At 43.3% G+C, this 1,063,078-nt stretch overlaps 3 protein-coding genes, 4 long non-coding RNA genes and 1 other non-coding gene across 38 annotated transcripts; 4 read left to right on the forward strand and 4 right to left on the reverse strand.

Annotated features, from left to right (window-relative positions):
- Positions 1-71,739: 71,739 nt before the first annotated feature.
- PRICKLE2 (prickle planar cell polarity protein 2) lies at positions 71,740-393,929 on the reverse strand. Of its 4 annotated transcripts, none has more exons than XM_060631513.3 (9): positions 393,686-393,929; positions 392,828-392,913; positions 160,629-160,812; positions 131,394-131,507; positions 128,010-128,147; positions 123,741-123,944; positions 120,468-120,654; positions 114,575-115,450; positions 71,740-77,812 (listed from the first exon to the last, which is right to left on the reverse strand). In XM_060631513.3, exons 1-9 carry the CDS (start codon positions 393,725-393,727, stop codon positions 76,938-76,940), a joined length of 2,706 nt encoding a protein of 901 aa, XP_060487496.3. In that variant the 5' UTR covers positions 393,728-393,929; the 3' UTR covers positions 71,740-76,937. The 4 variants fall into 4 exon arrangements, with proteins under 4 accessions (XP_060487496.3, XP_060487495.3, XP_060487499.3 ...); XM_060631512.3 differs by having other exon boundaries at positions 393,578-393,929; XM_060631516.3 differs by lacking the exons at positions 392,828-392,913; positions 393,686-393,929 and adding an exon at positions 228,546-228,834.
- A 56,513-nt stretch (positions 393,930-450,442) lies between these two features.
- On the reverse strand, positions 450,443-622,991 carry ADAMTS9 (ADAM metallopeptidase with thrombospondin type 1 motif 9). Of its 5 annotated transcripts, XR_009609757.3 has the most exons (41): positions 620,743-622,991; positions 619,719-620,131; positions 614,591-614,753; positions 592,952-593,241; positions 590,375-590,458; positions 590,161-590,273; positions 589,416-589,456; positions 589,182-589,287; positions 584,616-584,762; positions 583,245-583,386; positions 581,936-582,040; positions 576,199-576,344; positions 567,519-567,700; positions 567,280-567,416; positions 565,389-565,506; positions 565,043-565,138; positions 556,386-556,552; positions 556,164-556,293; positions 555,388-555,514; positions 549,341-549,551; positions 548,678-548,842; positions 546,242-546,406; positions 542,612-542,731; positions 539,620-539,724; positions 539,315-539,482; positions 537,236-537,505; positions 531,569-531,730; positions 529,285-529,461; positions 503,440-503,607; positions 496,335-496,508; positions 484,406-484,579; positions 480,299-480,493; positions 479,104-479,236; positions 478,469-478,563; positions 478,259-478,353; positions 478,033-478,166; positions 476,144-476,235; positions 471,238-471,342; positions 461,754-461,848; positions 455,948-456,086; positions 450,443-450,507 (listed from the first exon to the last, which is right to left on the reverse strand). XR_009609757.3 is itself a non-coding variant. In XM_060631519.3 (40 exons), exons 1-39 carry the CDS (start codon positions 620,855-620,857, stop codon positions 461,759-461,761), a joined length of 5,820 nt encoding a protein of 1,939 aa, XP_060487502.3. In that variant the 5' UTR covers positions 620,858-622,991; the 3' UTR covers positions 455,946-456,086; positions 461,754-461,758. The 5 variants fall into 5 exon arrangements, 4 of the variants coding, with proteins under 4 accessions (XP_060487502.3, XP_060487501.3, XP_060487504.3 ...); XM_060631519.3 differs by lacking the exon at positions 450,443-450,507 and having other exon boundaries at positions 455,946-456,086; XM_060631518.3 differs by lacking the exons at positions 450,443-450,507; positions 455,948-456,086 and adding an exon at positions 458,390-459,906 and having other exon boundaries at positions 620,743-622,990.
- On the forward strand, positions 495,936-523,158 carry LOC132678729 (uncharacterized). 2 transcript variants are annotated; one of them, XR_013554169.2, is made up of 4 exons: positions 495,953-496,262; positions 496,360-496,525; positions 517,058-519,140; positions 521,979-523,158. It is a non-coding gene; the product is annotated as an uncharacterized LOC132678729 (long non-coding RNA). The 2 variants fall into 2 exon arrangements; XR_013554168.2 differs by lacking the exon at positions 521,979-523,158 and having other exon boundaries at positions 495,936-496,262; positions 517,058-519,824.
- On the forward strand, positions 503,578-517,051 carry LOC145715290 (uncharacterized). Of its 2 annotated transcripts, XR_014137266.1 has the most exons (4): positions 503,578-504,192; positions 507,811-507,969; positions 511,647-511,906; positions 512,382-517,051. It is a non-coding gene; the product is annotated as an uncharacterized LOC145715290 (long non-coding RNA). The 2 variants fall into 2 exon arrangements; XR_014137265.1 differs by lacking the exon at positions 503,578-504,192 and having other exon boundaries at positions 504,209-507,969.
- Positions 617,966-926,742, forward strand: LOC132678728 (uncharacterized). Of its 21 annotated transcripts, XR_013554161.2 has the most exons (6): positions 617,966-618,495; positions 642,979-643,224; positions 720,350-720,441; positions 774,072-775,234; positions 783,440-783,542; positions 841,297-841,563. XR_013554161.2 is itself a non-coding variant. In XM_078442843.2 (4 exons), exons 1-4 carry the CDS (start codon positions 618,122-618,124, stop codon positions 886,141-886,143), a joined length of 585 nt encoding a protein of 194 aa, XP_078298969.1. In that variant the 5' UTR covers positions 617,966-618,121; the 3' UTR covers positions 886,144-887,014. The 21 variants fall into 21 exon arrangements, 9 of the variants coding, with proteins under 9 accessions (XP_078298969.1, XP_078298970.1, XP_078298977.1 ...); XR_013554165.2 differs by lacking the exon at positions 642,979-643,224 and having other exon boundaries at positions 617,967-618,491; positions 774,072-774,733; positions 841,297-841,562; XR_013554163.2 differs by lacking the exon at positions 642,979-643,224 and having other exon boundaries at positions 617,967-618,491; positions 774,072-774,895; positions 841,297-841,561.
- On the reverse strand, positions 829,797-829,881 carry TRNAR-UCG (transfer RNA arginine (anticodon UCG)). The gene has a single exon. It is a non-coding gene; the product is annotated as a tRNA-Arg (tRNA).
- A 16,471-nt stretch (positions 926,743-943,213) lies between the features above and the next one.
- On the forward strand, positions 943,214-952,554 carry LOC144615696 (uncharacterized). 2 transcript variants are annotated; one of them, XR_013554155.2, is made up of 5 exons: positions 943,214-943,621; positions 945,180-945,306; positions 947,401-947,437; positions 950,816-950,907; positions 952,045-952,554. It is a non-coding gene; the product is annotated as an uncharacterized LOC144615696 (long non-coding RNA). The 2 variants fall into 2 exon arrangements; XR_013554156.2 differs by lacking the exon at positions 945,180-945,306 and having other exon boundaries at positions 952,045-952,551.
- Positions 952,555-994,630: 42,076 nt separating this feature from the next.
- LOC132678731 (uncharacterized) lies at positions 994,631-1,010,540 on the reverse strand. The gene is made up of 4 exons (XR_013551655.2): positions 1,010,196-1,010,540; positions 1,003,307-1,003,394; positions 1,002,283-1,002,373; positions 994,631-996,173 (listed from the first exon to the last, which is right to left on the reverse strand). It is a non-coding gene; the product is annotated as an uncharacterized LOC132678731 (long non-coding RNA).
- Between the last annotated feature and the right edge of the window lie 52,538 nt (positions 1,010,541-1,063,078).

Here is a 1,063,078-nt window from a genome sequence, read left to right on the forward strand (position 1 = left end):
AGAGGCCCTGGTCACAACTCCCCTGCCTACATCCGGGATGGGTTTGCGTGCACGATGATCTTTGCTCCTGCCAGCGTCTTTCCTGCTGGCCAGTTATTAAAGACGCCTTATGGGGTGTGTTCTTTACAGAAAGCATCTGCTTGGAGCACACAGGATGTCAGTGTGATTGCAGTATAACGATCAGCCGATCCAGTGTGCTCATTTCTTCCTCACTAATTACACCTTTCCAGAGGAGCATTTTGGAGCCCGAAGGGGGCTTAGAAAGTGCTCTCCTTCCTGGATCCAGTTAACAAGCTTGAGTAATTGATGTCATCAATATCAGTTAGGTTTTCTTTTTTTTTTTTTTGGATTACAAGAAGACACTTGCGCAGAGCATGAAGTGGCAAACGTGTGGGCACAGCATGACACAAGCACGCAACGCCACGGTTAGTATACTGATGTTCTCAACAAGTCTCTGTTGGGCTGCCGCTGTATGCCCAACTGTGGCTCATGCCAAATCGTGTGCCAGGTGGGGCTGTACTAATGTAGTCTGGATTCCAGGGTGCAGAATAGGCCAGTGGGCACCAGGTTCACGGGGCTCACATTCTGGTAGGGGAGAGATGGGGAAAGACACACAAAGAGGGAACCACTAAGTACACGGTTCAGACAGTGGCAAGAACCGCGATGACATGAACACGATAGTGGAACAGAGATGCCAAGGAAAGGCTCTTTGGTGAGTTGACAGGGCAAGACAAAAAGGATGGGCTTGGTTTGGGATCCCCCTTAAAGGAAGTTACCTAGTATCAAGTTTCTTGATTCCGTGAGTAATTACCTCCCTTCATACACAGAATAAGTAGTAATGAAAAGGTTTTAAAGCTTTTCCTCCCTTCACTGTTCAAAAACAAGACAGCGACGGGAAAGAGCAGGGACTTGCAACGGCCTTGTGCAGCCATTGGGAACATACCAGGTGAGGTCCGAAATGAAGCGTGGCCACTGTTCCATTCCTGGTAAATTGCTACCTTGCACCTGTCAGTCATGTTACCTGTCATAGCTCCAGTCCCACCCATAGCCCCCCTGGGTGGGGATGATCTTGTAGACGCGGACCCTGGGTGCTGTACTGTGAACTGCAGGTGGACGTCTACCTCTGGCTGAGGAGAGGTCCTGGCATGAGAAGTTCTGAGCTGAAGGAAAGATACGGGACACTCAGACTTGCGCTTTTCAGACCTGGAATTCGAAATGGGTGAGTGGCCAGAGAAACCGGTGTCATGGAAGAGAGAGGATGTGGGGACAGAGTAGCCCTAAGTTCAGAGCAAGCTGAAATCATGAGCAAGGAGGAAGGAGCAGGAGGAAGGGGTTTGTGTCTGTAGAGCAAGGACGTCAGGTGGTGACCTTGGGAAGAGCACAGGGACGGCAGGGAGTGGCTTCACGCCTTTATGTGAGAGCATTTGGCTCTGAAAACGATGTTCTGTTTCATGGCCCTGGATTCTTTCATTCGGAGCAGACCGTCACCTGCTCCCTATACCAGCCCTGCTGGCTGTTGAATGAATATTCATCAGCCCCGTGTTGAGAAGGGACCCAGGGTGCTTTAGGTCCAGAACCAGCAGCAAACCTATGAGGGCAAGCTGTGTTACTGCTTCTGACCTTCCAAGGAGTTCTAGGTGCAAGCCTTGCCCTACTGCACCAACCAGCCTCTTTTCTGGAGGACTCAGGAGACAGGACCACATGGCTAGTATTCCAGTCTCCCTCCCTCCCTCCCTTCCTTCCTTCCTTCCTTCCTTCCTTCCTTCCTTCCTTCCTTCCTCATCACAAGTATCCTTACAATAAATGCTAGTCACTAACAGTCTCAGAGTATATCTCTGCCCCCAGGAAGAGCCATTGGGTAAAAGTGAACAAAACTGTGAACACCCTCACCGTTTCGTCTAGCAATCACTTCTAGCAGCCTGCCCTGAAGACAAACCTCCAGGAACACAAAAACACGTAGGCACATGGTTCTACACATGTTATAGATGACAGCACTATTTGAAATTGTACGATATCGGAAACAATTTCAAAGCCCAAATATAGGAAATGGGCTGAACAAACTATAGCCTATAACGCACTATGAAATACTGCACAGCAGTGAAAAAATAATAAAGAAGATCTTTATGGGCTCTTATGGAGTGATTTCCAGAAACCAAATGTTATCATTTAATAACAAAAACGATAAAGGGAACAAAGGCGGAAAGGCAATACAAAAGGTATAAAGCTGGGCGCCTGGGTGACTTGGTGGGTTGAGCATCCGACGTTGGCTTAGGTCATGATCTCAGGGTTGGGGGGTTCAAGCCCCGCATAAGCCTCGCTACTGTCAGCACAGAGCCTGCCTTGGATCCTCTGTCTCCCTCTCTCTCTGCCCCTCCCCCGCCAGTGCTCTCTCTCAAAAATAAATACACATTTTTTAAAAAGGTATAAATTAAAAAAAAAAAAAAGGTATAAATTCAGAGGTAACTGCTAGGACACAAAATAGCCAAAGAGAAAAAGAAAAAGAGTGAGTGTCCGATTGTGGTCATCAGAAGAGTGAAGGACACAACCACAGAGCATGACTGTCACAGGGTGCTGCCACCAGTCTAGAGGGACATGCCCCATGCGAATTCTTATTTCTCAAGATAAACTTGAAAAACCTACGCGGGACCCCTTGAAATGGCATTGTTTCCACCAGCAGCAGATTCAGCAACCCAAAGGCAGGAGAAAGTAAACTTTGGGAAGGAATTAAATAATAAACTTTTAAACAAGATCTGTAGTCTAATCATGGCATAAATCACAACCGTATTGGACTTCCTATTTCTCATTCATACTACTTAGTACTGCTTTATTTGGAGCTTTTCCTGGCAGGGCGCACGGGGTAGGCGGGGAGTTGGAGGGTTTCAGAGGTATTCAGCTCCTTTCTTCTGAAAATCAGCCGGGTGGAGGGTAGGGAGTGCGCTGTTTCTCGAGACTCCCAGCAGAGGGCAGCAGTGCCCACTGAGTCGCACAGAGCCCCAAGTGTGGAGTCCTCGATCCCGGGCTCCAGGCCCGCCGGGCAAGGTGGGTCAGGCGGGCCGCCCAGGGCAAGGGGGTAATGGGTGCAGGCACTCGATATTAAGAAGAGCGAATGTGGGCTTCTTCCTAATTTCACAGGAGAAAAATCATAGGAAAATCCACTTATTTAAAAGTTGGATGTGACCTTTGAAACCCTGCCCCTGATTTTAGTTACAACGGAAGCAAAAGATACAACGGAACACATGAATAACTTAGTATATTCTTCATGTAGTCAATCATGTATTGCTTCAGCCCCTACTATGGGCTCAACTCATCATCGCATGTGGTAGGCAAGCAGAACAAAATAACCCGAAGAGGTAGACCCCGGCGGTGGGGACAAACCAAAACTCCATTAAGAAAAAAATACTTGGGGTCCCTGGATGGCTCAGGCTGTTAAGGGTGGGACTCTTGGTTTTGACTCAGGTCATGATCTCATGGTTTGTGGGTTCCAGCCCCGCAGTGGGCTCTGTGCTGACAGTGCAAGCCTGCTTGGGATTCTCCCTCTCCCTCTCTCTCTCTGCCCTTCCCCAGATCTCTTTCTCTCTCTTTCTCTAAATAAATAAAGAAAGAAACAAACTTAAACAAATTCCAAACCAAAGAATTTTTTAAAGTGACTTATGATGATCCCAATTGTGTATTTTTAAGATAACGTTTAACCCAAAGGAGAGTAATTCGCATTGACCTGGAGGCTAGTGTCCTTGAAGGGTCAACTCAAACCACGGAGAGTAGACCCTTTCACCGTGGCTGCTTTCTAAGACTTTGTGATTTCTTCATTTCTGATTTTCTTGGTAAATTAAATTGTTCAAACTTACAGGGAAACCTTTATTTTGCTTTATATTTTAAATTGCCTTAAAAATACTAATAACGGCACCAAACTCATACGGCATTTACCATGTGCTGGGTACTTCGTTAAACACTGGGCGGATATTAAGTCAACAAGTATAATGAGATAAATGCTATCATTTGCCCATATTACAGAGGTTCAGAGAGGTTAAGTACCTTGACCAAGGCCACACAGCTAGTCCATGACACCGTAGGATTTGAACTTAGGAAGTCTGGATCAGACCGCGTGCTCCCAGCCATGATATCACACTGCCCGGTGTCGAAGGTTAACAACACCATACTCCCCCACCAGCATGGAACCTCCATATGGAATTGCCTCCCTCTCCTTCCCCTGAATTCTGACCCTCAGTCTCCCTAGACTGATTGATGACCTCAGGCTTGTGTACCTCTTTCCCTTCTGCAAAGTGCCATGTTCACGTGAACCTTGACACAGAAGAGAAGAGAATTCTCTTGTCGTCTGACGTGGGTTTTACTAATTCTGAACTTGGGCTCGTACTCTGTGTTGATCATTTAAATGACTGTTTCTGTGTCTTTTAAGTAGCAGCCCAACTTCAAATGTATAGTTTAAAAATTAGTTAATAAAAAAAAAAATGAATCACCTGAGTTATATCCAGACTCAAAACAGCTGCCCTCTTCCCTTCCCGTATCCCCAAGGCAATTTTGCCAGGCCGTGCAATGGCTTCCCTTATATGTTCCCCCAAACGCCTCTTAAATCTTCTTTTCCATTTCAGTAGCAGTACAAATTCTCCCCCCCCCCACCACCCCCAGCCTGGGCCTTTATAACAGCCTCTCAACTGGTCTCCAGACCCCCATTTGTCTCCCAAACTTCTGCCAGATGAAGCTTCTGAAAGCAACATTCTGATCAGGCCATATTTCTTGCCCTGCACTCTTACATGGCTTCCCTTGTCTGCACAATTAAGTACTGAATCCATTAAGGATTAGTCTTTTCACCCAGGCTCCAACTTTTTACTACTCCCCAGTCCAAAGAATATTTCATTCTATAGGCAAATTCATAAAGACAGCAAGTTGAATAGAGGTTCTCGGGGACCAAAGGTGGGGGGGTGGTTAGTGCTTCATCATCGCAAGGTTACTGTTTTGGCAGATGAAAACATTTTGGACATAGTGTGAAGGTTGCACAACACTGTGAATGTAATTCATGCCACTGAATGAAACACTTAAAAATGGTTAACGTGTCCAATTTTCTGTTATATATATTTTACAATTTAAAAAATTCAAAAATATACTTTATTGTAGTCCAAGAGACCAATTGCTTCTTTTTCTTTGAACCCCACTCCCCCCCCCCCCCCGTTATTTCTTAGCTTTATACAAGACACAAAACAGTTGTGTCTCCATATAGTCAACTATTTCTGTCTGTCTCTTTTTTTAATATAAGTTGTTGTCAAATTGGTTAACATACAGTGTGTAAAGTGTGCTCTTGGTTTTGGGGGTAGATTCCCGTGGTTCATCACTTACATACAACACCCAGGGCTCACCCCAACAAGTGCTCTCCTCGACGCCCATCACCCACTTTCCCCTCTCCTCCACCCTCTGATCAACCCTCAGTTTGTTCTCTGTATTTAAGAGTCTCTTATGGGTTTGCCTCCTTCTCTGTTTGTAAGTATTTCTTTTCCCTTTCCCTCCACCCATGGTCTTCTCTTACGTTTCTCAAGATCCACATATGAGTGAAAACATATGATATCTGTCTTTCTCTGAGTTAGTCAACTATTTCTTGAATCTTGCAAGGTTTCCTCCTTCCCCCTTTCCTACCTCTGATCAGCTATATATTAGAATACAACTTTCAGAAGGTCTCTAAGAGGCTTTTATTGCTTTTCTGTCACCAGTTGATAACAGTCTTTTCTTTCTTCTTAGTGAGCACAGGCCTTACAAAAGGATGCAGAAATAGCCAAACAAGTTTATTTCATGGATTCTGCTTTCTAATCAGATGGTCTCTTGTGGGATATTTTCTCCAAGGAGGTCACCAGTGCTCTGGACTGTCACCCCATGCACTGTGGGCTCTTCCCTTTTCAAAAGGAATCTGGCTGGTAGATTTCCTGGACCACATACAAGCCAAATGTCTGAAATTTTTAGCGCTCTTCTTTTTTTAAGTTTATTTATTTTGAGAGAGAGAGGAGGGGGGGTGGGAGGAGCAGAGAGAGAGGGAAAGAGAGAATCCCAAGCAGGTTCCATGCTGTCAGCCCAGCCTGACGTAGGGCTCGACCTCACAAGTGATGAGATTGCAACCTGAGCCGAAATCAAGAGTCAGGTGCCCAACAAACTGAGCCACCCAAGTGCCTCCCATTCTTTTTTTTTTTTTTAATGTTTATTTATTTTTGAGAGAGAGAGAGAGAGAGAGAGAAAGAGCACAAGCAAAGGAGGGGCAGAGAGAGAGGGAGACACAGAATCTGAAGCAGGCTCCAGGCTCTGAGCTGTCAACACAGACCCTGACGCTGAGCTGTAAGAGGACGACCTGAGCCAAAGTTGAACACTTAAACACTTAACCGACTGAGCCACCCAGGCGCCCCATATATACATTTTTAAGGAGAACACTGATTCCATGCATTCAGCTTTATTTTAGGGAAACATTTAGCACCTAATCTGTTTAAAAGGATGCTCCGGCTACTGTGTAACAGCTTTGTCATTACTGAGAGATCTCTAAATATGGAGAGTACACGTCTCGAGCGAGCCTCGCTCCAAGAGCCCTGTGCTGAGAGGGATGAGGAGGATTCTGGGAACATGGAAGACAGCAACTCCTTTTGTGTTCATGCTCACTCCATCTCTCTGCATCTCGTGGGGTCCTCCTGCCAAAGTCTAAGGGCAGTGGGGTTCGTGTGAAGCCTTCAGCTCTGAGGACTGTCTGGTGGAGAAACCTGTGGACATATTTCCCCCCATGCACTGGGTGAGTACAAGAGTGGCAGATGCTGGGAAGAGCTTGACTCACAGACCTGTGTTTCTTGTGAGGACAGTGGACAGGGCTGGTGCCTCCTGGAATTCTGAGTGGTGGCATCACTGGTTGATACTCTTTCCTCCTCCTCCTCTCAGATTGCACCTCCTTCCCCAACATGCACATGGAGAAAAACTCATCAGGAGGGCCTATGACTTGTCACCTGCGACACTGACATCTCAAAGAGCGGAACTGCAGCCTAAGATTCCTGTACCCAGCCATCTCCCATTGGGCAGGTTGAAAGAACGATCTCTGGAGATAAGCAAAGGGCCAGCAACTCTGATACCCAAACACCCCTTTCCAAGGCTGTAACTGAGACTCAACGTCAACCACAGATGAACCAGAAGAAAGATCTCCAGGTGGAAAAAGATGAATGGAAAGGTCACAACCCTTCAACAGGATGTCCGTGCCATTTTGTAACCACAAAGCTGACATTTGTTAAACCTATATAACAGACACAGCACGTATGTACCAAACTCTAGAAGCTAAAAGCATAAACCAAAAATGATTACAAATTCAAGAGGAACTTAACAAAATCACTATTATCATCAGAGACTTGTAGGATGCCCCCTTAGAAAGCATATCCAGCATGAAATTTAAGAACATAGAGGAATTAAAAAAAATACAATCAATAAACCAGAGGTAACTGGGACTTAGAGAAACTTGCATCCATTGAGGAGGGAATACACATTATTTTCAAAGGGACAGGAATATCCTAGAGATATTAGAGATGATATCCTAGCATAGAGAAAGAGAAGTGATATAAGTCCACAGTTAAAACTTTAAAAATTCAAAAGCAATGAGATTTTTTCAAAGTTTATTCATTTATTTTGAGAGAGAGAGCATGTGTGTGCATGTTCACACAAAGTGGGGGAGGGGCAGAGAGAGAGAGAGAGAGAGAGAGAGAGAGAATCCCACAGGCCCCACACTACCAGAGCAGAGTCCAATGATCTCATGAATCGGGAGATCATGACCTGAACCTGAACCAGGAGTTGGACGCTTAACCGACTGAGCCACCCAAGTGCCCCCACTGAGATCTTATAAGACACACTTTCCCGAGTGACAATCCAATAAAATCAGACATAAGTAACTTAAAAATGACTGAAAATATTTCCCATTTGGAAACTCAAAGGGGGCTGCTGCTAACGTTGGATTAAAAAAGAAGTCAAAAAGAAAAGTTATTCGCTATCTAGAAAGCGACAGAGAGCAGTATGGAGCTTACAAAACCTTTATGACACAGGGTGACCTATCCTGAGAGCCCAAGGTCTTGGACGCCTTCCTGGCTAAAGACAAAAGACCAAGAGGCATTAAAAACTTACAATTTCCTAAGAGGCGCAACAAAATAAATCCAAAGAAACTAGAAAGAGAGATAAAATAAAGGTAAAACCCTGACGTAATAAGGTAATAGAGGTAATAATTAGATGGCAGAGAGGATAAATAAATCCAAAAGCTACTTCTTGGCAAAGACTAGCGAAATTAAAAAACCCTTTAAAATCCTGATTAAGAAACCTCAAGAGAGGTAAAGAGAGAAGATAAACAGAAGTAGGTCAAGATGAGAAAGGAGAAAAGAGAAGAAATTTTTAAACATTTTTTTAAAAAAGGAGAAAGAGGGGCACCTGGGTGGCTCAGTCGGTTGGGCGTCCGACTTTGGCTCAGGTCACGATCTCGCGGTCCGTGAGTTCGAGCCCCGCGTCGGGCTCTGGGCTGATGGCTCAGAGCCTGGAGCCTGCTTCCGATTCTGTGTCTCCCTCTCTCTCTGCCCCTCCCCCGTTCATGCTCTGTCTCTCTCTGTCTCAAAAATAAATAAACGTTAAAAAAAAATTAAAAAAAAATAAATAAAAAAAGGAGAAAGGAGTAACCACAGAGACAGAAGTAACTAAAATGAATTCAGAGATTGAATAATCATTTTTACAGTAACAGTTTTAAAAACTTGGAAGGATGAATTCCTAGTGATATGATCAATTACGGAAATTGACCAAGGAAAAAAGTTTAAACTTTTGAATTATCCAAGAGTAGCTGGACACATTGATAAAAGGTCTATCGCATGTTTAAAAAAACTAGAGATATTTGGGAGACGTTAGAGATATTTGAATATGGACTATATATTCAATGGCATTACCACTAATTTTCTTTGCTGTCACAAGTATGGCAACACCCTTGTTCTTAAGACTTTTGTGCTGAAGTATTTAGGGATGAATCGTTAGGATATATGCAATCTACATACACACACACGACTACAGCAATATCGTTATACAACTACAGTAACCAAAACCGCATGGCACTGGTATAAAGACAGACAAAGCAAGTGAAGGAACAGACCAGACGGTCCCTATTTACCGCCCCCGCCCCCCACCATGGACAACTGATTTTTGACAAAGAGACAAAGGCAATACAAAGAATGGTCACTTGTCTGCAAATGAAGCTAGAACTGGATATACATATGTAAAAAAGTGAACTCGGATCTCTACCTTTCAGCCCATTACAACCTAAGTCTATACCACTCCCACAAGAGAACAGGAGAAAATCGTTGACTAAACAAAGGTTTATTAGATATAACACCGAATCCATTAAAGAACAAATGTATACATTGGATCTTATGAAAATGTACAATCTCTGTTCCTCAAAAGACACTGATAAGAGAATAAAAAGAAAAGCCACAGGGAGAAACTCTCTGGAAAGTGTGTATCTGATCAAAGACTTGTATCCAGATTATATAAAGAAATCTCAAAACTCAACAACAAGAAAGCAAACGACCCAATAAAAATGAGCAAAAGACGTGAACAGACACAACACCGAAGAAGATATATACAGAAGGCCAATGAGCTCATGAAGAAATGCTCAACACCATTAGTCATTGGGGGAAGGGGGATTAAGACCTCAAGAGACAGCCACTGTTAGAAAGTCCGCACATGCCGCAGGGTGGCAAGAATGTGAAGGAACTGGGACTCTAACCCACTGCTGGTAGGAACGCAGATGTCAGGACACCTTGGCAAACAGTATGGCACATTCTGGAAAGCTAAACATATGATCCAGCAATTCTACTTCTAGTCATTCACTCAAGGGGACGGGAAATAAACATCCGTTCTGAAATGTGTATACAACTATTCCTGTAAGCTTTATTTGTAATAGCCCCAAACTGGAAATGGCCCAAATGTACATCAAGAGATGAATGGATAAACAAACTTTACTGCGTCCATACAATGGAATATGGCTCATCAGTAAAAAGGAAGGTATACAAACAACATGGATGAATTTCCACATAATCATGCTGAGTGAGAGAAGTCACTCACAAAAGACTACATATTATGTGATTCCATTTATATGAAATGTCCAGAACATGTCCATATGTAGAGACAGAAAATGGATTAGTGATGCTTCGGGCTGGGGGTGGGCGGCAGGGGATAGGGAAGTTGGAGGTTGGTAGATAGACTCTGAGGTATTGTTTTGGGGTGATAAAAAGGTATTAAGATCGACCGTGGTGATGGTCACCCAGCCCTAGGACTTTACTAGAAATGAATGCATTGCACTTTGAAGGAGTGAAATGCATAGAAATTGATGTATCTCAATTAAACTGATACACAAATAAACGTTGCCCTCTATTGTCTTAACAGGTACAAAGGGACAACATTGTATAATCCCGAGGTCTCAGCTTGTTTGTTTGAAATTATGCTGGAATTCAACTCCACAAGTGCAGGGATTTTTCAGTGGCTTATCAGCTGCTGATAACCAGGTTATCCAGGTTCTGAAACCTAATAGGTATTCAATAGATATTTATTGAAAGAATAAGGAAATGAATTAGAAGCACTCCTTCTGGCAAACGCCTCTGAAATAAAGCCCACTTTTGGTTGCAAGGGACAATCGTGGTTTCAGCTCTAGGGTCAGTGGCCAACTGGAATCTCAAAATTCTTTTTTTTTTTAAATTTATTTATTTAACAAAAATTTTTTTTTAACATTTATTCACTTTTTGAGAGGCAGAGACAGAGTGTGAACAGGGCAGGGGCAGAGAGAGAGGGAGACACAGAATCCGAAGCAGGCTCCAGGCTCTGAGCTGTCAGCATAGAGCCCGACCTGGGGCTCGGACCCACAAACCCTGAGATCACAGCCTGAGTGGAAGTTGGACACTTACCCGACTGAGCCACCCAGGCGCCCCTGGAATCTCAAAGTTCTTGTATTTAAATTCAGCATACTGACCCACCGATGAAGGCAATGGGCGCCCGAAATTTTCAATAAACAACAGGCTATGACGTCCCCCAAATTTTGGTGATCACGATCTACTGTTTTGGTCTTAACCTCCAGGGTCCGTCTTCACAGTCACTGTACTAACTCAGGCTTTGTGGTTGTAAGGCACAGAAACAGACTCTGGGGGACTTAAGCAAAAGAGGAAACTCATCTGAAGGAGGTGTGGACCCCCGAGGGAGGCCAGAGAAGCCTGAGGAACTGGTTTCTGGTTTCATTACTGGAGCTCTGGCCAGTTACTCCAGAGAGTAAAAGTTGGGATGAATTAATTGATCGTCTGCTCTTCCTCAGATTACTTCTCTCAAGATTCAAAAGGGGGAGAATCCAAACGGGTCCCACTGGTCCCAATCTTGTCCCCGGCAAACTATCATCCTGACTCCTCCAGGACCATGCACTTTTGGGGAAAGTCATTCTTCAAAAAGGTAGCAAGGTGCGTCACTAGTGGAAGAAGGGGACAGTGCGGGACAGGGGAGGGCAGTGGTAGTCATTGCTGTCAGCTCCCTGTTTGGGGCCTTTTCAAGGTGATCAGTCCATGTGTATGGGGTATGACTTCACTCATGTTCTACTCAGCAAGCTTGGGTGTGAAAATTGCCTCATTACGTTGTGAACTCATAGTAATAGCCAAATTATAAATAATGCCCGCCTCGGAAGGAGGCACTATCTGACGGATATGGCAGGATTTCAACTAAGCCATACTGGGCACAGGAGTACGGGGTGGTGAAAAGACTGGGGCCCCAGTATCTAGGCGGAGGCCTTCTCCTCCTGGAGCCAGGTGCCCTGATGGTCTGGGGGAATCTTTTCCCCTCAGGTTTCCTCACTTCTGCCCTCCACCCCTCCATTCCTGTCAAGAAATTCAACTTCCTTCCTTTCTCCTAAGGTAATTTCTAAATAAGCTTAAGCTTTGGGGGAAAAAAACTAACAGGGAGGAGGCTGTTTTCAGGGACTTGCTACTTAAGACTCTGAAAACAGACCTCTTTGATCCCTGGCTTGGTTTTCTAGGGCTGTCATAACAAACTACGGCAGACAAGGTGGCTCAAATAACAGAGATGCACTTGGTCTGCGTTCTGGAGCCTGCAAGTTTGAGGCGGACGTGTCGGCAGGGTTAATGACTTCTGAGTCCCTTCTACTTGGCTTGTGGAGGGCTCTCTTCAGTCTCCTCATGGTCTCTCCTCTCTGTGTCTGTGTCCTAAACTCATAGGGACACAGGTTTTCATTGTAGGGCCACATGACCTCCTTTTACCTTAATAACCTCTTGAAAGGCCTATCATCAAATATAGTTACATTCTGAAGTCATGTAGGGGGTGAGGACTTGACCATATGAATTCTCAGGGGACTAATTCAATGGAAACACACGGCGAGAACCTTGTTGGTGCAGGGATGGAAGAAACACAGTGAGGGCAATGCGCAAACGCATATGCCTCCAGGAGTCAGCTGGGGACACGCTGTTAGAAAGGCAACGGTCACTTGGCCCCCCGACCTCTGTTTCATCCTGGTGCTGCTTTTCTGTGTTATCAGCCAAGTCAGGGGGCTGCACGCGTGTGTGATGTGGTTGATGCCTGTGGGCTGTGAATTTAGAGGAGGGTGTGGCAGGGGGGTTGAGACTGGGTTGTCCTCCCAATGCACCAGAGTCGTTATGCCCGAAAGCCTCACAGAAACGATTTGCAAGTCTGTCCAAAGCCCCATTCACTGATTTAACCAGAGAGACTCTAGGGCACTTGGGTTGGCTGGCCTCCACCCATGGCCCGTTTTGTGGAGCAAACTGTTACGGACACGGGGCCTGAGCTCAGATGGCTTGCATCTGAACCCTGGCTCTAGTGCTAATGGACTGCGTAGCCTTGGAAAAATTACCTCTTTATGCTCCTGACTTCCTATCTATAAAATGGGCAACAAAAGCCCTGCCCGACCCTAGTGCCACTGCGCTGACCCCTAGTGATGTCGGACGAAAAAGGCTTAGAACGGGGCCTGGTACCTACTAAGCGCCCAGCAAACGTCAGCTATTGTAAGTTCTGGGGCGGCCAAACAACTGTGAAATCCTACCTTAAAAATTCATCAGTGGATGATGTGGGGAACGGTTTTATCCTCAAAGTTGCTATACAGAAAGAAATGAATATCTCTTTAGCTAGCTGAACCCCAGATCTGTGAGGACCCAACCCATTTAAAATTAGAGTCCTTGGAGGGGCGCCTGGGTGGCTCAGTCAGTTGAGCGTCTGACTTCGTCTCAGGTCATGATCTCACACTCAGTGAGTTCAAGCCCCGCATCAGGCTCTGTGCTGACAGCTTGGAGCCTGGAGCCTGCTCCAGATTCTGTGTCTCCCTCTCTTTCTCTGCCTCTCCCCTGCTCATGCTCTGTCTCTCTCTGTCTCAAAAATAAATAAAAACAATTAAAAAAAATTAAAAAGAAAAAAAATTAGAGTCCTTGGAGCGGCCCCGACAGCAGGCACAAGGCTGGTACTTTATAACACACAACGGTCCAGGACCATCGCTTTGCCCCTATAGACTCTTGCTTTACACACATTTCTAGCAACCTTGCTGCTCGGGTGTTTCAGAAGTAGCCAATTAGAAAGTAAAGCAGGGAAATGCTTAGAAGCAGGCACACTGACAGTAGTGAGAAGTGACAGCTGACAGTTTGTCAGCTGGGGTAGAAGCAAGAAAATTAAAAAGCAGACCAAAGAGTCCAGCACGGCTCAATAACCCCCAGGGGCTTCGGAGCACAGCACAGTGATTGATGTTCTCAAGGATGACCCAGGGACCTGAGTTCCTTGCTGTGGTAATGGTCTCTGCATCCACTGGGCTGCCCAAGCCAGAAAAATCAGAACGGTCCTCAGCTCTTCCGTCTCTCTTTTCTCCTAGATCTGCTCCGTCACCAAGTCCTATGTTCCCTCTTAAATGGGTCTGGAGGCTCCGGTGCCGGACCAAAGGAGGGCTGAGGTCCTGGGATATTAACACATGGTTCCCCATGCTCTGCGGCTACTACCTTATTATTGTTTGCTGGACAAGCGCACAAGATGTTTCATCTGGCCTCCCTGCCTCCAGTCTCTCCGTCTGAGGACGATGCAATCGAGGTGCGGGGCACACACTCCTACTTGTCCGGTACCTGTCATGTGTTAAACATGGGCTCATCGCTCTGTTCAAATTTTAAAAAGGCGCCCCTTAACATGGGCACAAAGTCACCATTTTATTTTACTATTTAAAAAAAAATTCTAATGTTTGTTTATTGCTGAGGGAGCGAGAGAGAGAGAGAGGCAGAATCTGAAGCAGGCTCCAGGCTCCGAGCTGTCAGCACAGAGCCCAACGTGGGGCTCGAACTCACGCACCCTAAGATCATGACCTGAGCCGAAGTCAGATGCTCAACCGACTGAGCCATCCAGACGCCCCTGAAGTTATTTTAGAAAATAAGACTAAGTATATGTATTTGGAGTGAATTAGAGAAAGTGAGGTCGTTACTTCAGTGAGTCAGACTCCAAATATCAGTGTCACTTCAACTGTATAATGAACGAGGGAAAACAGAGAGAGGAGTGTGTGTGGTGTGGAACAGACCTTCATTCCTCACTGTGAATAGAACAAGATTTGGTTTTCTGTTTCTGTATCTGGCTTTCTTCTTCTCTTCCTATGCTCTCCTGAGCAGGAGGAAATGTGAATCTGGTGGCTTTTCCGCCCACGGTGTCAACTCTCTACATTGTGGCAGCACTGGGTGTCTTCTGGGCACGCTGGATTTGCCGGTGACACAGGGCTCAGATGTGACGGTCTCCTACTGCAGAAACCAAGGAGCTCTCTGTGCAAAGATGCAGCGTCCACGCTCACATCTGGGGTGAGTGGTCTTTTCTCACCTTATGTGAAGCTGAACTCCAAGAGAGCCCTCTACACCAAGGTCACAAAGACCTTAAGATCCGCAGCCTAAGAGAATCCCTATTCTTTTCCTTTCATTCTAACTCTGAACCGAATGCAAATGTATTAGCGCCTTTAATGTAGGCATCGCTAATGACCAGCATCCTCCTGATGACTAGGTTGATAAAGTGCCTTCCAATTATGAATCTTCAATAGAGCATTTTTGCCTCCGCTCTGAAGCAATTTGCCTTTTAGCTCAAAAAAACCTTCGAATACGGTGATTAGTTGACCCCATTTAGGTATGCACTTGTTCTGGCAGCTCCAGAGAGGGCCCTTTGTTAACAACTGCCAGTTGTTTGCAAAATATGACTGCCAACACACTTGTCATCACTTCTGTCGCCGGCGCACAGACTTCTATCTTTGGTTTTCCTGCTCTGACCGTGGGTGCTGGGAAGTTTCCTGCATTTGCTCAGCTCCTCCCTGATCTCAGGGCTTGTGCCCTTAGATCAATAGTGCTGGGTATTTGTGTTCTGAGACTCCCTCGGTCCCCAGGTGGCACCTTGGAAGGCCGTGTTGCACTGCCCTTACACTGTGACATTTTCCCTGCCATATCTCAGAGCCTCGAGGCACATGTCATGGAATGTCACAGAGCCACGTGAGAGCACAGCTTCCCCGCCAAAGCAGAGCAGAGGGTGGGCACGCTTCCACGGGCAAGGCAGCAACCAAGAAGAGGAGATTTTATTCTTTTTTACAAAATTTGTTTAACGTTTATTATTTTTGAGAGAGAGCGAGTGAACAGGGAGGGACAGAGAGAGAGGAAAACAGAATCTGAAGCAGGCTTCCAGGCTCTGAACTGTCAGCATGGAGCCCAACATGGGGCTCAAACGCCCGAACTGCGAGATCATGACCTGAGCCAAAGTCAGACGCTTAACCGACTAAGACACCCAGGCGCCCCAATATTTTATTCTTAATGTCTATTCACCCACCGCCCACTCTCTGCCTTGCCTTGATTTCCCAGGATGACGCCTAGTGAAACTCGAACGATATTCTGTTTTATTTTCATCTATGATGTGCTCACATTCGGAGCAAGAGACGGAGAGAATGAGAATGATTTTCTTTCTTTCTTTCTTTCTTTCTTTCTTTCTTTCTTTCTTTCTTTTTTTTTTTCCAACCGTTTGGGCCAGTTTTACATTTATGTGGAGTAGAAATCAATGCAAATAGAATACTTTTGCTTGGTGAGGGGATTAAGATTACAAACTTCCCGTTAAAAATAAGTAAGTCCCAGGGATGAAAAGCACAACCTTGGGAATATAGTCAAACTTTGGTGACATAAGGTAAGTACACTTACCGTGATAAGCATTGCATAATGTATTTGTCAAGTCACTATGTGGTACACCTGAAATTAATATAACATTGCATGTCAATTACACTTCAAAAAAAATGGAAAAAACTTTTGCTTTGAATTGCCAGTGTTTTTTTTTTTTTAAGTGTGGCTTTTGACCTAAATTGGTTGAGTAATTGCATAGACCCAGCTTAAATCACGTTCAAACTTTGCAGACAGTTATAATATAACTAGTTTTTGCGTGTCGCCATGCATAATTTTTTTTTACCCCTCTCTTCCCTCTTTTTGCTGAATTTTCTTTTCTGATGCTTTTATAAACAATCTAGAACACATGTGAGCGATGCCCGAGAAATATGCACTCTGCCTCCTCTGAATGCTTGGGAACACAAGGGAAATAGACTCTTTTTATAATGTATTCCAAAATATATTTAAAAAGTAAAACATGTTTTAAAAAACATTTACTTTTTTCATTAGACTTCTTGCCATTATCCGAGAGAAGGAGATTAAAATTGTCTGTAGTTCTATCTTCCAGAGATAATCACTTTCACCATGTTGTTGTAGGGCAATATAATCTCTTACAAACAGAGAGTTTGGTAAAAAGTTTCTGCAAATTTTTAAAGTCAAATTTAATGGTAAAATGAAGTCCAGATTTGGTAGCAGATTGGCACCGTTCCAGCAAGCGTTCCGATGATAATATTATTATTATTATTATTATTAATAAATTAACTCAAACTGATTTCTGAAAAGCTGAAGCCAGTTCTGATGGAGCTGTCTGGGAGGATTACCTAAATACACAATTCCAAGCGGCTAATTACTGCGTTTATGCTAAGTGTTCTGTAATGAAGGTGGGAAAGCTTAACCTCAAAAGAGCAAGCTAAGAAACAGGCAAGACGACTGGATTTGTGTAACAGAAGCAGAAACTGATGTTCTCTAAGAAATGGTCCTTAGGGAAGTGTTTTAAAAGATCCTTCTTCAACGATTGTCAGAATGCATTTTCTTTCATATTTTTGGTGGATGCTTTCCTTAAGAGTAAATATAATGCCCTCTTGGGAAGGGTGTACACATCACCTTTCCTTTGAACAACTAGAGAATGTCAGCTTTCCTTTCTTGGTGCAATTAAGGCAGCATCTTGCAAAGCTGAACCCTTGGCCATAATGTGATAGGAAGAGAGCTGGCCTTTTTCCATTTTGTGCAGCCAGGGTGCATACATACCTCCTATGATGGGGGCTTTTGCAAATAAAACCAGAGGTGTCAGGAGAGGTTTGCGGACCAGAGACCGTTCACCAATATCTTTTGATGGAATTCAGTAGCCCAGTCGGGAAAAGAATGCTGGCATTTTCCCTATGTTTTCTATCTTAGTTCACAATGCCACCATTAGTTTATGGGGAAAAAGAATAAACACGACGAATATTGTTGCCCTGGACTTAACCCCCAAATAATGTGCCCCTGGGTCAGTGTCTAGGTCAAGATTGTGACTCAGGACTGGCTCCATTTGGGAAGCTAGGAGACACAGCCCCCGTTACTACAAAGAGGAAATTGAAGGGGCCTGTGGGCTCTCTGAACTGTGCCCGTGCCTGATTATGTCACACGTTTATAGACACCAACATTGCTGCCTCTACGTAATAGCTACTCTCTTACCAGGCGCTCCAGTGAAGCAACTCTCAGCATCCCACAGAACAAGAGCACCCAAGAATTTGAGTGTGAACCCAACTGACCAGCTTCAGCAGCACATAACACGAGCATAAGTGGGATCTCACACAGTTGGGGCTCTGGGCGGTGTCAAAGAAACAGCAGTCTACCAGAAAATGCACATCAAAAGCCAATAAATCTTGCTCAGGCTCACAAGAAAACACTGAATAGCACGTTTCCCTTAAAAAGCCTCTTGAGGGGCGCCTAGGTGGCTCAGTCGGTTAAGCGGCCGACTTCGGCTCAGGTCATGATCTCGTGGTCTGTGAGTTTGAGCCCCGCGTCGAGCTCTGTGCTGACAGCTCAGAGCCTGGAGCCTGTTTCAGATTCTGTGTCTCCCTCTCTCTCTGCCCCTCCCCTGCTCATGCTCTGTCTCTCTCTGTCTCAAAAATAAATAAGAACATTAAAAAAACTTTAAAAATATATAAAAAATAAAAAGCCTCTTGAGACGACACTCCTGCCGGTGACATCTACCGAACACTGTCTTCTCTCTCTCCTCTTCCGAAGAACCTTCTGCCCACATCCAGACCCAGAGGATTCTTCTACCTCAGCTGTCCCTATCCTCACTCCCTGCCTTATTTCTTCATTATCTGGACCCACTTATCCTCTCTTGCTTTATTATTTCTTGGTTTTCAACTCTCCCACGGAGGGGATTCTGCACAACACTGTAGAGTCAGAAAACCTGTGACCAGCCAATGAAGAATTCAAGAAAAACTTTCCATTCTGATGGAATTAGTACAGACAAAATTATCAGCTTATGGAATTCTGGGCACGCCTGCCTCCTGTAATTGTTTGACAAAGCCAACATTCTTTTCTCCCATCTCCTTGCTCCCAAGACTCCAAGACCCAAAATGCCATATTTTGCTTCACACGCGTTCATCCTTCATGTTCCACCTGATGCATCCAATAAGCATCGTGTGCCATGTGCTGGGTTACCAAGATGCATAAGGCACATGCTACGATGGTAACATACACAAACAGCTAATAGAATCTGTACTATGTTCACCTTTATACACGGAGGATAGGGTTAAAATACGGTATAAATTACTCAGATGTGGAGAAGCTTCCTAAAGAAGGAATCGGAGTTAGAACACAAAGAACATGGGAGGAAAAGTTGTCCTAGAGAGAAGGAACGGCATTTGCAAAAAGCTCTCTTCTATAATCTAAGAAGAACAAAGAGGGACAGGATAATTATCTTCAGATGTTTGGTGGGTACCCATGTGGAAGGCAGAATAGCCTTGGTTTGACTTATTTCAGAGCTGAGAAATGGGATAAGCAGGAATCAGAGAAGCCAAATTCACTCAATCTGAAACAGAATTTTCTTATACATGCAACAACCTTACAGCAGTGATAATAATAGCAAATACTTATATGATATATATTATATAGCAGGTAGTGTTCTAAGTGATAAATATCCTTTATGAATAATTACAGACATATGTAAAATTAATTCCCATAACTACCCTCTGCTATCACCAGCCTCGATTTATGGCTACAAAACCTGAGGCACAGAATGTCAGGTATCGTATGTAAGGTGCCCCAACCGGGCAGGGGAGGGGAATGTCAGGTATCGTACGTAAGGTGCCCTCCCCGGGCAGGGGAGGTGGTGGCCCCTGGGTTTGGACCTAGGCCGTCTGGCTCTAACATCTGTGCTCTCAGCCACTTTTCTACACTGCCAATGCAAGACCAAGTTCCTATCACCAGAAGCTTCCAAGTAAGGGTTGGGTGGCCCTTCTGCAGGCGTGCCCTAAAAGAGTTTCCCGCATCGAATGGGAGGCTAATCTCCATCGCTTCAAATGCCCCTTTCTCCTGGCACTCTGTGAGGCTGGTAACTCATCCCAAATCTTCCTGATAGACTCCTAACTCCTAACCATACTTCTCACAGCCTCCTTTTTCTCTTCCCCAATTCAAGAGCCAGACCTATCAAATCATACAGCTCCCTCAGTCTTAGCTTCATGACTTTCCCCCCATACTCTTGTTCGCTCCCAAATCTTGGTTACACAGATCAACTTAGAGTTTCTGGAAAAGCCTTTCCACCTCGCTTCCTGCCTCTCAGCTTCTTTCATGTATATCCTCTCCCTGTCTCCCCAACACCCTTCTTTAACCGCATCACCAAGATCCGGAAATTCATGTGGTGAGGACGGCATAGGACTCTGAGACTGTGAAGGGGAGAAGTTGGGCCGGGGGCTGGGGGACACGGCCGGCCATGCATGCAGGAGTGTGACCCTTTCCACGGCAGTATCTCTTTGTGGACATTGTACCGTTGTGACTAAAAGCTCCTCAGGTTTTGAGAGCAAAGCAAGAGGACAGAGGAAGAGGAAAACGTGACCTCTGTGTGCCAAGCTTGGCCACTCAGGCCTGAAGAGCTTTTCACTGAAGGGTCTCTCAGATTTGACTCGAAAAGGGGGAGCCATTTTGCCTGTCTCCACAGAACCGGAAGAGACTTCAGATATTTCTGTTTGTCTTATGAACAGCTGGTGGCTCCTATATGAATCTAATTAAGCATCTTCCTGGCTGCAAACACTTCAAGTTCTATTTTTAAGATAAAGAATGTTTCCCAAAATGTATCTCACAGACGACTGACTGGCTTCCAACATTTTATCCCCAACACACCATTCTGTGGCACAGGCTAAATCGCATTATAGAGATTACTCCAACCTGAAGCTTGGCCAAGTCAATAATATTGATTGATGAACTTAGGATGTCAACCGTCTGAATACAATGCTTCAGTCCAGACTCATTGTCCTTTAACCTTGTCATATTTGTGGCTAATGCCCCTTCCCCTGACAGCCCTTCCCCCAAATAATAAATGTCAGAGAAAATGAAAACTGACTGTATTTGCCTCAGTCAAATATGGCAAGATACAGCTGTGTCTCCATCTGGAGCCTATGCTGGAATCAATTCTGTCACTGGAACCAGGATGGGGTTGGTCGGTCACTTGTGTGCTCCCCTCCCCAAGCACCGAACACGGCTCTGCTCGGTCCCTTCTGCTGAGACCTGCAGCGTGACACTTCAAGCAAAAGGGGCGTGCAGGTCACAGGATGCCTAATTGTGGAAAGTACAATTGTCAAAGAAAGACAATTACTGTGAGGGAAATTCCAGGGCTCCTGGTGAATCTGTCTTTATGCTCAAAAATATACTGTGTACCTAAATCAAGAGGTCCCTCTAGAACTCTGAATGAGTCTCCTCATTTCTTCTGCTACTATCATTGAAGGGTATAATCAGGTGATAGGGGTGCCTGGGTGGCTGAGTGGGTTCAGGTCTGATTCTCAATTTCGGCTCAGGTCATAATCTTGGAATTCGTGAGTTCGAGCCCTGAGTCAGCCTCTGCTGATGCCAGCGTGGGGCCTGCTTGGGATTCTCTCTCTCTGCCCCTTCCCTGCTTGCTCTCTCTCAAAATAAACAAATAAACCTAAAAATGTTTTTCTTAAAAAGGTGTAATCAGGTGAGAACCTCCCCTTCCCCAGAAAAGGGAGCAGAAATCAAAGCTAGAGAGATCGATACCTACCAATAAATGTTTCCACCTCCAAAAAAGGGGGGGGGGGCGGGAATAAAATAGTAAAGCAAAGGCTATATAGTAATATACATATATATTATAAAGTATTATATTAAGAGTATTAATATAGTCATTTTTTTGTCCCCCAAAGGGAAAGAGTTTCAGCCAATTCAGAGTGGAAGGCTGCATATTAGAGATCTCGCGTTCATCCAAACGGAGGGTGGCAGGGGTGAGGGGCAGGGGTCAGGGACACAGCCCTAACACTGAGAAAAGAAAGCAAAATGAGGGCCCAGAGCCAGACTACAAGACAAAGGGAAATAGTAAAAGAGCCTGAAATTCTTCCTTAAGAATTCTTTCTTTTCAGCTGAGTGGAGCCAGGATTTCCTGTAATTATCCAGTCACAGGCTGGTGTGGATATTAAGTGGGGCTTCTCCGAAAAGAAAGAAACGGAGAAGGGTGCTGGGCCGTAGTTGGGTCCTGTCTTGCCAGTGAGATAATTTCACCAGATCTCACAAGCAGCTCCCCCAGGGCCGGGATGGGCCAGCCTCAGAGCTCCTCCATTACTGCCCGCAACTTCCCAGTGGGCAAAAACGGTCTTCTAGGACCTTGCCAGTCCATAAACCAGAACGATTAGTGTGCAACGCTCACAAGTCGGCTCTGCTTTGGGTTGACATGGCAACACAGCCTTAGCTTCTCTCTGTTTTCCAAGTTTCTGTGCTAATCTGTGAAAAGGAGCAGCTCTCATATGTACAAGAAGGGGTGAAAAACGGAGACAATCTTTCTTCAGCTATAATGGAAGCAGAATGAGAGTAGGAGAGGGAGAGGAAGCAACATGGGCCAAAGAAGAGGAGATCTAAATAAAACCCAGGGTCCAGTAAGGCCACCTCAAGAAGATGGCAAGAGATATAAACATGGGTGAAAAGGATCGGAGACACTGAAAACCAAAGGAAGAGCAATCACAGTGAGGAAGAGGCTCGAGGTGCTGTCATAAGTGTTCTGGACCTCCTGGAATTGATGGTTTGGCACGATGAAGTCAGGGGCCAAACCGGCGGCCAAAAGTGTTGACAACAGTATTATTCCTGGGTTTCCACCAGCTCATGGGATTCATGTTACAAAGCATCCAACCACACACTCCAACTTCCTGCCCAGTAGGGAACATGCCCACCTGCCAACTGCCCACCGTTGTAGTAAGAAAGGCCTTCACCCATGCATTTCTCTCACTCCTTCTACCTCCCGATCAATCCCGGGGCTTCCCCAGGCGGCCCTGCATGGGGTGGTATGGCCCCTTCTCTTGAGAAAAGTGAGTAATAAATTCTTTCCAAGGCGGTTATCTCTGTGTCTGTCATTGTATCATCCCCGATGAAAACAAAATGAGGGTATATCTAAAATAGCTACAAAACATCATCCTGGATCCTCAATAGCGTGTGTGCTTCTAAACTGTGCTGGCACCACAGTGGGCTGTGAGATAGACTTTGCGCTCCCACCCTATGTGATTTTGAAGGCAAAGAGTACAAACCAGCTAATTGTGATAACAGCCAACCTTGTCTGATGACCTGCAAACAATGAGTGCTTCACATGACTCCGCTCATTTCACCCTCAACCAGCTCTACGCGGTAAGTACCATCATCACTCCCTTTTTACACAGGAGCAAACTGACTCAGAGAGGGTGAGGAAGGAGTTCAAGATGATTCAGCTCGTGGGCAACGGAGCTCAGAGGCAGTGTGGCTCCAGTGGCTGGGTTTTTAATGTTATGTTTGTATTATATTAGCTGTTCCCTCAATCCCACCTGCTACGCCTTTACATCTTGACTGCCAGCTAGTCATGGGCGTCAACAGATATTTGCCGAGGACCAAATGCATACAGTGCATGACCCCAGGCACCAGCAGTACCTGACTAGAAGAAAAATAAGCCCTGCCAGCTCTTGGGGAACAAAATGAAAATACAACAGTCCAAGGGAGCTTCCGGTAAGAACCAGGTAATGGACAACAGGAAGATGAGGGGGTGGGGGAATTCCAGGCTTTGTGAGGAGCCGAAGGAAGGCACACGGGGCAACAGAAGAGATGGGAGAAGGCTGGGGCCATTGAGCACGTTATTCCACGGGGTCTCGGAGTCTAGTGTCCCAGGATGGATGGAGGGCTCTCTGGTCAGGATTAACGGTGTTAGAGAAATAGCATAAAGGCACTGGTGAAGTTCTTGCCCTCCGTCTTTATTCCAAGTCCTAGTAGGGGTTTTAGAAACTGCTGTTATGTAGTGAGTTTTTAATGATTTGGATTACTAACACTATGTGCTAGTGTTCTATTTGTCAGTATACCTTTTATTTTAAGCAATTTTACTGTTAATTTTCAGGTTTTCCTGGGAGAATAAAAAATATTGAAGAAAATAGAAAATATGTACAGGTATTAAAAAGGAATATTCTAGGGATGCCTCAGTGACTCAGTTGGTTGAGCGTCCAACTCTTGGTTTCAGCTTAGGTCATGATCTCATGGTTCATGGATTGAACCCCGGGTTGGGCTCCATGCAGACAGCATGGAGCCTGCTTGGGATTCTCTCTCTTTTCTCTCTCTTTCAAGTAAGTAAGTAAATAAATGAACTCTAAAAAAAAAGGAATATTCTAAATGACATATAAGCCTACCAGCTGGAGATAATGATTTTTTTTTTTTTTGGTATAAGCTAGCCTTGCAGATGTTTACACACACACACACACACACACGTATATAATATACTTATATCGTAAGTATATTTTTATACACGTATATACTCATTTAAGCATTTAGGTGTGTGTACTTACATGAAGGTACTCATATTATATATAATTCATTTACCAGCAGATTGTTTCTATGCCAATAAATTTTATATACACACATATAAAAATGGTTTTGACTTACAGCTATATGATTATACCATGATTTTTTGGATAGTTTACTTGCTTTCTGTTTTTAGGTATTATAAGCAATTAACATTTTTGGACATATTTCTGAGCCCTTGTCTGATTATTCAGTAGATTTTATAATTAGATGAAAAATGTTCCTCAGACTTCTTTTTTCTTTGTTATTTTCAATACTTCCTCTTCGTCTCTACACATCTGTTGAGCATAATTTTCTCTTTGGCCAATTTTCTCGTACAGTCTCACTTGAAAAATGACTTTACAATTCTCCCACGAAGAAGGACTCCAAATAATTTATGTAGACATTCTGCCCTCAAGGAGGGAGAGCAGGACTCCCCACTCCTTAAATGTGGGCTGTATACAGGGGGTTCCCTCTGAAAAGCGCTGTATGGAAAAGTGGGGCCAAGAGGAACCTAAAGAGATATGTAACTAAATGTCATCTGCTGTCCTGGAGCTTTAGGTAAAACGAAGACAATCTGAATAAAGTAAAGACATTAGGTTAAGAAAAAAAAAAAAGACAGGGGTGCCTGTGTGGCTCCGTTAAGCATCCGACTCTTGATTTTGGCTCAGGTTACGACCTCACGGTTTGTGATACTGACAGTGCAGAGCCTGCTTGGGATTCTTTCTCCCTCTCTCTCTCTCTCTCTGCACCCTCCCCCTCTCTAAGAGAAAGAAATAAACTTTTAAAAAAAGACAGAGCGAGACATTAGCAAAAACTAAGACAATAGGAATAGAGTACGGACTTTAGTTAATTACAATACATCAATATTGATTCATTAGCTGTAATAAATGCACCATACTAATTAAAATATTAGCAAATGGGAGACTTGGCACCTGGTATATCAGAACCCTCTGTTCTATCTGTTCCATTTGTCTGTTAAAAAAAAAAAAGCTTTCTAAATATAAAGTCTATTAAAAATGAGCGGAAGTGCACTCTCTACATGGCTAGAGAACAGTGTTATTTCAAAGCTGTCTAAAAACCCAAAAGTAGAAATGTGGACTGAACCTCAGGCTACCAGAGGCCTCCTTGGGCCCTCCCAGGGTGTTTCTGTAGGGAAGGGATGTGCTGAGACCAGTCCTCGACCCAGAGGGAGAGCTCAAGGTACAGGAGCCACTCCCTCTTTCTTAACTTTACTTCATTCCATTACCTTTTCCCGAGTCCAGATTTTGTTAAGATTAGAGGTACCGAGATACCAATAAACTGAAGAAAGGCTCACCACCGCAACCCCTGTCATCATCAACCACCACTTAAGTTCAAAACAAGCACCCCTACAAATCATTTTCCCTGGAGAGAGCCTTTTCTGAACTTCCAACCCTGCTTGAATCATACGTATCCATTCTAGAAGCTCCACATTCTTTCTGGTGACACCAACAACGAAAAGAATTTTCAAAACAGAGTCAAACACCACCATCCGGACCACTGCCAACAATTCCAAAGAGTCACCGCCCTGCACCAGGTTTCTCTGTGTTGATTTTACCAGCTCCTTCAGAAGCTGAAGCCTTTAAGGGTGGAATGTCCCCCTGAGCGGCTAACTGTGTAAAAGAAAATCTTGAACCAAGGGCACCTGGGTGGCTCAGCTGGTTAAGCGTGTGCTTCAGCTCAGGTCATGATCCCCAAGTTCACGGGTTTGAGCCCTGTGTCGGGCTCTGTGCTGACAGCTCGGAGCCTGGAGCCTGCTTCGGATTCTGTGTCTCCCTCTCTCTCTGCCCCTTCCCTGCTTGTGTTCTCTCCCTTTCTCAAAAATAAATAAATACTAAAAAGAAAAAGAAAACCTTGGAACCAGATTCAACTCTCAGAGGGGTGAAAGCAGAGAATACCACAGTAGAAGGACACCATTTATTCTCGCTCTCCTGTCACAGCAAATGACAGCAAGAGGCTACCTATTACCATTACTAATTGGTACACTATACAAAGCACACCAGTAAGTGAAATGTTTTTTCTTTGCAGGGAAGTCAATTTTTTAAAATATCGGTCATTTAGACTACTTCTAATAAAACTGGCTAATATCTACTGAGCGCTTACTATGTGGCAGGCTCTAAGCATGAAGTGTTTATTAACTCGTTAATTACCGTGCAGGTCTATGACGCAGTTGCTATTCTTATTCCCATTTTACAGATGGAACTGAGAGGTAGAGAAGTAACTTACACGAAGTCACATGGGAGGGAGAAATCACACCATGACAGTTTAATTCCAGACCCCATCCTCTTTACCTCTGTACTGTATAATACCCATGTATCCTTACACACAATTATGTGTACGTATGCACCTGTACACATAAGCATATATGTGCATACGTTTGTATGAATACACAGATGCCTACCTTTACTGTAAAACACTGAAATTAATACACTGTTAAATTTTTCATTAGAACAAGTTCTGTTTCAACTGCTCCTCAAATGAAAATCATTGATTTTTAAAGGGTTAGAATGACATTTGTAGGTAACACTGTATATCCAAGACAAAGGAAAAAAAACGGTTTGGCACTTAAAGATGATTTCTTAAGTAAAATGCAATTTTCATATCAGTTTTAGCAGATAGAAGCCTTTGAAGATTTTTTAAATGTTATTTGGAAGAAGGGACCTCTCCCTTAGGACAACTATTACCAGAGATACAATATTTAAGTACCCTTGGAAAATTTGAAATCCCTTTGGAGTTGGAGCAAAGTGGGTTTCTCTAATGAATGCTATTTCTGATTCTTCCAAGAAAAATAATAAAGGCCAGATTGATTTTCTTTTGCAGGGATCGAGTAGGCTTTCTTCAACCTCACACACAGGTAGCAGACCTTTGACTTGGTATTTCGAGTCTGTAGGTCACAGACACGTCATTTTCATGAGTGCATGCATAAGTAACCCGAGAAATGGATGTTGCTGGCATTTTGAAGCCTCTTTTTAAAGATTAGTTCTAAAATGACATATAATTTCAAATAACTTTAAAGTCCAGCAGAATTATTTTATTTCTGTACCACAATCCCCTAAGCGAGGAAAGGCCCTACTTGCAGTGGTCAAAAGAACCTTAGAGAGAACCATTTTCCCCCTGGAAATTAGAACCACGGCCAAGCACGAGAGCTGGAGTGCCGTGGTCCTAGGAGAAGGCTGATCGAAAGAACAGATACGACGAAGATTAGAGAGAGTCTGAGATAAACAGAGCCCGTGAGGTTATTGGAGGGTCATAGGCTGAAATGGTCCCAGGGTGGCTGAAATCCTCCTGAGGGGTGCCTATCGCAAAACCGCAGGTTTCCCCTCCATGATTAGGAGGACGGCTTTTGTTCATGTTACCATGGTGATGCCAAGACTGATTCAAAGGGAGTTTTCTGAAGTGCTGTGTGTTCTGTATCTGTGTTTTTCTCTATGTGTGTGGATCCGGGGTGATGCACACGTGTGCACGCATGCACATACAAGCCAAATCCAATCACAGATTCTTTTGCTGGGTAGAAATTTCACTCTATTGTTGACCTAATTTGAATCTTTCTTCTTGTGAGAGGGTCATGAGTTGGAGGAAGGAAGATTTTCTGTGACACAGAAATTGTCATTGTAACTATAGGCCTCCCCGAGGCAAAGTTCCCTCTTCCAAGACTAGAGGTGAAATACAGGGTGGAGAGAGGTGCGAGGTGAAATAGAGAACCAACTTAAGGCATTTTCTTTTTCCTTTTTTTTTTGGTTGGGGGTAAAGTCCATTGGAAGTTGAGTAAGTCAGAGACATCCTTCAATGTCTGGGTAAGTGTTCCTAAAAGGAAATATAAAGAGGTGGATGAGATCCATCCACTCTTAATTTCTCTTTTGGTTAATGGAATCATCCAGTTGCCTAACTGAAATCCTCATGTATTTTGCCTTTGTCCCTGCTCCCGTCCCCAGTATTACCAGCCAGCCAGATGCTCAAATAAACCCTGGTTATTCTTGCCTCCTCCCCTTATCTAGCTTCAATATACGTTCAGTCTCTAAGTCCAGGGTAGCTTCTTGTCATAGCCTCTTAATTCAAACTTCTCTACATTCTCATAATCAGAGCATTACTGCAAATCCTCATCAACTCTACTAGGACTACTGCAGTGGCCTCTCCATGAACTTCTGTACTCCTGCTATTCCCTAAGCCGTCACTCACATGGCCACTAGATATATTGTTCTGAAAGAGATACAGTCTTGTCACTACTTTACAACATCCTTGGTGGAACATTCGAGGCCCTCCACCATCACAGTCTGGGGCGTTTCTCCAATTATAATGGAGAGGCCAGCTGAGGTCAACATGCCACTTTGAGACTTAGCCAAAATTTAGCTTGAGGCCCTATCCTGGTTTATGAGGAAGGTTTACAATTCTCCCTAAGATTTTTCCAAATTTCTAGGGCTTCTATTCTCTTGGTCTGGACTCCTTATAGCTGATTCATGACATTAACGCATCATACTGAGAGCTTATTTTGTGGGAGGCACCACAGTAAATATTTTACACACATTTTTTCATCTAACACTCACAACAACCCAATGAGGTTGTAGCTGCTATTCATCATGTTTTCTGGACAAGGACACTGAGGTTTGGGAAGAAACATGTCCAAAGGTACCAAGACAATAAGTGAAAAGGAAGTGGGCAGTTAGGTGTATCTGACTCTACCATTACTCTACGTTCTTTCTTCATATTTTGACCATTCACGTATTCAATGAGTGCCTCTTGCATCAGGTACCATGCTATGAATGGGGGCAGATGTTGGGAAGAGTAAAAAATGAACCTGCTCCTAGAAGGAAACAGGATTCAGCAGGATATTACAGCATCTCAAGAGCAAAGGGAGCCCCAAATGCAAACTGCTCTGAGCCAGCGTCGCCCAGCTCCAGAGTCTTAGGCTCCTCCCTGTCCTTCCCTTGGCAGCCACGATCTCTCCTAATGCCCCATCTTCTCTCCATGTTCATCCAGCTTTCTCTTCCAATACACCAGCAACTGTACTCCACCTTAGGTGGGCCGGTTTGTCCTGCAAATCTGCCAGAACTTTCCCACCTGTCTGGCTGTAATCGCCCTGATATGTCCCTGCTTAGAATATTTCCTGCCTCCCTCGGTTCTATTCTTCAGCACCCATCTCCAATCCCACCTCCTCCAAGAAGCCTTTCTAGATGATTCCTGACGTCAATGATCTCTCCTGTTCAGGTATTGACTTAACACATTTTGTTTAATCCATTTTGGCTGCCTGTTATTTTCTATTTGGCCTCCAACCCACTGCTTTGTTGTCAGGCCTTTTCCTGACAGGCCTTTTCCTCCTTGGGACCCTCTGCAAAATTTCACCCCTTTTCGGTGGGAAGACAGCTCAGCACCTCACTCAACAGGGGAGGCTGTTCAGCTGAACAAGGCCAAATCTGAATCCCAATATCCCTATTAGCTGTGTGTCTTGGAACGTTTAGGCAACGTCACCAAGTCTCAGTTTCTTTATCTCTAAAATGATGATAGTAATGGAGTCTACCTCTTAGAGCTGACATGTAGATTAATGTGTGTAAAACGTGAGAGCAAGTTAAGAGACACACATACTGGATACACAAAGGATGGACTCATGGTATGAGATGATAATCACTATGTGTACGTTGCAGAGAAAGTCATGAAAAAATAAAGCCCAAGTTACATCACGATCTGGAGTGAGAGATCTCCAAACATAGAAGCAAAGGAAAACATGTGACCATGAGCAAAATTCCGTTGTTTGGATTCATAATCATTTGAAAGGCTCAGATGAGCTATGCACAAAATATAGGGGTCACCTGGGCTCCCTTGTTTGAGCCACGTGCGCTTCTCACAGATTCCGAGAAGTCCACTGCTGTCCCCGAGACTTCTCTCAGTTCCTCGGGGACTTAGGTGTTCGTGAATCACCATGGCCCTGAATTCCCAGGTCTGGATCAATCTTCTGCCACCTCAGTTCCCATGCCTTCTCGGTGTTTTCTTAATTTCCTTTGAATGAATCTCTTACACAACCAGGGCACTTACTGAAAGTCTTGAAGAAGATGTGTACAGAGATAGACGTAATAGAAGATTTCTATCGCTGAAATTCAAACCACTAAAAACCTAACACTAGAAAATCCTATTCTTTTTTTTTTTAAGTTTATTTATTTTGAGAAAGAGAGTGGGAGAGAGAGCATGAGTGGGGGAGGGGCAGAGAGAAAGAGAGAGGGAGAGAGAGACTACCAAGCAGACTCCATGCTGTCAGCACAGAGCCCAACATGGGGTTTGGAACTCACAAACTATGAGAACACGACCTGAGCCAAAATCAACAGTCAAATGCTCACCCAGCTGAGCCACCCAGGTGCCCCAGCCTTATCTTTTCCTTTGTAAACTCATCAAGGTATTTTTTTTTCAAACAGAGACAGTTATCTTTCTAAGAGGAACTCCGGTCCCTGATACTACTCCATTTATTAAAACTTACCACATCTAAACGATTGAAGTTATCCATCCTAATCAAACACTGACATTTCTGCTACTAACTGTCATTTGGGACACAACTAGGCCACTTTTGACATATCTATAAAATGAGGTGACTGAGGGGCGCCTGGGTGACTCAGTCAGTGAGCATCTGACTCTTGATTTTGGCTCAGGTCATGATCCCAGGGTTGTCGGATCAAGCCTCATGTTGGGCTCTGTGCTGAGCAGGGAGCTTACTTAAGATTCTCTCTCTCTCTTCTCTCTCTCTTTCCTTCTGCCCCTCTCATCCACGCATGCTCTCTCTCTTTTTCTCTCTAAAAAATAAAAACAAAATAAAACAAGCTGATAGAGAGGATAGCTGGTGTCTACCCCATCACAGGTGGCAAGGACACAGCTGAATGATGTGAAAGTGACTACGTCTGAACAAAAGCAGCTGGGGAGCCCACATCTCCCTCAAATATAGAATCATGAAGGTACACAATTCTTCACAGTAAGTCAGAAACAAGCCCAAGGTTTAAATTCGTAGACAACCCACTCAAGAGGAATGTGCTCTTATCTAGCCCTCAAGAGAAAAGTTATCAATGAAGTGATCTCAGCAGTTAGATCAACACATTTTTATGATGTCATGAAGTTTCTTTGGAAGAGGGAGTGGCTGAGCTCACCAGTTCGACCTCAGTCTCTCCTGAGGATGTTGGACGGAAGTCATCTGAAGGCTTGGCTGTGGTGGGAGGGCCTGCTTCCAAGATGGCTCCTTCATGTGGCTACTGGCCATAGGACTCAGTTCCTTGCAGGTTCTTGGTAGAAGTCCCTCACCACACAGACTCCTTCATAGGACCACTTAAGTGTTCTCTTGATATGGCTATTGACTTCCCTGAGACTGAGGGACAAGAGGGGGTAGGGGAACTATAACTTTCCTGATTTAGTTTCAAAAGTCTCATGCCATATTTCATTACTTAGAATCAAGTCACCTAATCCAACCCACACACAAGGGAGTGGGAATTAGGCTCCATTTTTTAAAGTGAATTTAGGGAGTATGGGCATATTTAAAAGCACTGTGAGAAGGATACCTTTAACCTCATAGGACCACCTAGAGATAAGTTCAGGTGAAAACTGCATCATATACTACAAAATTTAGGGAGGACTCCTTCTCTTCTCTCTCTCTCACGAGTCCTTGAGGAATCCTGTCCTCGTTCTATAGGGAAAAATCTGACAGAGATGGATAGGAGACAGGATGGAGGAGAATGTGAATATGGGGCATGCTGATTTTTACTATTCTATGCCATCCAGGATTATGTCAGAGCAGAGTGAGATTAATTGGGGAATTAAATCTCTTTTCTTGTTCTACTCTTCCCTCCGCCCCCCAAACCCTTCTCCTTAGCCATGGAGGCTATCAACTGACACACAGTGTTTTTTCCTCCATTATTCTTCACGCTAAGGACCCATTAAGCAGTATTGATGCTTCCAGGGATCAAACAATCAATCATTTCTTTCTCTGAAACGGGGCCAGAGTGATCACACGTTTTGCTCTGCTTGATAAAGGCTATGGCTGGGGAGCTATAGTACACACATGATAAAAATACTTTCCAATGGATACACAGCTATTATTAGAGCTGGTATTTACTTAAATGGTTTGTGTTACCATATTGCATTTACTGTATTGAGTCAAAGAAGGAATGTTTAGTTCCAAAAACAGATTTCTTTTTTTGAGGCTGGTAAGCTGCTCTGATTTACATCTATAGTTTACAGTCACTGTTTCCTCCTCCTAGAAAAAAAATATTCCTCCCTTGATTTGTTTCACGTATTCATTTAAAGCAAAGAATTCTAGTTTTCAACAAAGACCTAAAATCAGAACTCTATATGTTAAAAAAAAAAAAAAAAAGGATCTAGCCTAATAGGTTAATTCATAGATGTTTGCCAAAGACCTTAAGTATTTCATGAAATAAGGTCTCCAATTAGATGCGGCTGGCCAAAGGAATTTTTTTCCAGAGCAGTGATGGCTAGATCAGATTCAGTCATGATTTCAAGGATGAACCAAGAGACAGAGGACCCAGACTTAGGAAGGTAATGCTGACCTTTCTTATGGGAATTGCATCAGGTTTCTGCTCTCACTTCCAACTACTGCATTTAATACCATTTTTAAAACGAAGTAGGTCACTTTCTAAGCCAAAGGGTCTTCATGTTGTTTCATATGTGAAATCTCATTTATGTTAATAGGGACTGAAGCTATCAACCTAGCTCCAGATGTGGAGCAAAAGAAGGAAGGAAAGAATGGAAGAGCATGGAAAGACTTGTGGAATCTGTCTGGACCCCTTTGACGACTGTAGCCCCTGAGATAGAAGTCTAGAGGGGGAGTGAGGGTAATGGGGCACTCCAATGAACGAAGACCACCCAAAGATGATAGTGTCCTTCAAATAGCACCATCACCATATCTGGTGTGAAGGGGAGATTCATTATGTATTTTGTGAGCAACATAACTTAGATCAGTTTGGGAGGAATTAAGAGGGTATTTGAGCTAGGTCCCAAAAGATAAATGTATTACTCCCCAAGCATAAGTTAGGTACCTTGGAGAAACCTCAGCTATTCCAGGAATTAGGAGTAGACGTCATTCCTGCAGGAAAAATAATAACATTTTGGAATTTCATAGAGTTACCCCTACCCCACCCCACCACACACATTCTTCACCAAATTTCAACCCTGTAAAAACGTTTATTATTTAAGGATAACAACCCTGCAGGGGCTCTTGAGAGAGAATATGACAAAGACAGAAAAATAGGAAGAAACCCAAAAACAACCATAAGGACTTTACCTAGGAACGGACATTATAAACATTTTGCCTTATTTCCCCCCAGTTCTTTTTTATTTTTTTTTAATTTTTTTTTTAACGTTTATTTATTTTTCAGACAGAGACACAGCATGAACGGGGTAGGGGCAGAGAGAGAGGGAAACACAGAATCGGAAGCAGGCTCCAGGCTCTGAGCCATCAGCCCAGAGCCCGACGCGGGGCTTGAACCCGCGGACCGCGAGATCGTGACCTGAGCCAAAGTCGGACGCTTAACCGACTGAGCCACCCAGGCGCCCCCCTCCCCCCCCCCCCCAGTTCTTTTTTAAAGCACCTTGTTACACAGCAAGGACAATACTACAAGTAAGCCTTTGCCTCCTGCTTTTTACAATTAAAAAAAATTTACACTTTATCCTGACTAAAAAGCGGATACACGTTCCCTGTAGAAGATCTGAAAACCACTAGAGAAACACAAAGAAGTGAAAAATCACCAGGAATTTTCTTGCCTTGCATCATCACCGTTAATATTGTGGTGGCCTTCCAGGATTTTATTTTTTTCTGGTCCTTAACAAACCCGTAGATTCACATAAGAGAGTGGGGTCATTCCTTAAGGGTTCAAGTACCATTTACCCAAGGTGTGAGTGCAAACCCCCTGGAAAAGTCAAGTAGTTTTAGTGCAGTGGAGTGGCTTTCTTGGCGGGGATGTGAAGTATTATCTGGGAACAAAGATGTCTCTAGACTTGCAACCCGTCTGCTCCTCCCAGGTGGGATCCTTTGTGTCCCCACTTTGAGAGAAGGGCTGGGCCAAGGACAGGACAGTGGAACAGAAGAGACAATGCAGGAATGAACATGCAAGGCTAAGAGGCAGCTTGAAGTGCCATGAGGGCTGCTGTCACTAATTCTCATTCGATGCCTCTGCTACCAAAAATTCTATTTAGCTAATAAAGTTTATATTGAACAACAGCAAAATTACACTGACCAACGGCTCCTGTTTTTCTCCCAGGGGACCCTCCCTATTTCTCCAAGCGAGGATCACACAGATTATTGCCAGGAGGAATTCGACGCAAAGGTCTCACAAGAGCAGAAATAGAAACCAAATGCTGATTAATCTGGATTTCACGTTTCACCGAAATACAGTTGTATTACGATAGTTTCCAGGAGGCGTGGCGGTGCAGAAAAGGCACCATTGCAACTCTCCCACGCGTTTTCTGTGACCACGGGAAAGTCGCTTGCTCGTCCGGCGGTCTGGATTTATCTCAGTAGAGCCACGGCTGCTGATGCCTTCTCTGCATGTACCTATGGCTCAGAGCGGCTGACCATGCAAAGAGCCTTTCACACACAAGGGTATTAATGTTTGTTCATTCCTTGTTTTACATTCACGGACTGCCTCGCACAAGAGCAGGTGTGATGTGCCGTGGGGTCATGTGCACCTGTGTCACCGCGGGTTAGTTTTAACATGGAGAACAATTATGGTCTTTTTCGCTCATTGCCGGTCTACAGAATTGGAGACAGAAGGAAAAAAGGGATTTAAGGTAGGGAAGATGTTTTAGCTATTTATATTCAGTGAAAGAAAATTTGAACTGGGGGGGGGGGATGGGTGACAGGCATGAAAGGGATTAAGAGTACACTCATTGTGATGCGCACAGAGGAATATACAGAACTATTAAATCACTATCTTTTACGCCTGCATGTTCACAATCCTGGAGTTAAAACTAAAAACTTAATAAAAAAAGAAAAGAAAAACAAGAAAACCTGATTACAGATGTAACGAACCTTTGTCATTACAAAGTAAAAGAATACATAAGTATGTGAAATAAATGGCAAAGCTGGTCCCATCCGTCATCACCTCCACCTTTCCAGAAGGAACCGCTGTTACCAGTTGTGTGAACGTGCTTCCAGCACACTTTCTAGTCATCACAGGTGCATCAATACACACGCTGGTGTTTTCACATGTTCTGCGCCGCACTGTGGGACATCCTTGGGCTCCTGGCCCACGGCGGCATCTCGTTTTTTCTAAACAACAGTGATAGCTTTCCCTCAGTCAGATGAACAGTAATGGGACCGACCAGTCCGAGGCGAGAAAAACATGCAGGGGCCAGGGCCTCACCTTCTATCAGAGGAAGTAGAAGCAAATAAACGTATGAAGCTCTTGCAAGACTGATTAACTTCATCTGCAAAATGGGCAAAAGAAGACCCCCTCCCCCTCCTGCCATGGCATTTCCGTGAAGCCCAGGGAGTTAATATACATCAAGGTGTCTCACAAACTGTAAAGCAAAACCTGGCACTGCCTTCTATGTAGCCCCGTGCGTGCGTGCGTGCGTGCGTGCGTGTGGGGTAAGGCAGGGAAAGAGGAGGGCTGATATTAAAGCAGGCACATTGTAACTGTTTAGATGCCACATGGTAATGTTTACCGCCAAAGTTCTGGGCGATTCCGTGATGAAAAAGTCATAACAACTCGGTCTATACCAAAACTGATTGCCTTAGTATTTCACATTTAGTCAGCTCCATATTGATAGAACTTCAAAGACCTTTGTTCTATTTTTTAGGATGGTCTGTTGCTCATGTAGGCAGAAAGCATGGGGTTTAGAAGGCTCTTCTTTATTAATCAAGAGGAAACAGCAAAAGGCTATTTTCCTGTCTGCCTTATGGAGATAAGACTGAAACGAAGCTGGGGTCTTTTTTCAGTACCCTTCAGAGAGGTGGGCTGGCAAAGGACCCAGATAACTTAATAAAAATGGTTAACGCCAGTGAGAGGGGGGAAGATAAGAACCTGAAGGAAAAGTCATCCGTAGGTCAGATTAATAAGGGCCCTATCTGTGCTCTCTCATGCAATAGTGACCGAGGCATCAAGCTTCTTATTAAGACAAGGCTGGGGTGCCTGGGTGGCTCAGTTGGTTAAGCTTCTGACTCTTGGTTTCAGTTCAGGTCATGATCTCGTGGTTTCACGGGTTTGAGCCTCGCATCGGGCTCCACACTTACAGCGCAGAGCCTGCTTGGAATTCTCTGTCTCCCTTCCTCTCTACCCCTCTTCCACTCGCGCTGTCTCTGTCTCTCTCAAAATAAATAAATAAATAAAAATTAAAAAAAATCATTTGAAAAGCTGGGATTTCCAGCTTTTCTTTACAGAAAAAAAAAAGAAAAAGACCAGGCTATTCCAAGATAGATTTGACTTTGCCTTCAGAATGGCCTACACCCCTATTTCCAGGTCATGGGCTCATTTGCCCATGACACCCACCAATGTTTCCTCAGAGTTTATATTGAATTTGGCATTGAAAAAAAGACCAAGATAGGAGCGCCTGGCTGGCTCAGTGGGTGAAGTTTGTGACTCTTGATCTCAGGGTCATGAATTCGAGCCCCACGTTGGGCATACAGATTACTAACAGAGTAATAACAACAATAATAAGACCAGGACACAAAACTAGGGCCTTTGAACTTCAGGAGGGAAGAAAGGAATCAGGGTGGCTTCAGTGTCCCAAGTTATTAAGGAGACGTGCTTCACATCCCACCAGGTACCAGTGTGGCTCCAGTGTCACCAGAAGGGATAGTTACTGTCACTGAGACAAACGTAATGCAATGCTGCAGAAGCACAGTGTCCACAGACACCCTCTAGGGACCTCAACTGCAGGCCAAACTAAAGGTCAGGTTAGTGTACTTGGAGATGAGCAGAGGGAATTTAGTCATCAGACAGACTGTTGGTCACGAGGTTAGTTGTCTTTGCAGTCCATTAAGGAAATTTTCAACTTTTTTGATTCTATCCTTGGAAATCAATCTTATCATATAATAACTGACTGGGTCTTTTAAAAAAAATTTTTTTTTTAATTTTGAAAAAGAGAGCGTGCATGTACAAGCGGGGGAGGGGCAGAGAGAGAGAATTATTATTATTATTATTGATCAGAATGTGGTAATTGCAGGGGACTTTAACACTCCACTTACAGAAATGGATAGATCATCTAGACACATGGTCAATAAAGAAACAAGGGCCCTGAATGATACATTGGATCAGATGGACTTGACAGATATATTTAGAACTCTGCATCCCAAAGCAACAGAATATACTTTCTTCTCGAGTGCACATGGAACATTCTCCAAGATAGATCATATACTGGGTCACAAAAAAGCCCTTCATAAGTATACAAGAATTGAAATTATACCATGCATACTTTCAGACCACAATGCTATGAAGTTTGAAATCAACCACAGGAAAAAGTCTGGAAAACTTCCAAAAGCATGGAGGTTAAAGAACACCCTACTAACGAATGAGTGGGTCAACCAGGCAATTAGAGAAGAAATTAAAAAATATATGGAAACAAATGAAAATGAAAATACAACAATCCAAATGCTTTGGGATGCAGCGAAGGCAGTCCTGAGAGGAAAATACATTGCAATCCAGGCCTATCTCAAGAAACAAGAAAAATCCCAAATACAAAATCTAACAGCACACCTAAAGGAAATAGAAGCAGAACAGCAAAGGCAGCCTAAACCCAGCAGAAGAAGAGAAATAATAAAGATCAGAGCAGAAATAAACAATATAGAATCTAAAAAAACTGTAGAGCAGATCAACGAAACCAAGAGTTGGTTTTTTGAAAAAATAAACAAAATTGACAAACCTCTAGCCAGGCTTCTCAAAAAGAAAAGGGAGATGACCCATATAGATAAAATCATGAATGAAAATGGAATTATTACAACCAATCCCTCAGAGATACAAACAATTATCAGGGAATACTATGAAAAATTATATGCCAACAAATTGGACAACCTGGAAGAAATGGACAAATTCCTAAACACCCACACTCTTCCAAAACTCAATCAAGAGGAAATAGAAAGCTTGAACAGACCCATAACCAGCGAAGAAATTGAATCGGTTATCAAAAATCTCCCAACAAATAAGAGTCCAGGACCAGATGGCTTCCCAGGGGAGTTCTACCAGACGTTTAAAGCAGAGATAATACCTATCCTTCTCAAGCTATTCCAAGAAATAGAAAGGGAAGGAAAACTTCCAGACTCATTCTATGAAGCCAGTATTACTTTGATTCCTAAACCAGACAGAGACCCAGTGAAAAAAGAGAACTACAGGTCAATATCCCTCATGAATATGGATGCAAAAATTCTCAATAAGATACTAGCAAATCGAATTCAACAGCATATAAAAAGAATTATTCACCATGATCAAGTGGGATTCATTCCTGGGATGCAGGGCTGGTTCAACATTCGCAAATCAATCAATGTGATACATCACATTAATAAAAGAAAAGATAAGAACCATATGATCCTGTCAATCGATGCAGAAAAGGCCTTTGACAAAATCCAGCACCCTTTCTTAATAAAAACCCTTGAGAAAGTCGGGATAGAAGGAACATACTTAAACATCATAAAAGCCATTTATGAAAAGCCCACAGCTAACATCATCCTCAACGGGGAAAAACTGAGAGCTTTTTCCCTGAGATCAGGAACACGACAGGGATGCCCACTCTCACCGCTGTTGTTTACCATAGTGTTGGAAGTTCTAGCATCAGCAATCAGACAACAAAAGGAAATCAAAAGCATCAAAATTGGCAAAGATGAAGTCAAGCTTTCACTTTTTGCAGATGACATGATACTATACATGGAAAATCTGATAGACTCCACCAAAAGTCTGCTAGAACTGATACATGATTCAGCAAAGTTGCAGGATACAAAATCAATGTACAGAAGTCAGTTGCATTCTTATACACTAACAATGAAGCAATAGAAAGACAAATAAAGAAACTGATCCCATTCACAATTGCACCAAGAAGCATAAAATACCTAGGAATAAACCTAACCAAAGATGTAACAGATCTGTATGCTGAAAACTATAGAAAGCTTATGAAGTTAATTGAAGAAGATATAAAGAAATGGAAAGACATTCCCTGCTCATGGATTGGAAGAATAAATATTGTCAAAATGTCCATAGTACCCAAAGCTATCTACACATTCAATGCAATCCCAATCAAAATTGCACCAACATTCTTCTTGAAACTAGAACAAGCAATCCTAAAATTCATATGGAACCACAAAAGGCCCCGAATAGCCAAAGTAACTTTGAAGAAGACCAAAGCAGGAGGCATCACAATCCCAGACTTCAGCCTCTACTACAAAGCTGTCATCATCAAGACAGCATGGTATTGGCACAAAAACAGACACATAGACCAATGGAATAGAATAGAAACCCCAGAACTAGACCCACAAACGTATGGCCAACTCATCTTTGACAAAGCAGGAAAGAACATCCAATGGAAAAAAGACAGTCTCTTTAACAAATGGTGCTGGGAGAACTGGACAGCAACATGCAGAAGGTCGAAACTAGACCACTTTCTCACACCATTCACAAAAATAAACTCAAAATGGATAAAGGACCTGAATGTGAGACAGGAAACCATCAAAACCCTAGAGGAGAAAGCAGGAAAAGACCTCTCTGACCTCAGCCGTAGCAAGCTCTTACTTGACACATCCCCAAAAGCAAGGGAATTAAAAGCAAAAATGAATTACTGGGACCTTATGAAGATAAAAGTCTTCTGCACAACAAAGGAAACAACCAACAAAACTAAAAGGCAACCAATGGAATGGGAAAAGATATTTGCAAATGACATATCGGACAAAGGGCTAGTATCCAAAATCTATAAAGAGCTCACCAAACTCCACACCCGAAAAACAAATAACCCAGTGAAGAAATGGGCAGAAAACATGAATATACACTTCTCTAAAGAAGACATCCGGATGGCCAACAGGCACATGAAAAGATGCTCAACGTCGCTCCTTATCAGGAAAATACAAATCAAAACCACACTGAGATATCACCTCACGCCAATCAGAGTGGCCAAAATGAACAAATTAGGAGACTATAGATGCTGGCGAGGATGTGGAGAAAAGGGAACCCTCTTGCACTGTTGGTGGGAATGCAAATTGGTGTAGCCACTCTGGAAAGCAGTGTGGAGGTTCCTCAGAAAATTAAAAATAGACCTACCCTATGACCCAGCAATAGCACTGCTAGGAATTTACCCAAGGGATACAGGAGTACTGATGCATAGGGGCACTTGTACCCCAATGTTTATAGCAGCACTCTCAACAATAGCCAAATTATGGAAAGAGCCTCAATGTCCATCAACTGATGAATGGATAAAGAAATTGTGGTTTATATACACAATGGAGTACTACGTGGCAATGAGAAAGAACCAAATATGGCCCTTTGTAGCAACGTGGATGGAACTGGAGAGTGTGATGCTAAGTGAAATAAGCCATACAGAGAAAGACAGATACCATATGGTTTCACTCTTATGTGGATCCTGAGAAACTTAACAGAAACCCATAGGGGAGGGGAAGGAAAAAAAAAAAGAGGTTAGAGTGGGAGAGAGCCACAGCATAAGAGACTTAAAAACTGAGAACAAACTGAGGGTTGATGGGGGGTGGGAGAGAGGGGAGGGTGGGTGATGGGTATTGAGGAGGGCACCTTTTGGGATGAGCACTGGGTGTTGTATGGAAACCAGTTTGACAGTAAATTTCATATATTGAAAAAAAAAAGAAAAAGAAAAAGAGAGCGTGCATGTACGAGTGGGGGAGGGGCAGAGAGAGAGAGAATTTCAAGCAATCTCCAGCCTCTTAGCAAGGAGCCTGACATAGGGCTGTATCACATGACCGTGAGATCATGACCTAAGTAGAAACCAAGAGTCAGATGCCTAACCGACTGAGCCACCACAGCATCCTACTAACTCACTGGATTTTAACCAAATACTGCAAATCAGCACAATTGCCCAAGCAAATAACCTAACTTGCTAACTTGAAGCTCTCCTCCCTTTTCTTCCCTCCATTCTTATTGCTAATGAGTATTTTTTATTTCTTACCAGTTGCTGACACCTGCAAAACTCTCTAAAAATATACCGAGGCTTCCTCAACTGGGAAAATGTTTTCTTTTCCTTTTTAATTAAAAAAAAAAGTTTATTTTATTTTTGAGAGAGAGAGAGGCAGACAGAGAATCCCAAGCAGCCTCTTTGCTCCCACTGCAGACCCTGAATCAAGGCTCAAACCCATAAACTGCTGAGATCATGACCCCAACTGAAATCAAGAGTGCGATGCTCAATCAACTGAGCCACCTAGGCGCCCCTGGGGGGATGTTTTCTGTGAGCAAAGAGCAGCCCTTCCCATTTTGTCAGGAACAAAAATCCAGGCTCCAGAGAATTCTGTGAGCAGTAATGATATTCTCCTGCTGCTCGTGGGGCTGGCTTTAGTCCATGCTAAATTTTTTTTTAGAACAGGAAAGTTTTCCTTAACTGGAGAACCATACGCTTATCACAAAATGCAAGACATTTCTCTGCTTTAATTCTCAGGTGCGTTATTTGTTCTGTTGGCTCAGGAGCAACTTCCAAACTCATTGCCGAAGTGTCCTTGGAATGAAGAAGACAAACCAGCCCATCAACCGAACAATAATTTCCACTTATGGGGGGAAAATACGTCTTGCCAATTCAGTTCACATTTTCCCAAACACATTTGTAAAACTCTTTGCCCTGAATAATCTGTGATGCACAGAGTATAAAGTAAAAGCCCCCACATGGAGTGACATACGAGGCAGAGGCAAAGCAGTTAACAGTAAGAGTAAACACAAAAATAAAACAGCATCCGTCAGGTGCGAAGTCAATCAAATAAGATTGTTTGTCGCAGCTCATCATCAAAGATTAAAGGCTGGATATTTAAGGTATGGGAAAGAGGGGGTCACTTAATAATTTCAGCAAGGTGAGAAAGCAGTGTGTTGGGTTTGGGGAAAAAGAGATTTGGAGTCATACTTGGGGTCAAGTACCATATATTCTATGACTTAGCTGGGTCTCAGGAGGTCACCTGACTAGTTTCTCAGCCTCATTTCCACCAGACATAGATGAGGATAATAGAAATGATGGCTCTCCATCCACCTTGTTGGGATCTAGCAGGAAGCAAATGAGATATTGGACACGAAGTTACTGCACGGTGCTATATGAACATTGGTATTTCTAAAAAGAGGTCATATGAAAGAACAGCGGTGGGGAGTCAGCGGATGGGACTGTGGCATGTGAGAGCCCCTTCAGTCTGCCACCCACGTCCCTCATTCTAGTTCTGGGGGGCCAGGTTATCACACTTTTCCACTAGGGTGCAGGGGAGACTTTGGGGGACATGCCACTCGGCTGTGGAGCTAACCAAGGCCCTAGAATTTCCCTCTGGCTCAGGATAAGAGCCCTCCTTCATTGTTTTTATGGAAAACTCCGGGGTGTTTGCACTTGAAACTGTTCATTGAATTAGCAACGGATGGGGTTAAGGGCAGTTGGAGTGTTGGCTAGGGGAGGTAAATGGCTTTGAGATTCTCTCAAAGAGAGAGGCGGGAAAGCAGTAATCTGAAATAGTTTTGTCGTAACTGTGCCTGGATATTCTGTTCCAATTACTATGGGGCTTCAGGAGAAAGTAGAGAAGGAAAAAGCACAGAGAAAATGGAAAAAGGGGAGATATTCTAGCAACAGCAAGTGTGCATTCTGACTTGGCCAAGAGACGGAATATCACTTCCCTCCTTCTACACCTCACTTGTGTCACATACTCAGGATTCCTGAGTCCCCATGACCATGGCTGAGCCATCAACTCAAGAGACGTAGGAACCTAAATGCATGGACATATATACCTTATAAGTGTCTTCTCCATGAGCCAAGGCCATTCCTGAGGAGGACGCCCGGGCTTTGTGGGCCAGGAAATGATTTTGTGGGTTTGAGGTCTTAAGCTGAAGTTTAAGGATCTTTCCAGTCCTAAAATGTCCATACGACATCGATTCTTGTGATCTACTCAGAGTGTGATACTGGGGCTAAGCTTTTGGCACTGGGCTTAGGTATGGGATAAGAGTGAAGTTCACTGTAGATTCAGGGCTCTCTACGAGGCTGTCACCAGAAGGAAGACCCCAAAATAGAAGCATGGGGTCCTCAGGAGATGATCTGTGAAAACCCTCCCTGCCTCTCTAATGGGATCCCCTAGACGTGTACCCCCATGCACACAAGCAGTCCCCAAGCCTGGCTGTGCACCAAGAATCATGCTGGGGCCTTTATTTTAAAACTACAGATCCTCTGGTGTCCCGTCTTCTTGCTGCCTTGCCAAAATGAAGTAACTGGGTCTTGGATCTGAGAGCCTGGTGTTTTTTTTTTAATTGTCATATTAAATTATTTTTAATGTTTATTTATTTTGAGACAGACAGAGCATGAGCAGGGGAGGGGCAGAGAGAGAGGGAGACCCAGAATCCGAAGCGGGCTCCAGGCTCTGAGCTGTCCGCACAGAGCCCGACGCGGGGCTCGAACTCATGAACCAGCTGTGAGATCATGACCTGAACCGAAGTCAGATGCCCAACCGAATGAGCCACTTAGATGCCCCTATGATATTAAAGAATGAGCAATTTGAGTAAAAGAGTAGCTCTATCTCCCAAGCTAAGAACACACAAATTTTTTTTTTAATTTATTAAATGTTTTTAAAAGTTTATTTAATTTGAGAGAGAGAGTACAAGCAGGGGAGGAACAGAGAGAGAGAGAGAGAGTGAGGGAATCCCAAGGAGGCTCCACACTGTCAGCGCAGAGCCTGAGGCAGGGCTCGATCTCACCAACAGTGAGGTCATGACCTGAGCTAAAATTAAGAATCGGACGCTGGGGCGCCTGGGTGGCTCGGTCGGTTGAGCGTCCGACTTCGGCTGGGGTCATGATCTCGCGGTCCGCGGGTTCGGGCCCTGCGTCGGGCTCTGGGCTGATGGCTTGGAGCCTGGAGCTTGCTTCCGATTCTGTGTCTCCCTCTCTCTCTGCCCCTTCCCCGTTCATGCTGGGTCTCTCTCTGTCTCAAAAATAAATAAACGTTAAAAAAAAATTAAAAAAAAAAAAAAAGAATCGGACGCTGATCCTACTGAGTCATCCAGGCGCCCCAGAATTGTTTCGTTTTTTTTCAAGTCTACTTGTAACCCCTGCCTGTGGCCATATTTATATTTAGTATTTTTGTATTTTTCATGTTATCATATAGAATCTGATTCTATTCTTATATTCTACGCTTTTCATTGAGCATTTTTCTAGTTCACCCTAGTTTTTTAGTTTACCTCCTTACTCCCCTTCCAGGTCACCACTGCTACAACATGTCACATTTTCTTGCACGCATCTCTGTGCTTATACATATAGGCTACCATACACACACGTTCTCGGCTATTGCTTCTGTTACATAAATCTCTGTATATTGCTTTATTTCCGCCTAATACATCATGGCAATTCCCCAGGTCCCTAGGTGATGACATAACTCAAAGATGCATAATGTTTCGTGGTGTATTAATTAGGGTTCTCCGGAGAAACAAAACCAACGGGATGGGGGAGAATGGGGGGGAAGGACAGAATTTAAGCGATTGGCTCATAGGACTAAGTAAGCTTAGTCCAAAATCTGCAGAATAGGCTGGGAGGCTGGAGACCCAGGGAAGAGCTGGGGTCCAAACCCAAAGGTAGTCTGCCGGCCGAATTCTCTCTTGCTATGGGCAGTTAGTCCCTGGAGCATTAGGGAAGACGGTCACTCACATTACGGAGAGTAATCTGCTTTACTCAAAGCCCACCTGTTTGAATGCAAATCTCATCCAAAAATACCTTTGCAGAAACATCCAGATGTTTGACCAAACATTTAGGTACTGTGGCCAAGACAAGCAGGCACATAGAATTAACCATCACACATGGTATGGGTGTAACTCACTTCGCTCACTGCCCAATTCATTCCTCTAGTGATGGACTTACAGAGTTTTTTTTTTTTTTTTTTTCTCCTATATTTATCTTGCCTGTGCAAACATGCTCATGTATCAAAATCTTTTTATTTCCACAGGATAGAATCCCAGGAGATTACTGGGTCCAAGGGTATGCTTAGTTGTAATTTCAACAGATGCTGTCAGATCACTCCTGAGATGAATTTTTGGTGCTGAAAACAAACTCTTAGGGTGACTCTCGCACAGCCAGGTCAGCCCTCATCAGTGAGAACACAAAATTTAAACATTTTCCTCTTAGGCCAACGTGGAAGTGTTTACAAGAAACTTTCTCCAGGGCTGAGACCTTAAGTGTGAAGGGGTAACTGAGGCCGGCACAAGGGATGACTTCACGTTACCCACAGACATGGTGAGCAGTACCCTGGGAAGAGGGCAAGGAGCCTCGGCTATCTCTGAGAGACCCGGGTCAGGGATGGTGCAAGTTGCTTCATGTGACTTCACCGTTACCTTTGTGACTACTGGTAATATTTTGAGAGGTTAATTCTTTCCCCCTCCCATTCTGTCCTATTCCTTGCCTTCCCTTTGTTCAAGCAAGGAGCTTAAATGAGCTAGGTGCCAATGAAGACCCTCGAAGTGGCCTGGGCGGTTTCTTGTGTTGGACGGAATTTAGGAAATTTCCGCAGTGCCAGGAGGAAGCAAGATTTCTAAGTGAAGGCGGTGGCAAAACAAGCAGGGGGAAGGGGCTAGATCAAGGGCTGTGTCTAAGCTACGGGCAGCAGAAGAGAAAAGCCTGCAGATTCTGGAGCCATTTAACTATCTGGCGGAGAAGGGAACAGGGGCTGAATGTCAGGCCTTGGCTGCCTCCCCAAAGATTCCCCCTTCCAGGCATAGCACCCCCTACCCACCCCAGGCTCAGCCCGAGCCCCCAGAACACAGCCCTGGGTTAAAAGCCCAGTCAGAAGTGACATTAATTATCTTGCCAGCAGAAAGGAAGGCTCGGAGTAGAAATCATGTTGATGTATGGCAAGGTTTCTTGACACCAGCTCCATTGATATTTTGAGCTGGGTGATTTTTTTTTTCTTTTTTTTCTTTTTTTTTTTTTTTTGCCGTGAGGCCCGTCCTGTGCACTGTAGATGTTTAGCAACATCGTTGGCTACCCAATAAATACCAGTAGCACCCCTTCCCTGCCCCCAGTTTTGGTGACCAAATGTCAGACGTTGCCAGTCGCTGGAGGTGGGGTGGATGGTACCTGATTGCGATCGAAGGGAAACTAAGGAAAGGCTGTTAGTTTCGAGTTTATGAGCAGAGACTCTTGGGCGGGATAGGCCTTGACATTGTTCTCTTCCTTGGGGAAGGGAGGCCGGCTAGACATCCTCCCAGATTTGCCTCCCTGATGATGTTTTGCTTGGGCTAATTATTAAACATTACCTTTCATTCTCTGAACCACTTGTCAACAGCAGATGCCATCCAGAAATGGAAGGACCTGTATCTTAATTACACCTGCGGTGGTTAATGGGTCAGCGAGCATTTGGGGTGCCCTAAGCCCTTACTGACCTTTCCCAAGCTGGGGCCTGTCAGTTCCATAGCTGGGCCAGACTGCAATGAATGCCAGTTCTGGAAATGCTGGCTGCCCTCCAGGGCCTTTTAGTTCCACACTAATAAGCCTGATTTAGGCTTTGCATTGCAGACCAGCAACTGAGTGTTATTGCCAGCCATGGCAAATAACTGATGTCCACGGTCTTTTCAGAGCAAGCAAATGAACGTGATATTTTCCCCGCCTCCTCTCTTCTCACTGAGAAGATGATTCTTGGAGATAATCCACTTGGTTATCCATGGATGTGAACATAATTTGGAAGCAGCAGTCATGCCAGATGGCCAGCTCAAGCTGGGAGCCCTGAGTAGATTCCTGAGCCAAATTTCTCATTCCCTGGAGGAGCAGAGTAGAGGGTGTGTATGGCTGGGGAAGGCCAAGCTTTTATTTCTGGAAAAGAAGTGAAGACAGGGAGAGGCCGGCATGAATGGCCACTGTCCTTGCCAAATATGCATGGTATGACTTAGGTGAATGATTGAGAAAGCTTCCTGAGTGCCAGTGTGGACAGATCCCTGAACAGGACGCCCCAGGCAGCTGTGGAATGCCCTTTCCTGGAGGTCAGGGCCACCTGGGTGGTTCTGACTCTCCTGCTTAACTCGGCCAGCCCAGACAATTGGAGTGACCTCTCAAGGTACGTCTCCCAGTTCGCAGAGTCCTAGATACGGGTGGACCCTAAGGGTCAGCATGAGAGGCGAGGCACAGGGCCAGTAACGTACAGTTATGGCGGGTTGGTACCCACAATGGGAAAATGAGGGATGCTGGAGAAACTTACATATTTGAGTGTGCACAGAGCTCACTGGAAGAACAGGCTTACAGAGAATGAAAGAGAAGCACAGAGAGAGTCAGAAGCAAAGGGAACTGAAGTGGGTGGGAGGGTCTTTGGAAAGCAACACACAAGGGGGCACCTGGGTGGCTCAGTCAGTTAAGTGTCAGACTCTTGATTTCAGCTCAGGTCATGATCTCACGGTTCCTGAGCGCAAGCTCCGTGTCAGGATCTGCGCTGACAGCGTGGAGCCTGCTTAGGATTCTCTCTCTCTCTGCTCCTCCCCTGCTCACTCTCTGTCTCTCTTATTCTCTTAAAAAAAAAAAAAAAAGCAAACTACATGGACGAAGGACAAATGAAAGGCCACCAAGACTACTACGGTGACACTGTGATTAATAGTATGGAAATGAAGAAAAGTAGGCTTCAGGATAATGAAATAGGTCTATTTCATCATCTCAATTTTTAAAATATTTCTTATTCATTGATTACTAATTCATTACTGAAATCCATCAGATTTTCATCTTTTGTCTTACAAACTAGGTCCTGGGACAAAAATCACCTGGGCTTTGGTCTTAGAAGTCCTGGTTCTGTCATGTAGTATATGACTTTGGGCAATTTTTGTTTCCTCGCTGAACGTCAGTTTCCTGGTATTTAAAATAAGTATATACAATACCTGACTCTTGAAGTCAAATGAAAGTCAAATAAAAACGCACAAACCAGGGGTTCCTGGGTAGCTCAGTCGGTTAAGTGTCTGACTCTTTATTTTGGCTCCTGTCATGATCTCACAGTTCATGAGTTCGAGCCTCTTGTCGGGCTCTGTGCCGACAGCATGGAGACTGCTTGGGGTTCTCTCTCTCCTTCTCTCTCTGCCCCTCATCTTCCCCATTCTCGATCCTGCTCTCAGAATAAATAAATAAACTTAAAAAAATGTACAAACTAGTAAACTATACACAAATGGTGATTACTTACAGCAATGACACAGTCTCATCCAATACATTCTTCAGCTTTCATCAGGTAAAGGGGAAAACTTACGTGATTAAGGCGCTCACATGTCTCAGTCCTGCATGGTTCCCCACCACTTTCCAGAAAATGTTCAAACCCCACACCTGAGCCCACACAGCTTCCCCAGTCTGGCTTCTGTGCATCCTTCTGTCCTCGTCTGCAACCACTCTAAGACTGTGCACAACAGGGTGACAGTCCTAATCCATCTGTACTGCATTCTTGAAACGCAGTTAACTCTTTGTTCCCACCTCCTTACCTTTGGAGAGTGCCAGCATAGGGAGTTTCCCACCACTCACGATGGCAGGGTACCTTCGTTTGGGGCTGAAAACTCAAGTGCGCACGGGGCCGGGGCCGGGCAGGGAAGGTCAGCCGGGAGTGAGCCAAGGGGAAATGCAGATGAACAAGTGAGGCAGTCACTACTTAGCTCACCCTCTTGCCTTGTACCAGTAGGGTCGCAATGCGGGAGATCTTCCAGAGAGTTCCCTCCAAGCCAATTCTTCTACCAACGCTCATTTTTAAATCTTGGCAAGGTATTAAGAATTTTTTAAACCCAGTGTTGTCCAAATAGAATATATCATAGAGTTGGACAAGATCATGAGCTACCAGTTTCTTTTCTTTTAATGTTTATTTATTTTGAGAGAGAGAGAGAGGGAGAGAGAAAGCACATGCATGTGAGAGAGAGTGAGCCAGGAAGGCAGAGTGAGAGAGACAGAATCCCAAGCAAGCTCTGTTCTGTCAGTGAAGAGCTTGAGGCAGGGCTCAAACTCACAAACTGTGAGATCATGACATGAGTGGAAATCAAGAGTCGACACTTAACTGACTGAGCCATGCAGATGCCCCCATAAGCTACCATTCCAACTCCTAGTCTTCTTCGTGTATGTTGAGATCAACACAAAGCCAAACTTCTAAAAAACAGCAACAAATGTTAATAGCTACCCCGATGTTTCTTAATCAAATCATTCTTGTCTTTCAAAACGCTATGCAAGCATTCCCTCTCAGGGGAAACTTGACTAGACATGCCCTCCTCTTCCCACTCCCCCACCATTTCATGCCCTCTGCCACTTCCCTGGTCCAAGTCATTATCATATCTGATCAGCCCATGACCCACAATGGCTGCTGAAACTCCAGCCATCGTATCTGCATTCCAGGCATCAGGATGGGGGAAGGAGGTGAAATGCAAAAAGGCCTCCTCCTAGCTAAGTCAGTTTCTCTCAGAGAGTTTTCAGAAGCCTTAACTAAAAACTTCACTTGCTTAGTTACATCTCATTGTTCACTCACAGCTCCAAGGGGTTAGGGAGATACAATCTTATCACCAACTAGAATAAAATCAGAGTTCTAATGTAGAAGGGAAAAATGGTTATTACATGGGTCATTAGCACTCTTCCATACTTATGGACTTATTTTCCAGTTTGTACTATTGTTCATATAATTCATTCTGCCAACAACCATGGTTTCTAAGTTGGATTATACATCCTCTCCAATTTAAACACCTTGAATGGCTTCCATTGTCCTTTGGACAAGACCATAAGCATCCAAAGCTAAAATGCCTGGTGACTTGGCATCATGGCTTTCCTCCTCGCGCCCCTCCATCCCAGTCTCTTCCTCTACCTCCTTGTTTTCTGTTCCACCTGCAATGGCATTATTTCAGTTCCTTGAATGGGTCTGGCACTTCCCCATCTTTGTGCAGGCTGTTCCCCATCCTCAGTTCTCCTTTCCCAATTGGCTGATGCCTCCAAGGGTCAAGTGAAGAACCAAATCCACAGGGAGGCCACCCTCACTACCTCAGGCAGAGCACCTCCTTATCTCCCTTCTTCTTGGGCTACTTTCTCTCTCATGACGTCTCCACAGCTGGGGACACTGTGTTGATGTGTGTGACCATCAGTGATGACCAGTCTTCCCCACTAGACTCTGTAGTAAGGACAAAGGAACATGTCAGATCCGGTCCCTTCTGCACACGTTCCTGTGCCTGATACATTAGAGGCACTCAGTAAGAACCCATTGCCTGAATCTCTGTCATATGTTTGTGTGTTTATTTAGCCCTACTGGACGTAAAGAGGCAAAGGATACCTGAGAGTCAGTCAAACACTTACAAGCCACCCCCACTCTCCAAATCCATCAAAAAAAGTTGTGAATCTAGATTCTATCAGATCCTGCCCAAGTAGCCACTGGTCAACAACTAACAGTACCTTCCCCTTCCTCCTTGTGTGGAATAACCTCTCTCAACCTTCCCAGGTCAGCTGTTCTAGGCTGGGTTATGAATACCAAGTGGCTGCTACCACATCCCAAGTTCAGTTATATGTATTAATCAAACCTCAATAATTAAGCATTTGCAAGGAGTCTCTCTCTCTCTCTCTCTCTCTCTCTCTCTCTCCCTCTCTCTTTTTACAGCTTGGGAAATCAATTCTGTTTGCTCCAACCTAAAACAAAAACTAGCACAAAAAAACAAAACAAACACAAGTTCATGAAACGATTTTTCTTTAAGCCTCTGTCTCGAAAATGAGAATAAAACAAAACAAAAACCAGGCAGAGAATTCCCAAGTGATGTTATCATGCAGCCTTATCTGAGGATGCAAACTGAACATGATGGGGGAACACAATGTCTGCAGCTGGGGCAGGGAGAGGCCGATCAGTTATGGATACTTCTCCTTCTCTAGATGTGTGTGATCCATTCCATCCTGGGCCTAATGTACTCAGAGGAGAAAAGAATGTTAAAATTCTTGTACAAACCAGAGTGCTGACATTGGTTTTCTGCTCCAATTAATGTGGGACCTTGAGAGTTTAGGGCGACGCTCTGTCCACATGAACTCTGGCAAAGTGGTGGAGGATGGGAGGCCCAGATGCCTTGACCCAACAGCAGATGTCAACACTAGGACGGTCCAAATGATTCCAAGTTTATGCCTTTCCCTCTCCATGGGAGACCTCAGGAGATAGCATCTCACAGCCCTACACCAGATGCTAATCAGATTATATCCAGATGCTCTATAAACATGTGTCAGCAGTTGAAAAGACCGATCCTAATTGGGACAAAATTACTTTTTCCAATGCTGTAGGTAAAATGCACAAGTAAAAATATAACTGTGGTTGTTTAAATACACCCTAAGGTGCTTTATTTTTCTTTAGCACAGAGAAAAGTCCAGTTTGAGCAAAGGCATGTGCTTGCAAGAAGTCTGAGAGAAAAGAGTGGAGAAAGAAATTAGGCAGCCTCCTCAGCTCCCTGAACTTACAGATGGGATTTCTCATTGCTTGAGGATTCCATCACCTGATGTGAAGAGTGTGCAAGTTTTAATCTAGGGTCTTTCTTTCTTGCTGATCGAGGAGCTCTTAATGGTACCACACATACTCATTTCATATGGAAGAACCCCCAGAATGGTTTCTTATAAGAACCCATTGCCTGAATCTCTGTCATATGTTTGTGTGTTTATTTAGCATCTGGGGCAGAACTGGGTTTTCAACAAATGCTTCACCTTCCGTTTGTCGTGGGCCTACATAACGCACAGAGCAGTGGGCAGCAGAGGGACAGCAGTGAACGGTGTTGTAGACAGCTGTGAGCTTTTAAAAAATGCAGTGTAGGACCAGAGACAGATAAGTAAACAGGAAATTACAACACATGTGGAAACGGAGTAAGATTAACATGCTATGGGAGGAGAGAGGGGGTTCGTGGGATTCAGCCTGGGGATTGGGATGGCCTTAGCTAGCCTCTAGGAGGAAGAGGCAGAGGGTACAGGACCCAGGTAAGTAGAGGGGAGGGAACGGTGCACTTTAGGCAGAGGAAACATGGATGCCGTGCACTGTGTCAGTGGCTATAAATGACACAGATTTCAACTAGGAGAGAAGGAGCTAAAGATGTGCCAAAATGGAGTGAGCTTCCCCAGAAAGCAGCAAATTCCATTTACGAGAAGGGCGCAAAGGCTGGATTACTTTGGGCGGAATTATAAAAATAGATTTCTCACCGAAGCAAAAGAAAAGTGAAAGTAAGTAAGTGGGAAGACGTCAAACTGAAAAGCTTCTGCACAGCAAAGGACACCATCACCAAATGAAAAGGCAACCTACCGAACGGGCGAAGGTAATTGCGAGTCTTACCGGAAAAGGGGCCGATACCCAAGACATACAAATGATTCATACAACTCAACAGCAAAAATCCAAACCGATTAAAGTGTAGGCAGACGATCTGAAGAGACATTTTTCTGAAGAAGACATACAGATGGCTCAGAGGTACATGAAAAGGTTCTCAACATCAGTAGTCAAGGAAATGCAAATCAAAACCACAACAAGACATCACCTCACAGCAGTCAGGACTATTATCAAAAAGACAGTAAGTGTTGGCAAAGATGTGAAGAAAAGAGAACACTCTTGCACTGTTGGTGGGAATGCAAACTGGTGCAGCCGCTCTGGAAACCAGTGTGGGGGCTCCTCAAAAAATTAAGAAGAAATCTACCATAGGATAATGCAAAATTATTCAATCATATAAAAGAATGAAATCTCGCCATTTGTGACAACATGAATTGACCTTAAGGGCATTAAGCTAGTGAAATAAGTCAGGCAAAGACAAATGCCTTATTATATTTTTTATATGAGGAATCTTCAGCAAAACAAATCCCAAGCTTATAGATACACAGAACAGATTGGTGGATGCTTGAGTCAGGGGATGGGGAAAGATGGGTAAAATGGGGTTTTGTGTGTGTGTGTGTGTGTGTGTGTGTGTGTGTGTGTGTTTGGTTTAAATTGAATAAAAATTTTAAAAGAGATTTCTATAATAGGTGGGATATTGTACTGGGTCTATGACCCCAAACACAGACCCAACACAAATATCCAAAGGTAGAATTCAGGAATGGGTTGTTGTGGAAAAGCTCCATTGTCCATCATTAAGCAAATCAAAACCAAGGTAGGAAAACCATTCCACGCTCATTAGGTATACGAAGCCATTGGGATGGGGTGTGTGTGTGTGTGTGTGTGTGTGTGTGCACGCATGCGCTTATGGAAAACAAAAAATGGCAAGAATATAAACATTTTGGAACCCTTGTGTATGGCTGGTAGGGAAAATAGCACAGCTGATGTGGGACACTGTGGGATGGCTCTTTGACAGTTAAACAGAGAATTACCATACGACCCAGCAATTCTACTTTTAGGTATATGCCCAAAGGAATTGAAATCAGTCACCTGATTTGTACCCCTATGCTGACACCAGTGTTGTTCACAGTAGCCAAAAGGCAGAAACAACCCAAATGTCCATCAACAGACGAATGGATAAGCAAAACATGGTATATGCATATAAGGAAAGGTTGTTCTACCGCAAAAGGAATGCAGTTCTGATCCCCGCTACACCATGAATGAATCTTGAAGACATGATGCTAAGTAAAATAAGCCAGACAGCAAAGTACAGGTATCTCAGGATTCCACTTACACAAAGCACCTGGAACAGGCAACGGAAGGACTAGAGCTTACCAGGGGCTGAGGGGAAGGGAGGTGGGGAATTACTGCTTAATGGTTATCAAGTTGCTGTTTGGAGTAAAGGAAAAGGTTTAGAAAGAGAGTGGTAATGGTCACACAGCAGTGTGACCGTATTTCAGGCCACTGAATTATACACTCAGAAATGGACAAAGGGGGAAATTTTATGTTATGTATATTTTACGACCGTTAAAAAAACAAACAAACTCCCCAGCTGATTTCGAGGCAGTCCACGGAGCAGTTGTGGAGAACCACTGGACTAGTTTACCATACAGCTCTTAAGGTTTCGGAGGCTTAAAAAAGCCAAAGTGTTTGCGTGGCATTAAGTTAAAACAAACCACAGGGCCTCCAAGTCTGTTTTGCTATCTGCCTGAGCCAAAAGTCCTCGCTCTGATGAAAGCGGTGAATCGTCCGGTCTTTCTCCAGGGAGGGTGGCAGATTGGGGGTATTTCAGCTTCTGTTGCCCACTTCTACAAATCACTTACGGGGAACTTCATTTCTCAGCGTCGAAGCTACCCAACAGAAGCCAACAGACTCCCCACCTTGTAACTCTGGACTTGCAACCATCTCCGAAAGGTGGGAAAGGAGGAAGGGGACTACAGTATGGGTCTACGAGTGGGTTCCCTCAATAGCAAAGCCTGAGACAAAGGCTGGGGTGCGGGTAGGTTTCTTTGGGAAATGATCCCAGGGAGGAGTGAGCGATGGAGGGATAAACAAGGAAGTAGTGCGAGTCTATTCTAAGAAGCGTTATTTAGTTGGACACCTCGATGGACAACAAAAAGTCCCGCAGGACATTTTGAGAAGCTGTACGATCCAGTAGCCAGAACTATCCACCTATGGACTGAGAAGAGAAAATATTTACACTTCTGCTCAGTTCCTTAATGTCAAAAACAGCCTTACGGGCAGTAACTTCTCACGTTACACACTTGGGTTTGAGAGTGTGAAGAGTCAGAGAAGAGTCAGGGCAGGAAGCAAGAGGCAAGTGGCCCACGGCCAAGACCCAAAGAGAGGCATCATCAGGCAGCAGCAGGCTGGAGCTCTTGGATTCCCTGGGTGGCCTCATTGGAAAAGCAGCGGGTGCAGTAAGAGGCAGGGAGGGTGTGAAGCTGTGTACAGGAGGGGTTCGGGGGTTACAAAATGATCCTGCAGCTCCAACCAAGTTTGCAATTCTCGCACAGATCCACCATCTCAAAAGGACCTCAAAAGGGCTGCCTACGAACACCGTTATCAATACACAGACTTGCCTACACTCAGAGGAATATGGCAGAGGGTTGCCTGGGAGAAGAGGTAATACTGCTCGTAGTTTTCGTGCATTCGATTTTTAAGTTGGAACCCCCGTAAACCAAAACAAATGAAAAAAAAAAATTATTCTCTCCATGATTCATTTATCCCAAGTAGGGTTCTTTTCCCCCAATCTCCCCTAGTTTCTAAAATTAGGAGCACCTATTTCCCTGTGTGTATGTGTGTGTGGTGGGGAGTTGCAATCTGCAACTCAGTGGTTCTCAAAGTGTGGCCCAAAGTAGCCTCATCATCATCACCTGGAAACTTGTCAGAAATGCAGATTCTTAGGCTGGTCTACCCCAGACTTCCGGGATCAGGCCCTCTGGGGGGTAGGGCCCAGCGCTCTGAGGAGACATCCAGGTGATTCTGATGCACGCTGCCTGAAAACACTTAATGAATCCATCACATGCTCTCAACCAGGTCTTTAGAATCTTCTAGTAGAGAAAGAGGCATGAAACCCTGGCTCAGTTTTTACTTAAATATCAGCAAACACTGAGGATGCCTGCATTCGTTTTTTTAGGGCTCCTGTCAAAAATTACCACACACCTATGAGCACTGGGTAACATAGAGAATTGCCGAATCTCTACATTGGACACCTGAAACCAATATAACACTGGATGTTAACTATACTGGCATAAAAATTTAAAAAACAAAGAAACCCCTCAGAATAAAAACGAACACCCAAACCAAATTATCACAAACCCCGTGGCTTACAACAATAGAAATTTTTTCGCTCACAGTTCTGGAGACCAGATGTCCAAAAGGAAGGTGTTGGGAGGGCCACACTCCCTCCAAAGACTCTCAAGGAGAGTCCTTCCAGCTTCTGGTGTCTTCCAGCTTCTGGCGGCTCTCGGTGTCCCCCGGCTTAGGGGCCACCTTATCGTAGTCTCCACGTGACCTTCACAGGGTCTTGTCTGTGAGTCTCCCTGTGCACCCTTCTCGCTCCTTTCTCTTACATGAACACCAGTCACCGGCTGCAGGGCCTGCCCTAAATCTCGCGAGATCTCATCTGGAAATCCTTAACTTAATTACATTGCAAGGGCCCTCTAATAGAGGTCACATTCACAGGTACTGGGGCTAAGGCTTGGACTTATCTTTTAGGGGGTTAAAATTCAACCAACTACAGTGTCCAGCATACCAGAATCCAAATCTTCATAGAACTCCCCAGTTTTGTTGGTGTATTTTCCACAAATAAGGAAACCTAAAATCCACATTTAGTCATTGTTTTCCCCTCCTTGGGCTACAGGCTGACAGAATCACAGGTAATTGGGTTGTTAATCATCTAGCGTGGAGAACAAACGTTGTCACCCACACTGATGCTCCAAAGTACAATGACTCAGTGCCCCCGGCTGCTCAAATGTGCCCGTCTCCCTCCTTCACCCCAGATGTCCAAGAAGCATGTTAATTAATCACATCCAAATGCCTGGTGGCTCACAGGGGATGCTTGCCCCGTGAAGCTGAAGGACCCAGTTACTACTTCAAATGCTCACCGCCCTGGAAATCTGCCACCTGTGCTCCAAAGCGAGCACCTGCTATGTGCCAACCTTGTGTCCCAGGGGCCACTGTGGCTCCTGATTGCAATGCCCTGTTCTCCGATATAGCAGTGGGGGAAATATGGCTTCCTCTCTGCCACATTACCCAAAAGGTGGAAACATCCTCTCTCAACTTACGCACAAGTCCAAACCTGTCCAGGTTCTCCAAAGGAGTCAGTTCTTCATTGAGTGGTGCAGGGCCAACGTCCTATATAACTCCGGGACACCACTCATACTCTATCCCCTGAGAATTGTGCCCTCGTGGGCCATGACTGCCGACCCCTGACATGGCCAGAGAGTGCATCCACACTTGGGATCTCTCCATACCTCAGAATCTTGACTATATCCATCTGGACTATAAAGGAAATCCTTCCTTCCCCCAGAAATAACATATGCCCAGGTCAACCGGCAATGGGCAATTCCACTGCCTTCTTGGGAAGTGCCATCCCAGCCTCATTCTTGAGAATGTGGTCTAACCCCATGGCACAGAATGACAAATTCCAAAAGCTCTGACGTCCCAACAGGTCCCAAATTAAACACAAGTTCAACGTATCCATGACATCCTTGTTACAAGTATAACGAGTGAAAGACATTTGTAGGCATTCGACACCACGGTGTTGGAAACCAACAGAGTTGTTAAGAAAGGAAAGTAAACTTTCTTATGTACTTGCCCAATGTCAACCAAAAGGTGCCATCTGGAAATGGCATAAATACGCACTGGCCGCCAGCAATGGCCAACTTTGTGGGGGCTTTTAAAGTTTTTAAATTCCAGTTAGTTAACATACAGGGGAATATTAGCTTCACGCGTACAATAGAGTGATTCCGCACTTCCCTACAACACCCAGGCCTCATCACAGCAAGTGCAGTCCTTAGTCACTATCACCTCTTTCACCTGTCCCCATCAGACTTCCCTTCTGGCAACTATCAGTTTGTTCTCTATAGTTAAGAGTCTGTTTCTCGGTTTGCCTCTTTCTCTCTTTTATTTTTTCCTTTGCCTCGTTTGTTTTTTAAATTCCACCTATGACTGAAATCATATGGTATTTGTCCTTCTCTGACTGATTTCTCTTAGCATAATACTCTCTAGCTCCATCCATGTCCTTGCAAATGTCAAGATATCGTTCTTTTTGATGGCTGAGTTATACTCCACTGTATATACACACCCCCTTTTCTTTCTTTTTTTTTATTATTTTAGAGAGAGAGAGAGAGAAAGCACGTGAGTGGGGAGCGGGGTGGAGGGAAAGAGAGAGAATCTTAAGCAGGCTTCAAGCTCAGCATGGAACCCAATGTTGGGCCTTGATCTCACAACCAGGAGGTGAGCAATATAATAAGTGTGCTCGGATCATGACCTGAGCCAAAATTGAACACTCAACCAACCGAGCTACCCAGGCACCCTTATACCACCTCTTGTTTATCCATTCATCTGTCAAAGGATGCTTGGGTGGTTTCCATAATTTGTCTTGAGTAGATAATGCTGCTATAAACATTGGGGTGCATATATCCCTTTGGATTAGTCTTTTTGTATTCTTTGGGTAAGTACCTAGTGGTGCCATTTCTGGATTGTGGTTCTTTTTTTTTTTTTTTTAATTTTTTGAAGAACCTCCATACTTTTTTCCAGCATGGCTGCACCAGTTTGCATCCCCATCAACAAGCACTGGCCAACTTTGAATCTCCCTGAGGCTCACAGAGACGGATGCTGTATGGATCAGATCCAAAGGCTTGATTACGTGGTTCCCATTCTTCCCCAGATTATCCTGGTTGGAAGAGAGTGAAAGGAAATGATGTGGTGTTTCACTGGGAAAATAAACAGGCCTATACCATTTGCAGTTCCACCAGCATGTCCAAAGAGACCTTCTCTTCTCCCTCTACAGCTCCTATCCTTCCTCCAGCAGAGCCAGTCCCCAGACTGGGAAGTTGGGTGATGAATTTCACCTAACAGTAAAGAAGCTTGACAGGAGCAAGGAGAGGAAGAAGTAACCAGAACCAACCAGCTGACCCAATGAGCATTTCTTTCCTCAGCTCAGCCTGCGTGAGCTTCCTTTGTACCCACTCTCCTCTTAGTAAATGAGAATATCTCTTTGCCTCTCATGTTTTGTGTCTTTTTTCTTTCTGGGGCATAGAGAAAGCAACAAATGTGCCCAATGGCACATTTGGACAGAGCCAAGAGATAAGATGTGAACCGCCTGAATCTGTTCCCATTTAAGGGATCCTGGGGCTGCAGAAGGCCACAGCTACCGAAAGAAATATCCCCACACCAGTAAAGCACTCTACCTTCTGGCTGGTTCCTATTGCCCATCTTCAATGGCTCTGCCACACTAGCTCTTCTCACCAGACTTTCCAGCTTTTCTTCCCAATTCTTCCTTTCCAATGCCCACTGTTCCGGTCACACTGGACAGTTCAGGACCTCAGCTTCCCTTGCTTAGATTGATGGATGGACGCAACAGTCTCTGCCCCAGCTCTCAATTTTCCTTTCACTCCTAAAGTATCCTGCATTCTGCTGGCAGAGTAAGCTTTCTACAGAACAAACCGAATTCCTTCACGTCCTTTCTTAAGAACCTTAAAGCCTCCTCACTGCCCAGAGGATGAAGCTCACTCTTTTGCCTGGCACCCAAAACCTTTCAGTGCCCACCCCATGTGTCTCTCCAACGCTGTCTCCTGGCGACAAGGCTCCTAGCCACACTAACGGCACAGCACTCCCAGCACACATCACACTGTTTCGTACTGGGGAGCTTTGTGAAACCTCTGTGGGTTCCTCTGCCTTTCCATATCATCTTCACCTGCCGAACTGCACATCCTTTAAAATCGAACCCAAATAGTTCCTCTGAGAACCCTTTATGTGTATTCTCCTTGTTAGACCTCTGACCGTGAATTCCTCAAGGTCAGAAGTGATAGGTATCCTTTTAAGTATGTTCTGTACCGAGTACCTTGGCTGTACCTGGGAAGTTCTTAACGAAATTTGGGGAAAGAATGTTTTATTGAGCATTTACTATAGATCAGACCCTCTGCTAAGGGGGCCCTAAATATAGAAGCATTTAATAATGAAAATTCTTAGGATGCTCTTTGGATCTGAATGGTAAATGCGCTCTTTCCTATTACAGCAGCCTTACTTCTTTGAAGTTTAATTGCAACACTTAAGATTTGTCACAGGGGTTGACAGCACATACACATTCCTGTATGTGTCTCATTTTAGCAAAAAATTTATTTCTAAAAAGTAAAAAAGCACTATTTAAAGCACGGTTTTTAGTTGAGTGTAGTCGATACCCAATGTTCCATTTATTTCAGGCGTACAACATAGTGATCACCTTGTCTTTATGTTATGCTGAAAAGCGGTGTTTTTATAAACCTTTTGTATATACAACAAACCCTTAAATAGAGATCTTTGGTGGGTTTATTCTAATGCAACCCATCTTTTTGCCTTACTATACATGCAATTCCTAAAAACATAGATCCTTACACATGCGCCTCTATGTGGGCATGTTATTAATATTCTTCCGGGGTATAGTGGGGCAGGCCCTGGGTCCAGGAGACCATGCTACTGAAAGCAGAACATTTCTCACGCAGCTGTTATCCCTGACCACTTAACCACTACACTTCTGTCCTTTGTGATGGAAGATGATGGATGCGAAGGAGAGAAGGTGTGCTTACAGCCCAAGTTTCTTTCTCATCGGGCGAGGTCTCAGAGAAGGGAGTGAGAAGAGAAAAATCATGCATCCAACTGAAATAAAAAAAAAAATAGAACTGGTAAACATGCACAAACTATGACAGCTCCCTTAATTTCATTCCAGGGAATGGGGCTCGAACAAAAATTAACGTCTACTGCTTAGAAGCCTGCTCATGAGTGCAATCATCTGAGAAGAGAGAGTGTGCTTGGCTCAGTCCAGTGCTAAGTTTTCCCCTGGATACTATCATCATTCTTGACAAAGACCCATTCAGAAGATGCAGGGAGACATATCCTGTCCAGATTTCAAACTTGTGGAGCCCTGAGTGCTGGGGCCTGGAGGTGGCTGTGCCCTCCCTGCCTTTCCCCCTTCCCTGTTGGTCCAGGTGACTCATGTTCTCAGCTGAAATCTAGGTTCCGCAGGGGAGGCACACTCTTGCCTAGGTGAAGGAAGCACGAAGGCCCCTTCTGTAGTGCTTCTGTGACGTTTCGAAGGCGGTTGTGTTATTTGTCATTATACCTGTTATTTATCTGGATGGCCCAGCTAACAGAAACAAGTCTTTGCTATCCCTCATGGGTCACTGGCCCGTCTTCAGGGCAGGGAGTGGAAAACAGGAGCAGGAAACCCGCCAAGGTAGCAAATGAAGACTTGGACGCCTCCAATGTTCCCGCTCTCTGGGGACCTGTTTCTTCCCAGGCTTCTTCCATAGCTGGTTCTTTACAGGGCATGTCACTGCCCACACTAAAGGTTTTATTTTCAGCTGTCAGCACACAAGGTTGAAACCTTGTTTGTGCCCTGGTTGGTGTGCCTGGGAATTGTGCGGAGCTCTTGGCCTCAGTCTTTGGTGGTGGTGGGGGGTGGGGAGCGGAGAGAACCACCCTGATGATATCAGGAGGACTCCTTTCAGGGGAAAATATGCTTCTGGTATCTCATGGGTGAGCTTGGGTCCCCTCAAACCTGGCCAAGCAGTGGAGGGACTGCCAGAGGCACAAAGGCAGGACTGGATGATGAAGTTCTCTGCACCCCAGCTCCCTGAGGGGGGTCGGCTCTGTATTTACAGCTGCTGGGTGCCGCTGCTGTGGGGTGGTTAGGGGAGGAGGGTGCTGGTGGGAGAGGGGTAATCTAAAGCTGTGCACCTGTACCACTGCCCCTCTGAGCACCCAGCACTGTTTGGATACTACCCTGTGTGGTCTTGGCCAATACTCTGGGGATCAGATGGAAGAAGCAAGCTTTTGTCTGGAGTCTCTGGGCCAGTCCAGGGCAGACTTCAGTTAGGACTGCTGGGGAGCATCTCTCTGCAGATGCAGTTAGCCCCTGGCTGGGGATGTTTAATACACGGTTGGCTAGCAAGCCATCTCCAAAACCACTGAAAGAAAACAAAGAAACGAACAAAACTCCAGGAAACTGACTCATGAGTAGATTAGGAGAAGCCCATGGAAGGAAATAGCTTTTCCTAAGAATGAAGTCGGACAGGGAGGAGGGTAGGGGTCATCGGCTCAGTTTGTAAGAAACAGGGAGGTGGGAATCTCCAAGGCGAAGCAGCAGAGGTGAATGGTGAAGCAATTAATCGGGGGCTCCAGGGAAGTGGGGTTTACAGAGTTAATCTATCGGGGGATACTTGGACCTTTTGCCATGCATTCTTTTTTATACTGGATAACTCAGATAACTAGATAATTGCAATTTTTTCTTTCTGCAGGCCAAACTTGGGCTTTAAAAAAGGACAAGAAAGAAAAGCAAAGAGCTCCAAGAAAACAGGAAATTTGTCTACCTTATTCACTGCTTTATCCCCAACCCTAGAATAATGCACACAGTAGGTGCTCAATAGATACCTGAAGAACGAATATGCTCTTCAATGAATTAAGCTTAGTGGTTTCCCTCCACAGCTCTGCTTTTGTGCAGAGGAGAAAGTCTTTCCCTGTCTTTCTAGGGCAGCACTTGGGTTGGAGGAGGGCTCCATGAGATCTAGATACTCATGCCATGGGTCATTTCAATTATTTAATTAGTTCTTTTATTCTTTTTGTTCAACAAATATTTATTGAAAACCTGCTCTCTATATGCACTGAGTAAGCTTAGCATGTGTAAATGCAATGGTGTACCTACACACCTGCTTGGAGTAGACAATCTTGTAGAATGTAGTTCTCTAAGCCCATTATCAAGGTCGGAGGCTTAAATAACCCAGTAATTTAACCAAAACAAGCAACCAACAAACCAAATCAACCAAGCCAGTGAACAAAGGAGGTTAATCCAAAGCCTTGGCCCTTTAGGCCTTCAGAACTTCTCGTGGCCATCAACTGACTCAACATGACCAGATCATCCAGACTAGAAAGAACCTTGAGAGGTCATTTTAGATTTGTTCCCACGTATTACTCACAATAGGCTGGGTTATGCTGTAGCAACAAATTAACCCTGAAATCTCTACCATTTAATACAACAAAGGTGTATTTCTTGTTTACACAAGACTTGTTGTGGATGGCTTCTTCCATAGAGTGACGCAGGGAGATCTGCTTCTGTCCAGTGACTCAGCATCTCAACCTGAGGCATCCAGATCATGTGGCTTGGGAGGAGAAATGGTAGGCAAATGAAATGCATAGGGGTGATTCACAGCATTAGTCTGGAGGTGACACCTCACTTCCTCTCAGTTCTTTGGCCAGCACTAGTCACATGACTCCACCCAGCCACAAGGGGGCTGGGAGTGGAAGGGAACACAGGCTCATTCAATGTGCATTAAATGTTGCAGACATGCCCATTCTTTATACAACACTTCTTGTGAATTATTGTGCAGAATTGAGAAACAACTTTGACACAGTTGACATGATATTTAGGGGACAGATTTTGCAAATAAATGAGCCAATTTCTTTCCTGGTTCCTTTTAAAAAAATTTTTTTTTAAATGTGTATTCGTTTTTGAGACAGAGAGAGAGAGAGCATGAGCAGGAGAGAAGCAGAGAGATAGAGGGAGACACAGAATACCCAGTGGGCTCTAGGCCCTGAGCTGTCAGCACAGAGCCCAATGTGGAGCTGGAACCCACGAACTGTGAGATCATGACCTGAGCCAAAATCGGGACGCTTAACCAACTGAGCCACCCAGGCTCAGCCACTCCTTTCCTGGGTTCTTTATCCGGGAATAATTTTAAAATGAAAGGAATATAGTTCTTGCCTCTCTTTCTAGATCAGAAGAATTCACTACTGACTTTGGTGTGGGTCCATAGTTCTTGGATCTCTCTTATTGGCTAGGAAAATGTCATCTCACACTGTGTATTTTCAGGTGACAAGGTCTGTTTTTCCAATGTGGCAAAAAGAAATGAAAGAAAACTCTAGATTGTAGAACAAGTAAACTGGTTTCAATATCTCTAAAAATATTGTGGCAAGAGCATTATCTACCTTTTTAAATTTTTTAAAATTAAAAAAATTTTAAATTTATTTTTAATAAAATAATTTATTTTAAAATTATTTTTAAAAATAACTTACTGTCAAATTGGCTAACATACAGTGTGTAAAGTGTGCTCTTGGTTTTGGGGGTAGATTCCCGTGGTTCATCGCTTACATACAACATCCAGTGCTCATCCCAACAAGTGCCCTCCTTGACGCCCATCACCCAATTTCCCCTCTCCCCCGCCCTCCGATCAACCCGCAGTTTGTTCTCTGTATTTAAGAGTCTCTTATGGTTTGCCTCCCTCCCTCTCTGTTTGTAACTATTTTTTTTTTTTCCACCTTCCCTTTCCTCATGGTCTAAGAGCCTAAATCTCCATCAACTGGTGAATGGATAAAGATGTGGTTTATACATACAATGGAATACTAACCTGGCAATGAGAAAGTATGAACTCCTGCCATTTGCAGCAACGTGGATGGAACTGGAGGGTATTATGCTAAGTGAAATAAGTCAGTCAGAGAAAGATATCAAATGTTTTCACTCATATGTGGAACTTGAGAAGCTTATCTACCTTTTTTTAATTTTAAGTTTGTTTATTTTTAAGAGAGAGAGAGAAAGTGGGGGAGAGGCTGAGAGAGTGGGAGACCAAGGATCTTAAGCGGGTTCTGTGCTGACAGCAGAACGATCGCGGCGGGGCTCAAACTCACCAACCATGAGATCATGACCTGAGCTGAAGTTGGACGCTCAACTCAGTGAGCCACCCAGGTGCCCCAACATCATCTACCTTTTGAATGCACACCGTTGCAAACCTTTGTCTGTGGGGCTCCTGTTTACTATAAATAGAGTTGATTTTATCTGAAATGTTAGAAAAACATTTGCTTTGGCTAGGCTCACTTTTCATTACTAGGTAGAAAGCATCAACTTCTTTTTTTGTGTTTCTTCTGCCATTGGGGCTTTTATTAAGTGTTGTACCATTTATTTCTAATTCAGCTGTAGATTTCTATTATCCACTAAGTGTGCTTGGATTCTGTTCTGGCTTGCTCAGGCACATTTTCCAATAAACAACGGTGGTGTAATTAGCACTAGACCCATGAAAGAAGTATGTTGAAATATGGTAATTTATTCCATTTGCTGATATAAGTTTATTCCCGGGTAGCATTTTTCCAGATCAATACGGATTTGATTTTCTTAAACCCTCACTTCCTAGTGATGGATCTTTCATTATATCATAAATCATCTGGTTATAATTCAGTGGCATAAGCCCTTCACTTTAGATTTTGCATTTATAGTTGATAGTACTTGAAATGTTGGTGGCTTCATTATGGAGTCTAAGGGCACTATTACTCCTTGAAATTGGAAAATAGTATGCTTAGCTGGAGTTAAAAAAAAAACAATTTGGGGTAAATTCAGTAATGCAAACCTGATCACAGCCACTGATAGGGGGCTTGGAGTGAAATTTTGCCTCGTAGCAACTCATCATCCAGAGGAAAAAAGCCTTCACCTCAGAAGGAAAGCTGGAGTATCATAGGGAACTTGAACACTCAGGGATGTGTAAGACTCAGTCCGTGATCTCTCTTGGCCCTTTTTTTTTTTTTTTTTTAATTTTTTTTTTTTAATGTTTATTAAAGACAGAGAGAGACAGAGCATGAACGGGAGAGGGTCAGAGAGAGGGAGACAAAGAATCTGAACCAGGCTCCAGGCTCCGAGCTGTCAGCCCAGAGCCCGACGCGGGGCTCGAACTCACGGGCTGTGAGATCATGACCTGAGCCGAAGTCGGACGCCCAACCGACTGAGCCACCCAGGCGCCCCTCTCTTGGCCCTTTTAATTTACTGACCCAAGATCTTTAGGAATCTTCCTTTTGACATCCCTTCAAAATATTTTTTGAGCGTCTATTGTACGTTAGGCCCCATGAAAACCATGTGCAGGATAGTGGAGGTGCCACTATGGATAGAGAGAATCTGAAGATATATGCCAGGCCTTAAGAATTCACCTTTTCCGGGATGCCTGGGTGGCTCAGTCAGTTAAGCATCTGACTCTTGACTTCAGATCAGGTCATGATCTCACAGCGTGTGAGTTTGAGCCCCACATTGGGCTCTGCGCTGATGGTGTGGAACCCGCTTGGGATTCTCTCTCTCCCTCTCTCTCTCTGCCCCTCCCCTGCTCACTCTCTCTCTCAAAATAAATAAATAAATAAATAAACCCAAAACAACAACAACAACAATCAGAATGCACCTTTTCCTTTGGTCTTTCCTTGAGAGACAGTACAGATTTGATAGACTAAGTATAGATTTATAATATTTTTGGTTCCTGGATTGTGTTTCTTTGAATGCAATACTTGGCTGAGACTGGGCCAGCGGGAGTCGGGGGGTTTGGGGGCTGGAAAAACTTTCCCTTGAGAGGTGCCTCCAATTTGATAAATAGAGAACGAACGACTGTTTAGAAATACATCCAACAGATAACAGTCCGGGGTCTTCCCTGGGGATGTTATAGGATAGTTCTTACAGGAGATACATTTTGGGGTGTCCACTCACCCCAGGACTCTCTGTCTGAAAACTGTTTCCTCACCTGCAAACACTAGCACGCTGCCAGCAGGCTAGCACTAGGAGTCACCTCCTTTCCTCCAACAGGAAGGAGTGCCTGGTCCAAGTTGGGCTAACCAGAGGGTTTTTTCCGGAGAACAAGGGGTTCAATGTGGGGGATGGCCACTCAGGAGCTGTGGGGGGCCACAGATGTCCATGAGCTCCTCAAACGCGCAAAAGCAAAGGCAGAAGACTAAGGAGACAACTGGAGGAAAACAGGTTCAAAAATTGGGATAGAACACTTTTGACCTCTTGTTGGCTTTCCTCTTCCTGGTTCCAGGCTCTCATGAAGAGGCTGCCCTTAGGTTCTTATAAGACATGTATTACTCTGCAAAGAAATTCTGTTTCCTTATTGCTCAAGTTACCTTGAGGTAACTTTTGACCACGTGAAATCCAAAGAACGTGGCCTAAGACACCTGCCTTTTATGGCCCCAATTCCTCAGGTTATCGTGTTTACTTTCGGATACTTCTGGTCTCATCTGTTGGCTAACTTGTTTCGTGTTAATGGCACAAAGTTGCCCATCAGCCTTGATGATCTGTTTTCTCTCTAGAATCACCAACCGAGCAGGGGAACGAGTACCTGCTAGTATTTTGCTGAGAAAGCTCTTAAATCATCTCCTCTCCCGCCGGGTATGATTGTGTCATTTAACGGTTTAACCACCTCCCCCTAAACTTCAGCCTGTGTTTGTTTTTGATTATTTATCTACGTCATCCTCCCAGAAGCTTTCGTTCTGGGGCTCTAGTCTTGACATCTCTCTCAGACAAAATTAGTTGTATTTAGAAGTTACCCTGGCATCGGTTTTCCAATGGGGCTGCAGTTTCTCACTGGGGGCCAAAAGTAAACCAGTGTCCACACCTATGGTAGATAAACATTTGAGAAGCCTCCTCCAGCGTGAAGCTTTGTAACACAAGCTGGACCGCATGCAACACAAAGGGCTCTCAGGGGACGGGTCTCCCATGGTGAGAGAGGCTCAGAGCCCTTTCTCCCAAGGGTGGCCTCAGATCCCTGAAGGTTTATGAAAAATGCAGTTTGCTGCTATAAACCTCTTGAATCAGACTTTCTAGGGATGGGGCCAGGACCTCTGGAATTACATAATTACTACCAAGGTAATTTTGATGCATGGAACCCATTGGCTCTGAGCCGAGAGTAGCAATTCTCAGATCCAAATATAATTGTTAGACTGGATTTCACTGTAAGATTTTATATATATATATATATATATATATATATATATATATTTATTATATATAATATATATTATATATTATATAATATATATAATTCTATAATATATATATAATTATATATATATTATAGAATTATATATATTATATAATATATAATATATATATAATATATATAATTATATATATAATATATATAATTATTATATATATTATATATATAATTATTATATATATAATATATAATATATTATATAATATATAATATATATATAAAATATATATAAATATATATAAATATATATAAAATATATATATAAATATATATATTTATATATATAAATATATATAAAAATATATATATTTATATATATATTTATATATTTATATAAATATATATTTATATATATAAATATATATATTTATATATATATATATATATATATTCTGAAAAATTAAAGTCAGTTAAACTACACTTCTATTTGTGGAGACTGTCACTCCTGGGAAAAACTGAACATATCTCAGATCCTCCAAAATTGTATTATAAGCTCCAGGCTCAGATCTTTCCATCCTGACCACTGGGATTGATATCAGATTGTTCTGAAGCGGGTGGGACTGGCAGACATGTTTTTTGTTTGCTTTGGGAGAAGACAAACAGACAAACATAGGTTAAGTCAGAGATTTGTCATGTGTGGTCCTTAACCCTGCTGGACTGGAATGACTTGAAAGACCTTATTACAAAAGCATATTCTGGGCTTGACCCCAGAGCCACTGAACCAGACAGAACGTGAGTAGGACTAGGAGACTGGCTTCGTTTAGTAAATTGCAGGCATTTCTTTTTTTTTTTTTTTTTTTTTCAACGTTTTTTATTTATTTTTGGGACAGAGAGAGACAGAGCATGAACGGGGGAGGGGCAGAGAGAGAGGGAGACACAGAATCGGAAACAGGCTCCAGGCTCCGAGCCATCAGCCCAGAGCCTGACGCGGGGCTCGAACTCACGGACCGCGAGATCGTGACCTGGCTGAAGTCGGACGCTTAACCGACTGCGCCACCCAGGCGCCCCAATTGCAAGCATTTCTTACACGTGGTAAAGATGCAGGCCTTCCTGGGACGTCGCTAACTCCTGTTCAATGCTTCATTAAGATAAAATAAATGAGGCTGGGATACCAATGGCATCTACTTTCTGCTACTCTTTGAGTTGTTGATGATGATGATGGATAGTAATGGCAGCGACAGATAACGTTTCGAGCTCTTACAGTGGCAGACACAGAACTAGGAGGTTGACCTGCATTATTCCTGTAAACCCACACAACTCCATTACTCTCCCATTAGTGAGATAAAAACTGAGGCTCAAAGAGGACCCGCACATTTTCTGAGATGACACAACAAGTGGCTGAAATGGGATTAAACTGCTCAAGGGGAGCCAAATAAAAGGTGTGGGAGCTGCCATTCAGAATTCATCCTTCATGTATATATTTTTTCAAGTTTTATCTTTTTTTGGGAGAGAGAGAGAAAAGGCGTGAGTGCTGAAGGGGGAGAAAGAGAGGGAGAGCGAGAGAATCCCAAGTAGGCTCTGTGCTGTTAGCACAGACCCCGACACAGAGCTTGAACTCACGAACCAGGAGATCATAACCTGAGCTGAAGTCGGACAATTAACCTAGGCGCCCCCATCCTTCGGTGTGTTAATTAGGGTTGCAAGGAACACTTGAGTGCAAGTAAGAGCTGAAAAAAGCACGGGTGGCTCAGTCAGTTAGGCGTCCGACTTCATGATCTCATGAAGCGTCATGATCTCACGGTTCGTGGTTCGAGCCCCACATCGGGGGGGGGGGGGATTCTGTGTCTTCCTCTCTCTCTGCCCCTCATCCACCCTGTGTGTCTCTCTCAAAAATAAACATTAAAAAAAAAAGTTGATGAAAGTGCATGATGTAATGATACACAAGCACAGGGTGTGTGAAGGACCTAAATCGCGTGCTGATCCTAGAAGAGTACCTCTGGGGCAGGAAGTGGAATGTGTTCAGTGGAATGTGAGGAAGTCCCAGGGACCAGCTCCTGTGGGTCACACGTGATCTCCCTGGGGTCACATGCATCTGTATTCTTGGTCCTGCTCTCTGCCTGAGCTTCTGCTCCTCCATCCTTCATCCTGCCCTGATGCTTGTGGGTCCTGGCTGCCCTCCCTATACATCCTCCCGGCTTCAGCCTGCATTGCCAACAGCCTCAGTCTCTCAGGATTCCTTAGTTTACATTTTGGAGAGAGGGAGCCTGGTCCATTTTACTGGTTTGTGTTACATCACTTATAGATTGCTGGCTAGGTGCCACTCTCGACTCCAATCATTTTGGCTGGAGAGGAGGAAGAGGGGGGTCATATAGTAAAACCATGGCTGCCTGAGGGCCATGGTCCCCAGGAAGGTCTGTGAACAGAACAAGCACGGTAACTGTCATTTCCAACACAACTCGAGTCTTCATGCAAAGGCTCTCAGAAGGCCTTAGAAAGAAGTAAGTCTTGTCTGGAATGCCAAGTCCCCATGGTTAGGGTGGGTGACAATATTTGTTATTTCATATTTCATTCCTGGTGGCAAGTCGAGTTTGTAAGCTCCTTTAGGGTAAAGTTTTGTTTGTATGTTGCTGTATTCCAAGCACCTAGCATAGTGTCCAGCATTCAGCAGGTTCTCAATAAAGATTTGTTGAAAGAATGTTATCACAGTTTTCCAGCAACTCCCAGATGTCATGGATCAGACACGGGAAAATCTGATTTACAGACTGCTTTGGTCCTGGCTCCTAGACACTACGAACGCCACCCTAACCATAACATATTCGTGGACAGAATTCCCTAGATGACACATTTCCTTAAAAGCTAATACGGATATTTTGGAGTCACTTGTTTTCAACTCCTGCTAATAACTGAAAATTAACCATGTGGTCTGGGTAGGAATCGGTTTCTAGAATCCTCAAGGAACAGAGATGCTAAGAAAGCAAAACATTTAAACCGATGGTTCTTGGGGCGCTTGGGTGACTCGGTTGAGTGTCTCTTGATTTTGGCTCAGATCGCGATTTCATGGTTTGTGCGATCGAGCCCTGTGTTGGGCTTTGCGTCAAAACAAACAAACATTAAAAAAACAAAAACAAAAACAAAAACTGGTGATTCTCAACCAGGAGTGATTTTGTCCCCAAGGGACGTTCAACAATGTGTCGAGATATTTTTTAATTGTGGTAAAATAAAGATACAATTCACCATTTCTAAGTGCAGAGTTTGGTAGTATGTTGTACCAACAACTGCCAGATTTTTCCTCTTGAAAAACTGGAACTTTATACCCATTACATAACTCCCAGTTCTCCTCTCCTCTCAGCCCTTTGGAAACCCCCATTCTATTTTTCATCGCTACAAATCTACCCTTGGTGTCTCGGGTCAGTGGAGTTAGGAATTATTGGCCTTTTTGTGACTGGTTCATTTCACTGCACAGGAGGTCCTCTAGGTTCATCTATGTTGTAGCATGGGACGGGATTTTCTTCTTTTTAAGACTGAATGACACGGCACGCTATATGTCTACACCACATCTCGTTCATCCGTTCGCCCACTAATGGACATGTGGGTCGCTTCCACCTTTTAGCTATTGTGGATAATGCCACTACGAGCGCAGGGGCGCTCCTATCCTTCTGAGGCCGTGCTTTTAATTCTCTTCAGTATCTGCCCACAAGTACGGTAGTTCGACGTTTAAATTAGTGAGAAACCGCTGTAGTGTTTTCCACAGAGGATGCACCATCTCCACAGTCTCATCCACGGTATACGAGGGTTGCGATTTCTTCGCGTCCTCACCCACACCTGTTTTTATCCTTTATTTTTTTGACAGCAGCCATCGTATGGGCGTGATGCACGGAGAGATTTTTGGTTGTCACAACTCGGAACAGGGGGTACCTACCACGAGCATCTAGAGCGTAGAAAGGTCAGCGATGTTGCCAACCTTCCTACAAGGCACAGGTCAGTCCTCCGCCACAAAGAACGAACTGATTCTAACCGTCGATAGTGCTGAAGTTGAAAAATCCGATCCGCACTGTCAGGTTCATCCTCCATAGGAAATCTTACCTCCAGACATGTGCAGCCTCTGTCTTCTTTGTTGAGCCACTCAAAGGCAGAGATTTCAAAAAAACCCGGAAAGGGAGGGAGGGCCGAGAAGAACGGCAACATTTCTTTTATTCAAATTTTATTGGAAGTTTACAAATGTATTACAGACATCAGTAAAACATATCCATTTTACAGGGCACGGATCTCAAGCAAAGTGTTCACAACAGTCTCTGGCAGAGCCCACACCAAAGGCCTGTTGCAGACCTTCTTAACAAATGCCTTGACATTCGACACACAACACGGAGTCTGGCCTGCCTCACCTTCTCAGACCCTCTGAGGTTTTGTTTATGCACTTGGAGTTAAAGCAGGAGATGGGCAACGCAATTCTGTACAGGAAAGAATGTGTTTGGGAGAAGGAAAAATGCCAAAGTCCTAATTTGCTAAGGAAAATGAAGGACTTGTAGACCTTAGAGTGTTAAGTCAGGGTCCACGATAGAACGAAAATGCATTGCAGAAACACAGGAGTATCAACTAGAGAGGCTGGAGAACAGACCTTGCTAGTGGGTAACTCTCTCCAAAAAATTCTCAAAAGGTTGGTCAGTGTGACCTATTGAACATGAATGGCCAAGTGCCCAGTAGGGTGAAGGGATGTCTCTGAAAAGTCTCAGGATAGAGCAATTTTTTCTATCCTAAATCACCAGAAATGTTTTCCTACGCTACATGACTTCCCTCCCTCCTTTTTTTAATTTCCCTTGGGGAAAGCTAGTTTTGTCAGCAGGAAGTAAGCTTATAAAAGACTATAGCTCCCAATAGTGAGTCATGGCTTATGGCAGTCTTGTGTTGACTGGGCTACTATTATGAGAAAATGAAAAAAGAATCCAATCGTTTCTTGGTCCTAACCTTGACAACTGCTTCCAAGTGGTCAGACAAACCAGTTCGGGTGTCTGCTGAGGCCCCCAAGGGACCAAGCACTGGAGGCAAGGCAAAGCTCTCATTTCTACTTCCCTGGTACTTCCAGAGACGTACCTCAAAAGGTGGCAATCTGAAACTGCCTTCCAAATCAGGAGAGGAGGCTTAGCTGAGCCCTGCAGCCGGAAGGCTGTCCACAGGGCCCATTTCAAAGCCCTGAAGGTGCGAAACAGTCGCTAACAGCAACTCTTCTGGCATGAAATGGTCAGATAACTGGTTTCATTTTCCACTTTTCCTTTGTCACAGATAGATCCTCCTTCTCAGGCGTTAGCATCTGGTTTCTGTTAGACAGAGATATGCAAAGAGTACTTCTCCTTGGAATTGAAATGCTTGTGTTATTTCTTGTTAGAAGGTGGGATTAGACAAAGAATGAGATGGCCTCTCTTATCTGACCTCTGCAAGAGGATGAACAGAAGGCTGCCTGTAATAATCGGCCAAGAACACGAGAATGGAAAAGGAGGCCACAGAGACCGGTCTTTGTTTTGCTTTAAGAAGTCAGCCTCCACTTTTAGCATCCACCGTGATGCTTCCTAAATGGCTGGTGTACCGTTTGGGGGCCAATGGCAAAAGATGGAAAGATACATAAAAACTGGTTCACAGATCAGCTGTGTTATCAAATAACCTCAGTTCTATTCGACCGATCCTGGTTGGTTGGAGGGTCACAAAGATTTCTGAGGCTGTATCCATGCTCTCTGGGAGAGCACACAGGGACACTTCGATGATACCTGCCCAGGCTACAGGGACTCCAGAGCCTGTGCCACCCAGATGTCATCACCGGCTGCACCTGAGCTCGGCAATGGCAAGTGGTACCCCAGAAGCAGAAAGCCACTGCAGGAGGGGAAGGAAATATAATTTGTTGCAGTGCAAGAAAATCCTACAGAATGTGAAAAGAAGATGAGAAGGAGCTGCCTTCTGGCCCCCTACTGGAAATGTTCACGGGGCTGGCTGAGAGCAGAAAAGAACGACTAGAGATGAGAAGGTAAACGTAGAAAGCAGGCATCGGCCAACCAACGCTAGGAATTCTACCTGCCTTGAACCTGCGCATGACCAGGAAACATGGTTCTGATCTCCCTCACCTCGTTCACCTTCACGCTTGGTAGAGATCCCAGAAGTATATGACAGAAGGAAGGGGGGGGTACCTGAATGCCACACTCGATGCCACCAGCCTGCCAAGAAACCTGTTCACAGTATCAAGGGTTGTATGTATTGGCAGGGCCATTCAGGAAACTGTTAATGGCTACTTCTTCCTGGGAAACAGCCAGTTCTGTTGCCAATGAATTGAGCAGCGATAAGAAATGAACTTAACTCCAAAGTTGTGGTTTTAACCAAAAGGCAAGAAGATCACTATGAAGAGAGGTAGAAAAACCAAACAAACCTAAGGCATTAGAGAAGAGAGGAAACTAGGAAAAGAGAGATTACTTTTCTAGAACAGTCTACTGAGGATAATAGGATGATCTACGAAGAGGTGACTGCAAGCCCCACTCGCAGGCAAAACTTGACCGAGAAGAGCTCATGGTTATGCGGGAGGAATCCGGTAAGGACCCAAAGTTCTTGCCTCAGAAAAGAATGCATTGAGTGTTTGGGAACAGGATTCTGCGATGTTACGTTTAAGGTATCACGAAGAGGTGTAATTCCTAACGCAGTGACATCCTGCTTTCCCCAGGGCACTCACTTGGAGGTCCCGTCATCTTTGTGACGATTTAACCGTCCTCGTGGGCATTCTCTGTAAGGTGCTTGGCTGCATGTGGGGTGGGGAGCAGGGATAGAAAACATGGAGGTGACCTTGTTTACACCCAGTGTGGCCCTGAGGCCTGCCTCTCACTACATCTCAAGCTCGGACCAGTTCGGCTGCCGGACGCTCCCTGCACCGCTAGATCCGAAATCCCTTATTCCTCCCATCCCTTGTTGGGATATGGTTCCGTGTTGATTTCTGGTTACCATCTTCTTTCTGCGGATGGTGGCTAAAGCCTCATCTGGGGAAAGTAAGAGGTACTCTGAAAAGGATGGAGTTAGAAAGCAGCTTTTTTTTTTTTTTTTTTTTAACCAGGAGAATTTCTTTCATTGGATTCCAGGCTAGAGAGGACAGACGTTATTTTTCAGCTGTTGGCTACGTTAAGCGATCTATTTTTGTCTCTCTTTTCTTTTTCCAAAATGCCTTTTTATTCTCGTCAACCAAGGAACTCAAAACTCCACATTGGACTCGCCCGATTTCTACCAGAAACCGGCCACTTCAGTAGCATGGTGCTGCACAGTATTTCTTAATCAGTTTTGCCAAGCAGTTTACAAACTTACTATACAAACGTAATAGAGTTAATTCTCCGGAGGCTTGGATAATTAATGAAGCATTTAGATAATGAAGATAGCATGCGGAAAACAGCCACAACCAACATTTGCATTGCTTTTTTAAAAAATCAGTGACAATGACAAATGTCATATTAATACCTGAAAAGCAAATTATTTGTATACATCCTGAATGGAGTGCCATTTCCACATCCTTTATAGCCTTCTATTCCCCAGACCCATTTGGGATGGTGTCTGAAAAGCCACTTTTCACATTCTCTCCATAAGAAAATACTAGAAAATATTAACTACTATACTGAAAAGAGACCACACTCACCTCACCATGGCAGATGGCCACTGAGATACGCCGTGTACTACATCCACAGTACATCTCACTAAAGGTGGGTCCTCCAATGGATTATTTCAACCGCCACAATCCATTAAAAGGAGGAGGAGAATGGAACAGAAAGCAAGCGCTTCATCTTGAACCGAAGCAAGGTAGGAAGGTTTTGTTTTTTTTTTTTTTTGTTTTTTTTTTTTTTACTATAAACAACACAACCGCTAAATGTCTTCTTTAAGCAAACTCACTTTTGAGCCCATTTTCTGTCTGACCAACAGTCCCCAAAGTTCAAAATGGAAATCCCCTTCTCAACAATGGTTGGTTTGCAAGGCCATTACCCTGAAATCTCCTGAGCAGCTCCCTCTCCTGGGTAACCCAGACACTCTGGTTACGGGGTGGGTTAAACTGGACTCCTTCCACAAGCACTGCGGGGTTATTCAAGGTAGTGGTCACCGCTAGTCTACTTCCTTTCCAGAAGTTCTTTGCTCTGACCTTCCTTCATATTCCCCTTCAGTCTCTACCCTTGACCTGCTTTCTGCTTTGAAGCTGCCTTGTTCCTTCTCCATGCATGGCATACAATCTGCGTGTGACCCCCCGTCACTCCCAGAGCCCCTCAGAACCCTTCTGCCCCTAAATGTCTAATGCCTAAGTTTGCACTGAGGACAACCGGTTGTCAGGCTAAGGCAGCTGTTCCGTCTGCCTTGGTAAAGGAAAGCAGATAATATAATCCAGGAAACATGAGCACCAGAAAATAATGCCACATTCAAAACAACGTCATGCGGACATCACACAACGGCACCACTCACGGGCACTTTCACTATCCCCAAGGGACAGGTCAACAGTGAGCAACTTCAGTGTTCCCAGCAGGGATGGCGTGTCTCACGGGACTTGACTGACACCGGTTGGTTTCTCTAATTGGCAAAAGTTACGTTTGCAATTTTAATAAAAATTACTATCACTTTGTAGAGAATAAATTCTACCGAGGGTGGGAGCAGACCTAAGGATGTCTCTCCTGAAGATGGAATGGAGCATAAAATGCTTTGGGTGTAATAGTTAATTTTTTTTTTTTCAGCCACAAAAAGCCAAATTGAATAAACTCCTTTGAAAAAGGTCTCACTGACATGTAACAAATTTGTATAGAAAAAAGAAAAAAAAAACAACAAACGGTGGTCCTGGACCACCTCTGAATACTACTCAAAGACGACGCTGGGTATGCATGCAAGGCTTCACTGAGTCCTACGATATAGAAATTCCTTTGATATTACAAAATACAAAAATATTTTATCAGAACTCTCATTTACATTGCATTTACAATGGACATGTAAATAACTTAGTCTGGGGTCCTGGCTAATAAACAAATTACTTACTGGAAAAAGGGTCCTAAAAGTAAGAGAGAGCCAGAGAGGATATAAGCGAGCGGGAAACAACTTGCCATCTTGCGAAAGGCGACTCAACACAGACTGACAGGAAGGAGGTGACCAACTCTGGCCTCCACAGAGTCTATAGCGTTTCCAAAGTGAAATGTGCAAATAATATTCAACATGCCGAGAACTGCAACTACCTATTGAGTCAGTCTATGACCTTGCCTCCATCAACTGCCAGCGTTTCCCTCTTCTCCTCCAGCAACCACCCCCCCCAAAAGCGCTTTACATTTTAAAACAGTGCAAGTTTCTGACTTTACATTCTTAGCTCCCATCTTCCCCCATTCCCTGACCCCAATCGTATTAGGAAATGATACAGTTTTTGCTCTTTTGTCTTTTCCTGCTGTGCACCTGTCCCCTGCCCCCTAACGTGGAAGACTTGGGGAGGCCGTAAGAGCTGTATTTGTGCAACAGCTCGTCGCTCGTGACGTAGCGCAGGCGGGCGGGCTGGGGGATTGGTTCTCCTAGGAAATAGCCCTCGTTGTCAGACTCCGAAGAGGAAGAGCAGGTGGAACACCAATCATACTCGGTGAAGTAGGGTCCCCATCGCTCCCCAAAGGCATTCTGCAGAGCCAGGTCCGACACCGTTCTCGGGCACTGGCCGTACAGGTCCCGGCGGGAGCCTTGGCCCAGGCTCTCCTGGAAGCTCCGCTGGCGCATGAACTGGTCATAGTCCTCCCTGGCTCTGAGGGGGGGCCTTTCTTTTAACCGGGAGATGGCCTCGCGCTCGCTGGCCAGGTGCAGGGCGTTGTCGGAGCGAGAGCGCCGGGAACGCCTGGACCGGTGAGGTCGGAAGCGGCGACTGTCATCACGGGAGGTACTTCTCCTCCGCGTGCGTTCGCTCATGGGCTGGATCCTCATGCCGTCCTGCCCTGGCAGCTTGCTGCCTGCCATCCCTCCATCGAAGTCAAAGCTCTGGTGCATCCTTCCGTGGGACTGCAGGTCTCTGTACCCGATGGGGTTGCCGAGCTGGTGGAGGTTTCCCTCCATCTCCTGGTACTGCTGGGCGGAGAGCAGGCTGCGGACTGACTCTGCGCTGCGGAACTGCATGGACGAGTTTAGAGTGCCCATGTTGCTCAGCTTCTCAGAGACATTCATTCCAGAGTCTTTGCTGAGGTCAGGCATGGAAAACCGGGACAGGTGCTCCTGGCGCTTGGCGCCACCATCTGCGGACAGGCCTGGCGGGACGGGGAGAGAGAAGAGAGGACCGTGGAGGTTAATAGGAGTTGCAGTCGGGTTCATCTGAACCACCAGAATCTACCCAGGATCGCTGCACGCGGCTCTGCAGCTGTACACGGCACAAGAGCTCTCTTGGAAAGCGCATGCGAGGGCTTTCCCCATTCCACGGCACGGCGGGGGTGGCGGGGTAGTGTCCACCCAGAGAGGGCACCTGGTTAAAAGGCATCCATAGAGATGCATTTTACTAGGTGCTAATTCCTACAAAGGCTCATCGAAGTTACTAAGAGTCCACTGTGCCTCTTACGCGTGATGCTTCCTATGTTTAGAATTTCTACAAAGGGCTTCAGATACCTCTTTGATCTAACGCTGTGCTGTAAGTACGGAGGACAGATATTCTGGACGCAGAAGGTTTCAGCTGCAGAGGCTGGGCCATGCCCAAGCACTTCCTACTGACACGGAGCCTCGTATCTAGTCCCATGATACCAGACTGACTCACTTTCCTGTTGGCCTCCAGCAGCTTTCTCCCGCGCCCGCTGTCCCTAAGCTCCATATCTCAAATGTCTGGAACACTAAGTGACTCCCTGGGTGTACACAGAGGGATATTTACTCTCTCAGGCTGCTGCGGGAATGACTGTTCCCAGGGTTTTAAATGGGCCCCTAACGGCCGGAAGATGTGAGTGGGGCCCTGGGACACCCCTTCTTTCCCTGGGGAGGCACTTTTAAAACAACACCGTGACCCTAATGTTTGAGAAAACAGCGGGTACCCCCAGCAATGGCCCTGCAGTTCCTAAGTGCCGTCACTGGCACCACTGAAATAAAAACTGTTTCGCAGATAGCGGGAGATTCTTGAGTAACTTCCATCTTGCCCATCCTAAAGCAGCAGTCTCTAAAGAGATGCTTAAGAGCAGACCACGTGGTAAAATCTCAGCATTTTCCACTCGTTATCTGTTGGAAGATGAGCAGTTCTGCCATTGCTAGAAAACATGTCTCTGGATTGCAATGCCCCATTACGACGCCTGCCCCTGATTATTCTTCCCTACCTGCCGGGACCGACAACTTCCACGTCCCCGACAAAACTAATGGTAAGAACACTTCGAAAAACTACTTAGCAATATCTAGTGAAGCTAAATACATACGCATACACACACACGCACACACACGCACACGGATTATCAACAAAGCTGCTTTGAATATCTGTGTCCGTTTTTGTGTGTGTGTGGACTTCATGTTATTTCTGTTGAGTATACAGAGTGGAGATTATATGACTTTCCATTGCTTCTCCTCATTATAGACCTAACAGGAGTCAGTGCACAGGTCCAAGAAAATGTAAAAGAGTATATTCAGAGAATATTTTACAATAGCCTAGAACTAGAAACAACTCACATGTCAACTAATAGGAAAAGGGATAAATAAATCGTGCTAGTTTCTACCATTCTCCCTTAAAAGGAATCAGAACTCTGGAGGGATGGCTGATTCTAGGACAGGAGAAGGGAAGGTATGAGCCTGGAACATCTTGTTATGCCAGAAAGGAAGTGTTACAAATGAAAAAGGATTTTTTGAAAATCACGAAAAAAAATTTTTTTAAGTTTATTTGAGAGAGGCAGAGATACGGGGCAGAGAGAATGGGAGAGAGAGGATCCCAAGCAGGCTCAGGGCTATCAGCACAGAGCCTGATGTGGGTCTTGAGCTCACAAAACCGTGAGATCGTGACCTGAGCCAAAACCAACAGTCAGATGTGTAACCGAATGAGTCACCCAGGTACCCTGAAAACTGATGGAGGTTTGCCAGAAGGACACCAGGCACAACCTCAAGGGGCCCCCACTAGCCAAAGCTAAGCAATTTGAGCCTCAAATCATTGAAAACAGTAGTGATTCATAAACCACTGAAAAAAGAGGAAATCATGAGTCCATACCGGTAAGAGATAAACCCATCAGTAAATAGAGGGGGGAGGAGAATAGGGTCTTGCCTGCAGTAGAATGCTGAGCAGAGCAGAAGGAGTGCACACAGAGGGGGTGCTGCATTTGGAAGATCATCATTCCGTAATCATTGTAGGTAATGATGGATTCCGTGCGAGAGTCAAGGCATGCACAAGTTTGGGGGTAAAATTTAATGGGGAGGCAGGATATTTGCATGGTGTTAAGTGTTTTTCCACGCACTTACTAACTGTAAGGGAAAATTTAGTAGCTACACAATGGAGAAATCACACAGCACTTTGACCAGGAGATCAAACTTGACCTCACCGATGAGGGGCAGCTGGATACTGTGGGCCACCCAGTGTATGTCCTAAGAAGTCCATGTTATCACTCATGCAGTGTTCCAGCCAGGGAGACAGATCCTGAACGTACTCAGAAGGAAACATCAGGGAAACTCCCAAAGGAGGAAGATTCTATTAAGAAAAAATGGGACTATATTCTTGAATCTTTTTTTTTTTCAGTATCATAAAAGTGTGACGGAATATTTGACACTAAAGAACACTAAGGAACCAGGGCAATGGTATAGAATACACGATCCTGGACCAGAACCTATTCTGTAGTGAGAATGTCATGAAGGATAACTGTGGAGAAACTGACGAAAATTGGGACACGGGCAATTAATAAATATGCTAAATTTGCTGTGTTAATTTTGATAACAGTGATAATTATGGTAGTGTTGGAGAAGATCCTTCCTCTTGGGAAATACACATGGAAGTATATGGTAGTAAATGGCCGAGGTGGATGCAACTGCCTCTTGAATGGGTCAGAAACAAATTGCGTGTGTGTATGTGAACAAGAGAGAAGCAATGATAAAACGAATAGGGGAAATTGTTAGTCATATGTGAATCTAAGTAAAGAGTACATTCTGGTTATTGTTTGTTTCATTTTTGCAACTTTTCAGTAAGTGTGAAATTATTGCTAAATAAAAAATCTCCTGGGGCGCCTGGGTGGTTGAGTCGGTTAAGCATCTGACTTCGGCTCAGGTCATGATGTCACTGTTTGTGAGTTCAAGCCCCGCGTCAGGCTCTGTGCTGACAGCTCAGAGCCTGGAGTCTGCTTCGAATCTGTGTCTCCCTCTCTCTCTGCCCCTCCCCCGCTTGTGCTCTTTCTCTCTTGAAAATAAATAAACGTTGAAAAAAATCTCCTGAAATTTGTGGCATATGATGCAATGGTTTTCAATGCCTGGGGAAGTTACTGGGGCTGGGGGGGCGGGGGGTGGGTGGGTGGTATATGCTATTGGCGTCTAGTGGGCAGAGGCCGGAGAGATGTTGCTAAACATCCTACGATGCACACACAGGACAGTCCCCACAACAAAAATGATCCAGCTCCAGATGTCAGTAATGGCACAGCCGAGAAACCACGATAGGATGGCATCCCCCCACAACAGCGAGAATGAACGACTACACCCAGCCACAGGGATGAATGTCACATAGAGAATGCTGGCAGACAAAAAAGAGTACGTGCTGTGAGATTCCGTTTATATGAAGTTCAAGAACAGCCCGAGGCTGTCTATGGTGGCTGAGATCAGGACAGAGGGAAGGGACATAAAGGAAACATGGAGGGTGCTGGAGATGTCCTGTATCTACATCTGGGCGGTGGTTAGAAAAGGATACACACAGAAAAGTTCCTTGAGGTGTGGATTTAATATTTGGTTTGCTCTATCTTAGGTAAGTCACGCCCCAATAAAATGGCATAAAAACAAAGCAGAGCTCGCATGAAAGAGCCAAATTTAAATGTTGGATATGCCTGTGGAGAAAATATTCTGCCAACCACCATACTTTCCAGTCGTATATATTTTTTAATTCCATTACTGGGGTAACTGTCAGGGCAAGAGGGGATGAGTTCTTTAACTCCCGCTTTCCCCGCTGCTTATCTCTGACACACACATCATAAAAGCTGATTTACAACAGCCTAATCACTTCCAGAACTGCCCCAACCTGAAGGCGGAGAGGACAGGACAGCAACCAAGGATGATGAATGAGTCGTCGGAGCAGATGAACTCCATGCAGTAGGGAAGGAAAAAATTCTTCAAGAATCACCGGGAGAGACAAAAACTACACACGTGTGGGCACAACGATCTTTGCTGGGCTTCCTCCTCAAGCCCTGTTATAGAATCAGGGTTGTTATCAACAAGCTAGCAAAGTACCACAGATCCCCAAACAAGCTGTTTTCCTGACCCTGTCTTTTGTAAGTCTCCAAGTCAAGCATTTCTGAGGACATCCTGCGTGTGAACAGATTCTTATTTCCATGAGGAGGGTGTAACGTGAAGGAGGGCAGTTTCAGTACCACTGGGAAGTGATCTGGCCCTGTCGTGTTGTACTTCTGCGTCCTGGTCAATCTCAGGATAACCTTGACCACCTCGACCCTCCTCAGAAAAAAAGAACGCTCTGTCAAGTATAGGAGGCTCCCACTATTCAACCCGGAGCCTAATGTCACTTATCCCAAACATAAACTATTCTCTCGGGGACGTGTGAATGGGACTGGAAATGTTAGACGCTTGCTATGGACATTATCAATACATTTACTTATTTATTAATAAAGCTTCTTATTGACTAACTCAGAGTTTGCTCCACGGTCTTCCTGCATGCAGGACATGAACAGAATGGCCAATGTTGTCCACAGATGAGCAGCCATCATGTACCTGCCTCTGAACAGGGTGGCTCTGTGGTTAATTTCATTCTTGGCAAAATCCAGAGTCCTCAGGCAGCCCTCAAGGCCCTCTGGTCTCTCAAAGATCACCCACTAAACCCTCATCCCAGCTTCCTTGGCGTCAGCTGTCCTTACACATGTACCAGAAAGCTCATTTCAGCCTCTTTTGGAAAACACTCCCCTCTGCACTGCTGACTTCCACTGACCATAAAGGCCCTCACATAAATGTCACCTCTTCAGAGGGAGCCGCCCTGATTGCTCTTTCTAAAGGAGCAGGTTGTCCCCCCAACAACCAGTCAGTCTGCAGCCTTGACTTTCAAGGTTCCCACCCTGACTTGTTTTCTTAAGTTCTTTCATATGAAGTTTGCAAGTTGAATGGGTGCCTCCTGGGAGCAGGCATCACGTCCCCCTATTCACTGGACTCCCCTAGAACTAGGAGTGAGCCTCCTTGGTGCTCAATCAATATTTGTGGAATTAAGGTCAACGAATCCTCATGCTGCCCGCCAGGAAAAGGTAGCTACCCTCTGACCTGGAGTGGGCCAGGACTTAACAACCAACTCTAATTCAGACGGGTGGGATGCCAACCATCAGGACCAGAAACACACAGTCACTACCTGTCAATCTCATTGTCTGCGATGCTTCATTTTGCAACCTACCATCTGTGGGGTTTCTCCAATTTTAAAGTTGAAGAACGTGTGGTTTATAATTAGCTCCTCAATCTGCACAAAATGTTTTGGGCTTATTAATCCCAGCTCTGGAGATGCGTTTAAATCACCAGCTTCCATGTCTCCAAGACTATCACAGATCACACTTCAACTTGAGAAACCGTCCTTTCCTCTCTCTGTGAGCTGAACTGGAGAGCCACTTCCTGGCTGGCAGCAGGGGGGCAACCTTTGAGCTTCTAGAGACACATCTCCAAAATGGGTATGACAACAGTATCTGAGTTTGGGAGTTGCAGTGACATAAGATGAGGAGAACAGTACTTTTCCTCATTAAGACTCATCACAACGGTAGTAGGTGTGTGCCATGTTTCTTTGATCTTCAACTTCTTGGCTAGTCTATAACCTCCAAGATGGCAGGAACAGACTCCTGTTTGTCAACCCTCATCTCACCACCTCATATTCTGGTACTTTATATGCTGGAAGAGAGTAGTAAGAAAGACCTCAAACTCCCCAGTGAAAGGAAGCAGGCCCCAAGAATTTTATACTCAGCCACCTGCCAAGGTAGACAAATAGACTTGAAGGTGTGATCGTATGACTGAATGAGTCCTAGAATGATGACCCACACAGGCCACATGGCAGTGTTCACTGAAGATGGGCCACTGTTCAAAGAATCTGTGGCTCCCGAATGCAGTTGGAGACTGCTTCTCCACACAGATGAAATACAACTCTTTCTTCCGTTTGTGCAGCAGGAGACCCTGTGTCAGATCACCGCGTATAGACAGAATCCACCCCAATGGAGGTCTACAATGCTACTCTCTCCTGCTGCCAGATGCCCACCTTACTTTTCTTGCTGCCTGAGCCCCGATGTGTGCATGTGAATGCCTGCAAGCAAGGTGTGGTGTGGGAGGCAGAGACTGCTAACTAAATTCCCCAGGGAGCCCTTGGAGTCTGACCCCGCATTTGATGATCACAGAGGTGATCACAGAGGCCCAACACATTCTGGAGACCCTGGCTGAAGAAGCCTATCTGCCAGCATGAGGCATGGATGTTAAGGCATTCTCCTCTCCAAATAATGCAGGATTTGTGAGAAGTGCTACATGGCCTCAATTCAGCCTGGTCCCAGTGATCTGTGTGGCCGGGAGCCACACAAACACCCAGGGGCTGCAGTTTTCTGTCAGCATGCATGGCCCTGGCCCCAACAAGGAGAGGTCCGTGTTGAATTTAGCCTGCAATTCTCTATGGTTTAAACCATCAACGCAAAGCTACGGCCAGGATGCTCTAAGCAATGCCAGCATTTCAGGCTGAGCAATATCCCCTCACTGCAAACATAAGGCCTCACAGAAGTCAGTGACAGCAAGAAAAATCAATACCTCCAAAGAATGCCCTGGGTCTGACGGAAGAGAAAGGCAATCTTTGCGGTGTTCGCTCTCTCCATTTATTCCAAGAGCAGAAGAGTGCTCAAGACCAGAGAAAAGACCACGCAGACTGCAAGGTAAGATTAGCCCTTTGGTACATCTTTCCATTCCTTATTTATTGCCCTTTCTGGTCCTGTTCCTACCCCCCTCAAAGAAATTGGCAGACAAAGACATCGCTGTTTCTGCCAACTTAAATAACGCATTTCATTTTACAGTTCTGTACAATAAACGAAAGAGTAACTACTCACCTTAGCCCTATAGACATTTATGACTCGCACGTTCAGTAAGGTTTTCCCTATATGACTTTTTTTTTCTTTCTGAAGCAGAGACATGAATCGGAATGGTTTAGAATAAGGGTTTGCAACCTAGAGCCCATGGGCCAAAGCCAGCTCACTGCGTGTTTTTGTAAATAAAGTTTTATTGCAACACAGCTACACCTATTCATTTGCGTATTGTCTAGGTTGCTTTCTCACTACAATGGCAGGAGTGAGTAATCGTGACAGACTGTATGACCTACAAAGCCTAAAATATTTATTACCCGGTCCTTTCTAGAAACAAGTTTGTCGCCTCTGGTTTAAAAGGCAAATGTGCTGTGAAGCTGTAGCAGGCCTAAGCATCCCCAAAGTCATGGGCTCTACATGGTCTATCAGAGCATGCAAAAAATGTCTTTGAGGTACAAGTTGATTCAAGTGTGTGGGGATAAGTTTGATCAGGTCCCTTGGGGTCCTTTTTCCAACTCAGTCAATTGATTTCATCAACACTCAGAATCTCAAATTGGCAACATCTGGAGAGAAGCTGTCATCCGGGCAGTGGAGTTTAACCACCACCAAATGTTCCTTAGTGACAGGGCACGGAATGTTCGAACAGAGTAGGCTGGGGAAAGCGGTGGGGCGGGAACGGAAAGAGAGGGAGAAGGAAAAGGAAAGGCAGGGAGAGATTATGAGCACACTCGAAATCCCTAGCTGCTAACAGCGGGACCTGGGACCAGCGGCCATGGCACCCTAACCAGACTGGCAGAATCCCAACCTGCATTTGCACCAGAGCCACCCTGGTGATTCACATGCCCCTGAGAGTTAGGGCCCCACTGTGCCAGAGCTGTGGCCGAGTTTCAAGGACAATCTTCTCTGCAACGAAAGGTGCTTCTACCCTAGGAAACCCCACACCCTCAGAGACACTGATTCAGAGTTTCTCAACTTTGGTGCTATTTGCATCTTGGGCAGGAGAATTTTTTTTCTTTTTCTGCCTGGGGGCTATTGTGTGTTGTGTGGTGCTTAGCACCATCCCTGCTTCTACTCACTAGATGCCAGCAACACCCCCCTGCAGTTGTGACAACTCACATCTCCAGACATTGCCCAATGTCCCGCAGGGCTAAAACTGGCCCAGCTGAGGACCACTGCACAAACAGATCTGATCCTGGAGCTGCTGCTGACCACAGGCTAAGGAGCACTCTGTTCCTGATCTTCCAGCGAAACTGGGTTAATCCTGCTCTACCCCACCCCGCAAACATGAGCCTGAGCACCAGACACGGTGGACACGTTCTCTTTCCAGAGAAAGATCAGTGCGTTCCATGAGGTTGGGGGTGGTGTATCTCCCAAATCGGGGAACTACGAAGTCGTTTGCTCTCTAAGCTCCCCTCCACAAACCCACTCCTGACAGTCTGTCTCTCCCACGGTGGGCGTTAAGAGTTCCCTGTGGTTAAGGCCTTCGCTGTCTTCTTTTCCCTCCCCCATTTGAAGCCTTTGGAATCTCGAGCCCTTGATGCAGCTCTCTTACTTCCTTACTCTGGTCACCAGCCTGTCTAGTGGGTCCCAAGTGAGGAGGTGGTCATGAGTGCTTACAGTCACGTGTCTGCCATCTGCTCCTGTGGTTCCAGGAAAAGTGCTGGCAGACGAAAGACACAATTTCCTTCAGGCAGCTGCTGCCGCGAGGGAGGCTGAGACGGGCTGGCGGGGAGAGACGCCCGCTTCTGACTTCACGCCTCCCCCGTGCCCGCCTGGATTCCCCTCGAGGGAAGGGCCATTTCCCCATCCCTGACCACTCGGGGAGACTGGCCCCAAATAAAGCACAGCTGCTTGACAACCAGCTGGTTACAAAGGTGTCCATGACCCATTCGGGTTTTCCCAACAACAGAGTCGGTGGTTTTTAGCAGCATTCATTCTAGAGACTTGCCTTTGAGCCACAGTGGCTGAGAAGTGACAAGTGTGACAACAGGACTAAAAAGTCGCTTTTCTTGCAGACCCAGGAGAGTTGAAAGGAAGAGCCTGGTCGAGATCAAAACTCTAATTCGACTGGAGGTCCCTTACCTTGTATCTGCGGAACTGCTCCTTAACTTCCCAATAAAGACCAACGTGTAAAAGGCAGTGAAGGGAGAGACCAGGAAGTGACATTTTTAGAAACATGTGGGGTCAATTTTAACTCCTTTTCAGCCCCGTGGGGGATTGTGGTTGTGTAGCCACAAAGCCCATCGCTAATTGAAAGGATGCGTAAAAAATTCAAACCAGGTGAAGATTGTTTGCCAGGGTTTGCTCTGGGCTCACACTGACCCCATGCTGCTTTCCAGAACCCATTTACCCAAGTCAACGGGCAGACCACACGGGAGTCTGTGCTCAGGAAACACTCGACTACACGGCCCAGAAGCTCAGTGCCTCCCCAGCGGTAGGGAGCAGACAGCCGGGGACTTGGAGACCCATCTGGTTTCTTCAAAGATTCTAGATGAAGTCCTAACACTGCCAGGCTCTGTGAGCAAGGCCATTTCTGGTGACACCTCAAAGGGATATTACACTATAGAGGGAAGAGAGATAACTCAATCAGGAGGTCAGTACAGCCATTATAGAGAGTAATCACAGGAGGGAGGAAACACAATGCTCTGACAGGGCCAAAAGATTAGCTCTATCCAAACAGAGTGCTGAGAAAGACCCCTGTGATGGTGATGACAGCTATCCTAACACCTAAAGGACCTATGGGCACCTGGGTGGCTCAGTCAGTTAAGACTCTGGCTTTGGCTCAGGTCATGATCTCACGGTTCGTGGGTTCGAGCACCACGTCGGGCTCTGTGCTGACAGCGTGGAGCCTGGAGCCTGCTTCGGATCCTGTGTCTCCCTCTCTTTCTGTCCCTCCCCCGCTCATGCTCTATCTCTGTCTCTCTCAAAAATGAACGGACGTTTAAAAAAAAAATGTTAAAGGTCTGAAGGAGACAGCCTCACCAATAGTGGGGAAAGCACTCCAGGGCAGATGGAACACTTCGTACCAGGAAAAGTTCCTAGTACTCTACGAAGTGACAAAAGGGCAGTGTGGGAGCCCAGAGAGAGGTTCTTCCAGGCCACCTTGGCTTTGAAAGTATCCTTCCCGTGCCTGTAGGCAGCTGCGTGGCAGCACAGGGGAGTGGAGAGGAGCACTGGCTTTGAACTTCACCTTCTGGCTCTGTCTCCTAGAGCTATGCCTCCTCAGGCAAGACCCTGGCCTGCTTTGTGCCTCAATTCCCTCACCTGTAAAATGGGAGTAAGTAGACTCTAGCTCATTAGGATGACAGTGAATAATAAGTGGGTACTTAGTGCTGGTGTAGGGAGATCAGACGGAATGTTCTCATGGTCTTTCACCACTTATCTGTCACTTAACAAAGTATTCTTAGGAATGTTGTCCTACATGAAACAGCTGGGCATGGATACGCAAGATTTTCAAGTGTGTAACAGAGAGTTGGAAGGATTTGCTCAAGGTCACCCAGCAGCCACTTGAGAACTATTACTTCCTACCTTTTATTTTTGTCAGTAGAAGGAGTACAAGGAATATGGCCACAAGGCTGTTATTGACTTGAGTGACAAGAGGCAAAGAGAGAAGTAAAGATCCATCCACACATTTGAGCTCTGGACCAGTGGCCACAATTCAAAAAATCCTTTTCATTAATGGATAGTTTCCTATTGTATAAATAAGAATTATTGCTATCTGCAACAGCAAGGATGAATCTCATAAAGTGAAAGATGCCAGCCACAAAAGAATACAAACAGTAGGATTCCATTTATATCAAGTTAAAAACCACTGCAAGCGAACTGTTTGAAGTTAGGACAGTGCTTGCTTTGGAGATGAAGGAGGAGGAGAGAGTGGAAGGGGCAGGAGGGGGTTTCTGGGGTCCTGGTGGTGGTCTACTTCTTGACCTGGGCAGTGCTGGCAGGAGCATAATAATTCACTGAGCTGCAACTCATGATTCCTGCACTTTTCTGCTGGTTACACATCCGTAAAACGTTTATTAAAAACGACCACCGAGAGAGAGGCGAGAATGTACTCACGACAGTTTGCAAGGTGAATGTGCATAAAGCATCCCCCTCCTGGGACGCTGGACTGGTAGGGCTGGGACACGGGCCCCAAACCAGCAGCTCATATGTTAGGCCGTGTTTGGTCTGAAGGGTTAAGTTTCTTTCTTTCGTTTTCAAGTTGGAATGCACAGGGGCCTTCACCATCTGTGGTCTTAGCCCTGGGGACATTTACACATTTGTCATACCTGCCTGTCCACAAGCCTCTCTTACCTCTCCCAGCAGCGTCAGCCAACTTGTTAAGAGGGGTAGAAGGTTGGATGAAAACGGTTTATGGATGTAAGGGCAGTACACAATGCGCTCTTCTAAGCTTGGGGAATCCTTGCTTCTCAAGAGCCTACTTACACACAGCTGAGGGTTGACAAAATGCTATTCTTGGCAAAAAAGTTTATGGTATCACGTATGACAGAGCCAATTACCAGACTGACAGACGGGCAAAAACATAAACATCTACTCCGTGGTAGATGGAGTGTCTTTTTTTTTTAATGTTTTTATTTATTTTTGAGACAGAGAGAGAGAGAGAGAGAGCATGAGCAGGGGAGGGGCAGAGAGAGAGGGAGACACAGAATGCGAAGCAGGCTCCAGGCTCCGAGCTGTCAGCACAGAGCCCGACGCAGAGCTCGAACTCACAAACCGCGAGATCATGACCTGAGCTGACGTTGGATGCCTACCGACTGAGCCACCCAGGCGCCCCTGGGGTGTCTTTTAAAAGGATGGGTGGGTAGCATGAAGAATTGATGAAAGGATAGGAAAGGAATGGAAAAATGGTTATATTAAAGAGTGCGTGCAAAATGATGCATGTACAGAAAGAGACATGATTTGGGGCTTTCATCAAGAGCTTATAAAATCAAGCTACAGAATACAGTTCTTGGGTAAGAACTAAGTTTTCAAGTCATCATTATCACTTCTATTATTCATTTACACTTAAGATACTCTTCATTGGTGCTCCCTCTGTGTCTGGAGGGGAAGCCAGTGGGGTACCTGTAGGTGAAGAACTGAAAATAGAAAAAAAAAAAAAAAAGATGAGCAACTTGCCCAAGGTCAAGAATGATGGGGATGGGTGACAAAGGCAGGGACTGAATTAGTTCTCCAGACTTCCAAGAGGCAGCTTCTTGTCAAATTTGAGCAGGCATGCAAGTTACCTAGTTATCTTCTTAAAATGATGATTTGGGTCCACTACATTTGGGGTTAGACCCAAGACTCTGAATTTCTAACAACCCCCTAGGAGAGGCTGATGTTGTTGGTCTGCAGACCAAACATGACACAGCAAAGGTCTGGGTGCTTTCTCTTTCATCATGAATTTGCAAGGAAAGCTTGGTTTCCCCGGTTTCTCACAACACATTCAGGAAGGTGTGGCTCACACACCAACCAGAGGGCTGTACGTGAGCATGTGATACCCCCAAATCTCTGGCCAAGGAACCCAAAGAACTCTGAGGGCAAGTAAGGTCGTGCTGTACCCTGTTCCCTTCTTCTCCACGAAGAAGGCTGCCACGAAGCTATTTCCCTGCTTCTGACAAGAGCAGAGCCAGGGTGGCATTCTTGGAAAGCATAAAGACACTGAACCTGGCCATGCAAACTTCCCTTCCGGCTCTCGATCTGTGCCCTTCACCTGGCTTCCTGAGGCAACTTGGGCTTGGCTAGACTCATCCTTCACGCAGATGGAATAAGCAGCTGCTAGCCCAGGAGGAGCTGGGAATCCAGAGTCCTCCAAAGCCCTCAAATCCCTCTCCTCCTACCCTGCCAACCAATCGCACACATATCCCAGTCTGAGAATTAAGGAAGCTTTTCCAAAGGATCCTCTCTGGATTATACAAAAAAGGATTCTGTAAGCAAGGAAGTCTGGCAACTTCTGAAGAACTTCTGAAAACATTTAGCTTAAATGCAGTGGAAATTATCATAAGGAAGATACTATGACAACAGAACACCTTCCCCACCTGGCTACATCCCCACCCCCACTCAAAAGGACACATTCTGGGAAATGGTGGCTTAGCGCTAACTTCCTCTTTAAAATCCAAACATCTCTGCTTACAGTTTCTAACTCCATCACTGTAACAGCGCCGTGTGCAGTGGAAATTGACGCCTAAGGCCAAAAGAAACGGATCCTGACTTTATTTAACAATTTTTAAATTTTCTTAATCATGGATTTTTACATGAATTTTGATTCTTAAAGTTCAGCCGTGAAATACTGCTTATCTTGATTACTGAGTTTTTGGTACCCCTTTCAATTATGGTCCCATGGAGGATGCCTCATTTGTCGCACCCTGGTCCTGGCCCAGGACCTTTTTACCTTATTTGAATCCTTTGTAAAATTCCAGGGATTGTACTTCCTCTTGTATTTCCTATAAACTGTGTTTACTAGGGTAGTGGAAAAAGTAATTGGCCCGGATACGAAAGGCCCTGGAGTCAGCTCACAGCTCCGTCGCTGCAAACTCCAGGAAGACTTTGAATAAATCGCTTCTCCTCTCTGAACTCAGCCTTTCTTCCCTTCTGAACCTGAACTAGGGATTCTCCGACCTTCTCTCAGCTAAGAGTCTGTGATTAAAAAAAATTTATTTTTTAATTATTTGTTTTTGCGGGGGGAAAGGTTGTGGGGGGAGGAGACAGAATCTCAAGCAGGCTCTGCACAGCATGGAGCCCGATGTGGGGCTGGAACCCGCAAACTGTGAGATTGTGACCTGAGCCGAAGTTGGACACTGAACCGACTGAACTACCCAGACGCCCCCCCTTTTTTTGAGATGGTTCAAAATGCTTTTTTGTTTCTACTGACATGTAATGGACACATAACGTTGTACAACACAATGACTACATATATGTATATATTGCAAAATGATCACCACAATAAGTCTAGTTAATACTCATTACCACACAAAGTTACAACTGTTTTTCTTATGACGAGAACTTTTAAGATCTTCTCTCTTAGCAATTTTCAAATATACAGTACAGTATTATTAACTGTAGTCCCCATGTTGTACATGACATCCCCAGGACTTTTTATAACTGGACGTTTGTACCTTTTGACCCTCTTCCCTCATTTCTGTGAGAGTCTGATTTTGATTCTATGATCCAAGGCAGACAGACACTTCCTGCGATCAGATCGGTATGGATCAGCATATAGGTACCAGAGCAGTCTGCCCCTCAAAGGAATGGTGTCTGACCGAGGGAGTAAACAAGAGAGAGAGAGAGGTAATGGAGGGTTGTCTGAAATGAAAACACTTGGAAGGGTCCCAGACAGGGAACACTTAAGGATGTACTCTGTTGACAGAAAGAAAAAGGGAGCAAAAAACCCACTACACCCAAGATTGGTCTGTTTTGTCACCATTTATCACAGCAAACCTATTGCGAGGTCTCACGTCGAATGGGTAGTTATCTCTGGCCTGTGCTTTGTCCCCAGCAAGTCAGAGGGAATGGTCAAGGCTCACTTTAAAATAAGGTGTGGTCCTACATCCAGATGGCCAAGTGACAAATGAAAAAATGCTCAACATCATTTATCATCAGGGAAATACAAATCAAAACCGCAATGAGATCCTACCTCACACCTGTCAGAATGGCTAACATTAACAACTCAGGCAACAAGAGATGTTGGCGAGGATGCGGAGAGAGATGTCTTCTGACTGCTGGTGGGAATGCAAACTGGGGCAGCCACTCTGGAAAACAGTATGGAGGTTCTTCACCAAATCAAAAATAGAACTACCCTATGACCCAGCAATTGCACTACTAGGTATTTATCCAAGGGATACAGGTATGCTGTTTTGAAGGGGGCACATGCACCCCATTGTTTATAGCAGCACTATCAACAATAGCCAAAGTATGGAAAGAGCCCAAGTGTCCATCAACGGATGAATCGATAAAGAAGATGTGGTATATATATACAATGGAGTATTATTTAGCAATCAAAAAGAATTAAATCTTGCCATTTGCAACTACGTGGATGGAACTAGAGGGTATGATGCTAAGCGAAATTAGTCAGAGATAGACAAGTATCATATGACTTCACTCATATAAGGACTTTAAGACACAGAACAGATGAACATAAGGGAAGGGAAGGAAAAATAATATAAAAACAGGGAGGGGGATAAAACAGAAGAGACTCTTAAATATGGGGAACAAACAGGGGGTTGCTGGAGGGGTTGCGGGAGGGGGGATGGGCTAAATGGGTAAGGGGCACTAAGGAATCTACTCCTGAAATCACTGTTGCACTATATGCTAACTAACTGGAATATAAATTTAAAAAAAATTCAAAAAAATAGTGGAAAGAAAAATAAATAATAAAATAAAATAAAATAAAATAAAATAAAATAAAATAAAATGTGGTCCTGGTACCACCTGTTTCAGAATCACGTGGGCAGCAGGTTTGAAAATGCAGTCTCCTGGTTCCTGTCCCAGATCCAATGCATCAGAATTTATAGCAGTGGAGCTCAGGAATTGGCATTTTCAACAAGTTCGTCAGTTGATTTTGAAGCCTATTTCAAATGAAAAAACCCGCTGCTTTGAAGTCAAATGAGTGTGAATAAATAAACAGGTGAGCCCCCTCCTCACTTGCCGGCAACCTCGGAATTCGGGATCTACGAAGCTGCCTGTTATATAACTGCCTCTCTAGCGCCAAACAAGGTGTGAGGATATTCTGTGACCTGCCAAGCTGTGAGCTGCTTTCAGTCGCACGATCTCCAGGACAGTTTGAGTTACCTTTCCCACCAGATCTTGGCTGGTGGAGACTGATGACTTAATTCCCCGGCCCCTGTCACTGTGTGGTCCCTGTGCCAACCCAGCCAGGGTGGATGGCAACACAGCTCCCCTGGAAACTGTTCAGATGGCTAGCTCCCGAGAAACCCATCAGGCTGCTGGAGAATGCAGAAAGGGAGGGATTTTACTTGGTCTGGCTCCAACTCTTGGGCCATCGGAGCTGTTCTCTGCTCTATGAGCACATAAAACCCCCAAATATCAGAGCACATGGGTGACCACACTGGGTATGTTCTGTAGTCCCCGTCTTCAAGCAGGATTTGGTTCTATCAAGTGCCCAGCTCAGAGGAGCTAGACTTTCGATGAAAGTACAAATCTGTATTACCTAGAAAAAGGCAGTATCTACAGAAACTTGCAGTGTGCATATCCCTTGATGTACAAGTCCCATTTCTAGGATTTATGCTATGGAAAAACATGAACAAGCACACAGATATATGTAAAACAATGTTCACTAATGTAACCATGAAAAACTGGAAAAAATTCAAGCATCCAGAAACAGGGGATATGTTAAAAAAAAATGATGGTACAATCATATAATGAGACAATATGTAGCTTCATATAGGTAAGGAAGACCTGTACACATCAACAGGGAAAGAACAAGGTATACTGTTAACTAAAAAAACAAATTGCAAAATGGTACGAGAGCTTTTTTGTTCGTAATTATATATCTGTCAGTGTGTGCCCAGAGACAAATGCTGAAGGAAGAGTCACCTAATGGTGGGGGGGAGGGAGATGCAAATTATGGGACAAGTGCAATTGATATAGTACCTTGACCCTTGAATAACATAGTTTGAAAAACTGTACATTTTATTTTGGATACAGTTCAGTGCTGTAAATGTATTTTCTCTTCTGCATGAATGTCTTCACATTTTCTTTTCTCTAGCTTACTTTATTGTACGAACACAGTACACGATACAGTCAGTATAAAAAATGTATTCATTGGGAAGGCTTCCAGTCAACAGGAGGTTACTAGTAGTTAAGTTTTGGAGGACTCAAATATTATATGCAGACTTTTGACTGTATAGGGGTTTGGTACCCCCAACCCCGAGTTCTTCAAGGGTCACTTGTATCTATTTCTGTAGTTCTATAATATTTAAAAGCCTACTTTTGTGCATAATTTAGAGGAGACAATAAAATTGCATGCAAAAAAGTTGGGAACCCATGCCTTTTCACCCTGGCCTACCTCTCAGGAAAGCTAGAGGCAAAATACTTTTCCTGGGGCTGAAACAGAGCACAGGACAAGGATGTGAGTCACAAAATCTACTCTTTTCAGAGTGCTGTGAGGCAGAGCAAAGATAACAAATCCCACCTCAAATCTTGTGCTAAGTTATTCGGAGCCGTTTGACATGGAAAATATCTGGGGTTCACAGAGAGGCGCAAGAAATCAGGGCTGGTGGTTCCAGATCTCACACCATCCCATCTCCACCCCCACCTCTACCCAAAGCTCTGAGCCCAGTCAAAGGACCTGCCGTCTCTAGAACTGGTTTAAAAAAAAAAAATTTTTTTTAAACATTTATTGATTTTTGAAAGACAGAGAGAGACAGAGCGTGAGCAGGGGAGGGGCAGGGAGAGAGGGAGACACAGGATCTGAGGCAGGCTCCAGGCTCTGAGCTGTCAGCACAGAGCCCGACACGGGGATCGAACCCACGAATCACGAGATCATGACCTGAGCCTAAGTCAGAGGCTTAACCGACTGAGCCACCCAGGTGCCTCTCAGAGCTGGTTTTAAGTATGAGCCACAGCACATTTACCAGTGGTCATCACTGCTGGCCAAACAGCACTGCACAAGGAACTTGGCCCTGGTGGCTAAAGGCTCTGGACTCGGGCTGCCTCTCTCATTGGCCATGTGATCCTGGGCAAATCCCTTAACTTCTCCCAGCCTCTGTTCTCCCATCTGTAAAATGGAGGCTCACTCATGTACCAAATATTTCATGAACCCGACCATGTGTGAGGTTTACCAAATACGTGCGACGTGTCAGACAATGCCCCAGCTGCTGGGGCAACAGCAGCAAGAGCAAACCAGCTCCAAGCCTCTGCCCTCAAGCAGTGTTCCTCCCAGGGGGTGAGGGGAACAATACACAAAGTAAGTATTAAGTGGCAAACAGTGCTAAATGCTATAGAAGATGATGTGGCCGGGAAAAGAGGAGGGAAACATTTTGTGGGGGGCTGGACAGACCTCACTCTTACCAAACGAGCTAATGCGCACGATGTTCTAGACATCGCCCCGTCCCACAGCAAGTTCTCAGTAACTGATGCCATTACTACCATTATTACACTATTAGCCCCCTGTCCCAACCCGCCCCCCCTTCCTCCACAGCCACGTCCTGTCCTTTTAAGTTTTTCCTCACTGGCATGTCACAGGAGGCACCCTTTTGAACCTTCCTCGCGGACAAGGCGTGCCGATCAACAATTTTCGGTACCCGACTTCATTTGATTTTCATGAACCCCCTCCGGGCAGTTTTGGTTCCTCTTGCTGTTTTTACGCAAAGGAATCTGAGGCTCAGGAAGGTTGTGGGCGGGAGGGGGGGGGTCCCTCCCAGATCACACAGGGAGCATCCAAATCCTAGTGAGCCTGACTGAATTCAGAGCTCTTCTGCCTCCTGGGCCAGAAAGTGGGGTCCCACCCGCCCAGCTCAGAGCAGGCAATGCCCCTCCTGAGGCCCTGGCAGCGATGCCCATGTGCCCTAGGGCGCCACTGGTGAGGGGTGCCCGGTGAGTCGCAGCACGCCGTGATGCCGAGGACCGCCAACTAAGGCAGATGTGGAGTCCTGACCTGCTTTCTCTCTCAGTCCCGTTGTGGGATGCGGGGTCTCCCAATCAAACGGACTTGGGAAGTGGTCAGCCGACGCTGATTCAACAGGGGCCCTCACGGAGGGATTAGGGGCGGAGTGGGAGCGGATTAATTGAACAGCTGAGGCCACGGCTCCAGACGACTGCCTCAGTTTATAGGACTAAAAAAGCTGTTCCTTCTCATTGCAGATCACGGCATCTCGGGCTGCCCCGAGGGAAAGCGCTTCTAGCCTCACAGAGGAGAGGAAGAGGAGAAAGGAAGCGGGAAGGGCTGGCCTAGTCTGACGGTGCCCACGGTCGATCGGTGGGACAAGAGGTGCCCCCTGCTTTCTCCACGCCCGGAAAAACGGGGTCCCTGCGCCTGGTACAGCACATACATGGAACTTCTCTATGGGCAGAAAAACACTTCTGGAGACAGATTCAGCTCCTGTTGCTGAGGGGGTGTGGGGACTTTGGCGAAGTCAAGCCAGGGCTCATCAGGGTGGGGGAGTGGTGTGGCTATGCTTCCCTGAGCAGGGGAGAGGTGTAGAGTGCAGGAGGGGTTTGGGCACTTTAAAAGGCATATTCAAGTCTTCTATGGTGTTAACTACCCTTTCCCGAGTACAACTAAAACCAGGGGGGTGTAGGGCAGGCATTCTCAACCTCACCAACATTAGGGGCAGACAGTTCTCTGTGGTGGGGTGGGGCTGTGCCCTTGAGGATGGTTTCGCAGCCTCCCCAGCCTCTACCCACTAGACGCAGTAACATCCCACACTCTGTCATGACAAATCAGCATGTTCGCAGACACTATCGAATGTCCCATGGAGGGTAAGAGCACCCTCATGGAGAAGCACGGGGTTATGGCTGGAAGCATAGGACCCAAGCGCTGGGACCCTGGCTCACACTATAGGCTGCGTTGGGATCCTGAACACGTCATTCAGTATCTCCAAGCCCTGGATTCCTTACGTGTGAAATGGAGATGATGGGATACGTATGTTTCGAGGCGTTATTAGCAAGATTAAGGAAAGTCTGCACTAGTTAACAGAGTCCCACGGCTGTGCGGCCAGCTCTGTTTATGACCGTAGATCTTTGTCGCCTTCGGGACGGACAGGGGATGGTCTCTGAACAAGAGGGTGGGAATGCAAAGATTCAGAAACTCTGGCAGGGTGGGAGTGTGAGATTCTTATGTTTAGTTTATTAAAAAGAGGGCATGGCTTATTTAAACACCACCACCACCACCAAAACTTGGGAAACACTGATCGGAATCAGTGCTGTGTGAGGCAGAGTTGCAGAGGATCTAGTTTCTATTAGAACAAGGGAAAGCAAGCAGGAGGAGGTGGGGCTCTCCTGCTCCAGCTGGGTGCCCTCATCTTGCAATGGCAGCCAGTGAGACTGTGTTGGCCGAGCCCAGGTTGGCTGCTGTGGGCCCCGTATGGGCTGGGTGGCTGTGAGGAAGGGAAGCAAATGATACAAGGTGTGGAAGACAAGTTTTCGAGGGGCCTGTGGCAGTCGGTGGACCCTGTCCATTTTGGCTTCCCATGCTGATGTCTCTCTGGAGAACCCTTCCTAACTGAGGAAGACCTAAGCTGTGTGTAAACTCCCTTTTCTCAGCCACAATGAAGGGGCAATGTCACCAAGAGCTCCCTCCTTCTTCAAGAGCTTTTAATTGATGGAAGGAAATATGGAATAGTGGTGAATAGAGGGAAATATGGAGCCACAGAGACTGGCTACGTGACCCTGGCTATGTGACCCTAGCTATGCGACCCTAAACTCTTTGGCTCTTACTTCTCTGGTCTCCAAGAAGGGGAGAATAGCTGTAATTGTTATTGTTTATTGTTCCCCGCTTGGTGTTTCCATTTTGGTCCTTAGCTACAACAGCATCAAAATACATGGGTCCTGAGAATATTCCATGTCTCTGTTTTTTTGTTTTTTTATTTTTTTATTTTTTTTTAACGTTTATTTATTTTTGAGACAGAGAGAGAGCATGAACGGGGGAGGGTCAGAGAGAGGGAGACACAGAATCTGAAACAGGCTCCAGGCTCTGAGCTGTCAGCACAGAGCTGGACGCGGGGCTCGAACTCACAAACCGCGAGATCATGACCTGAGCCAAAGTTGACGGCTTAACCGACTGAGCCACCCAGGTGCCCCTCCACGTCTCTGTTGATGTGGAAACAACAAACATTTTTCAGTGTTTACTGTGATCTGTGCATTGTATTAAGTGTTTTCTCATTTAATTCTATAAGGGTTGATATATGTGAGGAAATTCAGGCTCAAGAAGTTCAAGTCATTTGCTCAAGGTCACAGGGCTGAGAGTTGAACAGGGGCCCTGACGCTTGAGACTGTGATCTTTTTTTTTTTTAAACGTTTATTTATTTTGAGAGAGTGAGCATGTGCATGCATGAATGAGGGAGGGGCAGGGAGAGAGGGGGAGAGAGAGAGAATCCCAAGCAGGCTCTGCAATATCAGTGCAAAGCTCGATGCCGGGTTCAAACTTATGAACTGTGAGATCATGACCCGAGCCAAACTCAGAAAGCCAGAAGCTTAACCAACTGAGCCACTCAGGCACCCTGAGACTGTCACCTTAATGGCAATTTCTAGGCCCTACGGGTAGGATTTGGTAGAGTAAAGATGTTGCTAGAGAGCATTGTTGTATGTTCATAAAAGAGCACTCTCTCCTTTAAGATATGCTATTTCACACGGAGAGAAAGGGCCAATCTAGGGCAATAAAAGTGGAACCACCCTGCACCTCCACCCAGAAGCCAGAAGCAAATGCACCTGATGAAGATTATGCGTTTGCCTTAATACCTTGCTTCTCAATCTTGTCTGCTTGATAGAACTACTGGGGAGCATTAAAATATTCCTTTGCCCGGGGCGCCTGGGTGGCGCAGTCGGTTAAGCGTCCGACTTCAGCCAGGTCACGATCTCGCAGTCCGTGAGTTCGAGCCCCGCATCAGGCTCTGGGCTGATGGCTCGGAGCCTGGAGCCTGTTTCCGATTCTGTGTCTCCCTCTCTCTCTGCCCCTCCCCCGTTCATGCTCTGTCTCTCTCTGTCCCAAAAATAAATTAAAAAAAAAAAACAACAACAACAACAACAAAAAAAAAACGTTGAAAAAAAAATATTCCTTTGCCCACACCAAGTGCCAGACCAGTTAAATAGGACTCTCAGGGATGGGGCCCAGGCAGGTGTATTCTTTACACTCCTCAGAAGGTTCCACGTGTGACCAACACTGACAACTGTTGTATGAGTATTTTAGCATCTACCTTACATCTAGCCAATAGGTGTCTGATCACATTTTCCCTTCAAAGAGCCTGCGAAGACCTGGTAGCCATTTTCTTTAGAATAAGTATTTAAATATTCACTGTATTTTTAAAAAAAATTTTTTAATGTTTATTTATTTTTGAGACAGAGAGAGACAGAGCATGAACGGGGGAGGGTCAGAGAGAGGGAGACACAGAATCTGAAACAGGCTCCAGGCTCTGAGCTGTCAGCACAGAGCCCGACGCGGGGCTCGAACTCACGGACTGCGAGATCACAACCTGAGCCGAAGTCGGACGCTTAACCGACTGAGCCACCCAGGCGCCCCTAAATATTCACTTTAAACCCTCTGAGTTTGAGGTGGGAAATCCCATGAGATATTGGCTCCTTTTTCCATGTTAACAGCAGCCAAGGGCCTCAAACATTTGCAAGGATGAGCCTTGGTCACCATTCAATGAATCTGACCTAACTGTGAATTAGCGAAGGTCTCATCTCCTGTCTTATCACAGTGATGAGATTCTATAAGCAAGAGTGATGTTACATGGTAGCTTTCCCCCCAACAATACAAAATCCTCCTGCTGAACTTCTGGATGTTGGCCTTAGGAAAGGTCTTCTGAGGAAAGGTGGGGAGGGTCTAGAGCTTTGAAGGTTAAGTGAAAGCCTTCTGTAATTTCAGCAATATCTACCCAGGAAGAATGACAGCTGCACAATCTTTCTTTCTTTTTGTTTTTTAAATTTTTTAATGGTTATTCATTGTTTTTTTTGAAAGACACAGAGAGACAGAGCACAAGCAGGCATGGGGTGTAGAGAGAGGGACACAGAATGTAAAGCAGGCTCCAGGCTCTGAGCCATCAGCACCGAGCCCGATGCGGGGCTTGAACTCAGGAACTGCGAGATCATGACCTGAGCCGAAGTCGGACGCTCAACTGACTGAGCCAGCCAGGCGCCCCTCAATCTTTCTTCTTAAGGACCAACAAACGTATCCCAAGAGCCCTGGAGTCTATTTGCCAGGGCTAATACTAGCTAATTTGTGAGATAAAAAAAGAAGGGGTTTGGGAATCATACTTCCGCATAGCATATGTTTTCAAGGATTACTGTTTACTTAAGGAAAGGCTTTTGCATTAATCAGATTTCTGTATTAATTGCTTGGCTAAGCCAGGTTACCTGGGGTAAAAGTCAAACGTACTGCACATGTGAAACCCAGGATATGGCTGAGCCAGAAATCAGCACTGAAAGAAAAAGTAAGAGGAATAGAAAGATCAATAGAAAGTGTTCACACACACGTTTTTAACAAAACTTTTTAAAGGGGCATGTTCTTCCCCTAATCTCCCTAACACAGGATATTTTTGACCTTCTTTTGATGCTTCTTGGTACACCTGCATTTGCTTTCTCAGCTCACTCTGCAAAGTCACCTGACTTTTTCTACTTTAAGACACCCCACTGAGCAAGGGGAGGAGGACAGGGTTCTCAGAGGGATTCCAGGGGTTGAACTGGAGCCAGCAATAAAATGTGAGTGCTTCAGAGCTCTAAATATAGCTCTCTCCCCCTTGACAACTATGGTGGCCTGCTTTCAGTTGCTGGAACTGCATAAATTCTTGCCTCAGGGCCTTTGCATATGCTGTTCCGAAGGCCAATGGCCTCTTTCCCCTCCCCTTTTCTTCCTGTGTAACGCCAAGTCCTTCTTATCCAATTCAATTCTTTGCTTGAACATAACTTCAGAGAGCTTCCTGACCTCTATTCTTGACCTTGCTTATTTCCTTCATGGCACTTATCGCAATCTGTCTTTATGTGCATGTTTGTGTATCACCTGCTAGATGATAAGCCATCTCTATCCTGTTCTCCCCCTGAAAGCTGCACCAATGGCTGGCTCTCTTATCCTCTGGCTTCTAGTGGGGCTTGACTCGTGGAAGGGGGTCAGAGGGCAGAGCGTGAGAGAGGTCAAGATGTTGCCCTGGCTCCTTCTGCCAGGCCACAGGTACGGCCTTCGCTCCTACTCATTGGCCCTCCTTCATTTGGCTTTAATTACTCTTTGTGTCACGTATTTCTACCCAGGGCCCTGACCCTCATAGGGACTGGGTCTGATTTATTCACCAATGTATAACTGAAACATGGCAGGTGCTCAATAACTATTTGTTGAGTAAGTGAATATAAAACAACTGAGAATCAAGATTTTTCTTAAAAAATAAGGAGGGCGCTCATTGGGATGAGCACTGGGTGTTCTACCTAAGTGACGGATCACTAAATTCTACTCCTGAAACCATTATTACACGATCTGCTAACTGGGATTTAAAAATAAGTAAAACAGAAAAAAAATGCCTTTCTCTTCCCTATTCTGTTTCCAAAAACAATCTTGTATCAAACTCTGGTATAGGAAACGGATAAAACGGGGTTGTTGGGATTCTGGGTGGTGGGTGGAACCACACAAGCATGGTCCCCTTTCAAAGGGCAAGGCTAGCAACCCAGAGTATTACAGATGAATTTGGAGGGAATGCCATGAAGGAGGATGTGGCATCTTATCCTGTGCATACAACTGTGGCACAAGGTATTAGGGGCTGGATGGAGAGTGAATATTTACACCTCAGTGCTCCCAGGAGGACTCTGGGTTCAGCTGGTGGAAGACAGCAGGGGCTGAGGGGGGTGGGCAGGAAATGGCACTTCTGAGAACCAACGAAGAGTGTTTTGTTTTGTTTTTGCCTTAGTCTTGGGGCTCAGAGGAAAGCTGGAGTGAAAAACGTCCTCTGATCTCACATGCTCCATCTAACAGTGCAAGATAAAGTTGTGTCACCCATGTGCCCCAACGACAAAGGCCCTCACCATAAACAGATTCAGAAGCCAGAAAGTGACAGAGGAAGCCATCTGCTTCTCGGGCAGCCCTAATCCCAAGCAGAAAGGAAGCCACAAAGGACAGTGCTCAGGTGACAGAAAGCCCAGCCGCTGACGGGTCACGGTTCACTCAAGGATGATTTGGGTTCACTCAAGGATCTCAAGGGAGATTTGGGTTGTTGAAGGAGAATGCTAGGGGAACCTCGGGGCCAGGCTGGAATCCCTCTCCCTGCACAGGGGCCTGGGCTTGAAACACATCTGCAGATGAGGGCCTGGCTGGGCCTGTTCCTGGGGCTGATAACGATCTCAGCGGGAAACTTCCATTGTTGTCTCCCCTCATGGCTTCCTAGCTCAGGGCCCAAAGCAGGATCTGTTTCTTCTCTGAGAAGTTAATTGATGCTGGGGGAGGGGGGGTGTGAAATCAGCGGGGGGAAAAGGCTGAGGACTGGGAGCTGGCAGTCCCCTTTGTCACACGGGGAGGGCGGGCTCCATTAGCACTCATAGGTGTTACAGGGGCATAATTAGGCCACAGATTGTGGCAGCCTCTTTAGGCTCGGATAAGGCTGGAGATTGAGATCCAGGGAGAGAGGGTTCATCTTTCTGGCTGCAATCATTACCCAAGATCCAAGCGTCAGAGCTCTCCAGTTGTGGGCGCCGGCGTGGGTCTGGATCACTAACACCTACGGACCCGCCAAGCGCCATATGCCCGTCCTTCCCTTCCTGCCCTCTCCTTCCAACCCCGTATGTGAACGATTTCTGAGTTCCATTCCATCTTCCCTCTCTTGCTAAGTGAGCAACGGGCTGCGACAGAGTTAAAAGGAAGGTGGTTTCTGCTGCGGACGGGGTTTCTGAAACGCCTGGCCGGGGCGGCTCCTTGACATGACAGCAGGCTCCCCTCAGACGTGGTTCTGAGCACCTTCCTTGGGAAGTGATCACTTCCAGGGCGACAGCCTGTGTCTAGACCAGGCTTTCTCAGCTTTGGCCCTACTGACTCATGGGACCAGATGGTTCTTGGCTGCGAGGGAAGGTGCTCTTCTGTGCACTGAGGTATGGTTGGCAGCATCCTTGACCGCTACCCGATGGAAGGCCCTAGCACCCTGCACCCCCAGTTGGGACCATCAAAAATGTCTCCGAACATTGCCAAATGTTCCCCCTAGGTGACACAATCCCCACCCCTCCCCACTCACCCCTACTGAGAGCCACTGACCTGGGCCACCCCAGTCACACTGGGAGGGCATTTGTGTACAGATGGGCATCCCAGGTAAAGGGAATTTCTCCCTAGGTCTTTTTTTTTTTTTTTTTAATGTTTATTTATTTATTTTGAGAGAAAGAGAGTGAGAGAGAGAGAGAGAGAGAGAGAGAGAGAGAGAGAGTGCACACATGGATGCAGGAGTTGGGACGGGAGGGAGAGAATCCCAAACAAGGTCTGCACTGTCGGTGCAGAGCCCTACATGGGGTTCGATCCTAAAAACCATGAGATCATGACATAAGCAGGAATCAAGAGTCGGGTGCTTAACTGAGCCACCCAGGTGCCCCTCCCCTGGTCTTCTGACCTAGGACCCAGTATCCAGATATAAAGGGGGAAATTTAAAAAATGAGTTATTCTAGGCTGTACTCTTCTTCTATCCTCTCCCAGCTCTCAGCTCAACCTGCTCCCAAGGAAAAGACACAACCGAAGCCTGAACTGGACTTTTCTGCCTTTGAAAATCAGCACCTCTGACTTAAAAGGCAGCCATCAGATAGTCTGCTCCTGCCAGGATGAAACACCCTGGCAAGGTCTGGACTGCTCACTGCTAGGCAGCACAGAATCACTGCCAGGAACACTCTCACGGAGAGCGTGCCGTCAGAATCAGAGTCCTCACAGGTGGCCTTAGACTGATAACACCCTCGGGGGGGTAGATGGGTCTGGGCAGGATGACTGACTCCAAGAAGCAAGAATCCCTTAGACTCTGCACAGGTGACAGTCAAGGATCTGTTCCAACGAAAGGCCCAGAGAACAGAAGTACACCAAAGGACATTTTCTACTGCTTTCTGCAAAGAGCAAAACGAACAGGTTTTTGCCCCCACTCCTTCTACACGGGAAGAATAAAAGAGAAAAAAGAAGACAGGAGCTGGGTAATCTGCAAACTGGGACACCAAACCCTTGGGCGGCCAAGAGTTGAGAAAGGCTCTTGTCTGGAACCGAGGAAAAGAATGGGGGAAGTATGCCCGTTTTAGCTAAGTGGATGGGGAATTTGGCATGACATTTTTAAGCTGTTCAAAGTTTTTGGACCAAAGAAAACGCCAGGCTTTGTCTTGGTAATTTTGTATTGGAAGGCACAGACTTTATCTTCTAGACGGTGCCCCGCCTGTTTACTCAGCCCGATCGGTGACGGCTGCCTCCCAGACACATGTCGTGGTCTGGTTCTGATTTGGGAAGGGCAGGAGGGAGGAAAAACACACACGCAGACAGCTAGCTGGGTGTTCAAGGTGATGCTCATGAAAATTATACTCGGTTTAACCACCAAGCAACCCACCTCAAATTCATAGGCAGCTTTGGTCTCATGGCCTTTTCATTTTCATGTTAATTTACAGCTGAAACAGGCCTCATTTGGAGAGTACAAGGTTTTATGGTCCACTTTTTCTGCGGCATTCAATGACAATGCCAAGATCACCAAATGCCTCTGGCACATGGTACTCTCTTTCATGTTTAGTCCATACAGTGTAATTAAGAAACAAACCATCCGTGTTTTGGATAACGTGCCCTGAACTTACTAAGATGCTATTTGCTATTTGCTGTCAGGGACATCGTCAGGGCTTTTCAAAAAGCAGAATAATCTAATTTTTCTCTTGTCTGAGCAGGAGGCTAGACTCACGGCTAAGAGAAGATGCAAAGGAACATGATGAGAGAGAAAAAAGTTCCAACCACAGACAAGTTGGCAAGAGGACTGATCACTCAGGCACGAGGGGAGGAGTCTGGGTTTCTCTAGCTCAGGGCTCCTTAAACTTAGCAGGCCTAAGAGTTGTGTGGGGGCATTTGTTAGAAATGTTGATTCTCAGGTCTGGGCCCTGAGAGATTCTGTTTATGGGTCTGGGATGGGCCCAGGAATGTGTACTGTTGACAAGCATCCCAGATGAATATAATATAGGTGGTCCTCCAGTTACTCTGATGGAAAGGATGGTGACTGTTTACATGGACAAACAGATTCCCCAAAACTGCCCCAGGTGGCTTGTACTAGGAAGTGGGTTTTATTTGTCTTTGAGAGAGAGAGACAGAGAGAGAGACAGAGAGAGAGAGACAGAGAGATGGGGGTGGGGTGGGGAGAGGGGCAGATGGGAGAGGGAGAGAGAGAATTCCATGCAGGCTTCACATTCAGTGCAGAGTCCTATGCGGGAGTTGATCCCATGACCCCGAGACCACAACCTGAGCCAAAACCAGGAGTCAGACGCTCAACTGACTGAGCCACCCAGGCGCCCCAGGAATGGGGTTTTAATCACACTCCTTTCCAGTGTTCTGGGAGGCACTTCACATATGGGCAGAGGAGGGGTGGCTAGGCCAGGGATGGCTGGCACATAATCACTGATGGGCCCCCTAGTCCTACCAGAACACTCTGGGAAGGAGATGCTCCAGTGAGAAGGTCAAGCATCTGGCTAGAAACTGAGCCAAACTATTTAGAAGGTTTGATTATGTTTATAAGGAAAGAGAGAGTCAAAAAAAGTACATTTTGTTGATGTAAGTCAAAGGAAATCAAGATTTAAATACAAATTGGTTTGGGAATGACCTAAATGTCCAATTCCAGAGATGTGGTAACATCCATTTGACTGAGTATTAATGCAGTCATTAAATGTGATGGTTTACAAATGCTATGTACAAATGCTATGAAAATGAGCTAATGACAGAATGCAAATGAAGGAATTCAGGACTCAGAATATTCAATATGTTTACAATTCAGAAAAATTAATGCACCAGTATATAGGGAAAAAACCCGAAAATTCACCGAAATATTAGCGCTGGCCAAGTGGTAAAGCTGGTGTGTTTTCCCTATTTTTATCTTAATTTTTCTCTTGTACATTTTCCTAGCTGCTCATATGTTAAAAAATAAACCATAAAAACCTGAGTTTCAAAGCCATTTTCAAGTGGGGATGGGAGCTATATCATTTCCCTTTGTGAGATTCTCAAATTCAAAAGTTCCAAGAGAAATGTACAGCTTCTTTAAAAATCTACTCTAGAAAATGTTGAACTCATCTGAAGAGCCCATCAGCCCCCTGCCTCCACCCTGGACCCATTTTCCAGTGTTGCCTTTTCAGTATGAAATGAGTAAAATCAGCAATCTTTCCTCTCCTGTCAGCAACCACGGTTACTTACTCTGGGTATAGATGGCTGCTCACGCCCAAGGAGGTTATAAATAAGCCTCCTGAATGGTTATTAGAAACCAGGACACCGGAAAAATTTCTCCGAAACCAGAAAACATCAGAGAGACTATGACCTAGAGCAGGCATGCATCAGTCATTCCGGGGGAGCTCCGTCCTGACTGGTCTGTCCACTGCTCCCTGGCTCTGAGAATATCCTCTGCTTCCACACATACCACAAAACTGACCCCAAAAGAGAAACGTGAGATGAACAGATTCTGCTACGATGTTCATTCTGCTGGTTTTCATCTGGCCCCTGGTCTGTGAGTCTGGTTCAGAGCCATGAAGTACCAGCAAGAGGAGGCAGCTTCCCTAAGGAACACAGAGAAATTCACCCTGTGGGATCAAGTCAGAAACCCGAATCACATTCTGAACGCTGAGCAGAGGGTTGGGCTCTGTCCAGTCGGCGCCTTGAAAACATCTCCTTGCTGGCCCGAATCGCCTACCTTAAAGTCACCACAGGGACGTGCCCCTTTGTCTCCAGAAAGCCATGGCTAATATGCTTGACGGACATCTGACGTCAAGTTCACATGACAGGGACAGAAGTTCCTTCTGGAGGAAGGAACCAGACGTGGGGTCAGTCCCAGAAGGATGGGATGCCTATGACACGGGGCTGTTTACTTCCTTACAGCACAGGGAAGGTGTGCTTTTGAAGCACATTTCCTTTGAAGCTACTACCTTGATTTCTCTTTGAAAAGCCCATCTCTATTCTCAGTCCCTGCAGTACGGATGGGCTTGACCCCACTGCCTCAGGCCCCGGGGATGGGTGCGTGACTCTGAACGAACGGACCAATCAGAGCCATCGTTCCTTGGCTCCTCCCACCACAGCGGTTAAAGGAATTGTTAGGTGACCCAAGTTGGGCAAATGAGACTCAGATGAGCTCCCATCCCCCTTCCACTGGTGCTAATGGATGTTAGTCAGCCTAGAGCTGCCGACCCTCTACCACCCTGGGAAGAGCCCGCCTGAGAATGAAGCCAGACGGTGGGGAGAAAACAAGAACCAAGAGAGGAAGAGAAGGACATCATTTAGGCACCTGGATCCAGCTGTTCCAAGAACCAAAATTCTGCGACATTTGTAGTCACTTGATTTAAAAAAAAAAAACAAAACAACAAGAAACTTATTTGTTTACACCAGTCAAGGTGGGATTCTGACACTTGGAAACAAGAGTTCTGTAATTCCCGAGAAGAAAGACAATTCCAATGCATTTCCCAAGGAGCTGCCAGGCTGGCCCTGAGGCCAACGGGCAGGACTCTCGGTTTGCTAATCTGTAATTCCAGGCTGAGCCACCCATCCTTCTCAATGGAGGGAACGAACAAAGGATCTGGGCCGTGCAACTTATGAGCACGACTGAGGTGTGGCCACTCGAGTTCGGGCGCCAGCTGGTTGGGAGGTTTTACCCAACAATTTAAATAAAGAAATTGGGGTAGAGGATGCGTATCCAAGCTATGCAGAAGAAAAGGAGAAATGTTCCTGCCCAGAATTAAATATAGAAATGTTTTGCATTACAAGGATTAAAAAACATTTCAGACATTCTTGGTAAAGGGAGCTGTTCCAGTTGTTGCTTTAGAGCCCCACACTGTCGTGTCTCATTCTCTTCCAGTTTGCCTGCAATGCTGAAAAGTCACCCCAGGACCCCTAGCGATCAATAGGTCTCGGTGTTGCACAACGAAGTGTCCCTTGTCAAGCTGTGTCGGTAACAGATGTGTGGAGGTGCCACAACAGTGCAACACCGATCAAGGACAGCAGGAAGCCCTTTTGGACTATTTCTGCTGTGTCTCTATTTACCCAGGCCAACGACGCATGTGCTTTCGGCTGATGCTGTGATTTTTGGGTCAAAAATCACAGAGTAGGCAAACTTATATACATTTCTAGGTTTTCGATTCGATCTTCTTCTGTCCCTCAGGACCCCTTCCCCCAGGGGCACTGTAAAATGCCAATTTCCTCTCCTAGGTCATCATCACATCCATCCTCTTCTTTCATTCAGTCTCCACTGTTGTTTACACTGTGGACCTTCTTGCAGGCCTTTATTCTTGCCACACATTCCTACCACAGGGCCTTTGCACATGCTGCTCTTGGTGCCTGGAATCCTTCCCTTATCCCTCAAGCATCACTTTTTCAGGATACCCTGTCTGACCTCCCTGATTCGCCTATACCCCTCTCAGCGCACATTTGCCACAATTTCCTATTGTATAATTAAGATGTTTACTATCTATTAAACGCCACGGGACTGAGAGGGGCAGGAAGGTAAGCCCCTTGTCTACTTTACCTCAGCAGTGCATCCCTAGCACCTTGCACAGGCCATGGCACCGACTTAATCATGTTATCAGCTAAAGGCATTGAGCACTTAGGGGATATCAGGTACCGTCCTGAGTTCTTTACAGGAATTAACTCAAGAATTCCCACAACAACCCTCTAAGGCGCTGCTGTCATTTCATTTCAAAGATGGGGACACTGAGTCACAGAAAAGATACGCCAGCTGCCCAAGGTCACATAGGTATCAAACCACGAAGTCCAATATCCACCTCTGGCAGACTGGTCTACAGTCTGTGCCCTCATTCACGCTGCTGTACCTCACAGGGTAGGCGCTCATACCTCACTGGCAGGCAGAATGAATGAACGAACGAATGCACACAGACCTTCCTTTCTTTCCTCCATCCACATCTGCATTTGCTTCCTTTAGGCCCCAGCTCTGCCTGACCCAGCCACTCCTGTGGCATGTGGCTGGTCCTCAAGGCAGAGCCGCGTTCCCAGCCACGTTGGTTGCTACACACCAGGGCCCTTGGTGGGGGACCAGCTGACCGTCTCCAGTTGTCCTTGGGTGGGGCCTCTGCCTGAGGCAACCAGTCCCCATGGGAACTCTGCTCTGCACCTGGCCCCGGCGTGACCTGAACCGTGGCCCTGACTTGCACTCCAGCCTCTCTCTCCATTCTGTGGGTGCCTCCTGCCAGGGGCCAACCCCTGGACAATCTGCACTTGTCTCCGTGGTCTTTAAGTGCCTCTGACCCAAGCAGGTCGCCTTGGATTGCCAGCTTGGCTCCTGCCCTGCCAGGGCCAGACAGACATCCACAACCTGGCTATGGCAGGAAGAGAAATCCTGATCTTTCCAGATATGGTCACTGCGCAAATCCTGACCGTGACCATGACCCTACCTGTGAGGACTGTAACAGAGAGGTTAAGAGGAAGGGCTTTGCAGACCATCACACCCAAGTTCGGGTTCCGCTGTCAGTGGTGACCATGGGGAGGTCACGACTTCTGTGCACTTGAGAGTACTTAACTGTAAAATGGGGTAAATCGTCAGACTTATAGGGCTATTATGAGGATTTAAAGAGATGCTATATGTGAGATCATCATCATGTCAGACCACACTCTGTGGTCTCATGGTTGTCCTCGGCCACTCTTATCACCACCATCCACATGTGCCATGGTATGCTGATTAAGGACCCAGGCCTGCAGCTACAATGCCCAAGTTTGAATTGTGCTCCTTCGCTTCCCAGCTCTGTGGTCCTGAGCTATACATAGCCTCTCCGTGTCTCACTTAGGTCATCTATGAAATGGGCATATCAACAGTGGGATACTAGAAGTTCACACAAGCCCTTAGAACTGTACCTAGTACAGGACCAACACCCAATAATGGCAGTTGCCAGTGACGCTGGTACTGCTATCTGCGAAACCGTGATCACCCAAGGCTGTAAGCTGCTTGGGAGGGACGTTTAGGCAACGGCAGAGTTGGAGAGTTTCTGCAACCTACAACCTACTTCCAGTTCCACACAACGCTATTATAAATGGCGACCGTGCTCGCCTGACTCACTCCGTGTGAGCGTAAGGGATGGACTGCGTTTTCCAAGGAGAAGGGACAGTATGCTCCTGGTTGTAAACAAATCAGTAGGTGTCAAAGCCAGATTTAAGGCTGGCAAGCCACTGCGGCTGTTTTTCCAGATCGGTTCAAAGGAAAAATGCTGTCTACGAAAAGATCATGCTTCGTGCCAGATTAAACACTACAGACTTTTTCAATAACATGATTTATTGACCATGGAGGAAAAAAAAAATCCATCATCCTGAAAGCTAGCTTTCACCTAAGGATCAAGGCTTTTTGACAAAGCCTTCTATGACACATATCTGTTACTCACAGACTGGGGTTCCAGGATTTAAAGACACACGGTTCTGAGCACTGCCTTCTTTTGAGAATCTTCTAGAAAAATTTAAACGCAACGGTGGGCGTTGGCAACAAAATGACCGACTTTTCCAAGTCTAGTAAATATCATGGCTTTGGGGTGTGTGTGTGTGAATGCGTGTGAACGTGTGTGCAACACTGGACCTGGAAGGCTATTTAAGCTTTGCCCTAGTGACCAAGGAGGAAGCAGTGTTTCGAATATTAGCTGCAATCTTTCTTCCACGCTGCTGTGTCTGACAGATCTATGGAAACACAGGGGCACAAAATGCATTTCTTCACTTCCCTACTTCTCAGGCTCTCCACATGCTGGTTTAAAAAAAGAGGATCCCACAGGAACTTTCTCAAAGCTGAAAATGCAAACCGGCACAGCTGGTGGGAGCTGGGAGATGTCAGTAACCAAAACACTCTTAGAGGCCAAAAGTGTGCACCAGTATGTTTGGGAGAAGAATGAAATAGTAACAAAAAGTATCTGGTAGCCATTACAGAAGGTCTTACATGTCACAGACGACATTAACAAGTTTAAACGTACGATCACGTAATTCACCCAAAAACACAATGAAGGAAGTACTGTTATTTACCAAATTCCCTGGATGAGGTAAGGAGCCTTAGACAATGTAAGCAATTTGTTCACACAGCTCCCGCGTGATGAATGCTGGATGTGAACTTGTAACCCCAAAACGTCAGCTGTCAGTCTGAACACGGGGGCTCATGTGAGAATTTCCAAAGAGACAAACGATGGGCTTAAAAGTGTGCCCATCCTACAAGCTCACGTCTGCCATCTGTCCTGTCCAACAGAGTGGCTGTGAGCTCCGTGTGGCTACCAAAATCAAATGCAATTTCAAATTCTGCTGCTTAAACTGTCGTTGAACACTTAACATGTGGCTAGTGCAGCCGATGGCCTGAAATTTCAGTTTCATTTAATTTTCATTACTTGAAATTTCAACAGTCTCATGTGGCTATGGCCTCCATTGGACAGTGCTGATCGGTGGAATTGTTTTTGCTGTATCAGACACGGTTCAGGGATGCTTCACCAAAATCTCACAAACGGTGGGGCATGAGGGGCTCTGCCCAAGGGCCCAGAGAAAATCATGGGGATAAATTCCGTGTCTCTTCTCTAGGATCAGATACAGTATGTTCTTCAAACACAATCACGTGGCCTTTCCAATATCCCCAACACCCAGATCTCCTGACTTTCTCCTAAGTCACAGCATGAGGACAATAAAGTCACAAGAGACAAACCCAAGAACAACTGTTCTCAGACACTGGTTGCATCAGCTTCAGCTTCAGCTTCAGCGGGGGTGGGGTGGGGGGAGGGGCGGCTGGTTGAAAAGCAGGTTCCTGGGTCCCGCCTCCAGTGGGCCTGGGGGGAGGCCTTGGGTTCCATGTCTGAAACAAGCAGCCAATGTAGATTTCAATGCAAGTGGTCTAGCTTCAGAGGCTGAATTGCATATTTATCTCCTGGCCTCTTAAATAATTATAGCATATGAAGTTTTCGAGAATAGAACAAACTGGGCTGGAAGCCAGACAGTCATCTCTCTGCACTAACTGCTCACTTCTATGACATCGGGCAAGGTGCTTAGTCACTAAGGCCTCATTTTTGTTTCATCTGAAACAAAATAGCTGCTATTTGTCCTCTAGGACAAATGAGAGCACAAATGTGAGAGCATTTGAGAGGGATAAGGGCTTAAAAACACACTGCATAGACATCCTATCAGTTAGAGAGATGTTTTGCTTGTCTCGCAGAGTTTAAATAGGTTCTACATTTAAAAAAATCCACATTTTTAACTTGTCTGGAGAAAGTGGAATGGTTGGCAATTTGGTACGATTAGGAACATTGCTCTAGGGTCATAGGCACAGGTTCAAGCCCCCACTTGACTTTTTAAAAGCTGGGTGACTTTGGGCAAACGGTTCAACTTCTCTGTGCTTCAGTTTCAACTCTGAAATGATAATCTTTTTGTTTAAAAAAATGTTTTTTTAAACATTTATTTATCATTGAGAGACAGAGAGACACAGAGCATGAGCAGGGGAGGGGTAGAGAGAGGGGGAAACACAGAATCTGAAGCAGGCTCCAGGCTCTGAGCTGTCAGCACAGAGCCTGACACGGGGCTCGAACTCACGAACGGTGAGATCATGACCTGAGCCGAAGTCGGTGGCCCAACCGACTGAGCCACCCAGGCACCCCTGAAATGATAATCTTAATAGTATATCCACCTCAGAAGGCTGTGAGGGTTGAATTAAGTAAGCTAATATAAAGTGCTCAGAACAAAGTCTGGCACATGGTAAGAGCTATAGAACCGCTAGTTGAAGAAATAAATATCTTTGCTCATGGCCACCACAGCTGAAGCTGAGCGCTGGCTGTCATCGCCAGATAGGGTTGACGTGCACATGTTTATCACAAGCTCCACCAAGAACCATTTGACGATGGGGTCCCTGATGGAAGGGGCAGACATGTGTCTCCCTCCTTGGGTGTTCTGCCCATGAGGGGCAGACACACTCAGTGCGTCTCAGAAAAGGACTTCTCAGTTATCCATGGTGAAGGACCCGTTTTTTATTTTCAGTCCATTGCAGACAGACATGTGGTCCTTCTGAGCAAGACTAACACACAGCACATGCGACATACAACTCACTCATGGCTTCCACAACACCGACTGGTCTGTACCTGCACCGATAAGACAAGCCCACTGAGCATGCATGTGGATGTTGTGGCAATGCCCAATTGTTCTAAGAGTTTCTAAACGTTGTCATTTTCAGTACGTATCTCACGGCAGACTGTGGCCAGCTTCCTTCCTCAGACTACGCTTTGAGTAGTGCCATCTTACAGAACATCTCCATCAGTCTTCACATGCACGCAAACCAGCTGGACAATTTGGCTAGAGAAAGCAGGCCTCGAATTTAATCTCTCTCACGCTCTCCCCCTCTTCTGTCCTTTTCAGCCTGCCTGCCCTCTACTGTCTATCCATATTTCTTTTGCCTCTATCCACACATTAAAATGAGATCCCTAATGAGATACTGGGGTTCAGAAAAGCCTTGGAAGCTGTTGTGGATGCTCTGGTGTCTCAAGCATTACCCAGCTTTGTGAGTACCACCCCCAGCTCACAGCTGCCTCTGCTTCCGAATGTTGTCTTTGGCCAATAGCACCTGCCGTGTCCCATGCCCACATCCTCCACAACCTCATCCCCAGGCTGTCCTCCAGCAGCCCAAAGCCAGTGACCGAAGGACATGGTGGCGTGGGATGACAGCCACTTTGTCGCAAGAGGGAAGCAAACGTATGATGCAACTCAGCCTCCAGAGCCCCCGTGGGATCAGGCTGAAGTCAGATTCCAGCCCAGAGCTGGAGTCTTCGCCTGGCCCCTCCTCCCGCCCTGGGCCCTCACTGTGCCTCCCCTTCCCTGGGAGCACGCCCTGAACATGCCACAGGCATCTTCACCCCTGTCTCAGGCTCTGCTTATAGGGAATGCGTTCAAAGACAGAAGCCATCTGAAACTGGGGTCCCCCTTCCTCGACAACCTGTTGGAGGAGGGCACGTGGCAGGAACAACATGAAAGTCCTGAAGACCAGCATCAGGTCACCCAGAGACTACCTCTGCTCTGTTTGCCAGGTGAAGAGGACCTACCTGTTGCATTGGACAGGGCCAGTGATTCCATGGAGCCAGGAGGGGTCTGCTCTGTGGGCGTCATGTCCTCGGTATATTTCAGGGAACTGATTGGATGGCGGGTCCGACACTGCTGAGTAGATATGCCCCCTTCCTCTTCCTCCTCCTCCTCTTCGTATTTGGGGACTGGGATGCTGCCTCGGGTTTCACTAAAGCTCTGACTGGACATATCGCTGTAGCTCTCCTGGGATCTCAGCCTTCCCGGGTAATAGTCCTCACGGCATTCCTTCATGAAGCTGCCGCCGTGCCCCTTCATGGCCAGTGATGAGCTCCTCTTGGGGTTGCTGAAGTGCTTGCCCCACATGTCGGGCTGGGCCCCAGCCCCCTGCCCTCCCGGACTGTAGGAAGTTCTGAGGTTGCACTGGCTGAGAAGCTGCAGAGGACTCTGGGACTGGTTCTGCTCCATCTTGTTCCCGTAATGGTAGGGCTCGTCCCGGCTCCTCCAAATGGGGTCCCGGCTGAGGCTGGGCGTCTGGCTGGACAGGCTGAGCAGTTCCATCTGCAGCGACAGGGGGTCCACGTCGGCCGACAGCCGGTTGGAGCCCACCTGCAGCTGGCTGTGCTGGTTCAGCATGGGCTCCTCCGTCTTGCCCTTGTTCTTGCCGATTTTGGCACTGCGCCGGGACTCCTTGGCCCTGGCGTTCTGGAAGGCCGAATCGGATGAGTCAGAGCCATTGGGGTCCTCCCCGGCGCTGCAGGCCCGTGAGCAGAATATCTGGCCCTGCTTTGGAAGGAACGGCCGCCCCAGGAGGGATTTCTTGCAGTGAGCACAGCAGAAACAGGTCTCGGTGGCATGCCAGTGTTGGCCATCGTAAGTCATCTGACCTTGGTCGATCCCTGGGGATAGAGGAGACATGGGAGAGAGGCTGACAAGCTGCTCAGAGCCCTGTATCACCGTGTGAAACACACAGCATCCTGGTTTGGCTCAGGGTTCCAAACACAACAGAATAAACTATCAGCAGATCCATAATCAGGACCTCACACGAACGGTACTCATGTCCTATTAGGAGAACCCCCTGGTTCCACCAATCAGCTGCCTCTGAACTCATCCGCCCCGAGCAGAGAAAAACTAGATCCAAGGGACGTGCGCATGAATCCTTCCGCCTGGGATACATTCTCCCAGACAAAATAGCACTAATGACACTAACACACGCTTTCAATGCTTTGCGTGTGTGTATTTGACCCCTCCACTGTAATGAGGTAGGTTTCTAGTATTATTTCCATTTTTCAGACGAGGACGCAGAGATACCGGAAGGGTAAATAACTTGCCTAATTGAATACAACTAGGAATCACAGGTGAGATCTGTATCCACAAGCCTTGCTCCTAACCATGACATTGATACTTTCTCTTTCACTCTACTTGGGGGTCTGCTCAAACGCCAACTCCTTGGAGACGTCCTCCTGTACACCTGAGAGCATCCTCTCCACCGTTCTTTACCCGGACCTGCTGGATTTTTCTTCACAGCATGAACTGTGCTAGACATTGAAGCACTCCACATGTACATCTGTTTGTTAATTCTCTCCCCACCCCTCCCAAACGAAGTTCTAGGAGAAGAGGTTCATTAATTTTCTGTGGCATGTCCAGGAACACAGCCTGATGTACCAGAAGGGCTCTTTATACACTGAATGGATGAACTGAATCCCATACCAGCATAGGCCATTCACATGAAGAGATCGCTGTAACAGTTCAGTGGAAAAGAAAAAAGTAGATTTCAACACTCGGCAAGGAAACGCTTGGGTGTGGTTCGTCAAAGATATCCTCCATAAGCATGCACACCCTTTCCTTAATATCATCAGGGAAGGAAGAAACACATTTCCTCCCCATGCCAGGGCCGTCCCTGGTTTGCATAATCCTGTTACACCTGCCCTACAGGAACCTCCCAGAGCCCCAAGAGTTCTTCCTTCTCAGCATCTCTTCTGCCCCTTGCTGGTTCTAGGGCTTCATCCCCCTGTGGGACACCATCTTCTCACCACCCTTGGGCCATGAGCTTTGGGCAGGGCTAAAGCCACTCCTGGACCTAGCAATGGCCAGTAAAGAACTGTATCTCCTACCCCAGAGACTGCGGCAGAGGTGGGCACATGACTTGCACTAGTGCAATGCAAGAGTCACCTGGGACTGTTGCTAAGACAGTGATGTATGGAGGCTCTCTTTTGACAGCAGCTGCTAAGCTGGCAGAATGGAAGTCTGGACACGTTGGGGTCCCCCCTCCTGTGGGGTGAGCCTGTGGAGTATGCAGTCGCATGCAGTTACCATGGGATGGAAGGGGGCCTTTGTAAGCCTCCTGCTTTCTGATTATAAAAATCTTCCCAGAAACATAGTAGTACTAATTTGGCTGATAGTCCTGAACCTAGACTTCCCAAGAATAACTTTGGGAGACTTGTCTAGAGAGGTGGTAAACAAGAAACCAGAGAACAAACTCTACCCAGAAGAAGAGAAAGGCAAGAACAAAGGGCAAAAGGCAAAGCAGCTGTCCCAGCCTCCCATGCTCTCTCCCACCTACCTTTATATCCCTGGAGTCTAGGGAGAGAGAGAGAGGCACAAGGCAATTCCTCTCCTATGAGCTCTGCCCCAAACTAAGGGGTCTCTGTTTATTTGGGAGTCTGGTCCTAGAGACTAAGAAGGGAGTTTTAGAGGGACAGGAGCAGCCACAAAGTCGGCTCTAAGGCCAAAGGGCCACTGTGGGAATCAACCTGGCCTTCCCAGGCAGGAGAAGTGGTGGGCGGGGCTAGAGACAGGACCCAGAGCTGCTGGGCTCAGCCACATTTTCTCCCCAGGCTCCTGGGAGGAAGCAGGGCGGGCAGTACAGGGAGGCAGAACTCTGGAGCAGTTCAGAGGGAGGCTTCAGGGAGTCAGAGGAAGGAAGGTTCGCATCCCATTCCAGCTGGCTGGAAAGATGCCGAAGCCCATCTGCTGAGTTCCCGGCTGGCTCTGAGCTGTGTGACCCTGAGCGAGTGGCCTCAGTCCCCGCTGCAGTTAAAACCTCTGACTTCACCCGGCTGCTATGAGTTAATATGCAGAGAGCGCTCACACCCGCGTCTGCTAGCTCCTCTCGCTCTTCTCCTTTTTTTATGTGGTCTTACTGCCCTTCGCCCTCCCCGCTCTGGGGGCCGCTGCCCGGACGCAGTCCACGAAAGAACGCCACGGCTGGCTCAGTCTGCCTTGCCCTCCCCTCCGGAGGCTGTGCTGGGATCCCGGCTGCCCTGCATCCCAAGCGGCCGCAGCCTTGCCCACTCCCTGTCGCGGGCACACAGGAAGCCCAGTTCCCGGATCTGTCCTCCACCAGCTGCCTCTGCGTGCTTCTGCAAGCAAGCGTGCTCAGATGTGGGCAGCAGGGGCCCCTTCTGGGGACGGGGACTTGCAGAAAGGCTGGGCTGGGGTGGGGGGAGCAGAGGGGAGGCGGGTTACAAAGCGGCCCAGCAGGCAGCACAACGTGGTCCCTGATAAACATCCCTGATGTCAGAGGGTCCTCTGAACTGGTCCTGAACTCTAAACATCTGGAAGAGGGCTCTGCTCTTCCACATCTAAGCGCTCCTCTTTAATTCCCCCCTCTAAGCCCCCATAAGCCCTTCTCGGAGGGCGTGTGTGTCTACTGCCTGCTACAGGCTCTGTCTGTTTGTAGGACTGTTTACTCTGCTGTGCGCAGGCAAAAGTACTGTTGCCCTAGCAACGGCTGCCTGATGCAGGGTCCACTCGGAGCGGCTGTATAAATATGGAATATTTGTGTAATATGGTTAGAGCAAAGCACCAGGAGACAGTGGTATGCATGATATACAGAGCACACCCTTCTGCTGTTGCAGGAAAATTAGGTTTCACAGAAAAGTAGATTTCGAAAAAAAAAAAAAAATCAGGGACAGCATTTTAACGGCAGCAGTGAGAATACCATGGGCCTCAGAGGTCTCCTTTTCTGGTAAAACACTGATGCCTTTTTATGGATTTAAGAGGGAAGGAGAAGGGAATGCCAATCAACGTCTCAGATAGCTAGGAGAGAGAAAAAGAAGAGGACAGAGGGCCCTTCTGCGGGGGGTACATACAGATTTTCTCTCTTCCAAGTTGCTGAGCAAAAATCCTAAGGGGCAGTTTCTGGAGAAGCTTTTGAACTTCAAAGGAAAGGGACAGAAGACACAGCAACACTAGTGAGGTGGGGGGGTATCATGGCTGCAGGTAAGCTGTTTATCTGTACACTCAGCACCTCTCCTCTGAGCAAGTGCCGACTGGCAGACCCAGAATCCACAGTGACAAATGCTGGGTTCAAAAGCTGCACCATTTTCCTCTGACGCACCCCACCCTGTCCGTCCTCACATGGCCAGCCACCTGTCCAAATCAAACTCCCCATTTCCTAACTCTCAGCATAAAGGCAAGTCCGTTTCCCTGTTTTGATCTCGCGAGAAGTGACGGTTACTGGGTTCTTGGTTGAAGCACCAGGCTTTGAGGCGGTGAGGCCTTGAGGGGTTGGGGGAAGGTGGGTTTGCATGTCGCCAGGCCCCGGGAAGGGAAGAGTGCCGGATGATATGGCTGCATAGCAAGGTTGAACCCTGAGCCTGTTGGGGACTCCAGCTCAGAAAGGCCTCATGGAAGCAGGCCTGAGTCCGTGGGATGGATTGCCCAACAACAAAGGACCGCTGAGCACACAGTAGGTGCCTTGTCCACAAAGCTGTGATTTTTATCAGCTCACAGAGCTCTCCCAACTAGTAGCTAATTTTTCATTTAAAAATGCCACTTGAGATGAAGCACGGAGACAAAATCAAACTCTTTCCGTTTCTGATATAATCTTCTAAGTGGGGCAAGAGGGGCGCCCAGACCGATTATCTCCACGTCTGCTCACTATAGGTAAGGAGCTGGCAGGTTCTGAGCAGATTTCTGGGAACTGCACAAGCCACAGGAAGAGCAGGCTGCTAAGTCTTACAGACATTCACCCACTGCCAACTCTTTCATTTTTCTTTTTAAAGGGTGGCTCATTCTCAAGGTGCCAGAACAGGCAAGTTGAACGAACAAGCCACAGATGCAGCGTGATCTGGAAGAGTGCTCAAGAGTTGAACAAACTGGTTATTTGCGAAGAGAAAATGATTTCCACCATCTCAGATCTGCCACTTAGTTCGGAGAGTTTAGAGCTTATCAGCTCTTTCAGGTTCTCTTGCTTTCTTTGTATTTGGCTGGGTCAATTCTTGCTGATTTTTTTTTTTTTTTTAAGACGTGCTTGCCAGAAACCATTTGGTTTTCTTGACTGTCCCTTTCTACAAGAGGACTATTTTGGGTCCTCCCTCCATGGATCCTCAAGTTTTTCCAAGGAGGCTGTAGAAGACATCTGTTTTATCTTTTCCCTCTTGTTTTCCTTCTGGGACCACTCCCCCTCCCCTTGGTAGTGGGGCTGTACCTCACATAACCCCATCTCGGGGCTGGGCCTATGACTCAGGCAGACCAACTGAAACACCTATGCTCTTGTTTCCAGGGTGGAACACATGACCCAACCGGGGATGATAAGGTTCCTATCTGGAGGAGCTGATTCGGATGCGAAAACATACATGGCCCCACTCCTTTCGAGAATGCAAGTGCCGAGACCATGTAGAAGTGGGGAGTCCTCTTGGCCAGCATGCGAAGACAGCTTGCTTTTTCACCGCCGCCAAGAGAAGGCGAGCTGAGCTGAGACACAAAGGACCCAAAACCCCAGACTTTGTTTGAACCCTGAGCCACCCCTATCTGAAGCGAGCGCGCTCTTTGGCCTCTCTAGTAACGGAGCCAAGAGATTCCCCTTTTCAGTGAAGCCAGGGTGGGTTGGCCACAGGGACTGTAACTACACCAGACACCGAGGAGATCCAGGGGCAGGAGGACCAAGCTGAGCACCCGGGGCCGCCTCACCTATGTGTTGAGCACAGGTGTCGCAATATTCCGCGTACAGGGACTCGAAGCAGTGGCAACAGTAGGGCCTTCCCTCCTTCATGATGTAGCGCTGGCCGCCGAGCACTGTCTCGCATTCGAAGCAGCAAAAGTGTTTCATGTGCCAGTGCCGCCCCTCGGCTTCTGTGCATTCGTCTGCAAAGATGATCTAGAGATGGGGAAGCCAAATGATCAGTGGTTAAGACCCAGCTAAGAGAAGGCACTTTAAAGGACAACAGCTGTGGGGGCCCCAAAAGAGAAGCATGGGAAAGCAGGTCCTTCCCACAAATCGCTCAATAAAAAACCTGGACGTATATGCATATTCTAGATCTTTATCAGTTGGGATGAGCCTACAGCACCATGAAACACAGTTTCTGGTCTGGCCAGGTATGAACTTAACCACATTTAATACGAGAAATCATGTTCTACCCTGAAGAATATGAAGCAAGACCAGAAACTGATAGCTCATGGGCACTCCAGATAACACATAGATGTTTTATTTGGCGGATACACAATCTTTTTCAAAAACAGGAAATGTCACATTAATGCCTGAAATCCTGGGTTCTCTGTTGAAAACACAGCATTTAAGAAGAGGGATTGCTATTTCCAGATGAGTGGTGAGTTCTCCAGCTCAGTCCTATTTTTCACCACTCACTGTTGTCTTAAAATGTGTCACCTTCATGGACAACACCTGCCTTGTCCTCAGAAGCACTTGTGTTTTGACCTCCAATATGGAATTTTTGAAATTTCAAAGCACAGATTTCAAAGCTTGCTACAAACCACAGTAATCAAGACAGTGTGGTGCTGGTATAAAAATAGACATACAGATCAATAGAAGAGAAATAAAAGTTCGGAAATAAAGCCAAACATTTATGGCCAAGTGATTATCAACAAAGACACCAAGGACATTCAACGGGGAAAGAACAGTCTTTTCAAATGTGGCTGGGCCAGTTCGATAGCCACATGCAAAAGAATGAATCTGAGCCGTATACAAAAATTAATTCAAAAGGGATCAGAGACTTAATGAGCCAAGTACGATAAAATGCTTAAAAGAAAACACAAGTGTAAATATTCATGACCTTGGACCCAGGTTTCTTAGCTGTGACACTGAGAGCGTAAGCAACAAAAGAAAAAAACAGATATATTGGACTTCATCAGAATTAACAACTTCTGTGCTTCAAAGGACATCCTCAAAAAAGTGAAAATATAACCAGAGAATGGGAGAAAATAGTTGCAAATCATGTATCTGGTAAGGAACTAGTATCCAGAATATATAAACAGCTCTACAATAAAAAGAAAAGCCACCCAATTAAAAAACAGGCAGAGGATTTGAATAGACATTTCAAAAAAAGGAGATACAAAAACAACGGATAAACATATGAAAAGATGCTCAACGTTATCACCCGTTAGGGATATACATATCCAAATCACAATGTGGTATTACTTCGTACACACTAAAATGAAAACAATGAAAAAGTAAGTGTTGAGGAAGATGTAGGGAAGTGCAACACCATTCACTGACGGTGGGAATGTAAAACAGCATAGCTTCTCTGGACGAGAGTCTGGATTGCCTCAAAAAGTTAAACACAGAATTACGGTATGACCCAGCAATTCCGCTCCTGGGTATATGTTCAAGAAAACTGAAAAGATATGTGCACACAAACACCTGCATATGCATGTTCATACACTACTGATCATAATAGTCAAAAAGTGGAAAGAACTTAAATGTCCATCAATGGACAAAGGGCTCAACAAAATGGGACGTATACACATGACTGAGTATTATTCAGCCCTGGGAAGGAATAAAGCACCATTACATGCTACAACGTGGATTAACCCTGAAAACATGGCTCTCAACTAAAGAAGCCAGACACAAAAGATCCACTTATGTGGAATGTCCAGAATATATAAATGCACAGAGGCAGAGAATAGACCAGCGGATGCCAGGGCTGGGGGAAGGGCGGGGGCGGCCGCTAATAGATACAAAGTTTCTCTTTGGGTGATGAAAATGACCTAGGATTAGGCAGCAGTGACAGGTGTACAACTCTGTGAATATACCAAAACCCACCAAATTGGACACCTATAAAGGGTGAATGAACCCTATGATGTGTGAATGACATCTCAATAAACAAAAATTGCAAAACACTTAAATCATCATATTCCTTGGCCGTTAGATAACCGCAAGTGTTAGGAGCACAAATCTCCAGAAGGAGAAGAAACTGAGGCAAAGCGGCGGCCTGGAATTACAGAGGTGGAACTGAACTGGGTTTCCCAAATACCTCTCTAGAGGGCCTCTTTAGAACATCACCATTATTAGCATTAGAATCCAAATTAGTTAAGGCTGGTCAACTTCCTCCTGGAGAAGGGAACCTCCCCTAGGCACGTGTAGTGGACTAGGGCTGAACAAGGGCAGGGCTGCTTACAGAGGCCCACACTGCTGTCTGCAAGGTCAGAACCAAAAATCCATTCTGTGTCGAAGGAAACCTCCATCCCAGAACTTTCCCCAAATTATTCCATAAAAGCGGTCAGGTTTAGAACATTTTCCTTTCTCCTCCAAACTTAAAAAAAAGAAAGAAAGAGAAAGAAAAACTTTTTACAGGAATATAGGCAATAGAAGCTACAAACTTCTGAAGCCAAAGCACATCTCCTATTCTTGCGGCTTACAGATCATACTGCCATGTGCTCCCGGTGGGAGAAAACACCAGGCACGGGCTTTGTACTCCAGGGTGCTTTGTGACCTGGGGTAGCACATTCAAGTACCTCCCAGAGTGTGGGGCAGAGCTCTCCACAGGAAATATGCCTCCGCCTCCTGAATCCTCATCGGAGCTCTGCTCAATCATGGGAAAGCGAAATAGTGCCACCAAATGTCTCCCTTCTCAAACCAGTTTGTCCCACTGAAGCTTTAGGAATCGGAACTTCAGGGCCACACCATTACTGGTTAATCCTTCGGATTCGGGCTGAAATCTAACGCTGCACAATGCCTTTCTTTAACAGTTCAGAACTGACCCAGTAGCAGTGACTCCCCTCAGCTACAGAAGCTGCTTTCCTACCTGGATGCCCAGGGGATGGCCACTTTCAGGCATGCTAGCAACCAGGGATGGGGGTGGGGCTTGCTTCTTGCAAGGTTAATGGAAGAAGGTGGAGGGGTCTAGGGTTTTCTTCTGTGCGGGGCGGGGCGCTGGGGGTGGGATGTTGCCTAAGGCACAACTGAGGGGCGACAGGCAGGGCTTGAGCCCCCATGCGGCGTGCTCTGACCTCATCGCAGGCTGCGCAGCGCGGCTTCAGGCACTCGGCGTGGTGCCTGCCACAGTAGATCTTCCCATCCTGGTAAAAGTAGATCAAATCCACCAGCAGCTCGTTGCAGACGGTGCATATGAAGCACGACGGGTGCCAGCAAACCCCGTGGCCGGCGCGCGATGCAAACACGGCGATGTCCCCACCGTTAATCTGGCCTCCGCACTGTGAGGCAATCAGACACGTCAGTACAAATACCAGCCCCGTCTCTCAGGGCTGCACACAACGGTAAGAGACCACCACCACCTAGAGTGGGTTACCGTGCACTGATTTTCAACCCGGTGACTGTGCTCCGTGTGTCACATATGTGGCAGGGCGGTCTTTGCTCTCCCTCCCATCCACTCCCTGCTCTCCTTCCCTGCAAGGAAGGCGAAGATGAAGTGACTGAGAAAATAAGGAGTCACAAGGTGGGAAAGGAGGATGAACTCTTTTAGCATAACGACCACACAGGAGGTCTACAAGCAGGAGGCCAAGTGACATGTGGTGAAGGTGTCCTTATCTTTGAGATGCTCCAAACTCTATGTGGAGGCACAGGGGAGTTTAACACCAGCAGGAACAGGCGGCAGGAGGTGGGGGGCTGAAGAGGGGGGCTGTAACATGGGAGAGGGGGTGGGTTCATAAAAGCATGCCCCCCTTTAACTATTTCTCCAAAGGCCTTTGAGGCAGGCTTTTAGCCTGTTTTCTCTAACTTCTTTTTGCCTTAGTCTTGACTGACAAGGCACCACTTTTTTTTTTTATTATTTAAAAAAATTTTTTTTTAATGTTTTTATTTATTTTTGAGACAGAGAGAGACAGAGCATGAGCAGGGGAGGGGCAGAGAAAGAGGGAGACACAGAATCTGAAGCGGGCTCCAGGCTCTGAGCTATCAGCACAGAGCCTGACGCGGGCCTCGAACTCAAAGACTATGAGATCATGACTTGAGCCGAAGTTGGATGCTTAACCGACTGAGCCACCCAGGCGCCCCGACAAGGCACCACTTCTAAGGCCAGACTATGGGAAGGGCTTCTTGTTTCCCCTTCCCCTATCTTCTTACTCATGTTCCAAAGTTCCTTCCCTTACGTGGAAAGGAACGAGGCAACAACCCTGACAACCCACACGTGATGGCTGAGGTCGGGGCTTTGAAGCGGGAGTCAAGTGTGAGGAGGTAGGTCCAGGGAGAGGTTGTCTGCTGACGATGGCGATGGCCATGAGGTTCACACCCGAGGGTCTAGTTGGATGGCCCCACATGAGTGGCTGAGCTCCAGTCACAATGTCTAAAGAATAGAAAAGCTACTTCTAAACCTTTCCCACACTGTGGCCCTGGCCATCATATAGGTTGAAACGTTTCACAGAAAATGAAGTAAAGGTCTCGTGGAACAGTTTCTGGGAGCTCATTGGTGGAAGTGACTAGACCCAAGGAAGACGTTTTGTTACAAAAGGTACTGTCCGTGCTTTTCTAACATTAATAGACCTGGGATAAGCATAGTGATAAAAGATAAATTGAAGCACATTAAAATTTTTAAGAGTGTATTTGAGCACATATGATTTAAATTGGGTGCCTTAATCAAACTTAAAGTGGCTAAGAGGGCTCCGCCTACCTGGGACTAGGAGGGAGGTTCTCCAGAGAAGACAGGGATGCAAAGCAAGGAAATTATTTGATTGCCTGTAGCTTAAGTGGTTATTTATTTGAGAAAGCCTAGTTATCTATTGATGATTGGTTGGTTTTAAGGGTCATCTTCTCAATACTAAGGCAATGTCTTTGGCTTAGGCTTTGGTTTGCTTAGGTAGGCTACAAAGGTATTAGAGACACCTCAGTGTAATGGCTTTGTTTAATTGCTTTAACAATACGGAATCTCACGTAATCATCACCTTAATTCCACCACGTAGGCATTTGTCATCTACAGTTTGCAGATGACAAATGGAGGAAAAACAACATGGTCAGGGTCATCTGGCAGGAACATGAGTCAATCTTGTCCTTCTGCCTCCATGCCCTTGTCACTATCTTACACTACTTTTGACACCCGCCCATGAAATGCCCAACCTTTCTTTCTCCTTAGAAGAGCCCAGCTGGGCTGGTTCCAGCAGGCTGATCTCAGAGCAGCAAAATTCTGGATCTGAGGACACTGAATCGCACATCTTATTTTTTTTTTTTTAAGTTTTATTTATTTATTTTGAGAGAGAGAGAGAGTGAGGTGGGGATGGGCAGAGAGAAAGGGGGGAGAGAGGATCTAAAGCAGACTCTGTGCTGACAGCAGAGAGAGCCCAAAGCAGGGCTTGAACTCACAAACCATGGGCACACGACCTAAGCCAAAGTTGGACTCTTAACTGACTCAGCCACTCAGGTGCCCCTGAATCTCACATCTTAACCAGTGACCACCCCCATATCGAGGGGGAAGACTCCACTGCCAAGTCTCTGGTCCTGTGGCTCCCCTATTAAGTAAGGAGCTCCTATATTTCACCCACGTGAACCTTCTCACACCACCCCTCCAAAATCTCTAAAAAGGGCAGTCAAATGGCACCCACTCCCCTCAGGCAGTATCTTGCTTTCTCTTCACTGATCCAGCTCATGTATCTTCAGCACCTGAAAGGTTTCCTTAAGAGCTTGAGGAGGTAGAGGAGGCTTTTCAAAGAGCACCAGAGCCAAAGAGCAGTGCCGAAAGTGATGATCAGCACCAGAAGGCTCTATGGCCAAGAGGAGGGGCAGGGAGAACACAGGTGGGCTGCACGTCCACCTTTCTTTCTTTAAAACCCTCCACCACCATGCCCTGAGCACGCTACAGGAGATGAAGAGAACACACGAACCCAGACTCTTCAACTCAGTGAGGTTCCAGGGAGCATTCAGGGGGACTGCATGCACGTTGCTGAAGAACCCTCAAACCCAAGGAGATGACCATTCACCACCCCCTTTAAACGGTCCTGGGATGAACCCATGGTCCAAATTCCTTTTTCTAAAGGGCTCATTTTAAAATAGAAATCCATGGGGTGTCTGGGTAGCTCAGTCAGTTAAGCGTCCGACTTCAGCTCAGGTCATGATCTCACGGTTCATGAGTTCGAGCCCTGTGTCGGGCTCTGGGCTGACAGCTCAGAGCCTGGAGCCTGCTTCAGATTGTGTCTCCCTTTCTCTCTGCTCTCCCCTGCTCACGCTCTCTCTCCCTCAAAGATAAAATAAACGTTAAAAATAAATTAAAAAAATAAAATAGAAATCCATCAGGTCTTTCCTTTGCTTAAATCCTTCAAATGACTCCCCATCTCCTTCCAATGGCTTATACCACTGGCCCTCCATGAACTCACTTCATCTGCTACCTCTCTCCCTTTGCTCCCTCTGCCATGCCACAATGGCCAACTCTGCTGTTCCTTGAGCACAACAGAAATGCTCCTGCCAAGGGGCACCTGGGTGGCTCAGTTGTTTGAGCGTTTGGCGACTCTTGGTTTCGGCTGAGGTCACGATCTCGCAGTTTCGTGAGCTTAAGCCCTGTGTTGGGCTCTGTGCTGATGGCATGAAGCCTGCTTGGGATCCTCGGTCTCCCTCATTCTCTCTGCCCCTCCCCCACTCGTGCTGTCTCTCTCTCTCAAAATACATAAACATTAAAAAAAAAAAAAAAAAAAGAGGGGCGCCTGGATAGCTCAGTCGGTTAAACGTCCGACTTCAGCTCAGGTCACGATCTCGCGGTCCGTGAGTTCGAGCCCCACGTCGGGCTCTGGGCTGATGGCTCGCTCAGAGCCTGGAGCCTGCTTCCAATTCTGGATCTCCCTCTCTCTCTGCCCCTCCCCTGTTCATGCTCTGTCTCTCTCTGTCTCAAAAATAAATAAAGGTTAAAAAAAAATTTTTAAAAAAAAAGAAAAAAAAAGAAATGCCTCAAAGCCTGTGAGATGCCTGTTCCCTCCACCCACTGAGATCTGCAGGACCCCCTCCCGCAGTTCCTGGGAACCTCTGCTCAGAAACCGCCTTCTAAGAGGCGCCTTGAGCAGCCACTTTCCTGAAAATCGCAACCTCCTCAGACTCGCAGTGTTTGGAGGCTCCTTTCCCGCTGTGTTTTTCTTCTTTATTTTATTGTTTGACTTCTTCCCCTAGAACCGAACCCCACACAAGGGCAAAATCAAGCTCTCAAGTCTTTTGTTTGCTGCTGTATCCCTGAGAGCTAGACCTGCGCATGACGCACAGTAGGCACTCAATAAAAGAACTGTTGAACAAACAAACACGTGCAAGGAGGTCAGAGCAATCCCTCCTCCCTCCCTGGAATCCAGGCTCACCTGCTCACAAATAGCTCCTGTCATCGTGACTGGGAAGGGTCTGACATTCCCTCGGCCCAAGTTTTCCCGTTTCCTCTGGTTGCTGAAGAGCTTTAGCTCCCTCTTCTCTTCCTCATCCAGGGAGTTGCAATATCGAACCTGAACAGACACAGAGAGCGGCAGAGTGGATGTCGCCCTTGCTCCATGGGATTTCTGAAGCCCATGCCCCGGAGTTTTTTTCGGTAAACACGCTCCCATTTCTTTGTACTGCTCTGGTCTGCACGGTCCCACCAGCAGGCTCGGGGCTGTTTAAAGGGAGTCTCTACCTAAGATGGCGGACAGCCAACACAGCTTACGAGAGGCGCCAAACTCCGGAGCCACGTCATAAGCAGGCTAAAGGTTCTGGAACTGTTCCTCATCCTTACCGCCCTGCTCTAAGCCACACTAAGGTTCACATCATGCGGGACAGCTCTGGTGCCTGTCAAAATCGGGGACGTTTTTTGGGGCGCCTGGGTGGCTCAGCCGGTTAAGCGTCCGACTTCAGCTCAGGTCATGATCTCGCGGTCCGTGAGTTCGAGCCCCGCATCAGGGTCTGGGCTGATGGCTCAGAGCCTGGAGCCTGCTTCCGATTCTGTGTCTCCCTCTCTCTCTGCCCCTCCCCCGTTCATGCTCTGTCTCTCTCTGTCTCAAAAATAAATAAACGTTAAAAAAAAAAATTAAAAAAAAAATCGGGGACGTTTTCCTTCTTTAAAAATGAGGTGGCTCTTCAAATGGATGGCAGGGTCCAGATATGTTCACCTCCACGTGCCCATGTGAGTGATCCTTGACACCAATGGACGGCTCCATGCTAGCAAGCCAGAGCAGCTGTCAACTTCTGTTCTCCCATCTTATTTTGCCAAAACGGACAACCAAAGCCTTGAGGCTAAGGAGTTGGACCAGAGGTATGGTTGCTGCTTCATGGAAGTCCCTGCATGTTTATCCGTGTACAGGAGGGAAAAGGGCTGCCCACTGGGCTATGGCTAACACATCAACTTGCATAAGATATTTTCCTTCTCATTAAATACAAAAACTCGGAGAAGTAAGCAAGGGACACTCAGACACACTCAAATCCGGCACTCCCCAGGCTCTCCCCTTACGAACTCACACAATGGGAATTCTGCCGTAGTCCTAAACTATTATTTACTTAATGCTGGTTTTAAAACGGACTCGCTTTTTAAAAACTTGAATACATTTAAAAAATTACAGTATATTATGACTATAAATCGCAAGTCCGTATCACCTACCAAAATCAGATGGCAACCATAAAACTAAACAGCGTAAGAATGAAACCGTGTTGCCGGATTCTAGCCACTTCTGCTTGTGGGAGACCCTAAAGCAGAGATTCTTAACGTGTAACCACGTTACAAGTGGTTACTTGGTTACTCACAAGTAAAGACTGGCACGAGTTGGAGAGGTGTGAGGAAACGGATAGTCCAGAATGAAATTCCCCAGTGCTTATTCAACCGCTCGATCACGAGGAGTGGCGCACACTTTAAGTGGGAGGGATTCTCTCCTTACTTGGTTCACTTTTCGTTCACTGCCATGTCTGTGTGTCACCTAAAGTTGTGTGTCTGCCACACTTTGGGCAACATGGATCTAATCCCGCCTCCCTGTCTGACTCTTGAGAAATGTGAACATCAAGAAAGGTAGGTGAGATGCTCAGACGGTATGTGATACAAGGGTTAGAGGGGAAACTTCTGAACCAGGACAGTCGCATCCCAATTGGAAAACCAGTGCCTCTGTATGTATCTCAACTGTTTCATCGGGGCATATGACAGAATGGTCAAACGTTGATTTGAGAACCACTCTTTGTCCTCCAAAGGGCCATGTCAAATGGGTGAAATCTGCCCACGGGCTCATGAATAAGGAAATCTCACCAACAGGAAGAAGGAATTTGAATGGTCTCTTTTCATGAAACCACAGTTAACTGTAAATGGAATAAATCATTAACAGCAGAGAACAGAGAACCTTGCTCTATCAAGTAAAAAAGAGTTTAAAAAAAAAAAAAAAAGTCCTCACGTGGATGTCCCTGAGGACACTGCCGTGACCCGAACAGCCCAGAATATATGGTGACACAGCTGACATTTTATGGATGTGCTTTTAAAGAAAGGCACGCCCTCTCCTGCTTGTAAAAACCCGCATTTTCACTTCCAAATTAGTTAGCTGGGCATCGGGTTACAGTGCTCGCTCTCAGCTTTAAAAGAGGAAACACTGTTTGTATTTGTTTTATGAAGTCCAAATGAGCAGCAGGAAACTGGCTCTCTTTCTAGGGACGTGCTTCAATTTTTTAAGCTTTTGCTTCACTTACTCAAATTTATTTTTCAGGGGTCTGAATTATCCCATTTGATCTGAATATGGCAATATAAATAATAAAATAGTACCTACTCCTTTCCCTGGAGATCCGGCTTGTGGGTGGGAGCCGTCGGTAGAAAGCTGGGGTCCACCCAGCTCTCTTAAGGGGTTATTTCTCCTTTCAATTTAAATTTATGTTTTTGTTTCGCATGCAATCAGAGTTAGGTGGACAAGTCCATTCTAGAGGAGGACTGTTTTTTTTTTTTTTTCCAATACATGAAATTTATTGTCAAATTGGTTTCCATACAACACCCAGTGCTCATCCCAGAGGAGGACTGTTTTTAAAAACCAGATACTTAAAAATTAATTTCTAGTTTATAAACCTAAACCCCTCAAGCAGGATGATCTTTTAAAGACACATTCACGTATTTCCCTTTATGGGCCATCTGACTTCGGAGATAAGAAATGCCTGCTTACAGTGCCTACTGTCTAGGTCCAGAAAAAAAAAAAAAAAACAACAGCCTGCAAGCCATTCTTCCACGTGTATAAACGGTGACCCGGCAAAATGGCCTTTAAACGACAAAAACACAGACGTTCGAGAGCTGCAGATCTGGACATGTGACTTCTAAGGCAGCATAATGTGGAAAACTTGCACACTCGTTTAACATGAAACGATGCTGAAAATTCCAGAGAATCACAGGGTTTTTGCAGGGCTTGAACTGGCCCAGGGAACTGCAGTCAGCTAAGGGACTCTGGCAACTAGCTCATTCTTCTTCAGTGAAAACCTGGACTTGAGCTTTTAACTTTTAAGACTCCCTGGTTACCCCAAACTAGCTAGCAGCACCAGGCAGAGAGGCAAATCCAGTCCATAATGAGATCTGCCTTTCGAGAATTCTCTCCAGAAAGTGTCGGGCAGTTTCTCCTGGCCCTAATTAAGGAAGCTAAAGCCTAAAACGAATGCACCGGAGTTTTTCTTTGGAGAGCTCACGGATCACAGCATTCTGATTATGAAGAAGGTGACAGTTCACAGAAGCTTCCGCGCACAGTCTTCCTAAGGCCCCGCTAGCCCCTTACCTCATTGTCATGTGGCGGCAGCTGGTGTAATAGCTGCTTGATCCGAAGTTTCTCTCCAGGACTGTTGACATAAGGAACCTTCTCTTCTGGGAGACAGCTATAGTACTGGTGAACCTGAGGGATGGAGAGCACAGGGATCACTTGACATGCCCATTACTCAAACCACCTGCCCGTTCCCACTCCCCGGGAGGGTCATTCCGGCAGCGGGACACCGTCTACTCCTCTACTCCCCCTTCTCTCCACCCTTCCGAGACTCAACGGCATATGCGTTTCTCACTGCAAGCAGACGGACTCATCCTTGAAGAGGCAGTGGGGCAAATCACCCCTCCTGGGGTTTTCCCTCTCTTGCAGGGGGGGAAACAAAGCCATCATGCTTTCTAGAAGAAGAGAATTCGGCAAATAGGCTGGTAGGGCTTTGTCGTCAGGCTCCCCCCACTGAGAGAGAGAGAGCAACTTTACCATTTTCCCTGTGAGTCTCCGGCATGCTCCGTGCCTCCCTAGCCAAAGGGATGTGTCAGTGCCTGCCTCACACTGGAGCCAGAGCCAGACTCTGGCACTGGGTGAGCTGCTGGGTCCCTCAGCCTCCACCTACATTAAAAGCCCTCTAGGTTTTGAGCTCTTTGTAAGGGCAGGTAGCAGCTCACATCTGTCGGAAAACAGAGTCACTAAATCTGGGATACTGAGTATGTAATTAAAAATTGTCATTAACATGAGTATTTTTGCACATCCTAGAATGTTCCTCTTTAAAACTGTTAGGACATATTCTTGCACTTTTTGAGGCTCATTCAACTCTAACAAAGACTTGAGAAAGCATCTAGATTTGCCTGGGGAAAACAAAACAGACATTCTACTATCCAGCTGTATACAAAGCTAGGGTAAGAAAAAATCGGCCAAAACGGAAGGTATGTTATTATATAGGAGAAGCCAAAAAGAAAAAAAAAAACTCACAAGCTCAGATGACATCATGGAAAATTCTTTTCAACTATCTCTTAGCATCACGACCAGCTCTTGCAAAACAAGGTATTCATTCAACAAGACAGAGAAGACAGAAGAATTGTGGCTCTGAATTCATCATATTTGTTCCACTTCACAAACTTGGTCTAATTCCTTTGAGTTCAGGAAGCCCTGGACGTGAACATTTGTTTTGGGAATGCTGGGGCAAAGAGTTAAAAATCTCTGTCTACTTTGATCTCCAGAAACTAAACCATAACTGTTAAAGCGTGAGGGGTGGGGGTGGGTGGAAATAAGGCTTTGCAAGGACGAGGTCTTACCAAAATGCGAAAGCCACCCTTATTTTCATAAAAAAATGGTTGTAACCATTCACCATCATGTGTGGCTACCACAGTCTTCAGCAAACCTCAAAGTCAACCATATAGACTGCTCGTCACAGACTAGGTGGTTTCTCAAGACAGGGCCCTGCAACGCCTCCCTAGAGGGACTTGGCGGGAAGCCACGTCCTGGATGAGAAGGAAGGGCTCTGGGTTTTGAAAGCAGCCCACAGGTTATCAGCATTCTCTCGGAGAAGAAATGAAAGCCCAGATCACGAGTTAGTTTGGGATTAGAAGCTGGCCACGGGCCCATCAGAGACTGGCACGCCATTTTGCGCTCAGAGGAATCCGGGCACCATACACTATAGCAGGTAAGTGCAGGCAGAAAACAGAGCACTGTGTCTGGGGGAATGGGCCTTACCTCCCACGCCGAGAGACTGCTTGGAGCAAAGCCTTGCCTCAGTATCCCTCCGAGATTTTCACAACTCCTACCCTAGTGACAGAACCTTAGGATAGATGCTAATAAGAAAGCAATCACTGCAGATGCTTGATAACAGTCCAATTTGAGCTTGATGGAGCCTTTCCTTTCTCAGATACGCCTCTTCACTGCCCAGAGCACAGGTATCCCTGAGAGCCCCTGTGACTGCGACACCTTGAGCCAAGCCTTTGCTGATACTGTCCAGGGCTGACCCCAGTTGGGACCTTCTCTGCCTCTTCTGCAGCTTGGCCAGGTAGACCAGAACCCCCACGCATGGCTCTGTCACTTTTCATCTCCATGCTCCTGAGTGAGCTCCATAACCTCTAAGAATCCTCATCATAGGACCACGGCAATTAAATGAGGCGAAGGCTGGGTACCTGGCCCTCAAAACAATAAATAACATGAATGCACAGTGGTGAGTCTATTATCCAGCCCACGTGCTCCAAAGGGAACAATCCGGATTTTCCTGGCCTCTCTTTTCCATTTTGAGAGATACAGCAACACTGTCAGCTTGCAGAGCGAGACCACACCCCGAGGCCCCCACCCATCTTAGTCTAAGAAAGAAGGCTACAAGGGAGAAAGATGATATTTAAGCTGGTCTGATTTCAGAGGGGAAAAAAAAGTGCAAATTACTGTAATGATGTGCTGTTGTCTCGAGAAACCCAGTGGTGTAGGAGGGCCTCATGAGGAACTGGAACCTGTACCTGGAAGGTGTCTGGTGAGGGATTCTCATCTCTCTATGCCCAGCGTCCTCTGATCTCTGCCCTAGTCTTCTTCCCTTCTGCCTGTTGGCTTCTCAAAGTTTAAGGTTTCCCATAGCACCCGAATTTACACGACCTCACTTCAGATCCATCCTAGAATGACTCACTTTGCTCAATTTCGAAATCGCCAGAGAAGGACCCTGCTTCCCCATCTTGTGCCAGGTCTACACCTGCAGACTGGAAGGGAGAAGTCCCACCCTGTTGTAAGACTGGAGATAAAGGAGTCCCAACACGACAGGGCTGGGCAGAAGCAGAGGCGGCCATGACTGGAGAACTCCAGAGACAGTTAGCTAAATAAATACCTTGACGTGCTGACGTCCATCCTAAAGACTTAGAATTCCAAAGTCGACAGAGGCAGTGACTACCCTTAAGAACATAGCTCCATCTTCCCTGGCTGGGCATCTTGTGTTGTCGTTTAGGTTTCAAGCCCACTGATCACCATTGCTGAAAATGTGTCCTTTCCACCAGCATTCAGTAACTCCATGAATACAGGATGCACGAACAATAGTTTCTCAGAAGGCAGTCAACCATTTGGTGGATGACTTAAAAACTTACCTAGTGAAATGCACCATTATTAAAACCAAGACAGCTAATGAGTTCATTGGTAAATTAACAACCTTCCAAAGCATCCCCGTGTCACATGGCAGGCACTCCGGCTTGCTCTGAGGAAGGGGAATGAGTTGGGCCTTCAACCCCTTCCAGTGGTCCTGCCGCTCCTTGGCTGGTGTGTTCCCTCCTGGTGTTCAAGGGCTGGCCTTTCCAAGCTCTTCCTCGAGCAAAGGGACGGGAATGATGGAGAAACTCCTCTCTTCAATTCCCACTCTGTCTCTGGCTGAAAACAGAACTGCTGCATTGGAGTTTCCCCTGGCATCCTCCAAAATAAAACTACCTTGTAGCCCAAAACAAACACTAAGCAAACCAACGGGAGGGGGAAAATATTTAGTATACTTTCTGGCAGTACAAAAATGAAATTTGGTACCACCCCTGAAAATACTGCAGACTGCTCATTTTCATCCAACCATGTTTCCCTAATTTTCACGAGTCAATAATCAAGTCCAATAGAATTTTGTCAAGGATGACCATTTCCAAGCTATTACCTGGTGTGGTGATAACGTTTTCCTTCTGTGTATCTGGAGCATCACTCTCCAAAAGCAGGACCATGGAATGTGCTAGAAACTTTGTTCCATTTACTCATCGCTCAGGTAGGGGTGCCCTGTGCTACTGCCCTGGGTTGAGGTGTATGAGGTACACTTCCCCCAAATAAAAGCATTTTGAACACAATCAGCTGGCCCGTGACAAAGAAATTGCTGAAGGCCTTTGTTTAAGGTGTCACTCCCAGCAGTGAGGTTTGGCAATAATTTCAGTGTCTGTCAAGATGGATTGTAAGAGCTTTAGTCAGTGTGCAAATAAAATCTACAAAGCAAGGCCTCACCCAGTTTGAAAGACTGGGTTTGTTAGAAGCAACTGCACATTTCACAGCATTTCTGCCTGGGCAGAGACGGAAGGCAGGGAGTCAAATGACTCCCCGTTGGAAAGAAAAGTGTGCTAATTAAAGAAAGACAAAGCGTGCAAAGTGCTTAATTTAGAGCAGTGGTTCTCAAATTTTAGCTGGCATCAGAACCACCTGGAAGGCTTATTAAAACACACATTTCTAATTCGGCAGGACTGGGGTGGGTGGGGCCCGATGGTTTCCATTTGTATATAACCCCTCCTTATGGGATGCCCCTGCTGGTGGGCCAGGGAGAACATTTTGAGAGTTTTAGAGTCATGCAACTGTTTTCCCTCAACGGCCAACCCCATGAGGCTGCCAGGTAAATGTTAATATTCCTCTGCTCTCCAGGACATCCAGGAGGCTCAGAAGACGGGAAGGAACTTGTTCAGTATCACCTAATTTTGCAGGCATCTCTTGCTATACCCACATACATATATGTTTAAGAAGGTGGATACTACCAGCTCTGTCAAGGATGAGAAATTCTAAGGGCAAAGCGCTCCTATTTTGGGGCAGGTCATTTTCCATATCAAAAGCATCCATGTTTGTTTTTTTTTTTTTTTTTTTTTTTTAAGAATGGGAACCCAACAAAGAAGTGAGATATTCTTGGTTGATCTCAGATTCAACTGTCCTTTACCATCTCAATGAAGGAAAGGATCAGTGAATATATTTATGTATTTAGTGGCTCTGATGGGCAAAGTGTTGTTGTATACAATATCTCATGGACCCTCCCCACACCCTGGAGGTTGGTACATTGTATTCACTAGACCAAGCATCACACAGCTAAAAAGTGGAAAAGTCATTTTTGGACTTGGCTTCCTCATCCTTTCCCTTTGTTTTTTGTGGATTCTTGGCCTTCTTTATCAAGGAAAAAAGACAGTGGCAGATGGATGGAAAGGAACAGAAGAAACCCAGATATAGTAGATTCCCAGTATGTATGACTGACCACATATATGATGAACACATTTTCCTTTCGTGTTCTTCATAAGATAACCAAAATATGGTCCAAAATGAACAGGCAGTAGTTAAAAAATGATGTACCCCAAATTAAACTGTCTTTCCACAACCCCATGGAATGATGGTATAAGGGAGTATGGCAGAGATGGCTGTCTACCCATGTCCATTTTCCTTTTCTTCCTTAATAAGAATGCCAAAATTTTACTTAAAGCATCAACATGCCCAACTTAGAATAATATTTCTGCAACTCCCTAGTAACTATGAATGGGCACGCAAAATTCTGGCCAATGACACATAGCATGTGACTCCTAGGAGAGTTCTTTCAAAGGAGGCCAAGCAGTTGGCAAAAGCCTTTTTGGCCTATTCCCCCTTCTTATGGTTTCCTGTCTGGAATGTAACAACAATGGCTACAGCTCCAGCAGCCATTTTGTACCATGAAGTTCTTTATTATACCACGGAACACCATAACAGCTCTAGATTGCCTATCTCTGAACTTACTTTATCAATGAGAGAAATAAATGACTTCTTTACTTGCAGTCTCAGTTACTAGGAACGGATGGCAATTTTTAAATGATACAGCACTGGTTCTCTGAGTTAGCGTACTGCAGAATCACGGGAAGCCCTCATTCAACATTATCCCCATTTTTATTCTTCTGGGTCTGAAAAAAAAACCCCAGAATTCTTAATAAACACCTGACACCACATCAGGAGATACGCCAGCTTAAGAGGAAGGCAGATGTGACTCCACAAGGTGAAGGCAAAATCTCCTGACGTGTAATCTCTGATGTGGGCTGACATACTTGAAAGGCTTTATAAAAGCCCATCTTAACCCAGAGACTAACTGGAAGATTGGACCTTATTTCATATTTTCCCTTTCCTGCAGTTTGAGAAGCTTGGAACCTCAGTTAATCTACCTCAATTCAGGGAGGCAATATCTAGAAAATGCCCGAGGTCTCAGAAGGCAGGTGCCACGGAGAAGGGAAAGATGTAGCTTGAATCTGCGGCACGTGGAGATTTTTATGAAAAGTGCACACGAGTTTTGAAATGGAGACCTGGAGAACAACTGGGGAGCATTACAGATCTAAGCGAGTGGTGATGGGCTGCTTTTAAGGGCCATTTGTTCACTGTGCCCCCACTTGCCAGAATTTCATTACCCAAGCAAGAGGAGAAAAGTAGTGTTAAGTGGCATCTAAGAGGTAAAATTGTACCAAGTTTGGCTCCTCTCCTTTTCTCTTAGAGACCCACATTATAATTTTAATTGGTTTACTCAGGAAGTAATGTAGGAAATAACAGTCTAATATCTAATGCCTACACAGTACCTCCATCATGCTTCAAGTCCCATAGGATTAGGATCAAAAATCAGGAATTAAAGCTCATTTGAGGCATTTTCAAAGAAGAGTATTTCAAAGACTGCCCCCCTTTTTTTCTTCTCCCAATGAGACGAAACATAAAATCATGTCTGATGTAGGTTCAAACATATCCAGAATCCAGTCGCTTTCCCCCACCCCTATAGGACCGCCCAGCCACAACTAAGTGCTCACTCGAATTGCTTCCATGGCTCCTTCCGGACTCTGGCTTTCACCTTTGCTCCTCTGCAGGTGATTCTCTATTCAGCAGCAAGAATAACCCTATCTGAGTATTAACCAGGTCATGTCAGTGTTCTTCTCAAAACGTTTCATGACTTCCCATTCCTCTCTGATTCAAAGCCAGAGTCTTCACTATAAAGATTATGATCATGCCTCCTTAACACTGGCTGATCATATTGCTTACTATATTCCTGGGGTCCAGTTCCACTCCCAATGGCCTCCTTGATATTCCTCTCACCTCAGGGCCTTTGCACTAGCTCTTCCCTTTGCCAGGAGCATTCTTCCCCCTAGATATTTATGTCATGCCCATCCGCACTTCCTCCAGTCTTTGCTCAAAGGTCACCTTATCAGAGAGGTCTTCCCGATCAGAGAGGACTACCCTAATAAGTCAGCACCCCCACCTCTTAGTCTTGAGACTAGTGCTTCTCGACTGGGGCTAATGTTGACCCCCAGGGGTTATTTAGCAATGTCTGGAGACATTTATGGCTGTCCCAACTGGAGTGTGTGTGCGTGTGCAAACGTGGCAGGCTAGTGGCACACGGCTGGAGGGCGGGGATGCTGCTAAAACTCCTACAGTACAAAAGAGGGCCTCCACGGCGAAGAATAATCTGGATTGAAATGTCAGTAGTGCTGAAAGTGGTAAACGCTTAACTTGCTTTTCTTCAGAGAACTTACCATTTGCTGATGCATACTTTACTAGTTCATTTTCTCTCTCTTCCCTCTAGAACGCGAATACCCGGGATGTGGCTCACGATACACCCCCAGAGGAGGATCCTGTACCTAGCAGGTACTCAGCACCTGTTTGCTGAGGGAATGCACGCTGTACATCCTCCTGCCTTTCCGGGTTATCGAAGGACTGGGAGAGACATGGAGCAAGAGAACACACAGGTGAGGTTTCCGGAGGGGCCCGAGGAAAACTCTTAGAGCTTCCCTTTCACGCCATCAAAGCACTTCCTTAGTCCCTGATGATTCCTGGGGTGGGGGGATGGGGAAGAGGCTAAAAGGAAGAAGGGAATAACTGCCAAGGGACTGTTTCTTTAAGAGGAAGGGGCCAAACCAACACCCATTTGCACGTGAAGTCAGAGATTTTCTTTCAAGCTGAATCGACTTTGTTCAAATTAAAGAAAATAATCACATTACGTCCTCCAGCAGCTCCTATAATCCCAAGTCACATGACTTGTTCTGCTTCTAGGCCTGCTACCCCCACACACTCGCTCTCTTCCCAAACCTTTAAGCTCTTAAAATCTTTTACTTACAGTATTAAACTTCACTGTTTAGTTAGAAAATACTTTTCATTTAGTTTGGAGCATTACCTGACAGTTACTTTATCCTGTCTTAAAGAAGAGGCCCCAGAAATGAAAGAACCTGGGGTTTAAACACTTCCCCTTTAAACGGCAACTGCATAAAGACCCCCCTACCCCAGTTTTACCAAAACATTCTTTGAAGAATGTCTACACATTTGCATACAGGCCCTGCTAAAAATTCCCCAACAGTTGCTTACTTATTTTTTTGGTAACAGTTTCAATATTGCCTTTAGACAAAATATACCCATACATATGTAAGGAAAAAGCAGGATGGTAGTTTCCTATAGTGGTTGTTTGGGTCCTGCAGTCACACTGTTTGGGTCTAAATACCGGATTGAACACTCCCCATCTGTACAGAGTTGGGCAAGTTACTTTATCTCTTATAAAGTCAATATGCCCATCTGTAAAATGGGGACGATAATATTTACCTTAATGTATTGCAATGAGGCTCAAATGCTATAATCCGACTAGTACAGAGGCAAGGCACAGGGAAGGCTCTATTTCTTAGCTTTGAAGCAACTGAATGCATAAGTGATAGATGTCTGTGTTATGTTGCGGACTAAATCGTGTCTCCCCCTCCCACCCCCACACCACTCATATGGTAAACCCCTAACCGCCAATGTGATTGTATTTGGAGGCAGAGACTTTAAAGAGATGATTCCATTTAAATGAGGTCAGAGTGTGGGGCTGTCATCAGAAAGAACCAATGCCCTTATAAGAAGAGGAGGAGACATCCAGAGGGTACATGCACAGAGAAAAGGCCATGCGAAGACATACCCAGAAGGCAATCATCCGGAGGCCAAGAAGAGAGGTCTCACCAGAAACCAACCCTGCCGGGACCCTGATCTTGGATTTACTGCCTCCAAGACTGTCCAGGAATAATGTCTGCTGTTTAAGCCACCCAGTCTGTGGTGTTCTATTATGGAAGCCCCAGCAGAGTAGACAACACAGTCTACTATATGCAAGGAACTGTTCAGAGCTTTTGCGGAAAGGACACGTATACAAATAAGAAACTCCCCCTGGATGAGTGAAGTTATATACGAGTTACAAGAAAAGTATGTAAGTAACCATAAAGCAAAGTCAAAATAATGCCAGAGCCATCAGAGGCAGACGAAAACACTACTAAGTGTCAAAGAACAATAAATCAAATCCATAAATGTGTACCCCTGCCAATTTCCATGGTGGAAACAATGCTGGGGTGGATGATTTTGAGCTACCTGTAGGGCTGGGAAGAGATGCACAGCAGTATAACGGATAAAATAAACCCAAGAGCACAGATAATGGTGAAACACAGGAAAGTAATTATGAAGTGATACGTTCTGAGTATCTATTAGCTTTGTTTTTAATATAAGTTTATACAATTAAGTTTTAAAAATGGCTCAATTTGGAGCACGTGTGTGGCTCGGTTGGTTAAGTGTCTGACTCTTGATTTCAGCTTAGGTCATGACCTCTCAGTTTGTGAGATCGAGCCCTACATTAGGCTCTACACTGACAGCACAGAGCCTGCTTGGGATTCTGTCTCTCCCTTTCCCCTGTTCTCCCTCTTTCTCAAAATACATAAGTAAACTTAAAAAAAAAAAAATAGAAAAATACAATTAAAAAAGAGATTTTACTTTATTTTATTTTTAAATTTTTTTTTAACGTTTATTTATTTTTGAGACAGAGAGAGACAGAGCATGAACGGGGGAGGGGCAACTCTTGATTTTGACTCAGGTCATGATCTCATGGGTTCATGAGATTGAGCTCCAAGTTGGGTTCTGCACTGACAGCGTAGAGCCTGGTTGGGATTCTCTCTCTCCCTCTCTCTCTCTTCCCCCGACTCTCAGAATAAATAAATAAGCCTAAAAAAAATTATAGCCATTCTAGTAGGTAGGAAATGCTATCTCCCTATGGTTTTGATTGGCATTTCCCTAATGACTAATGATGTTGAGCATCTTTTCAAGTGCTTATTGGCCATATCTTTATCTCTTTTGGAAAAGTCTCTATATTCTAGTTCTTTGCCTATTTTTTAAATTGTTTTTGTTTCTGAGTTATAGGAGTTCTTTATACACTCTGTATATGAAACCCTTATCCATACCGCAGTTTAATTTCTCACTTACGCTAATTCTCTGACATGAGTAGGCAGAGACCCAGGTAACTGAGGCTCTGTATTAATATGTGCCCCACAATGATGGCAGCAGAGAAAACAAAAGCCTGGAGCTGAACACCGGCAATTAAATGCTTTTAATGGGGCACCTGGGTAGCTCAGTCGGTTCAGCGTCCGACTTTAGCTCAGGTCATGATCTCCCAGTCCGTTGAGTTCGAGCCCTGTGTTGGGCTCTGTGCTGACAGCTCAGAGCCTGGAGCCTCCTTCAGATTCTGTGTCTCCCTCCCCTGCTCATGCTGTGTCTCTGTATCTCAAAAATGAATGCTAAAAAAAAATGTTAAATGCTTTTATCTGGATGTGAACTATGTGACTTCTGTGTACATTTCATTGGTTAAGGCAAGTCACATGGTTGTGCTTAATTTGCGTGGGCATAATTTGCATGTGCCTGGAAGAAACAGGAGTAAATCATTTGTTAACAACCCTACCACACGATACAGCAGAGAAAGAATGGAATCATATGTGAACAAGGTATTAGCTTTTGGAAAGGAAATCATGGTCAATTCTTGGTATTCACGGTAGTTAAATTCTATAAAGCAACAACACACTCTGAAGTAGTGAATAGTAAACCACTGTTTCTAGGGGAAATACAGGACTAGATTCCTGCCAGCTTCTGGTCACAACATTTTTATCAGTGGATCAATCTATGACCTTGTCTCAATGGTTTTAACTACGTATATATAGTTGATTCACTAACAGTGAATCCACAGTCGACAGCACTTCAACTCACGCTGAGTAGGGATCTATTATTACCTACGGCACATATATTCTCCATGCGACATCTCACAGGTGTTTTGCCCTCAGAAACATGAGACGGCACTGCAGCGCTAAGCTGGAGGGGCATCTGATACAGCGACATCACCACGAAAAAGCACAAACGCAAAACAATTAGCACTAAATAGACGACAAAAGGCATACTTCTTCATTTTATGAGAGGTAAAACAAAAGGGAGAGTACTGCCTTGCTCAACCTCAACTGGCAAACGTACATGCTGGGCGATTCCAATCTTTCGTCCCTCTACATGTGTCTCAGGGTAACCGCAAAAGTGCTGTGGGTATTGATTTTGGGGATAACAAATTCTGATGATGAGTAGGCAAATTTGCAAATGCTCTGTGAATAATGAGGATCCAACGAGATTATAATGTATTTGACCTGTTCAGGAGTAAGGAGCTTTCGCCAGGATTCAAGTTTAGGTCTCATTTCCAAGCTCATTCTCTTTCCACTTCTCCCCACCGCCTTCATCAAGTAGTCACAGGATTACACTCTGCCCTGAGTATATTTGATGAATCAATGGCCAAGGTGGTCACAGTTCACTCTTCAAGCTTCAGATTCCTGCTAAAGCCTTAAACATTGAACAGGCTAGAATGGCTGCTTAATCACGAAAATGACATGGATCCAATGGAATCTAAAGAAGGTGGAAATCAACCAAGTTACTTGGTAATGTGCATGCTTTGAAAATGTTCCATGGTAAGGACTGCATGAACTGATTCAGCTTGACAAAGTTTTATTTCTTTGAGGTCTATGCAACAGAAGTTAATGTGTTCAGGCTTATCCTCAACAAAGATCGCGTGGTCCTTGAAGCAACTGCTCCAATTCCTGAGAGTATATTCTTAAATTTTATTAGTTTATTATCATTTTATGTATTTATTTTGTGGTAAAATACATATAATATAAAACTTACCGCTTTAACCATTTTTAAATGGCATTAAATACCATGTTGGTAAACCATCACCACCATCTATCTCCAGAACTTTTTCATCTTTCTGAACTAAAATTCCATACCTATTAAATAGTAACTCCCCAATTCCTGCTCCCACCACACAGTCATCATTCTCTTTTCCGTCTCTATGAACTTGACTACTTGAGGGTAATTTTTATTACATGTTGGGACCAAATGTTTTTCAGCAGTAACACTTCTCTGAAATTATGGTGAAAATCAGTGGGAAAAAAATGAGTCAAGACAGTATATCTATACTTACACTTAAGTATTTTTATAACTGTTCTTCTGTTTTGAATAAGACAATTAAAGATTCCACAGGAGACACTGGCCCCAGCCATCAGCATCTATAACAAACGAGCATGTGGGAACTCAGTTGTTCACAGAGAAGACCCATAAGATAAATCGCCACTGATAATTGGGCAAGTTATTTCTCCTGACTTTTGAGCCTTGGGGCATAACTTAACATTTCACAGATCATAGACTTTCCATTATATAGCACCTCTTACTCAAGGCAGTTTCCTGATCATTCTAGAAGAGGTACGAGAAGCATTCAAAAGCGTTAGCCAATAACTGCAAGAAAAGAGAACCCAATGTCAACGAGGCTCAAACCCAGAGAGTCAGTTCTGGAGGGAACTCTTCAACATCCTGGCATTCCTGACCATCTGGCGTAAAACAGTGCTCATCCACATGTTATCACAGTCTCATGCAAACAACAGTGGATGTTGTTATGTGTTAGCCAACAACAGCATCCAGTTGTAGTAGTATTCATGTAGCCTTGGTCTTCTGTGATGACTACGGTATTTTCCCTTGTTGCCTATACCATTCTTTACTCTTGTTTTAGTTTACTGAACACTCCTCTAACCCTTTTTTGGGAATCAGCAGCAAATGGATTAAGAGGGAAAGAAAAGCCTTAATTTTACTCATATATTTAAAAAATATTTTTTAATGTTGATTTATTTTTGAGCGAGAGAGAGAGAGAGAGGGTGTGAGCTGGGGAGAGGCAGACAGAGAGACAGAATCCAAAGCTGGCTCCAGGCTCTGAGCTGTCAGCACAGAGCCTGACGAGGAGCTCGAACTCAGACCGTGAGATCATGACCTGAGTGCAAGTCGGACGCTCAACTGACCGAGCCATCCAGGCGCCCCTCATAGATATTTTAGAAAGCAAACCTATCAAAATGGGGAGTTTCCACGTCTGTTCTTCTCTATGTTAAGAAAAGGAAATAAGGATATAAACTAAACAGGAAATGATCTCAAAATTATTAATATTCCTATGATTTTGTTTTCAAACTGTTTTACCGAGGCTTGAGCAAATACGAACTCAAGTGAGGAGGCTGAAACAGCATACTGAGATGCAGGCTATTCAAGATGGGAGGAGAAAAAAAAAAGCTAAGAAATGTTACTAAAAGTACATCACCTAAGTTCCCTGTCATAATCAGAAGGATGGAAACACCGGTACTTGTTAAAAATGAATGACGTGTAAATACCGTGAGGCTGAAAGAAGCTCATGGTACTTGAACAGCGGCAAGGGGTCCAGCCAGTGTGGTTGGATGTGAGGAAGTAGTTAGCCATCACTAGAGAAATAGGAACGTAGTCTATAGTTTTCCCAGAGTGAAGGAACATGAAGGAAGCTTCTACTCAAAAGTAGAAGAAAATAGAAAAAGGGAGAGGAAAAAAGACGGCAAACACAAAACAAAAAAGTGGTAGTAATGATTATCTAAGTGATCACAACAAATGTAAATATATTATATCCACGGATGAAAAGATTATCAGTTTAGAAGTAAAACACAATATCCATAATGTGCTGCTTACTTAAAACCCACCTATGAGAAAAGGTTGAAATAAAGGAATGAAAAAGCATACTCTTGCTTGCTATTATTCACCCAAAGGAGGCTAGTGTGCAATGTTAATACTGTACAAACCAGAATTTAGGTGAATATAATTAGTAGTGAAAAAAGAAATTTTACGTGTGATTAACTGATCCTTGGTCACTTCAACATCATTAGTGGTACATTTGTCGATCACTTTGTAATAGCCACTGGTCCACTATTTATATTCTAGGACAATATTATTCATGCAGCATTCATAAGCTTTTTAAAAACCATACAAATGATTTTCGTGTTAAAGTAAATCAAATGCAAAAAACACTAAAAAGAGATGTTACAAAAACAATGAAAGGAAAAATCTAGAAAAATAAACTTGCAGGCACCCAAAATACAGCCACAAAACATATAAAGCAAAAACAGAAATTCAAGAATAAACAAACCCATAAATACAATGAGGGATTTTAAGATACCTCTCTCAGGCAATAGAAGACCAAAAGGCAAAAAAATTAGGAAGGCGACAGAGAATATCACATCAATGGTGATTACTGCTCACTAACTCTATCACATTTTTTCCTAACAATTTAGAAACATTACCTTCCTTATTCTTACTTTATACTGGGAATAAAATACTTAACATCCTTATTTTCTAAATGAGAAACAGAAGCTATAAGGTGCTAAGGAACTTGGTCAAGGTCACTTAGAGACCACTGTCTGAAACTGAAATTTTCTGAGTCATAGTTCTTTCTGGACTTGAATGCCCCTGTTTCTATCTGCCTGCTCTACAGTCCTTAAGTATTTTCCCTGATGTTGTAGGGGGAAGACTGGTAAAGGAAATAAACTCTACTCCTTAAATTCCGGCTCCATGTGACAATGTGCAAAGTTATACGCTTTCTCTCACGTCGCGTTCTTAAACGTCAAACACAAGGTTCAGGTTCAATCGTTTCTTTTTTTTTTTTTTTTTTTTGTAATGTTTATTTATTTTTGACAAAGAGAGTGAGCGTGAGCAGGGGAGAGGCAAAGAGCGAAGGAGACAGAATCTGAAGCAGGCTTCAGGCTCTGAGCTATCAGTGCAGCATCTGACATTGAGCTCAAACCCACAAACCATGAGATAATGACCTGAGCTGAAGTCAGATGCTTAACCGACTGAGCCACCCAGGCACCCTGAGGTTCAATAATATCTGTGGTCTTATTTCTATAGTTCTTGTGTCTGTCCACCCTCTCCCCCATTCTCTAGACTACCATTTCACTCCCCTATCAGACGGAGACCCCAGTTTTGTTATCTCAGATGGTTTTTTCCAGGTAAAGTGTATTCACACCAATTGGACTTCCAATCGGTAATTCTATTTAAAGCTTCTTGAGATGCCAGGTGTTAGGTGCCCTCTAAGGCAGGAATCATTACAATCTCATTTTATAAATGAAGAAAAATGACTTCACCAAGGCAAAAAAACAAAAATCAAAAAACAAAAAAACAAAACACTTGCTCCAATGACACATACAGCCAGGGAGTGGCAGATGTGCATCAGGTCCCAAGTGTGTCTGATACCATAGAGATGGCTTTCAATCCCTATGCTTGGGAAAGACCACCCACTGATCTTATTTCACCAGAATTGTTTCCTATGAAATATTCATCATCCAGATGAATTCTTGATGATCCACACAGCAATGGAGTTCAGGAGAAGATGGATGCTTCACAACCATGAACAAACTCAAGGTCAAATTTATCTATATTGATTCGAACCTCTCCCTCAAACAGGAAGAGAGTTGCCAAGTGGTTCGCAAAATTAGTTGGTTGGTATTTCAGCTCTTATCCCTTCCCACCTCTCTGTCCAAGGCTCTGATGCTTGCCATGATTTGTTAAATGTGAAAGAGGAAGGAGAAACTAGAAAAGGGCATTGGGTATTCACAATCTTGACCATGAGAACTGGGGGAAAAAACCCTCCCTCCTTTCCCTTACCACTTACTCAATGCCAGTGAGGATGGAAACACCACCTCTTCTAACATTCTTTGGCAAGAGTCAAACAAGAGGTTTCCCAGAACCCCAGGATTGCAGGGAAATAAGAAATAAAGTAATCAATGAGCTGAGCTAGTTAATGCTCACAGTCCTTTTTAGGTTGGTGCTAGACTTTTCGGTACCTTTAGGGAAATTACAGATACCCTCCCAACTACAAATTAGAAAAAGCCCCCAATCTCTCGAGATAGAGTCCTGCCTTACAGCAAGGTGAGCTGCAAGGTGTCTTATGCTAAACAAGATGTGCTCCTCCTTTTGGGAGTCATCAGAGCCTAGGTGAATATCAGCCTCCAATCACCCCCTAGGCCGGGCACCTTTGTGCAGTGCACAAACTGTACAACTCTATGTGGCAGCCCTGATCTTCTCTCAAGCGAGAGCTTATGAATTTATGCATGCATTTCAGGAAATGCAGGTTTAGCAATTTCCTGAGTAATTAGCTTCTCTTAACAAGAGCTGATCACTGAGTTTCAATCAGTCTTTCTAGGCGCCATAGCAGTAACGACAACCACTGGTATTTACTGAGTACCAACTACATGTTAAGCACTGTCATAGAGAATTTACAGAGATGATGAAATGAGCCAGTTTGTGGAACTGAGTTTTCAGTGCCATCCATCTGGATGTTGACGAGTTTCTGTCCCAAATCTCCTTTTTATTGTGTATAATTAATACTAAGCAAATTCTTTCTGACAGTACTTGGCCAAAAGGCTCACTTAATTTCTGAGGCAACTGTGGAACTCTAGGAAGACCTCACCATTGGAATGAGAACACACTTGCCTTCCTATCTGCTAAAGAGCAAGTCCGTTTGTTCATTCATTCATTAGTTCATTTGACTGAGGTATTTGAAATATAATAAGCTGCACATATTCATAGAACATAACTTGATAAAATTTGATATACATATACACATATATTGCAACAAAGCCATCATCAGCATGATCACAAGAGAGAAAAAAAACCCCTATTATCCTTGAAAGGTTCCTCTTCCCTTTTGCCTTTCCTCCTTCCCACTCTCCCCACCTCTCCTATCCCTAAATAACCATTGATCTGCTAGTGATTGAATTTTCGAGAGTTTCATATAAATGGAATCCTCGAGTGTGTAACTTTTTGGTCTGATTTCTTTCACTGAGAATAAAGATTTTTAGATTCATTCATGTTGTTGCATGTATCAAAAGTCCATTCCTTTTTATTGCAGAATAGTATTCTACTGTACGAATACAACACAATTTATCCATTGGTCCATTAACGGACATGTGGTTTGTTTCCAATTTTTGCCTATTCAAAAGAAAGTGAAAAGCAGCCATTTTTAAAGCTCCATGCTTAAAGTATTGTCTCATTCAATCCTTACAACCATGCTATAGTTACATAATGATATCCTTGGTTTTCAGATGAATGAAAGGAAAGTTCAGGAAGGCGGATTACCTTGGTCAATGTTTGGGAGCAACACAAGCTGGGATTTGAACACAGAGTTAGTGAATGTTAGTGCTCAAACTCGGGAATACCACGAGCCAAGAAGAACGAAATGGAAGTGAAAAAAATGGAAGCCACAGGAGACCAACACAAAGCCCGAAGTCTCTGTGGATCTTCCACAAAGAGGACTGTCTGCATCTGCCTGCGAATGAGTCCACATCATACCGAGCAAAACCTCAAGACAGGAGCTGGGAAGCTCCTGGAAAAAACAGCCACACCGAGATCACACCTGGACTGAGGGCTTACAGGTAATGATTACTTAAGAAATAACTGTCAAATGAATAAATGGGTGAGGGTATGAGTGTATAGCTGAACGGATGGACAGGCGGAGAAAGTTAGTTATCAGTGGGCTTGATGGTAGATTCATCCAACCATCCCATGAAACTACTCAAAATATCTCACGAGTCATAAGGCAGAGATCATCTTGATAGTAAATCAATTGTCACACCAGCTCACAGGGTAGGCTACACAGTCAGCAAAAAGGGCGGGCAGCAGTGAACACAGGCAGCAAGTCCAAGTCCTGAGGCCCACTCACAATCTTGAGGATCCCAGAATGCATTTAGTATAAAGGCCATCGTCTTGAAAGCCAGAAAATCCAATGGCAGCTAACCTTTCCTGTGTTTGCAAACGAGCCTTGGTTTCCCCAGGCATCACACTCTAGACACAAGCCTTGACAAGGCCCTGCTGGTAGAACTTGGCCGCAATGCTGCTGATTTGATCCGGCAAAGGCCCTGAAGCCTGAACCCAGCTTCTAGGCCCATCTCTGACAGTTCCGTTGAAAACAAGTTCATTAACAGGCAGTTTTACTGAATACCGTGCACGGGCATATTTCCCATTGTCATGTGATGATGTCACTGCATTTATGGAGCCAAGATCAACACAGCATCGTTGATGTGACTGGTTTCCTGAGAACTGTGCGGGAGATTGCTTTTGGGCCTCCTTCTGCCTCCCTTCCCCACTCACGTCGCACGCTGCACCGAAAGCACTGGGATGAGTGACGGCGAAGGTGAACGCAGGAGAGGCCGCTTGGAAGAAATGTAATCCAATCCACTTGGAGAGCGGTGTGCCTTACTGCGGCCATGAAATTCCATTTTGAGCTCAGCATGTGCTGATGGAATAATGAAATGAAGATGGTTGTGCAAACGGCTGGTGAGTCTAATGATGGTGTTTGTGGGGTTTTTAAAAGGGCTATTAGACGGTGCATTCCCGTCTTATGAACCAGAACCACCCAGCGGGCCCAGAGAGATGAACAACTTTGTCATTCGTCTCTCCCTTCCCCCAGATCTACCGGCCTCTGTCCCTCTTGGTATAAATAGCTTCACACGTTAAAAAAAGACTAAACTGTCAATAGCCTGTAGTGAATTGCAAAGCTGGGTGCTGACACTGGGGACCCAGCCCAGGGGTGAGTCACAGCTGTAAAATTCATGGCTTTGCAACAGCAGGGACTGGAGCATTTTCTGGGTCAAGAGGCCAAGCAAGAGGCTGAGGAGCAGGGCCGGTAAAAGGATTTTAAAAGCATCGTGAATTCCCCTTTAACATTAACAACCTTGTCTTCAGGCTGTGTCCAAGAGACGTCAGTCAGGGGCAAGATGCCAGAGATGGAAGGGGGTACTTTTGGGGGTTCATCCCATTACTGCCCCCAGGCAACTCTGCTGCAGTGTCTTAAAGACGCAAATAACGGTCATGGTGATGACAGTAGGTACCATTCGATGAGGACCTGCTAGGGGTCAGCATCCCCTAGGCTCTTTAAAGAGAAATTTAGGTAGTCTTCATAGCTACTTCAGACTTAGGCAAGAGTCTCTTCATTTTACAAGACAAAACAAGCGAAGTTCAGTCCACTCAAGGTCACAGAGCTAAAAACGGGCAGAGCCAAGATGTGGCTCCATGTGTTTCGAACACTGGTTTTTCCCACGACCCTCGAGCAGCCGTTCTCAAGCTTTGGCACATATCAGAAACACCTAGAGTCCAAAAAGAATGGTGGGCCGACCTTCAGAGTTCTGGTTCAGTAGGTCTGGGACAGAGCCTTGGAGTCTGCATTTTTAGGAAAGTTCCCAAGCGGTACGGGACCCTTACTTTGAAAAACCACTGGATGAGGCTGACAAAACGTGGGTCATCTAAGGAACAGTTCAGCCTGAGGGGTGCCTGTGTGGTTCAGTTGGTCAAGCATCTGACTCCTGATTTCGGCTGAGGTCACGATCTTAAGGTTCGTGAGATCGAGCTCTGTGTTGGGCTCCTCCTTGCTGAGCATGGAGCCTGCTTGGGATTCTTTTTTCCTCTGCCCCTCCCTGACTTGCTCTCTCTTTCTCTCTATCCAAATAACTAGAAAACATTACAAGTAATAATTGGAGCAACAAGTCGGCTCAAATGTCATCTCCTCAACGATGCTTTCCTTGGCCACCCCATCTAAAGCAGCTTCTCTAAATGAGGGACCAGGAAACGATAACCTTTGAGTGAAATCAGGCCCACTGACTACTTCTTTTACACCAAGTTTTACTGTCATATGCCCATTCACCCACAGGTTGTCTCTGGCTGCTTTTCCACTACAGCATCAGAGTATTTGTGATAGAGATTACATATGTCCTCCAAAGCCTAAAATAATTACTGTGCGGCTCTTCACAGAAAACGTTTGTCCTCTCTGGATCTAAACCATATCACCCCTTTTTATTGCTTCTCTAGCACACATCACTTTCTGCAAGTCGTCTGCTTTCACGCTACTGTGAACAGCATCCTCTGCTACGATGTCGGCTTCGTAAGGGGAAGGATACTGGTCTGCTCGTGGCTGTCCCTCAGCGCCTGGAAAAGGCCTGGCATATAGCTGGCACTCCATAAATACCCGCTGAATGAATATCACTGGTGAGTGTCCAGGTATGTAATACTGCACAGGAACACGGGGGCCACTGGAGGGAGTAGAGGAAATGTGGCTCTCGCCACGTGGGCTGCCGGCCAGGACCGAAGAGTGAGAAGAGCCAGAGATAAACAGAGACTGTTGATGGGGCAAAGTTAGCCTTTGAAGTTTCCTGCTTCCTGCAGGGATGGGGAAACTGGAGGTGGAGAAAAGAGAAATCCCTTAGTCACCAGAGTCAACCTGAGATTAGAAGAAACTTCCCTCCCCTAAGAATGAAAGGGCCTTGTGTGATGCATGTGGCGTGTACTTCCAACATATGCCAAGTCGGCTTCCTTGGATCTGATAGCCTGGGTGGGTCACCGGAGAAGAAAGAGGGGTGGAGGAGGAAGAGCCCAAACAAGCATTGGAGTTGCAGAGACAGCTCGTGGGAATCCTGGCTCTGCCCCTTACTACCTGTGGCAAGCGAGTGGAGTTTCTGATCCTCTCTGAGTGGCGAGGTATTCCCTGGAGACGGGAGGGACTTTGTACAAGGATCAGTACAAGACCAATGTGATGGGTCTATTCAGGTAACATCTGTTTCACAGAACGAGTAATCGGCATCAGGCATTATTTTAGGCACCGAGTACCTGGGGTGAAAGAGACAATGTATGATTCCCTCCAACAGGCTCACGTGTGGAAAGGGAGGGCACATGATAAAAGGGGTAGACATCAACCTATTGAGAGTATCTGTACGGGGGCTCTCTGTTGCCTTACCCCCACTTGCAGGCAGGAACATCAAGGTGATGGGTGTGAGGGCTCCTTCGATGTCCCAGAGGCCACCAAGGCCGTGGGGTTTTCCGGGCTTCACATCCCTGGATGCCTTGGCAAGAGCTGGACGCTGCACGGGCTCCATTCATTTCTCCCCAAACCATCCACGACACCCTGCCCAAAATTTTTTAAAGTTTCTTAAAAGTTTATTTATTTGAGAGAGAGAGCGCGTGCAAGAGAGCACAGGTACATAAGAGCAGGAGAGGGGCAGAAAGAGAAGGAAAGAGAGAGAATCTCAAACAGGCTCCACACTGTCAGTGCAGAGCCAGATGTGGGGCTCAATCTCACTGTTGAGATCATGACTTGAGCTGAAATCAAGAGTCAGACGCCGAATCAGTCAACTGGGGCACCCAGGTGCTCCCCTTTTTATAAAATATATATATTTTTCAGTTTATTTATTGAGAGAGAGAGAGAGAGAGAGAGAGAGCGCACGTGCATGTGTACACGCACAGAAGCATGGGGTGGGGGGCAGTGCGGCAGGGTGGGGAGAGGGAGAGAGGAAGACAGAGAGAATCCCAAGCAGGTTCAATGCTGTCAGCACTGAGCCTGACTCAGGGCTCGCTCTTAGGAACTGTGACCGTGACATCATGAGCCGAAATGAAGAGTCAGATCCTCAACCGACCGAGCCACCCAGGCGCACCCCCCCCCCCCCGCCCAATTCCTGATGCAAATACAAAGTTGGTACTGACTTCATTTCCCTTCTGAGCTTCACAAAATGGACACTTTAACATCTTCAACTAGCCAGATCTTTGCATGGCTGGCTTCTTCAGGTCATTCCGCAGCAGTTCAAATACCGCTGGTCCAAGAGGCTGCCCCTGACCAATCAATCTAGATTAGCCGGTCCGCCCAACGTGCCAGTCCACGTCCATTATCACAGAAGCTGCTGTATTGTCTTCATGGTATGGATTACATGAGACACAACGTGTAAAGCACCTAGCACAACAGCCGACACATGTAAACATGAGTCCACTAAACGCTTACAGCACTGTTATTAAAATGATTGTTCTTTTTGCACGTATCTGCAACATCTATTTGCTTTCTAATTTAGGTCTCCAACACCCACCCCCTTACAACTACAATCTAGCAGAAACCTTAATTATCGTGTTTATAGTTTTATCCTCAGTGCCTGGGACAGTGCCTGAAGCATAGTAGGTACACACGAGTATCTGCTGAATAAGTGAATGGATGCATGAAAAACTCTCCAGCATAGTCTCTGATTCTCTCCTTACCCCCTCAGGGGGAACACAGTCCAGGGGAGCACTGCCAAGAAGCCCACCCATCAGAGACGGGTGCGAAAGAAGCTCTAAGCAGCAAATAAAGAGAGGCCAGAGCCAGAAGTGATGCCCCCGCTGACTTGCTGATCCCCTGAGGGGCAGCACAAACGGCCTATGAGCGGCCTATGGACTCACTCCTCCTAGGCCTAGTGACGGTGATGTTGCAGATTTCAGGCACCAAGGAAGGTGGGTGGGGGAGCTCATCTCTTCAGCAGACAGCTCTGAAACCTGCTTGGGGCACGGGAGAACTCAGTCAGGTGGCCCCGTCTGAGCCCCTGTCCAAGTAGCTCTGACTCAGTGGAGCCATAACTTCATTAGAAAGATGTTGCACTTTGGGGTGCCTGGGTGGCTCAGTCGGTTGAGCGTCCGACTTCGGCTCAGGTCCTGATCTCACAGGTTTGTGTGTTCGAGCCCGGCATCGGGCTCTGTGCTGATAGCTCGGAGCCTGGAGCCTGCTTCGGATTCCATGTCTCCCTCTCTCTCTGTTCCTCCCCTGCTCTCACTCTGTCTTTCTCTCTCTCTCTCTCAAAAAGAAATAAAGATTAAAAAAAAAAAAATGAAAAAAGGGGCACCTGGGTGGCTCAGTCGGTTAAGCGTCCGACTTCGGCTCAGGTCATGATCTCACAGCTCATGAGTTTGAGCCCCGCGTCGGGCTCCGGGCTGATAGCTTGGAGCCTGGAGCCCGCTTTGGATTCTGTGTCTCCCTCTGTCTCAATGAAAAAATGTTGAAAGAAGGAAAGATGTGCACCTTTACGACACTCACACAGCAGGCGACGTTGGGAACAGAAAGGCCTCTGTCTTGGCAGAATTCGAAATGATTTGACTGAAAGCTTTGGAGAAGGCTGAGGAGGAACGTGGGACTCCTGTTAACCGTCCTCCACCCTCACCCAACCTTCCTCTGTCCCGGACAAGCAATTGTTCCTTTCCCCCTCTTGTTGCCTGCTCAGTTCGGGGCAACGGTTATCGGTGACACGATAGCTTCACAGGAAGGGCAGTAAGGTGACAACCATTTCAGTGAGCACCTTCTGTGTGCACACGCTCCCTCATTCGGGGCCCTGGGGCCTATCCGTCTAGGAATACCAACTCCCAGGGTGGGTTGTTGGAGACTGAATCGGTCTCTGCTGCTCGGTTGCATGGCCGGGGGCACGTTGTTAAATCTGAGCCCTGCTTTGTTCACCTCTGACACAGAGACAGGAGTGACAAGGACCCGGTAAGGCTGATTCGAGAACTAAATAGGGTAATGCAAGCAAAGTTAAAAATAGTGGTGGGCACGTAACGAGTGCTGAGGATTTTCTCCACTGTCATCATCATCATCATGAGAAAACCAACACTCTTGGAAAGTGAGTACCTTTCTCGGTTAGAAAGGTACGGAGGAGGGGCCGCATGTGCCCCACTGCAGAGGTGACGTTCTTCCCGCTGGACCATGCTGCTTCTTCCTCCTCGCCCTGTGGCTCCCAAAGGGCTCCCCACATTTGGACTGAGATGCAAATGATTCCCTGCCAGACCCTAGGCTCCTGCTACCATGCTCCAGGCCCGAGTCTTAGAGTCAGCAGCTTTCATGCATGTGTGGGCTAAAGCACACCAGTCTCCCGTCCCCTGTAAGCTAAGAAAACCCTGAAGCCACCGAAATGGTTAGGGGAATCTGCTTAGAACACATACCTTTAAGAGAAACACAAGGAGCAGGAAAACCTGATACAGAATAATCCTTCATGTTAGAAAAAAAAACAAAACATTTTGATGACTCCTGTCTTTTCCGTGTGATGCAATCCTGAACGTTTCTGCTTCTGCCGAGCATCTGGGTCATCTGCCTGTCTCTTAACAAGTATCTGCTGGCTGGCTGCCACGGGTCAGGCACTGTGCTAGGCGCTGGGGGATTCGTGAAGAACGAACCAGACAAGACCCCTGCCCTCTCGGGTCTTAGAGCAGAGTGAAGGAGGCCAACACCAAGCAGATAATCACACAGGTATTTAATTACATTTGAAAACGTGCTAATAAGGGAAGTTGCAGGGACTGCTACGCAGCATGTAACTGGGGACCCAATCTCACAGTGGGTGTAGGCGGTGGTCAGAGACGCGCCTTCAGGAAACGCATTTAATCTGATACCTGATGGATGAGCAACAGTCACTAAATGAAAAGCCAAACAAAGACTTTTATGTACCTCCAAGAGAGATACTGCACACTTTCATGGGGCTGGAAACCAACTATTTCACCCCCTCCTGTAGGCAAGGCAGCACTGGATGATCTGACTTGCCACATGGGGCAGAATTATGAAAGCCGAACGCTGGACACTGACTCCTGGTATCTGCCGCCTTCCTGTGGTCACGTGATGCGTAAGTTGAGACTTCTGGACGAATGACCCAACCACTGCTCTTCAGGCGCAAAGACACAGTTTAAGGCCAAGGGAATATTACTAACGTTTGGAAGCCAAGGATTGGGGATGTTCATATTTGAGAATTGTCTACCGTCTACAGATGCTGGAATATCCAAAACATCGATAAAGAGGAATTCACTCAGGAGAAGCAACCTGAGGGCGTCTTCAGGCTTGCATGGAGCACTGAGCAGAACGAACAGAAAAAACACATCCACACGTGCCCGGCGAAGACTGTGTACCCAGAGGACTTACCAGTTATAACCTTTCTGGAGGACAGTTTCCCACAAGTCAAAAGCCTTAAAAAGGCTTACGTGTGACCACTCCACCTCTCAGAATTGTTCTTCAGGAGAGGAAAAGGCAAATGCACAGGGTCGACGGCTGCCCCCACCTTATTTAATGCAGCGGAGAGCTGCCAACAAGGCACCCTTCAAAAAGAAACCGTCAGCTCAGGGCGCTCAACAGTGGCACTCTTGGCACTCCGACTTGCTTTGTCTTTGTAGAAACATCTGGCGATTTTCCGGATGCTCAGCGTCCCAAGCTGCTACCCATTTTAATGCTAGTGGAATTATTTTGACCTGTTAAGTACCCCCTTCTAAACATCCATTTCCAAATGCTCCCCCTAGTGGTGGGTGGTACCACTAGGTTTCCACGCTGGAAACTCCCAGGGAGGACCAAACAAATCTTCCAAAGGATAACCTGGATCTAAATGTACGGATCCCGAAAAATGTTCACAGGAGATGAAGTGAAACGAAAGTCAGGGTAAATGGACGGCATCATCACATTTTTTTTGTCCGAAACAAAAGAGAAAGTACTCCTTTTACAAAGATACTTGCTGCACGCCTATTATAAAGGTTGCAAAACAGTACTCCTTACTGGTGGAATTACGGGTGATTTTGACCCACTTCCTTAGGTATCTCATATTTTCTTTTCTTTCTTTCTTTTTTTTTTTCAACAAGCCAGTTTTCCCTATATCAAAGGAGAACTCGATTTCTGTTTTGGAGAATAAAAGGTGGCCCATGTGCCGCTCCCTGGTCCTCACCCCACTCCAATCCTTGTTTTGACTCACTGAGGATAGCAGGGTCTGTTTGTTTGGAAAGCACGGCCTCTGCTCAAGCAGCAAGGGTTCCCCCCTTTTTCACTCTTCCAAATACCTAACCCTGTTAGGAGGGAGCAGCTATGCCACTGGAACTAGAACATGGTAGCACTCAAGGAACTGCTGATCTGGGTCAGCCTTTATGCCTCGACTGAGCCAAAATTTTGCCGACTTACCCTTTAGGTTTTAAGGTCACTTTCATCCAGTGTTTCTCAACCCCACTTGAGTGAACCCCCAGGGTCACTGGGCACTGCCTGGAGGCAGCTTTGGTCATCCCAAGGTCTTGGGGAGTGGGTGGCTTGTGATACTGGGATCTAGTGGGGAGAGGCCAAGGAAGCTGCGAGCAATCCTACACTGAAAGGGGCAGTCCCAACAGCAAAAAATTACCCAGCCCCAAATTCCAATAGGGCTCCGGTAGAGAACCCCTGCTCACCATCTGCAGTTCCAACGGCGTCCTAAATATTTTTCCAAATTCCTCCTGAAGTATCACCCACTATAAATTTATCACCCCGACAGCTCTAGGAGACGGGGCACATGTTAGTGAGCGTGAAGACAAACTGGAAACGAGCACAGATTGTCAATCAGGGCAGGTTAGGTCGAGGAGGGCTCTCCGGATGACAGGACACACTTTGTTTGAAGCGAATGGCGGGAGAGGGGTGTGAGCGGCCCCAGTGACTAAAAATCCTTAAAAGTCACAACATGAACGCCCTTCCTTTCTGGCATCATCGGTCATATGTACCGTTTCTCACACTACTTCAAGAAGGTTGGGTTTTGTAGCTAGGAGGTTTTTTTTAAGATTTAAAAAAAATGTGTGATTTATTTTTGAGAGACAGAGTGAGAGAGCGGGTGGGGGGGAGGGGTAGAGGGGGAGGGAGAGAGAGAATCTCAAGCAGGCTCCACACTCGGCGCAGAGCCCGATGTGGGGCTTGACCCCACAATCCTGGGATCACGACCTGAGCTGAAATCAAGAGTTGGACACTCAAGCTGACTGAGCCACCCAGGCGCTCCTCGGCGAGGAGATTTTTATGAAATTAAATGCCCATATTCAAAAACACCTCTCTAAATGGGAGGTGACTGTCATGTGCATTGTATATAATTGAAGGCATTTCTCAGAAGCAATAGAATAATAAAGAGTATCACCTGAAGGTATACTACCAACCCCGTGATCAGGGAGTAAAATGAAAGGTTCTCACAGAAATGAAAGCACATTACTCTTAACCCTAACTAGTCTTTAGCATTTTGCCTGCAGCACAGAGCATTTAATGTTCACTGTAATTTCTCTTGGTAAAAAAAGGAGTTTTCTCAAATCAGAGACGACTAACATGATATTAAACATCAGCATTTTCAGTGAAAGGCGTTCAGGGTCCCAAATTATTTTAATCTTAGAACGTTCTTAGAACATGAGAGCTTTTTAAAAAAAACCTTTAAATGTATAAAAAGTTCCATAATAGATATTAAAATATCTCATAATTTTATCTTCATTTTTATTTTCATTTTTTTGGGGGGGGGAGGCAGATGGAGAAGGAGAGAGAATCCCAAGTGGGCTCCATGCTGTCAGCATAGAGCCTGACACGGGGCTTGATCCTACAACCATGAGATCATGATGTGAGCCGAACTCAAGAGTCCTGTGCTTAACCAACTGAGACCCCACACGCCTGAATGATATCATACTTTTAAAATTTGATTCCATTTCTTTTGTCCAACATGATCCCTTCAAACACCTTTAAATATAGACTCGTATTTTATTAGGCAAATATACAGTCCATCAAAGAGTCTGAAGAGATAATCTCTCACTCTCTGGAGAACAAATGCCCTTTCTAACTCTCTGTGTCACATAGGTTTGACTAAGTTCAGGGAATAGAGGAGACCATCCAAGGAACAGGAGAGTTATATAAGAGATGGGAATATCCTGTCACTGGACATAATTCAACCCATTTGTTGAAGAGCATTAATTGTTTTCTTGCAAAACAAATAAAAGAAAGTGGTTCTTTGTTTCCCTATAACGTTCCTTTTGGATGAGACAAGCGGCCTCCAAAAATACTGTAAGCACTCGCTTCAGAATTGGCGAATTGAACCAAGACACCAGTTTCCACAACTGCCTGTTTTCTTGGTCCTACAGACAATTTTCTCCACATCTGAAAATCATAGAATGATGTTTCACGGTCTTAGAGAAGAGTCTACCTAAGCAGGGAACCCAAAATAGCTTAACTTCAGAATTTCAGGGCCCAATGTCGCAGAAAGCAGTGTGAACAAAAGAGAGATGGGTCTCTTAGAAGTTGCTGGAAATGAGGTTAGCAAGAAAATGAAACAAGCTCACAGATGTATCTAGGTGTGAAAATTCACTGCTCAAACACTGGCAGCAGAGCGATGATGTCAAAGATTCTCAGTCACCCACCACCTCATTTGACTTTTCAGACAAACTCAATCAAACACTCTCATTTTTCTGAAGCCTACTCTTTAATAACACAATCTGCACTGAAGCAGAAGAAAATAAAGATAGAACCTTAGCCTGTAAGCTGAGAGACAATGGTTTTATTTCTTCCTGCTAATATCTCAGCACAGAACTCCCTTAAGTTCTCATGGAGATCATTTTCTGTGAATGTTGCTGTTCTAAAACATTTTCTTCCTAGTAAGAATTAGGACAGAGATCACAAAAATGAAGTGCCTGTAGGGCTTGGGAAGGTAACATCAAAGGCTGAAATGGACTGGGCGATCCGGAGAGATCCAACTGTCTAAGAAGAATGGCCAGCATCCAGCTCAGGCTTGGCTGGCACCAATCCTTGCAGGGATGAGATGCCAAATCCTCAATTCTTTAAGATACAACTATGAACTTTTACATTAAAACTCCTCATTTTTAAGGATTAGTCACTAATGCAAAATTTTAAAGAATACTTTGCTAACTGAGCCAATCCTGCCAGTGTGCTTGACTTCGGGTGCCAATTTGTGACCTCATATATTAGAAGACAATGAGAAATGGCTCATCAAAGAGATGTTATCCGTGTCTAACTCGGGAGTCACCTGGGAATTCTTGGGTCTTTCTTAATCATAAAGAACTTTTTCCAGAAGCGTTATCGCGCAGAGATTTCCTGACTTCACATTTTAGGGGTATTTTAAGCTTGAAAACATTCTGTCAGACATAGAGAAGATCACTAGAGGATGAATTTTCTGTGTCAGAGGGAAAAAGAGGGGTGCACAGCTCAGAGCTCATCAAAGTATCCAGCTAAAAAGAGGGGACTTCTAAGCCAACATGAGTCTGTGGAAGAGAAAACGCCAACTATAGAAATACAAAGCAGAGGCTGTACATCACTGAGAAAAACACAGTGAAACAGAGAGAAACAGAGTTCATCTAATCAAGCCAATAATATTTACAGCCTGTAGGAAGTGCCAAATATTTCAGGAAATGCCAATGTCTTTCTTTGCAAAGCAAGGCCAAACTTAGTATTTAAACACAGCATATATCACTGGGAAGAATAAGGCAAATCCCTATTTCCTCCCTCTCCTTTAACAAAGAATCTTAGAGATTCATGGCCGATGTAGAAATCCCTTCCACCCTTCAAAAATCAAGTTTCCTTCTCTAACGTTTTAAAGCCACTGTTCCTGAGAAGTTTCTAGTCAGTCTTCTGTTGACAGTTAACAATGGCAATCCAGAATGAATTAACAGTGGCCCACGCAGGACTCAGTTCCCACCGGGGCCCTCGAAGCCGTTCAACCCATGGAGCCCCAACCACTTCTCTGAATCAGCAAAGTTAACTCTTCCCTCTGAACTGGAATGAGGAAGGACGGGCGGCCCAAACCACAACTGCCCCCCCCACCCCCGCCCCTGCCCAATCAAGAATGGTACCTGTTCAGGCTTCAGCCCTGGTGGGATCCAGGCGTACTCCTCCAAGGCGCAGCCTGAGTCGTCGTCTGAGGTCGAGTTCCTCTGGAAGTCAAACATGAGTTTGCTGACAGTCTTCTCCATCTCTAGGGGCATCACTGTCACCATGTGCTCCTCCTGAGGGCACTTGCAGTGCAAGCAGATCTTCCTGTAAGCAGCAAAGGCGGTAGGTGAGAAGGCAGGCAAAAGAAACCATTTTCAACTGGCTGCTAGTCACCAGCCCTTGGATCCCAAACCATAAACACATTCCTTGGCAACTGGCTCTTGGCAAGAGCCTCTAAAGCAGCGTTCCACAGCACGCCTGTCTTTGGAAAAGGTGTGGCAGTACACATGCGGAAACGTCATGGAAGGTCAGAGGCCGCCAGGTAAGCAGGATGACAATGTTCAAACTTGGACTTCAACCTTTCTTCTAAATCAATATCCCAAAAGCCATGCCAAAGTATCTTTTACTAGACAGAGCACTGGACATGGATGGCGGCAAATTTGCTTGGCTGTAGTAGTAATTATGTAGACGTAATACATGCTGACCAGAAATATTACCTGTGGATGTAACAAATATTGACAACACACCATTTTTATAAAAGCTTCCTAGAAGCTTGGAAAATGGAAGCGGTTATAGAAAGAACTGCAGGTGAGATTTTTTTTTGATGAAAAAGAGCGAAAATACGTTTTTCCCACGAAATAAATCTGGCCCCAAGATCTCATGGGAAAGACATTGTCACCTGTACTAAATATCCCCATGGGTTTGAAATTCTCATCAGAAACCCAAATCTCTATGGTTTTTTTAATATGCAGTACAAGAGGATCATGCATGCGAGTTATGTCAAAAGGTAGCAGCCGAAGATAAAAATCTGGCCCCAAAGTTGAAGATTTCTCTTTTAAGGTTACCCTCTGTTCTTTTCCATGCTTACAAAAATGATGAAGCAGTAAAAAGGTTGATATCAGCAACACAAAAGCATTTCTAGCTTCCAATGATAAAAAAGAGGGGAAAAAATGGGAGGAATAAAATTTTAAGAAAATAAGCCGTTCTATGTGGTACTCAGATCTTTACGATTAGTTTCGGTAACATCATATCCGGGCAATGAGAGAGCCCAGAATCCTAATCCCCACGTGTGCCTAATTTTTTTGACAATAGCTTTCTTCAGATCTAATTCCCCTACCATGAAGTTCACCATTTTAAAGTGTACAAATCACTGGCTTTTAGTATATTCATAGCTTTGTGAAACCATCACCACGATTTAATGTTAGATCATTTTCATTATCCCCAAAGAAACCCAGGGCACATGAGTAGTGACTTTCCACATTCCCTTCCCTCCTGTCCCTGACAACCACTAATCTATTTTCTATCTCCAGGGCTTTGCCTATCCTGGAGATCCCACACAAATGGAATCATGCAATACGTAGTCTTTTGAAACTGGCTTCTTTCACACAGCATGAGATGTTCAAGGTGAATCCATGTTGTAGCATGTACCAGTCTTTCCTTCCCTTTTATTGTATTATAATATTCCATAGTGTGGATATGTTACACTCTGTTTATTCATTCATCAGTTGGACATTCTGGCTGTTTCCACTTTTTTACTTTCGTGAATAACACTGCTCTAAATGTTTATATACAAGTATTTTTGTGTGAACATATGTTTTCAATTCTCTTGGGTATATATCCAGCAGAATTACTAGGTGATATGGTAACTTTACGTGTAACATTTTGAGGAACTGTCAAACTGTTCTTTAAAAATATCAGTGCCATCGTCCATTCCCACCAAGAATGAATGAGCGCTTTATTTTCTCCACATCCTTGACACACACGCTATTATCTTTCTGTTGGTGCCATCCCAGTGGGTGTGGAGTGGCATCTTATTGTGGTTTTGGTTTGTATTTTCTTAATAGCTAATGATATTGAGCATCTTTTTACGTGCTTATTATAAATCTACTTTGGAGAACGTTCAAACTTTTAGCCCATTTTAAAAACGGTTATTTTCTGTTTATTGCTGAATTATAAGCATTTTTTAGATATATTTCTGAATACAAGTCCTTTATCAGAAATAGGATTTGGAGAAATATTCTCGTACTCTGTGGGTGGTCTTCACTTTCGTGATGATGCCCACTGATGCACACATTTCTTATTATGAGGAACTCCCATTTATTTCTTTTTCTGCTTTTGTGCTTTTGGTATCATACCTAAGAAACCACTGTGTGACTCAAAGTTGTAAGGATTTACTCCTATATTTTCATCAAGGAGTTTTATGGCTTTGGCTCTTGTATTTGGGTCTATGAGCCATTATGAGTTAATTTTCATGCATGGCGTGAGGTAGGAGTCCAACTTCATAGTTGTGTGGATATTCAACTGTCCCAGCACCATTTCATAAAAAGTCCATTCTTTCTCCATTGGACTGTCTGGTCAAAAAGCAAGTGATCATAAATATAAGGGTTTATTTCTGGACTTTCAATTCTATTCCACTGACCTATGTACTTTATGTCAGCATTACTCTGTCTCGATTGCTGTAGTTTTGCAGGTTTTGAAATTGTGAATATAATCCGCCAACTTTGTCCTTCTTTCAAAACACTGTGTTGGCTCTCCTGGGTCCCTGACATTTGCATCATGAAATATGAATTTTAGGATTATCCCGCCATTTTGTGCAAAAAAAAAAAATCCAGCTGGGATTTCAATAGAGATTGCAAAGAGTCTAGAGATCAACTTGGAGAATACTGCTATCTTGACAATATGAGATCTAACCCATGAACAAAATATGTCTCTCTATTTATTCCAGCCTATTTTAATTTTTTTCAATGCTATTTTTTGCTTTTTAGTTACAAGTCCTGCACATTTTTTGTAAAGCTTATCCTTAAGTATTTTATTCTGTTTGGTGCTATTGTAAATGGAACTGTTTGCTTACTTTCATTTTCAGATTGTTAGTAGATAGAAACACCAATGGTACTTGTCAATTCATCTTGCACCATACAATCTTGTTGAACTCATTTTTTTTTAACATTTTTTTTTAACGTTTACTTACTTTTGAGACAGAGAGAGACAGAGCTTGAACGGGGGAGGGTCAGAGAGAGAGGGAGACACAGAATCTGAAACAGGCTCTGGGCTCTGAGCTGTCAGCACAGAGCCCGATGCGGGGCTCAAACTCACAGACCGCAAGATCATGACCTGAGCCCAAGTCGGGCGCTTAACCGACTGAGCCACCCAGGCACCCCTCATTTTTTGTAGTTTTAAGAGCATGGTGTGTGTGTACGTGTGCGTATTTTCTTAGATTTCCTACATATGAGATCATGTCATCTGCAAAGAGAGATAGTTTTATTCTTTCTTTTCCAATCTGATACCTTTTATATCTTTGTCTTGCCTTACTGCTGTGGCTAGAACCTCCAGTACAATGGTCCACAGAAGTGGCAAGGGCAGACATCTTTGTCTTGATCTAAAGGAAAAGCATCCCATCTTTCACCATCAAGTAGTAGTGAGCTGTGGGTTTTTTGCAGATGCCGCTTCTCAAGTTGAAGAAGACTCGTTCTACACCAGTTTTTTGGGTGCTTTTTTTTTTTTAATCACAAAAGGGGGTTGGGTTTTGTCAACTGCTTTTTTCCATCTATTAAAATGATCGGTTGGTTTTTGTCCTTACTCTATTAACGTCCTTTGCCTGAATTTTGACACCAAAGTGTACTCAAGAAACAAAATCAGTCTAGTTCAGCCAAGTCAGGCTTGTCAGATTCTCCCACCTCCTGCTCTTCATCCGACTGAAAATATACACAGACAGAATGTACACTTGGATCTGGTTTGCATCTCGAAACTCAAAGAGGTTCCTTCCAAACCCTGGCTGCTACTTTTAAAAACAGTCAGAGCCCATTTTAAGTAACTCTTTAATTAACCAGCTACTGTAAAGAAGTCAAGGGTGTCAGGAAGTGGTCAGGGATTTTTCCCTCCAAATATTTTTATACCAGTTAATGACTTAAAGAAAAAAAAAATCAGTGGGCTTAAGCAAATTTAGGAAGCTCTTTGGTGACTAACAGTTTATACTAGAAGGCCATACTTTAAAAACAAGATGTAGAGGAATTTTTATCAAATTCAGTCTCCAGAATATTCATCAGACCAAGTCATGTATCCAGTGGTGCAAGGAAGAGCACAATGTTTAATGTCTGATGGACATAATCCAATGAATGCAAGCCCCAGGAGAAGAAAAAAGACAAGAAGAAAACAAAACACGGAATTACAGAACCAGATCCAGAATGAATCTCACGGAGTAGAACGATCAACAGAACAGAGTGAGGGCAGAGGGCTAAAGGTCTATTTAGTCAACAACTATCCAAGCCCCTATCATGTGCGATGCTAAGCGCTATGGGAAAGGTGAAGCAGCATGAAGGTGATCAGAATTAGGGAAGGTGCATACATGTGCAGAATGCACAGCATTTGCCTAACTTATACCTTACACCCAGAAATCCAGATTAACACGCCATTCCTCCAACAAAGAAATTATCATCCCCACTTTCTAGAGAAGAAAACAAAGGCCCAGAGAGATCAAGCAATATGTTCAAAGTAAACTCTAAATGGTGAGCAGAACAGAGACTCAGAGTAGGATCTATGTGACCCCTGAACCCAAACAATTAACTATAGAAGCCATGCCTGATCCCAACCACAAGTACCTTTGTGCCCTCGAATAACAAACACATTCAGAAAAAGCAAAATCAAAGAGGAAGGAAAACAAAAATGGTAAACAGAAACCATGAGGATCTCATGTATTTTCCCTGCTAGCTGCCTCCCTTCTACTTCTCATTTATAATTAACAGGCACTCCTGTGGCAAGGCATTTTTATTTGCAAAGAATTTTCTGTCTTTGAGGGATGCCATGACAGCTTTTGGAAAGACTAATTGAATAACCCCTGTTTACAAATAGGGAATCCAAGGCTCAGATGCTCAGACAGGAGCGGAGGGTCAGAGATAGGCCACGAGGATTTCTCTTGATCCTCAGGTCTCTCTCTCCCTCTTGGCAAAATGTACACAGCAACACCCAACAGCTCTCTCTTTCGACACACTGATTAAAGCTTTTCAGGAGTGTGTGGGGGAAATAAATGATTCGACTTAAAAAAAAAAAAAAGACATTTATGAAAATAGAACCTGCTAGTATAGCAGGATTTCATTAAAAAAAAAAAAAATAAAAAGACCAACCATATAAAGCACACATTGGTTTCATTCTGTCAGAGCTGACATTCTACCTGCACATAATTGGGTTTGTGAATGACAGGTTTCCAAGGAAGAAGGCAGGATCCCGGGAGCAGTGATCCCGCATTCCCCTTCCTTCCCTCCCTCTGCCCAGCAAAATCCCCTGCAACCCCCTACCCAAAAGTTGCAGCTATTAATGCATTTGCCTCCACATTCAGGAGCCATGATCTGCTCTTGCACACAATACTGGTGGCCAGGTGGAGGCTCTCTTTTTAACTATCTCAAAGTATTCTTGTCATCTGCGCCCATGACCACAGCATTTGAAGAGTAACTAATTTATGCTAATTAACTTACATACCATGCGGTGGTGCCGTGGAAGGATTCATTATAAATGGCCTGGGTGTGTGTGCGTGTTGGGGGTGGGGGGGGGGGTGGGTGTCTCATCTTGGAAATGTTGACAGGTTATTTACAACACTGAACCCTGGAACCACAATGTCTTGCTTTGTGTGAGAGGTGATAAGATGAAGGCAAAAAGGGATCCTCCTTTAGAATGTGATTCTGACAAGTTCACGTCCTAAATGGCAGGATTCTAGATTCCGATGTCACTGTAAACATCATTAAGTCCTTTAAAAAAAAAAAAAAAATCTTTCTCTCCTTCCCCCTCCCCCTCCCTTTTTTTTAATGAGAGGAAAATAATTTTCACAGAAGAACTCCTATGTGAAAACAGAGTTGCCCAAGGTGATGTGAGGGAAGGAGGCAGACCTCTCTCAAGCTCAACCTGCTTTCCACACTCCAGGCATTTTGGTCCTAAGGTCCCAAGGGTCCAAAGACACAAGTTTGGAAACCAGCATACATCCCTTGATGGCTCAAGGTCATTCCCAGCACTTAGCAAGACGTGAATGAGCTGCTCAATATTTTAATAGATGATGGAAAGACAAAAAACAAAAACAAAAACAAAAACAAAAAAACCAAGCTCCTCACGGCTTTCAAAAGACAAACAATTCCTAATCGTCTATCAATAATTGTTCTACTCATGGGAAACTGTAAATCCGGTTGCCAAGACATGACACGGAGATGCTTACAGAGGAGTGGGGTCACCCAGAGACCCAGATCTGAGAGATCTGAGACCAGAGCCCAGGAGAGCATTTCTGCCAGCATCCCAGATGCACGCTTGGAGGACACTCTCTGCGCTGGCCTCCAGGTAGAAGGGAACACCAGCGTCAGGGTGTGTGTTTTACCAACATCCTGGTAAAACAGGTCTCAGGAGCCCTGGGCAACGTCCATTTTTAAAACTGCTCCAGGGAACCTATGCTGACCCCTCCCTACTGCCGTGTCTTAGACTCTGACATCACTGAGCCCACCTGGCACTCAGCTGGGCACCCGGGGGAGCTTGCGTGTAAAAGGGTGCTGGACATGAGCCACCAGAGGGGTGTCTCACTTCAGCCCCACCATCTGTCCCATATGGGTCCCAAGTTTGTGGCCATATCAGGTCCAGGTCATTTTCAGGCAAAGGATCCAAGGGCAGACTGCTTAAAGGGCAACAAAGCCCCAACACACGGTAAATGACTGATGAGGAACACCCAACACTGGATATGTGGTAATGTGGCAATGCCTCAGGCAGCCGAGATCAGGTGTGGGAGAATACACTTTTGTTAAAGACAAAAGGGATAAAATAACCCAAAGTCTTCCATAGCTTTTTGCTACAGAACGAATGTGTCCTCGCTGTGTCTATTCTCCCATGACTCCAGCTCATTGTAGACAAAAAAAAAAACAAAAAAACAAAAAAAAAAAAACTCTTTTTATTCTTAATAAGAGGAAAAGGGGAACCCTTTTTCTCCTTATTATAAAGTCACTGCTTCCTTATCCTTAAAAAAAAAAAGTAACACAGTTGATGTAGAAAAGAATCAGGAATTGCAGATAAGCAAGAAGAAAAATATTTCAAAACACTCACAATCCCAGGGATAATCACTGTTAAACAGAAACAGCTGTTGGTCGTCTTTTTCTTTCGTGTTAAGAAACTGGAGACCAGATTTTATTCTCTGTGTCCGCCATCAGCAAGTACCAAGAGACAAGACTGGCCTGGAATGACAAGGCATGAGCCAGAACACCCACACACGTACACACAATCCTCTCAGCAAACAGAAGAGCATTATTCAATCCAGATAAGTGGGTTTGTTCTGAGCGGTGCCCTGTAACAGGATTAGAGAACTTATTTACGTAGCATGGAAGATGCCAGCAATGTGGGAACTGCATATGTATTTATGGGCATCACAGAGTTAAGTTAGGTCCGTCAGATAAAAAACATCTGAAAACCAGATTTCAACAGCTATCGACTTTCAATTTTCTGTGCAAGTGGGGAGAGATGGGGCATGGGTAATTTAAAACCACTAAGCCTTGGCTCTGAATTGAGTCTTTGTACATCAGTCACATACTCTCAATGCTGCGGCAACTTCCATCGCTTCAAAACCACCTGGAGGACCCACCCTGGGCAGGACGGACTCAGGAGGAGCTGGGCAGGAGCTCGACTTTCTCAGTCTGCTCGGTTGCCCAGTTTCTTCAAGTTTCCCATGACAGCATCAGCTTCTCACACGCATGCAGAGCACGAGCCTAAAAGGAGGCGAACGTTGTTCTGAGTTCACTGTCCCGTGGGGACGCCTCTCTTGGGTGTTGCTGGGAGGTAAGGAAGCATGTCGGGAGAAGAGAGCTTTTACTCTCCCGAAGTCGACCAGTAAAAAGACAGTGGGTATCAGCAGAAAAGGCGCTGCCATGCTGTGCTTCAAGCAACTCAGTAAGAACCGCAGGTGGGGTCTGCCTGCCCGAAGGTACGGTTGAGCTAATCCTGTTGCGAGTAAAGCAGACTGTCAAAGCTGAGCTGTGACACAGAACGCCAGCTATTGCCCTGCAGCGGCCACACAATGATATAACCCGCACGTGGGGTTTCTGTTCCCACCTTCTCCATCCTTCAGGAAACACATGTGGAGGGTCAGAATGGCAGAAATGAAGGCAGGCAAGAGATCCATACGTGGTGGATGGCCTGATGAAGTGAGGATATTCCAGGAGGTAAACTACCCCCAAAGGACAGTTCTGACTGCCAGGGGCTGGGCTCCTGCCTCTCCACTCTGACATGTGCTTTGCGACCGGAGGATGCCGGTAAACACACACAGTGGCTGCATTTCCACCACGAGTATCATTGCTCACATTTACAGAGGATGTAAAATGTTCGTATTATTTAAAAAAAATTTTAATGTTTATTTATTTTTGAGAGGGACAAAGTGTACATGTGTGCATGAGGGCAGGGGAGGGGCAGAGAGAGAGGGAGAGAGAATCCCAAGCAGGTCTGTGCTGTCAGCACAGAGCCTGACGTGGGGCTCAAACCCAGGAACCGTGAGATCATGATCGGAGCTAAAGTTGGTCACTCAACCGACAGAGCCACCGAGGCACCTCTCGTATCATTTTTGTATCGTTTATCTCGTTTGCTCATTCTCAGCAGTCTTGTCGAGTTAGCCTTTTAATCCACTGACCAGAACCAAAAATCCAGGCTGTAAACTCACCCATGACTTCAGTGAAGTTGGACAGATTAGAACTTAAGTCATCTGACTCCAAGAAGAGTGATCTTTTTAGCACCTCGTTGTAGGCAGCGTGGCGAAATCTTCCTTCTTTTTTTCCCACACATCCTGCCCGCCATCTGCCCATTCATACATCCGTATCAGTCCGTCCATCCAACCTTCCCACCAGGCAAGCAGACCAGAATGAGGTCTGCAGTACGCAGGGCACAGTACGAAGATACTGGGCACAGAGCAGCTTTGAAGACATGTAATAGCTTTAACCTCATGGAGCTTAGGGTCCAGGGAGGCAGACAGACAACAGGCAGGTGAACAAAGAGGTAAACCCGCCACGTGTAGATTGCGCTAAGTGTCACAATGGAAACAAACAGGGACGTGAGGAAGAGAGGGGTTGAGGATGGGTCAGGACGTCTGAGCAGGGCTCAGAAGACAGAATGTGAGGCAGCTCCGAGAGAACCCAGGGGGAGAGTTCTGCAGGCGGAGAAAAGCAAGCACAAAGGCCGTGATGAGGGTGAGGGTGCTCAAGAAGCCCTCCTTCCCCCATTGCTGTCTGCAGCCGTTGACAGCGACCGAACCGGATGAGCGGCTGCCGGTCTCAGAGCTCAGGCACAGATGTGAAATTCAGAGGATGGCACCACCTAAGTGGGTGCAGTCAAGTCCCTCTGTTCACCCTCATTCCCTTCCCCTGGAAATTCCTGTGTCTTCCTGCCTCCATAGCCAGACACTAGCGTAGCCTGACTGGCTCCTTAACTCTGTCCCCGGAGCCACGATGCTTTGCTTTCCCCCTGTTTTGGCGAACACTCAGGCTGAACGAAGGACCCAGGCATGAACCCTGACACTCGCCGTGTCTGGAAGCAAGATTTCTAGCTCAGTGAGAAAGGAAGAATGGTTTCCTAATAAACACGGAAGCTACAGGGCGAGACTGTGACAGGGCCAGCTGGGTACGAGGCTGGTACGTGCTCAGAGCCAAGGCCATGCCGCCTGGCTCCCTCCAACGCCCTGCCCTCTGCCCGGGCTCCAGCGGCTCTGGCCATCTGCACCAAGAGGAGCTGCTCTCTGCCAGGCACTGCCGGACTTGGTAGAGGGCAATTTTCAGCCGCAGCGACTTCCTCTTGTAATATGTCAATTCATATTTCCACGAGCAAATATATGGAGCACTCTCCTCTGAATAAATCTTGTAATTTCTGATACGTTCCCTTTTACTTATTTATTTTTTTAAAATTTTTAATGTTTTATTTATTTTTTGAGAGTGAGAGACAGACAGAGAGAGAGAGAGAGAGAGAGAGAGGGAGAGGGGGAGGGGGAGGGGCAGACAGAGAGGGAGACAGAATCCGAGGCAGGTCCCAGGATCTGAGCTGTCACCACAGAGCCCGACGCGGGGCTTGAACCCAAGAACTGTGACTTCATGACCTGAGCTGAAGTCAGATGCTTAACCGACTGAGCCACCTAGGTGCCCCTGAGCCATTCCCTTTTAAAAATAAGCCCTTTGGATGGCCGTAGAAAAACTTATTGTGAACATGTCTTACCATACTTTGGTTTAGGGGTATGATGTCCCAGTAACTGAGGGACAATGTCTGAGATCAGCTTTCCCCAGAATCAGATTCTCAGGAGGTATCTCAGCACAAACAATTATGGGGGGACGATCCCCAGGAAAGTCCTAACAGGAAAATGGGAAAGGGAATTGGCGAAGGGAAACATGCCAAAGTAAGGTGAGGTCACAAGCAGCTGCGGCTTTGGACAAGTGCGACTCATTTCAGTCGAGGAGCTAGGGAAGATGGTTTAAAACCTTCCTTGGAAATGTTCCACGGGAGAGTCCAAGAGGCAGAGGTGCTTATCCACCAATTACCAACAGTCATTGGGTAAGGACCCCTCCTGGGGCCCTTTGGCTCACCCACAGGCCAGACAGGAAGGCTGCGGTTCTTGCTACAGCGGGAACCATGGGTCACAGTAAACCGGGCTGGTGAGTGCCAAGGGGGGACAAGGAGACACCAAAAACGTCTGCTGCAGGCAGCTTCATTTATTAAACAATAATTCCCTGAACATCTACATACTATACATCCCGATAGGTGTTGTGAGGGATTAAAGCAAGCCAACAAACGAAAACAAAAAACACCCACAAGAGTCCCTTTGACTGGGACACAAAGATATGCTCACAAAGAGCTGAACCGTATGCATCAAAGTGCAGAGTTCTTTGCGGGGATAGTGAGGAGAATGTCCTTGTTTCCAGGAGGTACAGGCTGAAATATGATGAGGTAAAGGATGACATTTGTAATTTATTTTCACATGGTTAAGCAAAAATATTCATACTATACATATGCACATGTTGGGGAAAGAGAGAAAAAGTAGCAAATGTGGCAAAATGTTAACAGAGACATCTAGAAGAATGTATGGAAGTTCACTGTACTATCTTTTAACAACTACGCAACACTGCAGTTTTTCAAAATAGTAAGTTTCAAAACAAACCAACTAGAAAGTCACTGTCTGTGACTTTGCTGTAGGTCAGTTATTAACAGAAAACCTACCATGTGCCAGGCACCGTGCGACAGAAAGCTCCTAGTTACCGAGAGGTCAGGGAGGGCTTCCTTGAAGAAGCTGGATTTAAAGGTTGCCGACTAGGAGGTTGCTAAGCAAAGAGAGAAGGAAGGAATAGTCTCGACAGGTGAATAAAAGGCATGGAGGTGGGAGAGAACAAGGTGTCATCGAGGTATGGAGAGGACTCAGAGGTGGCCGCAACAGGGCAGCTAGAGAATTACGCGCACAATCCTTGGCAAGGCGTTTTAACTTCATTGTAAAAATGTTCCCTGGCCGGTGAGGAATCTGCCCAGCAAACACACAGCTAGCTAATTCAACATCATAATGAGTACACACAGTGAGCCCTCAGAGGAGAAAGCTTGGCCATGGATGGTGTCTCCATGGCAACAGTGCTACCTGCACATCACTGCATCCCCAGGAAAGGCTATGGGTATCTCGAGGAGCTCTGATTTCCTTATCTGCCTGTCAGACTTGCTACCCTGCAAAGAATAAACCAAGGTAGAGCGGAACAGTTACTCTTTCTGGAAAAAATTCTTCAGCTTCACTTTGTCCACATGCTAACTGTGGTTTTATGACACGTATGTTTTGCTTCATTGGTCATTTAGGAGAGCAAGTTCCAAGAGAATTTCCTTTCCCAGTGAGTCCTTCAGGAGAACAGTTTGTGAGGAAATCACTGCAAATGAATTCTCACACGCACCTTCAGACTTCATGGCAAGGACTGGAAGGCTCCAGAAAATATCTCTTTGTGTGTCTTCCCCTTCCATGCTATCTGCTGAAGTACTTGTTTAGTTTCTACCTCCCCTGTAGAAGAAGTTGGCTGATCTCAGGAAGACAAGATCTGAGAATGAAATATTGCCGAAGTACTTAAAGTCAGTGCATGGTGCAATGGCTTAAGACCTTAGAATCTGGAGGCACAATGACTTGGGTTCAAACTTGCCGGTGGGATTAAAAAATGAATACATACAGCACACTTTGTATCGTGAAGCCTGACTATGTATGTGCCAGTATATCACACCCTATGCTATGCAGAGGGATTTAAAATAAAGTAGTCATGGTCCCTGTTCCCTGGAAGTCGATCTAGACCCTACTCATGTATTCCAGTGAGGACAGAAGAGAGATCAATGGAAACCAGACGGGGAGCAAACAAGTCATCTCTACAAGTCTTTATTAAACACCTACTATATACTTAAAGCTGTGCTGGACTGAGCAAGGTAACTTGATTACTGTCCTCACCAAAGGATTACTTATCTTTAGCATGCTTTTAATATTTCAAGGTCATGCAAGTGACTTTCTTTTCTTACCAGGATACATTGAGGTAGAACAGGTTATAGGTGAAATTATTGACCCCAGGGACTAATCAAGCACTTTAGAGCTTACCATGCATTTTCAATTTAGGTGACTCTTTAAATTACCTTTCTGAACCTCTACAACGTTAGTCAGAATAGCATGGGCTATTATTGCCCTTTTATAAAAAAAAAGAGAAGCTCAGAGAAGCCATGTACTATGGGTGTTACTGCTAAGTGTTGGGGTGTCTAGAACCCCAAATAATTTTTTTCCTGAGCCAGGGGAACAAGAGTCCATTTGGTTCCATTTCTAGGGTATGATTTCCCCAACTTTTCTATTTAAGAAAGTACTTTCTGATTGTATGCTGGGATCTATGCTAAGCACCTTCCATATATTCCTTATTCAATCCTCAAAGCACAGTATGAGATGGAAATTATTATTATCCTCATTTTACAGATGGGAAAACCAAGGCTCAGAGAGTACCTGAAACTTACTCACGCTTCCACAGCCAGGAGATGATGAAAATGGAAATGCAAACATAAATCCGTTGGACTCCAGAGCCCTTCACCAAACACCTGAATGCCTTTTTGATGCCCTTTCAGACTGACTGCACTGGTCCCCTAATCCATGTAAAACAAGTTGTGCTTTTCTCCCTGTTCACAGAGAGGCCCCCAAATCACTGGCAAGTCATAGGAAATTCTTAAGTGGCTGCTTATTAATAACATTTTCAGTTTATATTAGGCTGCCTTTCATCCAGGGGAACTCAGCCAGCTGCATACACAGAGAACCACTGAAATCCAGCCATTTCTGGTATGGCTATGGGCCAGCTGGCAACAGCATCCCTCAGGGGCTTGGCTTGTGGGGATTCTGGCAATGGTCACACCCTTCAAAACTTGACAGGGGCCCTTTAATATCCGTGCTGAAGGGCTTGAGGCAGAAACTTCCCAGAAATCCATGTTCCTCAGTGAATGGGGCCAAAGGCTCAAGACAACCCCAGCAGATTTGGGAAACAAGAACATCAAGAAATTGGGTGTTTACCAAATACCGATGCTGGAAGTAAAGCCCCGCGATTCAGATTGAGTTAGACACAATAGGGAAAGACTTTATTTTCAGGAGAGACCTGGCTTCAGTCAAGTCCAGGGGAAAAAACAAAACAAAACTAATTTCTCAGGGTTTCCCACAGGGGGGCGAGGCAAAAATGGCAAGATTGCTGACTTTCCTTCTATGGAAGCTGGATCTATGGAACGGTTTTTGTGGTTTTGTTCGGAGCCACAACTAGTTTCCTCATTCTGCAGCAGCAAGAGGACTGAGGGAAGTCCACAGAAAGAAAATAACATTTCCTAGTTTCATATTTTATTGGAAAGAAGCCCTTGATGAATTGAATTCACATGGTCTACAGGAGTAAGGGTTGGAAAATACTTAAGAATTGGTTGTATTCAGATTTTAACAAGGTGATGGGTGAAGGATGTATGCCCCCTCGACGTACCCCCAAGTCTACAGGAAATAGCCACGCCCACACACTTTTGGCCTAGTTGTTACCATGAACAACGGTCCAGACTGTGGACTTCCTTGGTGGATGGGTTGAGTCTCAGTCATCTCTTCACTAGCTCTTGTCACTATTCTAGCCTTTACTCTCCTGCCAATTCACCAGGACCTCCTTCCTGGGCTATTGTAACCGCCTACTTCTAATTCCCTGCTTCCAGCCCTACCTTCTAGAATCTATCTTCTACCAGCTGTTTGTTTTTAAAACGAGGGAGATAATACTCAGCTCTCCTGCTTCAACTGCTGGCTTCCCAATGCAATGAGAATCCTGGCCCATAAGGTCCAGTATAATCTGCCCCCTTCCTCTCTCTCCAACTTCACTTTGTCCTACTCTCCATATTGTCTACTGTGTTCCAGCCACGTTGACCTTTAATGTGTCTTCTGAACTTGCCAAGACCATCCTTCTCTTAGGATCTTTGTGGTGGCTATTCCTCTGCCTGGAACATCATTCCCTCAGCTCTTAATGAGCTGGCCTACTCTTTACCAGTCACGTCACTCAAAGTCACCTCTGATAAGGACCCTACAGAAAAAAGCCCTCTTCTCCTTCTCATTCACTGACTGTTCTATTATCCTTCAATTTTTTTTTTTTAACATTTGTCACTATCAGAAACTGTCTTACGTGTCCATGTGTTCATGATAATTTTCCTACTCCAATGTAACTTCCACAAAGTCAAGGAGCTTATCTTGTGTCAAGAACAGTAAGCAGTCGATAGGTACAGTTCTTTAAAATTTTGAATCCCTAATGCCCAGCCCAGAATCTAGCTTGGCAGCTCTCAACCAGAAGGCTCTGAACCCTTCACGGGCATGCAAACCAGATGTGATCGCTGTGTAAAGTTTTCTTTTCTTTACACTTATTTTTTTGCAATAACTGAAAATGTATATTGTTACAAGGATGCCATAAGTGTAGACTGTGAGACTGCTACACTCACGATCGGTAGGAGATCATCAAAACCATACCAAAGACAGACTGCCTTTTTCCTGGATTAAATGAAAGTATTCAAAGAGGAAGGCAAAGGTGGAGAAGAGTATATTTATTGTCAAGAATGAATGAGAACCGTACCATAGCTAGAGTGTAATGTAATTCTGTGAAGTGCGTTGCAGAATGTCTAGTGTTTGGAAGGACACCTTGGATATACTGAAAGACTGAAAACCTCTGACTGAACCCAAAGCAAATATTCAAAAAATTGTTCAACTGTCAAACGAACACACAAAGGTCTCTGCAACACCTAGGAAACAAATACCGCCTTGGCCTTGGGACCTACGACAGCAGACCTCAGTTCACCCATCTGCAGAAGGAAAGAGAACCAGGTAATTCTCCTGGTTGCACAGAGTTTAACATTAGCTCCTGGGCAGTCACGCAGAGAAGCGTTGTGCTTTCACACAGAGTGGGAGGATATAGTTTTTTTCAGTCCCACAGTAACCTTTAGAGATCTTCCTGGATGAGGTTACAACCATCTACCATCTACCATCCAGTTAATCTTTGGGGTTACTTTGTCATTAGGAATCTGATGAAAGTGGAGATCCTGTCCCTTAAAAAAAAAACATAGACGTGTTCACAGAAATTTCTGCATTTAATTTCAAAAAGTTCATTAATCTTTGCTGGTCCTTTGGTGCTCGTGGATTCCAAGTTAAAAACACCTGGTCAAGCGTAAAAGAACTTCTCTGATATTCCCCATAGGGCCAGAGACAGTGCCTTGTATCTTGCAGATGTTCTACTTCTCACTCTCTTTAAAAAAAAAAAAAAAAAGAGCAAATGATATCATAGTTACCACTCAGGAAGCTGAACCTTAGCAAGTCAATGGTGCAGCATTTAAAACAACGTTTAAGCCTGCAAGGGCAAACCGTGGTGGTGTTTAGGCAGCAGGTCAGGCCCCTGAAATGAGACGACAAAGTGCAGGGAAGGCAGGTTGAAGCTAGTCTGATCAGTTAAGCCCAGCACTTAAGCTGCTTTCCACCTATTCTCCTTTCAGAAGCCATTCGAGCAGGAACCTGAGCTCCTTCACCAGGAGAGGAATATGTGAATGCTTTGCATTTTCACACCACTTCCTAATGAGGCAGGTGTTTCAGAGGGGCCCAAGCAGCACAGAAAGCATGAGGGGCGGGTGGGGGCTCACTGTTCCAGTTGGTGGCAAGCATCGAGGCCAGACAGGCTTTCCAGGTGACTTCTGAGACGATAAACTCAAATGCAAGGAGTAGACTTCAACCGTAATTGAACTCCTGAACCGTGACGGATAAGCTATCAGGGAAGGGCTGGAACGCAGGGCCGGGCAGTGGCTGGGCCAAAAGCAGCCATTCCAGATGCACTGACCACCTAACCAGTGGCTCAACTGTCTAGTGGACATCTATGGAAAACAGTTCATTGTTAAGTGGGTCTTCCCCCGGGAGCATCACAGCCGGAAAGCTGGATAAAGACCGCACACCTCGGGCGATGGGAAGTGACAGGAACCTGAAGAAGCCTCACCAAATTAATCAGAACAACAGGATGCATGTATCCCAGGGAAACAAGAAAAAAAACCCTGTTAAAGCTTCAATTCACGGACAATTCAACTAATACAAACTTCCAAAAGGGTAGACGTTGAGGGTAGGTTAAATCTCTTGGGCCAACTCCAAGGGATGGGCACAGGCTGCCTGGTGTGCTGTGTTGAGAAAGACTCTGAGGTTTTGCTGGGGGGTGACAAGGAGAGCGAAGTATTTCATCAGTGGGGTCTGTAATGCACAGGGAGCCGGGCCTGGTGATACACGTACCAGGGATTTGCCACACGAATTCTACGGTCAGGATGCTTCTGAGAATGGAGTTCAAACATGAAAACACATTCAAATAACTTTCCCCACTGAAGAAGATTTCCTCTATCCATCAAATAGAAGCTTCTGGGGGGAATAACAAGGAGGAGTGAGGGAAGAAAGCAGACGTCTGCTTATCCTGCCAGATCAAAGCCTGGTGTCCAGTGAGGTGACAGATATCATAGCCAGAGAAAGCTCACAATCAATCTCTTATGACTTCCACTGGAAGAACAAATTCCCTGGAATTCATGTTCAGGATCATAGTTTGCACGCCTGCCATGTCTTAAATCACAAGGAACCCTCAAATGGGTAACCCTGCTCTTCCTATTAAGGCAGAAAGGCGATTGGGTATATTGTCCTAAAATAAGACTGAACACCAACTTGGATTTAATTCCAAAAAACCAAAACCTCAGGAAACCAGAACCTTGCTTTCTCTGAATACCCCTCTTAGGTAATAAGAGGGGGCTAGTTGAACTACCCAAGACAACAGTGCAAACACATATGCTTTTCAAAACTTCACAAAGCATTTGACTTTAATTCATATAAACTGGAACATTTTTTTTTACTTAAGACAAATACAACCTCATCTGGAAAACACCTCACTGACTTCTTATAATTTCAGGTGCCCTGACTATTTAAATGGGCATACCAGAGAAATAAATACATCTAATAAATTTAATAAACACATTTAATATATTTAATCATTAAGTGTATTTGTTTCTATGGTATGTTTGTGTACACACACACACACGCGCACACACAAGTAAGTTCCAATATCTTTCACATCCCTACAAGTTGCCAAAGTTCCAGAGTCAGATGGTATAAATGCAAATCCCAGCTTGACCATCTACTAGCCGTGGACCTTGGACAAGTTATGTGACCTCTCTGTGCTTAGCTTCTGTAGAATACAGATGATAACAGAGTATTATCATGAGTATTAAATAAGATACAGCACATACAATTGTGAGCACAATGCTTGGCACACAATAAGTAGTCATGAAATGTTATTAGTTATTTTTATGACTCTGTAGGAGAATCTCTAGAGGAGCTAAGTGATTTCTTTGAGGTGTACTCAAATAAGGAATGATATAATTAGGATTAGAACCTGGGATTTCTGGGGGTGCCTGTGTGGCTCAGTTGGTCAAGTGTCTGACTTCGGCTCAGGTCATGATCTCATGGCTCATGGGTTCGAGCCCCACGTCGGGCTCTGTGCTGACAGCTCAACACCTGGAGCCTGCTTCAGATTCTTGCGTCTCCCTCTCTCTGTGCCCCTCCCCCACTCATGCTCTCCTTCTCTCTCTCAAAAACAAACATTAAAAACAAATTTAGAAAGAACCCACAATTTCTGAATTGGGGTCAATTTTCTTTCCTGTGGAACACTCTGTTATAAAAATGGATAAGAAGGCACACCATTGGCATCACCAGGAACCGTGTTAAAAATCCTGACTCTGGGGGGTGTCAGTAGGTTGAGCGTCCGACTTCAGCTCAGGTCATGATCTGGCAGCTTGTGAGTTCGAGCCTCGCATCGGGCTCTGCGCTGACAGCTCAGAGCCTGGAGCCTGCTTTGGATTCTGTGTCTCCGTCTCCCTCTCTCTCTCTCTCTCTCTGCCCCACCCCTGCTCATGCTGTCTCTGTCTCTCAAAAATCAAAGAACATTAAAAGATAACAATTTAAAAATCCTGACTCTGGGAGCGCCTGGGTGGCTCAGCCGGTTAAACATCTGACTCTCGATTTCAGCTCAGGTCACGATCTCACAGTTTGTGAGATCGAGCCCCGCGTCGGGCTCTGCGCTGACAACACAGAGCCTGCTGGGGATTCTACATGCTCGCATGCAGGTTTAATTAAGTAATTAAGTAGGTAATTGATTAAATAAATAAATTTAAAATGAAAAGAAAATCCTTTAGGGAAAACAATGCTGAGTCTGAATTTTAGCAACGCCCCAAGATGCATACACATTCAGCCGGAGCAACCTCACTGTCTGGCACTCTGCAGGATGCCTGCGTAGGTGACAGCCCTGGAGGACTTCTAGGAGTGAATGAGCAGCCCCAACACAGGGCAGGATCATGCGGACCCGCTTCACTAGCGTGAGGCCTCCAAAGATCAGATGTGCCTCCAGGAAGCTCCAGGTCACTCTCTGGAGGGCCGCCGCTTCTCATCTTGCAGCACATATCCACAGTCCAGAGGGCCAGGTCCTGATATAAAACCTGACCTTCAAGTTCTCTGTGCCAGAGCAACCGACGGTGCAAATCACATGCCTCCACCGACGAGGTGGAGTTTCGTTCGGAAAGTTCACACTCATCAAGGTCAGTGCTGGAAGAGAACTTATAGATTATTTGATTTAGGACCTCCCTTTTAGGGATGAAAGAACGGAAGCTCAGAAAGGGAAACACATATATTCTAGTTAGAACCTGATGTGCCTGCAACTGGGGATCAAAAGCTAACAAGGTTGGCCCCTGTCTACACTCCAACTGGGTTTGCCCATGTTTGCCTACAATTTCAGCACAGCAGAATTTCCCACGCTGCCTCTGGTCCAACAAAGGGCTGCTTCCACTGGCCTTTAGCTTTTACTCCTCATCTCAGTATGTCTTAACTGACTTTCCAACCAACCTCCCTTCTATTCTAAAAGCCACATTCAAAATGGTGTTCTGTTTTAGTCTCTTCATGGTTGCTTCTCATCTTATCATAAGATTAACTGAAAGGATTTTAATTTGAGAGCTAAATAATGAAATGTTTCTCAAATGAGGGATCCACAGAAGTGATCTAGAAGACAAAGAAAAAACACGTGCAGCGTATATTATGGCAGGAAGTGTAAGCAGGTCCCAAAATAATGGATGTTACTTAGGCTTTGGACGATGATTATCTTGGGTTTGAATCCCAATTTTACTCTTTACTGTCTGTGTAACCTTGGGCAAGTTACTTAACTTCTAGGAGTCTTGGTTTCTTTTCTAGGAAACAGAGCTAATAATATCTAGCTGCATAATTGCTGCAAGAATTAATAAGGCAAGGTATGTAAAGCATCTTATATGTCAGCTAGTCCACAGTAGGTGCTCTATCTATGACAGTTATTGCTTTTTCTACATATTCACATAAACGCTAACACACAGACTAGAGACAGATACACAGACACCCAAAACATTCTTACACGTACGCTAACGGCTACTCTGAAAACCTATCTGACCCTGTGACCACAGAAAGTATGGTTGTTTCTCAGCTGAGTTCTGGAACTTTCCTGAACAAGCATCTCTGAGGACTCACAAGTGATGAATGGATGCCAAGAAAAGAGTTGGAAAAATGGCATCCTGCCCAGTTGAAATGAAATGCTAAGAATTCCTGCCCTAGTTACTTTTAACCCTGGATGGGGCCGGATCACATTTGTAAGGTTTGATTTTACGAAGCCCAGAAGGGGTGGGCACTCTGGGGCCAGGGACGCTCCTGGAGTGAGCGATATGGAGGCTACTCAAGTCAGACATCCATCATGAGGCACAGAGAGTGCCATACTGTCAAAGGTACCAAGCTGGGCTCCAACCCTGTGCCATATTCCAAGGAGTAAATGATGCCTGCAATCCCTCCGGTGCCTCGGGATGCTTTACATACAGGAGCTCAAATCTAGGACCAGCAAGAAGGGGGATACCAGAAATCGCTATTTTTCTTTCCTCCTACGGGTTCACTCTGCTGTTCTGAGCGAGCACGACTCTGGTAACACTTCCCCACACGAGGCCAGCCCTGACTTCCTTGAGGCCCCCACTTCCAACTAGTGATGTTTCCGGATTCTGTGCCCCCTCCAGGGTCATATCTCCTCATAAAAGTCTCAATCAATCAAGTCTCAACCAACTTGATTTTGACAAGACTTTACAGCCACACATGTGCTGGAAGTTTACCATCTATACCCGCCATGGAAAGGCAGGTTCATGTTGTACCTGAAAACGTGCTCTTTTTAAATAATGCATTTTTCAGAATGGTCCGTGGTGCTTTGGTGGAAAACACATGCTGTGCTTAGCCACCAGTAGGGCTTGAGGATTTAAAATGGCTGCACTATGAATTCTATAGGACAGATGGGGAGAGGAATTTCTAGCTGAAGGAGAACAGAGGCTCCTGCCTTTGAGTTGCAACTTCACCCACGGGGAACCTTCAGCTTTACACTTTTATGGTGGATTGGAGACCGCTCTGATATTCTCTCAGCTGCTTCTGCATTCTGGCTGCTTCCCTCCTCCCCTCCTCCTAACCATTCCTCTAGCCACCCCCCCCCCACCCCTTTCCTTGCTTCTTTCTCCCTCTGCCTTGTCCCCAGGGAAATAACAAAATGAGCAAGCCCCAGGCTTCAGACTCGGAACAAAGAGCTGCTCAAACAACAGGCCCAAGAAAAAAGAAAACCAAGTCTCCAAACTCAACTGACCAAGTCTGCAGTGAGGGCTTACCTTGTTGGAAACTCAGTGTGATCTTATCCAACATTTTCTCTCCTGCATCATTCAAACACACACACACACACACGCACACACAATTATAAAAACATGAACATTTCATTAAAAATCTTTACAGGTTGGGACAAGAGCAAAGCGACAAGTGCCAGTCATGAACATGAGTGAGGCAAACGCTTTCCCAGGGCCTAGCCCCAAAGCTTCTTAGTTTGTGACAGTTCACGGTCACCAGGACCTGGCTGATGTTTTAAATAAAACCATCAGGGAGAGAGGGAAGAGGGAATGATTTTTGAAGGGCCTTCAGACACAAAAGAAAAGTCCTCGGCCAAACGAAAGCCACAATTCCGTCTGAGGGACAGAACATTGTCGCTGGCGTGTGTTCGAAAACAACCGAGGGGAGAGAAGACCATGTCTTCAGGCTTCTGAAGACAGCCATTTCTGCTAATCCGCACCTGGCAGTGCAGTGGGGTGCTGAAAAGCTCCACTCCAACTCAGACCCTTCGGAACTGATGTGTGTAGAAGCAGCATTATACTAGGCACCAACATTTGTCACTGCTGTGTCGTTTAAGGTAAGGTGTTTTCCCTCTGTGGCCTTCAGTTTCCTCAATCAAATGAGCACGTAAGCTACTACCTCTTGCCGCTCCCAGGTTTGGATTTAGTGGGAAATATGAATGTTACTGGTACCAGCAAGAAATAAAGTCCCAACACCTAGTAGGTACCAAGAATTGGGCAAGGACACCACAGCCACCATTTCACAGCCAGTGAGCTCAGGAGAATTGATTTCCTATTTTTACATGAGGAAACCAAAGTTCAGAGTGGTCAGGCAATGCTCTCAACACCACACACACCATCAGGAGATGTAAGGGAAATGGGCTGTTATCAAGACATAAATAGAATTCTCTCTGCAAATGCAACTTGACTAAAAAAACAAAAGAAACCAAGAGTGACCAGCTTCCAATTCTGAGTCTCCTGAGATTCCTCTGGCTCCTTTAATCATTCTCCATTTGTCTTTCAAACCCCCACACTGGAGCTCCATTTAACATAAATTTAAAAGATGTTCAGAAGAGAGGCTAGAAACAGCTGTCAAACTGTGCGACTACACTCACAAGTCTGGAAGAGACCTATTGTGTCCGCGGAGACCAGACAAGGGCAGGATGGCCTATTCCTTTCCCCTCACGGCACACCTCCACACTGGAGACACCCATATGGTGAGATATATTCAGCCCTGGAACTTCTGAGGACCCAACCAGCAGCTGAAGCCCATAGCCAAAGGCCTCTCAAGATGGAAAAAAAAAAAAAAAGCGAAGTGTCTGCACTGAAAAGAAGAAAGAAAAGGACCGCCTCTCACAGGCAAAGTTGGAACTGAAGAGAAACGCGCACAGAAATCCAGAAATACGTCAATTCCAATTTGGATCCCACAGCTTTCTGCATGTGACTTGTCAGCTGCCCAAACAGGAGACCTTCTTTAAGCATGCCTGAGCACCAGCTAGTGCTAAATGATTTTCATTGTACCATCCGGCCACTTTGAGTTCCGCAAAATCCGGCAGCCCTGGATGGCACCCCTTATTCTGTCAATTACCATCAGTAGGGTGGAAAGTTTCCTTGAGTGGGAACGGAGGTGGACATTACAGGAACTCGAGAGGACACCTTTTCTGCTAGCAACACCCCTTTGAAGACAAATGGGTGGAAACATATTGCCTTTCCAGTGGACCGTTTTGTTTTTAGCAACGATGCTTATAATAATAAGGATAAAAAGGCAACAGTGGCGGCAGTAATGGCTAACGTTTACTGAACATTTGCCACGTGGCGAGCACCGTGCTGGGTGCTTTTTCTGTCGTCTCAGTAAATCCGTATACCTGCCACACCACCTATAGGTTCTAGCGCTCTCCCCGTTATACAGCCAGGAATCACTCCTCAGAGAGAGAGCGCTAAGTATCTTGGGTGCTGTCTGAATCCAGAGTCTGAGTCCTCGGTCAACATTATGCCGTCCTGCCTAACCCCTAAGCTCCTTTCTCATTCTTTAGGCTTCCATCAATGTATCTTCCTTCCTCCATTTCTATTTATTCCCCTCCACTGTATGGTGAACCTTCACAAACCTGCCATTCCAAACAATGCTATTTTATTAATTTTGGCGGCCCCATGACTATTTATAGGCCAAAATGCCCAAGGGAGCCTACATGTTTTAATTAAAAAAAAAAGAATTTCTGAGGGGAAGGAGCATTTGATGGAAAGGCAAAACCTTTACAAGCACATGAGGAGCCATCAAATCCAAATTTCCAAAACATGGCAATTCTGTCAAAGTTGTGACTTACTCTGGAGCCCATGAGGACACTCATCCTGACCCATCTGTGAAAGCCATCAGCAGCCAATAAACCTTCTGGGGAGCAGGATCAGAGTTGCCAATTCGGCCTCCAGCAAGGAGGCCAGGCTGCTTCATTTAGTTTAAGTCTCACTGAGATGGTTTACAACACTCTCTGGGAAGAGACGTTCAAGCAAAGCAAATTGCAGCCTTGCAAGCTGAGGCTTTGGTCCACGGCAGTCCATGCCGACATTTTCACGGCACACTGGGGCCCTCCCCTGACTGTGGTCATGGATGCACCGCCTGGAAGCAGAACTCTCTTGCCGGGGAAATAATATATGTGCCTAAATTATACAAGAGCCACGCTTGGACCGGCGGATGGCATCGCAGCTGGTGCAGATCACTTACCCTGGTGTGATTTGGCCCAGCCCAGATTATTTATGGTTCATAAAAGGCCCGTCAGACCCCAGCATATTCTAGGACCACACAACAATGAGTAATGGGATTAAAGATCTGGATTTCATCGCAAGACCTTCATGGCAGATTAGTAATGCTATGATTGGTTTTTGGGAAACCAAGAGTGGGGAGCACTAAGTATGAGCACTCCTCTAAAAACCCAATGGAGAGAACACAGTGAGTCATGTGTTTCAGCCCGGCTGTGCAGTCGTATTTGGGAGCTCTGTCACCATCTCTAATATGAAAGCACTGGCTAAAATTAAACCCGAATTAACCAAGCACCATTTCTTCACCTGGAAGTCTCAGCTAACTCCTCATTCCCCAGAGGCTGTAATGGTTTCTGACACCCTGAGCAGAAATGACTACTGGGGATGAACACTACCAGGTGTTTGGTTTTTAAACCCTCTCCCCTTTTATTATTATTTTGCAAAGATAACTGCACTTCCTTTACAGAACGGCTGCTTCTAAAGCACTACGACTGAAGCGTTTCTTCAAGACTCCCTACAGCTGTGACATGTCACTTTGCAATTGAGCTTTCTAATCAGCATAGAAAAGGTAAAAGGTGCAAGAGGACCACTAAAAATGTCACTTGACCAAGATAATGGAGCTGTGATAACCTCTCCTAATGCAAAGCATTTACATCCAGCCTTCTCATCCTCCCTAGAAAATACACAGTTGTCTAATATGTGAATCAGAACAAATTTCTTACCTATCTCCAGGGAGGATAAAATGCTCAGTCTTGGGAGAAGCTTCAACCAGACCCTCTGAGCTTGTCAGTTGCCACAGTTCACTTTCTCCCCGGGTCTGGCTTCTAAGAACGCAAGCAGGACCGCAGGCAGCCAAAGCATCTTCTTCTGGAAACCCTCCTCAAAATCTAGACCCTTCCCGACAGCAGAAGCAGGCTCCAGCCAGAGCTGCTCATGGAAAACAGCACTGCTGGATGGAGACCCTGCTGGGCACCCACCAGGCGAGGGGGGAAAAAAAGTGTGACTTCTACCCTTCCTCTGGATCCGACTGCCTTCCAGAGAACCCAGCTTCTCAATCTGCAGGAAGTCACAGACCCCAGCTTCAGCGTCACCAACTGATCCCGAGCCAGACTCAGGGCGACTAGTCAGCTGGTCGCAGAGCCCAAGACACTGAACCAGGAAATGTGCAGCTCGGCCAAAAAAAAAAAAAAAAAAAAAAAAAATACTAATAATAATAACTGTCGCTGGAGAGGCTGGTGGTGCCGGAGAAGTCGCTGTTGCAGTGCCCACATCCTCCGCATGCTAATGAAGCCGTGACGTCAGCAAGTCAGTCACGGCATCTGGACGTCCCGTCCCGCTGCCCAGCACCGAGATTTATTTACATGTAAATTAGCCTTGCCTTCCAAATCAATAATCCCTGAGCCAGGGAGAAGGGAAGAAAGCCTTCTCGGGATGCAAAGGCCCTAGCTCTGTAACCTCTGAAGGAATACAAAAATAACACCGGTAAGAAGAGAGGCTTTAAAGATACACGCCTTTTTTTTTTTTTCTTTTTTAAAGGCTGTGCTCTTATGTGCTGGGGATCAAATCTGGGCAGTTATCAACCTGAGCGCCTGTTTCAGATTATATTATGCACCAACCCAGGAGTGGAATCCTAGCTCGTCTTTTCCTCCCCCAAAACTGTGTCGAGTCTTCAAATGCCTCTACTTTTCTCTTTTTAACTTTCATTTCTGGGTGTTTGCTGGCTGGAGACTAGGTCCTCCTTGAATTTTTGTGCACGTCTGAAATAAAACACAAGACTACCTTCCTCAGGTGCCTGGGTGATGAATGAGTCATTCCCTCCCTTAACCCCTGACCCTAGCTCCTCCTGAGTAGAAGAGACGAGAAAGCATAAATCAGCCCAGGGGCATTTGAGGACCCCGAGACCCTTAGAGAGCACTGCTTCCATTCTTCCATTTTACAGATTCTGAAACTGAGGCTTTGAGTAGAGAAGGGTTTTTTTCCATAGTCACAATGGGACTTCAGCAAGGACAGGCTAGAACTCACATTTTCCGGATCTCCGACCAGACCTTTGGGTCTCTAATTGGATCTCTAACTCCCCATCTGCTGCACCAACAGGGGCCCATCCAAGGAATCATGAAGAAAGAACTCAACAGGGCTGGGAAGTCCTGGGTCTGAATCCCAGCTTTAATTTATGCAAGTGATGGGACCCTGGACTAGTAGCTTAACTCTTAGGGGTGTTCAGTTTCCTCACGTGTACCAACCCTTCATTTAGTATGTTCTGAACACCTGCTCTGTGCCATGCACTGTTCTGAGGACTAAGTACAGACACAGTATTTGCTCTCTCCTAGCTCAGAGTCTGAGGCAATAAAGTAAAAATATTGAATGCAACCATAGTGAGGATTGACATGATATCACACTCACTAAATAACAGTTCTTTCTGACATTTTGGATGAAGTAAAAAAAAAAAATCACCAAGGCCTTCTTTCCACTAGGATGGTCATTGTTTCTATCCTTGGAGTATTTCCATGGTCATCTTTTACTGTTTAAAATCAATTGTTCTTTCAATGCTGCCTAGGCAGTATGCTGGGCCAGGGGAGAGCCAAGGGCAAGCCAATATGCCGACCCTGTGCCTGAGATCAAGGGAGTGCTGCGGGTTCCTTAGGTGGTGCGTGAGGGGGATAGGGGGGACTGGGGAAGCTAGGAGACAGGTGTAGTCCATCATGCACAGAAGCGTCCCCGAGGACAAAGCAGCCAGCACGGTTCCTTGCCCATACTCCCCGGACTGAAGAACCCACTCTGATGAGCTCTGCCCTTCCAGCTGGAGTTCCTGAAGCTTCAAATGAATTTCTTTGTCAGATGTGGGGAAGTTTAAATTATGTCTTTTGTTATATGTAATTGTATTAATAATGCTTAATAACTTCTTTCAGAATGCCTCTCTCCGGTTCAGAGAAGACCTTTCATGGTGAAAATCACGGGACTGGTGTAACTTTTCACTAAGAGAAACAGAGTACAAACCAATGAGCAACACTCTGCGTTCGGTCTCCATCGTGCAGAGCTCAGGGCATGTGGGGAAGCGGATGGTTCCCCTAGACCTCAGTATCCTTCAGGATACTTCAGGATCAGCAAATACAACAACTGGGGGCCACCAATGGCAATGAGGCATCCTACCCTGGTGTGGCCATAGAGAAGTCACTTCAACTTTCTATGCCCGTGTCCCAGTTTCTTCATCTGAAGGCGAGCCCACTACTCTTTGATGTACTTACTATCAAATGAGAATGCTGAGAAGCAGTTCACAAGTGACTGGCAGGAAAGCAATGAAGAGGCAGGCTGGCACGTGACTTCCAACTTTACAAGAGTTCACAAAATAACATGGGGGAGGGAAGCTATGGCCTGGGGATGGGCCCTGGCTCTGATATTAGCTGACTGCAGGATGAGGGGCCATACGTTTTCAGGTACAGAGGAGGGAGAGTAATAGTGCCTACCTTTGCAGAGCTGTTTAGAGAATCAAATAATCCTCAGTAGGAAGCATTTAGCACTGAGCCTAGCACACAGCCAACATTCCGTAAACGTGAGCTCTTGGTAGGGGACGTAATGATGTTTTTGCTGTTAACTTCGGTATTAATTAGTTACCTGACCAGGCAAGGTTCAAAATATGGGAGCAACCGGGTTGATGGAGACTGCAACATCCTCCCTACTCCTAGGGTAGAACTCAAAGTTTCACCCAACGTGGGTGAGCTGCTGACATGCTCTTCCCACGTGAAACAACACAAATATTTGCAAGCACTATGAAACTAGGGAAGAAAGCAGCAAAAATGACCAAGAGGCACTGGGGGCCTCCTCCTCTGAAGCTGCACAACACGGCAAGACAGCTATATTTCTGGCAAGCAAAGACACTTCATCCATCACTCAGGTACCCATTCACTCATTAAATGAGCTCCTACTATTAGTCACTGTGTGAGGCCTCAGGGACATCACGGTGACCAAGACAGACGTGAACCCTGCCTTAAAAAAAGCTTAGGAATGAGAGGGGAAGACAATTAAGCAAGCAATTAGAGCAAGGGTGATGCATGTCAGGGGAGGGCACGTGCTGGGTTCTCAAAGGTCTAAAGGCAGTCAGGAGGGGGACGGTGCAAAAGCATGCTGAAGTCCTTGTGACAGCATGTGCTCTGTGAGCACAGCTTAGTGATGGGGAATCTGGACAGCTATGCATCATCCTGTACAGATTGCTGAAATGATAAAGCCTACAGATCAGTAATTCTTCATGACCGTGATATTCATCCTGGACACCATTCTACTCAGAATTTTTATTTTTATTTTTTTTAATTTTCTCTTAACATTTATTTATTTTTTAAAGACAGAGAGAGACAGAGCATGAGCAGGGGAGGGGCAGAGAAAGGGAGACACAGAATCCGAAGCAGGCTCCAGGCTCCGAGCTGTCAGCACAGAGCCCGACGTGGGGCTCGAACTCACAGACCGCGAGATCATGACCTGAGCCGAAGTCGGCCGCTTAACCGACTGAGCCACCCAGGCACCCCGCTACTCAGAATTTTTAGAAAATATACTATTAGTAGGGTGCCTGGGTCGTGTAGTCAGTTAGGCATCAGACTCTTGGTTTTGGCTCAGGTCATGATCTCACAGTTGCTGAGCTCGAGCCCCCACATCAGGCTCTGCATTGTGACAGCTCAGAGCCTCTTTGGGGTTCTCTCTCTCTCTCTCTCTCTCTCTCTCTCTCTGACCCTCCCTGGGCTTGTCCTTGCTCTTGCTCTGCCCCTCTCTCCCAAAATAAATAAACTAAAAAAATGAAAAATAAAAGAAAATACACTGTTAGGTACTAGACAAAGTGAGACCACAACTTCTTGGAAATGTCAGAGACCTGGCAAACTGGGACAAAACTCACAGTGGTTTTTACAAAAACAGAGTGAAATTTCACATTCACAACAGCAAACCTCTTGGTAGGGGGTGGCAGGGAAAACAGGCAATACATATGAGACATTCAGTATAGTATCTACTGGGATCTGTGAAATTTAGGACACTCTTGTGGAGACAAGGACACAAGTGCTGACCTTCAGAACTTTCTGTTTGGATAGAAACTAAGCTATTTACATAAAGTGGCTGAAACTGCATACTGCATATAAGGAGAGAGGCACAGAAGACTAGATTAATTGCGGCTGACATGATCAGAAGTCAGGGAAAGTAGGATTTGAGTTAGGTTGAAGGTCAAAAAAATCTTTTTTTTTCTTTTGGAACAGGAAAACATTTTTATATTGGGGGCAGGTGGGTGGGGGGAGGCCTTACACAGCATGACACAAAATCCAGAAGCCATAAAGGAAAAGTCTACTCTAATTGTCAAGGTCAAATTTGAGCTGCTGGAAAGGGTATTGCAGGCAGGTGGAACACAAACATGAGAGACCAGTGTTAGCATCAATGCAGAATTCAAGATTTGTCTGCAAGGAAACAAGACAGGGGAAAAGCACCAAAGGTATGCTGGCGAGGGCTGACCAAGAGGGCGCTCCCCACATTAAGGGAAGTCAGATCGGCTTTGCATTCCGGCCAGCAACTGTCAACATCTTGCTAGAGCACTGCAGGGAAGGGTGAGCGAATCACTGCTGGGCGGCTTCTAGAAGAGAAGGGTACATGAGGACTGTGAGGCAGTGAGGACTGTGGCCCCCTAGATGAAAGGCTCTGCGGATGACAGTCATGGTGACAACCGTCTGTCTCCACTGCTAGAGGGGTAAAATAAGATGGAATGGGGACTTAAAAAAAGTTTCTTTAATGTGCATTTTTGAAAGAAAGGAGAGAGAGAGACAACACAAGCGGGGCAGGGGCAGACAGAGAGGGAGACACAGAATTCGAAGCAGGCTCCAGGCTCCGAGCTGTCAGCACAGAGCCTGATGTGAGGCTGGAACCCAGGAACCATGAGACCATGACCTGAGCCAAAGTCAGAGGCTTAACAGACTGAGCCACCCAGGCGCCCCCTAGAACGGGAACTTTAAATGAACTAAAAACAAATTTCATCTGGACTCAAGGAAGACTTTTGACCACTGACATGGTAAGAACTGGCATGGGTCACCCAGAGCAATGGAAGCTTCTTGGTCTCAGAAGCACTTTCAAAAAAGAAAGAGCACCAGTCCTCTCTGGTTTAGATTAAGCACCTCCTGGCCCTGTTACTGTGAAATCCTCATTACTGTAAGGGAGATTACCCGTGTTTCAAACCACGCATCTAACAAAGGTCATGTGTTCAGTTTAGTTTATTTTATTAAAAAAAAAAAGTATGTGTGTAGAATATATTAGATATTATCCACGTAATTATAAAATATAAACTATACGTAATTCATTTTAAAATTACGTGGATAATATCTAATATATCCTACACACACACTTTATATTATATAAAGCACATTCTTGAAAACCTTATATATACATATATATATACATATATATATACATATACATATATATACATATATACATATATATATACATACATATATATATATATACACATGTATATATATATACATATATATATGTATATGTATATATGTATATATGTATATATATATATGGGGAGGGATAAATATATATACATATGTATAGTTTTTATATAGTTGCAAAAAATCCCCAAATTTCAAAATCTAGTAAATTTTCTAGAGAGGGGGAGGGGAGGCTGACAAGTCTTTTATTAGCAGGGGCTGGACTGGGATGCAGTAAACACACAGTTGTAATCTCAGTGGTGTCACATTAAAGATTGAGTCCTCATTCATGCAAAGTCAGCTGGAGGTGCAGGCGAGCTCCAGGTACCTCCATTCGAAGCAGTGACTCAGGGATCTAGTCTGCTTCCTCCTTGTGTTTCTGTGGCTTCAACACCTTTATTTTTATTTTATTTTTTTTTAACGTTTATTTATTTTTTTGAGACAGAGAGAGACAGAACATGAACAGGGGAGGGGCAGAGAGAGAGGGAGACACAGAATCTGAAACAGGCTCCAGGCTCCGAGCGGTCAGCACAGAGCCCAACGCGGGGCTCGAACTCACGGACCGTGAGATCATGACCTGAGCCGAAGTCGGACGCCCAACCGACCGAGCCACCCAGGCGCCCCTTCAACACCTTTAATATCCAGGTTACAGCAACAGGAGAAGAGAGAGCCGGGGGTGCATGTAGGTGCTTTAGCCTGGAGGCAAATGATGCCACTTCTATTGATGAACTTGTCACATGACCTCAACCGACTGCAGAGGGGCTGCGAAGTACAGGCCCCGGGAAGAAGAGGCAAGAAGAGATCACGGGGAACCCTGTTACCATGGACCACAGCTGTCCATTTTTATTTTCGCCATGTAAATCCATTAGCATGCTATACTAAAGCCATAATGTCTTAAAATAAAGGGATATTTAATACCAAAAAAAAGATGATAGTTCTAAATGAATACTAGAGATCAAAGATGCATCAGTTTTGCTCCAAAAAGAAACAACAAAAACCACATTCAGGATTTGTATGAACTCTCAAGCAATAGCAGCCAGCCCACATAACCACACAGATAATAAACTTGGGAGGCGTCTATAATGCAGGTAAAGATACATGCAGTGCCCACCAAGGGCAGGTAAAGATCAACAAGGCACCCACAAAGGTGGAGATGCCTGCCTAAGAAAGAAATGCCCCAAAGAGATTCTCCTCGATAGTTCCTAACCACTTTTCCAATTAGGACTAACAATAAAAAATCTGCCTCTTGCAACAGAAAGACCTAAATTCCAATGTGCCTCTGTAACCTCCTCGCTGCATGATGCAGTAATAACAGCCACTCATCTTTTCTAAGCCTCAGGTGTTCCATCTGTAAAATGGAGACATCCATCTACCAAGGGTTTGGGTAAATGAGATGAGTTAAAGTATATAAAGGACTCTGAAGAGCATCTAGCATACAGTTAGTATTAATGTTACTCCCCACTTGGTTTTCAGACAAGGGGGCAAGAATGAGAGATGCCAACATAAACTGTACAATCGCTTGTGACAAACTTAAGGAACGACCCACCCCAGCACCCCTTATTTATTGCCCATTTAAGATTCCCAATCATAAATGTTTCTCAGACCATGGACGCATTTCTGAATCTCATGAAAAATAATCTGGCACACCCTAAAACCAAAAGAAAGGCCTTCCTTTCCTCTTTTACGCCACGTTAGGAATCTGCCTCATCTCAGACATTTTAATTATTCTTGATCCCGCTAACCTAATGCACCAAATTCTACCACAGCCTCTTATCCTTTTTTAATTACATTAATTAAAAGGAGAAATGTGGACAGGCGAGCAAAATCACAATGAAAGACTGCTAAAGATCTTGCTCCCTCCTCCCAGAAAGATTAAAAGCTGCATCAATGATTTAAACATGCTTTGCACTGCACATTTCCGTGCAAATATTGTGAAACTGACACGATGTGGTAGCAAACATTGCTTTTGTTTCAGAAAAAGAAAGCTGTACTTATTACAGCAGCTTTTTGGAAGTACTCATTTTCATTAAACAGCTGAGTAGCAACCTGAATTTTCTCTTGGAAAGGACCAGAAGAACGAGCAAGAGCCACACAGGGATGCTTCGTTTTTCCAGCACTTCCTAAATGTAAGCACGAGAGCTTCTACAGGCTTCTCTTGGGAGAGAGAGCTGGCAAAATGGAAGATACCCCAGAAAAAAAGCTGAAAAACTCTCTACCTCAGAAAATAGCAAACTTGAAGCACCCGGGTGGCGCGGTCAGTTAAACATCCAATTCTTGATCTCGGCTCAGGTCATGATCTCACGGTTCGTGAGTTCAAGCCCCACATTGGGCTCTGCACAGACAGCTCAGAGCCTGCAGCCCACTTCAGATCCTCTGTCCTCCCCTCTCTCTCTGCCCCTGCCCCCCCCAAAAAGTAAACAAACATTAAAAAAAAAACAGGTGTGTCCCAATCAGGATGTGGTGTGTTGGGAATCACTTATTATTAAAAACAAAGAAAAATACAGAAGGTTCCCTGGACCTCCAGATTAGTTCAATTCTTTTGTAGAAAACTCATAGTATTGCTTTCTTAGGTAAGTCCTTTGCTTTAGAACTCTTGTCCTGTTTGAGAGATCTGCATCCATCACGAGCGACTATGATCCATCCTTGATTAATGTTCATGATTACTTGATTAACATCTCTCTCTAACCAGACTGCACGCTCTCTGAGGGCAGGGATTGTGCCTTTTTTTTTTGGCATGTTGTTCTGTTCCAAGCATCTAGCACCGTGCCTGGTGACCTGACAGCTTCTAAATATTTGCTGAATGAATAAAAAGTCTGACGATAATTCTATCTGGAAATCAGAGGGAATTCAGGATTTCTTCTGTAAGAACACTTCTCTGCTCATTTGCATACCCACATGATTCTGTGAGTGGGAAAGAAAAGGACAGATTTACCCTCTCTGAAGCACTTTCTTAGCTTAGCTTCCATGATGTCACATTCTCCTGGCCTCCCTTCTACCTTGTGGCTGTACTTCCGGAGTCTCTTTGGCTGGTTCCCCCTCTTCTTCCTGACACCGAAACACTGGCATATCCCTGGGCTCAGCCCTCGGACTCTTGCTGTCCTCTATCTACATGCACTTCCTTGATCTGCTCTAGGGTCCTCAATTCCACTCGAGACCAGCCTCTTCTCGAACTCAGGGCTTATGAATCCCCCTGCATTCACATATGGATGTCTAAAGACTTCTCAAATTTAACAAGAGATCAGTTCTTCATACCCTCTACAGACCTGTTCTGCCTGCCAGATTCACTATCATGGTTAATGGCACCTCCATTTTTCCAATGGATGAGAACAAACACCTTCAAGTCATCCTTCACCTGTTTCCTCCTCTTCCCCCTGACATCGAATCCAGGAGTTGGCACGCCACATCCCATTGGCCAAATCTGCTCTGCTTCGTGTTTTTGTAAACGCAGTTTTACTGGAACACAAGCATGTTTATTTATTTATGCATGTCTATGGCCACATCCAGGTTTCGACAGCCGTGTGGAGTAGTTCCGACAGGGACTGTGTGGCCCCAAAAGCCTAACATATTTACTCTCTGACCCCTTTCACGGAGTATTTCTCGACCCTTGACTAGTCCTGCGGGCTCTACCTTCAAATGCAGAACCGAACACTTTCCCACTACCGCCAATACCCAGCCCCCGCTCCAAACCAGGCTATCTCCCTCCTGGATGGAGACGCAAGCCACCATCAGCTCTTCCCTCCACCTGGACCCTTTGTGGTCTATTCGCAAAGCTGCCACCATAGTGATTCTCTGAAAATGAACAGAGCGCGTCACACTTCTGCTTAAACTTCATCAATGCTGCTCTTCTCAGAGTATGCACCTTGGGACGGATCCCCCACGGCTTCTCTGATACTACTCTTGCTACTCTCTGCCTTGCTGGCACATGGACAGGGGTCCTCAGACACACCAGGCACATGCCTGTTTCCAGGTCTTTGCAATGGCTCTACCCTCTGTCTGAAAGGTTCCTCCCGCAGACAGCAGCATGGCTCCCTCTCCTACCTTTTCACATCTTAAAAGTGTCACTGCAGTGAAGCCTTACTATCCTATCCCATGACGTCCTCCTCCCACCTTCCTAATGCTACCAAACCTTTACCCTACTTTATTTTTCCCTTAGCACTTGGCACCCTTTAAAAAAGTTTTACTGAAATATAATTTACAGATCACACCATTCACCCATTTCAAGTATACATCCGATAGATTTTAGTATATTCATAGACTCATGCCACCACGATCACAATCTAACTGTTACACACTTTCACCAGCCCTTCATGCCTCAGCCGGGAGTACTCCCTCCCCATTCGTCCCACTATTCCAGCCCCGAACAGACACTGGAACATTCTTTGTGGCTACAGATTTGCCTATTCTGGGCATTTCACATAAATGGAAGCATACAGTAAGTGGTCTTCAGTAACTTTTTTTCTTGCATTTAGAGTAGTATTTTCAAGGTTCATCCATGCAGTAGCTTGTACCAGAGTTTCATCCACTTGTACTGATGAGCAATATGCCATTGTACAGAGTACGTTTTATTCACCAACTCATCAACTGATGGAAATGTGGGCAGTTTCCACTTTTTGATTATTACCAATAAGGCTGCCATGAGCATTTGTGTACAAGTTTTTTTGAGGATGCATGTTCCACTTTTCTTGGGGATGTATCAAAGAATGGAGTTGCTGGGACATATGGTAATTCTGTTTAACATTTAAAGGGAGCACCCATATCTCTGCCAAGACTTAAGAATCTTGTTAATTCTGTGAGGGTTCACTTGTTTCTGAAAAGTTTTCTCCTGCTGCTCTCAAGATTTTCTCTTCGGGGGGCACCCGGGTGGCTCAGTCAGTTAAGCGTTGGACTCTTGATTTTGGCTCAGGTCATGACGGCAGGGTCCTGAGTTCAAGTGCCGCATGGGGCTCCGTGCAGACAGTGCTGAGTCTGCTTGGTATTCTCTTTCTCTCTCTCTGCCCCTCCCCCACTTGCACATGCATGTGTTCTCTCTCAAAATAAATAAATAAAAAAGATTTTCTCTTAGTCTTTCAATATTCTGACTGTGATGTTATCTCAGCGTAGATCATTTTAAACTTACCTACTTGGACTGCATTAGCTTCTTGGATGTGTAGACTAATAATTTTCATCAGATTTGGAAGTCTGCCACTATTATTTCTTCAAGTATTGTTTTTTCTGCTCCTTTTTCTCTCTTTAGCTGATCCCAGATTTCTAAAACATTCCATTCAGGTAATCAAACCATCACACTGCATACCTTAAACCTTATGCAATGACGTATGCCAATTGTTTCCCAATAAAACTGGAAAAGTTATTTTTTAAAAAGCTCTTTTCATTTTTCTTTTTCCTCCCTACTCTTCAGATTGTATAATCTTTACTGATCTACCTTCAAGTTTTCAGTTTCTTTCTTCCTCTAGGCTAAAATCTACCAATGGGCCACTCATGTAAAATTTTCATTTCAATTATTATACTTTTCAACTCCAAAATTTCCATTTTTAATTTTTTTTTTTAAATTTATTTATTGGGGCACCTGGGTGGCCTCAGTCGGTTTAGTGTCCGACTTCGGCTGAAGTTATGATCTCAGGTTCATGAGTTCAAGCCCCACATCAGACTCTGTGCTGACAGCTCAGAGCCTGAAGCCTGCTTTAGATTCTGTGTCTCCCTCTCTCTCTCTGCCTTTCCCCATTCATGATCTGTCTCTCTCACTCTCAAAAATAAGCACTAAAAATTTTTTTAAAATAAAAGTTTATTTTGAGAGGAACAGAGAAAGTGAGCAGGGGAGGGGACAAAAGAGAGAGAGAGAAAGAGAGAAAGAGAGAAAGAGAGAAAGAGAGAGAGAGAGAGAGAGAGAGAGAGAGAGAGAATCCCAAGCAGGATCCACACCATCAGTGCAGAGACTGATGTTGGGTTCAAACCCACAAACCGTGAGATCATGACCTAAGCTGAAACCAAGCGTCAGATGCTTGACTGAGCCACCAACACGGCCCGAAAATTTCCATTTTTCAATATTATTTTTTAAAACAGTTCTGCATTACTGATATTCTCTATTTGATGAGGCAATGCCATCATGTTTTCCTTTCACTCTTTAGACATCGTTCCCTGTAGTCTTTTGGACACATTTAAAATTGCTGCTTTAGAGTCTTTGCCTGCTAAATCTGACATTTAGACACCTTCACAGGCTGTTTCTTTTCCTTGCTTTTTCCCTATGTGCCAGACTTTTCTATTTCTTTGTATGACTCATGGTATTTTGTTGAAAACTGAACATTTCACATAATATAGCAATTCTGGATACTGATTCTCTCCTCCCTTTTCTGGAGCCTGCTGTTATTGTCGTTTATTTGTTTAGTGACGGACTAGACAAGGTGAGTGAAGTCTATCTCCCCCGCAGTGTGCAGCCTCTGACGTTGCTACTCAGAGGCATGACTATAGTCTCCCGGAGCGCCTGGCTGGTCCCTATTGGCATCACACCCAGCTGTTAGCCTCCACTAATTGGTACCTGACTGTTCTATTATTTTTGACAACACCCTGGGGCACACAATGCTCCACTGTTTGATCTAAGGTAGGGCTTCTTGGTAGGGTGTAGGGTGTTGTGGGTCTCTGAGGTGCCCTTCCCAGGGTGAAATCGTAGCCCTGGACTGACAGGTCGGTAGAGAGAGTGCCCCATCTTCTTGGCTGCATACTGCCAGAGCACAGTATGCATCACGATGATTTTTGATGGGGGTAAGGGGCAGGAGGAGGTGAGGGGGTCACGGCTCACAAGCCACAGACTCACTCTTCTTACCAAGACTTAGTAGATTTTCTTGAATAGGTATTTCCGCATTTGCTACATACCCTCAGGACAATTTTCAGAAACCTTAAATAGTTGGTTTTTTTTTTAAATAGTTTTCACAATCAAAGGATTATTTCCCTGGTTAAAGTGTCTGCTGTGTTCCTCAAACTGTCATTTTGGAAGTTGATGCCCAGGACTTAGTACTCTTAAATCACTATGTATTTTATTTGTTTATGTTGCTATATGCTCTGTCTCCCTATGGCGACCTAGAAAGTAAGCTCTAGGGGATGGCAGGCAGGATTTTTGCAGTTTCTTTGAGCACTCTATCCTCAAAACCTGGAACAGTGCCTAGCACACAGTAGGCCCTCTGAAAATATGGTTGAATGAAGTGCCCATGACCCACAGCCTATTCTATGTATGTCACGGTCGATCATAAACTGCCAGGGCTGATGATCCATTTACGGTTGTGACAATTATGAGTAACCGCAGTCCTTTATGTCCATGTAACAGATTTTTTTGCAATTTTCTCAGAAGCAGATCACAGCCCTAGGAAACTGTCACACCTGTGAATGTCATCAGGCAGATGACTGATGGAGGAAAAAAAAAGAATGAGAAGTGCAGATATGGTATACGTATCGCTCAACCCACTGTACTGGATTCTGCCTGTGTTCCTTTTCATCTTAAATCTGCTTAGCATCTATAAACAGCTATAAAGGACATCTAGTTTAAAAGAGAGCCCTGCTACAATGAAACTAGCCCTGAACTTGGAATCAGGAAATCTGTGTTTGATTCTGGACTCTGGCTCTTGCCGTCTGTGTGACACTGGGCAAGTTGCTTAACCTCTCTGCTCTTGAGAACCCTTCTCTGAAAGATGTGAGCAATGGTTATAACCGTAACACCTCTTGTTGTAGGAGTTCAAATCATCTTCACAAAGCACTTTGTGCAGCAGGAACACACAGTAAGCTATAGAAGCTATTATTATTATCTGTAAAACAGTCATCACAGGCCTGCTACTTAGGGCATGGGATGATCGGTCCATCCAATGGCATCATGTGATGCCTTGTGCAAAATGGCCTATCAGAACTGCAGAAGCAAGTCTTCCTGGGCTGAGAAAAAGCCCTGCTAATGTTTGTTCCTGTTCCAGTCCACCTTTCTACTCCTGCAAGCCTGTGTTGCCACTTGTCAACCTTCAGACTAAATGAGGCCCTGCAGCAGAACCTGGGAATCCTGCCTCGAGACCCTCACTTCCCCCAGGCAGGAAGTTCCTGGGACGAGGCCACCATTTTCGACACTGACTCCCAGCTACCATTTTGCTCAGCTGAGAGCCAGGACAAGACAAGGTGCGGACTACCAAAACCAGGAATCAGAACCTGAGAGTCCAGCCAAAAGGAGCAATGGGAGACGTTCAGTTATGCACCGTCACGAGCTTCCCTATAGAGAAGCTGGTAGCGTTTGACCTAACGTGGGGGAGTCCAACCCGCCGAGAGCGCCAGGATCTGGAGGAGAGAGAAAAGTTCCCAGGTAGCCAGGGACCTCTGGATAACAGGGGGTCTGTCAGGCAGGATGTGTTCAAGGGCAAAACCTGACTCTGGCCCTTGTTAGCTGTATGAACTCTGACAAGTCCCTTTCCTTCTCTGAGCCTCTTCTAACAGTCTCTGCCTCACGGACTTTATGGATTATAGGAGATAATACAGGTAAAACCGCCAGGCACACAGCAAGTTCTCAAAACAAAACAAAAAAAATGTTTATGGAATCTGACTGTAAACATACCAGCAGTCAGCCTCTGCATAGCGAGGGTGCCTGGAGCCCTCCGGTTTGAGGGACCATCAGCACACACACCATCGGTCTGCCCAGGCTGACGCTTCCCGGCCACTGAGATCCGGACAACCAGGCGATTTACATGCTGACTTGTTTATTCTTCCAGCTCCTCTAGATGCCACTGCGCAGCAAGCGGGAGCCCTGCTGGGGCATCCTCAGGGTCGCCAGGGGCCAGGCCCGGGTGGATGTCAGAGCAGGCTGCTGCGGTGAATTATTTAGCACCCCTTCTTCGAGGCAGCAGCCGGACTCACCCGCCAGGAGCCACATTCCTCGTCCCTTAAATGGCACACACAGAGCCCTGCTGGGGGCTGACGCTGGCGGTCTTCACTGTTCAGCTCAGCACAGCTGGAGAGGCTGTGCAAGGAAAGGCTGTTAGGAGCCTGGCCAACAATAAGATACACAGAGGGGGTTCGGCTAGCTGGGATGAGAGTGAGCCACATTACTGGCAACCAGAAACATCAAGAATAGAAGAAGCTTAGAGTCAGCCCGTGGCTGGAGTCAGCTGCTCAGAAAACACACTAACAGAAAAAGGAATGTGTCATGGAGAGATCCTTGGGCACAGCCAAATCAGAGCCACCAGGTGCTAGCACAGACCTTCCAAACACCCAGTCTTTGGGGATCTCTAAGCTGCTATCAGGAGTGCGTAGCCCTAGGGACAGAGCTGGAGACATTTACGAGCCAAATTTACAGGTGACATTTACTACATACACAACCTCTGATAGAATCCTCAGGACAACCTTCAAGGTTATACCAACAGTATAAGGAAAAGGAGTTCTAGATAAGGAAACGGAGGCTTGGAGAAATCAAAACAGCTATTCCTCCAGTTTCAGAATCTATTTCCTTCTTCTATTCATCGCTCTTCTGAAATTTTCTCACTTAGCTTGCTGGGTCCATTCTTCCCATTCCACCCGAGGTTCGGGTTGATCTTGGTGTGAGAGATCTTACTCCAGAACTAACAGGCAAGATCCCTGTGCTTGTCATGAATGCAGGGTGAGCCGGCTATCGCCCCTCTGGACGGCAACGCTGACATCGGAAATACTGAATACTTTGCACACAGCTAGAAGCCCTTTGCAGGCTGTGGAGTTGGTCCAGGACGGATCCCAAAAGATGCTCTTCAAATTGAGGAAATGTAACAGTTCTGGAGGGCTAGAAAGATTCACAAAACTCCTCAAGGTTCCTGTGTGGGCTGTGCAAGGCCTCAGTGAATCTGACCTAGGGGTTCTATGGAATTCATTGCTCTGCACTGGCCAACTTAGTCACCCACTCGATAGGGCTGGAGCTTTGGGACCCTCCCAAAAGCATGGTGTTTCTAAGTCCCTGCTTCCCAAGGTAGCATCTTAGGCAGGCAGCATCGGCTTCACCAGGGAGCTTGCTGAATGTGCAGGTTCTTGGGACCTACCCAGACCCACTGAATCAAGAGTGGAGCCTGGCGGTCCAGAGGAACTGCACGCAGATTGAACTGTGAAAAACGATGGTCTAACTAATCTCCAGCACCGGCTGTTGAGGCCAACAAGAGGAAGAAAGTGTGAAACTGGATGACCAATGAAGTGTCTCTGGTGAATTCTGATGGAGGCCGAATTCGGCCCACTTGTGTTTTGTTGGACCTACGTCGCAGGCAGGGACACTGTGAAGAGCCCAGCAGTACAGATGTTAGGCTCTGAAGGCCATACAGTCTCTGTCACAACTCCTCAGTGCTGCTACCTGAGCAGGAAAGCCGTCACAGACCACCTGTGAGCAAGCAGGGGGCGGGGCTTATTCCTATAAAACTTGAAACAGGTGCCGGTCGAAACTGGGCTGCAGGGTGTGGTTTGCCAAACCCCCATCCATACAACAGCTTCTCTTCACAAAAAAAGAAAAGGAAAAAAACCCTCAGAAGATCTGGCCATTCTGAGCTCAAGGTCCCAAGGCACACTGATTAGCTAGACGAGCTGAATGGGGCAGCCTTCCTTTAGCCGGGGACACTTTGGTCTTAGTTCCTACCTGTTCTCTCCCAGATACCAGGGCAGAGTCCGTTCCCATTATTGTCCTGCTCACTGTCTCACTTATCTACTTACACAGACCTCAACGTGCAGGTGTTCATAAATGTGTGTATATGTGGGTATTTGTGTACATGTGCATGTATATTTTTGTGCTCACCGGCTTTCAGTACTTTTACACTATGGAGCTATCTCAGTGATCTCTAATGGGCTTTAATACCACAGCAGTATGAAGCCTGGTTTAGAATCCAAGGATAAGGGCCCCAGCGCTCGAGCTGTCCATGAGGCTGCAACCTGAACAGAGTCTGACTCTCTCAGAGGCACAGCTTTCTCTTGTGTCCAAATGCGGGAAGCCATCCCTCCCGGGGTCGCTGTGAGAACAAGCCAGCCTTATACTCCTGGACGGCCATGCACATTATGCCTTTAGGATCAGCCAAGCAGAGGAAAGGGTTTGGTTTTGGTTTTTTCCCTCCTACATCAGGTATCTAAACAATTTCTGAAATCAAAGCGGGTGCTATTCCACTGGTCCTGTCCTGATCCACCTCTGTGCCCAAGAGTCTGGGAAGAAATCCCTGCCTATGTATTACCTTGCTCGGATCAGCCGGAGGGTTCTTTGGAAAGCTCAGGATGCCAGGTGTGACTTCTGATCCCTATTTCTCTTTGCCGTAAGCAACTTAACGGATCAGAGGTCTTACTGGGAGCCGCCACCCTCATCCAGTTTTCTTTCCTCCTCTTCTCATTTCACACTGACCCAAATAAATAAATAATGTGCACATAATGATAACAATTTTTTTTTTAAAAGAAAGAAAAGGGAATATTTAACATGACCTTCTTAGCAGTCTAGCTAAGGAATCCTGCATTTGGAGTTACGTGAAGCAAACACAACATTGTGAACTATGCCTTTTTTTTTGGGGGGGGGGGTCCTTTCCATGAAGGAAATTCCTCCACCTAACCACCTCCATCTTTCTTCCCGCAGACCCTTCTCCTACGGGGTCTACTCCAGAAAATACATAAATCTCTAACTTATCTGGGTGGTATGTTTCACAAAGAGTCACAAAGATTCTTTGATTAGTTACACAGTTAATTTTCCATTTACATTACGGAGCAACAATTTATTCTACAATAAAACTAGCCAACCCTGGGAGTCCATTTCAGCCAACGCCTTGGCCAAGGGCCAAGATTCCTGGATTCTTTTGCTTTTCCCACCCAGACTCCTGCACTGGCCTGGGCCACCAATACTTCCCAGCTGCTTCTCTCTGAGTGCATTTCAACTGCTCCATCTCCTGTGTGTTTATGTCACCGAGCACCAGTCTACAAATGGCAGTCGGTGGCTCCTGCCAGCATGAATGGTGGAGCCAAGAACATACCTGGCCATCCATAAGAGCATAGGCACACTGAGAGGTTTATAAAAGGCAGGAGAGACAAGGACGAGAGAAACCGGTACGGATACTGAGCTCTTGCCCTGACCCCGTCATCCCACGATGGACAATGATCATCTCCATTTGAGAGATGAGAAACATGAGGCTTAAGAGCAAAAGTGATGGCCCTGAGGACAAACACAAAGACACGGGACAGAAATTTGAACATGGGTCTGTCTTGTGCCGAGGTCGGTGGCTTATGAATGCGGTGATGGACTAAGAGGGTTCGACTGTGACGTGCATGTGTACACGACTCTAAAAATAGGGCTGTCGTCCCTGGAGTATGGGCACTTGTTGTTTAACTTCCGTGGACAGCGGTGAAGAGGGTGTTTCTATGCTGGGCCTAGACGAGGGTTTCTTCACCTTGATGGTAAGGACAATCTGCGCCAGGTAATTCTTTATTGTGGGGGTCTGGGCCACACACGGTAGTGTTTGTTAGTCTCTCTGGCTTCTATCCACCAGGGAGGCAGGTAGCACTGCTGTTCTTAGGTGTGAGAACTAGAAATGCTGAAGACACTTGTCAGGACTGTGTCCTAAAGACACAGCCAAACGTCCCCTCAGGGACAAAAATGCCCCTGCTGGGAACCACTGGCCTAGAAGTAGTGCCTGCCTTGCAGAAGGTTGTTAAGGTCCTCTTTGGGGATCATATAATGTGGAGGTGAAGGGCACAAATTTTAGCATCAAACACACCTGAGTCAGAATCCTCAGGCCTGCCCCTTACTAGTTCTGTGGATGAATTATTTCATCTCTTTGAGCTTTTTGATTTAAAATGGGACAGAGAGTATAGTATTTTGAGGATTAGAGGAGAAAATGCATATGAAAGCTTTAGCAGAGCGCCTGACATAGTAACAATGCAATAATGTCAGCCACTGTTATCATGATTAAGAAAAACAGATGTTAGAAGGTATCTAATCACATCACCTCATAGATAAATAAACTGAGGCTCAGAAACAAGAGGTATTATTTTTAATTAGGATTTGTTCTACTTCCCCAAGAACACACATTTTTGGCCAGTTCTCCAATGCCCATGATCACTTATGCCCCATAAAATTGGGTCCTGGAGCCTCCTAGTGTGTGATTTCTGAACCACCCATGTTCGTTCAGCTCATAATTGCTAGCGTTCCAATCTGTGGTAGTCACATTATGAAACGGGACAAGCTGAGTCTTTTAGGCAAGGACCTACCATCCATTTGATGGAGCAGTGAATCAAAGGCAAGAGAACACAGGAGAAAAAGAAGCATGCAAAACTTGCAGGAAATCACAGCCGTGGCTCACAGAGACCCTTCCAGCATTTGTGAAGGGACAGTATCTTGGCCTTGATAGTCTGCTGAAATCAACCCTGGTTGTGGAATACCCCACGTTGTTTGAGTGTGCTCAGTGAAAACGTTTGGCCACCGCTTGGTAACCACAGCCAGAAACCCTGGGATCTCAGTTCAAGTGGGAAAACACCACCTCAATATCCTCCAATTTGTAACTCGTTTGTGCCTTGTCATTTTAAGGGAAGTTATGAGATGCGCTAGCTGGTGGAGGGAGTCGTGTAGTAACTAATGCGGTAATTAGTCTCTCGCTTGAAAATGTCCGGAATAATTATCAAGTCATATTTAGAAAGGAGCGCTCTTTGGCTGGAGTTGACATTCAATTACCCTGGATTTCGTGAGCACGTGCTGGACCTTCTGATGTCAGCCACTAGCTGATGAAAAGTAAAGGAAAAGTAGTGATAAGCCTAGACGGAAAAAAGCACATGGCTGGCGTGTGTGTGCGTGTGCGTGCGTGTGCATGTGTGTGAGAGAGAGAGAGAACGAGTACTAGTAAATTCCTATATTCCTTTAACACGCCACATCTTAGCATGATTTACGCTTCATTTGGTCATGAGGAGACATGAAGAATAAGGCACAGCCCTTGACTTAAGCACATCATAGCTCAAAACAGAAGGATATACTTGCATACATAATACACACACATGATCACACGGAGGCTGTCACTAGACCAATGGTTCTCAACCGAAGTGTCATGGCATACAACAGTGTACCCTGCCTGCCTCAAAAGTGGGCCATCAGATGTTGATTAATGTGTAGAAGTTGTTTTTGCAGTCAAAGATGTCCACCTGATACCCTGCCTAAAGGATGTAGAATCAGGTTATTTAGCCACCTGGTGTCAATGGGGTAACTTATTAGTAATAACAGCTAAGGGGCATATTCCTTTAAAATGTCCTGCCAGAAATTCCCGTATTGCTAACAGTTCCACCACAAAAAGGGTGGGATGGGTAGAGGAGGAAGGACGGAGACCTGCTGGGGGTTTATACTGGGTTTCTCAACCTGGAAGAAACGGGAAAAATGGATTCGAATTCTTTGTCATGAAGGATATATAAAAGCTAGTGGCCCTCATCTCCTACCACCATCCTTCTACTTTTAGAGCAACCAGGATTCTCAAAAATCCATGCTGTACATGTCGAGTGCAGCTCCTGTTTGGAATCAGACTCCAAGCTCATACCAACAGAAGATCTTAAAGAAAAATGAGAACTTTGAAGAGCTGAGATGTGTTCAAGCAGACGTCAGGAGGATGCATTGAGGAATTCTGCCGTTTTGACTCAGTGCTAAAACTAGTTCCTCAGCCAAGCCAATCACCAAAATCTAGGGAGGGAGGCACGGGGGAGAGTCTTCTTATGGACCAATGGATGACTTCTGAGAAGGTTTCCAAGCCAATGTAACTGGCAGCTAAGCATTCTCTAGCTGAAGGTTCTGTGGCTTGAAATCCAAATTTGGTCTCAGACGTTTCATATGGTAGAAAGCGGGGGTGAAAGGACCGCGTATGTGAATCACCGTGTGCTCGCCATTTGGCCAGTAGCTCAGGTGCTTCCGCAAACATGACTTTCTTTTTAAAGACTATTCACTCAGACTTTTCCTGTCAGGCTGGTCTCTCCTAAATATGATTAAAAACAAAATCCCTCCTGTGTACCCTCCTTTTCCTTAGAAAACCTCACTGCTGTAGTTGTCATTTAAAAATTTTATCCCAGGGATCTTGGTGATGCTATTAAAAACAGAGCTCTGGGGCGCCTGGGTGGCTCAGTCGGTTAAGCGGCCGACTTCGCCTCAGGTCATGATCTCGCGGTCTGTGAGTTCCAGCCCCGAGTCGCTCTGTGCTGACAAGCTCGGAGCCTGGAGCCTGTTTCGGATTCTGTGTCTCCCTCTCTCTCTGACCCTCCCCTGTTCATGCTCTGTCTCTGTCTCAAGAATAAAAAACATTAAAAAATAAAAAATAAAAATAAAAAAAAAAAAAACAGAGCTCTGGGGCACCTGAGTGGCTCAGTCAGTTAAGCCAATTCTTGACTGTCGCTCATGTCATGACATCGTGGTTCATCAGATGGGGCCCCGCATTGGGCTCTGCGCTGGCAGCTTGGAGCCTGCTTGGGATTCTCTCTCTCCCTCTCTCTCTGCCCCTCCCCAGCTTGAGGGTGCTCACTCTCTCTCTGTCTCAAAATAAATAAATACATTTAACAAAATAAAGAAAAAGAAAAAAAAAAAAACAAACCCAGAGCTCTGGATCATCTCAGACAACCCTAACCCAACTCCCAGCCCCGCCTCCACCTTTGAACATCAGAATAATGTTCTAAAATTCTCTTTTCTCTTTTCTTGATCTTCTAGTGTCTTGATGTGATAAGGCCTATGGTCTGGGTTCAGTTATTTTGTGGTTTTGAAGTTTTAATGTGCAACAGAAATGTTGGGCTTGTTAAATGGAGAGCTTGTTTATGGAGGGCTTGTTAAAGAGAGACTATGGGGCCCCAACCCCAGAGTTTCCACTTGTCAGTGGGTCTGGGATGGGTGGAGCCTAAGAATTCGCATTTCTTTTTTTTTTTTTAACGTTTATTTATTTTTGAGACAGAGAGAGACAGAGCATGAACAGGGGAGGGGCAGAGAGAGAGGGAGACACAGAATCGGAAGCAGGTTCCAGGCTCTGAGCCATCAGCCCAGAGCCTGATGTGGGGCTCGAACTCACAGACCGCGAGATCATGACCTGAGCTGAAGTCAGACGCTTAACCGACTGAGCCACCCAGGCGCCCCAAGAATTCGCATTTCTAACAAGTCCCCATGTGATGGCAAGGCTAATGCTGTGAATCTGGGGATCACACATTGAGGACCACTAAATTAGACGCTCAAACACGAGAGACAAAGTTGGATCTGGTTCACAGACAAACTGTGGGTAAGCCCGGTCTTACTTGCCCAGGTGACACCCCTGCCTTTGTTTCAATAAGGTCCCTGGTATAAAGTGCTTCCCAAAGTTCTCAAGTTTCCCTGGACTGTCCTGCCCATGAAAACAAGGACGAATCCCACAGAAGGAGGGGACAGGATCTATGCACAGGGTTCATTCCAAGGTTTACTAATACTTATTCACAGGGAGGTCTTCACGGGTCAATGTGAAGTTTTTCAAAACTCATATATATAGGATCATATATTTCAACATCTCATTTTGCAGATGAAAATCCTGAAACCAAAGCAGGTCATGTGACATGTCCGAAGCCACAACGCCAGCTAGGTGTAGCGGGCAGGGTCACGCCTAGAATCCAGGAGTCTTGATCAGTCAGTTTCCAGTAGAGAATTCTCCAGAAGGCCAGGTTCCCTGATCAGATGATACATTTTAGTGATCTATATAATATTTCTTTCCTCATTTGAACAGAAAGCTCCTAAAATACAGTTTAATAATTGCTGCTATTACTCTGCAAGCATTTTAATGTGCAAGGAAGACACAAACGAAGTTCTTTTTGAACCAACACCGTCCTATTTATATTACCTTGCCATGTATTTATAGGCTACCGGTTACCTTTAAGCATTCTGATTTTAAAAGAGTGACACTCAAAAATGACTATTATTCTCAAGGGATAAAGACATTTTATTTTGCAATCCTTTTGTCTTGCACCATATATCACCTCCTGAATTGTAGGTGGATTCTTTCGATTCCATTGTTTAGCTGTGCAAAATTCTGCAGCACTTAGGAGCAAGGCACAAAGTTTTTTTCCCTCACTTATCACAACACCATTTCAAAGGGACCGAAGTATTGTAGGTCGTAATTAAAGTGACTCAGGCCACCACCATGACATAGGCTAGAATTAACTGTTTTCCTCCTAAAGTGTCTTTAGCAATGTGATGAGACACAGACTTTCACAGGAGACAGGCCTTCGGGTGTGGGATACCACTGAGCTGACAACTCAAATTGATTCTTAATGAAGAAAATTAATTTAATTAGGCATTACAGCATGGAATTTCATTTTCTAATGTGCCTGAAACACAAGTGGCTACAGAAAATAATTTTGAGATCAAAGTGACTTCGGGTCTGGACTGGCTCTCACCAGCTTGTCACCGACTGAGAAATCAGCTGTTCCTTCTTTAGATGGGTCAGGAAAACAGACAAAACTCCCCCGGTCTGCACACCCCAACCATAAAACTTGAAAGCCCATCCTCTATAAAACTTATGTAACTCCAACTTTACTCTCTGAACATTTTTGCAATAGAAAGCTGAGCACTTAGTACTTCTTTTTTTAAAAAGGCAGCCCACCCTCTCGCCAGATAAAAATTAAAATGCACATGATGCACATTAGAAATAATTCACTTAACATCAGTTAATTTTCATGAGTCATTCCCACTAACTTCTTGCTAATGATCTGTCTTGGCAGAAACCTGCTTCACATAACTCCTCTCCAGTCTTCCTTATTCATTTCAAGGAAAGCATTTAATAATGGGCAAATGGCAAATAATTGGGGGGGGGGGGGAAACCTTCCAGTCAACTCCAAAGGGAAATTGCCTCTCTTCCCCAATAGCTTCCCAATCAGAAAGGACCAGGGAGAGTTAATTAATGTGCAACAGCATGTGAATGTAAGTTGCAGGCTAATAATTAAAGTCTGCTACATGAACAGCAAAAGGTCGACCTCTATGGCTATCAGGCAGGTGGTGACTTAGACCACAGATCAATCACCATTCACATCAAGGGAGTGAGAGGTAAAGCCAATGAGACAAATCCAGCTGGAAAACTGTGTCCCTCCATTTGATAATGTATCACCCCTTTTAAAAGGAGACCCCCCCCCCCCCCCCCCCCGCCACATGACTCCCTGTTGCAAAATGTGGCAAATCTTTTATCCCGATGGACTCTTAAGAAAAGAAACCATGACCAGACTGGCCATGTGTTGATAACTATTAAGGCTGCATTATGGGTACATGCAAGTTCATTATACTTTTATATGCTTGAAAGAAAGAAAGAAAGAAAGAAAGAAAGAAAGAAAGAAACCATGATCACACAATACTTTGGCTAGTAATAGAACTTAAGGGAAGCTGAAAGATATGTTGAGAATTTAACTCTTAAAAGGAGATTCTGCAAATCAAAGCTGTCATTTAAAACTGTGATTTAAAGTGAACTCCTGTGATGTACAAATGTATCAAACATTTCCTCAATATGATGAACTACCTTTAAAACTCTGACAATCTTTCCCCCTTCCATAAAGGAAAATACATACATTAACGATCTAAGAAAATAAAAGCAGCTGCATTAAGTGTAGTACCGGTCATAGTCTTGTCAAATGGAGGCTCAGTGTGAAACATTATTACTTACCAATAAACCACACACCCAACCGTTTGTTACTGCAAGGCCCTGAAAGGAGAGAAGCTACACAGTAAATGCCTTTGAAGGCTATACCACTCTTTTTCTTGAGCCTTATAGCTCATTGCTATAGCTCACAGCACCCCAAGAATATTCTGTGGTCCAAGTCTGAATCCCTCCCACTTTTGGGGGGGGGGTACTTTTTTACTTGCTGTCTTGTACTATAAGTATGTTCCTATCACCCACACTATGATGGATGCTTCTGGAGGATAGAGACTCTCTTGTGGAACGCATAACGGGGAGCAAAGCCTCCTGCACACAATAGGGTGTCTCTAGCACGCATTGCTTGTGTAGATTATCATTTATAAATTGCTCTCACATGGAGCTTCAGTTCAACCCCTTCCAGACACGTGGTAAGATCCGGTCTTTTTCTACCTATTTTCCTGAAGAGAAAACAGAAGCTTAATGACTAGCTCAAAGCCTGAAAATTCTTAAGGAGAGAAGCAGGAGGGAACTCAGGATTTCAAATGCTACTACTGCTTCCTTTCCCCTTGACCACCCAAGGAAACGCTGATTTTAGCTCTCAACCATGGTGTTACCCATCAGCGGGTTTTACGGAAGGCTATGAGAGCCAGGCCATTCCTGGGCCTACGTTACAAGTTCTCCTTGGGGAGCTATAGTCTCATGGGGCTACCCTGGGTTCCTCTCCTATTGGTATTTTCTGACATGGGCAAATATCCCCATGAGAGGGGAAGGAGTGGACCACACTGGGAACCAGAGGACTGTAGAGAGACCACGTTTACCTTGCCTGTAGGTGGGCACAGGACCCAAATCAACTAACCAGAGCATCCCACACTACTCTCCCCTGCCCTTGATCAGTCCGTGTGTGTGTGTCAGCAAGACGGGGCCAGTCAGTATTTTTTTCACGGGAAGGGCACTGGTAAGGACACTGGAAGACTGTGAAAGCCATGCTCCTCATGTCACGGCACTCTCGGGTGTGAAGCTGCCAACGGTCACCTTTGGTGAAGAGTGAAGAAAGCCTGCCTGGAAAGGAAGCCAACGCACAGCAGAGCAGATGCGAGAGAAGAGAGTCCCTTGGGACACGGTGCAAGAATACATACACACTCAACGGACCCTGAAGTAAGATCCACCCCTCAGCATTCCCAAGAGCCAATACATTCCTTCCTTCTTGGCTTGTACTGCTCTGACTTGCAGTTCTGAACTTGGCAACCGAGGGCGGTCTCATTTACCGCACGGTGTGAAGGCCTCTGTGGGCTTCCCTTCCAGCATGGAGCGAAAACCCAAGTCCTTTTCCAGGCCAGCAAGGTCTTCTGTGCTCTGGCATCTATCTCCCCTCTTCCCTGCTCACCCACTCCCGCTCTAGCCCCAAGGTCCTCCTCCTCACTGTTCCTCGACACCGGGCATGCTCCGCGTGTGCTGGTGCCTCCGCCTGGGACACGTCCCCAGTGTCAGCATGCCTTATATCCTCCAAGTTGACATTCAGCACACTTCCTCTGGAGGGAGAGCAGCAGTCACAAGATACTCCTTAACATTTCTGTTAAGGGGCAGACGGTCCGTTTTGCATGCAAGGCTGAGAACTACAAGGAGGGGTCAGAGGTGACGGACTTGCTCACATCTGGGTGTCTGTTGCTCACTGCTGCTCATTCTGATCTGCAGGCCTGAAGCTTTCAATTTCCAAGTCTACCCATATTGGGTTTGCCTTTTGAGCGGAGCAGCCCCGTTGCATTTGGTGACTTAAGCTGACAACATTTCACATCTTGAATTCTGCTTTGTCCAATACACCACAAATATTTACTAAGCTCCTAATACATGCCAGGCCCTGTTCTAGGCTCTGGGGACACATCAGTGGCTCTGGGGGACACACAAAGACATATCCTCCTCCTCTGATGAACCATCCAAGGACAGGGATCTCTTGCCTCTTTGGACGCAGCCATGATTTATTGCTTTTCTGGTCAGATGTTCCTATGGGTGAATTCACATTTTAATGGAATACACTGAAGACATTATAGCAAACAGATTAAGAACGTGTGTGAATCGGGGCACCTGGGTGGCTCAGTCAGTTAAGCGTCCGACTTCGGCTCAGGTCATGATCTCGCGGTCCGTGAGTTTGAGCCCCGCGTCGGGCTCTGTGCTGAGAGCTCAGAGCCTGAAGCCTGTTTCAGATTCTGTGTCTCCCTCTCTCTGACCCTCCCCCATTCATGCTCTGTCTCTCTCTGTCTCAAAAATAAAATGTTAAAAAAAAATTAAAAAAAAAAAAAAAAAAGAACGTGTGTGAATCAACCCACGATGGTCTTAAAAAAAAAAAAAAAAGGTAATAAGCATAGCCAACGCCTATGCCACCGGTCTTTCCTCACCTCTAATACAGGCCTTCTTTTCTCTTCTTTGGAACCTGACAGACCTCATTCAGGCCCTTGGTTCCACCAGTGATCTTATGATCTTGAACAAGTTCCTGAACCACTCGTAGCTTCCCCTTCCTCCTCTGCAAAGTGAGGGTCACAACAGTTTCCTATCTTCTAAGGCTGCTGGAAGAATTAGATGAAGTGCTTCAAATAGGAAGCTTAAAATGATAAAAGAGGCGGCCATCAGCATAGGGAGAGCCTCTGCCACCAAAAGCCTGTGAAAATTACTTCCCCCACGGGCTGCCTCTTTCAGGAAATGCCATACTTGGTCACCACTGACTGTGCCCAGCCAGGTCTACCACATGCGAGGGGGGGTCCTATGGAAAGATCCCCTCCCCTTCAACTGGTTGACTGGTTGGAGAGAACGGAGTGTGGGACTGTAACTCCTTCAGCTGAGCTGACACGAGGAACAGAGTGGTGGGCATGATCCTATATCATCCCAGGGTTGATCCTTTACCTCGAAGAGGGTGTTTTCTCCATGGTGAATTGGTCTATTTGCCAGGCAGGAGCACTTCGGCTACGGTTTGAGAGACACCAGTGGCATGAGCCTTGCCCACTGCTTCACACATCCCTTTCCTGCCAAACCAGGAGCCAGGATACACAATGGCACGGGAGCAGCCAGGGAGCTTGTGATCAAGACTTGGCTGTGTATCCCTTCGAGCCTTGGTCCCCCTCGGGGGCCTGGGTTTTCTCAGGGGAAAACCCTCAGTGGATGAGATCAGGGGTCAATAAACCTGTTCTGCTGAGATCAGAGAGTAAATCTTTTAGGCTTTGAGGGCCATGTAGTTCTTACCATCTCTGTCACAACTATTCAATTCTGCCCTTGCAGTATGAGAACAGCCAAAGAGAAATAGAGAAAACATAACTGAATGGGCATGAATGTGTTCTGATAAAACTGTGCACCAAAAAAGACTGCAGGCTGATCGACTGATGAATGGATAAAGAAGAGGTGGTGTGTATATACCGTGAAACATTACTCAGCGATCAAAAGGGAGGAAATCTTGCCATTTGCAACAACGTGGATGGAACTAGAGGGGATTATGCTAAGCGAAATAAGTCAGAGAAAAGACAGATATCATATGATTTCACTCATATGTGGAATTTAAGAAACAAAACAGATGAACACAAGGGAAAGGGAAGCAAAAATAAGATACAAACAGGGGGCGGGGGGCAAACCATAAGAGACTCCTAAATACAGAGAAATGAGGATTGCTGGAAGGCTGTTGGGCGGGGGCGGGGGGGGGGAGGGCTAAATGGGTGAGGTACATCAAGGAGGCCACTTGGTGGGAAGAGCCCTGGGTGTTACACATAAGTGATGAATCGCTAAATCTTATTCCTGAAGAAAACAAAAATTAAAAAAAGCATAAACACTGCAGGCTGGATGCAGCGGGAGTGCCATACTTTGCCGACTCCAGATTCGATGATCTTTTCTTGGTACCTTCCAGTTCTGAATGTCCATGATTTAATGACTCGAGATTCACCTCCTACCTGGCCTTACAGGAAGTCTCAGGGGCTAGAAAGTTCTAGGTTAGATAGAATTAAAACTTTAAGAAATAATAACAGCAGCTACCCCCTAACAAGTGGTTACTGGGTACCAGGTATTCTCCCGATGGCTTTATGTGCATTATCTCATTTTTTCCTCAGAGCAGTTCTTCGAGGCACATACCACAATTAATCCATTTCACGGGCAAAGACACAAATGGTTATGCGGCATAAGTGACCCGCCTAACATCATAAAAGTGGGAAATGGCAGAGCTGGGATGTGAACTGCTGTCTGACTCCAAAGTCCTTGTTAAAAACTCATCAACTATGGGATCATCACAAAGTTGTTCGGAGACCGACCCCTGCTGGTCTCTCTACCTCCTACCCTGGATAATCCATGAACCCTCTACAAGTTCACGTGAGAAACCCTGTTCTTGCATACCACATAAGTTAAGAGCTGGCCTAAAAATAACACAAGAGTTCACTACCTTAGACGATGAATTGCCTTTTAATGCATAATAATTGACTCCTTGACCAGCTCAAGACTTTACAGCAGCTGGAATACCTACAGCAAGCCTTATTTGGAAGATGACCACAAGACAGGCCCCGGGTCTGCTGACGCGGCCTGCACTCTCTCACCCCAGGCGAACACAGCCCCATTTAAAGAATTTTTTAAACTAAGAAGAAGGGGGGGGGGGGGGAGAGAAACAAAGAACCAAGGGTCTGCATCTGGCTCTGCATCTTGCCGTGGTTTGTCATAACGAAACGAATCATAAACAGAACCCTCAAGAAACAGTGGCCTTGGAAAAAAATCAAAGGGCAGCTTGGAATGTGCACGGGACCTGCTGGCTGATCACACGAGAGGCGTTTCAAGGTAGGGAGTCTGCTGATGCTCCGTCAATGCCTGTGCACTGTCTCACTGTGTTCAACTTCAACCAAGTCTCCATGAACAACTGGCGATTATTAATGCGGTCTCCTAGGGCCCCTCAGAGAGAGGGAAGTCTGTAATAATAGAGGTGGAGGGTTTGGTTCAGCCACGGCTCCCTTCCCTGTTTGGTGGCAGACAACCGAACCCTCCAGAGAGTTTTAGTGTCCACAGCAGGCGCAGTGAAAATGTTAATGCAACAACTGAATAAATATTTAATGGCTCTTCCCTTCGCTTGCTGATGCGATTAAGCAGAAGCCTCATTACTAAAACCTACTTTCACCTCCTCTTTTATTTATGAGCTTGATTCCTTTGTATTATCACACAGCCCAGTTTAGACAAACCAAAGTCCTGAATACAGCACAAAGAGGAACAAACAATTCAATACGAGACCATTAGAACTCCGTGTAACTCATCTCCTGGCAAGAAGCTTTGCTCCTGGCTCCCAACCTGACACGCGAGACTGATCTGGACACGAAGCCGCTTCGGGAATACGGACCGGCTATGTTTATGGTGATGGGAATCTTCAGAGGAAGGTGAACAAAAAGATGGGCCCCTGAATCCATTTCTCACCTCCTCACTGGTCAGGACTAGTTACTTATTATTACAGCAGACTGTAGAACACATTTAACCAATAATAATCTGTGTCAATGGATTTCCTTCTCCCCGCCGCCACCCCCCCCCCCCCCCCCCCCGCCAATGACCCTATGCAGTGAGTCCAGCCCAAATGTCACCACCACTTGGGAACTTGGCCTATTTCTCCCCCCAAGTCAAAATTAAATCATTCCTTCCGTCGTAATCCCATATGTTTTGTTGAAAATGCGATCACAGCTTTTCTCTTACAGGGTGACTGAAGTATTCTAGTCAAAAGCAGGAGAGTCACAAGTGAAGACTCAAGTCTGCGTGCCTGGGGTTGCCATGTACAGCCCTGTGGTCCTGAACAAGGGACTGACCCTCTCAACACTGTCCTGACTTGTCCTTAACATGGAGGTGACAGTGGTACCCCAAAGGACTGCAGGGAGTTTACCGGAGTTAAATTCTTTGGTACTTAGCAAGCACTCAGATGTTCTGATAGCTGGACATCTGTACCTATACCTATATTATTCATATATATATATATATATATATATATATATATATATATATATACACACACACACACAGACCTATATATAGGTACGAGCTTTCAGATTCTGCCCACATGCATGGAATATGTACAAGTATGTCAGATGTGTAGTAAGCAGAAGGAGACTGAGACCTCGTATCCACCGTTCCCCCGCTTCCCAGGCAGGAAAAGAAGTTGTGGGCCGAGCTGGCTAAATGCCAAGCCAGAGTTGTGAGGACGATCAGGTTAAGAGGCCACAGGCCCAGGCACTGTTTCCTTGCTCCTATGTCTGCTTCCAATCTACCTTGGTAGGTAAGTGGGCTCATGACAAGGCCCGCTAGCTTTCTCTCTGAGTGCCTCAGCTTCTTGGTCACTGTATTTGCTTCCCATTCTGTGTGACTGCGGAAAAGGTTTGGTAGGATCTCAAGATTTGCATTAGTGTTCAGGGGGAAGTAAGGAGGCCTCCTTTAGGCTTCGGCCACAGCCACGTGCCCTCGTCCTGCCTTTAAAGGGCCCTCCACTGAAGGATGATGGGTGTCACCCCTCCTTACAGGTACCGTGGGAATGTCTTTGTAAGGAGCAAGGATACATACAGATCACTCACCACCTCATTCCTAATGTTACGCACGTAGACCTCCCCACAAGGCTTAAGGGTAGACTCAGGGAGAGGGAAAGAAGACTCTGAAGTTAGGCAGAGCTGGTTCAACTCCCAGTCTGCTACCTCATGGCCTTGGGGAAGATGGCAATCTCCCCAAGGTTCACCTTCTGTCCTTGTTACATATGGCAGAGATCTCCAGTTACGGATCCTAACTTATCTCCTGCCCCCTGCATAGTTAGGATTCCAACTGTTCTCTCAGCACACTGACATCTGGACAAGACAACCTCTTCTGCAGAGATGTATGATCACGTGACCACGTCCTGCCAATGAGACCGGGGTAGGAGTGGGAGGCACTTTGAGAGGTTGCCTTAAAAAAAGAGGAGATGGGCACTTCTTCCCTCCTTTCTTCTTGCTTACTGAAATGCAAATGTGCTGGCAGTGGCTGGCACCAGGGGGTGATTTTGAGGACAGAAGCCATATGCTGAGGTTGGCGGGGCAGTTAAAATAAACCTAGGTTACTATGGCACAGAGAAGCTGCCAGATCAGCCCTCATAGTCACCTCTAAACTTCTTTTTACAGAGAGAGAAATACATGCTTAACACATTTACGCCATTATGGAGTTTTTCTCTGTCCTATGCAGCCCAACTTAATCCTTACTGATACATAAAGCTCAGCAAAAATGTAAATAAGACTATGGCCTGCAGGCCCAATCCAGCCCAGCACCTGCTTTTATAGGGCCCACTGGACAAAAGTGATTTTCTGAGATCAGCATTTGCCATCAATTTCACGAGAGGGAATAATAATGCCCATCCCACCTCCTCAAAAAAAGAATTCCTTTCTTCTCATTAGTAGGCCTATATGATGGAAAACATTGCTCTCAGTTATTATCACTACACTGTGGATTTTGTCAATAAAAATTTTGTGGAAATCTGATCTGACATTATGTAAGTACCTACATTCTGTCCCCCACCCCCTTTTTTTTTTTACTTGCAAAACCTAAAATATTTACTGTCTGGCCCTTCACCAAAGAAACGTCTGTTGACTCCCAACGGAGACCCATGACCCTGCTGGTCATATTTTTAAAAGGCTTAATAAAGGGCAGCTATCATTATAATTATATCTCCAAAGGAGGTTGGCAGAGAAGTTCCTCAAACATTTGTTCATTTTTGTGAGAGATGATAATCCTATAGAAAAGTATGGCTTAATTTTTTGTTGACTTTAAGAGATAAGAAATCTTCCAGAGTCAACCTCACCCTTCCCAAGCAGCCCCACTTGCTTCCCACTTCTTGGACATCAGGCAATAGAAAATAAACCCAAGAGCATTACAAAGACATTGACAATGTATTGTTTCCCAGGCCTCCCTTCCCACTCCACCTGTCATAGGCCAAGTTTAAGGCCACCTATCACAGAAAGGGACAAAATGGATAAGACAAAGCAACACAATAAGCCTAATTTCATTTAGACCTCTCTGGAACGTCCCCAAGCCTGATATCCATCCTCTAGGCCCCCAGCTAATTCCAGATTTGACACGGGTAACCTTGCACAAATTAACACAACACCAGGCAAAGCCACAAATAGGATTCTACTGTTCACCTTATGGTAGTAATGCTTCATCCATAATTAAACTCAATTCGGGGATCTAGGAAGAATCTCTCAGGCACGTAACACCAGGAACGGTTGAAGTGTAAGTTCCCACCTTCCCCAACAAAAGGAAAATTATATGGCTGAGTCAAACCAGCAGCTCCCAACCTTTGTCGGCAATGATGCCAAGTTTCTGGCTCATGCCCGCATCACCTACCAGGCTGTGCCAACTCTTCCCTCCACTCTTCTGCCCCCAACCTTCAGATGGACACACGCTCTAATCTCTAAGACAGTCTGGGTTGTTCCAAATGCCAGACTTGGGATTATGAAATGGGCACGTACGACTGCTTCAGTGGAGGCCTCGGGTGTTTGTGACCCATCTCGTCTCTCCTTAAGCCTGTCAGCAGAGAATGGGTGCAGTTCGCACTGGCAGTGGGAGCGTGGGTAAATGAATGGGGTGGCACTGAGTGGGATGCCAGGAGGTGGAGTTGTGTCCCTGGCTGGGTGTTAACCGACTACTTTGAAATTACCACATTTGGTTCCAGCCCAGTGGAAAGCAGGCCAAGGGAAGAATATTCTGGAAAGTGTGGTCATTCAAGAGATTTCAACCATCATGGACACGTAGGATTGGCCAATAGTTTAGGGGCTGGTGGGTAGGAGGGCAGGAGAATGGTTCCTTCAAAGCAGCCATGACCCTTGGTTATGAGACTCTCCATGTTGCAAAAGCATCTGAAACAGGCTATTGGCAGAGAGGGGCAGAGGGAAGAGTTCTGGACTAAAAGTACTATGGATTGTGTTCTAGCATTATCTATTCCCCAAAAGGATATATACTCAAATGACCACTGTAGGACTCTTGTAATAGCCTTTGATTAGAAACTAACCAAACACCCCTCAACAATTACATGGGCACAATGTGGTCTAGTTAAGAACAGAATACTGAACAAGTACAGCTAATGATCTGCAACTACATACAACAAAATGATAGAATCTCACAAGCCAAACATTGAGTCAAAGAATCCAGATACAAAAGAGTGCCAGTTGTAGGATTCTGTTTCTAGAAGACATAAAAACAGGAAGACTCTGTTAGAAGTAAGGATGTTAGAAGTAAGGATACTGGTTAGTGTGAAAAGCCTGAAGAGGGGCACAGAAGGGGCTCTGGGGCACTGGTGACGTCTGATTCTTGATCTGTGTGCTAGTGACATGGGTGTGGTCAGTTTACCCAATCTCTCTGAGCTAAACACCTATGTTCACTTTCCTGTATATTATACTTCACTCAGAAGACTTAAAAAATATAATGAGGCTTTTGAGAGATCCAGAATCGTCCACTAGTTCTAAAAGGAATGTGGACATTTGGTGTGAGGAAGCAGTCTCTATTACCTCACGTGACAATAAAGTTCAAAGAGAAGGAACAAGGTAAGAGTGGTAGGAATAACAGTGATAGTAAAAACATGTAATTACAGTAATAAGCTAATAGCACTTACCTGTACCAAGCACGCTGTAAGAATGACCTCGTTTAATCTTTTTTGTTAAAAAAATTTTTTTAATGTTTATTTATTTTTTATTAAAAAATTTTTTTAACGTTTATTTTTGAGACAGAGTGAGACAGAGTATGAACGGGGGAGGGTCAGAGAGAGGGAGACACAGAATCTGAAACAGGCTCCAGGCTCTGAGCTGTCAGCACAGAGCCCAACGCGGGGCTTGAACTCACGGACCGCGAGATCATGACCTGAGCCGAAGTCGGCCGCTTAACCTACTAACCACCCAGGCACCCCATGTTTATTAGAGAGACAGAGAGAGAGAGAGAGAGAGAGAGAGAGAGACAGACAGACAGACTATAAGTGGGGGAAGGGCAAAGAGAGAGGGAGAGACAGAATCAGAAGCAGGCTCCAGGCTCTGTGCTGTCAGCGCAGAGCTTGACACGGGGCAGCGGTGGGGAGGGGGGGGGGTCAAAACCACAAACTGTGAGGTCATGACCTGAACTGAGCCACCCAGGCACCCCTGTTTTTTGTTTCTTTAAATGTTGGTTTATTTTTGAGAGAGAGTAAGAACGCATCGCATGAGAGGGGGGAAGGGCAGAGAGCAAGGCGGGGACACAGGATCCGAAGCAGGCTCTCTGCTCTCAGCACAGAGCCCAATGCAGGGCTTGAACTCGTGAACTGCAGGACAATGACTTGAGCCAAAGTCTGACACTTAACTGACTGAGCCATTTAGGCATTCCACCTCATTTCATCTTTATCATAACCCTATGAAATATGCACAATCACATCCCATGTAATAGTGGAGGGGACTTAGGTTTTGAGGGGTAAAGAAATGGTCCCTGTCTCCTGATTTAAGCATTCTACTTGCTTCCCCATGTAGTTGTGGGGGGTGAAGCTCTTGGCAGAGCAAGGACTTGATCCAGGTCTCCTGACTCCTGACTCAAATGTCCTTGTGCAAGGGTGAAAAATGACCCCGCAAAGATAGGTCCATATCCTAAATCCTGGAACCTGTAAATATTATCTTATTTGAGAAAAGGGTCCCTGTGGATCAAATTATGGATTCTGAAATGAGAAGATTCTTCTGGATTATCTGGGTGAGCCTAAATGTCATTGTAAATATACTGATAAGAGAAAGGCAGAGGGAGATTTCACACACACACACACACACACACACACACACACACACACACACACAGAAGGCCCTGTGAAGACAGAGGCAGGTACTGGGAGTGATATGCCCACAAACCAAGAAACAACAAGGACTGCTTGCAGGCACCAGTATCTCCCAGAGCTTCCGGGAGGAGTATGGCTCTGCCGACACCTTGATTTTCAAAGCTCTAGCACCCAAAACTGTGAAAGAATACATCTCCTTTGCTAAAAGGTACCAAATGAATGACACTTGGATACAGCAGGCCTAGGAAACTAATACACTCCCCACCCCCTAAATATCATTTGGCATCATCTCAAGACGGTGTTCTATCAGGTGGTGACAGGTGTCCCCGGGATCACGCAGATTTGGGAAACAAGGTTAGATCGATTTCTTTATAGGTGAACTTCTCAGGACCTTTCCTGTGTTTCCTGTGCTGCACATATGTTTCAGAAGGGATAGGGTAATGCAGAATTTCCCAAACTTAACTGGAGGATCCCACCAAATATTCCTAGGAAGCGCTGTACTGTACCATGCAGAAAGCACTGATGAGACCCACGAGGGAAACAAAGGCCTAAAAAGTTAAGGGTTACTACTTTGCTAAGCTCATGATTATTTTTCTAAAGCCCTCAAAACACAGCTCAGTAGTTACCAGGTCAAGAGAGTTGGACTGGATAATCTCCTTGGGCCCTTCCAAATCTAACCATCTCATTCCTTACAGACAGGACCGAAGATGATTCTTGTCCACACACGGCAGGCATTACTCATCAATCACAGCACCGCCCCCTGAGCTCTGTAAGGGCCCTTTAATGCTTCCAACCAGAGCTCTGAGCAAATAAGCCCCCTGCACTGTTCCTGTTCTAGTGACTGGATCAATAATACAAATAAACCGTGGTCACTGCGTTTCCAGAAATGCCTGTATCAACTGTCTTCCTACCCAGGGAAAGACATCCTCATCCCCACCAATACTTGTTGATTTTTACTCTTTACAATCCTTTGCTTTGCTTATTACATGAGTATTCCAGTAATGGCGGTGGGTGAGAGTCTTTGCGAACAGGGAGGGGAGGAAGTTTGGGGCACTACACATCCAGGGCAACCTTCGTTCTCTGGGCAAGATTTTCTCTGACAGATTAAAATACACACATGTTTACTGCCCTCTGATTTCCAAAGCCATTTTGTGGGAGTTTCAGTAAATCTTAAAAATCTCTGCATCTCAAGTAATGTTCCCAGAGCAGCAGCAGATCTAGTAAGGTTTCCTCAGCAGGAGAGCTAGGGTCTTCAAAGAAAACCATTAGCTGTGGGGACAATTTTTAAAAGGTGATAAAACACTAATGCCTCACTCCTACTGAGATAACACCTTCCTCCAAAGAGTTTATAGACCTCTACAAAGGGCAGCTGTCACTGACCTTGTTTTGTAATTAAGCAAAACAAAACAAAGGGTCAGAAACATTAAATACGTGGATTTAGTGGGGTCACAAAGCACATAACTCTTCCCATCCCCAAGAAGGAAAACGGAGACAAGAAAAGGAGAAGAGTAATAAAAACAGAAATTTAAAACTGTTGATTAACAATTTTCTTGCAGTTGGGTCCATCAGACACTGAGCTCAGTGACTGTCATTCAACTGAGTGAGCCCCTACTGTGCATGGAAGATGGGAACTGAATCACAATCTCTGCCCTTCAGAAGGGGGAGGCAGACAGCACATTGAAAAACTAATACTTCTATCTTGAGAAGTGCTTGGGACAAAAGTTAATAAGGTTAACATGGCAGAGAAAAATACAGTGTGTGTGTATTGGGGGTGGTGAAGCAAAGCCAGGTAGGGAGCCCTCTTGGTAGAATGACATTTAAGCTAAGAAGGTCCATGATGAGAAGTTGCCAGCCAGGAACAGTTCCAGAACATTCTGAGCAGAACCAATAGCAAGTGCAAAGGCCCAGAGGCAGGCAGGGGCTTGGGGTGTTAAAAGGCTAGTATGACTGGAGCACAGATACTAGTGGTCAGGGGAGGGATATGTCTGTACAGAGACAGGTTTGGGCCCGCAAGGCTGGGGTGGGATCGGGGATCTCGTAGCTCATGGTAAATTGCTTAGAGTTTGTCTTTACCGTAATGGGAAGCTGCTAGAAGGTGCTAATAAGGGAGTGAGATATCTGATGTAAGCTTTAGAAACTCTAGGTATTTGGGAAGGTTACTGAGTAATCAAGGGGAGGCATGATAGTGGCAGTCTAAAGTTATGCGTGCAGATGGTGAGCAGTGGTCCCATTTGGGATATTTATCTTTTCTAGCATATTTTTTTAATTGAGGTGTAATTTACATACAGCAAAATGTGTATTTTACATGGAGAGTCTGATCGATTTTGACAACTGCCTATACCCGTGATACCTGCACTCTAATTGAGATAGAGGCATCTTTGGAACCCCGGAAAGTTACCTGAAGCCCTTCTCCAAGCACTTCTCCCTTTTCCCTTCCCCATGTTCCATATGAAATATACTTTTGAGGTACAGTCACAAGGACTTATTCCCACTGGATTGGACAAAGGAGTGTGTGGAAAAGAGAAAGACGAAAGATGGCCAAAATATGTAGAGCTCAGCAGCTGGGTGGCTGGGGTGTCTATGTGCTGATGTGGTAAAGGCTCGGGCAGGGGGATAAATCTAGGGTTGTGCTTGGACACACGAAGTTTGAGAAGCCTGTTTAACACCTAATAAAGACACTAAGAAGAGAGGTATGTACCTAAGCGCGGAGCTCAGGAGAGAGGAACAGGCTGAACATGTCAACTGGGGAGCCATCAGGAAGTGACAACATGCAGCCAAGGACTGATGTCACACAAGAGAGCAAGCAAAAGGAGCGATAAAAGAGCACGAGGAAAGGGGACAAGAGCCGTCCAGCTTTGAAAGAACAAGTGGAGGAGAATAAGCAAAGGAAGATAGGGTGAGTGGGACACACAGAAGCTCAGAGGGGGAGAGAAGAAAACCAGGAGGAGGCAATGATGCTCCCAGAGGTCTCAGAGGAATGTTTCCGACAGGTGGAAGGCAATCTCTTAACTTATTTAACTTGATGTAAAGCTCTGTGGGGTAGGTGCCATCATTATTCCCATTTCAGAGAGAAGGAAATGGAGGTTCAGAGATGTAAGTGACCTGTCTAAAGGCACACTACCAATAAGTAGAGCTAACATTGGGAAACACAACAGTTCCTCCAACTGTATCATGCAGCACAGTAACAGGTGACCCTGCAAAGGGGTTCTGGGGTCACATCAACAGGAAACACGTACAGCGAAATAGGTTTCTCGACTCCAGGGCTCAGAGCCTTGAATATACTCCTATGAATTGTGACTCCTCAAAAAAGGATGTAGGATGTCCCGTTTTGCCCACACACAAGGAACTAATTTTTTGTTTTCTTGTTTGGAAGTGCAAGCTGCCAACAGGTGCTCCCTAGAACACGGACCGGGAACCGCTGCTTGCTGGAAGGCAACATAACAGCATCTTCAGAATGTGTGTGAATAAAGCCCAAAGCGCCTCCTTGGTCGTTACGTCACTTGTACCCAAAGGAGAAAGGGTTGACATGAACATTCCATTTTACAGATAATGGAGGCAAAGCTCATGAGGTTAAGTGGTTTGTCCTATATCACAATCTTGCAGCAATTAAGCAAGATAAATCAGCACTAGTCCATGTGCCCAGAGGCAAGGGAAATCAGGTCAGGCCAAGGGGGAATCAGGCAAGAGGTCTAAATGAGACTCCTCCTCTCTGCCTCTCCTAATCACAATATTTCCTTTGCGTTTGTTTTCTGCAGGAAATCTGCCCAGATTTATACAGAATATGAAGGGAAATGAGGGACTTGAGGCAGGCTGATGCCATGGGCAACAGGAAAAGGCTTCTACCTTCTTGGGCATGTGAACCATGAGGGGTCACGTGGGGGGACCCTGTGGAAGTGGATGGACAGATGACAGGAAGTGGCACAGGCATTGGGAAAGGGCCCAGGGAAGGGAACAGAGCTGCCTTAAAGATTTCAAAAGCTGGGGGACTGAAAAGCACCTCACAAATCAATCAGTCTGATCTTGACTTGTCTTGGTTCAGCAGTTAGAGAACTCAGGGCAAATTAGCTGGACACTCCTCAAGTATTAACATGAATGCCTACACTCCTACTCAGTCTTCCTAAATTCTGCCTCAGCAGACTGTATAAAAGGGGTCCCTGTCGACTAGTGTCTTCTAAATGCCAGCATCTTAGAAAAGGGGCCTTCAGCAGAGAGAGATGGGGGGAGGGACACTCAGCCCAACTTGTAAGAGAAGACCTCCCAACCACCACGAGCATAAGCTTGAGCACATGGACGATGGAATTGGACAGTTACTGGTTCAGGTCCCTCACGTGGCCACTTAGTAGCTGTGTGACCCCAGGGAGTCACCAAACCTCTCTGAGCCTACCCTTCCTTAACTGTGCAATGGGCATGATAACAGCACCTATTTGGGTTACTGGGAGGATTGTAAATGATAATGAACAAAAAAGCAAAAGCTGTTATAAGACAGAGCCCAAGGTCCGGCCTGGGATGCTTCTTAAAATGCAAATTCCCAGGTCACACCACAGATCAACTGAAACAGACGCTCTGAAGGATATTCTTATGTGCGGTGCAGTCTAAGAAAGGCTGGTGAGACATTTAGTCCGTGCTTGGCAAAACATCAGTAAATGAACAGCTACCATTCTGTTTATTATCATTTGCAACGCGCAAATAGGAGACCTTTACTCCAGCCTTAACAGCCAAGTGCTCAAAAATGGAACTGTCTGGAACCCAACTCAACAGATAACTTGCTCATCCTAAGAAGCCTGAAGAGAACCTTGATCAGTGAAAACACTAAAATGAGTAATTACAGCAGCCCAGGTGAAAGCCAAGTAAGCTAGTAACCTTTTGCAAATGTTTCCAACCAATCAAGTCTTCATAATTGTACGGTTTTTGAAGAAAACGTGGCATGAAGGAAAATTTTCAAAGATGTGATAAGCAACGTCACGTGAACACATGGATTAGCATCTTCTTGGAAGGTGCTTTGTGAGGAGAGAGACCCCCCGTGATGGGAACCATGATTTCTACACAGAGGACGACTGGTAAAAGTCAAACGTGAAGCAATTCTCAAAGGCCCATGGGCTAAATTTGCAGGGAAATCATTCATGAGTCTTCCCAGACACTGAGTCCCACAGTACTTGCATCTGTCTGTCCCCTCCGCCACCCCGACACCTTCCGTTGTTCTGGAAAATGTCCAGATACAATCTCTGCAAAAAACAAGTCTTCCCCTGCTTGTCACGCAGAGCAGCAGGATATGAAAAAAAGAACGTCACCAAAACAACTGCATGGTAATCAAACGCTCAGTGTCCTGAAAAAGAATCCCTTGCCATTTAGATTTTGAGAAAATGAAAAATAGCAGAGAAACGTCTTTTGAACGTTGCATTTAAACTCGCACTACCATTTTCATAAAGTTTCATTTTATTCAACAAGGGTTACCATTCTGTGCTCTGGCAGCTAAAAACATGACTCCCTCTGCTTCCCCTCATTGACATTGGAAGAGTGCATGGAGTTTATTTTCACCCAGAGCTCTCCTATTTGATGATGTGGCCAGGAAGTGCTTAATGGGAGGGGGTCAGTGAAGATTAAGAAAAATAGCCTGGGGAGCACAGCATCTCTAAGCTTTGGTTTTCCCAATTACTAAAAACCATAGATCTCTAAGCACAACTTGACAAAATGGTGCGTTGTGTCCCCTAGTTGTCCCTTCCAGGCTTTTAATTGCCCACCCTCCACACCGTTGATGCATGATGCACTTTGTGGTAAACTCAACACAGAACCCCTCTGTCTTCTCTGCACACAGCTCTACACAGACCATAAATGTCACCACCAAATTGGTGAGCACTGGATCCAACCCTGGCGCATCTCCTTCCTCGAGACATCTGTGTCCCTAAGGATAACAATCCCGGCTTAAAGGAAATCTTGGGAAAAGCAGCCAAGAGCTTTTCCTGCTGAGGCTGGTGGGAGGAGGCCAATGGGGAAGTGTGCTCGATAAAACTGTCTCAAAAATAAGTTCCATCTTAAAAAGCTCATGAAGGGAATGAGAGAGTTATTTCAGTCTTAAATGAAAGCACAGCCCCCAAAATAAAAAATAAAAGGCTTGTTGATGGAGAAGCTGGAAAGACTGGGAGTTGAGGTTATCAATGCAGAAAGACTGCCTGGTAACACAGCTTTCTTGTATTACACCCAAAGCTGTGTACCATCTGAGGCTGATTCAGGAAAATACTCAAATCTCCTGGTAATTTCCTGCAGACAGGACGTTTAATCATCTCCAAGCCTCCACCGCAAAAGGGGGAAGAAAAAAAACAACAAACCCTAAACCAAATGATTCACACTCTTAAAACGAATCTGCCTTCAGAACAAGAACCATTTTCTGCTCTTGAAAAGCAGCCACGATTTGTTATTCTAACAAAGTGTTCCTTTCCTCCAAACAGAAATAAAAGTCACTCGAGGAGGGCTTGTACTGATTTCTGTTCTGCATTTCTTGAAACTTCCATTCAGTCAACAGTTTCTCCTGGCAGGTTCTCAGAAATCTAGGGGGAGCTGGGTAGTCAGTGACTAAGAACATAGGATCATTTTTATAAGCCTCCCTTCCCCCGACTTTTTGGCCCCATGGGAAGATGTTTTATTGTAGGACGAGCAGAATTAGCTGCACATATAAATTCTTCATTGCTCAGCTCACTTGACACCTTTATCTGAATTGCCCAACGGCTGGGAAGATTTGGCAACTGACAATTTGAAAAGGAAATGCCCCCGTCCTCCCCAAGCGCTATTTGTTCGCTTTGTACATACACGGGGCCATAGCCATCTTTCTCAATATTCAACCAGATGCACAGATAAAAACATCTGTTTGCAGAAAGCAGGGAACCCAAAGCATACAAATGATACACACCACCTAAACAACTGGAAAGAAAGGCCAGTCCAGCAAAATGAGGTCTGCTAAAAGTCAAAATATTTTCATATGGGCAGAAATGGAGTTTGGCAATCCAAGCATCAGACTTTGCTCCAATTTTGGAAGGCATTTCTTCCAGCTGCTTCAATTTAAAAAAAAAAAAAAATCTCTGACCCTTTGCATTAGGCTTCCAGCTTCTTGCTTCAGTTATACACAAGTGAACAGACTGGGGAGGGACAGGAGGGAAGCTAAAACTGTGTCTTTTCAATAAACCTTCCCTCCTCCCCTCCTCCCCCCAACCCCATGGATTAGTTTGGTTTTAAAATGTCCTAGGATAACAGCTACCCAGGCATTCTAGATTTGCATGCTTCCTGTCCGCATCAAGTCCTGACTCCCAGAAGTGGAGGGTGCCTTTGGAAACTTGCAACAGTAGGATTCCAATAACTATCCCCCAATCCCCACATACAGACAAAAGCTTTCTCCATCCTATAGGCTCCCCTAACTGAACTTAAAGGCCAGGAGACGGGAGTCTCTTCCCCACTTCCAGGTGCCCCCCCACCCCAATTCATAGAGAATACATGAACGTTTCCAGACCCGCTTAATTATGCACATCTACCAAGGAGAAAAGAAATGAGTATTAAAAGTTCTAGGAAGACAAGCAACAAGGAGCATGGGGAGAAGGACTTCATTTTTGGATGACCTTCGGGAAGACACTGAAAATATTTTTTGATAGCGTAAGGGAAAGAAAGAAGTAGGTCACTAGCAATAAATACGTTTTACATATTTGAGGAAAGTGAATTCTAAGATCATGATGAGTGTTTCAAAGGCAAGTTCAGAGAAGTTGAAATGTTTCCCCCAAAGTCGTCCTAACACAGGCACAGCCATCCCCCACCCCCCCCCACGCCAAGGTATCATTGTCACTATTACCGGTTCATGATGGAGCTGCGCAATAGCCGGTAGACAGATCAAAACGATCTCTAGGTCCCCTCCCCAGAGCTCATGACCTCCTCAGTGTCTCTGTGTTGCAAGGCGCATCACTACCAGGGGTTAGCGTCCCAGAAGCTCAAGGCCCCCATGCCTGGGAGGGTCGTGAAAACCAGAAGCCAAGGCGCCCCAGCGCCCCCTCGGTGCTCCCGGGCCATAGGGGGGCCACTTACCAGGCTCAGCCTCGCATTGCTCGCCGCTGCGGCGCCTCTGCTGGCGGGGATGTGGGGGGAAGGGGGAGGGGGCCGCAGACCTGGGGACAGGGGGTGCGGCCGCGGCTAAGAAGCCCAGCGGGGCGTCGGCTGCCAACTGCCCAGAGCCAGAGGGGGCCCTGCGGGGGCTCCGCGCAAGGGGGGTGACATTCCCGGGGCTGTGGCAGCTGCTCCGTGCGCAGCTCCGGGTCCAGGATAATCACTCAGGTCCTGGGGAGAGAAGCTTCAAGCTCTCCAGGCTGCCTCCCTGCTGCTTAAAGGGACGCCTCTCCACCTCCCACTCTGCTTATTGGTGAAAATTCCAAGCCACAGGCCAATCCTGGGCCTGTTCCCAAATTGAGATTTCAATCAAGGGAGCTACTGCTTTAAAATTAGAAAGGGCTGATGGCTGGTGGGGGAAGGGGGGGGCGGTTCAGCCACCTTTCAGAAGCAGAAGGACCCAGGCTCTCTGGCTATTGCATGCAGAGGTCCTGGGAACTGGCAGTGGATGTAAGACCAAGATGATACTGGAAAGAGAACTGCAGGAAGACAGGGGACATGCTGGACCCTCATCCTTCACCCCTCTGCTCCATCCCCCTCCCCCCCAGTTCACTCATCATTCAAGGGTCATCCAATTTATCACGGATGCTGGACACCCTCTATTCCTCGGAAAAGCCTCCAAGCCATGTGCTCCTAAAGCCTCCGCATTATCTCCCCTTCCAGACACTCATCACATTTTTTTTTTTTTTTTCTGAATCTGTCTGTGCCTTTACAAGGCATGTTCCACCAGAGCAGGAATGTTTTCACCAATAATCACACTGTATCACCCCCTGCCTGGAACACTGTGAGCTCTCAGTAAATATCTGAGGGAGGGAGGGAGGGAGGAAGGAAGGAAGGAAGGAAGGGGGGACGGAGGGAGGGAGGGAGGAAGGAAGGAAGGAAGGGGGGACGGAGGGGGGGAGGGAGGAAGGAAGGAAGGAAGGGGGGGAGGGAGGGAGGAAGGAAGGAAGGAAGGAAGAAAGGGGGGAGGGAGGGAGGGAGGAAGGAAGGAAGGAAGGGGGGACGGAGGGAGGGAGGGAGGGAGGGAGGAAGGAAGGAAGGAAGGGTGGAAGGAGGGAGGGAGGGAGGAAGGAAGGAAGGAAGGAAGGAAGGGTGGAAGGAGGGAGGGAGGAAGGAAGGAAGGAAGGAAGGAAGGAAGGAAGGGGGGACGGAGGGAGGGAGGGAGAGAGGAAAAGGAGGGAGGAAGGGAGATGTTCCACATTATTTGTGACAATACAAATGTAAATTAAGAGGTAGTATTCAAGAGGCCAGGCACTGATTTCAGACACAACTGTATTCAAATGTGGCCTCTGCTTCTGACTAGTTATGTAAACAACCTGTACCTCAGTGTCCTGGTCTGCAAAGCAGGATGACCCTCTCCCATCTCACAGAGTTGTTGTAAAGATGGCATTACCTCATGTCTGGAGTAGAGGAGGTGCTCAGTCAAGAGCTTCAGACGACTGAATAGTCAATGGCTGTTGTTATTACTAAAATCAAAATAAAAGTGTTGAGGTTGAGCCTGGTCTGACTGCTGGTTCAGCACCAGGCCCCGTGCAGGCTGCCACAGTCACCAACGAATGATCATGTTCTTGCCCACAAGGAACTCATAGTGGGGCTGGGGGTGTGTATTCGCCAGGGATATGCAGAGAAACAGAACCAGTAGGATATACATAAATTGGAGATTTATTAAAAGAATTGGCTGAGAAATCCCACAATACACAGTCGGCAACCTGGAGAACTGATGGTGTAATTCAGTCCATGAATGAAGGTGTGAGAATCTGGAACCAATGGCTTAAGTTCCAGTGTGAAAGCCTGAGAACCAGGAACAATGATGTCCAAGGGCAAGAGAATAGGGATGTCTCAACTCAAGTAGAGCAAGAGAACAGTAACCCCTCCTTCACGTTTCTGTTCCAGTCTCTGCAAAGTCTACTGATTCAAATGTTAATCTCTTCTGGAAACACACGGACACATGCCAAAATAATGTTTTACCAGTCATCTGGGCAAACCTTAGCCCACTCAAGCTGACACATAAAATTAACCATCAAAGGGTGGGGGAGAAGAGAGAAAAAGAGAGAAACAGGTCAAGAAAGAAAACTATATTAGATGATATGCAAGCAAAGACATGTGTACAGGAAAATGTTTATTGTAGGCTAGTTTATAATACCAAAATGACTGAAAAAATTATCCAAGAGGGGACATTGCTAAATAAGTTATAGTACATCCATTTAATGGAATACCATGCAGTGATGACAAGAAAAGAGGCAGAGCTGAGTACAATAATATGTGATAAACTCTAAGGGGCGCCTGGGTGGCTCTGTCGGTTGAGGGTTGGAATTCAGCTCAGGTCATGATCTTGTGGTTCGTGAGTTCGAGCCCCGTGTCAGGCTCTGTGCTAACAGCTCGGAGCCTGAAGCCTGGTGCCTGATTCAGATCAGTGTCTCCCTCTCTCTCTCTGCCCCTCCCTGTGCTGTCTCTCTCTCTCAAAAATAAACACATATTAAATTTTTTTTAAATACTATAAAATATACTAAGTGCAGTGTAGATGATAAAATATATTCTCACCAGCATAAATAAATCTTCATGTACTGTATAGACATATGTACCCTGTATACACATAAAATGCTTCTAGAATGATACCTCGGGGAATGATAAAGGTTATCATATCTAGCAAGGTGATTTGAGCAGGTCGGAGATGTGAAGCATAGGAGTATTTCCTAATACGTCCTTGTGTACTATCTGATTTTTTTTTACCATGAACTTGTAGCAAGTCCCTAGTTCAGGGAAAGATGGCAAATGATGCCAGCATGAAAATTCCAACCCTTCAAACACCTAGATATACTAGACAAAATGTTTAACAAATACTTTAAGTGCTTCACTGACCCACAATATAGAAAGGAAAACACCCAGGTGGTAGAAATAAAGAGGTATCAGAAGAAAAGAATCCTAAGTATGCAAACCCATGCTGTGACTATGGGATAGAGGGCACTGTGGTTGCAGCAGGGGAAAAGTTTGTCTTGATTCCCGAGGGGCTAGGGTTTCAATGCCCATGCAGGACCGAAGACAAGGCCTTGGGATAAGGAGAAGCAGCAAGTTGTGATGTGACCCCTGCAGAAAACCAGCAACATTTAGTGAGGGTTGCACCCTCAAAGAACAGATTAGAAAAACTGTCAACCAGCCCAGTGAAACAGGTCTGTGTTTACCTGTGTTCTCAGCAGGAGGGAAGAGTTTAAGCTAAGAATTAGAAACCCTAAGCCTGTGTCCTTCTGGAGAACAGAGAACAAATAACGAAGGTCAGAATCAGGAACCCCTAACTGAAAAATTAATATAAAAATTGTTCCTGTTCAGGATAGGCCTGGAATACATCACAGAAGCCGATGAAAAGTTGCCCTGGAAAGCCAGTTCCACAACCCAGGCTACAACCAGCCCTGCAACACGTGAGCTCCCAATAGTAAGTTACAGGACACCCAGGAAACTGGTAAGCCTCGTGTCAGCAAATATGAGGCTGAGCGGTTCAAGAGTTCAGGATCATGAAATAACTTTCTGAGAAACAACATGCAATAAAGTCTACAATGATTAAAAACATGAAAGCTAGAACTGAAAGCCTAAAAGAGAACAAGAAGTGATTTCTCTCTCCCCACTGAGTCATTAAAATTAAAAACCCGATGGACTGGTTAAGTAGGAGGTCAGACACTACTGAAGAGAGAAATACAGATCTTAGGACGTACTACAGAATGAAGCACAAAGGGATAGAGTTGAAAAAGATTAAAAAAAAAAAAAAGACGTTAAGAGATATGGAGAAGAAAATGAGAAGGCCCAACATATGTCAAATAGGAGCCCCAAAGGGACAGAATAGAGAATTTGAGGAGAGGCAATATAGCTGAGAAATTTCTAGAAATTTATAAAACTCATGAGTCCTCAGATTCAAGAAACACAAGGTATCTGAAACATCAGAACATCTGCCTGTATTAATTATTCATAAATGTACAGTCAACACAACAGTGAAGTGTTAAAATATGGAACAGTTTACTACTGCGGTGACAGAGGGAAGCAGAAGGCACTTGGTACACAAGACAGGCAGCGCTGCCTTCCGCCTTTAGAGCTGGATTACATTTCCCTAAATCCGTCCTTACCAAGCATAATGAATTCTGAACTCCAATAGATTGCTCTTTTTTTTAATGTTTATTTATTTTTGAAAGTGAGTGGGAAAGGGGTAGAGAGAGAAGGAGACACAGAATCTGAAGCAGTCTCCAGGCTCGGAGCTGTCAGCACAGAGCTCGATGAGGGGCTTGAACTCACAAACCGCGAGATCACGACCTGAGCTGAAGTTGGACGCTCAACCGGCTGAGCCACCCAGGCGCCCACAAGCTACAAAACAGATGCTTGAAGGCACAGCCGTACATTCTACATGGTGCCCAGGTAGGAAGGCAAAGTAGCGGAGGTCTCCTGGCAAAAGGTACTCATTCAGCCAGCAGACAGAAGTGGGGGGTGGGATGGCAGCAGACGAACAGCCTATGTGAGGATGGAGAGTATCATTACAAGGGAGGATAAACTGCCATGGAAACGCAGAGGAAGAACATCTCAACCAGCCTTGCAGGGATAGCGATTACCTCAGGGAAAGCTTCCCGGAGTAAAGAACATCTGCATTGCGAGAGTGGTTATGTTCAGGGGAAAAGATGTTAGAGTTAGGTCTGGCTTTAAATCCCAGAGCTGCCACTTGTTATCTTGTGACTTTGATGAAGGTACGTGACTTTCCCAATCCTCAGTTATCTCATATATGAAATGGAATTCGTAGCACTGGTCTTGGGGTTGTTTTGAGGTTTAGGGATAATGTCTATAAAGCATTTAGCAGAATGCCCTGCCTGTAAGTGATTTCTCATTAAAGGGGCAGCCAGTATTCCTGTTAGATGAAATCCAGTGCCTGGCTGGGGAAAAAAATGCCTTCTGTTTTTAAAAGAGGACTTTCTTCTAAAAGTTAAAGAAGACCGAGGTTCACAGAGGTTTTATCAAACTACTTTGAAGAATATTAAATATTCACTGAGTATCTACCCTGCAAAAGGCATATTACCATGCTATCAAAAAAAAAAAAAAAAACTTATCAGATCTTGTCCTTTCCATAAGAAACCTAAAATCTACTTCTCCAAAAATAACTACAGGCTGCATTTGTTGTGTCAAATACATGATCCCCTGCAGTGTTAAAACCTGAAACTGACAGGATTCCTATCTAAATCATTAAAACTTCAGATTCCCAGCCCCAAGTTGTAAGAAGTCAGAGTCCAGCAGGGGAAGGATTAAGTGGACTCCCCTCTGTATTACTCAATAGGTTTATGAATGACTGGGGACAATGGATGCAGGAGAAACTCATCAAGTGCAGCTAATGATGCCAAGATGCTGGGCTCTGCCAGTGCGTGGTGGATAAAAGCACACATCGATCTAGCCAGTCTACAGGAATGGCCAGAATGAAAGCAGATGAAATTCAGTCACGGTAACGGTTGTGCCTGCCCTTCGGAAGAAGCACTGAAGCGTGCAGTCCTAGGGAGGGAAGAACTGGCCAAGGACATGCTTTCCATTCATTCCTTCATGCGTTACTTGACAAACATTTGTGTAATGTCTACTGTGAGAAAGGGTTTGGCTTATAGGCTAGATAAACATGGAAAAAGAGGAATAAAACACAATGCCTGCCTTCAAGGAGCATAAACCAGAGTGATGTGAAACCCTCTTCATCTGAAACTACCCATGACCACCAGCATTCTTCCTTCAACCATGAAATGGTGACCTAACCTCCACAGATTAAACATCATCATGTTTCAGAATGGCAAACAGATTTCATGTCCTGGGCTAACACTGATTGATTAGCCGTGGCTTCCTGGAGTGCTGACTTGACAAGAAGTCTGAGACTACATTTGGCAGGGAAGCATGCTGTGATTGATTAGTGATGTCTGTCATGTGGATGGAAAAGGAGTGACAGCACTGATGCTGTAAATGTGACCTCTCCCATCCAGTTCAATCCTCTCATTCCACAGATGAGAAAACAGAACAGATCTTTCTTTCTTCCTCTGGCATTATAAATTCAGCAACTCTAGCAGGGGCAACCAAGGAGAACCTCCGAATCAGAAATGCTGCTGAGAGAGGGGAAAAAAAAAAAAAAAAAAACATCTACGGCTTGGAATATTTCTGATGAGCTTTTAAGATAAGCACTGGAATCCTTTAGCAGCCTTTGTGTTCTGCAGCCAACGGACTAAATGGAGAACGCTACCAACTTTGATCTGGTTAGCTACAAAGTGCGTTCCCCCACCCCTAGACACACACAAGATGAAATTAAATATATATCATTTGAATATGCTTGAGGATTTAAAATGCACTGGGGTACGGAGAGGTCTATAAAGTAAGTATATTTCAGAAACACAAAATGAGTAAATACCTAGAACAGCAATTAACACGTTATTTAAGAAAGGACGAAGATTTTTATCATTTTATTCTATTAAATGGTATTGATACCATCAGCCAAAGAGAGGAAAAGAAAAGCCCTTATTTATTTTCATACAGACACCTTATATCCTGGGGACTCTGTAACACTAACTAAAGAGATAGGGTCTGTCCCTGTTAAGCATTTCCACACCCAATCTATCAACACTCACAGCCATCACCAGGCCCAATCACAAAGAATCCAGGCCCATTTGCTGCAAAGGACAAAATGGTATAAACAGACAACAGATAAGCAGGAAGCCCAACCCCAGCCTGATTCAGATACAAAGAACGAATTGTAGCATTTGATTAATATACCGGCTCTTCTGTCATGCCAACTGCAAAGTGAATTTTACGGAAAACCAACTCTTTGAGGAATAGGTCTAATTGATTCAGTTACATAAACTCCAGTGAAATATTAGGGGGAGAGCATGAGGGGAGAAAGAGAAAGAGAATATGAGGAGGAGGAGGAGGAAGACGACGACGACGACGACGACGATGACAAGGAGGGTAAGGAAGGAGGCAAGGAGGGAGGGGATGAGTGAGTAAAAGAATATGAACAGGATGCTCTGAAGACCACTAGGTTTACCTTAAGGCCTTGGAAAGTATTTTCTTACTCAAGAAGACTGGAAAACTAATTATATTTCAGTCAAACATATTATGTTTTAATTTATTTTTGAGAGAGAGACACAGAGTGTGAGCGGGGGAGGGGCAGAGAGAGAGAGGGAGACAGAATCCGAAGCAGGCTCCAGGCTCCGAGCTGTCAGCCCAGAGCCTCACATGGGGCCTGAACTCATGGACTGTGAGATCATGACCCGAGCCGAAGTCGGACGCCCAACCGACTGAGCCACCCAGGCGCCCTGGTCTAACATGTTGTTGAAGGTTTGGATAAGAAATGAAAAGAATGCCCACCACCACCAACTCCTTAGTGCATAAATTATACTGGTTCCTCCCTCCCCTGTAAGACTCACTCCACTGGCATACCAGCTATAGGATTTCTGCCAAGTCTGCTTTCACTAAGTACCAGTTCATGATTTGTTATATTGAATATGAATTCTGTTATTATTTAGAATGAATATATTGTGGTATATCCATATAATGGAATACTACTCAGCGATTAAAAGCACTGCATATGTGCAGCAAGATGGATGCATCTCAAAATGCATCATGCTATGAAAAAGCCAGACTGAGAAGGCCACACCCCAGAGGATTCCATCACCAGACATCCCAGAAAAGGCAAAACTAGAGGAACACTGAGTACATCCCTAGTTGTCAAAAGTTGGAGGGGCACCTGGGTGGCTCAGTCGGTTGAGCGGCCCGACTTTGGCTCAGGTCACGATCTTGCGGTCAGTGAGTTCGAGCCCCACGTCGGGCTCTGTGCTGACAGCCTGGAGCCTGTTTCGGATCTGTGTCTCCCTCTCTCTGACCCTCCCCCATTCATGCTCTGTCTCTCTGTCTCAAAAATAAATAAACGTTAAAAATATTAAAAAAAAAAAAAAAAAAGTTGGAGATGGCAGGTAGGACGGAGGGGCCGGGGTGAACCTTGGAAGGTGAATAGAACTGCTCTGTATCCTGGCTGGGGGCGTGCTTACATGACCACGCATTCGCAAAAATTCATGAAACCATGAACCCAAGAGCGCATTTTACCGCGTGCAAAGTAAAATGTGGGAAAGACAAAAAAACAAAAAACGAAAGACGGGCAAAAGACTGAAAGTCAAAAAAAATCATCCCTAGGACCACTTTGGTTTTAATTGCTCCTGTGTTAAATGTTTTTCTGTTGTCTTGTTTGTGTAAAGGTGTTTAACAAAATGCTCAACAAAAAAGAATTACTTAGGAACTATGGCTGTCCGAGGCTGTGACCCTCATGTTGTTCTTTCTTTGCCAAAAAGGAAGATGATCAAGTTTTAGAGAAGTGGCAACACTACCCTCCCAATGACATCTCCTTCTTGGTGTACCTGCAAGGTTTAGAATATTGAAAAGAGAATTTTTAATTAGGTGGGACTCAGTGTTGGCTCATGAACTAACGGACTCTGTGCCACCCAAAACCACCTCACGTTTCGGGAAACGCTGGTGTAGACTGGAAACCCCAAGGATTGTGTCCGTGTTGTTTTTCCATAGTATCCTCAGGGCTAATATAGCAATTGCTCAATCCGTATTTGTAAAATAAAGGAAATGAATCTTTTTAATGTGGCCCCCGCTCCAGCCCTCCAGGAAGGAAAGCTTCTGAGACAGCTCAGTTCATCTCTGGACAGCTGGCTCCTGGAGTAAGTTCTTCCTTCCAGTAAACTTGCAGCCAACACTCTACCAATATGGATCACACAGAGCCAGTCCAGCCGACTCTCCCACTCAACATCCTTCAAAAACCCAAACCTTGTCTTCCGCCAACTTACTTCTATCAACTGTGTCTCATGAGGCATGGTTTCGAACTCGCTGACACCCCAGCCACACAAAATAGAGTGACTGTGGGGGAAAATTTGCCCCTGTCTTTTCCGGAATATTCTTTTAGAGGTCTATGCCACTTTCAGCCATGCTGACCTGCCTCCAGATTTTTTGTTTTGGTGGGGGGCGGGGGGGGAAGCCCATTACTCTGGCATTTGGGAAACAAGGAAGCGTTACGCAAATGGCCAGCCCTCCCTCAGACCCTGCCCTTAGATGAAATGAGCTTGCTCTTTAAATCCTTACAACAGCCCTTTGAAGCAGGGATTATGACGACCCCCATTTTTCAGAGGAGGAAACTGAGGCACAGAAAAGTTTAGTAAAGTGCCTCCAGTAACACAGCTTGTAAGTGGCATGGATGGGATGGAAACCCAGGCGGTTCTGCTTCCAGATCCCCGAGATGCACCTCCTTGCAGGTACTGATCACCGGGGCCAATTAGTCACCAGGGATGTTCAGAAGAGGGGCAGAGAGGAAACTGAGAACCATAGTTTACTTCTTTGAACTTTTCATGCACTCCTACACTTATACACGCACCTGTCCACCTTTCACTTACTCAGTATCGACTATATACAGGCATTGCAGTAATAAGCTCTGGGGACAAAGATACAAAAAAGACACTGCTTGCCCTCAAAAGAGCTTACAGTCTTCTGAGGGAGAGGCAGATCTGTTACATATGCATATATCGAACAAAGTCCTGAGTAACGGAGGAGCATAGGTATGAAGACACGCTACAGAACGTAACTCAGAGAAGGCGCCTGGGTGGCTCAGTCAGTTGGGCGTCCGGCTACGGCTTGGGTCATGATGTCACGGTCTGTGGGTTCGAGCCCCTCATCGGGCTCTGTGCTGACAGCTTGGAGCTCGGAGCCTGGAGACTGCTTCGGATTCTGTGTCTCCCTCTTTCTCTCTCCCCCTCCCCCACTCATGCTCTGTCTCTCTCTGTCTCAAAAATAAATAAACGTTAAAAAAAAAAAATTAAAAAAAAAGGAATCCTTGAGGTGGAAAAGGGGAGAAGTATAGCCAGGCAGACACAACAGTATGATCAAAATTAAGGAGGCTAGTGAGAGACGCTGGAGGGGCAGGTAAGAGAACATTCCAGAGAGCAAATCAACCTTGGCACTGGGGGCCGGATAATTCTTTGTTGTGGGGCTGTTCCGGGCATGCAGGATGGTTAGCAGCATCCCTGGCCTCCACCCACCACAGGCCAGTAGCATCCTCTCTAGGTGTGTTAACCCAAATCATCTCCAGACATTGCCGAGTGTTTCTGAGCAGCCCATCCCACTGAGAACGTGGACAAATGGGAACGCTTGGATGCCACATGACAGAAGAGAGAGAAGCAAGAGCTTACTACTAGACTAAAAGAACACAGCATGGTAGTCTGGTCCTAGATGGTGAAATAAGATAGTCAGGCCCCTCAAATTCTAAGTCCCCATCTGGCCACTCTGAAGCTCATCTCCTCGAAATGGGCCTCTTCCCGATTCCAGACTGCATGGGATCCTCATTTGGAGCCATTATTTTGATAATCTGGTTACCAGCTTGGACATTTTGTGCCTTCTACCTAATCACGTGGCAGGCAGAATTCTGAGATGGGGCCCCAAGGCTCCCAAGGCGGGGGGTACACACACATTCTTCTGGTTTCCCAATCAAACACAAACGTAGGAGCTGCAGAGAAGGGACTTTACAGCTGTAATTGAGGTCCCAAACCAGTTGACCTGAAGATAAGATTATCCTCAGTGAGCCTGATCTAAGCTTACGAGCCCTTAAAAAAGACTAGGATCTTTCTGGAGACACAGATTCAAAAAGTCGGGGACACTAGATGGGAGGGAGGTTGTCAGTCACCGGCTCTGGCAGATGGAGGGCCACGTGGCAGGTACCAACACTTCCTGTTAAGAGCAGAGAGTGGCCCTTTGGTGACAACTAGCAGGGAAACAGGGACCTCGGCCCTTTAACCAGCGTAAGGAACCGAATTCTGCCAACGACGCGAACGAGCTCGGAAGAGGAGCAGAGGAGGACGCGGATGTCAACACCTTGATTTTTAGCTTTTTGAGAATGTGAGCAGAGAAGCCAGGCATACTGTGCCTGAACTTCTAACCCATGCAACCGTGAGACAAGAAATAGACGTCGTTTGAAGCTGCTAAGTTAGTGCTAACTTTTTATGCAGCAACAGAAAACAAATACAACTCAGATCCCCCCAATCCTGCGAGGTCCACCTAAAATCCTTCCTCCTCCGTGAAGCCTCTCCCCACCATGCAGAGGGCAGGCGGGGCCATTTCGAGCTTTCCCGAATTGCCACACACCCTCTCATGCTGATCCTGCTGCCCCTAAATACTTTCTGGGGCATCTCGTGTTGATAATCTACCACCCTATCTACCAAGGAATAGGTCTTGAACGGCTTCTTGCTTTTCCAGTTGTTTGCTCTTCTCCTCTACTCCCCTCTGCAAAAGTCAGCATTTGGAAGACACTGGCCACTTCTTCAAGGTCCTCTTGAATTTCTCCATAAGGCTTGTAACAGAGGTAAGCCCACTGTAGACACTTAGTAAATCATTTCTGACTGATGGCCAGGGGTTCCTCCCCCCCTCCACCCCCATATGAGGGGAGAAGAGGTATTGTACAGTATTGCCAAAATTCACATTAGGATTGAACTGACTTGGAGCGACACGCTAGCATTCCGAAGAACCATTTATATCTCAATAATTACATGAGATCACTCTCAGGGGTGATCGTGACTCTCAAGTTATGGTGACCTCTCATGGGTCACTTAACTTCTCAGGCTCACGTGATTGATCAGTTACAGTGAGCTGCCAGCCAAAAACGTCTCAGCGCTTTGCTGCATTTCAGACGGTCTTCTCGCTTCTCCGTCGAGACGTGAAAGCTTGAGGTTTCTAGTTACTGGCTTTGCGGTGTAGTCTCCTCGTTAAGAGACCCAACCTGGGAGGCGTCCGTTAGCACTGTCTATCGAGTATGCTACCCTCCTCTGGAGAGGCAACAAGACAATTCCAAGAATTCACCTTTCTCTGGGGCAGTGGTTAGCAGGAGTAGAGAAGAACAATTAACAGAAACTATTAGCCAAAATAAGTTAAATTGGGATGGTTTAGGTCTCAGCATTATCTGTGCTAAAGAACAAAGAGTTATGGACAAAACTCAGCACCTGAACTTATAAGCTGTGGAGTCACAGTTTACCAGGGTGGCACAAAAACTATCAGGCTATAAAAACTCAGGGCTTCAATCTGGCTTCATTCAACTCCCTAAACCAGTGGCCCACAAGTTAACAGGCAGAGTACCAGGGACTGAGGAGAGCAGGACTCCTGTTTGGGGAAATGCATCCTGTACAGATGGGATGGAAGTATTTCTGGAAAATTATTACTCATAGTAACAGGTTCTCCAGAGGAGGGTTGTGAACGTTTGTTACCTCTGGTGCCACCGAAGGGCAGTTTCCACAGCAAATAACACTAAGGGCCCACAACACTCTTTCCACCTGGGCCTGGAGCCAGACTCAGAATCGTTCTCAGCACAACTCTCTTGGGAAGAAAGCGCCTACCAAATGATCCACTGGCCTGCAAGATAAAATCAATCTGCCCCTGTTGAATTAAATGTACTGAGAGTTCCCAACTCCTTACAGACAGCCGTGCCTACATTTGGCTGATCTTTTTCTTTTTAATGTGGGGAAGGAAAAAGAAAACAAACAAAAAAAAAACCCTGAAGACATCACCTACTCAGTTCCATCCTGCTGTGTTTCCAGAAACCATCAGGTTCCCAAGAGCCACTCTTATTGGATACTTGAAAGTTCTCAATGTTTTGCCATTCAAACTTCAGAGCAAAGAGAGGAAGCACCTTCTGTTTTCTTTGAAGGCTCCTTTTGCTTGGTCCTTCCTCTTACTGGAGTCCTGTTCAAGGTTCTGTCCTAGGCTGTTTTCTACATCCTCTGAAGGTAAGCTGATGAACTCCCCTTCTCTCTAGGGGCACCTGTCACCCTCTGTGGTCTGGCTGATTCATTTACTGCCTGACACTGTTCTAAGGGCCGGGGCGGCTGGGGGGGGGGGGTGTGCCGGTGAACGAAAGAGATACATTTCCTGCCCTCAGGGAGCTCATAGTCCATTGTAGTGGAGAAAGACAGGAAGTAAATAAGATGAGAAGTACTAAAGGGTCAAAGGAGGAGAAAGAGAGATGAGAAGATGCAAGCTGAGAGGGTGCCCAGCCCTCCAATCTTCTTTCCAGCCATGAGAGGTCTCCTAAGGATTAGACACGTGAGTCCTCACCACCTTCGGGGCACCTCCACCAGAAAGTCCCACAGGTACAAGATCACCAACTCTACCACAGATATTTCAGCCTCTTCTAGGCCTTCTTCCTCAGTGCAGCCATCTATCCAGACCCCTAAGTAAGACAGCAGATGGGATCCTCTAACTCTCCGCCCCCCACCCCCCGCCCCCGCCCACCATCCACATCCAAACAGCCTCTAAATGTCCTTCCACGCTACTCTCTTTATTTCCGCTGCGGTGCTCTGGTTCCGACACTGGTGTCTCCTTCCTGGGCTGCTGTGCCAGTCTGACTCGCTGCCCAAACTCCTGCTTCTCTTCCCAGCCCAGCCCACCTCCATCTTATGAACCGTGGCTGGAATGATCTTTTTCAACAAACCATTTGATCAGGACCTTCCCTGCTCAGAACACTCCTATAGCTCCCCATTGCCCTCTGGTAAAGGACCTGGACTCAAAAAGACCTCTAGGATGTGACTCTCACTGACAATGCAACTTTACCAAAATTGTCTCCCAACTATAGCCAAACTGACCTGTTTGCACGTCCTCTGGTTTCTAGCTTTTGCTATTCCTGCTACCGAAAAAGTTCAGTCCTTTCTCCTGAGCAATGCCTACACATCCTCCAGGATTTATTCTGGACCTCCAGGAAGCCTCCCTGAACCTCAGAAGACCCTCCCTAGTGACCCATATGTTGACTAACACAGCAATCAGCATGCTGTGTGGTACACAATCAGTATTCCCCGAATAAATGAACAGGTCAATGTGTAAGTGGATTTATACAATTATAACCAACGTCTACAGGTTTTAGGTATCCTGATTCATGTGCTCTCAGGGATCTAAGCCCCCGAGGGCAGGAATTCCCACGCTTGGGCTAAGTCATTTCTTCTGTGAGCCTCAGTTTCCTCATTTATAAAAAGGGAATAATGGTTCCCACTTTGGGGAGGTGCTGTGATGAGAAAGTTAAATGGCATATTGAAAGACTCAGCCCAGGGCTGGAAGGAAATAAGGAGCTGTGCAAATGGTAGCTCTTATTGTTTAAAAATTTTTTTTGCCTGCAAGTCAGACAGAGGACAGAAATGCTGTCAGACATGAGTGTCATTTCCCGGAGGTCACCACAACGAGGGGAAAATGAAAAGAATGAGGAAAAATGCATCCTCTTTATCAAATGCCCTTCTTTCCTTTGAAGATCTCTCTGGCACTTTGGACTTGCTATTCTGTTGTTATTCTGAGTTCATTTAGCTTTAAGCTCACAGTCTTTATTTCAATACACACTGCATTTTAACAAGTAGGTCAAAGCCATTTTATACTTGCAATATGATTACCATAGTAATAGCTGTATTTTATAACCTGCAAAATGCTCCCAGGGAGACCAGTAGGGACAGCTACAGTTTGTAACAAAAATAATAATTTCAGCCCTGCAGAATAAGCTCCTCTTAAAAACTCTCTTGTTGCAAGTATTAATTTTTGAGGCTCCCACAATATCTGGAAATGGCAAATGCTAATGACTAACTTAAGACATACTCAAGAGCTTTCCTGGAGTATGTCTTTACTTTTAGTGGCTTGATGTTTGGAGAGCTAATATTAATATTAATAATAATAATAATAATAGTAATAGTAATGATCATAATAAGCAGTAGCTAATGCTTATAGAGTGTTTGAAGCAGATTGTCTGCAAAAATGTTCTGGTCTGAATAATTTCCTTACCTGCTCTTGAGGAGTCCTCTCCCCTTCTGGCTCTGGGCTTGGCTATGTGACTTGCTTTGACCAATGCAATATTAGCAAATGTGATAGAAGGAAAGACTTGAAAAGAAATTGTGCGTTTGGCCTTTTCCCTTTTGCTGCTGTTGAAAACTCTGTGACCACAACCATGTGTGCAAGCCCAACTGCTACTGTCCCAGCTGCCGTCACATTAAACAAGAAAGAGAAGCAATTCCATAACCCAATCCAGCCCCAGCCAAAGTGACCGAGACCAGAAGGACAGCCCCACCAATCTGAATCATGAGAGATAATAAATGAGTGCTGTTTTAAGCTACTAAGTTTTGGGGTGTTTTGTTATGTGGCATGAGCTAACTGATACAATGGCTACCCTGCATCAGGCAGTCTTCAAAGTGCTTTATACAAATAAACCCATTTACCCGCTATCAAAAACTTTTGGGGGCAGTACTATTCTTTATTTTACAGATGAGGAAATTAAAGCACATACACCTGGTAAGTAGCCCAAGAAGGTGATAGAGCCAGACTTTGAAACCAGCAGCCTGGCTCCAGAGTACCTATTTCTAAACTACACAGTACTAATTTCCAAATGTCCTCATTTTTCTCCTACAGAAATATTTTAAACATTATGAAAAGCACTGTTTAAGGTAAACAATTATGTCAACAATCCAGATCACAAAATACTTTTTTTCCATAAGGAATACATTTTGGATCCATAAGGCAGTTAATTAAATGTATTCCCAGACATCCATGCATCAAATTCCACTCAAAAATTCTGATGGATACATTATGACTGCACACTTAAAACCCCTATCAAATATACAAAAAAAAAAAAAAAAAAAAAAAAGAAAGAAAAGAAAAGAAAAGAAAGAAGAAAAGAAAAGCTGACTGATACAATATAGCTTTTAGAATGAATTTTGAAAATAGAAAGTAAATAAATTTCCATCAGAATTTATTAATTTGATTTTTTAGGTCATGAATTTCCTCAATTCTTCATACATTTTATTTCAAGTAAATCACAAAATCAATACAAACTTTTTAAACATAAAGTAAAAGTGAGTCTCTCCCTCACTCACCTCAACTTCAGCTTATTAATGTGACAAACTGTTCTAATTTAATGTGTCTCCATTTATACTTTTTCTTTAATCATGTAAACATACTTATTAAAGGATTACCAGGTTATTTTTCTTTCAAATTGAAAATAAGAAAAAAAATCAGTTGACTATCAGCTCAGGAGCCTATTTTAACAGCCTTGTCATTCACAGGAATGTTATAAATGCCTCGGTTCATGATATCAAGTATCTACAACATTAACTGTATTTTAATTCTCGAAGTGACAATTATGCCTTCACTTCACACAATCAACAGAATGGGTGGCTTCTCTGACACATATGCAAGAAGCCAATTTTTGGGATTTTTTTTTTTTTTGGTCTAAAATAGAATTTTTATCTGAAAGGCACTACTCCACCTTTCAGAATTGAAGTCAAACTCTCACGATGGCCATGCGTGATGGCAGCCTAAGATTTCTAAAAACAAGCCATTAAAATCACAGACACACATCTCCACACACCACTGCCCAACAAACAAACAAAAACCAGTAAATGCACAAATACAAAAATGAGAGGCCATCCCAGTCCAGAATAAGAGTGTGTCACTGAAAGGAATGAATTCCTTTGAAGCTAAGAGTGCCATTATGTACTGCCAGTAGACAAGAACTATGGGAAGTGAATTTCCATCCAGCGAGAGAATCACAGCAAAGCAATTCATTCTCCATAACACTCAAAAATGTCTGAACTTGATTTTTTGGGAACCCACACTAAAATATTTTTGTCTGGATCAAAAGGTTTTTGCTCTGATGATAAAATCAATTTTGTAGAGAGCACATAAAAAGTGAACACTAACACAGGAAAGAAACATTACCTTTGTATCTGCTCTGGTCTGTTTCCCTTCTCTTCACAATACGCTATTCTAGACAACGTGTAGATAAAGAATAGGAGATCAGGATAGTTAAGATCCACTTCAGATTTCGTAAGGGCAACCTACTGAGACAGGGAAAGGGAAATGCTCCTGGCCCCTCTATCTGGACAAGATAAACATGAAGGTACTGTTCCATTATTTCCATAATTGAACGCGCTCTACATCTTTAAGGGCACTAAAACCCCATTTAATTCACAACAGTGAACAACATAGCTCCAGTTTTTTCTTTACGTCCATAACGTAGCAATGAGTCTATAGTGGGAATGGGTAATTAAGGGGATGATAGTGAGAGGAGCATTAACTTAACACAGGAAACAGTATTGAACCCTTTGCTTTTACCAGTTCACCCATTCAAGACATCCTTTTGGAGTATCTACTATACAGCATGTCATGGGACAGGTCTCAGGAATGTAGGAGCAAATAAGATGGACAGTGAGATAGAAGATATATCCCAAAGGAGTCGTCCAGAAGACTGCAGGTACACAAAACCTTGTGCCACTGCAGTTTCCTCCTTGAACAAATTAGACCTTCAAAGAGTAAAGAAGTTACCATGCAATGTTCAGTAACTGAGCGGAGGGGCGCCTGGGTGGCTCGGTTGGTGAAGCATCTGACTCTGGATTTTGACTCAGGTGATGATCTCAAGGTTTGTGAGACTGAGCTCCTTGTCGAGATCTGCGCTGACCGTATGGAGTCTGCTTGGGATTCCCTCTCTCCCTGTCTTTCTGCCTCTCTCTCTCAATAAACATTTTTTTAAAAAAAAGTGATTTGAGATCAGGAGATTTCAATGCATTCATTCATGGGTGCCAGGCAGTGTGACAAGCGCTAGAAATATAAAGGGAGCAAAACACGGCCCCTGCCCTCCTTCATGGGGCCCTCATGTCAAAAGGAAAATAGAAGAACAGGTAGGTAGGATGAAGAAAGGTAGGACGAAGTCACATAGCAAGGACACCTAACCTAGTTTCAGGGAGGAGGCCTGCCCGGACAAGTTATATCCAAGTTAAAACCCCAAGGATGAGGTTCTCTTTGGGGTTTCTAAACAGACTTCTGTTTAAAATATTTCATTTCTAGCCAATGATTTGAAAGCTGTGTCTGGCATCGAGGGAGTGCTGGCCTGCATCAGGTCACCAGCACAATATTCTCCAACTTCCATGCGTATCCAAATTACCTGGGATCTTATTCAAATGCAGATTCTGACTCAGTAGGTCCAGGGTGGAGCCGAGATTTTGTAGTTCTAACCAGCGACCAGAAGATGCTGAGGCGGCTGGTCTGGGGACCACACTTGGAGTAGCCGGGCCCTAGCATGAAAGGGCCCCTGGCCAACAGATGTGTTGTGTTTGGCTTGGGTAGCGTTCCAAAAAGTCTCCACTAGTTGGCAACTTACAAAAATGAGGAGATTTTATATGAAGAGCAGGATTTCCAGCCTCTTTTAAGAACTTTACATCAGACAAAGAGGGCTCTAAATTTCCTTAAGGCAGTAGTCAACTGGAGGCAGGTGGACGCCTGTGATCTTTGGTTCTCCACAGGGGCCTTGCTCCCGCAGGAGCCCTTGCCTGTGCTGACTTCGTTCCACACGCCTTCCCTCCCCTTAGGTATCTAGCAGCTTGAAAGTGTTAACAACCCACCCAACCACCCAACATTCTTCCAGGAGCTGCCTGCACACCTGGCAGGAACTGGCACCATTAATTTATAATAAGAAAGGACCAACAGCCTTTTATGGAAACAGCACAGGCTTCTGCTGCCAAATTCGTCTGACTTGGCAAGTATCTGAACTGCTCCAAGGTGGCATTTCAGTGTGCTCCATTATGGAGATAACAGGGCATTTATAGAAGGACAAGCATGGACAGTAAGATTGCACGGCCTCAGGCTTCAGATGCCAGTCGTGGGTGCAGCCCAGGAAACTCTCAACTGGCTGAGGATCCAAAGAACCCACTCTCATCCTTTAAGAGGTCGGCCCCGAACGCATCTGGAAACACTTCTCGAACTCAAGTGTTGGCCAGAAGTGGGGGAGGGACTCCACCTGGAGAGAATATGTGTGTCGGCCAATGCGGGAGTGGGTACAAACCGACAGACCACACATCTTTTCGTCGTGGAATACTAATCTGCACACTGGCACTTGGCTATTTTTACATGTGAACGATGTCTCTGCATTTGGATGAGAGAGAAACGTTCTGCTCCATGGCTCAGGCTTCCACAATTGCCAAAAGCCCTCACGAGACATCCCTGCCGTCTGTGTATTAACAGACAGAGTGAAACGGAATGATAAAATTTTAGTATCAATTGACGAAAAGTATACCAGAAATCACTTAGTCTCTGGCGCTTCTGACGCCTGATGTGTCTGTCATTTCCTATGATGAGAAAGATCTATTCTTACTGCATTGGACTGGAATTAGGCTTGTAAAAAATAAAATTGGGTAAGTCCCTTCTGTTTGTGACTGCCACCATGCGTCTTGCTTGTCATTACTTTTCTTTACTAGGGTCATTTTGATACGCCTTTCTTGGATTTGAACGTATCTTTACCTGCCACTGAATTGTTTGACCAAAATGTCACAGGTTCACAGAACCCATGATAAGATATGGGGTAAGGGGTTTTGGGTCTATTTGGTTTGGTTTGGTTTGGTTTTTAGAAAAATCACTGACAAGGAATAAATGCTTATAGCAACCCAAGGGAGGGAAAACGAAGCTTACAGCACACGCGTATAGATGAATACGTGGGTTCATGCCACACGTATATTAATTGTGTGACAATAATAAAAAGGAACAGAGAGAACCCGTATCCTATGGACATACACATGATTAGGGAATATTAACATAACCTAGTTTTTCTGTTTGCTTATAGTAATGAAATACCTATTTTTCAAGCTTTCTAGATAGTGGACTTTGGCACAAATAACAAACATAGAAGAAACTGCTCTAAAAAACATATTGCCCAATAATGCAAGGCAACTTAACTGAGTCCAACTAAGTGGACCCCGGAAGTTCCTCTCCAGTTATAATCAACACTTTGTAGTCATATAGCCAATGAGTGAATGTCAGTGTATTACACGTAATACACAGTGGTATTCACTCACCACCAACTGTGACTAACTGATCATGTGATTATCTGTTCTGTGTTGATATTCCCTTTTCTTTTTTTAAGTTTATGTATTTATTTTGAGAGCAAGTGAGCAGGGTGGGGGGAGAGAGAGAGAGAGAGAGAGAGAGAGAAAGAGAGAGAGAGAGAGAGAGAGAGAGAGAGAGAGAGAGAGAGAGAGAGAATCCCAAGCAGGCTCTGCACTGTTAATGCAGAGCCCAGCGTGGGGCTCAGACCCATGAACGGTGAGATTATGACCTGAGTAGAAGTCAAGAGTCAGATGTTTAACCAACTGAGCCACCCAGGTGTCCCCATTCTAGAACATAAAAGCACCAGCTCGTGGGGCCCAGGTTTTTCTATGTCTGTAATCGAGGACCTATGCAATGCCTGGTAGGCACACAAATATTTACTGATTCATTGAATGAAGAGAGATTAAACAAGTGGATAAAACTAAGCTAGGAAACTGTTACTGCCTTTAAGGAAGTTGAACTCAAAATGGAAACTCACTCAGAGGACTACAGATTTCCTATTACTATATTTAAGGAGGGGATGGACACACTGGAGCAACATCCTCCCACTTAGCACTGAGAAGAGAGCTACAGGCAAGCAGATCAGGTAGGATTTTCAGAGACACGAGCTGACTAGGAAAACTTTCCTAGTCTGGCATATAAGAACTTGTATCAGATCTTAATTCTGAGCACTGCGTTTTTTCAAGAACCCAATGAGAACTTGGGAACTCGAATTTTGAACTCAAGTCAAGGGTGACATTTTTCAAGATTCACTAAAAATCACCTCTCTTCTTTAGTCAACCAGATCTCAATAGGTTCTCAAAATTCCCACAACTACAGCACATTCAGGTATTCTGGGCAGCGAGGACTGCATTGGGAACTTTAATGAAAATCTTAAAGGTCGATTTGACTCTCATGCGCTTCAATAACGGTAACAGCAGCGACAACATGGCCCAAGAAAGAGTTCCGGAAGGGAGTGTGTAATTTAAAAGCAATTCTAATGCAAGGGGGATGGATTCCTGACAGAAAGGAGGAAAGTCATGTGTGTTGGTGTGCTAGGAAAATTACAACGTGCGTGATAAATGGGATAAATATCAACTGTGCATGTATCATTTGGAAGAGTCTTCCATTGCTCAAAATTGTCCAATGTGGCTAAACGTTCGGCCTAACTACAGCAGTTTTAATCCTAACCACGGGCAGGAAGGAAATGGTTAATTTCTTAATTTCTTTTGAGGGAGCAGGATCATATTTAATACCTCTAACACCACTGACAGGTGTAACTTCTGGAGCCCCCAAGTATAAATGGCCAAAAATCTTCTTTTACCCTCAAGAACAAAATGAACCCATAGAGAGTAAAGAAGGTTTGAGATGGCCAGGTGTGAATTCCACACAAAACTCTGCTTACCTTTAGTTGGCTGAGAATGGCATGAATTATGGTAATATGATCCAAGACCTACTCATATTTTCGAATACTGAAATGCAGGCAGAAATTAATCACCTGGAGTCACTGCTCTCATACCAATTATGAGAAGCTTCTATGAAAAGTTCAATTATAAAAAAAAAAGGTGGCTATGGATAGCACTGGTCTCCCAAACAAGACTCAACCATCTAATGTACCTGGTATACAGCTAGGCATACCTTAGGCCTTCTCTGGCTCAGTCTGAACTTGAACCTTCCCTGGTTCATCTGTCTTTTCTCTTCCTTAAAATGAAAAGGTGGGGTATACAACCTAGACAGTCTTAACCACTTGTAACTATAATACATTTCCCCTCTAATTGGGCTACCGAAAGGCACCATACAAATAATATTTAATTATTCTGATTATTTCCAATACCCAAAGAGTTTACTGATCTGGGCCATGCCCACCAGTAATTGAAAATCAAATGACCTTCGAAGTTGTCACCACATATCAGTCAAGATATCCAAAATTAAACGGGTCCTTATTCTGGTATCCAGAAAACTTGTGGCCCTAAGAGATAAGCTGTTTTTTAAAAGATTTCATTTTCCAACAAGTTCAACAAAGTTCCAAAGTTCAAACAGCTGGGAAGATATTTACACTCCCTAGGAGACAAAGAAATGCAACATCCAGATAGTAAGCTTAGAGCAGCTTCGAAGAGTTTTCTATGCTTCTTTAACCTCTAACTTGCATGTAAGGGTCACAGACTACCTGACCATTCACTTTATTAATTTATGAAGTCAATGATGTAGGGATTATTAACAGGGCTCGGGGTCTACCAAAAGTATTAAGGACAAGAAAATGATCTATATCCCACCTGAAATTTCCCCATCATCATGCAATCTCAAGGTAGCTGACAAGGTATCTCCCAAAACTGCTTAGGATGACAAATGTTTCCTTGGTGGGTAAGCATCTTTCAACCCTGCTAAGATTTATCTGGACATAAAGAAACATTTAAAAGAACCAAACCTATAATCTTTATAGAGTTTGCATGATGGAATCTGCACATATTCGGTACTCTAATCATTTTAACATTTAAGAGGATTTGCCCTATTTACGTAAACAGCTTGCGTTTGTAATTCCAATGTAAAACATTTAATTAATTGGTACAGACTTATGATTTTAAACTCAAATCTTAAAAAATTTACATACCGTTTTAGAAGACTTCAGTCAACTTTATGTTCACCATAGTTCTTTAAGAGAATTGCAAGTTTAAGAGAATTGCAAGAATTACCAAAAGTGAACGGGAAGGGTGTTTTCTAAGGAAAGGAGGGGGTCAAGTCAGAAGAAAGAAAAAGAAGCCAGATATTTTACATTTATGAATGCACCTTAAAATACAAAAAATTTAATTATTTAAATTCATAAATGGGGACTATTACAGGATACTAAGAACTGAATGCTGAACTTAAAGAAGAATTAGGTTTTTTAATTACTTGAATATTAAATTTTAAAACCAAAGCAATCTCGAAATAATCTTCCCTTTAAAAAAACAACTGCCCTCCAGTAGCTCCAAGAAAACTCACAGAGACCCTTGTCACTAGGGTGGGAGGCCGCAATAGGGACTGTGCCTGACCCCCCACATGATAATGTAACAGGTCTCAGGGTAAGCCCATGAATCAGTTGCTCACAAGCACCGAATTCACACTGGAGGCCAGGCCCTGACTAAGCACTTTGTAGAGTACTGCTCTGTTTTATAGAACAGCAATCCAAAGCTTAGGGACAATGTCTCTCTTACCAAGATGATAAGGTAATAAATGCTAAAAACAGGACTTGAACCCCATGCTCTTAACCACCAAGCATCCTGCCTCCTGTAAGAACAACATCCCATGAAGCCACTGAGTTTCTAGAACCTTGCTACTCAGTACGGATCATCAGAAGTGACAACACTGGAGAGCCTGTGAGAAATGGAGCTTCTCAGGCCTCCTGAATCAGAATCAGCAGGTGAGGGGCACCCAGGTGGCTCTTCTTTTTTTTTTTTTCTAAGTCCATTTATTTGAGAGACAGAGAGAGGGAGAGAGAGAGAACACAAGTGGGGGAGGGGCCCAGAGACAGAGAGCCAGAATCCCAAGTAGACTCCACGCCACGAGCGCAGAGTCTGACGCGGGGCTCAAATTCACCAACTGTGGGATCGTGACGTGAGCCGAGATCAAGAGTCGGACCCTTAACTGACTGAGCCACCCGGGCGCTCCAGGCAAATGGCTCTTGATTTCAGCTCAGGTCATGATCCCAGGGTTGTGGGATAGAGCCCCACATTGGGTTATGCCACTAAGCATGGAGCCTGTTTAAGTTTCTCTCTCTCCCTCTGCCCCTCGCCCCTGCTCACACTCTCTCTTTCTAAAATAAAAGAGCTTGCACTCTCTTCTAGAACAGGAATTGGCAAAGTCTTTCTGTAAAAGCCAGACAGAAAGTAATTTGGGCTTTCTGTGTCATATGTTCTCTGTTGCAATCACTCAACTTTGCCATGAAAGCAGCCACAGGCAATATACACATAACTAAGCACGGCAGTGTTCCAAAATTCTTTATTTACCAAAAGAAGGTCATGGGCCAGATTTGGCCCAAGGGCCACAGCTTGCCGACCCCGCAGTCCAGGGTACAGTGGCTATACTGTTTGGACAGGTCCATTGTCTGACCTGCTGGAAGATAAGTGAACACACTGTCCATCTTGGAAGGTGGGGGATCCTCACCCAACCTGACCGCACCCATCAGTACCAAGCAGCAAATTCCCAGTAATACCATCTTCTAACCTTGTCAAATGCTTCCTTTTTCTTGAGGTCAGATGACTATATCTCAATTTCAGCATCATTTTACAGTGGGCTCAGTGTTCACAAGGCCAGTGAGAAATTTCCCCGTATGTTTTTCCCCGTTGGTACAAGACATCAAATCTAAAAGGTTTAGGTGCGTTGTTCAGTTCCTTGGGGAGTTAAAAAACAATTGACCCTGGGGTCCCTGGGTGGCTGAGGCAGTGAAGCATCTGACTCTTGATTTTGGCTCAGGTCATAATCCCAGGGTCGCGGGATCAAGCCCTGTGTACTCAGTGCTGAGCGTGGAGACCACTTGAGATTCTGTCTCTCTGTCCCCTCCCTCTGTCCCTTTCCCCTGCTCTCACTCACGCCCTCAGAACAAAAACAAGAAAAAACCCCGAAAACTCAAAAACCCTCAAACAACAACAAATGATTTTACTTTTCAAAAAACACAACTGTGTGAATGCAGCTGGCTTTATTTAGCACATTAACATACTAGGATGCCTCAAATTCTGAAGAACTTCTGAGCCAATTACTACTTGGTGATTAAGTATGTTGGACAGCAGGTCCACGGCTGGCAATTATGCTCTATAGATGTGCTCAGTCTTGCATTCGGGAGCACCACAGTGATTGCTCAACGGTGAGTAAGGGCTGAACGCCCCATTTCAAGGGCTCAACTTTTCCATCTGATGTTCCCACAAAAATCTCAATACTACAGTGAAAATGAACACTTACTGCATTATTTTCTTTTCTGTCATGTTTCCTGTCACAAGCAGAAAGAGCCTACTCACGCTCAGCGGGAAAACTCAGGAAAGGAGTTTCAGAGCTGGTTTGGTGAAGGCACTTGGGTCCAGCAATTTTATGTCCCATGCTTGTTCAAGAAAATGTAGAGACATGTGGCGCCTGGGTGGCTCAGTCGGTTGAGCGTCCGAATTCGGCTCGGGTCATGGTCTCACAGCTCCTGAGTTCGAGCCCCACGTCGGGCTCCGTGCTGACAGCTCAGAGCCTGAAGCCTGCTTCAGACTCTGTGTCTCCCTCTCTCTCTGCCCCTACCCACTCACATTCTGTCTCTGTCTCTCTCTAAAATAAGTAAACATTCAAAAAAAAGAAAAGAAAATGCAGAGACACTAAAAATGACATAAACAAGGCGACAGAGAGAAAAAAATGTTTATTATAGGCATTTACTGAGTGATTCCCACTTATAAGATACTGTGCGCAAGCCTTCACGACGACTGTCTCCCATGATCTCTCACAGGTTATGAAGGGACAAACAAATATGGAGATGAAGACACCAAGGCATGGTGAGGTCAAAGGTCAGGCTGCCAGAAGACGACTGTGGGATTTGAACCTGTGGACACTGTACTTGAACTTAACTTAATCTGAATTAAACGGAACTCAAGGGCTATTCTGGGACTTTGACAATGCCCTCTGCAAACTTTGCTAAAATCAGACACGTCTGCACTCCTTTCCTCCCACAACCAACTTGGGTTTTGCACCCCGTACCGCCATAATGCCCTGCTCTTGACCTCTTCACACCGTACTATTAACTGTACTGCTTGGTCCTCTGTCTTCCCAGCTGAAATATAAACCCAAGTTCTCAACCTCTGCCATGTGGGGACACTTACAGCCGTAGAGTTCTTCACTGTGGGGCCAGGCCTGCAGGTCGTAGCATGTTTAGTAACCCCCATGGCCTCTACCCACTAGATGCCAATAGCCAACCCCACCAAGTGGGGTCAAATAGCTTGTGGCTGACAACTACCATTATCAAACCTTTTGAGCACGGGATTTCTGTCCATCTCATTGTTTACCTACTGCCGGACGCAGGGCCTAGCACACAGTAGGTGCTTAATGAATACTGAAATCACTGTATAATGTCTTTCTCCGGTGATGTAGCTAAGCACAGTGTTAGTGTTGGTCAGATGACTTTAGAGGGCCCAGAATGAAATCTGCGTCTAATTCTTCATTGTGCCCTTTTGTTCAGAAGTTTGGTTGCCATGACTTCTGGAGTCATCTTTGCCCCCTCCACATTTCATCCATGATAAAGTGATTTTATCCCCTAGATATTTCTCTATCTACCCTCCTCATCTTCACTGCCAGCATCGTAGCCCAAACATCCTGCCTCCTCTTCTGCATGGACTACAAGATGAAACTCCTTACTGCCATGCCAGTACCCTCTCTGGTGACCCTCCCATCTGTTCTGCCTGAGACACTGGAGACATCTTTTCAAAACCCAAATTCATTCATTCCACTCTCCTGCTGAAAGCTATTCAGTGGCTTTCCATTACTTGTCAGGTAAGTCCCCTTAACATGTTTTATGGAGCCCTCAGAGGTCTGCCTTGGCCAACCTCGCAGCCTCCTCCTCTTACTACCTGAGCTGCAGTTCCTGGAAAAGCCCACGATCCCACCTGCCCCCCGGCTTTTGCATATGCTGTTCCATGCATAGAACACTGTTTCCATCTCCCTTTGCCTGTCTTCCCTGTAGACTTCAGCCTCAGTGTTGCTTCTTCCTGGCCTGGAGCAGGTATCTTTCTCAAAGGTCACCGTGGAACCAAGTTTCGTTCTTTCCTACCATTTATCCGCATGACCACTGACCACAAAAGAGAGCAAATTGTCTACTTTTGTTCACCTCTATAATCCCAGCACCTGGCCCATGATGGGTGCTGAATGAATGTTTGTTGAATACACTTGCACAATCAGTAACTTAACAGAGAGACACTGTTTGAAAATAAAGAGGTTTCATGGATGAGATGCACAGAAGGAAAGTGCTTAAGTGCACAAATTAAGGAGTTAAATTGCCTGGGTTCAAATTCCAGCCATGTCACCTAATAGCTGTGAGACCTTGGACAAAACAACCTCTCTGTATCTCACTTTCCTCGTAAAGTGGGGAAGAGAGTACCTATATTCACAGTATCCTAATAAAGCATATGAGTATATAGAGTATATAAAATATAAAAGGTTGTTTTCACTATTATTAATACTTGTATTAGTAGCGGTATTTTTATTTCTGTACAGGCTGCAGAGACAGGGTGACATTTTCTGATCTCAGCACAGGTGACCCCAGCAGCCATCGCAGAGTTCTTCTGTTCCCGGAGGAAGAGAGAGATTCGCCTCCTCATTCTACAGACCTCCACACCCTCCCCACGGTCCTCTATAGATGGGCTGAAAGCAGCTTCGCCAAGGGTTCCCGGATCAGGTTCCAGAGAACCAACTCCTGAGCTCATAATAACAGCGCTGCTCCTTCAGCAGCTCCGTTCTTCGGGAACCGGCTGGCGGGCCCTGAGGTACTATCAGCACCTTGGCCAGTAGACTAACAAAAGACTGGACTTGTTTGCAGCGCAATTAAAATCCAGCCTCTTTGGAAAGCCCGATGCTCCCTGTGGACCTTTTTCACCCAGAGGGAGGCTCTGGAGACACAAGTCAAAGTTGTTCCTGGTCTCTTCTTCATTCAACACGTATTTCCGGAATGCAACGTAAGTGCCAGGGACTGTGTTGTGGGGCAGAGATTGGCAGCCGTCACTTGTTACAGGAGCCTGAGCTGTGGATTGCTTTGTGATGAGAGGCTTTTGCTAATCTCCTGTATGCTCAGGAGAATTCGCCACGTTATTATAGGGTTGCTCCGGTTCACTGATAGCATATTTCAGGAAAAGGCAAATGAGGCCTTGCATTCGTGTGCAGAATCACTACTCCCAAAGCATAATTCTAATTCCAAACATAACCGCAGGTGAAATACCATTATGAAAACACTCCTAATGCATATGTAGGCCCAGGATTTTGTTGCCTGCAACCAGTCGGCCATTGTTTGGCTGCGGTTTGGAAATCTGTTTTCTGTCGTATAAAGATTCTGTTGTGTTGGGATTTGTCGTAATGGGATTTGGCCTATAACTTTAACTGAAATTAGCAAAGGGCCACTTTTATTTCCTGAATCCTAGTGCCTGAGGGTACTGGCACAAGAACCAAGTTGCTCCTAACGAGACAATTAATACCCCAACACGGGCTGCCTAAAACACATTTTACTGCTTTGCTCATCAGAAGGTAGGTAGGGTGAGTGGTAAAATATCAAAAGGCAGCCAGATAAACATTAAGGTAAAGGCGAGCAAGGCTGTCGGTAAGAGATTATTTTTAGTCTCCTTTATGTCACGAAAAAGGGTAGATCACAACTCAAGGCACCTTTACAAACAAGCATTATCAACAGCCAGGTTCTCCTTGTACTGTTACTTTCAATCATGCTCTAATCTCACCCAGCTAGAGGAGCATCTACGTTATAATTTAAGACGCTGAGTCCTTTGGGTAACAAATCCGGAAAGGTGACTCATCCCACTACAACTCACTTGAGAGGGAAAAATAATGAAAAGGAGCAAATGAAAAATTAGGCTTTCAGATACCAAGAAGGGTCTTAGCCATTCAGGTTGGTGCCAGGTACAAATGTTATGAGTCAAGGTAAAATAAAATATCTACTTGACAATCTACAGGAAGTTCAGAAATTTGGGTACTTTATGAGAAATAGTGTACTATCTACTTCTCACATTAACAACTGGCCCCCCATACCTTGTATTCAGATGTACTTCATCTAAAAAGATGACAGGAGGATACAGAAAAATATATCTGAAAATATAATTAACAGGGCATTTAAAATTACTTGATCTTACTTCTCAGTATTTCAGACATTCTGTACATACTTAGGGCCATTTCAAATAAAGGATGGGGCAGGGGGGGTCACCTGGGTGGCTCAGTCAGTTAAGCGTCTGACTTTGGCTCAGGTCATGAACTCGCGGTTCATCGGGTCGAGCCCCGCATCGGGCTCTGTACCGACAGCGGGGAGCCTGGAGCCTGCTTCCGAATTCTGTGTCTCCCTCTCTCTTTGACCTCCCCTGCTTGTGCTCCATCTGTCTCTCCCTCAAAATAAATAACAAAAACATTTTAAATAAATAAAATAAAGGACAGGGACACCTGGGTGGCTCAGTTGGTTGAGCATCTGACTCTTGATTTCAGCTCAGGTCATGATCCCAGGGTTGTGGGATCGAGCCCTGTGTTGGGCTTGGGGTGGGGGCATGGAGACTGCTTAAGACTCTCTTTCTCCCTCTTCCCCTCTCCCTCACTTGTGCACTCTCTGTCTCTCTAAAATAAAAATAAATAAATACATGCATACATACATACATACATACAGGACAAAAAATGACCCATAAAGAAAAATACTCCTAACACTGGCATGAGAACGAAAATATAAACTTTAAAGACACAAAAATGAATTTGTTAGCCTCCTATCAGGATTTAAATACACCTACCTTTTGAGCTCACACATCCAGTTCAATAGGTTATCTGACCAAATGACTTATACACACAAAGATATGTGCCCAATAATATGCCCTATACCACTATTTATAGCAGTGAAAGCTTGGAGAAAAAAACCTCAAGTTTCGTGAGTAAAATGTTAGTACACAGCCATACAAAAGTAACACTATCCAATCATGAAAATTTAATTCACAGAAAAAGTGAGTTCTTAAATGATTTGTAGCACACACTAACTACAAATGTCTTGAGAGTCTTGAACTAGAAGGAAAAAACTTATATCACTTCTTGAGTTCTTCTGCAAAAATGAATTAAAATCCTACAAACTTCCACCTTCATTCATAACTAGGTCTTCAGAGTACTTATTAAGAATTTTTTTAAATTTGTGTTCATAAATTAAAACCGGATTACCTGGAGAAGAAATTCCAGAAGGACAGAGGAAAGGCCTCTAAAAATCCATTCCTCCATAAAAGCAGTAAGAATACTAGCAGAAATTGTCAACTTTTTCAGGGCTCTGGAAATTAAAGGCTTGTAACAACTAAACGAGCATTCATTTGAGAAAGCATAATCTTGACGAGAACAACAAAACCTATAGCATTTTAGCTGGTACAATCCCCATCCTCTTCTCCTGTCTGCAGTAGGTCTTAAAACCAACAGTCTTAAAATAATGGTAACCATAAAAAACAGTAACCTAGCAGTCACTAGAGGGATGGCAGAAAGGGCTTGGGCACCCCCCCCCCCACCAGCTCCCTCCTCACCAAGAGGCCCATCCCCAGAGATCTGTCACTATTTGACCAGTGTGGGAGTTTCCAGAAAAAGCCCCATTAATAGGGCTTGTTTTCAGTTGACCTCAATCAGAGTTGGCTCAGGGGTAAAAGCCCTAGTCCCCCAGATGTTTGCTGAAAATATTTAGCAGCAATTGTTTAACACTGCAGGTACCTGACGGAGTAATTCCGTGTGGGGGAAACAAGAGCGTGGCCTAAAATCTTAAAAGGAAAATTCAGAGAATGAAATGAATATGGAGGGCTTGGGAAAGCTCCAACATATTCTTGGGGCTCTACAAAGTCACAGGCATGCAAAGGGCTGTATACATGCCCAAGAAAGACTTAAGATGGCTCCCCTACCTCTAGGTGACCTTGATGTTCTGTGTAAGTAGGAAGTGAAAGCTAATGACAGGTGTAAGCCACCTGAGTGTTGAAGGTACACATCAACACACACACCAAGCCTGCTGGTGGAGGGGGGACTTATTTGTCTTAGGTATTTAAGAATATCTCTATCTAATTACTAGGTGGCTACTAAGATAACTCTATATAAAGACCTTAGTGAACACACATGACACAGAATACAGACACTATAGAATTCATCCAAGAAAGTCACCAACCAGACAATAAGAGTACAACCACAAATCCTTTGGTGGGGCGGGGAGGGGGGGGGGGCATTGGGCAGGTATGATTTCCAGAGTTTTAAGAATACTGTTTCAAATGTTCAGATATCATTTCAAATTATGAGACCAGAAAAAGTATGGCCCATACATAGAAAAAAAAAAAAAAAAAAGCATTTGGTATAAACTGATCCTGAAAAAGCCCAAATGTTAGATTTACTGAACAAAGATTTAAATTATTAAATTATTATTATTGACAGAGTTAAAGGAAAACATACCTAACGTACTAAGGGAAAGTATGTGTACAATGTCTACTAAGTACAAGATAGGAACAAAAAGATGACCAATGTAAAAACAAAAAAGAAAACACCCAAATTGAAATTCTTGAGTTGAAAAGCGTAACAACTGAAATAAAAATTTCATTTCACTAGAGATTTCTGTCCTGGCAGAAAAAACAATTGGCAAGCTGGAAAATAGACTAACATTATCTGGCCTGAGGCATACAAAGGAAAAAGAATGTAGGAAAATGAACAAAGCCTCAGAGACCTGTAAGACACCATCAAATGTACCAACATATACATAAATAGAAATCCCAGAAGGAGAGGTGAAAAAGAAAGGCACAGAAGGAATATGTGAAGACATAATAAAAAGTACCTATATTTGACAAACATGAATCTACATATCCAAGAAGCTGAACAAACATCAAATAGGATAAATTCAAAAGTATCTACTCCTAGGCACAACATAAATTGTAAAAAGCCAAAGGCAAGAAGACAAAAGTAACTTCTCAAGTACAAGGGGTTCTCAGTAACAATTAGAGCAGATTTGTCATCAAAATCCAGAAAGCAGAAAAGGCCAGAAAAGGCCAGAAAGCAGTTGGATGGCGTATTTGAAGCACTGGGCATGGGCGGGGCGGGGGGGGGGGGGTGGTGGGCGGAGACTGTCAACCATAAATCCATTAAAACTATCCTCCAAAACCAAAGTAGAACTTCAGATACTCCCAGATAAACAAATATTGAGAGAATTTGTCATTAGCAGATCTGTGACGTAATAAATACTAAAAAAGTACTCCTTCGGGCTGATGTTCACATGCAAAAGAATGAGGCTGGACCCTTTCCTTATGATATACATAAAAATTAACTCAAAATTAATCAGAGACCTAAATATAAGAGCTAAAACTATAAAAATCTTAGAAGAAAACAGAGGAACAAATCTTCATGATCTTAGATTAGGTAACAGTTTCATACACATAAAACCAAAAGCACAAGCCACAAAAGAAGAAAATAGATAAATTAGATTTCAAGGATTCTATCAAGAAAGCAAAAAGAGGGGCACCTGGGTGGCTCAGTCGGTTAAGCCGCCGACTTGGGCTCAGGTCATGATCTCGCGGTCCGTGAGTTCGAGCCCCGCGTCGGGCTCTGTGCTGACAGCTCAGAACCTGGAGCCTGTTTCAGATTCTGTGTCTCCCTCTCTCTCTGACCCTCCCCCGTTCATGCTCTGTCTCTCCCTGTCTCAAAAATAAATAAACGTTAAAAAAAATTTAAAAAAAAAGAAAGCAAAAAGATAACTCCTAGAATGAGAAAAAAAATTTGTAAATCACATATCCAATAAGGAATCTGTATCCAGAATATATAAAGAACTCTTACAACTCAACAATAAAAAGACAAATAAACCAGTTTAAAATTGGCCAAGGATTTTGATTGATAGATCTTCCAAGATGATATACAAATGGCTAATAAGCATAGGAAAAGATGCTCAGCATAACTAGTCATCAGGAAAATACAAACCAAAACCATAATGAGACACGACTTCACATATATTAGGACATCGATGATAAAAAAGACAAGTGTTGTTATGGATGTACAAGCAATGGAACCCTCATGCATTCTTGTTGGGATTATAAAACGGTGCAGCTGCTTTGGAAAACAGTTTGGCACTTCTCCAAAATGCTAGTCCATTCCTAAACCTGTATCTAGGAGAAATGCAAAGGTATGCACACACACAAACTTGTACACGAATGTTCACAGCTGCATGGTCACAACAGCCAAACATTAGAAGCAATCTAAATGTCCATCAACTGACAGATGGAAACACAAAATGTGGCAAATTCATACAATGAAATATTACTCAACAATAAAAAGGGGAAGCGAATGCTGATACATGCTGCAACATAAATGAACCTTGAAAATCTTATGCTAAGTGAAAGAGAAGCCAGTCATAAACAACCACACATTACGTGATGCCATTTACAAGAAATGTCCAGAACAGGCAAACCCAGAGGCTGGAAGTAGATTCAGAGACTAGGGACAGAGGGCAATGTGGGAATGAATGCTAATGAGTACAAGATTTCTTTTGGGGTGATGAAAATATTTTGGAATTGGACATTGGTGTTGGTTGCACAATTCTGTAATTACACTAGAATGTACTCAAGTGTTCATTTTGAAGGGGAGAATTTTATGATGCGTGAATCATACCTCTATAAACTTTTTTTTTTTAAGCTGATAGGAATGAACGAAAAAAAACAAAAACAAAAAAAACCCCAACAGATTGCCAGGATTCTGGAGCCAGACTACCGGGTTAAATCTAAGTGAGAACATTTGATAACTGCGGGACTCCTGCAAATTATTTAACCTCTGTGTACCTTCCCGTCTTCATCTGTAAAAAGGGCATAAGACGGCACCTACTTCAAGGAGTTGTAGTGGATTAACTGAATGGGCTATTGTTATTATTTTGGTAGGGGGGAGGTTCAGGCTTTCCCTGACCTTCTGAGGAAGAAAAGAGAGAGATGACGGAGCAGATTTGTCTAGAACTGGAGGAAAATGAAGTTGACGATAGAGCCCATGAGTGCCTTTAGTTTTTTTTGTGCTGAGAGAAGGGCTGTGGGGGGCTGGGAAAGAAGTCGCCTTGGCAAAGTTGACAAGTAGGTGAGTGGCCAGCTGAAGCACAAAACCACACTCACAGGGCTGTGAGAGTCCTTTCTGACAAAAACATGGCGACCCAGAATCAACAACAGAAAAGAGGATGACAGGATTTTCCAGGGCTGGTGATGGGCTGGGGCTGTGGGCAAAGAAAAATGGAGCGAGGGAAAAAAAGTCTGCTCACAAATGTCACTGAGGGATTGGCAACGGAGCCTCAGTCAAGAACGGAGGAAGGATGTTTTGCCTATGGAGCCAAGAACGAAACAATGCCATGAAATTTCTCAAGAGACGGTTCTTCCGAAGCAGAGCTTAGCTATCCAGCAGGAAAAAAGGAACTAGGATTCTTTAACCCAGAAATGAATCAAGTCAATGATGACGTGTCCACTGCTGCAGAGATTTTTATTTCTTTCAACATTTTCTCCTATACTTCTTTTTCTCTAAGACCTGATGACTGTCACATTCTCTCGCTGGAAACGGATTTTACTACTCAGCCTCATAGGTACTGTGAATTTTAGTGGAGGTGGGATGTTTGAAATGGTACAGTGAAGAAAAATACATAATAATAATAATAATAATAATAATAATAATAAAAAACAATCCATGAATTTAGCCCGTACTTTTCTCCAAAACCCAAAGGTACATAACACAATTTATTGTATAATTTCCCCCGGGCAGCATATGCTATCACCATGTACAGACCTAGTATTCCCTGGGCAAAAAGCATTCTCCAGTCAAAATGATTTTTAAAAATCATTATGAAATATTCCTCTTTTTAGATATTTACAATGAATAGTAGCATAATTAAGGCTCTGAAAAGTCCCGCAGTGAGGAAAAGTATTATATTTATTTAACCTGAAGTTTCCCCAATTTATCTGATCATAGAATCCTTTCTAGAGAAACTGTTATTACACAACTCAAAAGTGGGGTCTGTGAAGCATACTTTCAGACATATTACTCGATGAAAAGGCAGCATTATCCACGACAAACAAATGGGCAACTAGAATCCCAAAGAGGAGAAGCAACTTATTAGGGCTTGGTAAGGAAAAGACTCCACAGAGACATCCAGTTCTGTTACCTTTTCTCCTGCAAACTGAGTGAATTTCCCTAGGCTCGTGCAAATGGTACCACCAGACTAGGAATCTGCGTAGGTATTTCCTCAATGACATGAAAGCAGGCATATGTAACAGATTACCGCGGCATCTGGGTGTATGGAGGAATAAACACAAGATGGCATGATTTTACCAATCTCAGTGTTCAACGCTGCTGCGTCAAACTTACCTATCAGGTGGAAAGCTCCCCCCAATAAACATCTTAATCCGACTCTCTAATTTTTCATTAACTTCCAATTATTTCAAGCGTCTCACTCTGGTTTTCTAAGGCTAAGCCCTGTTCTTTGGAAAACTCCTCTATTTTGTATTTGGATCAACATTCCTTCCCTCAGACCACCAGGGCAGGGGGCTGAACCCTTAAGGCACAAGGTGAGCGGTCTATTCTCAGGGGTACTCTCTCTCTCTCCCCTGAACCTTCCGCCCTGGTGTTTGGGTCACAGAAGATGAAAGGAAAAATGAGACGCGCCTCTTTCTCGGCTCCTGTGGTAGACGAGAGATGGTTCAAAAACACTCATCTCTCCACTATACCTCCTCGGAAAGAGTATCTTCCTCTGCCTCCCTGATGTTGGGATCGGTCGTGTGACCGCCCTGACCAAGAGCATGTTAGTGGTCATGACACCAGCAAATCTTCGTGCGTGCATGAGCAGGACCGCTTGGTCTCTTGCACCTCATTCGTTGCCATGAGTAAAAATTCCCCTGTGGTGGGGGAGACTGCCCCCGCTTTGGCCTGGGTACCAAATTAAACACATGGGAGCAGATCAGAGGCTCACCCAGAGTGAAAAAGCATAGCTCAACTCGCTGCTTGAAGTATGACACCAACCCATCCTGGAAAAGCTGACATGAGCCAAAAGAAATGATCATTGTTACAGACAGGCCACTTGGATTAGGGGTGGATTGCCACGCAGCATTCTTGCAGGAGAAGCCAACGATACAGTGGGATCACACACAGAACGTGGAGAGCTAGTATGGTTTCCTTACGCACATTTGGTGTGAACGAGGGGCACCGAGCTGCCCTAGTCGCTGGAGGTCCTCTGGAGAGAATTTAGCTGCATGTGGCTGACTCCCAGCGGGTGGTCTAGGGCCACATTCCTCTAATGCAGCATTTCTCCACAAGCCAGGGCCTCCTCCTCCGTCTGTCCTCCAAATCCAGCACCCTCAGGAATGACAAGGGGAGGTCCACACCTCTGCAGAACTAGAAGGTACCCCGGCCCAATGTGTGCCTGGCCATCCCACGGGTCACTCTGCTCCTGTTTTTTGGTTTAGTCTTTTGCTAAGGCTCCATGAGGTAGTAAGTCCCTGCAGTAACTCTGCAAAGTGCAGACCAGAGAAGATCACCAGGCCCGGACTTGACTGGAGGGCAGAGAGGGGATGATTGGCAGCTGGGACATGTCCAGACTTTATAAACAACTCTCTTGGAACATCCCTCCCGCGGCGTTGAAGAAATGCAGCACGATACGACTATAATTTTGTTTAAAATACATTTGCATAATTAGGGTGATATCATGCGTGTGCCAGTTAGTTTAGCCTTAAATTTAGGGGTTGTGAGCTAACATGCCACCAAGAATACACAGACTCGGGGAGGCCACTTAGCCCCGCACTGGAAAGGGCCATAATCCAAGGAAAGCTACCATATGCGCGCTTTCCTTAGCTGAGTTTAATCAACAACCGGCCGTTGTTAATTAGCATCAGGGATGCCAAAACAGGTTCTTATTGGTGAAACTAATGACTTGTTAATTAGCATAATGGATGTTAGAAATAAGGTCTAGTTCGTGAAATCCAAGGTATTTAGAAAGCTCTGAGTGACAAAAATAGTCTGGATATACTTTCCACCTCTGCATGGACTGGAAATAAAAGTCCACTTGGGCCTGTACCCTGTACCCCTCATGACATCACCGCTGACGTCATCCCCAACCCTAGGTGCAGAAGCTGGTTTAGGAGAGTTTCTACCTGAAGAGTCCTAACTAGGGGAGTCAGAATCCTGCCTCTGTCGTGGTGATGGGCTGGCCTTAAATGAACCTTTCATACACGGTACGATGGGAGTTTCTAGAACACTCGTTCTCAGCCCTGGCAGAACACGAGCAGGGCATGGGGAGCCTTTCGAATCCCGATAGCGGGCCTCACCCAGAGAAATGATGCAGGGATCTTGTGAGGGAGGACCAGTATGAGGACCTTATTAAAGCTCCCCTGACGGTCCCAGCGTGTAGCCACCACCACTGAAGAGCAGTACAGCGTGCTGGGACGGCACCGGGCTTGCAGAAGGGGCTGATGAGCTGTTTTGAGCCTGCTCTGCTAATGAATATTCATTTAGTAAATGTCTGTATGCGTGGGAGAATTTGGTCCAAGGCCTGCCTTCATTAAATTGGAGCAAGGTTACAGAAGAGCAGCTAATACTCACCAACTCTAGCTTCTTTGGTGGCTTCTAAAAAAATCTAGAGGGATCAAATTGGCTGTGGTCAGCTCACAGTGAGGGGACAACCCCCTACTTCCCTTACCGGAAGGGAAGAGAGAGAACACCTTTTGGGAAACACTCTTTTCCCTAAAAAGACAACCTTTCTCTCTTTCCAGTTTTTCTCTTTTATCAGCTCAGTTTGTGGGTGAGGCCAAGGCCCACCCTACTGAAATGGAGCCCTTTGGCAAGGGCTGGACAGCCCCAACATTAGGGTTTAGAATATAGGGTATTTGCACTCTGTCCGAATCTGGGTCTTGGCCCAAATTCTGGAACAACAGGGGATAACTTGCATCAATTCTCAAACACTGTCCTATTAGAAACACATAAACAAGTGGGCACATACAGGCATAGAATCAGAGGCCAAAGCCGAGAACGTGGGAAGATGCCCAGTCTCTTGACAAAGACGAGATTGCTGAACACAGGGCTCATCGCCACACTAAGCAAACCTCCTCTCCCCGGGAACTGCCTCTGTTATTACCACTTCAGGGCCCTATCCACTTTAATAATAGGCATCCATCAAAAGAGGCCGGAGAAATAAACAGTTACAAATAGGACAGGATGCATTTACAGGAAAGGAGAACAAGAAGAGATGAGATTAAATTTTCTGTGCTTTTAATCTGGCATGCCACTCTCACCAGCTGAAATAGTTTACCATGTCCCTTTTCCACCCACAGCATGCTTGCTGAGCTCTCCCAGCAGAGACTGTGGTCGACAAGAATGCCATGTGAGTTCGAAGCACAGAAAAGACTTTTACGTTACCCTTCGAGGAAGAGAAAAACAAAATAATTCCAATGTCCTCCCAAAATTCATATACTGCAGCCCTAACCCTGCACTGTGATTGTATTTGGAAGATGGGGCCTCTAAGGAGTTCATAAAGACGGGGCACTAATCCCATAGGACTGGTGTCCTTATAAGAAGAGGGAGGAGGGCCAGAGATATCTGTCTCCTCTCTATCCACACACACAGAGGGAAGGGCAGGCGTAGACATAGCAAAAAGGTGGTCATCTGCAAGCCAAGAGGTCTCACCAGAAACAAATCCTACTGGCACCTTGATCTTTAACTTCTAGCCTCTAGCACTGCAAGAGAATAAATCTTTGCTACTTAACTCACCCGGTCTGTGGGACTTTGTTACGGCAGTCCAAGCTGACTCATGCAATGATATTGAAAGTGCTTCTCTTCCTTTTTAAATTTGATTATATTATTTATTTGAGGGGCAGGGGAGGGAGGGAGACAGCATGAGCTGGGGAGAGGGGCAGAAAGAGAGAGAGAGATAGTCCTAAGCAGGCTCCATGCTCAGCCAAGAGCCCAACGTGGGGCTTGAACCCACGACCCTGGGATCCTGACCTGAGCTGAAATGAAGAGTGGGCCGCTCAACCGACTGAGCCACCCAGGTGCCCCCAAAAGAGCTTCTCTTCTAATGAAGAGGAATGGGTCTCCATTTCATCAGGTGGAGTTCTACTAACTACAGTATGGAGACTTTTCTCTACCAAAACGGGGGGTGGGGTAAGGAGTGGAAACTAGGAAAAAAAATGCCCCCACAATGTGCCATCAAAAAGCAAGTTCCGAACGGAAAGTCCAAGCTAGTTAGTCCTTACCGCTGACCATTTAGGACTCAGAGTGAAAGCAGGGCTTAAGCCGATGCACGTAGCGCAGTTGTAAGTATCAACAAAAAAACCTGGAGATAAAAGCTTCCAACTGGTTGTAGAAATGCCAGTTTCTTCCTGGTTTTTTTTTTTTTTTTTTGGTTTTTTTCTTTTTTTGCACTGGAGTGAGTGAGCATTACAATGTCTGAGCAAGAAATTTCGATCTGTGCATGTTTGGGTTGGAAAAGGGAGCTTTGGAGAAAACAATCCCTGAACATTACAAAGCAACGTCTTCAAGTAAAGACTAATTCAGAGTGGCTGTTCTTGACGCGTGAAATAAACGGAACAATACCGGAATTCCTAAAACTCAGTTAACAGCTAAACAATCTTCACGAAACACAAGCTCCATTTTTCCTTCTCTTTTGAAACAAATGCATCACAGCAGTTAATAATAATGCTCAGTCATAACATATGAAGTGCTTGAAATATTTTTTTAATTACCCTTCAAACAGAAATCCTAAGTTGCTAAATAACATCTTGTTTAAATCAGAGTTTTAATACTACGTCGCAATTTACCCGTATACAATCACAAAATTAAAGCCATGGCGGTCTATCAGTACCAGTATTGTTGAAATGTCTGATCCCAACAACAAATCATTTGCTCCGCTGAATTACACCTTTTCCCAGGGGAAGCAACAACCATCCCAACAAATTGCTTGTCAGGGTGCAGGACTGAATAGTCACCTGGACACCAGTTGTGGGAAAATGTACACATTCGTTATGTGGGGGCAGCAAAATGCAAAGAAAGGGGATGGCGTGCTTCTCAAGTTCTACGTGGACATTGCAACTTTGAAAAGGATGCAAATACCAGCAGCGATTCATGAGGGACGGAGGGAGGGAACGAGTGGAGTCTCTGACTTCTAACTCCTACTCTTTCAACTTCAACCCCTTCCTTATCTCCCAGGAAGAGAGATGCTGACTTCTTCAGGACACTCTTGCAGAACAAAGGCCACAGTGTGCCTGTTCCTCTGTAATTTATACATCAAACATGCCGTGCCCCAAATTTGTGTCTATTGTGACTCTCTACACAATCTCTTGGCTCACAGACATTTAAGCTGGACTGTTGATTCATTTTTAATGAACTAATTTGTGCACTAACTTGTTGCTTGGCACCTATTTTCAGAGCATTTTGTGCCTGTGTGTGTGTCTGATGCAACTCCAGGTCAACACTGTAAGTTCCTTAACAGCAGAGGGCCAAGGAACATTTCGATAGGACCACAGCATCCCATTTAACAACCTGGTAGAAAGAGGAAAGGGGACGGAGGGCGGGAATCAATGGATTCCATTTAGGGTATGAACTTAAAATGGTATACATGAGACAAATGAGACCCACCGCGGGTATCTGTGGGATTTTACCAAATGGGTTTTACCCAGTTTAGGGCTAAAAACACTCTGGTTTTCATTTAGGAAGTGCCCCTCCACCACGCTAAGATGAGATGACTGAGGCTAACATAAGAGTAGGTGGGTTAACCTCGCTCCTGGCAGAGTTCTTTTATTGTTATTATTATTAGTAGTAGTAGTAGTAGTAGTATTTTAATGTTTATTTATTTTTGAGAGACAGAGAGAGAGACACACAGAGTGTGAGCAGGGAAAGGGCAGAGAGAGAAGGACACACAGAATCCAAAGCAGGCTCCAGGCTCTGAGCTGTCAGCACAGAGCCCGACGCAGGGCTCAAAGTCACGAACTGTGAGATCATGACCTGAGCCGAAGTTGGAGGCTCAACCAACGAGCCACCCAGGTGCCCCAGGCACAGAGTTCTAACCTTGGGCAACCGCAGCCCGCTTCCTCCTTGGCCCAGGGATTCGCTTATGGGTAGCCTTTTGTTGCAAGGAAGAGCCATCCCGAAGACTACTGCTGACACTCGTGAGAAAAATTCATTTCCTTTTTGCAGGATTTGTCAAGCTGGTTAGAAAATGCCTAGAGGCGTCAGGGTCAAATCCCGCCTAAGAATTATGCCAACTTTTAAAAGGGAAGCCAAGCCAAAGGGATGAAGAGAGAAAACGTGAGGTCTGATTTTGTTACAGGACAGATGAGCTTCTTAATCTAGTCATGCTTGACGTTAATCTACTGCTCACTTCCGCTGGCAATAAATTTACCTTTTTTGGCTGAAATAAGTTTGAGGTGGACTTCTGTCATTAAAAACCCCAAGTCCCAATTAATAAAGGCCCCTCACTCATAGTGGCCTACATAACAATGCAGTATGTCCACTACTTACTGGGAGAACAGCACAATGGGCAGGTTACATTGGGCTCAGCTCTTCTAGGGGTCTCTGAGCAAGATGACCTTTCAGCATGATTGTTCTTCACTATAAAATGGATATAAAACATCTTTCTCCTTCGGCCGAATCACGTAAATTAAATTAGAAACAGTAGGTGAAATTAGTCTACCAACTGTGTGCCAGCCATTCCTGTACCTCATTTGGTGGTTCAGAAATAGCTATTAATATGTCTCCCCTCCTCTGTTCTAACTAGACCATATACTTCTTACCTGAATAGCAGGAAAAGGTAGATACTCGTTCTCAAAGTGTCGTCCGAAAATTCCCAGGAACCTCCAAAATCGTTCCAGGGGGTCCATGAGGTAAAGCTATTCTCATAATACCACCAAAGATGTCATTTCCACCCTCATTCTTTTTTGAAATAACATTTTATTCCTTTATTTTTGAAGTGTGTTTATTTTCAAAGGGAGAGAGAGACAGAATGTCAAGCAGGTTCTCTGTACTGTCAGCGCAGCGCCCGACGTGGGGTTCCATCTCACAAGCATGAGATCGTGACCCAAAATCCAGAGTCGGAAGCTCAAGGGACTCAGCCACCCAGGCACTCTTCCACCCTCATTCTTCAATGGATGTTCAGTGAAGTTTTCCAGAGGTTAAGTCATTTGTAACATCATAAAAATTTCAAGGCAGAAGCTGATATGATTAGCCAGCTCTCTTATCTATTAAGCTAAATGTTAAAATATTGAAAAACAATGCCAATAGGCACAGTTGCTTTGTTGTTTTTTTTTTTTTTTTGCAAAATATGGTATTTATGATAGCATGTAACACGTTCCTTATTTTCATATTTTAAATAATTAAAAGTTATTTTTAATTTTAAAAAGCTTTTTTTGACATTTATTCATTTTTGAGAGACACAGAAAGACAGAGCATGAATGGGGGAAGGGCAGAGAGAGAGGGAGACACAGAATCCGAAGCAGGATCCAGGCTCTGAGCTGCCAGCACAGAGCCCAATGCGGGGCTTGAACCCACGAACCATGAGATCATGACCTGAGCCGAAGTCCCATGCTTAACCGACTGAGCCACGCAGGCACCCCTATTTTTAATTTTTTTTTAAGTTTATTTATTTTGAGAAAGAGCATGAGTAGGGGAGGGGCAGAGACAGAGGGAGGGAGAGAGAGAGAATCTCAAGCAGGCACTGTACTCTCAGCACAGAGCCCAGCGTGAGGCTTGATCCCATGAACTGTGAGATCATGACTTGAGCTGAACTCTAGACTTGGGGGCTCAAATGACTGAGCCACCCAGGCGCCCCAATAATTCATTCATTCATTAAGTTTATTTATTTATTTTGAGAGAATGCACATGCACGTGCATGTAGGGAAGGGGCAGAGAGAGGGAGAGAGAGAATTCCAGACGCCTCTATGTGGTCAGCACTGAGCTCAAAATGGGGATCAGTCTCAGGAACTGTGAGATGATGACCTGAGCTGAAATCAAAAGTCAGAGGCTTAGCCAACTGAGGCACCCAGGCACCAACACCGCCCCCCCCCCCAATTATTTACATCATATTTTGCACCAAGCACTCTTATGTGACTATTCAGGTCAAACTACTGAGGTAGGTACTATGATTTCTGCATTTTATAGAGGCAGTAACTGAAATCGACAAAGATGTAATAATTTGCCCCAAAGCATACAGTTAGTGAGTAGGCATATATCGAATGAAACCTACATGTGCCAGATTACAAAGCCCTTCCTTACTCTATTCCGTGTGGAATCCCTATGGGGGTGGCTGAAACCTAGAAAGTACTAAACCAAAGTTTACCTTCAAAGGAAAATGGAGGTATGTACTTACTGCAAAAAGGCCTTGAGAAATCCCAGCACACTCACCTTTACAGGCCTCCTCCCAATACTGAAGGCTTTAGGGGTACAGAATTATATTGTAAATATGAGGGGTAAAATCCTTCATCCCATTCTTCAAAAAAATAAGGGGTATGCCTGCTTGTGAGAAGCATCACCTGCTTTCAAGCAATGCCCACGAAAGAAAAAGCTCTTCTTAGATAACCTTAGAGATAAGAACCACCAAGCAAGATACAGAAACGTCACACACAATTTGTAGCCTAAATTATAAGCTATTCCCCCTCACTATACAATCTTTCAGCAAAAACGAAATGTGCCCCAGGGGAATGAATAATAGTTAAAGCCAGCCAAAAATATGGCCTTTACAAAGAGAAACAATAAAGCATCTATTATTTTTAGCAATTTCTCATTATTTGTCTTGGGAGGGTGTTTTTCTCTTTCTCTTCTTTTTCTCAAAAGGTTCATTTTCAGATTAGTCACAGAGGGCTGGCAAAATGCTAGGAAGCTGAAGGTACTTCAGAGCCGTTTTCTGGGGCAATTCTCCAAAGCTTTTCAGGGAAATGATGCTGCCCTTGCCCAGAAATCTGTGTGAGGTGCAGAGTTGAAGCAAGGCAGAGAGCAGAAACCTTGCGGTAAGTGACCCTTGCCATTTAGCTGAACTTGGCATAGATCTTTGCTGCGCTAAAAAGAGGAGTTACTTAGGAACGGTAGAAAACCTGACACATTGACGTTCTCCAGGACCATAAATACATGTGGGAAAAGAAAGGAAGAAATTACAAAAAGAAAGCAAAAAAAAAAAAAAAAATGTGTATTATAATCTTTTAAGCTTTTTTTTTTTCCTGCTGAAACACAATTTTTCATAAAAGTGGTGAACCTAGGTTATAAAGAGAATGAGATTATATTATTGTGGCATCGTAGATTCCTTGAAAAAGTTCCCTCTCTGTGAAACAGTGCACTTGCTGTGGAAAACAGTATGGAGGTTACTCAAAAAACGAAAGAGAGGAGTACCACATGATTCATCAATTCCACATGCAGGTATACACCCAGAAGAACTGCAAGCAGGGACTCAAACACGTATCTGTGCACCCACGTTCATAGTGGCATCGTGCACAATAGCCAAAGAGTGGAGGCAACTCAAGTACCCACTGGAGGATGAATGGCTAAACAGGGTACCTGCATCCAAAAGAATGTATTAAGCCTTGAAAAGAAATACAATTCTGACATGTGCTACAGCATGGATGATCACTGAAGACATCACGGCAAGTAAAATGAGCTCCTCCAGAAAAGACAAATACTACATCTTTCCACGCAAAAGAAGTGTCTAGATAGGTTATACCTAGAGGAGTCAAATTAATGGAGACAGAAAGCAGGGCGCCTGGGTGGCTCCGGGGGTTAAGCGTCCAACTCTTGGTTTTGGCTCAGATCTCACAGTTCATGGGTTCGAGCCCCACGTCAGTCTGTGCTGACAGCATGGAGCCTGCTTGGGATTCTCTCTCTCTGTCCCTCCCCTGTGTGCGCATGCTCTCTCTCGCTCTCTCTCTCTCTCTCTCTCTCTCTCAAAAGTAAAGAAAAAACAAAAACAAAAAACCTAGAGACAGCAAGCAGAACGGTGGTTGCCAGGGGCTGGGAAGCAAGAGTGGAACAGCGGATTACTGGTCAGTGACAAGGAAGTTTCAGCTTGGGGAGAGGAAACCAGGTCTGGTGACGGTCCCACAGCAATGTGAACATACTTGGTGCCACTCAACTGTATGGTTAAAAAATGACTAAAGCAGTAAATGCTGTATCACATATATTTTACCACAATAAAGCAAAATGAAAAACAAAGCAAAGCAAAACAAAACAGACCCCAAAAGGAGGCCTCTCTCCTCCAACCACACTCAACGTCAGGTGCCAGTCCTCCCACCAGGAGGCAGCGTCCAGGTCCCCAGCCCTGGAATCTGAGCTGGCTCTGGGGCTGACTGGCTTTTCCCAAAAAAGGTGGCAGATGTGACATTCTGGGATGTGGCGCTGAGAGGCCTCGAGAGGCCCTGCAGCTTCCACTTTGGCTCTGGGAACCCGGCCATCACATAAAGAAGTCCAGGCTAGCTGGCTGGGCAGAGAGACCACATGGAGAGAAAGGCCCTTGCAGGATGAAGGGCCATGTGCAGAGGCAGGCCACGTGAGGAAGACTAAGGCACCCCAGCCAGGAGTCAGCACCCAGCACCCACCTGAGTGAGGCCAACTGGGATTCTCCAGAACCAGCGGAACTGCTCCCCGCCAGCACCGTGTGGCACGGAGGCAGGTCACGCCAGCTGAACCCTGCCCAAATTCCTGACCACAGAACCGCAGGCAGACAGTGGACTGGTTGCTGTTCTAAGCCGCTACATTTCTGGAAGGGTCTGTTCCACAGCAAGAGACAAGTGAAATAGCCATGCAAACGAAGGCCATCGTTTTCAAGACTCTCCTCTCATCTAATTCTACTTCTGCTACTATGTATTACAATCACCCATTCATTCAACACCTATTTACTGAGAGCCTACCATGCAGCAAGACTCCTGCTGACATTTGAGATGTCGCACAGAATGAAACAAAGACTGCTGCTCTCAAGGAGCTTACAATTTAAGAGGAGGAGGACAGAAGAGAAATATAATTAATGAAACTTTAGTATTTGTAAAGGTGAGATGGGGCGGAAAAGGAAAAGGCAGCACGGAGCCCTGGGGGCTGGTGGGGAGGTGGGAGGGATACAGGCGTTTGTTCCAGGTAGGCCTGCACAAATCTTTGCTGGAAAAAGATAATTCATCTCTCTATCCCATGTTTTTTGTTATCTGACCTTTTCGGATGATGCCTCAGTTTTAATTATATGTAATCATTGTGCTAATGGAAATAAATACAGGCAGCTCAGTTCATTATCTTGATTACAGAAAAAAATTATAGTTCTCTCATACCGCTACTACATTAAAAAAAAAGAAGAAGAAGAAGACAGAAACTTCATCTATAGGCAAAACCTTGAGGAAACAGGTGGAGATCTAAAAATTCCCGAATCCCATCCTGAAACTAAAAGGGTACCTGCGGAGCCCCTGCCTGGGTGGCTCAGTCAGTTGAGCGTCCGACTCTTGATTTCAGCTCGGGTCATGATCTCACAGTTGTGAGATGGATGGAGCCCCATGTCGGGCTCCACGCTGGGCATGCAGTCTGCTTAAGATTGGCTCTCTCCCTCTCCCTCTTCCCCACACATAGAAGCTCTCGTGCTCTCTCAGTCAATAAGTCAGTAAGAGAGCATCTGCAAATTTTCTACAGTCGTCATGCCTCACCCTCTGTAATGCTCGGTGATGTGCAAAGGGCTTTTAGTGCTCACAGTCTATCAGCTTCACATAAATCTTTGATGAAGACCATACACTTTGGTGTGGGGCACACCCTGGTTCAAGTTCAAGTTCCATCACCTACAACCTGGTTGACCTGTTCCCTAAGCCTTGGTTTCATGGTCTATAAAATGGGGCTAATTACCCCCACATTTCACAGAATGAAGAATCCAATGAGAAGTACAACTTAAAGCATTTAGCTAGAGGATACAAAATGACAAGTAGTAGATAAATGTTACCAATTAACATAGGATTATTTTTTAGAAGGCATTCTCAGGTATAAAAACCACAGGAAAAGAATGACAGTCAACACTTGACTTTATAACCAGACAATGGTTCACCCTTGGACATTTCACAGGACTGCACAGGTCCTACCCGAAGCATGAAGGCCAAGAGCTCTGGAACTGGGTTCAGATACAGCTCATGCTTACAGGTGCCTTCCTGCTGCAACCACATTCTGAAGTTAGACATAAGTGACCCTTTAATTATGCATGACCCTGGTACAGAATTAATCATAAGATGTCAAGGTAAAAGCCAGTGTTAAATGGAAAATAAGACACCTTCCTCTACATCTATTTAAGGCCCCCATGAATCATCCCTCCTACCTGGAATCATCCTGAGACTAGGTCCTAGAGCTTTCCCTGACCTCTTGAAACAGAGTTTCTGACCCCAAATCTGCAACTTGATGATGAATACAGGGGTTTTTGTCTTTGGGAGGGGAGGGATGTCTCTGCCATCTAAGTTCTTTTTCTTTTTTTTTTTTTAACGTTTATTTATTTTTGAGAGAGAATTTTTGAGAATGCAAGTGGGTTAGGGGCAGAGAGACAGAGGGAGACACAGAACCTGAAGCAGGCTTTAGGCTCTGAGCTGTCAGCACAGAGCCCGACGTGGGGCTTGAATTCACGAGCTCTGAGATCACGACCCGAGCTGAAGTCAAAGCTCAACTGACCAAGCCGCCCAGGCGCCCCTCTAAGTCTTTTAATATTTGGAGAATCCCTACCTTATAAATGGAAGACAGAGCCTATTTTGCACTAGAGAGGGTGGAAAGTCAAAAGCTCACAGGCATGAGCCAGGCCTGACCAATCACATGTAGCTGTCCAGAGACGAGAATATGGATCTAATGACACAAACGAGCAAGGATGGGGTGGGGGTGGGGGTCACGTGAGTCTTTTGGCCAGCTGCAACATGGGCTTCTGGAGTGGCAGGGTGGAGGCGGGGTCCAGGTCAGGCACACCGAGGGACCCTCCAGCATATGCACCGTGGGCAGCAATGTCCATGCAGACCCATTTTCTTCCCTGGCATGCTTCTGGTTGTCTGACTCAAAAGAGTGCTTCCTTTTGATCTGTCTGCACTCAGAATCTGACTCTCCAGCCTTCCTGGGGATTCAGTAAGCTTCCTGATAACCTTTGAATGGAGACCTCCCTGATTAAATCGGCCTGAGCTCAGGGCTGCTACTTACAACTAACAACCTTGACTGATAACAGTAATTCTAAAATAGCTACCAAGCAGCAAATCCGATCAGGTGCCAGGCCCTGGGTTCAGCAATTTATATTGTACCATATCTCAATTAATTCTCATGACCACAAGGCAAAGAAACCCTCTTGTCTCCCCCTCTTTGAAGGGAAGAAACTGTTCAGTGGTAGAAATGGAATTTGACTCCAGGCCACTCTAGCACCAACACATCCAGTTAACAACTGGGCCAAATTTTCACTCTTGTCCCTCGTGACCTAGATCATCAAGTCAAAACATTTTACCGAGTATCTACTATATGCCAGGCACTGTTCTAGACACCAAGGATAGGAGAGGAATTGCAACAAGCTCTAACAGAATTTACGCTCCACGTCTTTGCCGAAGACCAGACGTTTGTGCCCTCCGCTCCCCGAGTCACCTACTGAAATCTTAACCTTCAGTGTGATGGTATTAGGAGGTGAGGTCTTTGGTAGGTGATTCAGTCATGAGGGTGGGGCCCTCACGAATGGGATTAGTACCCTTATAAAAGAGACCCCAGAGAGCTCAGAGCAGAAAGACAGCCGTCTGTGAACCTGGAAGTCTGCTCTCAGTAAACATGGAATCTGCCAGCACTTTGATCTTCGACTATCCAGCCTCCGGAACTGTGAGAAGGAAATAAACGTCTGCTGTTTATAAGCCAGCCAGTCTGTATTTTGTCCTAGCAGCCCAAAGAGCCTAGGAGAGACTTATATAATTCTTTTTACTATTTTCTTTTTTTTTTAAGTTTACTCGTTTACTTAGGGTGAGAGAGAGCAAGCATGAGTCTAGCAGAGGCAGGAAGAGAAGGAGAGAGAGAATCCCAAGCAGGGTCCGCGCTGTCAGCACAGAGCCCAACGTGGGGCTCAATCCCACCAACCGTGAGATCATGACCTGAGCCAAAACCAAGAGCTGGATGCTCAACTGACTGAGCCACCCAGGCACCTTGAGACTTATATGCTTGATTCTTATTCTGCTGGCCGGTTTTCTTTAATGACACCATCCATGTTTTCTGTTTTTGACTCCAGCCCAATAACTTCATCAAGTCCAAGTAATCCCACCATTCCAGTCAGAGGAACGAGCCCAGACCAGGAATGTACCAACACGCAGCTATTCTCAGACACTCGGAACCACCTTGGAGTCTCAAGACAGGCATCCGGGCAGGCACTGCTCAGGGATCCAATCCGCGAGGAGAGGTGAATCCTATTTGCCGTATCTGTTAGTTTTACTCCAGCAAATCACCACGGACTAAGCAGCCTAAAACAACACTCATTCGTTCTCTCACAGTTCTGTCAGTCAAAGTCCAGGGGGCTTTGCTGGGTTCCCTGCTCGGCTGTCCCAAACCTGAAATCAGGTGTGTTAGCGGGGTGGGCCTCTTATCTGGGGACTCGAGAGATGCGTCCACTGCAAGCTCATCCGGTTGTTACAGAATTTATTTCCTTGTGGTTCTAGACCCAAATGGCCTTCCCTTTGCCTTTGGCCATACCACGTAACATAACCGTGGAAATGACATCAGGGGAAGAGGTCACGGAGGCTATCGAACAGTTTCTGCCTACCACGCCACCCTTAGCCCGAGCCTATGGCACAGCTAAAATTTTCAGGAGTCTGGACAGAGTATGTCTCACTGGCAAGGCGACACAAAGGATGTGAGCAAACACAAAACATGGAAGGGCTTTCCAGGCAGAGGGAACTCCCAAGTGTAGAGTTTGGGGAGAGGAAGTCATTCTAGGTGTTCAAGGACCAGCTGGAGGCCAGATGGCTGGGGTGGAGGAGAAGGACAGGAGGGGAGGCAGTCCCCGAGGTTACCACTGTGGTGCTGAATGAGGCAGGCCCTCTAAGGACCCCGCAGGCCACTCCTTTGCTCACCGTGTTGAGTAATTCTGGCAAGAAAGGAGGCTGGCTCAGATGGGTTGTTTCTTCTGAAGTGGTCAGATACTCACTATATTTGGAAGGTGGAGTTCCCCCAGGATGAGAGAAAGAGAAGACAGACAAAAATGAACAATTCTGACGTCAGCATTTGCAATCTGTGCATCTTTGGGCAAACCATCGAAACTTTCCCTGCTCAGTGTGTTGGAACAGTAAAATAAAATGGGCAGTTCAGAGATACCTGGCAAGGTTTTTGTGAGAACTAAATATGGTAACAGTGTTTGGAAATCTAGCAGGTGCTCCCAAATGGTCAGCTTTTCTTTCGTAATCGCTCACTATTAAATGCCAGGTTCTGCCCTGTCCCATTGTGACTTCCTCTTTCTCCAAGCTCATTCTTCCGTAAATGCACTAAAGCCCAGCTCAGGTCAGTTATAAATGCAGAGAGGAGGGGCCAATGTCTGTCACAATCTATACCTTTGCTCAAGGGGTTAAATAAGAATGTGACAGGCTCAGAAAAGCCCCCAAGTAGGAGAAACATCTAAGAGCTTCTGGCCCGTGGGTATAAAAATGGGAATTAAGGAGCTGATTTTTCTAGTGGGGTTCCCCCTCTGACAGTAAAGGTGCATACCTAGCAGAGAAGGATAGCTCAATAAATACCTATTAAATGAAAATGTTAATAAATATTTACACCTCCAGGGTGGCGCTTTGGTACGGGGTCTACATGTTCCATGTGTACTTAAAGGACACCCAAGAACAGTGCCTAAAGCGTTAAGAAATGAAGCACCTATTTATAATTTTTTAAAAGTTTATTGATTTCTTTTGAGGGAGGGGGGAGTGAGGAGCGGAGAGAATGAGCAGGAAAGGGGCAGAGAGAGAGGGAGCGAGAGAGAATCCCAAGCAGGCTCTGCACCATCAGTGGAGACACCTGCTATTTACACGGCAGAAGTGTTAAGGTCTTCGTTTACATCCTTTCCTTGCCACTTATGAGCCGGAACACCTTGGACAATCAAACTGAGCCTCAGTTTTGCCAGTTGGATTTCCTCATGTAGTTAGCAGTCTACAGATGTATATAAAATGCCAAGTAATAGTGCCCGGTTATAGTAAGTAATCAATAAATAGTTAACTGTTATTATGATCACCGTTCCTAATAATAAAAGTAGCTTCCGGGTAGAGAAACCAGAAACTTCATCGCAGCCTTGCTCTGGCTGCTCTGCTCTATTTTCTTCCTTTTTCTCTGACATACGAAGAATCAAATTTAGTACGCAGTTCCAAGAGAGAACTTGAGATGATTTTTGTAGAAGGCCATTTAATAACACTGCTACCCTCAAGTTTGAGTTTGGTTTCTTTTCTGGTACTAAAAATGCTAATTTCTCTTTTCAGTCCCAACGCCACCCAACCCGCAGACTCTCCATTGACCAGTCTGAGTGACTCACACGGTTTGCCGTGATGCATCTGGAGTTTCTCACAATCCTGCCTTCTCCCAAACCTACGCAGATTTGTGTCATCAGCAAATTTCACCAACTTGCCAGTGAGAGAGTTGACATTTACATACCCACAGCTTCAGGCGGCAATGACCAAGCCCGTGCATTTCTAATGAGAAAGGTTTGGGTCTTGGGAAATAAATATTTGACAGCTGGATGTCTCCAGAAGAAAGTTAATCATTTTAACCCATTCTCAGCCATTACCCTTCTTTCTTTCTTTGTCTGTTGCTCTCTTCCCTTGCACATTTTTTTTTTTTGCCTATAGAACTGACATTGACTACCAGTCTTCTTAGAGGAACAGCCCAGATGGGGGGCATTCAAAGGGGACAGGTCAATGGATCATGAGATAAAGTCTGTTACAGGACTGGCGGGAGAATGCCACTGTGTCGGGCATCAGGGACCATTCTTTACAAAGATGCACGGCGGTGCGGGAATGAGAGCAGTGCTGTTTGTGTCTACCCAACCTCCTTTGCCGCCTTCTCCGGAAAGACCCGTTCACGTTTCCCTGGGTAGCACACTCCCTCCCCAGTTTTGGTTGAGAATGTCAATCGGACTCCATGCCCCCATCCCCTACCAGGCACATGACTCCAGGCAAACCCATTTCTGCTTCTCTCTCTCAAGATTTAAAATTTTCAGCGGAGAAGCACAGTATCACGTAAGGCGGACCACAGGGCCTTGGTTCCTGCTCCCCCTGGTCCTCAGATCGTGGTCTTCTAAAGTCTGCTTTTTCTGCTTTGCCTTAGAATCTCGAAGGCACTCTGTACCCCTCCTTTTTATTGAAGCTAGCACAATTGCTTTCTGTTGCTTGCAATCGAAGACTGAAATGATAGCAGCTCTAAATCTAGCCTTTCCAAGGAAATAGCAACAGTTCACAAAAACAGTAAGTTAATATGTTTTGCATCTAGCAGCTGTGCACTGATTTTTTTTTTTTTTTATTGCAACCAAGGAGTTATTTTCAAGACAGCTGTAAAATTGTCACTTAGGGTATCTTAGCTTAATAGTTTTAATTTCTCCTGCCAGTTACTGGGAAAGAGCAGAGTTGAGGGGGAGGCAGGAGGGCACAGACATAGCTGATAGACTAGCACTCTAGTGGGATTAATTAAGCAAGGCCAGTGGGTTTTATCAACATAAGAGAAAAAACAAAGCTTGAAAGGAAAAGAGACGTCAAAACCATCGAGAGATGGATTTGTGAGAACAGGATAACAGAGACATCTTAGGGGTTAGGTTCTGAAGTCACTGTACAAGGCAGAAATAACTGAGTCACAATTAACTTCTCTCCTGAATCACCAACGAGGTACAATATAACTGATGGTCCCATTCAGGGAAATACTATAATAAATGTATGACATTGACTAAAATGTACACTGTGTAATATGCGAAGTACAATTTTATATTTTTAACAACGTAAGACAGACAGAATCTGAAACGTGAAATCTCCATGTGTGAGAAGCCCACACTACCAGCAGCAGCAACCGGGTTCTAGAAAAGACAGACACGTCTCTTGTCTCACACATAATCTGGGCACAAATGTTACAAAGAGAATGGCAGGCAGAATCACCTGAAGTCTTTTAAGTCTTATTTTTATCTTGGTAAGGGTGTTGACAGCCAAGTAGGTTGTCAATGCAAGTTAGAAGTTAATCTAATACAACACGTGGGACCTTAGGAGGGGGTTTACTTTACCAAGGGAACTGGCTGCAATCAGGCAAGCTGCTACCTTATTTAGACAGCCCTGGAAACTTCACTGAGCCCACTGAGTCGGCCTTTTCCTGGGCTTTGAACTCTAAGAGATAGAGACTATCCTCAAGTTCTTTACTGGGTTTTGCCCTCTTGAATAAAACCCAGATGCAACTCTACAAATAGACATTTTGACAAAATACTAAAGTAAAATTAGCAAATAAATGAAGTTAGATACATAATTTAGAGGCAGAGATAAATTAGAGGGAGAGATAAATACAGAAACACAGGTACAAGGAAGTGATTTACTCACTGGTCCTAGAACCACAAATTAATTTCGCACTGAAAGACGCCTTAAAGGTAACCCGATTTAATTTTCTGAAACAATAATGCCTCCTGCAGAGTAGGCCCTCAGAAATACCTGTTGAGAGGATAAATAGCTTAACTTTTGGAATTAGGAAACAACACTGATTAAAGTGTTTCTCAAGTTCGACATGATATTCAAAAGAAAAAGATTAAAACGGAGAAACGAGCAAGGAGACATTTTTAAAATATGAGAAAGTAAAAGGTAAATGTGGAGGATGAACAGTGGCATTAGACAATCAGGGGCACCTGGGTGGCTCTGTCAGTTGAGCGGCTGACTTCGGCTCAGGTCATGATCTGGAGGTTAGTGGGTTCGAGCCCCAAGTTGGGATCTGTGCTGACATCTCAGAACCTGGAGCCTGCTTCGGATTCTGTGTCTCCCTCTCTCTCTCTGCCCCTCCCTCACTCGCACTCTGTCTCTGTCTCTTAAAAACGAATAAACGTGGGGCGCCTGGGTGGCTCAGTCGGTTAAGCGTCCAACTTCAGCTCAGGTCATGATCTCACAGCTCGCGGATTCAAGCCCCGCATCAGTCTCTGTGCTGACAACTCAGAGCCTGAAGCCTGCTTCGGATTTTCTCTCTCTCTCTCTCTCTGCCCCTCCCCTGTTCACACTCTCTCTCTCTCTCTCTCTCAAAAAATGAATAAATATTAAAAAATAAAAAAAATAAAAATGAATAAACGTTAAAAAATTAAAGGAAAAAAAAAAGAAAATCAACATTTTGCAACCCCCAATCGGTATATACCCGATTCAGACAAGGCTCGTTAGTGCATGCTACAACAATTGGGTGGGAAGGTTTCGATGAAGAAGACAGACACATGGATTACTTTTAACTATAGTGGGGCAAAGTTACGTCTACAATGGAGAGATCTGGCAGCTCTCCCCTTGATCAAATGATCAAACTAAGCACTGCCAATGCTATGTATGTCCAGCTGGGATGCAAGGAAAGCATTGCAGCGTCCTCCATGCAATATTCATACCAAGAAAAGTCTGTCCTACTTCCAATCACAGGGAAACAATCCAATAAACCCAGAATGTGGATCACTCTACAAGGTTACTAACTTGGAGGCTTCAAAAAATATCAGTCACAAAAGACAGAAAGGGGAGAAAAGTTCCTAGCTTATAGGAGGGTGAGAGACTACAAAAGCGAAGGTAACGGGGGAATCTTGAATGGATCCTGGATTTTTTTTTTTTAAATGTGTATTTATCATTTTGAGAGTGAGCATGGATGCCCATATGTGAGCTGCGGAGGGACAGAGAAGGCGAGGGTGGACAGGGGATCCCAAGCAGGCTCTGTGCTGACAGCAGAGAGCCCACGGGGGGTTTAACTCACGAACTGTGAGTCCTGAACTGAAGTCCAACCTGAACCGAAGTCCCAATGCCTAACTGAAGGAGCCACCCAGGTACCCCTGGATCCTGGATTTTTTTAAGGAAGAAAGGACATTTAGGGGAATACTGGAGAAATCTGAATAGGGACTATATATTAGATATTACTGAATTAAGATGACATTTCACAGGTGTGAGAAAGTTATGGTGGTTATGTAGGAGCATATCCTGGTTTATAGTCCATATATGCTCATGTTCTTCAAAGTCATTATGGCTGCAAATTACTTCCTAAGGATTCAGCTGTGTAAAGGTGTATACACACACACACATGCACACACACACACAGAGAACAAGAAAGCAAATGCAGCAAAATGTTCATGATTAGTGAAACTAGGGGAAGGTATAGAGAGAGATATTCTCTGTGCTGCCCTTTCATTTTGGTAATTTTTTTTTTTTTTTTTGAGGAAAAAAAAGGAGGGAAATAAACAGATTCAGAGACCCTTTTTGAGAGGGGGAGAGAGAGAGAGAGTGAGCAAGCAGGGGAAGGTCAGAGAGAGAGAGATTGAGAGAGAGAGAGAGAGAGAGAGAGAGAGAGAATATCTTAAGCAGGCTCCATGCTCAGTGTGAAGCCCGACGTGGGGTTTGATCCCATGACCCTGGGATCATGACCTGAGATGAAATCCACAATCGGACTTTCAATCTTTCAATCCACTGAGCCACCCAGGTGCCCTCAGAGACGTCTTTAAATGACACACCCAGACCACTGGCAATGTTATCACTAACAGCTTAGTCTATCCCTTGGTTTCCCCTCAGGCTTGAATAAAAGATACTCTCATTAACCCAGAAGATATGAAAAGTCAAGGCCTCACAGGACTCAAAGAATCAATGTCACATGTATTTGCAACCAGAATCTATCAAGAATATTTACAACTCAATAATAACATGACAACCCGATGAAATAATATGTAGAAGGTATTTTTCCAGAGAAGATACACAAATGGTCCACGAGCACATGAAAAAACACTCAATGCCATGAGCGACCAGGGAAACACCAACGAAAAGTACAATGAGGCTCCAATTCCCATCCACTAGAATGGCTGTAACCACGCAGACAGACATTTACAAGGGTTCATGAGGATGTGGAGAAACCGGAACCCTAATACACTGCTGGTGGGAACGTCAGTGGCACAGCTACTTTGGAAAACAGCCGGGCCGTTCTCCAAATTTAAGCACAGAGTTACCCTATGACCCAACAATTCCACTCCTTTCCTAGGCATATATGCAAGAAAAATGAAAACATCCACCTACACAAAAATTTACGCACACACGTTCACAGCAGCATTATTTATAAGAGCCAAAGAGTGCACCCAGTCCAAACGCCCATTGGCTGTGGCATATCCATGCCACGGAAAATTATTTGGCAACAATAAGCAACGGCATACTCAAAGATGCAATGGCGTGGATGAAAAAGAAAAGAAAACAAAACTGAAAACGTCACACTACATGCAAGAAGCCAATCACAAAAGCCTACGTACAGATGCTATGACTGCGTTGATATGAAATGTCCAGAGTATGCAAATCCCTGGGGATAGACGGTGGACGAGTAGCCTGCCAGAGGCTTGGAGGAGGATAAGGGACACTGAGGGCTAATAGCTAAGAGATTCCTTTTGGGGGCGGGAAGAAAGTGTCCAAAGTTAGACTTTAGTGATGATTTCACAACCGTAGGAATATACTAAAAATAAAGAACTGTATACTTTTAATGAGTAAACTGTACGGTCTGTGAATTATCCTTATGAAGCAAACTTAAACTCATATATATATATATACACACACATACAATTATGACCTAAAAAATATGTTCGCAGGTAGTTTTTCCTCCAGTCTTTGATGTTGCCGGCAGGAAATTTCGTCCTGTCTGCTACAATTCACAGGTAAGTCCCAAGCGTCCATTCTTAACTCCCTACCACAGTCCTCCGGCTAAGTGGACAAAGACACGGGAAACAGAAATTGCCTTCTGGCAGCATGAGTTAGGGCACAGTTACTCGGGGTTCCGTCCTCCCACACCAGGAACATAAGCACTGAAGGATCAGCTGGGACCAAACTGTCCCTGGGCAACGATCACGCGGACAGGATCAGGCTCAACACTGCTCTCTGAGGCAGCCTTCTTCTGAAGCATCTGCCTTCTTACATGACTTGGGAGTTTCGAAATTAGGAAACAAAGAGGCAGGGTTTTAAAGGGATAGAAAGTGGTTCAGGCAATGGTGAGGAGAGACAAGGGGAAGCGAAAAAGGAGAGCAACGGCACAGGCAACAAGGGAAAGAGAGCTGTGTGTGTGAGGCTGGTGCAGTTCTGTGATGTTTTAGCCCCTGTGGCAAGAGGTCTTCGTCTTTCTGGAAACTGCGATCTGATCCCCGCACCCACCCCCCCAACCTCACCCCTCCCCCAGAGAAAGTGCTCTTTCTCGGTGCTTCAGATCACTTGGTTTGGGTGTTGCTGAAGCTCAGCCCCCAGGGGAGGCCCCACGACCTGGTGGTCTAAGCCCATCAGTACATTCACTCCCCTTGCCCCAGTTCAGGGACAGGCACATAACCCAAATGGGCCAAGGAGATTAAGGCCCAGGATTTCTGTAGGAAGCTCTGAGAAGACGACGACTCTGTGAAGATTTTTAAGCTAAGAGTAGCTGGCAGCAATCTAGCCTCCCCAGGGGAATACGTGTATGGGCATGGAGAGAGGTCTTCCTACCATATGGGACCCTGATCTAGAAGCTAGAAACCCCTGATAGTTGGAGCTACTGAGTCAGCCATTCCTCCCACCTCTACTGCCCCCACCTTTTTATTTTTCTTAAACCAGGTTGCTTTAGTGTTATACCCCTAGCAATATAAAGAATTCTGCTCAACGTTGAAAAAAATAGAGTTCTACTAGTCGTCACCCAATAACAGGGAGGAGTGTCTAGGATAGATAACTTTATGTGTCAGTTTGGTTGGGTTATGGTACCTGGATTATATTCTATGGTATGACATGATGTGTTTCTGTCAAGGTGCTTTTAAGATGAGATTTTCATTTACATCGGTAGACTCTGGGTAAAGCAAATGACCCTCCACAATGTGGGTGGGCCTCGTGCAATAAGTTGAAGGCCTTTAGAGAAAAGACAGACCTCCTTAGAAGAGGAGGGAATTCAGTCGGCACACTGCCTTTCTACTCTTAACTCCAACTCTTCCCTGGATCTCCAGCCTGCCAGCCTACCCTGCAGATTCTGGACTTGCGGGCATCCACAGTTGCCTGCATCAGTACCTTAAAATGTTATCTAAAATAAATCCTTAAAATAAACCTGCATCAATCTCTATCTCTACCTATAGATAGAGAAACAGACATAGATGTAGGTACAGACAGAGAGGCAGAGCGAGGTTTCTCTTGAGAACCCTAATACATCATCGAATGATGGTCCCAGGGCAACATGTTGGGTTTCCGCGCTTGAGGTGGGAAGAACATACGTGAGCACTCTTACCAACTCCACCTCCGTCCTCAGCAATACTCATACCCACTGCATGTCTGGGTCTGTGCAACATCTTGGCTCCTGTCAGCTTAATTATCCAATATACCATTCCCACGTCACAGATAACGAAAAGTTGCAAGACTTGTCCCAGGTCAAAACACCGGTAATGGAGACCCAAGAAACCAACTCAGGTCTCCCTAGATCCATCCCAAAGACCTCACCCACTAGGTCAGCTGCCCAATTGCTGGAAGAAAATTCCAAAGGCTACTCTTTTCTCAGAGATGTGGGGCACCGGGGTCCCAAATGCAGTTACAGGCAGCAGCAACACCACACCCACCATCCATGCCCCTGCCTCGCTTTCCTCTCACACTGTTTTCCTATCAGGGCCCCTTTGTCATTTTAAACATTCAGACATGGGTGGTGCTGGTCTACAGTGAGTCACTGAGTCACAGGCGCATGGTCTCTGCCCTTGGAGAGGAGGATTCAGCTCCAATTCCTGAACCACTGCGTAGGCCCACTGACAGGCATTAACTCACACCCTCTCTACCTTTCCTTGACCATGGCTTGATTTTTCTACATCCCTTGCTGTCAGGTGCAGCTTGAGGGCACTGCGGACGGGCAAGCTGCCGGAATGGAGAGAGAAGGAACTGGGGGCAGTTCCCCTCGGACATCCAAGCAGGGGCCTAAGGACTCTGTCTGGGGAGAAAGACAGATACTGGTGTCCTGCCTCCCTATGATGGCAGGAGCAGCTGTTTCTAAACGTCTGTCATTTATACCTCACCTCCATGACAAATGTCATAGCCACAGACTATCTTTAATATTACTTACCCAGCAGAGTTTTACCTGGCTCCTTGATTCGTTAAAATAAATCTGTTTGAAAAAGGAGTTTCAGGGATGCCTGGGTGGCTCAGTCAGTTAAAAGTATCTGACTTCAGCTTAGGTCATGATCTCACGGTTTGTGACCTTGAGCCCTGCATCAGGATCTGCACCGACAGCTCAGACCCTGGAGCCTGCGTCAGATTCTCTGTCTCCCTAGCTCTTGCTTGGCCCCTCCCCCGCTCATGGGGGAAAAATATTTTTTTATTGCAAAAAATAAATAAAACACTAAAAGAAAAAGGAGTTTCATATAATTATTATATGTGGAAATTATTCTTACTTGCTCTAAATAGGAACAACATTGCAGAAAATAAATTTTAAAAACGTATGCCATTTTACAAAACATACTTGTCCATCAAAGGCCATGAGCCTGTGACTGTCGTTTTGAGAAAAAAAAAAAAAAAAGCACGAGGGCGCGTGGGTGGCTCAGTGGGTTAAGCATCGACTTCGGTTCAGGTCATGATCTCATGGTTCGTGAGTTTGCGCCCCAAGTCGGGCTCTGTGCTGACAGCTCGGAGCCTGAAGCCTGCTTCGGATTCTGGGTCTCCCTGTCTCTCTGCCCCTCCCCCACTTGTGCTCTCTTTCTCAAAAATAAACACTAAAAAAATTAATTACAAAAAAGCAAGATTAAAGGAATAGAGAGGTGCTTAACCTTGAATGATTAAAATCAGACTAAATGATACAGTGTTTCAAAGGCCCAGGGGTACATGAAGCACTTTAGGTCAGCGAACCTTGAATGAACACCTATTTTGAGTCAAAACCGGTGCTGGTAACCCTTCAAAAACCATTTAATCAGAAAGGGTTAAATAAAAAGATGTGGCATTTACTTCAATTATGTTTCAATACGAAGAAAAACATTTTCAGGTGCTCCGATTTTCAAGTGCCAATATCAGTGTAGAATTTCCCTTCCTTTTTTTTAATTTTTTCAATGACACATCCAGGAAATACATCTTCAATTCATGTGACTAAAACATACAGTCTCAAAGACTATTAAACTGGAATTTCAGTGAAAAGAAAAAAGACCTACTAGCACCAGCTAAGACTTTCCCGTCACTTGCGGAAGAATGAAAAACGCGTTAACTTTTTCATTACGTACCTTATTTTTATTTAATGCAGAATGTGTGCACCAGCCGAAACCATCTTCCCTAACTACCACCTAAAAACAACGCAAGGCCATACAAAAGCACTGTTAAACTGCCGTGGCACGAGTCCCGTTTTGGGGAACACAGATGAAGAGAAAACAGAACAGGCTTTGGAGTTCAATACCTGGGTCGGATTCCTGCTCTGCCACTTAGCAGCTGCGTGGCTCTAGGCAAATTACTTAACTTCTCTGAATTGCCAGCTTTGCATCTGTCAAGGGAACACCATGATATCAGCTTTGTAGGGACAAAACTCACTAGCTTGGTGCTGGGTACACAGCAGGCACACAAGGGTACGTGGTGCTGCTCTGTGATGGGAGAGGGTCGGAATCACTGCTGACGCGGGCAGTGCGGCTTCCCGTCAAAGATGACAACCTGAAGGCCCACAGGGACCCAGCAAGTCACACGAAGGAAGTCAATGTGTTCAGTGGTGTCCAAATAAAGTGGACATCCAGCTAAGGTGGTATCTAAGAGAGACAGCTGCTGGTTTGGCCTCAGCTGACCACGGCCATGTTAACGATCAGTAACATTCATTAAGTTAGTACCCTTACTTACTTAATCTTAACCCTCGGAGGGAGGTCGTATTGTCACCCTCATGTTACGTATGAGCAAACGGAGGCACACTCAGGTTAAGGAACCTGTCTGATGCCACACAGTTTAGGAAGCGGCAAAGCCAGACCCAGGCATTCTGTTTTCAAAGTCAGTCACTCTCTTTACGCTCTCAGGGCAATGAATGGTTCTCAAGCTTTTGGGTGCATCAGAACCACCCAGAGATCGTGTTAAAATAAAAACTGCCAGGTGATTCCATAGGCCAGGAAAGGGGGAAGGACTGAGAATCTGCATTTCTAACAAGTTCTCAAGGGATGGCTGCTCAAGAGGCTGATCTGAGGATACACTTTGATAACCACTGATCAAAGCTCTTCTTCCGCTCCTGAGCTGGTCCAGTGTTTCAGATCTTCTGACTGAATTTTAAGAGAGGCCAGAAATGTGGTCTTCTGTTTGAAGGCTAACCATATTTAAATGCTGGCCACTAATTCAATATTTTGAACAATATTATGCAAGCCAACAACAACAGCAACAACAAAATCCAGAAACATGCTAGCAAAGCCAAATCTGGCCTCTGGGCTGTTGGTTTGTGATTTGTGCTTTACGTGTCAAAAGCATTTTTAACACATTTACGCAACAAATGTTTATCGAGCACTTGTTACACACCAGGGGCCCATATGAGAAATGAGTCGAGAGAGGAGCCAGGGAGATGAGAAGGTCTCTTTGCAGAGGTCACCGTTGGGGTGATGGCGGGGAGGAGAGGAAAACAAAAGCTAGCTAAATAAATCAAAACCATCTTTCCAGCTACAGTGAGCTCCCTGAAAACAAAAACAAAGAGCCAGCAGGGTGATAGGTTGGATGATTTCCTTGATTATTGACAACACCATGGCAAAGAACAGCAAGTGTTATTAACATGTCTCTATCGCAGATGAGAAGCAGACAACAAATGGCTGAATTCTGTGCCGCGACCAACGTCCGCCAGGCGGTGGAGGTCGGCCAGGAACCACACCACTGCCTGACCTCCTTGCCAATGCCAAATCCGTGACTTCATTCCATGTCCCAAGGATTATTTACCTCATCCCAAAGTGTGGAAGGTCAAAACGCCGGTATTTTGCAGTCTGCCTCTGCAGGTGGAATTTAGCTTTAATTGTCTAATTGCTACTGTGGCAACGGCTGCCACGGATTCATTTTAGAACTCGGCACAGGTGTGCTCTGTGGCTGATGTTCTATTTTCAAGGACGAAAGGAAGGAATTAGGAAACCTGATGTCTTCTGCTTCAAGAGTTAAGACGAAGTTATTTTTTCCCCCCAATCAACTCGTGTTATCTCGTTTCAATTTTCTAGAGTGTCTTCTCATCATAAATTAAACTGGGTTGCCAAATCCCAGAGCAACAGAAATGGAAAGGTAGTCGGGAGGGAGGAGGAGAAGAAAAAGTTTGGGAGCTTATTAAAGAAAAATGTTTCTGTGTCCTTGAAGTACAGTTATTACATAAGCAACTGTATGTGATGATAATCATAAAAATGATAAGGAGGGGGATGCTATGGACCATGGCCGGCATTTACCAAATCTTCATTAATTAAAGCCACAGGATTCTGCTTTGAGGTAAGTAAGCAGCCCTAGGCCTATTTTACATATTAAAAAACAGATTTAGAAAAAAAAAAAAGTCTAAGTGAATTCCTTAAAATAGTTACTGCATTCTTGATTCCAGCAGTTAATTCAATTCCAACAAGACACCCGTTTTTGTTTTTGTTTTTTTTAAACACTTGGAAGACAGATATGCTGACTGTACAGGTGCTTTAATTCTTTTCAATTTTGCGCTAAGGGGATGAGCGGTCGCCCGTGGCACGTGCCTTTGCAAACTTGCCGAATGGGATGACAATGCCAAGGTGGAGAGAATTAACCAAGAGGACACCCATGAGTCCACCCCAGCGCCCCCTTCCACATCATGGCCCATTTCAGAAATCCGTTCAGGTTCACACCTCGTCCCTGGAAATGGAGCATGCAAAGATACTGGGTAGAAGAGAAATCATTCATCAAAACTCCAAGGTATACACCTGGCCATGAGCCAGGCGGCTTTGTGTTCTCGGACTGTTTCGTGGGCAGAAAGGCAGCATGGGCGGAATTCAGTCTGGGTGTCAGTTGCGGTGACCATGTCAGAAGCCCTCCAAGTCTCAGTTTCCTCACGTGGGGAACAGAGGTCATGTGATGCTCACCACAGCTGCCCTATCTACCCAGGGGCTCCCACAAGGATAACATAACCATACAGGAAACCGTAAAGGGACAACCAAAGGCAAGGGGATTATCATGACCCTCTTCTCCTCAAAAGGGCTTGTGAACTATGAAGAACGTCATCTTAGATTTCTTTGTACCTTTTGCCATGTTATTACCACGTAATAATGTCAAGTGCAGAGCACGGGCGTTTTGGGAGTTGTTGGTTTTCAAAAATCTTTGGCCCTCCATGAAAGGGTTCACCCAAGGTTTTCTTCAGTAACTCTACCAATAGATCCGAAATATGATCTGATTGCTCCCAAAATAGAAAAACTATTTCTAAAATGGAAACTGAGTTCTTTGGATTTATTTTCTCACTTCATCTTCCCCGTAGCCCTTTGAGATTGATATAACTAGTCTCCGTTTTTTATTTGAAAACTGAGACCCACGGACTTTAAATAAGTTGTCCAATTTCATACAACTAATAAGCAGCAGAGGCGAGATTTGATTCCAGATCTGACTGCTCTGGAGTCAGACTGCTCGTGCATTTCTACGTTGTCCTGGCCAACGGACCTAACTGTCCATCAAAGTGCCCATTACAGTTTAAGTAACTCTTAAACTTGATTGTGGATATTATGGATAATTCAGCCCTCCCTAAAAATGTTTAAGAAACTATTCCTCTTACCACAAAGAGATGATCACTCTTTTGGGCGTGTATTCAGGATATAAATCTCAACCATGTAAGATACTAAAGACGCTTCCCATTTATTCTTCAATTTCTAGAACACTGTTAAAAATGGGTGTGCAGGGTGGAAGAATATTGCAAAATGGCAGCTCAGGCCAGGACAATGATTCTCCAACAGGAGCTTGCCTCAATGAGCATGTATCCAGGGAAGCTGCTCAAAAATGCAGATTACAGGGGCATCTGGGTGGCTCAGTCCGTTAAGCATGTGACTTCAGCTCAGGTCATGATCTCACGGTTCATGAATTTGTGCCCCCATTGTGCTCTGTGCTGACAGCTCAGAGCCTGGAGCCTGCTTCGGATTCTGTGTCTTCCTCTCTCTCTGCCCCACTTGCGCTTACACTCTCTCTCTCAAAAAATAAACCATTTTTTTTACATGCAGATTCCCAGGGGTGCCTGGGTGGCTCAGTTGGTTAAGCATCCAACTTCAGCTCAGGTCATGATCTCACGGTTTGTGAGCTCAAGCCCCGCATTGGGCTCTGTGCTAACAGCTCAGAGCCTGGAGCCTGCTTCAGATTCTGTGTCCCCTCCTCTCTCTGCTCCTCCCATGCTCATGCTCTGTCTCTCTCTCTCAATAATAAATAAATGTCAAAAAACATTTTAAATGCAGATTCCCAGACTCCCTTATCATTATCCCATCATCATTCAACCTCCTAAGGCAGAGCCCAGGAAACTGTTTTAAAAGTTTATTTATTTTTGTGAGAGAAAGAGCATGTGCACACGCATGAGGAGGGGAGGGGCAGAGAAGGAGACAGAGAATCCCAAGCAGGCTCTACGCCATCAGGACAGCGCTTGACACAGGGCTTGAACCCACAAACCGTGAGATCATGACCTGCGCTGGAAACAAGAGTCAGACGCTTAACCGCCTGAGCCACCCAGGCGCCCCAGGAATCTAAGTTTTAATAAACTCCCTAGTTATTCCCAGGGCCGGTGGTCTCAGACCATGCTGTGTTTAAACAGGTCAAGGAGAAGCAGGTGGGGAATCCGGAACCAAGAGCCTAGCTCTAAGGTCACGTTTGTCGTAGGGCCTTCAACAACTCAAGTAACCTCTTTGGATTTTTGTGTATGGAAAGCAACTCTTTCTTGGATTATCTCTGGCCCCCATTTTGGGGACTGACTGGGCCTCGCGTGCTTCAGAACTAACACCTAGGCAGCGTGATGTTTTTGGGGATGGTCGCTGTGCCCGCGATTTTGTTTTCACTACAGAACAAGCTCCAAATGAAGGGGTAAGAAGAGTGTGAGGAAGTCTAGGCCTCTTCCGGCATTTGCAGGATGCCACTGCAGCCGGCGAATGATCCTCGGAGGGCAGGGCCACCAGCAATGACTGCGCACTTGGCTCACTTTCTTCTACCAGAGTTCAAATGACTGCAGGGAGGCATTGTCTTTGGCAAATGCGTGTCACTAAGGAGGCCACACAGAGGCTGTGCCAGAGGGGGGACTCCTCAACCTTAAACACACACACACATACACACACACACACACACACACACACACACACGCATATGCAAATATACCTATCAGCTAGGGTCCTTCAAAAGTGGCAGGGAAGACCCGGCTCAAGACGCACTTTTTCTTCTTTGGGGCTATAGTTCCCACTCCCACCTGTGCATGAGAACCAACTGTGGGCTGTTAAGAAAATATACACATTAGTCTACGCCCACCCAGAGGTTTTTATCTATCTCAAGGGTCTGGGGCGGAACCTCCAGGGCGGGTACTTTTCAAAGTTCCCCAAGCAAATGCACTGTGCAAACAGAACTGAGCACACTGGCTTTGAGGACCTTCAAGTCCCAACAACCCTGCTGGCATTAGGGAAGAACTGACCCCTTCCCACAAAGTACCTTTCCCGCAGCAAAACTCACGTACAACCAGAACCTTTAGGCTAATGGTCTCCACGGTGGATTGAGAATACTTAAAGTTTATATTCAGAGGCGCCTGGGTGGCTCAGTTAAGCGTCCGACTTTGGCTCAGGTCATGATCTCACGGTCTGTGGGTTCAAGCCCCACGGTGGGCTCTGTGCTGACGGCTCGGCCGTGGAGCCTGCTTCGGATTCCGTGCGTCCCTCTCTTTCTGCCCCTGCCCCGCTCACGCTCTGCCTCTCTCTCCCAAAAATAAACAAAAAATGAAAAATAAAAAATAAAGTTTGTATTTAAATTCATTTTTACCAAAAAATTAGGGGATTAAACTTTACAAATGGCTAGACAATGGGACCCTCACTTGATTTTGCTGTCAGCTGGGGCAGCTCTCCTAAGTGGCATTCACAGCACCATGATAAAATAGTGGGAATGTCACAATATGAGACAGGAGATAGTGGGCACTGTGAACATTAGATTTTAGTACCCTGTGGCATGTTACGGAGTTTGCCAGGTTAAATGCTTTTATGGAGTTGTGGACACCTAACGTCACTTGAACTTTTATAAATGACTTAAAGAGATAACTACAAAAACGCCACAGAGTGTAATTCTAATAATGCAAACACAAGGAAACATGCCAGTGGCAGACTTGGAACAATCTACTCCTGGTGGAGGCTCTTCGCCACATTCTACAGTCAAAGTGGTAACAAGAAACACTAACCATAAATTGGTTAAAATGAAAAGATCAAGACAGTTCTTTAGAGTCTGGATTTTGCACACTACTACTAAAACCACAAACCTTGATTTACATACTCGTCATGCTGTGGAATAGAGACACTATTCACTCTGTATGGTTCTTCATGCACAACTTTCAGTTACCCCAGTTTAGTCAAATAATGTCAATCTCCCACCATGGTTCAAATTTCAATTTCCATGGTATTTTAACTGTGAGTAATTTGCATGGTGTTTAACTGTGAGTAATTTGCATAAAGTACAAACTCCTCTGCTTCCTCAAATCACTATGTAAATAACAAACGTACCTTATGATCAGTAACCAATCATGTCACTTCTTTCAAAATCTGCCAGTGACTGGTCACTCATTGTCTGCACATTTAGTTCATGCACAGACAGCAAAGCACGTAGCTGTGCTGCCTGCCTGTCTCCCAGTGACACAGCCATGGGACCCCGTACACAAACGAGTGAACTGGCCACCAACATTCATAGGGTAGCAAAGAAACATAAAGTGATCATGCTGGAAGTGATACACAAATAGAATATAAACGGAATTATACAAGAAACAGCCGACCATGGAGTTGATTACAGACATGTCACCAAAGGGATTTCATGAAGGTGAACTTATCAATAAAGAAAATAGTTGTGACAAAAAGGATGAAGATTTATGTCCCAGAGGAAGTGACATACAACAAAAAAGGTTCTTTTTTTAAAGGAGCTCTTGGAGATATTTCATGAAATCACAAAGCATAAAATGGCAATTGAATCCAGATTAGCAAGGACTGTGGCAATTTGCCAACTGATCAAAAAGATGCTTGCTCTGTATCCTAGTTGTAAGACAAGGAAAGGAAGATAAGCACTGTTTGAACTACTCTTGATAAGACTGTGACCAAAAAAAAAAAAAAAAAAAAAAAATTTCATTCTCGATTCTTCTCACGATTCAAACTGCAGTGTACTAAATATTAGTTTTATTATTTTTCTTATTTCCCTGTGCATTTATAACCAACATGTAAGAGAGTTTTTACTATGTTTAAAAAAAACGTTAAGGGCCCTGATACAATTGTAATTTTTCCCACTGCTTATTAAGATCAGTTTGCAAAGTTTCAGCTCGCATGGTAATTTTTATAGTCCCACAATGCCATGCAAGGCCAATACCGCCTGTGTTAGCTAATCACAGGAGGATATGTGTATAATTTATTGATAAGTAAATGTGCATGGTTTGGCAGTCTGTGTTCAAACATTTTCTACTGAGGGAGTATGCAGTTAAAACAGTCTAGAGGGGCACCTGGGTGGCTCAGTCAATAAAGCCTCCGACTTCAGCTCAGGTCATGATCTCACAGTTTGTGAGTTCGAGCCCCGTGTCGGGCTCTGTGCTGACAGCTCAGAGCCTGGAGCCTGCTTGAGATTCTGTGTCTTCCTCTCTCTCTGTTTCACCGCTGCTCACGTTCTGTCTCTGTCTCTCTAAAAAATAAATACACATTTAAAAAATTTAAAAAAATAAAAAGAGTCTAGAGACTGGGGTACCTGGCTGGCTCAGTTGGTTGAGCGTCTGACTTTGGCCCAGGTCATGATCTCGCAGTCTGTGAGTTCAAGCCCCGTGTCGGGCTCCACGCTGACAGCTCAGAGTCTGGAGCCTGCTTTGGATTCTGTGTCTCCCTCTCTCTCTGCCTCTCACCCTCTCTCTCTCTCTCTCAAAAATAAAGAAACATTAAAAAAATTTGTTTTTAATAAATAAATAAAAGAGTCTAGAGACCACTGACTCGGACCAGGTTTACTGGAGAACACAGGAGGACAACAGGGAAATGACCACATTCACAAGGAACTAGATAATCCAGGTATGGTGGTGTAGCTTTCTCAAGTTCCCCTTGATGCAAGCCTTTCCTCTCAGCCTCCAGCCTGCCCCCAGGTGCAGAGGCCATCTTGAACACCTCCTATCTGGGCATGCCCTCTAGGACCCCTACCATCTTGTTTCTCAGAGGGTGGTCCTCGGACAGACATCTCCCAGAGCTTGTTGGAAATGCAGGTCTGAGGTCCTACCCCTAGACCGACTGAATGAGAATCTTCATTTTAATAAGATCCTCAAGTGATAAATTTGAAAAGCACGACTCTAGACCTCATGTCTGAGCCTCTGAGGCAATGCAAGGACGAGGAAGACAGAGGGATACTCTAGGTCATATATCTAAGGACTGAAATCTATATAGTAAGACAAAAGAAAACGTATGTCTACGCATATTCGCTAAAAAGTGGAAACAACTCAAATGCCCAACAGCATTTGAATAAACAAAATGTGGTATATCCAAAAAGCGAACGATTATTCACCAATTAAAAGGGGTGAAGTGCTGATAATTGCTACAACACAGATGAGTCATGAAAACAAGTTAAATGAAAGATGCCAGTGACAAAATACTGTATACTGTATGATTCTCCTTGTATGAAAAATTCAGAATAAGTAACTCCATAGAAAAGAAAATAGATAAAGGTTACCTAGTGCTGGGCAGGGGGAGGGGAGGGTGGGGGCTGGGTAGCTACAGGGCCAATGGGGAGAGACTACTAATAGGTATGGGTTTTTTCTTTAGGGTGATGAGAATGTTCTGGAATGAGTGGTGACAGACGCACAACTCTGAGTACACTAATGACCACTGAATTGTACACTTTATATAGTGAGTTGCATGGTTTATGAATTAGAATTCAACAAAGATGTTGAAAAAAACTGGGGGCCTAGCGTTATTCCCATGATTTCCCCACCTTAAGGACAGCTCTGATGATTCTGGCCAGAGGCTAGAGCTCAGGTGTTCCCTTAAGCCTGTCCCAGTTCCACTTCTGTAGCCATCTGCTGTTAAAAAAGAAGAGTATCTTTATTCTGAAGGAATAATGAATGTGATGCTAGATAGCTGGGCGGTGAGGTCCTTCCAGACCCAGGGTTATAATTAACATAGTTGCCAACTCACAAGCCAGTCCCACTTGGCAGTTTTCAACACTCTCCATGAAGGAACCTAGCTTCTAGCCTGGGCCCCTTCTCAGAGGAGCCACGGGAACTAGCTAGCGAACAGAGTTCAAGTTTTGGTCTCTAAAGAAAAATAATAAGGCCTAGGGAAGATGGTTGGGGGAGGTGCCATTGTTAATGCGGTACAAGTGTGACACTGAATTTCTCTCCTTCCCCTCAACTAATTAGATTTCCATTTTAATTAGGCTGACTCCATCTGCTATCCCTTCTTAAATCCTTATACCAGCAGAACATGAGATTGCATCCCAGTCCAAACTTTCTTTCCAGCCAGGTTTGAACAGCGAAGAATTTACACAAGTCAGAATCTGAAAAAGGCTTATTTGTATAATTAATAACTCAATTAGGTGAGATACTGTGGGCAATCTACATTTCAAGTATGACATTGTCCCCTGCATGAGTTAGCCCAGGAGAGCAGCACTTTAGAAAGAACACTAGAAATGACATTTCCGTATGTCCCCGAGATTCCAGGGACATCAACTCACCAGGAGAAGCCAGACAGAAATCTAAATGCATGACTCAAAGTGCTCAATTCCCACTGGTAGTTAGTTACTCATGTTGCTTTGTAGAAAAGAACTCTCAAGTATCGAGTTTAACATAAATACGCCTGTTGCCTGCGTATTTTCCAAACTTTCAAGGCTGCAAGCTCTTTCCAGACTTCTAGTTACAAGGGAAGAGAAGTTAATTGCTCCGACCCCCTGAAAGACCAGGGCAGACTAGCAAATAAGTACACACAAAAACATGCATGCACAGAGCATCGTGTGCTCATTTTTTTGAGGGGCTTGGATTTTTCATCAAGAATCCGGCAAAGCTCGTCTGCTGGGTCCTGTAGTCGTTCCCAAACCTGGAGCCTCCCCCCTCATGCTTTCAGTCAGTACGTAATTCAGACCTACGTGCATCAAAAGTTCAGAGGCCAATTTGTAAACTGCCCAGGGTTCTGGAAGGGGTCACCCATGTGAACACCAGGGACATCGCCCATAAATTATGAAATGAAGTGCCATAATTTGTCATACAATGTGCTTTTCTTTTTTTTTTTTTTTTTTTTTTTTTTTTTCCAGGAGAGCTCTCAACTTGCACAGCTAGCTCTTAAGAGTTAACTGAAGATGTTGTAAAGACCTTAAAATGAGGCCCAAAGGAAGAAGAGGAATATTCTTCCTCCCCCAACTCCACTTTGGAGTTCCGAATCAACTTCCTAATTCTGCTGTTTCTGGGCCAACCACCCCCACCCTTCCCTATTCCCTTCCTAAGAACCAATTGGATCTCAGCCTGTTCCTTCTTGGCTCTGCCAGAAGGGAGCCCTCCTGCATGCCTAGGACCACCCACAGACTCCTGGCTCTGTTTGGACAGGAGGACCCAACTGCAAACAGGGAACATCTTGCCTGTTTCCAAAAGGGAGGGGGCTGAGTCACCTTGGTTCAAGCAGTCAGATCGGAGCCACATTACACCCCCGTTGTATCTACAACAGGGGTATCCGAGCAGCAGTTGATGGTCCATTGCTGAGCTGGCCAGAGCATTACTTCTACAGGTTTATAAACCACAACGACTTCCAAGGTCCACCCACGCCCCGCCAAAATGCAGATTCAGTAAGTCCTGTATTTTGTTTGTTTTTTTTTTTAATGCTTCCTTGGAAGTGTAGACGGACTGCTGGATTTGGGAACCACTGCTCTAGAACTGAGACACTAAAGTAAGGCTTTCAAAGAACTGAGACGAGAAGGAAATATGGGAAAACATGTGCTTCCTGACAGCGACACCACAGGAGTCTATCTGGGGGCCTTTGGGAGGGCAACCACCCGCATTTTGGTGTACATGGAGTTGGTCAGAAAGACAGAGGTTTTTTCTGTTTTTTTGTTTTTTTTTTCATGACAACTGTGGAAGTGAATGGACTTGGCTTCTAGTTCTACCTGCGAGGTTGACTTAGGAGCCGGGAAACCTTCAACAAGCCTGAGCCTCCATTTCCTCAGGTAATAAACGGGGATGGTGAGGCCAAGGGCAGTAACTATAATTGCTAATAATTTTATTGTGTGCACTTTGCGCTGGTTGCTGTTGGTTCACTGGGGAGGTGTGAGTGAGAAGTTAGGTATTTCCCGTAATGTGCTTAGCATACTGCCTCACACAATGTTATAGAGCAGCTACTCTTATGGTTTTCTGGCTTTATTTGACCAGAAAGATAACCGCCCTGTTGTCTCTTTAAAGAGGCCCAGAAATTTGCACTCGCCTGCAGGCAACGGCCTCCTGGTCACCGTAGCCCCCGCCCCACCCCTACTCCTGGCCTGGTTTCTGATACTGCCCCTGACACACACACCTTTAGGTTCCAGCGTGAAAGGCCCTCGTTAAAATAAAACTATTCCATGGAGCAAAACATTTTCCTGCTAGCCATTAATACTTCAGATACAGTTTCTCATTCTGGAGAATTCTAAAGGTTCTAGGACTTAAAAAAAAAAAAAAAAAAGAAAGAAAAGGTTAGGGGTAAGCAGAATTCAAGGTTAAGAGAAGGCAGGGTAAAACTCATATACCCTTTCAGGTCAAAGATCTTCATCTTAGGACCACTGACACCTTAGAAAAGGTAGTATAACCCATGCACTCTCTCTCTAGAAAAATCCTAAAAATGTGTGGGCGTGCACACACATAAAATATTTTACGTGTTATTTCAGGGGATTTGTTCCACGGAGGGCCATCAATGGATACCCTTGAAAAACCGTAGTGCCTAAGTTAAAAATCCATCAAGGGCTGGCAAACTCTTTCTGCAAAGAGCCAGATGGTAAGTATTTTCAGCTTCAATGGTCACGTGGTCTCTGTCACAACTACGTAACTCTGCCATTGTAGAGGGAAAGCCACCACAGATGGTAACTCAAACAAGCTGCATGGCTGCGTTCTAATAAAACTTTATTTATAAAAACAGGAGGTGGGCCACATGTAGGATCTAGTGTACAGACCCTTGCTTTCGAGTTTTGTTAAGTCACTGCGGGCCAAAACTCACCCTGGGAACGTACAGGACCACAGCCTGCTATGCCACGGACTAAAGTGTGGCAGGCGTTCATGACCGCCGCCCTGTAAGTCCCCTCAGTCCAGCCTGAGTGTCTTCACGGTGCGCTACTCTGGGTGCCTAGTACAGAGGCAGGTCCAAGGAGGCCTGCTTACCTCTCTCATCCATCTCTGGACCCCAGACCCTCAAGAATCATGTCCTCTGGGCTGCTGGCATTTAAAACTCCCTTCTCTATCAATTTCTCTGGAAAAAAGCAGCTCCACATACACTCATAGGATTTGAAACACAGACTTGTACTGGTTAATCTCAAGCAGGTTTTGAAGGGGATACAGAAAAAGAGTAACACAGCCTTGATCCCAGAGCGGGCCAGGGTTGTCTGGAGTGGCTATACAAGTTGCTTAAGTAGGGCTGCCATAGGATGGAAAAGGGTCTTGTTAGGTTTGACAAATTTCATGAGAAAGCACCACATCTTTACATGAGCATGATTAAAACGCAATCTGCAGACAGCGGGAAGAGAAAGCCACTCTTTTCCCCTGTGGTCATGTTTTTTTAAAGAACCTTTTAAATAATATACATGGCTGTAATCAGATGCTACCCAAAGATAGACAGGACATTATTAACCACAGAAGAGCCTGTTTCTCATCCGTTCTCTGCTATACTTGTCCTATCTAACACACAGAAGATACATCTGGGCTAATAATTAAACAACATTCAAGGCAGCTTTTCTGCCGTGTGGCTGCAGACGACCTATTGAATCCTAAACTTGGATAAGTTTGTCAGTGCAGTGTGGGTACACTCACCTCGACAATCAGAGACAAAAATCACTTGATTGAAAAACCACTTGGAATTTTACAGCCTAGCTCCCAATTTGCTTACATTTCCCAAGGAATCTCTTCTTAATGTAAAATATCTTCCTGCTGATGCGAGTTGGGCGAGGGGAGGGGTTGAAGGGAGGCTGTTTTTCATCCAGACAAAAACGGCTAGCTAAAGAACGTGAACTTGCACTAGGGGGGTCTGGACCCCAAAACCATGTGCCATGGGAGGAGCACACTGGGTGTTGGATTAGTCTGTGAGCCTCACCGCTGCGCCATAAAAGTTTCAAACACTGCCATGATCGAATAATTGTAAATTCTTGAATTCGGTCAATTTAAAAACATTCCGAGGAACATTACCATAAAACAGCTTCAGAGTAAACAAGCGGGTATTTCCATGGTCCCCCCGGCCCCCCGCCAGCCATGGAGAATGTCGAAAACACTGCATCCTTCAAGGAACAACTTTGATTCAGGTCACCAGCCACCTCGCCTCCCGAAAAGACATACTTGCCTGTCTTCCAAGCATTTACACTTGCTGACATCACCAAAAGAATGCGAGATGAGGCGAGCCTTTTACTAGATAAACATTTGGTTTTGATAAGGGAAGCTCATTTCTTCTAAATGGAAACAAACCAGGAGGCCACAATTACATTTTTTCCCTGGAGGCGAGTCTAAGAGAGGGCTCCGAGACAACAACAACTGGGTGCTATGGGCCTGGGCGCTGAACACAGGAGAGAGGAGCTCTGCCCTGTGCTGGGAAGCCATGTTTGGTTTTGCTCTGAGAGAGCCGTCTGAGTTTCCTAATTAGGAAGAAGCCTGGAGAACATCAAGAGGTCAAATATTTATTCGCGGAGAAGAGGCCAGGCTTGCCTAATGCGCTCTCCCGATGGGTAGGTGAGTCACTTCCAAAAGCGGCCAGAATCACAAGCTGCTGAATTTACAAATGGCTGCCAACCCCAGCGGTTAGGACCTCCTTCCCTAAAGCTTCAGGCATCCCGCCCGCCAACCCGTGTGGGGGCTCCGCACAGCACGAGGGCAGGACTGCGCTCCTTGAGAGGTCAGCTCTGGTCCCTGCCATTTCAGAAAGCCTAGGAATGTTTCTCTTCCCTCGACTTGACTCCTAGGACCAGCTGTCAACCTGGAAAGGTTATTACCTTGAAGAAAGCTGGGTGTCTGGAAGATAAGTAGCTAGGCCCTATGATGCTAAGTCTTTGTTTCCTTCGTTCCAGAGTTTTCTCCCGTCACCCACGGTCCGCTCCTTTTCTCCTCCCTGCCTCTGTCCCGAATTTCTCCTCACCCCACCCCTACACCTTTGCACCAAACCCCGAAGGTCCTTTGAAGAAAGCAACACCATTTTTCCTTCCTTGTCTTCAATCTGTCACTAATAGGGATCGGTATTTTCCAGTTACATAAAGAGCGCCTGTGTGGCTTTACAACATATGCTGACAAATCATTTGGCAAACACTTTCTTTTGTTGCAACAAATTGCACTGTGGAGGACTGTAGCACTGGCAACCAAACATGTACACTCTTAATGAAGCAACAGAGATAAGAAATCCATCTCGATGCTGACTGTAGGCTCTGGGGAGCCAGAATCGTATTCAAAAGGAAAATCGTGATCTATGATAGAGGATGGGATGTTTGTTGGAATGGTTTCCAGATGGATCCAGGAGGCTCCAAAAGAGAGGTTACTAAAGAATCATGCAAGGTTCACATGGAGGGTGCTGTTAAGCCACAATTTATTTTGGAGGAATTTTCCCCAGCTTTATCAATGTAATTAAGACTTCATAGAATGTTCCCTCAAGTGGGACAGTGTACCAGGTTAATTGACGGTAAGGGAGGAAAAGCATGCTCGCTTGAGAAAAGATAATGCTTCATTTATTAACAACAAGGATTACTCAGATTCTACTATGTGTCAGGCACTACTCTAGGCCGTTGGCATATTAGTGGATCAAACAAGATTCCTGCCCTTATGTTTACTGCAGAGTGGGAGAAGGGTAAACAGACCAAAAAAAAAAAAAAAAATAGACCTAATAAATAAGTAAGCTAAATATTGTATTAGAAGACGGTTAAGAGCTCTGCATGAAAGAAAAAAAAGAGTTTATTAGAAAGACTGGGAATCCCAAGGAAGAATGCGATCATTAGAAATAGACTGTCCAGGTGGACCGAAGACTTTAAGGAAGTAAAGGTGTTCCAGGCAAAAGTGACATCTGGTGCAAAAGCCCTGAGGCCAGCGCAGGCAAGCCATGTTCAAGGAGCTGCCGACAGTCCTGTGTCACTGGAGCAGTAAGTCTGAGTGTGTGGGGAGGTACTAGGGGTGGGGAAAGGGGATACTGATCACATGATAGCTCCAAGGTCACTGAGGGGCTTTGGCTTTTAGACTACGGGAGACAGGGTTGCGTCGGATTCAAGACCTGACTTACATTTCCTCAACATCTGTCTGGAGGCTATTGTCGGAACCCAGGCAAGAGATGGTGGTGACTGGAACAGGGGTATGTGGGATAAGGTCAGAGTCTGCAGGGTCTAAAGGCAGAGCCACGAACTCTTCCTGGTGGCCTGAGTGGAAAATGTAAGAGGAAGAGAAGAGTCCAAGATGACCTCAAAGATTTCGGCCTGAGAAATGGGACGAACAAAACTGTGACGAGGTGACACGGCAAAGCCGCAGCTGCAGTGGGGAGAAGAGGAGGAATCCAGCCTTGGGCATGTTAAGCTCCCTCCGTCTGCCAGTCATCCAAGAAGCGAGAGATGCCGAGACAGCCACCGAGCCCAGGGAGAGGTCGGAACTAGAGATGCACAGCTTCGCACTGGGGGCCTCTGGAGCACTTAGAGGCATGCGAGGGGCGAGTCACCACTCTTAGAGGCGCTTTATGTACAAAGCCACCCTGACCCAGGAAAGGGTTTTGATTCCCCTCTCCAGCCAGTGCTGAATCAGACGCCCTGATAACAAAAGCCGACCCCAGACAGAAGCGGAGAAGCAGTCACCCCTCTCTCTCCAAACCCAAGTCTCCGTCAGCTCACGACACACGAAGAGAGTCCCGTGAAAGCTTGCATGAAGCTTTCAGAGACGGCAGAGTGGGTGACTCCTGTGTATTTTGAAAATTATATGGTGCTTCTAGAGAAAGAAGATAATGGGGAAAAAACAGCAGGAGTTCTACAGCTCTGGTGTGCAGTCAAAATAACCAGTTCCCTGAATTAAATCCCTCCGTACTAATTTCCATTGAAGCCCTATTTCCTGCGCCTACTAAGTGTTCAGGCCTCCCCCCGAGAAGGCTCTCACCTCTCCTCTCCACCTCCCGGAGCTCCCAGAAGCCATCTGCGAAAGATCTACCTCTCCAATCCAAGAAGCACTTTATTTATACTTCTCATAAAACTCTTCACGTTTTTATATATTGATTGATATATACTTTGTCTTGTTTCAGGGAAAGCTTGAGGCAGCTTATGAAAAGACATAAAATACAAGATGGCATAAATTTAAAATAGGAACAAAAGGAAAAGAAAAATGAGGACGGGGACATGAAATGGATCCAAGAAGGAGGTTCAACTGCATACCGAGAAGATGTATGGGCCACAAATTTGGCTCTAAATTTGTAGCAGCCGATGTGGAAAAGGAAAAATGACATAATTACACAACTCGCTGTGTCCAAAAAGTAAAATCAGTGAAAATGCTCTGGAAAAATTAAAACACTCCCATGCGCCCTAGATAACATCACTCTCTCCCTTCCCTTCAGGCACCCAGCTCACGACTTGTCTACAGGAGCTATTCAATGTCTGTGGATGTGGGAATGAATACATAAGCAAATAAACTGATTCGCCCATTCATTTATCATTCATTCCCTTACCTCATGCGTACTTCCTGAGCATAAACTATGTGGCGGGCACTGAACTAAGTGCTGGGGGCAGATGGGTGAATAAAACAAACACAGTCACTGCCCAGTGAAGGAGCGTGACAAAACACAAACCTACCAATAAAATAATTACAAAGTGCCTCATGCTATGAAGGGAACAGCCAGGAGGCTGGGATGCAAATATGGGGAAATAAAATATGGACTGTGAATGGGTGTGGCTTGGGTAGGCCTATCTAAAGAGGTGAGAATGGCTGAGACCTGAAGGATGAGGGAGCTGTGTGTAGAACCAGGGAGCTACAGAAAAGCACCGTGCAAAGGTCCTGAGGCAGAAACAAACTTAGCGTGATGGAACAGCCAAATGCAACCAGAGCTCACCACGGCTTAACTGCAGTAGACAGCAGAAAGTGGCATGAGGTGATCAGTAGCAAATCAGATCACACAAGGCCACGCAGAATCTCAGAAAGAATTTGGTTTTGTCCTAAATGCAATGAAGGGTTTAAGCTAGGGTGTGATACCCAACATACATTTGAAAGATCACTCTGGCTACACGTTGGAGAGCAGACAGGAAGGCAGACGGGAGGCAGGAAGATCAGTAAAGAGGCTGTTTGTTGTCTGGGCCAGACATGAACTAGAAGAACAAAAATAGAAAAAAGGTCGGAGGGGGAAGGGGTAGGTTACAAATGAAATGAGAGGATGTGGAATCATCAGGATCTGGCAAGTAGTTTGGATAATTAGGAAGGAAATCATGAAGGGAAGGAGGTCAGAACGGCCCAAAGTTTAAGACCCCAACGATCATCGTGTATGTGTGCTTAACACAGCCGTCTGGTACCTCCCAAGCTTCCTGAATTAGAACACCAGAGGTGGGGCCCAAGCACCCATATTTTTAAGAAGCTGCACGGATGACTCAGCACACAGGTAATTCAGGCAACGCTCAGGCTGTTGAAGAAGTATGCCACTCTGTTTGGCCACGTCTCCAATAGTAAAAAGTTATGCTCAAAGTACAAGTAATTGCTAACAAAGCGGTGAATAATTATTCCTTGGTTTTGTTTTTGCCTTCATCCGGGTCTCAAGTGCTACAATTCAGCCAACTGTTTCTGGGGTTCACTTTTTGGCAAGTGGCGGCGGGGGGCCGGGAGTAGGGGTGGGGGGGGGGGGGGGGGAGAAACGGGGATGAACTACCAGGGAAGGAGAATGAAACATACTTGCCAAACTGTTCCAGATCAATGGCTTTCTAGGCTTTACCAGTCTCCACGAAAGACAATTTGATCACCTGCTCTGGTAATGAACTCCCACTGTTGGATACCTTTGTCTGAAAGTTCCCTCACATATTCTAACTTAAATCCCAGGAGCTGTTATTTAAACTCATTCCCTCCTTAACTGCTAGGGGATATTCAAAAGGGTTGGCCTTGATCTTCCCTGAAGCAATCCTTCCTGTGTAATAATATAAAAGACTTTTCTGTGTTTGAAGGGGAAAAAAGGAGCACATAAACTCAGCAAAAAAAGAAAAGGGAGAAAAATTACTCTCAACTTTCATTCCCAGGAATGGTCTTCCAGAAAAATATAAAATGATTTATCACATACATATGTTAGCATCTGGAGTCAAACTACAAACTATAATTACGATTAGAATTGTTGAATTTTGAAGTGGGAAGGAAAGGACAGTTAAAAAAAATACGTACGTATTTATTAACCATTCACTATAATTTAATTAGGTTTTTTTCATGTAAGCCTCCCGGTCACCAACAGGAAGCATGCCCTTCCGAATGCCTGTGAGAAACCAGAGCTGAGAGGGTTCATGAGGCCTGTCCATGGCCATGCTGCCCACTTGTGCAAGGGACAGAAGTCAAATTCCAAGATGCATCTGTTGGGGACCGAAAAGCAGCAGTTAATGCCAATTCCATCCCCCCCCCCACCCCACCCCCCCCACCAGGGAAGCGACAGGAATCTCTGAAGACATTTTTGGTTGTCCAACTGGGAGGGGAAGGTGTTTCTGGCATCTAGAGGGTCATCTAGAAGCCAGGGATGCTTCTGGACATTCTGTAACGCACCAGATAGGCCCCAAAGCCAAGAACTAGTGACTCAAAATGTCAGTAGTGGCCAAGGCTGAGAAACTTTGCCTTACAAAATTCTCCAGTGAAATCCTTCACTCCTGACAGATTGAAAAATGCAAGCACAAAGATTTAGGAGGAAAGATGTTTATACTTCTCAACTTAATACCTCATTGAATTATTATCTCGAGCTACCTGGAGCGAGGTTGCCTTCCTACAGAAAGAAAAAAATCTGATTCATTTTGTTTGGCATTTCATAGATCTAGCAAGAGATATTTTTTAAAAGCACTCAAGGAATAAGCAGGATTCATTTCTTTCCAAGGCCAGGGTGAAGGCTTGCTTTGAATGTGCTCAACTATTACTGCCTGGTTCTTCTGAAAGGAGCAGGCCAGAGTCCACGGTGAAAGCGTCAAGCAGCTGCTACCTGGGAAGCTCTTCACATGGTGGTTGAGAGCCCTGGGTCCAGAAGCAGCTGGTCTACCACTGAATGCCAGCTTCTCCATTTATTCATTGCAAAACCTTGGGCAAGTCACTTAAACTCTGTGTGTCTCATTTTTCTCACCTGCCAAAGGAGGGTAATAAAAACTTGAACCTCATGTGGTTACCATGAGGCTTAATGGAGTAAAATGCTTAGTATAATGCCTGACTCTGAATATTTGCTGCTGTTAGTATTATGATTGCTAATTCTTATTCCCTGAGTGAAACAGGAGAACAGCAGGAAGTTCTGGATTTAAAAAAGAGTTTAGGAATAAATAGAAATTTAAGACACATCCAGTTGGGCATCTGACTCTTGATTTTGGCTCAGGTCATCATCCCAGGGTTGTGGGGTTGAGGCCCACGTTGGGCTCCACACTGGGTTTGGAGCCTGCTCAAGGTTCTCCCTCCCTCCTTCCCTCCCTCCCTCTCTCTTTCTTTTTCTCTCTCTCTCTCTCTCCCCCTCCCTCCTCCCTCACCTCTGTCCCTCTCCCCTGCGCTCTCTCTCTCTCAAAAAATTTTTTAATTAATTAAAAAAAAATTTAAGACATGTCAACTGTTCTCAAACTCAACTCTGGGCATCACAGTTTCTTAGAAAGCAGACAGTGCTCAGATGGAGGCCATATACAAACAGGCCCTTTGCACCTGCTCTAAGGGCTATATGAGCCAATGGATGTGTAAACAGGTGGACAATTTAAATGCCCGTGTACTTAGTTAGCGTGTCTCACACATGACACTATACATCACATCACACCTCAGTTGTTGTTTCTAATACCATGAAGTAGGCGCTTTTCCAAGACTTCCTCTTACCAGTAAGGAAAGGAAAATCTACTGAGGTTAAGAACCATGCCTAAGGGCACTTAGCCAGTTCAAGACAAGCACCAAGACCAGAATGCAGGTGCACTGGACTCTGACCACTGAGTGGTAGTGCCTCCACCTGCCTTTTATCCTGGGAACAAAAGCACAGCATGACCTAGGGATGCACAACGATGAATCACTTTTCCTGTAATGGACTTGAGCAACACGCAGTGTTCTTGGTTTTTGCTTTTGTTTTGTTTTTTGGTTTTTGTCTGCCACATTTTCTCTCTAGGCTGTCCACTAAGTGCTATAGATTTAGGAGGCCCAAATAAAGCACACACATCTAAGGACACCTGCTGAGATGCCTTCTGGAGAGCATTTGGTCTGCCCAGGCTCTGGAGAACAAAGGAGGAATTGTGCAAGCCACATTCATCTTGGAGCCTCCAGAATTATGCCACTTATAAAAAGGGTGGCTCCTACGAGAATGGGGAGGGTGCCTGCGAGAGAGCGTTAAGTCCAGGGCTGGGCCAGATGGCTCTGATAACCGGCACTCCTTCTCCCAAACTGCAGTCTTGCTCACCAGCAGGGAAGTCTGCTCCCTCAAAAAAGTCCACACCATCACCCCTTTTCAGCTCTCCATGCAATACCTCTGTGGAAAACACCTCATGTTCAAAGCCAAAGGTTGCAGGGACTTGGGAGTCCTGCCACCGAGTCCTGGAAGGATGCTCTCAAAGAGCAGAACCAGCCCGAAGAGTTTGACAAGCTGGACCAGGTATGTCTGCCAGCCATGGCTGAGTCCACAGGTCAGGCAGCATCCCAGAGTCCCAGGGGAGGTTCTAAGAAGTCCCCAGTTCTAAGCACATAGGTGATGCCAGGCTCTGGAGCCAACACTACACATGCATGGAAAGAATAGGATGGTTCTGTTTCCAAGTGGCACATAAAATAACAGGAAGGGGTTTGAAGGAGACACTCGCCGGCCCAGAACCTTTGTTTTCAGCACAACACAAGACCAGGGCCCAAGAGACCCAAAACACTGTTAAATGGGGTAAAAGGAGTCATTTCTGCTCCTTCTATCTTGTGTGTGTGTGTGTGTGTGTGTGTGTGTGTGTGTGTGTGTGTGTGTGTGTTGGGGGGTGGGTGGTCTGAATTCTTTTCTTGGAAGTTTTTATTTTAATTCTAGTTAACACCAGTGTTATATTAGTTTCAGGTGTATAACATGGTCCTTCTACACTTTCCTACCTCACCGGGCGCTCATCACTGCCAAGGGCCTCCTTAAACCCCATCACCTATTTCACCCATCCCCCCACGCGCGGCTCCTTCTAGCTTACATTATGTTCTTACTCTGTTTCAAAAATAACTCTTCTAAATTATATCCTCCATGCACCTAACTCAAATAGAAAACACTCAAAGGCACAGATTTATAGAACAAAAAAATCATCAGTAACCCCACCACCCAGAATCACTGAAGGTTTTAGGGTTTGTGTGTATTAACTTTTCCAGGAACATGTTAAACCAACAACAGAAACATGATTTCAGGGATGCCTGGGCGGCTTAGTGGGCTAAGCATCCAACTCATGACTTCTGCTCAAGTTGTGATGTCACAGTTTGTGAGTTTGAGCTCCTTGTCAGGCTCTGTGCTGGCAGCAGGGAGCCTGCTTGTGATTCTCCTCTTGCTCTCTCTGCCCCTCCCCTTCTTGTGCACGCATATGTTCTCTCTCTCAAAATAAATAAATAAATAAATATTTTTAAGAAATGATTTCAAGTAACACTCTGTATTATACAGGTTTTCCACACTTAAGAGTGTATCATGGGTTGTTGTTTTTTTTTTTTTTTTTTTAATATGATGTCATATATATAGTTTATTGAGCTCCTTAATCTTGTGACATGTACAGATTAGGACACTGAGACCAAGTAGTAAGTAAGGTTACCTGGCTCAACAAACAACACATAAACAAAAGGACACGGGTCTGTTTAAACAAAACTTTACAGGTAGTCAAATTTGAATTTCATAGAATTTTCATACATCCCAAAGTATTTTCCTTGTTTTTATTTTTCCCTACCATTTATAAATGTAAAAACCATTCTTAGCTTACAGAATTTGCAAATACAGGCAGTGTGCCCTATGTGGCCCTCAAACCAGCAGTTACCAAGCCCTGACCAAGAACAGTGAAAAACGTTTCTTTCCTTATGTTTTGGTTGTTCTAGTCTTGAACTTCAGGCACAGACTAGCCAATGCCAGTGACATTTCCATGCCTTAATGTAATGAGAGCAAAAGACTGCAGAAGTTTTTAAAAAAATTAGACAGTGGGGCCAGGAAAGGAAAAATACTAGGCGAGCAGACAGATCATGTTGGTTGAACACTTAATACATCCCAGGCACCAAGGTAAGGGCTTTACACATTTAGTGAGGATAGGAGAGGCCACGACGCCATAACAAGCAATGCCAGCAGCTCAATGTTTACAATCACAGAGGCTACTTCTCCCTCCGGCTACATGCCCACTGCCCCATGGTCTCCACTCCTGAGACCAGACTGATGGAGCAGCCTCTCTTACGATCACTACCAGGGTAAGGACAGGAAAACACGGCAAACTGCACTGCAAAGTCACATATATCTCTCCACGTATAATTAATTAGGCAAAGCACATTAAATGATCATGACTGAGAGTAACAGGACTGATACCAAAAGTCTTCTGGGGTAGTAGGAGAGGAAGATACTTGTGATACTTACTTTATCCTAACAATCCCTTGAGACACAAATTATTTTCCCCATTTTACAGATGTAGAAACTGAGGACGAGAATTAAGCTGGCTCACATCTTACAGCTAATAAGCACAGAGCTGGTATGTGACCCCAGGTGATCAAACTTCAAAATTCATACTCCAATCCCTAGACTCCTTCAACTTTCTGCAAACATTGGACATGTGTATCAGCCTGAAGGTCATCCACAAGTATTTATCACTATCCAGGGGACTGGATAATGATGGGACTATGATCCCAATAGGTCACACATCGTGAGAAATGTTACCTAAGCTATGCCTACAAAACATTGAGGAATATACTGGAGAGACGGGCTCCTTCCTAGAGGGAGAAATACTCAACTGACCCAAACAGATAAGACTTAGAATACCATCATGTAACAAAACACCAGTGAGATAGAACTCAATTGTTTTCGGAGATATTTTGCTTTAAAAGGAGAATGCCCTACCTTCTTACATAATTAATGAATATGGTAAGACTCAAGAAACACATAACCAATTCACAGTTAAATGGAATAGCATTTCAGGGAACTCAGCATGAAGCAACTATTGAACCAAAGGAAGAAGAAGAACATTGAGAGACCCAATTGTGTGGGTCTTAGTACAACCATTAAAGCCAATAATGAATGATGGGGGGACTCATTATCAGGATCAACACCCATGCCCTAGAGACACCTAATGATTTCCTGGTCATATAGAAACCATCTCTGTGTTGTTTGCAAAGGATATCCCCATGATATGTCTATATCTACCCATTTACATGTTCTAGACAACTGGCAAAGGGCTTTCCAAAAATACAACTCCACGAGGAAGGCACTGTGATCTCACTTTACAAGCGAGGAAACTGAGGCTTAATTTGCTCAAGGTCACACAGCTAATAAATTACAAAGTCAGGATTCAAATCCAGATTTCTCTAATTCCCCCTAGTCTTCCACAGTGCCTTGGAGGTCAATCAATCCACATACAGCCGAAAGCTCTCAGGAGGCACCCACAACAACTTCTGGCCATGAGGGTCATCATCCACAAAATGTCCAGTCACGACGGAAAGGCACTTCATGTGAGCACTCATCTGTCAGGATCCCAGTTTGCCAATCATCACACAGACCAAACCAACAGTGACTTAAACAAGACACAGTTTATTTCCCTCTTGGCTAACACTCTGGGGATATGCTAAGCAGGGCTGACTGGAGATCCCATGGTTTCAGGGACCCAGCCTCCCTCTCTGTAATGCCCCCAGCTTTACATAGCTGTGTCATCACAAGTCAATGATCCCTCACTGCCACCATGGTCACATCCCTGAGACTGGGAAGAAAGAGACCAAGAGGAAGAGGAGGGTTTGCTTCCTCCTTCTGAGAGTGTGACCCAGTAGGTTCCCTCATCCACTGGTCCTAACCAAGGGACCTGGCTCCATCTGGTTGCAAGGGAGGCTAAGAAGTGCATCAATTTCAGCATACAAGTAGACTGGATGTGGGAGAATGGATGTTGGGAGAAGACAGGCAGTCTCTGCCACAAGGTAGTAAGGAATGGGGCACTCAAGTCCTCAGCATGAGACACAAGAAGAGGATTAGCCCTGCTGCTTTATCCTGTTGAGAGCCGTTTCCCTCCAGCTGCACAAAGCAGTAAGAAAGGAGGAGGGAAAGAACAAGAGTGGCAGGAGACAATGAGACGACTGCATAGTGCAGGGTGTGAAAGACAGAGGACAAGGGGCAGAATGAGGTCCGACCATTTATCCTCCCACCTCCAAGTAACGACACCTGCCACCTCCTTCTCGCACAGGAGGGGTGTGTGGACAATTAATGGGAGAATGACCTGGAAGGGAGCAAGCCCATCTCAGGAGGGATCACCCTCAGAGCAGTCCAAGCCTAGAAGCTGAGCTCACCCCGGGCTCTCCCCGGCTCTGCACAGGAGCTCACCCTCAAGCAACCTCATCGATGGCCGGCGTTGTTTCCAAACCCAACCCACAAATGATTCTTTCGTTCTTCTTTCTGAACCCAGCTAATTATTCCCGCTCTTGCTTTCACCAGAAGGAAAGTCACCTACCTCAGGGCACTGGTGCCTCTGACGTGGCAAAGCTTGTCAAGGGATATTAGGAAGGGACCGGGTCAGGATCAAGAGGAATACAAATGAAATCACTCCAAGATTAAAGAGGAAAACAATAACTCTAATAAGATTCATTACTTCAAACAATCAGGCACCACGCTGAAGTGATATCAACGATAATATAGAAACATATACATATGTGCACACATACGTTCTTTCATCCTCCAACCGTCCATTGTACAAAAAAAAAAAAAAAAAAAAAAGATAATGAGGCTCAGAGAGATTGAACAGGTGTCCCAAATATGCAGAGCATGTTCAAGTAAGAGCGAGGGCTTGAACCCATGTTTCTCAGGCTCTGAAGTCATTTAGCAAAGCCAGCTCCTATATACGCTGCAACCACTGTGTCCCCAACACTGCCCATAGCACCTGTAGTGCCTTGAGAAGACGAAAGCTATTTCAATACAGGGGAACTTCACTCTGTGTATCAGGGGCATTTCTAGGAAGCAGCACTAAATTCAAAATTCTTTCTTTAAAAACAAAATCGTAATTTAAATGACAGTATTCTGGAGAAGGCTTCTATAGGCCTAAGAGCCTCATTTTGCACAGTGTGTACCTGGTAACTCACTGTTTTGCACATTTTCATTTTCAGACACGGTGTTCGGTTATTTCCAAAGGGGGCGGTATTTACACCTGTCGTGCTTTTAATGCTATTGTAGCTGTGGCTGGATTCTAATCATTCGGGAACTGGCTGTCCCAGTTTTGCATCATTCAAGAGGTTGAATTTTTCTTTCGACCTGAGAACTAATGTAAATAAGGGAGGCAGGTCAGATGGGCAGGCAGGAAACCACATAGCACATGCCCCGCCTGAAAGGGGTCCCAGTTACTGAGTTCCAACCAGCCTGGCAATGCTATGAGCCCAATGTGAAATTACCAATTCATAAACATTAGCTACTGATCTCGTTCTTTAAGAAAACCTATACAGGCCAAACAACACTGCAGGTATATACCACAGCCTATGGCCACCATTTTGTACCATTGTTTTGAATTACTTGAGCCTTGGGCTGTTTTGTGAATTTCAATGGTGATGGTAGTAAAAAAACAAAAGACAGAGAAGGAACATAGATGGAGAGTAAGGGTATAGAACTTGGAGTCGCCTACATCTAGACTCCAATACCTACCAGCTAAGTGACTTTCTATGAGCTCTTAGCCTCTCTGGATCTCTGTAAAATGGGTATAACAAGATACCTACCTCTCAGGGGAGCTCTGAGGATTAAGTGTGACACAGCATGGTATTTAATAAATGATACCCAATTTTATCAATACTTATTTTTACCTCTTACCGTGTGCAAAGCTATCAAAGCCCCTTCGTACATCTCAAGAAAGATCCTCATGAGGTGACTCTGCTTGTTCAAGCGCCCAACCACAGTTCAACCTACAGAGGAGAAGCAGGCTGACCCCCAGGGATACGAGCACAGTAAGGCTTAGTTCCTGCTCTTGCCAAGTTCAGATCTGCAGATAACTCATATGAGCAACAAAGTCCCTGGAAATTCAGGGACCTCAAAGATCATCTTACAAATCTCTCACTTGTGGATGAGGAAACTGAGGTACAAGTGGTTACAGCCATCCAAGGTTAGAGCAAGACCCAGAGCCTAGGTGGACATTCACAGCAAGTCCTTTTGATATGATACAGCAATTTCCCCTCTGTACTACCAGGGACCACTTAGGTGACGTCTACAATCTACAATAAGGTATGGAATCAGGGACCCGCCTCTCAGTTTCAAAATCACCCTTGTCCAGGTCTAAGACACCCACGTGAAGCCTCAGGGTGACACCAAGAGTTTACTGGGGAATCTCCTCATCTCCCTCTTCTTCCTCTCTTCCCCAGCGCCTGACCTTCCTTATTTTAAAAATAAGTACCCCTCCCTCCAAATGTAAAAGTCACTGTGTGGCTCTTGCATTTTTAATATCCATTGTTGATAGATTTCCTTGGCACTTTGATGAGACTGCCAGCACCATTTCACAGAGGCTCTTTTCCAAGTATCATGGACTCTATAGTGTTCATGAGACCGTGAAATAATGACAGACGGAGTATGATGATTTCTCCCTTTGTCATACTGTGGCAAGTACAGAGTACAGGGGGGTGCGTTAGTCCTCATCAGCCGAAACTCCTATTTTCCTGACAGCCTGGAGAAAGCAACTTTCAATACTGTAATCAGCTTAGGTCTATGTAAAAATAAAAATACTTCTAAAACAAATCAGTGCTGATACGTAATCGGCACTTTATCAATATTAATTAGTTAATGCTGAATGGAGGAGAATTAAGTAAGTATACACACACACAAAAAGTTTTTTAAAGGGAAAGAAAATTCCACCACCCACACACAACCATCATTACCATTTTGGCTTATTTCCTTTCTTTTTTTTTTTTTTCTATGTGTTTACATTATCTTAAAAATTGATAAGCAACTAAACGCACAGTTCTGCCTTATGAATATATCATAACCATGTCCCATCTCATAAAAATCTTAGTCAACTTCACTTTTCATGGCTACATTAAACATACTAATATTCCAGCCTTATTGCTAGAATGTTTCATAACCTTGTTGCTACATATTCATGTTATTTCCAATTTGTAAACATAAAAAAATAACATTGTTAGAAATACCTAAGTGTTACAGGTTTTTTTTTCTTCTTCTTTTTTATTTTTTATTTATTTATTTTTTTTTTTAGGATGATTTCCTTAGCAAGGAATCCTGGAAATGACATGATTGAGTGAAAAGGGATGAATATTTTTCGGGCTTTTGATGGTATCCTGCCAGAAATTCTGAACCAAAGTGCACTCCCAACAGCACTGTCTCAAAGTGCCGAGAAACTCAAAGTGCCTCCTTCAACACTCTTTTATCACTGGCAACTCAAACAGCCACAAACCTTTGTTCAATTAATACGTAAAATGGTACCCCAGTTTTGTGTTAATTTGCGCTGCCTTCCTTGCTGCCGAGCTGAACTTTTAAAATCCCCATTTGCTATGTGGATTCAGCTTCTCTGCGCTTGGTTCATTTCCTTTGCCCATCTGGAAGGCACCGTGCAAGCAAGCAGTCGTCGTGTGTGAAAAAGAGAAGAGGTTCTGCCCATGCCCTTTAATCTGGTTTTTTTTTCCTCTTTACTTCATCTTACTGATGCTCCAGCACTCAGAAGTGAACGTTCACGGCAGAAGAATCCGTTCCCGCCTAGAGGAGAGAGGGCTGCCTCTTGCTCCCCGGTTGGGAATGGCTGGACTGGCCACGCCGTGAGCTGCCTCTGTCATCACGTAGGAGTCAGAGCCCATGGACACCAGTGGCAGGAGAAAGAGCTCAGAGGGGGAGGGAAGCAAATTCTACGAGAGGCACCACCAAGACACACCTCCAACACCGGCTTTCAATTAGAAAGAAGATTAAAGATCTGTCAAAACTGATTTCGGCATCGGTCAGTTCCCCTCATCTGCTTCCCAGCAGGCGTGGAGACTGGCACGCACCATACTGACGTGCCCTCTGAGCCACGTGGCCTCTCAGGGGGCTTCCCACAAAGTGGACAGAGACTCAGCACACCGGAGCCTGGGGGCCCGAGGAGGAAAAGACCACCCTGTCACAGAGCTGGGCATGAATTCTTTGGCACTATTTCTGCTCGGGGGGAATTAACGAGGCACAGAGTGTTTGGGCTCTGCAAAGTCACAGGGGCAACAGAATGAAGAATCCAAGGTTAAACGCACAACATTAAACTAGAGACCTGGAATAGCACTTCTACCATCCGCGTAGCAGCACTCCTCAAAATAAACACCTCACTGTGGATGTTAAACAAAAAGGAATGGAATTGTTTTTCCTGGCATGCCCAGGATTAACTGCAGAAGCTCTGGGACAATAGAATCAGATCTAGTTTGCCTGAAGCGTCCACTCCTCTCTGGAGTGCAGATCAATGGGGACCTTCCTTCACCTTGGTGTTTATATTCACAAAAGCCTTTTCTATTTGATTTAATTCGTAAACCTGACTTCACAAAACACTGATTGCACTCACCCCACCTCGCAGGCATGTCATAAAGAGACAGGTCAGAGGCGCCTGGGTGGTGGCTCAATCGGGTAAGCGTCTGACTTTGGCTCAGGTCATGATCTCACGGTTCGTGGGTTCGAGCCCCGTGTCGGGCTCTGTGCTGACAGCTCAGAGACTGGAGCCTGCTTCAGACTCTGTGTCTCCCTCTCTCTCTGCCCCTCCCCTGCTCGCACTCTGTCTCTGTCTCTCAAAAAGTGAATAAACGTTAAAAAAAAAAATGTATATATTTAAAAAAGAGAGAGAGGTCAGTATTCGATGGAGGCAGCCAGTCACAACGCTGCTACTACGCCACCTGGCGCTGAGGTCAAGTGCTTGGCTGGGACGGAAACGCAACAAAACCTTCCTGTGTCTTCCGCACCTGAACACTTACATAGCTGACCGAACATCAGCCTGTGGGGGGTGGGGGTGAAGTACGCACAATGATCAAGCCAAGTGGCCTCCCATCAGGCAGACAGAACTGGATTCAATTCCTAGCCCTCTACTTGGTAGTATGACAATGGGCAAGTTACTCTCCTGGCTGGGGACAAATAAGACTCTCTCGACAGTGCCTGGAACATAGTAAGAACTGAATAAATTATTGTTATTACATTTCTGTGACCTGAACAGGAACCCTTTTTTTCAAATCCAAGCTGTCCCTTGAAGGCTCCATTTGAAGGATTAAATAAAACCTGTGAAATGTTCATCATTGCACCTGGCTAAGAGTGAGTGCTCAATAATGACAGCCCGTCTTTTTAATTAGTGAAGAGCTTCAGAATTTAAAAAGAACCGTATACATTGTCAGAACGTCTGAGTTCTGGTCCTGAATTTACCAACACTCACTCTGTAAATTCATTCCCATTTTCACTTGGGAATCTGGCATTGATGAGCAAAAGCTTAGGATGTTATGCAGGTAATTTTATACTGTGTTATCGGTTGTGTAAAATGAAATCAAAAACAGATTTTAATTAAAATATGTGGGAAGAAATCCAAAAAACTGATAAGGAAACTTACCAATCACTGAGATGGCTACAGCAAAAGTGGACAACCCCCAAAGAGAAGAGGGGGTTGACGCCCTTCCATGCTTTCTAGAACACCCTGACTTGGGGGCACCTGGGTGGCTGGTTGAGCGACCGACTTCGGCTCAGGTCATGATCTCACAGTTTGTGAGTTCGAGCCCCGCATTGGGCCTGTGCTGACAACTTGGAGCCTGGAGCCTGCTTCGGATTCTGTGTCTCCCTCTCTTTCCCTGCCCCTCCCCAACTCGTGCTTGGTCTCTCTCTTTCTCTCTCCCAAAAAATAAACAAACACTAAAAAACATTAGACGCCTGGGTGGCACAGTCAGACTGTTGATCTTGGCTCACGTCATGATCTCATGGTTCCTGAGTTCAAGCCCCGTGTCAGGCTCTGCACTGACGCTGTGAAGCCTGCCTGGGATTCTGTCTCTCCTTCTCTCTGACCCTCCCCAGCTTGTGATCTCTCTCTCTCAAAATAAATGAACTTAAAAAAAAAAAAAAAAAAAAAAAAAAGATTAAAAAAAATTAAAACCCTGTGTTGGAGAACCATTATCATGATTCGATAAGCCCAGTCCTAGAAAAACATCATCATGGCCATCTCTTCACCTAAGAACTTAATCACTGCCATAGGTCTGAAGCTGTTTTCAAAGCAGGGAATGCAAATCTTCCTTTTTTTAAAAAAAATTTTTTTAATGTTTATTTATTATCAAGAGACAGAGAGACACAGAGCATGAGCAGGGGAGGGGCAGAGAGAGGAGGAGACACAGAATCCGAAACAGGCTCCAGGCTGTGAGCTGTCAGCACAGAGCCCAACGCGGGGCTTAGACTCACAAACTGTGAGATCATGACCTGAGCCGAAGTCAGACACTCAAGTGACTGAGCCACCCAGGCACCCAACAGATCTTCCTTTTTATCAGATATTGCCAAATCGTTCTCTAAAATGGTGATACTCAACAGCTGTGCATAAAGAGTCTGACCTTCAATACTTACTTTTTTTTTTTTGTAAGTTTATTTATCTATTTTGAGAGAGAGAGGGAGAGAGCATGAGCAGGGAAGGGGCAGAGAGACAGGGAGAGAGAATCCCAAGCAGGCTCTGCGCTACAGGGCTCAAACTCACCAACCATGAGATCATGACCTGAGCCAAAATCAAGGGTCAGACACTCAACCGACCGAGCCACCCACACGCTCCTGAACTTCAATTTTTAAGTCATTCCCACGACCCTAGGAAGGGGAGACACGATGTTTCTCCATTTCATAGAAGAAAAAACAAAGGTACAGGAAATCATACAACTTACCCTATTCATATAAACAGGAAATAGTAATACCACACAGCAATCTTAGGCTACCCTCATGTCTGAATGCCTCTGAGTGAGAATGCTTCTGTTGTTTACGCCTACTGAGTTGAAAATAGCAGAAGTTTCTACGGTCAAGAGGAACTAGTGAATGCATGAATTATTCATATACAAGAAAATATGCACATTACAGGCAAAGAAGCTTCTCTACCAATGGTTCTCAACCTTTGCCACACACTAGGATCTTTAGAGAACTTCAAAAAATCCCCATGCCCAGTCCACAGCCACACCTGTCATACCAGAACCCCTGGAGGCGGAACCCAGCCATTAACGTTTCTTAAAACTCCCGAGGATACTCCAGTTTGCAGCCGAGCTTCAGAAACACTGAGCACCAAAGTTATTTATGAATGCATGCCCTATGAAACTTGGAACAACCCCAACACCCAACTGTAGCATGCAGGGTATTATGCACGTATTAAAGAATGGCAACTGAAAACACTGCAGACGTGCAGAAATGCTTATGACACAGCAAAAAGTGAAATGGACAAGGATGGATTTTGACTCCAGTGGGCAAGAAAAAGCAGAACGCTGTCTTTTCCAAGGGTCCTCCTCCATACCTTGGAGTTCCAAGCTCAATTCTCCAACCTCCTCTCAATTCTACAAGCCAACGATACACTTCCAAAATCATCTTTTGTCTTTCTTTTTCTGAAAAGTATTTTAAAATTTTCCCATGAACTATTTATTACTTTAAGTGGGTAAAAATAGGCATGCATGTGAAGAGATGTAGGAAAAGAAAATATAAAAATATATAGTATTGCTATGGCATGTCACCATATAATGTGACATCAGAGTAAGAGCACGAAGGAGAATTTATATGTTAAATTTTAGTCAAGTTCATTAGGCGATTGCCACGGTAATAAATGTTGCTAACAAAAATCATCAATGGAGGCTAAACGTGGTGGGCGTAACTATGCTGAGAAACAGAGTATCTGTAAATCTCAAAAGCATCTCCCCGTGAGCTATTGATTACAAAGGGAAAAATAGTGGGGTGCCTGGGTGGCTCAACCGGTTAAGTGTCCAACTTCGGCTCAGGTCACGATCTCACAGCTGCATGTGAGCCCCACATGGGGCTGTCTGCTCTCAGCACAGAGCCCACTTGGATCATCTGTCCCTCCCCCACCTTTCTCTCTGTCCCTCCCACCTTGGGCATGCTCTCTCAAAAATAAAAAATGAAAAAAAAACCAATAAAAAAAGGAAAAATAGTAACTTGATACAGGAGAAATCTGGCAGAGTACCTTCAACAAGGTGTCAAGACTGGCATTTCTGTAACCCAGACACATTGAGATCATGTAGCTCCTGATACAGTGCTCTGAGAAAAAGCACAATATCACTTCTGTGGTCTTCCTGTCAAAAAGGCATACTCCAATCTACTCATGCAGAAACATCAGACAAATCCAAATAGGACAACACTGCACAAAACAAATGACCAGTTCTATTCCAAGGTGTCAAAGTCATGAAGACAAAGATGGAGCAACTGTCAGAAGCTAGAACAGAAAACTGTAAGGACATACAATAACTAAATGCAATATGAGGTCCTAGAAAGGATCTAGGACCACAATAAAGGGACATCAATAGGAAAGCTCCTGAATTTTAAACAAGGTCTGCAGTTCAGTTGATAGCATTGTGTGCATGTTAATTTCTTAGTTCTGGTAACTGTACAATGATTTTATAAGATATTAACCTTAGGGGAACGTGGAAGGAAGGCGTACAGGAATTCTCTGCCTTATTTTTGCAACTTTCTGTACTTTTTTAATTAACTTATTTTGAGAGAGAGACCGCACGCACGTGCATGGCAGCATGAGCAGGGGAGGGAATGGAGAGATGGAGAGAAAGAATCCCAAGCAGGATCCGTGCTGTCAGCACAGAGCTCAACATGGGGTTTAACCTCATGAGCCGTAAGATCATGACCTGAGCTGAAATCAAGAGTTGGACGTGTAACCGACTGAGCCACCCAGGCGCCCCATGGACAGTTTAATTCTGATGCCGATACTGAGGGGCACATAATGAAAGGCAGCACTGAATTAACTGAGGAGGGCCGCTGGGCAAGTAATTATGAAACAATGGAAACAGCCCTGGATTCTCAGTCAAAGGTATGGATACAAATGCTCAACTGTTGGCAATACAACACAGTTTTGTGACAAGGAGTCAGACACTAGTTATCTGTAAAAATGGAGAAGAGCAAACTTCATTGCACATGATTATTATGAGAATAAAGACAAGAAATGTGGTTGAAAGCGTTAGTAAACGGTCAAGCCCTGCCTTAATACCAAAAAAATGATTATTGGAAATGAGAGAGATTAACAATAATAGGTACCTACTCAAGATAATTCCGCAGCTCCATTCCTGAACCGCAGAGTCCTAGCATCTAATGATACTCATCCCATATGGAAGCAAATCTGTCTTGCCTTCTGCCTGAACTTGGAGCCTGGGGCCACCTGTCTTCATGTGTGGTCAGTATTAAGCGCCATCTGTCCTGAGTTAACGCAACTCCTAGGTTCAAGCAATGAACACAGGCTGCACTTGCAAAAGCATAAATAAATGCAATAGGAAGGAAGGCCTTCACATTCTGTTTATTACTTTGGAGGGTGGCACTCACCTCCTAGCTGTTTACCCGTCTAAACAGTGTGATAAAATGTCTTGTGAACGCCTTTACAAGCAATCAGATGCAATCAAATTCTCTTCTTGCTTAATTCGCCTCAGCAAACAAGATACTAAAAAACCCATAAGAAGCTGGGCTTCGTTTCAAATCTTTTTTCCTGCTGCACACATATTCCCTGAAGTCATTCCACCCCTCCCCTCCATAAAAAGCCCTAACAATGGCTATGTTCATTACCTCCGGTGTAGGTCATTTTTCTCCGCACTTACACTATGAGATGGAAAGGAAAGTGTATGCTGTAGCCATCTGCTGTCTCAGTCTCCACGAGATCCATTCCTACTTCTGGTTCATGGCACCTCCACTGTCCTCCGGGGAGGCGTGCTTCCTTGTTCTCGGTTCACAGGTCTGGGTTCATAGCTCCCACCCCAGGACACATGAGCCAGGATTGGCCAATCAGCAGAGTCCATCCTTCCAGCCAGAGTTCAGGGACGGGCACGTACAAAGACAGCCAATGTGGCAACTTCTGCAGGAGTGAGTGGAAGAGAAAGTTCCCTTTCCCTGGTGCATTATGCTAATAGGATATAAGCCTAGGGTAGCTGGGCCCTTCTGCCGCCATAAGAAGAGCGTTTGTCTGGACAAAGAGAACACAAGGAGACAGACAGACACGATCCAAGTGAAATCATCACACTACCCGTGTCCAAGCCTTAAGCCAGTGCCGTCACCGCCCCCCACTGACCGTTCAGTTACCCGTTTCGGCATTTTTGCGTCAGCCTCTTTAAGTTAGGCTTCTGTCACTTGCAAACCCAGGTGATCTGATGGAGACACCAGGGAAATAAACACCCGACAGTGTCCTTTGTGAACAAAGAAGACGCTGCCAACCTGCAGATTTTCAAGGGCCAGAGGTAGTGGCCCAAGATGGGCCACAATGACCTCCCCTCCCCCCACCTGCCTTGTGGTCAAGGGAGGGACCATTTGCAAACCAACTGGCAGGTGTCAGGATGCATCTTCACCAAGGGGATGGAGATCAACTGTGTAGAACTAGCTCATACCACACACCTATCTCCTCTCTCTTCCTCCTGTGTCTCTGACATTCCAGGGGCACAGAACCGTCTTTCTCTTCCCTAATTCACAGAGCACTGCTTCATGATTCCACCCCAATGCCCTTGTACTCCTCCTCCTGGGCCCGACTCAGAGACCTCCTGTGCAAGGCTTCCTATCACTTCTCCAGGCAGAGCTGGTGGCCCAGAGCTGGTGGGTTCCCCAGAGAAAGGCCAAGGCCATCAGGCTGAGGTGACCATGCGACAAGATAAATATTGATGCGCGGATGTTTCCAAGCTTCCCCTCCCCCCACCGACGCAAGTTCTGGCTTCACCAACCTGGTTTCTTTCTCGCCACTTACACTCACCCTGCATCCCATCTGTGGTCTGAGGGCCGAGAAAGGTTTGCATTCACGAGGGCACTAGATTAGGTCTTTGTGAAGCTGAAGTGAGAAAAAGTGGGTGTGGAGAAGGCGAAGAGATACAAGGAAGAGGGTTGGGGAGAGTGGTTTTTGAGGAATTTCTGGGTAAGTCTGGATGACAAAAATGGAGAGGAACCAATAATGTGTGAGAAAACTGGATGGGGAAAATCAGTTTTTTAAAAGGAATGTTTTCAAGTATCCCTTTCTGATGTGTGAGAAAAGAATAAATTTTTTAAAATTCCCTTCAAAAAAGGTAAATGACATGTTTTTGATGACAACATCTTTAACAAACTTGTCTCTGGAGACAGACACATACACACACACTCACAATGGTACACACCCAGCTTTATTTAGATCTATTGCTCTCCTTAGAATGTAATTTCACTAAGACCAGGGAGCATTTTTTGGACTGTTAAAACATGACATGACTCTTAGCGCTCAGCACAGAGAACTCCACAGAAATTCTTTTTATGGCCATTATTTCATCCATTCCTTGCCACAATTCTGTGAGGAGAAGAATTTTATAGATGAGGGAACAAGGAACATTCCCTTAAAGACAGTAAGGATTTACAAAACATCAAAGAGCCAGTAAAGAGCAGAGACTACATATGATTCTACACCAACTTTCCAGGAAAGTACTCTGTAACCTTCAATAAATATTCTGGAACCCAAAGAGCACTAAATACATATGAACCACGGCTGGTCTCTATCCAAGACTTTGTCATGCACCATACCTGGGCGATCTTTTAGAGGCTACCAAGTAAGGGGTCAACAGTCTTTCTCCTTTTAGAGTAGAATGTAGTTTTTGTTTTCCCATGACACATGTTCTTTTCCTTTGTTCCTTCAAGTAGCAAGAATGCAACCAACTTAACAGCACAGGCCAACAGTAGCCCCAAAACCGAACATAATTCCTGGCACATATCAATAACATCTGAACCACTGACATCCAATGTGGACCTAAGTTCCAGAGTATTCTATAGCAGAAGTCTCCACTCTTCCAAGTTTCCCTAGAAATGTCTGCCTAGACTTCCCCCCTGCCATCCCTGCATGTCACAGAAAAAACCGAAAGAGGAAAAAGGAGCCATTAGCACCCCTAGCACAAAGCTGCAAAAGGGACCCAAACTGAGTCATGACACACAGAGGATGAGAACCCAACGCTGGGACTGGCTGTCATTTTCACGCAGTTTCTGGCCATCCACTAATAAAAGTCCGAGCTGCAGCCGATCACATTGGTATGCCTCTTCGAAACACACACTCAGACTGAAGGCCAACAGAGAGTAGCTGGGTTCCTGAGAGCCACAGCCACATAGGGGCCACCTTCCCTGGAAACAGCCAGTAGGCTGGCCTACCTCCCACCTTTCTCAGACCATCAGCACAAGCCACGCTGCCCAGCCTGTCCAACGACCCATAGTGCAGTGGTGGTGACATCTGACTTTGCATGGAGCAGACGCAGGATCCTCAGGGCTTCCGCCTATCTTGCCCCAAAATATGCCGGCCCATGGCACACAGGCCAGAATACGAAGAAAGGCCAGAATATGCTTTTCAGAATGACGAGGACTGAGAAAAATTTAAGCAACCAAAATACTTCAATTTTCCTTTTGTATCAGTCAGGGTTGAAGTAGGACCAGGAGGATATATTGTGTACGTATGTGTGCGTGTATGTGTATATGCATAGGTATACACGGAGAGAGACGGAGAAGGAAAGCGAGGCGTATATTAGGGAAGTGGCTCACGCGATCATAAGTGCTGGCAAATCTGAAATGCGCAGGGCAGCCCAGCAGGCCGGAAATTCAGGTGAGTCAATAGTGCTGTCTTGAGTCTGAAATCTATAGAACAGCCAGCAGTTTGGATATGCATGCAAGGTTTCTATGTCGCAGTCTGGAGGCAGAATCCCTTCCTTCCTGGGGCATACTGGTCTTTTCTCTTAAGTCCCTCAAATGACTGGACAAAGCCCACCCACATTACAGAGGGAAATCTGTTTTATTTCAAGTCAACTGATTGTAAATATCAACCACGTATAAAAAAAAAGAAAATACCTTCATGGCAACAACTAGTCTTTGACCAAACAACTGGGCACCAAAGCCTAGTCAAGATGATACATTAAATTAACCAACACATCTTAATTCAACACATAGAATTCAGTGACTTTTTATCTTCTTTGGACTATGAGGATCTCTCCCCTTCATAAATTTCACTGAGGTATAGTTTACAATATCACAAAATTCATCTATTTTCAAGTATACAAATTGATGATTTTTAATAAGTTCATCAACTTATGCCACCATCACAATATTCCAGTTTTTGAAGACTTTCATCACCCCAGTAAGATCACTCACACATGGGGATCTTCTGAAAAATGTGATAACTCTAGCCACAACAAACAGATACAACACTCACAGGTTGTTTATGCCCTGCGTTCAAGTTTTCCCACTGTCAATACTCTTAGTAGTATCTTCCATTTATCCACAATTCTGGGTAGAATTCCAGGAGTCAGATACTCCTGTCAACTTAGCTCCATATCCAAGAGGAGGCCACTAATCCAAATAGTCTCTGGCTCAGCCCTTCCACCCTCCTTCCTTGACCTCTGCATGCATCTAGACCCCCATGACCCCCTCACCTGAAAAACTACACCTTCCTTCCATCACATTGCTCTTTCTCCTACCGTGTTTCCCACACAGCCATCCACCAGCCCCTGGACAGCACGAATCTAATACAATGGCAATCAACTATCTTTAGAGCCTTTCCAAGGTCTCCTTCCAGAGGAGACCCAGAATCAAATCCAGAGGGTGGCCCAAATATTCTCAATAATATGTGTCAAGCCTTCTCTGATAATAGCTCCTGGCTATTTTTCTGGCTCCATCACTGGCTACTCTGCCTAGCACACCCCACGTTGTAAGCCTAAACCATGCATCCTCTGCCCTCTCCATCCAGCCAGTGCCCAGGTGGAGTTGGGTGGGGCAGCTCTCCTCTGTCCTCTACAGTGAGCATGTGTCTATTATTATCACGTCATATTATAACACAGACTTCACCCTCTCTGTTCCCTATTGGATTGCTCCCTGAAGGCTTCAGGCAACCAGTCAACCAGCACCTACTAAATCAGGGAGCAGAGAGCCAGGCTAAATACTCAATCACAGCAACTATACTCTTCGAAGGCCTGATTGCCTGTAATTATTATCTGGAATTATCCTTTGTGGCAGGGCTTGGATACTACCATAGGAATTATCCTATAGAAATTACAAATTCAAAAACCCTTATGTATAGAAACATCCACAGCAGTAGTTTGGAATAATGGAAGACCGGACCAAAGGATGCTTATTCTTGTCATCTGGGAGGGAAGGAGCAAGGAGAGCCCAGGAATAGGGATTTGGTAAAACAAATCACGGTACAGATAATGTATAGAATATTGTACTGTTTTTAAGTCACGTGCAGATATATATTGATGTGGGAAGTTACCATTTTTTTGAGAGCGCGAATGTGGGGGAGCAGCAGAGGGAGACAGAATCTCAAGCAGTCTCCACTACGCTGTGCATGGAATCCAACTAGGGGCTCAATCTCACGACTCTGGGATCATGACCTGAGCCAAAATTAAGAGTCAGACACCTAACCGACTGAGCCACCCAGGCGCCCCTATAATCACATATTTATATAAAGGTAACTGCATTGGATTATTTTATATAAACCACACACACACACACACACACACACACACACACACACACACAAATACACCCACACGGAGTTTATAAAATAAAAATTCAACAGTGGTTAATAAACTTACAAGGGGAAAAGCAGAACTATGAATGACTTACAGGTGTAGTTTTAAGTTTAGTTTCTCTTATCCCTATTACCTAAGTATTTACAATGAGCATGTGACATTTGCGAGGAGAAAGAAGGCACAGGGGTTAAGAGAAAGGGCTGTGCAATTCCTACCCATGTGACCAGGAGTAAACAGAATGTCTGGCAGTCTCAATATCCCCATCTGAAAAAGGAATTGTGCCCCCCAAATTGTGCCGCTCTCTTAGCACAGTGGTTAGATCCATGTGAAGTGTTTAACTCAGATGGTGTCACACAGTCCTCAGTTAAACTGATACCTTTGAAACAAGGAAAGATTTTTTTTAAATTTTTTTTAATGTTTATTTATTTTTGAGACAGAGAGAGACAGAGCATGAATGGGAGAGGGTCAGAGAGAGAGGGAGACACAGAATCTGAAACAGGCTCCAGGCTCTGAGCAGTCAGCACAGAGCCCGACGCGGGGCTCGAACTCACATACCACGAGATCGTGACCTGAGCCGGAGTCGGACGCTTAACCAACTGAGCCACCCAGGCACCCCTAAACAAGGAAAGATTTAAACAGATAAACATCAATAAGCAAATACACACACTGTGTCTTTGGGAAGACATCGCCAAAATGTGTGTTCAAGGTGTTGCTCTCCCACATCTGAAATGTAAGATGGCCCTGGTTGGGTTGGCAAATAGGTGGAGACGGGACCACTTACCCAAACGTTTACCTTCCTGTCTAACTCCAAAGAGCACTAAGGATCTGTTCCACAGGCTTCTGGAACACTGCAGGCAAGCTTGTGCTCTGCCAAGGATGTGACCCACAAGTCTCCGCTGTCCTCACTCCCTTCCGAGAGGATTTTGTTTTTTATTCATGTGCCATGGCACGTGGGCACCCAGCAAGTCCAAAGTCCTTGTACAGCTTTGGACCACATGATGCTCATTTCTATCAGCTGGGGAGGGAACCAGGGAGCGGAAGGACGATGGAGCAAGTAGAGAGCTAAGCACACACTACCCGCCTGAAAAAGAGAGGTATCAACTTGGTGCTTAAAGAATCACTGATGTTCTGGGGCACCTGGGCAGCTCAGTCGGTCAAGTGTCCGACTGCTGATTTTGGCTCAGGTCATGTTCTCAGTGTTCATGAGGTAGAGTCTGGCATCGGGCTCTGCAATGACAGCGTGGAGCCTGCTTGGGACTCTCTCCCCACTATCTCTGCTCCTCCTCCACTCACGCTCTCTCTCACTCTCGAAGTAAATAAATAAACTTAAAAAAAAAAAGAATCAGTGATGTTCCTTCTGCCTTGTGTCAGCAATGGAGGGAAAAGGAACCTGGTCTAAGGGTATCAGAGTATTGATTTTTCAAGTCAAATTATAAGAAATGATATTCACCTTTTCTAAGGGATCCATTCATATATTTTGATCACCCAATTTCAAGTAGGTCTGCTGCAACAATTGTTTTTCTTATTAGAAACCGTATTTTTCCTCCATGACACTTACTATAGTAAGCAATTAATAACATCTTTATAACCTCTTTAAGACTATCTCCAGTGATCTAAGGATACTAGAGACAGAGTAGCAAGGATCTACTGACATGGATGCCCCAAAAAAATGTTCTTCCTCCCTAAACAATATGTCATTCAGGCACTGTAAAATTTTCATTATGATCATTCCAATTGTTTTTGTGACACATCTACTAACTGGCTAGAAAGGTGGTAACTCAGTCCATCCATCTGCCTGCCATTTTATCAAAGGTTAAATATGCCTGCCTATATACTGGCATGAAAACGAACTCCTCTGATAGCCTTTAACCAGTCCTATTTGCCTGTATCAATTACTGTTATCATCCTGTACACCTTCCTCCTGATGACATCAACTCAGATCAAAAACAGCCTGGTGAGAGGGAAAACTGAAATTCAGAACACGTTTGTGAAACATGGTAGCCTTTTTACCATTAGACTTATTTCAAAGCTTCATGTCCCACTACTTACGAAACCCTGCATATGAACTCCAAATTGTGCACTGAAACTTACCAGATATTTAAGGAGTGATTATTGCATGCGAGACACTGAACCAGGAGGACGCCATTATACCTCAGACCAGACAGATGGGGACAGTGCCACCTTGGAGCCTACATGCTAGTAGGGGGAGACAGACAGCAGACAAATAAATGAACAGGATAGTTTCAGGTGGAGCAAGTGCAATGAAGGAAAGACACACAATGAGATGACAGAACACCTGCGTGGAGCTACAGACGTTAAGGGGAGGCCTGAAGGTTAGTAAGGAGCTGCCACGTCAAAGGCTGGGCAAAGGGCAGGCAGGGCAGATGGGCAGCAATCGCAAAGCTCTGAAGCAGGAACAAAACTGGTATGTTCGAGAAGCAGAGAGGCGGCCACTGTGGAAATTAAATGCAATGACACCAGACATCAGAGGGCATTCCAGATGTGCCCAAAGGAGTCGATTTCTCCAGAAATGGCATATATACATCAATAACGTCAGGCAAATTAGCTCCATTCCAAAAAGTCACGCTAAGAACTTCACATGTGATTATTTCATCTGGCCCACGACAATCGTGCAACAGTAAGTGTGATCATCCCTATTTTTCGGAAGAAAAAGCAACCTCGACTTGAAGGATTAATAAACTATAATTTTCACACAGCTAATAATTGGTGGGATAGCTGAGATAGGAACCCAGGCAGTCTGAGTCCTGGGTCCTTCTCCCACCTCCTGGGCTCGGCCCTGAATGAAGTCATCTCCTTGGAAACCTACAGAGTCTAGCTTAAGTCCTGGAGGATTGGTGACTTGGTCTCACCCGTCCGCGATCTAGGCAAAACTCAAACCATTTTCGATCAACAAGGCAAAAAGACAAAAGCCATTTAGTTCTGATTTTCTAGCAGCTCAGCAGGAGGCTCTACTCACCACCCACACACTCTTTTATTAAGCTATAATAAGCCTCAGATGAAAACTGTTGCCATAGGTGAAGCTTACTTTAACATATGGTTGATCCAACTGAAGAAAAACATGTGAAAAATGCATTTTTAAAGTCCCAATTTACTCGTATAATGGTTTTTCAAAAATCATTTATCGGGCTCCTGGTCTGCTGATGTATTCCAAATGTTGAGGTATGGGAACACGTCCATGTCCAAGGGTTACTTGCTGAACTGATAACAAAGGCACTCGGCCCCCATGGAATTTGGCTTTCGGGGTTTGATTTGTTGCAATTTGCAAAAACATAAAGAGGTAACCTGTGGTTTTGTAAACTTGGTTAAGGGCAATATGTTTCTGACTTGAAAGCTGGCTAGGATATTTCTAACACAGCTACTCAAAAACCCTCGACTACAGAAGGCTTTGCCTGGCTCTTCGAGGGGGTATTTTTCTAGCAAAGCTCTCTGCTCAGGAAGGCAAAGCAGAGACAAGGCAACAAACAAGTTATCAGATTGAGGGGTGGGGAGGAGTCAGGGCTTCCCCTTGACTGTAACTGAAATTGGACAGCAGCACCCAATGAGCACACAGTTTGTGTCAGGCAGTGTTCTAAATGTTTTTCACGTATCATGCATTTAGTCCTTACTGCGACTCTAGGAGGTGGGTCTTGTCTCCTTTGGGCTAGATCGGCAAACTGAGGCATTGAAGTACAAGGTCACATGGCTCCCGAGTGGACAGCACTCTTGGATGATGTGGCTGTGTGGGCTTAGAAGGGACTCAGTCTCCCTGTGCTCTAGACCAAAGATGAAGGGTTTCTCTTGACCAATCAAGACCAAGGACACTGATCGTCCACCATTTCTCAAACACTGGCCAGAGGCATCCCGTGAGGAGGATACCTGCCCTACCTCCAGCCCACCACTGACCACCACAGTCATTTTTACCTTTTATGCACATGCCACTTATTTTCTTTTATACTGTTCATCTTAGTTTTTTTTTTTTTTAATTTTATTATGTTTAACAGGACACTTTGTAGTTCAATAGGAAAACCAATACACCTTGCTATAAATGGAAGCTAACCATTTTTTTTAAACACATGAACTCTCTAGAAGAGGCAAATCTAGAGAAATAGAAACTAGATTATTGGTTGCCAGAGGCTGGAGTAGGGGGGAATTTGGGGGAACAATGGCTAAGGAGTGTGGGGATTTCTTCTAAGGTAATAAAAATATTTGAAAATTGATGGTGGTGAAGGATGCCCAACTTCGTGAATATACTAAAAGCCACTGAATTGCACACTTTAACTGAGTGAACTGTGTGGGACATAAATGATATCTTCATAAAGGTGGGGTTTTTTTTTAATCTATATAATGTTCTCACTTTAAAATAAAGGGGAAATGAAAGTGATTTGTCACTACAAAAAACAATAAACCTCAAATAATGTTATGAAATTCCACTGAGACCCTACAGTCTCCCTGCTGACAGCTTGAGGGCCTAACTTCTTTCTTTTTAAAAGATTTTTAAAAAATATTTATTTTGAGAGAGAGTGAGCAGGAGTGAGTGGGGGAGGAGCAGAGAGAGAGGGGAGAGAGAATCCCAAGCGGGCTCCATGCTGTCAGCACAGAGCCTGACGTCAGGACTCAATCTCACAATTGTGAGACCACGACCTGAGCTGAAACCACGAGTTGGATGCTTCACCGACGGAGTCACCCAGACCCCCCCATAACTTCTTTAAGGGCAACACAAAAGGGAATTCACCCTCACAACCCCTAAGAGGGTTATAAGAAAAACAGTAGTCAATAACAAGTGGTGGGAAGGATGCATAGAAATTGGAACTCTTCTACATGGCTGCTGGGAACGTAAAATAGAGTAAGCCCTTTGGAAAACACTTTGGTTAGTTCCTCAACATGTGAGACACAGAGTTACATGTGAACCAGCAATTCCGCTCCTAGGTGTGTGCCCAAGAGAACTGAAAGCATATGTCTCAGTTAGGAAACTTGTAAAACACAAATGCTTGCAGCAGCATTACTCTTGACAGCCAAAAAGTGAAAACCACCACACTATTTGTCTATCAGATGATGAATAAACAAAATGTGATGTATCCATACAAAGGAGTATTAGTCAACCGCAAAAAGGAATGGAAGGATGATTCACGCTAAAACACTGAAGAACCCTGTAAATATTATGCTCAAGTAAAAGAAGCCAGACACAGAATTGTGTATCTAGAAAAAAACCGCTGGAGTCCATTGACATGAAATAACCAGAAAAGGCAAATCTATAACAGACAGAAAATATAGCAGTGGTTGTCTGAGGCTGGGGAGGGGGGAGATGACTGCTAATTGGCATGAAGTTTCCTTTCAGAGCAATGAAAAGGTTCTAAAATTGATTACAGTGATGCGTGCACACTTCTGTGAATACACTGAGAAAACAATGAATCACGCAACTTAAATTATTGAACTGTAATGCCATGTAAATTAAATTGCTCTTAAAGAATTTTTTTTTAATTCCATTGCTAGAAAAAAAGCAAATTCACACTGCGATTCAATAGTAGCATCTTGTTGGGGTGCCTGGCAGGCTCAGTCAGTAAAACATGCAACACTTGATCTCAGGGTTGTAAGTTGAAGCCCCACGTTGGGCAGAGAGATTACTTAAAAAAAAAATAAAAGCCATTTCTTGTCTACAAACCATCTCAAACATCTTGCACATCACCAACGCTAAGGATCACATAGTTGGGTGAACACCGTATTAGGTCTGCCAGAGTTGGAACTTTGAGAGATTCAAACAAGTTACAAGTGAAGTCTTTAGCTTGTCTCTGCAAAATCCAGGGCATAATTTATCTTTGCCTCAGTTTCCCCAAAAGGAAAATAGAAATGTCAGGATTTAAAAAAAATTTTTTTTGATGTTTATTTATTTTTGAGAGAGAGAGACAGAGAGAGAGAGAGACAGAGCACAAGCAGGGGAGGGGCAGACAGAGAAGGAGGCAGAGAATCTGAAGCTGGCTCGAGGCTCTGAGCTATCAGCACAGAGCCCGACGTGGGGCTCGAACCCAAAAACCGAGAGATCATGACCTGAGTCGGCGTCGGATGCTTAAGTGACTGAGCCACCCAGGCGCCCCGGATTTTTTTTAATTACACAAGCTTATCACTGATTCATTCCTGCAGCCAGTATCGATGGTGTATCTGCTAGGAGCCAGGCACTGCCCTAGACCCAGAGTGCACACAGGTTAGTAACTCAGAGGAAGTCTTTGTCCTTATGAAGCTGATGTTCAAAAGCAGAAAACTCCCCCAGGGACGGAATAAATGATAAAACTTTATAAAATGATGACAGAGTATTATGCATTATGAAGAAAACAAATCAGATTAATAGGATACACGGAAGATGAGGGACAGGGAAAGGCAGACTGCTATTCAATCAAGGATGTCCAGGGAAGTCCTCTCTGAGGAAGCGGAGTTGGAGGAGAGCCCTAAAGGAGATAAGGGAACAGCCATGCTAAACCCTACGGGGAGGAGCTAGGCTGCAGGATGGGGCGTATTCAAGGAGCAGGAAGAAGGTTGGTATGAATGAAGAACAAGCAACCGGCAAAGGGCGGGAGATGAGAAGAGATGATCTTCCATGGGCATTTGGGATCTAACTGGGTCTAAGGTCTTGAATTTCATTGTGAGTGTGAAGGGAAACCATAAAGAAGGTTCTGGAGTGGTAGTATGCATGATATTACAAGGCCACTCTGCCTGCTGTGTGAATGGATCCTAAGAGGCAAAAATGGAATCAGGGAGCCCAGGGAGAAGGTCTGGCAGTAAGACAGATAAAAGAGGGAGGCAGTTTGACCCCCACGGTAGCAAAGGAGATGGCCAGAGAGGACAAACACAGATACATTCTAAAGGTAGAGCTGATGAAATTGCTGACAGTTTCATGGCATGTACGAGCAAGAGGAACAATCAGGGAAGAACCCTAGGTTTCTGGCCTCAACAAGGGAACAGACATCAGATGAAAGTGCTTAGAACAGGGGCAGCACGGAGAAAGCGCTCAAAACATGAAGCACCATCAATATCACCAATGTCATTATCACCACCATGATTATCACAATGTCTGTCATCCCCACCACCGTGGTCATTACAAGAGCCACCAACGTTGCCATCACCCCCACCGTCACCACCACATCACCACCAAGAGCAGGGGGGACGTGGCACAAAGAGCAGAGGAAACCACTCAAGGAGCAAGTCCAAGTCAAAGACACCTGCATCCCAATCGAGGGACTGGTTGTGGACAAGCACTAAGGACACAATGACCTGTCCCAGGTTACTGCCTCAGTTACAAGGCCTAAGGCATTCCTAGCACCTCTCTCTCCAACCCTCTCCCCCACCACATATTGAGGTAAGCTTATTTTCACGGTAATGGTCTCTTCAAGGACTCCTGTCTTCACTGTCAGGCTTTCACCTGGCCCCATCCTAGTCCAGTCCTTCTGTGGAGCATGCTTCTCCTCCTCTCTACCCCTAATAGCCTGATGTATCTTCCCAAATTCCTGATGTGTATATGGAACGTTCATGTCAGTGAGCATTACAGTGTCTACACAAAGCAAGCAACGTGCTCAGTGCCAGCACTGACCTACAGCTGGCACATTCTATAAATGGAATTTCCAAAAAAAATTATATATATATATATATATATATATATATATATATGAATTGCACTTGCAAATCTCTAACCCCTAAGTAACCTTATGCTTGAAATACCTCTAAGATTCTTACTCCTTAGTGTCACTTAGCTTCCTAACAGCTGTCTAGTGAGAGAGCACCTCTTTAGGGTCAAGGAAAAAGAATCTCCACTTAGGTTCTTATCAGCATAAAGGTCAGGAAACAGATGGAAGAGCAAGTTCAAGAAGAGAGCAGCGTTCACAAGAAGGCTCACATTCTCTGGGTGAGCCTTAATGGGGACATACAACTATTTACCATCCTAGTAAGCCCCCAGCGTATATTAAACAGCCTCTCAGCTCTTGGAAATCCATAGTCTAGCATTCCTCCTCCAAATACTGCAATGTTATATAATATGACTGATGCCAGAATCCCAGTATAAAATCCTAGAACAGGAGGATCCCAGAGCTACAGTCTACCTTCCTACTTCCAGAAAAGAAAGGGGATGGCTAGCTAGAGGTAGGACAGATCAGGACCATCTTTCTTTAAATGTTACTTTAAAAACACTAATTTGTTCTTGCTAAATGCTCGTGACTTGCTTTCAAAGTAGAAAATGAGCTTTAGACACTACTTCTCCAAGCCTCTGGCCAGCCCCAAGTGCTTTCTTTCCTGTGTGGGGTGGTCAGTGCACTGCAATCATTTTGCTAAAGAGAGCAAATCCCTTCATCTAGGATCAAATCCATGCCAATATTTTGGGGACCTGTATGAGCGTGGGGAGGAAAGAGAAATGATGACTTTTATCCAGTGAACAAAACTCCTTATAATTAGGTTGGTGGTTTCTATGGTAACAAGGAGCTGACTCTTTTATTTGAAATAAAAAATAGCAACACTCCAGCTGTCCTTGCCGTCCGGACGCTCCAAAGCAAATGAGAGATTTGATTTCACATTTGCTGTGACTGCAGAGGGCTTTAAACTACGTATTTTACTTGTTGTCAAGTTTTGGCGAGACGCTAAGTCCCAATGCCCTGAGGAAACAGGTGTGAAAAACAAAAGCAAACAACAACCAAAACAAAATCATGTTCCCTCTCTGCAATGAACGTGCTGTTTGTTTCCTTCTTCCTAATTATCATACGAAACCATTAAGGCACCTCCTTGAAGAACGCTGCTGGTGGTGGTTCATCTTTTTTTTTTTCAATATATGAAATTTATTGTCAAATTGGTTTCCATACAACACCCAGTGGTGGTGGTTCATCTTGAAAAATCGCTGGAGCTTACTAAAATACATCTTCACATTCGTAATAACAGCATCCACTATTACTGAGGGCTTTACTGGGTGCCAGAGACTGGGCCAAGGGCTTTCCCTGCACCTTATCATAAAATGCTCCTAGCAACCCTCGGAGCTGGCTTCTGTTAGTCCATCCATTTTCATGATAAGGAGGCTTAAGGGTCAAGTAACTTTCCCACTGCCAATATGAGCTAAAAGCCCACCCCAATTCTAGCTAATGACAAAGACCATGCTTTGTGGTGGTCACACAACACTACTCTGCCTTTACCATCACTTTGTAAACTACACCAGAAAACATCACTTACCAGGTAGAGGCCCTGCATGAAATGCCCCCACAGAGGACTTTCGACCTTGGAGGACCCTCTGGCTTGTCACTGTGAGTGACCACTTTCCCTCTCTCCCTCCATCCCACATGGTGCCAGGATGCCAGAGGAAATACAGGAAATCATGATTTTTCTCTCAGGAGGACCTGCCTGTAGTCCACACACAATAGTTCAAAAGTTAGTCATCATATCCTCAGAGGGCCAGTATCCTACCAGTGATGCACACTGCTTGCTAGGGACCGAGAGGCCATGAGGGCCTAAAATACAAGGTGGCACTTGAGTTAAACCTTAAAAGAATAGTAGATACTGCTCAAGCTACATAGGGATAGAGAGAGCCTCTTTGGCTGAGACGATGACCGAATGGAGAATCTACGGTAAGGAGCGGAATGGTGCCATCAGAGAGTCTTTGTTGCCGGGAATGGCAAGGTCCGTGAAACGAAGGAACTTCCAAGTCTCAGCAGGCTCTCGTTGAGAGCAGTCAACGAGAGAGGAGAACAGGGAATGATACATACCAGTGGGGCAAAGGCTTCCCTTCATGATATTCGAGATATCTGAATAGACTGCTTTTGGTTGTACACAGCTCTGGGGCCTGAACCACATGGACCATGGAATTATAAGCATTACCTTTGATCATCTACTTTACATGATTGCCTCTACTGAGAGACCACAAATTCCTTAAGAGCAACAGTTGTTCCTCATTCACCTTTATCTTGAGTCTAGTAAAAGACCCAGTGTAGAGCAAAACTTTGACACCAAATGCATGGATGTTAACAGACACCCAACACTTGTTGACATATAAATAGGAGTATTAATTATTGTACTAATGACTATGCATCCACCTTCACTATAAGCCAGCTGCTATGCAAAGCACTTTACATGTATCATCTCATTTGATCATCACACCCAATCTAGAAGGTGCTGCATTAGACTCATTTTATAAACGCAAAACATGAGGCCTAGAGGGGCTGGTGACTCACTCAGATCCATAGCGCTAGTCAATGGCAGGGTCAGATTCCGAGCCACCCTTGCATCATCTGAAGGCTCATGCTCTTCATCAGCAAGCTGTGCTGAAAAGGGCCATTTGAACGATTTTTACAACAGCAGGTTCTCAGTGATCGAACAGTGCAGGGCACACAGTAGGTGCACTATTATGCTGACTGTTACCATCATTAAAAACCTGCTTTGTGTAATGTAGTGGAGTATGTTCAAAGATCAGGGGCTCCCCAGCCAGCTGATGCCTGAGGAACTCCCCCCAATAATGACAGTGGAACTGGGGGAGGGCTATGGTTTCCGTGGCAAAGTGTCATTTCCCCTACAGAAACAGAAAACTGATTCCTTTGCAGGTCTTTATAGCTGTGCTTTGATATGTTTTGCCTCCTTAGCACCTTCCCTTCCTCTTAGTGATGAACTGACCTTGAACTAGCTCTGGGGTACCATGCTCTTCCCCCCTCTCCGCTCAAGCAGTCTGAAAGGGGCTAGCCCGGGATCCTGATCAGGGAAGGTATGTGACCCAGATCTAGCAAATCTAAGCATTTCATCTGTTTGGCTACAGTTCACACAATCCGGTTAGGGCCAATCCCCCAAATTTTCCCTGGAGCCACCCGGAATGCCAAGGTGTTGGGGGGGGGGGCAGCGATGAGAAGAAGTTTAACATTGGCCTACCATCTAACTCACAAGGATATAGATAGTATGACGATAGAGCCAAGTAATAGACCCGTATCCTAATGATGTCGCCCAAGCCTTTGCATGCAGCCTTGTCAGAATTTTGGTAATCTCAACCAATTAATTCTCAGTTTTGTGCATAAACCCCTTTAAAATTGGCCTCCAATATTTGCAACCTAGAGTCCAAAGACAATTCTATTATAAGGAAGAAGTGGGGAACGGCAAATGGGCACATGTGGTAGTCCAAGAGGAATAAATTCAGAGGGGAAGTCGTGTTCATTTACTCCTGAGGGTATTTTTATTTACTGCCTCAAGGCACATTCTATAATGTGGCACTAAAGCCCTCATTCTACTCCTCCAGGTAGAGTGGTTACCTAATTAGTGTCTCAGGGCACCACAGATTCAGATCCTTGGTCACAGGGAGTTCATACAGCTTCCAAGGAAGATAAACAGGAGAGAAATTCATTCATTCAATAAATATTTATGGAGCATCTTCTATCAAGCACTGAAGCTAACATTTGCTGAAAAAATTATCTCATTTACTTCAAAAGGGAATTCAGGTATCTTTCAAGTTAAACTTCACTGATCCCTAAGACAATTAAGAGGAGAAAACAAAGACTCCCCTCTCCCCACCTCCTGCCCTCATGTACTAGAAGGATATTTTTGGATAGCTAAGGGTGGCTGATGCATATTTGGAAGTAAATTAGAATCTAGAGCATATGGAAAGGAAGGAGAAAGGGAAACTGAATGGATTACTGATGAATGCTTTCTGGAAAGAGGAAAGATATTCCCAAAACAGAGTGAAGACAGAGACCAAATATCCAAGAGGTACGGTGGAGGGCTTTGTTAGAAATAATACAGCTGATGTGCTTGGTCCAAAGAAGCCAACCCAGACATTCCAGGGAGCAGCCTGCAGGAATGTGCAACTTTGCTGGGTCACCAGGGTCTCCTGCAAACAAAAGACTGAAGGCCGAGATGGAGATCATGGGGCTCGGAGAACCATTCTGCAACCTAACTGAGGAGGACGCAGCAGAGCTCTGAACTTGGCAAACACAGGCAACTCAACTCGTTCGATATCCAACGCCTACAGAAGCACCATGAGTTTTAGAGTCTCATGAAGTCATTTAAAGGCAGCTGCTCTGAAAGACAGGCCGGGCTGTTTACAAGCCTCTTGGAAAGTAAATGAACGCTGGAACCTAAAGAATTCCCATGTCTCCAGGAGCGGCAGAGGTGAAGTTGCCTTAGCGAAGCAACAACAATCTGTTGACCCCAAGTCCTAAGCTTCAGATTTTTTTCTCTTTGTTTTTTTGGCAAATCTCATTCCCTCCTGCACTAGCTATAAACAAAACCAAGCGCACCAACCTCCTGCCTTAGAAATGGAGCAGTTAAGAGGCGCCTGGGTGGCGCAGTCGGTTAAGCGTCCGACTTCAGCCAGGTCACGATCTCACGGTCCATGAGTTCGAGCCCCGCGTCAGGCTCTGGGCTGATGGCTCAGAGCCTGGAGCCTGTTTCCGATTCTGTGTCTCCCTCTCTCTCTGTCCCTCCCCCGTTCATGCTCTGTCTCTCTCTGTCCCAAAAATAAATAAAACGTTGAAAAAAAAAATTTAAAAAAAAAAAAAAAAAAAAGAAATGGAGCAGTTAAAAGGCAACAGTTCACAGCAGCACTATCCATCAGAAAAAAATGCGATTCATCTATGTGACTTTAAGTTTTCCACGAGTCGGATTTAAAAGTGAAAACCCTCAAAATTAATTTTGCCGGCCTGTTGCATTGAGACAAGTAGACTCACAGTATCACTGCCAAAGGTAATCAATAAAAAATTATTAATGAGTAGCTTCCATTGTCTTTACAAGACTTCCAACTCCAGTGTGATTTCTCTCTTAAAACACATCTCAGTCAGGATGAGCCACACTTCAAGTATTCAATAACCATACGTGGTGGGGGGCTACCGTACCACACGGCATAGGTCTACAGAGAGGGGTGGCAAAATTTCCGGCCAAGACCCAGATTTCCCAACAAGAATTCCAAAATGAATGTATTTGAGGAAAAAGGAAATAAAGGCAGTGACAACTACGCTAAAACATTACTGACAAACCAACCAATATGCACACAGGTATTTTCAACATTACATTTTTTTAAAAAGCTATTAGAGCCCTTATTTTAAAAGCCACCTCCATGACAAAGGTTAAGAAACTCGATCGAGGGGCGCCTGGGTGGCGCAGTTGGTTAAGCGTCCGACTTCAGCCAGGTCACGATCTCGCGGTCCGTGAGTTCGAGCCCCGCGTCAGGCTCTGGGCTGACGGCTCGGAGCCTGGAGCCTGTTTCCGATTCTGTGTCTCCCTCTCTCTCTGCCCCTCCCCCGTTCATGCTCTGTGTCTCTCTGTCCCAAAAATAAATAAAAAACGTTGAAAAAAAAATTTAAAAAAAAAAAAAAAAAAAAGAAACTCGATCGACACCCATCTACTCCTTTAACAGAATCAAGGACTTCCACAGGCTTTCCACGATGTCCTCTTTCAGGCTTCACTGTCAGTTTGACGCACTGTCTCCTGGGCAGAAACCGACCCGATAGATTTTGGCCGCGGAAACTGTGGAGCTGCCGGCCAGGTAAAACAAAATCAACCTACAAGGAGTAGGGTGAAAAAAATGCAGTCCCTCGGTGATAAGAGACTAAGAAAGAGAAGTGGAGCTAGAAACACCAGAGCTAAAATCCTCCTTCTGCCTTTCTTGGCAGGGTGATGACTTCGGGCAAATGACCTAATTTTGTGATGCCTCCATTTCTTCACTTGTAGGATGGGAATAATCGCACTACCTACCTTTAGGCCGATTTCATCAGTTAATACTTATGAACGTTTCCCATGGTGCAAAGAGGTCCGTGTGCCATGAGGCACAGAATAAGTGCTTAATGGAGGATAAATGACATTATCGACATCATTATATAATCACTTTTTAATAATAATAATAATAATAATAAAAAAAAGCACTCACATGGAACTCGTTACCAGGGCTGGGACCCAGTGAGGCGTTCACCTTGGACGCAACATCGAAGAGGGCACCACAAAACTCAGCAATCAAGAAAATACCATTTCGATGCAGTATTTTCAAAAATCAAATTTAACATGAAACAGTGGACACTGAACAGATCACCAAAGTTTTTAAGTAAAAACAACATCAGTATTACTGATTCTGCCCCCTTCCGCCACGGGCTCCAATATGGCTCTGCACGACACTGCTAAAGTGCAGTCTTTATATGAAGTTAGTTTATCCAGAAGGTTGACGTTTTCTTCATGGGCCCCGGGGGTGGGGGGTGACCCCCAACTTCTGTGAGGGAAACAACGGGTGCTGTGTATTTGCTACAATAAGGACGGTCCTGAAGGCACAACCATCAAGCCCCAGAAAGAATGCGAGGTCTGAGTGAGCAGGCAAGCCCCCCTGGTCACTCTCAATGTTATTTTCTCCCCTTCTTCCCTGGTGGCCTCCTCACACAATAGGCTCTCCCGAAGGGACCTGCCTCCCCTTCACCTTTCCTTAGTTCACCAAGGCAGAGATCAGTCGCTGCGGAAACTGAATCTCCTCCAGACAAAGATGCTTTAAATGGCAAATAAATACAGTATGTGGGAGTAATCAAAATCAGCGCGATGCAAGCCTCACTTCAAGCCTAGATTATTTTAAAGCATGAGCAGAATTGTCAATGAACTGTAAAAGAAGGAAGGGTGGAAAAGCAAAAACAAAAACCCACCACCAGCCTGGTGTTGTTGGGATGGAAAGATATTTTACATTCCTGCTAACTGGGGCTGAATCTCTGACCGTCAGTGAGGCAGTGGCCTTGCCTCCGTGGCCCTCGATGCCGTTTTAACTTTCAGCAACTGAAGTTGGATACAGTCATGCTTCAGAGGTCAAGTGCAATCAAAAAGCTGCTAAACACATAACCTCACTGAGGAGAAAATGTATTCCTCTTTCCACAGATCTGTGCCTTTTACAGTTCACTTCAGAAGGCTCAACTCCATTTTCCTGTTTGGCGTTAGGGAAAAGTCTTCTCTCTACTGGCTGTACATCTGATACCTCAAAGGAAAAGAAAGAAAAAGAAAAAAACCCACAGAACATCCAAGGATGTGTTTCTGCAATATGGCTGCCTCACTCCGTGTGATGTCTAATTTGGTCCAGGCTCTTCTGGCCCGTGGGATTCTGGGAGGTGTGATCTTTTCTTTTTTGACTGTACAAACTGTTCCTGTCTAGTTGCTGGACTCATGTTGTTTCTCACAAGGGTTTAACAGTCACTAGGAGCTCTCCATCCCAAGAACAAGACGACAGTTTTGGAGGACTCCAGCTCTGAACGTGGGGCCTCTTAATCCAAGTAGGGTTACCAACTTCTGCCTGAGACTTGCATTGGAGTCTATGCAAGTTCGCATGGGTCAGAACCCAACCTTTTCAATCAGCTTTTCAAAATGTTCCTTCCAACATCCCAAGCGTGAAGAAAAACAATGAGCTCTAATAGTTTAGATTATTAAATTTTTAGGTACCGAAAGAAAATTCAAACTGCCTCTTTTAGTGAACACTCCTAAAGAATGACAACATGGTCTTATAACATTTTTCTTAACAAACTGCATTCATGTCACTTTAGTGTCCATAATGAAATATGTTTTAATCTTCACTTTACTCACAGTAACACAATTCTGTAACATAGTATCAGAGGCATTCCAAGCTGTAGAGGCAAAGCTCTGGCAGAGAGAAGTGAAATTTTACCCTGAATTACGTGCGGAGAGTCACCTAGATCATTTTCCTTCCCGTTAGATATTCTACACTTTCATCTGTGTTTCTCAAAAGGTGGTTCATTATATGTTTGGAGAAGTAGTTAATAGATACTCCTGAAAGAAAAGAAATCAAAGAAAGAAAAAAAAAAGGAAAGGAAGGAAAGGAAAGGAAGAAAAAAGAGAAAGAAAGAAAGAAAGAAACAAAGAAAGAAAGAAAGAAAGAAAGAAAAAGAAAGAAAGGGCACTTCTATGGCCAAGAAAGTTAAGGAAAAATATACTAAATCTCCTTCCAGAAAATTTGTGGCACATGTTAATATATTAGAAGTCCTGTCTTCCAATAAAAATAAAACAAACAAATTGATAAATTCCAACCTCTTTAACTTGGTGTAATGCCCTATTTCCCAAACAGTGGAAGCCTACCTCCGAGTGTTTTCCATTTTTCCATTTGTGCCTTCTTGGTCGTGTTCAGATTGGAATTTCACCATGGAGATGGTCTCAAACAGTCTCCTACAGATACTTCACATGAAAAGTTGAAGTAACAAACCCTCTTTTTCAGCTTTACGATTACTTCTTTTCACCCGGAGCTTCTAACTCTATGCCCCAGTTTCTTCAACAGGAGAAATGAGGATGATAAATTTCATCTTCCCAAGGTTGCTATAAGGATTAAAGGGGATAATCCAATCCAACACCTGGCATATTGAAAGGCAGATAGTGGGTCCTCAGTAAAAGCTGCTTTTGCTATGACTACTACCACTAGTATGAACTTCTGCCCTGGTTTATCATAACCAAAAAAGTTCTCTGCCAAGCTGGCTCTACATGCAGCTTGGAGCTGGCCCCAGAAATTGAGCTCGGCATAGGACTGGCCCCTGTTCCTCCGCTTCCTACCTTCCCTTACCTCTCATTTTACACCCTTCCCTCCATCCTGAATCACATCTTCTTTGCCATCCAACACCACGTCCCATGTACAAATCCCCCACCGACCCCTACTTTTCCTCTGATCCGCAAAAGGCTTCAACAGGGCCACGGGGAAGAGAAAGTGAGAAAAGTCTAAGAATCACACAAAAAACCAGAAGGAAAGAACCCAGAAGACCCTCTCTTAGTTTCAAAAGGAGGCCCGGGGTGCCTGGGTGGCTCACTTGGTTAAGTGTCTGACTCTTGATTTTGGCTCAGGTCATGATCTCACAGGTTCATGAGTTTGGGCTCCATAATGGGCTCTGGGCTGACCTTGTGGAGCCTGCTTGGGATTCTCTATGTGCCCCTCCCCTGTGTATACTCTCTCTGTCAAAATAAACAAACAAACATTATAAGGAGGGCAAATTGACCTGTGTTACATATTTCAGGGAGTGTTCTCCATTTCACTCCAGGACACTTCCCTTTTGCTGAGGCTTTGATTTGTGACTAAGTAATTATCTGTTCAAAAATTATTCCCAGGCAGTTTCAACCATACAAGCCAATAAAGATCTGATTTGATTAAAATTACCAAGTCTTATAAGGCACCAATTTCTTCTCTGTAAGGCGGTTGACAAATTAGGTTTCTTTCACCTAAAGCCATGAATAAAGATGATTTAATGACTTAACCACACAACAAATTGTTTGCTAAACAGTCCATTTTGTAATTCTATCCTCTCAGGTACATTTTTCTTTCAAACGCAAATATGAATTTAGGGGTTAATGTTCTTTTTGGGTTGTCGATGATTATTAAGTGGATTCAAAGTCTGCACTCAAAGGCCATTTATTTTACTCTTAAAATAAACCAATGAACAGAAATCAAACACTTTCATAGAGTTATGGTCTCTTTTGAGCAAACGCAGAGCACTGTGAAAAAATACTCTAACCCAGTTAGAGGTAAGAACAGATATGAAAGCAATTATAGTATTAAACACTATACAAAAGCCAGCAGACATTCGATGCTGCCAGAATCTCAAGACTGAAAAGTTATTTTGCCAAAAGAAACCAGAAGAAAATCTCAAAAGGTAGCAATTTGTACAACAGGAATGCCAATCAACTTCAAAAAGCTCTGTGCTCACATGTATGTGACCACAAAATGCTACTTTGGACAAATGCTAGAGGTTTGTCTTGAAACCACGGAAGCAAAAACACTAAGCACCGGGGGTGGGAACAGATTCCCAGAGAGCGAGCTGGCTGTACACACGCGGGTCCCAAGGAGGGTCGAACTACCTTTAAAACGATACCACGTGAGCCTCTATACAAAGAGAAAGCGCAAAAGTGGCACTTGGTGGGGGAGAAACCCCTTTGTTTTGGCTTAAAAACTCAGCACATCCTCATGAAGTGCGTTTACAATGTTTGTCTCGCAGTCAACAGCTGGACCTTTTCCAAGAGCAGAATGGGCAACCTGTGTGCCACTAACAGTGCTTAATGAGGACGCCCAGCTGACACGGTGAAAATGGCAACAACCTACCCGGGGATGGGGGGAGGGGGGGATCTGCCACAGGGCTGAGAATGTGGCGACCCGAGAAATCTCAGGCCTGGAAAAGGAGGGTCCCAAGGATTGACACACAAGGCTGACTTTGGGGAGGGAAACACGGACAGCCACACCTCTTGTGAGGGCACTGACACACCTGGAAGAACCGCTTCTCGCTGAGGCAGCCCCACCAGCACCAAAGGGTTAACTTAGAGCCCAGAAGGGAGCCTCCAAAGGCCCCTTTCCAGGGTGAGGGCCAGTACGGGTTATGAATTCCAGGCATCTGTGCCGTGGCATTTACTAAACATTTTTCATATCATTTCTGTTTACATGACATTTTCCAATCTTACACCACGGGTGAAAAAAGCGTGAACCCATCAACTAGGAACTTACAGAGGTAAACACCGCTTTACAAGACCCCAGGTAAATGAGATAAAGGTCTAGAGGCACGCCTCACTTTCACGGCACTCTGTAGATACTGCACCTTTTATGAATTGAAGGTCTGTGGTAATCCTGCCACAAGTGGACCCTGCAGGTCCGTTGGCACCATTTTCCCGACAGCGCTGGCCCACCTGTTGCATCTCTGTGTCACATCCTGGCAGTTCTCCTATTTCAGACTTTTTCATCACACTTGCCACAGCGATCTGTGATCACTGATCTCTGATGTGACTACTGTAACTGTTCGGGGACGCCATGAACAGTGCCCAGAGAAAATGAGAAATTTAGTCAGTAAACGTGTGCGGCCTGACTGCAGAGGAGGTGGAAAGAGCAAGAGAACTTAGAATTAGAAGCGAGCCTGGGGGCACCTGGGGGGCTCAGTCAGCTAAGTGTCCGACTCTTGATCTCAGCACAGGTCTTAATCTCAGGGTTGTGAGTTCAAGCCCAGTGTTGGGCTCCACGCTGGGGATGCAACCTACATAGAAAAGAAAAAAAAAAAAAGTGGAGCCTCAAGATGTGACTGAATTGCTCGAATCGCATGATAAAACTTTAATGGATAAGTTGTTGTTTCTTATGGATGAGCGACGCATGTCATTTCTGAAGATGGCACCTACTTCTGGTGAAGATTGCTGACGTGACCACCAAGGATTTAGATTATGACATCAACCTAGTTGGTAAAGCAGCAGCAGGGTTTCAGAGGACAGACTCCTCTTCTGAAAGAAGTTCTACTGTGGGCAAGATGCTGTCCAAGAGCGGCATGCTGCAAAGAAATCGTTCGTGAAACCAAGAGTCATCAAGGTGGCAAACTTCACTGTTGTCCTATTTTAAGAAACTGCCGCAGCCACCACCCTGATCGGTCAGCGGCCATCAACGTCAAGACAAGACCCTCCACAAGCAAAAAGATCACGACTCAGTGAAAGCTCAGACAACGCTAAGTGTTAGCATTTTCTTTTAGCAAATATTTTCAATTAAAAATTTTGATTTTTAATCATCGCTATTTTAGATATAATGTAATTGCACACTGAATGGACTACAAGGTGGTGCAATCGTAACTTTTAAAAAAAGTTTTTATTTGAATTCCAGTTAATTAACATACAACGTAACATCAGTTTCGGGGGTACATTATAATGATTAAACCCTTCCATACGCCGCCCAGTGCTCATCATGATGAGAATACTCCTTAATCCCCATCACCTATTTCACCCATCCATCCCCCAACCCACCTCCCCTCTGGTAACCAGCAGGTTGTTCTCTAGAGTTAAGAGTCTGTTTCTTGGTTTGCTTCTCTTTTTTTTTTTTTTTTCCTTTCCTCATTTGTTTTGCTTCTTAAATTCCACATATGAGTGAAATCAATCACGTGACATTGGTCTTTCTCTGACTTACTTCACTTCGCAAAATAGCTCCAACTATGTTGGTGCAAACAGCAAGACTATTCTTTTTATGGCTGAGGAATATTCCATCTCACACACACACACACACACACACACACACACACACACACCACATATTCTTTTTGCGTTCATCTGCTGATGGACACTTGGGCTGTTACCATAATTTGGCTATTGTAGATGATGCTGCTATAAATATTGGGGGGGCGTGCATCCCTTTGAATTAGCATTTTTGGATTCTTTGGGTAAATACCTACCTGCTGGACTGCAGGGTAGTTCTACTTTTAATTCTTTGAGGAACCTCCACACTGTTTTCCAGGGTGGTCGCGGCAGTTTGCATTCCCACCAACAGTGCAAGAGGGTTCCCTCTTCTCCACATTGTCAGCAAAACCTGCTGTGTGTGTTGTTGATTTCAGCCATTCTGACAGGTGTGAGGTGATATCTCATTGTAGTTTCGATTTGTATTTCCCTCATCAGTGATGTTGAGCATCTTTTCATGTGTCTGTCGGCCATCTGGATGTCTTCTTTGGACAAGTGTCTATTCATGTCTTCTGCCCATTTTTAATTGGATCGTTCATTTCGGGGGGTGTTGAATTTTTAAGTTCTTTATATATTTTGGATGCTAACCTTTTATAGGTTATGTCATGTGCACATATCTTCACCCATTCCAGACAACTCCTTTTAGTTTTGTTGACTGTTTCCTTCACTGTGCAGAAGGCTTTTGTTTTGATGAGGCCCCAATAGTTTATTTCTGAATTTTGCTTCCCTGCCTCAGGAGACCTATCTGGAAAGAAGCTACCAAACTTAACCTTTAAATGCACTAGGAAACCAAAAATTCATTTGAATTGCTTTATTGTGATATGTGCTTTATTGTGGTGTCTGGAATTAAAACCCGCAGCATCTCAGAGGTGTGCCCGTATTCCTTCTAGAATGGGAAGGAGGAATGGACATTCCCTGCCCAGGCTTCTGCTGTCCAGCGAGTTGAAGACAGACATGTTTCTATATACCCTGGCAGGCTGACAAATGTTAGTTCCTGAAGGGCAACAACTACATCTTATTCCTGTGCTTCGAATACCTAGTCTAGGCCCCAGAACAGTGTAATTGCTACGTGTAAATTAAATGAAACAGTTCCGGGCTACTATCTGTCAGTCTTCAAGTCAAGAATTAAATTAAACAGCAGGTTAAATCTACCTCTTTTTTTTTATGTGGGTTTTTCTACTTTGAATTTTGCTCTGCAAAGTATTCGTAAAACATGGTTCACTATTTCGGTTTGGCTGACCACACAGCGGTTCTCCACCAAAGGCCTTATTACTACACCTCTCCACCACCAACCTCTGACCAGAAGCATCTGGAAATGGTCAGGGGCAGTTTTTGGCACTGTGCATTTAATGCACGAAGGACAAGGAAGTATACAGGATTTAGTCCTTTTATCATGAAGAACTGACCCAACCCCAAAGCGTCTATCTCCTGTATTGAGAAACCCAGAACCACTGAGGAATTTAATTTTTCTAGAAAGTCAGTTTTTTGATGGAAATCATCCCCAGTTCCCTACATCTCTGTTACCTGTATCTGCACATGTGAGCTGTGCGGTCATAGTCCAGATCTTGCCACTCTCTAAATTACAGTCTTCAAGACAGGCATTGATAAGTCACCTCCTAATCATTTGTCCTGCAAATCAATGCCTGGAAAGGTGGCAGCCAGGAGTGATAATGAAAATACTTAGTCACCAGCAATGACTGGGGATGGGTGTAAATTAAGGGACTAAGTCTTTCTCGAGTGCTGGGTATCAGCTCTCGACATGAACTGTGAAGCTACCTGCCAGGGAAATATACTCGAAGGAGATACCGCTGAGATTTTCATGTGGTATGTGACGGTAAGCTACTTACTGTCCCACAGGAAGACCACACAGCCTGAGTGACGTGGCTGGGCCAAATGATAATGCGGAATCACTCAACAACCTTTGACTCTACAATGGTTCATTTCCAGGGCCTGAGGCAAATTGAAAAGGGTGCCTTGTACTTGGATAGCAGGAGGAATAAAAATTGAATGATGGTGGTGACCATCATTTATTAAAAGCCCTCGAACTGACCCTCCCGTGAACCTTCCAAAGTAGGAATTATTCTCCCATTTTACAGATGAGAGAATCAAGACCCAGAAAGCAAAATCTCTCTCCTGAAGCCACACTAGAAAGAAGCAGTGGTATTTGAAATTAGAACCTAATTCAAACCCACAGCCCGTGAACTTTTACGAAGGGTGAAAAGAAATGGAAGAAACAGAAAGAAATAGGAAGGAGAAAAAACAGGATGTACTCTGTAATGTATTCTATCTATCCAGAATGTAGGAGTAAAATTTAAAGGGGTCCAAGAAATAAAGTAAAGCTTTCTCCTCGATTAATTCGGTCCTTCTATTTTTTCCTGCAAAGCCCAATGGAAGGTCCAATTTCCTCACCAAGGTCTCCCAAATTCACAAACCCAGACAGACATGTACCTTCTCAGAATTCCATGAAGACCCAAAGTCTGTGTCATATCAAGTCCCACGGTCAAAATCTCAGCCATCCTTCAAATGTCACCCACTCTTCAGAGCCTCTCCTCCGACCACTCAGTGCCCCACGGTGGCCCTCACAGCCATTCCCAGCTGTAGCAGGACCCTCAGGTAGCTGTGTCCTTGCTGGGACTCCCACTGTTACTGGGTCCGTGTCATACTGTCTCCATTCTAGTACTTGCATATGGATTCTTGTGGGGGGTCTTAAGTCTGCAAGCATAACTTAGACTTTTAAAGTATAAATTCCACCATCAGCACCAACTCCACCACTAAAGTACTGTTAGCCTCCTAGAGTGCGCAAAGGGCAACGTCAAGTCCTTGAGGCCTGATCACATAATTCTCACCCCAACTCCATGATGTGGAGTTTTTTTTGTTGTTTTTTTTTAAACGTTTATTTATTTTTGAGACAGAGAGAGACAGAGCATAAACAGGGGAGGGGCAGAGAGAGAGGGAGACACAGAATCTGAAACAGGCTCCAGGCTCCGAGCTGTCAGCACAGAGCCCGACGCGGGGCTCGAACCCACAAACCGTGAGATCATGACCTGAGCCGAAGTCTGGCGCTTAACCGACCAAGCGCCCCAGGCGCCCCAGTGGAGTTTCTTTTTAATTACAGCCCTTCCCCCATGTACAGACCGAGGCTTCAAAAGATGACATAACTTCTCTGGTATCCTGCATGCCTTCTTTCTCTTTCTGGAGTTTCCAAACTGTATATGCCAACAGGAAAAAATTCAGCACTATGTCAACACTTAATGTTATAACATGCATTCATTCATTCATTGGTTCGTTCGTTCGTCCAGCCGTCCGGCCCCTCTCGGAATCCAACTACATGCTGGACAGTTCATAAGCAAAAAAGAACGACTAGGCCCCACTTGTTGCTCTCAGAAAAGTCATAGGCTAGGAGGAGATGCCCCTTTCCCTCTCAAATAGGCCCACGGGATGCATCGCAGGAAGCACAATGGTGGTGAATGCTCATATTCCTAAACAGGTCCGAAAAACAGGCAGCCAAAAGGAGATGGGTCCAGGTGATCAAAACTGTCCGTCCCTGTCAAAGACACCGGGATTGGAGTTCTCCAGTGAGTGTGACTTGCTTGCCCCTGGGTAACATCCTGCCTCCTGAGCTACATAAGCTCCCACCAGCCATGATTACTCCAGAGGTCTTACACGGCACTGATCTGAGGACCTGGGTTTTCACTGCTCTGAGTACTTATCAGCAGCGTGTGGCAGGCAGTCAAAGCCCCCTACCCAGCCCCTTCCTCCTTCTTACAGATGACTGTTTATGGCACTTACAAGCAGCTTCAAATGAGTACACATGTTTTATTTCCCAAAAGACTTTAAATAATGACATCCTGCCAGGAGCTGGAAATCTGGTTGGCACTCCTGAGGACATGTCAGCTCGCAGCTTCATTCCCTTGAAGGCATCAAAAAAAAATTTTTTTTTATTGAACATAAAAATTTAAAAAGACAAAGATTCTAGCGTTTTCTCCATAGGAAAATGAACTGCCAGAAAGCAGAGTTTCCTCCCTGCCTGGTTTTAGCAGTTTTCTGTTGCATCGACAATGCTGAACATAAGACCCTGAGTGGCATTTCTTTCCCAGGTGTCTAAGGGGCCAATCCAGGTGGGGCTCCCTCATGCAGCTGGGGGTTGGCTGATTTAGATGGAGTTCAGCGGGTCTACTCTGCTGTACTTGACGAGTCCCTCGTTCTTCTTCCTGGACCACAGACTAAGCAGGCACATCATTCTCAGGATGGTGGCAGACTGGAGGAAGAGAAGCAAAAACACATCTGCACTTTTTTCCAGCCTCTGCTAACATCAGGTTTGCCACCATCCCACTATTCACAGCAGCCCCGTGGCTGAGCGCCCTGTCGGAGCAGGAGGGCACTATGAATAACATCAAGAAAAGGGAAGAATTAGGGCCGCTGATGTCAGCAGCGACTACACTGGCCCCAGTCACTCCACAGCCAGTAGTGATCTTTTCAGAACCCCAAATCCGGCTTGAGGAGGATTTTTATGCCCTCCCAAGAAAGAAACACACCCTGGCAAGAGTGCTCTATATGGCAAGAGGTGGTCGTTTCTGAGATACTGTGATGGTGAATTCCAGGTAATACACAGATCATCTGGAAGAATAATTATACGCTATTCTGAAAACCAGTCACCAACAAATAGGGGTATCAAAGCACCTCCGAACAGTGGTTGAACATTTCTGGCAAAGCTGGAATAGACTCTCATTTACTGCCTAGAACCACATAACAATAATTGCAACAACTAGAAAAATGTACTCGGCACTTACGATGTTTGGGCTTTGTGCTAACCACTTTCTAGGAGTGGTTCCTCTGAAGTTTTATGACAAACAAGTGCAGTAGATACTATGGTGATGATGCCAGTTTTACAGATCTGGAAACTGAGGCGAGGAACTGAACAAATGGTCAAGAACCCACAACGGTTAAAGGAAGAGCCAGAACTTGAACCCAGGTCCATGTGGTCCTACAGATGTTTCTTACCACTACCCTGTACCATCCCTGTCTTCATTCACACAAGTCTCAATGGCCTTGTCATACTGCTCTCTTTATTTATAAATACTGAGAGCTTCTGAATCTTCTGTTCCTGACAGAAAGACTATTCTGTCTAAAAACGCCTACATTTTACTCAATGCCTGGCTAGTCTAATTTAGTGTTTCTTCCATTTGTATATTAACTAAGGCAGTTTCTAGGGAGAATACAGGATAAGCCTCAAGATGCAAGGTCTGACTGGCTACTGCCCGTCTCTGAGTAAAAACCATGCAGGGAGGAAATCAATAAAGATCCAAGGAGCAGAGTGGAAGGGAAAAAAACATCCGTTGGCTTCAGATATCCTCAGTTCCTTTTCTGCAAATTCAGACTATTCAGTGATTATATTCAAGATACTATACTTAATATAAGTTGATATAAAAATACATGCTGACATTTTAAAACGGATTCCCTTTTATTCTCTATATAACATATACGTGTGCATAAAAGTGAACTGCTTGTCAGAAATTGCCAAATGATAGAAGCTGTACCATATACTGAGTTTCAGCCAGTTCTAAAATTTTCCAAGTCATTTGTTGATCGTGATGCTCGTTGGCACACTCTTTTTTGTTTGATGCATTCATCGCTAGTGAAGGATGCTGCCGTCTCAATCACGGTTGACACAGAGAACCACATTAAGGTCTTTCAAGGACGTTCCTATGACATTATAGTAGTCACTAAGACCCCAACCCCCAGCATCTTGTAGCCAGAGGGAGGCCAGATGCTGCCGGTACATCGTGGCCAGCGAATGCATGTCAGTCCTTCTACATAATCTGGACCTAGAGCCCTTGAAGTTGGCCTCTTGACCACGCACCACCACCCACCCCAGCTTCCTTCTCTAAGGTCCCAGCCAGTGCAGGGGCAGGTGCTGCAAAGGCCTGCCTTGGTCCATTGGCTGCCCCGGGACCCAGCTGACCCAGCTGCCCAGCCCTGGAACCAGCCCAGGTCTCCTTCACCACCACGCTGGCTTGGTAGCAATGCCAATCAACAGTGTAACCACAGTGCGGCTATTCTGGTACCCGTTGACTAAATTTCAGTCCTGAGAAATACTTGTTTTTGTGCCCGCTATGGATTCCTGTGATGTTTCAAAGAGCTAATGCAGGAGATGTCTTCCAAAACAAATAGTAAATACTGCCTAGGAAATGCTTTGGGGCACCTTTTCAGATCCTGAATGTATACTTGATCAAGCAAAGGAAATCCAGTGTTACTCCTTCATTCTTCTGTTGCTTTCTGTTCACTAATTCCAGGAAGCAATCTGCAAGGCAAGTGAAAGAAACCAAGAGGGCTTTCTGTCAGCACACTGCTGTGCTGGGCAGAGTTCAGAGAGTTAGCAGAATGGGGTAAAAACAGTCCTTCCTGGCCAACATGCAGCTCATAACCATGTAATAATGGCAGCGCTCCTAGCATGGGGCTCGGTAATAAATCCACACTGGATGTTTATGCAATACGAAGGCCTCCGCCCCTGTTGATGCTGTCCCAGAACAAATGGAGATCTCCACTGTACAAGAGTCAGAGGGTACACAACCAGGCCTTTGAAGCGCAGGTGAATAAACAGGCAGATGGTATAGAATAGTGGTAAAAAGCATGAAACCAAAAGCAATTGTGGACATCCTCACTCTCTAGAGAGAGGTGAGGGGTTGTTCATCCTAAGGAATTGGCTCTCATGATGATGGGAGGATGAGAAATCTACAATGTGCAGAGTGAGCCAGTGGCGTGGGAGACCCAGGAAGAACCTATGTTCCAGTTTGAAGATCAGGGGGCAGGAAGAGCTAATAGTGTAGATGAAATCCAAAGGGAGGCAGCTGGAGAGTTCTCTCTTACTCAAGGGAAAGTAGGTTTTCTTTTTTTCTACCCAGGCCTTCAACCAGTTGCACAAGGCCCAACCACATAACGGAAGGTGACCCGCTTTACTCAAGTCCACCCATTTATTTACTTTTTAACGTTAATGTATTTATTTTGAGAGCGTGCACACATGCACAGTGGGGAGGGGCAGAGAGAAAGGGAAAGAGAGAGAGGCAGAGGGAAAAGGAGTCCTAAGTGGACTCCGCATTGTCATTGCAGAGCCTGACACGGGGCTTGAACCCACCAACTGTGAGACCATGACCTGAGCCGAGACCATGACCTGAGCCGAAACCAAGAGTAGGTCGCTCAACTGAATGAGCCACCCAGGTGCCCCAATTCCACCCACTTAAATACAAATCTCACCCCAAAACACCCTCACAAAACACCCAGAATAATGTCTGACCACTCTCCTGGTACCCCGGTGCCTGGCCCGCTTGACATAAAATCAACCATCACAGGCAGGTACCTAGAGAAGTTAACCACATTTCAGGCACAGTTTGACAGCCATTAACACTGGCTCGGCATCGACCTTCCCAGGTTCCGTGTGTCATGAAAAGTCCAGAAGCCTAGGGAATTCTGGAGATTTTACAGAGATGGATTTTTCTAGCACATGGAAATCTCTACTAAAAGAGGGTGGGGGGTTGTGAGGAATACAGAAAAACCACAGGGGGAAACCATTAACAGATAATGAATCATCATCTCAGCTTAGCAGCTCCTGCTGCTTCCTCTGACAAAATAGCACGTTCGCCTGGGAAGGTTATCCGGGAGGGGAGAATTCACTTGTAAGCGGCGAGGCTGGAACCAGGACGTCTAACGCTGCTTATTTGCGCGTGCGCGTCGCATGTGTATGTGAGTGTTAAACTTAGCTGGTAGAAAATTTAACCAAGGACACATTGTTTTCCCCTTTCTTTAAATCCTTTGCGCATTCCTCCTCCTCCTCTCTGAATCCTCTGAACATTTCAAGGCCTCCGGGCTTGCACAGGCCCTCCGTCCTATATCCATTCTCTCCGGACATCATCTCAGTCACAGATTTAAATACCATCAACATGCTGGTGACTTCTGAATTTATTCTTCCCAGCCCAGACCTGCCCCACCAGACGGCGATTTCATGCGGTACAGCTTAATATATCCACCGGTGGTAAGAAGCCTCTCACTCATACTTTAGTTCTGTCTCTAAAATGATTCCTTCTCATCATCCATCCAATTTGTAACCGCACCCCCCAAACCATTAAATAATCACCCCCGTGTCTTATAACGAGCCTGGCCTAGTTCAGACAGACCAAAATAAAGCCACTGTTACTTCAGAACCACTTAGTGGGGCTTTTTCTCTCGTGCCTCTGCCTCATGCCTGCTAAGGAACGCCCAGCAGCCAGGGCCTGCTTAGAGGAATAGGAAAGATCTAAAACCATGAGAACAGGCTCACGGGAAGTGTTGGTTGAATCACACTTCTGTCTAAGAAGACTGGCCACCAAAAGCTCTCTTGGTTTCTCTTCTGAGACTTTTATTTTTCAGCAAGAGGGGCAAGTCAGGCTTTCTGCTAAATGTTTATCGGGAAAAACAAAATGAGAGTCATCTCTTCTGTATAATTCAGCGTGCTCACAGCGTGCTCTGCATTTCCTGGGAGAGCAGCCGAGTACGCGAAGGAGGCCAAGCTTTCAGAAACACTAATGCGGTTCCCATTTTAACATTACCTGGGAACTGAGGCAGGTTATTGCTAAAACGGGACCAGCCTCGGCATTTTATCATTTGTGGGTGTTACTCCTTCATGCTTGGGTTGCTGGGTTCCTGACTTGCCATCGGTTCATCTCAGGGAATTTTAAACCGATGACACAAGCACGGGCAGGGTTCCTCCTCATTGACACGAACACCCCCATCCCTCACACAATGAGGATTTCTCATTTCCACAGTAACTTTGGCTTCAGCGCTTTTATTTTGATCTTGTCTGGAACCTAGAGGAAATGGGGATTCTGGAAGCTATGAAATCTAACACCTGTGTTGTACAAAACAGCAACCAGGCAAAGCCCAGAGAATCCCAGTGACTTGCTCAAGGCCACACTGCACATTCCTTAATCTCAGGACTCCACTGCCCTGTCTGTCAAACGGGAGCTAACAAGCAGATCTGCCTTACGAGATTTTTTAACTATTAACTGAAATACTGTGTAAAACAGACTCAGCAAAGTGCCTGGCACAAGGGGAAAAAAAAGAAAAAAAAGGATGTTTGGCGTCAATAATCTTCTCAAGGCTAATCCTTTGAGACGGGCTGTTAAGATCGCCTGATAAATCAGCAAGGCTGACCGCCATGTGTTCAGTGCCCCTATCACTTTGTGTATTTGGTAAAATAAAAACAGTAACAAAACAAACACAAAACCGAAAAGGTTCTCTAAAATTAACCCCCTTCTCTCTTTGAACTTCACAAATAACTCTAACGATGTGAGGGGGATGGGGTCAGAAGAAGAGGGAAATTGCTCCCCAAAGAATGAAAGGGCCCTTCCTGCAGAGAAAACATGGCCTCTTGGAGAGATAGGGACTTTTTTCCCCTTTAGGAAGCCAACCTAATTAAAGAAACTTTTTTAGGGGCTGTTCAATTAAATAGCCATCATGCAAAGGAAGCCTTGCTAAGCATGAGAGACCGCCCTCTGCTGTGGGTTTTCATTAGTGCACTTAGGGGCTGGTATGCAAGCTGCAGGGCCAGGCAGGGGACCAAAGTCCAGGGATTCTGAAGGGCCTGTGGGACTGGAGGACACGGACTTCTTTGAGTTTTGTCCTCCAAAAATGGAAAGAACAACCCTCCAGGGTTCTCACCCAAATGAATTCTAGAGGAGAGGCTGGGACAGGGGCAGGGGGGTGTGGCCACGAAATGATACACTCGCATCCCTGCCTGTTCAACCTTACCTGCAGGGAAGGGCCCACAGGAAGAATAAAGGCTAGCTTTATTTCTGAAGCGTCCCCAAGTTTCAGATGGACAACAAAATTCCCAAGTGATGAGCTGAAGGAAACAAAAGCAACAGGCAGGCGAAAGGTAACTCGGCTCCTCTTCCACAGTTAAAATGCTGGGCAAACTCTGAGAGGTCAACGGCGCTGATGACCTGTCTCCTCGGGTACCATCAAGGGGAGGAAGACCACGCACTACATCAGGGAGTAGGATCCAGTGGTCACAGCCGACCAGGGATGCCTGGCAACTGTCCATCTCTGGAGGCAATCCAACAGAGTCTGGATGATGCCTTAGGGATGAGGAGAAATCTCAAGATTTCAGATTCAGATGGGCAGTTGGTCTAAATCATTAATTCTCAGGGTTTGAGATTTCACAGACCCACAACGATGTCCACAATAATTTTGTCCCCCAAATTATTTGGGGGCTTAAGGACATTTACAAAAACTAGTTAATATCACCATGGTTTCTTCAAAGAAAGAATCATAAAAACAAATTTAAAGATCCCAAGCAGGTACCACACTCAGCATGGAGCCCCACACGGGGCTCAATCCCACAATCCCAGGTCATGGGATCATGACCTGAGGTGAAATCAAGAGTCAGACGGTTCAACGACTGAGCCACCCAGGCGCCCCGTGATTTGACAATTCTATACACAACGCTCACCACGATGAGGAATCATTCTTAATTTGACAGGATTTAGTTTCATGTACTTCACAGCCCTTATTCTTCACATATAGCTGTGAACAAATGACAACATCCTAAAACAGTATTTATTCACTCAAGAGCTTTGAAGATACTTTTTTTTTATGATCAAAAAAGATTGAGGAAGCTATCCTAATTTTGGAAAAAATTGAAAAAAAGAACCTTCATCCAATACTGTATTTGCATTTAAGAGTGGTAGAGGGATCTGGGATGAACAGCAGGGGATGTCCTAGAGGGGCACCATACTGTCGCACTCCCCAACTGGAAACAAAAAGGTACCGTCCAGGGCAATGCTCCACTACCAACTATTAGAACTTGGGGCTCATGGTTACACTTGCGAGCTCCCTTGGAAAATGAATGCTAAATTAGGTATTTATTGTATTTTCTTGGAGAACGTGTCTTTCATCATGTTCCAAATGGGGCCCACAAACTCAAAAAGTGTCAAGTCACTGATCTAAAAGGGTCAATTCCAAAATAGGTCCTACTGGAATGTATAGCAAGCAGGTCAAACATCAGCCCCAATTTTCACCTCTTACTGAATCCACACTTGTGCTCATCTTGGAGTTTCTTTCCCCACCTCTCACCGTGGACTTGACCACATGACTTGCTTTGGCCAATAGCAAATGAGCGGAAACAACGCGACAGCTCCAAACTGAAGCCTTATGAGCACATATTTTCCAGCTTGCTCTTTTGTACGTCTGCCCCTGCCTTGAGCAGAGGGTACCCAGGTTAGCCACTGATCCCAAGAACAGGATGAAACACATGAGAAGCAGAGCCAATTCAGTCAACCCACAAACTCATGACTCAGAAAAAAAATGCTTAGTGTTGCACCCCCCTGAGACTCTGAGGTCATTTGTTACATCATTACTGTGGCGATAGCTAATACAGGATCTCAACTGTGGAATTTTCCTAGAGTGAAGGAGAATCACCTGGTGCCATTAGGGCTGAGTAGTAAGAGACAGAGTGCAGCTTCTTAATCTCGCTCCTACCAACCTTCTATAAAAGTCCTTGACCGCTTTCCCAATCCCTGGCTCTCACAGAAAGTTAAGTCTTCTTCTGCTCAAGCGAAGGAAAATAAATGGGCTGGGCCCAAGAATACGGGTCACCATATTGTGCTATTTGGGCCGCTTAACTTTAACGGGCGTATGCATTTTTCAAATATTGGCAGATTAGCTTTTTAAAAGCCCCAACTTTAGCAAATGCACTTGTAACTGTTCCAAATCTTTTATAGACTTGCCCACCTTAGCAAGCAGAGCATACAGCCTATGGCTTTAACTACCATGGAGGGAGGCAGGATGAAGCATAGGCTGTAGAAATAAATCTAAACGCTACAAAATGACCTCTCTGAACCTGTTTTCTCGTCTGTGTAAAATGGGACTCCTAACTTACTTCAGAGAGCTGTAGAGAGGTTTAACTAAATGATGTATAAGCTACTTGGCTATGGAAGGTGCTCAAAAAATTTGTGGTTCTCCGACGCTAACCCCTCAGTCAGTATGAACTTTAGCTAGAGTGGAGTATGGAGAGGCCACCCGGGTCAGACGCAAGCACTCAGGTTTTAGAGTCAGAACTGGGTTCCTGTCCTGGTTTTGTCACATCCCACCCGTGTTTAACAACCTACTTCTTCTGAGACCCTGGCTTCAGCATCTGGAAAATGGTGATCATAAAAAAACAAAAGCAAAAGAATATGCCAGCAAGCTGGTATCACGAGATAATCTATGCAAAAGAGTTTCGACAACTGAAGACAGCCACGCAAAGAGAAGTTATTCTTGGACAGAAGCACAGCGACACCTTCAGGGAGCACTCCTGTTTTAATGGTACTTAAGAAGCAGAACTGGTGGTACTTTGCAATGAATACTTAATACTATTGAAGTCTGCTTGGGAAAAACCATAGGAACTTAAATAAGACCCATTTACTGAGAACCAGCCAATCTAAAATGGAAATGTAATTTAAGGGGCTTTCAAAGAGGGTAGAAAACCACAAGGAGTTCTGTTAGCTCCAGTGTTAGGATTTATGTTCCCTGTGATCAGAGAAGGTGAAGCTCATGAAACCCTACCTCAGAACCTTAAACGCATGAATGTGGGATTCAGAGTTTCCTCGTTTCACAGGATCACAGAATGGGTGAACAGTGGCAGAGAGAGGAGGTGCAAAGAATCGAGATCGGTAAATCCACGTTTCGAAAAAAAGAGAACTACCACTTAAGTGAAGCTTTTATGTGGCCTATTTTTTTTTTTCGTTTTTTTCTAATGTTTTATTTTTGAGAGAAAGAGAGCGTGCATGAGTGGGGGAGGGGCAGAGAGAGAAGGGAGACAGAATTCCCAAGCAGGCTCCATGTGATCGGGGCAAAGCCTGATGTGGGGCTCGAACTCATGAACCATGAGACCACGACCTGCGCTGAAGTCAGACGCTCAACCGACTGAGTCACCCAGCCACTTTTATGTGGCTTATAATGAAATCTGACTTTGGTTCACATACTGAAATATATTGAACATATGGGTCGTCCTTCCCCAAACATGTTCAACTTTGTTATTATCGCAGAGCTCCAAGCCGAGGGCACAGCCTCTCCAAGTGGGCACCGAAATCACAGAATCACAGAAGTGTGATTCCACAGCATCTTTACCGGACAGGGGCTGGGATCCTTGTGCAGAAACTGGGCCCCAGGATGAGAGGTTCAATCAATTCCATGTGTGAGAAAGGGCAGCTTGTCTACATCTCTGCATTGTTCCTGTAAGAGTTCTTGTTCTTTTCCTCGTCACGTAGTCTTACACACAACTTTTGTATCCCTGCTGGGGGACTCAGATTCCCAAGGATAACTGAGAGGACTGGAAACAAAATATGGAGATCGGGTGGTTCTATCAGGACCCTGGTAATAAAGAGCCTAAAAATCTGAGGATTCATCTGAATATGGACACAGAAGACTTTAGGGAAAAACGGGTTAGGCAACGAACAAACATCTTTTCCTATGGGTAAGAATGTCTGATTCAGTCAGGCTAAGAGATTAGGAAAAAAAAAAAATTAAGCATGCGTGTTCAATAACTTGTTCACATTACAAGGGATGTTGAGGGGGCCTTCTTTGTTAGTTAGCATGGACTCAAGTTTCAGAGTGGAAATCAGTTGCTGATCTTGGAGCTAATAATAGTTTGTCGCTGTCCCCAAGCACTGAGCTAAAGGCTTTACAATAACGTCATCATAGCAGTATTGGGGTCTTGATCGTGCGGAGGGGGGAACAGGAACTTAGCGAGTTTCAGCCACTTGCCACAAGCTTAGGTGTCAGGAATGCTGGGATTGCATCTAGGCATGTCTAAATTCAAAACCTTCCCCACATAACATCCACGAAGGGACAGGAAACCTCAATCTTCCAATCTCCTAAAATCAGGTCGTCTTCAATGCAAAATGCATCTTTGTTCAAGGAAAGCATTAAAAGGAGGAGGGTCTCACACAGTCCCCTCCCCGCCATCTCTCATATCCGCCCCATCTGCCCATCTCCATGGATTAGGATTTAGTTGGAGGAGAACTTCAGCCACCAAAATCTCAGGCAATTAAAATGAGTATCGGTAATAAAGGATTTGTTGTGAGAGATGAATTTTACATTTATAACTAGTGCAATAATTTTGTTAAGTATTCAAAAAACATTCTAAAAAATGCATATAGAATTTATAGATCTTAGTTTGTAAATCACCCCATACACCCAGATTGTGTCCTGGGCTATGCCACCCAGTATGTTCTCACAAGCCAAGTTACTTCTGGCCCTTTAAATCTGTTTTCTCAACTGGATAGACCAGGAACTCTCTGAGAGCCTTCCCAGGTCTCAGATTCTGCAAGACATAGAAAAGAAAGGTAGTTTACTCTGAGATTACATAAGCAAAATTTTCTCACCAGGAATTGAACAACAGAGTTGGTGAACAAAGGAAACCTCTATCTAGAAATTTCCCAAGGTACCCCTGAAAGACAAATGCATACTGAAAAAATTCTCAGGGAGACAAATCACACTCTACAGGACATAGAGATGTTTGTTACTTAACAACTAGTGACTTAGGGGGGCCTGGGTGGCTCAGTTGGTTAAGCAACCGACTCTTGATTTTGGCTCAGGTCATGATCTCACGAGGTCATCATCTCACGGTTCGTGAGTTCAAGCCCCACATCGGGCTCCAGGCACTGACAATGCGGAGCCTCCTTGGGATTCTCTCTCCCCCTCTCTCTCTTCTCCTCACCTGCTTACTGTCTTTCAAAATACATATTAAAAAGAATGAATGACTTAACAGGAATAACATGTTAATAGGCAGATTGTGGGCAAGCGAGTTTTTTCAGCATGGAACCAGCATCTTAGGTGGTGACCAGCCAATCTCTGAGGCCACCAGGTGCCAGCAAGACATGCTGTTCAGTGCCTCCTTCTGGATACTGAAAGGACTGCTCTCAGACTAGCCAGTCTCCAGTGCAAGCAAGAGAGAGACTCACGGAACTGTTATTACCACTCCAGACCTCGTGATTGGATTTTACGCCACACGTCTCACAGAAAACTGAAGCTGTCGAAGAAATCTCAACACGCCCACCCCAACATGGTTCAGTCAGACACACTCGATTGTCATCTCTTAAGAGCGCCCTTGTAAAAGTTTAACAAGAGACGGTAACTGACATTTATAGAGCATATGCTAGGCAGGCTGTGTAGGTCATCTTATTTAATTTTTACAAGCATACTCTCTAATCAGGCACATGAATGTCAATGGGAAAACTCTGGAAGGCCAGGCCAAACTCTTGAACCAGGGTAAATCTCTCACATTCCTGAACCATGATCCTGATGACTGCCCGCCCAGTCCTCGGTGCCTTGTTTGAGAATATAAACCTCAAAGTACAACAACAGGGAGTTAGCCCAACTTGAGAACAGTCGTCATTTCTTTTTATACAGTGAGTTCCGGAGGTAAAAGGATGCCGCCCTGCTAGGATAAGGATGTTGCATAAAGGAAATCCCCCCAGTTTTCTATTGTACACACAGAGATCTTGGAGAAGTTACCCTGTTATCTGGTGACCCAAGAAAGCTATGAACATTAAAGCTGCCGGCAGCTGGTTTAACTTATGCAATGCATTTCTCGACATGGTTTTCAAACATTTTGGAAAGGAGAATGCACATAACGGACTCGCCTGAACTTTTATTTCCTTTCTCAGCTCTCCTCCTGAGCCTCTCCCAGGGGCCTGGCTAAACTCCAAAAGCACACACTATACTCATATGTTCTAGTCTCATTAACTTCTGCAGCAGTAACTTCTGATTCACGATCAGGCCTTCGCTTCATTACCATCCGTTCATCAAGGGAAACACTGACCAGCTCGTCTTTGCCCTGCGCCCACCCCAGAGAGGGGCATCGGACCCTCAGAGATTCAATCCCCCCACCAAACATGTCCTGATTTTTATGCCAGAAACTCTCCAAAGGGGAATCACGTGTTTCTAGAAGAATTGCGAGCATCTCTGGAGTGACCAAGAGAGGGCTCATTACCAAGAGACCATAAGAGCAAAATGGTAGGGAAACTGATGAAAACCACTTTCTCCAAAAGAAAAAAAAAAAGTTTTCTCCTGATTCCTCTCAAAGAAAATGTACTTGGTCCCACCACGCAACCTGGGAGGAAACAAGCAAGAGGAAAAGCAAACTGAGGTCCCATATCAACATTCCACTCGTGTTTCTCTAGCTTATGAACAAATGAAGGTATCCCAGTGGCTCCCTCACCCCAAATATGCCATCCTGTGATAGACAGATGTGGAAAGGAAAAGATGAGTCTCATCTACATGGATTGTGACAAAAAGAACACCAAAATGGAAGCCCTCCTTTCTAGCCAACCAACAGAGCAGAGCGGAAAATAGGCATGGGAGCTATTTTGAAGGTTTCCCATGGTTACGGCTGCTATGGAAATCATTTTCCTCTCTGGGGTTTTCAGAGAGCTGAGCCCAGCTTCAATCACTGTTTAAAGAAGGAGAACAAAGGGAGAACATGGACAGAAATTGCTTCTTTTATTTAAAGTTTTAAAAGGTTCCACAAACTGGGGTGATTGGAGGATGGGCGCAGGCACGGATGGCAATGATGACCTCAAAAGACTCCATCAGGGTCTAGCGGCATGGGACAAGATCAATCCCTCAAGGTCTGGAGGGAAACCTGTGCCTTCTGGATAGCAGCGGATTTATCTTTTAAAGTACCAATGGAAACGTATCACTCGCCTGTGTAAAATTAATGGCCTCCTCCTGTTTTTAAGATAAAATCTTAAATCCCCAAGAGGGTATTGCCCAGGCACTCTTCCACCTCATCTTTCTCACTCTGCCTTATTTTCTGCTTATCAACCACCCTGGCTTTCAGTCCATCAAATATGTTATACTCCTCCCTGCCTCAGGGCCTTTACACATACCGTTTCCTGTGCCTAAGAGCCTCTTTCTCCCTTACCGGCATTATCACCTGTTAATCTTTCAGATTAAATGATAAAACATCACTTCTGGTTCAGGCCATCCTATCCTTCCCTGTAGAGCACATGCTCCAGTTTCACTAAATCTCTAACTTGATATTTCGTGCTTCATGAGCACAAAGAGGTAGAACAGAAGCTCTAGGGAGGGCAGGAACGACATCTATGCTTCATCCTGCTGTGCACGGGTGTTATAGCTCAGTGACTTGCACATGACTGGCTCTCAATAAATATGTAATGGATAAATAATTCCATGGTGTGTTACGGCTAGATTTTTGTCTCAGTCCAATGTCATGGCATGGTATTTCTCTAAGCCCCAAATACCTCATCCATGGCGGCATTACAGGAGTCTTACAAATACGGGCTGGAAAGGTCCCAAACCAAATTTATCTCACCAAAGCTAGAAAAAAAATGGAGTGGAGTTACATCATAGGTAAGCTCAGGTTTTGAAGTTAACACACAAGGTCAACTCAAGGAGAGCAGGAGTTCTGGACTAAGGATGATTTACCCCCGCAGGGAACATGTGGTGATCGCCAAAGCCATTTTTGATCGCCACAACTGGCATCTAGTGGATACAGATCAGGGATGCTGCTAAACATCCTACAATAAACAAGACACCCCCCCCCCCCCACACACACACACAATGGAGAATTATCCAGTCCAAATGTCAATACTGTCAATGATGACAAACCTTGAGGTAGAGGGAAATCACTCTTCACAACACGTTTGAGAAAGGCGCCGTCTTGGAGAATGATCTCCACCTCTCCTGTTCTACTCTAGGCAGTTTTCTGCCAGTGTTCAAACAGACACTGCTGCTTCTAGGTGAACACTAGACAAAGTCACCAGCTTGCACCAACGCATTAAAAAATAGATTTATCTTTAAACACTAGCATCTCACCCAGCCTGGCAAGTAGCCCACACTACCAGAGGGATTCAGAAGCTGAAACCTACAAGCAACAAGAGACTGGTGTCCTCCCGCTCCTGTTCACACTGGACCTAAGCAACATGAGTAGAATGGAAGGTAAAATGTCTACACTTATCTCAAGTATTTCCATCTCTCTCACTCTTGTTCACAAGGACTAGTTGGTCCAGTAGGAACTCACCTGCCGCCATCTCGCCAATAGGGTCAGGCTTCTCTCCACTGGAATCCCTCCGCCCACATCTCCGTAAGCGCTTCCCACTTTGGTGCAGGTGAAAATTCCACTCTTGGTGATATATTCCTTTGAATCCACCATTTGTCATACAAAATGGGCCGCTTAAAATGTAAACTCTCTTAGAAAATGTAAATCCTAGGTGAGATTTTGAAAAGATAAGTAGCACTCTGGGGTACCTGGGTGGCTCAGTTGGTTAAGCGTCTGACTTCAGCTCAGGTCATGATCTCACAGTTCCTGAGTTTGAGCCCCACATCAGGCTCTGTGCTGACGGCTCAGAGCCTGGAGCCTGATTTGGATCCCGTGTCTCCCTCTCTCTGCCCCTCCCCTGCTCGCACTCACTCTCTCTCTCTCAAAAATAAAAATAAAGATTAAAATAAATTTTTTTAAAGATAAGTAGCACTTTGCCTTCAAGCAGCAATCTATGTTATCTCAGGAAATGAACTAGTATAAAAGAAATGCACACCAAAAAGTAAGGGGCTTTGCAGAAGGTAGGACTTTGGATTGTATATATAGGGCCCCAAATACTGAAAACAGTATCACCCGCTATGTGACACCACATAAGTGACTTCACCTCTCTATGCCTCAATTTTTCTGCCTACAAAATGGACGTAACAGTGCCAGTCCCAGAGGGCTGTAGGTGAAGACCAATGCAAAAATGGAAGTCAAGTTCTTAGACCAGTCCTTGACCCACAGTAAGTACTCCACAGTTTACTCAGGGGAGGCCATGATCCCGTTCGAAGAAGACTCTAAAATAAAGACAGGAAAGCCACTTGAGGAAGAATGCTTACATATTCTGCACACAATCGGCATTCAGTAAATATCTGCCAAATGTTTACTTCATTTGTTTATTCATCCCTTTGGCCATAGTACCTTGCCAATAGCACTGTAACATTATACTCAAGATGGCAATAAAACAAACTCAGTAACTACATTTCCTACCTTCCCATGCAGGTAGGGATGGCCATGTGACCATATGAGATGTGCTTTGGAGTCATGGATGAATCTTCTGAGAAAAAAGATGATTCGGTGATTCAGTTGAAACAGGACCTTTTCCTCTCCTTTCCCCTTTCTTCCTACCTCAAACATAGTGATTGTACAGGGTGACGGAATGGGGAGGCGAGCAAGAAAAGCCATCTTGTTCTCTTGAGGACAAGAGTACACGCTAACAATGGATGAGCAGAGAGAGAGAAGCATGGGTTTCAGATGACAGCATCCAAGATGCCCTACCACCCCGAAGACCCAAAGTCACTATTCCTCATTACATAATAAAAATAAAACTCCTAATTCATTTAAGCCAACTTGTGTCTTGGGGAGGAAGGGGGGTCTGGGTTATGGCAGCCACACGCAATAATTATACTCTTCAAGTTTACTTCACCAATAGTTATACTCTTTTTATCTTACAGTACAGTGTCTATACCTTCCCCTGTTCAAGCTGTTCCCATGGCTTCAGCTAACCACCATCAAGTACCTAAATATTCGTGACTAGTATCTTTATCTCAAGCCCTAAGCATATTTATTCACAAGACTCTGTCTAAGATAAAGCCGCTAGAACTTCTCCGTAAGAATGTCCTACAGGCCACTCAACCCCATCCTAATCCAACCTGAACCTCTTCCTTTTCTGCCCAGATGTGTTCTGCTCTTCCCAGTTTGGGGAATGCTGCCTTCCCTGTTTGGGATATTCCATACCGCCCAGAATGCAGAAACCTTTCTTTCCTTTCAATCCCTCAACTTCAAGTCTGTCACTGAGTCAGGGATTCTAATTCTGAAGTGGCTCACAGACGCAGGCCCACACTGTCCTCATCCCTGCTACAAGAGGGGGCAAGGGATCAGGGGAAAAGGGCAGACCCTCACCAAGGCCTTTTTAGTGCTTTTTCATCCACCAAGAGCTCCAGTATCATCATTTCCTAGAGCTGATGTGGTGGCGTCAGAGGAGTTTCAGTGAAGACCAACCCAACACGCAGCCTCTACGGTCAAAGCAAAGCAGGTGATTAGGACAAGTATCCAGTCCACTGAGTCTGATGTATTTGTCTGTTCTGAATTCCTTAGGTACCTGATGGTGACAGTGAGGTGTGTGCATGTGTTAGTGGCCCTATTTTGGAGGTAATTCCTCCCCCCATCCTTGCAGAAGCATTCGTACCACTGGTAAATTAACTCTATAGTTTGGAGATACAGTTTTGTTTGTTTGTTGCTTAATTCATACTCCCCTGTGACAGGATGAAATCAAAATTCAAAAGGCTTATCGAAGGTCCAACAGGGTTAGCCAGAGGAAAACCGCTAATGGGGCAGTTTATTATGCCACGAAGGGGTCTTTCCACAAGGCAGACAACAATGTTCCCATCGCCACCTTTCTGAAATACCAGCCAGGATCTGGCACTCGATCTGCATTTGGGAATAACATCAATTCATCTTAGCGGATTTCCTCTGTGATAACTTCATGACTATTTATGGGAAGCTTCAAAGGCTAAGAAATGCTAAACAAACAGGGAGATAAGTTGCCGAAATGTTAAACATCTACCCTGGCTGACCTCAGGAGATTTTGCTAGGAGAATTCTCCCAAGTTCATGTAGACTATCACTGGAAACCTAATGCAGTGATAACATCTCCAAAAAAAAAAAAAAAAAAAAAATCATCCCAGGCCAAACTGAGGAAGCTTACAAACCAACACAAGATTATTTTTAGAATGGCAGCTATTGAGAAGGGGAGGAAAAAAGAGTATGATTATACAATGCAAAGAATAAAAAAGATCTTTTTTTCTTCAGAAGCTATCCTGACCTTTTTCATTCTAGCCTGGGAACTTCGCAAGTTAAAAAAAAAAAAAAATCTAATTAAAAATCACTACTGATATTTCAGCTCAAGTGAAAGTAATAAGGCTTTAAATTTTTTTGGATGAACACATACCATTTTCCAGAGATAATCTTTCATAATATTCTAAATTAGATGTCTTACAGCGAGTTTTGCCTTTTCTTTTTAAGTGGATGATGTTAAAATGACTTTCTCAAATATCACTCCCCCCCCCCCCAACTTTTAATTTTAAGTAGCAAGGACAAGTGTGAATACCAGGCCAAGAAAAAAAAAATTCGCAATCTTTAAGACACAAAATATGCAGGTCTCTATTCACAGACTATCTTACAGAGAGAGAAAACAAAAATCAAGTGAATTAACTGCGCAATGAGTCAGTGGATAAAAAAGAGGTTGTATTTTTATTAGGCATCATCGTCAAAAAGCTTTGCCTGTGCAATTAGATGTTTTACCTTCAAGGAGTAGCCATTACCAGATAACATTAAAGACACGCTCTCAATAACAAAGTCTGAACAAATGGTTCACAGCCTAGGGGCTTAACAACAACAACAAGAGGTAACATTTATTAAATATCTCTTTGTCAGGTGTGGTAATTAGCATTTATGGGACAATATGTGCCAAGCACTTTGCTAAGCTTATCGGGATATTATCATTGATCCTCACAAAACTACATTAGCCTCCAAGAATTCTTCTGGGTTAAATCCCTTAACAATATCTTTTTTTTTTTTTAATAATAAATATTCTTGTTCTCTCGTACAGGCAAAGCAGTAGAGATGAGCCAAGTTAAGCAATGTGGTCTGGCTTTTGAGCTTGGACAGACCTGGACTGGAATGCCAGTTCTGACATTTACCAGCAGCACGCTATCGGCCAAAAGCTGACCTCTGAGGCTCAGGTTTACCCTCTGTAAAATGGACGCCTACCTTGCGAGGCTGTTGGGAGGACTGAAGGAACAGTGCAGCTGCCACAAAATAGAGCCCCGGCTCACAAGAGCCCCATGGCTTCTTGCCCTTTCTACGTGGTTGCTTACTTGCATTTGTATCTTTGTCGCATGGGGAAATGTTGGGCATGTAACTGGTCAAGTGTTCTCACCTGTTGCCAACCATAAGTGAGGGGGAGGCACAAATCCATGAAACCCTCCTTGCTGCCAGGATGTGTGCCCACATCAGGCCTCCAGCATGAAGAGAGGAAGTCCCCACTGGGGCGATCAACCCTTCCCTACCTATTCTTCTACATGTCTCCCGATGCATGGCGCACACGCCATTGTGGGAGCCTGAGGGTGGAAAGGCGGGGGATGCTGTTGCTTGATCTAGGTCTTGAGTGTTCTGTTTGGGGAAACTGTTCAAGTCGTAGGTGTGATTTGTGCACTTTTATCTATACATGTAGTACCTCAATAAAAAGTTACCAAACACCCATTTTCATGCAAGCACAGCCCTTGGGGAAGTCATTACATCCCTTTGGGTAGCCATATCCCAGTCCTCATTCCGTGCCTTCAACCGGGAACCCCGACCTTCTCCTCAGCCCCAGCCCCTATGCCTCTTCCAGCTTCCACCTCGGCGTCCATCCTCCTTCGGGCTCCTCCTCAGGTCGCCTGTTGCTTCTCCCTGTGACAGCTTAGCTCCTCCCACCACCTCTCAGCCCAGCACCCCCAGACCCTGTGTCGTCCACCTTGTCGGCCTCCCCTCTCGTGTTCCTCATGCAGCTTCACCTTCCCCAGCCTTAGATGTGGATCCCACGGACAGTCGGACACGGTGGTCCTTCCAGCTCTCAACCTCCATCTGCCATGGGAATCATTAGTTCAGCTCTTTCCGAGACCATCATCCTATTTTGACACTTGTCTTTTCCCCCTCCCTGGTATTTACCAATCCCTCCCCTTTTTTTTGTTTTCAATGTTTATTTACTTATTTTGAGACAGAGAGAGAACCCCAAGCAGACAATGCACGGTCAGCACAGTACCCAGCATGGGGCTAGATCATGACCTGAGCCAAAATCCAGAGTCGGACGCTTAACCGACTGAGCCACCCAGCTGTCCCATACTAATTCCCTATCTCCATTATATTCGTTCAGACTTTTATAAGCCAATGAGAACAAAGGTATAAGTCAACAATCACTAATTTCGACAGCCAACTCATAACCAAGGGCTTCTCACGAGGCACACACTGCTCGTTAACTTACTTCATTTTTCTCACAACCCTACAAGGGAAGTACTATTCCCATCCTGAGTTCATAGATGCGGGAACAGAAAGTGAAGCCCAGAAAGGTCACAGATGCGGGCTTCACTAGCCTAGAGAGGCTAACTAACTTGCCCAAAGACACACAGCTGCCCAGGACAGACGCCAGAATGGGAACTGAGGCAGTCTGAGACCAGAGCGAGGCTTCCTCAACGGGACCTCCACCTGCAGCTGATGCCTAGCAAGGGCGACAGATTGGGCTGAAGGCACGGAGGGGGCCCGGGAGGGGCTGGCTTTGGGAAGCTATGTCTGAAGCGGTGCTTCCCGGGTGAGAAACAGGGAACCGCCAGGCCTGGCCTCTTGCAAGCGAATGGATCGCAGCACGTGGCGGTTGCCGGAGGTGTTTTTGGTGACGCGTGGGGATGCCCTGGTCTTGCCTTCTCACCTCTTCAAACTCTGATCAGGATGAGGGCTGGAGACAAGGGCCAAAGGGCACACCGTGTGCGTGCAGTGGGATCTTCAGTGAGCAGGAGGAAAGGCAGAAACACCGAAGCTCTTATTCACCTCTGGAGGCTCTGCTTTTGACCCGGTCCTGAGCCAATCAGACAAAAAGACGCTTCACAGGACACTTAAGGGAGGGAACAAGTCTCAGAAGAGCAACACACCTCTCAGTTGTGAACAGCAATGTCTGATTTAAAAATAAACACTACTCTGGGGCACCTGGTGGCTCAGTCGGTTGAGCATCCGGCTCCTGGTTCTGGCTCAGGAGTGATCTCACAGTTCGTGGGCTCGAGCCCCGCACTGGGCTCCGTGCTGACAGCACGGAGCCTGCTTGGGCTTCTCTCCCTGCCCTCTCTCTCTGCCCCTCCGCCGCTCACGCACTTGTGCTCTGTCTCAAAATACACAAACTTACAATAAATAAATAAAAACAGGGTATGGTTACAAAAAGCCAAACTTCCTCCCCAAACTGGCAGTTCTACTGTGTTCACAGACTCCTAAAGAGAAACAACAAAGTATGTGAGGCAGTGTCCCCAATCCCATCTCCTCTCTCCAGACAAGTGTCAGAATTCTTCATCTCTCTGTGCCTTACTGTCCTCTGGGGCATCTGGTGAAGCCCATGAATAATGTAAAATAAAATGTAACAGAAGGTAAGGGAAACTAGCTTACATTAAAGTATCTAGTTATTAAAGTTTTTAAACTTGAGGCCACACTTTATATCCTTGTATGTTAGTATATACCGTCTATATACTATATAACTGAGGATACAGTATATGTCATAGAGTATATAAGTTATCTATGCTATGTAAGTTTGGTAAAAATGGTGATAATATACTTATTAACATATAATACGTGAAAATCTAACAGCAAGTCTGATAACTACCATAATTTCTCAGCAGCCTAATTTCTAAGTCAATGATATTTCAAGATGACTTCCACGATTACCATGTGACATGAAGACATCTGGAATTTGTATTGGGGCCAGAGTCACAGGTATTGCAATTACAGGGGTTTGTTATCTTCATAATTGAGGGAAATGCTGACGTTCAACTAAGGGTTACTAGAAAAAAAAAAGATGCAAAATTATCTCTACCCAAGTTCAGAGGCACTCTGAATTTTATCCAGGGGTGGCCAGGTTAAGAAACGCTGTTCTAGAAGGATGTCAGCCACAGGCCAGGGCTGAAGCAGGGGGATCCAAGAGCTGATGGGAAGTAAGCAGCTTTAGAGGAAGATTTTTCTACCTCACTGGGTCACTGATTATCACAAGTCAGCCTGCCTGTCCTTTTCACACTGAGCTGACTTTTCCCAAAAAAAGGCACATCCTCTTGGCCACAGAGGTAGAGAGGGCCTCCAAGGTCAGCAAACAAGCCAGGGCCACAGAGAAGCCCTCAAAGCCTCCTTCCCCGACAAGAAGGTGGTCTGGCGGCCGATGCTGACAGTTCTCCTTAGCCTCTCTTTTCTTCTTACTCCATTTTTAACAAATCTTCAAAGTCATTTGTACCTGTAGCCTACTGCCAATTCCTTAGTTTTAATCCTCACGGTTTAAGTCGTAACTGATTAAGAAATATATTGAAGCAAAAAAAAAAAAATGTATTAAAGCAAAAAAGGACTTGCAAAATCTTCTTAAAAAGAAGAGTAGTCCCTTCCCACCAACAGTTTAATTAAGAAAGGCTTAAGGTATCTTAGCTAATCTCAAGAGTAGAGAGTAGGGAGTCCAGAGAACAGTGGTCAACACTCCCAGATCTGGGTTCTGAGCCCCTTCCAAATACATACTCCAGTAAGTCAACCTCTCTTATACAGCCCCTGCCCGCTTATGTATAAAAGAAAGATAATTCTTTAAAAAAAAAAAAAATCAAAAACTTCCTATGTGTTAGTCACTAAGCCAAATGGCTTACCTTCCTTATATCACTTATTCTGCACTGGAAGGAAACCTGTTATGAGACAGAGTATTGTTATTCCCATGTTACAGATGAGAAAACTGAGGCATAGAGAAGCTAGGTCACATGCCCAAGTTTACAGAGCCGGTCAAAGAGCCAAGTGAGATTCCCGCTGGAGCCTATTACCAACACCCCTGTGCAGCATCCCCGTTGCTGGGATTTCTCAGGAATGCTGGGCACATGTTTCCTTCCTCCCATTTCAACTTGATAAGACTCTGTGTGACAAAGGGCTTTGCCAGCCGAGTGACTCCGTGTCATGGATTTCATTCTTTATGGTCATCACTCTGGGCACTTCCTTACTTTAATTTTCAACAATGGCAGGCCGCCACCCCCTCCGCAGCGTGCCTAGGACTGCAGCTACACCGCCCAGCTCCCAACACGCTCATTTCAGAGGGCTTGTGCTACTATGAAGAACTGAAAGAATCCAGTTCCATGAGTGCAGGCAGAAAAGCAAATGCCGGGTCGCCTGGGTGGCTCGGTCAGTTAAGCGTCCAACTTCGGCTCAGGTCATGATGCCACGGCTCACGGGTACGAGCCCTGTGTCGGGCTCTGTGCTGATCGCTCAGAGCCTGGAGCCTGCTTCGGATTCTGTGTCTCCCTCTCTCTCTGCCCCTTCCCTGCTCTCATTCTGTCTCTGTCTCTCTCTCTCTCTCTCAAAAATAAGTAAATGTTAACAAGAAAACAATTTAAAGATAAAGAAAGAAAATAAACGCCCACCAGTACATTTTGATGTCCACAATGGGAATCTGGGCGCTTGAGTAAAACATGCCCAGGCCTGTCATCTGGGATCACTTACTCTTTTTCGGGTGCACATAACGCTAGCTGCAATATAGGTTAATTCTGCACACCAAGAGCACCTCCACTCACCTTTCTTCCTTTGAAGGCAAGCATAAAACTCCCACTTACTTATGCTCTGTGTATCCAATTATTTCAAACAGACATCATTTTCGGTAGCCGGTGTTAGAAATGTTCTGCTCTCCCAGAGTCACATACCATCTACACGCCTGCCAAGAAGGTCTTCAGATATCATCTCCATCACAAAACTGCCTTAAAGCAGACGCAAACATAAAGTAGGTTCCCTTTAACTTTCTCGTATCCTTATTTCCTGTCACTGGACCAAGGGGCCGGGAAAGGAAGGACCTGACTCACTCAGCCACTTATTCATCATACCGACTATGTACTGAGCACCTACGATGTGCCCGGCACTGTGCTGGGCCCTGGGAGAACGCAGTGACAAACCGGCCAATGTGGGTCCCACCCTCCTAGAGCTTACAGACTTGGGACAAAGGGGCGTGTGGTGGGAGAAGTGATTGGAAAAGGTGACATTTAAACTGAGAGCTAGAGTCGAGAGGAGGGGCACCCAGTGCCAGGAGAGACGAGAAGGAACATTCCAGGCAGAGCAAACAAGGACTAAGGAGAGACTGGACAAAGTCAAGTGTGGGCGAGGAGGAAAACGAGCGCCTTACCCACTGATGGGAGCGTCAACTGAAAGAAACATCTTCAGGAAAACAACATCGTCCTTATCTACCAAAGTCCCCCGGGGAGCACACCCGTGACCCGGCAAGGCCACTCCTGGGTACCTGCTTCAGGGAAGCTCTTGCACATTTATCCCAAAGAACAACTGCAGAAGCAAGCAAAATACTATCAGGGAGACAGACGTGGGGCAAAACTCCTAAGCAAAGCAAAGAGATGATAAACTCCTAATTCAGGAGAACGGTTGCCTCTCGGTGGAAGGGGTGAGGGGAGAGGATGGAATCAGAAAAGGTAGTGACAAGGTTCTTTTTCCTAAAGCCAGGTGGTACATTCACAGGCACCCACTGGGCTGCTGTTGTTTAAGCCTTATACATATTTTATCAGTATGTTTGTATCTGCTCAATATTTCATAAGAACTACTGCTTCGTATCTGAGTGCTGTGTGGAAAATCGATTAGTGGGGTGAAAAGGTGGATGTGGGGGAGAGCTGCTGGGGGCAAGGGCAGCCGCTGAAACAAGAACAGTGGTCGGGAGGGGAGTGGGGATACGGCGGAGACAGAAGACAAGGCTTCCAGGTACATTTAACCTGCGATTTTCAAACTGGGTTCAAGGTTGAATTTATAAAACATTTCTGGAGGGTGTGATGGGGAACAGGAGCCAAAGGGGCTTCCTTCGCTTATTTGCTCATTCCCTTGATGTTTACAAATGTGTCAACCGAGACCCAGAGATGAGATGAAGTAAAATTAGAGGCAGAACAGAGAAGCTCCAAAATCATGATTTCCCAGCCCACTGCCTCCTCCCACCTAACCTTGGGGCAGAATGTGAACTTCCATTACGATGAACCGAACATTCAGTACTGTCCGGTGGGCATGATCAGTGGCTGACTGCTGGCAGTGTGTCCGCCCTTGTCTTACTGCAGAAACTCTAAGAGGAGGAAAATACTCAGTAGCTCCTATCTCAGTCCAGTGACGTTAAATCCCGTGTAGTGGTTTTGCAAAACCCTGAGGTTGGCAAATCAAAGTAATGAATACAAATGACATTCCAGTTGAGTATGCTTTAGCGCCATAAAAAAGAAGTTTTTAATTGGCATTCCGAAAAGTTTGTTGAACTTAAATGCTTAGCCATTGGAAATCAGTCTTCTACCCTCATACACACAGATAGACACATCTTCAAAAGCCAACTTTTTCCCCTTCTGGCAATATGTATCTAAATGAAATGTGTATACCCTTTGATTCAGTGATTCCACTTCTATAAATGTATCCAATAGGTATTTTCATGTATAAAGGCAACGATGATCCACAGATAAGAATGTCTGCTAAAGGAACGTTCACAATAACCAGACATTTTTAAACACCCTTAATGATCATCAGTGGAGAACTGATAAAAATAAATCATGGTACATCTATACAACGGGGCTTTTTAAGTCTTTTTTTCTTTTTAAACATTATTTATGTATACTGATACTAAAAGCTCTCCAAGATCTATTGTTGAATGACACAGAGGAAGTAGTTATGGTATGCCACCATCTGTGTTAAAAAGCAAAAGTTATGTACACATACACACATGTATATTCATAAGGACATATCCATAAAATATACGCATACCTACATATATATATACATATATATATGCATCAAGGAAGGACATCCAACTAATTCAAAATATATAATTTTGATACAATTATTACTATATTTCATGGCATGTGAGGCCACAGTAAGTACATAATAAATTCTTTTTTTTTAAGTTATTTTGAGAGAGAGAGAGAGAAGAGCATACATGTGCACATAAGCAGGGGAAGGGCAGAGAGAGAGGGAGAGAGAGAATTCCACATAAGGTTCCACACTGTCAACGCGGAGTCCAACATGGGGCTCAGTCCCATGAACCGCAAGATCATGACCTGAGCCTAAATCAAAAGTCCGAAGCTTAACCAACTGAGCCACCCAGGCACCCAAACCAATTTTCTAGAGTGAATAAATTCCCTGTATGCTTTTACTTCCCAATGTGTTTTATAAATCAAACTTGACCCCAAAATGTCATCCCATTTTTTCTCATGTTTTTATTACCAATTTAACACTCTTCCCAGATAATTTGGAGAAGCTGGTCAGGAACGTCCATCAAAAAGGCAATTCCAGCTTAAAGCCTTTCACACGAAACGATCCTGCAATATAGGCAACAAGGCAGACTTTCCAGCAAGCAAAGTTTTTGAATGGTGATTATTGAATTAAGAGGTTAAAAAGGCACATGCCGTTTTCTGTTCACACAGAGGCGGTAAGGTTTCACAGTAGCACTGTGGCATACTTCTCCACGTATGTAATGTGAACCCAGGCTCTCTGCCTAGTCTGCTGGTAAAATGATAGGGGCTATCAAAGGGATTAATCGTATCCCTTCATTCTATACCCTTTAATCCTAAAATAAGCAGTTCTAAATGCATACCAAAATGGAATATGCACTTTTTCAGAGGGTGAAATCAGTGCTATATGAGGACATTCCTGAAATGTTCCAGGTTATTCCTCGATAGATAATGGCGCAGATTCACAGAGAAGTTGAACTATAGGGGAAGGAAATACTCTCGCTTTAATACTTATTATAACCATGTGTAATTGAATTTACTCTAGTAACTGATGAAACCTGAAGGTTTCAGATGAAGTCATCTCTACCTCAGAACAATGTATTCTGGAATAGCACACCTGCCCTTAGCAAGCACTCCCAAAATTAAAACCACGATTTTGGATCCTCCATCATTGAGAACACAGTACATATCCTATTGCTAGAAATGACAGCTCTAAATCCTTCAAAAGTAGTCTAAACTAATTTTTGACCCTTGGGCAGTAGCTAAGATATTAGAACCTTTTATCCAACATGACCAACATCTGTAGTCCAACCAGGTGGCATGAATTTAGGCTGTGGTTGACTGAAATCGACAACAGTAATGGCCTAAACAAGATAAAAACTAATTTCTCTGGCACGTAAATACAGCATGGAGTTATGTGATACAAGGCTACGATGGTGCCTCTATGGGCACCAGGAACCCAGGTAATGCCTGTCTTGTTCTGTTTCCCTCAACACGGGCTTCCACATCATGGTCCAATTTAACTGCTTGGGCTCTAACGGTCACATCCACATTCCAGCGGGCAGGAAGCAGGGATACATGCCTTCCCTTGAAAGGTATACCTCCCACAAGTTGCACTTACTATTTTAACTTCTAAGCCTTTGAGTAGAACTTAGTCAAATGGCAACCCCTAGGAGGGAGGAGGGCTGGGAAATACTGTCTTAACACTCAGGCTCTATGTCAGACAATATCTTAAAGGTTTCATCTCCAGGGTCACCTGAGTGGCTCAGTCGATTAAGCATCTGACTTCAGCTTGGGTCATGATCTCACGGTTCATGAGTTCAAGCCCCCCATTGGGCTCTGTGCTGACAGAGCTTAGAGCCTGGAGCCTGCTTTGGATCGTGTATCTCCCTCTCTCTCCGCCCCTCCCCTGCTCACACACTCTTTCTCAAAAATAAACACACATAAAGAAAAATTTTTTAAAAGTTTATATCTCTAAGGAAGAAGGTGATGGATGTAGGGACAACCAGCAGCATCCATCACATTGAGAAATCGCAAAATAATGATATATACATATCTTAATTTTTTTTCTTGAAATACATAGCCATACATTCAATTTATAGGGAGAAAGGAGATTTTGAATATGGGTTTACCAGAGTTACATATCAAACAAACCTATAATGCATCTTCTTCAAATTCCCGTTTGGTTATTTTTAGAGCCATGTCACAACTTAAAGATGTCCAAAAAAAAATCCATGTCCTTTTACCATTTCTGCCTCATTCCGTCTTTCAGAATCATTTTTCCCAAAACTTAATTCAACTGGGTTGTTTTTAGTATTCATCATTGGGTCATTTCCAAGCATTCAGCTTCATTTTCATAGAAATAACAACACATTTCTGTTTACATCCATATTTCATAGACTTATGAAGTTAGCATATGTATCTACAGTCCCAAGTGTAACACGCATGAATAGATTTAAGAACAAACACATTCACTCCTGGTAATATACAACTCTACACCATATCTACAGGGATCAGAGTTTGGTTTGGTTTATCCAGCAAGGGGACTGAGTGAAGAACTCCTCTTCAATGTCTTCTTGCCAAAATCTCCTCAGTTGGCGATTTCGGCAGGAAAGCCTAGTAACGCTGTCACCGTGGGTTAATGGTGACGGGGCCCTTCCTGATTCTATCATCTATGTGCCTCAATCTCAACGTGAGAGAAACTGAGATCCAGAGAATGTCAGCGAGTTTCCAAGTATCAGAGGTATACGCGGCACTTCCCAAAGGCATCTGCTGCTTGCAACACTTTGCATTACTTCTCACTGGGTGAGAATGCCACTGGCTTTGGGGCAGGGAGACCCTCACTGCGATGGCCCAGTCTCTCAGGCTGCACAATGTTGAACATCCCCAGGTCCAAACCACTAAGTGCCAGTGGCAGCCCTTCCGAGGTACTGCAACAAGAAAACAGAAAGGCAGCCCTGAGTGGCCAGATGTCCACATTTCCTAGACATAGATGTGAATTTTTGCTGTAGTTATATAGTCATTGTTTTCCTGGCATCTCTTGGATCCCACGATCACAGCTACGGATCTTGCTTACACCCATGGACAATGCCAAATCCTAAGGAATCTTAAGAGGTCTTTTTATCTTCTCGACAGACGTGAATAAAGCTTAGTTCGAAACACAGGCGTATGCATACTATTTTAATAATTCCTAGGAAAACAGATGCTGTAGTTCATGGAACACAAACTTCGCCATTCTACACAAATCTATTTTCTAACACCTATTTATACTGGACTCACAAATAAACAGAGACATGAGAAATGCTAACGTCATTAAGAAACAAAATACTTTCTCACACGTCTGCCTAATGACATCCTCTGTCCAACTTTCTATGGAGTCATGTCATGTTTTTCTACTTAGAGTGGTTTTGTATTTTGAAAAGTTAGATCTCTGTATATCACGCACTACAAATAATTTTCTCAATTCGTCTTTTGACGATTTTTAAGTTATTCATGTGAAAGTCATCTTCCTTTATGACCTCTGGGTTCCCTGTCACCCATTCATTTAGTCAATAAATTCTAACGGGATTTTTGCCACACATAACCAGGTATTCTTCTGGGTGCTGGGGAATGGAAAGACATGGAAAAAAAGATCCTTATGGCGTTGAAATCTTGTGTAGACTATAATAATTAATTCTAGAGCAGATCAAGATCCAGACAATCCAATGAAAACGTAACACAATGGCAGGTAGTGGCAAGTGCTCTGTGAAAACCTAAGAGCAGCCTGGAAAAGGGAAGGGATGACACAATATTCGGGATGGCCAGGGAACGCTGCTCCAAGGAAATGCTGGAAGAGTGGCCCAGAGGGAAGCCAAGAAACAAATCGTGTGGACATCTGGGGGAGGTCCCAGCATGGGCAAACGTCTTGGGGTGTTCGGGGACCAGAAAGGTGGCCAGTGTGGCGACAGGGTATGGAGTGGGGGACAGAAAAAGAGAAATTATTTGAATTCAGGTATGCCTTTTACTTTCCAAATCTGTAAAAGCTTTCATCCACAAGAAAATTCAATTTTGTTTTCAATTTAAGTTTTGGATCTCTTTTAATTCTAGATGGAAAGCTGCCTGTCCTAGCACAGTTTATTAAATCTTTCCCCCACTACTTTTACAGGTCACCTCTATTGCACACCACGGTGCACAAAGGCTCGGGTCTGGTTTTGGAGGTGTCCTGGCTGGCCTCAAGGACCCATTCCTATTCCAGCAACACACTATTTCATTTCTGTAGCCTTACAATCTATTTCACCACCTCACAGGGCTAGAACCTCATTCATCTTTAGTCATCTTCACAGACACAGACCTTGGCCGGTTCTACTTTCCAGCTGATGAAAGAGCTTGAAAAGTACTTTATTACATTCCATGGCCTCTACGTGACAGGGAGGAGGAGGAGGAGGCCAAGAATATATTATCGCTTAAGTGGGGGGTAGGGACTCTTTTTCCAATCTAAACTCCTGACCCTCAACATCAACACCAATCACTTAGCAGTAATCTAAACTACTTCGCGTGAAGAAAGCTCAGAGACTGCTAATGTGGACAAGTTATTTAAATTATGTTTACCTGTTCTTCCCTAATGCGATAGTAAGTCCTGGAGGGCTGGGCTGTAGTGGTTCGCCAACTATGTTCTCTGGACCAGCAGCAGCAGTAAGTAGCACCTAATTTACTAGATGTAAGTTCTAAGCACCAAAGGAGAGCTAATCAATGGGAAACTCTGGGCGGGAAGGGGACACCCCCACCACTGCTCAGAATCTCTAAGATCACTCTGGAGCCAGGCAAAGAATATGGTGCTCAAAGCCCATTCCACAGTCAGGGTCATAAGATCTAACCTTGGTTTCAATACTAACTAGCTGTGGGACCTCGGGGAAGTAACTTCAACACGCAGCACCCCGGTCTTCTCACGAAACTACTGTGGATCACGGTGTCTATCTCATAAAGGGTTTAAAGAATTATATGTAAGGATATAAGACATGTGCTTAGAACAGGATATCCATCGCACTGTGTAAATGGTCAATTGACAGCTCATGTGATAATGCTAATTGGAAAAATCAGAATTTGCTTTCATTTTATTTCAGCTCATTTATTCTGAAAAGCCTAGATCCATTCACGCCGAATTTAACAGAACAGAAATAAGGGAGTGGGGACATGCAATTAATGTTCTACTTTTTCTGGTTGTGTTTACAGAGGAGTGGGAGGAGCTGGGGAGTGGAGTAACTTACTCCTGGCAGGACTTTGTGGAGATGGGATCTATTTCCGGGATTATAAAGATTTTTCTTTGCTAAGGGAGCCCATCATTTCCCCCTTTGAAAGAGAATCAGTTAAATAACCTAGACATTAATTGAAAGCCCCGGGGCCAAGAGTTCTTCCCACAAATAACCCATCCACACACTATCAGTTCATTTCTTGTACATCTCCCTGGCAAAGCCCAACAAAAGCTACAACAAGATGGATGAACTTCATAGGGTGACCTGGGGGTCAACTGATTCAGACTGCTGAATTAATCAATATGGGCAGCAAATTCCATTCACTGATAGCTGTTTGTACAATCCCTGCCTGTTGCAAGCATTTAACCGCGCCTAGAAAAGACAAAAGGGGTACTCAAAAGGGGTATTCCCTACAAAGGTGCCCCAAAATCAACACCCAGCCCTCCAGCACTACTGTACTTTTCCAGATTAACACATTTAGAAAGCCCTAGACGGGTGCACTGCTGAAGAATACAAAATAGTATCTGCTTTACTACCATGATTATTATTATTATAATGGGTTGAACAGTGGTTCCCCAATAGATACATCTCTAAATTTGATTTTATTTTGGAAAGGGGTTTTTGCTGATGTAACTTAACATCTCTAAATTTGATTTTATTTTGGAAAGGGGTCTTTGCAGATGTAACTATGTTAAGGACCCTGAGATGCGATCATCCGGGATGAGGGTGGTCCCAAATCCAATGACAAGGCCTTATAAGAAGGGAAAGGGACACAGACATAAAAGGAAACGCCATCTGATGACAGAAGCAGACATGGCAGGGACATCTCTAAGCCAAAAATGCCACGGACTGCCAAGAGCCACAGGAAGCTAAGACAGATGCATGGAGTGGATTTTCCCTCAGAGCCTTCAGAGAGAAGCAACAGTCCTGACACCTTGTTCTTGAACTTCTAGCCTTCATAACTGTAAAAGAATATGTTCTGTTCCTTGAAGCCACCTAGTTTGTATTAATTTGTTTTGGCAGCTGGAGCAAACTAATACCATTATGTAAAGCTCTACATAAAAAACCCACTACAAGGAAATCACACCCTAATGCTACACGTATCATCCAACAGTTTGATCGGAATTACTTGAAAAATAAGAAATAAAACTGCCTTAAAATGCTGATGTCACCAGGATTTTAAAAGTTAAAGAACAAAATTTTCCAAAATCCCTCTCAGGTGGATACATCTAGTAAGCTGTCCCACCTCCCAGAACGCAGGGAAACCCATTTACGTGTCCTTCCCTTTGAATTCAGATAATCCCAGACCCAAGAGGACGGAGACATTCCTGTCCTCTATTGCCTCCAAATCTGGGGCTTCACAAAGATGAAAGGAAACTGCCACTGTAACTTGCAAACAACTCAGTAAGTCACTGGAGAAGCTCTGAAGGCCAAGTTATCGAGGATGCAAATGACAGGAGTGTGCTCCTGGGTGCCTGACTGTGGAAGAAAAGACTTTGAGAAATTATATTATGAGAGTAATTTCATAGTGTCGTTGAAGAAAGAAAGCACCTGCATTCTTATAATAAGCCCCCGGGAGGCCTAATTCCTCAGCACTCAACTTGGAGGACCCGGTCTGGATGTTACCCGTATTCATAATGAGCCAGTTTTTAAGAATTGTGAAAGCAATTTCTGCATCCCCAAGTAATTTACCAAACATAAAATCAAATAAGGCTCTCATTAAATGCCTTCCAGCCGTCAAATGTGCTTGCATCTGTTTTGTATCGTGGTGTCATGATCTGTACAACGCTGGGGACCGTAAGCTCCAAAGCACAGGTCCAAACTCTGGAGATGGTGTTTATTTTTAGCTTGTGGGCTTCAAGCTAGCTGCAGAGGGGATGCTCTGTAATCTCTCTCTCGACCTCTCCTGTGGAGGTCTCCTCTGGGAAACATGCAAATGGCATTCTGCAGACCCCTGCCTTTCACAAGCGCCCCAGACCGCCCAACTGAACACCAAAGCTGCCAATAAGCTGAGTGGAGCCCCCTTCAGTGTATGCAGATCTGATGGGGAAACTGCAAGAAGCCAATCTCTCATCCTTCAGACACCCTAGTAAGTTCAAGAGCACACGCCTTGATTTTATAAGAGTTTCACCTTTAAGACTGGATCCACAAATAAACCAACGAGCCCAGCGCTCTTCAGACATTTTGTTCAGGGTAGACAACAGTCTGACCTCCTCCCCAGACCACTGAGAATAGGAGTGCTTTCCCCAAGGTATAGTTTGCTATTTAGACAAGAGTCAAAATGCCAGAGCTGAACACCCTCTCTCAGTTGTAGACCTTGTGATCTTGACCCCACTACTTACTGCCCAGGTGGCCTAGGGCATGTTACCTAACCTCCTTCGGTCTCACCTATTTACCAAGTGGCAGATAAAATACGTGCCTCAGAAAATTGTTCTAAGGGGGCCATGGGCCACTGCACGAAAGAAGCCAAGCACAGAGCAGACCCTCAACAGTGTGGGCTCCTTCCAAAGAGCATCTCCCAGACAGAGGAAATTTCGCTACTTAGGCAACCTGCTCAGCGCATTTACCCCTGCCAAGGTGCGACTTTATTCCATTCTGCCATTCTTACCAGCCTTCCAGTCATGCATAATGGCCCACTTGCTTCTCCAAATTAGTAGCACAAAATGAGAGATCTATAGCAACCAGCCAACGATGTCAATGAGTGAGGCAGGCCAGGTGTAACACAAGAGAGACTGGTGGGGACTGCAGAAAAGTGAAACACATGTGTTCCCACCAGAAAGGAAGGGAGGAATATGAACCCAGAATTGTCAGAAATTCTCACTGTTCCAGAGAAAAACCCAAATCTGATTTCTTCACAAAATGTCAAAAGTTGGCAACTCCCAAAAATTTTAAAGCTGGTACCATGTCAACAAAATACAGGTACAGGCCAGATCGTATCTCGGGAGTTTCCAGGGTAGGATCTTGGGTTCAAACATTGTATAAATATCCTTGTTTCTCATGCCTTACAAAAGGGAGCTCCTGCATAATGGTCATATAGGTCAAAGTGTCTGCTATGGCACACCAGAAGCCACAAAAACTGACACTTCTTAAGCAGGCTTGAGTTACAAGGATTAAGCATTTCCTTGACAATGAATGGTTTTCATCTTGGACATGAATTTTCATGGTGCAGTTGGTGGGCGTGAGGCACAAAAAAGGCCCCTGTCTACATACTGACCCCGGGAGCAAAATTTAAATGTTACCTTAGTGTGACGGTTTGCAAGTTGTTTTAACAAACATCCTATGAACACCTCATTTAAGCAAATAGATGGTGAGGGTATAGGACCCCATTTTACTCAACTCCATTTCATCTGAAGTGTGTATGTCTCCAGCTAAGTGTGCGATGAGCAATGTGAATCTGCTATTCCTTCCGGAATTCTCATTCCTTTTGAACCTGAACTCCCACGTGGTCGGTGGCGGTGGGGTGCGTGTGTCTGTGTGTGTGAAGGGGACTCCACCTCTTGTGACAGAAGTTCTTAAAACGGGAATCATCACGCGTGATATTTAATGATCACGCGTCACATTTAACAAACGAAGCACACGGTTCATGGTGGGGGAAGTGACTTATTCTTGGTCACTGAATCTCCAATTTCCAGGGCCATGAACCCACACCTTCTTGCTCCTTATCCAATCCTGTTTCTGCTCCTCTTTCTTTCAACCACAAACATGTGGAGCCCATGTTAAATACCACACACAATGAGGCATGTTACATGCCTTTACCCCATGCAATCCTCATGACAATTTCATTAAGACAACCTTGTAAGAGTACGTGATATTATCCCATTTTTCAGATGAGAAAACCAAGAAAGGCTCCAGAAAGGTTAAGTCACATTTTCAAGGATTCTTAGCTAGTAAAAGGCGGAACCAAGATTATAATTCCAGCCAAATGTCATCAAAGCCTATCCCTTTAAACACTCAGCTGTAGTGCTCCCAAAGAAGCCCTCATAAGCTTCACAGAAGTTTTTATGACACTATCTCGAAGTACACATTTCTCCCCAGAGATCACCCCCTACGGCCCTCCCATACACAAGGCAGGTAGAATCCCTTTGATCTTAAAATGCTCAATGATGTGGGACTCACTCCCTTGAGGGAATGCTCTCTCTGTCCATAGGGAACTCCCTCTGGGGTAGTCATTAATGGCAGAGATAAAGGATAACCTTCCAGTTTTTTGAACTGACAGACCACAATATAACACATATATTAGGTCCCCACCTCCCTCCCCTTCATCCCACTGACCTTAACCAACACAAGCTTCAGGATGAATGACAACCTTTCAACAGAACGTGAGTACCACCTTCAGGATTAAAGACAAATAAGATTTATTTTGAAAAACCAGGGGCGCCTGGGTGGCGCAGTCGGTTAAGCGTCCGACTTCAGCCAGGTCACGATCTCGCGGTCCGTGAGTTCGAGCCCCGCGTCAGGCTCTGGGCTGATGGCTCGGAGCCTGGAGCCTGTTTCCGATTCTGTGTCTCCCTCTCTCTCTGCCCCTCCCCCGTTCATGCTCTGTCTCTCTCTGTCCCAAAAATAAATAAAAAACGTTGGAAAAACCAAATGACTGACACCAACGCTCTGTGTTTCCTCACTATCCATCGGGTACAAATTGTCACTCAGGGTGATTAAACAAGGATTAATTACAAGGTTGCTGTGCAAGCTGAGATGTTTCAAAGTTTCAGCCCAAAGAACACATAAATATACACAAATTTTTTCAACGGCAGGGGTGGAACTTGGCACCAGCCATTTGGAGGACAGTTTGATAAGAGCTCCACATAACTATGTTGAAGCAGAAGAAAAGCTATTATCATATAGTATATAATCAGGAACGATGGAAAAACAACCAAAGCAGCCTTGAACAGAAAAGTTTTAATTCAGCAATAACCCATACCCTGGATTCTAAGAGCTAAGAAATGTATTAGATCTTTGCGCTCTTTATATAATGACATGCAAAGATGTCCCCAAAAATATTTATTATGAACAAAAGGTATGCTATAAAAGACCATAGAGAATGTATATTCTCTGTAAAATCTTATTAACACATAATAATTTGAACGAATCTGAGAAAATAAAAAGCAAGCCATAAGCAATAGATCTCTAGCTGTGGGGTCAGCAAACTTTCTGAACAGGGCCAGGTAGTAAACACTTTCGGTTTCCTGGACCACGAGGACCATCTCAACTACTCAATTCTGCTATTGCAAAGGCCACCAGAGAGGATACTAAACGAATGGGCATGGCTGTGCTCCACTGAAACTCTATTTATGGACTTAAAATTGTAATTTCATATAATTTGTATGTGCCACAAAATGTTATTCTTTTTTTCCCCAACCACTTGAAACTATGAAAACTATTCTTAGAGAGCAGACTATACAAAAAACAGGCAGCAGCCTGATTTTGTCCCACTGGCTGTAGTTCGCTGACCCCTGATCTCAAAAGTCAATTAAAGGTCTTCTTCTCTGTGCTATATAAGTTTTATATGTGTACACGTGTGCGAGCGTGTGATTTAAAAAAAAATACTTTATAACAACCATGCCTTATTTTGAAATGAGAGACAATAATAATATCTTGGGATAAACTAATAGGTTTCCTCAAGAGAAAAATCCTACTACGGTGTTTTAGTTTCCAACAAGCATGTCATCAAATGCCAATAACATAAGGTGAGCCAAACAGCAAGGTTCTGGGCTAAGTATCCTTCCCTGCTTTGAAGATTCCAGGCAAAAGTCTTGGGTGCAAACACACATACAAACACACACACGATCGCCTTTTTTCCCCCTTTTCTTGGCACATCAACTGACCGAGACAGCGTATTTTTCCTCCCCAAGCAAAATAATCAGTGGGAACCCATTTCTTAGCCAAATTACGATCCACTAAAGGAAACCAGGCCGGCGTCTCCCCAGATCACCACCCTAATCATCAATCAACACAATTGCCAGGGTAACTAAGATGCTTTTCAAGGCAGTCTTGGCTGACCCAGTGAGCACTGCCTCTGGGGTGGCTGCATGGGCCAAAGTATCCTGCCTGGAGAGGCCGCCGGTTGTCCAGAGACAAACCGCTCTGCATAATTAAAACCACCTCACAACGCTACCAAGGCTCTGGGCTTTCCACATCAGCTGCTCATGAAAGTGCAGCTCCAGGAGGCTTGTTCTGAAAGCCCGCCTTTTAATGCTCAGGTCGAATCTACATTTATCAGCAAAGCTGAAACGTTAAAGGGATTACAAGGAGCTTAGAATCCACTGGCGGTTCATTGATCTGGTCTTGCAAGCCTCATCTCCACGTGCCCTTTAGAAATGGCTTTGGTCTATTCCCTGGTTCTTTGGTTGTCTTTGATTTCTGCACCAATCTCATCCAGGGTGGAGGGGAAGTTTCCTCTAGCCCTGATTCGGAAAGGTTCTCAGATGCCTTTCTTCTAAAACCCAGAGAAGCTACTTGCATATTCCCCTAGACAGGGGTAGAGGCCAGTGATTGGCAAACATTTTCCATCAAGGGCCAGACAGTTAATGCTTTTTGGCTTTGAAGGCCATACGATCTGTTACAAATATTGAACTCTACCACTGTATCAAGAAAACAGCCATAGACAGTCCGTGAACAGATAGATGTGTGTAAGTTTGTTCAGAGAGCTCTTTATTTATGGGCACTCAAGTCTGACTTGCGTATCATTTTTCCTATGTCATGAAATAGCCTTCATTTTTTTTCCAACCATTAAAAAATGTTAAAACCACGTATGTCTTACGAGCCATACAAAACAGGTGAAGGGTCAGATCGGCCAGCAGGACTTACTTTCCAACCCCTGGTCCAGACCACTGCTCTTCAAAATGTGGTCCTTGGACCAACAGTGTCAGCATCACCTGGGAGCTTGTGAGAAATGCAGAACCTTAGGCCCGGGCCTCCAGCCTGTTCAATCAGAATCTGCATTTGAATAAGATGCCTTGGGAATTCACATGCAAGCCAAGTCTGAAAAGTCCTGGTCCAGACACTGAATTCTGCAGTCAAACAAGGTTGGAATACCATCGACTTGCTGGCTGTAGGACCTCGGGCAAATTGTTTAACCCTGAAACTCAAGTTTCCTTATCTATTAAAACAGGTATAAATATTTGCACCGTCTCCTAGGATTGCTATAAGTCCAAGACAAGAAGGATGTAAAAACACTAGCCTGGCACTGTCCACACTTTTAAAACCGTAGCTACTGGTTTTTTTAAATCACTTTTTTTGTTTTGACAGATGAGAATGCTCACTCAGGATTTACAAACTCCAATCACTTCCAGTACCTGACAGGTCACCTAAATACTTGAAGAGATCCTTGACGGCAACAAGAATGTCAGAGATCACGGCAAGCCAAGGTCACGTCCATCTAAAGAGAGAGCACTCATATGCTACCAGGGAGCAAAGTAGGCTCCTTGCTATCACATCTTTGCATTTTCAAAGAGAAGCTGGAAACCTGGATTTTAACGTTATAAAAAGGCCTCTTAACACACTGTGCAAACCAAAGAAAATCCACCTGCAGGCTGGATGTGACCGGAGAGCCCTCTGCCTTTCAAAAGAGAGGTGACAAGAGGCGGCGAGTCACAAGAAAATGAATCTGGATTTTAAAGCTAAATCCCAACTCATTCTCCATAGCCAGGAGACCTGGGACAGATTATGTAACAACTCTGAGCCTCAGTTTCTCAATCTACCTCACAGGGTCTGGTGAGGACGAACCAGAAATGGATGTATTACGTGGAGGTCTGGACATCCTTGTTACTGCTGACGGCTCTGGCTTTATCATTACTATTTTTATTCAGCAGTGCTTAGGTATTCACAGGGCAAATCTTCACTGTAAAAACGGCTATTTTTCTCTCCCTGCTCAAAGTGGTTGCAAACAAGCAAGCCCAATTAACCCCCACTGAGAACGCTGTCTCATAGTGTACGAAGAGCTTAGTTATTAATGATTTTGTTCTGCTCACAGTCCATGAAGATGCCTTAATCTTCCTCTTAATGAAAATTTCCTCTGAGCCCCAGCCGCCGTGGGGCTTGACCTCGGCTGCCTTGACATGCTGCTTCTTTGTGGCAAGGTCACCTGCAGGGAAGGGTGCCTACCTCTCCCCACCTGCCCCAGATCAGGTGGAGGACAGCACTCTGTTCGCCAATTGTGAGCCCTCTGTTCCCCAAGACACAAAAATCCATTTAGGGTTTTCTTCTTGAGAAATTCTACAAATCCCCACAGTCGCCCCCTGCAGGTATGGGTGATGATACAAATGGGGAGAGAGTATAGTAACTCAGGAAAATCTCCATGAACTAGAAGAGACTTCCAGAGGACCTTAGGCATCTTTATTCACACAGAGAGAGCCCTGAAGTACAGAGATGTGGCATACACAGCACTAAGTGGGTGTTTTTTTATAATTTATTTTATTCTTTTTTTTAATGTTTATTTTTGAGAGAGAGACAGACAGAGCACGAGTGGGGAAGGGGCAGAAAGAGAGAGACACAAAATCCAAAACAGGCTCCAGGCTGTCAGCACAGAGCCCCACCCGGGATTCGAACTCACAAACTGAAAGATCATAACCTGGGGCTAGGTGGGACACTTAACCAACTGAGCCACCCAAGCACTCCTCCAGGGCTAAGGGTTTTAACTCAGCATTTCTCTATCCTTAACCTGCACATGAATCAGCTGGGGATCCTACTGAAGTTCCCACTGAGATTCGCTAAGTCTAGGACAGGGCCTGGGATTTTGCATTTCTAACAAGCTCCCAGGAAATGGTGATACAGCTGGCTCCAGCCCCAGGTCTGAATCAACAGGGTCATCGTCGTCCTCCTCCTCCTCCTTCCCTTGTTTCATTTAGGTCTCTGCTCAAATGTCACCTCACAAAGTGCCTTCCCGACCACCTTCTCTAAAATGTAATTATTTGTTGAATGAGGGTAGGAATCTAGTCTGCTGTGTTCTCTGCTGTATCCCCAGCACGACCAGAGTGTGGGACACAAAGCAGGAACTCAAATATTTGCTCAGCAGAGAGAGCCCATGTTGACAGTGGACGGAAATGAAACTCAGGGAGCCTAAGTCATTTGCCCAAGGTCACACAGCTGGTCCGAGCCAGAGCAGGACGGCAGGCCAGCTCCGTCTGGACTTCAAAGCCTTAGCGCCCTCCACTACACCAGAGGAGGAAGCAAACCTTGTTGACAACAGGCTTCCTCCCTAGAACGTTCGTGCCTTTGTGCTGGATGCAGCAACGCGATTCTGTTCCACTTCTGGGGGAATGCCTGCTGGGGGACAGTGGATTGGAGGGGACCTGTGTAGAAGCAGAGATGCCAGCAGAGAGGCCGAGTGGTAATACTTAGGGTGCCTTGGTCCTCTGGGGTAAAGGAAATCCTCTCTCCTGGGGTTAGACCACAGGGAGCCTTTCGGCCTCTGTCAGGCCAGCCTTTGGCTCCTTCCCAGGCACAACTCTCTCTCCCAGCGCCTCACAGCCTCCCCCTGTCAGAAGAGCAGAAAGCGAGCATGCTGTGGGTTCCCAACTGCCAAAAAAGAACACTGCGCTGTAACCCAGAAATGGCTGTCCCTCTTCTCCAAAAGGTCACCCGAAAGTATGCCCATGGGGGAAAAGGAGGGGGCGAAAGCAAGGAGCTGCTTCCTTTCCAGCAATGGTTGGAAATACCATAAAAAACCCCATTCATGGAGCCAAAGTGAAGCCTTTCTGCTGCCGAGGGGGGCGGGGAACGACTTCTTCGCGAAAATCCATCTCAGCCTAATGAAAGGGTCTCTTTCCAAAAGAAAGGCTCCACAATGGGCTGAAAATACAACACTTGTTCCCCCGTCACAAAATCAGCTGGATTCAAAGGGCTGAAGGTTCTCCAAGAAGCTGTGGTCGTCAGAGTCTAAAGTGACCCGGACACCCAGCAGACTCAAATGGGCAAGCTACGCTTCCTTCCCTGAGGAAGTTCAAAATAATTAACAAACATAGTTAACAGTTACTGTGTGCCTGATACCGGGCAATGTATTTTCAGTATCTCACTTCATCCCTACAAAAACGCCGTGAGTTAAGTACATTGATTCCCAGCTGATGGTTAGGGAAACCGAGACCTAAGGAGGGTGAGAGGCTTACTGGAGGTCAGAGGTCATAAAGAAAGGAGGCACGCTAGGCCACACCCCCACACTGACCTACTACCCAACAGGCCTCTGGTCAGGTGACCCAAAGGCTCCAGAGTAGGGGAGGAGCTGGGAAGCACTCTCCTGTTCATCACTCTGCCTCGCCCCCCACCCACCACCAGTTAGAGCACAAGATAGATCAGACAGGAAGAGGCCCTTACTCCTGCCATAATGGATTTGGTTTACCAAAGAAGGTTCCTATACCTATTCCACATATCACCCATGTTCACATTTGGGACACACAAGGGGCCAACTATTTGGGCCACAGCACTGGCACCGATGGATGCCTAGGGCTGCCCATTACATATTTATAAGGTCGCCTAGCCGTGCCTCTGACACAGAAGTTATTAAATGCTTGGGAGCCATAAGGGCTGCGCTCAGTGCCCTGAAACAAAGGCAAAGAGGCTGCCAGACCCCATCTGAGGCAGGAACAAAAGCATTTAATTTCTGAAGGAGCCGGCTGGGAGTTTCCTCCTAACTGGGTGCCCAGCACGCGTTACCGTTTGGGAGACAGTAGAGAAGCCTGCACAGAGGGGTAACGTAAAATCAAAGCAGACCTTTCCTCCCCTGTGTCCAGAGACGGCCTTCATCAAAGGGCCCTATGAGTGGTGGAGAAAGGGGAAAGATGTACTCATCAAAGGGAGAACGTGTGAGGATGTCAGAGAATAGTCTCCTGTCACGTGTTTTCCTTTCTCATGAAGTTGCCAAGAAGTATCCACCTCTTCTCTTGACATCATCAAACTGGGAGCCTGCAAGCCTGCACCCCAACTTTTCCCAACCAGAGCCCGAGCAGCCAGATGCACTGGGAGGGCACCCAGATCCCGCATCTCCCAAACATAATCATTCCAATCCAGGCTGGGGCTGCCTGGAAGTCAACATTCACGGTACATTAATAAGAAACATCTGGCCACCGAAGAGGGTTGACACAGCGCAGGCGGGCAGTAGTGGATTTGTGGGTGGGACCCAGAGTTACAGGGGCTGAATTAAAAACACAACTGGCAAACACCAGCTGTCCTCGACACGATGCACTGTGGCCCTTGGAGACATTGCCAAGTTGCACTGTTTGGGGCTCAGCAACTTAGATACACAGAGTATGGGTAGGAGGGACAGAAAACTCTCCCATCAGGGAAATGCAGCCTGAGCCCAGCTCTCCCGCATCCCCCAGTGTCTGGCCACCACTTCCACCTTGGATATTTGGAGCAGATGTAGCCCCACTCTTAAAGGAACAGGCTTTGCATTCTTTCCATGTGACTTACAAGTGAGATTTACAAAAGGAGATAAATATATGTATGTATGTACACACGCATATATGCATGTTTCCTCCCCGGAAGTGTTAAGTCTTTAGGAATCGGATAAAAGGCATCCTACCTCCATTTATGCAAGGCGAACCCGGGGCACTGGTCACCACAGGCGTTACATGGCTGGCCTCTCTCTATCCGCCCCAGTCCAGTCAACTTCAAAACAAAAAGACAACACAACCATATTTCCACCACGGGGGCTCTCTCCAAAGCCCCACTGGCACACCAGGCAGAATGACCTGCCCCTCCCACCCCACCTTATCAGATTTGACTCCAAAGTCCTTCTCCGTTGTGGGGGACTTGGGGCGGGGCGCTGCTGGTGCCCCAAGGGTGGTCTCTCGTGTGGGGAAGGGTGTGAGGACCCAGGCGGGCTACCTCTTGCGTGGCCACCAAGCCACTGAGAAATGGCCATGGCTGGAGCTTTGTCTCCCCCAGACACCATGGTCATGGGTTTCTAAGAAACAAAAGCAAGACCTTTCTGTTCCCCAGAGTCCCGGAGAAGCTACCATCGCGCTTTCGCCTAGGGCGAGGCTGCTGGTCCTGGGAAGGGGGCAGCAGAGGACACCCCAAAAGACAGCCCAAAGTCAAGTCCGCGGCTAGAGCTCCAAGAGGCTAGACGGTGGAGCTCTGCAACTGGGATTCCGATCTGCCTTAAGAGGCGAGGGAGGGGGCTTTCCGGGGCACCCCTACACTGTGACACACAGGGCCACGGCTCCCGGTCTCGCGCTCGCCCAGACTGGGGGTCCGGGCTTAACCCTTTCCGCGCCTTCGAGCGCTCCCGCGCGCCCCGGACGCGCCCCCGCGCTTGGGGCCGGCTTACCTGGGGCCACAGGTGCGCGGCCGCCGGGCGGAGGGAGGCTGGGCAGGGGCGCTGGCGGAGGCCCGGGGGGACCCGGAGATCGGCCCCGCTCAGGTGGGGGACACTCACCGAGCGGCTGGAGAGTCTTTTCCGGGAGCTCCGGCTGAACATGGCCGGGCGCCTCCTGCACGCAGCGCCGTCCGTCGGTCCGTCCGCACCGCGGCCGGGAGGGCGGGTCGCCTGGGCGGGCACGCTCCGCGGCCCGTGGCCTGGCTGTCTCCGCCTCGCAGCCCCCGGCTCGCTCCGGAGCGCACGCCTCCCCCTCCTCCCTCGCCTGTGCCTCTCGCGCACCCGCCCGCAGGTCCCTCCCTCTCTCCCGGCATCCCCCCGCCTCCCCGGGTTCGCCCCGCGGTCCACGGGCTCTTCCCATCCCTCCCCCGCACCGGCTGCGCCTACTTTCTCCCTTCCCCTGCTTCCCCGCCGGCCCGCTGTGGCTAACTCTGGTCCCGCACCTGGGCCCGCCCACAAAAGCTCTTCCGTCGCCCAAGCCTTAGTTAGGGCAGGGACCACCTGAAGCCCCCCCCCCCCCCCCCCGCCCCTGTTGCTTTGGCTGGGGATAGCGGGTGGAGGTGGGGGGGGGGGGGGTAGGTTTTTTAAATGAAGGTGTAATTCGCCCTTTTCAGTATTGACAAATCCACACGGACCTGTAACGGCCAGCACAATCGAGTCATAGAGCAGTCCCATCATCCTCGCAAATGGACTATTTTAAAAGTTTGTGACATGCATGGAATCTAGACGCTAAGTGCTGGGTAGATGGAGGAGGAGGGGGAGGAGGACATATGCCCCTAACTAATTGCACAGCGCCTGGAGTATACCAGATGCTTATTAAGTAACTGTTGAATCATGGCAGGCGAGGTTTGACGCTCCCCCTCCCCCCACCACGTGCCCATTCTTTTCCCACCAACTTAGCTGGTGATCTTCCCAAATTGACTGGGATTCTGTCTCCTTATCAATAAAAAGAAAAAAATAGATGTACCAGGAGTCCTAGTCTCACGGTGTTGTTGAGGGAGATGAGGGGCGGGGGCAGATGCCCGTTGTTACATACATTATAACAGCACAAACTATGGGCTCATTAAAGATTAGCTGTCAAAAAAAAAAAAAAAAGGTTGCAAGTCTGAGAGGTACAGGCCATGGTGTCCACTTACCACTGATGTTTCAGCATAAATACGGCCTCCCCTGAGGGAACTTCCGCCACCCCTATTGTAAGCTCTCCCACGCACTCCCTCATACCACGCGTAGCAGACGCCGAAAGGGTCTTGTTTATTTATTTGCTGGGACCCACACTTGTCCACCTCAGTACTCATCCCCCAAACTCAAAAGAATAGGGTGACCCAGCTTGGATACTCGCTGTGCATCAGTGTTGGCTAATGATCCTCAAAGCCCAGAGAGTAAGGCTTGAGTTAAATTCCAGGCAAGAACAAGGGTGAGGTGAGGGCAATGAGGTCCGAAATTCACAGGGGGTGGGGGTGGGGTAACAAACTCAGCAATGGAGATGGACAATATTTTTAGGCAATATTTTACTTCTTAATTTTCGTTTTAATGTTTATTTTTGAGGGAGAGACCGAGTGCGAGCCAGGGAGGGGCAGAGAGGGAGACAAAATCCAAAGCTTGCTCCAGGCTCTGAGCTGTCAGCACAGAGCCCGATGCGGGGCTTGAACCCACGAACCATGAGATCGTGACCTGAGCTGAAGTCGGACACTGAACCCACTGAGCCACCCAGGCGCCTCTAGGCAATATTTTAAAGAATCCGAATTGATGCAAAAAAAAAAAAAAAAAAAAAAAAAAAAAAGTCCATGATGAACAGAACATCAACATTATAAATAAAGACCAGATCCTACCCCACACTCATACGTCCCTGCCTCACTCACCTCACCATAATCCTAGCTCTGAGAAAAATGCTCCAATGTTTAGCCACCGAAAAGGTAGACTCTTGAATTGCTTTCATCTATTTACCCAACACCCTCCAACACCAGTAGCTGGTATTCTTGCAGAGTAAATGCCATGGCTCATTCCTCTCTTTATTTGCTCAGGCCTAGCATAGGCTCTGGCTCATTTCAGATGCTTGACAAATGCTGGTTACATGACTAGAGAGAAGGCAGTCGCTTTGGTAGAGGTGGGGGGCAGGGGTGGTGGCGGGTTATAATCAAACCGGTGCAGGAGGCTCAGCTGGCCTTCTCAGCAGGGCGACCGCAGACCCTGCCCTGCCCCGCACTGCACATGGCCTTATAATTGGCACATGTGGGTGGGGAGGACCATGTTCTCACTGTGGAGAGTGCCTACTTATATTTTAATTATGAAAATTTCTAGCAAAGGTCAGAAACGAAACCGGTGCATTACACGTGTCTCACAGATGGAAGAAATGTATCCTGAGGAAGCAGCACCATCTTCAAATTCCCTGGAAGGCAGTACGAGGGGCAAGTGGCGATAGTCCTGCCCGGTGTCTTACTTCTGGATAGACGTGGCTGGTGAAGGATGTGACAATAATAATGCTCTTGGGGAAAATCGTTGGAGTGATCTGGGCATTTAGCTTTTGTTTCTCGGTTAAAGAAGAGATGCCAAGAAGATGTAAGTGGTCTCCACGTAATGTCCGATCAAGCCACGTGCATGAGGCCCCCTTCCACGTCCCAAATAGAGCAACAAGTATTGCCCCGACACCTGCCGTAAAAAACACCCCTGAAACTAATGTAACATTGCATGTTAATTATACTTCAATTTAAGAAAAGCAGTAAAACTAAAAACATTTTTTTATATTTATTTATTTTGATAGAGACAGAGACCGTTCAAGTGGGGGAGGGGCAGACAGAGGGGAGAGAGAATCCCCAAGCAGGCTCTGTGCTTCCAGTGCAGAGCCCGATGCAGGGCTCGAACCCACGAGCCATGAGATCATGACCTGAACCGAAACCAAGAGTCAGACGCTTTGACTGACTGAGCCACCCAGACACCCCCCCCCAAATCACCCCCCTCCTGGAATGAGTCCCCCTTGGTTTATCATCTCAGAACAGGAACTTGTTTTCCATGGGCTTTTTTACACCTAAGACTCTGTTTGGGAAGCAGTATTTTACATCTCTGGTCAACAACCACTTTATCTTGGTTAGGAAGATAAAGCTTAGTAACCTGGGAAGGAAAACTCATTCTCACTGTCAGCTGTAGGTGAACAGTAGACAATTTTATTTTACTTTATATTGCTGCATTTACTCTTCATAGACCTCTTTGATGTGTGTTCTTTCGTCATCTCTCAAGGCAGTGCAGGTACTGATGGAACTTGGAAGAATCCTCATACATGATCATTGACATGGGAAGACACCCTTCCTATTATACGAAGTGGGAACACAAAACCAGTATAGGCTGTTTGGCTTTAATGTTTTAAAATATGCATCAAGAAACTGGAAAGAAACACACAGAATACGTGTCTTTCTTTTTGCCTTTTAAATGTATTTCCTATAATGAACATGTGTTCATTTGATAACCAGAAATGTAAAATTATTTTTCTGAATGGAAAATTGTTGCCTGAGGTCTTCTAACATCAAATCTGGAGCAGGCGTGGCAAGAAGCTGTTTGTCTCTTGGTATAAACATGCCTGTCGTCTATATTTCGGCTTTTCTGTTTTTTCTTATATGAAATCTGTGACTGTTAAGCCTCTGACTCCCTGTTCCCATACACCTGCAGGAAACCTTACGGATGTGTCTGCACAGTGCTTTTTAAAATAGGGAATAAGAACACAGAATCTCAGCACAGCCTCGCCCAGGTGCACAGTTCTGTCTGTTAGCTACTGGAAATAATGCCGAGTGTTGCAAAGGGGTAAAAATCTCCCAGAAGATCAGCCACCACTTAGAGTCTCCATGATAGCATTCCCCTACTCAGAAGTCTACAGAGAGTATTTTGAAAAAGTGTACAAAGCCATGGGTGGTGAGGGAGTTGGCAGGGGTGACCAGAGAGATGAGTCTCTCTCAGCAGGGGGATTGTAAAGGGTTTTCTCTTTCCTCCCAACCAACTCTTCTATAGTCTACAAATTTTCTTGTATGAGCATGATGCCGACATACATAAGCAGAAAAAAATTAAATCTTTCAGGACAGAACTGGAATAAAGAGTGTTGGTGGGCTAAGTATTTCATAGGGCATTAAATCATCCTAAATTTATAAATAGATTCTAATATATGTAAAGCAAAAATATTTGAAATGATAAAATGTACTACGCTAAGAACCATACATCGTTCTCTCTGAAAATCCTTAGAATTCTGCAGAGCCATTGGCCCAACTCAACCCAAAAGTTAAATTGCAAAGAAACCACGAACATGACATTAAAGGATAGTCATGACAGTGGTCTTTCTAAGAGGAAAAAGAAAAGTCACAAATGATCTAAATACTTAACATTAAAGGGTCTGTTAAATAATCAATGGTGCATCTTCTAATAGAATTTTATTCAGACATTAAAAAGTGATGTAGAATATAGGGCAATTTGTATGAATATTGTTCCATTTGGAAAGCTGGCTACAAAACAGCAATATGCGTTCGTAGTTGCAAAAGATTTTTGGTACCTCTTATGCGTTCAAAACTACACTCACTTTTGAAAACTGCAAAGTCTAGAGATGGGCCGCCTGGGTGGCTCAGTCAGTTATGCATCTGACTCTTGACTTTGGCTCAGGTCATAATCTCGTGGTTTGTGAGTTCAAACCCCGCATCAGGATCCCTGTTGGAGGGTGCAGAGCCTGCTTGGGATTCTCTGTCCCCATCCCTCTCTGCCCCTCCCCTATTTGTGTGCGCACTCACTCTCTGTCTCTCTCAAAATAAATAAACTTGAAAAAAAAAGAAAAGTCCAGAGGCTACAACAAAAAATATTACAGACTGTAATCAATTATTTGGGGGGTTGGATTTCAAGTGGTTTAATAGTTTAGCTTTTGCTCATCTAATTTTTATAAAATAAACAGATTTGTTGTGTAAAAAAGGTAAACATATATAAAATATATAAATAATTATTTGACTTTTTAAAGTTCTAGAACGGTAGGTAGTCCTAAGTGGTAGAAATAGATGATTTTTGTTACCTATCTTTTCTCCATTTCTGCAAGAAGCATGTATTGTTTTGCATTAAGAAATGCTTCCAAACTTGAAAACATAATGGGCTTTAAATAGGCATAAATAGTTGTCATATATGACAAATACTACTATTCTTTTGGAAGGAGAAATTTCAGGTTTTATTTCTTTCCAATTTTCTATGCTGTTTTCCCCTATGACATATATGTCTGTTGTAACAGAAAAATATGTTTTCTCTTCTGTTACTGCCTTCAACCATGCACTTAAGGGCTTTGTAATACTGTGCTCCTGGTCGTCCCAGTACGGCTATAAAAACACAAAGATGGAAAATTGACTTTTTAATAATTCCTTATACTAATGTTGCAGCCTACTGTTTCCAAAATACATTCTTAAGTAACATGCTGGAACCCTGAGACTCACAGGAAGGTCAGAGGAAGAAACAAATATTCACTGAGGTGATGTGATTTGCCTGGTACCTTGTGCTGTTGAGAGGTGGTTCCAGAAGAAATGAAGCCCAGCTTCCTTGTGCCAGGTTTTCATGATTGTTTATTGCCTTTGGTGGATAGCTTTCTATTCAAGTGCTTTCTTTTTCTCTCCCCCTCTCTCCCTCCCCCGCCTTTCACACACACACACACACACACACACACACACAGACACACACGTGTTCAGATTCTTCATGTACCCTGGGGTGGGAGCTGGTTGCATCCAAGGGGCACCTTTTAATTTACCTGAAAGTATGTTTGAAGGACCACCATGGGTCTGAGGGAACAGTGTATTTGGGAAGGTGAGTGAACAACCTTCTCCCTTGACTGCCTTTGTTTCCCCAGATTTCCCAGCCTCTCTTCCCCCCAGCTTGCCCTTCAAGGATGCCCCTTCCCTTCAGCTCTCAACTTGGTGTTGTTTCATTTTCTTGCAGGGCCTTCTGTGAAATAAATAGAAACTATGAAAAGAAAAGAGAGCCTCCTGGCACCGATTTCCCCCACTTGACCTAGTCTATGCCTGAGAAACACTGTGCCAACAAGATCTGACACAGGGAGCTGATACTTCTCCTCAATCCTAACTCAAAAATAGTTCTCTCCCCTGACCTTCTCAATCTCTCTGCTATTTCATGGCCTCTTTTTCTCACAAAGACACAGAATTATCCAGCGGTTCTCAACCTTTCTTTCTCTGCTTGTACTTTATGATGTTAGAACCTGAGAAGGCTCACTTGGTGGGATTTAAACACTCAAGACAAGACTAGATGGGTCAGCAAGAAGGACACAGGAATACCAACTGCAATGTAGGAAACCTGGCTTGCAAGAAGCCTTTCATCTTGCTCTTTAGCACTAAGCACTGTAGAAAAAAAAAACAGCTCGGACTTGGCTGGACATTAACAATGACCTGTGAGAACTTTTAAGAATCCTAATGCCCAGGCCACACCCTAGGCCAATTAAATCAGAATCTCCAGGGGCATGACCCAGATATGAGCATTCTAAGAGCTCCCTGTATGATTCCAATGTGCAGTCACAAAGCAGAGCTATGGCCTGTGTGGCTCTTTAGGCGAGGGCTTCGTAGGGCCAGCTGCTTCAGCTATGGTGTTTGCATTGGCCATACCTTTGTCTTCCTTCCAGAAGCTGTACCCCTCTCTGCATTCATCAGAATACATTCTTCAACATCCAGGTAACAGTTTCGAACATACAGGGCTCCCCCGCTTTCCAAAAAACTCCCTTTATGTCCCTTTACTATTACAAAAGACCTGCACTAGTACCCGTTTGCACTAAGCACAAGAAATCTGAAGACGAGGTTTGCATTTATGAAACGGTGATTGCTTCCTTGCTTCACACCCTCTTGGCTTACGAAAGGTTTCACGGGAAGACTCTACTCTGAGATAGCAGGGGAAACGTGTTTACCTAAGGGGGGATGGGAAGGTTTCTAGAAAGACTTGTGTTTGCTATCTATGCCTGAGTACGGGCAGCCTCGTGTGGAGCAGCTAGGACAGAGCCAAACTCTGCTCCAAAGGACTTAACAAAGGGTATGGGGCATGGTCATGGGGGAGAATCTCCTTATTGGCTGCCTGCACAGGCATTCTGGGGGAGAGGATGTCTAACGGGGATTGCCCAAGATGTTGTTCAGTGGCTGATGTGCCCCCAACCCAAGACATAGGAATCTTAGGTGAAACCACAATATTTGCAGACGCTTGGCACGCCTGGATTCTGGAATGGGGCTGAGCTTTGTGTCAGAGCTGGCAAAGGGCCAATTCTGAGCTGGCTTCTGGTGACAAAGAGGCAGTCTACACCTGGGCTTCAGAAGTATAAACTCGATCACAGCAAAACTATGCTCATCGGTCTGAATTTGTTGGACTATCTGTGCTGGGCTCATTCCTCCCGCCCCTTACCCCCTCCCCACCCATAGAGGCCTACTGGACCAAGACCTAGTTAATGCTACCAGCCAAAGCTGGCTTCTGTGCTCCAGTAAGAATCCTTCAATAGCCTCTGTGAGCACAGAGGACAATCAAATCCACAATGTTAATGAAAGAAAAAGAGCCTCGGATTCCAAAAAATGGCATGGATTTCACGTTTCCCATTTACCCTTGGCTTCTCAACAAATTGCTTCAGAGGACCAGATTTAGTGTTTTCGTTAACAGCTTCATTAAATGGATCTGATGTTTCAAGGTTTCAACCAAATGGCTTCTCTTACTTAAATTTCCATGATGCTTTTTTTTTTTTTCAACTAGCAGCCCCTCAAAATCAACCCTGATTTAATATCTTGATAAGACCCCTTCCAGATTCTTTCCAGCTGGGAAAGTGGCCTCTTTTGTCTAGCCCAGCAGTTCTCAACCCTGACTGCGTATGAGAATAACCTGGGGAGTTATTTCCTTTAATATGTCACGTCTGGCCCCATCCCAATCAATTAAATCTGTATTCCTGGGGTGAGAATTGACAACGGAGAGTTTTTAAAGCTCTCCAGGTGAGCTTAAAGTCTAGTCAGGGTTGGAAACCTCTAACCCATCTCTTTTTCCGTGATGTCTGTACTCATCTGCCTAGGTTCTCCTTCCGGCCGCTAACTCTCCACTACCTTCATTTTATGACTTCCCCCACCTACTCAAAGTAGGCAGATCAGCTCACCTATGGAGGTACCAGGAGTGGGAAACACAGAGCGGGACAAGACTCGAACTTCCCATTCTTCAAAGGTGGTACCAGTGACCAGCAGCTTTGAAATTACCTGGAAACTCATTTAAATTACATACTCCTACTCACTCAGAATCTGCATTTAAACACAATCCGCAGCCAATCTGAATGCATATTGGAGTTTGAGAAGCACTGTAGTGATAAGCACATACACCGACATGCTCACGGCGGGACCGCCTTGATGCCCCTCCTTGAGGGGCCAGGCTTGGAATTACATGTTCCAAACCCTCAGTGTCCCCAGAGGTATGACTCTGTATGAAGCCCTGTCCTAACTGCTTTCGTAGGCAAAGCTCATTTTATTCTTGCTATAATAGCTCTGTGAGGTGGATGTGTTATTAACCCTAAAGACAAAGAAAACAAGGCTTGGAGAAGTGAAGTGACCTGTCCAAGTTCGTGATAGACTTGAAATTTTGGGTAGAGGTCTGTTTGATTACCAGGTGGGTCCTCTTTACAATGAAAGAGGTGTTGTGATGATGCTTTGCCTGGAAACTAGTGGGCAACACAAAGGAAGTGAGACAGGATGTGTCATCCTAGCCCTTCCAGCTTTGGACTGAAATTGACAAAACCCTCTCCCTGATGATACCAAAGAAAGAGAGACCAGTTGTCCTGCTCCAGTCCATTATTAGCAATGAATGAAAGGAACGGTGAGTGACGTGCACAGCCCCGTTGAGAACTACCTCCCCGCCTCTCCCCCCACAGCACAGTCTGGCCCATTTCTTGGCCGAATCCTCGTGGGCGTGGAGTCATTTCCTCTTTAGCACAGAATCCGATCTCCTGAGTATTAAAACTTACACTTTTCGTTTATGTTCTCCTCTTCGAAGCCAAAAATCACCAAACCAGATGGCTCTTTCTCTGTCATGGAAAGGACATGCCCAGTTTAAAAATCATTGTAAAAAAAAAAAAAAATTGTCACTGAGTGTCGAACAGAACCCAACTTTCCTACCTAGCTTATCGCTGGGATCGGTATGGCCAAACCACTAAGGAAGCCACTTGCTCTCTGGCCCACGAAGCCACTTTTTTCATATTATGAACAGGATAATTAACACCACAGATGAGGTTAAAAACTCGATCGCGGTAGAGGCCTTCCTTGAGCTTGTAAAACGGATGAGTAGCGTGCTGAATCGTCCTCTCTTCATAAAAGTGGTTTCCAGGACGTGTGTCTGTATTAGTCAGGGCTGCCTCGCCAAAAAGCAATTCTCTATCCAAAGAGCTGTCATTTCTTGCTCACATCCCAATCCAATGCAAGTGGAACAGGAGATGGAAGGGGAAGGGGTGGAGAAAGGGGAAGGAAGAAGGTGCTCTGCTCCACCCAGACCTCAGGCTTCGGGTCTCCAATCTTGCAGAACTGCAGTGTCCAATGGGGGCAGTTTTACCCACCATTTAAACTCATCAAAAGTAAAACCTCACCTCCTCAGTTGCGCTAGCCACATTTCCAGTGCATAATTGCCACATGTGGCTAGATGCTACTCTACTGAACAGAGCCAAATAGAAGTTTCCCACTGTTCCAGAAAGTTCTTTTGGACAGCTTGCTCTAAACTTCAGAGCCCCCCACTGGGTTGTTTGTATCCTCCAGGCAAGGAAGAGGAGAGTGTATGCAGGGTTATGTATGCCACACTAGGGTGTGGGGATGCTGACAAATTTTCCCTTAAATCCGTCAGCAAAAACTCAAGATTTGGCCCCCTCTTACTGCAAGGAAACTGGGACATGCCTTCTAGCCTTATGCCTAGAAACAAGCACAGATATGGGTGAGCCCTTGGCAGCCTTGTCCCAAAGGCCTTATCAGATGTGCAGTATTCTATTCCTTGTAATTCTAGAAGGATGAGCCAAGCTTCTAAGAAAGACTGCCTTCCTCTTGATTGTGGCAGATGTAAATTCTTGGTGAAAACAAAACAGAACGGTAATTAAGGTGTTAATGAGGGTTGACTCTTAGGCACAAAAAAATCTTTGACTACTGTTAACCACTTCTTAAAGAAAGCCTTATGACATTGATATCCCCCGTGGCAGGCCATGTGGAAAAGTTACTGTGTTTTAATGCTCTAAACCAAGGTTGGTGGACTTTTTCTGTGAAGAGCCAAATGATAAATATTACAGGTTGTGAGGGTCATGCAGTCTTTATCACAATGACTCAACTTTGCCAACAGGAGTGCAACAAGGGTCATAGAGAAATGAGTGACTCCATGTTGGCAAAACTGTTTACAAAAAGGCGTGGTCAAATTTGGCCTGTGGGCTTCGTTCGCTGATCTCTGGTCTTGCACCAGGTACTCTTCATTTTCCAGCAAAATCACCCTTTTCTTCTGCCTATATCCTCCAAAAAAGGGTTGCTAAAAAGAAAAATGAAAACACTGTTGCATTCATACAACCAACGTTCTGCGTTAAGCACTTCACTGGCGTTAATTACATTTCATTTCATTCTTACAACCCTTTAAGTTAGATTTTTACGATCGCCCCCATTTTACAGATGGGGAAGCTGAGGTCCAGGGAGGTTAGGTGATATGCTCAGTGCCACAGAGGCACAGGACAGGCAAAGGGCGGAGCCGGGATCAAAGCCCGGTCTGGCTGATGCAGAGGCTGAGACTCAAGTGCATGGTGTATGCTTCACTCCCAATCACTGGGGCTCAGAACATACTGTTTAATATCCTCCAAGGTAGTAATCAGGGAAGTATTTATCCATAGGCGTCACCAGACAGAGGGAATTAGAACAGGAGGTGGAAAAAGAACTTACAGACACCAACTGGTAGTTGACGGGGTTTGTTTGCGAACATCTGGAGGAAGGGGGCAGTGGAGTAAGAAAGAACTGTATAAACTATGTAGGGGTCTATAGTCTTGCGGTGGCAGATGGGGAAATCACTATTGTGATGAGCAAAGGCTTATTAATGTGCCCAGTTGTAGCCCTCCCCTACCATATCGGAAACAGGGATTTTTGTCTTTGTTATCAGCTTCTCCTTTTTCCAGTTGCTAGCTTTTTTTTTTTTTTTTTTTTTTTTTTTTAATGCAAAATCAGGACATTGAGAAATAGAGAAATAGACCCAGGTGGAATGGAAAAAAAGGGAGATAGATTTTTGTTAGGCATTTCCTGTGCTCTCCTTTGTTGTGGGAAGGCTGGGTAGTGAACAAAATAGAGAAAGGGCAGCTAGAGAGGAAAACAGCCAGAGAGGTAAATTATACAGTATATTGCTTAGAAATAACAGAGGTAGAAAAGCTCCCCGAAAGCGCATGTGGTCTGCTCTCACAGAGACTTGGGTTTGGGGTGGCGAATGAGAAGCTCTGATATAACAGAGAGGTTTAAGAGTTAAGAAGGGAAGGGGAGATACCTAGATAGCTCAGCTGGTTAAGCGTTCGACTGTGGATTTTGGCTTAGGTCATGATCTCGTGGTTCGTGGGTTCGAGCCCTGCGTGGAGCTCTTTGCTGATGGCATAAAGCCTGCTTGGTATCTTCTCTCTCCCTCTCTGCTTCTCCCCCGTTTGTGTTCTCTCTCTGTCTCTCAAAATAAATAAATAAATAAAAACTTAAAAAAATACTTTTTAAATAAGGGAAACACTAGGGTTTTTAAAAAAAATTTTTTTTAATTTTTGTGGTTTTTTTTTTTTTTTTTTTTTTTGAGAAAGAGAGAGAGAGAGAGAGCATGATGGGGGGAGGAGCAGAGAGAGAGAGAGAGGGACAGAATCCGAAGCAGACTCCAGGATCTGAGCTGTCACCACAGAGCCCGAAGTGGGGCTGGAACTCACACACTGCAAGATCATGACCTGAGCGGAAGTCAGACGCTTAACCAACTGAGCTACCCAGGTGCCCCAAAATGCTAGGGTTTTGAGAAATGCTACCATGAGTTATAAACTGGACCCCTTAGAATATTCTTTGAGTGAATAGTGAAAGCCTTGTTACCACTACAATTATTCCTGCTTTTGAAGATAAGACTCTACACAAAGATTGGGCCACGTGGGACCTTGGGATTTTTATTGGGTTACATGAGCAAAGTGACTCCATTTTTAACCTCTGAACTGGTCAGAGGAATCCAAGTTCTATGCAAAAGAGAATTATAGTAGGCATAGCTCACAAGATAGAAAATTCTATCCTGGAAGTGTTCCTGTAGCCATTTATAGTGATGTTGCAGGAAGAAACTGATGAGCCATGTAGAGAAAGGGTTCTCCAACTTGGCTGAACATCTCCAACATGGAGCTCGCCCAATCCAAAGTCCCACACTACTTCCATTCCTGTAATGGTGTGGGGGCCTGACCCTTTACAAAATCTCTCCAGGGGATTGAGAGGTCTGGGAACCAATAATGTCAAGAATTGAGCATGGTGACCAATAACTGACTTCTAAGTATGACATGAGAGCAATATCCCCCATAGACCTCTCTTTCATAAAAGAACACCCTTAGGGATACTTAGCCAATGAGAGCACATTCTATTGAAAAGGAAGTGTCCAAAGCATCTCTCAAATAAAGAGAAATAGAATGAACAAAGTCACTATGAAGTTATATCCTGCTTCTTTTTGGGTCTGCTCAGATGATACTTCAGACACATTAAGCTAGCCCACTTACTTATTTTAGTGCCTTTTATCCTTTTTAGTGCCTATGGGGAACCACCCTTTCTCTGAATTTATGCCAAAAAGATTTTTTTTTAATTTTTAAAAATATTTGTTTTTAGTTATTTATTTTTTTCATTTTATTTTTCATTTTTTAAAATTTCTATCCAAATTAGTTAGCATATAGTGAAACAATGATTTCAGGAGGAGATTCCTTAATGCCTCTTACCCATGTAGCCCATCCCCTTCCCACAACCCCTCCAGTAACCCTCAGTTTGTTCTCCATATTTATGAATCTCTTCTGTTTTGTCCCCCCTCCCTGTTTTTATATTATTTTTGTTTCCCTTCCCTTATGTTCATCTGTTTTGTCTCTTAAAGTCCTCATACGAGTCAAGTCATACGATTTTTGTCTTTCTCTGACTAATTTCACTTAGCGTAATACCCTTCAGTTCCATCCACATAGTTGCAAATGGCAAGATTTCATTCTTTTTGATTGCCGAGTAATACTCCATTGTATATATATACCACATTTTCTTTATTGATTCATCCATCGATGGACATTTGGGCTCTTTCCATACTTTGGCTTTTGTTGATAGCGCTGCTATAAACATGGGGGTGCACGTGTCCCTTCGAAACAGCACACCTGTATCCTCTGGATAAATGCCTAGTAGTGCAATTGCTGGGTTGTAGGGTAGTTCTATTTTTAGTTTTTTGAGGAACCTCTGTACTGTTTTCCAGAGTAGCTGCACCAGCTTGCATTCCCAATATTTATTTATTTTTAAGAGAGAGAGAGAGAGTGTGCTAGTGGGGGAAGGGCAGAGAGAGAGACACAGAATCTGAAGCAGGCTCCAGGATCTGAGCTGTCAGCCCAGAGCCCAGTGCGGGGCTCAAACTCACGAACCACAAGATCATGACCTGAGCCGAAGTCAGATGCTCAACTGACTGAACCACCCAGGCACCCCCCAAAAATATTTTTCACAGGAAAACAGAGTCAGACAAAAAAAGAGAGAAGAAGTTCTCAGCCCTGTCACAAAAATTCTTCTAGAATCCAGATAATTGTGGCTGAAAGATATATCTGGAAAATAGCAAATAAACTACATTTTTTTATAAATGCAATCCCATGTGAAAAGCTGTACGGGAGATCCTTAGGAAAAAGGCTAAGTTAGGATGATTTTTCTGTAAACTGAGTGTGTATATTTTTAAAGGGATTATATATTTTTAAAGTTTTCCCTTGCTTGCAAAAATAATATTTATTATCGCAGAAGACATGAAACATTTAGAAAAACAGAAGAAAAAATTTAAATATGTATAATTCTATCACTGAGAGAGAGCTATTTTAAGTATTTTGGAGCATACCTTTCCAGATGAACACACGCACACCCGCACACACACACACACACACACACTCATATACACACATATGAACATATATGTACATACAATAATCTGTTTCCAAAAAATTGGAATCGAACTGTGCATAGTCCTGGTAACCATTTTTTTTTTCACTTCATCTATCATGAGAATCTTTGACATTGCAAACATTTTTGCACAAAATACTTTCCAAAGGCTGCAAAGGATCCTATTAAAACTTTACTGTTGGCCACTGAGGTTGTTTCCAGTCTTTGATGTGATGATGAGTGATGCTATTTGTCCAAATCAATATTATTTTAAATCAAGACACAAAGATACAAGCAGCAATGTCAAGGAAAACAGTGACATTGGTAAACACCTCATGTTTTATTTATTCTCAGACACTGAAGTTGTGTCTTGGGAATGGGTTAACTGGTTCAAGTGTACAAAGCTATTCCTCCCACGTCTGGACGGCGGCTGATGAACCGCTGTGTCAGGTGTCTCAGGTTTTAAGAGAAGCGTATCCCCTCAGGTGCCCCAGTGCCCTACCCTGTGCTCCGGTTCCTAGGCTCAGGAAACCTCTTTGTCCCTCCAATATTAATAATACTAAAGAGGCAGAAGAAAATATAATGGATGGCTTCTGTGATGGGCTGAATTGCATCTGCCCCAAATCCATATATTAAAGCTCTAACCCCCAGTACTTCAGAATGTGGCTGTATTTGGAGACAGAATCTTTAAAGAAGCGAGGAAGGTAAAATGAGGTCGTGGGGGGGGGGGGGGCACGCTAATCCAATGTGTCTGTGTCCTGATCTCCTTTCCTTACGAGGACACAGTTATATAGGACACACACGAAGACCATATGAAGATGGGGGGAGAAGACGGTCATCTACAAGCCAGGAAGAAAGACTTCAGAACAAACTGAGCCTGCTGACACTCTGATCTTGGACTTCTAGCTTCCAGAATCAGGAGAGAATAAATTTCTGTTCTTTGAAGGCACCCAGTTACTGGTACTTTCTTAGGGCAGTTCTAGCAAAGAAATACAGCCTCCTAACACTTCTACAGAGGAATTCTGTTCAAAGACAGCTATTTTTTCCTAAACAAAAAACAAAAAAAACAAAAAAACAAAAAAGATAACCCAAAATAAAAAAAGCCCTTTCCCCTTTTATTACAGGGGAGTCCAGCCCCTCGGAGCAAGGTTTAGTGTCAGAGAGATGGGACTGGAACTCGGGCTCTAGGGCTCAGGAGCTAAACCACCCTCAGTATGACTTTGATGCGTGTGAACATCAGGAGCCTCATCTTTGAAACAGGGATCGTGATTCCTGTGACAAATAAGTCCCACCCCTTGGGAGGATTCTGAGGCACAGCAGATGGGAGGAGCCCCCGGCACAGTATGGAGGAAGCACTGGATGAACCCTTTTAGCTGGTGGCCTGTCCAAGCTCATCGACCTCCCTTCAGATAAAGTGAGTTGTGAGAAGCCATGTCATTTTTAAAAAGACAACCACATGTTCAGAACTTCTGCTTTAAGGCAGACTTGCTTTTGTGTAGCCCACACAATATCTTCTAAAACTTGGAATTAGCCGTCAATACTTTAAAAATAGGAGATTCTGCACACAGATGCTGAGTTTCTGGCTTTTTGAAAAACCAGAAGATCTGGCATCACTAGACCCCACACTCCTATAGCTGTACTCAGCTGGATCCGCCCAGCAGCTGCCCAGCCTTCTGGCTCACATGGCTTCTGGGCACAGAACTCATCCATGTTGCCTGCCAGGCCCTGTAGCATTGAATTTGTAACCCAAGCCTCAATGCATAAACTAATTTTTACAAACGAGAAATGCACACACAGGGGTGCTTGGGTGACTCAGTCACTTGACCATCGGACTCCTGATTTTGGCTCAGGTCATGATCCCGGGGTCATGGGGTCGGGCCCCACGTCGGGGTCGGTGCTGAGCCTGGAGCCTGCTTAAAAGTCTCTCCCTTCCTCTCCCTCTGCCCCTGTCCCCAGCTTGTGTGCTCTCTCTCTCTCTCTAAAATAAAATTTAAAAAATTACACACACATATATATATACACATACAGAAATATACATATATATGTATATGTATGTACATGTGTGGGTGTCCCTTAAGTCACATGCCTCTTGACATCATTATTGCATCATCTTTTTCTTTTTAAAAATCTGCTTTGACTCTGAAGCGCACCTTTGATTGAATAAAACAGAACTCTAAAAACCCTATCACCACATCCATCCTAGCAATGTGGATGAAACTTTACAATTCCCTTAATCTAACCCCTTATTTTCCACATGTGGTCAAGCAGCTGGTTTACAGCCAAAAATATAGCTTCGGAAGGGGCCCTCGAAATTATCGAGTCTTTGTAAGTCCTCACTGTTGCCGGGAACCTCCGAGATTGAGGAAAGGTTTTTAGGATCTGATTCAATTTTTATCAGGAAACAAAAAGAAAGAAAGAAACTCACATTTCATTAGTGCCATTAATTTTCTTTCTTTGCCGCCCCACAATCCCCCAGGTATCATGGAAATGATCCCAGGTATTCCTAAAACAGGCTTACCTCCACCCAGCCTGTGAACCTCTGCGTTGTCTTGTATTAGTTGCTAGGTAACTGAAGAAGATTTATGCACATCTATTGTTAATTTCGAAGACAGTTTCCAGTTCTGCCATAAACAGCACTAGAAGCAGACACCACACTTGCTCAAGAGAGGCTCTTCTCACCCTCCCTGAGATGAGGCATTTCAGGGCACATCTACAAGGTCTAAAATAACCTGGTTAAGAAAAAGAAAAAAAAAAAAAAAAGAAAATGCTGGTAAATTCCCAGCTGTCTGCAAAACAGTTGAGCAAATGTGAGACATTTGGGCCCATCTCCAGTGCCCTCTTGTGCCAAATCCATTAGAAGTTGTATTCAAAGAGCATCATCTGTCCTCTTAGTTTGCCGGCACGAAATCTAATCTTGTACTTCTCCTTCCCAAGCCTTCCCAGCAGCACCAAAATCCAGTCTTTGAATGGAAAACTCTACATCCCAGAAGCATCTGCAAAATTATTTCTCAGGCCTGTAGCATCATTACCTTTTTAAACGCTCTCGTTAAGCACAAGTACCATTTATACTGGTTTGGACCACATGCACAAATTTTATTGCCACCGCCTGGGTAAGCGATGAGGAGACCCAATTTATACGATGGTCCCCCAAACCAAAGTTTTATAGAGTGATCATGATTATCATGACCCTTCGCATTTCGGGAGCAGTTCCTGTTTTACTAGGACCTGCCCTGAGCATCTCACCATCGGATTCTCAGTACAACTTCCTTTTTTTTTTTTTTTTTAATTTTTTTTTTTTTTAACGTTTTATTTATTTTTGAGACAGAGAGAGACAGAGCATGAACGGGGGAGGGGCAGAGAGAGAGGGAGACACAGAATCGGAAGCAGGCTCCAGGCTCTGAGCCATCAGCGCAGAGCCGGACGCGGGGCTCGAACTCACGGACCGCGAGATTGTGACCCGAGCTGAAGTCGGACGCTTAACCGACTGAGCCACCCAGGCGCCCCCTCAGTACAACTTCCCAAGAGGCCTGGTCTGTGGCATCACCCATTGCTTCTGGCCCGCATGAATTCCTTTGCCTCTTCCTAATCCATCCTCCACACAGGCTCCAGAGAGTTCGCTTTCACATCAAGACCTGAGCGTGCCAGGCAAATGTTTACATCAGCCACCGCATTTCCTGATTCACAGGACGCACGTTCACGTTCCTTAGCCCGGAAGACGAGGATCTCCATCACCTGGCCTCTGCCTTCTCCATCTCATCCCCCTCACTGCCCCCTCACATTCTGCACCCCCACCCCCAGCACTGCCCCTGGTGGCGTTCCCTGCACACGTGCTGTTTCTTGCCCTGGGTCTTTGATTGTACCGCTTACCCTGCTCCCACAGCATGTATTCCCACCATCCCATTGTTGCATCACCTCCTCGAGGCTCCCAGGATGCTCTCAGTGCATCTGTGGAATTGCTTTATAATGTTCTGTTCATCTGTCTCCCTCGCTACATGTCTGAGTCTTTTCCAAGGCAGCATCTGCATCCATCTCCTTCCTTGAGGTGTCCCCAGAGCCTAGCACAGTGCCTGGCCCCTCGGGAGCGTCACTTTTTTGGCGAGAAGGAGTAGAGGGGAAAGGAAGAGAGACCCTATGAGGGAAGCCATGAACACCAATGCCTGATGGATGAGGCAACCCAGGCTCCGACAGAGGTAGAGTGAGCTGAGGCAACCCACTTAGCAAATGGAAGAGCCAGATACATAGAGGGAGAAAGATGGCTAGAAATAATCTCACCTATCCTTTCATAGAGTGGAAAGCGCTTCTGCTCGCTCTCTCCCAGGAATGGGGCACTCACTGCCTCTCCAGGCAGCCATGCCCACTGTCGGTCAGTCACCCCCCACGACAGCCCTTTCTTGGTTGGTGCTGAAACCAGTTTCCCGGATTCACATCAGTCTGGTTCTACTTTTGTCTTCTGCTGCGAGACGTTTCCTCTTGTCAGAGCAGAAGTCTCAGACTTCCCCTTCTGTGGATAAATCACCCTCAAGTTGCCCACCCCCTCAATCATCATCAAAAATGCAAAAATAACCAGATTCTCAGCCTGAACAGAAGTGTTTTCCATGCACTATCTAATCCAAACCTCCCTGAAGCACAAGTTAAAAAACACGCCCAAGATCACACAGCGAGAAAGTCACAGATCAGGCTAGACCCCAAGGGGTCTAACTCCAAGTTCATGGATTTAACCACCTCACAATACTCTTGCCTGTCTGAGCCCTTCAGCTATTCGACAGTGAAAAGCTAAGCAGATTAAAGGCACATAATTCGCTCTCTTTTTTTTCTTTCCTCTAAAACCAGCTTTATGGAGACCTAGCAGATTTCTCTCCTCTGAGGATTATTTTAAAAAGTGAGTTTCTTTCTCCTCCCTCCTCCCTCCCCCCAGCCCCATCTGAGGAAGAAAGATGGCTGACTGCAAATACCATGTTATTCAAGGGGTGCCGCACCAGGATGAGCCAACTCATTAGTTTCAAAGCCTCAAATTAATCTTACATTTCTGTTCTCAAAGGTTAAAGGTCATTTTTTATCTTCTTAGCTTTATCCACCACCCGGGAAGAAATTGGATCTTTATGCAGGCAGAGACCCCTCTCCCTATGGTACCAGCTGTTCATGCTTCTGTCCTTCCTCATGAGCAGAAACTGTGCAGAGTGCTGGGATTGTTTTAGAAACCCAGAAGTGGTTGTTTTTTAAGCAGGAGAATCTTGTAAATCATGCAACACAGAAATGATTAAGAGGCCAGTCCTAAAATTGTTGAAAAAAGCTAGTGACTTAAACACACTGCTATGCCAGAAAGAAGCTGGAAGAAGCTGGAAAGAAAAAGTCCCTTCTCTGTCCTCCAGCTTTGCAACTTCCCTCTGGTGCCTCCTAGTGGCAGAACCTAACATGGCACCGGCTGGCTGGGAGAAATGGCAGTCCCAGTCGCAGCATCACAAAATACGGGCGGCTTCGAGGCTGAAAGACAACAGCTTAATACACGGCACCTGCAGTCATACCTATACCAGGGATATGGGCTGAAAATGTAAGTATTTAATTATGCTGGTGTGTGGAGGCGCTGGTGGGGTGCTAGTGATCCACATTCATGGAATGTTCTAAGCTTGGTCCTGAGAGCCTTCCCAAATCATCAAAGGAGCCACCCCCACAGAGGGAGGCATCGTTCCCAGATTGGGCTGCCCCAGTTAGACTGAAATTCCTCCTGGGTAGCCCTGGCTGGATCAAAGCTGCATTGAGGAAGGGAAGAAAGCTGCATTGAACCTTGCCTGCTTGTGTTCACAGTAGCTATTGTCTCGCCCATAACGGTGTAATCAGAGCGAATACATTGAATGGTATTTGCTTTCCTGACCTGGGCCTTCTCCTACCTTTTCTCCCAGTTCCATAAGGTGGGCTGGCGTATAAAAGAGGGTTGGGGGTGGAGCGTGGCAAGAGTGATGGGTCGCCCCTGGAATAGAGAAAATACAGCCTGCTCTTTACATCTCTAAATGCTTCTAGAAAATAGGAGCCCTGGAGAAAGCACAGGTTGCCATGCGGTGTCGGGACACGATACTGTCAAACTGAGAGAGAAATGTGCCCTTTTCCAGGGCACTGTCCATCAAAACCGTTCCATCGATATCTCGGAGCCAAATGGCATTCCTGCAAGATTGCAGCTGCTAAACAGAGCATGGAAAAGGTCAAGGTAGAAAGGTTGGATTTGGCAGAAGAAAGCAAAATACAGCCATCACAGCCTCTAATTCAACTTAATTTTAAATTGTGTTCAGCAGGAAGTTTAATGACCCCATGAAACAGGGCAAAGGTGTTATACGTATTACATACCACGCTTCCGATTCAGGTCAACTCTGTCTCGAAGACAGAGAGGCAGCAGGGCACGAACCCCACTGGGGATTAAAGCCCCATGAGCACAATTGAGGATGGGAGCTGGTGAGAAAGGACTGTTATAAATCAGGGGCAGGTGGGGACCCAGCAATAATTCCAGTCACTCGTTTTTACTTCCGTGTTGAGCTGGCACTGTGGGGGTAAGGGAGGGCAAGTTGCCAGTTGGCTGAAGCCACCTCACCCATTGTGGCCTAGAAAGAGAGAGGCTAGGGGCTAGGGCTTTTCAGTGTCAGGAGTATGGAAAACACTGTGCACTGGGCCTCCCTGGTGACTGGTCTTAGCTCCCATTGAGTTCCACCCTACCTAGACTGTCAGGTGTAGACATGAGCAAGGTTGGTTCCTGACTCTTATGGTGCCATGGGACACAGATGTAATGGGAATCATTCATTCTGCATGCTTGGCATCCCTTCCACTTTCTTCTGGTAAAAGCACCACGATCTTCCTGTAGAGAATGACCTGTTTTTCGGCACCTAACACCTTGGTTCCAGATGCCCCCCTCTTTCCCCTGCATCCCAGTACTGGGAGCAGACCTAAGCCTGGCCACTTGAAACCAGTCTTAAAATTTTTGTTGCAATGGTAAGGAAGGAAAAGCTCTCTTTTTGTGCAGGTTATTGGGAAAATGGTTTGTGTATCACTCAATTATGGCCACAATAAGTCTACACAGTGGACCCGCCCCTCACCTCAGTGGCGCACAATAGTAAGCATTGATCATACCGATGGGTCTGCATGTTAGCATCTGTGTTCAGTGGGCAGTTCTGCTCTAAAAGTCTTTTGCTTCTCTGGGACTGGCAGGCTACCTGTAGCGTATTCTCATGGAGATTCCCGAAGCACTACAGAAAGGCAAATGAAACAGGTAACTCTGAAGGGCTAGGCTTAGAACGGACATACTGTCATTTCCAAACACATTCCTCTGGCCAAAATAGGCCTCACGGCCATGCCCAACATCAATGGGGTGGCAAACGTATTCCCCCTCTGGTGGGAAAAACTACCCCATTACTGGAAACGAGTATGCACGCATGCATATAAGAGAGGTAAAGAATTGGAGACATTCATGTAGTCAATCACGTGGTACAAGCCGCCTTTGCCACCTGATGGGACAAGTCTTCCCGAATAAAGCCAACAAAAAGGAGAGCAAAGGCAAGAGAGGAAGACTGACACATGATAACATTGTGGAAGCCCCTGAATCCTGCTGTGTCCTGACTTTTCAATTATATAATTGTTTAAGGCTGTTTCAATTGGGTTTCTGTCCTTTGCAACAAAGACTCCTGACCTACGGTATCAGTCAGGAAACTCGCAAAGTCTACAGAGTCAAGTCTAAATGAGAAGTGGCAAGATACAAAGAGCAAACAAGATAGAGTGAGTGAGTTCTGGAGGCTGAGCCTCGATTGGCTGCCAGAGGCCATCGCACCTGAGTTATGGAGCCTTTTTCAAGGTGCCCTTAGAAAGCCAATCAGTATAAAGGGAGTATTGAAGGACACTGCCATTGCACTACTCTGGACCAAAGAAATATAAGGGCTCTTGTTTCTCCAGTACTGACAGAAACAGACAAAGGATATCAGAGCGGGCCATGCTGATGTTAGCCACAATGGCCCCCTCCGATGTTAGAACAATGTAAGTTCTGGAAAAGTGCCACAGGGCTTCTGGGATCTTAGGTAGTATAAAAAGTCCTTGATCTTGTGATCCTAAAAAAGAAACCAAAGATCTCACAGGGGGAAAGGAGAATTTTGGCCTGAGAGGGTCACAAGGACGCTAATATTTGAAGAGCCTTAGCAACAACATTAACTATAGCCATTACCATTTATTGAGAACGAACCACAAGCCAAGCACCAGGGTAGGGAATCACCGTATGTTAGAACATCTAATCTTATCAGGAAACCTGGGAGGTCAGTATTTTATCACCATTTTACAAATGAGAAAGACCTTAGAGAGTTTCCATCCCCCATCTGGGGTCCTTGGGCTGAACATCTGCCCTGCCCCAGAGCCCTGGTAGTTAACAACAGCTGCGAGCCTCCCTAACTAGAATTCTTTGTTCTTTCTGACCCCGGAGCCCACAGGGACCTTTTAATTAGTACTTCCTTCCTTTCCCCTTTTTATAGCCTCCTGTTCTTTGAAATTGGGGCCCAACATCAGATTGGAGAGAAAAATATCCTCTCTGTAAAAACTCTTCTACAGTCTCGTTGTCGAGGACAGTTGTTTCCCCTGACTGGCATCCAATCTCCCTTCTCCTGGGTAAGAGCACCCAGGGTTCCTTTGAGGAATCAGCTTCCTTTGGGGAATGAGATGCCCTCATTCCAGGCAGCTGAGGTGGAACTGGCCCTGCATGCTTTCTTCCCACTCCAGAGTCTTGGTTGCCAATCCCCATAGTCCGTGACCTTAGTCAGAGAGCCACTTAGTGTGGTGGGGCCAGAGACTACTAGGGTTTGACCTTAAGCCACTTACCTTATCATTTCTGTGCCTCAGTCTTCCCTTCTATAAAATGGAATGATAACAATAGCCCCAACTCTAGAAGGCTGTGATGAGAAAGAGTTAAAGTTATGCATATAAAGAACACTGATTCAGCCGTGACCATCACCAACCAAAGCTTGGGTGTGTGACATATGCAAACCAATGGGCATCTTTCCTAGGATTTTGTTGGAAGTACTAAAAAAAGCAGTACCTTCCTCTCTTTTCTCTCTCTCTTCACTTAATCCTTTCCTCTCTCTCTGGTGGGGGTGTTAGGCTGTGGGATATGGGCCCATATCTGATCTGAGTGGTCCATAGACAGGTTTTTATAAGCATTGTTTGAGAACCCAAGTCTGGCTGTGCCTGTAGTTACCCCTTCCCTGGACTTTTCAGTAGTGTGCACCAATGATTACCTTTCATGGGAAAAATCAGGTTTAGATGGAGTCAGAAGAGGGGATGGGGCAGGCAGAGTGAGTAGGATAAGAATTGTTGGAGTATCTTCAGACTTAAGCATCTTCTGACTTTTCTCTCCTCTCTTAACACACAAGCCACACAGAGGAGTTAACTAGGACAGGGGAGGAGAAAAGCAAGTTTTATGCTATTTATTTCCTTCCTCCCTCCTCAGCGAAAGAGGAGCCACTTTGGAACTATACATTCTGGGTGGGAATCTCAGCTTAGCCATTCCCCAGTTATAAAAACACACACAATTTTTGTAAACCCACTGATTCAACCGTATGAAATGATCACTTTTATTGGTCAAAAAATGGTTGATATTAACAATTTCACATTGTTCAAACTAACAGTTCCCACCTTATGGGGTATGGTTAGGATTAAATGAGGTGATGCACGTGCACATCTTATCATAATGCCTGGCACCAAGATAATGGCTGTTAACTGCTGCTACTACTATGATGGTGGTAGAAGTGATGAAGACGGTGATGGTGGTGCTGTTGGAAGTGGTGATGAAGATGGTGGTGATGCTCATGGTGGTGGTGGTAATGAAGGTGATGATGGTGGTGGTGAAGATGGTGATGGTGGTGGTGCTGATGGAGATGGTGATGGTGGTGATGATGGAGATGCTGATGCTGACGGAGGTGGTGATGAAGATGGTGATGGAGATGATAGTGGTGGTGGTGATGAAGATGGTGATGGTGGTGATGATGGAGATGCTGATGCTGACGGAGGTGGTGATGAAGATGGTGATGGAGATGATAGTGGTGGTGGTGATGAAGATGGTGATGGTGGTGGTGATGAAAATGGTGATGCTGGTGCTGATGGTGGTGGTGATGAAGGTGATGATGGTGGTGATGAAGATGGTGGTGATGCTGATGGTGGTGGTGGTGATGAAGATGGTGGTAGTGATGAAGATGGTGATGGTGGTGATGAAGATGGTGATAGTGATGCTGATGGAGATGGTGATGGTGGTGCTGATGGAGGTGGTAATGAAGATGGTGGTGGTGGTGGTGATGATAGTGGTGGTGGTGATGAAGATAGTGATGGTGGTGCTGCTGATGGTGAGGAAGATGGTGGTGGTCGTGATGAAAATGGTGATGGTGGTGCTGATGGAGGTGGTGATGAGATGGTGGTGATGCTGAGGGTGGTGGTGACGAAGATGGTGATAATGCTGATGGTGGTAGTGGTGATGAAGATGGTGATGATGAAGGTGATGATGGTGGTGATGAAGATGGTGATGGTGGTGCTGATGGAGGTGGTGCTGACGGTGGTGGGATTAAGATGGTGATGGTGGTGGTGATGAAGAGGGTGGTGGTGATGAAGAGGGTGGTGGTAGTGATGATGAGGATAGTGATGATAATGATGGTGGTCATGGGAATGGTGAAGGAACAGTCACAAATCAAAGGGAATAGAAAGAGCAGCAGTTTTCAGGCTTGACTGACATTTCTGCTTATTTCCCCCTAAATCTTATACGTTGGGGTCTTGGCTGCTTTTGTCTCCACCAACTCAGGGAGGCCAATGGTTCACAAAAGTAAACCAGGAATCTTCAGGCCTCAGTGGCTCCTCTATATTGAAAAACTCCTCTGGGGTCCCAGGTTGTACAAAGTTCTGCTCTCCAGAGAGGGAGAGGAGGGGAGGGACGCAGGGTGTGACAGTCCCAGAATTGCTGCTCGTATTTTTAAACATCTTGACGTCAGTAAAACAGTTTCTAATTCAACCAAGGCATTTGTATAGATCATGGTTTCTCCACCCATCAGCCAGTTATTTTGGTTAAAACAGAGCATTTGTTCTCTGAAAGGTGACAAATTGATGCCACCAACTTATTCAGTCTATTCCTCCCTGCCTGGAGCTTCGGGATGCATTCTTTCCTGAATCCAAATGCTCTCACCTCCTTCCCTACCTGATTTACTCCTACAGAGCTCTCAGCCTCAGTGTGACCTTGTGACATCTTTTAGACACCCAAATCCATCACCCGTTCTATTGTGTGACCTCAGATGACTTGGCACTTTTCTTTCACACCACATATGACAATGTCACTTGTCCCGTCATCTGTGTAACTCTCTGTTGAACACTGTCTTCCCCATTGGATTCCAAGATCAAGGTAACAGGTACTGACTGGATCTACTTTATTTCCACTATTCCCAAGACCTAGCCTGAGGGAGGGCAAGTGGTTGGTAATCAAAAATACATGTTAAATTAAGAATTGATCATTCGTATGGAAACCAATTTGACAATAAATTTCATATACTTAAATGAAATTAAATGATTGAGCAAAAAAAAAAGAATTGATCATTCAATAATTCATAATACTCAATTGAATACATTTATGAATTAGTGACGGAGGCTTGGACCTTTGCCATGGGAAATACTATGAGTTTCAAATTGGGGGGCATAAAGGGATCACAGCCATGATGCAAACCTAGTCCACCAGATGAGGGGACACCAAGACGAAGGACACACCCTTTGACTTTGAGAATATTCCAACTCGTTGTGAAACCTGGGACAGGTGGTCCTCCACATGCTAAGAGAGGCTATAGGAACCAGTCTTGATTTTAGGCATGACTAGCAGGCTGGAATGAACAGTGAAAACGCAGAATGGAAGGAATTCTACGTTAGAATTAGAGGGGGTAAGGGACACTTATCCATCACCCTGAGATTGCACACACTCAATCACAGGTCCTTGGGTCGGCCATGGCTAGCGGGCGGGGGGGGGGGGGGGGGGTTCACATCTGAGTTTGCATGAGTGACCAAAGACCACAGCAGTTACAGACAGGGAACATTTCAGTTAGTTTTCACTAACCAATCAAACAGCAATTCATCTGCTGGCCATGGCATCTCCCCAGCTCAACAGAGAGGCTTCTAATGTCAGAACCTGAACCTTATTTCACCTTTCAATTTCTGTTACATAGAACAAATGTCTTTGGATGAACAAACGCATGATGTCCATTATTGCCACGTGGCCTCTCTCCCTCAAGAAAACGAAGTACCATCCAAATCCGCCAATCGAGAAAATTTCCACTCCACGAAATCTCCATGATCACGAAACAAATACTTGTTGAGTACTTACAATGTACTAGACGTCATCTCACACTTTGAGAGGCACATAGGGACAATGGCCTCAAAGAGCTTAATTACCCGATTAGGAAGTATCCTAGTAAAAGCTCGTCTAGACCCACATAACAAAAACCTCACTCAACTCAAGTAAGAAAAAGAAGAAAGAAAGAAAGAAAGAAAGAAAGAAAGAAAGAAAGAAAGAAAGAAAGAAAAGAAAAGAAAAGAAAAGAAAAGAAAAGAAAAGAAAAGAAAAGAAAACAAAAGGAACATAGGTTGTGGAATGAAGAATGGGAGACAGAGTTTAGTGAGGTGTCATGGGCACAGAACTGAAGACACATGAACAGAGGCCACCGCACTGTCCCACTTAGGCTTTTTCATCTGCTTCCTTATCTTGCACGTGACCCAAGCTGGTGGCCAGTCTCAACGTGACATGATGACCTATCCTATCCTAACTGATTCATCATGTCTGGGGAAGGTAAAGGATAGATCATATGATTTGATGCCTACTTGGGCTACATGCAAGTTGCCCAAGAAGGTGTGGCAATGACTGACCTTTCAAATCCAGGTTAAAGGGATCCACAGACACAAAAGGGTAACAGAGCAAAGGACAAGCAGCAGAAGGCATAGAAGTCCAGGAAGGAAGTAATAATGGTGGCTATGCTCTGTAGAAAAGGAAACAAAATAGGGGGGAAGGTCCCTAACTCTAAACCTTAGTAACACTAAAGGATTCCAAACCTTCTCTTCAAAGAGCCAAGGCTCTGCTTGTTCCCACTGCCAGAACGTCCCAGATGGTTTTGTTAGCAAGCCCAAGCCCTCTAGCTTCTTGGAGGTGGTATTTCAGGGAATTTGCTTCAATTTTGTTATTTAATATTTATTTAATTTTGAGAGAGAGTGTGTGTGTGTGTGAGAGTGAGAGCAGGCGAAAGGCAGAGAGAGAGGGAGACACAGAATCCGAAGCAGGTTCCAGGCTCTGAGCCGCCGGCACAGAGACCGACGCAGGGCTCAAACTCACGAACCACGAGATCATGACCTGAGCCGAAGTTGGACACTTAAGCAACTGAGCCACCCAGGTGCCCCTCAGGGCAGTTGCTTTAAGTCGTCTCCGTAGCATCATCGGCCCCCATGACACTGGGCTCCAGACAAGAGATGCCTGGCCTTTGAGGCATCCGCAGAGGCATGAACACAGACACAGCCCCAGAAATTAACAATAACATCTAATACTCATCTTGAACTTGGTAGGTTCCAGATAAACTTCTAGGTCCTTACACATATTAATCGTCTTCAGACCATTTCATTTGAGCTTCAAACATTGAGCTACTACCACTTACGAGGCAGTTTGCTAGAACTTGTTAAGAGCCATCTACATGTTCTGCCCATTCTACCCTAAATGTTTCTTCTTGCTTGTTTCAAAAAGTAACTGAACATGTCTAGGGTTGGATTGAGAGTGTGAGCTTCAGAGTTAAGGAGCAAGTAAAGTTGGATCCTAGTCCTGGCACTTACTGCTGAGAGACTTGGGCTGGGGTTCCTATGCTCTCTGAGCCTTAGTTTTTCTCATCTGTAAAATGGTGCAATAACAGTACCAACTTCATACAGTGTTCGGAGAGGAAAAATTAGAAAACATATGGTAAGCTCTCCATTCGATCCCTTGCAGAATAAGCATAATCAACACTGGCAATTAGCTTTGCTATTTAGAAATTCATGGCGGAAAGTTACTGAATACCGAGATGGATTCAGGAAAGAGAGTGCAACTGAGACGGGTGCCTGACAAGAGCAGGGCAGTATAGAGACAGGGAATGAACATGGGAAACCATTTTTCATTATTATCTGCAGGTGAATACAGGGTAGGGTCAGATACCTTTTATCTTCTGTTGCTTACTTTATTTATTTATTTATTTATTTATTTATTTATTTATTTATTTATTTAATATATGAAATTTACTGTCAAATTGGTTTCCATACAACACCCAGTGCGCATCCCAAAAGGTGCCCTCCTCAATACCCATCACCCACCCTCCCCTCCCTCCCACCCCCCATCAACCCTCAGTTTGTTCTCAGTTTTTAACAGTCTCTTATGCTTTGGCTCTCTCCCACTCTAACCTCTTTTTTTTTTTTTTTTTTCTTCCCCTCCCCCATGGGTTTCTGTTACGTTTCTCAGGATCCACATAAGAGTGAAACCATATGGTATCTGTCTTTCTCTGTATGGCTTATTTCACTTAGCATCACACTCTCCAGTTCCATCCACGTTGCTACAAAAGGCCATATTTCACTTTTTCTCATTGCCACGTAGTATTCCATTGCGTATATAAACCACAATTTCTGTTGCTTACTTTAAAAGACAAAAGGTGAGTCTTGTGTTCACTGAATATTTAATACACTGCATTATTCCTTCAAGGAGTTTTTTCCTTGGGTATTTGTGACATGCTCCCCACCAACCAAGTTCTAGGACTATGTGAGCATGGGCGTATTGACCAGCATGCAGAAGACAGGGGTCCAGTCCTTTCCCTAGGCCTCATGTCCCCTCTTGAGCTTGGACGTATAAAATGGATGCAATCTAAGATCTTTCTAGCATGAATTCTATGAACATAGCATCCTAGGGAAATTGTTTTCCCTTAATTTTCTCAAGATCAACAAATTATAATGAAAACTTACAGTCCGTAAGTTGAAATGAAATAAATTAGCCTCTACTATATTGAGAGGTAATTTTCAATCATTTATCCTACAAGGACATCAGTTAATTTCCTACTCCCCAGTAGGAATGAAAGATGAACTATGTCCATTGAGCTATTCAGTTAGTCTTTGTCATCAAGAGCAGGGGGCCTGGAAAAACAGAACTGCGAGGAACCAAGGAGAAAAACACTCAACAATGCTACCTCTTTTTCATGTGTACCTACGTACGCAGAAAAACACAAAAGGGAAAGTTCTAGACAGATACACCCCAAACTTGTAACCTCCACTAAGGAGGGTCAGGATCATGATGAGGAGTAATGGTCCAAGGGAACCGTAGCTTTGTCTGTGACACGTGAAGTTTTTTATTTTTTAATTTATTTTTTTAATTTTTTTAAATGTTTATTTATTTTTGAGACAGAGAGAGACAGAGCATGAACAGGGGAGGAGCAGAGAGAGAGGGAGACACCGAATCGGAAGCAGGCTCCAGGCTCTGAGCCGTCAGCACAGAGCCCGCCCGACGCGGGGCTCAAACTCACGGATCTCGAGATCGTGACCTGAGTTGAAGTCGGCTGCTTAACCGACTGCGCCACCCAGGCGCCCCACGTGAAGTTTTTAAAGGAGACTCTATTCATATCTGGTTTAGGTAATTAAAGTTTAATTGTTTAAATAGGAAACCTGCCTTAGAGCATGTTTCTCCAAGGAACTGCAAGACAGAACAGGTTTGCAGGCTGATTTCCCTGAGACTAGGTCAGGGTTCAGCACTACCGGCCACTTTGCCCCTATCCCCACCCCGTGATCCCAGAATTTAAGAGGTGGCTGGGTCAATTTAATTAGTAACTGAACTGAGAAAGTAATTTTCTGGAGACTGACTACTGATTTTGACATTGATGTCAATATGTAGATTTCTTTTCTTTTCTTTCTTTCTTTTTTTTTAAAAAGAAAGCCTCTGGTTGTGTTTTCCCCAGTGTTGTTAAAGCAAAATTCGATGGGAAGACACATGTGCATAACTGCTATTCTGGGGGACTCTTGAGAAAATAAAAGTATGAAATAAACAGAGCATCAAGAAAATGCGTTCCGGGGGTGCCTGGGTGGCTTGGTCAGTTAAGCGTCCGACTTCAGCTCAGGTCATGATCTCACGGTCCGTGAGTTTGAGCCCCACGTCAGGCTCTGTGCTGACAGCTCAGAGCCTGGAGCCTGTTTCAGATTCTGTGTCTCCCTCTCTCTCTGCTCCTCCCCTGTTCATGCTCTGTCTCTGTCTCAAAAATAAATAAACGTTAAAAAAAAATTAAAAAAAAAAAATGCGTTCGGCAGTGGAGGTGCCATAACTGCATCCTCGACTCTTTCTCTGTGAATTACACACACACACACACACACACACACACACACACACACACACACCTCTTAGCTAATCTCTTTCCTCCAATTCTCAGGAGAGTAGAGGTGAAAAATCACATAATCAACACTTAAAAATTGTCAATGGATCAGAAATGTCACGGAGAATGTATAGCCTAAGTCTCGGAGCTAACCGCTGGTCTCCACTGCTTTCTCTACAATCCTGATCAAATCCACTGCAAAACCACAGATACTTACAGAGCCTTCCCGTGTAAAGCGCTTTGTACTTTTCTGTTCTGCCAGCCTCTTAGAACTTGTATCAAATTCTCCCTCCTGCTGGGCCCATCTCCTCTGTAAGAAAAGATTCCCGGCCTCTATGCCTCCCTCTGAGGCACTCTGAATATCCAAGGCTTCACAGAAGCTACTAAAAATAATAATACAATTTCAGGCACCTTTTTGCTATTCTTTGCCAGTAACCGTGGGGAAGAAGCAAACTATAAATAAGAATTAGGTAACAATTTGTTCTCAGACCAAAGTGGGCCCGTGGAAATGAAGGATTTCTATAAAGACCAGGAATCAAAAGGTCACCTCAGGATCATGGGTAGTGATGGGGGAGCGGGGACTGACTTATCTGCCATCTGGAAGGGCAAGGAAGAGGGTCTTTAGAAACCTAAGAAAGTGGAGGTTATAGGGTGGCCTGGGCATTATAATAGTCGTAGTCAATAGATACAGAGGAGACTCAGATTGCACAGATCTTGTTCTTAAGATTTTGCTTAATTCTATGACAACTCAACCATTATCCTCATTATACAGAGGAGAAAACAGAGGGTTAGAAAGGCAAAGCCACATAATTGGTAAGTACAGGAGCTGTGATTTTAATCAAGGCAGTTTGACTTCTAGTGTTTACAATCACAGAAAGGAAGGAGGGAGGGAAGGAAGGAAGGAAGGAAGGAATAGAGAGAAGGAGAATAGATGGATGGTCAGTCTGAAAGAGACTAGAATTGAGAAATTATGGTTTGGGAACAATTAGCAAACATCTTGAACCCAAGCAATGTTTGGAGGAGGTGGTAAATATCAGTAGTGAGTTTCATGGAGCAACCAGAAATATAAATACGGCAAAGCCGTATTTATACAGACCAAAGGAAGGTATGCCAATCAGGGACTCAACACACTCAAGTAAGGACAAGTGGAAGAAGGTTTATTTAGAAAGGGGCTATTTCGAGCGGGGCAGATGCAGAGGAACGGAAGGACTAGTGCAATAACCTAGAGCAAGGAGAAGCTAAGGGTCACATCCCTAGATCTGAAGGGATGAGGGAAGGGACACAGTCTGGCTGAGGTGACCTTGAAAGGAAGGACCCAGGAAATCCCTCCCCCTCCTTCTCTTCCCCCCTCTCTCCAATGTCCTGCAGGGCTCTGCATTGGCAGACCCCCACTGAGCGCCAAAAGGCAAAGACACTGTGTGACAGATGGTCAGCCACCAGGCACAGAGGAGTGGGTCTAATGGGGGAACCCAGATGCCAAGCCCAGAAGATGGAGGCAGCACTTTTACCTAGAGACAGGTGCAGAGAAGCGAGCAGATAAGGGCTGAAGGAGGGGGTAGGAGAGAGCCAAGGTTGCAGATTGGCTCTGGGGTGAAGGAGCATTAATGGAGCATGAAAACCCACATTTGGCCGCTGCTAAGAACTGCCATCCCCACAGGGGATTGGGTAAGACCTCGGTGAAGCCCTTCATGGCTGCTGCAGGTTGTTTGAGCCCTGCAGATGTTTACCTAATTGATATAATCTAGCACCGCATCTTGCTTTGGGTTTCTGAATAGTCACTTGGGTTGCTGGAATGTTGAAAATAGCTCTTTCAGTAAAGGACACCCAGCCATTTGGGGACCTACAAGGACACACAGAGGTGATAAGTGGTGGGTAAGGAGGCACACCCACAGACCCCACCTCCCTTCACTCAAAGGCACAATCAAGGAGGAAGTCTCTCTCTCTTTTTTTAATGTTTCTTTACTTTTGAGAGAGAGGGAGAGTGAGAGAAAGAGAGCAAGAGTGTATAGGGGAGGGGCAGAGAGAGACAGAGGGAGAGAGAGAAAGAATCCCAAGCAGGCTCCAGGCTGTCAGCGCAGAGCCCCACACAGGGCATGAGCTCACAGACCGCGAGGTCATGACCTGAGCCATGATCTGACCAAGAGTCAGATGCTTAACCAACTGAGCCACCCAGATGCCCTGCCTCTTGATTCATTCTGGACCGCATTCCCAGGGGACCAAAGGGCTTTGGTGACGGAGCCGGAACAAGCTATATTCAGAAATAAAAAGTAAAGACAGAAGAAAATAGATACAAGGAAAGAAACCATTGTAATTGGGACACTCTTACTTATCGTAGTGATCATTTCGCAGTGTATACAAATATCGAATCATTATGTTTGTACACCTTAAACGAATATAATGTCATATGTATATGTCACTCAATTTTTTTAAAAGTTTAAAAAAGGAGGAATATGTCATGTTGGCAAAGAATCCTCTCTGTCCCTTGGGAGCTTTGATGTGTCGCGAAAGGAAATGGTAGGAAAGAAACCTCTTTACAAGGCCCACTTGCTGCTAGAACCACAGGTCCTCGAGGGGCTGGGTTATCAAGTTAGAGCGCCCAGAGAGTACCCGTCGTCAGGATGCTAAGAAAGGAGGACAGGACCTGCCAGGCAGCTGAGTACGGCAAGACCAGCCCTGGGAGCAGATAGGGTACCCTGGATGACAGGGGCTTCATATTCTAGGAGGTCACAGCCAGCAGCCCAGAGCGCCAGTCCATGCGGAAACACTAAACATCTCAGGAATAAGCTGACAACAGGGTGCCCATGAACTCTGGTTGACTGGCTACGATGCAAATTGGTCCTAATACTGTCAGAGTAGAAGTCACCCTTGGGCGGAAATAAACGACAGTGTCCACCGACGGGACCTATCTCTGTAAGGAACTAGCCTGGATGGGCTGCGAGTCACCACGACTGAATCTTGGCATTTGCCAATTAACCGCTGCTTAAAGGCACAGGCCACACAGATGAAATTTCAGAGCTGAGAAATGCGTGACACAGTACGGTTTCCCGAGGACCAGGTATTTTATTTACATTTCGCGCTTTTAAAAAAAACTTTCTAAGAAGTGGTCTGGTTTGTAATATCGCAAAGGAAAATTGAAGAGAGGGGCCCAGAAAAGGAAAAAGTATTTTTCTTTAGTCAGGGAACGAAAGAAGGCAGTTTGTTTTGAATGTACACAGTATTAACTAGAACCTAGGTGTTTTCCTTTATCCCCACTAAATACGTCTCGAAGAAATGTTTCAAGAGTTCTGGCTTGACTGGGAGATTTTCCCTGAGGAAGTCTGAGAGTTCAGTCCCCCAGTTGAACAAAATTTGTTCAATGCAGAACACGGCTTTGCTTGCTGATGTCCCTTTCCCTCTTCTTTCATTCTGACAAACTCAGATTCATGGAGCACTTGCTCTTTGCCAGGTTCTAAATGTCGAACATGGCTTATTTTACCTAACGCCCAAGGGGATGCACAGACCTTGAACTTAGATATGTGTTAGACCCGCACTACCCAATACAGTGGCCACCAACCACAAGCGTTTGTTCAGATGTATTATAAGTAACATTTAAAAGTCAGTTCTTGAATTTTAAGTAGGCAGCCCTATTAATCGCTCAGGAGCACATGTGGCTAGAGACTACCCTATACTGCACAGTGCAGAGAGTGTTTCCATCGTAACAGAAAATATTGCTGGACAGCGCAGCTCTCGGACCTTCCAGAGCTGTCATTAACTGACCATCTCCTCTGGGCATCAAGGTCTGAGTCTGCTAGATAACATCACCTCACCCTATTTTAAAGATGAAGAAGGTCCAGCACCGAGAGGCTGAGTAACTTCCCCACCATCACATAGCAAGTGAGTTTCAGAACCATGGAAGTCTGATTTCAAAGGCTTTGCTCATTCAGGTGATGTCACCTTCTTCCAAGGGCATTTCCCCAAGACTCTCAGTAAAAGCGCCACCAGAACTAAGAAAGAGCTGCTGGGGATTCTGGCCCTTCTGACAGAGAAGTGTTCATGTGCCTTTGGGGTCAGACAGGCTAGAAGACGAAGCCCAGTTTCGCCATCGTCTAGCTCTGTGACACTGGCCAAGTCACATATTCACTGAATGTACATAAAGTGGGGATGTTAACAGCACCCATCTTGCAGAGCTACAAGGAATAAGTGAGACCGTACACGTAAAGCATTTGCACAGTATTGGGTGCATACTAGCTGTTTAGAAATGTAGATATGATTATTATTTCCAGAGTGGATCCCTTATCTCCCAGTTAAGTTGGAAACCGCGATTCACCTCACACCCCGCAACGCACATTTCCGAGTCTGGCGCGCCCCCTGCTGGTCACTCCTGACTACGTCACTCAGCCGGGCGTTCCCCGCAGCTGCCCATTCACGTGTTCTGGAGCAACTTGGTTATAAAACAGAAACGTCCCACCAGAACATTCAGGAAAAAAGGCGAAGGTTCTTTCACAGTGCACACGTTGCAGCTCCTCTTATCTATCATTCGGGAGAAACTCAGGGCTTGCTAACTTGGCTGTGATCTTTGCCGCCTTAACTGCCAAGCAGATAGAGAAGGTGTCCCTCTTCGGGTGCCTGTTCTCAATGTCCAGCCCGTGTTCCCAGGCTCTTCTAGCTGCAGGCCACCTACCAGCACAGGGTTTTCACTATCATACTGGTGTCACCTGGACTGTGATGCTGAATTAATTCCCACCCTCTGTCTCCACATCCTACCTGTCTGAAAGTCTTATTGGCTTTGTCTCTTAGAAGTATTAAAATCTTCCTCCTTCTCTCTTACCGGCATATCCTGGGGGCTTTAATGAACTGCCAATGCATAGGAGCCAACCCCAGACTAATAAGTCAAAATCTTGGAGCTGGGGGTCACTCAACATTCATAGGTCATTAAAGTTCCTGGATGATGATGATTATTTTTTTTAAGTTTATTTATTTTTTGATAGAGAGCATGAATGGGGGAGAGGAAGAGGGAGAGGAGACACAGAATCCCAAGCAGACTCCTGGCTGTCGGCACAGAGCCAGATGTGGGGCTCGAACTCACGAGCTGTGAGATCACGACCTGAGCCGAAGTCAAGAGTCGGACACATAACCCATTAGCCACCTGGGGGCCCCAGCTCCTGGATGATTCTTTTGTGAAGCCAGGACTGAGAACCACTGAGTGTCCAGTCCAGACAGGAAGTATCAGCATCACCTGGAGGGTTTGTTGGAACGCAGACTGTTGGGCCCCACCCTGGAGTTTCTGTCCAATAGGTCTGGGGGGGGGGGGGCTGAGAATTTCCATTTCTCCCAAGTTCCAAGGTGATGCAGATACTGCTGGCCTGGGGACCACACTTAGAGAACCAGTACTGTAAAAATATAACTTGGAGCACAAGCTCCTTATTCAAATGGCTTCTCATTACACTTACATACATATTTCAAAATTCCCCTTCCATACATGGCCTGCCAGGCAGGATGTGGCCCTCCGCTCTCAGGGTCCCCCACCCCATCTGCTCACACTGGCCTCCTGTCTGCCTCTTGAACACTTATAGACCTTTATACCATCTGTTCTCTCTGCCCAGAGGGTTCCTCCTTTATTTCATCTTCTCTGGTTGCCTCTTAGTCTTTGAGGTTAATAGAAATGCCACCTTCTCACAGTAGCCTTCCCTCACCGCCCCATTCAACATGGACCTCACCTTTTCCTTCCTTCTTTTTTCTTTTATTAATTTTTTTTAAATGTTGATTTATTTTTGAGAGAGAGAGAGAAAGAAAGAGCACAGGCACGTGAGCGGGAGAGGGGCAGACAGCGAGGGAGACAGAATCCAAAGCGGTCTCCAGGCTCTGAGCTGTCTGCACAGACCCCAACATGGCACTCGAACCCATGAACCGGGAGATCATGACCTGAGCCGAGGTCGGACGCTCAACCGACCGAGCCACCCAAGCGCCCCCCCCTTCTTCCTTCCTTCTTATTGTCTTTCTCAGCGACCTGTTCATGTCCTTTACAGCACTTGTTACAATTTGCAATTATCCCATGTGTCTACTCACTTCTATTTTATCTACCTCTCTGCCAGGATGCAATGTGTGTGAGCAGACTCTGTCATTGTGTTCACTACCTGTTACATAGCAGGTACTCCATAAATGGTCCCTGAGTCAAGGATTGAAGAGAAACACAGATTTAGAGAACGCAAGGTTTAGAAGTAGTAGTCATAATACAAGCAGGAGCCATTTTCCCCCCCTGAGGCTGGTCTTTTAACATTGTTATCACTAATCCACCCAAGGACCCGGCAAGGCTGTGGCATTATCTTCAATTTACAGATGTGGAGATGGAAAACCCCCGGGGAGGTTAGAGAAACTGGGCTGAGGTCCTAGGGCTAAAGGGTGGAGCTGGCTGGGATCCCAGGCTGCCTCCTTCCACAGTCCCCCTACAGGAGAGAGGGAGGGAGGGAGGGAAGGAGGGGCAGGCAGCACAGGGAGAGCTTGAAGAACTCTTCCCTCTGGGAATTTTTAACTCCAAACTCCCAGCCAAGGCAAAAATAAAAAACTGAGCTGAAATCAAAGAACCCTTGCCCTACTTTCCAGCTCTCTGATTCTCCCAGAATCTCTTTAGAAGAGAATGATCAAGCAATGATGGATATCTCAACTTGAAAGATTTTTTTTTTTTTTTTTTTAGTAGCTTGCTCAGAGTTTTTGGAAGAAAAGCACAGGTGGGATGTGGGAAAGGCAGAATCTGAACCCTGCCCCACTTCCTGCATACACAATAAGGGGGGGGGGGCAGCTGATCAACTTCCCTTTGTGACCATCTGCCTCGTGACCGTATTACTTAAGGTAATACTAGATGCTGTAACAGAGAGCCACCTCCCTCCCCAAACTCCATGGCTGAACATAATAGAAATTCATCTCTTCGGTAAAGTCCAAAATCAATGCTCTTGATGAGGGGGTGCCCATGGGGGCGGGAGGGGTGGGGGGCTCCCCTCATGACTGGGGAAGAGGACAGTACATGCGAAGTCTGATGGGCCGGGGCTGGAAGTGGGGCACAGCACTGGCCAGAACTCAGTCACAAGTGGTCACGCTTGGCTGCAAGGGAAGCTGGGAAATAGAGCCTAGGTGTGGAGGTTAGGGACTAGCCAGCTGGTCTCTGCCTCATTCCCTGGGCTCTGTGAGGAGACCTCTGCCCAGGCTGGCCTCCTCTTTCTGACGGGAGAGTTTCCATAATCGCAGACTGTGAATACGACCACCCGTGGGAAGAGGGCCACCTTGATATTAAATTCACATCACAGACGAAATGGTAGGTCTCCAGTGTTCCCCTGAGAGAAGGCTGGAGGTTTGGGGAGAGAGAAGGGAAGGAAGGTGAGGCTGGATGCCCAAACACTTACATTCAATCTTAGCTAAGAGAGGACTACAACTTTGTCCATTTTCGTGTCTACCTCGACTTCATTTCAACATTTTTCAAAATTTCACTAATGGAAAAAGCATTTATTGAGTATCTACCATTTCGCAAACACAGTCCTAAGCTTTGGGGATACCAATAAAGAAATAAAGAATATGATATAAACCCTATTCTTCATCTGGTTGAGGATTTGATAACATCTGTCACAAAAGTTGGACACGGGCTCCTGGGGGGCTCAGTCGGTTGAGCGTCCCACTCTTGATTTCCACTCAGGTTATGATCTCGCGGTTTGTGAGTTTGAGCCCCACATCAGGCTCTGCTGACAGTGTGGAGTCCGCTTGGGATTCTCTCTCTTTCCCCGTCTCTTTCTGCCTCTCCCCTGCTTGCACTCTCTCTCCCTGTCTCAAAATAATTAAACAAACTTTTTAAAAAAGTTGGACACAAATAGTATTCAACATTGTATTCGACACATGACACAAAGGGTCTCGTTGAATCTATAAAGATTAAATATAGATTATATCGGGGCGCCTGGGTGGCTTGGTCGGTTAAGCGTCCGACTTCGGCTCACATCATGATCTCACGGTCCGTGAGTTGAACATAAGGCTCTGAGCTGACAGCTCAGAGCCTGGAGCCTGTTTCAGATTCTGTGTCTCCCTCTCTCTCTGCCCCTCCCCTGTTCATGCTCTGTCTCTCTCTGTCTCAAAAATAAAAAAGAACCAATCAAAACTGAGCTCAAGTAGCTCCTGAGGGCCTTGAGGCCAAGCGAGCTATGCGTCCTGGGGGAAGACATTTTGCCTCCCTGTTTGTCAGTTTCCCCTGGCCTAGAGGATTCCTAAATTTCCTCGTTCCAGTAAAAGCAGCACTGCTAGGGGCAGGCACAGAAGCTGTCATGGCTAGGTACGGGCTCTTCCCGCCAGTCTGAGACTTTGTTTTCCCATCTGTGAAATTGGAATGGGGTCTGACGAATTTTTCTTTCCCTGGTGTGTGGCACAGGGAATATAATAGGAGCTCAATAAATCCTGGCCATCCCCTTCATCTCGCACCTGACTGCAGAGGGCAGGAACTGTGTGAGCAGGAGGCAGACTTCTAAGCGTTGAGCTGCTTCTGAGAGCACAGTATTTGAATTTCCATCGGGGGGGGGGGGGGGGGAACAGGGCGTTCTGCGGAGCAGCTGGGGGTCGAGTGTAACGTTACACCAAGTGTTGCCCTGCCCTGTCTTCCCCATACCCCATGCCCTGTCCATCAACAACCAATCCCAGGGAATCTGGATTCCCACCATTCTCTCAGAATCCTCGACAGGCGAGTTCAAGACTTTGGAGTACGGGGTTCCAAGAGATGAATATGAAATATCCCCGCAGGCCTCCCCAGTCAGCCTTATTTCTTAAGGATGACTTTCTGGATGCTCCCAGGAGCCGTGCCTGCCTGGCAGGTATTGAACAAGGCAGAAAGAGCGTGGAGGAAAAGCAGCATCTTGGTTGCCTAGTTACATGGTGATCTGGACCACGTGGTCTCCTCCTCTCAGAGGGCCCAGGGTGAACTGAGGAGGGGAGGAACACGTGTCCCTGCATAGGAGGGGGGCAGAGGCAGCTAAGCCAGCTCCTAGACACTGTGCCTTCCTCCTCCTGCCCTACCACCTGCAGGGCAGGGCAGGAGAAGTGGACGAGCTGCCTGGGGCGGGGGGGGGGCAGGGAAGCTCGCCTCACCTGCCAGATTTAGGAACTAAGTTTACATTTCCTATTCGCACCTCCCCTTCCCCACCTTTAAAATGAGTCTACTGTGTATTATCGGGTCCGACGTGTGCTAATAGGACGTTCCTCACTGGGTTCTTGCAAGCCTTCAGACAGATAATACACAAAAAGCGCTGAGCACAGGGCCTGGAGCATAGTATCTTGACTATTAAAAAGCTAGCACTGCCCAGTCAGAGCTGGAGGCCGACGGGAGCAGGGGTCCCGAGTCAGGACCTGGCACCTAATGTCAGGTTCCAGAGCAAAGCGAAATGCGGAGCCCTTGTTCAGAAAGTAGGAAAGACGTGTCGTTAACGGTACTAAAATATAAGGCTTTGGTTCTTTTGCAGACTCCCTCAACAACCACCAAGTGCATGGGGTGATAGGGAAGTAGAGCGAGGCGTCCTCCTTTCCCATAGGCCCTTTACCCCAACCCACAATGCACAGGTAACCCCAAAACTTGCATCCTCCATATCAGGACGCGCTAGCTTCCCGAATCAGGGCGAGGGGAGAGGCTCAGCCCTGCTGGGCTGCCCATTGAAGGCACCTGCCAACCTCAGGCAGAAATCGCTGCGGTTATGCCCTTCCCTGAGACGCTGTAGGGCGTGTGGGCCAGCCCTCCTCATCCACAGGCCCCTGAGGGTGGCTGCAGTAGGGATGGGGCTGGGAGAGTGGGGAGGGGCCGAGGGAGCCAGGCATGGGCCACTGGGGGGCTGAGAACCCACCTGAGGAGGCAGAGAGGCAGGACTTCACACAAATCCAGGCTCCCAGCCCTCAGTGCTTGCTCTGCTGTCCCGCAGACAACACTTAACAAACACAGATTTAGGATAAAATGAGAATTTCAGACACGGGAGCAGAGCATTAAGTCCTAAGGCCAGGTACAGTGACGACTGTATCCTGCATTCTCGTCCCAGCTGTCACTACCTCCCCTCTTTGGGCCTTGGTTTCCCCTTCTTTAAATGAGAGGGGAAGGCCACATGGTTTTTACACCCTCTTCCAGCTTCTACTTTTTAAGAATCCTGTCCTACTGACACACTATGTGGCCATGGGCAAGTCGCTGCCCTTTCTGGGCATCAGTTTCTCCTTCTGCAAGTGGGGATTCGATGACCCTGAAGGGCCCTCCCAAGGGTAATAATACCTAAAGAGTTGCCTCTTCCTCTCCTCTCCCTTGTGTGAGGGGACTTTTTCCTTCTATGGAAGGCGAGGTAAAATCTTCAACAGGTGCTGGGGGCATAGGGTTGGCTGGGACATTCCTGGTCTCTTCCTTCTGCCCACACTGGTGAACTTGGGGATCAGGAGGGGAGAAAGGAGGAAAGTACAATCAGCATGTATTATGGAACCAATGTTTGTGCGCCCTGTGAGGTAATAGAAAATATATATGGGACTCTTCACCCGGCTCCTGGCACAGAGCTCCTGAGACCTTTGCAACTTCCTGGGTGACAGAAGCATCATTCAATCTAATGAGGTGATTCTAGGTGGACGCCCAGAAGGGGGCTGGTCCCCAGGAAGACCAAGCCATGATAAGAAGCTTGGAATTTTCAGCCCTGCGCCCCATTCTTTGGAGAAGGCAGACAGGCTGGAAATGTAGTTACTGATCTAGAATGCCCAGGCGGGGAAGCCGCTATACAAAGCCCCGGAGTACAGCGGTCAGAAAACTTCCAGGTTGGTAAGCACATCCATGTACCAGGAAGGTGACGCATCCCAGTTCCATGAGGACAGAAGCTCCCGTGCCTGGGACACACCCGGAGCTCGCCCTATGTACCCTTTCACCGGGCAATTCATCTCTGCTCTCTACCATGTCCTTTCCTAAACGGGAAAATGTAAGCAAGTATTTTTGTGAGCTCTGTGAGCTTCTCTAGTAACACGATTTAACCCGAGGAGGGGGTTGTGAAAATCTCCAATTTGTAGCCAAGGTGGACAGAAGGTGTGAGTACCTGGGGACCTGCTACTTCAACTAACATCTGAAGGGGGCGGAAGCAGATGGGCTGAACCCTTCGTCTGTGGGATCGACCCTATCTCCAGGAAGATAGTGTCAGAATTGAGTGAAATTATAAGATACTCAGCTGATGTTGCCGAATTGCTTGCTGCAGGGAACACACAAACCCCACCATTTGGTGACCAGAAGTGTCGAGAAGTTCTGTTGTAAAACAAAAATTCAACGCCTCTCCCCATAATTCATATGTTAAAGCACTAACACCTTGGGGCACCTGGGTGGCGCAGTTGGTTGGGCGTCCGACTTCAGCTCAGGTCACGATCTCGCGGTCCGTGAGTTCGAGCCCCGTGTCAGGCTCTGGGCTGATGGCTCAGAGCCTGGAGCCTGCTTCCGATTCTGTGTCTCCTTCTCTCTCTGCCCCTCTCCCCTTCATGCTCTGTCTCTCTCTGTCTCAAAAATAAATAAAAACGTTAAAAAAAAAATTAAAAAAAAAAAAAAGCACTAACACCCAATGTATTTGGAGGTGGGGCCTTGAGAGGTAGTTAGGTTTAGATGAGGTTATGAGGTGGGGGCCCCCATGATGAGATGAGGGCCCTTTTAAGAAGAGGAAGAGGGGTGCCCAGGTGGCTCAGTCAATTAGCTGTCTGACTTCGGCTCAGGTCATGATCTCGTGGTTCACGAGTTCGAGCCCCGTGTCGGGCTCTGTGCTGACAGCTCAGAGCCTGGAGCCTGCTTCAGATTTTGTGTCTCCCTCTCTCTCTGCCCCTCCCCCACTCGTACCCTATCTCTCTCTATCCTTCTCTCTCAAAAATAAATAAACATAAAAATAAATGAATCAATCAATCAATCAATCAAAGAAGAGGAAGAGACATCAGAGCTCACGCTCTGCCACGGAGGAACAGGGTATGTACGAAGAACGGAAACTACAGGCACCATGATCGTAGACTTGTGAGTTTCCAGAACTGTGAGAAATAAATGTTTAAGTCATCCCGTCTGTGGTGTTTAGTTACAGCAGCCCGAGCAGCCTTGATGGAAGGCTGGCTCACTAACTAACGGAGCAGAAAGGCAAAGAGGAACAAATCGTCAGAGAAGGTGAGAAAGCAGGCAGCACTAGGCCATCCATCCAGCCATTCATTCATTCATTCATTTATCCATTCATTCATGCGCCTGCCTGAACAGGTGCGGCAAACTCTACCCTATCTCCCTGCTTCCAGGCTCTTACTCCCTTTTAGTCCATTCTCCAAACAGTGTCCTAAGGCAACTCCTTGCATGATAAACAGAACCATGTCCTTCCCCTCTGAAAACCTCCCTCAGTTAGTGTTAGATTCAGTTGTGACAGACAACGCACACTAACTGTGTCCTAAATAAGGCGGACATTTCCCTTTCCCATAGAAGCATCTGGCGCTAGGCTACCCAAGACTGGTGTGGCCGCTCCGTGGTGTCAGAATCCGGGCTCCGTCTAGCTCATGGCACCTCCGTCTCTAGCTTCCATTTTTAAGGCTGCTTCCAAGTCCCCGATGGTGTTGGGGCTCCAGCCATTGAGTCTACATTCCACAGAGGAGCGAGGATGGGGCCATTCCTCCTTTCACAGCTACACCTCAGCCTCCATTGTAGTGACCAGCCTGAGTCACATGACCACATCTGCAAAAGGAGGCTGGCAAAGTTGTGCCTATCCCACGGAGCTGTGTGTTGTATCAGCGAAGGGGAAGGGGAGGGTGGATACGCGGAGACAACTGTGGGTCTTTACCAATCCAATCCTTCCATGGCTCCCTCCTCCCTTGGAATAAAACCCATACTCTTTCCTATGCCTCACAAGGCCTGGCCCATTTTCCTACCTTCCTGCCTCTCAGCCTCGCTTCCCGCATCCTGCTTCAGGCCCTCCTTTGGGTCTGTCAAAGGCCAAGGCTCTTTCCACACAGGAATATCCACCCATGCTGTTCCCTGGGCCTGGAACAGCCCATGCTCACTCTCAGTTGGTTAACTGGCTCAGGTCATGGTTCATGAGTTCGAGCCCCACATCGGGCTCTGTGCCGACAGCTCAGAGCCTGGAGCCTGCTTCGGATTCTGTGTCTCCCTCTCTCTCTGCCCCTCCCCTACTCTTGCTCTCTCTCTCTCTCTCTCTCTCAACAATGAATAAACATTAAAAAAGTTAAAAAAACAAAAAAACCCCAAACCAACCATGAACGCCCACACCAAATGCCTGCCTTGGGGTTGATGTCTCCCTTAGAAAGGCAGCCTCCTGAGGGGAAGGTCTGTATCTCGTTCACAACTGGATCCCCAGAGATGCTCTGAGCAACTATTTTTGCTTTCCCACTATGTACCAGGAACTTAAAAGTCGGTAAGAATATCCAGTTTTCTTCTGAACCACAGAGAGGCCAAGAGATGAGACGAAGGGTCTATCCGCTGGAGAGAGGCAATATTCAGCCAGGGTGGTCAGCAGAGACAGGATGCACCAGTCCGGTCAAATCCCGACCACGACCCTGCAGCGGCCAGAAGGACGGCTCGGTTCCTCTCAGACTTTGTTTCTGGCTCCACCCTCCGTCTCCACCCTGGTGTTCAAGCCTTCTCGGTCCCACTTCTCACTTGTATGGCCTATTGTTCATTCCTTATCCTCTTAAGAAGCTTTACATCCTTTCTGGAAGAGGGTGGGGTAGAAACACACAAGATAAAATGTATAAGGTATCTAGGTATGTCCAGTTGCCAGGGAAGAGAAACCTCCTTCAACCATTGCCAGATGCCAGCAGGCAGCCAGTCATTTATTCGTCATCTGCTCCTGGGTGTTTTGTTGTTTTTTGTTTTTTTTAACAAGAAACACTTATTTCTCACCGTTCTGGGGGCTGAGAAGTCCAAGTTCAAGGTGCCAGCAGATTTACTATGTATCGAAAGCCTTCCTCCTGGTTCATACACAGTCATCCTCCTGCTGTGTACCTCACAGGGTCTCATCTTGGGCATCTGTAGGGACTTCAACTGGATGCATCCAGAAAGCAACCCACAGTTCCCCTCAAACTGGTCTTCTCCTGGTCTTGGTAAATGAGTTGTCTAAGGTGTAACCCAGGCAGTACCCACAAGAGGTGGAGCTTCCGACCCTGGCTGCTGTCCTGGGGTAGCAGCAATCCATTAGCGGCAACCTTGGCTTCCTTTTGTTCTTTAGATGACAATAGCATCCCCCTATCCCGGTGGCAACAGCCATAAATGCCCCCAGATATTGCCAAACGGCCCCTGGGGCAAAATCATCCCCAGGTAAGGACCACTGGCTTATAGCAAGGACAGAAAACTCAGACTCTCAGGCTTGAAATCCCAACTCTGCTGTGGGACGTGGGGCAAGTTATTTAATCTTTCCACACTTCGAGTTCCTCTTCTCTAAAAGGAGACAAAGAATAGTGCCTCCTCCACAGATTAAATCAACATATCAAAGTGTTATGTCAGCTATTATTCTTACCTTTGAAATTACCCCGCATTCCTCAACCCAATCCATTACCATTTCTGGGCAATTTTACTTTATAAATATCTCTAAAATCTGGGGCGCCTGCGTGGCTCAGTCAGTTACACTTCCGACTTCGGCTCAGGTCATGATCTCACGAGGGGTGAGTTCAAGCCCCGCATCAGGCTCTGTGCTGACAGTTCAGAGCCTGGAGCCTGCTTCAGATTCTGTGTCTCCCTCTCTCTCTCTGCCCTCCCCCACTCATGCTCTGTCTCGCTCTCCTTCAAAAATAAATAAACATTTAAAAAAATTTTTTTAATAAAGAAATAAATAAATATCTCTAAAATCCATTCCCCTTTCTCCACATCAGCCTTGCCCAAGCCACCAGCATCCCTTGACCCTGATTAAGGCTTCCTACAATTTATTCTCTACAGAGCAGCTGGATCTGTTTAAATCATTCAATGCTTAAAACAGGTGAGGGGGGAAAACCCCTCGCCAACAGCCTAGAAATTAAAGAATGACCCCTATCTATCTCTAGAATCTTGTCTCCTAATTTTGTCTCCCTTGTTTGCTAATGTCAGCTGCAACGGTTTTTCTCTCTGTTCCTCAAAAATGTCATTCTCTCTCCTAATCCAAGGCCCTCAAATATTCTAGGCCCTCTGCCTGCAGTCCCAAACGGAAGTATCTCCAAAGCAGTGATCACGGGCTTTTTAAAAACAAAGATAGGCCACTTTTTCAGAGGAGTAGAAAGAGTTTAAGTGATTGAGCCAAGAAGGACTGCCTTGTTCAGTGGGGCAGTGTGTGCACTGCACAATAGCCAAGGCCATGAGTAGAGACTGCAGTTCGTCCCAAGCTGCAGTTGCCCAACCATACCCTGATGCAGAGCTACCTGGTCACCAGGCTGTCTGTGGAAATGTGCTCTCTGAAAGAGGGTGCCTTTGGCTAATTTGTAATGAAGATGCCATGCACAGTGACAGCCCTACAGTGAGAGCATACTGTAGGTAGATAATAGTGGAGCTGTATATAAAAATGCGTATTTCTTGTCTGTTGCACAGGCATTAATTTGCCAAAGGCCAAGAAAGAGACCAACTCTGCGAAATGACCGGCACTCTCTTTCCTTCCATGGCTAGAAAGTAAGCTATTCTGTATCTCTGGTACCAGTTTAGAAGTGAGGCTGACTTAAGAAAAGCTGTCCCTTACTTTGTGCATGAAGCAGTTGGACAACTTTCAAGTCTTGGAGTGATACAATTAGCACTTTCCATAATTAAATTCACAGTAAAATGCCTTCTGGGAATCCAGTATTTTTTTTTTTTAATTATCTATTCTTATTAACCTCATTCATCTGTCTCATAAAAGATGTAAACTAAGCCTGGCCATACCGAACACATATCCTAACAAATATAATTAGCACTAAATATTTAGCCTTGCCGTTACAACATTTCAGAGGCAGAACAAACCCCAAAGATCACCTCAGTACAAACATTCTCACCGGGGGCTTAGAAGCAAGTGGTTAGAAGCAACGTGCCCGGGATCACTCGGCTCAGGGGTCGCGTGGCGAGAGGGTACCCCCTTCTCCTGTCGGCCACACGACTGCCTCCATAAGCCACAGCAGAAAAAGAAAAGAATTCCCCGTCTCACCAAGTAGTAAGTATAAAGGAAAGCCACATTGCTTACTACATTCAGAGTACCACTCCCTAACTCTGTATTGCATTTAATTATAATCAATTACTGGGACTGTTGTTTTTCAGATGCCCACGTGTGGAGGGTTATCACTCCCTATCCAGACACAGAGTCTGGGTTGCCGAGGCTCAGATGTATTTTGTCATTCTCGTGCTCTTTAACAGGTCTGAGGGTTCGGAGATGACCAGACCTTAAGGAAACCCAGTGTAATGGAAATAGAAATGCAAATGGAAACACTAATAGTTATTTCCCAGAATCGGTTGGATTAAATGATATAATGTACGTGAGCATACCATGAATGGTCTTAGTGGAGCTGAGTTTTTTGGTTTTTTGCTGTTTTCTTTTCGTTTATTTTTTGTATCCTGGGTCTCCTACAAGGCCGTGAGGTCTCTGTAAGGTCTTGGCCTATTATCTTGACCTCCGTGTCTGCAAAGACTGGTCTTACAATATGCACAGGGCCTTGTCTTATAATCTGCTCAGTAAATATTTGTTGAATTTATTAATCGGTGTTTGAGTGTGTGAAGAGGTTACATCTTTTCCTTTACCCGCAATACTAGAGGAATCTAGTGGATTGACTGATACCCTGACCAAAGTTATGTCCGCATCCCAATCCCCAGGAACTGTGAACGTGACCTTATTTGGAAAAAGGGTCTTGGCAGATGGAACTAATTTCAGGATGCCCCGATGAGATCTTCCTGGATTATCTGGATGGAACCCTGTTTTAATCTATTCGAGTTACTATAGCAAAAACAGCATAAAGGGCACCTGGCTGGCTCAGTCTGTAGAACATGTGACTCGATCATAGACATTGTGGGTTCGAGCCCTGCATTGGGTATAGAGATTACTTAAAAATAAAACCTTTAAAAAAAAATCACAAAACACCAAAAATTGGGTGACTTATAAACAACAAATATTTGCTTCTGTCAGTTCTGGGGGCTGGGAAGTCCCAGATCAAGGCGCAGCTGATTTGATGTCTGGTGAGAGCCTGCTTCCTGATTCACAGACAGGCATCTCATCACTGTGTCTGTCCGCACCTGGTGGAGGGAATAAGGGATCTGTCTGTGGTCCCTTTTATAAGGGCACTCATCCCATGCACTCTTGTGGCCTAATCACCCCTCAAGGGCCCCACCTCCTAATACTGTCATGTTGGGGATTAGGTTCCAACAGGAGTTTCGGGGGGGACATGAGCCCTCAGTCTGTAGCATACCTAAATCCAGTAACAAGGGTCCATATAAGGCACAGGAAAGAAGTCACAGAAACAGAGGAGGTCATGTGAAGACAGAGGCAGAGAGACTGGGCTGATAAGAGCCAAAGGAAGGCCAGCAGCTACCGGAAGCTGGAATTAAAAAGGAATAGTTGTCCCCTAGAGCATCCAGAGGGAGCATGGCCCTGCTCCCAGCTGGATTTCCGACTTCTGGCTTGCAGAACCATGAGAGAATAGATTTCTGGTGTGTGTGTGTGTGTGTGTGTGTGTGTGTGTGTGTGTGTGTGTGTGTGTGTGTGTGTGTTTTAATATTTACTTATTTTTGAGAGAGAGAAAGCATGAGCAGGAAAGGGACAGAGAGCGAGGGGGACAGAGGATCTGAAGCAGGCTCTTTTGCTGACAGCAGAGGGCCCGACGCGGGGCTCGAACTCACCAACTGCAAGATCAGGACCTGAAGCAAGACTTAACTGACCAAGCCACCCAGGAGCCCCTGGATTTCTGCTATTTTAAGCCACCCAGTGTGTGGCCATCTGTCACGCAGCTCTAGGGAACTAACAGGCCTGCGTGCGGGAGGCATCGGGAAGCCCTGGAAGAGTAGTCAAGGGACGCCGACCCGTGTTTTGGCGTCTAACTCTACATACATCCAAACATTTTACCCAGGTTGGATCAGCCCGGAGCTGGAATTTTGGCGGGGGTACATTAGCCTCTGAAGTTGCACTGCAAACGGGACAAGAAATTCTGAAAAGGCACCCAGATTACTTCCTTTTCCTAGGAGAATATACACCATGTATCTCCTCTTCCCTCCATCGGCCAGAGATACCCAGGACAGCCAGTGCTTACAGATAAAAACCATTTTTTTGCTGAGAGGCAGAGATGCCCCTTAGACATCCCGGGAGGAACCAAAGAGCAGGAGGACATTCAGTCTGGAGGTTGGGGGCGGAGATCAGAGGTGACAGCCAGGATGAAACCAGCCGCCGCCTTGCGCTCCGGGTTCATGCGCCCAGTTGGGCCTTGACTTGCCCTCCACTGAGCTGACCGCTGTCACTCTACCTTGCTACTTGGCCCATCTCTGAAACCAGCCACTTCATTCTTCCCGTTCCTCCACCTGCTCTCCCAGCCCTTGGCCAATCGTGTGGGCCCTGCCTCGAAAATGGAATCCAGCCACTTGGCCCAATGTCCATTGGTACTACAGGCCGCCATGCTTTCTGGATGGGACTATTTTGCGTGTCTCCCCCGCGCGGGGGTCGCGCTCATCTTCTTCGTACGGCACCAAATTTCAGTAGTCAGTGCGGCTGAACCCAGCCCTGGGCGGGACGGTTTTAAGAGCTTCTTCCTAACTGGTTTATTTGCTTTAATCCCTGTCGGACTACATTGCGTTTTCCAACTGGTAGCAGCCAGAGAAAGTTTTGGAAACCTTAAGCTAGGTCAAATGACTTCCTCGCTGACTGGAAAGAGAATTGAGGAGCCTTACTCTGTGGATAATGTATAGACTGTCCCCATATCATCCTGCCCCTTCTCCGATTTCATTTCGTCCCACTCCTCCTGCCCCGAGTATATAGCCCAAACCTGGATTCCCTGCTGCTCGTTTATTTATTTGTTTATTCATTTAATATTTTTAAAGTTTATTCATTGAGAGAGAGAGAGAGAGAGAGAGAGAATCCCAAGCAGGTCTGCACTGTCAGTGTGGAGCCCAATATGGGGCTTGAACTCAGGAACTGAGAGATCATGACCTGAGCCGAAATCAAGAGTCGCCTGCTTAACCGCCGGAGCTAACCCAAGGGCTCCACTGCTGTTCTTTTAAAATGCCAAGCACACGCCTACCTCAGGGCCTTTGCCTCTACTCTTTTCTCTACCTGAAACACTACCCTGCCAGATATCTTCGTGGCCTTGTCCCTTCCATCATTCAGTTTCTGATCCTGTGTCACCTCCTCCCAGAGACCATCTCAAACCACCCTATGAAACAGCACTCAGTCCTTACTCTCTAACCCTCCTTTTTCTAACCCCTGCCTTACTTTTCTTCCCTTCATAGTACACTCCACGCCAAAAGAATGACCTTGGACACTGTGCTTAAAAATTCCTCACCCTTCAGGGCTCCTGGGTGGCTCAGTTGGTCCAGCCTCCGACTTCAGCTCAGGTCATGATCTCGTGGTTTGTGGGTTCGAGCCCCACGTCGGGCTCTGTGTTGACAATACAGACCTTGCTGGGATTCTTTCTCTCGCCCTCTCTCTGCCCCTCCCCTGCTTGCCCGTGCTCTCTCTCAAAATAAATAAACTTCCAAAACAATTCCACATCCCTTTGAGAGATATTCACAACATAATTAGAAAGCTGCAAATGTTGTGTGGCCTTAGGACTATGAAGGGAGAAGAAAAAAAAAGATTCTGGTCAGGTTCACAAGCCTTTTAGATCTAGGAATAGATGTACTTATCTGTAAAGTAGATGAAATATAACACCAACAATGTGGCCATCTGGGTGAAGAGTCATGAATTACATGGGACTCTAAGAGACAGGAGTGAAGCCACCACTTTCTTCTTTAGACAGTGCTTATAAAGGGGTTGAGGTATCACATGACACTTCAATTACCTAGCAATATCCTCATGATACTCAATGAACCTGGAAGGCCCCCCCCCCAACCCCTAACCTGGAGGGGTTGACATCATCGTTCCTTAAAGGTTAAGCATATTACTACCCTTAGGAAAACTACAATTAATTATAAAACGGTTTAAGATAACTAAATTCATAGATTAATATTTTATTTTATTTTTAAATTCTTTTTTTTTTTTAATGTTTATTTATTCTTGAGATAGAGACAGAGACAGAGTGTGAGTGGGGGAGGGGTGGAGAGAGAGGGAGACACAGAATCTGAAGCAGGCTCCAGGCTCTGAGCTGTCAGCACAGAGCCCGACGCGGGGCTCGAACCCACAAACCGTGAGATCATGACCTGAGCCAAAGTCGGACGCTCAACCGACTGAGCCACCCAGACATCCCTGTATTTTAAATATTTCAATATCAAAATGTAAATTTTATATGCTTTAAAAAAAATTTTTTTAATGTTTTATTTATTTTTGAGATAGAGAGAGACAGAGCATGAGCAGGGGAGGGGAAGAGAGAGAGGGAGACACAGAATCTGAAGCAGGCTCCAGGCTCTGAGCTGTCAGCACAGAGCCTGACGCAGGGCTTGAAATCAGGAACCGCAGTATCATGACCTAAGCCGAAGTCGGATCTTAACCGACTGAGCAACCCAGCCGCCCTTTATGTGCTTATTTTGTTTACAGTAATTTGATCTATTAGAATGAACAGATCAGCCTAGTAGCAGCCATTTAAAATATGTAATTGAGTAATAATGGATCCTGACTTAGGATTTTAATTTGAAATCTTATGAAGTTTACATATAACGTTAGAACATTAAGATGCTTTAAGGATCACTATATTTATTAGCTTAATTTAATAGCTTTATAAAAATTACTTAAGCACCTAAGAAGATTTGTCAATAACACAAATGAGCTACTAAAAAAATGAAACTGAATTCACAAAATTTATAAATGTAGCTTAATTAAGTTTGCAAATGCAATCAGACATTTTCCAAATGGCCTTTAGAAACGATGGCTCACGTGTTTCAGGCTTAAAAGTAAATGTATAAGCTGAGCTTAAACCCTTGCTTTTTTAACAATTTTTCTAAATTGTTAATTTCTTTTTTTTTAATGTCCATTTAATTTATTTTTGAGAGAGAAAGAGAGAGAGCGTGCACATGTGTGAGCGGGGGGTGGGGGGGGAGAGGGGGGAGAGGGAGAGAGGGAGAGAGGGAGAGGGGGAGAGAGAGAGAGAGAGATCCCAAGCAGATTGCATGCTGTCAGGGCAGACCCTGATTCGGGGCTTGAACTCATGAACCGTGAAATCATGACCTGAGCAGAAATCAAAAGTTGGACGCTTAACCAACTGAGCCATGCAGGCACCCAGATGAATTGTTGATTTCTAAAACCAAGATACACGTCACAATTGTCTTTTCTGTACCCCCAAGCCATCAAGCACTTTAGACATTATTTACCTCTTTTATCTCCCATTAGAACATAAGCCCAAGAGTGGTATTGTGATGTTAATTTCCTAGGGTGCTTTCCCTCCTCGGGCCCTGTGCTGTGTTTAGCAAATACTCAGGAAAATGTTGAGTGGAGGTGAATACTCTTTGAGCCGAGGTCCTGTATGATTCCTGGGCTCTTACTATACCCTAAAAGACAGAAGTTCAGTGACGGTGTGGAACACAGCCAAGATGCTGAACAAAGTCGGACGGAAGGGTTCAGGGACGGCCCTCCGACCCAGACTTCCTGGGTGTTCTGCTCTTCAGGGACCTCTGCCTCCTTCCCAAAGTCTCCAATGCACTCAAAGCATGTGTTACACCTTTTACAGGGCTCACCCTTGTGGGGTTACTTGTGTACTCATTTCACGTTCTCTTCTGAAGGGCCAAAAAGCTCCAACATCTTCACATGCCTTTCAAAAGAAGGAACGACCGAAGAAAAGCCTGGACAAAGAGCACTTTGGTAAAGCACACTGTGCACACCCCTGCTGCAGAGGTTAACAGCCCAGGCTTTGCGACGAGGCCGCTGGGATCTGGTCCGAATTCCGTGGCAGGGGCGGTATGCGACTTCAACCCGTGTTTAAGAAACATGGTGAAAGCTTCATGCTTTAAAAATACACGCTAGCCTCGATCTGCTTACCAGGCAAGATGAAAGGAAAAACTAAACCCAAGACACGAGCGAAAACATTTGAAACTGTTTGCCTAAGATAGGTCAAGAGATAGCGGCAAATGTAAAAAAGTCTTACCGGGACGGCAGGCCTTTGGGAGAAGGATTTCAACGTGGTTTACATTTCAGCTTCCATATTTATAAACAGAATGAAATCTGGCGGGAAGGAGCACGGGAAGATAAGCCTTTCGGTAAATAGTTCAGGAGGCACCAGAAGCTGCTTCCGGGGATGGGCCATCAAGATGTAACAATGGCAGTGATTGGGTATAGCTGGAAGGTAGGGTGGGGAGGAGAAACGAACAGACCAGGGCTTCTCAGATTTTAAAATGCACTCACCACCTGGGCATCTGGTTAAATACTGCTTCTGATTGAGTAGGTTTGCGCTGGGGCTGAAAGATTCTGACTTTTTAACGGGGTTGCAGGTAACGCCAAGATTTCTGGTCTGTGCCGTGCGCGTTGAACAGCAACGGTCTGTGGCGGGAAAGCATTATACGCCCCGCTCCAGAAACAGTAGTACACCATAATAAAACAAAACAAAACCCCTGAGCTGCAGAAGTACAGACAGTGACGGGGCTATTTTTACTCTCAGCAGAGCGGTGTCTTAGAGGTTATGTATCTTAACACAAACCGCCTGGTAAGATTTATCTATTTGCTCAGTTGATGGGGCATTGACTAGGTGCTTGGCACTGTGCCAAGGGGTGGGGGTGTGGTAGTAAGTAACCAGGACTCGGTCTCTGACCATGAGGTGTTTCTATTCCAGTATGGGAAGTCAGACAATAAACCCAGAAACACATACGGAAATAACGCGAGCAAAAAAAAAAAAAAAAAAAAAAAGGTGAAATTGTGATAAATAGCAAAAGAAAATAAAACAGGGCTATGGATTAGAGAGTGGTTTGGGAAGGAGGGCTGTTGAGGAGGGATGAGAAGTAACCAGCCATGCAAAGCTCTAGGGGAAGAGAGTCCCAAGCAGGTAGTGCAAAGGTCCTAAATTGAGAAACATCTTGGCAAGTGTGAGGTGAGGGGACTCACTGCAGTGGAGGTATAGTGACAAACAGGGGAAGAATTAGCCCAGAGCCAGATTAGGGTAGGGGGCCTGGATTTATCTTAAGCGTAATGAATGGGTTGCCCTTGCAGGGCTTTAGGCAAAGGAGTGACAAAAACATGTTAAAAACACCACTCTGATTAATCCTAAAATCACCAGTAGTGGTCCAAGCAGCCACTACGTGCCTCCTAGTAAAATAGAAATTGGATGACACTCTGTCACTGATGAAACAGTTTGCTGAATATAATTAAGTCTTTAAATCTAACATCTAGTTTATAGGAACATAAACATACAGCAGATAAACGAACAAGTTCAAGGACATCACAAGGAAGCACTCAGATAAATCCAGCTGGTGGAACCATTGGCCTCCCTTCTTTAAAACCAATCGATGGCAGGAAAAAGGGGAGGATGGTGTTGGAGATTGAAAGAGAGTTAAAAGATATCACAGTCAAATTTATGCAGCGGGTGGATGTTAATTGATTGTCGTTCCAATAAACTATCCATAAGGGACGTTGCAGGGATAACTGAAAACGTTTTAAGATAGGAACAGGAACTTAGGTGATGTAAGGAATTATTTTAGGGGCGCCTGGGGGGCTCAGTCGGTCAAGCACCTGACTCTTGATTTCGGCTCAGGTCACGATCTCGCGGTTTGTGAGTGTAAGCCCCGAGTCGGATTCTGCGCTGATGGTGTGGAGCCTGCATGGGTTTCTCTCTCTCTCTCTCTGTCCCTCCCATGCTCCCGCCCTCACTTGTTCTCTCTCGCTCTCTCTCAAAATAAACAAATAAATAAACTTTAAAAATGCAATAAATAAAGGAATTATTTTAATTACTTTAGAGGTCATAAGGCATTGTGGTTAAGGAGGAGAATGTCTCTTTTTTAGAAGAATCTAGGAGTAAAAGCAGCTCATGATGTTTGAAATTAGCTAAGGACTTGCTTCTTGTGAATAGAATACAGCCAAAGGGATAGGATCCCTCCTCCTAGATTAGGTTATAAGGGACTATGACATCCACCTTGCCGGCACTCTCTTTCTGGCTCTTTCTGCTTGTTCACTCAAATCAGAGATCCACTCTGGATCTACGGAGAGATCCACTGGCAAGAACTGAGGGTAGCATCTGGTCACCAGCCTCCTGGGAACTGAATCCTGCCAACAACCGTGGGCATGAACTTGGAAGCGGATGCCCCCTAGTCCACCTAGAACTGACTTTAGCCCCTGCCAACGTCTTGAGTGCAGCCTGTAGGACACTCGGAAGGGGTCTCAGACCCAGCTAAGTCCTACCAGGGTCGCTGATCCGCAGACGCTATTGTGAGATAAACGTGTGCATTGTTTTATGTTGCAAAGTTTTGGAGTGATGTGTTGGATGTACCACATTGGCATGAGATCAATGCCGTGATTGCCCCGACTTACAAACGACTTACAAACGAGGAAGTGGAGGTCTAGAAAAGTATGCGAGTTGTCCAGATTTGAGAGACTGTACTCTTCACCGCCACACGCTCGCCAAGACGGTTTTGACGCTCTTCCTCTGGGACCTCGCGCCAACGCAGAGCACTTCGGTCTCTGTGACCGCGGAGCCAAGTCTATTTCTTAGGCGCTGGCGATGACTAGAAGGCATGTTCATTACCAGGGAAACCTTTTATTCCATAGAAAAATGGAGCCATAAATGATTTAGCACACACGAGGAGGCAGAGGTGGAAATTGCTGCCGAAAACCTGCTCCTATCTGGGCAGCAGATCGGGACTGGAACAGAAGCTTGCCCTTTCAGAACGGCTCACATCCTATACCAATTAAGTGTTTGGGGAAGCCGACAATGGCTTCCTGATGTGGAAATCGCTTTGAAAGATGTAGGCTGGTAGTTAAAGCCATTAGTCCCACTTGGGCTTCAAAGACAACTACAAAGAAAATATTTTGTAAATTGTGCAAGAAGCATGGATTTGCGAACCCCGGGGTTAGCCCAAACTGGCCAAGCAATTGCTTTTAACACTTGAGCTCCTAACTGGTCTAATACCTGGGCAGAGATGGAAAATAAACCTCACTTCAGACAACACTGGGCCTCTTAAAAGCCACAGGTCTCCGCACCAGACAGCTGTCGAGTGAAGAGCTTGGCTCTTGCCCCAGACAAAGAGGTTTTATTTCAGACACCGTGTCACTGTGTCGAGGGAATGCAAATGAGCCCAGCGTTTCTCTCCCAACCTTTCCCTGTTGCAACCGGGCTGCTGGTCAGGCAGCAAGCTGGATAGGACGCTGAGGCCGCCATCTTTAAGGGCTTCTCAGTCGTATGAAAAGGTGAGCCACAAAGAGAAATGGAAGAGGAGGAAAGTCTTACTAATTAACTGGAAACTGACTTCATCCTGACTTCTCAGGGGCCCTGTGGCTCTTAACTGTTGCTGGTGTCTGGTTCAGGACATAGTCGAACACTCACAGGAAGTGTTCCGGGGGCGGGGGGGGGGGGACCATTTTCTTTCTTTCTCTGCTTGCTCATGTGCAGCAAGGTTCGAAATTTCCTCTTCCTTGTGTGGAAACTCAGTGGTTCAGGAGGGAGGAGATGTTGGCTTTGGATCTCGCCTGCCCCAAGTGCTTCAGACCCTGGGAGTCAGGCTGTCAGACTCAACTTTCCATGTCCTCAGCTTTAAAATGGGAATAAAAACAGTGGTTCCCCCAGAGGGCAGTCATGAGGTTTCCATGAAAGGACACATGCAAAGCACAGGGCTCAGGGTGAACGGGACCCTCTGAAGTTGGGCAACAGAGCAGCTCCGGCCTGTCATACAGTATAATAGTCTCCAGAAAAAAGAGAACCAATAGGAGATATCAACCAGATATAGATATCTGTACAGAATATACAGAGGGGCACCTGGGTGCCTCAGTCCATTAACCATCTGACTTTGATTTCAGGTCAGGTCATGATCACAGGGTGGTGGGATCGAGTCGCACATCAGGCTCTGTGCTGAGCATGAAGCCTGCTTGGGATTCTCTCTCTCTCTCTCTCTCTCTCCCTCTCTCTCTCTTTCTCTCCCTCTGACCCTCCACTAGCGTGTGCGCTCTCTCTCTCTCAAAATAAATATATAAACATTTAAAAAAACAAAAACAAAAGTATGTATAGAGATAGACAATATATGCTATTATACGATCTAAAGAGAGATTTGTCTTGATGGCTTATGCGATGGCTTATGCTGGCAAGTCCAAAATTTGGCAAGCAGACTGGCAGGCTGGAGACCCAGGAAGGAGCTGATGTTGCAGTGTGAAGGCAGTCTAGAGTCTAGAATTCCTTCTTCCTCAGGGGACCTCAGTCTTTTTCTCTTAAGGCTTTCCACTGATCAGATGAAGCTTCCCCATGGCACAGAGGGTGATCTGCTTTACTCAAAGTCTACGGATTTAAATGTTAATCACATCCCCCCCAAAAGAAACACCTTCACAGCAACACGTAGACTTGTGTTTGTCTAAAAACTGAGTACCATGGAGGGGTGCCTGGGTGGCTCAGTCAGTTAAGTGGCCGACTTCGGCTCAGGTCATGATCTCGTGGTCCGTGAGTTCGAGCGCCGCGTCGGGCTCTGTGCGGACAGCTCGGAGCCTGGAGCCTGTTTCAGATTCTGTGTCTCCCTCTCTCTGACCCTCTCCAGTTCATGCTCTGTCTCTCTCTGTCTCAAAAATAAATAAAGGTTAAAAAAAATTTTTTTTTAAATAAAAACTGAGTACCATGGATTGGCCAACTTGACCCAAAGTTGACCCTCACACATAGTGAATGGTCAACAAATACAAGTTTCTATTGTTCTTTTGATGTAGTTGCGGTGATTATTGTTGGCCTATCTATCCTTTCAGGTTCCTTCTGGTCTTGACATCAACCTTTGATCCAAAGCTTTCGTTCACGTTTTGGAAAAGAAAGCAAAGAACTGTAGGATTTTGTGAGCAAATGGAATACACAAGGGGACATACACAAAAACCTAGTTTTCTAACCTATAGGGCATGGAGTTGAGGCGAAAAGTTGAGTCAATACCCTTGTACCTTCTCCACAGTAGCCCTTCCCAAATTAACGTATAGATTGTACATAGCCCTTATTAATGTTTTACATATATCTTCTAATAGCTAAGAGACACCGAGCAATTACTCCATGCCAGGAAATGTTCTAAATGCTTTAAACGTATTAGCACATTGAATCCTCTCGGCAACCAAATAACACGGGAGCCACTATTATCCCTCACGACATGAAGAGGAAAGTGAGGCTGGGTAGTGGAGGCAACATGTCCAAGGTTACCCAGCCGGGAGTGGAGGAACCAAGCAAGCCATCCCACTTGTTCTAGAGCCTGTAGGTACTCACCATAGATGACAATAGGCAGAGGTTAAGTGCTGGAGTTGGGGGGGTGTGGGAAACGGATGCTGCCCAGAGAGGCTCAGGTTGTGTGGGAAGAAGGAAACTCCAAAAGAGGGTCCCCCTCCTGGGCAGAGAGAGAGAGAGAGACAGAGAGAGACAGGGGCAGGTGGATCAAGGCACAGTAACTGAATGTCAGCTTTGGAGTCATTCTGTGGTTTTCTTTTTCTTTTTTGAAGTTTATTTATTTATTTATTTATTTATTTATTTAGAGCGAGTGAGAGGGAGAGAGAAAGAGCACGCAAGCGGGAGAGGGGCAGAGAAGGATGGAGAGAGAGAATCCCCAGCAGGCTTGGCACTGTTAGTGTGGAGCTCAACACGGGGCCGGATCCCATGAACCATGAGATCATGACATGAGCCGAAACTGAGCCAGACACTTAAACGACTAAGCCACCCAGGCGCCCCTAGATTTCTGTACATATCATTGTATGTCCTAAAAAGCCATCATAAAGGGGGGGACCTTTGATTCTCTAGGGCGGTTCAGAGATATCCAAGTATAAGAGAAACCAGAAGTCAGTGTGCTATCGCCTCTGTATTGTAGGAATTCTGTGTCCCAGGAAGTACATGTGAAAACACAGAATTCCTGTCGAGTTCAAAAGCCTTTGGACCAAGACAGAAAGGTATCTATATATAAGAGCTGTGTGCAAAATCCAACCAAGCCATTTGTTGCAGACCTTGGAATGTGAGTGGAAACAATTAGGCAGAACATGGAGAATTCAAATCCAGGAACATGGGCTATGGGAACAGTCCTGTCTTAAAGTTAAGGGTCATTGACACAAAGGCCAGTGTGGCCCATTTGGGATTTGGACGATCATGTCAACATCGGACCAATACCTCTGGTCCTGAAATGCATGGAGAAGGTATAACGGACAGAACCATGACCCCCAAAGATGACCACGTCCCAATCTCCAAACATCTCACGGGGGATTACCTTACATATCACATGGGCTTTGCAGATACAATTAAGTTAAGGATCTCAACATAAGGAAAACACCCTGGCTTATCTGGTGGGCCCAATGCAATCAAGAAGGAAGCAAGAGAGTCAAAGTCAGAAAAAGCTGTTGTGATGATGGAAGCAGAGGTCATAGGGAGAAATTTGGAAATGCTACTTTTTTTTTTTAAGTTTATTTATTTTGAGGGGGGAGGGGCAGAGAGAGAGAGAGAGAGAGAGAGAATCCTAATCAGGCTCTGCACTGTCAGTGCAGAGCCCAAGGTGGGGTTCGATCTCGTGACCCTGGCATCATGACCTGAGCTAAAATCAAGAGTCAGACCTTTGACTGAGCCACCCAGGCGCCCTGAAGATGCTACTTTTCACGCTACCACTGCTGGCTTCAGAGATGGAGGGAGGGGCCAGGAGCCAAGGAACATAGGTGGCCTCTGGAAGCTGGAAAAGCAAGGAAATGGGTTCTCCCCTAGAACCTCCAGAAGGAACACAGCCTACTGACCCATTTTAGATGTCTTACCTCCAGAGCTCCAGATAATAAATGTGTATTGTTCTAAACCTGGCCTGAGGAAATCTGTTACAGCAGCAACAGAAATAACAATAACCTTGATACAGAAGGTTTCTCTAGGTGGAGTGAGAAGAACTATCCTGATTGTCTCCCGCTCCTGACCTGCCAATGGGAATCCCAGGGTCTATAACACGGTGTAGGAGGCACAGCTTTTATTCATGCTAACCGTCGGACTTAAGATATAAAAATGCTTAAGGGAATCAGAACCATTGTGTCAAGATTTTTGTGTTAGGAATTTGTAAAAATTTAATAGCTTCTATAATTGCCATGATCTTACACATTTGAACCACGAGCATGGTAGCTTATAATGCCAATTTAAAACATGCCATTGACTACTTGATTTAAATTAGTAATTTTACCTTACAGCCATCCTGGATTAATTTTCTTTTTTTTTTTTTTATTTTTTTTTTAATGTTTATTTATTTTTGAGACAGAGACAGAGCATGAACAAGGGAGGGTCAGAGAGAGAGGGAGACACAGAATCCGAAGCAGGCTCCAGGCTCTGGGCTGTCAGTACAGAGCCTGATGCGGGGCTCGAACCCACGGACCGTGAGATCATGACCTGAGCCGAAGTCGGACGCTTAACCGACTGAGCCACCCAGGCGCCCCCTGGATTAATTTTCTAATTGGGGATATTTAAAAGAACTTTATAAAAAAATTTTTTTATTAATGTTTATTTCTGAGAGAGAGAGACAGAGAGTGAGCAGGGGAGGAGCAGAGAGAGAGGGAGACACAGAATCCGAAACAGGCTCCAGGTTCTGAGCTGTCAGCACAGAGCCCGACGTGGGGCTCGAACTCACCTGTGAGATCACGACCTGAGCTGAAGTTGGCACTTGATCGACTAAGCCTCCAGACAACCCTAAAAGAACTCAATGCCACTGATTTATGTAATATTTATATTATATGTTTGCATTTATAAAAAAATATTTAAGTACTCAGAAAGGTTTGCTTTGGTCAGATAATTGAAGGACTTAAGACAAATTTCATGAAATGTATAAATACCGTATAAAGTATTTGAAGGCTTTTAATTGACTGAAGATGAAGCCAGCATTATTTAACAGTTTTTAAAAAGTAATTGCTAAAAACTAGATGGATACATAAAATAATAGAATTTCTAAGCTGAACTCCAAAGCTTAAGAACTAGGTTTTTGCACTTGTAAATGTAATAAATTGACTCTTAGTTGTCTTTTCTACACATAAACGCCATGTTCGACCACTCTGTGATATGCATACCAACAATGTGTGAGGCATATTTGTTCCTAAGTCCTACCAAAGTGCCATAATACCAGCCACATAGTGATGTGAATATGTCTATGCAAAGTTGAATTTTATCTTCTTCCCCACTGTAGCTGGATGCCTCTCTTATAAGCACTTTGAATACTTGCTCCTTTGTCCTGATAGAATATCATTGTGACTAATAATGCTGTAAAACTAGCTGTATCACCTACTGACTACAAAACACCACTCACGGCTATAGAAAAACTGGTCTTCAAATTTCTTAGGGAAAAAAAAAATCATTATTTGGTTTTTTTAAAAGATAGCCTTCATGAGGAAGACTAAATTGATGGTCTGAGTTATCTTTAATTTTGAGGTACCTATTTGAGGGGAGTAGCAAAATCTTTGCAGGGTTAGGGGCTCTGCGGGTCTTATGCCCTTCCAGCAAAATCACCTCTAAACTCAGCAGAAAACATTGAAGGCTTACCAGCGCAATGACCTAGCCTGGAGACCTCTCCCGCCATCTGTTGGTGACAGGTAGATTTTCCCCGCTGGTACCTGCTGGTACCCACAGCTTTGTTTGTAGCTGCAGAAGTTAATCAAGAAGGGATTTCTGACCACTTTATTTAAAACAGCAACACACTCAGGCACCCGGGTGGCTTAGTCAGTTAAGCCTCTGACTTTGGCTTAGGACATGAGCTCATGGCTCATGGGTTCGAGCCCTGTGCTGTGCTCTGTGCTGACAGCTCAGCGCCTTTAGCCCGTGAAGCCTCCTTTGGATTCTGTGTCCCTGCCCCTCTCCTGCGTGTTCTCTCTCTCTCTCTCTCTCTCTCTCTCTCAAAAATAAATACATAAATAAATAAAGTAAATGTAAAATAGCAACACTCTCCCCTCAGGACACAGGGCAGTGCCTGTTCATCTTCTTAACTTTATTTCTCCCTTTGTTCCCTCTCACCATCCCACACACTAGGTTTCACTTGCTATTTATTACTTTTGTATCAGAAGAGACAGAAAACTGGATGCACAAAGGCAAAGGGGACAGCAGCAGGTGTGAAAGCTCTGGCTACGAGGCTCTCGATGCTGAGGGAGTGATGTGGTGTGGCATGACAATATCTGGATGGCCATTGGGGAAAACAGGGTCAGATTTACTACCGGAAAACGACTGTGGAGTGCTTTGGCCGTGTCTTTGCTTATTTTCTTCTCCACCTGTCCTCACTACAATGTAAGCTCCGAAGGGCAGGTTTTTTTTCACTGCGGCTGGCAGAAGCTGCCATTTTGCCCATCAGCCACCCTTCCCTTCATCCTTTTAGTGACAGAACCCCCACCTCCACGTGGCATTTGCTGGGTGTGCGGTTGACCCACTTAGAGAGCATGTTTCTCAGCCTCCCTTGCAGCTAGACAAGGCAATGCATCGAAGCAATTGCCAGTAGGTGGTGAATTAAAGTCCTTTAACTTCCAGATCTTGCCTGGAAATGACTGCCCCCTTCCTGCAGGCTAAACTCAGATGCGGTGGTGAGGACAAGCCACTTCAGGACCACACCTGCGAGAATGGCTAAGCCGCAAAACAGAAGGAGCCCAAGTCCTCCGATGACATACAGAACAGACTCCCCAACCGGATCTGACCTCTGCATGGTGAGGAGAGAGCAATAAATATCCATCTTAACTTGCAATCTCTTCCTTATAGCCTCTGTTAGGAACTGATACATGTCTCCCCAAAATTCATAGGTTGAAGTCCTAATGCGGCTGTGTTTGGAGACATGACCTGTAAGGGGGTAATCAAAGATAAATGAGGTCATAAGCGTGGGGACCTATCCAATCGGACTGATGTCCTCATCAGGAGAAACAGAGACCCCAAAGATCGCGATCTCTCTTTCCCTCTCAGTCCTCACACCAAGGAAAACCCATGTGAGGACACAGTAAGAAAAGGGATGTCTATGAGCTAGGAAGAGAGGTCTCACCCAGGTGAGACATCTGGAGCTTGGCCTTCTAGCCTCCAGAACGGTGAGAATAATTTCCATTGGATAAGCCACACGCTCTGCGGTATAGTGTTATGGCGCTCCCCTAGTGGACCAATATAGCCTCTAGCCTGTACCCTAGAGCCTAGAACATGCCTGGAAATTTGCATGTGCACCCCTAGAGCCCAGAACACGCCTGGAAATTCGCATGTATGCAATAAATATTACTTAAATAAACGAAAGAATAGAAAGACAATATTTAATTTGTATAGTGCTATAAAAATGTAAAAGATTAACAGACTCTAAAAGATCGTATCTGTCCATTCAGCCATCTACACATTCAGCCTTGTATCACCCTGGCTGTATTTGCAAGCAAACGAAACCTCGCCTCTGAACCCTTACCAGTGCCTTCTCTCCCACAGACCACCCTCAGTCTATCCACTGTCAGCTCCTGTCAATCTCACCACCTAGATCACGCTGTAATTTTCTACTATTATGATCGCAACTTTAGCCCAGATCCTATCATCTCTTGCTTCCTTGGTGATAACTGCTTCTAAACCACTCCCTCGAATCTCTCTACTTGAACCTGTCACAGACTTTTAGTTGCCTCTCTCAGACTCATTTTGTGCTCTTTTGAAGGAACAGATCCCTCCTTTTATTCAGGTTGGCAATGTGCTCTGAGAAGCAACCCTTTTCCCCCACTGCTCCTGCAGCCTGGCTGCAGCCACGTGACTAATTTCTGGCTGAGGAGCTAAACGGGAATTTGTTAAATGCGGTTTCTGGAACACCTTTTTTTAATTTTTATTTATTTTTTTTAACCTTTATTTATTTTTGAGACAGAGAGAGACAGAGCATGAACGGGGGAGGGTCAGAGAGAGGGGAGGGTCAGAGAGAGGGAGACACAGAATCTGAAACAGGCTCCAGGCTCTGAGCTGTCAGCACAGAGCCTGACATGGGGCTCGAACTCATGGACTGCGAGATCACGACCTGAGCCGAAGTCAGACGCTTAACCGACAGAGCCACTCAGGCGCCCCTGAAATACACTCTCTAATGTTGTAAGCCATTGCCGTCAGGGCTCTGAAATTAGCAGCAGAACGCAGTTCCTAACTGAAACATCTCGTGTCTCACTGTTGTAAATCGGTTTAAGCTTGCTGATGCAGAGTCTGAGGGCAGCTATTTTGCCACCATTGATGCAGGGCTGAAAGGGTCTTCAGAAAACCATCTCACAAGTAAGTGGTAGGACTATCAATAGCCTCATTTTACAAATGAAGAAACTAAGGCTCAGGATCAGACAGTTAATATATGTCAGAGAAAGGCCTAGAACCCAAGTTTTAGATGATGCTTAGGGATGATAAGGGGTGGGACTGTGGCTGATATGAGCTATGGGATTTGAGTTTGCCCGTGCATGCAAACACACACACACACACACACACACACACACACAGGGACTCTGGAGTGGATTCCTTTGGCTTTTGTCTGTCTTTATTCTACCTACCTTTTTCTGAAAACAAACTTTTCCCTCCAGGAACCATCCCTTCCAGCTGAAGCTGTCAATCACCCGGCCCTAGGTGGTACAGGATGTCAGCTCCCTCAACAATATGACTGGTCCAGAAGTGGATGTGTAACCCCATCAGAGCCAAACAGGGTTCTTTTGGGGACGGTTACTTATTTGCTGTACGTGAACATCTACTTGGTGGTTGTCAGGATGAGCTCAACTAATTACGTAGAGGGGCTGGCGACCTACTATTTGCTGTTTATTAGACTTCTTTGGAAAGCTCTCATATCCCTGGACACCATTAAGTCCGTAGAGTAGAAACTACTGCTATACAAAATCAACAATCAAGCCCCTAAACCCACCGAAATCTCCTGTTTTGTTTGTTCATCTGTTCCCCATCACACAGACTCTTTCAGAAGAGACAAGTGATTTGAAGGATGAAAACGCAGACCTGAGGGACAGACCCTGTCCCTTATCGACCTCTGGAATGGCAACTGTAATGGATAGGATTAAGAAAATGTGCATTTCTTCTCAATCCGGCAACCTTAAAAAAAAAAACAGATATATTTTCATTCCTACTTGAATCAAGAGTCCAGAAACCACGTGAAACACAAATGTTTGGATGTGGTCATGGTATTTATTCATAGTATATTTTCACAATGTATTAATAAAGGAGAATAACACTTATTCATACACTGAGTATAACTTCTTATGGAGCACTCTGGAGTTCGTTTGGGGGTTGGAGGATACTCCCAGGTTCTTTCTAATCGCTTTGGGTTTTGGACGTGGGCAGAATTTCAAACACTGAAGGTCTGCCACGGGTCATTGGCAATGACTCCCCTTCAATCAGGTTGGAAGGGCTGAGAGACACTGACTTCAGGACTTCCATTTTGGATGTAAGTAACAAGGAGTGGGTTAATGGAAGATTGGAAAGACTCAGGTGTCTTCCATTCCACGGTTTACGTCTTCTCACAAATGCTAACTACTGCAGCAGCCATGAACTGGCAGGGTCTCAGGCGCATGGCCTGAAGAAAAGTCATGTCACCAGTCAATGCGTTTAGGCAGAAGGCAGTCCTGACGATGAGGAACTAGTTTTGAACTTCTCCAGGTGTGCTGGGGGTGCTGAAGGTCACCCCATCCTCAGCATCCTCTGTCTTGCAGCTGATAAATGGGGACACCATTTTAGAACGTCTCGGCAAAATGTCGAGAGGATCTCACTTTCTCAATATCACTCTGTAATGCAGTGGCTTTGGGGTCTCCTCCATTTAACTTCAGAGAGATCTAGGCACCATGAACTGAAGCAAAGTATTAATAACAGTAACAAAAAGAACAGAGTCCAATCCTCTTCCAAAACGAGCGTGTCCAAAAATAAGAACAAGTGGTCTTACTTTTCCAAGTGATTCTGTCCGTTGCATTCTGTCCTTCTATGCCTCCCTTTTATTAAAAGTGTTTACATTTCTGAGTCTGGTGATCACTTAAATATATACATTATATAGCACCAAGGCAGCAATTTTTTTCCCAGAGATCATATGAAACTGAATAGTTAACATAACTAATAGCTGGTACAATCTGTGACATCGCTAAATTACTTGTGGGCGGATACTTTCCTAGAAATGCCAAAATACACTCACACGACTCTGTAGCACCTTGATGGCAGCTAGGTTGTTTTAAAAAGACAAATTACAATTTCTTAAAGGTCACAATAAAATATTTACAGATAGAAAGTAAACAATAGTGTACCGTGATAATGAAGGATCACTTTTGTCATAGTACTACATATAATGTAGAGTACGTAAAATGCAGTGATTTGACTGCAAGGGACAACATAATGCAAAAAGCAGTCATAATAGAATCATTTTACGTACAAAAATATTACATCACAATAAATAATTTCAAACATAAATATTAAACTTTACATCATTAGGATATTCCACATATATATACACACACACACATATATACAGATATATATGTGTGTGTGTGTATATATATGTATATATGTGCATATGTACACACACACACACACACACACTCATACAAGTCCTCACACACCCACACGCACACAAATTTAAGGTGGAGGTATTGCATTACTATCCTTCATCCATCCCATAATGGCTTCCTTTTCAGAGCACCTGGAAATAAACAAACCAAATAAGAAAAGTAAATCTCCTGTATCAACTGCGGTAAGTCAAGAGTAGATAAGCCAAAGATTTTTACGTACAGAATTTAAAAAATGACACTTGTTAACTTCTCTGGATTTTTAAAGTGATATGTGTCTGCTATAGGAACATGGACGTTTCAGGGGAGTATATAGAAGAAAATAGACTCCTAGCCTGAAATCCCCCACGTGCGATAATGCTTTTCAAATATTGGCACCTTTCCTTCTAGTTTTTTTCCTAGACATACATGTAAATATTATAATATACACTCACTCAAATTTTACTACACATAAACACACACAATACTATTTTACTAGATATCAAATATGTAAAATACATTTAAAATGGGAATCTCTAGTGGACACCTGCTGACTTTGCCTGTCTCCATCCCATCTCATCTTTCCTGATAACAATCGCCTCTTTCCTCTTCTAAAGGAAGCTGTCAATCACCTGACTCCAGGTGGGTACATGAGTTCAGGACATTGTCTCCTGGACATGGTGATTGGTTCAGAAGTGCCCATGTGGCAAACAAGAGCCTGAGTTCTTGTGCAGAATGGATGCTGGATGTGAGCGTTTTTTGGGGGGCAGCTCATGGTGTTGGGGAAATGGTCTGCCTGAGAATGAAGCAAGCCTTGTTGACTGATGGGAGAAAAAATGAGTACTGATGACTCCGTTTGAGCCTCTGGATCCAGCTATGCCTGCAGCTAGCCCACTGCTTGGATTTCTCAGTTCCTTAAGATGGTAAGTTCCTTTTTTTCCTGTTGCCTCTTGCAATAAAAACAATCCTAACTGAAGATCATAGTTTTGACTACGGATTTCAATTAAACTGAAACACTGATACACAAATGTCAAGTAGGTACTCCTGTGTCAGGATCTTGAAGAGCCCTCCAGGAGAATGGACTGCTGAAAGCTTGAAATAAGTTGCAGAAGGGTCACATGAGTTGGCTGAACTCATACCTTGTAGCTGAAGGCGCGGGGACCAGAAAATGAGTGACCGATTCATTCCTCTGCCCAGCAGAGGGAGCACTTGCCAGCATAATGTAGTGAGACCAGGAATTCTCAAACCTTCACACGCATGACTCTCTTGTGGATTTGTTAAAATACAGATTCTGGTTTTGTAAGTCCAGGGGAAGGCCTGAGATTCTGCATTCCAACAAGTTCCCAGGTGATGCTGATCATGCCAGTCCTTGGATGACACGCTGAGTCACAAGCGTGTGGAACAGAGCATTAATTGAGAGCACTGGCTTTGGTGTAGGACACTGATGGGTTCCGCCGAAGGAATCTATTGTGATCGTAAGCAAGCTACTTAATTATGTGGGCCTGAGTTTCTATCTGTGCAATGAGGGTAAGTGGCCCCTCTTGTGGCTTTACTATGAGGTTCAATGAAATAATGCCAGCAAAGTGTTCAGCCTGGTGCCTGGCACAGTCACAGCTCAATGAATGTCATGAATATTATTAATGCAGTACTCTTGGGCAGTATCTCAAAAGTTAATCCGTAAGTCACTTGAATCAGAATTCCCTGTATCAAAATTACAGATTCTTAGATGTGCCAGAGACCTCAGGACCTCTAGAGATGGAGCCTGGTTAAGTTTTTAAAGAAAAACTGCAGAGGAATCTGACGCAGAAAGCCTAGGGACCTCCTATCCACGGGCGGAGAACAGATGAACAGGGCAGATGAACAGGAAAGAAAAAGTTACAACAGCCAGTCAGTTTCAAGATGCTTAATAGTAACCTTTCCGGGGGCAAATGACTTGCTACATTTGCTAATCGTGAGTTTACAAAATAAGAGAGAGAGAGAGAGAAACGTGGGACCTACTTACCTTAACTATAAAATTCGAACCTCCAGGCCAGTGCCAGAGGACGGAGTACATTTTCCACAGTAGCCACCGCATTTTCCCATGACTCGGGTACCGTCCTGCAAGAAAACGCATGCTCTCAGACTCCCTGCCTGACTAGTGTTTCCAAGGCTTGCGCTGGCTTTTTGGACATCTTTCTTGCATGCACGGGAGGGAGGTAGGCCTTCTGAATAGAAGCAGACCCCAACGTCCCCACACGGTCTAAAGCAGAGGCTGACAAACTATGGTCTGTGGGTCCAATCCAGCTTGCCACCTGTTTCTGTGTGGCTCGTCAATCATCAATCAAGAAGAGCGTTGACATTTTTTCAACGGCGAGAAGAAGCAAACCAAGAACCGAATTTCCTGACATTTGAAAATTGTACGAAATTCAAGGTTCAGTATCCATAATCAAGTTTTATTGGAACACAGCCATGTTCATTCATTCACTTAATGTCTGTGCCTGCTTCCAGGCTGTAAGAGCAGGATGGACGGTGGTGACAGCTCTCATTGCTTTGCACCGCGACTCAGCATAATGCAAACCACAGGGACACAGGGGTGACTTAACAGTGTTTGCAATGCTGTGCGTGTTGCCATATCCTAACATTGTATTTTGTTTCATTACCAGCGCATACCATCGTGTCAGAACAAGAAATGGAAAGGGACTGTGTATGTTGCTCTTTTAAGGCACTGTTGTATGTGAGCTATTCTGTTATCAAACTTAGATGGCAAAGCATTGTGTTTCTCATGCAATGACACCACAGCTGTGCCAGGAGAATACAATATACACCATCGTCACCAACCTCAGCCTCAGCACACGTTTCCAACTCACAAGGAAAGCCATGGTCATAAATTTAGAAAATTCAAAACCGAAGATCTCACCGTAGCATTGTTTCTTCCCAACGATAAAAAAGTGAAACCGAGTAGGGGCACCTGGGTTAAGCAACTGACTGCGGCTCAGGTCACGATCTCACGGTTCGTGGGTTTGAGCCCCGCATCGGGTTCAGTGCTGACAGCTCAGAGCCTAGAGCCTGGAGCCTGCAGCCTGCTTTGGGCTCTGTGTCTCCCTCTCTCTGCCCTCCCCTGCTCATGGTCTGTCTCTCTCTGTCTCTCAAAAAATAAATAAACATTAAGAAATTTAAAAAAAAATGAAACTGAGTAAAAATAATGAAACCAAGTAAGTTTCCAAGTGGCTGATGCATTAGCTAAGCCGGGAAAACAGTTTGCCCCATGGTGAGTTAAAGACATCCTTGTTTCATTGTTAACAGCTGAACAGATGCGTCCAGAGAAAATAAATTGTTCAAGACTACAATCGTTTTCGGGAGGAAAACAGTTGCTTGAAAAATCGATGACACTGACAGTAACATCAATAATCAATTAAAACACGAGGCAAATAATTTGGGGGGGGGTGTTGTTTTTTGTTTTTGGCTCCTGATGAGCTGATAGGTAGGTATTATGGATATCATTCAGTTGTTTATTTGAGACGATGCTGAGCGTGAAGTGATTACAGACTTGGCTTCCGTGAATAGTCTGTGTGAAATGAATTCAGGCAAGACAATTTCAAAGAGGCTGAGAAAACACTAGCACAGAACAGCTGAAGTGGAATCTACCAAGATGTGTTGGCAACTGACAGTGGTAAAAAAGTATGTGAACGCAGAGAAAGCTTTAGTTGGTCAAATTTACAAAGCTCATAAAAGTGTAAGGTGTCTGAAGCCTATAATCACTTCATGTATTATCCATCAGTAGGTGCTTGGTGGAAAAGAGAAGAATTCATCAGGTGTTACAGAGCCAGGATGAACAGCTTTCGCTACCACGACCTTATCCATCATCAGTTTTATAAACTTTCCTTGTCAGAACTAGAAACGGAATGCCCTGACCCATGCTGCCATCTAGCAGTTTGATAACTTAGCAGTGGACAGGTTTGACGGTGAACTTTCGAGCTCAGAGCTGGGATTAACATTTTTTTCTGAACGAGAACTGCTCTCAGTCGCTGTAATTGGACACCCCCCCTGGCTGTGCGCATTAGCTTTTGCTATGGATCTGACAATATTTCTTAGGGAATGGAACCTGAATTTCAAGGCAAAACTGCATTTACAGGCACAGCTTACCCTGGGGTAAAGTCATTTTAACGTCAGTTAACATTGTTCCAATCGTAAGTAGGGTGAAGCCGCTTTACGTGCTCTCCACTCTGCTGAGAATGAAGACAAGAAGCCGTATCTCAGGCCACGTACATTTTTGGTGAATGTACTTTCCGAGCTTGAGTGGCAGCACCCGCACCATGTTCTGGACTTTGGGCTAAGTGCCGAGCAAATTTCATATCTCAAAATCCATTTAACAAGGCATCTGAGAAGCTTCTATCTCGCCTTCAATGGCAAGGGCTTAATCTGTGATGTAATGATGTACAAAAGGGCGAATACCAAGAGAAAAATCGAATAGGATTCTAGAAATGCTTGCCAAGGTGTGAATATGCTCAATTAAAAGGACATGGTTGTGGACTATATCAGTGTTTGACAATACCTATTTGTGTAAAAGAAAGTTTATAAAGATGAAATGCAGAAAATCTCATGGCTGACCCGCATTATCAAATACTTATCAACTTTGATAACAGAGAATTAAGCAAAATATGCAGCTAGTTTAAGCAAAATATGATCATTTCTGAATATTCCATGGTTCTCACTGGTAAGTATGTTTACCAAAAAATGTACTCAATTATTATTTTTAAAATTGAATCAATAAAAATTTTGTGCAAATTTGTTTTCACTCTTATCATATAAATACATATACAATTAGCACTGATTTTTGCCCCCTGGCTGGCAAAGTCTAAAATATTTATAAGTATTCATTATTCAGTTTTTCACAGAAGAAGTTTGCTGGCCTGCGGTCGATCCCTTCCTGACTCTCCAGATGCTATCATTTCCCTCCACCCCACCCCTGACCTCTGCCTTTCGTTGGGTTGTTCTTCTGACGTGCCCCTTATAACACAGGGCCTTTGCACATGCGATACCATGGCCTATGCCTGGAACTCTCTTCCGTGTCCCTTGCCCATCTATGTACACTGGACCACCCCAGTTTTTGACTGTTAAATTCTTCAGAACCCAGCCTAGCAGCCACTTTCTCTTAAAAACCTTCCTTACCCAGTTACCTACCACATAGCATCCTATAAAACTGGGTAATACTTTCTTTACATCTGTCTTCCTGCTAGAATGTAAGTCCCACAATGGCAAGGTCAATGTCTTCTTTTGCTTTTAAAGTTTATTTATTTTAAGAGAAAGAGAGAGAGAGAGTGAGAGAGAAAGAGACAGCCAGTGAGCATCCTCATGGGAGGGGCAGAGAGAGAGGGAAAAAGAATCCCAAGCAGTCTCTGCACTGTCAGCGCAGAGCCCAATGTGGGGCTCGAACCCCAAGAATCATGAGATCATTACCTGAGCCGAAACCAAGAGTCGAACGCTTAACCGACTGAGCCACCCAGGTGCTCAAGGCCAATGTCTTTTTAAATTTCAAGGTCTCTAGAACCCAACAGTGTATGGCTCAGGCTGGGACTAAATACAGATTTCTTAAATGAATGAATGAATGAATGAATGAATGAGAGGCTGAAGCTGATATACACTCTTCTTTTTGACCCACAATTCAGATCGCTTGCTGAATTAATTCCCCTAACACTTTACCATGCTGTGAAGAACTCCTTGTCTAATTGTGACATCATATCTCACTGTGTAAATTTCCCATGTTGTGTTAGCCACCCCCCACCCTTTCATTCCTGCACAACGTTTGGCATCTTGGATGGTTCACATTTTTCACTGTCCAGAGAAACACTGTGATGAACTATACTTGTGCCTGCATTTCAGGATATCTTCGGGCCACATTCCCAGAACTGGGTCAAGGTCATGAAGGTTTGGTTCATATTGCCAAACTGTGAAAGTCTCTTGCAAATAATGGATAATCTTGTTTAAAAACAAAGGGAAGAAAAGCTCTGTCAATTTAACAAAGAGAACAAAATAGTTTCTCTCCCTTTTAAAAATTTGCTTGCCTTTGATTATGAGTGATGTTGAGTTGGAAGAGTGATCTATTTCTAAAACTCAAATTGGTTCTGCCTTTTAAACTTTTTTTTTAACATTTTTATTTATTTATTTTTTAATGTTTATTCATTTTTGAGGGGGGGAGGAGCCAAGAGAGAGGGAGACACAGAATCGGAAGCAGGCTCCAGGCTCTGAGCTGTCAGCACAGAGCCAGACGTGGGGCTTGAACCCACGAACTGTGAGGTCATGATTTGAGCAGAAGTCGGAGGCTTAACCGACTGAGCCACCCAGGCGCCCCTAACTGGTCCTACTTTTAGGGGCCCGTATTAATTCTGGAGCCAATCTGATACCATCAACTGGATGTGATGCCAGACCAGCCAGCCTTCCAACTAGGAACCTTCTCTGGAGGCTAAATCGCTGGCCTGTGGGTCTTCAGAATGCTGATGTGCTGTGAATGTCTTCTGTCTCACACAAGCTCATGCTTTCTTCACACTCTCTCTGGACCCAGCAGTAGAGAGAACCACAGTCAGACTGCCTGGGGCTTGTATTGCATGTTTAAGCAACTCTCTAAGCCTCAGTTTCCTAGAACATCTGTAAAATGGGGGTAATAATATTTGTCTGCCCTCAGAGATCTGCTATAAAAGCAAGAATGTATGCAAAGTGCTTAGCAGAGTTCTTGGCCTGATGTGCGTGCTCAAAAAATACTAGCTATTATTATCGTAAAGGTAGTTTTTCATGTGTGGATCTCCATCATAGCCTTTTCTCATGAAGAAGGAGAAAAGTCTGGGTAATTATAAAGGTGCCGATAATGGCTTTGCAATGTTCATGCTATTTCACTAATCGGGACTCTGTTAATGTGATTTAGATCAAGTCTGAGCTAAAACTCATCATTTTTACTACAGAACACAAAGAAAAAAACATACTAAGAGAATGATTAGCATAAATATGATTGTCATGGAAACAGTGCCTATTTCAGAGAAAAAGGTATGCTTTCCAGCATCTTAAAAGTACCTACTCACATACAATGAAACACTAATTATAAATCATTTTTATTTTCTTCATTAAAGCAAGTACTCTAAAAATCTCTTTTCAGTGAATATTTTGTTAGCTTAGTTTGAACTGTTACATATAATTAAAACAAGAGATTCTCTGCTCCATTATGAATAGTTTGTATTTCATACTTTTCGTAAATGTTTCTGGTTTCCTCCATCAACGTGAGGTAGGCTTCGTGATTTTACTTGTGATTTTCTGGAAGTGTATTGATTTACATTTCTTTTTTTTTTTTTTTTTTTAGTTTACTTATTTATTTTGAGAGAGAGAGAACATATAAGCAGGGTAAGGGTAAGGACAGAGAAAGAGGGAGGGAAAGAATTCCAAGCAGTCTCCGCACGGTCAGCGCAGAGCCTGACGCGGGGCTCGAACTCACAAACTGTGAGATCATGACCTGAGCCCAGATCAAGAGTCAGATGCTTAACTGACTGAGCCATCCAGGCGCCCCTGATTTACATTTCTTTGGAGTGTGCTGGTGGTGAACTGCCCATAAAACATGGGAGGTATATATATTTCCCAATATAACCCTACACAGTCACATATATGTGAATATACACATTGTTTAATATTTAGAATATATTTAAATCTCTAACTTCTACAGGAATGTATGGAAGAAAAAGTACACATGTCTAAAATGTCATTTTTCCCTCCTGGCCTGCAGTATGATTTCTATGTTTGCGGACAGTTGGATTTTCACAAGTGAACTACGAGGTAGGAGGCAGTACATGGAAGATGAATGAGCACTGACTCCGGACCACGTATACACTTGCACCCTGACCCAACACGTTCATCTCGTGTTCCCTTAACTCCACTGGTTGTAAATGAGCTACAAGATATGGGAAGCAAAAACAATATAGAAACAGGGAGGGGGGCACAACGTAAGAGCCTCTTAAATCTGGAGAACACACAGAGGGTTCTGGAGGGGTAGTTCGGGGGGGCGGATGGGCTAAATGGGTAAGGGGCCTTAAGGAACGTACTCCTGAAATCACAGTTGCACTACATGCTAACTCACTTGGATGTAAATTAAAAAAATAAATTAAAAAGAGATATGAATTGAGGCCATCTCCTCTATGACAATGCAAAATTCATTAATTTTTAATTTCAAAGCAGTTCTTCAATCTACAACCCTCCCTCAGCGTAAGGAATGTCTGTTAGGCCCCAGGGCCAGGCAGCCAGGCCTCAGAAACACAGGCCCCGCCCCTCGCCCCTTGCTGACCCCACAAATTCCCCAGGCCTGCAAAGAAGCAAGAAGACTGGTGGGCACCTCTCCCATGTGGCCTGAAGTGAACCTCCCTTCGCTCTGCTCAGCTCTCAAGGCTGTTCCAGAACCTCCTCCTGGAGGTTCAGATAGCAGCTCTGAGGATGGGCGTGGGGAGCCCTGGGAGACCTCTGGATGGGGCTGAGGGTCTTTTCGTATCCTGAGCACATCTGTGAGCTGAGGGGGCACAGAATGTCACTGGCAGAGGAGCTCCGAATTCCAACATCTCCTTTCCGATCTCACATCTGGGCCATGCTCCCTTTTCTGTGGGTCTCCCCCTCACACACAAGCAGGGTAGAAACTCTAGTTCCTGTGCACAGCAGGTGCAGCTAAAGCACCGCTGGGAAATAGGGTTGTCCCTCGCTCCCAGGTGGGGTGGGGACCCGATTCTGGTGATTCGGTTTTACCCTGGACAACTGGAGTCTTCCTCTAGTTTTGCTGGGGAAAAACATTTTATTGCCAACCAGGTTTGGAGAATTGAGGTTTTCACCATGGCTTTTTCTTTGAAGCTCTCAGCAGAAGACCGTAGGAAAGTAAGGGAGGATGATCGGAGGCTGAATCAAAGCAGGGCCTCAGTCCCTCGGGGCAACACGCGAGTACGTAATGGTGGGAGCAGGACATTGCAGGGTTTTGCAAAGTGTGTTCTAAGGAACACCAGGTTATTCGGGGGCAACTAAAAAGTGTAACTTTGAAAAGAAGCTTCTGGGGTTGGTCTAACTCAGGCCAACAGTTCTGGAAACGTGGGCAGAGACCAGGGCCATCAGCACCACCCAGAAAACTGCTGGAAATGTCCATTTTGGGCCCTTCCTGAGGCTGGCTGTGCTTTTAATTAGCACAGCAGGTGATGCACGCTGCAGTTTGAGAACCGCTGATTTAGGGCAACACTGGTTTCGATAAAGTCACACAGGCTTCCTTCCTGTATACTTCATTCCAACCTTTAGTAAGCTCAGGCTTATCGTGCCTCTTCAAGAAGCAAATAAAATATACAATTTTCTTCCAAATGTCATTGGCCAGGGAGGCCTGTGTTCGGGGCGCGTAGTCAGGGGATGCTGCTCTGAGAGCCCCTCAAGCAGGTGAGGCACACAGGGCAGCACGTGGCACGGCAACCAGGAGCCACAGATGGCTCCGGCCGGGCTCCCAGGGATTCACAAGGAGTGCTCAGCAGACCCTGGAGATTAATTTTTGAGCTCCGGCTCTCCGGGCTGTCACAGAACACCAAGAGTTTTTTTTTTTGTTTGTTTTTTTTTTTTTTTTTTTTCTTTCTTTCTTTCTTTTTTTTTTTTTCCGGAACACCAAGATTTAAAAAAAGAAAAAAATGCTGGCAGGCAAATGTCAAACCAACCCCCTCCAGGAAAGGCGGAACTTCTCCCAAACGCTTGGGAAAACAGCCAACCCGTCTTTGCAGGGCAGTGATCATTTTCTCCAGAAGGGGGCGCTCTCCCCCGTAATTATTTTTAGGTTCTGGATGAAAACAACAATACTGATAAGGGCTGACGGGATTGAAACTCAGGTAACGGAGTCTACATAGACGGTTTCCTACGGAATCATGCTTCGTGTCTGACCACGTTTTGGGCAGTTAATGTTGTTGTCCCTCGGAGTGACTAAAACATAATATATGGCCCCTGGGGGGTAGTGGTGTGGAAGAACATAATCATTTGGTGGCACATTCTAAAGCAGGCGGGCCGTCTATCAGCTATCTTTATTCCTTTCAGTGCAAAGGAAAACGTTAAATGATTTACGAGCAATCAATGGGGACTGGCTTAGAGCAAGATGGGAGTCAGATTTCTCTTTTTTCTTTTTTTTTTTTCCATAGACAAATTTAACCCTGGAAGCTGAAAATTGGGGCTCTAGAAACTCAGGGCCCTGGTAAGTCACAATTGGATGTTTCGTCCCTTCCTGGGGGGGGAGGGTGGGGAACAGCTTGAATTTCTTCTTTATATTCATTTTGATAAGGTTTAGCAGATAAAAATACAGGGCACTGAGTTAGATGTAAGTTTCAAATAAGCAACAAGTAATCTTTTTAGAATAAATATGTCCCACACAGTGTTTAAGACATGCATGTAGTAAAAAGAAAAAATGTTCCTTGCTTATTTGAAATTCAAATTTAACTGGGCGTCCTCTACTTCATCCGGCAACCCTACTCTGGAATGATAACCCCTTTCCCCGTTCTCTTCCTCTTTGTCCTCCCCCAGCCACATTTCTGAGGAGACCCCGTGTGAGGGTCACGGCTGAAGCAGGACCTGGGACCACAGGCCATACTCTGGTAAATTTCCCCTTTGTCGTTGGGGTCAGGTTCCTGTCGCAGGTTCTCAGAACTGAGGGAAGGCTGGAACACGCAGCAGTTTCTGTCCTGGGTATATACAAGGGGAGTTAAAAATTCTACCCCTGCCTGGGAGGTTCCCATTCAGTCAGTCTGGCTGGGGTCTGGGCACATGCATTTGAAACTTTTCCAGGGGATTCTGAGAAACACCGCCGAGACCAGGGTTTCTCAAGCTGTGCCTTGCTTATGATCCACCTGGAGACCTTGTTCAGCGGCAGATCCGGACTTAGAAGCCACGGGCCCCCAGAAACTGCATTTGCAACAAGCCTCAGGTGATGTTGATGCTCTATGTGGACCACACCTTGAGTGGCAGGATTTTTGAGCATGAAAACCTGGTAACTGTGAAACCCCTGAGTGTTTCTCTAACGCTCTGCGAACATCACCTGATAACATCCCTACCTTCCAGCCTCTGTTGTGCTTCCATTTTTTCTTACAACAACAACAACAAACACACATCCTGTGCCCTACGTTCACAAAAGGAATCTAATGTTGGCTAATTGCAAGGTGTTGGAGCTGCACACTCTCTCAGAGGCTTCTTAACTGCTTTCAGCTTCCCCGTTAGGCATCGTCCAATTACTTGGATGGTTCACAGGTTGAGGACTCAGGGAAGGATTCACCAGAAGCGAAGCAAGGCTCTTTCGGATAAACTCAACTTACACTTGCTTCACCTTCAATTTATGTCCTAAATTTCCTTCCTGACACTTTGCAAAATAGTTTCAGCAAGTGGGAAAGCGCGTTCGTCCCTTTAGCACCACCACAACAGACTCGGCAAGGAAGGAAGGAAAGAGAAAAAAACAAAACCCAACGGAAGCCACTAGGTCACCTTACCGGGGACTTCTTAATGTCGGAGACCGCGTAGTTCCCTTGTGATATCCATCTGGCTGAGTCAGTTAAAGACAGGCCGGTCCCGTAAAGGTTGATGCTAAAACGACCCTGGAATAAATAGCCAATGAAAAAGACTTTTGGTCCACGTGATGTCCTAAGCAAAGGCCACACAATGAAGGGCCCTTGGAAAGGAGAAGGACATTAATTAATTACGATAGCTACTAATTAATGAGGGTGGTTTTTTTTTTTTTTTTTTTTTGGAAGGTGGGGGGAAGTCTGGGCCAGGCACTTTACATGCATGCTCGCAAGAGCTCTCTGAAGGCGTTCTCTTTACAGATGGGGAAACTAAGGCCCGGTGGAGGTGATTAGCTTCTGCAGGAGACAGTGCGAGGCCAACTCACATTTTCCTGACTTCAAAGTCCTCGCTCTCAACCAGCGCCATTCTGCCTCCCTAACCCAGCAATCCTGATGTTGCTCACAATTATCAGATTCCTTCAGGAACAAAATACCACAGTGTAATTTTTCTAACAAGATCTCGCTGCCAAAGCTTCCCGGGCCTCCGCTTCCCCGCCACGCTGAGCACTGCGCGGCCTAAGCACAGCAGGGCGGGACTTCAAAGGACAGGTGCGCTCTCCGGGACGGCCAGCAGAGGGCGCGCGCGGCCCGTTCTACACAGCCTGCAGCGGGACCGCCTCTTCCAGGCCGGGGATCCCGGATCCCTACCCGCTCCAGGATTCCTTTCAAAACCCGGCCTCGGTGTTTCCACGTTTATTACTAAGGAGACGCCGCCGCAGAGTTCTTCTCCTGCGTTGCCCATCAGTCTCTATTTCTCCCTCGCTTGCAAAAATGACTCCACAAAGGCACCTGAAATACTTTGCTGAGGCTTCCTCGAACCCCACAAGGAGCGGTTTCAGAACTGAAAATGTTCTGCACCAACACGCTCACGGTGAATGTTTCCTCTCGGAACCTGACACGGTCCCGTACTTTGTCAAAGCAGTCTTTAATAAGGCGAGGCGGACTCCGCGCCGGCCAGGCCTATGTAAAAATCGGGCTCTTTCAGGGAGGGAGAGGGGGGATGAAATCTCAGAACCTCAGTTTGTCCACCTGTAAAATGGAAGATAGTAACAGTATCTGCCTCAGCCTACTGTAGGGAGGGCTAAATGAAATTAGCCATGCAGCACACGGCTGGTACCTGACTTCGGAAATCCTGGTTATTGGTTGTTTTGTGTTGGGTGTCTCGCTCCAAGAGGAACAGTAGACTTAGGGGAGGGACTTGGTATTGCTTTATTTATATCAATAACGGTCTGTAACACATAGCTAGGCAGTTGATAGAGTGTTAATAAATATTCCATCCTGGCTTGTCCACTATGACCTGGCAGGACTAGGGGTACCCTGCAGGCTCCCTCTCTGTGTCCGTGCCATCACTATTTCCTAACCAGAGGTTATCAAGCCCTTTGGAGCCTTAGATTCCACATGTATGACATGGGGACAAAATAACATTCCAATTCTCGGAAGTGATGCGAGCATCGAAGTTAGTGGCTCTCCACAGGGGACGATTTTGCCCCTGGGGGGAAATTTGGCAATTATCTAGAGATCTTTCTGGTTGTCATAACTGGCAGGTGTGTGTGTGTGTGTTACTAGCATCTGGTGGGTAGAGACCAGAGGTACTGCTAAATAGCCTGCGATGCACAGCACAGTCCCTACAACAGAGATCGATCCAGTCCAAAACACTGATAGTGCTGACAGTGAGAAACTCTGGTTGTGACAGTTTGGATTTTTCCTAGAATCCAGATTCCTCTCCTTTTCGTGTAGGCTTAACTTTCCTGAGTCCATCTGTAAGATGGGTTAGTAATGCCTACACTGCAAATAGGAGGGGGTGAGGTAGAAGGTATAATGCATGTAACTCATTACCTGGCACAGAGTAGGTGATATTTAAAAAGTATTTTTGGAAATTATGAAGTACCCTACAGACGTTAGTGGTTGGTAGGCGAAGTGGCCTCAGTAAGTGTCTGTGACTGTGGCTGCCCTGAGGCACGAAGCCCAACGTTGCCCGGCCTCCTCAGATACACACCTCTCCCAGCTCTGCTCTCTCACCTGCTATTTCCTTATTTCACTCTCCTGCCTGTCCTGAGGCCATGTTCACACCGTTCATTATGACCAGACCCCACTGCAGCCGAGGATCCCTCTCTTTCTCCCCTTCCCATCCTGCTTCCCATGCGGATGGTCTGTTCCCCCTGCACTGCAGGAGAAGGTAGCGTGATCTGCTTTGACCTCAAGGTTCCTGCAAGGTCCAGGCCCCTGACCTGCCTTGTGGCCCAAGAACTCCCCCCGCTGATCTGGGCGTCCGGTGTCTAAGCACCCTCCATACACACGTCTGGCTAGATCTGCCCTCTCGGAGCGGGTGACAGACCCGATGGAACGGGCAGTCTTCCTCCTCGTTCTCTTTCCACCTTTTCCAGCACAGGGGACCTACGTTTTCAGCTGATAATGACCACCTTAAGTTAAGGGTCCCATGAGGAGTGAAAACTTACTGTCTGTCCTCTGAGCTCCAGGTGAGACATCTTTGCCCCTACAGCCCTCATCTTTGAGGGGTAGAGGGTGGGAATGTTATAGCTACTACCTCCTGTGGCTGATTTAAGAGGATAAAAATAATTCCGGGTTATGCATGCACTAGAGGATCCAGAGGGATTTGAGAAAGATGTGCCTGAGACTAGGAGAGGTTTTGTTCTTTGTTCAGACAAAGGAGAAGGCTGCAAAGTCCTCTCTGCAAGTGGGGTCAGGCAGACCCGTCTGCCATCATGGATTTGCACTCAGACACATTTGGGATCAAATCCCGCCTCTACTGAGCACCAGCTGTGTGGCTTTGGGCAAGCCCCCTCCCCCCCACCCCCCCGGCGTCTCTGTGACTCCATTTTCTCATCTGAAAAGGGGGACATTCTCGCTGGTGGCTGCTGTGGGGTGACATGCCACACCACCTAGGAATGCTGAGCCAAGTCTAAACTCTAGTAAACACTCAGTAAATGCTACCAATTCCAGCATCAGTAACAGTAACGCCGCATCCCCTGTGGTCAGAAGAGGAAAACACATTCTGGCTACATTTCCTGTTGAGGGCCCTTGGGGGACCTGCTCTTACTGCTAAGTAAGTCGCCAAAGCCACAGTGTGAACGAGGAGGAAACAGCACATTCCCTTTGGCTTCTGTGCAATCAGCAGGTCACAGGAGGGGCCAACCGCTCCAAAGCTCCTCGCACAAGGGTGCTTCTTTGGACCTTTTCCTGGAAAACCCGTCTGCAAAACTCAGGGCTTTCATCAGTATATGGAGTTGGTGCTCAATAAATGTCTAAGGGATTGAGTTCTGAAAATCCCTGATATGGCTTGAAGAACAGGCTAGGAAAAAATACAAATTAGCTTCTCATGGGCTTTGGGTTTTCTCATTTAGCAATTGCTTCAGGGTCAGGATTTAGCAAATCAATACGTTCATTTGTCTCTGAATTATTAAAAGAAATGAATGCAGATTACCTTTCATTTACCTAAACTTCCCCAAAGATGCGCAGAGAGAAACAAGAAGATCCTCAGACTTTTGAAAAAGGCAGGACAGGGCTAATCTATTAGCTGTTAAAATGCAACCCACACCAGTGGGGTGTTTGAAGTCATCTGCTGCTCTAAAGAAACAGCACTTCAAAAGTTTTCAATTCCTGGGTAATAGAGGAGAGGCCCCCTTTTACCATTATGTCCTTTGTTTATTTTCTTTCTCCCTGAGAGCTTCCTTTTCACTTCCCTAAAATGTTTAGCATTGCTTTCTGAAGCTGGGGGCTGAGAAAACACTTTGTTAAAAGAAAATTCAGATGTGTTTGTCTTCGGATGGTCTCTGATTGGGCCTAAACCCATCCTGGGGAGATGGTGTATTCCCAATGCAGCTCCCCGTCCTGGTCCCCAGACTTTTGAAGGCCCGGGGGGCCGAGTGGGAAACTCCTGGCCCAGAGTTTAGCAACGGCCTCGTGAGGACCCCTTTCGAACCAAAGCCAGAACTGGGGCCAAGTTCTTCTGGCCTGAATCACGGAATTCGTCACGCCTTCTCAGGGCCGCAGCATCTTGCAAAGATGATGCCGATTTTGCAAAAGTGGCGCCAGGCAGATCCTTACGACAGCGCGTTTCAAAATATCCACACCTCCAGAGCGGCAAGGGCGTGTGGCAGTGTGGCCGGGCATTGAGATGGCCGCTGAGCGGCTCTGCTGAACAGCAAATCCAGCAGACGATGGTAAACTTGCCCTTCGTCTGGACACTACACGTTTTATACATCTAAGGAGGGATAGCAGTTTTTCTGTCACACAACGTTTACAATTTGTAACGGCTGACCGTGGTGGTGGGTTAGAGCACGCTTGTCCTGGCTTGCGAGAGCCGATTGTGCGCATTTCTGCCGGACTCCCCATTTGGGGACATAACGCTGGTGGCTTGAAATCAGTTACGGGGCGTGGGGGCGGGGCGGAGCGAGAGTATTTACACCTGGGAGGCTGGCAAAAATGCTACAAAGCAGGACTTGTGATTTTCTTAAAGAGCCAGTCATGAAGCCTATACCGGCCTGTCACTGACTGTATAACATTCACTCTGTGAACCAGCACGGTTTGTTTAAGCAAAGCCCCTGCCCTCTGATGCCTAATCTGCTTCCAGATGTTTACCGTTATAGCAGGTGCATTTTGCTGCATGTAGCTCTGAGTGGTTCCTTAGGAAACACTCCTAGGAGTGGCGTGGCTACATGAGTAGCTCAGAGCATCTCTGAGACTTCCTGCAGGGGGCCAAACTGCCCTCCAGAGCAGCTGTTCTAACTGTATTCCCGGGAGCAGAAGCAGCCAGGGGTCCCCTGCGGACAGGGCGGGACGTGGGTCCTCAGTGGGGGGAGCCCTTAGCACATACCTGCGGGCACTTGGCAGCACTGTAGCAGTCCCCGGCTGTGGCAAAAGGGACAGGGTGTCCTTCGCTGGTCCGGGCAAACTGTAAGTCAGTGGCTGCGGGGTTTTGCAGAAAGGGAGAGAAGAGAGAAGTCCGAAAAGGTACAGAAGGGATAGGACAGTCACAGGGAGGCGGGAGGGAAGAAGGATAGTGAGAGAAAGAGTAAGAGGGAGAGCGGAGAGAAAAAAAATACCCGAAGTGTCATTAGTGAGCAAACGGATCCAGATGTGCAACAGATCCAGATGTGCACTGCTTTCCCCCTTGGATCTGTGGTTCAAGAGCCTCGCTCCCTGGGTTTTATCTGCACGGTCTCTCCATGGGAGGGAAGCCAAAAGGGGGGTTTAAGATGACTTTGGAAGCCAAGAGGGGGGTTTAAGATGACTTTGGAATTGATTCTCACATAAATAAATAAATACGTGAATCACGTCCATTAAAGGTAAGCGTCACTGGATGGCTGTGAGTCTCCTACGTACAGCCTCCCAGCTGTAAGGATGGGAAGAAATCAGCTACAAAAGTATCTCCAGCTACTTAGGAGTTACTTCCTGGGGCTTTAGCTGCCCTCCCATGGCCAATGCACTATGCCTGCCAAAATGTGGCGCAGCTAGAACCCTCATCTTGAAAGTATTAATGGCAGTTTCTCAAGTTTGGGGCTACCTTGGAGTTTAAAAAAAAAATCCAATGAAAACAATGCTTGTGTTTTTAACCTCTTCATAGCTCCGGAGAGCAGCTCTACACAGAGCAGGAGGAGTCGAAGCAAGGATCTCGCAAAAGCCATCGCTGGTGGAAGGAGAGGCCGCTTTTACCTCCCTGCCTTGCCTTTCGGGAACAGCCCTTCATCTTTCTACAGTTAACCGAGCTCCAGTGGGAAGGAAGTCTGAGCTCCCTGTCCCGCAAAGAGAGGGGCCCTTGTGGCCACAGCACACCGAAGCCCGGAGTCTCAGCTGGAGTGTTTTTCTAAGCGGAAAAACTGCAGACTCTCTGCCTTTAGCCCCCATCAGGCTTGCGGAAGGCGATAAAAAGTAGCTTGGTACAAATCAAGTTTCATCCACCTCGAGGGGAAAGCAATGCAATATTACTCATTACGGGAGCAACGGTAATGAGGAAAAATTAATTATTCATTATTTCTGTTTTTCCTCTATTCGAGGGAACACGTTTGGATCGTTCAGCTATCTACAACCACGCCTGTGATTAACGTCCCTACGAAAAGGCAGTGTTGGCTGCAGGATGAAATCAGCTCGCGCGGAGGCTGGTTACAAGAGGCAAGCCCGTGGTCCGCTTCTCTTCTGTAAATCGACAACTGGATAAAATTAGCCGTGTGCCCCTGCATGTGTGTGTACTGTGCAGGGGGGAGGCGGTTGGGGGAATGGAAGATTCCATCAGAATCTCTTTAAGGCGTGCAGCTGCTCTGTCTTCTCCCTTCAAAGCTTCTGCTACTACCCTTCCTTTCCCCACGCCGATACCCTGTGCCTGGCTAACTGCTACTTGACCTTGAGATGTCAGGTTCAGTGTCATATTTTGGGGGATGCCGTCCTGACTCCCCCCACTGCAGTGGTCCCCTTTTAGTGGCCTTCACCTACTCCACGCATTGATTTCTCACAAATCTCACGGGAGCTCCGCCCTGGGCAAGGCACCTTCCAGGGACTGGCTGTACAGCAGTAAAATGGAAAGGAGCCAACCCCGCCCTCACGCAGCTTGGACCCCAGCTGTCGTCACTGGATGGCAAGGCAACCCATCTCGTTCCGCCGCAGCATCTCAGAGCCTTGCCCCCGGGCAGTGTGCGGTGTGCAGTGCGCTGGCTGAATGGGGAGAGGAATGGGCACGTCCCCTTCTCCGTGACATTCTACCGGACTTACTTATTATCTGCATCGTGGTCAGGTCTATTCTGATTTTCTGGAAACTGGAAAACCCAGCTGCCGTGTAGTCCTTCCGACACTGGCAGTCATCCCGTCGGCTCCCGTTGTAGGGACATTCGGTTGGGTTGTGCAGCCTACGTCACGGAGAGAATGTTCTGGTGAGGATGGCAGCTACTTCCGGGGCATCTCCAGCTGTCTGTGCCCTTCCGAGCCCGAACGCTCCTACCTGTGCCCGTATACCTCGGAGAAGTTTTCTGAGTCACCATGGACCAGGGTTATGAACTCTTTGGGGTGGTCAGACTGCATCCCTGCACAGAATATCTGAAAGAGAGGCCAGAAATAACCTAGGAAGAGCAGCTCAGAGGTGAGACCATGGGACCCAGGGCGACTCACTCTCCAATCATTCTAGAAATAATGACTGATATGCATTGCTCACCTTCAGGAGCTTTCCCGCGATGAGCAGAAAGTATTCACCATCTTCGGTGGCACCTTTCAGTCTCTTTACCTCCTTGCAGTTCTGGGGTAACTCACCTAGAAACCACGAAACGTACAAAAGGAGTGTGATGCTCCCGGATCCCCCCGCTGTCTGCCTGGGGAATGAATGATACTGTTCACACTAACACTTTGCAGCTTGAAAAGGCGGGGTGGGGGGGATAATTTCCTTAGAATAAATTCTTTCCCTTTTGGGGGGTAAAAGTTTTTTTTTCTTTGAGTTTTATGGAGAGGTAACTGACCTATAGCAGTGTATAGATTTAAGGCGTAGAGCATAGTGGCTTGACTTCTACAGATTGTGAATAGTTACACTAAGTTTAGTTAACATCCATCATTTCCTACAGATAGATGCATAAAAATGGTTTTTGTTTCCTTTTTGATGAGAACTTTCAGGATCTACTCTCTTCGCGACTTCCAAACGTAGCATACGGCAGTGTTGACTATGGTTTTCACGCTGTGCATTTCATCCCCAGCACTTATTTATCTTATAAATTCTCTATTTCCAATGAGGGTGGGCAAACGAACAAGGAAACCCTGGTCCTCGTGCTCCGGAGAAAGGGCTTCAGCTGGCCCACTTACAGTTATAGATATTGTGACAAGTTTTCCTTTCTTCTGGCTTCAGGTCGGCAGGGCATAAGTGGCTGGGCTGGTCCTCGTTGGTTAAACACTGCACAGATCTGTGTGTCACTCCCACACCACAGGACACTGAGCACTGGAAGGCAGACCAGAGTCAGTGATGCAGCCCCAGAACCCGGGAGGCTTGGGGTCTAGTGACGCGGGGCTCACAGCTCCACGTCCGAGGTGTCATTTCAGACCCTAGGCTGCTAAAAACAAATGCTGACGTATGTGCAACACTTACAGTGGAGCAGTCTCTGTGCTAAGCATTATACATCCATGTTCATATATGTGGGTATCTTACCTGTGTATTTATATTTACATGCATAACATATATACTTATATATATGACATATATATCCGATATATAATTTTCTCATTAAGCCTTACAAAAATTTTCTGAGATAGTACTCCCATTATTCTATTTTTACAGAGAGGAGATTGGGGCCCAAATGTCAAGAAACTTGTTCAAGGTCATGGTAGAGCCAGGATTCAAACCCTAACCCCTTTCAACCGATCCTGTACTTTGTCTCATCGCTTGGCCACACTGAGAACCTAGTAGGCAGGAGCCAGGGGGTGGTGGCAATACTCCAAGGACAGTCGCAATTTTAAATGTTCTCGCTTATTGTACGCCTAATGCAGTGAAATACTCCCGTTGAAGAGGGACTAGAGTCTGCTGACTTCCTAACCGCGGAAGCAACAACGAACTCTTCTGTAACTCTTACTAGGTGACAGAGTTCCGGGAGCTGGTGTGGAAAAACATCGTGGTAAAATACGCGTAACGTGAAGTGTGCTATTATGATCTACGAGCTGTTTACATATTAACTCGTCCCTTCTTCACCACCACCCATTTTGCAGATGAGGAAACAGAGACACAGAAGTGTTGCACCTCTCATTCAACTGGCAAGTAGGAGGGCCAGGATTCACAGGGCGGGCGTCTGGCTTCAGAGCCCGTGCTCTAAGCTCTGGGTTTGGCCACCCTGCCGAACGAGAAGAGAACCTTCTCTTCCCATCAGCCCACCTCGAGGTGCTAACACCAGTGTCTTCCCAGCATCCCTCCCGGAAGGAGGCTCCCTCGGGACGGCCGAGGCAGGACATGTCTAAGATGAAGTCTGGGATCCCAAAGCTTTCCCATTTGATCACCGAACAGTCTACTTACGCTGCCCCAGTTGCCGACTCTCCAGCTGGCCGACACAGGGCACTCCCTCAGGTAGCACGGATGGACGCTGGGGGGCTGAGTGCCCGGGCAGTTGACGGCCGTTTGGTAGCTGTACTCATAATTCTCCTTCCCGGTGTAAATCTCGCTACAGGAGACGAGCCTTTGTCTGTAGCCCTTTCCACAGGTCACTGAGCACTGGGAAAACAGGGGGTGGGAGGAGAGGCTGGAGCAGCGCCTGGGGGCAGCCCACAATAGGCCCCTGACCCCCACATCCAACGTTGACCCCGGACGACGCTGCAGAGAGCTCTCACTTTATTAGCTTGTTTGTGCATTGCAAGCGGCAGGCCCCAAGCGCACCGCGGACAGACAACCCTAAAAGTCGCCTTCGGGGATCTAGTGTGGCCCCCGCTGCGGGACGGTGTGCCCTGAGCCCTTGCTTTGGATTTCAAGGGGAGGAGGGGAGGAGGCTCCAGCTGTCCCTGGTTCCATTTAGACGCTCCCCAAAGCCCCACTGCACATGCTTCTCCAAACCGGAGATGTGGCCACAGGGGACGGGAGGAGGGCGTGTCACAGCTCACCTGAGTTACAGGTGAAACCCAAGCACTTAGCCAAAAGGGGACTTGGGCGCAGTTTTCCTTTCCTGCTCCGTTCGTTTTGCTTTCCCGTCTGCCCCGCACTCACTCTCCTTCTCTCTTTGCTCTCCCTGCCCATACGTCTGGACCGATAATGTCACCCTTCTGCTCTCCTATCTCTTTGCCTATCTAACCAGATCAGGCAGTCACTATACCTGTTGACCATCATTACACGGCATTTACAAATATGCAAACAACATGCCAAAGGAGAAAGAGAGGACGTCTTACTAGCGTCCAAGATCCTTCCTGTGATGAGACACCTAATTGGTTACTGACGCCATGTTCAAGTAGGTTTGACTTCCCACGCTAAGTACTTGATACAATATATTTAGAAAATAAAAGTGCATCGTAGTGAATTTAGTTTTGATGGTGTTTTTTAGACAATGTGGTCAGATAACCGGCCATCCCCTGGGAAGGTGTCACATAAAATTAAGTGAGAGGATCAGGATTCTCTAGACCAAAGGTTGCCGGAGGCGTCCTGGATGAACCCCTGACCCAGTCTGCAGCAAGTGGTGTGGTCTGCTTTTTCCAGGGGGAGCATCCATGAGGTCTCACTAGCTATTAAAAGCCACAGTGTCATTCTTTCCTAACGTCTCCTGAGCTGGTGCTTTCAGCCACGTGGCTTTCGTCTCCTATAACTACCTGTTCCAGGGAGAAGATACCTCTTGAAGAGGTCCTGGAGGCAGGGGGGTGACAGGCCCAGCCAGAGGCACACGGAGCATCCCTGGTCCTTCCTTTTCAGATGGCTCGAGACCTGGAAATGTTGTGCATGTTTCTTCCTTCTTCGGCTGCCACTGTTCAAATGCTTGAAGAGCCAGCAGAGGCCAGGCCCGGGGAGGGCGAGGCTGGTCTGGGGTGTTTCGTGTGTGGGCAGATCGCCAGCCAATGCTGGGTCTGTCTAGGCTGGGAGGGAGGAGGGGGACTGGTGGGGAGGAGGGAGGCAGAGAAGCTCTTACTCTTGACTCTCCATGCCCTGGGGGGTCATGTGCTTGCTTCATTATGAGCATATATTACTTTTCTAATGTGAAAATAACAGTAAAGCAGGATGAAATGGTAAGAATGTGCGCTCCTTGCATTAATGATGCACTTCAGGCCTAAGCCGAGAAATGCATGATGAGCCAGGGGTGATGGGGTGCTCTTTTCCCATCTGGCCCAGGCCTGCTCAAATTCAAGGAGAGCTCAGAGAAAAGCACTCAACTCTCCAGGGGACAGAGGTCCTAGAGAAAAGGCATGGCTTGCTGTGGCTCTTGAACTTTTCCAGAAGCTTTTCTAGAGGGATTTCTGGTCCAGTGGCCCTTGCATCCATGTGAGGTCCTATCTCCAACCCTTCTCCACTTTGCTATAAGTTTCCAGAGTTTTTAATCCATGAAACACTTGAGAATTTGCAGAAATACTGAAGACTTTTTTTTTTTTTTTTTTTTTTTTTGGAGAAGATTTGGATCTTCTCCAAGTCTCATCTGTTGGGGGGTTAAGATTAAGGTTAAAATAAAGCTACAGGAGTCACATGACTCAGTCTTAGATCGCAATTCTTTTAGCATAATAATAACACACAAAAGACTGGCTAAGATGAAAAGTGAAGAGGCCAATGTTTGCAGTGTGACAAGTGTAGAAACTCCAGAGAGATGAACGACCAAGAAGTAAGCCAGAAACTACTAAGAGGAGGCCTCCAGGAGGCAGAGAGGAGAGCTCAGAGGCCTGAGGAGCGAGAGAGGCTTTTCCCTGCCTGGTGGGGAACCAGGCAGTTATGGACCTGAGAACCAGAAGTTATGGACCACACCTGAGGAGGACCGGGGAGAAGCGAGTTGAAGAGAAGAGAGGCACCCTCCCCAGACGCCTTCCCCCAAACCCTCCTTGGAATCTGGATGGGTTGGAACCTATGCCTCAAACCCAAAGTCAAGGACTATTTTGAGCAAGCATCTGGACTCCCAGGTTCCTGGCTAGCCAATGGTAAATGTACTTCCTAATGATTTGGACCATGTCTCCCTTCCACTCTTTAAGAGTTGGAGAACATGCAGAGTCGGGGTAAAGGAGGGTTTCTCAACTTCAGCACCATGGCCATCTGGGCCAGATAGCTCTCTGTTGTGTGTGTGTGTGGGGGGGAGGAGGGGTGGCTGGGTGGGGGAGGGCTGTCCCACATACTCCAGGAGATTTAGCAGCATCCCTGACCTCTACCCACTAGATGCTGGTAGTATCCCACTTCCTCCACTTGTGACAACCAAAAATGTCTCCAGACATTGCCAGATGTCCCCTGGGTGAGGAAGGGGAGGCAAAAGTCAATGGAGTAAAGAGAAGAAGGATGGGGAGACATAGTTAGAAAGGACTCTAGGCCAGCTACAGTGAAGGAAGCATTCACCACCCAACACACTTATCGTCTGCATGCAAATATTCCTCCTATTGAAATGTGAAACCGCTGCCCTGTGAAACTTTGCTACGAGCCCAGGTAATTCCGAAACCTCTAACTCCTTTTGGGCAAATGACAACTGGTTTGGATGTTAGAGGTCTTTCAGTCTTTGAAAATATTATGAGGCAGAGAAGGAAGTAAACCATACGAGACTCTTAAATACAGAGAACAAACTGAGGGGCTGCTGGAGGGGAGGTGGGTGGGGGATGGGCTAGATGGGGGACGGGCATTAGGGAGGCCACTTGTTGGGATGAGCCCTGGGGGCCATATGGAAGGGATGAATCACAAATTCTACTCCTGAAATCAAGACTACACTGTACATCAACTAACTTGAATTTAAATAAGTAAATTTAAGAAGTGTTACGAGGTTTGAAAACAATGTGATCATGTTTGGTCTATTAATAATAAAAAGTTTCTAGATTAGGCATTGTGGGCAAACGAAGAGAAGAAAAAAATTGATTCCTTGAATACTTTGGAAAATCATTTGGTTCCTCTGGATCAGAGGTTGTCAAAGAGGCAGCCCGTATCTGGCCCACGGAAAGGTTTGCTTTGCCCCACATAACGTTTTCAAATAAAAAATTGGAGTCCACGTTTTAAAGTTAGGAGACCCTGCATAAAAGTTCAGATTTTTGTCCTCCTTGAAAACTCAGGTCTGGTACCACCGGACCCACATTTCTGCATGGCCTCTGCTGGAGAGGGAGGGAGCTGCTCCCATCACACGGGACGTGCTCGTTTGTCACAGTCTCTGCCATTCCCTGTTGTCTCCCCGACGCGAAGGGCATCTTCTTATGTTAACTCTCTTCAGACACCAACAGGCATCACATGAACTAGCAGGCCCTGTGATAATTCCTCCTTTATCATACCAACAGGACATCAAGGGGAATCACAGGACTGAGGGGAACCGAGAGATCATCTCAGGCATCCTCCTACCTTGCACATGGTGGGGAGGGGTCTAGCCCCAGCAGGTGGAACTGGCAGGTGGGTCCCAGTCTCCCCCATTCCTACCCAGAGGTCACTCTGTTGCCTTCAGGCCATCGCTGTCCTGAAGGCAGTTACAGAATCCCCGGGACGTACCTCTGACCATTCTCCTGTGATCCAGACATACTCGCAGGGCTGCAAACTACAGCTCTCCCGGTCCGCAGGCCGCTTGCTCGTGTCGCAGCGTAGGCCGTGAACCTCAGTGCCTTTGTCCACATCCATACACACCACCTTGCGGTACCTGGAGCCCTCGCCACAAGTCTTGGTGCACTGTTCGTGACAGACAGAACAGGTGTTGATATGGAAAGCTAATAAATGGCTTATTATATGCTGTTTTTGTGGTGACTTATTTTCCTGTCTTGTCTACCCTTTAGGAATGTGAGGCCTCTGAGGGGAGGCATGATCAGAGGACTCATTGTCTTATCCCACTTATTCCCAACACTGTTCCTGGCACAGCGATAAGTGTTTGATAAGTGGCTATTGGAGGGAAGGAATGGAAGCACGAATGAACGGATGTCAGGTTTGGAAAGGACCTTACGGCTTGACGGCTTTACTCACGCAAACATGGATTCTCTTTAAAACTTACAGCTAAATGATTATCGAACGGTGTCTAAATACCTCGAGAGTCAGGGAAGTTGTTATGTGTCCAGGTGGCCCATTTTATCTTACGACTACACACACCAATTTGCAGACCGCAGCCTCGTGTCCTAGTTGTCGACTCCAGGGGAGCATGAAGGACAAATTTCATTTCTCCCAAATCGTCCCCCTTCCGGGACTTGAGAGGCTTTGCTTTACTGTGACACCTTCCCCCCCCCCCCCACCCGCCCCCAACTGACTGCGTTTTCTCCTCCAGGATGAAGGGCTCTCATCCCTCATTCACTCGGGAAATATTCACCAAGTTCCTAGCATCAGGGCCTGTGATGGGTCCCGGGTCAACAAGAACGGACACGCACCGCACAGCCCTCAGAGAGGAGCTTATATTTTAGCAGCAAAGACAGACGTTGAGGACGGAGACAGCTAAGACTTAAAGATTACTGCAATCTCCATTTTTCAGATGGAGAAACTGGGACTTAGCCGAAATGCCTTGCCCCAGATCAAACAACTCTTTGTGAGGTAGATGGGACACATCTTTTTATTCCCATCCACCAAGTGAGGAAAACAGAGCAAGCCGTACGTGCTGTTCCAGGACCCTCTCTATGCTGTCTGCAAACTCCCTATCTTCTTCGCTTTAACCAACGGCACACCCACCTTTGAAGTTTAACCTGGTTATCTGTGTGCTAAAGGTTTCCCAAAGCCCGTCCTATCTAAAGCATCTATTGTGTCCCAGCATTTCAAGACTGTAAACCACCTTGGAGATCCACGGTGAGCTAATCTGGGGACTCCTGTTTCCTTTACACCAGGGATTACGCGTCCTATAGCCCCTGGGCCTTAGCTAACTCATTAACAACAACCGAGAGTTGTGGGTAGCATGGTATCTTTTAAACTTTCTCTTCTCAAAAGTCTATTTAGGGGGCGCCGGGGTGGCTCCGTCGGTTAAGCACCCAACTTCGGCTCAGGTCATTGCCTCGTGGTTCATGGGTTCAAGCCCCGCGTCGGGCTCTGTGCTGACAGCTCAGAGCCTGGAGCTGCTTCCGATTATGTGTCTCCCTCTCTCTCTGCCCCTCCCCCACTTGCTCTCTTGCATTCTCTCTCTCTCTCTCTTTCAAAAATAAATAAACATAAATAAATTTTTTTTAAGTCTATTTAGGGAGACCCATGGACCCCCACCTATCTTTTTCTCCTCTCACACCTCTTTCCCTTTTATTACTTACCTTGTCCCACAGGCATTTCAGTTTGGACTCCAGTCTGACTCTGAAAAGTCTTTGCAGATATGTCTTGTGCCTTGCTTTTTTGGCAGTAAAATACACCTAACCTAACCTAACATTGATCATTTCGATCATTTTAAAGTGTACAATTCAGTGGCATTTAATCATCTGCAACGTCGTAAGATCGTCATCCCTATGTGCTTCCAGAACGTTTTCATCACCCGAAAAGGAAACGCTGTACCCATGAAACAGTCAGTCACTCCTTGCTTCCCCAACCGCCCGGCCACCCCCCCTCCCCCACCCCCAGCCCGTGCAACCACCAAGCTGCTCTCTGTCTATAGCGGTTTGCCTGTTCTGGCTGTTTCATATGAATGGCATACAATACGCAGCCTTTTGTGACTGGCTTCTTCATTCAGCATACTGCTTTCAAGGTCAATCCATGTTGTAGCATGTATCTGTACTTTCTTCCTTTCTGTGGCTGAATAACCATCTGTTGTGTGGCTATACCACATTGTGATCAATCAAATGACAACGGACATTGGGCTGTTTCCACCTCGTGGCCATTATGAATGGTGCTATGAACACTCATGTCCAAGTTTGAACATGTGGTTTCAATTCTTCGGGGTGTACCCCAGGAGTAGAAATGCTGAGTCATCTGGGATACCCCGTGCCTTTTGTGAGCCACTTTGTTCTTTTAGGAAGTAAAAGGGAGATGCGATGTGTCCTGCTACCCCTTATCATTTGCAAACTTAACTCATAGCTTCTGCTGCTTGGAAGCGAACCTCCACGTCTAGAATGTGGAGTCACTTGAATTTTTCTGGGGCACAAATATGAATTGAAAGTTCTCTGAGGCGATGAGTGCAGATGAGCAAATCACTTCAAAGGGTCTGGGAGGCTGGTTGAGCCCCGTTCCCTAGGTCAACCCTAGCTTGGGGTTTTCTGTTCCTCTGGAGTGTCCTGGGTACTAGTGTGAAGCAATAACACTTTTGTTTATTCACACACACACACACACACACACACAATCCCAAATGAGTTACAGAGCCACTGAATGTTCAAAAGCAAAACAAAGCCGTGGTTAATCTGTGATGTGTATACAAATGCAGAAGAAACACTTAACTGCCTGGAGAAAAAGTAATTCCTTAGAAAATCGGGACTTAGGTGACTCAGATCCTGATTACTGAGAGGCCCAAACTGGACTAAACCTTCCAGTGTCTTCTTCATTAATCCCTCGGGCTCTAATCTGTGCCAATAAGTAACAGTTTCGATAGAAATGCAAGGACTTCTAGACACCTATTTGCTTTTTAAGGGCTTCTGCCTTGGTGTCCAGGAAAGGTTAACTACCATGAAAACTCTTTTGCCGACGGTGGAGAAGGGAGTTAGTTGGGAGACCTTATGAACATTGCTTTTAGAAAAATTAAGCTAGGTAAATAAGTGACTCGTCCAGGGTGTTGGAATTAGTCAACAGCAGCTCTGAAAGTCACCTGGCAAGGCTTTTCTCCTGGGGTCCTAACTAGAGCACGGGGGCTGGGGGCACAGAAAGCAAACCCACCCAAGCTCCTGAATTTTACCAGCTTTTGGGAATATCACTGCCCACCAAACCCAGAATTAAGGACTCTTTCTATGTTCTATGTTCTATGTTCTAAAAACAGCCAGAAAGTTCAACTAGCCTCATTTTCACTTCCAAAAGGTTTTCTCGACTCTCGTTACAGCTCTGAGAAATAACTATAATTCATCAAGCCACGGGTCACAGGGCTGCACTAAACTGGGTAGCTTGCTCATCGCCCTGCAGGCTACATATGCCTTTAAATGTGCTGAGATTAACAGGAGGAAAATAGCTGTTGACATTTGAGAGTGAGGAAGAGCTACCGTAAACTTTTAAGGGACTATTTTGTTTAACCAGGTAGGTTGGCCACAGGGTAATGGTCTAAAGACGGTCCTTTAACGCAGGGAGTAGAAACTGCCTTTCCTTAAACATGGTAATGGAGTTGCTTTACACTTTTTCATGAGATGCCCTAACCATGGGTAGGAAAAAAAAATAATTTCATATTTACATGGTCTACCTTTTAAGGCTGTCGATTTTGTTCACGGACAAAGTCATTTGTCGTGTCATTTCCAATGCGAGACTACCATTGTCAGACAGCGTGTGGACAGACGAGTGACAGAACGAGTGGGGACCTTGATGGCACAGTGTTTTGTGTATACTCTGCAGAGTTTTATGTGATAAGCAACAGTAATTACGAATCAATTTCTAACGATGCTTTAAATTGAAAAAGAAAAAAAAGCAGCCTTCAAATTACTAATGGGTTCTTTCTCAAAGCTCATTTTAAAGTCAGGTGTGTGGAGTTGGGACATTCTTGCCCCCAAACAGTATATTCATAAGGGAAAAAGGCAGAAATAGGACTATGGAGATATTTGATAACTTCCAAGTTATTCACTCATTCAACCGATATTTGCAGGGGGACCGAGTTCTGTGCTGGGCCCTGGGATACAGCCCTGACATCTTCCTACTCATGTTCTCTCTCTGTTATGACACCCAGGTGGCTGCTACTCCCAGCTTGCTGTCCATATGCCAGGACAGCCGGCTACCTGGTGACCATCGGCATTCAACACTTAGGGCTGCCTCGGATGGCCAGAGGAGCAGGTGCGGGTTTCAGAACAGAGCAGGATGGCGAAAAGAAGCCACCAAGGTGTCCCACAACTGTGACAGCAAGAGAGGAGTAAGGGCGAGGGTCTAGAATTCCCATGGTGCCGAAAGGGGTGCCCAAGCAGTGGATGAAGAGATGGGTTAGCCAGGCAAGGAGGAGAAGGGGACATTCTCAGGACAGGGCTCAGCGTGCATGGAGGCTGGAGGTGAATGTCGTGGGGAAGCCGGGCTGGGGACCGACCACTGCAGTTTGGGGCTGAGACTTGGTTCGAATCGAGATGGGAATTTCCGAAGGCGGGCAGGGGCCAGGTCACGAAGGCGCTTGTTAGCCTCCTACACTGCTTGGGGGAAAACCCAAACCCTGGCCCTGGCCTACGAATCCTAATCTGGGCACTCCCGCAGGTCCAGTCTTGTTTCAGCCTTCTGGTCCTTCACTTGCTCTGCTCCCGCCATGCTGCACTTTTGTCTGGGCTGGACCCTGTCCTCTTCCTTCCACCTGGAATCATCTTCCCCTGCCCTTCACCTCCGACCACCCTAAAGAAGGTAGGACTGGCCTGTCATTCTTTGTCTGTATCTCAGTGCCTTGCTTCTTTCCGTCACAGCATGGTTCACACTTGGCAACTTCACAGAACATGTTTGTTTGCTCGCTTTCCGTCTCTTCCACCGGTCAGTCAATCCCCCACAGCAGTGTCGCTGTCCCTACTGCGTCCCCGATGCTCAGACCCCAGCGTTTGGTAGGTGCCGGGTAAAGATTTCTTGAGCAAAGTAACGAGGGAAGGAATCATATAGAGTTAATATCTGGCCCTTGTCCACACACCCTATTGCAAACTTCGTAAAATCTTTGCAACAGGTTGACCAGAGGCCTGCCATTTTCTAACTTTTCTGGGCTAAGGGGGTAAACTTGGGAATCATTCTGCAGTTGATCTCAATAAAAGCCCTTGGAATCCTAATATGTATGAGAGCACACGGTCCAAGTCTCTGCACTGGGCCAAAGAGCCACGGGGTGGGAAGCTCTGCGAAGGCCAGACATGTCACAGCATAGCGTGTCCGTGGCAGTGTGGCAAGAAAATAAACTATCTGTTGTTACAGGAAAAATACAGTCTGCTTGACTGTTTTAAATGACATTTTAGAATGTCATGATTCTGAGGACTTAGGAAGGTATTGATATATAAATGTCTTCCCTCCCACCTCTCTCCCTCCTCCTCCCTCCCTCCTCCTTTCCTTCCTTCCTCCCTCCTTCCTTTCTTTCCTTCCTTCCAACTTTTTTTGGTCCCGCTGTCCGCGTGTATTCAACAAGTGTGTTCAGTGCTCTGGGTACTATGCTAAACGCTGAGGAAAACTCTGGCGAACAAACTCTCTGACCTTAAACGGGTGATACTGTAGACAAGGAAATCAGGCAACCACAATTCAGAGTTCTAACTGCTAGAGCAGAGTATTTTCGGGGTGCCAGGAGAGCTGAGAGGAGGGTAGTCTCACGCAGTTATTGGTGGGGAGGTGTGATCAGTAAAGGCTTCTGAGAAGTAGCCTGAAGAGTGGGCAGAGGTGACCGAGGTGAGGGAAGGAGCAGGGCAGCCTCCTTGTGACGCAGAGGCACTAGGGATGAAGAGAATACTCTGGGTAGAGGTGAACAAAAGAATACTTGCAAGTCCTGGAAAATTTGTTCCTTAATGCTAAGAGATACATAACCCACACCCAATTCAAACTTGATTGAGACCTCTACAGCTATAAGGAAATTCATATGTCAGATTATAATACTAGTAAGTAAAATCATTAGGATGCTATTAAGTAACATCATCATGATAATTTTCAAAACAATGAAAAAGTCATCCCCCCCCCCCCCGCCCCCCACAGCCTCATGGGCATTATAATTCTAAAGTGAGTGAAATTCAGCTTGGAAAGGTCCAATACCTGGCCCCAAGTTGGCAGGTGATATTAAAAACCTGGAGTCGTGTCTGGATACAGCATTTGTCTCTTCTCTAATTGTCTCGCCTTATATCTATTATTATTATTATTATTTTTTTAACGTTTATTTATTTTTGAGACGGAGAGACAGCATGAACGGGGGAGGGTCAGAGAGAGAGGGAGACACAGAATCCAAAACAGGCTCCAGGCTCTGAGCTGTCAGCACAGAGCCTGACACGGGGCCCGAACTCACGGACCGCGAGATCATGACCCGAGCCAAAGTCGGATGCTTAAACGACTGAGCCACATAGGCGCCCCATCGCCTTATTATCTAAAAGTCCAGGCTTTACTCTTAGGGTATCCTGAAGGCACACGGGTGCTTCTTCCCTGCTGTGTAGGTACCAGGCCTCCCAACAAAGGAGGCCCAGTGAGATCTCCATCACCATCAAGACTGACCCCACTGGCTTAGGGGCAGACTGCCAACCCAGGGGACCAAGCATTCCATGTTCTGAAGGAGGTGGGGGGGGTGCTCACCCAATAAAGGGAATTGGACTTTATGCCAACTCTGGCTTCCGTGAGAGGCTAGACAAGCCATTAAGAAGAAAATAAAATAATTTGCCTCAGATGAATGCTGGCATGGGAGGGAGGAGAATATAAAGATTCAGAGCGCGTGTTCCAGAAGTCAGGCTTCCAAGCTTCAAATCCCAGCCTTATTACTTACTGAATGCATGAACTTGGATGAATTAATCTATCTGAGCCTCAAGTTTCCTCATCTTTAAGTGAGGATAAAAACTTAATTACTTCGTTAGAGAGTTATGGAAAGGTTAAGTGAGGTCTTCCATAAAAAACACTCAATATAGTGCTTGGTCCCTAGCTTAATAAACAAAAAGATGTATTATTTTTATCATCAGTATTGACCACTGAACTGTGTAAGTCTGGGGGATGCCCCTCGTATTGTAACCTATGGGAACGGTACCCCCAGAGTTGTGCAGTGTGCAACCTGTATGACTGAGAAAAGCATACCCGATGATCCTGCTGTTGTGGTTATGCAGAACCTGTGTTTCTCAAGATGGACACCTGGATTATTTGTCAAAACGAGGGGGCTGCCATTCCCTATGTGCCTAGCATGACACACATCTTGCCCCCAAACAAGTGGGCTTTGACAATCCACAAGGGGGAGGCAAGAGGGAAAAATGCACACTCAGCAGGCAAACAAGAGCTCTGAGGTGGGTGCCAAGGACGGCTCTGAGGTGGGTGCCAAGGGCCTCGGCTGTGAGGCTGGACCTTGGCATCCTCACTGACATCAGGTCGAGGTGTCACTCGTGGATGGGAACCAAGTCAAAGCAGGTCTGAGGGAAGATGGTGGAAGAGGGAGTGGGTGGGAGGGGAAGTAGGCATGAGAGAGGGGTGAGGGCCGTGACTGAGGGGAGTCTGAAGGGTGCTGTGCTGTCCGATCTGCTGTTTAACAAGGATAACTTTGATCATGAAACTAGGGACAATGAATGATTACAGCAGAACTTCCCTAGGCACGCACAAGGACTGCGGGCACGCAATCAGGAAGGGAGATCTGGCCTATTAAGGTGGTTGCCCAGTTGCTATGAACACTCACTCTAAGTGTTGTGGCCGTGAGGACATTCTAAGAGGGCCACCAGCATGCTGTGCGTAGGAGGAACAAAGGCTTTGGACGGGTCTTCTCCCTCCTCCAGCTGCCCCAAGCCTCGCTCTGCCAATTCAGTGTCACGTGAGGGCACCCCCCCCAAGCCTCTATCCTCTCTTACCACCCAGGTCCACCTTTCTCAAACTTTCCGCTTTGGGTTCAGACGGGTGAGAAAGCACGGTTGCAGGTGGGTAACTGTAAGAATCTGCTTTTCCCACTGCTTAAAGATTCTGTTCTCTTTGTGAGAATGGTTAATCTCTAACTTTTAAATACGGCCACAGGTCAGGCTAGCTCCTTAGGTGTTCTGTTCTTACGTGGAGCTTGACAGCAATATTTAAAGCAGGATGTTAAAAGATCCGTCTGCAGAGTGCAGGCAAAGATGTACATTTCTAAGCATATTTTGTACGATCAGAGGCAGGACTTCCTCAGTGCATATTTGGCGAGGTTTCTATTCTTTGGAATTCAGAAGGAATTGTAAATGGAGCTTGTATTTCCCTGATTGGCTGGAGCATTTCTGAAAGTTGGCTAACGCGTGAGCAGTCAGTTTAGATTCATTTCAGCACACTCTCTTACTTTCTGTTCCTTGGAACAGTTACACAGGGTCGAGTCTGGCGCGAGATGAAGAGGGAGAAGGAGAAAGCAGGCAGGGGTAGGTCTGAAACCAGACCAACAGAGAATCAAGAGGTAACACTGAGGGGGCGAGAGGTCAGGAAGCCCTTTCTTCCTTCCATATCTGATAGTGTCAACCCCCAAACCACTCTATTATCTCTCATTGTCTCACAACAACTCTGTGTAGTTGTTATTATCCCCATTCTATAGGTGGCAAACCCAAGAATCGGAGAAATCAAGCATCCTTGTTCGAAGTCACATGGCTAAACAGTAGGAGTGTTGGGATATGAACTGGACTGCAGAATTCCGTAGTCTCTGGGGATCCCAGGAACCTGTGTGGCTCCAGTGCGATTAACTTGAAATTTACCTGCTTTAGCCATTCCTCCCCACCATCCTCTGGTGAAAGAAAAAAAAAATACGGAAGGAAAACAAGCAAAAAAACCTGAGTAGACAGAGAGAATGAGAGTCCTAAAGAAAGGGCACGATGACAGACAATGGAAGCAGTCCATCAGGAGGGTGAGGGAGACGGAAGGACCGGGAGGAAGGCTGATCTCCACATGGGTTAAACATGCAGCTGTAAGAAAACAGTGCCATTCAAGACTGCATCAAAAAGAAAAAAAAAAGACAAAACACCACTCAGGGAGAAATTAAACCATGGAGGTGTAAGACCTGTACATTGAAAGCTATAAGACACTGATAAAAGAAATCAAAAACGACACAAATAAATGAAAAGATCTTCTGTGCTCACCAGCTGGAAGCATTAGTACTCTGAAAATGTCCACACTATCCAAAGCAATCTAGAGATTTTAAGGCAATCCTTATCAAAATTCCAAAAGGTGGAAGAAACAATCCTAAAATGTGTATGGACCCACAAAAGACCCTGAAAAACTAAAGCCATCTTGAGAAAGGAGAACACAGCTCAAGCATCACCCTCTTTGATTTCAAACTATATTACAAAATTACAGTAATTAAAGCAACATGGTACTGGCATTAAAAGAAACACACAGATCAATGAAACAGAATAGAGGGCCCAGAAGTAAAGTCACACATATATGGTCAATTAATTTATGACAAAGGAGCCAAGAGTATGCAATGGAGAAAAGACCATCTCTTCAACAAATGGTGTTGGGGAAACTGGACAGACACATGCAAAACAATGAAACTGAACTCCTATCTTACAGCAGACCCAAAAGTTAGGGCAAAATGGATTAGAGACTTGACCCTGAAAGACCTAAACACATAAAATTCCTGGAAGAAAACATAGGGGGTAAGATCCTTGACAATGGTCATGGCCATACTTACTTTGAACATGACACCAAAAGCAAAGACGTCAAAAGCAAAAATAAACAGGTGGGACTGCATCAAACTAAAAATGGGCAAAGGACCTGAACAGACATTTCTCAAAAGAAAACATGCAGATGGCCAACAGATACATGAAAAGGTGCTCAACATCGCTAATCATTGGGGAAATGCAAATCAAAACCACCAGGAGGTATCGCCTCACAATGGCTATTAGCAAAAAGACAAAACATAGCAGGTGTTGGTGAGGATCTGGAGGAGAGGGAACCCCTGGGCATTGTTGGTGGGAATGTAGATCAGTGCAGCCTCTATGGAAAACAGTATGGAGGTTCCTCAAAAAAGTAAAAGGAGAACTACCCTATGATCCCGTAATTCCACTTCTGGGTATTCATCTGAAGGAAATAAAACCGCTAACTTGAAAACCTATCTGCTCCCCCCAGCAGCATTATTTACAACAGCCAAGGCATGGAAGCAACTGAGGTGTCCATCGATGGGCGAATGAATAAAAAAAAAATGTGTATACATACAAAGGAATATAATAGCCATAAAAAGGAAGGAAATCCTGCCATCTGACAATATGGGATGGACCTTGAGGGCATTATGCTGAGTGCTACAAGTCAGAAAGGGAAAGAGAAATATCATACGACCTCAGTTGTATATGGAATCTTACAAAAACCAAACTTCTAGATACAGAGAACAGATGGATGGTGCCAGAGGTGATGGGAAAGGTGTAGGTGAGCGGGTGACGGGGTTCAAACGGTATAAACTTCCGGCTACAAAATAAGTAAGTCCTGGGGATATAATACACAGCATGGTGACTGAAGTTAACAATACTGTATCATATACTTGAAAGCTAAGAGAATAGATCTTGAAAGTTCTCAACACCAGAAAAAATTTTGGAACCGTGTGAGCTGACGGATGTTAAGTATAACATAGTTACTGTTAATAACAACTTATAATACATACATACGTCAAATCATCATGTCTTCACCTAAAACAAATACAATGTTATATGCCAATGATAGCTCAATACAACTGGAAAAGATGCACATCAGCATTGCCATGAGTGCTTGTGTAAACTTATTTTTAAATGCGGCTGTAGTATCAGGTAATGGTTTCAGTTTAGAATCAGGTCTTGCTCCTTCTGGGCACGTGACGCTTGGACAAATGACGTTGGCTCTCTGAGCCTCAGTTTTCTTGACTGCAAAATGGGATGATAATAGTGATGCCCACTGTGCCCAGTGCTTAAAAGGATTAAGCGAGGGGAAGAATATAAAGCACGTAGCACACACCAGGCGCTGTTTCTCCCTGTTCTAAAAATCATTCCTGGTGGGAAATTCCTATCTTATCATTCATATCTCTGAACCCTTTACAGCATGTAGTTTTTATGTCGTTCCAAAGTCAATGGACACAGTTTTGCTTTCTTACATTCTTTCTCCCCTTTCTACAATGTATTCTGTTCTGGAAAAAGGAGGTTATCTCCTGCCCAAGTGTTACCTTCCTTAGCCAGGCTCTTCTCCAGGGACGCATAGTGTTTTCTTTAACTAAACATTAACTTGGTGAGGGAGAAAACAAGTCTATTTCTGCATCAACTGAGCTGTTTTTCAGATTCCGTCATTTTTTTTTTTTTTTTAATGTTGGAAATGCTTCACTAATTAACTGGGGCTTCAAGTGACCGCCTGTCTTCTCCTTGACAGCCCAAGTCACGGAAAGGAGACAAACACAGAGTAGGTCCTACCTGGAGTCTGCCCTGTGGCTGTCTGAGCTGACACAGAATGACCAAGCTTGGATATACATATTTAAAATATCTCTTCCATCTCCCCCTCCTTTTGTGAAAGATAGCTGTATGCATTTGGCCCAAGGCCTGTTACAGTTTTTCTGGAGGCAGCCAGACTTGGAACATTCAAGAACACAGACGTAGGAACTGCATAAAAAGGAGGAGCTCTCCCACCCTCGTCGGAGTGAACCGCTTGCCGTCTGACAGCAAACCTTTTGGGAAACAGCCAGCCTTGTCACCGTGCTTGAAGGCTTTTCAGGGTAACGGATGTGATGGTTGCAAGGGGGTTGAGCGAAATGCCTGGCAGGTGCCCACTTCATGGCTCTACTTACTTCTTGCCATTCCTCTGCCCTCCAGGCATAGAGAGGACACGGTGCGGCTTGGCAGGCGCGTTCCGACTCCGGTCTGGTGTAGGGGTTGCACTCAGTCTCTCTGGCTGTTTTGTGTGTTCCCGTCTGACAGCTCACACTTCTCCACCGTGTGCCTTGGCCGCAGGACACAGAGCACTAAGAAGAAAGACTGTGTAAGTGGGAGCTTTGGGTCATTTGGTGGGGAGGGTGTGTGTGTGTGTGTGTGTGTGTGTGTGTGGCAGGAGTGGCGAGGGTCACAGTCATGGGGAATGCGCTCCTAATCCAATGACTTTCCTTGCGATTACAAAGCTTTCTAATTTCCAATGAAGGGGACCCAAGATAATGTCTTAAATCTGCAAACTCACTGCCTGTCGATGCCGGTGAGCGAGCAAAGTATCTCTACCTTTCTTGGGGAATCTCTAAAGATACCAAAAGTCTTGGAGATGGGAGAGGTTGGGAGAGATCGTTATGAAACGATACGATCGAAAAATAAATAGTGCTGCCATGTGAAATGAAAATCCCAAATGATTACTATCCCGGAGGATTGCAGTTTCTTGAAAACTGGAGATAAGTGCTGTACAAGAAGAATTTCTTGGCAGATTAAAAGCATAACCCAACGAGAGTAAATTACTGAAGCTTTTAGGGCCTTATAAGCAGAATTATTTTCTCCAGTCTCTTTCTTTCCTTGCTCTTATTCCTGGAGATAGAGGAAAGAAGAATTTTTTTTAAACTACTGAATTCACTAAAGTGTTAGTGTCTATTTACAGCCTCAAATGAATACGTGAAGAATAAAAACTGACAAGGAAAAACCATTTCTTCAGGCGGGCGTCATGTTTCCAGCCCCTGAAAAATACTGTGAATCAGGCTGAAGCATTTTGTTGACCAAGTTGCAAAACGCCATATTAAATCTGCAATTAACTTTCCTTTAAATTAACTTTTTAATGGTTTCCTCATTGCTGGGTTTCATAATCTCACTTACAGGCAGGCCAAGAATTATTGTCTTTATTAAGGTTTTGACAGTTAAAAACTAAAGGCAACATTTGCTTGGAAAGAACAGCATATTACTGCGTTTATTTAAAATCGTTCCTGAGTTTTTGCGATAGCTCAGCCTCCGCTAATTTGTCTGGCATTGAGAAAACAAGTTTAGCATACATTAAAGCCGTATTTCTAAGAGGAAGTCTTAAAGAATAGAATCATGGTCCTTTCAATTAGAAAGGTATTCGTGCCCAATCATTTCATATTTTAAGAAAATAGTTGGTGCTCTTTAGAGGGCAGCTCGGGAAATCATATCATTTCAGATGAGTCTATACCAGGGAGGGGCTCAAATGTTCACATCAAAGCTAGCTAAAGAGAAGGAAATATTTTGAGGCAACACAGCTGCTATTGTTTGGGTTTAATTGTATTAATTGGATTGAATGAGTCTGTGACCCAGAAGGAACCAGACTTTTAAAGTCATTGTGTCCTGGGTGGAATAGGAGGGCCCCTGAAGACAAGTAATGCTCTTGTCTACAGAGAATGACCCTTTAAGGCTCACGGGAGCTACACGTATGTTTCCCATTGATTACCCTGGAAATGAAGGAACTGTAACTTGGGAGTGTCATCCCATGAATGACAGAAATGTTCCAAGGGCGTCATCGTCGACAACAAACAGTGACGACTACAAACCCTGCCACCATTTGAATTTGGGGTCTTAAATATAAAAGAGTACATTTCCAGAACAGTGTATCGAAATGGAAATACAAAGAAAGATTAAGAACCATTGGGTAAACAAATTTGAACATGGCATAGGGCTGATATATATTCAAAGTCTCCTAACGTTTTAATAACCTAAAGAAAAAGGAAAAAAAAAACCATGAAAGACTTTCAGAGTGTCTCCTATTCAAGCTCTAAATAAATGAAACCTCTTTTTGATGCTATTGTTATTGAGTAAATTACTTATGGTTCAACGAAGGTAAGGTATTAAGAGCCATAAGTATCCAAAACTAAAAAAAATCACTTCCTCCAGTGTTGAATACTTTTTCAAAAGGCAAAGACACAGGAAAGTTCAACTATATAACATGCCGTCGTGGCTTCTGATGTTTATAATGTCAAAGCCAGGTGTGAAATAAAAAATAAAAGTTTTGACACGACTTAAAGGCATGTGAGGGACGAGCTCTGCCTTTCTGAATCCTGCATCTACGGTCATCTTTATTCTGAATGTAATAGGCTGCATCCGAGTGAACTCTCTGGGTTGCACTTTTCTGCCCGCACTGTGTCTCAAGGGAGGCAATGAGTTGCATACACAGCCAGTCAGGCTTGCTCGGAGAATTCTGAGCGATGTGTATGGAAACCTCGTGAACAAAACAGCAACCGAAAGACCTCTGCGTGACCCTGGAGGTGGTGAGGGTTGTGCTGTGTGCACATGTGTGTGCTTAATGCTTCTGGTTCCATTTGGAACAGGCTTTAGTTGGTTTGTAAAAGAAAAAGGTCGGGCAGTCTCTGCTAATGTGCTCCCTCTGCCATCATTCCGGCACAGGATGCGCAGGTCTGAAAGGAGGTGTTTTTTGTTCCAAACTACTGAGCCGGGAGCTATGTTTCATCTGTCTGCTCTCGGTACTGTGCATTGCTAGCTGGTGTGCAGGCCTCACCAACTTGACGGGGGGCCTTGACACTTATTTCCATGGATAAAAAGAATCTCTGTGCACCCTCTGGTGTGTGGGGAATCCTATATACCTGAAAACTGGAAAGTGTTTACATACTTTCTTCCAGAATTACTGCTGAAATTATGGTGGTGATGTCGTTTAGAGGAGGGACTAGCTTGAAAAAGAACTCTCGGAACCAACTTTAATACATAAGAATAGTCCCAATGATAATAGCCCCCTTTACCAAGCACTTACTATGTTCCTGGCTCTGTACTTGGGTTTTTCAACCTAATAATTCTTTCTTGCTGGGAGCTGTTTCATCCACTGTAGGAAGTGTAACAGCATCTGTGGACTCTAACCATTAGATGCCAGGTGTATTCCCCGCCCTCCACCAAGTTGTGACAACCAACGCTGTCTCTAGAAATTGCCTAATGTCCCAAAGGACAAAATCACCCCCTAGTTGAGGGCTTAGCTCCATGCCGAGCATGGCACACGACATATCTTTGTACTTCCTAATAAACCTTTTAGGGAGATCGTGCACAAATACGGCAAGGAACAGAGATAATCACTCCAACTCCAGCAAAAACAAAACCCAAAAGCAGCCAAAGTGAATTCTGCCCTAGGCAATGTACCATGGTTACTGTGGATTAGAATTTGGCTTCCAGTTTTAAAATATGGTGCTAATATGATGCAGTCTTCCGTACTACGTCAGCAAGAGTGTGGGTGAGAAGCCTGTGTTCACACAAATCAACATCAGTGCTCACAGTTCAAATACAAACAAAACAATGGAGAACTCGAAGCACGAAAGCGACCCTTTCTCATCACCGACTCTGTGCACATGGTTTCCTTGATTTCTCAAAGGACACGAGCTACACGTTTGCCATGTTTCTGCATTAAATACTTGCAGAATACTTCAGAATCAAACACCAAAACCAAGCTGCTCTCACTGGATTCACAAGGAAAGTCCTCACCAAAAATGGCTGGTGGATTCACAAGGCAACTTGCCAGTTTGCATTTTGGCATGAACGGTGGAGAGCTTTTAAAAAATTAGTTCTTTTCCCTTAACCTAAGGCACCGCTGATTGCAAGACAAAGCATAATGTTTTGTATCGCTACAAAAAAGGTCTATTTTAATTAAATCATGGCATTCTGTCGGCTGTTAGGCCCATTCTGAGAACAGTGAGGTTAAGGTGTGAGAGACACATGCATCTCAGGACTGATGAATGACTCCACTGCGTAGATTCATGACTGACGAGTGACGATAAAGTGTTACTTTTACTCTAATCTGCTCATTTAATCTTTTTATTTCTGACCTTCATTTTTTTGGAAAGCCTTTCTAGAAGAATAGGATAGATTAAACGATTTTTACTCAGGAATGCTTCTATTTCATGGGATCACCGAGCCTTCACATTTCTCAAACTGAATCAAGAATTCGAGGCTGATTCTTGTCTTAAAATTTCATGTGCATCCCTTACCTCTTGATCAAAAGCATCTACACAAATTGAACATGAGCTTCTAAAAATGCTTTACAGTTTTAGTGAGGATGTTTTCCTTTTTTTTAAATATATAATTTATTGTCCAGTTGGTCTCCGTTCAACACCCAGTGCCCATCCCAACAGGTGCCCTCCTCAATGCCCATCACCCACGCTCCCCTCCCTCCCACCCCCCATCAGCCCTCAGTTTGTCCTTATTGGATGTCTTCCAGTAAAAGCTCTCCTTTTACTGGAAAAATTTCCTTGACAAATTCAAGATTTTCAAAAGATGGAGAAATGAAACATTCCCCTTTAAATCTCAAAGCACCAATTTTGAGGGCGAGACTATGAAGATTAACACAGCGTACCCGTTGCCAACCCCAACATTCTACACGTCTTGTCATCATCAGACATTTCAACATGATGAGAAGTTGCACTCATTCCTCTTCCTACCTTCAACAAGAGATGACTAGGATATAGCTACCGGCAGAAAACAGAAGAACCAGACGTAAAATCTTCCAACCGTTGTTGCAAATGGGTAATCATTACTCTTGCTTCAGTATCCCTGCCTTAGGGACATTTCTGTTTACCATTGGATCATTAGTAAGCCAATAGTCTTTAACCACGCAGACCGTCTTTCTCCATCAACCACTGCGTCTGATTATTTTCAGCTATACTTCGAAACTGCACAAGTCAGATTTTACTCACGCAGCACCTTGTCCTGCCCGCTTTTATAATTCATTTCTACAGATCAAATCAGGGCATTTCAAAGCTGGCCACAGACCATTACATAACTGTGTTTACTTGCATTTTTCTACAAAGGTGACCAGACTTTTCTAAGCAATCATTTTGAACAGGTGCAGTCTTTTCTGGGGAGGCAGTCTGATAATCCTATTACGTTATGTTCAAAAAACCCCACAGGGTTCAAACCTAATCATCCCAGCTTTGTAAGCAATTTTGGACTTCCCCAAAAGACCACAGAATGCTGGGCTAAAACTCACTCTGTGTTTACCAGTAGAGAGTGAAAGATTCTTTTAATTGTCTCTATGTCAAATACATAGCCCTATAAAATGAGCATCATCTCCGTGCTCTAAACTTAATATTCAGGGCATGATGCAAATAGATAAGTAGAGGCCAAGCAACATAAAGAAAAGCAACAGAGCATGAAAGTCTACAAGAGGACAAGCTAATTAGTGCAATATCTTAAATAATGTTAGCTGCAGGCTTTTACATGAATTGAATGGCTCCCCAAATAAAAGGGCTGGAAGTTACAGAGGACAGCAGTCACTCAGACAAACCGTTAAGGAAGACCAATATGAAACGCTGCCTTGAAATCTGATCCTGTAGGGAAGCCAGAGGGGAAACTAGCTCTGGCTGGGCACCGATGCTTGGATTGTTGAATTAAAACACAAACACAAACACAAACACACAGGTCATTCCGATAAAGGCCTCGAGAAGGATGAGGCTACTCTTCTAGGGAATGATGCAGGTCATGTTTTACATTTCTGTGAAGTGGCTATGGTGGGGGGAGGGCGTGCATGTGGGGCAATGGTGACAGCTCAGAGCCTTTAGGAAAAACTCACATTGCTAGAGGAACTTTCCTTTAGTCACATCGAAATGGAGGGTTCCCAACTCCTCCCCATGTTAACACAACTGTCCAAAGCTTCTTTGAGGCTTTAGGGAATCGAGATCAAGGCTCTGAAAGAACCAAATCTAGAGGGTGCCAACCTAGAACCTACTTTTCTATTTATTCCTAGGGGCAGCTGTGTGATTCTCCACTGCACAGGAGAACCACAAAGTCAGTAAAACCTCATTGAGGCACATCAGTGGAGGGGAAGAGCAACATTATATACAGAATATATGAAACTGCACCTTATTACTTTTTAAAGTTTATTTATTTTGAGAGAGAGAGAGAAAGAGACAGAGACAGAGACAGACAGAGACAGCAACAGAAAGAAAGAATCCCAAGCAGGCTCCACACTGTCAGCGAGGAGCCCAACGTGGGGCTCGAACTCATGAACCGTGAGATCATGACCTGAGCTGAAGTCGGACATTTAACCGACTGAGCCACCCAGGCTCCCCTGCACCTTATTACTATTAGGTAAGCACCTTCAACCGAGCTGAGAAAATGTACAAGTACAGAGTAAAGAGATCAGCTTCAAGGATTACGTGTCAGAGACTTCAGTTCACACGACAATTATTTATAGATAAATAGAAGCTTCTGGAGTTCTTTGTTGAATCCAACAGGGAAACTCTCTCACCCAGCTGCTGGCTAGATTATCAAATGTTTAGAATTAGCGGAGTCTGACTGCAATCGGTTTCTTGGGTACTTACCCCTTCCCCATCTGATACACACATCACATTCATCCACACCAAATACTACTCTTGAGAGCCTCTTAGATTTAAGACCTCTGAACTAAGTACTTGGCATTCATTATTGCATTAAATCCTCATAAGAGCTAAATGTAGTAGGCTCCGGAAGGTGAAAACAGATCACCCAAGGTCACATAGCTAGCAAATGAGAGAGAACGTCTGTCTCCCACTTCTGCTGTATCTAAGAACATTCGCTATAATACTTCACACTGACAGCCCTTTCTTTAAGAACCTCAAAGGTAAATTCAGACCCAGTCCCTGCGAGGTGACCAGAGTCAACCTTACTGCCATCTGAGTTAGTGTTTTTTTAAGTGGTGAGTGATGATAAAAATGCCATCAGCGAAGCATTAAAGGGCTCCTCCGTGCTAGATGTCTGACATCAATATCTACTACTACTTAGAATTAATTCTCACAACCATCCTACTGTAGGTGTTACCCAAGGCCCCGAGGGTGGAATCCACTCGGCCAGGTAACAACTATCCTGACGGAAAGAGTCGTCCCTCCCCGTCCCCAAGCTCCCCTCTGAAAAACCAAACCTGTGCAGACAAACACAACCAACACGCCGGTGTCAGCCACGTGGCCCAAGGTAAGGAAGCAGTCGTAGAGGAGAAGCATTGCTCACCTGACTCCAGGCGCCAGCTTTCCATTTGGGGCATCTTCCTCCTCTGCACTTTCTGTGCCCACTTGGCTTAGCAAGGTGTTTACAGTAATCACTTTCTAAATGGTTTCCATCTTTTGCCATGCAGTAAACATTTCGTTGTTTATGCCCTCGACCACAAGAGACAGAACACTGAAATATAAAGCAATGGCAAGGTTGTTGTTGTGTTTCTTTTTTTTAAATCACATGGAGTTTGATAAAAACCCGTGTCGTGAGATGTTAAGATCATACCTGACAAGAGTCACCATCTCCCCCCTTTTCCAACACCATTTAAGGTAATATCTCAACGCTCTACATGGCAAGAAGATAGCATTCGGGGAAAAAAAATGTCCGTAGTATTTCAGCAGCAATCCTGCCTAGTATTTTGGGTTCTTCAAGAGTGCGGGTAAATCCTGACAATTTTGGCCAAAAAATAAAGCCAATGAACCTGAAATTACCATGACATCCTGGGATTCTAAAAAATCTTCCTATGAATTAGAAAGGATGCCTTTCGCACAACTCACTTTATGCAGGATCAGGATACTTCTTCAACCAAATGCCTTGCGATTCACTGATGTGGATAAATGTGCATTTCCAAAATACAACTGTGTCCAATTTCCTAATGAAATGATTTAAGGAAACTCTCCTACCATTTTTCAGAGGATAAACTCTCATTTTCCCAGTCCGTTGGGAAGGAGGTGAAAAAGCCACATTAGAAACCGAAAGGTAAGCTGGCAGGTAAGTCTGTGCCAATTCTGGGAGGGGGGCATTACCTTTCAACTTTGATCTGCAAGTTCACTGAACTGTTTTAAATGTGACCTTGTCTGACCACATCTAAGGAACTTGACTTTGATTTCAGATTAGGTTTCTCAGAAAGGTCTAGGAATCAAAGCGCCCACAGAGTCAGGACAAAAATTTGATATGACAGCTTCTTGTGGAACAGGCAAGAGGCTGGCCCCAATGAGTGCACTGAGATATTCAACGTCCATTGCCTCATTAGCGATTACAGAAGTCATTACCACTTGGATCATAAGCTTGCTGGCTCAGATTTTCAAGACACATTACTTCCCAATATAACGTTCTTGACTTTTAGAGGGAAATGAGTTTAAGAATGAAGAACAAAATGTGAAACTGCAATAGGAATAGATTTCATGTCATCACCCCCTATTCAATAGTTCTTATTGCCCTCACTAACTTTGTGATTTTGTTAACTTAAATTACCAAAGTGCCCTTTCATGCCTAATAGATAAATAGCATCACGTAAAACACGTAGCCTAGTATTAATTCAACCACTGTTACCAAGCATGTCCAAAGTTATATCATTCATAAATGTGCCAGACCTCTTTCTCTAGTAAACACAAATCATTGTAAAGATTTCAATAGTAGCGAATAGATTATTTTGAAATATGTATATTAATAGGTTTGGCCCTGACTTTTTACTTTAGGAAAGGGAAACATTGCTGGTTTCGTTTGGGCTTCATCTTATGACAGTATTATGATTTGGAGAGGTCAATCTGGAGATCTTAACAGAGCATACAGTGAGGAAGAAAGGAGCCCAATTTGAATATTCAGATCAAAACAAAAATACCCATCTTTCAACCTATGGTGCTTTGACATAAATAAAGACTTGGGACATAATTCTGGAAGGTTTTTAAAAGGAAGCTCCTAGAAATATTCCTACAAACCACCGGTCTAATGACTTGCATACAGAATAATCTCTATTGTTAGTGACTAATTTTGGTCCTTAGAAACTTTCCTTGGACGAATAAATAACAAAGGGGCACAAGTGGAATTTGGGATGAGTTCCTCCGTGTTTATTCAACAAACATGTGAGCAACTACTAAGTTTCAAAAATTGTGCGAAGGGCTGGAAATACAGTGATGAACGAAGTTGACTACTCCCCGCCCTCACGGAGCTTACAGGCCAGTGTTAATCAAAACACTGCAATGTTGACAAAAAACAAATGCATGCTTATTAACAGAAATGAGTGCTCTGAAGGACACAGGCTGCCATGGGTGCAAGAGGGCTCCTGAGGCTTCCCCCCAGGGCCAGACCGTGCAGAGCTCACAGGTCGTCATAATGCATTTGGATTTGGAAAAATCACAGAAGAGTTTTAAATCAGGGCAAAACACGGTCTGATTTTTGCTTCAGAAATTCTACCCTGGATACTGAGAGGACAATGGATGGGTATACAGCATGAAGGGAAATAGTAAAACTGCTCAGGAAGAGTTAGTACACTGGTCCAGGCAAGAGGTGATGGTGATACTAAATAGACTGCAGAGGTATTGGGGTGGGGGAAGTTGGTGGACTTATGACCTATTTTTTTTTAAGGTAGAAATGACAGTTTGTGGTGGATCAGCCACGGGGTGCAGGGCAGAAGGCAGACTCAGGAGGGACTCCTAGGTTTGCAGTATGGGCAACCGGACAGTGATGACGTTTACAGGGATGGGAAAACAGCCCCGGGCGTCAAGGATGTATTTATCTGTAGGAAAAAGGCTGAACTTGAAAGATACAGATTCCTGGGTGGGAAAAGGTGCTTAATGAAGAAAGAGGCATAATGGTGATGAACATGGATGAACTTAAAACAAATCCAACTATAGGGATAATCATTTCAACATACAAATCATCCAAGCAAGCTGTCCTTTAATATGAAGGGGGGGGGGGGGGAAGAGAGTTGATGAAAATGCTAATTCAGTAATCTGCATGGCATCGGAGGGACAGTCTAAAAGTAGACAGCAACCTGCAGAGGCAGAATGAGAAAAGGCACAGTATCCTGGCGTTCATTAATGTGCCACCCACTCCTCTAAGACTGTGCGTGCAACGTCTCATTTAATCATCCTAACAACCATTGAGGTAGGTACTGTTATGGGAGATAACTAGTGTTTCCAACCTGGTGTAAGTAACCACAAAGCTTTCTAGATACCTCTCCCCACATGATTCCAACACAGATGGACAGATGTCTGTTGAGGACAATGCCAACACAAGGGAAACAGTTAAATTATCACTAACATCGCTGATACTAATTCATCTGAGGGGCACTACTGGTGTGACCCATGCCTATTGCCCTTCAAGTGAAAGGGAACAAAGGAGTTCCCAAATACGATGCCTTAAACATCCTGTTAACATCTAGATTAGCTACATCCCACCCATTCCTACGTGCGTTTTTCTTATCTGGGGATTTGAATGGAACCGACTTGGAAAAAAGAATGCAATAGTTCAGCATGACTCACATATTATTTGCCTAAAATGAAGATCTAAAAGTGATAAGGACATTCTCGAGGTAACTAATCAGAAAAAAAAAAAAAAAAAACCAAAACACTTTTCATCTCATGCTTTCTAACTTACCAGTGAAGAAAAGAAGCTGCTTATGGAAATTTTCATATCTAACAGGTTCATGAGTGGGTCTATTATGATTTCTCTAAAGAAGCTGTCATTTTGATAATCAAATAAACAAACATTTCAGCTCTTCTACTCTGAGGGAAATTTCCATCTGATCATTTCCAGTCCTTTTCCAGACGCTGACTTTTGAGTCGACGTGCATCACTGAGATTTAAGAGTAAAGTTCAGTGCATCATCTACTATGTGCTATCTGTTGGCTACATGTCTCAGGGTTCTTGCTCTGGGGAATGTTTAAGTCCTTAAATGGGCAGTGGACATAGCTTCCTAAATTGCCAGTTGGAGTCCCACGTTTGCTCCTCTGGAGAAACAACCGAACATGTTTACGAGCATGCTTTCTCCCCAGCTTTGCACAACACTCCCAAACAATGGTATAGTCTCTCCTTGTGACTTAGAAACGTCAAGGTCAGGTGTGCCTGGGTGGCTCAGTCAATTGAGTGACTTCAGCTCAGGTCATCATCTCCATTTCGTGAGTTCGAGCCCCTTGTGGGGCTCTGTGCTGACAGCTTGGAGCCTGGAACCTACTTCAAATTTTGTGTCTCCCTCTCTCTCTGCCCCTCCCCTGCTCACACTCTGTCTCTCTTTCTCTCAAAAATAAATCAAAACATTTAAAAAATTAAAAAAAAAAAAAAGAAAGAAATATCAAGGTCAGTATCCCAAATGCCTGGGCTTTGAGGCTTTTGTTTCTGTGAGGCCATTCAAAGGGGATGTTTAAGGTGAAGCTTTGTTCAGGTCTTGCCTTAACACGGTCTACCCGCCTAACGTCTTAAGAGTTTGACATCCTTGCATTTCAACTCATCTGGCTGGAGACAATGTACTCAAGGCATGGGCAGTCTGCTCATCATCTCTCCTCTGGGCTTGTCCTCTCTCAGTGGTAGCCCTGGTTATGGTGCCGGTTAGGGTCTGGCGGGCTACCGCTGGCATTCGCGATGCCCTGCTTCTGCCCTTTCACTTTTGTAGACGTGTGTGGTCTCTCAGACATCAAGGAGCCAGCAAACAACCCCAGTGTGTCTGCCAGGATGAGAAGGGCTGAGGACCTAGAGAGAGGGAGATTCCTGTGTTGCCAAGGCAGCCGTGAACCTGAACATGTGTGCAAAGACAGAGGAGAGTGCGGAATTGGTAAGGCCACCGTAAGGAACTAAGAAGGAATAAGAAGTGGAGGCTGGAGGTCAGGGGTGCTCAGAGAATCTGGCCAGAGGGAGGCTTCTCGATGGGGCTGGGAGATGCCGGGGCTTAGAGGAAGCACCAGCGGGGCCGAGGTATAGACCTGGACCGCCTAGTTATAGCAGGTGCTCACTACACAGGGGTTAATGGATGGTCTAGGAGAACAGCTGGCGGAATTCTGGCACTGCTCTGTGTATCTAGGTGATTTCCAACTCCAAGGGATCTAGCAAACACGAGAAACATGTTTATTACTTTCTTCATAACATCTTTAGGACCCTGGGAAGAAAGACACTTATACTGCAAATACACAGTCACGTAAACGGAAACATTCTGTTTATGTGTAATGTGTGATGGAGGATGCTGATCAACTAGCCCATATTTCCAACCACGGGACTGGCTGCCAGCAGGTAAGGAAGAGCTCGGAGGCCGAGAGGAAGGACAGAGACCGCAAGCCATGACCAAGTGAAGTCACGATTCTCCTGATGGAAGGAGTTTTGCCAATCAGGGAGCGAACCATCCCTCTGAGACCGACGAACAGAGCTCAGTTTGGGGGCAGGACCCTGAACTAATCATGACGTGCCTTTCCCTTGTGCGTCCCTAAAATGTGAAAGTAACATCCAAATCCCTCCATTTAAAAAAAAATGTTCCTTTGTGTCTTTCACGGACAGCAGGCTCTTTCTGATTCTAGTCTCCTTTGGACTTGGTTGAACAAAACACAAAGTCAAGCCTCACCTGCAGAATGTACTGTCAGAAAGGACGTGAGGCTCACACCCGAGGTTTGCATCTGCCTTTGCCAGTTACGGGGAGGAACGAAGGGCATATACAGGAGCATGGCACCAGTGGGGAAGGCAAAACCAGCCTGCGCACGCCGTTTCCGGGGAAGCCAGGACGTGAGCACAAGGATCTGGACTTAGGGATCAGAGTTTCAAACACAGCTCAGTGTGGGGCCTGGAACACCACGTGGGCTTGCCACCGAGGAAAAAGAAAGCAGCCATCACTCACATGTGTTTATAGACTGCCTTCCACGCCGTAGGCAGCCAGCAAATAATTGCGGGAACGAACGGACACGTGAAATCTGTAGGCATCACAGAAGTGTGCTCTAAACGAAACGTCATGTTTGCCTAAATGTCACAAAGAAAGAACCACTCGGAATCTGACCCACAGTGTGAGGGCTGAACCGATTTGGCACAAGTTATTGAGATGCAAAAAGGCCACCCCAGGACCCCTCTTTCAGTCAGAGCAGAGCTATTGGAAATCACACCAGCTACCTTTTATTGAACTCTTAACTGTGAATGGAAAACTGGGCTGAAGGACACTGGCTTCTGTCATTAATCCCAACAGCGACCGTGTGACTCAGAGACTATGAGGATTCCTTTTTTTTTTTTTAATTTTTTCTTTAACATTTATTTATTTTTGAGACAGAGAGAGACAGAGCATGAACGGGGGGAGGGTCAGAGAGAGAGGGAGACACAGAATCCGAAGCAGGCTCCAGGCTCTGAGCTGTCAGCACAGAGCCCGACGCAGGGCTCGAACTCACGGACCGCGAGATGATGACCTGAGCCGAAGTCGGACGCTCGACCGACTGAGCCACCCGGGCACCCCTGAGGATTCCTTTTTTACAGATAAAGAGAAACAAGGAGGTGCTGTCACTTAGCCAGGGACACAAAGCCAGGAAGCAACAGAGTTGGTCTCCAAACAGGTCCTCTCCAGAATCACCACTTTCTTCCTTAAGCTATACTGAAGAAAGGGACTGGAGAGGAAAACAAGGTGCTCACCCCTGCTCACTCAAGTCAACAACAGAGAGCAAGGACCTCAATGGAACGTCTCTTGAGCCTATTTTTGAAGCCTCTGATTCCTCGAGTCTCTCAGGGAGACAGTACCTATACAGAGTTAGTATGTCTGACTTTATTACTTTTTTCCTAACTCTTTAGGACCCTGGGAAGAAAGTCGCTTAGTGGGCAAATAAACAGCCACATACATAAAGGGCCAGATTTCCCTTGGGCTGAAGCCACACCCTGATTTTCTCTTGGCCATTTTTCAGGGTTTATTCACCCTTTGGGGCCCGCCTGAGGTCACGGGGCGAATGATTATTTCCGTTCACTGATGAATGGCTCTTTGCATGGTCATGAATGGAAATGTGGGCCTGTCCATTCACCGAGGGCTAATCTCTCAAATGTCTGAGCTGTAAGGGCATCTCAAAGATTATCCAGTCCGTCTGTTTATCTCACAAATGGAACACAAGAGGAAAGGAGACACGACATGCTGACAGTGACACAGTGAGGAAGGAGTACATGCACGCCTAGGACTAGGAGTTCCCGTGCCCCGCACAGAACGCCATTGCCCTGGGGATTTGTAGCCAAGTACGGGCGTTCTTCGTGTTGTTCAGCAGCCACGGCTGACCAGCCATCCTGACTCTTTCTATTCCAAAGGGAGAGTCCCAACAGGGACTAGCAAGGGAGGCACAGATTCTCCCGCCTCTGGCTTTGACAGACAGCAGACACGAGTATGAACAAGAGTGAGCATAACAAGCTCCTGTTTCGGGACACCAGCTAAGAACAAATTCCAACGGGTGGAGGCGCACGACTGCCAGCACAGGAAACAAAAGCTCACTACTTGTCTTCACCTTGTTCTAAAACGCAGCATTTCAGGGTGCAGGGCATTTGGGCATCAGGCAGTGCTAGGCTGGCCTGCCACCTGCCATTTCACCTCGGGGGCATCTGGGGCCAATTACCGAACCTCTCTCAGCTCTGTAAAATGGGGACAACAGCACAGTCTACACTCAACAGAGTTACATTACAATTAAGCGGAACAATGGTATACATGTACGACTGTATTGCATATAGACGGAGCTCCTGGGGCTTTGGCCAAGTGGTGTAGAAATCGATGCACGTTCACTCGCATCACTACCACTATTTCTACTCAGCAGAGTCTTTTAGAATACCCCCCAGCATGTGGTTAAAAAGGTATTTAAAAAAAAAAAATGTACGTCAACTAATGGAGTCTCAGATTAACGTTCTAACACAGGCACTGCTGAGTAAGGGAGGGACTTAGGTAACATCTCACCCAAGTGAAAGGGCGAAGACTTTTCCTTTCCAAAGGTCACAGAGCAATCCACAGAACAGACATAAATGTCAAAGATTCCTCTGCTTCTGCGGTGCCCTTTTCACTTTTATCGACTATTATTAATACGGTCTCTCTGACCAGAGAAGACAGGAAGACGAGGAAGACAAGGACCCCACATCTGAATGCCACATCTTTCTCCTACTCCACCATTTCCTGCTCATACTTATTATCTGAGGGACTACTTATGTTTCTCATTTGTTTCTTGTTATGTTATTTCTTTAATGTCTAGAGACACAGAATCCACACCAGGGATCGCCATTACTGCACGCCCATTCACTCACTTCCTGGCTCTGTTCGGCTCTGCCGTGGCAGTGGTCACAGTTATTTGTTAACTGGTGGGTGTGCACACAGTTAGGGCTTCTCACAACCCATGAATGGCTCTGGTCGGGGGGCATCGGGGAAGCCGAGTGACTGAGGAGGGAGAGAAAGCTTTGCCAGGAAACAAGGGCTGTGACTTCAGGGCGTAAAGCCAATGTTGACAGGCCTGCCTGATGGCTGTTTATGTCCAGGACCACCATGGCACTTATTACCATGAAAAGGAGCCGAGAAAGCAGGAGATTGGCAGGGAACACCATGGAAGAAAGCAGATGCGCGAGTCACGGTCATCCCAGCCGGATGGGGCACGAGGCCATCCTTCCATCTCCGTTGCCCCCAACACCGACAGTCTTTGCAGTACTCCAAAGGTCTAAGACCGTGGGAGAAAAGGAACTAAGGATCACATGTCAACCCTTGGGGCACACTCGAAGGCTGCTCTCAATACTACAGCCAAGTAGGTGGCCCCACAGATGGCTCACAAGGGGGATGGGAGGGCCAAGCCAATAAGGGGAGACAGTAAGAAGGGCTCACGCCCTCCACCTCCCGTTACCCCCAAGAATTAGGAGGCACAGGGCTCTCCAGCTGTCTCCTCCTAACCTCTTAATGTAACAACATCTTGGGGGGGGGGGGACAAATATTCACATTAAACAGAACAGCATATGAAATTAGCTACATGAGTCATGAAACCCGAATTGAGGTTCTTTTTGTTCTGTCAGAATGTAAATATGACAGTTTTCCTCCCCATCAAGACAAAGAATAACAACCAACAAAATCTGCAAAAGCTGAATTTTCTCATGGCTACGTGCAGTGGTGCCCCCAGGAATCTGAGGCATAGTACATGCCCAGGCTCTGTTGTCCCTAACATGCCCTCCGACTCCCCATTTCTAAGCACACTGACTAATTTTACACAACTTCTTTTGCCTCTCGAGGTTATAGGTGATGATTATTTGTAATGTGACATCAGCAGAATAATCTTGCAGGAAAGAGGTGGAGATGACAGAAGGACAGAGATGACACAGGACAGAATCCCTGTGTTTACCCCGGGATTATTCATGAAGGCAGTCTGGAACATGGGATAGGAGGTGAGATATTTGTGCCAGGTCTCAGCTGTTGCAAAGGTAAGTGAAGAAGTGTTTGAGTGATTTCTGGCAAAGCTACAGCTGAGGGAACAGTGACCAGAATTTCTTGGCACTCTGCAGGCAGACTGTGACTGGAGGTTACCTGGAGATGTCATTCTTCTAGAAGATGACAATGCTCAGGAACACCCACTCATGATACTACAGGGCAGTCAGGAACTTCTTCCTCCTCCAAAAGAACTAGTCTATCGGCCATTCAGTCATTTAAAAGACACCAGGACTAAGTTTATTCCATTGCCTCTTCCACAGTCTTGCTTTCTCTGTGTATCTGGACCTTCCTCCATTGGCGTGGCACGAAAGGAACATCTTTACATGCCAACATGTCCAACATCTTATACTGGAAAACTTACAACTTTTTTGTTTTTTTTTTTTTTTTTTTGGCAGGGTTGGGGGAGAAGTAGTTTATGTAATTAGTTTGCTTTCCGGTGGATACCAATGCCACCCCAAAACTGAAACGTGCATACATATTTGAGTCTGCATCCAGAGAAACATATCTCAGCAGGAAGGAAAAAAGATTATCTTAACCATTGTTGAATTAGACGCTCATCCTCCAACTTTGCTTTGCTCTATTGGGAGTTCAGATCAGACCAAGGTGCTGTTAACAGGCACTATTCATTCGTGTTTCTTTTCTTAATTTTTAACGTTTTTAAAATTTTTTTATTTTTTGAGAGACAAAGACAGAGTGCTAGTTGGGGAGGGGCAGAGAGAGAGGGAGACACAGAATCCGAAGCAGCCTCCAGGCTCTGAGCTGTCAGCATAGAGCCCGACATGGGGCTCAAACCCACGAACTGTGAGATCATGACCTGAGTTGAAGTGGGACGCTTAAACTGACTGAGCCACCCAGGCGCCCCTCGTCCATGTTTCTTTTCTTGCTTCTCCTCCTGCTTATCACTTGGTAAAGAAATGGCTCCAAAGCACCATTATGAAAGGATCAGACAAGAAGAAATAAAAACCAGCTAAAACATAAATGGCTATTACGTGAATGACGTGGCATTTGAAGTGGCTAACATTAGGTCAATGGTTCTATGTGAATTTAAATTATTCCTACACCACTCTGAGATGTACTCAAACGGACATCCAAGGGTTGAGTCAAAGAGGGTGGTAGGTATGAGTTTGGTTTTGGAATCATTCAGACCTGGTTTGACCAGGGCTGTCTCTTCCTTTGTGATATTATGCAAGATGCTTAACCACGGCAAGCATCTCTTTCCAGTTCTGCTCAACAGAGACATGAAACGACAGTGAATAAGCAAGCAGCTCAGTCTTAACATGTCCAAAGCATAAGCCCTGGTCCGCCTCCAAAAACCACTCCTTCCTGGAGTTCTCCCCATCTCAGTCAATGGAAATTCCATCCAACTTCTGCTTATTCTCTGCCCAATATTTGGGCTCATTCCACCACCTCTCTTTCTCTCATAGCCTATATCGAAACTCTCAGCTAATCCTTAGGTACTACTTTAAAAATACATCAGAATCCCACCAATTCTCACCGCTTCCACTGTGAACATCTGAGCCACTCACTGACGGGCTTCTCCCACGTGATTTACTGCAATGGTTTCCTAATATTCTCCCTGCTTCCAGAACTCTGTTCCTCGAGGAGCTTCCTCTAAATTCAGAAGCCAGCATCCGTCTTTGAAAACAAATTCACGTTCCCACTCAACTCCTCTCCCCACAATGGTTTCCTACTTCACCGAATGTAAGCAAAAATCACTCCAATAGCCTAACCCCTCGATCCCCATCCCATGATTTACCTCTACGTTATACTGCCTCAATCGTATCTCTAATTTCATATCCTACCACCCACCACCTCTAATCCAGCCACAGTGGCCTCCTTACTATTGCTAAGATGTGCCTGAAATACACCTGTCTCTAGGTCTTAACACAGAATACTCTTCTTCTTGATATCCACACAGCTTATCTCTGTTTAAATCTCACCTTCTTAATGGATACCTGCCTGACTCCTTAAATGTACAGTTCTCATCCCCCCTTCCAAGCTATTTTCCTCTTCTCTAAGAATTTTTGTCTTTTTTGTTCACTGCTATATCCCCAGTAGCTAGAGAAGTGCCTGGCTTATAAAAAAAACCTTCAAATACTTATGGAATATGCAAGTGAATGCATGAATGAGTGAATGAATAGCATCTCAAAGAACCTAGGGCCACTTATGTCTCAAGAATTTTTAAGGATTAAGTCAGTAACCTGCACAATGCTCAGTTCATTGTAAGGACCAAATAAATAACTATTGTGCTCTCCTATCTCCTGTGTCTACTCAGTCCAAAACTGGGGTACCTCTGTGGCTCAGTCAGGTAAGCATCCGATTCTCAGTTTTGGCTCAGGTCATGATCTCATGGTTCATGAGATCGAGTCCCACATCTGTCAGCATGGAGCCTGCTTGGGATTCTCTCTCTCCTCCTCTCCCCCACTTGCTCTCTCTCTCTCTCTCTCAATAAATAAACTTTTTAAATACTGCACAGGGGACACCTAAGAGGAAGGTTATGCGAGAATATAACACAAGACCAACAGCAAATGGCAGAAGCTAGGAACTCAGAATACTACTCTGCCCCTGCAAGGGCAAGACTATTGTTGAAAGTCAGCTCTAAGCCTTTGAGACTGTCTTGTACCCCAAGCGTCACATAATGTTGTTTCTCACCCCCAAAGATGTCACCTCAGAATGATACTTTTCCCATGTGGAAAAATGTAAATATACAGACTGAAAGCAACCTATAAAGGAATGTATGAACACAAAGGGGTTCTATGTAGGTTGGGTATTTTCTATCTCCATTCTGGCTGGAAAGATGTAAAAGCAAAAAACAAACCAAAACCAAAACCAAAACCAAAAAACCTCGGAAAACGCACACTTGCTATTCCCAATAATTAATTAATTAATTAATTAATCTTAGACAGAGACAGCATGCACAAGCGGTGGGGGCTGAGAAAGAATCTTAAGCAGGCGCCACATTCAGAGCAGAGTCCGGCACAGGGCTCAGTCTCACAACCATGAGATCACGACCTGAGCCAAAATCAAGACTTGGATGCTTAACCAACTGAGCCACCCTGGTGTCCACTGGCTTTTTTTTTTTTTTTTTTTTTAAGTTCCCTTCCATTGAAGAAAAGGCCCTCAAAATATACGATATACAGGGCTGCCAAAGCAACACGGAGTCCTGAGATTTCGTAACCGTAGGGCGAATTCGATAGAAATCAATCACTGCCTCTGTCCTCTACACCTTCCATAAACCAGCCACCACAGACCTATTAAGTGGTGTGACTGTGACCCAAATATTAGGATCAGGTTGTGTTCAGAAAGCCCTACTTTTCTTAGTCCAGCAGAAGTTTCCTTAAAAATGTATCAATTCCCATCATCCTAGGGTGCCGTAAATGTTTAGGGGGAAGCCAGGCCCTTTCGGAGCACTGGCTGGGGAATTCTGGATGACCAAGCCTAATTCTGGAGTTGTTTTGTTTTTTTTTTTTTGAAAACCATTCAACACCAAGTGAACTGTCAAAATTTTTCTGTTTAAAAATGCAAATATTCAGCTCCCTCCCACTTTCGATAAGTAAGGTCAACAAAACCAGGAACCTGGCTGAAAATCCTTGGGAAACATTTCAAGACTAAGGACTCAGCTTCAATGGATTTTTTTAAAAGCAGAGGAGAGCTACACTGGTTTCCATTTGTGCAAGAGCTAGTTTCTTGCATGTGTCACAAATCGAAAATCACTAGTTCTAGAAATTTTGAAAGCCCTACCAGAGAGGAAACAGGAAAGCATGGGGCCTGGGAGTCAGTCAGGTGGGGCTTCAAGAATTACTGATCATATGATGTTGGGAAAATTGCTTACCTCCGGAAGCTCAGTTTTCCCACCTGCAGAATGGACCTTATTACATCCATTATTATGTAATAAGGTCCATTCTGCAAGGATTTTATGAATATTAGTAATAACGCACAAAAAAGCACCAGGCCCAGGGCTTGGCTCACTGCAAATGCTCAGTAAATGGGGGTCGTTGCTATTATGTCTCCACTTCCAGTTAAATTATATAAATATAATTAGGTTTATAATTCGGATTATAATCAGGTAAAAGGCAAAAGTCAATTTCTAATTTTGAAGTCATTTTTACATAGTCCATTGGTAATTTAAGGTTCTAGATAATTCTGGAAGGTGGCACTCACTTGTCTTATGGAGAACTCTCTTCTACATCGGGCACCAGTGTCCAGATCTTCTAATAAAATTTTCTGTGGCATTCCAACAAAAATACATTAAACGTTGTGGGTCAAAAACAATATCTCATTAGGACTTAGATCCTACCAGAAAACTTCTGAGGTTGGTAACAGTATCTTGGGGCTTGTTGTGCTTGTCTTCTCCTCTACTGACAGATTTCTTCGGTCTAAAAGTTTTGGAGTCAAAATAGTGTTTTGTGTTTAGTGTTTATGTGGCCACTGTTTTGTGACCTTTTTGAAGGAGAAGTACTGAGATTGATTTTCATTCTAGGACCAGGAGAGGCATCATCTAAAATGTTCTCTGACCCACCATACTCAGAGTTGAGGCTGCTCTTCGGAAGGTATATTCGTATGGGTGGTGTGGAGGTTGGAGACACGGCATTTGCTTTCTGCTAGAGCACGGAAGATTTGCAAAGTGGCAAAGGGAAGAGGAGAGGTAGAGCTTCAGAAACTTTCTTCCTCAGAGGTTCATGCGCTGAAAAGCCAACTTAATGCCACACATCTGGAAAAGCTGATCACCTACATATGGCTTCCTCTTAAGGATTTAAAAAAAACTGGTGGGAAATAATTGAAGGCATTGATGGTGAAAACCTGCTGATCTCTACAACGTAACAATTTATCTTTCCAGAAAGGAGAAAGGAATTTTATAACTTTTAATTTTTAATTTTATAACTTTAAGGACTTCTCTGACTTAAAAAAAAAAATAGGAATTTTGTATCAGACACATTTGGGAAGTGCTGCAGTCTATATATAGCCCACCTAATGCCCATGAGAATATGGAAAGAAAAGTTTTACTGTCAGAAATCCATAGAAATGCAGGGAGGAGGCAATATCACCGCCCAGGGGATGTGGCAACGTTTGAAGACATTTTTGGCTATTACAACCAAGAGGATGGTTGGCATCCAGTGGGTAGAAACAAGGATGCTGTGTGACATCTTACAATGCACAGACCAGCTCCCCAACAACAAAACTACCTGGTCCCACACGTCAACAGTGCTGAGACGGGGGTATCCTGATTCACTCCTATTTACAACCCATACAAGACTTTCTGCACCTCTGCCTTAGTCTCTAATCAGAAATACACTCTGCTACTTCTCTGATCAAATGCAAATGAGGAATGAATCCTACTTTTAAAAAGTATCCAAAAGAAAAACCAAAATGTTCAACTCTGACACACCAGTTCCTAGATAGAGCCGGACTATTACATATGTTGCAAATTCTATCGTGGATGAGGGAAATACTGATGCCGGAAACACGAAGTTAAAAGCAACATACAAGTATGAACTATCAGTGCTACCAGAACAATCCAAAGGTGTGAACATGGCAGAGTAGCCCTTTTTAGAAATGCCCATCCTCGTGTGTGCCTTTGTTTCCAAAGTTGGTCACTCCTGCCAAAATTGCCATGCAGAATGTCTACGAGTTACATTGGACACATTTGTAGACATTTATAACAATTCTCCCTCCCGACTTCAAAAAAAGAAGGAGGGACTCTACTCATTGGTTTGCAAATTCAGTCTGGTAAGACAACGTTGAGGCCTCATATTTTCAGCTCATCCTTGAAAGTGTTTGACTGACCTTGATGGCTTCCCGCAATCCCACATAATATATAATGGAAAATTCAGCTCTCTGGAGAGAACTGTTTTCTGATAGCTAGCCAGTGACATTCCATGGGGCTTGCATCTGTGACCTTGAGTTTGACTTTTGCTGAGGAGTCCTCCCTCTCCTCACCAGATGTCTCTTTAGGGTTTCACAACCTTGGTACTATGTCAACATCTTGGGTGAGATAATTCTTTGCTGTTGGGGGCTATGCTGTGCCTCGTAGGATGCTTATCAACATCCTTGGCTTCCATTTATTAGACACAAGTAGCACCCCCAACCCATTTGAGACATTAATCCCCAGACGTTGCCCAATGTCCCCAGGGGGTAAAAATCACCCCCAGTTGAAAACCACTGACTTATCCTAAGGTTTTCAGAAAGTCCTTCAACAAAATCTCAAAACGGAATTGATTTTAACTGATTTAATAGCCATGGTGGGGCACAGAGAGCTTTTTCATGGAAGGAAGTGGTAAAGGGCCTGCTGAACATCAATCCAAGATCAAGGTCTTAGGCTAAAAGAGTTGGGAAGTCCTGGTCTCCAGAGAACGTGACATGGACAACGTGAAACCAATTCCCACACACAGCAATGACTACAATGAACAAACACGCTCTTCGGGACAGCACTTCCTCCCTGACATCATGTCCCTGGCCTGCCACCGCTAAGAGTTCCCGGATAGTTCACATATGATTAAAAAGACAACCAATGAGAAGGAAATCATGATTTCAACAAGAAAGGGCACATTGTAATGCAGAAATAGGTGAGTTGGTTGGGTGAGGGCTTTTTATTAAGTGCAAGGAAAATAAACACACGTTTTTGGAGGAAAAAAACAAACAAAAGAACCACAATCTTTAGTTTTCAATGGAATCTGGGCTTTACTGGGGAGTAGTAGATCTAAAAAAAAAAAAAAAAAGGTGAATCTGCATACAACCAAGTATTTACTGGAATTTACTGGTACGACTTGCTATGAAAGTCTGGGTTTCCCTGGGAAAAAGAGGAATAAAAACCACACCATTCCCAGGGGCCTTTCATCTTAGTTGCATGGGTACAAGGGGGCCAAGGGAAGAAGGGAGATAGAGACAAGGGGAAGAGAAAGTCATGGGACATAAACCAGTGAAACACTGAGAAAGATTTTTACTGAGCCCTGGCTACAGAACTCACTTTTGCTATGATGTGCTAGTGGAAATCTGAGAATAAAAATAGCTAATATATATCAGAATTCTTGTAAGTCCTGGAATAAATCCAGAGACCTACCCTTCACTTCCTTGTGAAGTAAAATACACACTCTGAACCTATTTATGTTTAAGTAATTTTAACAATAGCTTATCTTGAAATACATCAAACTTAAAGAAAGATTGCAAGACCATCATGAAGACCTCCCTTATCCCCCTTATCTAGGTTTTCCAACTGCGAACATATTACAACAACCCCCTCTATTTAATAATGGCGTATATATATATACACACATATATATACATACACATGTGTATATATGTATGTATATGTATGTGTGTATATATACATATATATGTGTGTATATACGTATGTATGTGTATACATATATGTGTATATATATATATATACACATATATGTATACACACATGTATATATTGCTTATACACATAATGTCCCATCAATTCAAGGACACTCTCCTACATAAATGCCATACAACTCCCCAAGTCAGGAAATCACTGTCGATACACCACCAACATCCAATCCTATGTGTTTCTTTTTAATTACTCCCTCATACAGATTAGCTCTTAATTTTCATATTTCTAGGCCAATGCCATAAGGATTTCAGCTCCTGAGTAGCGGGCTCATTCATTCATTCATCCATTTCAAAATTGCTTATGGTATGCCCCTTGGAGTAAGGCAACAAGCTTCAATGGCAGGCCTGTTCAGCCCAAAGGAAATTAAGGTTCGGGGAAAGTAAATAAATGATTTGTTAAAAGGTTTTTCACTTGAAATGTGGTGACTGTATCTGTTCCTTTGTCTTAGCTAAGAAGAAGCAAAAGAGCCCACTGTTTTTTTTTTTTTTTCTGCTACGTCTTCCCTCTCTTCATCCCACACAGCTCCCAAATCATGACCAAGTCTTATCATCCAGCAGCCATGTGGATAGAGGAATACAGTGGTTGGGAAGATGGCGGGGGGGGGGGGGGGTGAAGAAAGGAACAGAATGTAAGGCCAGAACTCAGAGTTGATGACTGTCCTACCAATGGGAATAGAGAAAACTCAGCGTTGCTCAAGGAAGAGCTTAGATTTAGCCCAAGAACCAGTTGGGAAGGTATCTCAGTGCATTTGATGTGTTTTATTTCAACCAGAGAGCTGTTAGTGTGAAATCACTTTTTAATACATTTTAATTTCATCATTTTTTCATAATTCCCTTGTAGGGAAGCAGATTACATTCGACAACAAGCCACATCACCACACGCATCTGCAAATCCCCCAACTGGCTTTAACAAAACCTGATCTATTGTCCTGTTACCTATACATCCACTGAACACAGAAAACACTTAGATTGACTACCCCAAGTTATTTCATTGCTCTTTGCATATTAAAATGTCAGAAATATCGCCCAATGCATGTTTAATAAATAAATGAGGATGCTTTTTTTCCTCAAAATCTTCTAAACCCAAATTTTACTTTTTACTTGGTTTAATTTTAAGAGGAACAATTTTCTCATATTCCTCCCTTCAGAACTCTGAGCAAAATTTGTTAATGGCTCAGGAATTCCAGAATGTGTCAAATCGTTACAATTTGGGGGAACAGAAAATCTTAAATTTCCTCTTTCCACAGAGGTTGCATTTTGCCACTTCACCAACTAAAGAGGAAGATGAGGGAATTATATCTTGGTTAAAACCTGGGGCTTGAAAGGCAGAACGCCCCAGGGTCAAGTCCTGACTCAGCCCCTTCTCAACAGTGCGACCTAGACCCAACATGATGCTAACTTCATCAAGTAGAGAGGATTAAATTAGACTATATGGGCGAGCTGCTTTGTAGAATTCCTAGCAAAAAGTGAAGATTCCAAAATACAAGTGATTGTTATAATAAAAAAAAATCAAAGCCCTTCCTATAATTATGGAAAGAAATACATGGTACAAAATTAAGTGAAGGGAGAAACAGCTCTTTTGCGGATACCTGAAGCTATCAGTTCATCCACTTTCTGAGATCCTGAGAATTATTTTACTTATTTCCCATTTCCCATGTATGCAGCCAAGCTGTGAGCATAAATTAATAAGTGCTTCTTAAAAAGATTTCACCTGAGTGGTTTATAGTTTAATTCAGATGTCACTCTAAAGGAAAAAACAAACAAACAGCTATCTGGCCACTGGGAGAGAGAATTGATGACATCATCATTCAATCTGCAGCCAACGCTGTTGCCCACATTTTAGTTTCAAGGCGGGGGTGTGTGTCAGTATGGTGTACGAATGTGAATGAATCCATAAGGGTTTTCTTATCACTGGGGAGGCTAAGTTTTGCCAAGGTAAATGATGAGAACCACAGTGGTGGAGAAGACATTGCCTCAGCTCTGATTCTTCCGAAGTGTCTTTCAAACACAGCCCCTTAAAGCTAATCTGCTCAACCTTTACCTTACAGGGCTCAGTGAATATGAAAAGCTGCCTTCCGGAGACTTCCTTCAAAGAGGGAATGATCTCTTGGAATTCAAGCTTCTACAAGGTGACTACCTGGTGTTTTCCATTTTTGTCTTCTCCTAAAAAGCATCAATCAAGCCTTGCCCTTTCGGCCCACTGAACACATAAACACTCTTTTTCCCTAACTGAACTTACTGCCACGATGAACTTGAACTCTAAGACGCACAAGAGGAGAGTTGTTTTAACAGCTGCTTTTACACTGAGGCTCTGGAGTTACTACCCTCAAGACAGCTGGTTCTGATAAGCCTCTCTTCCCACTGTCCTGTTTTTTCTAATGCCCAGCTGTCAGGGAACACCCACTAAAGTGTTCCAAAACAAAGGCACAAAACAGAAGAAAGGCAAGAGAATGGTACTCATTTGGATGCAAGGGCATCCTACACAGGGACCCTTCACGAGCCGACACAGGGTTTTTCTCTCCAACTTGCTTTTGTAAGTTTACGGATTTCTCGGCTAGTTGCGGATTAATTGCTAAAGACGTTGCCTGAGGTTGCCCTGTCCAATATGGTAGCCACCAGCAGCAGGTGGCTGTTTGGATTTAGAGTAATTAAAACGAAATACAATTTAAAGTGCAGTATCCCTGTCGCACATTTCAAGTGCTCCATATAAGCCACATGCAGCTGGCAGCTTCCATGCTCGAAAGCAAAAAGAGAGAACATTTCCCTCATTGTAGAGAGTTATTGGACTGCACTGGCCAAGACATACGCTCTAAGAGGGGAAAGGGGATGCAGATCTGGTAAGAATGATGGTTTTGTCCGTTGGGCCTGTATCAATTATCTTCCATACTACTTCCTGTACACTCTTTTCTTGGCTGCCAATGTTCCATTTTCTACATTTTTGGAAGGGGAGGTTGTGGTCTTTAAAACAATCCATGAAAAGGATCCCACTTCAGAGGAAACAAAACCACAGGAAGCAAAGGTGGTGGTGTGGCAATCCCCACGTTCTAGATGTTTTTATTGGTGATCATCAAATAACAAAGGGGACAATGTACCTCGGCCAGGGCTTCCCACGTTTGGGCGGAGGCTGAGGACCCTGACAGAGAGAGATGGAAAGCCAGGATCTCTGCCTATCCTGGCTCTCAGACCACGGACCTCATGTCTAGGTTATAATGTAGCGGTGAATAGAAGAACACTCTCTGGGGGCGCCTGGGTGGCTCAGTTGGTTAAGCGGCCAACTTCGGCTCAGGTCATGATCTCACGGTCAGTGAGTTCAAGCCCTGCGTCGGGCTCTGTGCTGACAGCTCAGAGCCTGGAGCCTGTTTCAGATTCTGTGTCTCTCTCTCTCTGACCCTCCCCCGTTCATGCTCTGTCTCTCTCTGTCTCAAAAATAAATAAACGTTAAAAAATAAATAAATAAATAAATAAATAAATAGAAGAACACTCTCTGATAAGAGGTTTTTAAAGGTTCCGTGTCATCAGCCAGGGAGCGTTTATCACTGAAAATGATTGTGTAATTGTACATTTAAAAGGAAAGGTAGGATGGATAATTTTTATTTAATGACCAAAGATCATTAGCAGCTGTGTGCTAATGTACAATTACACAATACACACAGACACACAGACACACACACACAGTAAGAGCAATCGGTATTTTTATATTGATGGTTGTAACGAGGCTGCCAGGAAAAAAAAGTGTCAGTTCTTTAATTACACGTATAATTGGTTTGATTCGTTTAACAACACATTTTTCTTTCTCCGCTAGAATAGCTCCGACTTGTTCACTGCTGTATCCTTAGCACCTAGAACAGTGCCTGGCTCACAGCAGGCACATAAAAAAGTATTCGCTGAAAAATAAATGGTGACCCGCCTCCCCCTCCCCTTTTGAAAGGAATGACCTAGAACTGTTTACTCCCTCTTCGTAAAATCAATCTACCTCAACTGCCTTTACTAATCAGGATTCCCTCCTAAACAATTAGACATGGACTCAATCTCTCGCTCCCACTGTACATTCCAAAGTTTTCATTCCTTTCTGTTCCAGAAGGACAACTCGCTGACGTGAGTCAGTAAAAGGACCTACACTCCTCCTCATGGTCTAATAACTCTCCTACCCCTGTCTCCCCCATCTTCGGACTTTTTAAAACTGTAAAAATAGAAATCTGTCAAGCTATCAGGACATATCAGCTGTCAACAATGGGGGGAGAAAAAGCTAGTTAAGTTTTATCTCCAACGAGCTAGATGCAGGCCAGTGTTTTGCTTGTTTTGAACACATCTGAGATGAGTGGGTTATTGAGGCTTAATCTACACTGAATTCGGGTATTTTGTAATTTCATATGTTACAATGTTTTGTTTAAAAAAGCCTTATTTTTCACTACTTCGTATGGATAGAGCCAAATAATGTGTTTCTTAATTTTTTTAAAGGCACCAGCAGTGTATTTAAGATGTGTCCTCATTAGTGAAAAATCTTTTTCTTTATAAAAAATGCATATGCATTTAATGTGACATTCCTGATGACCAAAATCTTTATACTGTCCTCCTAATCTGGCTAATGTGATAACTTTAAAATGAAAGAGAGATGTTCTGCCATTCCTGAAACATAACCAGCTGAAGTGTTTACAAGTGCTGGTTATGGGAATTTACCAATAATCGGAATAAATGTGGATTATTCTGTTGCTGGAGTCAAATGGATGATGTTGCTATTAGCTAAATAACGTGGAGGTTGATGGAGTCTGACTTTTAGGCATCTCTTTTATTGAATATAAGTGGGAGTTTAAAAAACTCATATTCTGAATACGGGCTATTTCTGTCGGACTAGGCAGGATTAGTATAGTCAGTATACTGTTAGTGAAGTCTTAACACTATAGTAGGTGATCAGGTACTCAAATGGATTCATAAAAACACCACCTTCCTGGGGTAACATGGGGGATAAATATGATGTATATTTGCTTAACTTGGCTTGGTACACAGAAAATACTCAGGAAAAGTTAGCTATCATCATCTGCTTTGGAGAAGTTACCTTATTTGGCACCTTACAGAAACCCCAAACTCACATACATCTGATTTTGGTCCTTTTAACTCTCAGTTACCATACTAAATTACACGTAAAAAGGAGACTCAGGGTATGTGGAACCAATAGGTATCAGGGATCATCTTTATGATGCATAATTTTTTGAAAACCGCAGGCTCTCTTAAAACTTCCAAGATTATTTTGATCATATTTTCTTTATTTAATAAGAAAGAAATTCCTTCTGAAATGTATTGCAGGTGAACCAATAACAAAATTGACAAATGCTCAAGTCTTTTATAGTTATCTGAACACAAAGAATAAAGTGTGATCAAATTTATGCACATTAGGTTAGTGTTTTCCTGTACCTAGCTCTTTTTACATGTTCAGGACCATTTCTTTTAATCGCTTGTTTTGTCTTCTGGCTATATTTTATCATTATCTACAAATTCAATAAATGGAACATTCATATTTCATAGCTGAGACTCAATGAATCAGGACAACAGTATTAGAAAAGAAAAAAAACCAAAATATTAAGCCTCATATATTTTTGTTTATATCACTAGGCATCATTTCCAATTCAGAATTCTTTTTTAAGTATCCTTTTAAAATACACATTTTAAACTATCCAATTACATAGAGTTTACCAGTTGGCCGCTCAGATTGGGGAGAGGGATGGGACACTGGGGAGAGGGATGGGACACGTTGGAAGGGATTTACAAAATTCGAATGTATCTTTTTAAAACCCAAAGAAACATACACATTTCTAATTCACATAGCCTATTTGCCTTTACAATCTGCTGATAAACACTGATTTTTAAACATTGTATATAAAATTAAATAACATGGAAAAAATAAATATGCTTTATTATATAAACACATAGAAATCTGTACTGCTCAAAATATTCAGACAATACTAGGCTTGGCTGCATAAAACCGTATTCAGAAAGTTTGGTAGTGATATTTACAATCTTTATTTTTGCTAGAGATAGATGCAGCGAGGTGATAAAATACTGATGTCAGACATTTTCTCTTCCTACCTAAGGAAGCTGCAAACTTTAATATGAAAATGAGGTAGACACAAATTCGTAAGTTGGCCAGGCAGAAACAAAAGCACAGTTCCTTCATGAGCTCATAAATTCTCATTATTCGGGTCGACAAGCGTTGTTCCAGAGCACCTAAAGCAAGGCTCAGAGAACACTTTTAGGTTTGTCACGAAAAAACCCAAACAAGCAGTTTCTCCTAAGGAGAAGCACAGGGTCCAAGATGATGAGCAAGCAGATACACGGGGCAACGCAGAAAGGAATGCGACAAGACCAGCTGGGAGAGCTGACATCACCTGCAACCTTTGTTACTTGAATTCTCTCCATGGATCTGCTGACTGGAGAATGCTGCAGATTTTTAAACTACCTTCTGCTGTGGTTTGACAGTATAGAGCTCTCTTTCTAATTTATCTGCTAGCCATGGGACGTGTGCGTTCAACCCCTCAGCCCGCTCCCACAAGCGGCAGGAACAGACTGGAAGGCATTAATTATCAGGGTGCGAACCTGATTTAGAAATCAGAACGTTACCAAGTAAGAGTGGAAGGGCACATTTAAAAGAGGACAGAAAAGGCTGAGTTTTTGGAGGATGTTTTTCAAAATCATGATTCCGAATCTGCAATGACAGGAGCCAGAACTAAGGGTCTAAGACAGGTACTTAAGCCTACGTTCACCGAAGCTTCATTTTAAGAGACACTGGCAGGCCATGCTAACATGATGTGGCTTTTCTCTCCTAAATATTGTTCCTTAGTAACAACTGTTGAATGAGGCTATCTCCATTTTGACCTTGGAAAAGGCCTACTCCACACGGCCGCAGCTGATTCTGGACACTATCGCCAGTGTGTGAAAATCTGGGGAGAGAAAGCAATCCTACTGAAGGACTAATTGCTACTCTTGGTCTCTAATAAATGGAGTGTGCTTTCTCTTGAAAGCAACATGTTAGCACCTCAAATATACTTTTTGCTGTTGTTAATTTCACTGTCAGTTACAATGATGAAGCACCATGGGAGTGGTTTTATGGCTATTAACACGATTCTCTGAGGTATGCTTAAATTTAGAATTGCTCAGAAATTGTACCAAAGCATCCATGAAAATCGACATGAAAGTGAAATCACAGTCCTACAGTAAGAATCTGAAAGACTGCCCTCACACACATATATTTAAGTAATATATTACAAATGTTATCTATTTAAATAGAATGCTTTTGATTTCACTTTTTTTTTTTTTTAAATCACAGCTAGAAGCCTTATGCAACTGGCCTTGCTCCTAGATTGTAGAGGCATTTAAATATATGCTTGAACAACGATCACTTTATAAAGGAAGCACTAAAATCATAGAGGCAGCAAGAATATTTTAAAAACCCATGTATTCTTTTCTGTGAATGACACAGCACTAGAAATCTCTCTTCTTTCTTTTTCTCTCTGTGTTTCAGAAAATCGTGTGCAGGCCTAAGAAGAGTAACTACAATAAAAATCTTAAAATTTTCAGCTAAAGTAGCAAATCATAGTTTAAAATTTAAGCACTGAACTCTTAAAATATCTGTGGGGGAGGGTGGTGGTCTTGTGTAAAAAAAATTTGAGGTGTATTTAGAAAGCATTCAAGGAGAACAGCAGTGGAAACCAATATAACATATATTATATATTGTATATAATGTGTATCCATACACATATACTATGTATACAGTATATAATATATTATCATATTACTATACATTATATATATTATATATTAAATATCTCCTGACCTCTGAAGGTCAGGAGATTTTTTTTTTTTTGGTCAAAATTAAAGAAAAAGAACTTTTTTGGAGGGCTAGAGGTTTTGAGACACAACTCTGGGGTGGTGTTGCTGTTGGCTGAGCGAACAAGGTAAAAATATAATGGGCTCGAGAGGGGAAATTTCATGAAAAATAATACGTCAAAGGTGAGTTAGGGAAGTTGGGAGTGCCAGAGGATGTTCCTGACATTCTATAGCCATTTCTGATCTTTTTCAAAATGTTCATTTTGGGAGGGTGCCAGTATTGCAGACAAAATGCTTCGGGTGAAGATACATCTGACTCAGAGTGGCATTTCTTAAGCTCTTGAAGGAAAGCCTTGCAGCCCAGCTAAATAGTACCAGTAGAGATGATACTCTAAAGTTTTCTGGCTTTCTACTTCATACTAAGTACAGTGCTTATGTGGCTAGGTTCTACCTGCAGACATGATCTCAGACCCTGAAACCCCTGATTCTAAGAGGCATCGACAGGTATTAGACATTTCACTTCTGTTAATCTGTTCTTCATCTGGTTTCAGGAATGGTTAAGACTTTCCCTCAGAACCCTATGCAGCCAAAAAGGCTTCTGGATATGACTTCATATAATACTAAATTCCGATTCAGTGCAATCAATGTATTTACAGAAACGTTTACTCTATTTACATGAAACAGCCCTAACGGCTCCAAAGATTATGACACAACTCAACCAAAGAATTGTTTTGACGTAGCCAGCCGACCTTCTGTTTGCCAAGAGCCGCCCCAGAAGTTTGCATAGTTTTTACAGTGGAAAACCTGTCTCACAATGTCAGCGAGCCCATAGCAAGGGAAGCCTCGGACTGATGCAAAAAAGCGCCTCAAACGGGCTTTGTGTCTTGGGGAGAGGGAGGGAACATTTCAGATGCCTTGAAAGGCACCAAGTCATGGAGTCCACTGTCGCTGGTCTTTTGCGTTGTCAGAATGATATCAGTCTTTTTTTTGTGGGCACAGGCTTTATGGTGATTGCGTCGAGAGTCGTACCCGAGTCATACAGAGGCAAATTACAGTCATTGAAGAAAAAAAAAATTGGTTTGGCCTCAATACGCAGGTATCTTCCCCACAAAGTCAAAACTCTCGTAGCTTAGGAAAGGAAAGAATGTCTGCTATTGAGTTGTCTGTTTAAATCACTTTGGAGCTTAATAACTACGTGAACGTATTTCATTTCTTAAAAAAAAAATCTATCTATCTATCTATCTATCTATCTATCTATCCAGTCTTGCTTTTCTCAAAAAGGAAGCTACTTCTTGACATTGGCCCCAGGCCAATATGAGGTACATGTATTCTGTAAAGTCACTTCGGCAATACCACAAAAAAATTAATTCTCCTGTTTGTCAGTATGAGGACAATCACAGACCATAGCACAGTCCCGGGGGTGCCCTTGTGAGCAAGACCACTGGCTGTCGCAGAGGAGTGCGACCCAGAACACCTTGGAATCAGGCATGTTAGTCAAATAGTTTGGTTAACGAACATTAAGAGTTAGGGCCGTACCGAACTCCAAGGGCCGTGATTCCAGGCAGCGTCTTGCGGACAAGCGTGTGTGTTACACTGCTCGCGATCTGGAGGCTTATCAAGGATTTCACAGCTCAGATCTGGAAACCGCTCACCGCTGGGCCGCTGGCAGACCACCAGTCTCGTGCGCAAGCCCCCACCGCATAGCTTCGTGCACTGCAAGAGGGGAAAACGATGCTGTGGTCACTCGGTCTGAACAGCCAGCGACAAATTTTCCTTTCTTTCCCTTAAGAACAATTTCTTAACCAAATTCCATCACGGCACTGGGCAAGGTAAGTCTCTAGGCAGGACCAAGCTGAGTTACGAAAATTAGTATATACGATACACTGGAGTTCCCTGACTTAACGGTAGGCATCGTCTCTTGAGTGCTTCCCTTCCCCTGTACTAAGCGCTGGTGTGGGCATTGTCTCATCAGGAGGAGACTATAATTATCTGCCCCATTTTACAAACGGGACAACGGAGCTTAAAAGAGGTTAATTAACTTGATCAGAGCCAATTCGACAGTAAGTGACTAGGATAAGATTACAGTCTTTTCTTTGAGGTCTACAGAGGCAAAAATCAAACCAATAAAAATCCCGAAACCACCCACTACCAAATAAAGGAAATAATGACTGAGCCAGTTTTATTTTCTGGCAGCTTGTAAGAAGCTGCTACCAACTTGTGGCTATTAAGTGACTCCAACCTCCCCAGACCTTTATGACGTTAAGATATTTTACGCTATCTCCGCATCTCAGGATAATGATGATTTTCCCCAGGATGAATAAACAATGTGGTGGGGGAGACCCGAACTTCTGAGGCAGGAACGAGCTGTGTTTCTTGGACGGCACTGCTGTGCTCACATCCAGGAACACTGACATCTGGCTTTCCTGCTGTGTCGAGGCCAGATCTCCCACAGAATTTGGAATGATCTGGTCTGCGCTGACAGCAAGCATCCCAGTGAATGCGTGTACTCTCCTGGCTTTGGTCCAATTACAGAAGCTTAATCACAAGCCCCACAGGACAGAACTCTGTGAGGAGTTTTGGGAAACCCACAACGCATGAGTCTCAAAGCCTGACTCCCCCTTCCTGCCTTTCGGCAAAGCCCTCCAGAATGGCGCACCGTCAACGAAAGTTAACAGAACGCTCCATTATAACTGCCTATTACTACTGGGTTATGTGAAACCGGGGACACGTGATTTGGGTTCGCCAGGAGCATGGACTAACACGCCCATCCCTCTCACTTGTCTTTCTCCCCCTCTTGGCACTGGGGTCTGCAAGACGTTGACCTCCACGTTTTATTTTATAAAGTTGACAGTCAAGACAGAGCAATTCCACAAGCTTTAAGCATGCGCTCTCTCTGAGGATTCAAGAGTAGAGGGATGCATTCTTGGTCAATCAAACACGAAACAATAAGCATGTAAGCCCTCCACAAAAGAGTGGCTCAAAACCCTATCTGATACTGGTGGTCATCCTAATGATAAAGGGTAGTCGTAGTGAGGATAATGATGATGATTGCAATAGCAGCGAACTTTGGAGACTATATATGCTAGGTATTGGTCGTGCGCTATCTCATGCAATAGGTCGTGAGTTGGTGCCATGATTATTCCCGCTTACAGACAAGGCTACAGACATTTGGTAAAGTTACATAATTTTCCCAGGCGACAAAGCTTGGAAGAGTCAGCACCGGGAACGGAACCCAGTTTTGTCTGCTCCAGATACTCTATTGCCCCTCATTGGTCATTACTCTTAAAAGGTAACAGCTGAAGAGTTTTCTTACTTGAGGTCGTAGAGCTAATTATTCCCGTCCACCATTAGAACGCATCACCTCCGGTAGGAATAACAGCACCTATTCATTCTGGTTTCGTCAAGGATTTGGAACACCAGAATGATTATGCCATGGGAACAAGCGTAAATTATAAACAGCCCCAAACTATGAAAGGGATGGCAACGTCTTCGTGGACCTATTTAACACATATGTCCAATTACCTTCAAAGTGTCCAATTTTTAATCAGCAGAGGTTAACAAACAATCTAGCCTAGCATTTATCTGTATGCTTTCCTAATTTTCCTCTCCTATGTGTTTAAGCTGTTTCTCATGGGTCATGACTGTACTTTTAAGATGGTCTGGAATTAAGACAGGTCTCGTGGTTAATCCCCAATCAAGAAGCTCTCACCAGAATTCATTCTTCTCCCTTAACATAGATTGCGAACAACAGCACAGTTTGGTCGGCAAAATTACTCTGTGTTCTTTCCAAAGGAGATGCAAAAGGATGGCTCACTCTCACCTCTCCCCAGTTGCCATAAGCCCATTGAGGACAAGGGCCAGATTCACAGGCTCTTTGCTCATCGGGTTTTATCCTCTCCACGCAGTCATTTGCAGTGTATCCATTTTCGTCCTGACATACCACGACACGTCGCTGGGACCCACCAGCACAGGTACTGGAACACTGAACACATCAGACATCAGTCAACAGGTTAATCCCTACCTCGATCGACATCTCAGCGACCCGAAAAGCAGCTGGTTGGAAAGTCAGAGACAAATGTGACAGAATCCGTTCTCAAGTTTCCCACCGTGGTCAAAAAGCAGTTATGAGAACTTCCACTCTGTGGGGTTGTTTACTGGGCATGCCTTATAAAAACCTGGAGGGCAGAAAAAGGGCCTCTCCCTTGCACACTTTCGGCACTCACGAAGTGTTCAAAAGATGCCCCATGCGTGATAATGTCTTCCAAAGCAATTCCATTTACTGTCTTCTTTTAACCTCTCTGCAGCTCTGAGAAGTACAGAGGTGTTAACAGATACCATAGCCTATTGAGAAACTCTTTTCTTTTCAAAATCCAAATGCTCATTTAGAACCAACATTTGACTTCAACACAGAGGTCAAAGTACATGCTTAACGAGACACCACTGTTGAAAGTCAAGTTCCGTATTAATTCATTCGGTTACCCAAAGCGTAGCGGAACGTCACTAAGACATCATTTCCTTGCAGGGAATGTTCCCGTCTCTCTCTTCAGAATAGCCTTGACTTTAGTGGCTGATGGCAGCAAGATTTGCTTTTTAATTTATTTTTTACTTCCCCAAGGACCTTAATTGGATTCCACATTGACAAGCCTCTCTTCAGGGGCACTTTCTAATGCTCCCTCTCTTGGTTGTCACAGAATTATGTTTGCAGTGCAGCTAATTTCCCACACAAGCTTCTCATAGTTCTCTTATTTATCTACATCTTGAGTGGTTTTGTTCTTTCCATAATGTCCTTATCTTTTGAAAACCAATGTGTTTGCTAGTATCCTTCACTGTGACCCCTAAGTTGTAAAATCAGTTTGCCTATAAAATAACAACTTGTCCTCAAAGCAACACAATTCCCATGAATTATTAAGCTTCCAACTGCACTGGACAACTTTTTTTTGTTAGTGCTGGGTTCTTTTAAAAAAATTTTTTTAATTTTTATTTATTTTTGAGAGAGAGAGAGAGAGAGCAAGCAGGGTAAGGGCAGAGAGAAACAGAAACACAGAATCCAAAGTAGGTTCTAGGCTCCGAGCTGGAGGCAAAGAGAGGCTTGGACTCACAAATGGTGAGATCCTGGTCTGAGCCGAAGTCAGATGCTTCACCAACTGAGCTATCCCAGTGCCCCATTTGTTCTGGGTTCTGATGGCTGACCTGTGCTTTCTGTCGAATCCTAGCTCAAACCAGGGTTATTTCAAAATACGTGCAAACAATGCATCTTGCTGGTCAGATTGTTCCAAATAAAGCTCTGAATTTTTTGGCTTATTGTTGGACCGAATTTCAATTTCTCTGCCCATCTCAGACAAATTACGGGTGACTTTAAAATACATCGGGTATAATTTTAAAATGTGGAGCCAGAAAACAGATTTATGACTTCTGCCTGAGAAAAAAATTAGGGAATTTTTGGGGTGCCTGGGTGGCTCAGTCGGTTGAGCCTCCAACTTCGGCTCAGGTCATGATCTCACAAGTTTGTGAGTTCGAGCCCGGCGTCGGGCTCTGTGCTGACAGCTCAGAGCCTGGAGCCTGCTTCGGATTCTGTGTCTCCCTCTCTCTCTGACACTACCCCGTTCATGCTCTGTCTGTCTCTGTCTCAAAAATAAATAAACGTTGGGGCGCCTGGGTGGCGCAGTCGGTTAAGCGTCCGACTTCAGCCAGGTCACGATCTCGCGGTCTGTGAGTTCGAGCCCCGCGTCAGGCTCTGGGCTGATGGCTCGGAGCCTGGAGCCTGTTTCAGATTCTGTGTCTCCCTCTCTCTCTGCCCCTCCCCCGTTCATGCTCTGTCTCTCTCTGTCCCAAAAATAAATAAAAAACGTTGAAAAAAAAATTTAAAAAAAATATATAAAAAAAAAAATAAAATAAATAAACGTTAAAAAAAAAATTTAGGCAATTTTTGATTTACAAAAATGCCATTTCTATTCTCGGAGGATTCTGGTATAATGACTCTAAACTTGAAAATACTTGTTTTCTATGTCTAATGTTTTTAATGTTTATTTTATTTATTGTGAGAGAGAGCAAGCGAGCAGAGGAAGGGCAGAGAGAGAGGAAGAATCCCAAGCAGGCTCTATCCTGTCAGCACAGAGCCTAACGTGGGGCTCAAACTCATGAAACTGTGAGATCATGACCTAAGCCTAAATCAAGAGTTGGAAACTCAACTGACTCAGCCACCTAGCCACCCCTGTTTTCTATTTTTAAACAGCTTAGGACGTAACAGGAAACACAAAATCATTATTTTAATTGGCTTTGTTTGGGAACCAAAATATATAATGTTAGGAAGGAACTTCCATATTGTAAGTGCATTTGTAATATATATTTTGGCCCCTGAGTTCTTCCCTTGAAAATACAATCTTGTCTCATTCTTTTGTCACCTGTGAACATTACTGCTTCAATGAAGTGTGGTAAGCTCCTTGAGAGGGTTCAGTGCCATAACTTGTGTCCCTGTTAGCTCACATAGCAGCAGTCACAGGATATTCAGCCTGGTTCAATTAACGTTACTGGAAACAACAGCTCTATAAACCACATGCTACCCTGCCTCCAATATGCTTGAATGGAGCAAGGCTGGTCACCTGACCTATGGCCAACCACTCCAGTGGCTGTCCAGTGACGAATAAGATGTTTCCTACTGAAAATCTGACCAAAGAGATGGAGACAGTGCTCAGCTGGGGCCAAGGAACTACATAGCACAGTCTTGAACCATCTGAACCCAGGGCCTGTCTGGGGCTTTATAATCCCATAGACAAGTAAAGGGCTCTACATCATTTTTCTCCAGGTTCAATATGGCCATTTAAAAAATGTTTATTTTTATTAACAGGGATTCTTAGTTCTCTTCCATGTTGCAGCATTTCACTCTGGACTTCTTTTGGTAACAATCTTCCTGTCCTTTTAAGATGACATATTTTCTTAGGTAAACATTTCTTTGAAAAAACCCTGTACCTATCATCCACACTGGCCAAAATGAGAAGGAATGGTCTCTGCAGGGGTAGGAGGTGGTGGCCATCTGTTGTTCTTACTTGCCTAGCACACTTCCCCTTATATCTGGCAGCCCAATTCTCCTTTAAGGAACCTTTCTTCCCCCAAGGGATGTCATCTTGGGGGAGAATATGTATTAAGATACTCTGCCCCTCCCTGATCATTGAGTGGGCAAGTGAAACAAGCAGGGCCAGTGAGACTTGCCTGAGAATTTAGATCCTAAGCAGGGTAGATGAGTGTTAAGAGGGATCTATTCAGACAGAAACTCCCTACAAAAATTACCCTCTAATTACTGTTCCATCTAGATAGGGGCTGGCAAGACACAGCATGAGGGCCAAATATGACCTGCTCCCTCTTTTATAAATAAAGTTTTATTGGAACATAGGCATGCCCACTCATTTAAGTATTGTCTACACCTGCTTTTGTGCTACAACGACAGAGCTGATTAGTTGTGACAAAGACTAGATGGTCCGCCTCACACAAGATATTTACTATCTGGTCCTTTGCCAAAAAGATTTGCCAACCCCTGAGGCTAGATCCCTGAAGGTGCTCTGGTCTCTGCCTCTACCGGGGCCAAACGAAAAGTTTTGTTTGTTGGTCTTGTTTTCACTTGGAAGAGTCAGTTTCTTTTGTTCACAACCAGAGACCCCTAATTGGTAAAAGGGGGCAAACCTCACACAGGGTCCAGGTTTATACAGGAATGTACTAGAAATTGAGGTATTTACTCCAGAATCCACTGAAAACATTAGATTCCCATTCTCTAGTGTTGAAGATTCTTTGCTGCCTTTCCTGCCATGGAAAGCAGGAAGAATCCCATGGTTTGTGTACTGCACCAAGCAAACATGCACCTTCTGGAAGCAGGTCAGGCTAGAGCTGCAAAAAAATCACATTGTCCATTTTCAGCCTCACTTAACTTAGGGGGGGAAAAAAAGTCCTCAAACAAAAACACGATGAGGAAAAGAAAGGCATTGCCCATTGCTGCAAAAAGGTTACCTAATCCTCCCTAATTTGGAACACTGCCCAAGGGCAGAATCATTCAATTTTAAAAGAATGCTTCATCTCCAAATGTAGTCGCAAGTAAGAATAGCTTTAAAATTTTGTTTGAAAGAGTTCTAGTGCTATCATTAGAACGCACATGAGTTTGGAAATTTTCCAATCCGAAAAATTGCGGGACACTCAGTGATTACCTCCTGTGATCACCTGTTAACTTCTCTGAACCCAAATCTCTTCTAACCCAGGCCCAGGAAGCCTGGAAGGGGTAAGCCAGCAAGGAGAATGAGATGGCGAAGGTCCTGGGCAATATGGCAGACGTTCTGCGGACATCCAATACTTGTACTGGGTGGAAATGGCTGACGGCTCATCAGTAGTCACAGGAAAGAAAAACTCACTTACTGAAACATAACCACAGTGGGAAGCACGCAGCTTCCTTCTAATGCGTTTTAGTTCAGAAATAATTAAACACAATTAGTGGTATGCGAAGGAAACTGAGAGTAAACAATTAGAACGAAGACCCCGGGGTGATTACTAGACATCTTCCGACTTCCCACACCTATGCGGGGTCCCTTGCTCTCTTACCCCTCCTGCAGTCCCATTAGACATGCCCAGTATTGCACAATATAATTACTTTGCGAAAAATATTTAGTGAAAAACCTAAAATTCAATATTTTTCAAGGTCTTCATCACGTGAAGGGCAATGATAAGAATACTGAGAAAATTCTCACTCTGGGGCAGGCAGCGCGCAAAGCACTTTATTTCCATCGTCACATGTGTTCCTTACAACCACCCAGGAGAGCTGGAATTGTTCACTTTGTTTTACAAAGGAGGAAACTGAGGCTCCTTGAGACTAGGGGGCATGCTAAATATCTCAAAATCTGAAAGTGTAGGTCGTTGGCTCACACAGAGGCACCTTCACTCGGAGCCTGTGCTGCTCGCCGTTAGATTCTGGTACTGCTCCCCTAAGCACAGAATTATCTGGACCAGTGATTCCCCTCAGTCCAGGACAATGATCTACTACTACAAATTATGCATGGACCACGCCACTTTGAGACTGCACTCGTCTAGAAAACAGCAAGAAGGAAAACCACTTTCATTAAGAGCTCCCTATCAGAAAACTTCCTCTGTCCTTTTGATTTCCTTACAGGTAAGAGCTGCCTGCCGCCTCCGCCTCCGGGATCAATCATCCTGGCCCTCACGGTACCTCCTAGGAAGCCACCTGATGCTGTTGTCCAGCTGTGATACGCACCCCCCCCCCCCCCCCCCCCCCAGTTAAGGCAACTTCTAGGTGGCCTGCAGGCACTATCGGGGGACAACTTTTCAGGGACTGTGATGAACCCGTTAGGGTTCACCCAAAACAAATGGGAATGTATAAGGCCAAGCCCTTGTGAGAAAAAAGGGCTTCAGAGGTGTTTCTAGTTTGTCTGCCCCCAAAGCTGCAAGGGCGAAGGAGAAGAAAGCAAAGTAGAGAAGGACTTCAGGGAATACTCACTGCTCCCCAGGGGCCAGTCCTCCACTGGTTTCCACCAAGCACATGGGTGCGGCTGGGGCCCGCGCTTCTGGGGGGGAAATCCTCGCTTTGGAAGGGGTGCTGAGCGAGACCGCTGTCTGGGGTCCGCTGAGGGCATGGTGAGGTGGAACAGTCCTGGTCGGTTTCTGGGATGTAGTCTGGATCGCACTCACTCCGATCAATCACGTGGTCACTGTAGTTGACACACACCACTTCCCGGGTCGCCCTGCCTTGCCCACATGTCACGGAGCACTACGTCGAACACCCAGAAAGAGAAAGGGTCGGTCATTGGCAGGCACAAACCCATCAGTGTGCGTTTTCTGTGAGTGGCTCAGCGCTCACTCGGTTGCCCAGACCCCAAACTCTGGCATCATCCGTGTCTGCTCCCTTGTCTTCCCACCCTGCAGCCATCTCACTGAGACACCCTGTCAGCTCAGTCGTCACAGATACCCCAATCCATCCATTCCCCACCGTGTCTGCTGTCACCTTCCCCTGCCAGGAGTACCGCAATGGCTTTTCAGCTGGGCTCCTGTTTACAACGTCGAACCCCTCCCTGCAGCCCTAGTCTGTGGTCCACGTATCAGCAACTATGACACCTACAAATAAAAGATCATGCCATTTCCTCCAGTGACTTCCCAACTCACTTTGAAAAATGTCCAAAGTCCGTACCTTGGCCTGGGAGGCCCTCTGTGATATGGCCACTGGCGACCTCCTCGACCCATCTCCTAGCACTTATTGCACTCCAGCCAAACTGGTCTTATGGATGTTTCTTGACCATGCCAAGAACACTCTCTACTCAGGGTCTTTGTAACTGCTGCTATCTTTCCCCGTACAACATGGATGCCCACATGGCTCACTCTCTCACTTCATTCAAGTCTTGCTCAGCGTGCTATCGGGCCTTCTCTGACCACGCTGTCTAAAAGCATACTCCATTTTTCCCTATGCTATTATGCTGCTTGACTTGTTTCTACTACTTGTCAGTGTCTGTTGCTAAATCTCTCTCTTTATTTGTTGACTGACTGGAACCTCCATCAGAATGATCTTCATGAAGGCTAAGACTTTCTTATTTGCTGTTCATTGCTTTTTCTACACTAAGCTTTTACAAATATCTGGTGCACAGACAGGTGTATTTAATGGATGGATGGATGGATGGATGGATGGATGGACGGACGGATGGACTGGAAGCTCAAGGCATCAGAGTGAGATTATCTATCATTTATTGAGCACCTACTTTGTCCTAAGCAGTTAACATAGGCAATCTCAAATAATACAACATCTTTGTAAGATAGGTACTCTTTTGGGTCTTTTAAGAAGAAGAAATTGAGGTTCAAAGGCTTTAACCAGACTGCTCAAGGTTATGCAGCCAGTATGTGTCAAGATCTGGATTTTTACACGGCTCTCTTTGAATCTATCGCTCAAATTTCGTACTTACGTTATGATTCTTATGGAGATATTACTTCTCTATTTTCCTGATGGCCTCTCCTCACCTATCCTAAGCTTTATATTTCCCTATCGCTGGGATTTTTGCAAGGCAGAAGGCAGGTGCCGCCTGAAAATGAAGGTTTTTCTACTTTTGCACAAGCCCATAGATGGTGCCTGGTGTGCACAGGAGGCCGAGCCCATAGCATTGGATGAGGATTCCCACTTCCCACTCTTGACAGAGAAGCCAAGAACCTCTGAACTTCAAGAGTCTGGGTTCTAGGAGGCGCCCAGACTCAAGGTAAGAGGCTCTTTCCTGACTCCCCCTCTTCTCCCTGGCACTTTTGGTGCTCCACAAGCCTATTACATTCCGATGTGACCCAATCAACACCGGGTTTTCCAGTCAACCCAACAGGATGGGGCATCAGTCAACTGCACGTTGACTTACACATTTTAACAACATCCATTTCTTGCCCATCCGGCCAAGATTCATACCAGCCGCACACATAGGAGGCAAAATAATTTAAATCATAAACTAAGTCCAATTATAAAACAGTACCCATTGACATTTGTGACCTGTCGTTAGTCATCCTCTATGGTTCCCCCAGTCATTTCCCAATTCCCAAGAATCCACTCGCTTACAGGGCTCCAGTCCAAAGCTTTCCACTGCCCACAGGGAGTCACAGAACATTCTTCCTTTGCCACTGGTCTAGGCAGAGTCACACAGGCGCTCTCGTCAGCCACAGAGCCGTCTTCGTCCCGACAGCTGACATATCTCATCCGAGTACCTTTTCCACAAGTGGCTGAGCACTGGGTGTTGAAGTGAGATAATGCAGGGATGTTATTGGACACGATGGTTCATTGGACAGCAACCCACTTCCTACAGTCAAGTCAGAGAACCTCTTCCTCCCCTCCCACCCTCTCTATGTCTGCCATCTATTTCTTACTGGTGTCCAAGACCCAAATCGCCACTGGGTTCTTGGCGCACTCTGCGTGCTTCTTCTTCCTTCCGGGGCAGCTGGGGGAGGGTGACAAGATGGTAATTCACAGTCCTAGATGGGAGAGGGGGAAGAAAGTCAAAGTTACCTTGAAGTCAATGCACACTTTAAGGGTCAAGGTGAATAAAAATATAAGAGTGAAGAATTCTAAGACCTCAGAATTCTGGGAAAATCACATGGCATCTCTCGGCCCCAGTTTTTTTCAACTGTAAAATGGGGTATAATCTGAGTCACCTCATGAATGCACTGATATAGGGCAGGGATTTACTTGGTGATTGTTAATATCATATTTATTTGCCTGTCCATGTGGAAAGAAAAAAAGCGATTGCAAAATGGCACGTAAGTTAAGAAAGAAAAGGATATCCTTTCAAAATTATCAATTGTTGGGGTGCCTGGGTGGCTCAGTCTGTTGAGCGTCCAACTCTTGATTTTGGTTCAGGTCAGATCCCAGGGTCATGGGATCGAGCCCCACTTTGGGCTCCTCGCTGAGCATGGGGCCTGCTTAAATTCTTTTTGTCTCTCCTTCTGCCCCTCTCCCCGACTTGCTCTCTGTCTCTCTCTCTCAAAATAGAAAATATATATCAGTTGTTAATTTTTAAAAATTCCAAAGACCAAATTCTGTTTTCACATTTCAATTAATTTCCTAATCAGAATTTGCTAATCATGAACTGGCTTTCTAGGTTTACCCAAAGAGAACTCCCGAGGTTCTGATGGTCAAATCTAGATAAGAGGTCTATTCAATATGCCAATGCCTGGAATGTATATAAATAACACTCTTCAGTCACTCAGGAAATCCCTATAATGAATTGAGGTTATTTGTGTGTAGATAATACTTTCAGATTTACAGATGGGGAAACAGAAGTACGTACTTGCTCACAATTTAGCAAATACTCTTTGATTAAATACATATCCATTAAATTACTGAATGTGCCAGGCATGGTGCAAAGTGTGGTGAGCTCGGGACCGAGCCTGACATTAGGGAGCTTACAAACTGAATGGGGAAATTCCGCTACTTGGCTCCAGACCCTGCCTATTCTTCTGCCGGTGGTCCAAAGAAAACCACAGGAAACTTTTCCCACAGTGAAGAAATGGTCCATATGCTTCAACTGTGGGAGCCACCCTGTACTCCACTGAATATTACAGAATAATGTAGAGAGAAACGAGTATTCTGAATCTCTAAGGGAGTTGCTAAATCCTCAGTTCATGACTATTCAGATGGAATAGCTAACATTTCGCAGGCATTTAGCCTGTGGTGGTTTAGAGCATTTCGATAAAGTAAAAAAAAAAAAAAGATAATAAAGGGGACACAAGTCACAAGTGGTATTTTATCATCGATCAGTGACAACATGAACAACACTGCCATATTCCTGTACTTTTTGGCACTTTTCATCCATTCACAATACATGTGGAAGTGCAGACAGAATGAGGGCCCTCAGAATGGAATCAGCGCATTGGCCAAAGGGGGCCTTAGAGCGTGAGCTCTGGGCACGGTCAGGGTTCAAGTCCTGTCTTCGGCAGTTAGCAAAACTGATGTAGAAACCCAAGTCTTCTCTTTACATAGTCTCTTTCCATAAATGATGCTAAAATCATGGCCCATAAAGAGGAAGTAGTGGCAGTAATGGTCAGCTGGCTCTCTTGAGAAAAAAGGAGTGTGTGTGTGTGTTTGTAGAAATGTATTTACGTGTATACACACGCAAATTACATGCCCATATACACCTATATATGTATACATATGTTTGTTTGGTTATCACAAAGTTTACTGATACAAAGGCTGTATAGTACACAATTTACATATAGTAATAAAATATACAATGCTCTCTTTTAAATTCCACATAGCCAGTTGAGTCTCACAGAATCTGTCGCTGATTTTTGTTGAATTCTTGAATCTGTTGCCAAACTATGGTTGTAATTGCTGAATGAGTGCACTTCAAACATGAATGAGAGCTGCTATTTTGTTTATGTTGAAGAGTAAGGAGAAAGTGGAACAAACAAGATCTATGTCAGAACTTCATCTACCAACGACGTGAATGACTTCTACGCCGAATCAGACAATAATGTCCAAATACCAGAAGAATATTTCCTTGATATTTGTATGTGTTATTTCCAATGTAACAGTTAAAGACAGAAGACTCTTTTAAACATAATGTAGATTGCATATGAGTATCATTTTCTCCATCACTTTCTTAAGTCTAAAAATAATCAATTAACCCTCAATTATAGCATTTGCTGATTCCTGTGGTGTAAATACTCTCACCACAGCCAATTTCAAACTACCAGCTTGAGGTCGATGAACACAGACTTGGGAAGAGATGTGCAATAGCTTACCATTATGTAATATTCCCACCACATGGACACACATGTAAATGTAAATAACCTCAAGGTCACAGATAATAGTAAAATGTAGTAAAGCAATGGAAAAATGTGAGTTTTGAGTATTTATCTGCTTTGTTGAAATATCATCTACTTAATTATAGGCTTATATTTTCAATTTTTACTAGTGTCTACATTTAGCAACTAGCTCGCAACATTCCTGAACATTCACCAATCCGCTCCTGTGAGATGGTACGATGGTACGAGCCAGCTCTAGCAAGTTGCTGCCTGAACATATAACACTATTTGCTCAGCCCTACGTTAAAATCACTAAAAAAAAAAACCTCTGAGCTCAAGAAAACAAGACCAAACAATCAACATTTGCTAGCCAATAAAAAATCAGAATCAGACCTACCTACACTTCAAATAACCAGAGAAGAATGAAACTTGTATGTCCAAATATTAGATTCAAAATATAGCCAACAGGTAAATCTGGACCATTTACTTAATCATCTGGTTACTCTACCTACACACTTACCCATTAGAGCACTTCCATTCTGACTGAACCACTGGGAAATTCTGGCATCCTACTGCCCAAAGCCAATCACTGGGCTGGACAAAGGAGACTCACCTGGGTATCAGTTGGTCTAGTGGCTGCATTGCAGTCATTGTCATCGACCACTGACATGTAAGTCCCAATGATGCACTTCACTGCCCTCAGCTGGTATCCTTGTCCACAAGTGACACTGCACTGAGGGAAAGAAATACAACAAAAGGGATGCACACGTTAGCAAATTTTCTCTTTCCCTAACTTTCCTCATAACGTCCTATAAGAAAAAAAGTAGTTCCATCATAGTGGAGCAGAAGGCTAGCACCCAAAGAACCTAGGTTAAAGTGGGCAGTCCTGCTCTGCACAAATTATATTTAACGATGGTTGGAATTATTTCCATCTCCCATTGAAATTCTATGTGTAGGGGTTCAACCCCTTGTCTGTGACTCAATATACCCCTATTTCAACACTCACTACAAAGCTACAGTGACCAAAACAGTGTGGTACTAACATAAGGATAGTTATATACACTCATGGAATAGAACTGAGTCCAGAGAGAAACCTGGACATCTATGGCCAATTGATTTTTAACCAAGATGCCAAGACCCTTCAGTAGGGGGAAAGAATAGTCTCTTTAACAAATACGTTGGGAGCAACTAGCTGTCTATATGAAAAAGCATAAAGCTGGACTCCTACCTCATGCTATTTATAAAAATCAACCCTAAATAGATCAAAGACCTAAACATAAGAGGTAAAACTATAAAACTCTTAGAAGAAAAGGTAATAGAAAAGCTCCACGACGCGGAACTTTCTTGGATAAGGATTTCTTGGATATTCTACCACAAGCACAGGGAACAAAAGAAAAAACAAGACAAGTTGTATTTTATCACAGTTAAAAATTTTTGTATCACCGGACACCACCAGCGGAGTAGAAAGGCAACCCACCATGGGATTGGGGAAATTATTTGTAAATCATATGTCTGATGAAGGGTTAAAATCCACACTATAAGGAGCAACTACAATTCAACAACAAAAAGCCAACCTTGTTAAAAAATGGGAAAAGAGGAACGATTAAACTGTACATTTAAAAATGGCTAAGATGTACTCTCAACAATAGCCAAATTATGGAAAGAGCCTAAATGTCCATCCACTGATGAATGGATAAAGAAATTGTGGTTTATATACACAATGGAGTACTACGTGGCCATGAGAAAGAATGAAATATGGCCCTTTGTAGCAACATGGATGGAACTGGAGCATGTTATGCTAAGTGAAATAAGCCATACAGAGAAAGACAGATACCATACGGTTTCACTCTTATGTGGATCCTGAGAAACTTAACAGAAACCCATGGGGGAGGGGAAGGAGAAAAAAAAAAAAAAAAGAGGTTAGAGTGGGAGAGAGCCAAAGCATAAGAGACTGTTAAAAACTGAGAACAAACTGAGGGTCGATGGGGGGTGGGAGGGAGGGGAGGGTGGGTGATGGGTATTGAGGAGGGCACCTTTTGGGATGAGCACTGGGTGTTGTATGGAAACCAATTTGACAAAAAATTTCATATATTGAAAAAATAAATAAATAAAAATAAAAATGGCTAAGATGGTAAATTTGATGTTATGTGTTTTTTTTAAATTTTTTTTTAACGTTTATTTATTTTTGAGACAGAGAGAGACAGAGCATGAACGGGGGAGGGTCAGAGAGAGAGGGAGACACAGAATCTGAAACAGGCTCCAGGCTCTGAGCAGTCAGCACAGAGCCCGACGCGGGGTTTGAACTCATGGACCGCGAGATCGTGACTTGAGCCGAAGTCGGACGCTCGACCGACTGAGCCACCCAGGTGCCCCTGTTATGTGGTTTTTTTAACCATAATTACAAACTTTTAAAAAATGGGCAAAGGACGTGAATAGACATTTCTCCAAAGAAGATACACAAATGTCCAAAAAGCACATGAAAAGACTCTCAATATCATTTGTTATTAGGGAAATGCCAAATCAAAATTACAACAAGATGCTACTTTACTCCCACCAAGAGCCATAATGTAAAAGGGGGAATATAATAAGCATAATGAAAAAGGGATGGAGTAGAGAAGATGGAACCCTTGTGTATTATTGGTAGGAATGTAATATGGTACGGGTTTTGTGCAAAACTGGCAGTTAAAGAGAGCAAAACAGGCTTCCCATACGATCCAGCAATACCACTCCTGGGATACACCCAAAAGAACTGAAATCAGGTACTAAAACAAATACTCGTACGTGAATATTCATCTCAGTACTATTCCTAGTAGCCAAAAGGTACAAACAACCCAAATGTCCAGCTTGGTATGAATGGATACACAAATACGGTACATCTGCATAATGGAAAATTAAGGAGCCACAGAAAGGAAAGACGCACAGAAACGTGGCTTGGTGCGCTGATGGTTTGGTGTAGACAAGGATAAAAAAGACGCCCATCAGTTGTAAAAGATGTTATACGCAAATCTTCTCAGTGACTCTGAGCTGGGTTCTCTTTCTCCCTCTCTCTTTCTCTCGTTCCCTAAGAGCTACGCAGATGTTGACAAAAAAGGAGGCTGGATTTAGGAGTGTAAGAGACTCTTCTTGTTAGTGTAATCAGATATGATCAGCCATTCTGACTAGTGATGCTGTACCACAGGAGGGTTCAGAAGAACATCAGGTTCATAAAAATTGTAAGGGGGTAGTAATAAAGCTGCTCTCATTTATTGCATGCATCTTGGAAATGAAGACATAAACGAGAAGACTGGTTGCGGCTGGGCAGGGGGGCGGGGAGGGAGAGTTATTCTTCAGGAGATTGCATAAGTGACAGCAGACAGCTGTTTCGCTTCTCTTGGGAACTTGGAGTGCTACTTAAATAGTACCCAGAATGCTTTTGCTTCTATATTGGGAAGGACTTCATTTCAAGAGCAGTGGCTTCTCAGATGTGAGCCCAAGGGAGACTTCCAGTCTCTCCTTTAAGAATAGCTCAGGTTCAGACTGTGGAACCGACACACTAGGCGATGGGAAAGATTCTTTCACAGCGAGATGATTCTGCAACTTTTGATCACGCTCTTTCTGTATGAAGTGTCTGACTGGTTTATGAGAGGTGAGCTTTGGAACCGTGACACGGGAGCCAAAACATCCCTTCCAAATCCCGGTCCAGAACCCCCTGCCAAAGGCACTGGACCCCATTCCGTAGCAACCCACAGTTGCATGCCAGACGGTAACATCAGGGGGCACCTGGGTGGCTCAGTCACCCAGCTCTTGGTTTTGGCTCAGGTCATGACCTCACAGTTCGTGGGTTCCAGCCCCGCATCGGGCTCCGTGCTGACAGCACGGAGCCTGCTTGAGATTCTCTCTTTCCCTCCCTCTCTCTGCCCCTACGCTACCGACACGTGCTCTCTCTCTCTCAAAAGTAAATAAATAAACATTAAAAAAAAAAAAGATTAACATCAGCCAGACAGGAGATCTGGTGGGAATCTGTGCACGAAGACTTGCACGCGTATCTACAGAGGGAATAACCAGCTCCAGCGGGGAAAGCAGCAACCCCCAGACCTGGGGCAGAATGGCTGCAGTGCGTCTTGCGCTCGATCTGGCGCCATGGAGGTCCAGTGCAAGTCACGAGACACAGCGGTTAAATCCCCACCACCGGAATGCCCCTCTGCAAGCCCTCTCCAGATAAGAAGGAAAGAATGTAGTTAAGAACTTTTATCGTTCAAAATACCTGTCCCCAGGGACCCGCCTGCCAGGACGCACATTCTGGCTGCTGACAAGTCAGTATGGAGGCTGGCTTGGTCTCAGGGTCACAGCTTCTATCGTTTAATCGATCTTCCCCAAACTGACACCAGACCTGGCGGTGCTTATGTCCTTTTCCGCAGGTGACCAGGCACTGTAATAAAAAGCACAGACAATCGGGGGTGTTTCTGAACAATGTGTTGTGGTTCCCAGGGATTATTCACGGGTAATCAGGAGGAACAGATGCGCCCTCTCCCACAGCAATTTGTAAATACGGCACGGCTCATTTTTCTCTCGTTCATGCGTTCATTCATTCACTCATTCATTCACTCCTTCTGTATTGATAAAGGCTCTGGACGGTGTCAAGCACAGAACGAACTCGGCACAGCACTACGCCACGAGATACAGAACTTCCCCGACTTGCAATGGGCTTACATCCAGGTAAGCCCATCGTAAGTTGAAAATACCCTAAGTTGAAAATGCACTTAATACACCCAACCTACGGAACATCATAGCGTAGCCCAGCCTGCCTTAAACGTACGCAGAACACTCACATGAGCCTACGGTTCCGCAAAATCGTCTAACACAAAGCCTCTTTTATAATAACGTGTTGGCTATCTCATGTAATTTGCTGAATACTGTCCTGAAAGTGAAAAATAAAGCTGTTGTGCGGGGACAGAATGGTTGTGGATATATCCATTGTTGACCCTCATATGGTTTTGATTGCACGGCTGCCCAGTTTCACCAGAGTATGGACCACAGACAGCCAGCCCGGGGAGAGATCCACATTCAAAATTCAAAGAACAATTTTGACGAAATGTGTATTGCTTTCACACCGTTGTAAAGTTAAAAAAAAAAATTGCGAAGTTGAACCATCGGAAGTCGGGGACCATCTGTACTGAAAAACAACATTCATGGTTTCCTAGCACAGGAGTTAGGTGTGGGGCTCAGCCTGGGTTTTAACTCCAACACAAACAGCTATAGGTACCAATGCAAGTGATGTCTCCGTACCTCAGTTTTCTCATTTGCACAGTGGGGATAACAGTAGTATCCAATGCAAAGAATTGTGAAAACTAACCGAAAAAATCCAAATAAAGTGCTTACCATATGTTCATTTAATAAATGTTAAATATCATCCTTATCATTATCCATGCTCATTGTAGAACATTTGAAAAATACAGAAAAACAGGAGAAAACTATAATGATTAAAAAAAAAAATCTCCCTACCCAGGGATAATCATTATTAACATTTTGCTGTTTTCTTCCCAGGTTTTTAAGCTAAGGAATGTTGCATCATACTGAATATATAGTTAGCATCCCCCCACCTCCATTTTACCAAGTATTCTTGCAAAGGTTGGTTACTCGATTTGAAGTGGTCCTTTAGCTATCATTAGCTATCTAAGTAAAACTTTAACCCACTACCTTCTTTCATCTTTTTAAAACCAAACACTGGAGTTTAAGCTAAGGCAGCTTGTTAACAGAACAAAAACAGTGGGTTTGTTGTTAACTTGTGCAGGAATCAGACACTGTTAATCATATGCATTCACTCTCAGCCATTTCAGGGGCATCTATAATATCCTTTTAAGATTCATATTTTATTTGCTGTTGAAAGGAAACAGTTAATATTGTGCTTACATGGTTGAGATAAGGAAATGGGCACAGAAGTTGTTCAGGGAAACCTCTTTCCCCACATTCCTGACTTGGCCCCCAAGTAAGGGAACTTCTGCTCTCCTTTCCCCTTGCTCCCATAAAAGAAGACGGAGGCAGTCACCTGCTTGGTGAGACTCTCACTGGTCTGGGTTAATAGTGAGTGTTAATACCGCACCATAAAAGCAAGAAAAAGGCTCTTCCTTCTTTCTCTTGCTGTCCTGGGGCCACCTGTGCTAAGCAATGAGGCTTTGCCTTTTGCTTCATCAGGTAAGGGATGAGACAGGTAAAAGTCTGGAACCCTCAACTAGTCCTTTCTTTTCTAAGTTTTCCACTAGCAACTGGATGGGTGAGTCCAATAGGTTACTTACTGGGGTTGAACGATCTTATTTCACAGACGAGAACGTAGAAAACCTCTTTTGTTTCTTTTTCTTTTTAACTTCAGTTCTAAGCCAGCACAGATTTCGGATTAACAAAGCCCTTGTTTTCTTTTACAATGATTTAGCAGGGGCTCAAAGAGGAGGAAAGGTAAGACGCAGGAACTTCAAAATCACCAACAGAAGCTATCACAGTGGGTGATCCGGCCAAACCCACCACGCCTCTGAGGTCACCAGTGGACCAGTCACATCCTGTACGGCAGCCATGGGGCAGATGGGGAACCACAGTTGCTTCCTCCGGGGTAGGGGGCAGAAAGGTGCAGCAGGTTTAGGTTGCACTGAGCCGCAGAGACTCAAAGTACCACAGATGACCTGAGGAAATAAGAGTCCTCTTATCTTACCTCTGACCAGTCTGCTGACTTCCACTGTGGACAAGAGAACTCATTGCATCTCTGAATGGTGACTTTCTCTTGATGTGCGCATTTGCGATCGTCCAGTACATCATTGCGGGTGTTGACGCAAATCGCCCTTCTTCTCTGGCTGCCACCGTCACAGCTTTTGGAGCACTGAAAGGAAAATGAACGAAATAAAACCGCTGCTAAGTTTCCTACCCACCGTGGTCAAGATCCTGGCTCTGTCCTGTGTCTCCTCCGGCCCTTAAGAAACACCCACCCACCCAACCCGATTCTAGTGGTGATTTGGGGAGCATCTGTTCATGTTATCAATTTATTTACCAATTTCATAGTGAAGTCAGTATTAGTAAACGGACACAGGGAAAGAAATTTGGAAACGGTTTGCGGGGTATGGAAAAGGGGATTGGATGAGTTGTTCCACTGCCCCCGGTTTTCCACATGCCATGGTCAATGTCATATCATCAAACATTACAAATTGATCATGGTACTCTTTTCTGCAGAATGAGGTCAGGCATTATAAATCAATGTATATAGAAAGTCTAAGTGGGGGGTTCTCAATGCAGCCCTCACTAATCCATTAGTTGATCAGCCATCATTAACTACTCAGAGTTAGCATCCAAGAAAACGCTCATCGAGTGAGAACCGACTTACTTCAGTCCAGGCAGAATAGCGCCAGCCACCCGTGTTACATTCTCCTGAGCACTTTTCCCGGTTGCTTGGTTTGGGGTGACTGTTGCAAAAACTGTCATCAACCTTCTCGGTCTTCCCATCTAGCCTGCTATATTTGGCACAGTAGATGTCTAGTGTGCGGTAACCCAAGCCACACTGGGCGCTACATTCACTCCTGCTGGCAATGTGCCACCTATGCATAAATAATGGGGAGAAACCAACATTTCTGTTAAATATGTATGTCCCATTTATAGTCAGCCGGTGGAAAAATTGAGTTCTTTTTTCTTCCTTAACTCAAATACCGCGAAACCCAAAGCCACAGTCAGCTACTGAAATCCAATTTTAAACCAACATATCCATGTATTTTTCATGGCTGCCAATGTACATGGAAGTCAGAGTGGAAGTCAGAGGTGCCATCTTTGTGAAGATTCTCCCTTCAGTCAATCTGAAGTTCAAGCAACCAAAAAGAGGAAAACATTGGAATTCAGCAGAGCAAAAAAAAGCAATTTTGTATTTAAAAGGCTCATGCAACTCAGCATTTCATTTCTCAAGAAGGCTGCTTCTAATAGACCACCACTGTTGGAAACTCTCCCGAGAAAGCCTCCTTCATAGGGGCCAGGCTGAAAAGCGTTTAGTGAATATCCTGTGACTTACTAAAGGCACGGATAGTTGGAGGGTAACTGTGAATTTCAAGTGTGCTGAACTCTGTATACGTTACTGTGAATAAAGACTAAGCTCCTTTTAGACATGGACCATAGTCTACACAGTTTAATTATACAATTTTTTTTAAAAGACTTACGTTTTTAGAGCAGCTTTAAGGTCCATGGCAAAACAGAGAGGGAGGTACAGAGGTTTCCCATAGGCACCAGCCCCCACACATGCATACCCTCCCCAGTATCAACATTCTACCCACAGAGGGTGCATGTGTTATAATCAATTACACTGACATATCAGCACCACCCCAAATCCATAGTTTACACGAGTGCTTACTCTTGGTGTTGTATGTTCCATAGGTTTAGACAAATGTAAAATCACATGTATCCATCACTATCATATCATAGAATATTTTCACAAAAAACCTAAAAATTCTGTTCTTCATCTATTCATCCCTCCTGGCCCCATGATGATATACTTTTAAATTCAGAATTGAATCGACAAATCTTTATCATCTTTGTATCCCTAATACCTCTAATGAGCCTTTCTTGGGACGCAAGATGTACTCTGTGTGTGCTGAGGAATTGAGTTATTCTTAAATGCCCCCAAAACACAGTCAGTGCTTAAATTAAAAAAAAAAAATCCTAAACTGAATAGAAGAGCATGAATAAATAAGCTTAAAAGGTAGGTTGTTGGTTCAATTTAGTAATCAAAAAAGGATAATTTCTTTACATTCTTCATTTGAATTAACTCTTGTTAATTGTCTCCTCAGAAATTGGGTGGTTTGCCAAATACAGGGAGCCTGAAGAATTCTTCCATCCACACCTGTCCAGGGGCAAGGCTGGAAAACAATGAGTACTGGCCACACGCTTATCTTGGAGTTTCTCACAAATGCTTAAAAGTAGGTCAGAGTTGACCAACTTTTACGTTTGGCATATAAAGTGGGCTACTGAGATTTTCCGTTAGAGTGACACAGTATTTTGGGATTTTGTTCTCACCGGAACATGTTAAATGAGGGATTGTAAAACAAAGCTTTATCTCATCCTGTCAAAGTTTAATCTGGGCAAACTCTCACTTCCCTGAGGAAGTGAGGCAAAAATGCGGTCCAATTCAACAGAGGCATCTGGAACTTTCATCTGCTCTTTGATTCTTGGCTACCTTCTCTCTGCCTTCATCACCATTTTCTCGTAGAAAGCTTATCCCGGGTAAGGGAGGTAGGAGGCCTGCCCCTACCCCCCAGCCCCCCACAAAAAACAATACACCAGTAGGTCAAGTGTAGTAAGTCTCACTGATATTCACACAATCCCTGGAATTTGAACAGAGAAGCTGGAAGAGACCGTGGAAATGTTACAGCATGGCCTTAGGAAAGTTCTTTTCAAAATGCGGTCACCCGCTTCATATTCTCTCTCTGGAAGGTGGTCTCAGCTTGAGTGTTTTGAATTCATTTGGTTCATTTCATGTGACAAATCATTTTATGACTATATTTCAGAGAGGCAAAGTGTTTATTATAAGTGGAAACAAAACAATGTATATGCCTCCGTGGGTGGGCCGGCGGCTGTGAAGTACATAAAACTAGGAATCAATTTGGGAACTACTGATTTAAGCAGGTTTCTGTATTTCAGGGCTTTCTCAGGGCCTTCCAAGTGTTAAATGACATGATGCATTTCCACACGGGAGGAGACAGTTGGTAAGGCTCCTCATGCATACTGGTTCTCCACAAATCATCTCGTGGAACTCGTGTTCCACAAACATGCTTTGGGAAAAACTATTTAGAGTTTGATCCATCAGTAACAGTCCTCTCTCCAGTCTTTCAGTGTTTTCCACAGACATTCAGCAATAATTAGTATGAACCACAATGAAATGACAGTCGGGTCCACAGAGAGAAGAAAGACAGAACACCTTTTCTGGGGCTTGGTATATATTTTTGTACATTTTTCAGCGAACAACTTTATTTTTCCGACAGTCTATAAAATTCAGTAAGGAATGAGTCTGAGTGCTGACAAGGAAGCACGATCTATTTAATTTCAGATGCAAGAATGCACCTGTATAGTTGCAAGGGTAGGCAGGACTGCAGTTCCTTCACTTTCTTTTCTTTGATCAGCCAGAGGTCCTATTATGACCCAAGCCTGTTCCCAGAGCAGCTATCCCTCCTCCTCTACTTCTGTAGAATTAAGTACTTTTTTTTTTTAAAGTATTAAAACAAGGTGGCTTACTCCAAATGCGGAATTTACAATAGCACCTTTGACACACCTACTTTATGAAATGAAGAGACTTTAAGCTCTGGTTTGACCTGGGTATTATGAAGTTATACCTGGGTGTGAACGTGAGCTCCAACACCCAGGTGTTTCCAACACCCAGACAGGTGACTCAACCTCACCAAGCTTCAGTGTCTTCATCTGCAAGATGAGGGGAAATTGGGTCCAATTTATCGAAACGTTAAATAAGCTACAACATGAATAGCATTTAATACACAAGCCAGGCCTTCAAGAAGAGTAGCTGTTATCAATATTACTACCACCCTTGGTATTTTATTCTGCAGCCAAGTTCTAAGTATCACGTAGCTCCGCAGAAGCCAATAACACAAAGTTTGAGGAGAAACCCAGTTGAGACTTTGGTATCATTCTACATAAAAGTCTCATGGACTTGAGGCTACCTGTAATTGCATTCACTTTGTAAAATTTGCTTTAATTTTTGTTTTACATCTGAAAGCTTCCAATGTAGGAGAAACTCTGCAGAACAGTGATTCGCTAGCAACACCACAAACTAAATCGTGGCTTGCTTTAAATCTATTTGAAGTTAAGAATATTCATTTCTGGAAGTAATTGCTCAAACATCTCCACCCTCGCGTTGGTCCTTAGGTAGGCTTTCAGCAGGGTTCTTAAAGAATTGTTTATTTACTTAAGGTCACATTCTAGGACTTGAAATGCTTTGTACAAACTTGCCTTCCTTGCCACAGAAGAGCGTGCTTACAGCGCTGTGGGCAGGAGTCCCACAGCATGGGCTGTCATCATCTGAGACTACCAGTCCCAGTGTGATTCTGCTCGTGGAGAAGTGACAGCAAGTGCCTTACTTATCCAAGTCAGGGGACAGGGATGAGGCACAGAAGTCCTGGGAGCCGTTTCTATGCGCAAAGGTAGAAAAGCTTCACAGAACGGGATCAATGAGTAACCCTTATCATTGTGACTGAATTAAAATGGCTTTCTCCTAGGGTTTAAGAGTATAGAATCCAGGTTGTGAAAGACCACGTTTGACTCCTGCCACTTCACTAATAGTTGTATGACCTCAGGCACTTTAACTTCTCTCAGCCCGTTTCCTTATTTGTAAAGTGGAGGCTAACTGTAATACTTAGGTCATTATGTTCTGTGGGGGAATTAATAAAATATTAATTGCATAGGACATATATTAATGTCGGCCCTATATTAATTTAATAGTAATAGTAATAGAGCCTTAATAGTAATAGAGCCTTAATAGTAATAGATTAATTTAATATTAATTAATTAGTATTAATTAAGTAATAGAGCCTTAATTATTTTAATAGGATATGATTATATGTAGCACATAAGAATATTAATTATATTCTATTAATAGGAAAATACATCTTAGTAGATGGTTGACGATTATGTTCAGAGTAGTTACCACCCCAAATAATATTAATATCAATTGCTATTAATAATTATTAGTATTAATTAACCAATAATCAACACTAATATTCTTAATTATATTAATTAATTATTAATACTAATAATGTTAATATTGTTAATTAATAGTAATTAGTAATAGCAATTGATATTAATATTATTTGGGGTGGTAACTACTCTGAACATAATAATCATCAACCATTTACTAAGAACTATTTTAACAGTTACATATTTTCCTGTTAGAATCTAATTAATATTCTTATATGCTACATATAATATTATGCTACATAGAATATTCTTATATGCTACATATAATACTATTAATTAATATTAATTAATTATTAATTACAGAACATCATTATTTTCAGTGATAATTTGATATAGGACTAATCTGAAAATGTCACCTTTCTCAATTTATTGAAGCTGTACCTCAGGGAATCTACTTACTAATTCATAGTTTTTTCCCTAAACTTTGGTGATTCAGTTCAGCAAATAGCTAACTAATTATTTTTCTGAAAAGACCTTAACTCTAATTCAACTAAATCAACTCAACTGGCTGAAGCAATGGGTTTATAAGTACATTACCTATAACAAGAATTAATACCGCAGAGTGCCAATGTCTGCCTTTTAATATCTTGGGTGTTCTCTTTCTATAATGGCTTGTCAATGCTTTGCAATAAGCTCATCGAACAAGCAGGTAACTGTTGCTGGGTAGACATAAGTATAGCGGGGGTAGAGAGAGTCTGGGTTTTGAAGTCAAAGCCACCAGGTCAGGCCTGGCAAAGATGTGGCACTCACACCGTGGCACCCCCACCTACTCTCGTGACAGACATTACTAATTGATCACAGCACTCCTCTTTTCTCTCAGAGCCTCAAGAGGGCCTTATAATCTTCACTCCAGCACTAGAGGCTGCCAATATCATTTGACCAGATTTGGCACCATGGCAAAGAAGCTGCAAAATGCTTAAGTATTCACTTTGCCACTTCCAAACGGTAAGAACCTAACAATTTCCCACACCACTCCACACTGATAATTTCTGTTCTGTAAAAGGAGAATTAAAGCATCAACTTCTGTTACCTGCATTTAACTGACATGCAGATTACACAACACAATACCCAGGCTATTTTAATATTTCAAACCTGACATAGTCAACCTAGCGGGTCAATGAGAAAGCTTTAGAATTCTGTACCCATTCACTATTTCTTGCCTCAGGTTTCCTATTTTCTTAAATACAATACAGAGTATTTGTAATATCCAGATATCTTCTAGCTATAGTTCCTTCTAGTTGCTTCCATGACTTTCTTATGCAACTTTCATATGCATACGATTTTTTCTACTGGGTGATACACACTCTGGGTGCATAGAGAACATCATACGGATGCTCTGAGAAATGACATTTCCCCCTTTTCTGTTGACGTTCATACCAAACTTTTACGTAAGATGTGATTCGACTATAACAATACCTACGCACTGAGTTGTGAAAGTCAAATGAGAACTTCTTTTGGCAAGTGCCATACTCTATTAGCTATTTTTAATTCTTAGGAGAAGAACAGGAAATCCGCAGGCATATGTCTTGGATAATTGGTTTCAGAGGGATGGAAAATTGGCTGAAGCTTATTTCACAGAAACACAAGGAAGGGAAGAGGAACTAAACACCACTGTCTCTTCCTTCCGTTCCTTCCCCTACAAGACCCTCACTGCTCATAGTAAAGACCATAAGCAAACACCAGCCTCACCTCAGGTCACAGTCTGTGCCGCAAGGTTCAGTAATGGGTCCTGGCTGGGGCAGCCGGTCACATCTTTGATCAGAAACCGTAAGCTGATCAGATTCCCGGGTGCAAACGGGTTTGCGCTTCCGCTCCCCTAGGCAAGGAAGAAAACAATCAGAGAAAAGCACCCATTCTGAAAACTAGTTAGCCCAGGGACTGACAAACATTTTCTGTACTGGGTTAATTAGTTAATATTTTTGGTTTTGTGGGCCTTATGACCTCTGTGACAACCACTCCACTCTGCCATTATAGGACAAAAGCAACCATTCATAAACAATATGTACACAGAGGTGTGGCTGCATTCCAATAAAACTTTATTTATAAAAGCAGGTAGCAGGCTGGAGTTGGCCCACTGGCTGTAATCTGCTAACCCTCAATTTAGGCAACAGGAAACAAGATAAATGACACATAATATGACTACTAACTCCATGTCTCTGGAAAATCAAAGTGGCAGAACTGACTTTCTTGGCTTCACAATGTATATGAATCGCTTAAAAAGAGGAAAGCCAACAAATCCCGAATCGCTTAAAAAGAGGAAAGCCAACAAATCCCGAAACCCTTAAAAAGCTCAACTTGCCAGCTAAAAATAACCAGAAAGATGCAGGGAAAGGAGATTTGAGAATGCGTGCAGATAGAAAGTTTTATAGATCACATGTGTTTGGCTGCCTCCAAAAAAACAAACAATAAATAAAAAGAAACAAAAAACAGCTCAAATCCCCAAAACACAACCGAAAAGTAGATACCTTGGCAGGGTTTGCTGCAGGCTTGCCAGGGCCCGTGACTGTTCCAGTAAAACTGCTGGGGTTTGTCTTCAATTGGAATATTGAATGAATAGCGCACATCAGGGTTGTATAACTTTCCCACCGACAACACCTGGGACAAGTGGACAAAATGGAGATGATGTTTGCAGGTCTGGTGATTCCAAGTGGAAGGAAAGGGTGGTGGGCTCATGGCCAAGTTTTTACCTGAAGCAAAAGTTCTTGTTCGATGCGGTCTGTGGAGTTAATTCTTTCCACGACATTGTCGGACCCGCTGTACTCTATCACAGCGTTCCCAATGCGGATTTCCCTTTTAGACATTGTGACCACGAAGTCTCCATTTAGTAAGAATTCACCTTTACTGCTTGATAAAGCTGTAGATGAGAGACGAGAATTCACTGATTTTCTGCCAATGACTCACTGTCTGAATTATGAAATAACACTCTGATAGGCAGAGAGTCAGAGTGCAAAGAATATAAACTTTTCGGCCAGACAGGATGAACTCAAAACTTAGTTTTGCCATTTGCCAGCTCCGTGGCCTTGGGAAATCACTTTCCCTCTCTCAGTATCCACTTCCTTATCTCTAAAATAGGGATTAAAACACCTGACCCTGTAATTATATTACTGAAATATAATATATGGGTCTTAATTAGCATGGCACTTGATATACAAGCCCTACATTATAGGATTACTGGTGGAAGCAAAAGTCTCATGATTTGAAAATATGTACTAATGAACTGAACATTACAAAATCGATTCCCATGCAAATATCCCTATTTTCTGTTAGGATTAGTTGAGTCTGATTAGTTGAATCTCTGTTAGTCTTCTTTCACAGATATTGAAATCTGAAAATTCACGGCCAACATGATGCTTAAATGTCACTTTTTTCACTGAGGTCTAGTAGAGTAGCCAGCCTCCAATATGGCCCCAATGATCCCTGCCTCCTGATATTCACACCCTGTGTCGTCCTCTCCCACATGGAATAACACTGACTGAGTAATCACTGCGATTATGAGGAAATGACAGACTGTGACTTCCAAGGCCAGGTCTTAGGCATTGGGGAACTCTTCCTTGATTCTCTGGCTTTGGAGAAGCCAGCTGAACCTCCATGTTGTGAGAATATCCAAGCAGCCCCACTGAGAGAGTTCCTGTAAAGAACTAGAGCCTCCTCAGTCAAAAAGAGTGAAATCTTGTCATTTGCAACAACGTGGATGGAACTGGAGGGTAATATGCTAAGTGAAACTAGTCACTCAGAGAAAGACAAATATCACATGACTTCACTCATATGAGGACTTTAAGAGACAAAACAGATGAACATAAGGGAAGGGAAACAAAAATAATATAAAAACAGGGAGGGGAACAAAACATAAGAGACTCATAAATATGGAGAACAAACAGAGGGTTAAGGGGAGGGGTTGTGGGAGGAGGGATGGGCTAAGTGGGTAAGGGGCACTAAGGAATCTACTCCTGAACTCATTGTTGCACTATATGCTAACTAATTTGGATGTAAATTAAAAAAAAGAAAATTTAAAAAAAAGAAAAAAAAACCAACTAGAGCCTTCTATCAGCAGCATCTGAAGGAGGCATTTTGGAATGGAGCCATCAGCCCCAGTCAAGCTTTTGGATGTGATCACAGCCCTAAATGAAGTCTTAACTGCCACCTCATGAGAGACCAAGCCAGAAACACCCAGCTCTGCTGCTTTCAATTTCCTGACACACAGACATTGGAATATAGTAGACAGTTGCTTTCTAAGCCACAAAGTCTTGAGATAATTTGTTATGCAATAAAAGATAAGTAATATACCTTTCTGGATCATTCTTTTTAAAACTGCAACCCCCTCCCACTACCACACAGATTCCATACTTCCCATACCTTTCCCCTGCCCTTAATTTTCTTCCATAACACTTTATCCTCTCTCTCCCCAAACAAGAATGTAAGCCCCATGAGGGCAAGGATTTCTGGACCCCTTTATGCACTGCTATATCTAGCTTCAAAAAGAGGACATGGTACCCCATCAATAAATACTTTGTTTTTGGAAAGAATGACTGGATCTACTGCACATCTTGAAAAAGATGAAAAAATCAGAAAAGCATGAAAAGTCATATTGTCCAAAATATTGGCCAACTGAGAGCTTGATGGAGTTAGACCACTTACAAACTTAGGGAAAGTAAATAAAGTGGACAGAGAAGATAAGATGACAGCTGCTTCAGAAGAAATCATTTACCTAAGTCCAAGTGCAAGAGAGACTATCGAGAAAGTGAATAAAGCCCCAGAAAGCTTTAAAAATCTTTTTTAAATGTTCATGCATTTTGAGAGAGAGAGAGAGAGGGAGGGACAGAGAGAGAGGGAGATACAGAATCCAAAGCAGGCTCTAGGCTATAAGCTATCAGCGCAGAGCCCAAAGCGGGGCTCCAACTCACAAACCGCGAGATCATGACCTGAGCCGAAGTCGGATGTGTAACTGACTGAGCCACCTAGGTTCCCCAGTTCCAGAAAGCTTTTATAAAAATAACTCCTTTTCAGATTTTTCTGTGAAATTCAAACAAATTTAGGCAAAGAATGTACTACTCTGCTAGCACATAATTTAACTGGAAAACTTAGGTAGGAATATTTATCAATTGCTTTATCTTATCATCTAAAACCCTGGGCATGATTGACATGAAAATATAATTTTATTGAATGTAAGAAAAAACAAACTTATCTTCATACTACTTGATTAATTTCTCAAGAGAAAATCCCAATCATATCTTTCCCCCCTAGTATTTATTATACAATTTTGGTTTTATTTTAAGTACCACTTAATTTTTTTTTCAGTTCTACTACTCCTGGAATAATGAATCCTTCTGAGTATTGGGCTTGACATAAAACAGGCACTCAATAAATCAGAGCTATTAAATATTTCGCCCTGAACAAAATATCAGAAAAAGGCCCTCTTACCTTTTATAAGTGGTGCACAACTAGTAAATCTCAGTAGGGAGAGAATCGAAATGCACAGGCCGTGTATTTAAGTGAATAAAAGGCATGTGGAAATTTAACTTGGGCAGCAGGTAGGTTTCATCCCGGGTGCCAATGTCAACCAATTTATCCCAGCTGCTCCAGAAACTATGCAGCGCACAATTCATGAGGTCATGCCTCAGCATCACGTTAGTGACATTGATCTTGGTTGTGGGATAGAGAGCCGAGCTGTCTTCGGCATTAGCCAGATTCTAACCTCTCTTTCACCGATGCAGGTGATATCTTGTCTTTTACCAGGCAGGCCAGAAGCAGCGTGTATGTAGGAGAGGTGTAGAGGGTTTAGGGAAAGTTGGCCTTGCGGAGACGCCTGAGGGCTGAGATGAGGCTCTGAACATTCTTGGTGGCTCCGTGGCACCAGGGTCCTTGTTTTCTTGGACATGGAAACCCCACAGAGTTCAGTCATTTGGACACTACACTGATGCAAGAACTATTTTTTCTAGGGTCACTGATCAAGTGCACTGAATTCTGTCCCTAATCTAGTACTTTACTTACCCACTCATATAAGTCCTACCTTGGTCCTGAGGGAAGAACGAGATACCTTCATATGAAATGGTTGGGAAGAATGTGGTGACAGGGAAAAAAGCTTTTAAAAACACAAACCCTCCAAAATCTTGGCTTCTTCTTGACCCCAAATCCTTTGATAATCCTCCCTACCTATACAACGCAGTTCAAACTCAGCATAACCTGCCTGGGTCTTTGCCAATCTTATCTTAACCTATCTTTCCAGCCACACTATGCACTGCCAACAATAAACCTCAATTTCCATTCATATCCCTAAGTCAGCCAAACGTTTTTCTACACTGAGGTAGGAAAATGAAGTGGGTTAAGGGTGTAGGGTCTGAAGTCAGGCCAGTAACGATTCCAACTCTTTCCACTTTCTGAGAAGTTTATGTGACCTTGGGTAAGTTACATAACCTCTGTAAGCCTCAACTTCTTCCTCTGTTTAATGGGTTTCTTACTGGATTGTTACTGTACACTGGCTGCAGCTGCTGTCTGATCAGGATGCCTTCATATGCGCTGTCTTCTTACCATATCTTTACAGATGCCTAATTTAGGGATGGGAAAAGCATGACGTGAATATTATTAACATACCTTCCCAAGGGAAGGTGATTTCTAATCATGGGAAGTCTGTCTCCAGAGCCTGTGAACCACTAAAATTTTCTAACGACGAGGTCAATGAACGTCTGTTAAATGAGTGAATGAATTCATGCATGCTTTCTCTAACATACAAGTTGAAATCAAATATGGTGAGCCACAGATTTGAAAAAATTTAAGTCATTGTTTTTGCCAGTCAAGTGACCATGGAACAATGCACTTTTATAACCCCAGGAAAGGTCCTGGCCCATAGTAGGTGCTCAATCAGTGACGTTGAAAAGAAGGAGTGATGGATCGGACCTGACATTTATGGCAAGGAGAACAGAGTGCTTCCAGGCAAATGACCGTTTCCCTGTCAGTGTAAACCTCTGACAGCCTTGTCTCCCCTGCAGCTTCTGCAACGTGACATCCACCGGCCATGCAAGACGCAGGAGCTGCAATGGGTCACTGATTGGAGGCGAGGTTGTTTCCGTGGTCCCTCAGACATCCCGAGGCTGCCTCCTAATGTGGGTCATTTACACGGTGATGGCAGGACGTGCTGCCAGCAAAATCACCCAGTCCTTTCAAGGGAAGTCGCCTGCTGGCTACCCAGCTGATGTTTCACCAGAGATGAAATGAGATGTCACAAGGCCTGTTCTGTAAATTAAGCAATAATCCAGTTTTGGTCGTACTCAAAGAGCAACCGTCTACCGCAGGTCCATTCTGGGGCTCCTCCCCAAAGTCTCCTGCCTTCCTCTCCGGCTTGTGCCACCTCGGGTCATGTTCCCCTTCCCTGCGCGCTCCTTCTCCCAGTAGATGGTGAGGAGGGAAAGAGATAGGAGTCGTCAGGTGAACTGAACTTCGTGCTTTATCTCCAACTGAATTGATTCCTGTCTTCCCGTTGCCATAATTAATCAAGAGCTAAGTGAACTGGAGACAAAACGTATCATGGCAATGGCCCCTTTTTCTCCTAAAGAAACTCGAACATGGTGGCACTGGGTGCAGCTTGGCTCCAACCCAACCGGAGGGAGCGGGCTGTGTGAAAGGATGACCTTTGACAGGGAGACTTTCTGCTTCAGTACCTTGTGAAACAAATAGCTTCCTGCAAACAATAGTCTCCTGCCCAACCTTCCACTAATGCGATTAGGGGAGCTAATTTCCTGGGTTGGTTTCCCCCCCATTTCACCCATCAGAGCTAGGTTGCTACAAAGGCCCTCTCCCCTGGAAACGGCTCCCTCACCAACGCATGCGGAAAGAGCGTGGCTTGACTGGCCTTTAAAAAAAATGTGAGGGAGAAGGATGAAGATACCTCAGCGATGGAAACAGCTGTGGGTTTTAAAACCTTCTTGGAGCATTTGCTCTACCTTCCTTCGGGCCCAGCGTAAATTTGTACACACCTCAGATTGGACGACATCATGTTCTTCCTCACTTGTTAAGAAGCCACTGCAATGTTCAAAGGCCCTGAGGTCTTGACTTTCCCACTCAGTGAACTGTGACTGGCCATCTACGCCTGCATACTTCTCATTTGCTTCCAGAAAGTTCTTTGGTCAACAGGTGACTTTACCACAATATTCCACTAAAGAGCCACGGATGCCTCAGCCTGCATGTCCCAGATGACAAATCTTCGTGAATTTTGCTTTCATTCTTTACAAGGAGATTAAGAAACCTCCAATGAGGAATACAAGGTTATCAGGAAGGCCTCCCCAATTCAGGAGCCTGGCCTGGTTCATGAAGTTCAATTGAACTAAGGCTACTACTTGGAAGATCTTTCCAAGAAGGGAAAGAAGAGACAAGAATCCTCCTTTTCAAGGAGAAGAAAGAAGCAGGTCAACATGGCTTTTGGCTTTCAGGAAATGAATTAATAAATGAGGTTGTGGGGCGCCTGGGTGGCTCAATCGGTTAAGCGTCCGACTTTGGCTCAGGTCACGATCTCACGGTCCATGAGTTCGAGCCCCGCGTCGGGCTCTGGGCTGATGGCTCAGAGCCTGGAGCCTGCTTCCGATTCTGTGTCTCCCTCTCTCTCTGCCCCTCCCCCGTTCATGCTCTGTCTCTCTCTGTCTCAAAAATAAACGTTAAAAAAAAATAAAAAAAAATAAAATAAAGGAGGTTGCATGCGATGCTGCAGGATTTAATTAGGAAGTACCAGGGCCATAGCAGCCACATGTTCAAATTTATAACGCAGGGCATGAAAAACAAAAACAAAAACAAAAATGCTTGACCTATTTTGCTCAGTGCTGAAATGAGAAATGTGGATTCCCCCCAAAAGTAAATTGAAAAGCATCCCCAAGAACTTTGTTAATTGTTTTATAAAGTCACCATTCATTTGGATATCTAGGGTGGGAAAAAGTTGACGCAGTTACTGAGTGAATGATTCCAAGTGACACTCCGTGGTCTTTAAAAGAAGGGATGGTTCTGTATATTTACATGATAATCTCATCCCCCTGTTAAGCACATAGGAAACACCCAGTAAAGACAGCATGAGTTGGGGCGCCTGGGTGGCTCAGTCGGTCGGGCGGCCAACTTCGGCTCAGGTCATGATCTCACAGCTTGTGAGTTCGAGCCCCGTGTCAGGTCTGTGCTGACAGCTCAGAGCCTGGAGCCTGCATCAGATTCTGTGTCTCCTTCTCTCTCTGCCCCTCCCCCACTCACGTTCTGTCTCTGTCTCTGTCTCTCTCAAAAATAAATAAGCATTTGAAAAAAATTTTTAAAAAAGCATGAGCATTGACCGTCTAACAACTGAACAATCATTTACTTAGCATGTATATGTGCAGGCTTTACATCAAGGGCTAAAGATATAAAGACACAGCCTCTGACCTTAAGACCCTAGTGGTCATATGGATAAATAACAAACAAATTGTCTCATCTCAGCTCATGGCAACTCTGTCTTCTCAGCTGCTCAGGTAGAAATCCTGGCGTCACCCTGACTTCTTTTTCTCTCTCATATACCATATTCAATCTACCAACAAATCATGATGATTCTGCCTTCAAAAAGTATCCAGATTTCAACCAGGTACTGTCACCTCCAGTGCTCCTAATGGGGACCAAACCACTAGCGTCTGTCTCTTGGACTACTGCAATAATTCCCAACCAGTCTTCTTGCATTTACTCGGTGCCCTTCTTCCAGCCTAAGTGCTCCTCTGAAAACACAAATGTGATTACATCAAGTTATTCCTCAGCTCCCAACCTTCACTAGCTCCCCATGTCTCCCAGAGTATGAGCAAGTCCTTTCAATGGTTATATGGCCCTATATTATCTAGTCCTGGTACATGGTTAGCCTCATCTAGAACTCTCCTCTGTGCTGCAGCTACAGCCACACGGGCCTCCCTCTATTCTCGGAGCAATCTAGACATGCTCCCATTTCAAGGATTTTGCACTGGCTGTTCCCTCTGCCTGGAATGCTCTTCCCCCAATCAACCTGTTTTCTCCTGCTACAATGCAAACATTTCAGCTCCATTGTTCCCAACTCATCCTCAGTATCCGAACTTCCCTTCTGTTGTTCTATTTTCCAATACCACTTCCCACCTTCTAACAGTATACAGTTTGCTTATCTGTTAAGTTATTGCTTATTGTCTCTCTTCTCTCACTAAAAAGCTCCAAGGAGACAGTGATTTTTACTTACTTATTCTTTTATTTTGGCTTATTGTACCCAGAAGAGTGCCTGGCACATATTAAATAAGGGAATGAATGAATGAATGAATGAATGAATGAATATACACTGCAGAAAATACTATGATGAAGTCGTGTATACATATCATACCGGATTAGCACGCGTGGCCAAAGGATCATTGTCTACTTATGAAGGATTTCATGTAGATATTCCAAAATACAGATAGGGATTCTAATTTGATTCAACAAGTACTCACTGACTAGCTCATTATGCCCAAATGTGTGGAGAAAGCCTTTACAGAGGCTGAATTCAGATAGATTAAATAGAGTTTCTGCCTGGACATTGTAAGAGAACAAGTACATTCATTTCTTTTAAAACATGACTGCCCAGCCAGACTGCTGTGATTTCTTCTAGATCAGAGGGCAAGCCATGCTGCCTTCCGTGGCTCGGAGGAGTCTGGTTGTACAAGGTGACCAGCTGAATCCCTTCAGTCATGACCTCACTCCCCTTGTCCTTCTCTTAATTAAAAGTGGTTGGGAAAATTTCATAATCACAGCGGTTTACAGAAGGACAAGTTGACGTGGGATTGGGCTGAGCAAACTGTTGAAATGAACACAGGGTTGTTGGCGCGTTGTGGTTTAAACAGAAGGCACAGACATGAATTAGTCATGTGCCTGGACATGAGAGAAGGATGAAGAATCTATAAAGGAACAAGGCGGGCCATTCTAGTCATGACATGAGAAAAATGTACCACTCTAGAACCTTTTGGAATAACAGGGCGTAACGAAATGCCGAATAAGTCCACACCAGTGGTCTATAACTGGTTAGAGTTGACACCACAAAAATTAGGGGAAGCGGTACCTTTAAATTTTTACGCTGAACTTACAAGGTAAGCGCTTTCAAAATCTGATTTAGGGCCTTCCTATTTACTGCGATCCAGAATAAAGCCCTGATATTGACTAGGGTAACTACACGACTCTTCATTCCATACTTCGAGGGTATACACATGAGGGAGAAACAAAATAAGGAATTTCAAGATCAACTGCTTGTATGAAAACACACAACATCGGAAAGCTCTCTGTGCGCTGAAGGGGGAAGGAGGGAGCACCTGCCAACGGCTCCAGAGAACCAGAATTCCCGCCCATGGCAGGGGACAGGCCATCTTACCCAAGTAGTTGTCATCCTCTGATTTCCCTGAGAAACTGTGCTGCCGCACGTCGATATTGGTAGCACCGGCTGGAATTCGGACCACGGTATTGTAACCTGAAAAGAATTTAGCCAAAACTGAGTATTCCACAGCACAAGTCACTTTCTCTAGGTATGGAATAAAAGGTGGGCCACCCAGGGGGGTAATACAGTTCTCACTCTTGAGTGTCTTCTAGCCGGATGGCTGATGTACCCTAACGAGACTGACTTTACGCCTGACATGAATACTTTTACATACTACATGCGGTTAACAATTTTTCAATTTTGACTATTTTCCCTCTCACGGTTCTTAGGGACAGGTTCTTACCATAATGCACTGTGTTAAATGTTCCTGCCACTGTTTTGCACGAAGAATTATCACCACCACAAACTCCACATTTATCTCTCCGGGCTTTTGAGTTTAAAACGTGGTCGCATCCAGCTTGCTTTTAAGAAGAAACGTTTGAAATGAATGGTAAGTATTATAAAGTTATACAAATCCTAAAACATTATGAAACGGCAGGTAGCATGTTTGTTTGAATGACGCATTCCAAAAATGACAAGAACGTCCCTTTAAAGTTGCAACGGCTAATAACTCAAATTGTCTTTAGCCCTGGTGTGGAAAATGTGGTCCTTGGACCGGCAGCCATGGGCATCTCTGAGGCTGTTAGTAATGTATTACCTTGGGCTCCACCCAGATCCACTGGGTGGAATTCTGACATGCTAGAGGACACTTAGGTGCTTCATCTACAGATTAAAGTTTGAGAAGTACAGGGGCGCCTGGCTGGCTCAGTCGGTAGAGTACGTGACCCTTGACCTAAGGGTTGCAGGTACGAGCTCCACACTGGGTGGAGAGATTAGTTAAAAATAAAATATTAAAAAAAAAATAGGGACGCCTGGGTGGCTCAGTCACTTAAGCGTCCGACTTCGGCTCAGGTCGTGATCTCGTGGTATGTGAGTTCGAGCCCCGCGTCGGGCTCTGTGCTGACTGCTCAGAGCCTGGAGCCTGTTTCAGATTCTGTGTCCCCCTCTCTCTCTGACCCTCCCCCGTTCATGCTCTGTCTCTCTCTGTCTCAAAAATAAATAAATGTTAAAAAAAAAATTTAAAAAAAAATAAAGTTTGAGAAGTCTGTCTACAAATAGTGGAATAAATAAGAAAAACCGCTCAAGAATGAAGACATAGGAATGCTGGCGGGGGTGACTGTATCCAATTAAAGATCTGCTATCTCAGGGCGCCTGGGTGGCTCAGTCAGTTAAAGCAAGTGACTTCGGCTCCGGTCATGATCTCATGGTTCAGGAGTTCGAGCCCCACGTGAGGCTCTGTGCTGACAGCTCAGACCCTGGAGCCTGCTTCAGATTCTGTGTCTCCCTCTCTCTCTGCCCCTCCTCTGCTCAGGTCTCTCTCTCTTTCAAAACTAAACATTAAAAAAAAAAAAAATGCCTCTGAGGAGAAGCTCAGTGTTTTACTACGAACGGACTGACAAGGAAACATGGACTGTGCAGTTCTGAGCTGGGAAATGGGTGAAGCTCTCAGGGGCTCACTGCATCAGATCCGACTGACTAGAATCCCCATTTTCCTGGACCACACGCAAGGAACAAATAAATTATCTCAAAGCCTGGCGACGCTAAGAATGTTTTCTGATTGGTAAGAACAGTGAAATGGTATCAAGCCCTCTAGGAATCACTGCACTCGTGCTTCACGATCTTCCAGAAGTTTCTCCATGTCCCATCCAAGAGTAACAAACAGGTAGGTCTCAGGTAGAAGCTATGGTGTTTGAAATCAGAATGAGAAATCTGATGGAGGCCTGGCTGAAGCCTGATTCCTTACGACGTCTTTCTGGAACAGAGCTATTCAGTCTAGAAAACTCGCTGTGTGGGAAGCGTTTGGTTTAACCTTAACCAAATGGTTAAGGGTTAGCCCTGAGGTTACAGTAAAGGAAGGTGTGTGTGTACAAATTATTGTAATAAATTTTCGCGGGGAGGTTTCGCGCAGATCCTCACAGAGGTTGAGAGTGCCGGAAAAATGCAGGACGCCGGTTCTCGAACTTCGGCATCAGAATCAAGCGATGCCACTGCTGATGCTGCCCTGGGAAACAGGCTCGGAAAACCACTTCCCTGGAGACAGCGCACAGATATTCGCCGCTGGTCTCTCGAGGAAGCCACAAATCACGGCTTAGCAGCAAGACAACACGGTGAAGGAAACGCGATGTGGGACTCACCCGGCAGAGGCCTTGGACACAGATATCGCTGGTGTCTTGGCCACAGGGCGTCCCATCTATCACTCTGTCTCGCAGCTGGTAGTAGGCCGTGTTACCTGCCACCCTGCAGAACAACTTGCAACGGTCCTTCATCAAAACTAGAGAGGAAACACACGACGCAATGTGAGTTTCGGACCTGGACCCCCGGCCGACCTGCCGACCAACCACGCCACCCCCCCCCACCCCCCGGTTGCACTTACTTCCACTGTACTTAGGGACCCAACGCACAGTGGGAAGCAGACCGTTGATGTTGAAATGCTTCCCGTCAAACTGAGCACACTGTTCATCTCGGAAGTCTCGCTTCTGCTTGAGACATGGCTCTGTGTTGCAGGACTTAAACTTCATCCTACGTCCTACACAGTACTTCCCACCATTTTTGGGCCTGGGGAAAGGGAAAGAACACATGCGCTGTATTGCCAGGGATTTCTCCCCACATCGCTCTCTCATCCGTGGCTTCCTGTCTCCCAGGGAAGCATGTCTAAAAGTGGCTGATGACAGAGGACAGGACTGAGGCTCTGAAATCTGCGTGTGCATTCTGCCTTCATTACCATGAAGTGTATGACCTTGGGCAAGTCACTTAGCCTCCAGAAGCCTCAGCCCCTCCATCTATAAAAACGGGAAGGGGTTATTGAGTAAGGCAGTGCTGAAGATGAAACGTTAGAGCACGTTAACTTCGAGTTTGAAATACAAAGCCTGGGATCTGTTGGGCAATAATCTGTCCTCTCTCTCCTGAAAATGCAGTCCTTTGGTTTTCAAAATGTGGAAGGTAAAAGGCCCAGATGAACCAGTGGAATGCTCCCCGTCTACTTTTTGTAACATGACAGTCTCACAGGAGACCGGCCTAAAACCTGTGTTATTTTACTTACATTCATTCTCTCCCTCCCTCCCTCCTTCTCTCCACCCTCACAACCATTGTTTTTCTTTGTTTTGTCTCACAAGTGAGACGGAGTAAAAGGAACATCCCCATATTGTGACTAACTTAATAGGAGAAGCAGGAAGAGCAGACTGGTTTCATTAACTTTTGTGTGACGAGAGCACGGAGGGTGCCTTGCACAGCACCAGAGTGTAAATTTCATCTCGACATGCAACCCCGAATTAGATGAAATTCAAATGTACATGTATTTTCCAGATGTGACCCAATGACTAAATTATACAACGTTTCTCCTAGCAGTCCACAGCTTGCCAAGTTCATCATGGAAACGGGAAGATCAGAGAATCGTAGGAAGTTGGGCTCGCCCACCCAGGGCTGGAGCAGGTCGGATTTCGCAGCTACGCTACGGACATCTCTGAAATGGAAAGAAAGTTTTCCACTTTTCTTCTTTAAAATGAATCTTTCAGGGCAATTTGGAGCATACAAAGGGGTTTTTGTTTTGTTTTGTTAAGCTGGGACCTGGGTGAATGGGAAAGACATCCGTGCCCATTTATACAACAAGAGCCGGTCCAACAGAACAGGTAAGGCTCTGGAGCTAGAGCTGGGTTCCAGTCCCGACCCTACCCTCAGTGCATGACTTTAGATGAAGTTCTGAAGTTCTCAGCCCCCGAGTATCAGTTGCCCCCTTGTCTAAAATGAGCACAAATAGTAGATGCTGAAAACGTTAGCTACTGTGCTAATATGTCAGCACCCCCAACCTAATCTGATCCAACCGTGCACTTTGAGTACCGAATCTGCGCTAAGACATGGTGTTCAGCGTGAAGGCAGGACTCACTGCTCCTGCAGAGCACCAAGCGTCAGGGAGGGCCACCCGCCATGACACTGTCGCAACGTGCTCCCATGCGGAGACTAAGGGAGGAGCATGGGCTTTGCAGCCACACACTGGACACCTTTGTGGGCGCTACCTGGCCTCTCTGAGCTCCATCCTGCATGTAGAACAGAGATGGTATTGTACACCTGCCATGAAAAGCTCAGAATCTGGGAAGTTTAGTAAGGAGGCGGATAAATATTGAGTTATTTATCACAAAGAAAACTGTATCTAGGGATACAACATGGCACCTAACCCAACAATAACTGTGTCTCCTTGTTTCTCCGTGAAACACAATTAAGCCCATATGCTTTCTAGCTCCACTGTGCACTTGACTCCCTAAAATACACTCCTATCTTGCCCAAGGGTAAGGCAGTGGCAGTATTTTTATATCGAGCAACAGGAAGTTCAGAGAAGTCAAGTACTTTGTCATGATCACACAGATAAAAAAAGAGAAGAGATAGGACTAGAATTCTAAATTCCCTGGGTTCTTCTCTGTGCTCTTTCTGCTACATTATCCAGGAACTATGGTCAAGACTTTTTTTTTTTTTTCCTTCCTTTTTTGGTGCCATTTAGAGATAGAGCCTTGGCTTCCTGAATTCCCAGCTCTTCTGTAAGTACCAAGACGCCCTAGTCCCATGCACACAATATCACAGATGATACATGAGTAACAGATCAGGCCCATATACCTGTTCAGGTGAAACACATTTTAAATGTGCTACATGTAAGACCTCTTGCAATTTTTCCTCAGATTGAAATGATCTTTGCGGAATCTTCTTAAAAGGCCCACTGACTATGCAGGATTAATCGTTTATTTATCGCCTGACAGTAGCTCATTTTTCTCTTTGAAATTAAATTTTCAAAAGTTGGTTCTTTTCTTTTGGCTCTCTTATACAACAAGTCTTAATGCACCCCAGAAACGGCCCACATGTAGCAGTTTTTTGGGCTGTGAATAATACATACTTACAGGTAGTTTCCCTTCAGAGGAAAGGGACGTTTGCTTTTGACCACTATCGAGTGGCAAACAGCATTCACTGACTTACTTTTATAAATGACATTTTGAAAAAACAACACACAGAAAACACTCCATGGGAGAGGCAGTGTTGCTGAGGGTCATAGGTGGGGACTGTGGAAACAGAGGGTTTGAATCCCAGGCCTGCCTCTTAATAATGGTGCAGTCTTGGGCAAGTTGCTTAATCTTTTGAAGGATCAGTTTCCCTATCTGTAAAAGGGAGATGATCCTAGTATCTAGTTCATCAGGGTAAGCGAGGGTCAGCTGGGTTAATACATTCAAAGCACTTGAACAAGGCCTGCCACACTGTAAATGTTTAGCTATTACAAGAGCCTGCCAACCACAGCCTGTGGACCAAATCCTGTCCACTTCCTGTCCTTCCCTGGCTGTGAGATAAGAATGGCTTTTCTATTTTAAAAACTTAAGGAAAAGCGTGCTTAGGTGGCTCAGTCGGTTAAGGTTCTGACTTCGGCTCAGGTCGTGATCTCACCATTTGTGGGTTCGAGCCCCACACCAGGCTCTGTGCTGACAGCTCGGAGCCTGGAGCCTGTTTTGGATTCTGGGTCTTCCTGTCCCTGCCCCTCCCCTGCTCAATCTCTCTCTCTCTCTCTCTCTCTCTCTCTCTCTCTCTCTCAAAAATAAACATGAAAAAATTTGATTAAATGAATAAAAAATAAAAATTTAAGAAAATATAAAACATATTTTGAGACACATAAGAGTTAGATGAAATTCAAAGAGTAATATCCATAAATAAGTTTTAGTTGGCATGCAGCCACACTCAACCCTTTATATGTCGTGGGTGTCTGTCTCTCACTGTATCAGCAAGGTTGAATAGCTGGGTCACAGACGCTCTGATCCTCAAGTCTGAAACACTTACTGAGTGTTTTGTGGCAAACATGTTCCTTTACGGTAAAGGTCTGCCCTGAGGCATGCAAGGCACCATGCCACTTTCTGTGACCGTGTCCAGCCGTGCTGTGAGGCAGGTAGTGGCAGCCTTGCTCCTGAAGGCTTGTTTGAAATTGTTTCCGAAGTGTGAGGTAACCTGGCAAGGTGACATGTCCATCAGGTGAGAACTGCTGGTCGATGGACCAATGCAGGTCTCCCGGATTCAAAGCTCATGATCTGGTGTCTTTCCTCGGCTTCCTCTCTTGAGACAGGCCTCTTTCTGTATCAAGACTCGTTCTGTGACTCTGCTATTTTTTATGTAAAGACAGATTATATTTTATCAACAAACTTAAATTTGCCCTCTCAGAACATGTGCCTTTTCTCTTATCCCAGAGTACCTCTGCCTGATTTGCAATGACTGTGTAACGGGGAAGGCTGTAGCCAACCTAACTTACCTTTCAGCATGGAAAAAATTCATGCTGTAATTTAATAACTTCGCTGGATGGGAGTATTTTTTTTTTTCCATGTAGACAAAAAATAAAAATTAGAGGAAATGCAGCTCTAAAAAATAGTATTAACCACGGGGCGCCTGGGTGGCTCGGTCGGTTGAGCCTCCGACTTCAGCTCAGGTCATGAGCTCATGGTTTGTGGGTTCGAGCCCCATGTCGGGCTCTGTGCTGACAGCTGACAGCTCAGAGCCTGGGGCCTGCTTCAGATTCTGTGTCTCCCCTTCTCTCTCTGCCCCTCCCCCAATCATGCTCTGTCTCTCTCTCTCAGAAATAAATAAAAATGTTAAAAAAATTAATTAATTAATTAAAAAATAATATTAACCACATTTTCCTGCTATTAAGATCCTTTCAAACATTGCAGGTCAAATACAGATGGAAAGGACTTAATGAAACTGCTAGGTTAATTACTATGAAAGTAACTATATTCAGCACAGCTGAGCTGAATCTTTCTTTCAGGCACATATTACACAACCACGCCTATTCGTATACAAAGAAAATTCATGATACTGCATGGCCAAAGCTATGAAGGAATTTTTGCAAAGATCACCACACGTCCGTTCACCCTCCAGGAAAGCTAAATTTTGGTCGGCAAATGGGTTTGAACAGAAATCTCAGCTTCTGTGAACACTTAAAATGAATTGCAGCAGGCCGATTAGGGTTAGCACAGGGAAGGAATTTCTAACAATTCGACAGGCAGCCCCAGAAGGTAGTGTGTTTCCTATGCTGGGAGGGTTTTGGGAAGAGGTCTAATGGACAACCGCAGTGGACGCTGAAAGGCTATTCAGGGATTAGACGGGTTGGGCCGGAGAGCTATACTTGCAATCATTAATGATCCTTCCAAATAGAGCAGTCTAAAGGCCTGGATATCTTTATTCATTCATTAGTTAATAGCTTTCCCACAGCAACTAATTCTTGAATTTTGAAATACGCTCACCCAACTCAGTGCCTGAAGAAAAAAAAAAAAAAAAACGTTGCTGCAACTCTTTCCAGCCAAATGAGCAATTCGTTTCCTTAGATGAAATAGACATCTATTACCTTGCTCGTATGCCAGATTTCATAAGCAGTTACTATGGTGAAAGCCTAAATGGGAAAATATCTAGTTCACAGTCTTTTCCTCACACCTATGAGTTTCTTAGTTTTTAATTTAACTTACCTCCTAACTTAAAAGCAAAACAGAAGCACCAGAAGAGGGAAGGGAAGCACCAGTTCTTTCCCAAAGAACCGGGACAATTTTTTTTTTTTTTTGATGGACTGTAAAAACTGTATACATTTTTTTTTTCTAGCTACTAGGAAACTCAGAGTCAATTCAGAGCACAAAATAACAAGTGTAGGGCCCAATGGCCTCATACATGCGACTTCTAGTTCCAACGGTGGCCTTGTTTAGGTACCCTAAGTTATGCTTTTGGCAGTTATGATTTTAGGTTTTACTGTATTACATGTTTCTTATAGATATGATTGGGTGATCATGTAATTAATTGTTCAATTCAGGACACTTAGAGAATGTAAAGGGTAGCTATGAATAACTTCTCCTGGACAACAGACGTAAACTGGGACTGGGTTTACAAATCAGAACATAAGCTTTTATCTACAGGGCATGGGTCAAAGATGGGATTAAAAAATAAATAAAACATTTAAAGACAAAATATTAGGGCCCTATTCCCATGATAGCAAATCAGCAGGACCGCCTACTAGTGGAGACCAAATACCTTTTGACCAAAATCAGAAAGCATCTGGTTTCTACAGCTTGTTCACGAGTATGCCGTTATCCCCTGTGTAGGACAAGGCTATTTCTCTTTTGTAACTTTTACGCTTTCAAGGGAAACAACCCTAAAAGTACAGCGCAAAGTATGGATGTTAAATACGTTCTTGAATCACATGAATACTGTGAAAAAAAATAAAAAATAAAAGCAACTCAGGGTCTTAATAGAGACATACCTTGGACTAAAAATGGGGCTCTACATTATATTCAAAGGGCTCCTCAACCCGGGAAGAGGCAGGTTACCAGCTCCAGGGGCACCACTTCCCTCAAACGCCTTGAGAGTCAGAAGCAACTACTACTGATCCCTGCATAATGAACCATCTGCTCTGTGAGTTTCTCTGAACGAGCTTTCAAACTGAGATTTGGATCTGATTTTCCCTGTTCTGTGTCCCTTTCTCTCGTCAAACTGACTTCCTCAAAGTTTTCGGAGGCAGACTCCTTCCTCAATTCACAGGGACATCCCAAAGTGCAAATAACTTGGAAGCTCTTTCATGAAATGGTGTCAGGGCTGACAGTCAACTGGGGGGATTGTATTCTTTTAAAACCTCCCATAGCAAACAGCAAGGACAAGGACCTCTAATTGAAGTCTTTAATGATCAGCCCCTAACTTGTGAATGCACGGATCTTTGCTTCACTTGGAAGCTCGAGATCCTTTCCTGCTGAGATCTTTACGCTGGGTGATTTTCTTTGTCTGGCTCGTTCCAATTATGAAGTGATTTATCTCTCTCCACTTTCTACATTACCTCTAGAACTGCTCGAAGACTTAAAAAAAAAAAAAAAAAGACCAAACACTTCTTTTCAACGACGTATTCTTGAGTCACCATTTCAGAAATGCCTACTGTTGGCAACAGTCATATCCTCACGACAGTAACAGCTCACGAAGATGGTAATAATGTGGCTCCACGTAGCTACTGCATAGTTCTTAATTTAAAAAAAAAAATGTGTCCTATTTGCTATTAGCTTCAAATGCTTTATTCTAAAGCTTCAATAATACCAACAGCTAAGATTGGTAATTGACTTGAAAGAAGCAAGTAGTGGAACACTATATATAATATGATCCTTATTTTATATCTACAGGATACTTATTTCATATAATACATATTACATGACAAATCTTTTTTAAAAGTCCAAAGTGATGCACGTCAAATCATTTTTCCCCGGTGATTTCTTGCGGGGAGTAGGTGGGAGGGAGGAATGATGATGACAGATTTTTTTTATTTCATATCGTTCTGTGTCTGAATTTTTTGAAAGCATGTACTAGGTTTAAGCTATTACTTAAATAACTAACAGAAACTATAGACTCTATTGATCATCTACTGTTTACTCTTTATACCCATAGCTACAGACTACAGTCTGTGTCTTAGAGCTCTTTAGTTGTCTTTACAGAGGCTAATATCACATAGACATGAAATAAAGGTTGGACTGTGGACAGAAATAAAGGAAAACAAATGGATTGTCATTTGTGATTTGCACGAATGAGTATTTATTAGGCCACGGCTGGCAACAGTGGCCTAAAGGTACGTTCTTTACTGGTGAACACAATTCAGATTTTCCTTTTTTTTAAAAAATTTTTTTAATGTTTATTTATTTTGAGGGAGAGAGAGAGAGACAGAGCATGAGCAGGGAAGGGGCACAGAGGGACAGAGGGAGACACAGAATCGGAAGCAGGCTTCAGGCTCCGAGCCGTCAGCACAGAGCCCGACGCAGGGCAAGAACTCGCAGACTGCGAGATCATGACCTGAGCCGAAGCTGGATGCTCAACCGACTGAGCCACCCAGGCTCCCCGATTCAGATTTTTCTTATGAAAAAACTGGATGCTTTGCCAACACGAGGCCCCTTTCCTACCTGTGAACAACCAGCTAAGTCTGAGGAGCACCTGTCCGTGGTTTCTACCACCTTCTTATACAACTCTATCATACCATACCAGTATATACATACATCAATATACACCGTGCTACGCTACCCTAATATACGGCACCCACGTCACTGTTGTACCTGTGTGCTTCTGTCTACAATTCAGTTGTCTACCCCAACACAGTCTGTGAAAAAGAAATGAATACTACCGGATGAAATCACTTTACCTAATCCCAAGACAGCTGGTTCTTAAATATGGTTATCGGTGTATACACCTAAAAACTATTACTAGTCTATGAAGACTTCTCGGCCCCCTAGCCTATACAAGTTTGATGGCAATAACATGATGTATTAGCTTCTAGTCCTTCAGATTTGACACATCTTGGAGTCACACAAAATTTGATGTCATTCCTTATCATCAAAATCTGATTTTTTAAAATCTACTTATAAATACGCACGCCTCCTGGGCTAGATGCGGGGGGAAAAAAAATCAACTTCATTTGAACATGTGCTACAAGGCTAGGCTGGTCACATAAGGAGAATTATCCCGAAAGGCAGGATACTCCCAGGCTGTATACTGTCTAGTTGTAGGATGGGCCTTCGGTGTCTTCCTCGTAAAACAACTAACTCGATTCTAAAAGTAATTCCTGACTTGAGGTTCTCAGTCCCTTAGAGTCTGCTATCACCATGGGGCTCCGTGTGCCCTGTCCAACATCTCAGTAGCTAACAGGAAAGGGTACAAGTTACCTACAATCTGGATGGAAATGTCCAGTTTCTTCATTTCCTCAGGAAAACCTGTTTCCCTTCATTGGCCAGCTATACCAAGCTCTGGAGGCAGGGAGATATGCCTGACTGTCAAACTGTTAAACAGACCAACCAACACAAAAAGCATCTACTGGGGTAGACCGAAGTCTTAATGGAGGATGATGGGAGAAACTAATGCTTCAGAGGACAGTGCCCGGGAATAAACTGATTGGATACCACCAGTCTAAGCAGCCCTAGAAAGGCACTTACTCTCTACCAGGGAAAGAGTTTTCCATCTGCTTCCAGCCGAACGATTCCCTTCCAGAGGGCTCCCATTGGGCCATCCCAATAATGACAGCAAGGAGTTCGAGGACTTACTCTGGTCTGTTGCACTCACGAATGGCAGTTTTGATGCCCCCTCCACACGTTCTTGAGCAGGTTCCAAAGTGACTCCAACTTCCCCAGGATCCATCAGTCACAGGGACCTCCATTTCTTTGGGAACACAAAATCCAAACTTGCAGTGCTGTGTTTAATAAGGGGAACAGTGAGGGAGAGCTCGGTGCTGGAGACGTGATAGGACCCACTGTCCTTTTGATTATATGGCATACTTCACCCCCCCCACCCCACCTCTCCCGCCACATGCTAGTTTGAAACGCTGCCATTTCATCATCTACGTGAATAATGAAAACCGTCAGGATTTTAATCTCGTCCTTATTGATTTTAGGCCATGTCTTCATTTACCACTTGCTTGAATAAAACTAACCAATGAGTGGTTGGTCCCAGGCTCTCAGGGTAACTCCAGTGGCCAGGCTCAAAGCGCTCAATTAGTCTATTTGGAAAAGTGAGGAGAGGAAGCGGGCAGACTGGCTGCAGACGGGGCCAAAGTGAGTTACTGGGTTTGCAGAGCAAATGTCCATTAAGAAGGCTCAAAGGTGCTGTGAGCCTGGTAAAATATGTTTTATTGCTCCCCGCAGATTTGAAAAGCCAATTTTAATTAAGTGGCAGAGAAAAAAAAAAAAGCACGTTAGAGGATTCCTATAAACTCCCTCCACCAAAGCACACAGGATGAGACTAGAGCAAAATGGACATATTCCAGAGAGCCCTAAACTTTATTGCTTTTTTTGTTACTAATGGTTTCAGCTTCTCCAGCCTGCAGCAGGAAGAAGGCCATGATGCTTAAAACAAAACCAAACAGAATAAAACTCCTCAGCAGGACAAGGGATTCGAGAAGCCCATTTCAACCCTCTGCCATTGTTGGGGTGTGAGGCCCTGACACAAAGCGAGGTCACGGAGCAGCGGACAAAGCGCTGGCTGCAGTGGCGGCAGGAGGGTGATGCCCCGCAGCTTGCTCAGATCTCTGAAGTGGAGCTGGTGGTGGCTGGCTGCCGTGATTTATCTGCAGGGAGGGCAGAGGCAGAGGCCCACCGAGGCCGGGGCCGGGGGGTGGGGGGGGGGAGCGTGCTGGGAAAATGGACGACAAATAAGATGCAGGGGAAGGTCCCAGACTGAACAGGGCGGCCACACAGAAAGCTCAGCCAACAATGACTCAAAGGGTGCACTTAGGCTTTCTCTACTTTGCAGCGCCTTCTCCCTCGTAATTATTCTCTTCGAGCATCTGAGGATGGCTCCCTTTCCCTGGGCTGTGTGGCAGAGGCTTAAAACGTTGTGCAGAGAACTCTGGGCGACTCTGGACCCGAGAAAGGCAGGCGGAGGAAGAGGGACAACGGCACTTCCCGAAATCATTTTGGATTTGTCTCCACGAGGCTCTTGAACGTTTATTGGAACGTACACACATACAAATAAAGGAGAGAGGTAGTAGCTTGGTCTAGAGCACCACCATCCAATGAGAATGTACCAGAAGCCACACACTTAAGGAAAGGTTTTTAGTATCTAGAAGCCACCTTAAAGCAAGTAAAAAGAAAACTGAATTTTAATATGTTTTTACTTAGCTCAAAGCATCTGAATAGTATTACTTCTGTGTGCGATCAAGGCACAATTAGGTTTTTTGCACTCTTTTTCTCATACTCGGTCTTCAACACCTGCTGCATGTTTTCTCTTAAGCACATCTCAGGTTAGGACTGACATGTGAAGGGCTCATTAGCCATGTGCGGCTACTGGCTGCCATGCCAGACGGTGCAGGTCTTAGAAAGACAAAGCTTGGAAGGCCAATGGTCTCGTGGTGAGTGGGGCTCTACCACAAACTCACTCTGCGACCCTAGGTGAGTCCCTGACTCTGTTTCCACAGCTGAAAACGGACACCAACCTGCAAAGTTGTCGTGAGTATAACACTAGAGACAGTGTATCTAAAGCACCCAGTACCCAGCTGTGTAAGTCAGGGGACCTGACTAAATAAAGTTAGTAAGATAATGACAAACATTTATACAACTCTTAACTGTGACACATATGCTGCCTTCCCGATGGCGAGCAAATGGAAATAATTTTTGACATTAAATAGAGAAAAAAAATTGTAAAAAGGCAAGATTAATGACATAGTTAAGTGAGGCCGAGACCCCAAGCTGCCTACCCAATATCCATTCTCTCCTATATCCTTGGTAAAAGAATCTGTATTTCCGCAGATTCTTGCACAGATCAGAGAAGTCAGCAGACTTCATTGGGTGACATTCCTGGGAAGGTCTTTCTGCCCCTTTGTCCCCTGCCCCTTGGCTTCATTCTGCCTGGAACTCCCACTTGATGGCTGGAGTCGCTGCAGCCATTCTGTGATCTTGAGGAGGAAATTCATTTGCATATGAGAGCAGAACAGGAAGACGTTAGGAACCTACGTCTCTGCCTGATGATTTGTGGAGCTGCCACAACAGTTCTATAACCTGTCTAGTTCGGGACTAATTTTTTTGTATGTGTCAGAAAAAAGGGCCAATTTGCTTACATTACTATCATTGGATGTGACCTAAACAAAATCTTAATTAATAGACAAATGGGGTCATAGCTGATGACTCTCAAATCCAGCCCTCAAGGCCAGCTGCTAAAAACAGGTTTTACAAATTCTACAAAATAATGAGAAATTCCTATACTTACAATTAAAAACTGATCTGCAAATCAAATATTCCTTACTGATGTGATCACAGATGCGCAGGAAGGGAAGGAGAAGAAGAACCTTAGAATAACAGGAGAAGTGGGGCACCTGGTTGGCTCAATCCAAAGAGCATGTGACTCTTGATCTCAGGGGTCTTGAGTTCAAATCCCACATTGGGTACAAAGCTTATTGAAAACAACAACAACAACAACAACAACAACAACAACAGGAATAGGAGAAGTGCCTGGAAATCAGAGCTGTTTGGCAGATATGTCCCAAGAGACTCTATTTCACCAGGCAAATTCGACAAATAATTACATAGTGGAAGAGCCATTACTTCATAACAAAGTGCTAAGCGGCTGGTGGAATCCAAGCCAAAATATAGTCAGCCTTTTTTAAAGGTATCCAGGACCATTTAAACGACAGTTTATATAAATGCATCTTTTTTGAGAGGTTGGAAGAGGTAGGTCAATTTTGTCCTAAGGAGACTTAAAACCAGAGTTTCATACCTCAGACTCACAAAAAGGGTTAACATGAAATGTTAATGGACTTAACAAGAGAATGGAGAAAATAAAGACAATTAGAGTCATTCATCAAAATAACATTGTGTCAGCAGCTCAAGACAGATCACTGCTGAGGGAGCAGGGCAGAAAGAAGAGAAAGAAACAAGAAATTAACCCCACCGCAAAGGGAGTCGGAATCGGCTGGAGAAAAGGCATATGGTTTTACTGCTAATTCTAAGAAAACAAAACAAAATGGAGGAAAGAAGAACACCAAGGATTTCTATGCCAACAAATCCACCATCTTTGGTGTATGCAAAATGCATAAAGGCTCTTCAGGGAAACAAACACACACGTGCCCGCATCTTTAATAAAAGCTGCTAGACTTGGATACTTTTTCTAAAACAGAACAGCTACCTATCGTGTTCTCCGCATAGTTGCTTCTCTGAGAGTGTTCTGAGCCTGCCCTCTGGAATGCCTTGAAGTCTTTTGCTCTTGCTAAACATAAGCATACATAGAAAAAGACTTCTGAAAGATCTACCAAGTTTCCCCATCCCTCAGGTATAAGATTACCCTGCAACCCCTTATCTTCTGCTTCTGTTACGAAAACAGAAGATCAGAAAAAGATACGACAAATGTCCTCCCAACTTCTTTTGTGTTTCAGGGTTGACTGGGATGCCACGATGCTACGTTGACGTTGGTAGCCCATTCGCGGCACTATCACTAAATACAATCCACGTCATCCTATTACTGAAAATTCTTTGTTATGGTTTTTCCAGCGATAACGTGCATGAGAAATGGACATAGCAGGTGGGTACGTCAGATTGACTAAGGACCACCACTGGATAGCACCCGTGAGTTTTCTGGGATCAAACAGCATCAATTTAAGCAACATAGTTAGCTGGCTCTAATGCAAGCCAACCAACCAAGGCGTCAGCTAGGTCCAATCTAGGAACCACTTGCATCAATGGTCTCTCTGGATCAATGGAAACCTGAGAACCATATTCTCACTCAAACCTGTGATCTTCCAGCCATCAACACGTTGAGATAAACGTCCTGCAAAAAGTGAAGAATTCTCTCTGGCCAAGGAGAGCCATGTCTTTTGAAGTTAACGAAAGGTGCAAAAGCTACTGTGCCCATGTCCATATATAGTTTTGGTTAGGTTGTTATTGGGGAAAGCTCTATTCTCAAGGGCTGAGGTCCTTAGCCATCAAGAAGCGACAACATGAGCTGACAGAGTCACCAAGTAAGTCAGGTATAAAATCAGCTTCATTGTAATTTTTAATTTTTTGTACTGAACTTTGTAATTTTTCAAATAACTTTCATACTCGCCAGCTTGTGTAACTTTACAACCACCCTGACACACGAGTAAAGAAGCCACCGGTCTTCCTGCTTGACCACTGGGACCAAAGGAGCTCAGTGGGCCTGAGGTATGGCCACCATAGTAGACGCTTCAGACAAAGCAGAGGAGGAAAAGAGGGTGGGGAGGGGCTTGGGTGTATGGGGACACTGCCCTGATGAGCTGAGTGACCGTGGGGCAAGTCACTTCTTTTTTAAATTCCCTATCTAGAAGATCAGGGAAGGGAGAGTTCAAGTCTGTCATTTCTGAGGACCTCTTCTATGGACACATCCTGAGGGCTACTAATTCCACAAGGGAAACTAGACGCAAATGAAATGAGCCAAGAACAGAATATTAAAAGTGAGGAAAGTGGACAGTGGGAAGAAGAGAAAAGACAGGAAAAAATCTATGTAAGGATGACAAGAGACTCAGAAAATAGTCCCAGGACTGCATCACTGGTGAGTGAAAGGACACCATTTCCATAGGGATAAAATCAAGTTTAGATCTAAAACTTCTTGTAGCCAATTTTTTTGTGATGATGATGATGATGGTATCACTGATATACTAACTTTTTATTCTTGCAGTGGAAAGCAAGTGCAGAAGGTGGCATTGATCATATTCCTAGGGGTGTGGATGCATCGTTATTTCCGGGCTGTACGAGTAGCAGATTTTGTTTGGTCATTAACAGATAAGTGGGAATAAGTGCAAATTCAGAATCTGCACTTGGATATATCCCAAGCGACCTCACAGCTCCTTTAAGGGACCAACACAGGCTGGGACAATCCTGGTATCCCACTAGTGAACAAAATAAGTTCATGGTATATCTGCGTTTCTTTGATTTTAAGACCCTCCATCAATTTAAAAACAGCCTTCCATTGCCCACCCCCCACCCCACCCGCCACCTCCTGCAAAAGAGAGAAAAGAAAAAGGAACACCGTCTCGCATTAAATGTACCCATACACTGAAAAGCACATTGGGATTTGAGGGAGGCTAAAATGAGAGAAGGGGGGTTTTCAAATTGAGGCAATAATGATGGCTCTGTGTCTTGCAGCATTATTGCACTGCAATATAAGTCTTCACAATTTTCAAATGTAAAGTTGAACCTCCTGGCCCCAAAAGGTGTTACGCATGCTAAAACACACTGCATCAACTTCTATTCTAAACGACGGCGACCAAGCTGACAGCTACAGTTTTGCCCATTTCTGCCGCCCCGAGACAAAAGAACGGATTGGGGTGCTACTTGCCTTTCCAGGCTCACACTCTGTCCCGTCTGCCCAGGGCGTGTGCTGAGTCCGGCAGCCTTTGTGCGCTCCGTCCACATTATGGCACCAGAGCCGTCTACACTGCATCTGCTCAATTCCGTTAAACAAAAATTCAGCGATTAGACGTTATGGGACCAGGCAAGGACTGCTTTCAACTAACGTCTGGCCAGCGAGAGAGCGTGGGTTGGAAAGGGATTGTTTTTTTTTCCTCGCTGTGATGAATGATAAAATATTCCAAAGGCTCAGAGGGCAGCCCGTGAGACACATTTCGATGTCTGGTAGGACTTCAGATGTGTAAAGGGGGAATCTTTGCCATCATGAGTAATGCAGAAAGGAATATAATCATGGACAAATTTTACTAAAAATTTTTACTATCTCCCTGGAATCCCTGTGTTTCCCAATTCACCATGCTATCTCGGAAGTCTGTCCCTCCAAAACAGCCAAACAGACTCCCACAGGAAGGAAAGGGGGTACCTTATGGAAGCACACTTGCACCCTGATAACCGATGGATAGCATTGGTCCAAGTGCCCACAGCGCAGAGATTAAAATATCCCACACCCACCACTTGAGCTACCGCCAGAAATGATCTCAAGCCCCACACGGTCACGGGACACAGCCCTGACAAGCAGGAACCGGGGAACAGGTTTGCCTCATGAACCGCCTTCACCGAATCTAGAAGATTCTGTGTGGTAAAGGTCACCCCGACAAGTCAGGGGAGACGAAAAGAGGTAAGGAGAGTAAAGGGCTGAGCTGTGCCATGACCCCATCCTCTCTGAGCTCACTGTCCCACGTGAAAAATGAAAATGATAATGGGGATCTCTCTTTTGGGCTGCCACGACAGGGTAATGAGAATGTGTAGGTGAAGTACCACCCAGCGGCAAGCACTATTCCTACTTGATCACCAACATCACTATTACTGTTGTCCTGAACAGCCAGTGGACCCTTCTCAAGTTTACCATGAGTGGCTGATGTTAGACTGAGAAGCCAGTGGGAAACTGTGAATTAAAAATGCCAGAATCAGGGCGCCTGGGTGGCTCCGTCGGTCGATCAGGCATCCGACTTGTGGTTCCGGCTCAGGTCATGATCTCGTGGTTTCGCGAGTTCGAGCCCCGCACTGGGCTCTGCACTGGTGGCACAGGGCCTGCGTGGGATTCTCTCTGTCCCCTTCTCTCTGCACCTCCCCCACTCGGACTGTCTCTGCCTCTCTCAAAATAAGTAAGTAAAATGTAAAAGTGCTAGAAAACTGTCCAGAATCAAGGGATGAGGGCAGAGATGGCCCCACACACTTACCATATATGGGCACACCTGAGAACCTGGTCCAAAAATCAATTCACATTGTTTATTCACGTTGTAAAGGAGGCCCGGCAGTTGGGGAGGCAGAGGGTAGCGTCTGGCTTCAGGTTCATTAAGCAAACACTCACCGTAACCAGTGCTATGGAAAGCAGAAAAACACAGATGGTGAGAGCACTGGATGAGATGTGGCTGTCAAAGGCTCCAGATGAAAGTGAAGGCCATCCCGCCTTTTAAAGGTAGAGCGGAGAGTTTATTTTTCAAATGTGCTTTACTCTGTATATCCCAGGCTAAACTCCAGGAGCTGAAGTTCTATTTTTGGCATATACTTGTTTGTGGATCTGCTGGCTATCCATACAATATAGTCAGTAGGAAATATGTAGTTTTCCTAGCATTTATCACATTTTGGGGCCATTACCTATTATTATTTGCTATCGTCTCCAATAGACTGCAAGCTTCTTAGGTGCTTGCACATCTTTTTCATGTGCACGTGGGGCTCTAAACATTATAGCAACAGGTCTTTAGTAATTGTTTGCTGAACAGATGAGTGAGTGAACCTACAACCATAGTAAGCAACCCTTCAGATCATCTGGTTAAAAAGAAAAAACAGCAACCCTCCGGTTCTTTGACTTTTCTGCAAACACCTCTTCTGGAAAATTCACACCTGGTGAGTTCTGATTAATAAGCCCCCTCTTCCCTGTGGCTGAAGAAATATACACCCAGTGACCTTGGACAATCACTTAACCTTTCGTACATCTGGGAGAGAACAGCAATAAATCTGTGACACAGGGATATTGTATAATGTAATTGGATCTCTGAACTGCCTGGCAGGAAGCTTAAAAAACAAAACAAGAAAAGAGAGGAAAGAAGGAGAGAGAGAGAGAGAGGGAGACAGAGACAGAGACAGAGACAGAATGTTCTCAATTCAACAACATGGAGGTCTGTGTAATTTTCATCCACCCACATTACCCTCTTTGGGGTCATCTCACCACCCTCCCCCTTTCCAAGCCAAAATTACTAAGTTGCAACCACATAAATATTTGTGGCCTTCCTTCATCGTGTAATCACAATCATGGTCCCTCCCCGAAGACCTGAACAGATTTCATATCTTTACCAAGAATGAAGCAACATTTACATATTCTCTTTAAGATCCTGACCTTTTCTTTAGCTCAGTCTGTAATCTTCAAAACTCTGGCAAGGATAGAACTGCACAGATGTCACAGAGTATTTTTTTTACCTCCTCCCAGGAATGTCAACAAAAATAACAACTCAAAAGGAATGCTTGGCTCTACATTTTCTTTCCCACAACGAGTTCACTACATGGAGGCCAGACACTAGAAGCCCGTGCTTAAAAGAAAGTTTAAGTCTTACTCTAAAAACTCAGTGATATATTTTCGACTACATTTTGACCACATCCAGGGGTTGGTGTAGAAGTTCAATGTGGGAGCCATGACATGCTGGGGACTCTTCACTCCTTCCTCTTTGCACTTGTTGTTGTCATCGTGAGGCATGTTAAACCTAAGGCCAAAGAGACAAAGATGGGAACGTCAACAAACACCAAAGGATTGAGCTCTCATCATTGCTACAAGAATGCATCTAAGAGCAAAAAGTTAACTGACGTCTTCATTGTGGGTAAGAACCTACATCCTTAGATGTAGATCCTTTCTTGATCACAAGAAAACCTACTGGATGGTTCGAGGCAGAGTGAAGCATAAAACAGAATTCTCCCCCAATTTAATACAAAGGGCCTTTAATGTCTAAAAAAAAAAAAAAAAGGAGAGTGGGCCATGATCTGGGTCAAGTGTACTTTTTGGAATTGCAGAGGCTGTGAACGTGCTATAGTTGGTGCTAGAAAACAGTAGTTGGAATTCCTAATAAGCTGTTAAAGGCCAATTTATTGAGTCAAGAATTTGGCCAAGTTATGATAGCATCGTGAATACAAAGAGTCAGTCAAGTGTCAAAACTTGAGGCCAAAAGCTTTCTAATAAGAGGCTCACTATGGGTCTTGGCATCCCTCCTTTTGGGTCCGGCTGACGAATGATATAACCGCATAGGTATATCATTATAAAGGAATGTGAAGTTCGTGCACAATAAAACCCATTAAGGAAAGCGGCAGGCGTGGAAGCCGGAGACATGCCAATTCAATTGGCTTAACGCAGACATGGCAAATAGTTTCATGCTTCCTGCCAACGCCAATTGATTGGTACTGGCTTCCTAAAAAGTTGGGCACAAAAAGATTCTAAAACTAATCCAGGTTCTACCCGAGAAAAGGCGATGATGGAGTGTCAATGTCCTCTGGGGCTTGGGAGGGAACTCAGCAGCAGCATTAACACATACTTGCCATTCTTGGCTTTGCCAGAGAAAATGGGGCCTGGGAGGGGGGGGTGGGCGCGTGGGGAGGGAAGGACAGGAAGCATTTCTCAATCTAGAAACATCAATTCTATGACCCACATGCCATTCACAGCTCAGGTAACAAACCCCCAGGGACTGTCCTCTCTGAATGATGCTGCAGTCACAAAATTGATGCATGTGATTAATTTTGCATTTGGGGAAGAATTTGCATCATGAGTTCATCCTGAAATAGGGAAAGCAGGGAGCTAGGCAGAAGTGTGTGGACTTGTTTCACATTCAAAGCCCAGATAAAAGCCTATAAAATCCATTTCATTCATTTTCCTTGGGTTTGGTTTTCTTCTAAGTTGGAAAAAAAAAAAACAACAAAACTTGGGCTCCTCAATAATTACTGCCTGATGCAGTAAATTCCAAATGGAAATTATGAGATAGAAAACCTTTATCTAAGTTAAAATTAATAGTTCTTCAGGCTTCAGAGTCCATTTTCTGCAAAGAATGACTGTCCCAGTTGCCAGTTCCCTGATGCAAAGTCACTGTCATACCAACAAACCCAACACAAACAACACCCTCAAATCTTAGTTTTTTGTTTCCTTGTGGTGCAGAGGATCTGGTGTTTGTGGTTAAATTGCTTGATTAAGGCCCCACAGCTGATGGGGTGGGGGAGCTGGGATTGGAAAGCACTTCAGTCTGACTCTAAAACCTCTGTGTTTTGGAATACATACAAAGCATATTCTCTCCTGTTAGACAAATTGTACAAGATTTGTCAGAAATACTGCGTAAAGATCTCTGTATCTTTACAGAGTAGAGACTCAGTGACCTCCCAAATTCTTCCTACCTCAGAGCTGGTAAGAGAATGTAGGAACTATTTTTGAAGCATCCAATGATGCTCGACACACATAAGATCAATTGCTTTTTCCTCTCCAACAGGGTTTTATGTTGTCAGACAGTCATGACTGTAACAACTTAACATTTAATCTTTAAAAAGGTCATTAGAAAATTTGCTAAAAAGTACTGTAGCAAATTAAAATACATATATATATATACATATACATATGTATATATGTATGTATACATATATATGTATATATATGTATATATATTCGGTGTATATATATATATATATATATATATATATATATATATATATATATTCATTATATTCATTTTCCTTAAAATATAAGCAAACCTGACAAAGCACCAAAACAGAAAGAATTCACTAAATGGCTAGAGCTCTACCTTTTGTTTTGCTAATACCTCACATCATTCACCAATTACTCCATTTTTTTTTTTTTAAACTTCTTAACACTTCAGAGATATGGTGCATATGTTTTAGCCCTATCTAATAGTTAGGGAAACAGCATACATTTTTCTCAAGTCAAAGAATTAGTCCAGAACTTGCGTATCTGGCTCCCAGCTCCCTAGTTCCAATGTCACAAGTTGGTACCTCAACATTAGCAACTAACCTTGAGGCAATTTAATATTGCCAAGGTCAAACCAGGGAAACAACACTATCCACCATGTGGGGATTATGAAGTTTAAGGGAAACCATGTCAAAAGCTCCTAGGCCAACACCAACAACAGAGATGTGTGTTGACTACAGTTAACACAGCTGAGGCTCCTCTGTAGCTGAAAGTATTCAGGTTTTGCTGATCAAAATTCTCACTTTCCTTAAAATACAAACTTTGTAAATTGACTATCTAAATGGAGTTTGTAAGCTCTTGTGAGGAAGGAATTAACAGGAAGCTAATTATATTTCTTTAAATAGTATACGCCTCTTGACCATACATTGTGGGGAATTGTTAATCACAAAAACTCTTGCCTTTTGAATGCATTCCTATCTCTATAATTTCCCCCATTGTGGTCTGCATTGTTGAAACGCCACCCTACTCTTCATGGCCAAACCTATACCTCCTATTTAAAGGTCTAAAGCAATTACTAGACTTTACACAAAAGAAACAAAATCCCCAAAAGATTCTATTAAAATAAGTTTGGGAAAACAGAGTTAAACAAAACTAAGCAGTTTACTTTAATACAGGACTTGTCAGAGCCTTGACTTTATGTCACTCAGCCTTGTGACTCCAAGCAGGGCTCTACCGGGAAGAAAAAAAATGTTTTAAATCACTTGAATATAAAAATCCTTCCCCCCTTCACAGAGCATTCTCCTGGAATTATTGTTGGAGCGCTTGTACTGGGAAATGTTGGTAGGACCAGTTTTTAAACTGAGTTCCAAGAAATCCTTGAGTTTCACAAAAATATCTCAGAAACCAAAAAGACAAAGAGGAAGCAGACTAAGAAGGACTCCGGCTCACCATATCTGCTTAATTGAAAGCCATTTCTCTTTTGTGCTATAAATATTGAGCATCTGACAATATTTCCTTTGGAGAAAAGAAAACAGGCGTGCTCTTAAAATATGCTTCAAAGTTTTAAAATATACCTATTATATGCTGAACTAAATTGGAGATGGCTTTACATATGCATCTTGCTTTCCTTCTAGAATATCACATTGTGCATACATGCCTTCAAAACTCATTTGTTGAGGGGCACCTGGGTGACTCAGTCAGTTGAACGTCCAACTTCGGCTCAGGTCATGATCTCATAGTTTGTGGGTTCAAGACCCGTGTCGGGCTCTGTGCTGACAGCTCAGAGCCTGGAGTCTGCTTTGGATTCTGTGTCTCCCTCTCTCTCTGCCCCTCCCCAACTCATGCTCTCTATCTTTCTCAAAAATAATTTTTTTTTAATTAAAAAAGTTTTTAATTAAAAATTTAAAAAATTGTTGAATGAAAAAGCTTACTTGATAGATTATTTTTCCTATAAACAAAGTTAACAATGACATGCAAACTGATACACAACTACATTAGTGACATCTTTTGAAAAAATTATTTTTAAAAGATATAGAATAAGTAACTCATCCTAGAAAGAAAACAATGCAGATCAAAAATCAGAAGAATTTCTCGTAAATTTACACTCTTTCACCCATGTTCTAACTATCCTTTGTCTCTAAAGAACAAAAAGGAAAGGCCAATTTCATAATAACCACTAAGTGACCATAGTTAGGAAATGTTTTCTTCTCTGTATCTTTGTTTAATCTCTTCCCTGAAAAAAGGGATGCCATTGTGCCTAGAGGCTAAATGTCTGAAAGACAGCCTTGTATATCTACGATCAGGAATGATCTGGATTTGCGAAAATCTCGTGAACCAGGGGAAGAGAGACCGACCCTTCCAGATAAAGATGTTACGTCACAAAAGTTTCCTAAGCTAATACACCCTCAGCTTCAGTGGATGGGCTGGAAAGGCCTCATTCCTCCAATTCCCAGTAGGAAAGGAAAATATCAGATTTTGCACAGAAAACACGCGCATTTGAACCCAAGATACACGTCAGCCATGGCTGAAGAGGGTTCACCGCATTACTCAACTTTCTAAAGTCTAAGTTGTTTCTCCCAGTTAGGTCCAAGGCTCTTCAATCCTCAAATCTCTATTAGGACTCTAAGAGTAGTTCCACTCTCTGAAGTCAAGTGAATACTCACTGATGCCAAGGAAGAAAAGGGTTAGGTCACTGTGAATTAAATGGAAACACGGAAAGGAAACGTACACATGGCCCAGCTCGTGGGCTATTGTGAAAGCCGTGCTCAGTCCACTGTCTTCACTAATAGAACAGCTTCGGTAGGGATCACAGATGGTACCCAGTTCAGCAAGACCTGTTCAAAGGGGGGAAAAAAAAAGAAGGAAAGAAGGACTGAGAATTGCTTTAAAAACCAACTGCGGCTTGGAATAAAAACATGCAGTAGACCGTTGAAGCCATAGAGGATACACAGAGCACACTCACCTAAGGTGTCACATTTGTCATGAGCTCTGCAGATATCCTGTCTGAAAGCAAAGCAGACTTAGGGCCAGCATAATACCGAAGAGTAAATGTCAACACAAGTAAAACACTTCCCAATCCCCTAGACATTCACAACAGCACCCACCTTGTGGGGGAGGAGGTTACAAAACGCCAACAAGGCTGAGGGTTTGCAACTCACAAAAGCTTGGGAGCCAGTGACTTCCGGATTAAAAGCTACATCTAGCGGTCTCCTTCTGCCCCAGGGGTAGCCACAGAGCAAGTGAAAACCTCTCCAACTGGGACTTTCCCTCCCACAGCGGTGTGAGTGCTTCTAGTTCCTTTGGGAGCATTCCTGAGAAGGCTCTGGATGCCTTTCGTTTCAGTTCTTGTAAGAGTAAGCATTTGTGACTATATCCAAGGTTGCCAACAAGAAATACAGATAGGACAGTGCCCCTCTTGGTTGCCCTGCATGGCGCTTCAAACATTTTTGAGTTAGTAGCTGCCATTTACAAATTGGAAGATTTAAGGGGCGCCTGGGTGGCGTGGTCGGTTAAGCGTCCGACTCTTGATCTCGGCTCAGGTCACGATCTCACAGTTTGTGAGTTTGAACCCTGCATCAGGCTCTGTGCTGATGGTGCGGAGCCTGCTTGGAATTCTGTCTCTCCTTCTCTCTGGCCCTCCCCTGCTTGTACACTCTCTCTCTCTCTCTCTCAAAATAAATAAACTTAAAAAAAAAAAATCCATATACCTCGTTACAAGAACAGCGGTGTCATGCTGGATTCCACCTGGATAGTTGGAGTGCTGCCACTGGCAAAAATTTCTTAATGTTGTCTGGGCGTTAAAAGATATGGAAGGTCCTTCCTAAATGCGGAAGAGAATTATGATTGGCCCATTGTGCCGACACCAATTAGATATGCCATTTCGGATACATATACAAGAAAGAAGAAAAAAAACTTTATTACCTGTTCATTATGAATCACAACTAAGTTCACAATAACAATATTAATTAAATTTCCAATACTTGGGTCTTTATAGATAGAGGCTACCTGCAACCGAGATAAATTTTTCAAGGTTAATTGTGAACTCTGTGTAAGCAATAAGCAATACACTTCTTACGCTGGGCTCCACCTCTTGCCACGTTTTCACGTAACATATGCATTTGGTAGTTCTGAATTTGCATTCATTCAACAAACACGTATTAAAACTCTCTTTGAAAAATTCACAGACAGCAGTTTCAGATGATAATGAGACCTAACAAGTCTAAATTTCAAAGTGTTTTCCTTGGAAACTGCATTGCTACGCAACTTAAAAGTTTTCGGTGCCAAAGCACTGGATATTAATTTTCGATCACTCTTTCATCCCAGTTGAAGCCCCAGATTGCCCAATTATGGAATCTCACAGTGACCACGCGTTTGCTAATATTGCCATTCTTCATGTTTACCTCCCATTTGTGTTCCTCACAAGCTGGTAACCTGTTTTTTTTTTTTTTCGCCAGTATTATCATTAATTATGAGAGCTAACATTCATCGAATGCCTGTTGTGTACCAGATCATTGCTGAAAACTGCACACACATTTGCATTTAGTCCCCACAGCAAAACTCTGAGCTGGGTATTATAATCTCTGTGCAACAAGTAAGGAAACTGAGGCTCAGAGAAATTAAGTAACTGTTCCAAGACTAGACAGCAGTGAGGAGCAGAGCCAGGCTCCATTTGACCCAGAGTCTGGGCTCAAAACTGAAATTCTTCTGAAAGGTCTGAACGTATAGGTTGGAAATGGACTTGACTCAGTGCGAAGGCTGATTAGGTTCTCCTTTCCTTCCTCCAAGACAGGAGAGGGCTGGGGCACATGGGATTGAGCCTGGGGAAGGGGTGAGAGGGGAGAGGAGAGGGGAGGCAGGTTGAGGTGTGGGGTGGGGAGGACAAAGGAGTGGTTCACAGCAGTGAGGGGAAAGAGAGAGAACCAGAGGCGAGGGCGAGAGAGGAAGAAATCCTAAAGCATAGTTCCCAAACACGGCTGCTTTTCTTATTCTTTTGAGGAATTTATTAAAAGTACATTCTTGTTTATACAACTTAGGGTCAGTCCATTGGAAGAAAAGCTATGTTGAGTCTTAAAATGAATGAGGGGAGATTATATGTGCTGCTAAAGAACAATTCCCAGTATTTTTAAAAGAAAAGAATAATACGTATAACACCGTATATTAATACTCCATTCTGGTTTGAAAAAAAGATACATATGCATACATATTCATCTAAGAAATACCTAGAGTTGTGTTGTCCAATATGGTAGCCATTTGCTACATGTGACCACTAAGTACTAGAAATGTGGCTCATCAAAAATGACATGTGGGGTGCCCGGGTGGCTCAGTCAGTTCAGGGTCCAACTCTTGATCTCAGCTCTGGTCATGATCTCATGGTTCCTGAGTTCGAGTCCTGCATCAGGCTCTGCACTGACATTGCTGAGCCCGCTTGGGATTCTGTCTCCCTCCCCTCTCTACCCTGCCCTGCTTGCAGGCACACACACACACACTCTCTCTCAAAATAAACAAACATAAAAAAATAAAATGATACGTGCTGTTGAGTGTAAAACACGTATTGAATTTTGAAGACTTAGTATGAAATAAAAGTAAAGTATTGCATTAGCAAGTTTTGAAACGATAGTATTTTGATAGAAAATAAAATACATTATTAAAACTAATTTTACTTTTTTTTTCCTCACAGAGTGGCTAGAAAATTTAAAAATACATACGTGCCTTGCATTATATTTCTATTGGGCAGTGCTGGTTAGAAACATATGCAAAAAAACCTTTTAATAGTTGTCGCCTCTGGGAAGGAACCAGGGTAGGGAAGGACACTTATTTTTCATTAATAGTCTTTGGTTCTGTTGGATTTTTTTTTTTTTTTTTTTTTTTTTTTTTTTTTTTTATAATGCAAACCTATTGATTTCTTGATTCAAACCAAGAGTAGGAAAATACAGAGGAGAGATTTGAGGGCCTCATCCCAGGGCTATTTCATTCGAATCTTGGGGAAGGGGACAGAGCTTGCAGCTCAAAAAGCTCCAAGGTGATTCTGATTCACAAGAAGCACTCAAAAGTCTTACGAGAGACCCGAACCCGGTTGTGCAAGTTCATATGTCACACAAAGAGCACTGGGTTTGGGACGTGGACACTACAGGTCACATGCAGTCTCTAAGCCCCTGATCAGCTTTACTTGACCACGGGCAAGTGACCTAAGTCCTCTGAGGCTCAGTTTCTCTGTAAAATGGGGGCGATAAGCTTACCTAGGAGAGTTGCCAGGAGGATTAGAAATGCCACCTTGTCACAATGAAGCACACTGTCTAGCGGAATGAACATTCAGGACGGTAGCCCTTATTGTTCTGACAGAAAGGCAACCAATACGTAATCTTAGGTTCTCTTCGGTCACTTGCCTGAATCGTTGAAATGCCAGCCCTGAGGAGGATCTTCCACAGCACTGGGTGGAAACCCATTTCCCAATGGCACATTTAAGGACCTCACAAATCACCTTCTTTGGAATGTACTTACAATTGACATTAAAGTTAAAATATAGTGCTGAAGGTTTGCTCCGTGGTATAAAACCATTTTGTTGTCTGCCACCACCATCACTTCTACAAACCGTGGGTAGGATAGAAAACGTTTTGTTCTTCTGTGGGTCCTCTTTTCCCTCGTGCTGTCCGTCTTGTTACCAGAGGCAGGCAGAGCCTTTGTTGCTAAGCTGCTTTTTAGTACCGCCACATCGTCAGCCAGGCTATGCTTCTCTCCCCGTTTTCTTGTTCTCATTTTCCTCTTGTCTTCACTGTGACTATTTTTGCGTTCTGTAACAAATCAGATGGCGCATATTATGTTTCGAGCCACATCTATTTCATATTAAGAATGTAATTCGCCACGTCTTAAAATGATGCCACTGTTGTCAAATTACATACAAAACCGAGTTCTACACCCTGTGGACTCCACGGGAGAAACTCAATCTGCACTCTCATCTAAATGACTAAGGACCTGAAATGAGCCTCCCCGGAAGCTTCCATAAATGCTCAAAGTATTAGAAAATCAGGCATGGGTTTAAGGGAAACAATTGCCTATGACTCTTTTCATTTAGTAACAAAGTCCCGCTGGGATTTAAGTGGTTTCCATTCATTGTTCTTTGCCACAGACAAAGGAAGCGCCAACACAGGTACTGAGCTTCAGAGAATGGAAATGGAGATGTCTCATATACACCACTTTTGATATCCAAGGAGCTACAAAATAAAGAGGCCTGAGAGGTGGCGAGGCTAACAGACAATACAAAGGAACTCTAGAAAACGCATGACAAGGTTATTTTTCTATTACTGTCTTAAATAACTGTAACACGTGAAAGGTAAGAATAGAATCACTCCTCTTCATCGTCATTGAATTTTTAATTAATTTACTTCAGGGCTCAGCTAAGGAAGTGGGTTGAATTCAGAGAGTATGAACGGGCCATTGGGGCCGTGATGGATAGGGCCAGAATAGCTCTACTCATTTCTGACTCTTGCCTAGGTACCCCGTCAGTTCTACATAGTCTTGCTGCTCAGAGTGTGGTCCATGGACCAGCACCATTGGCTGCTCCCACAAGCTTGTTAGAAACGTAGACTCTGGCCCCACTCTACACCTGATACATCAGGATCTCCATTTTAACAAGATCTCCAGGTGATTCATATTCATATGCATGTTTTGAGAAGCACGAGTCTGGAACATGGCTTGAAGCTTGTATTGCTGATGGAAATAATTCAATTTTAAAGTCATCAACCACACAATAAACAGAATAAGCATAAATGTGCCTGCCCAAACAGGCTTGGAGTAAAAACAGAACTTAATCAGTGATGTTGCCTCTCATCTCATAAATGTACTCCCAGGTTTGAATGCCACCATCTCGTAGCCTGAAACAGGCAACAGAATTGTACAATGGACAAGTATGCTTACCTAAGACACGAGTGCTAGAATTTATTACGCCAATTACAAAGATTAAACTATGAGTGGTTTCACATTTGAAGGGTTCACATATTTGACCATGAAAACCATTGCTAAAGTAACTGATGGAGGCCAAGATGTGTATTTTGCCCAAGATGAGTGTTTTAGCAGTTGTTACAATAGTGAAATTAGTTCATACTGTCAAACAACTTATATGCGATTTGGCCATAGATCACATAACTAGCCCAAAGTCTGATTCATAGCACAATTCAATATGACATCCTTTTGTTCGGGTCTCCTTCAAGTACATTCATATACGTTATACCCATGCCATATGGGTCATTGGGCTGTCCCTTTTTAAGTCATCAAATGACTATGGAATAGATATTAATCAAGTACCTACTATGGGCCAGGCATTGAACTAGGCTCTTTGGTGTATGTTACCTCACGCTTCCTTTTAGAATGAGAAAATTAACCTCTACTGAGGAAAATAAATCTCAACGAGATTGAGCAACTTGTCCAATGTCACACGCAGGAAGTGGCCATACAAGGTATGAGATGTGTGTTTGTTCACTGCCCTGAAAACCGCTTTATCGGGGCGAGATTTCTCAAGACCTGGGGATTGAAATGGGCTCATGGTTTGGTTGCGTCTCAACTGAAAAAAAGAGAGCACCTGGATATTTTCACAAAGACTAGCTCTTTACGGAGGCCATGTTGAAAATGGAATGCTTTTTAATATTAAGAAACTATGTCATTTACTTTATGAGAAACAAATAATCCTGGTTAATGTCTTCTGTAAAAGCTTAAGACAATTATTGAAATCAGTAAAGTTTCAAAGGTTTTAGAGTCTCTTTTTTTTCTACTATTTCATGAATTTGTACTCTACTCTTTACTATTTTCTTTCGTCTACATACAGTGGTTTCATGTTCTTTTCCTTTTCCAGTGTCTTAAGGAGAAGGTACGATTACTGATCTGAGATATTCTTTCTGAATAGAGCCATCGATGGTGCTAAAGTTCCCTCTAGCTCTGCTTTACCTGTAACCCAGACATTCTGATATGTTCTATCTTCATTCTCGTTCACCTCCAAGTATTTTCCAACCTCCCTTTTGACCTCTTGGTTATTTCGGCGTGGGCCGTTTACTTTCCACATTGCTTTGAGTTTCCCACTTTTTAAACGGTTTGGATTTCGACTTTCATCCCACTGTAGTCAGAGAAGGTGCTATGTATTACCTCTATCCTTTAAAATTTATTGAGTTTTTTTTATGGCCTAGCATATGATCTATTCTGGAGAATGTTCCTTGTGCACGTGAGAAGAATTTGTGTTCTGCTGTTGCTGGGTAAAGTATCGTATGGGTATCTGTTGGGTGTAGTTGGTTTACACTGTTGTTCAAGTTTTCTGTTTCCTGTCGATATTCTGCTTCCCTGGTCTAACCATTATAGAATATGGGGTACTGAAGTTCCAAGAGTTACTGGTGAATTGTCCATTTCCCCCTTTATTTCTGTCGGTTTTTGCTTCATGTATCTTGGTGCTTTGTTATGAAGTGCATCTATATTCATTATGGTTAAATCTTCATAGTGAATTGGCCCTTTTTTAGAATTATAAAACACTCTGGCAAGCTTTACTGTATCAATAAAGTAATGTGAAAGCGGCCAGTCAGTATATGATTGCAGTCATATGAAATGTGACAACAGGCAGAGCGAAAGAGACAGAAAGTAGGTTAGTTGCTGGAGGTGGGGCAGGGGTGTGAGTGGTTGATAGCTAAAGGGTATGCTGTCTCTTTTTCAAGTGATAAAGATGTTCTAAAAGTGACTGTGATGATGGTCGCACATATCTGTGAATACGCCAGAAGCCATTAAATTGTATACTTCAAATGGATGAATAGGATGATAGGTGAATTAGATCTCAATAAAGCCGTTCCAGAGAGAAAATATGTCAGTTTGTGAAAAATAAATAATATTTACTTCAGGTCTTCCTTAAGTATTTTGATTTATCAGGTTTAGTTAGAGAAAAGTATACCTGCAGTGAGAAAACCACTCAGGAAATGCTGTAAAGAATTCACTCTTTCTGACCACTGAGCGGGGAAAATAAACTCTCAGAGAATCAACCATCAGGGGATTGGCACATGGAAAATCTGAGGAGGAACTGAGTCGGAGGAGGCACTAACTGGAAACAAAGTACACTTATTTAAATAACAAAGCTGAAGAAATCAGGCATTTAGTCACAAAGAGACTACAGTGTATAACAGAGAACAACACACGAAAATCCTAATATTCCTGGAAGACATTTCATTCACAAGTAATCTGTATATCAAAGAAATAATTCAGTAGGCTTTATGTGGCATGAACAAGCAGGAATAAAATGACTTCTTTGGAATCAAAAACAACATCTTCTCATAGATAATACATCTGATCTTTTACCCTAATCAGTTAGAATCCTATTTGATGACCTAATTGGCTCGACTAATTCCAACCACATTATCCATTTTAACAGGCAAATTTTAATTTAACATTAAAAAATAGTATGAGCTTTAAAGATTCAGGTATTCATAATGACTAAAATGCATGGACGTTGTTTTACTGAGAACTGAAAACACAGGAACTGTAACGTGCATACCTACAAATAGAATTTGTAATAACAGCCAAGGATTTCCACCAAGGGACGTACAGGATAAAAAGAAAGTTGTCCACATTTCTCTTTTATGACCTGGTCGCATCATAGAACTGAGCCTAGTGTTTCCAATTTGCAATGTTACTTTGCTACCAGTTTTATCAGAATGGGCTCCATAGTGAAATTTCACCCTGGTGGAAAGCACAGGACAAAAGGCACATTTTTGCTCTTCTGTCCCCTCCTCCCACCACTCCCCCCAAGAAGCTTTACATGTATTAGTACTTTTTGTTGAGATATAATTTGTATACCATAGAATCCACCCTTTCAAAGGGTATAATTCAGTGGTTTTCTTGAGCATATTCATAAAGTCGTGCAACCACCACCATTATCTGATTTCAGAACATTTTCATTGCCCCATAAAGAAGTTCTGTACCCATTAGTGGGCACTCCCCATTGCCCTTCTCCCTCTAGCCCCTGGAAATCACTAACTTATGTATCTATGGATTTGCCTACTCTCTCATGTCATACGGACAGAGTCATACACGACGTGGCCTTTTGTGACTGGCTTCTTTCACATTTTATTTATTCGTTTCTTAACTGGCGGCATTTGGGTCTAACAATCCAACTGGGTAATTCTACTAGGACCATGGGTGTACAAGTTTTTGTGTGACCATGCTTACGTCTCTCTTCGGTATGTACCTAGGAGAACTGTTGTGCTTACCATTTGGAAGAACTGCCAGCTTGTTTTCCAAAGTGGCTGTACCATTCTCTTGCCTCTTCTTAAAGTTCAAATATGACACTCAGAAATAGGAGATCATTTTTTCAAGATGGTTTTCCTTCGAGGATTCCTCAAAAACTCATCACATTCACTTAACGAAATAACTTAGGAGCGACCCGTACGCCTTCAAATCTTAAAACAGTGCGTTGAGCAGAAGAAGATATACCGTTGTCAAATAAGCACACGAAACTACGCTCAGCATCGTACATTATCAAGGAAATGCAAATTAAAACAACATGAAGATATCGCCACATGTCATTTACAACGGCCAAAATCTGGAACACGGACAACGCCAACTGCTGGCAAGGATGTTAACAACGGGAACTCTCATTCATTGATGGTGGGAATGTAAAATGGTACAGCCACTTTGGAAGACAGTTTGTCAGTTTCTTACAAAACGAACCATACCACATTATGTACCAATCAAGCTCCTTGGTATTTACCCAGAGGATTTGTTCACAGAAAAACCTGCACATGGAGGTCTATGGCTCCTATTCATAATTGCTAAACTTGGAAGCAACCGAGATGTCCTTCAGTAGCTGAATGGATAAATAAACTGTGACACAGCCAGACAATGGAACAGTATTTAGCGCTAAAAAGAAATGAGCTAGCAAGCCATGTAAAGACATGAAGGAACCTTGAATGCATACTGCTAAGTGAAAAAAGCCAATCTAAAAAGGTTATACACTGTACTGATTCCAACTATGTGACATTCTGGAAAAGGAAAACTATGGCGAAAGTAAAATATCAGTGGTTGCCAGAGGCTGGGGCACGAAGGGATGGGTGGGCAAAGCAGAGAGGATATTTAGAACAGTGAGAATACTGTGTATGAAATCATAATGATGGATACATGTCATTTTATGCATTTGTCCAAATACAGAGAATATAATTTTTTTTAACTTTTTTTTAATTTATTTTTGAGACAGAGAGAGACAGAGCATGAACGGGGAAGGGGCAGAGAGAGAGGGAGACACAGAATCGGAAGCAGGCTCCAGGCTCTGAGCCATCAGCCCAGAGCCCGACACGGGGCTCGAACTCACAGACTGTGAGATCGTGACCTGAGCCGAAGTCGGACGCTTAACCGACTGAGCCACCCAGGCGCCCCCAAATACAGAGAATATAAAACACCAAGAAGAAATCATAATATAAATATGGACTTTACGTGATTGAGATATAATCATTATGGTATATCAATGTAAATTCATCAACTGTAACAAATGTACCCTCTGGTGAGAGATGTTGATGGTAGGGGAGGCTATACAGGCCCGAGGGTAGGGGATGTATGGGAAATTTCTGTACCTTCCTCTCATTTTGCTATTAAAACTGCTCTATAAAATAGACTTAAGACAAAAACAAACAAACAAAAAACACGAAAAAGCATAATGAAATGCACATTTGCCTTCAGAGAAAAGTGCAATATTTTGCAGTCTCCACCCTTGCATGCACAAAGAAACAAATGAGGCTGGTTAAACAGCTGGAGGGGGCAGGGGTGTGTTTCCTAAGGCCACATCATAAGCACTCAAGTTGTAACATTTTGTAACAAGAAGATGAGTTAATACTGGCTTTTCCAACTGCTTTGCGTTGCTGACTACTAAGCGGAACCAGTGATGCTTACACCAGCACAGTGTTCCAAGATCTCACGGGCTGAAGGGAGCACGCTTCAAGCCCTATTTGACTTTGGGCAAGTATCCCACCCTCCCGCCAATGCCCACCTTTCACTCTCCATTCTCTCACTTATAAAGCTCAGTAAGAACAGTACCCATTTCATAGACTTGTCTGAGGAATAGTTGGAGGTCATGCACATAAAGTGCCTAGCACATAGGAAGCAACCAGTAAGTAGAGTTATTCTTTCTATTCTTTTTTACAAGTCATAAAGGACTTAAAGGAACCATTTAAGGGAGAGTGACTACATAAAAACAATTATCTGGGGTACAGTGACAATTCCAAAGATATAAGCTATTTGTACCCTTAAATGATCTTTTCTAAGTCACTTCTCTGGACCTCAGTTTCCTGACCTCTTAAATGGGCATGTCAGGGCATGCTCCTATGTTACGGTGGTCTTGAGAATTAAATAACAAAGTACATAGAACATTCCTTATATGTTACATGTGGAATTTTAAAAAATTACTTCTGGAACACCTAATTTGTGAAGGTAGTGAGCTAGGTAAGTTGAAATAAACAATATCAAAAACAAAACAAAAATAAAACTTGGGGCCAATCCTTAAAAAAATTATATTATAAAAATTCAAGATGGCGGGACGCCTGGGTGGCTCAGTCAGTGAAGCATCTTGGTTTCGGCTTAGGTCATGATCTCATGGCTCATGGGTTCAAGCTGCATGAGGTTCCGGGCTGACAGCAAGGGGCCTGCTTGGGATTCTTTCTCTCACCCTCCCCCTATGCCCCTCCCCTGCCTGTGTTCTCTCTCTCTCTCAAAATAAATAAATAAACTTAAAAAAAAAAAAACAACAAATTAAGATGGTTTCATTATTTAAAACCTCACAGTAAAAAAAAAAAAAAAAACTGTAACATTTGGCTATTTTTGGTAAAAAATATTTTAAAGGCGCTTCATGTCACATTGCCATACAATAGAACGCATATGGCATTACAAAATAACTGGAATCATTTTAGAAACTAACATTCAAGCCTTGTTATTCAGCAGTCACTCAATGAGAGTTTCATGTCCGCCGGGGTTGGGCTAAGGAGACCCAAACGTTAACTTTAACAGTTGGGAAGTTAATTATTGCTCTCTATTTTCAGAAGGTTTATCAAAATTTAACTGAACTTCCTTAAGGCACTGAGCCACCTTGTGACCTCATGGTCTAAGTGGGCAGAGAAATCATAGCACAGAACCAAAGGGAAGACTATGCCTCCCTTCTGCTCCACCTTGGCCTGGCAGCCAAAGGAAACCGGACAGGAATCTGTGGGTCCTGCTCCTGGCTTCTGGAGGCAGACCAGCCCCGGTTTGTGGCCCTGCCCGAGCACTCCTATAACTGCCCTTTGTGCCTCAAAGCCTCAGTTCCCTCATCTGAAAAATGAGGATAATAACAGGATAACAACAAAAATGAGGATCATAACAACAATCGTAATAGCAATGACAGCACATTGAAGGGTAACTGTGAGGATAGAAAGAGAGGGTGTCCAAAACATCCTCAGTGCAAAGCACGGCATGCAGGAAAGACCCACTAAGTATTTAAGGTGATAATAATGATGAGTGATGTCTTTACTAGTCATTTGCAACAGATCTCCTCTTTAGGAATTCGTGTGCTGATACTAAGGTTTCTCAAGGAAAACAGTTCTATTTCAGAAAGACTCTTCTACAGGAAAGAAGGGAGGGTGGGGGAGGGGACCAAAGGGTGAAGGGCCGGTCCCTGCTCCAGTGGGACATCCGGTCCAGTGACAAGCACACGCGCACTGATAGGGGGAAGACAGTCTGAGATGTCACGGGATGGAAACAAAGGCCACAAACGCTTCCATCTCTCAACTGACTCCAAGAGCCGATAACATACCGGGAAGAAAAAGGAGAGGCCAGTGGCATTGCCCAGACTGTCTTTGTTCTCGTCAGATCTAAGATCTGCATTACTCCCGTCTGTTCAAAGGGTTCATGAAGCCTTCAGACAGAGATTCGGTTGGAGAGAAAAAAGTCTATTGGGACCAGAGGACGATGGATAAACAAGACCCATGGCGGGGGCGGGGGGGGGGGGGAAGGTAAAACATAAAAAGAAAAACGGCCATAAAACCAATGAATGTTCTAATAATAAAGAACAATGAGTTTCCAGCAACTGGGTATGGAAGGAGCTGGGGGGTGGAGGGAAGACTGTCCTGGATGAATGAAAACTCACCAATGTTTAATTTTTTTAAAGGTCCTCAACTTGCTGGCTTTAAAAGCAAGAGTGAATCCCCAGATACTCACTGGGATATGTCAAACCCATTTCTCTGTACAAACGGTGAGCTTTGGGGAAAACACAAATGGCGCGCACAGTGTCTCGTGATGCTCTGTGCTCAGTGCCGGCAGGGAAATACGTGCAAAGGGCAGTGGTGGAAGACAGTTTGCTAAAACTCCTTTTGGCTGGCCAGAACCTTTGTGAGCTATGTTTCCCTGAGAGTGGTTCATGGGACATTAGTCCCAGAACATATTTCCAGAACCGAATAATGTAGGTTTGCAAAACATTACATGCAGCATTTCCATCTGGGACTTTCTCCATGCTCATTAGCATTTTAAGAACGTCAAGTCTTGCAGGGAAGAACCCAGTGTACGTTTGTTGAACCACATAAGAGGGAAACTTACGGGCTCTTGGCGAGGTTACAGGGCAGGTGAGGGGGACTGACTCAGTCCTGGAAAGACAATGGAAAGAAGTGTATTGAGGAACTTTCCTCTGGACGGGGGCCGGTGGCGGGGGGGGGGAGGGCGGTGGCAGAGACGGGGATGCCATTGGAAGAAAACACTTGAGAAGCTTTCTTGCAGAGTTCAAGGGGCTCGGGTGGGTTGTGGGCTGTGGGTGGTGGGAGGCACATCTGAGGGTCATCACACTATCTTCCAGCGGGTGGGTGCCTCCAGCCAAATGGGGAGACTCGGGGCACTACACCCAAAGGCCCAGCTTCCGCATTCAACAGCCTGCACCTCATTCAACAAAAGCAGTAACAAGGGGCTCCTGGCACAGTAACGCTGGCTGACATTTGTTGAGTGGGTTTCTCTGTGTCAGGGGCTCTTCTAAGCACTTCGTATCGATTAACTAGATCATTCCTCCAAGCAACCAGATATGGGAGGGACTAATTCTATCTGTTTCAAAATGAGGAAACTGAGTCATACTTGAAATAACTTGAGAAAATATTTAAAGAATATCTATTTGACGCAGTATAACATGCTGAACATACCCAGGCCTGCATGTCACTAAGAGACTGTTTGGTTTTACTATTAATATCCTGCAAAATACTCTTCTGGAAATGTTGGTTTTGACTCATTCCATTCTCTCCGCAGTAAGGGGAGCCTGGCCTTTCTGGCGGTGGGGTGCCAGCCGCCCACAGCCACCCTGTGCTATCTGCAGCCTGCTTTGGATGGCCGCCTCCCAGGCCCCTTTGTGACACAGCTTGGGACCTTCTAGGCCAGCACTTTCCAGAAGAAATAAAATGTGAGCCACACATGGAAGTTAAAATTTTCTAGTAGCACATTTTAAAAACACCAAAAGGAACAGATGAAATTAATTTTGATGATATTTTCTATTTAACCCCATATATCTAGAATATTATCATTTCAACATGTGGCACTAGGCCACATTTCAAAGGCTCAGGAGCCACATGCGGCTGCTGGCTGCCATTATAGGACGGTCCCTTCAAGGTGCTCGCAGAGTGAATACCGGATCCAACATGCTGTGCCAGGGAAGTGTGGGCTTGGGACTCAGAAGGACCTGCGTTTAAATCCCAGTTTCTCCACATTCAAGCTGTGTGACTTTATGCAAGTCATTTAAGGTCTTTGTGCCTCCGTCTTGTCATCTGTGAAATGGGGATAAGGAGAGTTCCTCCCTAACAGGGCAGTGGGGAGGATTCAATGACTTCATACACACAGAGGAACGACACAGGGCCAGGCTGTGTAAAGGCTCTGAGGGCCTTGGTTCTGGGGTGCCTCGTGACTAAAGATGAGCAGCCCGAAGGCTGCAGAAAAGAGGTGGCCCCAGGGCTTGCTGCTATCTGACCTTTCACTGCAGCAGCAGTGGCTCTCCAGCTGAATGTGGTGCCTGTGGGGGGTCGAGGTATCCCTCCCCTGTCAGAGATTAAAGAGCAGTTGGCCCTGCAACTCTTTAAAAAGGCTTCTAGGCAACTCCTCGGGGGCATATCTCCCACATTCCTTTGATACACATCTCCCAGTTTACACACGACTGAGGACTAGCTTCCACACCACAGCCCGGACTACACATCCTTTCTCCTCCTCATGTCCGTGTCTCAGCCACCACGGAAATGAGTGGTCACAGGGACACAGTCTAATCTGATTACAAGTAGAACCACCTGGAACCCTCCGCAGTCACAAGCCACCCTCCTGCAGCACCCTGGCCCAGCTCAGATGTTCTGTTGCTTTAAATTCAGCTGTTGCTTTAATCCCCTACATGAATTAAGAGCCTGTTATCTCTCCCTATAGCCTTGAGATAGCTTCCTAAAGGATCTCAGTAGTTTATTCCTCATTATCCTTACACATCAAATAAATCCAGTGATATTCCCAAATCTCATTTGAGGTGCACTTTGGAACATCGTCTTTCCAAGCGCGGCTTCCACCAACGGCCTTCCCTTGACCTGCAGCTTGGAAAGTACACAGGACGCAGAAGTAAGAGGCCTGTGCTCAGGGCCCGGTTTTTCATTCGCCCCACTTCCAAGATTACGAATCCCTTCAAAGTGCTGAGCCTTGATCCTCTCTGATCCAGAAAAAGAAGGAATGGAAAAGTTCTCTCTCAAGTTCCTTCCAGTATTAAAAAATTGTGAGTTCTTATCTTTTATAAGATAAAAGCAAATAATGCTGAAAAATGAGCTCCTAGGATTCAACACAGGCTAAACCCACCAGAGTGTCCTCTCCTGGTCAACTGACACTTGGAAAGAGGGTGTCAAAGAGACAGCCAAACAGGGGGCAGGGTGGGAGGGTGGAAGGAGCCAGAGTAAATCCAGAGCAGAGAGACACCCACAGAAAAGAAGTGGGTGGCAGCTTATGTTCAAGGGAAGTGCAGTGTGTGTGTGTGTGTGTGTGTGTGTGTGTATGTGTGTGTGTGCGTGCATGTCTCCATTATTCACTGCACATTTTCTATTTGGCACCTGCTAAAACAGATAATAGTTGCTGAAAACCATTTCCATTCTCTCTAATCTAACTTGTTAGAGTGGAAAGGCATCAAATGTGAGAATTAGGAAATTGGCTTACAAGAAAAAAAAAACAAACAGCACATCATCAGGAAACTTTGGAAAAGCCTTAAACTGTCCCCGGAGCAACTTGGGACTAATGGAGTCCTGTCTCTCATTCCACACACCACAGGCCAACTGCTATCTTCAACCCCCTGCTCTGATTCTAATGTCCCGCGAGAGATGAAGAGTAATAAATCAGCAAGCATTGCACCAACATTTACCCCTTGCTTTTGCTCCTTCTCGGACCCCACCACCTGCAGGTACACAAAGCATCGTATCTTGCATTTCCTTATGCTCCTTTTTGGGGTCTTCAGAATGCTTCATATTTATTGATTCGCAGCTGTACAGAATGCCCATGCAGAAGTCTGGCCCAGACAGGAGCCGACTTTGGCTACTCACAAATGGCTACAGTAACAATTCTGTAATGATCTGAGTATCAAAGAGAGCCTAACTTTGGCAGATACAAAGTTAAACCGTTTAAATCTCAACTGCATGATAAAATAGCCCTTCATTGAACAAGTGGGTTTATTCCCTCATACGAAGAGAACTAACAGATTCTACAGCATCTTACTTCAAAAAGACGGCCCATTCAGGTCAGATGAAGAGTCTGAGCTCCGCCCCGACGAACCCCAAATACTTCTTCCCTCTGTTAGTCTGCACGCCTGACCAATTTCCCTCTGGCCCTGACCAAAGCCTTCTGAAGTTTGTTACATCTCTTCTTGAGAAGGAGGTGTGCATCTAAACTTGTTTCAGGGGCTTACCTGGAAGATAAGCACATTGGCCAGGTATTCTATGACCCTTTTTTCCTCGACCGACAATGGGTTTCTGAAGCAAAGTGATAGGAACAACCAGGAATGATGACAGGTGACAAGGAAATCAATCTGGGGCTCAAAGTAAAGCAGGGAGCCCTCATGCTATCTCTGGTTCCAGACGCTTACCAAAAGTGCCAAGACAGGAGACAGGAAAGCAGGTCGTACATCACGGGGTCCTAATTTCGTGCCCAAACCTAACTTGCCACTTGACAATTCCCAATTGCAAACTGACTCTCACAGGCTTCCAACACAGGTGAGTACAATCCTTGAATGGTAGACAAGGGAGTCTTAGTAAATACTGTAAATCGAGGATCTTTCTATTGGTAGGTTTAAAAAAAGAAGAAGAAAGAGGGTTATCAAGGTACTCCAGATAAAGGGGCAAAAATCAACCCAACCAAGCTGCCTTTTGTGCTCAATGAAATTACTCTGATAAGTGGCTCATTCCTGGTAGCTTTGTTCTTGGTACCTGCTCTGGGTTTAGGGCTGACCCAGGTCGTTCGAATGGCTGCAAATGCAGACTGACCTTAGGACGACAAAGAGGAATCAGTGAATAAAAGAAGTGGAAAGGGGGGGAAAGACCGCGGGGAGCAAATCTAACCCAGAAGGAAAATCGTAATTTAATAAGGATGACACTGGCAAGGAAGTGAAAAGTTATTTAAGAGATAGAACAACCAGCCGCGACATGGGGAGCTGATTCAGATCACAGCCTAAACGAGTGGACTTGAAGGAGGCATTTCAGGGACAATTAGGAACGTTTTATAAACAGGCACTGTTCAGGTTATATGGAGCGATTATTGTTGATTTTGCTCAGCATGGTATATTTACATTACAGTTACGGAAGAAAGTATCCTCGTTTTTCAGAGATGTCCATGGGAGTATTCAGATAGAAAATGTCACGGTACCTGGGTTTCCTTTAAAATAGTCCAGCAGAGAGAAAAAATAAAAAGCACACATGGCAAAAAAAAAAGCACACATTACGGGTAGATGGGTTCGTTTACAATTGCCTCCACCTGTTTATGTGTGCTTATATGTTTCTTAATAACGTGCTTTTTAAAAGACACCAGGGAGGGTCGGGGGCCGGGGGGCATCTGGGTGGCTCAGTCAGTCAAGCGTCTGACTTTGGCTCAAGTCATGATCTCACAGTTCGTTGGTTGGAGCCCGGCGTTGGGTTCTGTGCTGACAGCTCAGAGCCTAGAGCCTGGAGCCTGCTTCGGATTCTGCGTCTCCCTCTCTCTCTGACCCTCCCTCCCCTCTCTCTAAAATAAATAAATAAATAAATAAATAAATAAATAAATAAATAAATAAAAAGACATGATGGAAAAAATTGAAATGAAAGAAAAAAACACTGCCTGTATTAGAAGTTTCTTTTTTATTATCCTTTCATTTTGTTGTATAGCACTATTAACACTGATGTTTTTAAATGTTTTTATTTATTTTTGAGACAGAGAGAGACAGAGCATGAGCAGGGAAGGGGCAGAGAGAGAGGGAGACACAGAATCGGAAGCAGGCTCCAGGCTCTGAGACATCAGCACAGAGCCCGATGTGGGGCTCGAACTCACAGACTGTGAGATCATGACCTGAGCCAAAGTCGGACGCTTGACCGACTGAGCCACTCAGGCGCCCCAACACTGATGTTTTTAAAAAGCTGCCACAAAGAAGATAAATCTGAGGGAAGAGGCTCAAGAATTCAGTTATTTAAAAAAGTAATTTTCTAGTAATTTGCAAAGAGAGAGGCCATTGCTTATTGCCTAATGCATCTGACTATGTATTAGATATAGTCATTGGAGAACATATCAAAGACAAAAAAAGGTATACACACTGATGAGGAACAAAAAGGTGTAAGTGACAGGAAATTAAGCCAAAACAATAAATCCCAAATGGTGGAAACTATCTTTAAAGATTCAAACAGCCCTGTGTTTGAGGGCTGTTTCCCTTACACAGTGCGCACAAGTTCATTGACCGCTTGGAGTTCAGCTTTCTTATTTGTAAAAGGGAATAACTGAGGCATCTTCCTTGCAGGGAGCTGTTGTTGCAGGACTAACTGAAAGAACCCACGGTGTGCCCAGCACAAGGCTCCTTGACTGTTGCCCATTCTTACATTCACAGGCTGAACAGCCCAAAGAAAGGATGTGAAGATACAGAGGGTGTGTGGGAAGACGAAGGCAGGCCGGCTTCTCACAGAAGTAACTAATTAGCCAACAACCACTGACCTGCCTGAGCCCGGGCAGGAGCGTGAGGTCAGCCAATGCTTCTGTCGCATCCTGGAACCCTCAAGCTGTCCCAGAATTGTTTACCTAAAGCCCCCCTCGGAGGTCTGCCCTTAGCTCTGTCTCTCACTCCATTTGGGCCCAACTCTCAGGGCAGCTAATCTAATCAGCTAATCTATGCTAAATTATTAATGGGATCCCAGAGGTTAATGAGTAACAAGGATACTCTCCAACAGAGGCAAGCTGCAGACCAAGGCCTCAGCGAGTCATTAGAGTCTCGGTGGGAATTCCGGGCATCAGGCAGCCCTCCTCCAATCCTATCAAATTATAGGCAAGCATGTTAAAAATCCTGCCAGCAAAAGTAATCCATATCCGAATGCAAACGAATCAACAAAGGACAGAGCAAAAAACCCTCCAAGTACACCAGCACAAAATGGTTGTAGGCATTGGTGTGTTTTCAAGTTTTGTGTCCTTGGGCGAGCCCACTGGATGCACTTCTCTGTGTCCCCATCGTGCCATGTGCACCACGGAGGTCGAGGTAAGGATTAAATTACACAATCCATGTAAAGCACTTGGAACAGTGCCTGCCACACAATACATGCTCAACAAATGTCAGCCGTTGTTGATATCATTTGGACTTGTATATTCAATGGAGTTAGGCCCACAGTGCAGCACGCTGGAATTAGATCGGGGTTCAAATGTCAGGCCCACTTCCCACTAGCTGTGTGACTTTGCACAAGCGGTTCGGCCTCTCTGAGCTGTAATTTTCTCAAATGTAAAATAAAGATGATAATACCTACCCTATAGGGTTGATGAACAGATTTCAAGTGCTAACATATGGAATGTGGGTAGCACACATAAAGCCCTAACAAAGGATGTCTTGAACCATCATCTTGTGTTTTCCAGCGTTTTTGACTGCACCCTTGGGAGTCAGACCAACAGGTGACCAGACATTCTAGTGGACAGAGTCTCCAGTGCCTCATGGAGACTAAGCCATGGTAATCCCTGGGTATGTCCAACAGGCACAAGGCAGTTTAGCTGGGTTGAGATTGAGCCTCAGCTTTGATCGGTCCCGATGTCCCAAGGAAGTACACACAAGGCAGGATTTTCATCTGTCCGGCTACTAAGACTGTCTAATTAAAAAAAAGAAAAAAACTGCATGGGATCATGGCTTGGCTGTCGATATCTGGTGACAAATGCCACGGGGCTACAAAATAATTACATGCCAGTATCCTCGTTTCTCTTTTAACTGTATCTTCTGATTATAAAATTACTATAGAATTATGTCAGAAATATAGGCATTTAAAATAAAAAGACAAATGTTGCCTATGTTCCTGTCAACCACAAACAATCCCTTTTTAATATTTCGGCGCATACCGGGGGCACCTGGGTGGCTCAGTCAGTTAAGCATCCCACTTCAGCTCAGGTCCTGATCTCATGGTGAGTTCGAGCCCCGCGTTGGGCTCTGTGCTGACAGCTCAGAGCCTGGAGCCTGCTTCGGATTCTGTGTCTCCCTCTCTGTCTCTTCCCCACTCACACACTGTCTCTCTCTCCCTCTCTCTCTCTCTCAAAGATAAGTAAACATTAAAAAAAAATGTCTGTGCATACTGCTTCAGATTTTTCTCAATACACACATATACCACCACACTGTTGCCGTTTTAAAAAAATGAGATCATACCATACCCACTAACTTATCATCTGCTTGTTCACTATATGTATATATGTATATGTGTATATATACATGTATACACATATATACATATGTGTACATATATACATATATATACATACATATATATACCTATACACATACATATATATGTGTGTGTGTGTGTATTTGTTAACATAAATCTGTATGCTTATTTTTGATGGCTGCATAGGAATCCATGAAATGTATACCTCATGAATATTTGATCTATCCTCCGACTGAGAGGCACTTAGGGTTTTCCATCCTGCTGCTATAATAAACAACACCATACTAAGTTTTCTCCCACAAACATCTATACACAATTGTCCAATTGTTTCCTTAGAAGTGGCATCGATGGGTCAACGAGTATATAATTCTTAAATTCCTTAAATAAAACAAAACAAAAGCAGGCTTGCCGAGATGGGAGGGCGAGAGAGGTATTCTAATAACGGAAAAACACGGTCGTTTAGGCCCAGGCAAACGAACAGCCTTGTGTCGGCCTTCTCCCCCGCCTTTCTCTCTCTCTCATCTACCAGGAAGCACGTCTGTCTCACTGATAAGAGCAACTAAATCCTCTTGTGCAAAATTCAGAGTCAAACGCAGAGTGTCCGTGAGACAGAATTTGGGGTTTCATCTGGAAAAGCCACGTGAAGGATCAGCAGGAAGCGGCTTGTAAAAGGCAATAAGCTCCTGAATGGCTCCCCTGAGCTTGCCACTTGGTCCCCCTGGTGTGTGGGGGCACACAGGCCGTCAGCTCGATGAACCCTACTGAGGACCCGCTGCGTAGGGGACCCTGAAATGACAAGGGCATGCCACAGGAGGCAGAAGATGCCCACAGCCCATGCGGAAGCCTGAGCAACTTACAAACAGGATGACAATCACAGATAAATCCAGACACACTCAACTGGCCCAAACGTATACACACAGACATAACCAATGATGCCACAACAGAGACATTCTCGCAAGGGCAGCCACCAGGCCGAGAGGAACTTGCAAGAGATGAGTTTTTACAATGCTGCATTAGGTACAGAAAAAAAAGAAGCTGAGAGAAAGGGCTCTCAGCCCCACCACTTGCTGGCAGGGTGACCTTGGGCAAGTCCCATAAGCCCTTTATGACCTGGTTACCAAGAAGCTCTAAGCTTAATCACGGGAACCCGATTAGCTCTGGGTTTTGGTATTTTGAGTTTTCCTTTCCTTGCTGTGTTGTTTCAATTTCTATTTTCATGATTCTTCTTTCTAGCCCACCATTCAGTGATTGCCTACCATCTGCTAAACACTGTCCTGGGAGCTTTCATTATTTCATACTCATTTAGTCCTAACTACACCCTTGAAAGGTATGTGTTATTCTTACTTTATGCTCTAAATATGCTGGAGGTCACACGGCTGACTGGAATAAAGATGGTTCCTGGTTTTATCCTCATGGCACAGAGGGGTTAGTAAATACGTTGAGGCTGAATGCACACATGAATGAATAAATTAAGTTGTTGACTCCCATCTGAACCCATGAAATTTTCACTACATAAGACTCCCTTCTGCACGTGTCTTTTTAACATAATTTATCTCAGAATCTGTTCCTTGAAAATCAGATATACATCAAGAATCAGACATGAACAGGACTCACAATCCATCTGTAGGGAGCAGTGTGACAGCCACAGTGCCTGGCCCTGGGCAGACTCCCAGCAGCCAGCAACTAAAGGGTTAAGGCCCAGCTCAGCAGGGGACTTCCAGGAGCCTGCTCCAAGGCTAGGGCTATCTTAAATTCTGAGGGGCTGGTGCTGAATGTATAGAGTATCACTCCTAGAAATAAGTAACTTAACATCCCAGGACTACAGTTTACTCATCTGTACAGAATATTCGTTTGTTGGCCTAGAGCTAACAATTTAAATTTTCCTCCAGAAAATCTTCTGTCATCCTAAGAGAAGAATTAGAAAGCAGTGATGAAGAACACCAAGGGTGCCTGGGGGGCTCAGTTGGTTGAGCATCCGACTTCAGCTCAGGTCAGGAGCTCAAGGTTCATGAGCTTGAGCCCCATGTCGGGCTCTCTGCTGTCACAGACCTGCTTCAGATCCTGTCTCTGTCTTTCTCTCTGCCCCTCCCTGGCTTGCAAGCACCTCTCCCCCACCGGCATGAGCGCTCTCTCTCTCCCCTTCTCAAAAGTAGACACTAAAGTGGGTCACCATGAAAACAAAACAGAACAAAAGAACCCCAGGTCCAAAAGCAAGTGGCAAGCAAGGGATAGTGGTTATTGCCTTAAATCCCACATTAGCACGAACTCTCACGTTTATCTGAACTTCTGGGTCCCGTAGAGCACTCGGTAAATCCCAGGTTTCTTGCTCCTTCTCACCAGCCTGAGACAGAGGTTGGTTTTATTGTTGTTGCTGTTGTTTTAAAGAATCTGCGTTTGTTTGAGGTTCCCAGGATATTTCTAAAGTTTACTCTGGGCTACCAACCACTGCTCTGGGGAGAAATCCCTACAGGTGAATGGATTGACACTGGTAGAGGATATTTTCTGCTCCGACCAGAGAGGCTTCTCCCACCCCCCACCTACTTTCACTCCCTGTGCACAGGCTACCTGGTTTTGAAGGTTTCCAAGACCTGCCACTCTGTTCCTCTAATGGCTGCTGGTGAATTGTGCCATATTCCGAAGTTCTCTCCAACTGTTCTGAGCCTCATGCATCTGTATTCAAACAAGGGTTGCAGAAGCAGCTGGAAGAGAGAAACCAGAATGGCAGCAACCAGTCCAGCAGCCACATTTGGAAGAGCCAATCAAACTGCTGGGCTCCTGATTCATCAGGAGTGAAGGAAAGGCAGCCATATTGGTCCCTGGCAAGGACAAACCAGAAGGAACACTAAGTTGGCACCAGTGATTTGGATGGTGGCACACAGAGGCCGCCAAACCCATAATGACTAGAACGCAAATAACTCCTGTGAAAACTTGAGGCATCTTCCCTTGTCCTCCATCTGCACCTTTCGAGAGTCCCCCATTCTTTCTGTTTTCAACAGGACTTGACAATGACTCGTCCTCTAGCCCAGGAAACCAAATGTCCGTTGACTCAGGTAATTAACTTTTAAAAAACGAACTCTGAGGGTTTTCTGAGTGAGAGCGTCAAGTAAGACTTCTCTCTCTTTCTGTCACAGCCAATGCGCACACGCACGCACACACACACACACACACACACACGTGCACAGACAAAATGGGTCACGGGATAAGACAGACATGGGCTGTCATGATGAAGTAGCTGTGAGACCTGACCCAAGTTGCTTCGTCTCTGCTCCTCTGCCTGGTACGATGGGGGTAAGAATGGCACCCGCCCCACAGGGTTGTGGTAAGGATTCAGGGAAGTCGTGAAGGGAAAGGGCTTTGCACAATGCCAGTGCAGAATAGGACCTTCAGAGCCGAAAGGCTTTTGTTTGTTGGTTTTGTTTTGTTTTAAATCTTGGTTTGCTGCCACTTTAGGGCAGAAGAATGTCACCAGGTGCCACTGTTCAATAAACTGATCAATGAACATACCAGTTGGGTATCTTTCAAACATATATTAGTAAGATAAAAGGGGAGGAATCACATCTTTCCTCTCTATCACACACTATATATAGGTTTGTATACATATATAAGATGAACACTTGCTAATTCTGATATGGGAAGTCGAGAAGCAAAGGACACTGTTCTTACGAGCGGGGTCCAAACAACGGGACGACATCTTGCTGCTAAAGTTAATGGCAGCCAGGAAGGGCGCAAGTTGCTGGCACTATTTTTTCTGAGCACACCACTCCTTCAACCGGCTCTCCCTCGCCCTGGCTCTCCAGTGAGTCTAACTGACACGCTATTTCACTTAGATTCCATTTAGCCCTGGCAGTGGGAACACGGTGCGACATGAGCTACCACACCACACAACTTATGACTTGACTACTCCAGGTCATAAGGAGCCAATGTTATCTTTCACTGAAAGATTTCACTTTAGAAATCACAATTCCAGGACGCAATAGGATACCACCGTGTCACAGCGGAAGAACCTGATACAGATATAGGATGAGATAAGGACTCACTTGGGAAGCATTTTGGGAACCCCCTGCCGGTTTTGAGCTCTATTTCGGAGATGCCAGAAAGACCCTGGGAGGTTATATGATTTAGAGAAGCAACTTTTAAAAAATAAAGAAGAGGAAGAAGGATAAAGTTTTAGAAACAGAAAGTCGGAAGAACAACAACAAAAAGAGTATTTTAACAAACATCCTAAAACAGGATCAAACTGAAGGACGATCTTTTTTTTTAAATTTTTTTTTTTAACGTTTATTTATTTTTGAGACAGAGAGAGACAGAGCATGAACAGGGGAGGGTCAGAGAGAGGGAAACACAGAATCTGAAACAGGCTCCAGGCTGTGAGTGGTTAGCACAGGGCCTGACGCAGGGCTCGAACTCACGGACCGCAAGATCATGACCTGAGCCAAAGTCGGACGCTTAACCGACTGAGCCACCCAGGCGCCCCTGAAGGACGATCTTTAGTGATAAGCTGAGAAAGTGACCAGGCTTCAAAGAGGGTGAAGAGTTGCCTCATGGCTAGAGACTGAGCAACACACACAAGCATAAGTTTTTCAAGGTGCCCAGAATGACACATGTCTGACAATGGCCAGGCACATTAGCGCAAAGCCTCAAGGAAACTGTCCAGCATGGGCAGGAGTCTAGGGGTGGGCGGATACGCATTTGACACAAACTCAGAAATGCCATCTACACTTCCATTTGTTTATTTCCCAAAGTCACAGAGCAACGGCGAAAACCGAAGTTGATGGGAAAAATTACTATAAACACACAGAGGTTTTTCGGAGTTCCATTTGTGAGACTTTTTCACTTTTCATAACCCTACATGGTTAAAAAAAAAAAACACAAATCCCTCATGAACAGAAAACACCAGAACACCCGGGGAACACGAGCGATGGCTGATTGAGGATATGGCCGCAAGAGCCTGAAGACGTTACTAACGCTTGATCCTAAAAATCAGCAACTTCAACGAGAGGCAGCTTTGCCCACAGAGAGCTTGAAGCTAGTTGAGCTTGTACCCGAACTTGGTGAGTTCCCAGCTGTGCTACCTTGGACAACTTACTAAACCTCTTTTCAGCTTCCACACCTGTGCCATGGGGCTATACGTACCTCGCTTGAAGACTGAATCCAAGACAACGTACGTGGTAGCACTTCGCAGCCTGTCAAAGAGCTACGTGTTTGTAGTGTGGCCACTAACCCATCTCGCAGAGCTGGGATCTCTGCTTAAGTGAGAAGGAAATACCTGAGGTGTCACACGCCTGCCTTCCTGTTGAGGGCTCTCCGTGCAGGATGCTGTGCCTATAGATAATGTGGGGTTTGTTTTGTTCCTCTTCGTCTTCTTGTTCATCAATGGACAGCAGTGGTTCAATAAAATAATCCCCATCATGGGACCGGAATGTGCCCAGCTGCAAATGAAGAGAGGGGAGAGGTTGATTTAATATAACTCAACCACAAGGAGGGAAAAAAAAGGAACATTGTCAAGTAGACAAGGTGCCGTTTCACCCAATCCCTTCCCCATGAGGGCTGCTCGAATGGAACTTGCTGCCGACATATTTGGAGAAGCAGTTTATTTTCAATCCGCCAGGCCAGGTCCGTACCTTCTTCATTTGACAACTGCTCTCCAAATCTGTTTCTAAGAAATCCTTCCCTGGTGCTCAAATTCTCATCACACTCACTTTTAAAGGAAAGAGAGCATTCTTCTTTGTGTTAAGATAGCCCGGAAACTTAGGGAAAAGTGTGAGCTTCCCAGGGAAAAGCTGACCTGTGGAGGCCTTATCATTAATTCAAATTCAGAGAGCATATACTGATCACAGGCACTCCACGTGGTGCTGCCTGCGACATTGGCACATGAGCGTCTCTGCACCCCCTCCCTGTGCAATAGGGAGTGAAATGGTGCAAGGCCTGGAGTCAGGATGCCTTAGGTTCCCAACCCTGCCACTCACCCATCCACCCTGGGCAAGTTCCTTAATCGCTCTGAGTTTCAGCTTCCTTGTTCATCCATTGGTGATAAAAATACATACTGTAAAGCCTTACTGTGCAGAATAAATGGGAAAATGCATGGAAAGTGCTTAGCAAAAGGACCCTTTGTAAGGAACTGTAACACCTTAGTGGCTTTTTGTGTTGCTGTGTTAGCCTCTAACCGCCAGGACAGAATGTGTGTGGGGCACCTGGGTGGCTCAGTCCCTTGAGCGTCTGACTCTTGGTTTCAGCTCAGGTCATGATCTCTCAGTTCAGGAGTTCGAGCCTTGAGTGGGGTTCTGTGCTAACAGCTCAGAGTCTCGAGCCGGCTTCGAATTCTGTGTCTCCCTCTCTCTCTCTTCCTGTTCCCCACTCATTCTCTCTCTCTCTCTCTCTCTCTCACAAAAAAATAAACATTAAAAATATATATAAACAACTCTTGTGTTCTCTGAGCACACAGCAGGAAGCTTACTATAACACATGAAACCTACCAGAGACAGGTCATAAAGACTAAGAAAGAACTTGGGAGCTCATGTGATCTGACACCTTTGATTAGAAAAGAGGAAATGAAGACCCAGAGGGAGGAAGTGACTTGTCTAAAGTCCCTCTTCAGTGATACAGAAGCAGCTGAATCGTGCTTCAGGTTGAATCTTAACAGTGTCCAATGCTGAATCTAGAACTCAGGAATTTGGAGTTTAGTCCAGTACCTTTTTGGAAAGAACTTTGAGGGGCGTCTGGGTAGCTCAGTCGGTTAAGTGTCCGACTCCTGATTTTGGCTCAGGTCACAGTCTCACATGATCTTGTGAGATTGAGCCCTGCCTAGGACTTTGCGCTGACAGCACGGAGCCTGCTTGGGATTCTCTCTCTCTCTCTCTCTCTCTCTCTCTCTCTCTCTCTCTCTGTCTCTCTCTACTCCTCACCCACTTGTACCTTGTCTCTCTCTCTCTCTCTCTCTCTCTCTCTCTCTCTGTCTCTCTCTACTCCTCACCCACTTGTACCTTGTCTCTCTTAAAATAAATAAACTTTAGTAAAAAAAAAAAAAAAAAGAATTTTGAAAGTCTTTTTAGGAACAGAGATTCAGTCTCTGGCCCATGGTTAGGAGCATGGGTCAGAAAGATAAGGTGGGAACCCCAACTCTGTCACTTAGTACGTAGGAGACCTCGGGCAAGCCTCCAACTCTCAAAGCCTCAGTGTCCTTCCTCATCTGTAAAATTGGTTGTTTTCAGAACTGGGCTGTTATGAGGATTTGGATGGGATGAGATGATGCATACAAAAAGTACTTATTACAGTGCAAGACACATAAGAGTCCAATAAATGTCATCCTTACGAGGTCAAATTAATTTTGTTGTCGATTCAGAGAAGAATGTTTGATCAAAGAGTAGTCCTTTCTTGGTTAAAGTGACCATTTATTCAAACCTACGTACTAAGTACCTACAATATACAAGGCTCCAACAGGGGAGAGAAAGGCACCGATGTTGTCCCTGCTGCGAAGGAGGAAGGGGATAGATCATGTGTACCAAGAACCACAACACAAGAGAGAGCATACTTAGCATCATAAGAGAGGTACAGATAAGTGTGTGTGCAGGTGAAGAGGGAAAGAGAACAGTGGCTGAAGGACAAGGTTTCCCGGGGAAAAAGCTGTGTAAGTTACTTTAAAAGAAGGGTAGGATCTGAGCATGTGATGCTGGGGGACATGACCGAGTACACCCAGAGACCCAAAGGCAATGAGGTAGGACTGGGGTGGGAGAGAAACTCTGAGAAAATCTGCAAAAGCAGATTGCCCGATACCCAGAATTTGTGGAGGAAAGCCTGAGAGATGAGCCTGGCGGGTAGATGTGCAAGGCATGAGGAGGGATGCCGTAAATGGTCTCAAGTGTCAGATGATGAAGTCAGTAGTTGTTCACTAAGCAATGGGGAGCTATGTAGAGTGAGTGAACAGAGGAGTAATGTGATCTTACACCTAGTCACCCTTAATCTGTTAGCGGTGTTTGGCAGGGATTAGAGAGGGAAGACTGGAGGAGGAGAGACCACATGGAAACATTTCTGAGACAACAGTCCTAAAAGAGCGAGGGGCAGAGAAGTGAAAGAGGTCTAGAATTAGGATAGGGCCTGTTCAGACCAGTGAGAGACACATCTGAGATGGAATTCAGGAAAACTGATAACCGACTGGTAGGGTGTGTGTGTGTGTGTGTGTGTGTGTGTGTGTGTGTGTGTGTGTGTGTTCCGGGTTGAGGGGAGGGGGAGTAGATTGGCGTGGTTCATTCTAAAGAGTGAAGGAATTCCCGGGTGGAAATATTTCCACTAGGAACGCCATGATACTTCCGGTGCAGAAACGGTAATGGGAAGTCTTGGGAGGAAAGATAAATTCGAGAAGGGAGACAGAGGAATGAGGTTTTTGGAGCTAGGTTAATCACTGAAACAGCCAGTGCACCTATCCTTAAGACGTGTTCTGGACCTTTCCCTCCCCAGAAAGGCAGATTGCAAATTAAATGCAATATACACGGGTTTGTCACGGTCTATACAATCATTCTAAAGTCCCGGCCGGCCCTCAGTTCCCTAAGAGAGTTACCACTTGCCGTTCTACGTGCGAGATACCACCTAAAATTGGCAACAGAAATTAAGGTCCTGCACAGCAAAGTATTTATACAACTGCTGGGGCCACTCCGCGGGGTGTGGAGGCGGGGAGGGAGGAGGAGTGAAGGTTGTTTACAAACTTTACGTACATACTCAGCACCATTCCTAAAGTTCTGGAATTGGTGTTTACAACCTTCGGATCTAGGGGTGTTCTGATAACCTGGGTTCCAGTGCCTGGTTTATGCCCACCCCAGCCATAACCTTCGGCAGAATGTTAGGATTCCTGCGCTTTGGCCCTAGGTCTTGGGGCGGCGATGACTCACGGCAGCACCCCCTTACCCCCCCGCGCGTCAAACTGCCGTCTCCGCCCACCCCCAAACAATCTCAACCACGAGCCGAGCCGCAGCTCCTGGCGCTTTGCTGGGGGCTGGAGGGGCTCATCGTTGTGCTCGTATCCCAGCAGGCTAAAACCTTCCCAGTCCTACTCTTCAAGCTTGCCTCGTTCCCCCACCGGACCCTTCCGTTGAGCAGTGGAGACAGATGCGACATCCCCAACCGCGGACGCAGGATCCACCAACGACAGCGCTCGGCAGGGGCAGCCAAGTGGCCCGGTAAGTTATCCGTGCTCCCCTTAGAAAAGGTGATGGGGAATGTGGGTCCTCAGGGGAAGAGTAAACGCATCATGGGGGGGGGGGGGGAGCAGTGCGCACAACGCCGTGCGCTGGGAGAGCCTGACCCGGGAAAGTTTCTGCGTCACACGCGCGTGTTAGGAACGCACATCGTTTGGGAAAGTCAAGGATCACTTTCGCTGGGGTAAGAACTTTAGAGCATGTCTTCAAATGTGCTGGGGAAGAAAGCGAATGCCTTATCGGACCAACTGGAGAGCAAGTGGGGAGGGGAGGGGAGGTCAAAAGGGGGTCGAGGCACCCTTTCGGAAACCCTGCTAAGTGCGTATTTTGCAGCGCAGGGAGGTGGCCGCCCCGCGCCTTCTCGTTCTCCTTCTGTAGGGGAAACGTGCGTTGTAGGCTCCGTCTCTCGACTCTCTGGAACCCGTATGGGTGGCAGAAAACCCAAAAGAACCTAACTCTCGTCCGGGCAGCCTCTGCGGGCTCTCTCCCACTATTTCTGTTTCTTAGGGGCTACCCCGCCAGCAGGGTGCAGAGTCGGACTGCGCCACACCCCCACTCCGAGTTATACCCTAATTCAAAGCGTCCGGGGCAGGCTCCGCCCTCTTCCCCGCCTCCGGAGTCCTTGGCCCACCCTTCCGTTCCTGGGACGGACCTGTTCCCTGTCAATCCTATTCAGCCTCAGGGTTCCTGGCGCGTGAAAAGAGGCCCAGAGAGATCGCGGGGACTCTAGATTACGCACCGCCCTCCACGACACACAGAAGGAACTCCCCATACCCGAGGCTGGGGATCCTCAGCCCAAACCCCTGACTCGAGACGCGCCAATAAGGAGTCGGGTCCTGCCTGCGCTCAGCTGCTCCGCTCCTGGGCGGCTGTGTTTGCTACAAGGAAGGGCAGGCAACTCTGGAGTTTGGAAACCGACTTCCAAGCCGCCTGCTAGCGCTGGGCAAGGAGCAGCGGAGCTCGGTTCGGACTCTAGAAAGCTCCAAGACACACGGAACCCCTGGGAGCGGATGCGTGCGCTCCTCTCCAGTGTAAGCGCACGCACTGGGCTAGTCATGCAAACCGCTGGATGCAAAGTAGTTTCCAGCGGGTATTTAGAGCCGGACTGGAAACTCGGCGCAGTGAGGGTCTTAGAAGAGGGAGCAGTGAAGTCTTCCAGAAACTTGTGAAGAGGTGGGAGGGGAGGGAGAGGAGCGGGCACCAACTCACCATTCCTGAGCAGAGGCTGATGACCGCCGTGTGCTGGGACTTGGTAGACTTGGTATTGACATGGCCTTTGTAGAAGCAGTGCTTGAGTTCCGCTTCCTCCTCAGAATAAAACTTTGTCTGGTTCTCCCCGGGCGTCCCGAGAAGGGTGACAGTGAACAGTGGAGCGATAAATCCGGAATGGGCGGAGAGATTAAATAGAAATTGCTGGCCGAAGGCAGAGAGGCGGTAATGCTCCTGGTCGGAGGTAGAGGAGGAGGAGGAAGACGAGGCAGAGGCCGGCCAGGGGTCAGAGGCAGCGTTAATGCTCCGGCGCCTCCTTTTGAAGTGCACGTTCGTAGAAACGGGTTCTCCGAGAGCGTTCACTCGGATGGGAGACGCGATTTCGTACTCGCTCAGGGTCTCTAATAATTTCACTGCAGGGAGAAGCAGAGACACATGAAGCAATAATTCAATTTTCTGCAAACCAATTTACCGCAAGTTTTAGTTTAAACATGAAGGGGGCTTTGTCCCGGGTTATTTTCCAGCAGTTATTTTTTTTGCCCATTTGAGCCCACGCCTTCACCCTCAGCCAGTGCACAAATATTTGCTGAGCACCTACTATGTGCCAGGAATAGCCAGGAACTGTGTTCGACGCTGAGGCTACACCATTTGGAATCAGACAATGAACAAGTCAAAATACATAAGATACATTTCGTATTCTGACAAATAATCTGAATAAAATAAAACAAGTCAGTATCTGCTACCCCCAGTTACTAAGTAACTATAGTTTGGGCCCTGGAGGTGGGGAAGGGGAAAGATCAAACTACCAGCAAAGCGGGGTGGGGGAGACCAAGTCTACTCTACAGTGGCTCTCTCTAGAAATTGGCTGGGAATGACCTAAAGAAGGGAGAGGCAGCAAAGCCGGAGATAATTCTTTCTAGGAAAAAGACAGAGGCCCTCCGCTGCGGGGTGCCCGCTGTCGGGCGCAGACGCTGGGGAGGTGGCGACTGGGGCGGAGGGGTCGCGATGGCCGGAGTCTCATTACCTTGCCTCGGGTGCAGCCTGTCCTTGCGCACGGCCGCCGCGGCGTCTGGGCTCCCCATCTCGGCCAGGTCCCGCACCAGGAACGTTAGCAGTGTGGCCCAGGATACAAACTGCATGGTGCTTCCCACCCCTCCCCTGTTGCTCCCACCCCCCTCCCTCCTGCCCTCCCTGGCTGCGGCGGCGACGCGAGGCAGCGGCCGCGGTGAGCCCGCGGAGCCTGGCGCCCGCCGCCAACTTTTGACTTTAGGAGTCGCTGAGGTCTCGCCGCAACGCCGCCGCCTGCCGAGAGCTGAGCCGCTCGGGCCGCAGGAGGAGCCGGAGGAGCAGCAAGAGGAGGAGGACTGGGGCTCGACTGCTCGGCCGCATAATGTCCAAGGAGCGGGCAGGAGAAGGCGCGGAACGTGCGCTCCGAGGCGCGCCGGGCGCCCTTTGCTGGCGGGGATAGCGGAGCTGCTTCTTGAATGGGGGGCTGGGGGGGCGGGGGCGGGGGGGCCGCGGGTCCTCCGCCGCTCAAGTACCCCGGGTGCCCGCCTCTAAGAGGAGAGGGGAGGGGAAAGCGCAGCGAGCGGGGACCGCCTCCTTCCAGACGGAGGAGTCCTCTCCTCGGCCGGCCCGTGCGAGTCTCGCGGCCGGCCTCGGGCTGCAGGAGGCGGAGGCGCCGGGAGCTCGCGGCCAGCGGCTGGCGCTCCCCGCCGCCTCGCGGGCATCAGCTTTGCTGAGACTCCCTGCCCCGGGGCCGGAGAGCACAGAAAGTTCTCTCCCTTTCCAGGCGCTCTCGGTTTCTCGACCCCTCTCCTGTCTCTGCTCCATTTCTGCCTTCAGAAGCTGTTTTGTCTTCCTCGCCCTTGCCTCTCTGCCGCGCCGGCTCTGTACCCGGTTCTCCCGCGGTGCCCCAGTTTCCCCAATTTCTCCCTTCCCTTGGCTCCCTTCTGCCTCCGTGTCTTTACAACAGACGCCTCCCTCTTCTCTCGTCCCCTCCTTGGGAATTTCTGTCCCCCATCTAGCCCATTCTTTGGGTTTCTTACAAGTGAAAGTGGCCGCGAGCAGGAGCGCCCGGCCCTCCTACAGTCTCTCACTAGGGACTAAATGTGGCATCTGAGCTCCACTCTCGGTTTAATCGCCCTAAGTCAAGAGTTTCAGAGATTCTTAAGATTCAGGGGTTCTTAATCTGGCAGTTGGGGGTGTGCTTCAGATCCCCGTCCTTTCGAAAGTTTTGCAAAGCTTTCAAGCCCTTTCCGCGCCCCCCGTCCCCAGTCTCTGCCCCCATCCGGAGAGGGTCCACCGCGTTTTGTAGGTCCCCGGCCCAAAAAAGGTTAAGAATTGCTCTTGGCCGCGAGAGGGGGCGGGGACTTTGGTGCCCAGACTGCCCCTAGGTTTAGAGATACAGGGGAGAGGACAGTAGGGGGTGGAGTGCCCGGGGAGAGTCCTGGACCCGCGCGGGGGACGGGGCACGGGGCGGGGAGTGGGAAGCACCAGTCTGGGGAGGGATTTCTCAATCATTTCTCCTTCACTTTGGCCAAAGACAAGGAGGAGATGCTTACCTTTGCCTTGGGAGGCAAATTTGGAGTTAGACAAGCCAGACCCCAGGGAGGGTGTGTGTGAGCATGTGAGCGCGTGAGGGGACAAGCCGGGTGGGGGGAGAGACAGAGGGAATTGTTTAATCCTGGGTGGTTAGAAGTACGTGTTTCTTCACCAGCCCTCAGGAAGAAGCTAGCTAGAGTGTGCTAATTTCAAGAGAAAGGAAATCGCAATTTCAGTAAAAGATACAATAAATGTATATTTGCCCAAGTGTCCCAGAAGTGGAGATTTCTGTTGCTTGCTGGGCTGGCACTCTGGATGGGAAAAACAAAGGCTACCAATACCAGGGACCAAATAGCAAAATGCTACAAGTATCCACTACTCTTGAAATATTAATGCAAATATTTCTCTTGTAGAGGGAAAAATGACTTGGTAAGACTGGAATTTCCTAAAAAAGTTGTTGACCCGAATGGACCAATGGTGCCATTCTCCAACTGTATTACCGGAATTCATAATAAGTATAAACAGTATAAAGATGGGAAAACAGAAACACCTGTAAAATGCTCAGTTTTAAAGGATGACATTTAGATCTTTTTCTTAAACCTTCAAAATAATTTACTAAAACATAAGTCTCCTAATACACAACCTTTCTTTTCATCATGTAAGAAAATTCCTCGCAATCCCAGTGTCTGGGAGTTGCTGTAAATTTAGCAAGGAATGGAAAAAAATACCACACAATCAAATTATTCGCTCATTTCAATGGAAAATATTCTAGAACTTTTACTTTAAAATGACGCAAAAATATAGTACTTTTACACATACATAAATGAAAAGAAATGAAACCCATGTTCATAGTCAGTTCACTTAGGGCAAAGAGCCAAGAATATACAGTGGAGAAAGGATGATCTCTTCAATAGTGATACTGGGAAAACTGGACAGCCACACACAAAAGAATGAAGGTGAATCCTTATCTTGCATTATACACAAAAATCAACACAAAGGGATTAAAGGCTTGAGTATTAAGACCTGAAATCATAAAAGTCCTAGAAGAAACAGGGAGTAAGCTCCTTGATGTTGGTCTTGATGATGACTTTTTGGATTTGATACCAAAGGCAAAGGCAAGAAAAGCAAAAATAAACAAGTAAGACTACATCAAACTAAAAAGGTCCTGCAAGCAAAGGACACCATCAACGTGAACAGGCAACCTATGTAATGGGAGAAAATATTTGCAAATCATATATATTTGATATGGGGTTAATATCCAAAAAAATATAAAGAGCTCCTACAACTCAAAAGCAAAAAGAAAAAAACATCAATGAAAAAATGGTCAAAGTATCTGGGGTGCCTGGGTGGCTCAGTCAGTTAAACATCTGGCTCTTGGTTTCTGCTCAGGTCGTGATCTCATCATGATCAGGTCATGATCTCAGAAAAGGTTTGTGAGTTCGATCCCTGAATCAGGCCCTGCACTGACAGCGTGGGGCCTGCTTGGAATTCTCTCCGACTCTCTCTGCCCCTCCCCCACTCACATGCTCTATCTCTCTCTCTCAAAATAAATAAATAAGCGTAAAAAAATGGTTAGAGGATCTAAAAAACACTTTTCCAAAGAGGATACACAGATGGCCAGCAGGTACATGAAAATGTGCTCAACATCACTAATCATCAGGGAAATGCAAATCAAAATCACAATGAGGTATCACCTTACACATGTTAAAATGGCTTTTATTAAAAAGATAAATAACAAGTTTGGGGAGGATATGGAAAAATGGGAACCTTTGTGCACTGTTACCATGGGAGTGTAAATTGGTGTAGCCATGAAGCACCATAGGAAAGTTTAAAAATTAAAAATTAAAAATAGGGGCTCCTGGGTGGCTCAGTCACTTAAGCCTCTGACTTCAGCTCAGGTCATGATCTCACAGTGTGTGAGTCTGAGGCCTGCATCAGGCTCTCCACTCTCAGAACAGAGCCTACTTTGGATCCTCTGTTACCCACTGTATCTGCCCCTCTCCTGCTCTCTCTCTCTCTCTCTCTCTCTCTCTCAAAAATAAACATTAAAAAGTAAATAAATAAAAATAGAAGTAGGGATCGAGCAATTCCACTTCTGGGTATTCATCTGAAGGACCTGAAAACACTAACCGAAAAGTTACCTGCACCCCCTTCCTCCCTGCAGTATTACCACTAATGGCCAAGATATGGAAGCAACCTGTGTCCATTGATAGATGAATGCCTAAAGAGGCCGTGGTACATATACAATGGAATACTGTTCAGCCATAAAAAAGAAGGAAAGCTTGTGGCAACGTGAACAGACCTTGAGGGCATTTTGCGAAGCGAGATAAGTCGGACAAAGGAAGACAAATCCCAGACGGTCTCACTTATGGGTGGAATCTAAAAAAAAAAAAACAAAAACCCACAAAACTGAACTCATAGATACAGAGAACAGACTGGTGGTTGCCAGAGGTGGGGGAGGGAGGTGGGCAAAATGGGTAAAGGTGGGCAAAAGATACAAAGCTCCAGTTGTAAGATAAGTAAGTCTTGGGATGTGATGTCGCATGGTGACTACAGTTAGTACTGTATTGTACATTTGAAACTTGCTGAGAGTAGGTGTTAAAGGTCATCGCAAGGGGGAAAAAATGTAACTCTGAGTGGGGAGGGATGTTAACTAGGCTTACTGTGTTGATCATTTCATAATATATACATACAATAAAGCATTCTGTTGAATACCTGAAACTAATATATTATTATATGTAAATTATACATCAGTAAGAGGAATAAAGTTTACAAAGGATAAAAGAAAACAATGGCACTTTTCAAAATTTCCTAGTAAACAAATATTCTCCCTTTTAATTTGAACCTTTCTCATAAAGATAAGCTGACAGCGTAGAAATTATTTTTTTTTTAATTTTTTTTAACGTTTATTTATTTTTGAGACAGAGAGACAGAGCATGAACGGGGGAGGGTCTGAGAGAGAGGGAGACACAGAATCTGAAACAGGCTCCAGGCTCTGAGCTGTCAGCACAGAGCCCGACGCAGGTCTCGAACTAACGGACCGTGAGATCATGACCTGAGCCGAAGTCGGATGCTCAACCGACTGAGCCACCCAGGCGTCCCGTGTAGAAATTATTTTATGTAGGGATACAAGTCTCCTCTCTGTCTTCTCCCTCCTTACCTTTCTTTCTATGACTTGATTTTATTTTTTATTTTTATTTATTTTTAATTTTATTTAATGTTTCTTTATTTTTGAGAGACAGAGAGAGACAGCATGAGCGGGGGAGGGGCAGAGAGAAGGAGACAGAGAACACGAAGCAGGCTCTAGGCTCTGAGCTGTCAGGACAGAGCCCCACTCGGGGCTCAAACTCACAGACTGTGAGATCATGACCTGAGCTGAAGTCAGACGCTTAACCAGCTGAGCCACCCAGGCACCCCTAGGACTTGATTTTAAAAGATGAACTCTGTTTACTGTTCTTTACAATTGCTCGTGACACAAACAAGAGCTGATAAGGAAGGAAAATACAAAGTATCTCTTGGTGACCTTGTGACGTGATCAGGAGCCTGGGTTTCTGAATTTCTTATCCTCAGCAAGTCTGCTCAATCTTTCTCAAGTGTATTGTCTTGCCTCTGAATTTATATCTATAAACAAGGCTTAAAAAATTTAGGAAGATGTTTGAAATCTTACCTTAGGACAATGAGCTATTTATCTAAATAATTCAGGTCCAAATCATCATCATCAGTCATCATCATCATTTATTGAGTACTTATCACGTGCCAGACCATGTACAATTGTACAGTACTTAATTCTTAACAACAGCTATATGAGGCTGTAATTTCATTTTACACATAAGGATATTGAGGAGTAAAAGGTTAAATAATTTGACAAAGGACAAAGGTCCCTCAACTAGTGAGAGATAGGATTGAGATTCTGTTCCAGTAATTTAGTCCAAGTTCATAATCACTATCATATATAATGAATGAAGGGTTGATCAAAAGTGTGGCTGGGTTTTTGGGGGTTTGGTTTGGGAGACGTCAGCTAATACCACGTAGAGAGTTTCCTCAAATGTACCTTGACTGTATAATTTTTCTTTGCCTGTCTAACTTCCTATTCTAATGCTGAGTATTTCATAATAATCATCTTAGCTGATTTTTTCATTTCACTGATATTTCACAACTTTTTTCTTGGGATGTAGAACAAATCTGGCACATAGTAGATGCTCAAGAAGTATTTATTAAATGAATGAATATATTCTTTATTTTATAACAGCACACACATGTGCAGTTTAGAGGATAGTTTTATAAATAGGAATATAGAATGACTTGAGCTCAGGGAGAAAAGTGAATTCTTTGGTAAACTGGCCCATCGCAAAAGTTTGCTTGAAAAGAAGCAGAGTTTTGGGAGGTCACCTAGAGTTAATGGAGAAACAATTTTTGGTCCATTTTCTTCTCCCAGGCTTTACTGGAATTGAACATTATTGTAGGTTAAGAGGCAGACCTCTTTGGCTGATTCTCCATGAAAATTGTATCCCAGGGGAGTGATGATTGACATTAATCACTAGGGAGAGAGAAGCTGGCCAACGGAAATACGAGACATGACATCACAAGTGACTGTGTTTGCAGAACATCACTGGAAACAGCAGGAAGGAGATAAGAGGTACAGCCATCTATTTCCTCAGAAAGGGAAAACCCACACCCGAATAATAGGGAGAGACCAGGAGCCAGAATTAAAGTGAATAGTTTCCTGACTGGTCAGCAGTGGTGGTTTCTGGAATAGATAAGCCAAGGTACTGGATTATACCGGACTCTCCCACAAAGCAGAGAACTGGTAGTGGCCCAGCTCTGTGACCTCGAGCAGTAACCTCTCTGATCCGGTCTCATGCTTGCTTAGTGGAGGTGGGGAGAAACGGTCCTCTTTTCTTGTCACATGGGTGAAGGACACTACTGTATTGTTTGAAGTCTTCCAAATACTGACTTCAAGTAAACGATAATGTAGAGAAAGTTATAATTGTATACCAATGGTATACCAAAAGTTAGAGGAGTTTAGCTGTTAGTAATAATAGCACAAGATTCTCTTGAGTCCCTACTTTGTGCTAATGAATCCTTATCGCCAGTCCTGCCAGCTGGGTTTGACTCTCCCCATTTTACATGTGATGAAAGTAAGAGGAAAGTGAAGTGACTCACCCAGCGTTAAAGAGCTAGAGTGAGCTGCACAGGGATTTGAACTGTGGTCATTTTACCTCCAAAGCCTGTGATCTCCATTAACCGGAGAAGTCTACTAATATGAAGATGTTTGCCTAATTGTTCTTGATCATTCAGCCTTTATACTTGGCCTGATGAATATGATCTTTTAGAACTTTTCTCTTTAGTGTCTCTCTCTCTCTCCCTCTCTCTCTCTCTCTCTCTCTCTCTCTCTATTTTGAGAGATGGAGAGCACACAGGGGAGGGGGAGAGACAGAGAGAGACAGAATCCCAAGCAGGCTGCACAGGTGGACTACTGAGCCACCCAGGCATCCCCTAAATAACTTCTCTTACGCCTACTTTTAAAGTCATAGTTCCAATTTTTAATGTGGCTCTAGATACAGCTAGCTCATGGCAATTCTACAAAGTTGTTCACTCATCAAGTGTGCCTTGCTTACTTGTCATTCCAGAAGACCATACTTTTGCTACTGTTCAGGCTTTAGAGCCTGAAATGAATCCCATTGATCTTCACTGGAGAGTCTGTGGACCTCAAATCCTTATTTCATTCCCTCTAACACCCTATAGAAGAGGCCATGATACCTGGGTTCAACTGATCGGGTTGGCCATCATAACCTGGCCATCATATCTGGGTTCAACTACAAATGATTCAGAAGTAACTGGACTTCTAGCTCAGATCCAAACCACTTTTAAACTGAAGTCCAATCAAAAGCAATACAGTGGGTGCAAATACAATGTCACCATCTTGTGAAAGAGCACATTCAACATAAACAGGTGTTATATATGTGCGAGCATGGAACCTGATAACTCTTACAGCATTTTGAGATGCACCAGGACGCTGTATGCCCCCAGAGCCTTGACATTCTCCTGTCCTACTTTGTTTCACGCTTTCTTTCATTGTTGTTGCTTGGTATACTCCGTAGACTTTCAACTATCTGAGGGCAAGGAGCAGATCAGTCTCTCTTATCACAGTATCCCCTTGGTGGTATGCAACAGGCACTTAATAAATATTTCTTAAATGAATGAATTAACTATTTCTGCAAAATTATTTCCAGCTTTCAGAGCCACTGTTTCTCTTCATTAACGAAAGTCATTCTTTCATACACAGCGCGCGCGCGCGCGCACACACACACACACACACACACACACACCTGGGAATGACTGACATAATCTCTGTTTTTTTATGGTATCATTACTCGTGAGAGGCAAGTCTTGCTTTAATTAGAATCTTATCGTGATTTCTTTTTTCCGGAGTAGAAATTTTCAGAGCTAGACTCTCCCCGATGGCAACTTCAGGATCATGAACGTGACAAGAGACCAATGCTGTGGCAATTTCCATATTCTTTTTGTATCCTAAAAACAGGGTCATTACAGTTACCTGCCTTGTAGGGATGGTGTGACAGTGAATTGACCAATGAAAGTCTTGGCTTATTGGCTGGCATAGAGTAAGTGATCTCTGTTCAAATCGGTGGCCTCACTGATTAACTGATAACCCTTCTGCTAGTTAGAAAGAGTGATTTCTGATTCAGTTAGACAGAAAACAGTCGTGGTAACCTAGCACGCCTTTCCCTGTTAACTGCCCTTCACCGGGTCATGAGCCTTTCTCCTCCTGGGAAAGAAAATCAGTCACACGTGTGCTATAATATTTCTTTGACTATGTATTTTTTTTCACACTTATCCTTGCTGTTAGCCCCCTTGCTCTTTTAAAATTATTTTCATTTTTGGGGTGCGTGGGTGGCTCATTCGGTTGAGCGTCCGACCTGGCCTCAGGTCATGATCTCACAGTTCGTGGGTTCAGGTCCCATGTCAGGCTCTGTGCTGACAGCTTGGAGCCTGGAGCCTCTCACAGATTCTGTGTCTCCCTCTCTCTCTCTGCCCCATCCCCTGCTTGCACTCTGTCTCTCTACATCTGAAAAAAAATTTTTTTTTAAGTTTAAAATTATTTTCATTTTTTAAAACAGCTTACTCTCTCTTTCTCATACTCCGCTTAAAATTAGCAGTTCTAGCATATAAGTCCGATTTAACATTTTTTTGAACCCTGGGCCTTGTGTTTTTCTGGCAGAATGCTGACATAATCAAAACATAATTTTCCCTCTAAACATTGAAAAAAACCTGTTTTTCTGTGGCAAGCGATTTTTACACATGCAAAAAAGTAATTTCCTCTGCAGATAATGCTTAATGTCCTGTCTGTCCTAATGTTATTTATTATAATAAGGGTAAACCTTACCAATTGCTTTCTATGTCTAGGTACGGTAGGTACTACTGTATTCAGTTCTCCCGACAACCCAATGAAACAGGAAGGCCGTTAGGCCCCCTTTTCTGAGGAGGAAATGAAGGCACAGAGGGGATACGTAACTTACCCAAGGTTGCACAGCTAGTGAGTAGCTGAGTAGAGATTTAAAGCCAGGCTTTCTGATCTCAAGGCCTGAACTCTTAAACCATGCCATGATACTGACTGTCATATGTATTTATGATCTAGTAAGCTTAATGCAGGATACATTTTTATGCTTAGAAATACATTCTGAAGGAGTGGAAATATTGACATTAGTAGAAATTCAGATATCAGGCCAATTAGGGAAGGAGGCCAATGGGGGTCTGGTTCAGGGAGTCAGAAGTGATGAAATTCTGAACATCAAGCCAAAGCGATATTGAGGAGAAGATCTTTCCAGTACCCTCAACCACTCATTCATCTAAATGCAAGACTGGCCCATGACAACTCTAGTGTTCTTTAATAGTCTTGCTGCTACAACCACTTTTGTAAACTCCGGTGACCCTCAGTTTAGCCCTGCATCTTAGTGTTCAGGCTGCGCCCTGGTTCTTGCTATAAAAACATTGTACGGCCAAGCTTACCTTGGAATTTTACAAGTGGGATAGGATTTGAATTCCCCATGATGAGTTTCTGCGGGGGCCCAGTACAAAGGTTTTCCAAGAACTTTTCAAAATATCTCAGCTACTGTGACCACCAAAGACAATGGAGAGAGGCTGGGCGGAGGGGAAGCAGGGAGGAATACCTTCATTTTCCCAATTAATGTGTGAAAACCTAAACGTGTCCCATGTCCCAGCCTGACCTGGCATGGAGATTATGTGACATCAGATGGATGCCAGTTGTAAGTGGCATATTCACCATGCACTGCCCTTGTATTCCTTGGCACCAATAACACAAAATAGGTTGCTTCCTGAAATGTAAGCCTAGCAATTAGTGCCTTGTCGCGTCCCTATCAGATGTTGGCAAAATAACTGCCTTTGCACTTTTCTTTTCCCCCACTCAAAAACAGTACCTATCAGTGGCAGTCATGGCAAGCATAACTGGAATAAGCTTCAGCTACTGTTGGGCTCTGTGCAAGAGGTACGGTTACAAGAAGTGGGGGTTTGGAGGTAGAATTTTCTTTTGGGCAATCTTCTCACAGTGACAGTGGTGCCTGAATTCTAGTTAGAGCAGGCCACACAAAATCACCTGCATATCCTTTCTTTTCTTTTTTTAATGTTTGTTTATTTTTGAGAGATAGAGAGCACAAGTAGGGGAGGGGCAGAGAGAGAGGGAGACACAGAATCTGAAGCAGGTTCTAGGCTCTGAGCCGTCAGCACAGAGCCTGACGCAGGGCTCGAACTCACGGACTGAGAGATCATGACCTGGGTCGAAGTCGGATGCTTAAATGACTGAGCCACCCGGGGGTCCCTGCATATACGTTTTAAATCAACACTTCATACAGTAGATTATTCAGTTCATTAATTATGAAAGCAAATCTGTACCTCACAAAATTCATATTTGCTCTAAGGTACCTTTTCTGGCAAAACGGAGGTCGTAGTAGAGAAAGGACTCCCTGAGCAGTGACTTTGGTCTGTAGGTCCCGGTGTGGCAGAGGTCCTAGAAATAGAAAAAGGGACAATTCAAGACCGTCCCCTCCCCACCTTACCAGTCAGGTGAGAAGGGAAAGGCACAGTCAAGAGACCACAAGTGCCATGAAGTATTAGACAATGATCGAAGAGGACGGAAGAACTGGGTGTTGTAGCACATAAACATGTCCAAGGTGTTTTATGAAGCAAGTTACAGAATTGTTTGTCTAATTGGGTCCTAGAATGGTAAAAAGAAAAAAATAACAAAATCTCAGCCGGTACTAAAACAGGGTATGCATAGAAAAAAAAAAATCTAGAAAGGTGGCTATACATCAAAGCATGGCCACAGGGCTGTGCTTTCTGGGACTGGGGATTATGGAAATCTTTCATACTTTCTACATTTCTGATACCCATCTCCATATTTTTAATAATCTTTACAACAAGAATATATGTTTCTTGATGAGAAAAGTTGATTTTTTTAAAGTAAAAAAGATAATATATAAAGAAAATATGGTTTCACCATCCTTAGAGAAATTTTTCTCATGAATTATGCATGACTTCAGCTTTTTCTCTACCATTCAGTATGTGTTTCATTATTTGAAAATAACCTCATATATATTGTGTATATATGAACAAGCACTAGGAAGAGATTTATGATAGGCAAGTCAGGCTTTAGAGAGAAGACTGTGACTTAGGAATATAAGCATTTCAGGGGCGCCTGGGTGGCTCAGTCAGTTAAGCGTCCGACTTGGGCTCAGGTCATGATCTCGTGCTCTGTGAGTTCAAGCTCCACGTTAGGCTCTGTGCTGACAGCTCAGAGCCTGGAGCCTGCTTCGGATTTTATGTCTCCCTCCCTCTCTGCCCCTCCCCTGCTCACGCTCTGTCTCTGTCTCTCAAAAATAAGATACGACATTAAAAAAATTGAATACAAATAAAGAAAAGAAATACAAGCATCTGATACACAGTAACTGTGCATTTAAAATGTGAATGCAGAATAACAGCTGAGTAACAGGACAAAAGTAAAAGCGTTCTCAGCCCCTCACTGTACAAAGTGAGAAGCCATTTGTTCATTCATTCAGTACATATTCTTGACTGTCTGCTATATGCCATGTACTTTGCAGATAGCATTGGAGTTCACACTCTAGTGGGAAAGACAAACACAAAATGAGTGAAGAGATGAACAGGTATATAATTCAACATTGTTCTAAGTATTTCGGAGGAGATTAAAAGGGTGAACAGAGAAGGCCTCTTCGAGAAGCGGTAGGTAAACTGAGATCTGGTGAATAAGAAGGAGCCCGCCCCCTAAGGAATGGAAAGAAAAAATATCCGTGGCAGAGAGAACAACAGGGCAGGGTCTGGGATAGGAAATTGGTGGGAGTGTTTCTGAACCCAAAGGACGCCTTGTGGCTGGAGTTCTGTGAACAGAGATGGTTTCCATGGGGTGGGGGGCAGGGAGGGAGCCAGGAGCCAGGTGATAGAGGGCCTTGGGGTGCATTTGATTCTGGGTGCAAGGGAAGCCATGGAAATGGTTTAGGCAGGGGGATTACCAGATGCTCTTGTTGTTTTGAAAAGATCCCTCTGGCAGCTTTGTTTAGGGTCGAGGAGGGGTATTGTGTTGTTCCTGAGGGGCATCATGGCTTGAACTGGGGTGGTGTTAGTGGAGGTGGCAGGATTTAGACACGTGCAGAGTGTATTTTGAAGGTTAGTTCAACATGACATGGTGAAGGATGTTACAGCAGGGATGAGAGAGGAGGGACATCAGGAATGAGTCCCATAGTTATTATTTTTTTTCCTGTTGTTTTTTAAATTTGTCTTATTTTTTAAAATTTAATGTTTTTAATTTACATCAAGTCCCATAGTTCTGACTGCAGCCATTGCTATCTTTTATGTACACAAATAACAACCAGACAGAGAATATACAGGAGTAGAAGCCACACATACAATAGCAACAAAATCACTGGGAAGAAATAACGAGAAATCTGTACTGCCTATGTGAACAATATTTTAAAAACACTAATGAAGTCCTCAGAGGAGATATGAGTATACGGAAAGACAGCCAATTCTCAGGATGCCTGACTATCACAGAGGTGCCCATCCATTCTCCCTGAGACAGTTTACAAATGATTAGAACCCCAGTACAAATACCCACAATTTGTTTCTGTTATTTTTTGTTTTGTTGGAATGAGATAAATTGAGCCAAAGTATATTTGGGAAGATAAACAAAAAAGAGCAGCTCAGAAAACACTGGATCTCCACGTTGGTAGTATTAATACTAGATGTTAATATATAATATAAAGTCTCAATAAGTAAATAGTGGGATGTTGATCTGTGAATTAGGAGAACATTCAATGGAAGAGACTAGAAAAATCTAGAAACAGGGCTAACTGTGAGAATTTAGTTTCTGAAACAGACGACGTTAGAAACTTTCTGGGAAAAGATGGTTCGCAACACAATGAAAGAATGACGTGGTGGCCATGTGGTTTCAAAACAAACTAACTAAAAATAGTTCAGTTGAATCTTATCTCACACTTTCAATACATGCTTGATCCATATTGAATAAATCAAGAGTTGAATATAAGAATTAAATCAAGACAGATTTAGAAGAAAATAGGAGGAAATACTTGGTATCTGTGGCATAAGGAAGGATTCCTAATCATGATTCAGAAATCTACAAGCCACATGAGAAAAAAAGTTGAGGCATTTAACTTCTTTACAAAACAAAAACAAATTCTGCGTGAGAAGAAACATCCTAATCCAAATCCAAAAGTCAAATAACTGACAGACTGAGAAATGATATTTTCAGCTCAAAACACAGAGATCTTTCCTTCAAGCCAAAAGAAAAATCTACAAAACCTATCAATTGATATCTTACGAGAAAAGAAATGCAAATGATGTGTACCTGTAAAAAGATACTTGGTTTTACACATAATAAAAAAAATTCAAATTAAAACTATGCTAATACTAGTTTTTGTAGCTATCACGTAAAATCTTGATAAATACGGTGCTTTTTTGTGTGTGCCTGTGTGTGTGTGTGTGTGAAAAACACTGGGGATCTATTCTTAGTCTGCTAAGGCTGCATTGGGTCCTCCAGAAAAGCTGATCCAGAAGGGGTGTGTGTGTGTGTGTGTGTGTGTGTGCATACGTTTGTGTTTATTATATACATATTAACACTATATACCTATTAGTATCTATATAAAGAGACTTCTTATAGGGAATTTATTATATGGAATTGGCTTATGTGATTATGGAGGCTGTCAGGTCCCCAGACCTGCGGAGTGAGTTCAGTGCAAGCTAGGAGAGGTGATGGGTTACTTCTAGTCCAAGTCTAAAGGCCTGAGAACCAAGAGTCAATGGTTTAGTTCCATTGGAAGGCCAGCAGCCTCAAGCCCCAAGAGGAGCCTGTGTTTCAGTTAGAGTCTGAAGGCACAAGTAGATGTCCCAGTTGGATGGCAGTTAGGCAGGAAGAATTCTCTCTTACTTGAGGAAGGGTCAGCCTTTTTGTTCCATTCAAACAAAAGAGACGGATGGATGAGGCCCACTCTTATCCTGGAGGGCAAGCTGCTTTACTCAGTGTACCAATTTAAACATTAATCTCATCCTAAAACACCCTCACAGAAACAACCAGAATAACAGTGCCTGATCAAATATCTCACCACCCTGTGTGCGACGCATAAAATTAAACCTCACAGGCTGCGATAACAAAATACCACAGGCTTGGGGGGCTTAAGCAGCAGAAGTATATTTCCTGACAGGTTTGGAGGCTGGAAGTGCAAGATTCAGGTGCTGGCGGGGTTATTTTCCGGTGAGACTTCCCTCCTTGGCTTGCAGATGGCCACCTTCTTGCTATGTTCTCACCTGGCCTTTCCTGTATGCTCATGCACTCCTGGTGTCTCTTCCTCCTCTTCTAAGGGAAAAGGACACCTCTCTTAATTGGATTTGGGCCCCACGCTTATCTCATTTAACTTTACCTCCTAAAAGGTGCTGTCTCTAAATATAGCCACATTGTGGGTCAGGACTTCATCAATATGAATTTGGGGTGGGGGCATATTCAGTCTATAATTGGAGATGAGGGCAGGAGGGAGACTTTCATTGTTTGCTTTTTGGCACCTTCTGGGTTTTAAGCTACGTGAGCATGTTACCTATTTTCAAAAAGTTAAAGAGTGATTTCCACATTTCTGCCTCCAGCAACTTGGAGGATAAGGGTGTCATTCACTAAGATGGAGAAGGCTTCGGGAAAGTGGGAGTGGGGTCAGGAGCACTGGGCATGCTGGTGAGGCACTCTAGTGGAACGTCCCCTAGGCAGGTGGTGTTCAGGAGTTTAGGTGGAAGATGAGAAAAAAGCAAGTCTTCTACATGTTTCCAAAATCAGGGAAATGCACGGGCTCACCCAGGGCAGTGGTTCTCAAAATCTGGTTAATATAATTTAGAATCATCTAGAGGGCTTGCTAAAACAGCTGCCTCCAGTTTCTGATTCTGTAGTTCTTCAGTCAGACCCAAGAACTTAGACTTCTTCTTTTTTTATTAGTAAATATTTATTTATTGTGGGGAGAGTGCAAGCAGGGTCGGGGGGGACAGTGGATCCAAGATGGGCTCTGTGCTGACAGGTTGACAGCAGTGAGCCCAACATGGGGCTCAAACTCACAAACGGCGAGATCACGACCTGAACTGCAGTCGAACGCTCAACCGACTGAGGCACCCAGGGGCCCCTAGAACTTACACTTCTAACAAATCCAGGGGATGCTGGTACTACTGACTGGAGTCTCCACTTGGACAACCACTAGCCCAGGGCAGTGATTTTCCATTCTAACCTCATATTGGTATCAGATGGAAAGCCAGGAGAAAAAACACAATTACCTGGGACCCACTCCACTGCAGGCCAATTAAGTCAGAACCTCTGGAAAGTGGGCATGGACACCAGTAAATTTTAAAAGCTCCCCTTTCTGGGGCACCTGGGTGGTTCAGCTGGGTAAGCATGTGACTTCGGCTCAGGTCATGATCTCGCAGTCCATGAGTTCGAGTCCGGTGTTGGGCTCTGTGCTGACAGCTGAGAGCCTAGAGCCTGCTTCGGAATCTATGACTCCCTCTTTCTCTGCCCCTCCCTCACTCATGCCCTGTCTCTCTCTGTCTCTCAAAAAAAAAAAAAAAAAGTTAAAAAAATTTAACAGCTCCCCTTTTGATTCTGATATGCAGCCAGGGAAGAGAGCTGCTGACCAGAGAAAGAGACTCTGGAGAAACCAGAGAAAGCCCAGAATAAGGACCTAGGATTCTACCTTTTAAATGGCTGGTAGGCAGAGAAGAGCCAACCAAAACATAGCGAAGTAAAGAGATGAAATGGCAGGACCTCCACTTGCGTTGTGGAAGGCAGTTACTAGCTAGCAGGCTCTGTGATGAGTTCTGGCGATAGATACAGTTAAGCCCTACCCAGCCTTCAGGGAGCCTCCTTACCATTAAGGACCCAAAAAACACGGCCTTACAGAAGCAATGGCATGATCTATTCCCTTCCTGATGTGTTCCCTGGAGAAACACTTGCTCCCTTACATAAGAATGCATGTCAAAGATGTTCATGACAGTGTTGCTTGTAATGGTGAAAAACGAGACCACGTGTCCTCAGAAGGATGGCCACATTATAGAAAATGGCATGTTCATATGGCAGAATATTGACAAAGGAGTGAACCAGGAGACCTCCATTGGCAAGATCTAAAAAAACATCGTTGGAAGGACAAAGCAAGTTGCAGCATGATGTGCGTGTGCTTTAGGTGAAGAACAGCTCACATAGGTGTTTGTGCATAAAGATCTAAAAAGAGGTCTAGGAAGATGCACTCTAAATTCGTACCTGTGGAACGGGAGAGGGGACACATTTGAGGATGATGGGCAAAGGGATTTGATTTCTAATGCTCTTCATATTTTCAAAGCTTTTGATAAATGCATGTATTTAATTACTGCAATATTGTACTCATTAAATTGTGTTAAAGTCTTTTACAAATGTCGATAATCACCATCAAGTCTGAAGTTAATATATGCATGTTCTAGAATATCTGTCTTTCTGTGAGGTCTTGAAATAACAGTCTCCTGATTTGGGGGGTTAACTGAAAATCTCTCCTGACCACAAGAAGTATTTCTCCCAGCCCATTTCTTAAACTGAGAAAGGGGCAGAAACTATAACTTAATAGAAAAAAAAAACCCATTGTGTGGCCGTTACTCTATGAATTTTTCTGCAAAACAAACATGTTTGAAATAGCGTTTCAAAGCTATAGACAGCTTCCTTCCCCAGAATCTTGCCTGGAAGACATACTACCGTTACTCAGTCAAGGAGCTGTTCTGGAATGCAACTCTGAAAAGGCAACTGAGATTTTTATTCTGCAAGCTTCTGTCTCTTATGTAGTGAGTAAATGATGCTAGGAGGTCCCATGGATGAACATGCAGGAATCCACTGGAACACGCTTTAGCCTGACCATCCCTATGACTTTCTAGATAAATGGATGCCTTTGAGGTACTGTGCCGTTTTCCTGAAAAGCAGTGACTTTTGAATCCTCAGATGTTCATTTTCAGAGGCAAAAGTTACGGAAGTTCTAGGAGACCAAGGTCTTGTCTGTATCATCGCCGTCACTTGCCCAGTACCTAGCATAGTGCCTAACTATGGTAGATGCTTAGTAAATATTTGTGGACACACACAAAATTAAAAATAACACCATGGATGAATTCTATATTATGTCGAGCGAAAGAAACCAGACGCAGAAAACTGAATCCTACATTTTCCATTTATAATGATGTTAAAAAATAGACAAAATTAATTGATGGCGATTGAAAATGGTCACTTTGGGGGGACAGTGATTTTGAAGGACACAATGGGGGCTTCTGGGATGCTGGTCACATTCTTTTGCTTGATCTTGGCGGTGGTTACAGGGATGTGTTTACTCCGTGAAGCTTCATTAAGCTATATAATTATGATTTGCACACCGTGCTGTTTGCACGTTAATTTTTTAAGTTTACTTAAAATAAATGAAAAAAAAAAGTTTTTAAAAAAAAAAAAACTCACTGTTAAATAAGGGCACATTAACTGGGGTTTTAAAGTTTTAATCCTTTATGTTGTAGATGATCTCATCTCTGGAAAATTATTTACCAATACAAAACGTATTTTCATTTTGTATTTCTGAAGAGATGTGTAACATCACCTCCAGGGCTTAAAGGCTTAGCCTTCCTTGTTCGAAGGCATTTGTTCCTCCTTATCGGAATTCAGCGGATGGTAAAACAGCTGCTGTATGATGAGAAGAAGTTTTGCTGTTGGGTTTTTAGCACCCATTCTTTATCCTGCCCCTACTCTTTTGAAATGTCTAACCCCTTTCACCGATGAGGGAGACTACTGAAAAAAAAAAAAACCCAGAAACTTCAGAGATGTGCAGTCTGGGAAAAATATGTGACATTCCCCACTATTTAATAAACACCAGACTCACTAAATTTTCTATTTTTTTTTCTTTTTTCTCCCACATTCTTTTTTCTTGTTTTTCTTCTTGACAATAGCAAAAACATTAAAAAACTCCTTGAACCCAGTAACCCAGAAACTGAACTTGCACACACACACACGTGTGCACGTACAAAGTGATAGATTTACAAGGTAATTCACAGACACGTGGTCTGTGGTAGCAAAAGCTGAAAAGCAACCTAAATGTCCAGCAAAAGGGGACTTTTAAGGGTATTACATTCAGCAGTAGAAAAGTATGTGACCGTAAAAAAAGAATGAAGAGGCTATGTTCAGAATATAGAGATAAGTGCAAAGTACAGTATATTTAGACTCCTACCATTTGCTAACACATGGGTTCCTTCTGGAAGGGATACACAAGAAACTGTTAACATGGGTTGCCCCCAGAATGGGATGGTGTACGTAGGCAGGACAGTGACTCTCCCTGTACACCCTTGGGTTCCTTTGATATTTAAACTGTATTGTATGTTGTCTAATCAAAAATAAATTTTAAAAAATATGTAAAATAATACTGTTGGGAGTAGTTACTAGAGAGAACCCCGATTTTGCCAAGAATGTAGAACAGTAGCACAATCTTACACCCATACTTGGAAGGGGAAATTGGGATCACCTAACATGAAGTTTGTCAAAACATATTAAAGACTTCCAGATTTTCCTTTGGACTAGATATATCCAGTTGCAGGAATTTGTTTTTTAAGAATATAACTGTTAACTAGAAGACACTGATGAAAGAAATTGAAGAAGACATAAATCAATGGAAAGATATTCCATGCCCATGGACTGGAGGCATTAGCATTGTTAGAATGTCCACACTACCCAAAGCAATCGACAGATTCAACACAATGTCTATCAAAATTCCAATGGTGTTTTCACAGAAATTAAAAAAAAAATCCTAACATCTGTGTGGAATCACAAACAACCCCAAATAGCCAAAGCAATTGGGGGGTGGGCAGGGAAGCAGAAGAACAAACCTGAAGGTATCACACTTCCTGATTTCAAGCTATACTATAAAGCTGTGGTAATCAAGATAGTATGATCCTGGCATAAAAACAGACACAGAGATCAATGGAACAGAATGGAAGGCCCTGAAATAAACCCATGAATATATGGCCAATTAATTTACAATAAAGCAGCCAAGAATATACCATGGGGAAAAGATAGTCTCTTTAATAAATGGTGCTGGGAAAACTGAACAGCCATATGCAAAAGAATGAAACTGGACCCCTATTCTACACCCCCCCACACACAAACTCAAAATGGATGAAGAATATAAGACTTGAAAGCATAAAATTCCTAGAAGAAAACATAAGCAGTAAGCTCCTTGACCTAGGTCTTGGCAATGATTTCTTTTGGATTGGACACCAAACGCAAAGTCAACAAAAGCAAACATAAACAAGTAAACCACATCAAACTAAAAAGCTACTGCACAGCAGAGGATACTGTCAATAACGAACAGGCAACCTTTGGGATGGGAGAAAATATTTGCCAAACGTATAATTAATTAGGGGTTAATATCCAAAATGTATAAAGAACCCATTCAACTCAATGGCAAAAGATAATCTGACTAAAAATGGTTAGAGGATCTAAAAACATTTTTTTTTTTTTTTTTTTTTTACCAAAGAAGACATACAGATGGCCATCAGGTACTTGCAAAAGCGCTCAACATCACTAATCATCAGGGAAATGCAAATCAAAACCACAATGAAATGATCTTTCACACCTCTTAGAATATTTTTTTTTAATCAAAAAGACAATAAATAGGAAATGTTGGAGAGGATATGGAGAAAGACAAACTGTTGGTGGGAATGCAGACTGGTGCAGGTACTATGGAAAACAGTACGGGGATGCCTCAGAAAATGAAAAACAAAACTACCATCTGATCCAGTAATTCCACTTGTGGGTATTTATCCAAAGGAAATGAAACACTAACTCAGAAAGCTACATGCATCCCCATGTTCATTGCAGCTTTACGTATAATAGCTAAGACATGGAAGCAACTCAAGGGTCCGGTGATGGTTGGATGGGTGAATAAGAATTTGAGATTATCTAGGTCTATCTATCTATCTATAGTGAATGTGTAAATACACACAATGGAATATTATTCATCCATATAAAAGAAGGAAATCTTTGCTATTTGCGACAACATGGATGGACCCTGAGGGCATTACACTAAGTGAAATAAAACAGAAAAAGAAATATAAATATGATATCACTTATAAGTGGAATCTGATGACAACAAACAAGCAAACAAACAAAAATACTGAACTCTTAGATACAGAGAATAGACTGGTGGTGGCCAGAGGAGGGGAAAGGAGATTGGGCAAAATGAATAAATGTACAAACTTCCAGTTTTAAAAGACATAAGTCCAGGGGATGTAATATTGTATATTTGAAAGTTGCTAAGAGAGTAGATCTTAAACGTTCTCATCACCAGAACAAAAATTATAACTATGGGGGCACTTGGGTGGCTCAGTCAGTTAAGCGTCCGTCCGGCTTCAGCTTGGGTCATGATCTTGAGGTTCATGAGTTCGAGCCCCATGTTGGGCACTGTGCTGACAGCTCAGAGCCTGGAGCCTGCTTCCGATTCTGTGCCTCCCTCTCTCTCTCTCTCTCTGCCTCCCCACCTCGCGCTTGGTCTCTCAAAAATAAATAAAGGTTAAAAAATTTTTTAAATTATAACTGTGTGGTGATGGATTTCAACTAGGTTTCACAATATACACAAATAAGGAATTATTATGTTGTACACCTGAAACTAATATAATGTTATATATCAATTATATCTCAACCAAAAAGGTTGTCTGGAGAAAACAATGATACACAAAAAGGCTTAAATACAAGGAATTCCATCCCACTGTTCTTTGTAGTGAACTGGGAAATATTTTAGTAAAAACTGGAAGCTACCTCCCACCACCAAAGAATGTATGTATGAAAGAAAGAATGGTTATAACAGAGCACAATGACAGGCGCCTGGGTGGCTCAGTCAGTTGAGTGTCCAACTTCAGCTCAGGTCATGATCTCACAGTTTGTGGGTTCGAGCCCCATGTTGGGCTCGCTGCTGTCAGCACAGAGCCCACTTCAAATCCTCTGTCCCCCTCTCTCTTTGCCCCTCCTCACCCCCCCCCCCCATAATAAACAAACATTAAAAAAAATAATGGAGCACAATGAAAGACTAGATTGCAGAAATACTGGGGAAGAAACCTTACGCGTCTGAAAGAGAGAATCAGTTTCATATGTTATGGTACAGCTATACATTAAAAATGCTATTTTAGAAGAATAATGACAGAGAAAATTGCTCATGATAGAAAGTGAAAAATAATACAGCATATACAGCATAATACTATTTATTTGTTGCCCAAAACGCACGTGTGTAACTGTATATACGTGTAGGTGTGTACACGTACGTGTAAAACCAAACTTTAACCCTTCCATTCTAGGTGATCGGATGATGGCTATTTTTATTTCCTGTTTCCATTCTTATATGAGTGTTAAGAAGGGACTATATTATGCTTATGTTTTATAGTAGAAAATGCACAACAAAAGACTTAATGAGAACATTTTTCAAAGGTGCTACAGATAAAGCCTGCCAATATAAGTGAGGTCCAAGATATTCACCTGCTAACAATGAAACACTGCATTAAACTGAGCTTAATTAAATGACAGGATGGACACTTCTGTGAAGGACGAGAGCCGGCTACCAAGCACTTGATATCCAAGGCAATATTGTTGAGGGATGTGTTATCATGGGGCGTTCTCTCCACAGGAAGCATGCTGATCACGCAGACTCTATTACTTCTCCCATACTAACCTATTATAATTCGTTTAGGAGGCAAGTAATTGTTTACCCCAAAGCAAAAAGAATTTGCTGATAGGCATATGGCATGGTGATATATTTTTGAAAACCACTTCTCATCAAATGACTCCCACACTGTTATCTTTTATCATTATTACCTTTTTAAAAATCAAGGTGAGATTCGCATTTTCACTGTCTTAAAGTGAACAGTTCAGTGGCGATGAGTGCACTTACAATATCACGCGACCACCAATTCTATCTAGTTGCAAAAGGAGGTCCCACACACATGCACACAGGAAGCAGGTCCATTTCCCCTTTCCCCTTGTCGCCTGGCAACCACCAATCTACATTCTATCTCAATGGACTTACCTCTTCTGGGCATTTCAGAGAAATGGAACCCTACAGCATGCGGCCTTTTGTGTCTGTCTTTCATAGAGCGTAATGTTTTCAAAGTCTGCACCATGGACCAATACTTCATCCCTTTTTATGGCCGAATGATATTCCAAAGTACGGATCTGCCACCATCTGTTTATCCGTTCCTCTGTGATGGACATTTGGACTGTTTCCGCCTTTTACCTATTGTGAACAGAGCTACTGCGTGTACCTGTGCTTGACTTTCTGACTTCAGTTGTTTTATGTATATAACTACGAATGGAATTGCTCTGCATGGTAATTTTTTTATGGTAAGTTTAACTCTTTAAGGAACCACCAAACTATTTTCCACAATGGCTGAACCATTTTAAATCCCCACCCAAAATATCCAAGGGTTTCACTTTCTTTTTTAATTTTTTTAATGTTTATTTATTTTTGAGAGAGAGACAGAGAGAGAATGAGAGTGTGTGAGCAGGGGTGGGGGAGGGGCACAGAGAGAGGGACACACAGAACTCGAAGCGGGATCCATGCTCTGTGCTGCTAGCACGGAGCCCGATGTGGGGCTCGAACTCACAAAACCATGAGATCATGAGCTGAGCCAAAGTCAGGTCCTTAACCGACTGAGCCGCCCAGGTGCCCCTGAAGGGTTTCTGAATGTATTTGCCAACTCTTGTGATTTCCAGTTCTTGTTTGGTTTTTTTTTTTTGAAAAGAGCAATCCTAATAGATGTGAAGTGTTATCTCATTGTGGTTTCAATATACATCTGCCTCATGTTTAATGACATTGAGCATCTCTGGCCATTTGTATATCTTCTTTGGAGAAAGGCCTATTCAAGTCCTTTCCCCAATTTTCATTTGTCTTTTTTTGTTGTTGAGCTATTGAAAGTTCTTAAAAGATTCTAGATCCTAGGCCTTTATTAGATATATGATTTATAAATACTTTCTCTCATTCTGTAGGTTGTCTGTTCACTTTTTTGATAGTGTCGTTGATTGCACTTGTTACTTTCACTTACTAATGTTTACATAGAGAAATATTACTTCCTGTTTTGTTAGTTTCACCTACAGTTACATTTGGACACACTTTTGTGTTTGACATTATTTAAAAAATTACATTATTATCATTTTGATGGCTGCATAATCCGTCATATTCATAATAATCTGAGGATTGCTGGCAAAGTATTTAACATTTTCTTGGTATCAGAAACGAATGAAATCGAATGAACCATTGAACAATCAGGCACAGAGAAGGGAGGGGACCACGTGGTTTTGAGGATCACATGAGTTTGTGGACTTTGCCTCAAACACTGTAGTAATATTGCCTCCCCGTTTCTGGTTTCCTTGTCTCCCATTTCAAACTCTTAAGACAACAGCATCTTACCAGCTCAGCATGGGTCAGTGTTGACCCCTGTAGAGGACACTGATCGACACAGTCCAGATCCCCCCTCAGGCCTGACATGCCCCTTCCCCCGAGTGCTGGGAGCATTGGCTGCTTCACGCTCTCGGTTGAATCCCTCCTCAGGACTTGGCCTTGACTGAAGATTGCCTTTTCATCCAAATTCATGTCTCTTTCCCACAGGCAGCCCATGTGTAATGATAGGTGATGCAGGACAACTCTGAAGGGTCATTCCAGCTCCAGGCTGCTGGGTTTGGCTGATGCCTTGTTATGACTGCATCACAGTTCATTTTCCCTCTGCCCAGTGTCAATTTACCTCACTTCCCCACAGGTATTGATCACAGGTATCGTTCCTGCACGCCAATAACTGACTGAGACTCATTTCCCAGGAATGTAGCCTGTTGAAATCATTAATCCAGGCACTAGAAGAACATCATCGTATCTAGGAAAATATCTGAGGGTTTCCAAACTGGTTTCAGAAATGGAAGGAGTGGCTATGGCCTATTGCTATGGAGTACTGAAATAATTTCCAGTTGGGCTCTTTCAGGAATACTGGAATGAACAGCTTTTACTTTTGTATTGTTTCATTTGAATAGACCCCTAAGAGTTGGCTCGTCCTGACTCTGGTACATTTTTAGGCTGCTTTCAAAAAGGATTTTGCTAATTTAACAGTTGTCAACAATGAGCAAAAACTATGCACAATTTTTAATACACCTGTGACCATAAAGGGGATGGAAAAAATAGTATCAGATGTATCAGAAAATCTGCCAGGTGGCTTAAGTAAATCCAATGTTGTTCCCTAGTATTTTCCCCTTTATCTATAATAATAATGATAATTTTTATTAGATACAGAGTCCTAGGACATTTTGAAATAAAAAAGGCTCACCCTCTTTTGAAGCTAAGAAAGCTTTAGAAATTTGGTGACCTTTGAAAGAACCCATAATTATGAGTAGGGTTTGTATAATGGAGACCTTTGGGTTTTTGGTTTTTAGTGACAGAAGCCCAACTCTAGTTTAAGCTCAACTCTAGTTAAAGCAAAAATGGACTTAGCTAACTTAAAAAAATCTGGGGGTATCCTGCCTCAGGGGCATTTGGATCCAGGATATCCAAATGATGCTCTAAGAGAACAGTCTCTCCAACTCTGGACTGTTATACTTTGCACTGGCTTTGTTTTCAGACAGGTTTCTTCCTTGTGGAGCTAAGAATAGACACCAGCTCTCTCATACACCACCCCCCCTCCCCGCCCCCCGCCCTGTTAGCAGCTCTTATCACTCCAGCAAAAAGAAAATGCCTCTCTCTCCTGATAAATCCAGCAAAATATACCAGCAGCTCTGTTTGACCAGGTCTAGATCACGTGCCCAGTTCTAGAATCGAAAATAGGTTCAGCCCCAGGAACCCATGAACTGAGCCTGGGCAAGAGCGGTACTCCAAAATAATAAAGGGTGCTTCAAACTGCAAACGAGGAGAAAGAGGTGTCCATTACCAGTTTCACAAGTGGAGATGAAGAATGGGGAAGCATCGGCCTGAATAAAGGCGTGGAGGCAAGAAGGGAAGGTCCAGGTTGACAAGAAGATTGGAGAGCAGAGAAAAAGGTGACTGGAGATGTGTTGGAGAAAGCCTTGACTGCCAAGATAAGGTTTCGTGCCCAATTGTAAAGGCATTGCGGGGGTGGGTGGTGGCAAAGAGGTGTCCAAAAAAATCATCACATTTTACAAATATAATCCATCATCAAGCGTAATTGAAAACAGGTGAGCTTTCTGTGTTGTCTTCAAGACTCTGGTATGTAGTTGTAGGCTTCATTTCTAAGGAATTTGTTTTCAGTTAAACTGCATAAGCCTGCTTGACCTACCCCTGGAAAAAAGTTTTTAGTACGTTCGTTGAATGCATCTGTCTTTCCCACCTTATTCAATTTCTTCTTGCCTATCACTTTGAGATTTGGCTAAACTGAAAAATACATATTAGGATGAGCAATCCCAGGTGGAAAACCAGGAACTCTTGGGGATAAATAGAAAGAAGGCAGCCAACCATGAATCCTCAGACCTGATGGGCAATTTACAACCTCACCACTTGAAGGCACCTCATTTATTCCTCGGTTAAAGTTGCTCTCTCAACCTTAGCACAGACTTTGGAGAAAGACATATTTTGTTACAATAATGATCAGAAAGTCCCTCTGGAGGAAATAACTTGCTGATGGAGATTAATTTCTCTCTCCCTTCCTCTTCTGCCTTCTGTGTGTCTTCTCCATAAACAGAAGTGAAAATAGTTCACTGGAGCCCAGAGTAACGGACCACAAAGTTCCCAATAGATGGTCAACCTGGGTTGACTATAACTTAGTTTTAATGGCATCCCTTCACTATAGAGTGAAACCAGAAAGGGCTTTGCAAATAGCCACATGCTACACTTGAATTCATTATCATCATTTCAATCACCACGTTAAGATCCAGGAGGTGGGGTTCCTAAAGTTCCCCTTTTTTGGATGTGAAGCAGTATAGATTCATGCTGACTAGTCCTCAGCCTCCGGAATATGACAGTCCTGAATTTTTTTTTTTTAATTTTTAAAACAATGTTTATTTTTGAGAGACAGAGACAGAGGCACAGAATCTGAAGCAGGTTCCAGGCTCTGAGCTGTCAGTACAGAGCCCAATGCAGGGCTTAAACCCACAAACCATGAGATCGTGGCCCGAGCCGAAGTCGGACACTTAACTGACTGAGCCACCCGGGCGCCCTGACAGTTCTGTTTTTGTTACTTAGCATGCCTGAGCCTTCATAGCCTCATCTGAGAAATGGAGTAATTAAAGTATATACTGGTCTGATACAGCTTTGGTGGGGATTAAGGAGATCAAGATGAATAAAAAACAACCTGTTCATTGTCATAACATGACTCACTCATCCTGGCGTTGCCAGAATTTCTTCGTTTTAGGACCAAAAGTTCCATATCCTGGGGACCTTGTCAGTCCCATGCAAACTGGGACTGTTGGTCATCCAAGGATGAGGAACTCAAACAACTTTCAGAAAGTATTAGCTATTTTTATTTCAGGGAAGAAAAGTGAGGATTAAAATTCTCAGCATGGTAGAAGGAACACGGGCATTTTGTTTAAAAAATTAGGATTACAGAATTAAACCTCCTAGGATTCATACATAAGGCTTCCAAATGCAAATCCTGTACTCTTCCTGGGGTGCTTTGATTCCTTCTTTCATTCAATTCTTCATTCCTTTAATCAATGCTTGCCTTCATAGGACTTAGAGAAGACACAGACAGTTAGAAAATAGAAACCTTACAAATGATTCACACTGCCACCGTGCTAAGTGTATTGGCAGGTAATTGCTCATCGTGGGTTTTCTAGGGATTTTCCTGAAGCCATCTGCTCTCCAGTGTTTCCTCTTGTGTCCATATTTTCCTGCAAAGTGACCCTCGTAGGACTGCAGTCCAGCCTTTGGCCACAGAGGAGCAGAAAGTTAATTAGCCTGAAGTGACCACATTTGGTTTACTCAGAGGTGTTCCTCTTCTTCCATTTTGATAGATAGCAGATGTAAGGAGTACAACATCATCCCCTGTATCACATGGAATAATCCATGGCTGATAGGTTCCTAACTGGAGGAGAGGCCTTCATTTATCTGTGCAGGTGATGTGGATCTACGTTTGCCTGTTTAAGTTCACGAAACATGAAAAGACCCAAGAGTCTTACATTTCAACCCATAATCTCACCATCCATAGGAAAGGAAAAGTGGTCTGTCCAGATGTGTTCCCATTACAATATTGTGTGGTCTTTTATTTTCATTCCAGTAGAGCCAGGAAATTCAGAATCAGTCACCTAGTCCAAAATATAATAATCTTTCGGTATTATATTTACAATAACATATCATAGGGAAAGTGGATATTTCATCTGGGAGCCAGGACAGCCACTGGGGGACTGACTTGCCTCAGCAGTACCGTGTTAATAAACTTGAGAAAGCCCTATGCTGGGTTAAAATGCAACTTTTCACCCCCCTGGCATGGCAAACTGAACAGGGAAGGAAACCTCTAGCAAAACAGGATTAGATTTCACAAAAAGATACGGAAGGGGATACAAAATCCCTCACCGTGTCTCCTGCAAAAATAAAAGAACAAAAGAGCCAGTGGCCATTTCTTCAAAGAAGAGCCTTCCCTGGACTGTTTGCATTTAAAGTCGACTTCTTTCTTGCATTTAAGTTTTAGGTGGCTGGTATTTAACAAAATCTTTACAAAATCAAGTTGTTGTTTTTTTTTTTTAATGTATTATTTTTAAATTTAGGATCATTTCAGGGGGAGATGTTTAGGTGTTTGGATTTGGTAGGAAATTCTCTGATTGGGTTCTGAGAACAAAATAGGGTTTGTTTTTGGTTTGGGTCTCAGGTGGGACAAGCAGTTAGGGGATTGAGAAAGAAAAGTGCTTCTGTGGCGTCAAGTACCAGGAAGGTGGTCTCGAGGATATGTCAGCGACAGCAACTGTATTAACGTTTTTTTTTTTTTTCTTTTTTTTCAAAATTGCAGCAAGTCTGGGGCTATTTCTTAAAGGAATTTAGTGCAAAAGTTGTGCCCCTTGCTATCCTGAGATCTTGCCCAAGATTTGAAAACATGCCCAATGCAAACATGATAGGAGACTTTGAATGAAGAAAATAAGCTCCAGAAAAAATGTTTTAATTGGTGGTGGTGTAGGGTGGGGGGTGTTAGAGAGGAGTTACATCTGTTTTTCGTTTTTCTCCTCTCCTTTTCCTTTCTTTTCATTTAAGAAGGAATATTCTTTGTTAATCAGATATCCTAGTAGGAAAGAAAAAAGGAGAGCCCTCACGGCTGCTCTTGCTTAGTGTTCTAGGCTGAGTTGTGTTCTCCACCCATCCCCAAATTCACATGTTGAAGTCCTAATCCCCAGGAACTCAGAATATTTGGAGATAGGACTTTGAAAGAGGTAATTAACATAAAATGAAGTCATATGGCTGGGGTGGGGGGGGTGTTTGCCCAATGTGACTGATGTTCTTATAAGAAGAGGGAATCTGGACTCAGACATGTGCACATAGAGGAAAGGCCATGTGAAGACGGTATGCCAAGAGAGGCTTCCAAAGAAATCAGCCCCGCCAGCACCTTGATCTTAGACTTCTGGCCTCCAGAACTGTGAGAAAATAAATTTGTGTTGTTTAAGCCACCCACTCTGTGGGATTTTGTTATGGCGGCCCTAGGAAACGAATACATTCAGTCTAATGACTGTTTCCACCAAAGGATGTTGCCAGTGGAAGATGATAACTCCTTGTTAGAAACAGTAGCTTGTTTTCCATATTCCTCTGCCATACATGTTTAGCTATGTTTTAAAAGTACATACAGAACTCAGGGCATTTGTGTTCCAGTAGAGTTATTTTTTGAGGCGAGGGAGGACATGAGAACATATTTCAGTCACATTTATTAACTGGAATGCCTTTTAATATGCTTAATAAAATTGTGAATCATGCATGCCCTCTGAAATAATTTTAAAATAAAAGAATATTAATGTATTTTTAAGGTTCTGATTTCTTTGCATAGCTTAATTTAGATTTCTTCTTTTTGACTTAAAATGAGAGTGTTTTTTTTTTTTCTGACCTTTGTAAGTTGCTTTAAATGCCCATGCTCAACTTCACAGTGATTAAGGCAAATATGATACAGCCGTAAAGGGAATAAAATGCAGCTGTTTAAAAAAAAAAGGGGAACCCCAGCATATCAAAAAGTTTTAGTGTTAACTGAAAAACAATTTTAAATCATTGCGTGTATGTTATTATTGTGATTATGCATAGTTATGTATAGATTATGTATATTATGCATCTTTTATCATTACAGCTAAGTTTTCTTTTTTAAGCCAAATCTTATAAAAATTATTCTGGAGAAATACACTGAACAGTCATTACTTTTGGGGAATGGGGTTATAACTGCTCCCTTCCCCCCCCCCCCCCAGCTTATTTTCACTTTTGCCTACATTTCTTAAGTAAGCATGTATTACTTTAATGATTAAAGATAATTATCCACCACTAGTGTAAAAATGCATATGAGTTCATTATCCATTAATAATTAAATGAGCTAACCACCAGGTATAAACATCTGGCATGGTGCCTGGTCCAGACTGTGAGCTCGGTCAAGGTTAGCTTTCATTCTCTACGAGATTCAAACTAGTTTCCCACCATACAATGGATTACAGGTGTCCTGGAGGCAGCTAATGATGTTCAGTCATGAGACCACAGGCCCAAAACCCAGAGTTGACACAATTTAAGAAATCTGGGTAGGAGGTAAAAGGAGAGGGCATTTGGTAGAATTTCATCTTTTTCGTGAATTAGTGTTTTATATTCCTCAATGGTAAAACTGCATATTTTTTATTAAGAATTCAATTATGTATTTTGGGGGAATTGCAAATATCATTGGATGTCTCCCCCCACCATCCCACCCACCCCCCCCCCCCCCCCCCCCGCCCAAAAGGGATATTCGGAAAGATGGATGGAAAAGTAAAAAAAAGGTTGCAAGTAGGAAAGCACCCTCCCTTGAAGTTTCCATCAAAAAACATTCCATTGGCTATATAGTCTTCATATATACTGTTTGGGGGACTACTGAGGATAAGAGCCATTTCTCTGATCAGGGTGCTCTTGTGGATTGACACGAGATACTGAGGGGGATACTGAGGGGGAATAACCAGGTGGTATGAAATTGTTCAGCACATGTGGCTAATTTCAGTAGAGGGACCCACGTTAGGACCAGCACTCCCAGACTGTGCTTTTGTTTTTTTAATTTTTTTTAATGTTTATTTATTTTTGAGACAGAGAGAGACACAGCATGAGCAGGGAGGGGGCAGAGAGAGAGGGAGACACAGAATGTGAAGCAGGCTCCAGGCTCCGAGCTGTCAGCACAGAGCCCGACGCGGGGCTCGAACTCACGGACTGCGAGATCATGACCCGAGCCGGACGCTTAACCGACTGAGCTACCCAGGCGCCCCACCAGACTGTGCTTTTGTATCTTGCTACTCAGCTTCCTGACCCTCCTCTTTCCCCAAGGGGAAAAAAAAAATCCCTAAGCCGCTTTTAGAACAGCTGAGGAAGTTGTGTAATGAGGGGCAGGAAACGGCGTGGACTGTAAAACAGGGATTTTTCAATAGGCCCTAGCCAGCCACAGAATTTAGAAATTCTAGATTTTTTTTTCCTGTAGGTATCTAGAAACCCAGAACCCCGACAAAATAGAAAGCAGACTGCAGTGTGCCAGGTGAAACCTTATTTGTCCCTGTAGATGGATGGGTACCTTCAGTAATGACAGGAAGGATGCAGGCTTACCAGCCCTTTTTTCTCACCTGATAGAAATCTGTCAGGTTCTGGGTGGAGGAGAGAGAGGTGGAGAAGAAACTGGAAAAAAATCTCTGCAAGACTGCCCCAAGACATATGAGAATCACGAATCCTTTGATTCGTCGATTCTGAGCTGAGCAGTTCGTCTCACCTGAACAAAGTACTTTATTTTCTACTTTAATGTGAGTTGACCTGAAACTTTAGCCCTGGGGCAAATTACAAATATACCCTACGAGAAGTTGGCGTTGGTAACAAATTCCTAACTGGAGTCCCACTTTTAGTGAGGTCTGGCTGAACCTCAACACTGCGACCAGGCTCATTGTAACAATATGAGCTTTCATAGCCTTGCTATTTAAGATTCTTTCTCTCAGACTAAATAAGCAAAAGTGCTCCCAGACATCCATCCTGGGTATCACAGAGTGACTTACATATCATATAACTTAGAATGGAGTGGTTCCATTCCTTCAGGCTTCCTGACTTGAGTTAGCTGCATCTGCTAACGTTGGAAATGTGTTTTGAAGACATTGTATCATTTGGCCAGGAAAATGGAGGGCCAGATGGCTTTGGAAGAATATTAAATGGCAGAAGGCTCTCCTGGAATGTTAAACTGCTTCTAGAGATCATGCTTCTATTTCCTAAGGGTAGTGTCCTTTTTGGGGTAAAATTTTGCTATTTTATCCGAATCAGAGGCAATAAAGAAGATAAATACTTGCAGGATATTTTCTAAAATAAAGATGATGAAAGCTTTTGGAGTAATGACAAATATAATTTTGGATATCTTTGATGGCACAGTGGTTAGGATGTTTTATCTTACTGACACATTCTGTTTTATTAGGGAAGGCATAATATTTACTGTTAGCTTTCAACAGTGTGTTTCCTATGCTGAAGGAAAATTTTTGAGGAGTAGGATGATATCCGTCGCTCATAATTTGGAAACTTAAGAATTTATCAAGAGGATTCAGAGAATAAATGTTGATCCTTACTGTCAGTAGGATTAATAAAATAATGTAAAAACAATTTCTTAGAATGAAGCCTGATACGTTATAACTGCTCAGTAATTTAATTACTATAATGACGATGATTAAGTTGTAGACTCAGAAAGTCAACTTATTTCACATCTCCTCTTGGCTATCTCCCAGGCACCTCAAACATGACATATTCAAAGAGGAGTTATTTATTTCTCCCCTGTTGCAATCTGGCTCCTACCATGGGCCTTTCCATCTTAGTAAATGACAACCCGCATTTGTTCAAGCCAGGGTTCTGGGAGTCTCACCTGATACGTCCCTCTCCCTCACCACTCTACATCCATCCATCACTTAGTCCCATACATTCCACAGTTTAAACATTTTAAAAATTTGTCTACTCCTGTCTATCACTTTTGCTAAACCTCTACCCTAGGGTTTACGGCCTCTATACTACTGACATTTGGGGCCAGAAAATTATTTGCTGTGGGAAGCTATCCTGGGCACTGTAGGTCTGTTGGTGGTTTCTCTGTTCTCTACACACTGGACGCCCGTGGGAACTCCCACTCTGATACAGCTGAAAATGTCTCCAGGCGTTGCCAAATGTCTGCTGGGGGCAACGTCTCCCCCATTTGAGAATCCCTGATCCAACCCACATTACTGTCATCTCCTACATCAGCTCCTACAAAGCCTCCTTACTGCCCCTTACTCCCTCCCCAGTAAGGAGCAGACCCTCTCGCATTCGCCTTGAGCGTCTTTCAGGTCACAGAGGTCTTCATAGCATATGGATCTCACCAGCTCCCAGCCAGTCTGAACTTTTAACCGTTTCCTTCACACTTAGAACAAATACTCCCAACCACATCCATCTTCATCGAGTCCTTCCTGTTCCTCTCTCCAACCTAATCTTTGTATCTCCCTCCCAATGCTCCAGCCACAGTGGGGTTCCCCCAAGCACCAAACATCTGTGGCCCTCGGCACCTTCACGCATGCTCTCGCTGCCCAGAGAGCTCTGCAGCCCGACTTCATATTTATCCCTGAAGAGACCCCCTCTTACTTTCTATCACAGGACCCGACGTGTTTCCATCCATGCCTTCATCACAATTTGCAACTGTGCAGTTTTCTTCTTCCTTTAGGTGTCTTAGATGAGACTAGGAGTTTCTAGAAGGCAGGAGCAGGTCTGTTTTATCCTCTATTCAATACCAGCACCATCACGGTGTCTTGCTCACAACAAGGAAACCATACATATTCATGGAATGAAAAGAATGACGAATGAATGAAATTAAAACCAGTTTTGACTGGGAATTGCTTTCCCCATGCTTCACACTAGGGGGTGCTAAATCAAATAATTTTTAATTTATTTATTATTTTTTACGGTGTTTGGGAGGTTTGGATATTCTTTTCCCATGATGCCGTTTAAGTTAGTTGCTCAACAAGCTTTCCTTTTCACTTCATCGCAGTTATCAAGTTCAAAGAGTTGTGTTCATTAAATGAGATATGCCTGTAAAGTGCTTATGAGCACAACACTGCCAGGCAATCAGAAGTATTCAGTAAGTGTGCTAATTGTCACTTTAAGTAAATTATTTTAAAATTTGACTTTTATCAAATTTCCCACCAAAACAGTTCCAGGAAGTAGTTTAAAGCAGAGAACCATCACTAAGTTTCCCTCAAGCGAATCAATTTCCATGTCTCAGGGTTTTCATTATTTGCACTGAAACCTGTATCTTCCAGCTTTTAACAAAAGGGGATCATGTTTAAAATACAAAATGGCTAAAATCTGAAGAATAACACGTTCAGTAAAAATACTCGGTTGACTTCATTCTAAGTCCATCCTCAGTGTTCTAATTCCTAAATAAAAATGTCGTATGACGAGAGACTTATCTGACAATTCAGGTTTGGCTCTCATTTAAAATTTATGAGGGTTTAGGGGCGCCTGGGTGGCGCAGTCGGTTAAGCGTCCGACTTCAGCCAGGTCACGATCTCGCGGTCCGTGAGTTCGAGCCCCGCGTCAGGCTCTGGGCTGATGGCTCGGAGCCTGGAGCCTGTTTCCGATTCTGTGTCTCCCTCTCTCTCTGACCCTTCCCCGTTCATGCTCTGTCTCTCTCTGTCCCAAAATAAATAAAAAAACGTTGAAAAAAAAAAAATTTAAAATTTATGAGGGTTTCAAAAGCCCCATAGCCAAACAAGAGAGGATTTTACAACCTCTATCACTAGATTGGATTAGCTGCAGGTGAAAGGTCTTCATGGTGTCAAAGCTCATATGTTGCTTGGCTCTTCTCAGCATATTTTTTTAAGTTAGTTTGTTTGTTTGTTTATTTATTTATTTATTTATTTATTTCGAGAGAGTGTAAGCATGCATGAACAGGAGAGGGGCAGAGAGAGAGAGGGAGAGAGAATCCCAAGCAGGCTCTGTGCTGTCAGCACAGAGCCTTACCCGGGGCTCAGTCCTGTGAACCATGAGATCATGCCCACAGCCGAAATCAAGAGTCTGACGCTCAACCGACTGAGCCACTCGGGCACCCCCTTCCCAGCATATTTTAAGTCACATGCTATTCACAGCCTTCGTTTTATCCAGGCTGCCAAAATTCTACTGTCTAAGGGCATTAAAACCTCTTAGGTAGAAAGAGCATGTGAAAAAATAGTGTCTTTCAGATATCTCTGTCACATATAGAGTAATGGATATTTTTTTTTTTTTCACACTGCAGCGAAGATGTAGTTGCAACGTAAAGTTGTAATGTCCCTGTTTTCTGCTGTCCTTTTAGGCTTTCACAGCGTCCTGATTTATTCGTGTTTCCGTGACATGTAATTTTGTGCCTGTTAGATCCTCACAATGAAACGGAGTGGTTGTTCTTATGTCTCAGGAAATGCAGGCCGGCTCCGTCCCAGGCCTTCTCCCAAGGAGTCACCATAATCTGGAGAAAATTATTCCAAAGGAAAATCTGAGGATAGAAAAGGAGCCCGATAATAAAAATATTTTCTGCAGACAGTTCTGTTGTAGAGCCAAGGAAAAAACCTCAGGGACTGGTTTGGGATTTCATGCTTCCTTCATGTCAGACTAGTTAGCTCTGTTGGTTATGAGTACGGTGCTAGTAGGAGCGAGACGTGATCCAAGGTGAATCCCCGCCTGGGCCTGTCAGCTCTGTGAAAGCAAACAACCATCTTACGAGCATAAGCTCCTGCTCACAGGAGGGCCTGGCCGGAGGACTCGGGAGGAATAATTTCAAGTTTGTCCGTAGAAGGAGGAACACAGTTCAAAGAATTTAGCCCTATTATGCTACAGAGTTCTTTCTTTCTTTTTTTTTTTTTTTTTTTTTTGATCTAGTGTAGTGTATATCTAACCTTGGCCTTTAGAATAGCATCATGGGGAAGGTAAAAGTTAGGTTAGGTGGGAGAGGGAAAGAATCACTGAGCTCATCAATGTCATGGTTGTCATCCCTCCCCCCCCCCCCATCTTGGATGTCTTCTGCTTCATCATCATCATCATCATCAATATAAACATCATCACTGCCATCATGTTCTTATTATAAGCCAGGCCCTGGGCTAAGCGCTTTATCTACATTATTTAATCTTTGCAACCATTTCTGGAGGTAATCTTGGTTAAACCCATTCTAGAGTTAACAAAGCCACCAACCTAAGAGACTCCCCAGCTCATGCATGAATACCCAGTCAGTGCATTTCAGAGCCCAGATTCAAATCCAGGCCTCTGTGATTCCCATGTTCATGATCTTAGCATCTACACACATAGGCTAACCTCAGAGCAATGAGGCTGTCCGCTTTTGATCTATGCTAACCTTATGTTCAAAGGCTGGGTTCTCTTTTTCTAACAAAAATGTTATTGTGGGAAAGTTTAAAACTCTTTTGAGGAAAAGCTTTACAGTGACCCAATTTCTTGTGACCTAGATTTTCCCAGTTAGCTGACAGTCGATACCCTTTGAAAAATTACATTATAAAACATACTTGTGTCCAACTCCCCTAAAGAGTACGGCCTGCTCAGTATATGACCACGTACAAATAAAATGAAAGCTGCCTCGTAGACATCAGATGCCCAGGAATGCTGCGGAGATAAATTCTACTGTTCTACCACAAAGACACTGTAAAGAGGGATGCCTGGGTGGTTTAGTCGGTTAAGCGTTCGACTTCGGCTCAGGTCATGATCGCATGGTTTGTGGGTTTGAGCCCCGCGTCGGGCTCTGTGCTGACAGCTCAGAGCCTGGAGCCTGCTTCGGATTCTGTGTCTCCCGCTCTCTCTGCCCCTCCCCTGCTTGTGCGCTCTCTCTCTCTCTCTCTCTCTCAAAATAAAAAAGAAGTGTTTAAAAAATAGTAACAGGAGCTAACATTAGTGAGCATTTCTCCATTTTTATGTGGAATCCTAAGGACAAGAATGGGATTTTATCTTTGCAGCCACTACAGTCCTTTGTACATAGTAACATTACCAGATGACACTGGCTTATTACTATAGGAATAGATTATAGGAATATAGTTTCTGGTTTGTAAGCTCCACAATATCTTCCCTGATTATCGCCATAGCACACAGCATAGTGCCAGGAACAGAGTAGGGACTCCTTATTTAGTTGCTTAACACTGAATTGATATTAAAGTTTACTTTGTAACCATTCACCCTATCCTACACTGTATTGGACACCCAGCATGTACTCAGATATATACTAGAAATTTCACAGCGGCTATCGGTGGCAAGAGTGCAGGTTTGGGTATTTGCTGCTTAGCCCCCTGGTAATGGATTTGCACCAATCCATCCACCCAGTTGCACTCTGTAACTTGAAATGGCGCTGCCCATGGAATGGGGCCAATCATAGCAACAACATCTTGGAGCCTGAATAAAAGGAACTGACCCCTCGACGGATCCAAACCATGGCGTTCACCTCCTTAGTTATTGCTATAGTAACAGACAAAAGCAGTCTCACGATCACAGAAGGATAAGTTTAGGAGCACGTGAATACCATCTGGTCAGAAACACCGTATTAAAATGCTGGATGCACCCTGAGCTTGCTTCCTAGCACCCCATTAAATTAAGTTGTGTTTCCTAAAGTGAGGTCTGAGCTGCCAGGTGGCATGTAGGGCCACTTTGTGAGGGAAGGTGCTTTTTATTGCTAAGAAGCTAGACTAGAAAATTCATGGGCTGAGCTAAAAAAAAAAAAACGAAAACCCACCACCTTTTTATATGACTGCTGATGGAAGAAATTTCAGTTCAGTATAGAATGACTCTGAATAGCAAAGTAGATAATAAAAGGAGACGGAAAAGCAAGGCTTTTAGATTTAGGAAAGTCATTTCACAGCCTGGTATAGCAAAAAGACTCAGAACTTTCTGTTAGAAGGCCTGACATGAGTATCAGCTTTGCTATTCATTGTGTTGACCTTGAACAAGTGATAACTTTTCCGAGGGCTCACTTTCCCCATCTGTAAATTAGGGATGCATCTCTTAGCCTAGCACAGTGGGGTCACAAGGGCCATTTGACCAAGTCTCATGTTCGTAAAGAGTTTCAAATGTAGATGTTTAACATAATCACTAAACAAGGTTCCTGAGATACACTGACAAGATGGCAAGAAGTTAATTATATTGCTTTAAATGATGTTCCATTACCAGACCACACTACTTATGATGAATTATTTATTAATTTTTTTTGGTAAATTCTATAATTATCTTGCTTCAGTACAAGTACATAGCAATGCATTTTCCTTCTATTTTAAAAATGTTCATCTGTTTAATGTAAATATTTAAGAATGTGGCACAAGTTTTTGTGGACTGGGGAAGTCTTTCAGTGATTTAGAAGCAGTACATTAGGAAGGCTGAATTTTGGCCCTTTGAAGCCCCAAGTCCAAAAATGTGTGCCGGTTAGACATTTAAAAATGGCTAAGATGGTAAATGTTGTGTGTGTTTATGACAATATTTTTTTAAAAATGGGACTATTACTTATCATTTTACTCAGTTAATTGCCCAAGGTAAGCCAGTTAATTAGAATACCTTAAAACCATGCTGCCTATTTGGAATATCAGATGAAAAAAAAATGAAACATTTTTTTTCCTTCTTCTCTCCCTCCTTCCTCTCTACAAATATTTATTGAGCTCCCACTTATTTGCTGACACTCTTTGAAAAGTTGGAAAATAGGAAGATAACAAAGTTCCAGCACTCGTGGATCTTACATTCTAGCAAGGGCGGGAACAATAAATAGGAAAACAAATAATGTCAGATAGAGATAAATGCTATGAAAAAAAAATAGGAAAGATCATAGAGTGAAGGGATAGGCAGCTACTGCTTAGGGACCCAAGAAAGCCTTCTTGCAGAAGAGCCATTTCACTGGAGGCTTGAAAGAGACGAGAGGGTGAACCCACAAAAATCTGAAGGAAGAGCTGTTTCTTGGCAAAGTGCACGTGCAAAGGCCCTGAGGCAGTAATGTGTTTGGCATGTCCAGGAGACATGTAGGCTGTCCTTGTGGCAGAGGATGAGTGAGGAAGGAAAAGAATGGCAAGAGCTATGGTTGGAGATAGAGCCAGGGGCCAGAATTAGGGTCTTGTAGGCCACTTTAAAGTAATTGAAGTCTAAAGATACTGCTTCTTCCACTCTGGAAGCTGCTTAAGATGGAAAAGAGCCTTTCTGTCCACCCGCACCCCCACCCCCCCCCCCGCCAGGGAATTTCTCTTGACTGTGCAGAGTCATATTACAAACCTGATTCATTCCTTTTTTTGTCTCTTCCTGATAAAACCTGAAGTTCATGAATGATATTTGATGATCTCTCTCCCTAAATTGTGATGGTATGTATACTTTGAAGGAAATGCAAAAAGGTGTGTAGAGAATGAAGGCCGTTCTCTTGTAATTCAAAGAATGTACGTTACAATAGTCATTTCAGAATTGCTTTTAAGTGAAATCCAGCATGGTTTGATAAAGGTTGTAATGTGCATAATTAGGCAAGCTCAAATTCTCTATCTGTGCACATGTACTATCTGTGCTATCTGTGCACATGTACAAGCTATGCATATTAGATGCGTGAAATTATAATACTTTCCATCAAGTGTTTCTTACTTTTGCAAAGCAGATCCCCAGCTAGCAGCCTTCTGTTTTCAGGTATGTTGGTGTGGGTCTTGGTGCTAGTTACTCATTCTTTGTTTTTGAAATCAATACTTCTTAGATTGCTACCTAACACTAATTTCTACTTATGAGCATCAGCAGTTGGGTTTTTTTTTTTTTTTCCTTGTAGCGTTTTAGACATGCTTCATTTTCTAGCCATGCACGTCAAATTCCGGCCTTAAATAGGGCACAGCTAGAATGCATTTGCTCTGACTGGGAATTGTTCTGTGGTCCTGAAGTTACTTAGAGATACTTCCCCACCTGTGAATGGGGATAATTCTACTTGGCTCACCTCCTCGGATTGTTGTTTGGTGAACTGAAAGGCAGAGTTTTAGACGTAAAAGGGTCTGTGCGCCTGCCAGGCATGGCTACATTCAGTAGAGGAAGTCTCCTGTTTTAAAAAGCTCTTTGTTGCTGCCAGAAGCACTGAGACCATGGTCTTTAAACACTGTAGTAGAAGAGACTTCTTTCTCTTTGCCACAGCACTGCCACACCAATCTTTTGAAAATCTTGATCCTGACACTTCTATTTTAAAGTTTCTTCATTGACTCTCCAGCGCATAGAGGACAAGAGCCAAGCTCTCCTTAGTATGGCTGAAATGGTTCTTGGTTATCTCTTGCCTGTTCCCACCAGGCACACCCCAGCCGTACCTAATGAATACATGCAGTGGCCTTTGCAGAGCTCAGTTCTTTGTTGGGACAGCTCTTGTCCCCCTGGTGGGTACTTTGAAAAGGACTGGACCGACACGTAAAATGTCTTTCCCAGCTCCATATTCTGCCTCCAATTTAAATCATCCCCCTAGCACCACTGCCAACTCCAAACTATCTATGCTAGTGCAGAGAGTAATTGATGTTGAACAAATGCCTGTTTTGGCAAATGAGTTTGGGATGTACAGATCTTCCTAGACTTCCAAGGGGGTTAGGTCCTGATAAAACCATCCTAAGTTAAAAATATCCTAAGTTAAAAATGTGCCCCTCCTCTCTCCAAATACGTACATATATATTATTACTCAGCCATCAGAAAGAAATGAAACCTTGCCATTTGTACTCATGTGGATGGAGCTAGAATGTGTTACGCTAAGAAAAATAAGTCAAAAAGAAAGGTGAATACCATATGATTTCACTCACATGTGGCATTTAAGAAACAACACAGATAAGCACATGGGAAGGGGAGGGAAAAAAAGAGAGGGAAATGAACCACAAGAGACTCTTAACAATAGAGAACAAACTGAGGGTTGGTGGAGGGCGGTGGGTGGGAGATGGGCTAGCTGGGTGATGAGTTAATTAAGGAGGGCACTTGTGATGAGCACTGGGTGTTGGATGTAAGTGATGAGTCACTGAATTCTACTCCTGAAACCAATATTGCACTGTCTGTTAAATAAATTGGAATTTTAAAAAATGCATCCCCAATACACCAAACCTATCCAACATCATAGTGTAGCCCAGCCTGCCTTAAACGTGTTCAGAACGCTTACATTAGCCTATAACTTGGGCAAAGTAATCTAACACAAAGCCTAGTCTGTTGAATAACTCATGTAACTCAGCCAATACTGTACTGAAAGTGACAAACAGCACGGTTGTATGGGTACAGAATGGCTGTATGTGTTTCAGCTGTTGATTCTTGTGATCAGAGGGCTACATGGTAGCTGAGGCTTGTTGCCCAGGTTGAATGATCATTCATAGTTAACTTCTGAACGTTAGGTTTCCAAATCCTTTTCTTTCTTGCTGGTCCTTCCATAGCGTATGTCTCCAGTAATGTTTGTGTTCATTCTGCCTCTACAGGATAGTTTAAAAGGACCGATGACACGGCATGGGGAAAGCCCTTGGCAAAGTGAAAATCCCTATGTACGTGGGAGGGTTTCCAGTTGCTGCATCATCACTGTGGGTACTTTTACCCTTCTGCTGGTTAAACTGTTTCCTAATTGTGATGGACCAAGGAAGTGACTTATTATTAATCTACTGACTTCTCAGCACTTCCCAGCTTCTTTACAATTTTCCTGGGACAGGAAGGAAATCCTTGCAAGAAGTCTGCTTTCCGCAAATCCTGTCTCCTTGCTCTATTATGCCCTGCCAGTCGGGGCATACCTAAAGTGTGGGTTTCAACAGAGATAAAACTTGAGACTCCTATTTCTCACCAGGTTGCGTTCAAACCCCCCACACGTCACATACCAGAGGGTGATCATGAGAGTGGTACTTAACCTCATTGAGCTTTGAGCATCTCATCTGTAAATAGGGGATAGTAAGAGTGCCCTCCCTCCTTGTAGCCAAAAAAGTAACACAGGGAAAGCAGATGAGAATCAAATAAAAAGCAGGTGTTCAAATGTAGATAATGCACATAGCATGAATAAGCAGTGAATGTTATTCACCATCGTATTATCATTATTTATCACTATCATTAACGCAAGGTTTTAGGCAATCTGAAGGGTAGCTAGCTGTAAGTTCACCTTAGTATCCTACTGAAAATGATTTAAGGGGCGCCTGGGTGGCTCAGTCGGTTGAGCGGCCGACTTTGGCTCAGGTCATGATCTCGCGGTCAGGGAGTTCAAGCCCCGCGTCGGGCTCTGTGCTGACAGCTCAGAGCCTGGAGCCTGTTTCAGATTCTGTGTCTCCCTCTCTCTGACCCTCCCCCGTTCATGCTCTGTCTCTCTCTGTCTCAAAAATAAATAAACATTAAAAAAAAAAATTAAAAAAAAAGAAAAGAAAATGATTTAAGATACAAGTAAATGAAAGCATGGTTGGTCTGGATAAGTTTGTTTCCAGATCAATTTATTATTTTTAACAGAAGCCTTCATATACATGGATAATGTAAATGAACTTTATAACAAATTTCTGTTGTGAAGCTTCAGCCAGCTGACTGGGACCCATCAGAGTGTTATGACACTGAGTTCATACAGGTAAACTGATCTGATACTTTGTACTGTCGTGCAGTGACCCTAATGGCTACCAAGACCAAGAACCTGCTACATGGTTTACAATCCACATTCCGAGGCATGAAACAACACTGGCTTCCAATAGCAATAGTTTACAAATAATTATGATACTAATGGGAGCAACTGTCCTCTACCGGTAACTACTACATTCCGGATTTTTTGCTGCATTTCTATGAACTGTCTCATTTAATCCTGTGGAAGTCTACTGAGGGGAGTCCTTATACTGTAGTACAGTTAGGAAGAGCGAGGCAGGGAACAATGAAGTGAACTGTCCATGGTCGTACTTCAAGGAGATGGCAAAGCTAATATTTGGACCCATGTAGTCTAATTCCAGAGCCAATGCTCACCCAACAGCCTGTGTTTGATTTCCCACTCTTTTTTCTCTTTTTCTTACAAGTTGAAGAACCTCAAAAGATGCTTTAATGACAGGAGCTCATATTCCCTAAGCACGTATTTTTGTTGCTGTTGCACCTTTTGTCCTTTTACATTTCTTTTTTTTTTTTTTTTAATTTTTTTTAACGTTTATTTATTTTTGGGACAGAGAGAGACAGAGCATGAACGGGGGAGGGGCAGAGAGAGAGGGAGACACAGAACCGGAAACAGGCTCCAGGCTCCGAGCCATCAGCCCAGAGCCCGACGCGGGGCTCAAACTCACGGACCGCGAGATCGTGACCTGAGCTGAAGTCGGACGCTTAACCGACTGAGCCACCCAGGCGCCCCTGTCCTTTTACATTTCTAAAAGTCCTGGGAGGGAGGGAGGAAGCTCACAGATAAGGAAACAGAGGCTCTGAGAGGCTGCATGATCTAACGTCATATAGCCACAAAGAGATCTCTGGGGCCATACCCAAGCACATCCTATTTTCCAACGCAGTTATCCTCAAGCGTCTAATTATTACAAGACCTCGAATGAGGTGATGTGGGTTGTGCAAAGATACATCGCAAAGACTTTACACTTTTCTGTGACTAGAAAGTACATGGCCACAACCTATCCTAAACATGATGACCCAACAACCACTAGAATGAAAATATTTTCTTCTGAAAGACAAAAGGATAGCATTTTCAGTCAAAGTCAAGGCTTAGAAGCCATGGTGCCTTTTTTAAACTCCTCCAAGTGGCTGCACAGATCCCTTGATGGTTTTCTGGTAGGAAATGTTCCCGACACTGACATCCTATCGCATGACAAGAAGACAACTGTAAAAGGGGCTTTCCCAAACGGGACTCCAAGATGCTGCTGAGATGTTTTCAGGTTCTAAAATAGTCACTTCCATCCAAAGTCCTACAAGGTAATTATAGCCTTGCCATTATTCCCAGCCTGGCGGTGATCCAGAACTCTGCTGTCACTACCGCTGCTGCCTAACTCGGGGGTGTGATGGAACCCTTCCATTATTGATCTCAGGACCGGCTGAGCATTCTGTTCTTGCTCTGCCTTCCAGTTGTCTCCTAAACATTCCTGAATGTCTTGGCTTTGGCAGGTCTTGAGGGAGGAGAATTAAGGAATCAGCAGTTGAAAGAGAGAACAGAGCAAAGGAACGTGTTTCCTAGTCTGCGAGGTGGGAAGGGTGCGCTTAATTTTTTCTCCAGGTTTGGGCATGTATTTATAGGCCGTTAGAAGGAGTGGAGGGTGTTAGGTAGACCGGCTTCTCTCTTAAGGCAGAAAAGAAAAACATCCTTCCCCACCCCGTTTCTTTTTAAGGCCACAGTTGAAGTCATGCTCACCTTCCACTGTGAGGCACGTTGATGTTTTTCTAATTGTCTGGAGTCAGGTCTGCCACACTTCCTTGACTACACTTCTCCTTCCTGTCGGGGACAGGTTCCTGGGGTCAGGCACGCAGCAGGCTCCAGCCCAGGGCGTCAACTCAGAATTCAGGAGCCACAGTGTCGTCCAAATATGGAGGCGCAGGGCCCAGACTTCGGAACTGGGACGTGACGGAAAGCCAGAATCAGCCCCCACACACTGTGACGAATTCGGGCAGGTTTTGCCTCTCTAACTGGGTATTTCAGAGCCCTTCAATAGTAGCCTAGATTATTAGAGGGTGTTGGCCAATCACCAGAGCTCTGTGCATGGCCAGATTGGTGTTGGCCAATCACCAGAGCCCATGCGGAAAGGAGGTGGGGCTAGCTCAGGCGCCGCGCCCTACTACGAGCAGCGCCGGGTGCTTGAGCAACACGTTCTTAAAATACTCCTCACGGACGTCGCCCGTGATACAAATGCGCCTGTAATCCTCATTTTACAGACAAGGAAACGAAGATTCAGAGAGAGAAAGAAACAGCTGAGGTTACCCGGTGCCTTGTGGTTTGCATTCTGACTTGAAGCAGAACCTGTGACAACGAGTTGAGTGAAAATAGCTCGTTTGGGATGTTCAGGAGATACGCGGAGAGTCATGGGAAAAATAGACACAAAAAGGCTGGCTGCTAATAAGGAGCGTGATGCTAAGCCAGTGGGAGATTAGAGGGTTAGTCCGCAGGGAAACTCTGAAAAAAACACTGCAGAACATATACATCAGAGTTCTCGCTTCCAGAGGGTGAGGGAACTGCAGCGTATTCCCACACCAGCTTCTGTGGATCATCGGTGGAGGGTGGGTGGGGTGCACATGGAGTGTTAATTTCACAGCTGGGATCGAGCCCTGGCCAGGACTTTGCAGAAAGGCCCTCAGCAGGGAGTTTCAGATACTGGTAGTTGGATGTCACCCAGCCTGCGATGGAGGTGGTGAGACACCCGCCCCCCCCCCCCCACCCCGCCCCCAAATAGGAGCTAGAAACTGCTACATACATGAAGTGGCACATCCCTAAGTGCCACTCTCCATGATTTCTTGCTGCAGAACAGACCAGCCCAAAACTTCGTGGCTTAACACAACCACCATTATATTTGTTCACAAGTCTATGGATCTGCAATTTGGGCTGAGTTCAGCTGGACTGTTCTGTTGGTCTCACCTGCGGTTATTCATGTGGTTGCCCTCCTTTGGTCACTTAAGTGGGAGCCGCTTGTTCTAAGGAGACATCAGTTGGGACAGTTCCTCTCTGCTGTATGTACTCTCATCCTGTAGCGGCCAAAGGTACAGCAAACTGTTTCGACAGAAAGTCAGATGGTAAGAATCTTTGGTTTTGCGGGGTATCCAGTCACGGATGTATCTACTCAACTTACTGGTGTAGTATAAACCGGTCATGGGCAATACGGAAACAAGTGGACACAGCTGTGTTCCAATAAAACTTAATTTACAAAAACGGTGGTGGGGTGGATTTGGCCCATGGGCCATACCTGGCCAATCCTTGTCTTCAACCAAACTTCATCACATGGGATTGCACCTTTCCAAACAGTTAAGGCAGAAGCTACAAGGCCTCTTGAGACCGAGGCTCAGAAGTCACAGGGTCTTTTCTGCTGCATCCTACTGCTCAAATCAAGTCACCAGCTGATACTCTACACGAGTGGGCGAGCTGTAGACGTGACCTCCTGAAGGAAAGCTCTGAAGCATCATAGCACAAAGGAAAATGCATTCAAGGATGGGAGGAATGTTGGTGTTCATCTCTGCCGACAATTTGCCCTCCAACCCAAACCTGTTTCGTTTCGGAGTCCTCTACACTGAGGTCCCACACTGTCTCCTCTATTTCCATATGTAACTGGTTCAGGGATGAGGTCAGGAGGGTAGGTATTGGCAGCCTTAGGTCATCTTCAGCCCAAAACTGGAACAAGGTCTTTGTGGCCCTAGGTAATGAGATTTCCATGTGTTAGAGCTCACCTTAGAAATGGAGGTTTAGAGACCTAGAGAATCCTCTAGTCCACTCAGTTACTCAGTCCACTTAGTCCTTTCAGTTGGAAAGAATTCTTTCTCCAAACTACCCAACAAATGACCACTGAGCTTCTGCTTGATGAACCCTTGAGATAGGAAGGTCATTACTCCAGTCTTTCTTTCTTCAGTTATTTGTGTGTTTCATCCATCCTTCCATTCGTTGAATCATTCAGCCACGTGTTCAGTGAACACCTCCTGTGTACCAGTTCCCGAGTTAAATGACATACAAATAGACCCAGGAGCTTCTTTCATTGAGCTTATGATCAGTTAATGTTCAGCGAGGTACCTGTTTTCAATTTCTTCTTGGTCATATACTTTCTTTTATCTTTATCGTCTTTGTTCTGAGATCTAGGGTAGTGTCTTTTTTATTTTTTTAAAGTTTATTTATTTTGAGTGGGGGTTGGGGGGAAGCAGACAGTGAGGGAGAGAGACAATCCCAAGCAAGCTCCACTCTGTCAGCATGGAGCCCAGCACAGGGCTTGAACTCACGAACCGTGACATCATGACCTGAGCTGATATCAAGAGTTGGATGCTCAAGGGGAACCTGGGTGGCTCAGTCAGTTAAGCATCCAACTTTAGCTCAGGTCATGATCTCAACGGCTTGTGAGATTGAGCCCTGAGTCTGGCTCAGCATGTATTGGTAGCTCAGAGCCTGGAGCCTGCTTTGGATCCTGTGTCTCCCTCTTTCTCTGCCCCTCCCCCATTCTGTCTCTCTCTCTCAAAAATAAATAAACATTAAAAAAAATTTTTTTAAGTGTTGGTTGCTCGACCGAGCAACCCAGGTGCCCCTAGAGTAGTTGTTCTTAACTCTCTTGAGAATATTTAGAAATACTTCTCCCTCTGTACTGAAATGAATTCCGTTTCTTTCCTGAAATGAACTTCACAGATGCATAGCTATCTACACAAATGCAAAAGAATCTACCCAATGCATTAACTGTAACGAATAGAACTTAAAGGGAGAGCAACATGATAAAATCACGCGTCTTTCAACAGGTAAATATACCAGAAATCAACTAGACTAGGTACTGAATGTTACTCTAGACACAGAATCAGGTTTATACCTAGGATTGGCAAACATTTCTGTAAAAGGTCAGAAAGCAAATGTTTTAGGCTTTGTGAGCCATTCTCATCTCTCCCGTTGTGCTACAAAAGCAGCCACAGACAGTATGTAAACAAAAGAGCATGACTGTGTTCCAACAAAACTTTATTTACAGAAACAGGCGGTGGCCTGGATTTGACTAGCTGATGGTAGTGTGCTGGCTCTTGGCATATTACAACATCTGTGAATGGAGACTGATAAGGATATGTTGTGTGTATAATGGTGTTCAAACATCATGAGCATGACTGTCAATGATTTTCCAAAATGGTCGTGAGTATACTTTTGGCAAAGTTCTGAGGAAAACAAAGTACAATCCTCCCATAATCTACTAAGCAGTTACTCTCCCAGAAAATTCAGTATATAATACTACCTGGCAAAAAAAAAACAAACCAAAACCAAAAACAAAAACAAAAAGTAAACCCCACACATTTTTCTGCATTTTTATGTAGCTTTATATTGTCATATATAGGTACGTCTCTACGTGAATGTCCTGTGGGACATTTTAAAGGCATTTGGGATGCACAATATTTTGTATTGTGAGGACTGAGCTGGGCACTGAAAAAGGTATTCATTTTTCAAGTGTCACTGCCCATGAAACGGCTCTTGTGCTCCTTGGGCTTAGCAACCACCAAAATTACCCGCCCCACCCCCAATCTCTCAAATGCCCCGCATTATGCAGTGCCATTCACTGCTGAGGACCACATTTCTAGACATACTCTCTGTATTAGTCTGCTCAGACTGTCAGAACAGAATACCACAGACCAGGTGACTTAAACAACAGCAATTTATTTTCCCACCGTTCTGGAGGCTGGAAGCCAAGATCAAGGTGTTGGCAGATCTGGTTTCTCCTGGGGCCTTGCAGATGGCCATCTTTTTTCTGTTTCACCACATGGCTTCTTTTTTTTTTCCTCTGTGTTGTTCTGCTCCTGGTGTCTCCTCGTCTTCTGATACAGACACCAGCCTTCTTGAATCAGGGTCCTACTCTTATGACCCCATTTGACCTTAATTACCCCCTTAGAGGCCCCGTCTCCAAATACACTATATTGGGGGTTAGGGTTTCAACCTACGAATTTTGAGGAGACACAATTCACTCCAAAACACAACTTCATGTCCACCGCCTAAATCTTCTAATTCTACACTCTTTTTCAGGGCTCGTGGGAAGCTCACTCCTCAACATAGCCTTCCTGGTCCATGGCAATGATAATTATGACGCATACTGCCTTCATATCACCTTATATTTGGCAACGTACTTTTATGTAAATGCCCAACAATTTTTGTTAACAGTCTCTTTCCTTTTTTTTTGAATCCAACTTTTTAAAAAGTGGGAAGCATTTTAAATTTATCGAAAAAATACAAAGGATTGTGTAGCAAATATCCACGGATCCCCCACTCAACTTGAACAAATGTTCAGATTTTTTGCCATATTTGATTCAGATTAGTTTTATGGAATAAAACACTATGGGGTCAGGTGAAGTGCTTTCTACACAGCCCTTCCAATATCATCCCTTTCCCCCCGCCGTCTCTGAAGTTGGTGTGTTTCCTTCATATCCATGTTTTTTTTTTGTACTTCTAGATGTGCATAGATCCATAAAATAGAGTTGTCCTCTACTTTCAAAATACACTGAAGTGGTATTGTACTGAACACCCGCCATCCAGAAATTTCTCTTTTTCACACTACACTTTGGTTTCAAGAAGTGTCTGTGTTGATAGGTGCAGATCGAGTTCGCTCCTTTTTCATTGCTGTGTGGTGTCTCACAGGTTATTTATCCATTTCCCTTCTGATGGGCACTAAGCTTTGTAATTTTCCACATTACATACTTCTGTGTATGCCATCTTATGCGCAAGTGTAAGTTTCTCGAGAAATCTATCAAAAGTAACCGAACTAACAGTGAATTAATGGCACGGGAGGCCACCGTTCCTAACAGAACAGTAGGCATGCTAGGACAACCGTGGCCATCGAATGATGCCAAGGGATCCAGGATTGTTCCATTTCTCTGCCCTGCCATCCTTAGAAGGTGCACTTGAATCCTCAGATTTGCTCTTTCGCAGCCACAAAATAGAGCAACCTAGGCACTGTGTCAAGTTCCAGTCAGAGGGAAAGGAAAGGAGCGAAAGTCTAATAAAGCAGTCCAGCCAGTGTGTCCGTCCTGGTAAGCACGATTTCCTAGAGGCCCCCTCAGTAATTTTCACTTATACTCTTTTAGCAGAACAGGATCTTGTGGTTCATTCCTCAGCCAATTAGAGGAGGGTTTCTGGATGGTGTGGGGCTGTGGAAAAGGGTTGACTCATGTGACCAGTTGTATCTGGCATAATGCCCAGGGCATCATGGCTGGCGCCTAGAATATGTGCATCTTCAACACTCCTAGATGTTGCCAAACTGACCTCCAAGGCGGTTTAACCAATTCACAGTCTTGCTAACAAAGTACGCAAGCCCCTGCTTCCTCATGTCCCAAATCAAAGAATGATTACGAAGCTACTGTGTGCATAATGCTGGATCAGGTCATTTACAAAAAAACAAACTAACAAAACCTCAAAATCAGTGCATTGAGAGCTTTAAGCAATGCGTCTAGAGCTTAGCGGAGACTGTCAAATAGGTCTGCTGGACTCCCCACCCTGCCACCTACTGGTGGGTGATTCCATATAAGTTTTTCTGAGCCTCAATTTCCTCATCTATATAATGGGGATACAAGTATCATTTATCTCATAAAGTTGTTTTCATGATTGAAAGACAAAATGCCAACAAATGACTACCACAACACCAACTACAGAAGCAGGCTGTAATCAGTGTTTCATACTGATGTTAATATCATTATCTAAACATATGTCATACATAGATCGACCAAGTTTCTGAACCCCAAATTAGGAAATAGACATGGCACTTACGAGTTGTACTCATGGAAAAATGGACTCAAATATTTGAAATGGGACCACTCTGGAAAATGTGGAATGATTTCTAATGTCTTAATGTATTCACTTATACTCAACCGTGGATTTCACATCATCTGACTCTGGAACTTTGTATAAAGTGGAACATATTTCAAAATATGAACCTCAAAAAGATGGCAGACTGAGATCAAATCACCATTCACTAAACCCACATCTTACTCCTCACCCCGTGGATATGTTTGTTGAGTTTTCCTTTTTTTGTCTTTAAGCTCTCAGAGAACAAAAGTAGGAATATGAACCTCAAACTTTCATTATGAGATTTAACAATAAGAGCTAGGATATGAGTGATATGGGGAGGTGGGATAGCAGTGGAAATTATTAGATTTTTTTTTTACAGGGATAAGGTTAGGAAGCTGAGGTTATTAAATCTAGAAAAGAGAAAGCTGAGGGGAAATGTCATAATCATCATTAAGCCCCTGAGCATTACCTTTGCAGGGAACCAAATGAAGGGAATGAGTTTAAATGATGGGAGGGTCCCTTTAGGAAAGAATGTTCCAGCAGTAAGTACTATTAAACCTTCTCTGGGTTTCCAAATTATTGAGTGGCCTAAGAAAACAGACGGGCTGATATTTTCCTTCAAATGTTTATATCCCTACTAGGTCACGAAAAGTCTGATCTTTAAGCATTTTATTACACAATGCTGAGGCTTAAAAGAACTAGCATGTTTTGGAGTTCTCAAAGGTACCATTCAGCATGGTTACTAGGTGTGTAATTACATATCAGGCATGAGGCTAGCTGCTGAGGATCTAGAAGACAGCCTGCTGGAGCCTGCCCTCATGGAGCTTATAGGCCACTGCTGCACAAGTCCCAGAGGGACCAGTTAATCCTGTTAGAGTGGGCTGGGCAAAGGGATCCAGGAAGGCCTTCTGGAGGAGGGGAGGTCTGAGCTGGAATCTGATGGAGAAGTAGGAATCAGGGTGCAATTAGGGTCCTGCAGGAGGTTGGTGATTAAAGCTGAGGAGGGGTAGGGAGAGGACAGCAGGCTCCCTTACGGGGACAATGAGTCTGAGGGATGGGCTGAACTGGAGAAATGCAGGGACTGAGCCACCGTTTGTTGTCTGTTGTATGTAGCACTCTTGCTTTCCTAGTGCTCCTCTATTGTTTTTCCTTGTTGTCTCAACATCCGTGACATTATCATTGTATCTTAAAAATCATTGAGAGGCTCCACTTGAGAATGAGCCCTGGTGGAAAAAAAACACCTCGCCTCCCTTTTCTCCTTAGCTACACATTGGCTGAAAAAAGTCAAACGGTGGTGTAGGGGAAGGGAGAAAGAGTGGACAAGCAGGGACTTGGAGGGCAAATTAACTCATCTCTTCTGTTCCAGGAGTTCATGTAGTTCAGCCACTGGATTTGGGGCTGTGTAACCACTTCCCGTGTAGCGTCAAGGTTAAGAGACTGTGCTCTGGAGCTAAAGTGCCTGCTTCCAATGGAGAATGACTGGCTTGTGACCTTGGGCAAATGAGTGGACATCTCTGGACCTCAACATCCCCATCTGTAAAATGGGAACACAACAGTCATTCCCTACAGAAGTTAGAGGAAGCATTAAATGAGATAGGTATGTGAGGTGCTTAGAACTAAACGGCTAGCAGTGATCGTCATGGAGCCTAAGGTAGGGACCAGTAACCGTGATGGTTCTCGCTGATTGAGTATTCGTTCTTTAACACCTACTGTGTGGCTTGCTTTGCCTTCATGATCTCTCTTAATATTCACAATCAACCCTTTTTGTGGACAAAGGAGCTAAGGATCAGAGAGGGTAATGAAACTGTCCGAGAAGAGTGGTAGTTTGGTGATTCTACCAAACACAGTCTGGTATGAATTTGCTGAGGAAGACTGGGATTCTGGCTCCTAGCCTTTCACTCAGAGTGCCTTTTTTTTTTACAGCTCTGTTGGTGGACTCTTTTTAGAACCATGTGGTCACTCTAGAGGTATGACTGGCTCTTTAAAAACCTCCTGGCCGTTATATTAATAAACATGGTTTAAATAAGTGCCAGAGAATTGGCCACCATAGCTCAAGAACAGCCAAAGGAAAGTTACCAACGTAATTTGTGTTCTATCAACAAATGTGTCTGGGGCACACGAGGAGCTTAACTTCCCCACCAGGGACATAGATGGTGACGGCATTCAGGACGAAAGTTTATTCTCAGTCTTCCATTGCTCAGCTGGGGTCCAGGAGCCCTATTTCAGAGACACATAACTGACAGAGTCAAGTCACGTGAGGTCACGTGGTCCAAGAACAAAGCGCAGAGACTTGCCACACTCCAGGCTGTGACGCCTGCTCTCCTCACCTCTGGCTAGGTGAGCAAGGCTAACAATTTCAGTTCCCGGTTCCACGTCCCTGTGAGCTGAGGATGTGAATATTCACATCGCAAACTCCTTGCAGGATTTTGTGAACGCCCACGGAGATAAAGAGCACAACACAAATAGTACACCACACTACACACGGTCTTGAGGCCTAGATATCAGCATGTAATTAATGTTTTGTTTTTGGAAAGAGTGCATTGCTTCCCGAAAGGTTTTTGGAGAATGTGCCCTGATGCAAAAGAAAGGTGTAAGAAAGGAGAAGAAATTCTAAGGGGGCAGAGATGTTGTTCAGGGGGCTGATGCGGGAAGCAGTAGGCTGGGCTTGGGATGCAGCTTCTGGGAGCACTCCCTGGATCCTGTGGTATCTTGGTCCCTTTCCAAGCTTTAAAGCAACGTGAAAATCTGGGAGGGGAATCATAATACTGGGAAGTGAGAGAAGATGGCTTCTTGGATGCAGAATAGGGCGGTCCTGTCCCTCCTTTCAGTCATAGATTAACAATGATTTAATTCTAGAAATATTGTCAGCAAGTAAAATAAATAGACTAATCACTGTGGGCAAACTGTATGTTAATACATCTAGGCATTGTTTCCAGGCTGACCCTTAAATATACGTTTAATCAATCTAGATGGATGAGTCATCCTGTTCTTAATTAATCTTTTTGGACATTTATAGAGAAAAGGCAGTCTTTACAAAGACCTTATAAATGTGTTTAAGTTTAGCATGGATTTTATTTATGTGCATAGCACGAGCGGCCGTTACTTCTAAATGATGGCTTATTTTGAATGTTCTCAGACCTTCAAAATGTTTTATTTCCACCCTTGGGGAGAGAATCAGGGGTAGGTTGAAAGGAAACACATGATGGCCATTTTCCATGGCATGAGCTGCCTGACCGTTCTGGAGCGTACACATTTGTTTGGATTTTCCAGCATTGTAAGCAGAGGATAGGAGAGAGAGTGAGACGGGCGCACTCATTCTTTTGGAGGCCTTTGTTGGGAAATGGTGTCACACGCAGAGATTTGTCTCCATTGGGGTGACCCTAGGCTTCGTCTCCTCTGCCACCCAAGTCATCACTATCACAAAGGCATTTCCCTGGAGTCTAAAGCCTGACTCTTACAACCAACACTGAGGAACGTCCAACTGCACTTGTTGGCATGACTTTTGATGTTGTCTGCCACTGCTGTGATCCACCATCTGGTGGGACATTGGAAGTGTGGTTCTGGTGCTGTGTGCTGTAGGGACGTGACTTAAACTGGAGCCAGTTCTCCTAGGACACTAGGCTATGGGTGTGCGAGAATGGTGTCACTCAGTCTCCCAGCATCTCTTATCCGCCAGAATTCTGTGCGCCAGGGTCAATTATTTTTGCTACTTTTGTGGTCCAGCTTTCAGCTGTTGGTGTTCGTATGTGTTGAATGCGGTGAGGATATTATTTTGGTGTGCATTGTGAGAATACGGTGGTGCCTGCTGTAGACTAAGTTCTGGCAGCTTATATTCTGCAGGTTTGGAATAAGTCGGAATCCCAGATACAGATAAGTGTCATTTAAACAATGAAGAAAATGTGCTGGGATAAGAATGGCATATTGGAGAGGCAGAAAGAAGACCAGGGTGGCTGATGGAGAGAGGACAAGGCAAGAAGAATGTTGAGACTTGGCCAGCAATGGGAGCAGGGGCTAGAGTATGGTAGGTCTCAAAGACACGCAAGGACTTGGGATTTTACTATAACTGCAGGGGGAAGCCACTGGAGGGTTTTAGGCAGGAGGCTGACACAATCTGATTTAGGTTTTAGAGATCTCTTTGGCAGTTGTGTAGAGTCTTTGTGCTTAAAGCGTGGTCTGTAGGTAGACTGGTCGCATGAGCACCACCGGGAAACGGGCTAGCAAGCAGAACCTTGGGCCTCCTCACCCAGGTCTTCTGATGCACCATATGCACTGTTTTTTTAAGGTTATTTGTTTATTTATCTATCTATTTTTGAGAGAGAGAGCGCGCAAGCAGGGGAGGAGAAGAGAGAAGGGGAGAGAGAATCCCAAGCAGGCTCCTCACTGTCAGTGCAGAGCCTGACGTGGGGCTCAAACTCACAAACCACAGGAGCGTGACCTGAGCCAACATCAAGAGTCAGATGCTTAATCAGCTGGGCCACCTAGGTGCCCTGCAGCATGTGCACTTTTAATAAGATCCCTAGTGTGAAGAGTGCTTTTGTCGGAGCGCTTGGGTGGCTCAGTTGGTTGAGTGGCCGATTTCGGCTCAGGTCATGATCTTGCCTGACATGGGTTTGAGTCCCACATGGGTTCTGTGCTGACAGCTCAGAGCCTGGAGCCTGCTGCGAATTCTATGTCTCCCTCTCTCTCTGCCCGTCTGCTGCTTGCATTCTGTCTCTCTCTCTCAAAAATAAATAAATGTTAAAAAAAATTAAAAAAAAAAAAAAGGAGAAAAGTGCTCTTGCAGAGAATGAATGGGGCAAGGAAGAGTCATTATACAAGCCCTCTAATCTCGCTTTCTTCTCAGGTATAGGAGATGAGCTGTTCTAGACAGATGTCGAAAGGCCGACTCAAGCTTGCGTTCCCAGGCCAATGATGATTGAATCATTTAACATAAAGTTTTATTTGTTCACTGATTTCTCTAGTTTTTATGTAACTCTCTGTCTTGCCTTTTACCCAGCAGTTGCACTAGCTTTTGGATGTTTCACTCAACCTCTAACTCCTTACTCCCCAAGAAATGACCACCATTTCCAATACGATTCCTCGTGGTAGTTACATAAAATTCCCATCTCCTAATAGGCTAACTGGATCCTGTGACAACGTTTGTATATTTATTGTCTAGCCATCGTTACTATCATGTTACTCTCAGGGTCTTAGGGAATGCTGTTGGCACGTACGTCAGGTCGGATTTGATTTGCCATAAATGAATAAACTTATAATGGTGTATAAATAGAAGTTTATTCTCTCTCATGTCAAGACCTGGAGGAAGAAAGTGTGAGGTTATCATGAGGTTCTGTTCCATGAAGATCATGAGAGCCATGCTTGTTCTGTCTTTATGACCTACTGTGTATGGCCTCTATTTTCAAGGTCACCTCATGCTCCAGTGTAGATGCAAACACATTAAATTCCGACCACCAGGAAAGAAGGAATAAAGAAGATGGAGCTAAGGAAGCATAGCCACAGATTTTTCAGGAAGATTCTAAGGGCTGCCACATGATACTCCCACTTACAGAGTACTAGCCAGAATTTAGACACACAGCCCCAATTCTGATAAACTGGGTAGCCAGATACCTGGCTAAAAATCAGAAGTCTCTTTCTACAGAGAAAGGGGGGAGGATTAGGGGAAGAACTAGCAGTTCCTAACACAGCATGTTTTAGTGATTTGACATATCTAAATACACAATGGTACCTCCCCACGAATTTAATCTAGGCTGAGTATTCTGCACCATCATCTCATTATGGTGTCTTGTAATTCTTTCCACTTTCCTTTCCAGAGGAAAGGAGGTGTCTGATTTAGCAAGAATGCATTTCTGCATTCAAAGTTGAATTATGAAGATAAACCTCACCACCTGAAATAAGATAAAAGAAAATCGCCTGGATAGAAAAAAATATGCAAACAGTTCTATTACCATGTGTATCTTTTCCTGAACTAAGTCTTTATGCAACAAAGGAATTGGAGGTAAACCACTCCTTACCCTAGAGTATTCCTGAGCCAGCAATTCCAGATGCCATTGTTACTACCAAAGGATTGGAAAAGGGTGCAAGCACTACAATTTCAGAAGACTCTCTTCCTTAATTTCAAAATTTAGGTCCACAAAGGTCATGTTTAAAATGTTTCAATGGGGCGCCTGGGTGGCGCAGTCGGTTAAGCGTCCGACTTCAGCCAGGTCATGATCTCGCGGTCCGTGAGTTCGAGCCCCGCGTCGGGCTCTGGGCTGATGGCTCGGAGCCTGGAGCCTGTTTCCGATTCTGTGTCTCCCTCTCTCTCTGCCCCTCCCGCGTTCATGCTCTGTCTCTCTGTGTCCCAAAAATAAATAAAAAACGTTGAAAAAAAAAAATTTAAAATGTTTCAATGGACTGGCCAGGAGGACAGGCTATGGAGTCATGTAGGCCAGAGCCAAGAAATGGTGTTTCTTTTTAGAAGTAGATAACTGCCGATCTCTCTCTATATGCTAGTTAAGCTGAGAAAACATACTATCAACTGAGGGCTCATTTGAAAATTAAATGAAACACTGCATGTAAAAGCTCATAGCCCAGAGCCTGGCATTGTAAATACTTAAGAAATGACAAATTCAGCCCAAATTGCAAATTAAAAAGATTTTTCTCCCAAGGGAGCCTTAGGGATATCGTTGAATCATTTACATGGTATTACTTATTTATTCAACGATTGGTTCATCCATTAATACAACACATATTGACTCCTACTATGGGCCAGGTCCTAGTAGCTGCTGTTTGTTAGACAGGGTGGGAAATGTACTAAGATAAATAACATAGTTTCTGTTCTTAATGGAGCTCAATGCTTAGTGGAAGAGAAAACGACTAAAGGTGTAATCGTGTTCCAGGGAGAAAACGACTAAAGGTATAATCGTGTTCCAGGGAGAAAAACACAAAGAATAAGGTGTTCCTAACTTAAAAAGAGACCATTACAATCAAGAGCATCACATCTGTGACATTTCCTTGGTGTATCAAGACATCATAGTGCATCCTTTAACATCAGCTGTGTTACAGGGGCAGAGGGAAAAAAAAGAAAACATATTATATGTATATAATGATTCTGAGACCTACCTTCGTCTCAGAAACGTGAATATGTCAAGAAACATGAACGTTCGTTTAACAATTGAGGAAGGTCATCATTACAAGTAGTAAATTACTTTGGTCTTGTTAGATGACATACCAGTGGGTTGGTAAGCTAGCCGCATGTCTGTGGACTAGAGTCTCAAGAGGAAATTCCAGGTGGAAAAGTGTTTTCCATCACATGGGGAACAGCTCACGCCCAGGGCAGGATCTGGGAGCGAAGGAGGACTAGCATCCTATTTTGGAGTGCCCACTTCTGTTTTGGGGCTTCCCGCACCTTGGAGACTAAGTTTGTCTCCTACTTCCCTCAGCTGGCCTATAGAGTCATTATTAACCATGGCAGGAACTCTTGGACTCTGCCAAGATTATGGCATGTAATAAAGTCTTCACTCTTTCTCTAATAGGCGGTAATTGAGAAGTACGGATTTGACTCACCTTCCTGCAAAATGTGTCACGATACCACACGCACGCTTTACTTATAGTTTCCCAGCACTCCTCAGATGGAGACCACAACTTGTATCATGGCCTGAAAGACCTGTGTCCTGTATCTTCAACTACCACCCTTCAATCCATGATAGCAATTCTGCGAACAGTTTAATGTCTGTGAACCTGTCTTATACCATGCTTCTTTCTGATCTGTTTCAGTCACTCTGGCTTTTTTCTCCAGTCCATACACTCTGTGGGTTTCCACTTGCGTCGCAGTCTCTGCATGTATCTACAAGAGTCTTTGCTTCTACTCTTTGTCTAGATTAGGTGGGACCCCCCCGTCAAGAGCTACATATCGTCTTGAAGCCTCACCTGCTTCTTCTCTTTCCGGGGGGATGGAGGAACTTACTTTGCACTTAACACATCAAGGTGTTTTATTTTTATGCTTTTCACTCCAAGGCCTATAGCTAGTCACTTCCTGCTTATTTTTCTTTTTGATTCTTTTCCTTGGGAACTCTTGAGTATTTCTCTATCTTTGGTCTCTGCTGCAAGTTATTTCTTCCTTCTAGGCTGCCCTGTTCAGAACTCCTTAATTCTTTTCCAGAAGTGAGCAGGGGAGGAGAGGAAGGATGATACTGATGATGATGACAACTGACATTTATTATGGGTCAGCCTTGTCTGCGGGTGACTGTCCTGCATGGTGGCAAATGGCTCCCCACCGCATATACTGTTAACAAGGAGTTTCTGTAGCCTAACAAAAATCCCCCTGCTTTGACTTCACTGATCCCTCTTGCCAGAGAAATGCCTGTTCTAACTAGCCAGGCAGGGATACCTAGTCAATCTCTACGATAAGGGGGAGAGGATTATCCTGCATTTGGTTCAAATGGGCCCCATCCCTGGATCTAGGAGCGGAGCAAATCTGACTCTATGGCTGCTACTCCGTGGGAAATGGGTGGGATTGAAGTTAAGGACATAAGAACCATGTCTATCACAGCTATGCTTCTTCTCGGGTATGCTGTCAATCATGACACTTTGCTCGTGACACAGGGTGCTTCTACGGGGTGCTTATCTCGGACTTTGAAAGTAAGCAGATTCACAGCTTTTACTGCAGGATCTTCTATTCTTGGCTACAGTGTTTGTGGGGACTAAACGCCTATACACTGCTAACTCCTAGCGCTAAGCTCTGATAGTGTAGGGATACCATAGGGTGAGCAAACATACTCTTGAGTTTGTTGAACTGCATTTAGCCCCCATATCTCGAAGCCCTTTCTCAATACGATGACCAGTTAGCTTTTTAGCTTATTTTAAGATCCAGTCACTTCTAGGATACAGACATATAAAACCTTGCTTACGTATACCTGTGCTAAAGCTTCCTTCCAAGGATGGCTCAATCTCATCCCACCAACTATAGGATTATGAAAGTGGGGTGGTTTTGTATCTGCTTTGTTTGTACAGGTAAGGTTACCAGTGAAAAAGATCCATATGTGGAGAGGAGAAGGTAAGAGCTCTCTACCATGCATCCCATCCACCAGGACTTGTTACAACACAAATTCCCCATCATGTCTGATTTATCAGGTTAGGAACAGGGCCTAGGAATTTGCATTTCTGGCGTGATCCTAAGTGCTCCTGCTGCTGCTGGTCCCAGGCTTTGACAATCACCTAACTATCATGACCCCATTTGACCAGTTGGAAGTGGAGAACAGGATTTCACCAAAGCTTATCATGTTCCCTTTGGGAAATCTGGCCCTAAATTTGTAAACACCACTACTGGTTCAACAGAGGAGAGCAATTCCATGATGATGTTTATGTCTAGGCACCCAACGGTTTTCTGAATCATGCCTGTATTAGAACCTAAAAATGGCCTCTCTTTCCTGGAACAGTTGGAAACTCTTCTCTGCCCTCCTCCTCACATCCTGTCATCCGTGGCTGGATTGAGGAGCTCACAGTGGGAACAGACCAAACTCCCCAAGGATCCTAATATATATCCTGGCAGTGGTCTACGGTGGCTGGCACTTGGCTAATGTTCTTCCAGCATTATCGCTTTCAAATCTCACGCCACCCCTACGGATAGGTGTTAACATCACTCCTAACATCTGGTGAGGGAATGGAGAAGAAGTTAAGTGGTGTGCCTTCTTTGCCAAGCAAGAAGTGGGGTCAGCTCAGTCTGACCCAAAGCCCAAGCTCTCAACTGCCCAGTTGCACTATTAGCTGAACATGCAAAAGGAAAGTGAACTGGGGCGACTCTTTCCACCATAATCGGAAAAGCCCTCTTCTTGCTTCTCAGACTCCAACCCTGTGCATCAAGTTTCCCCCCTAATCTAAAGAAAACAGTAAAAGGGCTGTGAGTCTGGAATACCTATTAATCACAGAGAAGCCAAAAAACCCCTACCACAGCACGTTACTACTTATATCAGTGCCACGAGAGAGAAGTTACACCATCCATTATTTTGATGGTTACTGGAGGGAGGCTGAGGGTGAGATCAGCCCCAGACAGATCCAGAAGTTATTGGCAAATACAGCTGCGGAGGATGTGCTTTCATACGTTTTTCAACCTTTCACTGAGGATAAATAGCATAGGACCATAAGCAGCTATCTGTCTGAATATGCCTCCCCAAATAAAAAGTCTTACAAAGGGAAAAATTAAGACAATCAGAAACAAAGAAGATAAGAAAGGATGAGTACACGTCTCTCCTACTCAGAGCCATATTATGCCGTATTTCTAGTGCATTCAGTGACTCCCACTCAAATTATTTCTAAACTTCTAGGCAGTGAAAAAATGACCCTAGGTTGTTGGTCTGTGCACTGATGTCTATCAATGTCTATGCATTGGTAAGAGGTAATTTATTTTTTGGTTTTTATTTCCAGAAAACTGTAGACCTCGGCATGAGAGTGAGCTAAAACTGAACCTTGGCTGAAAGAGTGTTTATAAATAGTTGGGCTGGGATGGCAAGAGGTTGGTGGTTTTTCTCTACATTTGCTATTATAGAAGCTTGTGTGTTTAGATTTGCTCTGCAACCTGTCAGGCGGTTTTGTGTGGGTTTGGACTTGACTCTCATGTCTTTTTTATTTATTATTCTAGAATCAATGGCCCCCATAAGTCTTCCCATTCAACATGGGTTTCCAGTAAATGGCAAAGGCCCCTTAAATCTGTCTTCAGTTTTAGTGGAGGCTGATCCAAAGCCTTTACAATAATCATGGGTGGGCATTTGTTGAAGGGCTCACTGTCACGTTTATTTATTCAGTTCAAAGGTAGGAGGTTTGCCCGACAACTCCAGGAAGGAATGTAGATGCTAAGATGATCAATGGTTAAAAGCTAGTGCAACCTAAATGGTTGGGCTTGGAGGAAGCTGACTGGAACCATAACCCCCCAGCCTTGTCCAAGTGGAGAGCTATTATTATGGCATTAGCATTATCATCACCACGATTATTGCCCAAATGACCCTTTAATGGGGCCACTGTACCTTCAAGTCTGTGACTAAGACACAGATCACTTATGTCTTCTGTTCAGCAGCCATTAGAAATGTCCCAGGCAGATTTCAGCCCTACCAACTCTAATTCTAATCTTCATCTCCTCCAGGGGTTGTTCTGTTTATTTCTGTTATTCATGTTATTTACGTGTGCGCTTAGGATTTGCCTTTAAATTTTGACTCCTACATGGAGTGTAAAGCCGCAGTTGGTGTTCTTATGTATTCAGGGTACTTACAGCTTTCATATTCATGGATGGGGTTTAAAAAAATATTTTTCAGAGTCATTTTGATATAGGTTGTCCTACTATCCTGAGCTGTAAAACTCAATGAAATTCCTCATAATTCCACTGCTGAGGAGTTGGATTGTCTTCTCTTTTGTCTTTTGCTCTTGGATTTGGTTTTTCCCAAATTCTGCCTGGAATACTTTTGACTATCAGAGAAGGATGGAAGTAAAGTAGGTGATTTATAACCAGTGATCAATACATTTTAGTCCCCTTCCCACTTGTACAGTTTAGTGACATTTTCATTCTCATCTCAAAAGGCTTAGAATCCTTCCCAATTCATGAATTGAGTTTAAAGTATGAAGGAGAGCTAATATACATCCAGTTTCCACAATAAATAGGTTAACTTTCTCTTATTTGCCAATTTGAAATCTGACACCTTAAGTCCGTGAAACTAGGAGCTTCCTTGAAGTCAAGTGCTGTTCTGAACCCATTTCTAGGTTCTCATCACCTAGCAGAGTGTTTAGCTCCTGGGTGTGCATTAAATGACTGTCGAATTAAGTTGGTTTTCTAAAAATGTTTATTTATGTCTGAGAGAGCACAAGTGGGAGAGGGGCAGAGAGAAAGGGACAGAAGATCCGAAGGGGGTTCTGTGCTTACAGCAGTGAGCCTGCTGTGGGGCTCTAACTCACGAACCTCAAGGTCATGACCTGAGCTGAAGTCAGACACTCAACTGCCTGAGCCACCCAGGTGCCCCTCGAACTAAGTTGTTTTATTTCTGCATGGGTCTAAGTAACTTAGTAACTGTAGGATGACAGAATAAGATAAAATATTATAAAAAAAGTAATGATAAAAAGGAGGAAACAGGTATGGAGAGGTGATGTGACCTGTCCAAGGTCACAGAAACAGAACTATGGGGACTGGCTTCAGGGCACACCATCCCAATGAGTCTCTGCCTACCACAACCTTCATTTATACCTACAAATATTTTTAAGGATAGCACATTACCCTTAAAAGTCATATTACCTAAAATTCATATGTTGAAATTCTAACCCCAGTACCTTAGAATATGACCATATTTGGAGATAAGGACTTTTCAGAGGTACTCATGTTAAAATGAGGTCATTAGGGTTGGCCCTAATCCATTTGACTTGTATTCTTAAAATTGGGGGAGGGAATTTGGATGCAGAGACATGCAAAGAGGGAAAATGATGTGACTAGACATAGGAAGAAGATGGCCATCTACAAACCAAGGAAGGAGACCTGGAACAGAGTTTTCCTTCACAGCCCTCAGAAGGAACCAAGCCCACCAATACCTTGATCTTAGACTTGTAGTCTTTACGACTGTGAGATAGTACATTTGTGTTCTGTGAGCCACACAGTCTGTGGTGCTTTGATAACTCAGTCCTAGCAAAGTAAAACAGGTTTTGGTATTAATTTCCTATGGCTGCCATTAAAAAATGCCACAGACTGGGGCGCCTGGGTGGCGCAGTCGGTTAAGCGTCCGACTTCAGCCAGGTCACGATCTCGCGGTCCGTGAGTTCGAGCCCCGCGTCAGGCTCTGGGCAGATGGCTCGGAGCCTGGAGCCTGTTTCCGATTCTGTGTCTCTCTCTCTCTCTGCCCCTCCCCTGTTCATGCTCTGTCTCTCTCTCTGTCCCAAAAATAAATTTTAAAAGTTGAAAAAAAAAATTAAAAAAAAAAATGCCACAGACTGTGTTTCAATTATTTCTGCTATTCTGCTGTTTCTATTCTCTTACCAGGTGACACATAAACAAGAAAATAAGATGAAGTTGACCAGTGGTGGCATTCAGAACTATGGGTGGAACTGGTGGAAACTGGGTAGGTGGAAGCATGGTCTGAGAATTATTTGCAAGATCGAATCCAGTGACATCCAGCAGAACTTTCCATGATGAAAGGAATGTCCTAGACCTGTACTGCCCAGTATGGTAGCCAGGGGCCACATAGGACTATTGAGCACTTTCAATATGACTACGGTGATTGAAGAACTGAATTTTAATTATACTTAATTTTAAGTAAACATAGTTACATGTGGCCAGTGGCTCTTGTGTCGGACAGGGCGGAAAATCGTACGCTTATCTGAAGCTCTTCATTGCACCAATTGTTTGCAAACCTTTCCTGCTCTCCCACTCCTTAAGTTCTAAATGTATTTTATCCAATATCTGAGTTACTTCCATGTAAATTAATCTTCAGAGGTTAGTTTTGATGGTAATGTAAACGTAACCGCCCGGCAAATAGTTTTTAGAGGTGGAATCGCGAGGCAAAACAATATACTTTAAAACAAGCTAGAAGGGGTTATCAGCCAAAGGAGCATAGCGGGGAGTGAAAAACAATTAGGTGGATCACGTTATTTTAATCCTGTGTCTGGGCGTTCTAAGCAAACTCATCTGCTATTTAAAGAAAGTTGCCAACATTTGCCCTCCTGTCCTTTGAGGAAACATGCCATATATGCTTTCGTTTCCTCCTGTTTAGACAGTTGTTTTAATGCCCTTTTCCGATGTTATCCCTGAACACACAATTAACAGATTTCTACTTAGATGCCAGCTGCTGTGAGAATTGTCTGTCTGTCACTTGCATGTTGCCTCAGCCCTGGCTCACTTACACTGCTTGGCAATGAGATTCTATAATAACTTTAAGCTGCTCTGTCCGAACAATAAACTCTATGGAATTTCAGTCTAACCATTAATTTCTTTTTAGGGCAAGTTTACCTCCTCTGTTTTTAGACTCCTCCAAGCCTGCCATGCCACTCTTAATAGGCTATGAAAGTTTTATGGGTTTTTGACCATTTTGCCTCTCTCAGGGTATTCTGATGCCAAAGATAGCAGAGATATATCCCCATTTCCTTCAGCCAACGGCTTGTCTTTGCCGGCTGCTTTATTAAATGGGTGTGCAACGCTGGGAAGGAGCCCTGCGATTTTCTGGCACGATAAAATGGACTATATACATTGAGGCTGTTGTTTCAGATTCCAGCCATGGGCTTCCCAGATTTGGCAACCTATTCAGAACGTGTCCTGTAGGCACGGTACCATAATAAGTCCAGCACGTGGCCCTTTCTTCCCAGGGTCGAATGAACAAGAGCAGAGCTTAATGAAGATTTTTGAGAGAGCTGTTGACTCTCCAGCGCTATTTTAAAGTAACTTGCTTTACGAAAGTACTCAGGTAACATGCAACTTTACAAAATATTAAATGGAGGTACGTGCCATGAAGATAATAATGTATATATTCTTTGACCTAGCAATTCTGGTTTTGGGTATCAGAAAAATATTTACAGATGTGGCCAACAAGGCACATTAAAGAACAATAATGCCAGCATTTGAGATTAGCAAGAGTCAAGACCATCTAAATGTTCATTTGTAGGGGGATTGATTAAATGAAACTTGGGACATCCCTATAATGGAATAATTTGCAGTCATTTGAGAAGATGCACAGATGTACGTGTAAGTGCTGATAGTGAATGATATTTAAGATGAATTAAGGAGGGAAATGCAAGGTGTAGTTCAGTGTTATTTAGTTTGCTTCTACTTGTGTTCTCAAAAGGCTTATTTATACTAAGAAAAACCCACACACCCACAGATGTGCTTGTGTAGGCAAAAAAAAAAAAATTTTTTTTTGGAAGAATACCCAAAAGCTTGTAAACAAAGTGGTTATTTGAAGGAGATAGACATGTTTTATTTTGTATTCCATTTGCACTGTGATATTTTTGGAATCGGGAATGTGTTTTAATTTTCTCGTAAAAAAATTACTTAATACAAAGACAGTAAGGTTCATCTATAAGCCCACTACTCAAGAAACGTTTTACTATTTTAGTGTATGTTCTGCCAGACTTTACTTTTGCTCATATATGGCATATGTTAGATGATGTAGTACATCCATTTTGTGATTCATTTTTTTTACCCAGTAAAAATCTCTCATGTTAACAAATACACTTTTTTTTTGTTTTAATAAACTTTATTGACAACAAAATGCAAAGATAATAAAATGCACCCGTTTTAAGTGCATACTGTTTCCACAAATACAGACGGGTTTGTACAGTGTTATTTTTAATGGCTGCGTAGAACGGCTTCTTACTAAACAGGGATTTCTGTCTTCCTGATCAGAGCAACTAGTTCAGGGATAGGTCCATGAATCAAGTCAGCCCAAACTGAACCATTCCTGGAATTTCTGGTGGAAATACCATAATTTATTGCTAATTCCACACAGAGTGGATGTTTACGATGTTTCACATTTTGAACTGTTATAAATAATGCCGGGATAAATGAACATTTTTGTAGCCAAGTCATTGCACATATCCTTAATTAGATTATTTTCTTCGCGTGAGTACCTAGACGCAGAAATTCTGGGTGGAAGGATATAAATGACATGTTGCTACATTTCTCTCTATGGAGAGTATGATGGTTTATATTCCCTCATCCTTCACCTCGCTCTTTTTGTTCACTCTACCTGTTAGTTTTTGTAACCTTGCTAAGTGCCGTCAGATAGATATTTGAACACAGCTTCCTAGCTGACTGAGTAGGTAGAAGAGGGTGGGGTGCGTTGGATGAAACTGTGACTTTACAGAAGGAAGATCTGCTCCCCAGCTCCCACCTCCAGGCTCAATTATTTCTTCTGCCTGGAGTTCACTTCTCCCATTCGCAGGATTGGGTCTTTCTTCTCCCTTAGGTGGCTGGTGCTCAGCTATCACCTTCTCAGTCAGGTCTCCCTGCCTGGGCAGGTTACGTGTGGCCCCCTAGCACTCCTTCCAGGCTTCAGTTTTCTCTTCTTCCCTCTGACTTGCCAAATATTTTTCTGTGTTGTTTATTGTCTCCCTCTGCTGACATATAAGCTTCACGTGAGCATGGATTCACGTTGTGTTAACCATTACACGTGTACCGAGCACAGGGTAGGCTTCCAATAATTGCTTGAGGGAATGAATCATACTCTACAGTAGACAAAGCACTTTTGCTCTAAGCATGTCCTCGCAGGCTCTCTCTTCAAGGAAATCGGCCTGTAATTTCATCAGTGGAGAAGCAGCCCGGGTTACAGCAGTTGGGCCAGGGAGCCCATGGACTAAAGGGGTGAGAGCCGGGAGACCTGGATGCTAACGCAACTTCACTGAGCGTTCTCACGTTCCACATTCTACCGTCCACTCACCCTAAAGGGAGATATCCACCAATGAACTGATACACAGAGGCTGTCCAGCAGGGAGGCCAACCCTCCTGCCTTTAAATATATCACCTCTAAAACTGGCTCTACAATATGTCCCTCCCGGTTCAACAAAGTGGGCCATCACTCCCACGTGTGCTTCTCCTAAGAGGAGGTGTGGGGAGGAAGTACCGGCTAAGCTGATGGCAGAAAATCCTTTTCCAGGAATGGGGAATCCCGACCCTTTGTAAGTCATAGTAACACTCTGTCCTAGGGGCTTTGTCGGTGTGTGTAAACACTCCTTCCGTTAGTCAGGATTCTTTTGGTCATGAGAGCTGGAAACCCGACTTTGATTTAAACAAAAATGGGGGTTCATTGGCTCACAAGGCTAAAAACTTCAGGCAGAGGGCAGATGTTAAGCTCAGGCAAAGTCTTTAGAACTCTGTCTCTCAGCTCTGTGCTCCTCTCTGTTGACAAACTGGATGCCTGACTTAAGTATTATCCTCTCAGATCACCTAATGCCTTCCCAGGGTTTCCATCAGAAGTGGTTCTGGTTGGCCTGACCTCAGTCAGAGGCCCATCCCTCAGAGACAGTCTCTACAGCTGGGGAGATGGAACATACAGACGGGCAAAACCTGGATCATGCATCCATCTCTAGGTCATAGCACATGGTCTTATCTCATCCAGACCCTATGGACTGAGAGCTAAAGGCATGAAAACAAAGGTACTAACCCTAGAAGTAGGGGTGGACCAGGCCGGAAGAGAGAACAAAAGTTCACTGTCTTTTTGCCAACCCCTCATCTCTTTCCCTCTCCCTCTCCAAACAGCTGCAGGACATGCATTTTGTTCTTGTGCTGATTGTTGTGGTTGTTGAAGAATTAGAGCATTTAAAAATCCATTTGGTTGTGAACTACTGGGGGAGGGAAGGGAATTCCCTCACTCCCCATAAGGTCCCTGGAGATACCCTGGGCTGGCCAAACCCCACAGTGAGTTGTCTCTGCTTTGGAGGAACGGCCAGAAATTCTTGCCTAGGAGCTGCCCTAGCGTGCCGGAAGTGTGGCAGGATGCAATCGACAGAGAAATGTGTCTCAGCACGAGATTCAAAGGGTCATACTGCTGATGGCCCTAGTGTGCAGGCTCAAGGAATGATGTTCAGCAGATCCTGCCAGCATTCTGGGAGTTGGAAGGCTTACCAGTTATCATCCGGAGTTTTTAGAAGAGCCAGATATTCAGGGCCTAAAGATTTGAACGGAAGACATTTCCTGTGTCCTTGTTTCCCCTTCAGCGGACACAAAAAGACAAGCTTCTTCTTAAGTAATCCATTCTCCCCGGGCCCCACCCCCAACATGGTCCAAAGCAACTTTAGTGTTTTAGAAAACATTTTAGAGAAAGGACTGATGGCAGAAGAGTGAAGTAGCCAAGAAGGTTGACTGGCTGAACCCTCTTCGCTCCTCTGTCTACAGATGCATGTTCTCAACTGCCACTGCACAACATGTGTGCCTCAGGTTCTGTGTCACGCACTGGGAATGCAGAGATGAAAGACTGTCCTTGTCCCCAGGGTGCTCAGAGTCTCTGATGAGGGTCTTGAGAGATGGAAGCTTGAGAAACTATGGGAATATGAATCAGGGGTGGCAAACTACCATAACCCCCGGGCCAAATCTAGCTCACCATCTGTTGTGGCCAATCAAGTTTTAGTGCAACGCGGACTTGCTCACTTGTGTAGGCTTTCGTGCTCCAATGGTAGAAATGGGTAGCCCGGAATACTCACTGTCTGGATCTTTAGGGAAAATTTTCCAATCCCTGATGTAGACCCTAGAGACAAGCGTAGTGGTGGGGGTCTGGGAGGTAGCCCAGTAGAAGCAATACCCGAACTCGGACACAAGGGTTATGGAGGAGTTAACCAAATGAAGCTGAGAAGTCGGAGGAGGCCGAGGTAAAAAGACTCCTTTTGCCAAGAGAGGGAGATAAGAGAGAGCACAGTTAGTACTGGCACCGCTGGGGTATGCAGAACTAACTGCAAAGATGGCCAGACCAGAGATGTCACCCACATCACGGATATTCAGAAGTCAAGGGGAGCCTGGAAGGTTTTTAAGCAGGGGAGGGGCTGATCAGATGTGTTTTCTGAGAAGGTCACCCTGCAGGCGTAGGGAATGGGTTGAAATAGAACTGCTTCCATTGCCTTCCATTCTGTCTTCTGCTACCTCTTAAAATATTTAGCTTCTTGGCAACAAGCCAGCATAAATATCTGAAACCATCTATCTTTGCCTTGTATCCTTGGGATACCCATGTGACCTCATGGCCCCTCTGCTCTGTGGTGTCCTGGTCCTTTTCCACTCAAGGCTGCCTTCTTCTGCACTGTATCGTGGGAAGGAGTGGGGTAAGTGGGTGGCTTAAGGGGCCATTTCTCCCCTTGGCGTTTGCAGCCCCCTCAGCCTCCAGATGGAAATTTCAACGACAGTAATTGGATAAACAGTTTAATAGTAACAGAAGAACAGGCCCAGCATGAGGAATCTCAATGCCCTTTCCTCAAAGTGACTTTCCTTTCCATGCATTATGATGTAGCCAGGTCATCGGGGATGCAGAGAAATACAACGGATTGACTTCACCTGGCAATAAGGTCAGACAGTAAGAGGCAATTTTAATAGTCATGTTATGAAAGGTACATGGAAAACGATATAGATCAGCGTGAGGTGGGGGCAATCAGAGGGAGGCAGAAGTGGAAAAAAGTTGTCTTTCCTATTTATTTCTGAAAGTGAGCTACACCTTTACAAAAGCATTAACAGCCATCTCCTATTTTCCAGTCGGAATGGATTAATTCTTTAATGTATTTCGGGCTTTATTTTCTCTTCTTTACTCAAAAGAAGAAAACATTCTTGCCAGAGGCATAGTTTCAGTCCCTTCACTTATAAAGTTACAAAATTTAAATTTTGCTCAAAGATTTCCAAGCTTCAGTTCACAAAAATGTATTCTTTGGGACTTTCAGAATCCTCATTCGAGACTTTCAGAATCCTCATTCTCCCGCCCAGACACAGACCTCAGACACCTGAGCGGCTCATTCCGTGCACGCCTATGCTGCAGAGTCTGGTGCAGACAGACAGCACCTTCCAGTCTCTCCTCCTTTCCCTCTTAGTTCCAAGCCGGCCCTTCCATCCAGTTCTCTGGTTCTGATATAATCCCGGTCAAGCATTCAGTGATAAGTTAGGTATTAGTGGATATGAACTGGAACCCTCTCCTGAAGACAGAAAATGGTCCAGGTTCCAAGAAATAGGCACTAAGAGGAGACAGAATCCTAGCTGGCTGTATACCTGGCTGACACTGAAGGCCAACACTTGTCTGCTTTCACATCACTGTGGGGAGTATGAGCGCCCTCTCTGAAGCGGAGACGTGGGAGGCGGTTCTCACTCATTCGCTCACGAGTTGGCAAGCAGTGGCAGAAATAACGACCCGCAGCCGGTGAGCAAAAGTCCTTTAGAGATGACTCTATCACACATGCCCTAGCAGCTTGGGCCTCCCCATTTAGGCTTCACTTAATAAACTGGCAATTGCTGTTTTATCCACTAAGCAGCTGGAAGCGTAAGGAAGCAATGCAAGTAGGAATGAGATGGTCCAGAGAAAATGTACGTCCACGAGAGCCACTTTCAGCCTTTAATTGAGACTCGCTCTCTGTTCCCCCCTTTCCCTCTACCTTCTTTCTTCGGCTCCTCTATTCTCTGCACGGCATGAGAATTGGGGGTATCTCTACGGGCAGGTCCAGCCAGTTCTTCCTTGTCTGCTATGGGAGGAAATAGTGGTTCCCTTGTTGAACGGGAGGAAGAACCCAGGGTCTGAAGTGGGATGTGCAGAAGTGCAACTCAGAATCCCCTTGTGCATGATCTCGGCGAATGTAGGGCAAGGTGATTTCCCCTCTCTGAACCTTGTTTTCAGCACCTATAGCGTGCGAAGGTCGTGAATTCATCGTGTTGTTGAGAAGATTCAATCAGATGACATAGGGGTGGGGTTCAGCCCTGTGCCTGTGTTATAAATCTATTCTAAGAGTCAAATATCTGCGTATAGCAATACTTGATGTAACAAGGTGGACACGTTTACAGAGTCACCAAGTTGCTCCCTCCATCCCTCCATCAAATGTTTGTGGACCACTTCTCACGTATAAGCCATGGTGAACGACAGCAGGTCCGAAGGCAAACATGGATAGGCTGTAGGGTGAGAATGGAAAGGAAAGGAAGGGAAGAGAAGTAGACTATGAACCAAAAGTTAATTCAATCAGGATTCATGAAACTCGTACTGTATTCCGGGCACAAGGGTAGTGTGCAAAAAGGCATGGAGGACACAAACACAAGAACAGAACTCTTATATCAGGAAGGATGTAAGCGTGCAGGAGGGATATTCGAGTATGAAGAAAAAGGCCAGAAAAAGGTAACAAAGAGTAGGTATAGACACAAGCATATAAATTACATACAGTTAGACATCAGACCTTGGCTTAAAAAAATTTTTTTAATTTTTATTTATTTTTGAGATAGAGAAAGAGCACGAATGGGGGAGGGTCAGAGAGAGGGAGACACAGAATCCGAAGCGGGCTCCAGACTCTGAGCTGTCAGCACAGAGCCCCACGCGGGGCTCAAACTCACGGACTGTGAGATCATGACCTGAGCCGAAGTCGGATGCTTAACCGACTGAGCCACCCAGATGTCCCAGACCTTGCCTTTAAAAGGTCCTATTGATATGTTCTGTCATCTTTGCCTGGTGGAATACCAACCAATATCCACCTCCAATGGCACATCCTCTGAGAAATCTTTGGCATCATGGAAGAGGGACGGAAGGGATGGAAAGGATGTCTCTCTTTGTCTCTTACTGTTAATACCACGTCTGTATAGGATTCTTGCGGCACGTACTATCAGCTGCTTTGATTATTTAGATCAGCTGTCTATGCTGATCAGATTTCACTTGCGGTTTGTCTGTGTGGACTCAGTGCTTCTTGAGTGATGGCAGCCGCATAATTGAACCAAAGAATCTCAAATGGCATTCGCTTACCCAAGCAACCATGTGCTTACAAACACAGCTGTATCTAAATGATGAAATCAAGAACTATTTACCTTTCCTTCCCAACACATTGCGGCTACAGGATTTTGATGGAGACCAAACAAGGGAACTTCAATAAGACACCAGGAGGTGCAGCTGTGTTTCTGAAGGCTGCACAGGGCTTGAATAATTCAGTTTACATTAAATACCTCTCAGTATTAACAAGGTGCAGAATAAACTGTTTACTGATGAAGCGTACGCCTTCAAATAGGATGTGCTCGTCTCAGTAGCTTACATTCTACTTTGGCAAAGCAAGCAGTCACAGCCAACACCCTTGGGGGCCTGGAGTCCGTTTATCTTTCTAAGAAACCAGGTACAACGAGGCATCTGAAACTGTTCAAATACAGTCCAGAAAGAAGCTTCTGCCAGAGAGAGTGGAATCTCAGCTCTCAATATGCAAACACTAAGGTTATTTGTTTTCATCTTCTTTACCACGAAGACAAATGGCGTTTCGTTTTTCAAGAGGATCACTTGACGCCATTTATCTCCTTTGACTTCAAATAGAAGCTACGGAGAGGGACCAAAGGTGTTCAAAAACTGGATCCATTTTGTGAGTTAGCAGGCTCAAGGCCATGTGCGAATGTTGGGAGGCATTCATGGGAATTCCCTGGTTCTAATCTACGAGCCAAGCTGGGTCACCAGAGGCTAGCCACATCATGTTTGATGAGGAAAAATCATCTCAACAGATTTACTTCTGTGTCCAGAAAAGGGCACTTCGTTGTGATCTTCCTTGAACTTTACCCTCGTAGACTTGGGTGGACCATTAACTAATTTAGAGACAGCTAAAAAACCACATAGCCAGCATAACTTTCACTTCTCCTGGGCCTTTATTTTGCTTTTGTTTTTGCTTTTCCTTTTGATTTAGAAAGATAAAGGCAAATGTTCTAGAATTTATGCCTGGACTCTTAAGCTACCCTGGTGGTGTTTAGATATAAATGAAAATTGCTATATATCCTTAATCTTCTTGCTGGTGAATTGCTAGAAAATGCTGGAATACTTTATTTTGGCCGGGCCCCAGCTCCATTTAAAATGCCAGACACAGCAGGGCTGAATTTGTTCATGTTCATTTGAGGACAGGGAAGCAGAGGAAGTTGTGTAAGGGATTTGGAAATGGATGTGGTGAGAGTGTGGGACATGAGAGAAGGACACAACAAATCTCTAACAAAAGGAAATTTATTTGTTCTACCAAATATGCCTTTCAGGGAAAGGCCATTTCTAACCTGCAGCAAGTAATAACTGAGAGGAGACTGTAGACAGGGAATTGCTTTGTATTTCTAAGTCACTGAATTTGGAGCATCTGATCTGACTGTGCAGTTCAGCAAGGGAAAAGAAACCCATTCATCCAACGTAAAGATTATTGAAGGGGAGAAAAGAGGATGAGTATGATATAGAAACTGTATCCAAGAGAGAGTGACATGATGCAGAAGAATGAAATTAGATCCTTACCTCACTCCATATACAAAAATCCACTCAAAACGGATTAGAAAATTAAAGGTAAGGCCTGAAACCATAAAACCATTAGAAGAAAATATAGGCAGTAAGCTCCTTGACAATGCTCTGGGCAATGACTTTTTGGATATGCCCCCAAAAGCACAGGCAACAAAAGAAGTAATGGATGAATGGACTGCATCAAACTAAAAACCTTCTGCACAGAAAAGGATCCAATTAACAGAGTGAGGAGACAACCTATGGAATGGAGAACATAGGATAAGGGGTTGATATCCAAAATATATAAGGAACTCAAAGAATTCAACAAGAAATCACTCAATTGAAACAATGGGCAGAGGGCCTAAATAGACATCTCTCAAAAGAAGGCACACAAATAAATGGTCAACGGATATATGAGAAGGTACTCAACATCACTAACCATCAGGGAAATGCAAATCAAAACCACAATGAGATACCACCACCCACCTGTTACAATGGCTATCATAAAAAGATAAAAATAACAAACAATGGTGAGGATGTGGGGAAAAGGAAATGCTTGTGCACTGTTGGTGAATCTTAAAAAAAAAAACTTAAAAAATAAGAGAATGTAGGGGTGCCTGGGTGGCTCAGTCAGTTGGGCGTCCAACTTCAGCTCAGGTCATGATCTCGCAGTCTGTGAGTTCGAGCCCCACATCAGGCTCTGTGCTGATGGCTCAGACCCTGGAGCCTGCTTTGGATTCTGTGTCTCCCTCTCTCTCTGTCCCTCCCCCACTCATGCTCTGTCTCTTTCACTCTCAAAAATGAATAAATGTTAAAAAAAATTTAAAAAAAATAAGAGAATGTAAAAATAAGGTGAGAATGTAAACTGGTGTAGCTGCTATAGAAAACTATGGAAATACCTCAAAAATTGAAAATAGGACTATCACATTGTCCAGCAATCTCACTTCTTGGTATCTATGAAATGAAATCAGTATGTCAAAGATTTATCTGCACTCCCATGTGCACTAGAGCATTATTCAAAATAGCCAGGATCTGAAAAGAACCCAGGTGTCTACTGATGAATGAGTGGCTGAGTGTGGTATACGTATGTAAATGCAATATCATCCAGCCACGAGAGAGAAGGATATCCTGCCATTTCTAACAACATGGGTGGATGTTGAGGGCACTCTGCTAAGTAAAAGAAGCAAGGCAAAGACAAATATTGCGTGATCTCTCTCACATGTAGAATCCTAAAAAAATAAGGTAAAACACAGAAGCAGAGAGTAGAAGAGTGGTTATTAGGGGCTGGAAGGTGCAGAAGAAATGGGGAGATGTGGGCCAAAGGGTAGAGATTTGCAGTTCTGCAGGATGAGTACGTCTAGAGATCTAATGTATAGGCATGATGATTGCACTTAATACTGTATTGAACAATGGAGGTATGCTGAGAGAGCACATTCAGGTGCATTCATAACACAAAAAAATTGGACATAGTGTCTTCACATGAGTAATAATTTCACTATGTATAAGTACATTAAACCTTCCTATTATATACCTTAAATATATATGTAATTTTTATTAAAAAAAATTAAAAAGTGAGGGGTTCCTAGGTAGCTCAGTCAGTTGAGCATTCAGCTCTTGGTTTCTGCTTAGGTCATGCTCTCACAGTTGGTGAGATCCAGCCACACGTCAGGCTCTGCACTGATAGCGTGGAGCCCGCTTGGGATTCTCTCTTTCCCTATCTCTGCCCCTCACCCACTAATTCTCTCTCCCTCTCTTTCAAAATAAATAATTTAAAATAGAAAAGGGAGTGACATGGGATATAAAGAACCTTGAAGTGAAATTCATGCATATATATGTATCTACCTACATATACACAGAAGTTTTATAATGGCCTAGGTTCCAATCTTTGATCTGCCACCTGTTCACCGTGTGACATTGAGTAGGTTATTTAACCTCTCTGGACTTCAGTTTTCTATCTCTAGTAGTGCCAACCTCACAGAGTGGTGAGATGACAATTATATACTATGTGCCCTCCTCCTGGTATATACTGTGTGCCTGTCAACAAGTAGCTTTAAAAACTGTATTTGGCAGTTTAATATCATGGATGGTAAGTAGGTTCAATTTCTGGTGTCAAGTCTGGGTAATGAGTTATGACCACCTGGAGTGCTGTGTTTAGAAGTAATGAGAAAACTTCCAGACTCATTCTATGAAGATGGCATTACTTTGATTCCCAAACCAGACAGAGACCCGGAAAAAAAAAAAAAAAAAAGAGAGAGAGAGAGAACTACAGGCCAATATCTCTGATGTATATGGATGCAAAAATTCTCAAGAAGATACTAGTGAATCGAATTCAACAGCATATAAAAAGAATTATTCACCATGATCAAGTGGGATTCATTCCAGGGCTGCAGGGCTGGTTCAATTTTCGCAAATGCATCAATGTGGTACATCACATTAAGCAACAAAAAGGTAAGAACCATATGGTCCTGTCAATAGATGCAGAAAAAGCGTTTGACAAAATACAGCATCCTTTCTTGATGAAAACCCACAAGAAAGTCGGGACAGAAGGAACATACTTAATCATCATAGAAGCCATAGATGAAAAGCCCACAGCTAATATCATCCTCAATAGGACAAACTGAGAGCTTTCCCCCTGAGATCAGGAACACGACAGGGATGTCCACTCTCAGCACTATTGTTTAACATAGGGTTGGAAGTCCTAGAAGGAATGAGAGACTGTGGCTAAACGTGGCACACAAGAGCAGGGTGACAGATTACTGATGTCTGCTCTTGGCACCAAATGCAGAAGTGTACATGCTATTCTGAGTCTAAGAAAAGATCACACAATGTCAGGAGATGTGGTCTCCTTGTCTCCAATTAGCTGTGTGACCAGGGACTATCTTTTATACCCTCTGGGCCTCATTTTCCCCAATATAAAACGAATGGATGATATGCTAAGGTTTGAGTATGAAAATTCTGCTCCTAATCCGGAAAATATTGTCACTGATTCACAGGATTGGAATGGTGACAGTTTTTAAAAATATTTGCACTCAGTGCATGTGTATATGAGAAAATGTTCCATGGTCTCGTTGTGAAGAGTATCTACCATCACCTAAGTGAAAGGGTATGGAGGTCAGTAAGTGAAACTACATCTAAGGCCTCCTTGTACCAGCTGTGTGCTCCTATTTCAGTGAAAACCTCTCTGGGCCTCAGGTTCATCACCTGCAGAATGGGAGAAAAATCATGTCTGTCTCTTCTGACCCTGAGATGTGGAGCAAATTAATGAGGTCACATTTTGTCAGTGCTTTGAACTTGTCAGATGGCAGATCTTATGTGACCCTAAGGGAAGAGGATTTATATACAAATGTGGCCCAGAAATTGCCCCCTTGATACGATGCACATTAATATCCATTTGATGTACTACAGCTTTATTACAGCAGAGTAATGCTTCCAGAAGGAAAACGAGATTGCTTAAAAAAAAAAAAACCCAGACATTATTCTTTTACTTTTAAGTTGAGCCTTCCTTTTCCTTGGTGTAAATCTCATAGTCTCCAAGGTTAAAAACATGATCAAATCTGAAAGAAGCTTGATATTGAAGTAGTTCATTTGGCAAACTTGGCCTTCATAGGAGTAAATGTACATTGGCTACTTAAAACATCCTTAAAACATACTTGCTGTTGGACATATGCAAAAACGAGTCTACACGAAGTTGAAATATGTTGGCCCCGTAAATAGTATGACAATGGATCCTAGTGCTAACTTCTGTTCTCCTGGACAAAGTGAGAACCTGAAAGGTGTCACATTATTGCCCTAAAGCCCACATTCCGAAAATGACTGAATCAACAATGGGAAAAAACGTGCCCCAACTCTTACCTTGGACACACTTGTAGGACAGAGAAGATAAGCTAAAACAGGTAAATAGGATAAATGTGCTTCTTCCTGATCACTCGAATCAACAACTTTAGCATGGAAATAGAAGAAAACAGAATTGGCCACCATTTACTCCATTCATCTGTATTTCTTTCTTCACGTCTCAACCAGAGACTCTAGGCAGTAATGATGACAATAACAGTAATGACTATTACAACAAGATTTTAAAACAGAACTCTTTCTGTCTCAGTTTCAGGTGACGTATCAATATGACAGATTCAAAATAACAAAGTGAATGAAATGAATCTGCATACACAGATTTTTAAAGAAAATGTCCAGTAAGCTCATTCAGCATTCTTGTGCCTTTTTTAAAAAATTGAGATAAAATGGACATATAACATTATATTCATTTCGAGGGTACAACATAATAATTTGTTATTTGGACATTACCACAGGATTGGATTGTTTTGGTTCTTTTTGGTTTGTTTTTTATTATTGAGTTGATTGAGTTCTTTTATATACTTTGGATATTAACCCCTTATTGGGTATACAATTTGCAGATATCTTCTTCCATCCAGTAGGTTGCCTTTTCATTCTGTTGATGATTTCCTCTGCTGTGCAGAAGCTTTTCAGTTTGATGTAGTCACACTTGAATTTTGCTTTTGTTGCCTTTGCTTTTGGCATCAGATTTAAAAATTCGACTCAAAGACTTTTGTCAAGGAGCTTAATGCCTACATTATTAGGAGTTTTAAAGCTTCAGGAATTACATTCAAGACTTTAACCCATTTTTCATTAATTTTGAATAATGTATAATATAATGGTCAAGTTTCATTCTTTTGCTTGTGGCTCCTCATTTTCCCCATCACCATTTGTTGAAGAGACTGTTCTTTCTCCACTGTATATTCTTGACACCTTTGTCATAAAGTAACTGACCATATATCAGTGGATTTATTTCTGGCCTTCCTTATTCTGTTCCATTAATCTATGTGTCTGATTTTATGCCAATACCATAATGTTTTAACTACCATAGATTTGTAGTATAGTTTGAAATTAGGGAGCATGAAACTGCCAGCTTTGTTCTTCTTTCTCAAAGTTGCTTTGGCTATTTGGGGTCTTTTGTGGTCCTATACAAATTTTAGAATGACTTCTTCTAGTTAGGCAAAAAAAGCCATTGGAATTTTGGTAGAGACCGCAAAGAATTTGTGGATTATTTTGGGTTGTATGGATAATAATAATGTTAATTCTTCTCGTCCTTTATGAAATATCGATTTGTGTCTTGTTTAAATTCTTTCATCAATATCTTACAGTTTTCAATGTATAAGGCTTTCACCTCCTTTCTTAAATTTATTCTTAGGTATTTTAGTCTTTTTGATGCAATTGTAGATGGGATTGTTTTCATAATTTCTCTTTCAGATATTTTGTTATTAGTGTATAGAGGTGCAAGACATTTCTGCACATTGATTTAATATCCTGAAATCTAATGAATTCATTTTTATTAGTTCTAATAGTTTTTCTATGGAGTCTTTAAAGTTTTCTATATATAGTATCATGTCATCCGCAAATAGTGACAGTTTTACTTCTTTCTTTCCAATTTGGATGCTTTTTATTTCTTTTTCTTGTCTTATTGCCATGGCTAAATCTTCTAACGCTACATTGAGTAATAGTGGCCAAGAGTGGGCATTTTTGTCTTGTTCCTGATTTTAGGGGAAAAACTTTTAGCTTTTCACCTTGGTGATGTTTGCTGCAAGTTTGTCATACGTGGCTTTTATTATGTTGACGTATGCTTCATCTATATGCACTTTATTGTGAATTTTTATCATAAGTGGATGTTGAATTTTGTCAGATGCTTTTTCTGAATCTAGTCAGTTGATCATATGTTTTTTGTCATTTATGGTGTTAATGTGGTGTATCATATTGATAGATTTGTGGATACTGAACAATCCTTGCATCCCTGGAATAAATCCACTTGATAATGGTGTATGAACCACTTGATTGTTGAATTGTTGAATTTGATTTGCTAATATTTTATTGTTGATTTTTGCATCTATGGTCATCAGAGATATCGGTCTTTAATTTTCTTTGTGGTGTTCTTGTCTGGATTTGGTATTAGGGTAATTCTGGCCTTGTAAAATGATTTTGAAAGTGTTCTCTCCTTTTCATTTTATTGGAGGAGTTTGAAACGTATAAGTATTAAATCTTATTTGAATGTTTGGTAGAATTCACCAGTGAAACCAGCTGATCTGGGACTTTGTTTATTGGGACATCTTTGATTACTGCTTCAATCTCCTTACTCATAACTGGTCTATTCAGATTTTCTATTTATTCATGATTCAGTCTCAGAAGATTGTAATGTTTCTAGGAACTGAACAATTTCTTCTAGGTTGTCCAGTGTGTTGGCATATGAGCCACACCCCTTTACATATCATGTATGGCTGCTTTGGCACTGAAAAAGGAGAGTTGACCAGCTATGACAGAAACTGGCCTGCAAAGCCTGAAATATTTATCATTTTTGTCTTTACAGAAGAAGTTTTCTAATCCCTATCTAACCACAAGCCTGGTTTAAAAAAACAAAAAGGTTTGGAGAGGTACTGGAAAAATCTGAAATGTGTCCCTTGTGTTTGGGACATTTCACAACTACTGATTTCCATATGAAAAGTCCTGATTAGGGGAACTATTGTCTAGGGATCTCTTCCAAGGAAACCAATGGCTAGAGAAGGGTTGACCAACTTCTCTGGTGCTAATTTTGGGAGAGTTTTGCTGTGGGGGCAAAGGCCTCAGTTTCCACATATTGAAGAACAGATGTGTGAGCATTTCTTAGAGATCAGATACAGGATGCATGAAAGAGGGCTGGTGTAGACTCTTGGCTGCCTGGAGGGGATCTTAGTAGGAAGTAGATGGATGTGCCCTTCTGGAGGTCGAGGGCTTGAGGAAGGAGCCATAAGGTGACAATCTGGAATAGCCAACACTTTGTTTTTTTGACAGGCCAGAAATTGCGCAGCCAAGTATAAGCCTTTCTAGCCTGCTATAAGCCTACAGTTAACAAAGAGAAGATGAGGTGCGCCTGAGTGGATCAGTCAGTTAAGCATACAACTTCAGCTCTGTCATGATCTTGCGGTCCGGGAATTTGAGCCCCACACTGGGCTCTGTGCTGACAGCTCAGAGCCTGGAGCCTGCTTCAGATTCTGTGTGTATCTCTCTCTCTGCCTCTCTGTCTCAAAATAAATAAAAATAAATAAATATTAAAAATATTTTTTTAAAAAAGAGAAGGTAGTAGGGAAGGTGAGAGGTGATGAAGGCGAGGCATGCCCTACCCATTCTCTCTAGCTTTTTCAAGATCACCCTCACTGATTAAAGTTTAGACAGAAAGTGAAAAAAAGAGAGTTGTGTTTTATTAATGCAGGAGCTATGCTTTTCTAACATACTAGTATTTATTGAGCAGTGCCAATAAATGAAAGCTTTATATCCACTTCTCAGCTAATTATTGTAACAAATCTCTGAGACAAGTATTAAAACACCCATTTTATGGGAGAGGAAACCAAAGTTCAGAGAACTTATATGATATACCTAAGGCCCCACACCAGTAAGAGGCAGAGCCAGGATTTAGTCCATTGGATGCCCAAATGCATGTTGGTTTCATTGTATCCTGGGAAGCAGCTTTTATCTTAGGAATGAAATTTTGGGTCCTATATTGGTGTCCAGAGCCCAAACACCCCACGATGACAGTGTTCATCGAGTACTTTTGTGGTTAAGGAACAAGCATTCATTCAGGTTAACCAAAGAGATACGTGTTTACAACAAGGGCACACTTTGCCCTAGGTCACCTAGCAGTGGAATTCAAACTTTGGAAGTACTCGATCCCTGTGTGGAATTGCTTCCCAGTAATAAGTGTTTGGAAGTGGGGCAGTTTGCAGTCATTCAGATGACTTCACACATTCCTTAACTGAATCTTTGCAACAGCATAGAGTAATAGGCAAGGAAATTACTGTCCTTCTTTTTCAGATGAGTAAACACAATCTCAGATGCTCAAACTGTACCGCTCAATGAATATTTGTCAAATGAATAAATGAATGAATATACCCCATCCCTGATGTATGTGTATGTGGATAGCCAGGCATTGCCGATGATTATTTCATTTTTTTGACTAGATTATAAGCCATGGAGCCCCCATCTCCGTATCCCATATTAGAAGCATAAGACCCTGTACATAATAGAAGCCCTATTGGTGTTAGAGGAGAGCCTTCAATACCCTATAACAGGAGAGTGTTATTGTAAGCAAATATTTTGTATTAAGTAGCATTTTGAAGGGACTCAGTGCAGTCGAGGGGTTAATTTTCTTCAGGGGACAGGCTCTGGGGTGAAAGAGACCTGCATCTAAATCCTGTTGCTTTTTAACCTATTCAATTATTTTCACATGAAGGTAGCGACGGTGGTTTTCAATCCTTCACTGCCATTTGCTGGCCTTTGCGCAAGTTAGTGTCTTTTTACCTCTAAAACGGGCCTAAGTTTACTCAAACATGGCTTTACTTTCAGGGCTAAATGAATAATACTACCTGGCGTAGAGTAGGTACTTGATCAAGGGTAATCATTTTTATTTAAAGTGACCATCTGCTGGCTTGATTTTCTAAAGCTCATTCTTACCTCCAGATCACAAAGTACAAAATTTAGTTCACAGGTAAGGAACTAGATTCTGCTCTTCTGTTCAGGCCAAAGGAAGCATTCTGAAAGCATGGGAATAAACTGTTCAGAGACTTCTTAGAACCATTTGGGGGCCATAGTGGAGAACAACAGTCTGCAAAACAGACCAAATCGACGAATGTCCTGGGAGCACAAAATAACTATGTTTTCAGTTCCTTTATCCAAACCTGGAATTGTAGCTTTATTTTAAAATGTCCAATCTTGCCCTTTCAACTAGATCATTATTTAAAATGTAGGAGGCATATTAAAGTAAGAGGAAGACATTTCATTTACTTAGGTCCAAATTCAACCATTTTTGCTGTTCTCATTTGAAACTGGTGATTGCTTGTGAAGGATGAAAGAACTGGGTGGTTAGAGAATAAGATTGGGGGATAGATTTTGAAAAAGGTTTTGTCTGTACAGATCTCCGAAATAAACTGAGCTCACTCAATAAGTTAAATCCCACTAAAGCACGATTTTCCAGTTCATCCACTAATTAATCATGGATATAACGACTGAGGCAAAATTATGTTCCTCCATAGATGTGAATTGCTGTTTTGCAAGAGAAAAACACGATTTCTATTAAAACAAATGATTAACATCTCCCTTGAAAATGTCTCAGATATTTTTCTCTAAACAAAGGATTCCCCTTGAGCCCAGAATTTCTTGGCGTCATCTGGTTCTTTGGTCTGAATTTGACATAAATTTGTACATTGGTCATTTGTGTTTTATTTTCTCTTTCATATTGGCCATCACTCTGGCGGGACTATGGTAAAAGCATCATTGTTAGAGTAAATAGGTCCCCTTTTGCAATCAGTTCCTTTCTTGCTGGTTTACTGTGCAGACAGTGGGCTCCTTGAGGGGATCTCCTTCTCTTTATCTTCGTCCTATTCCTACCCCTTTACCTAGCACACAGGAGGCAAGCAAAAAATGCCCTTTGAAGTGGAATTGAAGGGCTTAGGCATTTTCTGCTTTTCAAGGCCAATCCTGCCAATTATTGGAGAGCAATAAACTGAGAAAGCGGGAAAGAGAAGTAAGCGGTGTCATCTCACATGGGGTTAATTTGGGCATAGAGGAATGCATCTGGGAAATACACTTCCCACTACTTGGAGGTATTTGATTTTCTCTAGCTAGGTAGCCCATCAGAATCCTCCATGCTAGTATTATTTGGTCGTAGGCCCCCCTTATTTTCTTTAATGTCACATTCTGCTTTGAGTGTTCCGTGCCACAAAACACATGGTTAGGGAGCCTGCGATGAATCGAAAGTTCTCCAGACTTTGCTTCTTCTCACATTGTTTTCGTGGTCACACATCTCTGGCATGAAGTGAAGCATCCCCCGGTTACGAAACACTTGCAGCCCACAGGCTGCTGGGCAAGCATTTGCTTCAAGTCCAAACAAACAGAGATAGAACTTCTCTCTCTGGGCATTAGTCTTTACAACAACAGCAGCATGTTGCTCGCAGGGTAATCTCAATCTAAACAACCCACATTTAAAAAGACATAAACGCTTTCCACGGGAGCCTGGGAAATTTGCAGAAGGCCTCACACGGCCCTTCTCGAACGCTCCATTTCTATACTTCCCTCTGTTTTGGGTCACAAATGCTGTTCCTTTTTCAGAGCTGGCTTGGAAAATGACTTGGATGTGATCCTGCTGGCCTGATACCACGTACTTGGCCGGCCAGGACTTCCTGGCTCTGCTGTTGATAGTATACAGCAGGAGCAGAAGAGTCTTGGCAAATCAGACACCCCGTGCTTGGGCAATATGCAGGGTTCACTGGCAATAGCCGTAGACATACCATATCTTATATATTATACAATCTATATACATGTATATTCGTGTCTATTTACGCGTCCAGCATTTCCTACACATCACAAGTCTGGGGGCCGTCCTTCACCATGTAGTTTGATTCGTAGCCTGTGGAACTGTGTGGCTCACAGGCCCTAGGATTATACCCGGCAGCATGATGGCCATCACTGAAAGTTCCCTGGGCACTTACTATATTCTAGGCACCGTGCCAAGCACTTTCCACAAATGATCCCAGGAATTTTCCCCACAACCTTATCAAGTTTCACTGTGTGTCTTTTACACATGCGCAAACTGAGGTTCAGAAATGAACTGGAAGTCAAAGATAACCTCTCAAGGAGAAAATAGAGTCTGCACTAAGTGAGAACGATTAGTGCGTGTGCCCTAGCTGTGGCCCTTGACTACAGGACGCTTCTCCCTAGGGGAGGTGTATCAGAACCTCCCCTCCACGGGCGGGATGATGAAGACGAAGGGCAAGTTATTAAAGGAGAGGTAATATTGTAGCTTAATAGCTGGAAATTAAAAAAAAAACAACTTGCAATTTTTATAAAACAAGTGAGGGTAAGTAAAGCTTGGCAAAGGTTGCCATGTGGTCACATACAGGAGACAGAGTCTGTGTTCTGGGTTTTAGTGCCTGTTTTTGGTGACAGGAAGGGAGGGGCAAGCCCTGTCCCCCAGCCAAGGCTGTGTTTCAGAAATTCTGGGTTTTTTTGGGGGGATATTTAGGATTATCAGAATGGGGCATGCATTGTAAAAGGTTAAGAAATTCCCATCTAAACCGATCAAACGAAACTGATGTTCCTCAAATTTCTACTCTTTTAAAGTTACCTTCACCCAGAAAAAGCTAGAAGTTATATTTTTATTCCGGTTTTCATTTTACAGGTTCAATTCTCTGAGCAATGACTCACTGTTTCATTTTCCCTCCGTGAAGTTCTGGCTGGGTTAAGCTGGGCATTGCACAGAATGTACACATTCCCCGTGATCACTGTGAAAATCAGACCTTAAAACTAAAGGATTTATAGTCCTAGACGCAAAACCAGTACTGCAAGGCCAAACAAAGATTAGAAAGGAGGTATTTGGGCTGAAAACAGCCATAAAATGCTTCTCTTGTTCTGTACGTGGCTACCTAGGAATGTTTTTCCAAAATTTAAGATTAGACCAAGAAAATCATAGCTACCTAGAGTTAGGCCTTTGGGAACTATTTGTGACAATTGCTGCTTTTATAGGTAGAAAATCAAGGCTCAGATTGGGCTTACCTGAGGATGCAGAGAGAGAGAGAGAGAAAGAGGCTAAGTGGGACTCAGAACCTGACTTTCAGCCTGCCAAGAGACCAGAGCCCCTTCATTATACTAGTACTGACCAAAAGACTGAGTATCTCTCTCTTATGCTTATTGTATTGTGTTTTTTTTTTAAATTCTTTTAATGTTTATTTAGTTTTGAGAGAGAGACAGAGACAGAGACAGAGACAGAGTGTGAGCTGTGGAGGGGCAGAGAGAGGGGGAGACACAGAATCCGAAGCAGGCTCCATGCTCGGAGCTGTCAGCACAGAGCCCCACGCGGGGCTTGAACCCACAAACCATGAGATCATGACCTGAGCCGAAGCTGGACGCTTAACTGACTCAGCCACCCGGGTGCCCCTTGTATTGCATTTTTAATGGACGATGTTATTTTGCAGGTGCCTTTTAAAGTATAGCCTGAAACTTACATGAGATGGTAGAACGTTGTGCCCGTTTTAGATGCTCCCCACAGTCCCTCCTTTCTCTTGGGAAATGGTAGTATCCAATCGTAGCCCTCTGGCCCCTGTGCTGGAGCTTGTCATGTGACCTACGCTAATGCAATCAGAGACCTTCCCTGAGATTTATTTAAACTTGTCGTCTTTTCCCGCCCTGATCAAACAACCAGTGGAGTATAAGAGCACTGGGGCTTCTAGTTAGCATAAATGCACTTTGTGGAAAAGCACGCTGGTAAAAACCCGAATGAAGCCAATCCTCATTCCCTTGAGTGTCTAAGTTCAAATGCTTTCTCTGCCCCTAGGGCACTTACATCACTTCTAGGAGCCTTAGTTTCTTCATCTAAAAATAATTGCTGGGTGAAAATTCAGTTATATAATATATTAAAAGTATGATTTAGAGTGCCTGATACATCATAAATACTGAATAACAGCAACAAAAACAATAGAGGCTAATTAAGACTCCTGCTGTATTTATCTTTACATATTTTGAATACCTATGTTGCCGTCTTCTGGCTGGTTTTATTCATGTACTTCTTGGCAAAGCTAATCCCCAGCACTCATAGTGGCTTCCATAAAAGCTCAGCCTTGCTGCACATACTGTTTTTTATAGTATGTACTTGGGTAAACACAGTAAATAAAGTTTGCTTTTGTTGGGGTACACTGGATAGGGAGGCAGGGGACGTCAGGGGTCATGGTGAGCCATAGGCAGCCAAGCCGCTTGAACTTTATAGAAAAAGTAAGGATGATAGAGGACAGAGACTGTTGTTTGCCAGAGTCTGGGCCTGTCTTCTATATTTTGAAGAAACTGTGGCTGGTGCATTTCTACTATAGCTATATATGGGATCGGAAGTTCCTTTTGGTGGCAAATCCAGATATACATTTTCCAGCTACAGCTATAAAAGGCAATTTTGGGGCTGAAAAGACAGGTGCTGTTTCTCATGGAATCAGAGATTTTTTTTTTTTTCAATATATGAAGTTTATTGTCAAATTGGTTTCCATACAACACCCAGTGCTCATCCCAAAAGGTGCCCTCCTCAATACCCATCCCCCACCCTCCCCTCCCTCCCACCCCCCATTAACCCTCAGTTTGTTCTTAGTTTTTAACAGTCTTATGCTTTGGCTCTCTCCCACTCTAACCTCTTTTTTTTTTTTTCTTCCCCTCCCCCATGGGTTTCTGTTAAGTTTCTCAGGATCCACATAAGAGTGAAACCATATGGTATCTGTCTTTCTCTGTATGGCTTATTTCACTTAGCATCACACTCTCCAGTTCCATCCACGTTGCTACAAAAGGCCATATTTCATTTTTTCTCATTGCCACGTAGTACTCCATTGTGTATATAAACCACAATTTCTTTATCCATTCATCAGTTGATGGACTTTTAGGCTCTTCCCATAATTTGGCTATTGTTGAGAGTGCTGCTATAAACATTGGGGTACAAGTGCCCCTATGCATCAATACTCCTGTATCCCTTGGGTAAATTCCTAGCAGTGCTATTGCTGGGTCATAGGGTAGGTCTATTTTTAATTTTCTGAGGAACCTCCACACTGCTTTCCAGAGTGGCTACACCAATTTGCATTCCCACCAACAGTGCAAGAGGGTTCCCGTTTCTCCACATCCTCTCCAGCATCTATAGTCTCCTGATTTCTTCATTTTGGCCACTCTGACTGGCGTGAGGTGATATCTCAGTGTGGTTTTGATTTGTATTTCCCTGATAAGGAGCGACGTTGAACATCTTTTCATGTGCCTGTTGGCCATCCGGATGTCTTCTTTAGAGAAGTGTCTATTCATGTTTTCTGCCCATTTCTTCACTGGGTTATTTGTTTTTCGGGTGTGGAGTTTGGTGAGCTCTTTATAGATTTTGGATACTAGCCCTTTGTCGGATATGTCATTTGCAAATATCTTTTCTCATTCCGTTGGTTGCCTTTTAGTTTTGTTGGTTGTTTCCTTTGCTGTGCAGAAGTTTTTATCTTCATAAGGTCCCAGTAATTCATTTTTGCTTTTAATTCCCTTGCCTTTGGGGATGTGTCGAGTAAGAGATTGCTATGGCTGAGGTCAGAGAGGTCTTTTCCTGCTTTCTCCTCTAGGGTTTTGATGGTTTCCTGTCTCACATTCAGGTCCTTTATCCATTTTGAGTTTATTTTTGTGAATGGTGTGAGAAAGTGGTCTAGTTTCGACCTTCTGCATGTTGCTGTCCAGTTCTCCCAGCACCATTTGTTAAAGAGACTGTCTTTTTTCCATTGGATGTTCTTTCCTGCTTTGTCAAAGATGAGTTGGCCATACGTTTGTGGGTCTAGTTCTGGGGTTTCTATTCTATTCCATTGGTCTATGTGTCTGTTTTTGTGCCAATACCATGCTGTCTTGATGATGACAGCTTTGTAGTAGAGGCTAAAGTCTGGGATTGTGATGCCTCCTGCTTTGGTCTTCTTCTTCAAAATTACTTTGGCTATTCGGGGCCTTTTGTGGTTCCATATGAATTTTAGGATTGCTTGTTCTAGTTTCGAGAAGAATGCTGGTGCAATTTTGATTGGGATTGCATTGAATGTGTAGATAGCTTTGGGTAGTGGAATCAGAGATTTTTTATTGAGCACCCACTGCATGCCAGATACTCTTAAAGTAGCTGGAGACAGGGTGCCTGGGTGGCTCATTTGGTTAAGCGTCCGACTTTGGCTCAAGTTATGATCTCGCAATTTGTGGGTTCAAGCCCCGCATCGGGCTCTATGCTTACAGCTCGGGGCCTGGAGCCTGCTTCGGATTCTGTCTCTCTCTGTCTCTCTGTCTCTCTGTCTCTCTCTCTCTCTCTCTCTCTCTCCCCCTTCCCTGCTCCCACTCTCTCTCTCTCTCTCTCTCTCAAAAATAAACAAACATTGGGGCGCCTGGGTGGCGCAGTCGGTTAAGCGTCCGACTTCAGCCAGGTCACGATCTCGCGGTCCGTGAGTTCGAGCCCCGCGTCAGGCTCTGGGCTGATGGCTCGGAGCCTGGAGCCTGTTTCCGATTCTGTGTCTCCCTCTCTCTCTGCCCCTCCCCCATTCATGCTCTGTCTCTCTGTCCCAAAAATAAATTAAAAACGTTGAAAAAAAAAATTAAAAAAAAAAATAAATAAACAAACATTAAAAAAAATAGATGGAGGCATAGCAGTGACAAAATAGATAATTATCCCTACCATTTTTTTTAAGTTTCTCTTTTTTTGTATTGAGGTGTAAATCACATAACTTAAAATTAACCTTTTAAAAGTGAAAAATTCCTAGGCATTTAATATATTTACAACCTTGTGCAACCATCACTTTTGTCAAGTTCCAAAACATTTTTATCACGGGAAAGGAAAAGGTACCTGTTAAGCAATTGTTTCCCACCTTCCTGAATGAACCCTGCCCTTTGATAACCACCAATCTGTGCTCGGTGTCTATGGATATTTCACACAAATGGAATCATACAAGTGACCTTTTGTGTCTGGCCCTTGTTCACTTAGCATAAAGTTTTCAAGGTCGTCTACATTGTAGCATCTTAGATATTTACTTTTTTTCTGAAGGTTTAATAACATTCCATGATATGTACAGACTATAATTTGTTTATCCATTCACCCGGTAATGGACATTCAGGCTATTTCCACATTTTCTCTATTGTGGCTAGTGCTCCTATAGATATGCATATACGTGTACTTGTGTGAGTACTTGTTTTCAATTTTTTGGGGTATATATCCAGGAGTAGAATTGCTCAATCATATGCTAATTCTATGTTTAACTCCTTGAGGAACTGTCAGACTGCTTTCTAAACTTGCTGAACCACTTTAAATTCTCACCAATAATGGATGAGCGTTTCAATTTCTCCACATCCTTGCCAATACTTGTTATTTTCCATGTTTTCATTATGGCCATTACAGTGGGTGCAAAGTGGTGCCTCACTGTGAATTTTGTTTGCGTTTCTCCCAGGACTAATGATGTGGAACATCTTCATTTCCCTAATGTTTATTTTTGAAAGAGAGAGAGAGCGAGAGGGAGGGAGGGAGGGGCAGAGAGAGAAACACACACACAGAATCCAAAGCAGGCTCCAGGCTTTGAGCTGTCAGCACATAGCCCGACGTGGGGCTTGAACCTGTAAACCATGAGCCCCTCAGGTAAATCATGACCTGAGCCGAAGTTGGAGGCTTAACCAACTGAGCCACCCAGGTACCCCAATGTGGAACATCTTTTTATGTACTTGTTGGCCATTTCTTCTTTGGTTATATCTTCCTTGGAGAGATGTCTGTTCAGATAATTTGTCTTTTTAAATTGGTTTGTTGATATTTTTTATTGTTGAACTGTAAAAGCTCTTTATATATGCTGGATACTATATCCTTATGAGATACATGATTCACAAGTATTTTACCCTATTCTCTAAGTTGTCTTTTTTTTCTTGACAATGACTTTTGATACAGAAAGGTTTTTAATTTTAAAGAAGCCCAGTTTGTCTGCATTTTCTTTTGTCATATTAAAGAATACATTTCCAAATCCAAGGTCATGACGATTTGTCTCAAATGTTTTCCTCTAAGAATTTTACGGTTTTAGGGACACCTGGGTGGTTCAGCTGGTTAAACCTCTGACTCTTGATCTAGACTCAGGTGAACTCATGGTTCATGAGATTGAGCCCCATGTTGGGCTCTGTGCTGACAGTGTGGAGCCTGCTTGGGTTTCTCTTCCTCTCTCTGCCCCTCCTCAGCTGGCATTGTCTCTCTTACTCTTTCTCAAAAAATAAATAAACTTAAAAAAAAGAATGTTCTGGTTTTAGCTGGTATATTCAGGTCACTAATGCATTTTCAGTTAATTTTTGGACATGGTGTGAGGTAGGGGTCCAATCTCACTCATTTGCATATTGCACTCATTTGCAATATGCCTATCATTTTGGAGAAAGGAAACATAGTACCATAAACATAGGAAAAAGTAAATTGACACTATCAGATCCAAGAGGAGCCCAAGAAGACATGACAATTAAATATAATAAGGTATTCTGGATGAGATCCTGGAACAGAAAATGGATACTAGATAAAAACTAAGGAAATCTGAATAAAGTCTGAGTTTTAGTAATAATACATCAATCTTGCTTCACTAACTGTGACAAATGTACTATACTAAAATAGGATGCTAATAACAGGGGAAATTGGGTGTAGGGTGTATAGAAACTCTGTTCTGGCTTCACATTTTTTTCTGTGCATCTAAAACTCATCTAAAATTAAAAAGTTATTTTAAAAAAGTAAACTGATAGCATCTAAAACAATTCCAATGTCTAGGAATAAACCTAATGAAAGATATTCAATAAAACTACACCAAAACTAGAAGACACTACTAAGAGAGATACTTCATGTTCAGTGATTGCTAGGCTTAGTATTGGTAAGAGGTCAGTTCTGTCAAATTTGTTTATAGATTTATTGGCATCCTAGTCAAAATGCCAGCAAATGTTTTCCTAGAAGTTGATAAGATGATTTTAGAATTTGTATAAAAACAAAAAAGATCTATACCAGCCAAAATAATTTTGAAAAGACACAAAGCTGGAAGAGTTACACTGTATGATTTCCAAGCTTATTATAAAGCTCCAGTAATCACAAGAATGTGGTATTGACAAAAGTATCGACATATAGAGCAGTGGGACAGAAGAGAGTCTAGAAATTGAGACCCACACACCAATGGTCAATTGAATTTTGGAAAGGTTCCTAAGTAATTAAATGGGAAAGTAAAATTGTTTTTAATAAGTGATGTGGGAACTGGAAATTCGTATTAAAAATGAATTCTGATGTCTATTCATGCCATAAACCAAAATTAATTCAAAATAGTCTTTAACTATAAACGTAAAGCCAAACTATAATATTTCTAAAATAAAATGCAGGAGAGAAGCACCTGGGTGACTCAGTTGTTTGAGCATCTGACTCTTAGTTTCAGCTCAGGTCATGATCCATGAGTTCAAGTGCCGTGCGGGCTCTGTGCTGACATCACGGAGCCTGTTTGGGATTCTCCTTCTCTCTTGGTCCCTCCCCCCATCCCTCCCCCATTCACAATCTCTGTCTCTCTCAAAATAAATAGAGAAAAATTTTGCAACTTTGGGGTGAGCAAAGGTTTCTTAGACTAAAAATAAAGATATATTTGACTTTATAAAAATTGAAACTTTTTGCTCTTCAAAGGACACCAACTGGAATACCCTAACGCAAGCCACAGACAGGGGGATAACAGTATCAATGCCTGACTCTGACAGAGCTTCTGAATGCAAAATACATAATCCAGAATGTATAAAGTGATCTTCAACTCAACAATTAAATGACAAACAATTCAACTAAAAAATTGGCTGAAGACTTAAAAAGACCATAAAAGAAGATACAGTAAAACCTTGGATTGTGGGTAACTTGTTCTGCGAGTGTTCCACAAGATGAGAAAACATTTCTAATAAATTTTAACTTGAAATGATGTCTCACAATACAAGTAATAGCTGCCACCGAACGTCACATGATCACAACTGAGCCAGTGGTTCTTCAGATTTGCTTTGATATGTAAGTGCTTCAGATTACAAACATGTTTACGGAACAAATTGCACTCACAAACCAAGGTTTTACTGTATATAGCTAATACACACATGAAAAGATACTCAATATTATATTGGTCTTCAAGGGACTGCATGTTTAAAACACAGCAAGATACTACTTCATGGCAATAGAACAGCTAAAATTCAAATGACTAATAATACCAAGTATTGGCAAGGATATGGAGTTTGCAAAAACTCTCATACGTTGCAGAGAGTTGTGTAAAACGGTACAACTTTTGGGAAAACATTTTGGCCACTTTTTGTGAAGTTGAGCAAACACCGTATTACCCAGTAGTTTCACTGAGGCATTTATCCCAAGAGAAATAGGAATATATGCCCACAAAAAGGAATCAGATGCTAATGTCACAATAGCCTTATTCAAAGTAGGCAATAACTGGAAACAACTCAAATGCCCATCAACAGATGAATGGATTAACACACTGTGGTGTATTTATAAACTATTATATTAAAAAGTTGTTTATTATAAAATATACAAAGGTATATTTATAAAATGAAAACTTATAAGAGAGAATACTGAGCAATAAAGGGGAGTGAACACACAAACATATAGACTAATCTCAAAAGCAAATGAGTGAAAGAAACCAAACACAAAAGAGAACGTACTGTGTGATTTTCTTTTCAAGTCCTAGACTAGGCAAAACTAAAGTATAGCAATAAGTTTCAGTTCAGTCTTTGCAGTGGTATAATCCCAACCGAGAGTGAATACTTTCTTAAATACCTTGCCCTAGGCACTTCAGTCACCTTACCATATTTTCTGACTCCGGTAATCATTTAAACTTGTCCTATGAAAGAAGTTCATTGAGAAGTCGGTTTGTGTCAGTCATGTGGTTTGAAGACCTCCTACTCTCCCCATCTAGTTTAGTGTTCCTTCAGTCATCAAGGTTTTATAATATATAGAAATGAAAAAGTTGTGGTTGGGATTTTATCTTGAAAAATACAGCATAACTTGGGGAAGGAAAGTACCTCATAGGGAATATAGTCAATAATATTGTAATAACGTTAAATAGTAATAGATAGTAGCTACACTTATTGTAGCGAGCATTGCATGTAGAACTGTCAAATCACTATGTCATATACCTGAAACTAATATAATGTATGCCAAAAAAAGATAAGGTGTATCCCTTCTAAGCAAACAAAAATACAATGTAACTTATGAAACAATCTGCGTTTAAGATAACTTAGGTCATAACTCCAAGCATGAGATAGTATTAGGACAATTAAAGCATGAATCAAGTGCTGTTTCTTGTGCATGCGTGTGTGTGTGTGTGTGTGTGTGTGTGTGTGTGTTTGTAAGTCTTTAAAAATTGAGCTATATTTACCTGCAAAAGAATTAAACACCACCACTTTCTTACACCACACACAAAAATAAACTCAAAGTGGTTCAAAGATCTAAATGTAAGACCAGAAATCATAAAACTTATCAAGGAGAACTTAGGCAGTAAACTCTTGGCCATCAGCCTTAGCAATATTTTTCCGGACCCGTCTCCTCAGGCAAGAGAATCAATAGCAAAAATAAATAATTGGAACTATATCAAACCAAAAAGCTTTTGCAGAGCAAAGAAAATCATCAACAAAATGGCAATTTACTGAGAAGATATTTGTAAATGACATATTTGATAAGAGGTAAATATCCAAGATATATAAAGAATCCATACAATGCAACATCATTAATAATAGTAATGATCTAATTTAAAAATGGGCAGAAGATCTAAATAGAAGAAGACATTCAGATGGCAATCAGACACATGAAAAGGAGTTCAGCATCATTAATCATCAGGAAAATGCCAATCAAAACCACAATGAGGTATTACCTCACAGTAGTCAGAATGGCCAGCATCAAAAAGGCAAGAAATAAGCAGCGATGATGACTATGTGGAGAAAAGGGAATCCTCGTATATTGCTGGTTGGAAGGTCAGCTGGTGCATCCACTAGGGAAAATGATATGGTGGTTCCTCAGAAAGTTAAAAATAGAAATACCATTGATCCAGTAATTTTCCTTCTGGGTATTGACCCATAATTTTCCTTCTGGGTATTGACCCCACACCAATCAATCAATCAATCAATCAATAAAAACACTGATTCAAAAAAGATACAAGAAACCTTATATTTATCACAGCATTATTTACAATAGCCAAGAAATGGAAGCAATCTAGTGTCTATCAGTAGATAAATGGATAAAGAAGATGTGGTATGTGTGTATATATATATGCCATTGTGTGGAAAGAGCCCAAATTTCCTTCTGCTATTGAATGGATAAAGAAGAAGTGGTAGGTAGGTATGTAGGGAGGGAGGGAGAGAGATATAGATAGACACACACAATGGAATATTACTCAGCCATAAAAAGAATAAATCTTGCCATTTAAAACAACTTGGATGGACCTAGAAGGTCGGTTTTGATGTCAAGTTTTGATGTTAAAGTCATTTTATTTTAAGGCATCTATAGCATTACCTCACTTGGTTATGTTCTGTTGTTTTATTGCTAATTCTGCATATTCCTATCTGTAATGGCAATTATGCTCATTTTACAAGATCCCACATCTTCTGCAAGATTTGTAATTTTACTTTACCATCCATTTTCACTGTTTTTGCACTATATTTGGGGGATTTTAAAAACAGCTAACAACCTATGGGATACTGACTAGAAATACTATTGACACAAGAGGAGAGAAGGTAAAATTAAGTCAAAGGGTTGTTTGAGGGGACACTAGATTTTAAAGAGATCATTTCTTTCAGAGACACAGATAACTAATACTAAGATAAGGGGGACCTCCCATACTTGAAGCATAATTCCCTCAAACAAGTTGTTCTGAAATTAAGGTGCTTTTTTATATAGTTAAGTTTCTTACCTCAATAAATGGTCCTGGGACAAACTTATATTCATATGAGAAAAGTAAAATTGAATCCCTACTTCACGCCACATACAATGTGAAGATTAAAGACAGAAGTTAAAAGAAAGTCTTTAAAATGATATAGGAAAATATAGAGGAGAATATTTTTATGACATTCAGATGGGGAAGAAGTTCCTAAATAAGATAAAAAGCACAAAACAAAAGGGAAAAGATTGATGAATATGACCACATTAAAAAAAAAAATACATGAGTTCATCAAAATAAATAAAAATACAAATTAGAAATAATTTAAAATACATGGGATAAGAATAAAAATCTAGATGACATAAAGAATCTAAAATACATGGCATAAGAATAAAAATCTAGATGACATAAAGAATCTCTATAGATCATTAAGAAGAAACTAAGCACGAAATAGAGAAATTTGTATAAGTGCAAACACTAGTAACTAAGCTTCTAAAAATGTTCACTCATTTGAAATATGGAAAATGCAAATTAAAATTTAACAAGGTAGACAATGTTACTTCTGGGTAATAACGTCCTGGTTTATTTTAGACAGTCTCTCCATTTGATAATAACTAGACAAGCTTGACTAAATGTCTTAAAATGTTTCTTTGAAAGCATTGATAAACAATACTGATACAGTAAGAACTTGTAATTCTAGGATTGGAGGGAGGGTGGAACCCCAGAGAGGTGAACCCATAATTTGAATTGCTTGTTTCCCTAAGGAATTTGCTAATATTAAAGGATCAGATGAGAGCTTCAAATTATTTCCAGGTTTCAAAGTCAATGTTTAGCACTCAAACAAACATAATGAGACACACAAAAAGACAAAAATTGACCAATAACTAATATAAAACAGTAGTAATATAAAACTGTAACAGTAGAAATAAATCCATAAGTTATCCACATATTTTTGTTATCAGACATAGATTTTAAAGTAAACAAGATGCAGGGCACCTGGGTGGCTTGGTCGGTTAAGTGTCTGACTTGGGCTCAGGTCATGATCTCACGGTCAGTGAGTACAAGCCCCGCGTCGGGCTCTGTGCTGACAGCCCAGAGCCTGGAGCCTATTTCAGATTCTCTGTCTCCCTCTCTCTCTGCTCCTCCCCTGTTCATGCTCTGTCTCTCTCTGTCTCAAAAATAAATAAACGTTAAAAAAAATTTAAAAAAATAAATTAAAAAATAAAGTAAACAAGACTAATATGTTAAAATAGTAAATAATGAGGTGGAGAATTTTGGTGGAAAACCAGATTTTATACAAAGGGATCAAGTGAAACCTGGAAAATTTTAAACTATAATAACTTAATTGAATAACCCAATCAGTTGGGCTTAATAGAAGATTAGATACAGAAGGTTAGAAAAGAGAATTAGTAAAGGGGGAGATGGGCCAGAAGAAAATATCCAGAATGGAGAGGTATCATTTTCCTAGGTATTTTGGAGGCCAGCATAATTTTAATACAAAAAAATGACAAGGATATGATAAGAAAGTAAAGCTACAGGTCAATCTTTTCCATGAAACCAGATTTTAAAAATTACAATAAATGATTTTTAAACATCTATAATGTCATATTTAAGTGAAATGTTGAATTTTTACCTCTGAGATTGGGAATGAAACAGGTTTGGCTATTATTACCACTTACATTTAATATCAAGGGTCCTGTGTTTTATATGTTTGAAGTATTTGTGTATATGCTTTGTTCAAGTCAATGAGAAACAGAACAAGTGGGCAGAAGTGTTAAACCACTACTTGATAAAATAGGATATTAAGCAACCCACAGGCTTTTATACAAGGGCTCATCTTCCCTCATCAACAGGTAAATGGAAATTAAAAGTACAGTATGATACACTGCCACCAAAATGGGTACTCTCATACACTGCTATAGGGATATAAACTGTAGAACAACCTTGGATAACCATTTCGCAGGATTGACTAAACTTCAGCATATACATATCTTACTATCCAGCAATACTTAACACAAATACATGCTTCAAAAAACATGTAAGCATGTCATTAAACAAATACTAAAAGTAACTTAAATCTAGCAATATGGAATTATAATAGGGTAGGTACATACAGTGGAAATCTATACAACAATGAACAGTAATGAAATATTGCTACACACAAGAGAAATGAATCTCACAAACAAAATATTGAGCAAAAGAATCCGGACAAAAAAACATGTGTTGTATGATACCATTTCTAAGTAGCTTTGTTTGCAATAGCAAAAATCTAAAGATAGTCCAAATATCCACAAACAGGAAAATGTGAAGAATACTCACATAATAAAAGTCCACAAACAGTAAAAATGAACAAACTAGCATTTCATGCATAAAAACATTAAATGAAAAAAATCCAGACTTAAAAGATAGTAAACTAATCTATTGTTTAGAGATTCACATAGACATAGTAAAACTATGAGGGAGGAAAAGGAAATGATGAACCCAAACTTCAGAATAAAATGCAAGCTCTGTGAATCAGGGCTTTTCATTGTTTCATTATTATTTTTATTTTATTTTATTTTATTTTATTTTATTTTATTTTATTTTATTTTACTGTCTTTCAGTGACTAGAACAGTACTTGACACATAATAATCATGCAAAATATATTTATCAGGGCACCTGGTGGCTCAGTTGGTTAAGCATCTGACTTCGGCTCAGGTCACAATCTCACTATTCGTGAGTTGAGCCCTGCATCCGGCTCTGTGTTGACAGCTCAGAGCCTGGACCCTGCTTTGGATTCTGTGTCTCCATCTGTCTCTACCCCTCCTTCACTCATTCTCTTTCTCTCTCTCTCTCAAAAATAAATCAAACATTAAAAATGAAGAAAAAAATGAAAGAAAAAAATGAAGTATTTTTTTCAATAAATAAATAAATGAGGAGAGAGGCAAATGATATAGGTAGTTACAGTAGGATTCGTGAAGTTCTGTTACTCAGGCTGCATGATGGGTATTTAGGGGTATGTGTCTTGGTGCTCCTTATCCTACATATGTGTGAATATGTAGTTTCTGGATTATGAAATATATTATACAATACTTCAAAATTTTAAAATGCACTACTGAATTTTTATATTGAGAAACATTGCCAAGGAAGATATAAAACAGACCTCCTCAGTGCATCACTCAGATGCAAATTATCCCTGCGACTGCCTTGGCTCTCATGGGAGGTGGGTGGGGTGATGGGTATAGGGTTGATAGGAGTCCCAGGAAGAGAATTGGAGAGGGTAGTTAACTCCATATTTTAGCAGATTAAAAATTAACATTTTACATTATGATTTTATATTAAAGTGGCCATGTTGATATGTCTTGCTTTGTGCCTATATAAGAGCAAGGAGTGAACAAGAAAAAGAGGTAGATCTATTTGCGCAGGTGGGGAGATTTTAGGTCATAGAGGGCTTTTAAGAAGGAGTAAGTAGCATTTAATTTTTATTTCTTTCCTTTCTGTAGCTCCAAAAGAATTTCCACAATATATGCAAAACTCTCTTTCTGATGAGTCAGTAAAAATTACCTATACCAAAAATACCAAGGCATCTCCAAAATATAGTCTTAGAAAAGGAGGATATGGTTCATGTGACCATATGAGAAAGCCCACCAAAAACGCCATTTCCCCACAACCATGAAGATCAACTGGAGATCAATCCCATTCTTTAGTTTCTTTTTGTTTGTTTGTTTGTTGTTTTTTGAAAAGCAAGCCATCTGTTTGAACAATTCAGAGGGTGTAGGTTCTTATTAATGTGCCTGTTGCCACAAAGTATTTCAGTTCATTCATGCAAGTGCTGGCTGAGTGCCTAGCCCTTATGGAAATGTGGATAGCAGTAGGTTTTGGTTCCCAAACACCTCAAATACAGAGCGAAACCTCCACCACAAGGTATTTTATCAGTAAAGAAACTGGGTGATTTCATTCCCTGTCATGTATTCCACAGGTTTACCTTGATACATTTGAACGTCACATGTATGGTATGTTATCACCCTTTACTCATTAGGACCACTTAAAGATATTACAAAAATAAGTTACCAACTTTAAGAAACAAAACAGATGGTCATATGGGAAGAGGTGGGGAAAAGAAAGGGAAACAAACCATAAGAGACTCTTGATGATAGAGAACAAACTGAGGGTTGATGGAGGGAAGTGGGTGGGGAAGGGGCTGAATGGGTGATGGGCATTAAGGAGGGCACTTGTTGGGATGAGCACTGGGTGTTACAGGTAAGTGATGAATCACTAAATTCTACTCCTGAAACCAATATTACACTATATATTAACTAACTAGAATTTAAATAAACTTTTGAAAAAAAAAGTTACCAACTTCAATGATATTCTGCAACAAGCACACATAATCTACAAAGAATTGGTATCAAAATAAGTTAAAATGTCTATAAATCGCTAAGAATAACACAAACAATCCAATAGAAAAATAGACAAAAAAAAAAACCAAGAATAAGCATTTCAGAGAAAAGACACAGGTGCAATAGATGCATGAAAAAAATGTTCAGTATTATTAATAATCAGGGAAATGCAAATCAAAATTATAGGAGATGCCATTCTACTGACATTAGAGTAACCAAAATGAAAAAGGCTGATGATAACAAGTACTGGGAAGGATTTGGAACCCTAGGACTTCGCAAAAAGTGGTAGTGGTAGTGGTAAATTAGAGCCATCTCATTGAATTCTATTCCGGCATTATCTCCTAAAGATTCACATACTTTAGGGGCACCTAGGTGGCTCAGTCAGTTAAGCATCTGACTTTGGCTCAGGTCATGAGCTCGCCATCTGTGAGTTCGAGCCCTGCAGCAGGCTGTGTGTTGACAACTCAGAGCCGGGATCCTGCTTCAGATTCTGTGTCTCCCTCTCTGTTCCTCCCCCGCTCACGCTCTGTCTCTCTCTCTCTCTCTCTCAAAAAAAGAGACTCACCTACTCTATGGCCCAGAAGTCTACTCCAGTGAAGTGCTTGCAATGTCTGATAGGTGACACACACTCAAAGATTCAGAGCATGGCTGTGCACAATGGCAAAAACTGGGAAACAATCCAAACCCATGTCAGTGGGCAAACAGATGCTTAAACTGTGGTATACTCATCAGAGGAATGTAATAAAGCAGTCAAACCAAACGAACTGCAGCAACACCCAACAATATAACAATAAATATAACTCTCAGCAACATGATATTAGGTGAAAAAACGTCCCCAGATATTGTGTATGCATGATATCCTTTCTATAAAGTTCAGAACAACCAACATAAGAAAAATAAATTTGAAAATAGGCAGTTAAACTATTCAAACAGAAAGCAAGAGAATGGCGATGACAGGAGGCTGGGTCAGGTGGAAGGATGAAGAAGAGAACAAGTGTACTATTTGGGTAAATGTCAGCTGTTGTGATGTGAGGATCTTAGCTTTTGTTTTGCACTGTGAATTTGTAGATGCTTATTATGATACAAAGTAACAAAACATATCTAAGTGGGTCCTTGCAAGGGCTGGTGATGACTGTTTCATGGAACAGGGATCACCATTAATGCACTTCTGTACATCCAACATCCATAATAAAGAAAGCAAACACCATTTTTTACAAAGAGAAGATGAACACTAAAAACATACGATGACCTTTAAATTTCAGAACATAGGAATACTCCTTCACATTGCCCTTTGTACCACCAGGGCCATCCATGGCATGGAAACCGTTGCCCTGCTATACGACAGTGAACAAGAAACTGTTTCTGCTCTTGAGGAATTCATGTTTGGTGAAACACGTAAGTAAGTGGGTAACTCCAGCATTAACTAAGTGATAGGATAATCATGGAATATGAGAACACAGGGCAGGGGGCAGGAAACTTGCCTGCACGTGGAAGCAGTCACCCTAAAAGGCTGTAGCATCTAACTTTGGATTTCAAAGGGCAGGATATTTTAGGCAGAGAAATCCCACGTGTGTGGGGCTCGAGGTGGGACATCGGAATTGTTAAAAGTTGTTCCATTTGACTGAAGCAGAGAAATGGGGGAGGGCTGGCGGGGAAGAAGGGAGATGGGGCTGGGGAAGTTGACAGGGGACCTCATCATGCGGGGCCTTGTAAGCTATACAACAAACTAGGGACCTCATCTCAAGAGCTACCGGAAACAATTGAAGAGTTTAAGCCAGAGAGTGAAAAGATTAGATTTTGTGCCTCATCAACAGCAGGACTGGAGGCAGAAAGGATCAGTGAGAGCGAGCAGAGGCTGAGGCATGAGGCGGGGCATGGTGGTGGTTGGAAGAAATGACAGGGAGAAGTAGCCCACTTGGGGATTTATTGAGGAGGTACAAGAAGGAAGACTCTAGGATGACGTGCAGAAAGGGACCAAGTAAGAATCATTTGGGCAAGAATCGTTTTGACTTTGGGTAGCTGGGGAGGTGGTCGCACAGACGCCGAGACCTGAGAAAATGTGAGGAAGCACGTGCACATCTTGCCCAGTGCATTGGTGCACAGCATCTCCCAAGCCTTCTCAGATGAAACTTACTTTCCTCCGACAAAATATGGCTCTCGAGTTCTAGAAATGACAGAGATCCTCTCGTTCGCAAACCCCTGGACTGAGTTGTTAAAAGGTGCTGTCTCAAGGTACCATAGGAGGAACCTTTAAATGAAGGTTCCCCAAATCCATGACCTGACCTTATGAAAGTGGCTTCACTTTATTTTGTGATTCTTGGATTAGTTACTTGCGCAGCCTAAGGTTTAGGAGTATTGCTAAATATTTGTGCCACTGACCTCCAGTTTGTAAAATGAGGTCAGAGTGCCTTTGAGATTATTTTCCTTCTATTTAAAAGCAACATAATTACCTAAGCATGGCTATACTGGGCAGCGGCTAAATAATAAAACCTTTTGCTTCAGGCATAACATACAACAACTGCACATATTGTTTCCTTTCATATGGTGAGCCATAAATATGTGAAGGAAGCGGCATTAATTTCCTATAGAGTGATTTGCCAAGGTGAAATGTTCTGATCAGTGGTAAAATAGGCATGCTTGGACCTATGTCTTATAACAGTCCTGTGATATGGCCAGTTCTGTGGTCATTTTTATAGCCAATGCCCACAGAAACCTTTAAAGCAAGACAGCCATAGGAGTGATGCATTGCCAGACTGCAAGAAATATTGGCCTATTACGTCCAGCTCAGTTCCTGAAGGGTTACTGTTAATATTTGGCTTTGGGGAGAGGAGTTAATAAAAATCCATGTTCATGGTACTTTATATACCCAAGTGCAGGCAGAGGGAAGGCTAAGGGAAGTAAAAATAGTTTACATAGCACATAATAGGGATCATGAATATTAGTTACCAATTGTAACACTGCCAATGTGTGGGTTTATGTGGATGGTAATATAGCTTAGTAGTTAGCAGAATGGATGTGGGTGTCCAAGAGACTGAAGTCAAATCCTAGAGTTGTCAATTAGGAAGCAATGTGACTGAACAAATAATTTAAATTCTAAATCTCAGTTTCTTCATTGATATGATGGGACAACATGCAGCTTCTGTGGCTTTGATGAATTAACACATGCAAAGAATCTAGATCAGTACTTGCTGTATCATAAGTATTCAACAAATGGAGATAATGTAACTAAAGCAACATAAATGTATACTAATGATCCAGAGCTGACTAGCGTCTGAGATTAGACCTAGATGCCTAGAATAACCAAACCATTATAAAACACTTAAATTTGTGGATCATTGAGTTTTTAACATGGTCTACAGGAAACATAATATCATATTCCACTGACTCTAAGATGTGCATTTTTAAATATTTAAATGAGGGGCATTGGCTTTGCCTGCACATACGTATCAAAGTTTGGAAAAAAGAGGATGGTAGTTTGGTAGAAAAATCCAGACCCAATAATGGAGCATTCTTTTAAGAAATGCGACATCACTGGGGCGCTTAGGCAGCTCAGTTGGTTGAGTGTTTGACTCTTGATTTTGGCTTAGGTCATGATCTCAGGGTTGTGGGATTGAGCCCAGCATTGGGCTCCGTGGTGGGCACAGAGCCTAGCTGAGATTCTCATTCTCCCCCGTTGCCTGTTCTTCCCCTGCTTGTGTGCATGTGTGCATGCATTCTCTTACCTTCTCTCTCAAAAAAAAAAAAAAAAAGGAAAAGAAAAGAAATGCTACATCATCGATCCTCTCATTGACACGGAATATGACAATGTGGAGACATACAGATAGCAGTGACCTTCATCTACAAAACAGTTCAGAAGAGCCAGACTCCAAATGAGAAACTCTAGGAAACGTCTCCTTCCATTTATTTGTTTTGGCTTTCTGTTTTATATTCGTATAACAGTAACATTAGGGAAATATGTATGCCTAACGGGGTCTGTTTATTACATAGAGTGTTTTCAAATCAATATAGAGGGAAAATTGTGGCGTTAAAGCATTGTGTCATAGTTTAACTGTCAGTCTTTGTCATACAGGCACGCAAATAATGGAACACCTTACGACGGATGACAGGTTGGCTTTGCTGAAATATGGTAAATAAGAAAGTATGATGAGTCCAAAGAATTTAGAATTCAAGTGAATTCTGAGTTGATAAAGGCCAACCTATCTGGATTCAAATCTTAGCTCCTGTATTTCTAGTTATGTTATCTTTGGACAAATGACCTTCCCTCCAAACCTCTGTAAAATGACAATTTTATCTAAACCATTAGGTAAATTCTACAGATTAAACAAAATAATGTATATACGAAGCATTTAACACCGTACTGTGTAAGTACTTCAAGACGGCAATAAATGATTGATATAATTCTTATTATGATAATTAACAGTCTATCATTCTATTTAAGAAGTCAAATTGCTTCTGGGTATTTTTCACAGCATGTAACAGAAAGCCATGTGTTATAGCTACCAATCACTCACATTAAAAAAATTATATATATATATATATATATATATATATATATATATATATATATATACTGAAATATATTAACCTAAGCTGTGAATTAACCTCCTATATTTTAGCTTAAGCACAACATAAAAACAAGTGAATGAATGTTCACCAGATTTGAAAGTTACATTTATAATGGTCTAGTTTGAAATATAATGTAAGTGCTCTACTCAAGGGTTTAAGTTGGGGTGGTCAAGAGCAGTGAAAAGACAGGTGGCCATCTTTTAGCTGAAACTCGTGAATAGGAGGAATACGTGATTGCTAATCAAAAAGCCAGGCCACATATACTAAGAATACACAGACTGAAAACATCATTATCCTCAAGAGGGGTTTCAAATGCAAGGCTAGAGCAACGGGAGACTTAAAGACAGATACCCTGAGACTAGCAATTGAACTGCTACATATATGGACAATTAAGGAAAATGCTCTAGGGTGAAGAGTAGTAGGTATTCCTTCATTTAACAGTTAATGAGATGACAGTGTGTTATAAGATGCATACGCCTTTCTGAAGACCCTCCCTCATGGATTCTCAAACTGAAGATTCCTTTTAAAGAAAAAGTAATTGCTGTTCTCTGGTGCTGGCTTAAGTATTTTATTATAATGTTACTTAAATGTCTACGTATACAACTAGATACAAGGAATTATAATGTTCAAGAGAATCCGAAAAAATTAAAAAAGCAAAACAAAGCCAGTAAGAATTAAAATTGACTGCATTTGTTAAATGCAGCTCAAGTTGTTTTGTTGAAGCCCACTAACTGCTTGCAATTTGAGTGTGGCATTGACAGAACAAAGATTCCTTTGAGTTCAGCCTGCCAGAAACACCAAGCTGGGTGTGATGAGCCATTTTCTTGTCACTGTTCTCTATTTGAACCGCTGCAAGACTTTACCCCTCACTTGACATGCATTTATTAAGTCTGCCTGTATTCTCTTCTCATTCGCCCCTAATAAATACATGGTTGCAATGCAATCATAAACTCAACTGCAAGCAAGAACAGAGTAGTAACCTATTGCTTTGTAACATACACCACAAAACTCGGTGACTTAAAACAGCAATGACCACGTACGTCCCCTGGTTTCTTTGGGCCAGAAACCCAGGGATGGTTCAGCTGGGTAGTTCTGGCTTGGGGACTTTCATGAGGTCATAGTCAGATGGTGGCTGAGGCTGGGGCCCTCTCAAAGTCTTTATCACATGCCTGCTAGCTGGGCCGGGAAGACATGAATAGTTGGGGTTCTCCTAGCAGTCTCTATAAAGTCCCTCCATTTGGTTGGTAAAGCATGGCAGCGTCATGAAAGCCGGATTTCTTATACGACTCAGAGCTTCTTAGGCGGATGCCCTAAGACAGTGAGCCAAATGGAAGCCATATCACCTTTTCTAACCTCTGCTTGGAAGTCATGCAAGGTCGTCTTGCCTCACATCATTCCTTAGAAGCAAAGTCACTAAAGCCTGCCTGCATTCAAGGGAAGGAAAATTAGATCCCACCTACTGAAGGGAAGGGTGATAGAGGATTTGAAATATATTTTAAAACCTCCAGATATTGAAATCACATGACCACATTCAGTTTTTTTTTTTAAATGTATTTATGTATTTTGAGAGAGAGAGAGAGAGAGAAAGTGCAAGCTGGTGAAAGGCAGAGAGAGAGGGAGAGAGTCCCAAGCAGGCTCCTCACTGTCAGTACAGAGCCTGACATGGGGCTCCAATTCACGAACTGTGAGATCATGACCTGAGCTAAATCAAGAGTCGGATGCTCAACACCCAGGCACCCCAGCCACATTCAGTTTTTCATTGTTTATCTACATGACTCAGCATATGCCTACAACTCTTTACAAATCTCATAGGGAATTCACAGAACCCCAAGAAAAGGTAAGCCGGCCCTCGTTGGTCCGTGAACCTCAGACTGAGAAAAATTCAGTTATGCACCAGATACAATAGCATGGAATGGAAGTTTCCTTAAATCACAGGGTAGCAGAGAATGCACTTAAATAAGTAGGAAGAGAAGATGAACTGAAATGTGTTCGGTGAGTTGGTGGAGCTAACGAACTTGACGTATTCATGGATGACTTTATGTCTTTTTAAGTGCCTTTCCCACGTAATCTAATGATGGTTAAGTGGCACACTCCATAAATAGGGCTTCGTGTCAAGAGTGTGCAGTGTTCTTCCATTATTCAGTGAATATGGTAACACACTCTTCTAAGTATTGGGGAAATGTTAGTAAGAGCAATGCATATTCATTCCTCATGGGTATTAGGGTCTAGTGGGGGAAGACAAGCACTGAGAAGATCATTATAAATGCACTAAATGCTACAAAAGGGAAATCATAAGGTCCTACGGGAATGCTAACTTAGTCTGGGGGAGAGGACTGGAACAGAGAATAAAAGGCAAGCCAACATCCAGAGATCGAGACTGCCAGATGAACGGGAGGTGGCTGGGGAATTTCCAGGCCTTTCCTATATTTGCTTTCAACCAGGGTGCATCTCCTTCTACCACTGAAATAGATTTCCGGTCCACAAAATAATGGTCTTGATGAATATGCATATCAATTCATATTTAAGGATTATCTGGTGATCTATAAGCCCTGGGAAGGCATAACAGAAGAACAGGTATTCAAACAGCTGGAGTTTGTCCTCTGCAAACCATCTTCCCATTGAAGACCGGCCACTGTCTAGATGGTTTTCAGACTGGCTAGTAGCACATGGTTGGTTGACTCATGCTGGGCATGCTATGCATCAGGGCTTCCCTTCCACTCACAACTGGCTTCTCCATCTCTGCAGCTGAGAAGAGTCAGAAAAAATGGCTTACCTCCCGTTGACTTCACAAGGAGCTGAGGCTGTTATCTCTGCAGCTGGCGAGCTTGGTTTTCCTTGTATTTCCACTTGTCGTGAGTAGGGCTCTCAGGACTTGAGGGATGGCTCTACCATTTTAAAAAGAAATAAGAAAGGTGAGAGAGGTGGGGCAGGACCCTTCTTGCCTCTGACAATTCAGATGCTCTGAACTTCCTCTCTGTGGGAGAGAACATTTGAACCCACACCTGGAAGGGGATGGCAAGACCTCCTCAGAGTCCTGAATGCTGGGGCAGAACGTTCTCCTCTTGTGCACTCCCTCCTCCCCCTGGGCCCCCACAACGTGTACTATGTACAGCTGACTTGATTGGCTTTCATCTGTTTCTTACATATGAGATAATACTGTTATCCCAAATGACTGACATGTGGCCTGTAATCCACCCGTGAATCTCCCATTATCTGGAGGGAAAAGAGCATGCGTGCTGGCTTTTGTGTTAAGGAAGGGTTCATATTAAAAATATTTAACGAAGGAAGGGGCTTGACTAATCAGAATGGAAACTGGCCACAGGGACAGATAATAGCCCTTTCAGTTATTGATTGTGGGGAGGTCTAGGAGTCCTGAGGAAAGAGAGAGTTTCAGGATGGTTGTCATTTGCTAATCGGTGTGCATATATTTTAGAATTTTAGTAACTGGTGCATCTATAATGGTGACGTGTGTTGAATAACAAGATGTGCACTGCACAAGAACTGGGGCATCAAAGCTAGATTTCAGTGTCTGGTTCTTTATCTTGCTACATGGCTTTGGGGAAGTCACTTCTCTCCCTCAGTCTCAGGTTTTCCACCAGGCTAAATGAGGTTAAAGCCTCCTTCCAGTCCTAACATTCATCTCCGCAGTTCTGTCGCTGTGGTGATCCAGGCACTGCGTTTTTTTTCTTAACACTTAACCTTGTGTGATGATGGAGAGCCTGCCCGATCCTTGGGTCTGAATCCTGCTCAGTGATCCAGGGCAGGTTCACTAAGTTTTCTAGGTCAAATTCCTTGAACTATAAAATGAGGATTACAATGGGACCTACCACACAAGGTTGTGTGTGATGAGGGTTCAAAGGGACGATGCAAGACGAGTATTTAGTGCTGTGTGTAGTACAGCTATACTCGATTAATGTTAGTTCTTATTCTATTTAATGGCTAGAGACGGCTGAAGAGCTACAGTGTGTTCTTTTTCATCCTTCAAATCCATCCATGAATTTCAAGGTTATATTTCAAGTCCAAGTTGCCCTAGCTCTTGAGCCCACTCCTAGTGTTAATGGCATACTGAACGTGAGGGGGGAGGTGGCATGGGGCCATGTCTTCAGAACGTGTGCCAGGCATGGCCAACGGCCCATTCTCTGATGTCTCAATCTGGTCGGCAGGACTCTGCCACGTGCCAACTTTTTCTAAGCCACGAAAAGATTTAGAGCCCGTGGTGAAGTGAGATGTTCAACAAAGGAGAATTCTTCCTTTTGTTGAAGTTTGGAATTGGTGATTCAAGGTCTCCTCATTTCAGATGTTATCTTTGTCCATAGGAGGGGGTGAAGAGGCTGCAAGATGTTGGGAAGGCTCTGGACATTACAACACCTCCCAGTTAGAATTTTCCTATTAAATTTTGATACGAATGAGGCGAACATATGGGAGAACAGGGGTGCCTCAGAATTTCTCACGAAAGTGAAAAAATGAATAAAGTGGAGGCGCCCGGGTGGCTTAGTCAGTTGAGCATCCAACTTCAGCTCAGGTCGTGATCTCATGGTTCCTGAGTTCGAGCCCCACGTTGGGTTCTGTGCTGATAGCTCAGAGCCTGAAACCTGCTTCGGATTCTGTCTCCCTCTCTCTCTCTGCCTCTCCCCTGCTCACATGTATTTGGAAGGATATCTACATATCTCTATATATGTATATAAATATATATCTCTATGTACCTGTGTGTGTGTGTGTGTGTATACAGTTGGTTATAAGGTGGTTGAAACCCTGAGAATTTAGTGGCCCATTTCCTTGAAGGATCCAGGAAATGGGTTGACTTTAGGCTTGGGTGGTTCAAGTTGGTCAAATATGTTTATCAGGACTGTTCTTTCTCCATCTCTCAGCTCAGTTTTCTTCTATTTTGGCTTTCTTTCCTTTTCTTTTTTTCTTTTTTTTAGTTTATTTATGTTGAGAGAGAGAGACATAGCATGAGTGGGGGAGGGGCAGAGAGAGAAAGGGAGAGAGAGAATCCCAAGCAGGTTCTGTGCTGCCAGTGCAGAGCTCGACTCTCATGAAACTGTGAGATCATGACCTGAGCTGAAACCAAGAGTCAGATGCTTAACCAACTGAGCCAGCCAGGCGTCCCTACTTTGACTTTATTTTCAAGGATATTTTTCCCAAGTAGGGGCTATGAAGTCTACTCGTAATCACAAGGCTTGCCTTTTACCCATTTCTCAACCCTAGCAAGAAAAGAACACTTCTTTCCAAATCAAGCAGCAAAATCTCAGGTGGGATTCTCATGGGCCCGGCTGGAGTTACACGTCTCTCACTGAATTCCTCTGAGGCCAAGGGGAAACACTATCTGGCTGTGCCCAGGCCGCAGACCATCCCTTCAAGCCAAAAGGAAGTATTAAAATCAAACTTCACACACCAACAATAAGGGGAGGGTTGGTTGCCCCAAAGAAAATTAGACTGTTTCCCCCCCCCAAAGAAGGCAGTAAAACCAACAGATCCCGTTACAAGCAAGAATTCAGAATGAAAAAAGTCATCAATGCCCACGTGCCCACAGACACGTTTATCTGGAAACTTTCGTCAAACAGCTGGAAAAATGAGCTGTCAATCTTGACGAATTATTTAGCTGTTCCCTTTTCTTCAGCAAAGTCCTGAAGGTTCATTCGTCCAGCAGTCCTCACCCTTTGGAGCCTTGACCCTCAGCCTAGGAGCTGAGGGCAGGGAAAGAGCAAGACCCCCCTCCCCCCAGAACTCAGGTCTGGCTGAGAGCCAGAATATTCCACCACTTTGTTACACTGCTCTCCTACACTAATTTCTGTATTCCATCATTCTTCTCAAATAAAGCTCGGACCTGCTTCTTTCCCTTCGAATGCTGTGGGCTCTGTCTCCCAAGTTCTGTCGCTGGAAGGCGTATTATGAAATGGGATGTACCATCAGAGACAGAGGTAAGAAATCTGAACCGCATGGCCTCACATAAACCCACAAGGTCTCTGTTAGGGGCTCCTTCCCCTTTCAACAGGTGTAAGGACAAAGGGCCCATTGTCCTTAGGAGCCTATAGGATAAATAGAAAGAACATGTCCTTGCTGGTTAGTCCGCTGGCGATAAAGAGTATTGTTTTATCTCCTGCCATCTCCACGGTTCCATGGGATGAGCTCTATTGTGGCACAAAGTCCGCTTTGTCTTTCCAACCCAGTGAGACGTTTAAATTGACCTTTCATATATTCCTTGGTTGTCACAACCTGAGCACTGAGTTGGTATTATGTATTGAGAGGATTATCAATTTCTTTTTTCTCCAAGGGCACTGTCATCTACAGAGATGGTATGATGCTGAAAAACAGTGTGATTCTCTTCTGGTTAAGAAAAATAAATTCATAGACTTTTTTTGGTTTCCAGAAGAACTGAACACAGACTACCGAGTTCCCATCGACTCCCTCACATTGCTTCCTCCCTCAGTCTCCCACATTACTGACATCTTGCATTACTGGGGTACATTTGCTGTCATTGGTGAGCCCATAGTAATACATTGTTATTAACTAAAATCCATAGGTTACATTACATTACTCTCTGTATCTTACAATCTTTGGGGTTTCACAAATGTATAATGACATGTATCACATTATAGTATCACGAACAATAGCTTCCCTGCCCTAAAACTCCTCCTTGCTCTGCCTATTTAGTCTTCCCTCCCCACCAACCCAGGCAACCACTGATCTTTCTACTGTCTCCACAGTTTTGCCTTCTCTAGAAAGTCATACAGTGGGAATCCTATAGTATGCAGCCTTTCCAGTTGGTGTCTTTCACCTACCAATATGCATTTAAGGCTCCCCCGTGTCTTTCTGGGACTGGATAGCTCCTTTCTTTTCATTGGTGAATAACCTCTGCTTAATATTTAAAGCTTCTAGTGTTTGAGACCGGAATGGTTATCCCCACCCCTCCCTCTCCCACCCGCCGCAACTGGCATTTTCACATTCATTAAGATTACTAGTCATCACCTAAGTTTTAAAAAGTTTTAAAAGTGTTATTCAGGGAGTTAAATACTATTTCAGACCAGCTTCAAGTACCTTTTGTACAGCTGGAGAAAGAAAGCAAATTCTAATATCTCAATCACAGCCAAAGTAGCGGTGGTCTGTTCAGGCTGCAGGCAACAATGGACTTCTTGGCATTTTTACCCAGAAGAATTTATATCCATAGAATTAGTGTTTTCCCTAAAATAAATGATCTCCTGGGTTTTTTTTGTTTTGTTTTTTTTTTTGTTTTTTTTTCACTTCCAGCAACATCAGAGGCTCACCTACCTGATTCGTGATAACATTCATTTTTAAAACATGAATCCAGCATTTTTAAATTTATTTTTATTTTTTGCCTTAGACTTCCTAAATAGCACCCATGTAGTCCTTGCAAAGAACAGTGGTGGAGGAGCTCCCATTCACTTACTGCGTTTGAGAGTCATAAAAGGTACAGGCTTTCAAATTCGAGGGAGTAACATTAGTTTCCTGGCTCTGTCCGTCACTAGCTGTGTGTCTTTTAACAAGCCATCCCACCTCTCCTAGCCCCGTTTTTCTCCTTCGTAAACTGCAACTAATAATAGGCTCTCTCTTTTATGACTGTTATGGATATGGAAGGAGATAGTCCATGGACAGCATACAACAGTTTCAAGCACCAAAAAACGTCCTTGAACATCATCCAGTCCACATCAGGCAAAGGGGCTGTGTGAAAAGGAAACGCCGAGTATCGTGTAGGTGCTCATTAAATTTTTCCTGACTGATCAAGGGGGCAAAGGGAGGGCAAATCCTTTCGTGTGTGGACTCTCAGAGAGCACAGACATGTACGGCAGGAAGCTGACTTAACCGGGATCAAGCACGATGGAGTATGAGATAAGGTGCCCTGTGCAATCTTACATGACCGAGGACACCACTTCTAGTCCCTTTTGCCCCTCCTCCTGCTGAGACAGGTCCCCTACCTACCACTAACTCACATTCTTCTCTTCGTCACCCTTGCAAGGCCCATTTCCCGAGCAAGCGCGTGCTTTGGTAAAGTGATTAGCAGACAGCCTGGCTCCTACATTTAATGAACACTTTGTTTAGGGTGAAACACTGGGTACTGAACCATTCTCGGTCTCCCCTTCTCCTCACCCCTCCCCCTACATCTCTCAGATAAAATGATTGGCCAGCTAACAGTTATTAAGATGCATTCCTTCCACTGGTGCAAGGAATCCCAACCCCTCCAACCTAAGGGTTAACGACATACCCGGAGTGTCCTTTTTTATCTTATGCTTGCTTTTTACTCACTTTCATTCTGTGGATGAAGACTCTCTTGCCAAAGACGGGGTAAATAAACTCAGACGCATCCTGCCTCCCTTACATCTTTGTGGATCTGTAAACTGTCAGAGATACAGATGAAAATCCACTAAAGCATGCTCAGAGCAGCTACACAAAGGCCATGTGAGATCAGAGCATGAAAGCCTGATGTTAGGGGAAGCTAGCACCTAAAATGCTACCAACTTGGCTCTATGTGAAGACATGAATAAACATTGGAGATGCCAACAAATAGTGACCAATCGCTACGGTTAAGGATGGCCTCAACTGTGTAAAAAAGCAATAACGACAACGAAAACAGTTAACAGCAAAGTGTCAAAGTAGCCACGGCAGTCAGTGAGAAAGTGAGAAAGCTGAGTGGCTAAGAGCGCGCACCTGGGAACGAGCACGGACTCGAAACCTGGCTTGACCTTTCACCTTTTAACCAGGCAACCCATTTAACTGCTCCACACCTCAATTTCCCCATGTGCAAAATGGGATCAGTCGGCATCCACCTCTGAGGATTATTTTTTGAAGCCCTAAAGAGGTAAAATACATAAGGTGCTTGGCTCAGGCAGACTTTCAATGAGACTCAGCTCTTATTTTTGTTATGTTAATGAGGACTGCAGGCCAAGGGACACGTAACATGCAGCAGTGTCCCAATTTTACCACCATAAGCCTTTTATTCCAGGACATCTTTGGAGGTTAATGTTCTACAGAAAACAATTTGGGAAATGCTGCCTTAAATAAATAAAACCTGAGACTTTGGGGGTGGGCAGTATGGCTGTTTGTCTTAGATATCCTCACTAGCAAGTTAAAAGTTTCAAAATCATGTTTGTGGTTGTTTCTATCACATTTGGGGCATCAGGTTTTAGGTCAGGATCCTCAATGCTGTCCACATTTCTGTGGAAAATCAGATTTCATTTACATCATTCCTACTTACAGCAACTTTTCTGGGACCCAAATACAAACAAGGACTGCCTGCACAAATTGGCTATGAGATTTGCAAAGCAAAATCTGCCTTTTGACCTATATCCTGGAAGCAGCTCTCTGCCTACCCCATCCTGCCCCAGGTCAGAAATCCCCCTTGTGTTCCATGAGCACAGAAGCCATCACCTACCCCGTGGGGGGAGGTACGAGGAGCCTGGAAGAAGCATCTTCAGCCTCTCTGGAGAAAGATAAACTGCGTGCAAGGTTATGGGTATTTTATGATCTGTTATAGATGGATAATCCAAGGTGCAGGCTTGCAGCTTGAATTTTTTTTTCCTTTAAAGCAAGGAAGCTTAGCAGTTAAACTCATTTTCCATAACTCCCAAAGTGGTTTTGCAATAAATCTGTGAATTTAATCAGCCTCCTCTGTTGAGGCAATCTTGCCTAATTGGGTTCTTGTGAAGAATAATAGACATGATGACAAAAATACTTCATCTCTGCAAGGGAAGCCAGAGTCTCATCAATAATACCGATAATAAAGCTCCCATTCCCCTAACAAAACGGAGCATAGGGCTCACCTGTCTCAGGTACTGTGTGCTTTTTAGACCATCACTCTCTTTCTCCTCCTACCTGGCCAACAGCAAGAAAGTAAAAATCCCAAAATGAAAAATGACCGTTGCCATGGGCTTTAGGCAGTAACTAGGTCGACTCCTAAGTAGGCTTCTAGAAATTTTCTAGAAAATTACAACAGAGAAGTGGGGAATTGCCTCTGAAATGAAAATAAAGATGGAACACAGAATCCCAACAACACGATTTTGTTTCGTTTCTCTGGTCGGCGATTCCTACTCCTCTCTCCCAATCCTGGGAGTAATGGTGGGGTCTGGAAGGGCCCCTGCCAGGAATGTAACACACACAGCTGTTGGCCGTCAGCTGGCAAACCAACCTAGTGACAAAATCGGCCACTGGAGCTAGATGCCACATGTTTTCCGATGACCGGCCAGACAGGACCTCCAGATCTAGCTGGGATCTGTCCTACACAGGTTGGGGGCTGAAAAAGGAAGATCCTAATATCGGAGGCAGGCCTGGCAGGGTTGCTCACCCCTGTGGAAGGGGGTGAGGAGCAACGGCAAACACAACCTAGGTTTTTCCATCCTGGAGTATGAGAGAAGCAAAGCGTGATAATTGAAATTAGAAATGGAGGGAAAGGCATAATTTCACAAGGATGTCATCTGCCACGACCTTCCCAATGAGCTCAGCATTCCAGCACCCTCCTCACTCTTTGCGTGGGAGAACATTCCTGACTTGTCCCCCCCCCCCCCCCACCATCCCTGCTCATAGCCCTCGGGGGTCAGTAGATCACGTAGGTGATAAACACAGGAACTCACCTGTGGTCAGCAGACACAGCGCCAAAACTGCAGGAAGAGAAGTAAAAAATGCCAACTTCCCCGCGAACTGGACACAAATGCTTACTTGCACAACAAAAGATGTAGCGTGCTTGGTCTCCTCTAGCTTCAGGCCTTCACTAGCACATGAGTAAGGGCACTGAGGGGGCACAGATGCAATAAAATCCCAGGTTTCCTCGTTTGAGCCCTGAGTTGTGGTTTCTCTGCTTCCTCCCACTGGACGGCTTCAGTATGAATTGCTCCCAAAACCAACAGTAAAATTTAACCACCACTCCTTGCAGGAAAAGAAGAAATCCTCATCTCTTCAGAGAATTTACTTTTGGTGCAAGTCTTGCTGCCTTTGGCTTGTGTCTCACACACACGCAGGCGTGCCCACGCGCGCGCGCGCGCACACACACACACACACACACACACACACACACACAGCTGTGGGGGTTTCCAGATGATCCTTCTAAGTAGATCAGGGCTCTAACAATGTGTTGTCCCTGGACAAGAAGGGTACGAATGGCGTTAGAACTCATTACAAATGCAAATTCATGGTCTCACACAGCCCTGCTGAATTGAAAGATCTGAGGATTGGGCCCAGCATTCTGTGTTTTTTAAACAAGCCTTTAGGGGCGCCTGGGTGGCTCAGTCGCTTGAGCGTCCCACTTCGGCTCAGGTCATGATTTCACGGTCTGTGAGTTCGAGCCCCGTGTCGGGCTCTGTGCTGACAGCTCAGAGCCTGGAGCCCATTTCAGATTCTGTGTCTCCCTCTCTCTCTGCCCCTCCCCTGTTCATGCTCTGTCTCTCTCTCTCAAAAATAAATAAACATTTAAAAAAAAATAAATAAACAAGCCTTTAAGTGATTCCAATGCGCCCTTAATTTTGAGAACTCCTTCTATAGGCTGATCATTTGTCCAGAATTCCTTACAATTTTATGCCTGTATATTTGCTCCTTCTGTCTGCCCCAGGTGGCATGCTTCTTTCTCTTCTGCTTGGCAGGCTCCTGTTCAGTCTTTAATGCCCTTTAAGAAATACCCTCTTCTATTTGTAAATATTCCCCCACCATTCTGTCTATCCAAGCAGAATTAATTGTCCCTGATTTGTTTTTTGACAATATATCATATCATATCATACCATATTACAATCATCATGTATCTGTTTTCCACACCAGGCTGAGAGGGCAGGAAAATGTCTAATTCAGCAAATGCCTTATACAACATATCATGGGCCTATTATTATGTTAGCTCTGGTGATGCCAAAATAAAATAATAAAAATATTAACTAAAAAGTAGGTCACTGCCTCGTTTGCCTAATTCATTATTGCATGCCAAATAAGGTTTCAAATCCCTGGCATATGCTAGCTGTGTAACTTTAGGCAAGGTACTTAACCTCTTTAAACCTCATTTATAGTAAGAAAAATGCCAAGAGTATATACCTTACTGTTTATGGGATGAATAAATTAGCAATATGTGGACAGGGCTTCGTACAGTACCTGGCCAGGGAAAGCACTGAGTGTATGTTAGTTATTGTTGCTGATGATAGTAATATTAATATCATTGTCGTCCTCAACATCAAAACACTAGCAACTTGCATTGTGCCTGGTACAGAGGATGTAGGCATACATGTGAACATTTTTAAAAGATCAGGGTTCTAGGCTTATCTACTTTGCTTGCCGGGTCACTTGACACTGAACGTAAAAAATGCAACTTTACCTAAAATGTTTCCTCAGGGGTGGCTGGGTGGCTCAGTCAGGTGAGCCTCCGACTCTAGATTTTGGCTCAGATCATGATCTCACAGTTAGTGAGATCGAGCCCCGAGTGGGGTTCTGTGCTGACAGCATGGAGCCTGTTTGAGATTCTCTTTCTCCTCTCTCTCTCTAAAAATAAATAAACTTAAAAAATGTTTCCAAAGATAGGCAAGAAGGTGCAGAGAACATTTACGTTGCCTCCCTAAGTTGCCCAGTGTAAGGACTGATGAATACAGAGAATCCTGCTGGAGACTAAGAGGCTGAATTGAAAGCCAAGGGCAGTTGGTCAGCCATGCACGTCATCCGTATGTTATTTCTGATGCTCGCTGACTTAGCATCACTTGCGATGGTACCTCACTCAAAGCATTTCTGTAGACCCCACCCCCCGGTTGTTTTACTGCACACGATGCCCCCCTCCACTCACACCACTGTCTGGTTCTCAGACGTGATTTCACATGAGAATCACTTGGGAAGCGTCCAAAACAAAATCCTGGTGCCTGCATCTAGCTCCCAAAGACTCAGATTGAACTGATATGAGATATGGCCTGGGCACTGAGACTCCCAGGTGATTCCCACGGGCAGCCAGAGTTTCTCCCTGCTGTGTCCCCAAACTTACAAGGAAGGTAAATGGTGGCTCACGATGAGTGGTTAAGTAACTACAAAGGTCTTACCATTTTTCATAGAATGGAAGTGTGATGAGCATACTGCTGGTGGGGGGAGGGTGAGGACAATAAATCACAAAGCATCGATAGAAATGCTTTGACTCTTAAATTCCTCACAAGGGAAGGGAAACAAAAATAATATAAAAACAGGAAGGGACAAAGCAGAAGAGACTCATAAATATGGAGGACAAACAGAGGGTTACCGGAGGGGGTGTGGGAGGGGGGATAGGCTAAATGGGTCAGGGGCATGAAGGAATCTACTCCTGAAATCATTGTTGCACTAGATGCTAACTGATTTGGATGTGAATTTTAAAACATAAAAAATAAATTTAAAAAAATGCTTTGAGTGGGTTACCATTCAAAGTGATGCTGGGGCGCCTGGGTGGCTTGGTCGGTTGAGCGCCTGACTTTGGCTCAGGTCATGATCTCACAGCTCTGTGGGTTCGAGTCCCACATTGGGCTCTGTGCTGACGGCTCAGAGCCTGGAGCCTGCTTCGGATTCTGTGTCTCCCTCTCTCTGCCCCTAACCCACTTGCATTCTGTCTCTGTCTCTCTCAAAAATAAATAAACATTAAAAAATATTAAAAAAAAAAACCCAAAAAAAACCAAAGTGATGCTAAGTCAGCGAGCACAGGAATAGCAGAACGGCCCTTAGCTTTCAGCTTAGCCCCTTGGCCTCCGCAGCTCACCCCTCGTGACTTCACCCTGGGCAACCCAATGTCATCTATCAACAGAGCCCCACCAGCCTGTAGGAGGATAAAAGTCACATCAGCCTAGACTTTCAGTCAGTGAAACGCCCAACAGACACCTTGAGGCTGCTTTCTCTCTCCTACAATTTAGAGATTGTCTTATGTGCCAAGAGCTCTGTGGATTAAGACCCCTTTCCCTGACACTGCATCAATCTCCAAGTGTTTCCCTCTCCTCAACCTTGCTTCCTTGATAAAGAAGCCCAAGTATGATGACAAGGGGGTGGCTACTTGGGACAGGGTCCCAGTGCCACCAGAGCCAGGCTCAAAGCTCTGACTGAGAGCCATGTTAATGCTCTTCTCAAACTCCAGTTAGGACCAATAAGGAAGGGTCTACATGGCAGAAAGCGTTCGTTTTAAAAGTAATTGTGGAGGAGAGGCACTAATGACTTTCAAAAGGTGAATATGGGGTGCGTGGGTGGCTCCATCGGTTAAGCAGCTGACTCTTTATTTTTATGTCATTTTTTTAAGTTGATTTACTTATTTTCAGAGACAGAGACTGTGAAAGTGGGGGAGGGGCAGAGAGAGAGGGAAACGGAGGACCCCAGGTGGGCTTTGCGCTGTGGGTGTGGAGCCCGGTGCGGGGCTTGAATCCAGGAAACTGAAATCGTGACCTGAGCCGAAAGCAAGAGTCAGACACTTAATGACTGAGCCACCCAGGCGCCCCAACTCTCTAACTCTTGATGTTGACGTCTACTTTATCATAAAATGCAGGCGTGATGAGCGTACTGCTGACGGGGGGAGGGTGAGGACAGTAAACCACAAAGCATCTATAGAAATGCTTTGAGTGGGTTACCATCCAACTCTCGATGTTGGCTCAGGTCATGATCTCATGGTTCGTGGGTTTGAGCACCACGTTGGGCTCTGCACTGACAGTGAGGAGCCTGCTTGGGATTCTCTCTCTCTCTCTCTCTCTCTCTCTCTCTCTCCCCGCCCCTCTCCCTCTCCCACTCACACACACACACATACACACACACACACACTCAAAATAAATAATCTTCAGAAAAATAAGCAAAAGGCAAATGACGTTAAAATAGCTAAAGGGAAAAAATGAAATAATAAACAAGCCCACCATATACTTTATGTTCAAAAGAGAATTCCTTGGACTCATGATTTGAACAACTTACAGCTGTTTGGAGAGCCACGTGTTCTTTAAGTCACACGTGTAGATAAATACGAGCTCACAGTTTCTTCTCCCTTGCTCTTGCCCACCCCCCCCACTTTCCGTTTCTTTTTTGTCTTTTCCTACCAGTATCGTGAGGGTCAAGGACACACATCGTGGTACATTCAGCACGGCCGTGGAACAGAGAGAGGGCCACTATAACATTACTTGAGAATCACCCACATGCCAGGGTGTTATGGAACAATACCTTCTCTAATCTGCACAAAAGCCCACAAAGGGATATTATATGCCTGTATTTAAAAAGATGAAGAAGGTGAGGCTCAGATAATAAAATGCAATTTTCCCAAGGAGGCATAGCTAGCAAGTGTGAGAGTCAGGACTCAAGTTCTCAGCTATGCGACCTTGAAGCCCATTCCTTTTTTCTTTTTTTTTTTAAATGGGTTGGGAAGTGTTCTCTTTTCTCTCTCTCTTATTAAGTTTATTTATCTTTGAGAGAGAGAGAGAGAAAGCACAAGTGGGGGGGCAGTGAGAGAGAGAGGGAGAAAGAAAGAGAGAGAGAGAGAGAGAGAGAGAGAGAGAGAGAATCTCAAGCAGGCTCCACACTATCAGCACAGAGCCTGATGTGGGGCTCAGACCCACAAACCATGAGATCATTACCTGAGCCAAAGTTGGATGCTTAACTGACCAAGCCACCCAGGTGCCCCATGAGCCTCATTTCTTACATTACCCTGGGCTGGGCTCAGCTGGCAACTGTCCTCCTCCAAGCCATCAATGACGCTGTGTTTGCTCTGCCTACAGATGGGGGAAAGACCCCCTTTGGGCCCCTTGGCTCATAGCTATCATTTCAGTTTGGATCTCTGTCTGTGTTCTCACTCCAGTTGTCCTAATATCCCCTTAACATAAAGTCCATGCCTGTCACCCCGGCAGAAGCCACATGAAAAGTTAGGGGAAGGGACTCCATGACCACAGGGACAGATCTACTCTAGGCATTAATTCTACACATTTGGCGGCTTTAGTTCCCAAGGTAGCGTTCCTTATGCGGGTAGGAGACGGAAGGGAGAGAGTCAGAGAGAGGAGAGTCCCGGGCAAGGAAGAAGCTCCAGGAGAACATGCAGCAGCAAATTCAAATACCATTTGATAACTATCAGCTCACAGATTCAGGTCTTGCCGGGTCAGAACACTGGCGGAGGCAGGACCCAAACGAGGGAGATGTGCGTTGTTTCTGGCCAGGCCCATTTCTTCTCTTCGGAGCAGAGAGCACTGCAACAAAGGGAATTTGGAAATCCTGTCGCACAAAATGGGTACGATTGAACACAGGCAAATGAATCATTCATGGAATCTCTTGGAGTTCTTGCCTATCACTATCCAATGATGAACGTGCTTCCCCATTCAAAAATGGGAATACATTCTAAGAATAATAACCTCTTCATTAAAAAGCTAGGCTGTAATTTTTCCAAAGGTCACCTGGGTACCATGCATTCTTTTATAATCTCTTTGGGCTGTTGGAGCGGGACTGGTTTGGTGCTATTTCGGGAGAAGAGATTCTGCTGTGTGTTTTCCCCTCCTCTCTGAGGTTGTGGTAGACAGGCAGGCATTCACATTTTGCACCTCTGTCATGAAAATGACACCCCTACTTCAGGGTTTGGGGCTGTTTTTCCAGAAGTGGGCACAGATGGTGTTTCTGTCTCCTCCAGAGAATATTTTAGGATATAAAGTCTCTGAAATAAATTATTCGGCTGAGGCCAAAATAGTCTTCTGGAAAAAATCATATGTGAGTAGGAAATAAGAGCAGCCGGGCCAAGGCTGAAAAAAAATTATAATGCAGCTGGTTTTTAGAAATGGTAATATTTGTAATAATGCTTGTATTGGGAATGTAATGAGACCTGGGATTGTGGAAGAGAGTGCTATTTTACCCAGGAAATTGAACGATTGTCTTGTCTTCCCTCCCCTTTCCTCTCCTTCCCTGCCCTGCCCTGCCCTCCCCTCTCCTCTCCTTCCTTCCCCTTCGCTTTTCCTTCCCTCTCTTCTCTCTCCTCCCAGCCCCCTCCCCCATTGGGACTGGTGAAGAATAGGCAAAGGTCCATACTTGTAAAACTTTGATAAGAATATGAATTACCTGGGGATTTTTGTTAAACTGCCCGTTTAGATTCCGCAGGTCTGGAGTGAGACCTGAGACTGCATTTCCCACAAGCTTCCCTGGTTAGGCTGCTGTTCCTGGTCTGTAGATCATTCTTTGAGTAACAAGTGCTAGAGGAAGTTCAGATAAATTATATAATGGGGTATAACTATGCTTTGCCAAGCTACTAAATAATTTCATTCATTCCTTCACTAAGTATCTACTGAAACCTGCTTAGGACTGGGCACAGTGCCAGGTGTTGGGATCAAGCGATGAGTGTAACAGACCCTGTCCCTGTCTTTACGGAGCTTAGAGCCTGGTGTGCATGATAAATGGCAATCAAACGATCACATCTTGAAATGTAACATTGCAACTACATTAAATCCAATGGAGGAGAGGTATAGGAGCACTGTAAGTATCAAATAGGGTGCTTTCACGAGAGGGTCAGGAAAGGTTTCTCTGAGGATGTGACGTTGAGCTTAGCTAGGAAGATAACAACAATAGCCGTGACTGTTATAATAGCAGGCATCTAACCCTTACTGAACATATACATTGGACGGGTACCCTACTATTCCTGTGCATTAGCTTGTTTAATTATCAGAGTAACTGTGTACGGGAGATGCTATTATCCAATTTTACAGAAGAGAGACCCAAGGCGTAGAAACTTGCACAAGGTCACACAGTTAGTACACAGCCAATTCGCGACCCAAATGTGGGTCACACATAACCTTGATGACTCCACCTAACTGCTTCCGCTTACGAGCTAGGACGTTAACTAGGAAGACCATTAAATCAATTGGATCAACCGAATCGGCTTCTTTGCTCCTTGTGGTAACAATGACCATAGAAAAAATCCTGCTCCTGCTGATAGGAGGGCAGCAAGGAAAACCTCAGGCAGGAATCAAAAGTGGGAGTTTGGGTTGTAGCTTTGCCAATAACTTGCTGTGGGTTTGGGCCAAGGTCATGACAGCTACCACTTTTCAAGCACCTACTGTGTGCCAGATACTTGTCCAAGAGCTTTACATGTGATCACGTCAAATTTTCAAGTTAATTGTGTAAGACCAGAGTTACGTATTAATAGCTGCATCTGACAGGTACAGACACTGAAGAAACTGAGAGAGGCTAGAGTGGTACAGTTTGTAAGAGGGACGGTCTGGATGTGAGAGGCTGGTCAGCATAGTGTAACAGTTCTCCCAGTGTGCTCTGTGGGTCCCCTCAACTTGCCAAAGGTCTTTGTTTAAATGTTTATTTATTTTTGAGAGAGCGAGAGAGAGAAGAGACAGAGAGAGAGGAAGAGAGAGAATCCCAAGCAGGCTCCATTCTGTCAGCACAGAGCTCGATGCTAGGCTCGAACTCACGAACCAGGAGATCATGACCCGAGCTGAAATCAAGAGCCACACACTTAACCCACTAAGCCACCAAGGTGCCCCTGCCAAAGGTCTTTTAAGAGGGCTGTGTGGTCAAAACTATCAGCATAATAAGGCCAAGACATTGTTTACCTTTTTTTATTATGTTAATCTAGGCACTGATGCCTCCAAAACCACTGCTGGGTAGAGCTGTTGGTGCCTTAGCAAAATATTTTTTCCATACTGATGTTAATTATATAAATTGAAGTAACTTTTCTCCTAGAGATATTACGTGAGGACCTCTGATAAGCACACTCACATAAATCAATGAAATTTCAGAAGATACAAACATAGCTGGAAGCTAATGTCTAGAAATATATGCTAAAGCAATGACCAGAAGGGCAACTGGGACAGTAACCTGATATTCCTTGCTGCCAGTAATACAGTTTGGACTTTTCAAGCAAAAATCAGAGTTTGGGAAAACACGTTTCTGCCACCATTAGCTTGTCAGGTTTCTATTTCATAAAGCCTTTTTAAAATGAGAATGGGTGACATTAATGAACCTGTTAAAAAAATTTTTTTTCTGAAATATCTGCAAAACTCACTGAACTGGAATCTTCCAAATGTCCAATGCATAGTGTTAAAAAAAAATCACGTGTGGGCAAAAGAGCCATCGAAAATACGAAGTGACTCATGGATCCTACTGTAACAAGGTAGGAGAAATTTCTTGATACGATTCTGGATTCCACACCACAACTAACCTTTATGACAACAGCACTTACCATACTATCAAAAATAGCACTTTTGCATACAAAGAAGAACACCTAAGATTATCTGAAAGAGCTAGTAAACTATTCTTTTCCAATTGGGTATCTGTGTGAAGTTGGATTTTCTTCATATACTGCAATCAAAACAACGTGTAATAGCAGATTGAAAGCAGAAGCAGATGTGATCATCAAACTGTCTTCTATTAGGACAGGCATTAAATGTAAAACGATGCTATTCTTTTTGCCAAATGTTTTTTGTTTGGGGAAATATATTTATCTTATGTTACTTATTGTAACATATAATTAGTGTATTGTTATTTTTAAATGAATTAGTGAGGAAATATTTTTTATTTTTTATTTTTTTTTAATGTTTATTTATTTTTGAGACTGAAAGACAGAGCGTGAGTTGGGGGGGCGGGGAGGTGCAGATCTCACAGAATTCCAAATAAACTCCAGACTCCGAGCTGTCAGCACAGAGCCCTTATGCGGGTCTTGAACTCGGCAATGGGGAGCTCATGACCTGAGCGGAAGCCTGACGCTTAGCCGACTGAGCCTCCCAGGCGCCCCTGAGGAAAATTTTTTTAAATGTCTTAGTTTTCATTTTGAATACAATAACTATTGATAGGTATGATGCACCTAAACAAAGCTCTGTTGGGTCCTCAGTACTTTTAAGGAGTGTTAGGGGGTCCTGAGATTAAAAAAAAATAGAGGACTTTGGGCATAACCACATGAGAACATGGACTCTGGGGCCTGGGTTCAAATTCAAAACACCATCTCCCAAGAGATGTCTAGGCTTGGGCAAATTATTGCATTTTCTCTGCCTTCTATTTCCCATGATATAATGGGAATAAAAACAATGATTCCTCCCTCCTGGGGTTGTAGTGAATGCTGAACAAGTTAATACAGGTAAGTTCTGAGAACACTGCCTGACAGGGTTAACTCTTGTCTGACTTTGGAGTCAGTATTCTTTCCACTAGATTCCATTTTGTGAGCATCACTTTCCTTATTTCTGAGGTTTTTTTTTTAAGTCTCTCTAGCTTAGCTATTGCATGCTTCTGATAATATATTCCCTACTGTTTAAAAATACAACACTACAGCCTTCTAGCCAGACGTGGCGCTGGCTTAGAAAACAATGCCATTTAGCCTCTGAACAGAGGATATATGCACTGTGTAGACCGAGAAAGCTACTTTAAAAGCTTACCCAGCTAGGGGTGCCAGGGTGGCTCAGTCGGTTAAGCGGCCGACTTCAGCTCAGGTCACGATCTCGCGGTCCGTGAGTTCGAGCCCCGCGTCGGGCTCTGGGCTGACGGCTCAGAGCCTGGAGCCTGCTTCCAATTCTGTGTCTCCCTCTCTCTCTGCCCCTCCCCCATTCATGCTCTGTCTCTCTCTGTCTCAAAAATAAATAAAACGTTAAAAAAATTAAAAAAAAAAAAAAAGCTTACCCAGCTCTGCTACAGATTTATAAGTGCTCTTTGGATGTGAACTTAGATATTTTCTTTTAGAATTTATTGACTCCGATCAAGTATTTTGATTATGAAACTTAGCACCATTAAAATGCCAACAGGCATCAAGTTGCATTCTGTTTTCCAGCAAATGTTTACGGAGCCCCTAATGTGTGATAGGCACTGTTCTGCATGTAGGAATAAAACAAAAAGCAAACAAGGCAGGAATGTATATTCTGGGTGTGTTTATCAGGGAAGAGACAAATAATAAACAAGAAAAATATGAAGTATGGTCACAGATAATAGGTACAGGGAGAAAGACAAAGCAGGTAGAGGGGAAAGGACATGTGATGTGAACTTGGGTTGCAATTGCCATCAGGGTAGTTGGGAAAGGCCTCGAGGCACAGATGACTCTGGAATAAAGATCAGAGGGAGTGAAGCATGTGGATGTCCAGGCAAAAGAATTCCTGGCACAGGAAATCCAGGCTCGTAGAAAAGACAGGAATCTTCCTGGCATGTTACAGGGATGGAATGGAGGCCCATGTGGCTGGAGCTGAGTGGGTGAGGCAGGAAAAGAAGATGTGGTCAGAGCGGTAAGGGGTGGCAGATCACAGAGGGCCTTGTCGACCTTCACGCATCGATTTGGGAAACCACTGGAGACTTCTGAGAAGGCAAGTGACATGATCTGACCTTCATGTCAACGGAAGCAGAGAGTCCGACTAGGATATTTATCGCAACAAACGTGGCAAGAGATCCCGGCGGTGTGAGTCCCGTGGCTGCAATGGAGGTGGTGACACGTGGGCAGATTCCAGATCTATTCTGAAGTTCGAGCCAACGGGATTTGCTAATGGATGGAACTTGTGGTTTGAGAGAAAGAATGGAGTCCAGGATCGCTCTAAAGTCCAACTAACTGGAAAAGCGGGATGCCAAGAACCGAGGCAAGAAACACTGGGGAAAGGGGCAGTTTTGGTGGGAGCAGGGGGAGAACAGAGTTTGGGTTCGAGTCTGTGAATTTGGGGATGCCTCCTAGGCATCCGCATTTCTTTCAGATACAACCAAGGATGATCCCAGCCAGTAAAAGTGGCTGACATATTGTCAGGAATTACTAAAAACAAAACAAAACAAAACAAAACAAAACAAAACAAAACAAAAAAACCGAAATGAAGGTGGCCGAAATTTCTTTCTTGGGAAAAAAACAGAAAAGCCTGGAAAACTCACATGTAAGGTGTTCTTTCTTTAATGGCATTCTAGTGCAGTTCCAGAACTTAACACTCTGTGCCAGGTGCGGTCTTATTAAAGTTTTGGAAGAAAAGATGATCTGTTTTGAGAAACAATGCCTCTACTTACGGAACCAGAACTAACTCAGCTCTCACTCTGCTGTATACAGGGGTCTCTAATTGGCCATCCATGCATGTCCTCTTTGGCTTGGCAAGTGAATTTCCAAGGCTCACCTGCTCACCACTCCCATGGCATCTGGGGTTTAGATTCATTTTAATTTTTCATAGCTCCTTTTGCCTTTCTCACAAATGTTAACTTTCTCTACTGCACCCTTCCCTTCTCACCAAGGCTGTTGTTGAGTCCGGCTGCCTGATTAATTAATCAGTCATTAATTAATGAATACTGTCATCAACAATGAAAACAGCATCTCCCAATTTAGTATCATCTGCAGATTGCATTAATGTGCTGTTTGTATTTTTGTCCAGATACTTCCAAAGGATGTCCAATAATGTGGATAATCCTCCTACAATGATAGTAAGGGAAAGGTTAACTTTTGGGTTTTTTTGAGGATAAAAAGGACATGCTTTCTGTTGTTGTTTTCAATAGCTTGTGTGCTTTGAAAACAGATAAGAAAAAAAGCAGGAATAGATTCTTTTTTTTTTTTTTTTTTTTTTTTATGAGGATGCCAATCCATTTGTGGACTGGGGAGAATTGGCCGGAAGCTCAAGGAGGGTGTTCCTCATCCATATTATGCCGCATGTATTTTCAAAACAAATATGAGCAAGAAATGCAGATTTCATAACCTAAAATCTCTTTCGCTTCATCAGATGCCAATAAGTGAATGCGATGGCAGAATAAAATACACTCTTGTGTTTTGACACAATGATCATGTCTGTTTCTCCTTAATGAGCCAAACTGGGGGTTTCCAGCCATACAGAGCCAGGGCGATGCTGTCCAACGGCCAGATGTGCCCCATTCTTGTAAGGAGCATTTACTTAATGGACCATCTGAATACTTGTCTACGTGTCAACGTCAACAATGATGCAAACATAACATCTCTCGGCTTGAGAGTTGCTCTAGCTCTTGTGTGCAGACCGATTTACAAAGTCATAGGATAGGGCTTGGAAAGGAATTTTTAACTGGGAATACATTTCATGGCTCAGCTGCCGGCTGAAAACTGCAGGAAGGAATTCACTTTCGGCAGCTATGTGAATCCATGGAGTACGTCCATTCTATTTCCGTCCTGCACAGCTGGCTGACCGAAGCTTTCTCTTTCTCTTCTCAGAGCCGAGAGACATGTCTTTAATGAGTCTGGAATGACAATTGCCAGCTCTCTTGATGATTTTGTCTTGTTTCTCTCAATTTGGATATTTCTTCTTATGTAGGTAATTCCTCACCTTAAGATTCTTTTTTTTTTTTTTTTTTGGCTAATGTATGAGTTCTTTTTTTTTTTTTTTTTTTTCTTTTTCTTTCCATGGTTGCTGGGAACATGCATTCAGTTGGGTAAACTTCATCAAAAAATGAGGATTTAGTATAAGGATGCAGAGGTGTTGCAATGGAATGGTGAGCAGGAATATAGTGAGGGCTCAGAAAAGTCTAGAATAGTGAACTGGAAGGATGGCGGGAACCAGGGAGTACACACTCTCTTCCATCTCTGCTGTATCTGCACAACTGCTTCCTTTTTATTATTATTATTTTTTTGTCCCAGGAGATGCATCTTCTCTGCTCCTCATTCCATGTGGTGGGGGAAAGATGCCCACCCACAGCTCCCAAGGCCACATGTTATAGTTCCAGACACATTAAATGACCAAATAAATTCCATTCTCTATCTCTTGGCTCTAATTCCAGGTTCCTGAGGAAAACTGACCCATCTCACTTCAGGCTTCCACCCCTGGTCCAGTTTGCTGAGGCTTCTGTCAGTCCGTTGCTTTGGGTTGGCTAAAAACTAACGGAATGATTGTGAGAAGTTCAGAAACTCTAAAAAGTGTCTACTACTATTGCAGGAAAATGCCCAGAGACAGATGGATTTGGATAAAGAAAAGTAACAGGATGATAGAAAGGTAAATCCTAACCTTATTTTTCCTACAGAGTAGGAAACAATATTCCAAACATCTCAGTCCCCAGAAACTGCCCAATGAACCTCAGGAGCAGCTAAGCACATGGGCTGAAAAACGATCGGGCTCGTCCTGAGTTTTCAACACCTTGAAAACATCAGGCATGGCCTTTGCTACCTAATTTCAACCACAATGCATCTTCCCTCTGATTATGTCAGATGCTAGAGAAGAATGTAAAGTCTTTAGCAAACACATTTCAAATACTTGTTAAGTCTTAAAACCAAAGAGAAGAGTGTGAAACCTGATGGTCCTTTTGGTTTAGGACTTTGACACATGGACAAATATCAGTTTGCAAGGATTCCACTTAATTCATTCAATGAATATTTTCTGAGCAATTTTTCCTGCATGCCAGATATGCTGTTAGGTAGTTATAGTTAGGACTTTTTGGTTGAAACTATCTGAAAGCTTAAGCATATCAGATCACATACTTGAAAAACTTAGAGTAGTAATGGCTAAACCAAACAGGTGAAGCAAATGTCATTAGGATTTGTCCCCTTTGAATATTTTTACTCCAATTTCTTCTGTGTCTACTTCACTATTACACAGGCTCTCTCCACATGATGACTCCAGATTTTATACTGTCTGATTCAAATTTAAAAGAAAAGAAAAGAAAAGAAAAAGACTCCCTATTTCTCCATCTCTCCTCTGTCTCTAGCTCCTTTCTCTTGGTCATTCCAGCAAAAGTCCAAGGATTAGCCTCAGTTGGCTGTGATTGGTCATGGACCTGTTCCCAAGCCAACCACTGAGTCCAGAGGAGATGCTACTTTGATTGGCCAAGCCGGGTCACAAGGATAATGCTGGAGTTGGAACAGAGAGGGCTCCAACCTAAATACAAGGGATTGAGAGTGGGCGAGGGGTTGTTCTCTAAAGGAAACTCAGGACACTGACACCCAAAGGAGGAGTAGATGCTGTGACAGCAAACCCCATAATGTCTCCTACGTAGGCTAAGGAAGACGGAGAAACACACACAGGTTATTATCACAGACACCTAATGGTAGTAAGTGTTCGAGATGACATAGTTGGAAAACAAAGGGGAGAAACCATTAATTATGAGAAATTCAGGAATGGAGTTTTTCAGAAAAGATAGTATCTGTGGTAGGCCTGGAACAACATGAGGATTTTGACTGGTAAAAATGGTAGGTGACAGGGAGTGTGGGAAAGGACATTCTAGGCAGAGAGAGCAATGTGCAAAGACACTGTGAGATGTCTAAAGGGAAGTGCATTTTGTAAGATATTACTAGCATGTCCTGAGAGTATGTAGATTAATATAAATATAACATTTCTGACCCTTGAGGATTAGTATCAATGTATATGTATATTTATTGAAGAGTCACATACATAAGGCTTTAGGTCTCAAATTATAGACAAGCATGGACACATTACATGCAAGGGTGAGATCAGCAAAGACTTAGAATTTAGACTTGGTCTGAATCTTGCCATAGCTACCTACTAGCTATATGATTCTGAAGAAGTCACAGAAGTTGTTTAGCCCTTGCATTTTTATATGTAGGATGGTGATGTGTCTATGGTGTATTGTGCTTCTGAAAAAAAAAATGAGATGGCATATACAAATCACCCAAAATGTCATCTGGGATGTAATAGACACTCAATAAGTACTAGTTACTCCCTCTTCCCATTCTCCTTGTAGACACTCACACTTTTTCTCATAAGGACATGACATTGATTTCCTTCCATGCACATGTCACACCCACTTCCTTGTTTATCCACAGTTTTCAAAAGCAATGATGTAACTGGGCTGTGCATAAATACTGGGAGCTGAAAAATCACTTTTGCCCCCACAGACCCACATTCTACCTTTCTCTAGTCTGACTGGTGTCTTAGGAGGCTGGCCCTCAAGGACTGTATTCACAAATTCTCATGTCCTCTGGCCAATGGTGGGCTCAGCAAAATAGATCACAGGAGATGGAGGTAAGAAAGAATACATTGGAACTTTTATTCTCCACATTCCCTTCCTATAGAGTGGTCATGGTTCTTTTCAGACAGGCTTCTCCACCCACCTACCTCCCCCCCCCCCCCCCCGCCTTTACTTCAGGCCTAGAAGTATACACAGTGGATCAACCTTTACTAGCTGTTTTTTGTGCATTAGGGCTGGTATAACTAAATACTATAGACCAGGTGGCTTGTAAACAACAGAAATTTATTTCTCACAATTCTGCACACTAAGAAGTCTGTGATCAAGGTGCCATCAGATCTGGTGTTTGGTGAGTGAGGGCTTCCTGGTTCATAGATGGTCATCTTTTTCCTGGGGTCTTACATGGTGGAAGGGACAAGGAATCATTATCAAGTGTCATACAAAAAGGGCACTAATCCCATGCATGAAGGCTTCCCTCTCATGACTTAGTCACTTCCCAAAAGCCCCACCACAAAGTGTGGTCACACTGGGCATTAGGTTTTCAACATATGAACTTGGGAGATAACACAAACATTCAATTTATAGCACAAGCCCCAAGGTATGGCATGATCCCGTGTAGTGTCTTTATACCCTGCCCATGCCTTTGTTAATTACTCTTTTATTAATACCTCTTCAAGTTACCCAATGTGACTCTGTTATCATTTTCCTATAGGGACCCCGATTTGTCCTTATATCAAGGAAAAACTTGATGCCATCATTGCTCTAATTTGATAAGAACCCTTCTAAACACTGAGATAAATTCTGATCTGTGTAGGTAGGGGAAAAACTCTCCACTCCAGGCTGAATGGAGGCATTTTGGTTAAATGTAGCTAATGTGTAAAATAATTACCCTTCTTAGGAAGCCTTGCACTCCTGTATGAAGCATGGTGGTGCCTCCTGCATTTGGATTTCAGAGATTATACAAGTTTTGGTAATGAACTTGATATAAGAAACAGCACAAAATTCATTACCCCCTGGGTTGAATGGGAGGATGGGACATGAGTCCCATTCATCTCCTGTTCTAATGACTTTTGGATCATTTTTGGGTCTCAAGTTGCTCCATGTAGAATATCAACCATTTTGGAGGCTGAAAAACTCCCCTCTTTTTAGATATTGACACCAAATCCTATAAGAACAACTCTGTTAGACCCCTGAAAGGCAAATTGTGTCAAAGGGACAAAGTAGGGAAGTAGATCATAAGGAGTCAAGTGTTCATGGCATACCTTTGAATCAGACCACTTTGAGACCATCCAAGGCCAATCAGTTCTAAGCAAACTACTAAGTTGAATCATAAGGATTGCTATCATCCTACTATATTCTGACCTACAAAATGGAAATTTCCTTTGGCTTAACTAACAGACGATTCTTGCTGCTCTTTAAAAGAACATGACCATGGGGCGCCTGGGTGGTTCAGTCGGTTAAGCAGCCAACTTGGGCTCAGGTCATGATCTCGCGGTCCGTGAGTTCGAGCCCCGCGTTGGGCTCTGTGCTGACAGCTCAGAGCCTGGAGCCTGTTTCAGATTCTGTGTCTCCCTCTCTCTGACCCTCCCCCGTTCATGCTCTGTCTCTCTCTGTCTCAAAAATAAATAAACGTTAAAAAAAAATTTAAAAAGAACATGACCTTCATTTACTTCCTTTTTTCTTGAGAGAATTTTCTTCTCACTTTGGTGGTGAATTCCAGATTTTTCTCCACTGATTCTTTTGATAAAATATCTGAGAGATAGCATACAGACATTGCTATAATATTTAATTTTTTATTAGTGAATTGATTATATAAATTGCAGTGACTTTGTTCACCATGTTTACTATAGGAGGACTTCTGATAAATGCCTTCACACAAATCAACACAATTCCAGAAAGTAAAAAACCCAATTGTCACTAGAAACTAATGCCTGGAAATAATATAACTTATTAATGGTCACAGAAGCCTTTGGGCCAATACCTGTTGGCTATTAAAAATTCTATGCTCAGTTAAAATTTATTTACCAAAACATCTAGTCTTACCAATTAACACCCTTCTATTCTGCCATCTGCTTTAAATAACTCTACTTTTTCATTGAACTAGGGGGTAGCTTACTAATCTCCAACCAATACTAATGCATCCTTTCCAGGGCTGGCTTGTATACTCTCAAGACTTAAGCTTCAAAAGAGGTGTTTTAGTTAAGGTCAAAAAGGACCAGCCAATTACACACACGCCAAGATTATGAAATGACTAAATCCACTCCTGGGAAGAGTGATGAGCCTTTATGGTTATGGGGTTTGCAATTCCTGCAAATGGAGTGTGTCTAGCTTTTGGAGAAAGTTAACAATAAAGTCATCCTCTGAAACTAAAGCTAACAAAGTTAACAAAATATTATGAAATTAATTCTTTGAAAAAGTAACATGCCAAAGGATAATTTATGTATGTATTATTTATAAGATAAGTCATCATGGCTTTAAAGGCATCTACAGAAAAAAAACTAAGCAAAAATCTCTGTTAAATATATGTAAAATATAACTATAGTCCTGTCATGTTATAAAGGGTGATTTTGGACCAAGAGCTGTGTGTAATTTCCACCACAGTCTGTGTATAAAATATTTTGCCCCATTGTCATATCATATGGCTACAAGATTTTTAAATAGGAAAATAGGACTTCTAGTTTCATAGGTGTATGAGTTTCCTGTGGCTGCTGTAACAAATTACTTCGAACCTGTTAGCTTACACAGCAGAAATTTATTCTCTTACAGTTCCACAGGCTACAGGTCTGAAATCAAAATCACCGGGCTGAAATCAAGGTGTCAGTAGGTCCATGCTCCCTCCAGAGCATCTAGGGGAAAACCTATTCCCTGCCTTTTCTAGAACCTGGTGGCTTCCAGAGTTCTCTGGTTTATGGTGGCATCACTCCAAGATCCAAGGCCAGCATCTTCAAATCTCTCTCTGCTGCATTTTCATATCACCTGTTCCCCTGTGTATTACGGATTCCCCTTTGCCTAGTTCTTAAAAGGATAGTGTGATTGCATTAAGAATTCACCCAGATAATCCAGAATAATCCCCCTATCTGAAGACCCTGACCTTAATCAAACACCTGAAAAGACATTTTTTTTCTCCATACAAGGTAACATGTATGGACACCAGGGATTAGGACATGAATAACATTTGGGGGCCATTTTTCAGACTACCATAATAGGGATTGTAGAGAAAGCTTACAAATGAACAGGAAATATCAGAAGTTAGAAAACTGGGGTCAGGCCCATGGTTTGTCACAGTCAATGAATGTTTCTTTTGGCAAGCCTCTTCTTTTAGAATCATTTGTCATCCATGATATTGGTAACAGTTCAGGGAAAGAGATGTTCTCTAAGGTTCCTTTCAGCTTCAGAATTATATTAGGCATAGACAGGACGCATCTGTCTGCATGGATCATTCTCTGAGGGTAGGTAGAGAGGCAGAGACAGAAAAACAGAGAGGGAAAGGAAGAGAGAAAAAGAGGGAGAGAGAGAGAGAGAAAGACTGACCTTATATTTGGGGTATTTGCAGGATACAAACTTTCAACCACCAGAAAAGTACCAGAATAGTGGAACCAGGGTCGGTCTCTGGTTGGTATCACAGATCCCACACGACCATAGAGACAATACCTTGTGTTCAGATTCAGAATGCATAAGCACCTTTCTGACTATCAGTTCTATGTTCTGACTGCCTTGATTTCAGGAAGTCCTGACCCCTAGAAAAAAATATATCTTCCATTGTAAATTGATGAATTGCCATTCCGGCTAAGAAGCCAAACTTCAGTGATTTCCTTAAGCCTGACCACTACAAATTGAACTAATAAAATGTAGTTCCCTAGTGGCCTCCAATTTGAGTTATCCAAGTGAGCTTTATCTTGAAAGAGCCTGGCATTTATTATTTTATTTAACATTCACCAATCGGGTGCAGATAATAATAACAATGAAAATGGTATCTCACATGCATTGAGACTCTATGCAGGCATAGGGTTAAACATACAACATGAATTGCATCATTTTCTCTGCATAATTTTTCAGTGTACTAAGATCTTACTCAACAAATCATCATTGGATACCTGCTATGGGCCAGTCACATGATTGATGCTGGGGATACAACGATGAGCAGGACCTGGATTTAAAGTAACTTAATGTCGACAAATCCCTGGAAGGGAATTCAGTGTAATACAAAATACCTGTTTACTTCAGGTGTTGAAGTTGTGATTCACAGAACAGTTTTCTTTTAATATTGCTATTATGTGATAATTAAAGAAGATAATTTAAAAAAGAGAATACAGTGAATAAATTATAGTCTTTTCATACAATGAAAAACAAATAAAGTAACTTAATGTCTGGGGGGTCTGGGTGGCTCAGTTGGTTAAGCATCCAGTTTCGGCTCAGGTCATGATCTCGTGGCCTGTGAGTTCGAAACCCCATGTCAGGCTTTGTGCTGACAGATCAGAGTCTGGAGCCTGATTCATATTCTGTGTCTCCCTCTCTCTCTGCACCACCCCGCCCCTCAAAAAATAAATAAACACGAAAAAAAGAGTTTTAAAGTTACTTAATGTCTAAAAAGAGGAGACAAATATTAAGCAAAGAAGTACAGAATATGTATAACATTTACAGCTGCGTTAAATGCTACCAGTGGGGGTACATGGTTGCTATCAATACTCACTGCAGAAATAAATCACTTTGAAAGAAAATTGCATGATTTGCTCCAGGTCACAACCTCAGTCAGAAAAAGAGCCTGACTTGGAATCCTCATTGGTAACCATTCTGCTATGCCTTGCCCCATGCCTGATTTCTCGATCACTATTTGACGTAACATGCTCGCCTTTTTTGTTGGCATTCTGTGCGTAGTCATTTTCCCACCGTGACTGCTTGGCTCCAGAGTTTAGTTTTATTGACTTGACTGAACATTCCTAGTATGTGGAAACTCTGAAAAGCACCCTCAAGCCATTCCTGAAATCTATGACACAGACTTGCTATCACGTTCTATTAAGAGTTTGATTCCAGGCCCACTTCTGAAAAGTGAAATTGTGTACTTGGTAAATTCCTGAAACTGACAAGAACCCTTTGGCTATTATTCAAAAATGTCTAATACCATGAACTAAAGTGGTGAGTTATTTCCGTACTCCACACACAACCCCCCTACCCTTCAAAGTAGAGTGCTAAACTATGTTTACCACTGGGGACAAAACCATTTCCCCTTGAAGATAATGTGAAATAATTTGATAATGATGGTGGATTAGAAATCTATGTTGATACAAATCTATGTAAATCGGCTATGCTTTAAGAAACTTGTTCTAACTAACTGCATTTGTATCCTATAAACTATTTGTATAGGATTTTTAAATTGAACTTCACACACCGTTAACTGGATACGGCATTAGTAAACACAACCATTTCCTTTATATTAACATAGCTACACTAAGCGTGAATTCACTAAGTTTATTTGTTTTCCTAAAGTATAGTCACCTTTTCACATATAACCAATACATTTTTATGTGGGCAAAGCCAGAAAAAGCCAATATTCACCATGGATTTTATATTTCCTGTAAGTAAGTACAAGCAGAAAAGCTGGCTTTACATCCACTTTAATTAAAAAGAAAACAAACCTGGTTTTAAGTCTTTCTTTTCCATTATAAGCAGGATCATAATATAAAACAAATTAGTCATTTAAAAAACTTGCCATTTGATTTTTTTTTTTTTGCCATTTGATTTTTTATGTTTTGATATTTGAAAAAATTGCAAATATGACTTAAAGAGGTATATATATATATTTATATATATATATATATATATATATTCCCCCCCCCCCCTTTGGAATAAGCAATCCCTTTTGAAGAGCTTTCCTCTGAGCTGCTCACTGGCAGATTAGTTAGCAAATCAAGGAGTGACTCCATGGACTTATATACCATTACGCACTCAATAGCAAAGGAGCTGATGGAGTAAATAACAGAATTCGAAATGAAACACCAACTACGCAATTCCCCAGTCACTTTTATATTGGTGACATATGCCCTTTAATTCCGAGGGATTTGCTCTTCTACTTATCATTTCTTACCATATATCTCTATAATCTGGTTTTGCAGAAGATTCCTGAGAAATCATTTTCATTCTGCATAGAACTGGTCAGGCCTATTTTAGAAATCCTAAAGTAAATACTTCTAATCCCTGTCCTCTTTAAGTGATCAGTCAAAGGGGACATGACATGTTCTTTTAAGTGCCAAACAGCTGTTTCGTTTCCCAATTAAGGGAGAGCACTGTAAATGATAGTTCTAAATAAATATATAATGTAATCTACTGATAAGCACAATGTAAATATTTATGGTGATTAGGGAAACAAATGTACACATATTTGAATATTCCCCAGGGGCTGACATCCATCCATTGTAAACCTTTGCCAGAAAAAGTCTCTTTGGTGGATTCTGCTGAGGAAGCAGGGTGTTTCGCTTTAATCTGGCTCAGCCTCTAGAAGATGTGTACAGGAGGGAGAGCCCAAGGAAAGGAAAGCTTTCAGCAAATTGCCTTCCAATAGAAACTGGGTTCCCTGTCCTCTTGGTTTCATATCCTGGGTAGGGTGAGACTACATGTCTCCTCGGCGCTAAGGGACAGAAGACAGAGTTTGCAGGGGCCTGGGCAATCTGTCTTTCTAATGAGAGCCCTAATTTGGTTTTCATGTAAACATGGCAACAACAGAGATTCAAAACATTGCTTCAGGGTGACATTTTTTCCAGATAAGGTTGTACTACAAGAAGCACGTAAAAAGGAAAAATAAAAGACTATCATAAGGAAAAAAAAAAAAAAGACTATGCTATGCAACAGTGCCACTAATTTTATGTAAACTTTTGTTTGGATTTAGGTCACAATTGTCTGGGCCTTAGTTCTTCCATCATTAAAAAGGGATTGTCCCTTCTGGCTCCCTCATTCTGAGCTTTAGAAGACAGTTTGGACATCCAAGTACTATACGTACTTTGACTTTAAAAATGATTCACCATTTTTGATTATAAAAATAATCAGTAATCATTATAGGTCAAAGGTGAATGATTAAAAAGACAAAAATCACCTCTTTTTCCATCATCCATGGAATATACTGTATAATGTATATTCAAATACATCCATACTGTATTCATTATACAGTATACATATATACTGTGTGTATATATGTGTATAGATACACAGATATTTACATCTATAGAGACTATATAGAATATGTACATTTAGTTTTTTTTAAATGTTCATTGTTTTATTGAGAGAGAGAGAGAGAGAGAGAGAGAGAGTGTCTGTGAGCAAGTGCAGGGGAGGGGCAGACAGAGAGAGAGAGAGAGAAAGAGAGAATCCCAAGCAAGCTCCACACTTAGCACAGAGCCCGACGTGGGGCTCAGTCTCACGACTGACATCATGACCTGACCTCAAAACAAGAGTCAGATGCTTAACTGACTGAGCCACCCAGGTGCCCCCAGAATATATACATTTAAATTCTGCTTCTGTGGTCTTGCTGTTGTGAACATTTCCTCATGCCATTAAGTACTTCAGGAAAGTATGATTTTTAATGCTGCACAATATTCCATTGTATGAATGAATCATAGTATCTTTAAGGGTAACTATTTGAGACATTTAGGTAGCTTCTAGTATAAATGGTCTCTTATCAAAATGCCTGTCCCTGTTGTGTTTTAGTCTCTCACACTCTATTTTATCTCTTGGGGTTGACTCAAATGTTAAGCCTGGGAAGACAGGAAGACGCAATTTTGAAACCCTCCCTGGTATTTGCTAAGAGTGTGGTCTCTGGAGAAGTTTAACTTCTTGGGGATCTTAGTTTCCCAATTTGCCAAATGGGAACCCCAAGCCCTGTCTTTCAAGGCCATTGTAAAGGTGGGTTGAGAAGTCCATCAAGTGTCAGCCACCCCAAAGGCTCCTAGTAAGAATTAGGCTCTTTTTTTTTTCTTTCTTCTTTTTCTTTTTAAGTTGATTTTATTGTTTTAAATTTATTTACTTAAATTCAAGTTAGTTAACATACAGTGGAGTATTGGTTTCAGGAGTAAAACCGGGTGATTCATCACTTACATACAACGGCCAGTGATCATCCCAACAAGTACCCTCCTCAATGCCCATCACCCATTTAGCCCATCCTCCCCCCAACCACCTCCCCTCTGACAACCCTCCATTTGTTCTCTGCATTTAAGAATCTCTTACGGGTTGCCTCCCTCTCTGTTTTGATCTTATTTTTCCTTCCCTTCCCTTACTTTCATCTGTTGTGTTTCTTAAATTCCACATGAGTGAAATCTGATGATACTTGTCTTTTTCTGCCTGACTTATTTCACTTAGCATAATACATTCCAGTTCCATCCTATTTATTTGTTTTGAGAGAGAGAGAGAGAGACAGAGCTAGCATGCATGTGCAAGCAAGCAGGGAGGGACAAGAGAGGGAGAGAGAATCCCAAGCAGGTTCCACACTGTCAGCGCAGAGCCTAACTTGGCCCAAACCCACAAACTGTGAAATCATGACCCTAGCAGAAACCAAGAGTTGGGCGCTTAACCGACTGAGAGAGCTGCCCCTCTCTCTATTTCTTAATACAGGAGTCCAAGGTCCCCATTATTAGGTATCAGGGTCTCTGTGAAAACCCCTGAAATTGTGTGCAAAATTCTGTATGTCCAGATATTTTTTTCAAGGGAAAAACCTCCATAAGTATAAGCGGGGTTGCAAATCTCCTTCCTGCTCTATGACTTTCCATTTTGCCATGAAATGATAGGACTGGTATTTCCCTGGTCCCTTAGGACTACCATATTGGGTCTGATTTCTCTTGAATATCTCTCTCATCTGTGGGTGAACTGACTGTTCAACATAAACCCAGACTGACACACAGTCTCTATGCTGACACTCCAAAGCATTCAGCCTATTGCCTGACACAAGAAACAATATTGCTGCTGATATTATTACATTCATGAGAAAATTTTTAGGAGACGTGCATTCATTTTAAATGACTAACTTAATCATGGAAGGTCCATTGTATATGAATGGATAGCTATCTCCCTCTCTTGCTTTAGCTCTCTTGCTTTCTCTCAAAACTGAGACCTGTATGGATTTGGTCAAATCCTGAAACATTTCCAGGTCCCATTTATCTTACGTAGGTTTATAAAAGGATTAAGCGAGCCAGAGATTACAATTTCTTTTCTATAATAATAATAAAAAAAGGGATGTGTGCAGGAAAGAGGAATTTGGCATTAGGCAAACATCAGTATAAAACAGGATGACGGTCCATCTGTCTTAAATAATATAGACCACAAGTTGACTAGCAAAGGGGAAACTGTTGAGATTCTTTCCAACTTTGTGATTCTCTGATCTTACAGATGGTCCATTTGACAGATCTCTCAAAAGCAAGTAAGTACCTTTCTGAGTGTCCATTATAAAGCAGGGCTGTTCGGGCTAGTGGGTATGACAAGGTAAAAAAAGTTCCAGGAGGAGGTCACTGATGCTACTGTATGATTTTCAAATCATTGGCTCCTATAACATTTGATTTATGTCTTTCTGTTTACGGTAAGAGCCCTCCATGACTTCATTCAAGTTTATCTGTGTGTGTGTTACTGGTACTTCTAGAAATATGTGGTAGTGAATTCAGATAATCAGAAAGGAATAATCAAGGAAAATAGAACCTGGACTCACTTTGTTCTTAGATTGGCTTAGGGAAGTGAATGCTTTTAAAAGGTCCAATTTGAGGGGCGCCTGGGTGGCTTAGTTGGTTAAGCGTCCAACTTCGGCTCAGGTCATGATCTTACAGTCCATGAGCTCAAGCCCCGTGTTGGGTTCTGTGCTGACAGCTCAGAGCCTGGAGCCTGCTTCGGATTCTGTGTTTCCCCTTCTCTCTGCCCCTCCCCTGCTCATGCTCTGTCTCTGTCTCAAAAATAAATAAAAACATTTAAAAATAAATAAATAAAAGGTCCAATTTGCGATTTTTATGTTCTGTTTGTTTGGTTTTTGGTTTTTACCTTTATTTATTTATTTTGAGGGAGACGGAGAGAGCATGAGCAGGGGAGGGGCAGAGAGAGAGGGAGAGAGAGAACTCCAAGCAGGTTCTGCACTGTCAGCATGTAGCCCAACACGGGGCTCAAACTCACAAGCTGCACGATCATGACCTGGGCCAAAATCAAGAGAGGGATGCTCAAGTGACTGAGCCACCCAGACACCCCAGGACCCAATTTGTTTTAAGCAAGCCAGTTTTCAGCAGCAGGGCTAAGGAACTTACTGCGTGTGGAAAAATCATCTGCATCATTCTGCCTTGTATTTTCTGAATCCAAAGCAGAGGTGGTATCCCAAGTCTTAGAGCCTGTTTCTTTTGTTTCTTTACTCATGCTACCTAAGTCAGCTAAAACAAGCCTTCCCCCCTTTCCCTTTTTTTTCTGTCACTTATCCTTATCTACTGGAGTAAGTTATTACAGTATGGCCTCCAGTAAGTCATGCCTTTCTATCCCCATGCTCTTGTGCAGTCACCTCCATTACTGATGGGGCTTGGCTATTTGACCAACTTTGGCCAAAGGGACATCAGAAGATGCAATGCAAGCATAGGTTTGTGTCACTGGGGCTTGGCTCTCAGCATGCTAACACCACAAGAAGAAGCTCAGGCTGTCTTTCTGGAGACATAGGAGCTATGAGCTACAGCCAGCACTAAGTGCCACAAATGACAGTGAAGCCATCCAACCCCAGATGGGCCACTAGATCACTGCAGTTTCACATGTGATGCCAGCTGGGACCTGCAGAGAAACTACCCAGCTAACCACAGCCCAGAGTGCTGACCCCAGAGCACAGTGTTGACCCCAAATCATGAGCAAACTGAATAATTGTTTTAAGCTTTGGATGCAGCAATAGGCAACTGAGACATCTATTTTTGACTGGGTAGAGACTGGCTGGTCCAGCGACTGCTAGCTGTTTACTTAATATTCATGCAGTTGACTTCTCTGTAGAGTTCACAAGGGGCTGCGCGATGAGGCAGTGGGGCAAACAGAGGAAGGCAGAAAGAAATGGGATAGCATGAAAAAAAAGAGAGGGCTTTTCCTTTCTCAGGTCTTTCTCTTCCCCATTTAGCTCTTCTTTGGATGGTTATGCTAGATTCCATTTGGCTGGGTTGCTGAGCAGAACGCTAATAGTAGGTAAATAAAACCTGCTTCCCCACCTCAGGCACTATTTCTCTGGAAGGTTGCTTGAAGGAGCCAAACCTTATGTTTGATTCACACATTGGAACACCAAGGGGTTGTCTTTTAATGGGACGCCACTGGGTTCTGCGGTATGAAATTAAGCATTTCGACATAGCCCAGCCTCTACTTATGTTTGATGTTCTGAAACATGAACCACTATCCATCCCTGGCACAAATCAAAGTGTGGCTTTACCAGAGTAAATTTGGGGTTTTTGTCTCTCTCTTCAACTAGAATATAAGTAGTTACCCACTAAGTGATGCAAATTCCTTCCTTTAGCTACCAAATTTAATAGTAAGCTTAGAATGTTTGAAAGCCTTAATTCTTATGTTTAAGTTAACATAAGGAATTACTGTGTAAGTTCAAATATAAATGTGAAGTAAAATAAAATAAAATGAAATGAAATAAAATGAAATAAAATAAAATAAAATAAAATAAGATAATGTCCCCTGGGTCTTTAATTTTTAATGTGTTTCCCAACACACTAAATTTAAGCTTAACTGATGTATAATATTTAGGTTATTCATCTGAAGACTGAATGAATAAATCTTCCTGCTTTCCTAGGTCAAATGTCCCTGTTTTTCCTCAAAACTATAGTCTGGAAAGGATGAAAAAATATGGCTAGAAGTGCCCCACTATCCTCTACCTTAACTATTTATGTGATGAGGGATAGTCTGGAATTAAAAAGCTATTGTTTTGTTAGTATTAACAGCTGTTGGACTCAAAAGAAGACTCCTAAAATTACATGGATGGACAAACAACCCAAATAAAGAAATGAGCAAACTTTCCCAAGAGCTTCCTTGGCCTGTGGTGTTACTGAATGGCAGCTGACAAGGTTTTCAATAATGTCAACCCAGCTGGTTCTAAAATGCTGGGGTCCCCAAACTTAATTAAAAGTGTTAACAATTTAGTAGTCGATATTAGAACATATTCTCCCTACATACCTTCAGTAACCTGGTCACAACTGTTAGAGACCAGTAACCCTCTTGCCTTGTTTTATGTCCCGAAGTCATTGTACCCTAGGCCACTTCCTTGACCGTATCACCTCACAGACTCCAAAACCCACCCAGATGGATTGCATGGAGTTCTTCCAGCAGCATCCTTTTCCTTTCTTGGGATGACAACACACAATCAAGCTTTTTGAATGTTTACGGAGGAGGAAAATGCATGCGGTTTGGCGATTTTCTGTCAAGTTACTTTTGTTAAGTCCCTCCACACATGAGTGAAGCGAGCTAGGCTTCCTGGTGGAATGGGAAAAGCTGGAAGGGACTTGGTAAATCATCAAGTTGACCCAGCATTTTACGTTTTGGAAGCCGAAGGCTGTAAATGTGGAATGCGTTACGAGCGTCTGCACCCTCTAACTGCTAGGGCACTCTTCCTCTATCACCATATAGAAATGTAAGAATTTGTACCTTTGCATCTAGAGCTGGGGTAACCGTGCCAACCTCGTAAGTCAAATCCCAGTTCTAAACATAGTCATTAGTGATCAAGATGAAACAATGCCAAGTATTCTTAAAAGATAAGGGTAAATGTATATTAGGCACCCACCTAACGTCTGATGTGTATTCCTTACAGATCCAATTTTGGTGATTATTTTTCTCTGTTCTGTGTGACATTATAGATGATTGGGTAAGAGACAAGAGTATTATCTCCCTTGTTAGGCTGCTGGTCAGGAAGGAGACTCTGCTGCCCTTCTGCACCGTGGCGGAATAGATGCCGTGACTCGATCAGAGCCTACCTTCCTGCTGATTCTCATTGGAGCCTTGGAATTCTTCTGAAGGCATCACTTCCAACATCATATCCACTTCTGCCACTATCAAGGACACTCCAGATGATACTTAGTTGTTATGCTTGAAGATCAGGATCTGTGTCCTGTTCACCTCTGTACCCCCCCGACCAAGACTCTAATAGTGCTTTGTGCATCAGAGGTACTCAGTAAATATACTAAAAACATACAATCAACTTAACACCGATGGGATAATCACAAGAGTACAACAAGGGGAAAATTAGAGCTTGGGGATTGGTATCTGTTCTGAAAATCCCCAGGCTCTCTGAAACCTCTTGCAGGGTTGCTGAAAGAAACGACTCAAAGGTTCATACTAGGTCAGAGAGACAACTTGGCTCATCAGAGCCCCCTTTGTAGTTAACACAAGAGGACTAAGTAGTAGAGGTCAAGGGGCACCTGGACCTGAGCTGAAGTCATGCGGTTCTACTTGGAGATTCCAAGTCAGTGGCGCCAGTGGTGGTTTCCTCAGTTACTCCAGACCAGCATCCCTCCTTGGCCTTGGTTCTGGATCTTTGTGGCTGGACACTCACCCACCCGGCTCCACATGAATAATTCAGGGAGGTGATCCAAAGCCAAAAGTTGCCCCAGGGCCCCTGATTCCATTCTCAGCTCTGAGATGGGCTTTACGTAGTGGCACCAAGAGTCAGGAAGAACAAGGATGATCACTCACTATCACATCCCTCAAGGGGAGGAAAAAAGCCTAAGAGGAAGAGATGAGCTCTCTCCTCTGAAGTTAAGATATAAAATAATCATCAAAATATGCTCATTGGTAATAAAATTAGAGATGAGTCAAATCTAATTGGACCTATTAAGGCAAGTGAAATGTTTAATTACTCTTAATTGGCAACCTCTTAATGTAGCTTTGCATCCATTTCCCCCCCAAAATAGAAACGGCATAGCTCAAGTCGTAGGCCGTATGATGGGTGTTGGCCTGTGCTGATGAGTAAATGCTAATACAACAGAGATCGTGTCACATGCATTTAAGATAGGGGTTTCAAATGTGAGTGCCTTCGGGGAGGAGACTGGGTTTTCAAATGTGTAACTGAGCGGTAGGACATGATAAAGGAGGGAGGGTAGCTATAATGAATTTTTTTTTTTTTTTGGCTTCACTTTTGAATTCAGTATTTTTATATGTTCCTGGCCATTCAGAAAATCCACGTACAAGCCAAATTTGGCCAGTCCACAGAAGTTTGCCATCCTTGATTTGGATACTTTCTATAAGTGAATTTAAACTTTAAAAAAAAAACAAACCAGAAGACCATGGGGGAGGGGAAGGAAAAAAAAAAAAAGGTTAGAGAGGGAGAGAGCCAAAACTTATATAAGAGACTCTTAAAAACTGAGAACAAACTGAGGGTTGATGGGGGGTGGGAGGGAGGGGAGGGTGGGCGATGAGTATTGAGGAGGGCACCTGTTGGGATGAGCACTGGGTGTTGTATGGAAACCAATTTGACAACAAATTTCATATTAAAAAAAAATCCTGTACTAGGGCGCTTGGGTGGCTCCATCGGTTAAGTGTCTGACTCTTGATTTGGGCTCAGGTCATGATCTCACACTTCATGGGATAGTGTCCTGCGTCAGGCTCTGTGCTGACAGCATGGAGCCTGCTTGAAGCCATTTCAGAATTTCATTCAAGACTCTCTCCCATCAGACCTTTGGTTTGCATCCTATCAGTCTTAACCATAACTGATCTGGTAGTTGGGACATATCCGGTTCTGCTTTGACACTCTTCCATTTAGGTCACCTTTTGGAAGCCTTAGTAGAACGCAGAAAACCTACAGCCTAATGATTTTCATTTTCATCCCCGACAGGAGATAAGTTCATGAGAATAGCCTCGGAGCTAGAGATCTTAGATCATGAAATGATACCTTCCACTTCTCCCAAGTACTTTAGAGAAGAAAGATGCCTGGACCATTTCATCCATTTTCACTAATGTTAGATGGAGTGGGTTCAGAACGGGCAGCGGTAGTTTGTTGAGGGGTGAGCTCAGGCAGAGCTGAACCTAAATTCTGCTCAAGGATTTGGTCACATTTGTAAATAAGCTAAATGACAGGCAGGCTCAAATGACCAGGAAGTACAGTACAGTGGGTAAGAGCACACGATGTGAGATAAGCAGACTTAATGTGAATGCTATGCTACTTACTTGCTGTGAGACCTTTCAGCAAGGTAATAACTTTAAAATTGGCATAATAACACCAGATGTGTGGAGACAGGGTAAATATTAAATAGGATAATGTATGTAGTCCTGCCCCTGGCACAAAGAAAACGTGTATGGCTCTGTAGTGGGAATTGGGTCGTTTGTTATTATAAGAGGGGACTGCAGAAGGCATAAGGTTTTTATGTGATTTTCTTTTTCCGTAGCCAAGGGGAACAGGGTTAGCGGGAGTGCGGTTAAAAGCTACAGCAAGAAAGGGAGACGTCCTCAACTTGACCTGCTACATTGGTAGCAGACCTTTCAGGGGTTTTTAGAGGATATTCCAGCATAAGGCCCCACCCCTGTGGGTCCTTCTCAAGGAATGAGCACCCTCAGCCTGGCTCAGCTCTCTCTGCTTATGGTGGCCCTTCCTCCTGTGCCCACTTGAATGGCTTCCCAGGATTCAGAACTCCACTTCCACCCACATTGTCCCAGTACCTGCCAGCCCTGCTCCAGCTAAGGCGCTGCCATCATTTACACTTTGTTTGTGTGTGTGTGTGACTGTGTCCTTTGAAGATCCGCTGTAGTAACCTCTAGCCGTGACGAGTCACCCACCTCAGCTGGCCCACTTCTTTCCCCATGGACCTGTTGGTTTTGTTAGTCCGTTGGTTGTAAAGTGGGCAGGTTTTGAGTCCTCTGCCCCTAGTCTTCCGTGCTCTACAATCTTGGTTATTTTCAGTGCACACTTGTGCTCAACAGATTTTTTTCGGAAGGCATGTATCACATGATGGGGTGACATACCGGAAACAACAGGAGAAGGGAGGTTCTAAAATGAATGCTATTTCTGGGGCGTCGGTTAAGCGTCTGACTTCAGCTCAGGTCATGATCTCACCATTCGTGGGTTCAATTCCCACACAGGGCTCTGTGCCGACAGCTCAGAGCCTGGAGCCTGCTTCAGATTCGGTGTCTTCCTCGCTTTCTGCCCCTCCCCCACTCATGCTCGCTCACTCTCTTTCTCAAAAAAAAAAAAAAAACATTAAAAAAATTTTAAATGAATGCTATTTCTATAGAGTTGGACTTAGCTCTTTTCCCGTGGTCTCCAGAATGGGGATGACATTTACTGACCAGGCTTTCACCCAGGTAAGTAGAATGCTCTTGAGCCTTTCAGGTTATTCCTCAGGCATTAGCAAAATAGTTAGGTACTGTTAACATCGGAAGACTCTGCTTCCATCTAGAGTGGCAATGAGTACCATTTATTCAGTGTCACCTCTTGTGCTTATACTCCTCACCGTGTAGTATGTATGTTCCCTTTTAGACTTACAACACTCCTAGGTGGCGCATTTTATAATCCCCATTTTGAGGAAACTGAGGGGTAACAGCTTCTAGGATTATTCCTTAGCCAGTCAGGGGCTGAGCCAGAAGGCAAACCCTAGCTTCTTCTGACTTCTAAAAGCTGAACTCTGAAATAGCATCAGTAGTATAGATAGAAGGGCATTTGTGCCTGGCCCTTTATTAAACTTCTTGAGAGAAGCTCTGTCCAAAAGAAATATAATGTGAGCCACATATGAGAGCCACAGCTGAATCTTCTTTGAATTGTGGTAAAATACACATACCATAAAATTTACCATTGTAACTATTTTTAAGTGTGTAATTCAGTGGCATTTACCGTGTTAGGCTACCATCACTGACCATTTCCAGAAATTTCTCATCATCCCAAACAGAAACTCTGTACTCATTAAACTCTAACTCTCCATCCTTCCATCCCCCCCTGCCCCTGGCTGCCTATACTCTACTTTTTCTCTCTATGAGTTTGTCTATTCTAGGTACCTCATAAAAGTAGAATCATACAATATTTGCCTATTTGTGTCTGACTTACTTTACTTGGCATAATGTTTTCAAGCCTCCTCCATGTAGCATGTATCAGAATTGCATTCCTTTTTAAGACTGAATGGTATTCCATTTTACATATTTACCACATTTTGTTTATCCATTTATCTATTGATGGACATCTGGGTTGTCTCACACATGAATTTTTAAATATTTTAGTAGCCACATTAAAAGAAATCAAGAGGGGGGCACCTGGGTGGCTCAGTCAGTTAAGCTTCTGACTTCAGCTCAGGTTGTGATCTCACAGGTCGTGAGTTCAAGCCCTGGGTTGGGCTCTGTGCTGACAGCTCGGAGGCTGGAGTCTGCTTCCGATTCTGTGTCTCCCTCTCTCTCTGCCCCTCCCCCATTTGTGCTCTGTCTCTCTCTCTCTCTCTCTCAAACATAAATAAGCATTATTTTTTTTTAAAGAAATCAAAAGGAACAGGTGAGATTAATCTTACCATTTTGATTTAACTCAATATGTCCAAATTATCTTTTCAACATACAAACACTGTGAACTTATTAATAATACATTTCACATCCTTTATTTAGTACTATGTCTTTGAAATCCAGGGTGTATTTTATATTGGCAACATATCTAAATCTGGCCTAACCATATTTCAGGTGCTCAATGAACACATGAGGCTCTGGTTACCACACTGGACAGCTCTACCCCAGAGATTTAGTCGGGGGCTTTCTCTTTAATGATGTTCCATTGAGCCCCAAACCTTAGTGATGTAAATTTCTTAGTTAGTTTCTATGACATTTAAAGTTCCCTTATCAACTGTCCATAATTAACGTGTTTCTTTGTAACGCTAGGTATTGTGAAAGATAGGGGGGAATATCACATGGTCAAGATTAGGCCCAAGATATAAGGTAAAGAATAATACAAGGTAATACATTAGTCTTTGCCAAGAAAAGAGGTATACATAATGGCAAGTGTATCTGGAGCAAATATTCAGTTCCAAAACTAAAGAATTTTTCTTCTGATTTGTGAATTTTTTTACATGCAGTTTATGAAAGTTCAAAAAATCATTTTCCTTGAGTGTTTAACACATTATCTTGATGGTAAAGGATATAAGGACATGAAATCTGAAATCTAATAGGAAACCTGGGATGATAACAGAAGAATGAATTAAGGTGATGTCTTTTATTAAAAAATTTTTAAAAATGTTTATATATTTATTTTGAGAGAGAGAGCACAGGTGAGGTGGGGGGGCAGAGAGAGAGAATCCCAAGCAGGCTCCAAGCTGTCAGTACAGACCCCGACGCGGGGCTCACACTCATGAACCTTGAGATCATGACCTGAGCCCAAATCAAGAGTTGGATGCTTAACTGACTGAGCAACCCAGGCACCCCAAGGAGAGGGCTTTTAATATCGGAATCATTAAGGAAGAAAGGATGACATTTATTTATAAAACGACAGCCTCTCATATGCCATGCCCTGTATACTCAGTATACACTCACATTGAACTCTATGACATTATCAAGCATTCAACGGTTTTTGATCTACAAAACTGTCAGTTTCATCGAGTTCAGCCTAATACATTATTTCATCATGCATGTGATGTTAGCAAATTCTTCATGAAAACTTCAAGAGGAGCCTAGAAGACTGTGTACAACTTAGAGAGGCTAAAGAATTTTTCTTCTGATTTGTGAATTTTTTATATGTAGTTTATGAAAGTTTAAAAAATCATTTTCCTTGAGTGCTTGAGAAAAAGGCATGGCTCTTCCTGGAGGATGGCAGAAGGTAGAAGGAAGGGAGTTAATGTTATAATAACAGCAGTGATGATGGTGATAGTCACTGTGTCTTCAGTGCTTACAATGTGACAGACACTGTCCTAGGCCTTTAATATACAGAATCACAGTTAACCCTTAGTCCAACCTTGTGAGAAGGGCATTTTTATTCCCATTTGGAGACTTAGATGCTGAGACTCGGGGAGACAGACTGGGCCCAGATCACCCTGTGGTTTCTGACTCCAGAGCACCCATCAACCATCCAGGTTTACCGGGGACTGAGGGGTTCCACGAACGGGGAGCTTTTCATTTAAAAACTGGGATGGTCCTGGGCAAACCAGGACAAGTTGGTCGCCCTCCTGTCAGAGGTCTTCTTACTCTATAATGGCAACCTCGGACTCTTTGCTCAGCAGCCTAGAGAGGCCATTCCATTAAGCACAAGGCACTGATATTTTTTTCCAATTTTTCAAGCTTTCTCACTGTGGGCCCTGGTCAATGGGAACATTTTCTTAGTGGAGTAGTAGTTTAAACACATGTCAGCAACCACAGGCATCTCATGGTGAAATCGGGTGTAGTGTTTAGTGGGGAGGCTGCACGCCCTGGTCAGTGTCCATGCCCAAAGTTCTCATCCTGGTCTAGAAGCTGCAGCCTGCATAAGATGATACCGTTATTTTTTATTAACATCTAACTGAAATTTAGCATTTTATTTGATTATAAATATAGGCAACACACCACAGTACTGTACATAAATTGTAGATGTTTTCACTTCATAGTACAGAGGTTGCAATAGTTCAAACTATCATTTAAACTTGTCACCGCCTTAGGGATGCCTGGGTGGGGGGGCCTAGTCGGTTAAGCATCCGACTTCAGCCCAGGTCATGATCTCGTGGTTCATGAGTTTGATTCCCAAGTCAGGCTCTGTGCAGACAGCACAGAGACTGCTTTGGATCCTCTGTCCCCTTTGGACTCTCTGCCTCTCCCACACTTGCACACGTGCTCTCTCTCTCTCTCTCAAAAATAAACATAAAAAAACACCCAAAAACCTGATCACCGCTTTAAAATGACATAAATTTTCAGACCTACTGCTAGCCCTTGATATTTAATGTATTCACAAACATCTATACTACTGATCTGTCTTGGGGAAAAATGGATAAATGGAATTCAATATAATTACTTTGCCTTGAAATTTTATGCTCTTTCTTTTACACATTTAAAAACATTATTCTGAGAGGAAGTCCATGGCCTACAAGAGGTTAAGAGGGGTGACAAATGAACCTTCTTAGATCAAGATCAATAGATTTCACTTCACCCCAACACCACTTCACCAATCTGTTGCTTCTTTAGAGAAACTACCCGGCTCTCAAGATCGAATCCAAGGCTCTCTCTCAGGCTCTAAACTAATCCAGTTCAGTGGAAGGGTATTGGGCCACAATCGACTAAATTTAGAAAATAAACATAGTCACCCTCTAAGCAGCGAGGGACAGGGTTTTAAACTCTGGAAGGAAGAAGGCTCCCCTCACTCTGTCCAGCCCGCCCATTCCTTCACAGGCAATTTTTTCCCCCCTGACCAATTGTGAGAGTCCCTTTGTGAATTACATGTCTGGATTAGTTTGCTGAACAATTGCCTCTTCTTAGTTAGCCTCTGATTGTCCTTGCTTTTGTGACTCAAAAATCCTTAATCTTATTTGAATGCAATTTAATTCCCTAGAGAGCTGAGTCTTTAGTCTCTTAGTTTTATAAAGTGAGTGCTTAGGGAAAATGCATGAGAGCTGACACGGTACTCCTTCAAAGCTAGGTCAATCTACCAAGGAAATAATTAGATAAATGTGCACGCCAATTGGGGAGAGGAGGAGGAAAAGAATTTCTCTACAAATTACTTTTAGGACATTTAAGTGGAATTGAATTAGAATGTCAAGGGCCAGACAGCTCTCAGGAGGTCATTTGATCTAGTCCCCTGTTGCTGGGCAAGAGCACAGATGTGAAAATCTAGCCCATACTTAAAAAGCTTTAGAAAGGAGAGCAAACATTTTACCTAAGCAGGTCCTGCAAGGTAGGTAGAAGAAGGTTGTGGATTTACAGGAATATTTGTAGTAAACCAAATAATATCATGTAGCTCATCAATTAACTAGTCAATTAATTAAACACATATTTATTGAGCCCCTGCCATGTGTCAGAGACTGTCCTGGGCACTTGAGAAATATCACTGAGCTTACGTTCCAGTGGGGGAAAGACACGAAAACAATAAACCTAGTAAGAAAATTATAAGGAATGTTAGAAAGAGATAAGCGCATTGAAAAATGGTGGGGGGCGGGCAGGGAAGAGTATCTTAATAAAGTTGTAAGCATAAATGGGTTGTTACATGTTAATAGGAGTAGAATAGAGCCAAAGGTGGTAAATTCTCAATAAATAAGATAAATATTATATATTTAGTAATATGTATCACATATATGTGTATATATGTGACATTTTGTTTAGTATCTTATACTAGATGGGCTTGCTTAGGTGCAAGAGCCAGAAATAGGCTTTGCCTAATATAAGCAAAATAGGAATTTTATTAGAAGGGTGGTGTGGGCAGCTCTGAAGAACCAGAACTCATCAGGAACCCAATGCCTGTAGAGAACCCTTCACGACCTTGCAGGGTGAGAAAAGCAAGGAAGCACAGAGCCCGACACAGGGCTCGAACTCACGAACTACAAGAACTCTAGGTTTCAGCTCAGATCATGTTCTTTTAGTTCGTGAGTTCGAGCCCTGTGTCGGGCTCTGTGCTGACAGTGTTTGGGATTCTCTCTTTCTGTCCCTCCCCCACTCATGCTCTCTCTCTCTCTCTCTCTCTCTCTCTCTCAAAATAAATAAAAAAACTTAAAAATAATCTCTGAAAGGACATTGGTGGAAAAATGGTGCAGTGAGACAAAGATAATCTCATCCTAATTAATAATCTGACCTAGGTGTATAAAATGCATTGGGTTTACAAAAAAAGTTACTGGGGGAGGATATTACATACCCTAAATACTAGCTATAACCCAATATGATGCCAAATTTATTGAATGAGTTTTAATTTAGAACATATAATACTCATTATAATCTTCCTAGCTCAAAAATGTTATCAAATCTTAGTAGGAATGGGTAGAGTATAATCACAGCCATGGTAAATTCACTCTCGAAAACCTACAAATGGATTCTGGAGAATTCGATCATCTCTGATGAGGGAATTACTGTTCCTTCCAAGTAACAGATGAAGTGAACAGATGAAGGGTGACAGATGAAGTGAAAGCAAACCAAACCATACATGTTCTCTTGACTTTGGATGATCTCTTTTCAAACCAAACAAAACCAATGTTGGGTTCAACAATTTCCCCTGCCCTTGGCTTCACTCGGTACCAACACTTGTTGCCGCCCTTGTTTAGGTCTGTCCACATGTGTATAGCTTGACACAAGAACTTGTCTATTACCCAACATGAAACATGACCACATTCAAGCAGAAAGGTACAGGGGCTCTGTGGTCTATTAAAACGTGCTGTAGTGTATCTAAGAGCGTAATCACCAGTTCATTGTGATTTACAAAAACTTTCTCATCGGAGACATAATAACTAAACACAAAGTAATTCTACTTGAGTAGTTCAAGCACTTGATTTGTCCCTTTGAATTTCTGCCAATTCATATGAAGCTACGATCTATTTGCCACACTACCACCATCTGTATATTTTATTTCCTATCTCTGGGCACATAGACTCTCTTATCCTCATGCAGCTTCTTTTTGGACAGAAATCTCACACTTTTCAATGAATCATGCTTACTTCGCATGTCAACGTGATGCAGGTGTGTGAAGATTTAGAGGAAGGATTTGAGTCTGAAATACAAACAATTTGGGTTTCAGATATGGTAGGCCGGAGAGACTTATTTTTTATGACCGAATGGAATAGTAATATATTTGGACATATGGAATTCACGTTATTCTCATTTTCTTCAATGCTGCTGGCAGGAAAGCTGTAGCTAGAGAAATGGTTTTCTTTTCCCCTGTGGTTTTGCTTAGGCAGTAGAGACTCACCAATCAACATTTGGTTCTCACATCGATCCTCTGCTCAGGCTAAAGAGTCATAGGCGGCCAATTAATAATAGGATCTTCTACGGTCAAGTTTTGGGGGGAGTCAAAGCTGTTCACACACAGACTCATTATCCATTCTCGACCTTGCCACATGCAGGGAGTACCTAGAGAGAGGTGGTAGGGAAATAGTTGTAGAGGGGAAAAATCTGAGCCACCGATATTAAGCGTCTACTTCAAGAATAGAGTATTAGGAGCCAGATCTCCTTCTCAACTCCTTAAAGGCTTCAGAGCCAAAAAGGAACATAGAGATGATCCTAGACGGTGCTTGTTGAAGTGTGATGTATTCGCACATGTTGGTAGGCACAGCTCACTGATGAGATGCTGGTAGGGCAGGCATTGTTCTAAGCGCTGTACGTGTAATAACTCACAGTAACACGCTTAAATGGATTCACATTATCTTGATTTTACGGATGAGGAAACTGAGGCACAGGTACGTTAAATGGCTTGCCCATCAACACAAAGCCAGCAAGTGGCAGAGCTGGGATTTGAACCCGGGCTATCTGGCTCCAGGGTCTGCTCTCAGCTGCTACACTGTACCTACTGGTTTCACATGTGTCTATATTAATGTATATTTGAAACAAAAAGATAACTATTATAGCTCTGGACAAGTCCAAGGCATGCAAGGTATTGGTAATCCATTTGGCATAGCTATGGCGTCCAGACATACCTGTGAATGGGTCGAACCTCAAGTGACAGGATCTTCACAATAACATGTTGGAGTAACACATCTACATTAAATGACAGATTTATTTTAAATTTGTAGGTTTATACAGATATACTGAATATCTGCGCATTTGGCTTTATTCTTTCCAGGGCTGTACTGCAGGGATATTTCCCCCCCTTCAACAGCAAAAATGTTGAGGGCTGTGTAAGAATGATTAACTGGGAGAAACATTGATTCTAGTCCAAATCTCCTAATTTGGAAGTAAGGAATTGAAAGCCTGGGCGGTAAAGCACCTGCTGAAAGTAACACAGTTAATTGATGTTGACAATAATGATTTTTTTTTCTGAGCTCTTACTATGTAGCAGGTACCATTTTAAGTGTTGTTACGAGGCTTATGATATTTAAATCTAATTACAACTTTTATGGTAAACACTACTGTGTTACCTCCATTTTACAGGCAGGTAAACTGAGGCTGACACAAAGTATAATCTGCCATGCGGTCACACAGCGGTAAGAGATGGAGCTGGACTTGAACCTTAGCTTTTCTAATTCCAGAACCTAAGATGTCACCTCTGCCACTACACTTCCACCCGTGTGAAGTGTTAGCAGTTCATCACAAAGCAAGTCCCTATCTAGATTTCTTTCAACGTCACATGGCCTGCCACTGCCTCTGCGTACTGAGATGAACTGCTGCAAAACATAACTTCAGAAGGAAGAGATGGGGTGTCTGACTCTGAAGGGTACCCTCCCCCCTCAAAATAACCATTTGAAAAGTTTCAAAATAAATGCAGTTCCAAGCAGAACGCTATTAAAATGCTATTAACTCACCTGCCGTAATAGCAAACATTCTTTGTTTGAATGCAATGAGATAATGCCATTAGAACACCAAAAGAAAAATGTTTAACGGTACATCCGTAAACGTTTTGTAATACCATGATCATGTTTTCCTAACAATAGGATGTAACTTGTTACAGGTGAGCCAGATATAAGTTCGCTTCCCTAAGAATTCTCCCTCTCAAGCTTCTCCTGCTCCAGCCCTCATCTTGTTTTCTATTTCTGACTTTTACAAGGCACTGATACGATTTCAATAACAAACAGTGGCCTGTAGGTAAGGCTTTCATCAGAAAGAGGATCTCAAGGTTTTCTTTATAAGCAGCACCTTGATTAACTGCCACTCTTTGGTGATGATAAAATGAAGCCAAGTTAATAATTTTCTGTTCTCATTTCCAGTTGAAGACAATGGCCACAGAGGAAATATGAATGCTTGGTTTGCAGGCTTTAAAGCCTGAGAGTCTGCTAAAAAAGTAGAATCCAGAGAATTACAGCTGCCGTGTAAACGTGAGAAAATCTACAGAGAGAAGGAGAGTTTCCTGAGGTTTCTGTCATCACAGCCATGTGAGCCAAGCATTAGGTCCATTTGACAGACTCGGGGAACTGAGGCCATACAACCAGCAGGGAGCAGACCTGAGGTGGGCACCCATGTGCACTTGCTTGTAAATGTGCACTCTTGCCGTCGTTCCGGGCTGAGGCAAGAGGGGAACCAGCAAATGCACAAGGGAGCCCTTGGAACACACACATCCCTGCTGATGACCCTCTCCTCCTCACTTCAGTTTCCCAAACATTTCCTGTGATTAAGGAAGGGAATTAATTATTGATGAGGCAGCAGGCCAGCACAGTTAGAAATCCCACTCGGACTGGACACGTTGCCCCTGTGGAGAGCTGGGATTACCGTGAAGGAGAATTGTTTTGCCCTTCCTTCAAGAAAAGGCCTGAACAATTGGTCAGCGCCCAGCAGCCTGGTCTTTGGGCCCAAATGGACATGGCTCTAATTAAAGGCTGTTACTCAGGCCACCTGGTCTGTTCTCTCCCCGTGAAGTGCATTGCGCCAAAAGGTATATCACGTCAAGGTAGAAAGTGGAAATCTAACAAAACGTTTCATCGCTGAATATTGGGATGTGCCACAGTGCAAAGAAAGATCACTCATTCCAGCCAGTGGAATGCATTTAATATTGTCCAATCCTAAGAAGGACTGACTGCAAGATCCAAGCTGAATGGTATCCAGACATCTTAGCATGGCCCACAAGGTCTTCCATGATGTGCCTTCGCTGATCTTGGCTTCCCCACGAGGTCATGATCATCCCGCCCCAAGGCCTGTGCCATTCCCTGGGCTGGACTATCTTCTCCACTGATCACAGGGATGGCTCCCATTGGTTCCAGTTTCAGCTGAAATGTCACCTTCTCAGAGACCTCTTCCTCTGTCCCAGGGCACAGCCTTTCACATGACCCTGTCATTTCTCGTCTTCGCAGCATTGAGGCTGTGTGAATACTTCTGCTTTGATTTCCGCTGCTGTCTGTCTCCATCACTAAAATGAAACTCCCTGAAAGTAGGAATGGTCTGTGGTCTGCAGGTGGTACCTTAGCATCTAGAATAGTGCCAGGCATGAAGCAGATGCTCAGTAATACTTGTGATGTTTTAATTAATGACGCCAAGGGCATAAATAGAGATTATATAATGGTCTTTGTATTTATTTGCAATAGAAGAAACTTCAATGAAAAGGGAAGGGGCATATGTAATGGCAATGGCTATCATTGAATTTATGATTGCCTGGATCTTTATGAGTCTTAATTGAAATCTCACCAAACTAACATCTATTCACCTTTCAGCTCGGAAGCAGAGCTCACTCCCTTCTGGAAGCTTCCCCAACCAACATATTTTCTTCAGTCTTGCTTCGTCACTTATGCTTCTTCCATGATCGCACTAATCACACTATACTATAACTTCCAGCTTCCTAGTTTGCCTTCACCACTGGATTGTTTTTGTCTTGCATAGTGCATGGTACTTTGTTGTTACCCAGTAATTAAAAATAAATAAGATAGGGGCACCTGGCTGGCCTAGTCAGAGGAGAATGTGACTCTTGAACTCAGGGTTGTGGGTTCGAGCCCCACGTTGGGTGTAGAGATTACTTCAAAATAAAATCTTTAACAACATAAATAAAACCAACCAAAATGAACCCAGCCAAACAAAATAAGATAAAATAAGATGAAATAAGATAAAAGAAAAGAAAAGAAAAGGAAAGAAAATGAGATAAAATAAAATAAAATAAAATAAAATAAAATAAAATAAAAAATAAAATAAAATAAAGGGATGCTTTTGACATGGTTTTAAAGGAAAGCTGTAAGTTGCCACTGGAGGACTTTTCACCGACTGTTAAAGTGTCTAATAAACCGCCTGTGCCCAGAAATCACTCGGGCTCTCTCCCCTTTTTGAGTGATTACCAAGAGGCATTATAACCCTCTGGGGAGTCTTAGCTCCCAGACTCTGCCATTTAGAGTGTAATGTAAGAAGTCCGTTTCTGGAAGCAACACCGTGCATGGTGGTACCTTCCAGCATAGTGAAAACTCGAAAAATAGGGTGGTCTCAGCCAGGGGTCAAATTGCAGATACAATGCTTTATGTATCTGGCAGTGCTCTAGAGACAAATACATAATCACCGAGGTATGCGATCTGGTCGGAAAATTCAGGCCAGATAGAATGACACGGGTAGAAACGCACACGCACACAAACACACGTAACAATGAGCACTCTTATTTGTAAAAACCACATGAAGGGATGGCAGTTCCCTACCTCTGAAGTGATTTATAAATTAAAATAATTGCCTCTTTGAACTGTTCAGATATTAATTGACCTATCACTAATGTATGCACGGTCCCCAAACCATCCAAACATTACCTAAACATTTTTATTCCCTTTATTCTGGATATCCAAAAAAACCACAAAAATAGGCTCTTTGTTCTGATGCCAAGGGCCATAAAGGAAAAGCCATCATCTTTGATGACTTTGCTGTTCTTATTCTATTTCTTCCTCAAATTAATTCTAAGTGAAATAGTGAGTACTCTGAGCTTGAATAAGCCTTCCCACTCCCCTCCCCTTCTAACAATCTCATCCCAGCGCACACGGATCCAGTTCTGGCTCAGATTTCTGGTAATGAGAGCAGGGCAATTCATTATTTTTTTTATTAATTTTAGCTTTGGGTACATATCCCAAACCACCCCAGATTGTGGGTGGCAGGCATTTCCTTCCTACGTAGAATGAGGGAGAAACTATACATTGGCCAAGGCCCAGATGTGCATAGACTGGAACAAGTTTCCTGGGGGCCCATTCCGCAAAGAGTGATCTTGACCTAAATTGAAAGGCAGGCAGAAAAGCATAGCGCTTAAGACAGGAGCTTTAGAGCAGTAGTTCCAAACCAGAGGCGATTTTGCATCCCACCCCCAGGGCAAATATGGCAAAATCCGGACACATTGTTGGTTGTTACAACTTGGCAGCAGTTGGCAGGGGTGGGAGGGTGGGGTGTGGAGGGGAGTGCCAGTGGCACCTAATAAGCACTAAGGATAGTGCTCAATCCTACGATGCCCAAGACAGCCCCCACAACAAAGGACTATCTAGCCCAAAATGTCAAAAGTGCTGAGGTTGAGAACTCTACCCTAGAGTCTAAAACATTTGAATTCACATTCCCACTCTGCTCTTTTATGGCTGGGACCGTGGGCCATGTTTCCTGATCTCTCCGAGCCTCAGATTTCTCTTCTGCCAATGGAGATAATGATAAAATACCCACTCTGCTGGCCTTCTGTCAAGGCTGGCACTGGTGAGGGGCTGAAAGTACAATTTATTTTCATTTCTCTATTAACGTATTCGTTTAAGTTTGTTTTTGAGATGGAGACAGTGCAAGAGGGGGAGGGGCAGAGAGAAAGGGAGGCAGAATCCCAAGCAGGCTCCATGCTGTCAGCACAGAGCTGGACATGGGGCTCGAACTCACAAAACCTTGAGAACATGACCTGAGCCAAAATCAAGAGTCAGACACTCAGTGGACTGAGCCACCCAGTCTCCCCTGATGTATTTTATTTTTTTAATGTATTTTCATTTACTACATAATTATTGTAAGAATCAAGTACTTTTTAAAATTTTATTTTTTGTTTTATTCCATTTTGTTTATGAAAAAATGGTTTTATGTTTATTTTTATTTTTGAGAGAGAGAGAGAGAGAGAGAGAGCACCAGCAGGGGAGGGGCAGAGAGAGAGGGAGACACAGAATCTGAAGCAGGCTCCAGGCTCTGAGCTGTCAGCACAGAGCCCGACACAGGGCTTGAACCCATGAACCCTGAGATCATGACCTGAGCTGAAGTTGGACGCTTAACCAACTAAACCACCCGGGCGCCCCTATTCTAATTTGATTTAGAAAGAGAGTATGTGCAAGTCAGGGAGAAAGGCAGAGGAAGAGAGAGTGAGAGAGAGAGAGAAAGAGAGAGAGAGAGAGAGAGAGAGAGAGAGAGAGAGAGAGAGAATCTTAAGCAGGTTCCACACTCAGCACAGAGTCCAACACGGGGCTCAATCCCATGACCCAGGGATCATGACCTAGGCCTAAATCAAGAGTCAGATGCTCAACCAACTGAGCCACCCAGGTGCCCCAAGTACTTTTTTTTTTTAAAGTAAGTTCTACACCCAGTGTGGGGCTTGAACTCACAACCCCGAGATCAAGAGTCACATGTTCTAGCGAATGAGCCAACCAGGCATCCCTCTATTAATGAATTTTAAATGAAAACACAAATTGCCACAACTTGAGGGGAACTGTCAACTTTTAAATTTCAGTTCCAAACCCAAGTTTTACTTTGTCTTTATATTAATGCAAAATGCATGATTCAATGGAAGGATACAGAAATGCAGAATTCAATCTATAAGATAGAAAGATCTGGCAATAATTGACTCTTCATTTGGTGTGGCTAAGTAACACTAATTTCAAAATGTCAAAAAACAATTCTGTTTTGAGTCAATAATAGGAAAAAACAATTATGAATAGATATGTTTTCCAGCCTCTACCCAGATCCATGGTTGCAAAGTCAGAAATACAGGACCACTTGCTTGAGTTTAAAAAGTTAAAAAAGTCCCAAGTTTCTAGTGGGCGAAGACACAGCATTTTCAAAATGCTTAAGAGAGTAGAAGAAAATGGACATCTAAGTCACATTCTGGTATGCTTCCATGTGATGTTAATATGTAATATCAGTTTAAGCAAATATGACTGCTGTACAAAGTTTAATATTTATTTGAATATGAAATCAATGTGGTCTTATAACACGTTTACACGAAAATTGTCCTGAAACTGTTATTTACAATCCGAAATCTTTTGGTATTATATAGAAATAGTGTGCTAGTGCTTTATATCAACTGAAAATACTGTTCCCAGATAATCTGATGTGTGAAAATCACGGCCTCCCGATACTTCTGAAAGTCCCAACTCACCCTTCCTTGTACTGGCTCTTACTTAACAGACTAACGAGGATAGTCCTGGGGTGCCTGGATTAATACAGTTAGTCCTGGATTCTCTCTCTCTCTCTCCTTCTGCCCCCTCCCCTGCCCTCTCTCACGTACATGTGCTCACTCCCTCTCAAAATAAAAAATAAAAATTAAATAACAATTTTTAAAAAAGAGGACAGTCTTTCTGGTCATTCTACAGATATTTCCTGAGTGCTAACTATGCGTGCCCACTATGACAGGTGCTGGGGATAGGGCATGTTTTGCAACATTCAAATGGTCAGGAGATAGCATAGCTTGGAGAGTGAGTTCTCAGATTCAGGAGTCGAAGAAAGGTGGCTTGATTTCTGGTTAAGCCATGTGTTAGCTGGTGACCCTCTGGCCACCTATCAAACTTGCCAGAGGCTCAGTTTCCTCAGCTGAAAAAGAGGCTGATACAGTTTTTTTTCCCTTTTGTTAAAAAAAAAAAAATGCCAGTACAAAGCACTGAGCATGGAGCTTGCTATTTATTAAGAAAAGTGCTCAAAAACCAGTTATGTTAGGGGCGCCTGGGTGGCTCAGTCGGTTAAGCAGCCGACTTCGGCTCAGGTCATGATCTCACAGTCCGTGAGTTCAAGCCCCACGTCTGGCTCTGTGCTGACAGCTCAGAACCTGGAGCCTATTTCGGATTCTGTGTCTCCCTCTCTCTGACCCTCCCCCGTTCATGCTCTGTCTCTCTCTGTCTCAAAAATAAATAAACGTTAAAAAAAAAAACAGTTATGTTATTATAAGGGCCACTATGCTATTTTTACAGCCCAGAAATGGCCCAGTTTTGGAAAATGGAGGCCGTGTTTCTACATCAATGGGAGAATTTAAAAAGCATTACAAATGGGAGCCTGAATAAGCCATATTTCTTACAGTAACGTGTATACGCTTACCAAATGGAGCCAGCTGTCACAAAAACAATCCAAGGTTGTTGTTGCTGCTTTTTGTTTTAATTCTTAAACTTCTGATGGCCAACTGGATGCTTAATCCAGTAGTTGGACGAGCTTCTCCACATTGCATTGTTTACATATTTTCTTCAGACATGGGTAGTATTATGAAACAAACCCTTCAGTTTGCACACATTCAGAGCTGCTCTCTAACTTCACTTCTGACAAATGTATTTTTTTAATGTTTATTATTTTTGAGAGAGAGAGAGAGAAACAGAGCATGAGTGGGGGAGGGGCAGAGAGAGAGGGAGACACAGAATCAGAAGCAGGCTTCAGGCTCTGTCAGCACAGAGCCCAACTTGAGGCTCGAACTCATGAGCTGTGAGATCATGACCTGAGCCAAAGTTGGATGCTTAACCAACTGAGACACCCAGGTGCCCCCTGATAAATGTATTTTTTATAGACAGCCAACTCATGACGAAATTCTCAATGGTCGTGAAGAAGAAACACAAATGGTAAATAGCACTTACTGTTTTTCTTATTAAAAAAAAAAAGCAATAAGTGGTTTCTTGTGAAAAATATAAAAAACACAAAAGGAAGAATATAAAACATTCACCTCTAATCTCAAGGACCAGAGAGAGTTTTTTCTTTTCCATGCATGCGTGTGCATGTGCGTGTATGCGTTTGTAGGCATACACATTGAATGCTACTCTCCCTCAACAAACTTTTCCTATTTCATTTTATCCTTGATTGGGATCACCAGATGTTACCATACTAAAAACAGAGGTCAGCAAACTCTTTCTGTGAAGGGCCACATAGTAAATATGTCAGACTTTGTGGGCCATGTCATCTCTGTCACAACTATTTGATCCTGCCATGGTAGCATGAGAGCCACCATAAACAATCTGTAAATGAACGTGGCTGGATTTTGCTCACTGCAGGCTAGATTTCTCCCCATCCCGTATTTTGCTGACTCTTGTACAAGAGCCTCATGGATAGTTATGATAGATTATTAAGCATAATTATACTCTAGTGTTATCACTAAGTATATTTTGTTATAACGCTTCCAAGGAAAAACTATGGCTCTTTAATCTCGTAGAGCGCTTTTTAAAATTTATTTTTTATTTGATTTTTTTTAAAGTAATCTCCACAACTACTGTGGGGTTCGAACTCACACCCAGAGATCAAGAGTCACACGCCCCACCAACTGAGCCAGCTGGGCATCCAATGCCTTAGGCGATTTCTTAAAGGGTTATCACGTGAGCGCGTATTTTGAGAAATTAAATATAAACGAAAGATAACCAGGCATGAAAGGAAACAAGTTTTCTGGAGGTCAATTAAAAATGCAAAGGACTCCTGACACGGCTCATAATTAAGTGTGCGCTTGTTTCCCCTGAGCTCATCGTGTTGTTTGGGGAGCAGCATTCCCAGGGAATGCAGGAAGAGGTGGCCTGTTTCTCCTGGCTACCAGAGTCTTTGTGTTGCCTTACGTGAATAGTGTGAATCCAAATCTCTGTCGCAGCTGCTCCCAAGATCCAGTAGCTTTCTCAAATAATAACATCATTTGTTACTAAATGGTTCAAATGGGGGAAAGGAAGTCCTTGAATGGATTCCTTTGTGTTTCATTCTGTGGAAACAGAGAGGCATGGGTTATAGGTTGTGCTCTGTGGGAAGCTAAGTCAGGGTCAAATATTAGCATTTAGGAGGTTGATTAGGAAGTGCTCTTGGGATCAACACCTGGGGACGGGATGGGACAAAAGCAGGATGGGGCAGAGAGAGAGAGGTTGGGCTGTTCTGCATTCTCAGCAAAAGCTCAGCAGACCCCAGTGGGAGCTCTAGAGCTAGGAAGACCCTGCGACATCGTCCTGAGTTGGAGAGAGGAGGCCTGGCCTTTCCAGTGGTGTTGACCAGGTATTGGCAGAGGGCAAGTTAGCGTCCCTCAGCGGTCTTTTCCCAAAGTGGGCAGACAACCAAGGGTGCTTTCTAGCAGGGAGGATAAGTCCTTCAACCCCGAAGGAAGTTTATGGGTGGCGTGTCAGGGCACCTACTGTCTCCAGGGTTAACTCGAGATGAGAAACTTACCCAAGTCAATATTCTGTTCTTAGTTTGAAAAACCAATGTTTTAGGGGTAGTGTGGCATTTTAGCTCAGGTTTAATTAAGCCATTAGGTTTAGTGATTTCACGGAGTCATTACTTCAGTTTCAAGACCTGCCAACTCTCTCTGTGCAAGGCACTGTCAGTGCATGTAAGTTAGATACAAAAACAAATTCAAGGCCTAGGTCTTGTCCTCGGGGACCTGATAGTCTCTTTGGAGAATGCTGAAACTTGAGATTCAAGGATTTTGAAGTGGTGACAAGTCTTGGGGATGATGTTAAAAAACCACGCTTCACCCAACCCAAATTCATGCAAAAGAATTCCCATTTTACTTTTTTAAGCCACTACCCTTTATAAGTTTATTAATAAATGGCATCAGTAATAATCATGGCTCCGTTTCTGCTGCAGGGAAGCCTGGGGTAATAAACAGAGTAGAGATGTGTGGCAAGACTTAGAGACTGGTATCATGGCCAAGATTTATTATCTCCAATAGACACTTAGTTATCTAAAGTCCCCTGTGCCAGCTACCCCAGCTTTCAATACTGTGATCTATCATCTTCTTTGGGGTGTCACTTTTTTCTTCCCCCGAGGGTTGTATATATTTTACCAGCATATTATAATACATTACAGATATTACCCAAGGGTCCCATTGAATGAGAATCTTATATTCAAAACACACTTTGACTCACAAATGGAATACAGCTTTAGTGCTTTTTCACGTGCAAGTTACAAACGAGATCCCTGTACAATTAAGAAGCCAGAGTGGGACTTTATACTGGCACCTGGAGGGTTGTGGACCAAGTTCAAGAATATGAAAAGGTGTTTGTGGAATTCAGAGGAGAGCAAAAAAGATCTCATTCAGAACACGTAAAATGCCCAAATAACTGCTTCCGTGTGACATACGTGCAAGGCGTATGTAACTACCTGGGGTTTTACGGTTTTTAGGAAATACTGGACGTCAAATATCATGTTCTGCAACAACACAATTCTTTTTTTAAAAAACATTTTTTTTTTACAATTTCTGTATTTTTGAGAGACAGAGAGAGACAGAACATGAGTGGGGGAGTGGCACAGAGAGGGACACACAGAATCCGAAACAGGCTCCAGGCTCTGAGCTGTCAGCACAGAGCCTGATGCAGGGCTCGAACCCACAGACTGTGAGATCATGACCTGAGCTGAAGTCGGACGCTTAACCGACCGAGCCACCCAGGTGCCCCACCACAATAACACAATTCAGTATCAGCGGTTTCGTTTACTCATTATTTATTCCTTCTTTCATTCCATCCAGGCAGCATCACTGATATCGTCTGTGTGGATGGTGCCCCTGGAGCTGGGCAGTACATAGCCTGTACAGCTGCATCCTGGGGCCCCGATTCAACAATATGTACTGGGTGAGTATGTGCCAGGCACTGTGCTGGGTGCTGAGAGCAGAGTGGTGAGCAAGACAGATTCGGATCTTGCCCTCATGGAGCTTTATTTAAATGAAGTCGGAAAAAAAAAACCCACAAAAAGCAAACAAATACAAGTTGAGATAAGTCCTCTGAAGTATAGGAACAGGATAGGATATGGACCTCTCACAGGGAGATCTAGGCTGGCAGGTAAGAAATTCTGAGGAAGTAACTTTGAAGGGGGGGCCTAAAAGACAAGAACGTGTGTGGATGTGAAAACTGGGATAGGGAAGATCAAGAAGTAGTATGAGATAGCCCCAGAACTGAACAAGACCAGTGTAGACGGGGTGCAGACGTGGGAGCGGAAGGAGATGGGGCTGGAGAAGCAGACAGGGGACAGACCTTCCAGAGCTTCGAAGGCAGTGTTGAGGATTTCGGTCTTCGTCCTAAGAAATATCGGAAGAGGGCACCTGGGTGGCTCAGTTGGTTTAGCGTCTGACTTCATCTCAGGTCATGATCTTGCAGTTCCTGGGTTCGGGCCCCGCGTCGGGCTCTGTGCTGACAGCTCTGAGCTTGGAGCCTGCTTGGGATTCTGTGTCTCCCCTCCTCTCTCTGCACCTCTCCTGCTCATACTGTCTCTCTCGAGGCGGAATTATTTGATGTTAACATCAAAGACCACTGCAATCAAGTGTGGGGTTTGCCTATTAATATGCCATGTAGCTAATAAAATGGTCATTCCCCTTTTATTTACCAGAAGCCTATGTGACAGCCTAAAAGTGAATCCCTCTTTCCTCTTCTGTAACATATAGTACTGACTTGTTTGGGGATATCTGACAGACTAAAATTTAAGCCCTCTTTCCTTTTCCATAATATGTAGTACCAATTCGTTTGCGATTGCAGTGAAAATTCAAAGAGACAATACATAACTCAACCATTTAGCACAATGACTGCTCTACCATAATTATTGTTAGCTGCTCTTGCTTACTACTGTTAGCCGTACATATGTTAGAGGTTTACGGTAAGAATCACATCCTTTTCCCTCTAAACTGAGAACCAAAATTCGAGAAAATAGATACAGGAATTAAACCAAGAGAGATGAAAGGATTAGTTTTATAACTGATATTGCTAATTGGAAGAACATGGACTGGATTTTCTGTCCACCTCTACCAAATCTAGCAATTGGTATAGCTAAGCCCAAGAAACATTGAAATTGCTTTTTTGCCTCCATCAAAGATGGAGCGGCCCGGACACTGTCCCATCCCAGGTTGGCTGACATCATGGCAGAACAGTGCCGACCCCTCAGGTGAGTCACAGAGCAGAGAAGCTGAGAGCTCTGATCGTGGCGTTGGACACGTGAGCGAACCTGGCCGTGCCATTCATTAGCCAAGAAATACCCAGCTCTCAACGTTTCTGTGACAGTCTTGTCATCTCTAAGAAGCGGGTGGTAATGGTACCACCTCACAGGACTGTCATGGGGGTTGAATAGATGAAAATGTTGCTCTCTGGCACATAGAAACTCCAGTAATATATGTTTGTCGCTATCAGTATCGACAAAAAGAATACAGAATACAGAAAGCATGGCACCCCCATGTTCTCCAGTCCCTCCTATCAAAGAGGTTACTCTTCTTCCCAAGGAGAAGAGCACGTTAGGAGCAAATACTTCTGAAAGAGAGGTCATGGTCCCATGCATTTTCTTTCTCTACTCTGGATACTAAGCAGAAGGGAATAGGGTTTACCTTCCATATATTTTATCACTTGATATGGGTTTGAAGCTATCCTATCCCTGCAGGTCCCTGTGTCCACCTGGAGAGAAGGGGCTTTGTCACATTCATTAAATATTCCCATAAAAAGGGCCATGTGCTGTGCTTTGCATCCAGTCAGCACTCAATCAATGCATGATGCATTTGAACGTGAGCATCTTTCTCTGGAGATTTTGTTTCCAATATACTACTTGTGAGGGGCTAACGTGTGGGGGCAAAATACAGGCTCTGAACAGAAGTGTGAGGTTCCCACTTGTTTGCTCCCTTTCTTCAAAACAATCGAGCCTTCTGGATCCTGATTTGCAGGACCATCCTGAAACTGCAGGATATCTGACACTGACAAATTTTTTAGCACAGGGCAAACACTTTTTACATTCAACTTCCTCGTGTCTGCTTTTTCCCTGATCTAGAGTTATTGGACTTATATGTCCAAAGCAGAAACAAAGAATTAGAAAAAAGTTTACTGTAAGATGAACACCTTGATTTATTTTCTCCCTCCATTTGTATGCTCATAAATTAGGTTTAGCTAAATATACACATAGAGGAAGGATTCAGTGAAATATGGAATGGCAACTGGGGCGCCTGGGTGGCTCAGTTGGTAAGCATTTGACTCTGGATTTCAGCTCAGGTCATGATGTCATGGTTTGTGGGATTGAGCCCTGCATCAGTCATAGTGTGGAGCCTGCTTGGGATTCTCTCTCTCCCTCTCTCTGCACACCACCCCCCACCCCTGCTGCCCGTTCTCTCTGTCTCTCAAAAATAAATAAATAAAACATTAAAAAATATGGTATAGCAACTAGGCAATATATTGTGAGGCCAGTAAATATGAAGATTGTGTGGCTATGTAGAAAACATTCACAAAATAATATTTAATTCAGTAAAGGAGGGCACCAGACTGGAGGTATACTATCATTCTAATATAAGAAATACATTTCCTTTGTTGTAGTAGTTACTCTCTGAAATTATTTGCTTGGTATTTATTACCTGCCTCCCCCAATTGCAATGTATGTTCAATGGGATTTTGTCTATTTTGTTTGTCCCGATAATTCCATGGCCTTGTGGCAGGGTTTGGCACACCACGGCCAGCTGGCCAAATCTGACACGCTGCCTGTTTTGTAAATAAAGCTTTATTGAAACACCACCAGCCATCTTTCTTTACATATTGTCTATGACTGTCTTTGCCCTACAATGGCTGACCTGGGCAGTTGTAACAGAGCCTGGGTGGCCCTGGAAATCTCAGTCTTTTACTACGTGGCCCATCATGGAAGATGTTTGCTGATCTCTGGCGTAAACCACTGGCTGACACATGTTAGTGCTTAAGAAGACTTAGAGAATGAATGAGTGAGTCAATGGATAAATGAATACGTGTAAATAAAGAGCGACAGAAAATGCTGATAAAGAAAAACGTTATGAAAGGGATAGAACTATGGTTGACATTCTTGCCTTTTGAAATCCTGAACTGTTTGTTTAGCAACGTTATTCCTTAAACAGAAGTAGAAGAAAAATTTTAAAAGTCATCCTACTATCTTTGTAGATCTCAGAGAATATAGTTTTGAGGTCTGCGGTTCAAGAATTGCTGAAATTCTAGATTACTGAGCTATTCACTCATGTTTTCATTTTTAGTTCAAAAGCAAAGCGCCCTCATTACTAATTATCCTTCTAATTGTGAGTTAACAGTGGGGAAAGCCAGTCCGTGGGGATTACTGGAGAGGCTATGCCACAGCAGACCGTGTGGGTTGTTCAAACATGAATGGAACAGACCTGACTTGTGTAGTAATGTAAATAATATTTACCAACTGGTCATTCATCAGAATTAAATTGATCCAAGGCCCCACGAGGCTTGGTTATCTCAGTCTGTGCTCCAGACATAACATTTACCTGATAACTCACAGGGTCCCCAGGCCAGCTCTGCCCTCCTTAGTGGAGTTCTCCTTCTATCGGCCTTCAAAAAGAGTCTTCTTTGTTTAAAAGTCAATCTGTTGGCCGAGAAAAGAGAAATCAGCATATACCTTTTTAAAAGATCAAAAAACAAAAATAGGACGAGAGAGACATTTTGTTTGCTTCACGTGATGATGAAAATTGGTCTCACACACTGCCTCCATCCATTCCCATGCTCCTGTGAATCTGGTTAGCACTTTTATAACTATTTGCTCATTTGCTTAACACTCCTTTAGGGTCCTATCCAACTACTAGCGGAAGCCAAAAGAGGGAAAGCAATCTATTCACCAAAAGGCTGCATTTTTAAAAGACATTCTGCATACTCCATTTCACAAAGAAACAACGGGACTATGAGCTCTGGGACATTAATTTTTCATAGGCAAGATATTCATCTTTAATGCACATGGCCATAGGTTCAAAAAGTAATGTTAAGCTTGTGTATGTTGGCTGGAGTAATGCTGTTCAAGACTTCCTCCCAGCTCCCTGTTGTACAGGAGTTTTACCCCACTGTGTTCAGTGTTTTCCTTTGCATTTCAGAGCCCTGGAATCAAGTGTAGTTGAGGTTGCATGCTGGATTTTGGTAGAGGCATGTGTTTGCATGAATTTACCTGTATTTACATCCTTCATTAACAGTGGTGGCAATTATTCTAAAGTAACCCAACAATAAGGTGCAAATTATTTGACCCCTTTGAGCAAAAAGTCAGGAATAGATCACAATGCCCCAGAAAGAGTCTCGGATACCTGAGTGACCTCATTAAATATGGCTGTCCCATCCCTCCTAGAACTCCTATTTATAATTAATCATTAAAATGGCTAGATTAAGCAGAATCCAATTATGATGAAGGCACAGCTTGCCTCTTTGGAAGAGAAAACGGAAATGCTTCTCTAGCTTGGGGTGATACAGCTCTTTGTACAGGTTCACTTCGGAATTGACCTCGCTTGAGCGGAGACGGGAAAGGTCTTCGAATGAACAGAAGAGGCGGCAGCCCCAATAAAACAGCACTGACATACATAGACACACAGAGAATGAAGACACCGAGTGGGACAGAATGCCAAAGGCATGCAAAAAGTCACGCCGACAGAAATGGAGCAGGGACGCTATTTGTGACTCTGCTTCATAAAACACATATTCACTGAGGCCACTAACATATCTTTCTCCACAATTTCAAATGTAGGATATCACATAAGCCTCTTTTTGCTCTAGACCCAAAGCTGCAGGAAGTCCACCAGCCGTGTACTCTGCTTTTATTAGGTTGAGTATATCCAGATGATTTTAATAAAGTTTTAAAAGGGCATTAGTTTCCCGCTATTTCAATGAAAACCACTTGCAAGACGAATTTAAAGCAATAGATCTATTTCTTGTCAACACGTGCCCCTTTTATGCAAATAGACTACTCTTCTGTAATAGCCAACAAAACAACACACACACATAATCATCAACTGCATGTGACATGGAAGAAAAATGTCAGTGTTGTAAATGTTTAAAGATGAAGAAAATGGAATGTATGCTGGGTGCCATGGTATGCTGTCCAGATTCCCCATTCAGGACCGAGGTTCTTGTTACCTCAATTGCCATAAGCTCAGAGTCTGGACACTGGAGGCTCTCTCTGGGAAGTGTCAGCCAAATAGTGTCTTTCAAAAAAAAAGTATTTATTTTTGAGAGACAGAGACAGAGCGTGAGCAGGGGACGGGCAGAGAGAGAGGGAGACACAGAAACTGACGCAGGCTCCAGGATCCGAGCTGTCAGCACAGAGCCCGACGCGGGGCTTGAACTCACGAACCGCGAGATCATGACCTGAGCCAAAGTCAGATGCTTAACAGAGACTGAGCCACCTGGGTGTCCCGATAGTGTCTTGTTTTAAGTCATGCCTGTTCCCTAGAGGCAGCTCACAATCCAGTGACTGGTCAATATGTGTGTTGGATGGGAGGGCAGAGAGAGGTGCATAAAGGCCTGACCCCCTGACGTCACGTGACCACGAGGCCGTTCTAGCAGGAAGCTACTGAGGTCTTGCTGTGACCACATCATGGTTCAATATCTCCTTGGGCCCAGTTCTACCTCTTGCTTCCTCCTACAGGGTTTAAACTTAAGAGAATTACATGCAGATCTGTAGGTCGGAGCTAATTTCCTAGGGAACCCAACCTAAAATAGTGAAGAATATTCCTTCCCAATCTCTCTTTGATTTTCTTTTCAGCTTTTTATTATGGAAATATGCAAACATACACAAAAGTCAAGAATATAACTCATCAGCCTTATCAACATCTTGCCATTTTTGTTCCATCTAAGCCTTTTTTAAAGCTGTCTTCTTTTCAAGTCAATCATTTTAGCCGTAAATATTTCAGTATGTATCTAACGTATGAAGATGTTCTAAAAGCAATAACCACAATGCTATTAGAACATGTAAAATTAACATATAAAAATAATTCCTTAAAACCATCTAAAACCCAACCTGTGTCCAAAATTCCTCAGTTGCTTCCAATTTTTTTCTTTTTCTTTTTTCTTTTCTTTCTTTCTTTTTCTTTCTTTCTTTCTTTCTTTCTTTCTTTCTTTCTTTCTCTTTCTTTCTTTTCCTACAGGGCACAATGATTTGTGAATTGTTATTCCCACTTGAGGACTCATCTTAAGGTAATCATGACTCCTCACCAGCATGCCTACCCTGGCCTTCTATCTGGTCTCCTCGTCTGTACCTCACCTCCCTCTTTGGAAGCCTTTCCCACTGTTGTCAGGTCGGTTTTCCTAAGATTCAGGTCTATTAATGTTTCCCGCCACAAACAGCACTATTTCTCTAAGTATGGCGAATGGAACATTAGTCTGTCAACTGCGTTTTAAAAAGGAAAAAACATAAATGGATATTCTGTGATCAAATAAATCTCAGAAACGCTATGAATTTTGTTCCCTATTCAAGGCTCTGAGCAGTCCTGCAGTAAAAGACCTGTCAAACCTTTTAATCCAGTGCTTTTCAAACCTGTTTGGCGACAGAACACTGTTTAGACCCTGTTGACATCCAACAGAGACCGTGCTCTGTGGAACACCCCTTGGGAATTGCTGGCTTCCTGGAACGGCATTCAAGGTCCTTGGTAGCCTGACTGCAGCCACATCTTCCAAGTAGTAGGTCTAGAATTTTCTTTCCATTTTCCTTCTTTGATCCTTTGGTACCTGCCACCGTAGACAGTTCTTTTGTTGAAATCCATCACATGCTGTATTATTTTTTTTTAGTTTTTTGATGTTTGTTTATTTTTGAAAGAGAGAGAGAGAGGCAGAGAGAGGAGGAGACACAGAATCAGAAGCAGGCTCCAGGCTCTGAGCTGTCAGCACAGAGCTCCATGTGGGGCTTGAACTCACTAACAGTGAGATCATGACCTGAGCCAAAGTCGGATGCTTAATTGACTGAGCCACCCAGGTGCCTCTCCGTCACATGCTTTAAATCCCAGATTCTCTAAGAAGCCTTACACATATTTCCCAACCAGAGTCAATCGTTTCTTTCTCTGAATTCTCAAAGTATCTGTGCAATATATGGCAGCCATGGAGGCCTCGGGCTCTGAATGATGTTTTGCAGGTTGCCAGAAAAAGGACTTTCTCATTTCAAAATGGGAAAATGTAGCACTTGCTCCATTAGAATTATGTTGTGGGTTAAACAAGAAGATGAATGTGGGTACAATTAAATCTAAAGTATTAAAACCAAGGACTGCATAGAATTCATCATTGTACTTTCTGATAAATCTTGCATAGCTTTGAGTACAAGTGATCTTTACTTATGTTTGTAGAATTGTTATACTCAACTGTTGACTCAGTTTTTCTACTCAACTGAGATTCTGGGTCATCTGTCACCTTCATAACATTGATGAGACAAATTCTTTGTGCTTTTGGAGGAGAATTCTGTATTTTAGGCTGTGATCATTCATCCCAGTTGCACTTATAAACGAGATGGGCTTTAGAAGGCCACTTATCCTCTCTGGAGCTCAGTCTCCAGATTTGTAACGTTTAAGAGATCAAGCTAAGTCAATAAGACTCTCAAAAAATTTTTAAATGTTTATCTATTTTGAGAGAGAGAGAGAAGAAGTGTGCATGTAGGAGGGGGAGGGGCAGAGAGAGAGGAAGAGAGAGAATCACAAGCAGGCTTCATGCCATCAGCACAGAGCCAGACGTGGATCTCAATCCTGTGAACCACAAGATCATGACCTGAGCCGAAATCAAGAGTCAGATGCTTAACCAACTAAGCCACGTAGGCACTCCTCAAAAAAATTTTTAAACCAAGACCTTTAAAAATTAATATTCCCATGATTTGAAAGACATTTAAAAAAAAAGCAAACAGGACTCATTGAAGTAATAATCAATGATGTTCCTATTTTTTTCTAATCAAAGTGATATTAAAAAAAACCTGATGATTTTGCTTCCTTGTTCAGTCTTATCACAAATAAGTGGACAGTTTTTCCCTGGGCTTTCTATAGTGTTGAACCATGGCACTTAGACATAGATTGTGGCCTTCACGGATAGAGAAGGAACATAGGTGATGGATAGACCTCATCCAGACAGACAAGGCAGTGAGAGAGTCGGTAGGAACAGTGATCTGGGCAGAAGGAACTGGTATAAAGGCCCAAACACAAGAAAGATCGGAGAAAATTCCGTACTTGAAGGAACTCTGTGTGTGTGTGCATGTGTGAATGCAGCACCTATTTATACGGGGTCACGGTATAAAATTTATTGCTAACTATGTGTTGGGGTCAAAAAGGTTTGCTCAACATGACTCCAGACTTCAGGAAGCTTTCTTACAAATGCTTACTGAGTCACCATGGGAACCAGGTGGTAGACATTAAACAAAGGAGCACAAATCCATCTCTTCCACTAAAACGTGGGGTTCAAGAGAGCATGACCTGTTGCTGTTGTGTAAGAATCTACTGACAAGTTCAAGTTGAAAGAAAAACTTCCCCCAGACGACCAGAGATGGACTGCTTCACAAGATGCACACGTTTGGGACACCTGAGTGGCTTGGTTCGTTCAGCTCAGGTCATGATCTTGCAGTTCTTGAGTTGGAGTCCCACATTGGGCTCTGTGCTGACAGCTCGGAGCCTGGAGCCTGCTTCGGATTCTGTGTCTCCCTCTCTCTGCCCCTTGCCCGCTCGTGTGCACTCTCTCGCTCCCTAAATAAATAAATAACATTTAAAAAACTTAAAAAAAAAAAAGGAGATGAATAGGTTTAATGCATCTCACGTTGGACAGTGGCAGTGCTCGGCCATTTCTGTAGTGTTGGATATTTGTGGTCTCAACTTCCTGTGGGAGAGGACTCCCTTTTGTGCTTAGCATCTACCATGGGAGGGCTGGGACCTGCCATCTGTGCACGAACTTCAAAGATGTGTTTTGGTTTACATTCTGTTACAATGAACTCAATGCAAATTGTTTTTCTGTTGTTTTTAAAATGTGTTATTTTACTTGTTTTTGGAAGGGGGACATTAAGGGCAGTGAACTGGTATTGGCCATGGTTTAATATGGTGTTGGCCTGACTGGAAAAAAAAAAAAAAGAAGAAGAAGAAAAGAAGATCAACAGTTATTAGTTTTGATTCATTGTTTTCTGTGGGAATCTAGTTTTTACTAGTTTTTTTTACTAGTTTTCGAATTCTATTTGGATCCACATTTTTCTTGGTAGGGGAAAATGCTAAATTTCCATTTAGATAGATGCACTTTAACAGTGGCAACTTGCCATATGCTCCTCCTTTCTTCCCTTATTTTTTTTCAAAATAGCACAAACCCTTCCTCGAGCTTCAGGCTGAGCTGAACTTTACTGAATGGCCCTTCAAAGGTCAACTGGAAGGCACTATTTCTCACGGACGAGAAGGCTCTCAATCAGAGCTTGGGGTGAACCGGAAGAGACATGACAGTGAATTTGAATTCCATTTCTACTGATTTTGCTTAAGAGAAGTCAAGCTTAAGAGAGGTGTTGTCAACTGCCCGTGCTCCCCGGTTCCCAGGCTAGACCTCAGCCCGAGCTCAGGAAAACCAGATGAGGCTCTTACATTTGACTTCATTGCCTCTTCAGATGCTTGGCAATAGCTTCTCCAAGATGCAAGTTGGCATGGCAAACACTAGCCATGCTGATCAGATAAAATGTACTGTACATTGTGTTACTGGCAAGGGAATTTCAAAAGTAATTGATGTTGGAGAATTGGAGATTTTATTTAGTGGTTAATTAAGTTTATTTTTATAGCAGGAGTCTCCAGAGAAAATTGCTAGTTTGTTAAGGGTATTTACTGTGATAAATAAGAAGATAGAATGAAAGTTCATAAGAATTGTCAAGGTTTCTGATACTTAGAATTTTTTTCCGTTAGAATTATAATTATTAGAAGGGTGTAAATTATAATCAGAGGAATTATACAAATCACCTTCTGGCAGTTGGAATTGAGGAAGGAAAATCTCTAATAATTTAGACCAGAGTTTATTAACCTCGGCACTATTAACAGTTTGGAGCAGACAATTCCTTGTTGTGGGGGGGGGGGGGGGGCTCACCTATGATTGCAAGGTATTTAGCAGCATTCCTGGCCCCTGCCTCATAGATGCGAGTAACACCCCCCCCCCCCAGTGGTAATAACCAAAATTGTCTCCAGACCTTGCCAAATGCACCTTGGGGGTGGGTGAGACTACCCCCACTTGAGAATCACTAATTTTGGCAAGGATGGATGTTTAAAATGTAAGGGTCTAGTTCATTTCCTAAAAGAAAGAGAAAGAGAATAAGAGAGGGAGACAGGTAGTATTCTTTTGACTATAGATGCAACACCTTATAAAACATCGAAGCATATTATTTAAATGATACCAGGTTACCTCAAGGTCCATCTCTGCATGTTGTCGCCGTCAAGAACGTCACAAGCCTGACCTCCCAAAATCATTTAAAAAAAGGTGGCTTGTCACCGAAGTCCCCCTAAGAGATGGAGGGATAGCAGATGCAGGTCATGGCTGAGACTTTGTTAAAGCTCTCTTCAACCACGTATCAGTTCCTCTTATCGGAGCAGGTGCTCTCTCACAATTTCTCTTCTCTCTCAAACTCAACCCCAAACTCCAGCTCTTGCGGGCTTTCCCATCTCTTTTTTGCTGCCCCCGCTGTAGTAGCCACCGACCCAGTCCTTCCCCATGGGGTTCTCTACCTCTCTGGTCTAGATCCGCACGACCTCTTACCACGCGGCTGCCTTACCTCTTGCCTAGATCCGCACTACAAAAGGCCTGGAGCCCAGGCAAATACTTAATCTTCCGTGGAATGTTCTGAGGCCAGGGAAGGTTTTAAAGTTTTATACAAGACTGTTTTTGTCCCAGTCATACTAGGAAGAAGAAAATAAGCAGCCATTCCAGTACTCACAAACAAATCTGGCGGATGTCTAGGTAGGTGATTTTGACAGCTGGAGCTATAAGAAGGAGAGAATCAAGGGGCAAAATATATAGTTTGCGTTCCCCAGTCATGGAGGGAAACTAAGATGACTTGACCTTTTCTTCCACATCCTTTATTGAATTACGAGGCTGACTTCAGGATGTTTCAGGTTTTTTTTAACTTTACTTTTATTTATTTGAGAGAGAGAGAGAGAGAGAGAGCGAGAGAGAGAGCACGAGCAAACAGGGGAGGGTCAGAGAGAGAGGGAGAGAAAGAATCCAAGCAGGCGGAGCTGGAACCCATGAACTGTGAGATCATGACCTGAGGCGAAATCAAGAGTCGGACACAACCGACTGAGCCACCCAGGCGCCCCAGGATGTGTCAGTCTTATATGGGACCGTCATCATCATGGTGGTCATCCTCCTCCTCATTTATTAAGTACTTTCTATGTGCCACAGAGCAAGCATTTGGAAGAATGTAATACTTAACTTTCATTACAATTATTAACATGGTACTATTAGTATGTCCAACTGACCGGAGAGGAAATGAGTCTCATGGTGGTTATGCAAGCTACCCAGGACCACATAGCTATAAAATTTGACTTGTAAGTGCAAGAAAAATTCCTGAGCTCAAGAATCTCTAGCTCCACTTCTTCCTTTGCCATGTGTCTGTCTTTGAACCCAGGCTGGGGTAGGTGGCCAGGTGCCTTTGCCACCTGACTTCCAACAAAGGTCTGTGGACGGCTGGAGGAGGGCTGGTCAGGTGGGCAGTGGGAGGCACTTTGCCCATGGTTTCAATCGTAAGAACACAGCCAAATATTCTTCCCTCTGCATACTAGCCATGCCTGTTCTAGTTTCGTTGGAAGCGTCTTGTGATCCTGTTACTCAAAATTGACTCCACACGCCTACAGCATCAATGTAGCACCTGGAAGCTTGTGAGAAATGCAGCATCTTGGACCACACTCCGGACCTACCGAATAGTATCCCAGGTGATTTGAATACAGTGTCCTCAGGATGTTGGCATGTGGTCCCAGTACAAAATTTTCCAGGGTCCCGTGGTTCCTCAAACTTGTGCCAACATCAAATTCACTTGGAGGGCTTGAGAAAATACACATTGCTGAGCCTCTCCTTGCCCTAGGGTTTTGGGTTTGGTAGATGTAGGGTGGGGCCCAAGAATCTGCATTTCTGATAAGTTCCCGGGGGGGGGGGGGGGGGGGGCGGGGAGCACAGTTCGTGAACCACTGTTACAGTCAAATAAATACACTGAGAAACTGCTAAAAGTTAAACCAAATGAAACCACTGGTTTTCTAACAGGTCTCAGAGCTGTTACTGGGCTAAGACTTGGGTTCCCAAACCCCTGGCTCATTAAAACCACTTGGGGGCGGGGAGGCACGGGGAAGATAGTGTTCCACAAAATGCACTTTGGGAACCACCACTGCTCTGCACACAATAAAGTCTACCAATTATGACAAAAAAACCCACAAAAGCTGAACGGAGTAAAATGACCACGACCGCTTTGGTTGAGCAAAGGGTAGCCTTGACTTTGGTAGTGTCAGCACAGCTGTTGTGTCTTGTAGCAAATGAGAAGCACATTTCTCTAAGGGATTTCTACAGACTGAAAATAAATTATAAATTATTGAGATTCACATAACATAGACCGGGAATTAAAAAGAGACTAAAAAAAAAAAAAAAAAAATCCTCAACGACATTTGAATTGCTGCTTCATTCCCCCTCCTCCCTCCCCCCCCCCATTGAAATACAAGCCAAGAATAAAACATTGATTAAATAGAGAGCATTGACATTTTACTCCTGTGGTGCTGGATACCAGCCTAGACAAAGAGCCGGTTAAACTCGAAAGACAAAGAGCCCTTTTGTGAGGCAGTAAGTTCATCTGGGAGAAATATTAAGTGAACTCTCAAAGGAGAGAGTTCTTCAACATCTTTACCTACAACATTCATTGAGAAGCAACAGGTAAAATCACACTCAAAATATATGGGGGATAAAGGGATTTATTAAAGGATGGAATTGGGATACACATAAAACACAACTTTGGCCTCCAGTGATGGAAATTTATACTAGGAAATGAAAACCAAAATGAACAATGAGATACGAGCAAGAAGATATATTCTTCTGAGCAAACAAAACGTAAAATGTCAATCTGGTCATATTCTCTCTAGGGAGGAGATATAGCCGTGGACAAAATAGGCATTTTTCTGTCAAAGATCTAACTGTAATAAGGAGTACAGGTTTAAAAATAATAAACAGTAGATCAAATAAGATTCACGTTTGAAGACAGACAAGGAGAGGAGACAAAGTAAGAGGGATTGGGTAGATTTGCTTTTGAAACTGTGCTCAGGGAAAGCTTTTCTGATGATTTATTTGGGCTAAGAAGAAAGAGAATAGAAGAAATGACCCACATAAATGTTTGGGTAAAGAGCATTCTAGAAATCCAGAATATAGTGTGAAAAGGACAATAATCAGAAAAAGAAACAAGTATTTATGGATTTGAAAGGACGTGACATTAAATGGACACTAGCTTCACACAAGTGACCATGGTGAATCACCTGTGAGTGTGTGCCTGCATATGCAGTAGGATGGTGTTCAAGATCAAGTTAGACCTCGGTCTCTTGATTTTGACCATTTCACTTCCTGTGATTCCTTCACTCGGCCCTCAGCTGTTACGGGTTGGTTTCTGCCATGTGAATACAGAACAAATACATCATGTGACTACGTCCAGTTCTACATGTAGAGTCACGTGTAGTATTAGTAACTGTTATTCTTTCTAAAGGATTCTTTTATATCCCCAGCCTGCAGTTAAGAGCCAGTCCTTAACAATGGTGCTAAGTTCAATTTTGGACAAACAAAGGCAACAATTTAAAGTTGCTCCGTGCTTACAAATCCTTCAGGAAGCTCACATCTCTTTAAAGTAGTGCTACAGTGAGAGATGAAATATTAAGGCATGCGTAGTCTATGATGGCCCCAATTCATTCTCCTTCTTGCATATTATTGTAAAAGACTTTCAGATGAACAGAGGTAGTAGGTAGATCTTACGTATAAGGAAATGATTGGTTGCGGCATTCAATAAGTTACAGATAAAGATTTCTTAACCCAAGACTGACAAAGATGAGCATGAAAGGGATATGAATGTATCTGGAAATGATTTTATTGGAAGAGCATTTTAGAAAGTGAATATGCAGAAGATTACTATTGCATTATTTAATATAATTAAAATGAAAATAAGAGCACTCAGAAAAATCCCAAAAGGTTGGAGTTAATTATCAAATTGTCGTACTCAAGTATCGAAGGGGATTTGTTCCAGAAAGACGGAAGGCTGGCTGGCAAGTGAATTCAATGAAAGTAGCACAGCTCAGACTTGGGGAAAGAAAGCATTTCTCTTCCCTCCTGTGATTCCCAGTCCTATGAACCCGAGAATGTGCCTTCTAAGTTCAGATCCTTGCAATAGTAACTCTCCCACTGTCAGAGAGGAGCACAGGCCACGTGATTGCTTCATCACTCAGAAGCCTCAAATACTAGGTTTTCTCTGGGCTTTCAGTTGGCATCAAGTTATTCAAGGCGGGCTGGAAACCTTCGAAGAAGAGGCAAAAGTCTGCTTTTCCTTTCCTTTCTGAGAGATGGTCTGATTGCATAATCGTACCCCAGCCGAATCTGGCTTGTGTTGTTGGAGGAATTATCTCCTCATTAAAAACAAATCTTAATAGGCCTAATTTGAAGGCGGCTTTTGTCTGTAACTTGATCAAGAGGGTAATGACTGTGAGCCATGCTAAACAGAGAGAGAGGAAAAGAAAGTCAGAAACATTAAACAGTGCAGATTACAGTCACATTAGAGTGCTTTTGATATGCAAATGATGCACACAAGGCAAAACATAAAAAATATAAATGGACTTATTTCTATTTCATTTCTTGATACTCTCCTCAGGGCATGCGGGAAAAGCCAAGTCTTTAAGAAATGATTCAGTTTGAGAGACATTTAATTGTTATTTTCAGGGTCTTAGTGACCTCAGTTGTAAAATGGGAATACTAATGTCTATAATTATTATAATAGGGCGGTTACAAGGATTAAATGAATTAATAAATGTGAAGCATTTAGAACAGCGTCTGGGTTTCTAATCCATCCAACACATAATGATAGCACTATAAGGTTTAGCTATTATTGTTGTTGTTATTGCTATTATTATTAGCATTTTCCCCCTATTCTATATGAACTAGAATACCAGTCATAGACACACAGAATTTTGGAACCGGAAAAACCTTAGGGTAGAGTTTCCAGAACTGTAGCCCATGAAGATCCACTGTTATCTAACAGGTTTTTTCTGATCAGTGACTTTTCCGGTGGAATTTTAGGTTAGATAAAATCAAGACCATTTCACCACAGAGGCTTTTGAGACCCTTTAAGGTGTCGGCAATGTGAATCGCAAAGAGCATGATGTTCTATTCAGTCTTCCCTAAATGTATTTGACCTCAAACCCATTTCTCACAGAATGTCTTATGACCCCCTGAGAAACATTAATTCTTGAAGAAAATTATGGATGGCAATTCAATGATGCCCACAGGGAAAATGACTTCTCCTAAGCCCTCAGCTAGTTAGGGGCAGAGTCTGGGCTTAAGCCTGGGTCTCCTGGTACATTCTCCAGGATGCTTTGCATTCATGCTCACAGCCTCTTCTGTCCCGCATTTCTGCAGGAAAAGGTCTCACAGGAGATGAAGAGCAAAGCATGCTGGTTAAAAACAAGGACCTGGTTTAAGTGCCCACTTCCCACTGTAGGACCTCACACGAGTTGCGTGATTTTCCAAAGACTCATTTTTCCCCTCCTCTTAAAATGGGGATAACGATTGCACCTGCCTTGCAAGGTTGCTGAGAATTTAAGTGACATAATGCATGTAAAGTACATACGTTAATTATAAACAATTTATCATTGTTTCCGGACATAGTAAGTGTTCAAAATATGTTGCCAATTATCAGTAAATAGTATTTTAAAAGTGGGGGACAGATCCCATAGAGGGAAGGGAGATCTGATGACCAGACTTTTATTTAAGAGTTTTTTAATAGAAGCTCCTCTATAATGCTCTTCTGTAAGCGATGCTAAGAAGCTCTCTATACCAGTGAACCAGACCCGAAACAAATCATCATCTCCCCCTTTATATCGGATGGCGAAGAGAAAGGACTGTTAACCATCAATGGCAAGGGTAGGAGATTCTGGCCTAGATTTGGGATCTTCCATTCTACTGCAGGAATTTCTCACACAGGAAACATCCTTAGGGCCCCCAGGCCAATGCTACTCAGTAAGGCCAGGAGTGTATCGTGGGTTTCCTGTAACCGGTCCACAATGAGGTAAGCACAGACATTGTGGGTCAGCATTCGGAAACTTTTATAACAATTCGCAGAGGAATTCTGTGTGTATGCAGATGTGGAATCTAAGCGACAGTTTTTAAAACAGGACTTGTATTTGTAAACCTTTTTAATATTTCATTTTTCTAGTAATTCATTTTTATTGTATCTTACAAAAGCATCAGTCCAGGACAGATTAAACATTTAAAAAAAATAAAATAAAACTTGCCCATTACCTTAGATAGTTGGAGAAACGGAATCTCAGAAGTGTGGAATCAGGATCAGAATTATCAGCATCACATAGGAACTTTTTAGAAATGCAGTTCTCAGTCCCATCCCAGACCTACTGCATTAGAAATTCTGGGGTAGGGCCCAGGAATCTTTATTTTTAAGAAGCACTTTGGGTGATTACTATGCACACGAAGTTTTAGAATGCATACATAGATGTACATACATATACATACATAAATCCACATATGTATATGTATACATACACACACACACACACACACACACACACATACATATATGTATATGAGAGAAAGAGAGAGCGAGAGACACAGATCCTAAACTCTGGTGTGCAAAGATACTATGACATTATTTCTCTATAATCAAATTAAATTATACTCCTAACTACCACTCATTCAAGTTGGAAGTAATTTCGATGTCAGTTAGGATTAGGTTCAGTTATGAATCACGGAGACCCCCAAAAACGGTGGCCTCATTAATAAAGAGACTTTCGGGAAAAAAAGCCAAGTTGCAAGTTTCTTTGAGGTCGATTCTGTCTTCTGCTCTACTATCCAAATCCTCTGAAACAAGAGGACACAGAGACCTGCCTACCTTTTTTAATAGAGCAGGAAAAACTCCGGGAGGAACCAAAACAAGACTCCGGTATACTATTCTGCTGTATCAACAATGATATTTAATCATCCGCTGTGGTGATCTTGGAGCCAAACCAATGCCCAGAAGGTTTGGGGCCCACTCTGAATAACTTGGAGTTCTTTATGCATCAGATAGTGTTTTCCCCTTTCAACCATTGTCTGCCCCGGTCATTAAAACCCCCTGCATCGGTTTTAGAAGCCAAATGATTTCTTTCACGTCCTTATCAGTCTGTCTAGGATTCTCTCGCTTGTTATAGATTTTTATTTTCTTGATGCATTTCTTTGTAACTGGAACCCTCAAGCAAAAAAAAAAGGTGGGTGAAAGCACATTTTATGAATTCATGCTCAGGCCTCTGATACTAAAGTCAATTTCTAACTGAAAAATTAGTCTCCAGGGGCCAGTAATCGAGACTTCGAGATTAATGCTTTGTGCAAAATTTAGTGCCTTTCCAGTCTACCCTGCTTTTGATGGTCCCTTTTTTTTTTTTTCATTCTTTCTATTTTGTAGCTTAAGGGGTTCCCATTGGTCTGGGCTGCTAGCGATAATGCTTATATAGTAATATTTTTGAAAATGCAGGTGAAAACATTGGCAACTTTGACACGAATTGTCATACTTTTCCCCATGTCTACTACTGTCTCTAATGAGTTATGTAACTTTTTTAGTGTATTAGATAATTATATGTTTGTCATATATCCATTTAGTTGTAAGGTTTTTAAAAAGCTATGTTCAGAAGACCATTTCATTTACTCCTGTTTCTTTCCCCGTGTGACCTCTGTTCCATTATATGAATCTCCACCTTTTGTTTCAGAATAAAAAAAAAAATCCCCAGAAAATGTAGGTTTCTGCATTTAGATATATTTGAAGCTGACTTTCCTCCTATCCCTGTTTACTTCTCCACCAAGGAGTTCAAAAAAAAAAATTGGAAAAATGGGAACCCTAGCAAATTAAATAGTATATTACTTACACTAATTTTTTAGGAATAACTCGTACAATTTGGATATCAATCTCATTCTTCGTTTCCATGTACTTCCATGCTCTAATATAACTTTTCCCTCATTTTTCTTGCTTAGCTTTAAAGAAGAATGAAATTACTTGCAATTTCACTCAGAGACATCCGCTGTTGAATATTTTGTTTCACTTCCTTCTAATCTCAAAGAAAGCTTTCGTTTTAGAAACGCTACCTTTATTTTTTAACGTGTATATGTATTTTGCTTCTATCCAAATGAATTATTTTTTCCCATTTATAAAAGCAATGCATATTATTGCCATAAAATTAAACCCAATAAGGTACATAAAGAAAAAAATTGGTTGTGTTTTCTTACCAAATCTTTAGACGCATTTGCCCAAAATTTCAGGCAAATCTCTGTGGCTCTGGCAACCATTGGTTGGCTGTTATTGAAACTTTTCTGCCAAATTACAGGGAAGGTGGATAATCCTCTGGGCCCCCAGGTCAATTTGAATGGACCCTTTGTTAGTTTCAAGATATTTAAAATACATGTTGTTTTGGAACATCTTTTCTGAGTAGTAGGGTCAAAACTTACTTCCCTGTCTTTCCTAGAGCAAACTAGAACAGGGCGGTCTAGCTAATTGAGTGTGATATTTAAATTTTTCTAATGTTTATTTATTTCTGAGAAAGAGAGAGACAGAGACAGAGACAGAGTGTGAGAAGGGGAGGGGCAGAGAGAGGGAGACACAGAATCTGAAAGCAGGCTCCAGGCTCTGACCTGTCAGCACGGAGCCCGATGTGGGGCTCGAACCCATGAGCCATGAGATCATGACTTGAGCTGAAGTCAGATGCCTAACTGACTGAACCAGCTAGGCACCCCTTATGAGACTGATTTACTGAGTACACTGATTCATTTATTCAACATTTATTGAACATCTAAACTGTGCCAGGCATGGTAAAGGCATTCGGGAGCAAGACACGGAGCTTACATTCTAATGAAATGAAAACTTTTTATTACCTTTTTTGGCCCTGCCCATTTGCTTGGCATATAGTAAGCACTCAATAAATTTCTTTTGTCACACTGCCTTGAAGTGACTCGTGAAGAGTATTCTGGCATCAGCTGACCCAGCTGAGACGTGGAGTGTGGCCATGGTTCTCCCCCAAATAACGAGAACATTTGTTCCGCCCCTGTTCACTTCCTGCTCAAGGTCTATTAAAAACAAACTCACCGTCAAGATTAGTTCTCAACCGGGTATGTTTCCAGGGGCAGGGGTAGATAGCCAGCAGACGCATCATACATGGAAACTCATCTCATCCCTTAAATCTGACCTCCGAATGCCTTTTAGATCTGCCGATTAGATTCTTGCTAGAACACAATATCAGACTCCATCCTCAAAGGAAATAAATTAAGCTGCACCACACGAGGACAAATGGTTGACATTCTGCTCTGGCTAGCATCTTGTGTGCAGCTGTGAACAGCTGTGTGAGTGCCAGTTAAGCTGTGATGCTATCACTGGGGAGAGAGATAAAGGGCAATTCATTCACAAAGCACTATTCAAAGGGCCTCACAGGTGTGTTCTAAGGATTGGTTTTCTGCTATCCCCTTTCCATCTGAAATTTATCCTGAGATAAGGTGATAGAACATAATATAGAATTATAGGTCTTCTCCCTCCGGGAATGGTGTTTTAGGAGTACATGCTGTGACATTCATAAGCAAACATGAAATAGGGAAACGCACTCTCCACTTGACAAAGAGGATTAGCTTCTGACTCTCTGGAGCGATTCTTGGACCATTTATTCATTCCCTTATGAATAAGCCTCAGTACGCCCCCCCCCCCTCACCACCACCGCCCCCGGCGGCACCGCCGGTAGAGAAAGCACAAATGTGGCAAAGAGAGTGGCCCTTTTAGAGAACAGCTTTATTTATCACCCATATTTGCAATTCCACTCCCCTAAAAGAAGCCGTCAGCTGCTCATCCTTTGACTACAGTCGAGGCCTTTGGTGAACAAGGATGGGGTCAGATGCTAACTGCCAATGAGGGGGACAAAATGAGGTGAGTAGAGGGCATTTTGTAAAGAGATTGAAATGGCATGTGGATGTTTGTTTGAAACAGACTGTACATTGCTGCTTGAAGGGAAAATGGTATGTATCAGCTACCCTCTTGAGAAATGCAGTTAGAAGGTAAAACAGGAAAATTAACACTGGGTACAAATCCTACGTCAGTGTTCCTAAATGCTGGCCCGGGACACGGGCCACCTTCGTGGACTCAGTTGCCTAGTAACCTTGTTAAAGCTGCAGCTTTCCTGGTTTCACTCATGACTGCAGAATCACCAAAGGACTACCTGAGTTTTTGCAACCAACTCCCCAAGATGAGCCGAGGGTACATGGCCCTGTTGGGGAATTACTGGTAGATCCCAGGCTAAACAAATAAACAAACCAGCAAACAAAAATAAAGCAGATGGGGAGGGGAAAATCACAAACCAAGCCAGAAAAATGAGATAGCAGGGCTTCCTGCCCTGCTATATGGTCACACACCAATAAGTAATAGTTTGCAATCAATAAATAGCAATTAATTGAAGGCTTACACTATGTCCAGGACTGATCTATTGCCTTAAATCTTTTCATCTTTAAATTGCAAGGAAATTTATGAGTGAGGTAGGATCCATGAAGCCCCGGGTACATGAGACACAAGCATTTTAAGGCGCTCAGGGAAGACCACACCGCTGGAAGCTGCCAGGACCAGGCTTCAAACTCAGCAAGTCTGGCTCTAGAGGCGGTGGTTAAACTTTGACCAGTTACTGTCTTTCCTGTGCAAACGGCAGGGCTTGGGGAAATGAAGTTGAATAAGGCAGTGTTGTCCCTCAAGGAGCTCATGGAAATGTATAACATCACGTAGCAAGTGCAGTGTGTAAAGCACAAAGAGAGACTCGGCGGTCTTCGCAGGATTACAGAGGAGGCCCGACCCGGTATGGGGAGCGGGCTCTCTGGACCCGAGCAGAAATTTGAAAGGATGAGCAAGAGTGAGCCACAAAAGGATTAGAGGGAGGGAGGGTGCTCCTGGGGGAGGACACAGAAGGGGCCAAGCCCCAGAGAAAAGATATAGGGGTTCCAGGCTTCTCCCAGGGTGTTTTTACCAGAAGAAGGGTGAATGGATACAAGGTGGCAAGAATGAGAAGATCATGACCTGAACCGAAGTCGGAGGCTTAACCGACTGAGTCACCCAGAGGCCCCAAGTCTGCTTTCTGATGTCCAAGGCCTTCACCTGGGGCTGGAAGTTCTTCTTCCAAGAAGGATGGTCTACCATCTTGGGGGGGGTGATTGGAAGGCTGGACTTAAATGGGGCTGTTGGCCAGAGCATTGCCATGTGCCCTCCTCACCATGGAGACCTCAGGAAAGTGGGATTTCTTCTAAGGTGCGTCACAGTCCCAGGGAGTAAGATGGAGGCTGATACTTGCTGACCTAGCTTTGGAATGACACCAAGTGTTACCCTACTATATTCTATGAATGAAAGCAGTCACAAGCACATCCAGATTCAAGAGGAAACATAACCTGAGGCGTGTCAAAGAATTTGGAGCCAAGTTTTAAAATCACCTTATGGTTAACATTTACTGAGTGCTTTCTCTTTTTTTTTTTTTTTTTTTTTTTTTTAACACTTATTTATTTTTGAGACAGAGAGAGACAGAGCATGAACGGGGGAGGGGCAGAGAGAGAGGGAGACACAGAATCGGAAGCAGGCTCCAGGCTCTGAGCTGTCAGCACAGAGCCCGACGCGGGGTTCGAACTCACGGACCATGAGACCATGACCTGAGCCGAAGTCGGCCGCTTAACTGACTGAGCCACCCAGGCGCCCCTACTGAGTGCTTTCTAATGTGCCAGGCACTGTGCTAAATGCTTTAGCAAGGATATCTCATCTAAAGTTCATCATAGTACGGGGCACCTGGGTGGCTTAATTGGTTGAGTGTCCAACTTTGGTTCAGATCATGATTTCACAGCCTGTGGGTTCGAGCCCCACGTCAGGCCCTGTTGCTGGCAGCTTGGAGCCTGGAGCCTGCTTGGGATTCTATGTCTCCCTCTCTCTCTGCCCCTCTCCAACTCACGCCCTGTCTGTCTCTCTCTCTCTCAAAATAAACAAACAAACAAACAAACAAACAAACAAACAAACATAGGGCACCTGGGTGGCTTAGTTAGTTAAGCATCCAACTTCAGCTCGGGTCATGATCTCACGGTCTGTGAGTTCAAGCTCTGCATTGGACTCTGTTGCTGACAGCTTGGAGCCTGGAGCCTGCTTTGGATTCTTGTGTCTGCTTCTCTCTCTGCCCCTCCCCAACTCACATTCTCTCTCTCTCAAAAATAAATAAACATTAAAAAAATTCAAATAATTAGACATTAAAAAAATAACAAAGTTCATCATAATGGTATGAAATATGTGCTCTGATTATGCCAATTACAGATAGGGGATCACAGCCTTCGGGAGGATGTTTAACTTGTCCAAGGTCACCAGGAAGTGGCCAAATATATGAGAAAGTGAACTCAACTTCGTAGGATTTAAAAGCGTTAAGCCTAAGCTGTATCACCTTGGTATTCTTCTTCGTAACTCAGCCCCAACTCTTGGCCCAACGTGCATGGAAGGCTCACTGTTAATGTTTGTGGGAGGGAAGAAAGTCTCTGCAACTATACATCTAAGGGGACTCAAATAGGGACTCTCTGGGGGCAACATCATGGTTGGCAACTTCTGTGCTCTCTGTTGCCCTTGTCAGAAGTGGACTCCTGAAGAAGCAATGGCTGTGTGGACTGTGGGCCTGCTATTTACATTTCTCATGTAAATGTTCACATAATTCTCTCCCTGGAAGCCTCATCCCCAGAGGCCTTGGGTCTGGATCCTGAAATCAAAGAAACAGGACAAATATACTTTGGAAAATGCTTCTGAACTGAAGTTCTCTCAGATCCAGGCAAAGTGCTACACACTGGCAGTATTCATTCCCAGGAATATGAAAAAATACCTTTGACTACTTTTTTACAACTTATACGTATTGGAAGAGTAATCTATGGTATTTAAACTCAATTTTGTTTCATGTACCCACTCGATATATATCGAACAATACATATTGAATACCTATTATGTGCCAGACATGATGCAGGATTATGAAGATCCTATGGGCAAGCAAGACAGAGATGATTTCTTCCCTCCTAGAGCTCGCAGTCTAGCGAAGGAGACGCAGAGAAACTAAGTACGGAACTATAGCAGTATGTAATTGCTAATTCTCAAAAGTGCCTTGAGGGAAATTAATGTGATAAGATAAAAAATAGGACAAGAGTAAGGTGGGAAATCTGTATGTATGCTGGTTGAATTAGGCCCCTCTGGAGACCCGATATTACTTAATCAGACAGCCAAAGTGAGAGAAGAAAAGAAAGGCTATGATCCTGTTTATTTCTATTCTGTTCTTTAGTCCCAACCTCCTTTCCTTTGAGTTCAGACCCTGTTCCAAAGGGAATTCAGCTAAAAGAATGTTGATGGACGAAGAAACTAACTGGTCCTTATTCCAGTATCGAGTTCATGCACACAGATTCTTAATAGGCAAGTGTAAAACCTGACATTTAAAGGATGACCTTATTCCCCAGCTGCATAGAAATCTGAGTCGAGCTCTAGCTAACAGTCTCAAAGTGTCGGTCCCTAGTGTGTTCACCAAGCCCCTGAGTCCTCACCCTGGTGGGCCATTCTTCCTGCCTTCCACGGGCACCTTCAAATGACAAGAGAGTGCTGAGTGTTCAGGCTAGAAGATATGCTTCCAAAAAGCTTCAGGGATTTTCCTTTCCAAGATCAAACCATATTTATCAATACTGGGGGATTGATATTTAAGGAAACTTGGCCTTGGGGGTGGTGTTGTGATGGGGAATCCTACTAATAATTACCCCTTAATATAGTTATTAAAAGTTAGGTATTCACTGATCTGGTAAAGGAGTCTCTAATATTGGAGACCCAACACCTATGGCAGTTGCAAGAGGTGACACAGGGATTCAGTGAGTTCGAGCCCTGCATCAGGCTCTGTGCTGACAGCTCAGAGCCTGGAGCCTGTTTCAGATTCCGTGTCTCTGTCTCACTCTCTGGCCCTCCCCGGCTCATGCTCTGTCTCTCTCTCTCAAACTGCGAGATCATGACCTGAGCCAAAGTCGGATGCTTAACCAACTGAGCCACCCAGGTGTTCCAAGAGCAGCTAATATCCTAATTCACACTGACTTATCTCACTTAATTCTTATAACCACCCTAATTATTGTATGACATTCGACAGGTGAAGAAACAATTGTATAGGAAGTAAGAATATTCACTAGAATAGCCACCAGATATATGTGGCTGTTTAAATTTAAATTATGTAAGGGGCGCCTGGGTGGCTTGGTCGGTTAAGCGTCCGACTTCGGCTCAGGTCATGATCTCACGGTCCGTGAGTTCGAGCTCCGCGTCGGGCTCTGTGCTGACAGCTCAGAGCCTGGAGCCTGTTTCAGATTCTGTGTCTCCCTCTCTCTGCCCCTCCCCTGTTCATGCTCTGTCTCTCTCTGTCTCAAAAATAAAATAAAAAAACGTTAAAAAAATTTAAATTATTTAAAAATAAATGAACACTCAGTGCCTCCGTCACACCAGCCACATTTCAAGTATTTAGTCGTACATTTCCACCATTGTAGAAAGTTCTGTTGGATAGCTCTGGAGACTATAGGCCAGAGTTTCTCAACTTTGGCAATAGTGACATTTGGGGCCAGCTAAATGCTGTGGGGAAGGGCTCTCTTGTACATTATGTTTGGCAGTCACTACCCACTGGTCACCAGGAGCACCCTCCCCTAGTTGCAGCAACCAAGAAGGTCTCCTGAGAGTGTCAAATGTCCCCTTGAAGGGGAAATAAAATCATCCATGGTTGAGACAACTGTCCTAGACCCAGCCTAGGCTTTGTGGGAACTTGGGTAAGTTGCTTTCAATTCTTTCTGCTCAATTTCCCTCATTGGTAACATATTTAAAAAACAGAACACATTTCCATAAGGTTTTTGTGAGTGTTAAAGGTAAAGCATTGGTAGGTAATAAAAGCACATTAAATGGTCTTTAGGAAGGTAATCCACTAATTCGCCCCCTTAACTGTGAGATATCCAGATTAGCTGATATGGGATCTGGGATCCTGGAAATTCAACTTTCTGCTTGCTGCTCCAGAGTTCCATCCATGAACTTGGGCTTCCTTGGGTAGGTACCTCCAAGGCTGCCGACAATGACAGATATGAGTGATTTATTTAGACAACAAAGTCTGGGGACTTGAAAACAAAAAACAAAATGGGGCGCCCGGTGGCTCGGTTGGTTGAGCATCTGACTCTGGGTTTCAGCTCAGGTCATGATCTCAGGGTCATGGGATTGAGCCCCGAGTCGGACTCTACACTGAGCGTGGAGTCTGCTTAAGATTCTCTCTCTCTCTCTCTCTCTCTCTCTCTCTCTCTCTCTCTCTCTCTCTCCTTCTGCCCCTCTCCCCTGCTCACACACTCTCTCTTTATCCTCTCTCTCTAAAAACAAACAAACAAACAAAACTCCAACCAAACATAGAAAACCATCTTTCATTATCTATAGCCTGAATTTTGCCATGATCGCTTTGAAAATGTATCGGACAGTGAGGCAATCAATTAATGAGGAAGGTTTTTTTAAAGGTCTCTATAAAAATTGAATCAAATATTTAGATCAATCACAGTGAAGATGATTAAAACACATCAACGGACAGCTGCCAGTAAATTAATTCAAGTTTCAACTCAAATGTCTAAATAGGCACATTCAGACAATTGGCCCTATCAGTGTATCAGGTTTAGACTACCCTGTTCGTAGGATGGAAAGATAATTAAATGAATTATTTGAAGTTTGTGCTTATTCTTGCCTTGAAAAAACCAAGTACAAGTGCTTTAATGGGCTCACAGAGGAGACTTATTTTTATCCTTGAGATTTTTTTCCCTGTGGTTTATAGGATTAAGCTGAGTGTAACTTTCTAAATCTAAAACTGTCATTAGATTGGACAATATGAACCAATATTTGACCATTTTTGACCCATAAGAGAGGAAATTCCATAAGATGTAAAACTGATGCATCGAAGAGAGGAGCAAACATAGAGTAGTTCATTTCTTCAATTTATGTTTCAATAATTGATACCTGGTAGGTCATCTCTCTATCAGAAACAGAGATCAGGTTCACCCATTCACATAATAACCTAGCCATTCGTCATGCATTTACAATCGGGCCCCAGGCTAAGCATTACCTCATTAACCTCATTTAAACTTAACAAAAACAAAGTGAAAAGGGTATTATTTATTTCCATTTTGAAGATGAGAAGACAGGTTGAGAAGGTTTGCTAACTTGTAGGTAAGAGGTATAGCCAGATTTCACATTCAGGAGTGCAGAATTTTAAAGCTTTTGTCCCCGGCCATACTGTAGCTGCAGGTGAATGGTGAAGAACATACTCATTCTCAGTGTTATAAATCACATCCATAACTAGTACTCCTCCACAACACTTAACCTACTCACTGCATCTGGACCACATGGGACATAGTAGGTATCATCTTTTATGGTCTGACTCCTTTGGCCATATGAGCTCATTAAATCAGATTATGAATGAGACTTCTTTCACACTTTTGTGATGTAAAATATTTTCTTTTCAAGATGCCAATCGCCAAAATCTTTTACATTTTTTTTTTTTTCTGGCTTCTTATTCATCAGAGAAAAATTCTGACTGGCCATTTTAAAAAAGGAAGTAGGTTCTTAACAAATTAATCCATCCAGAATACCACCAGGCCCAGGATAAGAAAGATACGGTCTCAAAGAAGGAACTCACTAATTGAGAGTAACTGAAGGGAGAGACAATTCTGAATTAATAAAATGTCTTAAAAGTAGGAGTTAAAAGAAAGAAAGATATCTTTTGATATCTGATGGATAAATGAATCAATGAAGCTGGAGTGTGGAAAATATAAAACCCTGTGGTTTTATGGAACCCTGTGGAAGTCTACTTAAGTCTATTTTGATGAACAAATGAGGTCTAAGGAAATGGAGTATAGTTTTCCAGTTACTTGTAGGTCAAGGTGCTACTACGGTCTTGGGAAAAAAAGAATTCTCGTAAGCTGATAAACATTCCCCTTGCAATCTTTTCACACTGTACTACATATAAATTGTATGATGTGTACTATATATATATATATATATATATATATATATACACATATATCAAATCTATACTATATATGTAATCTGTATACTACCTAATCTTAACTATATATTAATATATACGAATACAAATACTAATACTAAATTATACTATATACTGTATAACCTATCTGCCTCTCTATTTATATATAATCTCACAAAGATAATGAACTCTTCAGCAGACTCTATTCAAATAATTAAATTTTGAATTGTTGGGGGTGGAATTCATGAAGTCTTTATAATTGATGGAGTCAAACTTCAAAAAAAAAAAACAACTAAAAAAGGACAACCAAGTATGGTTTCTACTTGAACCGGTCACATTATGTTCCATCAAATTTATTACTCATCTTGTACCAATCACACGTGAAAACCAACTCTGATGTGAAGTGTTGGTATTCATTTCTGGTTTGGTAAAGCACTTAGTCCTACCTCCAATATCTGTCTAGAAGAAAAAGCCATTTTACTGCTATCCCACACTCAAGGAGGAGGGGGTGCACAAGGTATGCCATCTTAGAGGCTGCCCAGCACAGTGGGCATCTTAGAGGCTGCCCAGCACAGTGAATTTCTTCTGTGCTAATATCTATGGTCTGTGGAATATCTAGATATTGTCATCTCTGCAAAGCATGCCCTGATAATATTAGAAAGAGAAATAAAACAAGGAGTAGAAGTATCTAAACCATGTTTCAATGCTTGTCCCTCACCACTGCCCCCGCAATCTTTCTCCTAACCCTTAAAGAGAATCAGTTCTGTTCTCAGAGTTGACAGCCCAGAGAGACGCACATATTGGTCATTTCCACTGTGTGGCTTGAGAGGAGTCAGCAAGCGGGCTTCAGAGCATTTTAAAAGAAGCTGTATGATTCCAAGGGTGTTGAACATACATTCTCAAGGGGGAAATGCCACCCCCAAGGGGCCAACAATTCATTCTTTGGGGGCAAATAGTTCTTATTCTTTTTATGTAGAAAGCACAGATGTACATACAGCACATAAGCAGATATATGGTAGATCTGTGGCATGAAACTTCTATGGTGGGTGTGATTAGGGAAAAAAATGTCTTCAAAAGCTACCGTAGAAGAACGATGAGAAAAAAGGCTGAGAACAGCTTGATGCAGGACAAGACAGTAAAGAGTAGTCTGAGGTCAAGAAAGCTTCAGGGAGGGAGGGGCTGGGATGCAGATTTGGCAGGGAGGAGACAGTATTCGGAACTTGGAAGAGGGCTTCCGAGGCACCTAGTGGGCTTTGGTTTTACCCCATTCTGATTTTACCCAATTTCTACCTTCCGGGGATTCCCCACAGTGTCTGATCCACTGAGAATTCCTTTCTGGCTTTGGAGTACAACTATGTTCAGATTCACTTTAAGCATGTTTTCTAATGTTTCTGAGAGATTTGGGGTTTGTGGGGAAGCTTATAGCAAGGGTTTTGTTCACTACCTAGAAATGTAAAGGATTCATTACCATGTAAGAAAAGATAGGCTCCACTTTCTCTCTCTTCTTCCTTCCTCCTACTCTCTCTGTTGGGTAGACGCAAAGTCTGTGATTTGAAGGAGGAAAGAGGAAAGGTCTTGAACATTGGCAGAATGGTGTCACAGGAAACCTTGCCCTATCAGCCACCATGTGAGGGTCTGGGCCTGAGGCTTCTGGTGTGTCTAGATTTCATACTTCTTGTGTTTCAAATGAAGACTTTGTGTAAAATAATACTTAAGGTTGATTCCAGCTTCAATAATACATTAGCCCATACAATGCCATCTGCATTTAGACAATAATGTGTTTAAAGTATAGCTGTTGGAGCTGTACATCTTTGGGTGAAGGTTTTGATTCTCCTGTTGCAATCCAAACACTCAGTAGAGTGTTGAGCTGAATCTATAATTGTGACCTTTGTGTGAACTGCACATCACCACAATACAAGGGGAAGAGCCTCCACCGCTGAGTCTTTACAGATTCAACATAGGGGGCCAAGGTTCAAGTCCTCTGGACTTGGAAGCCTCTGAAGACATACTTAGCCAAAATCACAATCTTGCCTACTGCAGTGAGCCACATGAAATTCCCATTTTTGTAGTTCAAAAATTGTTGAATTTTGGCAAATTTAGAGTTCAACCTGGAGCTTAACCAGCAGATCAGTCTCCTTTAATGAGGCGACCATTTTTACTAAATAAAATCTTTACCTATGTCAAGACACAAGAAGTAGCTGTCACTGATTTATTTTTTTTAAGTTTTTATTTTAATCACCTGGTGCTCATCACAACAAGCACTTTCCTTAATCCCCATCACCTAATTTTGCTCATCGCCCCCCACCCCACCCCCCCGGTAACCATCAGATTGTTCTCTAGAGTCAGGAGTCTGTTTCTTGGTTTGTGTGTTTCTCTCTCCACCCCCCCCACCCTTGCTCACTTGTTTTGTTTCTTAAATTCCACATATGAGTGAGATCATGTTATTTGTCTTTCACTGAATGACTTATTTCATTTAGCCTGGTACTGTCTAGCTCCACCCATGTTGTTGCAAATGGCAAGATTTCATTCTTTTTGTGGCTGAATAATATTCCGTTGTAAATATATGACACATCTTTATCCATTCATCAATTGATTGACATTTGGTCTCCTTCCATAGTTTGGCTATTGTAAATAATGATACAATAAACATAGGGGTGCAGGTATCCCTTTGAATTAGTGTTTTTGTATTAGGGGGTAAATGCTTACTAGTGCAATTGCTGGATCATAGGATTTTAAGTTTTTGAGGAACATCCATACTGTTTTCCACAATGGCTGCACCAGTTTGCAACCCCACTAACAGTGCATGAGGGTTCCTTTTCTCCATATTCTTGCCAACACCTGTTGTTTCTTGTGTTTTGGTTTTAGCCATTCTGACCAGTATAAGGTGATATCCCAGTGTGGTTTTGATTTTCATTTCCCTGATGATGAGTGATGTTTAGAATCTTTCCATGAGTCCGTTGGCCATCTGTATGTCTTCTCTCGGAGAAATGTCTGTTTACGTCTTCTGCCCATTTTTAAACTGGATTGTTTGCATTTTGGGTGTTGGGTTTTATAAGTTCTTTACATATTTTGCATTAAAACCCTTTGTTGGATATGTCATTTGCAAATACTTTCTCCCATCTTATAGGTTGCTTTTTAGTTTTGTTGATTGTTTCCTTCCCTGTGCAGAAGGTTTTTAATTTGCTATAGTTCCAAAACTAGAAAAAAAGTTGCTATGGCTGACGTCAGAGAAGTTACTGAGTACACTCTCCTATGGTTTTTATGGTTTCAGGTCTCACATTTAGGTCTTTATTTTTTTTTAATTTTTTTTTTAACTTTTATTTATTTTTGGGACAGAGAGAGACAGAGCATGAACGGGGGAGGGGCAGAGAGAGAGGGAGACCCAGAATCGGAAGCAGGCTCCAGGCTCTGAGCCATCAGAGCCTGACGCGGGGCTCGAACTCACGGACCGCGAGATCGTGACCTGAGCTGAAGTCGGACGCTTAACCAACTGAGCCACCCAGGCGCCCCTCACATTTAGGTCTTTAATACATTCTGAATTTATTTTTGTGTATGGTGTAAGAGAGTGGTCCACTTTATTCTTTTGCAGTATCTGTCCAGTTTTCCCAACACCATTTGTTGACGACACCGTCTTTTACCCATTGGATATTATTTTCTGCTTTACCAAATATTAATTGACCATATAATTTTGGATTCATGTCTGGATTTTCTGTTCTATTCCGTTGATCTACATATCTGTTTTTGTGCCAGTACAATACTGTTTTGATTACTACAGCTTTGTGTTATAACTTGAAGTCCAGAATTGTGATGCTTCCAGCTTTGCTTTTCTTTTTCAAGACTGCTTTGGCTATTTGAGGTCTTTTGTGGTTCCATACAAAGTTTAGGATTGTGTGTTCTAGCTCTGTGAAAAGTGCTGTTGGTATTTTGATAGGGATCGCATTAAATATGTAGGTTGCTTTGGGTATTGTAACCATTTTAACAATATTTGTTCTTCCAATCCATGAGCGTGGAATGTCCCCATTTCTTTGCATCATCATCAGTTTTCATCAGTGCCCCAGCTGTGTGTTTTTCATATATGGCCTTTATTATGGTGAGGTATGTTCCCTCTAAATCTACTTTGTTGAGCGATTTTATCATGAATGGATGTTATATTTCGTCACTTTTCCTACATCTATTGAAATGATCACATGGTTCTTATCCTTTCTCTTATTGACATGATGCATCACGTTGGTTGACTTGTGAATATGGAACCACCCTTGCAACTCAGGAATAAATCCCACTTGATCATGGTGGGTGACTTTTTTTTAATATATCGTTGGATTCAGTTTGTATTATGTTGAGGATTTTTTGTTCTTTTTTAAAAATTTTAATGTTTATTTATTTTTGAGAGAGAGACAGAGCGCAAGCACTGGGGAGGCAGAGAGAGGGAAACACAGAATCCGAGGCAGGCTCCAGGTTCTGAGCTGTCAGCACAGAGTCTGAGGTGGGGCTCAAACCCATGACCTGTGAGATCATGACCTAAGCCGAAGTCAGATGCTTACCCAATTTAGCCACCCAGGCGCCCCGATATTGGCCTGTAATTCTTAAAAAAAATTTTTTTTAATGTTTATTTGAGAGAGAGAGAGAGAGAGAGAGAGAGAGAGCGAGCATGAGAAGGGGAGGGGCAAAGAGAGAGGGAGACACAGAATCTGAAGTAGGCTCGGGGCTCTGAGCTGTCAGCACAGAGCATGACGTGGAGCTCAAACTCACAAACTGTGAGATCATGACCTGAGCTGAAATCAGATGCTTAACTGACTGAGCCACCCAGGCATCCCTATAGTTCTCTTTTTTTGTGGTGTCCTTATCTGGCTTTGGTATTAAGGTAATGCTGGCCTCATAAAATGAATTTGGAAGGTTTCCTTTCTCTTTTCCTTTTTTTTTTAATGTTTATTTTTGAGAGACAGTGCATGCACACACAAGCAGGGGAGGGGAAGAGAGAGTGGGCGACAGGATCTGAAGCAGGCTCCACACTGACAGCAGACATCCTGATGCGGGGCTCAAACTAACCCCAAGATCATGACCTGAGCCAAAATCAGACACTCAACCAGCTAAGCCACCGAGGTGCCCCTCTTTTTTACTCCTTGGAATAGTTTGAGAAAAGAGGTGCTAAGTCTTCTTTAAATGTTTGGTAGAATTTGCCTGTGAAGCCATCTGGTCCTGGACTTTTGGATGTTGAAAGTTTTTTGATAATTGATTCAATTTCTTTGCTGGGAATTGGTCTGTTCAAATTTTCTATTTTCTGTTTCAGTTTTGGTAAGTTGTGTGTTTCTAGGAATTTACACATTTCTTCTAGGTTGTCCAATTTGTTGGCATATAGTTTTTCAAAATATTCTATTAAAATTGTTTGTATTTCTGTGGGTTTTGTTGCTATTTCTCTTCTCTCGTTTGTAATTTTATTTATTTGGGTCCTTTCTCTTTTTTTCTTAATAAGCCTGGCTAGAGGTTTATCAATTTTATTGATTTTTTTTCCCCAAAGAACCAGCTCCTGGTTTCATTGATCTCTTCTATTGCTTTTTGTTGTTTTTTGTTTATTTTTTATTTTGTGTGTGTGTGTGTGTATGTGTGTGTGTGTGTTAGGTTCTATATCATTTATTTCTGCTCTAATCTTTATTACTTCCTTCCTTCTGCTGGTTTTAGCAGCAAAAGGTGTTCTGCTTTTTCTAGCTCCTTTCGGTCTAAGGTTAGGTTGTTTGAGATTTTTCTTCCTTGTTGAGGTAGGCCTATATTGCTATAAACTTTCCTCTTAGCCACTTTTGCTGCATCCCAAAGTTTTTGAACTGTTGTGTTTTCATCTTCATTTGTTTCCATGTACTTTTTTAATTTCTTCTTTTATTTCTTGGTTGACCCGTTCATTGTTTAGTAGCATGTTATTTAACCTCCATGTATTTGTGGTCTTTCCAGATTTTTTCTTGTGGTTGACTTCAAGTTTCATAGCATTGTGGTCAAAAAAGATGCATGGTATGACTTTGTTCTTTTTGAATTTGTTGATGCTTGTTTTGTGGCCTGATACATAATCTGTTCTGGACAATGTTCCATGTACACTTGAAAAGAATGTGTATTCTGCTGTTATAGGATGGAATGTCCTGAATGTATCTGTTAAATCCACCTGGTCCACTGTGTCATTCAAAGCCACTGTTTCCTTGTTGATTTTCTGTTTAGATAATATGTCCATTGATGTAAATGGGGTGTTAAAATCCCCTATTATCGTATTATTAATGATTAATTCCTTTATGTTGGTTATTAACCGTTTTGCATATTTGGGTGCTCCCAAGTTGGATGCAAAAATAATTTATTGTTATATCTTCTTGTTGGATTGTCACCTTTATTATCATATAGTGTCCTTCTTTGTCTCTTGTTACTGTCTTTATTTCAAAGTCTCTTTTGCTGTTAAAAATATTGCTACTCTGGTTTTCTTTTGACATTCATTTGCATGATAGACATTTCTTCATTCCCTCACTTTCAACCTGCAGGTGTCTATAGGTCTAAAATGAGTCTCTTGTAGGCAGCATACAGAGGGGCCTTGTTTTTTTATCCATTCTGTCACCTATGTGTTTTGATTGGAGGATTTAGTCTATTTACGCTTAATTATTGATAGACCTATATTTATTGTCAATTTATTACTTATTTTGTGTGTTTTTTTTTCTGAAGATTTTCTATGATCCTTTCTTAACTTTCATGATTTTCTGGTTTTCTTTAGTAATATATTTGGATTTATTTCTCTTTATTCTTTGCATATCGATTAGTGGTTTTCGATTTGTGGTTACCATTGGGTTTGTATATAACCTCTTCTGCATATAGCAGTGTATATTAAGTTGATGGTCATTTCAGTTTGAACCCATTCTTTACTCCTGTTCTCCTCACATTTTAGATATATAGTGTCTATTTTACATCCTTTTGAGTTCCTTGACTGATTTTTTACAGAAATATTCTTTTTTACTGTTTTGTGTTTCCTACCTTTATACTGTCACTTCAAGTCTCTCCTTTCCACTCAAAGAGCCCCTTTAATATTTTTGTCTATGGTGTAAGAGAGCGGTCCACTTCATTCTTTTGCACATAGATGTCCAGTTGTCCTAACACCATTTGTGCAAGCTACTTTTTCCCATTTCATATTCCTTCCTCCTCTATTTTTTACTTTATTTTATTTTATTTTATTTTATTTTATTTTATTTTATTTTATTTTATTTTATTTAAAAAAATTTTTTTAACGTTTATTATTGAGAGATAGAGAGAGACAGAGCATGAGCATGGGAGGGACAGAGAGAAGGGGAGACCCAGAATCGGAAGCAGGCTCCAGGCTCTGAGCTATCAGCACAGAGCCTGACGCGGGGCTTGAACTCACAAACTGTGAGATCGTGACCTGAGCCGAAGTCAGACGCTTAACCGACTGAGCTACCCAGGCGCCCCATCCTCCTCTATCTTTTTAACCATGGTTTTATTTCCCACCCTTTTCCAAAAGATCTCAATGTGACCAGGAGTGCAAAGGAATGGGAATATTCCAGAGCTGCTTTAAGAGAGACAAACCTATAGCTTTCAAAGAAACGTCTATTTCTTGTTGTGTTCCCTATGTCATACAACAGCCCTGTGAAACTGAATTAGGAAATTCATAGTCTTAAAAAAAAAAGTGCTCTCTAGAAACCCTCTGTCATCCTTTACAACCTAACCAATCCCTTTTGGTATTAATGTGTTTCTATGAATTCTGACCTTTCTGGTAATCAACATGGATATGCCATATCCTGGAAACAGACTGGAAATGTTGTTTGACCTGTGGATTAGGCTGCAATGACAGTGTGGTCTGTCAGTCCACTAAACACAGCTACCTGTAGAAAATGAACCCCCAAGTAGCTATATCTTCTCTCCTAGTGAACACAGAACTGTCTCATTTCTGAGCGAAAGCACAGCAGAAAAGGAAGACTTGCATGCCGCTTCTCAGGCCGTATCCTTATTTCCATGTCACTCCAGTCGACAATTCCCAGGACAACACAATCCACTATCTTGACAAGCAAATAAAAAGATACAAGAAATAAAGAAATAATCCTTCTCAGTATCTTTTCTCAAGGTCTTTCTCCCAGAACAACTTTCTTCTCTCCAGAAGCCAGCTCCAAGGCCCTGGTTCATTGGCAGTATGTATTTTCAGGTGGCAAAAAATGTGAAAAGGAATCATGCTGAACTTAGCTTCCCCAAAACTGAATTCAACTCGATGTCAAACTCCTACTAGGGCTGGTAATTAGAGAATTACATCTGTAGTTAGAGAATCTGTAGTTAGAGAAAAGAGACAGCTGTAAAAAACATCTTCTCACCCAAAGATAATTTGGGAAAGGTCATTTTATTACATGATTTATTTATATTCTTTCTCCACGGTACACAGAGCTCTGATGGGTACACAGAGCTGAGAGGAGGAGAAACATTGAAAGAAACCCTTAAGGCCCACCAGTGGTAGGCATCTTATGGGCCAAGGAGATGTCTGGGGTATATCCTTTAACTAAAATAGCCTTCAAGTCAATGCAGTCCTTCTGTGTCAGTCAAATGAAAAGGAAAGTTCTACCATAAGACCCATGTTCTCCCCAATTGTCTGAGGCATCATCAGTAAGAAACATGATTAGCAGATCTTGCTTTCATAGTCACCAAGAACAATCAAGATAGTTTTCCCCTCTGAAAGGAAAAAAATGTCAAGTTAATCAAATTTCCAATGGTTCATCTTCTTTACACATTGTGTTGGCATGTTAACGGGCATAAATTTTCTCTTCTGGATTTCTTTGCCTGGAGAAGCATGTGATAATTACATTCTAAACAGACCTACATAGTTAATATGGAAAGCTGAATATCTCTTTAAATGCAAACAGATGGGCAGTTTTGTTTATCTTCACTTGGCTCTATGACTGTGTCCTAAACACGCAGGCAGGATTTTTTAATACCAAGTTTATAATGGTGACAAGTAGGATTTACTGGAGAAATACTTTTTGACCATATATTTGATTTAACCTCCCCCTGAAATGGAGTCCAAGCTAAACGTTTCTGGGTTTTGTATTTTTGTTTTCTGTTTAAGCATTACTCCTCTCTGTTTATTGCCGGCATGTCCCAGACGCTGGGGTCAGGTGTTTGAAAATGAGAACCAAATAGTTTTTATTCTTGCCCTCAGAGTGTAGCCAGTACTGTGGCTTTGTTAAGCTTCTTGTTTCCCTTGCTAAAAAGTACTTTAAAGAAATGCAGCGAAAAAGCCGAAGAGATGGCGAAGGTAAAGAATGTGACTTACTTTCCATGATTTCCTTCAACCCAACCAGTTAGGCATTCCTGTTTTTTGCTTTTACAAATGTTTATATAGGTAGCAACTTTCAGGATCCTCTAGCCAATTGTAAGTTTTCTGATAGGGCAGACTTTATCATCCTTTCTTCAAAACTGGCTTATGGGGGAAAGCTGTGGTGAGGATCGTATTCTCTAATAATGTCTGTGGCTGTGTTTGACTGATTTGCTTCTTAGACGATGAAGTATGATGTCTCTATGGAATTCCATTTGAGAGAGATTTAAAAATTAAACATCATGAATATTCAGTAAAGCTGCCTGGAAGTTCAGCTCTAAGTGACTTAATCACTTTCTCTGCAGTTTTCATTAAAGAAGCCATTGTTGGGGCGCCTGGGTGGCTCAGTCGGTTGAGCGGCCGACTTCGGCTCGGGTCATGATCTTGCGGTCCGTGAGTTCGAGCCCCGCGTCGGGCTCTGTGCTGACAGCTCAGAGCCTGGAGCCTGTTTCAGATTCTGTGTCTCCCTCTCTCTGACCCTCCCCCGTTCATGCTCTGTCTCTCTCTGTCTCAAAAATAAATAAACGTTAAAAAAAAAAATTAAAAAAAAAATCAAGAAGCCATTGTTGGAACTAGGCAAGGTGTTTTGTTTTGTTTTATATAGAAAACCCTTAAAGTTAATTAGCAATACTATGTGAAACATTTCCTTGAAATGTTGAATTTTAATGCCCCTCAAAATACAAGTCACCCTAGCAAGGCCATGGCCCGCTGTAGGAGCCAAGGTTATTTCTTAATGCTATCTCTCTGCTTGCATGCACATTAGTTTCCAAAGAACACAAGGCCAATACAGAATTGATCTGTACTAAGTTCATTTTGTTCTTTTTTTGTTCTGTGTTACAAAGAGAATCTCAAATTATAAAACGTCCCATTTAAAATTAAGAGGACCATCTCCAAAGTTAGAAAAGAAGTAATAATGTAGGAGAGGTAAATGTGTTCAGAAAAATTACCCAAAAGTGACATAAGGCAAAAACTTTACTATTTGCTCCTTCCAAGTTATATCAGTTGTTCTATCTAGCCCACCTTAATAGATTAAAAAAAAAACAAAAACAAACAAGATAGCAACAATCTCAAAGACTAACGGGAAAATTATTTAGATTACTGAACGTATGCATACTTTGTAAAACAAGTAAGAATGTCAAGACTGAGGCCACTACTACAGGCTCTGAGCTCTGAGTTGTCCATTGCATTAGTCAGACCACCTTTAATTGAATTAAATTAAATTAAATTAAACTTGGCCACAATGGGTCAAGTCCAAAGGCAGGAGGTCTTATACCAAGTTGTTCCCTATGGTGGGTAGTGAGATTTCCCACCTATAATCCATGCGTGACATAGCAACTAATTAAAATCCAATCAACTAGAGAAGTCACTAGTTAATGAACATGCAAGAATAATAGCACATTACATGTAGTTAGCATCTCTTAGAAGTCTCAGTACCCCAACTTTGGAAGGGAGATATTGTTATCCTCATTTTGCAAATAGGAATATAGATGCATGGAGAGGGCAAACAGCTATTTCACTGTATAGCATCCAGAGCTGGGATTGAAAGTCAAGACTGTTGTGAGCTGGGAACACCACTTAGTTTTAGTTACGGTTTCGATATGTACCGGTTGAGTAACCTCGAGGAAGTCACTTAACTTTTCTGAGCCTCAGTTTGTCCATCTTTACTAAGGAGAAAACAAGCACTAACTCACTGTTGGGAGCATTAAGGAGACCATTCACTCACTTAAAGCATTTTAGCACAGAGGCTAGCCCACAGTAAGTACTCGGTCAACCTACTCTGGACACAAAAAGAAAAATGAGATTCTAATACAAAGTTGATATCCAAAGAGTCCTCCAATGTGTTCAAGGAGAGATATGCAAACTACTGAACGTTCAACTCAATCGCCATTCTCCACAAGGGTAAATTACAGTGGGAACTCATGTGGAAAATGATGAGTTAGAGGCATAGGGTGGCATATGAGACAAAAAGAAACATATGATGCATCATGTTTACTGTGATTAACAAGGCAAGAAGGTGAACGTACACTTCAGAAAGCTCTTGAACAACAGCAGTGAGACAATAAACCCATTTTGTCAGTCTTCAGTTAGCTTAAAAAATCAATGCTCATTCTGGTTTATATAAGTTATATATGTTTCAATAGGAAATTTTTTTTTTAAATACAAGGTGCTTAAAAACAACTCAAAAGTAAAATTTCAAGACTCTTTGAGAACATTCAGAATTCCCTTTTTAACTTTCCTCTTCTGGACTGTAATGATTTAGGGTGAACTTTATTTGACCTTCCAATAAAGGCTTCAGTTATTTGAGGGAACAAGAAAGATGGGAAGATGAAAGAAATCGAGTCGCCCAAGTTGCCAGGGCTGGCAAAGTGATTCCAAATTCAGAATCCTTGTGCCTTGAGCCCCTTTCAGAACAGGCTCCTGGCAAATCCAGGGCAGAACTCCAAGCTACTGGCAGGCAAGTTTCAGTACAAAGCAAGCCAAATGTAACATAACTGCTTAGATTCTGATTCTTTGGAGGTGTTAACTCCATCTATGGATTGTGAAAGTCTTTAGGATTTATCAGTGAGGGGCTTTGAATGTAAGAGAGTTGAAAATGGGCAGATACAGCCAGAAATGCATAAGCAATGCATTTTTCTTTTCCTTTTTCTTTTTAATGTTTATTTATTTTTGAGACAGAGACAGAGTGTGGGCAGGGGCCACACTGCAGGGAGGGGCAGAGAGAGAGAGGGAGACACAGAATCTGAAACAGGCTCCAGGCTCTGAGCTGTCAGAACAGAGCCTGACGCGGGGCTCAAACCCATGAACTGTGAGATCATGACCTGAGCTGAAGTCGGATGCTTAACCAACAGAGCCACCCAGGCACCCCAGCAATGCATTTTTCTATGATACAATGTATCTGTCCCCTTCTGAACAAGGTACACCAGGGACCATTAGAGGATCCCATTTTTTAAAAATCTCAATCATTTCATAAATAGCTTATCTGAAACAAATCAATACAAATCCTCCTTGCATCATTTTATCATAAAGACCATGTATTTCCTTTCTTTTTTTTTAAAGGTCACACCGGTCTATTTCCTGTATGAGAGATCTCTTTGGGAGGTTCACTGCTAACCGATTAAAACCTAATCACCTTGGTACACTAGAATTTCTTTATCAGAAGCCTTTCTTACCCATTAGGAGTACTAAAGTTTGGCATTTGAGAACAGTTCATTCTGGGCTGTCTGCAAAGAAGAAAGGGGATGAGAACCATTTTCAAGGGCTTTTCTCGTGACATTTACTCCTCAGCTCTGCAGGAGAACACGTCAGCTCTCTCAGTCCACAGCTGCCTGTACGTCCATCCTGACTGCATTGCCCAGGGACTGTGTGCTCAGTTCTCAAAGGGGCCATCAGTCTGAGAGCTGGATGGGAGCCACCAGTGGGCAACGGTCTGGAAACAGACCAGTCCCTTCCTGTTACTCACAGCAAAAAAAGTCAAACAAGATTGATGGAGGGAAGGGTAGGAGAAACGAAAGTGTTAGGGAAAATACTCCCAAATTTGGAAATAAGGCAAAAAGAATACCACAAGCCGTTTCAAAGTCATACTAACTGTTCTAATTAGCCCCCTAAAGGTCATTTGACACTCCAGAACTGCACTAATATAGTTGCCGAGAACCACATATGGGCCCTTTAAGTTAAATCCGAATTAAAATTAAATAAAAAGCTTTTGTACCATGAAGGAAACCATCAACAAAATAAAAGGCAACCTACTGAATGGGAGAAGTTATTTGCAAATGATATTGTAATAAGGGGTTAATATCCAAAATATATAAAGAACTTCTACAACTCAACACCAAAAAAAAAAAAAACAAACAAAAAACAAAACAAAACAAAAAACAAAAAACAAAACCCTGATTAAAAATTGGTCAGAGGACCTGAATAGACATTTTTCAAAGAAGACATACAGATGGCCAACGTCTGTTGGCCATGAATGGATGCTCAACATCACGAATCATCAGAGATATGTGAATAAAAACCACAATGAGCTATTACCTCATGCCTGTCAGAATGGCTAGCATCAAAAAGAAAAGAAACAACAAATGTTGACAAAGATGTGGAGGAAAAGGAACCCTCATGCACTGTTGGTGGGAATGTAAATGAGTGCAACCATTGTGAAAAACAGCATGGTGTTTCTACCAAAAATTAAAAATAGAAATACTATATGATCTAGTAATTCCTCTGCTGGGTATTTGCCCAAAGAAAATAGAATCACGAATTTGAAAAGTTATATGCACCCTTATGTTTAGTGCAGCATTACTTACAATAGCCCTGATATGGAAGTACCCATATATTGATGGAAGTGTCCGTAAACAGATGAATGGATAAAGAAGATATGTATATGAATGATACACACACACACACACACACACACACACACACACACTGGTAGGAATGAGATCTTACCATTTGCAACAACACAGATGGAACTAGAGGGTATTATGCTAAGTGAAACAAGTTAAAGAAAGACAAATACTGTACGATTTCACTTATATGTAGAATCTAAAACACAACACAAATGAACAAGGAAACAAAAAAGCCAAACAGTCGTAAATACAGAGAACAAACTGGTGGTTGCCAATGGGGAGGCAGGTGTGTCTGTGGGCAAAATAGATAAGAGAATAAAGATGTAAAAACTTCCAAATATAAAATAAATAAGTCACAGAGTTGAAAAGTACGGCATAGGGAATAGAGTCAATAATATTGTACTAATGTTGTATGATGACAGACAGTGACTACATTTACCGTAAACACTGAGTGATGTAGAGAACTGTCTAATCAATATATGGTGCATCTTAAACTAATCTAATATTGTATGTCAACTATACTTCAATAAATAGCTCAATAAAATTAAAAAGTCGGTTCTTCAGTTATTCTAACCACATTTCAAGAGTTCAATGGCTACAAGAGGCTAGTGGCTGCATACTGAACTGTGCAGATAAAGAACATTTCCATCATTGCAGAAAGTTCTATTGGGTAGCTGTTCTAAGGAAAGGTAAATTTGTGTTAAAATTTACTATTAATTAGAGCTTAGACCATAAAGTTAGATGTCAACTGGTAGAAAATTGATAAGTTGCAAAGACTTTTTGTTTCTTAGAGATGCAAATAATTTTTGGCCAGAAGATAACTCCACAAGTTCTGGTTTTATTACCCTGAAGGAAATTAATCAGTTTTGTATACACATTAGTTATTTTGTTCCAGCATTGTTTAACTGAATAAATATGTATCAGTCTCTTACATCCTCCTTTTGAACCAGTTTTGTCTTCCTGCTGTGTCTCTTGGTTACTGAATTAGAGAAATCCTTAACATATGCCCATTATATATTTTGGAGTATTATATTTCTAACTTTTAGAGAACTGTAACAAAGGGATTGAACAGATGCACCTAGTGAGAATTTGATTTAAATAGGGTCTAAATTAAATATGGGGCAGATTGTTCTCTTGGCAAAATTTATGTAAGTGCTTCTCAGCTTTTCCAACAATACAGTAGCACAGCAGAGAGATTAGAGTCTACGCTTTGAGGATCTTTGTCAAGGTCCATAGAGGTCACTGCCAGGATAATACACAGGAAGGAAGTAGAAGCAAAATAGAAGAGAAAAAGCTGAGGAAGATTGAATCTTTCCCCCTTTTTTATTTTGTGTAATATGGCATGGTTTTATTTTTTAATTAATGAGTACACAGAACTACATAATTACAAATAAACATTAAAAAATGCATAAGCAGGGAGGCAATTTATCATTAAATCAGCACTCTACCACTTACTAGTGTGTCCTTAGGCAAGTGATCTAATTTCTCTGAGCCTTGGTTTACTCATCTGTGAAATGGAAATAATAACAAGTAGATCATAGGACCGGTGTGATGATCAGATTAGACGAATTGTGACACAGAGTTAGGACTCAATAAACGTTAGCTAGAATTATTATCACCCCTGGCAGTCCAGGAACATTCCTTAGAGTTACCGAGAAAGCAACATCTAATACCTCTCATCTGATTTTGAAAATTCATGGGAATACTGCTGCCTCATCCATAATATATTTCCTTTTAATTCGATCATAATTTCATCTCACATTCTTGAGTAAAGATACTTCACTTTGATCTTGACTTTACCTGTTCTTGGTGAGCTCAGTGTATCATTAGGAGGATGCATACCCCGGATGGCAAAACATGGCATCTATGGTAGACAATAGTTTCCCTGAAGACTGGTAGGAAAAACCGTTATACCTAATTTTAGTGGACTTTGAGAAATCAAGAGTGTCAGAGGAAAGGTACAAGTACACAAATATACACATGCCCCTACCACCACCAATAGCACTACCCGAACAATGCCCAAACAACCCAAAACTTATTAGAACTTGCAATTTGGACAATTATTTTTGGTGAAGGAAAAGAAGAAAGAACAAAGACGTCACATATGACATGTCACACCAACCTCCCTCCACCCCGTGCCCCAACCCCGTCCTTACTTATTTCATTTTCTCTTCCTCGTAGTTGAATACGTAGATTTGCAGAAATTTACGTTCCAGAATAGAGAGAAGCCCAGAGAAGCAAAGCTCATAAGCAAGTGTGTTGGCAACAAAGAACCAATCTTAAGAAGGTGGGAACCCAAAGTAGCCCAGACAATCTCCCTGGGAGAACGGAAATTCCTCCTCCTCAGCCCCGAAGGAGGCTAACCCAGGTTCTGTTGCCCTGCCTGTGGCAGATGGTGAGATGATGAGATGGTTATGGGTGCCCGTGGATTCCTCAAAGGGAAGTTAGGAGAGAAGGAAAGATAGATACTAAGTCTTTTGATCTCATGACAATTAATGGTGAAGATGTTTGTCGCAAGGATTAAGCAAAAAGGAGTTTTTGCTAAAAGAGACCCCTTGTTCACATTTATCCAATGCCCTTAAAGGATTATTTAATATATTTTTATTAATATTCACTACTTATAAAATTGATATTTAATATTATTATTTAAACAATCGTTTCCTTTGGACTTAAATAGGCTTTAGCTGTAAGTGCCCTATAAGTGGTTTCTGCCCCCCTGCAGCGTATTACCTTGAGTAACTTTCAGGGACGGTCAATCCTCACTTCCTAGGTATCTTTGTGAACTTAGTAGAGTTAGTGAACTTAGTAGTAGGTGCTTAGTAGAGTACATGAGGGCGTGGAAAGCCAGTAAGCATTAGCTCCCATTGTGATCACTACTGAACTAACTCTGGGGTCACCCTAAGAAGGCTAACTCTTACTATTTCTTAAACTTAACTAAGGAAAAGCCAGTTGTGCCGTTTATCAGGATCCTGGCAATAAAAAGGATGCACCCCCAACCCTGAGGTTGGTTGTAATGAGAAGGTGCTCATGATGGGAGGTGTGGATACAGAGAAACAAGAGGTGGCAAGGCACTAAAAGACTAGCAAAACTAAGTAGTTATGACTGTTTTTTTATGGCCTGAATGCTGTATGCCCCCAAATGCATACGTTAAAACCCTAACTCTCAACAATGGTATTAGGAGGTGGGGCCTTTAGGAGGTAATTGGGTCACAAAGGTGGGAGCTTTCATGAGTGGGATGGCTGCCTTTCTAAAAAAAATTTTTTAATGTTTATTTTTGAAGGAGAGACATAGCATGAGTGCAGGAAGGGCAGAGAGCGAGAGGGAGACACAGAATCTGAGCTGTCAGCACAGTGCCCAACGCGGGCCCAAACTCACAAACCGCTAGATCATGACCTCAGCCGAAGTTGGACACTTAACTGACTGAGTCACCCAGGCGCCCCATGGGATTGCTGCCTTTCTAAGAGGAGACAGGAGAACTTATTTCTCTCTCCACTCTCTGCCCTAGGAGGATGCAAAGAAAAGAGGTCCATCTGCAAACCAGGAAGTATTCCCTCACCAGACGCCAGATCTGCCAGTGCCTTGATCTTGGATTTCCCAACCTCCAGAGCTGTGGGAAAATAAATTTCTTACTTAGGATGTTTAGGCCATCCAGTCTATGGTAATTTGTTAGAGCAGTCCAAGCTGACTAAGACAACTGTCCTTTGGGCTGAAGAGATAAGTGGTAGCCTTAGTCACTGCCAGGGGGGAAATGACAAAACACTAAGGGAGGAGGGAAGACATACCCCGACTTCTTTCTTTCCTGCCCCCTGACTTCCTTGTCGGTATCACTCTCTAGCCGAACCCAACTTGAACCTAGCTGGCCAAGGAGCCCCAGCTGCAGCCTAGAGGCGGCCCACTGTGCCAGAGATGGGGAAACAAGGATGTAGGGGGAAGAGAGACAGAGAATAACCATGTTCTAAGACTGCAGTCACATACATGGTTAATTTTCCTCTTCATTCCTGATGGTTGAAATTCACTTTCTAGAAGAGGCCCACCCTAGCCTTCTGTCCCTAGCTCTGGCAACTTCCTTCTCTTCATTAGTAAATGCTGCCATTAAAACAACAACCTAAGCAAGTCAGAGGATATACAAAGACAACTTGTGCTACTTAATTTCAAAGCGCCAGCTCTTTGAACAGCATTAAAGTCTGTTTCTCATAGAGGGCAAATTAGTTAATTTCAAATGTGCTCTGTGAATATCAAGAGACCACCCAAATGTTTACTTATTTTAGGCCCGTCCTCTTAGTAGATTAAAAGAATCCATTTGCTCTGAGAGAAAGAAGGGGTTGGCATTCATGCATATAAATTGTCTAAATTAAGGGTCAGCTCTATATTAAAACAACATTAATTATTCATTTAGCAGAGGAGAAAAATTTACCTATCACAGAAAACCCTTAGGGTGACATTCTTTTCTACAAACCCGCTTCTAAACCAAATAACATCTCAAATACTCCTCTTATTCAACCTCGCTTCCTGGAAATGAGAAAAGGCATGGAAAGAAAAACAACTCAGTGCTTTATAGTCGCACCGTGTCTTAGGGGTTGGTATATGCAAGTTCATTTACACCAGGAGCTTAGATCCAGAATTCCAGAACTGAAGAAATGTGCACTGAAAAATCCCTTGACTGTTACTCTCTAATAAAGCTCAAACTTTGGAAAAAATCAGTGGGGTCTGTTCCAGGCCTGGGATTCTGGGGACTAGCAGAGGAGGACCCCAGAGGAGGTGTCTAACACCTGGCTGAGTTACAAGTCCCCCTTCCTCTCTCTGCCCCCACTCCCCCAGGGACTTTCTGGAAGCAGAACAATCATTGTCCAAACTCAACTCACAGTTGTCCACCAAGAAAACAGTCTCTTTTTCTGCCAACGGGAATGTTTTAGATTTGCAACAGCAGACTGAAGGCCAGTCCTAGGGACTTGAGGAAGAAGAGTATCCAAAGAACACATTTTTATTTGCTAGAAAACAAGTACCTTGTTTATCATAACAAAGTCAGGGATCTGTATCTTTCTACTCTTTTTTTTATTGTTTATTTATTTTTGAGAGAGACAGAGACAGAGACAGAGAGAGCACGAGCGGGAGAGGGGCAGAGAGAGGGAGACACAGAATCTGAAGCAAGCAAGCTCCAGGCTCTGAGCTGCCAGCACAAAGCCCGATGTGGGGCTCGAACCCACAAACTGTGAGATCACGACCTGAGCCGAAGTCAGACGCTCAACCAACTGAGCCACCCAGGCGCTCCTCTTTCTAGTCTTGATCTGGATAAATTCACTTTGCCCCTGCTCTCAAAATAGCTATGGACTCCTACCAATGGCTTAAAGAATTTTTCTTGTTGTTCTGGTTTTGATGAATCAAACAGCTTAAGGTGTAGCCTGTTTTTGAGAGCTCCTGTGTTATGAACTTGACATTGCTGAAAGCCAGGGTTGTTAAAATTTTCAGAGTAGGAGCATCTACCTGGAATCACCATAGAAGCCTTGGGGAAGGCTACCAACATACAAAGATCTTCCCTCTTTGCTTGCTTGCATGGTCTGAAATTCAACCTTTAGAAGTGATTTCTTTGGATCTTTCATTGTCTTGTTTTCTAGAAGACTCATATTCAAATGCAAATACCACTAAGAAAGATACTGTTGAAGCTGTTGAGACCCTTGGCAGTTTGGGAAAAGTGGTATAGGGCACCAAGGCATTCCCTTTGGCTTGAAAAGAGGGCGTTGAAAAGGTGCTAAAAATGCACCTTCTTCAGAACTTTTTTGAAGTTTTTTTCACCACGGCACAAAGTTCTTTCAAAAGACAGACTTTAGGTTCAGAAGTTCCTGCTTATTAGCAATGTGGCCTTTGGCAAATCTCTTAAAACTTCTAGGCCTCAGTTTCACCATCAATGAAATGGGCCAATAACATTCTATTAAGTATTTTTGTGGGTCTCACATGAGATAACTCATATCAAGTTACTAACATGGCACTTAGAACATAGTAGGTGTTCAGTAAGTGGAAAATGGTGATGACAATCGCATCTGCTCCCTACAAACAGATGAATCAGGAAAAAACATTTAAATGTGTACAGAGTAGGGAAAAATAAGGAAGAAGCAGATGGTCGGAACATTTCAATGGCAGCTGGCTCTCTGTTTCACTCATGCATTGCCTCTGTCTCTTGCTGGGAAGAGGGAGGTTTTATAAAGGAACTGTCACTGCTTTCCGTAGAGCTGATTTGACTCAGAGAGAAGGAGACACAGGGGAAACCATAAATAGATGCAGCTGTCTGATTCCTCAGGTCCATCCCTGGGAGAATATTTACTCAGCTCCAAGGAAACAGTTTTATTTGGCAGATTATGGTTTTAAAGTTTTTTTGCATCTGAATGCTAACATTTCCTCTCTCTCCAACTAACTGCTTTCTAACCTTTATAATGTGGCCTTGTAAATAACCTTTTCTGCGGCTACCAGCCCGCTTGAAATTTAACTAGCCAGATGTAAGCCTATCTCACACTATATCGCCTCCTATAGTGATGCAACAATAGTCAGGGAAGACAGGGCAAAACAAAACAGAACAGGACGTAATGGATTGGGGGTCCAATTGAGGCATGCGGGTTTTAGTTTGATGATAATCCTAATATGCTCAGTAAATGAGTTTGCAATGGAAGGAAAATGGCGTGGATAAAGGTTTAGTCCTCATGAAGAGGTCTCGAAAACCATTCTGCTAATTTTAAGTGATGGGAATCATTTCAAGGGCACATTTTCTTTGTGTATCAACCCGATGGCCTGATCTTCTGGTGGTATGTTTATCATCCTAAAAAAGAAAACCCGTTTCATTGAACAAGTAATGCATGTTTCCATGGGCATATGTGAAATCATCTAGGGAGAAACAGGTGCAGAACTGAGCTCTGATGTTCACCAGTCTGCCAGCTCTGCAGTTCCCAGTGGGCACTGGGGCTTTCTGAATGTCCTGCCATTTTTCAGTTAGTCAAGTTCCAGCTTGTAGGGACAATGCCCTTCTTTCAAGCTGAACACAGCACTTTGTCAATTAGCCCCTGATGCAACACCCTGGGGTTGTTATGTCTCAAAGGCTGTCTGGAAAGGGTTCTAGAGGCTTCAGTTCCAGAACGTGAGACTGCACCGTGGGCATCCTCATATCCATTTCCTCCTATCCATCTCTGTGTGAATTTTAAGATGCACCTATAGGTTCCTCTCCACTCAAATGCAAATGAAGATATTCTTGGCTCCTTACAGTCATCAAATATTCCCAGACATGTTAGAAATCCCTTTAGGCTCTCCTAAGATTCCAAAGGATATGGATCTGCAGGGCTGCTAATTGCCATATCTGTATCCCCTGGGGATGGCAATTCCGTATGTGCTCTCTAGACAAAGACCAGCAACTTTCTAGCCAATAACCCCCCCCCCCCACCCCTTGGTCAGATGCTACTAATAATATTGCCAGTCTCCATTCTTCCTCCCAATCCTAGTAATGAAATTAAAAAAAAAAAACAAGTAAATGTTACATCTTAGAAGAGGTTGGAAGTTGCTTAAAAACAGGTAGACTATTTTGCTCTCATTATCCCGAATCCTTATTAATAGCACCTCCTTCACTCTCACAAACTGTCACAATTTCAGTGGTAAAAAAACGTGATTGCCATGTGTTCAGAGATTACTTGAGAAACCAAAATATTCCCCCATATTAGCGAAGGCAAGGGTTTGGCTGTTATAACAAAGAAACCTCTAAAATACAGTCGTTGAAAGAATAGAGAGATTTCTGTGCCATCTAACAGTCCCGAGACAAAGTGTCCAGGATGGCAGATTCTGTTCCCCAACAGGATCATTGAGGAACCAAAGTTCCTTCCCTGTTGTTGTTCCGCCATATCTTAGAAGGTTGAATTTGAAGTCAAATTAAATTCTCCATATTTGAATCTGAGTAGTAGTGGGGGTTGGAGCTAGTGGGGGTTGGAGTGAAGGGGAGGAGGGGGGAGGGAGTGCAAAGGGGAGGATGCCCAAAGATCAAAGGCCTAGGAGTAAAGGCAGCACACCTTACTCCTGCCCCCATTTCTGTTTGGAAGAGCCTAGTTACACAGCTTAGGGTCACCCAGCTAGTTGAGTGGTGGAAAATGGATTTGAACCCAGGTATCTCAAGCTCGTGGTCTTTGAGAAAAAGACACAAACAAATAATTACATTACACATAAATAAACACATCTATAATAAATTATATACTAGAAAACAGGTGCCAATAAAATACATTGGAATCTGAGAAAAGTGTGCCTAACACTTTTCTCCCCACATGATCATGGAAGTCTCCAGGGTGGGCCTAAAACTCTGTGTCTTAACATATGAGCAGGTGATCTCTAAGCAGCCAAGAAGGTAGAAAGGCTAGAACGTCAACCATCACGGAGACAGGGATTGGGTCAGTTTTGTTGTCTTCTGCCTCCGAAACACCTGAAACGGTATCTTGTATACAGTAGGCACCTAATAAATAGTTCTGCTATGAACAATGGAATTTCAGGCAAAGTGCACAGCAGGTATAAGGGCTAGGCACCTGGCTTGCATTGAGTCTCTTTGACTAATACACGGCCAGTCTTTCGGGTTCAAGAGACATTTTCCAGCTGCTTCTTTTTTAGAAAGCTTTTTCTTTTAATTTTTTTTTTTTTTAACATTTATTCATTGTTGAGAGACAGGGAAATAGGATGTGAGCAGGGGAGGGGCAGAGAGAGAGAGGGAGACACAGAATCCGAAGCAGGCTCCAGGCTCTGAGCTGTCAGCACTGAGTCTGATGCAGGCCTCAAACCCACGAACCATGAGATCATGACCTGAGCTGAAGTCAGACGCCTAACTGACTGAGCCATCCAGGTGCCCCAAGAGACATTTTCCAGCTGCTTCTCATGGAAACCCTTGCAGAAATCTTGACATGATTTTTAAATTTCAACTGTCCAATGGCCAGGTCCTGTACCCTGAGCCCTGGGATTCAAGAGCCTTTCTAACAATCCCCTTTTGATAAGCCTGGCTTTGGCCTCTGTGGGCTGCCCCAAGGTGCAAACAAAACAGAGATGTGAAACTTGGGAGGCAGGCTTCTATTGCAGTGTTCTGCCAACTCTTTTGGATGTTCTGGATTCTGTTCCTCGTCTCTAAGGCACCAGCTCAGATTCTGGCCAAAGAAGGCTGAAGCTCATGGAGTGGCAGTTCCCAGGGGAGAGAAAAGGGGATGGATGAGAAGCTATTACTTAAAAAGCTCACAAAAGGGTGTTCAGGCAGGTGCACTGGGTGGCAGGAAGGCAGAGGGAGAGATTGCTACCCTTTTTCTACAGAAATTTTGAAAACACTATCAAGAAAAGCGTATGAAATTACCCTCATGCCCACACTGAAAGAGTAGCAGTTAAAATATCAGAACAGACACTTATGTTTTCTAGGGTTACATAGAGGCACAGGCAATGGAATGAGGCCTGTGTGTCTGTGCTCTCACATAAAGGAATAGCAGGAACGTTTTTGCATCAACCTTAATTATTTGTCTACCAATTCATTTTAAATAGCTGCATTTTGGGGACACCTGGGTGGCTTAGTAAGTTGAGTGTCTCTCTCTTGGTATAGGCCCAGGTCATGATCCCAGGGTCATGGGATCAAGCCCTACATCAGGCTCGGTGCGGAGTGTGGAGGCTGCCTGAGATTGTCTTTCTCTTCCTCTGCCCCTTCGTTGCTCACATTCTCTCTCTTCTCTCTCTCAAAAAAAAACTAGCTGCATTTGTTCAAAATTTGATTTAACCAACTGTCAAGATATGTTTTCATTGAAAAAGTTTTATTGATTTCATTAAACAAGTATGGTCAGGTGGTGTTAAATGGGCTTTAGTGTGGACTGGAGGGCAGTCTTCTGGTGCATTCTGGCTGCATAACCTTAAAGGGGCTTATGTTGCCTCATCAGTAAAATGAGGATGATGATAGTACTTCACTGGTCTCTTTGCAAAGGAGCCAGTGAAGTGATTGCTAGGAAATTCTTGGCATCGTACCCACAGGAAATGGCACCCACATGGGCAAACCTCCATACACATTAGCTATAATTATTAGTATAAAAACAGACAATGCAGAAAACCATGAAATTTAGAAATCACCTGCAATCCTACCACCCAGAGAAAATCAAAGTTAACTCTGTCGTATTACACTTGTGCTTCCGTAACAGATATGTACCGCGGGCATCTTTTTCCACTAAGTTCTCTTGCTCTGCAGTCCATATCATCCTTTCTAATGACTGCAGAACATTCCATTGATGCAAATGTACCAGGATGTATTCTTGATGAAGAAGAAAATAAAGTTAAGCCCAGCAGACCACGAGTCCTCACTTCTATGCCTGGCCAAATCCTCGTCGTGCACATTTCCTATCACCAGCAAAAAAACAAAACAAAACAAAAAAAAACACCTCACTATAAACTCAACGCCGCAGTCAGGAAGGATCTGTGAACTGTGCCCCAATTTCCTAATCAGAGCTGACCTCGAGTGTTCCAGGATATCTCCCTTCACTGGCATACTCTGCTATTGGCTTTCAAAAGAATGAAGAGGAGAAGGGGTCAAATCCCACCCACCTCCGCTCTAGGACTCCTGCCGACTCAGCAAACAGGGGCAGTTCTGAAAGTGCCCCTGGGTTTGGCCAAGCAGGCACTCAGGCCCCCTTGAGAGTCACAGCCTCCTGGGGGCCTGACCGGGGAGGAGGGGCCCTTGTTTACACTGCATCCCAGACCAAACAGCTGGGGAAATTGCCACCCCTTTCTTTCCCCCTGCTGCCTTAAAAACTAATTTGATTATCTCACATGAAGAAGAAATTTCTTTTCTCACTCTTTGTTCTGCTCTCTCCTTTCTGTCTTCCCTTCTGCTTTTTCCCCCTTTTCTCCTTCCCTCCCTCCTTTCTTTTTTTTTTCTTCCCTGCTCATCCCTTCTTTCCTCTTTCTCTCTTTTCTCCTTCCAGCGTCCATTTGTTGAGGAAAGTTTAACAAAGTGATACATTCTTTATTTTCAGAGCCAGAAGGATTTTTTGTTTGTTTGTTTTTTTGGCCAAAGATTTATTTGCAACTGAAAGAACTAATGAAATAAATGGGCCAAAGTCCTCTTTGTTATTCAGGCAAAAAGTCCACGGAAAGTACAGAAAGGGCTGAACTTCATGGTGACCTCAGCAAATACATTTTTGGAAAAAGAGGCCTGGAGTTTGGTTTCTACTCCTGCCCATGTGTCTCTGGTACTCTGCCCCAGCCCTGTCAGTGGGAGAGTCCACTCCTACAATCAGAGGAAAGGAAGGAGTGGTGTGGACAGGGGGTCCAAACCCCCAGCTGTATGTCTTCTTCCAATGTGACAACTAGTTCTGCGCTTCCTTGCGAATGAATCACTGATCAACCTAATGCAGGAGACAAAGACCTGTGGCCTGCAATTAAAGCCCTCATTTCAATCCCTACTTATTTTCTAGGAAGGCAATATGAAATAATAGGTAAAAGCACATTTCATGAGTCTGCTATTTATACACTGTGTGTCTTCCAGAATATGACAGCCTTTCTAAGCCAATGGCACCCAGGGACAAGGCTTTGTGTGTAGAGGCTTATCAGCACGGTACCTTCCTTGCTCAGACAATTTGTAGCCATCGGTGATTAATACGACTCATTCAGTTAGCTGTGAATCTAACTCATCAAATTATCATGTAGTCCACACTTTCCACCAGGAGCCCACACCTGTGTAGGAAATACTCTTGCTGGAATTGAAATGCACCATATCTGCAATTTTTTACTGGTCTACCAAAAAGCAAGTCTTGAAAGAGGAAGTAAAGTGGGGCCAGCACGACCTGGACCGCTGCAAACTCCTGGCTGCCTGTGGCTGAGCTCTCTTTCCCAAACGTTCGTGAAGGGTGTGTTTAATAATGGAGTTTTGAATGCTATATCCATTGCCTTCTAGCTTTTAGAACCCACATTTTTCTCATTTTTGAAAACTGGAATAACATATTCCTGTCTCCAATTCCCTGGCCTTGCTCCCAGTCTCTGATTTCTCTAAGACTGCTGACAGTGGTTTTGTAATCACATCTGCAAACCCTTTCTATGTTCTAGAATTTAATCCAACTTGAACTCATTAAGTGTCTAGTTCCCTTTTATTATCTCTTGTGCTATTTCAGGCTTCACTTTTCTCTTTAAAAGCATGTTTCTTTAAATATTACATATTATACGTAATATACATGTTCATCTGAAGATTTCACAAATATGGTTAAGCAAAATGATGAGGCCAGAAATCATCAGTAATCCTAGCACGCGAAGACGATAATGGTGGTTCCAGATCTGCAATGCTACCTTCTCTGTGTTTCTTAGTAGAAATAGATACACATGCTGCTGGGTAAATAAAGCATGAAGCTTTCCCAAACAATTCTTTTTCTACAACCTTATTTTTAATGTTAGCATAGGGCTTCAGTATAGCTAATATGAAATAATTCATTTGAGCATTTTGGCTTTTCAGCTACTTGCTATGTTACCAATGCCACAATCACGGCTTTGGTAAAAGGAGGAGGTGCTCAGTAAATAGTTGCTGATGTCCTTAAGTAAGGAGGCTCCACAGGCATGACGATGCAGACTTGGGAGTTAGAGACACTGTCCTGAAGCTTACTATCCCCATGTTATATGGCTGGCCCCAGGCCAATCTCCAGATTCATCAGGGACTCAGTTTTCCTTCAGAGAGCTCTCTCCTGGTAAACGGGGGTGACAGACAGTGGCTCCTGGAAGGAGATCTTGTGAAGGTTAAATATAAATATAATGCTCGTACCACAGGGCTTGGTTCTTAAGGAATATCCAAAAATAATAGCTATTGTTGTTAACATTTTTTTGGTTATATGATTCTGTATGGTTGAACGTCTACGTACTTTGAAAACAAAGATGTTTTTAGAAGTCAGTGGTTCTCTTCATTTAAGAAATTTACATTTTGAGGGGCGCCTGGGTGGCTCAGTCGGTTAAGTGGCCGACTTCGGCTCAGGTCATGATCTCGCGGTCCGTGAGTTTGAGCCCCGCATCAGGCTCTGTGCTGACCGCTCAGAGCCTGGAGTCTGTTTCGGGTTCTGTGTCTCCCTCTCTCTGACCCTCCCCCGTTCATTCTCTGTCTCTCTGTCTCAAAAATAAATAAACGTTAAAAAAAAATTTTTTTAAAGAAATTTACATTTTGAACTCCATGCGAAGTAAAGGGAATTCAACAGTGCCCTATAAATACGATCTGCATAAGCATTCATGTTCAAACACTCATTTCATATCGACAGTCACTTCTGCTATGATGGGACGTATATACGTTCCTAAAAATTATCATGCTATGCAAGTAATCTGAAAAATACCACAGGGCTCATGGGACATGGCGTTATAGCAGCGATTATCACTCACAAAATCTCAAAATCCCATACAATTTTACCCCTCTCCTTAGGGGACAATTACAATGTCTGGAAACAGTTTTAGTTGTCACACTGGTGGGCAGTGGTAAAAAGAAGGGGGTAGGGAAAGGCCAGGGATGTTGGTAAACATCCTGCAGGGCACAGAACACTTCCCACAGCACAGAATTACCCAGGCCAGTATACAAAAGCACCGAGACTGAGAAACCCTAGGTTAGGGACACAACACTCAAAAATTTGTCCAGGCCTCATTAAAGGAAAAAAGGCTAGCTATCTCATAAAAACAGTCACACAGCATAAAGAAATGGTTAAGAAATGCATAAATACCGCGGCATCGGGTGGCTCAGTGGCTCAGCATCTGACTCTTGGTTTCGGCTCAGGTCACGATCTCGCGGTTTCTGGAGTTCGAGCCCCACCTGGGGCTTCCCTCTGACAGGGCAGAGCCAACTCAGGATTCTCTGTGTCAGTCTCTTTGCCCCTCCCCCAGTCATGCTGTCTCTGTCTCTCTCAAAATAAATAAATAAATAAACTTTAAAAAAAAAAACCCAAAGACATGCATAAATACTGCAGTAAATATTGCACTTTGCCTTGAAAAAGACCTGGCGTTTGCCTCTGGAAATGGGCGTCGGAAGGGTTGCGGCCTGTGGGCTACTGTGCAGTGGGTGGAAGCAGCGTTGCGTACAATGGGACAGACAGTTGTAGCACCAGACGCACATAGTGTGGCTCATAACACCCAGGGTGGCCTGAGGTGGATGCTGATGTCTGGGGGGGGCGGGGGGGCGGGGAAATGTATTTCACCCCAGTCCGGTTCAGCAAGTGGCAGTTTTCCCGCCCTCGCCTACTCTTTCCTGGGGGATGAAATCATGCATAAGCACACGTGCAATTCAGTTATGTCCGAATTGTTCCTTAATGTATCCGTGGAATTGCAACAAATCCACGTTTTCAAAACAGATTTTATAGCAGAACTGACTATACACACATAATTGCCCTTAAATTGATTTAACTAAAACTATACCTCACAGCAAGAGTGATCCTCAAAAGTGTGACAGACTTGATTATCACAAAGACTTTTAACCTATAGAAATTACCAAACAGGAATGTTCAGAGAAGCAACGAGGACCCTGGTTAAATAAAATTCTTTCACACGCGGTTGTATATAGCACAAGACTTTTCCATGACCTGGCAAGCGGCCTGTGCTATTTATAACGAAGCCTACTTTAAATCCTGTACGATGCTGAGATATTTAAGGGTGAAATTATATATGTGGGATTTATTTGCTTCAAAATAATCCAGGTGGGAAGAGTGAGTAGCGGGGCTAAGAGGAGAAATAAATGGCCACGAGTTTATAAAAGAAGTTAGCAGATGGGAACGCGGAACTTGGTTATAAGCTTCTCCCTACTTTTGAGCAGTAAGAAGAAAGAGAACAATAGTTAATTTAGAAAATTGTATGCAGTGCCTTTGCAAACAGGTTCATATAACTATTGATTGTAAAACGGTGAGACTGCTGTTTATGGGGCTCCCGTGTAGCTATCGTACTGAAATATCATGTTAAAAAAAAAATGGGATGTATGGAAGGTATTTAAAGCATGCTTCGTTACCAGAGTTCCCAAAGGACCGGCTCTTCTAAGTAGAGTACGATGAGTAGTAAAATCAGGTGTCAAAAGGAGAAAATTAACACTCACATCAAGGTCAGTGACCAGGGCCAACTACTCAGGGTTGTTTCACAAGCTGAGAATAGTAAAAGCGTGAACAGTGGAGGTGAGGTTGACCTTGTGAATCCGGACTGAACAAAGGAGGATACTGTGGTGGTTAAGAGCTTGGGTGGGCCTCACAGTCTGACCTCGCTGGGGCACATGAATCCAATAACTTTGAGAAGTTTTGTTGCCCTTCAAGTTTATGAAAACTGGATACTTGTTATAATGAAAAAAAAAAGCGCAAGTTTTAAAGGAACAACAACAGGGCTCACCGGAGATGTTAAAGGCACATCAGAATAGACTTGCCGAAGCTCCAAAGCAACGTTGAGGTACTCTTTGGAGCATCTGATGAAAACCAGAAATAATTTGCTCAGAAAACGCACGTATGAATTCACACCAACATTTGCATGCAACGCCCAGAGAGTCACAGACCCCCGAACATTCCTTCAGGCACTGGGTTAAGAACCTGGATTAGGGGCCGGTGCCAACCGTTGGTCTAGAAGCCAGAGAGTGAAGACAAGTTAAATGCGTTCCTGTCACTGCAGCTGTTCCTCCTGACCTATTTCTCTTGCCAGAACAGTTTCCTCCACTCGCCCAGTTCTACCCCCTTCTTCAAAGTCCCTCACTTTCCGGACGCCTTCCTCAGCCAGGGCTATCTGCAGAATTTCTCCTCTGAACTCAGTACGGAACTTATCAGTGCTACTATTTTGGTCCTTAATCATATGCTCTCTTTGGATGTTTGTCTCTGGATACCTGTGTGTGTGTGTGTGTGTGTGTGTGTGTGTGTGTGTGTGTGTGACGTATATAAGTAGATTACAAGCAACTTGTGAGCAACACCATGCATCACACTTCCTGGTATATCCTCCCAGAACCAATGATGTACAGAACTAACAAATAAACAGATGCCGTATGTGGCTTGGAAGGAGGCACTCATGAAATACTTACCGGACAAATGAATATCTTACTCCTTCCCTCGCTCCTTTCTCTAATACTTCAAACTTAGCACTGTTTGCTCCTTCTGTCGAGAGCACTCTTTCCCCAGGACTCCCTAGCAAACTCCCATTTATGATTTGAATCTCAGTTCAGAATCTTCAGGGAAGTCCTCTGACCTCACTCTACCCCCTTCCTCCCCAGCTCCATGGCGTCGCCTCTGGAAGATCTCTGTCATGTTCCTACATGCAGCACGCAGCATATGGCAACGATTCCCCATGGGTGGTCTCCCCCCCGCTGCTGGGAATAGGTGAGGCACGGTGCCTATGTAGTACACGGAGGGACACGTTTACTTGCTTATGCATTTATTTTAATGTGCATTTGTAACAATGTAACTAATACATCAGACCCACAATTTCACACTGTGTATTGATGAGGGTGAGGCTAAGTAAAGAGGAAAAAAAAGAGACAGAGAGAGAGAGAGAGAGAGAGAGAAACAGAAAGGAGGTTTAAGGAAAAGTAGTGAGCAACTGACAACCCGCTTGTTAGGTACGGTTTTATGGCAAAATTTGTGGAGGTGAGGTATGTTTATTCAATGTTTTTGAGCACCAGGCTGGCATTTGGAAAAGGCAGGTATGTCATAACATCCTGTCTCTGTGTCCATCTCTCTTCCTAGGAGGCAGCCCCAGGAGGGCGGGGATGGAACCTAAGGCAGCTCTACACCGTCCAGAGCTGGGGCTCAGGAGTTCTTTGGCTGAATCGGGTCAAAGAGGACTGAATTAAAAAATTCTGTCGCAGCACCAGCTTTGCCCTCCTCAAAGCGCTATTTTGTCTGCTCCCTGCAACAGAGGGAAGGCACAATGATAGGCCAGAACATCACAGCTCTTTTTCCCCCCGACATGTCCCCAAGTAGTCCAGACAGACCAGTGCAGGAGCCCATCCTAATAAAATCCCACCAGATGCCTTCGTTTGCTTCAACCTTCTTCCTGGGTTTTCTAGGCAGCATGAAAGCCTAGTTACGCTTCTGCAAAGAGCTTTCTTAACCAAGGGCTCTCAGGGTCTCTTCACCGTGAGCACAAGTTTTACCCACCCAGGCGTTTGCTAACTCCACAGAACAATTCTTATTACCTTAGTAATCATGAGTTACTGAAAGAGAGGAAACGCAAAACACGAATGCTGCACCAAGGGAAAACTTGGTCAACCGGCACCTGCCAGAAAAACCCGGAGGGTGGGAATGGAGTGGGGAGGCTTCCTCGGGCTCCTCCCCAGGGGGGGCTGCTGCAACTTCCAAGCTGAAGGTCTTTGTGTAAGAGGTGAGGGGTGTGGTGGACCCAGAGACTTGTGGCTGGCTGGCGAACAAAGGAAGGAAAAGGGAAAGGCAAGGGTGCTTCCACTTTTCAAGGTAACATAGTTGAACGAATCCAAGATTGAATTGGCCGCAATCACTGGTGATTCATTTTGAGAATATCACAAAGGGCCTCTTTCCCCCCCAGTTTCCGCTGTAGGGATTTCCCAGGCTAAGAGGGCAGCCCAGTTTGAGTCACCGGGTTGAAGAAACCTAGAAACGATAACGTGAAACAGATCAACTACACCCATAAAGGACTGTCAACCCTGTGCCCGCAAGAATTCTTTCAACACTAATTTCTCTATCATCAAATCTGGGTTTTTGTAAGTCTATTTATAATGGGACTCCAGCTTTCTTTCTTTGCTCTGTATCTTCCCCCTCTGAATGGTCAGAGGGCCATCTAAGAAAGAACTGACAAGTTGAAATTATCATCAATTATGCTGGCTACGCATTACCAGGTATCACAATGAAGAGCTTTCCTTCTTTTTGGGGTGTGGCCAGGTATCTCTAATAGAGAGATTTCATAGGAGCTCAATATCATTTCATGTCTGTTTGACTGAAAATAACAGCATTTTTGAGTGCTGAGTGCATTCTAGGCACTTAACATTCATTATGTCCTTGATTTCTCACAAGAATCCCACCAGAAAGGTAATATTTCATTACTGAATTGTCAAGAAAAGCTAAGGTCTAGAAAAGCTAAATACATGATTGGTCCACCATCACCTAGAAAATAAGTGGCAAAGCCAAGACAGAACCTCCGCTTTTACCTGTTCCCAATTTTTTGTCTTCCCACTCCCCTGATTGCCCTTCTAGAAACTCTATAAAGACAGGACTTAACAAAAGCAAAAAGGAATGTGATTTAGTACGACAGTCAAGTAAAGTGTGACTCATCACAAATGTCCATAACATGACATATCTCTTGCTATGAAATAATTCAACAACCTCACTCCGTTCGTGCATACGTGCCAGTCAGCCCCCATAAATCCCCTGGGGCATGTGCCCTAATGTTCCCTATTCATCCCCCAGTCTGATACCTTGCAACCACACGCTGACATCACAATATTTATTTTCTTAATGGGTGGGAACAGAGGAAGTGGCCATTTATGGGGCATGCATTTTTTTTTTAAATGATTCCATTCCTGGCATTTGTGAACACCAAAAGCCCAGCGTTCAGCTCATTTCCCTGAGGATTTGAGGTTCTGAAAAGAATGTTTCGGGAGACTGGGGACTCTTGTCGTTTCTACTTCTAGGAGTATCTTCTCTCACTCTGAACTCATTGAACAACCAGAGTCAGTATAGGTGGCGAGAGAGCGAAAGAGCAGACATCTCTTGAAGGAGCAGAAGATGACAGAGACTAAGGGGAAGGCCAATCTTGGCGGCCAGTGTTCATGACTCTTTGCCACACCCAAATCTGGTCGCCATGATATGCCGTCCGCGGTATTCACGCCTTGCCATTGCTTTTGTTTTCTGAGTATGGGTTTCAATGCTTAGTGGTAATCCACGGGGTATCATCTTCTCATTGCATCTGGCGCCATCTTCTCACCAACAGCCTCCTTATTCGTGGACTGGCTGAAATTCACTGCTCACTTCAGCAGTGATCAAAATCAAGCATCAGGGCCTCACGGCTCCTAACTGACTCAGAGTTCCAGGATCCGAGGCAAGCCCCACGCTGTCTCCTCACGAGTCCCAGTCACATCTGTCAGGGTTGCTCTATTGGAAGGAGCTCTGCCCGTAAACTTTTAACTTTCCACTGTGCGATGTGCGGCCACGCAGGCACTTCCAGTCCCGCTTATCCCCAGGCCAAATATCGGGGTAACGACTGCCCTTTGGTGATGATGTCCAGACCCTCTGAGGCCTGTTCTCACGCTCACAGCATTCTGTAGGCTGCTGGAAAAAATTGGAGCTGGACAGGCTTATAAAAAACAAGGAATGTGCCTCCTCCTTAAAGAACCCATCACCTCAGCATACTCTCCCTGGGAGGTTTGCATTCTTTAGAGTCCCCAACTTTCCATGCATAATCCTGGGCCCGTAGCTTCTGTTTGAGTGGAAGTGAATCAAGATAGGAAGGACACACACTGTTACGATTCCCATTTGCAGATGGTGAAACTAAGACCGATAGGTTCAAATCATTTGACTGGTGTTACAAACCTAACTGAACATATAACGGTCAGGCTGGCACCAGATGCAATTCAAACGTTAAATAAGGATTGTTTTAGCGGTCATCGGAGGTGTACTTGTGGGGGGTGGACAAAGGTGAATGCTACATACCTAATGCATCAGAAGCAGCAAATGAAAGGGGGTGGGGTGACAAAAGGGGGTGAGAAGGAGCTGTGGTAAGGCCCTCACAGTCATGAACTATTAATGGCCAAGGAAGGGAAAGTTGTTTTTGCCACACGTGGTTGAATATGAGCTTTTCAGGGCGTGTGCTCACACCATCGACTAACTGTGGGGAACTCAGAGGAAAAGACTTACGTTTCTCTTTGCCTTGGTTTCCTCATTTCCTTAAAGTACAAACAATACCACCTACCTCACAAGGTTGTTGTATGGAAGAAATTAGATAATCTAGATCAAGGTTTCTCAATAGTGGCATTATTGATGTCTGCAGCAGGAAAATCCTCTGTTGGCCAAGGCAGTGAGGCTGCCCTGTGCAGTGGGGCATGTTCAGCAGCCACAATGGCCCCCTGGCCCCCTACTGGATGCCAATACTGTATCCCTCACCCTCAGTCATGACAATCAGAAACGTCTCCAGACATTGCCAGATGTCCCTAGAGAGGCAAAACTGCCCCCGGTTAAGAACCACAGAGTTAGCAGCGCCTGGGTGGCTCAGTCCGTTGAGCATTGACTTCAGGTCATGATCTCGCGGTTCATGAGTTGTAGCCCCACTCTGGGCTCTGTGCTGACAACTCAAAGTCTGGAGCCTGCTCCGGATTCTGTGTCTCCCTCTCTCTGCCTCTACTCTGCTTGCACTCTGTCTCCCTCTCTCCAAAATAAATAAACATTAAAAAAAAAGAAGAAGAACCACTGATCTAGACAAAGTGTAGGGGTACGGCACACATTTAATAAATCTTATTAATGAATGTCCACCCTCCTACCTACTTTTCTTCCTGAGATGTCTTTTCTGTGACCCCTTCCAAACATCTCCAGGTCTTCTGTTCCAATATTCGCATTTAAAACAATCTCTGGGGGAAGGGACGTGACAAATGCATTTACTTTGGGAGTGTTTTCACTTCAATCTGGGTAGAGCAACCTGAGCCAAGGACACCACGTCAAATGAGTTCAGTGTAAGCACTAGTGACCTGAGTGAGACCAGTATTTCAGGGAAGTTTCCTTCCTGCCTTCTCAGAAGATAGTTTATGCAAAGGGTTATATATGCTACCCACTTGTAAGATACGAATTAATGGTTCCCAAATGGTTCTGTGGAACTTCAGTTCTAAGTGGATGGGAATAAACCACATAATTAGAAAGTTCTGCAGTACATGAATTTAAGAAATTTTGGGTAGACCAAGATTAAACAGATCTCTTTACTTCTCAGGTCTTCTCGGGGTCTTTCACGTGCTACTCTGCACCATAATTACTCATGAAGAGATATGTTTTGTAGCTTTTTTGAAACTCATTTTTATATGGCACCAATTTTTGTAGGCCAGGAGTCAGCAGACTAGAGCTTTGGGTCAAATCTGGCCTACTGGCTATTTTTATAAGTAAAATTTTATTGGAATACAGCCAACCTCATTCATTTACATATTCTCTATGACTACTTTCATACTACAATGGCAATTTGAGTAGTGACAGAGACTGCAGAGCGTCTAAAGCCTAAATTCTTCACTACCTGGCTTTGAAAAGAAGAAGTCAGTTAACCCCTTTTATAGCCTGAATGGTTTGTGAAAAACACTGCTTTGAAGAACCTCAGTGTTAGAAAGGATTTAAAAGGTTACTGCTGCTTGTGGCAGTGTGACTTCACAGTGGCCAGCTCCTTCAACATCATCTGGGGAGCTTGTTAAGAATGCAGATTCTGGGCATCCTGTCCTGACCCACCGAACTAGACGTCTAGGGGCAAAGTCCAGGAACTGAAGTTCAATCAAATCACCCACCAATTCTTACGCACAACTGAGTGCTGCTGGTCTAACCTGATTGCCACCCGGGTAACAGAATCTCTCCTCAAGTGTCTTTGGCCTCCTTCCTACCTCGAAGGGTGGGGAACTCACTACCTTCCCCAAAGCCCATTCTGTTCTTAGGCTGGGAAAATTATCAGAACGTTCTATATGCTGAATATATATAAGTCCTCTAGGAAGCCTACCCATTGGCTTTCATTTCCCTCCACTCCCACTTACAACTGTGGAGTGCATGGAAGCAAGAAGGCAAAGGGCAAAGTTACCCAGAAAATCTACATTTATAATTCCCTGGATCTAGTATTCCTCAGGAAGCCTTCTCTGGCTGCTCCACATCCTGCCCTGTCCAGTGCGTTCAAAAAGCATTGGAGGTTCCTCTGTGCAATCTCCACGTGTCTGTGATCCGGTATTGTAGTGAAAGGTCCAGATATCTGACCAACTCAAATAAACCTGAAGCCCGAGCCCAGTCTATCACTCCATAGCTGTGGGGCCTTGGGCAACCGACTTTGCCTTAGATCTTCATTTCCTTCTCTGTAAAAAGGGTGTGATTATAGCACCTACCTGGGGATGGTTTTGAGGCTTTGATATTACAGGTACGACAGGGCTTAGCTCAGAACTGGTTTATAGTAAATGCTCGGTGTCATCAAGGAGGGGATGAGGTTGGTATGTCCCTGAGTGGACGATGACTTTCTCCAGGGAAGGGACCGTCCATAGCTTACCATCCTTTGAATGCCAGTGTCTATCATATAATAAAAAAGAAAGACCGAAGAGGGCCGATAAAACAGTGGCCAAGAGCAATGAGAATGAAAGAGCTGCCTAGTTTCAAATCCCTTTACCACCTGTTGCCTCATGTGTGGTCTAGAGGAAAGAGCTTGATTTCTCTATGTTTTAGTTTACTCCTGAGTGAAAGCACTACCTAGAGTGGTTGTGAATGTTAAATAAGATAATGCAGGCAAAGGACTTAGCACATAACAAAAGTTCAGCAAGGGCTATAATTATTATTGCTAACACCATTGTTATTAATAGTGCCCCCTCAGCATGCGCCGGTGGGTGCTTAGATAAGAGGCTTGCCTAGAAAACATGTCTGTGCTCATGAAGAAGTCTTAGCTCTTTTTTTTTTTTTTTCCTACTTCTTATCCTTAGATCCCTTGGGAAATACATAGGCGGGGAGACAGCTTAAATTTGGGACTAGGCTAACAGAGGCCCAGGCAAATCCATCCTAGATTTATATACAGAGTAAATCCTGTGGCTACACTAGGCTGTGCACAGTTAACATTTCCCTCGGTGCCGTAAACCAGACGCCCCTCTCCTCCCCAACTGTTTGTAGCATATTAGGTGCAGATTTCACTAAACTCCTAAACAAGGAAATGACAGTACCCAAAGGAGATGGAAGAATGTCTTGTGTCCAAACCAAATAAAGGAGAGACCATAAATACCAGGGCTCTGAGACATCAACATTCATTCTCAGAAGGCCCGTCTTTCTGCTAAACCTGACTCTTTCATCCCCCAGAGCCTTGCCCTTGCGTACCTCCCTCCGAGTTGAGGCTAATGGCCAAACATGAGCACCTGGAGCTTTTATCACACCTGCTTCTAAAGAGGTCAACAAAGTTGGATATTGAATGTCCTACTGTCTGCTTTATGAGCTGAACATTGTATTAGGCTCTGGGGGCAAAAGACAGACACACACAATTCTTGCCCTTCTGGAGCTCATAGTCCAGTCAAGGATACAGACGTTAACCAAAGAATTTGTGGTTTGCACAGTGATGGAAGCAGAAGGAACAGGGCAAAGGCCCTGTGGCAGGAAGGAAGAAGGCATGTCAGAGGAACGAGAGGGGGCCTGCTTGATTATAGGAGCAAACGGCATGGTACAGAATGAAGCTGGAGAAGAGAGGGAGGTCAGACCACAGCAACACATAGCCGCTCTAACAAATGCAGTCTTTCTGTGCCAAAAAGAACAAGAAGCCACTGAAATATCATAAGAAGTAGATTGATGGGATTTGCATTTCAAAAAGATCAGAAGAGTACTAGATTGAACAGATCCATTAGGAAGCTATTACAGGTAGGCTGGCAAGAGATGGGTGCTGACACTGGCCAGTGCTGATAGACAGCAAAGGGGAAGACAGGCGGGACGGACCCAAGAGGTGGAACTGAGATGAGGAAACAATACCTTAGATCACAAACTAGGAAATGTATAGCTCCATTCTCCTGAAAAAAATAATAACACGGGGATTTATAAGCCTTCAAAAGTAGAAAAGGAAAGGCGATTCAGTCTTATTGGGCAACACTAATGATATTTACAAATCTATCCTGCTCCATTACAAACTTAGCTCAAAAACTTTATGCATGATTTTGATAAGGGTGCCAAGACCATTCAGTGGGGGCAAGAACAGTCTTTAGAATGAATGGTGCTAGGAAAACTGGACAGCTACATGCAAGAGAAGGAAATTGCACCCTTACATAAGACCAAATACAAGTATTAACTCAAAATGGATCAAAGCCCCAAATGGAAGAGCTGAAACTACAAACTCTTAGAAGAAAACACAAGGCAAAAATCTTCACAACATTGGATTTGGCAATGATTCCTCGGATAGGACACCGAAGGAACAGCCAAAAAGATGGACAAATTTGACTTAGCGAAAATTAGATAATTGTGCCCATCAAAAGACACTGTCAACAGAATAAAAACGCAATCCACGGAATAGGAGAAATATTGGCAAATCACATATTTGATAAAAGATTAATATGCAAAATGTATAGAGAACTCCTAAAACTCAACAACAAAAATGATTTAAAAATGGGCAAAGGACTTGAATACACGCTACTCCAAAGAGCTACAAATGGCCCACAAGTACATGAACAGATGTTCAATATCACTAATCGTTAGAGAAATACAAACTGAAACTCCAGGGAGATGCCACCTCGCAGCCATCAGGAAGGCCGCCTCCCCAAAAATCAGAAAATAATGTGCTGCTGAGGACAAAGAGGAGTTGGAACCCTGGTGCCCTGTTGGTGGGAATGTAAATGCAGCCACTGTGGAAAACAGTATAGCATTGCCTCAAAAAATCAAAAGTGGTCCACCATAGGATCCACCAATTCTACTTCTGGTTATAAACCCAAAAGAATCGAAAGCAGGGTTTTGAAGATGTATTTGTACACCAATGTTCACAGCAGCATTATTCATAAGAGCTAAAATATGGAATCAAGCCAGTGTCTACTGACAGAGGAGTAGATAAACAAAACGTGGTTTATCTCTACAACTGAAGGTCATTTAGTCCTAAGGATGAACGAAATTCTGACACAGGATACAACGTGGAGACAACTTGGGGGACATTATTCTAAACGAAATATATTATTCACCAAAAGACAAATACTGTGTGATTCCACTTCGAAGAGGTACTTAGAGTCATCAAAATCATAGAAACAAGAAAGTAGAAAGGTGGTTGCAAAGGCCTGGGGTTGAAGGGGAGACAGAGTGTTATTGTTCAGTGAGCACAGAGAGATTCAGTTTCACGAAACAAACAGAGTTCTAGAGATGGGTGGTGGTGATGGCAGCACAATATTGTGAATGTATTGAATACCACTGAACTTTGTACTTAAAAATGGATAAAATGGTAAATTTTATGTTAGGCAAAAATCAGGGGGAAAACTGGCACAAATTCAAGGATTCACTGTGAAGGGCACAAAAGCAGCTTCACAGTGTATGCTCTGGTTAGTTGCAATATATAATTCCATAATCAAAATTCCAAGTTAGAAATAAAACTTTTTATAGCAATATAGATCACTTTACACTTAGCATCGGAGTCAGAAGAGAGTGGGTTCAAATCCCAGCTCAGTCACTTCCTGGCAATTGACTAGTAATATCTCCGTCCTGACCCTCAGTTTTCTCATCAGTCTAATGGAAAGGATGAACCCTGCCTCATAGGGTTATTATGAGGCTTGAAGGATATGACATAAGGATTAAATGTGGATCATGTGTATACACTGCCTAGTCCTGAGCTAGTTTTATATATTTATATATATATATATATATATATATATATATATATATATATATATATATATATATATATTTATTTATTTTAGCTCTTGTCTCCATCGATGACACACTGCCCGGCAGGAACAGACACAACAACAGGAAGAATGAAGGGTGATTTCTTTCAAGACAGGAAAGTCGTACCATGTCTCCATCCCCAGATGATCACCTTCGACAGGGGCTGGTGGATTTAGAATCACAGTAGAGAAACCTCTTAGAAGTAAAAGGATAGGGCAGTTTCAAACATTTTCACATCACAAAGAAATACATTATAGGCTCTGAGCCAGTTACAAACTCTGCTGTTTTCCATTTGATCTGATTGTATTTCATTTAAAAAAAAAAAAACAATCTGGTCACGACTCAACCAAAGTGAGGTGGTTTTTTTTTTTTTGTTTTTTGGGGTTTTTTTTGACCCTGGGGTCATGACTCACAGTTTGAAAAACACCTGGTTAGGGAATTCACAGTGTGCGTCCTTCCGGGAAGCCTTCCTGGAACACCCTCACCCTGTGGAGGCTGTTCCCACACTTGAATTTCCTTGGCTTCAATGATTCCAGGCTATGCCTCACCATTTATTCATAAAGCTTCTCTTTCCTCCCTAGATAGACTCCCCGTGGATGTAGCCTTCCAAATCGGCCCTCCTAGCCTCCTCCATTACTTCATATCCAGGAGACCTAATTTAAGAAGCTGGGACAGTTTAATGTATATTGAAGGTAGCACAGGTAGGGGCAGATGGCCAGGAGACTAGCATCTGGTCCAGTTAACCTGCTCTGGCCAAGCACTGGCTCTGTGCCTTGCACTGTGCAAAGCTCAGGAAGAGGACAGCTTTCTTCCAGATTCCCAGGGCCCTCGAGGCTAGGCATGTGCTCAGATTGTGGGAACAGAGCACACAAGCTTCAGCGTAAAGCCTCCGAGGGCTCCTGAACAGGGACACCTGGCACGATGAGACCTTTGCCCTGTGCAGAAACAGCTTCCTTAGCAATAAATAGAGCAAGACTCCGTCGCCCGAAGGCAGGGCAATGGCGCAGATGGCCTTGCGGGGCCTCAGCTTTGGGAAATAACCGTTTGCACTGGAAGCTCCCCCTCCCGTGTGAAATGCACGGAGAAGGGCAACTCTGCGCAGGCGCTTCCTTCAAGCAGGCTGGGAAAAGGAGCTGCTCTGATTTCTGCTTGACTGTTTAGGCTCGGGATGGACGTTCAAGACCCAAGCAGCTGAGAAACCATCCCGTCGCTGAATTGACTGCAGCCCCACTAGCGTGGAGAACAGCGTGGCTGTTGAAGAGGCAGACAGCAGTGGATTTCCAAATTGCCTCCCCCACTTCCAAGCCGTTTGACAATGAAGATATATATATATATTTACCTCTCTGAGCTTCTCTTTCCACACTGTAAAATGGACTAATAATAATATCTCTAGAATAGGGCTGTCAGGAGCATGAAATGAGACTCATACACGTAAAGCCCCTCATATAGTCCCAGGCACATTGTAAATCTTTAGTAAATGGGAGCCAGAGTTATTATTTTTCAACACTCAATACAGCATAATTGAGGGGGAAAAAGGCAGTCACCTGAAACAGCTCTTCCTCCTTTCAGCCAAAAGGACATATTTTCCTAGTGAGAAAACGTGGATGCTAGCCCTCCCTGCCCCCCACCCCCCTTGCTCCTAGAACACCAAGAGATTTTATCTTGGGAGCCTCTGTGTGATGCTAATGTACAAACATGACTTAGCTGATGATCACCTGTGAGCATTGCAGATAGAAGGATGCCTCTGGCATTGGCCACCTGTCCCTTGCGGGGACCTCCCAGGCTCAGGAGACTTCAGCCAGCCTCTGAGCTTTTCAGAAGCAGGTTTTAGTAGATACTCTTTGGAGGCCTCCCCACTCCTCCCCTGGTTTTCCCCACACCTGCCAGAAGCCCTACTCCCTCCTCTGGGAAAACACACCCCTGGCCTGCTCCCTGTACTGACTCCCAAGGGCCTTCATCCTCCGTGAAACTGTCCCTGAGGACTCCAGCCTCTACCAACCCTTCTTTTCGTCGAGGTCTTACAGTGAAAATCTACCATCTAGAGCTCACAAGAATAGAATGTGAAAATAGAATTTTACATTTTTTAGGAGTAACATTAAAGAAATTAAAAAAAAATAAGGTGAAATTGACTTTAAGAAAATATTTTGAAGTCTGCTGTGTGTTTCACGTTTACAGCATATTTCAGTTTGGACTAGCCACCTTTTGTGTGCTTCGTAGCCATGTGCAAAACAAGGAGATTTTGAAGACTGAATGCTCCCCTCAGAAAAAAAGTAAAATATTTCATTAATATTTTTTCATATTGATTACATGTTGCAATGATAATATTTTGGATATAGCGAGCTAGATAAAATATATCATTTCCATTGGACACTCCTTGGCTCTTTTTTTTTAAGATTTTAAAAAGTTTATTCATTTTTGAGAGAGCGTACGTCAGATAAGGGCAGAAAGAGAGAGGGAGACACAGAATCTGAAGCAGAGGCTCAAGACTCTGAGCCGTCAGCGTGGAGCCCAACACAAGGTTCGAACTCACCAACCATGAGATCGCCTGAGCATTCCACAAGCCCCCACTCCCTGGCCCTTAAGGGCCACTTCCTGCTCCTTTTACTAGAAAGCAAAGGCTTTCCCCCACCCTCTTGTACCATGTACTTCCCACACCTGGGTCTGCCCCCAAGCTGACAAGTGGATAGAGAAAAAGAAAAAATGCACAGTTACCCACCCCCAACTCTTCAAACGTAGTTCCTCTGGTCAGAGAGAAGGTTGGGGAGCCTGCCTAAACTCTGCTGCTGTTGTCACTGACCAGGACTACAGCTGACAGGTCTGAAGCTTGCCCACGGGCCGGAGGAGAAGGGGGAAGAAAAAACAAAAGAAAAGACATAGATTGCCCCCACTCTCTCTGTTCCTTAGGGTCCCATTTACACTCCTTGGACTAGAAGCAGGGGCTCTTCTTGGGGTTCTTTCTCCCTGTAACCACATGCTGTTTCAGGATTCATATTGCCCTTGAGCCCGGACCAGAAAATGTGGGAGTAAAAACCTAGGAAATTCATGGTCTCAATTTTACTTAGAGTTCTGGCTTCTTTTTCTAATCCACCTGCTACCACTTACTTTTCAGATTCCTCAGAAGCTGCGTGCGTTTTGTCTAGGGTTTTTGCCTGCATTCAGTGGGAAAAATAAGGTAGAGTGTGTTTATGTCATTTTAACAAGAGCCAGAATCCTCAAGAAACACGTTTTTCAGTGTGTTGTATTGCATTCAGTCTCTATGACACTTGATCATACACAAATGGCATCTATAGAAACTTGATTGGATTAATTAGGATATCATATTCTAGACCATGCCAAGTATCCACTATACCCACACACTTAGAATGGAACAGACTGCTTTTTGCATTGAGAACAAACACAAAGGGATTTCAACACTTGTCCTTGAGTCAGGAATGAATGAAGAATAACCGGTGACTTTTTTCTTTGTGAAAAGTTTAAACATCTATTGCCCCACATTACTGACCGTCACATATGTGTTTAGTTACAGAATGTATATTACCTCCATGTTTTCAGACCAGTTTTGTAAATATCTGACTTGATAAGGCAGCTGTTTTATTTATTTGGAATCTCTGATCATCACTCATAGTAGCCTTAAACTTCCTTTTATGGTAGACAATAGAGTTTGGAATTAAGTAATTAAGCATGGATTGCCGAGAAGAAGTACATCCATTTATATGGATCAACTAATTTCCCAAAGTATTGTCCACTTAACCAAAAAGGAAGTGATCCACACCTCTAAAAATCATTAGAGGGCCAGTCATTACTTTGGACACATGATGTGCTCACATACTCACACAGAGCTGATAATGCACTGATAAGGTGAGCCAAATTCCAGAAAGTGTTGTGAAATAATTGGGTGGTTAAGAACATCACAAAACGGCAGAGTTATTGGAAATGATATTGTGGATATTGGCATAGTAATATGTACAGCACAAAATGTTTTTATTTAGTTGGTTATTCCTTCTTATAGTCATCATTTATTAAGTGTCTATGATGTGTCATCTGTTTCCTAGACCCTCTCATATGCATAATTTGTGAGTGACCCCAGGTATGTTCTGCTTAAACCAAACCTTACACATAAAGTTTGAACTGACAGAACAGGTATACAGAGAAGTATACAAAGATAAGTTATTGAGTTCTTAAAACAACAAACTTCAAATTCTTTCCATTTACACGTATTAAAGCTACACACATTTTGGGGGACTAGAGACTCACTAAGGGGCAAAAGCCAGGGCTTTGGATCAGAAGCACCTAGATTCAAATCCTTAAAATTAGTTTAAACCTCGACCTAGTCATCTCTGACTTTCATTAGATAACAGTATCTATGTCAAAGGATTGTGGTCAAGTGTGTATGATATAATGCAGCTCAAGTTCAGAGCACAAACAAACATGTGGTAAGCTCCCAATATCTGTTTAACTACTATATAAACTATAAAGTTTATTTGTATGATATATAAAGCAAATTATTTATCAATGGTTTATATACATATATATATATATTTTTTCAAATATATGAATTTGTTCTATTACCTATAAGTTTAGAAGAATGATTACATGTAGAAATAAGACAGGGAATATGCCGGAATCAAATATTTGAATTTTCATGTTTTCACAACTCCTGTCCTCTAAATGATATCAATTTAATATTTATCTCATTTTCTTGGGCTATTTTTATCTTTCTCACTTACTAAGCAACCATAGTGTATGTTTGAGGATCTACAGAACCCATGTGAGACATCATCCTTGCTCTCTCGGAGTTTACTTGCTAAAAAGACAAGAGGTACTTGAAAAGGTAAATCTTTTGGAATGAGGATTATTTGTGTTGCTAAACTTTGTGGGGGGAAGAAGGCAAGTTCACTCACTCTTCTCTTTATGTTTCCCTCACTGGGTGGTGGCTTTAATAAGATAAGAATACTTAAATGGTTATTTTCTTGTGCTTTCAAGTGGGGGTTGAGTCTTTGAGTGGAGTGAGCAGAATACAGAGCAGAGATGACTGCACACTGAGATAGTCTGGGAAGTCGAGAATCATTTAAACAGTAATATAATTTGTTAAGTACCTCCTGGGGCCTAGGCTCTTTGCTAGATGTTTTCACATTTAACCCACACCATCAGGATGCGGTATTACCTCCATTCCACTTCTGTGGTCGGTGAAGCTTAGAAATGCTTAGTAACACACGCAAAGTAAAGGAAGCAAAGCCCAGTGTAAACCCAGGAGGGTCTGGGTTTTTTTGTTGTTGTTGTTGTTTTGTTTTGATATCAGTCCTTAGCTCAAGTCAAGAATAGGTAATGCCTTAAAATGCAGATGTCTGTTCCTCTTGAATACCTTCCCTTATCCTTTCTTCAATGGGTACAATTCTAATGATTAATGTGCGATGCTGAGACCCTACCCGGCTCACTTCTGTCTGTGTCGGACGTTGCTTAATTAATCACAGGGCTTTTGTCCACAGAAACTGGACTTCACTTCAGAATCCTTCTGAACACAGCATCCCAAAGCAGTCAGTCTCAACCAACTGACCAAAATTAATACTAAAAATCTGTTTGATGTGTCTCCCATGACACCCTGCTGATGACTTTACTAATAGCACATATAAGACTACGTTTAAACGATTCGCTTCCCTTTTAGTTTTAATCGTAAGGCTTCGGTGACAGGACCATTCATCTTCCCAAATCTAGCCCCTGTCCACAGTCTGCCACATAACACAACAGGCACCAAGTAGAAGTTTTGTTGGATCCAATGTAAGAAAATACTTTCTGTTTAAACCTCTAGGACTACTAGGGGTGCCTGGGTGGCTCAGTCGGTTGAGTGTCCGACTTCGGCTCAGGTCATGATCTCGTGGTTCGTGAGTTCGAGCCCCGCATCGGGCTCTGTGCTAACCGCTCGGAGCCTGGAGCCTGCTTCGGATTCTGTGTCTCCCTCTCTCTCTGGCCCTTGCCCCCTCTCTCTCTGTCTTTCTCTCTCTCTCTGTCTCTGTCTCTCTCTCTCTCTCAAAAATAAATAAACATTAAAAAAAAATAAACCTCTAGGACTACCAAAATGCTGAATATGTTATTGGCTAATAATCAGAATTGCTAACATTTATCAAGAATTTATTATTTGCCACAGATGGAACTAAGTACTTCACATATATTAATTTTTAAATAGTGTTTAAACAAGGATTCCATGAGATAGTTACATTATCCCCATTTTATAAATAGTGATACTCCAGGTCAGAGGGCTTAAATGATTTGCACAAGGTCACAGGCCCAAACCCACATGTTCTGACCCCCAAACCATACTCTTAACCACTACACTGGTTACAGCAAAAGCCCATATAGGATATAATTTTCCATCATACTCTTAACCACTACACTGGTTACAGCAAAAGCCCATATAGGATATAATTTTCCATCTCATGGCATATTTATATAACTGTATTGCTGCCCATTACTGGCCTTCCAGAACTCAGCCAGGTGGTCCCTGAGCTTTATTTCAAAATTTTGCCAGAAAATTAACATCTTTCCCCGCTCTTTATTGGGGTCCTCCCGCTAAAACAACAATCCCCCCAAACTTGTGAATTAACCGATGAGAAATAGATTAAGGTCCCAGAGAAGTCTCTCCTCCTTTTTCCAGTTCCTTATCCCCAAAACCATTTTCGGGTCTACTCTGTGCTGGCCACCGTGGCAGGTGCCATAGGGTACAAAGTTGAATAAGACTTGCTTCCCCACATGAGCATACTCACAGTCTAGTACAGAAGGAGCTGCATGATAACCATGGGCTGTTATTCAGAAAGGCAGGGAATGCTCTGGGTGCATGAGGAAGAGCCACTCCGCTTTGCCTGAGAATCTTGGATGGTGGCAGAGAATCATCCGGGACGCAAAGGAAGGAAGGGCACGCTGCGGAAAGAATATATGCAACATTGTGTTTCAGAGTCTAAATCCAGGCATTCCAGGGACATAACTGTCGATTTCAAGTCTCCGGTAGGTCCCTCCTATCCCTGGCAACATGATTTGGGATCTTGTAAATCGAACTCCAGTAGATGTGCCCTGGAGCTCTAGAGTTCCTGGCATTGAGGCGACCTCTGTACATATGTTTCCTACACCAACACATGGGAATATTCTTCTATTTATTTATTATTTCAATGCGGTGGTTGATCATGGTGGTTGAAGGGTTATCAGGAGTTTTTGAGGATTTTAGTGCACCTTTTACATACCCTGAGGGTCCACCTTCTGAAATCAATGAACGCCTCGTGAGCATATTCTTCCAGAATTGAGACCTTCAAAAAGAGGCACATAAGTTCCCCAATTTCCTATGAAAGACATTATTCAAGTGTCCTCAAGTGACAGATGGTCTAATAATTTGCAAATACGTGCTCCTCACACTCTGAGGTCAGCTCTGTTTTACTTAAGAGCTTTCACTCACACGAGTACCATCTGGAGCCCACATCCTCTATCTTAGGCTTCAAATAAATCCTGATTTACCTCAGAAATATTTGCCAAGAGTCTGCTTGCTAGAGAAATTACCAGTTTCTCTTCTTTGAGGACTGCCTTTGCAGTATATGAAACCTACCTGGTAGGCGTCCATTGGAATACTCTTTAAAATGCTACAAGAAGATACCTATTGAGACAAAGATTTGGGGAACTGAAGCTAAATCTTCTTTTTCTTTTTCTTTTTGGTATGTGTGGCGGGGGGTAGTCTGCCAAGATTAAATCATTTTCTTTTAGCTGAAGCATCCTAATCCAAATTAAAGCTGCATGTGCTACATCATCATCCCAAATGAATACTGCTGAGGTTTCTTTGCCAAGCATCTTTTCAGCTAGCAGAATTTGTAAGTCTGGGGCACATTTTGATCCGATGATGTTATGTACGTAGATGAATGAGTGCTTGAGGATGAACTTCAAATCGTGAAGGAATCATGTGCTATTGTGTTCTTTGAAAAACCTGAAGAATGCTTTTGTGGGGTCCACCCCCTAGTATGCTGGTGGAACGTTTGTGGCTAACACCTGGCAAAGGGAACCTGGGGGCTGGTGCTGAGGTCTTCTCTCCGGGGCAAAAACCAAGGTGCATATAAGATTTTATCAATAATGCCAAGGTGTTATCCAAGCCCAGGCCTGGGTCCACAGCACTCTGGAAAATGCCTTAAACATTGGAGCTAAACCACTGAGAAAGGCAAGGAAGCTCATCTAGCTACTCTGTTTTTGTGCCAGTCATTAAACCCACAGACGCTCTGAGCACTGGCCAGCTTGCCGGGACTGGAAATGGACCACTCCTGTCCTTTCACACTGACTTCCGCCTGAGAGCAGGAAGGTATCCCTTTCCTCTCCAAAGTGGACCCGGATGCAGCAGATTCAACTAGTTTTAACTTTTTTTCAAACTTGATTAATAGTCATTTGAGTCAATTCCGGGTAGGAGGTCGGTCCTGCACACATAATTTTTTTTTTTTTTTTTGTAAATAGGGAAGTGAGTAATTCTTAAGTTTTAGGGCAGGAAGAAAATCTGGAACTCTACCAAGTTTATTACATTTGGGGGGAACAATTATAAAAGGCTTTTTAAAATAAATTTATTTAGGAAATCACCCACAATTCCATTATCTAACAATAATGTTTTTGCCACTTCCATGTTTAAAAATCTAGTCTTCTCAATATTAAAACTATAAAAATGGGATGATGGCACCTAATATTTTGCAGAATACATTTCATTATCAAAACCTTTTGATCATTTTTTGATACCCTTAATTCCTAAATATATTCAAAAAGTTGACATGCAGCGTCACCTAGTAATCCACAGAATCCTCTTTGGAAACACTGTAAAAAATCAAACCAGAAAATATCTCAAGAAAGTTAACAGAGAAGGCTCTAGTAAGAAAAAAACTGGGTTTGAATCCCAGTTCTCCCACTAACCAGCCAAATAAGCATGAACGATGCATAAATAATTCAAGTCATAACCGTTTAGTGACCACCTGCTATGTGACAGGGACTTTGTGAAGGGTCTTGCCTGTGTTCATTCTACTTGATCCCGGAACCCCATATGGCTAGTGCTATTAGTATTCCTACTTTGCAGATGAGGATATAGAGGCTAAGGAATGTTTCCTGAATAAGATCACAAAGCGAATCAACACGAACTTGATCTGGCCTGTGTCCACTCCACCAGACTGAGTTTCCCTGATGCTCCTCCTCTGACTCTTGGAGACCTGGTCCCCGCCCCACCTCCTTCCCCACCGCTGTTAGTTCCCCTAACACTGGGCTATTTCTCACTCCCAGCCTTAGCACCAACTCTAACACTCAACCCTCCCCTTCACCCTTTATGTTTCCCTCTCCATGCCACTTGCTCCAGGAAGCCTTCCTGATACTTCGTCACTCTCTTCATTATATATTCTCTTCATTCATATGCACATGTTCATTAAGAACACTTATGGGGGTTAATTCTTTTGGTAACTATGAGTTCACCTTCCATCTCCCCTGCTAGACTGAGGCTCCAAGGTGCCCTCACATCTGTATTATTTACCCCCACAATGTGAATAAGTGACTCATTCTGAAGTCTTTAAATGGCAAGGTGGTCAGTTCCTATTAGCTCTTTTCTAAACCTGTGACTTTCAGCATGACAAAAGAAAAGTATAAAAGATGAAAGAAACTGCTCAGTTAACTTGCAGGACTTTGGGTGAGTAACCTTGAGACGCTGAGGGTTTTGAAAGCCCGGTCCATCCTCTGTTTCTTTTTGAACAGAAGCTCGAATCTGCATACACCATTTTTGCCAAGAGAGAACATGAATGGCTATGGAGGAAGTGCATTGACACTGCTTTTTCAGCCACATGAAGCTTTAAGCCCATGGAACTGTCACTAAACAAAAATTTGATCGCGGCCACCGAGCTTCTCCCACTATAATTAAGACTGGAATAAGAGGTCCTAGAGTGGTTGTGCTAAGGCTCAATTTCTCCTGTGAGGGGCACCCCTGCCTCAGTTTCCATGGCTAAATAAATAAAGGAAATGCTGCATCAAAACTTGTCTTGAAAATTCACAGGGCACGTTAGCACATTAGTCAGACTGGGAGGTCCTGCGGGGAGAAAAAAAAAAACTATGTAACTTTGTTCAGTTCCTGAGTTTATTTGGCCATGTTTAGTCATAGAATGCTGCCTTGGATTAGACTATGCCAGAAGCAGACCCTGAGATAAGGATTTAAGCGCAAGAAGGTTTATTTGGGAGATGAATTTGTAAAAAGCACCAGAAGGGGAGAAAGGGAGTGAGACTGGGGAGGGTAGGAGGCCGATGCAGGGTGCGTGAATGAGCAAATTTACCTCTGTAGGCAACTCAAAGGCAGCCTCGCTGGGGACCCATGGAAGAGGCTCACCAAAAAGGTGACCTGTCTCAGCAGTGAGGAAACTGGATTTTATTCACCCACTCTCATCAGTCGTACACCGAGGGCTGCTTTGGGGGCCACTAGCTTCCTGGCACTTCCGGGCCACTAGCTTCCTGCATGGTAGCCGGAGCATGATGTCAGGCAAAGAGTAGCAGATGTTTACAACAGAGCCCCGGGTGACATGCACAGGGACTGTGAGGGCTGAGGGGAGGTGGGTGGGACCATGTCTGCTGCACCAGTGTCCCTCTCTGCCTTTTCTTTTTTCACACAGGACACCCATTCACACCTGGTGGACGTGGTAGTTGAGGACCAAAATGTGGAAAACAAAATTCCAAAATTTGAAATTCAGGCAGTTCGATGAGTTCCCAGAAGCTATCCTTCAGCTGAACACACAGAGTGAATGCTATGCTGTAGTTTGCAAAACCCCAAAGGAAATTCCTGTGAATGCCACCAAATACCAAACATATAAATCTCAAGGCTCAGCAGAAATAGCCTTGGAAAATCGTAACTTATGGGATGCTACATCAAAAAGCCTTCTAGGGATCCAAACTTAGAATGGGATTCTAACCCAGGCTGTCTGTGAAAGCGAAAAACCCTATTTCCCACAGCCAAGAGCACCTTGTCCTACCGATGTATGGTGACAGCAGGCTACATCCACAACAAGCTAGGGCTTGTCATGTAGAGATACAAAGCCGGAGAGCTCTGGGGAACCCCACTCTTATGGACTGTCTTACAGTCAAGCCAAGTCAGACAATATAATATCAAGAAACCAATAGAGAAAATAGCCATCGATGGTGGTACAGACTATGAAGGCATTAAAATGGATAATGGGAGAAAGAGCAGCTGGGGGGAGAATCACTTTAGGCCGAGTGATCTGGAATGGCATCCTTGAGGAGGTGAAATACGACCTGTCACCTCCTTGCTTCAGTGGGAGAGAAAGAAGGGGATTTTAGGAGGATGAAATAGCAAGTTCAAAGGCCCTGAGGAGGGAATATGATTGGAGTATTTAAGGACTCAAAACAGGGGCCTGGAGTGTCCTGAGTGAAGGGTAGAGTGCTAACAGTAAGGTTGACAAGGAAGGCTACAGTTGTAGTGTTGTGAGTAGAAATTTGGTGTATTTTCCCATCCTTTTCATTGTTCTTAAGAAAAAAAAAAAACCTCTCCAAAAGCATCAGGGAACATTTGCTGAGTACCAAATGATGCTCCCATGGTCTAGATCCAATTCTATTTCCAGGCAGCCATCTTTTTTTTTTTTTTTTGAGACAGAGCACCAACTGGGGACAGGGGTGGAGAGGTGGAGAGAGAGAGAGAGAAAGAGAGAGAGAGAGAGAGTGAGCAAGCACATCCCAAGCAGTATCCACACTCAGTGCAGAGCCCAACACAGGGCACAATCCCACGACCCTGGGATCATGAACTCAGCCGAAATCAAGAGTTGGGTGCTCAACTGACTGAGCCACTCAGGTGTCCCCAGACAGCCATATCAATAATCTCATCTCATTCTTCAGCATCTCCCACCAAGATCTCAAGTGGCCTCAGAGATTAAAACCTGACTCTAAAAGCTGAATGCTGACCTACCCTTCAAAAGTCTTACAGCCCAGTCCCAAAAAAGCAATAATGCAAAGAAACAGGGCACAGTGTTGCTAGGACTCACTTTTTGCTGGAAAGATGTCTGCTGAGTATACACCATCTGATCTCACCAATGGCTTCAACCGAACCTTCGAGGCATACCCCAGGGCTGTCCCTCCCGGACTGCCATTCACTGATTCTACAGGAAGGATCCCCAATGGCACAGTCATAAGACTCCCTCAGGCTGTCCCCTGAGGATGCTATCGGATAGGCTGTCTCAGGAGTGCACTTGGCCTTGTATGGCAAGAGAAGGTTGCTTCTTCACCCTCTGGCAAAGCCTAAGCCAGGAGATGAGGGGAAAGAAGAGGCTAGGTCTTCGCCTTTAGGGACAGGGACATCCCAACAGAGGGCTCTGTCATCCTGCAGGAGCCTGGACAAACCTCAATTTTCTTTCACTGGCAGTTACTGGGCACCTGATGTATGCGGAACAGGGCACTCCTGCAGAAGTGAGTCAAGCACAGACCCTGCCCTCAAGGTGTTTGTTATCCTGTAAAGAAAGAAACACTGGCCTCTCCTGGTGGTAGCAAGCAGAATGGAATCAGGGTCCAAAGGGACATTCACACAGAGAACTTCAGGACAGTCAGGGGAAGGGAAATTCATAAGCTCCCTGGCTTTCTTTGGCTTTGATGGCAGTTAACTGGGCTGACCAGGTATGTGTAGGACTTTATGGCTCCCTTGTCACACTGATGAGTCAGTTTTTTTGGGGCTGAGGATGAGGCGACACTATGTCAGGCAATGGAGCACTATTGTCCAGAGACACGGGGAAGTGAGCAGGAGGAAAACAGCTCATGGAGACCTGGAACAACGTCCCCTGTTCCTCACAATGAGAGCCACTCTGAGATGTCTTCTCAGAAGAGAGTTCTCTCTCCCACTCTCACTACCCCCACATTTTGCTTCTGCTGTTCCCCCTACATCTGGGTCCTCTCAAGATCTTTTTAACAGGCTCCTAGGTAGACAGTCTGTTGGGTGTGAAGGTTACACTTAACCTTGGGCAGGTTGCTTCATCTCCATGTGCCTCGGTTTCCTCATCTGTAACAGGTGGATGTTAATAGTACCTACCTCAAATGGAATCTGTGAGGGTTAAATGAATTAATACACAGAGACAGAATGGTGTTGTCTCTGTCGTCGGGCTAAGGTGCTTATCTCTGGTTCCCTAACTGTGGCCAGGGTAACACGCTCTCGTGGACGAAATGGCTATTTACCAGTTACATTTACTTGGAAGGCAGCTGGGGATATTAGACGTGTTAAGGTTTCCTGGATGCTTATAACCTCTTAGATTCCTCTCTTCTATATCACAGTATATTTCAAAACAAATTTTAAAACTTAAATGCTATCAGAAACGAATACAGGATCACTAAAAACCAGTTAGGAAAAAAAAAAAAGAGTCTAGCAAAAAGCAGATGAGCATCAGAGTAGAGGTGGAAGGAGTCACTCTCCCGACGCTACAGTAATCCTTCTAATTCCATGTGGTCTGCATGGAGCTGACCCCACTGCAGGGGTGGGCCCATGGACCAGGCTGTCTCTCCCTTAGGACTTCTGCTGTACCTAGTGAATGCTGCTCTTTTCTCCCGGGACCCTTAAGAGATAAGGTTGAATATGTTTGAAGCTTCTGACGGTGAAGAATAGAGAAGCAAGCACATTCCAGCTTTCTGGATGAAAAGAAAGAAGGGTGGGAAATGAAAGATCTCCAATGACAGTTTAAGGACCTGCATCCAGTGGGGCCCCAAATGATAACTTCTATTTATTGGCCAAAAAGTTATATGAGCAAATATGTTTCTTTTATATATTTTTTTCACTTCAACTTGTTTTGGCTGAGATTCTGTTACTTGTCAATGAAATAATTTTGACCAACCATCCAGAAATAACCACATTTGCACTTGTATATATTTCCTTCCAGTCTTTTTTTTTTCCCTCCCTCAATCTCTCTGCATAGTTTTTTTTTTTTTTTTAAATGGAAGTGGATCTTGATCTACAAATTTTAGTACTTTTTTTTCCCTTCCTGATCCTGTTATAAAATTTAGTGTCTTTGATTAGCATCTAAGTCTTTTGGGGAGAGGGCAGAAGAATTTCTGCTGCCCCCACCCTTCCCTGTCACCCTTCTGATCCCTGGAAGGTATTTCAGAGGGCAAGGGGCTATCCCGTGACATCCACAGATTGGCAGTTCCTTCCACGCTCAGTTCTATACTGCTGAGCTGGAGACCATCAGCTTTGATAGAAACTTTGGCCTTAGGTCAGCTTGGACTCCTGCCTGGTCTTTCAAAGCACTTTCCTTTTAAAGCCTCCAAACCCAGCATTTTCCATAAACATCTTGCTGCTTTTTTTTTTTTTTAAGTGGAGAGAAATTCAAGGGTGAGCATATTGTATATTAATGGTGGTCTAGAGACCTGCAACACGGACAGGAGTTTCAGGAATCCAAAAAGGGATGCACAGCATGCATTTGACTGGCAAGCAACCATTTGGAGGATAATTAAAAATTGAAAATGCTGTAATCACATGGTAGGAATTATACCTGCGATTCCTAAAGAAAATCTGAGGTGAAGCAGCCTTTGCTTTATAATTAGCATGATGAAATAATACAGGCTACAGAACATTTGCTAGCAATTATGGCTTGCTTGCTCTGCTTATAGCTCAAAAGCAACAGCAACGTTTGTTTTGCTAATCTCTCCTCCAGATTTGTGAATTATTTGTTTTTATTATCTTAAAGATAAACTGGAAAGAAAAATCCAACGCAGGGGGAATTTTTATAAGACAGAACACTCGAGTTGTCTTTGGATGTGGACACCACACTTAATTTAATAAAAACCAAAGCAGACCATGTTGGAAGCTCTAACGGAGGAATGTGTTTATAATGAGGGAAGTGCCACAGGTCACAAAACAAACATGGGCTTTGAAACTGTGGATAATGGTCATACCCGTGATGCCTTATTCTACCCGGTGATTCTGAACAAGTCACATCACCTTCCTGGATGCTGACTGCCCTCCTCTGCCTAGTGATAGCAATCATACCTGCCCATCTCAGAGGCTATGAAGAATGCAGGAGAGAGCATGCTTTTGATTATGAAGAGTGCTTTTATAAATCCAAAACGATAACACTATTATAGTGTTCCGATACTGTTCTCTAGAACTTACAGAGGGCTCGCACATCTAACAGATGCTGCTGTTATAATTCCTAGCCATCTTCCCCACCTTGTAGATCACAGATGTCAGCTACTTGAGTAGAGATACTGTTTGAGGGTCAGACAGTCAGGGATTTTAACCTCAGCGTGGGCTGTGTGACCTTAGGCGAGTTAGTGATCTCTCCGGTCTTGGAAACATCCTGTGTGCGGTGGAGATAAAGAAACACGTGCCTAAGGGTGCCTGGGTGGCTCAGTCGGTTAAGCGTCTGACTTCGGGTCAGGTCATGATCTCACGGTTCATGAGTATGAGCCCCACATCCGTCTCTGTGTTGACAGCTTGGAACCTGGAGCCTGCTTCGGATTCTGTGCCTCCCTCTTTCTCTGCCCCTCCCCGACTCACACTCTGTCTCTTTCTCTCTTCCCTCTCTCTCTCTCTGTCTCTCTTTCAAAAATAAATAAACATTAAAAGAAAAAATAAAAGAAAGAAAGAAAGAAACACCTGCCTAACTACCTGAAACCTTTCTGGTAGATAGCAGGTACATATAACTAATTACGGTAAGCAGTAACACTCAAGTATTAGGGTCAAATAGGCTGATAAATGGGTACAGCAAAATTATAACAACATCGTAACAGCTGTCGTGTTTTGACCACCTTCTCTGCCTTGAGTGCCGTTGTAAAACTTTCACATGTATTAACTAAATGATGCTCACAGCGCTTCTATGATGAAAGGACTGTCATTCTCAATTTATAGATGAGTAAACTGAGGCACGCAGGAATGAAATGTCTTACCCAAGACCATCCAGCTAATAAGTGGCCCAGCTGGGATATGGTGCAGGAAGTCTGGTCCCAGAGTCTGCACCTGTAACTTTCATACTGCACTGTCTCTCTAATTGCTAACATTTATTGAGTGCTTACTATGTGAACATTGTTCTACCACTTTTCTAAGTGGGTTTCAATGATTAACTCCTAATATTCTGAGCAAGCCTTTATTAGAGTTATTGTTTACTTTTCAAAAAATGATGCCTAGTTAAATTTGATTGTCAGATAAATGACAAGTAGTTTTTTATTATAAGTATGGCCCAGGCAATATTTGGGAGGTACTTATACTAAGAAAATATTGTTTACCTGAAATTAAAATTAAAATTTAACTGGGCATTCAATATTTTATCTGGCAATCCTACCCTGTGGGGTAGGTGGAAACTAATCTAGTTCCTTGTATTGAGCAGACTTCAGGAAACAGTAATTTCTACCATTATTGGTATTTTCAGGTTATTCTGACATCTGTTTAAATTGTTCCCCTAGCCAACTAAAATGAGAAGCTATATGCATACAAAGAGTAATAATTATGATATACTAATAAAACGTTAAAATAATGGTACCTCTGTAACTTGTAGAAACTATCCAAATGGAGTCTCATGACAATCCTGTAAATATTATCTCTATTTAATAATGAGAAAATGGAGTCTCAGAGCCATTAAATAATTTGCAAATAATTATTGGCACACAAATAAAAAAGCTAAATACAACATTACACTGTGGTTCCTAGGATATGAGAGCTGTGCCATTGTATCTCAGGGTTTATAATGACGAAAGTTAGTGGGAGTTTGGATTCTAGCCCCAATTTCCATTAACGACAGGACACATCTAAAAACTCAAGGCACAGTCAGCTCTATAAAACGAGTCAGCAGCAAAAGAAAAGGCAGATGGAAAAAAATAACATCTTCAAAATCACTATTAAATGGTCCAAAAGATCATCTCACATACTTTTTCCTTGCCCCTAGTGAGATTTCTATGGTGCCACAACCCTCAGGGATATGTCTGGAGAGTATCCATTTATTTTGAAGTTTTAATGTTCCAGGTGCTTTGATAAGAACTTTACTACCCCCTCAAGTAACCAAGAGGTAAAATTCTCATTGCATATATGGGAAAACCAACATTCTGGAAATTGTCATCTGCACAAGGTTTAGCTTCTGGCTGGAAAGTAACAGAGCTGAGCCTGCACCCCAGTCTTATATGACTTCACAACCTCTTCTTCTGAAAGATACATGATACACGTGCTGCCATGATCTATCCCATCCCCACTGCAGACATTACTAGTCGATCACGGTGTTCTTTCTCTTTGAGCCTGGAAATGACCACAGAATCCTTCTACTAACATTACTCTGGGCAGCCACTACAGGTCAACAGCAGCAGACATTCAATGTTATGCCTAGTAGCCACCGCTGCAACACCTCCTTCTGATGCACACCTCCGTCTTAATGGTTACAGTGAAACAAGAGTCAACTCTGCCCGCTAGGTGATGGATGCTACCTTAAGGAGACTGTTTGGTAACTTCCAGAAATGGAATTCGACTGAGATGTGATGGTTCAGAGGATGCAGTCCAACCGCTACTTATAGAGACAGAGAGGATACCATGTGAAGAGCCCGGGGCTCTCTGCCACCAAGCCAGTTGTGAAGCCACCATTTCCAAAGTCTTGATGCTGCTGTGATGGTCTGTTGCTTTCCACAGGAGGAAAACTGCACTCTACTCCTGCCAAGAAGGAAGTTTAAAACTCCACCTCCTCTCTGAGGAGTTAGATTTCACTCTCAGACAGCATGCTCTCACTGGCTACTGACTGGTTTGAAGCTGAGAGTGCCCTCGGATTGTGACACGGTACAGATTGAGGAGAGAAACAGGCCACTCCCCTGGCTTCCCAGTCTAGAAACCAAGCCCACTTGGTTCACCTCTTTGTGCCCCCAGTTCCTCCCAATATCCCCCCCCACCCCCAGCCCACATATAATGATGCTTTTCTTCTTTCCCTTTCTTGGGGAAGGATTTAAGAGCTGTATGGACACACCCGATTCATTGTTAGTGAAAGTTCAGGAAGAGACCGTGAACCCAGTTAGGAATGAGCAGAATCAAAATGAGAGTAGGAGGGAAGGAAAAAGGGAACATTACCCTTGCAATATGCCTACTGCTAAGATACTATAACTCAGAGATCTCACGATTGGGACCCCCAAATTGTATTTAGGCTCCATCCTCCTCACCCTCATCATTATCGAAACCGGCACAGAGCAAGTTTATCAGGATCAAAATACACTCCAGCATAGGGAAAGTCTATGCAGACTCCACAAATAAAGCAAAGACATGACAAGCTTGGAAAGGTGGCCCGAGGGTGTGGTAAGTTGCAGGGGGTGCACATGAGGGGAAAGGGAAACAAGTGAAGGTCTAGAGCAGGCAGCCAGCGCAGGGAGGCACCAAGTTTGAAGGGAATGTGTAACGTGCACCACTATGAAGAGTGAGAGAGAGGTAGATTTGTAAACCCTGACATGGGGAGTGGCTAAGAGCTTAGACTCCGAAGCCCAGCTCTGAAGACTGAACACAGACTGAATCACCTCCTGCCAGCTCTGGGGCCTCAGACAAGTCACCTGTAATTTCTAGGACTCGATTTCCCAATCTGGCAACAGGAACATAAATAGCACTTGTCCTATGGTGCAGTTCCGAGAATCGTGGTGAGATCATTTGTATACAGTGCTTAGCACAGAGTCTGGTACCTAAATAATTCAGCACATGTAAGTTGTCCCCATATCTAAATATGCCCACAATACATTATTCAGACTTTTTAAAGTTGTATAATACTATTTATTAAATTATCCCATTTACCTAAAGCATTTTCTTTATACATGTGGATGTGCACAAAAGGAGAAAAAAAATAAAGCTTTGAAAGCTATGGACCAAACACTGTTAACCGTGAGGACACGATGATTGTTTTTTTCTGCTTTATATATCGCTGTATCTATTGGTATTTATCTGAACTAGAAGCTTGTATTATTTTTATAAGAAAACACAGAGAAAACTGTTAAAAATATAAAGCAAAGGACTTCTGACCCTGAAGCTTGGGGTTTAATGTGAGTTCTAAAAGGGACCAAGGTGGCTACAACAACCTCAACAAAGGAACAGATGTCCCCCGTCAAGGTAAGCCTTAGTCACGAGAGAGGACAAGCACTTGGCCAGAGTGTAAATGAAAAGGTTGAAAGGGCTTGGTGACGCAAAATGGGACAAAACGCGCAGGCTGTGAGGCTGCAACACAACACCTAGTAGTTCCCACGCCAGCGGACGATGTGACCCACCCTCCACCGTTTTTAATGGAGTAAGGTGCTTTGCGTCGTCTTCAATGAAGGTAAAGCTTATTCCTCTGCCTCCAGCTGTGTCTGGACTGCATGTGAGGTGGATGAAGTTTGGAAAAAGAGCAATGCATCTTGAAGAGAAATTGTAGAGCCTATTTGCCAAGTGAAGAAGGCTTTGTATGGCCACCTTTGACTGATCTACTCTGAGAATTTAAAAACAATTGTGGGGCACCTAGGTGGCTCAGTCGGTTAAGCCTCCAACTTTGGCTCAGGTCATGATCCTACGGTTCATGGGTTTGAGCCGTGTCGGGCTCTGTGCTGACAGCTCAGAGCCTGGAGCCTGCTCTGGATTCTGTGTCTCCCTCTCTCTCTGCCCCTCCCCTGCTCCCTCTCTGTCGGTCTCCCTCTCTAAAAAATAAAGAAACATTAAAAAAAAATTAGGGGGGAGCACCTGCGGGGGGCTCAGCCGGTTAGGTGTCTGACTTTGGCTCTGGTCATGACCTCGCAGTTGGAAAGTTTGAGCCCCAGGTCAGGCTCTGTGCTAGTAGCTCAGACTGGAGCCTGCTCTGGATTCTGGGTCTCCCTCTGTCTCTGCCCCTCCCATGCTCGCACTGTGTCTGTCTCTCTCTCAAAAATAAATACACATTAAAAAAATATAAAAAAAAACTTTTTTGAAAACAACTGTGAAAATATAAAGACAGGCCTGCTGATTGGATTGAGGTTTTTGGAACTGGCAATGAACCCAAGAAGCTGATTTTAATTGAATGGAGAGGTAATAAACATTTGATTGTATTACTCTAGCTGCAATCTGTATTCCAAGTATGATTTTTCAGCCAATATTTCATGAGTGAAAATAACCTTCTTGCCTTTCTATCTTTTGGAGAAGGTGTTGACAAGGCATGAAGCATCTGAAATCACCTCCATTGTATTTCAGTTTCTGTCTGGGTCAACGAAACCATAGGCTTTGTGTTCTTAAATAACTCTGGGGTAGGAAGGTCCTCTTCCCAGGTGGCTCGTCCACACAGCTACAAGCTGGTGCTGGCAGAGGCCTCCGTTCCTTTCCACACGTGCCTTTTCACGAGGCTACTCGTGTATCCTCTAGCACGGTGGCTGGATTTGGCCAAAGCAAGTTATCCAAGAGACTAAGGCAGGCGCTGCAATGCCTTTTATGACCTACCCTCAAAGTCATAAGCTACTAGCCTTGGACGTTAGCTCAGGCCAGTCCTGATTCAATATGGGAGGCAAATACGAAAAGAGGTAAATAAAAGGAGATGAGGAGTTTGGGGAGGGGGCATCTTTAAGAATGGCTTCGAGATGGCTTCCAATACATAGTGACAGTTTTTAGAACCCATCGGAAGCAATATTGAACAGAGATTGCAGAGGTTATCAAAGCCTGGGCTAAGGGCTGGAAGTTTTGAATAATCAAAAGATCCAACTGTGAGGCAGGAGATGAACAACTTGGCCTCTAAAGTGTATGTGGGCTCTAGTTCGGACCCATTTCCTAGTTACCTGTAAGCTTGAGACCCTCTACCCTAGAATTAAATGGACAGCAGTGAATAACTGGTTCCTTCAATAAAATATTTACTGAGGGTCTGCTATGTGTCAGACACAGAGCTAGGTCCTCTAGCTACCCCTGCCTAACAGTGCCAGCCCCAAGTATAAACACTTACCTGATAAATGAATTATATTTTTTCACAAGAAAAATCATAGGATGCCATGGGGAGCAAAATGAGCCAGGCACCATGAAGGAAGTGATAGTCAACTCAGAAATGATGAGTAGGAAAGATCTAGAGGAGGGAGAATGAGGAGGGAGTTGTTCGTGGAGGGAACAGCATGTACGAAGGCCATGAGGTGGGAACATGATAAAGTACTATGAATCTTGAACCTCCTGGCCTACACTCAGGAAGTTACTGATAACTGATTCACTCGACTCACTGCTTGATTACTGGGAGGGAAGTCTTTATCATTTAATACCAAATTATTTCTTCTTTCAGTTCTAGATAAAGATACGTAAGCTGTTTTCCAGACACCCAAAGCACTGAGGCAACATTGTGAGGCGCATATTAGGAGGAGATAACTGCTCTTCTAGCTTACAGAATAGGAAAAAAATATATCTGAATTAGCAAAGAAAACATAACTGGGAACTTAATTGCTAAAGGCCCCGGTTCCTCCCAATGCCTGAAATTAAAAATGAACAGCTTAAGAAATGAGTGAAGTGGGTATTTAAATCTCATGACCACTGACATCATAGGCATCATTGAACACAGGCAAATCATTACAAAGGGACTCTCAGCTATTTGTATGGATGGTCAGGACCATCCCTTTTCTGGGCTCTGAAATGACCTCAGGTATAAAAAAATCGTAAATGAACAAAAGCATAACCATGTCATGGTCCCTTTAAGATAAAACTGGCAGTGTTTCACTAGAAATTACTGACTGTTCCAGAGACGACATTCTGTGTTCTGCAGTAAGGAGGAGAGCTTTTTTGTGTGTGTTTTCTTCCCTCCCATTTGGTTACAACAATGAGTCACCATTACCTGCAAAGCTAGACATGTAGATTTGCTTCTGGTGCCAGAAAGGCAAGACATTAGTTGGCTGGGATTTAAAATGAGAAGGGTAAAAATGTTTAATTTACCAGATTTAATTAAACATGAAAGCTTCCAGGAAGGAAAACATGCTCCCCATCCCCCATTCCCCACTTCTAAAAAAGTCTCTACTGATCTTCATTCCAAAGAGGCTACCTACATTACAGAGCTAATTTTTAATGATTTGTGTAAAGCATCAATTTGCCCCAAATTAGAAAAACTGTGTAATGAGGACCGGTACAGACAGAACTCCCAAGTTTTATCTGACAAAACCACACCTCTGAAGGAAACTTATTTAAACGCATTTATATAAAGGCTGTCTCTTCTGCCCACCTGTCTTTGGCCTCCATGAGGTACAAAAAGGTGAGGTAGTGGAAACATAAGCTCATACATTTCCTAAGAATATGATGATTATGTACAATGCACAGCAGGCCTGAGTTGCCTCTTAAGACAACGTCTCTCCCCAGCCCTTTCCCCCCAAATGAGGTCTTCCCAGGCAAGAAACCTGACTCTTATTTTCATAATGCTTCAGGCATGCATAGCAAAGAGCAGCTCTTTCTGCCCCTGTACTTGAGACAAGACTCCTGCATCTGAGCTGCGAAGTTAGGATTTCATCTCTGTGTCTTTGCGAAACTGAATAGTCAGAAAGAAAACAAGAGTCGACCCATTCTACACCTTTCCAAAAATAAAGGAAGGAGTGAATAATGAACGTGAGCATACACTTTTAAAAATATCTCCCTGGGAAGCTAATATAGATACGGATATGTATGAATTTCAAGATATCCACTGGGTTCTCCGGGCATGGATGGGTTGCCTTATAACCAGCCCCAAGATCTCTTTCGTGTCTGCATATTCACCTCAAATTATGTTTCAAGTCCTGAAGGCCAATTTTCTCAGTTTTTTTTTAAATTTTTTTTTTAACATTTATTTATTTTTGAGACAGAGAGAGACAGAGCATGAACCGGGGAGGGGCAGAGAGAGAGGGAGACCCAGAATCGGAAGCAGGCTCCAGGCTCTGAGCCATTAGCCCAGAGCCTGACGCGGGGCTCGAACTCACAGACCGCGAGATCGTGACCTGAGCCGAAGTCGGACGCTCAACCGACTGAGCCACCCAGGCGCCCCTCAGTTTTAATGAAATATATCCAAATGTGACTCCCACGACGAAGTGACAGTGGAAGGGTATACTTTTGGATGCTGGAGGTGGTGGTGAAGGACAATAAGCTGACAGCTTTATAACGTAAAGCAGAAAAGGGGGGTGTTGAGCCCCAAATCAAGAGGAAGCATATTTTTTGAGGGTAAGAACCGAGTCTCTTACCAAAAAAAGGAGACAATGTGACTGTAAGTGGGATTTTTTTTTTCCCAGTTTCTCTAAAGGGATTTTTCAGGAGCATAGAAAGCATTACCTAGATGAGACTGTCCAGACCAGAATTGTTTTTAATGCTATTTTCTGCACTGTTAATACTCAACAAATAAGCAGCCATATTCCAACGGTGATCAGTCAAGTACATTCATTGCTCTAGCATCTCTGCATTCATGGTGGCTTTCTTGAATGCAGATAGTCATAAAGGATAAAGGCAGACACTCTTAAAGAGCCATTCATGTCTGAGTCTCCTTATGCATTTCCTTTATACTCTCCACAAAAAGACTTCTATTCTCTTTTTACTTTTCTGTTAAAATTCTCTAATATCTTTGACATTCAGTACCGGCTTCTTCACCTTCACTTTCACAGAAATTTTTATAATTGCTCAAGTTCATTCACCTAGGGAAGACAGGGGCATCCAGAAAGACGCCATGAACTTGTCATTTTGTCTACCAAACACATAGCCCTTCATCAAAAAAGAATCTCTTTTAATTTGGGAACTATCACTTCAGCAGCTTTCGGTTCTGATGGGAATTAGCTTGACCCATCCACCTGCTGAAATGAGAAGCATGTGACCCAGCCGGACCAGTCATCCTGCCTCCTCTCTGTGACCGGCCAGATAAATCCACATATGACCAATGTCAGCCAGTAAGAGTCCTGTTGGGGGTTGACCCGTGGAGGCACCCCGTTGACTCTGATGAAGATGCACCTGGGAAGAGGCGAGCCTGGAAGCTTCCATCAAACCTGCCCCCGGGCATCGGAGGAAGCTGAATGAGGAAATGGAGCCCGTCCATACTCCAAAAGAAAGAACCGAGAAAGGGAGAGAGTAGACTTTGAGTCCTATCTCTGTCATTGTTCACGAAGCTGTTCCTTCAGATATGTGAGCAACCCATGATTCTCCCAACTAATCCCCCTCTGTAACTCCTCTGGTAGTTCAGGTTGGGTTTCTGTAACTTCCTGATGATGGTAGGTTCTAACAGTTGTAACAGCATATCCAGAAGCATCTTGCACAGTGGTGTGCACAGAATAGGTACCTAAAGTATGTGGGTAAATTAAAGGGCAGATATTTATTTATTCATTCATTCATTCATTCATTTTAATATATGAAATTTATTGTCAAATTGGTTTCCATACAACACCCAGTGCTCATCCCAAAGGGCAGATTTTTTTTTTTAAACAAACGAACTGTAGAAAGCAGAAGAGGGATTTCTAAATCGCACAACTATTTGAATTTTCTTGTTATTATTGGCACTAACAGTGACATTGTGTCAGACCTACTGACATTTCAGGTGTTCCTGTGCGAAGTGATTAAAATAGACCAATGCCGTCCCGTGGAAATACAACTGGAGGCACACGTATAATTTTAAATCTTCTAGGAGTCACAGTTTAAAAACAAACAGGTGAAATTAATCATAATATACTATTCTATTTAGCCAAATATGTAAAAAATGTGTAATTCCAACATATAATCAATATAAAAACTACTAATGGGATATTTTAATATTCTGTGTGTGTGTGTGTGTGTGTGTGTGTGTGTCCTAAGTCTTAAAAATCCGGTATGTCTTTTACACTTAGAGTATATTTCTATTTGGACTAGCCCCGGTTCAAGTGCGCAGTAGTAACACGTGGCTTGTGGCTACTAGAGTGGACAACTCCCTGGTTGTAATTCTTATTCTACCACCAACTAGTTCTATGACGTTCAGAAACCTATCTGATTTATTTGGGCCTCAATTTCTTCATCTGTAATACGGGGATAATGATAATCAACCCTTCATCACAGGATGGATAAAGATAGCAAGGTAAGTAGGTTGGATGAAATTCCCGCCATGCGGAGCTGTGTTCTAGTGGGGAGCATAGACAACTTACTGTTATAAATACAGGGAAACAGCAGAATGTCAGACAGTGCCAGAAGACAAAAGGTTACAGAGAAGGCAAGTAACTCTTCGGGGGATGGAGAGAAAGAGCGTGCTTGGAGAGATGTATCAGAAGGGGCCTCTCCAGGAAGGGGATCGGTCACCTGAGAGCTCCATAGTGAAACACAGCCAGCCCCACCACCATCCAAGGTAGGAGGCCAGGACCTGTGTTCCAGGAGCCTCAACACTGTCTTGCAGAAAGAAAACCCAGAAACAGGTCGCACAGAGAGGACTCCCGTACTGTAACCCACGTGCCTGCAGCCGGCACCCGGTCGTGTTCTCAGTTTCGGTGGGATGAAATGCTGGCAACGGCCGCTTAGGGTCTCGCAGGCTTTTCTCGGGCAGCTGCTATATCTCTGCCACGCACCGTGAGAAAGAATTAAAGAGAGAAAACCCTATTGACAGAAGGAGGTGTGGGCCTCGGTGGTATGAAAAAAAATCAGGACCAGGTAATCTCAGGCAACTCTGGGTTTGGAAAAGACTGGTACAGGTGCCATGGGGCAACCCCGACAGATCTTCCCCTTGAGTGTGGAGTTTCGGGACGGTCCTGAGCTTGTGAGGTCCTGCAGAGACATACTCTCTGGGCGGCGTGCCTCTTACATTGCTGCTGCCGAGGGCCAAATTGTCCTGGCTCGGGGCTGGGCCCACTGCTGGCTGCCTTGTTTTTATTCCCGCAGCCTGTTTCTCTTTGAAAGCAAATTGCTCCCCAGGCTGTTTATGACATGTCTGAGGCAGCTGGTCTGGTAGCCTCTGGAGTGTTCCGGGTATGCCCTACAGGTAAGGGAGCTTAAGAAGGCTAGCTGCTTCTCACATCAACACGGGCTCCAGAAAAGGGTCTGTGCCAAGACCTTGCTCAGTACCTAATATACCTCAATTCCTTTCATCCTCCCTCAAACAATCCCGAGAGAGGTCTTACTACCTACATTTTGCAGCAAAGGAAACTGAGGCTCATAAAGGTTAAGTCATTTCCTCAAAACCACACACCAATTAAGTTGTGACTCCAAACTCTTTGATATCTCCCCTGTTCTGGGCTAAATGGCAACAGTTTAGGCTGGAGAGAGGGGAAGTGCCGGGCAGGTCATGTGGTAATCTACGGGTCTTTCATAAGTAGGAAACTCAAGCAAGGGAAGAACTTGAACTTGATTCTACTCAGTCTCTGACTTCACACACCCAGGTCACTGTGTGTCGATTTCTCATTTTGTTCTCGAGTCAGCTCCAAAGACAACAGATACTGCGTAGAAAAGATGCACTTTAAGGGCATAGGGAGTACATCGCTGGGAACGGAATCTAGAGAAAGGAAGAAGGAATTTGGATCAGTACTGCAAAGCCAGATGTTGAATTCATTAATAGATGCCTTTAGGAGCGTTTTTAGAAGCAAAGGATCATAAGATTGAGACCAAAATTCAGATGAGAAATAGAAAGCAAAAACAGATTGCATTATTCATCCTCAAAAGGTCATCCTTCCCACCTGCAGCAGCAATTGCAGTTTAAATTTGGTTACGTCATATGGGATCTATACATAGACCCACAGAAGCCTTGAAACCTACTCTACCTCTTGTCATCCCCGCTTACTGACGCTGCCTCCTTGTCAGATTCAGTGCTTTTTTTTCCCTTAACATCCTTGGTTATATTTGATCTCCCTGACACTCTTGTCACTCCCCCTCCTCATTCCTGTGTCCTCTCTTGCCACCTGTGAGATCATATGTGCCACGGTTCTATTTACTGTATAACAAATTAGCCCCAAACCGAGGGGCTCAAAACAACGCACGCTTATTTCATGATTTTTGAGGGTCAGGAAGCCAGGCACAGCTTAACAAGGTCCTCTCTTTTGGGGTCTCTCTCAGGCCACAATCATGGTGCCAGAGGGAGCCCAAGACCTCCCCATGAGGGTACAATCTGCTTCCAAACTCATTCAGTGGTTGCTGGCAGGAAGATTGCCCATGGGTAGTTGGACTGAGGGCTTCAGTCGGCATTGGTCGATCATTGGAAGCAGCCCTCAGTTCCTTGCTAGGCGAGCATCTCCAGAGGGAACTTCATCAGAGCAAACAAGAGAGCAACAGCAAGCAGAAATCAGTCTTCTGTAATCCAATCCTGGAAGTCACATCTCGTGACTTTTGCTGTATTCTAGTGGTTAGAAGGAGGTCAAGAGAGCCAGCCCTTGCTCAAGGGGAGGGGACTGCACAGGAGGTGGGGACGAATGGTGGCCATCTTATAAACCTGCCTATCACAAAAATCACGTGCAACATTTCTTTTTGGTACCATACCTGATATATCTAAATGTCCAGTAAATGATGGCTGTGTTTGACATTACATTCTCCTGCTCTCCTACCTCTTCCACTGCCCTGGAGCTCACCCCAAGAGGATGGAACAATTATTGTGGCATGAAATATAAGAAAACTTAAGCATCCATCCCCCACACCTCTCCACATACATACTTTTTCCCCATTGGGAAGCCAGCTTAATCTTTCCAAAACCCAAATCTGATCATGTCCCTTTCTGCTTAAAACCTTTCAGTGGGACCCCAACATCCTTAACATACCCTTATCATGGCTTTGGAGGCCCTACATGTTAGACCCAGATGAACCCCTCCAATCTCGTTTCTCTCCACATCCCCTCTCTCCTTTTATGTTTCAGCCATACTTATCTTCTTTTAGCTCTACAAACATACAAGGATTTCTCTCTCTCCCAGCCTGTGCTAAATATACTCTCTCACTTCAAGCCTTTGTACTCTAAGAAAAGGGGGGGAGTTCCTTATCTAGAACCTCCATGAGGGCAGAGATCATGCCTATTAGATTATAAGCCCATCCTTAGGACCCAGCACAGGGCCTGGTGGCAGACAACAGCCACAGAGGAAAGACTGTGCCCCATGGAAGATGGCGGCAGAATTTCAATTTGCCCTGACAGCACCCCACAGGCAGAGGGGCTATGGACCTGCCGCATCCAGGGTTTACTTTCCAGCACCTGCCTCTTCTACTCTACCTCATCCCAGGATGCCTTCTTGGAGAACAGGAAAAGGTGACATCATATCTTCCAGGCGCTGTGTTTTTAGGGCAGGGAAATACATGAAGACACATCTGTATCAAGTATTATATTGTGAATTCCGGACATACGTTTTTGAACGAATGAAGGACGTAAGGCATCCAAATACAAAGAACACGCGTCCATCTTGCAGACGACGTCAGCTAGCACTCATTACATACTTATGACATGTCCAGCAGGCTGCAAGGGGGTTCACAGGCAGCAACAGCAGCAATCCCTCCTTTATTGTTTACAGCACTGTGAGCAGACATAATTATTCCTGTTTCATGAATGAGGAAAATGAGGCTCAGGGAGGCACAGTTACTTGTCTGCCATCATGCAGATAAGAAGCAAGCTGAATTGGGACATGATAATGACAATGACAGCTGCTGTTAAGTAAACCTTTAGCATAAACCAAGCTTTCACCAGTACTTGATATGAATCCTCTTACTTAATGCTCCTAGCAACCCATTAGAATGGGGACTACCTTTATCACTAAATTAGAAATGAATAAACAGGCTCAGGAAATTTAAGAATGCTGCCTCTAATTACACAGCTCGAAAGAGGCTGCATTGGAATTTACTTTTTTCAGTGCATATTTTATTACAGTGATATTTTAACAGATAATTTCACTTCCAGATATGGAACATATTAGTATGTTAAGACAACAGGCTGATAACAGTAGCCAAGGTTAGCCCTTTTCCTGTAAGAAAAAATGGTGGTATAAATACTTAAGAAGCTCAAAATCATCACTTTAAGAAAAATGTATCTTACAGTGAGTTTTAGTTCTACTTGATAGGAAAACCAAATGAACTTAAAGCCGGACATCAATAGGCTACTCACCGGCATGTTATTCAAGAAAAGAAAAACATATTAATACACAAAAATAATGAAATGTTTGTATTTCTTGTGTTTTCATTTCCTATTGTCCTAAAAACAATCACTGAAATGTAATTCAGGATTTTATTTCTCCAGCCTGGCTGCTCACTTGCATTCTGGAATGTGATAGCACAGACATTAACTATTCAGAATATCATGACCTACTGTTTGTGGCTTTCTAGTGTTGTATCATGCTCCTACCCAGCCCTGGGATGTGAACCCAGGACCATCTGGTACCCCAGATCATGCTGTTATCACCACACAAACTACCTACGCAGGCCGCAGTATGAACCACAAAGCATGGGGAAAATTTGTTCCTCAAATACAAGATGTTTGAAAGCTATTGTGTGCTTGTGCAAGAAAAGGCCACAAACTCTCTAGATTCCAAAAATAATTACCCCAGGCTCCTTTGAGTCCCTTCTGGGTAACTCATCGGGAAGATTTCCCAATGGTCCAATGGTTTTAAAAGCAGACCGATAATCAGAATCAGCTGGAAGGTCCTTAAGATACATATTCCCAGGGGCCACCACAGACCCACAGACTCAGAATCTCCAGGCCCAGGGATTAGGAATCTGATTCCAGAGGCCCCTCAAGGATTCTGATGCCCAGCCCGATGAGAGCCGCCGCTTTCCCCAAGCCCGTGTTCCCTAGAAGAACACCACCCCGTTGGGACTTCCATGCCTGCCACCTCTTTCTTCACAAACTCTGAAGGAGGGTGCTTTACTGCCAGCTGGTGATTAAGAATAAGCAAGTTCAGCCTGAAAATGCATATTCTTTTCCAGGCAGAACTTATAAGCTCCCTTTTCCAACATTAAAAATAAGATGATGATGACAACGGTATCTATAGTCACTTATGGGGCATCTACCACGCACTTTATGTACGGCATCTCTAATCTCCGCAACTCTACAGGGCGTATTTTATTCTCCCCAATTTTCACGTAAGGAAACCAAGGCTCAGAGAGGTTAATTAATTTGTCTAAATGTGTCCTTCCAGCAAATGACAGAAACAGGTCATTTTAACTCCAGAGTCCAAGTTCCTTCCCTTCCCCTCTAGCTGTGTCACCTTGGGTAGATACTTAACCTGTCACAGCCTTAATTTCTCCCCCTGTGTAAAGAAGAAAGCAAAAGTACCTAACTCACAGGTTAGATTAAAAGACACGATGCACATAGCACTCAGAGCACGGTAATATCAGATATTACAGTAGTTGGGTTTTACACCAGGGTTTCTCAAACACGTCTTGGAATGCACACATCCTCTCTAAATAGTGTGTTAAGGATGCTGCAATGTTCCACTGAGGAACCCAGTTTCACTCTACCTCTAGCTGGAAGATACATGTATTTCAATCACTTAGCTTCCACCTAATACTTTGGTCCAACCAAGAAGGAAAGGGGCCTTTCACATACGATTTGGAATGGCATTGCTTGGATGATCTCACCATCCACCAGCACTTGGAAAAGGCCCTACTGGAAGAACATACCAGTAAGAAGTACTTGCTTTGATACTGGCTGCTAATCCCATGGCCCAGCTTGACATTGTCTCTTAGCAACGTCCTGTCCTTTTCCCCTTTTCATTCTTGTGCCTCTAACGACACTTCCTTTTCTCCGGTTTCTCTTCAGCCTCGGGCTTTCATGGCCCCTTAAGCCTCGTTTACGCAGGGAGAAGCAGGAGCGAAAGGCCCCGTGCACATATTTATGTTAATAGTACTGAAGGGAGGAACAGCCTGTTCTGGGGGCTGCTTTCCAACTGTCACATAAATCAGTCAGAAAAAAAAAAAAAGTTACTACTTTCACAAAGACACTGCCAGAGTGGTCTTGGCAATGCATCATCCCCCTAACCCCGCCTTCTCAAGTGCCTTCAGTAACGTCTCCCTCAGTTGTCAGGAAAGAGAGGATGAAGGATTTCAGAGATGCGGAGGATTTCCGAGTCAGAAGGGACCTTTGAGATCATCCAGTGCTAAATCACATGGAAACTTCTGGTAAATACCTGTGCCTGGGGCCTTTCCCCACAGATTCTGGTGCTGTTGTTTGGCCATGAGGCACAGGCAAGATTTTTAAAGCTTTCCAGGTGACTCCAATGTGCAACGAGGGCTTGTGGTACTGATGTAGTGATAGCCCCATGAAGAGAGGACCAGACCTCCCTCAGATCATGCAGGGAGTTAGTGATATCGGCAGAGCCCTGACACCCTGTCACATTTTCTCCCATGATGTTATGCCGTAGCTAAGTTCTGGTGTTAACCTGCAGAAACACTAGATGGTGATTTTACTAGAGTTGTGGATCCAAATCACTGGACGGGCTCCTTCATTGAAAAAAAATTTTTTTTTTAAAGTTTATTTAGTTTGAGAGAGAGCGAGAGCGAGAGAGCGCACATGCATGCAAGCAATGAGCAGATGAGGGGCAGAGAGAGAGAATCCCAAGCAGACTCCACACTGTTAGCTCAGTGCCCGATGTGGGGCTCAAACTCATGAGCCACGAGATCATGACCTGAGTGGAAATCAAGAACCGGATGTTTAACCAACTGAGTCACCCAAGCGCCCCAGAGGCTCTTTTAAACTCACTTTCACCCACCTTGTTCTACCTGGACCAATTGAATCAGAATTTCTTGGTGAAACCCCAGCACACAGATTCTGAAAAAGCCTGTGGTGGCAATTTTGATGTGCATCCCAGTCCAAGAACTAGCCTGATGGAGAGACCACCCATTTTGGAGTTAGAAAAACTTGGGTTCATATCTCTGGTCCATGAAATACTAACTGTGGTTCCTTGGACAAGTTACATGAGATCATCCAGTGCTAAATCACATGGAAACTTCTGGTAAATACCTGTGCCTGGGGCCTTTCCCCACAGATTCTGGTGCTGTTTCTTCATCTGTAAAATGGGACCACATAGGTAATTCCATTCTTCACTTTTATAGTTCAAGAGTCATTTCTCCTAGGAAGTCACAAGTGAGCTTTCAGAGGAAGCCATTCACCCAGCTTTCCAGGAAATGCTCTCTTAGAGAACACACTAAACTTCTCCTTTGTAACACTGAGCATAACTCATTGATCAAGTAGTATGGGGCTTAATACATGGCTTTTGAATGAATGAATAAGCAATTAATAATGATTCAACGCATGTATAATGGATTACTCGCTCTTCGTCCCCACCACCAGAGATGAGCTAAGAAGTCGAGCTGTCTTGTTCACTGCTGCTTCCACGGTGCCTAGTGTAAGGCAGGCTGAACAAATGACTGATATATACGAAGCACCTGGCACATATCCACAGTAAATGGAACATGTAATAAATATTACCTGTTGTAACAATTATCTTCAGATAGGCCCCGTGTTTTACCCAAAGGCTCACAACAGATCTGAGACTTGAACTCAGTCCTCTGGACCGCCAGGCTCATTTTCAATCCATGAGGTCAATCTGCCTTAAGGTTTTCCTACTGGGAGGAGGGAATCTAGGAAAAAGTGGCAGGTTGTCTGTGCCCACTAGAATAAGCTGGAAACCCAACTGGTTCTTGCATGCTTCCAGCCTCCACTGTGCAATCCACGCATGCACACATATTTGCAAACGATAGTGACTGTTGGCATAAGCATCTTGATTCTTTCTTGAGAATGCTTTGGATCATAAACTCCTTAAGGGCAGTAACCATGGTTTTGGCTTCCACCACAGGCTACACCCGTGGGAACTCCGCTGTTCGCTCATGACAGGTTGGTGGCAGCACCACTGTGTTGATCCCAGCACCATACACATGGTGGGTCCAAATACCTGTGATGATTTCTGGGGTGCCTGGATGACTCAGTCCAACTCTTGATTTCAGCTCAGGTCATGATCTTGCAGTTGTGAGATCGAGCCCCACATTGGGCTCCGTGCCAAACACGGAACCTGCTTGGGATTCTCTCTCCCTGTCTCTCTCTGGCCCTCCCGTGGGTTGTGCACACACACATTTTCTCCCTCCCTCCCGCACCCCTCCCTCAAAACAAACAAACAAACAAACATTAAAAAAAAATGAACACCGGCGGTGATTTCTGATTTCCCCACTAGTCATCATGCTGTCTGTGATTAGGGGGAAGCTGGTGAGTGGAGGGGCCCAAGGAAGAGAAGACATTCACATTATTGGCTGCATAAGCACACAATGTAGAAGGGAGTTCAGAATAAGGCTAGGGGTGGATGTTTCTGAGAATAACTCTGGGTGATTCCTTGTCTCTCTGTATATATCACATGGAAATCAAGAGCTTTTCAAATGTTCACTTTATGTGCTCCAGATGTTATGCCAAGTACTTTAAAGACAGAATATCATTTAATTCTGACTCCGAGTGGTTGAAATCATCACTGTCAGTATTTTACGGAGGAGAAAACTGAGGCTGAGGATAATTTGCTAAAGGCTACAAACACCAGGATGAGCCAAGAACAGCCCTGGAAACAGACCTAAGTGATGGTTCCAAGACCATAATTCATTCATCAAATGTTTACTGAGCGGTACTATGAGCCATGTTGTTTTCTAGTTGCAAAGTATGTGTTACAGATGAAAGTCAAAGTCCTTGTGGGACTTAGGTTCTGTCTAGGGGAGACAAACCATAAATAACGAACCTAAACATTAACTAAATTATGTGATCTGTTAGAAAGTGATGGTACTACGGGAAAAATAGGGTAGTGCAAAATGGTGGGGAGTAGGTTGGAGGTGAGTGTGGAGGACAGGGTGGGAGCGTCTGTGATATAGGTTTGCAATTTTAAATATGGTGATTGAGAGAGGCCTCAGCGACAAAGCCACATTTGAGGAAAGAAGGAAAACTTCAAAAAGCTCTAAATTATATTATGTTCATTCTGCCCACCCCCCTAAAATGAATGGATGGATGAATGAGTGAAGTACCACTGATTAGCACCTGCTATGTCTCAGGTTCTGTGCTAAGTGCTTTTTCCACAACTTCTCATCAAGTCCTTACAATGACCGTATAATAACGGTATCACCTCTGTTTTTCTGATGAGAAATTTGAGACCCAGAAAGGATAAAAGATACTGTTCAGAATTATTTAGTTAATGAGTGATGGGGCTGGGATTTCAACTCAGCTCTTCAACTCCAAAGCCCATGCTCTTCTTACTACAGGATGATGATGAAGAGTATGGGGTGGCTGGGGTCTGTGAACACAGAGACACAGCATGGACCCACCCCTGACTTGAGAAAGCCACCCTGCATCATGCCCCACAAGGGCAGGGAAGCTGTGAGGCTGGGTGCCCCCCTGGTGAGCCAAGTGCGCACAGGTGTAGGTAGCATGGCTGACGTACGGTGTGCCCTACATGCCATATCTCCCACATAGGTCCTCTTTTTTCCCCTACCTGGTTTGAAATAGGTTTCTTCAGTAGTTACAGCAGATAGATGTAAAGAAGCAGTTCTTGAAGAGCTATACCATTTGCCAATATCAAAAAGCTTATGGTTTCTGGAAGCTCTCCAGGAGGGCTGCTCTTTGACCAAGGACCAGTGGCACCCTGGACACTGCAGGCCAGAGGCTAAGATCTTTCTAGGATGCTTTTGAAGGGAGCTTTCATAAACTTGCCCGGGTCTTGTTCTTGACCAGACAAGTGTGGCTCTCATGAATATCTCCCCCATGTCTGGGGCCTCTTTTCCATACACTACACTTTCTCTTTCCCAGGGACATTAGGAGCTCCACTGTCTAAGAGGACTTTACTTGAATGCAGGTCGACCCAGCCTACGATGTATTCTGTCTCCCTCCAGCCTCATGAGGCTAGCAATCCAGTCATACCAAATGACCTCCATTTGGAAGCATGCAAGCAAAAGGGGTGGGTCGCCTGAGTGACACTGGTCACTCAAAAATGGACCTACTGAGACAATGAGGCATGCACATGAAGTGACTGGTGTGTGAGTGCTTTGCACATCAGGAATGCCACAGAATATACTTTGGAGATAATAAGGAAGAGGAGAAGGATGCTAGAATTTTCTCATGAATGCCCAGAGTTTCACAAGCTTGGTCCATCCTTTGACCCCAAACCAACCCAAAAGCATAGATTCTGTCCTTTGTACCCACTGTGCATACATATGTTGAATATTTTTATATATAACAATGACAACTAGTATTAACCCATTTTTATGTTTTGAAAGCATGGATTCATGGGCATTTATGTCCTACATCTCATTTAAGTGATAAAACAACACAGTTAATGGGATGTAGTGATTTAAATATCTTTTTTGCAAAGGAAGAAAATGAGGTCATAGAAGTTCATTGACTTTCCAAGGTCAGAGCTGGAGAATGATGGGAGTATAACGTGGGGCCCTGAGTCACATCCTCATGTTTCTTTCCTGACAAGGAAAGGCTGTTAGGTACCAGATTCATTTGCAGCAAGAACAGTATGATCACACTCCACTTGTCTCTCTTCTTCCTGTGTCTCTGTTTGCATGGGGTCCCTATTCTTTCATCCCTTCCCTTCTTGTTTCTCTCCCACCACCCACCTTCTTTCCTCCCTCTCCCTTTTTCTATGTCTCAACTTGGATTTAAATTTATACCAGGCTGAAATGTACAGAAAAGCTCCATTACCAGGTGGTCTCTCCTACATCTTCCTATGGCAGAGACCCCAAGAGGGACATTGCAATGAAACCTTAGTACATTACTCCGGAGTTCTGAGCTGGTGGCATGCCCGTGTGCCTCAGAGGAGGCAAAATTCTCATTAGAAACAGCATCAATGATGGCATCCCATAACAGTGTGGGCTCACACAGAGGGAGAGAAGATCCAGGTTACCTAAAGTCAAGGCTAAAGCCCTAGGCCCTCAGGGCCCTTCCTCATGACTCCTTTACACCATCACACTTTGATATATTTGCCTGTCCAACATGTGTCTCTCCACTTGACTGAGGTATGTAGGGCATGAGGACCATACGAACTGTGTCTGCCTGGTTAGCACTGTCCCTTTGGTTCACAGCACAGTGTCAGGCATTGTGTGAGCCCTCAGAAATATGTGGGGAATAAAGAAATGAATGAATAATGAAGGAATGATGGAATAACAAGAGCTTAATATGTCATTCTCTTTAGGACCACTTGTCTTTTGAAAGAAGATTCTAATCAAGGATGCCTCTTAAGCCCATTAGAATTTTCACAAGGAAGGGGTTCCACCTGGGAAGCCATCCTGGAGTGAGCGTGATGAGGAGTGCATCTTTCCAGCATTTCTCAAATGGTACCTAACAGATGCCTTCATATGAAATCAGTCTCATCACCAAAACTAAGAGTGGCTGGACCTCAATGAACAGGGACTTTGAGGAAGTGGAGGGGGAAAAAAGGCAGCTGGGTTTGACTTCATTCCACCCAGATGTCCTTTCTGTGAGCCTCTGATTATTCTATCCTGAATCTGAAGGAAACGTGTAGAGATCTTGAGTCACAACCTAGAAGGCCAAATTCTTATGGGACAATAAAAATCTGAACCAAATGCTGGCCCTGCTGGGTCCGTCTGTTATTGGAATTAAGTCCCCCTTTTCATTTTATTCAAACTGAAGAAACTTTCTGGCAGGGTGTCAGGTTTCAAACAGAAATGTCAGCCAAGGGCTCATGAGGCCAAGATCCGAGCAAACTTGAATCAATTTATGCTTTGGGTAAAACTTCATATGGAATTTAGTGGGCTGGTGGGTCCATTTATTAAATATTCTTCATTTGCATGTCCTGGACTAAAACCCTGCAAGGAGCTGTGTATAAAATCAGCATCAGAGGCCAAAGTAACCTCTTTTACCCAAAGTGAGGGTACATCTGTAGATGAGTGTGAAGGGCATACTAGAGTGATTTTCTTCCCCAATACGAAAGCAGAAAAGAACTTGAACATGTGCTAAGCTTGATTCAAATCATGATCTGATACAGCCAAAATTAACCCTATTCATAATAACAATAATAACCTTTACTGAATGTTTATTATATGCCAGGTTCTATACTATGCACCTAACATTTATTGGTCCATTAATCCTTTTGATGATTCTACAAAGTAGGTTTTATTCCTTGCTCTATTTGATAGCAAACGAAACAGAGGAACAGAGCTTCCGAAATGTGCCCAGCTTGCAAGCCAGCAAAGATCAGGATTGAAAGCTGGACAGTTTGCCTCCAGAACCTCTGCCCTTAATGTTGGTCAGGGACCGGTGGGGTAATGAATCCCATAGGCAGAAATATAAATATGATGCCTACAGCAGGTTTAGTTAGAATCTCATACCCCATGGGGCATTTTTAGAACCCCATTTTGATGGCAGAGATAGGTAAGCCACACAGTAGAACTGGGTTTTTCCCTTGAGATGCTGCTATAAAGAGAAAGCACTAGGATAATTAACTGAAAAATCCAATCTTTGAACACTTTTGATTTGTACCAATATTCTGGACAGATCAGGATTCCCCTTGTTCCCTGAGATGTTGAAGAAATGTTTAAATCACCTCTTTGCACTCTTAGCATTGGATGGAGATACAGCCAGGGGCTGTCTAGGATCCCGTGGCTGTGAAGATCAGAATGAAGAACAACACGGCCATAAGGAGATGCCCTGATGGGGGACTGGCTGGCCTCACCCATCCACTAAATGACTCACAATTACACATTTGCTCTTTGCAGCAGGCTTGAATCAAACTCAAACCTAATCAGCAAACAGATGACAAGATGCCCGACTGCAGTAATATGGATGAAAATGCAAATTAAATTCTATTTTCCACATATCATTTTGGCAAACATTTCTAAGTTTGATAATATCAATCATAGCAATGGTGAGCGGAAACAGGTCCTTTCTCCTGATGAAAGTGTGAATTGCAAGAGCCATCCTGGAAAGCATTTTGGAAGTATTAAAAATGTATACCACCTGTGACCTAGCAATTCTGTTTTATACATATTCATAAGAATGTTCATTACATTATCATTCATGGTATCAAAAAGTTAAAGATAGCTGAATGTAATACATCCAAACCACAGAATGTTATACGGCTCATAAAAAGACAGATATTTATGTACTGACAATAAAAAATGCTTAAGACACACTGGTAATTTGAAAAATCCACACAGCATGATATTATCCAATGATATTATCACACACACACACACACACACACACACCCCAATGCATAAGAGAAAGGAATGAAAAATATACACCAAGCTCAGAGATGAGATTACCCCTGGGGAAGCCCAAAGAATAGAGAGCAACGGTCACAGGTACTGTCATCATTCAATCATTCAACAAATATTGTCTAGTGTCTTCTGTGTTCAGCATTGGATGCTACTTTGTGATCAACAAAACACAAAAATCCTTGCAACCATGATACCTATGTCCTGGCATCACTGTTTTGTTGTGTTTATAGAACAAGAATGTACTCATATAATACTTGTGTAATTGAAGATAAGTAAAAACAAAAGCAAATTTAAAAGCACATTTTTCTATTAACAAAATGTCAAGTGCCTGTTTTGGCTTTTGAGAGCCTTTTCAAACAGTTCCAACCATAAATGTGTATTGGTGACTGCCATGTGGCTAATGAAATTCCTCCAAGGACCCCCTCGGATGGTTGGCACAGATGGGGCGCAGTGACAATTTCTTATTGCACAATGGCAGGCAGAAAGTTGGTCCGATCCTTCATTAACATTTGTGGGAGCATCATTAGACACAAGTAGCACAAAGTAGACATTGGGTGCTAAAACCCAATCTGATTATACATATATTCACCAAAATACATGTACAGGATGTACAGGATGGTCTTAGCACCACTATTCATAGTAACCCCAAACTGGAAACTGTCTATCAACAGTTGAAAAAATGAATAATGTACTATATCCAACAAAGAAATATTACACAAAGACGAAAATGTATGCATGATAACTATATGTAACAATGTGGAAGAATCTTACCAACACAGTGTTGAATGAATGAATCCTAGTAGAAGAGTAAGACACCACCTAATTCCATTTATTTATATGACATTCAATAGCAAGCAAAACAACACATGACACCGGAAAACAGGATAGTGGTTATCCTTGGGAGGGAGTAGTAGCTAGGGTGCATTACAGAGACTCTGGAGTGTGCTAGAGCTATTCAACTTCTTGCTCTGGGTGCTGGTTATTTGGTACGCATCATTTATGAAATATGTAAAACTGAGTTTTACGGTTATAATCTGTGGATTTTTTAATAAATATATTCTACGTCCATCAATAGTTTACAAACAAACAAGGGGTGCCTGTGTGGCTTAGTTGGTTGAGCTTCTGAATTTTGGCTCAGGTCATGATTTCATGGGTTCATGGGTTAGAGCCCCATGTCTGGCTCTGTGCTGACAGCTCAGAGCCTGGAGCCTGCTTCAGATTCTGTGTCTCCCTCTCTCTCTGCCCCTCCCCTGCTCGTGCTCTGTCTCTCTGTCTCTCTCTCAAAAATAAACATTAAAAACAATTTAAAAAATAGTTTACAAAAGACAAAATTAAAACCTAAAACCCTAAAATCTAACCTGTTTCTTGAATCTCATCTTGGGCAAGTCACATGCCTCCTCGGGGCTTCAGTTTTAGCATCTATAGAATGGAAGGATTTGCTAGCTGATCTGCATAGGCCCTTCCAAATGCATAGTTCTGTTGTATTACTTCTTCAATTCCAATACTCAATTTCTGAAGCAATAGGAAAAAAAGAGAGAAAGTAAGCCTTGGATCATTTGCTATCAGAATTTGTAGAAGGCTTACAAAGTCACATGTATCCCATTTTCAAGGCATTTGTTGTAAATTAAAGACACAATTAATGAACAAGAGAGGTTCTGTCTTCCAGGAAAATGCACGGAGTTCATTCTTTCCCAAAGTGCTCATGGGATAAGTGTGAATATGCCAAATACTGCTTTCTGCCAAGCCTCTTCCTATCATGCCAATTCACAAACCCTGCGATGGGGGAGTCAGCAATTGCAGAGGTGGGGCTGTTCCTGGTAGGAAGGAGGCAGCTACCATGCTCACAACCTACTGCTGTTTGAATAGGCACTTCCTCTATGAGGGGAGTTGGTTCGTAATTTTCCTCTTTCCGCTACTGGAAGTCCTTGAATGGCAACATCACAGCCTGTACCCATTCACAACAGGAAAGTTTGACATCCGCAGACACTCTTGGCACGAGAGGAGGAAAAGTCCGGTCCTGTGTGTCAGCTTCTATATTAGAACCAGGAAAGTAATTTCTATAGTGTAGACCATGCTGTAATCTTCACACAAAATGTTGAGCTCTAGGGACTCTAGGGAGCCTTTTCCTAGTTGTAGCCAAACCTCACTGACATTTGCAAGGCAGGACCCCAAGGAGGGCAACAGTTTCAGGACCCAAACAGACACCCTTTATTAACTTTAACCCCAAGGAAAGGTGATTTGGAAGTGGAAAACAACTTCTATGGAGTGTGCTCACTGTAGGGACGTTATCCTGTTCAGGAGAACTGAGTCTCATATAAAAGGTGGGTTCTCACAGAATACTAAAGTTAGCAGCTGAAAAGAGGCAAGCACAAAATCTGACAGGGGGCTTGGGCATGTAAATCAGCTCTTCTCAAATGATCACAGGTGAAGGCCAGTTTTGTTGTTTCCTTTAATTTTGTTTGGTTAATTATTTCTATGAGTTATTTCATTGTTATTATTTTATTATTTCTAATCTAATCTAGTCAATACATTTTTCAAAAATATAATAAAAAGGAATGATTAAAAACAGAATAAGGATACAGGCAAAATAGAAGCCCCAAGTTCTGATTACTAGTTTCAACAGACATTATTCTGTCAGGTGGCTGGAAAGGCTCATGAATGCTTCTTCTTGATCTGGGTGCTGGTCAGATAAATGTGTTTAGTTTATGAGAATTGTTTGAGCTGCGTGCAACGTCTCCATGTATCCACTGTTAATCCATGGCGGTCTGGGGATCTCTGGACCATGGCTCACTGGATGCTTTCTCACACTTCCAAGAGCCTTCTTCTTTGGGAATAAAGAGAATGAACACAATGACCAATGGCCAAGTAGGGGAAAGAATATTGTGATAACAAAGGTGACTCAAGAAGATGGAAGAACAGGTAGGAAAGTAAATTTCTCTCAGAAAGCAAGGTTTTAATGATGAAGCAATTTTGGGTAATGATGGGAGAAACCTGTTGCTGTCATTAAAAAAAGGACGAAAGAGCATCAGTAAACGGCCAGATTAATTCTGTAGAAGGACGCACAGAGATCTCTGCTCACTGTGTTGGATAAATCCAGGTGCTAATCGGCAAATATGCGCCACGTGACATACTAAAGTTCTTGTCCAGGTCAACCCTGGGACACTGGGCAGGTCAAGCATCACTTCTGTCTGCTCATTTCCTACTCAAAGATTGCAGATGGAAAACCAATTTTTACAAAACCATTTTTCCTGTTTCACCAAAGACCAGATATAGAGTTCATGTCGATATCCTTACAGATAGTGATTCTTGAAAGCAAATTTAGAATGAGGGAAAATTACCACAAAACATTAGGAGAATAAATTGTAAAACTATTTAAAGTCACAGGGATTATTTCTCACTGAAGCAAGCCAACCCTTCTCGTATTGTTCTGGTATCTTGGACAAGAGACTGACTTAAGTAGGTAAGACACAAGACTGAAATCCTACAGGCATTTGAGTTTCTAGTCCAAGGCAGCTGTTGGGTGATATCACCCAGTGCGAGAACAGCCATGTGTGGAGAGAATTAGCAGATGAAAAGCAAGTAAACTCGATATGGGGTGTATAAACGTGCTTTCTCCGTCTCTTTCAATTCTCCTTATAGATAGACACACCTAAAAGTGAAGTTACATATGTAGATGTTTATACAAAGCATAAAGGACACAGAAAGGGCCTGAGACATAGAAAACAGTGGAGGAAGATAAACATTTCATGATTCAGATCATGTTGCTGCCCCAATTCATAGAGTCTCTAAGGGAATAGCGATTCAACTCTTTCTATTCAACTCTCAGCTTCCTTCTAAGGAAGAAAGAGTTTGCTATGAGCAAAGGAAGTGCCAAAAAAAAAAAAAAAATGCCAATTTGTGTCACACTAACAACTTTCTTAAGGCTGAATGTGGAGTTCGTAAACTCTTGGCTATAGTGAGCGCAGATGGCCTTGGGTTCTTCAGAAGGACTGTGGGAAATCTGAGAGGAGATCAAATTAGACACCCACTGATCAGAAAATGTTCTGACATCAGAGTTTTATTTGCAACAAGTGGCGGGGTTAACTCTTCCATGGCACCTGAGGTGAACTCAGAAAAATGGAATCCCTGAAACCATGTTTGGAAATGATTTCACTGAAGACAGAGAGAGACAGCAACTGCTGGAGGGAGGACAGGACAGCAAGCAAACCAAAGTGAGACTCTGTAATCGAGACGACCTGTGGGGAAAAATGGAAAAAGAACAGTCCAACTTGCCTGCCTCAGACAAAACAACCTTCAAAGGCTACCTTCTTCCTAGTTGGTGGGGTACAGTCACTTAGAATAACTACCAGTGCATGATACATATTTAAAACTCTCCTTTCTGGGTTTATAATTTTCATAGAGGCAACTTCCTGCAAACTCCAGTAATGAATGTAAGATGATGCTCCTTTGGGGGGTTGTAAAGACAATCTAAGAACAAGTCATTTCAGAGGAACAAACTTCGCAGCCGGAGATCATTTCCATTGCATAATGTGCTTATCCTTGAAGCGTTCATTGTTGCACTCTTACCCGGGTGGGTCATTATTTTACTTACCTCATCAGGGAAATCATTGTTTAAAAACCGAACATAAACGGTGAAATAGTTTTCTACTTATCTTTTCCAGGATAATGGCTTCCCTCCCCCACTTCCCGCCACACAAGGGTTAGGCCCATGTGGGTGATGAATTGCTCCAAGACTCTGACAGTCCCAGAAGAGGGACGAGAGTAAAAATAACTAGCTGATTACCAATAGGGAGCAAATTGGCCACTTGAGAATTCAGTGGCTAGAATGACAAATGAGAAAATGAAAATCCTCATCAAGAGACTAGACTTTCTGATTAGTCCAAGTGCTGATGACCACTTTTCATGCCTCTCCCTCCCTGCTGGGTGATGATTTACATCTGATTGGACATCATCTTGTATTTGGGGCAGTCGTTTCTAAAAGGGTGTTTGGAAGACTTTGAAGTACTTAATTATAACCAGGAGACATTTGGGGGCTGAGCAGTGAAATGGAAGATGCTCTGTCTTTGGCTGTGGAATGTTCATTTATACAAGGAGCCCATGTCTGGTTGGTTTGGTCTGGTTTTTCATTCCATCACCCCATAAGGCAGCCTTCCAAGGTTTTCTGGACTCTAGAACAAAATAAAAATGAGAGTATTCTTGGCTAAGGGATCCACATGCAAGGCAGAGTCAAGGATTTCAATATGTGGATAGACTGGGCTTTCTGTTAATAGTCAACTACTAAAAATAGAAATAGTTTGGGAATCCTTTGAAGAGAGGCCATTTCTACTAGCCCTGATTTGAACAAATTCATCAAGTGAGGGAGGATATTATAGAGTGAACCATAGACATGCTAGCTGTTCTCAAAAAGCTTAAATATATCAGGGGTGCTAAGTCATAGATAGAATGAGATAAAACATGACCATGAACCATGAGCCCCCCATTTGGGGATAGCCATATGAGCTGTAAGAATTAAGAGGAAAAAGAGGGGATTTGAAGTTAGGTAATCAGGATAGGATTCATGGAGAAAAGTGATATGACCCAGGCTTTGAAAAATGAATAAAACTATAGTAATTTCTAGGTGAAAAGAGCTTCAGTGAACAATGGTACTAGTATTTGTTTGTCTTAATGATTTGGTATGGAGTGAATTGAATGGTTTATCTTGTGCAAAGGGGGTGTAGAAAGGTGACTCTGAACATAAGTTTCCCATGTATGCATGGGCAGGGAATTACGTTTGGTCTTAAGAGCCTGGAAGAACATTAAAGGTTCTGAGCAGAGTTAGAACTCTGTTAGAGGTCTGTTATCTTTACCTGATGAAAAGAAAGCAAAACATTGCTCTCTGGAACTACACCAACAGGTATGATCAACAGATAAGACTGCCATTTTGATTCTTCTTTGGCTTTCACACTTGTGCTCTGGAAGAGAAGAATGAATAACACAGCGCCTAGCATATAGAAAAACTCAACAAATGCTGACGATCGGATGAATGAAGCTGAAATTATTTAGAATCAGAGTACTTCTATTTGGTAGGACAGTTGAAAAACATCTGAAGTTACCTCAGCCCTCTCAAGAAGTAGCAATGAATAATTTGAAAAGAACAAAATTAGGACTTAAGTGAACTTAGGCATTTAACTTCACCTTCTTGGGTCTGAATTTTCCTCACATGAAAAGACAAGTTTTATGAATGGGTTCTAACTGCAGAAAGTTTTTTGTGAGACTATCTTGGGAGAGAGATGCCATTCCCAGTTTATGTTGAAGACTCAGAGGAGCATATATCCAAAACAAGGCTGAGGACCAGTGGACTATGTTCCTTTTAAACACAAAGAGGCTGTGATTCTGAGTCCAAGGATGATTTACTTCCTGGATGGACAAATGGAACATCTGATGATACCATAGCTTTGCCAATTTTATCACCTTGCAGGAAGCCTGTTTCTGATTGGGTTAACCAAAATAAAGAGGAAAATCTTTTTCCTGTCAACCCAGCTTTAGATTCCCCAGCAATTTAAGGAGAATTATTGATCTGATCAGCCATACTGGGGTGTAAGCGACCATCAAAAGAGATGAATCATTGAAAGACACCTACTCCCATCAGAACATGACATTGGCAATGTGTAACCTCCAACATAGTCCTTTTTTGTAGAATTTTCTTTCTCTATATCTACTTCCTTTTTTTTATACTGGCTTCTGTTATAAGGTTATTGGAAAGAATAACTAGTTAATGATGGGGAAAAAAGCAGTTGGGAAGATTATATGCTTTTGTACTCAAGACTATTGTTTAAAAACAATATGCAATAATATTTTTGCTGAATGTACACACTCAAAGTCACTCTGATCTGGGGATTTGTCCAGACAAATATGATGCTGACCAGTTGAAGTAAGAGCAGTTAAAGAAAATGTTATTGTTCCCCAGAAGCTATATCATCAGTGTAAAACTCCAGCATGGAAAGCTACTTCTGGCAATTTATAATAAGGCAAGACACTTATTAATGATTTTTGGCTTAATATATTAATGAATAGAAATCCGAGGGGTAAAGGACTTACAATGTAATAAGGAAAACTCAAGAAAAGATTAGGCTCTAATCAAAATAGACTGTTTTTAGACTGATTTTCATAAATTTAACTCTTTTCCTTTATTTATACCAAAAAGAAATGCAATGTGGAAAGCTGATTGCTATTGCTGAAAAAAAAAGAATGGATATTAAATTTTAATATAATATTAATAAGCTGCAAATGCCAACTTACAAGAAGAAACCATATATAGGCGAGAATATAAATTCTTGGAGAGAAAATTTTCTGCCTATAAATATTAAGAAATTTATTTTCTATTTTTGAATAGTAATTTCCAGGTTTAACTGAAAAGCTGATTAGAAAAAGCACCATTGGAAAAAGAGCTAAAATAGTGATGTTTTGAACAATGACAATAACATTTATTATGATTACCTTTTCTTTCTATTCTTCCTCCCTCTCAATCCCTCCTACTCTAATAATGCTGTTCCTTACTATTCATTAGGCAATCTAGACTGAGGAGAGACAATTTCCTCTAAGAAAATGTGTTAAGAACTTTTGTTTACCTCACGAATAGAGTTCTCTGGATGGTACTTTCCAATAGTGAGTCAAGATCACTCTATTTGCCACTTAACTATTCTAGACTTGTCCATATTTTAGTATTTTACCTCTTTGTCATGAAAGCAGAAACTTCTACTCCATCTGTAATTTTCTTGCTTCTACTGACAACAGTTGTTTATTAAAAGTACCTAGCATCCAAATGTCTTGTTTTCCACTGTGCATAGTGACTTGTTTCTAGTTGCCCAGAAATGAACTTATGAGTTAACTCCAGCCTGAAGCGGTACCATAGGTTATAAGTAACAAAATGTTTAGCTCAATGTCCCATAGTGTCAGCAACAGGAAGTGCCTGATAAAAACCTAAGTAAAGCTGAAAAATGGCCCGAATTGCAGTGGGCTTTATGGTACAATCCCAGTGGGGGTCCTGCGGTTTTCCACAGCACCGAATCTACTCCCATATCATTGCTTATAAGTTCTGAGAAGAGTTGGCTCAGTGTGTGTGTACTGTGATATTGATTTGTTATTCTAAAAATTACTGTATATAATAACTTTTTAAAAAAAATATACTGACCTGATTCTACTATGGTCAAAAGTAGGGTAACACTGGGGACATATTTTCATCATAGCAAACAACCAAGGGGGAAAACATGGAGACAGTTACAACGGGTATAAACTAGGCTTACCTCTGTTGAGCTCTAATTGACTGCTTAAGGATGAGAGGATCTGACTGTAGATGATTTATTTACCCAAATAAAAAAACCACACAAGGGCATTTACTAAATGCCTTTAGCCATTTAGTTTATGGCATGTTTAAAAGCCAACAAGGACTTTAATTTTCTAGTAGTATGGAATCACTGGCATTTTCATGTCAAGCAGTAGATGTTAATGAAACCTATATTATGGTTGGAATCTCCACTGGAAACTTAAAGAATTTTGTGGTGTTTCTTCTTCACTATCTGAAACATAGAATGGAGTTTTCACTGAACATCTTTGTATTTGTGGAGATTAAGTTTGCAATGCAGAGACATTACATCTTGAATGTTTCATGGTGTCCTCAAGAGGTTAGGGAGAGTGACTGTGGTTTTCAAACCAATGTGATGGGCTCCTAAAATGCACACTAAGCTCGAAGGGATTCTGTGCTCCTCATTCATTCTTTATGATTATATCTCTCTTAGTGTATGGTTTTCTTTATTTCAGAGCCGAGAAAACTCGGTTTCAGCAAAGTTAATCAGTTATCCATAACGACACAGCTAATATACATTCAACCCAAATGAATTCCATTGATTTAACATCTTGAGAAATTTCTACTAGGATCCTGAACAGGCTGTACCCTGAGAGTCTACCTTGAAGGCTCTCAAAACAAGTAAAGACTTAACTGAATACCAGAGAAGAAGGAAAAGTGAGACCCCACACCTATATTGTTGAGGTGTGTGTGTGTGTGTGTGTGTGTGTGTGTGTGTGTGTGTGGTTTTTAGCTTCAGCTCTGTTAACTGTGTTTCTTGGACTTAGGGGAAGTCACTGTGCATGCCTTTCTTTTCCTTATTTGTTAAATTGAGGTGGACAAAAGAGTGAATGGATCAGTTCAACTGCATGCAATCTTAGGGCTGATGCTGAAGGATTCCAATGTGTGTGTTTACGCCAAAGCATGATATGTAAAAGTCTGGAAAATACTGTAGCTTCCAGGTCTCCTTTTCAAGGTACTTGCCTTTTCTCCTACCTCTCAATTGGAGAACTCCCAAAGTTCTACCCCAAACCCTCAGTTCTTCTCTAGCAGTGCTTTTTCCTTGGGTGGTCTCACCCTTTTCTAGCTCTTGTTTTAAAGTCTGTATTGTCTGATATTAGCATATCCACGTGCATATCCACGTCACATCCTTATAGTTGCTATTTTCATGATATATCTTTTTACAAACTTGTTCTCTCTCCATATATATGTATGTATGTATATATATATATATATGTATATATATATAAAATCTTTGAATCCAAATGATCTCCTGCAGACAGCATACAGTTGGATCTTGCTTGTTTTTTTAGGGGAGGGTGGGGGAGAGGGGAAAGATGGGTGATGGGCATTGAGGAAGGCACTTGTTGGGATGAGCACTCAGTGTTGTATGTAAGTGATGAACCATGGGAATCTACCCCGAAAACCAAGAGCATACTTTATACTCTGTATGTCAGCCAACTCGACAATAAGTTATATTTAAAAAATAAAATCAAATACAATCTAAAAACCTCTGCTTTTGAACTGGATTGTTTGATCATGCATATTACATGGTATTACTGATATGGTTAGATTTACATCTGCCCCCTTGGTTTTTTATTTTCTAGGTCTCAAATTTCTTTGCTCCTCTGTTTCTCTTTTACTGTCTTCCTTTGTATTTAATGGATATTTCCTAGTGTAACATTTTGATTTCACTCACATTTCATTGCATTAAAAATATTTTCTTAGTGGTTACTCTAGAGCTTATAATATACATTTTAGCTTATCAAAATCTACTTCATATTTTTAGTAGCTTAGTTCCAGTGAAAAGTAGAAACTCTACTTCTATCAAGTGCTGTTCCCCTTCCTTTTATAACATGATTTTTCGACACATTTGATCTAAATATGTTACAAACTAAACAATGCGTTGTAATAATCATTACTTTATGTAATCTTATGTATTTTACAGACCCTGGGAGAAGAAGAGCAAGTACCTATTTATAGAATTTATTATATTGATCTTTTTACCATTGCTGATTCATCTCTATTATTCCTATGGATTCAATTATCATCTGGTATCATTTCCTTACCCCCCAAACAGCTTTATTCCCAACCACCTCCTCTGTACTGTTGCTTTTGACTGCATTCCCTTTCTGTACAATATAAGCCCTTCAGTATAATTATATATACATTGTTTTATATATACACATTTACTTTTTAAAATCGGTTAAGAGGAAAAAGGGGGGAAATAATGCAATTACATTGTCTTTTTTTGCCATTTTTTAAAAATTGAGGTGAAACTGACATAACATATAATTAACCATAGTAAATTACAGAATTCAGAAGCACTCAGTGCATTCACAATGTTGTTCATCCACCACCTTTTCTAGTTTTAAAGCCTTCCAATGCCCCCCAGAAGAATATTCCACATCCATGAAGTAATCACCTGCCATTTTTCCCTCCCCCCATCTTCTGGCAAACACTAGTCTGCTTTGTGGCTTCTATGGATGTATCTACTCTGGATATTTCATATAAAAGGAATCCTACAATATGTTTCTAGATTCTTTCCCTTAGCATAATGTTTTTGAGGTTCATCTGTGTTGTAGCATTTATCAGTAGGTTCATTCCTTCTTTATGACTAAGTAATACTTCATTGTGTATATATATATATATATATATATATATATATATATATATATATATATATACCACAATTTGTTTATCCACTCATCTGCTGATGAACATTTGGGTTGTTTACAGTTTCATCTTTTGGCTACAAGGCATGATGCTGCTATCAACTTCCATGTACCATTTTCTATGCAGGCATGTTTTTATTTCTCTTAGATATATACTCAGAAGTAAACTGCTGTGTCATATACTAATTCCGTTTTTACTCTTTAAAGAAATACCAAATTATATCCATACTGCCTGCACCATTTTATATTCCTATCAGCAGTATACAAGAGTTTCTATTTCTCCACATCCTAGTGAATTGTTACTATTCTTGGTTTCCCCCCATCCCACCTTTTTAATAGCCATTTAATGAGCATGAGGTGGTATCTCATTGTGGTTTAATTTGCATTTCTTTAATGACAATGATATGGAACATGATTTCATGTGCTTTTGGTCATTGGAATATCTTCTTAAAAGAAATAACTTTTCAAGCCCTTTGCTTTTTTAAAAAATTGGGTTGTCTGTCCTTGTGTTTTTGAGTTGTAAAAAGACTTTATTTATTCTTAATAGTAAAGTGTCCCTTATCAAATATAGGATTTGCAAATATTTTCTCCATTCTCTAGATTGCCCTTCCACTTTCTTGATAATAGTTTTTGATGTATGAAAGTATTTCATTTTTATGAAGTCAAATTCGTTTATTCTTTTTTTCTTGCTCATGCTTTTGGTATCAAATCTGAGAATCCACTGCCAAAATGAGGTCATGAAAATTTACCCTTATGCTCTATTCTATAATAGCTTTATTATTTTAGTTCTTATATTTAGGTTGTTAATCACTTATAGTTAATTTTTATAAATGGGCTGTGACACAGGTCCAGCTTCATTCTTTCCTATGTGTATACTCAGCTGTCCCAGCACCATTTGTTGAAGAGACCATTCTTATCCCATTAAATGATCTTGGTACCCTTGTTGAATGTCAAGTGGCAATAGATTTTTGGGTTTATTCTGAACCCTCAATTTTTTTCTGCTGTTCCATATATCTATCTTTATGCTTATACCACAGTTTTGATTGCTGTAGCTTTGTAATAAGTTTTGAAAACAGGAAATGTGACTCTTCTACTGTTTTACTTTTTCAATATTGTTTAATCTATTCGGGGGTCCAAATAGATTTTGAGGAATATTTTCAAATTTGAGGTATATCTTCCCATTTCTGTAAAAAGGCCACTGGAATTCTGATAGGGATGCACTGACATTGTAGGTTGGTTTGGGGAATATTGGCATCTTATCAACATTAAATCTTCGAATTCATGAACACAGAGTCCTTTCCCATTTAATCAGATCTTTAAAAATTTCTTTCAGCAATGGTTTGTAATTGTCAATGTACAAGACTTTTCATCTCCCTACAGTAGTCTTTTGGATGCTATTATAAATAGAATTATTTTCTTAATTTTCTTTTCAGATTGTTCGTTTTTGTGTAGAAACATAACTGATTTTGATTATGTACTCAGTAATTGTGCCGAATTTCTTTACTAGCTTTAATAGTTTTTGTATGTGTGTGTTCTTGGGGCGTTTTGCTATATAGAATCATTTCATGGGCAAATAGCAAAAGTTTTACTTCTTCCTTTTCAATTTAGAAACCTTTATTTTTTTTCTTGCCTAATTGCTTTTCCTAGGACTTCTAGTGCAATGTGCAACAGTAGTGGTGAAAGCCTACATACTTCTGTTGTTCTTGAGCTTAGAAGGAAAGTTCTCAGTCTTTCACCATTGACTCTGATGCTAGCTGTGGATTTGTGGTAAATGCCCTTTATTGAGTTCCATTATATTCTTTAAAATGTTTATTCTTTTTTTGAGAGACAGAGAGACAGAGCATGAGTGGGGAAGGGGCAGAGAGAGAGAGGGAGACACAGAATCCGAAGCAGGCTCCAAGCTCTGAACTGACAGCACAGAGCCCGATGTGGGGCTCGAACTCATGGACCGTGTGGTCCTGACCTGAGCCGAAGTCAGATGCTTAACCAACTGAGCCAGCCAGGTGCCCCTTCTTTAAAAAAAAATTTAACACATTATATTCTTAATTTATAAAATTTTTTATCATGAAAGGATGTTGAATTTGTCAAAGGCTTTTTCTGAATCTACTGAAATGATTATGTGGTTTTATTCCCAATTCTATCAATATAGCATATCACACTAATTAATTCTTTTATGTTAAAAGACACGTTTATTATGTTTGAATTCCTGGGATAAATTCCATTTGGACATAGTATATACTCATTTTAGCCCACTGTTGTATTTGGTTTGTTACCATTTTGTTGAGGTTATTTGCATCTATATTAAAAGGGATATTGGCCTGTAGCTTTTTTTCTTGTGGTATCTTTGTCTGGTTTTGTTATCAAAGCAATGCTGATGTCATAGATTACTTTAGTTAGTATTCCTCCCTTTTCAAATTTCTGGAAGAGTTTAAGAAGGATTGGTGTTAATTCTTCTTTAAAGGTTTGGTGAAATTCACACTGGAGATTTCTGGTCCTGGACTTTCCTTTGTTGAGATATCATTTACTACTTATTCAAACATTTTGTTTTATGCTGTGATTGCTATTTTCTTCTTGAGTCGCTTTTGGTAATTTGTGTGATTTTAGGGATTTTTCCATTTCATGTAGGTTACCCAATATATTAATTGGATTATAATTGTTCATTGTATTTTCTTACATTCCTTTTATTTCTATAAAGTAAGAAACAATAGCTCCACTTTCATGTCTTATTTTAGCTATTTGTGTCTTCTGTGTTTTCTTACTACAGCTAAAATTTGCCTAATTTGTTGGTCTTTTCAAAGAACTACTGATTTCATTGATCCCATTTTCTATTCTTTGTTTATCTCTGCTCTAATCTTTCTTACTTCCTTCTTCCTGCAAACTTTGGGGTTAGTTTACTCTTCTTTTTCTAGTTCCTTATGGTGTTAAGTTAGCTTGTTCATTTGAGAGCTTTATTTTTATTTTTTTATTTAAAAACAATTTTTTTTAACATTTATTCATTTTTGAGAGTGAGAGAGACAGAGCATGAGCAGGGGAGGGGCAGAGAGAGAGGGAGACGCAGAATCTGAATCAGGCTCCAGGCTCTGAGCTGTCAGCACAGAGCCCGATGTGGGGCTCAAACCCACAGACTGCGAGATCATGACCTGAGCTGAAGTCGGACGCTTAATCGACTGAGCCACCCAGGTGCCCCAATTGAGAGCTTTATTTTTAATGTAGGCATAAAAAAGCTCTAAATTTCCCTGTGGGTACTGCTTTCACTGCATCCTGTAAATTTAAGTATGTTGTGCTTTCATTTTCATTCTAATTTCCCTAGCGATTTAATCTTTGACCCAATGGTTAAGAGTATGCTATTTAACTGACACATATTTGTGACTTCTCCGGTTTTCTGCTATTGATTTCCAGCTTCAACCTGTGTGGTTGGAGAATATATTTTGTATTATTTCAATGTTTTTTAATTTATTGAGAATTGTTTTATGACTTAACATATCATATATTCTGGAGAATGTTCTGTATGAACTTAAGAAGAATGTGTATTTTGCTGATGTTCAATGAAATGTTCTTTAATATGTCTTCTAGATTTAATTGGTTTATAGTATTGTTCTGGTTCTCTCTTTCTTGATTGGTAGTTTGGCTAGATGTTCTATTCATTTTCACTTTTGGAAGTGGAGTATTGAAGTCTCCAACTATCATTGTAGAAATGTCTATTTCTCCCCTCTATTTTGTCTTCATTCGCTTTGCATATACACTACACAATGTCCTTCGTAGTCTCTTGTTAACAATTTTTGACTTACACCTACTTTGTCTGGTATTAGTATAAAAACCCAGCTTTCTTTTGGTTACTATTGGCATGGAATATTTTTTTCCATTCTTTAACTTTCAACTTATTTGTGCCTTTGGACCTAAAGTGAGTCTCTTATAAATAGCATATATTTAAAACATTTTTATTTTTCTTTTTTTCATCATGATAAGTGTAATCTTTAATCCTTACCACCTATAACCCCTCCCTCCCCCTGCCCACCTCCCCTCTGGTAATCATCAGTTTGTTCTCTGTAATTAAGAGTCTGTTTCTTGGTTTGTCTCTCTCTCTTTTTTTCTTTGCTTGTTTTCTTTTTTAAATTCCACATATGAGCGAGATCATAGTATTTGTCTTTCTCTGATTTATTTCACTTGGCATTATATGCTTGACCTCTATCTATCTTGTTGCAAATGGCAAAATTTCTTATGGCTGAGTAACATTCCATTGTAAACCTATGTATCACAACTTCTTTATCCATTCATCTATTGATGGACACCTGGGCTGCTTCCATAGTTTGGCTATTGTAAATAAGGCTGTAATAAACATAGGGCGCATGTATAAAACATTTTTAAAAAATCCATTCTGTCAATCTCTGCCTTTTCATTGGTGAGTTTGATTTACATTTAGAATTATTACTGATAATGAAGGACTTAGTTCCGCCACTTTGCTATTTTATATATGCCTTATATTGTTTTTGTTCCTCAGTTCATCAGTACCAACTTCACTTGTGCTTGATTTTTTTTCTAGCATAGTATTTTTTATTACTTTTTCATTCCCTTACCTGTATAATTCTTAGTTATTTTCTTAGCGGTTACTATGGGGAATACAGTCAAACCTTCAATATGTATCAGTCTAGTTTGAACTGATACCAACTCCAACTTGGCTTCAATAGTATACATTAATTCTGGTCCTATCCAGTCTTCCAACGCATTTTTATTGTTATTATTATCGCAAATTACATCTTTATATATCCTGTGCCCATTAACATAGATTTACATTACTGTTTTATGCATTTGTCTTTTAAATAATACAGGAAACAAAAAAGAGAAGGAAAAAGCCCCAAATTCTGTAATACTAGCTTTTATGCAATTACCTTTACTATGGTAGAACTATACCTCTAGGTCTCTTTTTAGCATTCTTTTTTAGGGCAGGTGTATATAAACTCTCTTAGCTTTAGTATCTTGGAATGTCTTAATTTCTCCTTTGTTTCTAAAGGATAATTTTGTCAGATGGAATTCTTAGTTGACACTTTTTTTTTTTCTTTCACAATAAATATATCATCTCACTGCCTTCTGGCCTTCATGGTTTCAGAGGAAAAAACTAGCTGATAATCTTATTAGGGATCCCTTATATGTGATGAGTCCCTTCTCTTCCTACTTTTAAGATGTGCCTTTGCTTTTGACAGTTTGATTAGAATGTTTCTTGATGTGGATCTCTTTTTTCTCCTTGGAGTTGTATGAGATTCTTAAACGTATAAATTGATGTGTTTAAGCAAAATTAGGAAGCTTTCCCTACACCCCTTTTTTTTCCTTTTCCTTCTACTCCTTCTAGGACTTCCAGAAAGCATATCTTGATACCTTTAATGGTATCTCATAGGTTTTTTTGGCTCTGTTCATTTTTCTTCATGCTTTCTTCTTTCTGTTCCTCAGAACTGGTTATTTCAATTGTTCAATAGTTTTATCTTCAGGTTTGCAGATTCTTTCTTCTGCCTGTTTAAATCTGCTGTTGAACACCTTTTGTTAATTTTTCATTTCAACTTTCATATATATATATACATATATATATATTTCAACTTTCATATATATACACACATATATATACATATGTATGTATATATATATATATATATATATATATATATATATATATATAGGCATTTCTATTTAGTTCCTTTTAGAAATTTCTGTCCGGGTACCTGGGTGGCTCAGTCAGTTGGAATGTCTGACTCTTGATTTTGGCTCAGGTCCAGGGTCTTGGGATCGAGCCTTGCATTGATTGGGCTCTGTGCTGAGTGTGGAGCATGCTTGGGATACTGTCTCTCCCTCTCCCCCACTCACGCACACTCTCTCTCTCAAATAAAAAAAAAATCTGTCTTCACTGGTATTTCACTAATTGTTCCTACATTATTTTCTTGAATTCCTTTAGGTCTTGTCTATTAATTCCTTTAGCTCTTCACATATATTAGTATCATTAAAGTCTTGTCTGGTATGCCCAAGTTCTAGGCTTTCTCAGAGATATGTTATGTTGATTTGTTTCCCCTATGAACAGGCCACACATTTCTGATTCATTACTTTGTAATTTTTTGTTGAGAACTGGACATTTTTTATGTCATAATGTGGTACCTCTAGGATTCAGATTCTCCTTTTCCCCCCGGGACTGCTGATGTTGCTTGTAGAAGGATATAGTCATCTGTTTGTTTACTGACTTCTCTCAACTATTTTTGCAAGGACCCTTTTTCCTGTCAGGTGTGATCGCTCACTAAAGTCTCTGTTCTGTTATCTCAGTAGTTGGCTAGTGGCCTGATGGAGAATTCCTTGAATGCATGGATCCAATAAAGAAAGAGAAGTAAAGGCATTCTATTCTTTTAATTACCCAACAAATGCTGCCCTGAAGCTGCTTCAGTCTAAGAGGGCTGCAATAATAGCCAACTCGTGCACTGCTCCCTCAGTAATCTGCAAAACAGATCAACACATATAACCCTGATCCTTGGAAACCAAGGTGCTTATTGTACAACCTGGCAGCTTCAAGACACATCAGAAACATAGGCTGCCATTCCCACAGCTACCTGATGCAAGGCCAGAAAATGGAAGAGGGTAGCTCCTCTGTGAAATGCAAAAATTCATTGGCCAGCATCTCACTTAAGCACTCCCCTAGATACTGCCAGAGTTTGACCAGACTCCAGATTTCCAATAGTTGACTCTGATTATAAATGCCTCCTCAAAAGTGATTTTTTCCCCCAGGGGTGGGACTGGTTCCTGAAGTTTCCTACTTCATCGTCTTCCATGACATCACTCTACATTGTCTTTTAAAATTATCTGTATTGACACTCCATGTTTGTGTGTGTGAGTGTGTGTGTGTGTGTGTGTGTGTGTGTGTGTGTGGGTTCAAATTATTGTCTGATGCTACTACTTTTCAGCCCAAACAACTTCCATCGGCATTTCTTGTAAGGCAGGTCTGCTATCAACAAAATCTCCCAGCTTTTGTTTATCTGGGAATATATTTACTTTGTTTTCATCTTTAAAAGGATTTTGCTGATTCTTGCTTGACAGTTTTTTCTCTCATCACTTTAGATATGCCATCCCATTGCCTTCTGGCCTACATTGTAGTCAAAAGTTGGCTGTCTACCTTGATGGAGTTTCTTTGTATTTGATCTTGTATGTGATGAGTCATTTGTCACTGCTTTCAAGGTGTTCTCTTTGTATTTGACTTTCAAATATTTTACTATTATGTGTCTGAATGTGGTCTAGTTGTGTTTATCCTACTTATGGAACTTCTTGAATGTATAATTTTTCATGAAATTTGGGACGTTTTCAGCTATTAATTCTTTGAATATTTTTTCTGCCTCTTCTGCTTCTCCTTTCCTTGTATTATTTTCATTACATGTATGTTGGTATGTTTAATGATGGCCTATATTTTTCTTATTCATTATATTCATTTTTCCTTTAAAAAATTTTTTTTCTTTTCAAATTGCATGATCTCTATTGATATCTATTCAAATTTCTGGGGCCATTTTTTGTCTGACAGAAAATCTACTTTTGAACTCTTCTAGTAAATTTTTCATTTCTGTTATACTTTTCAACTACATAGTGTGTATTTGGTTCATTTTTTTATAATTCCTATCTCTTTATTGACTGTTTTAATTGGAAGACACATTGTTCTCATGGGTCCCTTTAATTGTTTAGACATGCTCTTCTTTAGTTCTTTGAACACATTTATAATGGCTGTTTTAAAGTCTTTGCTAAGTTCAACACCTGAATTCCTTCAAAATAGTTACTAACACCTTCTTTTTTTCCTTTCATATAGGTCACACTTTTCTGTTTCTTTGAATATCTTGCAAATTTTTTTGTTGAAAACTAGACATTTTAGATAATGTATTGCAGCAACTCTGGACATTGATTCTACATCAGCCCTTGCCCTCAGGGATTGATATTATTCGTGTTTTCCAAGTTATTGATTTATTGGTTTCATTACTTGGCTAAACTAAATCTGTGACGTCTATTTCCACCCAGTGTGCAGTTTGTGATATCCCTCTTATTTTTTGTTTTTGTCTTTTAGTCGGGTAATTTCGGGGTCACTAATTAATTGGCATAAGCCACTTATCGGTTAAAGGTCGTGCTTAATCCTTGCTGGTAATTAGACTCTTGCCTTTACAGTGGATATGTGAGTAGCATTGAGGCTACTTCCACAGATGAAGAAGTTTACATTTTTTGTGCCCTGTTTTTCTAGGGACTACCCCTCTCCATTCACTCCTGAGAGTGCAGCCTCACACATACACACACAGTCTTCCAGACTACCCGGGATATATGTGATTTTATTTTTAAGCCTATCTTCTTAGAAGTTGCTCCTGGGTTCCAGTAGCTTATTACTCAGTCACTGTTTGGTTAGAGGTTATCCTTAAGCCCCTGGTGCCAATGCTAGATTTGTATTTATTTCATTTTTTTCTGTGTGGAGCTTGGAAATATTTTCAAGTCTGCCCTGTGTCTTGTTCTGATTACTCTTGAGTAGAGACCGTCTATTACTTGTGTACTGCTCCTTCAACCCCCAAGGTTGCCTATGATGCCAGGAGGGCTCTTCTTGGTGGTCAATTTTTGTGGCTGTTTTTTGTTTGTTTGTTTTTTGTTGTTGTTGTTAAACTTCTGATTGCTCTACATTTTACTCATTGCTACCAATGTCATGGAGTTATTAGCATCTTCATAATTAGTCTCCATCAAGATCACCATTGTTTTCAGCAACACTGTAGGCACAGAATTCACCATGTTTTGTTCCAAAGAAAGTCACTCCCCTCAGTCAGAGATGTAGTGTCCTGCCTCTCTACCCTGGACTGAAGCTCTATGCTACTGAACAAGAGTTTGACATGGGGAGAGAGGCCCACTTCTCATGCAGTGACACCCCTGCTCTATGTCTATAATCAGGCATTGGGGAGGGATGGTGGCCCCTATTATTCTTGACTTGACCCTCCTAGCATGGGACTCCGACTCTACCTGAAAACTGCTCAAGCATGACTAGAGTCCAATACTATTGGCCTGTCATATTTGGCATATAGCTTCTGTCCCACAAGTTGGGGCTAGGTGGAAACTCCAGTCCACTGTGAAAAGAGCTTTTGAAACATGGGGTTTTGGGGAGACAATGAAAAATGCTGGAAGCCTGCCCTTTCATTGGTGATTCCATAAGATATAGCTGGGAAGTGGGTATCATGGCTCAAATATTACAGACTTTATGGTTCTTACTGAGATTTAGTAAATTTATTTGAGTGAATATTTCTCCATTTACCATATGCCCTTAGGACAATTTCTAGAGACTTTAAGGAGATTTATGTATTTATATTTTCACATACTTGTATATATTTTTAATTCTATCTATATATTATATATATGGGGGAGAGAGAGAGAGGGAGGGAGGGAGACAGAACGTCTAGATAGATAAATTTTCTTCAGCTAAATAGTTATTTTGCTGGGGTAAAAAGTTTACTGTGTCTATACTGTATCATTCCAGAAACTGGTCTCCTATTCTGCCTCTTAAATATCATCTATGAGGTAATGATGCCCATGTGCCTATCTCAAACCCAGCCTTTCATATGGACACCAGAGTTCCATATTTAGCAGACTATTTGTCATCAAGTAGGTTTGGGTTTGTTTGTTTGTTTGTTTGTTTGTTTTTACCAAAAATGTTCTCTACAGGTATTCCTTATTTCAGTAAATGAAACTACTATTGTCCTGGTTAATAAAGTAAAAAATATAAGCATCAGCCTGGATGCCTCCCTCTTACCAACTACATATAATCCACTGGCAAGTCTCATCGGTCCTGTCAACTGCTCACTATCTAGAAATTGCTCACTTCTTTCCACTTCCATGCCTCCTACCTGAGTCTAAATCATCCCCCCGTCCTGATCTATTAGAATAGACTTCTAATGCACTCTGCCTTCATTCTTATGTCCCCCACCTCCAATCCATATCATGAACAGTTCCCAGAGTGATCCTTTTACATATAATATAAATATATGTCCCCTAGTGCACACTGTGCGCCACTGGCTTCAGCCCTCTTTTCCTCTCCTGGAACCTTTTCCTCATCTGGAACCCCTCCCTTTCTGTTACAGTCACACTGTCCTCCTTCATGGTATGCTTACCTCTGTCTTGGTTCTCTCCTTCTCCCTTTCCAAGACTGGCATTTCTCCTCTTTGTTTTCTTAAATGTTACCTCCTCTGAGAAGCTTTCTAGGTAGTTTTCCCCCTATTATTCTCTCTTGCGTTGTCCCATTCATTTCCTTTGCAGTTCGTGACATACTTGGTAATTATTAATTTCTTTAATGACTTATTGTCTGCTGCTCCCACAAGATGGTAAATTCCAGGACAGCATGAAGCACGGTTGTTTTCTTTGCTGCTCTGTAATAAATACCGACTACTGGGGTGCCTGGGTGGCTCAGTCGGTTAAGCACCTGACTCTTGATTTCAGCTCAAGTCATGATCTTATGGTTCATGAGATTGAGCCCTGTGCGGGTCTCCACACTGACAGCACAGAGCCTGCTTGGGATTCTACCTCTCCCTCTCTCTCTGCCCCTCCCCAATTCACACATGCTTTCTCTCTCTCTCTCTCTCAAAATAAGTAAATAAACATTAAAATATATGTACTACAATTATTAACAGCTCCTACTGACCAAGCACAGAATATGTGCCAGGAGTAGTTCTAAGATATACATACATATATACACACACATACACAAATATATATACACATAATTACACTCACATACATGCACAATGTATGTAAATTCCTATAGGTGTGCACACATGTACACACATACACACACTCATTTAATCCTCACACCAACCCTATGAGATAATTTTATTATTTTCACTTTACAGATGATTCAACAAAAGCAGAGGCACGTTAAGTGACTTGCCCAACATCACACAGTGAGTGAACAGCCTAACCAGACTCTGTTCCAGCTATTCCAGAGTCTATGCCCTTAAACATTTCAGACCTTTCTCAGTGCAGTGCCAGAAACAAAGCAGGTGCTCAGTTAGTATTTGTAGAATCAAAGAACAAGGAGACTGACAAAATGATTCTATCATCCCCTAGAGCAGTGCTGTCTGACACAGCATTCTGAGATGATGTAAATGTTCTACATCTGTGTTGTCTTATACAGCAGTCAATAGTTGTATGTGGCACCTGACCACTTAAAATGTGGTTAGTATGACTCAAGAACTAAATTTTTTAATTTTATTTAATTCTAATCAGTCTAAATATAATAGCTACATGTGACTACTGCCTACCACATTAGACATTACAGTCTAAGATTTTATGAGGTGGTGTCACTTTTGATGCATTGAGATTTATATAGCCTTGATGAATTTAACTCCAAAACAGAAGACAAAATTCCCTTTTGCATTTCTTTTTTCCCTAGTGACTTCCACCCCCAGTTTTTCAAACATCCTTCATCCTCCTACTTTACTTCATTCCAGCCTGTAGAATCAAACCTCCTTCATGTGCAGCTCCAGCAAAGCCATTTTCCCCACCCCTCAACAGTTCTTTCGAGTCCTTCAAAAGTATTTAGTCAACCAACAACTAGAGCCTACTCGGACGGGGCACTGGCCCAAGTCCTGGGAAGGGTGGAGGGAAATAGAGCCACAAAGACAAACTAAACAAGGTCCCTATCTCATAGTGAAGGGGAGTTGGTTAGACTAGTAAACTCACACATAGTGAGGAACCAATAAAGGGTGTGGAATGTAGGGGGGCGGGGGATGGGGGCAGGCTGAATGTCTAGTTTCGCTGCTGTGGTTTCCAAACTGGGACTCTGCATTGTCTACTTGGCAGAAATTGCTGCATAATGGCACTGATTTCACTTGCACTTGGACCACTAGAATAAATGGGATTGATCTGGCTTTGCTTTCAGAACTGAGCTTATAATGGACATGAGAAAATCTTACTGGTGTCTAGAAAGAGGCATCAGTAAGGAAGGAACTGCTATTACATTTCACCCTGCTGACTTGGGCGGATAGAAGATGGATCTAGTTCTCAGACCACCACCCCATCTTTTACAAAAAAAGAAATCATCAAAGAAATAGTATATAATAATTAGACTGAGACTCTATTAAAGAAGAAGAGGAAGAGGAAAAAATGTGCACATTAATCACCTAACTCATGGGCAATTACTACTCGTATTTCTAAACAATGTCCAGTAACTGGGGTAGTGAAAATGCATTTCTTCCCTCCCACCATTTGCATACTTGGCATCTCACTTACATTGTACATAGGTTACAGTAAAAAGATGCTGCTTTGTTTGGATTTTGCTTTTTCTGTGGAATCCATTATAAAGCAATGTGCTTTTGTGTGTCAAAGAGCAGAAAGGCTCCACTTCCTCTTTTCAAAAGGATTTGGGCAGAAGTCAACTACTGTATTTATTCTATGCAGTTCTCCTTTTGATTACTAGATGTGTGCTGGTTGTAGATGCCACAGAAAAGCAGTGAATGTTCTCACCACAAAGGACTTTCTATCTTAAGATGGGTCTTACAGCATCATGCTTCTGAAAGCAAAATGTTCAGTCACCTAAATGTCACTCTATAAATAGGAAGCATTTAAACACATAGAAACATCCAGATAATGCTTTCCATGCTTCATTTCTCATCTACATATCTGCTATCAGTGCATAGGTGGAGTGACCATGTATTTCGTTTTTTCTCAAACTTCCTCAATCTTACTCTTTTCAAAAAAAGCAGTTCATTAAAATCAAAATCAAAAGAGATTTCACCGTGATAACTCTCTAACAATTTTCTTTTAAATTACACGACAGATTAGAAAATCAAAAAACAAACAGGAAAGACCTAGATCAACGGTCCCAGGCTACTCCAGACTAATGGAAATATCACCTAAGAAATTTACTCCCTGCATCTAAGTTTATTTCCCAAAGTGTGTTCCTGAGAACACTAGTTACGAGCGGTATCACACTGAAAACATTCCATAGTCAATACCCTAAGCCCATCTGCTCATGCAAAATGGTTGTGTTGGTATCATGAATATTTTCACCAGTATTTCCCAAGCCTTCCGATGTACCTTCCACTCCACCGCACATTCCCACTGCCACAAAAAAACTCCTAACACAAGCAAGTCCTAGACCACCTTCTGCCAAACATACACATATGCAATAGCAAGTAGGCAAATACACATGAACGCATACTGTTCTTGTAAGTTCTAGAAAGTCCCAGTCTACCTTTGGGATCTCGCATAAGCCCCTTGTGTAAAATATTCACTCTGCCTAAGACGGGCTGAGATCACAGTCTGCTGGGTGCTGTACTAGCAGACTACAGGACGGTGTCACGTGACAAAGAGCTCCGTGAAGTGTGGGTGCAACACCTCAAGGACCAAAGAGATCAGATGACTGAATCCTCTGGTTCCCGTGGTTCAAGGGAGGGTTGTGGGGCTGTGAGATCATTCTGGCTTGTAATACATCTGAAAACCACTAATTTTAATAATAAAAAAGCATTTCTATTTCCTTTCTGCAAACCTATGGTGTAGATTGCAAAAGTGTCATTCACAATGTCTGAGCAACTACCTCTGAGGTACAAGTCTTTCTGAGGGTTGCTTCAAATGCTAATTTTTCCTACTGGGTAGGCTAACTTGCATGTACCCATATACAAAACATTACCCTGTTCGTTAAGCGCTTACTAAAGTAAATCACCACATTGATCCAATAATGCATGCCTGGGGATTCAAAGAAATCATAAACATGCTAAAGATTCTTACAAGTCCTACAAAAAAGAAAACTTTGGCTCAATCCAGAAGATTTTAACTTATGTGGCCTTGGAAACATCAGGACACATGCTTTTGAGGAAAACACTTATTTGATCTTGGAAGCAACCTACTACATATTGTTTCTTTTTAAAGTGGATTATTTTTTTTCTTCTTTTAAGTAGGCTCCACGCCCAGCATGGAGCCAAGCGCAGGGCTTGAACTCATGACCCTGAGATCAACAACCGAGCTGAGATCAAGAGTTGGATGCTCAACCAGCTGAGCCATCCGGGTACCCCTCCAAAGTACTTTCTAAATAGAAGTGCTGTTAGATGCCATTCTAAGTCCAGCCAATTCTTTACAGACAGAGAAACGGTCATTCTGTTGTGACCATAATGTGCAAGGATGTGCCCCGTAGAGTCTCATATCCTCTCCGCCCTGTTAATAAAAGGACAGTTCCATTACAGGAAAAGATCTCTTTCACTACCACTCTCTTTGTCAACTTTCTACCTGGGTTCTGTTTGGAGTGATAACCTCTAGCTCGTGACAATGAGGTAAAACGTGTAAATATGAATGCCAACAACTGAGAAGGTAGAGATAGCAGGAGACTGAAGATACCGTGGAGCAGCTAAACCAAGGTTGCCAACCTCTGATTAACTCATTAATTGTTTACATTTCTATTATCTATTTTGTTTGTTTGGCAACGAGACATATTTGTCACTAAGCACGCACTTTTGCAGAACCTCATCCCGTTAACTAAAGAACAGCCTTCCATTACCTACCGGGGAAGATGCAGTTCAGGGGCTGTCATGGGTGGCTCAGAACAAGCCCCCCCAAAGCACCTGGGCCTCCCCTCTACTTCAAAACTCAGCATATCGCCCTATAGTACTGATTTGCAAACCTATCACTACACTGTGTGCATCCTTGTGGTACTGCCTCCCAATGGCTCGCACAGAACCAGGCACATGCAGTCCCTCTTGGGAAATCTGTTGAATAAACTGATAATGTAGTATTCTCTCTTTCCTCAGTGATACTATCTCAATCTCCAAAAACTTTGTCCTTTTGACAGTGAATTTAAAAATAAAATACCACCTAACATTTTGATAGTGATGACTTTAAAAGACAGCAGTGGCTTGCGGGGTAGGGTTAGATGCTCTCGTATGGTAACTGAGGAACACTAGGTATAAAAATGACTGAGTTCTAACAGGGTATCATTGCTCCTGACAGAGGCTGATAGGATCTGGTGTGGCAAGGCGTGCTGCGGGATGGTGCTGCATAGAGGTCAAAGGCAAAGGCTGTGGAGCCAAACTTTCTGGACTCTACCCTCAGTTCTATCACTCACTTACTGGATGCCCTGAAGCAAGTGTCTTCTCCTCTCTGAGACTTTGTTTCCTTATGCTAAAATGGGGTGGTATCTAACTCAGGAAGTTTGTAGGAGGATTAAATACATTTCAAAATGAAAATATAGAACGTGCTTAACACAAGACATGGCACTTAGTCAATACGCAACGGATTTTAGTTATTGTTATTTTCCATCTCAGGTACTATCTGGCAGTTGCTTCTCAAAAATTCACAGAGCATCACACACATCTGCTCTCTACCACTTAGAAAGCATGCAATACATTTTTAATGAAAAATTTAAAAACAGTTAGTGGCACACCTATTAGAATGGCTAAAATCCAGAACACTGACAACCCAAATGCCGACAACGATATGGAGCAACAGGAAAGTTGCATTCGCTGCTGCTGGGAATGAAAAATGGTGCGGCCACTTTGGAAGACAGTTTTGAAGTTACTTTAAAAACTACACATAATCTTACCATTCACTCCAGAAACTGTGCTCTTTGATATTTACCCAAAGGAGCTGAAAACATGTGGCTGCATAAAAACCTGCACGTGGACGTTTACAGGAGCTTTATTCATAATTGCCCACGCTTGGAAGCAACCAAGATGTCCTTCAGCAGGAGAATTGGTAAACTTTACTACAACCAGACAATGGAATATTATTCAGTGCTAGAAAGAAATGAGCTATGAAGCCATAAAAAGCCATGGGAGAACCTTAAATGTATATTACTAAGTGAAAGAAGCCAATCTAGGAGGCTATATACTATATAGTTTCTACTCTTTGACATTCTATAAAGGGCAAGGGAAACTCTACAAATTTTAACGGTTGCCATGGCAGGGGAGGAGCAGGGGTGGGATGATAGGGAAGCACAGAGGATTTTTAGGGCAGTGACAATATTCTGTATAATGACAGATACCTGTCATTATACGTTTGTCCAAACCCATGAAATGTAGAACACCAAGGGTGAACCCTTAGATAAACTATGGACTCTGAGTGATAACAATGTATTAGTGTAGGTTCATTAATTATAACAAATGAACCAGTCTGGTGGGAGATGTTGATAATGGGAGAGCTGCACATGTTGGGGGGGGAGGGGAGGGCAAGGAGTATATAGGCTGCTTCTGTACTTTCCTCTCAATTTTGTAGTGAGCCTAAAACTGTTCTAAAAAATTTTTTTAAAGAATTTAAAACCCAGCAGGTAGCCATGGATAATTTCTAAATAGCCAAAGGGATCACGGTATGTCAGAGCTTGGGGTCTGGGGTCCACTGGCCTGAAGTTCCCTCATAGCCTAGCTGTGTTACCAAGAGCAAGTCAGTTAACCCTTCAATATAAAATATAAAATTCCCTGCAGAATGTTTGGAAGAACGGGTTCTGCCTAGTGTCTGACACTTAGCAGTCAATAAATCTTAATTCTTTTTAACAAACCCTCTGGGAGGTTCTGATGTACTGTGCTGAATGAAAATGTACATTTTATTAAAATGTCCCTTTTTGGCTGTCTGAGGCCCTTTCTAAATCTATGACATTCAGCTATACATTGAGCACCAATCACCCTTGGAACTTTTCCACTCTCTGCGTAACTGTGAACCTTACCACGCTAAGAACATTACACACACCATGTCATTTCTCATTTAATAAAGCAAATTGCTACATGCAAGGGTAGTTATTCTCATTTGCAAATTCATATCTAATTAGCTCTCTAAAAGCAAACTGCAAATTGGATCCAAGCATATCACTCCTACAGCACTTGCCCTGGTGAACTAAAATGAACAGTGGGTCCATTCTGCAGTTTGCCAAAGATACTACATATGGTGATGAAATTGTGTTGACACGTTTCTCAGAAGAAATCCTAATCTACAGCCATACCACCCTGAACGTGCCCGATCTCGTCTGATCTCGGAAGCTAAGCAGGGTCAAGCCTGGTTAGTACTTGGATGGGAGAAGAAATCCTAGAAGAAATTCTTCTTGGTTGTCTGCAGCTATAGGCATTTTCCTTCCTTCCACAGTTTGAAGGGAATTGCAAGAATTGAGTGACAAAGTTTTATGGAGACTGGGAGGCAAAAGGGTGACAGTGTGGGAGAAAAAAAAATCTCCAAGGGAAAATCATATGGGGAGGGACAGTCAACAGCCAGAACTAAGACCTCAGTGAAGTTCATGTTGTACAGGTGGAAAAAGTAAGTGGTGGACAAATGATTATCATTTGGGCAAGAGGCAGATCTCTTGTAGAAGAGATAGTATGTCTTTTGACAGTGGTATGTGGCAGAATTTTATTCTAGGCAGACTGGGTACAAAGAAGTGATGGGAAGCAAAGGATATAAAGACATTTATTATGTTTCCCTGTCCAGCACCCATGCCCTCGTTTTTTGAACTCAATGCCTCAGTTTCCTTTGAGGAGTCTTGTACTCTATGTGGTTCAGGTGCTGCTGATACCAGTCCCCTCTCTGCAAGGTATGGGAGAGACAAATGACCCAGATGCAGCCAGAGTGAATTTTCAGACCTTTCAGTCTAACACTATGGGAAGTCATTTTCTTTATATATGAATGCCAAGCTCATAGGACATGAACTCTGGGCTCCTGGTGTCACCCAAAGAGGGAGCCTGCTTGAACATAACACCAACATAGGGAAACAAGAGTAAGCAGGTGAAGAGAGGTGGCTTTGCTGGGTCACTTTTTGAGAATATGCATCCAGCCAGCCATGAATCCTCTGGACTTTTCTGTAATAAGAGTCAGGGAATCCCCTTTTTGCCTCAGCCAGTTTGAGTTAGTTTCTGTCATTTGAAACTGAAAAAAATCTGACTCATTACTAAGACAAAGGAAAAGTCACATCTACTTATAGTATGTACTACCTTTTCCTCAAACACCATGTATTGTTGATATGATCATATTGGTCTATAGTGGCCATGTTTTCCCAACCACTTCCCCACAAAATCAGCTTATCTGCTCATACAGGTAGAATTTTACTCATAGAACAGCCGAACGTCTGAATATCAGAACTATTCTGAAAACCTGGGTCATGTGCAAAAAAACACACTTCCTGATAGTAATAAGCACACAGTACCATTCCCCTACTGAACTCTTGAAGCATGCGTTTCAAACTCACATTCCTCTCTTTAGTAATCAGGCTAAAAATATCTTCCCTACACTCTCTGTGTGAAGATTAAAACACATTGCTCAAAGCTGTTGCACCACATAACTGCAGCAAACTCTAAGTTGTCAACCAATACTTGGACCCTGTGGAGAGAATCCCAGGAGAGAATTCAGCCCTCCGCACCCCATCTTGCTATTTTATCTGCTGAGAGTGATTCACTCCAGTAACCTGGTTCCTCAGTATCTTAGTAACCACTTTATTATACAAGGGTGATCCTACCTTATGCCATAGAAAAGTTCTCCTGAGAAGCTGTACAAACCCAGGTGTGTTCATTCCAGATCTATGGTCTGTGCACTACACACGATCATTTCAAAGACGATCCATTTCAAAATCTTATGAATTGGCAGTTGGCAAGAGACTCCTAATGCTACGTCTTCTGGTATGACTTTTGCAATCATGATCTCACTTTTGTAATCCAGAGGCTATCATGGGATTTAGTACTTACTATGTACCAAGAATCATGTTAAACATGTTAAACATGTGCTGACCTGGTCACAAAAGCTCATGACATAGAATCTATTGATATTTTCAATTTACAAATGAGGAAACACAGAACAGTTGAGCAAAATTGCCGAGATCACACACTTAGTAAATGTTGAAGCCGAGGCTAAATTCTAGGCCATCTCTTCTACTTCTCAGAGTCCAAGTTCTGAATGCCAGTTGGGGGTTGGGTGGTCGTCCACACTGGCGTCTGCTCTGCTCTGCTGCCAGCTGGTGATGGGCACCTGAAAGAACTATTTGCCCTTTGGGAGTTCAGTTTTCTAATCAATAAAAGAGTGATCTCCAAACCCTCCTCCAGCCCTGGCACGTGGTGAGCCACAGGCCCTCCTCCTGGGTTCCTGAAGGGTTCCCTGTAGGCAGACATCTGCTAGAGCACAGTTCTCAAACTTACTGAACATCATTAAAGTCTAAGGAAATTGTTAAAAACAAAGACTTCCAAACCCTCAGGTAGAGGGGCTGCAGCCAGAAGTTCCAGGATGGGGCACCAAGATCTACATTTTTAATAAGTCTCCTGGGGGATGTTGATATATGAACTGTGATTTGAAAGAGCACTGGCAGCTCTTGGGAGCTAATCAGAAATGCAGATCTTGGGTCCCATCCAAGACCCACTGAATCAGAACCTGCATTTCACCAAGGTTCCCAGGTCATGCTTGTGTATATTGAAATGATCCTAGAAAAGGGCCAACCTGATTAATCCTGACACCATACTCAATCTTGAAACCAAGGTAAACACAGCACATCCTTACCTAATTGTTACTACTTTTAACTTCTCTATAATTGCTACTCCTAAAAGCATCAGCTGCAAGTGTGCTTTTCAAGATACCTTTGGCAGAGCCCTAGGCGTCAGTCCTCCAGGGCCATCTGGGGATAGGGACTGTGTGAGGCAGCCTACACTGAGTGGCCTCCAAGCTACAAAGTCTCCTTCAAACGAACCACTCCACTTTGATCAGTTTTAGAATTGCAGTTTGATTTTCTTTGAAAACAGGGTTTTGTTGCTTTAAGTTTTTTTCTCAACCAACATCGTGCTCCATAGTGCACATACATCAATGCCATTAGTACCTTCCCCATGATACCCAAGAGATGGGCTTAGGGAATGAACCTGGCTCCGTTTTCTCAAATGCTTCCCTAAGGGGCAGAAACATGACCTTCAAAATGTCAAAACCTGCTCCTGTTCCCAGGAGCACTATTAAGTTACTTTCCTACCCTACTTTAATATGCAATGACCAAGAAAGACACTAATGTGGAAAATTCTGAATTCAGCTCACATACCATTGCTAGTTTATAACAAAAGCTCTATGTATCTTCTCTTATAAACTAAAAGGTTCCCACCAGTCAATGGGAATTTGATCCTTAAGGTAAACACAAGCAGTCCAGATCTTTCTTTAGACCAAGTACTTTGGAGATATCTTTAGTGATTAGTATTGCTGGGTGGCTCTGGAGTTAGAGAGTCTCAGAATTTACTTAATAAAGAAGTTAGGGGGAACCTGGGTGGCTGAGTTGGTTGAGCATCAGACTCTAGATTTCAGCACAAGTCATGATCTCACAATTGTGAGATCGAGCCCCACTTTGGACTCAGTGCTCAGTGTGGAGTCTGCTTGGGATTCTCTCTTTCTCTCCCTCTCTCTCTCCCCCTCCCTCACTCATTCTCACTCTCTCTCTTTTTCTCAAAATAAATACATAAACATTTAAAAAAATAAGTCACAAGAGGTCCAGGAAAAGATAACCTCAGTTTTATTAACACCTGACGACTGGTTCTCATCTGGGATACACATAACAGTCATCTGGGGAACTTTGAAAGATCTTGATGCCTAGGCTATACCCAAAAAATTACATCAGAATTTCTGGGAGTAGGTCTCAAGTTTTAGTGGGTCCCTAGACATCTTCAATGTGTATCTGAGATTGAGAACCATTGACTAGGGCACTAGATATGGGAGCACTGGAGACAGAGTCCTGTAAGACACACGCTCAATGGCCCCGCTTGCCCCTCTCTTGGCCCCCCTCTTTCACATACAGATGACCATTCATTTATTCATTCAGCAGTTATTTATTGAAAATCTACTATGTACTCACTTGTAACTGGGAATTATAAACTCAAAAATCCTGTTCTTGTGGAGCTAACAGTACTACAAACACATTTTTTTCTTTTTAATTTTCACCCTAAATAGGTGCTATAAAGAAGATGAATTCTCATGTTGGTGTAGTATGTAAGCATAGCCTCTCTGAGAAGGTACCACCTGGGTTCTGAGTTGAAGTTTGGTAAGGATGTAGTTAAAGGATCTAGGGATGAAGCTCTTACACAGAAAGAATAAGTACAAGTGGACCCCCAATGGGAATGGTATATTGAAAGGGTAGATTAAAAAAAAAGTCAGGGTGGCTGGAGCACAGTCAATGAAGAGTAAGTTAAAAGAAGTGAAGTCATAATGGTAGGCAAGGACCAGATGGTGTAGGTCTTTACAGACCATATTAAAGAAAATAGAAGAGATAATCTGATAAAAGAAAACTTCAACAGTGGGAAATTATCCACACAAAAGTTCATGCCGATCTCACGAACAACAGCCTATAGTCTAACGTAATACTTCTGAATTTTATTTTACTTTTGTTTTTGGCAAGGGATCGGACAGGGTTGGCACTGTTCCTTGGGGACACATAATAAAATTGCCTGGGAGAGGGGTTCATTCAAGCTGTGTGACACACACTGTCTTTCTCCACAGGTGTGATTCTATTACACTCCCCTAGGGGTGTGACCCTTGTCCACAATGAGGGACTAAGAACAGGAGTAGGCCATATCCAGTGATGTCAAATAAAAACAATATGCACATTCAGGATTTGTAGGTCTATATATTAAGTCCAGCTCATTCACCCTAAATTTCTATATTCTCTAAGTATAGGATGTCCCACAACATGTCAATCACATGACCCAAACTGCATTCATCTTTATTCATAAATCGACTGGTATCTCCTATAATCTCTATATCAGGTGGTATAAACAGATGGTGGTTGAGGCTGGATCATGTGATGATTCTTCTCTCACAAGTCTGCTTCCTGGGCTGGGGTCGCCAATATACCTGAGTGGGAGCTGGTCAGGCCTCTCTACTCCCCTGTGGTTAAGCTGGTCTTCCTCAGAGCATGGTGGTCTCAGATTGGCTGACTTCCCCTATGGTAGGTGGCTTCTCCCTGAATGAGTGTTTCAAGAGACGGGATGTGGAAGCTGCCATGCTATTAAAGCCTGAGCGTGAAAATGGTCACAGCTTCACCTCTTCAATATCCTCTTGCTCAAAGCAGTTTCTGAGCTCATCCAGATTCAAGGGTAGGAGTCAAAGACTCACCTCTCAATAGGAGAAACATTGATAAATTTGTGGCTACGTTTTGTCCACCACAATATATAAAGCATATACACACAGCATGTGGTATAAAAATATGTACCACTGGAAATATATTTTTATATATGTATACATACACAAAGCATGTACATTATACGTACATTATGTATTATATATAATTATACATAATAATTAGAGTGCATGGTACATTTTAAGGTATAATGTTTCAAATACAATCTGCTATAATAGTAACTAAATGCTAGCCCAATCACCTTATAGTGATGTCCTATCATCTTTTCGTAAACTTAGTGGAAGATAGGATCAACAGATGTGGGGAGGAAATTGGAAGAGTGACCAAAATAAGCGGTGAGAAGAAACATTAACTTCCCTGTCAGAGGCATGAGTCACCCTCCATTAGGTGGGCACCACAGGATTTAAGGAAGTTGCTGTCATAATCCTTCCAATGCAACCAATGTGAGGCTGCCCAGAAGAGGAGGCTGTGAGGGAGATTCACTTCATTGCCCATGCTGGGTGTCCTGAATGCTTTCGTGTGAAAGGTAGCACCATCAGCAGGGAACAGGACACGCCAATGTGACAGTGAGTCACCAAGTGAAATCATGGCTGCTCATGGTCCGATGCCTGTCATGCTGGGAGCACAATAAAATTGTTCCAATGTCCCACCCCCTCCAAGGAAAGGTCAAAGAAGTTTCATCTTAGGGCACACATGAGGAGAGGAGAGAACTTCGTGTCTCAACTATTTATTTTATTTTATTTTAAATTCCAGTAGAGTTAACACAGTGTTATATTGGTTTCAGGTGTATAATATAGTGGTTCAGCACTTCATACATCTCTCAGTGCTCATCACGCATGTGTTCCTTAATCCCCATTGCCTATTTCACCCAACCCCCCCCCCCCCCCGCCCACCTCCCCTCTGGTAACTATCAGTTTGCTTTCTATAGTTAAAATGGTAGCCTTCTTGGTTTGTCTCCTTTCCCCTTGCTCATCTGTTGTTGCTGTTGTTGTTGTTTGTTTCTTAAATTCCACATATGAGTAAAATGATATGGTATTTGTCCTTCTCTGACTTATTTTGCTTAGCATTATACCCTCTAGATTCATCCATTCAAGTATTTTCATATAAGAGTATTCTTGGATTCTTTTTGAGGGCAAGGATACCTCCAATTTTTCTTGACATTTATTGTGAGGGAAAAGTAAAAATTAGCCAAGCTAAACAAGTTATATATTATGTTCTAGAAGAATTCATTTTGACTTAGGTTTATCCCAAGTATGCAAGGCTAGAAGACATTAGAAAATCTAATTGATGTAATTCACCACATTAATATGTTGTGGTAGCTGGTCTTAGAGATGGCCTCTTGGCATCATATCCTTGCATAGTCTTCTGGCACTGAATCTGGGCTGGCTTGTGACTTATTTTAATCAACTGAATGTGGCAGAAGCGGTGCTGTGCCAATTCCAGGAACATGCCTTAGGAAAGACAGGCAGCTCCTGCTGTGCACATTGGATCACCATGTAAGAAGTCTGCTATCCAGCTGGAGAGAACTTCCAGAAGCCAGAGAGAGAGAGACAGAGAGAGAGAGAGAGAGAGAGAGAAAGGCCTAAGACTGTGGACAAAGACTGGTCCAGCCATCCCAACATCTCAGCTGCACTGGGACTGCAAGCCATCTCTACTGAGATGCCAGACACGCAATGAGCCATGGAAGATGCTCCAACAGCCAAGCTGAGCTTCACGTGACTCCAGCCCCAGACACTTTCTCCCCGTGACTGCATGAGAGCATCCAAGTAACAGGAGCTGAACAGTCATCTTGCTAAGTCCTCTCATTCCACAGATGTGGAAGGTCCACCAAAATGGTGGTTCTTCTAATCCACTAAATACTGGCATGGCTTCTTATGATGTAATAGATAACCAAAACATTAAAAGAGAATATTCATACGATGATTTCCAAGGATGCAGAAACCAAAAGGCATTTGACAAAAAAATTCTACACTCATTCAGGATTTAAAAAAAAGAAAAGAAAAGAAAAGAAAATCCTGGAGCAAACTAGGAATATGAAGGACCTAATTTACTTAATTTGATAAAGTAGAGCCACAAAAAGAACCCCAGCAGTCATTTCACTTGAAGGTATATTCCTACTCTCAGATCAAGAAAAGACAAAGCTCCTCACTATTACTTCTAGTAAGAATTATACAGAAGGTTCTAGTCAGCGCAGCGAGTCAAAAAAAAAAAAAAAAAAAGAAAAAAGAACAAACGAATGAAGAAAGAAAGAAAAAAAAGAAAGAAAAGCCATAAAGATGAAGAAGGAAGAAAAAAAACTGTCCCTTAAAAATGGTATGATTTTATATATATAAAACCTTCCAAAACTATAGATATGTTACATGTATTAATACAATAATTAAACATCTTTTCTAGATATCAATATAAAAAATCAACTGTACTATATACTAGCAAACAAAAAATTAAAATTAAAATATAGCATTCATAATAGCATCAAAAATGTGTAAAAAAAAAATCTAACAGATGAGTTCTAAGACTTCTAATGAATAAATTATAAAATATTAATAGACATTAAAGGAGACCTAAATAAATGCTCACAGATTGAAAGCATCAATATTATAAAGATTAAATTCTCCTCCACTATAATCCCAATTATGTTTCCAGATTTTTCAACAATATGAGAAGCTGAATCTAGAATGTATACGGAATTGCCAAGGATAAATATAGGCAAGAAGAACAACAGTAGTATGGGAACGTGTGCCCTGCCAGGGATCAAGAATTATTATATCAGAATTAACTGTAGATCAGGATAGGTAAACAGACCAGTGGAAAGGAGCAGCAAACCCAGAAACGACCCATGCATGTAATATGGGCGTTTGTTGTAAGACACATGCATGGCAGTTTGGGAGGGAAAGGAAAGATTTCAATAGATGTTGCTGAGACAATTGGGTATCCATGTATTTTGAAAAAGAAGAAGGAAATATATAAATATATATGTGGAATATGTGCACATAATTATGGAATATATATTATATATAATAGTAATATGTTATGTGGAAATAAATATAAATATATATATCATGTACATAATATACCAAATATGTATATATAATTATAGAATATATAATATATACATATATATTTACATATATGTATATATTTATGCTTATAAGAAAGATATATTTATAAATATATATTTAAATTATATAATTTAATTTAAATATTTATATATTTCCATATAATATCACATACAAAATAATTCCAATTAGTTTCTGACTCATATAGGAGAGAATAAACCATGTTTTCAGGAATGCAGTGTAGATAAGAATGTCTTAAAATACAAAGGACAATATGTAAAGGGTTATATATTTCGCTACAGTAAAAAAATATACCATTAAGAGAGTGAAATCTATATATTGGGGTAAGACATAACCAACAAAAGGCTTGTTCTCAGAAAACAAAAAGAAGTCTCCCAAAACCTTAAGAAAAAAATAGGCAAGACAACAGAAAAAGTTCTGCAAAAGATTCAAGTCTTTTGTTTTACAAAAGAGGAAATCCAAGTGATCAATCAATAAATATATGAAAAGGTGCTCAACCTCATAATACAAAATATGCAAATAAAAACCAAAATGAAATGCCATTGTGTACATCTACTGGATTGAGAAAAAAATTTTTAAGTGTGAAAACACCAAATGTTTGGAGAACACAGAACTTTGGGAATTCTCATACACAGCGGGTATGAATAATATAATCACTTACTTGGGTATCTACTCAAATTAAAGATACACTTATCCCACGACTCAGTGATTTCAACCTTGGGTGTGTACCTTAGAGAAATGGGTGCGTATGTGCCCTAGGATGATTGTAGACTGCAGCAGATCTAACCTGGGATATCCACCTTGGGTACAATGGATAAATTACAGTATATGCACACATGCTGTGCCATGCAGCAATGTAAAGGGACACACGACACAAATAAATCTTGTGAGCATATACTGAGCCAAAGAAGTCACATACAAAACTATGATTCCATTTTGATAAAAATTCAGAAACATATATTTTGGGGTCTTCATTCATATTAGGTAAAACTAAGATGAAGAGAAAGATACCATAATGGTGGTTACCTCCAGGAGAGGCTGAGGGAGCTGTGATGGGCTCATGGGCTGGGGCAATGATCTTTTTCTGGCTCAGCATAGTAATTATATCAGTGTTCTTTTTTTCCTTTCCTTTTTTCTTGTTGTAAAATATATAGAACATGAAATTTAGCCTTTTGGCCATTATTAGCATACAGTTCTATAGCATTAAGTATGACATTCATACTGTCATTCAATCATGGATGCCTATTTTTACCATTATTCAACTAACTGCAAAAATGTTTTATGCACTTTTCTGTGGGTTTATCTCTCAAGAAAAGAAGCAGAGAAAGTCAAGGGTATGTGCAAAGACTTAGTCAGAGAGGTATTAACCATAGTTCTGTTTATAATAAGCAACAATATGAAACATTCAATCACTACTTTGAGTTGCATGAAGGGACGGATCAAATATCAACACACACAGACCCGTGGACGGGATTTCATACAGCCTCCAGAAATGAGATCACAGAAGAAGATGCCATGGCACGAAAGACAAGTGAGGTGTGCAGTGAGGTGGAAAAAGATATTTATGATACATTATGCACAGACATTCCAGTATTTTAAAATAAACTACAAATATTTATGCAAGGAAAAAAGATAGGAGAAATACATTACGATATTAACTATGATTCTATTTGAATAGTGGTTTTATGAGTGACTTTTATTTTTATCGTTTTGCTCATTTGTATAGTTGCAATTGTGAGCAATGAACATGGATTACTTTTTAAGGTAATAAAAAGGAGCCAATACATTCTACTGGGAAATGATAATGAAGAAGAGACTAGAAATCTCCAAATGGGAATATGAAACCCGGAATTAGCTTCTAGGTATATCTGGAGAACATCTGGAACCCTATCAGCTCCCATCAGCCTACTGGAATATAACTTTTCCTTGTCCTTGTCAGTTACCTCTTTCCTACCGGGTTACTTTTTCCCAGAGTCCTAGCTCTGACAGTGAGATGAAATTCTAGCTGTCTGCTCTGGAAAAAAATTGGGCCGTGGAGGCAGGGGGATCCTTTGAGAACAGCCGGCTCCTAATTGAAAGGAAGTGAAAACCCTCCAAACATTTGCACGCACAGTTGATGGATCATCCCTCACTTTTCCTCCATCTGGTCTGTGGCTTCTTGCAGAAACCAAGACAAGAAAAATGAAGTGTACCTGACACAGGGAATGAGGGGAGTCATTTGGATGACAGAGTACCAGCTCCCCATAAAATGCTTGGAGTGAGAGAGGCAGTGGGACAGAAGGCGCCAGGCACAGTGCTCATATCTGACTTCACGCTGGGTAAGTAGACACCAAACACAGGGCAAGTAGAGAGGACTGGCAGTCAGTACACAAATAGGCTTCACAGCCAGGCTGGGTCACACCCTGTGCATACCTGTTAGCTCATCAGAATGGAATTCCTAACTGGTAAGCTGTGGTTGAATGCGCCCCACAACCCCGCCCCCCTCTCCGCCCCCCCCCCCCCCATGCTAGTGATCCCCTACTGGGACCTTACTTCATAAATTTCTAAAATAGGAGAATTCAGATTATTTTATGGCAGGGAAAGAAAGTCAAAAAGCATTAAGTGGAAAAATACTAATAATTCGTTATACATATGTGTGGCATGCAACTACTATAATTTGCATTATAGAGTCTCAAGGAAGAGAAGGGCTGGGGGGCACAGAGGGACTTATGGGTTAAAGAACTATTTTTTTTAATATATTTTTTTAAAGTTTATTTATTTATTTTGAGAGAAACAGAGACAGCACAAGTGGGGGAGGCGCAGAGAGAGGGGGAGAGAGAAAATCCCAAGCAGGCTCTGCATTGCCAACACAGAGCTCCACACAGGGCTGGAACTCACGAAACCCTACGATCATGACCGACATGAGCCGACATCAAGAGGCAGATGCTTAACCGACTGAGCCACCCAGGTGCCCCAAGGAACTATCTTTTTAATTCGTCTAGTTCTTGTTAATAGGTGTGCTATAAAAAAGGGGTCAAATGAATTTGGGAAACGTTAGATAAAATATACACGGTTTCAGGAATTCCTAAGGTCTTTAATTGACTAAAATGCGTGTGACTCTACAAATACAAATAGCGTAGACTTTTTATGCAGAAACTTTTTGACCATAAAATATCATCTAAGGAATTCACCTTGGAAACTGCTTCAGTAAAGTAATCCTTTTCTTGTCGCTTTTTCCAATGTAGGAGAGCAACAACATGCTCTTTTTTCTCACGGATTTCGCTGGTCGTGTGGTATCACCACAGGACGTTTCAGGGCTTTCCTATCTGATGAGATGGTTGTCCCCACACTGGCTTTTCTTTGTACTTATGGCAAGTGATAAACCTGATAAAGCTCAAACTACTAACAAGTATCAGGGGCTTTCATCAACCAGACTAAGTCCAGAGCCTTTGCAAAATGACCTCCCAGAACTCAGAGGTACTCTGTTATTGGAGCTATTAATACTTTGCCAGAGAGTACACTTTGTCTTTGTTTTCAGTGTATTTTCTTTCTCGAAAGAAAGAAAACAAATGGGCTCAAAGGAATGAATAGGGGAATGTATAGAAATTCCTTAAAAACTGCATCTCCATAACTTTGCAAATAAATGAGGAATGTATAATTTATGTACGCTTACATGCTTGTCACACCTAACCATCATTCTATATGGCACTCTTGATTTTCTTTGAAAATAATGGAATACAAATACTTGGAGAAATTGGCCAATAGAAGGAGAATAGTTCAGATGTAATGAGGACTAAATTGATTAAGAACATGGCTAGGAGTTAAGTGGCCTTCTTCACCTTTCCAAAGCTTCCAGTTAAGACTTTTATTCTGCAGTAATGAAAACCCCAGCCTTATGAACAAAATTCAAATGAAGTCTATATGCCAAAAGAAATAGAACTTAGCATTTATTCTCCGTTCTTGCTTCCACTTGGAAGGTGCCTTTTCCCCTAAGAACATGTTTAAAAGGATATAAAAGTGGCTTTCTATTTTTGGCCAGAAGCAGAAAATGAAAGACAATGGAGAAAAAAATATTAGCTCAGCTTTTCCAGGCTTGAAATAATGTGTGATTTTTGCTGTTTTTCCAACTTTTGAGCACAAGTCTGGTAGAATGCTTAATTCATTCACCTCATGAATCACCTTTCTTTTGTGGGAATATTAATGCCAAGCTAAAATTTCTCCATATGAGGAAAGAAAACAAAATCAAACGCAGCAAAGCTGTGAGTAGTTTGGTAAATAAAATCATTCTGTCTCTACTTCATTAATTCTCCCTTCATCCTTTGGAGGTCCTGTGAACTGTAGCAGTGCATCATTTAAATGGTACCTTCAGGTGTTTCACTGCGACATAATTAAAATTGATGTTGTCATCTGGCGTTTCCTTGTGCAATTTGTCTAACTCCTCGCAAAAGGCAAAACAAAGCTCTTTGTTATGACTTTGTCTTTCTTCAAGAAACTGCCTAAGATTTTCTTCATGTGTTCTGGAAAACTGGCCAACTGAAAGAGAACTTACGGATTCCTGAAGGGATTTCCTTAGCACGATAACCAAGTGGTCCATTTGGAAGGACCTGCCATGACAGGAAAGTTGGTATCCCCAAGACATTCCATTCCCTAGTTGAAAAGCACTCATGAATTTTTAAAAAATCTTCTTTACATTGATTTACTCCCTCCAAAGATATGCATCAGGCTCATACTATGAGCCTCCTGATAGAAATAAGGCTCTAATAGCCCACAAGACCCCACCTCTTAGTGGGGCTCACAGTCCAGCAGGAAGGCAGACATGAAACTCGTAATTAACAATAACACGTAATGAACACATCAAGAGGAAGTAACTGGTGATGTGGATTTAACCTACAGGTCAGGAAGGTCACCCTCCCTGAGGAAGTGAATTCAAGAAATCTCCCAAAGGATGCTGAGCGGAGATGGGGCTGAGGAAAGGACCAAGTTAAGGGAGAGATAGGGGCTGAAGGCCCCTGGAAATAAAAGAGCTAGGCATTTGCTTTCTGTCTTTCATACATAGTCCAAGTTTCGCCTTTAGTTTCACGTAGACTAAAAACTACTTTCTCCTCTTACAACACCATTAATAAGATTCTGTTTTCTACTATTTTCATCTCTTTTGTGTTTCTTTAGAATATAATGATTTAATGAGAACTACTATTTTTGAACATTCATTTTGCACCTAGCCCACTGAATCCTCACAAAACCTTTTCTCCACAGTTGAGGGAAACAGAGATTCAGAAGGTTACCCAGTCAGGCAATTACTAAACTAGAATTCAAAGCCAGGTCTGAGACAGAGATATTCAAATAGAAGATTTTAACCAGTTTACTGGGGTTTCTTTACGTTCAGATCTACCAACTATTTCATCAACATGCTAGGGGTGGTAATGGGGAAAGGAGGTGTTAAAAAGATTCCCAGCACTCATTCAGCTGTTTTGAGTCTGAATCTCTGAGGACTTGGTCTGTGGATTTGCATTTTAACACGTTCCCCAGGTGCTTCCCTTGCTTTTGAGAATCACTGAACTTCATCCCACTTCCCCAGTGAGAGAGAAGGGGGTGGGGCTGGAAAGGGAGGGAGGGCGAGGGAGGAAGAGAGAGGAGGCAGAGGGACCACTGCTGGTGCACTTTACTATACATTCTTGTCTATGTTCTTAGAATGCCTTTCTGCCTGCTTGGTGAAATGAAACATAGAATGGTCATGATTTTCAAACTGCAAATCATGTAGCCTCATGCACTGGCAAGATGTTAGGCAAGGCACAGAGAGCTGCGAGAGCTGCGTATTCAGGCTTCAGCCAAGCTGTGAAAAGTCAGGCTTTTTCAGAGGAAGTGAGATAAGACAAAAACTTACAAAAACAAACATCCTGAGGCTGGTGTTCAAAAGGCCACTGGCAAAATCTATAGTCTAATGTGAAGTGAGCTAAACAAACACATTACTGGGCCATCCAGGAAACGTGAAGCAGATGCCTGGAAGCGGGATGTGTGTTTTCAACCTGGGTAGAAATATCCCGGGGAGTGATGATATGGAATCAGACACAAAGTGCAGATAAAAACAACAAGGGGGATTGGCAACAGGCAGTGTCTCCAGGATGGACAGGAGGTGCTGCTGTTAAGTGGTTCAGAGCAAGTTCAGGGTAGGTGGGGGATCGGTGCTCCAATCTCACTTAAAGTTGCACGCCCTAGTTTTCTCCTAATCCTGGCATTACCTAATGGCAACTAATTCACAAAGGAGTGGTGGTGGAGACCCAGTGGCCCCTGCTAAAGCTTTAGAACTTTTGTTCCTGCAAAGATTACGGTGCTGCCCACAACCCCCCCCCCCCCACACACACACAACGTGTTATGTACTTTCAAATAAAAACAATACCAATTCAAAATATGAACAAAGGTAGTTCAGCAACATTCCAAGTTTTCCTCTGAGACTCATTTAATGCTTTTTGAGAAATACAAAATAGCAATTTCTGGCAAAAAAAAAAAAAAAAAGAAAAGAAAGAAAAAAAAAGATTTTGTGTGCTTTGCTGTTTCCCGACACACAAGCTTCACCGGGTGAGATAGCGTTCATAAAGTGCTTTCAAACTCCTTGGAACAAATGAGGTACTCAGTCAGTGTTAGTTACTATTATTTTGAATAATAGCAAGATATGAGGTGCCTGGGTGTCTCAGTGGTTTGAGCGCCCGGCTTCGGCTCAGGTCACGATCTCACGGTTTGTGGATTTGAGCCCTGCGTAGGGCTCTGTGCTGACAGCTCAGAGCCTGGAGCCTGCTTCGGATTCTGTCTCCGTCTCTCTCTCTCTCTCTGCCCCTCCCCTGCTCTCTCTCTCAAAAATAAATAAACGTTAAAAAAAAATAACATCAACATATGTTCCCAATTACATTTACTGCAGGCTCCTTCCCTACCTAGCTAAGGCTCTCCTTTCTGTAGATGCGATTTTGCCACAATGGTACTATTTGGCATTGTTGGAACCGAGCTCTACAGAAATGAGGAAGGTGCTCGTGGCTGCCCTCTCCTCAGGACCAGAGTCCAATTCTCTGGCATGGTTTCCCACTGAGCCCTTTCTCTCTTTATACTTTCCCTGTCCTATCATGACATTTAATTAGTTATTTTTTGCTTGCTTTTAATTAAAGAAACACTATTTACACTCATCTGGGAACCATTCACCGAATGCCATCTAACTCTTGACATTTGTTTAGAAACCATCATTTTATTTTGCAGAATTTTTATAGCATGAATATTTGATGACAGCCCTCTCCAAGCACAAGCTCCTTCCTCTCCTTCTAGAAGGTAATAGCAGTCAAGTCAACCTTTAAATTGTTGTGACCATCACACTGAAATTTCAACTGCATTTTGGATTTACATTATCAGTAACAATTGGGAAAATTGTTGTATATCTTAAAGTAACCATACATATTGTTGTTATGCCTTGAAATAGTACATGTATTTCCTCAAAAAATCTTTTTCCTGGGAAGTCGTATCTTCTGCCACCAGCAATGTTTCAACGTGGCAGTTGTCATGGTAATGTCTAATTATTATTACCAGTAAACTATTCCAGATCTAGATTTGGGTACAGGCAAGATATACTCCAGGGGAAAAAAAATGATGGCAAAAACTCTTAACCACTATTTCCTTTGTTAAAAAATTGCATTCGGGTCACTTAATTCTACCCATGACATCAAGGATGCCTATTTTTATGAAAAGCTGGTTTTATACAGCAGGAAAATTGGCCCTTTCGTTATGATGCCTAATGATTCATGGCTGTTAGTGAACTCTTTCACAGAACAAAGCAGATTGGATTTGGTGGTGGACTTTGCATTCCACAGCATCTCTTAGGGTCTCTATGGGGTCAGGGATTTAAGTCTTAGAAATTGCGCTTGGGCTCCAAGTTGTCCAGTTCCATTTTCTGGAGTTTCTGAGGGCAATTGTAAAACTGGTAAAGAGGCAACAATGTGAGTTGATGCAAAACACCGCTGCCCATGAAAAGACCCGAAGGCACCAAGGGTCTCAGTTCTTAGCAGTGGGACAGAGATGCTCACTAAGAAGGGAATGAAGCATGGACAATAGAAAAAGGTGGCTGTAACAGGGGTGATCAAAATCATGTAAAACGAGTTAAACCTTTAGAAATTAGATAGGCACACTCTCTAGGTGGGATAGCCAAGGTTTTTCTGGTCCCAGAAGCATCTCACTGAGTTGCTAGAAGAGAATTCTTTCCTATATATACTTGTTCTTCTCATCTGGGTTCCTGATTCTTTCGTTTAGATCTGTGCATAAGAGCCAGGTTTTGGGAATCGTGTGGCACATCATGTTCTAACAAAGTTCTTCTGAGCACTTAGTATATCTAGAGTGATAAATACCCTATTTCCTGAGTTCTACCAAGTCCATCTGTCAAGTTAATGCCAGGATGCAGGAAGAACACTGTGTGGATATAATAAGTTATATCCCCAGTTCAGAAATTTTAAAATATGAGAAGAAAAAGAGAGTTTATCTTAGAATAGGGTGCTGTGGGATATTCAAGAACGCAGTTATATTTAAGAATATGGCTTTAAATCAGACTGACCTAGGTGTAAATCCTGGCTCTGCCATGGATGAGTGAACTCGAACAAGTTATTTAACCTCCCTATGCTTCAGATTTCTCAACTTTAAATCGGGATGATGGGCAGTATTTCATCATTTTTTGAAGAGCCTGAAAATATTGTTAGTAAAACATCAATAGCACCATCATCATTGTCATGCTCCCAAGGTCTGGGCTAGAGATTCAAAATGTGATGGTTGTCAACACACTGGCACCAGGTGAGGGAGTAAGCATAGGGAGGAAGAATTTAGCACTTGCTATCTGGGTTTCAATCACCGCTCTGCAACTTCCTAACTGCATGACCTTGGGCTTACTTGACCTCTTAGGGCTTTAATTTTCTCGTTGGTAAATACGAACCACCATAGCACCGATCTCTAAGAGTTCATGGAAGGTTTAAACGAATGACTATACATAACGTGACCAGCCCAATGCCTGGTACGTGGTAATCAATAATTATTGGCAATTTTTCTTTTAGTATTATACTCTATTTACTTTAAATATCTTTTCTACTGTGGTAAAATATGCCATAACAAAGTTTGCTGTTTTAACCACTCTTCTCCTTTGCGTGTCTACAGGTTTGTCTTCTCTAAGTGTCTCGGTGAGTGAATTCGTATAGCATTTGGCCTCTTCTGACGGGCTCTTGTCACCTAGTGTAATGTCTTCGAGGTTCCATGTTGTCACACCTTTCAGAACTGCCTTTCTTTTTAAGGCTGAATAATATTCCATTGTGTGTATATATCACATTTTGTTTATCCGTTCATGTGTTGATGGACATCTGGGTTGTTTCCCTCTTTTGGCTCCTGTGAATAGTGCTTCTGTGAACACTGGTGTATACAATGCTTATTAAAACACAGCATCAGGGAATTCATGGCGGCAGCAGCAGCTGGATAAGGAGAAAAAACTCAGGAGCTCCAACATTTAAAGGACAGGCAAAGGAAGACTTACTTCTTTGGGAAAGTTCTTTGAAGGGTTCCAGGCAGAGGCAGGGTGTGGTGTCATTCACGAGGTGTTCGCAAAACATGTCACGAGTTTGATTTAGGATAGTGGCCTTGCACACAGGCAAGAGCGAACAAACAGATATACTGAGGAAATACCACGAAAAGGGATCACACCAGCAAGAAGAGCCATAATCGAAACCTCACAGCCTCTTCAAGAAGGCTGTGCTGTCCTCAAGTGCTTACAACGTGCTTGGCTCTGCTAAGTCCATTACATCACAGCTTTAATCCTCTCTCCTACCCCAAAGTAGACCATCCCATCTAGGGGGTGAGGAAATCCACTATTGTGTAACTGCTACCGTCTCAGTGAGCTAGTGCTCAAACTAGCACTTTGCCCTGCTCGGCCTGCTGCGAAACCCTGGGTTTAAATGCCATGTGCTCTGTGCCCATCCTGAACAAGGCAAGAACTCATTTCACATTCAGCAAGGACTCTCCTGAATCCTTGTGTCTGCCTGGTCTTTTGGCACTGTCTTAAAGACATTTCCAGAATCAAAGGAGGACCTTTAAGTGTCTAATGGATTTGACACATGTATATTCTTATTTTTTTGGCTTGCCAAAGAGACCCAAACAACATCTGAGCCTGTGATATCCCTGATCCTTTCTTCACTAATTTTCAAGTTATGGTCTATGGACCACAGCATGTTAAAGCCATACAAAGAACAGAGCAGAGGCCAGGAATTTCCCTTGATCAAAACCCCATTCTATTTTAGGTTCTATAAAAAAGGCAGCTCAAGTAAGAATGACACTTCCAGTTATCTACTGCTGCTACCCAAAAACGTTAATTTTTGTGGCGCAATCGTGGCGTACCATGCAATTTACCACTTCCCAGGCAGTCCCTAATCTTCCATTTTCCTCCCAGGTAAGTTCACTCATGCCCAGTGGAAGAGACATGGGCAGCCCACACCCTGAATATTTCCTCCTAGAAATACTTGACATGTGACAGATTTGTTGGTGACTCCTCAGTGATTAAAGTGTCATAACAAGTTGAAAAGCCATTTCTAGAGATTCAACAGGCAAAAATAATTTCCTTTCTATAAAATGGTTATGTTGCCAGCCATAACTCTTAAACAGGACTGAAGTGATAATCAAACACAGTGATATATGTAAATTTGTTTTGCACACTATAAAGGACCTTATGTATGTAAGGGATTATTATTTTTATTATTACCAATTGACCTGTTTTACATTTGATGTTACAAACTTGAAAGTCCTTTGCATCAGAAAGCTATTGACGTATCATGCGAAAATCTAAATTAAATTCAATCTTTAGCTTTTTCTCTAAGCAAGCTTAAAAACCTGGAAAAGTGGTGCATGTTATTCTGGGTTTAAAGGGGTGATACGGACCCAGGTTCTTTGTCCGTGATACGGACCTCAGCTTTGTCACTATGGACATTTTGGTCCAGATCACACATTGTTGTGAGGGCTGTCTTCTGCATTGCTGGATATTTTGAAGTATCCCTGGCCTCCGCATCTACCTCTGACCCATGACAATCAAAAAGTGTCTACGCATTGCAAATGTGCCCCAGGAGGCAAAACTGCCCCAGACTGAGAACCACTCCTATAGACAATGGAGCTGGAAAGGCTGCTATAACAGCATGGACGATGGAAAGTTCTATATAATTGTAGATTTTTCAGTGCTGTTTCTGCTTTATGGGGGAAGCCCTTTTTAATCCTTCTCCTTCACAAATCTGCGAAGTTGAACTGAAAGTTCTGTGGTGTGGCACTGAATTATTGGCTGACTGTTGAGGCTTCTAGGGGATTAGACTTACTTAGCTAAATTAGCACTTGGATTCTATCAACATGGAGACCCAGAAATGAACAAAAGTGAAAGCAAATGAGATGTGTGCAAGTGAGTGGGGCAGGGGCAGAGGGAGAGGAAGATAGAGAATCTTAAACAGGCTCCCTGCCCGGTTTGGAGCCAGACACCAGGCTTAAACCCACGCACTGTGAGATCATGACCTGAGACGAAATCAAGAGTCGGACGCTTGACCAACTGAGCCACCCAGGCTTTATATTTATATTTACAAATCCCCAAATGCTTTATATTTTGATGTAAAAAAAAAAAAAAGACAGATGGCCAACACTGCCCACACACAGCTCAGCCTAACACACACACACACACACACACACACACACACACACACACACACACACAATCTCTAAAGCTCCCAAGAGCTCCTGTGCTCTTGTCTTCTAGGTGAAACAGGAAAAATTTAGAGCAAATCAGTCTGCTGAATAGCAATTTTTTTTCTTTTTCTTTTCTGTACAGAAAACTTCACCAAGTTCTCAACCTCTGAGGAGAACTTTATCAAAGTTACTTGCTGTTGCTACCTGTTAAATAAGATATCAAAATCCTTAGAGCTTATCAGTTTCAGACAAGTCTGAAATATAAAATATGTGTCATACTTGACACTGCAGTTACACCTTTCCCTGAAAGGCCACCAAGGACTCTATAGTTTAATTAAGACTTCAGATTTAGAGAGGGCAACAAAGACGTAGATAAAGTGATTTCATCCAAGGCCATACAGATGGAAAATGACAGACTAAAAAGTGAACACCGGAAGGATTTTAAAGTTTCTTTTCCTGAGTTATTTTTCATCCCTCTCTCCTACTTCTATCTTCTTTTCTTTTTTTTTCATTCTGCCTCCCTTATCTTGTTACTGATGATCTGTCAGCACAGCGCTTGGCTCCTAATACATGCTCAGGAAATACCGATCACTTAATCAAAGAAAGACTCAAACCACAGATATCAAGGGAAATGAATTAAAGCAACTTCCCACTGAAGAGACTATTTGCCTTAGAAGAATATGGCATTGTGACTTTTTAAAAGTAAAAGTGCTGATCGACAGCATTTTAAATTCATGGCCACAGATCTCAAATGGCCGTTCAGTGGTGCCTAGCAATCCTACTGTTTGGGACATCCAATTCCCTTTCTCCAAAACAATGAGTTCATGAATAACCTTAGAACTCCATAGACATTTTGGTGGACAATGAAATACTAAAATAAAAACAAATGTATAGGTAAGACATTGGCTCAGCACAGCTTAAAGAAATGTCTGCTTTTGATGAAGCCTTTCCACAGGCAGTGGAACAGGCAAAGGCCAGTCAAAAATCTCAACTGGAGCTTTAAAATTCATAGCTCTGGTCTCCACACACTGCCATTTGAAAACAGAGATCATGCCTCCCCTTCTTTTAAGGTATTCCATGAGCATACACACAGACAAATTAAAACAAAACTCATTTTTGCTGGTAGTTCACTGCCTTCTCTATGCAACCTCACGTCAAGGAGATGGAAAAGAGACTAAAGCCAAGTGCACCTTCTAATATCCTTGCCCGAGCTCACTACCCGGCAACCACATGCACCACACATCACATGCAGACGCTTGCAGAATTCCAGAAGTTCAATTATTTTGCACATTACTATAATCACGGATATAGGTGCTTTGGATACTTGCAGTCTCTGGCAATTGACAGTTTCAAGCTGCAGTAATGGCCTTGCGGTTTCCCTAATTGTTATTTCCCCTGAGAGGGCTTAATGGAATTCATGCAATACAATCAAACTTACACAAACATTTCACATGCATGTCAGCTTTGATGGAGGTCCAGCCAATGGCAAGAGAACAGATAAACAGATATATCTCACTCTTGTTCCTCTGCTCTGCTGCACTTGAACTATTAGAATTGCCCACTATCTACATTCTTCGCTTCCACCGTATATGCCCTTGCCGACCTATCTCCCCCAGATGGAGTGTGAACATCACAGCTGGACCGATAATCCTACAATGTAAATTGGACCCTGTCACCTCCCTGTTTAAAACTCTCCAGAGCAATCTCATTGTCTGAGACCCACTGGCCACTGCTGGAGCCAGCCGCCCACTGTCCCAGTAGGCTCTCGCCACAGCCTCCAATCAGCCCGAAGTTTCCCCAGTCTCAGAGTCTTTATTTGAGCAGCACCCCAGCCTGAGAAACTTTGCCCAGTCTCAGTCTGCACGTGTCTCCATCAGACGGTTCTCCTTCGGCCACATCTCCCCTGCAGACTTTGTCTACAGAGGTCTCTCCCTTCATTCTTTATCAGAGAACCCCAATCACTTTCTTCATAGCACCGGGCTCAGTTTGCAAATACTGGCTTATGAATAGCTGTGCTTATTTCCTTATCTCTTCCCCCAAAGACTGTAAGAGATTCCATCTATTCCATTCGCTGCTGTAGAACAAATCTGCAACTGTAGTGGACATGAAGCAAACATAATAGAAGTTGCTTAAATGAACAAACATATATCATGACACAAATGGATGACAGCTTTGAAGAAACACATTTGCCTGAGAAGAAACCAAATGTAAGCCTTCTGTTCAAATGATTGCCCATACCCATTTAACCTTCTTTTTCTTTGGGCTCTGCCTGTCCCTTTACCCAGTTTGGGATTTACAGGAACTCAGGGTTTCCAATGTGGCATGGCCTCAGGAAACACCAAATGAGCCCAATGCTTATGTTTCATTCCCAGATTTTTGACCCCTGTATATTTTAAGGGAAATCTAACCTTGATTCATTTACAGTTGGTAAAAACTATTTCATCTAATTGTCCTCTTTTTTTTTTTTAATCAAAACCTTCTTTTGCTGACACAGGAAGTCATATTTTGTCAAGACTAGATGAACTTGAACCCAGAGAGGTTTGAATTCTACTGCAACCTCAAAAACCACAAAAATGGAAGAAATGTGGGAAGTCAAATATGTTCTTGTGCCTCATCGATAGGGCCTAACATTTTTTTCATCTCGGGAAGATTTATGTGTTGCCAGTTCCAGCCCTACCCGTAGTTTCTTGGTATAGACATGAGACACCATGTGGGGACTCCAACTTCAGAAGCCAGTTTTCACTGCAAACCCTTTTGGCTTTTTGAGTTTCTAATGTAACCTTTGCAAACAGCTGGTCCAAATTCCATCATGTCCCAGACCCACACAGACCTCCTCTGCGTTATATTCAGTTTGAGGACAAAGGAAGTTCAGGGAGGAACAGTGAGCAAGATGTGATTTGGCCAAACGATTATAGCTGCTTTGCAAGCAGCTACCCAGAATACAGATTTTACTGTTTTTTTTTTTTTTTTTTTTTTTGTTAAACCTTTAAATGACTTAATGGAACTGTATGCTTTTATGCTTTTTTTCCTCCAGAGCTGAGATAGAGGGCTCACCCCTCCTATGTGATGTACCACCCATTAAAATAAACCCTCTACAGTCACAAAGCATATGTTCTCATGACTTGGTTAACCCCCACAAACACAAAGACCACCACAGCCCTTGACTTCTATCAGTGAGCAAAATGGAATTAAATAATGTGTCACCCCTCCGACTTTGATGAGAGTTGTATATAAACAGAGTGCAAGAGGAAAGAGATTCTAGTTCTGGGTCTAGAGTCCGAAGGCCTTAGGTTTATACCTTAGCTTTTTCACCTGTGAAATATATTACCTGGACCTCAATTTCCTCAGGTGAAAAGCAGGGCTAAACAAGAGAAACTTCCACATCAGAGGACTTCTGCGAGACTCAAATAAGTGAACGCAGATAAAATGCTGAGCACAGGCTCTGTGGAGAGTATATATTACATACTCAACAAATAGAAGTCAGTAGCATATTTTTTTATCATCATTTTTTTTTCTTTCTGAATGAGGAATAGTTAACACTCTGGTTTCCCTTCAGATTGCATAAATCTTTCACCTTTTACTGAATGAGGAATAGTTAACAGCAAAGCTGTCTGAGGTAGAATCTGGTCAGTTGATAGGGCTCATTCAGGAGCTCTGCACACATGGGTATACAACGGTCTTGGCATACAGAGTTCAAATTCCTTCTATGGCAACAGGGTGAGTAACTTCATGGCATGAATGTTAGGGACTACCTTCAAGGAGACTAAACTGTAAGTGTCAAGCGTCTATAATTTTTTTTAAAAAGTATTTATTTATTTTGAGAGACTGATAGAGAGCGAGAAGGGGAGGGGCAGAGAAAGAGGGACACAGAGAATCCCAAGCAGGCTTCAGACCATCAGTGTGGAGCCCAATGTGGGGCTCAAACTCATGAACTGCGAGATGACGACCTGAACTGAAATCAAGAGTCAGACGCTTAACTGACTGAGGCACCCAGGTGCCCCCAGTGTCTACTATTTTTTAAATTTTATGTCCTGGAACTTGAGATGTGAAACCAACTAAATTTCAACCACGAATGAAAATATTTGGGGGTCAAAAGTGAAATTCCAGGTTTAAATGATCAGAGACAGGTATTCCAATGCATTACTAATGAAAGTAGAAACTGGTTTCACCATTTAGGAAAGCACTGTGAAAACATCCATTGATGTTAAAGCTTATGCATCATCTCAAGACCTAATAAGTCTACTTCACTGTGTTTAACACTACAGAAACACACCCAAGAAGACAGGCACAAAATATTTAGAATGGCGTGGTTTGCATTAGTGAGAGAAACTGGAAACAACTGAAAGGTCCTTTCACTTTTAAATAAGAGAAGAGAATTCCTTGAAGAAATAACCCTAAATATTTCAACAGATTCACAATTTGTCGTGCGGTTCGTGGACAGCCTATGTGGTGATTCCGTTACCCAACCTTATTTCATAGGTGGCTCTGCCATTCCCTGGGACCTTGGAAACTTCTGCTAAATCTTTTGCATTCTGCTAGCACACAAGGCATGGGGAAAGGCAGTAAAGACTTTGACATTTGAATAGATCGAGCCTGGGTCACAGAGCACTTCTGTCCACAATTCGGTGGCCAGAATGCAGTAACCGAAGCCATATCTATTCATGACGTGGTCCAGATACAGGTTCGGGAAGAATGGGAACCAGGCTTTTGATGAACAACTACTCAGTTTCCGACACAAATACTGTAAGAATATTAAAAGAATAAGGCTGATCTATTTTACTAGCAAATGAGCCTTCTAAGACATACCACTGAGTGAAAAAGCAAGCGAGACACATGTCACAGAATGGGTTCCTTGGAGGCAGACTCTAAGACGGTGTTTACTGTTCAGGAAACTTATTAAGGAATATTCATTTTATCAGTATCTGAGGAAGCAGGATCGGTCAGAGGAAAAAGCTGAGCTGCAATGCAGGCCCAATGGCAGCTTCAGTCACTCCACAGCGTTCTGAACCTAAAAGTTCATTCTGAGTTGTCCCAAGATGGGCCAACATTTAGGGTCTTGCACTGAACTGGGGTAAGAATGTGCACAGTGGTTTCAAATGGAACCGGATCGGTTATTGAACGCTGGCTGAATCTGAAAGGGGTGAGGCTGAGGAGCTTCTGTGCAAGTCGTCAGTCCCTGAAGGGCTTGACAGCTGAAGACTGTCTGCTAACGACATTCCATAATGAGGCAAGGAGTCCTTCATGGAAGAGTCATGTGGGCAATGCACAGCAGGTCTATCTCGCTCCTCAACAATCGAATCGTCTACCATTACTGCCAACCAAAAGGACATGATTACTTTCTCTGACTGAATTTCTGCATGCATACATAAAAGCAATTTGAATAGATAAAAAGCTGGACACTGTTCATCATGACAAACAAGCATCAGGATTGTTGTGTTCCTTTTGAGAAAAGGAGGCAGGTCTGAGACAGAGGGCAAAGGTCAAGGAAAAGTTATCGGTAATGTTAATGTTTTTAAACAGAGAAAATGAATTGACACATTAGTTCTGTGATGAGGATTTAATAAAATGGCATTTGAGATGTATTTCTTGTACAAATATAGTGAGCAAAACAATATTCTATAGGAGTAGGACTTTCCATTTCTAAAGCGTTGGATTAAAATAGCTCTAATTTATTCAAGGATTGATGGACTTTCCTTCTCTCTTCTTCCTCCCACAGGTTTATGGCCATTTCATTGCTCACTGTATCTCCATCAAAGGGTGACTGGGGTTGGGGGGCCTGGGTGTGGGGAGGAGAGGAAGGAAACTACAATCAGCAATTTCCATTACTTGCTAGCAACTCTGGTGAATATGTTTAGTGGGGGAAATGCTGAAAATCAGTTATTTGGATTATCTGAGCCTGTCAACCATCCATGTTACACCCTCTTCCCATTAGCAGAGACTCATGAGAATTGGCCATAATTGCATTTGCAGTGACGGCAATTGAAACAAGATTGTTTTCAATGACTGTGTGGTTCTGACTGAACTATTATTTTTTTTCTCTTTCAAACAGCATGTATCCTAACAAGGCATTTTGAGGAAAGAGACAGAGCCCACTGTATTCTCACCTGTTACTTATCTACCAGTCTTTCAGGAAAAGATAGTTAATCTAGACAGAACAAGACAATTTTGTTTTAATCTGGTAATAGAATAGCTTATTAGGGATGCCCAGTAGCAGAAAGGCATAATATAATCAGTAAAAGGACATGAAGGTCACCTGGGTGGCTTGATCGGTTAAATGTCCCACTCTTGATTTTGGCTCAAGGCATGAATCCATGAGTCGAGCTCCGTGTCAGGCACAGTGATGATAGTGCGGAGCCTGCTTGGGGTTCTCTCTCTCTCCCTCTCTCTGCCCCTCCCCTGCTCTCTCTCAATAAATAAACAAACAAACACACACACACACATGGTGAGTGAGAGAGAGAGAGAGAGAGAGAGAGAGAGAGAGAGAGAGAGAGATCAGGGAAGGGACAGAGAGAGAAGGAGAGTGAGAGAATCCCAACCAGGGTCTGCACTGTCAGCACAGGGCCTGTCTCAGGACTCCCAACTCGCCAACCGTGAAATCATGACCTGAGCCAAAATCAAGAGTCGGAAGTTTAACCAAGTGAGCCAGCCAAGCGCCCTTCAATAAATATTTTGAATAAATAGCTGTTGAATTCAAAATAATTGAATATTTTCATAATGCCAGTGTTATAACTCTATCTTGAAAATCTCTGTGTTGTGACTGTTCATACACTGGGTTTTAACCAAGTCACTGCCAAGATGAATGGTTTTCTCTTGGAATTACAATGCTGTGTTGGAAAAACCTTAGAATAAAATTCAAAAGAATACGGTTCTGATTCAGACCACCACTTATTTCATTTAGTGATTTTTGAGACAAATCCCACAGACTCTGTGTCAGTTCAGCTATCAAATGAATATACAAGGACAAATCCTATGCTTAATGTTTTATACATATTTTTGTATTCATGATTTTACCTTGACACTGATGTTAACAAGCTATTGAAGGGTTTCATTGGTATCAAACACAACTGAATCTTGACCTAACTATAGATTGACTGACGTTAAGTAAGCTAAATGGTCTCCTCAAGATTCTATGCCTATGTCTTCATTTTAAAATGAGTTCATATACTTATAGTTCATTTCTCATCAGATTGCTGTGAAGTCAAAAGTGAAAAAGCATGTAAAGTGCATTGCACAAAGCCTTCATATAAAAGGGAGTTATCTTCAAGTCTCAGCTATCCCTTTAACAAGGCTCACTCTGCTTTTCTCTTTTTCCAAGGAAAAACACACATTGTAAAATAAGCATTCTTCAAAGACAACCTGAAGACGTCTGGGAATTCCAAAGGCTGAAAATTCCATGAGTTCATAGAAGCTTTCACTAATTCCACAGATTTAAAGACAAAAGAGAGTCAACTGTGTGCCCAAACTCATTTCTGATGATTTCTTCCATCCTACCCTTTCTGCCTCTCTGGGGGTGGCTGTGCCTGTAAAAAACATTGAAGTTGTCAGGAACAGAGTCTGCTTTCAAGACTGGAATGTCAGAGTAGAGACTTCTGTTCCTCAGACCAGAAGAGACTTGATTTGGTAAGTTCCCAGGTCTGAAAGGAGACAGAGCTGGGACATGGGAACTGATACAGATAAACAGCACAAACACCTTGAGAGAGTGATATATCAAGAGAGACTAGAATAGGACAAGAACAAGATCATGACACAAGATGAGATAAGAAACCAGAAGACCCTGTCTAAAAGCTCTAATGTGTGTTGCAACCAGAGGTTGACCATATCCCACAAAATTCCACATTACATAATTGCAATGGGTAATGGGCGCTTCCTTGTAAAAAGGAGAGATTTGTTTTCCCTTTTATGGCTAAAGTAAAAAGCATGAGAAGTAGCCCCATTAGGAAGAATAAAGTGTCATCATGTGAACTGGCACATCTCAGGTGAATTAGAATAAGATGATTATGGAACTGGGTTGATTTTTCATAAAGCAAAACCTTATTTCTAAAGGTGCCGAGAGACAGGATGGGGACAGGTATTACAAGGTTCAGGTAGTCTCTTTTGTTGTAAATAGACCAGTAAACAATACACAGTTGGACACAGAGCCAAAGAAAGGGGTTCCATTCCTCACTAGAACATAAGCTCCAAGAAGTCTTGTTTTGTTCACTGCTGTATTCCAAGCTCCTAGATCATGCTCAGCCCTTGATGATTATCTATTGAGTTAATTAGCCAGCTGTGAGGCCTTGAAAAGAAACCAGTACATCTGTGAAATAGGGAGTAGGTTTAGATATTCTCTAAGACCATCCTAGTTTTAAAATTTTATGGTTGTATCAGAAACTACAAATGAAAAAATGGACTTTACATTTTTTATCTCTATTACCTATGTTATTTCTTCATCCAATGTCTGTATGATCTATTCTAGCACGGCTAGGTGTAGAAAAATACCCCTGGTGGGGTATAAGATGTCTTCAGGAGTCCAAAGATAATTACTTTTTAAAATGAAACCTTTTTTTTTTTTCGATATGTGTAAGAAAAATACAATTCGTTTTTCAACTCCATTTATGATAATGTTGTAGAGTTTACTTTTCAAATAAAGTTGCAGGCAAGTCAACTTAATTAAAATATTTTAAGTAAATTACAATGCAAGTGTCTTACAGCAAAACTCACAAAAAGTAGAATACAAGCAACTCCTGTTTGAGAAAAGCACCTCCATCGATACTTACAGCATAGATCTCAAAACCTGATTTTGACTAGTGATCTCTAGAGGAATGAATCCCATCTGAGGTAACCTTGAACACTACAGCCCTATTTGTAGTAAAGTAACTACCTTCATTGTACTCTTTAAAAATATAGTAGGTATTTTTAATACCTTTATATTAAATATACAGTAGCTACTGGGCAGCTCAGTCAGTTAAGCATCCCACTTCAGCTCAGGTCATGATCTCTCCCTGTTCGTGAGTTTGAGCCCCTTGTCAGGCTCTGTGCTGACAGGTCAGAGCCTGGAGCCTGCTTTGGATTCTGTGTCTCCCTCTCTCTCTGTCCCTCCCCCATTCATGCTTTGTGTCTCTTGGTCTCTCAAAAATAAATAAAAACATTAAAAAAATTTTAAAATATACCTGTTCTTCTGGCCATGATGGATTAACAGCTACTGAAGAAACCACCTACCATAAACAATTAGAAAACTGAAAACATCTATGTATTACCACTGTTTCCAGACCATGGACTACAGACAGCACAAGACTATGATCCCTAAGAAGAAGAAAACAGATGAGGTAAGGATGTAATAGAATTTTTTTTTTTTTAACCAGGAGATACTTTTCAGATTGCTAGTCAGGGAAAGGAAGCCCAGGTAGAACATGGGCCCTCACTAACTGGAACAGACAGAGTTCAAAGACTGAGTAAGCTGAAGTGACTGGAATTTGTGGGACAAAGTACTAGAAAGGAAAGAGATATTTAGGAAAGAAATTCAAAAAATATGCACAAGGGTGCCTTTGAGCCTTTGGGTGATTATCAAGCCATACAGAGCAATACTCCACAAAGTACAGAACTGGGCAAAGAACAATATTTAACTTAATGGCTACCTTATCTCCCATTGGGCTGAACCATCTTCAAGCTCAGGCCAGCCAGAGAGAAGAAACATCACTGAAACCATTAAGCAGTTAGTAGAGACCCTAGAATGGCCATGCCTCAGTAATGATACAAAATTATCCCTGGAATAAAGACTACTCCATACCTTCCCTAACACATCTTAAAAACAAGTCTCATAAAGATTAAAGTGATCCATACTTTAAATGACTGCCAGATCACAGAGCAACACTCTTTAAAGGAACATCATAAAACCTGAACATTCAACAGTACAACATTAAGAAAGCACCGCATCTAATCTAAAATTACCACACCTGCAAAGGATTAGAAAAAAACCTTTTTCTTCCCCCACAAGCAGAAGAAAAATTAGGCTACAGAAATAGACCCACAAGTGACAGAGAATATGTAATTAGCATACGAAGACTTTAAAATAGCTATCATAAATAGTTGGATTAAAAAAACATGAATACAGTAACAGAAATGAAAACTGTTAAAAAAAAGAACCAGTGAAACTTCTAAAACAGAAAAATATTTAAAGTGAAAAAATTCACTAGGTGTAATAGCAGTTTGATTCTGCAGAGGTAAAGGTCAGTGAACTTGAACAAAGAGAAGAAAGGATAATCTTTTCAAAAACTGGTGCTGTAACAATCAGATGTCTGTGTTGGAAAATATCAACTTTGAACCCAAGTTCCTATCACATACAAAAATAAACTAGAAACAGATCCCAGAACTGAATGTAAAATCTAAAACTGTACAAAGTTGTGACTTTAGTTAGGCAAAGATTTCTTAGGACACAAAAAGTACTAACCATTGGAAAAACTGATAAATTAGATTTCATCAAAATTAAAAATTTTGCTCCTGATAAAACAACCACAGAAAAAGATGTCAAGTCAAAAATTCAAAGAAAATAGTTGTAATACTTATCTTTACCCAGAATATATATATTAAAAAACTGTCATAACTCAATAATAAAAACACAACCGAATTTTAAAAATGGGCAAAAGCATTGAACATACACCTCACAAATGAAAAAAATATATAAGTGGCCAATAAGCACTGAAAGATATTTCAAATCACAGTCACCAAAGAAATGCAATTTTAAACCACTCTATACCCACTAAAATGGTTAAAATGAAAAAAAGAGGAACATTACTAATATTTGCCAAGAATACAGATCTGGAAATGTCACCCATTCATGGTGGGAGCGTAAATGGTGTAAGTATCTTAGAACACAGTTTGGTAGTTTCTTGTAAAGTTAAATATAAACTTACCATATAACCCATCAGTTCATCTCCTATGTATGAACCTAAAAAATAAAAAGTATGTGTGCACAGTCTGCTAGTCTATTTATGTGAGTGTTTGTTGATACATACAATGTGAATGAGCCTCAAAAATATTTTGCTGAGGGAAAGCAGCCACACACAAAAGAATATATAGCACATGATTCCATTTGTATAGATAGATTAGTCTATACTGATAGTAATGTAACAGCAACTAAGGTTGGGTTGGGAAGTTGTCTGGGCAGGAGCAGAAGAGAATAGTTTAGTGAGTTGGAAATTTTCTCTTTCTTGACTTAGGTGATGGTTACATGTGTTTATGCATATATCAAAACTCACTGAGCTATACATTTTAAACGGGCACATTCATTTTGTAGTATGTAAATTATACTTCAATAAACTTGAGAATATGTTTATTTACACACTCACAGGGCAAAGTTATTTTAGGTTTCTGCCTATACATCTTTTGTATCATTTATCTTTTTTCTATTTCTTTTATTTCAGATTTGTATTCTCTGATGTCTCCCCTTTCCTACACTTGGTAAGTTTCAGCCCCTTCCCCCATCATGGTGCATGACCAACAATCATGGTGCATGACCAACATAATAAGTGATAGCTGTTGTCATGTCTGCAAATGCTTTCAGTTGTACAAAAAGAAAACTTCACAGACTGTTCCCAATTAGGTGACGTACCCATGTAAGGTTGGTGGTAAACCAACTGAGACCCACAGATCTATAATCTTCTAGCTCGTATTGATGCCGCAATGCTTAAGTTAATTGTTCTTTAGGCAGATCTTTAGCAAGTTGACTTTATTTCTTCTTCTTCTAAACACAACAAACTAAGGATGTTATCCCAAGTCTACGTTCCTGAATGCCATGCATTGGTGAAAGGAGGCAGGAGGAAAAAGCTTGGAGACTCAATACTCTTTTCATGCTCTGAAAGCCTCTTTGGACTAAAGATAATACAAACTGTGGGTGTTGTTGCCAAAAACATGAGATTTTTGGTTTCAGCTGGTGATTCAGGAGCTCAAAGTGTCAACTGGGTAATGGTACCCAGGAATAATTCAGTCCACCAGTCTTTGTAGAGTGATTGGACACAATGCAGGTCAACAACACTGAACAGCCAAAAAACAAAAGTACATTGTCAGCTAGCAACAATGAGAGAATCTTAACAGGTGTAATTTATAGCACTACTGTTGATGAAGTTAGTAACCTTTAGCAAGGAGACAGACAATCAATAAATAGCTGCCTGAGAGTCTGCACCTGCAGAAATTTAAGTGGAAATTGACCAGAAAGTCAGCTGTAAGAGGTACTAGCAGAATATTTAAACCAGATGAAAAAATTTAAGGTTAATGATAAATAAGTGACCAAAAATGTAGTATTAGAATAATGATTTCTTCAACTTCCTAGAAAAACTGGATGAATGTTCACTAAAAAAAGAAAAAAGAAAGCAAATGTAGAGAGTAATACATTGATGCATTTACGGAAAGGGCTTGGGGTATTTAAACTGTGGCTTTGAAACTGCAGAAGGGGAAAACATATTTTTAGAATTTAGCGCATGCATTTCTATTTATCAGTGTACCATCTATTTCTCTGCTTAGATTTTATGGTATTACTGTGGAGATACTTGTCATACAGCTTATTCAATTGGACCACAGTATATGGATGTACAGAGTTAATCAACGTTGTAGATAAGTGATAAGGCCTCGGGGAAGAAGAACATTAAAGCTCTGGTCTAACACAATGAGTTAACACCCTTGGGAATGAAGAGCTATTAAACAAAACAGGGAGGCCATATTGCTCAGTGAATTCAGTGAGATCTAATGGGAATTTCAGAGTAAATTTATTTTACAGATGTGTAGGCAGCTTAATAATCCCAAGTGCTTTTTCTATTCTAAAGCAAATCACCCCACCACATCTTTTCATTTAACACTAATCAATTTGCTTAACGGATTAGGAAGGGAAAGGATGTGCCCCAAGTAAAATGATCCTTCTTATCTTTAAGTTTTGCACTTATAACTCCTTTCACAGCCTTTTACAAATCTACATTAGCTGTGCTGTCACAACTTAAGTACATCTTTTGGCTTCAGGAATCGTGGGGGAGTTCAGGAGAGTCACTTTTTACAGTAGTAAGACAGCTCTACCAACAAGCAAAGGGCTCATCAAAAATAGAAAACATCAAACAGACAAAGCGATCAGGTAGCTTCGAGTAACTTCCCATTTTAGTGCAGCAGAATCAGATACATCTATATCCTCAAACATTCCATATCCTGGTTTCAAAATGTTCACTTTAAAATAGATAGTAAATAAACCCGGACTTGTGACAACTTTTTGCTATTATCCCCTATCAACTTGAGGTCAGACAGTGAATGGTATCCTATGGATTTTAAAAACTAGTGACTATCTCAATTTAGACTCAAGGTCCAAGGACAACTGGACCTGCTTCTATGAATAATTAGTAACATTCCATAGAAGGCATTCTTACTTTTCGTTGTCTAATTCGGAAACCACAAATAAAACGTTGCATTCAAACTAAATGAAATTAAGAACTTTTATGAAAGAGGATAACATTTTTTAACAGTAACATTTTCGACTTGGAAAGATTTGATTGAGGGTCTGAACACTCTGTTCTGCACACTAGCTCTGTGAGACCAGCTCTATTGTAAGCTGCTTACATTAGTGTCAGTAATGTAACAACTACAACTACAGGGTTTTTTTCCCTCTGTTCAAGTCACTGTTCTAAGTTCTCTACGGTTACTCACTGGATTCTCCGAATAACATTACGCATTAATTATCATCCTCTCCACTTGACAAGTGAAGATATTGAAGCGCTAAGAATATTTAACGTGCTCAAGATCGCAGAGCTTGGGAAGAGATGAAACAGGTTTGAGCTCTGCACAAAAATGCATCCGTAACTGTACAAGGAACACAACAGGAGTGGGCCCATGAAAACTCACCTGTAGATGTCCTTTAGCTAAAAATACCAGCCAAGTCGAATGAAACAGCAAACAATCAATGAGGGTCAGCCAGGGTCAGTATCTTTTTATGCCCAATTGTAAAAAAGATTCTCTTATAGTCAGTCCATATGAATTTGTGTTAAGGAAGGTACAAATACCAAAACGAGGGCAGGTTAGCTTCTGAAATATAAGAGAGAAATTTTAGAATCACTTCCTGGTGGTACATTCTATTGCTAAAAAGTGATCTTCATCAGAAAACAATTTTAAAAAATCACCAACAGTTTTAACTATGGAATACTGAATAGATTTTCCAGTCTACTGTTATGGAATGGAGCACAGTGAATGTTTGCTCAGCAGGCACCGAGAATGGCATTTTACACACGGCCCGGCATGTTGGGTTAAGAATTATGTCATTTCTAACCGATTTGGAAACTGAGGCTCCAAACATGCTACAAGTCACACAGCTCTCCCGGGTGGTAATGTTGGGATTCATCTCCTGGTCTGTTTTCAAAAACTCTCACTCTTTCCACTCTCCTGCACTTTGAATCTCATCACTGAAGCCCTAAATTCAAATAACAACAGAGATCACTGTCCAAGATGAGTTTCAATTGTCAGCTTGTCTATTGAGATAGAGAGTTTGGCTTTGGAAAAGAAAATCAGTGGTTAGTCTGTCACCCTATTTCAACTTCTTCTCTTTCAGCTTACACAGGAGAAGGTTTCCTTGAAATTTTAATGTTTGCAAACAAATCAAATCTGGTGGTATCAGATGAGCTATATTTTCCACACAAACAAGGGGTAGGAGGGGTGGGAAAATAACCTGACCTTCTTCTTGAGATTGGAAACGCTTAAAGGCATATGTGAAAAGCCCCCAGGGGAAAATATTCACTATTTTTTTTCAGCAGTTCAGCTCAGTGTCTGTTGCCTAATCATTTTCTTATCGCCAAATATTACATATTTACACAGGTGCTTCTCTGATTTAATTGTTTGGAAGCAGTCACTGGAAGCAAGGCTATGTGACTCAGCTTTGGTGATGCAGTCCAGCTGGGGTCTGACAGGTAAATAATTACCACTAATCAAGGCCTAAATGAATTCAGGTTCTTCAAAGTCAGATGGGGGGGAAGGGGGTAAGGGTTATAAATGAACTGTTAGCAATATCAGGAGAAATAAGAGCTGAGGAGTCTAGTCTTAGCCGAAAACAACAAAGAGAAGAGCTAGCAAAAGTAAGACCTCGACTGCCACATGTATTATAGCACAGAGACCTCTGGCTGGGGTTCTGGCATTCCCCATTCAGGCCTAATTCACCTGGGGATCTTAGGAGCCTCTCTGTAAAACTGAGTTGGGTCATGAGCTATGTCCCTTCCAGTCCTCACAGGGTATAATCTCCTGATTTCCTGATGCGGTAATTCAGATTTCTTGACATAAAGAGGAAAAACATTTCTTGCTATGGTTTCTGTATCAATAAATATTGTCTCAAATAAATACTAAGAATGAACACATTTGCTCCTTGACAACGAACCATAGGTTGTGAGTGCTTATTAAGTGAACAGACTTAGGTGGGAGGCTGTCCACCCTCTTCAGGGGCCAGTGGAGATTTCCTTGGAGTTATTAGGAAGGGAACCTGCCCCAAGGCCCAAGGCTCTACATGATGTATTCACAGGCTGCGAGGACATTTGTTTCAAAGTCGGCCTCCACTTGCTAGAGAAAGGCTTGCAGCCACGTTTGCCGGTCATTTTTCAGGCTCCCGGTAATGAACAAAACAGGTCTGATAATTTTCAATAATATACTCAGGAAATGTGTGGTGCAGCTTTCAAGCAGTTGACGCAGAAATCTGGTTCAATCAGTGTTGAGAGCCATGCCTGAAGAAGCCTTCTGTGTTTTGGGACCAGCCAGGGTAGCTGTATCAGCCACAACAAGGCCATATTTTGACTGGTTTTCATCAGTTTGACTCGGGTGTTTTTTCTTTCTTTTCTTTTTCTTTTTCTGCCTCTTGTAAAAGCATTTGGCTTCGAAGCACAAAAAAAGAATTTTTTAGTTGTAACTCCAACCAAGTTCTCTCTTATTGTCTTTCATAAAATGTGGGTTGGAGGATTTACCTCATGGTTTGATTCCTGGCTAGAAGTAAGCAAGAGTCTAACATCAGGGCAAAGTATTAAATTATCACCTGTGATTTTTTTTTTTATCCTTTTCTCTAGTCTGAAATTGTGGCGCACACACCTTTGCTCCAAGCAGAGTCCCCACCACAGCTATGAATGTGGGGGTCTGGGAGAGAAACACCCTCTCTTGTCAGAATGAGCACAACCCTGAAGAAAACATCACAACCCCGAAGAAAATTACCGACGTCTTAAGGAAATGGTTCTGACTGAGGTCTTCCAACATGCAATACTATGTGCTGACTCAGGGAAAACTTAAGGCAACATGCTGAAAACATTTACAGGCCCGGAAAATAACTGGTTTAATAATTCAAGATGCTTTTAAGTTACAAAAAGAATACTTAAAAACAAATAAACCTCCCTTTCCAAAAGCCGTGTCGTAGAGTCGGCTACTCTTGAAATGAAAAAAACAGAGCTTGCCATCAAATGCAAATTCAGCCTCTGAAACTCCTCAACAATGGACAAAGAACCTCCACACCCCACACCCCTAATCGACAGATGGAAATAAATGTCTGTTTCAGGACTTCAATATAGTTAGATGAAAAGTGAAATATTTAATCAATTCCTCAGATGTATTTTCATCTGAGTGTGCTATATGTCAGTGCTTCCAAGTGTTCCACATTCCTGGATCATTTTAGGAGGGTTTTTTTTGTTTTTGTTTTTGCATTGCTACACAGCAGGTACTGGGATATGGACCAAAGTTCCTTAACCTGGGCAAGTATTCACACTTTGGGCTGAATAATTCTTTGCCGAGGAGACGATCCAGGCGTTGTAGGATGTTTTAGAGCATCCTTAGTCACTTTTCACTAGATTCCAGCGGCACTCCCCCAGTTGTGACAGACAAAAATATCTCCAGACACTGTGAAATGACTCCTGAGGGAGCAAAGGTGCCACTAGTTAAGAACACACTTTACTTACTTTTATTAATTCGATGCCAAATACACTCGATAAGGTAGGTGCTATTATTGCCCTCCTATTTCTTCATCATTCATAAGTAATGAGAACATAGCATAGAGGGCATTGAGTGAGCTGTTCAATTTCATTCTAGTGAGTGGCAAAAAAAAAAAAAGAAAAGAAAAAAGAAAAAGACTTCAACCAGGGGTACCTGGTGGTTCAGTTGGTTAGGGGTCAGACTCTTGATTTCGACTGAGGTCATGATCTCACCGTTCATGGGTTTGAGCTCCACATCAGGCTCTGCACTGTCGGATTCGGGATTGGGATTCTGTCTCCCCCTCTCTCTTCCTCTCTCCTGCTCACTCTCTATCTCTATCTCTCAAAAAAAATTTCAAAAAAAGACTTCAACTAGATCTGAAAATGTTATACTTAAAAAAATGTTTATTTTTCAGAGAGAGAGAGAGAGAGAGAGAGCACAAGCAGGGGAGGGGCAGAGAGAGATGGGGACAGGGGATCTAAGTGGGTTCTGTGCTGACAGCAGAGAGCCTGACACTGGGCTCAAACTCATGAACTATGAAATCATGACCTGAGCTAACGTCAGATGCTTAACTGACTGACCCACCTAGGCACCCCTGTAAGGGTTATACTTTTTATCCTACCACTGTCTATATCCAGAATCTGAATTGAGCAATACTGTAGGTGCTTTCTCTATAGTCTAAGATTTCTAAAAATACAGAAATAAATGAACACATTCTTAAAAGAGTTGCTAAAATGTCACATTATGCAAATCTCCTTCCAAATCAAAGATGTTCATTGGAAGGTGGGGAATGACCATCCGATGGGGCATACCTGGATGACGGTAACTGAGACACATGTAACTGCTGCCATTTGCTTGACCTTTGCTGTTTCAGCTCCCTGAATGGATAGGCAAGTCTAGATCCTGCCAGATTCACCATAAAGCAGACCACCATAACACTACTGCTTAGCAAAAACTACATTGGGATAATGGAAAGAGAACGGAATTGGGTTCCGAGGGTTGGGCATACCTAGGCATTTCTGCTCACTAACTCTGGGAATTCGGGGAAGTTGATTAATTTCTTTTAGCTTCTGATTCCTTATCTGAAACTAAAAAGGACAATCACACCTTCTGCCAAAGTGGTTATAAGGACAAGTTAATACATGCCAAGCCCAGGACATAGAACTTGGTAGGAAACAGACACTCAGTAGAGGGACATGAAAACACTTATTGAGCTTTTACTGTATACCAAGTACTGTGGCAAGGGCTTTACATAAATTATTCAGCTTAATTCATGAGGTTCGTTACCTGCCTGTTCTGTTAGGCAGGCACCCCTTCCTGGGTCTGTTTACTTATCTGTTATCTGTCTCCTGCACTTACAGAACAGCAAGGAGCGTGCCTGTTTTAGTTACTGTCGTAACGCAGTGCCTCATACCTCCATCAATGTTTGTTGAGTTATTAATGAACCAATTTCTTCTTAATGAAAGAAGACAGATACACCTGGGAACAATCTTAGGCTCTCTCCTATGAAGCACTCTTGATTCTTTCATGGCAGCATTTCTGGGATTCATTCCTTTCTCCTCATTCACTCACCCACCATCCTGCTCCTGACCCTCACTGCCTGGAGTCTGGACTACCCGAGTCACATCACAATCTTCACGTGGTTCCTAGCCTCCTCTCACACCCACCCCTGCTCCTCACCGAAGAAGGAATCTTCTTCACGCACCCCCATCAGCAAATCACGACCATTCACTCGCAACCCAAGCCTTCCATGATCGATCCCACTTTCCCTAACCCATCTCATCTTCTGTCACTTACTAACATTATCATTATTCCAGGCAGATCATTATCTGCTTGAACGTTCTGCTCCGGGGACCTGATGATCATCCTGTTACTTATTTAGTGTGTAGTTTACTGAGTGCCTCTATTGTACACATACCATGTATGTGTGCTCCTACCACACAAAACATAATTACTGTCCTTGGGAGTTTAAAAACACAGTTAAGGAGAAAAGCACCAACACAATTGTGATATACTACTACCTATCCATTTGAAAAGGGTACAGGATGCCAAGTAGGCACCTGGGAGGGTCTGTCACCCACAACTGGGAACTCAGAGAAATGTTTCCAATTGAGGCGGGGAGAGCTAGATAACCTGACCCCTCACACGTCAAAAAAGGAAGAGAGCTTTGCTAGGAAAAACAGCGCAGAGACAATAGCAGAAGGAAGAATACGGCTCACTTCACCCATGAGCCACATGAGCCCTACTCTCAGGACAACGGGGAATCACAGAGGAATTCACAACAGGTTAGTTGAAATGTAACTGTTTGAGACTCTAAAGGAGGGTGGTGCTGCCATGAGGACTTTACCAAGTCACCATTTCTTCTTTATAAAATATAGCCTTACGGAGCAAATCCATTTCCCGGCAGAAAGAGGGAATGTCAGGAGCGTCTGGGTGGCTCAGTCAGTTGAGCGCCAACTCTTGCTTTTGGCTCAGGTCATGATCCCATGGTTCGTGGGTTCGAGGCCTGCATCAGGTTCTGTGCTGGCAGCTGTGAACCTGCTTGGGATATTCTCTCTCTCTCTCTGCCCCCCCACCCCTCTCTTGACCTCTCTCTCTCTCTCTCAAAATAAACACTTTTTTAAAAAGAAAAAGGGAATGTCAAACAAAAGGATTTTTGTCCTAGTCTTTGGGAAAAAATCTGAAAAAACCTACACTGAGGTCCTCTCTGAGCTGTTAACAACTCTGGTGCTTTTCCATGCCTCGATTTCCTCATCTGTCAAATGAAGGGAATTAACGGACTATATGATCTACCAGGCTTTTCCCAGCTCCTTCCTCCTCTGAATCCTGACCTCTTGCAGATGGTCATTTTGAAGCTAGAAATCTGCTAAGAAGACCCATTTGAGAAGCTTGTTAAAATCGTGGAAACCCAAACCTCACCCTCTGAAATGTAGGTAAGGTAGGTGTAAAGTGGGAACATTTAAAAATAAAAGTGCCCCAAGTGAATCTCATACACTGGTTTTCAGATCCAACATTTGAGAAACTCTGACGGAACGGAGCGTCCCTTCACTTAAATGGAAATAGAGGGTGCCTGGGTGGCTCAGTCAGTTAAGCGTCCAACTTTGGCTCAGGTCATGATCTCACGGTTTGTGGGTTTGGGCCCCACGTCGGGCTCTGTGCTGACAGCTCAGAGCCTGGAGCCTGCTTTGGATTCTGTGTCTCCCCCTCTCTCTCTCTCTGCCCCTCCCCAGCTTGCACTCTGTCTCTGTCTCTCTCTCAAAAATAAATAAAACGTTACAAAAAAATTTAAAAAAAAAAATAGAAAAGAGGCCTGGAGATGACTACTCTTTCAGGAACTGGCCCCTATACAGTTAATCATAAAGAGCCCCAAGTATCCAATTATACCTTTGGGAAATAGAAGCCAAATTAGAATAGATCACCTTGGGGTACCTGCGTGGCTCAGTAGGTTGAGCATCCAAATCTTGATTTTGGCTCAGGTCATGATCCCAGGGTTGTAGGATCAAGCCCCATATCCGGCTCTCTGCTGAGCATGGAGCCTGCTTAAGATTCTCTCTCTCTCTCTCTCTCTCTCTCTCTCTCTCTCTCTCTCTCCCCCCCTTTGCCATGCTCGCAGGCTCTCTCTCTCTCTACCCCCCCCCAAATAAAAATATTTTTTTTAAACAAAGATCATCTCAAAAAAAAAGATCATCTCATTGGAATTTAAATGGAGAGACTATCTATCACCCCTTGTTGATTCTATGCTGTGTGCCCTGCCCTGTGCCAGGGGGCCTGTAATGGTCACAACCAGGTGGCAGCATCACTCATTTCCAACATTAAGAGGCTGTGGCATTTGCAAGTGAGGAGTTAGTATCACAAATGGTCGCAGGCTTTGGTTCCCTCTTCTAGTTTCCCATCACCTGGAGATAATTTTCCAGCATATACTGAACATATACGCCCTTTGCTTTAGTGTTGCTTCCCCAGTACTTGGTCATTTGAACCAACACAATTATCTCATCAATATACTACCCTAATACATAACTGAAAATATGCCAGTCTTTGAGGATGGGCTCAAGAAAATCAATTTTCCCAGCTCTTCCTTGCCTTCCAGATATGCCCTGAAATAGGTAAGATCAAAATAAAATGCATCAAAGAATTCATCCATGGAAATCTTTGCAGGAAATAATCCCTCAACCACTGAGAAAGTTAGTCAGGCTCTCCAAACCAGGGTTACTCTCTGCGTGCAAAGCTGTAATTAATGTCGAACTAAAACAAGCCTAACATGAGGTACTCTCAAACAAAGAAATGGAACATAAGGAGAATTTGATTTCAAAGGCTAAGCATGGATTCAGAATTAAGCACCGAAATAGATGTTCAGGTATTAACAACTGCTCCTTGTTATCACCATCAAAATGTTCTTGGCATTGAGGAAGATGAGCCGGTAGCATGATTAAGCCGAGCGGACAAAGCTTTAAAGGAACATTTGCCTTGAATTTTAGTTTAAGGTCAGTGTGTATCCTTCTCACAAGGATAGTTTTCAGAGAGAACTTATTCATTCATGTCCAGTACCAATTACGTTGGCAATGCAACTCCCATAATAAGAAGAGGGAGACAGCTCCCATCTTGGATGACCAGGTAGCCCCGTGAGGCAAAATGAGCTTCAGAGACAGACCTGAATTTAACTTCTTGCTCTGCCACTCACTATCTACAGGTCTTTGGCAAGTGGCAAAACTTCTCAGGGCTTATGCCATGCCCTCTCGTTTGTAATGCAAATACTAACCAGTACTTTAAAGAAATAGCAGGAAAACGAGAGGTAACATGTGAGATGTGCTTAGGACACAGCGTGGTAAAAGAAGTCACCACAGACAGTAACCATTATAACTGAGGAGCATTCACGTGAATTGGTTTCTTTGAGCGGCGTCACAAACACCACCCTCTCGTCAAGATACAGTTCTGTGAAAAAGAGAGTTTCTGAACCTGCAGAGCTGTGCACCGTTCTGTAGACACCTCAAGACTCAGGCAAAATTAGGCTGCCATTTTCAACAATCTCCACTGTGGCCCAAAGCTTTCCTTATAGTTTAGTGGCCGGCATTGTTCTACACAGAAATTTTCAATGTTATTGCCAAAAACTCCATGAAACCATGTTCTGAGACTCTTATATATCACAGAGATGGTGCTTATTAAATAATAACCTTATTTTCCTTTTCTTTACGACTCTAGGGCAGAAATAACCAGTCTTGAAACGACATCATTCACTTATCTATAAATATCTACGGAACACAAGGTGTTACGTGCTCGGGATACAATGCTGGCCTCCTGCTCAGCAGGATGGGGAGCCAGACAAGGAAAAGGACTGACAAGTGAATGAGAGCTAGCCGAGAAAGAAGATACAGGGGAAGTGCTTTGGGCACAGGGATTAAATGCAAGGCTTCAAAGTGGCAGAACAAGGTGAATCCCATACAGGCAAGATTTTTGGTAGGGCTGGAATGGGACTTTCCCAAAGTATTGAGTCCTGCATCACCTCACGTTGGTCAAGTGTTTGATTTCAGGTAGACTACTGTAAATTTCCTCCAGATCCCTGATTTGTAGAATAACCACTGAGAATAATAAAGGGCTTTGAGGAAAACAAATCCAAGCCAAATTTCCCATTTCACGACTGGGTGTCTACACAACTTGGGCAGGTCACGTGTCATCCTTGAGCCTCAACTTTGGTATTTACAAATGGAAGAATAATACCTACTTTGTTGAGCAGGTGTGACCATTAAATGTAGTGATAATTTGGTTAAAGAACCTAATGGATGCCCAGACATGTGGTAGGCACTCAATAAACTTCAACCTCTACCCATAACTGACAGCTGAAATCTGTACATTTCCAGCCGGCAAACACTGATAAAGTACCTGTGATTAAAAAAAAAAAAAAATCAGGTATATCATATTTAGAGTTTTCTGTTTTGGAAACCAAAATCCCTCATTAATAATAATCATACGACTGTAATACTACTATTGAGTACTTACTCTGGGCCGGACATCACGGGAAGCATTCATTTTAAATTCTTAAATCTTACAACAACCCTATGAGGTCATTTGTATTTCATGAAACACCGATCCCATTTTCTACAAAAGAAAAAAGTTCATGAACTCAAATACATTTTGACATTTTGGATGAAACTAAGTTAAACAGGTTTGTTACCTTCGGAGCTTCTCAGAGCCTTTAATCTGACAATATGCATGATCAAATCCCAGAGAGAAGAAGAAAGTCTAAAGGGTTTTCCAAGTATATTTGACCATTAAATCCTTTTTTGGTTGGATGTGTACTGAAATACTTTTTAAACATACTTTGTGAATGGCTCAAAAAAGAATTAACAGCTCCATCTCTAGAAAACTGGGGCTCAGAGAAGTAACTTGTCTGAGGTCATCCAACTAACAAACAGGATGAACCGTGATTTGAAACAGGGTCTTTCTAATTCCAAAAACCATGCTCCTAGCTACGGGACAATTATTTGCAACACTGCCCCAGTTCTTAGAAACTGTTAAGGCTGCAAAAACAGGCCTTTGCACCAAGTTCTGACAATTCCAGATAGAATACCCTCCTAAAGAAAACCTTAGGGTATTAAGTCAGGAGTCTGGGGATGGCAATCACCCCCTGTGCCGGGAAAAGGCAAAAAGGCAAAAAGGCAAAAAGGCAAGACCCCCAGGACCCATTCTGTCCTGCTACGGAAACTTGCTAAGACCTGGACACAAAGCTCAGCTAGACACCCACCTTATTGCCTCTGGTTGTGCCCCGGGCTGTTTCCCCCAAATCTCAGAGCTCACGCACTACGTCCGTCCGTGGCCCAATCCCTCTCCCTACCTCTCACTATTTTACTGGTGCTTAGTGACAGCTCACACCTGGCTGTTCCCTCAGCAAGGCAAATGCAGCCCACCGCTGAGCGGTTGCTAAAGTAAATAACTCACTTAACCCAAACCTAATAATCCCTCTACAAAACTCAGGGAATATGAAAAAGAATTACCCCATCCAGTTCCCTCGGCATTATGGGAACAGGCAGGCCTTTCATTTACTCCAGCAGTCCATATGTTTGAAGGTCAAACAACACCTGGATATTTCTTTGAAATAAACTAATTGAGCCTAGATGATTTAGAGTCAGTCTTGCTGAAAGGCTCACTGGATCACCAATGGTAAGGCAAGACCTGCTTTTGAAAAATCCTGGATCCTCCAACCCCAGCTTTGTCAAAGGCGATGAATATTTGATGCTGTTCAAAGATTAAGACCTGGACCAAACTGAGAAAAGAGAAAGAGAAAGGATTGCTTTCACACTGCTATGAAAAGGAGTCTTGGCCCCAGGTGTTCAGGGTGGTAAAGAAATCAGAGCCAGCCAAAGAAAAATCAGGCAGAGAGCCTAACGAGGAATAGTTCTCAGCCACTACGTGTACATATCAAGCACCTGGGAAACACGTTAACAGTGCAGGCTTCCTGGCCAGCCTTTCCCTTTTGTTCCTCCCAGAGCCGGTTTTCATGGAAACCCTGTTTATAAGAACGACACAGAATTAGCACATACAGAGACCAGTTTGACTCGGAGCGGGAGGAAAACATCAACTTCACTAATTGGTTTTGCTGCATATGCCACTGTGTACTCCGGTTGCTTGATCTGCTTTGTGCCCAGGCAGCTTCAACCTGTGAGTCAAAGGTGAGCTTAGAGGAGAAAACCTCTCCCAGCTTATGGGTGGCCTCCTAGGTTCAAACACATAATGTGGGACCTTGTACTTCTTCATAGCATTTATTGTCACTGTGGTGAACAGTTTTCCCACTGGACTGTCAACTCTATGAGGACCGTGCCCATCATGAGCACTAACACAGCCCCTGAACCTAGTACATACGGGCACATACGGGTGCTCCCTAATTATTTCCGAATCAGTGAATGGCCTTAGAAACCAGTGAACAGGCTAACAAGAAGTTCCTGGAGCAAATATATTGGCAGCTAAATAATTTTTGAGGAAAAAAAATTGAGATCTTGCACAGATACCTGATTTTTATCTTATAATTTTAAAATGTGCATTCTTGCTAAGAACCACTCTATTTGGTTTTCATCACACTCAACCTTAAGATTAAGGGAGATTTTGGAAACTGGAATAATGGTAATTAACGGTGTAGTTGTAATTATAACGATGCTCGGAGCTAACATTTATCAAGGACTTGTGTGCTTCGCCGTGTCCCAGGTTTTATCCATGTAGTACTTCACTCCATTGGCCCCCTAAACCTGCGAGGTAGGTGTCCCATTTGAGAGGAAGAAGGCACTGGAAGCTGACCATGAGAACTCCGGTCTGTCTGTGCTCTCAAATAGTTTACACAAACTGTAAGGGAAAATTCATCTGAGCACAGGCTCTATCCTCTTACCAGACACTACAAACAGCAACAAGCAAAACCAGATACCGTCCCAATTCTTTTGGAGTTTATAGTCTAGTGGGGGAGACAGATGTTAATCTATAACCAGAAAAATGAGAAAATAAATACAACTATTTTAAGTGTTATGCAGAAGCATTTTATGGTATTAGGAGGAATTAGTCATCATCAGCTTTCTTAAGCTAAGATCTCAAGGAAAAGTAGACATGAACCAGGGAAGGAGGAGAGGATGAAGCTTCTAAGGAAGAGAAAAGAGCTGTGTAAAGGTCCTGTGGTAGAAAGAAACATGTTGCTATATGAGGGAATGGAAAAAAAAAAAGGTGTAAGAGACTGGAATAGTAAGAGCAAGAGGCCAGATTTGGCCAGAAAGGAAAGTAGGCTCTAGAGCAGTGGTTTTTCAAACTTGAGTAGACACATCATAATCATCTGGAGGACCTGCTAAAACACAGTGTGCTGGACCCCATCCCCAGAGTTTCTGATACAGTAGACTTTGAATTTGAAAACACACACCTGGGTGATGTCGATGCATTCTTAGACCATATTTTGAGAACCACTGCCTTAGACTATACAGCATCTGGTAGACCAGGGCATGGGTTTCTGATTATGTCCTAAGGAGAATGGAAAATTATTGAAGGATTCGAAGCATGGAGGTCATGTGACCCAATTTACATCTGAAGGAAAACAAATCACTCTAGCATCAGGGTGAAGAAAATACTGCAGGGAGGACAGCGTGGATGGAGGTAGACCAATCAGAAGGTATGTTGCAGTTGTCTAAAAAAAGAGTTGTGGGGCGCCTGGGTGGCTGGGTCGGTTAAGCGTCCGACTTCAGCTCAGGTCATGATCTCACAGACCGTGAGTTCGAGCCCCGCGTCAGGCTCTGGGCTGATGGCTCAGAGCCTGGAGCCTGCTTCCGATTCTGTGTCTCCCTCTCTGTCTGCCCCTCCCCCGTTCATGCTCTGTCTCTCTCTGTCTCAAAAATAAATGTAAAAAAAAAAAAAATTTAAAAAAAGAATTGTGGCTTGGACTAGAGTGTGAGACAGAAGCAGATAGATTCAAGAGAGATTGAGGAGGATGAAATCAGTAGGACATAGTGATGAATATGAGGGTTAAGAGAGAGAATAGTTTCCTGGCTTCTACTTGAGCAACTAGACAGTGTTGCTGTTCACCGAGAGACACCCTGGATGAGGACCTGGCCGGGGGGAGAAGATTATGCGCTCAGTCTTGGACTTGCTGAGTGTGAGGTCCCTTTGAGGCATTCAAAAGATGGCAAGTAGACAGTTAATGTACGGGTCTGGAGTTAAGTGGTGAGATCAAGACTGGAGATAAAAACTGTGAGTCATGTGAGAATATGTGTGATATGAAACTATGGGGGTGGATGAGATCACCAGGGAGGGAAACTAGAATAAAAAGAGTAGAGGGTGTAGGGCTTCCAACATTTAACTTCTGGGTAGAAGGTGAGCCAACACATGAGAGAGACAAGGAGTAATAGGACAAAACTCAGGAAGAATTGTGCCCTGAAGCCAAGGAAGGGAGGCAACAGTAGGCCGTCATGCAAGTGCTGCTCAGAAGTCAACTAAACTAAAGACTAAGGAATATCGATTGGATTTAGGAAGGTAGAGGTGACCATGATTAGAGCTGATTTGGTGAAGGGAGAGAGAAGAGATGGGGAGTAGGCTATACCTGAAACCGGGGGGGGGGGGGGGGGGAGAGGGTGTCTCACCCCCAGCCTTTATTTGCTATTATTTTCAATCTCTCCTCTTTCCATTTACAGTTCAAATACATTATTTCCCCTCCCTGTTCACTGTCAGATGAATCAAAAGTTCACACTTTCCATTTTTACCTCTCTTTACTCTTCGTACCACTGCAACTGGACTTCTGATCTCATTACATTTTTATTGAATACCACATTCATTTTGTATTTGTCGTCTCGGTGCCCAAAATAGTTGCAAAATTTTACCAACTCCTAATTTTCATCAAAGGAGATCTCAGCGCCAAGTCCTAGATCCTGGTCTTAGTTCTCTCATTGGCCAATCACCTTCGGAGAATGGATAATCAAGGGAAGATGTGCTGATCAGGCCAGGGAAAGGCAAAGACAATGTCAAGTTAAAGATCACAGAAGTCCTTTACCCTACTTGAAGAGTCTGTCTGAATGTCTATGGGGAAAAAAATTTTGGCTGGCCCCAATCAGTCCTTGCTCAACAGCAAACTTAAGAGTTTGGGATTCAGAGCCAGTTGAGTTGGGATTCAGAGCCAGCTTGGCTCTGCAGCTGACCTGCTGTGTAAACTTGGACAAGGTGCTCAACCTCTCTGAGACTCATTTTTTATTCATGGATAAAACAAACATAAGAATAGATACCTCAAAATATGGTTGTAAGGGATTAACCGTTCAGTTTAGTGTCTAACTCCCATTAAGCAATAAATGCATTTTGATAGTGAATGCAGTGGGCCCAGCAGACAGAAAGAAGAATAATGAAATGCAAATGGACAAGATGGCACTGGTTTCCAAAGTCACCCCTAATTCCCAAGTATTTGGGCTTTTCTATCCTGGCCCCTTGAAAGAACTTTTAAATTCATTACACTTTTCAATTCATTCACTATGGATTGTGTCTTCTTTGATCAATATTGTACTCTTCTAAAAGGGGGCTTGTTGAGTTGCTTTTTAAAATTAAATACTCCCAAGTTTTTACTGTTCAGCTTCTATTCAAATAAAAACAAGTAATGAGATGAGTTATAAAACAAGGAGAATATATATTACGGGAGCTGGCTGATTTTGTCTAGGGCTAGGCAGATAAAACAAACATTAGAAAAACAACAAAGCATGGCCTAGTACTTTTCCCTAGGTAAAAGAACCAAAATAGACACTGAAAATGTGCATCATTCATTCATTCATTCATTCATTCATTCAACTAATCAGTCCTGAACACTTACTTAGTAATAGGTCCTAGGCTAGGATCAAACCAAAAGAATCAGACTTTGTTGTTGTTTTTAAACTCCCATCCTGCCAGATACAGCACTGACTCACTGTTTACAGTAGAAGTAGAGTCAACAGATTGGATGCCAGAGAGAAGAGGTGTGATTTATGCAAGGATTTTCTGCAGTTTGGTACAAGGAGACCATAAAATCACTGCATGGAGATTTTCACATCCAGTTCATTATCCACCTAGTGCCAAGTTAATAGCAACACAAGTGTCATTCAGAAAAAGTTCTCCATCCTGTAGCATCACCAATAAACTCATGAGAAGAATAGTAGTAATGATTGCAATGATGATGTAAACCTTTACCTTTTGTATTTAAAAGCAGAGTATAGGGCCACCTGGGTGGCTCCATCAGTTAAGGGTCTGACTCTTGGTTTTGGCTCAGGCCATGACTTCATGGTTTCCTGAGTTCGAGCCCCGCATCAGGCTCTGCGCTGGCAGCGAGGAGCCTGCCTGGGTTCCTCTCTCTTTCCTTCTCTCTGCTCCTCCCCAACTCACGCTGTCTCTGTATCTCTCAAAAATAAATAAATAAAAGCAGTGCACATGCATTAATGTGTGTTATCTCTTTTGCCCTGGTAAAACTTCATGAAAAGGACACTATGATCATCCCCATTTTACAGACAAGGACACTAAAGCTAGCATGGATTAAGAATTTTGTCTAGACGTTTAGGTGGCAGATCTGAGACATAAAAGCATGCGGTCTATGGTATAACTCCCCTTTTAAAATTAACATACTTTATGGGGCGCCTGGGTGGCGCAGTCGGTTAAGAGTCCGACTTCAGCCAGGTCACGATCTCGCGGTCCGTGAGTTCGAGCCCCGCGTCAGGCTCTGGGCTGATGGCTCGGAGCCTGGAGCCTGTTTCCGATTCTGTGTCTCCCTCTCTCTCTGCCCCTCCCCCATTCATGCTCTGTCTCTCTCTGTCCCAAAAATAAATAAAAAACATTGAAAAAAAAAAAATTTAAAATTAACATACTTTACAATTTACCATTTACAATTTAACTAACAAAATTTAAAAACTAGTTCTGGGTCTAAGAACTTCTACATCTACGTACCCTGTCCGCTGACTCTTTGCAGGTCATAATGATCCCTACAAATCAAGTGTGAAGCTCCCCTTTCTCTCCCTAGCATTTTTTTTCTTTTTTTTAGTTGCTCTGCAAAGCAGCATGGGTACCCGGCTCATTTTTCATCTTCCAAAACTAGTCTTGCCTATCGCCTCTCCAGGCAGGGGAGCCCCATCTAATTGGCCCTCAAGAGCTTTCTGCAAATTAATCATTCTGAATCCCGAAGCTCAGCAAAAAGTTTCTCATTCTACGCTGAGTGCAACAACTATTTCTGGCTCCAAAAGAATGTTTTCACTCACTGCCACAAGGGCCTGTGAGAATAGCCAAGAGGAAATGGCAGGACTGTTCTTAACTGTGAGGTCATCTCATGCTGGTGGCCCAGAGACCTAAGGAAAAAGAATATTCTTTCCTTAGGGTAAGACTGTCTAGCTATAAACTTGTTGTTTTATTGTACCTATTGTTATTTCAAGGACAGTCTCATCTCCCTATGGAGCTTTATTTGCCCTTCACGAGTCATTTGGAATTTTCACTGAGATATGGCCCTAGTTAGCTAAGCACTGGATTCCTGCACTAGTTGGGGGTTACTTCTTTAAGAAAAGATCTAATCATTTCATGCCTAGGGCCTATATGCTCTGTGAACTTCTGAACACCAGTAAAAACCACAAAGATCCTACCTTCTGCTCAGCATAGGCTGTTGTGTCTTCACCCCAAGAATATTCTTGATTTAAATGTCAATAAACTTTTCAAAGCATTTATTATATGCCAGCCTCTATGCTAAAAAGTCACATATGCTATTGCTATTATATTCCTCATAAGAACTCTTGGACAGGAGAATTCCTGTTTTCATTTTACTGCTGAGAACATGGTTAAGTAACTTGCCCAAAATGTTGGTAATGTCTGAAGTTGGGTGATGGGTACATGACAGTTCATGGTACTAGTTTCTCTAATTTTACTTATAATATTTTTCATGATATAACGTTATCATTGCTATTGCTCTTACATTCAGTTTCCCAAGGCTGTGGTTTCAAACCCAAATCTATTAAGCCTACAAAGCCTAAGCTCTTAAACGTAACCATACTGTTGACTATTGCCCAGTTGAAAATGTTAGCCAATGTTCACTTGATGCCAAAACAACTTCCTAGAAAACCAAAACCCAAACCGAAACAAGTTAGTCCATTTCGTGTACTCGGCAGCAGGCAGCCATCCTAAAATGACTCTTTGACAGAAATTTCTGGGTGAATCACATTACAAAAAGCATTTCCTAGGTGAAAATGAGTTGACTGTTTTTCTCAGACCAATCCAAACCGCATGCTCACCATGGATGAGCTTTATTCATTTATTTATTTCCCTTGCATTCCATTTGTGGTATGAGGAGCCCCTTCTTACCAGACACAGCAGGCCCAAGAACAGCTAACGTGGCATCTGGCTGCAATTCCAGCATAAAACGAGCACTGCATTTGCTGTTTCCTGGTTATTTATCCCTCATAATAGAAACTCATCTCAAATAATGATCGGGGGGATCTTTGGGACTGAGTTTAGATGATTCTTTTTATTAAACACCTAACAGCAATACACAAGTCATGTTTCCATAACCAATCATTATTGACTTTATGGCTTCATGCTTTTGTTTCTTAAAATGACATGAAAACTCATTTGTAGGTAAAAGCAGTGAGTTTATTTTCTCTTGGTAGACTTTTATAAGCCTCTGTGATGCATTCTGCCATCCTCAGATATTGAGAAACTAGGCCTAGGATTTACTCTGGCACCAATTCTCTAACAACGTTTATGAACAACTTCTAGCCCCAACTGTTAGAGACCTGACTCTCGTGCCTTCCTTATTTCATTATGTCTTTGAGGAAACAAGATTCCTCCCTCTTGCCAAAGTTTGATTTAAGTGATCTTCAGACGTGCCTGAGGAATAGTTTCTGGAGAAGCATGGAGTTCTGGGAAGCATCAACCATCTGTCAGGCGGTGGGGGAAGCATTATTTAGTTTGTAAAAAGAAGAAAAAGGAACTCCATTGAGCTTAAGAACATAAACTGTGGTGGTGGGGTGGGGGGAAGGTTATTGGGTTGTGTTCTTTACTTATCACTAAAATGGCTTATTCAGATAAATCTTCTCAGGGGAGTCCCCTCTGATGCTATGGTTTCTGAACATGAGGAAAACATTTTGATCCACTGAAAACGCTGAAAAAGAAGTTATATTAAGAGCCATTTTCTTGGTCAAGTCTGTTATTGCATAAATATTCGTATCTAAGTTATTTAAACATTGCAAAAAATATTAAAAGGCCTATCTACCTCTTGTTAAAATAGATGACTAAAAATTGACATATCTGAGCTAACTTTATTTTGGCACTAGGAAGGTAAGACCAAAAGGTGATCAAAGATTCACTCCCATTCCATGCCCACCCCAGCCCTGACCCCCGACTCCCAGTGAATTTAAGGCAACATGTCCTTTGTAATTCTCAGGTTTGATGTTTTAACCTAGGAGTTTTTATGCTTCTCAAACTCTACATCCCATTTCTATGATAAATATTTGGTAACACAGCCAATGTACACATACAATTGGAAAAATATTAACAAGATCACCTCACTATAATATAGAAGAGAAACAAAGAAAACTCATTTAAATGGACTACTAATAAGAAGAAGCTAAATTAACACATTTTAAAATAGAAGCACTCAGGCACGATTACACTGAAGACACCTACTGCTGCTTCACCTACTTTCATTAAATCACCTTGGATTTAAGAAAAGTTACAGTATTCACAGAATGTGTCTATTCTTTCCCTTTCAGTCACAGGGTAAAAGTATGAAGTTCTCCCTTGTCCAGCAAGAGAGCAGATGCAGAAATGAATACGAGAGGCGCTAATGTACAGGAGGAGACAAACGCCCCCAGCGGGCGTTTCGTCTCCGTATTATTGAGCCTACAAGATATTACCCACGTGGTGAGAGTGAGGAAAACAAGAACTTAACACACATGAATGTGGAGAAAACAATCAGATAGTAATCATTAACTTCTGTGTGTAAGAAGCAAAGGGTCTGGGGGAGTCGAGTGGAGTTTGTGATCAAAGCACAATAGTATATTGGCGTCAGATGGAAAGTGATTTTACTCGTGATCTCATTACCATAGCTGGATACCTAGCCTGGGGGCTTTCACCCCAATGAGGCGGCCTTCCGCCCTAAGCTTTTTTCTAACCCATTTATATAAGTAGAACCTATTTCCCCACACCTTTCCATCACACATTTTGAAATGAGAACTAAAGAACATTCACATATACATGCGTGGAGTTCCCATGAGTATGACAGTTACAAACTCAAAGTGAAACTCAATCCCAAATTTTCACAAGTGGGATTGTTACTAGTGATATGATTTTCTGAAATGGTGAACAATGCTTAGAAAAACCCTGAAACCTACTCCCTGTAGTTACAATCCCAGAAAATATAATAATATTAAACCATCTATCTATTAACATCTAACATCTATCATCTACCTAAGATAATCATATGTAGGTTTTTCAGCCCAATGAATGTCCAGCAGGATATCTGAAAGTCATACAAGACTCAAGTACATTTCCTATCTTGTGTGTTCATCGCACTCATAACAGGATGCCTAGCACCCCCAGATGCCACCCACTAAATGCCAGTAGCAGCTCCCCAGTTGTGACAATCTAAATCATCCACACAAATTTCCAAACGCCTCCTGGTGATTGTGCTCCCTTTGAGGACCAATGTCTGATGAAAACACCAGTGCTTTCCTGTATAATTTGTACTGTGGTTCCTACAAGGGATGACCTATTCTCACCTTTTTCCTAGATACAAGCTTCATCTCTTTTAGAGCTCACTAAATTCATTCCCTCATGTTAGACCTGGCCGGCCACTAACTCCTCTAGCTGGACCAGATGTCTCCTGCTTCTGAACTCCTGTTACATGGATTATCTGGAGGGCACACATCAATGAGTAATTATCTGCTAGCCCATGCTGATATTTGAAAGCTTCATATGAAGGTGTCTTATATCTCTAAATCAACTGCAAATTCCTTACAAGCAGTCTTTTCAGTATTTCTATTAACACAGTTCTTTAGAGGCACTTGTGGACTGAGGTTGAGTTAAGAAAGCTAAAAGTCTGGACAAGTGGATTTTATACTTTTTGGATTTGTGAAGATGCAAACTTGGAGCATTCCAGACAATACCTCAAACTTCTAAGTATGCCACCTGAATGTCATTCCCATAGTACCAATTCCACCTGCTTCCTATTCCCAAGGGCCTGGCATTCTCACTCATTTTGAACTTATTTCTGTAGTTCTCAGAAACCAATCTCTCTGCTTTCTCACGGGTAGTGAATACCATCTGTGTCAAAATCAACCAAAGATACATGTTAAAAATAAACTAAAACAGACAAAACAAAAAAACCAATATTGGGTGCTATCACCTGGAATCTATGCTTTGAGAAACACTGCTTTATAATATAAGCTAATTCCTTCATCATGAAACAATTCATCCATGAACGTAAACAGGACTTTTATATTAAATAGGAATCCAGTCAAAATGGTAAGGCAGCTTCTAAGTCCAACTTAAAAATATTATAGACCATAAATCTCATGAAAGCCAAGGTCAACGAGTGTTAATCGTTTCGGCAGTTGACTTTTGGTGATACTGTCTACTTTATTTCATGGTTTCCGCATTTGGCTTTTGTTCATTATTTCATCAGTGTTCTACCTATGTGATGCATCATTTTGCTGGTCAAAATCTATATTTCATTCCCTGATGTACTCAAATATATGCAGGTGAAAAAAAAAATCATGTCAAAAGTCCTTCGGGAGACAGTTTCTCAGGGGGAATAAGTCTAGAACGGGTAATACCCTGCAATGCATTCTTCTGCTGAATTAGAGACTCCAAGGAGGGCAATGACTGTCTCTCCTCTTTACTCCTATCTTCCTTTTCCTTGCTTGAGCCTGATCCATATTGGACAATTGATAAAAATGAATGAATGAAACATTCATATAAAAATATATTGACTGGAGCGCCTGGGTGGCTCAGTTGGTTAAGCATCTGACTCTTGATTTCAACTCAGATCATGATCTCATGGTTCATGGGATCGAGCCCCGTGTCGGGCTCTGTGCTTACAGTGTAGAGCTTGCTTGGGATTCTCTCTCTTCCTTTCTCTCTGTCCCTCCCCTGGTTGTTCTCGCTCTCTCTCTCAAAAATAAATAAAGTTAAAAAAAAAAGCAAAATAAAAATATATTGACTGAAAAATATATATACTGACTAGAGCATTAAAAATTAATGATAAGTGATAACTCATTCATCTGATAACTATTTGTGCATTTCCTAACTGTGTGGCTTTAGCTCCATGGGGATCATACCCCTGGTTGTCAGAAGTCAAACTACCTAATAATCACAACAGCTACAGTTATGGAGTATTTAATCTCTGCCAGGCATTGTGTTGAATCTTTCAAAGATATTATCTCATTTAATCCTTACAGCAACCCCAAAGAGGAAGGTACTAGTTTCCCATTTGGAGAAACAGGACAACTAAAGCTTAGAAAAGTGAAGCATTTTCCCACTTATAAGCCGAAGAAGCAGAATTCCAGGCCAGCTCCATCTGCCTCCAAAGTCTGTACTCTGAATCACGCCAACCCTCTGTTCTGTGTTGGGGGGATAGGAGATGTGGATACATAAAAGACCATGATCAGAGAGCTGGAGGTCACAGGGACAAACAAGATGAGGTGTCAAGGAGCTAATAAAAGGCATCCTTGACGGTTCAGAGCCAGAAGAAGGGATGGAAGGTGGCGATGGAGGTGTGGGGAATGAGGTCACCCTTGGAAGAGAATGGAATGTCAAATAAGAGAGGGTATTCTGGGGCTGGGTGCCAAGCAGGAGGCAGCGCTATGCCCCCTCACACACAGGTGGGGCGGAAACCTCTGGAAAGGAAAGAGACTATGTGACTAAGGAGCTTGTAAGCGATTCAGCTGGAAGCAAACAACACAAGGAGAGCCCACACAGATGCCTGCTCTGATGCCTCATGAGTTTACTGCAAGCAACTCACATGCACCTCACGCACACAGACCGCCTGTCTTTTCCAGCTCAGCCAACCAAACCCTATGAGTCATGCCCTGGCCCCTCACATCTGTTCTTAGCTGGCGGTTTGCAGCTACCCAAAAGGAGGGCAGGTGAAAGATGAAATTACCCATTTGGGTTTCATTGCAGGCTGGATCAAGTGTAATCGTTGATGGAGAAACCTCTATCAGGCCCAGTTTGGAGGGTCACCGAGAAATGGATTACAGCTACAGAGAGTTTATGTGACCCATCGGTACCGGGTGCAGGTACAGGGGATTTGAGGCCATGGCTTACGGTGAACACTCACCCTGTGGTCCTTGTCCCTTCGCTGAGTCTAGAGAGCCACTGATGCCATTTCTTCTCCCTGCTTCCTCCCTGTGAAGATGGGGCCTTCGGTCTCCATCCTCAGTGCTGTCTGTTCGACGGAAGTGGGTAGGAGACTCAGTGCATTTACCAGGAGCGAGTAGGAGCGTGCCCCTGTCAAGCTCTGTGCAGCAAGGTAGATCCCTCACTCACTGAGAAGTGACACACACCCTCCACTAAAACTCTCCAAATCAAATTTGACACAAAATGAAATGTTAAATGTTTAGAGAAAAGGGATCACACCTCTATGTCAGGCCCAGTACCAGATATTTTATATGGAATCATCTTGTGTAATGATGATCATACCCACCCCATGAGGTTGGCACTATGTCCCCTTCACAGATGAGAGAACTGAGGCAGAGCAGAGATAAATACATACAGTTCTGCTCTAAAGGTTTTTGTTCCAACATAATTGATGTTTTAGGAAACAATTTGAACCTAATGTGAATTTGTGATTTTCACATTTGCTCATGCTTATTTGTCACTGCAACGCACACCGGGTGGATGCAGAAACTGCACTTGGCTGAACTGGGCTCCATGGAAATGCACAAAACACATACTTGCATTTCCGCCATCCACCTTCAGGTCACCAACGGTTATGAACCACACCATCCCTGTCTGCCGCCGCAATTTTCTGTCCCATTTCAGATAACCCGGCTTCCACCTGCTTCACAAATGCCCACAAGTTGCAACCCTTTCAATGCCCACTGCTGCAAGCAAATTCAAGATGTTTTTCAAGGCTAAGTGCAATATTTATTGTCATATTTATGTATTTCCCAGCTATCTAACAAGCGTAAACTACCATTTAGACTCCTAAATACTGACAAGTTTTTGTTTTGTGTCCCTTGCTTCATTTTCCCCATAAGCTCTGTGGTTCTTATTGCCTGGTTTTGCAAAGCACAGTGATTTTCAGAAACACATATGTTGTATTATAGCATTATTATTTGTAACTTGCTTGAGATCTCATGGCCAAGTAGTGGCCCAGCAGAGATTCAGACGCCATCCGCTAAGGGACCCATCCTACCTTCTTAACCCCTGTATTTTACTGCTTTGACATGTATCATCTGTTCTAATCTTCACAGAGGCCTTAAGAGAACCTTTTGATTCACATTCTTAACCTGAAGAAATTGAGATTCAGAATGTAACTCGCCTAAGGAAAGCTTGGACCAAGTTGACCATAAGGGATAAGTCTGAAATTCACACTCAGGTCTGTTTCCTTCAAAGTACTTACCCAGGTCAGGATTCCAGCAGTGTGTATAAATGGCAAGAGTTTTTGGGGAAGGGGTAATGCCACAGGTCTAAACAGCTCTTCACTGATATTTCACTAATGCAACTCTCTTCTGCCAGCCGAAGATAGGTCCTCAAAATTTGAATCGCTATCTGAACTATTTATCTATTCACTCTCTTTTGTTGTTCTTTTGTTCATTCATTCCTTCATCAAGTATTTATTGAGCAGTATTGATGTTCTCTCCATCTGAAATGCTCAATTCGAGTACCTCACATTGACGTCTTACCTTAGACATCACCCTTAGAGCCGCCTTCCATAATCTATGCCCCACCAGACCAAGTAGGAGGTTCCTTGACTGAGAGCATCCTTTGTCAACTTATACTTTGCTAGTACTTACCACTGCCAAAGGTGGCATGATTACCTGTAAAGAGTTCTTTGATCATCTATCCCCATGTGACGGTAAGCCCAATGAGAGCAAACCACATTTGTCTTTTTTTTTTTTTTTCATGTGTATCCCCACCACTCAGTGCCACACTACAAACAGAGTAGGAGCTCAATAAAGGCTGTTTTACTGATAGTCTTGGACCTGGCACTGATATAAAAAGAAGCCCAGCGTTACAGAGAACATCTTCATCCCAGACAGGCGCCTCTTCAACAGTTAAAGTTTTACAGGTTATTGAAATTCTTGCACTGGAAGGATATATCCAGGCAGTGTGTGCACAGAAGGACTGTAAAGAAAAAGTAGCTGACAGACAGAAAACTGATCCACAACAGCTTCTATAAACGGACCATGAAATCATCAGGTTCCTTGGTCTTTTATTTGTTTCTGGATGGAATCCCAGGCAGGGAAGATAACCTTCACCTCAGAACAATGTGGCGCATCATATGTAAATGTAATGAGATGATGAATTATTCCAATGTCATTATGCCCATGATTTATGGGGAGACATTATCTGCTAAAAGCCTGGGCTGAAAGAATATTGATTTCACTTTTACCGAGACAGCCATTTAAAACTTTTTAAAGACAGCGAATGATTGTTTAAAAGACCAACTTCAAAAAGGCCAGTTTCCAACCATTTGGTGGGGAGGGGAATGGAGAGGAAGCACAGATGATGATGCAGCGACTTTAAGAGCCAGTTGGACACAGTTAGCCCCTCTCACTCCATCATCTCCTGGAACACCTTGCACTTCTCTTTTGTAGCACTTGGCTGCACGCACAGGGCTTTAGACCAAATTCTGCTTTGGGACCACTTCTGGGTTTAAAGCTGAATTTTGTTCCTGGGCAAATAATTTTCTTTATCCTTCTCACCCAATTTATTCTGAAATCCAGAAGCAGCGGGTTGATGACATTTGGTAGCAGCAGTGATGGTAGGGAATTTTCTTTTCTCCTTTAAGTCAAATAACACAATTTTCTAAATCACACGCTATCATGCTGATAGTAAGTTATGCTTTCCCCAGAATATAGGGAGAGCATATGTGGTGAATTTTTCAAAAGGAGGATATGACAGTATGGAACAGGATGGTGGATTTGGGTCTAAGTTAGTGAATCTGAACAAATATTTTCTTGTCCTCTATATCATCTTATATTCTATAGTTGGATTTTTCCACCATGCAAAAGGAAGGAAAATTAATATTTCCGAGTACCTTCAACATGTTAGGCACTTTTCACCATGTTTTATTTAATCCCCCAGCAAGTTTCTAATATAGTTATTGTTGTCTTCATTTATAGATAAGGCAACTGAGGCCTGGAAATGGTAAGTCTAAGGTTACAGTAACAGGTGACAAAGCCTGAATTTGTACCCAGTACTATTTGATTCTTAAGCCTCTTGCTCTTTCCAGGACCTTCTCTGCATCTCAGTTCATAATATCATGTGTCCTCACCAAGGAGGAAATTTTAGTCTTCATACTGTGTTGTTTTAAGTTTGGAATTAGCAACCAACTCTTTCTTTTGGTCTATCTGGTTAATTAGGCATAACATTCATTCCTCATCTCTCCATACTTCCGGTCAGCTGAGATGGATACATAGAAAGATAGGTAGATGGGCACCTGGGTGGCCCAGTCATTTAAGCATCCAACTCTTGCTTTGGCTCAGGTCATGATCTCACGGTTTGTGAGTTAGGGAGAGCCCGTTTGGCATTCTCTTTCTCCCTCTCTCTCTGCCTCTCCCTCGCCTGCACTCTTGCAGGCACTTGCAGGCACACTCACTCTCTCTCTCAAAAGAAAATTAAATAACTTTTAAAAATTAAAACAAAGATCGGTAGAAAGATGGGTGGATGGATCTAGATGTAGATCATCAACTCGAGTCACCTGTTGGTCCTCCATACTGAACATTAATTCATTTTTTTCAGGTCAGACTTCTCTGCCACAAAATGAAAATCCTGAAGCTAAAGAAGACCTTAGAGAGAATCTCTTCTGGGAACCACAAATTGGTGATGAGCTAAATTTGACACCAGGCATGTTTTTGTTGTTGGCATTCATGGATTGTTCTCTTTTGGTTGGTATATTCTCTTATGTATATAAACTTATTGATTTATAATTCATATATTATGCAACGCACCCATTTAAAATGTACAATTCATGGGGCACCTGAGTGAGTCAGTCGGTTGAACAACTGACTCTTGATCTAAGCTCAGGTCTTCATCTCAGGGTCATGAGTTGAAGTCCTGCACGGCTCCATGCTAGGCGTGAAGCCTACTTTAAAAAAAAAAAATGAGATCATGCCATTTAAGACAACATGGATGGACCTAGAGGATCAATTTGAGTAATGCCATTTTAACAATATAAGTCTTCCAACCCATGAACATGAAATGAGTTTTCATTTATTTATGCCTTAATTTTAGCAAAGCCTTATAGTTTTCAGAGTATAAGTTTTGCATTGCTTTGACAAATTTAGTCCTAAGTATTTTGTTCTTTTTAATGCTAATGTAAATGGAATTTCATTTCTTTTTTTTTTTTAAGTTTATTCATTTCTTTTGGGGGGGGGAGGGGGAGGAAGAGGAGAGAGAGAGGGAGACAGAATCCCAAGAAGGCTCCACACTGTTAGTACTGAGCCCGACGTGGGGCTTGAACTCACAAACTGTGAGATCATGACCTGAGCTAAAGTCAAGAGTCAGATGCTCAATGGACTGAGCCACCCAGGCGCTCCTGGGAATTTCACTTTTTAATCTTATTTTTACTTAGTCCATTGTTACTGTATTTACATCCAATTGACTTTTGTATGTTGATCTTTGCCCTGCAAACTTGAACTCACTTATTAGCTTTAATATATATTTTTTATTCTTTAGAGTTTTCTCTATAAATTAGATCATCCCACCTGCAAACAGAGATAGTTTTACTTCTTCCCTTTTAATTTGGATGCCTTTAAAAAAAGAGAGAGGAAAACCCAGAAGCCGACTTTTAACTATAGAGAACAAATTGATAGTTACGGGGCGGTGGGGGGGGGGGGGGGATAAGTGAAACAGATGATGGGGATTAAGCAGTGCACTTGTTGTGATGAGCACCTGGTGATGTATGGAATTGTTGAATCACTATATTGTACACCTGAAACTAATATTACACTGCATGTTAACTGGGATTTAAATTTAAAAATTTAAAAAATATATACATATACATATATATGTATATATATGCCTCATCTGAAAAAGAGAAGAAATTTGGATGCCTTTTATTTTTCTTGCCTAATCTTCCTGACTAAAATCTCAAGCCTAATGTTAAATTAAAGTGGCATAAATGGACATTCTTGTCTTGTTCCTGATCATGGGGAAAAGGTTTCAGTCTTGCCTTTAAGTATAATGTTAGCTATGGGTATATTGTAGCTATCCTTAATCACTGAGAAAATTTTGTTCTTTCATAGTTTATGAAGTGTTTTTTTTTGTCAGAAAGGAGTGTTGGATTTTGTCAAATGCTTTTTCTGCATTTATTGAGATAATTATATGGTTTTTTGCCCCTTGTGCTATTGATAGAGTATATTGCATTAATTGATTTTTAAATATTAAGCTAAACCTGTGTTCCTAGGATAAATCCCATTTTGTTATGGTGTATACTCCTTTTTCTGTATTGCTGGATTCAATTTGATAGTATTTTGTTGAAAATGTTGTATCTCTATTCATAAGAGATATTAGCTGTAATTTTCTTTTCTTGTGATGTCTTTGTCAGGTTTTCATATCAGTATAATACTGGACTCACAGACTGAGTTAAGAAATGTTCCCTTTTTTTTTTTGAGAGACTTTGTGAAGAATTGGTATTGATACTTTAAAATTTTGCTGAAATTCATCACGGAAGCCATCTGGTCCTGGGCTTTTCTTGTTATAGGTTTCTAATCTGAGTTCCTATATCTTCTTGAGTCAGTTCTTATGCTTTGTATTTTTCAAGGAATTTTTCCATTTCATCTTGGTTATCTAATTTGTTGACATATAGTTGTTTGTAATATTCTTTTGTAATCACTTTTATTTCTTTGAAGTTATTAGTATTACCCCCTCGTTCATTATCTATTTAGCAATTTGTCTTCTCTCTCTCTCTCCCTCTTCCTCTTCCTCTCTCTCTCTCTCTTTTCTTGAGCAGAATGCTAAATGCTTATCAATTTTGTTTGGTTTCTCTAAGAAACCTGGGCGTGTACACAGTCAACCCAGGTGACAGTGTTTTCTGCAGGAATCTCTGTTTCTTTCTCTGAGCTTTCTCTTAAACTGACTGCCTCTGTTGGTATCACACCCAGATGTTGGGCTACACTAACTATTGACTTATTGCTCTACTGTTTATTGGCAATGTTCTCCAGCATAAGTTGCTTCAGGGTATGACACAAATGAATTCAGGCCCCTTCACGAAGTCCTCTGGGGGAATATGTGTCCCAAATGAGTCTTCAGCATTATAGTAGCAGCTCAGGACTGTAGCAAAACCTACTTACTCCTAACTGACATGCCGTGATCGATCCTTGATTCAGTGACTTGTGGTCACCCAAGTCCTCTCTTTGCAGACAAGGAAACAGAGACATAGAAAAAGGAAATAACTTATCCAAGATCACCTCACCACAAAGCATGGGGCTCAGGAACCAAGTTTCATAACTGCATGTCATCTTCCCTCGTCACTTCACATTCACTTTACTATTTTCAAAGTCAAATCTGAGCAGGTGTTAAATATTTACGGTAACTTGGCTACAAACATAGCTGTAGGTCTTCATTTTTCCCTGACTCAGGGCCTCCTACAATGTGACTTTACAGCAAAAGTCCCATTTTCTTATTGCTTGAATGTGAACTGGCATTGCAAGTTTCTTTGACCAATAAAATGTGGTAGAAGTGAGGTGGTTCCAGATTCTAGTGTGGGCCTCAAAAAGCCTTATGGCTTTGGCTTTCTCTTGGAACCTTGAAACATGGGAATGAGTCTAGCATAGCCTGTTGGAAGGTAAAAGACATGGTCCACTCCATGCATTACCCCAGGGAAAAAACCAGACAACCACCAGAGATGTAAGGGAGGCCATTCTAGACCAACCAGCTCTGGCCAACCTGCCAGCTGGTCACAAACACATGAACAAGCCAGCCAATGCCAGCCAAGTCTAGCTCAGATCAGCAGAACTGCCCAGCTGACCTATAGACGCCTGAAGAGTGATAATAAATTATTATTGCTCAAGCCTCTCAGTTTAGAGGAGTTTGTTACCATAGTTCATTGAAAAAGAACAGCATCAAAATGTGCCACAAATATAAGCAGTCTTGGGATTATATGAAATTTTGAAATATCTCTACTTTGGACCTCATCTAAATGTGATACACATAAACTAGTGATATGCAGGATACTTTAAAAATAACACAAAGAAGCCTTAAAATCTCTAATAAATATATGTTTAGACTAATAGAAAACACTAGTTTTCTATGAACAATAGTCATAAAAAGCTTTTGCCTTGAATAAGCTTTTTAAAGCAAAAAAGTATCCCAACTTAAAGATAATAAGTAAACAATGGTACAGGCGGTAGGCAGAAATAGTACAATATGTGAAGCAGAAGCAGGGAAATAAAAGGAATGCCTGAGGTTTGGGAAACACTGTAGTAAGGCAAGTGACCTGAACTTGGCTGTGGCATCTAACGTTTAACCCAAGTGCTTTACCTGAGTATTTGGCAATCCTTAGAGAACACTGGCCTGAAGGAATTTATCTTCTAAGTGTGGGATGAGCATGAGGCATATTGATGTGATAAAGAAAACAGTTTTGTCTGATAATCCAGTTTTGTAGACCTAGGTCTATATCTCTATATGGCAAGTATGTATACAGACACACATTACTTAGTGTTTACACAGGGTCTTATCTGAAGATCTCATTACCCTTCACAGGCTTTAATTAAACCCCACAATACCCCTGATGAAACAGCTATTATTTTAGATGGGTAAATTGAGACACCCTTAATCAAGGCTCCTCAAACTGATGAAACAATCTGCCTACAGACAGGCAAGAAGTGATTATCTAAGCTGTGAACAGAAGCTGCTAGTCTTTCTCTTAAGTTCCAACTCTTCCACTTTACTGCAGAGCCTGAGGGAGGAGAAAATTACCTCTTTTTAACCGTATCTTAAAGCAAGGTAAGATTGTCTCTCTCCCTGGGCCTTATTCATATTATAGTAGGGAAGAACAACTTGCTTGCCTTTTTTGTTTGTTTTTGGTAACACGTAAGTTCCTTATCCCTTCCCATGGAAAGTATCCCAAACAAAGGTCTTTTTCAGAAGTGTTCTGGAATGATCTACCTATTGCATTAAGACAGACACCAAGACTCTCTGCTTTTAGGGAGTATTTTAATCCCTTATCATAAAACTCTTTGTCAGTGTAAACAAGCTTGAAGCTGTCCATGTTCCCTGCCAGAGGTAATGATCCATGGCCAAGCATTCTCTTTGGCTCATTTAGATTTCCTGGAACCGTGAGTTCAAATCCTGCCAGGTCAGCTTAGGCTTTTATCCTTTCAAATTAGATAAATGGAGCAGAAGACAGTTTACCAAGTTGTATTGCTTGGCTAACACTTTGGAAAGCAAGAGTCTAATTTAAAGTTCTTGGGATAGTGGTTCTTCACGAAAACTTGTTGACTTTCCCTCGTATCACAAGATCAAAGCTAAATGCTACTAAGTAAGCACCTCTTTAAAAGGACTAATAGAAAGTGCTTAGAAAGTTTTGCCTTTTTTTTTTTTTTTTTTTTTTTTTTTTTTTTTACTTATTTTTGGGACAGAGAGAGACAGAGCATGAACGGGGGAGGGGCAGAGAGAGAGGGAGACACAGAATCGGAAACAGGCTCCAGGCTCCGAGCCATCAGCCCAGAGCCTGACGCGGGGCTCGAACTCACGGACCGCGAGATCGTGACCTGGCTGAAGTCGGACGCTTAACCGACTGCGCCACCCAGGCGCCCCTGCCATATTTTTTTTGATAGAAACTATACTGTAAGTTGTCTAGGATATCAGATTATTTTTCCTGTGTTGCTTAACTTGAACTGTAACACATACACACACATACACACATTTGAATTGTTCTTAAGATATATTATTTACTTATATCTTTAGCTAGATGCTCTTACTGACCTGGAACTAGTGACTCACAAAGGTTCATAGGAAACAGCCACTAGGAGTCACTGGGAGTGTAGGAAGAAGATCGTTCTGATTATGACCTTTCATATCATTTTTCTTGGCTTTGGAAAAATCTCTTGAACTAATCTGTATCTTAGCTTCCTCATATAAACTAAGGATGATAATTACTGACCAATTCATAAGCTACTATGAACATAATGTATGTGAAAGTATTTTGCAATCTATGGAGAATTATGAAGCTCTAATGGATTTGTTATTTATGGACTGATTCTTGGTAAACTCATTATTTATATGTTAATGTATGCTATCAAAGACCATCTGAAAAAATCATGTGCTACTGCTAAAGAAGTGTTTTTCTTTATTACTTTTAAATTTATTTTTGAGAGAGAGACAGAGCACCAACAGGGGAGGAGCAGAGAGAGAGGGAGACACAGAATCTGAAGCAGGCTCCAGGCTCTGAGCTGTTAGCACAGAGCCTGACACAGGGCTTGAACCGAAGAACTGCGAGATCACGACCTGAGCCAAAGCTGGACGCTCAACTGAGCCACCCAGGTCCCCCAAAACTCTTCCCGTGGTGGTTTGTTCAGCACACTACTTTGGTTGCAAGTAACAGAACCTTCAACTTACGCTGTCTTAAACAGAAAAGGGAATTGATTGGCTTGTGGCACAGCTAGATTCGGATGATGTCAACAATATACAATTGGGATAACAGAATTATTAATTTTGCTATGTGTGTTAATAGCGCTGTAGGTATGCTTTTTAAAAGTCCTTCTCTGTTAGAGACACAACATAAGCAATTATGGAGAAATAAAATGATGTCTAAGACATTTTCTGCTTTGTGTCTCTGTGTCACAATTTGGTAGTTCTTGCAAATATTGCAAACATTTTCATTATTATATTTGTTATGGTGAATCCATAATCAGTGATCTTTGAGGTTGCTATTTTAATTGTTTGGAGCGCCATGAACTACACACATATAAGACGGTGAACTTAACCTATAAATATTTTATGTGTTTTGACTACACCACCAACCAACCATTGCCCCATATCTCTCTCTTCTCTTCTCTTCTCTTCTCTTCTCTTCTCTTCTCTTCTCTCTCTCTCTCTCTCTCTCTCTCTCTCTGCCCTCAGGCCTCCCTATTCTGTAAGACATACAAAACTATTGAAATTAGGTCACTTAACAACTGTATAGTGTCCTCTAGGTGTTCCAGTGAAAGGAAGTCACACATCTCTCACTTTAAATCAAAAGCTAAATTAATTAAGCTTAGTGAAGATGGCACGTCGAAAGCTGAGATAGGCAGAAAGCTAGGCCTCTCATACCAACTAGCCAAGTGGTGAATGCAAAGGCAAAGTTCTTGGAGGAAATTAAAAGTGCTACTCCAGTGAACATATGAATAATAAGAACGTGAAACAGCCTTATTACAAATATGGAGAAAGTTTTAGTGGTCTGGATAGAAGATCAAACCAGCGACAACGTCTCCTTGAGCCAGAGCCTAATTCAGAACAAAGCCTTAACTCTCTTCAACTCTATGAAGCTGAGAGAGGTAATAAAGCTATAGAAGAAAAGTCTGAAGCTGCCAGAAGTTGATTCGTGAGGTTTTTAAAAAACCCAAAACATAAAAGTGCAAGGTGAAGCAGCAAGTGCTGATACAGTAGCTGCAGCAAGTTATCCAGAAGATCCAGCTAAGAGAGTTCATGAAGGTGGCTAGTCTAAACAACATACTTTCAATATAGATGAAACAACCTTCTATTGGAAGAAGATGCCATCTAGGACTTTCATAGCTAGAGAGGAGAAGTCAATTTCTGGCTTTAAAGCTTCAAAGGACAGACAGGCTGACTCACTTGTTAAGGGCTAACGCAGCTGGTGACTTTAAGTTGAAGTCTACGCTCATTTACCGTTCCAAAACTCCTAAGGCCCTGAAGAATTAAGCTACATGTACTCTGCCTGTGCTCTGTAAATGAAACAACAAATCCTGGATGACAGCACATCTGTTTACAACATGGTTTACTCAACAGTTTAAGCTCAATGTTGAGACCTACTGCTCAGAAAAAATGATTCCTTTCAAAATACGACTGCTCATCGATGATGCACCTGGTTACCCAAGAGTTCCGATGGAGATGGACGATGAGGTTGATGTTTTCCTGCTTGCCAACACAACATCCATTCTGCAGCCCATGAATCAAGGAGTCATTTCAAATTTCAAGTCTCATTATTTAAGAAATACATTTTGTAAGGTTATAGTTGCCATAGATGGTGATTCTTCTGATGGATCTGGGTAAAGTAAATTGAAAAACTTCTAGAAAGGGGACCATTGACATTTACGATGCCATTAAGAACATTTATGATTCATGGAAAGAGGTCAAATGTCAACATTAACTGGAGTTTGGAAGAAGGTGATCTCAACACTCGTGGAGGACTTTCAGGGGTTCAAGACTTCAGTGGGAAAGTAACTTCAGATGAGGTGGAAACAGCAAGAGAACTAGCACTAGACGTGGAGCCTGAAGATAGAAGTGAATTTGAGCAATCTCATGATAAAACTTGAGTGAATAAAGAATTGCTTCTCATAGATAAGCAAAGACAGTGGTTTCTTGAAATGGAATCTACTCCTGATGAAGATGGTAAGAAAACTGCTGACATGATAACTAAGGATTTAGAATATTAAACTTAGTTGACAGAGCAGCAGCAGGGTTTGAAAGGACCGACTCCAGTTTTGAAAAATGTACTGTTGTGGGTAAAATGCTATCACATGCTACAGAGGAAGTATTTGTGAGGGTCAATCAATGTGGCACACTTCATTATTGTCTTTTTTTTCTGAGAGAGAGAGCGCGCGCACTTGTGCATGTATCACATGTGTGCATGAGCAGGAGAGGGGCAGAGAGAGAGAGAGAGAGAGAGAGAGAGAGAGAGAGAATCCCAAACAGGCTCTGTGCTCAATGCTGAGCCTTATGGGGGGGGGGGGGGAGGGGGGCTTGATCTCACAGCTGTGAGATTATGACCTGAACCGAAATCAAGATTCAGACCCTTAACCCACTGAGCCACCCAGGAGCCCCTATTGTTGTCTTATTTTAAGAAATTGCCACAGCCAACCCAACCTTCAGGAACCATTACCCTGGTCAGTCAGCAGCCATCAACACAGAGGCAAGACCATCTACCAGCAAGACTAACAAAGCACTAAAAGCTCAGGTGATGGTTAACATTTTTTGAGATAAAGTATTGTTTAATGAAGGTATATACATTGGTTTGTTGTTGTTGTTGTTTTTCAGACATAATGCTGTTGCACACTTAAGAGACTACAGCACAGCTTAAACATAACTTTTATATGTGTTGGGAAACAAAAAAATTCATTCGATGTGCTTTCTTGCAATATTCACTTTTTTTGTGATATTTACTTTATTGTGGTGGCCTGGAACTGAACCCATGGCATCTCCGAGGTATACCTATATTGCTGAAATGTAGATAACTGCTAAACCCACATGATGGGCATAAGTCAGAGTGGGAAGTTCATTATACTTAAGCTCTCTACTTTGATGTATATTTGAAAAGATTCAGAAGTTAGTTATAATATAGGATTTTCAGATGCCATCACCAGGCATTAGTTAACGCTTCTCCGTCCTCAGCTCTGCTTTCCTCACCTGTCTGTGTCCTCTCTGAGATGAACTCTCTCCTTTGGTGATAAACACGGATTCTTGGGACTGACATCATTCTTAGAGCCAAAGACCCTTAAGAAACGACGGTGCCATCTTTTTCCTATTAGTGTTAGCAAAATTCCCAGAGGAGCCACATCTCCATTTCTGAATTAACTACTGTTGCCTAGGAAGAGAAGTTCTGACATGGCAGCCTAAAGAACGGAAGGCAGATGAGTGTGGTGATTACACTGTGCTCGACAACCTAACTTCAGATCCCACCTCTGTCACTCACCATGCGGGACAAGTTCATCAACTTCTCTGGAACTCAGTTTTCTCATCTCTAAATTAAGGGCAATAATAAAAGTACTTCATGCTGTCATTATAAGAATTAGAAGGTTAGTATAGTTCAAGTGATTAGAACAGTGCCTGGAATGTAGTAAGTCCACTAATTCTAAATAAAAATATAGTATTATCTGCCAATCCCTGTAGTGCTAAAGATAAAGTCATTCCTAGCAGAACCATATGGGATGGGATGCCATAAATCAAAAAAAGTTACTTTCTAGGAGATAGGCATATGAGAAGGCATACTGGTCAGACATAAACTCTACAAATCATAGATATCCCACCATCATATACACATGCTTCACTGCTGTAGCCAATTTTTCATTCATAGAAAATTCAAAGACAATCTTCATTCTAAAGCTGGTAAAATGACTTCAAATGCCAAATTAGAAGGGTGTAAACTGAGATCATTTTCCTAGATGTCATTTAAAACTCCTCCTAGGAGTATTCATTTACATGCAGACAGAGCATTCATCAACATTAGTCCTATCTATTATAAAAGTCAGCTTGGTAAAACTTTAATGTCACATCCTCTGGTGATTGATCCTTGACCTAGAAACCTGAAGTTTCAAATCTTCTGAAAAACCCTTTAATTCAGACATTTCATTAACTCCAATATTTTTACAGCATCTTCTGCTGAGAAACCCATACTAGATTTTAAGCATATTGAAAGCAAGGACTTCATTATTCATCTTTTTTATTGCAGCATATCTGAGACAAAGTATTAATTTATTCAAGAAGTATTAATTGGCTCTCTGCCTGGCTCTGATAAATTAAAGAGATACAGTCTATGCCTTCACATATCAAATGTTTATGAGACAAAAAGGACAATGTGAAAAAGTACTAAGAATCCAGAAGGAGGATTGTTAGGCTCGAATTCCAGAGAGATTTGAGGTCTATCTTAGTCCAGGACTCAGGAATACTCTCCTATGGATAGGCAGTTGAGTGGCAATTTGAAGGAACTGATCTGGAGAATTGGTTAGAGAAGACTCATTCCAGGCAAAAGGAATACATGTGTGAGAGGAGCGTAAGGATTGGGAAGACGTGAGAACACCTCATTGCTATAATAGTGTGCAATGTGGAAAGGAGACTGGGCAAAAATATTCCATAAGCTTCCTTTAAACAAACTAGCATTTGACCAGGTCAGTCATGGGACACTACTTAAATACAGCTCATGACATAAGGGGCCCTGTCCTTTCTCACCAAGCCTGGAAAAATTTAAGTATGATTTAGATATGCTGGTCATGAAAATTTACCTCTCAGGTCTACTGCAGGAATCACAGTTGGTCATGGGTCGTAGCCTTGGAACTATGATCTGCCATGCATTGCACTGAGGTCATTATTCCCATTGGCTTTCAGCCAATGACTGAGCACAGCAGGGAAACTGAGGCATACTTGTTCCTGGGAGATAGAAGCTCGTCTGATGGGCAACTGTGGCTGAAGGATTCCCATTCAGCCATGTTGAAGAGCACAGCAGTCTGGACCCTTCCTATGCAGGCTTCCTTCCTTCCCTTCTCACAGGGTCAGATGGCACACAGTCTGATGTCTTTCCACACCTCCTCTGGCTCCTCTGGCTTCTTCCTTCACAGGTATTTCCCCCCAGTAAAGTGCTTGCCCATCTAATCCTGTCCTAGTGCCTGCTTTTCAGAGGACCCAAACAAATAGTCCAGACTAACCATATATGTGTCTTATCCTGTGAAGGGAGATGGCACAGTTGGTTACAAAGATTTTTTTCCTGATGGTCAGTTAGGCATAGATATGGAATCCCAATGAATATTTAATGAGTTCCTCTGTTAACTTAGAAGAGATCGTCATGGGCCAGGTTGTAGAGGGTTTGAAATCCAAGTGATAGGGAGAGAGAGAGGTGAAGGGGTGAGGAGATGTGAGAAAAGCAGATGGGGAAGGAAAGGGAGAGAAAGGTGGGCAGGTGGAAAGGGAGGAGTGCTGGAGAGGAAGGGAATTTGAAAACAAAAGAAGTTTCATTGGGACAGGGGAAGAAAAAATACAACACCCTTTATTAATTCTGTTGAAATGACAGTCTCTTGTCCTTGGAAGGCTTACTCTTCTCTTTAAGAAAAAGGGATCATCACTATATGTAGAAGGGAACTTGTGTGATCGCTTAAGTCTAGGACAGAGAGAGGCACTCTTTAAGGGAGAGGATATATATATATAGGACACCAGCCTTTGTATCGTGTAGATCTGTAAATTGAAAGAGCCTAACTTCTGGAGTTTAAACTCAGATTTTTTTTTTCCCCCGGCTGGTATGTCTTTGGAGGTCAAGTCACTTAGGAATTCTTTCCCTAGTTTCCCTTTCAGAGTCCAAATATCCCTCTCCAAATATTCAGAAGCAAAATGTGAGGGAGCTTGAAACAATGACAATCCATTCCTGATGTGAGACCCAGAAAGAGATATGACCTGCGATGGTGGGTGAGAGGATGTGAAATCTGCACTGTCTGTTACGGTAGCTACTAGCCACATACGGCTGTTTGCATTTCTAGTTAAATTGATTATAATCATATAAAATCTTAAAGATTAGTTCCAGAGGCCCATTCATGACATTTCAAGTACATAATAGCCACTTGTAGCTAGTAGCTGCCATACTGAAGGGCCACATAGAGAATATTTTCATCATCACAGAAAGTCCTAGTAGACAAAGTTGTGTTAGATAGACAAAAGTGCAGTTGGGAAAAAGAGAAGGAGAGTAGAAAAGTGAGGGTGCAGGAAAATCTTGCTCTCTGGCAACTGGTTCTAGGGTTGGCCCCATGTCATGACCAACAATCACGGACAGGATAAATACCTTAGGAAAGTTTCTCCCACATATTTAGCCTGTCATGGATTCTCTCTGAATGGGATTATGTAACTTGAACCACAAATTTAAAATTATTAAGTATTCTTACATATTCCCTGTATATGGTAACAGAAAAAAAATTATTTAACTGACTGTGCCATGTTTTCCTTCTAGAACAGAGTTTCTTGACCTTGACACTATTGACATTTCGGGTCAGATGATTCTTTACTTGGATTAATTCTTTACTGTGGGGCTATTCTGTGCATTTTAGGATATTTAGAGCATTTCTGGCTTCTATACCCCAGATGCTATTAGCATTCCCACCCCGTCGTGGCAACAATTATAAATGTCTCCAGACATTGTTCAATGTCCACTAGCAGGAAAAAATCACACCCCTGTTGAGAACTACTGACCTAGTATATGACACATGGTGTCTATAATATGGTCTTGGGCCTGGTCAGAAAAGTAATTGCCACCTCCTATCCTGAGCTATAACCAAGCAGTGGCCTGTGACTGACCTGGCAAAATAACACTTTGTTTAGAGGAAGTTCATAAAATAATTTTGGCCAGAAGGATGAGCTAACCTCATAATAAGTACTTGAAGAAAGAAACCACCCCTCAAATGCATGATGTGTATCACGACTGGGATTGACTTAACTAGGATGAAGAAATCATATAATTTGCTGGGTCTACAGATATGTAAGTAACTCAAATGTGTGTTTCTTTTTTTGGTATCAAAAGATAATTCTAGAATAAAATTCCCTGTCACAGTCATTTTAAAGTACATCCACACTGTCAAAAGTCTAAATAACTACATTTCTCACTCTCTAAAAATGGAAGGCACTAAATAATACAACACTATGTTTTAACCTGAAGATTTCATACTCAATTCTAATTCAAAAATATATTTGCTGACATCCATGCTTTATAAAATAATTCCCTTGTGACAATTATGTACCTTGAGCAGAATTACCAATGCATCTGTCTTGAATGCTTAATATATTCTATGGCAAGTGCCTTGAGAATCTTCAATTCTGCCACTACCAAGAGAAAGAAATATTAACCATTCAGAATGAGATGATCATATTAGATTTTGTGCACAAAGAAAATCACAACTTAAACGGATGTCTCTCCAGAGCCCAATGTCACTACCATTAAAAGACTACAGAGTCCTGGAGAATAGGCACCATGAGTCTTACCACTCCTTCCAATAGCGTCCTACACTTATTAGGCACTCAATAATGTATTTGTTCAGGAATAAACTAACTTAGAACTAACGTCCTGAGTGTATCGCTATAAAACTTGGACCAGAATAAAAGTCCCTCAGTTCCCAATCGCTCTTGTTTTTTAATGCAAACAATGTAAGAGGAATTATGTATGGTTAACAGACTGTGCAACTTGGAACCTAAAGGATCAAATTTCTTTTCAGTTGCTCTGGTCACCAGCACATCTTCTCCACTGGTTACATGTTAGGTGACCTTATGAGTTCCCTAATTTTCTGAATTTCAATTTCCATACCAATAAAAAGAGATAAAAATGCCATATTATTTTGAGATCTTAAATGACAAAATCTACTCAAAGCTTTAAGCATATAGGCTAGCACATAAAACGTGCTTTCTAAATGTTAGCTATTAAGTTTATAATTTATCTGTCCCATAGACCTAAAAAGATTTTTCTTTTCATTTTTTTTAAATGATGACTATTTTTGAAAACTATTATTTTTTTATCTTTTGGAAGTCAAATTTCTCAACACTTAGCCTGAAACTTACAATGAAGTTAGGGATCTGAGAAACACTCTTTCACAGATATTTACATGTGGCAATACATGTAAATACAATTACAGTGGCAATGAGAGATCACTTTCTTAGTAACAATCTATTTGCACCTTAAAAAAAAGCACCCCATATCAAATATATGCTTGATGTTAATAAGAGGTAGGGTATGGGGCACCTGGGTGGTGCAGTCAGTTAGGCATCCGACTTTTGATTTCGGTTCAGGTCATGATCCCAGAGTCATTGGATCGAGCCCTACATTGGGCTCTGTGCTAAGCGTGGAGCCTGCTTGGGATTCTCTCTCTCTCTCTCTCTCTCTCTCTCTCTCTTTCTCTCTCTTTCACAGTGCCCCTCTTCCCCGCTTCCCTGCTCACATGCTCTCTCTCTCTCAAAAAAAAAAAAAAAAAAAAAAAAAGGAAAGGAAAGAATAAAAGGAGGTAGGGCATAAGTGGCACAACCTTCTAAAATAGAGGAATTTAATAATCTTTTTTTAGGTCTTGAATTTATGTTAAATAGAATTTAGAAATTAATTTGAGGAGGATTGATATAGATATCATTCTGAGCCTTACCATCTAAGAATATGACTTCTAACAGTATTGTCTTATATCTTCTAATAATTTTAAATTACTTCATCCTTAAAGGTCTATCTTTTCTTAGGTTTGCCTCTAAGGATTCTGTAGTTTTTATGGATTTGTATGTGGGATATTGTGGGATATTGTGGGATATTGTGATATATTATTATCACATTTTCTAACTGGTTAAAGCAAGAATAGTATATATGATTTTGTATATTGATTTTGTATCCTGCAATCTTGCTGAAGTCTCCAGTTATTGCTTATATAGTTTGTATTCTCTTATATTTGCAATGCTGACAATCATATGCAAACAAGCAATAAATTTCTATCTACCATTTTAGTTTTTGTATGTCTTTTTAAAAATTTTTTAGGTCTTTATTTTTCTTGTCTTATTTATCTGGCAAGAATAGCCACTTAATGGTAAATGCAAATAATGTCCAAGGAAAACAATGATTTATATATATAAATATAAATAAATAAATATTAAAAGAAAGGCAGCCACTCTGGAAAACAGTATGGAGGTTCCTCAAAAAATTAAAGTTAGAACTACCCTATGACCCAGTAATAGCACTACTATGTATATCTTTTTTTAAAATTTTTTTAGGTCTTAATTTTTCTTGTCTTATTTATGTGACAAGAATAGCCATTTAATATTAAATGCAAATAATGCCCAAGGGAAAAAATATATATAAACATATATATATATAGACATATATATATTTTTTTAAAGAAATGCAGCCACTGTGTAAAACAGTGTGGAGTTTCCTCAAAAAGTTAAAATTAGAACTACCCTATGACCCAGCAATAGCACCACTAGGAATTTATCCAAAGGATACAAAAATGCTGGTGCATAAGGGCACATGTACCCCAATGTTGATAGCAACATTATCAACAATACCCAAATTATGGATAGGCCCTAAATGTCCATCAACTTATGAATGGATAAAGAAGATGTGGTTTATATACACAACGGAATACTACTTGGCATTGAGAAAGAATGAAATCATGCCATTTGCAGTAATGTGGATGGAACTGGAAGGTATTATGCTAAGTGAAAAAAGTCAGTCACAGAAAGACTGATATCATATGTTTTCACTCATATGTGGATCATGAGAAGCTTAACAGAAGACCACAGGGGAAGGGAAGGGGAAAAAATAGTTACAAACGGAGAGAGAGGGAGGCAAACCGTAAGAGACTCTTAAATACAGAGAACAAACTGAGGGTTGATGGGGGTGGTGGGGGAGAAGGGAAATTGGGTGATGGGCATTATTATTAAAACATTATTATAGTAACATATATTTGTTACATGAACCAATCTTGATACTTTATTATTAACTAAAACCTAAAGGCTATTTAGATTTCCTTAGTTTTTACATAAGTCCTTTTTCTGTCCCATCCATGGTACCACATACTAAATAATCATGTTTCTTTAGGCTCTTCTTGGCTACGACAGTTTCTTAGACTTTCTTTGTTTTTGATGACTTTGGCCATTTCAAGGACAATGGGTTAGGTGTGTTATAGGATCCCCCTCAACAGGAATTTTCTGAAGATTTTTCTCTCGATGAGACTGGAGTAATGTGTATATTTTTAATTATCATTACTTGGAGTGGAATTGTATGAGTTCTTTGCTAGTGAAACAATCATATAGTCTCTCTTTAATTTGCTTCTGTAGTTAAGTATATTATCAGATTTCAAATGTTATACTATCTCGAGTCCTGAGAAAAATCAACCTCATCATAATGTATTTTTTAAACGAGGCCTATAATTTTACTTTCTCATACCATCCTTGTCTGGTTTTATTATTGTCTTTGACCATATTCCCTGGGAATCAAACTGTGGGATAGAGATTTATGTGCAAGAACTTTACTGGTGAGGCTCTCAGGATCAATTCCTATGGGGTCAAGGACAGGGGCCAGAGCGGAAGTGCAAAGCAGCTCCCGAGGAAGCCTCAGCAATGTAATTAGGGTTGTCCTTCCAAGCTGTCTTAAATCAATTCGCTGGGGCTGGGCTCTTGACCTACTGCACCTACCAGTCTTGGATGTGGGCCCAGGGGACATTCCTGGAAAGGGACTTAGCTATGAGTGGTCTGCAGCAACCACTCCCAGCGTCTAGGGGAATGTATGCCTTGGTCCTTAAGAGGGGACCTAGGAAGTTTGCCACAGGAAGGGAGAATATGCTTTCCTCCAAACAGGATTTGGAGTGTTGGACAATTCACGGAAGCTACAAGTTGTCTACTCTGTTGACGGGGTGGTAAAACTTGACTTAAAATCCATGTGGGACATGAGGGGAGGTGGGAGGGGAGAGAGTGGATATATGTTTGACTCCCGAATCAAGGGTTTTCGCAGCTTCATAAGTCCTTCATCCCCATTGAAATCAACACTGGCAACGGATGGATTTTCTAAGAAATAATAATTTTAGATATTATCAGATGTATCAGCATAGAGCTATTCACAATAACTCTTACAATATTTTAAGTCACCATTATATAATTATGTCCCCTTTTTGCCCTCAGCTATGTTTTGTGTCCTTTCTTCTTTATTGCTTGTCAACCTCAGTAATCTTTTCAAAGAAACATACTTGGTTTCTGCAGATCATCTCTATTATTTGTTTTCTGTTTCACTGATGTTTGTTCTTATCTTTATTAGTGTCTCCTTTCTACTTTCTTTGGGTTTACTCTGTTCTTTTTCTAACTCGTCTGGGCACATTACTTTTCTATTGTTTTTTTCTTTTTTAACATGTACATTTAAGGTTACAACGTTCCCTTCTGAGCACTGATTTAGCTGCATTGCATATGGGGTTTTTGTTTTGTTTTGTTTTTATTGTCTTTTTTTTTTTTAGAGAGAGAGAATGCATGAACAGGGCAGAGGAGCAGAGGGGCAGGAGTAGAGAGACAGAAAGAGAAAGAGAGAGAGAGAGAGAGAGAGAGAGAGAGAGAGAGAGAGAAATCTCAAGCAGGCTCCACATTCAGCATGTAGCCTGATGCGGGGCTCAGTCTCACAGCCAACTCAGGTCATGATCCTGAGACAAAATCAAGAGTCAGACATGCCAGATGGACTGAGCCACCCAGGTGGCCCTGCATTCTATATGTTTAAACTAAATGTAATAGAGATTTTCAGTCGTCCTACATTTTCCATCCTACCCTCCTTCAATTTGTTCCAGGACTTTTTGAGGAGTAGGTCCAATTTGTAAGCAGATATGAGTTATAGAAACTCCAGGGTAGCCATACAGATGCCTGGTCAGCTGTGAAACCTATTCATCAGGCCAGGAGAGCGCAGGCCAGATCCTAGTACCGCCACAAGAGAGGCTGGGCAACGTAGAATCTCACCAGAGTGAGATGAAATTTGGAGAGTCCATTACTGAAAAGAGTGAGGAATGGATGTTGGGAAACTATTGGCAATATCTGCCATAACTATAAACAAACACACAGGGAACGCAGCCATGTGACCTTGCTTTGAATAATGGAGATGTGAGCAGAAGAGATACATGTACCTTTCAATTCAAGTCTTTAAAGAGAATGAGCATGCCTTCTCCTTACCCTCTTCTTCTTCCCTATTAGCAAAAGTCAGCATGATGGTTGGAGCTGGAAGTTATACTGGACGATGAGACGAAAAGGGCATGTTGAGGATGTCAGAACAAGCTAAGAGGCTCCGAGAAAGACAGGACCTAGTGAGAGTTCCCCTGGAGATCTTCTCTACACTTTCTCTTCCTGAGAAATGGCTGCCAAACATGGGCAGGGTGAGTCTCAGGCCCTGGTCATCATGGAGTCCCAGTATCAAGCCAGGAAAGGAGTAACACCAGTGGTGATAGCGAAGCCAACTCTACCCTTACCTGCAAAGTTTTATTTTTTTGCAGATTTATGCATCACTTGCAACGTAAAGTGATTTTAACCACCTACAAGAATTTTTTTTTAATTGAAGGGAAGAAGATATTTCAGAGTTGGCCTGACAGACTGTGGATACATAACAGTTAAATGTAGCATCAGTGACATGCTGCGTGTTACAGGGTGAGGTTTGAGGGTACCCACAACATAGCACAGTGTTCACAGCAGAGTGTTTACCAGCTTGGAGAGACTTGAATAGATTCTGCTCCACCTCTTTCCAGCTTTGAAACTTTAGGGAACCCTCTGTTTTCCCTAACCCATAGGGCTATTCTGAGGTTTTAATGATACTGTAACTACGAAGTGCTTTTTTGTGCCTGGCACATAGTGAGTACTCAATGAGTGGCAGCTAGCCTTATTTCTAGAACTTTAGAGCACTGGCCCAGATCTGGAGTCTTCTCCTTGGCATTGTCTCAGGCCCATGAGTTTCCCTTCCCTTCCCAACACAGGAAGACTTGACATATGCTTGCCACCAAATTCTAACACTGCCATAGGTTTCTTAGTTTAAGGATTCAGCTTCTAAAAAAATAAATCAGCATCCTGTTTTATGGAAGCCTAAGGATCAAATTTTTATAAAACAGGTTTACATTTAATGACAAGTACCTGTGCCATGAACATGTCGTTGTTAATATTTGTTTCTACGGTGAACTGCACTGAACAAGAAGGTGTTCAGATAAATAACCTCATGTCGTCGGGGGGGATGGGGGGAGCCTTCTTACTTCTTATTAATTCTCGATTCCAAGTGCCCTTTGCACCTATTAGCTCACCATTAGATCAGAGTAGTTATTATTATTACTGAAACATAAGGTTAACATTTCCATCATCACTGGGGTTAAAATTTGCATACTTCTGCATAATTCCTGTGCACAGATGCTTGTACGCTCCGTCTTTCATGTTGCTGTGCACAATTCATCTGGAATTTCTTAAAACTGGACTATTCATAATAGTCTTGAAAGAACTTCAGGGGGAATGTTGAGTTCAACATTTTAGCAGCATCCTTCACTTAAATAAAAAGCTTCAGAGCCTCTTGAAGACATGAACAGTTTTGACTGAAAAATCTAATATCAACCACATGGGCTAAATGATTGCAGAACAAACTTTTTATTGCATTATAAATCTGCCGGAAACAACAACAAAAAAGGTCATCAATCTCTTCCTTACTTCTTCTTGGCATTTTGAAATTACCCTCTTTTCCTTCCTTATTTCCCAACCAAAACCAGGGTATTCAATGTTGTCACAAATTCTATTTGTCAGTGATGTTCCTTTGATAAGCTGTTGAAGCTTGTAGGCCAGATGAGAAGAAATCACGTAAGAACTCAAGCCATTTTTTTTTTAATCAAGATTGACTAAGGGACTAAATGACTTCCACTTTGTAGTGGAATCAAAAGAAATTGGTCAACAGCCATTATGTGAGAAGAAGGAAAGGCACCACAATAGAGCAGCTCAAAAGGAAGGACATCTGACTTTTAGTCTTGACTTTGCCTACAACTTGATGCATTTTCTTCAACTTTGCATTAGTCAGGCCTCTTGGTTTCAAGGGACAGAACGCAACCCAAGTGGCAAAAGAACAGGTGAAAGCGGGGCTAGGATGGAGCCACTCACCAACTGACTCCCATAAAAGGTCCAGGGGTATATTTGGTTCAGGTGTGTCTAGACACAGGCACTCAAATGACGTCACCAAGAACACGGTTCTCCCCGTCCCTCACATCCCTCTTCCTGTGGGTTGACTTCGTTCCTGGGCAGGCTCGTCACACCCTGTGCAAAGAGAATTATCGGCAGTTCCAGCTTACGTCGATCAGCTCAGCAATCCCACTGGGAAGAGACCTCCACTTTCCCCATTGTTTCTGTAAGTCCTATGGTCTTTGGAGAATCCCTGTGGATTTCAGACCCAAATTTGAACCAACAAAAAATGCAAATTGTCCAGATCGAGGGTACATGCATCCCACAGCACATGGACTGAAATCCGGCAGGAGGCACTTACTCAAAGGAAAATTAGAAATTAGGGCACTATCACCAGAAAAAGCAGGAGAGGCATCATAACAGTGGTCAGGCAAAAACAATATCCTTCCAGTCCAACTTGTCTTGGATTTCAAATGCTCCAAAAATTATATAATTTAGAGTTGATGATGTGAAGTTTTTTACTCTAAGGTTCAAACCACATTAATTTGAAGAAATTTCTCAAGAAGGGATGGCTGATTGGAACCCTATACCCATTCCCAGTCTAACTTTAGTAATAAGACATGCTAACTTGTGTTAGGAATATAGCACTCCACAAAAGACTATTATTTCTGATGCTGCATAAAGCTAAGTGTGGCCATAGGACTGTGGTAGTCTGGATTACGGCTTCCCAGGATATCCAGGTCCTAGACCCTGGAACGTGCGAATGTCCCCTTACATGGTAAAAGACTCTGCCAATGTGATTGAGTTAAGGATCTTGAGATGAAGAGAGTATCGTGGCTTATTCAGGTGGCTCCTAAAGGGAATCACCAGTGTCCCTATAAAACAGAGGCAGAGGGAGATTACATGCAGAATAGGATCAGGTGATGTGAGCATGCAGAGATTGGAGTGATGCAGTCACAGCCAAGGAGTCACCAGAAGGTGGAAGATGCAAGGAGACTGTCCTCTTGAGCCCCCAGAAGGAGTGCAGCCATGTGGACACCTGCATTTCAGCCACGGAAACAGAGAAATGTGAGAGTATAAATTTGAGTGTTTTTTAGCTACTAAATTTGTGGTAATGTGTTACAGCAGCCACAGGTAACTAATATAACTGAGTTCTGGCAAATAAAATATGAGCAGAACGGGAGGTATCCAGCTTCTAGCTCGTGCCCTTTAAGGGAAGGGTGCTTCCCGCCTTTCCCCTCTCCCTCCCCTGTCCAGTGGCTGCAATGCCAACATGCTGCTGAGCCATCTTGGGCTGCCACTCATTATGGGAATAAAGGGAACATGCCTGGATAGTAGAGCAACAAGACAGAAGGAGCCTGGATCCCCAATATCCACTTTGAAACCTCAATTTAAGAGATAAATAAAACTCTGTCTTGTTGAAACCACTATATTCTGGGGTCTCTTATTACAGCTAATCTATAACCTAACAAAATTACCATTTTTGTCTGCCATGAAACTGCACTTTAAAGACTTCAAACTCCAGGGAGTATAATTAACTGAAGACCTAAAGGCTACAGTCTGAAATCTGCCACCACATTTGCACCCAGCCCTCACTTTTCCCACAGGCTGCTCCCAACATCTGGGTGTGGTGGGGATACTAAAGCAATTTTATTACTGGGCGATATGGGGCCCATCTAACAGCCAACTTTGGCTCAAGGACTCCTCAGTGGCTTTGCCAAAGCTCCTGAGACAGCACAGCAATCTAATATATTTTCATCAAATTCCCTTCCCCCTCACTTTACTTGGGGCAGGCAGTTTCGTCATCCGATGGCATTCCCAGTCTTACCAGTTCCTTCCCCATTCTCCATCCCAGGTGTTTCCCCTAATTAAATCCTTGCTCATTTAATCCCATCTTGGCAAATGTGTCTCAGACTAATACACGGTCTTTTCCCAAAAGTTCAAGAACCATGAGGTCCTCTGGCAAAGTAAGAAAAGAAATGAGAATCTTAGCAAGTAGTAAAAGCATCTTGTCATATACATATTAACCCAAGGTAATTGTGAAGTGAAGAAGAGTTGACCATGTTATAGTTAATTTTCCCCCAAATAACCTCTTGATCACTTTCAGATTCTCTCCTGCCACTTGGAAATAAATTAGGAGGGCAACAAAATTTTCTCTAAAGATTTGGCAGACTGCATATTATTGACTATTCCAAATTACTAAATGAAAAGTAAAATTCCATCAATTATCCAATCACTTAAAAAATTTTTTTTCAATGTTTTTTATTTATTTTTGGGACAGAGAGAGACAGAGCATGAACGGGGGAGGGGCAGAGAGAGAGGGTGACACAGAATCGGAAACAGGCTCCAGGCTCCGAGCCATCAGCCCAGAGCCTGACGCGGGGCTCGAACTCACGGACCGCGAGATCGTGACCTGAGCCGAAGTCGGACGCTCAACTGACTGCGCCACCCAGGCGCCCCTACTTTATTTAAATATCAAACATCTGGAGGCTGATGATAAGCAGGTTAAGAATTCAGGATGACTGAACTGTTCCTTAATCTTTGGCCAGATTTAACCTAGCGTAGACGCAATCCATTAGTCCTGAATTTCGGTGTATTTGCACATTTTTGTCTTGGTGTGTGTGAATCACTTCCCCTGGATGTACAAATGTCCATACAATGTGAAGTCTTGTGTAGCTCCCCCATCGGGAAGTCATTGTCATATTCCACTTCAATCTACTGTCTTCAGCTTCAGTTATAACAGATTTCTTTCTGCTTAGTTTGTCTTTTGGACTGTCACACGTTTAACTCATGTTAGTAGTCCCATAATTATTCTTGGCACATCTGTCTTCATCACACATTTGCTGAACTGAATCAAATGTGAAAAAGTTGGGAAACGCATGCATTAATATTGCAGGAGACTAACGTTTCTGCAACAGATTCTTGCACAGGAGTTGGGAACATCCCTCCTGGATTCATTATTGGAATCAGAAAATATGTCATTGAGAGGATCTCAGGGAAGGAAATGCCTGTTGTTGACAAAGGCCTTGAACACAAAACAGAGCAGATGAAATTGAGAACAATGAGTTCTAATCCTTCCACATGTGGTATATTTACAGCCATGACAACTGAGGCAAGACTTGCAGAGGCATGCCTCATTCATTGTGAGGAGAGACGGTGTGTGTGTGTGTGTGTGTGTGTGTGTGTGTGTGTGTGTGTGTGTGTATGTAGTCCTGGGGATAAGAGCTGTGCATTGTTTTTTTGTCTCTGATCAGACAAAAAACAAAGTCTTTATACTGCACTTCTGAAAACAGGTTAGATATCTTATTTTAAATGATTACAATAGAGAACAGTTACTAACATAGCTCCCACCTAAACATGTGTTTAGGTCTCTAAGGGGTCCTTTGGTTGGTTGTATTTGTGGGATTTTTTTTTAATTAAAAGAAGACATAATATCTAGCCATGGTAATAAGAAAATATTATTAGAGGGAAGCCTGGGTGGCCCAGTCAGTTAAGCATCTGACTCTTGATTTTCGCTCAGGTCATGATCTCACAGTTCCTGAGACTGAGCCCCAATTCAGGCTCTCTGCTGACAGCATGGAGCCTGCTTGGGACTCTCTCTCTCTGCCTCTCTGCCTCTCTCTCTCTCTCTCTCTCTCAATAAATAAACATTAAAAAGAAAATATGATTAGAAAAATAATGAATTCTTAGGATATTAGTGTATTAGTAACATTCAACTAGGAAGTAGAAAGCATCGATATCAATTTCTAGATCTGAATTTGCCACAAATAACAATGCAACCTAGGACTACCCACCTAAACTGAGACCTGGCAACCTTATCTATACACAGGAAAGGGCTGAAGTGTTTCAGTTGAAAACTGGCGGATAATGGGCCAAGTTCTGCCTAAAGATATGTTTCCTATGGCCAGTCAGCATTTTTTTTTTTTTTTAACTAAATTAGTTGCTTGGCTATAACTCAAGACATTTTGCCAGAAGAAGAAACACAATTTCTGGTTTCTTTTGAAAAATTAAAAGATACAACCAACCTCATCTTACACTTCCATATGACAACCACTGGGTAAAGCCCATGTTCCCCAAGTACACCTGGTACACTTTACTCATGAAGCCTGACTGCACTTGACAGACACCAGAATGTGTGACTCCTATACTCCGTGATCTGAAAGGGCCCGTCTAGTTCTCAATGTCTGTGAGCCCAGAATATAACTAAGAGTCTAGAAACAAACCCATAAATTTAGGGTCCACTGATGTTCAATAGTATTGCAAGACAATTCAATAGGAAAATAAAAGTCTTTTCAACAAATGTTCCCAGGACAACTTGATATCCACATGCAACAGAATAAAGTCAGGCTCTTTCCTCACATCATACATAAAAATTAATTCAAAATGAAAAAAAATAACTCAAAATGGATCACAAACCTAGATATAAGAGATGAAACTATAAAACTACTAGAAGAATATAGGCAAAAATCTTCATGATCTTAGGTTAGGCAAGGTTGTCTTAGATATGACACCAAAATCCCAAGTGATGAAAGAAAAACAGATGAATTAGAACTCATAAAAAATTTAAAAACGTTTGTACTTCAAAGGATACCATAAAGAATATAAAAGGCAACCTATAGAATGATAGAAAATATTTGTAAATCATAGATTTGATGAGGGACTCATAAGGAATATATAAAGAACAGGTACAATACAACAATAAAATAACAAATAACCCAATAAGAAAATGATAAAGGATCCCAGTAGACACTTCTCCAAAGAAGATACACAAATGGCCAACAAATACATGAAAAGATGTTGAACATTATTAGCCAACAGGGAAATGCAAATGAAAATCACAATGAAATATGACTTCACACCCACTAAAATGTCTGTAGTCAAACAGACAAAGGCAACAACTGTTGGCAAAGTTACGGAGAAAGCAGAACCCTCATATGCTGTTGTTAGGAATGTGAAATTTTGTACCCACTTTGGAAAACAGTCTGGCAGTTCACCAAAAGTTTAAATTTAGAGTTACTGCATAACTCGGCAATTCTACTACTAGGGAAATGAAAACATATGTCCACACAATAACATGTACATGAATGTTCATAGCAGCATTATTCACTATAGCCAAAAAGTAGAAACATCCAAAGGCCCATCAGTTGATTGATGGATAAACAAAATGTGGTATGTACTGGAATATTATGTGGCAATAAAAAGACACAAAGTCCTGAAACATGCTATACAAGGATAAACCTTTAGGACAGTGTGCTAAGTGAAAGAAGCTAGATGCAAAAAAAAAAGCCACAGATGACAAGATTCCAATTATACGAAATGTCCAAAACAGGTAAATGCACAGAACAGAAAACAAATTGATGGCTGCCAGGGGTGGGGGGTAGAAGGAATAGAGAGTGATGGCTAACCAATATGGGGTTTCTTTGGGGAGTGATAAAAAATACTGTGAAATTAGACAGTGGTGATAGCTGTACAGCTTTGTGAATATGCTAAAACCCACTGAATTGTATGTTTCAAAAGGACAGATTTTCTGATGGATGAATTATATCTCCATTTTTAAAAGTACATGAGCCTGCAGGAGAATCTAAATTTTCATCTCCATTATCCTGTCAACATTATCAATAGCATCAAATTTCCTTCCCCAGTGAAAGGCTAACCAGTATGAGCAACCCACTTCACTTTAGCATGAAGCAAAGTGAATTATGGCTAATGTGGCAATAAATTTTACTTATGGAAGAATAAAACTTGAGCCTCTTATTTTTTTAAAAAAAGAAAACTTTAAGAAAATTTTTTAAAAAGATGTATGTTTACTCTTCTTTTGAAGTTTAACATTTTTTATATTTTTTTCTCCAATAAACATCTGAACTCTATAGGACCACGTGAAATACATCTCCTTTTGTCTGCAGGCTGTTTCTGGGCAGGGAAGACATACCCTACCCTAGTCAATGACAAATTGATTCATTTAAGCTCGAACATCCTATTGCATAATTACCCTTAAGGCTGTGAGCTCACGGTCTCTTCTGAATTTCAGATCAAGCTGGGACATCTGGGAAATGGACACACTACAGAGACTCATTTCAAGCCACCTTCCCCCCATTCCAGTACTGGAAAATGGCCAGTTGTCTTGTAATGGGACTACAACAAAAATCAATTTCCAAATTGAAGGGCAGTATACCAGCAAGTGAATTATACCATCGCTTTAGTATTCCTCTTCTTGACCAGGCACAAAAGTTAGTGAATTATGTAACAGTATCCAACCAAGCTGGGCAAAATTCAAGCATTAAATGTGAAAACATGTTTGCCCTTAGAAAGGGGTTCACATGGAAATGACCATGAACACAGTTATGAGTGCATATATAATGAGAAGTGGGGCGGGGTGTGTGTGTGAAACTATGTTATTTTCTAAGTTGGCTGTTTGAACTGGTTTGACTAAAAGGAGTGCAGATTCTTTTTTGGCAGAAACTTTTCCTTTGTTTAGAAAAACACCTTTATGAATCTCCTCAAGCCCTGGCTGAGATCTAAGAGATCCAGAAAGAGAAGAATAAAATGGATTTACGTAATAAAATAAAAACAATTCCTTAAAAAGTAACTTCCCTAATGGTGTTGGGCAAGATGATGCCTTCAGATCCATCCCTCAGCCCTGCTCTATGCACTGTGTTTAAACTCCATGGATGGCAATAAACAGACTCCCTAACCCACTGGCTTCCCATTGGGTTCGGCCCATTAATGGGAGGTAATTGCCAAACAATGGAGAGTGGGAGGAGAGTGTTTATTCCCCAGCCTCTCTTTATGCTAGGCCTCTGGCTAGCAGATGTTATGCAACCCGCAACCACTCTGGGTTCCAGAGTCTGTTTCTCTGTCCTTGTCCTTCAGGCCTGAAAGCAGTGACAGCTCCCTGCTCTTCCCTGCCATAGAAGTGCTGCTTCAAGACAGTCACTTCTGCTATAAGCAACGTAAGTGTTCTCGAAACCATCATGCTCTGCAAATTTTTGTCAACAATACCAAGGAGCTTATGGGAAAACAGGCTTAGAGGCACACAAACTGTACCTATGACATCTTAAAAACAGAGGAACCTAACAAAAATGGTTGACGGTGTTACACTTGTTACACAATTAAGAAACACACAAAGACAATAAATGTTGCCTTTTTACCTTGAACAAGACCTTGAGATGTGCTTGTGGAAGTACATTTCATAAGGGCTGCAGCTTGTAAACCGTTGCAAAGCGGCAGCAGGAAGCTTATCTGAAATGCAAAGAAAGTTGCCTTACCAGATGGGCATGGTGTGGCTCATGCGGCTGTGGTGAACTGAGGAGGATCATGGCTGTCTGGGGAGGGGGTGTGCATTGTGTGTATTCCTACACTGTCTGGTTCAACTGGGTGCAGATTTCTGGGTTCACCAAATGCTTTTCATGGATCACATCACGCATAAGCAAATGCGAAACCAAGCCCACAGACTTCTGCTCAGGTCATGATCTTGTGGTACATGAGTTCAAGCCCCACACCGGGCTCTCTCCTGTTAACGCAGAGCCCGCTTTGGATCCTCTCCCTCTCTCTCTCTCTTTCTCTTTCTCTTTCTCTCTCGCTTTTCCCCTCACCCACTTGTGCTCTCTCTCTGTCTCTCTCTCAAAATAAGTAAGTAAATAAATAAAACAAACAAACAAACAAAAAAAAAAACTACGTCCAAATTGTTCCAAGGTATATCAATGGCATTGGAACAAATCTGTGTTTTCAAAACAAGTGTTATAACAGAACTGATTGAACATAGCTTATTTCCTTACACTTGGTCAATGACTTTATCAATAACATTTGAGTATGTTCTGTTTCCTGTGAAAATACTTAGAGAATTGTGGCAGTCTGGGGACAAGAGTCTCCAAACGGCCTGTAAGAAATTCCTATTGGAAGAAGTTGCCAAGAAACTTTGAAAGATAGTGGTGTGTCTTAAGAAAATTCTAGTGTCTTAACGTTCTATACTATCTCGCAGTCCCTGCCACAGCCTGTCTCACTCACCCTGTTCCCTGCAACAGCTCTGGGTTTGTGGGGCTTTGGGAAATGAAAGGGGGAACAAGCGGCATATAGAACATGAAGATGGGCAGAAAGGACAGTAGTCACAATTGCTGAGAAAAAAACAGCTGAGACACAAGCCCTTTTCTCCCATATCAGCCAAAGAAAAATCACCTTTAAAAGGCATCAGGCAGTCCATGTTCTGCTAATACGGGTGGAGCTCTGTAAGGGGCCCTTCCATTGATTGAGAATTGGACTCCACCTAAAAGGAAAATGAATATAGCTTTGAGTTCCACATTTTCCACCAAGAAAAGCCTTTCAACAATATCTTCCATTCCAAAGGCACTTGTTCTGCAAGCAACACATATTTAGGAGTGAAAAAACTGAATTTTTTCTCCCTTGAACAAGTCCGTTTATTTATTTATTTATTTTTACCTGAGTCAGAACATAAATATAACTGAGGCTCTGCCCAACAATACTACATTAGCCATAGAAGCATGCCCACATGAAGGGATTATTAATCCTCAAAAAAGCCTTGGCAGAATTTGATGAAAGCTGAAATGTATTTTCACAGATGGTTGTGCTATGCTGTATTTGATTTGAAAAATATTAAACAAAGCAATACCCCGTTTCTGTTTTATTCCCTGAAAGCAATTATTACATGAAAAGGTAGACAGACAGGACACAGTTAACAAACAAAGACTAAAGAGTTGTCATCAGCCTAGAAATGTTCTGGAAAATAAATGAGAGCCACTCGCCAATAATACGACTATAAAATACAGAAATAAAAAATCTATATTGCGAACGTACACGTACTTACAGCCCACATCACAGTTTGATGAAGCAAGAGATAAATGGCCCAACACTGATTGTTTTTACAGGAATATGACAATCCTCCAAAGAAGAGAAACAGAACATCTCTCCATTCACATAAAAAGCAAATTACAGATGGGGAAAAAAAAATTCACTATGCTCAGAGCAAGATTCAATTAAAAAAATATGTCTGGCTTTGACAGGGCAAATTCCAGGCGTAGTGTATTTTCATAGAAGTTGGTCCTAGAGGAAAGATTTCAGTGCTACAAAGGCCTGTGGAACTTTTCATGGCTTGTCATTATTTCTCTGTAAGTCTAAACAAGGATTTCCGTCTCCTTAGCTCATATTTTCCCCCTAACTGATCCTGCAAGGTGCCATTATGCTTCCGACAGTGTTCTTCCTTTCTGAAAATCACACTGTATAAAGCTGCATGGTGGATTTTGAATAATAATTAATTCTGCCTTATAGCAGCAATATAACACACGGTGCTTTACCAAGGATTACATGGGGTATGTGTGTGTGTGTGTGTGTGTGTGTGTGTGTGTGTGTGTGTGTGTGTGAATACATATGGTTAAATGGCAGGATGAAACCATGGAAAAGAAGACCAGAGACAGCTTGTCATGTCCCACGCAATGCTTGAAGAACAGCACAAATAGCATTATTCAAACAGAACACAACTCTAACTCTGGGACATCCATTTGTATCTTCAGAAAATTAGGCGGCAGCTATTATCTTTCTGTTGTTCAAATGATGAAACCAACACACAGAACCGCCGCTGGAAGTCACAGGGTTTTTGAGCCAAAACTTCTGCACACATTCCCTCTGGCTTGTCACCTCTCATCCACTTTGTCCAGAGTATCATTAAGAATTTCTAGACATCGGGTTCTGGATCTTGTTACAATGCTCAGAATGGCTGTCAATGGACAGGATAAGAACTCCAGTAGTCAGGCTTGAATTGTGTGAATAAATGCACCCATTTGGGTGTTATCAAGCTGTTCCATTTGTCTCATCATTTCATTCTTCACTTGACACTGTGACCCTTGGAAAGCCAAGGAAGGTGTTTCTTCGGTTTTCACCCTCAACCTCAGGGTAGCATGGCCTTTATTCTCTGTCCCCTATTGCCCTTTGGAGATAATTGCCTACAGTTTGGTGCCTATATTACATATGTTTCAACCTGTTCTCCAAACATTAACTGTTTGGGATTAAAATAGTTTCTACGAAGCATTTGCAGCCTTTCCTTGAACTCCTGCCAATGTATGGCTCTCCACAGAAAGGAAAATGCTGAGCATTAAAAACGAAATGAGGATTAGTCAGAGCAGATAATAAATAGCACACTACTGCATGTGGCAGAACTAGAAGAAAAAACAACAACTTGTTTGTATTTTAATGATTTAACCATGACAACCATTTGAGGTCCTGGTAAAGGTAACAGAAATAAAGGCCCGCGTCAAGAAGTACGGAAAGACTGGAGAGAAGCCGTGCCATCAGAAAACCTATCAGATCATCAGTACTGTGTATGTAACCAGATTATGAGAGTCCATTTAAGTATTCCTGCAATGCATTATTTTCAATGTAAATATTAATCAAAGTAATAGATGATGCAATGAATCCTGAGAATGATAAAGCTAGGAGTTGGGATGATGTCTACAGGATCTAGTCCTCCTAATACGATGCTGTTGAAGGGGCAGGGCAAATTCTATCCAGACCTTTGTCAGAGACTCTGCAGGTTGGGTGGAGAGCGGCCTGGCTGCCACTTGGGAAGGGAGAATCACAGTGGTAATACAATAACAAACGCCACCACCACAAGTAATTTAATCTAACAAAGAACAAAAAAAAAAAAGCCCTATATGAAGCTGACGTACTGTTTTCATCTCCATGTTAGAGATGACAAAACCAAGGCAGAGAGGTTAAGCAACTTGCCAAAGGACATACAGTTGACAGATGAGGGAGCAAAGATTTAAAACAAAGCAGCGCAGCTCCTAAGAAACCCTATGCAACCCCCTAACCTCCCTGTATGAGCGGGCTGGGAGTGTCGTGGCCTTTATGCCACATACCATGACAGGAGGAAGCGCTTAGCCAATCACTCACGCATTCCTTCAGACATTCAACAAATGCATAATGTACACCTACTGTGTGCCTGGAATTACTGTTGGAGACAGGGATTTCATGATAAACAAGCAGATGAGCTCCCTGCTCTTTTGGAATTCAGTCTAGTTGGGGAAATGGGTGGCAAAATCCAGGCTGCTTACAGAGCTCGGAGGAAAATAATACTAAAATGGATGTGTAAGTTTAACAGGCCTCAGAAGTGCCAAGAGCGCTTACTAAAACACAGACTTCTGGACCTCATCCCCATAGTTTCTCATTCAGTAGGTCTGTGTTTAAGCCCAAGAGTTTATATTTCTAACAAGTACCACAGCTGATAACTGCTGACTTAAGAGCTCTACTTTGAGACCACCACCATAAGGGTTATTTGGTTGGGAGAGAAATATTCTTTGTGTTGTACTGCACCTCGGTTGGAGGTGAGCCTGTGCTTATGAAGAATCGTCACTGACTATATAGATACAATTTTAGATCTGCCAGGAAGTTTCTCTCACCTGCCTTAAAATGTGGACATATTCCCTAGGATGGGTATAACCCAAACCGCCACCAACAGCTATTCACACATGGTATCTGAGAAAACAAGACGCAGATTCAGTAGCTTCTGATACCAAAGAATTGAAAGAAAAAGTAAAATACGAGGCCACAGAGTGACATCTTGAGTACATTATTAACGAACAGGGAGGCAACATTTAAGAAAGTGACCCTATAAAGGCACGGGGTCGTTAAGGAAAGAGCACTATTGCAGGGAATTTCTACCCATCAATCCATGAAACACATTCCATCCTTACAGATAATGATACGCTATCATTTAATCGACATGATGATTAAAATTGCTTCCAACTGCATGAGTCTGGTTTTAACACATCTTTAAAAAAAAGCCTGAGTGTTTCTTCTCTGTAAAAGGGGGGTTTTCCAGATTCACAACCTTCTTGTCTATTGGAAATATCCATGGCAAGAGTGAAAAGAAGTACTGGGAAAAGGCCAGTTTCTTTCAAAACCATATGTGGATACAAAGGGCAGCATTATCTGTAAGCAAATTATTATATATCATATGTATGTGTGTGTGTGTATATATATATGCATATACATACGAGATAGATATATACATATTATATATATACACATATATATGTATATATATATACATATATATATGTGTATATATATACATATATATGTATATATATACACATATATATATATATAAATGGCTTCTTTTCAAAAGAGAGTTAATAGGTCAATGCTATGGGACAGGAGGGCTTCCACTGCAGAATGGAGGACCATAACCATTGACATTTGGCTGACCTTCTTTCCACATTACATAGAATGAATTTCTAACGTGGAGGATTCCATGTTAGTGTGCTCTGCAAATAGCCTTATGCTAAAGCCACAGAGCAGCACAAATAGTTGCATAAATAAATATCCCACCTTAAAGACAAATGCAAGTCATATGGAAAGTCCTTTAAGACTTGGGTATGTGTACTCAGTTTTTAAGAGTCTCTTATGGTTTGGCTCCCTCCCTCTCTAACCTCTTTTTTTGTTCCTTCCCCTCCCCCATGGTCTTGTGGTAAGTTTCTCAGGATCCACATAAGAGTGAAAACATATGGTATCTGTCTTTCTCATTACTTATTTCACTTAGCATAACACTCTCCAGTTCCATCCACGTTGCTACAAAGGGCCATATTTCATTCTTTCTCGTTGCCACGTAGTATTCCATTGTGTATATAAACCACAATTTCTTTATCCATTCATCAGTTGATGGACATTGAGGCTCTTTCCATAATTTGGCTATTGTTGAGAGTGCTGCTATAAACATTGGGGTACAAGTGCCCCTATGCATCAGTACTCCTGTATCCCTTGGGTAAATTCCTAGCAGTGCTATTGCTGGGTCATAGGGTAGGTCTATTTTTAATTTTTTTGAGGAACCTCCACACTGTTTTCCAGCACGGCTGCACCAGTTTGCATTCCCACCAACAGTGCAAGAGGGTTCCCATTTCTCCACATCCTCTCCAGCATCTATAGTCTCCTGATTTGTTCATTTTTAGCCACTTCTTAACAGAAGACCATGGGGGAGGGGAAGGGGAAAAAAAAAGTTAGAGAGGGAGGAAGTCAAACCATAAAAGACTCTTAAAAACGGAGAACAATCTGAGAGTTGATGGGGGGTGGGAGGGAGGGGAGGGTGGGTGATGGGTATTGAGGAGGGCACCTTTTGGGATGAGCACTGGGTGTTGTATGGAAACCAATTTTAACAATAAATTTCATATTAAAAAAAAAGACTTGGGTATCTGTAATATCAGCATCTGGTTACCCACTGTTTCTCTTGGCCAGGTAATTATAAGCTAACTAGTTTTGTCAGTCACTGAGTTTCTAAGTTGACAGCTCACAGGCCAAATCTGACCCAAAGATGTGATTTGTTTGACTTGTGCATTTTGTTCCTAGTTGCTGTGCCCTTAAAAGCTGATCACAAATGGCTGAAATGGAACATTTGCTCTCTTCTGTGCAACCTTGCTTGTTGCTCTACAGTACCTTTGGCCTGGACTGGGTGACACCTTTACATTACTGGCAAATCGCCTGAAGAGGCTGGAGTGTTTTGACCCCTGCTATTTAATTTACAAAATCAAACTTCAACTCCAGCACTACTTTCCTGTTAATTCCAACTACCTCATATTTTTTCTTCATTTCACCAGGGGACGGACAGGTTTTTTCCATAAGAATTTTAATTGTTCCTAGGTGAGTGATATAATACTATATAAAACTTCGGGAGGAAGTTAAGTTTCTCAGTAAAAGGGCAGAATTACCTTGTTGTATGACTCCTGCTATGGTCGACATTGCTGATCTGTTTTAGATTGGCTTGGAAATTTTGAGCTGATGAAATGAAATGTCAAGACTGGGAAGTGTCTTGATTTTTAGCAAAATGGGCATATCACCACCAGACATGAATTAGCCTAGAAAATACATTAAGTTTTAGGAGGTTCAGAGTGGGCTTTAAAAAAAAAAAAACTGAGAAGGCTGAGAGAATGTGAAAGGCCCCAAGGCATGTTCATTTTTATTCTGTAATGAATAGGAAATACACTGCAGTAAAAGCAGCATTAATGATTCAAAAACAGCTGGAGATATTGCAACAGAAATTAATCCTACTTACCTAGCTCTTAAAACTAGTAAAAGGGCAAGGTGGGGTTGAAAACTCGTACCTGAAGCAAAATGGAATGTTGGCATTAAGCACCTGTGACCAGTCATTTGTAGGCCACTCACACACAAGCACAGCAAAGCCTCTAAGGGGCAAATCTCACTAATTAGAAATAACTGGGGTGATGGCCACTTGGAATCACTGTGAAATCTGAAGTGTGGACACCTTTTAAGGAGATATAGCAGATTGGTTTCAAGGGCAAAGACTAGCAGCAAGTGACGCTTCAAGGACAGCAAGGTCCCACTGGATCCGCTCAGGGGAAAATCATTTGTTGTTAGCACATTCATTATACACCTGGGACTGCCACTAGGCTGTGTCTATCACTGTAAAACAGTTTTTAAAAACTAATATATCTCCAACTACCTTTTCTATCCTGTTTATGTGACCATTTTCTTCAGAAATGGTTGGAAAGTTTATTTTAGGCCGAGCTCTGTCTTGAGTGACAAATTTCACCATATTGGTGCCCGATGCATCGAAGTTGTCCCAATGATCTTAAAAGTTTTTACTATCATAATTTTTACTGAAACGTGGATGTATGTGTGTGTGAAACATATTCTTGCCACATCTTCTATATTTGTGTAACATTTTCTTTGACCATGCTTGACACACAATGTATTCGTTTCAGGTGGATGACATAGTGATTCAACTTCTTTATATGCTATGCTGCGCTCACCACAGTGTAGCGACCATCTGTCGCCATACAACATTACAATATCACTGACTATATACCCTATGCCATGCCTTTTATTCCTGTCACTTCTTCGTTCCATAACTTGAAAGCTGTATCTCACTCTCCCCCTCACCCATGTGGCCCATCCCCCTTCCCGCCTCTCCTCTGGAAACCAGCAATTTGCTCTCTGTATTTATAGACCTAAATCTGCTTTTGTGTTTGTTTATTCACGTTTTTCAGATTGCACATATGAGTGAAATTGTATGATATTTGTCATTCTGGGACTGACTTACTTCATTCAGCATAGCACTCTAGTTCCATCCATGTTGGTGTAAATGGCACGATCTCATTCTTTTTTGTGGCTGTGTGATATTCATTATTTATATATACTACATCTTCCTTATCCATTTTCTGTAACTTTCTTGATTGAATAAACTCAATTCTAGGAAGCAAGACTAGCCTCCACCTGTTCACTTTGTGGTTTCACTCCGTGGGTGTGTTGGGAAGGTATGGACATCGTGACTAGGGCCTTTCCTCACTAATGAATTTGGTGGGGACTTTTAAGCTAAGAGAGAATATATCCAGCAGCCCATTTTACATATTCATACACAAACCTATTTCAACATCAACTCTTAACCATAACGGAGTCTTAATAGAATTTCCAAGACCAAAGCACTTCATGAATTCCATATTCAGTGACTCAAGAGTGAGGTTTAGAATGTTTACAAATGTCTTTGTGTTTCGTTTGGGTCAATGTACAAATAGCTTGCTCAAAGGTCCTCGAGAAGAAGACCTCCCGGGCTCTCTAAGGAGAAACAAAAGAACTGACCTCAAGTACATTCTCAGCCCCAGGCCCTGAATGATAAGCTTTAGATCTGCAATGTGTGATAAGTCACCTTTTTAGTGAGATTCTGCCGACCACTCTATTTAAAACTACACCCCCTCCTCCTTAATTTCTCTCCCTTACCATTTACCACTTTGCACTATAAAATTTACATATTTTGTTTATTTTTGTCTTCTTCCTCTAGAATATAAGCTTCATAAGGTAAGGAATTTTGCCTGTTTCTTACTGCTTTATCTCTGATGCCTAGATGGTCTGGCAGGTAGTAGATAGTCAACAAATCAATGTTGAATAAGCAAACCGCTGAATACATATCTAGTGATATAATTTCATCATCTGTGTGCCAGTGGACGCTGCATCAGCAAGAGTTGGGTGGGAACACTAATACTGCCATCTGCAAGCTCAGTGGCCTCAGACAAGGGACACTTTCTCTGAGTCTCAGCTTTTTCATCCCTGAAAGGTAGATAAGGATAGTTTCTTTCCCATAAGGTTGTAGGAATAACAAAACAAGGACATGTCAGGATAGCCTTCGGCATGGTCTTAGGCACACTGTAAAGGTTCCCAAAGTGTTGCCTGTTATTACTGCTGCTGCCTTAATCCTCACCCATAAACTTATGCAGAATAACAATGAGTGAGTAGACAGAATCCCACAGCTACATATTTCTGCCCCCATCTCTTCCGAGAGCTCTGACACAGAAGTAGGGAGAAATTGGTGAAGAAGCTGCCTTAGTCTTGCTCCTATTTTGCAAAACCCTTTCTTGGGGCTGGGGGTGGGGTGGGCCTCCTGCATGCGACCCCACGCAGGGCAGTGTGCGGCAGCTGGCCTGCCTGCCGCTGCGTTGTGTGCTTTGTAAATCAATAGGGCATTTGGGTCTCAGGCTGTCCACTCTGCTACCCTTCTGAAGTCTTAACTACACTTTAAAAGCAATTATTTTGCTTCTAGCTTTGGGAAGGAGGACGTGAAAAGAGGCCTGGCTGAGGCAAAGCTCATATTTCAAGGCATGTCAGGGACCAAGATCGATGACGTGTAGATAACAGGGGAAATGGATGTAAAACATAACCTCAGGTAGACTCACGACCAGGCCCACACAGAGTTCTTCCCCTGCTTCAGAATCAAGAGGAAATCGAGTCACAACATTCAAAACCAGGGACAGAGAGCTGCAGAACGAAAGAAGGCTCAGTAACACTCACTATTCGGAACTCCTGGAACTATAAAGTCTTAGCACTGCACCACATGGGGGTCTGTACACACAGATGCTTCCAAATAATGCCTATTTTCCTACTTCTTCTTCTCTGTGTTTAATTAACAATAATTGGTTAGAATTAACAATAAAGGCTACTGTTTAAAAGTTCTCATTCTATGTCTAAGCTCTTGTTTAGCTCCTTGCAACAAACTGTTGAAATAGAAAGCATTGACTCATGTGCCCATTTCACAGAAGGGGCTTAAAGAGGTTAACTCACTTTTCTTTGGTCATAAAACAAGTAAGCAGCACAGTCAGAATGGGTACCGAGGTCCGATTCCATCCCAATATAATTGGACACTCTGCTCTGTATTATATAACACCATAAACTAAATTAGATCCTCTATAAGGCTCTCGTAGCTCCTTGTACTTTTCCTCACAGCATGGAACTGAATTTGTAAATAAATGTAAGGATGTGATTACTTGCCTAATATCGGACTCAGTACTAGAAAACACATTGTTATTATAATCGTTTTTGGTTATCACCGTATTTGCAGCACAGAGCACAGGTCGAATTCACAAGAGAAGCTCAGAAAATATCTGTTGAAGATCTGAAAAAAGACAAAGTGGACAAAAATTGAGATTTCAGGTTAAGATGCAAATTCATTTAGTTGTCTTAAATAAGTAAAAAACACTCAAAACCCATTTATTCAGTGATTTTCCCCTTTCGAAGGATACAATCAACGCGTAAGCATTTCTAATAATCCTTCACATAGATATCCCACAATAACATGGAAAATTCAAACAATTCTACAACCTTTATTGCTTGACTCTTTCGCTAAAGAGGTACTGGTATATATCTATCTTACACCCTCTTACCTCTCTTTACTTCTAGTTCTCTGTAGAATCTTTTTTTTGTAATGCTTGATAACATTTGTGGAATGAACCAATCAAAAATACTGCTGGTCAGCTGTTGTGGTATTTTAATGAAATAAAAAATGCTGGCACCTTTATAAACACATACAAATCTTTTCTGATTGACACAAATTTTGAGATTTGCAGCACAAATTACTTTGTGATTTTATAACATCCACAACACAACGGAACAATGTCATTCCTATTCAAGGAAGAAACTCTATGGTCATGAACCCAGGCAAAAGAGAAAAGGCCTTGCTGTTTTAGTTTGGTTTTCCCAAACAAAGTAGGGAGGTAAACCACAGCCTCTGACCATGTATATAAACATTTGGAAAACTGGTTGAAATTGCTTACATGTAAACAGCAAGAGATTAATACTGTACTTCTGAAACTGACTTTAATGAATCCTGTGAGATTTCACCACACAAAAAGCTAAAATTATTGTTCCCAGAAATAAATAAAAGGAAAGCAATGTAAGAGTGTATCATACCCTTCTCTTAGCAAAACAAAATAAAACAACAACAAAAACAACAATAAAATGGATAAAACAAACAGAAAGAAAAAGAACAAATACTCTTTGGGGAAGGGAAGGAGTGGTGATGGAGTGTAAGGAAGGAGGAACATTCTGTGAGGCAAGACAAAGAACATTTTGGTGCAATGAAAAGGAAACACAGAATGAAGGATGGGATACAGTGTGGGAAATCAAGGAATAGAAAGAGAATGGATACAGAAGCAGAGGAATCCAGCTCCCGGCTGGTAAGCCAAATGCCACAATAATCCAATTTTAATTATACGTGAGTCCCATCTCTGCTATTTGTTTAATTTTATTCTCCTCAGCAAATACAGAGACAGCTGTTTCCCTTTTGACACAATTATCTTTGTCTAGAAGCTTTCGAAATGTTCCTTTGAAAAGTTTGCAGAACTTACAAGAATCCTGAACCTATTAAGTGACAGATCTTTTGGATTTTAAACAAGGAAAACATTTTTTTTTCAAGGCCTTAACTCCGAAACCCAGAGGATCAGAAATGATAAAACAAAACGCTTTGAAACTCAAAGTAGGATGAACAGCAGCACTTGTTATGTTGGAAGTCAACAACCTGACCATTAGGCTTAATTATATTCTGAGTGAAAAACTGACCCGATGTGTCAATACCTTAGTTCAATACTCAGAATCTGTACTTAATTGTGGATGGCACTGGAACATAAAGTCAAGTAGATTTTAGGATGAGTGGTCACACTGGCCATGTCAATGAAGAGACAGAAAGAGAAAACTGAGGAAGTTAATCAAGAGAGAGTAAAGATTACAAAAGCAAAAAAGCGGGGAAAGACCATGAAGGAAACAAAAAGGCTAAACAGGTGGCCCCAGAGAGACAGAAGTATCTTCCATTCCTAACCATTTGCCGCCTACTACCTCATGAAGATTTGGAATCCAAATTTGTGATAAACATATAATGGCCAATATTATTGAGCACAGATCCAAGGCATCATACATACACTGTTTCATTTCATCCACCAACAACCCTATGAAGAACTGTTATTATTCCCATTTTACAGATGACAAAACCAAGGCTTAGATCTAGTAATCTGTCGTCACAAGTCTTATGATTAATGACTGGTAGCAAAGGATTAAAACTCAGTTCTGTCTAGTCCCAAAGCTCGTACCCTCAAACCCAACTACGTTGCTTGTTGTAGCCATAACTGACCTTTGTCTTTACTTGAACAAGCTTGAGAGTTTCTTTTTATAGAAATCAGCCATCTCCAATTAAGACAAAAATGCAAAACTTTAAGATGTTGGGCAAGGAGGAAATCTCACTACATACTGAGGTTATGATACAGAGGCAATTGAGAGGCTTACAGCCTCATTACCAACTATGGAGACCGCAAAAAGATCACTGGTTGCAAGGGGGTAGGGGGATAAGAAGGATGAGTAGGTGGAGCACAGAAAATTTTTAGGTCAGTGAAACTATTTGTACAACACTCCAATGGTAGATACGTGTCACAACGTATTTGTCCAAACCCATGGAAGGTACTCCACCACTGGGGTGAACCCTGATGCAAACGATGGACTTGGGTGATAAGGCAATGTCAGCATAGGTCCTCCGATTACAAGTTGTGGCAGGGGAGGGGAAGGGAGTACTCTATACTTCAACTCAGTTTTTCTATGAATCTAAAACTGCTCTAAAAATGAAGTTTATTAATTCTAAAACATTCTTTTGGGTATAAAGAATCAGCCTTTAGCTGCGGGTCCCGGCCAACACAACAGAGCACTGACCTGGAGCCAACAGGAGGTAGTGTTTCTCATTTAACGGGGTAAAAATGAGAGGTTCCTTGTCCCAACCTCCCATTCTTTTATTGTGTTCGTAACATCAGAAGCAAATTTTTCACCACGTGTTTAGAAACATCTACACAGTTATATGAAGTAAGCTTTGCAAAGGATAATCCGTAAACAAATGGGACTTTCAGTTGGGACTATGTAGGTCTATTCAATGTTCTCCTCCCTTTAGCAGGTGAACAGCCTATTTCTAAGGAAGGATGCCCCTCTGGAGAATGTATGTTATAACTTGTGATCATCGGCTTCTCACGCAAGGAAACAAAGTCACCAAGCCAAGCCAGGATGTGTCAGCATCCAAGTAGAGAATTTCATGGAATGGGGTAGGGGTGCACGAAGCTGAGGGGAAAATCACAGAAGCATTGTCAGGGATCATCCCCAAACCAGGACCACTATGCAGTCAGTGCTTATCAAGGCATAGTGACAGAGTGTGTAGAGACATCCGAGTATGAATAAAGGGTGTCGTGGTGACAGACGTGTAGCTACAGCACCTGCAAGAGCTTCTGCGATTCTGCAGACACTTTGGCATTAAAATATGCCAACATGGAGGAGTGAAGAAGGCTCTAGGTAGGCATCATACAGCTCTTATCTGGGGGAGTGATAATAAATGGAGGTATAAGCCCTAATGAGAGACGGGTATAAAGACTAGGGAGACCATAGAATTTATCATCCAACAATTTATCATCAGCCAAGACAATTTAGGAGTGAAAGTGAACGCTATTAGTAATTATACTAGGCATAAACTAGACTGTCTTGGGCAACTTGGTACATGTGGGCTCCCTACTGAAAGCAAACAATACTTTGCCTTAACGTTGACCCCTATCTAGCCACTGAGGCCAAAAGTTCGGGCTTTGGAGTCAGCTGCCCTGTTCGGAATACAAACGTTGTTGCTTATTCATCGTTTGATTTAGGACAGGTTGTTCAACCTCTCTGTGCTGAGCTTTCCCACTTGCCTCACAGAGTTGCTGTAGGAATTAAAGGAGTTAGTTTCAAAAGGCTGAGCACGGTGCCTGGCACACAGAAGTCACTCAGTCAGTCATTGCGGAGCCTGGTGGCTCAGTAGGTTAGGCATTTGGCTCTTGGTTTCAGCTCAGGTCACGATCTCATGGTTGGTGAGATCGAGCTCCACATCGGGCTCCATGCTGACAGCACAGAGCCAGCTTGGGATTCTCTCTCTCTCCCTCTTTCTCTGTCCCTCCCCTGCTTTCCCTCTTTCTGTCTCTCTCAAAATAAATAAACATATTTTTTAAAAAAGAAGGTAGGTTCCACATTTGCTGCTTTCCCATCTTTGTATTTTGTGATCATAGAACCGTGTATCTTACAAAAAAAAAAAAAAGAAGTCTCTCAGTAACAACAATATCATCATCATCAGTGTAGTATGTCCAGATATACAGGTATATGGTGCCTGGAATCTCAGCAGAGAAGCAGTTACTTCAATTTGTTGTTGGGGAGGGGAGTGGAAAAGACAGGGGAAAGGAAAGGTTTCAAAAATTTTCCTAGACAAGAGTGATGTAACACTTGACAAAGTATGACCAACAAAAATCTTATTCATTCCAATTTCACTTTTTAAAAAAGTTCTGTGGCTACTTACACAGATACGAAGTAAAGTTACTGATGCAAAACTTATTATTAACATGTTGGTAAGTATAAATGGATAGTAATCAAGATTACAGTGGGAAAAATTAAACTCTAGTAGAATGACATTTCTATGTCTCATAGAATTAGCAGTTCAACATTCATTCTACCATTGTATGAACACAGGAAACCCTAAATGAGGAAGCAACACTTTGGCTGGTTTCCAAGTCCTGACTACCCATGACATACATGAAATCTCACTCTTTCATTTTGGTATTTCCGGACCTCAGTCTGACCTCCCACCATTTTCACTGTTTAGCCTCTTGAATTTATGCACATTCATTCTGATAACACCAGTTAAATTTCAACCCTGATGGCGGGTAGCATTTATTTAGCAATTATTGTGTGCGAAATGGAATGTTAAATGTTTCATGTAAATTATTCCAATTAAACTTTGAATCGATCTATGTTAGAGAACTAGATAATCCTCATTTCACAAAGAGAGGCCCAAGAGATGTAAGTAAGTCACCCTGGGTCACTGACCTAGGAATCAGACATCATTCAGCTTTAACCCAAACTTAGGCGCCTAAGCCCCTACCATAGTAACTATACAATTAGCTTTGGTCTTTGTGTTCTCAGCTTATTCACTATGAGCAACAGTGGATAGACCTACACAAGTTTTAACCATTTTTCTCCCTGACCAGTATTTTTGGATTCACAAACACACACCTCTTCCCAGCTTTGTCATGCCCTCAAGCAATAGCCCACCCCCACCAAATGCCTGGTATCATCTCACTGTGGAAGGTTTTACTTAAAATCTGCTGTTCCCTCTACCAATAATCCCCCTGCCTTACAGAATGTTCTCTCCCTGGCCACAGAAAGGAGGTATCTGTTTGATTTTAATCACTCTCCTTACAACCCCAGCTCAAGGGGATACAGGTAAAAACAAGAAAAGGAGTCAGCTGAAAAGACAAAGTTCTTGGCTCCAAATTAAAAACAATTCCAAACACTCCATATCTGAAAAACGTGCACATGATTCCTGGGAGGGACTTGGAAACGAGCTTGCCTCTTACACTAATATATCAACTGTCAGCCTCTAAGCATTGGAGGTTTAAAGACACACGCTGTTCTTGTTATGGAAGGCATGTTCTTGAGGGTACATCCGTAGCAATTCATCACTACTTCAAAATCTGTTGCAAATTTCATCTAGCTTTGGAATCCAACATTTATGTGTGTTTTAGGTGTATAAAATGATCTTAAACGAGATTATATGTGTAAGAGCCAGTGAAAAGTTAGAAGGCTCTTACAAATGCAAATACTGTTGTTATTAGAAGAACATTAGTTATTTAATACATGTGAGCCTCTTACATAGTATTCTCCTAGGGAAATGGGTTATGGCTTTATTTTTTCAATGTTTTATTTAAGGTCTGTTTTGGTATTTCAAGTTTTTATTTAAATTTTAGTTAACATATGGTATAATATTGATTTCCGGAGTAGGATTTAGTGATTCAGCACTCACATATAACACCCAGGGCTCACCCCAACAAGTGCTCTCTTTAATGCCCATCCCCCATTTAACCCACCCCCCCCACCTCCTCTCCAGCAACCCTCAGTTTGTTCTCTACGGCTGAGAGTCTCTTATGGGTTGCCTCTCTCTCTCTCTCTCTCTCTCTCTCTCTCAACTTCCAGTAAATCTGACTTTCAATGCAATGCAGACAGACATTATTTTCTTATTTTTGTTTTCATTCTATTGCTGTTGACATATTTTAAATTAGTCAGTGAATCTGTAAGGTGCCCAAATGAAGCAGCATGGGCTCCTCCAAACACCATCACTACTTAGCTGTAATGCAACTGACTGGAATAAGAAATGCAGAAAAATAACTCTTTATTATTACCTGTACAACCTTTTCAGCTCAGGCCACACTAATTTGAACAATGCAATTATTCAACCAAGTCTGTGATGAAGGTTTTCTTTCTGTTCTCTCTGATGAAGTGAGTTGTTTAAGCAAATGAAGGTATAAATAAAATAAGAGCTCAGAGGAGAAAGTTTAAAGACAATTTTTTAAAGTTTTGAATATATCCTCAGGCAACAAAACAAGAAATGTTAATGATTAAATATAGGCAATCAGGTATTACCTAAACTTATACACCTCTTTAAAAACATTTTAGTGATTGTCCAGAGGTTTACAATATACATACTTGATTAATCAATCCACCTTCAAATACTATGAAAGTGCATCATATGATATGCCAAATGGCATTAAATCCCTTTTGTTATATAATGGATAGAAATGAAAATAAATTTGAGCTACTACACTATACATTTCAGTCTGTTTTCATTAATTCAGACAGATCATTCACTTTGCCTCCCTTTACGCCCTTTGACTCTTACAGTCTGGGCTACTGGAAATGTTCTATATCTTGATATGAGTGATGGTTACACAGGTGAATACATATGTAACATTTCATTGTGTCCTTTATTATATATATGTTATACTTCAATTTTTTTTAATATGAAATTTATTGTCACATTGGTTTCCATACAACACCCAGTGCTCATCCCAACAGTTGCCTGCCTCAATACCCATCACCCACCCTCCCCTCGCTCCCACCTCCAACAACTCTCAGTTTGTTCTCAGTTTTTAACAGTCTCTTATGTTTTGGCTCACTCCCTCTCTAACCTTTTTTTTTTTCCCTTCCCCTCCCCCATGGTCTTCTGTTAAGTTTCTCAGGATCCACATAAGAGTGAAAACATAAGGTATCTGTCTTTCTCTGTATGACTTATTTCACTTAGCATAACACTCTCCAGTTCCATCCATGTTGCTACAAAAGGCCAGATTTCATTCTTTCTCATTACCACATAGTACTCCATTGTGTATATAAACCACAATTTCTTTATCCATTCATTCGTTGATGGACATTTAGGCTCTTTCCATAATTTGGCTATTGTTGAGAGTGCTGCTATCAACATTGGGGTACAAGTGCCCCTATGCATCAGCACTCCTGTATCCCTTGGGTAAATTCCTAGCAGTGCTATTGCTGGGTCATAGGGTAGATCTATTTTTAATTTTTCGAGGAACCTCCACACTGTTTTCCAGAGCGGCTAAACCAGTTTGCATTCCCACCAACAGTGCAGTTTTTAAAATGTGATGCATGGTCTAAATCTCCATCAATGTTCTCCCCGAAGGCAGTACCACATTACGGAAAATATGGATGAAGCATATTTTGAAGGTTGTCTGGGTTCCTTGTGTCAACACTCAGAGCTCAAGAGGCTGGAGTCTCTGCTGATCAGTTATCATCACTCCAGTCCTAGAATGCCTTTGTTGTTCCAGCCAGCCCACTTACAGATATTGCCTATTGCTCAAAAAAGCCAGACTCACACCAACAAAGAGGTATCTTGCCAATGAAACAATAAATTACAGTCTACCTGGCAACTGGGGATGGAAGTGAATATTTTTTACCCTAGTCAGATATGAAGAATTCCATCTTAATAATGATGGGAAATCTCAGCAAACTGAGCATCATTCACATTCACTTATTCATCAAGCATTTTACTGTATGCTCATTATGTGCCAGACTCTATGCAGGAACACACAGTCATTATTATTCCAAGGAGCTCACTGTATTTGGGGATAAACAAGCAATTACAATGTAGCAACACGGTAAGTGTGAGAGAGGGAATTGTAGATTCTTTCAGTTGCTAAACTAAAAAATCTAGGAGTCCTGATTTTTTAGTCTCAGATTAAAAAATGTCTCAGACTGGAGACTCAGTCCGCCAAGAATGGCTTAGGACTAGCAGAAATATCCTATATTTCTGTATTATAATGGCGGTTTCACAGGTGTAAACATCTGTCTACACTCATCTAGTTGAACACTTTAAAAGAATGAAATTTGTCAAGAAGTTGATTAAAGTCTGAGTTATCCTTAATTAATCCTTTTCTCTCATCCAAAACTTACATATGCATGATCCATTCAACATCTAAAAATCATCCAATCCATCCACTCCTGTCCATCACCACCATTTCTGTCCAAGCCACCACCACACGTGGGCTACTGGTCACGGTAGCCTCTGACTGGTCTTCTGACCCTTCTTGTGTCACAAACTCCATTCTCCACATTTGTTTATCATGTAAATCTAGATCTTATTTCTTTGTTTAAACCTCTTAAATAGCTTCCAATCACAAATCACACTTAGAATAAAACTCAAGATTCCTTACCAAGCCCTTCGAGATGTTAACAGCAGCAAGTCTAAAACTTCTTAGTCTCAGGACCAAATATTACACTCGTAAAAATTAATGAGAAACACTAAGAGCTAGGGTATAGCTATTTATATTTACCATTTTAGAAATTAAAGATGAGGTATTTTCATGCCTCTTTTAAAATAATTTTTAGTGTTTGCTCTGGAGCTTATGTATCTTTAATTAATCTACCCTCAATATTATACTGCTCCCCATGGTGTACAAGGAAGTTACAAGAGTATTTTTCTAGTTCCTCTCTCCTCTCCTTTTGCTATTGTTTTCTACATTATACTCATACATTTTCCTAAATAAACAATATATTACAGCTTGCTTTAGACAATGAGTCATCTTTCAGAGCAATTTAAAGTAAAAAAAAAAAAGGACTTGATATTAATGTTCATTAATGCCATTTCTAGTGTTCTTCATTTCTTCCCAGAGATCCATGTTTTTACCTGGAATTATATTCTTCTGCCTGAAGAACTTCCTTTAATATTCTTTATAAAATAGATTCCCTGGTAATGAATTCTCTTGGTCTTTATTTGTTTGAAAAGTCCTTATTTCTCTTTTGTTTTTGAAAGATATTGTCTGTTGGGTATAGAATTCTGGGATGATGGGGTTTTTTTCAGTGCTTTAGACATCACTCCATTGCCTTCTGGCTTGTGGAGTTCTGATGAGCAGTCTTTTTTAATTTCTATCTTTGTTCCTCTTTATATGATGAATCTGTTTTTCTTACACTACCTTCAAGAACTTCTCTTCATCTTTGATCTTGAGAAATTTGATTATCATGTGTCTATGTTTTGGGGTTTTGTTCAGCTAGGGTTTTTTTGGAGGGGGTTGTATTAGAATCCTACTTGGTGTTCCCTGTGTTTCTTAGATCTATAACTTGGCATCCTTTCGATCATTTGATATTTTTCCATAACTCTTGTATGCTCAGCTTTGAGTTTTGTTTTCCATTTGTGTCTCAGACTGGATAATTTCTATTGGCCTATGTTCAGTTTCATTGATTCTGTCCTGAACTGTATTGAGTCTATAGATGAACTTGTCAAAGGTTTTCTTTTTTTTATATGCAGCATTGCCATGTGATGGTTCTTAAAATTTTTAATGTTTATTTTTTGAGAGAGACAGAGACAGAGACAGAGACAGAGTGTGAGTGAGCGAGGGACAGAGAGAGGGAGGGAGTCACAGAATCTGAAACAGGCTCCAGGCTCTGAGCACTCAGCACAGAGCCTGATGCAGGGCTCAAATTCATGAACTGCAAGATCATGACCTGAGCCTAAGTCAGATGCTTAACCAACTGAGACACCCAGGGTCCCCATGATCATTTCTTATAATTTCCATCTCTCTGCTGAAGTTCATCATCTGAAATTATATACTGTCCATGTTTTCTACTAGAACCTTCAACATATTAATCATATCAATTTTATTTTTTTAAGTTCACTTATTTTTGGGAGGGGGGAGGGAGAGAGAGAGAGAGAACTAATGGGAGAGAATCCCAAGCAGGCTCCACACCATCAATACAGAGCCTGATGTGGGGCTCAAACTCACAAACCGTGAGATCATGACCAGGTGCCCCTAATCATATTAATTTTAAATATCTTCTGATAGTTCTAACTGAAGGACCTGGGTCAGGCTTCATGCCTTTCCTAGAGAGGTTGCTGTTCCCTTCCTCTACACATGCACCACAAAAGAGCTTCACCGTGGACTCTAATTTGGCCTCCACTCTTTCTCATGAGTACCCAGTAAGGTCTGTGTAAAAGAGCCTGTTAGTAGGTGTCAAGTCCTCTCCATTCTGAGGCTCTCAGGGTTTCTATACTTTCATGTTAGCCATCCCTAGCCTTTATCTCATGTATTAAATTTTTTATCTGTCATTTTTCTTATCAGCTTGTATGGCTCATGTACCATTTCTCCTTGGAGCTGCCTGACTTTCCTTAGATTTCACGTTAGTTCATTGCCCTGAGAACTCACACATTTGAAGGACATGTGTGTATATTCTACATACAAGAAAAGTTGTATGTCGTCTCTGGAAAACTCTTTCATAGGCTCATGAGAGAACAGAAGTGAAAAAGTCAAATAAGCTTTAGTATTATTGCGAAAAACATCTTAACACTATGGCTTTGGGTCCTTTGAGTAGTCTTTGAGGCTTAATGCCCTACCTGATCCAATCCCCACCGACCCTTCTGATGTTATCACCAAAAACTATCCCACTTTCCTCACTACAGCCAGCCATGCTGGTCTTTTCATTCTGCCGGCACATCAAGCTTTCTGATGGTTTAGATGTTCAGCCCCCACTATTTATCCCATATAAAATGCTGTTTTTCTTCCATCTTAGAAGGACTGACTCCTTGTTGTTGTTCAAATTTCAGCTTCAAATTACCTCAAAGATATCTACCATGATCACCTTGGTCTAAAGAACCTATAAACACATATCAACTCTAAGACATTTTATATCACGTCACACTATTTTCTTCTTTCAAAAATTATTTGGATTTTCAATATTTTTTATTTGCTTATTTTCTATCTTCCTCCAACTTTTTGGCTTGTTTGCTACAATATCTAGAGTAACTAGAACAGTATCTGTTGTGTAGTAACTCTTAAAAATACATCTGGGGGCGCCTGGGTGGCGCAGTCGGTTAAGCGTCTGACTTCAGCCAGGTCACGATCTCACGGTCCGTGAGTTCGAGCCCCGCGTCAGGCTCTGGGCTGATGGCTCGGAGCCTGGAGCCTGTTTCCGATTCTGTGTCTCCCTCTCTCTCTGCCCCTCCCCCGTTCATGCTCTGTCTCTCTCTGTCCCAAAAATAAATAAAAAAAAAAAATAAAAAAAAATAAAAAAAAAATACATCTGAAAAAAAATGTCTTAGACTATTTTATTGGCCAAATTGTATCAATCACTATCAAGCTAATTGTACCTTTTAAAATCATTAAAAATGGGAAACAACTCCCAAAGGGTTGTTTCACTGGCCAGGTCTGGTTAGTATATAGTGGAAATGTTCTTTGAACTGAGTTGGTTTTTAATCTAGGCCCAGTTGAACTCACTTCAGAGACAGGCTTAGCCACCAGAGACATAGAAGCATGGCTGAGAACCTAAAATATGATTTCAACACATGATAAAGCAAGGCTGTTTCAACAGCGTGGGAGGTGCTATTCCCTAAACAGCCAACACTGAGTTTTCTATATCACACTACCTGGCAAATCATTGTTTTCTTTTCAATAATCTTTGGCTTACCATCCTTAGGCAATGTGAAAAACTAAAAGGGAACCTTTGAGCCAGGAGGTTGGTGGAAATCCCCTGGTTTTCAGTTGTGCTCTACCTGGATCCCCCAAATGATATTTCAACAAATAAAGATGTCAGGAGTGAATGTAGACTTCAGAACTGGGGAAAAAACATGATTAGGTGTCTGATTAATCTCATGATGCATTTTCCCCTTATGGAAAACTATGGAAACTGGAAAAAAAAAAAAACAAAAAGAAGCATACCCCTTTTTTAATGTGATTTTTGGCAAGAAATTAAATGCAGATAATTTGCGGTTTGTTTTCCACAAAATGAATGGAAGCTTCAGTAATAAACTTTTATTCAACTCTCCTAATATAAATGATCACTTTTTCCTCAGCTGTCTAATTTTAAATGTATGTTACCAAGTGGCTGAATCTTTTCTCTAAGGTTTTGATTGAGGCACATAAAAAAGAAAACAACAAGGACCATGATCCATGCCTGTATCCAATGGTCTGAGAAGTCCCCAACTCTGTCCTAGAGAAAGGGCATAATATGATGAGGATGGGGAATGAACATGGGGCCAAAATCTAACCTATATTCATATATATATTGTTACCATATGACAGGTGCTGTGCTAAGTGAACAATGGTGAGAAAGAAAGATATAGTTTCTTCCTTAATAGGCTTCAGAGTCTAGAAAGAAAATAAGGGCATAATTATATATGCAAATTACTCTAAATGTAAAATGGAATATGCTATGAGAAAAATGAATAATTGGACATACAAGACTGAAACCCAGAGGAGATCAATAATGGAGATGAAAATTGGCAAGAATCAACATACAGGTGTTTTTTTAAGGCTATGATAAACAGATTGCTGACCTAGGATGACAGAATAAATACATGACACAAGGAACAAAAGAAAACTATGATTTACAGTGTGTCTCAAAGGTGGAGAAGCCAGTAGATAGGGCCAATTTAAAAACAGGTGAAAAATCAGAAAACACCCATACCACAGAAGCCAAGACAGTGAGTGCAAGGAATGAGTATGAATGTCAAATAGCGTTGAGGTCCAGTAAAACGAGTCCCTAAAATGCCTGCTAAATAAGACAACATGGAGGTCTCTAGTGACCTAAATAAGATCACTTTTACTGATGCAATAGAAACAGAAACCAGATCAAAGCAAGCTGCAGAATAATGGCAATGTCTGTGCCATGTTGAACGAAACACACATCTAATTCACTTCCTCCCAATACTTCAGTAAGACAACAACAGAGTTGCTGTTGTTGTTGCTGTTGCTGTTGTTGATGATGATAAAGACACAAGCCTACAAAGATGGGGAGAACAGGAGAAAAGACAATAGCAACATAATGTGGAAGCTTGAAAGCAGATGGGTGAGAGGGGCAACTGGCTTAAGAGATTCAGGAAAGCTAAATTCCAAGCTACTCATGAGAAAATCTGAGCATAAACCAATTGACACCACAGAGTCCTCAACAGACACAGGAATTAGCAATAGTTAGTAACTCTAGAACTAAGGGATTTGGGAAGTTTACTAAAATGAAAAGGACTGGGTGAAAGTTGTTTGAAAAACAGAGGTCTAGATTCCCTCCATTTTACCTTGTTGATTAACTACTCCTCTGCTACCCTACAGAAGTCTAGAGGATTTTTCTGTATAGAAAATAAAACAGAAGTTCTCTGGATTAGTTGATAAAGTGAATGCTGTCATGAAAACAAGCAGATTAAATGACCATATGCATATTCAATATTGAATCAAGATTCCCTATCTGCTTTCCTACTTGGCTCCAAAACCACATGGATCCAGAATCTACTCTTTGAGACACTTTCTCAAGGGAACCTGATCAAATCAAGATGAAAAGGATCTAAAGATACTTACATTGAAGGTTCATGCCAAAATGACCCACCCAAATGTCCTGAAGTAGAGCTCAACCTTGACAAGCCCTGCCCACATATTCAGGTTATCCCATTGGTTCAGTGCCCCCAACTCTCAATCATAAGCATATGGTCAAGAATTACCAGATATATGGAAGAAAGAGACCATTAAAATATATGGGGCGGGGGAGGGGTGAAGGAACTTGAAAGAAACAGACACCATACAGAAAGTAAACTTCAAAAAATTATCATTTTTAATACTTTCCAAATATTTCCAAGAATATATATACTTATTTCATAACAAAACAAGATGCTCCTAAAAAATAAATATATGGTATCAAAAATAAAAAAGTATGTAGAAGAACTGGGACACAGAATTAAAGAGATCTGTTAGAAAGGAAAACAAAAATATATATACAGAGGAAAAACAGAAGAGGAAAAAATAAGAAAACTAAAAACATAAAAAAGTCTGGGAAGTCCAACTTCCAAGAAATAGGAGCACTGTAAACAAAGGGAGGAGTAGAAATCATCAACAAAATAACTCAAGATTTCCTGAAGTACATTAGTAGTTAGATTGAAAGACTCATTGAATGCCAAAATTAAAAGATTAAATAAACACATTACTGGAGATAAATAATCTACAGATTTTCAGAAAGAAAAGAAAAAAGAGTAATGGGTCATAAACAAAGCATGAGAAATCAGAATGGCTTGGAAATTCTCAACATACCACTGGAAGCAAGGAAAATTATTTCAATGTAGAATTCTGCACTCAGTTAAGTTGTGAGTCAAGAATGAGGATAAAAGGATCACAATTAAATATGCACATTCTCAAAAAAAAATGTACCTTCTATGTAACCCTTCTTCAACAGTTACCAAAAAATAGCTTCTGTCAAAAATGAGAAAATAAACTGAAGAGAGACAAAGGAAGGAATTCTGGGATGGCAGGGATGGGAGATCCCAGGGTGACAGCCGAGCACCAGACAAAGAAAGCTGTGAGTCCAGATTTGTTCAGGGTGACTATGGAAACAGAAATCCTGAGGCTGCCATCACCAAGATGCCCACTGCCAGTTTGTCCTGAACGAAAGATGGAATGCCCCAGATTCTTAACTATACTTGGCAGTGTAAGCAATGTGCTGACGTGTTCCAGCTCTCCTCTATGTCCTTGACGCAAGGATCAGCTAAGGACATTGCACCGTACAGAACAATTCTGCTTTGACGTACTCTTCAAAAGGAGGTCATCGTTCACTTAAGAACAGAATATACAGAGCATCCCAAATGTGTTGACCATATTTCTGCTGATGACAGAATCTGTGCCAATGCCCCAATGTGGGAAACCCTGTTTTCCTGGCTCTCTGCTAACCTTGCTCACTTATTTCTACATTAGAGACTCTTAGATTTTCAAGAAAGTTAAAACTAGACTATGCCCCAGAAATGCTGTTGAGCTTCTCTTCCTGAGCCCTTCTTCTAATGATGACAGTAGAGTCTTTTGCCCAAACAGCCAAACTTCTGCTTACTTCAGAGTTTTTCAAAACCAAACAACAGTTTAATACATAGAAGTGTGGTAAATATAAAAGCTGGGTGAGGGGATAATTAACACAGAAGGCATTATATGCTTACTTTGGGGCAAGGAAGGGACCCAGGGACTTGACTGAGGAAGGCCACATAAGAAGATTCTAGGATGTGAATAGAATTCTACCTCTCAAGTTGGAAACGGGTTTATGGGTGTTCATGTTATTTTTATTCCTTAAACTGTATACATACATTTTATTTACTTTTCTGTATCTGCAAGACGTATTTGAAAGTTTCAAAAATATTTTGTCATAAAAAAGTAAGAAAGGAAAACTAAGAACTAGAGTTATTATGATTTGCTTATGAAGAAAGGCAAAGAAATGAGGTAATATCCAGCAGGGAAGGTGGAGTCAAGGGAAATTTTTATTAGGAAAGATTTGAGACCATATTTTCATGATGAAGGTTTTATCCAATAGAGAATTTGGCAATGTTAAGAATGAATAACAAGAACACCTAAGAGGCAAAGACCACTTGCAACCTTACTGCCTGTTGCTCTATAATACAAACCCTCTACTATAGCCATTTGTTCCACTATATGTAATTTACTTGAAAATATTTTAATAGGTTGCGTAATACACAGGTGTACGAGTATAAATTAAATCTATTCTTAGAATCTAGAGTCAGATGATTAAATCTGAAGAATACTAGTCGGGTTAGTTAACATTTGAAAGATCCCAACCACGAGTCCGTAACTGAGCCATTCTACAGCAAGCATGTCAAATATCTCTATCTAAAGTTACACCAGAGGGTTGGAAGTAAATTTTTCATTGGTGAAGTGAATGGTATTCAAGACACGTAAATTATAAATGCTACAGAGGAGCTCTCATCCTTACAAAGGTGGGGCATAAGAATCTGGTGAGCCAGCAGCCTGACAATGCTCCTGCAGGGATTTCATTCATACATTCATACATATATGATGTAGGTAAAATATCATGGCTGTTTTGGCTGCCTGACACAACTGGGTCAGTTAATCCAAACCATTAGAGCATGGCCACATTTGTCTTGGAGTGACTCTTTTACTCAAGGTGTTGACCAGAGAACCTAAAATGGCAGAGTTGGCAAATAGGATTATAGAAGAGGCTTGCTTGTAAACTTTCACACATGGGGCAGAAATCAGTTTGAGCCAGGCACTCACTAATGCCATATTACCTGATAGAAAAATTTGTATGTAGGAGAAGAGACATCTACTTCCTACCCAGCTGTTATTGTCAGAGGCTACCAGTATTTAATGAATGTTCTTGACAAAGGCCAATGAACAAATTAGGTCCATTTGTGACACTTGTGCAGCAACACTCAGATTCAACTTTCTTTTTGGATTAAGGCTTCTCTTTTACTGTCTCCTACTCCAAACGTCCCGTCTTCTCTTACACACCAAGCCCACTCATCTTAATACATTATCAGAATCATTCAAGTAATTAGATAATTCATTTGTGACACTTCGTGACAATTCAACTGTAGGCTCCTAAGTAGCAGAAATTTTGTTGCTCAGTTTTCTTAATAGGAGTAACATAATAACAAGAATCATCTCTCTCTCTCTCTTGTACTTAACCACGTGCCGGGCACTGCTCTATGTACTTAATATGAGCTAACTCCTATAATCTTCACAGTAGCCCTAACAGCAGTTACCATCAATATCCACATTTTACAAAAGAGGAAACTAAGTCAGAGAATGGTTAAGTAAGTTGTCCAAAGTCACATGATAGTCATTCAAACCAAAGCCAGTGGAGGTCCAGAACCCAAACTCTTAACCACTATTGTGAGACTTCTAACCTGGAGAACTGTAAGACAATGAACTTGTGCTGTTTTAATCCATGAACTTTGTCATTCTTTGTTCTATCAGCAATAGAAAACTCATATGACTATATTCCCTCCACACCCATTCAAATCACAAGCACAAATCTTTGCATGTCATAAACTTTAACAAGTAAAGATGTGAATGAATACATATTTGTTGAATTTATTACAACTACCAAAAAGGACTTTTGATGCAGAAGACATACAAATATAATTATCACAGAGAAAAATTACATAAACATGAATTTCAAAGAGGAAATGAATTTCGAAGAAGAGGCAGGGACACAAATCATAGAGACCAAAGAGCTTGATTCTGGACCTCATGTGATCTAGAAATGCCTACATGACTTGAACAGGTTTCTAATTTCTTTAGGCTACAGCTTCTAGGTCATAGAATAAGGGAGTTGGACCTGTTCATCTTGGACTTCCTTCTGGTATTAGAATGTCTTTCTGAATATATTTTCTTTCTATTTATTTGGATCAAATAATAGTGTGCCCAAAGTTTCCTTTGAGATAGTCAAAATATATCATCATGAGCAGGGCTAACAATCAGACTCATGATGAAATGCACAAGGAAATACTCAAAGCTGACCTTAAAGGACCACTACCTAATATAAACCCAAGGCTTCCTCCTTCTACTTTAACTGATCCTGCTTAGTGGCCTGCCGTTCATCACAGAAACTGATCACACAAACCACAAGGGCGTCGATCATATTTCTTGGGTCTATGCATTTGTATAACCTCATTGTCTCTATACAGTGAACAGAATAAGAATTTCTGACAACATCTCTTTCTCTGCTGAAAAATAATAGACGTTTGTATAATACCAGTGATACTGGTCTTCTGATGGCCAGCTCAGGGGTTTATGGTTTCCAATAGAATATGCTTTTATGTATTGTCTTTCTAACAGTACTGTTACTGTGAAACATAATGGGAGAGTGTGCTGGGGAGCAGGAAGGGGACAGAGAAGGGATAAGAGAGGGGAAAGAGAGGTTACAGTTGAGGGGGCTGGGAGATGCTTGAAGCTATTTGGCCTTGTGTCCACAACTGACAAAACCATTTACATTTTTGTGGGTTTTGCAGCTCCAGCTAAAATTCACTTGAGATAATGAAAAAAATATATGAAAATTAGATTCAGAGAACAGAGCAAAACAATCATTATGTGCAGAAGACTGGAGTTCTCAGGACCAAACTGTTGCAAATGTTTGTGCAGACGACATAGTTTGAGCACAGTGTACATTCCTCACAGTCAAAGAGAGTAGCCAATGATGAGTGAAACATCCAGACAAAGGAAACCCCTGCAAAGTAACATGAAATTCTTTTCTTAGCAAACAATGAGATTACATCCAGTTTGATTTGTTGAAAACACAGCCAAGACATTTTTCTTGCTTTGAATATCTTAATATAATGAAAGGATAAGGATATGGGAAGGGATGAAGAGAAGGATAAAACTTTATTAGAGATGCAAACATTGTCAGATGGCAAGGCAGAAAAGAGACATGAGACATGTTAAAAGAGATTTCTGGGAATGGATGCCTTAAGTATCCAAAGGAAGCCAAAGTATAGGCTGGGAAGAAACAGGAAGGAAGATTAAGAGGACAAGTAGTGGGAGAAAACAAAAAGTGACAGAAATTGGGGAGAAAGAGAATGGAAAATACTAAAAAGAAAAAGAAAGAGAGGAAAGGAAGTAGGAAAAAGAGAAAGCGGAGGCTGGCTTTCTGTCCTTCCACATTAGCACATTCAGAACCCGTCTGTAGAGTCTGACCCATCATTGCCTCCACTTTCTTTTCTTTCTCAGTTTTTCCCAGGCCAGAATGGATGGGAGGAGAAGCTGAGAGAGGACACATCCAGGCTCCCCTTCACTTCCATGATAAACGGGATGCACTTGATTTTCTATCCCACCAAGACAGAAAAACAGATGTCACCACAAAAGGTACTGTTATAAGACAGCATACAATGGGTCCCCTGAATGGAAATCAGGGTACTGTCAGAAAAGGCAAAAGATGTGGAAATCAAAATACTGTACAATCAATCAATGTCCACAACAGAAATGATTCTCTGAGCTAGTCCTATATTACGGTGAGCTCTAACCACACACAACTTAGTGAAAGAGAACTGACAAACAGGAACCCTAAAGTAAATATTCAAAGGTCTTTTGAATCTTTTTAAAAGATGATTTAAAAAAAAAAAAAAAAAAAAAACTTTCCCCTGACCTCATCCCACAGATCAAGGTTATAAACAAAAGCTCAGGTAGTTTTCTTATGCTATATGTTCCTACAGTAAATTCCTAGATTAATTAAACTCTTCTTAAAATTCCATTAAAAATGTAAAAACACTGATTTATCATCCCTTGAAAATTAGCTATACTTTCAGTCATTTTGGTAGTTTTTATCTTTATGTTTTCCTTTGTTTTCTGCTATGCCCACTTTTTAAGAATTAGGTATCCTACATTTTTTCATGCAGGAACAAAGTGATGCTGTCTGCTTTTGGCTCATTGCAGTAACTTTTTTATCTTAAAAAAATTTATTTCAGGGCGCCTGGGTGATCCAGCGGTTTCAGTTCAGGTCATGATCTCATGGTTCGTGAGTTCAAGCCCCACACCAGGTTCTACCCTGACAGCACGGAGCCTGCCTAGGATTCTATCTCCCTCTCTCTCTCTCTGATCCTCCCCTGCTCGCTCTCTCTCTCTCTCCCTCTCTCAAAAATAAATAAATAAACATTTTAAAAAATTTTCTTTCAACATTTTTTCTTCACAGGAATGCTATTCAGGCCTCACAGAATCTGTCATGTTATATTGTTTTACATCTAAAATCGTACACAGTTATTGTAAATGCATTTATAAATGGCAAATATTTACATATATATAGATACACACACACACACACACATACACACACTTGCAGACAGGTATATATTCAATATTTACCATACAGATAAATTTTGTCAGAGTCTGTGTTAAGCGGGTGATTATTAAAGATGTCAAAATCTGGTTCTAAGGCTATGGTTTTATAATTTTAGGATAATTATACACCTAATAAGGATTGATGTATAGAAATGTTAAGTGAAAAAAATAAGATGGGCAATATATATAGTTTGATCTTATTAAATAAAAAGAAAACATAACTGTAGATGTATACATTAGTCAGACACTGATCGGTTTTGCTGTGGTAACTAATTAACCCTGACATCTTAGTAATTAAACACAAAGGTATGTTTTCCTCATAGTACATGAATCACACACATGCAGCAAGAGAGAGCTGTAACCTACACAGTCATCAGAGACCCAGGCTGACAGTGGTTCCACCATTTTGAATCTGCACTACTTGGAACATGGGGCCTCCTCAGCCTTTGAAAGTAAAGAGGAAAAACTCATAGAGCTCACAGAGGTCATAGAGAACTCATACTACTATTTTATCCATCAGCCCAGCAATGACCCATGTCGCTTCTGCTTATAGCATACAAATCTAAACTATTCCTGTGGCCCATCTGAGCTACAGAGGTACAGAGAATGGGAAGAGGACATGGTTATCCAGCTGACATTAATGTTTCTGACACATTATATAAAATGCAAATAAAAATTCCAGAAGGAAAAACAATATTTAATGGGTGTCTCTGGGAAGGGGAGTCAGATTACAGAAAGAATGGAGACAAATTCCACATTTTATATTATACACTTCCAAACTTACTGCATTTTAAAAAATTTGTTAAGCTTTATTTATTTATTTTTGCAGGGGCAGAGAGGGAGAAGGAAAGAGAGAGTTAGCATAAGCAGGGGAGGGGCAGAGAGAGGGAGAGAGAGAATCCCAAGCAGGTTCCATGCTACCCGTGCAGAGTCCGACAAAATGCTCCAACTCACGAGCCGAGCCATGAGATCATGACCTGAGCTGAAATCAAGAGCCAGACGCTTAACTGACTGAGCCACCCAGGTGCCCCAAAACTTTTCGCATTTTTAAAATAAAAAGCAAGTTTCACATTTGGTATTAAATAAAATTTTTTAGACACTGTTAATGAGCTGTTCTGAGATAATCCAGTTAAAATGAAACTGGTAAATAAGTGGTTAAAAAGCAATATACAAGGAGTTTCCATCAATGGCTCAGCTTCAAGAATGGGCCTAGTTTTCAGGGATCTGCCAGAGCTCTCTCTGATTTAGTGGCTGTTGTTTGATCAATGGCTGAAATGATAGAGTGGAGAGCTTGCTGATTAAGTTCATGGATAAAGCTATGTTAACTAAAACTTTTGAGAGCCGTGATTAAGATCCAAACCAAGCTGTCAGAAGTGAGCTATGGCCAAGTGTGGGGTGTGAATGTACCTGGGAGTGAAGAATGAATCTCTGAAAATGGCAAGGGTCAGACAAAAGTACTTCAGTGCCTCTGGATTCAGTGTAAATCACATGTCCGATGAATGTCTGGAATAAATGGAGTTCCTCCAACAAATGTGGCACTACTTGGGCATTTCAAATGTTAAGGGAAGAGAAGATTGAAAAGCCAGGAACATTCAAAGCTTGCTGTTTTCACAGTCATTAGAAAAACACATATACATTTGCTGAATATGGTGAATTGTGTCAGTCCATGGGCTACAGTGGCAAATACAGCACACGTTTTCAAGGTGTTCATGGAGATACAGCCTAGCTAATTTCTTTACATCCTTCTGTCTCGTGGTACCTAGCTTGAGTGTTCTCTGGAGACACTGTTTTCCAAAGTGTGGTCCAGGATCCAGCAATAACGGACTCTCCCAGGAGCTGATAAGAAATGAAGACTCTGACGTGCTATTTCAGACCCACTGAATCAAAATCTGCTTTTTGAACAAGGTTTCCCAGGTGGCAGATGTGAACATTCAAATCTGGAAACAAAGGGTCTAAGTTCTATCTGTCTGCTCCAATTATCCTGTCAAGGAGCAAGACTCCTTACTTCTTGTTCAGTCTTCTTGCCTTTGATGTTGTCTAAAACGAACAGATGAGACAACTGGGAGGTTGGACAGGCTGAACAGACAAATGTAATGAAGAGATGAGCCAAGGAGGGGAAATGCAAAGAGAAAGATTCAGGCAGGGTAATTCTGTGGGTGAATTTTAAGGAAAAGTGGAGACAAGAAGGGAAGAAAGATGGAGGGCAGTTGTAAATAAATATGGAGGGGGGAAGCAAATCTGAAGAAAAGCTGTGCGTTGTTCAACGAGTCTCCAGCCGTCGTTCATTGAGAGAGGGCAAAAATATTAACATTTCTTCTTCACTATCTTCAGGTGTCATGACCGGTGATGCTTCTGTATGAAAACAGAGGAGAGGGAACCACTATGCACCTCAGCTTTAGATGAGTTACCTGTTTGTGGGATTTTCCTGTCCTTTTGTAGACAATAGCGTGGGAAAGGCAAAATAAAAATAAGACCACTTCTGCAAACTAAAATAAGCAGTGATCATTCTATACCCTTTCCAAAATGGAAGACACTTTTTTCATTACTTCATAATGATTTTGTTGACTTTCATCCATCTTTGTACTGAATTACTTAATATTTTAGTTCTGTATTTCTTTCTGTTTTAATTTTTTTCATGTTTATTTAGTTTTGAGAGAGTGACAAGAGACAGAGCGTGAGCAAGGGAGGGGGAGAGAGAGAGGGAGACACAGAATCCAAAGCAGGTTTCAGGCTCTGAGCCATGAGCACAGAGCCCGACGCAGGGCTCGAACTCACAAACCATGAGATCATGACCTGAGCTGAAGTCCGATGCTTAACCAACTGAGCCACCCAGGCACCCCGATTTAGCTCTGTATTTCCAAGGCTAGAGTGAATGAAAAATCATCAAAAATAATCTTCAACTTGTGGAACTTAAACAGAATATTTCAGCTCTGGTTGTTAGCTAAGTGAACTGCTTCAGCACTGACAGCCTTTACTCTTTCTATGTACATAACAGAGTATTGATTTTGGAGCCTACGTGAGTAAAAGTGATGGTGGGAAAGGGAATTCATAAACCACTTGGTAAACTATAATAACCCCAACTCTTGTGACTGCTGTGTATAATCTGTGCATTTCAAAAAATATATAAACCAAGATAAATCTCTCATAAACAATCTTTAAAGGTTACTGGAGATGAGGTGATGGCTCTCCTTAGAAAACAACTCTCATAAAATATATCTTTAAAACAGCTTTGAGATTAGGAAAAAAATAAGAGAAACTTCTTGGCTCTTTTGCTCTTTTTGGTGCTTGTCTGATTTGAGCTCAGGTTGGGTATGTTTATGACAACAAAATAAAGAATTTTGTTTTAATTTACGCATAGCCTTTAATATTGCATTACCTATACACGATCCTGTTTGACTTGGACAAATTACCATGTATTTAACTTCAGAACAATTTCAAAGACCTTCATGACACTAGGTGCTCTTTGTCTCTGGGGCAGTATTTCAATTGGTCCATGGAAAGAAGCCTTTGAAACATACACACACCGATACCGATGGCAAGAAGAGTGTTGAAGTTCACAAAATGTGGTGTGAGTATTCAATTTTTATCACTAATTGCTGATATAGGTATGACCCACATCTTCCAGATTAAAAACAGAGAGGAAAAGAGGAGAGATCGAGGAAGGGAGGTTGCTGATCTGAATGTTCTTTCCAATGACCATACCAAGGCTATAATACTTCAGGTGTTCCACAGGTTATCATACAAACATGGTGAAGGCAAAAAATCATGTTAGGTTGATTGCTGCTCTCAAAGCTGACTGTGTAAACCTCCAAGACACAGCACTGTGTCTCTTGGTAGATTTTTAAATCATGCTTCATTGGCCCACTGTTTTCTGGCTTGGGCTGTTGGCATATGAATTCTAATTACAGTTAATGCACTAATACTAGGTGCTCATCTCCAATCCCCCAGCCACCAAATCCACTGTAGAAATTGGCCACAAGTCAAAGCCAGGAATTTTTACGGGAAAATCAATTGCTGAGAGGGACAGGATCCCATTCCTCTTCTGCTTAAATGTGTTCTCACGGCTCTTGGGATTAAGATTCAAACCTTTAGGATGAAATGCGAGTCCCACACAAACTGCCAGCTCCCTCATTCATGCTGCACCCCCTCCTCCCTTAGCTTTTTGCTCTTCAGCTACACTGCCTTTCTCCTGCCATGGGGTCTTTGTCCAGATCACTGTCCCCTGCCTGCTGCCTTTGTAGCTCTCCTTCATCCTTCAACTCAGAGTGTAAACATCAAGTCCTCAGGACAAGTCCACCTTTGACACTCAATCTAAGTAGTGCCCTCTGTTACGTGATCATAGGACCCTCACTTTCCCATGATAACATATACCACAATTGCAGTTATATCACCACATATTCAACTGCTCTTCCTGACCGCCTCCTCCTAGGTTTTACTTACGCTCCTTAATCCCAGTAGTGTGTCTGTCACATACAGACTCCAAAAATACTCCTTAACTGGATGTATGAATGAAATAAAGAACACATGAGTCAGTTCCATAAGTACCTAAATACTTTAACTGTACCTCTCTAACAGCCCTTCTTGCCAATATTATAATTTCTTAATCTGTCTCCTCCCTTTAGTTGTATTATCTTCAGGCCGAGGGTTCTGTCTGCCTTCATGTATAGCTCTGGGTCTGGCTCATATAAATTAGCTTGAAGATAAAACCACTTGGAGACAAATAGGAGGAAGACATGGAGACAGAAGACGGGTAACAAGAAGGAAGGAAAAAAAGTAGAGATATGGTAGGAAGAGAAAAGGAAAACAACAAGGGGCAGAATTTCTAAGGACTCGGAACACAGTCGTTACCTACATAACTTTTAGCAAGTCCTTAAGTTCGATGAAATACAAATACAGGAGAAAATTCATGATTAAAACCTTTCTTTGGAGAGAGAAGAGACTTATGCAACCCTTCTGGAGTGCATGCCAGACAAATGTGGCAGGCTGACAGCATTATAAATAATACTGATTAAAAAGTTGTTTTTATAAAGACAAACAGAAGGCTAAAATTCCCGTTGGTAATATCCAAACTATTAATAATTTTGATTTCAGGTTAATACGTTCTTGGGGGAAGAACAGAGGACTTCAGAAGGTATTTTAAATAGTCAGAAACCAAAGTATTACCACTGGTATTAATGAATCTTGGGAAAATTCATGATGTCACTTGCTTTGAACAATATGAGGACCAGCTGCACGCAGTGCAAAATTAAGACTAATGACTAACTGTTCACATGCAAAACTCAAACTTGCTGAAGAGGACTTGCTAGGCAGCAGCAGATTGTGAGGCTCAATTACTAGCCCATCTTAATTGAAAGTGTGAAAAGGTAGCGTACAAGTACCATTGCAAGATGGTCCTTAGCCAGTCGTCTGGTCCTTAGCTACAAGAACCTCACCGAAAGTGTTATGATGCCAGAGCTTTCAACTATACTTCACAGATATTTTACCGTTGATATTTTGCAGTTGTATGAGACATGTTCAAAATGTGCTATGGCTACACTCAATAGATGGTCTGCATCAGAAAGTCTTCAACCCTCTTATAGGTTACAATTTTTTACTTAAACTTAGTTATCCAAGATAGTATATTTGTTCACTGTCCCCTTCTCAGAGGAGATGAGTATTATTACCATATGTCTTAACTCCTTGGTATTTTTTTATTCCAAGGTAATACACTTTTGTTGACAATATTATGCTTTTTGGGGGGCAAATGGAAACAAACCTCTTAGCAACTGCTTCATTCATTTTCAAGAAAAGATGCTTGAATATCTTTGACGGAATCCTAAGTCAAGTACAATGAGTTTCTAAAATAAAATCAAATCCTATCAATTTTGCTTCCAAAATACATTTTTCATTCACCCATTTTGTACTACCTGAGCTACTACGACAATCTCCTATCTGGGCCTCTACTTTATATCCTTGGTCTCTTCAATCCATCCTCCCCGTGGCAGCCCCAAGGGAACTTTTACAAACAGACATCAGACCTTATCACCCTTCGATGATTCTCCTTGTATTTAGGATAAAGACCTTTACCCTTACCTAAAATGTCTTGCCAACCTCCCCAAACTCATCTTGTATTACTTTCCATCTACCTTCTTTATATGTATTTTCATCTTAAAATTTAAGGTTTATTGGGGCACTTAGGTATCTCAGTAGGTTGAGCATCCAACTCTTGGTTTAGGCTTAGGTCATAATATCATTGTTCATGGGTTCAAGCCTCACGTTGAGCTCTGTGCTACTGGTATGGAGCCTGCTTGGGGTTCTCTTTCTCCCTCTCTCTCCCTTCCCCTCTCCCACTTGTGCTCTATCTCTCTTCATTAATTAGTTATTTAAAAATTTAAGGTTTATTAACACCATGCACATATTTACCCTGGTCTCCTCGCTCATCTTGGGTCGTGCACCTACAGTAAGTGTGGCACTTATCTGGGTAAGGCCCAGCTGCTGTGAGTTTAGAGGTCAGCAGGAGAAGTTCAGATACTACTTTCAGTGAGAGGAAGAGGCATTAGAGGGTCTTGGTTAAGGTATGAACTGATCTGACTTACGTTTTTAAAGAGTTCACTCCAGCTCTGGGTGAAGAATGAAATGTAAGGAAGCCAAAATGGCAGCAGGTGAGGACCATTCTAACAGAATTATAATGTTTTAAAAACCCAACACCAAGTTCAGAACTAAAGGGAGTGTAATACTTCTTTATCGAATGAACAAATTAACAACGAAAGAGCAATAAACAGTAGTACCAAAGAATGAGTCAAAACTAGGAGTGACTTATAGCCCAGAGAAATCCATTTGTAACCCTTTGAGTCAGAAATCAGAACCGCTGACCACTCCTGTTCTGGATGTCAGCCGGCCATGTGCTCATATTTCAAACAGAGTGCATTTTATGATTAATCTTAATCCTCCTATCTTCCATAGATGTAAATCATGTAAACATTTTACTGGAGGAGGAGAAATGGTAAATGATCTCTCCAAACATCCCCTTTAAACTTCTTTTGAGGAAAGCAAATTTCCAAACTCATACATTCAAGTGGAAGCTAACTGGTGGTAAACAAATACCCTACTTCTGCCCATGAGATTTCAGAGGTGACCCCCTCATCTGCCATCACCGAATACAGGATGCAACAGAGACAAGATCCATACCCTCATTTTTGCCTTTACTTCCAACTAACTACAACACAGAAGCCAGAAGTTGTCCAGGTTAAAATATGAGATTGCTGGTCTCCTAGATTAGAATCCTCATGCATTTTCTCTTTCTCTTCTCAGGCTTCTTTTTTCACTATCAACGTGGATGCCTCTTCCTGATTTGCAAATCTCCTTCCAGGGACTGTCTAAATTGCAAGCTTCCTTGATCTATAACCCAGTCAAAGGTACGATCTGTATCTCCAAAAATCCAGCATAGGCTGCCTGCCTGTTGATACTAATCTTCTGCCTTTGCCAGGCATAGACAATAGGGGTTGGAGAGTGTGAATCTGAAGATTCACCAGACACCAAGCCATAAATGTGCCTGAGGGTAGGTAGACTTGTGGCATATTCGACTTGCTCCTCTAAGAAGACGCTAGGCTCCATGTGATCTTCCATTGTTTCTGCCCTGAAAGATTCAATTACTTATAACACTGAAATTCAGTTCCTTCAGAGAATCTCACATCCAGCAAAACAGAAGAACAAAAACACCCCCCATTCACTTCAGAAATTGAGTCAGAAAACCCAAAAGGCAAACATTGTATACATATGCTATTATGTTGTTTTAAGATGTTTTGATTTCCAATAGAGTAAAGTAAGGGAGACGTTTCTCATTTCACAGCCGAAACCGTCATGGGCAACACAGTATTGCTTATTACTGTTAATTTCAGTATCTGTGGGTGCTTTTTTTTTTTTAAAAAAATCAAGGTTAGGGTGACAATTCTCCATTAGAACTCAAATGATAAGGTGTTTATAAGAGAATACTACCAATAGGCTGGATATCTATAGTACATTTTCATCAAATCCAACTGTTCAATAGTAAGCCTGAAAAGTTTCCTATACACAGAATGACAGATTGGACAAATGTGCCTTCAAAATCAAAGGCATCATAACTTCTCTGTAAGCACAACTGATAAATGATTTCCCTGGCAAAGTGATTTCATATTTTTGTTTTGACTTTTGTTTCCCCTGAGATAAACTGTACTATTAATTCATATGGCTAGAGACCTAAAGATCATTTTTTCATCTTTTTCTCTCTCTCCAAAAAAGAAATCTTGGACATACTAATTAAGTCACATGTCCTATTTCTACTTGTTCTGGCTTAAGGAAATACCTATCTTAGGATTCTGGTCTTGTTGATAAGCTGGCAACTTGCGATACCTTCCAGGGCTAGAACTTTCTAATTAGTAGGGATTTCTCTGTAAGAATTAAAGGAATTCTTTCTCGCACCTCTCTAAATAAAGTTTGAGCTCCTTTTTACCCTTGGGATGATCCATATGTTGACATCACTAAAAGGGGCACCCCAAAGCATACAGAAAGAAATGTTTCATTTCGCATGCCAAGAAAGAGATGGTGGTGGTGGGAAAGAGTGCCAGCATCCTAAGGGCAAACTCCCACAGGAATGTGAAGCTCTGTAAGGGCACAAGCTACCTCTTCACAATCTGTCTTCCCAATATGTGTTTTATGTTGACAGAGTTCATCTGGAACTGTTCACTTTCCCCGTCACTTGCTAGTCTTTTAACCAATGATTTGGGACCCCTCCCCCTTTTTTTTTATTTACCTCTGCATCAGGGACTAGACCTTGGGCACTCAGCTTCAACCTCAACTGTAATATAGCTCATTCTCTGTGCTTCAGTGTCCAGACTAATTCTGCAAGTAATCTGAATTAGAGTTAGCCTGAGAATCTCATAATGAGTTATGTTTCTAGGATAGTATATTTACATTTCAACTCAAATTCGGGGCTTGAAAAACCATGGGAAATAAACTTTTCCACATACATATGCACACACATTATCGTATGGCTCGCTGCATCATGCCAAAATGGCTGGTCCCACCTTAATGCATCAGCCCTGGAAATGAAGACTGACTTTTTCTTTGCTGATGAAAGCAGTGCTCTAGAAAGCCTCGTGACCTCAGGATTATGGTCTTATAAGAAACGAACTGTAAACCTATGCACAGAAGAGGCCAGCATCTTGTAAGCATACAGGAACGATTTTGGTTGCAATTTTTACTACAGTGTGCTTTGTCAAGTAAAACCAGCTCAACATTCCACATCCAGTAGTCATGCAGATTTCAGCTCTTTTGAAAATTGGTAACCAAGAAACACAGCTTAAGAAATAAACCTCATATACAAAAATAACCTGGGAGGAAAGGGAAAGTCACATGTGGGAAATACACTTTGGTAGTCAGTACTGTAAATCATGAAACAGGTTAGTTAAATATCCAGAAACACAAAAAACTGTCCTCTCAATTGTTCTTCTGATGCACCCGCTCCCCACGGACTCATTACTAAATTATTTGCCAATAATGAATTTTCTCTTCTTCAAATGTTTTTAGAGCTAGGAGGAGTTGGCACTGATGAAAAGCTTTCTGGAAGGAGAAAGGTTATATCCACACGACTCTCAATCAACTGGTGATAAAGTTGAAAACTTCTGTTGAACCTTAAGAAAGTTTTCTCTTTGTGTAGTGGTTATCAGCCAATTACTTTGCAACACCCTCTTGAATATTCTGAAATAAAATTTGCCAACAATATAACATACCAACATATCACTAAAGTAAATACACAAATATGCCCTAACTGTAATATGAAGGGGACAAAGTCACTTGTCATAATATATTAGGCAAAATATATCTGTATGTTTGGGTACTAAATTACAGTTCATGATAAAGGAGTCAGATGATTTCATCTGTGCATAAAAGCACAAAGCTACAGATATTTTCAATCCTTGGGAAAACCAAAATTGCACCTACATATTTCTCACACAAGCCCTAGAGGAAGGTGCTTTTACTTAGAGCCACTGTTATTATAACATGAGATGGTTAGTTTGATAGTCCCTTTTTTATATTATTGCTTTTGGGTTTGATTCACCATTGGATGAGCTAGTAGGGTCACAGCCATTGATGAGATTTTAGAACCACAATATTAAAGTTTTTTTCAACTTTGTTACTAAGTATAATACTCTAAAAGTATACAATTCTAATGAACGGAGCTTAAAAACTTGCCCAATTTCCATGGCCTGCCACATGATCATACCTATAGAGGAAAATAGTAAAAACCTAAAGATAAAAGGACAGTCCTTAGTCCCCTTCAGTTGGGTCTCCGAAACTCCGAAGGACAGTTTCCTTGTGATATCTGAGTTTGGAGAGCAGATTTCTAGCATCCAGAAATGGACAGCATCATTCCTGAGTTTCCTGTGAATCCCATTTCTCACTAGGGACTAAAATATTTGAACTCCTCTATATCTCACCTGTGAGGCGGGGACAGAGTGGTGTAAATGCTCTCACCTACTCTATAAGGGAGTAAGTTCTACTGGGTTCTACTAGGCTAAATACTACCTGAGAGAGAGAAAGAAATAGTTTCCTCTGGGTTGTTCTTCTTAAGTTACCCTGGAATAAAGATCAGTTTTAATTTTGCTTCTGGTGAATCACACAGATGAAAAAAAAAAAAAAAAGTCAATGGACTCCAATATGTCAACCATATGTTTCCTTCTTAGTTGTAGACCTGTAATCAGATCTCATACTTACTAACGTTATCAATGGTGTGTGTGTGTGTGTGTGTGTGTGTGTGTGTGTGTATCACATTATACTATGCACATGATCCAGGAACTCAGTGTGTTCTACTTCACTACTCATTTATAAGAAAATACCCTTCTGACTCTTGGGTAACTTGCCTCCTGAAGAGAACAAATAATTTCCATGATTGGCCCTCAAGCAGTTAATAGCTCTCCTCATAATCACAAGATAGCTCCCACACAGTTCCAAGTTTCATATGTGGATGAAACAAGATGTAGCAAAAACGACTGCCTCTTAAAGAGTGAAATAGAACCTTCTGGAAAAGTTCTTTCTGAGAAGTCCCCTAGCCAACCTCTCCTCATTTTTTAAAGACCAGTACTAGATTTCATGCCTACTCCTAAAATAATTTATTGGCAAAAAGAATTCTTGATGGGATCAAACAAATGAGGATCTACCCTTTGGCTGAAGGAATACTAGTGGAGCAGGAGTTCTAAAGAATGAGAACTTCACCTTTCCTTTCCTTCTCTTCCCCTCCCTTCCTTTCCTTTCCCTTCCTTTCTCTTCTCTTTCCTTCTTTCCTTCCTTCTTTCCTTCCTTCTTTCCTTCCTTCCTTCCTTTCTGTTTCTTTCTTTTTTGATATGGATGGGAAAGAAGGCAAACAATACTGTTACATAAGGTTTCTAAAGGCAATCAAGAAATTTCCATTTTCTGAGTTTTCTTGTCATGAGGATTTCCCAACTACCTCCACACTCCACAGCTTCCAAAGAGTACCATTTTTTTCCCAGTCCATACCGCACTGTCACAGCTTTGTTGCTTATGCAAAATTCTCTTATTTTCTCTTCACTAAGACTTCCAAGTCAAGTCATTTAGGGTATGTAAAAGTGCTCACTCACTCACTTATTATTATGTATTAATAAATTAAACGAATTTATAAGCTACTTTTTACTATTTACCAGGTGCCAGACATTGTGATAAAAACTCCCTATGCATGGATGTACTTAATCATCATTGCATCCTGGAGGAAGGTACTATTTTATCATCCTTCTTTGGTAGATAAAGAAACTGAGCCTCAGAGAGGTTAAGAAACTTGCTCAAGTTCACACAGTTAAAAGTGGAAGAGCAGATGGGTGAACCTGTGCTTACCTGACTCCACAGTCCAAGACTAACCATTGTTTGATATCTCCTTTCAGATTATCAACTATAGTGAATGAGTTCATATAAGCATTGTTTGAGCTCCATGTGCATAATTACTCACAGCTCTGGCGTTCCTAATAGTTCAGTGATTATAAACATGATATCCTGTCCGCAGAGTTCCTGAGAACTGGTTAGTGGGCTGGGGTCATTACCAGCATGACTAAAGGTCCCTAGATAAGTGAATCAGAGAAAGAGCTTAAAACTAAAACAAGAGTCCCCTGATTCCCAGGCCAGGGCTCTTCCCATAGATAAACAAATTGGTTACCCAGGACACAAACCATTCTTCTGTGAAGTTCATCCAAGTAACCTCCTCACAGCTCTCTAATAAATAACAGGTAATGACGTTAACCTTGATAGAAAGAAGCGAACCCAATTAAGGAGAAATGTGACGTGGCTTTTCCACGACAATGAGACAAGTCAGAAGTTATGGATAGAAACTAGAGTCAAATCTGGGATCTAAATGCCCCTTCCAACCCCTGGTTACAGAAGTCCTTCTTATAATCCCTGCTGTCTTGGAGAAGAAAGGAGTAAAGTATTCCATCTATTTTGTCCACAGGACGAAATTCCTTATGCTCCATCTGCTGTCTAGTCAATCAAAAAAGCATCTTCGTCTGTCAGTCCCAGGGAATAAGACAGAGTGATGCTGTAGTACTGGGAAGGAAGAAACCAAGTCAGGAGGAGTGAACCACACCCATCAACTGCTCTAAGCATGACCTCTAGCTCAATGACAAAAGTCTTAATTTCAGAGTGTTGAGGAAAGAGTATCCTTGCTGGCAGATAAAGTACAACTTCTCTGTGAACAATGGACCCCCCACAAATCATTGCTTTCTCTTCCCAAGTATCTATTTGACCCTTTGCAAAAGGTTAATCAGATTCAGCATGGAGTAATGTCACTGTGCAAGTCTAAAATCTATGATTTGCAGATAGAGATTGGCAGGGTGAACTGAACCACAAAGTCTGTCATCAAACAAAACACACTCACCTCTGGGCAGCAGTGCAGATTCAGGGCAGCTTGCTCCTATGCCTGGTAGGTCAGAGGAACACTTTGGTAACTAAAATGAGTGTGGGGGTCTAGGTTTGATGAGCTGATGTCCCTTCAGACTTCCATTTGAGGTATTTGCATGTCAGAGTATTTGTACTGTTCGAAGATGGCTTTCGTGTATCAGACTGTATGTTAATCTAAAGTAGCCATCCAACATTTTCTTCAAGGTAGTTTTCTCCAAATGGCATTCCCTTCAACTTAGGTCCTATTTCCACACAATAGAGTATAAACTCCATGAGAGCATAGACCCAGTGAGGATGAGCTTCCTGTGCTGCTCCTAGAAAATCCAAACTAACAGTGGCTTAAACTAGATAAAAACATATTTCTCTCTCACAGATAAGAAGTTCAGAAATAAGCAGTCGTGGGCTGGTAAGGTGGCTCCAAGATCTTCAAGGTGCTCAGACTCTTTCCGTCTTTTGAGTTTTGTACCTTTAAAGGCTTTTGCCTTCAGGTTCAGTCACATCTTCTGTGTTTCAACCAGCAGAAAGGACAAGGTGAAAAGAGGCAATGCCCTCCTTCCTTTAAATATACTTCTGCTTATGTCTCATTGGCCTATACTGAATCACATGGACATACCTTCTGCAAGGGAGGCTGGGAAACAGTCTTTATTTCTGAACAGGCTCAGTAAAAAAACTAAGGATTTTATTATTAAAGAAAAAGGGGGAAACTACTATCAGAGTGAAATTAGCAGTCTCAAACACACCTGTCTTATTTGCTGCTCTATATCTAGGACCTGACCAATGCTTGCCTATTATAAAGGTTAAAGAAGCCATTTGTTCAATAAAAATGAATGAATGAATGATGAATGAACGAATGAATGGAATTCTTTGTCTTATACACTCAAAGACCTCCCATTGCTTGTAGGCTGAAGACCCTAAACCTTAAGATGGCCCACAAAGACTTTTTTATTGGAATCCTACACACCACTCCAGCCTTCCTTCCTTCCACTGTTCCATCTCTCTTTTAGCTCCAGCCATGTTGACTTTCCTCAGTTCCTGGAACACCATGGGTTCTCTCCAGGTCACTGTACATGCCATTTCTTTTGCCTAAGATATTCTTCCCCACTCTATTCATCTAAATATTCCCTACTCTTATCTTATTCCTTTTCCACCTCACTTCCTAGGAAAGTACTCAGGATAAAGGAGATACTCAATAACTATTTCCTGATTGACTGATTGATTACTTAAACATGTAATTCCTCAGCGAAGGGTCTCTAATTCTCTAGATTGAGTTGGGGTCCTTAATATATATTCCATAACAACTGGAACTTTTCCTTTGTGACTTATGTACTCTCAAAATTATTTACTTAATTACTTAGAAGTATTTACTAAATATCTGCCATCCTTCATGGAAGAAGACCCTGGAGGGCTAGGATTATGTCAGACTTATTCTCTGCCAAATCTCCAGAGCATAGAAAAGTGTACTGCATATAGATACTTCACAAATATCTGCTGATTATGGGTGAATGCCTAATTTGTGTAAACTATAATACGAAGCTTTTGCTGAACATAATTAATGTTCGAAGAAAGACAAATAAGCATAAATGCACATTCAGGAAAAAATTATATAATACCTGATTGAATTAAAGAGACATTTAACGAGCACCTGCTTTTTGTAGATGAATAAAAGTATTGCCCGTCAAAGGCCTCACAGTATAATGAGTATGAATTTGTTAATCATCTTGTAGTATTTATTTTACGCTATTCCTTTTAATTACAGATTCTCTACCCACCCATCCAAGTGCAGTAGGGGCACATAGCTACCTTGCTAGAAACTACCTTTTTCAGCCTCCCTTTAATCAGATACAGACATGTGACCAAAATCGGGCCAATGGGATGTGAACATCAGTGATACATGCAACTTCTACACTATGATCTTCTAAGGAAGCTGCTTGCCTTCACCTTCCCTTTTCCCTCTCCAGGTGGCTAGGAGATAACAATAACTAAAGCCACCTCCTTGGACCTAGAGATAGAAGATCCATGGTTAGGATAGTATAGGCACTCTAGACTGTTCATTGTTTGTTCTGTAAGAGAGGAATAAAACTTCCATCTTATTTCAGCCACTATAATTTGGGGCCTCTCTCTGTTACTGCAAGTTAACTTACATCCAAATAGAGGGGGCAAACAAATACACCACCATACATTAAGTGCAACAGTAGAAGTATGAAGGTAGAGTCTAATCTTACCAAGATATTAGCATCTGAAGATGAAATTCCTGCACCATCTAAATTACATCTAGATCACCCAGAATACATTCTAATTAGTAGTCAACCTTTCTCATGGCCTCTAGATTTTTCCAGAGCATGAAGAAATCTTAATTGCCTCCTGAACAAGGAGTGAGGTGTCACTTTCCATGTTGGCGAAACCTCTGAAATCATTTACCCATTCTTTCTCTGTGTTTTTCCTATATAATTGGACTAATTTCATCCATGAATGCAGTAACTGGGGGCTTACCTATTGTGTGTACTTGATGTCATGTAAGTCAAATGGGCACATAACGGTCATCCATGGAGGTGGCCTAGAGAACTCAGCACGCAGCTCTGTGTCTATGAAGCGGGGCATGAAATGCTATAAAAAGCCTCCAGGAAAAAGGAAAAAAAGGAATCTTCATATCTATAATAAGACATGAGATTCAGGATATTTAGCTTACTGGCTTTATTGAGGCCCCCGTCTCATTCTACCTTGTATGACTTTATATATCCCACGACTCATGGGTTTTTCTTCAGAAGTTTTGACACATCTCAGCAATCATCATCATGAGCGCACCTGCACTGATTGGGTCCACATATTTATGATACGTGTAACATATTGTGACATAGGTTTTGTCAAAGCGGTAGACAGAAACTATTACGTGTTGTCTACAATAAGCTACTTACAAGAAGAACCTGTAAACTCCGGATTTCTTAGGCAAGTTGGCTTTATTTCAAACTCATTCCTATAATAATCTTTTTTACTTTTTTTAATTTTTTAATATTTATTTTTGAAAGACAGAGAGACAGAGTGTGAGCGGGGGAGGGGCAGAGAGAGAGGGAAACACAGAACCCGAAGCAGGCTCCAGGCCCTGAGCTGCCAGCACAGAGCCCAACGTGGGGCTCGAACCCACAAGTGGTGAGATCATGACCTGAGCTGAAGTCAGATGCTCAACCAATTGAGCCACCCAGGCGCCCCAGTAATAATCTTTTTAAACCCCCATGGAAGTCAAATTATAATTTATATGGCTATGGAGGAATGAGCTATTTGGAAACACTTAGCATGCCTCTGCCTTTAAAGGAAACAAAATGTCACCTAAATGGTATTTGTTTTCATTTTTTTACCTTAATACATCCAGTTGGCTTATATTGAGGGTTCGCTGCCAGTAAATTCATGTCCTGCTCGAAATCTGCACTGATGTGTATTTTATCTCAAAAAAGAATCTCAGAGTCTCTACCAAGTTACACTTTTCTCCTGACGACTCAGGAAGTTGTGGTCAGGATAATACGAACTACCTGTCTCCACAACCCAATGATCTTCATGTGATAGATGATCTACAAAAATAGTTTCCCACAATTCCACCTATCCCTGACACACATGCTATTCCTAACACCAAGGTGGGGGGTGGGAGGCTATTTCCCTTTCCTTGAAACTGGACTGGCCTCAGGACACTCTCTGACCGAAAAAAAAAAAAAAAAAAAAAAGCAACCAAAATGACATTATGTGATTTCTGGGCCTACCCCCTTAAGAGATTCGGCAGGTTTCCTTGTGCCTTTTTGAGATCCAGATGCCGTGTGAAGAAGCACGGGCTACGTCGCCGAATGATGAGAGACCATGAAGAAACAGAAAGAGTCAATCAGTCCTCTGCTGTTCCGTCCACCCCACCTAAGGTTCCCAGGCCTGTGAATGAGGCGGTCTTGGCTCCTTCACATCCAGTTAGAGGACCACAGGGAACAGAGACCAGCCAAGCCCTGGCCAAATGGCAGGACTGTGAACAGCGAAGTAGTTGTGGTTACTTTAAGCCACTGAGTTGTGCGGTGGTTTGTTCTACAGGCATGATAAATAAGACAGATGACGGAGTTGAGGCATAAGAGGCCATCACAGCTAGTCAAGTAGCAAAGCTGGGATTTGAACCCAGGCAACCCCGCATCAGAAGCCACACTTTTAATTACTATCCTATGATGACTGTTTGGCTGTAAACAAAAAGCAAAACTGAATGAGAAGGTAGATCAAAACCACAGTCTAAGAGGCAGGTATGAATAAAGGAAGGGGAAAAGACAATAAACAAAACAAAACAAAACAAAGATTAGGCCAGGGATCTGAGGCAACAGAGTCAAGAAAAGTATATAGGAAACAACATGGTTTTCAACATGTATTTTTGCCCTTTGACCCCTGCCTGAGGCAGGATATGTTTACCTTGATCTTCATGCATGTACACTATCCCTTAGAGTCCCATAAAAGAGACAGCAGTTAAGAGCTTGAACTCAAGGGGCACCTGGGTGGCTCAGTCAGTTAACCGTCAGACTTGAGCTCAGGTCATGATCTTGCGGTTAGTGGGTTCGAGCCCCACGTGGGGCTCTGTGCTGACAGCTCAGAGCCTGGAGCCGCTTCAGAGTCTGTGCCTCCCTCTCTCTGTCCCTTCCCCACTCACACTCTGTCTCTCACTCGCTCAACAATAAATGAAAACATTAAAAAAAAAAAAAAAAAAGAGCTTGAACTCTGAGTTCAGTACCTCTCATCTCAAGCCCCTTCATCTTAGCTATGTGCTCTGGTCACATCACTTAACATCTCTGAGTCTTCCTCTAATCCATCTATAAAACAGCCAAAATAATTTGAACTAACTCATAATTTGTTATAAGGATTAAGTAAAATAATATACTCCTGATGAAGGGCCTCCTGGGTGGCTCAGTCGATTAAGCGTCTAACTCTTGGTTTCGGCTCAGGTCATGATCTCACAGTTGTTGCGGGCTTGGGCCCCGCATGGGGCTCTGTGCTGCCGGTGCAGAGCCTGCTTGGGATTCTCTCTCTCCCTCCCTCTCTACCCCTCCCATGCTCACACTGTCTCTCTCTCAAAATAAATAAAGTTGAAAAAAATTAAAAATATAAATACTGCTGGTTAAATCTCAGCAGATGAGAGTTATTATTTTGATGAAAACCTACTCCACACTGTGGCCCAGAGACATTGCTCCGTACACCTTTGGCAGTGTTCCTTGTTTGGTCTCAGATCTTCCACATTCTATTTGCAAATCCACGTGCAGCGTCAGCCACCAGATGTCTGTCCTCCCACACTGCTGTAGGTTAATTCCTCCTCGTGCACACACTGCTAAACTGCCATACCTGTTTGGCCTACAGGTTCAGAAAACTCTATTTTAAGCCCCCAACTGACTGCCAAATCTGAAAACCCCCTATCCAACCCCGGAATCTCATTTTGCATCTCTTGCCATGTTAAACAGTAAATAAATTACCCCCTGATCAAGGCAAAAGCTCTTTCAAAAGGGCCTTCCCTTTCCTTTCTTCTTTTATCATCAATCTTTGTTGCTAGTCAGGTCATTTTTTTTATAATGACATCTAAGCTCTCTGCTCCCATGGGCATCTGATACAGCCTGCTCTCTCTCAGCCTGTAATGCCCCAATCCTCCCTTTCTTTTCCCATTATCTCAAATTCCCCAGCCACTAGAGTGATACCAACAAGCTGACAACTCACTTGGCTGCCAGACCTCTTCTAAGTACTCATTAATTCGGCTGGTTCCAGAACAACATGCCTTACTACCAGATGCAATTCTCTTCCCTTGCTTTTCATTTTCCAAGCAAGGGGCCTGCACCTTGGAGTGGCTATGATGGATTGTTTTTAACTTTAATTTATTCCTGCATGCATAAAGAAAGCATGAGGATCCCGGTTCCCCTTGATTAATGTACCGATACACCCTGAGAGCCTTCATTTTTGTTCCCAATCACATTTGGGAGGATGTGTCCATGGCATGCAATAGTGGTAGTCACCACATTCTGCCTGGGGCGATGTTCTTCCCCTGAGTCTCCACAGACTCCCAGTGGAGCTTCATCCTCTGAGCTGGGCTACTCCGCATTTTACATTCCACCCTGAGTTTTCTCTCTTCTCTTTCTTCTTGGGATATCATAAGAAATCTGGCTTTTATTTTTTTTTTAATTTTTTAACTTACATCCAAATTAGTTAGCATGTAGTGCAACAATAACTTCAGGAGTAGATTCCTTAATGCCCCTGACCCATTTAGCCCATCCCCCCTCCCACACCCCCTACGGTAACCCTCTGTTCTCCATATTTATGAGTCCCTTCTGCTTTGTCACCCTCCCTGTTTTTATATTATTTTGCTTCCCTTCCCTTATGTTCATCTGTTTGTCTCTTAAAGTCCTCAGATGAGTGAAGTCATATCATTTTTGTCTTTCTCTGACTGACTAATTTCACTTGGCATGATACTGTCTAGTTCCATCCACGTAGCTGTGAATGGCAAGATTTCATTCTTTCTGATTGCCGAGTAATACTCCATTGTATATATATACCACATCTTCTTTATTCATGCATCCATCAATGGACATGTGGGCTCTTTCCATACTTTGGCTATTGTTGATAGTGCTGCTATAAACATGGGGGTGCATGTGTCCCTTGGAAAAAGCACACCTGTATCCCTTGGATAAATAGCTAGTAGTGCAATTGCTGGGTCGTAGGGTAGTTCTATATTTAGTTTTTTGAGGAAGCTCCATACTGTTTTCCAGAGTGGCTGCACCAGTTTGCATTCCCACCAGCAGCGCAAAAGAGATCCTCTTTCTATGCATCCTCGCCAACATCTGTTGTTGCTTGAGTTGTTAATGTTAGCCAAGAGAAATGTAACTTTTAGAAGAAACATAGAACACTCCCTAAGAGAATCTAGTCCAATCAAGTAATAATGCCTCACATTTCCAGGAGGAAGCAGTAATTCCTACAGCACAAAGCATCAGTCACTTCTAGCAACAATACCGGTAGCACTTCCAGAGAGTTTCCACAGAGATAGAAAGGACATGTTCCTCAGGAAAAGAAAGGACAGCAAAGCCCAGTGACATTCGCTCACTCTCTGAAAACTTGAAAACCAACAGATGAAAAGACAAATCAAAAATCTCTTACAAACCTATTTTCCCCAAATAGATGAGAGAGACGGAAGCCTGATAGATAGCCCAACCCTACCAACTACTAGAGAAGAACAGGGAGAGTCAATGAAAGTATCCAAAAAATAAGAAGATATTTTTGTTTCAAAGTCATTTGCCATATTTTTATTACAAAGTGTACCGAAATCATAGCGTGGGTCTGGGGGAGTAAAAGGCTTTCTTTGTTCATAGAGTATCAGATGAACAGATCACAAAAATGTGAGTGTCTTCCTTTCTTTGGGATCTGGTACACGGAAAGCTGGAGCAGAGAAGGAGAGCCAAGTGGAGACCAGGAATTTGCGGACAGAAAGGCTAGAGCATCTTTCTAGTTGAAGAAGACTTTCTTAGCAGCAACTCAACAATCCTGACAATCCCTTCAAGGGGATTCTCATGCCCACCTCACTCCCTCTCTACTGGCCAGGCTATGTGTCATTCCCCTCCATCACAGGTGACATTGTGATGCCTCAGGAGCACTGCTCCTACTAGTCCTTTATTTGGAATTCCCAACATCCTCCCTTCTAACTACTTCCCCTACTCTTTGAAATCCTATTTGACACACATACGTATTCAGTATTTGTATGTATTCAGTTCAAATGTATTCAGTATTTCTATGGAGACTTCTCTGGTATACCTAGCCGCAATTTCTCACTCCTTCATTAGAATCCCGTCATCATCAATACGGCTAGCACTCATCAAAGGCTCTTTTTTGTGTGTTCTGTTATAAAGCAAACATATTATTCAGGGTCTTTGTGGTATTAATTACTGCCTGTTTGGAGAGGCAGGGAGTGTGACGGATCAAGGGAAATGAAATGTGTGCTCTCAAGGGAATGTCTATCAGAATGTTGTTGGCGTTGTCATCACCATCATCCCCATCAGCATCAACCATTATTTAACTGGTGCAGTTGCCCCATGGTTGATACATTCTCTGCCCCCTGAAATTCATGTGCTCCCCTGCTTTTTCCTGTCCTCTGCATTAGAGGGGGCTGTGTGACTGGCTCTGACAAATGGGCTCTGTGCAGATGTGGCATGTGTCCCTTCCAACCTGAAGCATTTAAGAGCTGAGGAATAATGATCCCTGTCTTCCAGCTCTCTTTCCTTTTCCAGCAAGGTATGCATTGAAGTGGCAATGTCACAAGATTGAGGTGACCTGGATGACTGCTGAGCCAGTGGATGGATAGCAGTTGCCCTGGGGAGCCCCCTGACTCACAGCAGATTTTGTGTGAATGAAAAATAAACCCTTGTTGGGTTGAGCGTCTGAGTTTGGGGAGGATATGTTAGGGCAGCACAGTCTATCCAAACCAATACATATCTAAGAGTTGGGTGCTCTTACTATGCCCATTTCTAAATGAGAAAACCAACACAGAGAGAATAGAGCTGTGTGTACAAGGTAGGAACAGAACCACATTCCCTCATGTGCATGATCAGATCAAAACAACACCAACAGAGCCTATTGGAAAAATGTAAAGCTTATCAACAAACTCATTACTCAGAGAGAACCACCATTGTCACTAATGTGAAGACCGGATTTACTACTATGCTAAATCTAAATCACAACAATAACAAAAAATCATGGTGGAAGGGAAAATGGAATCTATCAGAGAGATACACTGATTCAGTAGATTGCTTCACTCTCAATTTTTTTCTTTAATGATTTTATCTATTTGCATATATTTCATGGATGTACTAAGTAAACTCTGTATATTGTCTCACTCTAGTGAAACTACTAATTTTTTTGTCAGAGCATTTATTGATACATTCATTCATTCAACATATATTTATTAAATGTCTATCATATGCCGAGCACTCTGATAGTCCAGAGGGTTTGGCAGTGAAAACCACAGGCATAATTTCTACCCTCAGGGAATACTGATAGTCTCATGGACTGGGAGGTCATAGGTCACCAGACAGATATAAATGAAGACAGTGATGAATGCTCTAAGGAAAGGGAACATGGTTCTAGAAAAACATTTGATGATAGAACCTTACGTGGATGGGACCATGTAAGTGTTAGTTGAAAATATGGAACTTGAACAAAGATCCAGAAGCCAAGTCAGAGTTGAATATGGGATCAGGGTGAGAAAGAGGAGAGCATTCTAGACTGGGAAACAGCTCAGATAAAGGTTCAATGCCAGTAAAGTGCAGTCTGAAAAACTGAGAGGTCATTCTATAGGACATTAGAATTTTCATGAAAAAAAATAATTTGAAAGATGAGACTCAAGAGTTAAGCAGAGAACAGACAGCTTAACACCTGCTTGGTCTGGGGCACAGTGCTTGAGGAGAGGCCACTACCTGTTCTCTTAAAATCCTTTCTACTCTTCTTTCAATCAAAGAACACTTGTTTTTTCAACTGTGCACAAGGCAACCTGGAATAAAATCTACATTCACTAGCCTTCTTTACAACTAGTTATAACCTTGGCCCTAAGTGATTTATAGGATATAAGCAGAAATGGTGTGTGCAACTTGTAGCAAAGTTCCTTAACAGGGAGAGTGCCCTTTGCAACTCCATTATCTTTACTGCGGGCTAAAATACTGATGTAATGGCTGGAAGTGAGCAGCCATTTTGGACGAGGAGACATACATGGAAAAGAAAATACATGTGACAGGAAAACAGTATAGAAGAAACCTTGTTCTCTGATGCCATATACCATCCCTAGATGGACTTCCCCTAGCTTCTAAAATATGAAAAAGAAATTCACTTCAACCTTCTTTAAGCCACTGCTGTCTGGCGATTTTTTTTCCCTTATTTCCATCTAAATGCAACATAACCCAGTGCTGCATATTAAATAAACATTTATTAAACTCCTTTAAAATGCTATTACATGATTTAGGAAATTGACATAATCATAACTGGAAGATAAATTTTCACTCAAGAATTCTAAGTGAGGAGCAAGGTTAGTGTACATTTTGCACAAAATCTTTGAAAGGAAAAATCGTATTTTAAGAAGAAATGCTGCATAACAAATTAAGAGATGTCCATTTAAAAGAGAATCATTATTGGGAGGCCTGGGTGGATCCGCTGGTTAAGCTTCCGACCCTTGATTTTGTCTCAGGTCATGATCTCCTGGTTTGTGAGATAAAGCCACACACTGGGCTTTGCACTGACAGCACAGAGCCTGCTTGGGATTCTCTCTCCCTCTCTCTCTGCCTGCCCCCCCACCCCCCCGCTCCATCTGTCTGTCTGTCTCTCTCTCTCAAAATACATAAACTTTAAAAATAATTAAATAAACAAGAATCATTTTTTAAATGTTTATTTATTTTTGAAAGAGAGAAGAGAGAGCGCATGAGTGGGGCGGGAGGGTGGGGGAGGGACAGACAGAGAGGGAGACACAGAATCTGAAACAGGCTCCAGGCTCCACACTGTTGGCACAGAGCCCAATGTGGGGCTCAAACTCATAAACTGTGAGATCATGACCTGAGCTCAAGTCGGGTGCTTAACCGAGTGAGCCACCCAGGTGCCCTGAGAATCATTACTTTTTCAAGGCATTCTTCAAATCACTGGACACTACTCCTACTCCAGAAAGTCAGCTTCTTTACGAAACTAAGTTGTAGAGTGTGGGAACAAATAGACATCTAACAATCTGAGCAGGTCTGCTCAGACCACAGCAGCTAATGACTAGAGCGATGGACATCTTTTGCTGCTGGCTTTCCAATGCTGGAAAAAATACTGTGAAAGTCAAGTTTCTGTCTCTGTTTATAATTTGAGGCACGGCTAATCCTGAAGACAAGAATGGGTACAGTCCCCAGCTCTTCTTTATTTGCCCACTGATGTCCTGTGTCTTTTCCTAGCTGCTAAGCTACACACAGAGACTTGAGTCACTGAACTGTGGAACCGTCCTAGAAGACTGAGGCCTGGAGGGTAGAGAGGAGAGTACCCCACACCACTTTCTGCAAGAACACTGATTAAGAGGTACTGAGAAGAATTACTGCCAGACTTTTTAGATAGCAGCAGTACAGGCATTTGAAGTTTTGGCTTCTAGACATGAGGAAGATGAGCAGCACGCATATAACGAACATTCCTTAGCTTCTAAGGAGGTACCAGCACTAAGCTGCAGACTGCATGTAATCAACGGTCAAACTTTCCCTCCGCGCTTCCAAAGAAATGCCAAATCTGAAAAAGATGAAAATGACTGTGGGCCAAACAAGCAAACTTTTCTTCGGCTGAACTCCATGTCAGTCAATAAGAGGAAGGGCAGAAGAGGGCTCAGTGAGCACAGAATCTAATTCCATGTGACAGTAGAGGAGATGACTGAGGACAGAGAGGGAGTCTGTCCCCTGTGGTCACGCAGCTGGACACTGTAGCTGGATTCACAGCAGGGCCTTCTGTTGCTTAGTTTTCTCTCCACAGCATCCCGCCACATGGTGGTGCCTCTTAGCCCCATTGCTTCCTCCTCTTCCACCAGGATCAGCCATTGTGCAACACAACAGCATCTTGGGAGTCTTGAAAACCTGTGCGAGTGCAAAGTCATACTGCCTTCTGCCATGACGTTTCCCTGCCTTCCCCCGAACTTGTGGGAAGTGCTGGGTCTTGACATTTGCACAATGTCAGGAGACAGGAGCTGTGAGAGAAAAAACCACTGCCACTAACTCAAAGGCTCAGCCTATGGAAGGAATGGCTTTGTGCTGGTCGCAGCCTCTATGCTTCCTTCCCTTGGCAAGATCTGACAGAAAAAAAGGAGAGAAATGGGGAATCAGATGGCTGCTTTTGCAATCCCCATTTTACAGATGAGAAGACCAAGGAATGGTGGGACTAAGGTACTCCCAGGATTCAAACCCCAGGTCTTCTGATTCCCAGTGTAATGCTCTCCCCATTGTGATACTGTGCTTCCAGACATTTGTGGTATAAAATTATGTAAGAACGCAGAAAAGCCACTAATCCTAACAAAATAAAGTAGGCTCCTGTTTTAGGTTGAATTTGTCCCCCTAAAAAGATATGTTAAAGTCCTAACCCCTAATCCCTCAGAATGTGACTTTATTGGTTAAAAGGGCTCTCACAGATGTAATCACTTAAGATGGGTTCATACTGGAGGAAGATGGGCCCCTAATCCCATGTGACTGTTGTCCTCATAAGAAGGAAGCCACATGAACAGAGACGTACAGGAAGGCACCATGTCACTACAAGGACAGGAGTGGCACACCTACAGGCAAGGATGCTGAAGACATATTGTCAGCAAACGACCAGAAGCCAGGAAGAGGCAAGGAGGGGCTCTTCTCCACATTTTCTCCGAGGTAGCAGGGCCCTGTGGGTAGGAGCTTCCAAAACAGCCAGCGAGACAATAAATGTCTGTTGTTCTAAGCCACCCAATTGGTGGTAGTTTATTACGGCAGCCCTAGGGAATTACTACAGCTCCCATTTAGACAAATCATAAACAAGGGAGAAGCATAAACAGCTTAGCGTCTGGTAGAGATACAAAAGCACCCATGTGGAATCACTTGGCCTCAGGCTACAACACCAATTCCCTGGGTGACCATGGGCACGTTAACTCCCTTCTCTCTGTCTCCACTTTAACAACAAAAAAGCAGAAATGGAAATAGTAGCTCTCTTACAGTTTGAGGTTAAGGTTAAATGAGGCAATGCATATTAAAACACATAGCACAGACAACACACAGAACATAATAAGGACTCAAGAATGTTATTATCACCATCATTATTCATTTTTCAAGGCAGATTTAAATACAAGGTGAGGAAGAACAGGAAAATAATTCACAAACTTAACAGAAGTCTCCATAATCAACCTTCTGTTCATGAATACTACAACTAGCTACAAGATGCATGTGACTATTTAAATTTAGATTAATAAAAGGAAGCCAAAATCTTAGTTTCTAAGGCACACTAGCAACATTTCAAACACTTATCAGTCACATGTGGTTACTGGGGCTACCATATTGGTCAATACAGGGTAAAACATTTCTAGTATTGCAAGAAATTCTATTAGACAGCAAAGTCATCACCCTTGCTGCATTAAGGCCTAGGGTAGAGACTCTGCAGCAACAGAGGCCAAGATGCCAAAGTTATGTTATTTTCTTTTCTGCTTATAAAGAATTCCCAGTGCTGAATCAGTAAATGGACATTTAAAAAATCCCTTTATCAGTGGCAAACATAAATGTCGGTTCTTATCACAACTTCAAATAGAATTCATAGCTACCTAAAATATTTCATCTACAGTTGGCTATGTTAGAAGTCACGAAATGGAGTGTGTATTAATCATATGATTACCAGGATATGAATAGCTTCCTTAACAGTATCCATAAAAATGGAAAGGCCTTTGAATTTTCGAAACAAGAATTGGTACAAACACATGTAAAATGAGCCCTAAACTCACTCCAGATTAAGAGAGGCCATTCTGGTGTAACATGTTGACCACACAAATACATTTTAAAAGTTGAGCACCTGGGATGGATTAAAAACCACATGGAGGACTGTAGCCAAAGCAAAGAAAATACAAAAATAAGCGATAGAAGAGAAATCAAAGTGACAATATGGTTTACAAGTCTCCGGTGAGATGTCGCCTAAAATGCTTTGTTCCCTGTAATTGGGCTATCACGAAGACATCATACGATGAACACCCAAGAGGCAGCCCACAATGCTTCTACTCTTGATAACATTTCTGTTTCAATCGAGGGGGAAATCACTTCAAGAAAAAGCAAATCAAAATAGAGAAATAAAGTTTGGTTTCCTACAAATCAGAGAAGACATCAAAGAACAATCAAATTCTTGAACCAAAGCCCAAAACTCTAACGAAATCACTTAATCCCAAGCATAATAGGGTCATGGTGCACATGAGCAGAGATGTGGATAATATGGATTTTGGTCCCATTGCACTTTTTATAGTAAGAGAAAGTCCTGATCAACGGAAGTGATAAGGCCCAGGCATGTGGGAAGTAATCCCAAAGGGGTCACAGTGGAAGTCCAGTGACCTCTTACTGTCCAGCCATGCTTTATCTCACAGACATAGCCCACCATCAAATGAGTTCCTAGGGCAGACCGAGGAGACCAGGGGTGCCTGCCATAGTCACCCTGTCAAGATGTCCCCTGCCTCAGGAAATGATCACATCCTTCGGTCTTCCACAGAAGAATTTCACAGATTCTCCAAGTTCTCTTCTTTCTACCTCATAAATGTTAGTGTGGGAAGTGGCAGGGTCTGGTGAGCACACCCCAGTAAAGTCCTTCCATCCTCTTCCCTGAAAGTAAAATCCCTTCCAGCCTTTTCCCTGAAAAGGGAAGAAAAAAGATTAATGAAAGAGAAGATCCATACAAAAGAAGGGGTCAGAGAAAGAACATCTAAGAAAGAACCTTTCTAAAGAAGAAGAACCCCTCTCCAAGTGAAACCACCATTGCCTCTCTGACAGCTCAAAGAGAAAATGCAGCACTTTTAACATCATGGCAACAACCCACTGATGCTCCATAGTCCTTTCATACGACACCTACCTGCCATCTGAATAGATGTCCTCATCTCCTCTTCCTTAGAGGGTTTCTGCACATATCAAGGTAGCCTCAAGTCAAAGGCATGCTACAGGTAGGCAGTCCAACTATGAGTTGTTTCTGAGGTCCGATCCTGGACTGGTCCTACCACCATACAATACACAAAAGCTATCACACCCTTGCTGTGTACACTATTAAGAAATACAAGCAATATATTGCATGATTTATTTCTGGACACACCCTTGCCACATAAAATGGGTTTGTTCCTCTACTTGAGCAGGAGGTTCTAGGCTGTTCAACCAGCCAGAAAGTGTATGCTCTAAAATGGTATATATGTGTTACAAGATAATGACTACATTCAATGATAAAGAATGAGGTTAATAAAAGACAAGAGCATCAGAAAATGACTCTGAAGATTAAAACCTCTTAGTAGAAATTTTAAGAAAAAGGAATAGCCCAGTAAGCCATCAGAGCAACAGAGGCTGCTGTATTTAATGGCATATTGGTGACAACATCAGAAATAGCTTCAGTCTAGTATAAAAGGGATCTCAGTTTTAAATCAGCCTGGGCCCCTATCTCAGAACTTCAGAAGCTGTCTCTGGAAGGTCTCTCCCAGTTCTGTCCCTTCTTTTTTGCCAATGTCTACATGTCCTGGGGGCTTCCTGAGTCCCACAAGAGGATATCCAACTGAGAACACCTGGGGATTTTGTTTTGCTACACTTAACACTCATCTGCCAACATGTTGTAAAAAGCAGTCCATACAACCAAATGTCATTCAGCTGTGATCTACACGAAAAACAAAATCGATGGGTAGATCCAAGGATAAGCAATTCACTAAAAATACTAACAAGATAATCCTAAAAATAGCAAAAATTACTGTGTGTTTACTGTGTGCCTGGCTTTAATCTAAACAATTTACACATAACTCCGTTAATCCTTGTAACAACTCTATGAACTAGGTACTACTATTATCTCTATTTGATATATATAAGAAACTGAAGCATGGCAAGACTAAGTAGTTTGCCCAAGGTCATATATCCAGGCATAAAGTTTCCAGAGACTGTATTCTTGACCACTAACTCTCCTACTTGCAAAGAGACACAAATTTAAGCACATCCTTGTTTCTTTTAATAAAACACAAGAGAGTGAAAGGGTAGCATTAGAGTGAGAACTTTAAATTCACATAAAGATGTTTTTAGAAAAGAAATCATCTTCAGATATTAGTATAGAGAGGCACAGATAAGTATCAAATTACTTAAAGCTGCTGCATAGCAAAGGAAGCAGTCAACAAAACTAAAAGGCAGCTTATGGAATGGGAGAAGATATTTTCAAATGACATATCCAGTAAAGAGGTAGAAAACAAAATATATAAAGACCTTATAAAACTCAACACCCCAAAAATGAATAATCCAATTAAAGTGAGAAGACACAAATAGACACCTTTCCAAAGAAGACATCCAGATGACCAACAGACACATGAAAAGATGCTCAACATCACTCATCATCAGGGAAACACAAATCAAAACCACACTCAGATACCACCTCACACCGGTCAGAGTGGCTAAAACGAACAAATCAGGAGACTACAGATGCTGGAGAGGATGTGGAGAAAAGGGAACCCTCTTGCACTGTTGGTGGGAATGCAAACCGGTGCAAGCACTGTGGAAAATAGCATGGACGTTTCTGAAAAAGCTAAAAATAGAACCACCCAATGATCCAGCAATCCCACTACTTGGTATTTACCTAAAGAATACAAAAACACTAATTCAAAGGGATACACGCACCCCAAAGTTTATAGCAACACTATCTACAATAGCCAAATTATGGAAATATCCCAAGTGTCCATCAATTAGTGAATGGATAAAGAAGATGTGATACACACACACACACACACACACACACACACACACTATGGAATATTACTCAGCCATAAAAGGAATAAAACCTTGCCATTTGCCAATGACATGGAAGGAGCTCAAGAGTTTTATGCTAAGCAAAATAATTCAATCACAGAAAGTCAAATACCATATGATTTCACTCGTGTGTGGAATCTAAGAAACAAAACAATCAAAGGGGAAAAAAGAGAAGAGAGAGAGAAAGGCAAACCAAGAAACAGACTCTTAATTGTAGGGAACAAACTGATGGTTACCAGAAGAGAGGTGGGTGGGAGATGGGTTAAATAGGTGATGAGGATTAAGGAGTGCACCTGTCCTGATGAGGCCCAGGGAAAGTACAGAAACGCTGAATCTCTATGTTGTACACCTGTAACTAATATTACACTATATGTCAACTAACTGGAACTTAAATTAAAACTTTAAAACCTATCAAATGATTTGAGACACTACTTATACATGTGTGTGCTAGCTTTGCAGTCAAGTTCAATGGGAAGTATAAGGCAGAATTTTTCCAGTGAAAGACTATAGGCAGGTGTTGAATACATGTGCTATTTAGTCCACATGATATTTTCAACTTTTTAAAAAATTCGCGGCCAAAATACAAAAGCTGAACATTTTTACATGTTCATGGCCTTAGGAGACACAGGTGCCCCAACTCAGTCCCAAACTTCAGACTTTTCTAAGAGAAGGTTTGTCAATGCCCTCTCATGCATGAATACTTAGGACTAAAATGTACGTTTGTCCTTCAGAAGGAGCACAGGCTTGAGTTCACCACACTCACTACCACTCCCTTTTATCTTAAACCTGGCATCTTCCCTCGTTAGTATTTCCCACTACAACCTCAGAAAACATTTGAGCACGTGAGTCCTAATTTACAGGAAAGGAAAGGAAGTTAAAGAGGAAAAGATTCTGAACCAAAGGTGAAATAAAGGTATTCTGCTTCTAGCTGTGGGACTGCTACCACTACCTCATCCCCCATATACTCACTCTTTAAATGTGAGGCCAGTCTAGACATCAAAGTTGCACAGGTTATAAAACTTAGCTGGAGATGGAAGCAATAAATGTGATGTCACAGCAGTGAGAAAGGAGTTTGTCACTGTTACAAGGGCTACCTAGGAGAGGCTCTACCTGTGCACGGCATGACAAAGAGAACTGGTCTGGGCTGGTGATATGGGACATACACTGACCTCTGAGGTATGACGGGCAGTTACCAATGTTGCTTCTCACTGGTGTATTTGGTGGACTCTTCAGATAAGAGAATGACTTTTTCTTTCACTCTGCCAATTTCTAAACTTCCCAATTTCACTTTGATATTATAGGTGCATGTAGTTTGTTTTTTTTTT

Source organism: Panthera onca, chromosome A2 (assembly GCF_046562875.1).
Source record: "Panthera onca isolate mPanOnc1 chromosome A2, mPanOnc1 haplotype 2, whole genome shotgun sequence".
In the NCBI taxonomy this organism is placed as follows: Eukaryota; Metazoa; Chordata; class Mammalia; order Carnivora; family Felidae; genus Panthera; species Panthera onca.

Excerpts from the sequence above, each read along its gene's own strand:
- LOC132678728 (XM_078442843.2), top strand. The coding sequence starts at position 618,122 with ATGCCCACCCCAGCCATAACCTTCGGCAGAATGTTAGGATTCCTGCGC. Across the intron at positions 618,492-783,439 it reads AGGGGCAGCCAAGTGGCCCG|GCAGCATCACTGATATCGTC; the intron begins GTAAGTTATCCG and ends CATTCCATCCAG. Across the intron at positions 882,830-886,113 it reads ATCCCAGCACCATACACATG|GACCACTTGTCTTTTGAAAG; the intron begins GTGGGTCCAAAT and ends CATTCTCTTTAG.
- PRICKLE2 (XM_060631512.3), bottom strand. The coding sequence starts at position 393,727 with ATGTTCAGCCGGAGCTCCCGGAAAAGACTCTCCAGCCGCTCGGTGAGT. Across the intron at positions 115,451-120,467 it reads CACCTGTGCTCAACACATAG|GGATCGACCAAGGTCAGATG; the intron begins GTGAGGCGGCCC and ends CTCTATCCCCAG. Across the intron at positions 77,813-114,574 it reads GGCCCTGTCCAATGCAACAG|GCCTGTCCGCAGATGGTGGC; the intron begins GTAGGTCCTCTT and ends CCGTCCCGCCAG.
- ADAMTS9 (XM_060631519.3), bottom strand. The coding sequence starts at position 620,857 with ATGCAGTTTGTATCCTGGGCCACACTGCTAACGTTCCTGGTGCGGGAC. Across the intron at positions 556,553-565,042 it reads AGAGGATGACAACTACTTGG|CTTTATCAAGCAGTAAAGGT; the intron begins GTAAGATGGCCT and ends TCTCATCTACAG. Across the intron at positions 496,509-503,439 it reads AAGCTGGCGCCTGGAGTCAG|TGCTCTGTGTCCTGCGGCCA; the intron begins GTGAGCAATGCT and ends CTTTCTTCTTAG.